Raw genomic sequence first — 1,153,433 nt, 5'->3', positions numbered from 1 at the left:
GCACACCTCTGCGTGTCACTGAACGACTGTGTAAGCGCTAAACAATAGAGGGCTGGAGTGCACAGATGTGGGATGAGCTTTGGATTCTAAGCTGAGAAGCACATCATGCCAAAATAAGTCTCTATTTCATCAAAAACTCAGCTAAGTAAATAAAGTAGCATTGGATTATAACCCAAAGGACAAAATAAACATCCACGATCCCAGACTGAACTAAATAAATGGGGAAAGAAGACAATTCTTCTGAGCAGAAAATTCCGGATACTTTGTGGAGACACTTTGCCTTCGAGGACGGGGAGCCTGACACCCAACCCCACACATGGACAGCAGACAATCAGGTGACATCTTCCACAGTGACAACACAGAAAAGGAAAATGGAGTCAGCTTTCCTCTAGGTGAACATATTTGGAGAATAACTTTGAGTCAAGGGGTGTATGCATTCATAATTTTGAATGGACATTGCCAAGTTACCCACAGAAGCTGAAACAATATATATTCCTATTAGCTTTTTATTAGTGCTATAGTTATTTCTGCTCTGGTTCCTCGGCACAATGACATGTTATCTCTTTAAAAAAAATAATCTGAGAGCTGGAAAATGAAATCTCAGTATAATTTAATTTGCATTTCAATGATTGTGAGTGAGGTTGATTTCATCTGTCTACAGTTCTGAGCCCTTGTCTATACTGTATTGCTATCACTTGGAGGACAAGGCTGGACCAGAAGGATCCCCAAAGGCACCCTTACTGAGGGATTGGTCCCATCTGTGGCTCTCCTGGGAGCTGGAGGAATCTTTTGCAGCAAGGCTTGTGGGAGGAAGTCTGGTCACTGCGGACATGGTCCTGAGGGACATATTGGAATCCAGCCTCTTCTGTTTCTTTCTTGGCTTCCTGACCGCCTTGAAATGAGTGCTTTTCTCTATTGCAAGCTCCCTGCTATGGTGAGCTGCCTCTGCACAAGTCCAAAGGCCAAGAGGCCAAGTTACCGTGCACCAAAACCTCTGAAGCTGTGAACCAAAACAAGCCTTTACTCTTCCGAAGTTGGTCTATCTCAGGTATTTGTCACAAAGTTAGAGCACAGTGCTATTTTCCCTTTTTTTTTTTTTTTTTTTGGTACAGGGGATTACACTCACGACTGTGCTTGCTAAGTAGGCACTTACGCCCAGAGCTAAATCCCCGGCCCATCTCAGGTGTCTGCTATAGCACAAGATCATTTCCCCAGTTTACTACAGCAGGTGACATTTCCCTTATTGGCTTGGCACCCTATTTAGATACGGGGTACAGCATCCTTTTGCACATGAATTACACAAACTTTGCTCATTCGTGATATAAAGGCTACATAATATGGAATTTAGATTTATTTTCAAATGACCCCATTTTGGACCAAATGAAGTAGTACTTTTTCTTAGGTTAGTAGTTGTAATGTATATTGTTTCATCACATGGGATCACTTAGAAGGTGACAATATATTGAGATACAAATATAAGTGTGGGAGGATGTGTCGGTGTTAGAGTACTTGCCTACCATGTTCAAAGTCCTGGGTTCCACCTCCAGAACTGAAAGATTTTTTATACTATATCTATAACACATATACATGTAAATGTGTGATTTTTAGTGAATAAGTGGACTTTACTCAGTTTTGGAAGTTACTGGAATGCCTATAATTTCATCCATCATTCATATAATACATTAACAGTGACAAATTTCAATATTTGCTCTCTATATAGACCTATTTTTATTACTCTAGCAAGATTCAAAGTTTTTAACTAAATAACTGTGGTATCAATGATAATTTTTATACACTTGTGAGTATATTTTTTGCAGAATTGTTTGATTCAGAGTAAACAAAGACTTTGCATTGAGATTGTTGGAGTTTTACTGAGGAGTACACACAGATAATCCCTGATTTAGGTCGGTGCCACAGCAGAGGAGCGTCCAGAGGAAAAACAGCTCATGGCAGGCAAAAGGCAGCAACGCAAGCAAGGCCAGCGGCCCTCTTTCTGTCCTGGGCATTCTAACAGGCTGCACTCACACCCAGGCTGGACCTTCCCATTATCCGGGCCCAGAATGATGCTCCAATGATCAGGGAATCAGTTTAGTAACTGCACTCACTTAAACCCAGCATCACACATTACAATGTGTCCATCCACCTGTGAAAACACCATCTATGACTGCATAGCACTTGGGGGGACATCTAGAGACAAGCCAGAACACAACTTTATGATGGCACTGAGTACCAATTCATCCCAGTCTAGCGATACCTCCCTTGCAGCCCTGGTCAGCAGCAGCGAGCCTCAGCTCTTACTCAGTCCTTATGTCACAAGGGAAACCCATTGACAGTGCAGTGCGCCATATTGCTAAGCTAGGATGCTTGGAAGGTGAGGAGAGTCCATTGCATTGTGAGTTTATGAGGGGTTTATAAAGACACGATCCCATTGTAAACTGAGGAGTACTGTGTATCCTTTCTGGGATTAAACAAGCACCAAGCTGCCAGATGGCATTTCCTGTGCCATCTCCATCATCCCTGTTTTCCAAGGTTGGTCAGTAGGCGATACCTGCCTGAGATGTGGTGGGGTGGACCAGTTCTCCAGAGCTGGACATCAGCAAGGAAAAGTCATGAGCAGCTCTTGGTCACATCAGGCATCTCACCAGCCTCCCCACTCCCTGCCAACGTCCAGGAGCCTCAGAGAAACCCACATGACATTAATCTTGGAGCCTTGGAGGATCAGCACTCTATCCCCTCTGGGAAGAGGCAATAGGGTTCACATTTTGAAAGTGGTTTTTTGTTGTTAAAAAAATGTGTGGTTTATCACAGCCTTAAAAAATGTTCAATGATTGGGATTATCCCCTTTCTCCTTTCCTGTGTGCCTTCAATTAGCTGAATGAAAGCAAACCCATGGCTTTAGAACCCAAAATAGCTGGAGAAAAGTGACGCAGATTTCAGTGAGATGAAAGAGTGGAACCCAGAAGCCTAATTAAAAGCAACTGAGAAACTACTATTCGATCCAGAGTTTACTCACCTGAAAAAATAAACCGAGAGCTCCGGCGAGGCTTTGCTGGAGTGCTGTGGGAGAGGGGCTGAGATGTTTCACGCAGGTCACAGGAAGGCCCGGCGCGGAGGACACAGAGCCCCACTATTCCTGCAGCCTCGGAGTCAGGAGAAGGTCAGCCAGAGAGCCGAGGCCACGCCACACTGGGACTGCGGGCCGGCAGCCAGCCGATGGGGGAACAGGCCCTCGCCCCGCAGTGGCAAGGATGCCAGCTAGCCGTCCCCATTTTTAATATATCTAAATATGCATGGTTAATAAACATCACACCCCGGTTCTCCAGGCTTCTTTTCCATCTCCCCACATCACCTTTCTTAAATTCAGGGTGTTTTTGTACATTCAGCATATGGATTGTTTTTGATGGCAGGTACTATCGAGCAGTTACTGAAAGAATTAGCTTCTTTTACCAAAGGAAAAATTTCTTGGTTTTGAGATAAATCAAAGCCCAAGGTCGGTCAAGAGAGGAGAGAAATAAATGAGCCTCTCTTTCATACGTTGCATAGTTTTAACCTACAAATCAGCTCTCCGAATGGAATGTTGGCAAATAAAAACAGCTTCTGTGATCCTTCTAAATGTAATTGCCATCTTGTCCAAGATTTTATTTGGAGGCAAGAGAAATGATTTTGCCTAATTTTCTTGGCCCCTGACAGCTGGGGGAGTGACCTTCATTCCTTTCCCTGCCAAGTTTGATATTCATTACCTCGGTGGGGGTGGGGGGAGGTGGGGAATGGGGAAAGATGTATATGGTGTCTCCAAACAAATGCAGTGTTCTGTGACTGCAGAAAACTCACATGACAGCGTTGCTTTTGGAACAGCCTGTTCAAGAAGCAGAATCTGGACGCTTCCAACTTGGTGAGGTCAGGTCAGCTCTTCATGATTTCAGGCTTCGTCAATCAGGGGCTATCGCTCCTGGAGATATCAAGGCTGCACAGGAGCTAGTTAGGGTGCAGGATGCAGAGGGGGCCTCGCAAGCAGTAGTCCCGGAAGAGGAGTTGCTCTGAGGCTACAGCGCCCCTCTCTCTCCTGGTTTGGAAGCACCGTGCACCTCACTTTGCTGGGTAGTGCAGGGAGGTGGAACAGGAAGCGCTGAACCTTTGACTGTTTTCTGGAAGGAGTCAATTATCTTAAAGTAACACAAATATGGAAGAAAGAACGTGCACCGTTGTTCCTGGAGTCCCGTTTTATTTTCCAATCTGTTAGATAAAATTCTCAGGAGGTCATTGATTTGGGTAATGTTCTTGCACCGAGCCCAACAGACCGAATCAACACCGGGTCACTAGCGCCAAAATGAACTGACTTCGCGGAAGGGAGGAAGCGAGCGCTGTGCTTCGCTCAGGCGCGGGTAGCGGCTGACTCAAATGGGACTGCGCTTCGCAAACAGGGTTTATTTCCCTGGTCTCACTTCCACTTTCTGTCCATACACGCTGCCTGACCATGAAGAGGGCCAGAAGTACCCAGGCCGGTTCTGTGCGGAGAGCTGCTGGAGTCTAGCTTCTGTTGTTTTTTATTTTGTCTTTTGCGCAAATAAACTTAAATGTAAGCTTGGCTAGGTTTCTTCCTTTTTGATTGTCTTTCTTTTCCTCCTCCTCTTCCCCCTTTTCTCCTTGCTTCCTTTCTCCTAAAGACAGTCTTCCTTTCCGCTTCTGCTGCTCCTGCCTTCCTGCTATGGCTTGGATCCCCACGTCCCTATGTCACCATTAGGAGGCGGTGGGACCTTTAAAAGGCCAGGCCGCTGGGCAAGCCCTCCCGTGGTTGCCTGTGTGCACTGGAACGGTGGAAGGGCGTCCTGAGAATCCGCCCCTTCCTCTTTCTGTTTGGCTTCCTACCCTGCATTCCTGCCAGGGTGCGCTTCATCATAGGCCCAACTGACCAAGGACAGCAATGTCCAAAACTGTGTGCTGAAACAAGCCTTTCCCCTGCATAAGTCGGCTACCCTAGATATTTCATCTTAGGGATGGCCACTTGACTGGTCTGCCCTGTTTCGCTTTGTGACACTTCTCTGCCTGAAGCTTAGAGCCAGCTTTGGGGCCCTCACTCTGTCCAATCTAGAGGCTCCTTGTTTTGTCAATGTTTTTTGCTCTTGTATATTTTGGACACCTCAGGGACAGAGATTCCACCCACTGCATTTCTCAGCTTCACCAGAAGCTCTGTGTGTGCCTGAGTTTTCCCCTCTCATCTCTGATCTGTCAGCTGTTTCCCCACACCCACACTCAGGCCCCGCGTAAGGCGTTTTATGTAAGCCCTTAAGTAATCCAGTAATTATATATTCTTTTTGTAAAACAGATTGAGCGTTTCATTGTGGAGATGCACTTTTACTTGCGTAGTGCACTGTGCTGTAAGCTGCTTTCTCTCTTTTATTTTATACTTTGCCCCTACAACACCATGCCGTGAGGGTCTCTCCGGCTTATCAGGCTTGCATCTCATGATTTCTGACGCCTGCACAGTTGGCTGCTGGGCCCTCTGTCCCTCCTCACTGTGCACACTACTGGCTGTGGGTAGGGATGACCTTCCAAGTAGAGAAAAAGGAGGAGTGACCAGAATCACATGTCACATAAAAGATAGCTATAGAAAGTGGCAGGTAATAAATACAAGGGCAAACCTGTCCTTGGTTAAATGCAGAGACCTGACCAGAAACAAACTGAGACCCCAAAGTCCCTCTGACCTGTGCCCCTGTGAATCCCGAGCTTCCCTTGATAGTGCACTTCCCCATTGTGACCGCGTGGTTCTTGGGTGATGACCAGTAAATGTCTGGGAGCCCAGAGAGGTCGAGACAAGTATTTACCAAATGAGGGTAAGAATCAATGGGTAACTTAAAAATAATGATTGTAAAGTGATTGTAAAAAACATGGCGCCAGGAGCAAAGGAACCCAGCGTTCCATCCTGAGCGTACCACTGAGCAGTGTGGTCAACCTTTCTGAGTCTGTTCTCTCTTCTGGAGCATGGAGTAGCAAGGTTGTTGGGGTGATTGGTATGATTAGGGCATAGTGGCTGGAAAGATATTCTGTACTTTGTAAGTAACGGCAAAAGGAATTATTTTTAGTCCAGGACCTAAGGGTCAATGCGAAGGCCACGGCAGTGTATGTAGGCATTGAGGGTACAGGCATTCAGCAGGTCCCAGCCAGTCACAAAGATAATTCAACTCAGGACACGATGGCTTACAAAACTAGGGCCCTGGGTTGTTTGGCTGCATCTGAGCTGCACCAGGTATTTCACACCAGACTTAGAAATGCGAAAGAGACACGTAATAACACAAGTGTGAGACACACACACACACACAGAATAAATAGAATGTAGAACATGAGATTAATAAACTGTAGCCAAAGTTGACCCACAACCTGGTAAAGAGTTAATAGAACACAGCCGCACCCTTTTGTGGACTGTCCATGGCTACTTTCAAAGGGCACAGTTGAATAGTGAGACAGAGGCTATCTAGGCTCACAGCCTGACATTTCGTCTGTCCCGGACAAGAGTTTTCCGTTCCCTGGCATAGAGGAAGGGAACATACGTGTTTACTGTGACTTTACAGCAAGTCATGGCCCTCAGTGAGTCAAATGAAGCGGAGAGGAAATAAAGAAAGCAAAATTTAGCCTCTGCATTTGTGATCTTTGCAAGGGTATGTGAGGGAGTTGTGCATGCATGAGTGTGTGTGTGTGTAAAATCTTTCAATAACCCAGTACATGGGCTAAGAACAGGTAAATCATTCTCAACAAATGGTCATTCACAAAAGTCTCTCCTGAGGCACCTGAAGTTCCCGAAGTCTGACTTTCTACCGCCTGGTAAAAACAAACAAATAAAAAGGAACCCAGTTTTAAAGAACTCCAGAGGCCTCCGTGTGCTCTAAATCACTGACGGCTGTCCTCAGTCACAGCTAAATGCAGGGCCTATAATTTAGCTGCAAAACTGTGACATGAAACCTGACCTTGAGCACACAGAACTGCCCTTTCAAACTCTGAGGCCTCTCGGGTTCACTTATGGAAACAGCTCACAAACAGAGTCCAGAGCCCTTGGAAACGGGACCGCTTTCCTCAGGCCCCCAGCCCTTGCACCAAGCTGGGTTTAACAGGATCACACCAACATTTCCCGCTCAAATGCCTTCTCTGACCACAGCCCTGTAAGAGAAAGAGACCGGGACATTTTTTGAGACACCCAGGAAAAACACACACTAACAAGGGCAAAGAATTTGAAGATGGAAGATAAGGATTCGGCGTGTTTCCTTCCTTTTGAGATTGGAGCTTGGGTAACTGAATCATTTTTAGCTTTATTTTCCTGAACTTTCGAAGAGGGTAATGCTGATACTAACTATTTATAGTCGTAGGGTCATGTAGAGGATTATATTCAGTATTTCATGCCACACTGAGTGTTCTAATTTTTTTTTTTTTTGTCTTCACAATGAGGGTCTTTGTTCTGAGATTCTGCCACCTCTCGTGCTATTATGCTCCTATTTCACTCCTTCTTGTAGTCTCTATAACCCTCTCTCTAGCAACTGGTGGTGTGTGGTGTGTATCCCCATAAGCATCCCTCCCCACGGCTGTCTCAGGGCCTCTAGAATCGCATAAAACTCTTTTTCCTTCCCAAGAAAGGCAAATTTCTTTACCAACACCACAGAGTTAAATTCTAAGGCAGCCACCTCCAGACTTATTTGCTTAGAATGAATTTCAGGAAGTGGAATTGTTAGCCAAAGAATTTGCCTTTTACATATTGACTTGTAAGAGCTCTTTATATATGAAGGACACTGGTTCTGTATCTGAAATATACACAGCAGATATTTTTCTGAGTTTTGAAGTGACATTTTATGAAATTTATCACGTATAAGACGAGCTACTGATTTAGTTTAAAACCTCTGCCTTTGACTGTATTTTTAGAAAAGGTTTCCAAACACCAAAATCTTATAATATTTACCTAAATTTCTTTTACTACTTGCAAAGTTTTATTTTTTTAGAATTTTATCTCTTTAAATCATATGGAGTTTATTTTGGTACTTGGATTAAAATAAAACACACTCAAATGTTTTCCAGCTAGGTAATTAGTTTTCTCAGTACATTTAACAATCTTTCCTTTTGTGGCTCATACAAAACACCACATTTATCATCTGTTACATAATCATATGTAGTTGTGCCTGTTTCTGAATGCTGTTCTTAAATCTGCTCTTTAATTACTAGAAACTTGTTTTAACCGTTTAGGATAATGTATTCATGTATAATGGTAAATACAAATTCTCATTATTTTCAAGGTTTCTTAATTATTCTCCCCCAGTTACTCCTCCGTCTGAAGTTTGTGACACTTGCTAAAGTTAAAATTTGTTGGGATTGTAACTGGGCTCTCATCAACACTTTGCATTTCATTTGAGGGTAACATGCATGGATGCACTGTATCTCCAACTCAGCAGCATGGTCTCCCTGTCCATGCATTCACCCCGCTTTGGGCCACTTAATAGAGCTTTGAGGTTTTTCCTAGTAAATATGTATGTTCTACACCACCTCGTCATTTGTTTGTTTAGAGACAGGGTCTCACTACGCTTCCCTGGGTGGTCTCAAGCTCCTGGACTTAAGTAAAACTCCTGCCTCAGCCTCCCAAGTAATCTGGAGTACAGGCTCATACCTCCATGCCTAGCGCTTTTCATGTGTAATTCTTAGGCACTTCTTGTGTTCTAAAGCTATTATGAGCATCTTTGCAATCCTACGTACTGCTCCCTGCATATCTGTTTTCTGTTACTTCCCACTGGAACTGCAGGTCTCACACCAATTGCTAATTAGTTCTAAAATAGTGTAGCCACTGCCTAACTAGTTTCTTGCTATCTGTGAAGCAATCCAGATTTCTCTATTGAAGGTGATCAGATGAGGTCACCTTAGCAATATTTATTCCTATCTTACTATTCTCTTGTTTCTCATTAAAAGTAAATAGTTACAGGAGCTCAGGGGCCATCATGAGCTTCCTTTTCTTGACTTCAATAAAATTTTCTTTTATTAAGTACGGGGATGGCTGTTGATTTAAAGCAGGTATTTCTGACCTTCCGAGAGAAGTAACCAGGTCTGGTTTTCTAAAAGCTGTCATTTGGAATAAATGCTAGTTTTAGAGCAGAGGCCCTGTGCCTGTGTATCGAGATCATCAGTAGGGATCGGCTCTGCCTTTCTGCTTTGATCCAGAGACACAAACATGTTCACCACCACTAATCAGCCTCCATTTCTAGAATATTCCCCGCCTAGTCCTGAGCTTATGCGTTGATATTTACTTACAGATTTAACACTGAGATTTATGTACGGATTTTCTTCCCTTTTTGCTATTTTCTATGTACTCTAAAATTATTTATGATTATCCTTTAAAAGTTTAAGAAGAGGCTGGGGATTTAGCTCAGTGGCATAAGCGCCTGCCTGGCAAGCGCGAGGTCATGAGTCCAATCCCCAGCACCAAAAGAAAAAAAAAGGAAAGTTTAAGAAGACTTGCCCCCAAAGCAACTGGTTTGTAAGACTTTCTAGAGCAATTTCTTCAACAGTGTTTTCATTGTCTTCCATGGTATTGATCTGTTCTAACTTTCTATAACTCTCTCTTCTCCTTTAAATTATACTACCTATTTCATTTTTTTAACATGGTCACTCATAATAGAATTTCTAATCAGAATATAATTTTCCAAATGTAAACATTTGCCTCTGCATCTGTCATCACAGATGGCTCAGTAAGTTTGGTCTGCAAATTGCCCTAGATTATAAACAACAAGAAATTATTTCTCACTGTGCTGGAGGCTGAGAAATCAAAGATCAAGGTGCCAGCAGGACCAGGATCTAGCAAGGGCCACTGGTTTGCTGACAGCCTTCTTGCTGTGTGCTCCCAGGGCAGAAAAACCTAGAGACATCTCGGGTCTCATCCTCCGCCCCATCTCTCTCTCTCTCTCTCTCTCTCTCTCTCTCTCTCTCTCTCTCTCTCACACACACACACACACACACACACACACACACACTGGTGGTTCCAATTCTTGAAAGCAGTTATTTCCCATCTGCATGACCATTCAGTAGAGATCCTGTAGAAGCAGTGTTGGGTCTGAGTCAGTAATTTTAACCTTTCCTGGGCTAAAGTTTGTTGAAAGCTAAAGCCAATCTCTTCTCTGGGGAAAAACATTGCACCCAAGCCCTGTGCACACATCCAGCACTGCCTTTAATTTCAATGAATTCACAGTCACTCGGAAGCTTGCTCCTACCCATCTGATGGGCAGTTAATTAGGATGCTTCCAGGCCTGCGAGTCTGAGAAAGTAATTTTGCATCACAGAGATGCAGAAGAGTCTTTCTCCCAATCTCTTGTGACTGTATCGTACCACGGGCTACAAGTAGAAGAGACAGGTGTGACGATGACCATAGGCTGAATGCTGGTGACACCGGGCAGAAACAGAGGCAACAGACCAGTCTCGGGAGTGGGGAGGAGTGCATGCTGGACTACCGTGTTGCCCAGGAACACCCACCAACACAACCTCCGGGGAGGAACACCTGTGAGACCACACTCCTGAGCAACAGGAGCTCTGACACGTGTGAGAGAGAAGTGGAGCTAATTGTCAGGACAATTGTCAGGACAACAGAAGGGCTTAAAACATTTAAATTCAAGAAATGAAAAATAAGCACAAGGATCAGTTCTACTCACGGACGAGGGCTTTGGGGTATGGTTGTCCACAGAGAATACCCAAAACCAGCCCTTCCCACCACCTGACATGGGCTTGGGTCAGGGTTCAAGGGAGAGCACATGTCTAGATGCGTGTGGCCCTAGGTTCTATCCCATGCATCACAATAATAATAATAATCATAGTTATATTATTCTTCCTGGCAAATCAGAGACCCGGGTGCACAGAGTGGTCTAGTGACCCCCATAGCAGAAACTTTGGGGTCTTGGGCTGGGCCTGAGTCCGCCGTGGTTGTGTGTGGCCTGCTGGTATTTACTGCCTTGGGTCTGCTGCCTTGAATAGGTACAGGGTTCATGTTCCTAAAAGAGTGAGCATCCTACAAAACCTCTCATGGACTCCAAAATGCAGAGCAACATTTCCCCCCCTCGTTATTCCGGCAAAGAAGGGAAAGCTGATGTGCCACTCCCTGAAGGCAACTGGGCTGGGAATAGCCCTGAGGTCCCTGCTGTTGGCGTGGAATTAAATCAGTTTCTGAACCTGACATTTAACTGGCCCTTTTGTGGGCTGTTTGATCCCCTCTAATTCTCTAATGTGTGTCTCAGAATATTTTGGACTTTGCTTTATTTTCTTAAGCTAGTAAAAGACCTCCTTATGTTTCCATTCACTTTATTTTAACAGCATTTTTTCTCTTAATGAAATTTTTTTTTTCCCGGAGCTATTTCCATGCAAAGGAAGTGCGGTATAGCATTTGGAGTTCTCCATGTGTCTGTGGTTCATTTTCTGATGGGGAGAATAGTTTAAAATAAGAAAGTGCTGTCGGCCAGTTGACAGGCAAACAGTCACACAGCGAGACATCAGAGTGAGGGACTGTGCTCTGAGGTCCCTAATCCCTCTCTCCCCCCAGAATCCCACCCAGAACATCTGGCTCCCTTCACAGAAGCTGCACAAAAGCTTGCTTTTCTCCAACATAGCATTTCACGGTTGCAATAAGGTAACATGGAATTACTGGTTCAACACCATCACCAGGGCTAGATGGCCAGCTCATGAGAACAGGGTCTACTTAAGGCCATGTCCCAGCCCATTTTGTGCCACTATAACTGAACACTCAGGACTGGGACATTTATAATAAGCAGAGACTGATTTTTCTCATGGTTCTGAAGGCCGAGAAGTCCAAGATTAAGACCCTGGCATCTGCAAAGGAGCCACCGTGTCATCTCATGGCAGAAGACAAAGAGGCAGAGGCTAAGGGGACCAAGCTTGCCCTTTATAACAGAATAGTGCCAACTTGTAAGGGTTGGGCCCTCAGAATCTAATCGGCTGCCAATGACCACCCCCGCCCCCCGCTTGGGACAGCCTTGCTCGGGCTGGCCTCACTTTCTCACAGAGGCCAAAGGAACAGCTTCTCTGGGGACAGGGTTACCCCATTTCCTGGGGGAACCTACAAGAGGAAGCAAGTAGGAGACCCTACGGCTGCAGTACTGTGGAGCATTATGAGAGGACAGTGCACCCTCTGCCTTCTGGATGTCCTTTTGCTGGTCTGGGCGGCTTACTTAGTAGCACTGTGTGTTGGGAGCCACCACATTGCCGAGCCGCCGCATATAGCGATCATGCGGCCTGTGGTAAAGAGTAAAGCCTGAGTTAGATTACCCCTCCCATCGAGCACGTTAGTTTCCTGCTTACCGCGTAAACAACCCGCTCAATAATATGTTAGCCAATCAGCTTGCCTTGCTTACTTTAACATGATTGGACACTGTATCCGTATATATACTGGTGCCACCCCTGGGGGGAAGTAGAAGCCCGAAAGGAGCCGCGGAGAGCGGACCGGTAGAGGCTTCGGAGCGAAGCACGGAAGGAGCCGCGGGGAGCGGACCAGAGGAGGCTTCGGCTGGGAGCGATCCCAGGGCAGGCTGTACGGAGAGAAAATAAAAGAAAAGGTTGTCCACTGCCAGACTTTGTCGTGTGTCCTTCCTGCCGGCCGGGAGCGACATCGACAACTGTGTCTCCCAGGCCAGCTCTGTGGAGGGCATAGTTCTCTTGTCCATGTCCGGCACCCACTCACATACTGACCTGACCTTCTGTGAACACAGATCAGCATTGTCCCCTCCCTGACAGCCGACCAGGAGGGGTCCCCTATCCCAGGATTCTCCAGCAGTGCTTGGAGGAGAGGCATTGCTGTAGGTCAGAGCATAGCATGGGGGAATCCCTGCTCAAGAGGCTCACCTGTGTCCTCCAGCTTTGCTCATGTCTGACCCCTAAGATGCTTTTATGGTTTATATCTAAAGTGTCCCTCAAAATCTCATGCACTTCCAGATAGGGCTTTGGGAAACATGACTGGATTGTGGGTGTGTGATACTAGATTAGCCTACTGAAAGAATTAGAATGGCTTTGGACGTGGCTAAATGGATTTATTGAAGATGGTGCACCCACCCTGGCTGTAAGTGGCACCAACCAAGAGGCTTGTAGCCTGAATGGAATAAAAAGGGAAAGTGAGGCTCATGTCTGCCTGCCTTGCCATGGAATATTTCTCCTCTGCCATGGCCCTCTGCCATGCCACCTGCCTTGGAGCCAGCTTATTTATGAACTGAAAAATCTGCACTCTGTGAACTAAAATAATCTTTTCCTCATTTAATTTGTTGGTGTCAGATATTTTGTCCTAGCAACAAGAAAGCAATTAAAATAGGTGCTACTTTCATATTGTGATGGATGGGTTGGCTTGGCCTGTCCTTAGGATCTGATGGCTTTGGCTGGCTTTGTCTGGCTTTATGGTTGCTTTGTAATAACAACTACAGAGCTTTGTCTACCAGAGAATAGTAGCTTACCAGAAGATGTTTTCCATGAAGTATATAATTTACCTTTTCATATGACATAGTCTGCCCCAAAACTCTTAGCAGCTATGTAGCTTTTCTGCTACTGAAGCATGTCGTGAACTTCATGTGACATGTGTTCCCGTACAGACACTTCCAATGCCATCAAACCTGCTAGCTTGTTTACAGCCATTCAAATATTGCAGTCTTTCTACAGTAGCTCAAAGCTGACACAAAAAAATTCAAGTAGACTGAAATGCATTCCTGCCACCTCCAAAAAATATATGTCCAAAACCTCATCCTTCTCAAAGTCAATGTTAGCTTATTTGGAAATAGAATTTATGTGGAAGTAACTAAGTTCAACATACTCAGATGAGGTCATTCTGGACTTAGCATGAGCTCTCCATTCAGTGACAAGTGTCTTTAGAGAAAAGAGAAGGAGATTTAAATCACAGAGAAATGAAGTGCAGGAAAGAGGCAGAGATTGGAGAAATGTTGCCACAAGTCAAGAAGATATCAGATATGGGAAGAAGAATTTTCCCTGGAGCATTGAGAGGGATCACAGCCTTGCTGACACCTCAGTTTTCAACTCTGGGCCCCAGAATTGTGAGGGAACAGATGGCTGTTCTTTTCACAGTTGTTGGTGGTACTTTATTATAGTGGTCCTAAGAGATACTAAATGGGTAGTCCCCCAAATTATGATGGTTTGGCAAATGATTTTTCAACTTTCCAATGATGCAAAAGATGATTACCTTTTAGTGGAAAATAAATTTAAAATTTTGAATTTGTATCTTATTCCCAAGCTGGGAATATGTGGCCCAATACTTTCCCTTGCTGCTGGGAAGACAGCAGCTCCCATTTACCTGGGAGACAATGAAGGGCAACTACTGACACCTCACAGTGCACTATTGTTAAGATGCAGCATAATCCAGTAGATTCGCTATATCAGATGCATTCACCTTGTGATGGATTTATCAGGACCTAACCGCATTGTACAGTAAGCAGGATCTATACTTGGTATATGGGCCAGGTATGGAACATGTTCTCTCTAAAAACTCTCAGGAATTATGTCTCTGTGGTTGGAGAAATAAGGAATATTGTGCTATTAATTTCTTGAGGAGTCCCAGATCCCCAGGCCCCTGAAATGTTTTGGGTGTAGCAGCCCTAAATCATCATGGAGTTTGTGACCCACTTCATAGAGTGCAAGTGTCTGGCCTTAATTCCCAATATATTCATCATATCATGTGCATGTGCTATAATTAGTGTGATGTCTTGCAGATGTCCAAATGTCCCAGGTCTCCCTAAACTGAGTTATCACAGAAGCAGATGAGCTGTCATAGCTTGGGGCACAACAGCACGTGTATACTGTTGTCTGCTCCAAATGATGTAGATTGGTTCTGAACTTCCTCTGAGGACGGGCAAGGTTATCAATGGCCATATTGTTCACCTGCTTGTGCATAAGCTACCACATCTGGCACAGGAGCCGCAATGGACGCAGTGACTTAGCAGTAGCCCACTACCATCCCTGAAGCCCTCTGTTCTGCAGAGGAAGAGCTGGCGGACTGAATGCACATTTGACTAGGGATTGCCAGTCCTGTGTCTTTTGGGTTGTGATGGGTGGCCTTCATCTCTACCCAGGTTTCCCTTATGCTTATTCTCTTCACAGTTTCCCAAGCTTCCGTGTGGCTTTCCCCTTAGCTCTTTGTCTGTTGGTTAATGAGGCAATGTGAGAATTACGCAATGATCAAACATGTCCATTGTAATGCTGCATTCAGGATGGAAAAGATGACTCTCTGTGGCGCATGGGCTGTGTGGAACCATGCCAACCCATCTGGCCAGGACTTCATTTGTCACTGGTCTCTGTATGGCCCGTTCTATAGATAAGAAGGAAGGAGAGCATGACACCACTCAGGATCCCTGGGTATTGACATCATCTTGGACCTTGCTGATATGTCTCGATGCTGTGTTCTCTCATTTCCCCAGTGTTGATTTATTCAAGTAAATGACCAAGTCTGTCATGTGCGCTTGTCAGGGTGTTACAGACCTTCCTCCCGGTGCCCTGGCCCCTCTCAGTCAGTGGGGTGTAGGTGGGCTCCAGTCTGAAAGTGGGCAAAGGCGTCAGCTGGACAGCTATTCTCATACTCCCGCTTAGCCACTTGGCTGTCTGTTGGGTTATTCATTGAGCAATAAATCTGCTTGTATTGTGGCCCTCATCCTCTCCGTGGACGTGTTGTGCTCTTGTATTATCTCCGTGCTCTGTACAAGACACACTTTCTGGCTGCCTTTACACTTGCCTCTCCTTGCTGAAGCGCTCCCAGCTGGACTCTATTGTTTCAGGAGTCTTTCCCCCAGTGTCACTAGGGAGCCAATTCTGGGACCATCTCAACTCTAGGGTTTCCCCGGGCTCTCACAGGGTTGCCACTAAGCATCTCAGGGATGCCAATGCATCCTCAGTGCTCTCCTGCAGCACGTGGTCACCAGGCAGGTTCCTGGCTTTGTCTAGGAGAGCTACAACAGTGGGCCACTTCCTGAGACTTTGGACCCTTTCACCTATCATGCGCTATGACAATTTGGACCTTTCTACTTCAGTTGCTGTGAACTCTTTCCTCCTCAGTTTCTAACAGCATGCTAGCACCGTGTCCACAGGCCTGGGAAGAGCCAACTCTTGTCCTTTCAGGGTTGTCTCATATCCAGTCTTGGATCCAGCTCCCTCATCATTCGGCCCCATAAGTATTCTCCCAGTATCTGCGCCTACTGTTGGCTGGGTGTTGAGGGGTTGTCTCTGACCACCCGCACAGGCCTGCACACCGGCACCAGGCGATATTGTCATCCAACCCTAGTGAGTGGTTTGGAGTGGCCAGAGAGGCAGAGAGGACGGCTGCAGGGAACTTGAGTGCTATTTCATGAAGAAGAGGGCTCTGAATTGTCCACACAGAAGGAAATGAGTTTCTTCCTGTAGCCCAAAGGATCCAAAGAAATATGGGGATTCAAGATTTTCAAAGGTATCCAGCCAGATGTCGCCAGCTTATGATTCAGAGTCCCTTTCTTTCCCAGGCAGTTCCTGGATGTTGGCTGCGCACGTCTTGATGGGTTGAAGAGTTAGTTTTCTTTGATTCTTCTCAGTTTAGACTGTAACTGGTCACTCCGATCCCTGCCCTTCAGTTGTATGGCTTTGTAGTCTGCCACGGAGGCATCTGGCTGTCACACCCAGCCCTTCACTGCTCTACAATTCCTCCAGTCTTTGCTTTAGTTTTCCAGACTACCTCTAGCTACTATCTTTTTTCCCACTGTTACAATTTTGACCTTCTGCAAATATCTCAAGCACTTGATACACTGAACACTTTAGTGCACGCCTTTCTGCCACCTCCACTGTAGGTGTCACCACTCATCTCCTCCTCCCACTAGTGATGGGGCTCCCTTGCCAGCAGTTGCACCCCTCAAATATCCCCTGAAATCAACAGCTGCATCTTGTGTGCCTGGGAAGCAGCCTTAGCGGGGAAGATTGGTTTGCAAGGGTCCCTGGGGTGAGAGCACTGCCGTGTGGAGGAGGGAAGCAGGCCTGTGAGGGGGGAAGGTCCCAGGCCACCCCCAGGGAGCCTTGAGGCACGGAAGTCCTGCAACAGAAGCATCAAGCCTGAGCTCGGCATGTTGACCTTGTTTATGCTCGGGAGGAGAGCAGAGGTGGCTCTCGGTAGCCACTAGCAGCTCTTGGGAGGGGTGACAGCCGAGCTGTCCGCCAGCAGCACGGCGGCAAAATGGAGAGCTCAGCAGAGCACTCAGTGTGGCAGCGAGGCCCTCTCGTTATGCTGCATTCTACAGGGTGATGCACACCACTTGCACATGGCGATTGGCATGCACTATTCTGCACAAACCCAGAGATTTCATATTATGTATTTATAAAGATTAGAATGTATAATGTACAAAGCAATCCTATAATATGCATTCTATATTACAGATAATATATAATAATTTAAATGTATAACTCCATATTTATATAACAATTATGCAGTATGTGTCATGATGCTGTATATTATGACATATAATGTTTTTGATATTATGATACATTGTATAATATGCTATTCTGTCTTATAGCTTTTTATTACATCATTGCATTGTTGAAAATTGAGAACAGTAATAGAAGCTGTGTGATGTGTGCATTATGCATATATTCTATAGTCTATGTGTATAATATTATGTATGATGTTAATGAATAATTTACAATTATGTAATATACTCATACCTATTCCATAATTATGTAGTTATATTTAATTTTATATCACAATATAATGTTATGTCTCATTGACTTTTGTTAATAATATTTAATTATGAAGGACCAGACCTTTCTAGGTGCTTAGCATCAAGGATGTTCAGTCCTGTGTTGTGTGATGACAGTATATGCTTAGAGAACTGCGTGGACATTCTAGAGTACTTGCACACACTAACACCCATCACTAGGCAACACAGTCTTCTAGGCCACTGTTACAGGTGTGATCTGTTGTTGACCAGTACCTCATGGCATACTTGAGTTGCAGGTAGAAAGTGACCAGCAACTACATTTAACCTTGGCAGAGTTAAAAGGGATACCAGAAATGACTCCCCCACTTTCTATGAACTTGAGGACTGAATTCTGGCAAGAAATCATCTTGTTCTCGTTCCTTATGCAAATCCTGTGGCAGGCTGTAAGCGACAACACACTTTTGCACATTTATCAGACAGCTTTGCTGGCTCCAGCACTGGCAGTACACAGTCGGGTTGTGGCAGTGAAAAGCCCGGCAAGCTGCCCAGCACATGCTGCCCTGAGCCCCAGGGAGAAGCACGCCACCAGCATTATCTGGTGGCACATCGTTCCACTGAGGGTCAACACGGAGGAGCAGACCAGACCACCTACCAGGCACTGATCATGGCTCTAAAAGGCATTGTGTTGGGGGAGAGAGGGGTTGTTTCAATGTTCGCTCTTCCCAGATTTGCCAGATAGATTGTATTCTGCTGAGATAAGCTGTAAAGCTAGGCTTTGTTCCCTCGATGCTCGTTGGCTGAGATGGAAAAGTGGGCAGAACGTGGCCCAGAATGAAAGTTAGACAAAGTGCTGACATTAGTCCTCCTGTCAACCACGTTTCTGCTGCCTAATTTCTAGGCTTTAAGCTCCAGGTCAACAGAAAGCCTTCTATTTTAATCCCACAGAAGTGCCTACGTCTCAAGCTTGTCTGATACAAGTTTTGTGAGTTTGCCAAGTAGCCAAACCCCAGAAAGTTTTACTGTGGGTGGGCAGGTGAGGGTTACACACACACGTCCCTCCACGGTGCCTGACGCGCTTGTCTTGATCCACATAGGAAGCAGTGGCCCCTGCGGGCGATGGAGCTCTCATGGTGACAGCAAACACGATTTTAGAAATGGACATTTTGAAAGGCCTGTGTGACGGTCATACCTGGGTACTCAACTGCTCTGAAGCTCATTCAATTCAGTACTTGACACATTTCAATGTGACAGTTTTGTTTGGTGCTCAGAACACAAGCGAGAACACGTTGCTGTCTATTGGTTTATGATTCACTACCTTTTCCTGCCAAAACAGTGTGTCTGGTACTTGTTTGGGGCATTTTTAGTACCTCCCAGAACCAATGATAAGAATGGAGATGCCCTGTGCATCCTCTGGTTCATTTAAAAAAATGAATTATTATTAAATTATACATATTTATGGGGTATAGTTTGCTGTTTTGATGTATGTATACAATATGTAGCAATCCTATCAGGGAAGTTAGCATCCTGAGCTTTTAAAAATACTTGATTAACACATAATAATTGCATGTATTTATGAGGTCAAGTGTGTGACCTTTCAACACATATATGTAGCATATATTTATCTGATCGGGGCAATTAACATTTCCATCTTCTTTGATGACTTTGCCTTTGGAGCGTTCCAAGTTTCTGTCTTCTAATTATTCACAAAATATAGAATAGAATATTGTGGACTGTATATTCATATTTCTTTCACTCTTCATGGGCCTAATCTGGCCAGAAATTTGCACAACTCATGCAGGCCAGCTGAAAACTTGCCCCCTTTTGTCACCACCCAACCTCTATCTCTTGTTATTAAAATCAAAGCAATGGTGTTTAGCTAAGATACAATGTCTTTCATTTGAGTGGCTATAATTATTCTACCAATCATGATCGGCTTTGTTGTGCTGCTTCAGTTTCTGTTTCAGTGGGAGGAGTTTTTCGTCGGAAACATCCTTCTCTTCTGCCTTTGGGGGAAGCCAAAGCCATTTGGCTTTCTGCCCCAAGTGGGCCTTTCTCTGCTTGTTGCCGCACGGAGGTCCTAATCCAGTGAGCAACACAGAAGGGGTCACAGTTTGGGTCTCAGGCTGGAGAGCAAGAGAGAGGGAGACTCAGGATTCGGTGGAGATAATTGTTGAATGGTGGAGTAATCTTTGTAGTCGTGCCCAGATTCTATACAATGGTGCATTTTGGAGATAGGAAAATAAATAAGGAAGAAATGAATATATCAGAGGAGATAGTATCAGCGCTGCAGGGCTTGATTAAAACAATAGACAAGCAGGAACTCTCTGGTAAGTCCCAGACTAGGAAACCAGGTAGAGATCTGAAGGCTGTTTTTGCTTGTCTTTTGTGTTTAAAGGAATGACATGATGAAAGAATTTGTCAGTGTTTCGTTTCACTTTTCCTGTCTTTAATTCCCTTTTACGGGTTCTTCTTCAGCTTTATGTATCTGGTTCAATTTTGTTTGACGGAAAGCAATTTTGGAATTATAGCCCAGAAACGGCCCTCCGTTTGCATTTTGTTCCTGGATCAAATGGCTGTCACCAAATGCTATGGCTCTGGACCTTTTCTGCCACTCTCCTTCCAATGTCTTCCCACGTGGGGTCTGAAATCCTGAACCTAGGAGCTGTCATCTCCCTCACGGTTTTTCTGTTGCTTGTTTTGTAATTTCCCTGAAATTAAATCACATCCTCTTACCTTTCTTTGAAGTAATATTTGATTAAATGACTGCGTTCCCGGGAAGACCACTTCATCCCTTCCTGTCTTCCTTTTCTTAAGGCCCATGTTTTATCATTATTACTCCTTCTTCCTCCAAATAAACAGATCAAGGGTTTTCCAATCCACAACTATTTGCCCAGCTCCTGGTGTTTTCTCGGTACTATCCAGTGCACATGAGGGGGCAGCCAGGGCAAAGCACAATAGAAAAAATAGAAAGACATCATTATTTTTTTCTTGCAAGGACTTACAGTTTAGTGGGATAGACAAGATGGCACATTAAAGCAAACAACCAAAGGGAAAAATGGAGATCAGAGAATAATAAAAAGTATAGAAATGACAATAAGAATTTGTTATGCAATTATTAATTAATTGCCAGGCATTGTAGGATATGCAATATGCAATAAGATATGCAATATTCTGGTACAGCCTTCCTATAAACTCCTAAGTGAGGAACTATGACTAGGTCTGGTTTGCAGGGAGAACAATGCAGGCTTTGAAGTGTTGTAAGCTCTTACTAATAGTGATGTCCGGTTCTACGCTTGAGTTTGTAGGTAGACCAGAATCTCAGAGTAGGTTCCACTCAAAAGAACCCAGATGAGCTGAACTGGTCTTGGAAATGTACACAGAGTCTAGAGGAACAGAGGCGGGGCGCTTCAGGAGGTAGGCAGCTGATGGACTGAATGCGTTAGGAAGAAGAATGGCAAATTCAGGACAGGTCAGGTCAAGGGTTTAGGAGCAGAAGACCAGCACAAGATGTTGGACTTGATACAGCAGGGTTCCAGGTCACAGAGATGACAGTGATCGTGGGCTTTGGCTTAGCGATGGCCCTGGAGGGCCCCAGAGGCTATAGGCAACATCTTGGGTAAACTACAGGATGGAAATAAAAAAATCTCCAGCTTATTCCAATATTTGGTTTTGCTCTCCTTTTTGCCTTCTCTTTTAACTGTATTCACTTTTGTGAACAATGACTTTGGAATCATGATTCAGAAAGATCAGAGAAAAGAAACTTCTAGAGATATCACCCACCAGGCCAGGGACAAATGCACTATGAAGAAAGGGAAAAAGTCAAAGAAGTCTCCATAGGCCAGCTCCGGTGTCTGGAAGTGTGGTTTTGCTGACAGAATCAGGAAGAGGAGCCAGTCTGGGGGAGGATGAGCTCAGCTTTGGATAACTAAAATGTGACATCAGCAAAGCTAAAGGAAGCCATCCAGGTGGCACCCAGGGTGGAATGAGCAGTCAAGGCTGAGGATGGATGCACTTACGTTACTTTCTTTCTCTTTATTCCCCAAAGTTCTATATTATCAATCTGACACTCTCTATTTCTCTCATCTTCCTGTTAAATATTCCTACCAGATTTTTCCAGAACATTTTAGATACTTTCAAAATTCCAACACTCTTCTAGTTCTGCCTCCACGGCCCTGTCTCCATCACAAGCTTGGAGAAACGGCCCCTCCTGGGAAAGGGCTGCTGACTCCCGGCCAGAATGTCTCTCCTCAGCAGCCACAGACTCCTTTGGTGCTCTGGGAATGCGGCTCATTACAGATTGTCTGTTCAAACCCTGCTATCTGCACAGAGGGGACTCTGACTCCAGTCAAGGCTGTGATGATGCACTGTCCCGGCAGGGTCGGCTGCCAAAACCCAAGAAGAAATATATAGTGACAATTTCCCCTCACAGATAATATCATGTGTGTGGCTGGCTGCTGACTGGAAATGTGGATCCTGTCAGGCCCACTGAACTCACTCCAAAAACACGGCAGCAATGTGTGAGTGCGTAGGCTGGCGCTGGCCGGAGGCTGGGACCCAGGCCCTGTGGCGATGGGAGCTGTGAACGCCCGGCCTGAAATGTGGACCCTGTCAGAAACACTTCATCCATTCAGCCCACAACCCTGTGAGGCCTGCAAGGCTCTATGAAAGTCCTTCAGTGCTGAGACACTATCAATACACTTCCTGTGTCCCATGGCTCACCACTGTCCCCTCCAGCCCTGTCAAAACTGAGACTCTATCACTGAACATGGGTCAGAGGAACATAACGTTGAGCAAAAATAATGGGAGGCTGTGATTTTGAGCAAGACTTCTCCACTGGACCTCAACAGATCAGATCAAATCAAAATGGAGCCTCACACACTAAGTACCAGTAATTGACCTGAAACTGTAAGGAAGCAGATAAATCTCCAAACATTTTCCCTGAATGTAGGATATTTCAGTCCACCTGAGTCAGCAAAATAAGAACACCACTCTGCTCTAATGATTATTGAAAAAGGTAGCTTAACATAACCTGATGTTAACCATCCATTTTTTCATTATTCTGTTCCTTGTTCTTACCTCATAAAACCCAGTATTCTATCATTGCAGCAGGGTGGGTTCCTTAGCTACTTTTCTCTCATTGTTGAGACAAAATACTTGATGCCCAAAATTAAAGAAGGAAAAGTTTATTTAGCTTATATTTTGTGGTGGTTTCCATCCATACTCAGCTGGCTCAAAGATAGAGTGGTATGCCTAAGGGGTAATCATTCATGGTATCAGTAGACAACAAAAGCAGTAAGAACAAAAATCAGGAGGGAAAGAGCAAGCCTCCTTCTCTTATAGTGTATGCAGGGTACCATCCCAGGGTGGGTGTAGTTCTCATACCCATAATCCCAGTATTGGACCCTGAGTCAATCACAAACTCGAAGCCTGTCTCCACGACTGCAAAGCTTTGAGGTGACATCCAGACACAAACTGTAACACTGGGGTTGGGGTGAAATTTCTCTATTTTTCAGAATAGAGGCTGCTCCAATTCATGAACCTCAAATAAAAGCCAGTTAGGTCTTTAACTTTGTTGAGACTTTGTCTCTTGAAACAGGTAGGTTTTATGAGGTGACCTAGGTTGTAAGTGAGAATAGAATGGCCTCTGTGGGTATATCCCCATAGCCAGGACAAGGTACAGGCCATACAACTTCTTGATGCAACTGGGCTCTTCTAGCCACAGGTGGACAGCCGAAGCTGGAAGCAGCCCCAGAGCTCTTCTTGTCCACCCCCTCCTCATAAGGTCAAACTCGGAAGCTTAGAAAGACTTTGCTTCTTGTCCTAATAGAAGTGGAAGAAGGAGCTGTGGCCAAAGTCTGTGAAATCCTTTTTCTACCTGCAAACTGTCTGTTCAAATTCTTTTTAAAGAATCAGGAAGTGAGGTTAATCATTTGCTGGAGGTTATAATTGCTCAGTGAACTAGAACTGGGGATTTCTCAAAGGTGCAAGGCCAGTCCAGCCCCCTCCCCACAGTGCATGCTGCTTGTTTTGACACACGGGAAGCAGGATTTCAGGACGCGTCCCAATCGTAGTGAGTATCTGCCACCTTTAAAGCTCATTTGTGGATCCAGGCTGCAAGAAAGGGGCCATTCACAGGGACATGTCTGATTACTTCTCTCCTTATCTATAAAATCAGAGCGTTAGACTATGCGACCTTTAAAGTTCTCCCAGAATTACAAATTACATTATTTCATGTAATCAAAGTAGGCCTTTAATTGTCCTTATTCATGGCAGATTTTACAAGTGATAATGCCCAGAGCTGGCAACGGTTGTGGAGGCCTTTGAACTGTGCTGGACTCTACATGTGGTAAACTTTTCTAGAAGTCAGCCTGGCTAATATGTAGAAATCAACTGAAAAAAATAATATACTCTCTAAGATGACAATATGTAACTTATCAACTAGTGATTTCTTACTGTTTCTTCTTCTGTCATTCTGTATTATTTCTACCCTTTTTCTCCATTTTTTGTTTCTCTTTAAATAATAATAAAAAAAGAAAAAAATAATATACATAGACATGTATATGTATATATATGACTACCCTTAGGAAACAAGAAGTAATCTGATGTGCAAACAAGACATATCTATATTATAACATTATTTAGAGAAGCAGAGAATTAGGAAACATTTAGTGTCCAAAATAAAACAGTGGTTAAATCCAGCCACACTGGTAAACACATTAAAAACTATGGTTTTTACGGAATGTTTATAAGAAAAATATTCATTTTATGTTACATATTAAATGTGGTATATAAAAATAAATTTAAATAGCCCATATTTTTAGAAAAAAGATCTTTAATTTATATATGTACTTTAAAAAGTTTTTTAAAATGTTACCAATGATCCTATCAGGAATCAGAATGGATATCTCTCTTAAATTCTGCACAATTTTTAAATTTTCCCTAATAGGTATGCATACCTTTTATATTCAAAGAACAAATAATAAGACAAAAACGACTCGGTATGACTTTGGTTTCAGGAAGATAAGAATGGACTCCTCCTTGGCTCACCTTCTAAGTACACCTATACAAAACATATACATAACTACACATAAAACAGAGACTCTGAAAGATGGGGAGAAGCGGGTAGACCAGTTGGAGACATCAAGACTCACCAGAACAAAATGCTGAGTTCCCTGAGGTCTCATTTTATCTTGTACACCTCAGTCTTACAGCCAGAGAAGGAAACAATGCAGAAGTATCAACATGGGGAAGCAACTTCCAACAAAACCCTCTCTTTCAGTCAGGAAAAGGGCAAGTTAACAAAACAGAACCTAAACAATAACAAGTCCGCTACAGCCAAACACCACAGAACAAACCGTGTCCCCACCCGTGGTAACAGTCTGAAGCAGAAGTCCAGACTCCCACTGCTGAGAAGCCAAGTGGGGAGCCAGTTCTTCTGTCCATACTGCAGGATGAAGCTTTCCCTCACTGCACCCCACTTCCCACACTGTCAGCGGTTGTCACCCGGAGAGCTTGGACTTCTGCACCACCAACCATAATGAGGCGGTGGCCCTCTCCTTCCCCTGGTGACAGATGCATCCACTAGAGTGAGGGTACAGAGATGTTAGCATGCTGTGACAAGGATTTTACAGCAACCAGGACCAGACGCTTCAACAGCAGTAGCAAAACAACCTAAAACAATTGATAAACACTTCTCAGAAAAGAAATAAAAAGGAGAGGAAGAGGCATAAAGAAGAACCAAACAAACTTAGAACTGAAAATTCAAAAAGCAGAAATTAAAGCACAATGGATGGGTTTCACAGCAGAATGAGGTTGCAGATATACTAATAGAAATTTCTCAATCCAAACAACATAAAGAAAATAGACTAAGAAAAGTTATCAAAGAGCTGGGCTAGAGGGGCAGAAAATATTTGAAGAAATTATTACTTAAAAAAAAAAAACCAACCCTAGACTTGACAAAAGACATAAATCTACAGATTCAAAAGGCTTAACAAATTTCAACTGAGTTACCCCAAAGAAATCCATATTATATACGTCAGGTCAAGCTGCCAAAAGTTAAGGAGGAAGCAGGGTTGGAAAAGCAGCGAGAGGGAGGTGGCACATTCTCTGCAGGAGAAAATCAACTCAAATGTGGGCAGGTTCCCTTTAGTCCCTGTGTCCCAGTCGCGGACTGAAGAAGGCAATGAGCCGGGCCTTCTGGCCTCCATCAGAAAACATGGAGGTCAGAGGAAGTGGCACAAGATTTTTAAATGTTGCAATTAAATAAGAAAAAAAGAATCATCGCCAAAGAGTGTCATCCCAAAATCTTGTATTTGGTGAAAGTGCCCTCTGAGTATGAATGATAAATTAAGATATTTTCAGATGAAGGAAAAAGATAATTTGCTATCAGCAGATACATCCTAAGAGAATGGCTAAAGGCAGGTTTCTAATAAGCAAAGAGGTGATTAAAAAAGGAATCTTGAGACATCAGGAGAAAAGAAAGAACAGAAAGTAACATACGAGTAAACACAATACCTTTCCTTCTTTGGAGTTTTCTAAAGTATGTTTGATAAATAATTTGGTTGGGTACTTAGAAAAATATTTAAAGGAATTACAAATGGAAGAGAACACAGGCCATGACAAAAGGAAGTTACAATTTCTGTACTTCACTAAAATGGCAAAGCACGGTAACTGGAGACTGTAACTATACATAATCTAACGCGTAGAGTAATCACCAATACAAAGCTGTACAGAGAGATACACTGGAAAACATTTCAGACTTGTAAAACTAGGATTCTAGATGTTGTTCAAGTAATCTCATTAGAAAACAAGAGAAAGAAAAAGAAATGAAAAACAGAGCAAACAAATAGAAAACAAAAAATAAAACAGGCTTAAACCCTAACAGACAAAGATTACACCAACTACAAACACTTTAAATGTGCCAACTAAAAGATATATATTGGCAGGTTGAATCTTTAAAATGATCATGTTCTGTCTCAAAGAAACATTTCACATACAATAATAGAGGCAAGCAGAAAGTCAAATTAATAAAAATATACACCATGAAAAGAGGAATCAAAATAAATCAGTAGTAGCTATACTAATATCAGATCAATCAGAATCAGATTTAAAAATTGCCAGGAAGGAAGGGTTGAAGAGAGAGTAAGGGGTTAGGGAAAAAAGTAATATCATGTACAAGTACAAATTCTCCATGATGAATGCAATCATTTTATATATATATATATATATATATATATATATATATATATAATTGCCAATAAATCTAATTTTAAAAAGTTAATACCTGAGTACATAGGAATCCTAGTCTACAAATCTAAAAGTCAAATTGCAAAACAGGTAGAAGCAAAACGTCAATAGAATGGGAAAGATAAAAAGAAAAATCCACAATTGTAGTTGGAAATTTCAACAGTGCTAGACAAAAGACCAACAAGAATATAGAAGCCTTGTTAACATCACCAACTGCCAAGATCCAACTGATAGCAATAAAATACTAAGGAACAATAGCAGAATACACAGCTTCTCAAGCATCCACAGAAATACACAACATAAACTATGACCTGGGTCATAAAATAGACTTCAAAAATTAAAGAATAATTTAAATAATATAGAATACATTTTTGACTACAGGTAAATAAAATTATAAATCAAAACCATAAAGATGACACAAAAATCATCAAGCATTTGGGAACTAAACAGCACATTTTAAAATAATCCATGTTTTAACTGAGAAATGACAAAACAAAATTAAAAATATATTGAACTGAATGAAAAAGAAAATAAAACATAACAAAATTGACAGAATACATCTAAAACGGGAAAATTTCTATCATTAAGTTCTTAAATTAGACAAGGAGAAAAGTGTCAAATCAATAGTTTGTTTCCATAAGAATTTAGAAAAGATAAAAAGAAAAAAGCTACACACACACACAAACACACACACACACAGACACACACACACATATACAAAAGAGAGCTAAGATAGTTATACTACTGATTTCTTTTAGTTCATTAATAAGGCAGCTTATGCTCATATTGTTTGGTCAATTATGCATGCCTGTATCTTTTAATCTGAGCAATTACTTTGAAGATAACAATACACAATATATTAACAATTATTAGTTATTATCATTTTGAAATTCTGTATCATTGTTTTTATTTTTCCCTTTAAAATAAAAAATAAATAAACACAAAACAAGCAATAAAAATAAAGCAAGAACATCAATAAAATGGGAAAGAAAAAAACAATGAAACAAAGAACTATCATTTGAAAAACTCAATAATATTGACAAATCTGTTTAATAACTGCACAATTTATGAATACCAGAAACCTAGATAAAAAAATAAATAGGTGATCATAAGATAAGTAATTGGAAAGTTTAGAAATAAATGAATCAACTTACTGAAAAGCACAAGCTACCAGAACTCGCCCAAAATAAAACAGATTATTATTAAGGAAATTGAATTCAAAATCCATAGTGGGAAGAAGGAAAGGGTTCTTTGAGATCATGATGTAAGGGTTTCAGTACATGGCTGTGTGTGACAGGACATCACGGCAGAGACAGGCAGCAGAGAAATTCCGCTCACCTAATGGTAGCCAGGAAGCAGGGAGCGTGGAGGGGCTGGGGTCCCTTCAGGGGCGGAGCCCCATGACCTAACTTCCTCCCACTGAGCCATGCACTCTAAGGATTCCACTGCCTCCCAGTAGAACCACGGGCTCCTGGGGACATCTGATAGGATGCCACCAGTTATTCCCGCAATTCTAGCCTTTCTTCGTCCTTTCCATAAATGCACCATACTTTCTTCTGCAATGGGAGTTTTGCAGACTCAGGCAGGACCTTTTGGGTACTTTTTCTAGGTACTGTCCCACTTTCAGCACTGTGGGTCCTTTCAGCACCGAAAACCCCATCAAGCCCTGCCTTTGAGGAAGGAGGCTTTTCTTCATGCAGTCCCCTGAGCGTGGCTCCTTATGGTCAGCAGAGAAGGCGACCCTCGCACCCTGGCCTTCCCCCATTCTTCTCACCCACCTCTCTTCGAAGCCTGGATGATGCTCTGCTTCACAGTGCGGCGCGCACTGTGGTTCAATCTCCAGCCCATTATTTTCACTTGAATAATGTCTCTCTTTCCCACTACTCAGCACCGGAACAGAGACTGTGTCTAGTTGGCTCCCCATTTCATCATGAATGCCCATCACAGAGAGCAGCACCCATCAGCGCTGAAACCTTTGCTGAACAAATCAATGCATCAGGAGCGCTTCCTTTCTGAAGAGATTTCCCCTGCCTGATCACACCCAGCTCTGAAGCACTAAGAGCATGAAGGGAGGGAAGAGGAGAAAACAGAAGACGGCTCTGCTGACTCTAAAAGCAAAGAATGAGAGCTTTAAAAAAAGAAAAAGGCAAGCCAAAGAATTGGGAAGGTGGCGGGCATTAAATGTCTGCCTTCTTTACTGCATGTGCCCTAGACGCGAGACAGGGGAGTTTAAGGTGTCAGCACATGGCACTGTCCCTCGAGCCTCACATGGCTGCTTTCTGTTCTGGAGAGGCTCTGCTCCTGGCAGAGCATTCTCCTGCAGTGTGCAATCCACCAGAATGTAGACGGAGAAGAGAAGCACCCAGCCTGAGAACGCAGGCTGACACTGAGGGACACAAAGCTAGCTCGGCCGGAGCCTAGAGCGAGGCCACCACTGGTTTTGAAAGCCTGGAACAGCCGGCTCCACATCCACTGTGAGCCCAGGCAAAGTCTCTGGAAAATGTAACCCCTGTACATTTCCAGGTTACTGACAACAATCCTTAATTAGTGCCGCAAGGGAGCGGCCCACAAGCTGTTTGTTGGAGGTTTGTTTCTTTATTCATTTCCACGTCCCCCCGTTAGGCAACACTTGTGGGTGGGAAGTGTTTTTTGCTTTAAGGAATTAATTTAAAATAAAAAGGATCATTTTGCATCCTGCAAGGAAAAGCAGGTCTCCTTATGCCCCAACAATCCCTTCCTACAATTCCCAGTGCTATCTGCCTGCTGGAATCACAAGAGACTCTGCAATTGGCAACCCGTGGGTACGCATTTTTAACTCACTGGGGAGTGGACAAGGAAAACATTTTTGTAAGGCTGTTTAAAAATTATTTGCAAGGAAAACAATTTTGGGGAAAAATGTGGCCATTTTCTTGATGGTGAAGATCCAACGTCCAACTCCAGTGAGCCAGTTTTCTCCCGGAAGATTTATGAACCAAATGCTGCCAGGCAGACAGAAATCTAAATAGTAACATGCTTCACTCTAACAGAACTTTAATTTAGTAAGAATAATACCCCAAATACCCAGACAGTTTTATAGCGCTCCAGTCTTAGTATCCCGCCTTCTCTTTGAAGACCTGGGGATGATAAATAAGGTCCTGTATAGCACCAGCAGAGGCTGCTCCTCGGGGCTGGCAGGATGGGTCTGGCTGAGCCTTCTGTGTCCCAAAATGAATTGAGAATTTCATTGCTCACAAGCACACTTTGCCACCTCTCTGGGCCTCCACCATGGTCTCTCCTAAACATTCCCCACTTCTTGTTTGGTGAAGTTGAAGTTCGCAAATAAATCCCCGAGGATGCTTCCTGATAGGCCACAGCTCGTTTCCAGTCTTACAGCACAGTTGTAGGAAGGCTCTGTTTTCAGGGTCTTTTGGGATAGAGCATCTGGACCCAGCACGGGCTCTTTATGAAATCACACTGGGTGGGGGGGTCTAGGTGGACATCAGAATTTGGGCACACAGCTTCCTCTGGCTTTTCCTCTAAGCTTTCTGTTTCTAGAACTAGATTTTGACACATAGTGCTCACGAATTGTTAAGTGTAAATATTATTAATCTTTGTTCAAAAGGATTTTAATCTAATAAGTTTTGTTAGGTCTCAACATAAATGAAGATATGGATAAATGCGTACATGTCTAAGTGTATAGGATTGATAGCCATATGACTTAATTTTTGTTGGATAGTTGAACAGAACTGTTTGCAGTCTCCCTGGTTGAATTCCCATTTATATGTTCCACTTTTGAATCTTGAACAACTATTTGGGGGGGGGAACAATATGTATACATTAACTAGTGATTTATTACTATTTATTTCTTTTCTTTGAAAGTATGTACTATTTATGCCTGTTTTCTATTTTGTTTTGTCTTTCTTTAAATAATAATAATTTTTTTTTAAAAAAAAGGATCCCTGTGACCAAAGGTTATCACTGTGCTCATCACTGGGCCTGGACATCTGTGTCTGAGCTTTTACTCTGCCTTGATGGATTCTTGGGTCGCAGCATCTTCAGGACTGGCGTGTTCATAGCATGCATAGTGTTCCCTCTCCACACAGGTGTCAGCAGCAACTCACCAATCGTAATGCCATTTCCACTTGAGACCAAAGGCACCACTGAATCCTTCTCAACACAGAGCCAGGGAGAAGCCAGCGACCCATTAAATGTGGTTAGCACAAAATCTCCCCACCAATTCCAGTCTATCTAGTTAGATCTTGTAAACAAGAGGAAACAAATCACTCCCTAAAACAACCGATATTTTGGGAAAATAATTGTGCACTCCGTTATTTGAAAATAAGCAGATAGCAACTGCTTATACATCTCTACCCTATGAGTTGTAGCTGTACTTAACTTGGGCTGTTACTGTTACTTACTAGGTCATATGGAAGTGTGCCTGCCTTTCTGCCAGGTGAAAGTCTTGAATTCAGGTGTATCAGGCTCCAAGCCCAACTCAGACACCTGACAGGGCTGCTCCTCATGCCCCTCAAATGCTCAATGGCTGGATTCAAAAGCATTTGCATACTCAACGTACCTATAATCCAAAGTTCTTAAGTGAGAAGCCGAGAGCTTTAGGGAGACCAGAAAGCTCATGCCATGGGTCAGAACCAGGACGGAAAAACTGCAAGAGCACAGGGCCAGGCTTCCAAGATGGTGGTTGCAATTTGAACCAAAAGACAGCGGCTCAAAGTGCACTTGCTAAGCCAAAGTTTATCCAAGCCCAGGGAATGCTTTGGTCAGCAAAACTGGACAGGAAAACCTCCTGAGAACAAGCTGTCTCATAAGATTTCCGTTACCTGCTGCTTCTAGTCGGACTGAAAATACCTCCAGGGCAGGGCAGCCTTTCCAATGGTGGTTTTGGCATTTTTTCCCCCAGATGGAGCCCAGAAGTGCAGCAGTACACAGAAATCAAATGTCCTGGGAGGGGAGTTGATTAAATGTTTTCAAACCTCAAAAGGGGGGGAAAAATGAAAAAAAATCAGTTCAGGTAGAGTTCAAGTTTGGGGGTCAAGCTTCAGAGACCCCTGGGACTCTTTTGTAGTGAAGCCATTAACTTACTCCTTGAAATTGTACCCCGGAGAGCTTATCAAGGGCAGCAGTGTTAGTTCATGGCACTGCCTTCTTTGTTTTGTGTGGTCCGCCTGTCACACAGTGAACCCGGAATCGGGCTGCACTCCGCCTGCTAAAGGGAAACACAGCCAAGTCGCAGGAGAATTTCGCATCCATCCTGCGCAGATGCCGTCTTTATTTTCCCAGCTTCCTCCAACCTCCCTCTTGAAATCAGAACTTCAAATGGCTGACCTCTGCCCGGGTCTGCTTTTCCCGCAGAGATAGCATCACCTCAAGCTGCTTTTGCACATTGGGAGCCTTTAAAAGCCTCGATGTCACCACCACCACCCTCCCAAGATGCGGATGGAGGATGGAGCAGGCAGAAAAACAGTCCAGTGTATGTTGAAAACTGAGCAATACCGAGATTATTCCCCTCGAGCAGAGCCTTTTCCAGATGTTATCCATCCCTGTGCTTGACTCTGAGGCAGAGTACTGTTTTTCTGAATAGGAAATCAGGCTTCTTTTTCACTTGGGTGCAAGTATAATTCATGAAATGCTGCAAGAGACCGCTTGGCTTCCCTCATCCGGGGGCTCCGCCTGCTTCTCGCGACCTCTCCTCTCTCCTTGGGCCTGGCTCTCTCTCTTAGAAAAGGAGTTGTGGGCTTTGATTACTCTGTACAAAGGTAGTCGAACGTCATCCTTCAGCTGAAAGAGAGCAGAATCGCCATTTCAGTGCACAGTTCACCAACATTTTTTCAGTTGAGGATCACAGAGTCAGTAGCATTTTCAGCTTTACAGTTGCTCACAAAACCCCTAACAACTGCTGTCCAGAAAGCAGCTGGACAGGAAGGCAACACATTGTGTGGGAGGCTTACAATAAAACCTTACTCGAAAAGTGAGTGGTGGGCAAGGTGTAGCCCATCAGCCACAGACCACGCAACCCCACTGCAGATTCAGTGCCTGTGTGTGTGCACACACGAGCGTGCAGGGGGTGCGGGACTGAGCCCGGCGCCTGGTACATGCTAAGCAGCTGCCCTACCACTGAGCACCCCCAGCTCCTAAATCCAACTCATTCTTTTCCTTTGGCTCATAGTTCGTGAGAAGCACAGGTAACTGGAGGGACAGAGTACAGTGCCCAAGGGTGACTCTGCAGTGTCTAGACATGCAAATGTTATCTTTTTAGATCAAAAACCTGGAGATTTGGGGCTGGGGATTTAGCTCAGCGGCATAAGCGCCTGCTTTGCAAGTGTGCGGTCATGAGTTCGATCCCTGGTACCGATAAAAAAGAAAAAGACAAAAAAAAAAAAAAAAAAAAACCCGGAGATTTAATCTTCTCAAGGGAACCTTCTTAATGGGCGGGAATTTCAGCTTGGCCCAGGTTGCTGAGAGACATCGTGCTGTCTTCACCCGAGCTGGTGGCAAGAAACCTCCAGGGCAGTTTTAATGTGAACGCCTCCTACCTGGGATGCCCGCTGGCTCCTCCACATTTAGATACAAAGCTTCCTTCCCCTTTTCAGGGGGCATGCAGGGCACCGCTGCGTATGCAGAAACTACCCAGCCTGAGGAGCACCCGAGGGACAGAGGGGCAGGTGGAGGCCAGGCCTCGCTCCCCACCCTCCACATCAGAAGCCTGCAAAGCTGTCTGATCCAACAGTCGCTTTCATGAAGCGGACATGTGCCTGCCCGGCCCAGCAGGCGAGAGTGATTTATGCCAGCCTGCAAGGACCAAGGGCTGCCTGGGAAGAGCCGCCTTGGTGTGTGTGGGAGGACCGGGATTCTTCTGGGTTGAAATCTGTTGAGAAATTCAATTTGAGCGGGCACCCTTTTCACCTCTGAGGCAAGCCTGAGGCCACCTGAATCAAAACCAGATGGAGTCCCAGGCCTAAAGACAACAAACAGCGGCTGGGGATCCTGCAGCCTGGGACCACCGGAGCAAGGGCCAGCCGGAGCTGCAGCTGGCTGGGTCCTAGACTCGGTGGTGACGCGTAGTGATGCTCCTTGGCCCTGGCTCCCCAGCCTGTGTGGCTCACTGCCCCAACGCCCAGGAACATGGCATGCTAGGGGACCGGTTACTTGAGACTGTTCAAGTGTAGGCCAGCTGCCCACCGAGCCCCACTTCCTCTGCCATGCGCCCCTCGCAGAGGCAGGTTTGTTTTGGCAGAGCCAGCAGGTGCCCTCCCAGCGCGGAGATCTGAGCTGTAACCTCGAGTCTTGGGTGGCCGCCTTCACACGCGCATTTCCCCGTCAGCTGAGCCATCCGCCACCCACGCACTGGACTCAGGGCCTCGGATTCCTGCAGGAGGGAGCGCCAGCTTCCCACCCCTGCCCCCCGCCGGCCGGGCCCCCTGGAAGAGCTGGGATAGCTTGGAAACCTCGGTGCTGCCTTTTCATAAACAGCGAGGGAAGTGAGCACTTCAACATGTGGCCTGTGAAACACTAGCTTCCAGCTGATCACTGAAATGGGGCCTGGTAAACAAACGAGGGCTCGGATGGTGAGAAGTTTCTTCTAAGCTCGCCTTTGAAGACAGAGGAGGAATTGAGTGGTTATTTTTTCAGACTGAGTTTATTTGCGGGCCTCCATCACGCGCATGCATCACCAAGATTGACCTCTCTCTGGAGCCTGCCACTAAATTCTTTTGCATCCTATGGAGCCCAGGAGAGCCCCAAGCTGTCCCTGAAGGCATCCTCAGCTGTCTCCACTGCCAGGAAGAGGAAGCAGGAAGCCCAGGAAGATGTGACGAGCTCCTTTGCCTTTCTGTCCTGACGGCACAAGACGTCCATTCAGATTCCAAAATAAAACCCTGCAGATGGACTTGCTTCTGTTTCCTTCGTGTTGCCCCCCTCTGACCCGAGTCCCAGTTCTGGAAGTTGTCCCGAAACTCCTGCTGTGTGCAGAGCAGAGAGTCAGGGCTGGGAAGCCGTGGGCAGGATGGGGCGTACCTGCTGAAGCCCGCGCCCCAGGCATCCTGCCCTCCTGGCCACCTGCTCTCTGCTCCTCCTGGAAGCAGGGCGCAGGTTGGAGTGGGTCCCTCTGTTCTCCCTCTCCGACCCTTCACCAAAATGCAAAGGATATATAAAGGAGACCGAGCACATTGCTGCCTTGAGCAGGAAGTGAGGTGCTGGTGGACATCAGAACAAGCAGGGTAGATCTCCAGGTGAGCAGCCCTCACCCCAAAAGAGGCTGCCCACTGGCACGTGCCCAGTGAGAGTGGTTTCATCAGCGGTGGAGTTGGTCTGAACCAGGATTTTTGCTTTGGAATCTTAGTGAATCTTTCCCATTGCACAGTGTTTAAAATCCACTCAGTGAAGTTAGAGATTGGTTACATGTGTGGGCCTAAAGCAAGGCCAGCCCAGGAAACACAGAGAGACCAAAATAAGCTATGTAAACAAGTTGTTCCAGCACCAAGAAGGCAAGGGGCCCAGACCTGCCAGTTAAACAAGTTGCTAGGCAGTGAGGTTGAAATTGACATTCTTTTCCAGGAGTGTATAAATAAAGGTGCTGCAGTGGCTGAGCAGTTCCCTCCCTCCCACCAGGAGAGGGCTCCACCTGACCCCAGCTTTGTCTCTTCTTTATTTTCTCATCCTCTCATGGTCCTTCACCCCAAGAACATCTAGAGCCATATGGGACTTGGCAGTCTGGCAATTCCAGGCCACGTAGAATGACCATTCAGTGGGGAAAAAAGGAGGGGTGCACATTCTCATGAGTTGCAGGTTCTTACTAGCCACTTTCTGGATCTCTCCATGGTGCATCATGTTTCTTTAGTGCTTGCTTACACCAGGCACTTCCCCAGTAATTTCCAGATACTGATTCACACAGCAGCTTTTATTGTACCCACTCACACTGGAACAACTGATGCTTGAGGAAAGTGACTCACCTGGCTGGGGGAGTCCATCAGATAAGCCGGTGGGGGATCCCCAACTCTTCTCATAGTCACATGGCTCGGGAGTTTGTCCATAGCAGCAGCAGCATCATGGGCAACTGTATGTGACTGATCTTTATGACGCAGTGCATTTAAGGAGATGGGGTAGAGGGGGCCCCAAGGGGCTGATCTGGGAGAAATCTATGTACCATTCCTACCGATGAAATAAACACTCCCAGAATAAGATCATGAGTGTCGAGGAACAGACACAAACCCAGACACACCCACATGTGTTTATGTACACATGTACACACACAATGCATGCACATACATTTATGTGCACACATTACATGCATGCATGTATATACACATGGCACACATGCACAAAGACACCCTGAAATTCAGGGGTCAGTAAGGAAGGAGAGGAAACTGAAACAAAGATCTACAATTTATTTTTTCTTTGTTTCTACTGAAACAAAGATCTACAATTTATTTTTTCTAGAGCACACCTGCACTTCTGACTAGGAACAGGGGAAGGCCTGGGGAGCACTGAGCATGGAGCATCGTCCTGACATGCCAGATTCTTGGGAAAATGGTGATTTGAATCATGAGTACAATGGAGAATGTGGTGGCACTTGTGGGAGCACTGGGCTGGCTCAAAGTGGAAGCACGTGTGTTTCTGTGGCTTTTGGTGGCTGTTTGACACTGCCTCCCAGCTCTGTGAGCTCCCCAAGGCCTCTGTCAGTTTGCTGGGGAGACACAGCTGAGAGGGAGACAGTGCTTGCAATGTCACCAGGAGGCCTGAGGGTGCACGTGGAGAGCAGAGGAGCCAGGCGCCACGTCCCAGGCAAACTAAGATGGTGTCCCTTTTGGGGGTGGAGCCCAGTCCCAAAGGTTCCCCAGGGCAAGATTCCCCAGCTAAATTGAATTCGTGCTTAAAATCTCCCCATCACAGGTCCACATAGGTCTCAGGGTACATAAAGTACTAACATGGGAGGTAAGGAGAGAACTAGAAGGTTTGGGTTACCTAACCCTAACCAGTCCTGTGGACCCAGCTGCTCGGGCACAAATGCTGAAGAATGGGGGCTCTGCCCAGATCCCCTGAGGCTCTTGTTACAGGGCCACACACTGGGCAAGTTCCATCCCACTGTGCTGTTCAGTTAGGCTCTGTAGACAGATGGGGATTCAGCAGGGAGGAAGGGAGGGAAGGAAGCAGGAACACTTAGCATTAGGGAGAGGAAGAGGCTTGATCTGTGACAAACCTCAGCACTCTACTGGGAAAGCTGACCGACTGAGAGAGACAGAGACAGAGAGAGAGACAGAGAGAAAGGCAGAGAGACAGAGAGAGAGAGGAAGAAAGGCGAAAGAATTCCCTTTAAGATGTACGTATCTCCAAAGTTAGTGACAAGGTAAGCCCTGGTGTCAGTAGCTGTCTCTTCCTCTAAAGAACTTTCAAAGCAGCCCCATCTGGAAGCCTTTAAGAAGCTATGGAGAACAGATTTCAGTTGCTTTACCTGCAAAAATGAGGAAAAGATAACCAAGGAAGGTGATGATGTGTTAATTCGTTTACCTGAAATAATGATTCCAGCATGTATGTGTATACTGAAGTATAGCTTAAATGCACAAAGCAAAAAAAAGAAGAAGACAAACAGCCAAGAAGTCCATGCTTTCCTGCGGGCAGGCTTACTAGGACGTGCTGCTGGGGAGAGTCTGTGCGGCCTCCAGGCTGGGGCAGTCAGAGGTGAGGTCGGCCGCACCTGACAGCACGCAGCCAAATTTGTCTTCAGGGACTCGAGACTTTCCTAGCCTGGGCTGCTCATAGAGGTGACACCTGTCAGAAAGGCTCTGTGTTCATGTTTCTAAGACCTGAGCCTTGAGGGATTAAAGATGCCACCCTTGTTCCGTGAGGGCTGAGTCTGGGGGGATCCCGTGGTCTGCAGACAGACAGACGTCACACGTGCTGACAGCACCCATCTGGAGGTATTTTCCGTGCACTTTATACTGGCACAGTGCTTCTACTGCATTAGCTTGGTCAGCGGTCACAGTGTAAAGATTTCAGAGGGAGGAAGTACAGGAGTAATTTAACACACAGCTCATGTAGATGGTGACTGAGCGGTGACAACGCACTAAGGATGGAGGACCAAAAGGATCCCGGCCTTTGGTGTTGATTACATGTATTATTTTCTGAAATGGGTGCTGGAAACGTGGGTCCTCGAGTTCGTGCCTTTAGTTGTCACCCCGAGAGCCACGCACAGCAGCCCAGAGTGGGCCTTTTTAGTTAGTGCTTTTTTTTTGTATCTACTTATTTCCAATTTTTATCAATATATGGCACCTTTATATTTTTTGAATGAGTCTTTCAAGAGTTGTTGAGAAGAGAAATTCTCATTTTGTATCCGACCAGAACTTGCACATGTAGAATATAAACAAAACATAGTAAAGATTCTGCAATTTTAAGTTTCAAATCTAAATTTACTATTGTCCTTTTCAGTGAGAGCTTTTCTAACCCTAGTGTGGCTATGTCACCTCAATCCTTTTGGTAAATAGTGTGTGTGTAAATTAACTTCGTACTGATATATCTGCTTTTATAATATCTCTATGAAAGGCAGGAAAGAAATAGCTTCATGTTCTGCAAAATGCAGATGCAACTGAAACCGAGTTTGATTAATTAGTTGCTCAATTTTCCCAGGATCTTAGGGAAACTGCAGAGCAGAGGTGCAGAGAACCAGAGAAAAGCCGATAAATAAAGGCGATGAACTGAGACAACGTACTTAACCTTAAACCTCCTTATTCTCAGCAACAAAACTGAAGCAGTGAGCATAAGTTCCTCATGACTATCAAACAGACAATGGTTAGAAAAGGTTTTGCAAACTTTGGATTGCTATCTGTGTGTATAATTACGCATTGCTGTATATTCATTTGCACATGCATTATTGTATATTATTATATATTTACACGATGCATTCTTACTAAAATTGAGAATGAAGCTATTTAATCTCATAAATTTTGGTAAAAATGAGCTTGTGGTCTAGGCCCCTTGACACAATGTGTTTATTTTTAGACACGATCTTATAATGAGATTTTCCTGAAGTGAAAATTATCTATAAAAACAAACCTCAAATAGCACCAACAAAAGGTTATTGTAAGGAAAAAGCACATTTTATGAAATGTGTTAGGCTTCACATTAATACTAATCCTTCTGAGGCGTGGGATGAGATCAGGTTGCTGAAAAATGTTACATTCTCTTTCAAGGAATAACATACCTTCTCTCCCCTTCCCCCTGAGCTTAGGAAATAAATACTGGAGAAGTGCTCTCTTCTTTAGAAGCCAGGAAATTTATGGAAGCCTAAAACAGAAGATCAGTGATTCCACGGGGTGGAGCCCAGGGCTCCCGGTCCCCTCCAGACCCGAGTCACCAAGTGGATCACAGCCTTCGAACATGGGGTAAAAGCAAGACCCAACCACGGCGCTTCTCAGGCTTCGCTTGAAGTCACAAGCGTGGTGGGATCTTTCTGGATGGTTTTCCTGTTTTTTATAAAAGTCCCCCCAAAGACACAATCAGAATATGGAGGAGATTTATACATAAGGGTTGTCATCAGTGTATTTAAAAGAGCTATAATAGAACATTTAAATATATTTTTGTTATTGAGACATTATATCCAAAAAATGCTTATTAATACTGGAAACTGCTTCATGTTACAAGGTGAGATGTAGAGGTTAGGTAGAGAATCAGGAATGTAATGATTCCGATTTTATAAATGTTCTTATACACAGGAAAAAATTAAAATCAAGCTTATCCAAATAATGATCTTCCGGGGTGAGTATGAGGAAATTTTATTTCCTCTTATTCTTTGCTATATTTTATGTATGTCCAATACTAATGAGCACATATTACAATTAGGGAAAAAAGATCCATTATTTTATCCAGAACATCTTTTACAAGGGTATGAGTTTTGTTCGAACTCAGCAATAAGTCTGTTAAGAACTTAATTTTTCAAAGTGTGGTTTACCTTTGTATAGTTCTACCTTATTTATGTTTTTATTTGGTTTTTGCTGTGGTGCAGGGGATTGGACTCAGGGCCACACACACACACACACACACACACACACACACACACGCACTCGGCAGGGTCTCTACCACTGAGCTACACCCAAGCCCAGGCCTCCTTTTGAGAAATGATCATGCTCCCGGTTGTAACCTCTGCTGATCTGCGCCTTGTGCCTGGCCCTAACCCAGCAGCCAGTCCAACAGAACTCAGCTGCACAAGGGAGGCAAACACAGCAACTCCAAGAAGACAAATTCACTATTCCTTGGTCCAGCAAATACTCCTTGATCTGATACTCCGTTGGGCATAGCTTAGATATTCCATATCAGGGTTGTGGTGTGAGGTACGCTCTTTGGAAGCCAAGCATCGCTCAACCTTCATCCAGTGTAGCCATTCTCATTTTGACAGATGGACAGAACTCTGTGAAAGAGGAACATGAATTTGTAAATCAAATGTGTCTAATGTGCATGTTCTGTGTATCAAGTATCATGCTAGGAATGCTGGGTATGGAAAAGAAGTGCTGACACGTGACCCTCGCCTCTAAGCAAGGTGGCGGTGTTTTCTTGTCACTAGACTGCCCATTTTCTCCATCCTAAATAACTGTGGAGACAGAAGCTAATATTATGTTATCCCTCCTCTAAGTGCCTCTTCCTGGGTCATTATGAAGTTCTGTTATAGCCAGTATCCACTTTATAATTCTTTTGGCAAACTCTACATGTATCTTAACAAGTAAAAGCAGGGGCATTTTAAACCTCTGTCGACAGGAGAACATCCTAGTTGTCATAAATAAGGCTTCACTCCTCTGGCACATTATTATTCTAGAAACATTAGCATTAGTCAAGATCATCAGGAATTAAAATACTGTATTTATCCCAAGTGATCTGTAACAATAGTCCCAAATTTTCCCTGATAATCCCATTTCCTGACACTTGTCAAGGTCCAGGATATAGTATTAAAAATTGACAAAAAGGGATAAAATGTAGCAAATAATATGAAAAAATAAATGGATGACAGATAACACAAACACTTTCCTCAGCTTATTAGGAGTTTAAAATATCAATCATATCAGTGTTCAGTAACTAGCAAAGCTAGCGAAATCTGTAGGATAAAAACTTATAACAAATAGTGCACTTATCAGGAAAATCTTTATTTTAAAATCCCCATGAATAGTGAGACGTGGTACAAGCCTGTAATCCCAGCACTCTTGGAGGCTGAGGCTGGAGGACCACAGGTCTGAGCCCAGCAGGGACAATTCAGCAACTTAGTGAGACTCTGTCTCAAAATAAAAAATAAAACAGGGGTGAGAAGGTAGCTCAGGGCAAAGGTCCTGGGTTCAATCTTCTGTAGTGCCTAAATAAATAAATAAATAGAAAGAAAGAAGAAATCCTGACTGTACTAAACATTTTTCAGGTATGTACAATGCATCTAGCAATGCACCTATGTTGTATTTACAGTGTGTTACAACACACGTATAAAGTATTATGATTTGTAGCAAGGTGTAAAATGCACATAAGATGCTTCTATTGCAAAGTCTGTATGTAACAGAGCTTCTCAAACTTTTCCTTGTACACAAATCCCTGGGATCATACTAGATCAGGAGCTGAGGCCTAAAGGTCTATCACATGTGTGGGGCTAAAGCAGGGCCAGCCCTGAAAACAGGATCCCAGGTGACCCTAAGGCACACACTGTGAGCAGCAAGGATCTTTAGATTTATCTCATAAGGTGGGATATGAGCATTGGGGGGAAATTCTGAGATGTTAGAAATAAAATTTCTTGTAGAGGAAGATAATGTCTCAGGGCATTTGTGGAGGCACACGCCGGGACACTGTCTCTGGAAGGACAGGCAGGCTCGAGCTGCTTTAACGGCCCACGTGAGTCTGGCCTATCACAGGGCCCTGGCTGGGAGAGGCAGAGTGTGAGAGACAGCTTGGCAGCCCACGGCCGGTGGGTAGGGTGTGGAAGCAACAGGCCTTCAGACACATGGGCCAAGTGAGATACACAGTGTGAAAATGACTAGCAAAGTACAATCAAAATGTCAGGTGGGGTTATCATCCTCATTAGTGTGCAGAAGTGACAAGGTTGGGAGCCCCATCTTCATGAGTGTGGAAGGTAATAGCAGCACGGGTCCTGTTCTGCACAGCCCTGAGCGGCACTCGGGATCTTCCCCGCAGGTCTCCCGGGGTGAGGCTTAGACCACAGTGGAGGGACGGTACAGAGTTTGTGCCCCTCCACCTCTCCTCCACCTTCGTATCAACTCACTTTTCTTCTTTCTACAGCTTCTACCTTTGTGCCCCACCCTCCCCATGATGCTGTGACCCATGCAGCTCTTGAGGTTCTTGGGGTGAAGGATGGTGAGAGGATGAGAAAATAAAGAGACCAAAGCTGGGGTCAGGTGCAGCCCACTCCTGATGGGAGGGAGGGAACTGCTCAGCCACTGCAGCACCTTTATTTATACACTCAGGAGGGAGATGTCAATTTCAAACCGCTGCCTAGCAACTTGTCTGCCTGGCTGGCATGGGTCCCTCCCCTTCTTGGAGCTGGAACAGCTTGTTTCCCTGGCTTGTTTTGGGCTATGTTTTCAAAGTTGGACTTGCTTTAGCCCCACACATGTGATCAGTCTCCAGCTCCCTACACATGATGTCCAGCCTTCCCCCACACAGGGGCACTTGCCCCAAGGAGCTGCGTCACATGATTGCTCTTTCTCCTGCAGCTTTCATCCTGCCTCACCCCCTTCCCATCGTAGGGCACAAGGTGTAAGCAAATTTGCTCAGCTCATCTTCAGCCTTAAAAATAAAATAGATTGGCTTCTCCTGTTTTCTGTTCTGTTCACCTGTCTGGTTATCGACCATCTTGCTCATATATGGATGTGTATATATTTTCACAAATGGATATAAATACTTTTCATGCATTTGCATTTTTTCTGAGGTCGAAATTTCTCAGTGCTTGTTTCTGATGTGGTCATAGTGGCCTTCTATTTTGTTTGCATTGTGGGTTGATCTTGGATCCTTAACACCTATAGGACTTTTTACATACTGGTATGTTTGTGCTTGCTGACCTAAGACTAGAATAGTGTTTTCTCAAGGGTGAGGACCATTTTTTTTTTCTTCTCTGAGCTTCTTATAGAAACTATCCCAAGGATGGGATTACCTGGCTCATGACAGCTACCTTGAGCTTTATCTGACTGAGAACTAGAAAGAGGAAACTGGACCTCAAGTTACAAACTGTTGTTGTCATTTGGCTTTTATTGTTGTTATTTGTTTCATTGCTTTTTGATTTGTCTCTGTTTTTTTCCTTTAAAATTAAAAAAGTACCAGCTATTCCCAGTGGACCCAGCTAGACTCAAAATGAATGGAGAATTTGAGGTCAATCGCGTGACAGTAGTTGATTATAAGAGGCATGTGGTGTGCAGCTCTTCATTTAATATTTGTTCAACGACTCTGTATCGACCACCTACTATGAGAAAGGATCTTGGCTATAGTGAACTGTATAACTTCTTACCCCAGAAGTGCACACAGCCTTGTGTATGTGTGTAATGTAAATCAGTTCATCTGTCCCACAAGGGTGTGTCCAAGTGTACATGTACACATGTGTAGGTATGTAACAGCAGGTATGCCCACAGGGTGGACACAGAAACAGACTGATTCACAGTCATACCAAGCAACTGTAGAGGTGAGTCTGTGCATGCAGGGACTGTATTCTGGAGGTTAGAGAAAATTCTGTCCCAGTGCCACTGAAACTGAGACTTGAAGGATGAACCGGAAGGTAACCAGGCAGGAAATGGCAGAAGTGAAAGGTTTAAGTTGGAGGAAAACGTGTATCTGGAGGCCCCAGGGAAGACTGTCTCAGCATAAATGAAGCTGTGAGTGTGGGGGTAGGAGGACATGTGACCACATGGAGGAGATGAGCAGTGGCCAGCTCACACCTCCTGGGCCCAAGGATGAGCAAGAAGATCCACACCATGGCCCCATCACTGCCCTCAGCCTCAGTAAGAACCCTGGGGGAGGGTCCTCTTTGATTGCTTCCCTGGCAGAACCTAAAATCTCCAACTTTGTCTCCACCCACACTTCCTCCTGCTTGGTGTAATCCTTGTGCAAAACACAAAAGGCCTGGAGAGGGGGCTGACCTCTCTCCTCTGAACCCATAAGCTCTTCGCAAACAATAACCCTCTCCACTTCCGGCTTCCAGACACCAGGTGCTGTGAGGACCTGAGCAAATGCTCTAGTGACTGCCGCGCTCCACTCTCTGTGGCATCCCAAGAGCCCCAGGCCAATTTCTTGAAGCTGATGGTTTACATCACAGGTGAATGGATACAAAATGTCAGATGGGGCTTCCGAGTGGATTTCCAAATATACAAGTTCTTATAAACCAGAACACAGAGATAGAGACCCACGATGTGCATGATAAAAGACGCCCAGGACATCAAAGAGACCTGGGAAGAGGTGGTCAGAATCCCACCCTTGGCGAGGTTTAACACAAACAGCCAAGTGATAGAGGGTATTATTGAGAGAACATGAAAATCCAGCCAACAGTTTCAGTGATGCAAACTTAAATATAGCTGAAACCAAAATTTTACAATGGAGTGATTGAAGAGGGATTGGATGTCTTTCCTTGTCTAAGAATGTGGCTCAGTGGACCGTCTCTTAGCATTATCCCTAAGACTGATATATTTGATTAAAACCATAAAAGCCATCATAGAGATCCAGAAAAGAGTGTGCATACTTTAAACCCAAACATTCTGCCACCTGGACAACCAGAATTCTTATTTTTCTTCTACCTCTAATTTAATTACAGCAGCCATGGATAAGCTGGAATTTTTATGTGTGAACTTTGTGGAGAAAATTCAAAGAAATTTAAGACTTTCAGAGATTATTTGAGAGTTTACACGTAGGGATCATTTACCAGGGATACAAGCCAGACCCACATTTAACCCAGAAATGACTGTGTATACCTCCGTGCTGCAGACCTGGGGCCAAAGGCGGAATGGGGCACAGCACGCCCCATGTGAATCGTCCTGGCACCCGTGATGTGTTGACTGGGGAGGGAGGAGGTCGGCTGGAACCAGACTACAGTGGAGTCCTGGCTGCGGGGCTCTCCGGCTGTTATTCAGCTCCTTCCCATCTTGTCTGCTTCACTTACATCCACTTTCCTGACTCAGCCAGAATCGCAAACCCTCCTGTAACTGCACTGGGCTAGATAAAGAGAGAGCGGTGAGGTCTGGAGTGGCCAGTGCCAAGATCCGTCACACTAGTTGAGCATTGTATACTCTGGACAAGCAGCCCAAAGGAATAAGAGAGTAATAAAGTAATAATTTTGGTTATGAGGTATTTAGCAAATCCAAATTGTCGTGAAATGCTAAACAATAAAAAGATTTCTCAAGATGTATCTACTCTAACAAGAAGAAATCTCATGATCTTAAATCAGTTTCATGCAGTTCCAGCGAATGTGGATCCTCTTCTATTGGGGGCATTGTGAAAAACAATAGGGACTGAGAAGATGAATTACACACAGTCACCTTAGTGACGATTCTGGCATCCTCCACCTCCAGTATACACAGAACGGCAGTGTATCCAAGCGCACAGCAAACTTCACTGGGTTACCAGATCTGTGCCGCGTGCCGTGCTGGACCCTTAAAGCTCAAGTGCCGAGACTCAACCCCACACCCACCTATTAACCACGGCAATTAAACACGGCAATTAAATCTCAACACTGTGGGCAGATCTGGGGTGCCCTCACTGGCCTCTCTGCGTGTCTGGAGGACTCTGGATTTCTGCGCCCAGACTGCTGGAGTTCCCTCAGGCTTCCAGGTGCAGTGAAGGAGAGAGGTGGGTTTAAGGCTTCCACATCAGCCTCCCCATTCCCGGCTTCATTTGGAGACCTGCTGAGCTCCCGATAGGTGGGCTGGCCCACACTACCAGCCTAGCCCAGCCTGTTTAGCTGCCGCGCCTGGCCACAGGTCTGCAGAGGAGGAGCTGGGCAGATCTGGGGTGCCCTCACTGGCCTCTCTGCGTGTCTGGAGGACTGTGGATATCTCTGCAACCAGGGAGGGTCCACAGGTTCCTGAAGCACTGCGGCCTGTGGTGAGTACCCTAACCCGGCTGCGATTGAAGAACTGTGGAGCTTCCAAGGGGCAGGTGGGTGCACAGTGTCCCTGAGGCCCAGCTTGTCTGGAACTGCGGAGTTCTGAGCAGGCAGAGGAGGGCCACTGGTTCTGTAGGCCTAATGGCTTGGAGTAGCGCGGCACCAGAGTCCCAGTAGCTCCAAACATAGAAGGGGATTTTCAACAGATCCTGAGGAAGCTTTCAAGTAACACTTGAAACACAGAAATATAGGAAAATGACAAAACGAAAGACCAAATTACAACCTCAAACCTCCAGCCCATCTCAAGAAACCCTAGGAGCGATGTATATAGAAGAAAATATATCCCATCCACCTCATATATCGGACACAATAGCCACTGAAATTGACAAGCAACTCCAGGAAGCTTTAAAGAAATTCAAACTCGAAATAATCTCCCAGATAAAAGAAGAAATGATAAAAGAAATGAAAGAGATTCTAAATATATCTAAAGAAAACACAGATAAAAAATTGGAGGAACTAAACAAAAAGATAGAATCCCTAGACGAGCAATATAAGAAACAAACAGAATACATAATACAGATGCACAGAGATATACAGGAAATAAAAAACTCCACTGAAAGTTGTAAAAACCGCCTTAATGAAAGTGAAGATAGAATTTCAGACCTTGAAGACAGGATTGCAGCTAGTGAACAGGAAAGGAAAGATCTTTTGAAAATAACAAGGAACCAGGAAACAACAATTCAACAACTGCAAGACGATGCAAAGAAGAATAACATAAGAATGATAGGGATTAATGAAAGAGAGGGAGACAACATGAAGGATGTCAGGAGGATATTTAGAGAAGTAATAGCTGAAAATTTCCCAAGCATGAGATCAGAAACTGACATCAGGATCAGTGAAGCATATAGAACTCCAAAGAGTCATAACCAAAATAAAACTACACCCAGACATATAATAGTCACCATCCCAGAAATCCAACACAAGAATAGATTATTAAAAGCTGTCAGAGAGAAAAGACAAATCACTTATAAAGGAAAACCTATCAGAATCACAGCAGACTTCTCAGCACTAACGATAAAGTCAAGAAGAGCATGGAGTGAAGTATTCCAGATCCTAAAGCAAAATGATTTCCAACCAAGACTGATATATCCTGCAAAACTATCATTCAAAATAGATGGTGCAATACGATACTTCCATGACAAAGAACAGCTGAAGAACTTCATGAACACCAAACCAACCCTGCAAAAAATATTGAAAGACAGTTTAGATACACAAAGGAAAAAACCACTAAGCAAAGCAAATAATTAAACAGAACCGAAAGATAAAGATGCAACAGCAGAGAGATAACATTCCTACAATTAACCAGCATTTAACAGTAATAACCATTAATGTAAATGGTCTCAATGCACCAATCAAAAGAAACAGACTAGCAGAATGGATCAAGAAACAAAATCCAACCATATGCTGTTTACAGGAAACCCATCTAACCCAGAAAGATACTCACAGACTGAAAGTCAAAGGATGGAAAACAATCCTTCATGCAGCAGGAATCCAAAAAAAGGCAGGAGTAGCCATTCTGTTTGCAGACAACGTGAACTTTAAACCAACAATGACCATAAAGGACAAAGAAGGTCACTACATACTCGTAAGGGGAAAACTCCAAGAGGAAGAGATAACTATCTTAAATATATACGCACCAAACTCCAGAGCACCCAGTTATATAAAACAATTATTAACAGAAATGAAAACTCAAATTATCAGTAACACAATTGTAACAGGAGACCTTAATACACCACTGACACCAAGGGACAGATCAACCAGACAGAAAATGAGCAAAGAAATAACAGAACTGAATCACACCTGTGAACAAATGGGTTTGATAGACATATACAGAATGTTCCACCCAACAACATCAGAATACACATTCTTCTCAGCAGTACATGGATCATTTTCTAAAATAGACCATATATTAGCTCACAGAACATATTTAAGCAAATGCAAAAGAGTTGAAATCATCCCTTGCATATTATCGGATCATAGCGCTCTGAAATTAGAAATTAATGACAAAGGATACTGCAAAAATTCCGCAAACACATGGAAACTAAATAACACACTCTTGAGTAATCAGTGGGTCACAGAAGAAATTAAAGAAGAAATTAAACAATACCTAAAAGAAAATGAAAATGCAGATACAACTTACCGGAATCTGTGGGATGCAATGAAAGCCGTTCTAAGAGGAAAATTTATTGCACTGAGTTCCCACATCAGGAAAACAGAACGAATACAAGTAAATAACTTGATGCTACACCTCAAACAGCTAGAAAAACAAGAGCAAGTCAAGCCCAAAGCCAAAAGAAGAGAGGAAATTATAAGAATCAGAGCAGAAATCAATGCAATAGAGACTAAGAAAACAATCCAAAGAATCAACGAATCAAAGAGTTGGTTCTTTGAAAGAATAAATAAAATCGATAAGCCCCTAGCCAACCTTATTAAAAAAAGGAAAGAAAAAGCTCAAATTCATGCAATAAGAAATGAAAAAGGAGAAATCACTACAGACCCAATAGAAATACAGAGGATCATCAACACCTATTTCAAAAACCTCTACTCTCAAAAGTTTGATAACACAGAAGAAATAGACAGATTCTTAGAAGCATATGAAGTACCAAAGCTAGATCAAGAGGATATAAAACTGTTGAATAACCCAATCTCGGCTAATGAAATTGAGAATATAATTGGGTCCTTGCCCACCAAGAAGAGCCCAGGCCCAGATGGATTCACTGCAGAATTCTACAAGAAATATAAAGAAGACCTAATGCCGACACTCCTCAAACTATTCAATGAAATTGAAAGGGAAGCAATCCTTTCTAAGTCATTCCTGGAAGCAAATATTACTCTAGTACCAAAACCTGAGAAAGACCCAACTATAAAAGAGAACTATAGACCGATCTCCCTAATGAACACAGATGCAAAAATCCTCAATAAAATATTGGCAAATAGGATCCAGCAAATCATCAAGAAGATTATACACCATGACCAGGTGGGATTCATCCCAGGAATGCAAGGATGGTTCAACATACGCAAATCAATAAATGTAATCCACCATATCAATAAAGCCAAAAATAAGAATCACATGATCATCTCTATAGATGCAGAAAAAGCCTTCGATAAGGTCTAACACTTATTCATGATAAGAACTTTACAGAAAATTGGAATAAATGGTCTTTACCTCAATATAATAAAGGCGATTTATGACAAACCAACAGCCAGCATCATACTAAATGGCCAAAAATTGAAAGCCTTTACTTTAAAATCGGGTACAAGACAAGGATGTCCTTTATCACCACTCCTATTTAATATAGTACTGGAAGTACTAGCCAGAGCAATTAGGCAAGAAAGAGAAATAAAAGGGGTAAAGATAGGAAAAGAAGAAGTTAAATTATCCTTGTTTGCAGATGACATGATACTCTACATAGAAGACCCCCTAAACTCCATTGAAATACTCTTAGATACAATAAATAAATTCAGTAATGTGGATGGATACAAAATCAATACTCAGAAATCAATAGCATTCCTATACACAAACAACAAAATTACAGAGAGGGAAATAAGAGAAACTGGACTATTCACATTAGCAAGCAAAAAAATGAAATATTTAGGAATTACTCTTACGAAAGAAGTGAAAGACTTATACAGTGAAAATTATAATACACTGAAAAAGGAAATTGAAGATGATCTCAGAAAATGGAAAGACATCCCTTGCTCATGGATAGGAAGAACAAACATTGTGAAAATGGCCATTCTCCCAAAACTGTTATACAGATTCAATGTAATCCTAATAGAAATACCATCAACATACCTTATAGATCTAGAGAAATCACTCCTAAATTTCATCTGGAACCAGAAGAGACCTAGAATCGCAAAGGCAATTCTAAGCAGCAAAGACAAAGCAGGAGGCATCACAATCCCTGACTTGAAGTTATACTACAAAGCAACAGTAGTAAAATCAACATGGTATTGGAATCAAAACAGAGCTGAAGATCAGTGGAATAGATTAGAAGATACAACCACAACTACGAACACACTCAACCACCTTATTTTTGATAAAGGAGCCAAGCAGGTTCACTGGAAGAACGACAGTCTCTTTAATAAATGGTGCTGGAAAAACTGGCTCTCCATTTGCCGAAAACTAAAGCTAGACCCATGTCTATCACCATGTACTAAATTAAAATGTAAATGGGTCAAAGATCTGAATATTAAAACAGAAACACTAAATCTATTGGAAGACAAAATAGGTAGAAACCTTGGAGACATAGGAGTAGGTAAAGAATTCATGAACAGGACTCAAACCGCACGGGAAATACTTCCCAGAATCAATAACTGGGACCACTTCTTATTAAAAAGTTTCTGCATGTCAAAAGAAATCTCCAGCATAGTGAAAAGAAAACCCACAAACTGGGAAAAGATTTTAGTGAACTCTCTCTCAGACAAGGGCCTCTTGTCTAAAACATACAAAGAATTAAAGAAACTCAGACCTCCGAAATTCAAAGATCCAATCCAAAAATGGGCATCTGAGATGAATATGCAATTCTCAGATGAAGAAATGCAAATGGCAAATAAATACATGAAAAAATGCTCATCATCATTGGTCATTAGAGAAATGCAAATTAAAACCACACTGAGATACCATCTCACTCCTGAAAGAATGGCCAGGATCAAGAAAACCGACAACAAATGCTGGAGAGGCTGTGGGGAAAAAGGAACTCTCCTGCACTGCTGGTGGGAGTGTAGACTGGTACAGCCTTTGTGGAGATCTGTCTGGAGATTTCTCAAAAAGTTGGGACTGGAAATCCCATTTATTCCAGCTATTCCACTTCTAGGCATATTCCCAGAAGAACTGAAAGCATCATACCACAGTGATATATGTGCACCTATGTTTATAGCAGCACAATTTGTAATCGCCAGATCTTGGAAACAACCCAAGTGCCCATCAACTGAGGAATGGATAAAAAAGTTGTGGTATTTCTATACAATGGAGTATTATTCAGCTATAAAGAAGGATCACATTGAGATATTTATCAATAAATGGGCACAGCTTGAGACCATACTCATAAGTGAAATAAATCAATCTCGCATGTGTGAATACCGAATAGTTTCCCTAATGTAAGTAATGATTCAAATATATAAAAATATGTGGTAATCATGATTCCCCATTAGGTGGCCTTGAAGCCTTATAAAGTTTTCACTCATTAATTAGAAAGGCTTTATTCTGGGCTTCTTGATATGAAAATATTTGAAGCTAGGGTATATGAAGTTTTACCCAAATATTTCAAGGAAAAAGACAATATGGTAACTACTATTAAGTCAGGTTATAAGGTGGTGAAGTACTAGGTTATTGAAACAGTCATGCTGTGACCTCTATTGTTATATTGTTATGTCCTGTTTTATCTCAATCTCCCCCTTATTGTTTCAAAAAAAAATTATTTAGTCATTTCTTATGTTTGTCTTAATTAAAGAAAAAATTCAAAAAAATTAGGATATATAAATAGTAACTCTTTTCGATTTCCTATTAACTTGTTTTGAAGTCCTGTAGTACTCCCACGATCTTGTTTTGACTGATTAGACTCTGTTCCATTCTATATGATAGTATCAAGTTTGAAGACATAGGCAACTACTTTGAAGACAATAAGATTCACTAAGATACCCATTCTGGTTTGACTATTGTCTTCTTTGGAAGTCCTGTAATGTTTACAATGCCTAAGTTTTATTGGTCTTGTTCTCTACTGTTTTGTCCAACTTTATAATATCTAATAAGATAGACAATTCTTTTTAAGGAAACAAGGGACAACGTTGATAACCATTGTTGATAAACTTGTACTCTGTTCTACACCATGTGCTACGTCTATCCTTGGTATTGACTGACAGCTTTGTTTTGCCATATTTGACTGTATTCTTCCCCCCCCCAAAGAAAGTAATAAGCACTAAGGAGTAATAAAATCCAAGATGTGTAAATTTTGTTGTAAAAAAGAGAGGGAAAAAAAAAAAAAGAAAAGGAGCTCTAACGGATATAACAGCAAGTGTGTTTGGGGGTGTTAAATAGCTGACTTTATCAATGTTTTTGGAACATTGAACACAGCTGTTTGCAGTCTCCCTGTTTGAATGTCCACCTTGTGTTCTTTGATACTGTGATTTGAGGAACTATTTTCAAGAAAATAGTGTGTAATCTACTAGCAGGTAATTTCTTACTGTTATGGTTTTTTGTTTTGTTTTGTTTTGTAGCTCTGTATTGCGTGTACCCTTACGCCGCTTTGGTTTGTTTTGTGTTTTTCTCTTTTTCCTCTTAAATAAAAAAAAAAAAAAAGAAAAAAAGAAAAAATAAATAAATCTCAACACTGAGGTTGTAGTTTAGGGAAAAACCCTCATACGTTAATACTTTTTGTCTTAAAAGAACAGTAACGTGTGCTGTAGTTCTGCCACCACTGCTATACAGTTTATTAGAACCAAAAAACCCCTGAAAGCTCATCTTTAGGGCTTCATCGGTTTCATGACTGCTGTCTTTTTTCCTGCTCCTCTAGAAAACACCGAAATCCTCGGGACCAGGAAGAATTTACCATCAGTGAAAAAACAAGACTCTGGGAGACAGCAAAACTCAGTGTAGCTCTTGGAAACCTGATCAAAAGGAGCACACAGAGTAGGAAACGCAGAGTTTCTAGCAAAGAAAAAAAGACATGAAAGAAGAAAACCTGTCAGCCAAGGAATGTCGTCCCAAAAGTCAAAACACTGTTTAAAGATGTCTCTCTCAAATAAGTCAGAGAATAAATTCGAGCTCAAAATAGCTCACCCTAGAGCAGGACACGCCAAGCACTTGAAGCTCCTAGGTCATTTATTTCTCACAGAAGCCCAGGAAGGGACACCACTGTCCACATTTAATGAATAAGGACACTGGGGAAGGCTCAGGCAGTGTGACATGGGCAGGTTCCTCCTGCTCCTGCAAAGAAGACATTGAGTAAATAATTGGGCTAGCTTTGTTCCAAGTGGCTAGCCGAGACCCAAACCAAGGTCTGTGGTTCTAACAGGCAGAAGGTAAAAAGTTTCCTAGCAATCAGCCAACAAGTTCAGGAGTTTTAACTGATTCAACTGTCACAGTCCACGTCGCTGTGTCCAGCCATCATGTGACACAGACCAGGCCACAGGGAAGAGGCCCAGCGTGGATGCTCAAAGAACTATGTGTTCATTTATATTTTCTGGAAAAATATTGCTAAGAGAGAAAAAGAAGTCCCTCCTAGGACTCTACCCTTAAAAAAGTGAAACTCAGGGAAAGCATAACTTAAAACTGGCAAGTAGCTAAAATAGGACCAATGACAAACATCACACAGCCGCTAAACTGTATTATTGCAAAAAGTACTAAAGATGCTAAAAAATGCTTTCATGATTGGGGGAAATTGCAAGATGAAAAGTGTGTGTGTAAAATTGCCCTAATCTTGATACTTTAGGGCACACATGCATATGCCTTTAAAAAGGGATTGATAAAATTCCACAAAACAGTTGTAGGGACTCCTGAATTCTGTGCCATGCAATTTGTTCTTAAAAGTTTTGTTTTCTAGAAGTCTATAATGAGCATTCATTATTTTTATAATTAAAATATTCATGGTAGAATTTTTGAGGGAAAATGATGAATTTATGTTAGACACATAATGGAAATAATTCTTTGACTTCTTATCCTATAAAAGCAAGAGCTAAAATAAGGAAAACAATCCAACAGGTAAAATTTCCAAGGTAACAGATGAAGGCCGATTTAAGTGAATAAAGTTGATGATGGTGGAAAAATGACAATCATTCAGACGTCCCATGATGGGATAACTTTGTATTAATCACGACGTATGGGTGTACGGATATTTCTAAGTCCACAAACTGAGACCACAGGATGACACAGCTAGGACATGAGTTTCCAAATCTAAAATATTTACTCTCTGGACCTTTATAGAAGATGTTGTCTAACTCATACTACAAAATATTATGCACACATTAAATTAATATAAAGGCTCTGGTATAACAATATCAAAAACCCTACAGGCAGCCCCGACCTGGTTCAACTTCCGTAGGATGAACACGATACACATTCAGCAGAATGCGCCTTGGAGTTTGGAGGGCACATCTTTTTCGGGACCAGTGATTTCCAGCCTGATCTCTCTTGCAGCTGAGTGGTGGCCGCTGCAGCTCCTGGCCGGCCCTGAGATTCCAGGGGTAAACCACTGACCATGACAGTGTGCTGTGCTGCTCTGCTGGGAAGCTGGGAGGTCACGTGTACTGAGTGCATTTTCACCTGATGATATTTTCAATTTGCAATGGGTTTCCTGGGCTGCAACCTCATAAGTTAAGAGCACGTGGTCATCAAATCCTATTATATCATAAAATGAGATAAAGCACAAAGATGAAAAGAGCCTCTAAGTTTTATTAGTTGTTTTCACTCATTCATTGGTTACCAAGTATTTTTGAAACATTTACTGTATTTCAGCCCCTATTTCAGCACATAGGAAATATCAGTGCATGCACTGGATCAGACCTAGAGGTGTAGCTGGGTCAGAATACAAGGGGTGTTGAGGAACACCTCGAGCCCTGGGCACAGGGTTTCAGGAGAGGACAGACATGGCGGGCCACCTCTTGATGGAGCTGCTGTCTGCCACAGTGGTGCTACACAACAGAGCCAATGCCAGTAGCTAGGACACTCCCTTGGGAACCCAGAAAAGAAGGGCATCATGGTGACTCACATAGTTTGGAGTGGCCAGATTCTGGATATGTGTTGAGGCAGAGACAAAATGAATTCTTACCAGAGTTGAAAAATAACACATAAATTTTTGACCTGCAACTGAATAGATGGAATTGCAAATTATCCAGATGAGGAAAATTCACTGTGCTGTTCCACCTTATGCATGAAGTTGCATTTGTCAGAAATCAGTTGTGGCTATGAGAATTTGGGGTTGGGGGAGGATCTTGGCTGAGAGATGCTTTGGGGAATCTTCAGCATATAGGTTTGTCATCAGATCAATTACAGGTGAATGCATATACACTCTGCAATGCATACATGTAGAGGGGGAGAGCACCCAGGAGCAAACTCCATGCCACTAAAATATTGAGTATTGAAGGGCGAGGAGGAAGCTGCAATGAAGATGGAGGCCAGGTGGTGCAGGCGGGATATGTGTCAAAGAGGAGGAAGTTGTCAGTGGGTCAGAGGAGGAGTCCGTTAGCAGGAACTGAAGCTCACCCTGGACTTAGCCATGTGGACATCATCAGTGACCTGGAAGGGAGCAGATTTGGTGAAGAGACAGTGGCAGAAGTCAAATTGGAGGAGTCTAGCAAAAAATCAGAGGATAAGATTTGGAAACAGCAAGTATAGGCGGCATTTCTGAGTTTTGTTGCACAAGCATACAGAAAAATAGAAGCATAACTAACACAAAAGTTGCAATACAGTTGAAGGTTTTCCTTTTTGTTACAAGAAATAAATCGCACATATGCACGCTGCATATACACAATGATCCAGTAAAGTAGAAAGATGTGATGACGTGAGAAAAAGATGAGATGGTAGGACGTTGGAGGGGTGCCCTTGAGTGAGCAAGAGGGGGTGCAATCCAGGGCCAGGTGGGGCCTGATTTTAAACAGTGATGCAGATCAGGACCGGTGACCCCTAAACTCAGCACCTCAGCATGAGAGAGGACAGCAGAAACAGGAAGGGCGCTCTCGCCTCCCCTTGTTTCTCGTCTCTGGAGCAGGCCGTGTAACCCACAGAGGCCAGTGTCTGCCCTTCTGATTCCTTTTCCCCGAAATCCCCTGTGGCAGTGACCCATTTCATATCAGGAAACACCAAGAATGTAACAAGCAAGTTCCTTGCACTTATCGTTACGGCACACCCTTGTCACACTTCTGCACAACTGTCCATGAAACTTCTAATAGTTCTTGCAATGCGTAAAACTTAGACCAAATGGGTGTCTTCCACTTTTCGCTTATTAACCTGCCTTTTGCTGCAAAGATCTTAGCCATGAGCCTTGTGATGGGAAGAGAAATGAGCACTCTCGCTCTGCTGCAGATAGCGCCAGGTGACTTGTTTAAGAGTAGGTTTGGGTTCACCTACTTGCAGAGATGATCTTGTGTCTCTGCTATGGTACCCACAGCATCTCGTGTGGAGAGGCTCAAGTCCCTCATATAAAATCTATAGTAGTCCCGTGTAGTGGTTGATTGATTGTGTCAACTTGAGACATTCAGAAGTTTAACTAAATGGGTTTAGTAACTTTACCCCCTAGGGTGTAGGAGAAGACCCACCCTAGCGTGGCTCATCACCTGGAGGTACAAAAGGGAAGGAGGAAGGACAGATGCATTCCATTCTTGGGAGAAGCTCCAGTCTTCACCTTTGGTTTGGATATTACCTCCTGGCTTCCAGTGTAGACTCTTCAGCTTTCCAGAGTAGACTCTTCAGCCTTTCATCATAGAGCCTTCGGCCTTCTGTCGCAGACCCATCAGCCTGCTGGTGTGGACTTGCACAAGACCCTAGGGTGAACTCCAGACCTTGGATTGAATCCTTTGGCCTCCGGTGTGTAGATACCTTCTGCACGTTTCCTCATCAGACTCTGTGGCTGACCATCGTAAGCCAATCTTGTTGTTTCTGTATGTCTCGTGTTATATCTGTTCTCTCTAGTAAAACCATGACTAACACAGATTTTGGTGCCCGGAGTGGTCCTAAAGAAACAGAAGTATATTAATGTAATGTATACAGAAGTATACAAGGCTCATGGCTAAGACCTTTGCAGCAAAAGACAGGTTAATTCGCGAAGAGTGGAAGACACCCATTTAATCTAAGTTTTACATGATTTAAGAACTATTAGAAGTTTCATGGCCAGTTATGCAGGAGAGGTTCCTGGAGTTGGCTCTGCAATTTGGTGAGACCTGAAGACGCCAAGGTCCCCGCTTCTACTTCTGTGGAATATACTGATAATCCTTGGCATGAACTGTTTAAACTAATACATCTTATAGATCTATTTGATTATCCTAATTCACCAATTGTGAGATGTCAGAAATTTAATTTTGAATATCTTTGGCAGAGAAGACAATATAATAACAATGATGAATGGTTGGTCTTAGCCTCTTTGGACAAACTAAGGAAGGAAAAATCCCATCTCCAGAAAGAGATAAGAAATTTAAAAGTTTCTCAGTGGGTCATGAATGAAAATCTCCTCTCTTTTAGCTGCAAGGCTGAGATTGCAGAAACCAAAACACGGTCCCTCATAATTCGATTGGCTAAACTACAACATAAATTTAATGCTCAGCCTTGAAGGGTATCTGAAGCAAAGGTGAGCGCAGTGGTTGGAAAAGAGTGGGATCCCGTGAACTGGGATGGAGATGTATGGGAGGACTCTGAGGAAAGTGAAGATACTGAATTTCTGGTTGCTAGTGAAGTTATTTTGCTGAGGGAGAGATTTCCCCACCTGAAGTGGCAGAGGCATCACCACCTCCACCCCCTGCTGTGTTGGAGTCTCCTAGGATACTTTGGAAGCTATCCTGTGTGGACTAAACAGGATTATGCTAATGCTCCTCAGGACCCACCTTCAACATCCATTTTTTGCCTCTAGCTCCCTAACCAGGCTCAAATAAAAAGCTCCTAAAGGTGAGATACATAGTGTGACCCATGAAGAGGTTCGCTATACTCCCAAAGAGTTTCTTGAGTTTTCCAGCTCTTATAAGCAAAGACCTAATGAGCAAGCATGGGACTGGATTTTATGAGTGTGGGATAATGGTGGGAAGAACATACACCTGGATCAGGCTGAGTTTGTGGAGTGAAGAAAGGTGATAATAGTTTATTTGGATGGTTGGCGGAGATATGGCTCAAAAGATGGCCCACTGTGAACAAGTTAGAGCTGCCTGATATTCTTCTTCTTTTTTATTTCAAGAGAGAAGAAAAAAAAGAAAAAAAAAGGACATTAAAAAAACAATGCAGTAAAACGGTACAAATAATACATTATTTCTAGAAAAACATATATACAGTATGAAATCACCAGTTAATAGGTTACATATTATCTTCCCAGAAACAGTTGTCCATATCACTAAATTAAAGCATATAAAGTGAGCATTCATGCAGGGAAATTGGAGACAGTTCTATTCAATGATCCAACAAAAGCTCAGTTATATGGTTTTCCATCCTACACACTCAAACATATCTGCAGTTATATCCCTTAGTCCACCTACTTTCCTCTCTTTTTTACAGTAACAATTAGACTTTTAGGGTTTTATTACTCTCACGGTTCTTAATACTTTTTTTAAGAGAATAAAACCAAATGTGACTAAGCAAAACAGAGTCAGAACAGAAGGGTGGGCATAGCACGTGATGCAAAAATTGAATACCAGCTGATCAAAAGTGGTTACCATTGTGCCTCTTGCTATTTTTAAATTGAGTTGCTTATATCATCAGGTATAATAGAATTGATTAAAACAGTGCAGAACAAAACCAACAAAATCTACACTGAGGACCTTACAGGACTTCAAAAAAAGAATGATAGTCAATCCATATTGGGCATCATATATCTTAATGCCTTCAAAGTGGTTGTCTATACCCTAAAACTTGATACTATCAAACAGAATAGAATATATAATAATCAGACAGAACAAGATGGGGAGAGCAATACTGGGGTTCAAGTCAGGTTAATAGGACAACAAAAAAGTTACTATAATATGTCCCGTTATTTTTTAATTTAGTTTTCCCTTAATTAAAAAAATGAGAAAAGATAGATTAATTTAAAAATAGGAGGAAGATTGAGATAAGAGAAGACATTGCAATAGAACAATGCAGGGCAGAACCGAGCAATTCAAGCATCATTGTGTTTCACCACCGATAATCTAACATAATAGAAGTTGCCATAGTGCCTCTTTCCTTAAATTAGTTGAGTGTAACTTCGCATGCTATAATATCAAGCATATCTAGACAGTGTGAAGCCTCTCAAGAGAATGCAAGAATTACAGGGTATTTAGAACCTGCTAATAGAAAACAAACAATGGTTTCTATATTATCTCTTTGCCTATAAAGAATTTGTTTATACTATAGCATATAGTGAAATATAGTAAGATACAACATGTTAAAACCAGTGGAAACAGATGTACTACAGCTTGATGGGACTTCAAAACAAGACAATATTAAATCAGCACTAGCTTCCATGCTGTGTTGCTTTCTTCAAAATAGCTATTCGTGCTATCATAGATACTAAAATCGAACAACCCAGGTTAAAACCATTGTGATTAATGAGTGAAAACATTATATGGCTTCAAACCAATATGATCGGGAATCATGATTACCACATACTTCTATGTATTCTTATCATTTCTTACACTAGGGAAACTATTTGGTATTTATACATGTGAGTTTGATTTATTTCACTTATGAATATGGTCTCAAGCTGCGTCCATTTATTTATAAATGTCTCAATGTGGTCATTCTTTATAGCTGAGTAGTACTCCATTGTATAAAAATACCACAACTTTTTTATCTTCAGTTGATGGACACTTAGGTTGGTTTCCAAGATCTGGCTATTACAAACTGTGCTGCTATCTATAAACATGGGTGCACATATATCACTGTGGTATGATGCTTTCAGTTCTTCTGGGAACATGCCTAGAATTAGTATAGCTGGGTCATATGGAGCGTCCAGTCCTAGTTTTCTGAGAAATCTCCAGACTGACCTCCACAATGGTTGCACCAGTCTACACTCCCACCAACAGTGCAGGAGAGTTCCTTTTTCCCCACAGCCTCTCCAGCATTTGTTGTTGTTGGTTTTCTTGATCTTGGCCATTCTTTCAGGAGTGAGATGAAATCTCAGTGTGGTTTTGATTTGCATTTCTCTAATGACTAGTGATGATGAACATTTTTTCATATATTTATTTGCCATTTGTATTTCTTCATCTGAGAATTGTTTATTCATCTCAGATGCCCATTTTTGGATTGGGTCTTTGAATTTTGGGGGTCTGATTTTTTAAATTCTTTAAATGTTTTAGACAGAAGTCCTTTGTCTGAGGGGCAGTTCACTAAGACTTTTTCCCAGTTTGTGGGTTTTCTTCTCACTATGCTGGAGACTTCTTTTGATGTGCAGAAACTTTTTAATAAGAGGTGATCCCAGTTATTGATTCTGGGAAGTATTTCCCGTGTGGTTTGAGTCCTGTTCATGAATTCTCTACCTACTCCTATGTCTTCAAGGTTTTTACCCAATCTGTCTTCCAATAGATTTAGTGTTTCTGTTTTAATATTTAGATCTTTGTTCCATTTAGATTTTATTTTAGTACATGGTGATAGGCATGGGTCTAGTTTTAGTTTTTGACATATGGAGAGCCAGTTTTTCCAGAACCATTTATTAAAGAGACTGTTGTTCTCCCAGTGAACATGTTTGGCCCCTTTATCGAAGATAAGGTGGTTGAGTGTGTTGGCAGTTGTGGTTGTATCTTCTAATCTATTCCACTGACCTTCAGCTCTGTTTTGGTTCCAGTACCATGTTGATTTTACTACTGTTGTTTTGTAGTATAATTTCAAGTCAGGTATTATGATACCTCCTGCCTTGCCTTTGCTGCTTAGAACTGTCCTTGCTATTCTAGGTCTCTTCTCACTCCAGATGAATTTTAGGAGTGATTTCTCAAGTTCTATGAGGTATGTTGATGGTATTTTTATCGAGATTGCATTGAATCTGTATAAAAGTTTTGAGAGAATGGTCATTTTCACGATATTTATTCTTCCTATCCATGAGCAAGGGATGTTTTTCCATTTTCTGAAATCATTTTCAATTTCATTTTTCAGTGTAATATAATTTTCCCTGTACAGGTCTTTCACTTCTTTCGTGAGAGTAATTCCTAGATATTTCATTTTTTGGGTTGCTAGTGTAAAGGGTGTGGTTTCTCTTATTTCTCTTTCTGTGACTTTGTTGTTAGTGTATAGGAATGCTATTGATTTTGGGGTATTGATTTTATAGCCAACTACATTACTAAATTTATTTATTATATCTAGCAGTCTTTCAATGGAGTTTTGGGGATCTTCTATATAGAGTATCATGTCATCTGCAAATAATGATAGCTTAACTTCTTCTTTTCCTATCTTTACGCCTTTTATTCCTCTCTCTTGTCTAATTGCTCTGGCTAGTATTTCCTGATGAGGGGAGTCAGAGGCTCAGGGAAATGGGAATGGTGGAGTGGATCTGTCAGGTTAAACCTAATCTTCCACACTGGGATGATCCAGAAAACCTTCCCTTCACCAGCACCCTGAGAAACAGACCTGTGAGGGGAGCACCAGCACCCCTGAAGGGCCCTGTTATTGCTCTTCTTTGCATGCCAGACCTTACAGTAGGGACCACAGTTACTCACTTAGGACATTTAAGGGCAATGGGCTTGATTGGGTCCCGGACTGGCAGAGGTCAATTGCCAGCACTTAATCACCAAAAGCAGGGTCCACGTACTTACTGTAATGGACAGCAGCAGCGGAACAATGACCAGAATAATCTAACATGTGCAGACCTCTGGCGCTGGCTAATCAGCGATGGTGTTCCTAGAAGTAAAATAGACAGGAAGCCTACAAAATTTTTACTAGATTTATATAATTGAAAAATTTTATGGGCAAATGAACAGAACCTTACATCAAATCATGGTAACAGGGAATCACGGCCCCTCAACCAGTTCCCAGATTTGAGCCACTTTACAGACCCAGAACCCCTTGAATAACGGGAAGGCCAGGTCCCTATGGAGAAGGATTCTGAGGTGCCAAAAATTTACACTGTTAATCTTTCTCCCATTCTTCCCCAGAGGGACCTAAGGCCTTTGCCCAAGTAACTGTCCACTGGGGGAAGGGGAATGATCAGACATTTCGGGGACTACTGGACACTGGTACTGATTCCAGGGGATCCAAAACGTCACTGTGGCCCTCTAGTAAGAATAGGGGCCGATGGAGGCCAGGTAGTCAATGGAGTTTTAGCAAAGGTCCGACTCACAGTGGGTCCAATAGGTCCTCGGATTCACCCTGTAGTTATTTCCCCTGTTCCGAAATGTATAATTGGGATTAATGTACTTAGTACCTGGCAGAATCCTCATATTGGTTGCCTAACCTGTAATGTGAGGGCTATCATGGTTGGGAAGGCCAAATGGAAGCCACTAGAATTGCCTTTGCCTGGTAAAATAGTAAACCGGAAGTAGTATCACATCCCTGGAGGGACTGCAGAGATTAGGGCCACCATCAAGGACTTGAAGGGTGCAGGGGTGGAGGTCCCCACCACAGCTCCATTTAATTCCCCGCTTTGGCCTGTGCAGAAAACAGATGGGTCTTGGAGAATGACCGTGGATTACCACAAACTGAATCAGGTGGTGACTCCAATTGCAGCTGTAGTACCAGGTGTGGTTTCCTTGCTTGAGCTGATTAACACATCTCCTGGCCCTTGGTATGCAGCTATCGATTTGGCAAATGCCTTTTTCTCCATACCTATCCATAAGGACCATCCAAAACAATTTGCTTTTAGTTGGCAAGGCCAGCAATATACCTTCATTGTCTTACCTCAGGGGTATATTAACTCGCCAGCCCTATGTCACAGTTTGGTTCAAAGGGATCTGGATCGCTTTTCTCTGCCACAAGATATCACGCTCGTCCTTTACATTGATGATGTTATGCTGATTTGGCCTAGTGAGGAGGTAGCAACCACACTGGATTTGTTAATAAGGCATTTGAGAGCCAGAGAATGGGAAACAAATCCAACAAAAACTCAAGGTTCTTCTACCTCAGTGAAGTTTCTAGAAGTCCACATGTAGAGCTATCCCTTCTAAGGTAAAAGATACATTGTTGCATCTGGCTTCCCCTACAACTAAAAAGGAGGCACAAAGCTTAGTGGGCCTATTTGGATTTTGGAGGCAACACATTCCTCATTTAGGTGTCTTACTCCGTCCCATTTAACAAGTGACTCGGAAAGCTGCTCATTGTAAGTGGGGCTCGGGACAGGAAAAGGCTCTGCAACAGGTCAAGGCTGCTGCACAGGCTGCTCTTCCCCTGGGGCTGTATGATCCCACAGATCCAATGGTGCTCGAGGTGTCAGTAACAACAAAGATGCTGTTTGGAGTCTCTGGCAGGCCCCCATCGGTGAATTACAGTGGAGGCCTTTAGGATTTTGGAGTAAGGCTCTGCCATCATCTGCAGACAACTACTCTCCCTTTGAGAAACAGCTGTTGGCCTGCTACTGGGCCCTAGTGGAAACTGAACGCTTGACTATGGGACACCAGGTCACCATGCGACCTGAGTTGCCTAACATGGCCTGGGTATTATCTGACCCACCAAGTCATAAAGTTGGATGCACACAGCAACAGTTTGTCATTAAATAGAAGTGGTATATTTGTGATCGAGCCAGGGCAGGCTCAGAAGGTACAAGTAAATTACATGAGGATGTTGCCCAGATACGTATGGCTCCCGTACCCGCTATGTTGCCTTCAGTTTCCCAGCATGCACCTATAGCCTTGTGGGGTGTACCATATGGTCAGTTATCAGAGGAGGAGAAGACTAGGGCCTGGTTTACGGATGGCTCTGCACGTTATGCTGGCACCACCCGCAAGTGGACAGCTGCAGCATTACAGCCCTTTCTGGGACATCCTTAAAAGACAGTGGTGAAGGGAAATCATCACAGTGGGCAGAACTTCGAGCAGTGCACTTGGTAGTACATTTTGCCTGGAAGAAGAAATGGCCGGATGTGAGACTATATACTGATTCATGGGCTGTAGCCAATGGTCTAGCCGGATGGTCAGGAACTTGGAAGGAACATAATTGGAAAATTGGTGACAAAGATATCTGGGGAAGAGGTATGTGGATAGACCTCTCTATATGGGCAAAGGATGTGAAAATATTCTTGGGAGAAGCTCCAGTTTTCGCCTTTGGTTTGGACCTCATCTCCTGGCTTCTAGTGTAGACTCTTTAGCCTTTCATCACAGAGCCTTCGGCCTTCTGTCGCAGACCCATCAGCCTGCTGGTGTGGACTTGCACAAGACACTAGGGTGAACTCCAGACCTTGGATCGAATCCTTCGGCCTCCAGTGTGTAGATACCCTCTGCACGCTTCCTCATCGGACTCTGTGGCTGACCGTCGTCTTGTTGTTTCTTTTACATCTGTATATCTTGTGCTATATCTGTTCTCTCTAGGAAAACCCTAATACATAGTGTCTATGCAACCCTCTCATGTGTTTTAGATCATGTCTACATTGCTCATAATACCTAACACGTCATAAATATTATGCAACTAATTAAGATACCATCTTGCATATTTCCAGTACAGATGGAATTTTGAAAAACATTTGGCCTCCTGTTGGTTGAATTTTAAAGTGTAGAACCTATGAACAGGGGGCCAACTCTACACCTTCTTGTTTAATCATTGTAACAAGCTCATGAAAGAGAATCTCTTGTCCTATACAAATGAGAAAACATTCTCTGAAAAATATGAGTGAGTCACTTAATGGAATGATATTCCCGCCTGGGTCTGACCTAAGCCCTTATTTAAGTTGATTGTTGGACCTCTGGGATAAGATACACCTAACATATAATTTACCACTTCTGAGTGACCATTCAGTGGCATTAATAGCCACTCCCACTGGGGGGCCTCACTTGCATCCACCTCCAGGACTTTTTCATCTTTCCAAGTGGAAATCCTGTCCCCATTAAACAACAGCTCAGCAGTTTAATATTTTTAAACACACAATCACATTATGCTTATAAAAACAGACTAGGTGCTCAGCATGGTGGTACATGCCTGCAATCTCAGCACTGGGGAAGCTGAAGCAGGAGGATCGTCACAAGTTCAAGGCCAGCATGGGTTCAGGTCAGCCTGAACTGCATAGTGAGAGCCTGCCTCAAAAAACTGAAACAACAATAAAATAAAACTGTCCTTACTCAATTAAATGGTTGTTAAAGAGAGGAGATTGAGGCAATGTGGTTAAAATATAAAGTATTCATTAAATTTTAAAACCATACTGCAGTCTTTCAGTGTTTGGGATGCGATAGGGAAGTGGTTGCTATGAAAAGCAGTCAGGCGTGAGAGGTCACTAGTTCCTCACTGGGTGTCCTGCAGATTTAGAAGGCAAGACTCAGGAGTCCAGATGGCCAGCTGCATTCTGTGGACAGCGTGGGCCAAGCCACACCTGCTCACACACCACCATCACCAGTGCGGGTGGGGCCTAGGCGTCACATCCCCCGGCCAGCCTCTGCACCACTGCTCCAAGAGCCTGAGGGGTCCCTGGCTTTGCCTCTGCCCTGCACTCACATGGGTCCTGCTTGAGAAGGTCAAGCTACCTCTGCAAAGACCTGTTTGACTGTCTTCAGGGAACCTGGAAGGGCCTGGGAATGCTTGTATAGGAAGTAAGGGATCCTCCCAGAGAGACATGAGAAATGGGACAGTCAGGAGCACAGAGAACAGTGCTATTTTGATGATTTCTAATTGCCTTCTCCATGAGAATACTCTAATCACTGTCCTCAGCCTTCTAATGTTATCATCACAAGGCCTCAGACTGCACTGAGCTAATTTGGCAACAAAAAATCTCTAGGACAAAAAAGCACAAATAGAATAACATCTTTTAGTTCCGATATGGGGAACACATTTGGTGGACCTGAGTTTTGAAGTGAAATATAAGAAAACAATAGCCTGAAGTGTTTTCCTCCGTTTCCGACCATAAGGTGAGTGTAATTGCTGCCTGTTGACCTTACGCTGGAGCTGTTATGGACTAAACATAATGAAACTTGGGATTTGCACAGGAAGAAACAAGGATAAAATCCCAATTCATATCAAGTGTCTTGATACCACTTTCTGTCTTGGAAATGCTTAGTTTTTCAAAACATCTGCTCACTTTTCAGTGTGACTAGAACATAAGACGGTCAATGTTGTTTATCTCCATAAGTGTTTCTAATGCCAAGTGAAACAGACAATAGTAATTTATTAAGCGGTAACTGTGAGACATTGCTCCAAAAGTTGTACGTGCATTAGTTCACTTAATACTCAAAACACCTGTATTGAGTACATATTATTTCCATTATGCTGGTTATTAAGCTATCATAAACATCAACTATGAAAATAATTTTAAAAATCTTTGAAGGTGTTAAACTAAAAAGAACAATCTCAGGAAATCACATATCGTGTTGTTCCACTTATATGAGATACTAAATATCCTGAATAGGCAAATCTGTAGAGACAGGAAACAGTCACGGTGCCAGGGAAGAGTGGATTGGGGAGTGATTACTAGTAGGTATGGTTTGGGTAGGTAGGTAGGTTGGGTTTGTTTATGTGCTGATTAAATTGTAAGTAGTGATGGTGAATTTATTAAAAGTCATTGAATTGAATACTTTAAGTCAGTGCATTTTATCACAAAATTAAATATCAACAGAGATGTTTAAAAACATCTTAATTGCGGCTTCATGATCGGTTGCAGATGCAGAGATGGTAGCAGCTTGCTACAGTTTGGGTCTTCAGTGTGCCACAAAGAGCTGTGTGTTAAGGGATTGGTCCTCAGCTTGGCACTTACAGGAGGTGGTTAAACTTTTGAGAGGCATTGCTCAGTGGAAAGTTCTAGGTCATCAGCAGCATGCCTTCAAGGGAGATTGTGTGTCGTTGCTCTCTGCCTCTGTCCTTTGGTCCCAGTCATGAGGTTAATGGGCTTCCTCTGCCATGTGCATCCATCATGTTATCCTGTGCCACTACATCCTTGGAATAACGGTTACATGCCATGGACTGACACCTCCAAAATCATGAGCCAAAACAAACCTTTCTTTTTAAAGTTAATCTGCCTCAGTTCTTTATTATAGTAATGGAAACCAGGATAACACAAAACTATATAAATATCTTTATTGGTATACAAGTGTTACTATTATTTTCTACAAATTTTTTATGCAAAGTCACTTTGTAAGCTATTCCTTAAATACCAGCACATTTAATGGGACCATCCATGAATTTAAAGAGTAAGGATTAACAGAGCTAGAGATGGATAGTGTGTCTGCCCCTAGCCCTATGCTCCTGGCCCCTAAATATGACTTCTTCATTTTAAAGAGAGAGAAAGAGTAAAATCAGCTTTATTCACTCCGTGGATTGTTTTTTGTCTTATCAAATAGAAATACAGAGTTGGTTTTGGTCTAGTAAAGTGTCATGAGGAATGTGCTCCAGAGGGTTCATATAAGACCTTGTTACCCTGGCTCTCTCTCTCTCTGTCTCTCTCTCTGCCTCTCTTCCTCTATCTGTCTCTCTCTCTGTCTGTTTTTCTCTCTCTCTCTCTTTCCTTCTCTCCCTCTCTCCCTCTCTCTGCCTCTCTAGAAGCCACCCTCTAAACCACCACACATGACTGCTTGACCATAAACTAAGAATCTGAATTAATCGGTGTCTCCACATGTAAGCTGTTAGATAGAATAGCACCCTTTCCTTTAAAAGATGAGGACTAGTTCATCTTTTTAACATCTTGTCTTTGCAGATATTGTAACCTGCACAGGTTCAGGTCCTCCAAGAAGCAATAAAGTCTAGGGCAAGCTGATGATGTGAATTTGATTAAAATTGTCCATTGGAAAGTTCCCGTTTCTGGAAGGAATGATCCAGCCTGAGTACCTCCACCTTGCTTGGTAACTGCTTAGGAGCAGCCTGGGAAAAACATGCTTTTGGCAAGACCATGGTGAGTTCAAAGAACTGCACCTTTATGAGAGAACCATGCTTCTCACAGAAGATTTTCTTAATGGAAATATTTCAGGAATCCATCGCCACAGCTGCCACACGAATCTGCTTCCCTGTATAGATCCAAGGAGCAGCTTCCTAAGGTTTTTGTGGGCTGTTCCTGAGAGAAGATTGTTTGCATGAAAAGTTAATTTTATACACCAATTTGACTGGACTACAAATTGCTTAAACATTATATTTGGTTTTATCTGTGAGATTACCAAATGAGATTATTATTTGAATAGGTGGACTCAGGAGATTGCCCTCTCCAACATGACAGTAGCCAACCAACACAGAGAGCTTGATTAGAAAAACAAAGTAATGAGGAATTCACTCTCTTTTTTTCCTGCCTCGTTGCTTGAGATAGAACATCTCATCTCAGTCTCAGTCCCCTGTTTGCAGGTAGCAAATGTCAGAACTCTTCAGCCTTCATAATTGTGTGGGTTATCTCTCTGTCTTTATCTATCTGTCTGTCTCTCTGTCTATCTATGCAACCTATTGGTTTTGGTTTTCTGGTGACACTGACAAACGCATGACGGGCAACACACACCCTGCCATTGCCACCACAGATACTCATCAGCTCTTCTTCTCCAAGCACGCTGAATTCCCTTTACTGTCACCTTCACATTGATTCGGTGGCTTTGAAGGACTGACAGAATGACTCAGACCTTTGTTATTTGATTCTATTCAGGTCAGGGTTATTCCCATTTCCACTCCCAGTCCAATTTGAGCACCTGAGTGAATCCTCTCCACTCTGCACCTATTCCCGCATATCCTGTGCATCAGCATCCTCTCCTCTCCCTGCTGAGGAAACATCATGAAACAAGGGTCAACAGATCAAACTTTTGTAATGTTCGGAAGGATGGCACTGATCCCTTCAGGGTTTCTTCTGAGCCAGTGGTTCAGTTTGTCTGTAGATGGTTGGACGCTTCTGAAGGACATGATAGCTGTGACTGTAAATCATGCTGTCAACCTTCTGGCTAGAAGATTAGTAAGGAACACTTCTGGGTGCATCCAGGTGGGTCATGTTGGCATCACCATGGGTGGCATGTCCTGTGACCGGCCTCTTCTCTGACACTGTTCTCTACTTCACAGCTACAATAACCCATGCAGCCTTGTTCTGCCCTGTCTCCAACCATGAGATTCCTGTCTTGGAGCCAGATGATTATAGACTGAACCCTCTGAAACCATGAGCTAACTAAATTTCTTCTCCTTTAAATTGTGGGTGTGAGCTATTTTCCCCAGCACTGCAAAAGCTGACTGTGATGTTACCAGTGGCTCCCATTTGTACATCCTCTTCTGTGAAGTACAACCCCTAGATAAATGTTCTATTTATGGATCAGGACACCTGGACAGCAGTACTGACGGAAGCATTGAAAGCAGGAAAGACAACCCGCACCTATTAGAGGCATCTACCTGTGTTAAGAGAAACTTGTAATCCAATGTAGATCTTGGGACCAAGAGAAATAACATCATACTGTTGTAAACGGGTTGGCCATTCATGTCCATCCCAAGCACCTGGCCTTGCTGAGGGAAAATTTAAGCAGTTCACCTCTGTGTGGTCAGTCCATTCATGTACTTGAAGGAACTGCTGATAAAGCCGGGTCAGCCTGAACTGAGTCATTTGTCTACTTCTGCATGTGTAATTTACGGTGGTGGACACAAACATGGGATACAAAATTTTCATTCTTGGGCCAACCCCAGCTGCAAATCTTGACCCCTGACTCCCTTGCGTGTGACTCTGTCTTTCTTCTCCCAACCCACTGGCAAACTGGCTAAGCCAGTTGTCCCTGTCCTGGAAACTATATACATCCCCTTCGCTGCGCTTCTCTTATATAAAGTGAGTGGCCAAGGGCACGTCTGCCTTCTGAAGGCTTTCCTGAAAGAAACTGCTACACGGCCACATCCAGTTTCAGCTTGCTCCAGCATATCGAATCAAACTATCTAAACTCCTGCTCCAGCTGGTCACAGAAGATCCCCAACACCCGTATATATGAGCTGCAGAAATCTTAAAAAGACAGTTGATGGCATACAGGACGGGCTATCTGCTCATTTCAGTTTGCTGTGCTCTCTGGTCTTGTTTAGGCTTGGGTCTCAGTATACCATCTCCACTCAGTGACTGAGAACTGCTGGGAACATCCAATCTTGCCACTTAGTGGATCTCATGAACTTATTTGTAGTGGACAGTGCTCTGTGGTCAAGTTTTCCAACTCTACCAGGTCCTAGAAGGCTGCAAGAAGCTGCCTCTCACCAGGTGTACAATGCCACACCACAAACATGATTGATATGGCTCTACTCCAAGACCCTAGAGACACAGCTAGACATCCCTTCTGGGGTTGAATGCAAATTTACAAAGATTCTGGCCCTTTTGGCAACTCTGGCACACCATTGGTCTGCAAGATGGTCCCAGAGGCAGGACTGAGAGTTCCACGGTCTGGTCTTGCTTTGTGCCTCACCTAAGGCTGGTATCTTTCCATCCCATCTGATAGGTGAGCCAGAGCACAACTTCAGCGTACAATGATGCCTGTGGAGGTCAGAGGCCCTCTGTACACTGCGCTTCCTTCTGCAAAGTCAGGATTCAGGAGGCAGCAGATTCTCTCTCTGAAGAGGATGTATAGATACTCTGTTGACCCATGAACCCTTAAAAGCTCTCCCTGAATTTTTACATGGTTTATCCACTACCCTTTGAAGACTATGTATATTACTAAGTTCTCCAGAATGTTATTTGTCTCAGTGCTTCAACATAATGTCACTGATTTAATGAATTGATATGACCTTTTGCAGGCTACCCAGTGGCCATGTCTCCTTGGCCTTGTATAGAGCGCAGGGAAGCAAAAACAGTTCTGGAGAAAAGTCCTAAGTGGGTACAGTTGTCTATTTTACCTGAAGTCAGATGGTCCCTGACTCTTTGCTTCTGATAGCAATAGAAAGCATCCACTAACTCAGTGCTACGTACCTGAGGCTTTGAGAATCTCCTCTGCCAACAGTACCACATCTAGCCTGCAGTGTTTGCAAAGGGAACTACTCCTTGAGTCAGCTTGGGAGTCTACACAGATATAGAAAGGATAGAACATGTATGCAAGTTTACGTAGAAAAATTTGGGACCGGAAATAGAGGCACTGTTTTTTCCACTACAATGTGGACATTTGCAAGATTAGCAACTGTTTGAGAGAAAAGCATGCACAGATACGTGTGGAAGATAATGTCTTAACACATTCCTACTTTCTGTCCTCAGCTGGGATCTGCTTGAGTTCCTTTCCAGGAGATTTCTCCGTGAGGACTTGCTTCTCTGTCACCAGCCAGTTTATTTGCCTTTTGAACAGAAACACTTGGCTTGTGTATATCCAGTCACAAATTTCACTTGATATAAACCATATGAAAATACCACAAAGCCAAAGGGCAATATTGTTACTTAGAGCATGCTTTGTTAAAAACCACAATTTTAACATTCAAAAAAAATCTCTTCTTAAGTCTTACTCACTCAATTCAAGGCTGCTCTATCCAAACCCAATGGATAGATAGCTCCAATCCAACAGGATTAGGATACTGATGTGACATTTGATATCAATCATAACTTTGAAATAAAGAAAAAGGACAAACTTAGAATAGATGGGGTCAAGTTCATGGCACCCTGAGGCGGTTCAGAGTCAGGACCTTCCCATCTGCAGGAAGGGCCCTCCACCCTTACGTATCTCCTGGCTGCTTTGCTAATGGGGAGTCCCGAGAGGCTGCAGAGACACCTCCTATTCTTCTCGACTTTCTTTTTTCTATCACATTTCACAAGCTACCTTCTGAATGCCCACTTGGTTCCTCTGCCAAGAGAAAATTATTAGGTGCCAGCACATTCAGTAAATGGCTATTCAGTTGCACTCAAAAATGTTCATTTACTGCAACAGGCACACTATTCTGCGAATGTAATTGGAACCCAGATTGTTATGATCTCAGGAAATAGAATGTAACAAAGCCATGCAGAAATACTAACTTTGCCCTGAAGCAGGGCTGCCCTCTCCTTGGAGAAAGAAAAGAATCCATCACTCCACCTTTCTATTTTCTCATAAACCTGCAGACGGTCGGGAATTCAGAAACTTCAGAGGATGCCTAATCAAGACCCTTTCCTTAACTCATGGGGAGCCTGAAGACCATAATTTAAAAAATAGAACTTTTACTGCCTGGAGAATTTTTTCTAGAGAACTCTCAGATTTGAAGTAGCCAGGAAGACTTTGGTGTGCAGCATGGAAGCTGGATGGGCTCAAAGCCAGATGCTGTGACAATGTTAAAACATTTAAGGACTGAAGAAAAAGTAAAAGGTCGGGGGTAAAAACTAGAGCCCAAAATAACAGCTTGTTAAAATCGAAGAGTTCAGACAAGGTGACAAGGGTCCTTCAGCTCTGCCATTCTATCCCATGATATCCGTGGCTCTTTTGAAAAGTATTAGTACAATGGAGCTTAATATAAATATAATACATTCATACTGGGTACCATTCAAATAGCCAGTGCTGAAGTTCGGTCTGATGTTAATGATTTAGACTGGAAACTGTTCAACAAGTAGGCTTAAAGTAATTAGAAATGCTATCCTTTTCAAGTGAGCTATTCTCAGGATAATCTGGGTCCTTACTTTTAAGCCCCAGAATAGCTGTATTCTAGAGAGTTTTTTGAGTTTGGTTTTCTTTCTAGGGTAAAGTTTTATGGTCTCATATGACTTTATAAGAAGGACATCATTATATGCACTCATACATACATATGAGCCATGTTTGAAATTTCTAATGTCAGCTCAGAACAAAGACTATTTTGTGATATAATAAGACATATTTACTAGTATTAAAATGGCAGACTTATTGTAAGTTTTATAACACTAAAAATGCAATGGACTATTTTAGATTCAAAATAATTTATAGCATTTAACAGTTTTCAGCTGGTTGAAAAAAGAGTGCAGGATATGAGCAGATAATTCACAGAAAAGGAAAAATATATATTAAACCTAAGAAATGCAAATTAAAACCACTGGGATATCATTTTTCACAAGTCACATTGATGGCAAGCTGAGGCTGTGAATGCTTTGGAGTGGAGAGGCTGCAGGGGAGAGACACATTGTTGGTCGGAGTGTAAATCGTTCTAAGGTCAACAAAGGTCCACTTGGCAATAACCATTGTCCTTTATGCCAGAAAATTTCTTCTGTAATCTTAACTTTAGAACACACTTGTACATGTACAAAATGGCACATATATAAAATAAACCATTGTAGCATTTTTTGTAGTGAAAGATTGGAAACACCCTGAATTTCCATTAGCAGGACTGTTTATTTGTTTTTTATCTTTTTTTTTTTTTAAGACAATGTCTTGCTATGCAATTTGAGCTGGCCTTGAACTCACTTTGTAGCCCAGGCTGGTCTCAAACTTGCAATGATTCTCCTGCCTCAGCCTCCTGAGTGCTGAGATTATGGGCGTGTGCCACCACTCCTGGCTAGAACTATTTAAATGCAGTATGGCAAATGCAGTTTTATGAAAGGCTTCTGCATTAATCAGCTTTTGTCACTGTGACAAAATACCTGAGATAACCAACATATTAAGAGAAAAGATTTGTTTCACCTCATAATTCAGACAGTAAAGACAAGGATCAGGAAATTTCAGTTGAGAACAAGGACTCCACTGCAGTTGGGATCCAGGATATGTGAGTTATGTTCTGGCAGAAAATTTGTCTACATTTTGTTCATGTCCTGAGACTTTGCAGAATATTTAAGCTGTAGCATGGGTACTGCTTGCTGCTTTTAGTGAGATTTACACTAAGAAACAGAAACACAAAGCCCATTTAAAAAGTTTTCAGTTACTCCACAAAAACAGCACTTGTAAATTTGGTGCCTTTGAAGCAAGATTGCTGAAAAGGTTAAAAGGAAGTCAAGCATTTCCCATTATAAAAATAGGTGCTTTGCCAAAGCCACAGAAATCAGCAAGATCCTTTTCTTCACAGGCTCAAGGTTGCAAAGCTGTAAAGCTTTCATCTGAGATGAGAGTCCCAGGGCACTCTGTTCTAGAAGGTCACTTATAACACTGATTCTCCAAGATTCAGTTCACAGTACTCAGTAATCCTAGTCATTCAGAAGCCCCTGCAGCCATGATTCAAGGAGGTCTAGCAACTGCCTGAGCTGATCATAGAATGTGGTGATTTTATAGTCATGCAAAATGTAAGAACTGTGGGGTCAGGAAGGCTTCCATCCAGATTTCAGAAGAAGGCCTGGGAGGCCAGGTGATGGGCCATGTGTGCAGTTGGGAATGTGAAGCCAAAGGTGCTGTGGAGAAGCCAGGAATGTAAACCTTTGGGGGGAAAGTCACAGAAAATGAATAAAACCAGCTCAAAAGAGAAGCTATGAGAGCTACAACAGGCAATGCTACACGGGTGAGGATGCTCAAGCTGTTTGGAGGTCACACTTTGTCCTGGGTTCTGGACATGAATTATATGATTCAATGTTTACCTTCCTTGATTTTGGTCTTGGTTTGGTCACATTTCTTTCTGTTCCATTATTTCTCCCTCTTAAAATGGAAGATTTTAGCCTGTGCCCTTGTACGTTGGAAGTGTTTAACTTTCTTTTTTATTTTTACAGGGGTTTCACAGCTAAGAGTTTGCCTTGTGTTTCAGGGGAGAATGTGGACTTGTATTGGGGTCTGTGCCTACATCGCCAATCCCCCAAATGGGTGCACAGCCAAGGTCCAAAGGAATGAGACAAGTGGCATGATCTTTAGGGCTGCAGAAAGAGTGAAATCCTGGGTAGAGCTCATAACTCTGCTAGCCAATTGACCAACTGATGCTAGGCAGCCTGTATTTAATCAGAACAAGCAAGGAATTAAGTGGACAATGGGGGACACCTGAACAAGATTTTGGGAGTGATTCAAGGACCCCTCAGAGCAACAGATGATGCTAATAAAAGAAAACTACCCAGAAAGTCACCAGTTGGCCTCAACTGTGGCTTATGTTGCCCTTGAGGTGTCTCCTCATTCTCAGTTCAATTATGCCCAGGCCATGCCACAGCCCTGCATGTGTATCTCCAACAGACTTAAATTTTCAGCAGTGATGGATCAGTTAAGATTTTGACAATGCTTAGATATTGCCTTAAATACATTTTACATAAAGAGATATGGGGTCCAGTGGCAGAATCTTACAGTTTGGGTATAAATATCCCCGAAGAACTTCAAGGGTACAGAGGTAGGGCTGTTAGAAAGTGATTGCAACTGGCTTGCTGTTAGGAGGCAGGAGCGGGCTAGAAGTGGGTCACTGGGAATATAGCCGCAAAGGGCATCTCTGCCTCTCCTACTCCTGCCTTTTCTCTCTGATTCCTGGCCACCATTGTATGAGCAGCTTTTACTCTGTTATGCTCTTCTGTGTCATTCTGCTTTGGAATAAGTGACCATGAACCAAATATGTGAGCCAAAATGAAGCCTTCCACCCTTAAACTGTAGATGTCAAGGACTGTGTCTCAGCAATGAGAAAGTAACTAAGACACTTATTTTTAAAATATTCTTTTAGAAATATGTAAAATACTATTAATTTCTCATTTAGGACAAGAGTTAGCAGTGATAGCCAAGATACCATAATAGTCTCTAAGGTTATCTTCCTACATAAATGTTAAACATGTGCTAGTTTGTTATTACAGTATTACCATAGTAGCACCCTAACAGGCTGCTTCTGCTTGTCTTCTTTTAGTTTCTTCTCAACTAGCAACCAGAATCTTTCTGCTGAATAAATAGGGAAATAATTTTTCCTGAGTAAGATTTTGTCAGTCTTCTGCTCAGAACCTTTAGCTTCTCGTCTTACTGTAGGAGTCCTTACAATGGACCTATGAAAGTGATCCTTTTGACACCTCTGAGGCCAGACATCACTCGTGGCTCCAAACATGCCCTTCTTTCCTGCTGTGTGATCCTGAAGCAAGTCCCTGTTGACACTTTCCTAGGATTATGCCCAATTCAGCAGAAGGTACTGCAGGTGGCATGAATAAAACACTGTAACAACTTTGCAAATTCATAGCAGAGATTGTTTCAGAATCCAGTGAATTATACTATCTCTTCCAATTGATATGAACTATTGCAAATATTATTTAGGCAAATACATTGAACAAGTGTTTAATTCATTTATTGATGTTCCCATATCCTCACTGGAGATGAATCTTGATAGCTATCTAAAGAGAGCTATGCATTTTTGCTGCAATTTGGAAGTGAGGCGCTTATACTTTATGTCCATCCATAACTTTTGTTCCACCAGGAAAAAGAAATTATGGTGCCTTTTATTTCTATGAATTATCTCTACTAGCAAATGCAATTTAATGACCTGTTCTCAAATGTCACTGAGAATTGATTTCAAGCTTACAGTTTCATAATTTCAAGAAGTCAACCATTATGCAGTCATGTGTCTCTTAATGACAAAGATGCTTTCTGAAGAATGGATCCTGGCCAATTTCACGGTTTGTAAACATCACTAACGCAATTACAATTTCACTAGATAATATAATCCTATAGAACTACCATTGTATATTGGGTCCTTTGTTGGTTAAATGTTACCATGTGGCACTTAACCATAATTAAACAGAAGGTAGGTAGGCAGTGGGTTACAGTCTCTTCCTATTGACATGAACCATTGCTAATATTAGTTTGGCAAAGATATTGAACAAGTGTTGGATTCTTCTGATATCCTCATTGAAGTTGAGTCTTGATAGTTATTGAAAGAAAGCTATGATGCCTAAATAAATAGGAACTTTCTCAGTGCCTTTCTGGTCTTACTACTATAAAGGTCCTAGGATTAACATTTTGCAGTAACCCTAAATTATATCACCCAGTGATTTCAATAATTTGGATGTTCTCCCATCATAATTTAGTATCTTGTTACAATTTACAAAACAAATTTTTTTCAAGTATCCAATCTCCCATACTAAAATATAAAATACCTATAATCTTCCATTTCTTCAGGATTTTTAAAAAGTAGGTGATTTTCCTGATAGGTGTCTTTGTAACCATGTTATCATTAACTCCAATGTACTAATTTTAGTGGAAATCTGTAGTGCCCCCGCCTGGTCTGAAACACCCTAGCATTATCCTGTGCTCTTGCTTTAATATTAATATACCTTAGAGTAGAACATCGCATGTGGTAGAGTCTGCACGTATTCTAGAGACCAGTAAGGCAGAGCTGGGGCTAAAATCAGCCAGTGGCCCTTCCTGACCACTGCATGCTCTGTGTATTTCAGTGTCCCACAGGCCCTGTGTTGGTACCCACCTGTAACGTAAGAAACCCAACCACCATGGCCCAAGCGCAAGCCAAAGAGATGCTCATCTAAGTTATGTAACCATTCTAAGACATCTTTCTTTCTTTCCAAAACATTTTCCCTATTTGTGCTTTCAAAGGGCAGCCTCGTGTCTCTGCACTGGTGAGGGCTAAGACATGGCTCTGAGCTCGTCTGGCCCAGAGAGACAGGATCACCTGTCAGACATGGATTTCACTGCCTTTGCTAAACAAGTGTATGGGAATGGGTGACACCAGGTGAGAGTAAAAACTTGAACAGTAAGTGACAGACACTCAAGGGTGAGGAGTGGAAGGTGTGCAGCTGCAGGGTTTAGAGACCCAGTGGCTAGGCCTGGCTCTTTCCTTCTTCTGAGCACTCACACTCCACCACCTGTGAATTCCGTGTCCTCGGGTTAGCAGCTGGGAGAGCAGGAAGCAGGAGTGTCTCTCAAAAAGGACGTTTCTGCAGGGGTAACATACTAAGATGCAGAAGGAAGGTAAACACAGCAGGAGCAAGATGGATCATTCATTAACAGGGCATCTAGATAACTGTTTGTTAAAATAATGAAGTTAGACTACAACCTCTCTCATTACATGCTATAGTTTGCACCTGAACTTTCCCTGAGAGAGCCCTGTGTTGAGGGCTTCGCCCCAGCTAGTGGTTCTACTGGGAAGTGGTGGAAACTTTAGTGGTTTGGGCTCATGAGAGGAAGTGGGTCACTGGGGCTGTGAAACCAAGGGTATGTCTGCACCCAGCCACTTTCTCATCATGCCTGTCTTTCCTTCCCATCAGGAGGTGAACAGTTTTGCCCATGAGCCAAAATAATGCTTTCTTCCTTTAAATTGATTTTCTGGGTATTTTGTCACAGTGATTTAAAACTGACACATGCACAAACAGTTGGTCATTGTATGACTATGCCTGAACCATAAGGTTCAGAATCCTCTAGAGTTTGCAGAAGTTTGCAGACCAGAGAATGCTTTGTTCTAAGTGGTGCATAATGAGCAATTTTGGTGGGATCTCAGGGCATCAGCATACTGACAGGAACATGGACAGTGATGTCTATGTTTATGAGAGTTTATAGGGAAATGTTTGGAATTGGGAAAGTGGCCATTTACGTTAAATTCTGGCAGAGAACATGCCTATATTTTACCTATGCCCTGAGACTTTGTGGGAGGCTGAGTAAATGTGATGGACTAATTAATCTGGTGGAGGAAATTTTAAGGCAGCACAGAGATCAGGCTGTGGCATAGATATTATTGGCTCCTTTTAGCAAGGTTTATAATGAGAACTGGGAATAAGAAGCAGAATGGAAAGATTTTAAAAAGTTGAAAGTTGGCCAGAAAAAAATGTGTGTAAAGCTGAAGCCCAAGAAGTTATGGCTGTAAAGACATCACCACCATGAAAAAGAAGTTAAGCACTTCGCACTGGGATAATAGGACAGCTGTCTTGAGGCCATCTCAGGAATTGGCCACACACCACCCAATGTAGGCTCAAGGTACAAAAGTATAAGCTCTTCTGAGAAACTTTGCTTTTGAGAAGACAATGCCAGGGCTTATGCGGGCCACTTAGAAAGTTGTTTCCCAGCATTCAGTCGTGCACTCTGAGGTCACTGAAGCCATGGTCCCAGTGGGTCCAGCTGCTGCTCACACTGGAGGCAGACCTTGGTGTCATTTGCATGATTCTGGGTTTGCAGGAATACAGAATGTAAGAGTTCTGAGGTCACAGAGGCTTCACAATAGATTTCAAAGGAGAAACTGTCATGCCAGGTAATTGTGTGGCAGGGTCGGGGTCCCTTCACACAATCCCTGAAAGGATGAAGTGTGAAGATTTGAAAGTGAATCCAAAGCTGAAATGTATATCTCAAGATGCTAGGAACAAAAAAATTATTTATTAAGAAAAGCCACAGGCAAAATGTTATAGTGTGATTTTGGGATCTCCCTCAAAGGCTCACATGTTGACAGCTTGGTCTTCAGCTTCTGAAAGATGGTGAAAATCTGAAGAAGTTGGGGCTCCTGGAGGAAGCGATTCATGGCAGCTGCCGTTCAAGGTCACGTTCGATTCCTGATCCTTACCTTTCTCTTCCTTTCTTTTCCATTCCTTTCCTTTTCTTTTGCTCTCTTCCCTTTCACTTCCTCTCTCTCCTTTCTTCTCCTTTCTTTTCCTCTCTCCTCTTCACCTACTCCATGAACTGAGCAACTTTGCTCCACCATATCCCCCTTCCCACCTGCCCAGAATCAATGTCGCCCACAGATCATGGACTGGAGCTTCTGCAACCTTAAGCCAAAATCAATCTTTCTTCCAATTTCATTTTTCTCAGTTTTCTCAGTTTCTTTATCACAGTGATGGAAACCTAAAACATTACACCAACATAATCGTCAAATCAGTTAAAAATTTAATCATGAAAAACACAAAACCAAAGTGTCAAAAAGAAAAGACATGATAATTAAATGATAATAATCTCAGAGGAAGGAAGTCTTTTTAAAACTATCACATAAACCCAAAAACATAAGATTAATGAATCTTACTGTATACAAATTCTTAATTATGCCCAGGACAAAACCTTCCATAAACAAAATCAAAATGCTAAACAACGATCTAGGGAAAACATTAGACAGCCATAAAATAATCATTTCTGTGATTTCCCTAATAAAAATATTCCCACAAAGCAATCATAAAAAGTTCAAACTAACAAAGGAAAAATGGACAAAGAGTATGAATGAAGAATTCTTTGAAAAAGAGTATATGTAAATAGCTCTCAAACATGGAAAACATGTTCATTCTCCTTCAAAATAAGAGAAACAAAAATTAAAACTACACAGAAATTCAATGTTTTACTTATGCAAGAGGCAAAGGGTTTTTTTTAAATGTAGACAGCACACTGCCTTGAGCGTGTGGAAAACATTCTTTCACATTAATTACTGTTGATATTATCCATTCACATAGACAGATGTGGGGGGAAATTCAATAATATCTATTAAAAATGTAAATGCATTTACATCATAATACCACACCAGATATTTATGCTGCACACGGAATCACACACATGTAGAACTTGTATGCACCAAGACACTGTTATCTGCAGCAGCAAAGTGATGCTACCAGTTCAGGGAAGCCGTGTTACATTATGATTCATGGTCATACTATTTTCTTAAAAGCTTTTCTCTGTGTACTGCTATTAACAATCTTAGAGACAAATTCTGAAGTTAAAAACATGAAAGGAAAAGGTGCTGAATATGCCGTGTACCTACAATCTCATGTAGTTTCCCCGCTGTCCTGTGACTTCACTACCCAAGGCACTTCCCTTCCACAATAGCAGGACCTGCTCAGTCCCAGCAGGTACCCACTTCCGGCCTGGCCTGTGTCTCCTCCCACAGGCCTGAAGCCCAGGAGGAACACAGGGAGGTGCCACCGCCTGCACCTGCTGCTGGGCACCTGGAGATGGACACCCGAGGATCCAGAGCATTGGCAGCATGTGTCAGTGAAGCCTGGGTGAAGACCCAGCCCAGTGCATGATGGGGCCCTTCCCCTGAGCCACAGTCTAGCCCAGGCTTGGTACTCCTAAGATTTCAGCCTGCAGAGCAAGAGTGCCTACCTTGCATAGTGCAGGAACTTTCTCACGGAGAGCAGCCTTGGGCTCTGGAAAAGTGGTTCTCAGCAAGAAAACAGGACTAGCTGTAGTGCTGCAGAGCCAGGATAAAGACGAGCTCCCGTCTCTCCTCGGGTTTCACCCACCTTTTGGGTCCAACTGGTGTTGCCCACCATTCAAACTAACTGGGTGACAGCCTAGCAGGACACAGCACAGACCACACTGGGAGAAGAAAAAAATGTGGGCAGGCGATTCTAGAGAATACCTGGCACAACCACTGGCATAGTAACCCCCAGCTCCCACAGAAGATAATCGCCATCCTTCAGAGTTGGCCCTTTTTCCATGCTCGCAGTGACTGATGGAGGTTTTTCTCTTGCCAGGTATGATGTCAAGTCACTGAGAAGCAGATGTATGTCACAGAGAACTGATTCATTACTAGGTCAGCAGGACTACCCCAGACAAGTCCAAAAGTAAATACAAATTCACAAAGAAAAACAAAATACCAGGAAGAAATTTTCCATGGGCTTATTGTTTGCACACCACTGAAAATCAGCATTGGTATGAGGTGTTCACAAAAGCCAAGATTCACCACTGCAATAAATCTGATCACCCATAAAATAGGATTGTTTTATTCCCTGCAGGCATCACAGGCATAAGGATGAAATAAACTGCAAAGAACTGGACAAATATGTTTGTATTATTTGCCTATAGGTTTCTAAGAAATTCTTTAATGTGTACTTTTCTCATGTACAAGCATCTGCCATGGCCCAAGACTAGCTGCAAAAACATGACATGGCCCAGCCTTCAAAGAATTCAAACACTAGTAAGTTTAGGGGCCAGCAAACCCATGATCCATGGGCCTAATTGTGTTTATGGTTTTAAATGTTTTTTTAATCCAAAGAAAAACAATATTTTGTGACATGCTAAAATTATCCAAAATTGCAAATTTTCACGTCCATAAATAAAGTTTTATTGGAACACAGCCATGCCCATTTGTTTACATATTGACTTGTGGTTTGGAGCTATAACCACAGAGTTGAGCAGTGAAGACAGAGACTGTGTGCCCCACAAAGTCTAAAATAGTTATTATCTGGCTTTCTACAGAAAAAAAAATATTGCTGACCACTGGTCTAATACAAAAAAGAGCTATTAAAAAAGAAAGCTTTCGGCTAGTGCAAATCAAGCCAGGGTAAAAACAGTAAGAAAGGAGATCAGATCTGCCTGAGGGAGGGAAGGGAGCAGAGCAGGGACTGGGCAGCAGGTTTGTCAGTTTGGGGCAGATTGTAACAGGATGTGGCCGCAGCTCCTACAATCCCAGCTTCTCAAAAGGCAGGAAGATTGCTTGAGCCTAGGAGTTCCAGGGCAGCCTGGGCAACATGATGAAACCCTAGCTCCAACAAAACAAAACAGAGTAAATTGCTACTGTCTGCATGATATGAAGGCGTGGACACATTAGCAGCACTTTTTCTAGAATGTTTTTATCCACTGCAGAGCCCAGCAAATGTTTTCGCTTTGCCCTGGGTGTCTAACACACGGCACTTGCTAGACTGCTGGATTGATGGAGGGCTCAGAAACTGCAGCCCTTCCAGCCTAAACACTGACTGTCCCCAACCACGCTAACTAGCAGGAGATAGGAACGGGAGGGGTGTGAAGGATAACCAGAAGAGTTGGGCTGGAAAGCTTGGCCTCTTCCTGGAGGGATAACTTCAAGACCCTAAAAGGCCATCTTGTACTCTCTTAAAGACTGAGACCAGAAGCTAAGCCTCTTAAGTCACTCAGGAACAATGGACTCCAGGAATGAGCACCCCCAGAGAACAAGGTGCCAAGGGGGCATCTCAACAAATACCACTTCAGGATGTGCACCTCCTATGATGGGCCGGGTACCAGAAACTCGTTTCCTCTCCCCTCCTCGCCGCGACATGAAATGCTGCTCCCTGCAGGAACCAGGAGACCACGCCACTGACTTGTCTCAAATGGACCGACCGTTCTGGTAGACACGTTACTTCATGAGAGGCCTGGCTGGTTTAAGGCCTCTTTTTTTTCTACTTTTTTCCACACAGTAGCTCTCTGCTCGGGCTCTCCACACTCCAGGGTGGCAGGTGCAGAGATGTGGGGAGGACCCCCAAAGTCAGCCAGAGGAAAGTGAAGGCTCAGTGGATCGGATGCAGTAACTTGCAGGGGAGTCATCTAGCAGCTCCCCCATCAGCTTTCCCAAGTTCAATCAAAGGAGGCCCTAGGAGATGGGAAGCCGCCATGGCTCACCCAGGCTCTGAAGGGCCAACGCTCCCAGCCCACCTTTTCGCCTGCATCAGTGGATGGGGCCCTGGCCCCCAGCTGGCCAGCACTGAGGGAGCCAAGACACAGCTCTTCCCTCTTCCCCACCTCCTACCCAGGCATTCTGGTCCATCTTTCCAACACCCTGACAGCCAAGAGCCAATGCAATCTTTGCATAGAGCTTAGCTGTTTCCAACTTCTGGAAGCCGTGTTTCCTTCTCATCTTGTGGTGAAAGTGTATGGTGCTCTGCACCACGCTGTGGCATTTTTCTTGGAATTATAAAGGAGTGTTGTTCACATCTGGTTCTTGCCTGTAAAGAGACAGTGAATTCTTAGCAATGACACGTATCCCACGGCATTTTGCAGATTTTAAAATTTATTAGTAGATGTGTGTAGTCTTTGTGGACAGTTGGTTCATGTGCATCATTTTGCAGACAGCTTCACAATAATGCTATAGAGAGGATGATTTTATTCCTGTTTGACAGGCACAGCCACTGGTAGAGCAGCATAGAACTTTCAGATGTTTGAGCTGCTAAGCAGTGGAGCCCAGAGAAGCCAGATCTTCAGAAAGGAGGTCTTGTGTTCCACATCCAATATTTCCCTATCACACCAGGGACAGAAACGCTGGCTGAACCGAGAGCCCGCCCAAAGAGTTAATATTAGGCGTGATCTCCTTTATCCATGGTTTGGCGTTTTGCAGTTTGAATTACCTGAGGTCAACCACAGTCCAAAAATATTAAATGGGAAATTCCAGAAATAAGTATTTCTTAAGTTTTAAATAACTTTTATTACAGTATATTATAGTAACTCATTTATTTTTGTAATTAGTTGCTATTGTTAGCACCTTACTGTGCCTAATTTATAAATTAAAATGTATCATAGGTATGAGTATATAGAAAAACTTAGTAACCCTTGATAGGGTTCTGCCCGAGCCACAGTTTAAGGAACACTGGGAGTCTGGAGGATAGCTCCCTTGGATAAAGAGAAACAACTAGATTTGGGGAAACCTGTTCCCAACGAGAAAGACTCCCCTTTAAGGGGTAAAGACTGGATAGGAAACTAGTAAGAAATACACAGCTACGCATCCTGAAAGCCTTCGGTACACATCGCCCCCACCTGCTGGCTTTTCGGTTTCTCGCTCACTCTAGTTGAAGCTCTGCAGCAGCAGCTGGGGAGGCCACAGCTTTCAGTGCCCTCCACGGGGTCCTCTAATGTGAGCACTAGAGAATCATAATGGTCTGAGCTGGCAACTGAGATAAATTTAAACGTCCCGCTGGATACCGAACTACCCAAAGCAAACTTGTTAGTTATGAACAGTTTTCTTTGGAAATATCTGCAGTGAATGATTCATCAAAGATATTTTGTTTTTTTAAGAAATTCCTCTGAGAGCTCTAGATTCTGAAGCAACTACTCTTAAAGCATCCTTGTGTTTTCAATGCCAAATGCCTTCTGGGAGTCAAAGATGAACCTTGAATTCCAGATCATTTCAAAGCCCCAGATGAGCAGCGGTGCGTACCACGTCCTGATTGCATGCTGTGTGAAGCCAGCACCACCCATTTCAAACAGGTGGATAAGTTTCATGCCTAGTACAACCGCTGAGGCCAGATCACTGCCTCTCCTCTCCCTAGAGGAGATATTAAAGGTTCAGGCCCTAGTGTTAGGATCCTGCCCCAAAGCATCCGACTACAAAGTGGCTAAATTCAGATTCCAACCACTCCACTGGACACCAAGGCCTGAAAAAGAAAGCCCAGCTCCCTGTTGCACCAACTCCCAGGGTGTGGCCATCCCCAAACAACACTCCCAGTATTGTGGTGGGGAGGCACCCAGCGGGTCGAGGTCTGTTTGTCTTTTCCAAAATCACACAAAGAAATCTCCTCCCAGGCAGGAGCTGACACATTTGCCAAAGGAACAAAAACGACAGAGAAGTTTGAAATGTTTTCAGGGTGTCCAGCAGAGGGGAAAGTCCATGTCTTGAAGACATCAAAGACATAGCAGGGAATGACTGTGGAATTTCAAGCCTCAGTGAGTCAAGGGGAAAGTATTTTAAAAGGTAAGAAGATCCAAAAGTCACAGCTATTTCTGCAGAAACATCCTATTCTATCATAGTACCAGAAATTTAAGCTTAGACTGTCTACAACTTATTCCATTTCAGTGTATTCAAAGACAAGATGAGCGAGCCTTCGGTTCCGTAACTTGACAGCAGAGTCTCCAGATGCACGAAGGACACAAAGACAGTGAATGTGGGGGGACGATAAATTCTGAGTAAATGTTGAAGGTGAGCAAGCCAGGGCTGTGATGGGCACTACACTTGCATTTTAGAATTTCTCATAAATCATGCCAAAATTGCAGGGGGACTTCCGAGAGCTGGAGGTCCCCCAGTGACCATCTGACCGACGCAAACACAATATGCAACATAAAAAAAAAATGAGGATGGCAAGACCTGAAGGAGACTTGGAGGACAAAGCGACCTTTCCCAAAACAAGAGTCAAGCGGGTGGTCGGGAGGAAATGCCCATGTGCTGCTGCCCACATGGAATTCCATGGAATCAGGACAGCTGTGTCAGAGACAGCCGGGCAGGGGAGGGAAGCCCGAGCCCGCCAGGATTCTAAGTCCTTGGGTACCCAGTTCCATCCCTCTGTCCATCCATCCCCCACCCATGATGGGAAGACCAACCCCACCTCTTACTGTGGATTTTTCATGTGCATTTACTTCAATCGTGAAGCATTTTAGAGATGAGGTTAAAGAAATGAGTGTGTGTCAAGATAGGTCTGAATTAGGACACTGCAGGTTACAGCCCGAGTTTTATTTTCAATTTCCCGTGACAACTTTAATCCTATTGGTGCGCCCTACCTTACTCTTCAGAGAATTTTTATTCGGGAAACACAGCAAAATCGTTCATCCCTGAAACATGAGATAGTTTTGTGACTCTAAGGGTATTATGGAAATTAGAAATGATAAAGAAACACTGGGCCAAATTTAAGTTTTATGTGACTCTCCAAGAAGTGCATAGGATGGGAACCTGACCCTTGGAGAGTTACAAATGTAGCTAAGACGGAGGAGACTTGATGTGCAAAAGCCAAAGCTCATTAAATCACATTGGTAGTGCAATTATCTCCCAGCAAAGATCCGCGGAGCTGAAGGTCAAGCTGGGGGTTGAGGGGTTGGTTAGGGAAACAGGGTCCCCCTTGTTAAAATAAAGCAATTAGTTTAATATATACTGTAGGGAAAGGAGAGAAGGGAAGGGAAATTCCCCTTGTCAAATGTCGAACATTTAGAATACCGCTTGGAGCAAAAGTAATAAGGCTCTCTTCATGAAAAAAATTGGCCATATACCATGTCTAAATGCAAACATGTGTGTTCTTTATGTCCTTAATTCATTTCAACTTCTGTTAACTGGGAATATTTTTATGTGCATTCTCAGCCGTTCCCTTCTTCGCTCGAACAAAAATGTGTCAGAGGGCAGGAATGGTGCCTGTGGTCCCAAGTACATTTAGATACCATAAAATATTTAACGGCTCTTTCTAGTACAGTTAAGCCCCTCCAAATGGCTAAACAAACTTGAATTTATAATTCACAGGCTGAAGCATTCAAAGGGCCATAATATTTTGGTGCCGTTAATTTATATCTCTTAGAGAGACATTAAATTTAAAATGAGCCATTTAGAAGTTCCAAGTCCCTTCTGTGGACAAAGAAACGAACGCATCTTTATTTCTAGGAGTTTGCACTCTTTGCCACTGAGGGGAGCAGCATTTCTTTGAGAGTCTCAAGGTCTTTGGAGAGAAATTTTAAATCACCCTGGAAAACAAGTGATGCTAATTCAACTTGGATCCAAGTGTCTTGGGTTCTTACAGAAACAACAACAACAAAAATGTGTCTGCAATGATACATGCAAAAACATGGAGAATTTTCTGAAGTGTGCTGAGTAAAATAAGCCTTACCCAAACTTAAATCTACTGTATGACTTCATTTACCTTAAATTTTACAACAGACAAAATAATCCACATTGGAAGAAAATCAGAAGAGTGGATTTCCTGGGTGTTGAGAGAACAGACTGACTGTGGAAGAGCCCAAGGAGGTGACCCAGGGTGAGGAAAATGTTTTGTTTTCGTACAAGTTTGAGTTACACATTTATCATCAGTTAGCAAAAAATCACTTAGGATATACATTTCATTTCATGTTGATTTTACTCCAAAAGGAAAAAAATCCATGAGCAAAAATAGAGCTCCAGTTAATGATTTAACTAAGGAGAAGTGTACTGTTTCTGTAATATCCTCTGAAACATATCCAAAAATAAAGTAGTTTCGTGGACAGAGAGAAATATGCTAAGACAAGTGTAGCGTGGTAAATTGTGAACGGTAGAATCTGTGTAATGAATGCACCATTATTCTCACAAAATTCACCTTTTTCTTGATAACATGGACTTCCTCATAGTAAGAAGTTGGGGTGGGTGTACTGTTGGCAATCAGGCCCAGTAAACAGGACGTGGCTGGTGCCTCTGCCAAGCTTCGATGGAAGGACATCCCACACATGAGCAATCCTCTGTCTTCATCTAAACAGATGGAAGTCTAAGTTCTCATAAAGCCAAACAGGCCCTTGCCTCCAGCAGAGAGGCTGGTGGCTACGTTCACCCAAGGGCAGACCCGAGGGTGCTATCTGGGCCTGTGAGGTGGCAGGGGATGCCTTGGGCCGAGGGGCCAGAGAGCTTTTCGGGGAGGACGGATTTGGGTGGCTGTGCTCTTGTGCTTTGTCACCTTTTGCCACTTTTCTTCTGCCTCCCTTCCTCCTGCCGGGAACACAGATGGGGCACCTGGCATTGCAGTAACCATCTGCAACTTTGAGGATGCCACTGTCACACTCCAAGAACGGCAGAGCAGAAAGGCGGATGGAGCCAGACATTAGCCCTGTTCAGAGACACTAAGATTTCTTGTAACCCAACAGGAGAAAGTGCTTATTATGAAAACATCTCAGACTTACTGTTATAGCCAATCAAAAATATGCCAAACTGATAGTCAGGGTATTTAGATGGGCTCTGAAAACCTTTTTATGGTAATGCAAATTAACTTGAGTAATTCATTTTACTGAACATTTTAATTAGAAGGGAAGGAAAGATGGAATGTCACACAACTAAACAGAGGGGCTCATGAATGCCAGGCAACGTATGAGGGTAAAGGTGAATCTGTGTGAATCCCCTTGTTCCTCCTTTTCCTTCCTTGGAATCTGTGTAGTGACACATTGAAAACACACAAAGCAGGCTTGATGTGAAAAGATGCTGCCCAAAGCTGTGCCAGCTGGGAGGGTTATATGAGAAAAGGGAAAAGCACTGTGAACAGCTGATCACAGGGCCACGTTCACTGTGTGTATGGGAACATATGAAGACCATGGGGGATTCTCACCCCAACTCCTAAGTGGGTCCAGCCATCATCTTGCAGTAGATGGACCAAGGTGGTAACCAAAGCCACATGGGCCTCCACATAACTGGGGTCTCAAGGTAACCCCTTGGAATGCTGAGCCTAGGGATATTTAGTGACAGTGACAGCAAACCCTTTCTGCATCCAAGACTGGGATCAGTAGGACATAGCAAACTTGGACAGACGAGTTATTCTGTAGGGATTTGGGGGAGTTATTCTGAGACTTTCCAGCCCTTCACTTATAGACCATGTTTAAATACAACAATTCAAGCAAAATGAATTCTCACAATACAAAAATAGACAACTTAGTGGTTTCTTGTGTTTCCACTGGTTTCCTGCCTGTGGCACATGTGAAACTTTAATCTGCTAAACTTCTTAAAAGGGTGATTTCATTTAGCACTGGCATGCAGGACACTTGAGATGAAGGTCTTTCAACATCTTATGATTAAGCAGTGCATCCTTTTGATATTGTTTAAGGGCTGTCATCAAGCAGGGTGGCAAACCCCCTGGTAAAGCCGACAGCAAACAAAGAAACACCGGCAGGGAAACGTCAGGCGGTGGGCAGCGCTGGAGCCCACGTGGTGAATTTCACTGGACACTTGCTGATTACAGAGCCTAAAAAATACTGTAAACATCTTTCAAAGCCACACTTTGCCCCACTGCCATGACTGACACGAAGCGAGTAGCTCGTGAGTTTGTAAATCTGGAAGTCACACTTGCTCACCAGCAGGGAGGGGACTCACGTTCATGGCCAAACTTGTATTCTGCTTAGAACAGGGGCTTTTTGTTTGTTTGGGGGGGGGGTATTTTAAGTTGCTAGTGAAAAATTTCTCTAGAAAACACTAACATCTTCACTCTGTAGCTCTACACTCATAGTCTGAGTTCCATAGTTTCCTTGTTCCAAGGAAAGTCACTATTTGTAGCGAACACAAGCAAACACTGCGCACCACACAGCGAAAGACCACAAGCACCGTGGTGGTACCAGGAGATTATAACACAGCCACAAAACTCTTACCGCCTGGTGATGTCATAGCTGTCACAGCATAGTGTGATGCATTACTCATGTGTTTGCAGTGGTGCTAAAGTAAACACATCCAGGAGAGCACGGACAGTTATGCCTTAGTATGCAGTACTTCGTAATTCTAAAAACAGCTACATTGGTGTCATGTGCTTACTAGACTACATGCATTAGTGTTATTTTAAGATGCTCTGCTTATTACTGAAAAAAGTTTGCTGTAAGACAGTCTGCCATGTGATGTCAGTAGCAGGCTCATGCATCTCATGTTTACTCCAACTCCAGAATTTATCATTTTCTCTTGTGATTCATTTCATCTCGTATCGTTTTGTTCATCACAACCTTGGGAACCATCAGTTGAAGGATAAGTGGTGTGTGCCCACGTGGGCATATGCCTAGCAGAGCCCTAGGAGTACAGTGAGCTATACCACTGAACTCAGTGCAAGTATGAAGATGAAAAACAAAATGTCTTAATGATAAATTTTGGGGATCATGTCCCAGAAAATGGGTGTATACCCTCATGTAATCATTTGAGCTATCACTGAAGCCCTGCCTCTTGCAGTATCATGACCCCAGAGCTGGAAACCCGGGATAGCTACATGACCAGGACATCAGACTCAAGTGCCAAGCTCAGCATGCTTGGAATACCTGGACATGCCCAGATACATTCTGACAAATGTGCCATCATATGAGCTCACCATGGTACCTCCCAGAGTGCTCCACAAACCTAGATAGTACAGCCTACTCCACACGTGGTTGGACAGGTTGTTTTTCATTGATCAAAGTGCTATTTGCTCATGACTGTATATACACATAGGCTATGCTACATATCGGGAAGAGTCATTGGCTTTTTTTGTTTGGTGGCCCTGGAGGGTGACCCAGGGTCTTGCATATACCAGGAGGGTGCTCTACCTCTGAGCAGCACCTTCTTACCCCCACCACTTGAATTTTTTATCCTTCATCTTCTCCCATATTTGAAACAGCATGGATACATAAGAAAGAAAAAAAAAGGAGCAGGATACACTGGAGTATCATATTCAGAAACTTGCTCTGTGTGTTTGCAGTGCCAGCATGAGGCGGTGGGCATTTGATACTGAGGTCCCCTCCTACTGCGTCTTGGCCATGGGTCAACTGCCCTCAGTTGACTCTCCAGCATTTCGCCTCATTATGTGCTGTTGAGCAGCCAGCTGATCTCTGCTCTCCTAATCTTTCTGTCATTAATGATTGGCCTTCATTCTGGCAGCTTTTTGGCTTGAAACTGAACACTTCTGACAAGTTCTACAAAGATGCGAATTTAGCCAAGGGGTTCTTTCGTCAATTAAAACATTTCATCCCACAATTGCCACCAGGGGCTTTCCAGGGCTCATGCGGTTCTCATTGCCATCTGAATTTCAAGAGTGAAGAGGCAGATGTTAGGCCTTCTGAAGGCATCCTTCAATCGCAGGAAAGGCAGTCTCACCGGTTCACACTTAAACACTTGCACAGAAAGGGGCGTGTGCATGTGAGGGGCAGTCCCCCATGTGTGTGACTCGGAATCATCTGAGCAGCCAAAGCAAATAAATCAGACCTAAGACACCACTTTGAGGTCTCAATCGGCCAAATTGGCTGTCTAACCAAGCTGCTAATTCAGAGTGATGCTAATTCACGGGAAAATTGTTGAAACTTCTACTTCAGCTGTTGAAAGTCAGCCTCAAGTTTCTTACTATTATGTTACACAGGGAATGCACAGACATGTTTCTGAAGCATAATACACTCATTATTATATGGTCATGAGTATGTGACTTCAAGTCAGTGGGAGCTTCCAATGTTCCCGCATGACTTTTTGCAGTCCAATTCACAATTAACTGTTTTCAGTGAAACCTCCGATTTTGTTCTAATGGACATTCAAAAAGTAGTTTTATTCAGGTCATATTTCCCTTTTGGAGATGATTTAGGAATTTCAACAAACTGTAATCTGAAAACTCTCAGGACGTTCTTCATGCTCTTCTGGGAAGAAGACACATAGATGAACCCAAGGCAGAAACTGAGTTATGGTCTAGAAATCCGAAAGGCCAGGATGTCAGGTCAGTCCTCGGAGCCAGAGCGGCTGATGTACGGCATCACCCAAATCCCCACAGACGAGCGATCACTTCTTGTTTCCACTGCCTTTGTAAATTCCGTGTAACTTAAGAATTTTAATGCAGCTACAGAGTACGAAGTGCAGTAAATACTCACAAATCAAGGGGTTTTACCACGACTTAGACTTCCTCCTAATGACTGTCTCTGGGTAGAGACCCCCTTTCATCTCCAGCAGGTTGGGAAAGCCACAGGCTAACTGATTCACTGGCTTATCTTCCTAAGTTCCTTCGCAGAATCTCAGGAGTGTAACATGAATGACTTTGGTGAAAACCAACAGCAACTGCAAACAGAAAGTGCAAATGGCCTGGGCTGAATCACCTTGGATTCTAAGATACTTCAGAGCTGCATCTGTTTCCCAGCTCTCCTCACATGTGGTCTTCCCCAAATTTCTGAGAATTGTTTTTCTCAGAGTGCACCAAAGAAAAGTTTAATTGTGTAGAGGTAGCCAAAAAACAAAACAAAACAAAACCAGGAAAACAAGAAAAGACAAAATGCAGAATATTTTCCTGTGCTTGAAAAAATGAAGAGGAGAAAATTGAGGCATCTGGACTTTTAAGTTTCTGCTGCTATGACAAAATATTGAGAAAATGGACTTGCAGGATAAAAACTCATTTTGGCTCATAGTTTTAGTCTGTGGTCCCCTGGCCCCATGGTTTCTGGGCCTGAGAAATCAAACATCATGGCAGAGTACTTTGGTAACACAAAGTTGTTCGTCTCACGGCCTCCAGAAAGCAGAAAGATAGACAAAGAGAACTAAAGAGGAAAGAGGCCAGGGGTGAAATACACATTTCCGGTACGGTAGGACCTACCTCCTCAAGTCCCTCTCCCGAAGTTTCCACCACCTCCCCGTAGTCCATTAGGCTCTAAACAGAGCCATGACTCGGTCTTGCTGGTGAGGTTAGAGTCCTTAGCACCCACTTACCTTGCAAAGCCACACCTCTGAATATTGGTGCTCAGGGGACCCAACCTGGGAGCTTTGGGAGACACTTCAAATTCCAATCGTAACAGGACAGCATTTTCAAAGTTAACTTCTACAGAATCAAGTTTCACCAATGCTGTTGCAGGTCCATTCATCACACTGACTTCTTTGCATCATCTTTTAGGTTTGCACTTCCAGGATATTGTTAGCACAACTATTTCCCTATTTCTTATCTAAATTCGGAAAAACCACAATAGCTAAGCGACAGGGACTCAGGCATGCCTAGGAACTGAAGGTCAGGATTTTCATAGGCAAGGGGGTCTCCAAAACACCACTAGCAATTTCCTGCTTGGTTACGATTTCACTTTGGTCTAGTCTTTTGATTTAACACTACTGAGAGCAAATCCAGAAACCATCTCGGCCTGTGTGGCCTGTTCCCACAGTCCAGGGGAAAAGGGAGACTGTCATTCCACAATGACATGAATGTGAGTTAAATTACAATTGCAGAAAAGAATCTCAGTAGAGGTACAGGAAGCACCAGCATCTTTCACCCTGCAGTTGACCCAGTGGGAAAGTCAGGAGGGGTCTGCAGGTTCAGAAGCGGTGGTGAGAGTTAATCAGGCAAAGCAAGGAGGAAATAGCTGTCCAGGCAGAGACAAGTACACAAAAAGACCCTTATCAAGGGAGGAGGAGGAGCATGGTGTAGGGGTCTCCCAGAGATGGCAGCGCCACCCCTGCCAGAGTCTTGAGCCCTAAGGACAGAGAAAGCCACTGATCGTATGTGTGTGTGTGTGTGTGTGTGTGTGTGTGTGTGTGTGTAAGAGAGAAAGTGTGTTTTGAGGGATAACTGACAAACAGAAATTGTGTGACTATGAGGTATGCAATGTGATGCTTTGACACACATGGGCTTCCTGAAGGGACGGGCTGTGATGGGCTACTGATGGGCTCTAAGCTCCATTCATTCAGGCTGCAGCATGGGGGCTAAGCCAGATTGAACACAAGAGGTTGGGCGGGAAGAGTAAAGTCTCATCTGTGAACTCAGGGAAGAATCAAGCCCTGAACCAAATATGTGGAGGGGGGATGCATTGGATTTGGGATGAGGGGATCAAAGAAGGGTGAGAGTAGAGGAGATGGAAGAGAAGCCAGTGGAGAGATGAGGGAAGAGGTGGAGGAGAGAGGAGGGGTTGGGAATGGAGAGGGATTAGAAGGGAAGGGGGCTGGGAGAGGTGAAGAGCGTTACTCACTCTGGGTAGCTGGTGGTGGTCATGTCCTTCAAGATAATGACCCTAGCCAGGCTCCAGCTTCACCAAGAGCCAAGTATGGCCTGGACAGGTGGAAATCCAGTTGCTCTGCCATACCTCCAAGGATGCAGGAAGTGGGCTGTGGGCCACACAGGCCTGGGTCTCAATGGGGTCCAGGTCAGAGGTAGAAGTAATGAATTCCATAACCTGTTGGAGGTTAAGGTTACACATGACCCGGATTATTAGTGTCTCTATTTGCAATCCCAATGCTGGGAGCAAAATTTAAAGTAACAAAAACATCTGGACATCTCTAAACGTATCAATCACTCTTTAACAGCCTTCTCCCCCGCTGGGCGTGGCGCTGTGTTACGACCCCCGCAGGCCCTTCGAGTCTTCTGGGAAATCTATCTGACTCTGGATCTCACACGTAAAACTCGTTTTCTCCCATCCTGGTTGGGATCCGGGAATTAGGGCTCTTTGGTTCAGCCAAAGCTAGGCTGTGTTGATTTCTTGCACAGAACGTCGCTGTATTCCCACAAGGCGTTGAGCTACACTGAGTCCAGAGATTTTTCTTACCTCTCAGAGCAGGCAGCACAGGTTGTTCAAGAGAAAATGACCAAGAGAAAAACACAGTGTTTATTGGACAGTGTAAAACCTAACAGTTTCTTTTTCCAATAAAAAGACAGTTTTCTAGGCTCTCAATTATATCTTCCAACTTTTTAAAAACCATTCTTCATCATTTGGAGAAATTGTGTGTTATATATACAACCCTGGAAAAATTATTCAAAAGGCCCACTGTTCCCACAGACTTGACTCTGGAAACAATTAGGCATTTTGAAATCTGTTTCTTGGGTGATAATTTTAAGTGTTTTTTTAAAAAGCCTTTTTAAAATATTTTCAGGAAAACAAAATTGTTATTTAACTACTGATGGTTACCTTTTGATCAATCTATGTATTTAAAATACTCTACACTGATTTACTCACAGACAGTGAGTTGTAATAGAAAGAATTAATCTTGCCCTAGAGTTAGATCTTTGTTCCCTTAGAGACAGGGTGTCACTATGTTGCCCGCCCTGGCCCCAAATTCCTAGACTTGTGTCATCATCCTGACTCAGCCTCCTGAGTAGCTGGGACTGCAGGCATGTGCCACGGCTTCCATTTTAATTATCTCTTTGAACCTTAATGTCTGTATCTATAAAATGGGGTGATTCATACATGGCTTCATAGGATAGGTTTTTAAAATTCCAAGTTAATATGAACCTTATGAGATTCACACACAGACTCTATCACTTTATTACTTTGGACATGCCAGCCGTTATTATTGCTACAACTTTCAGAAAAAAAAAAAAACCCTCTGGCTGCAGCTTTCTTCATGTGTATTTCTTGAAATCTTCTAAAAGAAAAAGTTTTATGATTTGCATCCTTCCTCTAACTGTTCGTAGTCAGAGGGCATGAGCTTTCCTCACGGCACAGAGGGATGGGAAGATCGCAGTCCAGGAGGTCAGGATGACCAGTGCTCAGGCATCGTGCAAGCTGTGTGTCCTTGAGCAAGGCGTCTGACCAGCCTCTGCACTTCCTGGTGTCACCTAACATTGGAGACCTCACAGTGCAACGAAGTGCCTTGTGTACACCAGGCTGTTTAATGCTTCGTGGAAAGCGGTCTCCCCATTAACGCTCCCTGAATCCTTTTTCCTTTCTCCCTTCCCACTTCTCTGGACTCTTCTCCTTGGATGAGTGCCTTCCCAAGATGTTTCACAATGCCTGGGGCCAGCAGTCCCAGCAGGGACAGCTGATGTGTGAGCGTTCGGACTGCCAACCACAATTTCCACACACAGTGCCGCTCTGGGAGTTCACTCACCCTACCAGGCTCCCAAGACCAATCCAGATCGTAAAAACATGAAACACTAGACTTATGTTGCAGAAAATCATTTCTAAATGTCTTTAACTCCCCAGAAATACCACACACTGGCCTCATGCCATCCTGCACTACAATGCCAGGAGTCCATGGCAGCTGGGCAGCCCTCCGATGGCACCCAGCACCAGGCCTATAGCTGGGCACGGTGACCCAGCCACAGCCCCTGGCTCCTCACTCCTTGCATGCAACCTGCTCTGGGCTCAGCGTCTTGCTGCCTTCCTCTTCTCTGGGAGGCTCCAGATCTTTTCCAGGAAATGCCCTGTTCCATGCTATTGCTGGTTCAACTCCTGCTCTTCGTGCCTCTGACTGGATGGGTATGGCCCAATGGGAAGGGTGGTTATTTTTGGAAGGGCACTTGTGTTTGTGTTGGAGAAAACTCATCAGGCTAAGAATGATAAATACTTATCCCTTGGCTCAAAGATTGCTTCTTCCAGGTAATATGGCAAGAACCAAAGTATTAGATGGTTAATTTTAAAGGGTCTATATGTGAACCATACACGGGCACCGTGCTGCATATTCTCCTACCTCGAAGAGACTGCTAAGGGGGTCAGTTGCTATGGTCTGAATGTGTTCCCCAAATCTGAGGTTAGAAATAATTCCCAAATCAGATGCAAATGGTATTTGCAGGTGGAACATTTGAGAGGGAACTGGATCCTGAAGGTTCTGCCCAATGAATGGATTTGTCCAGACATGGGTTAGTGGGCTAATGGGTTAATGGTCAGAGGAAGTGGTTGCTTATAAAAGCAGACTCCTCCTGGCATACTCGCTCTGTCTCTGTCCATGTGATTTCCCCCATCTCGCACATCCCACAATCATGATCCACTAAACACCTATTCTTTTTAAGTCACCCGGTCTCAGACATGCAGTTACAGCACCAGAAAACAGACTGAAACAGTCAATTCAGAGGGAACAAAAAGGATTCATTGCACTGCCCTCCTTCTCATAGTGCCACAGGGAGTGCAGATCCAAGGAGACGGCACATCCTCCAGCAGGGGAAGCGGACTCATCTGATCTCTATGTCATTCTCTCTGGGTCCCCAGATTCCCTGCTTTGGTACCTTGGCTTCCCATCTAGACTTGACCCACAGAGATGCCCCTCCAAGTATGTCATCTGCTCAGTTTTCAGGGATGGTGAGGCCACTGGGTGGGGACAGAGTTTCAGGTGGGGAAGATGAAACAGTCCTGGGGACAATAGTGGCAATGCTTGCACGGCAGCAGACATATGTTTAATGGCTCCAAACCTAAAGTTGGTTCACTTAAAAATGGTTAAAGTGGTAACTTGGGTGGGCAGCCCCTACAAGGATTGAACTCAGGACTTTGCCATGAGCTACATTCCTAGCCTTTTCATTTATTTATTAATTGTTTACTTTGAAGCAAGTTCTTGCTAAAATACCCAGGCTGGATGTCTACTTAGAATTCCCCTGCCTCAGCCTCCCTGAGTGTTGGGATTACAGGTGTGAAGCGCTGCACCCCATTTAAAGGAGTAAATTCCACGGGAGACATATTAGCATATCTGATTGTGTGTTTATGTTTATCTATTGACATAGAACACAAAATACTTTAGTCTCCAGAAAATAATTAAGATTTTAAACCTCTGCTGAAATATTTCTGGCACATTTCAGGGCATGATGTTCTGACTGGATGGCAAGTGTTCCTTTCCTCCATTCATCAAAATCGATCCATATCAATTAATTTCTATCTTCTTCCTTGCATGTAGGAGGGTGTGCATAATGGATATATCTGTGGGGGGGCACCTTGAGATAAGTATGAAGGAATCATTCACAGATATAGGAGAAATAGGAAGACAAGTGTACACACAAGGTGTGGAGCTCACATTTTTGGAGAAGTATCACTCACTCAGCTCCACAGGCAACACTTCTCTTTGGAGATGGTGGATGTGGGGTTCTCAGGTGCTTCAGAGTGTGTATGTCACTCAGACTTCTCAGGAGGCTGCTTCAACTTACTATTTGCTTCTCAGAAATCCTCTAGAGAGTGTTGGAAGATGGAGGGTCAATAAGCAGCAAAGTAAAGAGCCTCTCTGAGAGAAACAGCTCAGATGCTAGAATAAAACATCCTGGAGAAGACCAGATGGAAGGAGATGGATCCTCTCGACCCAGGAAGAAACTAAAGGGAAAAAAAAAGAAAATAAAAATGTGGATGGAAGGCTGTAGCCAGACACGCTATCAACCAGAGCCGGTCCCACTGTGTATGAAACACCACTGGAATTGAATACATGTGGTCATGGTGACGTTGGGGGTTGGCAAGCCTGAGAGCCTCGGCCGAAGACACAGTGGAGGAAGAGAGTGGCAAAGTGGAGAATGGCACTGGCTCAGAGATCTGCACCAGCTAATGGTGAGTGCGGGAACTCAGTCCTCCTGAGAGAGAGGGAGATTGGCTGGGCAACATTTTGGAGTTGGACAGGATAAGCCTGGAACCAGAACTGCAGTGGCTTCAGTCAGCCACTCTAGCACAGAGCAGATTGGTGAGAATTGCTTGGATTGAGTCTCATCCCTGTGCGTGATCCAGTAGCCAAGAACAAGAGCTCCCTGAAGCTATCCCTAGCCAGCCCCCTCCACATGGCACACACTAACGTGATGAAGACTCCTAGTGGTTAACCAGCTCACAAGGGAGGGGCCAGCCTGCCCCCCTGCTTGTACTTCAGTGTCATCAGCAGACTGGGGAGGGCAGCAATTCCTAGCCAGCACACTTTAGAGTAATCATAGCCAATACAGGAAGTACTGGGGCCCCCCACTGTCCACTTATCTGAAAGAAACCAGAAACATAACAAGAGGAAGAAACAAAAGGAAGTCTTCAGTCTCCAACCCAAACAGTACTGGCCCAGGAGAGGTAAACACGGAAGAGATCCGGGGTTGCACACCTATGGTTTTGGAAAAAGCAGCATCTGACATAAAGAATTATCTTCGTGACATTATAAAAGAACTCACAACAGAAATACTAATATGAGTTAAGGAAAATATAAGGAAAATAATAAAAGAAATGCTAAGTGCCTCTAAAGGAGACATAGATGAAAGAACAGAGGAGCATAAAAAAGGAGAGAAACCTTTGAAGAAGAATATAAAAAATCAAGAATACATGAAACAGATTCAAAGAGATTACCAGGAAATTAAAAACTCCATTGAAAGCTGGCAAAACTGCTTGAAAGAAACCAAAGATAGACTATCAAAACTTGAAGACAGGTTTGCAATGAGTGATTGTGAGAGGAAAAATCTCTTAAAATAACAAGGAAACAGGAAGTAACAATACAAAGGCTAGAAGATGACAAGAGGATCTATAACTTAAGAATAAAAAATGTGCATGAAGAAGCAGGAGTAAACACAAATGAAATACAAAGGCTATTTACAGAAATAATTAAAGAAAACTTCTCAAGCATAGGAAAAGGAAATGATATTCAGATATATGAGGCATACAGAGCTCCAGCCAGCTATAACCAAAGTAGATCTATACCCAGACATATAATAATCAACATCCCAGATAGTCAACATAAGAACACAATATTAAATCTGTCAGAGAAGACAAACGTATCATCTATTGTCGGGCGCAGGCGCTCAACACACCCCACCTGGGACGATAAGACCACGTCAGCTTCCGCAATGCACTACGTCCCTCTCCAAATTAGCCACCCCGTGCTCACTCCGTATTCACCCCGTGCCGACTCTGTGGCAACCCCTGATTGGCCACAGCTGGATATATTAGCCAGAGCCTGCGTCCCATTCCCGCCCTGCTTCCTCGTGGCAGCCTGTGATTGGTCACAGCCGAATATATAAACCAGAGCCCGCGTAAATAAAGTGGCAGTTCCTGTTACCCACAAGAGCGTCCTCTGTCTCATTGGGGGGCTGCGCCGGTCAATCTATAAAGGAAAGCCCATCAGAATCACAACAGACTTCTTGACACAAACCATTAAATCAAGAAGAGCTTGGAGCAAAATATTCCAAGTCCTGAAAGAAAATAACCTCTAACCCAGATTGATGTACCCTGCAAAAACCATCTCTCAAAATTAATGGAGAAACAAGATGTTTCCATGACAAAGAAGAACTGGGGGAGGTCATAACTACCAATCCAATCCTACAAAAAACACTGAAGGACATTCTAGAGAAAGAGAAAAAAAGACCATGGCTTCACGAACAGTGACAGAGGGGACTCACTGAAAGGGGCAGACAGTGGAATGAAGGGGAAAAGTAGACAACCAACAGTAGAAAAAGAGCATATCAGAGATGAGGTAGAGAAAGTTGGCCATAATCATTAACATGGATGGCCTCAATACACTAATAAAAAGAAACACAGGTAGAGTGGATCAGAAGATAAGGTCCATCAAGATGCTCTATCTCAGAAATATATTTAACCTGAAAGAGGGTTTATGGACTGAAAGTCAAAGATGAGAAAATAATGCTCTATGTGACAGGGAACCAGAAAAGAGTGGGGGTAGCCCACCCATCACTGGTTGGAAAGATGTGACACTTTTATACTATGGAGAACTATTCAGCCATAAGGAAGGAAAACCTTGAGGCTCTTGTAGGTAAATGGATACAACCTGAGACCAAGCTCAGGGCTAAAAAGGTTCAGAACTACTTAGGTAAATAGTGGGTTGCCTCCTTAATCTAAAAACTAAAGGAGTTACTAGGATACAAAAGGTACAATGTACCCTGGGAAAGTGAAAGGGGAGGGATTGTCTAAATAGGGAAGGCAGAGGACATTGTTAATCTTGTATCATGATTTGAAACCCACATTACTTTCATCACTTTGTTTAGTTTGGCTATATGCTGTTCTAGTTTGCCTGCTTGTACTAGATTTGAAGGCATAGACAGCTATTCCAATGATAGAAGGATATGCTACGGTAACCAATTTAAATTTCCTATTAACTTAATCTGAAACCCTATACTTCATTCACTTCCCTGTTTTGACTGATTTTATTTGAATCTGTTTTGTTAGATATGTGTCTTGTCTTGACTGCTTTTATTCAAATCTGTTATGTTTGATAGTATAAGTCTAAGAGTATAGGCAACTACTCTGAAGACAGTAAGATTCACTAGGATACCCATCCTGGTTTGACTATTACCCTCTTTTGAAGTCCTTTAATGTCTCCAATGCTTTGTTTTTATTGATTTTGTTTCATACTGCTAGGTTCAATTTTATTGTATCTGATGTTATGGGCAATTCTATTGAAGATAACAAGAGACATCATGGTAACCATTGTAGATCACCTTGTATTGTGGTTTTAAATCAAGTACTATGTCCATCCTTTTGTTTTGAATGACCCCATTTTTTTTCTCATTTGGTTTTATTCTTTTCAAAATAAAAAAATCCTCCAGAAAACATTATCTCCTATTAATGTAAGGCCACCAAATTCTTTCCTAATGACAGGTCACAGTGGCTAGCAGAAGAGACATAATCTAGCTGACCCCAGGGATGATTTATGGAGAAACTAGACCTGGCCCTTCCTTCTCTGAGATCCCTCCCAATCACTCCAACAGAAGTCATCCTGAGGTTACTGGGAAAGAAAGTTACACCAGAGAAAGAATGCTTTTCATTTTCCCTCTGCTTCTAACTGCATGTCTCTGGCCAGCTGTCTTGGGTTTGAATGATGCCATTTAAGACTGTCAGTCAGTGTAGATAACAATGTTAGTACATTTCATTTAAAAATATCTTTCATCTGCCAGATGCCAGCAATCACAGAGAAATAATTTCAGTCACTTTTCTTCATGGGGCTTGAGAAATGATTGCTTCTGAACAGAATAGCATCAAATGAGACATGAACACAGGCATCACCTTTACCTATGGAATGGATCACGTGTTGACTCGTGCTTCTGTGTACACCTCCTGTGTGCACTGCATAAACCACAAAAGCAGCGCAGACTGTGCCTGTCAGAGAGGTGAAAAAAAACAAGGCTCTGGCTGCCAGGATTTCAACCATCCTTGTGACCCAGGCTTGCTCAGACATGTGCATTACGGTGTCCCGGGAACTGACTGTCCTGGGATTGCTCAGGAATGTTTTCAGCTTTTCTGGTCAACACTTTACTAAATCTTGAGTAATCAACCAACATTTAGCTACTGTGTACAGTGACGGGGAAGTAGAAGGAAGACAGTTGTTCTCTTAAACCCAAAGACAAACATGTAAGGCCTCTCAATCATCCACGAGTGGGAAAAATTATGATGGTCAACCTCCCCTGGAGAAAACAGTACCAAGTACTGATACTTAGTACTTGCTATGTGCTAAGCACTGGGGTTTTAGGTTTGTTTTGCTCTGGTTTTTGGCACAAGGAATCAAATTCACCACCTCACGTTTGCCAGGCAGGTACTGGGCTGCTGAGCTGTATCCCCGGCCTAAGCACTGTTTGAAGTGCTGGGTTCACATTCCCAGTTCAAGCCAACAACCATGCTATGAGAGCAATGTCGATCATCAGAGAATGGGGAACATGAGGCACCAGGAGTCCATACCGCTTGCCTCACTTGAACTCGCCAGGGCCGGATTCTAAACGTAAATGAGGAGCATATGTAGATGCTCCTCAATTTTCAGTGGGCTTATGGTCTGTTGATCTGGATTGTTGGGTTCACTGGATTGAAACTGCTGGAAAACTGAGTGGTTGCTTAGGGCTTCAATCTCCTTGCTGGCGTGATCCTTGAATGGGTTATTAGGAGGTAAAGGCAGTGGCAGTGAGTTATGGGGATGCAAACTTGGGGACTACATCTCGTCCCTGGCCCGTCTTCTTGGGCTTCCCCTTTTCTCCGCCTCCCACATCCCAGGATCGGGGCAGTCCTCCTCCATCACACCCTCCTACAATGTGCCAGCTGGCCATGGACTGAAACAAGACTATGAGCCAAATAAGCTTCTCCTTAAAGTTGCAGGCGTCAGGTATGTCGTCCCAGCAATGAGAAAAGTGGTCAGTACTGTCCTGCAAAATCCATGCCAGGCTGAAAATACCAGAAGTCAAAAATGCATCAAATCTATCTAAACCACCAGATATTAGAGCACAGCCCAGCCTAATTTAAATATGCTCAAAACACTCCAGTCAGCCTCCAGTTGACCAAAATCACCTAACCCAAAGCCTATTTTATGGTAAGGTGTTGGATATCTCATTCGACTTATTAAATAACATACGAAAATGAAATCAGAATGATTGTTCTTTTGTAAAGTCAAAAAATCGCTAGTTGGGCTCTGCCTGTATCCTTTGTTACTATTTTGCCATATCTCTTTTTGAGACTTTTGTTTCATAAGATAATCAAATAAAAGCACCTTCTTTTCACTTCTCTGTCATAGCTTCATTTTTTGTGAAGCAAAGAAGTGAGATAAGATATACACACATATGGGTTTCCTGCTCCTACAAGCTGAGGAAAGCAGGAGGTGTGTGTGTGCGTGTGTGTGTGTGTGTGTGCACGCACGCGCGCATGCATGTATGTGCCACGATCGATAGATCTTGGTAGGGAGGTAAGAACACCCACATCATTTTCCAGATGCTTCTACTTTATAAGGCATCTCAGATCCAGGCTTTCCCCCGCAGAGGTGGAGACAGGCAGTGGTAGGGGAGTTCATGGTGTTCAATGGGTGATCTCACCCACCGACCTATGTTGGCACTCTCTTTTCTCTGCTTGGCTTACACCAGTTCCTGACTTAAGTCTCAGCCCAAATGTCCCTTCCCCTAGATAAAATTTCAGACTCCTTGGGCCAGGTCACCCCACCAGTCATAGGTGACAAAGAGCAGACTGTTTATAACAAGATAGTAGGGGAAATGCCTGAGAAGATTACAGACCATAAGGAGCAGGTCTACTGTGGGAAATCCCATGAGCCTTTGCATGTCTGACGCCTGGTGCAGTTTGCAGCTCTAGAAATTTTAGGCATGGGCTGAATACATGGGTGAACATGGTCTGGGAAGGTCACATCCAAGAGCCACTGCATCCTATTTGGCATCCATAGTGACACTAAACTTTGGTGCATCAAGATCTTAGTTGCTTTAGTCTCTGTCAACTTTCAGCCTGAAGAGTGGTGATAGAAACCGTGTTACACAAGAGTCAGATGGGGTCATCAGGTCCTTGAGGATTCAAACACAATTGGCAAAGCCTCTTCCCCACATCCTGTGGGAAGGCTGGGGCCCTACCCAAGATTACTGCAGACTCTAGGGGGTAGCATTCCCATGGTCACCTCTTGTTCCAATTTCCTGTCCTGCTGAACTCTCCATCTCAGTCACAGCTTGCTTCCTGTCACTGTTTTCTTTTTCTGTCCTGTGTCACCCTGAACCTGGGCAAAGCCTTGTCCTTGGATTCATTAAACTCCCCTCACACAAACTGGTGGGTATACAAAAGAATTTGGCTCAAGATGAAGGAATCGGGGTGAGGTGCATTCCACACCACACAGCAGATGCTTTAAGATAATAAGTTAGGCATCTTCATCCATGAACCTGAGAATGCTTATTGGCTATTGCCCCAATCATCTCGGGCATTTCTGGTCCCCACATGGTGGAAACATCCTTAACATTTCTTCCTGGCTCTCTTTTGTGCCTTGTTGATGTTTTCACCCAACCATAGCATCCTATTCTTTCTTCGCATCAGCCAGGTTACCCAGCTCTCGATTACCCTCTGGACTGTGTACCAGTTTTCATAAGCAAGCATGTTTATCCAGGTATACTCCCAACAAGAATGCAATGCAAGCTTCTTAATGTAACAGTTTCCCCCTAGTCTTTCTCACCAGGGATTGCTGGCCTTGATATACAGGGGGGAGGGAGGGAGAGTGAGTAGGGGAGTGGCAAACACAGCCTGATACTGCATCTGGGATGAGGCTGGGGACCTCCAGGTAACTCAAATGGTAGGTGGACAGGCCCAACTGAGTCAAAGCTATCTTTCACAGAATTTTAAAATATTATCAGATGCTTCATGCATATGGTCATGGGAAATTTCTGAGCCCCAAAATACTCCTGATGCTATCAAAGAAAGCATACAGGTGAGCAGAGAGCACAGGATGGCAATCTCTCCTCTCATACTCATCCGTCTTCTATCCAAACCCACCAGCAACTAGAAAGCTCACGTAACAACAAACTGGATGCTGTTGATTATCTAAGTTGTATTCCGCATGCTCCCTCTCCTTCCTTACAAAATCCTCATTTCATTTAGGCACCTATGTGCCCCCCAGAGTGGAGCCTATGGGCGTGTTGCCCCAATATGATGGTCTGATCATTTGTGTCCCCATAACATTCACATGCTGAAAGCAACCCCAGTGTAATGGTGTTAAGGAGTGGGGCCCTTAGGAGGTGATTAGGTCATGAGCATAGAGTCTCATGAATGGGATTAGTGTCTGTGGTGGGTTGATAACTGATGGTCATCTTAGAACAGCAGCTGAACTGAATCGGCATGGTGCTGAGCATGGAAGGCCCACCTGGGGATGGCAGCCAAGATAAAAAAGAGAACTGGAGAGTAAGAAGGGGTGGTGTTGGTTCTCCTGGTTGTTACTGGTTCTCCTGAAGGAGCTTGTTGAGCTTCTTTTCTGATATGAACTTGGTTGTTCTTATTGTCAGAGGAGCTCAAGAACTTGTTATCACTAAGAATGGCTGTGATTCACTGGCTCCAGGGAGGAAGATGTGTGCTGTTCCATCTCAGAAGCCTGTTAGGCTGGCTTCCTGAAATGAACTCAGTTGTTCTCATCATTGGAAGAGCTTGGAACCTCGTTGTCAGTGAGGATGGCTGTGGCACTTTTCAGGGGTGCCCTGGTCCTTACTTTGAGCATCACTTCCTGGTTCCAGTGCAGAATCCTCAACCTCCTGGAACAGTTCTTTCATCCTGCTGGCACGGACTTTCTAGCTTCTACTGCTGACCTTTGGGCCTTTCCAGTGCAGATCTGTGAAACAGACTTGCATGGGTCATTGTCATGGGCTCTAAGTCTTCACCTGGACTCATGCAGGGCATTGCCATGAGATCTTGGCCCTCAGTTGGATTCTTTGGGTCTTAGTATGTGGACAGATTTCCTGCACTTTCTTTCATATTTGACTCTGGATGACCATTAAGATAATACTATAAATTATGTGTCCAATATTATCTTGTTCCCTTGCAATCCCTGACTACAACAGTGTCTTTTATATATAAGTCCTAGGATTTCTCATCCCTTTATATATAAGGACACAAGGAGAAGATGACCTTATTTGAAGGAAGCAAGGTTCTGCTAGACACAGTATCTGCTAGCATCTCAATCTTGGGTTTCCAACTTGCAGCTTCTTTTGTTGTTAAGCCACCTAGTCTACAGTATTTTATTTTAGTAGCCTTAAGAGACCGAGACACCCAAGAAGACACTGATTCATTTTAACTTGCAGAAATTGCTGCATTTCCACTGAGAGGGATGACAGGAACCCTCAGAAGGGGGATCTTTAAAGTCTCCATCTCCTCCAGGATACATGTGCCAGCAGGCACTAGACTGTGCCATCCTGCAGCTGTGGGTGGCAGGATGGACAGGAGGGGAAACCAGGTCTCTGGATGCTGTTAGAGTTAGTCTGTTATGGTTCATATCTAGATGACCCCCAAAGCGTCATGCAGTCATGGGTGGGGGTTTTCAGAGGTGGCTGGATCAAGGGTGTGTGATTACTAAATTAGTCCACTGATTGATGTTTAGCATAATTCTGGGTGAGGATAATGAGAAGGCCCACCCCAGCTGTTAGTGCTACCTGTCCTAAGGGCATGTAGCCTGGGCACACTAGAAGGGACAGAGAGAACGCAGCTGTCATTGCTTGCTGCTTCCTATCTTCTGCCTGCTAAGGACTGTTTCTCCGTTATGATGCCATGTGGGCTTGGACTGAAACCTCTTCAAACTGTGAGCAAAATAAACCTTTTCCCCTCTAACTTTGAATTTTGCATATTTTGAGCAGTGGGAAAAGTAACTAAGACATAGGGTTATGATTATCATTAGGGTCATTGTTACCACAGAGCAGCTGTCAGTTTAAATGAAGATTTATGTTATCTGTGATAGAAGACAATTTAACTAATATACCCAGAACACAAGTATTATTCCTACAAAACATGTGTTAGATTATATTAGTTCCTCACCAAGAACAGAAGGGAAGTTTTTGTATTGTCTCAATAATTACAAGAGAGATGTTTTGTAATTCAGAGGACTGTTCCAGAAAAGTCTTCACATTCAACAAGATTCTTGAATATCATGAAAATATTGTATAATTATTATAATATTATATTTGCCTGGATTTTAATTCCATTCTGCATATGCAGGAGGGGCCTTACCCAAGATTTCATTTTCCATGGCTTCAGTTACCCCTCAACAGCAGCTGGAAAATAGTATTGAATGGAAAACTCTAGAAATAAAAATTCATAAGTTTTAAATAATTTTTACTACAGTACAATGTTATAGTTTTTCTGTTTTATGGTGAGGCATTGATGTTGATTGCTTCCTGGCCCTCCTTTATAAATTAAACTTTCTCACAGATGTGTATGCTGGGAGAAGCCTGTGCTGAGGGGTTGGCACTATCCTCCTCCGCAGGCATCACTGCAGGTCTTGCAATAGAGCCCTTGCAGTTCAGAGGAGACTGCTTAACCAGAAGTATCCCACACAGGCTCAACTCCCAAGGTCCTGTAAATCTGGGACTACTTTTGTTTATTGTTGGAGCAGTAACAATGCACGCACATTGTTTTGGAAAGCCACCGGAAGACAGCAAAGCTGCTCATCGTGTTTGAGCCCCACGTGTAGCTCTACTGTATTTATCCTTTTGACATGGTGTATTCCTTGTAACTCTCTCTATAAATACTTCCATCTGTGTTCATAGTGTCTCCTGATACAGCCATCTGAGTATTAATTGATCACTGTATTGATTTTTAAAATATATTTATGATGGGTTATGTTATCTACTACATTCTTGCATGAATGTTACAGAATATTTTCAAAAGAAGATGATGGTGAGACATACCCAAAGGGAACATACTCCAAACTAATCAAACTGTAGAGTTAAGATATATATTTCCACCATACTTCCATAAAATTGGGGAAAGGGAGAGTCTGGGATCTAATAGAATCAAAAACCACTAGGTTGGATAATCCACACGTCCTTGCCAAAGCTTAAAATTTCATCAAAACACATTTGTATGGTAGGAGGAATCCAGGGGCCAAAACTGATAACAGCAGGTGAGTAATTTTCAGATGTTTATGTCTTTAGACAGCACAAGTTAGGCCCTTTCGGTATGGACGCTTAGCCAAGCATGCTGTGTGAGAAGATCTAAATGGCCCAGCACCAGAGGCTGATCCTTGTCTTGTGGATCTATCTGGTCCCACCAGATCATCATTTTGCTTTGCCAAAGGCAATTTTTAGGGCATCTGAATATTAAAATAGCTTTCAGATCTTCCCACTTCATCCCTAAACTGTTGCCATTTACTTCACAAACAGATGCTCTTCTGCTTAGTTGGTTTGTACTTACAGACTGGTATGTGGAGCCAGAGACAGTGCTGCCGTGGACAATGGTGCTCTCCCCATGGCTGCACCGAGGGTGGCTTTGTGTTGGTAGCTTGAAATCAGTCGTGGAGGGAGAAGTATTTGCACTCCAGGAATGGGCAAAATGGACAAACCTAGGATTTTTACTCTTGAAGAGCTGGTTGGTAAACATTTACCAGCATAACACTCTTGGATCAGGAGCAGACACCCTCTTAGTCATGGCCCGAGGCACCCCAGGTGGCAGACTGTTACTCTGACAACTTCACATAAATCGCTGCTTTGTCCTGAAGATTAAAATCTGCTTCCCTATTTATTATCAGAAGGCTTGGGTTGCATATTGGAAAATGACCTTGGCATTTTCCAGAAGAAGGTCAAAGATCTGTAGAGGGTTGTTGGAAAGGTGGGTGCTTAAAGAGAAGGGTAGCAGCGATGTGATGTGAGAATGTTGCAGCGTGTGTGTGTGTGTGTGTGTGTGTGTGTGTGTGTGTGTGTGTGAAAGCTGGCTGAAAATCAAAGCTTACAAACTGGCTCCAGCTAACAGGTCTGACGCGAACAGTGTAATTGCTGCAAGTTCATTAGCGCTGTCTCACTGGATGGGACTTGGCAGTGGGCTTGTTTTCCACTGGCATGAGGGAGCTAAGAAATAAAGCGCCAACAAATGTTTCAGCCAACCCGATGATAATCAGCACGCTCCACCTGAGCCTGGTGCCTACCTGGCCGTTGCAATTAACACCTGGAAGTCTCCGGATGAGGGGAAAGCAGAAGAAAAGACTCAGGGAAATATAGAGAGGGGCTGTGCCCAGAGCTCATAGAGACTCTGAAGGCAACTCTCGACCACAGAAACAGGACAGAGCCATGTGCTCAGGGGCACAAGTCAGACTGACGAGTGCGGACCACAGACCCTGCTAAGTGAGGAAGACATCCTGAGGACTCTCCAGGGATATGGGATTCGCTGTGCCCTGGTCCCAGGGAAGTTTGCCTGTGGCCACTGTCGGGGACCCTCGTCTCTTCCTCCCTCTGCTCTTTTCAGGCACATATTTACTCAGTACGAAGATTTCTGCCAAGCACACCATGTCCTGTCTCTCTCTGTACTCCACATAAAAGGCCCCACGCCCAGAAGGGAATCTAATGCCAGCTGTTTCTTTCCTGCCCATCTCAGTACCAGTCGTATGCAATCAAAAGTGATGCCCGTCAAAGGCACCACGGGGCAGGAGGCCCCTCTGCTGCAGTGCCTGCCCCTCATCTGTGGGGAGCACGGGCCGCTGGGCATCGGCTGACTGGCTTTTACTTCCTCCGCCTCCTGCAGGGTTGACAAGCTGGCCGAGTGGTCTGCTTACTTTGTTGATACAATGGATTGGCTCCAGACAAAATCAAGTACTCTTCTGAGTCTGATTTCTGAAATTAGGAGCCTGTGGTCTTTTTTCTAAGTAGTTAGGGTTGGCAGCAAGAAGGAAACAGGATATTGAAGAAAGCATCTCCCTCAAAAGAGAGCGAGGGCCTGAAAAGAAAAAAGCAGCAAACAAAACAATAAAGTCGACAGTTAGGGCTTTGACCGTTGTAGGTTCAGAAACAATTTGTAGGGACAGAACCCTCCAGCCTTGCTTCAGGCCGTGGGCTTGTGGAGGGCAGCGATGGACACGGGTCGGCTGATGGAGGCTGAGTCGGTGCTGAAGTTTGCAGTCAGACTGACTGAGCGCGAGGGATGTTAGCAGGCGGGCGGGTGTGAGGAGCGTAAGGAGTCTCGCCTAAAGACAGCACTGTGACGTTCCCCACGCGCCTCCACTTCCCTGCCCTGCTGCATGGTGTCTTTCGGGACCTTGTGTCATCCATATAGCACTCAAGATTTGTTTGAAGTTGAGTAAGGATATTCTTTAAAACACTTAGAAATGGTGGATAGAGCATAACACCCAAACTGGTTATTTGTTAGACAAAAATAAACTCTCAAATAATTCCAAATTCAAGATCAAGTGTGTATTCTGTCTACATATATCTGTATATTTATTTATGAATATCTATCAGAGTTTTTAAAATGTAAAATCATCATGGATCTCACAAAATAAGATTTTATTTACATCATCAATGAGCAAACAACTTGTTCAAGATAAAATTTAGCAAAGGAAGGAGAGAGGAGAGAACTTCAGGAGGAGAAGAGAGAAAGAGAAAAAAGAGAGACAAAGAAAGCGTTTAGGACATTACAACATCTGTGAGGTTAAACATACCCCAAGTGGCACTTCCCCTCTTCCTCTGTCAACCCTACCCCCTCAAAAATAAATAAAACAAAAACTCATCACCTACAGAAACATGAACTACCAGTTCCAACTGTCCCAATGAACTTCAATAAATGCAAAATCTGTCAATATGCACAGAATAATAATTTCCTGTCCACTGGACACAATTCTGCATTTCTTTTACCACAAAGTATTGTAGTACATGGAACGTCTTCGATGTATATGGTTCTAAAGACAATGAAATTCAGTCATTCTTTGATAAAATGTGATGCAAAGCATAGACAATAATCTTTTTGCCTGTTTCAAGCTGTTAAAAATTTTTGTCTGTGTGTGTGATTTTTAATTAGAATTCTACACTGCTAGACAAAAACTGCTTATTACTGAAACAAGAAAGAACTTGGCAATAATCATTTTACAATTTTGGTTTTGTGTGTGTAAATATAGAAACTTTATTTGCATAGTCAAGTGGTGGTAAGTGAAGAATTTATTGAAGCAACATCACAGAATTCTTTGAACTTCTGAGTTATATGCAAAAATCACATAATGCTACATCTAAAAATTATTTTTAACAACCCATCACCTGCCCATGAAGTTAGTTGCTTTTTACTAAAAGCAATGAACTGAAAATTACATCTTTTGATCCATTTACTTTCTCAACAACAGTATTTTGGATTGTTCCCTCGCCCCAAGAACATGTGTACTTCCCAGAACCCCTCATGCTGGTCAGGAAGGGGCCTGACCATCTTCTGTAGAAAGGGATCCGGGCAGGGAAGTAGGGGACAGGACAGAGAGTTGGTGCTCCTCGCTCACGTGGCTCTGCTCCTCCTGCTCTCTCTCTCCATGCCTGACACACAGTGGAGTCTTAAAAAACTAACACACAACAAAGAGAATGGATGAATGAGCATCAAGAACAGATTTACTAAAGACAGTTTCAGAGCCCCTCACTGTGTGGGTTTTCTCCACGGGCCTGGGTGGACAGCACAGAAAAGATGCACCTGTCTTGTCCCTGGAGGGACCCCCAGTGCCGTGCCTGATGCTCACACATGGAAGGATCTGCAAAAATGTAATTCTTAACAGCAATGAGTTAAAGTCTTTTGGTGGGGGCGGCGGCTGCAGGTAACACGGGATTCAGTTAGAGAAGAGTTGAGAATGTAATTAGTTTGAATTTAGTGGAATGTGTCTATGTGTTTATTACGCTCTGTCCGGCAGCCCTGGCGTGAGCAGTGCAGGGGAGAGCAGCCCTGGCAGTGCAGACCCAGGACCCAGAGGCTGGCCTGAGGACTCCTCCCATCCACAGGTGTGTTAAACTGCAGCACCGGGTGGTCAGCATCTTGTCACAACAGAAGCTGCTGAGAACTTCTGTTTCCATGGGAGTAGAAAGCTTGATAAAACGTGAGAACATTTTTACTTGGGATTTAGAAGGAGGAAATGTGCACCTCACATCCAAAGATGTGACTGGGTGATGAAGGACATCTTACTCTTAAGCTTAAATTGGTGTGATTTGAGCGAGCCACCTTAAAGGAGATGTGTGATAGAATAAGAAGGGGTTCTTCTGATCTAAAGCACTGAATTTAACCGAGGAATGTTAAAATTACAGGAAGCCCTCCTGGACCTCCTCCCAGTCCAGAGGAGTTCACATTTGGAATCTGGGGCAAAGCTATTAGAATTCCAGTAAGTGATTCCAGTCTACCAGTTCCAGTGTGATCCACAACGAGAATAAAGACACTGAGGCATATTTGGGATGTGGGGGAGCCAGGGGGTCCTAAATTCAGTCAGAGTAATGGCTAATCAGAACAAAAGCCTCAACCCAGGGCCAAACCCAGGCCTCACTGGTTCATGAAGAAAGGAAAGGCTCGGGGGTGAGTGACTGTGAGATTGGTGGGAAGTACGTGGGTGCTGTGAGCTGGGCTGGCCTGAAATTACCTCATGCTGAGAGAGAGAGAGAGACAGAGACAGACACAGACATAGAGACAGAGAGAGGCAGAAATAATAATCTGCGTATCACAGAGTGTGGCAGCATCCAGGGTTTTGGGATCAGTGCTTCAGGTTTGAGGGTGTAATCGTCAAGCACTGAGAAGTCACAGATTCCTTTTCAAGCCCCAGTCTCAGCCGGCAGCGTGGCGTCTCTTGGCTTAGCCCAAATGTACCACCTGGGAGCTACAGGCGGGGCATCATTGACCTGTCATATTGCTTTAAAAACTACACATCAGCACCGTGGCCAGGCCCATTTGCAGTGTGAAAGTCCAGCGGGAGGATGAAGAAGTACCCTAGCCAGCTCTGTACATATCAATACATGGAAGCAGGACCAAATGGTCCAGGAGGACCGTCCAGATGGTCCTCTGCAAAAACCATTCAAACAGTAATTCATCAAAAGAAATAGAGAAATTCTGAGTTGAAATCATGAACAAGCCATTGCATTATTCAAAGCGCTAATCAATGAAATTGTAAGAATCTTATCAATTTGGGAGTAAAATATAAATATCTTGCTGACTTGACACAAATTAGTTGCATCAGTGAATGCAGCATCAAACCATAAAATAAGAATTATAGGAAGTCATTGTTTTGGACCAAGTTTCTTCACTGGGTCCCAACACACCCCATACTAAAACAACCAAAACAGAATTTCACACTAAAGTCCCCTCTCACCAAGATTAAATTGTTTCATCTGACTTTTTGAGAAATCAGGACTAGAGAGATGCCAGCCAGACTCCCAAAGAGAACTGTTTCATTCAGCGTGACGGTCAGGCTCTCCCTGCTCTCGTGCTCATGTGAAAGAAGAAATAGCCTGATGGTAACCAATCCGTATTTCCTTTGTTCTGTCTCCCGATTCTAGCCCCACAAGGAAAGTCATTTGGAGTCGACCAACCTGCTTTTTGTTTTTGTCTCTGTTTTATTCAGCCCTTTTCTATATACAGAAGCAAACTCCCTAGCTCAACCACAGAACATGTCTTCTCTTTTCTGGAATGAAACATCGCTTGGGCTTACAGGGATGTCTTTGAAGCCCCTTCTGCTGATGCCCTCAGCATAGCGACCCCAGAGTGCAGGGTTCCAGGATTTCTGCTGTTCAGAACTGCTCTATGGTGCTGGTTGCTGAATGCTAGATGTATGTGCAGAGAAGTTGTTACGGTTTAAACACGAAATGTCCCCCCAAAGACTCATATATTAATGGTGCTTACCTCACCAGTGGTATACTGATGAGTTTATAGCTGAATGGGCTATTACTATTATAGGCAACTGAGTTAGATAAAATATTATAGGAAGTCAGACAGGGCTGGGCCCTCAAAGGAGCCAGAGCAGAAGACCAGATCCTTGCAACTGTAGGGGAGACAGACCCCTCCTCTCTAGGCCAGACCTCAAGACAAAAGATAAAACAAATGCACCCACAGACTTCCTAAGGATAAACATCAGGGACTGATATTCTAACTAGGCCTGTATGGCCCTGAGAAAGCCACAAGTCACTAACTCAAACTCCTATAGGAATGCTATGCATGCATGCCCGCTTGCTACATGACTGGCTTCCCCATTTGTCCCTGATTTAATCAATTTGACCTGAACAATTAACCTTATTGGTTGACCATAGTTCTGCCCCACCTCATGCCTGCCTCGTGAGTTCCCATATTTTCCCCACTTTGGATCCACCTCACAATGTAGTTTTGCCCTATAAAAGTCCCTGGAAAAGACAGAATCTTTGGCAACTTTCTTGGGACCCCTTCTGTCTCTCTCTCAGACAAAACTTTCTTTCTCTCAATAAATACATTCTGCTCTTAATGTCTGTTGTTCCTAAAATTCATAGATTTTAGAGAACACAAACTCATACCAGATATCTAGTAGGTTGGGAGTTTCTTTCCCCCTATATCATTACTGCTAGGAGCTGTGACAGTGGAGGAGATAGGTCACTGTGGGTGTGCTGTTGAAGGAAAATCCTCATATCTGTCTGTCTGTCTGTCTCTCACCCTTTCCCGCCCTCTCTGCTTCCCGGCTGCCATGAGGTGAGTAGCTTCCCTCCGCCATGTATGTCGATGATGCTGTTTCTGCCTTGGAACCAGGAAACCACTCAACGAAATCTCAAAGACAATGGCCAAAACAAACATTTGATTCTCCTTTAAATTGTGGGTGTCAGGTATTGTTCACAATGACAAAACGCTGACTAATACATACGAGAAACAGGATTGAAAAGGATGGAGCTCAAAACCATCTTTGGAAAAAATTTTCCAAATCTTACAACTTATCTATGCAAGAAAGGTGGTAGAAGTTACCTAAAATTTAATAACAACACTAACACTTATGTGATGTTTTCAATAGTGAGTTGCAAAACTGAAAAAAATTTTCCAATAATAGAAACAAATTTTGATCAGCTGTGCAAAAGGAAAGACTAAATGATCTCCATGCTCTCACTACAGAAATAATAGTGCAAACTTGTGACCATAGAAAAAGGCAATTGAAGTATATGACACCAAAAACTGTAAGGGAAAAAGAAATATAGAGTGGTTGTACAGTTAAATAAAAAGATATTATTTTTTTTGGACTTTTGCCATTTGTAGTATTTGTAGGTTTAAAATGTACAATTTGTTATCATTCTTTTATCCTGCCAAATGATAAGAATTACACTCTCTTTTTCAGGTCTTTATTCTGAAAGACAGGTTCCCAAATTGTGTCAGGGGCTTCTCTGCCTGGGACTGTACTTCTGTGTATGTTTTAAAGGCATTTTTCCTTAGTTATTTGAGAGTCTCTTATCATACCATTTAAACTCCTTAGATTTCATCTTAGTCATCTATAAAATGAAGGAATTAGCTTAAAACTGTTGAAGTCTGCCACAGCTCCACAGATACTGGCTCTGTGATGCCATGAATCGGAAAGGCAGGATTTCATGAGGCTTAGTCACAGCGTGACCTTGTAAAATGACACATCTTCATGTGATGGGTGAGAAAAGAAGTGGCCCAGAAGGACAAGGGACACACACACAACCACAGAACTCTGGAAAAGCGACTGACATGGAAACAGCCAGCGCAGAAACAAGAGCAAGGGGCCAGTTTGTCCACCTTGCTGGTCAGTTCCCTGGTCATAGCACCAAGACCCCTCAGGACCATGGCCAATGCTCTCACCCCAAAACTTCAGGGTGCAAAGTGGTTAGCAATTAAAAAGAGAAAGAGAGAATTTCTGGGGACACATTTTTAAAGTGCCAGGGCATTTTCTGTTCTAACTCTTGCAACTTTGGAGTTAGTACTTTTGCCCAGAAGTAGCCTTCTAGTTGTTAAAATTAAGTTAAAGGACTACAAGTGACCAGTGAAAGTTTTTCTTTAAAATCATAGTGTGATACAAGATTTAGCCCAGATACTAACCATGGAGAGAATGTGCAGAAGGAGCCGTAAAGAAGCATGCAAGTGTTATATGTTTGCCATTAACTGCCACTCTTAATACATTAGACACTAGAGCCATAGATTTATATAAACTCTTTAGTTCTTTACAAATTTTGATCTGGATTACACAGGAGGCATGGTTCACTAATCAGTGGGCCCCATTTTGAATAGATTTTCAGAGGTGAGATAAGTAAAATCTAGAATTGTAAGTGCAGCTAAACCCCTATTATTTTCTCATATAACAAAGTCAAACATAAAATTTTAGTATCAAGGGCTTGATGAGCTCAGCAGGAGAGCACTTGACCAGTTTGAGGCCCTGGGTTCCAGCCCAGCACTGCAAATTAAAAACTAAGTAATAAATAAATACATTAAAATAAAATAAGCTGAGGTAAAATTGGAACGTCACGCCCTTACCTACCTGCTCCCAAGGAACTGGCCGTCCCCTTCCTCCACTTTTGCCACTTCAGGAGAAATGAAGATGCTCTGCCCTTTTAAAATCTCTGAACACAATGACGCCTGTCACCAACACCCTGGGTGTTCAGCCCTGAGGACCCTGAGCAGTCCCAGGTATCTGCAATTGCCTACGGAGGACTTCAATGACCCAAAGGCTGCCACCACTCCGTGACAAACCCCCGCGGCCCAGCTCCCCCTCTCCCCAGCTTGCTCCCTCCATCCCACCAAAGGCAGCACTCTGGAGAGGACACCTCATGCAAAGCTCAGGATTGGCCTCCCAGCTGCTGCACAGCCACATGGGGCCATTCTTCTGAGGTCTTGGGTCCTGCTGCTGCCAATGGGATCCTTCAAGATCTGAGCAGACAACATGAGTAATCACTGTGAGGCAACATGAGAACCTGTAGCCAATGGTCCATGGCCTCAGGGGATTGTGTCCATGCTCGATGGCCACAGGCTACAAACTTTCCAGAGCACATGCAGCATCACTCCACACAGCAAAGTCACTTGCCCTTGCATGCATACAGAGAAGGACTGCAGTGCCCTGCCAGCTGTCTGTCATCAGCCATAGCATGGGTCTCCACCCACATCCTTCAGCAAGGACCACCTATAGTTGTACTAAGTGCGAGCAGGTGTTCTTTCAAAAGATAGGTGTCCCGTGAGCTTAGTACCCAAGTCACAGCAGAGAAAAGACCCATGAGACCCTTGCTCAGAAGGCTATTGTGTTCTGTGTGACACAAAGAACTTGTAGAGCAGTTGGTCATTCCTAGAATGTGCCCTGAGCAACAGCCAGGGCAGTCTTGTGATGCAGGGGAGTGGCTCTAAGAGTGGTCCCTGGACCAGTGTCAGAATTACCTATATAGTTTGTGGAAATGCAGATTCGCAGGCCCTGTACCAGCACTACCAAATTGGGAGCTCTAGGGATGGGACCAGTAGTCTCTATTCTAACAGAGCCCTCCCAGAGACTCAGCTCCCTGCTGAAGTCTGAGAACTTTACGAGCATTTCCTGCAAAGGGCCAGAGAGTGGCATTGTCATCCTTGTGGACAGACAGCAGTCACTTTCACAGCTACTCCTCTTGGCTGTGGTGTTCGGTGCAGGCATAGCCATGGATAATGTCTTAGTTACTTTATTTTCTCGTTGTTGAAACAAAACACCTGATGTCCAAAGTTAGGGGAGGGAGGTGTATTTCTTATAGGTTGGAGTTTTCATACTATACTCAGTCCATACTCAGTTGGCTCCAAGGCAAAATGACATGGCTGAGGGGCAGTAGTTCATGGTGGCCACAAACGGCAAGCGCAAACAGCAAAAAGAGACATGACTTCTTCTTGCTGTTACACTGTATGCTGGCTCTCCACCCCTGGGCAGGTGCAGCACTCACAACACCAATCTAAGTGCTAGACAATGAACCAATCACAAACGCTAGATTCAGTCACATCCATGACTGCATGAGACTTGGTGGGGGCCATCTGACATAAACCATAACAGGTAGTATGCAAAAAACAGTGCAGTGTGTTCTGATAGCCTGAACTTGTGGACACTGACACTTGAATTTCTTATTTTCTGTGTCATGAACTTTCATTTGATCAGCCTTTATTTTATCAACTACTTAAAAGTGTTAAAAATCATTCTTAAATTCCAAACCATTCAAAACAAGCAGGCAGGCACAATGGCCCACAGGTTTGACCATACTCACTGTAGAGTCTTGACTGGACTGGAATTGTGAGTCTCCCCTAACTCCATGGGCAAACCTGGACACGTGTGGTGGAGGAGTTCTCAAATGTGAGATCTGGCAACACTAGAACCTGTCCTACAGGAATGCTGTTAATGTTAATGCCTAACACTTAGGGTAGACACTTTCTATTGTTTTTATGTCGGGGCCACTTACGTGTTTATTGTCAGATGTTTATTTCCTGAGACAGCTTATTTCTCATGCGCCCTGCTGCCCTCTAAGAAGAGTGGGATATGAGTCAGTTTCCCATCACTGTACCAAATCCCCTGAGACAGCCAGCTCCCTGGAGCATGATTTGGGCTCACAGCTATGGAAGTTCTGGTGCAGGGTTGAGTTCCTTGCTTGGAGCATAAGCAGAGGCAGCTCATCATGGTGAGAACACATGGCAGAGAAAACTACTCACCTCACTGCCTGGAAGTGAAAAGCGGGGAGGAAGGAGGCTGGGTCCCACTGATCCCTTCACAAGCACATCCTGTGTGCCCTAGAGCTCCCTCAAGGCCTCTCTCACAGCTTGACCCTCTCCTCATAGTGCCAAGCCCGACCAAGCCTTTAACACATCGGTACATTTGAGATCCAAATTTTAGCAAGCGGAAAGGGCTTTTGCTAAAAGAATCGGATGGTTAGAAATGAGCTCTATTTCTCAGACTTCATTCCCTCTGGATCTTCAGTGTTTAGGCCAACACACAATCACTCCATTTTTACAGTTTACAGAGCCAGGAGGGTCTAGCCAGGGACATGACAAAAGCACCGTCTTAAGTCATAGTATGTGGGGTCTCTGTGCATGTGAGAGAGGACACGGCATGTAGAAAGTGATCAGAGCAGGAGAAATTTGGGAAGCCAAACCTCCATCCCTAAAGGGCACAGCTGAGCAAGAAGACCAGTGGCAAGAACTGAGAGGTGACAAGGGCACTTCAGGTGGACATCCAGAGGCCTCAGACCTGGATCCAGAGCTGCATCCCAGAAGTGGCAGCTCTGGGTACCATGACCCTCCCACGTGTGCTATGTTTGCGGATGCCCTTCTACGGTGGTGTCGTTCCAGAGCTCCATTTTCTAGAACATTCCTCATTCTCTCACACCAGAATGTAAATCTTTTCCCTGCCCCAAAGCTTGAGGCAAACAACTGCAGCTAACTATGCAGTTTGGGGGACAACAGAACACCACGCCCAGGGCCACCAGCTAGGGAAATGCTGGGTTCACACACCAAGCACACTTTCGGCCATCCATGAAACACACTACCAGGGATGGGAAGTATTTGCCCTTGGAAATGGAGAGTTTTTGATGCAAGAGGCAGAGAGGAACAGTGTGTTCGTTCTGACTCAACACTTTCCAATTTCCCTAAATAAAAAGTCAGAATCTGATGCAAGCGGCAAATTCAGTTACGCACATTTTATCCAGCTATTATCTCAGCACTCAGCCCAGTCTGGAGTCTCATAAGAACTTCACAAGGCAGTTAATATTCTTCCCATTCCTCGATGAGTTGACGGAGGCTCCATGAGGTCAAATAACTTCCCCCAGGCCTCATAACCAGGCAGAGAATCTGGGCCATGGGACAGGGTCCAGAACTATTCAATGAAGGAAAAAATTAGAAAAAGGTGCCCCATACAGGGAAACTCCACAAAGAGAGGCCTCGAAGCACTGCCAGAAGATGACCACAGTTACTTTATTTTAATTGTCATTTCTCTGTGGGGTTTTAAAAAGCTAAATTTCCTTTATTATTCGAGCTTTCCAAAGCAACACTTTCCTTATCATTCAGTAAGCCCTTGTGTAGTTCTTTGGTGACATTTCCTTCCATGGAGACCTATTTGGGTTGAACTCTCTAATCACAGATCCTTCCAGGATGATTCTCACAGACAAAGACTCTGATCTAAGACGTTATTTTTCCTTCTCTCTTCTGCTTTGACTCAGCCCTCGCAATGATCCTTCAGGGACTGTTCTGACTCCTTGCTGCCTGGGCCAAGGCAAGCTAAGCCCACGCCACAGCCGCCAGCAGCACCACCCAGGCCCAGGCACAGCAGGTGGCACCCCGGGGAGGCCTTCTTGGTTTGGTTATTTTGGAGTTGTCCAAAGGCTCTCTCTTTACCTTGGAGGGTTTTTGGACACGCGGTGAAATATGAAAACCTTCAGTTAAGTCCATGAAGGGATCAAACTGGGAGCGCTTGGCAAACATTTCTTGAAGCTTCACACAAAAGACAGCCAGGAGCTGCAGGAACAAGACGGCCACTGCTGGATACCGGTTCTCGCTCTGCACTCCCGCTGCCCTCCCCAGAAGCCAACGAGGAGAGAGTCCAGTCTGACATTTGACTCGATCTCATCCTCCAAATTCTTCATCGTCCTCCTGAATTCTGTTCTGTCTTTCAAACTCTACATACTGATATTCAGTTTTATCCCTAACTGCAGGAACATTCTACGTGGAAGCTGTAGGTCCCCTCACCCATTCTCTTTGGCATCAGGTGGTGTTTGTCCACTTTCATGGGCCTTGAGATCTGAAATCATTACCTGGGCTCCTGGTCCTGGGTTCTCTGGGTGAGTGCCTTGGGGATATGTCAAGCAGACCAGTGAGGAACATGTCACCTTCCACATGGACACTTCCCCTCCTATGGGTCGCAAGCAAATACTCCTCATAGAAGGGCTGACAGGGAGGAGGAAGCGATCCCGGGTCACCTCCTCCTCCTGACCCCCAGGTATTCGCTGCTGACTCAGCTTTACCACATGTCCTTTGCTGCAAAGTTTCTCCAAACTGTGAGTAAAAACCACCCCTTCAGCATTTTCCTAGCGGCTCAGAGGACAAAAAGGATGAAGGTCATTCACCCTCTGGCACTGCCCAGAGGCCTCCGAAGGGTGTCCTGCTGGCCAGAGGATGACAGATGGCGCCCCTTCCCTTGTATGCAGGGGAGATCGCCTTGGCCTGATTCTGTCCAGTTAACAAAACAGAGGGCACAGCCAAGACAAACAGCCGAGGTATGAGAGTTAACAGCCAGCGATCACCGCAGTGTGAAGCGGACCCATGGAACCAGACATCAAGGATGCTGCTTGGAATAGCTTGGATGTCGAGCATTCTTTCCCAGTGGAAGGGTACTGGGGGGGGAGCACACAGCAGTGTGGGAGACTGGGGCTGGGGGCCGAGGAGGGGAAGTGGAAGTGGTCCTGGGCATGGCCCTGGGGGGTCAGGAGGTAGTGCCCACTTCTCACCCATCCTATGCCAGTGCTCCCTGACACCCCCTCAAGAAAACAACATGGCCATGAACAGGTCATATCAAAAGAGCCCTTGTAGTTTATAATCACTTTCATCTGGCCTAGGCAAACACGACCGAGAAATGTGTGTCTGGGGACCGCGGGGGCTGGCGAGGCAGGTTTATATTAGTCAGTCCTGAGGACAGCGCAGCCACTGACAGGCGCGGCCGAGGATGGTTTATGGTCTTTAATGCCTGCGCTGACATGGAGGATCGGGCTAAGATTTATTTCAGGCTCAGGCCATCGCTGAACACTGAAAAGCAGTCATTACAAGCCAGATGACAACTGGAATGCAGTAATCACTTGAAGGAATATTTATTTGGTTTTTAAAGTTTTTGGATGAATCTGGTTTTCAGAGCTAGGAAGTCAGACTCTGCCATTATTTCATCCAAGCCGGTTCACATTTGCCAGCCAATTATGTAATCCTATATGGAAAACATAACCAGAAAGCAGGATAAGCCCCAAGACCGGAGGGCTCATTACTCTGGGCCTTCCCACCGTAACTTCATTTGTGGTTACTACACACCCTAAATATTATTAATGGGCCAAGAGAACCCAATACTTGTAAAGTCTGGTCAGTATCACTAAATCCACAGCCCTCTGTGACAGTGAAGTTGATCGAGTGGCAATATATATTAGATGACTTCTCTTCTGACTTATTCTACTGAATTTCAGGTGATAAAGCACAAAAATCGAGCCAGACATTTTTATGAAGCCCGTTGTCAGCCGAAAGATTTCAATTCAGTTTCTGTAAACACATTTTCCTCTTACCCTAAAACCATCCCAAATGTTAACTGTTCAGCTCGACATGCTGTGGAATCCGCTGCGATTGCGTGTGACACATTTAATGTTTCTTGCTTCTTCTAGATAAGTAAAGGGGTCAGACACAAGAGATAGATATGCCACTATTTCTATAAAATATGGCATAATGCTTCCTGTACAATCTTCAACTCACCCCACTTAACTATCTTGTTTTTCTTTCCTTGCCAGAACTTTAAGTGAGCACATTTCTACAATAATTTCCTCCCCCCAGGAAAACCCATCACTCTCTGAGTGCACCAGAAACGCGCAGGCTGGTGTGATTTACGACCCCTCCCCCACGGAGCACTGTCCCACCCCACCCCCGGCTCTGGGCCTGGCTTGTCGGCCTGGTGCACACGGGACTCGGGATGACGTCAAAGAGCCATGTCCCTTCAGGCGTGTCCGTGGTGAGAAAATTCGCCGGGGTATTTGCTTGTGTGCGCACATTTCTGAGTGCATCTCAGACCCCAGCGGATAATTCATGTTTTAAGTAAACATGGACCACGATCTAGAAGTCCCTCCCACCTCCTCTCTATTAATAAATCTAAAATAAAATGCAGTGATTAAGCAGAAGGTTCTCCAACGCCTGTGGAGAGGCTGGAGCTCTGGGGGGCTCACGTTAGGGTGGGAGAAATGACTGCGGGGTCTTCGGGACCTGGAACCCCATCTCTGCCCCTTGAGTAGCTGTTGCTGGTCCCTGTTACTATCAGCCTTCTCCTCGCCCATCCTCCCCCTTGTTCATGCTCCCCTGGTTGACTTTCAGTTGTTTTAGACTTCATTACATTTGTGTTTAACAAACTTCAAAAAAAGAGGTTTTAGGAAAAAAATAGTACAGTGAGTTTTATTGTGTTTCTTTCAGGACAGTAGTCCTGGTATGAGGAATTCGCTCAGTTCTTTAGCTAAGTGTCTTTTTTGTGACCGTGTCAGTATCAGAACATTACTAAAATGGCATTGAACACTAATTAATTAGGCAAACACAAGCAGGCGCTGTCCTCCAGGCAAAGCCCTGGGTGTCCTCAGCTCTGGTGTAGAGGGCACGGCCAGTGAGGGCGGGCCGGGGGCTCCTATGGCCCCGACTCAGCACACGGAGTCTGCACCAGATGCTGTTGCTTAGGCTTCTTACAGATCCGCTCTGCAGCCTTCTCCACACTGCCTGGGACTACGGGAGGCTGGCCTGTGTTGGCCTCACCTCAAGATCCCAGTCCACTGACCTCCACTAGGATTTGGCCATAGAGAGTGAGGTCAGAGGATTTGTCCCCCACTTGTCTTCCTGAGAAGTTGCTTCCGATGGGCTTCTGTGGTGTGGAAATGGGGAGTTCATGGGCTGGAAGCTTGGTCTTCTGGTCGGTGGAACCTTTGAGAAGTGGGCTTCATGGGAGGTCCTTTGTCGCTGAGGGAGCTGCCCACAGAGGGACTGAAGTGTCTTCCTGATCCCTAAATCATTCCCTGGCTTCCTGTTTGGTGATGTGATCGCTCCCTTTCTGCCATGACGCTACCTGCCATTCAGACTTACCAGGGGCCAAATCAGCAAGATTCCAAAGCTGTGAGCTAAGTAAACTTCTTTTCTTTATAAACTTAGCCTGCCTTGGGTGTTGTGCTACTATACTAATGAAAATGCACTGATGCATGATGATTTACCCTGAACTAGGGAGGCCAGACCTCTCGGTGACCTTCACGGGACTCTCCCTCACCCTATCAGGCAGAGGAGCACAATAACCCTGCAAGTTCCTGTGGTGCCGCTTATCTTTTCTCTACACCCTGATGTCAACTTTGTTACTAGGCCCCTAGTGTTAATCCCCCTCTGACTGTTATTCTTTGTGCACACCGGGTGTTTGTTATGGAACCTCTGGCCTGACGTGGGGTCAGCAGGGCAGCTCTAGTCCAGCACGAACTGGAGCCATACACTGTACACTGCATTGTGCTGTGGCCCCGGAGAGTACAGCTGCAGTAAAGGAGAGATCTGTGCTACCTTCTGCTGCAGCTCATCGGGATTCTACACCTCCGAGAATCCCTCCAGAGGGCCCTCGGTGAAGTCCTTGGCTGGCTGCACTGTGCTGCCAAACTTCGCTGGCCAGGCTGGAGACTGAGCTCAGGAAGACTGGAGCCCAGGAGCACCCAGGACATGAATTTTCAAGCTGGGAGCACACCTATGTCAATAGCTTGCAAATCGAGAAACAGACGTTACTGGGCCCTCCACGCTCCCCATGGGAACAGTCACCCCACTGTCTACCGTGGACTTCAGCCTTATTTTAACACCATAGTTCTGATTTCCCACCTGTTTTCGAGCTTCATGTAAATAGCATTGCATTTTTTAGGCCTACGTTCACTTGCTGTATACCGTGTTTGCAGCATACATTGTTGCATGTCGTTTTTCTGTCTCATGATCACATTATATAACATTATATTGATTCGTCCTTCCTAGAATATCTGTGTCATTCCCATGTTGAGGATTATGAAAGATGGTGTTGCTGTGAGTGTACTGTACATGCCTTCTGTTGAACATGGCATATGCACTTCTTAGATTATTGAAACTCAGGGAGCGCCCATGTTCAGATCTAGGAGATACCACCAGACAGTTTCCTGGAGGGACTGTATTAATCTTCACTCTGGGCAGACATCTTTGTAGTCATTTGTAAGCACACATGTATGCCGAATCTTCCCCATTGGGACTCTGGGCCAACCAAAGGTCACAGTGTAAGACCCTGATGAAAAGACGTTTCGAGACTCCAGACAGACTGATGAAAAGCCCTTGGACAGAACTGGTTTCAACACACAGATCATCATGGCCTTAGAGCTATGATCCGCACCACCTTCTCTCCAATTCTTTCTCCTCTAACCTTTGTTCCCCATTGTTCAGCACAGTCCAGGGCAGACAGAAAAAGTGAACTGGAGTTTAGGAAGGGAAAGCAAGGGCAGGCCTGCTGCAAAGCTGAGGCCAGCTCCTCAGCACACATTCGAGGACAGCCTGAGAAGCCAAGCAGATGTCCTCTGGACCAGAAGACTGTCCTGCTCATCGGAGGGTCCTGCTGGAGGGCAGGGAGGGAGTTTTCACTACTTCTTATCTGAAGAATCATATTTCTTTGCTTTTTCTGCCAGCAAGGAAAATAAAGACACATCGATTCTTACTGGAATGGCTGGTGAGGAAAATCCTAAGATGTCGGTAAGGAACACAAAATGATAAATGGAAATTTCCCAGGGCTGCAATATAAGATTACCTCAAACTGGGTGGCTTCAGGCAATAACTTATGCTGTCTGAGTTCTAAAGGCCAGAAGCCTAAAATTCAGAGGGTAGCTGGGGTGGTTCCACCCGCAGGCCCTGAAGAGTGATCTGTCCCCTGCCTCTCACCCACCTTTGGACGCTTGCCTGGCAGTCCTTGGCTTCACACCTCCACCCCTCGCACCACCCAGCCCCTGCCTTCGTCTCCATGTGGCGCTCTCCCGAGAGTGTCTGTGCCTAAATTGCATTTCTTCTTACAAGAGCACCAACCATAATGGATTTGAGGCCTACACACCTCCAGCTGACCTCAGCTTAGTCACAGCCTCTGTCCAAACAAAGTCACATTCACAGGTTTCAGCTGCATGTGAAATCTGGGGAGACATTTTTAAGTCAGTGTATCCCCTACATGAACTTCTTCACATAATTTGGAGATTAAATATGAATTTAATCAGAAGTATAATTCTTTCTGTTGTGAAATTAGATGTATGTCATAAGCTTTGAGCTGGAACATTAACATTAATGTAAAATAGAGTAGAGGGTCTTGATCTTCCTCTTGTATCTATAGCCCTTTTTTCATGTCTTAAGAGGCAGAAGAAATGGAGCAGAAAGCTTGGAAAACCACCTTTGGTAACATTTGCTGAGGTCTTTAGCACAATGAACTAGAGAGAGAAGTATACAAAAGTCAAAAATACACGTACTCATAATCAGGAAGAAATAAAACACCCATGCATATTAGGAGCAGGTCTGCATTTGCCAATGGCCTTGGTCTGGGCAGCCCAGAGCCCACATCCAGGATTGCAGAGCCTCTGGGAAAATAGAGACGCACATCAGTAAGAACCATGCAAGGTCTTTGGCCTGTGAGGCAGATTTATGTTTTTATTCATTGTCTCTTTTTTATTCAAATGCTTACACAGCAGTACACACAGGACAATGGCGAGACAGCTGAAAGCTCTCTCCTGGAGACTCACGGAGGGCTTCAGTTCACGGGAGGATTAACACGGCCATGCCTCAGCCTCTGGTCTGTGTCACTGCTATCCAGTATAACAGGATCTGCAAAGCCTGGTGACACTGGTGAATCTCTTATGGTTCGTGATCACGCAAATGGGACTTTGGCTTAGGATGATTGTTGTTGAGTACAACAGAGAATGTTGGACGGTCTTGGTCTAGCTTGTACACTTTTATTCCACTAAACAGCAACTTGCATCACTCGTTCAAAGGTGGTACCTTATCCATGTGTGCTCAGAAATGGCCTAATTCACACCAAATTTTTGAACAATCTACTCAAATGTTTGATTCATGCCTAAGAAGCTTAAAATATCAGAAGGCAATTAACTCTGATGTATAGCAGCTCTCACAAATTGTAAAAATCTATAATCCTAGCTCAATTCAGAGCAGGGCACATTCTCATTAAATGCTACTTATAAAAGTAGGAGACAAAGCCAGCTCGACCTAAGTATAAGCAGCACATGGTTGCTCCCTAGAATCCCTGAACAGGAGCCTCTAAGGCCAGAGTCATTCCTACAGGAACTGTGCGTGGAACACAGAATAGAATTCCTTTCTGTTTCATAAACAGCTTACCAAGGGAAGCGCTGCCCCAACCATCCTGAGCCACGGGAGTGGCTGCCTCTCACAGCTCGGTTCTTGGCCCTGGGTTTGCTCAGCTGGCGATGGCACATGCAGAGCACAGGCTGGAGTTCAGGACAGGATCACAGAAACATCGGGGAAGCAAACATGAGAAAGCGGCCAGGAGATCAGTGGTGCTGAAACACGGCCCATCTGCCATTAATTTGGTGGTGGACCATTGCTCCCCGCGGGCAGCGCTCAGCGTCAGTGCCTAAGCAGGGAAGAGGACACCGCAGTGGACGAGGCCCAGGAAGGCACCCTGAGCAGGTCCTCGGGCCTTCTAGGCACTGTTGGGAGCCCTGGAAGACCTGACAGCCACTGAAACCACTGATGTGGGGTCAGAGGCCTTTTGTCTCCAAGCTCCTGTCTCACCCCTAGCTCAGGGTTGTTTTCCCGGGAGACAGAGCAGACTCTCACCTTTGGGGACACTGTGTGTCCAGACCACACCCCTCTGTCCACTCTGTGTATAAGTGAACACACTGTTTTATACTTTTTTTTTGGTGAAACTCATAAAACTGAATTTGTAAAAGTGATATAGGATGTAGGAGAAAGAAACTCCCGACCTATTAGATGTCCGGTACGCACTCGCATTCTTTAAAATCAAAGAATGAATTCTAGGAACAGTGGAGGTTAAAAGCAGAATATATTTATTGAGAGAAAGAAATCTTTTTTCTGAGAGAGAGACAGAGGGGTTTTGAGCAAGTTGCCAAAGACTCTGTCTTTTCCAGGGACTTTTATAGAGCAAAACTAAATTGTGAGGCGGATCCAGTGTGGGGACAATATGGGAACTCTCGAGGCGGGCATGAGGTGGGACAGAACTATGGCCAACCAATAAGGTTAATTGTTCAGGTCAAATTGATTAAATCAGGGACAAATGGGGCAGCCAGTCATGTGGCAAGCGGGCATGTAGATATAGCATTCCTGTAGGGGTCTGAGTTAGTGACTCCTGGCTTCCTCAGGGCGATAGAGACCTAGTTAGAGTATCAGTCCCTGATGTTTATCCTTAGGAAGTCTGTGGGTGCATTTGTTTTGTCTTTTGTCTTGAGGTCTGGCCTGCAGAGGAGGGGTCTGTCTCCCCTAGAGTTGCAAGGTGTCTGGTCTTCTGCTCTGGCTCCTTTGAGACTAGTTCTGACTGCTTAATATTTCTATCTAACCCAGTTGCCTGTAACAGTTCCACTCTATTTTAAACAGTCATTCTCATCTGAGTACTCAGAGATAAAAATCCACATGCATTTGTACATTTATGTGGTTAATCTGCAGCTCATAGCTGACACAGTTGCATACGCTCGGCTTGTGTGCACCGTGAGAAAAGGGACAGACCCACTGTAGGTACAGGTCTGGTAAGCTTTCGAGTGGCCAAAACACATTTAGAATTAGGACAGAATCATTGGTTTTGCGATGGCTCTAAAACCACAGACAAGAGATAAACTCCACAAGGTACGCTTTATGCCTGCAAAGGTAGCTCAGTAGGCAGTGCACTTACCTAGCATGGGCCAGGCCCTGGGTACAGTCCCCACCACTGGTGGAAAATAAATCTGGTTCATGAAGGATTCTACTGCTTCAAGTGAAGGACAAACAACTACCAAATAATACTTGTTATCAACTTGAAATAATGGAACTGAGTGTTGTAGGCTCTGAAGTAAGTTCAAGTACAATTTTAATAGTCTAGTTTTGTACACAAGACACCTCATAAGAAGTTAGGATCAGTGGAGGGAGTCCAAGTTTTTAACAAACAAAAATAAAGATTAAGAGAAGACTCAGTAATAACTGTCATTTAATTTAAAATATTGCCAGCTTAAAGCAAAATATTATGTTTTGGGATGATTTTAAACAAATTCAGCATAGGGACACATGGGAAGCTTTGGTAGGCTTCCTGATCTTTACAGAATTCTTTGCCCCTGCAAGCCAGGGTTGAACATTTTCTAAGTCACTTTTGGTAGTTCTTGGCACCTTCATCCCTGACAAATTCTACCCTTGGCTGTCCTTTTCACTAAGATGATATCAACCTCTTGATGATTCAGTCAATCAGAATGAAATTCAGTGGCCCTCTGAATAGGCAGAAAAACAAAGCCAAACAAAACGTTTCCGGGAGTCTACAATATTGGGCTTTTATTCTAGGGCGAACGGAAAAACGACTACCAAAACATTTCCCCTCTTCGCTGTTTTCCACTGAGGCCTCTAGGTCTACAGAAGAAAGAAGAGTCAGCAGCCCCAGCAGTCCTCAGGAACCCGGCCCAGAAAACCGCCCTCACCCAAGGTGGATCGGCCCTCTGCCCTTCTCCTCCATGGACTTGGACACCAGGGCTGGAGACTCCAGGCCAAGTGCTAGAGGAGTGTGCTGCCTGTGTCCTTTGCTTTAAGACAAGAAAAATGCAATGCATGTCCCCAGGACTAGGCCATTTGTGTGTCGTGGAAATAGATGGACGCTTAGTTTACTGGAGAGAGGCAGCCAGCTATTCATGCTCGATCCTGGACTCAGTTCCTCGCATCACCGTAACCCTTGTGCCTGTGCACACACACACACACACACACACACACACACACACAGACACAGAAACACGGGTCCCTGCACACGCACTGCCCCGCTTCCTACCTGGAAGACAGCTCCCCTGTTCCAAGGCCTTTATCGCTGAGAAGTACCGGGTATGAGGGAGCCACACCACACCTGGGAGGTGGAAGCGAGTGCTTGTCAAATGCAGAGGACCAACCTCGGGTCACAGGTAACCGAGAGAACGTGGGCTGCTGCTGCCAGAATCCCACCTCTGCCCCGCCTTTCCTAGCATGTGCACAGAACGAGTGGGTGTGTTTGTATGTGCACGTGTGTGTATGCCTGCGTGTGCAAGGGTTATGAGACATTTGCTCATGAAGACTGGGCCAAGACCACAAGTCTCGTTTCCCCCAGTAAATCGAGCCAGAATTTGCGTTCGGGTCCCCAGAGGGAACCTTGTGCCAAGCCATCCACAGCCTCTGTACTGAGTGCCACGTCCACTGCAGGCTGGGTTCCGGGAAGGGAGAGAAGGCCGCCCTCAGCCTTCCCGAAACCCAGGCCAGCAAGGCCCCCAGACTCCAAGGTGGCTCCCTGGGGTCCCTTGTTTATTCCTTGATTTGCATCCCTCAGTTCTTATTTTACCCCAAACCAGAGAAAGGGACGGAACACACAAAGGCGATGGTACATTCCTGCCATATTTCTCAGCCGTTCACGGCTTGGAAGTGCCCGCAATCCTGTGGGAAAGCGCCTTCCTTCTCCGGAGGTCTCTAGCTCGGTGTCCTAACAGCACTGGGCTGCAGCTTTCGCCTGAATTCTAGATAAGGTCCTCATGCCTGCTTGCCTGGCTGCTCAAGTTTCAAATTCTTCTCAGGTTCACATCAGTCATTCCCAGAGACAGCAAATCACTCCATCTAACAAAATGTGCTGGTTCTTGGGGTCTCTTCAGACTGCATGGCAAGCTTGTGTGGCTTTGAGGGAAAACAAATCCCCAAACTAAGCTCCCTTTCTCTTTCTTCCTGCCTTCTTTCCCTGTTTCTCTCGCTGCCCCTCTAAGTCTGCTCCTCCCCCCTTTCCCTCTCTCCCTCTTCCATTTTTCTCCTCTCTGTCTCGCTCCCTCCTTCCTTCTCTCCTAACTCATCTGCCTCTTTGTCTGTCCAGGTCTCTGTCTGCTGTCCGAGTCTCTTTCTATCCCCCGCCTCCCGGCTGCTACACAGAGCTCAGCATGAGCAGCTAACTAAGCGCTCTCTAAAGGAAACGTATGAGGAAACCACAGAAATGAAGACAATTAGGGTAAATAAGATCCAGTGATCAAATATAGCTAATTTGTATCCATAATATTTGGGAGTTCCACAGTCTGCTTCAATTTGAAAGATAGCTTCCAGGCCATACCGTTTCCCCCCATGGCGACTGCCTTTTGCTTTTAATTACTGACCCATAAGAATGCTTGCCGTAATTTGGGGTTAGTTTGTAATTCTTGAAGGAGAAGAGAAGAGTCTAGTCCATAAATCCTCCTGTGTCCCATCACTTCCAATAACAGGCTTCTGTGACCAAACTCAGCATCAGCTGTGTTTTTCAGAGGGGTGGGCGACGCCAGGAAAGAGGCCCTGCTTAAACCACGCTCCCGGGAGCTCGGCCTCATGTGGCGGGGCATGAATGGAAACTCCTTGGCACAGAGCCTCGATGGAATGCAATATATAAGAAGGGCCCTGAAATAGACTGTGCACCGAGGAAAATGTGAGCTCTAAATAGCAAGATTTCAGCCTCCGCTCTTGGCAATTTGGAGCACTGCTGTGGCTGTGGCAGTTAAAGGTTTGATGAACTGCGCCCACGATTTGGTGATGTATTCTGAGGCTCCTTTTTGCTGTCTCTAATCAGTGCTGCGATGCTGCAGTGAGAGGTGTCTTTGGGCTCCCCGAGTATGCAGGGAACTCAGGGGATCCCTATAAATTAGTGTTATTTTCCATCCTGAGCACGCAGGAATGATCACAAGGAGGGGACGCAGGCTGAGCTGTGACAGTGGGCCCTTTCACACCCTGGCCTCACATCAACAGCATGGCAAGTGACAGGACACCGCGTCATCAGCCAGGACTGTAATGTCCACTGCTCTGAGACTTCTGCTTCTGAGGTCTCTCTGCCTGGACAGCCTGCCCCCACCCCCACCCCACCCCTGTCTCTCCCCAGACAGCTAGTTCTTACAGATAGCAACCACACAGAGCCACACAGAGCCCTTTTTCCCAACCACCCTCATAGGTTCTGTATTCTGAGGTCACCATCCGTCCACCCTAGCATCAGGGGCCAGACAGTGACAATAGGACTCCAAGCCCTGAAGTCACTCAAACCTGCCTTGTCTGCTCCTTCCTAGAGAAGGCATTGTACCACAGTTTCCCGCAACAGGAGGGGCCTCCTGCTCAGCCCTGAGGCTTCCTCATGTGCACATCAAGGAGCATCCCACCAAGGTGTACCCCATCGAGGTGTACCCCATCAAGGTGTATCCCATCAAGGTATAACTTCATCAAGGTGTACCCCATGAAGGTATATCCCCATCAAGGTGAACCTCCATCAAGGTGTACCCCCATCAAGGTGTACCCCTCTTTGGAAATCGTTTTCTGATCTGTCGACTGCACCACTCTTGAATAGGAATAACAACTACACTTGAAAAGAAGCATTTCCATCTAGGGTCATCAACGATCCAGGAATTTATATCTTAGATTTATTTTCCAGCAAAATAGCCAGAAAAAAAGAGAAATAACTACATCCCAAATTTTAAACAATGAGGTATTTCCTACCCATCATATTGGCAATAGAGTGTGTGTGTGTGTGTGTGTGTGTGTGTGTGTGGTAACAGTACATTATTAAAAAGTGTGTGCTCTCATAGATTGCTGTGGCAACAAGAGCAATTTTTTTCAAGGTTATTTTGCAAAAGTAGTTAAATCCTTTAAAATATACATACCTTCTTTGATCCAGAAATTCTTCTTCAAGAAATATTTCCTGAGAAAAAAAACTAAGATTCAGTAAAATGATTTTCCTAGATGTGTTTTCTCTGATTGAAAAAAAGTAGGAGCAAAGATAACAACCAAATATTGAGCAAAAGATAACTCATCAAAGAGGGGACGGCACACACAGAGGAGGGAGCTCTGCTTCGGATAAAGTGTTCTAACATAGGAAAATGTTAACAGTGTGATTTTAAGCTTGAAAAAGATATTTCAGGACAGCCTGTATAAACCAATGCACTGAAAGAAAAATCCATGTCTAGCTACAGAGCATCCCGATTAAAGAGGTGAAGAATTTGTCACTGTGTGTTCTGACAAGTGGAAAAACAGATATCAACCAATATCAGCTCTGAGTATCTTAGAATCACAGCTCCCCACCCCCAGCCCCAACACACATTCAGTGTCAGCACCCAGATGGCTCTGGAAGATAACTGGGCACGGGGGACAGATGTTTAAAAGGGCTGGAAAGGGACACAGAGGTACACACAGTGGTCGTTACTGGATGGTGAAATCGTAGATGTTTTTCAATTCTCTGCATTTTTCCTATTTGTTTATTTAATGCTTCTATCATGAACATGTTTCATATTCTAAAAAACAAGCCATGTCTAAGACAGCCATTCCTAAGTTATAGAAAGAAGAGGCAACTCAGAGGAGGGGTAGATCTGCTTCCCCCCGCAGAGGATAGCAGGATTCTGTTAGGTCAGTGAGGTGCAATTCAGATCATGATGACAGATGATCTGTTCTTCTACCTGACTATATCATGGTCTCTATTTGTGCAAGAGGGATGTGTTCCAAAAACCACTGCAGGTGTCTAAAACCACAGAGGGTACCAAGTTAGCTCCATCTCTGCCTACAGAGATAGAGACGGACTTATAGATATAAGCTTTTGTGTTTATGTTTAAAGGAAGTACTTAGGGCTTCTCTTTTGCCCATCTGAGCTGCCATCGTCACCCCTCTCATGCTTTGGGGTCATTACTAAGTAAAAAAGGGGTTACCTGAACACAAGCACAAGTCAAGATGGCTACAGGTGACACAGGTGAGTAGTGTTTCCAGCATCGAGATGGTGCACAGAGAGACAATTCACATCCCAAACTGGGTGGAATGTGACAGAGTGGGATTTCATCATGCTACTCAGAATAAAATGCAATTTAAAGCATATGAATTATTTCTGGAATTTTCCATTTGATGTTTTCAGCTTGCTCTTGGCCACAGGTAGTTGAAACCAAGGAATGCAGAGCACAGATAAGGCAATGTGTTTTCTAGACCTAAGAACAAGGCACAGAGGTGGGCCACTGTACCTTCTCTTTGGAAGTAAGACTGTCCCAGGGCACAGCCACTCTGCAGCTGAGAACTGGACTCACCTTCCACAAAGGCAGGGACCCACAGCTGGAAGCCGCAAGGAAAACCAAGCTGAAACAGGCAAACAAGGGTGCTAAGCACTGAACCTGCAGACAGGTCTCAACACCTCGACATTCTGGAGGGTCTCGTCTGTGCCAGACGGAGACTGCATGCTGAAGGCGGAGACGTGAACGGGACGTGGAGCCCGGTGGTCCATGCAGGACGATTTAGCCTCTTCCTGCTGAATGAGCTGAAACTGCAGAGGCCTTGGGGGCGTGAGTGCCAGGGAGAGGGGGCAAAACAAACACGCAGCTGAAGTCTGCTGACTGGCTGTGAGATCTGAGCAGCCTGAGCCTTAGTTTCCATAGCCATGAGTGAGGATAATAATAAGCACTTCCTAGAGATGCTGCAAGGTGGCTAGGTAGGTCCTGCCTTTCCTCATCACGGGGACAAAATACCTAATGCCTGCAATTTAAAGAGGGGAGGTTTATTTTGGCCCTCGGTTTGGAAGTTTCAGTTTTTGCATGGTCAGAGGCCTGGTTGGAGGATCTGGGTGGAGGAAAGCCGCTCACCTCATGGTGATTGGAAGGCAGAGAGTTAAGGGAGGAGCCAGTGAGGGAGGTAAACCCTCCAGGTCACTCCCCGGTGGCCCCCTCTTCTAACTGGACCCTAACACCAAGCCAACTCTAGCACACTCTGCAGTCCAACCACCTTGCACAAGCCCTGCCCCTGAGTATATGTGGCTTGTGGGGGGCACCTAGATATAAACCAAAGCAGTTGCCATCTCCCCATTTCTGAGAGCAGCCCCCAAACCCAGGGAGCCAACCCCAGCAGACCCAGCCTTGTCATGGTGTAACTCTGAATTATTATGTGAACCAACGACTGTTCCCCAAGCAGCTGGCGGATATTGAACACTGGTGTCTGTGCAGAGCGCTGAAGAAGCTTCATCTGCTCATCCCCACAGGCTTTTCTAACAACCACGCCTGTAAAGTTTTCATAAAGTAGAAACACTTGAGGAGCTGGAAGAAAATATTGTGACATAACTCTCATAGACCTCAGCCAATCAGATGGGTCTTCACCGCTTTAAAAGAAAGCCAGATATTTAGATAATAGAACAATTTGTAACAATCCTTCATTCCCCAAATATCAGATTGTGCTTAATATTTTTAATGACATTTTTCTTTTGCACATTTACGGAATTTCTAATTGTCCTACAAGCCCAATTCATCTCACAGCTCTATGTGCCATCCATTTAGTTACCAGGAGTGAGAGTGCATGTCTATTTGGTGACTTGTCTGGGTTCAGGGTCTACTTAAAATTTGCGAGTTGGTATGTGAGGCTTTTTCTCTGTGTGGGCAGTTTGGATGCGAGGTTGATGACCTGAGTCCACGTCTGTGCCAGCCAGCTTGCCGTTACTGTCGCAAATGCCTGAGATAAGCAAGTATAAGCAGCTCACATTTTGGGACACTTAAGTCATGGTCAGTTGGCAAAATGAAGCAGAGCACATTTATGGAAGCCAAGGGGAAGAAGGCGGGGAGCCAACTGGCAGACAGAAGATAAGCTGAGAGCCCCGAGTCCTGTGCGGGGGAGACACTTTGTTCCCACGACATGAGTGAGTGTCCTAAGTGCACACAGGGACAGGGTGGGAACCCAGTCTGAGGGCTCATTTTGTGCGCTTGCTGGCCACACATCCCTTTGCCCGCTCCTTGCCCTTCATCAATCCTTGCTGTTCCTGTCACAGCCATGCTGTGGCCTCTCAGAGCCTCCTGTGTCTCTTTTCCTCGGCTTCCTCACAAGCAGAGAGTGTAGCAGGCTGCACACATGGATGAGCCCCTCCTGCAGAATGGCGTGATTCCACTAGGGGATGAGAAACTGAGCCACAAAGGTGGGAACTTCTTCCTTGGCATGGTCCCCTCTGAGCCTCCGCCTGCCCTGCACTGGGCAAGGAGGCACTGCAGAGCTGCACCCCAGACGCTGAGGAACAGGCTCTCCCAGAAAACTTTATTTAGCCCAAGATCAGCAAAAGAATAGAGGGCACAGGTCCCCTAACTTCCTGACATCCCACAGAGATGAGCCAGATCAAATCACAGTGGGACCTGCAAGAGAGATCTGGGTTCTGAAGGAAGCTGCCAGCCTAGCAGAGGGACAGGACCTCCCTGTCCACAGGGTCATCATGGCAGAGCGGTCCTGTGCATGATGACTAAGACAGGCCGCAGTGCCATGCAGTCTGGGTTGGGGTGTCTGTGAGGTAACTGACTTTGGCTCATGGTTTCAGAAGTCTTGGTCCAGAGGCAGGTGGCCCATCACCTGAAGACTGTGGCGAAGCAGTGTCTCATACTGGGCATGCTTGGCAGAGGAAGCTGCTCATCTCGAGGCACTCTGGCAGCAAAAAGAGACAAAAAGCATCCAGGGTCCCAGTAACCCCTGGAAGGCCAGCTTCCAGTGCCCTTACTTCCCTCTGTGAGGCCCCGCCTCCCAGCACCGACATGGGCTGGGACCAAGTCTTTAACACAGGGCCTTTGTGGGTCTGGGTCGCTCCAGGTGCACACCCTGCAGGCTGTTGATGGTTTATAGCACTAAACTCTCCTCCCACTACTTCAGCCATGAGAACCTGCAGACATCAGCATCAGGCCCCCGGGGGCAGGGGGGGGGGACTGGAGTCTCCCCAGAAGCAGAAGGAATCTGCAGTCCCCAGAAAAGAGGAGTTTGGAGCAGCTCCTCCTCCTGGAAGCCTAGGGGACTCCTAATTCCAAAAAGTCACCTAGCAGGCTACAGTCAGTCCTGGGAGAACTTCCAGGAAACCTGCTCTTTGCACCATTTTGTCTTAATATTTCATGACAGAGACTTTGTGGGCTGGTGTATGCCATCCTTTCCAGCACTCTGGGAGACTGAGACGAGAAAATCACAAGTTTGAACCTCGCCTGGACAATTAGCAACTCAGTGAGACTCCATCTCAAAATAGGAGATAAAAATGGGATAAAAATGAGCTCGGTAAAAAGGTCCTTCACTCAGTTCCTGGTAATGGAAAAACAAATTTCAGAGCAGAATTCAGAAATATTATTCTGATAGGGCAGATGACAGGACTGCTGAGTTACAGTCCGTGGATGTGTCTTAGTGTCTCCACAGCTGTACTTACCTAGCTTGGTCTTCTGTTCCATTCAAATCCAACAAACAGATTCTGCTTTTTTATTATTCAGATCTTAAATTTTGTTGCATGGTTACCATAGAACTCCTCACAGTGAAATTATTTTTTTCTTTCCAAAGATGTAAGATGTTGGAATTCCCAATATTTCCTTGAAATTTGGGGAAAGACTACCTGGTTTGGAGCTAACACAGGATAGAGAACTCCCGAACATCAGTTTCTAAATTCTGGCAAGCGATGTCTACCAAAAGTACTTTTTGCCTAAGAGGAGGGAGCTGGAGGCCCAGAACAAGGAGGCCTGGCATCCTCTGTCCCCTGCCTGCTCCCTGGCTCCAGGGTCCCTCTGTCACTTGAACTGTGATGCAAGTATTTCCAAATGACCCCAAGATGTTTTTCCTCTCCTCTACACTGTTTGTCTTGAAACAGACTAGGTGTTAAAGATAAGCCAGGTTTGGAACTGTGGCTGGACCCAAGTGTGACTAATCGCCAGCCACGCGTGCAAGGAGCACATCTCCCTTTGCCAGAGCTCCCCCTCTCCCCTGTCTCCGCTCAGTCATGTCCTGCTCCCTGACACCACCGCCCCCAGGAAAATGTCTCTGGTGGACAGCAGACTCGGCCAGCACCAGGATGCCTCCCACAGGGCCACAGTATGTGACAGCACGGCGGGGCTGGGCCGTGTGGGTGCCCAAGTCAACAGCTGCTTCCTCCAGATGCCTCCCGCATCCTCCAGCAGCTGCTTCTCGGCTCAGCTCGCTCACCCTGGGGCTCTCTGTAAGTCTTAGATTATAGGCAGCCCCTGCCCCTTTCTGTAAGAAATGCCACTGACAAGCAGAACCTGGGCCATCCCTCCACATTTCCGTGTCCACAGTGGGCCTCGTCGATGGACTGGGCATCTGCAATGTAACATGAACGCAGAATCCTTCTCAGGGCGCCAGGCAGCCCTACCAACCAACTGCTATTGGCTTTTTAAATAAAAATGATCCACCATCCAGGGACTAAGCCCCATTCAGATCTCACAGTCCATCACTGCAATTGCAACCTAGCATTAAGAAGGGGGCCATAAACCAACTCTTCTGATGGCCTCCCAATTTTATGTAGTCAGCATTAAATGAAGACAATCTAATTCTTTTAAACCATCATCTAACGTCACTTGAAGTAAAATATCTCTAAGTTTAGTGACAAAACTGGCTATCTTTGAGTGGGGCAACAGCATTTTGTCATTTGTATACTTGGAACCTGTTCCCAGGTGAGAGATGTCAAGTCAGGCACTATAGGACTTACAGTTAAATCTCTATTCTTGCAGAGGACCACAAGCCCCTCACTTAACCAACCACCTTTGGTCATGTCCCCCAGGGCCCTTGTCTCCTTCTGTTGTCAATTTTACAAAATTCAGAGAAATGGCGAAATTTTTCTTTACTGAAATGAGTGAAGTAGATCTCGTGGCCCCCGCACATGTGAGCATCCCAGGTGTAGGAAACCACCAGCTCCGCTGGCAGGGCTGTTAGCCTCAGAAGCTGGGGAAGATACACTTGCTGCTTGTACCTCTGGCCAATCATAGACTTTGCTGGTTCACACAAGTCTCAGTCCAGACACCTAAAATCTCTGAGGAAAGAGACACTGCCTCACTATCTCTGACTCCCAAGAGCCTGGGCCAGTAACTGCCAAATCATTGAAAGTGACTCTTCCCACTGCTCAAAGCTCCAAGAAGCAGCCTTGAAAATGTGTGGCTTTCAGAAGACAGCATGCCTCGCTCTTAAAAAACATACCCATCCCTGCCAGGCAGCTAAAAGATCCCAAGAATCCTTCCTTTCTCAGGACACTGTTCCTGGAAGAGTGAGCTGGAATATTGCTTGCAGGCCTGACTGCAGTTTCTATTAGGCTGATCCAATCCACAGCCTCGCCAGTGGGCGCCCGGTGTCCAGAGGCGAGGGGGGCGGGGGTCTCTTTGAAGAATCAGTATCAGATGCTGGGACCATCCCAATCCTTGACCCTTGGGCAAAACACATCAACTTGAAATGGCAAAACCCCCAAGAAAGTTCATTAGAACATCTGGCACCTTATCAGGGATTTATCAAGCTTTCCCGAGTTGATCCAAGCTCTGTTTTAATGAAAATCGCCTGCCGATGAGCAATTTATGCCAAGAATTTTTCCTTTTTTTTCTGTCCCTCCTTCTCCTTCTGCTTTCCTTCTTTCTTCTTTCTTCAATCTCTGGCTTTTACCCCTGCAAAAGTTACTTCTGAAATAGTAACGAAGCCTCTTATTTCCAGGCCTGCTGTATACACTGTTATTATCAAACATTTGTGCGTAGATTAATCGCTCTGTGTCAACATAAATAAGTGTCATGGAATCCGTCATCGCAGCTTGAGATGGGGCCTTACACGAGGCTGAATTACCCTGGACTTGCGCAACAGGGTCCTTGGCCAACACCACATAACCTTTCAGTCTTAATTTGTATAAGTAAGAAAGATCTTATATGTTTTACTGATTTTTAAACTGGTAATTGTATACCAGTCACATATTTTAATTAACTAATTGCTATTCCTCTGTACTTGTGCCGTGAGATGACTTAACTCTAGAAGTTGCAATTACAAAATGAAAATAAATAACTATATTCCAACGGAGTACTGCCCATCCATATAAATCAACAACCTTTGTTCATAGCCTTGGGGAAAATATGACTCTTTGAACAATCAAAATGTCATTACCACAATATTACCATATGCTCCTTTATTTCTCTGTTCTGCCCAGGCCCAGTGGTGCGCTTTGTTTTGTGATTTCTCCACTTACATAAATAAACTTACAATGGCAGTCAATGAAATGAAGAAGAGGTGTAGTTGAGGTCCAAGTGAGGGGCCACGGAGCTCAGGACCACAAATCCTCAAGGGTCTGAAGATGGAAACTCAAGAGCCCCAGTGGTCTGGAAAACATAAAAGATTGCAGAGTCTGAAGGAGAAGTTAACAGCCAGCGGCCTGAAAAGGCAGAGGGTGAGATTAGAGGGGAGCATAAACAGGCAGGGCGCAGGGCATTTTAGGGCCGCTAAACAGCTCTGCGTGCCACTGTGATGGTGGTCACGTGCCATTTCACTTTGGCCAAACCCGTGGAATGTGCAGTGCCAAGAGCGAACCCTGCTGTGCAGCATGGCCTCGGGGTGACGGTGTGCGGACACAGATTCATCACCAGGACACGCATCCTCTGGGGGCACCCAGGGCCGCCGTGAGAGGTGGGGGCAGTACGTGGCAATGCTCTGTGTTTTGTGCTCCATTTTGTTGGACCCTAAAACCACCAAAAACAAAGTCTGTTTTTAAAAGTCTAACATGACTGCTCCTGACATAAAATAAACCAAAAACAGAAAAAAGAATAGGGACAGGTTCGTATAGGAGACGCATTACCTGTACAGTAGGAAAATTCCATCCAGCAACATAAAACTATAGCCCACTCACAACTTCATGAATTTATTCATTGAATAAGTGTAAGAAATGCCAGCTGCTTAAGTGACTATAGGAACCTCCACGGAACCGGAAAGACAAGGCGCAGAGATTAACAGGTAACTAAGTGTTAGAGAGAGCTTGGAGGTGATGAAGAATTAGCCACTTCAGGAAGACAGCTAATCTGCTTCCAGCAGGATCAGTCAGGACGCCGCACGGCAGGTGAAGCAAAGGGTCAGAATCCACAGGCAGGGAGAGGCGCGTCCACAGGTCCTGCCTCAGGCATGGGGACCGAGCAGTGCCCAGTCCTCCTCTGGCTGACTGGGGTCCTTCCAGTCCTGTCCTGCGATCCAGGCCTCCCCCGTATCCTTACTGTCACAATTCATCCCAGTCGCCAAGCCACGTTCATATCTAGTGTGTGTCATGCTGTCTGATCCACTTTATTTCCTTCTTTATTTTAAACTCACTTTTGTGTTTCACAAACATCATATAAATACATTCACTTGATACAAGTTTCAAGCGCTATTGAGTGAATATCGCACTGAACGCTCTCTCAACTCTGTTCTCTAAGAAACACAACCCGCCAACAATTCCTGGAGAGGAATTCACCCCACCTCGCAGACACACTGCCCGCTGGCCCCTTACCCAAGGACCAGACTTGGCTGATTTATAGACTGAAAGAAACATGTGGACCACATACAGTGAAAACATCTCCTTTCCACATGATTCAAACAAACCCACCACAGAACAATTAAGAGATCAGTGAGGCCACTAAAGGTGCAACCATGACGGGCAAAGGGGATGTCCACAGAGCATTACAGCGAACACACTGACTAGTGATAATGGACTTCTGTCTCTGTATTTATGAGTCTTGGATTTTAGAGATACAATCTGAAGCCATTATGAATGAGTTATATGCAGCCTAGGATTTGCTTCAAGATGGTACCATCCAGGGCAGGGGACAGTGTTTTTTTAGGGGGCAGGTGAGACTGAGAGAGGGCTGACCGTGTGTGGATAACTGCAGAGCTAGCTAATGGGTACCTGGAGGTGTGCATGTGCTTAGAATTTTCCATACTAAAACTTAAAGGACAAAAGAAGTGGGAAGCTCTGGTTGCGTTTCACTGCAGGTCCTGGGAGACATTCATTCCTGCTGTCCCCAGGCCACTGGGGGATGGGAACAGCTGATGGGATGTCTGGTGGCAGGCGTGGGCACAAACCTAGCTGAGCGGCCCTAAGTTAAGGAAACTTGACTGCTCTCCTGAGACCTTAGCTTGGAGGTTTCTGTCACTTTGTGGCAGGCTTAGGTCCCCACACCCTGGCTTGATCTCAAACACCCCACATGTCCCTTCCTCATCTGGGCAGCGGCGGGGCTCCAGGACTGCGTGGGAGTCTCTGCCCTGGAATGCGGCGTCCTGACACAAGTGTCACAGGAGCAGAGGTGGCCGAGCAGGGCTCCGGACTCTGCCCAGGAGTGAGGAGATGACTGAAATATTTCCTTTGCAAAGGAGCCTGCGTAGATGGGAAATGATTAATTTGCCATGAGGAATTTTAGACTCTGCAGGGTGGTGCCCTCAGGAAAGAAGGCCTCTCTGAGGAGCCAGCTTGAGAGAGAAGATCCTTGGGTGCCCAGGCACAGGAATGTCCTTCCCCTCCCACGCTCGTGGGACCGTGGCCTCCCCAGAGAACAGAGGCAGCAGGGGATGGGCAGAGAGATGAAACCCATTAACCTGCTTTGGAAACGTTGTGCATTATCAAAGGACATTTGCAAGAAATGAAAAAACGATCTTCGAGATGGGAGGAAATCTTTATAAATCACACATCTGACAAAGGCCGACTATTTAAGACATCTAAAGAACAGCTATAACTCAACAACAAAATTTGGCAAAGGAAGCAAAGAGATATTTCTCCAAGGAAGACAGTCACATGGTCAGTACTCACATGGAATGATACCCACATCACTAGAGAAACGCAAATCAAAACTTCAAGGAACGCTCATTTTATTTCCACCAAGATGCTGTAATTTTTTTAATGTGGAAAATAAGTGTTAATGATGTGGAGAAACTACAGTGCTCATATGTTTCTGACAGAAATGCAAAATGGTAGCACCAACATGGAAAATACTAGGACAGCTCCTCGAAGAACTAGACCTAGAATCCCCACACTATGTAGCAGACCCTCTCTGCTGTAGTCAGGATTTGCAAGGGAATAGATTTAATACAGGACACATAATTTGTAGGATTATTTTATAGTTTTCACCCAAAAGATCAAATGCAGAGGAGTGCAAGACACCTGTCCATGCGCTAGAGACCAAAGAATCCATCTGAGGGCCTAGATCTCCTGGCAATGTCCTGCACAAGTCCAGCCAAACACCTAGCACTGACAGCAATGTCTCATGCAAGTCTGTACCAAGGCTCTGCACTGGGAAGGCCTAAAAGCCAGTGATGGGAGCTAGAAAGTCTGCACCAGCAGGATGAAGGATCTGAGCCAGCAGGCTGAGGATCTGCACTGGAATCAGGAAGCGACACTCAAGCTAAGGACCTCTGTCATCCTCAGTGACAGCAAGGGCCTGAATTCTCCTTTTATGCTGTTGGCAGCCACCCTCAGGTGGGCCTTCCACACCCAGCACCGTGCTCAGTCCAGCTGGGTGGTCCAAGGTGACCATTAGTTAATCCACCACACACTCCTAGGAATAGCTCCAAAGGAACTGAACGCAAGGGCTTGAGCAGGTGCAAAACACTGGTGTCACAGAAGCACTGCTCACAAATGCCACGGAGTACAAATAAACTAAATGTCTGTCAACAGAGGAACAAAACGCGGGGCATACATCAGTGGACTGGGACTCAGCCTGTGCGGGGGCTGGATTTTTGAGAAATTCTCCTGCATGGATAGACCTCGAAAACATGCTAAGTGGAATAAATCAAACGCCCAAGAAACCAAACATTACATGGTTCTTACATGGGATATCTAGAAAAGGCAAATTCATGAAGACAGAAAGTTGATTAAAGCAGGGGCTTAGGACAGGAAAAGTGAAAAGTTATTATTTAATAACCATGCCACAGAGTTCTATCTGGGATGGCGAAAAATATTAAGATGGGGACAGTGATAACTGCAGCTTGCTGGGTATAATACCACACAACTGTACACTTCGAGAGCATTATATTGGCAAATCTGTCACCTATATCTTACCACAATCTAAAAAAGTACTTTAATATACCAAAACCTATAGAATTTACAAGTGAAACCGGTGGATTTGTATGGAATATGAATTATTTCTCAGTAAAGTTAAAGAAACTTTTATTTTTGAGACAGGGCTTCACTGCATATTTCAGGCTGGCCTTGAATTCACTTTGGAACCCAGGCTGGACTTGAATTTGGCAATCCTCCTGCCTCAGGCACCTGTGTGCTGGGATTAAAAAAACTTTTAAAAGGAACCCAAACACCCCGTCCTGGGCTGATGTCCACTGAGGTGTGGGTGATGGAAAGGATAAAACTGCCCGCCTCGCTGCCCTGTGGTTTCCCACTGTTGACCTGGCCCTCTCCTGCAGGCACTCACAGAACAGGTGTGGCCTGTGTCTTCGTGTTTTTTGGTGTTTGGGGGACAGGGGTTGGCTCAGTGTCTACACAGCGCGTCTGCCAAGAACACCAACAAGCACATGCAAAACCCAGTATGCCACAGCACTTCTGCTTGGTAACTCTCAACGACTGAGCCATGCCCTCATCCTTAAACATGAGGAGCAAGTGGCGAGCGGAATAGATGCCTCCAGCAAGAGGAGGCTGAGTCCTCCTCACATAACGCTGGCGGGCAGGGAGAAGCGGGTGGTCACCAGCAAGGCTGTCCTCTGTCCCGGACCAATTGGGGCACCACCAGCCTCATCTCCCTCCACCCCACAGGCCCTGCCCAAGTCCAGCTCCACAGGGCTGTGCAGGAGCCATTCAGCCTGCAGACCCCAGCTGCCTCCTCCCCCTCTGTTCAGGTCTTAGCCCGTTCTCACCGCATCTCCAAACCCTTTCATGACCCCCACCCAGCACACCCCAACTCGGAGTCACTTGACTTTCCTCCTTGTGTCTCCACTCAACACAGGCCGGCTTCTTCCACTTCTGTCTGAACTCTGGAGCCCTGCAGACAGGGGCCGCGGGTTCCCTCCGTCCCCACTGCCTGCATTGAGAAGCTCTGACGTGTTTGCTGAATGAAATGAAGTGAATGGATGAACTAGCAAGCAAGTGGCAGGGCCACCACTTCGGGAGACCTGGGGACAACAGGAACAGGGGAGGAAATCAGGACAACTGCGTTTCCTGGGAGCTGACCGAAGCGGCCCTCTGTGTTCCTATCAGTCCCGTGCATCGCTGGGGCACTCAGATCCTGTTAGGGTTCTACATGGGTGAGTCCCTCTCAAGACCCCCAAAGTCACCCTCTGGAGGCCACTGCAGGCCAGTCTCCGTCGCGTCTGTCCCTCACCTACTTTGATGCTTAGAGTCTGTCCCCCAAATCTCGGGGAAAAGGTCCTCTCCACCACTCTTTGGGGAGAGGGGGAGTGCCAGGGGAGAGAAGTAACTCGTGTTCGCCTCCTCTGGTGTCACTCCAGCCTCATCACATGCCTCAAATCCTCAAAAACCACCATGTTTCCCAGTCTTCCATCTTCTGATTATTGGCTGGTGTGTGGAGAGCAGCATCAGCATGGTGTCCCCTTTGCCCCTGGAATGCCTGGGGTGCTTTCTGTTAAGCCTTCGGGCACCTCCGAGAGGTGTGCCCAGGATCACAGATGCCCAACAACAGCGGACTGTCGAAGCTAATCGAATTCCTACTGTGGCTCAACATTCAGATCTGGAATCTCCCCCTAAGATTTCCAAAAACCCCCAGGGCCCTGGGCTCACTCCGCTCTGTGCCCCTTCATGCTAATATGGAAACTACAACCAACTGAATCTTTACTGCTTTCTTTTTAGTAAATGAGTACGTGCCGGAGGATTTTTTTTACTGCACAATAAAACCAACATAAAGTGAACTTGCTCCAGTCTTTCTAACACGCTCGTGCCTCCCCCTCCCCACTTGTCCTAGTCTTTATTTGGCGCCCTGCCCGGACCTTAATTGGGTCATCAGCCAGGGATGGCAGGCGGCTCCAGCTCGGCACCTCCACTGGGCCTGGGTGTCCTGCTGTCTGCCCGTTCATTCGGGGATCTGTGTGGTGTGGATAGCCTCTGGGATCAGTTTGCCCCCTGAAGGGGGCTTGGCCTCTGTGGATATTGCTTTAATAGACTGGTTGTTTCTGACTCTGTGTTTTTTATTACATTCCTGTGCAATTCTAGCAGCTGTTTTTGTCAAGAGTCTTAATAAAGTTTGAACTGCTAAACGAACTTTATGGAAATTGGTCACAGAAGACATCTACAGAGCACTGTTTTAGAAAGCCAGAGGCAAAACTGCCCCTCGGCTACCTTCCCGAGTAACAGTAGTGACAAAATAGACCCAGGGTGGGAGGAGGGTGGCGTGATAATTCATTTCTAACTGGATTCCCAGGCTAGATTTGTAAGACCCAACCGTCCACAAATGATTGGTTTCTTTAAGTCTGTGGCCATAATTTATTAGAAACACTTGGCTGTGTGGCCCAAATAGGAAGAAACTTTAAAGACCTTTAAAATGAGAATCAACTCAAGTTTCTTGTTTTGTTTTGCTTTTTTTTTTTGTTATATCATGGTTTTATAAATCTAAGACTCAGAAGATGAAATCTAAGAAACTTAATAGTTTTCTTTAGTCTATGAAAGAAAAATAGCCTGAGTTATTATAGTTTACTTCTCTTAGAATAATTTTAGTATAATATTGTCCCCATTGTGTTAAGCACATTAATTTGGCCTGAAGGTTCGCTTGATTCTACAATGTCCACCTGAGCCAGGAAAGAATTCTCACCTGATTCTAGACCTGCCTTAAGTATGCTCCGCACCACCCCCCTCACATTCTTCCACAGTGTTCTGGAAGAACAGTTCACCAACAGACCAAAACTAACCCTTCCTCTCTTTGGAGTGTGACTTCATATGTCTCCAAGAATCAAACACACTCAGAAAGCAATAAAACCAAACGCTTCAGTCGCCTTGGCCAGAGTTGAGCTCCCACCCCCCGGGCTCCTCCACAGTAGTGGGTCCCTTAGGAAGCATCTCCCCGAAAATTCACATCACCACCCACAAGAGGTTTAACAACAGAGACGTTTTTAGCAGTACTGCACCAAATTGAAACAAAATATTTACGTAGAGATGACTCAGTGACTTTAGATAAGTCACCTCGGACCTGTGAAGGGCAAAGGCATAGGTATAATCAGGTTGGCTGTAAGGCCCCTAGCTCCTGGAACCCTGGAGGTTTCTCTCCCAGATGCAAGAACATTTCTGGGATGAGACCAGAGATCCGTGCAAGTGGTGGTCCCGCTGGGGAGAAGTCACAGCTTGAAGACCATTTTCTCTACAGACAGACACTTCCATCTTCTAGGCAAGCTGGCCGGGATAGTGTGGGTAGATTCTCAGGTGCTGCTGGACTGAGCTCAAAGCAAACTGAAATTCACGAAGCCTGTGGTTCCAGGGTCAGCGCACAAACCCGGCTTCCTCTCCCCACTGTTGGGAACTCATCTGATTCCAATTTGCTTTGGTCTGTCAGAATCTATTTCAATATAAAGCAGAGGGAAAATATAATCAAGGTAAAGGGTCTTCCATCCTTTGCAACGATGTCAGAGTGAAACCCACTAGAGGCGATTCTTGGTTCCTGTGGAGAGGTAATGGACACTCCTTCACGCTGTTTTTAGTATTTAAGAAAAATGGCATAATTCCCACCAGTTACGTGCCGGCACTTGAAGGCCTGTGCTGCCAACAGCGAGGGAATCTGCCTCTAATTAGAATGAGGAAGTCTGCCTCTAAGTAGAGTGACCTCCTTCCTGTCCTGCACAGGGAAGCTTGCACTCCTCCGAACGGACAGTGGAGGGCGCTGCTGTACTTGGTGTGTCACATAAAGGCTCTGCAGGAACACTTCCTTTTGCGGAGAAAAGGGACTCTAATGTGAACATGATGTAGGATAATGAGAACAATAACTACATCGACGTATTTTCCCCAGAAGTTGCTTTTTATTTGCCGAGTGTGAGTGTAGGGCTCTGAGCTGAAGACAGCGAGATGAATGAGTGCACAGCTCATTCCAGGACAAACCTGGACAGTACCGTCAATGCTCTCGAGATGAACACAGGGCTCGCGGACTTTGTAACGTGATGCCTTTGACTACTGTACATTAGGGGTTTCATTACATGTCATTGTTCAGCAGTGTAAAGATAGTATAACAGCAATAAAATATAGAAAACAGCGACTTCACATCTGGCCACAATCAGCAGGGTGTCGTGAACTAGACTGACTGCATTTCAGAGCACGAGCCTGGCACAAATGGTGGAAAGACACACTTCTGAGGCGAGCTGTGACGGATGAATATTATTTTCAACTGCCTCACTAAGATCCCTGCTAGCCACTTCTGCATTCCCTCCCTGCAGCCCGAACCCTAAAGACCCAGTTCAATCCTAGCCTTTTTCATTCCCAAGGTAAACTTTCGCTGCTAGGGGAAAGTACTTTTTTTGTAATTTCTCACTAATCTGACACCACTCCCTACCACACAGGTAACTCAATAAATGGATTTAAGAAGCATAAGCAGGCGTGTGGTGTGCTCAAAGACCCTAGAACTACAAGTAAGGAGACCTGGCTTTAGTTCAAGCACTTTTAGGAACCCCAAGGAGAGGTGCCAGATGGAACTGCAGAACCAGCAGTTAAATTTGAAATTCAGATAAATAGCAAATGTCTGGTGATATTTGGGCCATACTTATGTGTAAAACATATTTGTTGTTTATCTGAAATTCAATTTTAGCTGTGCTCCCTCTAATTTGATTTGCTAAATCTGGCAACCCGACCTCCGACACCCCAGGGACACCCAAATTGGGAAGGACTATAATGCCGTCTCTATAGAACTTCCAGTTTAAAATTCCACTTGTCGATGCTGCCTGCAGATAGAAAGAAAAGCCTATGAATTTGCATACATTTATGTGCCTGCTGTAAAGGTTTTAAAAAATATGAGGCATGGGTTTTCTTCCTCTTTCTTCCTTAGAGAGCATGCTGCTGCCAGGAGCCAGATGGAGATGATTTGGCTGACTTATTATTCTGTTTGATGGAAAACGCAGCTTAGGGAGTCTTGTTTGTATTAAGTCAGGCTGGTGACTACAACAGAATTCAGCCCAAGTCACACGAGGGAAAGTCAATTAGCCGCCCATCGACCAGCTCCAGAGAGACACCTGGGGCAGAGCGAGGGGCCCGCCCAGCACCACCCCGACACACGGCACCTGTTGCTCGGGGCTCCGCTTCCATCTTGGCCAGTTGAACGGAGAATCCAGCTCCAGCTGCTTCCTGGGGTTCTTCTTGGGAATGACCGGCAGGTGCTGCAGAATGAGGAGCAAACAGGTGTCCTGCGGGCAAAAGGACCCCGAGTCAGGCTGCCCTAGCTGCCAAGGGAGTGGGGCATGAGGTGATGCCTAAGACTTGCAAGCAAAGGCAACCAAAGTCACGGCACTCTCTGGGCTCTGCGTCATGCTGCTGCCTTAGAATCGCAGCCTGCCTGGACGTGGTGACCAGAGCTCCCCTGTAAACATGGTGAGAAGGTAAATGAGGACAGCTGTAGGATAACAGTTCAGAGGTTCCTCAAAAGCCTGAGACTACAGGTGCATAGGGCCCAGCAATCTCACTGTCGCTCCTGGGTGTATACCCACGGGGCTCCAGGTCAGCATGGGCAGGGCCCTTTCCACCCGTGCTCAGTGCATCGCTGTTCACCACAGCCAAGAGACCAACTGAGCTGAGCGTCCACCAACACAGGCGAGTAATGAAGAAAATGTCCCTGTGCACAATCACTGCTACCCATCCTGAGAGAAAGGAGGAGAGGCCATCAGTTCTGATGACCTGGATGCGCCTGGGGGACGGTGTGCTAAGGGGAGGGATCCAGAGCCCACCACGGTCTCAGCAGCATATGGGGTCACACTCACTAAGAGGACAGCAGAGTGACTGGGAGCAGGGTGGGCAAGGAGAGGCGAATTGGGGTTCCTAGGCAAGGGGTGCAGCAGTGCAATCAGGCAAAGTAATTGATTTCTGAGATCCATCACACAGCAGATTGACTACAGCTCATAATAATGTATTGCAAGCTTCAAAACTGCTAAGAGTAAGTGTCAAGTGCTCTCGTCTCCCCCAAAATAGGTTGAGGGGGGACAAAACTAATCTGCTTAATTTCATGTTTTATATATATATATATATATATGACCATAACCCATAAATATATAAAATTTGTTTTAAAAACATTTGAATGGATTAAAAAGGAAAACAGTTAAACTAAAAAATTTCTAAGTGCAAAAAAATTTTTAGGTAAACAAGATTTGCAGAGTTTCCTTTTTTTTAGTACTGTGAGCTACTTGTTTTAAAGTACCTTTTGAGGGACTACGTTCTAAGGTACTACACTTCAGCCCTTCTAAGACAGCAGGAAGGAAGGCAGGAGGAGGAAGGGAGGGAGGAGGAGGATGAGAAGACAAATACCAGAGTAGCCCAGGGTGAGCGCTCAGGCAAGCAGCGTGAAGGGAGCTGTTGGACCCGCCTGACAAATAAGGTATAAATCAAAGTGATTAAACCTCAGAGTGTAATGAGGACTGTGGGTGCCCTGAGTCCCACAGGTCAATTAACTGTTAGTGAAGCAAAATTAAATATATTTGAGCTCACTGCAGTGAGAAAAAAACAGCACCTGGACAGAACTGGGCAGTGTCTCAGAAGGGCAAAGTCAGAAGTGAGCCATCTCTAGGGCTTTGAGCTCCGGACTCAGGTTGTTGGAGGCTTCTCCAGGCAAAAAACTTGGAAACTGATCACTTAGGATTGGTGAACTCAACTGAAGCACTGTCTTAAAGTAAACTGTCTTGGGAAGTGAGCTGTGGTTCCAATAAGCAAGCTGTTTGCCAGTGAACCTTCACGCTGCTTTCTCCAATAAGCTGACTGTAGGAATTTCCTAAAGCAAACAGCGAAGTTAGTTCTCAATTTGTAGCCTCATCCTCTGTGGGCAAATTTCCCTGGGACAAACAACTGACTCATGTTGACATAGGTGGACTGGGTCTCTGTTCACATGGTGACCTTTGTGTGAGCAGAGCTGGATGCGGAATTGCTACTTACTGAGCACCTACTGCAAGCACTGTCCAGAGTTTCGCACCTGGAAGCAGCCTCGGTCTGGCCACTGATGGGCTAGGAAACGATTCTAAATGATGTTAAGTCATTGGCTAGGTCCATTTGGTCATTATGACCTGAAAGAGAGAAAAGAAAGAAAAAGAAAGAAAGAAAGAAAGAAAGAAAGAAAGAAAGAAAGAAAGAAAGAAAGAAAGAGAAAGAAAGACCACAGAAGCATTTATCTGACATAAACAGAACTGAGGCACATTTAAAGGTTTTCACTGAAGTCCGCAGCTCTCTGGAATGACTCCAGGACAGTGTGGAAAGATGCAAAGTTAGTTCCCCTAAACTTCTGTCTACAATGCTTCCTTCTTTGTCAGTGCTTCTGACGAAGAATGTATTGATCCGCTTTTCTGCTGCCGGGACAAACTGCTTGACACCCACCACTGGAAGGAGAAGAAGTCTATTTTCACGGTCACAGAGGATTCAGGCCATAGTCAGCTTTCCCATGTCTAGGCACCATGGCAGAAGGCCACAGTGAAGGCCAGCTGACAACTCAGGGCAACCAGGAGGCAGAGAAGAATGGGGAAAGCCAGAGAAGGGTCAGGGCCGAGGACAAGAGTACACCCTTCTGGGTTCCATCTCCAGTGACCCCTCCTCTAACCACACCCACATCCTAACAGCACATCAACTCTGAACCCAGAAGTGGATTAATCCACTGGTGAACCTAGCACCTTATGATCCAGGAGTATTCCAAAAGCCCAGTCTGTGAACACAAGAGCCTTTTGGAGGACGTTTTAGATCAAGCCCTAACAAAGATGAGCACCGTTCCCACGAAAGAGACAGTCACGATCAGACTTACTTGCCTAATTCAATTCAGTGTCTGCTCCACCTACCTGTAAGCTGGATGCTACAGACACCCCCAAACCCAGCCCCTCAACTCAGACTTTGTGCTGAGAAAGCGGCCTTTTGGACTTCACCTGAGGTCTGAGAAACGGTGTTACTTTCCTAAGGAGTTAAATGTTCTGAGCACTGTAGCAACTTTTCTCTCCCAGTATAATCCACCAAAAACATGGCCTAAGTCATAATAACAACCAAGCCCTCCGTTTTCAAAGTAGGACATGAAACTATATCTCAGTGACTTCCTTTGACCCAAAAGAAAAATGCAAAGCTGGCCCTGCTTGGCTTATCTTCATGTTAATCGTGGAGGAAGAGGGTGTTTAAAACACTCAGCAGATTAATACCATTTTCCCAACCTTTGCCTCTCAGTGTTGGGTGCCTCCTGCACTGTGGTATTTGTTTAAATCAACTCCAATGACCTTACTCTCTGTATTTATTATGCTTTGTAATAATATTGTAGCCATCTCTATTTTTTAAATTCCACGCTACTATAAAATATACACTGGATCTATCACTATTTCACCAATCTGCTCATGACTTTGAACTCATAAATGGGTTAGCTTCAAACCTTCTCTTTCTGAGAAAAATAAGATAAACTCTTTTTCATTTACTTTGGAAAGTGCTATCTTCTTTGTTTTAAATATACGGCTTAGATCTATGTTTTCTTTTGAATAGAATTTTCTGTTTTTCTTATGCCGAGCCTGGACAATCCTCTGTGGAAAAACAGAACTGTTTTTGGACAAATGCTGGTATCACAGATTTAAGGAGAACATAATTTTTTATGCACAAAAGAGAAATTTTCTTTAGCTCTTCACTCAACAAAAACAGCAGTTTTAGATTCTACTCAGATATTTTAATGTATTTCAGCATATTTGTAGACTAAAGATAATTTTCAACTGATTGCAAGTGAAATATCTTTCTTGTGTTGAACCAAATAGTTACCAAAAAAATGGCCTAGAATTTGTCCTTTTTTTTTAGAAATGCTATATTGACGTTTTTCACTGTGGTGAGAGTGTATTTTATTTACAGAGACAACATAGCAACGTAAACAGGTGTGAATAAACTACCAGCAATGTGCAAGCCAGCTGAAGAAGGAAGATATATTTCATCCATTAAAACTGGCAATTAATAAGTTAATTAACATTTCTGTCTGGCCAGCCTAATGTACTCTTGAGCATGAAATGGAGTCAGAGTTTTGGTAACTGTGATTAGTGTTACAAATTGCAAGTTACCAAAACTCTACCCACTTAGAACTGCATTTCTCAGCCTTTGCTCAGAATCATCTTTCCAGAGAACATTTCAACACTTTAGATAAATCTCCCGCGACTCCCCTAGCCCTCAGACACAGTGCGGGGGTTCCATGCATGTGTCTGCAACATCCATACAAACAGGGAACATTTTTGGGGATCACCCCCTAAACCAACTGTTACTTCTTTTGAGTCGCTATTACCCCTGTTGATTTTGAGGGCTCTGAAATGTTGAGAAAATTAGCAGCCCCCAAACTCTGGCTTGGAAAAAAGTTCACTCTACTTTTCTTGAAGCAGAGCCAAAAGAATGGACCTAATTAGAACAAAATAATTAAATCCAAAATCCTTTTCTGGATTTGGGTAGGAAAAGAGGAACTCCAACTGTCAACTATTTTCCCCCGAAAACACTAATTATCATCTAACGGCAGCAAGCATGTCACTGACTGAGGGGAGACACTTTCCTTGGGCACTGAGCCCTGTGAAGAACCACAGACACCACCCCACCTTCCATTTTTATTCCTACTCACACACCAGCCCATGTGCCCAGCCAGCTGCCTAGGGGTTAGGATGCGCCCAGGATGGGTTTATTCCACCAAGGAGACCAAAATTTTAGGAACAGTAAAAAAATAAATAATGCTACACAGTCCAAAACGCCTAGAATCTAAAGAAAGAAAATATACTGCAGTTGTCCTTGTCTTAAGACTGAGTTACACTCGGATAAGCCGATCGCGGGTTGATAATGCACCAAACAGCCCTGCTCTGCCAGCTGCGTGGCTTCCACTACAGGGCATCGGCCACCCCACTTGCAGTTGCAGGGTGACTGGGGCCTCGGGCTGCTGCCACGGCAGAAGACCAGACCCCGTATCGCTAACCCGGGAAAGGTCCCAGTTTAACATTCAACGTACGGCTGCTACTGGAGGCTATGACTTTCACACCTTTGTAAAGTCAACAAGTCCTAAGCCCAGGCCTTGTGTTTGGGGACTCTGTGCACTTCCCTGCACGGAAGAGAGGCACAGTAATAACGTCAGGGCTCCCGACTGCACATCGCAGCCCAAGGACACTGTTGGGTGTGCAGACCATTGCCACACTTTGCAGACAGCACATCAGTAACCTGACTTCGGCCATCCAAAAGCGGGCGAGCAAACCTGCCTTAAATCCAATTTGCTAGAGCCCCAGTTACAAGGAAAATGCCCATAAAGTAATGGCAAGATGCTGTGTCTAGCAGCGGTCTGCTTCTCCTTTGAGGTTCATTACAAAGCTCAAGTATTTTATATTAAAATATGGAGTCTCAAACGGGGACAGGCATGACTGCAGTTTTTGAAACCAGCTGCCTCCTCTGTTTTTCTCTCCATCTAGCCGAAGCCTCAGGCCCAGCCTGTGAAAGTTCACAGTAACATCCAGTGTCGCGGGAGGACCGCAGCTCTGGCAGGCCTTGGCTCACTGCAAAGCAACCGCACTAGCACGCCGTTTATCTCGGGACCCTGGCAAAGCTGAAAGGGGCCTTAACTCCACAAGGGCAACGTTTTTCTTCAGGAAAATTGTCAACACAGGTAAAACAGCTGTGTGCAAATGAAGAGGAATTAGCTATTGAGTCAAATTCCTATAGTGTAGGGATGATTTTCATTGACATAAACATAGTACTCTGCTCCAAAGTAATAAAAAGCAGTATTTCCCAAATGAGGTCCAGAGACCCAGATGGTAGCGCATGAGTGATCGATGGTGCATCTGAGGACAGGGCCCTGAAGCACAGCGTCTCTAACTGCGTGGCTGTCCCTCCTCCCTGAACAAGGGCACTGGGGCTCCAGCAGTTAAGTGGTGGGAGGAAGGTCAACACAGATGGAGATATGTGGACAAATTCCAGGGGCATGACCACCAAAAAGTTTGGCTTTGCCAGACTTAGAAAAGACTCCCCATCTTCTGTGTGATTTAATAGCTGCAAGGAGTATGAATATTGTGAGGGACACTTTCAAAGGCATAAGTGTATTATAAGAGTCTGGGAAAAGCAATAAGAGACGCCCCTTTCAGCTTCCAGAGGGGAATACGCCTTTTCAAAAATTTTATTAATCCAGAGTTTAAACCTGCTACTATCGATTAAAAATTACTAATACTGAGGCTTGCTTCATGCCATGACCTGTGAGGAGGTATAGAAAAAGGACAGCAAAAAGAATGAGGGCTAGAGGTGGAGCGGATTAAATCTGCAGAGCCACAGGCTCAGCCTGCACGGGGCGAATTTCGCTTTGCCCACCACCACCCTCGGTGTATCTGCGGAACCGCAAGTTAACTGTGTTTAGCAAGGCATGTTCATCTCTCACTGGGTCCGTCACAATGCGTTTTGCTATACTGGGTTCTCTCTAAGTCCCACGAGGAGGGATATTTTGCTGTTCATTAAAATAACCTGTTCGTGGTAAATGTGAGTTGTGTTATAAAAGCTAGTTTTTACCAGTTTGGGGGGGAGCTCACTACTAATGAATTTTCAAATAGGCTCTCAAAAACAGCCATTTCTAACAAATAAATTATATAAATTTACAATTAAATAAATTAATCTAGAAATAAAGGTAATAAGCCCAACCACTGAGTTTATTAGTTATTATACAGTTTAATACCATCTTTCCCTTTCAAGCATGTTCACAAACGCCTTTTGGAACATTTTACTAGTTGTCTAATAGGTCTGTCATTGTAATTCCTAAATCTGTGTCTTCTCATTAATATCTGCTGGTGGCCTTTTGTCATCTGAGTTGAGATCTCATCCATCCTCACCCTACATAGTTCTGTGTTGTGTCCTAGACATCGTGACTGTTATGAGACTCTGGGACTTGTTTAAATCCTACGGACAATGCTGATGGTTTTGTTTCAGGAGACAACCACAGTCTAAGCATGTTGGGCCTCGGCTCCAGCCCACCATCTTTGGCCTGTGTTTTAAGATTAGTTCAGCTTTCAAGGCCTTTGCAGTGCTCCATCCACCCCATACCTCCAGGTCAGAGGCAGTGGTCCGCTATTTCAGCTCCCAAAGTCCCTTGTGCGCAGACGAGGATCAGATTTATTTCTGTGTGGCTCAGGAGTGAGCCCAGAATTTATTTATAAGTGGCTTGATGGGTTGCTTTCCCCAGCTCTTCTCTGTGTGTTCTCTGGTCCCCAGCGCTGCCCATCCTGCGGTCTCCCCAGCTCTCCCTGCACCTTCTGCCCGCTAGGGGAGCTGCCAACACATCCTGCTTCCTTTTAGGAGCACAAGAAGTTATGATTCCTTATAAAGTATCAGTTCTGGATTCCTTCAGCTCATGCAGGATTTTCCCAAATTTGTTAGTATGTTTCTTAAAGTGTGTTACCCTTAACACGGGGCAATCATTTCCCGGGATCTGGAGGATGTAACACTGTTGAGAGCTTGCTGGTTTCTCAGTAATGGTGTTTCATTGCTGGCTCACACTAAAGTGTTGGAAATATCAGGTCTTTTGCTTATGGATAGCATCAGGTCTTGGTCATGCTATCCACAAGTATTTTCCCCCAAATGCGGGGATTTGGAGCTGCTAATACCAAATGCATGTACCAGGTGCCCATGATCAATATAATTATGTAGCAAACATACTAATAAAAAAAACTACAAGAGACAGAGGTAAAAGCAAAAGGCCTCAAATTAATAATATTCTTTTTACTCTAGCTTGTCAATCTTGCCTGTTGAAGAAAGTCGGAATGCTGATGCTATGATCTGTTTTATTAGTTGTTCACCTGACCCTTATGTGGAGGGAACAGAAGCCAGTGTTACTATGATGCCGTACTACAAAGAGGCCAGCAGAATGACACTCTCAGAGGCTGAGAGCCGCACTGCACTCTGATTTCATGTGGCTACCCTGTCCCTGAGCATTTCCAATCTCCAGTGTAGACAGAGTTCCATTTCTTTTCCTCCGCGTTCTTCCATCCCATGCCAAGCATGGGCTGTGTGTAGACACCTGCACCGTGTGTTGAGTAGATTTCTCTTACACCAGAGCCAATCCGCACCTGACAGCTGCTGGCAAGTCTGGCTTTGAGACTGAGATACGGCACGGTTCTCCCTCGTAAGTTAGAGGAGGATCCAACAAGTGCAAACAGAAAAGAAGAAGAGAGGTGATGGGAAGAGGACTGTGAAAGAAAATCAAGGGAGGCGCAAGCAGACCCCGCAGGGAAGCAGGTGGGACTCCTGCTGCGCTCAGCCTGGTTCTCCTTGGCTGGGGCTCTGGGTAGGACTCTGCTATGCTTTATCAACTTGTGTCAACTTGAAGGGTTTAGAGGTTTACCTGAAAGATTCAGCACCAGCCAGGATTCTTACTTTGTAAACATCCTTATCCTGTGCAAGAGGACAGCACGGAGATTTTGTGAGTGCCACATTTGCCCTGTGTTGTATTCGGGGGTTGTACACAGAGAACAATTCTAATCAGGACATGGAGTTTATAATATTTTATAATGGTCACGGAAGTTAACACAGGAAAATGCAGGAAATCTATCCACAACACCAAAGACATAGATTATTTAGTCAAGAGCCTAAACCCCACGGCAATGTCCCACATGAGTCCGGATAAAAATCCAGAGCTCAGGACAATGCCTCCACGAGGTCCAGAGCCCACAAGAAGGACTCATGCCAGTCTCTTTTACAGATCCGTGCCGGGTAGACCCAAGGGTCAGCAGTGGATGCCAGAAAGTCTATGCCAGCAGGATGAAGGAGCTGTGCTAGTGGGATGAGGGTTCTACGCTGAAGCCAAGAAGTCACACTCACAACAAAGACCAGGGCTGTCCTGAAAGGCACCACAGCTGTCCTCAACGACACGGAGGCCCCAAGCTCCTCCGAAGACAAGCACAGTCGGGTACATGCCAGGAAGCCAGCGTGATGAGCTCATCCTGGAGACCAAGCAGCATATGTCTTCCCCTCCGGAGCCAGGAAGCAATGCTCGATGTGAGGACCAAGGCTTCTCCAAGAGAACCAACAGATCAGACAGCAACTCAACCCTCTACACCACCCTTCTTCTCCACCTATTTATCCTGGCAACTTTCCTCAGGTGGAGCATCTTCGGTCAATGCCATGCTGACGTAATCCAGCTGGCGTTGTTGATCACCAGTTCTCAACCCATAACACCCTGTAAGGCATGGGGGTGACCTGTGTACAATGTAAGCGAGGCAAAGAGGCTCTCTCTTTTGCTCTTGTTGCTGTGCTGTCTTCTGCTGTCTGGAAGTGTTATCCCTGTGCCACGCCACTCTGCTCTGGAACCATCTGATTATAGACTGAAACTTCCACAAACTATGAACTAAATAAACCTCTCCTTCCTTCATTTTGAGCATCAGGTATTTTGTCTGAGCAACAAGAGAAAATTAACCAAGATAGACCTGACAGAGGCAAAGATAACCACACACACACACACACACACACAGCATGGTCAACGTTGTCATGTAGTGTTGAGATCTCCTTAGAAAGACCTCCAGATTCTGCACTGTCAGAGATTGTGAACTGGGTACAATGTGGACACTTACAGATCAACAACCCAGGGTCTGGTAGAAGGGATAAGAAAATCCAGGAGACAATTCAAGAAAACACAATTAAAACATAATAATATAATAAAAGTCATGTGCCCAAAAGACAGCTTCAATAGTAATTCATTTTGGACCGAGGTGGTTCTTCCCAGAGTTGGTACGGTGAACCTGTGGCACACGTGCACCACGAAAGCTCTGAGAGTTGCCATCATTGCCCATCATTGGCTTAGCCCCTTCCTGGATCCTCCACCAGATTACTTTGAAGGAAACCTCGGACCCACATCCATTTCCTCTGCACCGATCAGTAGAGGGGGGGGGGCATTGCTCAGCAGCACTCCTGGAGACCCCAGGGAAAGCAAAACTTGTAAAAAAAATAAAAATGAAGCCACTGAAGGAAAATTGGTAAGTCAGATGAGGAAAGGAAAAACGAATTAATTCCTAGGAATTACTCTTGGAGTTTGGTGACATTTTGCTATTTAAATATGACAGAAATTTCCATTTCTACTCCTTTTGACTAAAGAAATGGAAGGACAGAAGTCAGACAGTTCACAGGGGAAAACAGCACCAATAGTGGGGGGACATCTACCCACTGCACAGGGTTTAACATGAAAGTAACATATGTGAGCCACGCCGGTCCGCAGTGACAACACTTTTTAAAATATATGGACCATGACCGTATTTTTAGAGTTGTATTTATTTTGCTTCATTCCATGAGACATAAACTGGGATATTCAGTTATAAAATAGCATTTTATTGCTTCTGGGTAATTCCTCAAGAGAGGAAAATAAAGTTTCTTTCCCTCCAAAAAAGTGATAAATGTTTAATAAAACATCTAGACTTTTTCCCCCTAAAGGCTCGGCATGACTGTGGAGTATTTTTATAAGAATGTGATAGCTTCCACCTGAATTTAGCGATGAATCAGAATTCAGGTATGAGTACTGAAAAAGGAGAAATTCTTGTGGCTTCCAAGACAGGATTTACCCTTCTGTAGAAGGAACTGCCCATCAAAGGCGCATGCCGTCATTCGGAAGGCTCATAGACTGCCCCCACCAAAAAGAAACACCCACTTGGAAACTACGGCTAAGAGTTTGGAGCGTCAGATTTAGCTCAAATTGCTAGCTACTTATAAGAAAAGTACGAATATTTTCCCTTTCACATGGACCCCAGCACATTCACACGGGGTGCCCGTAATGTGCTCTTCAGCATGAGGGAGCTTTCAGCTCGACTGTTTCCCCAGAAGTATGTAAGGAACCAGAAGCAAATATTTAAAAAGTTACTTAGAAAGCACAAGCATTTTTAAGCCGAAGATGAAAAATCCTTACAAGGTCTATTTAGGATTTCACCCCAAATCCAGCCTTTCCCAGTGAGCCCGGCCAGGGGCCCTGGATGAGAGGGTGGTGTGCCCCGCCCCGCTCCTCCGCCCTCCTGTGGCCTTGACCCTTCGGGAGTGTGGCTGGGAGACTGCAGCTGTGAATACCTGTGCACAGACGTGGGCCCTGTGTTCGAAGTGTGATCCTTTTGCCTTTCTTCTCCCCTTTTATTTGCTGTCCTGGTGATGTTTGCTGCCTCGATTTTATACTTCTGGTTTTCATTAAATAAAAGTCAGGAGTCGAAGACCGTAAATCTCTTTGTGTGCTGTGTGGCTCCGAGGCAGCGGGTCCCCTCCCAGCCTCAGCCTCAGGAGCGCACTGCCAAAGCCACCGCTGCAGCCAGCCCGGGGGTGCAGAGCCGGGCAGAGGGGCGCGCGGTGTTTGCCTAGGGCCTGCTCACCAGAGTGTACTTTCTCTTTCTCTGGTTTGTTTTCTCAGCTGGTGGTACACGCTCTGCTCCAGGCCCGCTCGGGCTGGTGGAAAACGGCTTCCTCCAAGATCTAACGGTCCGTTTTCAAGAAGTGGTTTGGAGCTTAAAAGAAGGGAGCTCAGTTAGAGCTCTGTGCCCAGCTTGCCTCTGTTTTTCTTAGTACATGGAAATAGGAGCTGGGTAAACAGTTCAGATTTCACATCCCACCTGCAGCAAAATCAGCCAGAGCAGACAAGGAAGGCTCTTTAGACCTTTCCCACCGCTCCATTTTCTGTGTCTTCCAAGCCTACTCCTGGTCTCTGCTGCACACACACACACACACACACACACACACACACACACACACACCCTGTTCCTATCCCAAGGCGGAAGGTCTTTAACCGAAATGTATGATCCTTACAACACCCAGGGACTCTGACTTTCCTGCTGGAGCCCCAGCCCAGCATGGCGAGTGGGCCGCCCTGACCCCCAGCACTGTAAGGCAGGCCTTCTTCGTGTTTTCTCTCCCTTCCTGAACACCAGGAAAGGAAAGGTGGCCTCCAAGAGCCTAGCTAACTGCTTTTCACAGGGAGCCTGAGAGTAGAGACTCGGAGGTGTTTCCTCTTAGGGTGATTGAGAGGAACCCCCCTTCCTCCCACGAGTGCCCTGGCCTCCTCCCTTTCCTCGCAGCGGGAATGTGGACCCGGATCTCAGGTGGGCAAAGCGGTCCCAGAGCTTGGGTCTGTCACATGGCAGCCGCCCAGATGGGTCCCTCTCCTGGAGCAGAGGCCAATGGGCACGAGAGAAAAACGAGTGATGAGAGAGGACAGAACTAGCTTTGCAAGGCTCGTAATCCAGGAAGAGACAGGGAAATGGGTTCCAAACGCCTTCCGGCCTCCAGCTGTAGCTTCTACATACAGAGACAAGGGCTTGCTTAAGGGTTTGCTAGGCTTCATGTGTGAGGAGGCAAAAGCTGTCCCCACTGACCAGCAGCCCAGCAGCCCCGAGCCTAGGGAAGCAGCCAGCGAGGCTGAGACAGGGAGGCCGGATTCCTGCTTCAGGAGGCCTCGCCTTAGAGGTGGGGGAGGTAGGTGGAAGGCTCTGTGCTTTACATTCTCAAGGTTCCTAAAATGACTGAAGGGGAGAGGAGGGGAGGAGAGGGGAGGGGAGGGGGGAGGAGAGGGAAGGGAAGGGAAGGGAAAGGAAGCGAAGGGAAGGGAGGGGAGGGGAGGGAAAGGGGAGGGGAGGGGAGAGAAGGGGAGGGGAGGGGAGAGGAGGGGAGGGAAGGGGAGGGGAGGGGAAGGGGGAAAATAGAGAGACTGCGGGGAGCGCCATGGTGGAGAGGGTAGGCCCCACATGCAGCCATAACCCCAGCTTCTAATTCCCAGTTGTCAGGATTCATCCCACAGAAAAGTGAAAGCTGAAAAGAACGTGTAATCTTCTGGAGAGAGACCCCACAGCATCTCCAGATGTTTCGGGTTATCCTACGGGGAGGGGAGAGACTTGGGTTGGGGGCATAAATATGTTCATTCCCCGCAAGGAGGAAGGTCACCAAGTGGGGATCGGCTCCTCTGTCTTTGGAAGTATCGCGTTTCGGCAGAAGGAGCCAGGAATAAGATATCATTTGTTAACTTTGCTAATCCATTAGGTAGATGTGGGACAGCCTGGCTATTACTGGAGCCCTCCTCTGTGTATCCCGACAAGGAAACGCTGTCCCGCTGCGTGTAGGTGTGGTGTGTGCTAAGACGGCATAAAACTTTCAGCAGCTTCAGACCAAGCTGATTTTTATTTTAGGGAACAGCACACATCGAGTCAGGGGAGAGAGAGGCCCGGCCCTCCTGCCCCGCTGAGGAAGTAACGCACGGGGCGTGAATGGTCGGCTTGGATGGAGGGTGGGGGTTTTTAACAAACCTATCCGAGATACTGAGTTTGTATTGTTTGTGTGTGGGGTTCTCGCTAATGAAATCACTCAGGATCCTGTAAACTTTTTAAACTAAAGGAACCTAGATGTTGTGCACCAATTTCTTTCTTTCTCTTTCTTATCTTTTTTTTATTTGTGTGTTTGTGTGTTTTTTGAGACAGGACCTCACTCTGAAGTTCAGGCTGGCCTTGAGCTCACTTTGTAGGCAGGTTGGTCTTGAACTCACAGTGACCCTCCTGCCTCAGCCTCCCAAGTTCTAGGAATACAGGCGTGTGACACAGCGCCTAGCTCATGTGCCCCAATTTCTGATACTGAGTTTTTAAAAAATCCAAGGCCTCACCAGGCATGGTGGCACACTCCTGCAACCCCAGAGCCTGGAGGGCTGAGGTGGAAGAGTCACCACGAATTTGAGGCCAGCCTGGGCTCCAAAAGGAGACCCTGTCTAACAACAACAACAACAACATCCAAGGCCTGGCCAGGGGATTGGAGAAACAGCAGTGCACTAGTGAACGCAGAGGCAGGGCACGCCCTCAAGATGGGGCTGGTGTCCCCACGCCGGGCACCCCAGGATGCCAGGGTGGAGCCCTTGTCACATCTCATCTGGGCTTTGGGTTCGGGGCCGCGGCTTTCTTTCCTCCAGAGGCACCTAACAGGTGTAGCCCGAGCACCGAGGAGGCTGAGGGCCAGGCGGGGGCCGAGGGCTGTGTGGATCCCAGGTGAAGAGGAGCCTGCTTGAGGTTCCTGGAAACCCAAGCCTTCTGTCCCACCGTTCTGCATGACTTGCTGTGATTCACCACTCGGGCAGCCAGAACCGGCCACGCTGTCTTTCCTCATTCCCACAACACGGGACAGGGCATGACAGGCACAGGGGGTGAACCGAGAGCAGAGTCAATGGATCCCTTTCTTTTCAGTTCCTGTTCCCCTGACAGTGACCCACCGACTAGGAAGTGAGAGGCTGACAGGGGAGCTGATGGATGGAGTGAACTGGAGGCTAAACCGCAACCCAGAAGCCAGGGCTGGGGCTGGGGACCTCGAGGTGTCATCAGCTCAAGGCACTGCCACACCTGGGTGCCACCAGCTTCACCTCCCAGAGGCTCCTGATGGGCAGTGTGCCCCGCCAGGCCGGCGATGTTAATCCTTTCTTCTGCAACCAGCTCCTTGTTCTCCCTGTGGGACCCGCGTCTCCATATTTGGGCCCCTGACAGTTGGCAGGGTGCCTGGCTCCCGAGGGGTTCGGGACACAGGCTGAGGCCGGCGAAGCATTCCACCCACTTAGCCTTAGAGATGGGCTCAGGGGTGAGTTCATGGGCAGAATCAGCTCAAAGAGGCACTGGGCGGGGGGTAAGTCTGATGAGAGAAACTGTCTCTGCGGGCTTGGCAACCACAAAGGTAGTGTGAGTTCAGGGCTCCAGTGGCCCCAGATCATGAAGCCAAACTAAATGGCAGCACCAAAACTGTCTATGCTTTGGATATGTCCCCCAAAATTGCACACGTTGGTAACCTAATTCCAGAGTTAATCCTGCATTCGCACAGTGATGGTACTTGGAGATGGGGCCTTCGGGAGGTCACTGGAATTAGGTGAGGTCATGAGGGTGTGGCCACCTAGGACATCAGTGGCCTTCTGAAAAGAAGAGAGACCTGGGCTACCATGCTTGCTGCCTCACCCCGTGACACCCTCTGCCATGTTGTAATGCTGCAAGGAGACTCCCACTAGGCAGCGGAGTCCTGCGTGGGCTTCCTGGCCTCCAGAACTGTGAGTCAAGTAAACCTTTATTCAAGAATAATTTATAAATGACCCACCTTGGGTACTGTGTTACTGCAACAGAAAACAGACAAGGAAAAACCTCTGGATTCAGTTGTCACCAAGGGCAAATCCAGTGCTACCCACTGTATTCCATTTTTCTTATGTCTGTACTTACACTTCTGCCATATCATCAAGAAAGTACGAAGTTCATAGTGCCCACGTCCGTACAAATCCATAGGAAGGGACAGGAGAACTCTGAAATAATTGCAAGTTGTATCAAAAGAGTAAAGAACATTCAGTCTAATTCTCCCCATCATTATCACAGGTCATTTCTCCCAAGGCTCCATGCGCCTCTCTCTCATGTTTTCACTTACTGGGGAAGACACAGAGCAGAGGGTGCCTCTGGACCAATCACTGCTTTGAATCACACATGAACCACACAATGACTACAGTCACAGAGCTGGAGAAAGAGCCCACCCAACAGCCAAGGAGAAGAGACGGCACTCAAAGGCAGTCAGCCAGATGAGGGAAAGGAAATCAGAGAAGGAGCTGGGAAGGAAGGAGGGGAAGATGAAGAGAACAAGCTGGGGAGAGTTACCTTGTGAGTTGTTTGCAGAACACCCAGGGTTGGGATTACACATGCACTTTTCAAGGTAAGTAAGGGGATACAGGTTGGAGACATTAAATTTGGAGTCAGTGATATTTGGGCATTGAAGGGACGGGGGAGCATTCAGTAAAACCATGTAAACCAATGGGGGCTACCAAGATGAGGCTTAGGGAAAAATGAATACACCACTTTTTTTCTGGACAGGACATTTACAGGGTGAATAAAGTGAATATACCATTTCCTTTCCAGACAGGACATTTACAGGGCTGGGCTAAGGGAAGGAAATCAAGAAGGAAAATGGCACCAAGAGAAGAGAAACCAGGAGAAAATATCACCAAAACTAAACAAGAGAGAGTTTCCAAAAACGAAGCCATTGGCAAAGCTGAACGCCACAGAGAGGTCAAAAAGCAGAAAAGCTGTAAAATACCCAGGATGTGGTGGCATTCTGGAGAGCTTTTTTCTCAATGGGACTGTGGCATCAGCTCCACAGGACGCCCTGAGCTCTCCTCCTCCAGGAGGAGAAGACACACGTGCATCTCAGCCCCTGCTCTCCGTGCACTCGGGACCATTTCTCAGCACGGTCCAGTAAATGATTCCTTCCCACATTTTTCTTTGGTTTTATTGTATTACCTCCTCCTCCAGGCCAGGGACTCTGTATTGTTCAGCTTTTTCTTTTAAGCTACTGAATTTAGGTCTGACTTACAGCTAGAGAATTGTAATGTTATAATTATACAGTTCAACTGATTTTCACATAACTCCCGCCTAGATCCCCCTATACATTGCTAGACCTAGTGTCTAGCCCTTCCAAGACTCGGTGTGGATATCAAATGTTTAGGTATCTGCAGGACATTCGAGTGACCGTAGGCAGGTAGCACGGGCCTAGGCAATTGTTAATACAGTGGCACCTCACTTCTCTAACTTGGTTCTTCCCGCAGTTCTGCTTACAAATTGAGCAGGATGAGAACAAAATCAGGTTCAATGGTTAGGCTCAACATTGACTCAGTTCTCATCCAGTTTGGTTTATGTTAGATCACACATAAACCAAGTTCATGAATCAAGTACCGCTGTGTAAGGAGAAAGTATAACCCAGATACACCAAACTTGGGAGTCCATGATGGTTGTGTACTAACGAAACGATTAATTTATTGCCACAGATTGGCTTTGCCTAGTTTTGAACTTAACATAAGTGGAATCATAGGGCCTGTTTCCTTGTAAATGTCAGCTTTCATTCATGGTGGCCAACAGATTATTGCACGGAGCACAATCTCTTCCTTTATGTTCCTGTCTACTGCATTTTATATGTCCTTCCTTCTGGCGCTGGACTTTGGGGAGTTGGTTTCCAGGTTATGGATGTAAAGATGGAGGCTCTAGGGAGCAGTCTGGTGGGCATCTTTCAGGGGATACAGAACTCATTTGGCGGTCTCAGCTCTGGAATGTGAGTGGATCTGTCTGTGATCCTTCATTCTCAGCATTCCTCTCCCATCCTGTGTGAAGGGCAGGCAGACTCCATGAGTAATAAGCACAAACTGCCCTTGCTACCATAAGCAATATGTCTATAAATCTCTTATAGAAAGGTACATTAATGTTATACTACAAAATTTTGATTTTTGTGAGCACATGTTTGTAGTACATAATCACTATGCTCCTCTTGGGGAGTTGCTATGTGTACTTAATACATCTTATGGCATCATCAGTAAATACTTTTGGATCAATTCCTGAGTAAAGAAGGCATCAAAATTTAAAGAGCACCTTATAAGTTTGGTTAACTTAACACAAAGCCCCTTCTTTAAATTAGTTATAATGCAAGTTCGATTAGTTGAAATATACATAACTATAAATAATTTTATTAAAGGAGGCAAATAGTCTTTGTAATGAATAACACAAAATATGAAGACTTTGGTTTCGTGTAGGACTTGGGAAGAGGAATCTGTGGCTTTGCTGAGGCAAGGGATGAGACACCCCAGGTTGGAAGAAAGGCTGTGTTCAGGTAACTATTTTTGTACACACATACAAAAGTCTGGGCAGGGACCTCAACAAATGTCCCAAGAATAACATGGCAAGAAAGTCGGCCCACCAATCAGGAGACCACAGTTTTGTTTTTCCTGTGAGTACCTGCTTTGGTTTTCACTGGTTAGAAGTGAATAGCATTGGAAAGCCAAGAAAGCATGACAAATCAGCTTTCATCACGTGGAGAGCTATGCCTGGACCGTGCCAGGGTTTGAAGTCGCTGCCACTTCCTCCTCGGCCTCCGCTCCCTCCATGGGTAAAGTCTGACCACAAGCTTGGCCTGAGTTGGTGAGAAAGGAGCTGAAACCTTACCTGAAAGAAAGGATAAAAGGCTCTGGGAGACAACTGACTTCTGGTTTGGACCGGAGCCCTTTCTTCATTCCATCGCCCTGCTTCGCCCATCCCTGCCCAGCCCAGTGCCCTCAGGCAGGGCTGAAGTCCAAACTCCAAGCCAGAGGATTTAGTGCTGCTTTTCTAGGTCTCCTCCTGCCCTTCAGGGGAGGAGAGCATCCCCTGCCCCTCTAGCTCAAAACATCAGGAAAAGCGGCTGGAGAAGTAAGGTAGGCAGAGGCACTGGGGAGGTGAACCCAACGCTGTTCACCCTCTGCAGCTCACAAACACAGTCAAGAAACAGAAGCCAGGTTTGAAAAGAGATGAACACAAAGGGAGACAGGACCTGGGACTGGCCTCCCCAGGAAAGGCAGGTGAACGACTGTCCTCTTAGTATCCCACGCCCCTCAAGGACTCAGTTGTCAGCCTCAAAACAAGGAGACGCTCATCAGCTCCATGACCTCACTTTAATGTCACGGCATCGCAACAGAAAATGACTTGGAAAAGTAACCTGGTGTTGCTGCCACCTGTGGCATAAGGGTCTGCAGAGCCAGCAAGGGCGAGGCAGACAACGGCAGCGAGAGGGCTCCTCGCCAGTGTCCCTCAGGTCACTGAATCCGGACCACTCAACAACCCCAGTGGTTTTGCATGAAGGCACCTGGCCACTAAGTACACAGCTCCAGGGACACCACTCACACTGGGTCCCCCTGGGGAACAGAACAGAAATGAACATTGTCACTGTGATTGTATTTCCTTGTGGGACAGTGACCAGCTTTTGTAGTCAGGGAGTGCAAGGAAAACAATTATTACAGGACACATCATTTATGCTAGCCACCCAGAGTAAATACGAGAGGTGCAGGAAATCTGTCCACACACTAAAGAACCAGAGAATCCAGGAGAGAGCCTGTATTGCACGGCATGGCCTGGATCCCATGAGTTCAGCTGACGATCTAGAGCTCATGACAATGCCCCCCCCCCCCCACGAGTCCAACTGGAGGCCTAGAGGCCACAACAATGAACTCACACAATGAACTCATGATCTGTGTTGGGTAGGCCCAAAGGTTAGCAGTAGAAGCCAGAAAGTCTGTGCTAGTGGGGTGAAGGACCTGTGCCAGGTTGAGGGTTCTGCACTGGATCCAAGAAACAATGCTCCCCAGAAAAGTACTACAGCCATCCTCAGCAACAATGAGGTGCCAACTTTCTCTAAAGATGAGAACAGCCAAGTTCATATCAGGAGGCCAGCATGACGAGCTTCTCCTGCAGATTAAACAGCACACATCTTCCCCTACAGCGTCAGGAAGCAATGCTCGAAGTAAGGACCAGAGCTCCCCAAAGTGAACTGCAGCCACTCTCAGCAGCAAGTTCCCGAGCTCCTCCAATGATCACAGCTGAGCTCATGTAGGGGCGCCAGCATGACAAGCTCCTCCAGAGAACCAATGGCTCCAATAGAGCCAGTAGCTCCAAACAGCAACCCTGCTCTTCCCCTCTAGGTCTCCTTCTCATGCTGGCAACTTTCCTCAGGTGGGCCGTTACACTCAGCACCACTGATTCAGTTCAGCTGATGTTTAAGTTGACACCAGTTTTTAATCCACCACACCAACCATCCTGAAACACCCAGGACACTGTCGGATTTTAACTTGTTTAAGGATAAAAGCGCAATATAAGCAAAGAACACGGAGGCTGGGAAGGGCAGGCAGCTGCAGAAGCTGTGGAAGCAGCCCCAGCTCCAGAGAACACTCAGCCCCCCCAAAGAATCAGAGCTAACACCTTCCTGCTGCCGTCCTCCCTCTTCTGGGACAGGATTTCACAGTCACTGCACTATGCTTTAGTTCTTGACTAGAAATTCTTAGAAAATATAGATCCAACAAATTTTTAAATTCCCCAAGAAAAAAGCACACGACAAAGCCTGCCTTCATGGAATACAAACGTGTGGGGCCAAGTGTTTGTCTCCTTAGCTTTTCTTGTATAGTTCAGGCGTATAGGTGCTAAACAATGTCAAACAGGTACATTTGTGATGCCAACTCTCTGGAACCCACCAAGCCAACTTTTCCTAAGGCTGTGTCTGTGTATGGCTCAAAATGTAGCCTCACTACAATTAAGAATGAAGACGGGAAGTCTGTACTTTCCACAAACTCTCCCAGTCATGTACATCCAGGAGGAGGGTAAGCTCTGTTTCTCAGACTTCAATGTAGTGGTCCTCAATTAGTTTTAGTTCTTGAACTTTTTCTTCAAATGTTAGTCTACAATCTCCTAATAGGTAAACCCAAAGCAGCTGAATTAAACAAGCAGAGAGGGAGACAGAAGAGGTCTTTAGAAACGCTTGTCGCCCTGTAATGGCCTTTGAAAGGATGTGGCCGGCCTCCCCACAGCCTAGCTCATGAAGTGTGAAGCTGAAGGCCCATCCATTTCAGGACACCTTCACTAACATTAACCTTTTATTAGTTACACTTTTCACTGCATCAGACCCACTAACATGGCCAGTGCCTCTGCCTGGAAAACCCTGAAATATAGATTCCCATCTGTAAGCATAACCTTCCTCCTCCGCTGTGCCATGTACACTGCCACCCAACCTGAGCATGACTCCCAGCCCTCTTTCTTCCTCTGCTGAGGTCGCTGCCTTCTATATTCTGCATCTGTGTTAGCTTTGCATCTCTGTGACAAATACTTGAGAAAACCTCGTAAAGGAGGAAAGGTTGTTTTGGCTCATGGTTTCAGAAGCTTCAGTCCATGGTCAGTTGCTTCATTGCTTTAGACCTATCGTGAGGCTGAGCATCATGGGAGGTTATGGCACAGGAAAGCAGTTCACATCGTGGCAGCCAGGAAGAGAGTGAGCCAGAGAAGTGGCTAGGGACAAGATATAGTCCCTCGGGTCACTTTCCCATGATCCATCCACTCCAGTCAACTAGGCATTAGCTCCTAGGACTCTATCACCTCCCATGAATGCCATCAGATTATGAATCCATCAGTGGATTAACCCACCAATGACATTAGAGTCCTCACAATCCAATAACTGCTTGTGATCCCCCACCTCTAAACTCATGAGCGTTTTAGGGGCCATTTTAGTATAAACCATAGCATGCTATATTTTCAACGGCCTCCCACACCTCCTGCCACATAGAACTTCTGCTGCCCTGACCTGTGCTAGTTTTAGCCCTAGATCATCCTGCTTATCTGTCTTCTCTAGTCCTCTTCTTCTATTTCCCAGTATAGCTAAATAAACCACCATGCTCCCCTTCATTGCAAATTCATATTTGAGACATAATTGGAAACACAGTCCTGCACAATAATCCACTCCATCGCTGTGGTTCATTTCTACTTGCCTTCCCTTCCTCCGTGAATTTTACCATTTTCTAGGCAACAACTCTCTTAGAGCACAAATACAGATTCTGTCTGCACGAGCTTTCCAACTCCCCTCCACTCTTCTCCTAAACTTTTTCACATGCTTATGGTTACTTTTCTAGAAAAGATGTCTTCTTCACCCTTGTAAGAGAATTCCCTTCCCCACTCCTCCTTCCACCTCCTCCCTTCACATCTGGGACATCACATCTGCCATAACTGCTTCCTCCCTCTTTCCACTGTTTTCCTCGTCAGCCAGAAAAGAATACATATAAGGAACACAGAATGAATACCCCACCAACTCTGAGGCCCCTCAAGCCTCCTGCCATCTCCTCTGCTCTCTCATCTCCAAATTTCATAAAAATGTTCTCAAAGGCTGTCGCCATAGGGTTACACCTCAACCCATGCAGACTAATGTTTAACCCCCAATCCTTCCAGGAAATGCTCTCTCACCAGTGACAACCCTTCTCACGGTGAGAATCTGTGACTTGTTCCTCACCAACAGACCCTGTCAAGGGGATGGAATATCACTCTCAAGACAACACTGCATCACATCACACTAGGCATTAGCTCCCAAGTCTCAATCGACTCTCTCTAGGATCCTACTCACTTCATTCACTTTGAATAAAGAAAAAAGAGTTTTGACAAGAACCTAAGGAAACTTGAAAATGGATTCTTCTTCAGCGGGGTCTCCAGTTGAGAACCCAGGCCCATCCAAACCTTGATCACAGCCATGTGAGACCCGAGCAGAGGGCTTGCCTGAGCTATGCACAGCCACCTGGCCCACAGAAACAATGGGACAAGTGTGTTGTTTGAAACTCCTACATTTGTGGTACTTCCTATGCAGTCATAGAAAATGTGTATCAGGCCATGTGACCCCTGGGCCCAAATTCTCCAATGGCCTCCATCACAGTAAGGGTAAAACTCAACCTTGTCACCATGGCCTGTAAGTTCAACATCACCTGGCTCCTGCACCTCTCCACACAGTTTTCCCTGTTTCATTCTGCCACAGAGACACTCCCCTGCTCTTTCTGCTGTGCGTCAGGTGCCCACATCTACTGCCACCCCACAGCTGCTGCACATGGGTTCCTCCGCCTAGAGCTCTCGCCCTCCAGATCCTCGCAGCAGACTCCCTCCTTGACTTCCCTGGCAATTTCCCCTTGGCACCTTGGGGGCAGCTCTCCATCCACACTCCTGCTCCAGACCTTATCAATACCTGAAACAACTGCATTTGTTAAGTTCACTGTTGATTGCCTGGCTAGATAGAGCACAAGCTCCTTGGGAACAGAAAGATCATGGGTTTCATCTAAGGATGGTGCCTCGGACATTGTTCAGTGTTTGTAATATCTGTTGGGTGAGTGGATAAATTATTCTACTCACCGACCTGAAGCATTCCACATTGTTGGTGGAGCCCTAGAATTTTACTCTATCTATTGATCTTCTCCAGGTTCTCCTCCTGCTTCTCTGAACAACTGTCAACCTCAGTAAGCTTTGCCAACCACTTCTCTCCAACACAGCCATGGAAGTTCTATGAAACTACAACTCTTGGACTGTGGAGGGACAAATGACCCTACGTGGGACCTAGAAATCTTTCCCTGGGATCTGAAATATCAGCCGATGGATTTAAACAGCTCCCATCCCAGGTAACTCATTTTTGTGTAGTTTTCAGTAAAAAATGCTTTGTTATTTCTGTGCCTACTTGGCATCACCTGTGTGTGATTCACAAGAAAGGATGAAGCCCGGCACTGGCATTCTCACATCTGGACTCACATCTGTGAGTTTCGTAACATAAAGTTGTACAAATGTCTATTGCTACAGATGTGCGGCCCTCTGGGAGGACAGGACATGACAGGCTCAGGGGGGACTGGGGACCAAGGGAATCCCACTAGGTGGCAGGCGTGAGGCTGAAAATGCTGTGAGACGTGTCAGATGTGATAACATTGCACCATAGCAAGTTTTTCAGTGTGCACTATTTTGCACTGATAATAAAATGAGCAATAGCCAAGGCATTAAGTATGTTTTATATGGATGAAAATTTTTTAGTTCTGTGTAAAATTGCATACTGGAGTAAATACATTTGCAGCTGCCAACTCTAACCCCAGATTTCTGATGTTTGTTATTAAAATGTTTACTTTAGTTCTGTCCTGCTTTGTTCTGTTTCTCCCTCTAATATAGAAAGGATAGAAATACATGTTAAGACTCATGCTTGCGTAAAACCTATAAACAGTTTATGAGAACTGATCTTATGACACATGATGAAATGAATAAAAACTTCGAAGGAAAGAAAGGGGCACTGCAGTACCCAGTGCTGATTCCAGAGTGTTATGATGTGAAATCCAGCAATATTACTAATCTTTGTTCAGAAGAATTTTAATCTAATAAGTTTTGTTAGGTCTCAACACAAATGAAGATACGGATAAATGCGTACATGTCTAAGTGTACAGGATTGATAGCCATATTACTTAGTTTTTGTTGGATAGTTGAACAGAATGGTTTGCAGTCTCCCTGGTTGAATTCTCATTTATATGTTCCACTTTTGTATCTTGAACAATTATTTGTGGGGGGAAAATATACATCAACTAGTGATTTATTACTGATTATTTCTTTTCTTTGGAAGTATGTACCATTTATGCCCGTTTTCTATTCTGTTTTATCTTTCTCTAAATAAAACAGTCCAGTGATTCAGAATATTGTTTTAATAGGAATTGTAAATATGAATTTATTGTAAAATAGGAAATGCTAATCACGAGGAAGGAGAGAATTATGGTGTTCTGGCTTAGCCTCTTGAAAGGCAGCAGCCCTCACTGTCATCCACCATCTGGATTAATATAAGCAAAAGTCCTTTCCTGCAGGGAGAGAAATAGACTGCCGGAAAGGAGAGGGGCGGCGTCGGGTTCCAGGTGCAAGACTTTTGCTGCGCTCTTGCTCTTCATGTCTGTGCGATGCGGGGCCTGGATCAAGGTCCTCTTGTTCTTCATGTCTGTGTGATGCCGGGCCTGGATCAAGGTCCTCTTGTTCTTCACGTCTGTGCAATTCCGGGCCTGGATCAAGGTCCTCTTGTTCTTCATGTCTGTGTGATGCCGGGCCTGAATCAAGGTCCTCTTGTTCTTCACGTCTGTGCAATGCCGGGCCTGGATCAAGGTCCTCTTGTTCTTCACGTCTGTGGGATGCGGGGCCTGGATCAAGGTCCTCTTGTTCTTCACGTCTGTGCGATGCCGGGGCCTGGATCAAGGTCCTCTTGTTCTTCATGTCTGTGCGATGCCGGGGCCTGGATCAAGGTCCTCTTGTTCTTCATGTCTGTGCCATGCCGGGGCCTGGATCAAGGTGCTCTTGTTCTTCACGTCTGTGCGATGCCGGCCCTGGATCAAGGTCCTCTTGTTCTTCATGTCTGTGTCATGCCAGGGCCTGGATCAAGGTCCTCTTGTTCTTCACGTCTGTGCGATGCCGGGGCCTTGATCAAGGTCCTCTTGTTCCTCACATCTGTGCGATGCGGGGCCTGGATCAAGGTCCTCTTGTTCTTCACGTCTGTGCGATGCGGGGCCTGGATCAAGGTCCTCTTGTTCTTCACGTTTGTGCGATGCCGGGGCCTGGATCAAGGTCCTCTTGTTCTTCACGTCTGTGCGATGCCGGGGCCTGGATCAAGGTCCTCTTGTTCCTCACATCTGTGCGATGCGGGGCCTGGATCAAGTTCCTCTTGTTCTTCACGTCTGTGCGATGCGGGGCCTGGATCAAGGTCCTCTTGTTCTTCACGTCTGTGCGATGCGGGGCCTGGATCAAGGTCCTCTTGTTCTTCACGTCTGTGCGATGCCGGGGCCTGGTTCAAGGTCCTCTTGTTCTTCATGTCTGTGCGATGCCGGGGCCTGGATCAAGGTCCTCTTGTTCTTCACGTCTGTGCGATGCCGGGGCCTGGATCAAGGTCCTCTTGTTCTTCACGTCTGTGCGATGCCGGGGCGTGGATCAAGGTCCTGTTGTTCTCCACATCTGTGCGATGCCGGCCCTGGATCAAGGTCCTCTTGTTCTTCATGTCTGTGCGATGCCGGGGCCTGGATCAAGGTCCTCTTGTTCTTCATGTCTGTGCGATGCGGGGCCTGGATCAAGGTCCTCTTGTTCTTCATGTCTGTGCGATGCGGGGCCTGGATCAAGGTCCTCTTGTTCTTCACGTCTGTGCGATGCGGGGCCTGGATCAAGGTCCTCTTGTTCTTCACGTCTGTGCGATGCGGGGCCTGGATCAAGGTCCTCTTGTTCTTCACGTCTGTGCGATGCCGGGGCCTGGATCAAGGTCCTCTTGTTCTTCATGTCTGTGCGATGCCGGGGCCTGGATCAAGGTCCTCTTGTTCTTCACGTCTGTGCGATGCCGGGGTCTGGATCAAGGTCCTCTTGTTCTTCACGTCTGTGCGATGCCGGGGCGTGGATCAAGGTCCTGTTGTTCTCCACATCTGTGCGATGCCGGCCCTGGATCAAGGTCCTCTTGTTCTTCATGTCTGTGCGATGCCGGGGCCTGGATCAAGGTCCTCTTGTTCTTCATGTCTGTGCGATGCGGGGCCTGGATCAAGGTCCTCTTGTTCTTCACGTCTGTGCAATGCCGGGCCTGGATCAAGGTCCTCTTGTTCTTCATGTCTGTGTGATGCCGGGCCTGGATCAAGGTCCTCTTGTTCTTCACGTCTGTGCAATGCCGGGCCTGGATCAAGGTCCTCTTGTTCTTCACGTCTGTGCGATGCGGGGCCTGGATCGAGGTCCTCTTGTTCTTCATGTCTGTGCGATGCGGGGCCTGGATCAAGGTCCTCTTGTTCTTCATGTCTGTGCGATGCGGGGCCTGGATCAAGGTCCTCTTGTTCTTCACGTCTGTGCGATGCCGGGGCCTGGATCAAGGTGCTCTTTTTCTTCACGTCTGTGCGATGCGGGGCCTGGATCAAGGTCCTCTTGTTCTTCACGTCTGTGTGATGCCGGGCCTGGATCAAGGTCCTCTTGTTCTTCATGTCTGTGCGATGCTGGGGCCTGGATCAAGGTCCTCTTGTTCTTCATGTCTGTGCGATGCCGGCCCTGGATCAAGATCCTCTTGTTCTTCATGTCTGTGTGATGCCGGGGCCTGGATCAAGGTCCTCTTGTTCTTCACGTCTGTGCGATGCCGGGGCCTGGATCAAGGTCCTCTTGTTCTTCACTTCTGTGCGATGCCGGGGCCTGGATCAAGGTCCTCTTGTTCTTCACGTCTGTGCGATGCCGGGGCCTGGATCAAGGTCCTCTTGTTCTTCACGTCTGTGCGATGCCGGGGCCTGGATCAAGGTCCTCTTGTTCTTCACGTCTGTGCGATGCCGGGGCCTGGATCAAGGTCCTCTTGTTCTTCACGTCTGTGCGATGCCGAGGCCTGGATCAAGGTCCTCTTGTTCTTCACGTCTGTGCGATGCCGGGGCCTGGATCAAGGTCCTCTTGTTCTTCACGTCTGTGCGATGCCGGGGCCTGGATCAAGGTCCTCTTGTTCTTCACGTCTGTGCGATGCGGGGGCGTGGATCAAGGTCCTGTTGTTCTTCACATCTGTGTGATGCCGGCCCTGGATCAAGGTCCTCTTGTTCTTCATGTCTGTGCGATGCCGGGGCCTGGATCAAGGTCCTCTTGTTCTTCATGTCTGTGCGATGCGGGGCCTGGATCAAGGTCCTCTTGTTCTTCACGTCTGTGCAATGCCGGGCCTGGATCAAGGTCCTCTTGTTCTTCATGTCTGTGTGATGCCGGGCCTGGATCAAGGTCCTCTTGTTCTTCACGTCTGTGCAATGCCGGGCCTGGATCAAGGTCCTCTTGTTCTTCACGTCTGTGCGATGCGGGGCCTGGATCGAGGTCCTCTTGTTCTTCATGTCTGTGCGATGCGGGGCCTGGATCAAGGTCCTCTTGTTCTTCATGTCTGTGCGATGCGGGGCCTGGATCAAGGTCCTCTTGTTCTTCACGTCTGTGCGATGCCGGGGCCTGGATCAAGGTGCTCTTTTTCTTCACGTCTGTGCGATGCGGGGCCTGGATCAAGGTCCTCTTGTTCTTCACGTCTGTGTGATGCCGGGCCTGGATCAAGGTCCTCTTGTTCTTCATGTCTGTGCGATGCCGGCCCTGGATCAAGGTCCTCTTGTTCTTCATGTCTCTGCGATGCCGGGGCCTGGATCAAGGTCCTCTTGTTCTTCACGTCTGTGCGATGCCGGGGCCTGGATCAAGGTGCTCTTTTTCTTCACGTCTGTGCGATGCGGGGCCTGGATCAAGGTCCTCTTGTTCTTCACGTCTGTGTGATGCCGGGCCTGGATCAAGGTCCTCTTGTTCTTCATGTCTGTGCGATGCCGGCCCTGGATCAAGGTCCTCTTGTTCTTCATGTCTCTGCGATGCCGGGGCCTGGATCAAGGTCCTCTTGTTCTTCACGTCTGTGCGATGCCAGCCCTGGATCAAGGTCCTCTTGTTCTTCATGTCTGTGTGATGCCGGGCCTGGATCAAGGTCCTCTTGTTCTTCACGTCTGTGCAATGCCGGGCCTGGATCAAGGTCCTCTTGTTCTTCATGTCTGTGCGATGCGGGGCCTGGATCAAGTTCCTCTTGTTCTTCATGTTTGTGCGATGCCGGGGCCTGGATCGAGGTCCTCTTGTTCGTCATGTCTGTGTGATGCCGCGGCCTGGATCAAGGTCCTCTTGTTCTTCATGTCTGTGCGATGCCGGGGCCTGGATCAAGGTCCTCTTGTTCGTCATGTCTGTGTGATGCCGGGCCTGAATCAAGGTCCTCTTGTTCTTCATGTCTGTGCCATGCCGGGGCCTGAATCAAGTTCCACTTGTTCTTCATGTCTGTGCGATGCGGGGCCCGGATCAAGGTCCTCTTTTTCTTCACGTCTGTGTGATTCCGGGGCCTGGATCAAGGTCCTCTTGTTCTTCATGTCTGTGCGATGCGGGGCCTGGATCAAGGTCCTCTTGTTCTTCATGTCTGTGCGATGCCGGGGCCTGGATCAAGGTCCTCTTGTTCTTCATGTCTGTGCGATTGCGGCCCTGGATCAAGGTCCTCTTGTTCTTCATGTCTGTGCCATGCCGGGGCATGGATCAAGGTCCTCTTTTTCTTCATGTCTGTGCCATGCCGGGGCCTGGATCAAGGTGCTCTTGTTCTTCACGTCTGTGCGATGCGAGGCCTGGATCAAGGTCCTCTTGTTCTTCACGTCTGTGCGATGCGGGGCCTGGATCAAGGTCCTCTTGTTCTTCACGTCTGTGTGATGCCGGGGCCTGGATCAAGGTCCTCTTGTTCTTCATGTCTGTGCCATGCCGGGGCCTGGATCAAGGTCCACTTGTTCTTCATGTCTGTGCGATGCCGGGGCCTGGATCAAGGTCCTCTTGTTCTTCATGTCTGTGCCATGCCGGGGCCTGGTTCAAGGTCCTCTTGTTCTTCATGTCTGTGCCATGCCGGGGCCTGGATCAAGGTCCTTTTGTTCTTCATGTCTGTGCGATGCGGGGCCTGGATCAAGGTCCTCTTGTTCTTCATGTCTGTGCCATGCCGGGGCCTGGATCAAGGTCCTCTTGTTCTTCACGTCTGTGCGATGCGGGGCCTGGATCAAGGTCCTCTTGTTCTTCACGTCTGTGTGATGCCGGGGCCTGGATCAAGGTCCTCTTGTTCTTCAAGTCTGTGCGATGCGGGGCCTGGATCAAGGTCCTCTTGTTCTTCACGTCTGTGTGATGCGGTGCCTGGATCAAGGTCCTCTTGTTCTTCACGTCTGTGCGATGCCGGGGCCTGGATCAAGGTCCTCTTGTTCTTCACGTCTGTGTGATGCCGGGGCCTGGATCAAACTCCTCTTGCTCTTCAAGTCTGTGCGATGCCGGGGCCTGGATCAAGGTCCTCTTGTTCTTCATGTCTGTGCGATGCGGGGCCTGGATCAAGGTCCTCTTGTTCTTCATGTTTGTGCGATGCCGGCCCTGGATCAAGGTCCTCTTGTTCTTCATGTCTGTGCGATGCCGGGGCCTGGATCGAGGTCCTCTTGTTCTTCATGTCTGTGCGATGCCGGGGCCTGGATCAAGGTCCTCTTGTTCTTCATGTCTGTGCGATGCGGGGCCTGGATCAAGGTCCTCTTGTTCTTCATGTCTGTGCGATGCCGGGGCCTGGATCAAGGTCCTCTTGTTCTTCATGTCTGTGCCATGCCGGGGCCTGGATCAAGGTCCTCTTGTTCTTCATGTCTGTGCCATGCCGGGGCCTGGATCAAGGTCCTCTTGTGCTTCATGTCTGTGCGATGCGGGGCCTGGATCAAGGTCCTCTTTTTCTTCATCTCTGTGCCATGCCGGGGCCTGGATCAAGGTCCTCTTGTTCTTCATGTCTGTGCCATGCCGGGGCCTGGATCAAGGTCCTCTTGTTCTTCATGTATGTGCCATGCTGGGGCCTGGATCAAGGTCCTCTTGTTCTTCACGTCTGTGACATGCCGGGGCCTGGATCAAGGTCCTCTTGTTCTTCATGTCTGTGCCATGCCGGGGCCTGGATCAAGGTGCTCTTGTTCTTCACGTCTGTGCGATGCGGGGCCTGGATCAAGGTCCTCTTGTTCTTCACGTCTGTGCCATGCCGGGGCCTGGATCAAGGTCCTCTTGTTCTTCATGTCTGTGCCATGCCGGGGCCTGGATCAAGGTCCTCTTGTTCTTCATGTCTGTGCCATGCCGGGGCCTGGATCAAGGTCCTCTTGTTCTTCATGTCTGTGCGATGCGGGGCCTGGATCAAGGTCCTCTTGTTCTTCATGTCTGTGCCATGCCGGGGCCTGGATCAAGGTCCTCTTGTTCTTCATGTCTGTGCCATGCCGGGGCCTGGATCAAGGTGCTCTTGTTCTTCACGTCTGTGCGATGCGGGGCCTGGATCAAGGTCCTCTTGTTCTTCACGTCTGTGACATGCCGGGGCCTCGATCAAGGTCCTCTTGTTCTTCATGTCTGTGCGATGCCGGGGCCTGGATCAAGGTCCTCTTGTTCTTCATGTCTGTGTGATGCCGGGCCTGGATCAAGGTCCTCTTGTTCTTCATATCTGTGCCATGCCGGGGCCTGGATCAAGGTCCTCTTGTTCTTCATGTCTGTGCGATGCGGGGCCCGGATCAAGGTCCTCTTTTTCTTCACGTCTGTGTGATTCCGGGGCCTGGATCAAGGTGCTCTTGTTCTTCACGTCTGTGCGATGCGAGGCCTGGATCAAGGTCCTCTTGTTCTTCACGTCTGTGCGATGCGGGGCCTGGATCAAGGTCCTCTTGTTCTTCACGTCTGTGTGATGCCGGGCCTGGATCAAGGTCCTCTTGTTCTTCATGTCTGTGCGATGCCGGCCCTGGATCAAGGTCCTCTTGTTCTTCATGTCTCTGCGATGCCGGGGCCTGGATCAAGGTCCTCTTGTTCTTCACGTCTGTGCGATGCCGGGGCCTGGATCAAGGTGCTCTTTTTCTTCACGTCTGTGCGATGCGGGGCCTGGATCAAGGTCCTCTTGTTCTTCACGTCTGTGTGATGCCGGGCCTGGATCAAGGTCCTCTTGTTCTTCATGTCTGTGCGATGCCGGCCCTGGATCAAGGTCCTCTTGTTCTTCATGTCTCTGCGATGCCGGGGCCTGGATCAAGGTCCTCTTGTTCTTCACGTCTGTGCGATGCCAGCCCTGGATCAAGGTCCTCTTGTTCTTCATGTCTGTGCCATGCCGGGGCCTGGTTCAAGGTCCTCTTGTTCTTCATGTCTGTGCCATGCCGGGGCCTGGATCAAGGTCCTCTTGTTCTTCATGTCTGTGCCATGCCGGGGCCTGGATCAAGGTCCTCTTGTTCTTCATGTCTGTGCCATGCCGGGGCCTGGATCAAGGTGCTCTTGTTCTTCACGTCTGTGCGATGCGGGGCCTGGATCAAGGTCCTCTTGTTCTTCACGTCTGTGACATGCCGGGGCCTCGATCAAGGTCCTCTTGTTCTTCATGTCTGTGCGATGCCGGGGCCTGGATCAAGGTCCTCTTGTTCTTCATGTCTGTGTGATGCCGGGCCTGGATCAAGGTCCTCTTGTTCTTCATATCTGTGCCATGCCGGGGCCTGGATCAAGGTCCTCTTGTTCTTCATGTCTGTGCGATGCGGGGCCCGGATCAAGGTCCTCTTTTTCTTCACGTCTGTGTGATTCCGGGGCCTGGATCAAGATCCTCTTGTTCTTCATGTCTGTGCGATGCGGGGCCTGGATCAAGGTCCTCTTGTTCTTCATGTCTGTGCGATGCTGGGGCCTGGATCAAGGTCCTCTTGTTCTTCATGTCTGTGCAATGCCGGGGCCTGGATCAACGTCCTCTTGTTCTTCATGTCTGTGTGATGAGGGGCCTGGATCAAGGTCCTCTTGTTCTTCATGTCTGTGCGATGCGGGGCCTGGATCAAGGTCCTCTTGTTCTTCATGTCTGTGCGATGCCGGGGCCTGCATCAAGGTCCTCTTGGTCTTCACGTCTGTGCGATGCGGGGCCTGGATCAAGGTCCTCTTGTTCTTCATGTCTGTGTGATGCGGGCCCTGGATCAAGGTCCTCTTGTTCTTCATGTCTGTGTGATGCCAGGGCCTGGATCAAGGTCCTCTTGTTCTTCACGTCTGTGCGATGCCGGGCCTGGATCAAGGTCCTCTTGTTCTTCACGTCTGTGCGATGCGGGGCCTGGATCAAGGTCCTCTTGTTCTTCACGTCTGTGTGATGCCGGGGCCTGGATCAAGGTCCTCTTGTTCTTCATGTCTGTGCCATGCCGGGGCCTGGATCAAGGTCCTCTTGTTCTTCATGTCTGTGCCATGCCGGTGCCTGGATCAAGGTCCTCTTGTTCTTCATGTCTGTGCCATGCCGGGGCCTGGATCAAGGTCCTCTTGTTCTTCATGTCTGTGCGATGCGGGGCCTGGATCAAGGTCCTCTTGTTCTTCATGTCTGTGCGATGCCGGGGCCTGGATCAAGGTCCTCTTGTTCTTCATGTCTGTGCCATGCCGGGGCCTGGATCAAGGTCCTCTTGTTCTTCATGTCTGTGCGATGCCGGGGCCTGGATCAAGGTCCTCTTTTTCTTCATGTCTGTGCGATATGGGGCCTGGATCAAGGTCCTCTTGTTCTTCATGTCTGTGCGATGCCGGGGCCTGGATCTAGGTCCTCTTGTTCTTCATGTCTGTGCGATGCCGGGGCCTGGATCAAGGTGCTCTTGTTCTTCACGTCTGTGCGATGCGGGGCCTGGATCAAGGTCCTCTTGTTCTTCACGTCTGTGCGATTCGGGGCCTGGATCAAGGTCCTCTTGTTCTTCACGTCTGTGCCATGCCGGGGCCTGGATCAAGGTCCTCTTGTTCTTCACGTCTGTGCGATGCGGGGCCTGGATCAAGGTCCTCTTGTTCTTCACGTCTGTGTGATGCCGGGGCCTGGATCAAGGTCCTCTTGTTCTTCATGTCTGTGCCATGCCGGGGCCTGGATCAAGGTCCTCTTGTTCTTCATGCCTGTGCCATGCCAGGGCCTGGATCAAGGTCCTCTTGTTCTTCTTGTCTGTGCCATGCCGGGGCCTGGATCAAGGTCCTCTTGTTCTTCATGTCTGTGCGATGCGGGGCCTGTATCAAGGTCCTCTTGTTCTTCATGTCTGTGCCATGCCGGGGCCTGGATCAAGGTCCTCTTGTTCTTCATGTCTGTGCCATGCCGGGGCGTGGATCAAGGTCCTCTTGTTCTTCATGTCTGTGCCATGCCGGGGCCTGGATCAAGGTCATCTTGTTCTTCATGTCTGTGCCATGCCGGGGCCTGGATCAAGGTCCTCTTGTTCTTCATGTCTGTGCCATGCCGGGGCCTGGATCAAGGTGCTCTTGTTCTTCACGTCTGTGCGATGCGGGGCCTGGATCAAGGTCCTCTTGTTCTTCACGTCTGTGCCACGCCGGGGCCTGGATCAAGGTCCTCTTGTTCTTCACGTCTGTGCGATGCGGGGCCTGGATCAAGGTCCTCTTGTTCTTCATGTCTGTGCGATGCGGGGCCTGGATCAAGGTCCTCTTGTTCTTCATGTCTGTGCCATGCCGGGGCCTGGATCAAGGTCCTCTTGTTCTTCATGTCTGTGCGATGCGGGGCCTGGATCAAGGTCCTCTTGTTCTTCATGTCTGTGCGATGCCGGCCCTGGATCAAGGTCCTCTTGTTCTTCATGTCTGTGCGATGCCGGGGCCTGGATCGAGGTCCTCTTGTTCTTCATGTCTGTGCGATGCCGGGGCCTGGATCAAGGTGCTCTTGTTCTTCACGTCTGTGCGATGCGGGGCCTGGATCAAGGTCCTCTTGTTCTTCATGTCTGTGCGATTCGGGGCCTGGATCAAGGTCCTCTTGTTCTTCACGTCTGTGCCATGCCGGGGCCTGGATCAAGGTCCTCTTGTTCTTCACGTCTGTGCGATGCGGGGCCTGGATCAAGGTCCTCTTGTTCTTCACGTCTGTGTGATGCCGGGGCCTGGATCAAGGTCCTCTTGTTCTTCATGTCTGTGCCATGCCGGGGCCTGGATCAAGGTCCTCTTGTTCTTCATGTCTGTGCCATGCCGGGGCCTGGATCAAGGTCCTCTTGTTCTTCATGTCTGTGCCATGCCGGGGCCTGGATCAAGGTCCTCTTGTTCTTCATGTCTGTGCCCTGCCGGGGCCTGGATCAAGGTCCTCTTGTTCTTCATGTCTGTGCGATGCGGGGCCTGGATCAAGGTCCTCTTGTTCTTCATGTCTGTGCCATGCCGGGGCCTGGATCAAGGTCCTCTTGTTCTTCATGTCTGTGCCATGACGGGGCCTGGATTAAGGTCCTCTTGTTCTTCATGTCTGTGCCATGCTGGGGCCTGGATCAAGGTCCTCTTGTTCTTCACGTCTGTGCCATGCCGGGGCCTGGATCAAGGTGCTCTTGTTCTTCACGTCTGTGCGATGCGGGGCCTGGATCAAGGTCCTCTTGTTTTCACGTCTGTGCCATGCCGGGGCCTCGATCAAGGTCCTCTTGTTCTTCATGTCTGTGCGATGCCGGGGCCTGGATCAAGGTCCTCTTGTTCTTCATGTCTGTGTGATGCCGGGCCTGGATCAAGGTCCTCTTGTTCTTCATGTCTGTGCCATGCCGGTGCCTGGATCAAGGTCCTCTTGTTCTTCATGTCTGTGCAATGCGGGGCCCGGATCAAGGTCCTGTTTTTCTTCACGTCTGTGTGATTCCGGGGCCTGGATCAAGGTCCTCTTGTTCTTCATGTCTGTGCGATGCGGGGCCTGGATCAAGGTCCTCTTGTTCTTCATGTCTGTGCCATGCCGGGGCCTGGATCAAGGTCCTCTTGTTCTTCATGTCTGTGCCATGCCGGTGCCTGGATCAAGGTCCTCTTGTTCTTCATGTCTGTGCCATGCCGGGGCCTGGATCAAGGTCCTCTTGTTCTTCATGTCTGTGCCCTGCCGGGGCCTGGATCAAGGTCCTCTTGTTCTTCATGTCTGTGCGATGCGGGGCCTGGATCAAGGTCCTCTTGTTCTTCATGTCTGTGCCATGCCGGGGCCTGGATCAAGGTCCTCTTGTTCTTCATGTCTGTGCCATGCCGGGGCCTGGATCAAGGTCCTCTTGTTCTTCATGTCTGTGCCATGCTGGGGCCTGGATCAAGGTCCTCTTGTTCTTCACGTCTGTGCCATGCCGGGGCCTGGATCAAGGTGCTCTTGTTCTTCACGTCTGTGCGATGCGGGGCCTGGATCAAGGTCCTCTTGTTTTCACATCTGTGCCATGCCGGGGCCTCGATCAAGGTCCTCTTGTTCTTCATGTCTGTGCGATGCCGGGGCCTGGATCAAGGTCCTCTTGTTCTTCATGTCTGTGTGATGCCGGGCCTGGATCAAGGTCCTCTTGTTCTTCATGTCTGTGCCATGCCGGTGCCTGGATCAAGGTCCTCTTGTTCTTCATGTCTGTGCAATGCGGGGCCCGGATCAAGGTCCTGTTTTTCTTCACGTCTGTGTGATTCCGGGGCCTGGATCAAGGTCCTCTTGTTCTTCATGTCTGTGCGATGCGGGGCCTGGATCAAGGTCCTCTTGTTCTTCATGTCTGTGCGATGCCGGGGCTTGGATCAAGGTCCTCTTGTTCTTCATGTCTGTGCGATGCGGGCCCTGGATCAAGGTCCTCTTGTTCTTCATGTCTGTGCGATGCTGGGCCTGGATCAAGGTCCTCTTGTTCTTCATGTCTGTGCGATGCGGGGCCTGGATCAAGGTCCTCTTGTTCTTCATGTCTGTGCGATGCCGGGGCCTGGATCAAGGTCCTCTTGTTCTTCACGTCTGTGCGATGCCGGGGCCTGTATCAAGGTCTTCTTGTTCTTCATGTCTGTGCGATGCGGGGCCTGGATCAAGGTCCTCTTGTTCTTCACGTCTGTGCGATGCGGGGCCTGGATCAAGGTCCTCTTGTTCTTCATGTCTATGTGATGCGGGCCCTGGATCAAGGTCCTCTTGTTCTTCATGTCTGTGTGATGCCGGGGCCTGGATCAAGGTCCTCTTGTTCTTCACGTCTGTGCGATGCCGGGCCTGGATCAAGGTCCTCTTGTTCTTCACATCTGTGCGATGCCGGGCCTGGATCAAGGTGCTCTTGTTCTTCACGTCTGTGCGATGCGGGGCCTGGATCAAGGTCCTCTTGTTCTTCATGTCTGTGCGATGCGGGGCCTGGATCAAGGTCCTCTTGTTCTTCATGTCTGTGTGATGCCGGGGCCTGGATCAAGGTCCTCTTGTTCTTCATGTCTGTGTGATGCGGGGCCTGGATCAAGGTCCTCTTGTTCTTCATGTCTGTGCGATGCCGGGCCCTGGATCAAGGTGCTCTTGTTCTTTACGTCTGTGCGATGCGGGGCCTGGATCAAGGTCCTCTTGTTCTTCATGTCTGTGCGATGCGGGCCCTGGATCAAGGTCCTCTTGTTCTTCACGTCTGTGCGATGCGGGGCCTGGATCAAGGTCCTCTTGTTCTTCATGTCTGTGCGATGCCGGGGCCTGGATCAAGGTGCTCTTGTTCTTCACGTCTGTGCGATGCCGGGGCCTGGATCAAGGTCCTCTTGTTCTTCACGTCTGTGCGATGCCCGGCCTGGATCAAGCTCCTCTTGTTCTTCATGTCTGTGCGATGCCGGCCCTGGATCAAGGTCCTCTTTTTCTTCACGTCTGTGTGATGCCGGGGCCTGGATCAAGGTCCTCTTGTTCTTCATGTCTGTGCGATGCGGGGCCCGGATCAAGGTCCTCTTTTTCTTCACGTCTGTGTGATGCCGGGGCCTGGATCAAGGTCCTCTTGTTCTTCATGTCTGTGCGATGCGGGGCCTGGATCAAGGTCCTCTTGTTCTTCATGTCTGTGCGATGCGGGGCCCGGATCAAGGTCCTCTTTTTCTTCACGTCTGTGTGATGCCGGGGCCTGGATCAAGGTCCTCTTGTTGTTCATGTCTGTGCGATGCGGGGCCTGGATCAAGGTCCTCTTGTTCTTCACGTCTGTGCGATGCGGGGCCTGGATCAAGGTCCTCTTGTTCTTCACGTCTGTGTGATGCGGGGCCTGGATCAAGGTCCTCTTGTTCTTCACGTCTGTGCGATGCGGGGCCTGGATCAAGGTCCTCTTGTTCTTCATGTCTGTGCGATGCCGGGGCCTGGATCAAGGTCCTCTTGTTCTTCATGTCTGTGTGATGCCGGGGCCTGGATCAAGGTCCTCTTGTTCTTCATGTCTGTGCGAACCCGGGGCCTGGATCAAGGTCCTCTTGTTCTTCATGTCTGTGTGATGCCGGGGCCTGGATCAAGGTCCTCTTGTTCTTCACGTCTGTGTCATGCGGGGCCTGGATCAAGGTCCTCTTGTTCTTCACGTCTGTGTGATGCGGGGCCCGGATCAAGGTCCTCTTGTTCTTCACGTCTGTGCGATGCCAGGGCCTGGATCGAGGTCCTCTTGTTCTTCATGTCTGTGCGATGCGGGGCCCGGATCAAGGTCCTCTTGTTCTTCATGTCTGTGCGATGCGGGGCCTGGATCAAGGTCCTCTTGTTCTTCATGTCTGTGCGATGCGGGCCTGGATCAAGGTCCTCTTGTACTTCATGTCTGTGCGATGCTGGGCCTGGATCAAGGTCCTCTTGTTCTTCATGTCTGTGCGATGCTGGGGCCTGGATCAAGGTCCTCTCTTTTCAATCAATGCGGCCGTACTGTGTTTCTCTTGCTCCTCCTTTTACTACGACCCTGTTGGATTGAGAGTTCCCGTATCAAGATAATGAGTCCCTTTACTCCCTAACTACAGTGTCTGGTTTACTTGAGGAATTGCATGATTATCCCACTTATAACCGAAGAATCCCAGCCAGTGTAAGAGCCATTCTGCCTTCTATATTATCAGAAGTTCTCCTTGAACTCTTTAAGAAGAATATATGGATGATCACACTGGTCCTTACAAAGGTTGAGTGGAATGGTCTCCTTACCACAAGCAGGTGTACGTGTGTGTGTGTGTGTGTGTGTGTGTGTGCATGTGTATGTGTGATATTCTTCATACACTTCAACCAAAGCAACACCTTGCAGTACACTATAGCCAAAGCAGCTATAGAATCAAAAACTCTTCTATGAAGCCACATCTTAAAAGAGATTTTCAAGAAACACAATTCCAGTTACTAAGACTTCTGTTTCAAACTATGTAACCTTTTTCATTAAAATATCATTTATGTCAACATGTAATAGGCTTATTTTTGCAGGAATTGCCAAATATTCTTTTTTACAAATTAAATATTTTTAAATTAGCTCGGTTTTAATCTACAATATAGCAAATATCTGTTGGCATCCTCCATATAAAGACAGGTTGTCGGGTCCTCAGTAGTGCTTAAGAGTGAAAAAGAACCTGCCTTGCAAGCAGGCGGTCGTGAGTTCGATCCCCAGTACCGATAAAAATGAAAAAGACAAAAAAAAAAAAAAAAAAAGAGTGAAAAAGAGAACTGAGACCAAACAGTTTAAGAATCAGTCATCTCTACCATTGTGTTATAAGAGGAAAAGGCATTTACTCTTCCTTTGGGGACCTCTCTGCCTTTGAAAGTTTAGAAATTTAATTAATGGAGCAAAGTCAGACATCCTCATTCTGGTGCTGAGGTCTGAAATCTGTTTAACTGTGTGTGTGGCTATAACCTAGGGCTGGAAGGGCCTCCACCCCTCAGAGGGAGGGAGGAAGCTGGTGCTCCTGGCTCCTCAGCTCATGACCATGAGCCTCTTTCTCAGTGGCATCCTCAAACGGCCTTCTCCTGTCTGTGAGGTCTCCGTCCACTCCACCCTAGTAAGGACCCGTGTGATTGGATACCATGTTTTACTTTATGGGCTGATGGGATCCATTTTAGCTTCTGAATCTTCTTTGGTGAAGTCCATATTCTATCAGTAAGAAACGCTCCATTTGTTCACACTGCACTTCTTGGTTGCTTTTATCTTCATGCCATCCCACCCCTGAGTAGAGAAGGAGCCCAAGGCTTTGTGCACGCCAAGCAAGCATTCTAACACTGAGCTAAACCTGAAGTCCGTTTTGAGACAGGGTCTTGGTAATTTATCAGGCTGGCTTCAAACTTGCAATTCTCTTACCTCAGCTGCCACAGTGCCTGGTATTCCAGGCATGAGCCGCCATGCCCAGTTCTAGTCTTTTCTTCATCTTCAATAAAGAGATACTAGTAAGGGCCCCCGTGTGGAACCTGCCTACCTAGGTTTACATCTCACCTCCTTCATTTCTACCTTACGTGCCTTCAGGAAAGTCCGCTGTTCCTGTGTTCTTTAGTTTTCTCACCCATAAAGCAGGAATGATCAACACTAGTATCTGCCACTTAGAACTGTCATGAGGAATAAGTGAGTCCATCCTTGTAAACCACCTATAATAAGCATCATAAAATACTAGTTATTATTATTACTTACTATTGAACAAGGTTACCAAGAAAACACTAAGTATGTTGTAATGATTTGGTCACTGAGATTAGGATTGAAACCCTCAGTAGGGTTGATATGGATGAATGGTTTTAGCTGTTAAGTCACAAGACACTGGAACCTGCATATCCACTGTGGGTTGAATAAAGCTGGTCTCTGGTATGGTTCAGATCTGAAGTTGTGCCCAGAAACTCATGTGTTTGGGAGGAGATTAGATCATGGAGTGCTACACTCATTCGTGAAGTCACTCATTGATGAGCTCAAGCTGAATGTGCTGTTGGGGGTGGACCTGGTTGAAGGTGAGTCATGGGCTGTCGCCTCAAAGGATGAATTCTCTCCCCCAGCTCCTCCCTTCTTTCTGTCTGCTTTCTAGAGCCTGTAACCTGAGCATATTTAATCCACCGAGGCCCTTCCACCGTGCCTTTCCTGCCTTGGAGTCAGCCAACCATGGATTGACTCCTCTAAAACCATGAGCCTAATGAACTTCTCCTCCTACAAGTTATGGATGCAAGTACTTTGTCAAAGGGGCCACTACAGTCCCCTCTAAAATGTGTGTTGCAGTCTGATGGCCACTGTGGCAGTGTTGACAGGAGATTCATCACCTAATCTAAGAGCTGGTTAGGTCCTAAAGAAGGATCAGTGCTTCCATGTAAGAGTGAGTTAATTCTTCAGGACTGAATCAGATCAGTTACTTCCAGACTAAGTTGTTATAAAAGAAGGCTGTTCCTTGGTTTTTGTCTCTTCCACCTGTGTCTTCTTGCATTGTTCTGTCACATTATGATGCAGCACAGGAACCCCCCTGGATGTGGCCGAGCAACCTTGAACTTCCAACTATGAGTTACATAAACTTCTTTATAAATTATGTGGACTTTTTGTTATACAGCACAAAGCAGACTAAGACAATGCCCAGCAAAGCATCATTTTGCATTTCGGCAGGAGAAGTCCTAACTGTTTTTCAGAGGTTTCCCTGGGGTGCAGACATGCCAGCCCACACACTCCCCAGGGGCATCTGAACAGCCTCCAAAGGCAGCCAAGTCACTCTGAGTTTTTTCTTCTTCTTTAGGCACGGCCCATTTCTGAGGATGAATAGTATATATTTACAGAGGAAAAATGACAGCATGTTTTCTGTGAATAGCTTCATGATTTTTATTCCACTTCCTGTTTCCACCATTTGGAGTATTTATAAAGTTTTCCATTTGATCCTTTTTTGGACAGTCTGCATGTTTGGAAAAAATGGAGGGACAACAGCCGAATCAAATGGAGCACAGAGAGCTGAAGCTATAAACAGCCGATCAACATCGCCCTCCTGCTGAAGGGGTAGGCGAGCCTATCTGGGCTGGGACTCAAGGGCACAGAACTCTGAGTGCATTCAGGGTGGAGCATGGCCAGGCTGCAGGACCAGCCTTCAGACTTGCACAGAACAGATTTCTGCCCTGGCCTGGGGCTCATTTTCAGTTATTACTCTGTGTGTGTGTGTGTGTGTGTGTGTGTACAAGCAGTAAAAGCTGTTGCTCAGAAAACAGGATGGAAAAAAAAAGTGCTATCACAAACTGTATTGAATAGTTCTGTGGTTTCAAACCCAAAGGAATCTGGAAAGGAGAGGCTCTTTTAAAAGCCGTCTCCAGAGAGTTTCCATAGAGAACCTATTAGCAGAGATCAAGCCCTGAAAATGTAAGTAGTGAGATGGCAGAAAGCCACTGAATGAAGGGAGACTGGTGATCGCTGGACAACAAAGATGAGGGTGCTTATCGCAGGGACTTTGCTGGTGGCTGGTTTCTGGAGGCATAGTGTGTGCCTGGAACAAATGATTCAGTGCATTTCCCAGAATGGTTTTTCAAGCTGGCCTCTTTGCTGGGTACGAGATCCAACCCATCCATTTATAACATGTTAATTTCAGGACACAGTGAAAGCCACGATCCAAAGCTAGCCTAGAATCAAAATAGAACACACTAATACAGGACGAGCTGAGCCTTCCTGCTAGAAGACCCAGCCGCCATAAAGCATTTCCTACAGCCGAACTCCCCAAAGAAAAAGCCTGATTTTACTGACATCTCTGTGTGTTACATTATGGGATGCAGTTTGGCTCTTTGTTGTTGTTGTTGTAACTTGCATTTAATCTGTTGGACTTTTAAGTAGTGAAAAATACCTCCAGAGTTGACCCCCACCAGGTTAGAAGAACAAGTGCCAGCAGGACCCAAGTCAAGTCATGTGACACTGAGACACTTCTTCCTTAAAATGTATTTGTTTTCCTTAAAAAAAAAGTCCTGTGTGGTCATGGTCTCACTGCAGTGCCTGGAGGAGCCCTGTCATTCCCAGGCAGCTCAGGAAAGGGATGTGTCCCATGGGGTTGGAGCCATCATGAATTGCCCAAAACCCATGTATGGAGGCATAGTGAGTCCTGTGATTTGCAGATAATTTGTCCCCAATGGTCTGCATGCTGGAAGTTTGGTTCCCAGGTAGAGGTGTTGAGAGGTGGCAGATTTTTAAGAGGCGGTACCTCATGGGAGGTGGCCAGGTCATGGGGACACTGGAATAATGCTTCCAGGAGATGGATTGAGTGAGCCTGGATTAGTGCCCTTAAGAACAGGTGGTTACAAATCAGTCTCAACTTCTGTGTGTCTCTCCTGTTTCCACTCACACGCACTCCCCTCCCGCGTGCACTAGCTGCCCCACCACATTGTGACTTGGCCGGAGTGTTACTGGACTTCATAGCCATTAGAATCATAAGCCAGATAAATCTATTTTCCTTATAAAGCATCCAGTCTTGGACACTTTGTGATAGTGACATGAAACAGACCAAGACATAGGCATTCTTAAAGCCAGTCAACAAATACTGCCAAAACCAACCTTGTGATACATGATTGGCCAGGCTGACATTAGCAAAGACTCCCAAGGTCACTGACAAACAAGTGTTCACACGGATTCAGGAACTTTGCAGGAAACTGGGTGGAAAGCACATGAACACTACCCTTAAAATTCTGTTTCAATGAGTAGTATAAAAACCACTGCAACTGGACCATTCATCATAGCAAAGGGAAGGGAATTGGGGGTTAACATACTTTTAAAGCATTTCATTCAAGGGAGAAAGATGAGGGAAAACACATAATATATCTTAGGAACAGTAATGTCCTGTTATTGTTAAAAACTGCTGGGACCTCATTAGAGCCTATGAAAACATCAACTGTAAGTACCAAAAAGCAATAAATCTTCAATAGCCAAAAAGGAAAGTGGGCAAAGGGAAGGAAAGGTAAGAAGGAAGAAAAAGGAGCAGAGGAGAAAAAGGATAACAAAACCCAGGCAAGAACTGCCATCCACCTGTGGGTGTTCTCACCAGGCTGTGACCCAGCGTTTCCGTGCCTGCCTGCCAAGCGGCTTCCAAAATCACGGCGTGGATTCTCTGGCTCATTCCACGTGTTTGAGGTAGGAGGCTGTATTAAGTATTTCACAATAATTACTGCCAACAGATAACATGCTTCGGATCCTTTTTTCCTCTTCAGAATTCATACTGTAGCCTCTCGCGATCCTACCTCCTCCTTGTGATGTGGAGATATTTTATAACCTTCATGCTGTGACAAATGTTGATGCAGTTGTGAAAAATGCAGCAGATACTAAACAGTAACAGTTCAGTGGCTCATTTTGGACTAATGCAATGTTATCCCTATAAGCCATGAGTACTGGCACACAGCCAAGGAACATCTTCCCGGCCAAGTACCTTTCCAAGATTAGAGGGATGCGTGGTTCATTTGTTTTCCTCTACAGTTGAGAAATGTCACAGATAATGAGTAATTGTGTCATCTTTGCAAACAAGAAAGTACTGCACCTTCTACAGTGAGCTTCATGTAAGGGATCGAACCACAGAATCTGCACAGTAATCACATGGATAGAAAGCTGTCACAGGTGAAACAGATCTTTGCAAAAACAGAAAGCACACTATATTCCATATCAGGAAACACTGATCTTTTTCTATATGAGCAATTACTCTTCCTCGACAACCTGATCTGTATAACACTGTAAATCTTCAACATCTGAGCAGTCTTCATGCATGGAACAAAAACAGAAAGTCCAATCATTGTTTTTACTTTTTATTGTTATTGAACATTTTCAAACACTCAACACTTTTCTAAATGTTTGCGTAGTTTTACAGACTTAATTAAATTAAAAGCTGTTATAATAATATAATATAATATGATAATAAGCTGCAAGGACTAGGGGTTTGGTCATTTCCCTACTATGTGCAAGACCCTCCTTGGGGTCCATCCTCAGCACTGATAAATACATAAATAGCTACGAATTTCACCAACTTGGCTTCTCTACATATTTAAGCATTGTTTGATATAAAAATTAATCAGATTTCAAAGTATTTAATGGCCTTAAATCTTATTAATGCTTTCAAAAAACATAAAAAAGTGACAGATGATCAAAATGAACACAAAATGGATCAGTACACTCACAGCTGGACGGCTTCGCTGGAGGCTTAGCTCCAAAGGGTTGGAAGTGCTTTCCTGTTACTATTGCTGTTTGTATTCTGTTTTCTAGAACAGGAATTCCACTCATCTAGCCAAGAAAGCAAAGGTTATCTTCTTAGACTAGACATGACTCCAGATGTGAATTTTGAGATTGAAGACACTTGCCAAGTCTCTTCCCTAGGCTCCTGGATACATTCAAACTTGATCCACTATTCTATAAACTCTCCTGATCACTGGCCATAGCAAATGTGCTGTTCTGACATTTTGTGACCTTAATTAATCATATGATTGGCTTGGTCTGGTATACTTAAGTCTAAAGCTATTTGATCAGGATCACAAAACATCATAACATTTCATTTTCATCAGCTATCAAGATCTGTAATACTGAATAAAGATCCCAGCAAAGGCCCGATAACTGCTCCTCATTCACCTTTGTATAAAGGAAGCTGAGACGACCAAACTCCAACAGAGTTCCTCACGCCCTTTAAGGACCCAGATCTGCTGGGCTCCCCTCTCTTCTGCTTTGCAAGTTAGGCTTGGTTAAGTGCAACCTGGAAATAATTGTACACAGTATTTCTCAATGACACGGAGGAATCCAGAAAGAGGAACTGGGTTTGATGTCCTTTCACTGAAACTTGATTTTGCATTATCTGGATAAAAACCCAAGTACCACTTGATTGATATTATTATAAAGATTTATCATCACTTGTCTCATTATTTCAGGCCAGCAGTTCTCTACGTATGGTCCTGAGATTAGGAGCACCACCTGGAAACTTGGAAGAAATTAAAATTCTCTGGCCCTGTCCCAGAGCACCTGAATAAGACGCTCCGGGACAGGGCACAGCACTTTGGGTTCTCACAGATCCAGCTGCTGGCTAAGTGACTGGAACCCATGTCAAGTCTGAAGACCACTGTGGTCAGGCATTTTAATCCTTTTAGAACCTTCTTGGTTATAAAGAGTTTCCCTAAATTTTAAGAGTACTGATTCCTGAAGACAAAATCAGCAGAAATGAAGAATGATTGGAAAATCCTGTCATGCTCACAAAGCACCCATTCTAAGAGCGGTGTTACAGAGGTTAGAGGTGAAGACTAAGTGTGTCTCTTCAGTCAAGTCACAGGACCAGAGTGTAGTGGAGAAAAAACAACACTCCAAACCTGAGGCAGGAGATCATCACAAGATCGAGACCAGCCTGGGCTACAAAGTGAGCTCAAGCCCAGCCTGAGTGCAGAGCAAGACCCTATTTCAAAAAAACAAAAAACAAAAAATTACAACTTCTCAGTAGAGAAATGAGTTACAGGATGGGGATAATGTCGGAAGACAGCAAAGGTGGACAAAGCGATTCTATGCCCCTCCCTGCCCTCCACTGGGAAGTTAAGCTGCTGGGAAAAAATCATGCAGTACACAGATGAGCTCTTGACTTGCAGCCCTGGCTGGGTCAAGAGGGAATTCTGCCATCCTCCCCATGTCTTTGGTCTGGTGGCTCCTCTGACTCTCAGAGAAGTTCTTTCATGTGGTTTTGATCTATCAAAACCTCAACCATCACTCGATCACATGGCCTTTTACTCTCAAAACGTGACCCTACCTTTACTTCAACGAGTAAAGAAGTCTTTGGATTGGAAATCCCTCCAATTTCTACTGCAAACTCATTGCACCTGTGAGCACATGCACCCCTTCTGCCTCCCAGTTAAATGGCACAGGTGACCCCTGCCAGGTGAACACCTTCACCTGGAGCCACCCTGGGAGCTTGCCTCTCACTGCTGTGCATCTCACTTTTTCCTATCTTCTTCCTTACAGGCTCATTTCCAACCTCACACTGTATAAATATACTCAGACCCTCTTCCTGTAAGTAAAAACCACCATCTACCCTGTACTTCTCCCAACTACTTCTATTCCTCCAATCTCCAACTATTCGGTATTTTAATATGAATCCTAGGTAATCTGTATGTTAAAAAAGCAGATTTGTAAGTTTCTACCAGGTAGGAATTCTCTCCTTCCCCCAGTTTATCTGCTCTGTGAAGCTTGATCTTGCTCTTCCCAAAAAGGAGGACTGGGTGAACCACAGCATAGCTGCTCTTCGGTTGTAAGAATGTGCATGAACCATTGTCATTAGCCGATTGGTCCTCTGGCATAATCCAGCTTCTCAATGTGAAGCTGCTCCCCTCTCTCAGATTTGTCCCAGAGGATTTGGGGTGAGCAGGGGTCTCTCTTCTCTGTTTCTCACCTTTGTGTTTCTGTTTCTTTCCCTCCTCACAAACATATGGAGGCTCCTTCCAGGGATGAGGTCAAAAGCAGCAAAAGAGAAAGGAGCCCTCTTATTTGGTAAGCAGTGCCTCATTTTAAGACCCCCCACTGGATGCCTGACACAACAAAAGTTTAATTTGTAAGGCTTAATTCATAAGAGATTAAAAATAATAAAAGAGTTACAACAATAACTACAATAAAAATGATGTGAATGCTCTCACACACACGCACACGCATGCACACAGGCACATACATGCACACAGAAGTGTTACTACTGTTTTTGGATCACAGTTAACCACAGGCAACAAACCAAAACCTGATAACTAGGTGCGATGACTATAATACTCTATAGTCTTTGGGACATGCATAACTGTTTTTCCTTGGTGTCCTCTTTTGGCTTATTCAGAGACATCTGCATAACCGTACATCTCTCACAAACAGCTCCCAGGTTCCTCCAATGAGCCACTTTCCACTTCTGGTCAGCTGCGCTTCTGACATTCAATTGACAGAGTCTGTATGTCGGGACTCTGGCCCTCCAGGCAATGCCTCATGTAAAGTCAACTCCAGCACAACTTTAGCATCTGTCACCTCAGCAATGTGGCTTAGAGACCCTAAGTGACCCAACCGCCACCTCAGAAAAGGAAAATAAATGAAGTCTGAGCTAAAATAAAACAAGAGAAAATAATATTTTAATGAATTGACATACTGGCAATAAAATAGGAGAATATCTCACTTTGAAACTTGGAACCATTCGTAGGTTTCCAGTTTCAAAGTAAGACACTGAGCCTGGGAACCAGGGAAAGTAAGCAAGATCCAGGCCCGCCTTCATCCAAAACTGTGTCCTGAACTCTGATGACCTTCAGTTTCCATCGAGAGCTACATCGTGGCATGAGAAACAGGAAATGAAGCCTGGAGCCCACCCAAGGTGGAGACTACCACATAAAATAAAGAGAGGCCCGAAACCTCCCGGCGTTAGCATGAGGCGACGGGAGCAAACCCCGGAAACGGGAAAGTGAGACCCATGCCTGTCTCGAGAAGTCTTACAGACAATCTCCACTCACACGAGTTTTCAACCAAGACAGACCACACTGATATTTTGAAAAAACAGATAATTTTAACTCAAAATTGTCCCAAGCTGGTTATGCCTCCAGGCAACTCACAGAAGAAATCTCACAGGCACTCAAAAGAAACCTAAACTCATTGCAAGTCTCAGAAAATCCCAACAGATACAGTTTCAAGAAACATAAACACAGAAAAAAACAAGGTGCTGTTAAATTGAATTAATTTTGACCTAAAGCCACCTCCATACATATTTTTTAAGTTTGTCTAAAGGTTCCTCCAGCACAGTGAACTGTAACCTAACTCGATGTGTAAACACACTGTAACCTAATATCTAAGCATACTCTTGTAGGCTTAGTTTTAGCCAATAAGAGCGGCTGAACCCCAGCCAATCAGAGGCTGAAAGCTGCCAAAATAGGAGGCTACAAGCAGCCAATCAGACTGTGTCTGTATGTCACTTCCTTTTCTCTGCCTACAAATACAGATCGCACAGGTAGTGAGCTGCATTTCCGGCCATTTTAGTCTGCACTGCTGCACTGTTTTGTTGCTCAAATAAATGCTCTAAATTTGATTGGAAGTTTTAGTGTAAACAGTACAGAAGAATCAGAACACACACACACACACACACACACACACACACACACACACTCTGCAGGCTAGGTTCTCTGGAAGCAGACATAGACCAGAACTTGGATCAATGACTTTGAAAGGAAAGAAGAGAAGGTAAAATTAAGAAAAAAGGTCTCTGAACTGCAAGGACACCCAGATGGAAGCCCAACACAGAGAGCCCTGGCAGAAATATTGTTCATCTGAGAAATGGCCAAGCCTTATTAGCCCCACCAAGGCCCCAAGTACAGGCTGTGTTGAAGTAGGACAGGCCCATAGGTGAGCAGCTCTCTGCAGGTGGACACAACCTCCCATCTCGTTTCCCCACAGCCAGCCATGAACAGCTGGGCGTTAAGACTGTCCTCAGACAGGAATGCGGAAGGCGCACCTCTGTGTCAGACAAGAGAAGGAAAGGGAGAGAGAAAAAAAGAGGTGGGTAAGTAAGTAGATGATCAATCAGGCAAAGATTGTAGATATAGAAATGATCAGGCTATAAAATAAGGATTTTAAATTTGGGGGGGGGTATCAGGGATCGAACTCAGGACCTTGTGCTTGCCAAGCAGGCACTTAGGCCACTGAGCTAAATCCCCAGCAGTATTTTAATATTTTAAGAAATATTTTTAGTGTTTTAGAAGTGAGCAAGCACACTCATAAAGAGAACTGATTTGTAAGGTAGAAATGAAATTATAATTATAATGTTTGAGTCTTAAAATCCGTAAACATGTTAAACAGAAGACTAAACAATGCAAAATTGCTTTAAAAGTAGATAGGAACAAATCATTGAGAACACAACCCACAGAAACAAAAAGTTGAAAGAGGGAAAGGAGATAATACATGTTTAAGAGTTCCACAGAAATAAGAAAGAGTGAAGCAATGTGTCAGCTTTCTGTAACTGTGACAAAATTCCTGAGAATAACTATTTAAAGGAAAAAATGTTTATTTTGGCTCATGGTTTCACAGGTTTCAGCCCATTCTCAGTTGGTTCCATTGCTTTTAGACCTTTTGCAAGCAGAGTTTCATGGTGGAAGGGCATGGGGAGCAAAGCTGCTCATCTCATGGAGATCAGGAAGCTGAGAGAAAAAGCCAAAGGAAAAGGATGAGGGACAAGACACAGTCCTCAGGGTCAGCCCAGGCCTTGCTGTCCTCAACTACAATCTACCTCCACTGATTTCCAGTATTTCCCATGAATCACATCAAATTATGAGTCCACCAATGGATTAGCTCATTGATGAAGTGTGGGCCCTCATGATCCAATCATTTCCCAGATCTATCAGATATCAGCCACGTGACCAGTGCCCAGCCTATGAGGACATTTCAGATCCAAATTATGACCAGAAAGTATGTTCAAAACAATGAGAAATTTACAGACTTAATTTTCAGATAAGGAAGTCATATTGATTAATAGTGGGATAAATAAAAATAAATCCTCAAGTAGACACATAATAATACATGCAAAAAACATCAATGACAAAGAGATTTAAGTGCAAGCCAGAGAGAAAAGTAAAAAAACCTTCAAAGAGAACAAGTTACATTGAACATTAACTTCTTATCAACAATAATCAAAGCTCAGAACAATGGGGAGTTTTTCTTTGGCAGTGTATGCCCAGAGTAAATTGTGTCACACTTATTTAAATTAACTTTTCAAGAATGAAGAGAAAATCATTTTTTCCATACAAACAAAACCCTGGAGTTTACCCCAGCATACTCTTCTAAGCAGAAACACCAAAGAAAGAGAAAAGCATCAGCAATTAAAAAGAAAACGTAATAATATATTTGAAAATCCTAAAATTAAAAATTTTATTTTTATCAAAAGAAATGCTTTAAAAAGGAAGAAAGCCAGGTAAAGACTGGAAGAAGACACTTGTAACGTATAACAACGTTTGATATCCATGCTAGATAAAGAGGTCTGCTGGTATAAGAACTCAGCAACCCAGTAGAAAGTCGGCAAGCAACTGCAATCAGGACTTTACACAATAGAAAATTCAGATGAGCAGTGTATTTTCAGATATCCAAATGTGTTAGCAATCCAGAAAATAAAAAGTAAAATCACAGCCCTAGAGTACTAGGTTGTCAAAATTTTGAAGTTTGATAACACTAAATGTTGGCGGGAAACAGCTGGGACTGTCACACCCTGCAGCTGGAAATGAAGCTAAACACAAGATGCTACAGAAGATAAAAATCAAGAGGTCTTTTCAGGCCAGGAGGCTTGAGCGGCCCTTCTAAAATACAGAAGAATGAGCAGGAGTTGTTCAGGCCAAGTAAGTCCAAGCAAGAGTCCAAGAGTTTGTGAAAAAGCCAGAATGGCACAGGGCTGGGAGGGCTCGAGGCACTGAAAGAGGGACAGAAAACGCAAGGAGTACGCGGAGGAACAGCACGGAATTGGGCTAAAGGGGCGGAGGAGGGGGCTGTGATCGTTCCCGTCACTCTGCGGACTTTTACTATTATCCTAGGTCCCATCGAAGCTACTAAAGGGCTCGATAAATAAGGGAGTGACATATCATAGTTGCTTTTTTCAAAGACTGCTGGGCAATACTAGGAAAATGGGTTGAGTATGTGCATGTGTGTGCAAAAGTGATACAGGAAACCACTAGGAACCTTGTGTGGTAATCCAGGTGATTAGTAACACCAACGCCGTATAGGGGACAGATGGTGAATAGTTTGGAACTAAGTCAGCAGACGTAGGTGATGGTTTGTTTGTGGTAATGAACAGGAAAGACAATGTGCAGAGTTGCTGCTGGTGTCTGAAGTCTGGCTTGCAGACCAGTGGCACTGTGGTTTCCTTCACTCAGATTGGAAGATGCAGAGTCCGAGGTTGTGTGGGGGACAAAGAGAGCATTAAATCAGTTTTGCACATGTGGGTTGTGAGATGCTTATTTTACATCTAAGTGTAAAGGACGCATTTGGTTTCAAGTTTGGATCCAGTGGTGTCCTGCCCCTGGCTCACACCAGGTCACGAGAATCAGCTCTGCACCTCCTGCCGCCGCTGTGATGGCCGCGGTACCCTGTTGGATGGCTTCGTATCAGCCGGGGTGAGAATATCACCATGGAGATTGCACTGTGGTGAGCCACTGTGTTCTGTGCTCTCTTCTGGAAAACTTTGCTAACCACTGACAGCACAGCACTCTTGGAGCATCAAGAAGCCTAGAATAGCCATATGCTGTTTAGGAGTCACAGGCGGCAGCTGGAGGGTCTCAGCAGTGCGTGATTAGACAGCAACTCATTTTTCACACTGAGCTGAAAGTCTTAGCAGGGAATTTGTTCATACCATCCCCATAAAACTGCCTCTTACTGACATGTGAATGGCTGCCAGGTTCTTCAGACAGGTTGGGGATAATTTTATAAGGAAGGAGTAAAAGAGAAATGTTTGTCAAAGAAACTCAATTCTCCTCCTGTTTTTGGCCATGGCAGTATGGCAAAGAACCTGAGCAGTGTTCCAGGCTTATGTGTCTGTTCCACTCCCTGCCTCTGGGACCGCTCGTACCACTTCCTCGGGAGGTGGCGGCCTGATGCCAGCAGGGCACACACTCCAGCACCAGGTGGCAGGCCTCGCACACACCTAGCCCACCTGACCTCACAACCAGCACAAGCAAGCAGACCAGAGCCAAGGGTCCCGCATGGCCCACTACCGAGCAGCGCAGGGACGTGGGGCTTAGGAAAGCGCAGTGCCCGAGGTGTCTGACAACTGAAGCAAAACGCGCGGCTGGTGCCGGGGACAAAGGGCTCCCAGGGGCCGCGAGGCAGCTTTTGCACGGTTCTGAGCAGTGGCACTGCCCTGCAGAGACCCTGGGGCCCATCCAGAGCAACAGCTGTAAGGATGGGCTGGGCGCCATCCTGGGCTTTAGGACTTCACACTTTCCCAAGCATTTTCACTTGAAGTTTCTCATTTGTAAGGCAGCCGTAGGAACCAAAAGCACAAGTGTCACTATCTCCCCGTTTTACAAATGAAGTAACTAAAAGTCAGAAAATACAGTTTTGACTGTGCCATTCCAGCCCCTTTAAACTAACACGGACCACCCAGCCACAAGTGCGAAGGTAAAATTCCAGCAAATATTTTCCATTTATCTTCTCTCCAGCATTTACTGTTGGCATCTCTGGTTTCCTAACCTCCCTACCTTTCCTGGCCTCTGCCAGTTTAAATTCCAGGAAATAGTCTATATGTTTGCACCTACACTGTATAAACAATGGTGTCTACCCTTAGCAGTATATATTTTACATGCTGAAATATCAGAACAGACAGGCGGCTGTTCCATAAGGTCCTAAGTAGAATTCCAAGCAATATTCATGTTGTGTTCATATGTATCCATAAAATGTTTTAAAAGTTAACTTTTTCTGATTATAAAAATCACGCATGTGTTGATATTATAAAATTTGGAACGTTGAGAACGTTATAATTAATTACATTCAAACACAAATGTTTGGTGTGATAGGAATACCTGTAGAATACATCCACATATAACAAACAATTATGTGTACATATACAGTACATACATGTATATAATTTCAATCAATCTCATACCACAGAATCCCCTCAATTCCTATCTTCAGTAGAGTCCTAGAGAGAAGCTGTGGAATTATAAAATATTCAGATGCTATCCAGCCTCTAAGATTCTTCAATGATCCTGGCCTCTGTAGCTACCCTCTTGTGAAGTCCCCTGCTGAATCGGGCAGCGATGACATGGATAACTAATAGGATGTTCCCAAAATGTCAGTATGTAATTCCTAAAGCTAATTAAAAACACATGACATTTTCCTTGATGTCTCTTGGATTACTAATTCTAAGGAAAACCAGCCACCATGCTGGGAGGACACTCAAGCAGCAAACACTTCCGACAGGGCCACATGCAGGGATGCTGTGGCCTCCTGCCAGCACACAAGGGCGCCGTCATGGATGCAGATCCCCTGGCCTGACCAAACCTTCAGCTGACCTAAGTCCCAGCTGATCTCTTCAATGTGACTTCATGAAATGCCAAGGCAGAACCTCGATGCCAAATCACTCCTGATTTCTGATTTATGGGAGCTGTGAATTAATGAATGTTTATTGTTTATTTAAACCACCAAGTTTTGGGGTAATGTATTATACAATAGATAACTAATACACAAGCTTTAAACCAGACAATTAAGTCTAAGTTCAGGCTCTACCACTTACTGAGTCACTGGCTTTGGGAAACACAGTTCACCTCTTCTTTATAGATTCCTTCAAACAAATATGATGTTACCTACCCCAACACATGGCTTTAAAGAGTAAATGCAAGCACATCATAGTAAAGTCTCAGCATAGGCTCAGCATCCCTAATTCGTTCTGGTTTGCCGAGAAATTTCTCAGTTTTAGGGCTGCAAGTTCAACACCAAGGGTCACCTCACCAGAGGCAGCGAGGCTGCTCACTCTCCTGACAACTGGATGAAGATGAAAGGTGTCAGGCAGCTAAGACAGCAAGACGATCTGAAAGCACCCAGTGGACTGGGCCTACGTCTGTCTACCGGAGCATCAAAAGAGACAGAGGTGACAAGAACACAGACTCCGAGGTTCCAAGGTGGTCATTTCAGTTTTTAGAGGCCCTTCAGTACCCCAGGTGAGCCCAGTCTGCTAAGGAGCTGGGCTGCCTCTGCCATGTTAGCCTCATGGAGACTCCAGGACCTCCCATGAAGGGCAGAACACAGCCTGACCCACATCAGACGCAGTGTCTGGCCAGGTCTCCCCCATACACTGTGGAGGAAGTGTGGGGACCCTGGGAGGGATATGGAGCTCCACCAGTGTTAGCGATAGCTACAGAGGACCCTGGCAGCTGGAGTCCCTGGCCAGCCCAGGGGCCCTCAGGAAACCCCCATCAATGCCAGGCTCTTCAGAGTCTACTGCTCTGTGGGCTCACCTCCCCCAGCTTGGCCTGGAGTTCCTGTCTCCATCTCCTTGTATTCTCCACATCTCTATCCATCTACCCCTTATCCTTCAGGTCCACACCGTGGTTCTGTTGCTTCTTAGAGAGTTCTGCCCACTCTCAGGGAGCTTTCACAGCACCCCAGTGCTCATCCCGCAGCACCAATTCTACCAGAGCACTCTGATTGTCTGTCCCACCACCTGCAGGTAGTTTTTGTTTTCCTGCTCTCCACAGTGCCTGTCACTTAATATGTGCTTAATAAATAACTGTTGGTTTAATAAATCAATGCAGAAATTAGTGCCTTTCCTTCCACTTTGCTTGATTTTGCTGAGGAAAATGTTCTTTTAACTTCCCTGAGAGGCAGGGTTTGCTCAACTAACAAGTCAATCGAGGGGGCAAGGACTCTGTAGCTCCTCCTTGTTCAGGATGTCTGGGCAGACGATAATTGACAGATTGCACTGGGAGCAGCTGCCCTAGGCTGAGTCCACGGGTGGTTGCAACTCTGTTTGTTTCTTGGTACTAGGGATTGAACCCAGGACTTCTGCACTGAGCTATACCCCCAGCCCTGTTTTATTTTTTATTTGAAGACAGGGTCTGGAAAACGCTGGCTGGGCTCAAACTTCCAATCCTCCTGCCTCAGCTTCCCAGAGTGCTGAGATCACAGTAACAACTCTTGAAAAAACACCCACCTCTCTATCTGCACTACTGTTTAAGAAGCCAAAGATTAAAGCAACAAATCTCAAATGAGCATTATTTACTTTGAAAACAACATGACACAGATCTGGATTGAACTGTTTGACAAACTCCAGTGCTTGGGGATTCTGCTGATCAGGGAGCTTCGGTGTTTAGCTACCGCATTACCCGCCTGCAGCCTCGCTCCTGGGTAGCTGTGTTGTCCGGGCGGCTCGCCAGAGAGCGATTAGCAGGCAGATGCAGAGGCAGCTGGCCTCCTGGACACGGGGAGGCCCGAGTGCGTCCCCGCGCTGCACCAGGGCTCCTGCCTCATGCATCACGTGTCTGGTTGGGAGACAGAAGGATGTCTTCCAAAAAGCTCGGTTGCCTCGACATCTGGTTTCCTGCTCTTTCCAGCAGCCCAAATAAACTGACTTGCTACTTTTAAAATCAGATCAAAGTACATAGAGGGGAAGGATATTTTAACAAACATGCTTCTTTCCATCTGGTAAACAAGAATAAAGGGGGGGAAATGACAACGCCTCATAAGCAGGAGCAGGACTGACCAGGTCGCTGCAGTTCACTCACGGTGGGTAAAAACACACTGACACCGGGCTCTGAGACAGACAGCGCGTCTGCTAGGATGCTAAAGCAGGCGGGGAAGCCACTGGACGCTCATCGGCTTGTTTTACGGAATTTGCTGTTATGCGGCTACAGTTGAGAGGCCAAGCATGAAGCTGTATGTGGTTCTCCAAGACGGAGTTATTACCAACGCTCATAAAGTGTCTGACGGAGCAACCACAGCCGTGCAGATGCTAGGGGGAAGGAATTAAAGTGACTTCGGGGTCCCATGTGTTCATGTACATTCTTCAATGAGATCTCTGTGACAAAGCCAGTAAAAGGTATTATTATCCCAGCGCTATGCTTCAGACTAAGCAACTTCATTCACTGTGCACAACCTTCAGAGCCGTGATCTCCACCTTTCTTACAGAACGTACCCCGTCTTCTGGTTCAGCTGCTGCATTGTCCTCTCAGGCCACTTTGCACACACAGCTGAACGACTGTGTTTCTCAGTTCGACAGTGATTTTACTGGGCGGGTATCCAGCAGGCTGTGGGTCAGGACCTTCTCAGCAGGTATAAACCTCCCGGTAACCACCGTGTTGCCATTTGCCATCCTACCTGCTGCTCTCTGGGATTTAATACATTTTCCACAAGCTGGAGCATCAAGGCAACTGCATAAAACTAACACTCACTTATTTTTTTTTCGAATTTGAAAATCCAAATTCCCCATCTGCTCAAAGAGCCTTGTCTGGAATTAACGAGACAGTGATCTCTTTACATTATAGAGTGAGTGCAGAGTTAAGGAAGTGAATTGAATTTACAGTGGTAACCTTTTCTTGCCAGGAAACTCATCCAACCGAGGTTGGAAAACCAATCCTCAAATCTTGGGTATTAATTGGATGCTTGGCCAAAGCAATCACTCTATCAGCCAATTAAGGTCCTTGGAGAAAGAGCACACTGTCATCCAGCGCCAGCGCCAAACCCACGACTTTGCCCCTTTGTCTCCAGTGACTTGAATTTCCTCTCTGCAGTCTGCTGGCAAAATTAGAGAGTTTTTAAAGCTCTCCCGGACCCAGCTCCCAGGCACACTTTTAGAAAGGAGTAGAAGGAGGAGAAGGAGGAGGAAGAAGAGGAGGAGGAGAAGGAGGAGGGGGAAGAGGAGGAAAAGAAACCTCTGGTAGATTATTGACACGTGTTAACCGTGAATTTTCAGCAAGGGTCCTTGAGGAGTTTGTATTCTTCAAGGATAAATAATAATAATAATGAAGGTTGGGGACAGAAGGGAACAGGAGGTCAGCTGATGGGCTGAAGTAGCTTGGAAGGCAAACACGTGCCAGATACTCACTGCCTTTCCTTCCAAAGCGAGAAGGACCTCCAGGAACCGTTACACTCTTTCTGTTGTTGCTGTTTGCAGCAACGCAGTGGCTAGCATATTCCAGGGACATTCATGTTTCCAGTGAGTGTGGACCATCACCCTTTGGAAGGGCACAAAATGAAAGCTTTAGTGTCCTCTAGTTGTAGGTTGGACTCAAATCCTTGGTTTCCTATTTATAAAGCACTTAGTAAGGAAGCCAAGTTCTCAAAGCTTCCATGGCATCAAATTTAGGTTGCCAAAAGGTTTAGATAAAGACAGCGTCACACACGAAACACACAGCATGTATTTAATAAATGTCAGCAGCTATTGTTACTGTTCTCTGATGTCCATTTCTCTAAATCCTTCTTAATTCAGTCAGATGGAATGGGGCATTTTTGTGAGCTCTAACTACTTTCTGGCTTAGTCCAGTGCCAATCTTGTATCTTCTATTAGTGTGCATGGAGACCCAGGTGCACGCTCTGGAGCATCTCTGGTGAATTCCAGTGTGGATGATCAGCTCCAGGGAAAAGCAGCTTTCAGAAAGGGCTCTTCTGATCAACAACCAGAGAAATGGAGAACTGAAGCAACTGTCATGTAATTTTGGCTCCAGAGAGCAATTTCACTTGAAATCACTGAAGGAATAGTGAAAAGCTTTTATGGATTCAATTATTTGAAATATTGCTTCAAGCTCCCAGAGCATCTGTAAATAGAAAAGTGACTTCCCAACAGGACACGATCCATCTGGCAGGACACAGTTATAATATTAACCAGCAGATAGGAGGCTGAACTGGTATAAATCTAGGAGACTGTCCCCTAGACGATGGTTATGCACACACAAGATTCACTGTAGCAAAAAGCCAACTAGCTGAAGGACGGTATCACCAAGGACTAAGTCCATGTGGTCCGGCTGCCTGGAACAAAGCCAAACACAGTGTTTAAAACAGAGATTTCACGTTCACTTTTCTGACATTATCCCTGACAGTTCAGGATTTGAGACAATTCGCCTTGTCCAAGAATAACTGAGTGGCTACCATGATGATAGTTCCTGGAGTAGTAGCTTTAGATCTCCTCACTTCCAAGCCAAACCTGTGGAATCTCACGGGGAAGAAAATCATCCCTGTTCATTCACCTTGACAAGTCCCTTGACCTCCTACTTCCTTCCTTAAATGATCTTAATTTCTGATCTTGCTCTCCTCCCTAAATCTGCCCTGACCACCAACCGGCAGAGAAGAAACCAATGTCCATCCAAACATATGTCTATGAGCTTCCCCAGGAAAAGTGAAGTGAGTGGGCAGAAGGGATCTGGGGTGAGACCCCACTGTGACCAAACACATCAGAGCTGGTGAGTGCCAAGGCTGAGTAACATTGCAATTAGTTTACCATGCCATGTTCCAAAATTGGAGGACTATTAATTTTTTTTAAAAAGTGATGCCGTTGGGTATTTTGTGACCAAACAATGCTGTGACTCTGGACCCAAATCCAGCACCATGTGAACTGCATCACGGAGCAGGTTACTCCGAGGCACTCTGACAGCTCGTGCTCCCTCCTCTTCCCCAGTCCTGAGCTCAGGCCCAGGCCAGCGCTCTCAGCAGGAGCTCCTCCTACCTCCATATCTCCCGTTTCCAACACAGCGCAAATAGCTTTCCTAGATCTGCTCGCACGTTTAACCCCACGAGCAGCTGGAACAGCGATGCCTGTGCACAGGTCACAACACGCACTCGGATCTTCAGGGAGCCTGGCAGTAACCTGCTCCATGATGCAGTTCACACGTTGCTGGATTTGGGTCCAGAGTCACAGCATTGTTTGGTCACAAAATACCCAACTGCACCACTCTGCCGATGCTCCCCAAATTCAGCACGCTTCTGAGTTACCTGGGGAACACTGTCAAGGTGCAGGTGCTGATTTGAGTGGTCTGGGGCAAGGCCTGAAACCTGAGTTCCCAGGGAAGCGGCTACTGCAGGTGTGAAAGCACACTTCGAAGAGTGTGGTGCGAGGTCAGTCAAGCTGCAGTAGTTAGGGGAGGCTGGATCAAGGGCCTCCTGGAGGGTGCTCAAGTCCCTTACGTCAAATGTCCACCCTTAGGTCTTTGCACATAAATTTTGCACACTCCCCCAAGTACTTTAAATCATCTCTAGATTGCTTATAATACCTAATACAGTGTAAATGTTACATAAATAGTTGTTAGACTCCATTGTTTAGGGAATGACAAGAAAAATATGCACGTATTCAGTACACGCAGCATCACTGCCCTGTATTTCCATGCACAGGTGACTGGATCTGAGGAACCAGAAGCCATAGCTTCTGGGTTCCCACAAGCGACAAAGGGACAGGTGCAGGGGAGGGCATGGGGAGCCAGATCTCCTCTATGACTTGAGCTCAGCCTTCAGTGCACCATGGCTGCAAAGACATTTGCTAAGTTAAAAGCTCTCTTTCATCTGAGCTCGTAACCAGGAGCTAAATTCAGGCTCCATGTGTTCACTTCCCACCTTGCAAGATCACCTGGACTATAATTAATTATCCCAATTTTTATTGTTTAAAAAAATCAACTTCCAGAAGTAAAAGTTGGTCACCCTCCTCCCCCCAGGATGAGACCTAAGGAAGTGGTGGCAGTCACAACTGGGTAAGTCTGAAAGATGGCAGCTATCCTGCCATACTTTGGAAGAGGGAGCGCTGACTTCCTTTAAGCACAACCCCAAGGTCACCCAAGGTCACCCAAGGTCACCTAAGGCAAGCTGGAATGAGCCTTTTTAACTCACAGCTCTCGCTTGGGAGTAGTGCCTGCATTTCAGCAGCATTTCCTTCCCCTTGGAGGTTTTTGAGGAAGATGAGTTGGTGGAAGACGTGTCTGTGGAGATGAGTTTTAGTTTCACTGAGAACATTACAGGGTCATGGACGTGGAGGGCTGCTGTGCAGACATCGCCGAGGCTCCGGCTGGCACACAGGATGGGCACTAACCCAACGTTCCAGGGCCTGGCCAGCAGCAAGCACAGCCCCTGCTGGCTTCCTTTCCAGAACCTGGCACACTCCCTCCCTATGGTCATCCTCTCTCTTCACAGCACTGGAGCACAGAGTCAGGACGTGCTGGACACAGCCGCTGCATCCTCATCCTTGGCATGAGGTCGTCCTCCTGGAGAAGACACAGTGCAGTACCGTGACTGCTACTGAAACGTGTGGTGAATGTTGGGCAGGAAACATGTTTCCATCCTGGTTTTTCTTGGTCTGTGGCTGGAAATTTTAGGAGTGATTCTTCCCCGAAATCATTCAGCAAATACTTACTACCTGCCACGTAGGAGGCTTGATGCTGGGCTCTGGAGCCACAGAGATGAGTGCAGCTCTGTGACACCCTGGGGAGGTTCAGGAGAGCCCCCCAAAGCTGGAGACCACCTGCCAGGCTCCAGCCCCCTACAGGTAGAAGGGACCCCAACCACAACACCTCCTAACCCACCTGCAAGTGCATTATAGTGGGAGGAACAAGCTGCATTACACCCTTAAAATGTGGAAGTCTGGGACTCTAGCAGTGCGGAGAGAAGGCTGCCTGTGTCCAGGCAACTCGTTCCAGGAGTGGCTGCTCTTAGTGGCGAGGCTGACAGTACTAGGCAGGCCTTGTTCTTAGTTCGTGGCACTTTCCCTTTGTATTGCATGACCCCAGCTCTCTCTTGCTGAAGAGTGAGCCGCAGGAGAGGACCCCAGCAAAGACTCATCACAGAAGGGTGGAGAATTCTCCAGGTCTAAGTATCAGGAAGTGCCAATACGCTGGACATGCAATGGGCTTTTCCCCACCCCAAATTACAAACCACTGAATCACAGTCACCCATATGATTTAAAAAGAAAGTGAATTAATTATCATAGCACAATTATTAATTATCATCTTCCTCTTCACTTTTGGGGTCATTACAAACAATGCTACCATGAACGCCTGTGCACAGGATTTTTGGAGGTACATTTTCATTCATCTTGGGTTTATACTGAAGCACAGAATTGCTGGGGGACATGGTACCTTTATGATTAAGTGTACACATTCAGACTCTGTTCATGATGTCAGTTATCCACCACGCTCCTCCCTCATGCTGCTGGCAGATAAGGCTCAGAGGGCAGCAACTTTCTTCTTTGTTGATCACTGCCATGTCACCAATGCTTAGAAAATGGGTGTTCAGTAAATAGTTCTGGAATGCAATTGAATAAATGTGCAGGGCCTGAGAGTGAAACACCCTTTTCCCCCAGGAAGCCAGTCAGTTAAGGTGGTGGATTGTAAACTGGCATAAAAGGGGCTTCGACAACGATGCTGAGGTTGGAGAGGTAAAAATGGGAAGTGCCCAGGATGAGGGCCCCAGGCTGAAATCAAAGGGAAGCCTATAATCAGGGAAGACTACATCCAGGGGCACAATGTAAGCTGCAAACTATGGGATTCTGGCTCAAATCAACCCAAGCAAAAAAACCAACTGTCTTGGTTCATGTGACTTGAAGTCCAATGGAAGTGGTCACTTTGCCCCACTAAGAAACCCAGAGAATGAGAAGATTCTTCCTCCCTCTCCACCTCTCTCCCTGCCCCTCCCTAGTCTTCCTGCCTCACTCCTCTGCATTGCCTTTGTCCTGGGGTGCAGTGGTAAAATGGCCGATGAATTTCTAGGATCTTATCATGCTTCTGCCATAAACCAGAAACACCACAGTACCTGCTCTATCGCCTGCAGCCTGGGGCAGCTGTCAGAAGACTGTGACAAACTCCAATCAGTGTGGGACCTTGTTGTCTCTGGGCCCAGGGACACTATCAAGTGATGAATCCGATTATTCCAGGGCTCCTGGAATGGAGTATGGTGGCAGGGGAGGTGTGCATGTGTGTACATGTATGTGGGAGAGTGATATGACCACATGGGTGTGAGTGTAAAATGTGGTCAGGGAGGTTGTGTTGAACACATGGCATAGGTGTATGTGTGTGCATGGGTGCCTGGGTGTGCTCATGTGTTTGTGTGTACGTGTCCATGGGTGTTCTGCATGTGAGGATGTACATGAATATGGGGTGTGCATGTGTAACTGTGAGTATATCTGTGAGTGGGGCATAAGATATGTGTGCAGGCTGAGCATATGAGTGTGTGCATGTGTCATTGTAGGTGTGTGGGGGATGGATACAATGCATGTGTGTGCGTGCACGCATGTGTGATTGTGTGGGGGGGGGTGTGGCACAGCAGCAAGTGAGGAGCAGGAAATGCTTTCCAGAAGGAGAAGTGGAGTCCATTTATAAGAAAAGGGGATGGGAGCTGGGCAGGGAACGCTCTGGTCAGGGGGTCACTGTTCTGGGGCACAGGGAGAATGGAGTGGGAGGGAGTGGGGGATCAGAGAGGCTGCCGGTGACATGGTGCAGTCAAAGAAACGTCCTGCAAGGACAGCGGAGGGGAGAGGCTGTGGAGCGGTGTGGAGCACTTCATGACAGGTGCGATGCAATACGTGGCCTCAATATGTGGCCTGCAAAACTCCCAGCGCGCTGGCTCTGGGGAACTCCAGGAGCCTCCATGGCTGACTGAAATGAAGGCCAATGAGGAGAAGAGGGTTTTGGTGGATGATTTGCTTTCCCAGTGTGGTTACTCTCTTAGCACATATCCCGATTGACGTTTTAAGTCGAAAAGGTGTGTCTGAAAACCATGACCACCCAAGGGCGTTGCTAGGACGAATCTAATTTATATGCTCCCTCTCCCTTGAGGCAAGAGAGTTAACACAGACAAGAGCAAAGACAACTCCTGAGATGGCGAGGGCACACAGTGAGGCTTATTTTTAATATATGTACATATTTTAATATGAGAGCATGTATGTAGTAAAATATTGAAGTATAGATATAAAATATTCCCCTCCCAGTTGAAAATGGTTAGAATTCATTTTTTAGTTAGTAAAAACTTTTATATAATAAAAATGGGATAATGAAATGTATCTAATTAAAGAAATAAGACCTGATTAACAAGAACAGGGTATACAGTAAGAGCACCAGCACCGAGGGTGTCAAGACAGATGATGGACTGCATAGGGCAGTGGATAGACAGATGACAGACAGACAGATGGATAGATAACTCAGTTTCTTGGAGCAGCCATAGCAGATTATATGGTGGGTTGCTTCGAACAACAGAAACTTGTGCTCTCAGAGGCTCGCAGTTGGAATTCAAGGAGTCTGCAGGACACACAACCTCCAGAGGCCATTAGAGGAAGTCTGTTCCCTCCACTTCCAGGGCAGAGTGGCTCCAGGAGTTGCTGGGCTTGTGACTGTGTCAGCCCAGTCTCCGCCTCCGTGGTCCTCCTCTTCAGTCTGCTTCTCTTCTACGTGTCTCCTACAAAGGCGCTTGTCATTGGATGCTGGACCAACCGCCCACCCCAGGATGATCTCATCCCCAGTCCCTTGATTACATCTGCAAAGACTCTTTCTCCAAATAAAGTCACACTCGGAATGCAGACATTTTTTGGAGAGGGAGTCACCACTCAGCCTGTGGCAGTGAACGGACAACAGACAGGCCTTCTATTTGTTCATCATGTTTTGTCAAATATGCCCAGTGTCCGACTGCATTTTTCTTCCCCTTAGTTGCGGTACCACTGCAACCTAAGCACCTGCAACTCACCACCATTCACTCTACCGTATCATTTCAGGTCACAAGCTCACAAAATATTAGACTTGTGAAAAGATGATTGTCAAACCAGATGCTAGAGCCTCGAGTGAGACACCCTATAATTCAAACCACGGGCCCCTCAGGCCGTGTCTTAAGGCCTGTCCTTCAATAAAAATATTGTGTGCAGTCTCCCCCAACCTTCTGCAGGTTTGGATGTGCAAGGACCTGTGAGCAGGCCGCATTCTGGAACACGTTTGGGTGAACACACAACAAGGGCTTGCTTAAAATCTGCTTTTCTGCTAAGAAACAGTCACTATACCCACAGCCCCAAGAGCCTGCGGTTCCAGGGACATGGCCTATCCTATAAGGTATGTCTGTGGAAAGAGGTTTTTTAAGGAGTATCTAATTTCTTTAATCTTCCATTCCTCATTGCTGAAAGAATTCCAAAATAAAAAATGTTTGGACTGGTGAGAAAAGAAGACCAAAGGTTTTCTCTGCTTAATTTCTACAATGCAAAGAGCCAAAAGAAATTTTTAAAAAATTCTTTTTGTGTCCCATATTGGTCAGGGCAGGCATTTGTTTCGATGAAACCGGATTAAATAGTGGCCCATTTGGCAGAAGGCAGGCTGCCCAGAAGAGAAGGAAGAATGCAAAACGCACTGGAAGACGAAAGTTGGTTTTTTTTTTTTTAATGCTGTAGCAGGGAAGCATTTAACTGTACAGTAGTTAAGTATAGTAAACGTTTTTCATTTTAATCCATCAAACATCTCTCTTCATTTGTAGCTTTTCGTTTTTCTTCCTTTCAGTGAAAAGTCTGACTCAGCTGATAAAATAGCTAACAGTGTTTTTATTGCTACAAGCCAGCCATATTTCCATCAATGTGCCAAAATACAACATAAAGAAATTACCGTTTTATTTTTAAGAAGAACGAAGCTAGCATTGCACAGCACCTGCATAGCCCCGTGAGACGGGTCCCCGTGGGTCAGCTACAACAGTGAGCCTTCCATGCCATCCAAGTTCAGGAGACTTTCAGACATCTGGCTTGCGTCTGTTAGGTTGGAAAGTTTCTGGGTTTTTTTTTTTCCACTTTATGCAAATACTTTTTGGCTTTCCAAATGCATTTTTGGTTTTTTATACATTCATGGCCTCAAGTAGTCCCATATTTATTCACATACTGACTGACAACCAAATTACATGAAGAGTTAAGGAAATGCTCCCAGTGAAAACCACCTTCACTTCTGTGAGGTTTTTCCTGAACATTTCACACAAAAAGAAATTTTTTATTCAAGAATCTATAGAAGTATCTCAACACTTATCTCAGTTTGTTTGCTTTGTGCTTCCGCTGAAAGCTTCTTTATTTAAATAAAAGGTCTTGCAATACAGCATTCCTTTGAATAAAAGTTTCATTAATAGGCCAGAATTATATAGGAAATAAAGCTAGCTAGGACTAATATTATTCACTTATACTTACAGTTTAATACCATATTATTAAATTTTCAGTTCCTGTTATTAAAATGACATTTATATCCCAGTCAACTGCCTGGATTTAAAACACACACACACGCACACTCCCTAAAATCGTGATGCCCAAATGCAGAATAAACTACTGTGCTCAGAATGAATTGTTTCTATTACTCAAAAAAATTACAAAACATAATGCAAATACTAAAGTTTGCAGGGAACAGCTGGAAAATATTGCCCTCTTGATACAAGTTACCTTAATTGTGAAATAATTCCCAAGCCAAGATATCAGCATTTAAATTTTGCTTGTCTGCCCCCTGGGCAATATTTTATGATTCAATGTCTAACTAATAAAGGTTACCTCAGTTGTTTATTTATAGTTATTACTGTCAGTTGCCAAGCCAATAAAATATTTAAACTCTATTATTTATCACAAGAAAGCTTTGTGGTTTTATAGATATAGATGGCGATTTTTCTGTGTATTTTACAAGTTCTGTAACCAATGCTGAGTCTCTAAACATCTAAAACAGCCCCTGCCCTGAGGGCACCATTTCCCAGCTGTTACATTAAACATTAGTCACTACTTATTTTGTAAGTTTTTTTTTAATTTATTAAGTTTTACAACTGTCTATTCAATTAGCGTCCTACCTAGTCATCCAACTGAATGCCTACAAGATGCCCGATGCTATACTAGGTCTAGGGCATAAATAAGATCTTTCTCAAAGAAGACTCACATTCCTAATCTTCTAAATAGTGCAGCCAGAGGATACTGAAACTTGAGGAAAGGCTAGTGAGGATGTTTAAATTGAATTAAGTTTGACCTATAGCTGCTTCCATATATGGTAAACTGCAACCCACCATGATACGTAAAGACTGTAATCTGCTCTTGGGACAAGTGGCTGAGTCTCCGCCAATCGCAAGCAACAAATTGTTCAAACTGTGTTCTAGTAAAGCAAACACCAGCTGTCATGGTTGGACTGTTTGTAGATCTCACCTCCATTTTCTGCAGGTCACTTTCTTTTCTGTGACTTTAATTACATCCTGCCCATTGGGTGGAAAATAACTTCCTGAACCATTTTTGGTCCAGATTACTGCCTAACTCTAGAACTAATAATAAAGTCAATGAAGAGTTGCCAAGCTAGATTTGTTGCAATTTTGTCATTTAAAAGAATACACTTGCCAATTCTTACTCTAACGATCATTTTAAACAGAACTTCTTTACCCGGAAGTTCACAAATGCTAATTGCAAAAACTCGAGGTGTAATAAGACCTGACAATCATCAGAGACGGTTTCACAATCTAAGGAATGGAATTCATTCTGTCTACAATGGCCACGTGCATCCAACATGGAAACCTTACAGTCTGAGCTTGTCTAATAAGGACACGCAATTATGTGATTATGTGACAATATTATCAGAACTTCCCAGTGCTACTTAGGTGCTGATGATATATTTACATGAAAATATTGTTGATTGTTGTTATTTTGGGTACACTTGAGTTGGTGAGTACTGAGCCATTCTTCCTAGGGGAAATGCACTACCCTCCCTCCACACAGGGGGTGTGGTTCCAGTAACCCAAGCACTCTCCCACCTCCCTGTCCTCCCTTCCCACACACCTTTGTGGATGCTAAACTCCAAAGATGCTCAAGCCCCTCTTTTTATGTAATCTACACAAATCCTCCCAAGAACTTAGATCACCTCTAGATGACCTAGAGTACCTAACACCGGGAGTCCCCAGTGCCAGGCCACAGACCCTGTTGGGAGCAAGGTGGTGCAACAGAGGTAGCCATGGATAGGCAGTGAGGCTTCGTCTATTTACAGCTCTCCTCACCACTTGCAGCCCTGCCTGGGCTGATGTTAAGTGAAATAAACCAGACACAGGAAGTCAAGTACCGCATGGCCTTGCTCATATATGGGATACAACAAAGTTGATCTTGGGGAAGTTGAGGGTAGACATGTATTACCAAAGCCTAGGGAGATGATGAAAGATTGATTAAGGGGTACTAAATCGCAGAGAAGAGAAATAGGCTCTGGTGTTCCGCTGCATAGTACAGTAACCTTAGATAATGATAACACGCTGTATGTTTCAAAAAGCCAGAAAAAGGGATTTTGAATTTTTTAAATTTTGAATGTTTTTATCACAAATAAGTAATAAATATTTAAGCAGATAGTTTACCTTGACTTGAACATTTTACAAGAGATACACATATTGAACTACCACAGCATCTCATAAATATGGTATGTGCAATTTCAATTTTCCTGTCACAGGTAGGAAAAAGATAATATGATTCCAAGCAGACTTCAGTCTTCCGCACGCACTTCTTAATGATTTCTCCAGCACTGTGCTAACTTCTAGCTCAGCGTTCCCATCTCAGGTGCCAGGGGTTTTCAGATTTCACAGCAGAGAAAATCACAATAGATTACGGAGGTTCCTCATGTAGTCACTGAGTTCTGTTCATGTAATTAGGTCATCCAATGACTTCCTTATTCTGAATAAGGAATTCCGAATAGTATGTATATTACAATATTCAGGAAAAAAAATTGACTAAGGAACTCCAACTCGATGGCTTTGCTTTTATTTGCACAACTCTTCCCTGTAATTCTGTGATGCACAACAACATGTGCTTTCCAACAACCTTTAAAATAAGATACAGCAGCCACTGACAAGTCATCATCTCAGCTGGGTTCAGGCGACATTGGTCCCTTACATGCCAGACAAGGCAGGGATGAAAAGGAGTCAAAAAGCCCAAGTACCCTGTGATACAGAAAGTGCTCATCAATAATCACGATTGCAAATCAGATGCAATCCAGATAGGATCTTCAGCAAATCAGTCAAGCATCTACTCCCGTATCTCCTCACATGCCCTCTCCCGGCATCTTAGTGGTGTCTGCGGATTACTTAAGGCCCCACTGGTCACACAGTCGATGTTGCTGGAAAGCTGTGTTTGAATGCGCAGATTGGCTCACTTCTTTTGGTTGTTTTTTTTTTTTTTTTTTTTTTTTTTTTTTTTTTTCTTTTTCTTTTTCTTTTTTATCAGTACCAGGGATCGAACTCATGACTGCCTGCTTGCAAGTCAGGTGCTTATGCCACTGAGCTAAATCCCCAGCCCCTGGTTAGCTCACTTCTGAAGGAGCCCCTGCAGGTCATTGCATGGGACCAGTGAAACTAAAATGCTACTAATAAGATGTCACAGAATCAGGAGTCTGCTTGACTCTAAAAACCGCCATAAATGACAAATAGCCTTGGCAGCGAAGCTGACATCGGTGGAGCCACTTCTCTGTCTGCCTCTGCAATAACTACCCTGGAGGATAGAACGGTGAATAAAGTGTGTAGTAAAGGAGTTTACTATTTGGGAGTGTAATACAAAAATTAAACACATAAAACAATCATGGAGCCAAGAATAACAGTGATAATTAATTGTTCAATTGTTTCCTATGGTTTGGAAGTGTATGTATTAACCTCAAGAAAATATATGCACCCATATGATATAAAACACTTCTACATATCAAAGTTTCAAAGGTAACGTCACTTTCTAAAGAGTCTGATTAAGTCTGAGAATTTATTTCCCTCAGATGAATCAGTTTTATTACCAACCGAGGAAGCAAATAGTCCTTAGAAGAGCCCAGTAGGAAGAGTGCACCAATAAAAATTTCTGGACCCGGAGCACAGCTGGTTTGCCTGTATCATCTGTGATCAACAGGTCTCATAAGATCATGCTGCAAAACACTCCCTTTTGCATCAAAACAGTAAATATATATATATAAATATATATATATGATATGATATTGAGGCAAAAAATGCAAACTCAATATTCAAAAAAACTGCCAGGTTGTTTATTTTTCCCCACTACCACACATTATAGAAATAATACATATTTTGAAGATGTTTCTCTTTTCATGAATGTTGTGTTTATCAGCATAACATGCTTAGTGAATGTGCTTGAATCGCAACAGATACAGATGTTTCTTGTTTAGCAACTGAGTTCTGCTCCTGCGATTGCGTTGTTCAATGGATTGGTCCCTAAATTAGGAATCGCATATAGTATGCATGTTACAACATGCAGTGCAAAGATGTGATCAAAGGGAAATCCATCTTGATGACTTCTAATTTTTATTTACATAACTCTTACATGCAGCACTGTAATGTATAACAGAACATAAAACTGTAGCACTGTACTGTGCAGCACAATCAGCAAAAACTGTGGTGCTGTATGAAAAGGTATACTTCACTCAAAAAAGACATCGAGGTTCTATAAACAAGATGTGCAGAGCTGTACAAAAGACAGAGAGGCTATAAGTCTGCATGGTAGGTGGTGACTCCAAGCAGTCATTAAACAAGAAGATCATTAAACGAGGGATGTCTGTATTCCCCTAGTGTTCTCTGCTTACTATGATGCCAGGTTATCAACTAAGCGATGGCAATATCTTCAGTGTCTGTCTCATCTGTTGAGTCATGGGTGTCGTAAAGCAAGTCTGTTTTGCTCACTGTGCTCTCTAGTACCTGCTTTGAGTGGCCCATAGCAAACAAGACACATCCAGCAAAGAGGTCCAGGCTGGAGGAATGAGCGAGTCTCTTTCTTAATCGGCATGCTGGAGCCAGCTAGGCAGGCTCCCTCAGACAAAAACTAACAAGAGGTGTGAGGGGAGGCCCAGAAAGGTGCCCAGGAAGTTGTGGGAGCTCCCTGTCTGTGCAGGTGCCCACCTTGGCCACTGCCCTCCCTGTGCTCAGGCCGATGTGCATGTGGCCCGGCCACGCTCAGATGAACTGGAATCGTGGCATCTTGTTCCCTGCTCCAAACATGACATCGCTATGAATGGCTTTCCAGTAGCTTCAGTCAGTGGAAAGACTGAGCGATGCAACCCTACCTGTGGCCGGAGACCCTTCAGAACAGCAAGTCAAGGTGATAAAGCTCAGGTTTGCCTACATGGTGAACCTCCCTGAGGACACATAAGTGAGTGTGTGTGTGCACATAGGGATGGCTGGGCCACGTTAAGGAGCTGAGTTGGTTAGGGACATAGGTAGAACAGTAAAGGGGGCCTAACACGCAAACACAGGCACACACATGTCTAAAACATAGTGACTGCAACTCCCCAAAGGGAAGATGCATGTGTCTGATTCAAGAAACGGTTACTACCGAAGGCGATGGAAATGAGTGGAGAAGAAAAACAAGTATGGCTGGGAAAAGACCCTAAACTTCGCTAAATTTTCAGTGTCAACAATAATGTAATTATGCATAAAGATTATATGTATGTCTAATTTGAGTAGGGGAGGTTTCTCCAAACTGAAGCAAAAGTTCATTGAAATTTTTTCTTTCTTTTTTTTTTTTTTTTTTTTTTTTTTTTTTTTTTTTTGCATAAGGAATTCACTCTTTGGACATTCTGTGGTTTCCAAAACTGAGATAAAAATGTCACTAAGGAAAGTAACCCAATTGGATGAAGAAAGTAGTCACCACTTAGTTATTACCAGTCTATTTGGAAGGAACATTTAATCTTCAGAAGATTATTCTAAATTTCACAGCCAAGTCTCCGCTGAAGGCCTCGGCTCTCTGCCTGCCCCTTTCTGTTATTCTTTCTTTGAGACGTGAAACTATCAGTTCTCTAAAGAAGTTCATTGCGAGGAAATTAACCAAGCAGAAAGAACCCAATGGTTACCATCTTTGATCAGTGTACATAGAACACTTCTGTCTGTTAAAACAGGAAGTGTAGTATGTCTTTATGTATGTGAATTAAAAGGGAAGGACTAGGGCGAATATCATAATGTAAATAAAAGACATTCTTGGGTTGTATCATTTAGGAATGCCTTGTTCCAGGCAATGCCAACTGCCAGGAAAATGAAGATGGATTGAATGGTCCAGGAAGTGAGCCAGCATTGGCTGATGAAGGACAAAGCCAGCCAGTCGAATTTGATCCTGGCTTCCTTCTCCTTCACTGCTCTCCACTGCTCTGTGGCCCTGGCGTCTTAAGAGACAGACGTATTTTAACATGTGGCCAGACTCCTATTCAGGTCCTGGCTTCCTAATTTTTGTTCCCCAGTCCCTCCTCCCCAAAATTATCCCCATTGGTTCTGTCTTTCCCTGCCAGTCAGAGACAGATGGCTGGGGCTACATGGAAAGCCTCCCTGCTCGCATTCCATTTAAGCCTCCAATCCACACTGCAGGGCAGCGGTGTCTCACTGTTGGGAAAGCTGGTACTGGTCATCAAGGCAGTGTCGTCCAGGGAGTGGCTAGCACACAGTCCAAGTCTGAATTACTGTTGGCAAACTTTGTAAGGCTGTGCTGTTCCAGGAATGAGGGAGATGATGACCATGAAACTTGGAAAAATTGGTTTGGGGCAAATGATATGATACACGATATGCTTTCCCACTATGCAGAATGGCATGCGCAGAGGAGGAAAGGTAATCCAAATGGTCTTTGGGCAGGAACGCTGTACTTAGCCCCCGAGTGGCTGGTAAGGTATGTGCTCAGGGTCTAAGTCCACATGCGTGTGGCAGATGTTTTAATTTCTGGGTTCATTTCAGGAATGTGAGATTGAAAACAAAACTGCTTAGAAATTATTCTTGACATTTTATGGTAGGAAGACTTACTATACTGTGACTTTCTTAGAAGAATATTTTTAAAAATAGATGAATGTAAAACTTAGAGTAAAAACTTTTTATTTCTTAATCCAAAAAGGAGGATCTTCTCCTTTCTTCATTAATTTTTTTAATCATTACTAATTTCTAAGCAGTTTTGTTTTCAATCTCACATTCCTGAAATGAACCCAGAAATTAAAACATCCTTCCGTGGGTTGGGTTTTTTGGAGGGCAGTAACTGATGGTGAATATTTCCTGGTTAGATTTTTAAAGTACATTAGTCTATCCAGAGTTCACAAAATACTTTTCAAATATGTTCAGCTACAGGATGATAGTAACTTGGCTTCATGCAAGACTTGAACTGATGTGAGATATAATTTGTATATCCTTGATGAATAAATTCTCTTTGAATCTATCAGTGCTGGGGCTCAAACTCAAGGCCTGGCACATGCTAGGTAAGCGCTCCACTACCAAGCTACTGCCTTAATTCACAATTTTCATTTCTTAATCTTTGCTTTTTTGTTTTTCCAAATAAGTGCTTGTCTTTTATATGTATTTATGTCCAACCAGTTCTCCTTCACCGCATCTCCTGCCTGTAAAATGTTCAGCATGGATTTGTTCACTACTGATTATCAAAGAACCCAACTTGGAAAATGTTGGAAAATATCTGCCTTGGAAGCCAAAGGCAGTTTGGTCTTTACATCATCTGAAAACGTCATCCTTTCTTGAAATATGTAAGTCATATGGGCAATATTATAATAAAACCAGGGTGGGGAGGGCAGCTGAGGGACAGAGTGCTGGCTTACAGTGTATGCAGTCCTGGATTGATGTCCTATGCTTCTGCGATACACTGCAGGTTCCATCCTGAGTTTTTCTCACTGCAAATAATGCTGTACTGGGTCTCTTAAAGACACTGTACCCTGTCTGACTTCAGAGTGTGACTGGAAAATTTTAACAAATTTGGGTAAAAATGTTTTCCTCTATCATCATCACCACCACCACCACCAATATACAGTAGGCAGATAACTGCTACAGTGATACTGTTAGCCTTGATCATTTCTACCATTTTATAAACTTTCTTATGTCTTGGTAATAATAATGCTTTATGGGTTGACAAAGACATGGCTTACTAACTTGTTGAATCCCTAAGACCACACACGTTTACAAGAGGCCTTCCTCATAAGGTCGTTGGATAACCCACAGAGATGGTTGCAATACTGGATCATCAAAACCAGCTCTGGAAAGGATGGATTTTGGGCCAGTGTGGAGAAACACTGCCCATGTGGACCTCCCCTGAGACACAGGAAGGGCTCTGAGCATTCTGCAGTGGCATATCTGTTCAACAGCTTCAAAAACAGACTTGCCGCCTTTTGTGTTTTGATCAGACCCTCTCCAGCTGGGCGGAGGTCGCGTGTCATCACGGCTCCCGTCTGCACTTCCCTGATAGCAGTGGTAGGGTGCATTTTCCCACATGGCTCTCCACCACTTGCATGTTCTTTTTGAGAAGCAATTCTTCAGGTCTTCTGTCCATTTTAAAAATCAGATTACTGTATTTGTTAACAAATTCTGACATGAATTAGGGAAATAGGCACCTTTCTTTCTATGCTGTTGATAGAAGTGTGGGAGTATAGATTTAAAAAACCATTACAGAAAATAGAATGGAGCTACCTCAGAAATTAAAAACAAAATGACTACCTGATCCAGCAGCCTCACAGAGGTTTATCCAGAGGAAATCACGTTGGTGTGGCTCAGGACACCTGCACTCCGTTCACGGCAGCACTGCTTCCTGTGGAATCAGCCTCCACAGGCACCAGCTGATGATGGAGAAAGCTTTGTGGAGATGCAGGATATCCACACAATAGAGTACGATTCAGCCACTCAAAAGAGTAATATCAGTCATTTGCAATGACAGGGATGAGCCAAAAGACACTGTGCTAAAGTGAAACAATCCAGGGGCAGAACGACAGGTGTAGATCTTGTGGAAGCTACAAAGGCCAATCATATTAAATACAGAGTGGAGTAACGGTTTCCAGTGGAGGGAGAATGTGAGGAGCAGGAGGTCAGGGAGAGATCGGCTAACAGGTACAGAGTTAGGGCTGATAGGAGAGATAGGGTGTGGCGGTCTACTGCACAGGAGGGTGAGTGTATTCAACAACACTGTATTTCAAAGTAGCTGGAAGAGAGGATTTTGAAAGTCCTCACCCAGTGGAAGGAGGAACATTTCAGGGATGACATATTAAATACCTTGATTTGCTTGTGACACAGTGTATACTTGTATGAAAACATCACACGGTGCACCATAAGTACATGCCATTGTTCTGCGCTCACTATAGAGAAAACAGAGCCAGGTGTCTGTAGCTACTCAGGTGACGAAAGCAGAGGACAGATTGAGCCCGGGAGTTCAAGGCCAGCCTGGGCAAGCTGAGACCACATCTCCCAAAAGGAAAAAAGGGTTCAAACTTTGAGGCCCAAATAGCCTTCCATGGGCAAACCATGCCTTGACTGTAGGACTTCCCTGCTTTATCTCCCTTCCTCCCTGCCTTTGGCCCTTGCCTTTCCCTCCTTCTCTTCTTCTTCTTCCTCCCTTCCCATTTTCAGAGCAGCTCAGGACTAGTTGAGGAAGCTTCTTTACTGAACAACGCTAACCCAACAAAAGTGGATTGTCAGGTGCAGAAAGGAGCTTTCTTGGCACAGTGAAGCCTGTCTAGGGTGGCAGAGGTCCCCAAGCCAGTATCTGTCTCCCCCAAAGTGACGCGGGGTTGTCTGAGCTCGGAGTCTGTGTGATGGCTTCCCGGGCCTGGCACATGAAGTCCTTAGAGCAAAGGCCCTGCGGACAGGCACCATTGCTGTTGTGCTACTGACACCTCCCGAGGCCAACCACGGGGCTGTGGCTGGGTGAACCTGCTCTGAAACACTAATGGGGTACACATTCAAAACACTCTTTCATGACGGTAAATATTTTTTGAGTCGACAAACAAGCAGGCTGCCCCGGGGCATGCTATTTTTAACAGTTTTTAAAATGACCTCTTTCTGTTACGTGGATAGGTGGGCAGCTGTTTGTAATTACAGCCATCTATGTGGTCCGCAGGTATGCCAGGGCTGGGGCATCCGGCTTTCCCTGAAATGTTTTCAAGCAACTTGCCGCCACGTTGCACTCTGCTGCCAAACCACACCAAATGGAAATGTACTCAAAGGGATGGGCAGAGCAAAGCGCTCCCTGAAAAACAGCGAAGTGACTCACGCTTGTAAAATACCATCCATCACCATGGAAATTCACACACACACACACACACACACACACAGAGGAGCCTGTCCGAGAGGCAGGGAGGTGTTTCCACAAACTGCTCATTGGCCCATTGTGAATGTTGGTTTTTTCACAATGACTTTTCATTTCTTTATTGGTGAGGCCAAAATTAGTGCTGACCAGAAAGGCTCTCTTTGCTCCAAAGGGCAGAGAATCTCTTCACTTGATTGTTACAAGCCCTGAATCAGAAACCATGTCCAGCGGAACAGCAGCCATCAGAGTGCATAGATTTGCTTTGTGGCTTTATTTCACTTTGTTTTACAATAGTGAGGTATTGAAAGCAATCCAATAGTTAGCTAAAGACTGAGGCAATGCATCCTCTTTTCAGCTTTGGGAAAACTGTTGGGCCTTCGAATGCGGACAAGGTGGTTTTGAAAACTATTAAAGAATTGCCCACTCATGCTCCAGTCCATTTAACCTCGAGCTTCCTCAGCTTCTCATCCCTTTGCTGGCTGTATCTTTGTTAAACAGCCTAATCTATCACCACCCACTAGGCCGGGCATGTGCCTGGGTATGACGCCTGTGTGCACGTGTATATGTGTGTGCTGGGAGGGTGTGGTGTGATGTTGTGTTGGCTATGTGTACAGGATGTATGTGTGGCGGGTGTGCATAGAGTGTGTACTGGGTAGGCATGGGTGGGGTGATTGTGTGGTGTGTGATATTTGTGTTGGGCGTGTGTACAGTGTGACAGTGTTGGTATATGTACATTAGGCGTGTGTATGTGTGGTGCACTGGATGTGTCTGGTGTGTATGTATGTGCTGGGTGCATGTGTGTTGAGTGTAAATGTGTGCATATATGTAGTGTGTTGAGATTGTGTGCAATATGGTGTGTGGAGGAGAGATTCGTGTGTCTGCAAGTGCTGTGCGTACAGGACAAACAGGCAGGCATGGTGGGTCACACACAGGCCAAAACTGTACTTACTCTGCACCCCAGGGGCAGCTTGACGCCTGCCCCATGGCGCACAATTGGAGAGCAACAAAGCCTACAGCTCAACTAAAGCTGCCAACTGGTTCTCAGAATTTTTTATTATTCCAACCATGCAGGTGACTGGCAGACGCTAAAAGCACACATCTTCATGTTCTACCGCTTTCTGCTCCGTCCTCATTCCTTACCTCAGAACAAAGGACACAAAAGGAGGGAAATGACAGGACCTGGTGGGAAGACCAACGGAGCCGAGGGCGCCCCAGACAGAAACTGGGAGCCGGCCCTGGAGGCGCCTGTCGGCTGGCACGGCCTGCACAGTCCTCCGGCCACCCGGAAACCAGAACAATCGCCCGAGTGTATCTGCGGATAAGTGAATTAATGGCTCCAGAACCGTCGTCACCTCCTCACTAACACGTTCTCACCTGTGACATGTGGGCTGGCTTGGGTTTGCAGGTTCAAAGCCGGCTTTGTATACCCGTTCCCTTGTGAAAGGTGTTGAATGTTCCCCGCATGCACACTTTTACATAATTGTTGCATGTTCGTGCGCTTAATGAGAATAACACAGCGCTCACGTGGGGAAGCCCAGGTGTTCCGGAACAGTGGTCTCTCAGATAAGGGCCACCGGGGGAGGGGCATAGCCCGGAGATGTCGCATTCGCTGCTGCACCCAAACTGCAGCCTTCCCTGTCCCTGTTCACCCCTGCAACGAGCCAGGCGTGTTACCATTACCGCCAACAGTCAGTTGGCAACAGCGGCAGCAGCCAGCAGCTCAAGGGCTTCTGCAGTCCTGTTAGTCTCTCCCACAATGCGCTGCGCTAAACCGACTTCCCACCCCATTTCCATCTGTCCAGGGATTTCCAGCGTGTTCAGCAGATTCATTCACTAATCGCTACAGCTAAGAGGGACTTCAGTGATCACCTGATACAGGCAGCTTGGGCCCAGATGGATGAAATGAGTTGCCTGGGGGAAAAGAACTGGTTGGAAACTAAACTCATGCTGTCTGCCTCATATCCAGGCTCCAGTAACTCAAGGCTATGAACACAGATGGGGTGCAGAACAAGCTGGCTGGGGACTATCTTGTCACTGGGGAGGAGGTTAACACAGATTTCGTGTAAAGAAGTGATTTAGGCAGACCAGTTTGCAAACATACATCCCCCCCCCCCTTACCTTCTTACACTATTCCAGGAAGGAGCAAAACACACACGACCACTACGCAAGGTCTACCTAGACAGAGCTTGGTCATAACACGTTGCCTCTAGAATGAGCTCTCTGAAGAATTAGGCATCCTTTCCACTCCCATGAGGGTCTCTAATTAGCCCAGATGAGAAAGGCGAGTGAGGGACAATCAGAACACTTGGAACTTAATAATAGGTATTTCAAATGCCTATGCAATATGGGCGTACAAGTTTGTCTCAGCCATAGAAAGGAACGTGAGAGCAAAGTTTTCCTCTTCGGAGGAGAGGAGAAAGGGACCTGCGTATCACAAGCTCTGAGCATAAGAGACTTTGGCAAATCTAGACTGCTCTGTCTGCTTTACTGCTTTTGAGATGATGTGGGAACAAGACAGGTGGGAACCTGTGCCTTCTTCCTGCACTCGCTAACGGAACTGTAGAACTGGATGTCAGTGTAACTCAAGAAATGAACTCAGGGATGATAACCAGACATTGTAATGTGGACCCCAAGCCAACAGCAAGGACCTGAAAGGCAGAGTTTTCAAATTCCTCAGATGTATGTGGCCAGCATATCCACAGACATTTTCAGTGTCTGCTTTCTTCATAAGTTTCTTATGGCAGAACCTAGGCACATGCTCTGTATCCTGTTTGGAAGTCTCTCTCTATCCTCTTGGTTTATCAAACACTTACAAAATGGAAGGTCTCAGCTCAGATACAGTTTTTTCCAAGAGGCCTTTCTTTTTTTTTTTTTTTTTTTTTTTTTTTGGTACTGGGGATCGAACTTACAACCTCGTGCTTGCCAGGCAAATGCTTAGGCCACTGAGCTAAATCCCCAGGGAAGAAGCCTTTCTTGATCTGGTTTTACTCAGCTCAGGGAATTCAGCATTTCAAGCTGTATTCAAAATTCAGGTCACTCATCCCGTACTCAAAATGTAGAGCAGAAGTTTTTCAGATCTGGGAATGTTGTGGATTTTGAAATGCTGGCATAGATTTTTCCATTAAGCAACCCCTAATCAAGAAAATTGAAAATCCAAAATGTTTGGAGCTTCACGCTGCCTCTCAAATGGTTTTGAATTTTACAGCATTTTATATTTTTTTCAGTTAGCAGTGCTGAACCTGTACCTCTTACCAAACTATAGAAAGAAGACACTTTCTTTATCCAGAACCTTCTTTTCTAGACATGTTACCCCACTGAAGTCATTTCCAGCAGAAAAACGAGGGTGTAGGACGTGAGGCCAGTGGGCAGCCATTTGGATCAATGAACTTCAGATGTCTGTAAGCAGATCACGCACAGGTACCTTACCTCAAAGTCAAGTCTTGAAAGAAAATGGAACTCCAAACTCTAGCTCCGTAACATGTAAGTCAGGAAATATGTCTAATTCAATTTGGGGTCCTTAGAAAGTTTTCAATAAAATTTTGTTGCATAATTCCCATTTTTCTCATAGACCAAGAAAATAGCTTTCTATACCATTGCCATGTAAATGTGAGGAACTAAGCTTGCCTTCACAGATAATCGTCCTTTCTGGTTTTAGTTCATTTTGTGCAGCTACAACAAAACGCTCACGACTGGGTAATTTATGAAGAACAGAAGTTTATTCCTCACAGTTCTGAGGCTGAGAAGCCCAGGACCGGGTGAGGAAGCTGGTGAGCGCCTCCGGGCTGGGTCCCGCTTCAGCATCTGGACACGTCAGCACACAGGAATTTTTTTAAACTTCTTTTTCTTTTTCTTTATTTGTCATTTGAAATTATCACATTTTTAAATTTTCTTTTTAATGTTTTTGTGTGCTACTTTTATCTAGCTTGATTTACTCTTTCATCCTTCACTGAATTTTTATTTTTTATTTTTCTCCTCTTCCTTCTCATCTTTCTTTTCATGAACTTCACTTCCATCTTCCCCTTTCCACCCTTCATGGTTACTATTACTTCATTATTATTACTTCAACCTGTGTTAACTTTTAGCTATTTAATGTACTCTGTAGCATTATTTTTAATTGGTTTCAGCGGTCTGTCAATAACTGATTTGTCCCAGTGTTGCCATTAGAGCAGTTCATTTTCTCCTCTCAGCGGTGCTAAGAATCAAGGCCCCAAGCTGGCTGGTACTAGGAAGATCTTCCATCTCAACAGGTACAAAATCTCAGTACAAAAACCCAAGAAGTACAGAAAAGAAGGCCTCATGCCTTCTCCAAGGTTCCTGACTCACCAGGAACTGAATGTAAAGATGTGGAAGTGGACAGAATGCCAAAGAACTCAAAAGATTGATTTTTAAAATGATTAATGACTTCAAGGAGGATAAGTAAACAACTGAATGAATTAAGGAAAATAATGCAGAATATAAAGGAATGCAAAGAGAGAAACTGAAGAAAAACCAAACACAAATCTTAGAAAGCAAAAGCATAACAAATCAAATCAAAAACTCAGTGGAAACTCTCACCCATAACTGGATCAAGGAGAAGATACGATTTCAGGGTTTGATGATAAGGTAGATAAATTACCACACTCAGACATTCATAAAGAAAAACCAAGAAATTATAACAAAACAGCCAGGAACACTAGAACAAAGTTAAAAGGCAAAACTTACAAATTTTTGGTATAAAATACAGGATTGAGCTTCAAAATAATGGCATAAAAAAATCTCTTCAATGTAACCCTAACAGAAAACTTGCCAAACTTTAGGAATCTAAGATTTAGAATGATACAGACATCCAGGTACAGGAGGCATTTAGAACCCTAAGTGGGCGGGATAAGAAAAGAACGTCTCCACATCACATTGTAATGGAAATAAATGTCGAGTATACAGCAAGGAAAGAGTGTGAAAGCTGGGAGACAGGCCGTCGCGTAGAGAGGTAACGGTCACCTACAGAGATAACATCAGAACGGCTGCAGGCTTCTCCGGAGATAGTCGCAAGGCCAAGAGAACATGGAGCAAGAAAATAACTGCGAACCCACATTACTGTCCCTAACAAAGCTACCATTCAAACCAAGGAGAAGTAAAGACCTCCAAAGTGAGCGTAAACCAAAGGAATCCAGACACTCAGTCACCAACTCAGAGGATACTTAAAGAAATGCTATATAAAGAAAGGGAAAAGTATATGTTATTGAGAATGAGGAAAGAATCAAACAATAGAACAACAAAGTGACAGAAATCATTAGATAAATTTCGGTAACAACTGTGAGTGTAAGTTACCTTATTCAATTAAAAGACACAGACTGACAGATTGTATTAAAAACCAACTCTTTACTGCCTGTAACAAGCACAAATCACAGCAAAGGCATACACAGACTGAAAGGGAAGGATGGGAAATAATATTCCATTGCAATAAAACCCAAAAGCAAAAAGGGTTAGTTTCATTCACATCCAACAAAGCAGACTTCAAGACTAAATTAATCAGAACAGACAAAGAAGGTCAGTATGTGTTGGTAAAGGAAATAACCAAAAAGATACAACTGTAAATATGCACACACTGAATACTGATGTGCCCAATTTCAAAAAACAAACACTACTCAATATAAAGGGCCACACAGATCCCAATGCAATAATAGTGGGAGACGTCAATGCGCCACTCTCACTGATAGGTCCTCAATATACATCAAGGTAAACCACATCACAGATCAATGGATTTAATAGACCCTACATAACAGTCTATCAAATAATCCCAGAATACGCTTTCTTTTCAGTAGTTCATGGACTGCTCTACAAAATAGATCCCACCTTAGGTCATAAAGCAAGCCTTAACAAATACAAAAACCAAAAAATTTCTTGCATCCTATCAGATCCTATAGAAATCAATAGTCAAACAAATACAGAAACTACCTACTCAAGGAGATTGAACAATTCACCCTTTTTTTCTGAGACAGGGTTGCACTATGTAGTACAGGTTGATCCTTGAGCTCACAGCAGTCCTCCTGCCTCAGTCTCTCAAGTGCTGGGATTATAGACATGTACCACCACACATGGCTTGAACAGTTCACATTTGAATGATCACTAGATTCACTGAAGAAATTAGAGAAGGAGGGAATTTAAAAATTTCTAAATCAAATTAAGTCAGAAACACAACATACCAGAATCTTCAAAACACAGCAAAAGTAATTCTAAGAGGAAAGGTTATGTCCATAAGCATCTATATCATAAGATCAAAGATATCTCAAGTAAATAACATAATGATGCATCTTAAGTTCTTAAAACAAGAACAAATCAAAAACAAATCCACCAGAAGAAAACAAGTAACAATAATCTGGAATGAATTTTTTTTTGTCTTTTTCCTTTTTTATCGGTACCAGGGATCGAACTCATGACTGCCTGCTTGCAAGGCAGGTGCTTATGCCACTGAACTAAATCACCAGCCCCATAATCTGGGATGAAATTAATGAAACAGAGACTAAAAGAACAATACACAGGACCAGTGAAACCAAGAGTTATTTCTGCCTCTAATCGTAGCACTTGGGAGGCTGAGGCAGGAGAATCACAGTGAGTTCAAGGCCAGCCTGGGGTACATACTGAGACCCTGTCTCAAAAAACAACAACAACAAAAAAGTTGTTTCTATGAAGAGATAAACAACAATGAAAAACCTTGAACTGTTAGAAAAAGATCCAAATGAATACAATGAGAGGTGAAAAGGGGGTGTTACAACATACATCACTAAAATCCAGAGGATCACTAGGGATTATTTTTGAAAACATGTATTATAATAAATTGGAGAATCTAAAAGGAATGGACAATTTTATAGATAGATCATAGCAAAACTTAAACAAGAGGATATTTTTAGAAATATTTAGACAGATCAATAACAAGCAATTGAAACAATAATAAAAGGTCTCTCAACAAAGAGAAGCCCAGGACCAGAGACAGGTTCACTGCAAAAATTTACCAGATCTTTAATGAAGAATTAACACAAATTCTCCTCAAATTATTCTATGAAATATAAAACAAAGGGACTCTTCCAAATTCATTCTATGAGGCCAATATCACCCTAATACCAAAACTGGGCAAGCACAAAACAATGACAAAATAAACTACAGACAAACACCTTTCACGAACACAGATATGAAAATCCCTAATAAAATACTTATAACATGAATCCAGCAACACATTAAAAATATCATACACCATGACCAAGTTGGTTTCATTTCAGGGAGACAAGGACAATTCAACAGCTACAAATCAATAAACATAATATATCTCATAAATAGAATCAAATATAAAAAAACACAGGAACATCTCAACTGCCACAAAAAAACCCTTCAATAAAACTCAACATCTCTTCATGATAAGAACCTTAAAGAAACTAGGTGGTGAAGAATCATACCTCAATACAGTAAAAGCTTTATATGACAAACCCACACCCAAAATCATTAGAAATGGAGAAAAACGGAAAAGACCTCCTCTAAAAGCAGAAATGAGACAAGGATGCCCACTCTTGCCACTTTTGTTTAATAAAGTAATTAAAATTTTAGGTAGAGCAATTAGGCAAAAGAAATATAAATACGAAAGCAAGAAATCAAGGTATCTTTATTTGGAGATGATAGGATTCCATACAATAAAGATCCTAAACACTTCCCAAAAAACTTTTAGGGCTAATGAACACATTCAGAAAGGCAGCAAGATACCAGGCCAGCACTAAAAACTCAAAAGCTTTTCTATATACCAATAATGAACCATCTGAGAAGGAAATCAAGAAAACTCCATAAACAATAGGCCCAAAACATAAAATAACTAAGAATTAACCTAACCAAGTGGGTGAAAGACCTTCCCACTGAAAATTATTGAACAGTGAGGAAATAAAGTGAGGATTTGCTAGAAGATTCAAAGACCTCTCATGTTCATTGATCAAAATAATATTATTTAAAAGGTGACATTACCAAAACTGATCTACAGATTCAATGAAATCCCCATCAAAATTCCAGTACCTACATCCTTTACCAGTATATAGTTCATGGAATTACAAAAAACAACCCTGAAATTCATATGGAGACTGAAAAGACCCAGGATAGCCAAACCAATCCAAAGCAAAAAGAATAAGACTAGAGATATCACAATATCTAATTTCAAATTATACTACAAAGCTGTAATAATAAAAACAGCATGACACTTGCACCGATACAGACAGATAAACGAATGGAATAAAATAGAGAAAACCCATGCAACTACAGCTATCAGAATCTTAACAAAAGAGTCAAAAATATAAAGAAAAGACAACTTCTTTAATAAATGGTGCTGGGAAAAATGGATATTCAATGTGGAAGATTGAAACTAGATCCCTATCTCTCGTCAGAAACAAAGTCAGTTCAAGACAGATCAATAGTAGGTAGAAGGAGTGAGACTTTGACACTGCTGGGGTAAACACTTGACGCCACTAGCGCAGGCAAAGCCTTCCTGATAGGGCTTCAAAAGCACAGGAAACCGTAGGAAGAATCAACAATGGGACCACACCGAGTTAAAGTTTCTGTACTGCAAAGGAAACACCAGAGTAAAGGGGCAGGCTGCAGAACAGAAGAAAGTCTTCGCCAGCTGCTCTTCTGACAGAGGACTGCTATCTAAAAAAGAAAACTGAACACCAAAACCTAAAACAGCCCAATCAATAAATGAACACATAAAATAATTAAACAGACTTCTCAAAATAAGTCCAAGTCACCAGTAAATGTATGAAAAAGTTTTCTTAAGATCTTTAGCACGTAGGGAAATGCAACTCAAAACTACATTGAGGTTCTTCGGAGAACATGGTGGACAAATAGCAGCAGCTACGGAGGCTCTCTGATAGACCCAGCTTAGAATTCAGGAATTGTGCGGAATAAGGAATCATAAGCAAGTGGAGATATGCCCTGCTGACCCAAGAACGAACTGGGCTGAGAGAAACCAACTGGGAATGCAATCCTGGTGCTATAACAGGAACAGAAAAGCCTCAGTGTGGAAGCTGGAGCCCACGACATTGGAAACCGCGATTTGGGTTTCCCGCCGACGCTGCTGTGTCTACATTGGCTTGGCAGGGAGAGAGATGCGCGAAAGCTCTCAGAACGGGAATCGGTGAATGGAGTTGAGAGCGGGATGGGTGGGAAGCCATGCATTGACCTGCAGTGAGTGAGAGAAACTGGGACTCTTCCACAGTCTAGGAGACTCCAACAGAGGACATTCTGGGACCGGGCAGACTTGCGGGAATAGGGCGCTGCAGTGACTTCAGTCACGTATCCCCCTCTCAAGTGGGATTGGTGAGCAATGCCTAGCTCACGTGATGCTGCTGGCTGAGACCCAGTAGGCTAGCAGAACCCAGATCCCAGCGCATGAGGGTGACCTGGAGGGGCGGGCCCTGCATAGGCTGCCTGGTCTGCAACTTCCTGGTGTGCTGCGGTGGGTGAGAACACCTAGCTGGCGCAATTCAATCAGACCGTGGCTGACAGGGAAGGAAGCTGGGCCTCCTATATATGCTTGCATATATAAGGAATAAACAATATGGGAAGAGGCAGCAACAAGAAAGGCTCCTCGGTCCCCAATCCTGAGAAAGAGGCTATAGCGGACACAGCACCAATAGATATAATAAAGCACTATCTCCAGAGCCTCATAGACAAGTTCAGGAATGAAGTTATTAATGACCTGAAGCTAGACATAAGCAGAATAGTTAGAGAAATGCTAAGCACCACCCAAGAAAAAACAGATGGTAGAATGGAAGAACAGAAAAAGAGAGGAGAATTGTTTGATGGAGAAAATAGAGAAAGCATAGAATACGTGAAGCAGGTTCAAAGAGATTACCAGGAAACTAAAAACTATCGAAAACTAGCATAACAGCTTGAAAAAAACTAAGGACAGATTATCTGAACTGGAGGGCAGATTTGTAATATGGGAGAATGAAATGAAAAACTTCTTAAAAATAACAAATGAAAAAACAGCAATAATACAAAGACTAGAAGATGATAAGAGGGTCTATAACTTAAGAATTAAGAACATAAAAGAAGAAGTAGGGACACAAACAAATGAACTACAAAAGCTACTCACAGAAATAATCCAGGAGAATTTTCCTAATTTAGCAAAAGGTAAAGATACTCAGTTGTATGAAGCATACAGGACCCCAGCCACCTACAACCCAAACAGAGCAACACCCAGGCATATAATAATTAAAATTCCAGAAATCCAATACAAGAACAGAATATTAAAAGCCATCAGAGACAAGAAACAGATCACTTACAAGGGAACACCCATCAGAATTACAGCAGACTTCTCCGCACAAACCATCAAATCACAAAGATTGTGGGGGGAAATAATTCAAGCTTTGAAAGATAATAATCTCCAGCCAAGATTGATATATCCTGCACAACTATCCCTGAAAAATGATGGAAAAACAAGGTGCTTCCAGGATAAAGAGGAACTAGGGGAATATGCAACCACCAATTCAACTCTACAGAGAATACTGCAGGATATTCTAAAAAAGAAAAATACGAAGAATCCAGAAATAGTGGCAGAGAGGCCACAATGAATGGAGCAGAAAGCAAAATGAAGAAGACAACCTGACAACTAATGACAGAAAACGAGCTCAACAGAAATGAGGCAGAGAAGATTGGATGTTAGGAACAGCTATTTTGGAGAAAATGACGTCTTAATAGGTAATACTGATTTAGTATCATCTTGTTTTGAAGTCTCATCAAGCTTTTGTTCTTCTGTCTCCATTGGTCTAAACAGTTTGTATCTTATTGGATTTTATTATATATGATAGTTATAAGCAAAAACTTTTATAGACAAGGAGATTATACAGAAACCATTGATCATTTTCTGTTAGTTGATTCTAAATACCCTGTAATACTGTCATTCTCTTAAATGGTTTTACATTGTTTTGATATATTTGATGCTACAGTATATGAAGTTATACTCAAAGATTTCAAGGAAAGAGACAATATGGTAACTACTTTTATGTAGGGATTATCTTGTGGTGAAACACTATTTTGCTTAAATGGTTATGTTTTGATCTGCGCTGTTTTGCTGTTATGCTCTCTTTTATCTGAATCTCCATTTTATTATTTACTTTTTTATTTTTATCCTTTTAATTAAGGGAAAAATAAATTAAAAAATAGCAGGATGTATTATAGTAACCCACTCTGACTTTCCATTATGTTGATTTAAAGCCCTGTATTGCTCTCACCATCTTGTTTTGACTGATGTTCCTCTATTCTGTTTTGCTTGATAGTACCAGGTTCGAAACTTTAGGCAACAGCTGTGAAGATAGTGGGATTCATTATGACACCCATTCTGGTTGACTATTATCTACTTTTGAAGACCTATAATGTATCCAATGTTTTGGTTTTGTTGGTTTTGTTCAATTTTATTATAACTGATGATATAGGCAATTCTATTAGAAATAGCAGGAGGCATTATGGTAACCATTGTTGATCACCTTGTATTGCGCTTTTACATTATCTATTACGTCCACCCTTTTGATTTGACTGATTCTGTTCTGTTAGGTCACATTTGGTTCTACTCTCTTCCAAAAAAGTAGTAAGAACTGTGGGAGCAACAAAACCCAAAATGTATAATTGTCAATATACAAAAGAGAGGAAAAGAAAGTGTCCTAAATGATATAACTGCATGTATATTTAAGTGTGTAAGATATATAATGATATTACTGAGTTTTTTGGATCATTGAACAGAACTGCTTGCAGTCTCACTGTTGGAATGTCCACTTTATAAGCTTTAATTTTGTAACTTGAACAATTATGTCTAAGATGACAATATGTAATCCATTAACTAGTGATTTCCTACTGTTTGTTTTTTAAATCTGTATAACTTGTACCCTTTCTCTGCTTTTTTTTTCTTTTTCTCCTTAAATAAAATTAAAAAAAAAACTACATTGAGAGTCCATCTCCTCCCAGTGAGAACGGCTGTCGTCCACAGCACCCTCACACGTGTGTGCACACACACAAACACAGCAAATGCTGGCGAGCACACAGGAAGAAAGAACTCTTGCACACTGCTACTGGGAATGTACACTAGCACAGCACTGTGGAAATTAGTACGAAGGTTCCTCAAAGGACTAAAATAGAACCACCATCTGATCAAGACATGGTACTCCTCAGTACACACCCAGAGGAATTCCAGTCCGACTACTGCTACTGTGGGGATACCTGGTTACTCGTGTTTACTGTGGCACCATTGACAATGGCTCAAGACATGGAGTCAGCCTAGTTACAACCAGATGAAAGCAAAAAGAAAATGTGATCGATATATTATGTTTATTATATTATATATAATAATATAACAATGTATAAAGTATAACATATAACATAATATATTATAATATATAACAATATAATATAAAACAATATATTATATATATTACTAAGACATAAAGAAGAATGAAATATGTCACTTGCAGGAAAAACGAATGGAACTGGAAATCATGTTAAGCAAAACAAGCCAGACATGCGAACTTCAGAAATATAAGTATCATGTTTCCTTAATACAATGGAATCTAAAAAAAGACGACATGAAAACAGAAGAGACTATTTTTTTTTCTTTCTTTTTTTCCAGTACCGGGGATCAAACTCACGACCGCCTGCTTGTAGGGCAGGTGCCTATGCTGTTGAGCTAAAACCCCAGCTGCAGAAGAGACTATTTTTAAACAAGAGAAAGGGGATGAGGGGAAGGGAGAGGAGAGTACGTGGAAGCAGGAGCATGATCTGCATATGTTACACACGTGTATGAAACAAAATTTTGCAAAACAGGCACTAATAAAACATTTTTTAAGTTCAAAGAAAATAAACAAGTGGGACAGATAAAAGAAAAACAAAGTTGTTCTGGGTGTGTTGCAGAGTTGTGAGTCCTTGGCCTAATGAAATGCACACTTATCCTACCAACCTCCTCTCCAGGACTCAAGAACCGAAGACACTGCAAAGAGGCCAGAGTTCCGGTAAAGAACTCCTGCAAACCCAGCATCAGCGTGGCCACAAAGCAGCTTCACACATGAAGACACCCTGTTCGCTTTGGCCTATTTCTTTCTGTTGTGTTTCCTTCGGCTCTGATGTTTTCAAGCAGTGTTCCAGTCCGCACAGAGTCTTCAGGGTGTTTCGGAGAGAAGCGTACTAGGAGGCTTATGAAGCCAGCACGTGTGTGTGTTGTATGCACATGCATGTGTAAATGCGCCTCAGCGAGCAGCTGCTGCGGGTTGAGAATTGGCCTCCTTACACCCCCGGCTCTCCCTAAGTGTCCAGGGTTTCAGCACGCAGTTTGATGTTTGCTACTGTGAATGTTTCCCCATCTAGGAGAGTTTCTGGGGTTCTCACTTGCTTGCCTGCTTGCCTGAAGGGCTGGAGTGGGAACCCAGCAAGCTAAAGCAAGTCCTACCACTAAGCTCACCCTAACCCAAGAAAGCTCCTCTCCCTGCCAAACTCAGTTTTTAACCATAAGCAGAGCACTGAATTCTTCACCATCTTTCTCCTTTGCCTATCAGGCTGAGTACATGTATTCACCTTATTTGGTAGTGATCTCACGAATTACGCTGATTGATGATCAGAAGCTACACCACTGGGAATTCCTGAAATGAGCTCCTATACCACTGGATTAATTAGAAAGCATGTTTTATGACCTGGTATAAATATCAAATAGGATTGGAAGAAGAGACCTCCAGTTTTAGATGACGGCTCTGAAAATATGTATCTGTAAGTAGGATACAGATTTCAAGGAAATATTTATCTGTACAGAAGAGTGGCATTAAGGAATGAGCGTTATTTCCTGTGCTTTCTTAGAAATGACCAGGGCCACAGCCCCCCACCTTTTTAAGAAGTTAGTTCATCTGCAGAGCAAGGAGAAGATGAAAACAGCGGGGTGAGGGGCATGCATACCTGTCACACACAGCGGGTCATCAGGGAGGCTGCCTCCCGGGAGCGATCAGAGCTTGGATTTAAACCGTTCCCTTCTGCTGAGTGATACCCAAAGAGAGGGCCTGCGGGGGGCTGCCAGCTGCCGGTACCATGGCAGCCGGGGACAGGAGCACACGGCCAAATGCTGAACACTGTGTGTAAATCCTGCACCACTGTTCTATCAACTTCAGGAGGGCTTGCATTTTGTTTTTCTTATCATCGTGTCCTTAGCATCCAGAATAAAAGCCTGGGTCTTAATAGCTATTGGTAAAATAACTCTTTTGATTAATTAATATTAAGACAAGCAGGCGTCTCTTCACATGGGCTAATGCACTATTATAGGAAGTTGATTTCGTATCTTCTGGGGTTTTCCACTGGGTTTTCTAGATGAATTTAAATAGCATAGAGGCAACATTTCTTACAAACATTAGGGAACTTTACAAATGCAGGTAGTGAGTCCTTCTGACACAGCCCGGAGCCAGCCACACCCTGGCAGGGGCACGTGAATGCCAACACCACGCTGCACTTAAGAGAGAGCCAAGGAGGAAAGTGAGCAGCGATCCGGGGTCCCTCCCTGGGGACAAAGCCGATGGGGCTCCCCACACAGCTGCCAGCCCAGCCAGGAGGTCCGCTGAGGGGACACACCGAGGTGGTCAGGATGCTTCTGTGGGTAAGAGGTGGGGAGCATTCTGGGCAGCTCTGTGGAAGGTTGTAAAACAATGCAACGGGCAAAGCACGCGGTGTTTGATCAGCGGAGCCTCCCTCCCCGCCCCGGGCCGGGACAGCTAAATCACCCAGAACTGCTTTGCTCTGGGCCAGCGCTGGCTTCCACACAGCTTTCACACCATGAGATGCTCGCATGACTTGGGAAGAGAACCAAGTCTCCAACACAGCAGTGTGTGTGTGCAGGAATGTGTGTGCATCCATGTGTACACTCCATGGGTGTGAATTTGTGTACCTGCAGGGACACATAAGTGTGGATGTCGGCACATAGTACTGTCTTTATTATCCTGTTAGAATACGAGTCAAGGACACTTTCTCTGCAGAATACCATCCTTTACAACTGCAAACCAAAATCAAGGATCACTAATTTCTTTTTAATTCAAAAGATGATTATTTCTCAAATGAGTCTCTTTTGGAATATCCAAAGAGAGGTTGTCATCAGGAGCTTCACTTATCGACATGAGTCTTATCCACAGAGAGAGAGATGAATCTTATCCACATAATATACTCGTGGCCAAACTTTGGTTTGTTTCTAAATTGTTGACTTAATTTGGTGCTTCAGTTGTTATACTTGAACATGATAACACATTTCGAAAGTGTATGTGGAAAACCAGTGGGTCTCCTCCCTCCTCACCCCGGTGCTGATTCAGATGCATTTCGCCCCCCAAGATGCTGGTGCTGGGAGCGGTTCCCCATGAGTGATAATGAGGTGGTGGGACTACGAAGACGCCAAGGGAGCTTGTTGGGTACTGGGGTCCTTGGGAACAGATGAGGCCGCCTGGAGGTAGGGGTTGGGTCTGTGTAACTAGAGTAGCTTCTGGGGTTTTCACAAAGCAAGGTCTTCTGACACAATCATCTCTTGCACACGCAGCTACCTCACTTTCAGCTTCCCTGCCGAGCTGGAGCCAGTGAGGACCCTCATCAGAGAACCACCACCAGACTCTTTGGACGTCCCCGCCATCTGCACTGTAAACCTCGTAAATCATATGTAACTCATCATTGGGTATTTCGTTAAAGTAACTTAAAATGGAATAAGACACCCCGTTACCACATTCCTTCTAGGAAGGCCCTTAAGTACTTCCTGCTACCAGCCTTCCACCACCCTTTACTTTATATACCTGGGAGCTGTACTGATCAGCTTTTCCACACTGGGACAAAATACTTGACCCCCATAATTTAAGGAAGAAGGGCATCTTTTGACTCATGGTTTAACAAGGTTCAGTCCATGGACTTCCAGCTACAAGGTAGAAATAACACAACAGAAGAACATAAAAGAGGCTAACACTCAACCTAAGGCAGCCAGGAAGCCTCAAGAGGGGAAGAGCCAGAGTGAGAGGGCTGTCCCCCAGTGACCCAAGTCAGTGTACCTCCTAACAGCCTCTCAGCTGGAGCTCACCGATGGATGAATCCACTGACCGTAAGCAGCCCCGTGACCCGTCACCTGGAAGCCCCACATGTGGATGTGTGAGACTTCTGGAAGGCATTTCAGATCTAAACCACAGCAGGGAACATGCTCCTGTGCATTTCTGCACGCAGCACTTTTCCGTAGTCAGAGGACTCTCCACAGAGACACAGAATATTAGCTACAACGTGTCCAACCATTGGCTAGCACAATTAGTAACTTTATAGACATGTTTGCACATGTACCAGTGCAGCCACATTGTAACATCCTTGAGGTCAACTTCTGGGTTGAACATGTTTAGCATTTTCATAGATAAGGGCAAGTTGATCCCTCTAGAGATTGTAACTGCTTTACATTCTTCCAGCTGTGCAGGAGACCGCCAGGGTTTTCACTTCTTCTCCAACCAAGTGTGTTGATTTCTAAAATCTTTGTCAGCCTGGCAGGTGGAAATCGGTACTTCTGGGGAAAGTAACATGTGGAGCTGATAATCCATCAAACGACATTGAGTGAGAGTTGAAAATGTCGAAGTTGGGTGGTGGGTGCAGGCAGGGGACATTCATGTTTAATCTTATCTCAATAAACTTCTGAAGCCAAACGCAGGGTACAAGAACAGTTTAGTTGCTTAGATCTTCTAGGTCCTATCTATTCTCATCCTGTCCCCATTTTTCTACAATGCTGTTGAAACTTTTCTGTTTTTTTCTCTTTTTTTGGTGACCATCAGGTTAAATATTAGGGAAATTAACCCATGCTTGTGAAACAATGTCTAAATATTTTTCCAACTTTCTCTTATAAATTTTTAACTTTTAGAATGGTATTCTCAGCAATGTTTGTTGTATGACTTCTGAGTTTTGTACCATAATTAGAAGATCTTTTCTACTCCAAGATTTCTTCTTAATTCTTCTGTGCTCTCATAGTACTTTTGTGGTTTCTTTCATGCTTCCGTGCTTCTGTTTTCGTTTTTTACGCTTAGCGCTTTTGCGTATCTGTAATCTAAATATTTGGGACGGAGATCTAGTTTTATCCAGATGTTTTCTTGTGGTCCCAGCATCGTTTACCTGGCTGCATGTATCTTCGCTGAGTCCACACCCCTTTTATCATATACTGGGTCTCTAGAGGTATCAGGTCCTGTTCACAGGCCAGCGCCTCTCGTGGTTTATCTGGAATGGCTGACAGCCGCATTCCTCCTCCTGACTGCCTTGGTGGCTACCACCAGACCAGTCCTACACAGTGGGCATGCCTGTTTGTACTGTTAGTGACATTACTTTTCAATTCTCCCATTAAGGAGGATGCTGGGTTGAGCTTAAAATAAGTATCTTTTATTTTGAGGATAGGTGCGCATGTTGGTAATTTCTTAAACAAGCGAAAATCCCAGTGACTTAAATAAGGATTTTTCTGGTTGTTGCTACTCCTTTAACCCCTCAAATCCCAGTCCAATGTGGGTCCCGTGGGGCACGGGTCTCGGGCTCTACTGGACTCACACCCCCAGGGTCACCACCCCTCAGTTCCCTGCATCTGGTCACAGGAAAGGGGAGCATGCAGGAGGAGTTACGTGGCCTAGACACGGCCATAGCTCTTCTTTCCACCTTTCACTGAAAACAACTCTGTTTGCACGAGAACCGAACAGTGTGGCCTGTCTCTGTGCCCAGGAAGGAAAGGAGGAGTCTGGTGAAGGCACTGCTTTTCCTTTATTCCAGTTCTTTTCTACACACCTGTGCATGTAGCACCTGTATGTGCCCCTTCTGCGTATAGATGTGTAGTTTACTGTATCTGTCAGGACTGGCCACTACCCTGCAGTAATGTGGGAACATTTTGGCGTGTCTCTCCCCGAGGAACCACACAACCAGTGCATGTGGGCTGCGTGTCCTGACCACACAGGGACCAGAAGTTTTGGGGGAACCATCTGAGGCATGTGTTCATCGCGACTGTGACAGATGCCAAGGCTTGGATGTGTGTTGAAACGTGGTCCTCCGTGTGGCCATGTGGAGAGGTGGCAGAACCCGCAAGCACTGGGGCTAGGCAGAAGGTCATTAGATCACGAGGACCCCAGGACGGGTGGATGATGGCGTCTTACAGTGGGTTAGCTCCAGATGGAAGATGCTGTAAAGCAAGCTTGGCTTCCTTGGCTCCCTCTCGTGCTTCCTGTCCTGAGGTGTCACCTCCCACTTTGCACACAGCCAGTTCCCTTTCTACCTCTCTCTCATGACACTTGGGCACCATGCTGTTAGATCCTGAAGTCGCCAGAATCTTGGCCAAATACGCTCTTATGTCGTGTGTTACCCAGACTCATGTATTTTGTTATAGCAACGCTGGACAAACACAGCAGGTGAGTGCAGGGCTGACAGACAGTCCGTGACCTCCAGAGGACAAGGACATCAGTCTGCCCATGTGTTTACATGCAGCAGTCAGCCAGGGGCTCCAAGGAAGTATCTACCCCAGTTAACATTTATAAAACTATAAATCCGTGTTCTAAAGCATTTCTCAGGTCTAATCTGTGTTGTTCTTACCCATATTATAGCTGAAAAATGCTAACATGCACTTATCCTACAAGTAGGACAAGGAGTTAATAGGTTATTAAAAATTATTTTGAGTGCACATGTGTGCATGCCTGCGTGTGTGCATGTGTGTTACTGAGGCTGACCAGGGCCTTCTCACTGAGCTATGTCCCCAACTCTTTTTAACTTTTTTAAAATTTGAGACAGTGTTTTGCTTAGTTGCTAAATTGCCCAGGCTGAGCTTGAACTCATGATCCTTCTGCCTCTGCCTCCCCACTAACCTTTTATACCTGGCTACCAGGGTTCTACCTCAGTACCACCAGCCGCGAAGCAGCAGAGCCTGTCTAGAAAGAGCACGCGTGTATCAGTTTGTTGTAAGACTGATAAATGAGTCCTTAAATACAACAAAACATTTTCCCAAGTTTCCATTCCAGGAACTAAAATGTACTGAGAATCAGGTTTTTATTTCAGTTAGAACCTGCCAAATACCATGGAGAGGCCAAAATAAAACTCTGCAGAGGTCAAGTTTAGTGGAAATCAAATACAAAAAAGAAAAAATGTCTAAGAGGCTATATTTTCAACAACTTTCTTTGTCAAATTTTAGGAACAAATTCCCTTTTTTATGGACTGTCAGATACAAAGTATTGTGAGAAATGTGTATATTCTAGAGAAATCGATCAAGAACTATGAATTAAGCACACCTTAGCAAGTGAGTAGTTTATTTTTCTAATCCAATCATTATTTGGGTTTCTCACCAGATCTCTAGCAGTTGTTGGATAGATCACAATACACCAACCTGAGACCTGGGTGCTCTGTGGGAGGAATTCTCTCTGGGGTTTGTCCCAAAGGATGCGCGGTGTCATTCCCATCCTACTCCAGCCTGCACGCCGTGTCTCCAGCGGGAGCACTTGCAGAGAGGCACTGGCCCTCACCTGGGGCCGGTGGAGCTCTTCCTCAGCCCCACGGTAAGGCAGGAATTCCCTTCCTGCCTGCTCCGCGTGGCTGCCTTCTCCCTTTGGCTGACCTCTGAGAGGCTTCCCCGTGCCTGCCCTCAGTACTGTCCCCTTCCTCAGCTAGCACTGCCTGGAAACTATGGTACCCCAGGTCCTGAGCCCAGTTGCAGGATGAGAAGCAGAATCGGACCCCGACCCTCAAGAAAGTCACATCGCTCTGAGGCAGAAAACTGGATCAGAGCAGGCCAAACCTCTACCTAGAGATTGGCAGGGACTGCAGATTCCAAGCTTGCACTTTCTTGTCCTCCTGGATCACCTAGGGGTCCTTCCTCCAGGGAGCCAGAGCCCCGTGGTCTCCCGGAGGCTGGTTCTGCGGGTACCAGGTACCATGTGTCACCTTGCCAGAGGTGCTCATCATGCTGCAGCCAGATGGATCGCTCACAAGAGAGACTCCCGCAGACGTCCACACCCTCCATCCTCAACCCTGCACGGCCCCCTCACGGGCTTCCCGGGGCAGCTCCAAAAGCTCAGTCTTTCCAGACGCTTCCTGTCCTCTGTCCCTAGCTTCACACCCTCCAGGGACAGTGTCAGAGCCTTTATGAAGCCACAGTGACCTGTCCTCTTTCCAGCCCTGAGGACTCCTGAGCAGCAGCCCTGCCTCCCTGTCTAAGGCCAGGAATACAAAGACTCTGTCTTTCCTTTTTTCCATTACACTATTGCTGTGACAAACCCAGGTCTTTGAACCACCTGGCAAGCAGGAGGTCTCCGTCCCAGATGTTCCATCTTGTGGTCTTGAATCAGGGCCACCACTTACTGTTGTGAAAGCTTCTCATTGCACAATTCCAGGAGAAGGAGCGCTGGGTCAGAGGGGAGATGCACACTGAATTTCACAAAGAAACGGATGGTTTTCCAGGATGACTGTACCAATTCGCAGTCCCACAAGTACCACCCCGTCTCCCCACATCCCTGTCAGGGCTTTAGTCATCCGTCCTTCTAATTGTTGCTATTTGGGTGGAAATGGAATGGTTTCCGTTGCCGTAAAGTCTAGAGCCAGAGGGAGCGTGGTGACACGGGGCGCTTGTCTCTGAGAGTCTCTCTTGCTCATGAACTTCTATGTCTGCATGTTTGGATCTTCCCGAAGTTATTGAACTCCTCACCCCAAGGCAGTGGTCTTAGGAGATGGGTGTTAAGGTAGTGATAGAGCAGACAGGCGGTCCTTCTTGGCCCCCTGAGGATACAGCCCGGGACCCACCTGTAAGAGACCCTTAACCTCGCCCTAACCCAATCCAGCCTCAGAAGTGTGAGGCATAGGTGTTGATTGTCTGTAAGCCACTCCGCCTATGAAAATGTGGTGTAGCAGCCAGAATCAAGACAGGGGCCTCGGCCTCGGTGAGTAATCTGGAAATATGATTCATCTGTGTGACTGGTGGGGTAACTCCTCGGCCCACACATCGCTTCTTTCAGAGAATGCTCAATGCAGCCTCCCCTTGGCCTCACAGCCACATCTTCCGCCCAGCACTTTCCCTGGCGCACTGGCTCCCGCGGGCTAACCAGAGTCCTGGCCAAGACAGGGACCGTGGAGGGACAGGAGAGGAGAACGTGTCAGTATGGGCCTGGCACTGAAGCCATCGTGCATCTCATCTGGACCTTCTGCCCGCACTTGCTCCTTAATGAAGAATTGTGGGATGCCTGGCATTATTCTACGTGCAGAGGACAGAACAGTGCAGGCGACAGGAGACCTCTCGGAACTCGCCTTTTCCCACAAAAGAAAGACAAACACAACACTGGAACAGTGTTGCTCTTGGAGGTGCTCTAAGCAGAGTCCAGGGTCCCCTACCCCTCTCCCGAGAGTCAAGGGCAAGGCGCCTCAGCCAATGCACACATCTTCATGGACCACATGTGACCCAGCAAGAGCCAGGACCCCAGAGCATGGTGGCATCCAGTCATCACCCTGGATCTCACTGTCCTGCTCCCCCCACCAGCATGCAGAAGGTGAGCAGAACAGGGTCTCCCCTGAGCAGGGCGGGGAGAGGTGTCCCCCCTTTCCTGCACCGGCATGAGCCTTCTGTCCCCTGCTTGTAGACAGCTCTCCCTCCCTGTGTTCACACGTGGTCTTCCCTTACATGTGTCTGTGCCTTGAGCTCTCTTCCTAGCAGGACACTAGCCACACTGCTCTCCAGCCCACTGTCATGACCTCGTTTCAGTCGATAACCTCTGTAAACTCCTCCTCCAACTACGACCACATATGAATTTGGCAAAGGAACACAGCTCAGCCCATACCAGGGAGAAACCACTAAAGTGCACTGTGAGATCCACAGACTCTCCTGGGCCAGGCAGAGGAATGCAGCGGGTGGTAAACAATCAGCCCAGCCAACAGCACACTGGAAGAGCAGCTCCCTGGTTTTACTGACTTGTATTTCTTTACGCCTTCCTCTGTGGGCTGGCTGAGAAGGGGAGAGCTCAGAGCAGCCTTGGAGAAGTCACAGCCAGGGGCCAGGTTAGCCTAAAGCGCCATGCCAGGCACTGGCCAACGCTGTCTTGTGGTGAGGGCCATCAGAGGGGGATCTGAAGCCAGGGGAGACAAGGGTCTGATGATCCCCTGTGACCCAATGACACAGCCAGTATCCTTCCAGATTCATAAAAGAGAACCAAGTGAAACATGTTAGTAAGTGTTTTCTCACATTGCATAGAGGGAATGAATCAGTTTCACACACCCCAAAAGACACAGTAACCCTAAAATGTGGAATTGTGAGAAATTTTTTTTAAATGAGATGACAGAAAGTTGGTGTTATTAAAAGCGGTAGCTGACGGGCCCTCTCTCAAAGTGCAAAGGAGCTGTGCTGAAATATGACACGTCACGAGCTGTCTCAGCGTGGCAGGTCCAGGAAAGGATGACCGGAGAGTCCCGAGGCTGGATGCACGTGGGGTCTAATGCTCCGGAAAGGCACAAGTCTAAACGTGCCTTGGTGGCAAGGGCAGCCGGAAGTGTAAAGCGAAAGCACACATAGATTCAAGTAAAATTAAGCTGTCTTAACCTCCATCGACCTTTCCCCATCACTGGTATTTTTCAAGCAAACGCTAACTATGTAAATAACTAGCCAGCACCCTGAAGACTTGCCATGATAATCACACACTGGATCTTGAGGCTTCCTTTTCACCCGAGTAGTACAGTTTGATGCTATGACTTGGAAAACAGCTGGAGTGCCGGCGATTATCTCTTGCAGCTCAACAACAGGAAACAATTCAAGGCTGGCAAAGACTTGAGCAGACATTTTCCCAAAGATACATGAATAGCCAAGACGTGCATGGAGACATGTTCAACCTCGTCACTCATTAGAGAAATTCAGATCACGGTGAGAAGCACCAGGACAGCTGTTGTCAGAAACAGAGCTGGCCAGGAAGCAGCTCAGTGGTCGGGTGCTGGCTTTTTGGGTGCATAAAGCTCTGCATAGGATCGCTGGCACCAGCCTTCAACAAGGAGGATGAAACGGAGCACAGCAAGTGTTAAGGAGGATGTGGAGAAGCTGGTGGAGGTGGAGGAGGAGGAAGAAGAGGAGAACAAGCAGAAGGAGGGAGGATGGGGAGGAGGCAGAGGGGGAGGAGAGAAAACACACGAACAAGGCTGGTTCCATCGTGGACTGTTGCTCCCCTTATCCCCAGGCTCTAGGGTTAGAGCTACCGCTCTGCCTGCCAGGAGCTGAAGGTGTCAGGACGGGAAATGGAAAAGACACGGATTCTGCGTATTGTTATAATTATCCCAGTTTATTGTAGTTATTGATCTCTTAAACTGAGCTGCGGACCCTAGACGCTCTCCTCCAATGTCTCAGCACACGAAATAATACATTTCCAGATTGCAACTTCAAGTGCACGCTACAGCAGGGCCCCCTTTGACTACAGCTTTGTTTCCTGTGGTTTCGGTTACCTGCCCCCCACTGGGTTCTGAAGGTTTCAGGTGGAAGAAAATTCCAGAAATAAGCAAGCACTAGTGTTAAATTGCTGTCCGTGCTGAGTAGTGAGTGAATCCCTCAGCATCCCAGCCTGTCCCATCTGGAACTGAGTCACCCCTGTGTCCAGCTCATCCACGCTGTCTGTGCTACCCACCCCAGTCCCTTAGCAGGGTTTTGCTCGTCAGATACTGCTGCCCACGTGTATGCACTAAACTCACCCTGATTTTACCTCATGCTGGCCCCAAAGTGCAGTATCGTCCCTGGCAGTTCAGACATGCTGCAGGGAAACCACAATGCTTTTCCTTCAAGTGTTGTCTCACCAGCATGAGCCGAAGAGTAAACACAGGACAATAAAATAGAGAGGCCACACGCAAGTACACTTACGACTGCGTATTGTTATAATTATCCCAGTTTATTGTAGTTATTGATCCCTTAATGTGCTTGATTTATAACTGGACTTTTATCCTGGGTGTAGGTACAGGAAAAATCATATGTAAGGTTGAGTAGGGTCCGCAGTGTTAAGCAACCACGGGGGATCTTGGAAGGGCTCTGAGCTGGTGACGGGAGAATTTGTGTAACTGTGTCCCTTTGAATCCGGCACTTGTGACTGCCAGCCACCAGGTGAAGGCGTGGGATGAATTGCGGCCCAAAGCCCACAGGCCACACAACAAGCACATGGACAAGAACGTGTGTCCACGGCTAACCCACCACTTCCCCATCACTGCTTTGAAGCATTCAACATGAATAGTTAGTATTAAGGGCGCCTTTGTGGAGGAAGAGAGACTTCCTGAACATATTTAGGTGTTTTAGGCAAAAACGTAACTGGCCGCAAGCCAGCAAATCCACCTTAACTGAGTAGGCAAACCTGTGGGCCAGCTTTCTCCACTCTGCCTGCGCAGTTCTGATCAACAAGTGCCCCACTTCTTGGTGGGGCAAGGAGCCCTTCGAGGCAGCCACAGGGGGACAGCAAGGAAACCTCAGTCCTGCTGCTCAGGAGTGGGATAAAGGGGGCAGAGGACGAGCTGGAGAAACCACGCCGGCACTTTTTCCTGTAATTCCTCCTCTTGCCTCTTTCTGCATATAACTTAACACGGTTTTCCGGTGATGGGCTCTCGATAAGCACAGCACACACGGAATGATTGATGAGAGTATCCCCTAAAGAATGAATGAAAACACAGTGACTGGCAGGGGCTCATCGGCAGGTGGAGAAAGTCTGAACTGCTGAGGGGTGGGGACAGCCCAGGGCACACTGCGTGTTTAGCACACACGAGGGTGTGGGGCCCAGTCTCCCCACACACACACACACGTCCACCCCATCCACGTGCACATAAATGTGTGCCTGGGTGTATCATTTTTGATAACGCTTGTTTATAAATCACACATTGATTTACTCTGTGCAATTTACACATTCACATACACTATAGACTATTTAAATGTAGAGACCTAAGGTGGCTTTAAACCACGGTGGGGCAGCAGGTGTGGTGGCGTACCCCGAAGTGCCTGTTACCCCGGAGGCTGAGGCAGGAGAATGCTTGGAGATCTAGGCCAGGTACACAACACAGCAAAACTCTACCTGAAAATAAAATACTAAAAACAAAGTACATCAATAAATATGTGACCAAAGGGAAAAGGTTCAGTTAGTGTTGTGTAAGACCATCCCTCTAATTCCAAGCACCGTTATTTACTTAAACCAAAGTCCTAGGCCTGCGTCCGTTGGAAACAGGCTTTGATACTGTACACTAGTCCCTCGGCCTGGCAGGACCCTCTTCTCCCAACAAAAGAGAACTGGACCACATGGCTGCTGTTTCCCAGCTCAAAACCTCAACACCATCGTCCTGGTGAGGGGTACTTTCCACTAATGGGTAAAGGAATACAAATGCCAAGAGATCCAGCTAGATTTTAACCGCTAAGTAAAGACCCTGGGCTACTCTCCAAATGTCCGAAGGCACGCAGTCCAAGAGACAGCGTTGCTGAAAATAAACTGTGTTCCCTATGGATAAGAACCAAGCTACGCTGTCAGCCAAATATTCAGAAAGCACACTGTTCGTTAGCAGTACCCAGCTTTCCACGACAAAAGTTACTGTGAAGTCTGAAGTACACGTCCCGGTTTTTAGGGTTACATTACTCTTGGGTTTTTAATGCTCCGTCTTGTGGGAGGAGGAGATTGCTTCACTTTCTTGAGAGTCTGATCTCTTGTCTAAGAATAAAGCTTCCCTGTCTTTGGGTGTGTACACTGTACCTCAAGGTACACGGGCTGGGGAAGCTCCACCTGGCGTTCCCATTTGTGCAGATTTAGACACCTCAGCTGGTACATGTGTGTATGCATGTTTCCCTCCACCACTACTTTTTGGTTTTTGCTGCTGCTCTGCAGAGCTGGGGACGGACCTGGAGCCTTGCACGGTCAGGTGTTGCACCCTGGCCCACTGCTGCCTTTCAAGGGCTGGCCTATCGCAACAGCATGATAGTTGCTGCTATGTATCTCCCACCCCAGTGTCTCCCGTTAGCTCAAGCACACTGTAGAAAAAAAAAGAAGAAGAAGAAGTAAATTTAAAGGCAGCCCCAGATTACAGAGATGGTAGCAAAATCGTTTGGTAAAATTAACTTCTTCCAATAAAGGTGTGTTCAAACCTTACATTAGGGGAAGTAAAGGCAGCAAGAAAACAGATATAAACAAGAGGAAAAATGAAAAGAATCAGTGAAACACTTTAAAATAGTGCTGTACGTCAGTGAAGAATAGTGCGGTACGTCAGGGTATAAACGGCTAAGTGAGGCAGCTCCGAGCCTCATTTAATCGGTGGTCTTGAGTTTCCCTCCCGCCAAATCATTTAAACAGTGCTGCCGGCATCGGAAATGATTGTTCGGTGCAGGCATCACCCTCGTTCCTCGAGCTGTCTTGCACCATGGGTTCTAAAGACAGACAGGGCCCAGGCGCAGGGCGGGGCACAGATCTGCAGACCCAGCAGATGGAGAGGCCAAAGCAGGAGAATCGCTGGAGCCCAGGTGTTCAGAACCAGTCTGGGCAACATAGTGGATCCGTTTCTTAAAGAAAAAGAAAAACACAAAACAGTTGAACTAGGAGTATTTGCAAAAACAGTCATTAGCAGCACCAAGATTCATAATGCTTGTAACCTTAACCGACAGCACCTTGGATGTGGTTTGTAGCTGTGCGGTTTCTCTATCCAGTAACGTCCCAAACACAGTCACACCTACAGGCACAACTCTGTGAACGCTGTTGGCAAAGAAAAGGAGACAGATTACATTTTTAAAAGGATATAGTGCTCCACCGTCCTGCCAAGCGTTTTACCTTTGTCACACACAGGCGGTTCTAGGAGAGAGACGTTGACACAACTCGCCTTACTCCCCTAGGCCGGCAGGTGGCGGTAGGGACCACGTACCAGAAGGCAGAAACCGAGCAGTGACTTCTCGTTGTTGCAAAACAGTAATTCCCAAGAAATACAAATGAGTTCATCTTATCTGTGTTTTGCAACTTTCAAAGAGATTGTTCCGTCCTATCAGAGACTACTGTGAGCTGCCTTTGTAAGGCCCGATGACCCATCTATTGCTCTTGGCGCCGGGCAGGGCATTGAATGATGGCCTGTTTGGTTTCCAAGTGTGCGCCACCCCAGGGGTGTACACACGTATCTGTTTCGCAGCCAGCAGAGCACCGCTGTTTACCTCCCCCGGACAGAAGCTCAGAACTGCCTGGGAATCTCCCTCCGATCAGGACGCCGGGCTGAGAAGCACCAGCCTGTGGCCAGAGGCAGAAACATCGCAAGAGGCCAGGCTGCTCTGGGACCTCTAGACAGTGCCGGCCCAGCATCCTTATCTGGGGATTTTTTAAATGTATTTATTTACTTGTTTGTTTTGCCTACTGAAGGGAACAACCCCTGACATCAGGACCTGGCATCACGCTGAGAGAAACAGAAAATTGGTCATTTCGTCAAAAGCACATTCATAAAACTATGCACTACGAAAGAACTGAATAAAATGTGTCCCCTCTGTTTCATTCTGCCGAAGGCTCACTTCCAGAGTCCTTCCAGTGGACGCTGCTGAGTTTTTTTATCCCTTTCTGTTGAGCAGTGTTGGCCAATTTTTCTTAATGGGTCAGACAATAAATAGTTTAAGGTTTGGGAACCAAGCAGTAAAGCATGAGGACTTACGTATGCACTTAAAAATGTAAAAATCCTTCCTGACTCAAGAAAAGCATCCTGCCAGGGTCAGCTCACATTTGACCTGCACACAAAAGCTTGCCAACTAATTTCTCGACGATACACTCAGACCATCACCAAAGTCGGCTGAACTTCAACAGTTTTTCAGCTGTACAAATGCCAAGCTACACGGTTCAGTGTCTCATTTTCAAGTCTTTGTTCAATACATGACATGGGAAGCTGGGCATGGTGGTGCATGCCAGCAATCCCAGTACATGCTTGGGAGGCTGAGGCAGGAGGATTGCTATGAATTTGAGGTCGGCCTGGGCTACCTAGCAAGATCCTGTCTCAAAAAACAAAAACAAACATTGAGATATTCCATACTTTAGTGTAATACGGACTTTGTGTTTTGCCAAACTGGAGGCACATGTGTGTGCTGTGGCCTGTGGAGGCAGACAGGGCTGAGCTCTTACATTGGGTGGGCTGGGTATGCTCAGTGCTGTTTTGGACTTAAAATATCAAAACCTGACCCGTCCTACAGTAAGCTGAAGAGCATCTCTGTGTATATTTTTCCAGAAAAGTCCATAAAGACTGTTAGAAACATTGCTGTTCTTGTTAATTTCTGTCCTGTTTATTAAAAAAAAAAAATCCTCTAAGATGTAGACTCCGACAGGGAAAGGGATCAGTGGAGGAGATGAGTAATAGAAAATGACTGAGATTTGTTGAATATACACACCAGCTTCCCAGAACAGACCTCACTGTTCTGCACTGCTCACATGCATCAATATGTACATATATGTGTGTGTGTATATATACATATATTTTAAAAGAATAAAACCAAATAAAATAAAACAGAATAAAGTTAATTAAAGCCAATTAGTGAAAGTAATACAGAACTTCAAAACAAGGTAATAGGAAATCAACAATGGCTACCATAATACATATGGTCATACCACCACATATAATAAAATGAAACCAAACAGAACAAAATAAAACCAATCAAAACAATGAAAACAACACAGGACTTTAAAAACAAGATAATAATTAACAATGGCTAACATCCTCAGAAAGAAATCCCCCACAGTTGCTATACAGCATGTTGTTACCCTCTGAATAGATGATCAGACTACCAGCTTTAGACCTGCAAAGTCAATCAAACATTAACCTGTGTTTTTTCTTCAGTAGCTACCATCTCAGCCTGTGTTTCTCCAAATCAGCCGGTTGCTGGGGGTGGAGGTGCAGCTCAGCACTTCTTGTCCCCCAGCCCATGCTCCAGCTGGCTCACAGGAAGGGGTTGGCTCTGCCCACAACTGCCTCATCAATATATTTCTTTAAAGTTTCTTGTCTAAGTCGAGCGTGGTAGCCTATGCCTATAATCTTAGCTCTCAGGAAGCTGAGGCAGGAAGTTTGCCATGAGTTCAAGGCCAGCCTGGACTACATAGTGAGACTTTTCTTGGAAAAGAGAGAGAGAGACAGAGAGACAGAGAAAGAGACAGAGACGGAGAGACAGAGACAGAGACAGAGAGACAGAGAGAGACAGAGAGACAGAGAGAGACAGTCAGAGAGACAGAGAAAGAGACAGAGACAGAGAGAGACAGAGAGACAGAGACAGAGAGACAGAGAGAGAGACAGACAGACAGAGAGATTTTCCTGTCTAAAACTACTAGACTTTGACACTAATCTTCTACATACTTGTTTTTTCTGGTGCTAGGACTTGAACCAGAGCCTCACGCATGCTAAAGAAGGCTGCTACCGGGATCCACCCTCTTTTATTCACCGGCAGCCCCAACCTTTCACTTTTTTACAGTGCATTAAGAAAAACAAAATCAGCCAGACACACAAGTACTGCACCACCTCACTGCTATGTGAAATATAAAAAGACTGATCAGCAGGGGGAACAAGGCTGGGAGGCTGGAGGGAAGGAGAGGCTGACCACAGGTGCCCAGTCCTAGTTAGGACAGACGGCTTCCGGGGAGTGACCGCATGGTAAAGTGACTGCACATCACAGTAATGTATCGTGGGCTGCTTTAACATCTAGGAGAGAGGGTTTTGAATGTTTTCATCACAAAAAAACGATAACTCTGTGAGGAAATAGAGAAACTTACCCTGATTTGAACATTACCTGTATGTATGTGTGTCAGACGTCACATGGTGCCTCATAAATACATATGATTTTTATGTATTGGGTAAAATTTTCAAGTAAAGTAAATAAAGCAAATTTTAACAGCTAAAAACCTGAACTCCAAAACAGAGACTACACACCCATACTGTGCACCATGAGAGATCAGTCAGGAGCACTCACAAATAGCCATGCTGTGGGCCACCACCTGTAGACCTCAGCAATCCCTGCTGGCAAAAGGCTTAGGATGTCTCTTTAGATCAATGTCAGGACCAACACTGCATTTCCATTTAAAATTTATAGCTCTTTGGATTTAAAATTTATAACTCATTAGCATGGGAGGCTTTAAGACGTGATCGGCTGTTTTTGTTGGATCATAGAACAGAGTGGTTTGCACTGTCATTGTTTGATTGTCCACTTTTTATGCTTTGATTTTATAACTTGAACAACTATTGCTAAGACGACAATATGTAATTTATCAACTAGTGATTTCTCAGTGTTAATTTTTTTTTTTTAATTCTGTATTATTTCTACCCTTTTTTCTGTTTTGCTTTTTTTCTCTAAATAAACAAAAAAAGTGACTGGCTGCCTGCAGACCTGAGCCTGGAGCGGCAGGGACTGTGGGCAGCTGGGGTGGCCCTGACCCACCCAGGGATCGGGACCCTGGGGGACTAACTCAGAAGGCTGCTGGAGGCGAGGCCCCTGGTTCTTCTTCCCGTTCACCTACAGCGAGGGTGTTTCACAGAGTAGATCAGCTCGCAGGGAAGGAATGACATAAAATAATAAATCAAGTCCATTGCTGTTTGTCTTCCACTTTGTAGTATGGTCAAAAGTATTATCAGAGGTTGGTTTTAAAAACCAAAGGTGGGGCTGGATGAGGCTCAGTGGCAGAGAGCTTGGCTGGCAAGTGGGAGCCCTGAGCTCCATCCCTGCAGCAAGAAAGCAAACGCGGAGGGGGGCAGGGAGGAGCAGGATGGGAGAGATACCTGAATTCCTAGTCCTGCGCACTGCACCCCGCCTCAGCTGGGGCTCACCTGTACAGCACCTTCCCTTCCCTCACCTCCTGCAGAGGAGTCAGGGCAGCCCAGCGAGCTGGGGTGGCTGCCAGGCCCACAGAGGACTGGGTGGGGTGGCTGTCATGCAGAGCCAGCACTGTACCAGAGGACACTGCAGTTCCAGAGCTGGTAGTGAGCAGTTCTTCACTTGGACTCCCAGCGAGGGCGAAGGATAAGGCCGCGAGATGTCTCCTGGCATTGTCTCGTGATGCGGTAGAGACGGGGATGATGGGTACAGGACGGCCGCTCCGGGACAGTGTGACAGCCCAGGGCTGGGCAGCTTTCCCCTTCATCCTGAGCCCACCCCTTCTGTCGGGACCACTGCCCTGCATCTGGGGTCTCTGGCGATGGCCCCATCCAGCAGCAGCACAGCTGGAGGTCTGTGGCCAGGAGCCAGCCACCAGGATGCCACTGGTAGAATCGTGGGGGAACCGAGGTGGGGGTGCGGCTGAGCCGCTGAGCTTTTGAAACTTACTTTGGGTTTCATTCCCAGCGCCACAAAAATAAAACAAATGAAATAAAAGGGAAGCATGGATATTGAGCGGACATTTCTAGGCTGGCTTCTCCCAAATGCCATCTGAGACCAAAGCCTCAAACACGCCAGTCAGACCTCTCCCACCCTCTACCCATAAACGTTTCAAACTGCAGTCCCAGCACCCAATGTTGTTGCGAATACTTAGGGTTTCCACTTTACGGGGTACGCTGTGACCCATAAAGTAAAATTTTATCACGAAGCGGTGTTTACTCAGGGTTCCAGGCCACTACAGTAGGCTGCCCTGGGGCCCCTAGCGGGATCCCAGGTAACTGAGACCGTGTTCGTGCTACCAGGCCACCTTCTAACCCACAGCCCCATTCCACCCAGTCTGTCAGTACACAGCCCAGTTATTCCAGAAAGAAACAGGACAGCAGTGGTTTTAACTTTTTATTCCTTATTATTTCCTGGGCCAATCTGAGCAAATCCAAGCATTTCCTAGGTTGCTGCTGGCCTGGATGAGCAGTCCCCTCTTGAATGCAAAAGACCTTTAAGGAGCAAACCTGGTCTCCTGAGAAGCCCAGCTGCAGAAAACAGAGACAGAGCAGACAGAGAGGGAAACAGAGAGAGGAGAGTGGAGGGGCTGAAACTTGTCCCTAATTCTCTCCCTCGGTCCTCCGATCCTTAACATTTGAGATGGATAGACAGATGGATAGAGAGAGACAGACAGATATAAGTCTCTCTACTCCAGTGAGTGTCCTTGTCCACAGCAGGATGTCTGGGGAGTGGCATCCGTGTTCTTCATTTACTTTGGATCCAGCCTCATTTTGAGTTTAGCTCTAACCTTTCACGGCCCCGCCCCTGCCAGCTATTACAGGTGAGCTAAAGGGACTATTTGCCTTTCTGGTTTCCGCCTTTGAATCAGCCTCCCATTTCAGGTCCAGCTTTACTGAGAAAGTGAACTGAAAGGCAGCACCTCCTGTTCCAGTGTCCCCTGCAGGCTTTTCTAATCCACACCAAGAATCTCTTGCAGTTGCATCTTTTTTGTTTCTTTTCATGACTGAACTGTGACCCACAGATCTTCACTGGAAACCTTTGGGGTGCAGATTTAGGAGGGTGTAACCTAGACCTCTGGTGTTTCTTTGACCCTCAGGTTTTCCATGCAAAGATAAATCCTCCAGGACTTGAGAGGATCTGTTCAACAGCTCTGATCATCTTGGCACCAGATGTGCCAAGCTAGAGGTGTTCACACTGACACACACGGGAACCCCGGGTCATGTGTCCACGAAGGAATCCTAAGTCTTTCCGTGCATATTTACTGGTCTTTTTCAGGTTTAGGGAAATTTTAATAGCTCTTACTTCAACTCTGTTTTTGCTTTTCCAATGCTGGGGACTCTGCATGCTATGCAAGCACTCTGAGATACCCCCCTGAGATACCCACTACTAGCCCAGGCCTGAGGTTTAAATTATAGTCGCCTGCATCTCTGGCTAGGGGCAGGGATGGATCCTTCTAGGTCACCTGCATTTTGAGGTTTTGGGAAAGAGGAGTTAGATTATTTGGAAAAGGTAAGGGGTATGGGCCAGGGTGGGGGTGGAGAAAGAAGGGGAGTGGGGAGAAGGATCAGAAGAATAAGGGGGCACAAGAGCTGGGTCCAGGGAGGTAAGGAGAGGGCACCAACACGGCAGCGGTGGGTCTCCCAGGGGAGAGGCGACTCTGTGTATGTTTGCCAAATTGCTCATTCGCTTTGGTCAAAGAATCTTTTAGGGAAACAAGTCTTGATTTAGGATTTTATTTAGAGACATTCAAGTACCAATATTTTCTAGGTTATTGGGCTGAGGAGAAATGGTTCCTTTCTGTTGGAGCTGTTGAAGCTGAATACACGTGCAGGTCTGTGGTGTGGCCCAAGCGTGGCTGAACTGAGAACGAGAAGACATCTCAGGGGGCAAGACAGGCCACAGCTGAGGCCACCTGGAGACTTTCTGGATGGTTTTCCTTAATCAGAATCATCTGTTGCTCTATGGGGTCCTTGAACCCCTCCCAAAATCCTGCTCAGGGTTCCTCCATTTTCCACTCAGCTCCTTGCTTGTTCTGATTAAATATGGGCTGCCTAGCTCAATCAGCCAGCTGGCTAGCAGGGTTACAAGCTCTGCTGAGGATTTCAGTCCTCCTGTGGCCCTAAAGACATGCCACATGTCTCATTCCTTTGAGCCTTCGCCATGCACCTGTTTGGAGGATTGGGATCTGGGTGCAGACCCCAATACCTTTCTTCTCAAATACACGATTCTTTTCAAGCCAGCAGTTTCTCAGTGTTGCTGCTAAACACCCCAACTTCCCCGGTGCAAAGTTACACCATCTAAAAAGATACCTCAGGGCTTCGTGTGGCTCAGGGGCATAATACCCGCCTAACACGTGTGAGGCTCTGGGCGGAGCCTCCAGCACAAATACCAGTCAGTAAGAAAAGCTACACAAAGGAATCAGGGTCACAGTGCGAGTAGGTGTTGAAACAGGAGGCTTGGAAGGGACAGGTCAGACTTAGATCACTCCCTCCCTGAAGCTGCCAATGGTCGGGAGGCGAGGAGAGCTTGGGCAGTTTGTGTCCAGCCCCAGTCACATGACTGGTCACCTCCAGAGGCATGTGTAGCAATCTGCAGGGCAGAAAACCACACAGAAGGCTGTGTGCCAGTGAGACCTGCATCTCCAGATGTGAAAGTTGAGATACAGAGAATCCAAAAGTTTCCCTGGTGACACATTACAGAGTTTGTCCCTGTGACTGTTCATCTGGAGAGAACCACAGTGCCAGGGAGCCAGCTCAAAGGACAGGCTCCCAGGTCCCAGGCCTGCCTTCCGCCCTCCACGTGTCCTTAGGATGAGTGACTCTTTAAGACATCACAACACCAAACAGTCCCTAAGAGACAACCAAAGGAAAGCAGAAAAAGAAAGCCGTCTGATGGCACCAAGGGTGCCAAGCAAATCGGAGCCAGTACCTGGTGATTAACAAGCCACCCTGAGCATCAGCGGCCAAGTTGTGGAACCAGAGAGCTGAGCTTTTAGCTAGTGGTGACTCAGCAGCTCCACACCAAGCCCAAGGTGTGGGCCTCTGGGGGGGCCATGCCTGGCTAAAGTTGGGGTCTAGGGGAGCAGGAAGTAAAGAACAGAACTTGTGGGACTTCACTGCACCTGTGGAACTAAACGGAACAAGCAAAAACTGTTTTTTCAGAGCTTCGCATGGCAAGAGGATTTAGACACTTGGCAGAGACTCAGTCAAACAAGAAGGCGGGGCATGTTTATGAAGGAGGAAAAGGAAGGCCTCAGGTGTGCGCTGACCAGAGGCTGCTGGCATGCCTGGCCGAGCAGAGGCAGGGAAGCCTACGTGGCTGGTTAGGGCTGTATACTTGGCTTTCTCTGATTGGTCCTCAGCTGGGGATGAAAATTACGGAAACTGTCAATCACTAATCAAGACCTCAACGTGTGGGGCCAGCTGATTATTACTGGGCATCTGTCTTCATTACTGTTCTGAGGTTTATCTTGGCTCATGGTTTGTAGAGGTTTTGGCCACAGCCTGCCTGATTCCCAGGCAGGGTGGAGGAGGGACAGCTCATGGCAGGGCAGCAGGAAGCAGAGACCCAGGGGGGAGAAAGACCCTTCGGCACCACGCCCCCGATGACCCGCTTCCCCCTCCGACTAGGCTTCATCTGCCAACATCAGGTTTAGCTGGAAACTCATGAGTGGATGAACCCAGTGATGAGTATCACAGCCCGGGATCCAATCACCTCCAAACCATCCCCCAGGAGCATCCCAATGCATGAACTATGACAGCCCGCTAGGCTGGTCACCACAGTTGTGGGTAGGAGGTCTCCTTCAGGTTGCATATGTTTGCTTGTGGTCCTGGGGATGGAACCCAGGAGCTTACACGTGGTAAGCAATCAGCCCTTCTTACATGGACAGTGATCCCTCAGCATCCACAGGTGACTGAGTCTAGCCCTCAACCCCAGACACACACAGACACCAACACCCATAGGGGCTCAATTCCTTTATATAAATAGCATCGCGTTCACATACAACCCACTCACACCCTCCCTGTGCACAGGACTCTGGGTGACTCAAGATTCCTCCCCCAATGTAAACACCATGTGAAGCGTTTCTTACTCTGCACTGATGAGGGAATAATGACAAGGGAAATGTCTGTGCGTGTTCACTACAGTGTGATTTCTTTTTCTTGCCAACTATGTTTTCAGCCGTGGCTGCTGAATCCACGGATGCATTGTGGAGCATCTGGAGGCCCCACGGCAGCCTGCCCCCCACTGTGTGCAGTCTCCCTGCACACAGCCTGCTCCCCGGCTGCTCTGTTCCCATGTGGATAAAGGGGGCCGTGTGCACGGCGATGTGTGGCAACACTGCTGTGGTAGCATCCAGCACTGGGGCACAGGAGAAATGAGTGTGCACACTCCGAAGATGGAATGCTGAGTGAGTGACCCCCTAGCTGTGCGCCCCAAACCCGTTACTTATTCCACGCTGGTAGCATTTGTCATATGGCCTCTGTTTCTGCGAGCAGCTACTTACTACACTCTTGAGGTCTCAGGGCAAAAATCAATTTTAGTCACCTCTGTCTCCTCTCACTAAGTATTTGTCACTGGAGAGTGGATGACAGTAGGGTATGATTTCTCTCCAGCTGAGACCTGGAAAGCTGTGTGAAGCAGTCTAGGTTTAAATTTCACACACCAAAAACTACTTAATGCAGTTTTAAAGGAATGATGTTATTCCACCACAAATAAAATGATGTTATTCCACTACAAATAAAAATGCTGGACTATGTTTACAAAAGCACTTGTCTGTTTAATTCAACTTGCCTTAGGACATTACCAAAAGGAAGGAGCCCGCAGAGCTCTTCTGTAAGAGGTCAGACAAAAAAATATTTTAGGCTTTGAGAGCCACATTATACATGCCACCTATTGGTTTTGTTTTGTTTTTTTTAAAAAATACACACAAAACTTTTCAGTCAGGTATGGTGGTGCACACCTGTAATCCCAGCATTCAGGAGGATCATTGCAAGTTTGAGACCAGCCTGGATTACAAAGTGAGTTCAAGGCCAGGCTGAACTGCAGAGTTGAGACCCTGTCTCAAAAAGCAAAAAAAAAAAAAAAAAAAAAACCACAAAAAACTGCTATTCTTTTTGGTGCTGAGGATTGAACACAATACCTGGCACTTTTAACAAGCTTTGAAAGTTGTAAAACCCTCCTTAGTTCAAGGGCTGTTTGAAAACTCACCAGGTGTATGTGGGGCTCACAGATCCCTAAGATCCAAAGTTCGCTGACATTTTTCTATTCAAAAAAGAACTTCCAGTAGAAATACCTAAGCATGTTTATCTACAGATCAATGAAAGGTTTAAAACAAAGTAGAGGGGCTGGGGATTTAGCTCAGCGGCATAAGCGCCTTCCTTGCAAGTGTGCGATCGTGAGTTCGGTCCCTGGTACCGATAAAAAAAATGAAAAAGAAAAAAAAAGTAGGTATCTTTTGGGGTGGGGGGAAATATAAGAAAAGAGATCCAAAGGACTATTGGAAACTTCAGAGGCAGAATCAGCCATTAAAACTCCAGATTCTGAGGGTCTGAGTTCCCGAGAGCTGTCAGTGTTCCCTGTCTAGGATGTCACTTGGAGAACTCTGCTGGAGAGAATGGAAGCCTTTGAGAGGGTTTTTGGGTGCCATCTTCCCTTTCTCCTCCTCACTGGGCACTGAGCCACTAGGCTTTCAATCCCTGTGTATCCGGCACCCCACAGGCATCACAGCTCAGCACTTAGTAGGAGTTCGCAATAAATATTTTTTGAATGATTGACTAAACGATATGTTAGCTTTCCAACACTCTAAGAACGCCTGAGCAAATCAACTTTAAGGAGCAAAGTTTACCTGCCTCATGGTGCTGAGGTTTTCAGTCCAAGATTGGCTGGCCCTGTTGCTTTGGGGCTGTGACAGGCAGTGTCATGGCAGGGAACCTGCTGTGGATGACTTCCCACTCTCATGGCTGGAAAGTAGAAACAGAAGAGGAATGAAATGCAGTGCCATTCTCCCCTTCAAGGGCATGCTTCCAATGACCTAAAAGCCTCCCCTAGGCCACACCTCCAGTGACTTAAAGACCACCCAGCAGACCGTGCTTCTAATGACCTAAGGACTACTCACCAAACCCATGGCTACTCCATGGCTACTCCAGCTCCCAATGGTGCCCTGGCTAGGGATCCAAGCCTTTAACACATGCACCTTTTGAGTACATTTAACAAACCAAGGCAAATAGTATGACTCCTGTATGTTCCCTCCCAACAAAGTTTCTGGTAGTGAAGTGTTGTAGACAGGGTTTTCAAGGAAAATAATTTAATATAAGACAGATAATTGATAGTATCATTCTATAATAGTCACCCAAAGAGTTAAACACAAAAAGTGCAAGAAATCTGTCCACACACCATAGACCCAAAGAATCTAGCTGAGGGCCTGGATCCCATGGCAATGTCCGGCATGAGTCCAGCTGACAACCTACAGCCCATGGCAGTGTCTCACGTGAGTTTGCTTCTATACTAGGAAGGCCTAAAGATTAGTGGTGGGAGCTAGAAAGTCTGTACCAATGGAATAAAGGACCTATGCCAGAAGGCTGAGGGTTCTGCACTAGAGCCAGGAAGCAATGCTCAAAGTAAAGATCAGGGCTCCCCCAAAAAGTACCACAGCTATCCTCAGGGACAGCAAGGTCCAGAGCTCCTCTGTTGGTGAGAACAGCCAAGTTCATATCAGGAAGCCAGCATGGCAAGCTTCTCCAGGAAATTGAATAGCACATATCTTCCCCTCCAGAGCTAGGAAGGGACGCGCAAAGTGAGGACCAGAGCTCCCCCAAGGTGAATCACAGCCATTCTCAATGACAACAAGGTCCTGAGCTCCTCTGACGATGAGAACAGCAAGTTCATATCAGGAAAGAAGCTGGACAAGCTCCTCTAGGAGAACCCGTGGCAACAAGAGAACCAACAGCACCACTTCTCCCTCTCCGAGTCTCCTTTTTATGTTGGCAACAATCCTCAGGGGGGACATCCACACTCAGCACCACCCTGATTCAGTTCAGCTGACAGAAGCTGACCGCATTGTCAATCCATCACATATAATATACACATTCGCCTCAGGTATGATAACGTGTGGGGTGATCCAGACCCAGAGTGGCTAATTTGGAAGAGAACCCATCTTACCAGGGTCTGAGCATCCATTCCACATATTACCATCCACATCACCCTCACCCAAGAGGTTGTATCAGAGCCCACAGGTTCTGTGAGCCAGGAGAGGTAAAGGACACACCCTTGGGGCTCACCTGAAAGCCCAGGCACGAGAAGTCTGTGCCGTACTGTCTTCCTGATATTGGTCCCGAGATCAAAAGTGTGGGAGGGGAAGAGGTTAAAGTGGTTGGAAAGAAGGAGCAAGTAGTTTTTTTTTTATTTTTATCAGTGCCAGGGATCCAACTCACGACCGCCTGCTTATGCCACTGAGGCAGGTGCTTATGCCACTGAGCTAAGTCCCCAGCCCGGGCAAGTAGTTTTTTGAAAAGCATATTGAACATAAATAGAAACCATTTCGGTTACTTTTGAGAGAAATGCTGAGGAAGCTGACAGCATAACTTTCTATTGGCTCAACAAGAAAGTTCTAGTAGTAAGCAAATGGCTCTGATCAGGCTGAGAAAATAGGACTAGGAAAGAGACATTCAGAACCGCAGAGGACACTGCTTACCAGCCATACGTACATCCCAGCACTGGAGTCCATAGACGTCCTCCTGGCTTCCCGATGCCTGCAGCCAATCTGAAGGGAAAGAACGTGGCTTGCGCAGGGAGCACACTGAAGACTACAGAACTACACTGTGAGCATAGATGTAATTCCGTCTCTCAAATAGTGGAAGCATTTGCCCTCTTACGGTTGACACCAGACCGGTGAGTGCTTACACATGACGACACGTTTCATCCATGCTAGGCTCCTTAGAAGTGCACAGTACTGCAGCCAGGTTCCCTCTCTGCACTGGAACAATGATCCGAACTGGTATCACCATAAAGGACAGACAGCCTGGATGCAAATGACAGCTGGATATAGCTTGGTGCACTGTTACCCTGGGATATAATAATGTGCTGGTGTAACTACCATAACTTTTTAATAACAACCATCAGTTTTCCTTTCTGTAATGTTAGAAAAATGCCATAGCTACCACGTAAATATGGCCTTCTGAATATACTTTTTATCTGTAATTGATACATAGTTATTGAGATATGTAGTATGACATTTTAATACATGCATAAGATATATATTCATCAGACAAAGCACGAGCCTTTCAGTTGATTATCTTCTTCTGGTATCATAATGATCTTATTACACTTATTCATTCTTCAGACTGAAGGAAGTTCTTTTGCTACTTTTTTCTCTCTCTCCCTTTTGGAATGTCAATTATATAACTTCTTAATGTTGCACCAGAGACTCGTGAGACTTTCGTTATTTTTTAATTTTTTCTTTGTTATTCAGATTGGAAAAATATTTAAATCTGTTCTCAAGATGGAATTGCTCTCCAGTTCTATTTTATAGTTTTTATGCCTCTACTGAGATTGCCTATCTCTTCATTTATTATGCCCACATTTTCTTTTATAAAATTGAGCATGATTAATGTATTTTTTTAAATTTTTACTGAATAACATTTGATCAGCTTGGGGATTGGTCTGCACTGACTGTGTTTCTCTTAAAAACAGAGCACATTTGACTGCTTTTCTCATTTGCCTGGTAATTTTGTTTAGCATCTTAAACATTGAGTCTTAGGTTCCAATTGCTGTAACAAATGACTATAGACTAGGGGGCTTACATTTATGTCTCAGAGTCCTGGAAGCTAGAAAGGTATTAGAAAATCTGGTATCTGGTGGAAGCCTGCTGCCTGGTGTACAGATGGTCATCTTGTTGTCTCCTCATATGGTGGAGAGTAGAGAGAAGCCGCAAGTTCTTGTGTCTCTATAAGGCACTAATCCCATTTGCGAGTGCTCCACCCTCCGGACCTAATTATTTCCCATAACTCCCTCTCCTAATATTATCACACTCCTAATATTACTCGTTCAGTACTTTCAGCCTTTGCTGCATGGCTTGCAGTCTGCCTCCCACACATTCATAATGCGCATAGATGCTTCAAAACTCTGCCAGAGACGTTGGTAGAGGTTGAGAAGGGTTTAGAATCATTAGAGACCAAATCCTGACCACTTCCAGCTTTTGCCAATGGCATGAGTGCAACATCACCTGATGACCTCTTCCTCTCAGGAGATTCATATTATCCAGGACACACTAAATGCTCACAAGTGGTCCGAAAGGAGAGTGAGGCATTGAACCCCGCGCACTGCAAGGCTCTTTTGTCAAATTTCTGAAAATTATTTGGTAAGAAAAGGTGGGAAGTTCGAATCACACAATCCATCCCCGGCCCCCTGAGCCCATAAACTACCTCTCCCTCCCTGACGTTGTCAAGAAACAGCTAGGGATCCTCTTAGCAACCAGATCAAAACAAGCCCAGTTCCACTGAGGACTTTTTGGATATTGGAGTCATTGTGTTTTTCATTGACAAGTTTTACCCAAATTCATTTACACTGCCACTCACAAATCGTTTGACCTGAAATAGAGCTGCTTATAATAAAAGACTCTACAATCTGTCTAATTACAATATGACAGGCACTGTCATTACTGCTCCGTCACAGCCCTGAGATCCCTTCAAGGTAGGAGCTTTGGCCATCTCCTCTCATACCCCTGGAGCCTATGGACCACCTGATAAGGCCATTAGCTGCTCATGGGCTTTTGGTGAAAGAAGCTGACCTCACATGACATGAAAGCATGTAACTGGTCACAGACTGGTTTCTCTTGGATTTAAAGGGTCTCACAGGCCCTGAGCCCACAGTCCTGTGCCTTGCTGCCCAGCCGTACCTTGGGTGATTGCATCTACATCTTATACACTCGGTATTCCCACTAGGTCTTCTTGATAAACTGGAAGTTACACCTATAGGATAGACTCAAGCCAGAGCCCGATGGCACATCTCACCTTAGGGAGAGGAGATCACCCCACTCTAAGTCTCTTGCTAAGTGTCACATGCCTGAGAAGTTCACCCAGATCCCTTAGCTATTTTGGAAGTACCTTGGGATCAAATGAGGGACAGGAAAGCAATTTCATGTAGTTTTTTTAAAAAAAGCCACTACCATAAAATATTGTGGAACCCACTGGAGACTGATTGCTCTTCACCCCTTAACTAGAGCCTCCTGATAAAGGGTGGAATCCACCTCACGACCGGCTGAACTCCAGGCAGGCAGCCATCCTAGTGCTGAACACACTGGATGGAAGCCGGCTCAGGTGCACACTGCACACCCCTGTGGGCCTCTGCTGACAGTCTGCTCTCCGGGATATCCCAGTGGTTCCTTTTCTGAGGTTGCCTCACTTGGGGTAAAGAGCTCTGACACATCATGCAAAGATGCCAAAGATACAAATCAGGGTCACACACATCTTTAGACACAATGATGTCACGTGCAAGCCCTCATCAAGACCTCGCCCACTTTGAGCTCCAGGCTTTACTGAAAGTGAGTGGTACCCTCATTTTGATCCTCCACACACACGACAGCAGGCTCCAGAACCAGGCATTCATCAAAACGCCCGCCTGCACTGCTGTCCCCCACTCACAGGCTTCCTGGAGCCCCAGATGCTAATGCACGTGAGGTCAAAGTCAGGAATCCAATCCTGCACATGTGAGTCCTTGAGCATTAGAAGTGAGCTTTAGTGAGAAACCTGGCTGCTTTTTTGATCTGCAGAAGCTTTGGGGGCCACCACTGCCTCCTTCCCTCCAGCCCACAGCTGGGCAAACTAATAAGACAGCCCAGGTGGTGTCAGGAGGTGTCAGGTGGTGCCGGTGGGGAGTTTAAAGCATACAATCCATACCCAGTCCTGAACTCACAAAACCCCACAGCCAGAGGTCCTGCTCCACTCTGCCAAGCCGGGTTTGGTCCTGCTTCAGAGCTAGCCCTGCTCTCCTCCAAAAAGCTTCCTCAGGGACAAACTTCCCACCTTCCTGGTGCACATGTGGTGTGATCAGACCACATCCTAGTGAAATTCTGAGCGGGGCCTGGTCAGCTCTGGAGAATGATTATTTCAGGATGACAATTTGTCCACTTAAAATCGGTCAGCGCTCTGGTTTCCGTCGAAGGTGTATAAACACACTGGATGTCTTCTTGCATCTTGCTTCTTTCATCTAACACTATTTGAATGGCATTCACTCAGGGTGTTATGTACAATCATGGTAAATCCATACTTAGTGCTGCGTGGAATTCCACTGTATGACTATGCCAAAAAAATTTATTAATACAGCTATACCAGCTTCTTTCATGCATGATAGACCTTTTTTCCTTCTTTTTATTCCTAACCACCCCCAATGTCAAGATACAGAACATTTTCCCCAAGATATTCCCTTGTGTCTCTTTGCAGCCCACTGTGGTGTTTGTGAGAGCTGTCTAAGTTCCTGAGGGAAAGAACAAAGAGAGGATGAAGAAAAGAAAGAGACAGAAAGTCGGGTCAAGTGGAGTTCTTTCTCCAGATGGGAGGAAGAGACTGAGCAACCACCGCAATGCGTCTATTTGCACACTTGTGCCATGCCCCCTTCTCACCCCTGTGTTCTCAGGGCTGGGCTACCTGTTTCCTCCAGCAGCCCAGCCCTCAGGGCGTTTCTCAGGTGCTTTGTGCCCTTGGAGTGTGCCTCGGGCACCCTGTGTTTTGACTCCACATGTGTGGATCACTAGCTCAGCGCCTCCCAACAGCCCACCTCGTGTACTCTCGACCAAGGAGCCGCTAATACGTCTTGCCTGCTCTAGAATTTCAGATGAGTGGAGTCACATAATCTGTACCCTTTGAAGTCTACCTACTCTCATTCAGCATAATAGTTTTCCGAACCATTGGTGTTGTTTAGTGTATTCATGATCCTTTTCACTTCTGAGGAGTAATTCACAATATAAATATGTAAAAGTTTGTCTATTTACCAGTTTGTAGATATTTGAATTGTTTCTAGACATTGGTCCTTTGGACTTGATGAACTAGAATGCTATTCATCAGCCTCCTTATTCATTTAAATGAACTGCTACTTTGAAACATTTTATAAACATATACTGTCTCTTTCTCCCTCTCTTCCTCCCTCTCTTTTTATGTCTCTGTCTCTGTCTCTCTCTCTCTCTCTCTCTCTCTCTCTCTGTCTGTCTCTCTCTCTCTCTCTCTCTCTCTCAAGGATTGAACCCATGACCTCATACATGCTCAACAAATTCTCTAGAACTCACTATGCCCCAAGACTCATTTTTTTTCTCTTCTTGGGGATAGAACTGCTGGTGAGGTAGTGGGGCAAATGCCGTCCAGATAATTATGCCAAGATAGATCACATTTAAAGAAAAGTCCCAATACGTTGGCCTGGCTGGCTTCAAACTCCCAGGTTCCCATGCTCCTGTTGTCTCAGCCTCACGAGGAGCTGGACTACATGTACACACCACCACATCCAGCTCCAAGGTGACTTTTAAGGAAATACAAGGGTAAAGGCTGCTGGCCAAGGAAGAGACACGAATTTGTGCTGCAGCCCCGGGAGGGGAGCTGCTGCTCCTGTTTTTCAAGGTTAGGTTTTCCTGCTCGGCACACTGCCTCTGTTCTGCTGCAGGGTAGCTTCATATACAAGCGCTGAGTGAGAATGCACCGCTGAGTGACGTGAGGCTCACTTCCAGTCCTCCCGCCGTGTAGAACCCTTTCTGTAGAACCCTTTCCCCTGGCCAGGCGAATCACAGGGTTTGCTTTCTGTCACCTCTGGGGTCCTCAGGTAAAAGATCAAGTTTACTGAGTCACCAAACTCCCGAGGCAGCCAGGAAGCTCTGAGTCTGCCTCCCCCAGGGCTCCCACCTTCCCTTTGATTATGGACAGCCAATGCCTTACACCTTGGATGTTTTTTAAAATATCTCTTGCATATTATCCAAAAGTTTAAGTGTCTTCAGACAGAAGTTTGGTTCTGATAACTTAATCCGTATCAACAACTCGTTCTTTTGTTTTACTTCCTTTGTTAGATGAGCAGATAAATCTGCTTTGCATTCTGCCCAAGCTTCTGAATTGCTTGAGTTTTTGTAGTGGGTATGCATTCCACTTCTAATCTGCAAAAGCAACATGGGTCCTTCCAATTTGAAAAGTCTAGTCGTGGGTATCTTTACATTGGTCTAAAAATAGGCTGCACCCTTTTTTTCCTACAGGTTCATCATGGAAAACTATGTGAAATATTTTTCCTATCTCCTAAAAAAAAAAGAAGCAACATCTCTTAACCTGCAATGAGAGGCAGAGGGACAGTAGGATCAGGAAACCAAAGGCAACACACGTGTGACCATTCAATATGGGTTGAACGTGACCCCCAGTGACTTAGATTGCAGTCCTGAGCCTCCGTACCTCTGAATGTGGCCTGATTCAGAAAGAGTCCATGCAGACATACATAAGACAGAGTTACTAGAGCAGAGCAGGTCCTTATCCTGGTGTCACAATGCCCTTAGAAGGAGAGAAAATAGTTGAAGACCCAGAGGAAGAGGATCATGTGAAAATGAAAATCAGAGTAATGCAGCTCCCATTTGGTGGGAAATGGATAATCCCTTCAACACACAATGATGACAAAATCAGATCACGTGCAAAAGAATAAAATTAGCCTCATACCTTACCCTGTACACAAAAATTAGCTCAAAAAAAGGCTTAAATGTAAAGCCTCTAAAAATTCATCAGAGAAAATACAGTGGAAATGCTTTATGGCATCAGTCTTGGCAATGAGTCCCTGGATTTGATACCAAAAGTTAAAATAGACAAATAGGATTGCATCACACTAAAAACATTCTGTATCACATAAGACACAGCAAACTGAATAAAAACATAGCCTAAGATGGGAAGAAAAGATTTATGCTCATATGCTTGGTAAGAAATTAATATTCAAAACATAATGACTTCCCACTACTCATAGCAAGAAAAAAAAAATAGGCAAAGAACTGAAAAAGACATTTGTCCAAAGAAGACACAAATCCAACATCACAGAAAAAGTAGAAGCAATCATCAGGAATGTGAGGACAGACCTGTACATCAAAACCACGATGTGGGGTCACCTCATACCTGTTAGGATGGTCGCTAAAAAATTGAGAATTACAAGTGGTGGGAAGGACACGGAGAAATTGGAACCGGTGCATTGTTGGTGGGAATGCAAAACAGTGCTGTTGCTCTGGAAAGCAGTATGGAAGTTCTTCAAACAATTAAAACCAAATCCCCATATGACTCAACAATCCCACTTCTGAATGTTTACCCCAAAACCCTGAAAATAAGACCTTGAAGAGATACTTTCATTCTTAAGTTCAGTACGGCATGATTCACAATGGCCAAGGCATGGAAGCACCCCAGATTCCTCCTGCTGGGGGGAAGGATGAATAAAATGTCGTATGCTATGTGCATACAACATGGTATCACTCAGTCCTAAAACAGGAAGGAAACCGTGTCTTGACTACTTCATCAATGAAGCTTGAGCAGAGTAAGTAATGAAATAAGCCAGCAACAGGATAAATCCTTTATAACCTCCTCTATAAGTGGGGTCAGACTTTGAGGTCTGTGGGTGGCTGACAAGGAATGGAAGGAGCAAAACTGAATGGGAAATTGCTGTTCAGTGAGCACAAGTTTCCATTACGCAGATAAAACATTTCTGCATCTGTCCTATGTAACAATGTGCATATGGTTAACGATACAATAGTGTACACATAAAATGTGCTAGGAGGGTAGATCTCATATTATAAGTTAAATCATAAAAAATATTAACAGTGAATAGTAAACATCCCAAAGCTCGATAAACATTGACAAAGCCATGAAGAAATAGGCATTGCCACAATTGCTGGTAGGAATGGAAAGGGCTCTGGATGGATACTTGGCAAGATGGCATACGATTCTCCTCTACACAGTTTGTGAGCCACCAAACTTATTCCTAGGGATCTATTCTATCAGTACACTGGGAAAGGCGTGAAAAGACACATGCATAAAGCAGCTACTGCAGGAATATTTGTGACGCTGAACACAAAATCTAAACTGGTATTCCAAAGACATAAAAAACACCTCAATTGTTATGGACTATTTGTGTTGCCCCAAAATTCATATATTGATCCCCCAATCTACCCCAATTGTGGTGGTGGTTAGAGATGGAGCCTTTCAGAGTTGATTACGTTTAGACGAGGTTGTGAGACGGATCCCAGAGAGGATTTATTGCCTTATAAAGAGAGAAACAGACAACAGAGTTCCCTCCCTCTCTCCACCATGTGATGGTAACTGGTGGAATCATCCACCAGCCAGGAGTAGCCTTTCCCCAGAGCTGGATCTTCCAGCACCTGGATCTTGGACTTCCATTTTCTGCTTGTGTAAGCTACCTTGTCTGGAGTATTTTGTCACAGCCTCCTCAGCTGACCAAGTCATCTGTACGCTATATTAGTGTCGTGGTTAATTTTAGCATCAACTGGCCTGAACAGGGAGTGTGTAGAGCACTGGGAAAGCACTATTTGCAGGCATGTCTGTGATGGTATTTCCAGAGAAGATTGGTGTAAGATACCTGAACAGCACAGGAAAGACGGCCCTCAGTATGGTGGGTGCCATCCCATCAGCCGGGATGGACAGGAAAGCCAAACAGAGGACACGCTCCCTCTGGCTCTTCCTTCCAGAGCAGGGCGTGTTCCTCCTGATGCTGCCCTTGACATCACACTCCAGGCCGGTGGCCTTTGCATGCTGGGGCTCGGGCCAGAGTCCCTCCCACAGCTCTTGGGCCTTCAGCCTCAGACTGGGGCTACATCCTCAGCCTTCCTCATTCTGAGGCTTCCGGCTTCTTGGATTAAATCACATTAGTGACTTTCCTGGCTCTCTAGTTTACCGACAGCCCATTCTGGAGCTTTTCAGCTTCCGTGATCATGTGGGCTGTTCCCCTAGCAGATATATGCTTTTCAATTTGGGGGATAAACCATAAAGTTTGCAGCATTATTTTAAAAGTACAAAAAATAGTTCAGAGGATGTAAGAATAGAAATCAAAAAAATTGATATATATATATATATATATATATATCAAATATATGTAACAAATTTCTACAGACTTAGTGGCATGAACAACATAAATTTGCAATCTTACAGCTCTAGATGCTAGAAGTCCAGTGAGACTAGGTGACATTAAGGCTTCAGTGGAAATTGACTTCCTGCCTTTCTCAGCTTCTCCAGACTGCTCACTTTCCTGGATCACGACCTTTTTCCCCTTCTTCAAAATCAGAAATAGCTGGTCGAGTGAGTCTCTGCATCTCTCAGGGTCTTTCTCTTCTGCTTCTCAGTTCCACCCATGAGGAACCTTGCATGACCTTGGATAGTCCAGGATATTTTCATTATTTTATGGCCAGCTGACTAGCAGCATTAATTTTATATACAACCTTAATTCTCCTTTGCCATGTTACCCCATGCAATGGTGTGTTTCAGGAACTAGGACATGAGCATGTTTGTGTAGCTACTATTTTGCTTATTAAAAACCGACTGTCTTAAGTACTCTCTCATCGCTGAGACACAGTGACTAGCAGCCACACTGTACAGGCAGAGAGGGAGACTTTTGGCTCACAGTTTGTAGAGGTCTCAGTCCAGAGCCAGCCAGCTCCAAGGCAAGGTGGCATGGCAGGGGTGTTTGCTTGTGGCAGGGCAGCGGAAGGCAGAGAGAAAGAGAGAGATCAAGGGAGGAGGGAGGAGAGAGGCCCTCCTGTGCCACACCCCAGTGACCCACCTCCCAGCATCACATTTAGCTCATCAGTGAACAAATCCAGTGATGCCTGACCCACCCCATGACCCAGTGGCCTCCCAAAGCCCCACCTGTGAGCACACAAGGCTTTGGAGGGACTTCTGCGTACAAATCACAGCACCGGTGTACTTGCTTTGAAACTATATAAATCTCCTAACTCATGACAGAAGAGATAGTTGCTTAAAGCCCTGCACATTGAAAATAAAATACAACAAATGAAATAAAGCACTCGTATCCAGCTGAGGGCATAAACACAGAGGCTAACTATTCCGAGTACAGAGCATGGTAATGTCGTCACTTCTCAAAAGAGGTAGTCACTAAAATGAAAAAGAACTAAAGAACAATTCTAGCTGAGTTCAGTCACATTATTTGTGGTAAATGGTACATTTATTCTATACGGGCTGAAGAAAATGAGTGAATATTCGTTGTTCTAAACCCATTTTCCAGTTTCCTTTGGAATGATGATTCTCATGTGGGAAAAGGAAATATGAATGTAGGCTCAAAAAGTGAAACTCTAGAGACCTGAATTGGAATTGAAAAATCAGGATCAACTCAGAAAGGCCAGAAAAAATGACAAACTCAGTAATAAAAAGTCCCTAGAATCCTGCCTGTGGTTTCCATGTCCTTTCCTACCCGAAGAAACCAAAGCCTCTTGGGAAAATAGCTGATTTCAGATCTTAGGAAAAAAAAAAAAAAAAAAAAAAAAATATATATATATATATATATATATATATATATATATATATATATTAAAAAATGAGTCTAAAAATAGAAACTTACAATATCACTTGTGTTGTCAGAAGTCCTCAAGAACTAATGTGAAGGAATTAAAGATGGAATAACTTGATCATCAATGAGAATAACTAGCTACAGTGACACACACCAGTAATCCCAGCACTCAGGAGGCTGAGGCAGGAGGATCACTGTGAGTTTGAGACCAGCCTGAACTGCACAGCAAGACCTTGTCTCAAAAAAAAAAAGATGAAGGCCCAGAGATTTAGCTCAGTAACATAAGCGGCTACCTGACAAGTGTGAGGCCGTGAGTTCAATCCCCGGTGCCAAAAAAATAAAAATAAAAGAGTAATTACTACAGGACCAGGGATAAAATAGCGCAGTGCTCAGTGCTCACCTAGCACCCAAGAAGCCCTGAGTCTGAGCTAGGGAAAAAAATGAAAATAAAATAAAATAATGGTATGAAAGAAAAGAGAAAAAAAGCAATGAATGAAGCAGAACACACACACAGCTACTCAAGTCATCATAAAGAAGGAGAAAGTTAACCATTTTACATCACCTACAGAAGTGATGCTTGTGAGCGCTGAGCGTGTGCCACTCTGCAATCCTCCCGAGGGAGAAAGAATGAGACGCCTGGCAAAGTATCACGACAAGAAAAGGAATCTGAGCAAAGCTTTCGATTCGGTTGTCACTTATAATACACTGAGGGGACAGGAGATTGTTAAACTACACCATGGAGGTACAGTCCACAGAAAGCAGGCTTGGAAAACCCTATGACTCACAATCTGTGTGTTTTATCCAAAAGATTCCAAGGAAAAGGAAAAAGACAAGAGAAAACTCATTGCTCGAAGGAAAGTTGACATTTATGTTACCCCATCGAAATCTGTTGACTTTGTTTGGAGCCTAATTCAATCAAACACAAGGATCCTTATCTTGGAGACACTAAAATATTTATTAACAGCAAGTGTGTTTAGGGGTGTTAAATAGCTGACTATATTAATGTTTTTGGATCATTGAACACAGCTGTTTGCAGTCTCTCTGTTTGAATGTCCACTTTGTATTCTTTGATACTGTGATTTGAGCAACTATTTCCAAGATGATAATATGTAATCTATTAACAGGTGATTTCTTACTGTTATGTTTTTTTTTTTGTAGTTCTGTATTATGTATACCCTTACACTGCTTTGTTTTGTTTTGTGTTTTTCTCTTTTTCCTCTTAAATAAAATTTAAAAAAATATTTATTAATGATGTGCTCAAATCCCTTGCATTTTCCTCAGAAAACACAGAGAAGTGGGACTGGGTGGATACATGTGAACGGGCTGAGGCCCAGGTGGTAATCACTGGAGCTGGATGACAGGCGCACAGAGTTCCTTACAGGGTTCTGTCTCAGTCGGTTTGTGCTGCTATAGCAAAACACCAGAGGCCTAACAGGACCATTTCCTTCTCTTTATACGGAGGCTGGGAAGTCCAAGCACTGGCAGGTGTGGTTCCTAGCGAGGGCTCTCTTCCGAACTTCCTTGATTTTGTAGATGGTGCAGTTAGTTCTCCTTGACTCCTTGCAATCTCTCTCTCTCTCTCTCTCTCTCTCTTCCTCTCTCTCTCTCTCTCTCTCTCTCTCTCTCTCTCTCTCCCCCTTTCTCATCTCTTCTTGTAAAGGCACTATCCCACCATGAAACCTGCACCTCATGCCCCAGTTACCTCTGAAAGGCCCACCTCCAAATCTCATTACACTGCAGGTTAGGGATTAGCCATGAATTGGGGGGAAAGGGCACATTCAGTCCATAGCAATCTACATTTTCATATAATAGATTAGCTAGCATTTTCCTCAAAAGAGAAAATTAACATATGTGGTTTTGATGATGATGTTGCCTTCCTCTCCATAAGAACCACCTTGCCTAAGAAAGCCATAAGTTTAACTTCTCCCGCACACATTTCTGGACTGGGATGGCAGCTCTAGATCAACAAAGAAGCAGAGTTCTTACTCTTCTGTTGTTCTCAAGCTTGGTTTCCGCATGGTTGCTCACCCTGGCTACCAGAACTCTACCTGTGACAGCCACATTCTAGCCAGCAAGGAATAAGAAGCGCTGCAGATTGGCCTGTAGGACAGGAGTCAAGGAATGCTCTTTAGCTCTAAAGCAAAAGTTCTGAGAACTTTGAACAGCGATGGCAGTCCACAGAGCACCGCTGCTGCTGCCACCATCTGGAGTAGGAAGCTGCGTGGCAGACGCCTGCTTGGGCCTTGCCAGCAACTTTCTCTCGGTCCAGAGAGTGACGCCACTGTGCCAGGAGGAGGGAGCTGCACTGCAGAGGAGATTTGAGCCCTGCCAGGCCACTCAGGTGACCTTCTTTTAGCCCAGGGAGCTCTGCCACTCAAGGAGGTGGGTGCCTGCAAAACATCCAATCGCCAGGAGAGTTTGAGAGCCTTGCTCTGGGTGGTTGGGGACCTGCCCAGCTTGCAGCCACACTAGATTGGGCTTGGCAAGATTCGGGCCTTCCTGAGCAGCACCTGGTAACCTTCTTTTATTCCAGGGGCCTCATTGCCCAAAGAGGGAGGTATGCTACCAGAGGAGTCCCAGGAGCCCAGGACATAGGAGACAATTTCCAACATGCCCAGGTGAAGCTTTGGAACAACATTTGAAGCACAGAAATATAGAAAATGACAAAACGAAAGACCAAAATGCAATTTCAAACATCCAGCCCACCCCAAAAAAGCCTAGGAGCCATGTACATAGAAGAAAATATATGCCATACAGTTGAAATACCTAAAATAATAATAACTGAAATAAAGAAGCAACTCCGGGAAGCTTTAAAGGAATTCAAACTAGAAATAATCTCCCAGTTAAAGAAGAAATGATAAAAATAATGAAAGAGATGCTGACCACATCTAAAGAAGACACAGTTAAAAAATTAGAGTAACAAAACAAGAAGATAGAGTCCCTGGATGAACAATATAAGAAACAGAACACAAAAAGCAGATTCAAAGAGATATACAGGAAATCAAAAATTTCATTGAAGGTTGTCAAAACTGCCTCAATGAAAGTGAAGATAGAATTTCAGATCTCGAAGACAAGATTGTGGCTACTGAACAGGAAAGAAAGATCTCTGAAAATAACAAGGAATCAGGAAATAACAATCCAATAGCTGCAAGATGACTCAAAGAAAAACAATATAAGATTGATAGGAATAAATGAAAAAGAAAGGGACAACACAAATGATATCAAGAGGATATTTACGGAAGTAATAGCTGAAAATTTCCCAAACATGAGAATGGAAACTGCTATTAGGATTAGTGAAGCCTATAGAACTCCAAATAGCCATAACCAAAACAAAACTACACTCAGACATATAATAATCACCATCCCAGAAATCCAACATAAAAATAGAATATTAAAAGCTGTTAAAGAAAAGAGACAGAGCTGGGGATTTAGCTCAGTGGCATAAGCGCCTGCCTTGCAAGCTGGCAGTCGTGAGTTCGATCCCTGGTACCGATAAAAAGGAAACAGACAAAAAAATAAATAAATAAAGTTTCTTTAAAAAAAAAAAAAAAGAAAAGAGACAGATCACCTATAAAGGAAACCCTATCAGAATCACAGCAGACTTATAAACACAAACAATGAAATTAAGAAGAGCATGGAGTGAAGTATTTCAGATCCTAAGAGAAAATGATTTCTAACCTAGACTGATATACCCTGAAAAACTGTCCTTCAAAATGGATGGAGAAATAAGATACTTCCATGACAAAGAACAGCTGAAAAACTTCATGATTACCAAGCCAAGCCTGCAAAGAATACTGAAAGACAGTTTAGATAAGCAAGGCAGACAACCAGAATGGAAAGATAAAGATGCAACAGTAAAAAGATAATGTCAACAATAAACCAATATATAACAGTTACAACCATTAATGTAAATGGTCTCAATTCACCAATTAAAAGAAACAGACTGGCAGAATGGATCAAGAAACAACATCCAAGCATATGCTGTCTACAAGAAACCCACCTAACCCAAAAGGAAACTCACAGACTGAAAGTCCTTTTCTTTTTCTTTCTTTCTTTTTTTGTCTTTTTCCTTTTTATCAGTACCAGGAATCGAACTCATGACTGCCTGTTTGCAGGCAGGGGCTTATGCCACTGGGCTAAATCCCCAGCCCCACAGACTGAAAGTCAAAGGATGGAACAATACTACATGCAACAGGAACCCAAAAAAAAAAAGTAGGGGTAGCTACTCCATTTGCAGATAATGTGAACTTCAAACCAAGAATGATCCTAAGAGATAAAGAAAGTCATTGCATACTGGTTAGGGGAAAACTTCAAGAGGAAGAGTAAATAAACTTAAGTATATGTGCACCAAAGTCCAGAGCACCCAGTTATACAAATCAAGTATTAATAGAAACGAAAAATCAAATTAACAATAACACAATTATAACAGGAGACCTTAACACACCATTGACGCCAAGGGACAGATCAACCAGACAGAAAATCAGCAAAGAAATAACAGAACTCAATCACACTTGTGAACAAATGGATTTGATAGACATATACAGAGTGTTCTATCCAACAACATCAGAATATACATTCTTTCCAGTGGTACAAGGGACATTCTCTAAAATAGACCACATACTAACCCACAGAACATATTTAAATAAATGCAAAAGAGTTGAAATTATCCCATGCATGTTTTCAGATCATAGTGCCATGAAACTAGAAACTCATGATAGAAGAAACTGCAAAAACCCCACAGACACATGGAAATTGAATAATACACTCTTGAGCAATCAGTGAGTCACAGGGGAAATTAAAGAAGAAATTAAACAATACCTACAAGCAAATGAAAATACAAATACAACTTACCAGAATCTGTGGGATGCAATGAAAGCCGTCCTCAGAGGAAAATTTATTGCACTGAGTTTCCACATCAGGAATACGAACAAATACAAATAAACAACCTGATGCTACACCTCAAACATCTAGAAAAAGAAGAGCAAGTCAAGTCCAAAGCCAAAATACAAGAGGAAATTATACAAATCAGAGCAGAGATTAATGCAATAGAGACTAAGAAAACAACCCAAAGACTTAATGAATCAAAGAGTTGGCTCTTTGAAAGAATAAATAAAATTGATAAGCCCTAGCTTATCAATTAAAAAGGAAAGAAAAGCTCAAATTCATGCAATAAGGAACAAAAAAGGTGAACTCATTACAGACTCTGTGGAAATACAGAAGATCATCAATACTTATTTCAAAAATCTACTCTCATAGGTTTGATAACACAGAAGAAATGGACAGATTCCTAGAAACATATGAAGTACCAAAGCTGTGTCGAGAAGATGTAAAACTGCTAATAACCCAATTTCTATCAATGAAAATGTAATTAAGTCTTTACCTACAAAGAAGAGCCCAGACCCAGACAGATTCACTGTGGAATTCTACAAGAAATACAAAGAAGACTTAATGCGACATTCCTTGAACTCTTCAATGAAATCGAAAGGGAAGCAATCCTTCCTAAGTCATTCCTGGAAACAAATATAACCTGAGAAAGACCCAACTAAAAAAGAGAACTACAGACCAAACTCCCTAATGAACACAGATGCAAAATTTCTCAATAAAATATTGGCAATCAAGATGCAGCAAATCATCAAGAAGATTATACACCATGATCAACTGGGATTCATCCCAGGCATGCAGGGATGTTTCAACATACATAAATCAATCAATGTAATCCACCATATCAATAAAGCCAAAAGTAAGAATCACACGATCATTTCTATAGATGCAGAAAAAGCTTTCGATAAGGTCCAACATTCATTCATGATAAGAACCTTACAAAAAAATTGGAATAGATGGTCTTTACCTCAATATGATAAAGGCCATCTATGACAAACCAACAGCCAGCATCATACTAAATGGCCAAAAACTGAAGGCCTTTACCTTCAAATCAGGCACAAGACCAGGGTGTCCCCTATCACTGCTCCTATTCAATATAGTACTGGAAATATTTCCCAGAGCAATTAGACAAGAGAGAGAAATAAAAGGAGTAAAGATAGGAAAAGAGGAAGTTAAATTATCATTATTTGAAGATCACATGATACTCTACATAGATGACCCCCAAATCTCCATTGAAAGATTCCTAGATATAATAAATAAATTCAGCAATGTAGTGGATACAAAATCAATGCTCAAAACTCAATAGCATTTCTATACACTAACAACAAAATTATGGAGAAAGAAATAAGAGAAGCCACACCCTTCACACTAGCATCCAAAAAAATGAAATACTTAGGAATTATTCTCATAAAAAAGTAAAAGACCTATTCAGGGAAAACTATAATACCCTGAAAAAGAAATTAAAGATAATCTCAGAAAATGGAAAGACATCCCTTGTTCATGGATAGAGAGAATAAATATTACGAAAATGGCCATTCTCCCAAAATTTTTATACAGATTCAATGCAATCCCAGTAAAAATACCATCATCGTATCTCATAGACCTAGAGAAATCACTCCTAAAATTCATCCGGAACCAGAAGAGACCTAGAATTCAAAGCAGCAAAGGCAAGGTAAGAGACATCACAATCCTTGACTTGAAATTATACTACAAAGCTACTGTAATAAAATCAACATGGTACTGGAATAAAAACAGATCTGAAGATCAATGGAATAGATTAGAAGATACAACCACAACTACCAACACACTCAATAAACTTATCTTTAATAAAGGGGCCAAACATGTTCAATGGAGGAACAACAGTCTCTTTAATAAGTGGTGCTGGAAAAACTGGTTCTCCATATGCTGAAAACCAAAACTAGACCCATGCCTATCACCATATACTAAATTAAAATCTAAATGGATCAAAGATCTGAATATTAAAACAGAAACACTAAATCTGTTGGAAGACGAACAGAAGGTAAATATCTTGAAGACATAGGGGTAGGTAGAGAATTCATGAACAAGAAGCAAACCACACAAGAAATACTTCCCAGAATCAATAACTGATATCACCTCTTATTAAAATGTTTCTGCATGTCAAAAGAAATGTCCATCATAGTGAAAAGAAAACCCACATACTGGGAAAAATCTTAGTGAACTGTCCCTCAGACAAAGGACTTCTGTCTAAAACATATAAATAATTTTTAAAAATAAGATCCCCAAAACTCGAGGACCTAATCCAAAAATGGGCATCTGAGATGAATCCACACTTCTCAGATAAAGAAATACAAATGGCAAATAAATACATGAAAAAATGTTCATATCATTAGTCATTAGATAAATGCAAATTAAAACAACACTGAGATTCCGTCTCACTCCAGAAAGAATGGCCAGGATCAAGAAAACTACCAAACAAATGCTGGAGAGGCTGTGGGGAACTGCACTGTTGGTGGGAATGTAGACTGGGGTGCAACCACTGTGGAGGTCAGTCTGGAGATTCCTCAAAAAGCTGGGATTGGAGGTCCCATTCGACCCAGCTATTCCACTTGTGAGCATATTCCCAGAAGTACTAAAAACATCATACCACTGTGATATATGTGCACCCATGTTTATAGCAGCACAATTTGTAATAGCCAGATCTTGGAAACAACTCAAGTGTCCATCAACTGAGGAATGGGTAAAAAGTTGTGGTATTTTTATACAATGGAGTACTACTCAGCTATAAAGAATGATCACACTGAGATATTTACTAATAAATGGGTACAACTTGAGACCATATTCATAAGCTAAATAAATCAAACTCACATGTATAAATACCGTATAGTCTCCCTACCATATAGTGTAAGAAATAGTAAGAGTACATAAGAGTACATGGTAATCATGATTCCCATTACATTGTTTTGAAGCCTTATAGTGATCGCATTCATTAGTTGTAATGGGTTTGTCCTGGTTTGTTTGATTGTATTAACTGTGATGGTATGAACAGCTAATTTGAGGGAAACAAGTCATTATAATAGCCAGTACTGATATGATATCATCTTACTCTGAAGTCCTACCATGCTCTAGCTCTTCTGTTCCCATTGGCTCTATCATGCTGTACCTTATAGGATTGTATTAGTGTGAAAGTATAAACAAATTTTCTATGGAAAATGAGATAATATGGTAGCCATTGTTTGTTTTCTGTTATTCGTTTCTGTATGCCCTGTAATACTCTCATTCTCTTGAATGTTTTATACTATTTTGTTATGTTTGATACTATAGTATATGAAGTTATACTCAACTATTTCAAAGAAAGAGACATTGTGGTAGTTTCTGTTAATTACGGGTGAAATACTATGTTGCTTACATTGTCCTATTCTGATCTGCTTTGTTATGTACTGTTTTGTCTTAATCTCTATAAAATTAAAAAAAATAAACAGTGATGGCGAACCTGTTAGAGATGAGTGCCCGAACTGCACCCCAAAACACACTGACACTTCACACAGTGACAACACTGCAACCAAACAGGAACAGTGCAGGTTCAGTTTAGAAAATACAACTCAGAACGTTTTTTATGTTGAAAGAAAGACAAACAGCGTGCGATCCAGAGGTTCATCACTGGCCTAGTGCTTGATGCACTGGCTTCCTCTCACCAAGTGGGAGGTTTCTCACATTTCCACCTGATGGCTAATATTTTCTGGTAGCAATAAAATCGAATTTCACACTTTCATTTTTCCAATAGCCTTTGCCAGTATGCAAGCAGAAACACACCCTGGTATTCAAATAAAGTGGCTTCTGCTGTGGAAAATGGCAAGCTTTACCCCATAAAACTTCAAAACTGATCTAAAGCTGGTATAAGAACTCTGAAAGAACCCCTGCGTCATGAAAACTGGAGGGAAAAGATTAAAATTAAATTTTCAGGACCAGAGATGTGGGATATTTTGCCTACATGTCACTAAGGATGCTTTAGCAGTGCTATCTTGGGACCAAAATAAAACCAGGCTGCTGTGTATATATTCTTGAGGGCTTTTTCCTGGATTCTCATCATCTTCAATTTTCTTGTTCCTGGAAAAGACGTATTCAACCCTTTTGTAATAAGACCTTTCCAAAGGTCTCTGGTTCAATGGCACTCAATAAATCTTTTAAAATAGTAAAATTGAAGGCAACATTTTTTAAATGCCCCAGAACAATATCCTGTCTCATACACATTAGGATTAGTACTTAAGAAAGAGAATTTTTTGTAAAACATACAGAGAGCTCAGGACAGTCCAGAGCTTTCCAAGCATTTACTCCCTCGTGAACAAAGCCAGAAGTTTCTAAACAGGCTGATGATTAGGCTATTACCGATAATCTAGTCCTGGATCCAGGAGAGATTGTCTACCATCACCAACCTGCTGATGACTGTACTGTAAGTAATCATAAAGGAAGAAATAAAAGACATTCCACTCCATTCTGGTGATGTAGACCTCATTATTCTGGGCAAAGATGAGATATCCAGCTGCTGAAACTTTCTATCTGATTTCAGAAGGGTAATAAAACACTTGTTATAAGGAATGGAGTGTTACACTCCTGCATGCAAAGATCTCTCTCTCTCTCTCTCTCTCTCTCTCTCTCTCTCCCTCTGTCTCTCTCCCTCTCTCTCTCTGTCTCTCTCTCTCTCTGTCTCTGTCTCTCTCTCTCTGTCTCTCTCTGTCTCTCTCTCTCTCTCTGTCTCTGTCTCTCTCTCTCTCTGTCTCTCTCTCTCTCTCTCTTCTTTGAGACTGGATCTCACTATGTACCCAGACTGGTATCAAAGTCATGGCCTCAAGTGATCTTCCTGCGTCAGCCTCCTGAGTAGCTAAGACTACAGATGTGTACGATCACACATGGCTTTGTTTTGCTTTATAGAAAGCATTAAATAAGGTTATTTTGTTCCCTAAAACCTTGAATTTATAGTGTGCTTTGTAGTTTGATATGTGAGTAAGCCATAGTTACTACTGTAGAGACCCATCTCAACCTTCAGATTGGGCTAGAGATTATTTTAATTGAAAACATTTGATTGTACACAGAGGCAGAAAAAATCTTATCTAAATTTTTCTTTTCTGACTGCAGCCAGGTTTCCAAAAAATGCCACTGCCAATAACCCTGCCATAAAGGAGGTTCCTATTTGGTTGCCATGGAGTCAGACATTTATTTATCCAGCCTTGAATGAACACCTACTCTATGCCAGGTCTTAAGGTAGGCAACTGTAAATTCGGGAAGTATAAAGGGCTTCTATCCTTCAGGTTCTGGCTCCAGATGAGGAAGGGGTCTTAAGGAGCCAGTTAGTCAGGTAGAGCCTGAGGAGAAAGGGCGGGGTCCAGCATAGACCACCGTGACAGTCACCTCCATGAGGAAACAAGGACCTCAGCGTGCAGCACAGACCCCATCACTGGATGCTCTCAGAGTCCCACAGAGCACGGTGGCACTGTCAGGTTACACCTGTGCATGCTCCTTGCATTCCTGGCCACCCGGATGTCCGTCTCCTAAACAAGGCCTGGGTGCCAGGGAAGTACATAAGGAAAATGTGGTATTTATGCTCCATGGAGCGCTCCTCTGACCTAAAGAAAACACACAGGAGTCCTTTGTAGGAAAGCAATAAGAGTATTAAATAAATCAGCCACACAAGCTTAAACATTGCGAGGTTTCTCTTATGTGAAAAACCCAAGATAAAAATAAAGAGCAAAATAAAAGGTAGATAATAGAAAGCAAAGGGAATGGGATGGAGGGAGGGAAGGGACGACAGAAGAACAGGGCTGTGTCCTGTGCTGTGTGGCTCCCACCAGCCGGGAGTCCTTCCGCGCAGCAGACATGGACCAGTAGCAAGGTGAATCTTAAAAAGGAGAAACGCTCTTTAAAGGTCCTTCCCTGGACTGAGACAGGAGATTGACCGTGTGTTTTCCCAGATTGCAATCCTAACTAGACACAAATTAAAGTAATTTCTTTGTTCTCAAATAGATTAATTTTATTTTTGGTTAACACGCAAAAATAAAGAAATGGGGAGTATCCATGCTTAGGAAGTAGCAAGTATTTCTTCTTCGTCTTCATCTTTGACTTCATCTTCCTCTTCATCTCCTTCTTCTTCTTTTTCTTTCTTTCTTTCTTTTCTTTTTTTTTTTCTTTTCTTTTTTTGGTCTTTTTGAGACAGGGTCTCGCTCTGCAGTTCAGGCTGGCCTGGAGCTCACTTTGTAGCCCTGGTTGGTCTCAAACTCGCAACGATCCTCCTGCCTTAGCCTCCCCAGTGCTGGAATGACAGGTGTGCACCACTATGCCCGGCTTAATAGCAAGTATTTCAATATAACTATAATTTAATGATGAAAAAGTAGAGGAAAGAAAGAAGCAATCCTAAATCATGTGAACTAAACAAAGTCCAGACACTCAGCAGCCCTGCCAGCACCCGCTGCCTTCCTATACGGACGGAGCCCACAGGGAGGGGGTAGAAGGGAGGTTTGCACTCAGCGTCACAGGCTTTGTGCCTGCGTAGACCTTAGCCACTAGTCCAGTCTCTCTGTGATCTGATGAGCTGGCCAGGAGGACAACTAGTACCTCCAGTCACTTCCTACAGGGAGGAGGGTTCCTAAAGGCAGGGAGAAGGGGGCAGGAAACTCCCTGACCCACGGACAGAGCCATTTTCCAGCCTCCAGTGCCATTAGCACGGCCGTGCAATTGCCCTGCCCGTGGAAACCTCTCAAGCCTGATCCCCACTCTTCTGCCATCCCCTACTGCTGAGTGGTGGGGACAAAGGGAGGGACGAGGAGAAGGGTAGAACAAGATGGAAAAGGCCCGGGCCCGCTTACATGGAGGAGAGTCCTCCCCGGATGAAGAAGGAGCTCCTCCCTGCCTGGCACCTTCCCCTTGGATCCCCTTCTCACTCCTTTCCTTCCCCTTCCTTCCTCTCCCTCTACCCTTCGACCTCCCACTGACCCACTCTGCAGTGTGGACAAGTGATGTAACCCTTTATTGTGTCAAGCAAACACTCCCCAGGGCAGAGGGAGGAGCGGGCTGTGCAGTCATCCAAGCACAGCTGGCTTTGCATCCTGGTTGGTGGCTCCCACGCCCAAGGGCACCCTCTGTGCGGAGGACCGTGACTGTGGGGCTGCCCTGATTCAGCCTCCAACAAGTGCCTTCGGTGTAACTTTTCCTCAATCCTGAACCTTTCCCCTGCCCGCCACCCTTTCCACACAGGTGCTTAGCACAACTCTGGCCTCAGAAATTCGCAGAGCTGTGAGGGAGAAATACTCATCCAAACGCTTGATGAAGAAGGCAGAGAAGACCATGGTGACAGGGCAGGGGCCACTGCAACTGGTTCTTGTGCCCGGACACAGGTTGGACTCAGCTGAGACTCTGACAAGACTTAGTGAGCATTAATGAGGAGGAGCAAGGCAGCCCGAGTGTGGGAAATGACCAAGAGCAAGAGGAGGCGGCAAGGGGTGGCGGTCGCTGGCTGAGCACTTGGCAGGACTATGGATAAGGGATCGAGGGGTCCTATCAGGTGCTAAGCAGGAACTTTTAGAGTGACTTGCCTGTGCTTGTGGGAAAAGAGACTGGCATTTTTTAGCACAAAAAGCACTATCTTTAACTGGGGACACTCGGGAATAAGAATGCTCTACCTGTAGGGACAATTCTCCCCAGCGTGACAATGCATACATTTCTCCTCGGGCGTTTTCCCAGTGCTTTTTTTCATCGAACAACTAATAAACCTTCTTCTCTGCTTTATCTCTTGGCTGCTTACTGGCTCTGCATTCACCAAGGAGCAAACCTATTGAGTTAGGTTATAATCGAATACTAAGGAAAAAACATTTTGTTAAACTGATTTAGTAGTATTCTTGCCAAACTCTACCCTAACAAGCCTGGCAAATGCTGTGTTCAACTTCTGGTACAAAAAAAAAAAAAGACAAAAAGGCAAAAAGACAAGCTCAAGGCTGGACCTTGTCAAGAATGAGACTCAAAAGAGAAGATCTTTGTCTGTTTCTCCTCTTGTACAAGAAAAGGAGAAACTTTTCTCTCCCTGAGCACATGGACATCTAGGTCTTGTTGGTTACCTTTGGTTTATTAAGGCTCATGCTATGACTAGAATGCGTCTCCTCCTAACTTCAGGTGTTGCCTTGAGGTAGCACTCAGAGCTGCTGAGGGCACCAGGGCCCCTTCCTTATAAACAGGATGAAGGTTCCAGGACAGGCTTGACGCTGTGTCACTGACTTGCCTTTACCACTCCTACCACTGCAGACGCAGCATCCTCCCTCTCTGGAGGATGCAGAGAGGCACCATCTTGGAAGAAGATAGTGGCCTTCACCAGCTGACTGCACTCCCTTGTACCTTGAGACACGGAGGTCCATGAGAAGTCCTGTGCCAGTCTCAGTTCTTCACCACCCACCCAGGAGTGCGGGGGGGAGGGGGCTCCTGACCACCTGCAAAGTTATACCAATGCGTTTGGCCTTATTTGAGGTGAATTGAGCAGACACAAGTGAAGAGGACAGTGCCAAAAAGAGAATTCCCAAGGCAGTTTCAGAGGACAGCTGAGTCCAAGGATGACGTCATTGTGTGTGAAGTCACCATGAATAACATTAAGCTTCCCAAATCAGAAAGTAGAAAGAACAGATGGATGTTTTGGACAGTCCAGCAACACAAAGCAAGGAACAATGAAATGCATGACCTAAAAAGAAACAGATGACACATACCCACTTATTCTGTGAAAAATAAGGCGATTGTAGGTGTTTTGCGTTTGTGGTACCTACAGTGCTCTTATGTGTTAAAATAAAAACTTTAGACAAATCTAAGAGTTTAATAAAGCATAGTGCATGAATCAGGCAACACTCAAAATAGACAGGGATTCAGAGAGCTCCTCTGTGTAGCAAGGGCAGTATGCTTGTGGAGCGGAACACAGAAAAAAAGTACATAAATAACTTGATTGGTTAAGTGAGGCCTTTGCCTGGTTCACTGGGGGCCTGTAATTGGCTAATGCTTGGCTGTTCATGTTTGGCTGGAACCCACAGCCATGATGAGCTAGTGCATGCCTGCTGGAACGCTGGTATCAGAAAGGCAAGAGAGAACAAGCCAGCATGGTGGCTGTTACCTGTCCTGTCAGCTATTCTAAAGGCTGAGGCAGGAGAATTACTTAGCTCAGCCCTTCAAGGCCAATCTGAGTAACATCAAAGGATCTTCATCTCGAAAGAGATCAGAGCAAAGGAGGAAAGGGGAAGGGGGAGAGAGCCAGAAAGAGAGAGAGACAGAGGACAGGTAGGAAGGAGAGAGAACGAGTATTGGAGAGGGTACAGAAAAAACAGAAACCTTGTACATCTTTGGTGGACATGTTAATTTTCTCCATGATGGCATGGAGGTTACTTTAAGTACTGAAAGTAAGAACTAGAGACTAATCCAGTAATTCTGCATCTGGGTACACATCCAACATAACAAAACCGGAACCTAAAGAGATATCTGCACTCCTGGGTTCATTGAATGTTAGTCACAATTATCAAGATATAGGGAAAACCTCTGTCCTTCAGTGGGCAAATGGACAAAGAAAATGTGGTCAAAGTGTAAAAGGGAGAGTTATTCAGCCTTTAGAAAAGCGAGTCCTGTCTGCTGTGACCAGTGATGAGCCTGGAGATTAGTCAGCGAAACAAGCCAAGCACATAGAGAAAAGGAGTGCACGATTTCACGTTTACACTAAAAACACTGACCAGGGGCTGGAGGTGTGGCTCAGGGGCAGAGCACACCTGTGTACACCTGAGGTCCTGGGTGTGACCCCAAGCAACCTGAGCAAGTTGAGTTTGAAAGTTGAGTAAGAAAGTTGAGTTTGCAGTGAGGGAGGGTTGAGTGCTGAGACGGTGGCCGGAGAGTATGGAGCAGCATATACCTTCGATGAGTAGTGACCTCAGTAACTTGCAGCATGGTGGCTTCAGTTAACAGGACTGTGCCGGAGCTCAGCAAGGTGGGCAATCTCAGCTGCACGCTCCTGAAACAGAAAGGAGCAGGAGGGACGACAGTGTGAGCAGAAGGGTGCGTGGCTTTGCTTAACTGTAGCAATCATTTCACTGTACACGCCACACTAAACTGGCGTGGTGGTGCATCCGCGTAATCCGCACACTCAGAGGCTGAGACAGGAGGACTGGCCCAGACAACACAGAAAGACTCTGTCTCAAATTAGAAAATAAGCAGAAAGCTCGGGGTACAGCTCAGTGCAAAATCCCTGAGTTCAATGAGCCAGTACTGAAAAAAATCGTGCTATACAGCTTAAATATATAAAATGTAAACATCAGCATCTTAATGGCCTTCGTTCAACTCAAAATCAGATTCAGACCTCGTTTTTATTGCTTGTGCTACTTGACCAGCTGGGCTTTTCTCCTCTATAGAATGGACATGATACTACTTTCCATAAAAAATTATTGTGAACGTGATAAATGAACTACGTGAAACAGCTGTTGTGGTCCATGAATGTCCCCTGTGATGAGAAGGATCCGTGTCCCCCGCATTCTGATCCAGAAGCTCCCTGGCCCTTGTATTCAGTTAGGGCAGCATTTGTGAGGCCATTCGATCATTAGCTCCAATTTTTACTTTATTTTATTTTAAAGAGAATTTAAAAAACAATAAAAACAAATCAGAATTCAAAACAGGATGACAGGAGATTAACAATGTTTTTTTTTTTATTTTAGAGAGGGAAAAAACAAAACAAAAAATACCAGAAAAACAAAAAAGACAAACAACAGTGACAAAAAAGCAAAACAATAACAATAATAGGTTTTCAGAACAAGGTGGTGGGACTTCACCCAGGTGGTTATTTTGCATAGTTGCCTTTGACAGAGTCACTCAGATTACCGGTAAGACATGCTCAGCTCCAGGTTACCACCAGCCTCTCTCTCTCTGTCTCACCCTTTTGTCCTCCACCTCTTATTATGAAAACTTTCAAACAAATAGCAGAGGCGGAAGGATTTTATAGCAAACCTTCTTATACTCCCTGCCTGGGTTCCACAGTAACCATGGCAAGTACATTTCCTTGTCACCCACCTCTTCATCCATCCATGAGTCCGTCTTTCCTTTTCTGTCTGTCTGTCTGTCTGTGTGTCTGTCTCTGTCTCTGTCTCTGTCTCTGCCTCTCTCTCTCTCTCTCTCTCTCTCTCTCTCTCTCTCTCTCTCTCGTATTGGGGATTGACTGTAGGCCCTCGCATGGAGCTATACCTCCAGTCCTCTGTATTTCTCATTTTGAGGCAGCCTTGCTGAATTGTCCAGGTTGGCCGCAAACTCCTGATCTTCCTACCTCAGCCTCCATCCAATTGTTGATACATTTCCAAGTAGATTACAGGGATCAACCACCTCCTTCTAAATACTTCATAATTCATATCCTTAACTACAATTCCATATTTGCTTAGCTTTCCTTCCGTGATAAACTCATACAGTGCACAAATCTTATTACACAACTCGTATTTTTACGATGAGTATCTCCTTTGGATTCAAATGTCTACCAACCTACGAGAGGCGGATAGGTGCGGCTCTGTGGTAGGGCACGTGCGGAGCACAGCAAGGGCATGAGTTAATTCTTAGTTTCCTCTCTACACTTCCTCCCTATAGCAGTCCTTACTCATTTTGGATTCTTCCTGCCATAAAGTTCTCCAACTACCAAATACTCTCTCACTGTTTTCTGTTTTAGTCGGCTTTCTGTTAGTGTGACAGAAGACCCTAGAGAAGCAATTTAAGGAGGAAAGATTTATTTTGGCTTGTAGTTTCAGTCCACTGCATTAAGCCTGCAGCAAGGCAGGAGCAATATGGTGGAAGAGTGTGGCAGAACAAAACTGCTCTCTTCCTGGCAGCTGGGAAGCACAGAGACTGGAGACAAAGGAGATCAACCTTCCGGTGCTGGCCCTGATCCCTCCCTCAGCTAGACCCCGCTAGCTACTGGGGTTCCCAGCACCTCCCAGTACTGCCCCCGAATCTCTAACGGGTGAGTCCTCTGATGAGGTTATAGCTCTGGGGATCCAGCCACTTTCCTGAAAGCCCCACCTCAGAATGCTGCTGCGCTGAGGGCTGCATCTTCTACACATGAGCTGTTTGAGGACATTCAGATCCGAGCCATAACAGCTCCCTGTCTCCACTAGTACTGTGCTTTACCTATCATAACTCACCTTTCATCCAGATGCTAAAATAATCCCCGAAAGCACCACTTTGTCATGCTGCCAACCACTCCACCCCGTTTTAACTCCCCACGGCCTGTTAAAAAAGGGAATGAATGAGTCTTTAACGCTCGGGCACTGCCCTGGCATGAACTTGGATTAGTCATAGTCACCATGTCTGTCTCATAAGAATGTGGTGAGGTAGCTGTGCGCCGGTTCCTCAGGGACCCTGTATAAGATATGTAAGATACAGAGATCAGCAGGAAAGGAGAACCAAGAGGTAAAAAGGAGAGGCCTTTGGAGATTGTTGTTTAGACTTCTAATGTATACTTTTATGCCAGCTAATGAGGAGATAGAAATCTCAATTATTCTGAGTGAGTTCTCACTGTTGAATCAAAGACTACTTTCCTAGTTGCAATCGTGCAGTGCGGAGCAGTTGATCTCGATTTGGCTGCTTATTGAAAGTATCTGGGGAGCTTTAACAGCCTACTGGTGCCCAGACCCCGGCCCCAGCAGCTCTGGTTCCCTCTGTCTGGGGCTCAACACAGGCACTGGTGTGTTTTTAAAGCTCCCCAGGTAACTCTAATGTGTTGTCATCACTGTGAGATGAATGATGCTTTGCACAGACCCAGCCTTGCAGCCTGCGATAGACGCACAAGCAAATTTACTGCCCTCTTCCTCCCTCCAGAGACCCAGTGGGAAAGGAAAGAAAGGATTCCTAGCCAAAGAGGAGAAATAGTTTTCACTGCTCCTGGCAGACTGTGGCATATGTGCATCAGAGAAAAGGGTGGGTTTTTCCACCAGCAATGGGGTCTCAAAAATCGAGCCCTGGATCTTAGAGCTGCAGGAAGTGTAGACCAGCAGTTGCTGGTGGGGCAAGCAGCAGTGAAAGTCCAACAATTCATATTGCTTCAGACCATCCCAGGGAGAGGCCATCGAGCTGGGAGGCTCAGTACACGGGAAGTGATTGGGGAGGCAAAAGTAAGAGGGTCTCCGCAAACTTCAACCTTGGGACAGTGGCTTGCAGCGCTGCTCACCAAAGACTCATAGTGAGATTACGATATGAATCCTTGAATGGAAATGTTTAAAGCAATGCAGCGCCCAGTGCAATACTGAAACACATTTCAGGAAAGGACTCTTTGTTATTTTGGAATGCTTGATACAAAAAAACCTGAACTGGATTGAAAATCCACTGTAATTTACATTTGTATTTACAAACAAGTCTAGCAGTGAGTGAATTTAAAGAAAGAACTGTTAGATTTATTTACTTATACTTTTCAGGGGTTTTTTGAGACAGGTCTCTGTAAGTAGCCCAGGTCTTTACTCTGTTCAGTAAAGATGCAATTTGCCCCAATATTGTTTGATCTTCATTTGGTTGCATCTCAGACACAGAGCCCACTCTAGCTGAGTGTACTAGAGTTTTTCAGATACTGGAGTAACTGGAGAGGATGGTGAGAAGCATCTATGTTGTGCTTCGTTAAAATAATAATAACAATAATATCTGCATGATATGATTAAAGTGAAATCCTGAGCATTCAGGAAAATAGTAAATATCAAATTTGTTTATAATTTCCAAGTAGAATCTGATCAAAACTATAGTGAGAATATTGAACTTGCTTTCTTTGGCAAAGTTCATTTTCCCCTTGAGGGCTTGTGTTCCCTTCAGTTACACCCCGGGGCCCCATAGGTTGGGGCTCCCCTGCCCCACTCTCACTGCACCTGCCCTAGCTCTTCCCACACCTGTCACTCCATTCCAAGGAAGGTGCGATTTTTGTTTGCATGAGCTCTTACAAAATATGCAGTGCTGCTTCGTAGAATGCACATGTCATCGGTGTAAATAGCACTGCCTAGTCCTTTGCTGTCAGTAAGCACAGTCTTAAGTGCAGTCTGTGCGGTTTCTGTGTCTGTCCTATGCTCCTCCCTGCTGTGCAGCCCAGGGAACGGTGAGCCCCTTTCCCCACCTTCTGTTCTGCTGAGGGATGCTTGGGTTTCTTTCATTGCTTTGTCACCATGTCTGAAAATATAGGGGAGAGGCAAGCTGGGCTTCTCATAGGCTCTCATCGACAATCAACGCAGAAGACTTTTGTGCCAAACGTGTAGGCTTTTCCCCTACACACCAAGCAAAACAGTGTTACCCCACTCCTGAAGGCTCCTCCTGAGTCAGCATCCATCAGAACCACAGGGGAGCTCAGTCTCCCAGGACGGTCACTCACTTTAGACACAAATCTCAACTGCGGACCTCTGAACTTCTGACTCCCCAAGTTACAAATTGGGGTCCTGTGGCTCTGCCTTGGGTTTGATTAACTTAGTAGCGTGGCATAGGGAACTCAGGGAAACACTTACTATATTTACTGGTTTATTATAGAAGTTGAGCGTTCCTGATCTGAATATCCAAAATCTGAAAGGCTCCCAAACCCATAACTGTCTTGGCTGCCAACACAGCCTTTGTAAATGCAGATTTTCAAGGCCTGGCTTTCCTTCTGAAGCTACCCAGAGGCTGCCAGGCAGCAACAATTTCATTAGCATAGGAATGGCACTCACTAGGAGAGAACTGTAGGAGTTACATGCCGAGAAAGGGGATAAAGACCAAATACACACTTTGCCATGTTCCACCACTGAACACTATTCTTTCTTCAACTGAAAACTTCTTTCTAACTGGAATTCAGATCATTCACTCCCTTTAAATCATACTTACTGAAATCTAACAGTTTCAACCAGGCGTATTGGTGCAAGCCCGCAATCCCAGCACTTGCGAGGCTGGGCCAGGAGGATTGCTGGTGCTGCAAGTTCAAGGCCAACCTGGACTATCTAGAGAGACCCTGTCTCAAAAAACAACAACAACAACAAAAAAAATAGATAAATAAATAAATGCAATAGCACTTTCTTTAAATTCATTGCCAGACTTGTTTTTAAATACAAATGTTAGCTCACAATGGATTTCCAATCCAGTTCAAATTTTTTTAAATCAAGCATTCCAAAGTAACGAAGAATCCTTTCCTCAAATATGTTTTTTTATTATACTGGGTGCTGTATTGTCTTAAACATTTCCATTCAAGGATTCCTATCATAATCCCACTAAACTTCTTACAGTGAGCGACATCGTAAGTCATTTTCCCAAGGGTGAAATTTCCTGCGATTCCTGATATTTTGCTAGTGCATGATACTACATATTTTTACACAGCCTTAAATTTTTTTCTGCCAAATGAGTTATATTTTTCCTCTCAAGCTCAAGTCCCCCTTGTAAGCTTCTTTTACAGTCAGTAGTTGATGCTCCTCTCTCCTTCCTCACTGTGACAAACCTGACCCCTAGCAGGGAGGAAGTCAGCCATTGATAAAAGCAAAGGGTCAGTGATTTTCTGTCCACCTTTGCACTATGGCTTCTGCCCTCCCTTCTGTCTTGTGGATTATGGGTTCTGACTCTTCTGCCCTGGGAAATGAGGAGAGAAGAAAGGAAAGAAAAAAAAAAAAAAAGACAGAGAGCTTTTATTCATATTTTTATAAAAGATAATTGGATTGCTTTCAATCTGGCAAATATTCAAAGCTGGATTTTTCTCACCTGCAATTAGTTGCCTTGTAGTGGATGACAAACTCCCTGTTACAGTTTGCATCTAAATGATCCACACACCCCCACCCCACCTCCGCACTGCAAAGCCTTGTGCACTCATAGGGCTTTTTTTTTTTTTTTTGAGGTGACTCAATCTGGAGCATACAATGCTGGATTAAAGGTGCTAGGATTAGGCTGGATCAACCCACTGATTAAGTTGGCACCACCCTAACCACAGTAGACTGCATACAATATAAGGGACAGAAAGAGATTTCTCTCCTTTTTGCTGTTAATGCTGTTGCTGTCTTCCGCCACCATGAACTCTTCTCTTGTGCCATGCCACCCTGCCTTGGAGCCAACTAAATATGGACTGAAACCCCTACAAACTGTGAGCTAAATTAAACTTCCCCTTTTAACTTTGAGTGTCAAGTATTTTGTCTCAGAAACAATAAAAGAAACTAAAATTACTACCCTAGCTCAAAATTCATATCTTTCTTTCTTCCTTGAACATCTGGACATTCACTTCCAGGTTCTTTTTTGCAGAGTGACTTTTGAACTTCTGTGCAGCCTTTGGTTGCACCCGACTCAGGCTCCATGGCTCATTCTTGTGCAGCCCCATACCCTTTCCATGGATCTACCCTTGCATACTTGGCTTGACGAAATCTGGGGTGCAGACCTCTTCAAAGTTGCATAAATATCTCCTTGAGTCTCATGCCCAAAGGAGCAGATGATCAGGTAAGTCCTTTCTCTCCAAAAATCCCCCTCAAAATCTCCTGCAGCCTCCACTGTTGATCCCTTTATGCCTCTGTTGTAGGTGGAGGGTTGGGACATCATGGAGCCAGCTTCCTGGCCTCCTTTCTGCATGTCTCCCTGAGTCATCCACCTCCCCTATGTCTCAGAGGTTGAGCAGGAAATTCTCTAGGAACTTTCTGTTGCCTGTGTTTGGAGTGGCCTTTTGAGGGAAATAATGGAAAGCAAGAACACACATACCATGGAAACTCGTCTATGATCCTGCTCTGGTGTGGTCTCCTCCCAAGATCTGTCTCAGTACCTGAACCCCCTCAGTACCCACTCCCTGAACCCCATCATTAACAACTAGGGAAATCTCAGTTTCTTTTAGCAGCCATGCATAGATCTGTAAGCTCTAAATTCATCTTTTTTGAGGTCAACTCTGATTTTTGCCAGTTTTTAGGAAGAAAGGAAGGGTTATGGGGAGGATATCCATGGAGCACCAGGTTAGGGTCCTCCAGAGCTAAGCACAGGAGAAGCCAGGCCACCAACACACAAGCAACACTAGAGCTAAAAACATGCAAGATTCAAGCATTCTGACATCCAGAATGTCAGGTAGGGCAACCAGGGGAGCAGCTCAGTGTAGAGTGCTTGCCTAGCATGCAAGAGGCTCTGGGTTCAATCTCCATTGCTGCAAAACATAAATAAATAAAATAAAGGCTAAGCATGTGCCTCAGGGGTAGAGTACTGGCCTGCTATGCAAAAAGCCCTGGTCCGGATCCCCAGCACCACAAAATAAATAATAGCCAAGAGGGAACATCTATGCTCCCAGAGCAAGCTCTGAAGTCGCCGTAGGAAGCTGAACAAAGATTATATAACCAAGGATTTGAAAACGAAAAATAATAGTTGTTTGTGCAGTTAATGGCAATTTCTAAAAAGTTCTTAACTTATATTCTTTATCTGGATATTAAAAGTAATTTAGCAAGTTATCTTGGTAAATTTTCATATATTTTGATCCAATTCTTACATGTATCTGTCTCAAGAGGTGGTCAATGATATTTCTCTAAAGAATACCTTACTTGGTATTATTATTCTCAATTTTCTTTTACAAAATTGCCTGGAATTTTCTCCAGAGTGACATTTTGTAGCTAATACCTCTGAGAGCTTTTTTTTTTTTTTTTTTACTTTCAGTTGAGTTTTATTTCAAACTGAGAAAGTGCTCTGTTCATTGGACCTGTGGTATTTGGTAAGCTCTCATCAACTTTTGGAAATGCTATTTTCAATTCTAATTATCTTGTTGTTGTTGTTGGTTTGTTTTTTTTTTTTAGCTTTCCTAGTTACTTTTTCATTGCTGAGGCAAAATACCAGAAGCCCAAAGTTAAAAGAAGAAAGGGTTATTTCAGCTCACAGTTTGCAATTCCTGGTCGGCTGGTTCCAAAACAGGGTAGTATGGCAGAGGGGCACTGCAGAAGAGAAACAGCCCATGGCAGAGCAGGCAGGGGGCACCAAAGCAGCAAACAACGGCAGCAAACCTGCCTTCGCTCCCACCTTTACATTCCATCAGGCTCTAAGCCTCCTGTTTCCACCCACACCCAGGGTGGGGCTTCCATATTCACACCCAGCACTATGTTAATTCCAGTCAGTGGGCTAATTTAATACCACCCACCTTTAATATCAGTATCACACACCCTAGATCCAGCCAGCTCCAAAACTCCACCTATGACATCTGGATAAAGACATAAGGAGCTCAAATACGTTCATGAGCACTGCATTTCTGCCCCTGTCCTTCAGCTGCACAGTGTTGACCCTGCTATGAGCCTCAAGACCACAAGGATGGATCTCACCATGTCATCTTCTCATCTGCTTTTTGTTTGTTTGTTTGCAGTGTGAGGTTGGAACCTTGAACTTCCTGCATGCTCAGGAATCCCTGTAGCCGGAGCTGTACTTCCGCCCCTCACTGTTACAGGTCATTCAGGTTCATAAGTGTTGTTCAGGCTCACTGCCCACTCCCCGAGAACACAAGAGCCTCAGTGAACAGGAAAAGGCTTCATTCAAAGTTAGCTTCAGGGAAACGAGCTGGGAGCTTACTGCCTCGAATCATTGTTTTACCATGTTCATGAGTACCAGGGTTTTTACCCTAAGAGGGAGTGGAGACTGCCAGGCGTGGTGGCGCAGGCCTGTAATCAAAGCACTCTGGATTACTGAAGCAAAAGAATTGAAAGTTGGAGCCCAGCCTGGGCAGCTTAGCAATTTGGTGAAGCCTTGTTTCAAAACAAAATTTTTTAAAAACTCAAAATGGACTGGGGAGATGGGGAGATGGGGATATAGCTCACTACAAAGACCCTAAGTTAAATCCCCAGTATAAAATTTTTTTAAATAAATAAAAAAGAGTATGTATTGGGAGAATATAATGAAACAACAGACAACAAAATTTCCACAATGTTTCACACCACACATATACACATGTGCACACACGTACACACACGTGTACACACACACACACACACACACACACACACACACACCAGCTTCTTTCCTTCCTTGGGGAAAGAAACTCACATGCCTTCTCCTGGGCCAGCTCTTTCTCACAGTTCTGGAGGCTGGAGGTCTGCGTTCAGGGTGCCCCCAGATTGGGCAGTAACTATATTTAGGAAACCGCCACCCTTACGGCTTAATTGTCTTTCAAAGGCCCATCTCTCAATACCGTCACCTTGGGGGTTAAGAGTTAAAGGTACCAAGCAGAGGAAGGGATAAAGGAAGTGTGGTGTTTGTACACAGCGGAGCACACCTCTGCCATAGGGAGGACAACCCGAGTCATCTATGAGAAAATGGGTGTAGTTTGAGACCATAGCACTAAGGGAAGTAAATCAGACACACGAGCTTAAATATCACATGGTGCTTCTCTTACATGAGAAGCCCAAATTATAAATAGAGAGCTAAATAGAAGATAGGTGATAGGAGGAACAGGAAAAGAGGAAGTTTCCTAGAGGAGTCCTTAGTTTATTAACCAAAGTAGTGTGATCTTATTTCTGCATTCTAGGATGTTTGTAGTAGTTGACACTTTTTAAAAAGTGCACTGTACAAGCTTCACAAACCAGAGTTCTTTCTCTAATGTGTTGATATAGATTCTTTTTGTCAAGTAAATAAACCTTTGGATGTGAAAGGGGAGGTCAAGAGATAGAAAGACAGAGGTGGGAGAAGAGAGGAAGAGGATGAAAGAGAAATGAAGAAGAGTTACAATCATGTGCCACTCCACACAGGGAATGAAATCATCAGGTACTACAGATGTGTACTTATTTTCTTTAAAAAAAAAAAAAAAGAGTTCAACATGCGACTTTTAGGAAGGATACAGGCTATAGCATCATTTATACAGAAATTGTCGATAAAATCTTTTTAAAATCCAGTGGGTACTGTACACTTGTGTTGCATCTCAACACAAAGAAGCGCTCCAGGGCCACGACGCGGGGCTTTGGCACTTGGATGCAGTCCCCATCCCAGCAGGGGCAGCCTTCCTTACCCAGAGCCTCCTTAGCATGCGGGATCTCAGACTCTGCCCAACACCTTTTGAACCAGAATCTGCATTTTAGCAAAACCCCCGTGTGACGTGGCCACACACGAAAGCCTGAGAAAGTCTGATCTGGAAGACACGCTGGACCTGGACTCAAACTCAGGTCCTGTGTCCTCCAGTCTTTCCCAGTGTTCCCGGAACTGGTCTGGTCTCACAGGAATTTAGCTCTGGCATGAGGTCACTACTTCCCCTGTAGCTCAGGGCAAAAAGTCCCTTGAGTGGTAGAATTTCCCGGGTCAGGTTTTTTCCTCATAAATATCTTTACTAATAAAATCTGCCCTGATAGATCAAAATTTCTTTTTACAAAAAGGAAGCTTTTCAGAGTTACTCCTAGGTCCAAATTTCTCAGGTTTACTAGCTTTGGATCATTAGTATGCCCAGTGTCTGGGGTGTCATGTTGCTTCCTACAGTCATGTTTCAGGGTGCTGTGTGTGTCCTGAGCCCCAAAGCAGCATAAGAGCTAATCATTACAGTACCCAGCATGCAGTTGGTGCTCATAGCAGTTTACCAAGTGACTAAAGACTGAGTAAATAAAATGATAATTAAAAATTTAAAGTTAACTCTCTTGTCTTCCTCAAACCTCAGCAAAAATGAAACTAACTATCAATTTTCCTCACGCCCTTGACTGGACTTGAAGACAGCATTAAGGAAGTCATCTCTTAAAACAATTTTTAAAAACTTTCTGCAGGAGATCTTAATTCTGTTTTTGTTTGTTTGTTTTATAGTAATTCTGGTAGCTGCTCTCTAAATTTTACCCACGGAGGAGGACTGAATATCATGAGCTGAAAAAGGCTTCCAGGAATATAAAGTGAGGAAGAAAGGACATTCCTAACCTTGCATGTCATCATCTAAATGGATTGATTTTTAAGCTGCCCTCATAAAATAAAACTAATAGAACAGCATTCTGTTTCTCATCAAGATTCGACTCAGCGGGGGCTTACTGGATATCTTTGCACTGCGTGCTGGGTGTGTTCAAAGAAGCGTGGTTCTTCCGAGGAGCTGGAAACCAGCGATTCTCTGCTTTCTCAGGAGTGTAAATTAAGATCTCTGTTTTGATTTAGCATAACCCAGGAAGGCTTTTGCAGGAAGTACTGATTTCTAGTGTTTACTTGCCTTAAAGCTTTGAATCAAGACTCAGGCAAAGGCAATTAGGGAGGTGTGAAATTTTTTAACTGACCAAGAGTTTCCATTCCCTTTGAATTTTCTTTCAATTTCGCTATTTCATGGTTTTCTATTTCCCCCCTTTTTTCTAAATGCTATCAAAAGTTTATACTGGAGTCTAAAGAAGTTCATATAAATGTGCTGTTGTACACGCAATTCCCAGCATAATGGGTAGAATGAATGCGATTGTGAGCAAATGCTCATAACTTTTTCTTTCTACTTCTTCTCACTGCTCTTTACACTCTATGAATTCTCTCTTTGTGTGAAACATTCTTCAGGAATGTAAAAAAGGTAGCAGCTTTTCACAGATTGTAATAACCATCCTTAGACTGCATATTTAGTCAGAAACACAAAATTGAAAATTTTAAAAAGTTTAAAGCATCCATTTTCATATTTTAGATGCAACTTATTTTTTGATTCAGCAAATTTGTTATTTGAAATCTGTTGCATAAATGCATGATCTTTAGCCTCCAAATGAGGCTTACATCCATAAGATTCAGGATTGACCTGGAAGGCTAATAAACATTAAGAGAAAGTTTTAGTAAAATTCTTAGCTTACAATGTCAGAATAGTGATGTTTAGGCCAATTATTGCATTGGTGGGCAGAAGTTCATGCTAATTAAAACCAAAATAGAGGGCCAGAGATGTAGCTCGGGGGCTGAGCACTAGTCTTACAAGTGTGAGGTCTTGAGTTCAAATAAAGAAAAAAAAGTAAAGCTTGAAGTAGAAATTTGATTTAATCAGGGGACATACCATACTTTGCAGTAGATTTCGATCTAGAGGGAATAAAAATAAAATAAAATAAAATAAAATAAAATTAAATTAAATTAAAATAAAGGGAATAAAAATGATCCTTTTCTCCAGTAGCCTAAGCCCTTAGCTCCTGGAGGTCAAAGTTGTGTCTTAGTCTCTCCTATTTCTAGTATATGTCAGGACTAGGAGTTGAGGGAGAGGAGAAGCATTATCCTCCCATTTAATTACGAGGCTATGGAGGAGAGGGAAGCTTCCTGAGATTCTATAACAAACAAGCGTCACAACATCAGATTTTCTGCATCATGTATACAACATGGCAAGAAACAGCCATTGGGTCTCTGTCTCCAGGTCCGAGCTCAACACTCCTGGAAATCTTGTGTCTGAGTGATAAGGGTGGCCGGCGCATCATAACATGTAGTCTCAGTTCCCTGTGCCTGACACAGGAGCGCCTAAGATCCTTGGAATCTCAAACAGAGGCACGATGACAGGGTTGGGATTTACCGGTTTATACACCAATCTTCAGGGGGGAAGAGGGACTAAAGACTGAGTTCATTATCCATGGCCGATGGGTTAATCAGTCAAGCCACATAGGGAGACGTGCTTAAAAATGGGTATATAGGCTGGGTGTGTAGCTCAGTGCGAGAGCGCTATGCTGGGGATGGGGGGGGGGAGAGAGAAGATGAATCTTCCCTTCCACCTCCGTCTACCTCTGTCTTCCTACCACCATATCTGCCTTACTTTGTCATCCTGAGATTCCTTTTTCCTCTGGTACTGAGCCTGGCTAAAGTTACCTGCAACAGCATGCGTGGCATTGAAAGAGAGACTTTTGTCCTGTGCTAGACAGTTTCTCTAGAGCTGTGCCTTGCCCTTCCTAGAGGGAAAGGCTTTGGCTTGCAACAGGTTGAGACCACCACCAGGTGACTGTCCCCAGCATATTCCCATGCCGTCTTCCCAGATGTGGTTTTGCTCATCACTAGCTTTGTACCTATAGAGTGCTGAGTAAACGCTTTGACTAAGGGTTGGTTTCCATCTGTCCTGGCTGCGCTCACAGGACAGGTGACTTTCCGAACTGTCACAGGATGGTCTTGCCAAGGCGGTACCCATGTTCATACAGGTGTACATAACAGCCAGGTCGTAGGAGCAGACTAGGGCTGTCGCGTGCATCTCTCATGCACAGACCTCGCACAGAAAGTGGAGGTGCTGACCATGTGGACTCGGTCCATCTATATAAGGATTTGTGAAATCCAAGCCCTGCATTGCCTCCATGTCTCTCAAGGCACGCTGGTCCTTTTTCTTTTTTTAGGAACTGGGAATCAAACTCACAACCTCACGCTTACGAGGCACGGCTGTGCTGCTGAGCTACAATCCTGGTCCAACACTCTGGTTCTTGATCACTAGCTGAGAATCTGTCTCCTGGCTCTGCCTGCCTGTAGTCAACATATCACAAGAAAAGTAAAATAGCAGGTAATTTTTTTACCCTATGGGCTTCTTTACACAACTACTGTGTTCTATTCACCATCATGGCAATAAAAAGTTCTAAAAACAAATAAGCAAAAAACAAATAGCAACAAAAATATCTGGCCTTACGGAGTATATTTGTTCACTGTGGACATTCAAGGCCTAATGGGATTTGTCTTATCTGCTTGTATCACAAAATGGAGTCCAAGATTAAGGTGCTAGAAAAGTGGTTGTTGGGGGTTGGATTGTTTCTTCTTGGTGTATGGCCTTGTTGAGTGCATTCACATGGTGGGGAGTTGGCGGGGGTGAGGGGTTGGTGTCTCTCTCTCCTTTCTAATAGACACTCTCAAGACCTCATTTAACCTTAGTGAACCTGAGGGTCTCATGAAAGGCCCTGTCTCCTAATATAGTCACTGCATTGGGGGCTAGGGCTTCAGTGTATGGATTTTGGGGAAACACAATTCAGTCCATAATAGGCTTATTAAGGACCAATCCGAACACATGAATTCCTTTGTTATGATTCCTATATTGTATTTATATACAGTTACAGAAACTCACTGCACACGTAAATGTGTACATGCTTTCTAGACATCTTTGTAGGTATACCACGAGTATGAGTTTCTTCTAAAGCCTTTCAATGTGGTTCCATTCGCTAATTTGTCTTTATTAGTATGCAGATTGCATTTTCCAAAGAGGTCTGTGATAAATATTCCTACCTCACAAGCCTCTCAGAAACTGAATTCCCTATCGGAAGGTGGGGCCTATGTCCCTTCCTCGAGGCTGCTGAGGCCTGTGTGAGTGCCCCAGCCACAAAGGACAGCTAAGGTGCACTATGTGACATACAAACTTAGGTCACAATAGACAGAACTAGTTCCACCTGGCTCTCCCAGGCCCTGTGTTTCAGGGGCCAGTCCTGGGCTGTGAGCACAGCAGGCTCTGAGCTGTGGCCGATCACCAGCTTGACAGCCACATGAGTGTGTCACTTTGGAGGGGGAGCTGCTGCCCCTGCCCACTAATAGAACTCGGGATTGGGATGAGCCTTCCGTGCGGAGCCAAGCTCTGGACGAGAGGGCCAGTATCAGCTGTGGAGGTGCGGGATGCTGACCACTGCGTCAGGTACAAGGAACAGGGTGCTCAGGTGAGGCAGTGGGGGGACTGCCTGTGTGGGGAAGGGGCGCATGGAAACTTTCTGCTCAGCTTTGCTGTGAACCAAACTCTGCTCTAAAACACAAAGTTTATTTTAAATACTGTATAAAAGAAAATGAACAAGGGGTTAAGGGTATAGTTAGCTTAGTCAAGAGCACCTGCTTAACATGCATGAGGTGCCAGGTTTCATTCCCAGCACCAAATAAATAAATCCCCCACGGCACTAGAGAGCCAAGACGGATGGAACTAGCTTGCTAGAAGGGAGGGAACATTTGGGAAGGTACAATACAGAGGAGAGGTGTTTGTAAAATCTAAGATAAAGAAAAATATCCAAACATGGGATGTGACTCTTTTGTCACTTGGTTTTACTTATTTCAGTTTTTGCAACTATCATTAGGGAAGATCAGAAAAAGTATGCTTATATGGCTCACAATAACAGTACAAATTATGAAAGCTTGGCAAAACATGTAATAAGAAAAATGTAAGAGCTCCTTTTCAAAACTTTAAAGACTTAGATAAATGGATGGGAAACAGTTGTATACATTTACTGTTATTCTCCCTTAAAAAAAATTCCAGTGGAGGAATGAATTTCATAAGATAGTTCTCTCTGTCTCTGTCTGTCTCTGCCCTCTCTCTATATGCATATGTACTGTTGGCATTGAATTCATGGTTTCACACATATGATGTATGTACCACTGAGCTACCTGCCCATCCCAGATTCTGATTTTTTTTTTTTTTTGTCTTTTTCGTTTTTATCAGTACCAAGGATCAAACTCACGACTGCCTACTTCCAAGGCAGGCGCTTATGCCGCTGAGCTAAATCCCCAGCCCTGATATTTTTTATAAAGGGAAAATATATAGGAAAAGAAAGGTTAAAAATGAAGTTCTTGAGGGAAAAATATAATTAATATCAACTATTTGATTAAGCTATATTGAAAGAGCTCGATGTTGAAAAAGGAATAATTAAGCTAATGAAAGAAATGACAGTTTAGTAAAAGATTCAGATACATATAAACTGTGATTCATAACGCAGTAAAGAAGTCGGGTGAGGTGGTGCACACCTATAATGCAGACACTCCGGAGGCTGAGGCAGGAGGATCATTGCAAGTTCAAGACCAGCCTAGGCTACAAGGGAAGTTTAAGAACAGCCTTAATTGTGTAGTGAGACCCTGTCTCAAAAAGACAATAAGAAAATAGTAAATAAAAAGAGCTGAGTGGAGCTGCAGGCCGAAATGCTGAGGAACCGAGGTCGGCAATAAAGAATGGGCTCCATTAAAACTACACTGCAAAACATGGGAAGAAACAACAGGGAAAGACAAAGACGCTGGGTAAGCAGAGCCTGAAGAATTCATCACAGGAAAAGTACCGCACCGACTTGTAGAGGATGGAAAGGTACAGTATTTTCTGAAAACACAGGAATCTGAAGAAAATTTAGATTGTCCAGAGTTAATTGAAACATTTAATTCTCAAAAAGCTGATAAAGAAAAAGAGGGTAAAAAAAAGAAATTCTTTATCTGACAGTGACTCTGATGGTTCGAAGAAGAAAAGAGGGGCCGCTGAAAACCCAGAGGCTTTGCTGGAGGTCTCAATCCCAAACGCGATTGGCGCCACAGACATCAGTGGACAATTGAGGTTTCTATACAACAGGAAGATTCAGAGGAGGCTGGCTTGGTGCTGGCAAAAAAAAAAAAAAAAAAGGCAAATATGAAATGTCCTCAAATTGTAATTGCCTTTTATCAAGAGACTAACGTGGTATGCTTGTCCAGAAGATGAAGTTCAATAATTTATATCATATATATATATATATATATAGAGAGAGAGAGAGAGAGAGAGATAAAAAACTTCATATTGCAAAAGGAATAATTAAGCTAATAAAGAAATGATGGCATATATATAAATGAACCATATATGAATGATGTGAGTCTTGGTTTTTGATTTGCTAGAATAAACGAAAGCATTCTAATGAAAACCAAGATTTTTTTTTTGTACCTATCAGGACCTCACACTTACCAGGCAGGTGCTTGTGCCACTGAGCTAAATCCCCTGCCGTAATATGTTGGTTTTCAAGTGGTATTTGGGGTTTGGGTTTTGTGTGTTTTGCATCAATAGCACTGGTTACTTTGAACAAATAAAAGCTTTTATAGTTGTTTCCTTTCTCAGAAAAGAGCATTTGGTATCCTGAAGGGTTTGCTCTGCTTTTTCAAATGTTGAAGGTATTGTCCACATTTAAACTCAGTCAGTACTCTTTTTAGCTTACATACTTAAAGACCATTCTGAGTTTTTTGTTTGTGTGTACATAAATAATTTATGTAAATGGTTTTTGTCTTGTTTTTAAACATTCATTAAAACAAAAGCTATGGATGACAGGCTCATGCTTGAGATGCCATCATTCTGAGCAACCTAAGAAATAAAGCACTTTCAATTAAATTCAAAGCTTTTCTGATGCCACAACCTTTCAAGTTAAATAGGTGATTCTGTGGTTAATTGGACAGTTTAAGGTGAGTATTTTCAAAGCAGCCATATAGGAATCCATATCTGCGTCTTTAGCCACAAAAATGCAGCAGCTTGCTTGCAAAATTCCTAAAAAGAAACATTCTGTCACTACCAACAACTTCCCCACTCAGCTGAGGTAACTAGTCAAAACCTGATTTATTGAATTAGCTAAGGAAGCCCTGTTAAGGGCTCATGACCTGGTGGTCCTTTACAACTTCAAATCTGTGCTCAGAAGTCAGAATTCATGGATGTCTAAGACTTGACTGGTGGTGAGAAGTGTTCACAATTTAGGATCTGCTGGAATAAATGGATGAGCAAACTTGTGATCTAAGTGATTGACTTGCATGTTTTTCCTAACCCCAACTTGTCCTTCCATGTGAGCTCAGTCTTCTCAGTATTCAGGTTACATCTTCAGCAGAAGCTAGGAAAAATAATTTTGTAGTGGTCGGGATGTTACTCCATTATATATTGTTCACATTTATTCTAAATTATGGTGAACAGTGGCCAAGAAATAGTTTCATATTCCTTTTAGAAAGATACAACAAGGACAAACTAATCAACAGATGTTTTTGAGATCTTTATCCACTTAAGAAAAATTTTATTATATTTTATATAAAGATACAAATACAAGAGACTACAAGAAGCCAGTGACAAAACCTTATTGTGGGAAATGTCTTTTTGAGTAAATTATAAGAAACAAAGACAAATGAAAACCAACTCAATGGCAGGAAATCTTTGTAACCTAGAAAATGACACTGTTAGTATCTAATATATAGAAAAACTGCAACCAATCTGTAAGAAGATGGAATGCCCAACAGAAAACTGGGAAAAATATAAGACAAGGCAATTCAGAGAAAAGGAGATGAAAATGGAGAGATAACCATTTAAAGAGAAGCTCAACTTCAGTGATCATTAAAAACACAAGTTAAACAGTGCACTGCCCCTAAGCATCTGATTTTGAAGAATCACAGACCGGATATTCAGTGCCGGGAAGGGTCTGGGCATCAGGACGTTTTATGCCCTGTGAATGGAAATGCAAGCCAGGATTATTACTGTCAAAGGCAGTTGGCAGACTCTGGCCGGACACACCCTTGGGGCAGGTATCTGGTATATGACAGACATCTGCGATTATTTATGGACTTCAGGCAAGATTACTTCCACAAAGTAAAAGAGCACTGGACTTTGTAGAAGGGAGAGTTTTATTTTGGGGTTTGGCTTTTTATTTATTAAGTAATCTTTAAGTAATCTATGTAGAAAATGGAGCTACTTGCTATCTTGTAACTCTAGGAGAAATACAGAAACAATGTATGCAGTATTTCTTCCAGTGGCCACCATGTTGGAAGTGCTCAATATAGAAATCTTTATCTTTTTTACTCACATAATTTCCCTGGAAATCCAAGAAAACTTCATCTCCTCAGAAAACTTTACCCTAGCCTTTTTTCATTCTCCTTTCTCCCCTTTTGCACACCTCGACCTAAATCCCAGCTTCCCAGACCTGCCCTTGGGCATTTCTCTTTTGGGCTGCTAGCAAAACACCTTTGTCTTCCGACTGAAGGTAACATTCATTGCTGCTAGGTTAGTTCTTTAATTGACTTGCTTATTGTAGATTGAACTTGAGCTTTAAATAGATATACTCAAGTCCTAATCCATGATACCTGTAACTGTGGCCTTTTTCAGAGACACGGTCTTCGCAGATGTAAACAAGTTAGGACGAGGTCATAATGGAACAGGGAGTTCACCTGAGCTAACACTAGTGTCCTCTGAGAAAGAGGGTACTTGAACACAGACACACGGGGAGAATGTCATCTGAAGACAGAGGCAAGGAGCGAGGTGGGAAGCCTACAAGCCAAGCAACGCCAAGGACTTCTGGCAGTTAGCAAGAGCTAGGAAGACAGTAGGAGACACTGCTTAGAGCCTTCAGAGAGAGCGTGGCTCTGCCTGCAGCCTCCAGAACTGAGAGTGTGAGTTTATGTGTTTACTCACCAAGATTGTGGCACTGTGCTTTGTCTAAGAGAATAATACACTGCCCCACAAAGGTGATATACATCGACATAATACAAGGTTTTGGATGATTATGGATAATTCCCTTAAAATGTAATCTTGGTTTTTCCACATCGTCAGGCTTAGGAAAGGCAGAGTGTTTGCTTAGTCTGTTTCATGTTGATGAAACACCATAGCCTAGGTAATTTATAAATTATAGCAGTTTATTTCTCATCAGTCCAAGTCAAGTCCAAGATAGAGATACTAATAGATTTGACCTCTGGTTCTGCTTTAGCCTATTTGTGTTGTCATAGAAAAATACCCGAGGCTCAGTACTCTATAAAGGAGAGATGTGCCTTTAGCTCACATTTCTGTAGGTATGGGAGTGTGGTGCTCACATAGCTCTGCTCCAGTAATGGCCTAGGGCAGGCAGCTGGTATCATATAATGGTAGTGTGCACAGGAGAAATCATATGACAAAATTGGAAACAAGGAGTGGCCAGGTTCACCCACTCCTTTTCTTTCTTTCTTTATTTCTTTCTTTCTTTCTTTCTTTCTTTCTTTTTTCTTTCTTTCTGTCTGTCTGTCTTTCCTTCCTTCCTTCCTTCCTTCCCTTCCATTCTTTTTTTCTTTCTTCTTTCATTTATTTTGTTTTGTTTTTGAGGTAGGATCCCACTAGGCAGCTCAGGCTAGCCTAGGCTGGCCTTGATTCTGCAGTGTTCCTCCTGCCCCAGCCTTCTGAGTGCTGGAGTTACAGGCATGTGCCACCACGCCTGGCTCAGTGTTTTATAATGCCCAGCACTGTGAGAAGTTTGTTAATTCATTCCAAGAATGATGACTCCATGATGGTCCTCACTGGAATTATTTTCCAGAGCCCCAACTTCTTGAAGTTTTCCCACCTCAATGTGGCCCCTCTGGAGACTAAGCTGTGACATTATCCTCTGGGAGACCAGCCACATCCAGGCCACTTCAGATTTCAAGATGGCACCCTGTCACTGTTTCTTTCAGAGAGGAAAACAGTGTTCTCACATTGCAGAAAAGCAGACCACAGAACTCACTCGCACAGTCACTCTTTACACTCTACTGGCCACCTCCCAATAGGTTTCACCTCCCAGTCCTCCTGCATTGGAGATTATCTTTCTGAGAAGCAAAAATCAAAGTGGAACAATGTTTATTTAAGGGAGAGATAGGTTTAAAAATTATAAGGAAACAAAACAGGTTCGTTCAGATCATTTAGTCTCAGGGAGCACAATTTAAGGAGTGGATTTCAAACTGGTAAGATCCAAAGGTTCTACATTTCTCTGCCAAGGGGCCAGATGATAGCATTATCTTAGTGGCCCTTGAAGTTCTCCCATTGTAGTTGCCAATGAACTTCCCCACTGCTTGGTGGCTTGGAGAGATGTGTCCACAGCAATGTATTGAATTACAAGGAAGAAAATGTCCAATTGGAATGGTTTTGAAAGGGAATGGGATGCAGCTCATCCCATTTGATAGAGTATTTGCCTAACATGTGGGAGGCCCTAGATTTGATCAAAAACAAAAACAAACTCATATAAGCCCAGGATCTCAAGTGTGCAAAACAAGTGCCCTACCTACCACTGCAGTACATTTCCAGTGCTCTCCTCTCTTCTCTCCTCTCCTCTCCTCACCCCTCCCACCCCCCTTACAAAGCCAGCCTGATTCAGCCCTTAGGTCTCTATCCTGATGACCTTTCCAGGTCCTAATCATGTCCCAGAGGCTTCATTCTAGGTATATAGATTAAATTTCTACCCTTTTAACACCTCACAATGAAGATTAAATTTTAGCACAGGAACTCTTGGGGAACAGTCTCAATCCACGTCCGACTTCTATGCCTTCAATAGCCCTGGGTTCAATCTCCTAAAAAAAAAAAAAGTCAATATTCTCTTCACTATGTCTCCTAGGAGGTCTAGTAAAGTCTGTAAGGCAGAGAATCCAAAGTGTTTGCCTTCATCATCCTAGCTGCAGAGTAGGGCCCTCATCAAGACCTTTTCTGGACACCAGAGTCCTAGAAAGAAGATTAGAAGCCATTACTTGTTGCTGTAGATCCAGGCTGGAGAAGTGAGATTTATGACCGCATCTTGAACATGTTAAACATGTTACTATAAAGTGGTAAGTTTTTGCTGGCCATAGAGTGCTTAGAATTAAAGAGAGAGAGAGAGAGAGAGAGAGAGAGAGAGAGAGAGAGAGAGAGAACCATATCTTAACCTTGAGGCAATTTTGACATATTATAAGAATCAGTCTAGTAGCCAGGTACTGGACAGCTTCCACAAGCAGTCAAGAGAATTTTATTACCTCATCTAATTGGAAGAACAATGTATTACTTTACCTCTAGTGTTTTATGTTTATTGAGGAAGGCTTTAGGAAATACCATGAAGGGAAGAGTGGGCACGAACATGCTCTTGAATTCTGAGAGAATGCTAAAAACAGGGGCCAAAAGAGACTTAAAGTTTCATATGCTTCTCCCCATCTGGGTCTGAGGCCACTGATGGAGAAACAGTGCAGTGCTTCCTGAGAGGAGATTCTAGTTAGTGAGCACAGCAAGGCTCCAAGGCCCTGCTCTCGGGACTTTGTGCTTCGAGAAACTGAGAGTACCACAATGACAAACTTTCCGACGCAACTTCTACCTTTTTCAAAAAATTGAAAATTTAAAAAATGAAGGCATTAGAGACAAAGTGACTTTCAGCACACATCACATAGCATGCGAGGGGTAGACAGGCAGAGTCTAGAACTGAGAATACACATTTGCTAAAGACAGAGCTCTGGGTGATGAACAATCACATGAGTGAGAATGTAAGAGAAATCAGCATCTTCCACTGTTTTGAACATTTTCCCCCCTTATGAAACACAGTAGAGGAAGGTGATACACGCCTGTAGCCTCAGCCACGGAGGAGGCTAAGGATCACTTGTGCTCGGAGCTTGAGACCAGGCTACACATACAGTGAGGTCCTGTCTCAAAAAACAAAAACAACAACAAAAACAACAACAAAAAAACCAAACCAACAAAGGTCATCCAAAAATCTTGCAAGGACTGTATGATTACATTAGTAGAATACACATAGCAAAGTTGAAGTGGTAGATTTAGGAAGTCCCCAGAAATTTTAGAACTATCTTGTTGTCTTTTCATTGGCTAAAAGCTATTGTTAAAAGTCCTGGAGCTTGGGTTATCCACTGCAAGAAAGATGACTGATGCAATGTAATTTTATTCCAGTGAAGAAGCAAGGAGGGATCTGTGTTGTCTCATGTTCAACAGAGGTGAGTTTTATAAAATTTTATTTCAAATCCACTGCTTCTTCCTTGCCTATTTCCTGAACTCAAAAGCTGGTACAGATCCTAAAGTGGAGGAAAGGTGAAAAGGGAAAAAAGAAGTCTGAATGCTTTCTGTGGTACCAGCTCTCCTCTCTCAGTCACACTCACACACCATGTGTATCGGGCAGCTTTTCCAATACACATTTGCTGGGACAAAATGCCTAACGTACACAGTTTAAAGGAGGAAATGCTTTACTTGGCTCGTGGTTTCAGAGGTTTCCCTTGATGATTGGCTGGCTCCAAGGTAAATACATCATGGTGGATAGATCTGCTGGGGCAAAGCTGCTCTTTTCATGGGAGCTGGAAAGCAGAGCACAGGGGAAGAGCACCAGCAAGATAGTATCTCAGAAGGTCTGACTCCAGCGATCCATGTCCTCCAGTTGGGCTCTACCCACTAACTGCACATTCAGCAATGAACACTTCCTTGATCATGGGTATGGCGTCCAGTGATCTGACCACCTCTCTAGGAGTCTCCGGAAGTCTCTTTATCCAGTCAACTTGACAACTGGAATTAATTGAGCTACCTCACTGGTCTTTCGGTCTTTGTTAAGAGCACTAAATTCAGAGTGTGAGTATTCTCTCTACTACCATGTCAGTCAGGATTTAGAGCTAGATATAGAAACTATGATAGGCATTTCAAGTAGAAAGGGATTTAATGCAGGAAGTTCTATGTTTGCAAATATCTTTACAAGAGTGTGGTAATTTTTACAACACTAAACATGGGGCTAGGAATGTAGTTCAGTAATGTAGAATATCTGTCTGGCATGTGCAAGGTCCTAGGTTTGAGCCCCAGTTTGAGCAAAAAGACAAATACAAAAACAAAGCAATAACAAACAAACAAAAAAAACCCCAAAACCTTAAACACACAATTTCCTTAGGACTCAGCATCAATTACACTCTTGGGGAAAATGAAAAGTTTTGTTCACACAAAAACTTGTACATGAATATGTAGCAGCTCTAAAGTGGAAACAGCTTAGATATAATTCAGTGGGCGAGTGGTCACACAAAGAATGGTATGTCTATACTGTGGAACACTGCTCAACAGTAAAAATGAGGGATCTGTCAATACATGCAAGTTGGGTGAATCTCCAGGAAAGAAGGGCAGTGAAAATCCATTCCCAAAAGAATACAAGCTGTATGTCATCTATAGCGCCCTCCCAATGACAACATTTTAGAAATGGAGACCTGTCTGGTATTAGAACTGTCTGGTATCCAGACTGTGATGGTGGGTATATGACCACACACCACAATAACTGCATATAGCTAAATACAGTCATAGCTCAGTATCTTCCCACCACCACTCAATACCAAAATCCTCAGATGCTTGAGTCTCTTACCTAAAAGCGGTAGCATTTGCATAAAGCCTACATTCATCTTCTCTTAAATTCTCAATTGTCATTAGATGACTTGTCATACCTAACACAAATATTGTGCAAATATTTGTTATATTGTTTAGAGAAAAGGAAAAGGAAAAAATAGTACATGCCCGTGTTGTAGATATAACCATTCCAAGACAAATATACAGTGCATGATTTGAGGTGGGTTGAATTCATGGATTCAGGACACGTGGGTATGTACTGATACTCTGTGCCAGACAACTCTTTGTTGATGTAGACTGTGCTGTGCATTGTACGATGCTGAGTAACATACCTGGCTCCCACATACTAGGAAAAAACCCAGCACAGCACCAACTGTGACAAGCTGAAGTGTTTCCAGGAATTGTCAAATGTCTCCTCAGAAGCACAGTACCCTGAGGTTGAGCATATCCCGTCAGAATGTCCTGTTACTGTGCAGCTTGCACTTTCTTTCTGCTTAGCATCATTTTCTCAGGCTGTCCAGATCTAGTGCTGACTATAAATCAGTAACTCCTACCACCAACCTCCTTCCTCATTTCCCACACCAAAAGCCTCTTCTTCCCGTCATCTCTCTTGTTATGGGCTGAATTTTTCCCTTCCCCAATTTGTATGTTGAAATCTTAAAGCTTAGTAGCTCAAAGTATGAATACATTTGGAAATAGGATCTTTAAAGAGATGTTATATGAAGTTATTAGGGTGGGCCTTAATCAAGCATGACTGGTGCCCTGTAGAAGAGGAAACTGGTACACGAATACCTGCAGGGGGACAACTCCATGTGAGCGTGGGGATGGCTGCCTACAAGCAAAGGAAAGAGGCCTGGGCACACAGCAACCTTATCTTGGACTTCTGGCCTCTACAACTGTGAGGAAATCCATTTCTGTTGTTTAAACTACCAGCCTGAGGCCTTAAGGACACATCTCAGAGAAACAGCCTTCATTTTTCATCTCTGACCTTCAGGATCTTTAAAACATTTACTTTAGTATTTTGTGTTTTATTTTCAGGCCCTAAAAATACTAGTTTTATTTTGCTTATTTAAGTAGTGCTGGGAGTTAAATCCAGGCCCTTGCACACCCTTCCACTGAGTACACTGACAGCCTGGGTAATACTGGTTTCATTTCAATGATTACTTCTGACATCACACTTTACAGGTGAATTTCTTCCCAGCTGTGATAGGCTCTGAAATCTAAGGGACAAAAAAGTCGTATTTCCCTGAGTTATCAATTTTTCTGTGATTTTTTTGGGGGAAAATATTAATTTGTCCATGCATTACCTTAAAGCATATTTACATGAAAATGTCTTTTTAAGATAATTTACTATATTTCAAAGACATTTCTTGCTTCAAGTGGGCTCAAATGAAAATGTTTCCTCTGCTTTAGGGTCTCATTCCCCATGTAAAATATAGACACATGAGATGTGAGACCAGACCTGTCTATGAAGCTGAGAAAATTTCTGACAGGGTTTGTGGTACAGTGGAGATTTTATTTAATTCTGAGCTTCCCTAATTTGAGATTTCAAGTCTGTAGCTCCTGCTGTTCTGTTGGGCCTGTGCTACAGGTTTGTAATCTGAGGCGATTGCTTGAGGCTAAGTACAGAGGAGAGCGCTATGTGAGCCTAAGCAGAGTCCAGATAGGAAGTTTGCCTTTCCTGCACCTGCTGCCTCCAGGGTTCCAGTCACTGCCTCTCCCTGCCCAGCCCAATAGGCAGCTGCCAAATGGAAGCTAATTAGAGGGACTTCAGACTGCCATCCAGGCTTGCTGACCCGGGGGTCTTTGCACCACTCTCTGTGCTGTACACGGGTGGGGGTCTAAGCCTTTCTCGTCCTGCACTGCGGGTCCTGCGAACCACAGTCCCGACGCACAGTCCCTGCAAAGTCCGGTTAGGACGAGCGGAGTTACTCCCCACTCTTGGGCCCCGTGTGGAGGTCCCGGGACGCTAGCGTCCTCCACGGAACGTGGCACGGACTCCTCGGGCAGGCGGTGCAGCAGCTTGCTGGCATCCCGGGCCATGACCCCCGCCCTGCGACGCCAGGACCCGCCCAGCATCCACAGTGACACTAGGACCCCAGGATATTCGGCGGGGCGGAGGAAGGACGTAGGGCCCAAGCCCAGGTCATCCATGGCCCGCCTCGCCACACTCCCCAGGCGAGCGTCACAGCCCTCCTTTAGGCTCCTTCCTCTTCCCCGAGCCGCGGCGGCTACCGCGGCAGCGGCAGGCCCCGCCCACTCGCGGTGCGCCGCCGAAGGGGCGTGGCGCGGCGTCTCGGGGGCGGGGCCTGCCGCGGGCGTCCAGCGGCGTCGCGCTGACGCGAAGGACGCGGCGCCCGCCTGCTGCCTCCCCGCGACCGGCCCACCCCCGGCCCTCCCCGCCCGGCTTCCGCGCCGTGTCAGACTGTGGCGGCGGGCGGCGCGGCGCGCTCTTCCTCGGCTGCACCCCGGCGAGCGGTCGCGCGTGGCACACCCCCACGTCCCTGCCGGCGCCGCTACTAAGCCCGCGCTCCGCCCTGCCCGCCTCGGCCGTTCTCCCACCCGCAGCAACATGGCACAAGCGCCGGCGTGCTGCCCTGGCCCCCGGGGCTCCGGGGATGGCGACGTGGGCAAGTCCAGGAAGGTGGCGCTTATCACCGGCATCACCGGGCAGGTGAGTCTGCGGCGGTGCCGGGCCTGCGCCCCGCACGGGTGCGCACCCTCTGGCGCTCCCGGACCCCGCGGAGCAGCGCCCGCGTCCCGGAAGGGGACCGCGCGCGCGGACCGTGTGGCCTGAGCGCGGGCTGCGGGTCCTCCGAGGCACGCGACCGCGCTCCTCCTGGCTGCCCTTGCTCACCTGTCACCTGGTGCCCAACAAGATGCGGCTTGTAATTTCGGTCCCTGCAGCGCCTGGTGCGCGGAGAAGGTGGAGAACCCGTTACCTGTGAATGTGCCCCGGGGGCTCGTCTTGCTTTTCCTCGCCGATTCCCAGGCTTGTGAGACCGAGGAGGGGATGCTTTCATGTTTTGGCTCCTCTGCACTAGATTCCAGGCAAAAAAGAGAGAATAAAATAAATGCTTTGGAGTCACAAGCTAGGAAATAGTTTTTGGAGGGAAGACTCACAAAAAGTGATTTTAGTTACACGACCCTCTGAGATACACGACTGTCTGAGATTCATGTTCACATAGCTTGAAGGTATCTGACAGACTGGTCCAGAAGTGAGAGCAGCTTTCCATTCCCAAAGACACCTCCTGGAGTGAGTTGCAGGGGAGCTGTCCGAGTGTTGGAGGCTGAGTGAGGCTAGTTCACGATGGTTGTCTCCTAGAGATGTTGAAACAGGTAGGGCCTCACCACTCTGTCAGCCTGTCTTGTCATTGCTTTACATTCAGTGGTGATAAAAAAAAAAAAAACCCATGCCCATATACTGCTGTTGAAAAATGTGTATTCCTAGATCTCTCCTGACGGTGCCCCAAAAAATGCTGAAATAAAGGTGAAGTTAAAATGATACTAGCTAATACACACTGTACTTTTTGTAGTCCAGTCACTTTATATTAACTTGTTAGTTCTCCCAACAACTTGCTCCCCACTCCCCATCCCCACCTTGTAGGTATGGAAGTGAGGCTGAGAGTTTGATCTGTCTGAGGCAGACGGGAAGTGTCCAATTGGGACTGCAACTGCCTACAGAGCTGCAGCGTTAGAAAAGCAGAAGGCAAAACTGGCCAGTCTCAGAATATTAGACAGTTTCAACTATTGGATGCATACTAATTTCTAGTCATTTGTGCATCTTGTTTTAAGATAATTATAATAATCAGATGTTTGTACCCTGGCAAGAGAAGTGGGTAGGAGATGTATCTGAGGTTGAGGAGGAAAACCTGTAATGCCAGGCACTAAAACACGTGGGGACTGCATAATGCTTTGTCGCTTTCTCTTTCGTGATACTGGAACCCCAGGATTAACAGGCATATTCTTCCTTTGCTTCAGGTTCACGGAGTGGATCTGAAGCGCAAATGTTTACCAGGTATACACAATCTTTCTCTCATACTGGAGATTGAACACAGGACTTTCATAATGAGGTATACCCCAGGCTCCCACTTGCTTTTTAAAATTTATTTATTTTGAGACAGGATCTCACTCAGTTGCCCAGGCTACAATGGAGCTTGGAATCTTCCTGCCATGCTGGAATTAAAGGCATGCACCACTACATCTGACAAGTTTATAAAATCTCATGAAAGTAAAGTTTTTTTTTTTTTTAAAAGATAGTCACAAGAAATCAGTTTTAAAATGTTAATGTATTAAATGTTAAAATGTTAAATGACCGTCAGTACAAATCAGTGCAGATTATACATGGAACCTTACTTAGGCCCTTGAGAGTCATCGCTTGGTTGGTTCATCATGAGGGGCCAGGAAAGCTTGCAAGTGGCTGCCTGCTCTAATGTGTCCTGCAGGCTGCCATGAAGTTGGAGATGTGGGCCTCCTGAAGCAGCACTCAGCATACCAGTCCCTGATCGGGCAATTCTGACTGGTCACTTCGTTTCCCACTTTATACCCCTGCTTTGTTCTCAGCCTCTTCTGTTCTCTGCCGCGGTGTCCCACGCTTTTCTTTAGTTCTGTGCTTGGCGTCATTTGTTTTTTAGTGCCACGCTGGCTTCCTAGCATGGCCTGAGCACTGTGCTGAATTCTGTTGCAGCCATCGAAGTACTTGCTGATGGAATCTGCTGCTCTTCTGTGCTTTTCATTTTCTAGGCAAGTGATGCCTCACCTGGGTAGCAAGAGTCTTTGGAGGACTGATATTAGCGCAAGGGGACTCTGTATTACTGTGCATCTTAATATTAGCCGGGAACTTACTGATCTGTGCACTCTGCTAGTTGTTTTATAGCCCTACGTAAGAGGGAGGTATAACTTGTATGCCCCCATATACCTGGTTATAAGCTTTGGCATTTTCACATAGGTCACACACGTAGTGAGTGTCAAGGATCTAGTGAGCTGATCTAAATCCTAGAGTCAAATTCCAGGGCAGTTACTCTAAGTTGTTTGTTACAATGCCTTGGGGGGAGACAGACAGACAGACAAAAAGACAGATACTGTAGACACAGAATCTGTAGGAAGAAGTCTCAGATTCAAGAGGTCCCTGCTGTGGTGCTTGGTGCTGCCATCCCAAATTACTACTTGAGAACAGTGAAGACCGCTAGGGTGTTTCATCTGCTGCACACTTCAGTATGTATGCTCAAGCTTCTTATTCTGGTTTCCCCTCCTATTGGCACAGTAGTTGTGAATTCTTTTCTCAAGTGTGTACCTTCTCCAGTCACCTTTAGAGACACCTGGACTCTGGCTTTGTGTGGCCAGGCCCCCTTCCAGTCGTACCCAAAGTTCACTTCTGTTGTCCAGTGGTATTGACTGTTCTTTCATAAAGCCATGGAAATGCTGTTCTTTTGGTACTATTGCCTTATACCTCTTTGCAGTCATTATTTGTGTTTGACTAACAAGACTTACTCCTTGTTCCTTGTAATTTGACTAAAAGCTTCAGTGTCTTTTGACCAGTCGTGTCAGATACACCAACTCCAGGAACTTCCTTTATGTTACACATATTTGCAATCTGTGTTGGTGGTAAAGGTAATTTACCTATCACTTTTTTCTGGCTTTTACTTTTTGCCCTGGATGGTGTACCTACTAACTAGGGGATACACTGAGCTACATTCCCAGCCTCTGTTTCCAAAAATAGAGCTTTAATTGGCTTTATAATACACACATTCTTGGGTCCATCATAAAACAAAAATGTGGGGCTGGGGTATAGCTCAGTGGGAGGGCATATGCTTAGCATGTGCAAGACATGGAGTTCACTTCCCAGAGTGTGTATACACACACACACACACACACACACACACACACACACACACGTGCACACGCACACACAAGAATGAAGAAAACTAGGAGTCTGTGCCTAAAGAAGTGCTTTAGATGTGGTCAAGCATGTAAGTAAAAGCTACATCAAGGTTTCAGTGTTGTGCACCGTGGAACTTGGAAGGTAGAGTCTGTTTTTAAACAGTGGGCAGCTAGTCATGGTCAAGAGGAGGTCATCTATCTGCAGATTAAAGACAAAATATGAGTAAGGCCTTCACAGATGGGTGAGCAGGCCCTTTGATTTATTAAGATTTGGTTATTTAAGCCATTTTTTAAAATTTTATTTCACTTTTTTTTTTTTTTTAGGAGGTTGGGTTTCACTGTTTTGTTCAGACTAGCCTTGAACTCCTAGATTTGAACCATCCTCCTGCCTCAGCCTCTCAAGTAGCTGGTACTGTAAGTGCCTGGTACCGCCTGATGGTCTTATGTTTTTATTTTCAGTAATTTCTGAAGTTTATTTTAAGTATAGTTTAGTTGCTGTAAAACACCTCTACCCTTCAATCAGATTACATATAAAAATGACTCACACAGACTTCACCTTCTTTGTTTAAAAATTAACCCTGATGTAATGGCCCATGCCTATAGTAGTTGCACTCATGAGGCTGAGCTAGGAGGATTGCTAGTTTGAGGCCAGCCTGGGCTACTTAGTGAGTTGAAGGCAACCTGTATAACATAGCAAGATCTTTTCTCAAACAAAGAAACAGCAAAATAAAAAATTAATTCAAAATATCAGAAAATGATAATTGAGAATTGGCAGGAAGTATTTTTTCTATAGAGTCATTAAGCTCTTTTTATAATGCTTCAGTAGAATTATAATAGATGCTAGGAATATTTTGTCTTGTGGCTTACTTTCTAATACTTGTTCAGGTTCCTACAAGTTTCTATATCCCAATATAGGTATCAGAATAATAGTTTATATACATGGAGATTTATGGAAATGTGATGAGGTCTGTTAAACACCATATGCTTGACAATGGCCACATGGAATCCTAGAGCCAAGTCTGTGTCTAGTTCAGTAGAGAGGCTCAAGGTGGGTTTTGCCTGAGGAGAATAAGAGTGGTGAATGCATGCTGATTCTTCACAGGACTGTGACTCTTTGCGGGTAGGAGAAAATCACTACCCACTACTCTTTAAGGGTAGGGAAAAAAATCACTTAATCACTTACCTATCGATAAGAACTGATACGGGGTAGGTTCTCGAAATGCTTGATAGCTCTGTTAATTTTAAATTACATAAAATGTGCCTGGAAGTTATAGAATTCCGTATCTATTGGAATAAACTGTTGGGGCCAGGGATTTAGCTCAGCAGCCTAAGCACCTGCCTGGCAAGTGCTAGGTTGTGAGTTTTTTTGTTTGTTTGTTTGTTTTTTTTTTTGTCTTTTTCATTTTTATCAGTACCAGGGATCGAACTCACGACGCCTGCTTACAAGGCAGGTACTTATGCCACTGAGCTAAATCCCCAGCCCCCAGGTTGTGAGTTTGATCCCTGTTACCAAAAACACAAACAAACAAAAAACGAGGAATAAACTGTTAATATGTGTTCCTTGATGGGTGGGTGGAGCCAAGCCATTTGTAGGATCCTGAGAAGAATTGGCTAGTATGTCCCTAATGGACAAGTTAAAGTTTAAAGAAGAAAATAATTTGTTATTACTTCAGATTGAAAGCATTTGGAATGTGTACATTTAAGGGAAAAATAGCATACCAGTTTTGCAAGATAGACTTGGTACTGTTTTTATACTTATGCTAACCACCAAATTTAAAATAATATTTGCTTGGCATGCATGTTAGAGGACTTCAGAGCTGGAATTAAATTACTGTCATTATATGGAACAGGAAAGAGAATGGGAAGTCCCTAGGTTGCATAGTGAACTAGTGCTAGAGGTAGGCTTAGGTCTCACACACTTGTGTCAATAGGTCATTGGTCTTTCAGTTGGTTTAGGAGTCTGCTGTTGTTCACCACTAAGAAGAAAGAGAGATTGTTATAAGCCAAAGAAATTGGAAAGTAAGTCTATTCTGCATTAGTAAAATGTATATTATTGTATTCAAAAGTTGAATGACAAATGATTGTCTCAATAAGTAGTTGAATCTTTCAATATTGAAGGAAAAACTATGTTACATTTAACATCTTGTTTTAACAGTGTTTGCAGTTTGAAAAATGGAGAGATTAGCAGCACTTAATTAAAAATCTAATATTTGCTCTACTAATGAAAATTAACAATATTCCAGGAACTGTAAAGAAAGAGAGTTAGTATAGACAGCAGCTTTCTAGAGCACTGAAAATGTGCAGCATATACTCAAGGTCATCTGTTACCCAGTCCTTACATGGTAGTTTTTGCCTCTAATCCGTGGAAGACCCAGTGCCACCTCTCTCTGGGTTTGGCTGCAGGACTCCAAGCCTGACAGTAAGGGTGAGTTTCATGAGCTCTTGACTGTGATAGATAGAGCTCTTTCTTGTCCTTGTAACCCTTAGTGGCTTTCTTTAAGTTTTAGAGCCCTCAGCTTGTCTACTTATTTTGTTCTTTTATTCCCGTGCTCGGCATTGAACTGTGGGCCTTGTTCATGCTAGGCAACTGAGTACGGCCGAGGACACCCCAGCCCTTACTTGTTCTTAGAGTCAAACTTTCTTGAACTTTTGTCAGATAAAAAATGGTCACTAAATATATTGCCACTAAATAGATTTTTGTTCTGGGTTGTAATTCTGTGGAAAGAATTAAGCATAGGGGAGTAGGCACAATGCTCCACCTTCACCAGGATTCTGAGTATGTGGTAGGTAGTTACTTGGAGTTTGGGTATGTGAGAAAAAGTTACTGACCTTGATAGAATGACTCTTGTGTGCCAGGCATGTTGCATGAGTTAGTACCCATCACCCAGCGATACCCACTCACTGCTTGTTTACATCAGCTGAGGAAGCCACGACCTGGTGAGCTTCACACTGCCCCTGGACCTGGGTATACTAGGCTTTTCTAGAGCCTTTTCCTGGTATCGGATCAGACTGGCTCTGCCGGCCAGGTTGAGGACTAACTGTAGACTTGCTGCTCTCAAGAAACAAGTTTTTATTTATTAATTTATTTTTTGGTACTGAGAATCAAACTGACCACCTTGCACGTGCAGGCAGGAACTGTGCCGCTGAGCCATATTCCCAGCCCAAGTAACAAGCTGTTTTAAAACACAGCTGTGTTTGAGAAGTGCTTTCTTCACCACGCTCATTGGGAGGTGTTTCCATGACTGGCTTGTAGGTCTTAGCAGTCTGGAACAATGGCGGATCAGGGAAGTGAAGTCCCAGCATTCTCCTCAGTTCTCCATGGAGGATTCTTACAGGAAAAGAGATAAAAATGGTGAACGCACAGTGCTTTCCCTGTCCGGGAGCCTCTGCTGCTGGGTCGGTCCAGAGCCAGTAGCCAATCATGTGCACCTTAGAGGGTAAGTGCCTGGAACTGTTCCTTAGGGGTGCTTCATCTTGGTGGCAGTTGTATTGAGAGAGTGGCCATGATCCCTGCGAGCATGTGCACAGTCCAGATTCCAGTGTGCTAGAGAGAAGCAGATACTTGATCGTGTGCCCACTGTAAGTTGTTCTTAGAGCCCTGCTCCCACCTGCCTGCTGATGTGAGAACACGCCCATGCTTGATTCTTGCTGTGCCCTTAGGGTAGTTCCTTCCTCTCTCTAGTGTTACTTTCCCCCGCTTTGTGGAGTGATTTGTGGGGTTTGTGCTTATTTTTAAGATCCAGATGGTACTGATAGGATCTTAAGGGCCTCAGGATTCCCCAATTGTAGGTTCTTATATCCTGTCTTGAGTGGGACAGCCTGAAAAATCTTTGTCTTGCAAAAAATTCCTAGCAGATACTTTTGATCTAACTTTTTGCTTGTGGTTTGGTTTACTTTATTGGAAGAGAAACTTCCTTCCCTTTTCTCCCTTTTATTAAGCATTGCATTTGGGCTGTTAATAATTCTTTGTTTCTTCTTCTAACTTTCCAAGCATCTTTCCATACTTTTTGTTTCCCCCAGGCCTGGGGATTAGTACCAGGGAGATCTGAACTACAACTCTAGCCCTTATTATTTTTTTAGACAAGGTTTTCTTTAATTGCCTAGGCCTTGTGATGCTCCTGTTACCAGAGTAGCTGGAATTGCAGGTGTGTGTCATCAAACTGAGCTTAATTTATCTTTCTTGTAGAAGCTATTACATTTTGAGGCAAATTATCCTGTACTTAGTAATAGACGTATCAGTAATCACAATTCATTCAGCAAATGTGTGAATGTCAGGCACAGGATACAACAGTGAACAACACAGATTAGAATTAACCACCTGTGTGGCATTGATTGTGCCACTGGTGGTGATGATGTTGTTGATGGCAGATATGACTGTACTTGTTAACATGCCCTGAGCTTTACTTTCTACAAGCGTTTTTCAAAGTGCAGGTCTTTGAAGCAGCAGAGCACTCCTATGAGCTAGTTCTTTGACATCTGCAGGGAACACACAGTTATGGTTATTGCCCATTGATCATTCAAGTTTGTAGAGTCAAATTTGAAGTATAAATATCAGTAGTTTTATTTTCTATTGGGTTTGGAGTTGGTTTCAAAGATAAATTCTAAGGAGAAGGTACCTAAATTGGCTGTCAAATTTTGAAAAGAAAACATTTCCAAATGTTTTTAGCAGTTGTAGAAAGGGATAGTAATAAAATTAGGCTGTATTAATTGATAAATTGCACCCTCTCCCATTTTGTTTTGTTTTGGGCACTTACTGCAGGGATATTTATGTCGTTATCTTTAGTCAATTTGGAGAGCACAGATGATGACTATTAATCTTGAAAACTCCCTGAAGATTGAAACTCTATTCTGAAGGGGAATTGAGAATGGTGTTGGGTTTGTAGACCAATCTGGACTTGAATTACTGCTTATCTACTTCCAGGCTTTATTGCTTTGGGCAAATTACGTACATTTTCTGCCACCTTTGAAAAGTGATTCCTACACATGGCAGATAAGTTTGCCACATAGTAGGAACTTTTGGCTCGTTGTTAGAATGGACCTTCCTTCATAGTGTTAAAATAATGAAAGACTTCTCAAATTTTAGGAAAGCAACTTAATGTGGTGGGCATTACAGTAATATGAATCCTTGCTTTGCATGGGAAATCCATTAGATAGGGCGGGAAGTTTCCATAGATTTTAGTGGAATCAACCCTGAGACTCTCAAGTACTGGAAACCAACAGATTTGCTGTCCAGGAAACAAGCAAAGCAGATCTGGTCTTTATCTGCGTCTCTAAGAGGATTGTGGGCAATGACTTTCACTCTAAATCTTCCTTGCTGAGATTTGTGGTTTTAGGATTTGGAAATGAGACAGAGACAGAGACAGAGAGAGAGAGAGAGAGAGAGAGAGAGAGAGAGAGAGATCTTGAGTACCATACTGCTTTGATCAAAAACTGACATGGGGTCTTTATAATTCATTGAAACTTCTCTGCACTGAGGAGCAGCAGCTGGGTCCTAACTCCAGTTTTTGTATGGTGTTATGTTTATCTAGGTCTGTTTGTCAACTCTTAACATGAAGAGTTACCAGGAGATCTCCAAAATCTGTACCTAAAAAGTGCTGTGACTTCAGGATTGCATGCTGAATTATAATTATGTGTAAGATAAAATTAGAGAAATATCTTTATATTTAAGCAGTCTAATCATTTAATATCAATTTCAAAGATAAAATCAGTAGAATTTTTAAATGAAACCAGTGAGCTGTGTACTGAATTTAAACTAATGTGTAAACTAAAAAAATTCACAGAAGAGTTTGCCAGAATTTGTTAGTAGGGTTAAAAATCAGAGCCATTCACCTTTGTAGGCCGTACTAAGTAAACAAAATGACTTTTTTTTTTTTTTTTTTTAGTGAGGGAAGATTTTTAAAAAAGAATTCCATTTTTTGGGTGTAAATATTAACATACATAAACTTTTGCCATGTTGAACCTAAAATTTGTATAAATAAACTAAAAACCTGAACTTTTGTTCATTCAGCAAATGTTGGTTGAGATTTACCATGTGCTGAAGTAGGCGTTAATGGTGTCGGTGAACAGTACAGACATGGTTTTTGTGTTCAGAGAGCTGATATCCTAATGGGGATAAGCAATTAGATGAATAATTATATTTGTAATAATAAATGAACTACTGCATTACAGTGCTTTAAAATATTGTTAATTGAGCATCTCTTACTGTGGAAGTTTTTAGATATAAATGTAATGTTGTGATATAAATTTAGATATAAATGCAAGTTGATTGTGAAGTTTTGGATGTGTGGGTGTTTTTAAGAGATGGGGTTGTAGTATGTTTAGCTCAGACTGGCCTTGAACTCCTGGGCTGAAAGTCTTTCTGCCTACTTGTAGGGCTCACAGGATCTTCTGCTATGTTTTGTGTCCTTAACACCATTTATTCCAAATGGAGGCCTTCCCAATTATTTGATAGCATACGCTTACATATGTGCAGGTGAATTGTAGAACAAGGAAAGCATTTGAAGAACTACCGTAAGATGGCAGAATTAGAGGGCAAGTTCATTGGTAGGTGTGCTTTTTGCCGGGCTGGGGATCAAACCCAGAGCCCACTTTCTCCTCTCCTCCCTCCCTCCCCCAGGACAGCTAGACAGAGAAGTTTGGACTTGGTGGCATAAGCACTATGAAGTCAGAGGCTTGGGGGGCACAGTCATAGCCTTGGCTCAGGTTGAAACCTGGGCTCAAGTCAGCCTTGCTTTGACAATAAGTGCATTCAAGAAAATTAGACACCTGCCAAGAGCATCACAGGTAATCAGCTCCTATCCCACAGGATAGGAGCTAAACTACTTAGCTTCCATGGGACTTCATTTCCTCTGCTTTAAAATGGGATTAATTATATCCACATCACAAATGATGTTCAGATTAGAAATGATGATTATGATCTTGGTGGTGGTGCATGTCTATAATCTCAGCTACTTAGAAGGCTGACACAGGATGATCACCAGTTCAAGGCCAGCCTGAGCAATTTAGCAAGATCTTGTTTTGAAGTAAATAAGAAAGACTGAGGATATGTAGCTCAGTGGCCTGAGGCCCTGGGATCAATTCCTACTCTCCCAAAAAACAAAACAAACAAAACAAACCTTGAGTATGATGATGCCTAGCACATTGCTTATCAGCTAACTGTATGAAATGATAGATTTCTTTCTTCTTCTTCTTCTTCTTTTTTTTTTTTTTTTTTGTATTGGAAATTGAACTCAGAACCTTGTGTTTGCCCTGGGAAATGATTGGTTTCAGTATTTGTTGTGTATATGGGGGAGGGAATGAGAGAAAGATGGAGAAATACTTTGAAAATGTACTTTAAGGTGTGGATATGCAGTGTGAATTTGAGTAGAGAAAGATTGGAAGCAGGAAGGAGGACTTGAGGCAGGGATCCCAGTAAGAGTGTTGTAAAGGAAAGGGCGTGAAAGAGATTGCAGCCCTTTGTGGTCAGTTTGGTACAGGGAACATGAGAAAGGTGAGTTTTGGAGATCTCAAGTTTATTCCAGTTTGGGAGTTGGCGGGATGGTATTTCCATGGCCAGGAATGCAATCTTTTCAGTTTTCTGAGAAGGTTAGTGAATTATTTTGTGAAATAAGACCATGCCATTCAAGTTAAAGAATATCTGCAAGCTATTTCAGACACGTGCTTGAAATGTAGATGAGAGATCACAGCCCTCCTGTTTTCCATCAACCTCGATAATGTCAGTGTTTAGAGATGACTGCTGTGGAGTGGGAAAGCTCTAAGAGTGATCCTACTGCTGTGCTGTTCCCTTATTCCCCTGCCCATCCCCAGGGCTTTGTGCGACTCCCACTTACTGAGTGTCAACACTAACATTGTCCTCCTAGCTTTGTGATTGAAGTTAACCAGGTTACTCCCAGTTAACCACATTACTCCTAGTTGTTCCTAGTATACTTGTTTTCCCTTCCTCCCTCCCTTTTTCCCTCCCTCCCCTTTCTCCCTTCTTTTCTCATTTGTTTATTGTTTTTGTTTGCCCAATGGCTTCCTCTGCCGGAGGTCCCTCTGTCTGTCTCTTGTCTCTGTCTCTGTGTCTGTCTGTCTCTTTCTTTCTTTCTTTCTTTCTTTCTTTCTTTCTTTGTCAGACACGGTCTTGCTATGTAACCCTGGCTGGCCTTGAACTTGTAATGATACTTCTGCTTTAGCTCCCAAGTGCTGGGAGTACAGGTGTGCCCCACGGTGCCCGATGCCCCCTTTTCTTCCTTCTCTGAGGAATTCTTGGAATTCCATTCCCAGACTAAAAGGAAGCAAGGTGCTCAGTTCCACTAAGCAGTCCTGTGTGAGCTTGATGTTTGTGGAATGAGCAAGTGAAGTGACCTTGGAAGATAATCCTGTGGGATAGGAGCTGATTACCTGTGATGCTCTTGGCAGTGGTGCACCACTGTGCCAAACCTGGACTTTGGCAAGCCAGCAAGCAGTTTTCCTACCACGTCTGTGACTTCCCGTAAGTAATAACCCAGCTGTTTAAGTAAACCCACTCACTGAAATAAATGACTGCTTTCCAGGACGTTGTTTTGGTGTCCAGTCATGTGAGGCTGAGTTACACGAAGTGCAGTTCAGATGATTTTATACACAGTGACTCCTTTGCTCGAGGGTGTTTACCTCATCTTTACATGCTCTTCACACTGTGCCTTTTAAAACATTTACTATATGTGAGTTTTAAGAGGATCCTTTCTCCAAGCTTCATATTAATTTTCTTTTTAAAAATTAAGGATGACTAATAAAAGATATTTATAGAGAATATTTATTTATACCTACTAATTACACTTGGTAAATGCTCCAGCAATGCTTGATATATTGTATATTTATTTTACAAACTGCCATTTAAACCTAACTTGTAAATCCTTATATATTTTATATATCTTAGTGAATCCTGATAGATACAACTGATGAATATAGCATCACCATAAACCAGTCATTTTCTAAAAGCCACACCTCTGAATATATGAGGCTTTTGGGGGACATTCAGATCTAAATGATAATATTGATCATTATTGATAAACATACTTATTGTAGCTTATAGTGGAGTCTCTCAAATGTACTTCTGGTTGTAGGCGGGCTACAAGTCAAATGCAAATATGGATTATGGTCCTGTTTGAGTGGCCTAGTCAAGGAGCAAGAAAGACCCTGGGTGGTAACTGTCAGGAAGCATGGGAGGCCTGAGGTTTCCGTGCACTTGTAGACCAACAAGCTAACCTGCTATGGATGATGGCAGAGGTCAGAATGCCTGGGGGCCCAGACATTCTGAGCTTATTGCTCACAACACAGTTGGTTTCAGGAACTTCATGTTTGCTGCCGTTCTTTCTTTGTAGTATTCTCTCGTTGTCTTCTCTCCCCTTCCCAAGGCCCATGGGGGTGGCACAGTCATAGACTTAGGTAGATTTTGCCTGTGCTGTGTGTATGTACCACAGTTGAGAAACCTTGCGGTTAGGAAACTGCAACACTTTTTTTGATAGGATCTTACGTTGCCCAGGTGGTCTCTAACTCATGAGCTCAAGTGATTCTTCTGCATCAGTCTCCCAAATGACTGGATCTGCTTGCCCAGGTTGGGAATCTCTTTATCTTTTATAAGTAGACTGCTGATACACCTGCCTAGCCTGTGCCTTGAGGGAGACATTATCTTTATTATCCTGGGTAGGAAACAAATCTCTCAGCTCCAGAAAGAAGTACTGTCTGTATCTTAAAGGCCTTCCATTCTGTGGCAAGGTAGTAAGAAATCAAAGCTCTTGGGGCTGGGGATTTAGCTCAGTGGCATAAGCGCCTGCCTTGCAAGTGCATGGTCATGAGTTCGATCCCCGGTACCGATTAAAAAAAAAAAAGGAAGAAATCAAAGCTCTTAACACATCTGTTCATAGACATGCAGAAACGGGATCGTCTAGGGAACTGCCTTCGGGCTGCTTGCTGTGTTACTGAAACTCACCAGGCTTGCAATGGAAGAGCAGTTTCCCCTTGCTTATCCAAGTGTGTCTATGGTAGGCTTGGGCTTCCCTTGGATTCCATTTTCTTTATGCTTAAAGAATAAACAGATGTCTGCACTCAGTGCATGAGTGTTGCTTCTTGCAGTGCTTAGGATGGAATTCAAGGCCTTTTGGGCATGTGAACAAGCAGTCTACTATGGGACTACATTTTACCCCAGCTCAGGCACTTTCTATGTGGATTTAACCCCGAAGGAAGCGTTTTATCTTTTGCTGTGTGTTTGAGAATGGGTAGTATAGTAAGCTTGCCTGCCTTTGTTTGTTATTTCGGTGGTAGTTCTGAGGATTGAACCCAGGGCCTGCACTAGCTACAACTCCAGCCCTTTAAAAAAATTTAAAAAAATATTGTTTATTTTGGGACAAGTTCTCACTAAGTTGCAAGTTGCCCAGGCTGGGTTAGAACTTTTGATCCTCCTGCCTTACCCTCCCAGAGTACTAAAATTACTGGTGGGTACCACCACAACTGGCAAGTAAGCTTGGTTCTGATAAAACATTTAGTAGGTTTAACGTTAGGTATGGCCCAGTGGTTCGGAAGCCCACCACCCCATAAGAACTCATGTTTATCTGTTCTTTGAGTGTAACCCCAAATGTGTGATTCAAATTCATTTGGTTTAGAATTTTGCCTTCCTCATATAACCCCAAGGTGAGCACATGCCATCACTTGTTTTTAATTTATTCACTGAGCCAGGGTAAACATCTTTCATTTTCTCTTGCTTTGGTTTAGAATCATACAGTGTCACTTCTCTTATCTTCATTTGAGATCACTATCATTGTTGAGAACTTTGGTGGGTATTTGCTGTGGGCTAATAGGATCTGCCCTCAAACTAAGAAAACTTAGGTCTTTTCAGATTTCTTTTTGTGGTGTTGGCAACTGCTCTACTATCGAGCTGCATCCCCAGCCATTAGATTTTCTTAAAGGTTCCCTAAGGTCTTGTTTTAATTTTCGTGAGTTTTGATGTTATCATTGCAGAAAAACCTAGATATTTACATGTTTTGTTAGAATCTGCTTTTTGTCTTAAGGTATGTTGTTTTAAGGTAAGTCGTGCCTCATGTCAGAGGTAGAAAGAAGGAAGATCATGAGAGGAGAAGAACCAGTGGCTTTCAGTTTGTCTTGTGTCCTGAAGGGCAAGAACTGCATCACAGTGCTTAACATATCTCAACATCTCAACAGATATTTGTTTAATGATATCTACAGTTAACTATCTTTGCTATTAAAGTTGTATAGGAAGTATACTTCATAGACAAGGACTAGTAATGTAGGTGTGCAATATGTATTTTGGAGCAGGATCAATAAATTATAGCTCATGGTCCAAATCTAACCCCCACCTGTTTTTGTTAATAAAGTTGAATGGCTGCAGCAAGAGCATGGGATATACAGAGCCTTCAATACCTTTTACCTGGTTCATTCCTGAAATGTTTTGCCAAAATACTGTGGAGGTAAACTGCTTTCTAGAGTGGACAGTTGAACTATTATGGGTGTAGATGATATCTTTAGTGTGGAGACAGAAGGAATGAGGATGATTTGGAGAAAGTATTTATATTTCAGGATTGGAAGAGAAGGAAGTTTTGGGGGAGAAAGAAGGGGAACAGAGTGCGCACTTATGGTAAGAATCTGAGGGAGACCAGAGGTGTTTCTGTTTTGGTTTTGGTATGAAAATATACATAAGGTAAAATTTACCATTACTGACATAGTGTATAACTATTACTGTTCAGCTGCAGCATTTTTTTTATCATCCCAATGCAATTCTATACATTAAGTAATCATTCCCAATCCCCCCATTTCTTTGCTCCCAGGAACCACGAGTCTGCATTATTTCTCTGGATTTCCTTATTCTGGATATTTCATATAAACGAATCATGTGATGTACAGCCTTTCATGTGAGGCCTTTTTCCTCTTAGTGCAGTTGTCTTAGTTCATTTTCCATTGCTATGACAGAGCAGCTGATGGTGGGTGATTTGTAAAGAAAAGAGGTTTGCATTGGCTCTGCTATGGAGCCTGGGAAATGCAAGATTAGGCAGCTGCTTTTGGTGCAGCCAGGTGAGGACTCATCAGCTTATGGTGCAAACTGGAAGAGAAATGGGCACATGTGGGTGAAAGCAATCACCTGGCAGTAAGAACCAGGCACAAACTGAAACGCTGAACTGCCTTCATACCTTGCTCTGTGTAACTCATCTGATGCCCTGAGAGGAAGGACTCACTCCTGCATGCTGGCAGGGTCCATTTGTGAGGGCCATAGCCCCCGAAGGCATGAGCTTTGGTGGGGACAAACCCTGCTCAGGTCATAGCAGTGAGGTTTTCAGGTTCATCCGTGTTGGGATACATTTGCCCGTTTATGGCTTGGTAATCACCATGTGGGTATGCCAAAGCTTGATTATGCAGTCACACATAAGGTCACATTGAAGATAAGAACCTTAAGTTGTTTCCACCTTTTGGTTTCTGTAAATAGTGCTGTAGTGAATATTTTGTGAGTATCTTTAAACACCTTTTCTGTTCTGTTGGTGCATACTGTGGAGTAAAATAGCTAGACAGAGTTTCAAATAAGAGGTCCTACAAATCCTGCAAGGAAGGCCAGGAAGATCTGGACTAAAAAAGAGCCTTTTTGATTTTGGCAATCAAGAAGTTATTTAGTGGCTGTTGTCAGTACGAAGAAGCGAGTAACAATCAGATTGAAGCCACTGCAAGCAGGGGTTGGTCATGTCTTTAGGCTTGACTGAGAGGGCTAGACAGTGTGGCTCGTCTGTGGGGAACATCTGGGTCTGGGAAAGGCTTTTGGATTTCCTAGCAGGCAGAGAAGCCTGTGGGCAAAAAAGCCTGTGGGCCTGTGTGATTTTGGAAGAGGCAGAAGGGGAGACTGTGGGCACTGAGAGGCCTGAGGGGTGAGGAAGTGTAGCCCTGGAGGTGCTGAGGCGCCCCTGTAGGAGGGCTGTCCTTGTGGGAGCAGCTTCATAGTGCGATTTTGGGCGTTGCTCCCCACTGGGAAGCCTCTCAGTCAGCTCCCTTGGGTTGCATAGTAACATTTGTAGATCCTTCCTGATTCAGTTAGCTACGGATGGGTGTCTGTGACTCCTTGAGACATCTAACTAAACAGGATAGAAGGTGACAGTGTATGATGCTGGGTGGAGGTTGACAAGGAGATGGCAAACCAGTTTTGAAGTCTTCTAAGCAACATGGAAGTGGCAAGGTACATTGCACCATGGGATTATGATTTGATTAGTGTGGGGAAAGGACCTGTCGTGAGTGGTAAGTACTGAGAGTCATGGCAGTCTGATGTTTCAGAAATGGTATTGGGAATTAAGCATAAGGTGTTTCTTGCTGTGCATCATTTTGGGTCAGAGAAAGAGTGAGTAGAAATATAAATGTGAGCCCTCACAGATTCTTCACATAATGGTGAGAACTTGAAATTGATATTTGACGGCCAAGATTTAACATTGAAAATGAAGTGGAGCAAATGATACCTGCCCTCATAATCATTTAACTAAAAAAAGCCATTTTTACACAAAGATGTAAGAAGGTTATGCCCTCAGAGTAAAGAACAGTCACCAAAATATACTTCTGGAAATGTGAATGACTTTGATATTCCTCCCCCTTTTTTCCTTATTTTGCCAAAGAATAGGTTAAAAATGTGTCATGGATTGGCTTGAGTCTGTAGGCTACATTTGAGAATATAGAATATATTAAAAATGTTACTTGGTCGGTCTGGAGAACTCAAATATTAATTTCTTGGGGATAGGGATCTTGTCTTCTATCTGTGGTGACATTTTTTGGACTTTAAAGCAGGGAGTGGAACTTTGGATAGTACTCTGCTTTACAATACCTTGTCCTGCGCTGTACCTCTTTGATCCTAAGCATCATAAAAGGTGGTGGTTGTTTGAAATTTCATTGTTTACTTCCTTAGCCTTGTGAGGTAGATTGCTTAGGCAATGTTCGCGCACCTCACAGAATTCCAGCAAAGCTGGTAGAGTTGAAGTGGCATTAGAACCTTCAAGCTCTGTTCTGCAGCTGTCTGTAGTTTCTGAATACACTTAGAAGGCATATTCAAATCATTGTTGTGTTTCAGTTTTAAATGCAAGTGAAACCAAGTTTTTGTGGCAGTGGTATATCTTGTAGTTTCAACTAGGCGTTCTTCTTTGTCTTTTTTCCTCTCTTTTCTTTATGATGTTGATTTTGGCATCCAGTTGGTTTCAGACCTGGGTTTATGGGAGGCAAATGGGCAGGCAATGTTAAATGTATAGTTTGAGTGAGTTTCTCAAGATGGATGGGAAGATTTGAGGGGATTGTTTTAGGTGTAGTTAGAGTATGTAGTAGTTTTTGGAAAAGTTTGCTTTTCTTTCTTTAAATACAAATTTTTGAAATGTAGACCTGAGTTAAATAAGTATCTCAGGGCTTTTAAATACTGTAGTATTTTATTTCACCTTATCCATTTTGCTGTTTAGTAAGTTTTGAATTATTTTAAGTTATATAATTTCTTGTCATTCAGTTGTCTTTTTACTGATGTTATGCATATAGGTTTTAACTTATTTAACCATAATCAAAAGTTTATAGTATTAGTAGGCTGTTATTATGGGAATTTAAGTTTTAATTGCTAAAAACAAGGGAGTGTTTTCAAAGGAATTCTTTTATCTAGACAAGGCAAATGACTGGGAGTACAAATGGAAATCTTATGCTTATTGCAGAGTAGTTAGAGGTGGGCTAGGGTTGGGTCCAGGAAACCTGAAGTTGCTATTTAGATGTTTGAAGATTGCAGAACACATAAACTTTATAGGCTGTAGTTTTTTGTTTTTAAATATATATTTTAGGAAGTAGATGTAAATGTATGTGGAGAATAAAGACATCTAAATTTCCCTTTAGCTTTTCTAGGTTAAAAATTTCAGGATGTATATTGGAGCCTAGAATTTAGTAGGACACTAACTAATATGGATAACGTTTAGTGTTTAGATTTGGAAAAGATTTCAGGAATTAATCTGCTGGTAGGACTCAGACAGGATTCACCTGTTAGTTCTATGGAGCAGTCTTCAGAAGAGGGTCAGGGAGGTTGTCATAGAAAAGAAAGCTGGGGGATTCATAGAGTAAGTTGGGCCAAGGCTGCCACTGGGGAAAGGAGCTTTGAGATTTACAGGGTAGAGGCACATGTAGAACAGCAGGGTTATAGTTGAGTCTAGTTCAGGTAGGGACAACCAAACGTGCTTTGCAAGTTATCTTTATGACTGGACAGCTGTTTTCTATGTAATTACAGTAAGATTGTGTTAATAGGGAAATTTTTTTTTGTTACGGATGATGTGGGTAAGGGACTCATTTGTGTTATCTGAATTCTTACTTGGGAATTGAGAGACGTCTGTTTCTAGAAGAAACAAAGGCAGAGGAGAGCTAGGTGACCATGAGTTTGGTTCCTGACCTCATACTTAGCTGATTCCATGGACAAACTTATGAATATTTGTGCACCATGCCATCTGTACTAGGTAATAAAATCTTATTTGTAACAGGAATAAAAAAGTGTCTTGCATAATGGTATTAAGAACATGGGTGAACCAGCCTTCTATCACTTTGGTTTTACCAGTGCTCCAGGTATGGTATGGCCATGCCCTACCTCCTAGCACCCGATGGGCTGGTGACCCTCTGGGGGGGGCACCCATCGGGAGGTGGAGCCCTTCACCCTTAGGAATCCATCTGAGGGCCTCTTTTGGGACCTCTCCTCTTTTTCTTTTAAGCCTCACTTGTGGTCACAGCCCAGAGCCTGGCTGCTTCCTTCTGTCCCTCTACATTCCATCATACCTTTGTCTACAGTGGCTTCATCCATTCTGCTCCTCAAGATGTCAGTGAACACTATATGATGAAGCTGTCAACAGGTATTGGGGTTTGTTGTAATTCCACTGAAACGGAAGCTTCCCAGCACCGTCCAGTGGGAATTGAGAAAACTTCCATGTCACAAAAACATTGTTAAGCCTTGATTGTAATACTGCATATTATGGGTTTCCTGGAACCAAATTTGTGTAAACATAAATGCTCTTCCTGTGCAGAAATGGGCTTGATGTTGAAATAACTGATTTACAAGTGAGTCTTGGAAAGATTTGTTAAGTATACTTTAGTACTGCCAGTTCAAAAGCCTACCATCTGTAGGTTGAAGCATGCCTGTTGTGCCTGTGGGGCAGAGATACTGGTTTGATTTACTCTGCAGTAACACAGTGCCTTTCTCTTAAAAGCAGTTTCACCTGCTTAAAAGTGGGCTTTGCTCAAGGTGAGTCATTAGGTGGAGGTGGGAAAGGGCTGGTGTGGGCAGTGAGTTATGAGGGAGCGAGAGAGAGAGACACAAGAGACAGAGACAGAGACATAGAGACAGACAGACAGAAAGAAATAGGCAGGCAGGCAGACAGAGACATGGAGACAGGAGGCACCAGAAACGCTGAGAAGTATAGAAAGATAGCCTTAACTTTTTAGTCTTTACTTTCCTCTGTGTGTGAATCCTTTAAATCAGTAATGACATTTTGCAAATATTTAATCCCCAGTGACTTTTCTGTTGGTTGACACATGCTTGCTGCTTATATTCAGGTAAAGTCAAGCGTGCTCAGGCAGGTATCTGACATCCTTGTCTCTCTGGAATTTTTCACTTCATACTTTTTACAATGTGGACCATGCACAAACCTTAAGTGAGCTACATCCCATCCCTTAGCTATGACAATTTTAGTCTAGAAGATTTTTTGTATGGAGATTATATAATCTAGGGTAGAAAAAATCTCAGTGATCACCCATAAATCATTTAATTTTGAGCAATGTATAGTTTTTGTTCATCTCCGGAGACGTGTCCCAAAATGTAACCTCGGTATTTGGAGGCATAGATTTGTTATGTAGGAGATTAGATGTTCCCTTTCAACAGTTATGGCCTAGATATTTAAACTGTATCTTTAAATATTCTCTTCTAATGACTGCAATGATCGGGTGACAGAAGGATGGGTAGTGAAGGAGGTACAGAAATATAGACATGGGATGGGGTGCAGTGTTGTGTGATACAAAGAGCACATCCTTCAAGTCTGATTTTGGGACCCAGGAATAAACTTTATTCTGTGAACCTCAGTTTCTTAAATTATAGGATGAGGGTAATGAAACTTGTAAATACAGGTATATTTTGGGTTATTATTCAGAATAATAGTGTACCTATATTAGTTACTTTTCTCTTGTTGCTGGGACAAAATACCTGATGGCCAAAACAAAGGGAGGAAAAGTTTATTTAGCTTACAGTTTGTAGGAGATTCAATCCATAATTAGCTGGCTCCAAGGCAGGGTGGCTTGGCAGAGGGGCAATAGTTCATAGTGGTATAAGACAGCAAAAGGGGCAGCAAGTCTCTTTCCCTCCCTTATACTATATGGAGGCTACCCACCTTAGGGTGGATGTAGCACTCACACCCCAATCCCAACAGCAGACAATGAACCAATCACAGGCTCTGAATTCAGCTGCCTTTGAAAAGCCCATCCCCATGACTGCTTGAGGTTTGGGGGTGACATCCAGACACAAACCATAACAATATGTATTTAAATATTTTGAGGAATTATCTGGAAAGGATAAAAATTGATGTTAATATCTGGTACTCTCTGAAGTGGATTTTAAAACAGTGCTTATTTTCCATTCCTACTGTCAAAGTGTGGTGTTACAGTGTGTTTGCAAGAGTGAACCATTAATTTCTAATAAAGACAGGCTCTTAATCCAAGAAGGTCAAATATTTTGCAATACATTAACGATGTGATTGAGCTGGTTTGCCCTCATCTTTCACTTCCTGTAGGCAAACATGATTCAGTCTGTTTTCCTTATTAAAACTGAGAGAGGAAATTTATGTGGATGTAAAGCATAGAAAGATGGGATTTGGTTTGTCATTTACAACTTTATTTTTCGTTAACCTGCATGTTTCTAGGAGATGAGTGCTGTGTGCTTTGGTATTCAAATGAATTCATTATAATCCTTAACTTGCTTTTCCTTTTGTTTCCTGAGATTTTTGTTCCAATTTTGCAGATGTTATAAAAAGGTATAAGGGATGGGTGTGTACCTCAATGGAAGAGTGCTTGGTCTAGTATGCAGGAGGGTCTGGATTATATCCCCAGCCTGCTTTGCCCCCCCCCCCCAAAAAAAAAGAGGGGTAAGTGAAAAAATGGCATGTCAGGCTTGGGGTGCCATTGGAGGGAGCTAGTAAGCAAAGGTGGTGTGGAGTCTCTGGGGCCAGGCAAAGATAAGTACTGACCTTGCAAACCATTTTGAGCTCCTCGGAGTCTGGGAGCATTTGTTTTGTCCTCAATCCTTTAGACAGGTCCAGAACAATGGCTTTAAGCAGGTCACTTGGTATCTGATTTCGGCTGTAGGGAAACTGGCCGTTGCATCTAATGATCTCTGTCCTAATCATAACCACAGTTGAGCTGACTGCCTTCTGCTTACAGCACAGGGGTGCCCCTGCAGTGCGGCGCAGTGGCAGTCCCAGCCCACATTCCTGCTCCTGAGCCAGTGCTGGCTGCAGACTGGAGCCTCATAAGGGAGGCCTTGCACAGTGTGCTAGAGCAGTAGGAAGTGCTGCCTGGGTCTTAGGGGCACAGTAAGGGGAGGCAGTGCTCAAGGAGGGCCTTGTCGAATGAAGCCCAGTTCCCAAGTATAGGAATCCCCTGCTGAGAAGCTGGACAGCGTCCTGTGTGCCCAAGGAAGGCAGGTGAGAAACAGCATCAGTGTAAGGCATTCGGTGCACTTGGAGGGCCGGCGAAGGGCAGTGTGTGGAGGCTTCCCGCAGAAGAGCGTGGAGAGTCTTGGTGAGCCTGTCTTACAGCTATGCTTTCCCCATAGGAATTAATTTGTAGCTTTGAGAATTAGTAGACTAGCAGATCTAAGTGAGTCAGACAACTCTAAAATTTTTTTTTTAATAGGAAAAAAAGAAAAAAAACCCAAACAAAACAGTATAAGGGTACAAGTAATACAGAATTACAAAAAAAGGTAAGAAATCACTAGTTAATAGATTATATATTGTCATCTTAGAAATAGTTGTTCAAGTTACAGGGTTAAAGCCTACAAAGTGGACATTCAAACAGTGAGACTGCAACAGTTGTGTTCAATGATCCAACAAAAACTTAGTAATGAGGTCATCTATCTTCACACACCTAAACACACTTGCAGCTGTATCATTTAGAGCACTTTTTTTCCTGTCTTTTTTACAACAAAATTTACACATTTTGGGTTTTATTACTCCCATAGTTCTAATTACTTTTTTTTTAGAAGAGAATAAAACCAAATATGACAAAACAAAGCAGTCAGTCAAAACAAAGGATAGACACAGAACATGGTGTAAAAACAGATTATAAGGTGATCAACAATGGTTACCATAATGCCTCTTGCTTCCTTAAAAAGAATTGCCTATATCATTAGGTATAATAAAATTGAACAAAACAGTACAGAACAAGACCAATAAAACCTAAACATTGTAAACATTACAGGACTTCAAAAGAAGATAATAGTCAAACCAGAATGGGCATCATAGTGAATCTTATTGCCTTCAAACTAGCTGCCTAAACCCTCAAACTTGATACTATCAAACAGAACGGAACAGAGTCTAATCAGTCAAAACAAGATAGTAAGAGTAATACAGGGCTTCAAATCAAGTTAATAGGAAATCAAAAAAAGTTACTATAATATATTCTGCTAATTTTTAAATTTTTTCCCCTTAATTAAAAAATAATAAAAAAATAATTTTTTTAATGAATAAGGGGGAGATTGAGATAAAAGAGGACATCACAACGTAACAATACAGGTCAAAGCATGACAATTTCAGCAACCTAGTGCTTCACCACCAAATAACCCGACTTAGTAGTTAACATAGTGTCTCTTTCCTTGAAATATTTGAATATAACTTCATATACTGTAGCATCAAACATATCAAGACGTGTGAAACCATTCAAGTGGATGAAAGTATTATAGGGTATTTAGATACAGCTAACGGAAAACAAACAATGGTTTCTATATCATCTCTTTGCCTATAAAAATTTTTGTTTATACTATCACATATAATAAAATTCAGTAAGATACAACATGATAAAACCAATGGAGACAGAAGAGCAACAGTTTGGTGGAGCTTCAAAACAAGATGATATTAAATCAGCACTAGCTATTATGATGTCTTGTTTTCTTCAAAATAGCTGTTCATTTCATCACAGGCAATAATATCAAGCCGCCCAGAATAAAGCCATTTCAGTTAATGAGTGAAAACTTTATAAGGTTTCAAGGCCACATAGTGGGGAATCATGATTACCACATACTTTTATATATTTAAATCATTTCTTATACTAGGGAAACTATTTGGAATTCACACATGTGAGTGTGATTTATTTCACTTATGAGTATGGGCTCAAGCTGCGCCCATTTATTTATAAATATCTCAATGTGATCCCTCTTTATAGCTGAGTAATACTCCATTGTATAAAAATACCACATCTTTTTTATCCATTCCTCAGTTGATGGACACTTAGGCTGTTTCCAAGGTCTGCTTATTACAAATTGTGCTGCTATAAACATAGGTGCACATATATCACAGTGGTATGATGCTTTTAGTTCTTCTGGGAATATGCCTTGAAGTGGAATAGCTGGAACAAATGGAACTTCCAATCCCAGCGTTTTGAGAAATCTCCAGAGTGACCTCCACAAAGGTTGTACCATTCTACACTCCCACCAACAGTGCAGGAGAGTTCCTTTTTCCCCAAGCCTCTCCAGCATTTGTTGTTGTTAGTTTTCTTGATCCTGGCCATTCTTTCAGGAGTGAGATGGAATCTCAGTGTGGTTTTAATTTGCATTTCTCTAATGACTAATGATGATGAACATTTTTTCATGTATTTATTTGCCATTTGTATTTCTTCAACTGAGAAGTGTGTATTCATCTCAGATGCCCATTTTTGGATTGGATCTTTGAATTTTGGGGGTCTGAGTTTTTTTATATGTTTTTTATAAAATCATGAGTTATTGATTATTCATAAAATGAATAATGAGTTGAGTTATTCTTTATATGTTTGAGACAGAAGTCCCTTGTCTGAGGGAGAGTTCGCTAAGATTTTTTCCCAGTTTGTGGGTTTTCTTTTCACTATGATGAAGATTTTTTTTGACATGCAGAAATATTTTAATAAGAGGTGGTCCCAGTTACTGATTCTGGGAAGGATTTCCCATGTGGTTTGAGTCCTGTTCATGAATTCTCTACCAACCCCTATGTCTTCAAGGTTTCTACCCAGTTTGTCTTCCAATAGATTTAGTGTTTCTGTTTTAATATTCAGATCTTTGATCCATTTAGATTTTAATTTAGTACATGGTGATAGGCATGGTTCTAGTTTTAGTTTTCGGCAAATGGAGAGCCAGTTTTTCCAACACCATTTATTAAAGAGACTTTCGTTCTTCCAGTGAACCTATTTGGCCCCTTTATCAAAGCTAAGGTGGTTGAGTGTGTTTGTAGTTGTTGTTGTATCTTGTAATCTATTCCATTGATCTTTGGCTCTGTTTTGATTCTAGAACCATGTTGATTTTACTACGGTTGCTTTGTACCATAACTTCAAGTCAGGGATTGTGATGCCTCCTGCCTTGCCTTTGTTGCTTAGAACTATCTTTGCTATTCTAGATCTCTTCTCACTCCAGATGAATTTTAGGAGTGATTTTTCTAGATTTATGAGGCATGTTGATGGTATTTTTATGGGATTGCATTGAATCTGTACAAGAGTTTTGGGAGAATGGCCATTTTCACAATGTTTATTCTTCCTATCCATGAGCAAGGGATGTCTTTCCATTTTCTGAGATCATCTTCATTTTCTTTTTTCACTGTATTATAATTTTCCCTGTATAGCTCTTTCACTTCTTTCGTAAGAGTACTTCCTAAATATTTCATTTTTTTGGTTGCTAGTGTGAAGAGTGTGGCTTCTCTTATTTCTCTCTGTGATTTTGTTGTTAGTGTATAGGAATGCTATTGATTTTGTATCCAGCTACATTACTGAATTTATTTATTGTATCTAAGAGTCTTTCAGTGGAGTTTAGGGGTCTATGTAGAGTATCATGTCATTTGCAAACAATGATAATTTAACTTCTTCTTTTCCTATCTTTACCTCTTTTATTTCTCTCTCTTGTCTAATTGCTCTGGCTAGTATTTCCAGTGCTATATTAAATAGGAGTGGTGATAAAGGACATCCTTGTCTTGTGGCTGATTTTAAAGTAAAGGCCATCAATTTTTGGCCATTTAGTATGATACTGGCTGTTGGTTTGTCATAGATGGCCTTTATTATATTGAGGTAAAGACCATCTATTCCAATTTTCTGTAAAGTTCTTATCATGAATGAATGTTGGACCTTATCGAAGGCTTTTTCTGCATCTATAGAAATGACCATGTGATTCTTACATTTGGCTTTATTGATATGGTAGATTACATTCATTGATTTACGTATGTTGAACCATCCCTGCATGCCTGGGATGAATCCCACTTGGTCATGGTGTATAATCATCTTGATGATTTGCTGCATCCTATTTGCCAATATTTTATTGAGGATTTTTGCATCTGTGTTCATTAGGGAGATTGATCTATAGTTCTCTTTTTTTGGTTGTGTCTTTCTCTGGTTTTGGTACTAGAGTAATATTTGCTTCCAAAATGACTTAGGAAGGATTGCTTCCCTTTTAGTTTCATTTAAGAGGTTGAGGAGTGTCGGCTTTATGTCTTCTTTGTATTTCTTGTAGAATTCTGCAGTGAATCCGTGTGGGCCTGGGCTCTTCTTTGTAGGTAAGGACTTAATTACATTTTCAATTTCATTAATAGAGATGGCAGTTTTACATCCTCTTGACCTACCTTTGGTACTTCGTATGTTTCTAGGAATCTGTCTATTTCTTCTGTGTTATCAAACCTTTGAGAGTAGAGGTTTTCGAAATAGGTGTTGATGATCTGTATTTCTATAGAGTCTGTAGTGATTTCACCTTTTTCATTTCTCATTGCATGAATTTGAGCTTTTTCTTCCCTTTTTAAAATAAGGTTGGCTAGGGGCTTATCAATTTTATTTATTCTTTCAAAGAACCAACTCTGATTCATTGATTCTTTGGATTGTTTTCTTAGTCTCTATTGCATTGGTTTCTGCTCTGATTTTTATAATTTTCTCTCTTCTTTTGGCTTTGGGCTTGACTTGCTCTTCTTTTTCTAGCTGTTTGAGGTGTAGCATCAGGTTATTTATTTGTATTCATTCTGTTTTCCTGATGTGAGAACTCAATGCAGTAAATTTTCCTCTGAGGACAGCTTTCATTGCATCCCACAGAATTCTGGTAAGTTGTATCTGTATTTTCACTTTCTTGTAGATATTGTTTAATTTCTTATTTAATTTCCCCTGTGACCCACTGATTACTCAAGAGTGTGTTATTCAGTTTCCATGTGTTTTTGGGTTTTTTGCAGTATTTTTTATCATTAATTTCTAATTTCAAAGCGTTACAATCCAATAACATGCAAAGGATAATTTCAACTCTTGCATTTATTTAAATATGTTCTGTGAGTTAATATATGGTCTATTTTAGAGAATGACCCATGTACTGCTGAGAAGAATGTGTATTCTGATGTTGTTGGATAGAACACTCTGTATATGTCTGTCAAGTCCATTTGTTCACAGATGTAATTTAGTTCTTTTATTTCTTTGCTGATTTTCTGTCTGGTTGATCTGTCTCTTGGTGTCAATGGTGTGTTAAGGTCTCCTGTTACAATTGTGTTACTGATAATTTGATTTTTTATTTCTGTTAATACTTGTTTTATATAACTGGGTGCTCTGGAATTTGGTGCATATATATTTAAGATAGTTATCTCTTCCTCTTGGAGTTTTTCCCCAACGAGTATGTAGTGACCTTCTTTGTCTCTTCTGATCATTATTGGTTTAAAGTTCACATTGTCTGCAAACAGAATGGCTACCCCTGCTTTTTTTTTTGATGAAGTATTGTTTTCCATCCTTTGACTTTCAGTCTGTGAGTATCCTTCTGGATTAGATGGGTTTCCTATAAACAGCATATCATTGAATTTTGTTTCTTTGATCCATTCTGCCAGTTCTTTTGATTGGTGCATTGAGACCATTTACATAAATGGTTATAACTATTATATGTTGCTTTATTGTTGACATGTTATCTTTCTGCTGTTACATTTTTATCTTTCTGCTCTGTTTAATTATCAGCTTTGCTTAGTGGTTTTTTACTTTTTGTATCTAAACTGTCTTTCAATATTTTTTGCAGGATTGGCTTGGTGAACATGAAGTTTTTCAGCTGTTCTTTGTCATGGAAGTATCTTATTTCACCATCAATTTTGAATGATAGTTTTTCAGGTATATCAGTCTAGGTTGGAAATCATTTTCCTTTAGGATCTGGAATACTTCACTCCATGCTCTTCTTGACTTTATTGTTTGTGCTGAGAAGTCTGCTGTGATTCTGATAGGTTTTCCTTTATAAGTGATGTCTTTTCTCTCTGACAGCTTTTAATAATCTATACTTTTGTTGGATTTCTGAAATGGTGATTATTATATGTCTGGGTGTAGTTTTATTTTGGTTATGACTATTTGGAGTTCTGTATGCTTCACGGAACTTGATATTGGATTCTGATCTCATGCTTGGGAAATTTTCAGCTATTGCTTCTCTAAATATCCTCTTGACGTCCTTTATGTCATCCCCTTCTTTTTTATTAATCCTTATCAATCTTATGTTGTTTTTCTTTGCATCATCTTGCAGTTTTTGAATTGTTATTTCCTGATTCTTTGTTATTTTGAAAAGATCTTTCCTGTTCACTAGCTGTAATCCTGTCTTCAAGGTCTGAAATTCTATCTTCACTTTCATTGAGCCGGTTTTTACAGCTTTCAGTGGAATTTTTGATTTCCTGTATATCTGTGTGCATCTGCTTTATGTATTTTGTTTGTTTCTTATATTGCTCATTTAGGGATTCTATCTTTTTGTTTAGTTCCTCCAATTTTTTAACTGTGTTTTCTTTAAATATGTTCAGCATGTCTTTCATTTCTTTTATCATTTCTTCTTTTACCTGGGAGATTATTTCTAGTTTGAATTCCTTTAAAGCTTCTGGAGTTGCTTGTTTATTTCAGTTGCTATTATGTCCGATATTTGAGGTGTATGGCATATATTTTCTTCTATATACATCGCTCCTAGGGTTTCTTGAGGTGGGCTTGAGGTTTGAGGTTGTAATTTGATCTTTTGTTTTGTCATTTTCCTATATTTCTGTGTTTCAAGTGTTACTCGAAAGCTTCCTCAGGCTCTGTTGGAAATCCACTTCTATGCCTGCAGCTCCTGGGACTCTGGCACCCAGTTCCCCCAGGCCGCCAGGCCTCTGGAACTCGTGGCACTCGCCTGCTTGCTTAGAACTCTGCAGTCCCATACAAGCTGGGCTCCAGGGAAAGTGGGCACCCGCCTGTTTGCTTAGAACTCCACAGTTCCCCAAGCACAGCCTGAACAGGGAGGCGGATGCAGGCGCCCCAGACCCGCCTAGCTGTTCTACTGCACCCAGATGGTGTGAGGGTCCCAAACAGGCTGGACTCTGGGGACAGTGGGCGCCCGCCTGCTTGCTTAGAACTCTACAGTTCTCTGAGCCTAAAATTTATTTTTGAAAATTTGAATTTTTTCCACAAAACACCATGAATCCAAAGTGTGCTCACCATGTGTGTGTGTGTGTGTGTGTGTTTGTGCACACACACACAGACCCACGGTATCTGAGGCTCACAGTCTGAAGCTTGTGGTCTTCTGGCTAAGGTGGTGTCTGTCTGTCTTATATTTAATGTTAATAACCCATAAATTTTAGCAGATATTTGTAAGTGTTCAGATTTCCCAATTGCCTAATTGTTTTTCAACATTTCTTTGAATCAAGATCCACATGAAGTTCATATATTATAGTTTGATCACTCTTAAGTCTTTAGTTCCTTCTTTCTTCTACTATCTCTGTTCTTCTCTTCTTTCTCTCTCCCCATCTCTCTCCTTTCCCGTCTGTGTCTGTGCTTCCTTCCACCATCTGTGTGTGTGTGTGCGCGTGCATGCGCGTGTGTATTTTGTTTGTCTATCTCTCTTGAGTCCCTTTCTTTTATTGTGGGCACTGGGGTATTTGCAGTCTCATGTTGCTTTCACAGTCTGGATTTAACGGATTGCATTCTCTTTATGTTCTATAAATTGGTGTTTAAAGATTTGATCAGGTTTAATCTTGATTTGGGGAGAGAGATGAGGGCAAGAACACATCGTAATTGTTCTTGTGTATGGCCCTTAAAAGGCACATAGTGTCTTGGTTTCTTTATGTAATATCAGCATTTATTGATGATCATTGTCTGTATTTCTGTATTGCTTCAAGGATTAGCTAAAATACATTTAAAACGATAGGGGTTGTACTTGCTCATCCTAAGGGAAGGGAGACGCACAATAAGTGATAATTCTTTATCTTTACTAGCTTCTGATGACTTGGTTCCAGGCCATCCTGGTGACTGTGCAATTAAGTATTTCTGATGGGCTCAGTCTGTGGGACCCTGACACTGGTTGACAGAGGAGCCTTTCTGTTTGGTGTCTGTATCCTTTTGATGTTGTGTTGCCAGTCTTTGCATCATTGCTTTCTGGTGTGACAAGAGGATCCATGCATTTTTCGTGCTCTGAATTTGGAATCAGCTCTTTCCTGAAGTTCCTCAAGTGGCTTATTTTAATTTTGAAAAATCTTTATTAAACAATTAACCTTGTACTTTATCATATTTCTGCTAAAGTGCAAATTTTGGTTTCTAAAATTTTGTCACTATGAACATGATGAAACAGTACACCCCACTATATTTTTAATGTTTTTAAAAATAGTTTCACTGTGTTTTCCAGGCTGGCCTTGAGCTCACAGTGAGCCTCCTATCTCAGTGCCACCACGCCTGGCAGCTTTTTCCCCTCATAAGCGTATTTCAGCCCCCTCACTCATGTTCCCAGTGCTATACTGCACCGGGCTCTCATTAGGGGCTGTTGTGTTCTGGATCACACCTGATCAGACCCTGGGGCAGTGCCGGGTGTTAGTGTCTAAGTGGGTTGCCCGGATCAGATGCCCCTGGCAGCAACTTGGCCCAGCAATCTATTCTGGCCAATTCTAGCTTTGTTTTTTTTCTCTCTATGGGCCCTGCCCATCCCCTACTGTACAGGACAACTATTTTATGTACCTAAATGACAAAATCAATGTGTATTTTATGTGTTCTCCTTTCTCAAAGTGAGATCACATCAAGTATCCTATTTAATTCCTACAACTGCTCTGTCAAGACCATTGGATCTGTATTAATATTTTCATTTCATGAATGAAGAAAATTGAAACCCAGAAGGCTTAATGGACATAAAGGCCCACCATTAGCAAATGACAGATTAATGAGCGGCTGGAATGATAATTTAATGCTGCCGAATTTTTTCAGTGGGTTTTGTTGACTACTGTAAATCAAGGGAGTCCCCCATGCAACACATTTCGAGGTCCTCTTGGGTCAGGACAGTCTCAGAGGGCTTTCCTGAGCAACACGTACCCCCATATGGTGAGCTTTGGCTATGGATTACGGTTTTATGATTTCTAATGCTGTGAACGGCGTTGGCAGGGACTGCGCATGCTCCCTTTATTGAGTTCTACAGTGTTGAGAAACAATGTATGCTGCAGGGTAGTTTTAATTTCTCTGAGGTTTTCAGGTCACCTGGAGAGGGAGTAACTGTAGGGAAGAGAAATTAAAGAAAATGTCATCACCATACAGAAGAAATGCTAAGCAAAGCAGATGCTTTTCTTTTAAAATTTTAAGTAGTGATTTTTTAAAATGCAGAATTAAATACTGAAAAACTGTTGTTTTTACTTTTTATGATAGTGTTGAAATACTCTTAAGGACTGAACTCACAGTCCATGTCAGGCAGCACAAGTACAAGGTGATTTTAAGGTTATTTTCTATCAGTAAGCTCAGTGTTTCTAATTGAGTTTTTCAGAAAATTAATATAGACTGGAGTTGTAGCTCAGTGATAGGGCATCTGCTTAACCTGTATAAGGCCCTGGGTTTTAGCTTCAGAAACATTACACCTACCTCAAAATTTAATGTAACTTTTGCAGTGACAAAAATAAACAGAATAAGCATGCCTTTCCTGATATGCAGTGATCAAAAATGTTTTCTCCAGGAATTATGTATTGTTTTCTTTATTTTCATGGTCTTTTGAGTATGTGTGTCCTGGGAATTGAGCCCAGGGCTTTAAGCATTCTAAGTACACACTACCACTGAGCCATATCCCAGTGCTCGGTGGTTGTATTCTTTGTAGTATAATTTCATAGTGTTTATTTCCTTGCCAAACGTGAATTTGGGTTATATAACTTCAGAGAATAGGCAGTGCTCAAGTGTAAAATTTCAGTTTATAAAGAGTATCCTATAATTTTTACTTTAATCCAAAATTTATTTTGTGTTACTGAGGTTTTGTCCTTTTGATTTTCATTGCTTTTTCTTGTTTGACTTTTGAAATAGCATCTTCAAATGCTATATACTATGAATTTTGTCTTAAGTTTGGAGGATGCTAAATTACCAGCATATTCTCATACTTGTCTATGTGTCCTGGAGGAAGCCTTTCTTGAACTCCAGCTTTCTTGAATACAAAATAGCTAACACCAGAGCCACTTAAGGAATTACTTGAGGGACTGCTACTTATAATTGAATCCATATGGTTTAAAAAGTCCATGCCTGAGCTAGTAGGACTTCTCTTTATCATATCACAAAATACCACTCCTTGTTGGGTTTTTAATCAATTGAATTACGGAGAATGTAACACAGGTTCTTCATGAAAAGTAAGTAGATACTATAACATTAAACCTACCCACATAGCCCTGCTGTATTTACTTAATAGAATGAACTATAATTCAAAAGGGATGGGTTAAATTATTACCAATTTTTGAAAATTTAGTTCAATTTTAGGTGATTACCCTCGGAAAGTTATGTTTTTGTTATGCCATGTATTATGTTTTACAAGAATACTTAATTGCAGTTCCTGCTCAGGCTTATCTAAAAGATTAGAAGTTGTAAACGTGGTAGTCTTGTTTTCAAGACTACCAAGGGCTTCAGAAATAAATATTTTCTGGAAATCTAGAATTTTGTAGTAATATTCTGGATACATTTTCTTTGATGTCTGCTTTCTGACTCTTCAACATACATTATTTTAGACATTCTAAGCTAAAAACATTGTGCCCCCCCCTCTTTTCCCATGCTTTGGGAACTTTAAAAATTTCCTACTGCTTTTGTGAGGGAGGGTTTTCATTAGGAGGATGGTGTTGTTTATTGAGCACCTTTTGACATAGGCCGTGTTTCACAGATGATGTAGGACAGATACCACTGTTGAACTTGGTTTTGTCTAAAGTTTAAAATGAAAATTAGAGAGCTGTAGGGAGAAAGTAATAGAGAGTGTTATCATAATACATTAAAAATAATAAATGTTATTTAAAAAATAGAGACTTTGCCAAATAGTCTTGCCATGGAGTGAAATTACTTCCTTAACGTGTGTTTGCTGAGAGCCCAAGTTTTCCAGTAGGAGCAGACATGGTAGCGGAGGCCCCAGTGCTTAAGTCCTTGGAAGGGGTCACTACCTGTGCAGCCTGGAGATGTGTCCCTCACATTTTTCTGGCGTGTGTGAATGAACACCATTAGAAAATAAACAGAGTCACTTTAGGTAGGAATCACACGCTGTGAAAGGGGAACTACAGGAATCATGGCAGAGCCCGCGGTGACTGAAGCATTTCCTGGGGCAGCACCCAGAGATGAGTGGTCAGGAGAGGGTTGCTCCTGCCTATGTCTTTTGGTTGCTTTCGTCTTCTTGCTCTCTTTGATGAGCAGGTCTTTCCCCAAAGCCCTCTGCCGATGACCTTTTGTACTTCATTGGTGCATGTGTTACTATGGTATATGTTGAGGCTGTCTATTCAGGCATCATTTTATGCATATCAATCACAAGTTCAAGGCCTTGTGTTCTGTTTTCCTTTATTTGGCTCATGATGGTAGCATTGGCTAGGTGCTGAACATAATGAGCCTTTCGTCTTATCTGAAATAGCTTGAACCAGGTAAACATCATGGTAAATCATGTAAATCATATGTAAGTACTCCCAAGACAGATTTCTCCCACAGTTTTTAAGTTGTTTTATTGTGTTCTTCTTAATGACCATTTATTCTAATTTTGGGTTTTATAAATGGACACATTTGCTATTGCTAAGTATAAATAATAAAGGCAGAGGTTTTCGGGAGTGTAATCCCCTAGTTGTGTGTACATGTGTGTGATAAGATGCATTGCATGCCGGATGTGAAGTGTGGCTTTCGCCCTTGGCGTGGCACCAGCCCACTCTCAGGTGCACCTGTGTGGTGCTTGCCTTGTGGTGGTGTGAGCTGTCTGTGGTACAGACTGCTCCCCCTGGAGGGTGAGGGTGTGCCAGCTCCAGTTCAGAGACTGTCCCAGAGCTGGAGGACTTGGGGAGGGACTACAGTGTCTTGTTCTGTGGCCCAGATTTTTGTTCCTTAATCAGCAATATCTACCCTTTCGCCCCATATATAGTAATTCCTGGTCCTCTGTGGTGCTACCAGTCCTGGTATCATGCCATGTAAGGTCATTTAAAATAAAAACAAACCAGAATGCTCTCTGTTTTTTCCTAGTTCTAAGTATTACCATTATTTAAAATACAGGCTGTTTGTAAACACCAGAACTTTAGGAAGAATCTGTATGTAGGAGATCTAAAGAAGTCTGGGGATTGAGTGGTTGACCTGCCTGACATGACCTGGAATTCTTTTTCCATGTGTGGTGCCAGGTGAGCACAGTCAGAGTCCTGCCTTGGGACAGCTGGGGAGCTGGAGGCCACAGTGTCTGTGCTGAAGCAGTGGGTAGTTGTAAGCTGAGCTCGACAGTTCAGTTAGTGAGATTCCTGTTGTGTCCCTTGAACTGGCTCAGGTTAGTGTCGGTGCCAGAAGCCAGTTGCTGTGAGCTGTGCTACTGAAAATATTGGACTGCCTTACTCCAGGATACTCCTGTTTTTCCTCAAATAAGAATGGAAGGATGGTGATACTGTACTTACTTCTCAGAGAGCTGTTTCAAAGTTATTTTTAACTTTTTTTTTGTACTGGAAATTGAATCTAGGCTCTTCTCATGGAGCTACATATCCAGATCAACCCACTCACCTTGCTTTTTTAAATTTTATCCTTCTTTCGAGGTGGGGTCTCAGTATATTGCTAAGTGGTCCAGCTTGGGCTTGACTTCTCCTGCCTCAGCATCCTAGAGTTGTGAGTAAGAGGGTGCACTATCATGCTTAGCTTCACAGTTTTCTTGACATAACCCACAGTAAAGGCTTTAGAATTCAGTGAGTTATTTATCAATAGACAGGTTTTACTTGAAGAAAGTAGTAAAAAAATGGTCATTCTAAAATTGTGGCTTCTTAAATTACCATATTTTGGGCACACTATTTTCTAAAGTACTTTTATTTCCCTTTGGGTATTTCAGCTACACTGAGCTCTTCCAAGGCCTGACTGCCATAAATCTGTGAGGGCGTGTTTTGATTAATCATGTAGGCAGTTTCCTATGAGCATCTGAGATGTCTGGGCCACCGTCACTACCAGTTCTTTGTGGCTCTGTAAAGCTGTGGGAATTGTGTGGACACCCTGGCTGTTGGCACCATGTGGTTCCCGTGACCACAAGGTGTGCTGCCCAGAGACTGGGGCCCTAGCTTGTGTATGCAGCTGTGTGAATGATTGGTATTCATTCTTAGGTGAGTTGTGTAGCCTTTCTTTGCAGCTCACCGAAGAATAATGTTTGTCATCTTTAGGCCCTGGGCTCTCACATGGAGAGAAAATGACCACATTGTCTAGCTGTGATGCAGCGGGAGATAGCGCAGGCTAGCCGAAAATGGTGGGTGGCGCCACGTCAGTGAAACCGTGTGTTTTCCTGTGCAGAGCAATTGATTTATGTGATTCCCCTTGGGTCTTGAGACAGGCTTCCCAGAGGAACTTTCAGCCAGTCGGGATTGTGATCTCTAGAGGGGACTGAGGGGTCAAATGGAGACCTATTTCCATTTTCTTATATTGATGATAGGTTAATTGCTCTTACGGACGGGATGCATTCCTTCAGTAAATACTTACTAAGCCTCTGCCAGGTGCTCAGGACAGAGTGGTTCTGGGAACAGTGCACACAGGCTACTGGACTGTTCAACTCTGATGCAAGTTCTTTACGTCTGACTACAGGTTAAACCTGTCATTATAAGGTTTGTTCTTGTGGACATGAAGGGTCAGCTCTTAGCATTCTTCCGGTTTTCCTTATACAGAATCCCTGTAGTATTTGAGGATAGCTTGCACCTAGTTAAAAGATGGCATTTTCCAGCTTCCCTAGCAGTTTGCATAACACACATGATGGAGTGCTGGGATACGACAAAAGGAGGAAGCACTCACGGGACTTCGGGGAGAGTTGAGAGACTTTCCCAGTCCCTTCTTCCTCATCTCTCCTGCCACATGTTACACAGATGCGATGAAGGCGCTTGGGGATCATGCTGTGGACTTGAGGCCAGAAGGCAGAAAGACAGGAGGACTGTAGATCCCTGACTATTGCTGAGCCAGTGCTAGCAGTCCTGCCTTGGCCGCAGCAGTGTTTTATCATGTTGAGAGCTGGGTTCCAACACACCTGTAGCGGCATCTAGTCCTGAAGGGGTTGTTACTGGCACGGGCATCTCTAGTCCTGCAGCAGGATGAGTGCTATTACCAAACAACCTTCCCACATTTGGTTTAATGTGCTTGTCTCTTCTTTACGGCAGGGGTCTGTTGGGATCCTTTCAGGTACAGGTAAGGAAACCGTCAGGCTGAGGGGTATCAGTGTTCTGTTCCTGAACAAACACACGTGGAAGTCCTTTAAAGCAGTGCTTCCCAAAGTGTGCTACCTGGGTCAGCAGCACTCACCTCAGACAGACCTAGTGAACCGAGTGTGGAGGGAAGTTTGTGTACTGGTGAGGATGTGGACAGGTGAGGTTTGACACCCCGTTCTCTGGGGCTGAGCATGTAAGTCAGTGTAGAGCATTTGCCTAGCATGCGAGAGACCCTGGGTTCTATCTCCGGCTCCACAAAAGCAAAACAGAGCAGAAAATTCAACAAAACATGGCTAAATGATCCTTTGTACCTTGCTCCTCAAGAAAAAGGAGTTTGGCCAGGTCACCAGGGATGGGTTAGGTTTAAAGTTGAAAATGAGCACTCGAACTCTGTTCTAGTTGTGTTCCCTTGTTTACTGCCGCAGGGACCAGTGAGCCCTTCAGAGGGCTATACCTTCAGGCTCAAGTTAGTGTACCTCCCTGGAGTGGGGTGGGGGGTCAGCTGCTCAGGCCTGGACCTTGTCAGGCAGCCCACTCTGAGGAGGGGATGCGGAGCCCTCAGTATCAAAGGGAAAAACACTTTGCTTGAGTGGCAAAACGGAGTTCATATTTGGATATCTGTGTTTTCTAGGTTCTCTGAACTACTGCCAAACTATTTTATCAAAAAAAAAAAAAAAGGACAAATTGCTTGAAAAAGACTTAAATTGACTCGTGCTGAAACAAAACACATGTGAAGTAGTAACTCAATTAAAGGCATCGGTATCATTATAGAAAACCTCTCACACGGAAGTCTGCAAAACAAAGAAGCAAACAAACCAACGCCCAGAGTCTTAACTGAGCAGTGGAAGGAGTCAGCCATGAAGTGGTCCCAGCAGGGATAGATTCAGGAATGGGGAGCAGGGGGTAGAGGCGCCAGCTGAGCACCTGCCTGGGGAGGTCTCTTGCCACTGCAGGGTTATTCTGGGTAGAAGTGGAAACAAATCAAAGTGTCAGCTAGGAGAGAACTATGATCTGAGCAGGACTTAACAAACCCATAGTGACTGTTGAGGGCAAAGTAGGGGGCATTTAAGGTGCTGTGAGAACAGTTGGGAAAGTTGAGCTAGAGGACATGTGAGAAATAGTGAGATCTGGGGTGTATTTCAGAGGCAGAACGTTTGGGGTTCACTTGCAGGTTTGGACTGTTCAGGGAGAGAGTTTCAGGTGCAAGCAATGGTGACTTAGACCAAGAAGGAGCAGCGTTACCATTTATGACCACAGCCCGGGGCCGCAACACTGAGGCCTTGCTTCAGCATCTGTGTGGCTTTAGCCAGTTGTTCCTGATGTCAACTTCCTCCTTTGTAAATGGTGATACTAACATCTGTCTTGGGGGTTGCTTCAAGAATTCCAGATATTCCTCCTTTAATGACCTGTTTAACAGCTGTTTGGACTCATGGTCCTCTGCTGCGACTTATGACCCATCTTTTTTTTCTCTGTGCAGTTCCGTACATCTTATTTACAGAACCTCAGTTTTTTTTTGTACAGTAAACCTTGTTTATACAATACCGTAGTTTTTGCTGAGTGTACTGGGATTTTATGTTGTTATACATTATTGTACTGCTTGTAAGAGTTATGCAAATAAAAGCCAAGTCGTCAAGTTGAGCTTTAACTTGACTGTTTCTTTGTTCTGAATATTTAATGTACATAATATATGCAATTCCTCATTATATGACCAATTCATTTAACTACCTAGTCACAGGAAGGAACTTGATCATTAAACAAAGTATGTCTGTAAATGTAAAAAGTTATGCTGAAGTGTTGAGAACAATATCCAGAGGATAGTAAATGCTTAATAAATATGAATCATTACTTTTTTGCATTGTTAATTTAAGCAAAAAACTTGAAGGAACTGGAGGTATAGCTTAGGAGTAGAACACATGCTTAATGTTCTTGAGACACGGATTTAATCCTAGCACTGAAAGAGGAAGAAAAAAAAAAAAGAAAAGAAGAAACTCAGACATTTTATTTGTATATTCTTTTCAAACATTTTAACATTAGAAAAATTTTTCATTAAATCATATGTATTAATGGATGATTTTTGTTACAGAAACAAATGGTCAACATAGTTTTAGGCCCTATGATAACTTTTATAAATAAAAAGTTACAACTTTTATAAGTAAAAGCAGTCTGTCCAGTTTTTACAGCCAGTCTCCCAACGCAAACAGGGCATTTGTTGACTTTTGGTGGTAAAATAAGAAGGCAGATTACATGATAATCCTTGTTTTTCTCTCCCTCATGATCCATAACCAGCAGTGGTAAAAGTAACCTGTCTACTGGGGCGACATTGTCCAGTAAGACTTCTATGATGATGAGAATGTTGTGTGCCTAAAATAGCAGTCGCAGGCCACGTGTAATTATCGTGCACTTGAAATCTGACTAGTGTAACTGGATAACTGAATTTTTAATGTAATTTAATTTAAATGAATTTAAGTTGCCAGTGTGGTGAGTGCCTACCATAGTGAACAGCACAGTGCAGAAAGTAGCTTCTGTATAGCCACAGCAATCCCGGGTTGTCAGAGCAAAGCAGGAGGCATCACAATACCTGACTGTTATACGCAAAATGACAGTGATAATCATAGAATGGTGTCGGCGCAGAAGCAAACATATGGATCAGTGGAACAGACTAGAGGGTATGGAAGCATCCTAGACACACACACCTATTTTACCCTTGACCAGAAGGCCCAAACATACACTGGGGGAAAGATAGCCTCTCTAGCAAATGGTGCTGGGAAGACTGGCTATTCATATGCAGAAACTGAACCTGTGCCTCTCACTATGTGCTAAACTAAACCCACAATGGATTAAAGACCAATATATTAAAACAGAAACAACCTATGGAAGATAAAAATAGATAAAACTCAGGCAAGGACTTTCTGAACACAAGTCCAGTCACACAAGAAATAACAGTAATAATTGACAAATAGGATTACGTCAGGTTAAAAAGCTTCTGCACAGCAAAAGAAACAACCAACAGAAGAAAGAGACGATCTACAGAACGGAAGGATAAACCTTTGCCAGCTATTCCTCAGCCACAGGACTAATACCTAGAATGTATGAAGAACTCAAAATGTTAGACTCCTCAAAATAAAAGACTTCCTCAAAAAATGGGCGAATGAAATGAGTGTATACTTTTAGAGGAAAGTACAAAGAAGTACAAATGCCCACTAAACGTGTAAAAATGTTCAACTTCTCTGGCCATTAGAGGAATGCAAGTTAAAATAACATTAAGTTCACCACCACTGACCAGAGTGGTGGGGTAGGGGGAGAATAGCACTACGGTTTCATCTTATGCCAGAAAGAATAGCTGTCGTCAAGACATCAAATAATAAAAGTGCTCATGTGACTGCAGTGAAAAAGAAACTCATCTTTATTATTGGTGGGAATGTAAAGTAGTGCAACAATTATGGAAATCAGTATGATGATTTCTCAAAAAATTAAAAGTAGAAATTCCACTTGATCCAGTTATTCCCCTTCCAGATAGTTTCCCAAAAGAGCTAAAGATATCATGTTACACAGATCCATGCATAGTAGTGTTTATGGCAGCAGTTCATAGTAGCTGAATCTTGGAAGCAGCCTATGTATCTTGTCAGTAGACGGATAAAGAAAATAAGAGTATCTATACATAATGGAATACAATCTGTGACATTTGTGGATATGCCTTGAATACATAATGTTAAGTGAAATAAATCAGACACGCAGTCCTAAATGCTGCATGGTTTCAGTTGAGTAATCCTAAGTATAATAAGGAGCAAAATAAAAGATTGATAAATGAAACAGAGATAAATCTTTTGCAAATGGAGGGGGCCAAGACTCTGAGAGTGAGGGGAGAAGGAGAGAGAAATGGATATAAAATGATTTAAGATATGTCATATGCATGTACCAACTACTCTCAATGAATGTAATCTTTATATGTCTCAGATGTGAACTAAAAACAGCAGTGAAAATGGAGAAGGGGGATCTAGAGATGGAGGGAGGTGGGTGGGGAGGGGACAGGAATAAAAAGAATCAAGGTAAGTTAAGTACGTGCACCTACTCGCTAAGATGAATGTAAACATGTACTCTAGTCATCTACTAGTAAAAAGATAAAGGCACTGTAAGCCGGCCTTCCATAAGAAGGAAAAGCACAGATGGTGTTTTCTGTCATTGGACCTAAATACCTAAAATAGTTCTGAACACAGAAGTAGTATTTAATAGGAATTTGTTGAGAGAATGAAAATATGTCCTTTTAAGATAAGAAATAAATGCAAAGAAAAGCTAGTTTCAGTAATTTCTATTTTATTGAAGCTTTACAGTAATAAAGGAATGAGAGAGCACGGACCAAGAGTTGGGAGAGGAAGGGGCCTGGGGACAGCGTGGGGGAGGTGAAGAGTACTTCTTGACAGGGAAGTTGCCTCCATCTACTTCCGGTGCTGTGGCACATGCCTGTACCCTAGCATTCCAGGAGGCTGAGGCAGCAAGTTCACAAATTGGAGCCCAATCTGGGCTGCTTAGTGAGATCTGTCTCAAAAATTACCAAGGGCTGGGAAGGTAGTTCAATGTGAAGGACAAAGGCCCTGGGTTTAATCCCCAATGCTAACAGGGAAAGAAGAAGCCAACATAAAGATGGCCATTGGACACAGCTCTCTGCTGACCGGATCTGGTGAGAGATCTGTTGTGGCTCTGAGAGAAAATGCTGTGAAAGACAAACCTGTCCAGACAAGCATGCCAAGGTGGTTGTTCTGTAGCTGCCTCAGCCAAATTTTCGTAAGAGTCCAAGTCACTCAAATTAAGGAAGTTTTGAAGGCTGGAGTGTTTAGGCCACGTCAGCTCAGCTTTAGGGCCAAATGTATCCTTCCCCCCCTGCCGCCCCTTAGGGTCAAAAGCTGTTTGTTGATCCACAGTAATTTTATTGTAGTGATAATCTGCAGTTTTATGAAAGCATTTGCCTTCCTATGAAGTTCAGTGATCATTTAAAGACCTCAAGTCTCTGATTTGCCATCTGGCTTTCCATCAAAACACCCCACCATCAAGAAAACATGGCAGAGCCACGGGGTCAACCTAAGCCATGTAAAATTCTGTGGTGTGCAAGTTGGAAGCTGTTTGGAAAACAATTCATTTAAAAGCTACCCGTGTTCTCCAAATCATTGCAGAAAATATTGTTTTAAAAGTCATTTAAAAAAATCTTGACACATACAACAGAAATTGTGGCCTAAATGCCACAACAGTATTCACACTGGGCTTTCATAGTAGGCCTGCTGTACTGTGTCTAAAGAAACTTGGCATTTTGTCCAAGAATAAGTCAATAACAGGAACTCAATCATAAATGCCCTGGTTTCCTGCTAATAATACAGGGCTCTCTGCTGCTGCCCTGCACTAGGCACAATTTTAAATAACAGCTGGCAGCAAAGCCTGACAAGGAAGGCGGCATTATTTTTAAATTGGGGAATTGTTTTTCATAAATTTCTTTTTTTACATATTCTTTTCCAATTTTGCCATCATTTTTCATTTCAGAATTGAATAAACATCTTCAAAGTGACAGGAAAAGCTACATTGAATCAATAAATGTTAACTTCCTCTACCCCCCTAGTGGCCTGAAATAACTTTAGTACCTAAGCATCAGCCTCTTATTAATTGGACAAGCCTTCAAAAATGAGGCCAGGTAATTTATGTTGGCAATTTGATTAACAGGCTTCCTAGGAACACACATTCCTATAAAGTTAAGTATGAGCCATTCAAGACATACCAAGAAAGTTCTTAGAAATCTTTCAGATGAAAAGAGAGCAGGATACTCGTGACAGAAGGGGTGCACAGCCCCCATCCAGGCGCCTTTGTGACTTGACTCGAGGTGCTTTTTGCAGACTCTGTCCAAGCATGAGAGGCCAACATTGCTTCTCCCAGCCTTACTCTGGTCTGGGCCTTGTTTGTCTTCTTTTCTGCTGCTGTCCAGATCCGAGGGCCCTGCTGGTCAGTACTGGAGCAGGAGGGGTCTTCGTGCAGAGGAAGGCAGCACAGTGTATGCTCCATGCTGCGTCGGTGGGAATTCTCTTAGTTCTCCTTCTGGGCCTCCAAAGTCTGAAGCTGCCTGTTCCCAGCTTACCTGGTTTCCTTCAGTTCACTCCATTCTCCCTCCCAGATGGAGGCAAACGGGACTGAGAAGTAGTTGAAAAAACATTTGAGTCAAAATCTGACTTCAAGGACACTGATGTCAGAGGAATTGTACCTAAAGGTGGGGAGACAGACAGCAAGAGAGAAATTGAGAACTCGGCAGTGATAATCATGATTGTGCTAAATCCGCACCCAGGTCACCTGGAGCCATGCATGATGATTTTTTCTAAGGTTGTACGTGTTAGCAAGAATACCGGCTGGCTGAGACAGCCCTGGTAACCACCCTGCATCTCCTGGGGCCCCCTCTTCCTTGGGGTGCACTTGTGAGTGTCAGTCAGATCATTTCATCTCCTTCCCAAGGCTGTTCCAGAGCTTTCCGTCTCCTCCGCCTTCCTGTGGTCTGCTGACAGCCTTGGCCGATTGCTTCTGCTGCATGGTTGCCACACTTTGACCTGCTTCCCCCTGCTATTCGTCAGATACACGAGGCACCCCAGGGTCTCTGGCCTCCTCGCCCCTTTTGTGTCTCTGAGACAGCTTCTCACAGTACCCTCCGCCCCTTCCCTCACCGGCCTCCTTTTTGTCTATAGCATTTTTCCTTGCCTGGCCACATGTCTGTCTCCTTCCCGTCATGTGTGAGTTGGGACTTTGACCTTGGTTTAATGAAAGTGAGCAGATGCGGGAGCTGCTTGTGTCTGGGCAGCGTTTCCCAAGGACAGTGTCCATGTGTGTGTGACCTATGATATAATGTTTCTGGAATAGCATCTTCTGTATGGCTTTGGGTTTTTACCCTTTATCTTTTGAAAATCTTAAGGCTTTTACCCTCTGCTTACCTGTTTGACAAATATTCCTTATACCTGCCCTGTATCTGGTACTCTTTCTAGGTGCTGCTGGGAAGTGGTTAACAACGGGGTAAGAATTCCTCTATTAAGGAGTGTGTAATTGAATGAAAAAAGACTAGAATGAAGATTATTTCAACAAGTTTTGTTTTGGTGCAGGGAACTGAACTTAGGACCTTGCACTTGTTAGGGAGGTGCTCTACCACTGAGCCATATTCCCCAGGCTCCCCTCCACCCAGCTTTTTGGTTCCAGAGATCAAACTCATGACCTCACACTTGCCATGCAGGCGCTTATGCCACTGACTTAAATCTCTAGCCCCAATTTGAACAAATTATATATACCACGGCAATAATTTTGGGCACAGAGATTGAACTGCCTTGGGGCCAGTGTGTTGACTGGGTTATTGGCAAGAAGGCTTTTTTGTTGGTTTGTTGGAAATAGGGTCTCATTATATAGACCAGGCTAGACTCTCTGTGTAGACAGACTAACCTCAAGCTCTTCATCCTCCTGCCCGCTTCCGGAGTCAGACACACACTACACCACCCAGTGCAAGAAGGCTTTTCCAGGGCATTCCTGGGGAGTGAACCCAGATCCTTTGAATTAAGCTACACCCTGGGTCCTGTTAATTTTTATTGTGAGACAGAGTCTTGTTAAATTGCTCATGGAAGGCCTGAATTTTTACCTTGTGGGGCATGAGCTACCATGCTGATGGCAAGAAGTCTTTTTAAGGAGGTTTCTTAGGTGTTGAGAAGGAGTGTGGATCCAGTCACCCGAAGATGTTGTGGGCAGTAGGAAGGGTAGGTAGTAGGCTGTGTTCTAGGAACCAGAAGGTGGCCCAGGTGGCTGCAGAGTCCACAGAGGACAAAACAGAGACTGGAGCCATCTAGGGTGAAAGGCAAACAGGAGGCAGATTTCGCAGGCCTCTGTACCAAGCTTACATCCTACTCCAGTTGAAATAGGAAGCCAGTGGAATGGCATCTGATTTACATCTTATAAAGATCTCTGGCTGCCTCCGAGTTGTGTTAGAGAATCAACCTGTTAAGGTCTGACAGACAGATTTTACTATAATACTTTTTATTGCCATTCATAAAACTAGAATCTTTTATTAAATGGTTTTAGGGAAAATCTCAATTATTGAATAAACAATTGCATGTGTTGTGGATTTGAAACTTAAAAACACAAAGTAAATTAGTCTTAACATTATCATTATGGCCAATAAGAAATCAGCGGTATTGAATTGGGAAATCTTTTGTATGAAGTAGGAAATTACATTTTCAGGTATTACAGGGTAGGGACATGAGTAGATGTTTAGAAATTAGAGGCTTTGTGAATGAGGTCACTGTGTTCTCTGTCTAGGGTGATGGCAGTGCTTGGTATAAAGACCCTTACAGCAGAGCAAAGCAGTGACGAAGCCTGCATTCCTGACTTCACGACTTGTCCCTTCTCTGTCCTTGCCATCCTCACCCAGAGAAATACCTCATAGAGGAGGATAATTCTTCTGGCTTCAAAGCCGTGGTCTCTACTCTTTCTGTCCCTGCACTGTACGGTTCAAAATGCCTAGTTTTCCTGAACTTGGTGAGAAATCACATGTGGTATAAAAACTGTAATAGTTTTACTATTTTCCTGTCTTATGCACTAGTCTGATATATTGTAAAGCAGTAAAATGAAAATTTTCTTACTCATGCTTATCTTCCCCTCTACTTTTTAAAATGGCCCAGTTTTCTTATGTTTTATATGTCTAAGGTCTCTGGGACATGATTAAAAATTCATATAATTTTAGACTTGCTAGTCATTGAGGAGTCCTAGCATGCTTTCACATTTTAGATGAGAAAAACAGTGACAGGTGTTTCAATGAAGGAGATACAAAGTACATCAGTTCATGGCAAGACCCTCAAGGCCTCTGAGTATTTTGTATTTATTTCATTTCTTAACAAACATTTGTTTCCTACTGTAAAGCAAGGAGTGATGATATGTGTTATACCTATTCACAGAACAGCCCTTTCCTCAGGAGTGGCATTTGCAAACGTGTGCCTGAATCTGCATGTTTAGATGCTCACCCAGATTTCTTCCACGGGCAGGAAATCACCTCTTGCCATGGCACAAGTTCTGCTCTTTCTGTTAGTCCTCTGGTTGGTCCACCCCCTCTTGGTTTCTGTGGTGGCTGCTCCTTTTGCTGAGTCCCTCAGCCCTGCTTCCCACTGGCCCACAGTGGGGCTGCAGGCAGCATCCTTGTCTCCATGTTGCAGGCGGCCGAGAGGATCAGCGAGCTCATAGTCAGTGCAGTGCCTTCTTTGCTGTCACCATGCAGCTTAGGTCCGGACCTAGGCCCCCTCCTGATGGGTGTGGTCTCCCTCTGATACCCATGTGGACACCCTTGGGGCTTCTCAGTCACAGCTTGTTGAAGAGATGAGACTGGCTGTGAGATCTGCGCCAACAATGGCCTCTGAGTTGACTGGTTCTGTGTTGCAGACCTTGCGGCAGCTCTGCCTGTGTGTCACAGCGATGGTTGTGTCTTGGGCACCTGGAGTAAAGAAGTGTGAGAATTAAATCCACATTACCTTGTTAGAGTGTTTCAAGGAAATGGGCTACTTTGGTTTGCATGAGAGAAAATGTCAAGCCCGTGTCCCACGTTTTGGTTTGTTCACAGCAAAGCCAGAGCTCCTCTAGCTGCACTGCTCCCCTGTGAAGGCAAACAGTGCAGAGCCAGGCAGGCCCTTTATGGGAAATGTCATCATTTTTATAGACCTGGCCCTGGACGTGGTCAGGTTTAGCAACTTTCTTGGACCACACAGGGAGCCAAGCTGCAGGAACAGCTGGCAACAAAGCCTCCACCTTCCAGCCAAATGGTCTTTCCCTGAAACTGTCTACCTTCCCCAGGAAACTGGTCTTTTAATAGCAGCCTACCCTCCACGGAGAACCTGGGCGGGAGGAGGACAGAGGCTTCTTTTGAAGCTGCTTTCCACTGGTGTTTTCGCATCTGAGCAGTGAGGCCTGAACCCCTGGATGTGTCAGCAAGGCAGAGGCTGGGGAGGGGAGCCCTGGGCGTCTGTCCGCCCGTGGTGCCTCCCTCCCACAGCCATTGTGGTGGAGGTGTGAGTTTGCGCCAGAGTTTCTTTAATGTGGAGTTTATTGCTGCTGCTTCATGGAAGAGATTTTGTATAAAAATTTAGAGGGGAGAAGTTGCCTCTCCTAGGTAGAATATAGACTACTTTCACCTCCTCAGCCTTTTACTAGGTAGAAGGATTAGCCTATCTCTGTTATTTTTAAAACAAATACCCATTTAAGATCAAGTTTTATATAATGACCACTGAGGACCACCATCTTCCTTGGAATTGTTATGGCTTTTGTGTAACATACCTAAGGATTAGCCCATTAAGCTTGAATATAAATGTGAAAGGCGTACTTTGGACCTACTCTGATTTTATAGAGAACTGAGTTCCCTGTGGGAATTCTTTCAGGGGCCTGTTTTTGTTTTTTGGTAGAGGTCTTGCTGTGTTGCTCAGCCGGCAATCTCATGCCTCAGCCTCCCAGTAGTGGGACTACAGGTTTGTGCTCCCATGCCTGGCTTGGAGGGCATGATTTGATGTTAGGAAGTCACAAAGAGGAGAGTTCTGCAACTCTCCTAGTTTAATTTTTTCTGTGTTTTAAACCGATGACTCTTGAGTACCTTGCTGACAAGTAAGACAGTATCCTTTAGAAGGTAAATTTGCTCTGTCCTGAATTGCCCAGAACTAGGTAAGAGGTAAATAAACCACAGGCAAGCCCGCAGTGTGATCTACAATTTCTTTGTATTTGTTTTGGATTTGATGTTCAGTGTAGGTGTCAAACACTGCTGAGAAAATGTAAACCTTTGTTGACCAGCTATGGTGGATTTTCAAGCAAACCTCCGTGCTGCGCCACAGCTAGCTTGTTTAAGTACTTCTGAGTGGAGTCGTGCTTTGTGACCCACACGGTTACTGCAGCTTGCTGAATGCTAATTCTTTGGTCTTGGCCCTGAAGCAGAGCGTGTGGAATCCAGGATCAGGCTGTGCACAGCCGGTGCGCCCCGTGCATCTGAGCAGTGAGGGACACCAACCACCAGGTGGCTTAAGCAGGAAGCGCAGCGCTCCGTCCTCCGCAGCTGTGCTTCAGTCTGTAGAGAGACCCAGTGATAAGGCTTTTGTAAAAATGTGTTTCTCTTCACCATCTTAGAATGCTAAAGCAGAAGATTAATTTTTAAATTGTCACTGTCTTAATGTTTACAAGTTTTTGTATACAAACACTGTGTTTTGCTTAGAGTAATATAAAACTTTGGATATTATTTTTGATAATTTATTTCTCAGTTATTGTCTCTGAGTGCTTAATTATCTGTTCATTTATTTATTTTAACACATTTTCTACAGTTTGAAAATTAGATTAATGACTTTTTATTTTACTTTTGAAATGTAAACTGTCATCCTGGCTAATATTAGCTTATTTTGATACATACATTCTATAGAAAATAAACCAAAGATGAGGAAACCAAAATAATAGGAAATCAACATGTAATTTTTATAGACTTATTCCTCCCACAAACAAAATAAATTTTTTTTTTCATTCCATGAAAAGTTGCCTATTTATATTAGGAGAAAAATACTAAAATGGCAACCTGTGTTTTAGAATATATGTGTAGTAAAGGCCAAGTAAACCAACTCTGTTTCTTTGAGCAGACTAAGAAAAAGTAGCTTAATTCTGACTTTCATGCTTGATATTTTTTGATCACAAAGCCCAAGTAATTAGATTTTTTTTAACATAGCTGAAGGCTAAAGTAAAAATAAAATATATCTTCAAGAATTTCTTTTCCAGTTTCCTGTTTATCTGGGTCTTTTGACTTCATAATTTTCAAAGTCATTAGGTACTATCACTTCCGTTACAGCAGAAAAAGTGAAGATAAAATTTAAATCTGTTATTTTTTTCTTTGTATTAATTCTAGTTAAAAATTTTGTTGGGGAAAAATTAAATACATTTTTGAGAACATGTTTTTAAGTTGCTGTGATTTTATGTACTCTTGTTAACCCCATGTAAGTATAATTATCTGAGAAAGTCAAGGTCTTTATTAGAGTTATTAAAAATAATGTTTTGTTTTTCTTTTCAGTGAAGTAAAGGCTGATAATTCCAAAGGCTGCTTAAGGAAAAACTGTAGCTAGCGGAGTGGCACTTGTTGGACATTGCTCCTAAACTTGGCAAAGGTGCCATCTCTGTGTCTAAGAGCTGTGATGTATGTCCAGTTGGCCCTGCTAATTCCCCTTCTACATGGCTAGCCAGGTGGTAACTAAGAGTCCTGAACAATGAATCTATTTGTCTTCATTTTTGTTGAGGAAATTGATGTGACTTTATAGAACTGTGGCTGTATGTGAACTGTGTAGAGGAAGCTGTTTGGTTTTTTTCCCCTTTCACATGATTTGAAAAATAAAAGAGCTAAAATACATGTGACAGATAGCATTTTTCAATCCCAGTTACCTTTTACTTGTATTTGGTATAAAATTGGAAACTTTTATTTTTTTCATAATGATAAAGGGATTAGAGATGTGAAGCATGTTGATTGATAAAATAAGGAAGTAAAATTGACAGCAAATGCTTAAAGGTACTTGTTAGTATTATAATATTTTTAGCTATAATATTTGTATGTGAGTTTAAAGTGTGTGTGTGTGTGTGTGTGTGTGTGTGTGTCTGTGTGTCTGTATGTGTTTAAGATGTATTCAAGTTGGGTTGTAGCTCAGTTCTAGGGTACTTGCTGGTTTGATCTTCAGCACCAAGAAAAAATAAAGTAAAAAAAAAAAAAATACATGAAGAATTGACTTTGACCCTGAAGAATCATTGACTTTGACCCTGAAGAATCATGAAACGTTTTTCCCTGTTTTTTTTACTCTTAGTTCTTTACAGGTTTTCCCCAACATTTGGTGACTATTTTTATAGCATTTTCCTGCTTTAGTTTGCTGTTTAATTAGTTTTAGTTGGTATGTTGCTTGAGGCCACTAGAAACTGAAAAATTAAGTTTCACATTAAGGACTGAAGCGCAGAACATAAAGGTACATTGATCGGTGGACACTTCCCTCCCGTGCACATCGTCCACACTGCTGACCAGGCCGAGGTAAAATCGGGCTTTCTCGGCCCCGCATGGGAGCAGCCTCACTTGGTCTGCATCTTGCTGTTGTAAGATATGGTGCCCTTTCCTTAAGCTTCTACAGTTCTTGGTGTCTGTATGCATTTTGTATGTATTTGCACCCTTGTGGTCTTAAATGAAATCTGCTGAGAGCGTTTCTTGTTGTTCAGTAATATACATCTTACCAGAAATCAGGTGATGTTTTCATTAGCACAAAGAAAGATGTGAAGAGAAAGTCCTTTGTCAAGTGCCCTTGCTTCGAGGTGTACAGAAGTATGGACTGGAGTGCTTGGTGACACTGTGGCATGTGGTGCCCAGCAAGCACCAGTGTCATCTGAAATGGTTAGATTTGATTACATTTGGAATAAAATACTCTTTTAATTCGTGTTTTACAACACTTCACGCCAGTGTAAAAACCAAGGTACACTCACTGGCAGTTATAAACCAGTGTTTTACCCATATGCATTTTTAGCAGACTTTGAAAAGGGTGGAGCATGCCAGATGATCTCTGGTTGTGTAGACCCTGCAGGGTGCCATGGCGCTCTAGTGTCTAAGCTCCACCCCTCCGTACCTGCGGGGCTGATGAGACTGCAGAAAAGCCCTCAGGCGTTCCCTAAGGCCCTGCCGGCTTGGGGAGTAGGGTTCCTGACCCCCTGGGAGCCAGCTCAGGTATCTGCTGTGCCTGATCAGTCAAGACAGGACCTTCTCTGCGCCAGGCTGCTGCACAGGGAGGGACACGAGTGGGGCCGGGAGGGCGGGGGCCTGTATCCTTCCTGGCAGAGCATACTTCTGTGCCACAGACTAGGAAGGTGAGATCACCGGGCACAGGAGAAGATGACCTGTTCTCTGCCTGCCTTTCCTTTCTTTCCTGAAGAATGCAGTCCCGACTCAGCACAGTGCTCTCTGGAAGCCCCAGCTCTGCCCCAGTGAGGAGGGTGACCCAAGCAGGCACCCAGTCTCTGCTCTTGCCTTGTAGTTGAGTTTGTGGAGCCACCCACAGAAGAGCTGTGCGGACTCAGTGTGGGACTCTAAGAGGCAGTTTCATTTAGAGTGAGCATGCAGAAGTTTGCCTTTTGCTATTTTTAAGGAAAGAAAACAGGCAATCAGTAGATGGGGTTAAGGTTATTTTAACTACTAAACTATTTTTGGTCTTTTATTAACAAAAGCATCAAAAATTGAAATTCTCATGTTTGCATCATCAAGTTTCTATTCTGCCCCTCTCCTTTTTCTCCATGTCTGGTTATTTTCTTCAGAAGTAAAATAGACTTTTGTGCCATTAGTGAAAGTTGCAGAGTGAGTGTTTTCCGTTGGCTCTGTCGCCTTCCTGAGCTTTATGCCCTCACCTCAGTGAGGGGCATAGGGTAGGAGTCCTGGGAGGGCTGGGAGCCAGTGCTCCGTGGTAACCCGTGCAGCCATCTGGGAAAGGCTCCCTTCCCATTTGTGCAAGTTGCTCTTGATCTCCCCAAGCCCATCTTGGTGCCAAAGAGCTGCTCGCTGCACACTGTCATCAGCCTACGAGTGTGGGGTCCTGAGTTACCTTGTTCGCAAAAAGTTTCAGCAGAATTGGATCTTTGTGTTACAGTAGTTGGTACTTGCAGACCTAGGCTGTCGGTTTTACAGTGGAATATCAAACCCATTCCCCATAAGCAGGGAGTACAGACTGAGAAGTAATTATTTTCAGATGTGGAAGTATGTTTCCAATCCTCCAGAGAGGTGTAGTTTCACATTCTGCAAATGCCATCAAAGTGAATGTGCTCTGGAAGTATATTCAGAACTCTGAAAACAGATTATGAACTGCAAAGTGAGCAGAGTGCCAAAGCACAGTGGCCCCACTCTTGGCTTCTAAGGAATATAGACCCACGCCCCATCCCAGGCCTACTTAGGCAGGATCCTTAGGGTGGGGCCGCAGAGCCTTTCTTTGAGTAAGTTCCCAAGTTGATGATGATGCTCATATGGCTTTGGAAATCACCAATATGTACCAGATAATTAATACTCCCAAAATAATCTTACCTTGCTGCATTTCTAGTTGTTCTACCCTGCGTTTGTCTCTCTACCTGGCTGTTTCCTCTGAGTCACAAAGAAAAAGGGTCAAATCAGTAAAATGCAGTAGCTACACTCCTTATCACCTGTTCCTCTTACCCACTCTTAGTTTGGTTATCCGCTTGGCTTATCTTTTTGTTACCAATCCAAACACTGGTTTCCTCCCAAAAGTCTTCTGCCCTTTTGTTTCAAAACAGTCAGTCACAGTTTTCTCATCTGTCTCGTCCCTTTCCTGTCGGGTTTCCTGAACCCCATTTGGGGTTTCCAGTCTTGCTAGATGTTACTACATTCAGAGTTCCCATCAGTTCATGTAACTATGAGATTTGTTCTTCTAGAGCAGTGCCAGCAAATACCCTTTAGAACTTTCAGTGATGCAAAGGGCCAGCTGCAGCACATGTGCCACAGGTTCACCACTGCTGTCATAAAGCAACACCCTTCTGTTGTGAGTGAAGTCCTTCAGCTCTGCAGGCCACCCTATCACACCATCATCTCGGTAGTGTTACAGACTTTGCTTATCATGGGCAGGTGACCCTGCTCTTACTCATATTGTTGTTTCTGGCTGTGTTGTCCTCCTGCCTAAGATGTGGCCTGTTGCTCCGTCATCCTTTGGCATCACCCAGTGCAATTTCACAACCTTGATAGGGACCCCCTGGGCCCTCTTTGACCAGATGTGCCTTCACCTACCTCATAGTCTGCTGCTGTGAGTTCCAATTAATTAGTTACTGTCATAACCTTGTTAGTGGACGTTGAGAACCGGACTTATCCTCTTCATACTGTTGCACAGCCTAACACTTTGTGGAGATCCTCCTACCCCCTTCTTTCCCCTTCTCTCCTTCATCTCTTCCTTCCAGACCTTGTACTGGGATAGATCTCAGAGCCTTCACAGTGAACTACATCCCCAGCCCTTTTTGATTTTAGAGACAATGTTTCCTTAAGTTGTGCAGGCTGTGCTCAAATTTGTGACCTTCTTGCCTGGGTTCTAGTGTGCCTGGATTACAGGAACGCACCACCATACTGAGTACTGCCAGTTTTTAGCACGGAAATTTCCTGGAAAGTGAGAATTAAAACCTGTTACTCTTTCTTTTCTGCCTCAATGAATCAATCCCTATCAAAATACCTTTTTAAAGTCTGTTAAAAGGTGGAATTTGTTATGTGACCAGCATCGTGTGGTTTCCAATAACTCAGACTAGTTGCCTGCAGAGACTAAGGCAGTTATTGATTTTGTTTTCATGGGCAACTTTAACTTAACTTTGGTTTTGGAAAGTAAAGTGTTAAATAGAAGGGCTGAAATTATTGGACTATTGATGGGTTGAGCTAAGTTTGATTTAGGGTTTGAGGAGAGGATTAGACACATTTAGGTAGAATGGTCAGATCCCTACTCCACTTGTTTCCAATACTGGACCCTTTGCCACCTAATTTTAAAGCCTCCCTTGTTGGTGGAAAAGGATGCTTTACAACCTCCCAGAATGTGGCAAGCTGTTAGTGTGAGGAAAGCCAGCCTGTTGGGTCAGGGAGTTGACTGTTTGTTTATTGATGGACCTGGGTTAGATGCTAATCATTTCTGTCCCAATCTGAAATTTGGGCAGGGGAGCCTGCTTTTATGTTCTTGCTTTCCTGGACAAATTTCTTATGGGTGTTGTTTGAAAAGAAGAATAGCGATTGTAAAATGAGAATTTTGGTTTGAATCTACAGTTTTCTGCTCCTCAGTAATTGACTAAAGAGTAATTTTAGTAATTGAAAACCCTTTCATAACAAACCCTTTGAATAAAATTGAGCTTGAAAACCTTTGCTCATTGTCATCTAATGTGGATGCCATTGTATATTGTGCATTATAGTAAAAGAAAGGCAGAAGTCTTTGCCCAGGGTTTAAGTTTCTGCTATGTTATATTTGACCTGCCGTCGTAGGCAAAGCTTTCTTAGCTTTGTTTAACCTTCAGCATTCCCACCTGATAGAACAGGAGCTCCCACTGGGTTATGATGCACTGCCTAGCCAGTGCTGCATCGCTCGTCATGCAAGTGTTTGTTTGTGTTGAACATGGGCAGATACTTTGTGCTTTTCCATTTTACTTCTTGTATGACATCGTGGTACCTCTCCATGGAGGAGCTTAGGTCTGCTTAGATGAGCGTCAAGCTTGTGACTGTGATTAACAGGTAAATCGAACACTCAGACTGTGAAGAGTGGTTAGGTGATAAACAAAAGAATGAAACTTATTCCCAAGCATGTGACTTCCTCTGAGACCAACCTGGTGAAGGTAAGCAGAGAGTGAGGACAAGGACAGGCTCCACCCTGGTCCGAGGCAGTGGTGTTTTGCCAGCTGACTAGCTGGAGGCTGCATCTTGCTGCCCACTGCAGAAAGGACCTGGTCCTGCAGTGAACCTGCTTTCCAATTCTTTGATGAACTTGGCTTGTGACTGAAGACTGGCTCTGGCTCATACAGTCTTTAAAGTGAAGAAGGTATAGAGTAAAATATGAAGTATGATTGTCCGGAGAGTGGAACATTTAAGATATTTTAATGATTTGGGAAAGTTCATAAGGCATTTATTGTGTTTAAACATAGGGTATCACTAATATATAATGCTAGACTTCAGTCTCAGTTGAAAGTATCAAATTTATCGCTTATATATTATTGTAGTTATTATGACAGTATTGGGATTGAACTCAAGGCCTTTGCATGAAGCTACTTTTCTTGCCCTTTTTATTTTATTTTTTCATTTGAGACAAGGCTTGCAAAGAGACTGAGTTGTTCAAACTGGGCTCAGACTTGCAGTCTTCCTGCCTTAGCCTTCCAGGGTACTGGAATTACATGGATTACACATGTGCATATAAATCATCTTTCTTGTGCGAGGTGGAAAATATTGAAATAAAGACTCTTGGACTTTTGTAGGTGTGTATTTGGTTTCAAATACCAACAACTAGAGAGTGTTAGCATGTATTTACCCAATAATTTCAGTCCTTCATGTTGATTAATCAGAGCTTGACAAATGAAACTATGTGGGCGGTTGTGTGGTTTCTAGACTTTGTTTGACAGAATGAATTTTTTTCTTTAAATTAATAAACCTCAACAAGAGTCTTCAGTGTGTATTAGGGTAAATGCTTGAAGGCAGCTGGAAGGGACATGGAAGTTAGAGGTGAAGTTCTTCTAGCACATTTAATTTATTGCAGGAAGGCTAGCTAACACATTGTTTCTGTGGAAGTAACTGTAAGGACTTGTTGCAGATTTTCCTTCATCCAAGTTGTTTCAGATATTCATGAGTTTTAATGGAAGTCTCTGAACAGTGCCTGTGGCCTTATCTTAGGAATTGGCTAAACTGAATAGTTAGACTTTTGCCAGGTTCCATTAATTGGCACTTTTGGTATTTCTAAGGGATAAACCTTGTCCTTAGTTGCAAGAACATAAACATCTTTAGTAATGTTTAAATTATGTGTGCAGTGGGGAGGAGCAAAGATGGTGGATAGATAACAACTGGCTACAGAGGCTCCCTGAGAATTCAACATAGTATAGAGTGGGGAGCCCAAAACAGAGGGAGATAAATTCTCTCGTCCCAAGAAGAAATTAGGTGAGAAGAACCAACCAAACATACAGTCCCGGTGCTGTTATTGGAACAGGTAAAGGTTCAGTGTTCCCGCTGCAGCAGGTGACTTTCTGACCATCCGAGGTCCCACTGTGACTTGTTGAGCTGTCCAAGGTCCCACCGCTTTGACTCACTGGAGGTGCAGTTACATTGCGTTTGGGGGTCGCCAAGCCGAATGGAGAGCTGAGTTGACAGAGTGCCTACATTGACCTGTGGCGAGTGCCAGGAGTGGAGTCATTCCATAGAAAGTGGGGGTTCTGGCAGATGACATTCTGGTACCAGGCAGGACTGGCAAGTACAAGCACAGCAGTGACTTCAGTCAGTTGTTCCCTTCCCGAACAGGATTCATGGAGTGAGCTAGGCATGGGTCACGTGACCTGGCTGAGACCTAATAGGTTATCTGAAATCAAGTCCCTACCATGGTGGCGCACACTAACCTCACTAACCTAGTGAAGTCTCAGAAGTTTGACTGACCTGGAGGGGAGGCAGTGCAAAGTAATACAGTGCAGGCCATAGCAGCTGGACTGACCTGCAGGGAAGGCGTCGTAAAGTAATACAGTACAGGCTACAGCAGCTTGACTGACCTGCAGGGAAGGCGGCGTAAAGTAATACAGTGCAGGCCACAGCAGCTGGACTGATCCAGAGGGGAGGGGCGAGCATACGCTGTCCCTGTGTGCAACTCACTAGCACATGGCAGTGGGAAGGGTTGTCTAGCCAGCACGCTTCAGAAGAATTGTAACCAACAAAGAAAGGAAATGGGGCCTCCTGGAAGAGCAACAACAAAAAGTCCCCAGGCCCCAACCCTGAGAACATTGACCCAGTACAGGTAAATACAAAGGAGAATGAAAACAGCAAACATGCAGTATCAGACACAGCACCAGTGGACATACAGAGATATATTCGGGACCTCATAGACAAATTCAAAAGTGAAATATTTAGCCAAGTAAAGCAAGATATAAGATTAATAAAAGAGATACTAAGCACCCCTCAAGCAGACACAGATGGAAGAAGGGAGGAACTCAAAGGAGAAAACCATTTGATGAAGAATATAAAAAATATAGAATACATGAAACAGATTCAAAGAGATTACCAGGAAATTAAAAACTCTATGGAAAGATGGCAAATCAGCTTGAAAGACACTAAGGATGGATTATCCAAACTGGAGGACAATTTTGCAAAGTGGGATTATGAAAGGGAGAACTTTTAAAAAATAACAAGGAAACAAGCAGTAACAATACAAAGGCTAGAAGATGACAAGAGGATCTACAACTTGAGAATGAAGAATGTGAATGAAGAAGCAGGGGTACAAACAAAGGAGCTACAAAGGTTATTCTCAGAAATAATTAAGGAAAACTTCCCAAACATAGGAAAAGGAAATGATATTCTGATATATGAGGCATACAGAACTCCAGCCAACTACAACCAAAACAGAGCTACACCCAGGCATATAATAAGATCCCAGGAATTTAATATAAGAACAGAATATTAAAAGCTGAGACAAGAAGGGACTTCCGGGAGAACATGGCGGACAGATAACAGCAACTACCGGAGGCTCTCTGAAAGACTCGGCTCAGAAGCCAGGAATGGTGCGGACTAAGGAGACATAAGTCGGTGGAGATATGCTCTGCTGACTCAGGAACGAACTGGGCTGAGAGAAGCCAACTTGGAATGCAGTCCTGGTGCTAAAACAGGAACAGAAAAGACTTGGTGTGGAGGCTGGAACCGCGCCATTGTAAGCCGCGATTTGGGTTTCCCGCCGCGCGGCGGCTGGCTGCCTCTACAGTGGCTCAGCAAGGAGAGAGACGCGCGGAAGCTCTGAGAACGGCAATCTGCGAATGGCAGGGAGGTGTGCACTGACTTGTGGTGAGGTGAGTGAGAGAAACTGACACTCTACCACAGTTTGACTCCAGCAGAGGACTTTCTGGGCCCGGGCAGTCCTGCGGGAGCAGGGCGCGATGGGACTCCAGCCACACATCCCCCTCTAGGGCGGGATTGGTGAAAAGTGCCTGGCCTGCGTGACGCTGCCGGCGGACCTGGTAGGCTGTCCCAACCCAGATCCCAGAGCCTGACGGTGGCCGGGAGGGGAGACGCGTAGGCTGCCTGGTCCGTAACTCCCTGGTGCGCAGCGGTGAGCGGGAACACCTAACTGGCGCAATTCGATCAGGCTGTGGCTGACTGGGAGAGAAGCTGGGCCTCTTATATAAGCTTGCATATATAAGGAACAGAGAAGAAGAGGCAGCATGGGAAGAGGCAGCAACAAGAAAGGCTCCTCGGCCCCCAATTCTGAGAAACAGGCAATAGCAGACACCGCACCAATACACATAAGGCGCCATATAGAGAGCCTCATAGACCAATTCAGGAATGAAGTTATCAACGACCTGAAGCTAGAAGTATGCAGAATAGTTAGAGAAATGCTAAGTACCACCCAAGAAAAAACAGGTGGCGGAATGGAAGAACAGAAAAAAAGGGGAGAATTGTTTGATGGAGAAAACAGAGAAAGCATAGAATACGTGAAGCAGGTTCAAAGGGACTACCAAGATACTAAGAAGTCTATCGAAGACTGGCATAACAGCTTGAAAGAAACTAAGGACAGACTATCTGAACTGGAGGGCAGACTTGTAATATGGGAGAATGAAATGAAAAACTTCTTAAAAATAACAAAGAAACAAACAGCAATAATACAAAGACAAGAAGATGATAAGAGGATCCATAACTTAAGGATTAAGAACATAAAAGAAGAAGTAGGGACACAAACAAGTGAACTACAAAAGCTACTCACAGAAATAATCCAGGAGAATTTTCCTAATTTAGCAAAAGGTAAAGATACTCGGATGTATGAGGCATACAGGACCCCAGCTACCTACAACCCAAACAGAGCAACACCCAGGCATATAATAATAAAAATTCCAGAAATTCAATACAAGAACAGAATATTAAAAGCTGTAAGAGACAAGAAACAGACCACCTACAAGGGAACACCCATCAGAATTACAGCAGATTTCTCTGCACAAACCATCAAATCACGAAGAGCGTGGGGGGAAATAATTCAAGCATTGAAAGATAATAATCTCCAGCCAAGATTGAGATATCCTGCACAACTGTCCCTGGAAATTGATGGAAAAACAAGGTGCTTCCAGGATAAAGAGGAACTGGGGGAATTTGCAACCACCAATTCAACTCTACAGAGAGTATTGCAGGATATTCTAAAAAAAGAAAAATACAAAGAATCCAGAAATAATGGCAGAGAGGCCACAACGAATGGAGCAGAGAACAAAATGAAGAAGACAAACTGACAGCTACGGACAGAAAAAGAGCTTAACAGAAATGAGGCAGAGAAGATTGGATGATAGGAACAGCTATTTTGGAGAAAATGACATCTTAATAGGTAATACAGATTTAGTATCATCTTGTTTTGAAGTCTCATCTAGCTTTTGTCCTTCTGTCTCCAATGGTCTAAATAGGCTGTATCTTATTGGATTTTATTATGTACGATAGTATAAGCAAAAACCTTTTAAAGACAAGGAGATTATACAGAAACCATTGTTCATTTTGTTAGTCGATTCTAAATACTCTGTAATGCTGTCATTCTCTTGAATGGTTTTACATTGTTTTGATATACTTAATGCTACAGTATACGAAGTTGTACTCAAGGATTTCAAAGAAAGAAACAATATGGTAACTACTTTTAGGTTAGGATTATCTGGTGGTGAAACACTATTCTGCTTAAATGGTTATGTTTTGATCTGCGCTGTTTCGTTGTTATGCCCTCTTTTATCTCAATCTCCACTCCATTATTTACTTTTTTATCTTTATCCTTTTAATTAAAGGGAAAAAAAATAGCAGGATATATTATAGTAACCCACTTTGACTTTTCATTACCTTGATTTAAAGCCCTGTATTACTCTCACCATCTGGTTTTTAACTGATGTTCCCCTATTCTGTTTTGCTGGATAGTATCAGGTTCGAAAGTTTAGGCATCAGCTGTGAAGATAATGAGATTCATTATGACGCCCATTCTTGTTGACTTTTGTCTACTTTTGAAGACCTACAATGTCTCCAATGTTTTGGTTTTGTCGGTTTTGTTCTTTACTGTTTTGTTCAATTGTATTATAACTAATGATATAGGCAATTCTATTAGAGATAGCGGGAGGCATTATGGTAACCATTGTTGATCACCTTGTATTATGTTTTTACATTATCTATTATGTCCACCCTTTTGACTTGACCGATTCTGTTCTGTTATGTCACATTTGGTTTTACTCTCTTCCAAAAAAGTAATAAGAACCGTGGGAGCAATGAAACCCAAAATGTGTAATAGTCATTGTACAAAAGAGAGGAAAAGAAAGTGCTCCAAACTATATAACTGCATGTATATGTAAGTGTATAAGATAGAAAATGATATCACAGAGTTTTATTGGATCAATGAACAGAACTGTTTGCAGTATCATTGATGGAATGTCCACTTTACAAGCTCTAATTTTGTGACTTGAACAATTATTTCTAAGATGACAATATGTAATCCATTAACTAGTGATTTCCTACTGTTCATTTTTTTTTTCTGTAAATCTGTATAACTGGTACCCTTTCCCTGCTTTTTTTTTTCTTTTCTCCTTAAATAAAATTTAAAAAAAAATTAAAAAAAAAAAAAAAAAAAAAGCTGAGACAAGAAATAGATAACCTATAAAGGAAGGCCCATCAGAATAACGGCAGACTTCTCGACACAAACTATCAAGTCAAGAAAAGCCTGGAGTGAAATATTCCAAGCCCTGAAAGAAAATAACTTCCATCCCAGATTGATATACCCTGCTAAACTGTCTCTAGAAATTAGTGGAGAAACAAGATGCTTCCAAGACAAAGAGGAACTTGGGAAATACGCAACCACCAATCCAACTCTTCAGAGAATACTGCAGGGCATTCGAGAGAGAGAGAAACGTACTAGGATTCCAGGAACAGTGGCAGAGAGGCCTCAATGAATGGAGCAGAAAACAGAATGAAGAAGACAAGCAGACAACTGATGGCAAAAAAGGAGCATAACAGAAATGAGGCAGAGAAGATTTTATTCAAAACTGATATGATTGATAGTATTGAGTCTGAGAGTATAGGCAAGTACACTGAAGATGACAAGATTCTATGATATACATTCTGGTTTGATAACTGCTGGTTTTTGAAGTTCTATACTATATACAAAGTTGTGTTTTTATTAATACTGTTATATACTGATATATTCAATTATACTGTCTGATGATACAGCCAATTCTATTGGAGATAACAAGAGACAACACGAACCATGGTAGAACTCTTTGTACAAAGGTCTTATATGTTTATTTCATTTCATGTGTTTAAGGAATATGTTTTATTTTGCCTTGCTTTGTTTTGTTTCTCCCTTAATATAGAAAGGATAGAAATACATGTTAAGACTCATGCATGTGTAGAATCTATAAACAGTTTATGAGAACTGATCTTATGACGCATGATGAAACTAACAGATACTTTGAAGGAAAAAAGACACTAAAATACCCAGTGCTGATCCTGGAGTATCATAATGTGAAACCCAGCAATAGTATTATTCTTTGTTCAGAGTGATATTAGCCTGCTTGGGTTTATTCAGTCTCAATATAATTGAAGATATGGATAACTGCATGTATGTTTCAATATGCACTCTTTCTAAGTTTTTGTTGGATAGTTGAACAGAACTGGTTGCAATCTCACTGTTTGAATCCCCACTTTATATGCTCCACTTTAGTACGTTGAATAACTATTTGTAAGAAGGCAATCTATAATCATCAACTAGTGATTTCTTACTGTTTACTTTTTCTTTGAAATTATATATTACTTTTACCCATTTTCTGTTTTTAGTCTTTCTTTAAATTAAATTTAAAAAAAAAAAGACACTATGGTACCCAGTGCTGATCACTGAGTGTCATGATGTGAAATCCAGCAATATTTATTATTCTTTGTTCAGAATGACTTTAAACTGCTTTAGTTTGTTTAATCAACACAAATGAAGATATGGATAACTGCATGTATGTTTAAGTGTATAGGATTGACAACCATGTTACTAAGTTTCTGTTGGACAATTGACCAGAACTGTTTGCAATCTCACTGTTTGAATTCCCACTTTACATGTTCCATTTTTGTATCTTGAGCAACTATTTGTAAAACGACAATATGTAAACATCAACTAGTGATTTCTTACTATTTTCTTTGAACGTATATATTATTTCTACCTATTTTCTGTTTTGTTTAGTCTTTCTTTAAATAAAATTAAAAAAATAAATTACATGTGCAGTCATTTAATGATTTTGTACATTGAAATGTTACAGTAGTCCTTATAAATTTTGGAAATGAGTAGCTTTTGTTTTCTTCTATCTGCTTCATGTTTTGTCCATATGCACACTTGGTTTTTACATGGTGAAATTCATTGCTTTCTAATGCTTGTCAGCTTCCTTAGAACCACCTACCCACTGGCTTTGATTATTGCAGCTTGGTCACATGATGTCTACCCAAAGTTGGACCCTTCAGTTAGACTTTAACACTGTATTTAAAAGAATGAAATTGTAGCACCTGGATCTTAATTTATTCATTTTAAAAAATCAGTCAATAATCAACATGTCTGGTTCTCAGCTTTCTCATCTGTAAAACAGCAAGTAGTAATATCATGAAGAGTTTTTGGGAGAGGGTGAGTTTGTTGAACGAGAGTGGAAAGAATGTGAGTGTCCTATACCCTTAGAGGCAGCCCTAGGTCTACTGTTACGTAAGTGGGGGACCAGTGTGTTTTAAATGGAACCTCATTTTTCAGCTGTGGAGGCCAAAAAAAAAAAAAATTTGGGTTGTGTTGTGTGTAACATCTCTGGGCCATACAGTGACAAAGCTGAGGCACTGACTGTGTCTTAATAGAAAGCCTGATGTTTTCATTGCTGATTTGGGGTGTGGGTGAGGGTATGGGTGGGAGCTATGGCAGCAGGATGGATGGAGCACACTATTCGGTGTAGAAAGTGAGTATAGTGGTGGTTACGGTGTCATCCGTTGCTCCAGACACTGGCCAGAGATGTTCAGTTCTTCTATGTTGTTGGATTCCCGAGATTAGTATCTAGGTGCTAACATCAATTTAAAATGGATTTTTGATTAAAGTTTTTGGTCAAAGGACACATTGGGCACTGAGTGTAACATTTAGGAACTGGAGAGGTGACATGGTGAGTCAGATTCATGCTTGTGTGTTTTGTTCATCCTTGTAGCTTCTGTGCCCAAAGCAGGGTCAGGTCCAGATCAGCAGGCCCACAGCGACTGGTGTATACCGAGTGCTGTGATGGCAGTGTGCTCAGTGGCCGATGACTCGGTGTCACAGCCTGGTCTCGAGTGGTTTCCAGTGGCTTGCAATGGCACACACTCACAGTGAGATGCTCTTACTTTAATATGATAGAGAAAGTTTTGATTGTTGGTGCTGCTCATGAAAAACTTCTTTTATTTTGTATTGTTTAAAGAATTGTATCTTTTTTTAAAAAAATCATTTTTCCTGTATCATTACAGTAGTTCTGCGGTAGATTGCAGATGCACAAAAAGGGGTCTCCATCACAGGTGGTTTGAGAGGCACTGTGCTGTTGAGTGACAAGCTGGTAATGGGAAGTATATTAGGTAGGACCCGGAGGAGGAGTGGATCAGATGTCTGCTATGTAGAAGATTTACAAAGGAGGCTTATAGTGGCGGGCTGGAGAGTTGGGGGAGAAGAGTGCAGAAGGGCCAGTTTCAGGGTGGCGAGGCTTAGAACTCACTGCAGAGTTGGGTGCAAGTGCTGTTAACAGCTGAAGGGTCTGCATTGGGAACCTGAGGGAGCTGGAGACAAGTGTCCAAAGATGATAGTGAAGATCGGGGCACCTCCAAAGAAGCGAAAGGACAGGCTGCTGTTTTCCCTTTTTAGTCCATCCAGGCTACAGACCCGTTGGTTGGTGTCACCCACATCCAGGGTGGGCCTTTAGTCTTAAGTTTGTGACCTACATGTCAGTCAGCCACAGATATACCCAGAACTGTGCTTCACTAATGGAGGAGGGGTTTCTTAACACATGCAAGTTGGCAGCACAGTGAACTGTCACAGAAGGGTAACTAGGACAAGGAATCCTCTAAAGAAGATGTTTGCATTGAAATAAAGACACTGGAGAAGACCTTTGTATGGCAGAGCAAACCAAAAGGCAAAGGGCCAAAGGTACCAAAATCCTGGTTATTATGTTCTAAAGGTAGAAAGAACCTGGGACCTTATTGTGTAAGAGAATATGACAGGCAGTGGGTAAGTAGGCAGGCCCTTTCATCTGCCTGTTTGATAGAAAAGACTTTTCTTGTTCAATTCATCTGCACTTGTTTTGTGGCCTTTCTTGTGCCTCTTTTCCCCATCTGTCTGTGGACTTATGATGTCCCTGCCCTAAGGAAAGGACTTCCATTTTGCCTGTCCTGCCTGTGTAGGTTGCTTTTTATACTGTGTTTGCCTTGATGGTCACACATGTCCAAGGTATCTCCTCTGTGCCACAAGTCATTGCATACCCTTAGCTCCACTTCTGTCCATTGGCCTGTCCCCTACCCAACCCGAAGACTGTCTCTTCCTGGCCCTCGGGTGAGCCATTCTGTGGTTTCTGTGAACTTCCTCTCCAGTTTTGTCTCCTTGCACCGCAGGTTTCCTCCTAGATCAGTTGTTCTTCTGGACAGACCCCCATGTTTGGAACTTCATGCATTAATCTTTGTCCTGCTTCATAAAGAAACATGCCCACCTCACAGATGAGTTACAGACAGTGCTATCGCTTTGCTGAAGTGCCATGAATAGCATAACTGAAGCAACAGAGCCCGACGTTCTGTCTTTGAATCTTCATGATTGGGTTGTTTGAAATTCTAACAGCTGTGAGATAAAATTTTAAGATAGATTTGGGTAACTTGGCCAGTGAAGTTGTTAATATGTAATCCATCAATTAATAAATTGAATGGGAATGCATGCATTCTGTTTGATCCTATTTGTCAGCAGAGGTAGTTGTCTCCAAGGGGCTTATGTGGGCAAGCTGGTGATCCTAAAGGCATTCCAGAGTGTGTTTGCCCATAGTTAGGCCTGTTGCTGGCAGCCCCTGGAGGACATGTCAGGCCTCGGTGCTCTGGGGCAGTTTTGTGCGATGCAGGTGTGCACATACGGCAGCTTGGCACAAGTGTTGCTACTCTGCATCCTCTTCTGCAGAATGAGGGTAGATATAGTACTTAAAGCCTTGTAGGGTTTATGTAGATTCATGAGCTAACATTTGCACAGAGCTTAGAATCTTCCACAGCAAGTGTTAGCTGTGGAAATAATCCTTACTATTCACTGTGAAATAGAAATAATTACTCAGTGTTTTACTTATGGCAGTTTGAGCAAGACCCTGTGTGTGTATATGTGTGTGTGTGTGTGTGTGTGTGTATAAACAAAAAAGCACAAAACCAAAAGCAGGCTCATTTCTCAGGAACTCTGTCCCTTCAGGCTTGGATAATCACAGGGTGAGTGGTAGGAAAACTGAATTCCAGTGAGGCGATTCACGCATTGAGATGGTACGACCGCCCTCTGCTTCTCAGAGCGCAAGTGTAGTAATGCTGCTTGCTTTCCTGTCCAGGTAATTCTCAGGAGGGTCTGCTGAGTGGTGGGTCGTGGGTCTCCTTCGCATAACATTTTCTGTGTTGAAGGTTCTTTCTCATGGTGACAAGTCTTCTTGGGGAAGAATCTTCGTTTTGAAATTCATAATGCTTTGGTTCAGTTCTGCCAAGCCTAGGAACCGTGTTTTGTTATTCTCAAACTGTTTAAGTTTGCTGAGGTGGTGTTTAGTCACCTTAAACCCACTGTCCTTATGCATTTTACACGTGCTGTCCTCTTTCTGAGTTCATATTCCTTAAGTTAACTGATGTTAACAATTAAAGCATCTCCTTTTTCAAGAAGCAAAATGTGATTATTTCATGGCTTCCCAAATCTGTGCAGTCACTGCACCCTGTGAGAGAATGATCGTACTGTGCCATGTTGGACTATCTAGCCCTGCCACACCCCCAGGGATGAGCCAGGTCGCTGCAGTGGGCTGGTCCAGTGAAGAGTTGTCTTTGTTCTGCCTGAGAGCACCGTGCTGCCTACTGAGTGCCTCATGCTCACTCCTCGAGTTCCGATGCTGCTACCCACTCTAGGATGGGCCTTTTGGTGTTTTTGTTACTTTACATAGGCTGTTGAGTCTTTAGAAACTCAACACTCTTAAATTTTATTTGCATGTGTTATATTTTTTGACTGTCTGAATAATACAGTAGCTAATGGTGAAAATAAAATTTTAAGATTTTAGGATGTTCATACTCTCAAAGCAGGACAATCATTGTAGTCCTGCAAATATGAAATATTTTGCAGGCAATTTGAAAAAAAATTAAAAGGGCAAAACTGAGTATGGGTTCAAAACTTTTCTATGAGATCTGAAGATGACTTAATAGGAAGGAATGATGTTCAAGTAAATTCTTTGTTTCTTGAAAGTCGCATTTACTCAATTCACCTGCAGGCCTTTTCCAATGGATAGTGTATTTGTCCATTAATTTTGGGACTTGTAAATGTTGGTCCTCTGGCATCTGTGTACAGAGCCTAGCACAAAGACAGTGCTAATGAAGGAGCACCTTTATTGAATGAGAGAGAGGCAGACAGACACACAGACGGACTATAGTCATTTGACTGGTCAGCGTTGGCTGGGGCGATAGCTCACCTACTGTAGGACCTGATCTCCATCTCCTGGTTTCATTTAATATTGTAACATATTGGGGTCTGGGGTGAGAATCTTGACTTGGACCTTTGCTCCTTAGACGACCCTTGGGCTGTTGTGGAGCTTATTGTGATCCGAGGGAAATTGGCAGTCCCAACGTGCTCTTCCTGATTCTTAGGGTGTGAGGAAGTGTTACCAGTTCCTGGTGCTCAGATACTTGCAGAGTGGTAGTTATTGCTCAAAGTAATCAAATAAAATGTTAGCGTATAATTTTGTATGGAAACTTGTAAAATCTCTGCATTACAGGGCTTATTTTGCTTATGAAAATGGTGCTATAGTCAACAAACCTGGATCTTTTGTTTACTCTTGATTATGAGTCTTATTAACCATAACCCTGTAAGCAGTTGTGGCTTTAATTTTCCCTATGTACCTGATGTAGAGTTTTCTGATGGTGCATCCTGTCTATACTGTATAACTTCAATTAATGCTTTGTCAGTTAGAGTAATTGTACTAGGAAAAGAAAGGTCCATAACTAAACTGTTTGGTGTGTCCCTAGGGCCTACGTTTTGAACCCTTCTTAACTTCTGACTTTCTATCCTTTTGCCCTCTTCCCCTTGGTGCCCTGTAAAAACATGGAAGCATCTGGTGTTAGTTAATGTTATCAGTTCATCAGTTGGGTGCAGGTGGCCTGAAACCATTTTATTCTGAAGCATGTTATCTTTTGTTTAATAATATTTTTATTTTTTTTTTGAAGTAAATTATCACATGCTATGGAATTGTGCTTTAAGTCCTTTAATTTCTAACTATGAGTAAAAAATTTCTACCCTTTTTGGATAAATTGTTGGTATCAGCAAGTAGGCAGGAAGATTTGTGTTTGTTTATAATGAAAGGCTTTAAGGCCATATTTTTTTCTTTTAAGTGCATCTGATTATATTTCCTGAGTATTGATAAGTAGCAATCTTGTCCTTTTAAAAATAATCTATAATTGCAGATTTCCACTGACCCATGAATTACTTAGGCTAGCATTTTTAAGTTTTTAATATTTTTATTTAAAATTAGTTTCTAATTATATTGCTTTGCGAATTGAGAATATGACTTTTTTATGTTTGAAACTATCAGGGATTTTATTTGTGACATAATACTAATTTTTATAAATGCTCTGTCGATGTTTAAAAGAAAGATTTTTTAAAAAATGTGAGTATAAAGCTGATACAAATCCTGGACTTTATCAGTGATATAATTGTAATTTTCTGTGCTTTGTAAGTTTTTCCTGTGGACTAGGTTAGGTAGAGAGCTGTGTAAATCTAGAAGATTTGGGGAGTTTTCATCCACTTCTAATAAGTTTTGATTCCTGTTTTAATTCTTTTTACACTTTTCAATACAAGGATGTTTGACACAAAACTTTGATTGTTCCATCGTGATTCTTGCTCCACTTAATCCTTTTGCCTTGAATTATACTTCATCTTGTATTAATATTATTTCTCCTTCTTTGTGTTTTTATATGCTTGGTATATATCTGATCTGGCTATTGTGAAAGATGCTATCTTTTTTTCCCCTTCATTCTGAGACATGTCTTTAAGAAAAGGGAGTTACATTCATTAATAATGGCTGTCATAACCCTTAAGTTTGGATATATTTCTGCTTTTTAATTTTATTGTTCCTAATGTATTTTCGTCGTGTGGGGGCTGCAGGGGCTGTTTTGTGTTACATGAACTGTCATTTCTTTGATGTCTTCCATCCACAGTGTTTTGAAGGTATCTATTTTTAATTCTGCAATCTGGAAAAGCATCTCAAATTTGTCAGCTCTGTGGATTGTTTCCCTGCTCTTTTCTGTGTCAGTTTTGTCCCATGCAGCTCTCGGTGTGCATTTAAATTCTCACCGTGGGCTTAGTTTTCCTCCTTGCCTTCCTCTCTTTTTATGTGATCCTGTTCTCTTTTTACCTCCGACTCTTCTTCTGTTGTGACTGTTTGTACCTTTTTCACAGATGTCTTTGGACATTCAAATGAGAGTCCTGAAAGTTCTCTGTGCTATCTGCTGGTTCTGGTGGCAGTGTCAGAGTGTGTGTTTCTGAGTGTTTCGGCTGCGTGTCTTCTTTTCCATCTTAGCCGTCTCCCTGCATGCTTTTTTGTTAGTTTTATTTTCTCTTCACTAAATCCAAACTGAGCGCTCTTCAGAGGCTGGCTTTAATGCTGCAGTCTGATGGGAGACCCCCTAAAGAGATAGTAGACATTGACTGGTTTTGACAGAGAGCTGGGTTATCCTTTTAAGCTCCTTTGAGTGGGCAGTGGTAGATCAATCCCTTTTCTGGCTTGCCCTAGAGCTGACATGGTGGTCTCCTAGCCTAAGTAGGAGCGGAGGGAGCCTGCTGCTTGGGTGTGCTTTTAGTGCAGGCATTTCCTCTTCGGGAAGGCCCTTGCTGCGGTAGTGGGTAGTGTGACCTGCAGGCAGGTGCTCCTTCCCTTCTGCCTTACAAGGGCCAGCTGAGGGGGCTAAACTCTAGGTCACCAGGCCCCTCTGTAAGCCATTTGGATCAGAATCTGAGGGGCGGAGAAACTGGTTTTTTTTCCGCCTTGGGTTTTGAGCCTAGTGCTATTCTACCTGAGTCTTTTTTATGTAGCCTGCTTTGTGTTTCATTTCAGCACAGAATTTTGCTGAATTGCCCACTCTGTACTCATATTTGGGATCCTCTTGCCTCAGCCTCCGGAGTCATTGGGATTATAAGTGTATATTATCACACCCATTTTAGACTGTGTTTTTGGAAAGTACCTCATATAACATTTAAAATGAAATATAAAAATAAGATAATATTAACTCCACATATCTATCATCTATTTAGCTTCAAGAATTATCAGTGCCTAACCCTGTGTCATATACAGAATACATAGTCCTTTTTCCCTCTCTTTACCTTGCTAATCCCAGATGTCATGTTTACTTCACTTGTAAATGTTACAGAATATGTCTTTAAAAGATAAAGTCTGTGTACAAAAGTTATCATGAGTTATATAAAAATACAGTAATTCCTAAATATTATAGATATCCAATCAGTGTTTGCATTTCTGTTATTATGTATATTTCTATCATAGTTTATTTGAGTTAGATGCTAAATAAGGCCAGCAGATTGAGATTGTTTTCTTTGCCATTTCTATGTATTGATTATTTTTTTCATGAATTTTTTGTTGTTGAAAACATTGGATTTGTCTTAGATGATTTCTTATACCCATATTTTATTGATTGCAGTCTTAGGGTATTCTCTAGTTGGTTGTTATATCTCCTGTAAAGTGATACTTAAATCTATAGTTTTGATTAGAGTTAGGTTCACTTTTTCCCTGAAGAAAACTTCAAATTTGTTTTATTCTTCCATCAGGAGATGTATAACAACTGGTCATCTCTCTTTTTCTGTGCCGCTGTTTGTGTAGACCTGTTAACTTATTAAAGTTTGCAGATAGTGATGTTCTAAGGCTATCATTTCTTCTTCACTGATTGTAAAAATAAAAGCAATTTTCCTCTTATCAGCTGTTTGCTTTCTCTAAGTCACATTTCATAGAAAATATGGAATAATTGCTTGATTCTTTTATTTATTACTCTCAAATGAAAAAGCTGGTTTCCTAGTGTTTTTGTTTGCTAGCATTGCTATACCAGACTCTACAAACTGGGTGGCTTAAACAGCAAAAATTTTCATAGAGGTCGGAATCCTGGAAGTTTCTTCTGAGACCTCTGTCCTTGGTTTCTTCGGAGGTTTCTTCTGGGGCCTCCATCCTTGGATGATTGATGGCTTCCTTTCCCTTTGCCTCTCAGATTGTCTCTGAGTCTGTTTGTTTGTATCCTAATCTCATATGGACACAAGTCGTATTGGACTATTGTTCATCCTATTTTAGCTTGATTATCTCTTTAAAGGTTTTAGCTCCACATACAGTCATATTCAGAGTAGGGGATTAAGATTCAAATATATCAATTGTTTGGAGGTGGGGGATAAGAGGATTCAGCCCGTAACATCCAGCATCTCATAGTGTGGAATTTTAAAAAAAGTACTCTAATATGCTTCAGTTCATTACTATTTCTTGATTGATGTTCAAGTTTGGTTACTTGGGAGTCTGTTTATATTGCTCAAGGAGCCCTTCAGCTAGAACTTCAGTGTACTTCGATAGCTTTCTTACTTCTGGGTATGACAAGATGTTCCAGGCTTATCTTGCTGCACCAGAACTGATCAGATGTTTCTTTCATCAGTCCTGATTCATTTCATGATACATGGTACTAGATGACTCCTTTGTATACTAATCATGAAACTTCACGGCCAGCTGTTGGTTTTAATCACTGTAATGAGGGACAGTAGTTCAGTGGTTAAGAGTGTTAGCTCTGAGCTGGGCATGGTGGGGCATACCCTGTAATGTCAGTACTCTGGGAGACTGACGCAGGAAGATTACATGTTCAAGCCCAGCCTGGGCAGTTTAGCAGCTTGGTGAAATCCTGTCTGAAAATAAAAAATGAATAGGATGAAGATGTAGCTCAGGGTGTAGGCCCTGGATTCAACCTTTAAAGAGTGTCAACTCTAGCTACTCATTACAGGAGCAGAACCTTCAGTTTAGGGAACTCAAATCTTTTTATAAGCCTGGACAGTAAGCAAACATTCCAGAGGGAGTTAATTTCTAGTTATTTTCTAAAGCTGTTCATGGTACAAATACCCTTGAAAAAGTAGTTTAGGACAAGAGGGCAATCAATGCTTCTGCCTCCAATATGTACAGAAACATGAGAGTTCCATGAAGAATTCTTTCCCTCATTTCCTAATGTTTAGTATGCATAGATATATTTAATGAGTCTCCATCATATCGTCCATATAGGTGACCATTGCTTTACAGTTACTCCCTAGCCCAAGTATAAAGTTTCTTCTTGCCTCCTTAACTAAATCTTTATTTAATTATAATCCCCATCTTTTGTTGCATAATTCCTGGGTATATATTTTATGATTTCTGGCACATTCATCATAGTTTTGTTAATTTTGATTGTATAGTTACATAGGTTTTAAAATCCTAGTCTGCATTATGTTTTTAGATTTTCTAGGGTGTGTCTGAATATTCCTTCTCCCTTCCTCTTCTCTCCTCCTTTCCTCTCTCTTTCTTACCCTTCTCTCCTTCCTCTTCTCTCTTCAATGAACTTTTAGTGGAATTTAGGCATATTATTTTGCCTTGCCAAAGGAGCTCCATGTTTTCTACAGTCTGAATGTTAGTGTCCATCTTAGTTACTTTTCTTGTGGCTGAGACAAAATACTCAGTGCACAAAATTAAAGGAGGAAAGGTTTATTTTAGCTCCTAGTTTGTAGACATTTCAGTCCACAGTTGGCTTGTCCCAGGGCAGGGCGTCACGTGGCATGGCAGAGGGGCTTCATAGAGGGTATGTCATGATGTGGCAAGCAGAAAGCAGCTGCGGGAAGCAGCAGCAGCAGCAGCAGCAGCAGCAGCAGCAGCAGCAGCAGCAGCAGCAAGCCTGCCTTCTCCCTATGCCTTTATGTTCCATCCAGGGTGCAACCTGTGTGGTTGATGCCACTCACATGCAGGGTGGGGCTTCCATTATTCACATCTTTGATCTCAGTGTCATACCATCAGTCCACATTCACACACCCCTACCTGTTATTTAACTGTTTTTATAGTAATGGTAACTTTTGTTTCATTAGAAGTGTCTTCTAGTTCTTAACTTGTGGGTTTTCCACTATGTTTGGGGTTTACACTAGATACCAAAAAAAATGAGTGAATAGGGGCTGGGGATTTAGCTCAGCGGCATAAGCACCTGCCTTGCAAGCAGGCAGTCGTGAGTTTGATCCCTGGTACCGAAAAAAACAAAAAAGACAAAGAAAAATGAGTGAATGTTAGTTTCTTCCTGCTAGAAAGTTAATTGTGAAGCAAAATGAAATCTACAAATCTCTTTGAATCCCAGAATTATTAAAATATTATTTCTGTCTACATACTTAAAACATCAGCATTTTTCAGTATTGATGTAATACAGCCCTCTTTACATATCATATGTTGTTAAATTATAGGTCTAGATAGAATTAAAAGTGTTTGTTTATATTCTTGTTCTTTTGTTGAAAATCATAGAAATTGAGAGTGAACTTTTACCTCAAAATATCGATGTAAATATTTTTTATTTCTGCATATTTCTACTTCTAAATATTCCGAAGTAGATTCTCTTTTAATAATTTTGACTTTGTCTAGAGTTCTTGTATTCAGTTTTTATTTAGAAGCCAAGTCCTGGTGTAGCATCGACTTTAACCCCATTTTGGGAATTTCTAAGCAGTCGATGTGCTTCGGCTAGTATTTGAAAAATGTAACTTATTTAACTGATTCATTCAACTTAAGAACGTAGAGCAAAGCAAAAAAAAAAAAACATAGCATAAATATAATTTTGTGGTTTGTAAGATAAAAGCATATTAAGGCTTTTCTAAACCATCCTTTATCAATATATAAATATAAATATGTTAGTTATTAATGTTTACAGTAATTCCACCTGACATATAGTATCCCATTGTGACATTTTCTCGTGCTGAGCTTGCTTGTTTTACTGAAGTGACCTTTCTCTTTGCTTCCGGTTCCTTCCCAGTAGGTCTCAGGCCTTAACAGAGACAAGCGTGGCCATCTGGTGTAAAGGCAGTGTTGGTCTTAGGTGGTGCTAAGGCAAGTAGCAAGTGTCAAGCTCGTTCCTCCCTGCAGTTTATGGAAACTTGGGAAACTAACAAAAGAAATGGAAAACACTGGATTATGGCCATTGCTCACACATCTTCGATTTGAGGATGAGAAGCAAATAGCAGGTGAACTCAGAAAAAAAGAAAATGGTGGAGGAGTTGCCATAGAGAAGTTACTGTCGCTCAGTGCGGAGGCGTGAAATGGCACCTGTGAATGCTGAAAATGGCACGGTGTCTTTCATCTGCCTCAGTCCTGGCCAGCATTTACGTTCTAAATGCTCTAAACAAGGTTTAGGAGCCACCCTGGCACCTGGCTTCTTTGTTGCTTTGGGATTCCTTGTGGGTTACCTGCACTTGAATCAATTGTTGGAGATAAAACGAAAAAGGACAAAAATTTGGTTCCCAAGGACTTAATGGGTTAAGAGAGTAGCTTATACAGCTTAGTAGAATGGATGTTGCAGAGTAGTGTGTGTAGCTTGGGGTGGGAGGAGGGAGATGAGAGAGCTCTAGGAATTCTCCGGGAGGAATGCTTGTAGGGCCTGTCTGTAACCACACACAAGAACAAACGACATGCTAGGGGTTGGGAGGGCCATGGCAAGAGATTAGGGGTACAAGGAAAGGCCTTGTGTGTCTTTCTGTAGATTACAGTTTGCTTTTGAAACGGGGCCTGTACACTTGGAAGAGTTTCAGTGTGATGAGATTTGAGTTCTAAAAGATCCTTCTGATAGATGGGGTTTTGGTGGACAGTGAAGAGAAGAAGGGAATGAGCCCATGAGTGGAAAGGCACAGGGAACTCCTGTGATGGTTAGCACAGGGAGCATGCAGAGCTCGTTGAGGCAGGGCAGATGGCTCAAGGAAGTGCTGTGTGACATGTGAGAAGGCAGCAGAGTAGAGAGAACTGACTGACTGACGGGAGGGCATAAAAGGCATCTGAGGTGACTCTTCCATTATGTCTTTGAGCAACTAGGTGTTAATTCCATTAGCTGCCTGCTCACGAAACAAAGTTCTCCAGAAAGTCTAACAAAGTAAAGGTCTGAAAAAGTGTCCAACAATTAGGCATCTAGGATGCCATTGGTAAATTCACTGAAACCAGACAGCTTAATGACTCAGTCACAGTTTGAAACAGTGGCCTGACTGGTGTGGAGGATAGCCCGGCAGTTCTGATAATGCAGTTGAAATCAGATCATCTTGATTTGTGACGGTAACAGTGGGCTCTGGGATGTCCCTTGGCCTATCACAGCTTCTGAGATTAGGGACAGAAAATGTAAATGAGACTGAAGAAGAAAGAGTGGGATGGTAGGGCTGGGGTTTTGCTTAGCTGAGGGTTAGACACATCAGGAGGCAGGGTCTTTAGAGGAGCAGGGAGAAGAGTTCCTGTTGGCTGTGTTTTTACAGATGGAGAAACTGAGGTCTGCTGATAAACTCACTACTGTGGGAAGAGCCCAGCTGCCATTTAAAAGAGATCTGGATTTGCTTGACTTCTTGTCCTGGAAGGGTATTTTAGGGTCTTGGCCTCGCCTTCCAGATAAAGCTACTGACTCCAGGTATTTGTGGCTGGTGACTGTTAATAGCAGTATTATGAGAGTCAGATCTAAATTGAATTTCAAAAGGGGGAACTTGGATAACTGTCTTGAACTCAAACCATTTTTCATCTGAAAATAATCTCATGAGCTATTAAGAAAGCAAAACTAAAAAAGATACGGTAATTGTAATTGTAATCTCTTTCTCTCTCTTTGCTGGTGATGTTTTGTTAGTACCAGGTCCACGCCCAGAGAAACAGGGGAGAAGTGCAGCTGCTCATTATGCTTTTTGTATTTTTGTTGTTGTCACTGAGAACAGCTGACACTTCTTTCCTTAAGAGATTGTGTTACTTTATGGAGTTCCACTCTAATATGTACAGAAATGGACTTGTTCTCGTTTATTCTGCCCAGGATTTAACATACTTCTTCAGTGTGAGATGTTTTCTGCTCTGGATAGTATTTTTCTGTTTCTTCTACTTCTCACCCTTGCTCTTACTGAACACTTTTGGAGTTGCTCAATCCATCATCTAGTTTCCTCAATCCGTCTTTCAGATTTTTTCTCTTTATGAGTCATTTTTGATGCTTTTGTTCCCTCTGATATTAACTTTGTTGAGTGTACTATCAAAGCATCCTTGGGTTTTTAATTTTATTGCCTCTGTCTTGTATTTTCACATGTTGAGTCCCTGTTTCTTTTCCATAACTGCATGTTTTGATTTCATATATTTTGTTATTGCATTGTGGATTTCATTCCATCTTTTATCTCATACGGATTTAAAGTGGAGAAGAGCCGACATTCTTTTGTGCTCTCACACTTGGGAATATGCTCTGTTTCCCCTACAAGTGTAGATGATGCAGCAGACATGAGTGGCCAGAGAATGGCAGGTTGCCTCCCTAATAAGGTGGGCTGGAGCAGGTCTGCTGAAGGTCTGAGTCCCCAAAGTGTTGCCTCTGTAACCAGGAAAGGGTGCACTTGCCCGATTGTCTTGAGCCATGAAGTGAGTCTTTTCTTTCCTTTGACTCAAACTGGAACTTCTCTGGACTTTCAAACCTGCTTACTTTTGGCCTGGCACCTGCTCATCAGCTCTTTTGGGTCTCCAACTTCTGACTGAAGATCTTGGGATTTCCATTCATAATTGCTGCATTCCACCTTTCTCTCTCTATTTCTCTCTTTCTCTCCCTGTTTTTTTCTCTCTCTCTCCCCCCCTTCCCTCCCTCCCTTTCATTTGTATAGGCAAAGATCTATCCACACATCCACACATACTCTGTTGGTTCTGTTTTTATGGATTGTCTTGATTAATACAGATTTTGTAGAAGAGTGCTTCTAGAGGAACAGAATTTTAAAGATGCATTTTCTGAATTAAGTCTGGGGTTTTGGAATTCACTCTCCAATATGATTAGATTAAAAGATGTTAATGACTTTATTTTCAGTAGTAAAAAGAACACAATAGCCCATGATCTCATGTAGCAATAGGGATACACCAACTATCATCATTGCATGTTCTTAGCCAGCCACTTATAAGAATCAAGACTCCGGGTAATTGTGTATATGATACTTTTGGCCATTTCGGGCAAACCAACAATTAGAAAGAGATTACCTGGCTGCTTCTAATGTCATTGAGCAAAGTGAGGAAAGACAAGGATGAGCTCAGGGATTTAAATTCCTAGTTGAAGCACCACATAAATGATCTAAAGGCTTTGTGTCTTTCTGAAATAGATCCTTATTTCTTGTAGCCATGGACTGAGATTGTTGAAAATTTAATCAGAGTCTTATCCTGTGACTGGCTGAATTACAACATAAGATGAATTTGCAGTTGTATGTAGTGCAGAAAGAAAGGCTGTTTTCCTTCCCTAGTTTGGGAAGGAAAGGGGCCAGGAAGGTGAATTGGAAATATGCGTGAAGACTTAACTGAAACTAGGGACAGCCTTCCCACCCCTTGCTGGAGTGGCCTCCCGTCCATTGTCTGGGAGTGCTTAGGGTGGCCTTCTTGAGGAAACTGTTTTTGAGCCCCCGCAGGACCTACTCTTATCACCCCTGTTTACTTTTAGACCTGTAGCTTTAGCAGGCCTCCGAAGTTGAGGTATACACTCTCTAAAAGAACTACCTGAGTCTCCCAGGTTGCCGAGAAAATCTGAGGAACATGTGTAGGAAGGAGTATTACTAGTGTGGGACAATGAGAGGAGGGACATAAAGTTAGATCAAATCAAATTTATTGACATGGACTCACTGAGCAGAGATTCTTTAATGTTGCAGCCCAGGGGGTTAGAAAGGGCTCAGGCAGTTTGTTGGTTTGGTCAAAATGAGCCAAAAGGTGATCCAAAGTGAATGAGTTGGAAATGATGGATTTACTTTGGTTTAATGCAGAGGAAAGGGTTTAAAGCCTTAGGGAGATTGAAATGTTAGAATGGATTTATCATTTAAGACCTACTTATGCACCATGTAAGGGTCTAGAAGATATCCTTTTCACCAGAACTCTAGGGAACATTTTACACAGGAGCCCCAGCATCTTCAAAGAGTTCTGTGACTGCTTTTTTTCTATGGGAAAATGTTGCAGTGGGAACTGCAGTCACTGAATTGGGAAGACTAAATACAGTGAAGCAGATAGATCCTGGATGGTGTGGCCAAGTGGTGGCAGTAGATCTCCAAATGCAAGGTGGGCGGAATTACCATAATGAACAGCAGATCAAGGAGTAGTCAGAATATAGTAGTCTGATTTGTGCAAACTTATGGGATTGGCTAGTTAATTATAAGACTTCTAGAAATGGAATGTTGTAGTCAGGGGTTGTGAGGAGAACAATTAAAACCAAGACATGAAGTTTATGATATTATTTTGTGATGGTCAGCCAGAGTTAACACAAGAAGCTGAAGGAAATCTGTCCACAACACTAAAGACATAGAATATTCAATCAAGGGCCTGGATCCCACAACAGAGTTCCACACGAGTCCAGATGAAGACCCAGAGTTCTTTACAATGCCTCCCACAAGTCCAACTGGAGGTCTGGAGCCCACAAGAAGGACTCACACCAGTCTCTTTTATGGATCCGTGCTGGGAAGGCCCAGGGTTATTGGTGGAAGCCAGAAAGTCTATGCGGAGTGAAGGAGCTGTGCTGGTGGGTTGAGGGTTGTATGCTGGAGCTGAGAAGTCACACTCACAACAAAGACCAGGGCTGTCCCGAAAAGTACCACAGTCATCCTTAGCAACACAGAGACCCTGAGCTCCTCTGATGATAAGCACAGTTGAGTACATGCCAGGAAGCCAGCGTGACGAGTTCATCCTGGAAACCAAGCGGCATGCATCTTCCCCTTTGGAGCCAGGAAGTAATGCTCGATGTAAGGACCAGAGCTTCTCCAGGAGAACCAGTGGCTCAAATAGCAACACGTAGGAGAACCCACAGTACCCTCCATGCCTCCCTTCTCCTTCTCCACATCTCTATGTTGGCAACTTTCCTCAGGTGAAACACCTGTGCTCAGCATCATGGTGATTTAATTCCACTGGCATTAAGTTGACCACCGGTTTCCAACCCATAACTTGAAAGTAATAACTCCCGCCGCCTTGTATTGTGGTGCTGGGATTGAACAAGGGGCCCCGTCATGCTAGGCAAGTGCTTTGCCATTGAGCTATGCTTCCAGCCCAACAACAAAATTCGTACTTGATCTCTGTGCAGAAAAGTTCTATGTCAAATGCACAAAAGTCTAGTCTGAATCATTAAATGAGAGCAGTGGCCTCTCAGTCCAGGCCATGCTGGATCTGAGCAAGTTTATACAACCTTTGCAAAAGGAGGAGGCCAGATCTCCTTCAGGAAGGACCACAGTATATTACTAAAAAAATTTTTTTCTCTTTTTTCTAGCCTTTTATTCCAGGTAACTGTAAATTTGAGTAAAAGAACTAGTGAAACCTTTTAGGGACTACTAGATGCTGTCTCTAAATTGTAACTGATTGCAGGAGATCCAAAAGATTGCTGTGGGCTATCTGTCAGAGTAGGACCCTGCAGGGTTCAAGTGACCAATGAAGTTTTAGCTCTTGTGTGACTCTCAGTGAGCTCGGTATCCTCTGAGCCTATCCTGTGGTTATTTCCTCACTTTTAGAAGGTATAATTGGAACAGCCACACTTAGCAGCTGCCAAATCCCACATTAATTCCCGGATTTAAAGCAGTGAAAGCTATTGTGGTGCACAAGGCCACCTCAGCTTTGTTTATCTAGGGACATTATAAACTGAATGCAATACCATGTTTATGAAGAGATTAGTGCTGCTACAGGGGCAGGGATGGTTTTTCTCAGCACATCTAATTAAACTCTGCTGTTTGGCATGCGAGGAGACAGGTGGATCTTGAAGAATGGCGGTGACTATTGTGATTTAAATAAATGGTGATTCCAATTGCAGCTGCCATACAGATGTGGTTTCATGGCTTAAAGCAAATGAACTTATTTACTCCCTGGTATTGGTAAGCAGTTATTGGTGTGGCAGATTCCTTCTCTCTCTCAGTAAGTAAAATGGCTGCTAGAAGATAGCTGCTTTCAGCTAGCAAAGGCCAGCAGTATACTTTCACTGTCCTACCCTAGGAATAAATCAGTTCTCCAGGATACAGCATATCATAGTTTAGTTTGCAGGGATGTTGATTGCCTTTTTCATCCTCTAAGATATCACATTGGTCTGTTACTTTGATGATATAACACTTATTGGACCTCGTTAGCAAGAAGTTGGAACTACAATAGACTTATTAGTAAGACATTTGCATGTCAGACAGTGGAAAATAAATCTGATTAAAAATAGAGACCTTCTATGGCAGTGAAATTTATAGAGTCCACTGGCTTGGGGTATGTTGAGATACACCTTTTAAGGTGGAGGATAAGTTTGTGTATCTGGCCCCTCCTACAACCAAGAAAGTGACACAATGCGTAGTTGACCTGTTTGCATTTTGGGGTAACACCTCCCTCACTGGGCTGTGTTACAGTAGCTCATGTACTGAGTGACTTGAAAAGCTGCTAGTTTTGAGTGAGGCCCAGAACAGGAGAAAGGTCAGGTGTAGGCCTCAGTGCAGTTGGCTGTGCCACCTGGGCCATTCAATCCTGAAGATCCAGTGGTATACAGGGGGACAGCGGCCAGTGGGGGAGGTGTTTGGAGCCTTTGGCAGGCCCTGGTAGGGAATCTACCTAAGGTTAGGGAGGGAGGTTAGGGAACCTACCTAAGCATAGGTGCTTAGGTTTTGGAGGAAAGTCTGACCTTCTTCTGCTGATCACTACTCTTCCTTTTGAGGAAAATTTCTTGGTCTGCTGCTGGACCTTAGTGCTACCAGGTCAGCATATAAGTTGTGCTGCCTGTTATGAGTATGGGCATCACAGAAGAAGGTTATAGCATATGGTCAGGCCTGAGTGGGTCCTGTAGGCACAAATAAGTTCTATGAAGAAGTAACTCATGTGCACCTGCTCCTGTGAGGAACTCAGATGCACCTGTAGTGAGGCTCCTGTTACACTACCTTCTCTCTCCCAGCCTGTACCTGTTCCTTGCAGTCAGTTCACAGAGGAAGAAAAGACTCAGGGCTGGTTCTCAGTTTTTTATGCATGATCTGTAGGTGCAACCCCAATATGAACAGCTGTAGCATGACAGGCCCTTTCTGGGGCATACCTCAAGGGTATCATTAAGGGAAATCCTCTCCCTAGGCAGAACTTTGGGCATTGCTTCCTGGGTGTGTACATCACTTGGAAGGAGAAATGACCAGGTGTATGATTATATTTTGGTGATATGGTGATATGGCTGGGAACTTGGAACCAGTTGAAAAATTCATGACTTGGGTACAGTGTCAGCTCACACAATGCAATCAGGTTAAAAAAAGAAACCAACAACAACAACAAATAAAATGGAGTCACTATCACCTTGATGTTGGATCTTGGTGGAAACCTTCACACAGGGAGAACTGGGTAGTCTTCATGGAGAACTCTGAACCCTGGCCTCAGGACCATGACCATAGATTTAATTTTTATCACCTATGATGATATTTCTTAAAAAGCCAGAATCTGACCAGGCAGGATTGAATAACTAATGAAACCGAAAACATCTTGTGTTGATCTGTTGTTTGTTGGTCTAGGATTTAGGGGCACACTTTAAAACAAATCTTGCACCTATATCTCAGAATTGACAGAGTACACAAAACACATTAAAATCTGCCACTCAGTGTTACTAGGGCTCAGTGCACCGCTTCTCATACTGAGATCCTTGCCTTTCCATTGAACGTTACCCTGCAGCAACATTCACTGTGCTTTGTCGTCACTCCTCATATCTGTGCTGTTTTGCTCATTCAGAGAGGTGACACCAAATATTGCAAGGGTTTATTAGAATGTTTAAGAAATGATATACTATAGAATGGCTTGAGAAATGGGCAACAGTTTCATCGTCTGTCCAGCAGTGCTCCTTGTCATACATTCCTTCTGGCATAGCAATGTCTTTCAAATAAAAAGTTACAGTATGTCCTTACCACTTTATTCATTCACTGGGTCCAGGACTATGCAACTTGTAGCTCTCCCCCAAAGTTAAAATGTCCATAAAAGGTACATTTTCTGAATTTCTTCAAGACATTGAGGCAGTCATAAGTGTGCAACTGAAGACACTTAGGAAAGAAAAAGAAGAAAACAATGAGAGAAGTGGGCGCAAAACAAGGCGGAGGATTTGAAAGAGGAATTGATGCCAGTGTGTCTTTTACCATAATGTAATTAAAAAACTCACTGTAGTTTTTGACCGCACCTGGTATTTGTGTTCCAAGTGAATGTCCACTCAAAAGGTGACCTCAGCAGGGGAGGGTTCTAAGAAGTCTACAGGATGACCCATTCCATAACTTCCACTTGACCTGTTACCCTGGCCACCCTTTTGTCCAGTGGGCTCATCAGTAAAGCCACTCTGGTGCCAGGAGTAGAGGGTCTGTGTGAGCTCAGCAGCATAGGCTTCACTCACCAAAGCTGACCTGACTGTGGCCATTATTGAGTGTCTGCAGAAGGGCTGCCCCTCAACATCTGAGTGTTATCTAATCTACCACAGACAATTTGGCTATTATTGTTGAGTCCACTCTGCCAGCAGGAGAGACCAGTACTGATTTCCTCAAATGACACCATTCCCTAGGATGCTCAGCCAGTAGTCTAGAAGAATCGGTATTTTATTTTGTGCGCTGGGAAGTCGTAGCCTCTTATCTTGAGGCTCAAACCCAGCTGACAGTCCTGGAGCTGTGGGTTCTGTCATCCCGCTGGGTACAACTATTTAGAGAGAGACACTGAGGCAGGGAAAAGGACTGTTGACTGGCTTCAAGGATTACACATTAGTACCCCAGCTAACCCAGTTTACATTGCTTAGAGCCAATTGAAGGGAAAAGCAAATAGCTTAGCCAACTCTGTACATATCAGTACATGGAGATAGGACCAGGTTTAGCCAAAGTTCGTCAACAATGGTACTGATGAAGCATTCAGTATTGTCTGCATCTAGAAAGAATACTGAATGATTATGAATAAAATGAATTCTGAAAAGTTTAAAAATTCACTTTTGCAAAAGAACTTAAATCCCAAATGGCAAAAGCTGCAGCTGAGGAAAGAGCGCTCTTCACTGACCAAGTGGCCATTAGCTCCTCCAGCCAGAGTAATAGAACCTCTTGACTTACTGGAAAGAAAATGAACTGCTCGGTCAGCCTTATCATCATACATATATTAAACTCACTTCCCACCTCCTCCCAAAAAATGTGACAAGAGGAAGCGAGGTTGAAAGCACTGCTAAAGTCTATTTTGCAGTTAATTTCTTGATTGGTCTCAGTAGTTTTACTGAGGTACCTTTTAGTGTTTTTATTTGTGAATTGCAGTTGAAAGCTGTATTTTGACCGCTGCCGTATCAGGCTTCTGCTATTCTGACTAGTATGTCTTCTGCTTGGTCCCCTGAGTCATAAGATAAATGTGTCACTGCTGGTCTCTCCCAGGCAATGCCTTGGAAGTTACTAATGTTGTGGGTCTCAAGTCTCGTCATGTGGCAAGAAACCAGGAAGATGTGTGGGGTGTAATTTGTTGGAAGTTTCTGAAAACCTGGCATATTTGATTCTGGCATTTGAACCAGGAAAAATTTTACTAGCACCAGGTATGGCCATTTTAGGTATGAAGTTTATCTAACCCTGACTGCATGCTACTGGGGAGATGAAAACCAGTGTCTCCTCTTTTATATAGGTGAATCATCATTATCTGTTTTCTCTTTGTGGACAAGAGAAAGCCCCGCAGAGGTGTAAGAAAAAATCGTGGGCCAAAAATTTGAGAAAATGTCTGTTATTTGATTTTAGCAACATAAAGCAGTGTAACACTGGTGTTCTGTGGCAGGAGAATGTGAGAACCACTGAACTTGGCCAGTCTCTCTTCCCCTGTGCAGCAGAATGGCCACTCCTGCTGTGCCTTATCCAGGACTCCAAGGGCACACAGCTGGGCGTAGACACCTGACTGGAACCTAGATGCTTGCGCTGATCATCAGGCGTACTGTCTGCTTCTTGGAAAAGGCTTGCTGTTTTTGGAGAGAGTGAGGGAGTGAAAATAGGTACTGGAATGTATATCCTGGTGTGTGTGGCTCTGGGGCCAATTTAGTCTCAAGAGGTTTCGCCTATGAAAGCAGTGACCTTATCAGGCATAGACAATTTCCTGTGTCGTTATGATGTTCCTTGGCAGAATATTATTTTTCTTGGTTAATATATTGTGATACACGTTAGAGTTAAAACATGTACAGAGAGCCAGCTCTGTTTTTCATGAGTGAATTAGCCGTATTGTAGTTTATCTGTGGCAAATCTTGCTTTCCAGTTTATTGACAGTGCCTCCTGTCATTAGTGACTTGCTTGGATGAGGTCTTGGCTTTCTCTCCTCCTCTTCTAACTTTTTAAGCAGCCTGAGTTACAGCCAGGAAGTCCTTTGAAACCAAGACCCTTAGCCCTTACTTGTGTTTCAAGGATGGGTTAGGAAATAGTAACTTTGCCTAAAAAAGGGTGCTTTGGTTTCTCTGTTGGGTCTTTTATCTTTTCACCAACCTCATGCGTGTTCCTGTTCTGTCCTAGAGAAGTTGGACTGAAGGTCATGATGGGGCCCAGGGGCTCCCCAGCCGCCTCAGGGTCAGTGCTTCACAGTCCAGCTTTGTTAAGACATGGAAAATGAATTTCCAGATCCTCAGTTGGTCCAAATAGAAACATAAAACCTCAAAGAAACACTTGCAGGCAGCCCTGCATCCTCTGCCTAGTTCACACTCTTCTTTCAGTGCTTAGAGTGTGCAAGGCAGTATATGCAGTAAGTACTCTGGGAACACTTGCAGGGTGTCACTTGTGACTGTTTAAACAGCTTGCTCCATCAGTGAGCAAGACTAGCCTACCTGTCAAACTACAGATTATATTTTAAATTATTTTAGCTTTATACTTTTGATTATATTGAATAAAGTGGTTATTTAGTTGCAAGAATAACAGGAAGTTACTCAGAGAATAACTTCTAAAAGTATACTCAGAGAATGATGTTTATTGGAATATTTATAATTTTGTTATTTTAGCAAACTAACTTTGGCCAGTGATAATATCAGAATCCACAGATTTATACCAGTAGCAACAACTGAAGAAGTTTTTTCTGTGATTTGAAAAATTATCTGAAAGGAATTTTTAAAAAGAATAGTTACAGAGTTAGTGTCAGACCTGGGTTGAGCCCTAGTTTTTCTAGTGTCAAGGTTTCTACAGATAAAGTGGAATTGCATAGTGTTCACTCATCAAGTGTTTGTGAAGATTAAATGAAAGAAGTCACATATATGCTTAGCATAACACCTGGACTCTCCACTGGTGTCAGCTGCTGTTATTCTTCTGGAAAACAGTCATTATTCAAAATTTACTCCTCTTAAGAATTCAGATGTCAGACTTTTGCTTCTATTGTGTGTAGCGAAAATTGATTGGAAAATGCAGCTCTCCGTTGTTTTTCAGTGTGGGAGAAATTCATGTTTATCTTTCTTTAAAGTATGTCAGTGTTTAAGGTTAAATAGATCATAATGTGTTCTGTTAACTCTAACGTGGTTGAATTGTATTTTTACTTGACACATTTTTGTTGACCAACTTGTTCTTGGTGCTGTATAGTGTGATTATAAAACTGCATGTTTTTACATATTACAAAGAATTTTTTACAGTAACTTTTTTGGTCTAAATTTAATAAGTGACAAAATTCTAAAAATGTAGAGGAAACATGCAGCACACTTTTTTTTTAGTGGACTGTGTTCAGTATCAAGGGCACATAATTGCAGAAATCCCCCCTCTCCCTGCCCAGTTTTTGATGTTTTTATTTCCCGTAAGAGGTAACCCTGATGATTCTGATGTAAGCAAAGTATTTGTCAAAATCACACCATTTATGCCAGTTAACAGAAAGCGAGTGACCAGCTCGGAGAGTGCTGGCTTGAGGGAAGGTTAGGGGAGCATGCAGAACAGATTTGCTCAGCCCTCACTCAGCCTTCACTCCTTTCTTCCCCTAGTGCAGAAGCTACTAAAGACCAGCAGTAAGTTCAAGCAATGTACACCAGGGAGTGAGAGGTCTGGACTCAGGATTCTTAGTGAGGCTGGAAGTCTCTGTGCTGAGGCCTATTGAAACATCAGACCCATTTAATGGATAGGAGATGTCATCTTATTTTGAGGTCTAGATGTATTTGTTTTGAAGTTTATTAGAAAGGTTGCCTCACAGTTCTTTTACATTTGTCAGAAAAAAACCTGTTCATCGCAGGATATATTTATGGTTTACTTTCATGTCCTATTCTCACCATGCATCAGAAAGTACTTTCTATAAATTAGGAGATCCCTCCCTGGGGAGTTACTTGAATGTTAACTGAGAAACTTTTGGTTTCTGTTTCCATTATGTATACAAATGAGTTTTTTTTTTTTTAAACATTACTAGTAGCATGAAAGGAAAAAAAGAAGTTGGACCTAAAAAGGTGAAGAAAAGGCCGCTGTGGTGCTTTCATGAAGAAGGAGGTATTGATGTGGTTTGGGGGCTGAGGTTTGTTTTTGTTTCAGTTACCATTTTAGAGACAATAATGAATCAGAGCTGTATGAGGCAGGCAGGTCTTAATGCCCATTTCCACCCAGAGATGTCTCTCTTAGATACATGGGGAGAGGCTAACATAGACTGCCTGTATTCCTTCTACTTCTCAGCTTAGCCTTGAGGAATAAAGAATCCTGTTGAACAGTGCCAGCGTTAGTTTAGGATGAAACTCATAATTGTATTGGGTAATAAAAGGAATTTAAAAATTCCTGTTTTTTCATCTGGCTGTCTTTCACAAATCAGACTCATGGTGAAATACTTTTGCAAGTGTTCCCATTCATCTCGGACTGACGCAAGATGCCTAGTGCCTTGTGGTTTCCTAATTACTACTGAAGCCCTAATTTCTTTGGCACGTCTCTGTTCTGTCTGTAGATTTCCTTTTGGCAGCAAAAATGTTTACTCACGTGACAAGATGAGCGCTGGCATCTCTAGTCTGCTGCAGGCAACATGTGGGTGCCGAGATTAGCCTTAGGATGGGTGCTCTTATATGCTGGTGAGTTCTTGGTCATTGGACTGAGATGCAGATTTCTTACCACTTGCATCTTTCTAGGCCTCACTTCGAATGCACAGGTGCTTGAATTTCACTCCAGAAATGATATTGTAATGCTCACATTCAGAGAGAAGAGAACAACTTGAGTGCACTTAAACTTCTGTTTCAGGGGAATTTGCTGCTTGTGGTATGGCTCCCAGAGAGCCCGTGAGATCTGGCCCAGTCTTCTGAATGAGAACTTGCATTTTTAAAAGGTGCCAGGCCACTTGAATGCACAGCAAAGTTGGAGAAATTCTGCTCCAGAACATGTTGAGTCAGTAAAGAATCTGATCGTGCTACATTGCCATTAGAAATGGAGTTTTGAGCGTGTCTATCAGTCATTGCAGCGCCTTGCACACAGACTAAATTCCTTGGGAATGTGGGAGAATAAAAGTTCATTGCATGCATAGCTAGAGGGAAAAAATCTGAGTTAGTTGGTATGTGTTTTTCTTTAATAGAAATTTGGTGATTGTTTTATGCTCTCTTTTTCTACAACTTTAGCAGAGAAAACCCGTGGCTTTGGCTTCCTTGTTTAAAATCCAGAGTGCTTTTTTGCTTTCTCTGCATTTTAACAGGGCATTGAGGAAATAAAGCATGGGCATTTGATGTGAATAAAGAAAATAGAAGTGTATCAGAGTAGAATTTAAAAGTTTTTATGCACAGAGGCAAAAGTAGTAGTTATTCCCATACAAATTTAAAGTATGTTGATTTTGATCATAGTTTGTTTTTACTTGACTATAGAATAAAGTGACAGTAAATTTTGATTTATATCATGAAGTTTAAACTTTTGGAGTTTAAACAAAACTAAAATGTGAAAGCTTTGTTTTAATAGTTATTAAAGAAACACTCTAAAAACAATGGATTTTTAGTTATGAAAGGCAGTATTTGATTGTATTTCACATCCTTACTTGTTTCTTCACATTTCTTAACATTAATTTGTTGAGCATACCCTTTGGCTAATAATGTGCAAGGTAAGTCTTCATTACATTGAACACCATTTTGTTTTGAAGGCCATAGTTTTCAAGTTCACAGCAATAGTGACATGTAGATACTTATACTATTCAAGAAGTATTTTAACTGATTGATAATTTCTCTGCCTATAGTATTTCTCCTTCACATGTTCAACTTCAAATTAAGATACATATAATGTTACATATAAAGAAGAATAAGCTTTTAAAGTACTGTACAGTACATTTAAGTTTCTAAGCCCTAAATCAGAAAGCAGTATCAACTAAAAATGTTTGAAACAAGAAAATCACACCAACTATTTAGATTTTTCTTAAAAATTTTATGAATATGCTGCTCTTTTGAATCATTAAAAAATATAAAAGTAGACCTAATACTCATGTCTAATAAACGCCAAAAATAATGAAAAATTATATTTCTTTTGTTATTTCTTTATACCTTACTTTCTTTTATAAGTAGGTTAGCTTAGTTTCATTTGTAAGTACTTTAGTTTCATTAGTTTCATTTTATGAGTAGGTTAGTGTAAAATCTTTTCAAACTGGCCATTGTATTTAGTTTCATTTATGGGAAACCCCCATTTGTGACATCCTCACAACTTCATTAAAAAGTGCCTGTTAGCAGAGATGCTGGTTCTTATGGGTGACAGGAAGAGCGACCCACTTGCTGATTGTTGCTGTCTTCCCCGACCATCATCACAGCTCCTTTGTTTACGTGTTGGCTATCCCTAGTGTCACTCAAGCAGATGTCAGTTCAACTATTATATTGGATAAATGTGATAAAAGCGCCATTTTTATCTTTCCTGGTATACTATAAAAATTAATGAAAAAGTATGCAGTTTTTGGTCATCCTGTGTATAAATAATTGAACTGGTATGTGGTTAACAAGAACCTGGCGTTGTGGCTGACCTTGGGCTTCGTCATTCTTAAGGAATGCTTCAAGTGCCATATTAGTGGGGTACTCCTTTCTCACAGTGCCTGCATCTGAAGACCTTAAGACAATTAGGTTCTTATTATCTATGGCTCGGCACATACAGTGCTAATCTGCTTTGTCAGTTAGATGCAGTTAGGTTGAAATGTTGACCTGTCATATATTGGCACAAAGGAAGTAGAATCTGCTTCCTTGTGAATAGAAGAGCCACTTATGAGAGAGGCCCAAGATAAATTTGAATGTTTGGTCACATGTGTCACCTACAAAAGACATCCAAATGGTAATTACCTTTCACATCAGGCTGTGGGTTTACTTCAGTTTTAGAAACTGTCCAACTTTTGGGTTCATTTATTATAATAAATTGTCAAATTAGGAGAAGAATTCTTGTCTTTTTGCAGTTCAGCTCCTCCCGTGTTTTGTCAGGAAATAGTAAAGATAGTAAAGATCAACTTGATTGTGGAGAATTACTATTTGTAGGAAAGACATTTTTATGATTTAATATTTGCATTGTATCATACACAAAACCTCACAATTGAAGTTAGTCACTTTACATTTTTGAAGTTGTCAACATTTATTAAATATTTATACTGGTATTTATGGAGGAAATGAGAAAATGCATCCTTTAAAAAAGAACCTTACTTCTGGTTTGGAAAAATTATTTTTAAGAATAAAGTAAGATTATGAGTTAAAAAAGAAAGAACCATTATGAAACATTTGATTAATCAGCCTCTTTAAGTGTTAGGTTTAGTCATATATGAAATAGGTTAAAAAACTGCAAGTAAACTGTTGATTACTAGTAATTTTATGTGGTTCAACTTTATAATGCACTGAGTTTGGTCTAAATTACGCTTTTCTCTTTTTCCCTTTTCAATCAGAGGCTTTTTACTAAATTAGCTTTTAGCCAGGTAAAATTCAACAGAGCTTGAGGCTGGCCATGAGTTCAGGTCCTTATTGATAAAATAGCTAGAAAAGAAGCCAGCTTTTAGCGTGATCATTTGTATAATTGCGTGCCTGGGTACATTTATTGCTGTAATTACTAGTTTAATGATCTAACCCTAAGAAGTCTTCATGAGAATGCTCTTGGGTGGCACTAGACAATGAATGTCTGGAAGTGAGTGGCCCAGGTTTAGGTGGAAAATCTTTTACTGCATTTGGGTTGGAACAGAGTTGGTGCATACTTGTGGTCACTGCCTTTCTTTCCTACTTTGTGTGCCAAAATCTGAATTATAGATCCTAACCACTTCCCAATATCTTAATTTAATTTTGAATATAAATGTTTCTTAAAGATTACTTTTGTGTATTAGTTAATATAAATTATTAATAGCAATCTGAATAAAATAAAAAATTTGTTTAATGCTATTTTGATACTGAATAGACCTTCTAAAATAGAAGTAAAAGATTTCCCTAGTAGGATTTTTTTTATGTATTCACAAACCATTTTCCTTTTAAGTCAGAAAAATGTGGGTTGGGCAAACAGCTCAAGAAGGAAGACTAAATATACTTCATGAGTTTTTCCATTTTTGTGTCTAAAATCTACCATGAAATATCAAAATCACTTTATTTAAATTTTCAGTAATGGTGATTGTATTTTGAGGTTGTATGTGTCAATGAGAAAAATAGAGAATGTTCACACATAAAACCACAAAAGTAACCTTATGTCTTTATATAAATGTATTATATAAACTAGGCAAAAATCAGATTTTAAAAATCTCTTTTATCTGTAGTGCTCTATTCTTCATAGTATGGTTTTCACTGATTCTTTTGAGAAACATTTTTACGCTCACACCAATTTATAGTCTTTAAAATCTACATTAATATTACACTCCATATGTAATTCTACCTCTTGCTGAAATAGACATTTTTATTCATGCATATATTTATAACTGGTCATAGGTTCTTTAGTGTATCGTGACTGTGAAATTCTTCAGTGAAAATGCTGGACCAGGAGGCTTCTGTCCTCTAAAATAACGCATACTGGTAGTACCATGTGTGAAGAGCATCTTAATGTCACAATGGGTGTCTGGCTTTTTAGTGCTTGTCCATCAATAGGTGAAAAGCTTGGTGTATCATATTAAGTAAGGTTAATATCTTTGCTTATGTGTTTGTTTATAAATTCATTTCAATAGCAAGTTTTCTGTTAATTGCCTCTTTGTCGTCTGTTGTTTTCTTACTGGGCTTTTAGTGTTTTTTTTTTTTTTTCTTCTTTTTCAATACAGTCTTCATATACTGGAAATTAGTTTTTATTTTTGTGATTTGGAGATAATTTTTTCTTAAGTTTCATTTGCCTTTTAATTATTTAGTTTTTTTTTTTTTTTGGTCGTTTTCATTTTTATCGGTACCAGGGATCGAACTCACGACCGCCTGCCTGCAAGGCAGGTGCTTATGCCGCTGAGCTAAACCTCCAGCGCCTTATTTACTATTTTTGACCCTTTAGAAATTTTTAGTTTTCTGGTAGCTAGTCAAATTATCAACCTTTTTCATTATGATCTCAGGATTTTGTGTCCTTCTTAAAATAGTCTTTGCTCTAAAATTATAAATACATTTATGCATGCTTTTTCTAATATTTTTGTGATGTCATTTTAAACCCTTAGTTTTTGTATCTGAAATTAGTTTGAGCATAGAGTAAGGTTGAACTCTAGATTTATTTTTTCCTAAAATGTTAATTGCAAGCATAATTATTTTTCCCCCATTGGTTGAAAAATGCCTTTATCTGATACTACATTCCAAATGTATTTAGGATTCTGTTTAGATTGGATTGCATCAGTGTTGTCTTTCAGCTATAATTATTTTTTCATAATATATAGTATTTCATTACTGCCATAATTTCTTACTATTCATCTTTGTTCAGAATTTAAGGTTATTCTTTTCCTTTCTATATAATTCTACTACAGAATTTTGTCACCCTCACCCCCCCCCACCTGTCATTAAATCAGATTTAGGGTTAACCAGGGCATAGTAGATGTCTTCATGATGTTGAATCCTCTAATCCAACACCATGTGTTATCTTTTGCTATTTTAAAATAGTTCCTCTATATGTCTGAAAAGAGTTTGAGGCTTCTTTGTATGGTTCCTATTACTATCTTGTTAATTTATTTTAGGAATTCAGATTTTAATGTTATACACAGGATATTTTCCTCTGGTATACTTTTATCATGTTACAATACTTAAACTCTAAAACAATTTTGAATATCAATTTTGAAATCAGTTAACAAAGTCTGGGGTCTCTCCAGGTAAGCACTTATATCATTTACAAGATTATTACTTCTGTGTTCCCTTTTAGTCTAGCTGCATTTGCTAGTAGTGGTAGCCAACTTGGACTCTTTTGAATACTTTCCAAATTGGCCAGTATATCCTTTGAATCAAAAAGGTATTATGAAATTTAGTTTTTTTAAATAAAAGAACTTTAAATACTATCATCAAGAAATAAAGTCCGACAAAACAAAATTTTAAAAAATGGACTTCGTGTTTTCATATTTAGGTTTGAGAAATGTCTGTTTTTGTGACATTGCCCTGTCAGCTTGTGTCTGGTCTCAATCCTGGTTGGCTTTCTATCAAAATTTGTGAATTCTAATTTGAAGATTAGCACAAATTAGGAAATGCCTGTTTGGATGGATATTTATTAAAACCATTGGGAAGGCCACATAAGTTAGTTAGGGGTACGTTTAAAATAGTTTCTTATTTATTTTAATTTATCCTTGAAAAAACATATAATTCGTTTCTAACTTTTGTTTTCATTGTTGATATTTAAGATAAGGTTAGGACATGTTGAATTTATTTAATAAAAAATGTAAAAAGGTTATACAAATGTGTGAAAACTCATGAGAAATTGATTGAAATGTGGAGAACTCAGTTTTAGATTGATATTAAAGCGCATAACATTTACAGAGGTCAAGAGCAGTTTTCTGTGTGTTTTCTTAATAGCAATGCTTAGTAGGTTGTAATACTGATGATACTGACTATTATAAAGAAGCAAGTACATTCTTATTAGAGCATCTATATATTATCTTATTAACTAGCCTCAAGAATTCATCTTTCTGGTGTTATTTCGAAGACCTTACAGTTTCCTTCCATTGATTATATAGCTTGCAAGTGGTTATCTTAACATGTTTATTGAAAACTTTACTTAGACTTCACTCTTGACTTGTACTTACACATTACTTTAGATCCTTAGTGTTTTCAAATAAAATTAAATAATTTAGAGCCCACTTTACCTCGACAAATACATAAAAATATATCATCCCAGTCCACATGATGATATGCTAATAACTCAGGCATTTCTAAAGGAAATTTATCATTGTAAATAGAGTTCAGTCAAAATTTCAAATTTGCAAATTTGTTAGAAGCTATGAACTTTAACTGAGATCTGTATAATTTTTTCCTAGAATAGAGAAGGATAGCTTACCACATAAAGGTAGAGATATTGATAACACTTAAAAATATTAGTCAGCCAAAGTGTTTTTATATTTAGTGAGTGATTGGACCTGGTTTAGTTAGTATATACAGAGTTTGCAGAAGCATAACCTTTAGGGTATTCCTTTAGTTCAGTTATTTTGGATTCTTAATGCAGAACAATTGCTTCTGATAGGGAAAATAATTTCAGTTTTAAGCCCAACTTCTATAGATAAAAATTGAAACCAAAAGGATGGTGTGATGAATGGTAAAGCCAACCTGATGTGGGAATTGATCCCTAGAGCTCTGTGGAGATGGTTTTGTAGTAGAGAAGTGGGCTTTAGAAACAGACACATTGTCCTTAATGAAATTGTTATTCATTAACAATTGTTATTATTCTGTCTTGACCAGAAAGTGTTCATTTTGTTGTCAGTCTAGTTTCTAATGTTATTATCTCTCTGTGAGTGTTTCTAAATGAAAGTCATCCGACAAGCACTTTATGTCTCTTTCTAAGATATACTGTTACAATGAGTGGTTTTTGAGAGAAGCAGCAAAATACAAACTGAATACTGTGACACAGCATTTGTTATTAATAAAAATCAAATTCAGATGTGAATCTATAGAGCAAATCAAGATAGAGGTTTTCCAAAGATTCGGTGCCATTTCCAGAATACAAGGTAATTTTTGAGAAGTTTTTAAAAAGAAAAAAAGAAAAGGAAAAAGAAAACGCGCCAGCCTCTAAACCTTGAGGCTTCGTTAGTGTGCACAGCCCTGGCTGGATCTGCTGTGTGCCCAGTCTCCCCACAGCCTGTAGCAGTTAAATATAGTAACAGTTGGGTTTTGTGGACCAGCACTAGGAAAGGCAGGGAAAGCTGGAGGCATGTTGGAGAAATGCACTTCAAAGTAATTTACTTTGACGCTTTTTAAAGGCTTCTTTGTAAATGCACTTTTAAATAGTAGTTCTGTTTCCTTGAATCCACGCAGGAGCACAAAATAGACTGGATTCAGGAGAACTGGCGTGGGAATGTTTTCAGTTCCCTTACTGCTTGTGTTGGGACAGCTGCTCCACTGCACTGCCCGGTTTCCTTTAATGAACCTAAATTCAGGTGACTGAAAATGCCATTTGGTGGTGGAATCTTACCTAATCCCTATATGCATGTTTACAGTGTGTGCCTGTTCATTGGTCTGTTGTGGTTAGGCTGTCCAGCTCTCAAGTTTCCAAACACAAGAATACACAAGGGACCAATGTTTGAAAAAGACAACACTTTGTGCTCTTACCTGGTGTATGCTTTTCTTAGGGCAATAGGGGTAGAACTCAGAGCCTCCTACAAGCCAGGAAAGTGGTTGCCACTGGGCTGTATCCTCAGGCCTGCTGCCTCCGTTTTAATGAAACAGCTGAGTTGATCTCTTTGTAAAACAAGTGGCTTTTCAATGATTTTTTTTCTAATTAAATAGAAAATAATTATCTACCTTCTGTCTTATTACCGATGCTGGATGAAGCCTCTGACCACCTCTGACCAAGTAAAAGGACATTGTGTGCGGTGTATGTTTCTTTTTGTATGTGTTTTATGTTGTTTAGGTTTTAGATTGCTCACTGATAAATACTGTAACTAGATTTCATTGATCTCTGAGGCCCTCTCCACATTTAAGGTTTATTTTTTTTTTGAACCAGGGATTCCACTCATAGCCTCGCATTTGCCAGACAGGCACTTGTGCTGCTGAGTTAACCCCCAGCCCTCGATGTGTAGTTCTGTAATTCCTAATGATGAGACCGTAGTACAGCGTAGCCCAGTGTAGCTGCAGAGCTCAGGGTTGTGTGGAGGAGCCTGGGTTCCAGTATAAGAAGAAACGAGCAGTCTTCCTCTCCTTTTCTACTGTATTTCTGCACACTCACGGTGGTGCTCCCACACACTTACTCAGGACTTGGTGTTGGCTCCTAAACCCAGCTGATAGCCCACCAGGGTGTGGTAATAGGTCCTAGAGCTGCCTGCTGAGAAGATTGCTGACTTCTGAACTGAACACAAACCCAGGGACTGGAGGATGCTTTCAAGTTGATATTTATACTTTGCTGCTCTACTTAGGACTTCGAAGTACATGTTGAATCACTGAATAGATCCATTAACTAGAGGTTTTCACACTACAAATCTGAATTTACCACACTCGGCTTAGTCACACCAGCATTTAATTTATTTTGGATCAGCCCCTCTAGTGAGGAACTTAAGGTTTTACTACTCTAAAAATGCTTTTGAAAATTTATTTACCCTCTTGCTCACTCAACATCTGACAAAAATGTGAAAGTGCTTCCAGGAATAGTAAAAATGTGTTTCCAAATATTGGACTGAAACTGGGAGTTGAAGTCTATGATATGGATGCCCACTTTGAGAATGTCTAATATATAACAACCTTTGTAGATGATTTTACACAGGATTCTTTTAAGTAAGGAATACTCTGAACATATTTCAAATGTGAGTCAATAGGTAAATATTTTGTTAAGACAACTTGTCAGCAACACATCTATTTTGTAATACATAAAATATAACCATTAGTTTCTAAGTTGCTGAATTATCTGGTATGTCCTGGAGAATTGCTCTAAAGTACTTACTAGATTTGGATACATTTTATATTTTGGGAGAATCTTGGAGAAAAGTTCTGTTTTGTAGCATGGTCTGCTTTGTAAGCATTTCATTAAGAAAGGATTGTTGCCCTTCTCACTTGATGGATGGTGATAGCATAGATGTGGGAGGGGGCATAAATCGATAAGTATAGAGGATCCAGAGTAATGATCTGGGCATGCTGTGGAGGTTTCCAGTGTCTTAGTGCCAGATGAGAGATAATTAAGGCAAAGATTTTGAAATTATAGCAATCTGATGTCCAGGTCTTTCTTCCCCATTTGGAGTATCACCAAAATATCCTTTTGGACCAGCTCACTGGAAACTTTAGGATTAGAGTCTTATGCTGTCTTCTGGGCTGGCAACCAGTGTCACGTACCACTGAAATTAGGGATTCTCAGTGTGTGGGGTGATGGGAAGCTGGTATTGGTTTTCTATTCTTGGCAGAGGCCTCTGTGTCAGAGGTTTCAGTGATCACTGTCTTGATTATCTTCATGATTTGTTTCAAGCCATCACTCTTAACATTTTGGCCAACCAGGACCTGTTCTTAGGTTTCACAAAACTGAGTTTCCTGAATATTCTTTTTGCTCTTCATTCTAAAATACAGCCTTTGACTCTCAAATATTGTAAGAAAAAAATATATATATTGGAATTAAGAAGCAACTGGGTAAGGGTAAGTCAGATGAGACTCCTATTTTATTTTCTCTTTGCCTTTGGTCCTTGAATGGCAGTTAATTAATGTATACCAGATCTTTCTTTGTGTCTTCATACATGAAATATTGACCGTCCATGAAGATGAGAGTTCATATTCTGTTACTGCAACAAAATACCTGAAACTTGGCACATTATGCAGTAAACCCTTAAGACACACCATAACCTGTATCAAGAATATTGCCCCTTTTCTTTGCTCATTGAGTTCTTCTTTTTAGATCTTTAAAAAATGAGCTCAAAATTCATTTTGGAGAGTCCTTTCTTGGGAGATTCTACTTGACAGTTAACTCTATCTCTGTGTTCCACTTAAAGGGAAGAAATGAACTATACTACTTATGTATAAACAGCAGTAGTAGAAGACATTCTGAGAAATACTCTTGGAGGAACTTGTTTAGTTGAAGAACCAACAAATATCAGATATCTATGTTGCATTGAATGTTGAGGAAGGTTTTCTTTTCTTTTTAAAATCATGTTTGTGTGTATAAGATTGTAGGATGGGGAAGAAGTGAATTCTAATAGATTTAAGCTGAAGGAGCCGTGAAGCTTGACAGTATCACAGAATTGCAGAGCATTAGAGCTATAGGTGCCACTGGAGATTATGTAATTTAATTAAGTTCTTGTCTTACATAACCAGAGATTGCCTGTTGAATTTGTTCAGTTGAGCGCTTTGTTGTTGCCTGCAACTCAAAATGCCTAATACTAAATGTCATTCTCCTTCTTGTGCCTTGACTGTTGATACTGCCCACCTTCGTGTGTTCCCTGTCACTGCCCTCTGTAGGAACTGAACACTTCTGTGCTTCTAGAGGCTATGCTCTACATCTCGTGTATGGACAACCTCAGGCTGTTACCTTCTAATGTGGTTCTTACCAACTCACAGTCCCACCAGCAGTGTATAAGAATATGTACACTTACTGATATATATTCACTAACAATTGATTTTGGCAGTTGTTTAAACTTTGGCTAAGCTAATGTGTACAAATGTGGTTGTAATCTGCATTTCCCTGACTGTTCATGAAGATGAGCATCTTAGTTTATTTTTTGTTGTTGTAGCAAAATACCTGTAGCTTAACACATTACTCAGTTAAACCTGAGAGAGACTGAGCTCCAGTTCAGACGTGTTCATATTACTTGTCATTGTACACATAACCGAATGTCGAGGATTATTGCTTGGGCCTTCACCTCTGTCCTTGTCTGCTGTATTCTTCTGGCACCCAGCTCCTGTAATCTCAAGGCACTGCAGCTAAACGGACTGGTTATTGTGACAGTTCTTAGGTCATTCCTTGTGCCTGGGAAGCCCTCTTCCTCCGTATCCTCATAAGGAGCCCTTCTTTTTTCTTGATACTCCAAAAGCTGTCTTGTTTTGGAGTCTAGGTGTATTCACTGTGCCCCAGTGAATGATGTAGCTATCTTCTGTGCGTGCTCTGGTGTTGTGTTGCTTTGCTGGGAGCATAATAGGCACAGGGGTTGAGGTCTGAAGTCAGGAAGTCTCGTGTATTGTTTGTGTTTTAAATTTATGTTATGATATACTGATGTTTTTAAAAGTTTGCTGGCTAGGGAGACACTGTCCCTCCTGGGGGAGGCACTTAGAGATGAAGGGTGCAGCGGCAGCTGTCCTAGTCCAGAACCATCTTCCTCGGTGTGGCCCATGCACCCAGGAGGCCAGGTTTCTTTTCCCTAGTATCCCAGTGCCAGGTGCCAGGCAACTGGAGACTGCCTTATAGCCCAAAGCCAACCAGAGTATCCTCACTTGCTCTATCTCGCCCTTCCAGGAAACCCCAGTTAAGGTTCTGGTGTAAGTTTTCCCCACACAGCTGTCCCAGTCTCTGTTTCCCCTGTGCCTTACCCAGCAGGTCTGTGAGGATCATAAGCCTTGTTTTCCTGAGCCACTTCTGTGCCTTCCTTTGTGTCCACAACTGATTGCTACCTACAGGAATACAGGATGTCTGGTTTCACGTATTGTCTTTACCTCTTTGTATCTGTGTAGTGTGACCTACCCTCCTGTCTTGGTTATTTTTCTCCCATTGCTGATACAAAATACCTGGTACCCAAAAGGTTTATTAAGTACATAGTTTGTGGAGGTTTCAGTCCATAATTAACTGGCTCCAAGGCAGTGACTCATGGCAGAGGAACAACTGTTCATGGCAGTGGAAGACAGAAAAAGCAACAAGATTAAGAAAGGAGGAGCTAGAGAACAAGCCTGTGTTGTATGCAGGCTACCCACTCCAGGGCAGATGCAGTACTCATGCCTGTAATCCCAGCATTGGACCCTGAATCAATTACACATGCCAGAAGCCTGCCCCCATGACTGCATGAGGCTTTGGGGGAACCTTTGGGGGAACCTCCAGACACAAACCACAGCACCTCCTCAAGACTCCATGTTCTTACTTTATAAATTATAGTGGTAGGACCCTATGTGTGGGGTTGTTCAGAAGGTGAATGCTTATACAGTACTTCTGCCTGTGCTGCCCATGGTAAATACTGTCTGCTTCTTTAGTTGTGCTGTTAGTGCTCTCAGTACATCCATGGACCCGACCCTTCTATCTACTTCATGGCACTTAATATACTTGTGGGAACATTGCAGATGCCTGATGTGAATAAATGAGTGAAGGAAAAAATAAAGGTGCAGGAAAGAATTAGATGCTCACATTACAATGTTTTTATTTGGTGAGGCTTTGGTAATGGAGATACAGTTAATGGGGTGCAGTGATTCCTTACTAAAACTTTAAGGTTTATTTAGATGGGGCTGCAGTTTCTAAACTACGGATTGACCTAGAGATGCAAGGGATGTGACCCAGGGGAGTGGAAGGTGAAGAACCAAGCCTCTCCCAGATCCCTCCATGCTACCTCCTCCTGGCAGCAAGTAGTAGTCCCTTGCAGTTTATTGGATTTCTACTGAAGTATCATTTGAAAGTAATTTAGTTGGGAGGCAAAACCAAACAGAAAGGAGAAGACCTTTGTGGCACAGGTGAAGGGCTTCTGTGTCATTTTAGTAAGGTGTGGTGCAACTACATGCTGGGTGCTGGGTGCTGTGTGTATGGCAGCTGGGTGCTGGGGTGGGGAGGCTGGGGCATGGCGCTGGTGAAGCAGGTGGTGTGACACAGCTGGGGTCTGGGCATGGGCAGAGCCCTCGAGGCCCTGTGGAGAAGGGTGTTGGAGGCAGGAGCCCTTTGGGATTCTGTGTTTTAAGACAAAGAGGCCAACCAACTGACAGCATGGCTCTGATACTAACATGCAGGTGTCATCAGGCACTGTGTCTGCTGAGACCTGGGTGCTGCAAAATGAGTGGGGCAATCTGTATTGCATGCCGATGTCCAGGACATAGCACATCGGGTCGTGATGAGCACAGTAGTCACTGTCCTGTCTTAGTGGCTTCTGTGGCTCATTGGTGCAGGCAGAGCTTGTAAGCACTGCCACAGATCAAAGTGTCACCTAGGGGCCCTGTGACTATGAAGGAAAGAAGCAGTGCACATGCATAGTTCAGCAGTAGGCATCTGGCTCCAGCTGGAGCGGCGGGCGGGAAGGAGGTTCTGAGGGAGTGATATTGGGTCTACGCCTAGAGACAGGAGTTACCGAGGACAGCGTGCTAAGGATGGGGCAGCCTACAGTGAGGAGGAGGAGGGACACCTGTGTGAAGCTCAAGAGGTGCAGTTCGTGCACCCCAGACAAAGGCCATGGAGTCACGTGGGCTGATTACCTGGGGCGCGGAATGGCCTCTGGCAGTGATGAGAAGTGCAAGAAGTGGAAACTCTCCTCCAAACCGCCTTCCTGCCTGCCCTGTGGCAGGGTCCCATCCCTAAGGCTGCCTTCATAAAGTGCTACAGGCAGGACTGCTGGACACATAACTTTTGATGCACAGATCCGGAGGCTGGAACTTCTGAGGTGTGGGCAGAGTTGGTGTCTTCAGAAGCTGAGTAGAGACTCTGTTCTGAGCCCCTCTCCTGGCTTCTGTGCTTTGCTGACAGTCTTGAGGTTCCACAACTCGGACAAAAGCTACCCAGTCTCTGCCCTTGTCTTCATGCGGTGCTGTTCCTGTGTGTCTGGCTCCAGGCTCCCCCGTTTCGTAGGGGTACAGGTCGTGTTGCCATAGTGGCCTGCCCTCCTCTAATGTGACATCTTAAATAACTTTGCCTGCAGTGACACTGTTTCCAAGTAAGATCATGTTCTGAGGTACTGATGCGTGTGTCGGGTGGGAGAGGGCTTCAACATATGAACTCGGGGAGACAGAATTCAGCTTTTAACAGGTACTAGATTTGGCCTGGCATCATTTTTCTTTTTCTTTAAATACCCCTTCTAGTACAAATATGAGTTTACTCTCTCTTTCAAGGCTTAGTGTTAAAAATACAAAATTGAAACTGGTTTGTAATAAGTGTGCAGTAAAACCTGGCTGAGAAGGTTTTTGTTCAGGGGCCATACTTTATCTCTACCTTAAAAGAAAAGAAAAGTGCCTGCTGTTGAGCAGTTGCTAGACAACTGTTGCCAAATGGATATTGCTAGCCAAAACCAGAAGGACCCACATTTGTGTCCTAGGAGGGAGATTGGAGGAGAGGGAGGGAAAGTGGAGGGGTGGGGATGAGCAGGAGAAGGGGTGGGGGAGAATACGAATGAGAGCACACACAACCCAAACCACACCCAGACTTCCCAGAGTGTCATTTGCAGGGGGCACTGAGTCAGAGGCCCTGCAGACCATGGTAACATCAAATGTGGCTCCCATTCTCTGTGGTCAGAGCCCAGCATTTAGAAAGTGGTTTCCAGCCTACCTGGCCTACTTCCTTTCCATCAGTGGCTTCCCAAACTGGGGGACCTATTGTCAGTTCAAATAGTATTTACAGGCTTATTTTCTCCTGGGTAGACCTGCCTGCTCAGAATCTATATTTAACTGCAGGTCAGTGTGAATGGTTTTATGAAGGCTGAAATTCAGCTGGCAGGTACCCACCCTGTGCAAGCAGGTAAACCCACAGCCACTCTGGTGGTTAGTGCTTGGGATAGTCAGTATTTTGAGGTTCACCCTGGTTTAATGCAATTATTGTTTTTTTTTAACTCAGTTGTTCCAGCTCTGAATGTGGACAAAAAGGCTTGTGGCCAGCTCAGGGTTGGAGTTGGAGGAAATATGTGGGACTTTAGGGCCACCTCCCTGCCTGATGTAGATTTTCTTCTCCTACAACAGTAGAAACTTGTCTTTGCAGTTCCATGAGATTATCCAGATCACCAAGGAACCTCTTACTGCCTAGGTGGGATAGCTTTGTGTGGCCCTCCTGCTCCTGTTGGTTGTTGGATCTTGCACTTCTGTTGAACCTTTCGTAGTTCATTCTTTCTATTGTACTCTTGCCTTTCACCTACTTCAATGCCTAGCTTCCCCTTGGTGATTCACAAGTGTGTAACTATGCACGAGGGTTTGAAGAATCTGTGGTCACTCTGTTAGCTCCCCATGCTTGCTGTCACTGGGTGGATTTCTCCTCTCAATCCTGGAGGCTCAGCAACAAAGCATACTTTGGCAAATCACTCTCCCTTCAGGGCTGTAGTTGGGACATTCATTTCTTCTTTTCTCCTATCCGGTTGGCTCCTGACAGCCCTTGATTTGTGACCTTATTGCTCCAGTCTCTGCTTCCATGATCACATGCCCTCTGCTGTCTGTGAAATCTTCCATCACCTCTGTGTTAAGCAGTGCCTAGGATTTGGAACCCACCCTGATAATCCAGGATAGTCTCCAAAGTGCAAAATCCTTGATTTAATCACGTCCTGCAAGGAATATTCAGTTTCCAGGGACCAGCATAGTTATCTTGTTCATGACCAGGCAGCTCTTTGCTCATGCTTCCCATGCCAGCTCCTGTCCCCTGACCCCTGTCCTCTCTGTCTGCGACCATCTAGGCCATGTCTTTTTTCCTCTTTTACTGTGCCTTCTCATGGGGCCTATTTTTCTCCTTTTCATTACAGAGTTGCTTGGTTCATGCTTCTTAACATACTCTCCACTTCAGGGCTGGAGATTTAGCTCAGTGACATAAGCATCTGCCTTGCAAGCCCAGGGTCATGAGTTTGGTCCCTGGTACCGATTAAAAAAAAATTACAAAAATCAATATACTCTCCACTTCTTATGCCATCTTTTAGGAAACTGTGCCATTGAAGTTTTGACAGTCTGGGACAGTTAGTTGGGAACAGTCCTTTCATCACACTGGGCTTACATCCTGGTTTCCCAGTTAATAATGGGGTGAATTTGGTGAGTTACATAATTGATTGTGCCTCAGTTTTATTGTCTATGACAGAGGTAGTTAGAGTAAATATGTTGAAAGTATTTAAACTTGTGAGAATTGTATAAATTAACCCATGTGAACTGCTAGGAACAGAACTTATCACTGCTCCATCCAAAAATGGTAGCTGTTTGCCACCGCAGTTACCAATTAAGTGCTGCTACTGTAACTGAGGGGCTGAAATTCTACAACAAAAAACACAAAGTATATTTCTATTAAAAATGTGACTTAGTTGTTTTGGCAGGACCACATAACATTTAACACGTATTTAACATACACGCCATACTTACTTTGTTGGTGTTGGCTAATTTTTGTTGGTGTTAACTGATTTAATCTTGTTAGTGTTAACTGATTTGAGAAATTTTCCTGTATCCTAACATTATAGTGTGCTTCTTTGGATATTTTATGCATACAGCATAATTTATAAGTGAACATGAATATTATCATTATTAATTAATTTGATATGTTTATTATTTCAATAAATATTAAATTATTTTTAGTTTAAGTAATTGGGAGCAAATTGCCAAATTTAATGCATGGGGATATTATGGTGCTCCTTCAGAATTGAGTGCAGATGCAAAATCTAGCTTTATAAGCAGAACAAGGCAAACAGAAGGAACTGAGCAGTTCCTGATGAGTGGTTTGTGCAGTTTTCTATGCCAGAGGAAAACAAAAAAGCTGTGTGTAAAAATAACTTAAAGAAAATAAAGTAGGCAATATTAAGATATTGTCAACAAATCCAGAGTGGATATGAAGTTTCCTCTCAATGGTCAAAAAAGAAAATATACAGTTAGTTGCTTGAACTCAGAATTTAATGTCCCAACAAATTTTTAAAAATTTATAGAAAATATTAATAAAGTTTATGATTTTGTGCCAGCACTTGGGAAGCTGAGGCAGGATCATTGTGAATTTGAGACCAGCCTGGGCTACAAAGTGAACTCAAGGCCAGCCTGAACTGCATAGTGAGACCCTGTCTCAAAAAGACCGAAAGAAAAAAAAAAAATTGTGACTTTGGCCACCTACAAAATTGACTTCAATTGAGATACGAAAGAAGGAACCATTTTTGGGTGGAGAGACGGCAAAAGAAGTGTTAATTACTAAAATTTTGGTAAAACCTTATGAGAAAAGACAAAAAACAAAACAAAAATCCTCCAAAATTTAAACCCTTATGTCACTCCACATTGCTTACAGAATGAAAGACTTTTAAAACAATACTAAAGATCAAGTGATTTGATGTTTGAAAAAATTTGAGTATTTTTCTTTAGCTTTAGATACATTTTGTAATACTTGACTTACTACCTAGTTTAGTACCCTTTATTTCAGAGGACTTAAATTTTATAAAGAAAATGTAAATTTGTTTTACTAATATCAAATTCACAGCATAAGTATTTTAAATGTTTTACATATGTCAAAGAATTTCAGGTACTAGGAAAAAATTAATTTCTTTGGTAACAGTAGTCTAGCTATGTTAAATTAAATTATATAAATTTCTCTTATTGCTGTATTTCATTTCACTATATTCTGAAGCAAACTATAAAAAGTTTTATAGATACAGTAGTTAAAATGTGCTATCTGTTACAAAGTGGGCAGGTTGTAGACCTGTTGAAAGAAATAGATAATAAAATAGATAATAAAGGCTACAATCTTGTGCTCTTTGACAGCATTCATTGGTAGAATCATGGACAAGTTTTACAGCTTGTAATATGTATTCCAGTATAAGATCTTTCATTTCTTGAGACAAAAGGAATGTTTGCCAGATATTCAGTGCTTATAAAGAAAACATCGCAGTGTGGTTTGTTTTCTTACTCAGATCACACTGTTTTGAAAGAGCTAAATTTGAAACTTTAAAGGAAAGGAAAAGCTAATTTGTGACCTGGTAGGCAAATGTGAGAATTTATGCTGAAATGGAAGGATTTCATAAAAGTATTCAATAATATGATCCTGCACGTATTTCTAACATGAGTCAATATGCAGAGGATTTTAATTAAAATATAATTTCATAAGTTAGCAACAAAAACTGGGAAGAATTTAAAGAATAGTTTGTTAATACTGATAAATTTGGAGTTTTCTAATTTATGCAAATGCAATATTGAATTTAATGTTATTAACTGAAGAGTGACTAAATTTACTTCCACAGATACAATTTGAAAGTGATACACTTTGCTTTGAAGGCAAATCAGTTAGTGGAAAAAAGTGAACCAGTTTTATCAATGCTTGGGATGATTAAAGGAAAATTATTTTTTGGTATTCAGTTATTGGAAAACTTGAATAGTTTTTGGTACAATTTGGGTGTGGTCATGTACTTCTCAGTTGTCAGTTTTGTGAAAATCTAAGCACAGTTCAAGTATTTATAAGAAAAATTTAGATTTGAGTTGAGATGTGCGGTAAATATAAAGTGTAGGATTTTGAAGACTTTAACATAAAAAGAATCTTAATTTTTCCATTAACATGTTGATAGAACATTCCAGATATAGTCAGATATATATATAATTAAAAGGGCTAAAGATGTAATATGATTAAAATTATTTTTTACTATTTTAGCTTACATATCTGACTACTAGAAAATTTTAAATGCACCCATGGCTCAATTATATTCCTCTTAGCTAGCACTGACCTAAAGCATTACACATACATAGTGACTTGATGTTATTTTCGAATATGCTGGTGATGACATTGATGTATTGTTATCTTGCTCTGTCACCAGCTAATTATGGGTGTGTATGCTCATGAGATAAAAATCATGACATAGAAAAATGAAACGAAATTTATTGTAGAAAAGAAACAAAGCTGACTGCCCAATAGATAGTTCCAGGAAAGCAGCAATGAAATTAGCCACTCCACAGTCAGTAGTGACTTCTGACAAACCCTATGTTCCACTTCTATAGGGTTCCAAAGGAACTTCACATTGTTTTTATTCCAGGGGTCCCAGACAGGGTAGAGTCCAGTTGCCGCTGCTGCGCAGGTGTGAGTTTGTACACCATTCACGTGTATTTAAGAATGTGCTATCTGGGAGAAGGTTTATTGGGAGAATTGTGATGACCAAGGTGTGATGAAGCTGAAGCGAAGGTCTGTTCTCAGTGGGCCCTCACACTGGGCTCCCCCCTGGCAGGCCCTCTGCACACCTTGGCGAGCACAGAGCTTTTCTCCCTTTGTCAGCAGCAGAGTTACCTTCCCCTCCTGCACCAGAAGTTTCAGCATCCTGGTTGCCCTTTCAGAGTCCTGCTCGCTTCCCCCCTCCCACTTGATTGTAAGCTCCTTGAGGGTAGGAAATGTGCTGTATCCTTGCTTTTACTGATCATATCACAGTTCATAGTAGTAGATCATAACAAATGTTTACCAAATGATTGGTTGCGCTAGGGTCTGCTTTTTAATAATTAAGTATATATAACCACATTTTTGAAACCTCAGGATAAAAGTATAAAACTTTTTGAATGAGCACTGCCCTCAAACAATACACACACACACTCATACAGCTTTTGTTTAGTGGACTTGGTGGAGGGATTAATTTAAGCAATGGTTTTTATTTGTGGGTTATTATCAGGGTGATAACTCAAGATACTTAAATTTTTGAAAGTTTTGTTAAGCTCTATGTGAGTTTTTATGTAACTTTCTTATTTTAAATATTATTCTAACATCTTATTTTGATTGAAATATTTTGATTCTTGAGACAGAAGTCTTATGGAAATAAATTAGGATGAGACACACTGGTTTATAGTCTGCCAAGTTCTCTAACTAGCTATGTGACCTTGAATAAGGAACTTCAAATTTCTAATCTGGAAAAATGAGTATAATATTAGCTACTTCACAAGAATGTTATAAAATGTAAACAGAAAAATATCTTAGAGTACTGAACAACTGTAAGGAATTATTTCTGAGTAGATATTTTGATAAACAATAAATACTTTGAAGAATATACAGGATATAAATTAAGAATGAATTAACCACACTTATAGAGAGCTGATCGCCCAAATGTGTGACCCAAATCTACAGAACGTGGTCACATATCCCAAGTACATTTTCCATCTCAGGGAAGATAGAGAGAGTGTAGTTGGGAAGGTGAAGGGCTGCTGTTTAGACCTGGAGGTGCAGGTGGTCAGGTTCAAATTCATCGTGGTCTTGAGTTTCACCTCCAACATGGCATTCACTGGGGTGCCTTCTCATCTGCTGAAGTTCTGGTCTGGTGGGAAATTTAGAGCTTGGTGCTCCCAAGACTAAACTCTGAGGTGGGATCTCGTTCCTCTGGGGAAGGAAGGTTTGTTCTCCTGGAACCCATCCCTTCTTCTGGAGCTTTGGTCTTTTTCAGTGAAGTCTTGAAAAAATTTTCTGTCAGTCGTACTGAGTAGAGATTTAAACAAGTCTGAATAAATGGATATGAGTTATGCTTCCCCTGCTATTGGTAAAAGAAAACACATTAAAAATAAAAAACAAAATATGGCTGGAGATTTACTTCAGTGGTGTAAGCACCTGCCCGATAAGCATAAGGTCATGAGTTTGATGCCTGGGACCAAAACACAAAACAAAACAAAACAAAAAACAGATCAACCAAAATATTAGCCCTGCAGAGATTTGCACTGTGTTGTTGGTACCTCACAAGCAGTTTGTTTTATCCTCTTGTTTTGGCATTAGATCTGGCTGTCTGGAAGCAGTGCAGGGACCCAGAAGACAGAGTAAAATGTGATGGGGGCAGGTACTTACACACACCAGACCCAGTTTTAGTTCCCTTCCCTTGGGTGGTGGTCCTGGTGTGTGTGATACAGCGTGACCTGACAGAAGATGCTCCCTGGTGTGTTTACCTGGGTAGTCCCCCAGAACCCACCTCTGGGTGAGACCAGCGTCCTTGACCTTCACCTGGAGTTCTGCTGTCCTGTTCCCCAGATTCACAGCTCCTGTAGCTCTACTGTCCTCAGGCCCCGAGTGTTAGTTAGCATCATTGCTTTCATTATCTGCAGCTCTGGGTGGATACTGTCACATTTCTGTATTTACACTATGTTGCTTGAGTTTTACCTGTCTTTAATTCATTCAGAGTCCCAGTTTTGTTTGTATATATATATATATATATATATATATATATATATATATATAAACAACTTACTTACTTTCCCACCAACTCAAATTAGAGTTTTTACTTTCTTCAGTGATTAACAATGTTTCTTGCATGATAGGGACTCCTCAGCTGCTTGGCGGGGCATGGTGGCACACACCTATATCCCAGCACTTGAGAGGCTGAGGCCAGAGCATCCTTGCAAAAGACCAAAAAAAAAAAAAAAAAAAAAAAAAAAAACAAAAAACAAACAAACCAGAAAACAAAAACACCCCCCACCCCCAAAACCAGTCTTCCCTGGATTGTGCTAATTAATTAAGTCAGTTGAAGACACAAATGTCTTCATTTACAGTAAAAAATAGTCAGGATATTTGTTAGTAGTTGAACTTTTACATAATCAACAATGATATTTTAGTAAAAATCTATTAAATAAATGTGAGTAATGTGAGGAAAGATTTTTTGTTATTTTTCTGATCTTTTTTAAAGCCATAAAGAAAAGGATGTTTGTTTTGTCTCTTTGCCTTAGGCAGAACACAAATTATAAAAAGAAATGTATAAGGAAACTTTAATAAATCAGACAAATACTAAAATTTCATCATTCTTCTTTTCAGTACAAAAGTTTTCTTTTTTTCCAAATTTAAAGTTTTTCATTAAGTGTGTCCTTGAACATTGGACAAAGTACAGCTCTGTTTTGGAGTACCTGCAAAAAGTCATTTCCTTTATAAATCACTCGGTGATTAGAACTACGTAATCACATACTTTGCAGAGAAACAGCCTTTAATTGTATGAACTGTCACTTTGAAAGATAGTGTACAAGGGGAAAGGAAATGGAAAGGAACTCAATTCTCAAAATCTGTACAATTTTATTTTTTATACAATGGTGTCTATTTACTGTAAAAGATATTAAATATGAAGTTTACTAGTAATTATTATTAACTTCCCTACAAATCTATACAAGATTATCAGTGTATTTAGAGCCCTGATTTATACAAACATTCACCTAACACATTGTTCTAAAGTTGAAAGACCTTATTCACACGACCACTAAACTGGCCAGTTAGGCAGATCTTTGATAGGATTTTGACAGGGATATACTTCTTGTATTTCCTCTATTTTTTTCTCATCCTTGATTTCATGCCGAAGTGTGGTGATATATTTCTCTAGGGCACCGTGCCATCCAGTATAGAAGAGGTCAGTGTGGTAGTATTTCATAGCTTTGCTTTCATCCACAGAGCCCTGCCACCCTTCACCTCTGACTCATGCGTCTACTGGTGTTCCCTGATAGCAGGACGTTCTGATTAGCCATGCAGGCTACCTACTTATTATTCTCATCCTGTCCACGTGTGCATGTGCTGATGCATGTAAAATCTGGAGGCCCCAGCCAGTGTAGAAGCATAATCCTATCTAGGCCAGGAAGTGCCTGGCTGCCCAGATACTTCTCGGAGCAATAGGGCAGACACTGAATCTCTTCCTTCCTTCCTGTCCTTCTCTGTTCCATAACACCTATGGCCCATGTGGGTGTTTGATACACTAATCCAGCTCTCTTTCCATTGTTAGGAGAGTCCATAGAAAACAAATTCTATGATAAAATATCTGGAGGCCCATCCTTGTGGAGTGATGAGCCTATTAATGAGGCAAATTGCCATAAAAATAATGTATTACAAATGTACCTCACTTAAATCCTTGATCTTAGTCTTCTGGACCTAGGACAGTTTACTCCTTTGCAAAAGGGAGGCAATAAAGTGTCCATTTTATAAGATTTTGGTGAAAGTGGATGGATGTGGAACATGTATGAGATGGATGTGCTCATCGACTGGCCTGTTAGCATTTGGCGTGATTGGAAGCCACAGTGGATTTCTGGTCCCCCCCCTCCCCCCGCCCCGCCCCGCCCTGCCCCGAGGGATTACAAACACCAGCAGTAGCAGAATGAGAGAAGGGGACAGAAAAAAACGGGGTTCAAACTAAAGGAGTTTATGTTGTTTAAAAGAATCCAGGGAATGCAGTATTTCTTGGGCATAGCTTTTCATTCTTGTGGAGATGAGCAAGTGGACTGACCCATGTATATCTACACGCTGTGTGCTGCCTAGTGCCCATGTGTATCTGGCCTCTGAGACTTCAGACATTTCTACAGCTGTATGTGTTCAGTTAGCTGTGTGTAGACTGCCTTTTTCTTGCTCATTTAAATAAAAATTTTGCTTCTATAGTATGGCAATAACTGCTTCATTTTTGCTGGTTTTGTAGTCTTTACTGCCATTTTCATTTTACCACTTGCCAAAATTAAAGTTATTTTAGTATATTGGAATTATTGTTATTACAAATGTTGGGTTGTGCAAATATATCTGGAGTTCATATTTTGGTATTTGCTTTCTTCCTGGATTATTAAATTAAGCATTTACAATAATCATTTGCAGTTGGCAGGACCATGTATTTCAAACTATGGTATTTACAGGAGCTGGATCCCTGGAAATCTAACCCATTTTACATATCAGTTTTTAAGTGGATTTCATGAGAGATGAAAATTAGGTAATTTTATACACTTTCTACTTACTACTTATAAACCAGTTGGCAAAATGCTGCCTACTAAAAGAATGGGCAAAGCATTTAAAGGTAATAATTCCCAGCAAAAGTACTATACAAGATCACAAACACAACAAACCCTGAAGTCTTATACTACTCAGTAATTGAAAGGAAGAGATCCCAGGATACCATTGACCGTGCGCTTGCAAGGCAGGCATTTATGCTGCCGACCCCAGCTCCCACGATACCATTTTTAACCTATCAGATTGAGAAAATATTTTAAAATGAATCTTTTCTTACTTTTTTAATGCGCAAGTCTTCCCTTGTTTGTTTTAGCTGGCCTGGCATGACACTGATATTCTGACATGTTGAAATTGACGCGTTTTGAGGGAGTGCTGGATCCTGGCAGAGCAGGATGCAGGAGGACAGGGATGTCTGGCCCCCTTACGAAGCCTGCATGGCAATCTCACACTCTGGGAGGCGTGGTGTTGACGGCAGAGCTGTCCTCTCTCCCCTTTGCATGCGTGTGGCACCTGTATAGCTCTTGGGCCAGGACCTTTCCCTGGCCTGGAGGGGAAGGGTGGATAAACAGAGAATCTTCCTGCAGGGCGGGGTCAGGCCTTTATTGTGCAGAATGGTGATCCTCACCCTAGCACAGTTGCTGGATTGCTGAGTTCCTCTCTACCTAGAGTGTTTTGGTGACAGCAGCCTTGATGGGGAAATAATATTCAGCTTTCAAGACAATATGAGATGGAAGTATGTTTTACACACTACTGATGGTGTCCGCATTTTTTCTACCATTCAGTTAATCACCACTGCACTTATCACTATTGAATATTTGCCATGTTCTTGTTCTTTACTCTCTGAATGCAGTCAGTTTCTTATTTGAGTCTCAGCAGTTACTGTTTCAGTCTCTTCGTTTTGGGGCTTTGTTAAGTAATTTTTAGTGTAAAATTCCAAGGTCTGGGAGTTCAGAGATCTGTTTCTCACGTGTGTGTGGGAGCACGCGCGCTTGCGCACAGGCGTAACGTGCATGTGCAAGTTCTGCTACTTCTTCAGTGTGTGACTGTACACTAAACACTTAACTATTTTGAATCTCAATTTCCTGATCTGTAAAACGAGAGAGTCAGATTAACGAATCCCTATGGTCTTTTGAATTCTGTGAGTCTGACAGACATTTTATCCGGTGATTTGTTACAAACATGACCTAGGTGTAAATACATTTTGAATATACTCTGCCCCTGGATGGTTCACATGTGAATAGTTAAATCATTTAAAGCAGTGCTGGTGAACATTCTGGAGCTTTCTGTGTTGCAAACAGCCACCTGCAGGCATGTGTGCCATAGGTTTGCCTTCACTGCTTTAAAGGTTTTATTTTGAATCAAAACAGCGTTAGTCTTTAGTCATTAAAGGGTATAATTTACTTAGTGGGAACACAAAGTGGCTACTACAATAGAATGAAACATCGTGGAAGGCCTATACAAAGGACACTTCCTTATTTGTAGAAGGGTTATTCTTTTTTCTGATGCTTGAGGTAATGTAAATAGATTTATTTCATTTGTGGCATGGATTCTCTAGCCCAGTACTACTTACTTACCATCTCATTCTGTTCAAAGAAGCTACAGACTGGTACCTGAACATCGATTATGCAGGATGTAGCTTCCTAATTTAGCACACAACTTAAAGGGGCCAGTCTCTCGTGTGGCATAAAAGAGCAGTCACTTTTCATTTGTCATTGTGGACTGCAAATGCACCCAGGTTGTGGAGATAAAGAACATCAAGCTTCTCTTGCTTAAGAACTTGGCTGTAGGACTGTGCCCTGGTACATGTGTTTGGGCTTGGTGGCTATGAGGGCCCAGCAAATGCTTTTTCCCGCCATATCTGGGCATTAGGAGAAGGGGAAGCTTTTCTGTGTTTTCTTCAACTTTTTATAGATGTAGTCTTTTGTGGTTTCAATATAGTAGTCAAAATCTGACTGTTAAATTCTAGAGTTTTGTTTTTTTATCTAACTTGCAGTGGGGTATTTCTGAGTACTTCATGAAAAGTGACCCCTCTCCCCAAAGCATAAGATAAGCATCAGGCACAAGAAAGCCAGGCTCTTTTGGACTCTGGGCAGGGCCACATCCTTCCAGCATGTGTCTACACCAAGGCAAGTCCACCTCACACATCACTGTACCTCCTGGGAGTATAGGCACTCAGACCAGGACCTGGGAAATTTCAGGCTCACTATCCTTGCTCCCTCCTCTCAGCTCTGGAGTGTTCTCAAATTACATGACTTCTCTGGGCTTGGGTCAGTTGATTAAAACTGGAAGCACTGTTTAATCCATAAAACACCCTGTAATGGAAAATGACTGAATCCACTTGGTTTGAAAATGAATCCTTTATGGTCTTTTATTATTTTTTTTGGGGGGGGGGTGACATGTTTTGGTAGCTGTTAGGTAGAAGAGGATGAGGAAGGAGATTATTTCCTACTTCAAAATCATGAAAGATTTGGATTCTAGTTCTGGTCTCTTCTGTAACTATGTGGTATGATTTTCCGCAAGTTGGCTAACCGCCTATGCTTCAGTTACCTGAGACGTCAAGTTGCTGCTTCCCTTCCTCACTGAGTTCTTTAGAGAATAAGACAGAATATTTCTGTTTTGAAAGTATTAAAGCCGTGGTGATTGCCTCAAACAGTGTAGCTTTAATATGAAATAGATACCCTTATTAGCTATGTGCAAAGTTAAGTTTAAAGGGGTCACAGTTGGTGTACTGCCTCCACTATTAAGTTTTCTGTAGCAAACTTTGGGCCTAGGCTGCAATTTATATCACGTTGATTGCATTCATACTGAGCAAGTTGGAGATTTAAGTCTGTCTGTTCCTTGGTTTCCGAGGAGTCCAGCATAGTGCTTGGTGTTCTCTGCAGGCTTTGGCTGGTATGACGTTTCAGTCGTCAGTCTGATTGGGGCACTCTCTATCAGCCTGCACTTCAAGGGGAGGCGGAAACAACCATCCTGCTGGTTTGGCAGACATCTGCCTTCTCAGATACCATGTCTCCTCGAGGGTCCCCCAGGGGAGGCCAGCTGGACTCCCTGGGCCAGAGACCAGGAGCCCTTGCTCGGCTCGTTTCCCACTCATTGTGCAGGCTGGGCCCTATCGCTGGACAGGCCTGGCAAGGAAGCGAGGAGGAAGCCGGTGCCACCGCTGGTTCAGAATGTTCCAGTGTGGTTGGAAAGTTTGAGAAGTGGCCTGGGTGAGAAGAACAAGACCTCATTGACAGAGTTCAGTGCTGGTCAGGTCTGGTTCACATCAGCTTTCTAAATAATCACAGATCTCCCCACCCCAGGGATCTCCAGCACAGTCACCTCTGCTGTCTCTCTCTCTCTCTTTTTTTTTGGTAACTATGGAGGAACACAAAGCATTTCCCGTTTTTATTTCAAGAGAATTCTAAAACATGGAAAGTGTCATGGTATTGCTTCAAAACAACACAAAAGCGCTAACTTCATATTTACCAGGGCTTCCCAACTTATTTTTGAGTTAGAATTCTTACTGCAAATATTTTTCTACTGAACTGTTTGCTCATTGATATAGAGGACTACTGATTATTTGAACATTTGAGATGGTCCTGAAGACTAACTTGGCTTGATCTGAGTTAGCATAGTGAGTATAGAAGATTCATGCACGGTGAGAGGTTGGCGTGAAAAGGCCAAAAGCTTTTTCTTCTCCATATGAGTCTGTGAACCAGAATATTTATGTCAAGGAGTCAGAAGAAAATCTGCTGGAGATTTTAATGGACCACAAAATGTGTCCCTTGCTTGCCCTGCTTTGTCATTTGGCCTGATTTTATGCAGGACCTCTGCATTAGTATTGCAAGTGATTGCTTGGCAGTCTTGTCACTTTCAGGACCTATAGGGGTCTCTATTTGCAGCTTTAGGTCAAGTTATAGTAAAGCTTACTTCCTCTCTGTTTTCCCTGGAATATCTGGTTGGAATTGAAACTCAAAGGGCTCTTTTCGGTTTTTTTGAAAGTAAATTAAGCCAAACACCCCCAACTACTTTTGAGAACGTACGTTTTTACAGTCATTAGTTTTATGTTCACGTGGGTGGCATAGATGAGACTCTACCAGAATCAAAAGCAGAAGAGCATGTACAGGATTTGCTGTAGTCAAGGGTTTATAAGAAGAGTAAGACAATACAGAACACATAATTTACAGTATTATTTTATAATAGTAACCTAAGAATTAAATACAAGAAGTGGAGGAAATCTGTCCACGCACTAAGACCCAAAGAATCCAGCTGAGAGCCTTGATCCCTTAGCAATGTCCTGCATAAGTCCAGCTGATGAAGGCCCAGGGCCATGACAATGACCTGTGCAAGTCTGTCCCTTGGATCTGCACTGGGAAGACCCAAAGGCTATTGGTGGAAGGTAGAAAGTCTATGCCAGCGGGGTGAAGGATCTATGCCAGTAGGCCTAGGGATGTTCAAAATAAGGATCAGGGCTCCTTTGAAAAGTATCCCGCCACCCTCAGTGACAGTGAGATCCTAAGCTTCTCTGATGATGGGAATAGCTGGGTATATACTGACAAGCTTCTCCTGGAGATTAAATAGCACATACCTTCCCTTCTGAGTCAGAAAGTGATGCTCAAAGTCAGGACCAGAGCTCCCCTAAAGTGAATGGCAGCCATTCTCAGCGACAAGGTCTCAAGTTTCTCTTAAGGTAACAGCCGAGTTCATATCAGGGAGCAAGCATGACAAACTCGTCTAGGAGAACCAATGGCTCCAAACAATAACAACACTTAGAAGAACCTACAATGCTGCTCTTCCTCTCTAGGTCTCCTTTTATGCTGGCGTCAGTCCTCAGGTGTGCCATCCACGCTCAGCACCACGTTGATTCAGTTCAGCTGGTGTTTTAAGTTGACCACCAGTTACCAATTCATACAGGATTCATTGTAAAATAGATGTCCGACTCATGTTCTGAGGAGGCTGGTGTATTTCTAGAAGGGTAATTCCTCAACTTATGACTTCTTAGTAACTTAATTAGCTATCTTAAAAATGGTGCACAGAATACTGTTTAACTAGAGAGTTTTGCTCAGATGTTTTATAAGCAGTTATTGCAAAGTAGTTGGGAATCTCAGTGTTTTGTCAGATGCTTTCATCTTCAGTTAGGAGTTAAGTACATGATTTAAGATTGATGCAAATGAAGTACTTGCTATTTAATAAAAATTATATCCTTATTTTTATTATAATTCACGTGATATCGATGTCCATGTAATGATACAGATGTGGTTGTGTTCCCATTCCTGAGTGTACACACATACATCTTAAAATATTTTAGCCCCTTCTCTGACTTTTTGGAGTCTTCAAGGTTAGCAGCACTTGGAAGGACCCCAGATAGGCTCAGTTTCAGTAATTCTAACTTCCTGTCCTCTCTGCCTGTTCTTCGCCTTGTTCTTCCCTGTCCCTAGCCACCCAGGTCTCATTACCTCCCAGAGATTCCTGTTTTACTCCCCGCTTGTTATATTCCAGTTGGATATTCCTGCACACCCAGGTGTTCTGCTCTATGTGCTTACCTCACACAACTCATAAGTGCATCCCAAGTACCCTCTTTTGCCTCCTGTTACTTTCCTGGGTTGCTGTATCTTCCTGTTTCTTCTGTAAAGCCCTCATGAATTGACAGTTGGAAAAATGCTCTGGGATGACACATGTTTGTCATCCTAGGTACTTTTATTTTGGTTGCCAGCGTCCTTAATTCTTTGTTCAAGTAACCTTTTACATGCTTTTCTCCAAAGTCTTAGTCTGGTCTGCATCAGCCACCATGAGTTTGACGCTTCCCGATTTTCCTTTTCTTCCAGGATGGTTCTTACTTGGCTGAGTTCCTGCTGGAGAAAGGCTATGAGGTGAGTAACTCAGTGGGATACTGGGCGGTGTGATTACCAGGACTGGTGGCCTCATGCTTCCTCTGCTGCGGTCCTCCTGTGTGTGTTTTCCATGGAAACTGATAACAAATCGGAATCTGGGGAAGGTTGTGCTGCTGGGCCTATGGTCTTGCCAGCTCATTGTGCTGTTTATCTGCTGGGGAGCCCTGGTGGCTCAGTCTCTCCACATGCCTCCCACTTTCTCTGTTAGATAAAGCAGCAGCCTGTGCAAGCCAAACTGCAACATTATGAGGGTTAATTTATGATGTAATGTGTTACATAAATAAGTTCCATTCTCAGCGAAGTCACTTAATTCGGAAACTGCATAGAGCAATAAAAACCAAGCTGATCTTTGGCAAGCTTGAATGAAAAATTTACACCTGGAGGTTTTTGCCTTCTAATGGGCAGCCATATATTTTATGGTAACTGAAACTTTTAGATTTGTTGCTGCTGTTGTCTTCATCCTCTTTTTTCTTTTTTCCTTCAACATTTTGTTCTTTCCTTAACAAGAAACAGTGGTTTTCATATTAAATTTGATGTAGTATAGTATGTACACTGTGCTCTTTTTTGGAACACTCCTCAGGTATGTGCATGTGTAACAATTTATGCCTTACAGAGAATAAAAACCTATACAATGGTCCATAGGCTCTAAGCTGTTTTGCCTGGTTATTTTTATTAGTAGCTTTGCCTTGTCTCTTTATTCTAGTTGTAGTGACAGTACATGAAAAACATGCAAATGGAAAAGCAACAGCAAGGGTTTTGGCATCTACACACTGGTGAGATCTGAAGAAATGAAAATTAATTTTCTTACCATAATTCAAAATTTTATCTGATAGTTTTGACTTTTAAACCTTCAAAATTTGTAGTACATGTATGTAGCACCTTTTGTACTCTTATCTAAAAGTTCTGCATCTTGCAATATCAAAGTAAGACAAATGTTATTTGGAAAGTACGTGTGTCCATGCATTGGTTGCTATAATTATTGAGGATATAAATGTACATTCTACAGAGAAGAGAGTTGAAGAGTAGATCATATGTAGTCGGTCCAAGTGAATGTTTTAGGAAAATATTCAGGCACACTAACCTTAATAAATAATAAAACGGATGGCAGAGGGGCATCTTCAGACTGCATTTCAGGTGTGGGACTGCAGAGATAGCCAGTTGCCAGTGGGGTGGTCGAGGCCTGAGTGAAGCAGAAGCCAGCTCAGCAGTGGTGGTTGAAGTTTTGGAGGGGGGCAGTGTGACAGCAGCAGCGCTCCAGCTGCATGGGTGTTGAGATTGTCTTTGACATGAACACGGGGGCTGAGACTGGAAAGAGGATGGTGGCAGCGGTGGCCCTGAGGATGGGCTTGACGCAGTGCTGTGATGACAAGTGGAGAGGATCGTTGTTGCCCAAGGTTCTCATGAGGGCTGGTGACTGATTTAACCACAAGGGTAACAAGGTGGCATAAGGTGGTATCAATCTGTGGGGCCGGCCTCATTGAGCTTTTTTGAGTCAGGTCTATCACAAGCCTCAGAAATGACTGGGAACAACATATTTTCAGGTAGCAAAGTGCAAGTTGGGATCAGATAAACACAGTGAAGAAGAGGTTTGCTGCTGGTGTTGAACTGTTTGTAGGAAGGAAGCAAGCGTGCTTTGGCTAGCTAGCAGTGGAGCAGCCAGCCAGCATTAGAATGGGAGGGAAGTGTGTGCTGTCTGGAGAAGCAGCGGCCCGCTGGAAGGCCCCGAGGCTGATGGGGCAGCAATGCTGGGTAGAATAAGCAAGAGCAAACTCTCTGCAGAATTTTCACAGCACAGTCAACCACTCCTTTGCTCCTTCTGTAGTTGAGAAGCAAACAGAATTTTAGATTCCGAAGGTTTGGAGCCTATTTAAATGTGGCCACTGAAATCTACTTATCTGTTCACATTTGAAATGAACTCTGTATCACAAACAAATAAAGTTACCTCTTGGTATCTTCAGTGGACCAGTTCCAACACATCCCCCAATAACACATTTCCATATGACCTACATGTGTCTCCAGTTATATACAATAAATAAGACTGTGTATATGCCATATAAATAGATATTTTGATTATGGAATAATAGTAAGAAAAAGTCTGTATATTCAGCACAGATGCAGTTAAAAATTTTTTTTTTTCAGTCTGAGATTGGTTGAACCCATGGATACAGTCTTGATATGGAAGGCTAAGTGTAGGTGGTTTATCCTTGGTCCAGTTCTCAGTGAGAAGAGACTCAAAATTGTTATTGTTATTGTTGCTTGTCTTGGATTTTACTCAGGATTAGACTTTAAGGAAAACATAAAGACAATATATACAACATTATTCATCCTTTATTATACCTGCAGATACCCTCTCACAATGAAGAGAATGAGTTATCAGGCTATATGGAAAATTACCCTGTAAATACTTCATGCACGTAATTCTGTGCTTTGCTGAAGTATGAAGGGCCATTCTTCTTTATACCTGGTTGACCAGCACAGAAAAAGGAGCTGAACCAGTAGTCCAACCCACCATGGAAAGGGAGGCCTGGGACTGCGGCACTAGATGGCCTGTGTCTTAGTCCTCCTCTGCAGCTGCCAGCTCTGTGGCTTTGAACAATTACTCACCTCCTCTACAACTTAGTGTCCTTGTTTGTAGATGGCGTGATGAGCACACCTGTCTTCTGAGGGGGTCATGAAGGTTAGGTGAGATGGTGCATGGAAAACACCCAAGCCAGGGGAGCCTGTGGAGCGTAAGGGGCTTAGTGCTGCAGGAGTGACAGAGAGACAGTGTCTGATAACAGCAAGCCAGTGGGCATGGACAGTGTAGAAGGCACCCTGGTCAAACCCACGAATTAGCATTACTAAGATGCCATTGTGTGCTCCTTCCCACTGTTAGGGAAAAAGGAAAATTGACCAAAGGGAACCTTTTTGTGGCATATTCTAGTTTCCTGTGCCTTCTTAGTACTGCCAGTAACAGAGAAGTGGCAGGCATATCACCAGCAAGGTACCTTTTTGTCCATTTATAGGGAAAAGCCAGAGAAACAAAGACTAAGTTGAATGCTTTAAGACTAGACATTTATCTAGATACATACAAGAAATTGGTTAAATAACTGAACAATGAAACAGCATGTTGGAATTTAAAATAAAGTATATGTCCATTGTGAATGTCCTTTCTAGGAAAGTACCCACAGCCACTTCCTTTGAGGTAGAGTAGAAAAGCAGAAAAACAGGGATGCAAGGATTGTTATCACTGAGAAGCTGTTTGACTGCTGCGTTCCTAGACTTACTTTCTTGATCTGTGAAAATCACTGAAATATTCTTTTTCTGGGACGTTGGTTATTTCAGAATCCTGTGTACCTTGATTTGAAAAAAGGCCTTGGTTTTTTTTAAAATTCTGTTTTGAAACTGTACTGAGTACCAGCAGGATTGACCAAATTTACCCTTTAAGACTACCGCTTACTGGCTGGGTGAGCTCAGGCAGCACTCTCAGCTACAGAGTAGGGTAAAAGTGTACTTGCTGGGAACACGGTGATGTACTAGCTGTAAGAACGTATGTTAGCTGTTGGTATTGATAGCCCCTGCAGCAGTGATGCTAAAACGGCTTGCTTTGGCATGCGTGCCATAGGTTCATCCCACTGACCCAGATAATCTATACTTTTCAAAAGATGGGTGGCATTAACCATCCTTGGGAGGCATTGTTGCTTCCAAAAACAATCTAGACTTTAAAGAATTTTTTTCTTGACTCCAATACGTAAACATTTCACTGTAATAATGCCTAATCTGAGTCTAGATTTTGAAGTCAAAACAACTTTGTTCAGACATGAAAAGAACCTGAAATTTTCCCCTTGATCACTTAGTTAACTGGCACCTGAAATTTGTTTGTCATAGCACCCACATCCATTTAAGATCTCAATTTTTCAGAATTATGTTTTGTTTGAAGTACTATAATTTAATAATGATTCTGATTAAGTTTATATAAAGTCATTTAGCTCATGTATCTTTTCAGTCTGGTTTCTAAACCGTCTCTTTTTCTCCTCAAATCCTTTTAAAAACAAAAAAAACTACCTGCATCCTTTCTGTAAAGAAAAAGCTGCTAATCTCAAATTCTTAACTAGATTACAGAGTTTGCACACATTTTGGCTTGTCTTGAAGTTTGCATTTTACCTGTCTCAGAAGCAGACAGACTCAGCTTTCATTAGTTCTTAGAATAATACTTGCTGTCACAGATTAAGCATTTGGCAGCTCTTTACTTCCCTGTATACGTATTCCAGAAGCTGGGAGGTTGGGGAAATTAAAGCACTTTTTTTTTCATTAGGAAAATTCTCTAAAAGTAGTGAATTTAAGTGTGATATTGAGATCCTGTGTTACTGATTGACTGTAACTTTTTGTAGTTATCTGCTAATTACACGGAATCCATTAAGATCATTAATATTTTTGTGATATCTTGAATGTTTTTATGACATACGTATTTTTTTTTTTTTTTTGGTTTGGGGCTGTTTAGAATGTGACTTCCAAAGAAGTCAGTGATTAATGGAAGATAATTTAAATAATAATGTTATTATTTTCATTTTTAGAACATAGAAATTCTTCTCTATAAAATAAAACAAAGCACTTGTATTTGAGAAATCTGTATTACAGAAATAGTTTTCATGGAAAACACCAGGTTTTTCTATGTATATAAATAGATATATGAAATTGCTTTTTATTAAAGAAAATTGATTAATTTTATAGAGCAGTTCAACCTTAAAACTGAAAAGTTGAAAAGTTAGATTGAAGCACAATAAATTTTAAGTTTAGCATTACCATTATTTTCTGCATTTCTAAATAAAGAAATGCCCATATATAGTCAAATCTCAATTTAATGTTTCCTAGATTTTAATATTTGCCTACTAAAATGCCAATGAAATTTACAGTGTTCCCTTCCTAAAATATTTTTATATTTACCAACTTGGGATTTGTTCTTTTGGAAAGTAGTGTTGATGAATGCTTTTCTCTTAGCTAAAGCAGCTAACCAACAGAGTTGCTAACTGTGGTTGTGCTGTAGCTTTTGCAGAAGTCAGTTCTCATGTATGCCGTATAAAATGATGATGACATTTCTTTCTGTTTAAAAGCAAGCCTTATGTGCTTATAATTTCCTTCTTGCATTTGGAATATTTGACTCATGCCAAGGATTAATTTTGGTCTGAATTAGACAGAAAATGATTGAGGTAAAATATAGAAGTATATTCAGCTGCAAATGAACCTACCCAACATTAGAAGGAACACTTCTAAAATAAGTACAAGATTAAAACTGCCACCAGTGGAACTGGAATGTGGGCAGCTGGTGTAAGCTGGTGTTGGCATTGGCAGCACAAAGGGAGCAATTTTGACACAACAATTTTGACACAAGAAGGAAGTGGGACCAGGTCTGGAATAATTTCTCTTATATATCAGACACAAATAGTCTTTTCTTCGGTATCAGACAGGTATGCATTTCTTTTCCAGCAATATTTTCCTTTCACACTAATTGTGACTAAGTCAAGATAAAAAGAAGTTTTTGAAATCCTATTTTTATTTGCTTTTGCTTTTTATGTCTTAAAACCAGTAATAAGTCAATCATGCCCGTCATCTGTGCAGTTCAGCTTCTGACTTTCCTGCACAGCTGCGTAGTAGCAACTGCTCTCTGATTGTATCTGTGGCTCTAGTGATACACATAATAATAGATGCAGTACGGGAGCCATGAGGACGCTGGCGATGTGGCGGCCCCTGCTCCGTGGGCAGCAGGCTGCGGAGCTGTATCACAGATGCAGCCTCACGTGTTCTGTCTTCAGTTTTACATCAAAGAGATATTTTTGTCAGCAGTAGGGCTGGAAGTGTGTGTTTGGGGAAGGAGACATTTGAATATCTACAGTGTAGTGTGAAGTCACATAATTATCTAGTTACTTTTGTTGAGATTGGCAGTGAAAACACAGGGAAAAGATGGAGGTGAGGTGCTAGAAGCTGGCTGGCAGTGACTGCAGAGAGAATAAGCAGTGGAGCTACTTCTAATGTTTAAAGGTAGTGTTTATAAGTAATGTTTTTGTTGTTTCATAAAGTCATACATTAGCAAAAGAACTTCTGAGATGTTTATTACCCCTCATTGTGCATTTATGATTAACTGTTGTCTTTCCACACTTAAAACTCAGGTGCATGGAATTGTTCGGAGATCCAGTTCATTTAATACAGGTCGAATTGAACATCTGTATAAGAATCCCCAGGCGCATATTGAAGGAAGTAAGTGATTTTGTTTTTCTAAAATCTCTTTCTGTAATTGTCTATGTTCGGATAGGGTGTTTTCAAATGTCATATTTCCTTACAGCCCATCAAGTCACATTTATTTACCTGTGAATTACTGCCTTGACTAGGCCTGTGTTTTATGAAAATCTTTGTTGTTTCTCACTGCGTGGGCCACAGTATCATCTCAGTATCTTAGGTAGCTTGGAGGAAACAAGGAAAGACAGGCCTTTGATCATCCTTGCCCAGGTGTCCTTGTCCCCCAAGTAAGAGCAGTTCCATATTGAAAGAAAACTTTCCTTTTTTACTTTTGGTCTGATTTACTCAAGTTAAATGGGCTTTCCACATTTAGTTAACTTTTTAAATTATTTGTGAAGACAAGTCCAAAACCCAATGGCAATCAAAACAGTATTTAAATTGTTTTGTAGCTCATTGACAGAATTTGCAGTCATTTGTTGTTTTTGCTAATCAGTTTGCCTGCGTATATCCATGTGATTACCACAGCATCCTTACAGTGTTTTTTCTCTGATTCTGCAGCAGTCGCTGGGCCTGTCAGGGAGACCATTTTGCATTTTGTTAGGGAATGGGGGCAGAGAGAGGCTGTGAATACCAGTTGTTTACCAGGAAGAGGGCATACTTGGACTAGGATGTGGGATTTGTGACTCCAAGGTCAGCCTGCATTACTTAGCCATGTTTTCTGGCCAGAGGGACAGTTAAGTCAGCTTGTAGACCAGAGGTGATTTTGCGTTTACCTGCAGGACCCTGACTATTTGAAGGTTCAGTAGTGTAAGTAGTGATATCAGGAAGGTGATCTAATTTTCCATAGGAAAGGCTGTCCACCCTAATGTCTATGTTTATAAGTGCATCTTTCCTTAAGATTATTACAGATTCAATATCCCTTATCCAAAATACTTGGGACCAGAAGTTGTTTGGACTTTGGATTTTTCAGATTTTGGAATATTTGTATATACATAATGAGATGGCTTGGGAATAGGACTCAAGACTGAATAGAAATTGCTCTTATTTCATATATATTTTATATATAACCCAGTGATGATTTTTACAATCTTTTAAATAATTTTGTGGATTTGAAACAGTTTCATTGTATGAAAATTTCCAGTTATAATATCATGTCATCAGTTACTTCCTATAAGTTTCAGGTTTTGGAGCATTTCAAATATTGAATTTTCAGAGCATTTCAAATATTGAATGTTCACTTGGTATTATTGTTGTACAAATTGCAGAACACTACTGCTATTGAATGTAGTTATAAATCAGCATTTTATAAAAGTAATGAAATGATCAAATTAGCAAATCATCTACCTGTACATCTTAAATTCTTACACTCGTGGTAGTCAGTGTGAGGAGTAGCTTGGACGTAGGCGGTGATGGGTTAGCTCTCTTTTAACCAGTAATGTTGCTATGTAAGGATATCATAGGCAGTTTAAAGATTGATTTCTATGATATACCTATAAATCACTGGAGAAAAGTACCTAAACACAAGTATCAAATATAGAGCCATCTTTACTATCACTTAGTGTGTGTTCCTGATTTCTTTTGAGGATAAGTACATTAGTCTTAAGCTTTGATTTGTCCGACTCCTTTGTAACACATCTTAAAGTTACTTTGAGCTCTGAGGAATGTTAATTGTAAAACATCTGTTATATTATGATTTTTAAGCAAGTTTGCGTTTACCACTATATACCCTTTATACACAGAGGGAACATTGTTAAATATCTTTCTACTCTGCAGGTTCTTTTGACAGTTACACTCTTTTCTAACCTTCCAATATAACATTCTCATTTTGACTTTTATTTTCAGGCTTTTATAATATGCATTTCAATTTTGATATTGTAAAAGATGGATTCTGTTGTTTTCTTCTATCTAATGGCTTGTTTCTGAATCTTACAGACATGAAGCTGCACTACGGTGATCTCACTGACAGTACCTGCCTTGTGAAGATCATCAATGAAGTGAAACCCACGGAGATCTACAACCTCGGAGCCCAGAGCCACGTCAAAGTAAGCTATTCTCCTCACCACGGTCTCCCTGGCTGTGTTCCCGCTGTACTCTGCATTTTACTTGTGTTTGCTGCTTTTCAGTTCCGTAACACAACCACTGGTCCCATCGTTAATATTAGTTTGGATAGTTACCCTAATGAATATCCAAATGTTGATTTTTTTTTAAAGATATGATCTCAGTTGTTGAATAGTGTAATAAAATGTTACTGTTAACATCAAAATAGCAGTTTTTGTCCATTTTGGGTTGTTCACTGTGGTCATGAGTCACAGTCAGATGTGCTTTTTGCCATTTAGAATCACTCTGTGAATGAAGTGTTTTGTTAAAATGTTGGAAGATGTAACTTACTAGGCTATTTTAATACTAATATTTAGTAGTGACTCTATGACAGGCTAGGAGAGTAATGTGTTTTGAGTCATAATAATATATTAAAATTAGCTGAACTCACTTGTTGTGAGTGGTAGCAACCCCTGGACAACGCCATCAGCGTCCTGCTTCTCCCTCCACGTGAGGCCCCACACGTGCCCGGGTTCCCTGCTGCTCTGCTCACCTCTTCTGATTGGTCTCTCTGGAATGAATTGCAGTAAACCTGAGGTGCTTCTCATGACCTGCTTGACTCAGATTTTTTGTGCCAGTGTCCTGCTGCTCCCGTGGGAGAGTGGAAGCAGAAGCCAGGGGTGATGTGAGTTCTGCTTAGATACTCACGGTGCTTCGTGGAGCTTAGAAATATAACTAAAATTTTTTTAAAAAGTTTGAAACTCTGCATGTTTTGCTGTTTAGTGAACAAAGATAGAGAAGTATTTACAGTGATTTCATATACCTTTGGATCCCTTATTCCACAGAACAGATCCAAGCTGAGTGTTTTCTGTGTCTCTGTTAAAGAAGAAATTGTAAACAGAAGTAAACGAAATATTCGATTGTAATTGTAATTGATAATGTTTTAAAAATTTAGCATTGATCTCTTAATACATTTCCTATTAATGTAGTGACTGCATAGTAGTCGTAAAGATACTTCTTACCTGCTTCTGCTCTAGTAAAGAAATACACCCATCTTTGTTTTGGTGCTGGGTGTTAGTAATCATACGCTAAACTACTGAGGTGTGCCCTCAGCCCTTTTCCTTTTTTCAGTCTGCGAGGATGTGTTACTACTAGGCTTAAAGTTTGGTCTGTAAAAAGGTTTCAGGGTCTCTAGGTTCTAGTAATTACTGTTTCCTACCTAATTCTTAATGTGTTTTCCCATTTTTGAAAAGGTATGTTATGCATACTGTGCTTGAGAGATTATTAATCCTCTTTACTACAGAGACAACAGTAACTCTTTGTCATTCCAGGAATGAAGACTTTATTTTTCCCCAACTGAGGCAGTTAGTTTATCTTTCACATTATTATTTATCTGGCTGCTCCTTGACCCTTCATAACTAGATGAGAGAGTGCTTTCAGACCATACAGTGTTTTGGAACTAGTGCTCAGTTACTCAATTTCCCTAAAATTAACAAGTTTCTTCTGTAATCAAAATAATTCATCACCTCTAAAAGCCATAAACCAGAATAGCAGGAAGATGCAGGAAGTTTTATAAAAGTTTATTTATAGAAAGCTTTCCCAGCTGGGTGTGGTGGTTCTCTACTGTAATCCCAGAAATCTGGAAAGCTGAAGGAGGAGGATCAAAAGTTTGAGCTCAGCCCAGGCAGTTTAGCAATTTAGCAAGACTCTGTCTCCTAAAAGAGGAGGGCTGGGAATAAAGTGAGTGTGAGGGTCCTGGGTTCAGTCTTCAGTGCGGGAGGGTAGGGGGAGAGAACAAGCCAGCCAGCCTTGCCTCTGTCATTTTAGTGTCAAATCAGTTGGTCCCTTTCTTTCTCCAAAATGCTTTTGTAGTTCAAAAAAATACGTTGTATTTTTCTTGGTTTCAGTGAATGTAATAGTGTTTGGTTATCTTTCTGGAGTGGTTATACTGTAAGCAACAGAAAAATGTAAGGAATTGAGGTGATTTCTTCTAAGTTGCTATATTTCTGACTTGTCTTTTTTTTTTTTTTTTTTTTTTTTTTCTGTTAGTACTTTGGCTGCTTTACCTGTAGGCCATTTAGTTGGCAGGAGTAGTCCTCAAGAATTTTGGTTGGTAAGGCTATTTAATCCTTGGGCAAGTACTTGTGAAGTGCCTAATAGCTGCAGATATCGTGCATGGTGTAGTGAAGGATAAGATGTGCAAAACCCTTGCATGCTAGGGAGGGTTCTGGTTGAAGACAGTCACTTGAGGTATGTGCCAGAGGCTAACATGGGGTGTGTAGCAGAGGCGAAAGAGAACTTCCGTCAGAGGGTGCTAGAACCGGTAGGCTCTGGCTCAGCTCTTTAAAGTATATGGTGAGCACTTACAAATAAGTGGGGAGTGCAGAGTTGAAATGGAAGTAATAAAGCCAAGAGTTAGAATGGAGAAAATGCAGGGTGTGCAGCACGATGAGCCCTGGGGTGATGGGTTGAGCAGAAACAAGATTGACAAGAAATGTAAGGTTGGGCAAGAGAGGACCCTGGGCTACCTCGCTGTGTCCTGGTGCCAGTGTTATATTCAGACGAGAGTATCAAAGGTCAGAGTTTTCTAGAGTTACAGTGGTGCTGGTGAAGCTGTAGGAAGCTGTCACATGATGGTGATGGTATTAGAAACTGAGGCAAGACTTCTGCCCTCGCAATGTGCTCATCAGAGGAAAGAAAGCCTTAGTGCTCAGGGGACCAGGCATTGCTCCGGAAACCATTGCATGGTGTTCTACTTGAACATTTAGATGATGTGGATCATGAGATAGTTTAAAATATGTTGGGAGTTTTGCATGAGAGTTGAGGTGCAAAGGTGACGCCTCCTTGAGGTATTGCCTGGAGAGAGTCAGGAGCCTGAAGACCGAACCTTGGGAACATGCCTGTATTTGGACGATGAGGAGAGGAAGACTAAGCTTCGTAGAAGGAAGGAGGAGATGAGAAGCACGAGAATGAGAGGATTCTAGGGGAGAAAAGATCAGGAAGAGGTCATGGGGTTTGGCAGTGAGGCTAGAGTTGACTTGCGATTTTTATTTTTTATTTTTTTGGTACTAGGAATTGAAGCCAGGACCTTTTGCTTGCCAGGCAAGCTCTTATGATGCCGAGCTATGTACCCAGCCCCAACTGGTGATTTTTAAACAGGGCATTTTAGTAGTGGGGTGGAAAGGAGTTAGCCAGAGCACAAGGATTTAGAAGTGAGTAGAGAGAGGAACAGAAGTTGAGTGGATTGTTTTCTAGATGTTTCCTGGTGGCCTGATAGACTCCGACAGATTAAGCTTTCATCAGTACTCCCTGCAGGTTTCCAGGCCCTGCTGAGGCATTGATCCTTTGGGTCCAGAGTGAGACCTGTATTAGTTAGGTCTGAGAACTTCCATTTCTAGGACGTGTCCAGATGAGGCTGACCCTGGTCATGGGCCCCACTTGAGAACAGAGTTGCTCTTGTGTCTCATGTTTTTCCATTTGTCCATGTAGAGTATATGCCTTCAATGTATTCCTTTTAGACTTTCTTCCTCCAATGTATCATCTGTTGAGTTTATTGTAAAGTAGTTCTGTTACTCATCAATTAATGACTCTATGAGCTTTTATAGCCCAAAATTGTATCTGCAGTCAGGAATGGTGAGAATGGAAAGTGTCTGAAGAGAAACTGATATACCTTTATACCAAAGTTCCTCCCATTCAGAAATTTCTTTTTTTCAGGCAATTTATAGTCTGCGAGACTAAATACTTCTCATTTACTCATAATATTTTAGAGAAATAGTGTGAATACAAGCCAAGGTTGGCATGCTTTTTGAAATTCCACGTTTTGTACTTCTTTTTATTTTGTGATTTAAAGACAGCTTGACTCATAGGCATGTGGAAGGGATGGAATAAAGCCTCTGGGGTGCTGACTGCTCACAGCTTGGGGGTGCTGTTCTGACCCTTGACTAGTCCAGGCTCTGAATTTGGGCTTCCAGTTGTCTTTCTGTTTTCCTGATAGCTTTTTAGAGAATCAGACTGGAAAGGACATATTTTATTCCTTATAATTAATATCTCTCTGTTAGTAACTGTCATATTTATTGTATTCACAGACAACATTTTTAATAATGAAAGTATTCTTTCTGATGATGAAATGCTTGCAACATGATTAATTAAAAGAAATGTCTTATTGTTTGGTGTTCTTTTGAAGGACGTTTCTAATATTAGCTCATTTTGTACTTAATTTCAAATCCGTGACTTCTAGACTGGGCATTGTTTGTGTTGGCTTCTCTTTGTGTGGAGTAAAGTCTTCTATCACTCTCACTTCCAGTTAATTTGATGTGGGCTATGGTATGCTAAAAGTAAGGAAAATAAAATAATAGGAAGTTGGTCTGGTTTCCTGTAGGAAACCAGTGAAGATGAAATTGGGTCTTGGAATAAACCCACAGTAGTCTGGGAAATACTGACTGAAGACATTTTTCTGAATCATAGACAGAAAAATTATGACTCACGAAGTAGGTCACTGAGAGGCTGACTTGATCCTCTGTGGGAGAAAGTGAGAGATGACTGGAGTGTGCTCGTTATTATTAAGAGCAATTAAACCTTGCATGATGGCATCTTCCATGTAGGAACAAATTACCCTGGGAAGTTCTGGCCATTTTGGGGGAGAAAATCCTTTAGGAACCTGCTTTTTTTTTTTTTTTAAGCTACTGGTTTTTTCCCCTAAAAATAGTAAATAACACAGTGTCCCTTATCTGTTTAACCTTCATTTCTGTACTGTTTTTGGATTTGCTCACAGCCATGGTTATGGATAAAATCTTTCCACTGTCAGCCTTGTCCAGTATAATCCACATTTTTCTTATGATGTGGTGGAGCTCCTTTGATTTTTTTTTTTTCCTCAGAAACAAAAAGTATGCATTAGCGGACTATGAACTAGTAGAATTGTGAAGAACTTTAGAAATTATTTTCATTTTTACAAGTCAGTCACCTGCTCAAAGTCAGCTGAACTAATCTAGGATTTGTAGAAGGCCTTTATAGCTTACATTTTACTTAAAAACCAATCAGGAAAATGATTATCCCTGTTGGTGACAATTCTGATAGAAAATAGACCTTACCTCAAGTGCTGTCTTCCCAACATATGTAAATTTCTTCTTGAGCTTGTTTCCCTTCAATCCTCTAGTGGAGAAGGAAGTCGAAGTCAGTGTCTCTTCTTAAGTTAAGAAAGATCCTTGAATCCTTCTTAGTGTCAGTGGCCACCGTCTTATCTTTCTTTAGCATTGTCGCACTCAGCTGACTGACTCCGTACCTCTCACTCCTTTCCTGCACCTGTATTGTAGTGCTTTTCCTTTCAGGTCTTTGTGAGTTCCATGTTACTTTTGTTCCATGACAGCCAGGAGGCCTGAGCGCTGGGCACATGAGTGGCGCTGGCTGGGTGGCCAGGAACTGATTCCCAGTTTGTGGACCCACCTAGCAGGGTGAGCTGCGGGAGCCTGGGGAGGAGCCCAAGGGCCCTGCACAGGTAACCTCAGACTTGGGACGATGCTCATGCTGCAGAGCCAATTGTGGGCCCAGGCCTGGCATAGTACCGGCACCAAGTTCACGTCAGGGAGGGTGAGTTGGAAGAGCCCAGCCAGAAATGAAGCTGGGAATACAAACAGGCATGGGAATTAGGCTGGTGGGTCCTGGGAAAGGGCCTGAGTAATTTAATTGCCCCAGTTAAAGAACTGTCATCTACAGTGGCTTTTTTTCCTGAAGGTTCTGAGTTGATGTTTATAGCTTGATAGCTAACCCCATATTCATCCACAGGAAGCTGAAAACTCTTGGGGGCTTGTGTTGGGGGGTGGGGACCAGGGACTAAATGCAGTGGGAGAATTGCATTGTGGTGGGGAAGGGCAGGTGTCTTGGGCTGAACATCTGGTTAGTGCCTGACTGACCCAATTACAGAACAAAATAAAACTGCAACAGTGTAGCTCTTTACTGTGTAATTATAGCAGGGGTAAGGGGCGGCCTATTAAAAACCTAGCACAAACAGCAGAGAGGGACTGTACTCTCCAGTTCTTACTCACTCATTTGTTTGTTTTGGACTCTGGGGATCCTGGCAGGGAGGTAAGAGCCAACAGGAAAGTGAGGAATAGGTCGGGAACATAGCTGTTGCTGTTACAAGGAACATTCTTAAACACGGGTCAGAGCCTGGCCTCTGATGGCTCGCATGGTTGCACGGTACAGTTCACTTTGTCACTTCATGTGACCATGGCCATCTCCCTCTGAACAGTGGGGCTGCCTTTTAGCAGGCACTGTGCCTGCAGATGTGAGTCAGGGTAGGCATCAGTGACTGTCAGGGTACGGAAGGCAGAAGTGCTCTCATGAATACAGGCGCAGCTCTCAGGTCAGGGTTACCCATTGAGAATTTCGGGGTATGCTCTAAAACCTCACATCTGGGATTTTCTCTCCATCTCCACTCCTGGACCGAGCTTTGGGGTTTTCCTGGCTTTCAAATCCTAGTCGTATCACCAGAACTTTGGTAAGGCACTCAGCCTTTCTGAGCCAAAGTTTTCTCATGGATTGAGCAAGCTCAGGTTTGAGTCCCTGCAACATGCTCTGGGCAGTGGTCCTGTGGGCTTGGACTTGGTCATGACACTAGATGTCCACCTGCCTCATTCTGCAGTCAGTGCCCAACAGTTTTACTCTGATATCAGCTGCTCAGTGAGGTTCTCCTGAGAATTTGTAGTAATTGTCTCCTTTCTGAGGGAGTAGGCCAGCAATGAATACAGTAAGCCAGCAAAGAACACAGGATTCAAGTGGGAAGAAATGTGGATTGGCTGTCCATCCCCGCAGTCCCAGTGTCCACAGTTTTGGCTAGCATGAGGCACATTACCCGGAGAATGGGTGGGCTGGGCTGGGCATCGCAGCTGCTGCTTTGCTTTAGCTGACATGCGAGATGCCAGGCCTGAACGCTTTCCTCGGGCAGATGCCTGTGGTTCCTGCCACTGAGCTGTGTACTTGTGTGCCATGTATCCACTGGGGAGCTGTTGCTTTGGGTCCTTTTTATTACCTGACCCTTAGAATTTGAGGTGGCAGAATTCTTAGCCGTGAGCTGGCACAGGCCCTTATTTTATAAGTGCCTGCACAGGGTTGCCTGTTGACAGGCAGCCAAACTCTTGTCAAGACTAGAACCCAGGACTGATTACCACTCAGTATGTTTGTCATGCTCCTAAGCTGGGAAGTCTGAAGAGGGGGCTGCGGGGGGTTTGCATTAAATGGTGAGAGGTGAGAGAAATTTACCTCTCTTGACATTTCCATCGTTTACTATACTGAAATGAAGTTCAGTGCAGTCGATTTGAGTTAAAAACATTTTTTTCCCTTGCTAGAGGGAACTGGTTGTAATTAATACCAGATGAGGTGTGTTTGCATAGCTAGGAAGATCCCCAAATACAACAATGCAGGGTACAACATAAGCCTATCAGTGATACTAAAATGAAATTAATATTTATGTACAGGGAAAATAGAAATCTATAGTGCTAATTTGTCAGGAATGATTACCATCTGTTTTATTAGGATAGTTGAATTCAAACTGAAAAGTTTTATATGAGTACTTACATTGTACTGGTAAGTAGTAAGTAAGTTTCTTTTTTTTTTTTTTTTTTTTTGTCTTTTTCCTTTTTATCGGTACCAGGGATTGAACTCACAACTGCCTGCTTGCAAGGCAGGCACTTATGCTGCTGAGCTAAATCCCCAGCCCCATAAGTTTCACTATAAGCTTTGGATGGTAATATTTGCTTCTCATGGACTTGGAAGAATTATTAGCTTGGTAACTAGAATGAGCAGGCTGTTCTTGTTTGGGTAATTATCTTTAAAAGAAATTCCCACATTAGTTACATAAATACTATCTTAATTTACTTTTTAAGATTAGAAAATAAGTATTTCTGGTTTGATGTGGCACTTACATTTTTCTCCACTTATTAGTGTATGTAAATTGTAAGTCTATGCAGGGTCTCTGAAGGTAATTTATTTTGCTTAGTAGATACATGAATTGATACACCCTTTTTATCATTTGAGGTTTAAAATTGTTATCATATATAATTCTTGGATGTGCTCAGAATAACACAAAACCTCTCATTTGTTAGCAAATTGTGAATGTTGAAATAGTAAAATGCCTTAAGGGCAGAGGGCTTTGCAGTGAGAGCAGCTTTGGGGACCTCCGGGTTTAAGAGAGGTGTGCATTTAGAGCTGATATCTAGGTGTGTGCGCTGTGTGTTTGGGAATCTTTGCTCCCTTGTGGGGAAAGTTGGTAGGTACTGAGCAGATACAGGATGCTTCCAGCAGACAGATGGTATGGACAGGACCAGCTTTTAAGCTGAAATGAGTTGCATTTTCGTGTCTTTTGCTCTTCTGATGGGTCATACTGTCACCTCACCTATCAGGCACAGCGCCATGATATTTAATTCAGTAAGCAATCACTTTAGTTTGTGAAGGGCAGAATTACAATACAAAGTCTTTTTCATTTTATAGTTTAATGTTTATATTTACTACACCAAAACTTTCCTAATATGAATATGGCTAGTCTGTGCCTGTGGTTTTGAGGAGAAGTTTGGCATTTTTTTATCTTATATTTGTGAGGACAGCTGGGTCCTTGTGTGTCACCTGGCTCAAATTCTTCTCGGAAGCCTGTAATAGATTTGAGCAATTCAATTCAAATCTAAAACCACTTAAAAAGTTCTTTATAGACCATTAAGAATTTATATGGGAGAGAACACTCTATGAAATTTCTCCTCTCCCTGTTCAAACAGATTGTTCTGTTTTATTAAATCTAGGTGGTATTGTAATTTTGATAACAGCTAATAATGTTTGGAATTTTGCTTATAATTAGTGGACCACACAAAGGTATATGTATTGGTTTTATAACCTTAATCTGTGTACAATACTGGCATGTTTACAAAATAAAAGCCAAAGTAGTATTACTTTAGTATAACAATTATTTTATACATATTAAGTGTAAATTCATGCAAAGAGCTAAATGCATGTTTATCCTAATCTTAATGTATGCAATCTTAATTTCTAGCTGTATTTATAAGTTGTGAACAATACATATGCTTTGATTGAAACTCTTTGTTTAGAACTTTTGATTATCAATGGAAGCAAGTTTTAGGATTCTTAAATTAGATGAGAATATGTAATTTTCACACATTAAGTTATAAAGAAATAATACCTTATTTACTGTCGTAGTTAGCTTTATGTTCCCTCTCCCCAAGTTATGTGTAAATTTAAGAAATCAAGTTATCTTCTCTTTTAATAAACCTAGTAATGCTTGGTTTCTAATATCCCTAGTTTATACAGTGGAGTGTATAGAATTTGTTTTGCTAAAATTGGGGCCTTAAAGTTGGGAAAGCAAGGAAATAGTAAAGTTAAAACAGGAGGGTTGAAACCTTTTCTAATTGAAAGAAACTTATGTATCAGAATCAATTAATTTCTACTATAAATCATTAATTAGATACCTCACCACTACCAGCAAAAAAAGGAGAGATGTTTTAATATAGTAGATTTTTATTATTAAAAACTGCCTAACATTAAAGATTAGTAAGTGCTATTTTCCCTTTTTTATAATATTAATCATATAATATATGGTAACATAGTTTTGGGATGTTAATTTTAGAAATCTGCAAAGATTTGAATTTGCTTTATTTACAAAGAACTGCATGAAGTCTTGTTTGGCATGCTAAAATTGTGTTAAATTCATCATTAGAATAGCAGACTGTTTTCCTTTCCTCGCTGTGTGTAGTTGTGGTGTTGATCAGGATGGGTGGAGTACTTACAGAGAAGATCATGGGGCTGACAGCAGTGGAGCGCTTGCTGTGAAGAGCTGCTGGGCAGGAGGGCCCAGTCTGAGCTCCTCACTTTGTCTGGTGTTAAGAAGATCAGCTTTGTTTCTGAATCTCTTTTGTGTTTCCCTCCCTAAGTAATCTTTCAGGAATCAGCAGTATTGACCAAATAACCCTTTAAAGGACAACTAACATACTCATTGGTCCTGCTGAAGCAATCCCTCTTCACCTTTCCCCATGGCCTCATTGTTACATGGTGTAGAAGGCAAGTCTGGTTGAGTTCCCACATGACTTTCCTTGGAGTGGCTGTTTGTGAGGCCAGTTGTAGAGCCAGGCTCAGGGTATATCCTGAGATTTCTTCATCTTTTCCAGGAGAGAAGGTTTGAGTGTTTAATAGAGGTGACTGAATCATTACATCATGATATATGTGTTACTGGTTGATTAAATAATGTGAGCGAATAATACTTTTATCTGTTTATATCAAATATTATGAAACACTTTGCCTTAGCAATTATTTCATCCTTCATTGGTGAGATATTTACATTGCAGCTTTAGAAAGGCTTATTTTATTGGAATTATTCACTTAGGTAACTTAAAATCTCAGCTTTCCTTTTTCCTTTTTCCTGTTTACTCATAGTGCCATGAAAGTTGCCACATTAAAATTCGTTAGTAACAATAATGAAAAAAGCTATTGGCTATATTAAATAATACTATGCTAATTAAGGTGCCTTCTGTAACCTTTTTAGTTCTGTGAGGTTGCTTCACAGAGAAAGCACTAGAAATTCCTGACAAGCCTTTCTGTATTTGGATGGGGAAGCAGAGTGTTCCTGTAGCTCCTGCTTTGTCCTCTAGATGAGAGAAAGGGTTCTTTCTGAAACCAAGGAAAATGTCTGGCGTGGGGAAAAGTGTGGTGCCCCTTCACGCGCATAGATGGCAGCAAAGCGTCGCAGACGAGGAAGCCAGCCGGCTTTGTAGTTAGACTGGAAGGTGAGTGACGGTAGGCAGACTTCCATCAGTGTAGCCGCCAGTGTCCCACAGTTAAACCCAAAATAAGAAACAAAGCTACTATTGATAACACAGGGTATAGCAGAGCAGCGAAGGCTGTGAGAAGCTGTAAAGCACTGAATTTCTGGACAAATCCCAGGTGGGAAATCTTAATCTTTTAAGGTATGTCACCCACTCACTCCTATAAGATGATTGGAATCAGCTAAGATAATGTGCATGTCAAAATAAAGAGACAGCGAAGGGCCGAGGGCGCGGTAGGGCAAGAGGAAGTAAAGAGAAACCATGCACGAGTTGCAGCGGCACGTAATGGCCTGCTGCCTGCGGGTACTGTAGAGTTTGGCCTGCCTGTCTCCTTTTTAGTTAAGCAAGTTACAAAGAGGAAATGTCAGTCCACGAATCAGGCAAACATTCCATGGGAACATTTGCTGAAATGTCAGCATTTTAGAAAATGGAACTGCAGACTGTTACGGCCCAGTCCCCAGGCTGGATTTGCTTTAAACGCACAAGCGTAAGAGTATTTCTTCAGAACGCGTTTGCAATTAACGAATCATTTTATGTCTTAATTAGCATTCCTGTGTAATGACATAGTTACTTGAAAAGATGACAGTCATCGTTATAATTAATATTTAATATGTCTGCTTCTGAGGACCTTTCATTGGCTTCTCGCAGATTTCCAGGTAATTTTCAAGTTTTAGAATTGCATTTGATAAACTCGCAGGCAGGAGGGTCTGATGAAGCAGATGCCTCTTAGAAATTGAGATCTGGAAGTAAGTCATGGAAAAGCAATTTGTACCATGTCCTGAGCAGTCGAGTCACCTCGGCCTCTTCTTACTGCATACAAACATAGTAAGGGCTTCTTAGAACCACTAAAGCAAGGGCAGCGTTGTTCAGGGAAGCATTTTCCTTTCCCTTTAGGTTTTTCTTGATCTCCTCTCAGGCGATTTGGTGCCACAGACTAATCTCTGTGTCACAGAATTGATTCTAAAGGTGTGTATAACGACTTGCTTAAATGCAGTATCTGGCCAGTCTCTCTTGTGACAGCAACTTATTTCTCACATAATTATTTTCTTAGTAAATTTGATATCTTAACAACCCCTTCCCTAGTTTCTGAGTTCAAAAAATAACACTTAATATAATTTATTTCTCATACTTAATAAAGGCTTACTTGAGAGTATATTGCCGTTCAGACTCTAGCTGCTTCAACCAAATGAGGTTAGAAGGGAATGTGGTTTGCAAGGGCGAAGGTGGTTTCCAGCATCGTTCGCTGTGTACTTTAATGAGCCTCAGTGGTGCTTTAATGAAGCATAAAACATATTCTTGCTGCTGTTTGTTACTTATTAATGATTAAATGGTTACGGTCTGTCATACATCAGTAGGAGGGAATACATATGTGTGTACTTTCCTGTTTTAAATGATTTGTGTGCTTAATTTCTATGCATGCACTGGTGTATCTTACTTACTTAATGTTCTTAGTAGTGTAGGTATATGAACAAAAGAACAAAGACAAACCTGCAATTATTTTGTAATTTTGTGGGCCTTGAATTTGTCTAAATTTTATAAAATAGACTTTCACCATCATATATTTCTTAAAAACAAAGAATGTTTGAATTTGTCACAGTTATTTATAAATTTTGATATAAACCATTAATAAAATATCAAATGTATTCATCTATAGGTTTTATATTAACATGTGCCATTTGAAAACTACTTTTAGCCAGACCCTGTTTTGCAGGTAGCTACATATTTTTTTCTTTTACATTTTTAGACCCTCCTTGGCAGACATTAGATTTGGACTGTGTGTTTTTTTCTTAGTAGGACAGTATCATCCAGGTTATTTATTTGACCTTTTCATTACCACAGTTTTCATAAAAAGGACAGGATTGCAACACCACTTCCTCCAACTGCAGGGTTTCAAAAGAATCAGTCTCAAGTAGCCAAGTCCAAGTGACTTGTATTGGTTACTAACAGAAGAACATTGTTTTAAAACTTAGAAAGAGCCAGTGTATTGATTTTTCTTAATATTAGCACTGGCACGTTAATTTTTCTGAAAATCATTTTATGAATATTTTTACATGAATAATTAAGTGGTGAGTTAATAAAAGAATGTTTCAGTTTGCTTTAGTGTTATAAAAAAGACTTAAAGAATATACTTTATAAATAGCTTTTGTGTACTTTTTACACTAGGAAAATAAATTTTGTTTGAGTTATAGAGGGCTTCAATTTTTTTGGCATTTTATAAGCAATTTTTATTTATGATGGCTTTGTTTTATGATCTCTTACTAAATATTAGATGTGTGAAAATTTTTCTTTATACTAATAGTCTAAGTAATATTTGTTTTTTTCAACTTTCTTAATTATGTTATCTTTATTGGTCTTAATTAAGTAGCATTTCATTTCATCAATAAAATAGAGTACATTTTTGTTTAGAATTATACTACTGAAACATCGATGTTTATAATTCTTGGGTTTCTTTCTTATTTTATACCCAAACTGTACTCTATTTGATGTAAAATATTAAAAGTGTATTAATACTTTTAAAAATTATTTGAGTTGATGAGAGAGATTGTAATCACCAGGTATATTTTTATATGGCCATTATTTTTAATAAAGTATAATGATCAATGGAAAATTAATTTAATTAATTTAATTGAATGGACAAAGTTCAGTTTCCAAATGTAACTGTCTTTTTTTTACAAACAGGAAATATGTTTTTTTAGGATTGAACATCTAAGATCATAATTGTAGTGGCTATATTTGTATTTTTTCACTAACAATTTCTTGAAGATTTGACATGTTCTCTCATTTTATGGAGGATTCTTGTATATCTTTAGTGCACACACTCTCTCTCACTACCTTTTTTTTTTTTAGTTTCTTATTAAGGATTCTAGTTGTCAAGCTGAAGCATTTTACATGGTGATGAATCTTGGTGCTACAACTTTATTAGCATAGGAGACTAACCATGAAATAGTTATGAAATTCTCCAAAGTGTGAAATATTAGCTTGTCGTTCTTTTTCCTTCAAGTTTGCTCATTCTACAATCGTCACTGAGTTTTTATTTTCTTTGCATGTTTTTTATCATGCTAAAGCTGAAAAAATTTTGGGAAAAATATATTTTAACTGGTAATATAATATATACATCCTGGTTAAACACTTTTATCTGGTCAGATTTTTCATAACAAGCCAGTAAAATTTCATCCTTCATAATGTAGCATAAATTACAAGCTAATTAATACTTTCAATAAAAATTCTGGTACAACTTTGATGCTTACCTCACTTTTTAAAAAGAAATCTTTTTTGTGGCATATGCTTAAGAAATATTTAACAGAAACATTGTGACTGTTTAATCTTCTTAAAAAGTAAAATAACAATTGGTTTTGACTCAAGATTGTTCCAGAAAATAGTAATACAACTGAAAATGTTTAATGAAATCAGTTCTCTGAATAAGAATTACATTTCTGTGTGTAAAACACAGCTACAAGGTGCTGAGACTCGGTGCTTTGCCTCCTTCTCAGGGTGTTTCATTTTACCCCCCGTAGTGATCTCACTTCCAGATGTTCACACGGGACGTTTTGTGCAGTGTTGCTCGCACATGTTTGTTTGAGTGTTTTTGATATTGCGCTGTGACCTAATGTTCTATGTAGCGTCTCAGTTTCTCCTTGATACTGGTTTTGTTGCAGTCATGTACTTTTTATTCACAGTCTTTCATTCGCATTAGTCCAACTTAAACTAAGACATATGTTTCTGCCACACATCAAATCCTGTACTGGATAATCTGTAGTTTATTTAAATTGTATCGTGGCTTTAGACCTTTACAAATAGAGCTTCATAAAATAAAATAAAATAAAAATAAAATTAAATACATTGTGTGCACAGATATCTTGCTGAAACATCAGTACAGTATAATGATGAAAACGTTGTTACAACACTTAGAACATTAGGAGAACACAGATACGGCTTCCTTTTGAAACTATACAAATTATTTATCTTTTAGGAATTTGTAATGAACCTAAAATATAATTACAAGCTTGACATGTGAAGTAAGTGTTTCACTATATTGGCAATTTATATACATTTATTTAACCCAGTTTTAATTATATAATTCTGTGATTCAAGCCTCATGGGTTTACATCTGTGATTGATACACTGAAATGTAAAGCCTCTTCAATACTTACCCAGAGTTTTTTTGCATGACATTGTGTGTGTGATAAGAATAAAGGAACTAAATGTGTCATGATCTTTATGATCTTGTGAAGTGAAACTTCTGGACAAACATGTAGCCCCTCTGAGCCTCAGTTTCTTCATCTGTAAAATGGCTTTGTGCCCTGGAGAAGAGTTATATGCTCTCCAAAACTTATACTGATCTTAAAATTCTGTGATTTGTTTTTGAAGTAGTATTATCCATGACAATATAAATTGTATGTCCTGGGTAATGTCCACATAAGAAAACCTAAGAATAATAGATTCAGACAATTGCTCCAGAGCTACAGTTTGGAGGATTGATTGATCAAGTTTAGTATATAATGGTTTTCTCAAGATATACTTAAAAATCCTTTTGAGAAGTATGCTTAAACCTTTTTAAAAATTAAAAAATTTGATGCAGAGTTGTGGAAACTTTGGTATGGAAAAAGCATTACGCTCCATTTTGTCAAAAAGTACAAATTAAAGTTGAGTGCTCTGTAAGTTGTTGGTGACATTCTTAGCAAGAGAAAAGTAGTGTGTGAATATTGCCTATAAAATAGAAACCTGGGTAAGTGGGTTTTCTCAATAATACATGTTTTTTCTTACGAGTAAATAAATAATGTATACATTTCGCACAAATTGATTCTGAAGCATAAAAACAAATTTAGGTGCTAGTGTTAATTTGTTTCTTTAGTTTTAATAGTTATGTCTTCATTCCTTACAAATTACAGACAATTACAGTAGAGTCTGTTGAGTCCCAGATTTGTTCATCAGGGAAAAAAGGGAAGAACAAATAAACCTCTTTTCATGTCCTGCTTACATTGGACATGCAGGCTGTGATTATGGAAACTATGCTGCTAAATATTGTAACTTGTTCAAGTACAACTTCCCAGAACTTTCTTTTTGATACATTGTTGTTACTTTTTTAGGGGAAGGAGCTGTTTGTTTAGAGATTAGTTATATTTAAAGTTTGTATTGTATTTATGGAATAATAAGCCAGTATTGGTGGCTCTACTGATTGAATGCTAAATGAGAGTTTATAATATGAAACATAGTTTATAACATGAATAAGGATGATTTTAGAGAACAAAAAGTGAAAGTTTTAGAAACATGTTTTTAAAAGATAGTATCATAATTGCTGTAGCACAGTAGAAATGCATCATCTGGTCAAAAATAAAAGTTAAAAAGTTTTTAAGTGTCTGTTTTTTTTTAAATAGGGATTTGAGCCCAAAGTCTCACACATGCTAGGCAGATACTCTGCCCATGAGCTGCGCTTTCAATCCTTTAATTTTTTATTCAAATAAATAATTGCTATTTATTCTTAGAGCTTATAAAAGTAAAAAAAAACCCACTCTATTAAATTTTTTTAACTATTATTATTCTCAAGCCTTATATTACCAAGTGAAAGATTCCAATATAACTAGCATAGATTTGATTATTTTCAATCATCTAGATTCTGTTTCCAATTTAGTGGTGTTTTATGTACTTAAGGTAGCAAACTTGTTCCTAAGTTTTTTTTTTTAAGGTTATCAGTCTTCTCTTAACCCCAATTAAGACATTCCTAGTATATTTACTCTGAGTTTTTATGCTTCCTTATCTATCTTGTACAAATTTTTAAAGTTTTGTGCAGTATTTTCTATATCTCAAATACTTGCGTAAAAATTATGTTTTCCACCTTTCTTCTGTGAAATTTCATACAAATTCTTAGATTGGTCTTTATGCTTTGACATCTACAATAAAAACTGAGAACAGTTTGAGGTCATTTTGTTTGTGACTAAATATTCATTATTGGAAGAATAAATAACTTGCCTTCTTAGTGTGTTAGATTTTTTTTTTCTTATAATACAAGGAAGTATTTAATCAGCTTTTTGTGTGTCTTCTTAGGCCTTTGGAAACTTACTGAACTTATTTATAAAACTTATGGTGCTGAGTTGAGAAAGTACCTAATTGTTAATTATGGATGATAATTAATTAGACTAACATCTTGTTTAATGGACATACTTTTTGCTGTCCCTGTCCTGGCTGTGTAGCCTGGTGACTGCCTTCCTACAGTTGGAAGACCCTGCTGTGATCCTTCTGTCTGGGTGTCAGACAGCTGAGTCTCAAGTTGGTCCACACCTTGGGTCACCCCAGGTCAGCAGGGAGGCCGTGTGGGCAGATCCAGGGCGTGAGTGAAGTCTTGTTCTCTTCCTCGTAACTCAGAGCTCTGTCTTCTGTGCTTATTGCTTCTCACTGGCTTTGTCAAGGTGTGACATGGATGGATGGCTTGGAATTCTTTCAAAGCCTTTCCTGTGTAATAATGATGGCAAAGATTTCAAGCATTTGTCAGGGGCCACTAATACATGTTGTGACAGCAGTTCAAGGAGAAAAAAGGTGGATTTATTACTAATAAAACATTAAAACCCTTATATTTAAAGCAAGGATAATTTACATCCAGTTTCACCCCTCACCGCTTTACCTGTCTAGGTTTGATTTAAGCACCCCCTCCTTCCCAGAGGCATTCATCCTGCCCCAGCGATCCCCGATCCCCTGGGCCACCTCCTTCAGTGGATAGTGGTAAGCGGAGTTGTTAGAGGGCTTTGACTAGAACCATCTGTTTCTCTCTCCAGAACAATAGGCCATCGCTACCTCATGGGGGCTGGTCGGTGTGATTATCCCCAATAGTAATGCAGAGTAACACAGTTTTCAGATTCTAGAAATCCAGTGGTGTGTAACAGCTTGTTGTGGACTTCTGTGTATTCTTGAGATTTTTTTGTTCATTTATTATCTGTAATATGCAGTCTTGTATGGTTTATTTTTTCCTTTTTCTTTCAAATGGCATCACTTTGTTTTTGCACAGCATGCTATTATTAAGGTGATATTTGTCAAATTCACATTGTTTGTTAATGTACCTTATAGACATTATATATCTCTAGTAACTTTTTAGAAACACAACTTATTTCTTGGCTCTTAAATATATGGGCATATCTTAATATAAAATTCCAAATTATTAACTTAAATGATCTTTAAATGTATGTGCACATGCAAACAGGTAACTAAAATGTAGAATATATTGGACTTTGACGCCATGCCTTCGTTGGGACTTGCTGGGGATTGTAGTGGCAGCTGCACTAAGGACTTCTCCCCGTCACTCTGAGTAGGGACCTCCTGTTCGGCACAGGCCAACTAGGTTTTCACTGCTTCTGTGCTGGTGAGAATTGCTTCTTTCCCTTGCTTTTGGTTAGTCCGGAGTTACCAAACAATACGTAAATTTCATGTTGAAATAGTGTTTAAAATTAACTGCATTGCTTCTAATAATTTCAAATTCTGTTTTGCCTTCTTACTGCTTTTACCCAACTTGTCATTTTCCTCAAAACGGTAAACCATTGCTGAGGCTGTTTCCGCCACATCAGTTAACATCCAGTTTCTTGTTTGTGAAACAGACAGTAAATGATTCCCTCACTGGGTTGTACTTAAATAGTGCTCAAATTTGTGATATATTATGTTGTCTTAATAATAGTAGTAATAAAAGAAAAATGCAATAAAAGAAAAATGAATTCAATTTTTGTATTTACTTGGGAATCATAAAATACACTAATTTCTTTGTACATTTTACTCTATTTTAAGCAAATTGGATATGTAAGGACCTTAATTTAAAAAGACAAATTAGGATGCTCATTACAATTATAAAATGAAATTTTCCTCACTTGGGAATTATTTTTAATAAATTTCAACATTTGCTAAATGTTAAAATTTACTCTGTAAACTAGAGGATCTTTGTATAATGTCATGTCTCTACCTCTAATTAATAATGGGTAAACTCACTGCATAGGTTTTTAGATATTCTAGAATTCCTGTGAAATGTCTTTTCTTACTCTTTGTGGATGTAGTTCTTTAACCTTTTCAAATTGCTGATTTGTAGGAATTCCTATTAATCTTTTATCAGTTACATATGTTTTGAATACATTCTTCTAGTTTGCCACTTCTATGCTGGCTTTGTCTGTGGTGTCCTTCAGAGAACATAAATCTTACATTTTATGAGGCTGTCTCCTCTCCTTATGGGAGTGTATGTGACATGTTTGAGAAATTTTCTGGGATAACATGCTTTCCGCAATTGTTGGGAATCTTTCAGCATCTTAGTGAGTTGTCATCCAGCATGTTGAATGTATTATTGGAAGGATTCATACACTAGAGTTAGTCCAGATTTCCTCCACGTTTCCTTCCAAGAGAAAATGCTGTATAGGATTTGTAAGAAGAAACACAACTTGTTCCTTGGCTCCTAAATATATGGGCATTTCTTAATATAAAATTCCAAATTATTAAGTGGCCTTTATGTGCACATGCAAACATGTAACTAAAATATAGAATAAGTTGGATTTTGATGACATGTCTTCATGTCGTTTCACTGATTCTGTTGATTTTCAGATGCATCATTATGTCCCGTACTGTTGGGAAAGGTATTTTATTCCTGTGCACAGCTCAAAGACAAAGTATTAGCAGAATGGTTACTTTGGGAGAAAATATGGACTTGCAGATATCCTTCCAGCAATTAACATTTGCTTGTTAATGGCCAGGTGGTTGTGCCTCAGAGTATATTTTCATTTTTTTCTATGAATGATAATGCTGAATGATGGTGTTATTAAGTGTAATAGGTGTAATGCTTGTAATGTGCACTGTTTAAAGAAAGTACCAAAGCCTGAACAGGCCAGGCAGTGGCAGCTACAGCACAGCTGCCTGACTGACCATGACTGAAAGGTGTAACCTGATTTCAGGTCTGGGATTGAGAAAAGATCCCCTGTAGAATGCATAGCATTCTGTGCTGTCTGGTAAAGCTGAGTGCACGTTTGATGCTTTGGGGGAAGTGCCATTTTTGAAATGAATTGAACAAATAGCTATTTGGTTCATAAAGAGGAAACTGCACATAGAATCTTGTTTTATTTTTGGTGTTGGTACAGTTGTGTCTCCTGTACTGTCCCTCAGCTGACTTAGCAAGTGATGAACTCTCGCAGCTGGAAGGAACTCCTCAGGCCAGGTATCCTCAACCTTTGGCGAGAAGAGGAATGGTTTCTGTGAGTCTCCCACTACCTGAAAGGCTCATTTGTGCTCCTCTTCTGTCAGAGCACTCCCTCCCCTCCGGTGGTGCTGCTGGGTGTCTCTGCTAGCAGCTCCTTTGGGTTTGAACTGCTTTCTCCTGGAAAGGTCTTTTTCCAATCTTTGCCACTCCTATTCCCGAGACTATCCCACATTCATCCACGTTCTGTCTTCAGGCACTTGGTGGGTGCCTGTCCTGTGTAGATACAGTGCCAGGCGTAGCATGTGGCACTCCAGCACTACTCTGTCGCCTGTTTTAGGCCTTTCCCAACCATATTTGTGGTACTGGCCACTGCCCTGCTGTTGGGTGAGAATACAGGCGCCTACATTTCTGTGAGTTTTTGGCCTGTTAGCTGTATGTTCTTTTGTCCTACTTATCTACTACTTGTGTTTTGGTGTTTCAGATTCTGTGAAGTTGCTGTGTTCTCCATGTAGGTTAATTTTTCTTATCTGTGGAGAATGAATAAAAGCCTGAGTCTGTATATTGCGTCCAGTGGTGTGGTGGCCATTTCTAGCACTGTCAGCTCCTGACTTCTGAAGCACACTTTCTTCCGACGTGTCTGCCTCGCTGGCTTGTGTGTCGCATGGGATGGGCAGGAGAGACGCTGAGACATCTGGTGGAACCGTCCTCCTAGACGGGTGTTGACGCTGGTCTTGTGATCCCTCTGGGAGCGGTCATGTAGCTGGTTTAGAATCTCCCTGTTTCCTCATGAGGGCCTGCATTTCATTATCCCGTCTACAAGAATATCAAGAAGGACTTTGTTAAGATCTCAAGACTGTGGGGAAATTGTCATTGAATTGTTTCTTGAAAATCTGCTTTTCATCCTTTCTTCCCATTGCATCAGAATTTTCTAAATATTTTAATGCCATTTTGTTTCCACATTATTGAAATAATAATAACATTAGAGCAAATTTGGAAAACTGAGAAAAAGTTACTAAAATCTGAATAGTATTACCTCTGTTTTCCTGGTTTTTGTTTTTTGTTTTTTTTTGTTTTGCTGTTTGTCAATAAGGTTTTTTTCTTTGTTTTGTTTTGTGTTGGTACCAGGGATCAATCTCATGACCTCGCACTTGGCAGGCAGACACTTAATGTGCTGAACTAAATTCTCAGCTGTCAGGTTATTTTTGAGATAAATGAAGTCATAATATACATTCAGTTATGTCTTTTTAGAATTTTTTTTTTTTAAATTACTTGTTTTGGTGATTTTCACATTTCAGTGGCTACATGATCTTACATGAGTGTTTCATCTTGAAGTATCTTGCAGGGTAACATTTTTTTACATTTATATAGCAATGTACATTACATTTATATAGAATACTATAATTAAAATGTATTTTTCTTACTCATTTGGATCTTCTCATTTATAATAGGAACAATTTCAGTTAGTACTTCCATTAATTTTAAGGGATTAGATCGAATCTGAGCTATCCATATAAAATGCCCTGTATATTTATTTTTGATACAAATCCACGCTTTTGTTTTCTCATCATTTTATGTTATTTTACAAAATAAAAAGGATACATATGTGTTGTGGCCGTTTCTAAGTGTTTATTTGCATTTCTAATTGTTTTCTCTGTCTTTTAAATATGACTTGAGTGGTCTTGTAGATCTATTTTTCCTTTTAAAATAAAGATTTCTAAAAGCCCTACAAGAGTAGAAGAGGCTGCATTTGTTTGGGCTTAATTCATAATCCATTCGGTTACATCTGGAAAATCTGATCACCTTGGAAATATTTGACTTGGTGGTAAGACTATAGGTTTCCTGCTTTGCCTTATTTTTATAGTTTTGGCATTTTCCGTGAACAAGTTCAAATTGTAGCCCAGAAATCAAGATTATAGTTTTTGATTTTTAAATTTGTAATCTGGCAACTGTGGACCTAATTACTTATACCTCTTATATTTTGTGATAGCTCTTATCTTTCCTTACCTACCAAACACTCTAGTTTATTTAGAGTATAATTGATGTTTCTATTCCATTTTCAAGTTCTCCCCACCTATGCTAAACATGCCTGCCATTTGGAGTTTCTGGATGAGCTTTTTGTTCTTACTGGGGAGAAATGTACTGGATTCTGAGTATTTTCTGCTTTGATCTGAGGGTGTGTTTCTTTAGGGACATCAGTAATAAATATTATATGTGTTCACTGCCAGGAAGCCCCGAACATGTGTCTACATTTGTTAGGTAGAGAGCCTTAGTGTGTTAAAAAATTACGTATCTGGACTCTGATATGAGGATTATTGGCCCATCAAAAGATACCTGTCTACAACATGACAAGCACGAAAGCTATACCAGACGTTACACAGGTGCCAGGAATATGAAGATGATGATGACAGTCTCTATCTTCTTTTTTCACACTTTAATGTAGATATTTGTAATAGAAAACAAAATAAAAGCAAAAAAATACTGCATGATCTGGGATCTGGGATCTTATTTCTAAGCTGTGAGGGGATCATGGAAAAGAGTGGCAGGGAAAATTGTAGAAAGGGCTTCGTTTGAATTGGAATGACTGAAGTTGTATTTGCCAGGTGGTCAGAAAAGCGATTGATTCAGAGGGAGCAGCATGGCTGAGGCATGACTCTGGAAGTTTAGTTGTGTTAACAAGTACACCCTGAGAGGTACTTCCAACTAGTAGCCCTGCTTGTCACGGCAATACATTCTAAGTGCAAGCAATCCTAATTTAAAAACTGTCTCCCTATAGCTAAGTTTACATGCATGATCTCTAAGTTTTTTGCCTGGTAACTCATGTGACTCTAACTCAGTTGTTTTTATAACATTTCTACTTCACAACTATTTGGAAAGGGTTATGGTTTTCCATGTAGACACTTGTCTGTCCACTGTGTCTTGACCTTTGCTCGAGTCATGCGGTCCTGTTTCCTGTACTTGTTCTTCCCATGTTCTGGATCCAAAGCCCTATAAGTCTCCTGATTCTTACCTGCTCAGCACATCCCATTTGTCTTTAACCTACTTTCAGCGTAGTGCTCAGTATTACACACATTATAGTAGGTTACTAGTGCAGTCCTAATTGGTATGGAAAGAAATGATTGGTTTTGTTTTTTTCCTAGTGACTAAATTATGATAGACCAAGATTGTGAAAGGCTGTTTTAGTGACCATAGCAAACTGTCTCCCACTGTCCATTTCCATTAAGTGTACTTAAATTATACTTGTAATCTATTATTGCTTGACATTCATTGAAATCCTGATAGTCCAAAGAAAATTGGGTAGAATTTGAGTATCTAATAATGGAAAATGCAAGTACTAAATTCATTTCTCCTAAAGCACTTTAATGTGTTTTGATCAGTTGAACTTGTTAAATGTATGAGCCTGTGTTTTATACAGCTAATGGTATTTTGGATCTCCTTTTGATATGTGTTGGTTTTACATCTATCCAAACATCTGGTTGAGGATATTTTAGACCACATTGGGTTTTCTATCAGCATACTTTAAAAGTAAGCAACTGCAGCTAAACATTATGAAGTCTCCTGTTCTATAAACCAAGAAGCAATTTAGTTGGCAACTCTGAAGTGGAATGTAGAAGGAAAATGAAATGAGATAAGTTCCCCCTAGAGGCAGTCCACATTGTACACCCTAAGGGATGAATGCTGATATTGTACATAAAATGTGCTTTCATAAAAGTTTGGAATTTCCAAATATTTATCATGGCAGTGTTTTATACTTAAGTCACATAATGAATATAGTGTCATTTTCCCTTTTAGTTCTCTTAGGCTATAGTTTGAACTACTAAGTGATGAGACCTTGAAACTTCAGCTAAATCCTTCTTTGATATTCTAAGTCTGTATTCTACTTTGGTTATAGGGGGGTTGTTCAGATTATTCCATGCCATTATAAACATAGTAACAGTTGAAATATTTTTAAATATTTGTTTTAATTTGAACTGGTATCACTATTAAATAAATCAAAATGCCATTTTAAAAACTAGGTTTTTATACTACTGTAAATAAGACTGAGAAAGGTTTTTCTGTTTTGTTGTTCCAATTTGTGATTGGAGTCCTAGCGAGCAGTGTAAAATAGGTTATTTTATAAGCTTATGAGTGTTTGAAATCTGTTTATTCAGATTGAATGTTACTTTGAATATTTATTCATTGATATTTAGCATTTACATCATTAAAGAGTATTTTCTATGTTTTTGTTCACTGCTAGCATAATAAAAACAGTGGTAAATAACTGTTTATAACTGTCACATGAATGTATTAATATTTCTGTTTTGCAAATACTTATTTTTTTTTAAGTGTAGGAATTTCCTATATTTGTTTCCTACTTACTGCCAGCAGATTTGGGACCAGATACTTCCTTAGTTGACTACAATACTTTTTGTGCATGGAGATTTCAATTCATTATTTTGTTCTTGTATATTGTAGACTAGATTATTTAATCAAGTTATCTCTGAAAAATAGCTCAAAATGCAGGCTATGCAATCCTTTAAAATTGCTTAAAAATAACTGAAGAATGAATAATGAGCCATTATTAGTCAGTATTTATGGGAAAGTTGGAGAGGTCGTCACGTTTTCAGGCTGTTTTGATCCTGCGCACATCTGCCAATCTGACAAGCCAGAACTTCATTTTTGATGGTCCTGTTTGATGAAAGGGACAGAAATCAACGAATGACCTCTTAGGTTTAAGGTGAAGTATATTTGAGTCTCCATAGGAAAACTGCCTTGGTACTGAGCTAGAGTGGAGAAAAATTCCTGAGGTAGCGCGCCCACGTGGAAGCCCTCAAGCATTTGGAATCCAAATGCATATTGCTGGGGTAGTCCAGAAACCTTTAAGCACAGGATTTAGTTTTAGGAGTTCAGGAGCTTGTAGAACACTAGATTCCTGACAGGAGCTAATAAAATTAGTCTCTGGAGAGAATTACCACAAATAAGACCTCAGAGTAATTTTTCAAAGGCAATGAGCAGCACAGAGTAAAAAATGACCAGGCATTTAAGGAAAACATAGTCTGACAAGAGTGTTTTTTCACATCTTGTTTGTCTTCTGCTTTTATGTGCTGCTTATTTTTCCTTTGCCTTCTCTTTATTTCCGCTCTATGTCCTTCTTTAGTTTTGTAGCTGTTTGGTAGATTTTTAAATCATCATCTTCTGATTTGTGACGTAAAAGCAAGTTTTTCATTCCCAGTGCTGTTGCTGTGGTCAAGTCCTTATCTCACAAATGGGCTGCTGTTACAGCCTTCGAGGTGACTTTATTTTCCCAGATTCAATAGTAAATCAGGTTCAGGCTAATTAAGTTGTTTCTCCTGATTCTTTAGTAATTTCTCTGTGAAAATTCATAAGCATGAAACTTGGTTTCCTTTTGATTTGGCCTCAGAGGGTTAAAACATGGTAAGCTAGGAAAAAGGTTGAGAATATTTATTCATGTGATTCACTTCCATACTAGGTCACTGTATTATTAACCTTTAAGTTGTTAGAAGAATGAGAATTCTTTTGTTTGGTTTTAGTATCATCACTGGCATTTTATATGGTATTTTTACATAAGGGTACCTAATACTCGTTGAGTGAATTAATGATTACGAGAAATCAGATACTGGTTTTTCTTCAGCTGTGTTCCGTGGTACACATTGCCTCTGTCAGTGAGGAAGAAGGACTTGCGTGCCAGTCTGTGGGTGCCCTGGGTGTTGGCCTTTAGGCTTCAGTGTGCCACCAGTGCCTTAGATTTGTGCCTCTTGTTGGAGCTATTTCCACTCACATAGTCATCGGATAAAGGGAAAGAGTGTGGCCCACCTAAGCCTTGCTTAGGGACCGACGTGAAACCCATGTTTTCTTCTCTTACTCAGTGTTGTTTCCCAGCTCTGGCTCAAATTTGTGATCAGAAATGACGAGTTATTCCTGTATGATATTTCTGGAACCAGTAATTATGCCTCTACTTTAGATAAATATATCAAAATAGTATATAATAATGCCAATAAAAATAGTCAACCTTGAGTGTAGATACTTCAATCTAAAACTTTACTAAAAATTAAAACTTCTTTCATGCTGATAATATTTAAGAACAGATAAGCATAATGTGTTAGGTTTCAGGATAATTAAAAATCCAAGACTGACTTTACAGTTCTATGGGAGGAGAAGGGGTACTCAGGGAATCCCAGTGTGGTTGCAGTTGTTTTACAGATAGTTCAGTTAGCATAATTTATGAAGTACTTACTGTTTTTAGGTAGTGAGGGTAAATGTAGCTATCTGTCCTTAAATTTGAAAGGTGAAAAATCATAAAAGAAATGCAAATTCAGCTCTTCTGTTGGAGATTTCTTAATGACAATATTTCCACTGAGATTTTCTCCGTTTTCTCAATGTTGTGCCAACTTCCTATCCTACAGATTATTATCACCACTGCTTGTGTGTTACATTTGCAAGACCACATTCTTTATAACTCACAGAAATAAGTGTAATTAGCATGACAGGAGGAAGGTAAAAGTGTTCACACTTTCCATATGAAGAGAACATTTTTAATTAATTCAGACAGATTTGTGAGGACTAGTTGTGGCTTTATGAAGTGTGCTTTTAGTCAGAGATGGAATCCTGACACCTTTTCTTATCATTCTAACCTGTCCTATCTGAACTCCTGAGAATCCCCAAATTGGTTCATTCCTGGTAACTGTGCCAGTCATGTGTGAAGGACAATACCAAACATGGTCCTATAGTAGGAACAGAATGGCCTCTATGAGGCCAAAGCACTAAAACTCTCATAAATTACATCTGTGTTAATAATTTTTAGTATTTTTGCTCAACTTTCAACAAGTTTTTTATGTTAATGTTTTATTTGGAGCAGTATTGTGATTTTCCAAGTGATTTCTCTTATGGAAACTCTTGAGTCTATGAAGGACACAGACAGATATTTCAGAGCCTATTTTTATTGCTGTAGACAGCAGCAAACACATGGCAACAATAATGTACTAAAAGGAAAACCATTATAGGCGGCTCAAACATTCTTTGTCAAAATCCTTCTCCCATAATCTGGGCCATAAAGGGCCTAGAAACGCACACTGCCACTTCTTCATTGTGTTATTCTCTGCCAGCACATAGCCCAGAAGGGAAATAAAACACATTTAACTGATGTGCATAGGCAGAATAAAGTCTATCAACAACTTTTTGTAAAATGTCTATTATATGAATTGAAAGCACATAAACGCTGGGAAGCAGCCCTTTCGCCCTGGAAGCAGCTAAAGTCCCCGAGGTAGCCAGGGAGCTGCAGTTTTGGGGAGGACCTGTAGCAAGCTGCTTCCTGTTGGTGAGCTCTTCTCTCCTGACCTGAATGGGGCTGCTGCCTTGCCAGTGCGGCTTGTGCATCTTAATCGAGTATCTGTGTTGTATTAAAGTGATGCCGGCCCAGGACATATGGACCATGTATTTCTGCTGTGTGACACCAGTTGTTGCTTTGAATTGTGTCTTAGAAAAAAAAGTGTTGCTGTTAGTAGAGGGATGGGAAGAGGAGAGGATATTCAGGTGGGTGTCAGAGATTTTGTCAGCTAATACGGGGTGATCTGCTGGGAACTGCACACACATTTAATACTTGCCTTTAGTCTCTAGTATGTTCCACATTTTGTTGGTGAAGAGGCAAACTCACAGAGGCTTTGTGTATTAAGGACACAGAATTAGTAAATTAGGGAGGAGCCTGGATTTAAATACAACTTTCACTCTAAAAATGTCTAAATTTTATGATAATGTTTGATGAGATTGACTTGTGGAAAAGTAGGAAAAGGTAGGAAAATGAGCATTTGATTGCTAAAAATTTTGGAAGATGTATAGCAGTTAATTGAGGAATAATGTTGTTAGTTTAAGATAGAGCATTAGAGTCACCTGACTTAGTGAGAAGCCAAGTTTGATTGATACGCCAAGCTGCAAGCTGAAGTAACTACACTCTTTTCTTGGCTGCTATAGGACTGGTTTACATAGTTGGGAGCTCCTGAGTGCTGCTTCAGATCTGAAGCAACAAATGGAGAGTTGGAGAGGAATTGTTCCCACTGAGGTTCTCATAGGCATGGTGGTGCCTGTAGAATGTCCTTGAAGATGTGGCTGTGTACTTCATCTGGGAGCAGTAGAGCTCCTTGATGTTGCTCAGAAACTGCTAGCGGGGAGGTGGTATTACAGGGCCTTCACTTGTGATCATGCTAGGTTATTGGAATCACCTTCTGAGTAGAATGTTTCTGTGGAAGGGTCACAGCTGACCATGGCTTCCAACACTTGGCTGTGTGCTTCACCTGGAAGACCCTGTACCAGCAGATGGTTCTGGAAGCCTGCGGGCACCTGGTCCCAGAGTATTCTGTTCCCAGAACAGGAGTGACCTAACATCTGAGAATGAGCATCCTACAGGTCGTATTCAAATGAAAAATCTCAGATCTTTGCTGCATTTGTCATTACAGACATTTCACTGGAGATTACTTCTTATCCTTAAATGGAATCTCCGTGGATAAGAATTGTAGTTTATACAAGTTGATTTCCCATTAAATTTCTTATTTTTGGCCTACAAAAAGAAAGAAAGCTACAGGTGGTTTGGGGAATGGTGGGTGAGAGAATAATGAAAGTAGTGTGACCCATATTACAGATACCTGATGAGAGAGACACAAAGGTAAGAGAAAAGACAGCCTGTGAGGGTGGGGTGGGCTTGTTGTAAAGGTCTCTAAGCTGTATTTTCATAGATCTAAGGGTCCCATGACATTGGATAAACATCATTATAGAAGGGACACACTCTTCTAAATGGGACTGTGTTCAGAGTATTTTCCCAGGCTTCATTTAATTTGCTTAATAAAAACTGATATAACCTTGAAAAGTAGGTTTGTTAAATTTTGTAGTGACTGCTTATGGTGGTGATTCTATGTGACCAATCGCAAGGCTCGTTACTTCTTTCTAGTAATGTTAGGAAGTTTCTGATGCACGGGTTGGTCTTCTCTGGTATGCTCAAACTGTATGTAACCAGCCCTCTTACTTTTGGAAAGTTGAATTCAAGAATTTTATCTGGATTATTTTATTATGGCTACTTGCTGCAAAATGAAGGATAATTGGCTAACCTAGGATCTGGGAGCTATTTTATAGATTGGAAAATTGGATCTCCATCAGACACTTGAGTAAATAAGCAGCTTCTCAAATGTGAGACCAACCAGTTGATACAAAAGAGTGTATTTTGGGGTTGCCTTGTGATCATTAGCTTAATGTGGTCTATATGATTTAGAAAATCTTCCGTCCCTCAAAACTCAGGAACTGAGAAAGATACATGCTACTATATTCTAGGTATTTAATATGAAATCTGTGAGGGCGGAAGAAAAGGTTAAGCAACATACCAAGTGCAACTTTGTGCTGATATCCTAGAGGGTAGCCAGGAAGGTAAGTTACCTACATTTATCAAGAACAGGAAGTCTGGCACTTTTTTTTTTTTTAAACACATGTAGAGAACATCTGATGAAATATTGTTACTTTGGTTTTCTCTCTTCAGGATTGTCCTTGAGACATATAATCATGACCAGCTGATTTATGAATTATTATATTTTGAATATTGTTTATTTTACTTTGCTGTGTCTTTCTATTCAAGTCATAGTAATTTCTGTTAATGTGGGAGGTTGGAATGCCTACCCCCCAATTAAGTGGAATGTTTTGGTAAAAATAGACCTCCACTTGAATATATCTGTCAGAAATCAATAGAAAATGATAAATATACTGTAATTTTAAAATTACTTGATGACGGACTTGCCCAATAAACTGTAGTTACTTTAAGAATGCTCAAATAACATGAAGACATGGGTGAAATGGGAGACTTGATTGTATAGTCAAAGCAAAATTAACTTTCTGGGGGCCTGGGCATGACCTTCAACTCCTAACTGTCTAGAAAGTGTTTGGCCTAGTCTTTCAAAGTAGTTAAAATTAACCAAGTCATTAGAAGAATTATGTGGTTAATATTCTTAATGGGCATTTCAGTTGCAATGAATCTGATTTGATTCTTCCTTCCTTAAATAGCTGTTTTGGGTCTAATTTTTCTGCCCATATCATTTAATTCAATAATCTGTTAGAATAATTCAAGATATTTCCATGATTTTTGTTTTTTTAGGGCTGCCAGAGGTTGAAGAATTACAGATTCCATGATAATGCTAGCTTAGATGGAGGATTTCCCATTGTTTTGGATGATCTGGGCTCACTTTAGCCTCGAGCTATCTGGTTGGAATTATATGGATGTGTGATGGATTAACTAATGGTCAATGTGGACCATCCAGCTGGATTTAGTCAGCATAGTACTGTGTGTGGAAAGTCTACCTGAGAGTTGTTACCAATAATATAAATAAAGAACCAAAGGGGAAGATGGTGGGCTGTTCATTCTTCTGAAGAAGCTTGTCACACTGCCTTCCTGATACAAACTCGACTGGTTCTCATCATCAGAGGAGCTCAGGTCTTTGCTGTTGCTGAGGATGGCTGTGGTTCTTTCTTGGGCAAATTCTGGTCCTTCCTCTGAGTGTCACTTCCTGGCTCCTTTGCAGATCCTTCATCCTGCTGGTTCAGACTTTCTAGCTTCCACCACTGACCCAGGCTTTCCCAGTTCAGATCCTTGGTACAGACTTGCATGAGACTTTGCCATGGGCTCTAGGCCTCCAGCTTGACTTGTAGAGGACAATGCCATGGGCTCTAGGCCTCCAGCTCAACTTGTAGAGGACAATGCCATGGCCTCTAGGTCTTCAGTTGAACTCATGCAGGACATTACTGAGTGATACAGGCCCTCAGCTGAGTTCTTTGGGTCTCTAGTGCATGGACAGATCTGCACTCTTCTGCATTTGACCTTTGGGTGAATATTATAAAACAATCTTATAAATTGTGTGTCCTGTATTAAATCTTTTCTCTTACAAACCCTGACCACAGTATGGTAGTATGATCTAAGAAGATGGTGGCCATTTATCACGTGTCTGACACTGTCTCAAAGTCTTATGGATTAAATTGATTGGAATCCAAAGTACCTGGAGTGAGTTCTGGGAGAACATGGCAGACATATAACAGCAGCCATGGAGGCTCTCTGAGATTACCAGTTTAGAATCCAGGAGTGGTGCCCTGTGAGGAGTCCTACGCGAGGGGAGATGTACCCTGCTGACCCAGGAACGAAATAAGCTGAGAGAAACCAACTGGAAATGCAATCCTGATGCTATAACAGGAACAGATAAAATCTCAGCATGGAAGCTGGAGCCCGCGCCACTGTAAGCCGCAATTTGAATTTCCTGCTGCTGCTACTGCGTCCCAATCCACATGGCAGGGAGAGAGACGCGCGAAAGCTCTGAGAGCTGGAATCGGCAAACCAAACAACGTTGAGAGCGGGACTGGCAGGGAGCCCTGCATCGACCTGCGGTGAGTGAGAGAAATGGGGACCCTTTCATATTCTAGGAGGCTCCAGCAGAGGACATTCTGGGAACCAGCAGACTAGCCGGAACAGGGCCCTGCAGTGACTTTAGTCGCATATTCCTGTCTCAAGCGGGAGTGGTGGGGAGTGCTTGGCCTGGTGATGCCGCAGACTAAGATCCAGTAGGCTAGCCCAAATCAGGTCCCTGCACCTGGCAGTGCACCCTAGCAGTGAAGCATTCAGTAGGTTGACCTGGAAGGGCGGGCCCAGCAGAGGCTCCCCAGATCTGTGTCTCCCTAGTACACTGCAGTGGGCGGGAACACCTAGCCGGCAGATTCAAACAAACTGTAACAGACAAAGAGAAAAAAAAAAAAAAAAAAACCGGGCCTCCTACATACACTTGTATGGAAGGAGCAAAAAGTATGGGAAAAGGGAGCAATAAGAAAGGGTCCTCAGTCCCCAATCCTAAGAACACTGATCCAGGAAAGGTAAATGTAAAAGAGAATGAAGACAGAAAACATGCAATATCTGACATGGCACCTATAGACATAAAGCGGTATCTCCGGAGCCTCAAGGAGTTCAAAAATGATTTAATGAAATAAAGTAAGAAATAAGTAGAATAGTTAGAGAAATGCTAAGCACCGCCCAAGAAACAACAGATGGTGGAATGGAAGAACAGAAAAAAAGGGGAGAATTGTTTGATGGAGAAAATAGAGAAAACATAGAATACATGAAGCAGGTTCAAAGAGATTACCAGGAAACTAAAAACTCTATTGAAAGCTGGCATAACAGCTTGAAAGAAACTAAGGATAGATTATCAGAACTGGAGGACAGATTTGTAAGGTGGGAGCATGAAATGAAAAACTTCTTTAAAATAACAAGAAAACAAACAGCAATAATACAAAGGCTAGAAGATGATAAGAGGTTCTATAACTTAAGAATTAAGAACATAAAAGAAGAAGTAGGAACACAAACAAATGAACTACAAAAGCTATTCACAGAAATAATCCAGGAGAATTTCCCTAATTTAGCAAAAGGTAAAGATACTCAGATGTGTGATGCATACAGGACCCCAGCCACCTACAACCCAAACGGAGCTACACCCAGGCATATAATAATCAAAATTCCAGAAATCCAATATAAGAACAGAATATTAAAATCCATCAGAGACAAGAAACAGATCACTTACATGGGAACACCCATCAGAATTACAGCAGACTTCTCGGCACAAACCATCAAATTACGAAGAGCGTAGGGGGAAATAATTCAAGCTTTGAAAGATAAAACCTCCAGCCAAGATTGATATATCCTGCACAACTGTCCCTAGAAATTGATGGAAAAACAAGGTGCTTCCAGGATAAAGAGGAACTAGGGGAATTTGCAACCACCAATTCAACTCTATAGAGATTACTGCAGGATATTCTAAAAATGAAAAATACCAAGATTCCAGAAACAGTGGCAGAGAGGCCACAATGAATGGAGCAGAAAGCAAAATGAAGAGGACAAACTGACAAATAATGACAGAAAAAGAGCTCAACAGAAATAAAGCAGAGAAGGTTGGATGGCAGGAACAACCATTTTGGAGAAAACAAGACATCATAATAGGTAGTGCTGATTTAATATCCTCTTGTTTTGAAGTCCCATCAAGCTTTTGTTCGTCTGTCTCCATTGGTGTTAACCTGTTGTATCTTATTGGATTTTATTATATGTGATAATATAAACAAAAACTTTTATAGCCAAGGAGATTATACAGAAACCATTGTTCATTTTCTGTTAGTTGATTCTAAATACCCTGTAATACTGTCATTCTCTCGATTGGTTTTACATTGTCTTGATATGTTTGATACTACAGTATACAAAGTTATAGCCAAAGATTTTAAGGGAAGAGATACTATGGTAACTACTATTATGTCGAGATTATGGTAAAACACTATTTTGCTTAAATGGCTATGTTTTGACCTGGCTGTTTTGTTGTTATGCCCTCTTTTTTTAATCTCAATCTCCTTTTTCATTTTTATCCTTTTAATTAAGAGAAAAATAAAAATTAGGAAAACAAACAAACAAACAAACAAAAAAACAAAGTACCTGGAGTACCTGCTTCTAATCCCACTAGTTGTTTTTACTTTTGGATTTCAGATTTGTCTGAGTGATTTAGAGGAATTGCTTAAATTATATTAAATACTCTGAAAATTTTGGGACTACCTTTCTTTGTTTTATAAATAAGTTGAGGCTTTAAAAAATAAGAATTAATTTCTTGGAAGGGTATTAAAAAGAAATAAGATATGTGATGTGTGTGTACCAACTTTCTACAATGAATGTAATCATTATGTTCTACAAACATGTACTAATTAAAAAAGAGAGAATTACTTCTTAGAGGGTTGGGAATATAGTTAGTTGTAGAGCACTGAACTAGCATTAAGGCCAGGTTCAAATCCCAGGTATCATCACAAAACAAAACAAAACAAAACAAAAACCTTTTTATAAAAGTTGATTAGGTTTGGGTCATTGCTAGTAACACATTATATAATTGGGAGGTCTTTTATCCATATTGCATAGTTCAGTTTTATTATTTGTCCAATAAAGATGTTGTGTGAGATCAATGTTCCAGTTAGGATTGTATTATCTAAAGCTTTTTAACATGTGTGCATTGAAAACAAGAGTTTTGGTAAAACAGTGTGTAGCCTTACAATGTTTAATATATTTTTATAAAATGTCTTTTGCTTGCTGATTTCAGTAGCTATAGTGCCTCTGAATTTGATAAACAGTGGCTTAGATGTCATAAGATGACCCTTTTGATTTTAGGATTTAAAATGCAGGATTAAGATTTAGTTTTACTATTTTTGCCCTAAAAGTGCAAGTAGTTTTTAGCGATGGAGTGCTGCAGTCCTCTTTGTGTTGTGCACAGGTGGTGACAGAGCCTGTGCCCTGAGGTTCAGGGCAAAGGATGGGCAGATGGACGGCTGTAGTGCCAGCCCAAACAGCCACCCCAGGCAGCAGTGGCACTCAACTTCATGTTGCTTTCCACAGACTGTGCCCCATGGTAGTGGCTCCTTGTTCAGTATGAAGTCACCAGAACTTGGATGGCAAGACTAGGAAAGCATGTGGACAGAGAAGAGTCGAGGCAGATATCATGTACAATTGTGCTGTCTCACTTCTCCTCATGTTGAAAAAACATTGGATGCATATGAAGGAAGTGGCTAAGGGATGCATGGTTGATGCTAATTCCTTTGAGAGGTTCTTGGGTAGTACATAGATTTCTTTCTCTCTCTCTCTCTCTGTGTGTGTGTGTGTGGTGTGAAGTCAGGAACGCATTGTACTGTGTGTCTTTTGACCATGTTACTTTTCGTCATCTTCAGTGTTATTATTACATCTGTAAATTTTTATAGGTGAGCAGTAGAAATGGTTTTCCATTGTATAAAATGCTGAGGTTGTTTCCTTTTGTGGCCAGATCTCCTAAGTTTGTGTCGGTGGTGATGTGTGCTGGGTTTGGAGTCAGTATCACCACAGTCTACGCAACTGAAGTGCTCGTGGGAGTGAGGCCCTTCTGCTGTGGGTGGGCTATCTTTGTGGATATGCAGATACCATTTTGCTTGGGACAGGAGAGGGAAAGTTTCTCCCACAAGCTCGTCAATTCTGGAATGCCAAGGCCAGCACTAGAACAAGCAGAAGTGATGGGAGTGTTTCATAGTGAAGATCCTCTGGAAAAGAGAAAGGGTGGGGGTGGGGCTCGTTCCATTGCACACTGTGAGGAGCCTGGGAGAGCACTGGCTAAGCCCTGGCAGCACGGACGGCACCCTGCCTTTCAGGAGTGTGGTTGGCCTTGACGCTGAAAGGCCTGTGAGACACCAGGCAGGAGGTGGCCTATGCGGGTCTCCTGTGGTCTTTCCTATGTCTTCTGGGCATCTCAGGGAGAGAGGGTGGGGCCTTCTGCCCAGCCGCATGGAGTAAGCACAGAGCCGGCACCGGACAGAGCGTCACTGGTGTGCATGGTGTGCTGCAGCCAGCCTTTATTTTTTGTTCCACAGAAGTCTTAATTTTACTGTTATCTTTTCCTTCCTATGAAAGTTTAAAAAATAGTATGTGGGTATCTCACTGAGACTGATACCCTAAATGGCTACCACTTTGTAAATAAAGCCTTCTTATAGATACTAAAGTAGTTTTGTGAAACTACTGTATAACCCTGTTCTGTAGGAGGATATTATCTCAGTGCTACATAACATTAAGGCTTCTTTTAGTTATTTGGTTGAACTATATGACATTGCCATTTTGTAGTCCCCAAGTAGTGAAATATCAACAGTTTTAGAATGTCCAACCTAGTAAGTTACCAGATCAAATACCCGGTAAGTGGGGGAGTGGCGTTCCAATAAGGCTGTGTGACCCCAACACCTCATTTTTCTACTGTTTTCTAGAGCTTTATCTTTGGAATTTCCTCCCATTTAAGAAACTGCGTGAATAGTATATAGCAAATAAAAGATCGTATCCCATCATGAGAGCACATTCTAGATTGGCAAGAAAAAACAAGAAAGTGAAGCTCAGTATTTGGTGGTTCATGTAAAATGAATATGCACATGTGGGGGAGTTATGAAGGATTTTTGATAGAAGGGTGCTTTCACTGTTTTCGTAGGATTATTTCTCCATTTACTTACTGAAGGTGGTATTTGAAAATTGTATTTACTGAACATGCGTGGGTTTGTGCCGTTTGGCAAACAGCAGTTAAAAAGCAGCCATCTGAGCAGCAAGTCCCGTGCTGCTCACTGAATAGGTTTTGTTCCCACGCACCTCTCGGGATTTCTTCTGTCTGCAGGTTGAAGCACTGGTCTTGCAGGATGCCCTGATGATGAAGAGTAACTAGATGTTTAGAGAAGGTGCCTTCCTGGCCCAACACCATTCCGAGTTGCTTGGTGACACTGAACAAGTCAGCAGGAATCGTGGCAGGTGGGGGCTGTATTAATTTTCCCAGAGCACTGACTGTCTAATCTAAACATTCCAGTGTTGAAAACAAAACCGTTAGTCGGTATTTCTGGGGAAGGGTCATCAAGCCACAGATGGATAAAAAGAATGTCTGCAAAAGGAAAGCAGTTATTGATGCAGACTATCTGAACCTGAGATAGAAAAACTTAGCGCAGTCATCTAATTTAAACAGAAATTCACAGATGTGTTTGTGATTTTACCAGCTACAATGATTTCAAGTATTGAAATGACAGCTGGAAAGGGAGATAGGGTTCAGATGAGACAGTGAATAACAAAGTGAAAATGTTATTATTCTAGCAGCATACAGATACTTCATTGTGTTTGCCTCTGCTACATCCAGATGAAATGATCTTGAAAGAGTGATGCCTGTTGTTCTTGGCATTTATTGATTTTGTTCCATGCAGTGTGAAGGATCTACTGCTTCTCCTAAAATGATGAAATTAAAAGAAGATTGATTTTGGATGATTTCCAGTATCTTCCCTTAAACCTCAGTTTGCAAAAATTGGTCACTCCAAAAACAAAACCATAATCTACTCCCTGCTGCTATGAAACCAGAACTAATAGGTCACTCTCCTAATGTCTTAAGGACTGGAACTTTCTGCAAATTTTGGAGCAATATTAGTCCTATTTTGGATTTGTTCTATTTTTGAAGAATGGTTGAGTGACCTGAGACAATCTGAAACTTTGTAGATGCCTTGCATGTCTTGAAATGAGTTCTAACGGATGGCTTGAAACCTTGAAGAGCTGTGGGGTTGAGCAGTTAGAATCGAAGAGACTTCTCCCTGATTCCTTAGATTTTGAACATTGTAAGGAACTTAAATTGTAGAAACAAAATAATTTACCTTTAAAATAAATAATTCCTAATTTAAAATAATGAATCTATATTATTTTAAATGAATGGCTGAGCCATGAGTTTCCTTGTTGTATGAAGGAAAACTACAGTGTTTGAAACATAGAATAAGTCCTGTGGCTGAGTGCACACAGCAGACACACACACACACACACACACACACACACACACACACACACACACACACCCCTGGCATGAACCTTCTCACTCATGAGTTGATTTCTTCACCGTAGAGATTCCTGTACAGTTGACAGTAGGATTTGCCATTAATTATTGCTGTTTTCCTTTGTAGTCTTAAAGTAACATCTGCATATTAGTGAGAATAGGTCCTGGGTATGTCAGGTGCATTGCCCAGTATCACATAAACACAGTCAGCTTCCCAATGGACTGCCTTCCAGTCAGGCTTTACCATCTCTGACTACCTCTCAGAAGTTTTAAATACGGCATGTATGTGGCTGAATGGAAATTTGGACTTTGAAGTGTTAGAATTTTAATTCTTTTTAAATGTTAACTGAGTAAAAACCAGAATTATAACCCTCAACTCCTCCATTGCCCAGATCAAATGTCTATAAATGTCTGTGTTTTAATTCTTTTTAAATGCCATATGCCCTTGTTTTACATGGTGGTTTCAGGCTGTGGTTTGATTGTTGAGGAATAGTCAATGCTTAGTCCTCCGTAGAGACGGAGCTAGTATTCTGTATGTCCTTGTTGCTCTTTCACTCACTCAGCACGTATGTGCACTTGTGTGAAGTGTGCGGTAGCCGTGGGGATGTGTCTGGAACAGGGCATGTCTTTCCAGCGAGCGCAAGAGTGAGGAAACGCCGGCCCTCAGGGTCCTTGTGAGATTTCAGGGAGACCCTGAACCATGTGCCATGACGACTTCCCCTTTCCCGGAAAGAGCAGTGGTCGGCCAAGCGCTGCGGAGGGCTGCGCCCTTCCCGAAAGTCAGCTGGGACGAAGCTGGCCTCAGTTTTCTGAAAGCTGCTGATGCAGGGTCACCTCTTTCTGTCTCCCCAGGCCAGCTTTATGGACCAGCCGGAGCCCCCACTTCAGTGTCAGGACATGTGAGGGCGTCAGCCCGAGTGCACTGAAGTGGACCAGAGTGGGATGAAGCTGGGGTGTGGACAGGAAAAAGGCAGGAAGAAATTGGGAATCAGGGCTATGGAAGGGCCGTGTGGGCCCTGGGTACACAGAAAAGCAGTCTTCCTCTTCGTCTGCCGGTTCCAGCGAGGAAAGAGTGGTGTAGTATGCAAGAAAGACAAGCTTGGGTCAGGTGCGCGTGGAGCGTTAGCAGGTCTTTTCCCTTCATCTCTCTCCTCTTCCTCCCTCTGCACCCCTCCATGAAGATGACTTTTAAGCTTTTTCTTAGTCTTAGTTCTTATTCTCACTTCCAATACACATTTCCTAATCTCAACACACTGAAAAATATTGTTCTATTTACCTGTATATCATTATGATTACAAACTGGTAAGTTTAATTTTTAAATTCTACAACACCAAAGCAATTTCCAAAGACAGAATTGCCTTTCATATCTTATGTTATGTGAAAACATAATTTGTGACAGCGTCTACCCTTCAGGTGATGGAAAATATGGTTTCTGTTCTCTATAGTTAGAAAACTATTTTATTAGATGCCATTTGTTCATGTTTTAAATTTGTGAGAAATCTTTTCCATGTGGTCTATAATTATTCATTCTTGGTATCTCTTTATAAATCTATTTATATAGCTCAATATAACCCAATTTTGTTTGTCACCTAACTATACTATACTATGACTATACTAACATCTGTTAATTCACGAGTATTTTTACCAGTAACATTAGAGTATTAACAAGATTTATTTATTGTTGTTCTTTTTAACTGCTTGAGGTACTTCAAACCTTCAAATAGCTTTCTTGGCTTGTACTCTTAGCACATTTGACATGCAACAAAAGTGACTTTTGTCTTATTGTGGAAATAGGACAAATTGTTTGACAGAATTACAGATGGGACATTATTTAGAGCTGCTAAGACATTGGGTTCAGAGTGCTTTGTTCTAGCTAGATTGTGTTTTGACTTGCATGTCCTAGACAGCCATTGTGGCATCTACTTCCTTTACTGAGCTTGGAGCATGCCTGCAAGGACGGGCCTCATACAGTTTTTTACATGTCGACACTTTCTTAAGCATTTTATATATTTATACTATCATATTTTGATTTTGGTATTAATAATATAGTTAGCATTTATTGTGTTTTGGTTTTGTTTGATTTTATGACATTCCCAGTTGTAAGAAGCATAACCACTGAGTTTACAGTGGTGAATTTTGTACTTTTTGATTTGTTGCCCTTTTAAGAATGGAATGATTAGGGGCTGGGGATTTAGCTCAGTGGCATAAGCGCCTGCCTTGCAAGCAGGCAGTCATGAGTTTGATCCCTGGTACCGATAAAAACAAAAAAGACAAAAAAAAAAAAAAAAAAAAAAAAAAGAATGGAATGATTATTTTGACTTGCATTTATTTGTAAATTAAAAAGATACAACAAACCTACACTACCCCAGATAAATGAATTTAAGAAATCAAAGCTCTTTTACTTATAGGGTATTGTTAATATGTGTAACCAAAGGAAGCAATGAAAAATTTAGGCTCATCTTAATTTTGAGATATTTTAAAATATTTCACAGGTAGTGGTTTATCCTCCTTTCTTCCTCCTAACAAGAAGATATCTATTCCATATCTTTTAAATTCCATGCAGTGTATCATATATTGGGGAGACAACTGTGATGCAGATAGAATCTCTGACCTTCTGGTCTTGGGTGTCACAGGTGGTATCCATGGCTTGTTATGCCAATTGCTGTGTTTGTAAGATCTGATTAAAAAATAAATTCTACAGCAAACTGGCAGTAGTCATATATGCAATAGTGTAGAGTACTTACCAAGAATTCATGAAGTCCTGGGTTCAAACCCTGGTGGTACCAGCTTGCACACAGTGTTCATACACACACACACACACACACACACACACACACACACACACACACACACTTTGCAGTTGAGAGCCAAGTGCTTTGTTAATGACATGTCCAACTCCTACTTGTAAGAAGGAGCTATTCATACACCCAATTACAGGTAACTGAATTAAGACTCAGAAAGGTCGATTAGTTTCCCCCAATTCACAGGCCTGCTGGGGATGTTAAAATTCCAGGCTATTATATATTGCCTGTTGAGTTTTGTATTATGACTCATGGTCTGAACCTAGGTCTTCAAATAGTGTTGTTGACTTGTTTTTAAGATGAGGTCAAAGCATTATCATTTAAAACTTAGTGATTTGGATCCTTAAAAGAACATTGTTATTTCTGACACTTGATTTTGCCAGCTTTAAAGAAATGGAGGAAAAATGATTGGTCTTAAATTTTAAGCAGCCCCATATTTTGAATGCAGACAATACATACAGTTACTGAAGCAAGAGGATTTGTTTGCTTGCTTGCTTGCTTTTGCTTTTTGCATTTTGAGACAAGGTCTAGCTGTATAGTCTAGGCTGGCCTTGAACTTGCTATGTAACCCCGGCTGCCCCTGAACTTCTTACCATCCTGTGTCCTCAGCCTTCCCAGTGCTGGCATTTATGCTACCTTTCCTTCTGGTGCAAGAGGATTTTTTTAAATTATTGTTTTAGTGTAAAGTGATAATGTATTTACTATACTTCTTGGGGACTTTTGACAGTCCAGGTGACTCTTAAGTTTGTAGAATCCTTTGTAGTATTTTTTCATACCAAACAGCAAATATTCTAGGTCAGCAATTTAGAATACCACCTAGTGTATGTATACTTTTTTCTTGAATTAGGTCTACTCATACAATTCTACTAAGTTTCCTAATGTATAGTTACATTTGGCATCTTGTATTTCTGGCTTTTACATCTGTGGATTCAACTGAGGATAGAAAATATTTGAAAGAAGTAAGGTGCATGTGTATTAAGCAAGCACAGGCTTTTTGTCACTATCTCTAAATAACACATATAACAATTATTGACATAGCATTTACCCCATCTCCAGGGCATGAGGCAGATGTTCCTCTTGAACCCCTGAAGCTGCCCCTCCTGTGACCACAGATGATAAATTGCTCCAGGGCTGGCAGTGCTTTCTCTGGTTTCTTATGCTGATCTATGCATAATTGTGGTGAAGCAAATACTGAGTGAATGATTAACATATCGCTCTCAATTTCTTCATCTGCCAAATTCTTAGCACTAGTGGCTTAGGGTTTCAGGTTTTAATGTCAAAATTCATAGCTACACAAACTTCTGAAAGCTTTTAATATATTGTATAGATAAAGCATGACTAATGAGATACACTTTAAATCAACACATATTTTTTCCTATGTCCTGATGTTCCTTTTATTATATTTGGGGCTGACTGAGCATTTGTATTGATCATCCCAGCAGGGGCAGGTAGTTTCAAACCAAGTGGCATATGAACCACTTAGGATCATTGATATTGATCAGTATATAAAGTCACTCTCATTCTCCAGAGCAGCATACACATTTGAGGATAGAGTTTTGTAAGAAACAATTGTGCTACAGGAAAAAATAAAAGTCTTTTCCCCAAAGTACCACAGAGACTGCTTATTCCATGACCTCTCCTCTCTGGGACTTGAGCTCAGGTTTGTTGGTGTGATGAGTGAGGAAGGTAGGAAGTTGGATAGGGGCCTGCAGGACCTGGCTGCACCCTTAACTCCTGCCTTTCTCCCTCGACCCCTCATGTTTGTCTTCATGTGCCCTGGGGACAGGGTGGCCAGCTCTTGCCTCAGGCCTTCTGCATCTGAAGGCCTTCAAAGACTTCCTTGGGTTTGTCTTTTTCAGAGGCCTCCTCAGTAGGAGTTGTTTTGTCAAGTCCCTTTTTCCATAGCACTTCCCACAGCCTAACTCACTCTGCACATTTGTTGTCCCTCCGCCACACTAACATATGAGATCCAGTAAGGCTGAAACTTCATCTCCAGCACCTCCTGAAATGGTGGATGTACCCGAGCAGGACTCAGCATGGCAGGGCCATCTGTAGTGCTCAAGCAATGCTAAGTGAATGGAGGAGGCATCTTTATGTCTTCACAGAACACAGAAACGAGCTGCATTTTGTTTTACATGGAGAATAGATAGCTTCTTCAGTAAATGATGCTAGCAAAATTGGGTAAGCTTTGCCAGAGAATGAAACTAAATTCCTCCCACCTGTATAAGAATCAATTCAAAATTGATGACAGACGTAAATATTAAAATCTGAAACTATGAAATTACTACCAAACAGAAACAACGCAAAACAAACATAGGGGAAATACTTTAAGACCTTGGATAGGAAATGACTTTTTAGATAGAATACCAAAGCATGGACAACAAAAGTATAAATGGACAAATGGGATTGTATCAAACCAAGAATCTTCTAGACAATAAAGGAAATATTAAATCAACACAATTAAGAAACAGTCTTCAAAATGGAGTAAATCAAGAGGTTAATATCCAGAGTATATAAGAAAGTCAAAAAGCTGAACATCAAAAAAAAATCAATTAAAAGTACATTAAAGAAGAAAACAGTTTTAAAAGAACACATACAAATGACTATCAACTATATGAAAATATGCTCAGTTTCACATGCTTTCAATTAGATAGCATCTCACCCAAGTGAGAATGGCTCGAGTCAAAAAGACAAAAAGTAATATGCTGGTGAGGATGAAGAGAAAGGAAACACTCATGTACTGTTGGTAGTAATGTAAATTTATACCTCTATAGGAAATAGCATGGAAAGTCCTCAAAAAACTAAAAATAGAATTGCCATATGACTTAGGCATTCACCTACTGGTTATATGTCCAAAGGAAATAAAACCATCATACCAGAAAAGTGCTTGTACCCCCCTATGTATTGCAGCATTATCCATTGTAGCTAAAATACAGGACCAGTCCAGATGTACTTTAGTAGATCAATCAGTAAGGAGAATGTGGCATATTTATACAGTGGGATACTATTTAGCCATCAAAAAGAAAGAAATCCCATCATTTGCAGCAGATGGCTGGAGCTGGAGGTCATTTGTTAAATGAAATAGACCAGACAGCAGAAGACAGACAAAACAGTGGTACTCATGTCTTCGTGGGAAGTAATAGTAATACATGAATCTTGCAGATGAATGGAATGGAGTAGTTGCTAAAGAGTGGGAGAGCAAGGGGAAGGGGTAGGATGAAGTTCAGTAAGGCCACCAGCACACAGTGAAGGAAGGACTTCTGTGTCTAACACAGTGGAGCCCCTGGTGGTTAAAATAACCTGTGATATTTTTCAGAATGACTCGAAGAGTATGCGAAGTCTTGGCACGTAGCAATGTTTGAAGAGATAGAAATACTGATTACCCACATTTGATTAACACTCATTGTATTGAATTGCCATAGTGCATTCCTTAAAGGTGCACAAAAATGTTTTGACAAAAAAGAATACATTTCAAGAACTCATACAAAAGGAGTTGATAATACTATGAAATGGAAACACTTTATAATTATTCTAAGGATCATATTGTCAACCTGCTTCAATGAAATGTAAAGAAAATTGTTCTGGTAAATGAACATTTTCAAATATGTATAGCTGACAGTTAAGTTCATACAGACATTCTGGACGTGATGACACATTCAGTGGGCATCATTGCCAGCAGCTGAATGCTTAAAGCATCTTTAAAGTATGTGAATGCCTGCCTGTCTTCTAGTGACCAAGACGGGCTGAGCGTTGGAGGACCTGAGTCTACTTCTCAGGGCCACTTTTGATTTATAGCAGTTCTAAAGGAGAGTCTTCCTTTGATCTCCACTTGCTCTTCCAAGCTTACACTCTGATGGCTTCCATGTCCTTTCCCGGTGGCCCCTAGTGTGGGGCACGGAGTCTTAAACCTCTTCATTGATATTAAAGATACTCAATTCTTCAATATTAAAGATACTTCATTGATATTAAAGATACTTCCTTTCCAACTTTAGAAACCCTTATTTGAAGTTCTTCTTGTGTCATAATCTTTCTGCCTTTAACTTTCACTTCAGGAATATGAAAAAAATGTAAGTCTGTCTTCTACTTGCCATTTTACCTGTTATATCGTGGTAGGTCCGATATGGTAAAGAGTTACTATTCACCATTACTCCAAGTTAAGTCTCCTTGGGCTTTTACCGTCCCCTCAGGGGGGATTTTGAGCACATCAGTACCACCCTGATCCCTGCCCTTCAAACTGACTTCAGTCAGGTGAGGCCTTGCCCTTGGCATGGCTCCCTGATTCAGCCCATAAACCAGGCGCCGCCGCCAGCTGCAGCATGGCGCATTGTGGAGACAGCTTCTGTTTGTACATAGCTATGATGCCATTAGGCTCCTACAGTAGTTGGTGTCATACTGTTGACATACTGAGCGCCAGCTAATTAAAGTCTGTTTTGTTTCATTTTGCTGCTTGTGTTCCTATGCATATGCACCAGCATCATCCAGTACTCATGACACTTCTTGTGTTTGTGTGTTGGGTTCGGTGTTTCATTATCTTCACATCGTCGCAGCCCATTAGCAATGGAGACGTGCTCTAAGAGCTGTGTTGTGAGGCATTTTCCGGTGTGAACACTGTAGAATGTGCTCACATGGGCTGCGGCGGCCCCCTTGCCAGTGGGGCTCACATCATGCACATGCTGTGGTCCATTGCTGATGGAAACCTCGGCATGTAGGACACCACCATCCCCTTCCTCACTAAGTGTGCCACACCTGACTGTGCCACTTCTGACTTAACTTCCCTCTCCCTCTAGCTTTCTGCTACTGAGATGGTTGATCTGAGGTGTTGATACGGCCATCGAGGAAACTGAGGCTAATGAGAGGGCTCTCAACTAGACCCCCATGAGCCTCCAGACTTGTGCTGCCTGTTGTGGCAGCTATCAATATGTGACCGTTTGCACTTAGGTTTTACTTAGTGAACTTTAGAGGAAATTTAAAATCTGCTTCCCCAGCTGTGTTAGCTACATTTTAAGTCCTCAGTAGTCATATGTGGTTATTGCACGGCAGCAGTGGCACAGTGCTTCTGTTATGCAGCAGGCTCTCCTAGACAGCATGGCTGTGGCCAGATGCCAGTCCCTTAGCCCTCTGAGACATAAAAAAAAATACAGTTAAGTATTTTTTTTTTTTTGTATCTCTCCATACTGACTCCTTTAGCTTGACTACAACAGATAGCTGAAATGTCACATTTTATTTGAGGGAATCAGTTTTAATGGAACAGATGTAATTTAATTTGTGTTTCACAGCATAACTTTTGGGAGTGGGTGTTAGTATAATTCTCAGTTTCTTGGGAAAACTAGGTAATACAGAAAGACAAGTAATTCAACATTCCTGAGATTAAGGTTGGTGAGGTTTTATAGTTAGGGATGTATCAGAAAGCAAGTTGGGAGTGTGATTAGGTTTCGCTTAAAACATCTTTAAGTATGAAGCATGATTTATATATTTATCCATTCATTTAGTATTTACTTCTTAAAAGTTTCATGAGTACATATTTGCAGTTCATGTAGATGCTTTTTGGTTGAGTTTGTCTTCTGTGCTGGTCCTAGTTGAGGTGTAGACACCTAGAAGATGCTGTCCCAGGATCTCTCACCTCCCCTGCTGTGGTTCACCATGGCTGAGGAGATAATGCACGCACATCGTTATAATCAGCCACATGCTGTGGTGAAGGTAGGACAGGGACAGTGTCCCTCAAAGCAAGAACCCTGGCCTGGGAGGGTATTACACAATACTGAATTTCAGTATTTGTCTCTGAGGCCGAAATTTGGCAAAAATGCTGATGTTGTTTCGTTAAAAAGCGTTTTGTTTCACTCCCCTCATTTTGCTAGGAACTGCTGTATTTCAGTCATCTCACCAGGTATTAAAATTTGATTGTAGTGCTGCATTTATGCAGAAATAAATTCTCTCCCTCAGTATTCCTAAGTGGACAGGTAATTTTTTTAACGGAATGAAGATAACATCATAATACCATTGGAGTACTCTTAGTTATATATTATCAACTTCTTATCCCTTAGTTCAGTGCATGAGAGGTGAATGTAATGGTCTCTCCATTACATTGGTATACTTTGGTAGAAAAGTATAAATAACCAAAATGAAGTTTATGGTCTTCTGTGCTGCGCAGCAGACAGTGCTGTACATTGTTCCAAAGCTGGAGACTGGGATGAGGGCAAATGTGGTCACCCTATGGATACTCTGTTTTTCCTTTGTATACACACATATGGTAACATTCAGTTTCTAAATTAGACACAAGAAGAGATTAGCAACAGTAATTAAACACAATAATATACTTTAGTAAAAGCTATGTGAATTTTTCTCAAAATAGCATGTTATATTGTACTCACTCTTCTCCTGATGAGATGATACAGTGCCATACCATGAGACAAAGGGAGGTGAAAAATACATTCTGATGCAGCGAGAGGCCACTCTGCGGTAGATCTGGTAACTGAGGTGCCCAACGGGTGGCTAAGAAGTGGGCAGCGCATAGAACATGGATGCTGTGAATGGAGGGCAAGTTCACGTTCCCTAGAGGGGTGGAGAGGGTCGGACAAGATTGCATTGTACCACTCAGAGCAGTGTGGAACTTAAAACATATGAGCTGTTTGTTCTACAGTTTTTCATTTCGTGTTCCAGACTTCAGTTAATTCCTAAAACTGTGACTAAGGGGAAACTCTCAAATATATACTCACCTAATTGACTCTTAGTATACGTGTTGCCAGCTCTAAAGTCAGGAGGTGTCAGGCAGGTACTAGAGTCTTCTGTTTCACGTGACCAGGCGGGTTTTTGTCTGTGTGGTAAGTAAAATAAGCTAGGTGATTATTTTGGAACAGCTAGAAAGAAAACTAAGATTGAGACACATTTATCTTTAAAATTTGGCCTAATTACCACTATTGTACTGACTGACCTAAGATTTAGTTTATAGATGTATGTATAATCCTTAGAGGGGTTCTTTTAAAATAGTGACGTGCAAGATAAAATAAGAGGGTGATCCTAGTTAATGGTTCCTGTGCACTGGTAAGTCAGCCCTCAGTGGGAACCTTGCTACCGGGGAGGCCGAGGAAGGAGTGGCCAGGAGACCCAAGTAGTCTGACACCCGCAGGCAGGCCGGGCTGTGAAACGCAGACGCCTGCGGCATCCTGTCCAGACACGACAGCATGTCGGGAGACTGTGAGTGTCCTCCCGGGAACAGTGGACGGGTGACAGGAAATCATCCTCGCCATTGGCTTTCAGGCACTTCACTGATATCCTAGGTGGGGCTGTCTTGGTATTTATCCTGCTCAGAATTTGCTGACTTTTATTTCATTAATTTTAATCAATTGGGAAACTTGTTTCTTCTGTATTCTTTAGTCCTTTTCTCTGAGAGCCAAATGATAGGGATGTGTTAATGTGTTTTATAGGTCCGTAAGCACTCTTCATTCTGCTCAGTAATTTTTTATTCCATTTCTTAGATTCTATAGTTGCTGTCACTTTTATTTTATTGGATCTTTCATTTGTCACCAACAATTTACTGCTCTTCCTATTTGCTGCTTAACACAGCCCCTTGTATTTCAATATGTTTCTGGATCTTAGAAATTTTACTTGCTTTTATAACATCTAATTTTTGTGGTAATTTAAAAAAATTCATTATAAGCACGTTTTCCTGTGTATCCCTGATCAAGTACAGCAGCTGCTTGAAAATGCCTGCGTGGGTAGTGACTTTGTCCTTCCCTTTTCTGTTCTTGCATGACACAGCCCTGCTGTCAGTCCCACCCTGCTGTCTCCTTGAGACCAGCACTGCACCTTAGTTAAGTTACAGAGTTCTGATGGAGAGAGGGATGGTGCTGAAGGTTGGTGTGGAAACTGCCAAACAGTCTGCGGTGAGCAGGACCACCCTGGAGGGTCCGGGGAGGGTGATGAAGGCAGCAGCGACCAGCTTCTGTACCAAGTGTTGGCGCACAGCGTTTTCAGAGCTCATTCAGTGCTGTGCCCACCACAAGGACAGCCCTACTCCTCCTGAGGACAATGAGAACAAAGAAAAGCGGAACATACAATATCCTTGTTTGGAACCAAGGATTCCTGCAAACTGACCAAGGGATACTTTTTGAACTTGCTCTATGAACTACTTAGACATCAAAGGTTTCCTTGATGTAATAAGCAAGGCTTTGCCAGTATGCTCAAGAGGAAAACTCCTGAGGATATTTGTAAGACCTTCAGTATAAAAAAGGGCTTTGCAAAGTGGAGGAAGCCCAGGCACTGGGACAGCCTGTGGTGTGCAGAGAAGTGAAGTGCTGTGCCCAGCCCTGTAACAATGCGAGCCTGTTCTGTTTACAGCTACTAATATTAGGCAAACAGCAGACAGGTGTGGCAGAATCAGTTGTTTTCCAGTAGCAGTGTGGTCTTTGGATTGCATTGTTTGAGTATAGACTCCAAACTTTTTTTAATATTAAGATCAAAAGTTTGTTTCTTTGCTCTCAGTAGAACTGAACTTTGGGCACTCCCAATTTTTGTCAAATTGGGCATTCCTTCTTTTGTAAAGAGATTTCTGCATATTTTATTGTTTAGTTAACTTTACTGTCCTTTTAAAAGTTAACAATGTACATAAAGCAATATAGAAAAAGTTTTCTGAAGTTAAAAAAAACTTGTTTGCTGATTTCAGCATTGGATCGTATCAAGATCAGTCTTTGAGTGTCTTGTCTTTTGAGAATGGATTTCTTTTGTCAATTCCTCTTGATAGTGTTGAGGGTTTTGTTTTTTATCATTGCAAAAAATTAATTGGGTAACTCAGCTGTGAAGTGGGACTTCTGGGTGGTAACTGGCTGAGTTCATAAAAGGAACCTTATACTCATCTTGTCTTCCTATCTGGGAAATCTATAATCATCAACTTCATCTGCAGTAGCTGTTGTCACTCTAAACATGCCAATTGGTTCTGCAGGGCGGTAAGACAGTAGGTTTTCTGCCAGAAATTTTGATAATAGATAGTATAATGCAAATTCATAGAAATATGAAATTCACCACAGTTACTTCTCTATCATTAGTTCAAGTAACGGCTGCCCTCCCAGAACTCCCCTGCTCATGGAGTACTCTCAAATGCCACTAGGAAGTGGTTTTTGCTTTTGTTTGCTTTTAGGTACTGCTCAGGTTTTATAGTGTTGTACTTGAGCAATTAAAGGGGGGGCATTTTCTTTCTTTGGAAGTGAGTCTTTTACGTTTCTTACTTTTTAATGATTGCTGATACTTTGTTGTTGATATCTGTGTACAGGTTAGGTTGACAAAGAATGAAATTTCTGCTTCCCGACACGTTAGTATGGAGCTTTGTAGCTCTTCATTTTTCCTGAGAAATGAATGAACGCATTTTAATCTTTTCATGAGTATAGTTTTTTCTGAATTTTGAATGAGCACATTAGATGTGTTTCTTATAGAAATTGGTGCTGGTGCTGATGTGGGGAAAAACGGAACCCTTCTCACTGTTGGTGGGAGTGTAGGCTGGTGCAGCCACTGTGGAAATCAGTGTGACGAGTCCTCAAAAAACTCGGACTAGAGGTTCTATTTGACCCAGCTATTCCGCTTCTTGATATGTTCCTAAAAGAATGAAAAGCATCATACAACAACAGTACATGAGCACCATGTTTATAGCAGCACAGTTTGTAATAAGTAAATCTTGGAGACAACCCAGATGTCCATTAACTGAGGAATGGGTAAAAAAGGTATAGATTTTTTAAATTCAGTGGAGTACTGCTCAGTTATAAAGGAGCATAAACATGAGACATTTATAGCTAAATGGAGGAACCTTGAGACCATACTCTTTAAGTGAAATAAAGAGGACAAGGATGTAAACATCATACTGTCACTCTGGTGTGGGAAACTGAAAGTGTAAATGAGGACCAAATGTATACTAGATACTGTGAAATAGAAGAAATTGTTCCAAAGGGAAGGGGAACTAAGGAGAGACGAGGGGAAAGGGAAAAGAAAAAAATGAGAAAAGGATAAAATGAAGATTAGGATATTATCTTTTACCTATTGAAACATTCGACCTGATATATACCGCCATTCATAAATCAAATACATAAATGTTGATTATTCAGGTAATTCTATGGAAGGGGGAATATTCAGTATTGTATAAATTATAACTGGGAGAAAAGTAAAATTTGGTTATTTTGCCCATTTACTTGGTTTTATAATGTTAACAGAATTAGCAATGCAGTCATTAATATAAATACCTTGTTTTAAATTAGTCTGTGATTATTTATAGTTATAAAATGAAGATTTTTGCTTGATTATATTCAACATACAATTTTTTTCTCATTGTTTAATTCATTTTTTTCCAAATTGTATACTGTAAAATTTTAGTGTATTGAGCGGGAGGCTTATTAGATTACAAATGTATGCTGTGCTTCTCTGTAATTTCTTCATTCAACTGTTGAAAACAAATATTTGGTAGATCAACTACAAAAATTAATACATGCAAAATAATCATGATTTTGAGCTTTTAAGTATGTTTATGCTAGTTAATTTGATAAAAAATCCCAGCAGCTTTTTTGTGAAATGTTTTCTGGCTAATAATATGTACCTGCAACCCCAGCACTCAGGAGGCTGAGCCAGAGTGACTGCAGGTTGGAGCCCAGGCTAGGCAGGTTAGCCTGACCACGCGTTAAGACTGGGGAATGAGAGTGGGTGTGGCCCGGGGCAAGGCGTTGGATGCAGTCTCTAGAACCAAAAAATACATACGTGCATACATCCATACACAAATAAATTGCTCGTGCTGGTCTCTATCAAGTGTGTACGTGTGTCCTTTCTAGGATTTAATTACATTCATCTGTATCTGCTACTTTTTTACTACTACATGTTTGTAGTATATGAAGTTTGCATTCATCCTGAGGAGTGGGTATAGGTACAAAGTAATTCGCTTTCCCTCCCACACTGCTTCCTTGCTGGCCTTTACATTTCCTTCTTATTGCCATTATTATTCTTAGCTCATGTGTATGACATACTATGTTTACATTTGTCAAGGTTACTAGATTTTTGTACATGGCATATCTTTAATTCTACTTACTTCCATTCGTATCTCCCTTAATTCCTTGTACAACTACTTTGTCATGAAACTGTATTTTCCAATAGAATCTGGATGAATATTTTTAAGGGTTATGGAATGGAGATGTATTGTTGTGGTAATGTTTAAGTTTCTAAATACTTTGGACTGTCATATAATATGTACATAGGTCCATATCTTGGGAAACAGTCAAACATTTTTTTCTTATTAAGATTCAGTTTTGGAAGTTAACTGTTCTTCAGCAGTTTCTTGGCATTTAAGACCAGGGCAAAAAGCTGAGGCAGGAGGCTCAGAAATGCAAGGCCAGCCAGAGTAATTTTGTGAGACCTTTTCTCAATATAAAATTTTAAGGGAGTGCTTGCCTAACATGCACAAGGCTCTGGGTGGATGAAAAAGCAAGCAGTATAAAAGCATGCATTCACTGCCGGGAGCAGAAGATTCAACTAAAGTCCCCTAAACAGTGAGAAATGTAGCTAGGCCTAGTGGTACATGCCTGTAGTCACAGCACTTGGGAGGCTGAGGCAGGAGGATCACCATGAAGAGTTTGAAGCCAGCCTGAACTACATAGTGAGACACTGTCTCAAGAAATAAAAAATTGAAAAGACTGAGAAATGTATAAATTTGTGAGGCAGGCAGCCTGGATGGAGAACCCGGTCAGCAGTGTGATGTGGTGGGAAGCTCCTGCATCATTCTGACCTGGCAGTCACTTTGTGCTAGTGGGGCTCTGAGGCTGGTCCCCTCACAGTCACAGCATGCGTGCTGCAGCTGCAGGTCTCCAGGTTCCGTATCCCATCAGAGCAGAAAACCACTTCCTGGAGATTCCATGTGTCTCATTAGCTTGGAAGACTGAACTGCAAGTGCAGTCAGAATTTGCCTGTTGATCTAGAACATGTTTCCCAACCACCTGGAAGTGTAAATGCCAGAACAGTTTTTGATTTTCATGACCATGGAGGAAAGGGCTAAAGGGGCAGACTTGTTCCTGTCCAGATCGTGGATCCCAAAGATTTTTCAGTTCTCATCCTGTAACTCCTAGCTCGATGAGAACTTCTTTTGGAATGCCATCTTAAAAATCAGAAAAATCAAGACTTTATTGATACAGGTAAAGAAGGATTTAGTTCACAGAGAGCAATAACAGCTCTAAAGTCTTCTGCATTGACCAACCTAACAACAGACATTTCAAAGTAATCCACAGAAACAGTAGGGGAAGAGGACAGATCACACAGTTGGAGGTTTTAGCTTTTCCTGACAATTGCTAGAAACTAAAGAAAAGCACATGTGGAAGAACCAGACGTGATTAAGTCACTTGAGCTCAGTGCGATGTCTGTGGCTCAGCATGTCCTGCGATCAGGTTATGTGGGCTTGGTCCTACACATTCTCCAGAGAAAATAAAAATAGGGAACAGCTGCACCTTATTTATGAAACTATGGTAGTACAAGTTGATAGTACACCTTTGATAGTTCGCATTGACCAGAGAATTAAGAGAAAAAGATATTATAGATCAATTTCACTGATGAACTTTTATAGAAAAGAATTTCCGTAAACCAGAGCCAGCATTGCATAATTAGGTTAATAGAACATTAACCAATTGAGTTGATTCCAGGAATGCAAAATGCTTTACAAATCATTTAGTGTATTTCACCATATTACTCGGAGAAAAATGATTATGGTTGTCTAGCTGGAAGCAGAAAATTATTGAATAAAGGAACTTTGAAAATGTACTTATACTGTGTAATGTAATAGTTTTCTACTGTTGCTCTAACAAATTACCACAGACTTAGTGGTTTAAATAACAGAAGCTCACTGTCTCACAGTTCTGGAGATCAGTTCAGAATGAGTCTCTGTGAGCTGAAATGAAGGTGTCAGGAGGCTGTGTTCCTTCTGGGGCTGTGGGGTGCTATTTCCTTGCGTTTCCTAGCCTCCAGGGGCTGCCTGCGGACTTTGGCTCACAGCCCTGCCTGTCTCCAACCTGGGCTCTGTTGTTACAGCAATTTTTCTGACTCGGGCTATCTTGTTTCTCTTTGCCATGAAAGGACTTAGTGATTACCTTGTAGCAACCAGTTCCTCAGTCACATACATGAAATCCTGTTGTGATATATTCACAGGCCCGAGGGATTAAGACATGGACATGTTAGTGGAACTATTAATCTGCTTCTCCCAGCGTAACTAAAAAAGTATGCAAACATTGTACTTAACGAAATTCTTCTGATGTTGGGAATGAGACAGGGTGCCCCCAATAACATATCCATTTGACACGGTCATGGAGGACTTACCCAGAGCATTTAGGAGAAAAATAAACATGTATAATCTCAAAAGGGGAAGAGATTGCTTTTATTATTTGAGGTAAATATGTGGTGAACAAGGAAATTACAAAAGTCTCTAGATAAATTATTAGGGCAAATAAGTAATTTTAGGAATTCTCTTAGGTCGTAATAAAATACCAGAGGGCCAAAGGCTTAGACAATAGATATTCTTCATAGTTGTGGAGGCTGAAAGTCTCGGGATCAAGGGAGATTCCACTCCTGGTGGACTCTGTGTTTCCTGGCTTGCTGCTGTCTGCCTTCTCGCTGTGTCCTCAGGGTGAGGAGAGGGGTGGAGTGGACAGCCAAGCTCTGAGGAGTTGCCTTCTCAGGGCACTAATCCCATTGTGCAGCTCTTGCTCATGCCCCACTCTACCCTGTTGACCCTTGCACAGGGCGCATCTCTGGTTATCATCATACTGGCGAGGAGGGGTCTTTCAGTCCTTAAGGTGTGTTGCTGGGAACAAAACCAATACAGTGAATAAAACCAGTCAGTTTCTGTAAAACAGCAACAAACAGAGAACTGAAAAGAGATAGACTTCATAGTACCATTAAAACATCAAAAACAGTAGTGAAACATATGCCCAGTCACCCCAGGAAAAGTTTGAGAGAAAACTACAGAATGACTAAGCAAAAGAAGGTAATGCCGTGGAGCTATGTATTAAAATGTAGATTCTTCCCTAACTGATTTACACAGGGGGGCGTAAATTGATAAGTGGACTCCACAGTTTAAGTGCAAGTGCAGAGAGATTGGAATTGCCAGCATGCTCTTGGAGGAGCACAAGTGGTGAGATGCTCTGCTCAGGTTTGCTGATTACATGAGTTAAAACAGGGGGCTCAGACCTGAGAGTGCCAAATAGGCGAGCAGAAGAGAAGATGAAGGCCTTTGGGTAGAGTCTTCCCTCGTTAGTGCTGTAAGGGGGCATAGATCTTATACATAATAGTTCTGCACGGCTTATAGATGTGAAGGTGAAATGCCAGAAAATTGATGTTCTAGAACATGATAGTGTGAGACTTGTTCATAAGCTCAAGGTAGGGACAGATTTCTTATATGGGACATCAAAAACAATCTGACTTGTTGATATTTGCTGTTTGAATTCTTTATTGGTCATCAGTAATTATTAGCAAGTAAGGATGTGTAAAGCTGAAGAATAACTGCTGACTTCTTTGATGCTGTTTTTAAGAATGTTTGTTCCACATACTTTGAGTGCCATTGTGTGAACACAAGGGTATGAATGTTGGGAAATATTCTCCAGCTTCATTTAAGTGTCTGGGATGAAAGTTTAATTACCACACTTTGTTTACTAGTTTTTCTAACACTAAATATAGTTTGTCCCATGCAGTTTTCTTTATAGTGAGACAAAGAAGCTTTAGAATTTTAGTATATATACTCTTACAGTATTCTTACAATTATGCAAATTTGCATAAATTTCAGTTTTTAAAAACTGCCCACAATTAATGATTTTAGAAGATGCCACAGTAGATTTTCTATATTGTGCCAAAGGTTACCTGAGTACAGTAGTCATAGCCTCTTTTCTGCTCCTCTCTGTGTCATTGGTTGGTAAATTTATGCTGTACAATTCAGTTTACAGGGATGCTGCTAAAGCTGTGTGTGCACAACTTGAAATAGAACCTGAATTGTGGAAGATAATGTGGAAAGAAAGGTGCTGATTTATGTTCTAATAGATTATACAAAATATCTATTACAATAAGACCATAGTCTAGGGTGTGAATTGGGTATTGGTTTTACTGTACATTCAGGCTGCTTCTGCTTTTTTAAGTACCTGGAATTTTCCCAAACAAAACTAAAAAGTAAAATTTGTATTCAATATAGTCAGAATTTGAAGTTATTCTTTTGTGTGTAAGCATGCTTATATGCTATACACATTCATGGATATATATAAGTAGAAAAATATTTTTACTTTGATGTATAACTAATTCCTCAAACCACCATTTAATGTAAGGATTACGATGGAATTGGGGGATACTGTTAGTCTTACAGTCACTGTCCAAAATTTTACTCACTGTTCCCCTACAGGTATGAAAATGTATCAAAAAATGAGCATAGTAGTACTACTTTATCCAAATAATACACAAAATATGAAACTTGTGACTGCTTAGCCTCTGAACGGGAATGTTACTGGTGGTAATTAAGACCAAAACTTTTAAATGCATTATCTTTAGGGTTGATTAATGACTGTTTCCATGGCGGTCTTGGTATTCCATATGAAGATGAAAATGAAAATTGTAGTAAGCAAAAACAGTTTCAGAAATCTGTCATTTTATGCCTTAGAATCACAAATTTTACAGAACAATTGGTTTGTGTTTTCTTGAGTTTATAATTTTAGAAGGAAAGCTTTTTTAAAAGAATTGTTTTAAGTGAACTATGTCAGTCTCATCCATAGCCAGCAGTGATGTAGCAATTACTTAAAAATGAGATTGTTGAAATCACACTCACAGTAAAGGACAATCTGAATATTTTTCACTAGGGCTGGCTCTTTATTTCAGAGCTTAGTTAAGAATTTTGTTTTGACTTTTGCGATTGTTTCTACAAAGGTCGATTAACCCCCTGTTCTTCGCAAGCACATACTTTGCTTCTGAAAAACTATCACCAATTATAGCAAGCACAATTCCTTTTAAATTTTTGAATGAAAAAGGGTAATCAAAACATCAGGAATTGATTGTTTTTACCTTAACAACAGCACTACAATTATTAATCATGTTGAGATTTTATCATGAAACAAGAAGGAATAATAAATGACATCTGAGTATTGAATTGTAGCTCAGGAGAAACACATCCTCCCCAACAGAGGAAGCATTTAATACATTGAAAAATATTTATGTATTGTGTAAACAATTGAATTAATGAGTTTGAAGTAGTTATTGACAGTGACAATGAAGAAAAAAATAAATGAATACTTAGTAATATTAGAAATGAGAAAATATTTTGAGAAGATTTTAAAAATCTAATAATTTTTCCTGCATGTGGTAGGCATTATAGAAAAGTCAGTGCCATGTATTAACAGGGAAATACAAATTAAAATTTATTTAGGGAAATCTAAATACACTGATGGTCACAGAAGTAACATTTGTTTTCTAGTTCTGGGACTAGAGCTTTCATATGAGGCTATGTCCTTGGCCCTTTTTAACATTTTCTAGGGTTTTTTTTTTTTCTTTTTTGAGACAGGGTCTCCCTATGCAGTTTAGGCTGGTCTTGAGCTCACTTTGTAGCTCAGGCTGGTTTCCAACTCTGAATGATCCTCCCACCTCAGCCTCGTGAGTGCTGGGATTACAGGCATAAGCCACCTCGCCCAGCTAAACATTTTCTGTTTTGAGATAGTGCCTAATTCCCTTTGTCTGAGTTGGGCTTAAGCTCACTCTCCTCCCTCAGCCTCCCAGGTGCTGGACTGTAGGCTTGTGCCACCACACCTCACTCTCAAAACAGTTTTAAAACTTTCATGGACAGATTCTCATACCATATAGCTTTGGGAAGCATCAAGGAAGGTAACGTTCTTGCTGATGGAATTTTGTAGCTAGCAGAGGCTGGGGCGGGGGGCGGTGGGGAGAACATGAGGAAAAACCTCCTCGTGCTTAAGTTTTAAAATGCTAGCTGGAATCCTCAACTGCCCAAACTGTCAGTTGTGTACACTTTCTACTACTACTCACTGAAACTTCTCCAATGGTTTCCAAATTTGTCTATTTTTACAAAGCTATATGCAGATGTTTAAAATAAACTGATGTTATATTTTTTAAAAAACCACAAAAACAGGTCTCAGGCAGTGTGTTCAATAGCCTCGAGCCCTGAGGCACTTCTGACCCCTACCCTTCTCTGCTCCCCACCTTCAGGGCCTTCCTTGGTAGGAGTGTGGGGATCAGGAGTGCCCCCACAATCTGCCTGGCCTGCATGGTGTCCATGGGTAATATTTTAACAGTTGAAACAGTTCAGTGGTTTGTTTTCTTTAAGTTCAGCCAAAATGGCCTTGGTGTCAAAATGGCTCTGTCACAGGAAAAATAATTTAATTAAATGGTCTGAGATAAATGTCATGGATGCTGTTATTATTACTGTGGTCCACTAGTTACCACACCTCTTCCCAGGCAACTGAAACAGCCACATATTTTTGCTGTTCATTTCTTTTCATTCATTTTTAAAAGTTTGTTTACATATTGAGCACTCTATTGAATACTTCTCTATGGTTTTTTACCTTTTACTGTAGGCCTTGCATTATTAGAATTTATTTATAGATACAGGCACATTTGCAAATGTGTACTTTCTTAGACATGAATATGTGCATTTGTACCTGGTACAAAAAATATTTTGAGCATCTGTCCTTAAGACCACAAAGCAAGAACTCTGCAAATAAAGTTGTCTCTTTAAAGAAGAAAAAGTCATGTTGTTTCTCACTTATCTTTAGTTCATGGCCAGCGCTCCTCTAACAAAAGATACATTAACAAGAGAAAAGCATGCCATTTTATTTGACACATTTTTAATGATACAGGAGCCTTTAGGAATGAAGCCCTAATAATATATTATTAATGTCTTTGCTATAAAGAACAATCCTCGGATAGCAAATATGCTCAGGAGATCATATGACTGTTTCCTAACACATGCTCTGAATATACCCAATCTCTCATTCACACATGTACTGACTTTTGTCTTTAAAAGGCATGCTTATAAAAGTGCATTTCCTTGAGTAGGGTCTCAGCCAAGTAGATGAGGCGCACACAGCCTGATAGCGATTTGCTGAGGAGTGCCCTGCGGGTCCAGCCTGGCTCTGGAGCTCTTCTCTCTGCTTGGGCCACATAGAGGCTGCTCGGAGGAGGCCGTGTGCTGGCTCCATGGGTGGTGAGTAGCTGACTTTCTCTGCTCTGTGCTGCTCTGACAGAAAACCACAGGCCAGATAAATTAGGCCGTAGATGTTGCTGGAGGCAGGAAGCAGAGGATCCGGGGTGCCGGTGGCAGGGCCCTGCTCATCCCGCAGTGGGAGAGCCGGTGGGAGAGCCCAGCACTGGCTCTGGAGAGGAAGCTTCTTCCAGGTGACTAACCGGGTGGGTGTGAGGCTCCATCCTGTAGACCCTAATCTGTGCCTGAGGCTGAGGCCTGCTGACCTGCCTACCTCTTAAAAACCCACCTTCCCAATGGTACCACAATGGTGATTTAAAATTTCAACAGAATAGCAGGAGCACTTGGGTTCAGAGAAAATATGTTAACAGAATTCAGTCCCTACAGTCTACAGATCTAAACGGGGGCACATTCTTAAAGGAAAAATGTGTGTAGATTAGTGTGGAGTCACATTCTCTTAACTCTCTGACTTTACCTGGCAACCATGTGTCCAGGGGCACCTAGTGGTTCAAACTCCAAATTCGATGTAGGGTTTTTTTTTTTTTTTTTTTAACTTCCAGTTTCATTTTGTTAATAAAAATTCTGGAGATATTTCTGTCCCTGTGTTACTCAGCAGTCACTGACAAGATGAACATTTTTCAGAAGTGTTTTAATGCCGTTCCTGGTAGGAATTTGAGAATGCTTTTGAGGAAAGTTATATGAAGGAATGATTCCTAACTCCCCCCCCCCCCAGCATATTTTCCTGTATAAACAGGACATTGCTTTGGCCTGTCAAGGCACGGGGCTTTCTGTTAGCCAAAAGCACAGTGAAGCGTGTGGGTGCAGTGGAAGCCTGGGCCAGGCATGAGCTCCAGGGAGGATGCCGTGAAAGCTCGGTCCGGTCCCCCAAACAAGCCTGCATTCATTGCCCAGAGCGGGTCCTGCTGGCAGCCTTTCCAGCTTTTGCCAGTGTAGCTTGCTTATCAAAGCACTTTATCAGTGGGGAAGGGATGTGGGTTAACCACTTCACTTAGCTTGAGCTTCCCGGCTCACAATCTGTCAGCAAACAGCTGCTTTTCAACATGTACGCCCTGTACTGTGCAGCTGATGCCTGGCTGGGGACAAAGCCAGCTTTGTGTCAGGAAGCAGTGGGAGGGGGTTGGTCCAGAGTGAAGAGTGGCTGAGCCTAACTTCAGGCTTTAATTTATAGGGATCCTTTGGCGAGCTAGGTTCCCTCTCACCCCCTTTTATTTCAAGGTTAGTGTTAAGAGTATGGCTTACCAAAGCAGGTAGACTACAGATACTGTGGCGAGGAGGGACTCAAGCCTTTATCCTTGTACTGCTTGTGGTCCCTTCTTCCTGCCATCCTCACCCACTTGCCCTCAGTCCCCACTCGCTTGTCTTTATTTACAGTTATCGTTGTGTCTTCGTTTCAGGCAACTTCAGAAATAATGTGCAAGTTGGCTGCAGCTCTAAAAGCTCGGGGGTAACAGAGCCCAGCTTTAGTGTTTGTAAACACTAGAGAGCAGCACAACCAAATCCCAAACCCGCAGTTTCTCCTACTCACAAAATCCAGGCCTCCATTAGGCCAGTTTCTCACCTGTGGAATTCTTCAAAAACAAACAAAAATGTCGTTTACCGAGGTCGTGGCCCTGGGCGCTGTTACAGGGTGGGACTGCACCTCTTAGGCCCAGACTTATCTGAAAACACTTTCTCCTGTTGCCTTTTGCTGTGAAGCAGGACCATGCTCCCTTGACTGCCAGGGACCGTGATTCTGTTAGGCTTTCCACCTCGTGCCTACCTGCCAAGCAGTCCTCTGCAGGCGTGGTACAGAGCCCAGGGAGGGCGGAGCTGAAACGGCAGAAGCAGTCTGCAGCGCACTAAGTCTTTGGAGCCCAGTGGATTCCCCAGCTCTCTCAGTGGGGACATCTGTGCTAGGGCTGGCTGCTGCCAACCATGGTGCTTCTCCCAGGCACGCTCCAGTTTAGCTGGTTCTGACCGCAATCTCTGTGTTCAGAAAGTAATTCCAGGTGGAACAGAAGTAGAAACTAAGGCAACCTGTTTTTAAAACCTTACTGAGGAAAGTATGTTTTGTGGTTCCAGATGCCATGCCAGAGTGTGGCTGTACTAATTTCGGGTATACGGCTTGCTTTGCAAGTTTCACAGTACATCTTAACATATGAAAAGTGCTGAAGCCTACTTATTTCTACCTTGTTTATGGTTTATTTTACTCATGAAAACTGATATCATAAGGCATCTGCTTACACAGTATATCCTATAAAAGTGGGACTTCGGTTCACAAACTAGATTCTTTTCACAAGTCTGTTTGCAGACTGAGTTGGACAAAAACTGAATCAAAAATTTCCCCATAAGATCACTGAATTTAATTCAGTTCTCCTTCAACTCAGTTTATGACCAGAATCATGGAAAAGATTCGTGAACTGAGCGAGATACAGTTGTATTTACTTCCTGGCATTTATAGGAAAAGAATTATCATTAATCAGCATGTATGGTCCTGTTGTTTAACACTGTTTTGGCATTTTGCCTGGAGTACTACTTATTTGGAGTAGACAAATACTGTAATGGTGACCTCATGTGGACAGCTGATGCCCAGAAAAGTCCATTTACTAATGGGTCCTTTAGATAGACCTTCCTGTGTGTGACATAGCTTAGATTTTTAGGTACTAATAAGCAGTAAGGCTTTGAAAAGCAATGGTTTTGTTTCCTGTTAGCAAATTTACTAAAGAATAACTACACTAGCTTATTTCTAGGATGTGCATGTATGAACCACAGCCTCAAAATCTATTATGCGATGTATTTAGATCTTTATCCAGCCAAGGCCTAATTTATCAACACCTTGTTATCTTAAATACTTTACACAGAAGGCTCATAAATCCTCCTTAAAAGGACTTTATTTCACCAGTTAATTAAGTCTCTCTGACTTCCTTCATTGACTTTAAAAGGGAGTTCAGGGTTGAGTTGATTTTCATTAGGCACACAATTTCTTACATTGGAGTCAGAGAAAGCAGAACACTGCCATCTAATTCTGGGTGGCATGGTATCCCGAAGACTCAGTCACAGGCCAGCTTAGTCCATGCCAAGTGATCACAAACAGGGAGAGGAGCTTTTAAAGTGCTCTTCCACTTGCCATTCTGTGGTGTCTTTCATTTTCTAAAGAACTTGATTGTGGGTCATACCATTGATGTTAGTTGGCAGAAATTGAGCTTCAAATGATGTGGTAGATATGGTGAGCACAGAAGTGAATAAGAAATGCAAGTAGAGTCAAAAGATAGGAAAAATCAGCTGAACTGTCTTATAAGAGTTCAACACACTTTTTTATTGGGGATACAGTTTTGGACAGGTATCCCCTATATTCATATACATATGTAGACATACATACCCATATTTTTATAAATTGTATATGTTTAATACTGATGTATTTTGTATGTTATTAATCATTCAATTAAAAATTTAAATTGATAGAATAAAAATACACTGCGGTACCTATTACTGTTATCCTATTACTGCTAACCTATTACTGCTGTGAAGTTCTGTACAATTTTCACTACACCGTCTAAATTGGCTTTGTTCCATCTTGTTCTGTTGTATTTTACTACCTTCAAAATAATAAAAAAAATTTTAAAAAGAAAAAAAAGAAGGAAAAAATACTTAAAATATTAATATTTTTTTCGTATCCTTGTGGTCTACTGTATAACCTCTCAAACAGTACAAATTCTGCTCCTTTAGTGATTCTAAATACTTATTTATAAATAGACTTATTAGACTTGGCATTTATCAAAAATAGGTTTTAGACCTCCACTTTAAGGCTACTGAAAAGATTCTGTAGCGTTTACATTTTAACAAATACTCCCAGAGTGTGTGGCCTTGGTTCGGAGCTGCCGGTTGGAATGTTGGGGGTGGAAGGTTCTGTGACAGCTACCTACCTCACTGGGAAAATGATACAACAAAGTTGGTGCAGTGAATGTCTGACAGTGTGGCCCTTAGCAAATGAATTTTAAGAAGCCTTCTTATATCCTGAAAGCATTCTTTATGGTATAAATTTATTCCTATGAGTCACACATTGCAACTTTTTCCTTAGAAAGTACAAAGGCTTAAGAACAGAGAAGACTGGTCTAGTGATAAAGGATTTGTCCCATGCTTCGCCATTTTCCAAGTATGTCTTTTCTAGAAAGTCTGGGAAGAAGTCCTGGGGCCCTAGGACAAAAATAATTGGTATCCCCAAATCAAGTAATATGATACTTTCCAAGGGAAACGTTTCTCCAGTTTGTTAATTTAAAGGTAGTATAATCTGATACTCTGGGACCCTCTTGCCGAGTTCTGCACTCTTAATAGCATGAATTGGTTTGCAGTGTCTTTCAGCAATTAGCATTCATTGATTAATGAGTCACTGAGTCGTTGATTTGCTGGTTTTACAGTTATCATTCCATTGGTCATATGGTTTGGCTAGGGCCACAAACAAATGAAGGAAATATCAACTTAAAATAATCCAAGAATGGAAACTATGTGAATTGTAGGCCTCAGACTTGTCTTTTCCTGCATGATAATTCATTCATCTGTCTGCATGTTTTACCATACTCTCACCATTGACCAAATAGCCTGTAACTTAGTTTAAATAGATGTTATAGGGCATTTATTGATTTCAGCATTTTTATAACTTTTAATTTAGAATTCATAAAAATGAAATTAGAAAGTCCCAAATTTGTGTTAAAAAGCAAAGCAATAAAAGGAGCTGTATTATGTCTTTGTCAACATAGCTTATGTTCCAGATGCTACCCTTCTTTTATATTATGGCATTTCAGCTAGCTATGGATTAGCAGTTTTATAAAAATGAGTGGAGATACTGCCACTAATTATGTAGTTGGTTAAATCAGACTTCTTGTGAGCAAGTTATCTTTTTCTATTTTGCCTTTATATATGTATTTATTATTATAAGCTTCCTAAGGGCAAGGATTTTGTTTTGTTCTCTTGATATATACCGACCCCTACAATAGTACCTAATAATAGATACTCAATAAAAATTTAATAAATGGATGGATTCTAGACCTCAGTTTGAAAAGGATTTAAGGAGGTGTAATCATTGTGAGAATATAATATGCTGAGAGGAAATAAATTTAGTACTGGTAGGGAAGAAGTTAGGCAGTGGGAAAGTATAAGTAGCAAAGTGAGATGGCACCAAAAATGAAATTCACATGCAGATGGTGTTCATGAGGTTCTTAGACTTCCTGAGAAGGTTGCATATTTGGCCCCGAGACTTCCTGCTATACAGAGTCCTGTATCAGGAGGATTTACTGTCTCTGAAGGCCCTCTTGACCTAGGCCGCTTTGCTTTCAAATGTTTGACATTCATTACAGAGAGACTGAGGAATTGCTGTGTGTCTCTGGTTGGTGCCTGTCACTGTCACAGATAAACAGGTCCCTGTGTATGTCTTCCAGATGATGAACTAGTGGCAGCCAAGTCAGAGATGAAGGACAACTGTGTGCATTCTTTGCTGGGGCTTCATTCTACCTCCACTCATCAGGAGACCTTGACATATGCACTGGTTCTTTGTGGATCTTTGTGTGCATATTTTTAATAATGAGTAACGAACATAGTTTTAGTAATGAGCCTTCTCATCCCTTCCCTGCCTGTCCCTCTCCCCTGCCCTCCCTCTTTTCTCTTCTTCTGCTTCCTTGTGTCTTTCTGTCTTCATTTTTTTGTGCTAGGGACTGAAGTGAGTTTTTTGCCCCTCATGCATGCTAAGCCTGTGCTCTCTGAACTGTACCCCCAACCCCATAGTTCTATATTTTCAATGTAATTCAGCAAAGAAATTAGCTAGTGATAAAACGTAGCTATAGTTTATTCATAAAACATTCCTTAAAATGGTAATCCTATTTCTAAACTTAAATTTCTGGACAAAAAGGGGAAAGTACCAATGGCCTGGTACTTTCTAGTCTTAGAAGCAGCTCTCTGCATTTGAAATGCAAAGAGAGCAGCTAAAATCCTTGCTCTCTCCCCCTTTGCTCCTTTAGGCCTGATCACTGTGTCAGTCCATGTGAGACCCTAGGAGTGCTGTCCTCCTGCTTTGTGTGCCCCTGCTTTGTTCTTTCCTTGGGTGTTGTCATTGCTTTCTGCTCACTGTCTTCAAGGGACTTCTATACCATGTTCTCACTGAGGCCACCTCCAGATGCCCTACCTGACTTTGTAGCAGCTCCTTCTCCAGCACCGCTGTGTCCCTTTTGTGTGACTACTCGACTGTTCATCTCACTGTGTATCTCATAGTCCCTCCCCTGTTACCAAGTTAATGTACTCCTTTATCTTCAGTGCCTTGAATTTTTGGAATACAGATGCGGTTGAGGAATTTGTTGAATGAATGATTTTTTGGTGTTTGAGGAACTGGACAGCCCTGAGCTTGGTGGTTTCTGTGAGGCCAGTCCAAAGAAAGGGCAGAGCTGTCTTACTCTTTGCCTCTTCAGAAGAGCTTGTTGGAAATGCAAGATCTTGGGCTGCACCCTAGAACTCAGACATCAGGAGGTACACTTTAAAGGGAATTCCTGTGTGCTGTGGAGAAGCCTTGTTAAGTTTACCGCAGTCCGCACCTGGTCTGCTTCACATGTTTACATTACATGTTTGCCCCTGCAGGCATTTGAATTTGTGACCCTGATATGGAGAGTAATATGATCATTTTTATGTGTGAGACAGTTGACACAGTAATAATTTTGTTTATAATAAAGCAACTGGAGAAAATCTTTGTTATTGTATTGGTGTTGAGTCATAAGGGTAATACTTACATTTTAGGCTTTCACATTTTAGTGAAACATGGGCTATATATCATGATGTCTCTGAGTATATTCACGTTTTAGTGAGCCACTCTATAACAGTTTTATTATGTTTGTCTAAAGCACACTGCCTTGTTTAGAGGCAATACGTATTTTGGCAAGTGTACTATTTAAAAAAAAAATCTGTTACCTTCACTGTCAGAAAGTAATAGTTCCAAAGGAACTGTTATGTTGAGTCTTATAAGTTGTTCTCTGTAAACAAGTCATTGATCCCTGGAGAGAAGTTAGAGTCCTGAGACTTACTATGGTCAAGTCTATTGCACAAACTGCTTACTGCAAGTCCTTGGGAATTTTAGATAAGGAAGCATTTTATATATGTAGCAAGGCCCATGTGAAATAAAAATAGGAGCCAGATTTGAAGTTAACCTTTGTTAACCAGATTTGAAGTTCCTCCCTGTTAACCTTTCCCTACAGATTCTCAGATGCCAAAGAAGAGCAGAGAATCATTCAGGTTCTCTATAAAGTTAAAGTTTGCCTCAGTGCTGTTTTATTTTGCTTTCCAACTTCTTAAATTTGACACAAGCATACCCATGCACCGTCTTCAGTATACTTTAAAAACTGTCAGTATGTATTTATTCTTCTTCATTTCCTGTCTCACAATGAGTATGCCGTGGGAGCAACGTGGGTGGTGTGAACCTCAGTGCGGGCACCCATCTCCTCTTCCCCCAGGCCTGTCCACCCGTCTGCACTCTCCCCCCAGCACACTGCCCCCGTGAGATGACAGGTCGGGCAGAACGTACACCATCTGTTTTCTAGTAGAGGTTTGACTAGAGCCCCATTGGAATCCTTGTAGGATTTCATATAGGAAGTAGTACTCCATGCAGCCTCCAAACCCCAATATGTATTTCACAATGTCGTGACGTTTAAACCAACATTTAAAGTATCTTCTTTGAGATATTTTGTCAAAAAGTCCAGGAGAATGTGTTAAGAGTGTACTTTTCTGTTTTGAAGCAACCCCAGAACCCTGTGCAGGCACTCGTTCTGTGAAGGTCACCACTGACACTGTGCGGAGAGGCGGGGCGGGAGTGTAGGTGCCACTGGTGCAGGGAGCTCTTGGAATTCCCAACCCGGCGCCCTCAGAGGGAGCTTCTGACCTGTGGGGAGTGGACGCTGCTCATCTCCCGTTGAGGTGCTAAGACGGTAGGTGGCAAGAAGGTGATGCGGCAGACGGGCAGGCGAGCTGGCAGACTGGACAGTCATCTGCTGAGTGAGTAAGTACAGATTAGGGTTTATTGAAATCCATCTGATTAAGATGTGCTCTTGTGCATGTGTGAGACAAAGAGACACACAGAGCTGGAAGAAGCTAAGGGGGGTCACCGAATTAAATTAGTATCTTTTAGGGTTGTGCCTTCAAGGAGACCCAATTCAACAAATAATTTACAGTTTATAAACATAGGCAATAAAATATTTTTAAAATTAGGGTAAAGGTTTTAAGAAATCTCTGCCTTCTCATTCCCTCTGGTTAAAAAAAAAATCACCCAGCAAAGCCATTTATCTTGTATAATTATCTCATAAACCCCTAAAATATGCCTCTCTCCCAAAACATTATTGGCGTTGATCCTGGCATACAGTCATCACACCAGTAATTATAGCTCTTAACTGGAATATAGTCATATTTACTAGCCTCTGTTATGAACACATAAATCATTTAATAAAATGGCAAGTGGACACATCGCTTGTCATTTGTTTATGTTAGGCATTCTCTGCAGGTATTCTCCATGAAAGTTAAAGCAGTCTGGACTCTTTCTGTAGACTGTGCTTATCATTAATAGAAAGCGGCATGTGTGCATCCTGCAGACCCATTTCCTTATTTAAAGTGGGCATCCTTCCTCTTCTGAGATGTGCTTCCTCCCTCATTGCAGGCCTGGAGACCAGGCCTTTGTAAACCCTTAAAGGCACATCCCTTCCAAATGACCTTTTGTCCTGAGTGGCTAAGATGCATTGTTCAATCCACTCAGAATTGCATGGGGTGTCCTAGGAAATTTTGTTTTGGTTAATTAAATTTGGAAATGTGTCACTTTTTCCTATTATAAAGCATAAATGAAAGTTCAGTCAAACTGATTTGGGAGTTCTGGTAGATGAGATAATTGTAAAGGGTAAATGATTTAGGATTTAAAAATATGTTTACCTTTTCTGCACTCAGAGAACTTAAAACATGTTCAACTTAAATGATCTTGACTGTGCTTCTTTTTCTCTATCGAGGGTGTTTTAGATCCATGTCACATGCTAAGTAGTTTTATTCTTACTAACTACTAAACGGAAGGATTCTATTTGGATGGATGTTGTCTTCTTATGCTTAAAGATTTTCACTGAGAGACATTAAAAATAGAGATCTAGACCAAAATTTATTGAGATGTATAGTATTGTCCAACAAGTTAATCTTTTCAAAGTAGCACCTTAATAGTAGCTGCCTTTGAGGTTGTTCTTTTGCCAAGAAAATTCGTTTGTCTTTGAATGCTGGCAGTTTTAAAATCTTTTGTTTAAAGATTAATAGACACTAAACTTTTTAGCCTAAAAGTGAAGAAGAGGAAGATCGTAGAGTGATAATCTATATAGTATCATGATAGAAAGCCAACGTGATTAAAATGTTGGTCTTCTACTGTTCATGTGCGGATTCGCATATAATTCCCAGAAGTTGGCGCTGTTCCTTACAAAGCCCTCCACATGCCCTGTGTCCCCCATGAGCGCCCATGTTCCGTTCCTTGGGCAGCAGACCTCACGCTCCAAAGTGCGCTCGCGGACGCCTGCCGTGCATGTAGCCATGTTAGTCTGTGTCTTCTTGTTTGATTCTGTTCTCTGCTTCCAGCTCTTACTTCCAGCTTCACTTCCGCTTATGTTTTATGCATGCATGGAGTGCATGCATGTACTCCATAATTTCCAGGAGTTTTTTTGGCATGGTTTTTTCAATCTTACTGTAAATGTTACTTTTTATGTGATATGTATAATTTGTTCAAAAATGTTTTTACCTCATTTGCTATTTCTGGATAATGTCTCAAAATCAGTACAAAACTCTTCATGTAGGAGGTATTCAGTAAACTAATAAAGATGTGACGTTTGTGCTGCAAAGTGACTAATTTACTGTTGATTAATACACACTGACCTCACATGTACTTGGTAGCCAGGTAGCTGACTGACTTATCCACACACACTGTGTCAGTAAAGCTCATTTGGCTCTTTTTTCGCTGACTTTATCCAGAACAGTCACTGGGAAAATGTCCTAGGAAATACGAGAGTGGCTTAGGCAGGGTTAATGCTCTGATTAAATATTTTGCTGATGATGTGTACGAATTATACAAAGCACAAAACTGAGATTCACAGCAAACTTGCATCTCCAGCCAGTCATCTAGAAAATAAAAATGACACCTCAGATACTGCTGGTTTTCCATACTGTGTGCCCATTTGCTTAAAAAAAATGGTCTGTGCATTAAACATTCTTTTTATAGTTTGTGTATACAGTACAGGGTTCTTTTTGCATACGTTTATTTTTTAAAAACACCTTGTTACCCTATTTTTCACTTCATTAAGCCCATGATGAATACGGAAGCCATTTGTGTAGGCTGTGGAAGCAGGACAAATGGACCCTAGAAAATGGCAGCGAAGGTGTGTGCTTGGGAACCAAGGCCGAGGGGAGCCTTTTGCATTGAAGTGAGAGAAGTTGGTGCTTTGCACCAGAAGATAAAGAGAGCCACATGGCGGGGAGCATGGGTGGGGGCCCTGGCCAGGACCAGGTGTTGCCCCTTTGACCTTCCTTTGTCTTCCGAGCACTGTTTTTAGTGGACGCTATTGAACTAAAATGAGTGTTCTGAGGGCCAGCTCTGTCACGTTACCAAACATAGCAAAGCTTGAGCATTTGAACAAAATAGTCCAAGTGACTTTAAAATTGGTTTAAGAAGTTATTCTGATGTATACAAAATTCTGAGGACCATTTAGCACTTAAACTTTGTTCTCTTTCTCTTTTTCACAGGATGTAATGTCTTAGAGTAAGGAAGTCTTGATAATTTAATGTGTATCTACTGGTAACATATAATTTACAGGCTCCTAATTCATTTAAGCAAACATGATTTCCTATGTAGGTTTTTTAGGATTATGAAAGAGCTTATCCATTTAAATTTTTAAAGTTATGTATTTTCCAAATACTGATTTCAGCCTGAAGTATATATTCAGATATACTTCACTACATGGTGTATATCTTTATTCATTTACTTACACAACTGAAGATTAAGGTGCAGGCGGTAGAAAGTACTTTTTTTTTTTTTTTTTTTGTTATTCATGCAGTATGTTAGTTTCACTCACTTGGCTAAAACTGGCATCTTAAATGAATGCTTTATTAGAAAAAATTTTTGAAAATAATAAAAAAGAAATCCTCATTTGTGCATGTGTGCCCATTAAGATTTTGAAATATTTATTTCCATGAAACTCTAACCTTTGACATGGCCACTTTACCCTGTCCATTGAACAAATATTCATTAAATGTCTGTTACACACATGCAAACACCAGCAGATAGTTCAGGTATGTTAAATCTGACAGTATCTTTTTATATTGGACCTTAATTTAGGGGATTATAACGTGAATACAAGTGGAAACAAACTAGATTTCTTTCCAAAATAAAAATAAATGTTAATATCTTCTTTCTTTAGGTAGATATTTTTTCCTTTAGTTCTACTCATTGAAAATTAACCTTATTTCTAAATGATTGCAATGTACAAAATATTCCCACAGTATTAAAATTCCTCACCTGTAATAGTGGATTTAGTTGTTCACCCTTGTTTTATGGCTATTATACCTTTTTGTTGGATTGCTTTACCAATAAATAGTATATTTTTTCAAATTTTTGTCAGTATTGGAATTTAAAGCCAAAAAGGATTGGCATTGTTAAATCAGCTTTTTTTTTTTTTTTTTTGTAATTAGTTGCCTAGGATTTCTTTTTCTATTTCTAGTATTTTCACCCATCCAGTGTGTGTGTGTGTGTGTGTGTGTGTGTGTGTGTGCGCGCGCGTGTGTGTGTGTGTGCGTGCGCGCGTGTGTGTTTATGCAGTCATTAGGTAATTACTTTTTTAAATTCAGTTTTATTTTCTTTCACTTTTATAGGGAGTTAATATATATAGCTGTATTGTCATTTTCGATATGTAGGTGCTTATTTCTGTTTTGTTAGTGTTCTCTGCTATTTCTTTGATTTTCAGATTTCTGTTTTCAGTTAGTTTGAATTTTCTTTATTTTTTTTTTCAGCGACAGGTTCAGAATTTAGCTACAGGTTCAGAATTTACCTTTTTTGTTTTTGCTTTTTTTTGCTGCTATGCTTAGTTTTAACAAATGTACATTATGAAATCTACACCTAAAGAACACTGAGCTCTGATTTCCTGGCACCAAGGTTTCAATTACTGTTTTCCAGTCATTTAATTTCATTCTGTGTGTCTTCCAAGTTAATCAGTTGGTTTTGTTTTTCAAAAGATACTGATAGTTATTTAACTTTATACATATGAGTACCATATATTGATTGTTAATTCTCCTATTCTGCCCCCCAGTTCCATTTCCTCCTGATTAAAGCAAGCTTTTGAGTGATGATTCTTTGAAGGTATATGAATTATGCACTCCCTACCTTTATCTGAAAATATCTGCATTTTACCTGACTCTTTGGAAATGGAGTTTGGCTAGTTGCAAAATTCTAAGTTAGTAGTATTTTTCTCTTAACATCAAAATATGTATCATTTGCTGTTTATTTTTGTGATGTAATTTTTATTCCTAATAGACTTTCAGTTCTTAAGACCTTTATGTTCCTTGCTTTTTATCATCAGATACTTCATAGTGTATCTGAATGAATCATGGGTAGGGTGCAGTATCTTTATTCTGAGCATTTGTGGTTTTCTTTGGTTCTGGAAAATTGTCTGCGACTAACTTTTAACAACTGCCTCATGTTCCTTTTTCTGTACTATGCAACTTATATTTGGGGCAGTTTGTAGCCTCTTACACTCCCTTCCATGTCGTTAAGATTCTGTGTCATCTATTTTTAACTGGGTCTTGTGCTTTGTGTTGGCTGATGTCTCCATTCTGCTTCCCAGTTCATCATTTGATTCTCTGCTGAGCTGTCTGTCTGCTACTCAATCTGACCATTAATACTATTTGTTATGCTAGAACCCCATGAGCTTTCTGGTAAGTGCTTCTTTCAGATCCGCCTTTTCTTACTTGAGGATGCTGTCTTCTTTTGTCTCTGAACATTTCAAGTAGGCCTATCTAGAGAGCTCCTCCTAGTCCCCTGCTGCTGGTTCTGGGCATCCATGTCCTTTGGGTGCTTCATGCCCTCTGCTGAGATGCACAGGGCCCCTCAAAGAGGGGCTTCAACTTCTGCATCTACCAGAGGGCTCCTTAGCTTTTGGCAGTTTCAATATTTTATGTTTTAATTCTAAAATTGTGACATGGTTTATCCAACAAATAGTTATTATGAGGAATAGACAGAAGTCCTGTCCCTTGTAGCTCATGACTGTCTCATTAATAACATATCTGACAGGTTTAAGTACATGTAGTTAGGATAAATCGCATTCTCCAGTCTAAATGAATTTAAGCTGATAGCATAAGTACATTAGCATAGTACAAATGTCAGTGTAATTTGCATGTGTGAATTTGAGTATACTTTGCAGAGTACTGTAAAATGGCATTCAACTGCTTTAAAAAGTACCCAGAATACTTCCAGGAACATAGCAGTCTCACTCCCGCTCACTGAGATTTTAGGATCTGCATCAATATTGTTTGACATTGTTGGCCAAGGAGACCCAGGAACTGTATTTAAGAACATAAATTCTAGATATCAATTATAAATAATTTTTAAATCCTCCAATTATGTTTATATTAAACACATAGTTCCTAAAGGTTAAGTGCCTGAATTGTTCTGTTACATGAGTCTTCAGACAAATCTTGTTAGAGTTTTGAGTTTGTCTTTGTGGCTTTTTAAACTTCAATATTATCTAGGAAGGAAGCTTTTTAATGTACTGGTTTCCAAGTATATATGGAAGTCTTACCTCTTTTTGGAATACTCTTTTTAGCCAAATGCACAGTCAATAGGATGAAATTCAAATATACATATTTTAGTCTAAAAGTTTTCTGTTTACCAGCTTGTGTAGTGAACCTAATAATAAATAATTGTGTAACTAAGTTTGATTTTGTAGTGTGTTAAATGATTTTATTTTGTAATGTGCATTAGTGCTAGCAGAGTTAATGAACAGTCTCATTTGTGGTATCTCCTGCTACTTCTAAAACTTAAAAATTGCTGAAACCTAGTATTTTAAGTTTTATGTATCACAATGCCATTTTTAAAAATCTTACGAGTTTCATAAATGCGAATGGTCATCAGAACAATGCCATAGAGCGGTCAGTTGGCTTTTAGAAATAAACTAGTTAGGGATTAAGAATTGCTTGGTACCAGTTAGGGATTAAGACTTGCTGTTCCAAGGCCAGCATCCCTTATCCACTCATTTCCGTTTAGGACTTGGAAGGTAGCTCTCTATGCATTGGCCGATCAGTTTTTCTTTTTACCTCCTCCCCTTGATATTTTCTATAAAGTTAGCTCCACTCTGCCTCCTGTAGACCTTGCTCTCTTTTCTCATGACGATGCATCTGCCCAGGTTGGTATAGCTTGCTCATGTTGCCTATGCCATCCCCTTTCCCTTATGCCTTGCTAGGCCTGGGGAGCCCATTAGGCTATAAAACTCTGACATCTGGGAAAAGCATCCTTTAGCTTCAGGCTGAACCTTTCTCATTCTTTGGCTTAATAGGATCATACAAAGGCAGTTTGATGTTGGGTTGATGTGTTAGCAATTAAATGATATTATGACGGAGATAGTGACCAAATATTAATAAGACTCTCTTTTTGAAAGCTCTCAATCTTCTTGCCACCCTACCAGCTGGGTCATGCTTGCATTCTTAGTGTTGCATCACTGTGAGTGACTGGAGCTGAATGGGGACATGTGGCATGGTGGGCAGTGTGGTGTGAAGATGGCAATAGGGGGGATGTTTCCATGGACGGGGAGGGGGGGGACCTTACTTGGAGTGTGGCTAGTGGAGACTAGTAACTGCTGTGTTCTACTTAGCCAAGGAGCCAGTGTCTTAGATCTGAGGTTAAAGTTTTAAAAATTGAGGTTAAGCAAAGACCTGGAGACTAAGAGGGCCATAGATTCTTTACTGTTTATCTCATCTTTTGTCTCTTTTTCATCTCGTACCATTAAATCTATATTTACTGCTGATAGTGTTTGAATATTCATGTTTTTTGGGGGGGTTAAGCCTTTTAAAATATTCACTTCATGGTTGATAACTAGGAAAAAAGGGACCTATATATTGTTGACTTACTGTTTCATTAGTCTCTCAAGAACACCACAACTAGTGTCATGGCTGTTGGTGACTACTGTTTGTATTTCAGAATGATCGATTCTTCTCTGCTGCATTCCTAAATTTTATTCACAGTAAATAAAGAGGATCAGCATTTGGCTCCTTGGAGTGGCTGGTTATAAATAGACCGGAAAATAGCAACAAGCTGGGCTGCTGCTTCACTAATGGCCCTTTTTCAAATACTTAAAAGCAAATGATTCATCAAATAGAATCACTACAAGCAGAAACCTGCCAATTTGTAGAATTTGACTCCTCCTAATCAGAGTAAGGCAACAGGATGTTGGGTTCCTGCTCTGCACCTGATTAAAGCCAAATGCAGGAGGAGCAGCTGGGAAGGAGGAAGCTCAGGACACTCAGCTGGGGGTAGAGCAGCCACAGAAATCTAGAGGAAAATGATTTTTTAAAGAAATCTTCCACATTTGTTTTATTTTCCAGATATACTGGTAGATAAGCACATATTCAGTCTCAGGTTTTAAGTTTTTTAAAGCAACACTCTGTGTACTGTTTAAGGAAAACAATAAATCTATTGATGTATGAATTAAGCCAAATGTCTTCCTTTGAGAGTAGATGTGTTATTTTCAGATAATTTTCTACCCTAATTTTGTCATATTCTATTTTAACTTTTAAAGTGATCACTCTCTTCCTTATGTTTAATATTAATGATTTTTCCCATTGAGCTATTTTTATTAAAAACTTTTTTTAATCAATAAAGGGCTCTTTGATTTTGATTTTTTTATTTTTTAAATATATATGCACTTGGATTCATTGTAATCTTTTCCCATGCTGGATCAAAGTATTGAAAAATCTATTGCTATTGTTTTAATCTTTTTACAAAGTTAACCTAGAACTTTGGTTCTCCATGGATAAATTTTTAAAAATTGGAGGCATTTACTTTCTTCTAATTTAGATTGTAGATCTGAGAAATTATTAAAGTATTTGTTTATTTTAATTTGCTCCTAAAATATGCTATTTAGTATTCTGTATATTATGTTTGATAACTAAAACACACATACATGTGTAGCATTCATATATTCCTGAATTACAACCTTTATACAAATGCATTTATTGTTGACATTTAACATCTACAAATTCTCAGGGTTTTTTTTTTTTTTTTGCGTACTTCTTTAATTCCTAAGGTTAACCTCAAAAATATTTTCTTGGGACAGATATTATAAATTTATACAGTATCATTCACATAAACAAACTGTTAAGGCTCCTCATAGTTTTTTTTTTTTTTTTTTACTTTTCCCAATTTAAGATTTTTGATTAAACATGTAATTTCAAATATCTAGAGCCAGGTAGAAATGTTCCAAGAAAAGAAATCTACATTACCAATATCAGTATGAGTACATGAAAAATCTTAAAGGCCCATAAACTCAATGCAGCAACTTGTAAGAAGGATTATGTACCATGACCAAGTGGGATTTACTTAGTAGAAGAAAGGACAGAAAACATACAGTCATCTCTGTTGACACCGAGAAAATTTGACGTTTCAAAAAATCCAACACACTATGACTAGAACTTCCCAACTACAAAGGGCATCTTCGAAGAGCCCACAGCCGACCTCAGACTGGGCGCATTCCCTCGATGGTGAGAAGTAGGAGTGGGCCTTGACACCTCTGCACATCTGTCATCCAAGGGGATTTTTGTCCAGCCAGGCAGGGAGGCGAGGTGGGAACGGCAGGCAGCCGCCTTAGGAGGAGGATCACCTCCGTGTGGAGATACCATGGTTTGGTCTTCTGTATAGATGACCCCGAGCAGTACACTAAAAGGTAGTACAGCTGATGAGTAGGTTCAGCAGAGATTCAGGATGTAAGATTAATATATCGTAGACTATCATTTATATTTCTGTGCATTGTCAATGACCAGTAAGCCCACGAAAAGGTCATTAACATTGGGAAAATGTCAATCAGAACCACAGTGAGATTTGCTACTTCACACCTGCAGGATGGCGCAGTCAGAACATGGAGCGGAGGAGGAAGGTGTGTGCAGAGTAGAACTCTTCACTGCTGCTGTGGACACGGTGTGGCCAGTGTGGAAGCCACCTGGCAGTTCCTTAAAAGTAGACTAGGGCTAGACTTTATCCACATATATTTTAACCCTGCAATATACTTTTATTACTTTTACTTTACTTTTTAAAGAAGTACTACATTTTTACATCCTATTGCTTTTGATCTTCATTTTTTGCACAGATGCAAATATTTTGCACATGTGTATATCTTCTGATGCAGTTTTTGTTCAGTCTGAACATTTACATGTCAGGCTATATCAGCCTGCCCATAATGAACTCTCATTTCTTGTGTGGCTGAATCAGTGTTCATTTTTAAAGCTTATTTTCAGTGGACATACATTAAAACATATTCTGTTTATATCATTTCTGAGAAGTAGTCTTCAGTCATTTTTGTCTTTGTTTCCTACAGGTCTTTCTCCCTTTATTTGTAATTTTCTCGTGTTGCTAATTTATTGTAATCTGATTGTAGTGTGCTGTGCAGGTTTTGTCCATGTTTATCCTACACAAGTTTATTAGTTTTCTTGGATCTGAAGGATTATAATTATGAAATTTTAAGTCATAATATCTTGAAGTATTTTCAGTAGCGTTTAGATTACTTGACTTTTTCCATTGACCATTGAGGTTCTGATGAAAATAAATAGAGCTCTCTTCTGGAGGGTATAGTCATATTTTTCCTTTCCTTCTCTCTCCTCCTCCATCCCTCTGTCTGCCGTTATATATGGTAGAGAGATGTCTTCCCAGGTCACGCATTGAACCCCTAAAACCTCTCTCTCCCAACTCTCTTTCCTTCCTGGGTCCTTCCTTGGCTGAGACTTGAGCCTCTTAATGGAGGAGCAGGGACTTCAGGCAGAGCTTCTTGTGACTGCCTTTCAGAGCCCATTACAGGGCCTGTGTCCTGCATGAATTCTTTGTTCAGTGGTATAAAAATCAGAATTCCTTTTTGAATGTCAAGCTATAAAGTCCTCTGAACCATTTATAATTGTGTTTTTCCTTTCCTTGAAATGTAGAAGGTAAGAAAGAAACTTCTTTTATTGTGTTATTTCTAGAGATAGACTTCCCAGTCTCAGGCCCAGAGACCCCTCCTCCTGCCTGGGTGTCTGTGGGTGTCCCTTCCCTGGACGCGGGCCAGTAAGTGCTTTGATGTGAACGGTTCTGTGTATGACTTCCTTCCACTGTAGCCTGAGTACGGTATACTTTCACTGTTGTGTCATCTCTTGCAGTGAGCAAACGTCCCTAACGTGTTCCTCAACTTCACGTGGGACATGGTAAAAGAGCCCTTCGAGTGTTGCAGTCTGCTTCTCTGTAACCCTTGGGAGGCTGGCGTTACCTTCTTGTCTTCAGTGATGATATTCTATGTCTGTGTATTTCTGTGAGTCATGAAAAGCTACTGGTTTCTTCAGCAGGACAATTTTCAATTCATCATAGACAACAGAATAAAATAATTTTTATAGTTGGAATAAAAAGAAAAAGATGAGTTTTGGAAATTCAGACAGTTAAGGGGGAGAAATGCCATCCATTATCCAATTTATGTATTTATGTAGCCCTGGCTTTTACGTGATTAATGAGCTTTCTTAGTTAGCAACACAGTGAGTTACTGGGATACAGTTTGAAATGGATGGTGCAGACAGGATTGAAAGATTCCTGCACTCAGGTCTGACAGATTTGGGAAACAGATTTCCCCTGCCTTTAAAAAGCAGATCTCTGTGCATTGTGAAAAGTTCCCAGGGCTTCAACTTGGGAGTCTTGGATTCTAGTATGGCTTTGCCAGCTGTTAGTCATAGGTCCTAAGCTCTCTGAAGTGTAATTTTCTAAGCCATTGGCTCCCAAATTACCATATGTCTAGAGATAGTGATCCCACACCTCCCACCTGGCATCTGGTTTTAGAGATTCAATGTGTGTCTTGGGAAGACTTCTCTCTACCATGTATAACGGTGCGCGGAGGGGAGTGAAATCAGCAACTTTACTAGTGAGAGTTGGTCTGTCACTTTTTCTTTGTGATTTTATTTAATGTCAGTGAGGAAATAGCAGTGCATTTAGAGTCCAAGATGTATGGCTATACATATGAAATTTAAGTGAAGACAAAAGGTCCAAGATGTATTGCTAAATGTTACTGGTTGGTCAAGAAGCAGAGCTTCATATAAACTGGATTATTTCCTCTGTTAGGTTAGAATGATAATGTCCAACACATGGATTGTTTTAAGGAGTAGATGAAGTGCTGGCTGTAAAATGATAGTAATAGCAACTAAGACATCTTGCTTCCTATTTTATTTTTACAAAGTGAACAACAAATCCAGAAACTTGCTTTTCATATAATACAGAGGGAAATAAGAAGGAACGCAGAAGCCAAAATGGGAAAATAAATGATTGTAACAGGGAAGATGACTTTAAACTTCAAAAACAAGAAGAAAAACAGCCCCCCCCCCTTTTAGAAAGCTAAGTAGATTTGAGAACACAGTGAGGAAACAGTGTAATCTTTAGTGTGGAAGAAAAAAAATGAAGTGTCAAGAGAAAATTAATGTCCTTAAATGCTGAATTTTTAATGGATTTTTTAGTTACACGTGACAGGGGAAAGACTGTTGTCTGGAGATGCACGTGCTGAGAGTTGGGTAGGAATGTCCATTTTTAATTAGATGAAAGCTCAGGGTGTGTCATCTTAGCATTATTTACTTTTGGTTGTTCACTCCTGAGTGCAATCTGTATTTCTTTTCATTGCCTGCCTCCCCCATGCTTCCCCAAAAGAAAAGAAGGCAGGGGAGCTCATAAGGGTGTGTGCCTGGGGGAATCTGAGATCCTTTCTTGCATCTAAACTTGCTCAAATTAGTCTCTGTGTGTTAATTGGTTATTTTCTATTGTATTTTTTCAGGATTCAAAAAATATTCCATGTGAAATTTTCTTTTATCCCATGTTGTTTCTGTCTGCCCCTAAAGAAGGTTTTAGAATGAGAAATTATATAGATTATAGTTCCCTCTTACATAGAATGCACACTGTATATTATTAAAAGCACAACTTTTTGTCCACAGATTAGAAAAGATGGCAGAAATTACTGGTGGGCAGACGTAGTAAAATGATGTTGAAAAGTTTTCTTCTCCAGTTAATAGAAAGTGCATCTATAATATAATATATTCATTTTTAGGTTTATCTGTCAATACATAAAAGTTATGTTTTAGCAATTGCTAAAAAATGTGTTTCTGAGCAGAGATTTAGAAGTCAGCTCTGTCACTGCAAGAACCAATGGATTTGATGGTTTCTGCATTTCTATCAGTGCAACTATGAATGGAGGCAGCTGGCTCAGATGACAGTTGATTTGGAAATGAGCTCTTTAAGGTTGTTAATGTGTTAAGTGGTAACTGAATATGAAGAAATCAGTACACTGGATTGAATTGTATGGGAAAATTTGCGTTTGGGCACCTTCGGAGTTAAGAGGCTCTGGGGTGAAAAGAGCCTTGTTACAAGTGATCGGGGAAGCTTGAAGGACAATCAGAGATAGTGGCTCAGAGAAAGTCACTGAAGGAGCATACAGTATTCCAGAAGCCCTGGGTTGTGTGTAGTCACAAGGCGCAGCAAGTGGTACTGAGGATCCAGCAGAGTTTAGAAGCTGTACATGTGAAGTGTGTGCCAACTGGTGTATTTCCAGTTGCACTGAGGCTGAACACAATTGATTTAGGAATGGAGAAGACAAATGGCTAGCTTTAAGTGGGATTAACGGGAGAGCAAGAAGTGAGGAGTGGTCCTGATAGAGTGAATAAAATGATAGACTGGGATTGAGGCTTTACTCTTTTACCTAGATTTCTGTTGGAAAATATGCCAACAAAACTAAAACTGTTAAAACAGATTTCACATGTCAAAATGTTAGTTGATTTAAGTTGTAACTCCAGTCTCTGTCCATTCCAGAACACATAAATTTGTCTCTATTTTTTTCCATTATAGAGTTGAAATCATAAAGGGGCAATTGTTTTCTGAGTGGTAAATGGCCATTATAGGCTGGCTCTGACTACAAATTTCTTACCTCTAGTTTGGACCATACAGTTGAATTCCCTGAATCCTAGTGATACTTAACATCTTGCATGAGGTCCTGTATTTTGAGGTAATTTAAAACCTTATTAATCCAGACCTCATTGAGTCAGGATTTGAGCTATTCCAGACACAAGCCTTATTAAAACTCACCATAACAGTCACTGAAGAAAGTTCCACTAAGCAAACTAATAGTGCAAACAAGATTTTAGCAAGAATGTTCAAACTACTTAAAACAGGACTTTGTTTATAAGTACCCTTAAGCACTTCTTAAGTACTTGAGCAGCTCTTACTTACTTATAAACTATTTATACTCTCATTGCAAATCACCCATATCTATTTATTAAATCTATGGATTCATAACATGTAACATTTTTATTAGTTAATTTTAGTCACTGAATTTTATAGATGGATTTTGGCAGCTAAGGTCAAATGTTAGTTCAAATAATTTCCCAAAGATTTGTATTAAATCCAAACATCAGAAACACACTTAAAATTTGTTTACCATTAAGCTCTGTCTTGACTCCTATTACTTTATCCCTTATTCCTTGTTTCTATCAATTCTCCTCACAGCTTTAGCAATATCAGTGATGTCCTCACAATTTCTTTCCCATTACCTGAACAGTCATCTCAAAGGTCTAGAACTTTGGTATCAATCCCAAGATGCAGGATGGTTCAGGAGACTCCTGTCAGTAGGAATACTTGACCTGCTCCAGAGGGCAGGTCTGTGTCCCCTTGCCCTGCATCCAGTAGCTCCTGGACTGTAACACCTGCTGTTGTGTAGGAAGACTTAGGATGAAAAAGACTTTTAGATCTTTAATCAGTTTTTATATAATAATTTATAAAATTTTTAAAAAGTAGCTAAATTCTATTTTCAGATTTTGAGTTATTGTTCCTAAAATTCATTTGCAAACAGAAGAAACCTAGAGTAGCAAAGGCAATTCTGAGCAACAAAGGCAAGGCAGGAGGCATCACAATTCTCTACTTAAAATTATACTACAAAGCTACTGTGATAAAATCAACATGGTATTGGCAACAAAACAAAACAACCCCCCACCAAAGCAGACCTGAAGATAAGTGGAACAGAATATAAAAGATGCAGATGCAACTATAAACACACTCAGCCACTTTAACTTTGACAAAGGAACCAAACATGTGCTCTGGAAGAAAGATAGACTCTTTAATAAAAGGTGCTGGAAAAACTGGCTTTCCATATACCAAAGACTAAAACTAGACCCATGTCTATCACCATGCACTAACCTAAAGTCAAAATGGATCAAAGGTCTAAATACTAAAACAGAAACACTAAATCTACTGGAAGGAAAAATAGGTAGAAGTCCTGAAAACATTGGTGTAGGCATAGAGTTTGTGAACAGAAACCAGACTGTATCGGAAGTACCTCAAAGAATCAACAACTAGGATCTCATCTTATTAAAAAGTTTTTGTACATCAAAAGAAGTCACCAACAGAATGAAAAGACAGAGTGGGGAAAAAACTTTAGTCCACTGTCCCTCAAACAAAGGGCTTCTGTCTAGAACGTATAAAGAATTGAAAAAAAAATCAGAGCACCAAATTCAACGACCCAAATCCCAAAATGGGCATCTGAAATGAGTACACACGTTTCAGATGAAGAAACACAAATGACAAGTAAATATATGAAAAAATTTTCAACATCACTGGTCATTCAAGAAATGCGATTTAAAACAACACTGAGATTATATGTTATCCTGGAAAGAAGACTATCATCAAGAAGTAAGCCAATAACAAATACTAGTGGAGCTACAAGGAAAAAAGAAATTCTTCTCCACTGTTTTTGGGAGAGTACACTGGTAAAACCACTGTGGAAATCAGTGTGACGATTCCTTTAAAAACTAGGATTGGAGGACTCATTCAATCTAGCTGTTCTCCTTCTGGGTATTTTCCCAGAAGATTTGAAAACACCATGCCACAGTGATATCTGTGCACCCATATTTATAGCAGCACAATTTTAATAGCTGAATCTTGGAAACAACCCAAATGCCCATCAACTGAGGAATGGATAAAAAGATGTTTTTTTTTTTTATCAGTACCAGGGATCGAACTCATGACTGCCTGCTTGCAAGGCAGGTGCTTATGCCACTGAGCTAAATCCCCAGCCCCTGAGATGTGGTATTTTTACACAATGGAGTGCTACTCAGCTATAAAAAAGGATAAAGTTGAGTCTTTCATAGGTAAATGGATGCAACTAGAGACCATGTTCATAAGTGAAATAAATCAGATAGATACACATGTGTAAAAATTGTATTGTCTCCCTACCATAAGAAACTCAGAATAATTATCCAGAATGTACAGTTGGTATTGTGAAAGGGGAAGAAACTGCTCAACAGGAAAGAACAATTGGGATGGGGGAAAGAAGAAAACAAGGAAGGCAAAGATAGCTAAGATAGGTATGCTACTAATTTCTTTTAGTTCATTGAAATGAACAGTTTGTGCTCTTATTGTTTGATCAATTATGTGTGCGTATATCTTGTAATCTGAACAACTACTCTGAGGATAACAATACACAATATATAGCCATTGTTAGTTTCCTATTATCTTGTTTTGAAATTCTGTATCGTTGTTTTTATTTTTTCTCTTTAAAGTAAACTTTAAAAAGCCAAAGTTTGAGTTGTTTTAAAGTAGTAACAGGTAGCTGTTTAAGAGTGGCCGAGCGTGTGGGGGGTTGTGCACACACAAGGTTGAGCTTACATACTCATACATATCCTTGCACATGCCAAGCACATGCTCTACCACTGAACGACAGCCCCAGCCCCAGTAGTGGCCTCTTGATGGTTTTCATGGTTGTGATTTCTGCTGAGCCCTGTCCTCAGAAAATGTGCTTGCTGTTTTGAATCTACTGCTGTCTTTAGGGAGTAGGTGTTTCGTGACTAATAAATATTTTCTAAATTGTTAATCTAATGGAAGGGGTATCTTTTGGCCTTTTGGCAACGAGCATACTTTAAAATGTTTAATAAATAATTCCGAGTGTAGAGATGCACACCCAGATTAATTATTTCAGTGACCTCTGAATGCTTGGCACTCTTTCAAAGAGAAAGACTCCTTCCCCATGAGCTGATCTGTCTCGATGGGACATTAAGTATGCACCATGTAGCGCAGAGTGTTATGTGCACATCCCATTGGTCGCTGAGGTGCTTGGGATAGAACCAAGGCTTCACAGTGCTGGGCATATGCTCTATGTTGAGCTCATCCTAGCCCGTCCTCAGGTCTTAATTTAACATGGGTAGATGTCTACACGTCAAAATAGAAATACTTACATTGGCTCTTCACCAGAAATTTAGGGCAAAAATAGCTAGCCTTCTTAAGTAAATATAGTATTGGAAAGGAGATTTTGATGGAATAGCAGCTTAAAATAATGGGTTTGAGCACTGGCCTATGACAGTACTTCCCCTGGCTCTTTTGAAGGTGTCAGTTCATTCCTGATTTCATTCTTCCCCATTGTATGGCATCTCAAAATTCAAGAACTTGCCAAGTTGACTGCTGAGATTGTAAGACGGATGTTTGGTGATAAAGGAAAGTGATTGGTCCTATGCAGTTCCTCATTCCTAGTGAATCTAACTCAACTAACAGCCTTTGAAATTTGCTTCTTGGAAATTTCTGCTTTACTTTTTGTCACAATTTTTTTTTTTCTTAAGCACAGTGTAAGTGACAGGTGCTTTTCTAAATTTGTGATTTAGTGAACCGATTACGTGCACTGGTCATTGAGTTTGGAAGTACTTTGATTCATTGGAATTTTAAGGAAATTATTTTCTTTATGGCTTCCAATTTGGAAGTTGAAATAATACGAACTCCCTTCATACCTCAGAGGGATATAAAAGATACAAATAAGATAATTTCTATACCTTTAGAGTTCTGATGCCACATAAATATCATCATCATCACCATCCATTACATTATCATCATGACTTTTTCTATACCTAATGTAATTATGACTAAGGCCATAAATCATTTCGTAGTTGGAATCTGAGTTCACTCTGACATTCCTGTACAAGTGAGTTAGTTTAGGAAACATGTATTTTATTATCATGTGCTCTGTTGTACAATCTTTTCTTGTGCTAGTCAGCATTCTACATGTTCATACAGGGCCTCTTCATTTTAAATGTATTATTTGTTTCTTGCCTTTTTGTAGTTAGAAAATAGGTTCCTAAAGAATCCCAGCTTTTCAAAGGAATCCGTACACCAAGTGCTTTTCCATCCCTGGGAAGAATGGTAGATCTTTCTGGCACTATTTCATAGTGCCACTTTGTGAAAACAGAAATACTACATTGAGTTTGGGCTCCATTTGAGATGAGCTGAAGATGCCAGCCACTCAGTGGGCAGATGTTGGATTTAATTTTATTTTCTAAGTGTGGTTACTTGTGTTCTTTTTCAATATTTTGTTTGTTAATGTTGGTCCTTTGCAATTTTAAAATAACTTCTCAGTTCGAGAAGTAAAATGTAAGAGCTGAAACTATAAAACTCATGTAGGAAAACATAGGAAACATTTTCATACTCAGAGGTTTGTCAGTGGATTTTTAGTTATGACAGCAAAAGTACAAGTAAAAAGAGTAAATAGTGAGGAATTGGACTTCATCAAAATTTAAAAATTCTGTGTTTCAAAAGATACCATGAAGAAGCTGAGCATGCTGGTATACAACTATAATCTCAGCATTCTTGGAGACCGAGACAGGAAGATAGCAGGTGTGAGCCCATCTGGATAGTTTAGCTACTTAGTGAGAACCTGTCTTAAAATGAAAAAGATAAAAATAAAAATAAAAAATGAAGGAAAGGGCTAGGAATGCAGCTCCCTGCAGAGGTCCTGCATTCAGTCTCCACCAACACACACACACACACACACACACACACACACACACACACACGGATACCTCATGGAAAAAGTGAAGAGCAACTCACATAATGGGGACTATTTGCAAAGCGTATATCAAACAAAAGATGCATATCTAGAATATATAAAAACTTACAACTCAATAATAATGAGATAAATAGTCCACGTAAAAAGTGGGCAAAGGATCAGAGAGGATTTTTTTTAAAAAAAGACACACAAATAATCAGTAAGAAAAGATAGTGGATACTGTAATTTGGGTCTGAAATGACCCCCAAAGCCCATGTGCTAGAGGCTTGGTTCCCTGACAGGGGCCCTTTAAAAAGGAACTGGGATCTACAGGAAGTTTGGCGATGTGCCATGGAGGGTTCTTGGTCCTTCTTTTCATTTGTTTCCTGGCCAAGAGGGAATTGGGCTCTGCCAAGTGTTCCCTGCCACTGCCACCCCATTCCCTCAACTGGAGGCCCGGAGCAACATGGCCAGAGGACCAGAACCTCCAAAACTGTGAGCCAGAAGGCAGCTTTTCTCTTCATCAGCTGAGTATAGCAACTGTTTTTGCTGAAGTGACAGAACTGTAGCACACTTGCCCTCTTCAGTCAGGGGAGCAGTGTAAATAAAGCCACAGTGGAGGCCGGGCTGTAGCTCAGTGGTGTGGGCGCCTGCCAGGCAAACACAAGGTCCTGAGTTTGATTCCTGGCACCAGTGAAGAAAGGAAGAAGGACAGGAGCGAAGGAAAGAAGGAGAAAAGGAAGGAGGGAAGGAATGGCGGGAAGCCAGCCGCAGTGGGACAGCATTTCAGGCTGGTAAAATGGGTAGGAGACACGAGTGAGATAACGCCAAGGTGTTGGCAGAGAAGCCGAGGAGCAGAGCCTGGTGCCTGCTGTCAGCACCGGCAATGGCGCAGCCACTTGGGGAGTGGTGTGCAGCTCTTCACGGGGCTTCACAGTGCTGCTTACAGTCCAACAGCTCCCCTGCCGGGACCAGCCCAAGAGCCAGGAAAGCAGTCTCCCCCAACAGCACACTCTCCTATACCCAGGGCTATTATTTGGCCATAAAAAGAAATGAAGTCCTGCTACTTGTTACAATATGGGCGAAACTGAAGAACAACATTAAAAGCAAGAGAGCATTCATGGAAGGTCTCAGTGTGACCGAAATATGTCACAGAAACACAGTAGGTTAGCTGTCCTAGGTGGGGAGAGGGCTGGCTAGGTGGAGTCTGGAGCACGACTGTTGTGGACACAGGGTTCCTTTCCGCCTGGTTAAGATATTCTGAAATTGAAGGTGGGGACAGTCACAAACAGCTGTTGCTCACTAGGAACCAGATCTCAGAGAGGTAAGTGAAATATCACAGGAATTTAGTAACAGATTAAGTGCTTCCAGATAAAATTTTCTGCTCATAACATATATACCTTCTGAAAGTACTAAACCTTAATGCGTATGTTAAGGTTTTGTGTGCAAAAAAGTGCGACTGTTTCCCGTTTCTTCCAGTGTTTTGTTCTGTAAACCCCGCGCCTCTGCGGTGGCCAAGAGGTACGGTGAGGGTGAGGTCCCTGGAGCGCTGACCGTCTGGCCCTGCCTTGTGCCGGTCTGAAGGACTCTTCAGGCAGCAGAGCACGTGGTCCGGCGCGGCTCTTGGCCTTTGCCAGGCCAGTGCTTCGCTCTGCTCTGCCTGAGTTAGACGCGCTCTGCTTTGTGCCGCCGCCTGCTCTCCGTCCCTCTCCAGACCCTGTGCAGCGCTGGAAGCGTGTGTCCTGGTCCCTGCAGAGACAGCCAGGTGCGGCTGTCCTGCCAGGAGAATGCAGTCTCTAGCTGGTGTCCAGGGCCCGCCAGCTCTCCCACCCTTGCCGCTCACGGCAGCCTTGGTTGTCTGGCACTCTGCTGCCCCAGCCCACAGCCCACTGAGGTGCTGTCCTGGAGTTACGGGGTGCAGTGCGGTGTGGGGTGGGGCCTCAGCACGCCAGGCTGACCGGAGCCGCCTCCGCCCGCTTCTCCCTCCCTGCCTGTGACTATTCTTTCCGATTTGATGGTGTCATATAGACGTCACCTAGGTGAAATTGTCTTGGCCAGTTCTGCTTGAATTTCTATTTATTTTCACTTCACACACTTGGAAGCTACCTTTCTTTATGTCCATGATGTTCAATCTTTGTATCATCTGCATTTTTTAACACATCACACCTCACATTCCATTTTTGTTATCTTTCCCTTTTCTTGAATTATACTTTGATGTCAACAATACTACTTCTGCTTTATTTTTATTAACATTTATTTATTCCTTTTAGTATTTCTATTTCGCATTATTTCAAGCATGTGACTTGAAAACAGCCTGTAGTTTATTTTCTTTAGCACTCCTTTTTTGTGTCTGAATAAAACGACTTGAAGCCCTTATATTCATGTGATGTATTTTCCCTAATTCCTGTTCTGTATTTCTTCTTTTATAAGATTCCTATTCTCCATCTGTCTTGTTTCTTGTGTTAATTTTTGGTAATGTTTCTTATTGATCTAAGTCTGTAGCTGCATTCTTCTCTGAATTCTGCATTCTGTTTTCTTGGGTGTTTCTCATAGCAGTACCATCTTTCAGTTCCAGGACCTTAATGGTATCTTTATTCCACTGAATCTTTGCCAAGGATGGAAGGGAATCTTGTGCTTGCTTTTGTCTGCTTTCTACCTCTTACTTGAATCTTATAGTTTGTAGAAATAATTTGTCTGTTAGTTACTAATTCAGTATGCCTTTCTTATTAGTATTTTTCTGAACAATTGCCATTAGTCTCACAGCTAGTTTATTAAATACAGTTTAGATTAATTGTAACTTTTATTATCTTCATTGTTTATTACTCGTTGAGCAACTTGCTTATTTGTAGTTTTTTTCTGCAATTTTTCCAAGTAATATTTTGCGTTTGGTAACATAATATTTAAATCATGTTTTAAAAATTGATTTTTCCTTTGTCTCCTGGTTTTATTTTATCTCAACTCTGGGTCACGATCCATCCCCTCAGATTTGTGTGATTATCGCTCTCTCTTTAGCCTTTAGACTTGTCTTTCTCCTTCACCACATACATTGTTTTCCTTCGTCCTGTCTCTCTCTCACAGTCTGTGTTTTTTAGCAGAGCACTCATGTGATATTCTGTCTTTTACTTGGTTTTTGTTCTGTTTTTTGGGCTTTTGTTTTGTTTTTCAGTACTTACTGGGAGTGAGCCCAAGAAGTAGGAAATGCCAGGCAAGTGTTCTGCCTCTAAGACATATCTGTAGTCCCTTTTTAAATTCTAATTCTAGTTTAATTTAAATTTTTTTTGAGACAGTGCCTCACTAGCTTGTCCAGGCTGCCCTTTAACCCACATTTCCCTGACTCAGCTTCCAGAGTAGCTGGGATGGCAGGTGAGCGCCGCTGGGCCCCGCGTCTGCTTAGCTTTGCTTTGTCAGCTCTGCCTAGCCGTTTGGGTGCACGTGGCCTGCCCTCAGTGTTCTCGTCTAGCGCTCAACGGGTCCCTTACCTACGGGAAAGCTCCCACTCGGTTGTTTTTGTCCTGCTCTTTCATCTGCTGCTTTTCACAGCAATGAATTTCCTGAATATAGTGTCTGTTCCTTACTTGTTTGCGTATTTTTTCTCCATGTTCTGAGGAATACTTTTAGTGGATCTTCTACATGAAAATTTTATTTTCTGCCATGTTCACTTGCTTCCCTAGGGTCTTCCTTAAGCTACTGTTTTAGCCCTGGGAGCTTCTTGGGGTTGGACCTTGTTTTCTGACATGGCCTCGGCCTGCTCCTGAGGAATGGGTGTTCAGGTCTCCTGAGGGTACTGTGTGCGGAGCCTACTTCCCTTCTCTTCGTTCGTGGATACTGGCCCTCCACCAGGCCTTAGTACTCTCATTGTCTGCTCCTCCTCCTTTTTTTTTTTTTTTTTAATTTTATTTAAGGAGAAAAAAGAAAAAAAAAACAGAAAAAGGGTAAAAGTTATACAGAATTTCAGAAAAAATAAACAGTAGGAAATCACTAATTAATTACATATTGTCATCTTAGAAATAGTTGTTCAAGTTACAAAGTTAAAGCATATAGAGGGGACTTTCAAACAGTAAGACTGCAAACAGTTCTGTTCAATGATCCAACAAAACTCATTAATGTGGTTATCTATCTTATACACTTAAATATATATGTAGTTATAACCTAAGAGCACTTTCTTTTCCTTTCTTTTGTACAATGACAATTACACATTTTGGGTTTTATTACTCCCACAGTTCTTATTACTTTTTTTTTTTTTTGAAGAAAGTAAAACCAAATGTGACATAACAGGACAGAGTCAGTCAAATCAAAAGGATGGACGTATTACATAATGTAAAAACAAAATACATGGTGATCAACAATGGTTACCACAATGTCTCTTGCTATCTTAAAAAGAATTGCCTATATCATCAGTTATAATAAAATTGAACAAAAGGGTACAGAACAAGACCAATAAAACCAAAACATTGGAGACATTACAGGACTTCAAAAGAAGATAATAGTCAATCAGAATGGGCGTCATAATGAATCTTCTTGTCTTCATAGTTGTTGCCTATACTTTTGAACTTGGTACTATCAAGCATAACAGAATAGAGGAAACAGTCAAAACAAGATGGTGAGAGCAATACTGGGTTTCAAATCAAGTTAATAGGAAATCAATGTGAGTTACTATAATATATCCTGCTATTTTTTATTTATTTTTCCCTTAATTAAAAGGGTAAAAATGAAAAAGTAGATAATAAAAGGAGATTGAGATAAAAAAGAGGGTATAACCACAAAACAGCGCAGGTCAAAACATAGCCATTTAAGCAAAATAGTGTTTTACCACAAGATAATCTCGACACAAAAGTAGTTACCATAGTGTCTCTTCCCTTAAAATCTTTGGGTATAACTTTGTATACTGTAGCATCAAACATATCAAGATAATGTAAAACCATTGAAGAGAATGACAGTATTACAGGGTATTTAGAATCAACTAACAGAAAATGAACAATGGTTTCTGTATAATCTCCTGTCTATAAAAGTTTTTGTTTATATTATCACATATAATAAAATCCAATAAGATACAACAGGTTAACACCAATGGAGACAGACGAACAAAAGCTTGATGGGACTTCAAAACAAGAGGATATTAAATCAGCACTACCTATTATGATGTCTTGTTTTCTCCAAAATGGCTGTTCCTACCATCCAGCCTTCTCTGCCTCATTTCTGTTGAGCTCTTTTTCTGTCATTAGTTGTCAGGTTGTCTTCTTCATTTTGCTTTCTGCTCCATTCATTGTGGCCTCTCTGCCACTGTTTCTGGAATCTTGGTATTTTCCTTTTTTAGAATATCCTGAAGCATTCTCTGTAGAGTTGAATTGGTGGTTGCAAATTCCCCTAGTTTCTCTTTATCCTGGAAGCACCTTGTTTTTCCATCAATTTCTAGGGACAGTTGTGCAGGTTATATCAATCTTGGCTGGAGGTTATTATCTTTCAAAGCTTGAATTATTTCCCCCCACACTCTTCCTGATTTGATGGTTTGTGCTGAGAAGTCTGCTGTAATTCTGATGGGTGTTCCCTTGTAAGTGATCTGTTTCTTGTCTCTGATGGCTTTTAATATTCTGTTCTTATATTGGATTTCTGGAATTCTGATTATTATATGCCTGGGTGTAGCTCCGTTTGGGTTGTAGGTGGCTGGGGTCCTGTATGCCTCATATGAGTATCTTTACCTTCTGCTAAATTAGGGAAATTCTCCTGGATTATTTCTGTGAATAGCTTTTGTAGTTCATTTGTTTGTGTCCCTACTTCTTCTTTTATGTTCTTAATTTTTAAGTTATAGATCCTCTTATCATCTTCTAGCCTTTGTATTATTGCTGTTTGTTTTCTTGTTATTTTAAAGAAGTTTTTCATTTCATGCTCCCACCTTACAAATCTGTCCTCCAGTTCTGATAATCTTTCAAGCTGTTATGCCAGCTTTCAATAGCGTTTTTAGTTTCCTGGTAATCTCTTTGAACCTGCTTCACATATTCTATGTTTTCTCTGTTTTCTCCATCAAACAATTCTCCCTTTTTTTCTGTTCTTCCATTCCACCATCTGTTTTTTCTTGGGCGGTGCTTAGCATTTCTCTAACTATTCTACTTATTTCTTGCTTTATTTCATTAAATATTTCATTTTGGAAGTCATCTATGAGGCTCTGGAGATACCGCTTTATGTCAATTGGTGCCATGTCTGATATTGCATGTTTTCTGTCTTCATTCTCTTTTGCATTTACCTTTCCTGGTTCAGTGTTCTCAGGATTGGGGACTGAGGACCCTTTCTTGTTGCTCCCTCTTCCCATACTTTTTGTTCCTTCCATACAAGTGTATGTAGGAGGTCCAGTTTTTTTTTTCTCTTTGTCTGTTACAGTTTGTTTGAATCCGCTGGGTAGGTGTTCCCGCCCACTGCAGTGTACTAGGGAGACACAGACCTGGGCAGCCTCTGCTGGGCCTGTCCCTCCAGGTCAATCCAGTGAAGGCTTCACTGCTAGGGTGCACCGCCAGGCACAGGGACCTGATTTGGGCTAGCCTACTGGATCTTAGTCTGCGTCGTCACCAGGCCAAGCGCTCCCCACCACTCCCACTTGAGAGGGAAATATGTGTCTAAAGTCACGGCAGGGCTCTGTTCCGGCTAGTCTACCTGGTCCCAGAATGTCCTCTGTTGGAACCTCCTAGTCTATGAAAGGGTCCCCATTTCTCTCACTCATCGCAGGTCGATGCAGGGCTCCCTGCCAGTCCCACTCTCAGCGCTGTTTTGCCTGCTCTTCCTTAGAAAGGGAGGTGCAGACTCGGTGGTGTTGGCAGCCAGCAAGTGCCCCCAACACAGGGAGTCTTATTGCTCTCCCCAGGTGGCTCTGCCCACCAAATGGTCAGCAGTGATGAGTTCCTCCGGGGTCCATGGCCAAATGGTGGCCTTCCTCTGTGGATGCTCCCCCTGGAAATAGGGCCGCGGTCACATCCCCACTGGGAGCACAGGAGGATGCCGACTGAGACCTTTTCTGTTTCTCCCTTCTGGTGGCGTATGTCCAAAGCAGACATTCCAGAGCTGTGAAGTTTCCCATTTCTTAAGAAAACTGCCAACAACAGGGACCTCATTCCTTCTGCAGGCATTAAAAGCATCATTAGAGCCAGCTTTACATTCCCCCAACCTTTTCTGCATTGATGCTGTTCCAGCCCTTGTGCCAGAGCAGACTGATTAGTGTGTGTGTGTGGGGTGGTGGGGATCAGAGCCTTGAACGGACTCACTAGTGACCCCTGTGCCCATTCCCTTGTTACCAGGCTGAGCTGGCGAGGGTATCGCAAGACTTCCTGGAAAAACTGGTGCTGTTCCAAGAGAAGACTGGCAACTTTCTCTTAAGAAATCTGCTTAGGTAGTCTGTTGAAAGATCTTGATTGTTCCCCAGTCTCTTCCTCCCCTCTCCCCGTTATGATGAATGAAACTCTCAGTTTTTGTCTGAGTGCCCCCCTTCCACCATAGCTATATTTTGATCTCCCCACAGGCTCGATGTAAGCCTGTGTCTACGTTCTAAGAGATGACTTTGAGTAGAAATGATGTGTGCTGACTGCTTAGAAGAATCCATAGAGGAGGAGGGTGCTGGGGATTTAGCTCAGTGGCAGTGCATGTGCTTAGCAAGACTGAGGCCCCAAATTTGATCCTCAGGACAACCCCAAGATGAAGAATACATGCGTAAATAGAAAAGTAAATACATGAATAGAAAATTCTGGCAACATTCATTTATTCCTTTGTTTGTTTGTTACAATGTCTTGCTGTTTAGCCCAGCCTAAACTTGTATTCCTTCTGCCTCAGCCTCCTGAATCTAGGGATTATTGAACTAAGAGTTGAGGCCATATGGACAGTGGAATAGTAGGTGGAAACATGTGGTCCTTAATAATTGTGCAAATTCTGTACTTGCTCTTTCTGCGTACCACTAGACTTACACAAGTGAAAAAGAAACAAGCTTTCATTTCACCTGTGCTTCTGTTCACTCCCCTGTGGGCCCAGTTCTAACAGGGTGGGCAGTCTAGCCCAGTGGAGAAGAGAGAGCAAGAGGAAGGGCAGTTGGGAGTGGCCGCCACCTTGCCGGTCTGTCCTGTGTCCGTGTGGTTTCTGCTGGCCGCAGGGCAGGCCCAGGTGGCTGGTTTTATGGGCTTGCTGGGGTTTATGGGGTGACTTCTCGTAAGACTGCCGCAGTCTGTGTTATGTTGACACCAGCTCAGCACTGCTTATTCTTGCGTGAACAGTCTGATCACACATGCTTTACAGTGTTCGTATACTCTGTAGTTTTCCGCTGAATGTGCCATGCTCTGTTCTCTAGGGCAGCTGTCAGTATTTTTGTTAATTTTGCCTTTGCTGTGTTCCATGTGGTTTTTTACAGTTGGAGAGGTGAATGAGCATGATCATGGTCTCCCTGTGCCTGTGGAACTCTTCTGTGTCTCTGTGTGCTGTTGCCTCTGCGAGTTGCTTCTTCTGCCCTGTTGAGCAGAAATCACCATCTGCCTTGGCTTAATTTAAAGGCTGCTTCCTCCTTGAAGCCCCTGGCCCCCAGGCCCTCGTTTCCGTACTTATCAGTTGTCTATAGTTCTTACTGGGCATTGAACAGATCATAATAACATTGTTTCTTTTCATGTATGTATTCCAGACATATTGGGACTTTCCTGATGATGAAATATGCACTTTCCTTATCTCCCCCTGCCCCAACTCTGCACAGCGCCTGACCTAGGTATATGTCCATAAATGTTTGTTGAAGAGTTATGGCTTGCCTTCATGGCACTTGCTGAAAATTACAAGCTTACAAATTATGGAATACAGTGTATCATTTCCCTCACGGGAAAGCTGAAACACTGAGAATTATTTTCAGAAGAGATGTTAATATCACCTAAGAGTATAGTCTTCTACTTTCACAAACTAATTTTGTATCATGATTTATTCATATTTGTTTGGTTTGGAGAGTTTGAAAGGAATGCATGTGTCTGTGTGTGGGTTAGTGGGGGACATGATAATCCATGTGTTTTTAGTGTAAAGAACAAGAAAATAGACGAGGCACATTTATATGTCTTGGGAACCAAAGACTCTGAGAACAAATTGAAGTAACAAGAAAATTATTTAGATTTTTAAGTACAGTAGGAATTTACAAAACCAGCCCTCAGTTCCTGCTTTGTAAGCTGCCCAGGCGTCACTGCAGCACAGCAGTGGTGGCAGTGGAAGATGTCAGAGGTTACTACTGTTAGTACCATCAATCTCTGAAGAAGAATGTCTTGAGCCAGAAATTTAGGGTTCTTCTGCCAGGTGTAGGAGTTAGGCAGTGGGGAGTGTGGCGTGGATGATCGCAGGGGCAAAGCTTTGAGGAATTTGATTTTTCTCATGCTCTTAGCACTGGGAGTTACATGCCAGTGACGGACCAAGCTAACTGTTCAAGAAAGAATCCACTCAAATTCCAGATGCAACTAAGTCAGGTTTCTTTTAGGTTTACCACCAACCTCTTGATCCTTTTGGCCCTATACTGTTTAGAGAAGAAGCTATTAAAGATAAAGATCTGGAGGCTAAATAAAAAAGAACATCCTAACTTTAGTTCTAACCTAAAACTCTACAAACATTTGTGAAGTAAAGGTTTCTGATACATTGGAGAAAGAAGAACAAAGAAATAACAAAATATGATTCTGAAGAGATAAATGAAAACTGTCTACTTTGGATTCTTGCTTGACGGAAATCCTTTACTTTATGCAGTAAGGTTGTGGGTGTATTTTAGCAGTTGCTGGCCTACAAGGGTGCTGGGTAGCTCTGAGGTGCTGGGCCCAACAGAGGAAGAACACAGACCCTGGCCTGTGGGGACACAGAGGAGGCCTTCTATTAGAACTGCCAGGCAGGGGCTTCCCAAGTACAGCTTGGGATTTAGCAATGGGCAGAAGAGGGGTGAGTTGGTCAGGAATTCACTATGTAAGCAGAGGGACAGTGCAGACAGTCCTGTGTGCCCCAGGGACAAGAATAGCTGTGAAGTGTTGGAGGAGGCAGGTGGGTACGGACAGGATGCCTAGAGAAGTGTGGGCATCCTGTCCTGGGGATGCATAGCACGGGTTGCCATGGTGACAGAAGGGGGCTGTGTCCTGCCCGAAAGGGTTGTGAGCATCCCGCAGGAGAGGTTGGACTTTACAGGACACACACAGGAGGGTCTGCTCACATCTGTGGTGCTGGACCATTTTTCTTTCAGTAGTTCTTTCTTTTTAGTCATGAAATATGTCATGTAAAGACCTAGTAAAAAGTGGGCAGTGTGGGGGTCTTGATGGGTGACGCAGAGATAGGAAGCAGGAGATAGGAAGAAGCCCATTGCTCTCCAGGGTTAATGTACCTTGCAGAGGGTTCCCAGTCTCTTCTTTGTTCCTAGTGCTGTTCTGGCTGTGAGGGGCCCAAGGGTGACTTTAAATGCATTTGCATTCGTGTGTTCTTTCATTGACTTAAACTACTGTGACCCCCTGCATTTGTACTTGGGGATGACTGATGGAGGATGACTGAGGTCAGAGTCATGTGACCACAGAGGCTGCTTTCTCTGCTGTGGAAAGAACCTCCAAGAAGGTGACATTTTCCCTGCCAAATGGGACCATGAATGCATAGCAACTGAGTCTTGCTTCTCTGTTGTACTTATAAATCTCAAGTTCTGTATTTTTGAAGCATAGACTCTCTGATTGTCCTGTGTACCCCTCTGTAGAGGAGTTACCTGTTTCCTTTCCTCACTCAGTATTTGCTATGCTTTCACTTCCAGTCCTGCTCCCAGCCTCCTGTGCCCATGAGGATGGGTCCCGGCAGCAGCAGGGAATGCCTGCATCCATAGGCAGGAGCAGCCACTCCTTCTGCCTGTGCGTTGTCTAGGCCAGCACAGAACAGGGAGCACACTCAGTATGGGAAAAAGCACTCTTGTCCTCTGTGGTCCCAAGAGTTGCTTTGGTACAATAAGAGTTAGTGTATTATATGATTTATAGATGATAAGGGGGGGGCGTTTTAGCAAGGTAGTAATTAAAAGATGCCTACATCGTGATGTCTGAATATCCAGAAAATCAACTCACTTCCTCATCAAGGACCTTCCTGCTGAAATAAGTGTCTCTAATTGCTGGAGAGCTAAGTAGCTGGCTGGGTGGTGAATGTGCTGTCTGCACAGATTCTGAGAGAGACAAGGAGGGAAGCGGGAGATGGGAGCAGCCTAATCTGTCACACCTGGAAATTCACCTTTGCCCTTCAGAGGGGCCACTGTCCTCCCTCTGCAGCTTGTGTGGCAGGCCCAGGAGAGGAGTTGTCCCCTGAGAGCTCAGTGTCCCCACGTGTAGGGGACATCTCCTGGGCCTTATTCTTCCGAATGTAGGTACTCGTTTTAATTTTTCTGAGTGAAAATACCAGTGGTGCCTTTCTTCTGTGAAACCTTCTCCAGGTTCCCTTCTCACCCGGGAGCAAACCCCCAATATCTTTGTCATTTGTTTGTCTCTCTTTGTTCTAGTCCATGCCAGCCTGGCTGTTCTGATACAGGATTTTGCACATGTACCTGCCTCCTGCATGCCAGTGTCTGTCTCTCGCTGTGGCCCTCTTCCTCACACCAGGAGAATGCCAATTCCTGAGCTCTGGGATTCCACTCACTTAACCCTGTCTTTTCTTGTCCTTTTAGTTATATCGCAGAAGCCCCCGGATGGTAACTGGTGAGATGTTTCTGCATCCCCTTGCCCAGTTCTATCATATAACACAACTTCCTTAGCTTTTCCCTACCTCTATTCTTAGGGACATCATTGTAGGAAGTTTTGCTTATGCCCCTCTCTGCTCTGAGTCCTTGACTCATGAAAGTCCTCTGCAGTTTGTGCCACGTTTTCTGTCCCTTTGCCATAGCTCCCGGTGTCACTCTTCATAAGTGCAGCTGGCCTACATCTGCTTAAGTGTTCTGTGTTTGTGTGTGTGTATAACTTCCTTACCTGTATTTTTTCCATGCCATTTGTAATATCCTTTCTTCTAACATAGAAAACAAACATTTAAAATATATGCAACTCCGTTCTTCATTTGAAATGCTGATCGGCTTAATAACCTTTAAGGTTGTCCTTGGGGTCACTGAGCCCAGATTGCATATTTGGGCAGAAGAAGGGACTTCAGTGTCATTAGATAGATTTGTCATTAGATAGCATGGCTTCATTGTGGAAGGCATGCGTGCTCCTAAAATCACATGCAAAAAGTTCTTTCAGAGCAGGGCTTGCTTGGGGGCTATGCAGAGAGAGCCCAGCACTCTGAGCCCCAGAGATGGAGGAGTGAGAGCTCTGGTGGTCCCAGTGGAGGAGCAGGAAAAGCCAGGACTGGCAGCTGGAACAAGGATGTGTATGTAATTCCTTCTCTCCTTTCAATTGTATTCGTGTATTTATTTAGCTTCGTGAAACATGTCTATGTGAAAGCTAAGCCACTACTTACAGTATTGCATCCATGAGAAAATATACTGTCCATTATGAAAAACTGTCCTAAAACTATATTTGTACAAGCAGCCTGATTCTCAATTCAGCCTTCCTGTTTTTAGAAAAAGCATCAGTTTGGTACTAAATTAAATAGAAAAGTTGGACCACCAACTCTATGTGTCCAGCTTGCAGTTACAGGAAATGTTATGCATTATAGAAAACATTAACGTAAAGGATGCTTATGGGTTTCGTGTGTGTGTGTGTGTGTGTGTGTGTGTGTGTGTGTGTGTGTGTGTTGAGTGCTTTGGTTGTTTACTTTACATTATTCTTTTTCCCCTAGTGTTAATTCCAGCTACACTGCTTATTAACTGTGACCATAGGCAAGCTCTTAATTGCTCTGAGCTTCAGTTTTTCCAGATGTAAAATAGATATAATAGTAGTCCCTGACTCACAGACTTGTCATGGTACTTAAATGGCAGAGTGCTTATAAAGCTCTTGGCCTGGTGCCTGACCCATGGCGAGTGGCAAGCACTTACAGTGGCTGTGACTTCTACTGCAACTACCACTACACCTCTGTGTGGACTACATTTCTAGTATTGTGTTTGATGCCCTTTGTGGCAAAGCCTCATATTATTTAAAGGCATAACCCAACATTCTCACTTTATTTCTTGTTGTCTTTTTTCCATAGTGCTTGCCACTGTTGCATTTGCTGTAGCTTTTTCTTTCTTTATGTTGCCTGCTTTCTTCTCTTTTCACTCAAATAGAAGCTCTGCAGGGCAGGGGTTTCTGCTTGGCGTTGTCACTGCTGTATCCTAGTGCCCAGACAGTACCAGGGCCAGGGGGTTGCTCTGTACTTGTGCACTGAGGGAGCAGGAAGATGACCTGAAGACCTGGAGACAGTTCCATAAGTACTGTCACTTGACGTATCTGGAGCTAGAAGTGAAAGTAATATAAAACGAGTGAAAATTCCATGTCAGTCACGAGATATTACAACTTGCAATGGGTTCTAAATTCCGGGTATATTTTAAATATATATATATGAACAAAAAAAGAGTGAGAAAGGTTTTAAAATTCCTTTCCCACATTTCAACCTAGTCTGCTGGTTTTCCTGGTCACCAGGGGAAAGAATGAACGGGCTGTCTTTACGGCTTCGTGCTGCTGTTCTCCCGTGACTTCTCGGGTCCCCTTGCTGCTGATCAGCATCTGAGCAGGCAGCTTCTGGCATGGCTTGTGTCGCCCGTGCTGCCAGCACAGGCGGCATAGCCTGGCACTGCAGACGATGGGCTTACCACACGCTTCAGCAGTGCAGCTTCTGCAGTGTCCTCGGCTGGCTTGCAGTGCTTTTGTAGTTTGACATGAAGAGCAGTGTGCTTCCTGCAGCCTCTGGAAAGCTGCTGTGTGTTGCTTCTCTGCTGAGTCTCCTCCGTTCTCACCTTACCCACCCCTCGTAGTCCTGCCTCTCAAATCTGGTGCTGCCGAAAGCTAAAAAAGTTTTATTAAGTGGGTTAGAGAGTATCCAGAAAACTTAATTTCTTTAACCAAGTGCCCCTGACAGCTCCCAGATCATTAAATTAATAGCAAGGAATAGAGAGATAAAATTAATGGCAAGATTTAAGCTTAGTGACAGAGATTCATGGTCATGATGATTCTGGTGGTCTCAGAAGTTCATTCCTACATCCTGTGTTTTGTTTCTATGTTGCAGCTTTTGTTCTTGTAAACTCAGCCTTCATATAGAAGCTTGCAGATAAACTGTGGATTCAACTTTGTGATTTTGTAGCTGCATCCTTAGGAGTTTAGGACATCTTTCTTAGCAGTTTAATCTCCCTCCCTCCCTACCTTCTTTCTTGTCTCTGTCTCTGTGTGTCTCTTTCTGTCTCTGTCTCTGTCTGTCTGTCTGTCTCTCACTCTCTGTCTCTCTTTCTCTCTGCTTTTCTATTGGGAGCTGAACCCAGTACCTTGTGCATGTTAGGCAAGTACTCTATCACTGAATTATGCCCCTAGCCTTTTAAAAATTTTGGGACAGAACTGCCCATGCTGGCTTTAAAGTTGCAGCCCCGTTGCCCGACTCTCCCAAGTAGCTACAATTACAAGTGTGTCCACCTGCTAGACTTAATTTTTTTTTGTCTTTTTCATTTTTATCGGTACCGAGGATCGAACTCACGACCGCCTGCTTGCAAGGCAGGTGCTTATGCCGCTGAGCTAAACCTCCAGCCCCTAGACTTAATTTTTAATCTGTTCTTTGCTCTCATTAAGGTAGTGAAAGTCTAGATGCCACAGAGAAAGCAAAATGCGTGGCTGAAACTTCGTACAAATCGAAGCTCTAGATCATTGTGGACGCCAGGTTAGAAGCCTCAGCAGCTTTGTCTCTGTTACTACACAGTGTGCTAGGGTCCGTGTTGGTGAGGTGTGCTGTTTGCACATTACACCTGTCCGAGCTTCACCAGTAATTTCCCAGGGAGTTAGTCTGTGAAGGCCTCTGAGTATTCTCAGGTAGGGAGAGCAGGTAAGCATCTCTCTTGTCACTGTAGCAAACTCTCAGTAAAGGTCATTTTTTCTAGTCAAAAATTATCACCTACAGATTACCTATGAATCAAGACTTCCTCTTATTGTAATAAATCCTTAAGGACAATGGTGCGCCTTTAAGTAAAGGAAATGTTGGAACCTTTCTCTTGTTCCCTCTTCCGACGTGTGTGTGTGTGTGTGTGTGTGTGTGTGTGTGTGTGTGTGTCAGCATCCCTAATATACCAAGAGTTGGAGGAGGACGGGAGTATTCCCAAGATGTGCCCATTCTTTTGGCATCTGTCCTTTCTGCTCAGCTTCTAGGTGGATTTTATATAGATTTGTGCCTTCTTCAATCTTCATTTTGGGGGTTTTGTTGACTGTATGGCCTCCAGGTATCTACTTGAGTCTTTTTGGAATCTGTTCCGCTTTCATTTTGGCCTGCTTTGAAAAATGGACTTCTTGTTTTTTAGCTCATGTTTCTTTCTTTGCCCCTTGATCCTTTGAGATGCGGTTTAATGCTAGTGTTAAGGAGATATATTTTAAAAACGTATTCATGATGTTACCTTATTGTCATTTCCTCTGGATAAATTCTTCCTTAGTTTTAGATTTTATTGTTTCTTATCCTTAACATTATTAATAATTAAAATTTTGGTTTATGAACTGTGGGTATAACTGAAGGCTTGCCTAGCATACTCAAGGGCCTGAGTTCAATTCCTAGTATGAAAGAGACAAAAGGTTATTTGCAAATCATATAAGGCAGATTTACTCTGCCCCTGCCCTTGAGCTACATTGTTAATGGTCTTGTCTTTCCTCTGACTTGTCTCAAAAGGAAAAAAAACAAAACAAAACAAAACAAAATCCTGAGAAATCTAATTAAGTCTGTCATTGCAAGGCCACCAGGCATCTCAGAGCAGATCCTCATCTGCAGTTCTGAGGTCACTTGTCTCTGTCCCTGGACACTTAGCTTGATGATAAGAAGCCAGGTACAGTAGTGCATACTGCAGTCAGCTGCTTAGAAGCAGAGGCAGGAGGATTGTTTGATCCTCGAAGCTCAGCTCCAGTCTGAGCTATAGGAAAATTCCAGTCTCAAATTTATATCAGTAAACTTTTGAAAACACATGATTTTAAGCTGTTAGAAGCGGCGTTTTTCATCTCCACATCATGGACTGAGGAGATCCCTTCAGCCCTGGGAAGCAGGAAACCTGGCTCAAGGGCCCCTACCCCCTGCCAGGCTCCTGTGGAGCCCTATTATCCTCTGCCTAGCTATGCCAGCTCCAGCCTGGAGCCCCAGCAGGCCTGCAGCTTCAGCGCTGCTCTCTTTCTGTGCTTCAGGAGGGTCTGGCCTACCCCATCCTCTTTCTGGTATTCTCTCTGCACAGCCTGTGCTTGTTATGCTGGGAGTGGGAGCCGACGTGGCCTCACTTTGTGGCCGCTTGTGTGCCATATTGATTTCATTCATTTAATATAAGGTGCTTGAACTTCATCCGAAAGCTCTGAGCAGCCACCACTGTGCACAAGGGTGGGACCAGGTAAGATGTGTACTGTTGAAAGGTAATACTGGTGGCATGGAGGCTGAATTATAGACAGTCCAATGAAACACCAGGAGTCCTGGCACTGCTAGGGCAAAGGGTCTTGGGGGACCCACAGTGCAGAAGGGTTGCTGTGTGTGGGCAGTGAACTCAGGGATGCCTGGAGTTTCTCTGTCCCTTGGGGCCCTGTGATGATGCCTCTTACTGTGTCATTCAGTGGCTCTTTTGAGTAGTGAATATTGGTTTTCCTTGCCTATCCTGATCGTCAAATTAATGTTGGCTAGAATTTGCATGGGTTTCTCAGTTACATGCAAAAAGTGGGACTGGAAAAGACATTAATAATTACCAGATAGAAACAGACTCAATAAGGCTGATTTCTTTGCCTGTTAGTTATTGGGCAAATAAGGAATAGACTTCAGAATTTCAAATAATTGATATAAGTAACTTCCTGCGTCACTGTCGTGTTTCACAGTCATCAGTCACGCATTCACAGAGGTGTTTTCCCTTACCTGACAGAAGTATTGTCATGGTGTACTAGGTTGGTTTTGTTTGTTTTTGCCTCTGAACTCACAGGTTCTAACCCATGGTGTTTTGTTGTTTTGTTTAATTTTATAGAACTTCACCTTGGACAGTGACCGTCCCCGTTTCCTATGCAGTGCACTTTTCCTCCTTTCCTCTGTCTCCTGCGGTGGGAGGTGTGGCCACCGTCCCTTCAGCCGCGGTCTTCACAGCTGTAGCAGCAACTCCTGGGTCCCTCTGCACGGATGTCAGTCCGATTTAACAGGCAGTCTGTTTTAAGTACCTGCTTATTCTTTCCAGGGCTTTCAATAAAATGTTTCCTACAAAGCATTTTGATCTTTCATGAGGGGGTTACTTGTTTTATAAACAGCTTCAGTACATTCCTTCCACAGCTTAGATATTTCTTCCCAGTATTCCTGCTGAACATGATGGTATTTCTGGAAGGGGAGGTCAGGAGAAGCAGAGGCAGGGAAGAGAGGAAACAGTCTATTCTGCCACCCCGACTGATGCTGCCTTGGCCTGTTGGGTGTGCCTTGCTCATAAACACTGACACAAAGTCCTGTCTATCCAGTTAGCCCCGTTCCTGTCTTCACACACTCTTGTCTGTGGGTAATTGACACTTCACCCTAATGACGCCATGTGGTAGCTTCTCATACTTGCTTTACCAGGCCCATGGGTTCTTTTTGTCCAGTTTTTTTGTCTGTTCTGTTGACTGAAGAATGAGTTACTACTTAGAGGCCCAATGCCAGACACATGGTGTCAGACCTGGCTGTGAGCCTGGTCACCACTGCATCAGAAAGCAGTGAGGGACCCAGTTGATGTTTCAGGACACCTGTGGCAACTGTACTGTTTGGTTAAGTGACTGCCTTTGTGTTGGTGAAACGGCTACAGAAAGTCACAGTACTACTGTGAACTAAAGGGCATTTTAAGGGGAAGGCAATTACAAAATTTCACACAGCATTTAGTGTGAATGAAGACACGTATTTTCCCCATCCAAATCTATGTGTCCCCCCCTAACTTCCATCCATAGACATCACGGGTCCTTGTTTAATGCGATATCATTGATTTCTTTACTAGGCTGACTCATTATTTTTGCCAATCTATAAAAATTTCCCAGGAGTGTTGCTCTAGAAAAGCTATGGCATTTTCTAGAGGTGCCATTTTCTCATGCAGAAATCCTGACGGGGTTTTCTAAAGCACCAGCTGGAAAATGTGCACAATGGACAGAGAGGACTCAGGTGGCTGTGGTGGCTCCTCTGTGGTCACTGGAGTCTCAGACATTTTTAAATTAAAGTTCCCTACAAAATCAGGAGCTGTGTTTTCATATTTACTTTAAACTAATTTTAATGTGTTAAATTCATGACTATTTGAACCTTAATTAATATTTGCCTAGAGAAAGTACTTTCGAAAGATGTTAAGGAATGAACCCAGAGGTTCTGGGGGGGATATAAAAGTGGCAAAAAAATGTGAGAATCATCTGTGCGGCAGAGGAAAACCAACACCAGCATTGAGAAACAAAGACCCTCAAACTTCAAAGAAAGTTTGGCCAACTGATCTTCCTTTTGCTCCTAGTAAATAAGAGTCCACAGAGTTGGTAAGGGGACAGTGAGGTCAGCCTTCCAGAGTGGGAGTTAACCCCGTATAAAAAGCAAAATCTGAAAATGGAGCTCCTTGTGTCTGATGTCCTCTGATGAGTGAAAGTTTTAGTTTGCTGTTATTGTTAAAAGTACGAACTCATGCAAACAAACAGCACTGTCAGTGGAGCAGATGCTTTCCCACCCTTCTGTTCACCACGCCTGAGAGCTGAGGGCGCCCCGCGGTGTGGGAGCAGAGGAAGAAGTGTGTGTGGCTGTGCCTCTCAGAATCCCTGAGCGTGTGTCTTTGGGGTTGTCACCTTGTCCTGTGTACTGGAAGTTCTGCTTCTCCCTGAAAGCCCTTACTCCACTTTGAGAATTTCAGAATACTTCATGGAGAGAACATCTTAATTTACCTTTGTACATACAAAGGTAAACAAAGATGTCACATTTGTTTAGTCTGGCTGATTCATCACTCTGTAAAGTAATGGCCTTATGATTGTTTGATATCCCAAACCATTATTATAAATGTTTTTAAACAAAAATATTGTAATAGGATAAGGAAAAATAAAATCGGGTTTCTGGCTGAGGTACAGCAGTTTGTGAGCTGTAGTGTGGGTCTGGGGTTGGGCTGGGGTTAGCAAGGCAAAGGCTGGGAATGCAGTGCATGCTGAGAAGTCTGGGCTGAGGTGAGCAGCCCTTTGCTGGCATGGAGCCCTGGCTGGTGCAGACAGATGGTTTCAGAAGAGCCTCTGTCGTGTGTCCGTGAACACAGTGCTTCTCCTTCTCAGCCTGTAGCTGATGTCTCTTCTCCCCGTTTGGTCATGCGATTTCCCCCAACTGCTTCCAGGTTAGGATACCTCATTACCGCCCCCCCCCCCCCAGGCCTCATCTTCCTGTGGTCAGCGCCTGCCTGGGCCATTCTTCCATCTGCTCCTGTCATCTGTTCCTCCCTTCAGGTTGCCTTCTCCCCACACCTTCAGTCCTTCAGCTCCCTCCCACAGCCTCCAAGCCTCTTTCTTCCCTGTGCCTACAGGGCTGCGTGGCAGTGAGCGGGCAGCAGGGAGGCAGGCTCCCACCCTCTGACTGTTGCTGTCCACAATGGCAAGGTAGTGGCCTGTCTTGATGCCCTCCTGTCTGCTGTGCTAGACCCACACCTGCCTGGCTTTGTGTAGCTTTGGAAAAACAGATTGACATCTGGTCCCAGCTGGTAAGTAAATGTCAGCTCTGCTGGGCTCCTGCTCCCCGGCAAAGCCTGCTTTGGCTTGGAAGGCAGGGCTCCATTGTTGCTTTTGGTGATTAATAACTTTCACTCACAGAGGAAACAGTGTGACTCCTTGTGTGGTCTCTGTCAGTTACAGCTCATGTTATGGAAAGCCTCCTTCCAGGTCCCTGAGATTAAATGTTAGAGAAAGTGTTGGTCTAGTTATCTTTTGCTACTTTTACTTCTTTTGCAGACAAATCTCTTTTCCTGAGCTGACCTTTGTAGCCATTCATTAAGATTTGTAAAATGGGACCTGTGCCCTACCTAATCTTTGTTCCTTTATTAATCATATAATGAAGTCATCAGGGTCAAGTGCCCAGTCATCAGACTTAATGCTTCTTGTGCATTCACATAGGTGCTCTTCTGTGTGGTAAGAACAATAACAAAAAAAGGAACAAGGGAAGCTCCTGCCTTCATGGGCCTGGCGGGCTGGGCCAGCCAGGAGGAGGCCAAGCAGCGTCCCTGTGGTGGGAGCCTGGGAGACACAGCAGGGTGAGGAGGATGAGGCAGTTGGTTCTCTGTGGCCAGGCCGGAGGGGGCCCTGGGAAAGGTGAGGGAGGAGTGGGTGACATGTTCTGAGCCACTGAGAGATCTGAACACCCAACTCTGAGCAGGGCAGGAGTGGGGCTGAGAGGAAATCAGGCTGCGGAGCAAACTCTGGGGCCTTGGGGGAGGAATCAGCATATGCTACCAGTAATTTTCCTTATCTTTAAGGTCCTTCTTCTATTCTTGTTTTCTCAGTGGCCGGCTGCGCCCAGCCTCACTCCCCCGTTGTGGTCTAAATGATTCTCCTTTCCTCCCGATTCTAACTCGTTTAACTGACAAACCTTGGTCATAATTGCTGTGCTGAAGTTGAGCATATAGCAGTCTTACTCTCTGGCCCTTCAAATATGTTACCTATTATTTTACCACTATTCAGTTATCAAGCTATCATTCTGATATCCTCTTTCCTTCTCTGTTAGTTTCTGTCTCTTTAACATTTAAATAGATTGTCAGTTTGCCCACTGTCTTCATTCAGCAAACACTGTGCCAAGTAGCCTTGCAGCATGGGCGACATCACAGAGCAGGGCTACAGCCCTGCCCTCAGGGAGCTCACACTTTACTAGGGAGAGAGATAACAGGTGAAATAAGAGATGACGGTGAAGAGGAAATGATGACTGGCGCAAGGGTGGGTAAAGCAGGGTGAAAAGCGTAGTGTTGATTCAGAGGCAGCAGTGGAGAGGGGAGAAAGAGAGGCTAGGCAGCCAGAATAAAGACTCAGAGCAGGAGCCAGCCCGGTGACCCCAGAGGCAGGGCCACAGCAGGCAGGGAGTAGAAGCAGGCCCGGTGTGCAGCCTGCTACTTCTGCTCCTGGGAAAGGTGCGGGTCTGCCGAAAGGGGTGGGGGGGGGAGTGGAGATAGGTACTCAGTCCCTGCGGTCTGAGAGGGGAAGAGGAGAAAGGGTGACTCTGGTTTGTCTTGGGTAGGCATTCCTGACAGGGTGGGGTACAGGGAAGTGGAGCTTTCCTGGAAGCTTCTATCCCAGCAAAACCAAGGTGACAGCATAGAGGGGCAGGCAGCCTGGGCCTGGTCTTTGGAGCTCTCTGCATGCTGGCAAGCGCAGGATGGCCTTGGTGGCACTTGGAGAGCGGAGAGTGCTGCCCTGAGCCCAGGGCTGGGCAAGGTGCCTGGGATGTGAGGGGTGGCACCAGAGCCTGCAGGGGATGGCAGCAGAGCCTGGAGCCTTGCTCTCAGTGCTGTGAAGTTACTTCTAGAAAGAAAATTAGGGTAGTGTTTTATAAGTTGGGCTTTTGCTTTAATCAGTCTGATTTCATTTGTCATCCTTGTTGGGTGCACTGTTTCTACTGTCAGTGAAGTCCCCATGCCTCTGAAAATGCAGCTCTTTTTCTGTTATTACAACTATGTGCCATCATCATTGCATAGTACAGATGTCCCCAAGGTAGGGGTTTGTTGTTGTTAGTTTTGTTTTTATTTTTGTATTTACTTTGCAGTAGTGCAAACATTCCACACATTGAGTAGAAAGCACAGTTCACATTTTAAGTTCCATGTCCTCCAGACAGCTCCTCCCTCTCCAGAGGAAGAACAGCACCCACAGTGCTGTGTGTGAAGTCTGGGGTGTGGCAGGGTAGGCAAGTCAGGTTTTAGTGGGGCCTAATGCCATCATAAGTCCAGGAGTAGCTGTGTTGAGAAGGTATAGAAATAAGTAATTATAACCATATTTTAAAACATTTGGGGGCTCATTTGGGCTCGCAGAGATAACTATGGTTCATTCAGGGATCAGAAAGCTCTTTCTGTAGAGGGTCACACAGGAAATATTTTCAGCTTTGTGAGAGATGCACCCTAAGTAGGAAGTATTCGACTCTGCGGCAGTAGCTTGAGAACAACTGTATAAACATGTGCAGGGTTGGATGCAGCCTTGTTCCCCAACATGGAGCCATGGCTTTTCCTAACTATTACACAGCCAGTGCCTAGTCCATTCACTGGGGGAAACAATAACCCTTTCAATCATCGGTGCAGGCACAACTGGATACCTCACAAGCAAATAATGAAGGTGGGCCCAACGGTGCACAAAAATTAACTCAGACTGGATCACAGAAGTAAATGCAAGAGACAAGAACTGTAAAACTCACAGAAGAAAACATAGGAGCAAATCTTCATGATCTTGGTTTAAGTGGAGTTCCAAATACGACATTGAAACCAGAAGCACTGAAATAAAAATTGAAAAATTGTACTTGTTTGTCTACATTGGCCACCCTTAAGAAAATGGAAAACAATCCTCATGATGGGAAGAAAAGTTGGAATCATGTATCAGATAGGGGGGCAGTATCCAAAATATAAAGAGAGAATTTTGAAACTCAGTAATGAAAAGACAAATAGTTCAATTTAAGGAAAAGGATTAAAATCCACAGATGGCCAGTGAGCACATGAAAAGATGCTCAGTATCATTACTCATCAGGAAATACACAGGGAAACCACGAGACAAAAGGCAGACCACAGTTAGTGCTGGGTCGGATGTGGGGAAACGAGAACCCTGCGAGTTTGCCGGGGAGAATGTGCCATGGTGTGGCCACCGAGGCAGGCAGTCTGGCAGGCCTCAGACAGTGCTGCCATCGGCTCAGAGGCTCTGCTCCTCAGCGTGAGTCCGAGAGAAATGAAAAGAGTGAGTAAGAGGAGCCAGTCACAAAAGCAACATGCTCCGTGTTCTGTTTCTGTGAAATGTCCTCAGTAGGTAAAGTGAACATCTGTGGCTGTCTGGCTTGGAGTGCAAGTTGGGGCTGAAGAGTGAGTGCTGGTGAGGAGAGTTTCTTTTGGGCTGAGGAGAGTATTTTGGAGTTAGATGGTAATGATGATTATATAATGCTGTGAATATATTAAAACCACAGGATCATAAGCTTTAAAGTGGTGAATTTTATGGTATGTGAATAAATCTAAATAAGCTATTATTTAAAAAGAAAAAGTGACCCCATGTTTGCCTGTGTGGCTTTGAAAGGTTGTACGTAAAACATACTCTCTTTTTACCTCAATAAAAATTGAGGGCTGTTACCTGAGCCTTACCCAAGCTGTGATGACAAGGGCTGCTTGGTGGCTCCGTGGTGAGCAGCCGTCCAGGTCCTGGTACTGTGGATAAGCTGCAGCCTCTTCTCAGCTGAAATTTGGGACCAGAAAGTGACTAAGGCCAGCAGCCTCACCCTATGAGAGGCTTTCCCTTCTGAAGCCTGAGATAATCATGCACCATGGATACATCAGCGTCACAAGGTTTCAGGCTTGTTATTTTAGAGGACTTCACATTACTTTAATTTGTTGAGTGTGAGTAGAGATGATTTAAGGAAAATGTACATCGGCCCCATCTGCTTTCTAAACACTATCTTATAGCTCAGCAGTGTATTGAATTGTTGCTCAATGCCCCCTTAGAAGTTAGTCAGTTCATTCATACCGTAGCAACTTGCCATATGCACTGTCTTATAAAAAGATGTATAGACCTGTAGTATGCTGCAGTCATTCTGTCTTAATTTAAAAATGGAGAGCGAAACAGTCCTTTCATGTGGCAGCCGTATTCTAAAGCATGTATTCTCAATCTTCTCTGTGTACAAAAATCAATCGGGACTTGCAAGAATGTGAGTCTCCTAGGCCTGCACCTCCAATTATTCAGGCGGTGCGTGGCCTGTGATAGTCAGTACCCCAGGGGTTCAGCTTGGAAAGAGTAGATAACCTAAGGGTGTTCTTTACAATAGGTAATGAGTGGGTATTATAGTATTTTCCAGCCATTTGATGTCAGAAATAGATGATGGCCCACTCTTACTCTGCTGTTAGGAAATAGGACTGTTTTTGCATGAATGCATTGTGGCACAGTGCATGAATCTTAGTATTTCCCAGCCCTGCCAGCGTCTGAAACTGTTGCCTGTGAATGCAGCCCTGTCTCTACCCTCTACTTGCAGATTTCCTTTGACTTGGCCGAGTACACTGCAGATGTTGATGGCGTAGGAACTCTGCGGCTTCTGGATGCAGTGAAGACCTGTGGCCTTACCAACTCTGTGAAGTTCTACCAGGCTTCCACAAGTGAACTTTATGGGAAGGTGCAAGAGATTCCCCAGAAGGAGACCACCCCTTTCTATCCGCGGTCACCCTATGGTGAGAAGCCATGTGGGGCATGCTGTGTGTGTTGGGGCGGGGGTGCTTTTGTTCTGTTTGGTACCCGTCTGCTGGCTGAAGTCATTTGGGTGTGAGAGCAGCACGAGGGTGGACTAGTGGGACTGGACTTGCTGAGAAGCATACCTTTACACCTTGCTAACTCCAGGTGTATGCTGGCATTGCCCTGGGTTGAGATTACCACTCACTCCACCAGCTGTGTGTGCGTTCAACCCTTCCATCCAGATCACTTGACGAGGAAAATCAGACCCAACGTGATTCTTGCTGAACTGTTCGGAGACTGTGCTGAAGTGATAAGGGTTCATGGTTTTTATTTCCCCATGAAAGTTTCCCTGAGCTCAAACCCTTAAAAAAAGAAAGAAAAAGTTGGTACATCTAGTATGTTTGTAAAGAAAATATTCATGAAAGACTTCAGTGGTAAAATTTCAAAGCAACTCAGATGTTAAAATTCCCAATTTTTTCCCCTAATTCTTTAGAACTAAAAAAAAAAAAAAAGACTACAAGAGCTAAGAAAAGTGAACTTGCATGCAGCACAAATTACACAGTAAAAGAACAAACTATGGATATAATAAAAGTAGAAAATTATTAAGTATTTCCTATAAGCATCAGTAAGGCACAGGAATTTTTATTTTGTTTGAACTTCTAATTCACATTTCTTGTTATTTTGCTACATTACATGTTATAAATTTTGAAATTATTCCAACAGGGGCAGCGAAACTCTATGCCTATTGGATTGTGGTGAATTTCCGGGAGGCATATAACCTTTTTGCAGTGAACGGCATTCTTTTCAATCATGAGAGTCCCAGAAGAGGTTAGTAAATACACTAATTGAAAAGAGAACTTTAGTTTTGAACAACAAAAAGTTGTAGGTATCTTCTGCATATGTTCTATCATCTGAAAACTTTTACCTTTGTTGTGCACTATCACAAATGTCAGATGTTCTAAATGAAGAAATGTAAATCTGGCCTTAATTGCTTACCAAGTTTATGGGGTTTTGAAAAATTTATTATGAAAAACTGTGCATATTTGTTTGTGTTTATTAGTAGATCTTACTAAGCGTGCTTTCCACGTAAGTATTAGGAAGTTTCCATATAAACACAAAGAAGAAGTAAAATAATGGTTGTTTCTAGAAGTTGCTTCTATTCATGTGAACTCAGATAATTGCATATTCAGTATTTTTGTTTACATTCCATTAAACAGACCCTCATGGTTATTATGCTTCTCAAGTGTATTTCAAAGTAAGTTTGAAATCATCCTTTATCATGAGAGGCATTATCAATTTTTATAGGCCTTATTTGTTTGTGTTGGCTTGTTGCTCTCTCATAATTGTTACTAAGACTATTGACAACATGCTAGCATTTTCATAAGAAACTGTGTGCCCCTGCCATTACTTGTGACTTCATGATGCATAGGAAATCTTAGCTAAGCATATGTACTTTCAACAAAGTAAAAATTATCTATATAATCTGATTCCAAAAATTTTTATTAAATTTCACTATCATTTAGTCTTTTAGTATGAACATAAATGAGAAGGCCAGTATTATAAGTTGTTTCATGCCCAACAACTGGTATAATTATAATTTTGCAGTGAAATTTTACTTGACTGTATAGCCACCTAATTAAACCAACAAGCCAGAAGAAAGATTAAAGTGACAGGTTTATAAAGGTATCTTTAGCGTCAGTGCATTTTTATTTCATAATTGCTCAAGGTAAAAATTCCCATGATGGACTATTAAAGCAGAAGACGCAAGCCTGTCATTTCTGTTTCCCAAGTCACCAGAAACATTTCTTTAATTAATTTTGTGGTTTGGGTATGCTCCTGAGGAGAGGAAGGAAGTTAAATATTGTGACTAGGAAAGGGTATAGTATTCGTAGGTTGTAGAGTTAAATGTTGAATTTTAAATATAGTACCCCTCAATCCTCTGTACTTCACAATGAGAACAATCTTTCTTTTTTTAATTAATTGCATTTATATTTACATAAAACAGAGAATCAGGTTATGTCGTGTACATGTTCAAACTCCATATGATGAATGTGATCAGTCTTTGTTTTTTACAAAAACTTTAAACAGGAATTCTGCTTTGTTATAAAAGAAAATTAAAGGAGGCAAATAAAACAAGGAAACATTCCTTGCTCCATACCCCTTCCAGCCCTATCTGCAGACTCAGGGATGCTTTCCTTCAGAAAGGCGGCCTGCAGGAGTCATCCTGCTGTGCAGCTTCTGCGAGGTGTCACCTGCTTGACTTGCAGTGTGCATCCTTTTCATTGCTTTTATTACCAGAGGTCTCTCATTGGTCTAGAAACTAGTGGTGTTCAATTTTTTACTCCATTTACATAAGCAGTGTAAAAATGCAGAAGTATATATGAAAATGAGGTTAGTGCTTGAACAAACTACAGTATCTAGGGCCTAATACCATGTTTTTAGAAACTTCAAAATTAATTTTCATAATCTGACAATTACATTGTTCTTAAAGATCAATTGTTTTCTGAGATGTCTTTGCCGTAATGAATCTCTTGCTGGTAGGACTGTGTTTCATTCTTAAAACTGCAGCTGCTAAAGAAGTGCCTCTCTGCTTCAATAAACATTTTTAAATGAATGAATGAATGAGTATCTTATGTTTCAGTTAAACATTCCTAACCTGAAAGCTAGATCATTGGAATTAGAGAACAGTAGAAATTTATAGGATAGTTTTAAATATATATTGTTTTACTGATTTCTCACCAATAGCAATTATAGCCAACAAACTATTGGAAAGTAGTGACTCAATCTGATAAGCTTTGATGAACAGATAGAGTTATTGTTTAGTAAGCTTGTGTGTCCATAGCTCACTGTGGCACAGGGAGTTTGTTTCCATAAACTGGTTGGCTGTGTATCTGTAAATGTTCATGCCCTATCATGAGAGGCATAAATACTCCTTTATTATGGATGGAGCAGCAATAAGCCTCCACCTGCCTAGCATGCTGTCACAAAGGCCTGAGTAATTGAGCCCATGCTGTACAGATTTAGGGGTTCAGGAACTTTTTCTCAAATGCAAAATGATTGACAAAGTACACTTGGTTATATGAATAGCGTTTCATGGGAATTTTTGACTTTGAAAAGTGTGGAAGAAGTATCTGAATATGAGTATATTGTAGACCAGAAGTTGGCCAACCATGGCCAGATATAGCATATCAGTCTATTTATTGATTGATTGGTTGATTGAGTGAGTGTAAATAAAGTTTCATTGGAGTACAGCTAGGCTCCTTGTTTACATATTGTCTCTTGCCTTTCCCACTGTAGACTCCTTGTTGCCTGAAAAGCCTGGAATATTTACTGTTTGGTCTTTGAGAAAACATGCTGTGGCCTCAGCTGTAGACAGTTCAGTTGGGTTTACAGTGGGTTTCTCAGGAGGTAACAAGGTAGTCTGTCAGAAGGATGTCCAGGAAAAGTTGAAGTCAGAGAGTCAGTAATGACCAAGCCTTGTGCCAAATTCTGGAAGTACTTTGGTCACTTGGGGTTTTGTTGTCTTGAAGGGCTGTACTGCAGCGCCCAAGTGCTCTACAAGGAAGTGAACAGTCTGCGTGGTTGGACCTGAACATGCCACCAGCATAGCTCATCACAGCAACCCCACCTCCTGAGTTGATCTTTCCTAATTATGTGTTCACTGTCTTTTGTGTCTTGTCCATTCCAATCCTTTATGATTTTCTTTTTTAAAAAAAGATTATTTAGATTTTTTGTCAAATATACTGCATTGTCTTCAGATCTTTATACCACATGTAGAGGTAACTGCACTCACCTGTGGTTGCAGGCAGTCTGCAGTCAGAAATGATTGACTTAGGGAAGAGCCATGATTCAGCGCCAGGGCCTGCAAAGTGTGCTGTTCAGAGCATCTGGCTTTAGGTTTGCTTTCTGTAAAATGGGGCATAGTCGTAAGATTTGCAAACATAATTTTAGAACAGTATGTCCAGAAGGCACGAAAATATGTACATTAGCATGTTTTGTGAATAACTGTATCATTTTGCGTTATATATTGATATTCACCAAGTTTAACAAGCTCTTTTTTAAACATTCAGATTTTTAAAATAAAAGTATATATATTCATTATTAATGAGATGAGTAAATGCTTTATTTCATGCATAAATTGCACAAAACTACTCATGTATCTGAAAAAGCTATTTTCTGTCATATTGTTTCTCTAAATATGCAGTGCTATTATCTTCTATCCAGCTGTGTCTGGAGATACATATATATGTATCATTTCTATATTTATACATAAATATTGTGTTCTATTTGTGACATATTTTTACCGGAAAAGTTGATTTATATTTACATATTCTCTATTTAGGAGGCTTGGCTTATTATCTAGAACTATTTAATTTCTGCAAGGAAATTGACATACAATTTTTTACCCTTGTTATTAAATTTCTTGAAAAGCTAAATAGCTAGTAAGATCATTATGTCATAAAGATGTTAATTATATAAGTTAAACCATGGAAAAATCTGAAAAGATTTTTAATTATTTTAAAATAACTTGTAAGTAAGGATATTTGAATTTTTGAACATACTGTTTACCAGTAGTAAAATTTGCTCATATAAATATAACACTATTCTACAAATCAAGGCCTTATAAACAAGGCTATTTAGTAAATCTAACAATATTATTTCAGTTGCGCTTATCACTTTAGGAAGTAAAATAACAAAACTGTCCATTAATTGTCACCTGGACAATGTAATCAGTTTGCTAACTGTGTCTTAATTCTTAACCTCTTGACAGAGTGCTTTGGCCCATCATTAATACAAACTTGGTGACCTTTAAAGATTATATGTAACATTAATAAAAGTGTATTCCAAACACATTTTGTATGATGATCAAGGGAAAATGACAATAAAAATAAGAGATATACCTTACCTTCTAGTTTCAGAAGATTTAAAAAAATTAAGTTAAAGTTGATTTCCTGACTTCAGTGACTAAAATCACCATGACCAAAGAGTGATATAGCTGCCCGTGAGCATTCCTGGATTTTTTGCCTGGATTTCGAGTGTGATTTTTCAGTTTTCAGTGTGAGTGTGGAATTGGTGGGTTGGCGACTGCAGCTAAAGAGTGACTGAGGCATCTACAGGACTCTCCAGGCCCTCATCTTAGAGAAGAGGGCCTGGCCAGGTAGATGGCAGGTGAGTTTGCTGCCGCGCCATGTGGGTGGAGCGGGCCCCACTCTGAAGACACTGGCTTTATAGAGGAAGTCAGTTTGGATTTCCAGTCACTCAATGAGTACATTTTTCTTATGTTGACTCATCTTAGGCTTTTGATCCTTAGGGAAGTCTGGCAGTATGCTGATTGCTGCTTCCAGGTTGACTGAGGAGACAACATTGGCTAAGTGGGCCTTCCTCTCAGGCCTTTGATTTACCCGCGTGAGTCACATGCAGAGGTTGGTTTCATTTGGATGTCTCTTGCCTGAGTAAGAAGTCACACTCCGTGTTGATGGTGTGCTTCTTCCACTCTCCTTCTACTGTCTCTTCTAAGTGTCTGCAAAGGGGCCACTTTGGGCTGAAGATACAGTGTGGAGGGAGAGAGAATTTGTGTGGCATTTGCTGGGGTCAAGTGCAGTACTGTACAAAAGAGGAAGGATCTTTGCCCAGCTCTGGGTAAAGGAGTTTTTCCTCTCTGTGGACTTCCTTCTGTTTCTCCCTCCTGCATGCCTGACCCCTCGCCCAGGTCATCTCCACATGCCAGCGTAGCTGTGCTGTGGGGTCGTGGGCCTTAGGGAAGGACCCCAGGAGTATGCAGTCCTCCTGGAGCTCCTCCACTCTGCCTCCCCGGGAACTCTGACATCACCCCTTTGCCTGTGCACACCACTCAGAGGCTGCTGCCTGAGTTCCTTTTATTCTGCATTTCATTGTTTACCTTTTCCAAGGAGAGGAATCAGACTCATTTAGTTGTCATTGTCAAGTGTTACAGTGGTAAAAAATACTACATCAGTGAGCTGGTTTGGGTGCCTGTGGCATCAGAGTTTAATATTCTGAAAGTTCTTTTAGAGGACTTTTGATTACCATGCATATTTATTATGGTTGTGGGAAATGTATATATATATATTTCTATTTTTTCCCTAACTTTTTATTACTAAAATTGTATAACAGCCCATTAAATTCTGTTCTTCCTTTCAAAAAAGTTCTGTACAATAACCAGTTTTCCCAAAATACCATCAGAATTTATGAGAAAGAAATTTAAAGGTCAGTTCACCTTTTCCATCAGTGAAGAAGCTAAAGCAGTATAAGATTGAGGTGCCCAATGTCATAAACTGAACAAATGACAAGTGATGCTAAAATAATTCTGAGGAAGAGTCATATAAACACATTTCTATGCACAAAAGTCACCTACAGCTGAATGTTAGAGGTGGAAACAAAGGAGATCAGTCCTTACTGGACAGGGTGGGTGTTTGGTCTTTGCCACACAGTAAGTGGAGAAATTGGAGATTTAACTTCTCAATTGCTCTTATCTTTTGTAAAAGGTATTGATTAGCTTACTTCTCTCAGGTGTATAACAGAAATGATCATAATGAAACATTAATTTTAAATTAAAAAGTGTGATATGACACAAAAAAGCTGCCTCTGTGTCTTGGTTACTTTTCTCTTACGGTTGAGACAAACTACATGACACCCAAAATGAATCAAGGAGAGGTTTATTTAGCTTACAGTTTTTTGGAGGTTTCAGTCCATACTCAGGTTCAAGGCTGAGGGCCTTCATGGTGGCCACAGGCAACAAGAGCAAAAGGGCAAAAAAAGAAAGAACACCCTTTCTTGTAATGTATGCCGGCTCCATCCCTGGGCAGATGTAGCACTCATACTGCCAATCCCAGTGCGAGACAACAAACCAATCACAAATGCTAGATTCAGCTGCCTCCATGACTGCATGAGGCCTGAGGGGCCACCTAGACACAAATCAGAACACTGAGTTAGCAGCAAGAAGTTAGCAGTGAGAATAGAACTAATACAATAGATTAAAAACCATAGGCAATAAGAATGTATGAAGCACTTTAAATGTACCATAATTAACAGTTTGAGGCTACCATAAATGGAAGGTGTACTGCCAGTGTTTAGATATTGAGCCTTTAATGATGATATGGCACATTCTTCTAAATATGGGCTTCCTCAGAAATCATGTATGCCAGTCTAAACACACTATTCACCTCACTGAGGTAATCTGATATTGTAAGGTTCATAAACTTGTGGTTTTGAGTTGTAGTATCGAGCATTTCTTTAGGTGCCAAGTGTGTTGCTTTTCGAAATGTCTTTGTTTATCTTCTGCGTTTTCAAAACTATAGTAGTTTTTAAATAGTACCCCCCTTTTTTGAAGTTTATTCTTCAGATGAGATTCATAGTGTGTGATCCGATTTCTCAAATGGAGTGGAGAATCAAATGGCGGGATCAGAATGACCTTTTTCCCTAGACAGACAGGTGGCAATGTGGTTGTTCTGAGGGTGGGTGACCCATGCCATCTGATAGATAGGGACCAGGCACATCTCAGATATCCCATAGCACACAGGACAGGACAGTCTTTGCTTAGGGAGAATGAGCCAGGCCACAATGTGAAGAGTGGTGAGTGGAAAAAGCTCCAAAAACAGATTTCAAAATGTTGCTAAAACAGAATCTAGGCCAGAGTTATGTATAAGAATAAAATTTGATTTGTCTTTACCTGTCACTCTTGCTTTAAAGTAAATTCTTTTAGAGCAGTAGTGTCTTGGTTGCTTTTCTCTAACTACTGTGATAAAATGCTTGTCATCCAAAATTAAGGGAAGAAGGTTTATGTAGCTCACAGTTTGTGGAAGTTTCAGTCTTTAATCAGCTGACGCCAAAGCAGGGTGGCATGGCCCTGGGGCAACTAGTCAGGGTGACAGAAGACAGCAAAAGCAGCAAGAGCAAAAGGGGAAAAGCAAGTCTGTTCCTCCCTCTCCCCCACACCATGTCTGTGCTTTCCTTTGGCACAGGATGAGGATGTTTATAAGGTGAGGAACCTGGCTCCCTGCTAAGTCGCTTAAACTCTCAAACTTCTCAAGTTGACACAATGTATCAACCATTATAGGCAGCAAACATTATACACTGATTTCATTACCTCTATGTGAAGCTATTTCAGCCTTAGGTCTTTTGGTCTACCACAGGACAGCCATGATTCATGAAGACCCAGACAGTAGACTTGTAATGTCGGAAATACCACTCACTCAAGGATCAGTTCTCAAGTTAGCTACCTGCTGGTCTACAGAGGAAGTCAAGGTGGGACTGTAATCCTCTTCCACCTCTCAAATAAATGAACATGTTTACCTTTGTTATAATTTATAACAAGAATAAATTACTCCTTTGGGAATAAACTGTGGAGACCATGGTCTACCTTTAGTATAAAACAGTTGTTATAACTATAGGATTATGGTAATACCAGTGTGAAGGATTTACATTAAATGAGAATTTTCCATTAAAAGTTAAAATTTAGAGTCAGTTTAGTGTTTTAGGGCATAATATAATGAAGGACAGAAATTAGTTATTATTTTTATTTAATCACATGGACAAAAAGTGCTTCCTTCTCTCCATATAAATATATGTATAAATAAGATAATCTTCAAAAGAATTAATTTATATTTAGTTTGACTAAGTATTTACTATTCTTTGGCAGTCTGACTTGCAAATTCAAATAACCTTGCTTTAAAAATAGTAAGAAACCAGCAAACCAGTGTCAAACTGCTTGGGATTTTATTTGTATTTCTATCAAAGATGCCTTTTAATTTTTTTTAAAGTGCATCTGAGTCTTAACATAATGAAAAAAAATGTTAGCTGTCTATTGTGAAACCAGAGGATGAAGTAATCTCCTGCTAGAGTTCAGTGGAGTATTATAGGCTTTACACAATACCGTTTTGTCTGTTCATAAATGGTCAGATTGTTGGCCACACTGCCCTTGCACCCACCTGGTTCTGGGTCACCTTTCTGGTTGGGGCACAGAGTGACATCATGTGGTTACTGTTGCATTTGTAGAGTGTGGTACTCCACAGACAGTGTGTACACTTGGCTGTCACAATGCTGTCCAGCCTATGTTACTCTGTGGGAACATGAGGTGGAATTGCTTAACCACGAGGGACTTTGGAAACAGCCTTGGTCTAATAGAGGTGATTATTACCACCAAACGGAACAAAGTCCCTTGCACCAATGGAGGTGAGAGTTGGGGATTTTCAAACTGAGAATTTTGAGGGGTTGCAGAATCTGTGTGACCTACATGTTTGAAACTCAGCTGAAGACTGTCTTGTCTCCCAGTGTGCAGCGCAGCTCTCTGCCAGTCTCACCAGATGGTGTGCACAAGCACTCAGCCACTTCCCAGCCAGGCACCCTGGGCTGAGTGTTGCTCAGACCTCAGTTTCCTCATCCATGCATGGAGCAGGTGATCATGCCCATTGGGCAGGGGGATTACGAGGACCACCTGCCTGATCACTCACGTGCAGATTGACAGGGAGAAGCTGGAGAAGAGGAATCTGGTGCCTAGTAGGCACGTGAACCTTAGCTTGTTTCCCTTCCCCTCCTCTTTGTCTCCTACTCTCTCTCTGTGTTTCCAGCTGAGCCCTAGATTATTAGTTCCTTCACTTTTGCCCTCCCGCGGCAAAGGACCCTGGTGGAGCCAACTCTGCTAGCTGGGTTTGGTTGGCGCTAGCTCAGGGTAGCAGAGTGAGGAGTGTGAATGCAGCGAGGCCTGCCAGTGGGACATGGACTGAACCAGAAACCCAGAATATGCTGGCTCACTGAGGCAGTCAGAAGTTGCAGTAAGTAGTGTCAGAAGTTTGCTGGGACAGTAGAAAAAGCTATTTCCTATCAAGATTCTGGCAGGTTAACTGTTCAACATTTGAATTACGAAAGTTAAAGAGAAGAAAAAAAGATGTGAATGAAGGATTAGGGGTAGATGCCAAAGGCCTGACAAAATTAATGAACCCTCTAGTATTAATAATAATTCTGTGAAACCTTTGTGAAATACGTATGATTTTGTTTTAAAAATTTCCAATCAGAAAAGAAAATACCACTTTATTTTTTGGATATAGTAGTAAAAAAACACACATAAGTACTTTGTTTAGTGATGCTAGGCAAGTGCTCTACAGCTAAACTGCGCCTCCAACCCCATAATTATGACAAAAAATTTAAATTTTAAGATAAATTACTCTCCTCTCCCTACGTAACATTTGGGTTTTTCTTCCGAAAGTAATTTGAGTATGAGCTTCCTTTGTCACTACTTGTGAAAGTTTGTGCTCCCATTTTTCTGCGGGGTGCTAGAGATGAAGCTAGTTCTTTGTGCATGCTAAGCACATACTATCCCATTGAGCTATCCTGGCCCCTCCCCGCTTTAATTGGTTCAGCTAAAGACACAAAACTATTGAACTATTTAAATTCAATTCAGGTTCTACAAGTTACAGAGGAGTGGCTTTAGGCAAGGTTCTCAATCTCTGAGCCTCATCCTTCTCATCTGTAAAATGAGATAATGATGGTCTTCAGGTTGTTACAGGCATTAAAGGAAATAGTATAAGTAAAGTTATTATCACATTATCACCACTACTGCTAGTGTCGCACCTAGAGAAATGGATTCAATTTGTGCCCTCTCCCAATTTAAGCTATAGCAGTTAAATAAGAAGAGTGAAGGGGGAAAGGAAGGAAGGCCAGATGGCTTGCTTTCCCCACATGGACTAATGTGTTACACTGTCACAACTTGGTGAGTGGTAACTAAAGGAGATAAGACTGATAAAGTAATTCATGGGATACTGAGCATGAAGTGTTGGAAGCATAATGGTCTGTGCTCGTGTCCTTTAGAGGGGTTTAATTACCAAACACTGCCTGTGGATCTTCCTCTTCAGAACAGACCATAATGATGGATGGCATAAAAAATTCCCAGCGTGAGAAAGATGTTTTGTTAAAGACAGTTTGCCTTGACTTTCTTTCTTCTTTGCTATTTCTGCTAGTACTTTAAAGATTTCTCAGAGGGCCCTAGAGCAGGATGCACCCAGGATAATGAGCCAGGGAAGGGCTGTGCAGGTACAGTGTCCTTGTGGAGCAGCCCTTCCTGGTAGAGATCGAAGGAGTGCGGCAGGTTCTTGTTGGTGGAGCTGGAGGAGCCCTCGTACCCGCGGTGTTAAAGAAGGCCAGGAAAGACACTTTGGAAACTGCATGCCTCTGGCCCTGAATCGCTTGGGAGCCTCTATACTAAATAAACAAGTGCGTCTTAAGGAGGAGGAGGAAGCATTTCTGAGGGAAACACCGGTAAATTTTATTGGTGGGATAACAGGTAAATTAGTAAATGCTTAAGACAGACATCCCCACCCTGGCAGAGAGTAGTGCACGTCTCCTGGGAAGCACTGGGTGCTGAGCAAGGTTTCTTTGTCTATAGGCCAGGAATCTCTCCCTCAGGAGACAAACCAAAGACTGGGACTGGAAATGTAAAAGAAGCTAATCTACTCTCTTCGCCCAGCATTAGCACGACCTCATCCACCCCACACATCGAGTGAGAAGGGAGTGCTGTGGATGTGGCCTAGAGCAGAGAGCTTGCTGAGGAGGCCAGTGCCCAGGGCATGGAGCACTGCAGAGGTGAATGCACGGCAGGAGAGCTCAGTGTGTGCCATTGGGTGAGCTAGGACAGAAGGTGATGCAGCCAGCTGTCTGGGCTGGTTCTGCAGGGATGATGGCAAGGTGTGAGTGCTTCTTGGGAGACCTGCCTGGAGCTCAGTGGCGTTCCTGCCTCATAGCAGCCATGGACACATCCCTGAGGTGGTTCTGACTCCTCTTGGAAGACTTTCCTGTTTAGTGTCTGTAGCAGCTGCCCCTGATATGTACTCCTCCTTTCATCCTCGAATGTGCCCTGTGCCACTGCCTCAAAGCCCTGCACAACTTCTGATGTTTCCAGCACACCCCTCTGCCTTGGCAGAGCTCTTCAGTGCTTCCAAGACTGGGATTTTAAGCACAAATTCTTCTTGACAAATCTGGAGTGATAGTTTCAGCTCATAGGATTAGTGGTGATCTAGTGGTGCTGGTGGTGACCGGCATTCCTGAAGCTCTCACCACGTGCTGGGCATTCTGCTTGCCCTCCTTATTTAGTCCTCATGACAAAACTGCAAGGTAAGATGGGTCCTATCCAGTCTCCAAGTGAAGAGACGGCATTTGGGAGTTAAACACTTGCCGTAGTAAATGAAATGTGCAGGGTTTGAAGGCTGGCTTGGCTCTAGACCTTGTTGGTCATCCTTATTGTTACACTACTTCTAGTGTGGCCTGTCCCATTTAGCCTACTTCATTTCTCAGAATGAGCTCTGTTACAGTCCCATTTAGGTTTGTTGAACCCTAAAAATTGCTACCATGTTTTTAATTAGTTAACATTAATTAGAAAAGAAAAAAAAAAGTTAAGAAATACTAAAGCAAATCTTAGACCTGAATTTCTGACATAGTTGACAGAGAAACTGAGACTAAGCTGTCCTGGAACTGTCTGTTAACGTCCAGAAGCTGTGCTTTGTGGTCTTTAGTTATGGAAGCTGCCCTGTGAGTATCACCTCAGTAGTACTGCTGGAGAGACACCCACTTTCATGATTCTGTGTTACTTGTATGTGTATGTGCCTTACATCTACTTTTTCACGATTTTGTGAATATCTGTTCTTAGCTATTTTAATGAATACTGAGTTTTGCAACTCACAGACTTGCTTTCATGTAAATCAGATAAGGGCCTCAAGGGCCAAGTGTGCAGCCTCCAACATTCAAGGCAGAGCTCCAAGGGCAGGGAAAAAACTGAAACAGCCCATTTCCTTGCATAATATGGCCTCATGTCAGTGCATTTTAGCAGTATCTCCCAAGGATCATTTTGCTCATCCTCTGATTTCCAGAAAGTAAACTTTTGCTTCACTCTCCTGTATGGCTCTGGCGAGCCTCCTGGGTGACCCGCCTGCTGTGGGCTTGCCTGGTCGTGGATCTCTGTGTGCAGCTCCACCCAGTAGGGGAACTTCAGGGAGAGAGTAAGTGGGAGCGTGCGCTGTCAGCTGGAAGTAGGAACACTGTCATTCTGTGGAGTGACTGTCAGCCTGGAAGTAAAGCCTGCGGAGGGAGACTCAGTCACGAGCAGGAGAGCAGGAGAGCCGGAGAGCCGCCTGTCCTTTGCCAGTGCGCGTGCCCCCATCTCCAGCTACGGCAGTGTTTACCAGCTGGCGCACACTACTTAGCAGGCAGTCTTTATGTCTTAATTATTTTTGCCTTTGGAGCCTGACCCATCTCCAAAGCTGTTTGAAGTCCAAATCAAGTATTAGCAATACTTGTTGCACAGGAAGCCGTGTTGCTTGCTCTCCTTGGGTGAATAAATAGCACTTGCAATCATTTGTTTTCCAGGCATTACATATATTTACTCTTTTGTGACAGGAGGGAATAACAGCAACTGTATCAGAAAGCCAAGTAAGCTGATTGCGGAAGAAGACACAGCTCCCTCGGTTTATAGACATTTGTCTCACCCAGGTTTTCTATCAGATGAAGAATGTGAATCAAGCTCTTTTGAAGATTTTCTTACTTTGCAGTCTACATACTAGGATGACTATAAACAGAACTATTTCTTTAAAGTTACTTTGAACATGCAATTTATGTGCAGGAGCCCTGCTTTACTTCTTTTTTTTTTTTTTTTGTCTTTTTCCTTTTTATCGGTACCGGGGATTGAACTCATGACTGCCTGCTTGCAAGGCAGGCGCTTATGCCGCTGAGCTAAATCCCCAGCCCCCCTGCTTTACTTCTTGGATATTACTACTTTTCTGAGTCAGGATGGAAGCTAAAGAGAATTTTAACGCAAATGGGTTAAGTGTAAGCACTGTCAAATAGAAGTAGGAACACTGATGTTCTGTGAGACAGCTCTATCAAATCTGAAATAAAATCCAAACATAATATAGAATGCTGTGGGAAGAGTTGTTTGTTTAATGCTAATAAATCATTTATTTATTACCAAATCAAATAAAAAAGTTTATTTCAAAAGATGATACCATATAGGAATGTACCAGTGTTCATCCATAAGCTAACCTTTCTCTCCACCAGTGGATCGTCCTCCATCTTCCTCTCACTGTGCCTTGTAACCACAAGGAGCGGGGAGCCCCTCGAATGTGACTGAAGGGTCACAGCCATGCACAGGCCAGGATTTTCCCACTTGTAGGCATCTGTGGTCTCCCCGATGCGTGCTGGTGAGCATGTCCTTGAAACAGACAGGATCGGTTTCATAGCTTAATCATCCCAAGAATCTCAGGTTATAGCAAAAGAAATAAAGCTTCTTCTGAGCTAACTTTGTAAGTGAAAAGGTCCAAATGACAGGACCAGGACACAGTTGCTTGTCTTTAAAACTTGGCAGTTGAGAGAACTAAAGTAAGAGTCACCATGGAGAGTGCCAAGAACAAGGAGACTGCAGGGGACAACTGAAGGGTGTGGAGAAGAGTGGGCCCAGTCCAGCTTAGGAGGACCGGAACCCTTCAGTGGAGCTATGGCCTGCGGTGTGGACAGTCAAGGAGCAGTTGTGAACACACACACTTCCTACCAAGAAAAGGAGGAGCAGAGCAGAGCTTCCGGCTCTGCACAGGGCAGGATGTGGCTGGAGAGAGCTGGGACGGGGGTGCTGGGGAATGGCTGTGACAAGTCCTAGGGAGTCTCCAGGCCTGTGGGCAGTTTATCACCACTCAAGGAGCGGGGTTAGCTGGGCATGGTGGCACACTCTGGAAGGCAGAGGCAGGCGGACTGCAAGCTCAAGGCCTTGTCCGGGGAAATCAATAGGACCCTGACTCAAAAAGTAAGAAAGGGTTGAGCTGTGGCTGAGCGCAATGTCTCAGGGTTCAGTTTCCAGTGCTGCAGGGGGATGGGAGAGAGATGAGTAGTTGTGGTTGGATCTGTGTTCAGAAACCATGATTTTTTCAGGCAGATTTTGTGGGGGAAGAGATGTAGGTCAAGAAGGGCATCTGGTAGCAATGGCTGAAGTCCAGGGAAGAAAATGATAAAGGCCGAGACCAGATGGAATCATTCACCGAGTTGGGACTTGTGCATCTATCAGGACTCTGGGTCAGCAAAAAGCTTATTGGGATGGAGCAAAGTAATTGAATATAGACAGAGACAGAGGGTTGTATGGCTGTTTTCCAAGGATGGGAAGGGCAGCAGGGACAGCTGGAACCGCAAACTCCGGTGTCTTCAGGTTCTCTTCATGTTTTCAAACCAGATTGCTCCGTGAAGCCTGCGGTAGACTCCCTGCCAGCCTCTGTTGTCTTCCATCAGGGCCCGCTTCCTCAGTCACTGTAGCAGGAGTGTGTGGTCCTTTGGGCTTGCTCGGGTGAGGCTCTTGCAGTCACACGGGCCGTCAGGCTGTTCTGTTAGGACCATCTGTAGAAAACTCAACCCAGGGAATTCACACTGAGCTTCGTCTGCAGCACCCCTGACTCCTTTTGAGAAGGGTTTTGTAGACTTGCTTAAGCTAGGCTCAAACTCTGGTCCTCCTGCCTCAGCCTCACAGGGTGCTGGAATTACAAGCCTCAGCGCTGTGCCCAGCTTTCGTTCTGTCTTGAACACTTTGGACATTTGTCCATGTATCTTGCAAACTCTCATGAGGGACTGGTGACCTTCACACTGGTTGTTTTCATGCTACTATGTACTGTGGTCCCTTCTCTGTCCCTCTGTCCTCAGTCCTGCCTGTGGGTGGTCACTCCTCCTGCACACAGGCCTTGTGGATTGCAGGCACCTCCACGCTCTTGCTCCCTGCAGCCTCTTCGCCCTTAGCTTTGTCTCTTGCTGCCTCCTCCTCATCTGTCTTCCTCTCACTAGTGCAGTCACTGGATTTGGTTTAAGGATCGTTTGTTTTCTCATGCACTCCTCTCGCCTGGTGGTCTCTAGTGGTGTCCATACTTGCGCAACTGGCTATTCCTGGTTCCCAAATGTGTGCTCTTAGCCTCTGCCCTTCTCCAAGGCCAGGCCCAGAGAGTCGCTGGCTTTAGTAACAGTGTGGAATATATGAAATGTAGTAGTGATTTCATTATTTCATGTTCCTTAGTTCTCTGATTCTTTGGTCAATGTAGCAAAAGAACAGGAATGCAGAAAAGAGCGGTGTCTATCTATGAATAAGGTTCGCTTTTTATGTCCGCTCATTTTGATCCTGTGGGATTTTGTGTGTCAAGGCTCTTTTGTTTGATCAAGGACAGCTTTGTCTCCTTGGGGGAAACTGGTGATGTCTTCAGCCATCCTAGTTATAACTGAGGGGGTTGCTGCTGGCCTCTGTGGGTAAAAGCTGGGGATGCATAATGCAGCCCCCCCAACAGAAAGGAATCACTGGCCCCAAATGTTCAGCACTGCCAGAGCTGAAAACTTCTAAGTCTGTGTTATTAGTGGAAACGCCTTGAACATTTGATGCAAATGGCAGAAGGGTTCAAGAGTCTGTCCGTAGGCATATATTTATAAATGCTTGCCCAAGGTGGGGGCTCCCCCCGACAAATGCACATTGTGAGCTGTCCTCTTTCAAGCCTGGGATCCCTTTAAACATGCCCGCTGGATTCCGAGTACCTGCAGTTAAATAGTGTTGCTCTTGGCAGGACTTGGTGAGCAAATGAGGTATGATCTCTCTGATCTCAGTAGTCTGCTCAGCCAGCCATGACCTTCTCAGTGTCTCTTCTTTCTACACCCTGTCTGCCCTGAGCCGTGGCCCAGGCACTTCTCAGTGGGGTGGCCAGAGATTACCACAGGGGAAAGAGACAGGGCCCTGTGGCGGAGGTTCACTTGGGGTTCAGGGTGGATTGGAATGGTTTCTGTTTTGCAATGAATATCATCCAAACTGTCTTTGTACTTTATCTAACTCCAAAAAAATCTTTAAGTCAAAAGCTGTTGGATGAAGTCCTGGGCAATGGAATAGAATTTTTATTAGAAAAATTGTGCTTATTTCAAGTACTTTCTGGATACTGACAGACACATTCTGTATTTATATGGTCATAGTTGTGTGCCTACCCCATCAATATCTGTGTGGTTACAAACAATAAGAATTGCCACACATTCTGCTGTATTGTTACACTGTTGCTATGTTGGGCTAGACAGAGTGATTATAGGGCTGGAGAAATACACATTTGAAAACAGAATTGATTTCCTTTAGATCAGTAGGCAGCACAATTACTGCTTATTTCTTCCCCTACTTGCACTGTATTAGACTGAGATACTCAGTATTGTATTTTGTCTCAAAAAGAAAAAAAAAGAAGTAAAGAAAATCTTGGTAAAAGTAGTGCATATCATAAAGGCGATCCCGTTGCGTCTCATTTAATGCTTGGCATGTAGGGTACATGTTTTATAAAGGTTGCCAGTTCTTTCCCTTCATCTTTTGTTTTACAATGTCTGTGGCTGCAGGGATATGATGTTGTGTGCCTGCTGACACTGTGGCTCAAGTTTAAATTAACAAGGACTGTGTATACAGTGCTCGCAAACACACATATGCACACACACACGCATGCATAGCAATGTCAGGATTAGACAGAATAAAGCCCGGAAGTCGGAACTGGACTGTGCCTCTGTGTCTGAGCCACCTCCTGGTGGGCCAGTGCTGGCAATGCCTCACAGCCGCCGTGGTCATCTGTCTTCACAGGAAGTGAGGCCAGCATGAAGCGTAGAACCACAAAAATCAAGATCTTCTGGCCCAAATCTTTGTAAGGAAAAAAGTATAGTTTGCCTGAGATGTAAAAAAATCATTACAAATCATTGTGTGTGAGTCAGAGAAATAGTATGAACACAAAAGACACACATTTAGCTTTAAACATAGTTTTATATACATATACTCATTATGCAGACGTATTTCACATACAGTAGGCACAAAGCAAGTGTTTTGAATTTCCAAAATGAAAATAATAAACTGGATCACAGCGATTCACATCAGCCCCCGATGCAGAGGCAGGGTGGTGTTTGATTTCACGAGGCCTGTCGTCTTGCTCATGACTCCCAGTGTGGTAGCCGGTCATGTTCACTTAGCACAAGGCTGTTGTCAGGCCAGCAGGGAATGCTCTCCCCTCTGGTCAGTTCAGGGCAGAAGGTGGGAGTGCAGCACCTTGTTATCCTGACGATGTGGCAGGCAGAGAGGCTGATGGTTTGCAACCCCAGCCTCCAGGAGAAATGAACACTTGGCGGGGGAAGTCATTGTTCTCATCAATGTCCTCTGCTCTCCGGCAGAGTGGGAAGGTGGTGATGAACTCTCAAGTCAGGAGGAAACAAACCACCATCAAAGTGAGCAGAAAGAACAAGCAAGAAGGGTTCCCCCAAGAACTTCAGGTGTTTAAATTATGGAATTCACAGTATAAAATTGCTAAAGCACACTGAAGAAAATAAAATGATAAACCACACAAAACAAACAAACAACAATAAAGTACAATAGTACAATGCCCAGGTAGAATTTAAAAACCACCAAAGAAAACTTTATGCAAAAAAAAAAAGATTAACTTAAATTTTAGATTACATTCTAATCTGGGGGAAAACTAAATGGATCTAAGGAAATTGCCCAGATTATTTCAGAAAGCGGAAAAGAAGTGAAAAATATTTTTTAAAAAAATTTAAGGAATTAGTAGGATAAATGGGAATGTCTAACAGTGTTTCCCTAGGCTTGGATTTGCTGAGGGGAAAGTCATGTGAAGAGAACTGAAAGAGAAAAAAGAGAAGAAAAGAAAACTTGCTGTTTTGAAAGATTTATCACAAGTCCAAGACAGCAGAAGTACAACCCAGTGGATGATATGCTGTGCCTGGGCCCTGGTCCTGCCGCCAACAAGGTGGGCGCTCCTGCAGGTCTCAGGGCAGAGTGTGATCCGCCCTATAGACAGGACAGCTGGGGGCTGCAGACACCTCCATGCCATGGTAGCACTGATAAAAGTAACAGAATCACAGGTGCGGATCACTAGTGCAGCGCGTCAGCTTCCTTCCTGCACGATGCCTGCAGACCTTGCCATGTCCCCAAGTGGGTGCCGGGCCACAGGAGGCTTCTGTGCTCACTCCCCACCATCCACACGGGCTGCACCCTGGAATCTTACTTCGCCTGCAGATTAATGAAAAAATGTCAATGTTTGGTCATCCTATATTTAAAGAGTTGGAATGGTAAGTGATTAATCTGTGGGTGGTTTACAGATGAGACTACACCCTCAGAGCTGTTCAGTGATTTGGGAGAGATAACAGAGGTGGTCTTTGTTCAGCTCACTGGACTAACTTGGCTTAGTCCCCTTTCTTACTTGGGTTTCCTGGATAAGGAGCCTTAGAGATCTAGTCTGTACGTAAGTAAGTGCATGCGCCCATTGTCCATGTGTGGTGAGACTCCTGGCTGCCAAGACCATGTCCTCAGAGGAGGGGCCGGCAGCAGGGACTAGAAAACAGGGACACAGGCTGGGGATAGGTGTGGACACTTGTCCTGCCCAGGGGCAGACACAATGCTCCCAGGCCCCTCTGCCTCCACCTGCGTATTTGGGATGGTGGGGAAGAGTGACCTTTAAGCCCTCACACTCTGTGGTGTCATGCAGTTCCCTCCTGAACAGCAGTCCTATGGGATGAGGAGTAAAAATGAGGAGAGCAAATATTTGAAAAATCATTTTAAGCTTCTCCTAATAACGAGTGAAACACATGGTTGCAAGGCAAAATGTTTAAGAATACAATTCTATTTTCAATCCTGTTTTCAATTCTAATTGTGATAGAATACAGTTTTGTTTGCAAGGTGAGAACAAATAAAGTATTTAGAAACAAATTAAACAAGAAAAGTATATAAAAATATTTCCCTGGACACTGCTAAACATTACTGAAAGAAATTTTGAAAGACCTGAGTAAATAGGCATCCTGTGTTCATGTCTCTGAAAGCACAAAATCATTAGATTGGAAATTGTCCCCGTATCATCTGCAGCTGGGCTTTCACAGATACCAAAAAGCTGACCCTCAAATTCATATTGAAAGGCAAAGGCAAGAATAGCCAAAATAGCTTTAAAAATAATAAATTTGGAAAGCTCAAACTTTCTGATTTAAATCTTATCACAAATCTATAGTAATGAAGACTCTTCTGCTGACACAGTGATCAGCATATTAGATTGATAGACCAGAATTCAAAGTCTGAAATAAACTCTCCTATTTATGACTGATTTTTCCTATTTATGACTGATTTTCACCAGAGATGCCAAGACTGTTTAGTGGGGAAAGAATAGCCATTTCATCAGATAGTACCAGGCTAGCTGGATAGCTACATGGAAATGAATTCAATTGGACCCTTTCATCATACCCTATTTAAAAGTTAGTTAAAAATGGATCAGTGGTCTAGATAGAAACACAAGAGTGATAAAGTTGGTCAGCATGATGGGTGTGCTAGCTCCTCTTCCACTCTCCATGCTACCTGGCAGCAGTTGTTGCTCCTTTGTCCCCAGATGGCAGTGCCCAGTGCAGAACTTGTGCAGGGCAGGCACTCGGGCAGTCTTGCTTGTTAGAAGAAATGAGTTCTACAAGGTCAGAGACTTCTCTTAGACTCCCGCACATTGTTTACTAGTAAACAGCCACGTTGAACCCGTTTTGTATTGGGAACATGGTCTAATAATTTAGCATCCCTAGTGTACCTTCTGTGTTTTGCACTGATAGTATTATCCTGATATTGGAGTAAAGACAAATATCAGAAGACCTAAATTTAATTATAAAATTATTAAATGTAATTATCCCAAGTCAATAGAAAATATAAAGTAAAATTTTGTTGACTAGTCATAGGTTTAGAATTGTGTCTAATAAATGTGTCTTCATTTTAAAAGACTTTCCTGAAGGATCCCTGTGTGCTTCATAAACTGCTTTGGAAAGTTGGAATTTCAGTTTTTCATGAAACCTATGAATTGCTAATGGAAATTAAATATTTGGATTGCCGTGGCAGTCTTATTATATTTTTAAAGACATGGCATTGGTATAAGTATGCATACCTAAAGTTGGCATAGAAAGTCTAGTATATGCTTGAACTTGTGTAGGACACATTTGTGACAAAATTTAGAAACCCTATTTAGAAATACTCCCCTTATTCCTGTCCTGGTTTCTCAAGAAACCAAAATCTTTCATCATATTCGCCTCCTGCTTCACCTGCAAAAGAACAAAGGTAAAGTTACTGATGTGGTAAACCAGGATATTAATTTTTCTGAATTGTATGAATCCATTATGAATGAGCTCACACATATATCACTACTTTGAGAATTCAGCATTAAATAATGTTCTTTGAAAAGGTTGCCTACATACAGGGATTCAGATTAAAAGCTTCTTTGTGATCTTCTGTGTTGAGAAAAGCCAGATATGTGTCTGTAGTCCTAGGAGGTTGAGGCAAGGGTATCCCTTGGGTCCAGTAGTTTGAGACCCATCTCTAAAATAAAAATAAAATAGACTTTCCTTAAAAACCAGAGGACATTAAAGTGATTGAAATACTTTCTTCAATTTATAGTATCATTCATCCAGTCATTTCAAAATATTTGTATAAAATATATGATCCCATTTCTGTAGATATAACATTTACATGATATTGGAAAATGGCATTGCAATAAATACAGTACAGAGAAACTTTTGACTTGAGACCATGTCATGTTTTACATGAAGTTGGCTGTACAGGTTTCTAAATAAGAGTGACTGCCACTTAAGGCATACATTTCTATTTCGTTTCCTTTAGCTAGTTATACCCTGTGAACTAAGTTGCTTTTCTCCGTGCTTCCCATGGCCCCCCAACTAGCCTTTTTAATAGGAATATATGATGTTTGTGTTCTTAAAAAAAATCAGGGTGGTCTTAGATGTACGCCTTCCATTCTGGCATTTCCCTTTATTCAGCCCTCTAGACTTTTCTGTTTAAAAACTGGCATTCCAATAGCTTTTCTTTGGCCTACTGCCTGGGTTGCATACTGAAGCAGCAAATTAGGAATGTTAAGATGTCCCCCAAAGAAAAAATGTTTGTTATGAAAGTAGAGCTGATGTGACACTTAGAATTAGAGCTTCTTAACTTGTCTAAATGACAGTTAATGATCTTTTCTCTTCTTCTTTTCTTTTATTATTTTAAGGGGAGGGGAAGGAGAATGAAAGAAATGCCCAGAGGCTAATACTGGATTTGGTTCACCAAACTGTTAAATGTCAGAATGTGCTCCACTGATAATACATCTTTTGTCTCTTTTTTAGGAGCTAATTTTGTTACTCGAAAAATTAGCCGGTCGGTAGCTAAGATTTACCTGGGACAACTGGATTGCTTCAGTTTGGGAAATCTGGATGCCAAACGAGACTGGGGCCATGCTAAGGACTACGTGGAGGTAGGCACTGTCCTGTCGGCCTCTGTCGCAATGCCATGCCTGTGGGTGAAAGGCATGACCTGGAGGTGGCGAGGCACATGCTTCTCACACACGCCTGTTTATAAACTCCTGCTGGATTCAGTATAAGGCTGGGTGGCTCGGGAGCACATATATATTGCTTACACTGACTGTTGTTTGAATGAGGAAATCGTTCACAAATTGTCTTTTATTTAGTTAAAGCACGGGTGCTGGTCAGCGTTTGGATGGTGGGTGGGTCAGCAGATGGAAAATGTTAGAGCGTCGCTCTTCTTCACTTGCTGGCACTTTTCCCCTTGCTCCACCTGCTCTTTCCCTGCCACCCATGCAGGCACAATCAGTGGTGACCATCGAGGAATAATGGACTCTCAATTTGTGTAAAGTAAGACCTTAAATTCGCCTTATTCCACAAAATTCTTAGGAAACTCAATTTTTCATGTTCAGTCTGCAGCCCACACCCCTCATCCCTGGGTCCCCGGAGTTCATCCTCTCAGTGGAGATGTTACTGACACAGTCACGCAGAAGTTGGGCCAGGGGGAAAGGGATTCAGACTTTTGCCCTGAGGATTTCTACACAGTTACTTTTGAATTTGGGTTTCCAAGTTATGTTGTATGGTGTGATTTTTCTTTTTTAAAATCACATGATTGTATTTCCCTTTGCCCCAGTTCATGAGGTTTTGTATTTCCTTGTCAGTTCTGTGACCAGACATGAATGAGTGAGGAAATTCTCTGGAGGTGTGTGTCCTCCTTCTGGGGCTCACAGATTTCCTGTGCTCAGGAGCCTCTTCTGTCTTGAAGGGTTCTTATCTGGGAAACCAGATCTGACTTCCTTGTGCATTAATGCTATTCAAAAAGAAACGCGAACTTTTACAAAAGAAAGCAAACACAGAGTTCACTTGCTAACACAGAGGTCAGCTTCACCCTGGCTTTATTTTTGTTTATAACAACTAAAAATGTGTGTAGCTTAAACACCTAATATTGTATATTGTGGAAGAAAAACTAGTTCTGATTTAAAACATTCAGCAACACAATATTTTGATCACTTGAACTGCAAACCTATAATTACAAAGAACCCCTTTATAGCAGTAGTCTTTAGATATATTTCAAGAATGTTAAAAAGTATATAGGTCCATACTCATAGACATTACAAGAAAATAGGAGAAAGGAGACGTGTTGAATATAAACTTTCTTGTTTAATTTAAATGGCCTTTGGTACTTAAAAATAGAAGATAGTTTTTACAAAAATATAAAGCTTGCTTTCTCAGTGTACCACTGTGGTGTGCAGCCTACGAGCAGTCAGGGTGTGCTTACAGCTACATGGACAGCTTTATCCAGGCTCTTCTCTAGATTCTGTATCTCACTTTCCTCTATCTAGAGTCTTTCCCTAGTTGGGAACCAAACAGATTAAATTTCATTCAGTTTTATTTTATTTTATTTTGTTCGACCTGAGCATAAGAGAAGTGTAGAACTCAGACGTCTGAGATTTAATAGTGAGAGAACTGCTGCCCCATGTGTGGGCGGATGGTGCCTGTTGCTGTTATGTTTTATTTTCTTCTGTATGTTTTCTAGATTTTTAAAATGAATGTGTACGAGTTTTTGCAGTCAGGAGGCAAGATAACATATTTTAAATAGACCAAAAACATACAATAAATGGGAATGAGACTAGTAAATAATGAGGTGGGCAGTAAACTTCCTGTGGACCAGAAAGAAGTACACGGTACTGCCATCTCATTCACCCAGGCCAAGCTTGCCACTGCTCAGGATACAGCCCAGGCTGAGGCACAAAGGGTCCACATCTGTGTTCCTATAAAATGAAAATATTTTACAAACAGTTTGCCTTAAATACTTTAAAAAATGTATCCTGAATGAAGTCATTTTTTATGACTGCTTGGCCAAATGGTGTCGGTACAGAACACCCAGAGATGAGGGAATATCCCCAAGATCAAGGTGGTTGGGCCTTTTAATAAAGTTGTGAAATTGTCACATTCCATGGATGCACACACACACACACACACACACACACACACACAGAGTTAAGGCATTCTCCTTGACAACCAAGACTTGCCTTGTTCCAGGAGACAAGTGGGTTTTGTATATTAAGGATTCTCCTGGGATTCTAACAGTAACATATGTTGATGATGTAAGAAGCGTTTTATAGTTCTCATTTATGTGTTCTGAAAACAGACTAAATTTCTGAAAAGGAACCATTATTAAGTAAGAATGCATAGTTTGCTACTCTCCATGTAAAGAAATACTAAGTTCTTTGCAATTCTAAATATATTAAAATGAGGCTACTTCAGAGGTGTCCAGCTAAAATTAAGTTTGTAGTCAAAATGAAAGTTAGGAATCATAAAACTGAAAAAGGCCAGGCATTGCTTGTTTTAAAACACATGGGCATCCTGAAGGGTAAGCAGCCTGAGGATGGAGAGCTGTTCCCAAGTGCAACAAACAAGCCATAAGAACAACTCACTCACACACATCTTCATCATACAGTCCTGCTCATTTAACACAGAAATGTTCAGACACCTCAGATGAAGTAACGTGTGTACCCTCTACTTATAAATGGATTTCCCTGATGGAGAACAGAACGTTTGTCCTTTATGCTGTGAGATAGGGTGCGAGGGTCCCAGCCATCCCAGTGAATTGCTCAGCTGCACAGGTCTATATATCTCAGTTTACCCATCTTTGAATAGGATATAAAACAAGCCTGTAAAAAATTAGCACTGATGTGTTGGCCATACATGATGAGAGCCTACCTCTCTGTCTTGTAAACATTTTTATAACTTACACAGTCATTTCCTGTTGCTAATTTCAATTCATTAACATCCATTTATAGTCCTGCTTACTAGATCAAAAAGCTTTAAAAATTATTTAAATAGATAAAATGTATTTCAACTTGAAATAAAGAAAGAATATAAAACCTGTATTAAATTATACTATCCCTTCAGAAGAAGCAAGTTATAGGGAGTTACATCTTTTCTAATGGTTTTATTATAAACATTTTTAAATGTATAAAATAACTGAATAAATTTTACCTTGCACTCCCACAAAGTTCAGATTCTATAATTAACATCTGCAAACAGTACTGCATTTTGCAGGAAAAAATAATAATGACTACAGTGTAAAATGGCTATATAAGCTTAATTTACCCAAATAAAAGTTCAGAAGAATTTGCATTTCTCATGTAGGTAGACTGCAGTTCAGACATCTAAAATGTTTTCATCGTCTGAACGGTTTCATTGAGCTTTGCACAGCCCGTCTGTCCATGCTCAGGAGGATGGGAGAGGAGGCCCCTGAGGCCAACACGTCAGCCATCATGGAGGGAGTGGGGGCCACAGACAGCCAAGGAAGGAATCTGACTTCTCGGGAGGCGCTGTTGCTCCTCAGTACACAGTCTCTCAAGACCCTGCGTGGTCACGGTCCTCCTTGCTGCAAGTGACAGTCTTAGGAGCTCTTTCCATAGCTGAATATACCAGAGACATGCATGAAGGTAAGCAGTTACACTGCACAGTTCTACTGACTGTTCAAAACGTAGGGTGTGGGAATGTGCTCAGATTGATACCGTTCTCCAAACCTATTTGACCTGGGAACCTTTTGAACAGAAGATAAGTATGAATACCTAGCAGTACTGTATAGAGTTAGGAGATTGTAGCCTGTGCTTGAGTAGAGTTTATGGTAACAGTTTGGTTAACAAGCTCTCCCTGTGGTCCCAGTTTACACGGTATCTGGAAGATAGCTATAGCCAGAACACACTTGGAGACAAGTAAACTCACAGGGGTTGGGCTAGAAGTGACTGGAAGCCCCTACCACTCACACAGGGAGACACAGGGGTAAGAGACCTGAGTCCGAGCCTGTCCAGCATTGGCCAAAGACCCTTGTAAATTGGCCAGATGTTTTCTCGCCGGTAGCCAACCCCACTGATGCTCCTGGAGAGTTCTGCTGCCCAGAAGCAGTCCAGGAGCAGTCAAGGCATTGGGGGCAGGCTTTAAAGTCCATTGGAATTAGCCTCGTATTTGTCACCATAGGGGGTGAGCGAGTGGGGAAACACAGACAGAAATAACAGTTTAGAAATAAGGCATTGCCGAGTGTTAGGCACTTACTATGTGCCGGAGACTTTACTGTTTACTTTGTATACATCATCTTGTATAATAGATACTAGAGTCCTGAAGACAGGTGCAATGTTCCCATTTATGGATGAAGAATTAGGGGTAGAGTGTTCATCTTTGCCCAAAGCTCCTGACAAGAAAGGTGAATGGAGCCAGGACTGCAGCCCAAGCCAGGTTCCTCACTCGTTCATGTTGGCACATTAGTCATGGGATCTCGGTAATCTGCCTTGAATGAATCAGAAAATTAAGCTTCTCTCCCTTTTCTCTTCCTACAATTTATGGCTCAGGAGAAAGAGAAGTAGCTGAAAGATAAGAATCTGGTAGAAAGGCTATCAGATATTGCCGGACTTGAGATTCCAGCTGTGTGAGGCAAAGGTGCGAAGGGCATGATTGGAGCCACTGTGCAGTCAGGTGCCCTCCTCCGCGCCGTGTCCTCCATGTGCGTGGACCTGCACTGCAGTTCTCAGTTGCGGCAGGGGTGTGGGAAAGCGGAACCCGCTGCAGGAGTGCAGAGCCAGGAAGACCTGACCGCCACCTCCCCTTCTCTAATTCCCTGGCTCTTAGTCTATTGCTAGCATTTTTACACCCTATGTTGCACACATCTGAAGGGAACAAGTGGCATTTAAATTTGCTCAGATCTCAGTTATGGGACATTGACATGTGTGCAGCACCACTGTCAACTGGTATGTGTACGCGCACGCTTGCAGGACAACACTTTACAGGAGGAGTGTCTTTCGTGTCACAGTTTTCTAAGAGCTCCCTGACCAAAAGGAGGGCACGGTTCCATGTGGCTCACAGCAGGGCCTCAATTGAGACACCTGGGTCACCAGAGACCTGTTCCAACAGCTTCAGTTCTGCCTCCGGGTGTGCTGGAATGAAGGGGGATATCTGCCTGGGCTGCTAGGGAACTGCCCAGAAAAGTGATTCTAATGGAGTCTTTGCCAGTTGGCTGCTAGTTAGAGAGTAAGGTCAGGGATAAGATTTCTTCCTCTCAAGCAATCTAATCCCATGTTCTCAGCTAGGAACCTAGCGTATCCTTGTTTGGGAGGAAAATATGGCAGTGGCTTGATCATAGAATGTGTTGTAATATGATTTAATTTTTCATATTGACCAGTAGAGTACTGACCTCTCTTTTCCATTGGAGGGAAAATCTTCTATCCTTATAGGGGGTTAGTGCAGCCTTTGAAAATACTCTGGGGAAAAAAGAATAAAATAGGTAACTAAGTAAGCTCTCCTTTATCTGTATTTAGAAAAATATGATGGTTGCTGGGTATTTCTAACAAAGCAAACCTTTATTAAAAAGCAACTCAAGGATATAAATTAGTCAATAAAAAAAGAGAGGACCACCTTATTTGCTATGAGAAGGTGGCATACAACAGTTTCATACAGTTTTACAGCCTCAACTGTATAGACTGAACAACTATTCCTACTCTAAAAGAATACGCTATTCATAAAGAACTGATGAAAAACAATTTCCCTGATCCTTGCTTTGGAAAACTCTATTTAACAAATTCAGCTTGCCATTTCTTATAGTTTCTTCTTTCTTCTGCCATCTAAGGCTGTGGTTATCCAGCCAACACCTAAACCGTGTGTGGAGCTGAGGACCGAAACCAGGGCCTTGTGTGTGCCAGACAAGCACTTGCCACTGCACTGAGCTGCATCCTCCAGCTCTAGACAGAAAGCTTCTAGGTTTTCAATGAATGATGCAAAATAAGCCAAGAAAAAGGCTGAAAGTTACAGTTGTGTTTCCATCGACCAGGTCTTAGTTGGCTGGGGGTGACTGCCCAGGAACATCCGTGCCCCCACATCCCAAACTCGGCGGCCTCCTTCAAATTGTCGTCTAATCAGAGATCACCTATCGTACCTGTGTTTCTCAGATGAGTTGCTCATGGTTGTCATCCATAGATAATTTAAAGTAGGAGGAGGGTGAGTGCACTTTTAGATTCTATTTTCAGTTTGATTTTAAGCATGAAAATGTGGATCTGACAGAACATTAGAAAAGGATTCTTGATGTTGGTGTAGTGAAAGGACGCTCATGTCCCTGGAGTGCAGCGCTGTGCTGTGGGCATAAAGCCTGGGCTGTGCGTCTGGAACTGCAGATGCCACTTAAATTCTAATGGGCACCAGTTAACTACTGTGAGGTGTGAGTCCTACTCCACCCTTTAGTCACTGTCTTTGAGGGGATGCGTCAGCACACCAGTGATCTCCAAGTGACCTTGCTACCTAAGAGTCACAGTTGTAGCCCTGAAAATGAAACTTCCAGGAAAACAGCGTGAAAAAGCTCCTTTCACACTTAGATGATGATGATGCTGTCACACCCATGCAGCTGGGGTTCCTCCAGCTCACCCTGGGCGCCTGGCATGCCCGCTTCCTCTTCCTGGCTGAGCCAGGCTCGGCTCTCTGCGGGGCCCACCCCGCTCCTCCCTCATTTCATGCCCCCTCCACCCAGCAAGGAAAACTCTGACTAACAAATCCACTAATGTGATTGCCTCATAAACCATAACATCAGCTAAATTTAGACATAATTTTTCAGGTACAGATCTTTAGAACTCATTGTTGCATTTTCTATAATAGTGTTCTTCACAATCAAGGCAGTCTTTCTGTCCATGCATGAAGGCCCTTAAATTTATCTGTCTCTGTGCCTCAAACACATACTCATGCCCACACATCAAGCTGAAACTCTCCATTTTAAAATCATTCTAAGGTACCACTTGCCTTCATCCTACCCATTGGCACCTTCACTGCAGGTGACTCTCCGTGCTTTGTCCTCACAGAGCCTTGGCAGGTTACTGGATGCTCACACAGGCTCGGGAGCATTGTTGCTTTCAGAGCCGCAAAGCAGACACCTTTTCCAAGGCAAACAGTTGCTAAGCAGATGAACACTTTATTTTCTGCTCCTGTTTACTCCACGTTAGAAACCCTCTTCTGCGTATTGTCTATGAGGGAATCATAGCAATGATTCACAGAGCTTTTCCTCAACCTTTCATCTTAGGGAAAAAAGTTTTTTGACACTGCTGGGTCATTTGCATTTTTTCTATCTTTAACTTTAGTAAAGCTGGGATGATTGATGGCTTTGTGAAGCCAAGCTGATCCCAAAGCCACTGTGATTGATGTGGTGATCTACCGGACGTCTGACCGCCCAGGGCAGCAGTGGTGAGACCAGGTGCTGTGGAGTAGATACAGTAGGAAGCGAAGTGAATACTGCACAGAAGTAAGGTGTCTGGCACCTTCACCTGCAGTGAAATGGCTTTACATCCTCCAATAACACTGATCCTTGCCCTGCTACTCTACATTACCATAATTAAAGAATGTTCCAAAGCTATTGTGCTTTGGGGTCAAATTACCAGTGAATTCCCAATTTAAGAGTTGCTTCAAAAACTGTGAGCTTATCATTTACACAAGCAAAATATGCCTGTATGGATGGATTTGGGGTGCAGTTAAATGAAGTTTCTTTGAAGGAAAAGGAATCAAGCTTCTGCTAAGCCTAGTTAGTTCACATGATTTTACAGAAATGTTTTCACAATTATCTGAAGGCAGCATTGAGAAGTCCTTTGAGAAACTGTCTTTGCATTGTTGGTGTAAGTCTCGTATGGAAATTATTATTAAAGTTCTGAAACAAAGAGATGAAATTACCTCTTAAGATAGATTTTCTAAGCACTGCTCAGGGTTGTATGGAGTACATGGGAGCGCTATGCTTTTTTTTTTTTTTTTTTTTTTTTTTTTTCCCTTTTCACATATCATAGAGAGAATGGTTGGCTGAGGTTGTTGCTGTTCATTACACCTGCAAGTCTAAGCAGAGTAAGACCGCTGAGGATACACTTGGCCCCCTCCAAGCAGTCTCTCTAGGAAAGCCCTTAAAAGACAGGTCTTGGACCTTGTCCTCTTTCTCTTTAATAATGCCCCCAACAGGCCTGGTATATAACAGAAACCCAGTAAATATTTAACGTTTCTCTGTAAAAACCCAGGTTTCTTATTAAATATTTAATTAAATATGAATGTTTTATTTTTTGTACTATTTAGGGTATTTTCTTAGTGTGAGACATTTCCTTTGAATATAATCTGTTCAGTTGGAGTTGTGATAGGTTGACTTGGCCCCATCGCAGTGTGTTGAGGTGGATTTCCCTACAGTTGCATGCAGACTGCAGAGGAGTCTTATGCGTTCTTATACAGTGGCTATTTCTTAACTATCTCTAGATTTTACTGGAATTTAGATTCTATGACTTAGACTATTTTGTATTTTTAAAGAAAGATATTGAACAGACAAAAACCTGAAAAAAATGATACACTGACCCTAATTTACCAACTAGAATTTAAAAATCACAACAGTGGCATTTGTTAAGAAGGCCAAGAACCCCTGGAGGGCACCCTGTGATGTGGCACTACCTCATTTAGGAACTTCTTTGTCTAGGCATCAGATTTCAAGGTTCAATTGATTAGTGGATTCTTCTGGCTGGGCCCAGTTTTCCATCATAGATGCTGTTACTGAAAACCTTCAGACTTTCCCATTCCTTTCCCTCTCCCCTCCATAGCCTGACTCCAATCCATGCACATATAAGTATATTTTAAGTACATATAAAATGTATTCAGATTTTGTTTTCAGTTTTTTCCCTTTTGGGGTCAGGGGTGCTGCGGAGGGAACTCAGGACTTTTCCTTTGCTGTGCAAACTTTCTAGCACTGAGCCGTACCATGACCCGCTTAAAGACTCTCATTTCTACTTACTTAACAGAAGCTGTAGAAAATCTGTGCAAACTACAGGAGAGGAAGAGTCGTTCTGCCTTAGCGAGCCAGTCTCTCTTGGCTGTTGACTTCATTTCCTTCTAACTGCTTGTCACCCATGTGCTCAGAGGCCAGGTCCTAGCTCCCAGGTGGTCTGTCCTACACTCTCTGACTCAGAGCAGAAGGATGATATGTGGGCACCTGTGCTGCAGGGGACAGGACAGATTGCATTCCAGGCAGGTGACTGTGGCCTCCCACCTCTTGGACAATTTTATCACCAGGTCCCCTATGCATCCTGGTAGCATCCCAATAGCACAGTCATGCCTGCCTCCTTCTTACCAGGCTTTTTCATGTAGTGTTTTTTTAGGTCAAAAATTACTTGCTATTTTTACTGGACCTTGAATTTTAAATTTGAAAGTTAAACACAAAGTACTTTCCCCAGACCTTGTCCTAAACCCAGAAGGTTGCCCTGTGTTTGTATCATGTCTTAGCATTGCATCTTTGGATTTGATTCTCCCAGCAAATATCTGACCATGGTTGGGATGGCAGGAACTGTTACTTGAAGCTCTCAGGAGAAAAATGTGGCTTTAAAAGGACAAGGCCTTAGGGTAAGTCCTGCTGGTCTGGGACAGAGCAGAGGCCAGCCCTGTTCCGCCAATCCCTCTGTAATCCTGTCCTCTGACACAGGGGCTGTGTTCCTGTGTGATTTCTAATTTACTTAGCTGCCCTTGGAAGTTGAAAGCTATTTCCCACTGTCTTCAGATGGTGACTGTCTAATGAACGCAAGGCACCTTGTCTCTAAAAATTGCAAATAAGCTAGTGTGTGTGTATTCTCGGCCTCCTAAGCTCTGTGCTGCTGTTTAACAGCGCTGGTGGGGGAGACACGGAAAGCATCTGAAGAGCCAGAGGTCCGTGGCCAGGCCCCGGAACCTGGAAGGCAGGAGGCCTCCCACTGTGTCCTGTTCCCTCCCCAGTGCTCACTTAATCATTGTTCAGTCAAATAACACAAAGAGGGCATCGCTTCTGAGCAAGAAAGACAAGTTTAACAGAGTTGCTTCCCTTGATCCTTATCGTCAGAAAAACTGAAGTAAGAAGTCTGGTGAAGTGGCAGAGGTGGTTGAAATCTCATCGCCTTTTGTCTGTGGTGGCTGAAAGCTTCCTTGTGGTTAGCTGTCCGGCAGGGCCTTCGGGAAACCAGAGCATCATTGACTGTCTGGGCCGAATGAGTCATCTATTAAAATTATCCCTAATGAATTACAGGTTTGCTTGTTTAATTGTGCGTGGTCTAGGGCTCCAGGATGTTAGAAGTCCAGTGGGGCTCAAGGAAATTATATTGGCTTAGTTAGCATTTCGGTGGGCTCTCTCCTAACCCGCAGTGCCCTGCCATTTCCTGTCCCTTTCAGCTGCCCTCTTCCTCCCTCCCTTCCTCCCCGCTTGCTTTTCCCTTTCTGTCTTCCTCTCTGCTCTCCCTCCCTCTGGCTCCCCAAGGAAGGGGGAGTCTCCAGTTTCCAGGACATTGCCTGTGGGTGTCTGTGTTGAGGGTGACCTGAGGATCCCCCTCTGGTTTTGCATAGTAAAGACCTCCTTAAGCCCTGGCGAGCCATTGTGCCTCCCTTTGTTCTTTATTTATGTTATTTTTGCAATGCTGGGGATTAAACTTGGAACCTTTGCACTGAGCTACATTCCCAATTTTTTTTTATTTTAAGATAGGGGCTCACTAAAGTCACTAAGGTGCCCCAGCTGGCCTTGAACTTACATCCTCTGCCTCAGCCTCCCAGAGTGCTGGGCCTGCCAGCTTTGTGCTATGTTAACACCACTGGCTGTGGAGACAGCTCTGTACTGTGAATAGGTGGCTGCTAGTCTTCCTTTCTTTCCCTTACAGCAGTGTTTCCTCTAGAGAATAGCATAGCAACTGTATTGTGGGAGTAAAGCACTAAACTACATAAAGCCATGGCTGCATAAGTGTTCTTGTTGAAAATACTTCCTAGCTGTTCCCACCAGGTGCTCAGCCCAGGTGAACTCTCCCAGGAAGCTGTCTGAGGGGCACTGAGGCAGCTGTGTCTGAGTGAAAGGGAATTCACTGCGCTCAGGGCTGCCCTGTGTTTGTGAACAGGTGTAATTGTCATTTGTCTTAAAGGAAAAGCATTTAAGTACCATGAATTCAAGCGTGCATGCAGCCTTTATTTGTAGTTCTGAAGCTTTATCAGTTACTGAAAAGGTATCCCTGCCTGACCTCCAGAGTGCAGCCTCACATTACAGCACTCTGGGGATGTAGGTGCTGCCATCCTGTCTCCCAGAGGCAGGCTGAGAGTGGTGGGGCTCAGGTGGGCCTCCTGACTCCCTTACAGCCTTCCTGGACTCCAGCCCGGAGCTGGCACTCACTTTGAGCTATGCAGCGGCTGCCACCCGCGTCTCCACTGTAGAGCACAATACTGCCAGGGCATGGCATGCTGCGTGTCCACCACACCCCGAGCCCTCTGCTGCAGCCGCCCCAGCTTCTGCCTCCCCGCTCTGCATTCTGGCCCTGAGCCTGGCTCTCAGGTCTCTGGGGGCTGCACTCTAACCCCTGCTGTTTCTCCACGTTCTGGGCCAATTCCCATGGGCTTTCCTGGGGGACAGACCTCTGTTCACCCTCCTCATACAGCCGTGAGGCTGAAGAGTTGTCCATTGTCCACTTGGCCTTCATCTTTGACTTCTGGCTGCAACCACCAGCACCCTGCACAGGACTGGACACAGGTACTCTGTGTGTTTCTATTGGTGACCACCAGATAAACACCATGGTGCCTTCCTGTGTCCTGTCCGCTGGCCCCTTCTGTACCCGGGAGGCCATTCCCTGCTGCTGGACATTGTTAACTTGAACTAAGCAGGCGTTTAGAGCCCAGTGCTCCCTGTAGCCTCTCCAGGAGTGATGCTGTCTGTGAGGAAGGGCCAGGTCTCTTGAGTTATATGCATGGTCAGTGAGGTGCCCAGGAAGTCCATGGGCAAGCAGTTCTCAGCCATCATATCCATCACAGATGCCATGACCTCAAGGACAGCAGCTCCAGCCAACTTGTGCACCTTCTGCCCACGCTCAGCAAGACAACAGTCCTGTGTCAGGCAGTGAAGGCCACAGATCCCCAGCCACCTGCAGGAACATTTCAGTAATTGGGTGCATCTTCACAGCCACTGCCTGAACGGAGGTCCAGCAGCCTCTGGTGCCGTAGCTCAGATGTAGAGTCCAGGAGGACAGGACAAGGGCCCACCAGAAGACACGTGGGACTCACAAGGCTTGTGGCTGAGTCTGAGTCCAGCCCCGCAGTCCCGGGCCCTGGTGTGGGCCGAGAGAGCTGGGCACAGGGGCTTCCCCCAGGAGCCGGCCTGGATTGCTCTGTCAGGTGTCCTGCATTTGGACTTCATCCGACTGTGAATAATCACATTTAGCCAGATGTGCAAAAAGCCAGAGCGTCAACTGTGGTTCACCTAAAAACAGTTTTTATGATAATTCACAGATGCTCGGTGCTACTGACTTCCAAAATTTTGCAACAGTGCCCAAAGAGGGTTATTAGCAGTTTCCTCCATCAAGAAACACATCCAGAACTATGGGAAAGGATTTTCCTTCTGTTTTTACCCTCACATCCATTTACTGAAGTAGCTGAGAACATAATACAACACTAAGCATGTCTTATTTACATAAATCTCTGTGTTAGCTTTCCGTTTTAACATATCTGCATTTTTGCGTTTGACCTATTAGTACTTTTTTGGCTTTATAAAGGAAAAAAAAGTGCTTCCCTCAGCAGAACCATCTGGCTTCGTTTCCTGTTCCTCGGCAACTCTTCTGTGTATTCTAGCAAGGCCACCCCTGTGGTTTTCTGAGTGGTGTTGTTACACTGGTGGTCTTAGAATTCAACCAGAGTGATGGAGAACTTATACTACAGTTTCCTTTGAAGTCTAAAGTTTCCAAGGTGAAAAAAATGCATATTATTGTCATTTTTGACATAGTGTCATTGTTTTTTTTCCTGTAGCTGGAATATAGTTTTTGAAAAAGGATTTGCACCATTCTATTCTTTGAAAAAGAAAATTTCTGAAATGTCTTTTAGATAGCTGGCTACCAAATTTGCATGTAACCAAACTCTGGTAATGGGGAATATAATCAGAACATGATTATCACATTTATGTTTCTTTAAAGATCCATAAACAATAATAAAAGGTCAAATTAAGAACAACAATAACGTGCGCATTATATAACTGAAGAACTGTACTTATTCACATTCTGTATGACGGAGGTAAGATAAATCTCATTTTGAAACAAGGTACTTTGTAAGGCTGCTTTGAGCCTTTAGTGCACATGGAAAAGATCAGCTGGCCTTTCCACATGTACAAGGTTGTAAGTTTGTAGTTTTGTAACATTCCTTAGATTTTGAAAATTTTCTGGCTCAGTGTGCACTTACTTTCCCTTTTACGAAATACTGTGTTTTAATGGATCAGCCTTGTTTTTAGAAACATACAAAAAGACTTTTGTATGTTTTCTGTGTCTCTCCATATCTCCTGTGTAGCTCACACATGTAACCTGTAGAGAAGCGAGGATCTCATGGTATTTTTCTCCTGGTATCAGATTCAGCAGCAAGTAGGCATTACATTTCACATGTGGCTGAGACTGTGTTTTATAACTCTGTATTTAAAGGTTCCAGGCTTCACTGCATTTGATAATACACGTAAACTCTACCTACTGTCTATTGCTTAGGAAAGTCTGTGCAGAGCCCAGGCCTTAGCCACAATCCTCAATTATATACCCCCTCTTTTTTTTTTTTTTTTTTGAATGATAAAACTGACTCTAAATGATAAACACTAACATGTTTAGTGGCTGTGAAATCTCTTGTTTTTCTGGGAACTAAATGTCAAAAAGTTTTGAAAATGTACCTGCAGACTTACTATTTTTAATGATGGCTTTAGAGTCTTTGTAAGAAATTCTGCTTCAGAGGATGCAGTTATTTGAGGTGTTATTTTCCCTATAGGCTAACTTGTCTGCGATCCCACGAAGACCCTGTTTAGTCTGAGTGCTGCATGAACTTGGATAAAATGGAGGGGAATACTCAGTTTTGACTTTAAGGGGAAGGAAAAAAGTTAAAAATTGAGGCTAATAAAAGTTAATGAGGAACATTTAAATCCTTTAATAGTTCAATTTATGTTGCAAGTCAGAATAGTTAATGCCATTATTATATGCATGTGGCAACCTCCTCTCTCTGGCTATAATTCTTTTCCCTTGAAAAGGGACCAGTGAACCATGGATGGTATGTCATATTCTCATGATTTCTGCTCTTTTTTTTTTTTTGACAAATCCCACATTTTTTTAAATTGTAAAAAAGAATAGACATAAAAAAATTAAAATATCAAGGCTTGATTTTCCTGCCATTTTTTCTCCTATCAGACAGATTGCTAAATAAAACAGAGTTATCAGCTGAGTGGCCATTTCTGTCTCTTTGTGTTTAAAAGTTTATTTTGGGATGAGAAACATTCCCCAAATCCAGAGGGTGTACTCAGTGTGCCAGTTTTCATCTGAGAAGAAACGCTTTCCAGTGGTAGGTGTTCTGGGAGATGGCCTGGCTCAGAAGCCAGCCCTAATGACCCAAAGATAGAACAGTGCTGGAAGTCCCCGCCTGGCCTCTGCGGCTGCTTTTGGGAATCCATGTGTGGAGAAAGCTTATTCTTCTCTGATTGCTCGGCCTGCATGGCCCTGCCCATTCCCTCCTGGAGTGCAGGCGCCCACTGCGCCTTTGTGTTAGGAGTGTTTCAGAGCTGGTCTTCCTCAACTGTGCGTACAGGCTGTGGGAACCCAGCTCTTGTCAGAACCCTCAGGAGAGGAGTAGTCCTTTGGGGGCGTAGCCAGGAGTGCTGGAGACCAGCCATGATGCACCTATGACACGAGCACCACAGTAGGCACTTGTGTCACTGAAAGCTCTGGAGGTTTGCATTACTGCTATAGACCAGTGCAAGGGAATAGCAAGGAGAGTGAACATTTTTTGTAATAAATTTGATTAATGAACTCTCTTCAGTTTTCAGAGGTCCTTCCTCTCTCCCTCCTTTCCCTCCCTCTCTCCCTTCCTTCCTTCCTTCCTTCCTTCCTTCCTTCCTTCCTTCCTTCCTTCCTTCCTTCCTTCTTTCCTTCCTTTTCATAGTGTTAGAGATCCATCCCAGGACCTTCCACATGCCAGCAGTCATTTTATCATTGAGCTACCTCCCTAGTTCTCAGATTTTTCTTAAAAGCATATGTCCAGTTTTTCTATAGCAGTTTTTAAGAAACCTAGAGAAAAACTCACCACTTATCCTTTAAATGCATACCAGTATATGTGAGTACTTGTACAATTTGTCACTGAATGGAACATTAGGCTTGCATGATTGTGCCTGCTTTTTTCTTGACTGAAGACTGGCGGGGACTGTGTTTGTGTTCCCTAATCCTGGGTGCCTAGTGCTGCTGGGCCTGGCATCCCTTTTGCTGGGTATGGGTCTCCAGCCTTGTACCAGTTCTCCGTATTGCCTCAAGTAATGTGGAATTTTATCTTGAAAATCTTAATCTTTTTTTTCATCTTCAGAGTCAGGGAGCTAGAGTTATATAGTTTGAGAATATAATTCTATATTAATAAAAACGGTCATGTAAGAATTATCTATTGTCTAGTATAAAATGTGTGTTTTTAAAAAAATATCTGCAACAGAGACAGTGTTGTGTGGCCCAGAGTATGAGCTTGTGTTTTAACACTGTGAAATCTCTGAATGAAACAGTTTGTAACTGGTACCATCTTTTTGTAGTTTCTGTCAATTATTCTGGACTGGTTTAAGCTAACATCAACTTCTTTTTACATTATAGGGTAAAAGATGCTATCAAAAGGACTGATAGGAATATAATTCTAGCAACACATGTGAGCCATGTAATTTATGTACAATGGCAACCAGAATCAGAAAGAGTTAGGTTCATGAACTGAGGTAACATTGTAATTTAAATTTTTTCTAGCTGTAAGTGTAGCTCAGTGGTAGAATGTATTCTGAGCATACTCAAGGTCATAGGGTCAGACTCCAGAATAAGAAAGAGAGAGAGTGAGAGACAGGAAAGAGGAAAGGGAAGGGAACCTAGCAGCCACTTGAAAAAAGGTAAATTAATTTAACAATGTACACTACAGGTGACATTAATTTAACAATGTACTTTAATTAGCTGAGTGAACCCCAAATATGTAAATATGGCCAGGGGTGGCTGTGCACACCTGTAGTCCTGGCACTTGGGAGGCTGAGACAGGAGACTCAGTCACTGCTAGTTCAAGGCCAGCCTGGGCTACAAAGTGAGTGCAAGGTCAGCCTGAACTGCACAGCAAAACTCCATCTCAAAAAGACAAAAAAAAAAAAAAAAAAAATCCCAAGTAAGTAAAAGGTGATTAAATGCTATTGAGACACTTCACATTTTTTTCTAACTAAGTCATCATATTTCAGTGAGCATTTAGCACTTGACAGCATCTCCACCTGCATCCGATGCCGTCAGCTCCCACTGCAAGCCAGCGCCTGCCACTGTGTGCATAGAAGCAGGGTTCTGCCTGCTCCCTGAGCAGGGCTTTGCTTCTCCATCCATGGAGCTGCCTGTTCTGACCCTAACTCTCTAACATGGAGTTATGATCTGGGATCCCGAAGACAGACAACCATGAAGAAAACCCTGCCTTAGAGGTGCTAATTTTTTTGATAAGCCTTTTGTCCTTTTCCCTATAGTGTCCAGGAGACTGGTTGTCTGTGGATCCTCTCATTGTCTCCATAGATTAGTGGATGAGGCCCAGCCATGGGGGCCCGCACAGCAGTGGAGGTGGTGGAAAACGCTCCCTGCCTTCTCCCTGAGGGACAGTTTCCAAAGGTGTCTCCCAGAGATGGGCACTTCAGCTTTCTGGAGTCCACGCTGCCCTTGGGGATGTGAATCACTGTGACTGACTACTCTGTAAGTTGAATAAGGAGCAATTTATGCCACAGCAAGAACTTCTTGCAAGCCAGAGAACCGCAGGATTCCTTTAAGTAAGTGACCTCAGAAAACACCTAGTTGTTGACATAGGATTAACCATGAAAAGAGTCCAGGCCTTTGGTCTTTGTTGAGTTTTTAACTGCATTCTTTGAGATGAGTAATTTAGAAGTAAGTAAATAAAAAAAAAATAGAAGTAAGTGGGAGCTCAGTGGTAAGTGGCATTGCAGAAAATCTCACATAAGGGTCTCAGCTTTGGAGACAGAGTCAATTTCCTTAGGCAACTTTAGAGCTGCACTTTCCCTGAGGCTAGCTGCCTCCAAGGCTGCCAGACTTCACTGATCACAAAACCCCAAAATCTTTGTTCCAAAGGACTTACAGCAAGGCCTAGGATTTTCGTTTTGTTCTCAATGATAGTAGTACAAATAAATCAAATGTTATAGCTTTACTACTGTGATGAATATTCTAAGATTTCCAGTGGGCTTCATGTAATCCTTTCCATTTATGTAGTATTTTTTTTTTTCCTGAGAATTTCAATGCATGTTTCTCACTGAGTTATCCTCACTATAGAGCTGTGGCTCATCCAATCTCCTGGGGCTAAAACAGGGCCAGCGGAGCCAGGGACCTGGAGTGTTAACCTAAGATTTCTGTCTCCTGACTACACTAATCTTTATTGTAAAATATGAAAAGCTGGAATATGGTAGATCATTCAAGTGCATACCCAGCTGTCTGGGAGTGGTAGCCACCGGTAGGTCTGCTCTTGTGGATGTCTTCTGGGATCTGCCCACGAGCAGCAGAATTCAGACTCGGTGCTTAGAGTCTGCCTGAGCACTGTGATGTGATGAAAAGAGGAAAACAGGAAGTAGTGGGGCAGAGCAACCAGCATACTTCCATAGCTGCTTGTGCCCTCAGTGGCTAAAATGACGAAATGAAAGTGACATCATCTTTATTAAAGTCGGTATTAGAACTCCAATTGCGTACATCTCAAAGAAATTAGTTTACACCAATAAATGCTTTTTTCAAAGAGAAATTTAGAGTAAAACTGGTCAACACTTGTGAACTACTTGGCAAAGAGGAACCTTAGATTGACCTTTCAAGTGAAAACTGTATGAAAAAGAACCTATAAGCATTTTGTAAGGGCCAGGGTTATTGCTTAGTGGGAAATTGGTTGCCCAGTGTATGAGGCTCCTGGGTTGGTGCACAAAGGAAGCATAGCTTGTTTCCTAATTGTTATTGGCGCAACACAGCGACACAAGGCTTAATATCTGTGGCCTCCCATGACCTGAAGCTTTTTGGTTCTTCTGTAAAATGTGTGCCAGCCATGCAGAGGCTCAGAGAAGACACCGAGGTAGTTGTGCGACAGACAGGCTTTGCAGTATCCAGCAAGTCCCCTAGACTTGCTTTACCGAATTGCTGGCTTATTTATCCGCAGAAAGAGCTCTACTGTTATAAGTTCAAGTTTCACTCTGAAGGGTTCCTGATCGACTCTGCTGAAATGAATTAACAGTAGATGAACAGGAGAAAGGCACAGCACTTTACTAATGCACACATGTGCACAGGAGCCACACAAAATAGGAAACTCTACCAAGGCAGATGGCAGAGGTTTAAGGACCTTTTCATGGGGTGAGGGGTAACAGGTCTTCTTAATGCGGCCTCAGTGATGCTCAGGGAAGGTGAATGGGTTTGAAGATCAGACAGTTGCCTAGCACAAAAGTCCTCTGGCTTCTGGGTGTGGTGTTTGATTTTCCAGCTCTTCTCTGAAGGGAGACTGGTCTTCCTTGCTGGATGCAGTTTCAGGATGTAGCTTGGAACAGCTGCATTCCTCTTGGGGGGCTCTGGTCTTTGCGTAGATAAATTTGGAGACTGCCCCTTCCCATCCCTGTGTTTGCTGCTGCCCAGGGCCCTTGGTTTGGAGTCCTAGGTGGTGAATTTGAGGGTACCTTTTCTGGCCCTAACAGCGCTGTGTCTGAGAAGGAGGTTGTATACACGTGTTAGATGAGCCCCACCAGCGGGGCGGTTCTGGGAGCATTCATGTCACTGCTCTTTTTCACTGCTGTACCGGCCCAAAGTAGGCATCAGTTTGGGTTTCTTGAAACTTCTTTTAATACATTTTTAGGGAGTTACCTTTGTTATACATCAAAGCATTTAAATTCTGTTTGAATTCAGTTTTGGAAACTGATACACAGTTTGGTGTTGGTTTCTCATCTTCCTCTATGTGTGTGTCCTCTACGTGTGCTACACATGTACACATGCACAAGCACAGCCATCTTTCTCAAAAGCCACAACCAAATGGGAACAAAAAGCCACCTGCAAAGCAGCAGTAACATTCCAGCATGAACTTGCAGGTACAACCATGGGTTCCTAGTCCTTCATCACTAGCTGTCCTGCCCAGGGGGATTCTGGCCACCCAGCCCTCCTAAGTCATGAGGCCATCCCATCGGCCCCTGTGGTGGGTGTTGCGCCTGCCTCCTGCTGTCCAAAGTGCTATTTGCAAGTCAGTGGCTGGGGAGAAGAACCTTGCATCCTGGGATTTAGATAGCAGGGACTCACAGGGACAGAGCCCTGGCCTGCTGAGAAGACAGCTCGGTGGGGACATTCTGGTTCTTGCCGTCTTCTCCAGCTGGAGAGATTGTAATGTGCAGACTGGGACTCCTCAGCTTCCCAGGTCTTGTGAGTGCCCATCGCTTGTCATCTGTTGTTCCATAGTCTCCAGCATCTCCAGGATCTCTTTGAGAAACTCCAGTACCATAGGCATGTGGAGAGTTTAACTTCAAAATTAGTAAATTAATGTATTTGGGTAACTTTGACTTGGGGTTTAAAAAAAGACAATAAACATTTGAATGTGCTACCTTCAATGCCAAAACAATAGCATTTTATTGTGTGGTTGTTGACCCTGATTCTGGTTATTTGAGACTCAGTTTTGGTATGGGCTGCATAGTCCCTAAGAACCCAGGGTTCTCACCCCATGCTTGGAGCTTGTGGCCAAGTCCTGGTACAGCTGCCCTCAGCATTTGCTCTGGACGCTGTGGAAAGGGGAACGGACCACCCACGTGGTGGTTTGTACACGTACACAGGCATTTTGCATTGAAGCACGTTTGAAATGTGATAGCTCTCCTCTGGGCTCCTAAGCAGGCTGTTGAACCTTTAAATCTGGTCACAGTGCTGCAGTTACATTAATACTTGTCACAAGCCTCACTTAGTCGTTTTTGGTTAAGATTACCGAGTCCTTGGAAACAGTGATTCCATGTGGAGCTCAAAGGAAAGACATCGAATGCTTTGCTCATCCACAGGAGCATGGCAGAGACTCTCAGCCACCTGACTTTCCTCCCCAGAGTCACCTGTGTGCAGGCCATGCTCACGCCCCAGCGCCCACAGCTGTGTCGTGGTACTGCAGTCAGATACACAGGTGCCTCTGAGGTCCCCGCCCCAGTACCATGGGAGCTGAGTGCTGGACGTGGCAAGAGCTTCCCAGGCTCTCCCAGTTCCCAGCCAGCAACACTTTAGAGAGAGCTCCTGATCTCAGGCTGCCCCTGCCAGAGCACACATAGCTCAGTAGCTGAGAGGGTTTGATGGATCCATGAGGTGCTGTCAAAAATACAGTGAATCTACAAAAATGTACTGCAGTAAAAGACACGTTGCCATGAGTTCTCCTCAGAACACTAGCCCTGGCTTGAGCTCATCAATCCCATCATTCTTGCCACTTTCTGAAGCACTTCTGGAAGTCCTCTTTTCTGAGTGTTTTTGGTCACGTGTTTGTGGTTACCTCAGTGTCCTGAATTGATTCAGAACGTGTCCTTTTTGTGGTCATTGTGACTTTGTGCGGGAACCAGAAGTCACACAGTGCCACATCCTGTGATTGAGGTGGGTGAGGGCACCCTTCATGTTTTCGCAAGCCGCTTTTCCCTTCGGATGGCACTGGGCAGCAGCATTCTCTACCGCTCACAGAAGAGATCTTCTAGAATTGCTTCAGAAGGCGAGAACTCGTGGAGGAATATATTCAGAGAGAGGGGAAATATTTGAAGTGATGCACGACTCTGTGCATTCTACTGCAATAAGTCTTTTTATGTCAACACTGACCAAATATTTTGATCACCCCTGTATGTGTCCTCCCCCACACCTCCTTGAGCCATTCTATCCTTGTTTTGTGTCACTGTCCCCTTTCCCTTCCTCCTCTTCTTTTACAGCTCTTTTTTTTGCTACCATCAGCTTGCTTTTAGGGAACCTAACTTGGCTCCTGACTGTTGTCCCTCTTCCTCCTCTCTTTGTGAGCCCCGTGCTCCTCGTTTGGACATTGGGAACACTTGCTCTGTGTGCACTGCCCTCCAAGGAGGAGGAGGACTTTGTCAAGGATGGTGCTGCAAGGGAGGGCTCCACTGTGAGCCAGGTGTCATGCCGGACCCAAGGCAGGCTGCAGAGAGGCTGCATCCTCCTGTGCTGAGCACTGGCTCCAGGCTAGCATGGTGACTGTGGCGCATCCTGCTCGGGTCAGAAATTCATTAGTGAGCTCCACTGACTCAGATAATTTTGCCTCTTTTTGCCTGTTACTCTGTCACCCTGAGGAAAGGAAGTCTGCCTGTAAAAAGAACCAAGTCAGCTGGTGTTGCTTAGCAGGGAGCAGTTTGGGGATACCCCACTTCTGAGAGGGCTGTGAGGAAAGGCCAGCATGGCCCCCCAGAGCACAGATGGATCCGCAGCAAACACCAAGGCTGCCAGGAATTCACCCACTCCCAGCGCTAAGGCTGAGCTTCCTATCCTATAGCCGTCAAGCCAGCTGTCTGAGGGACCATTTTCTCTTGTCCATGGTTGCGTTTATTTTGTTTTGTATAATTTCATGTTATTTAAATCTTAGGTTTTTAAAAACAGCTTTCTCTTGTGACCTGCCTGCCCTGCGGCCCTCGGAAGTCTGGAGGTCCTGTCCTGACATCACGTGCTAGATATTCAACAGGGCTTTTCTGTTCCAAGCCTGCCCTCCTCCCCAAAGCTGAAATAAATCAAAGTTGGTTGAGACTCAGTCGCAATAAATCAAGACCTGTCCAGAACTGGAGCCTGCCCAGTCAAAATGTCATAGCTTGGCTTTCACTGAGGATTAATTAAAGGCCTGATATAGAGCCCAGATGTGCTGCAGGAGAGTAGCAGGCTGCCTGGTGGTTGCGTCTCCCGGGTTTCTGCCCACCCAAGAGTAGGGAGGAGGAGGACAGAAAGGCATCCAGGGTTGGGAGGCCAAGGAGAGAGGGAGGCGCCCTTCAGCGCATCGGGGTGGACTTTATCTAGTGCAGAGAAACAGGACAGCTTCCCACCAAGGCTGGAGAAAAAAAAGTGCCCTGCTCTGTGCCCTCATTGTTACAGTGAAGGAGAAGAGTACATCGGAAATCGCATGCTAAGCCTTCCTAGTGTAAGAGGCAGTGCAGTCGATGCCTGCTTTGCCCTGAACTGGTAAATGTCTTAGATCAGGGAGCCTCTGTAGGTAAACACTGTGTTGTGAGTCACAGAAATCTGACTTAGACAGGGATAGCTTTTTGACTGGGATATACTCCCCCTTTCTCCTTTAGTTTCATGTGATTTGATGAAAAATGCTATGCAAAAAAGAGTACTTGGTTAACTTCTCCATTAAACAACTATGTATCAATATATAGATATACAGATATGAAAATGATTATGCTATATGTACAGCACTACATTTAAACTAGAAATTCAGGTATAACATAGCGTAAAATTACATATAGTGGCAATGGTGTTTTATGAATTACACTTAAGATTTATCACTGTAGAAATATGATGCAGAAATTTATACAAGAAAAGAAAAACACTACTTCATCAATAATTTCTTCTGGTGGTGATTCTTAGGTTTTCCTTATTGAATGTTGCTTTTAGAAGCTTTACATTTAAAAGTGAATCTACTCATTGGTACCCAATCTGTAGATAACGAATACTAATGAGTAGAATATTTATGTTCTAGGAAACTTCAAGCTCTTCATGTCTGGGAGAGTTTGGGTCTTTTATGCAGCATGTCTTTGTATTAGCACTAAGCTTTTACCAGTGGAAAAACCAGCTTTTTCCACAGCTATATTGATGTTTAAATTGTGGGCATGAGATTTTTCTGTTATTTGACCTAACTGTAAGGATTTTTAAAAAATTGATTGTGGACTTTCACTAGCTACATTATCAGTCATTGTATATAATTTCTTAGTATTTTTATCTGACAGGTGCTTACCTTGGGGATGAAGTTGCCGATAAGTAGACTTTGCCTTCCTGTGCAGTTTCTTAGAAACAGCCTTTCCTGCGGTTTTCCAGGTGATCCAGTTTCTACCAAGACTGTGAGGACTGCCAGGCTCAGGAGTGCTATTAAGGACCTAGTAGCAGTATGATATTTCTCTGAAAGACCCTCCTGAAGGACCCTTTGACTATTTTAGTCACCAATCTAGAAAAAGTAATTGATTGCTCACTTATACTTCAGTTGTCTAGGTGATTGGTATTTTTCCGAAGGAATGTTGGTACATACTTAGTCCTAAGTAACTTTTATATTGTTTTTTTATGGTGTTTATGTTTTTTAAAAGTTTTGATTTATTTATTTGCATACTGAGGACGGAACCTAGGGATATTAGACTGAGTTGTAACCCCAGGTTTTCTTCTTTTTCAGTTTAATTTCACTTTTATTTTGAGACAGAGAGGGTCTCACTAAGTTTCCCTGATGGGACTCTAACTTGTGATCTTCTGCCTCCGCTTCCCAAGTGCATGGTGTATGCCACCATGCCCAACTCTTACTGTTGCCTTTTGGACCGCATTTTAGTTTGAATAGCATAAGGTGGATTCTCTCTCTATATTGAAGACTGAGTTTTAAGAGTGAGAAAATTTAGAGAAATCAGCCCTTCTCAGTCTCTATTTTAAGACCTCTTGCATACCCAACTGTTTTGTTAAGAGACTTTAATTATGTAGTTCTAGGACTTAGCTCCTATTAGCATCTGGAAAGTGGCATAAACTGGTATTTTCCAGTCTATTACATTATGCATTTACGTTTGGGTTTCGGAGTGTTTTCAGCCATGCTCTGTTACTGTCAGGCTGCAGTTTCCCCTGTGCCCATTGAGACCCAGCCCCCGTGTCACTTGTGTGTGACATGGGCTCCCTACACCGGCTTATCACTTGTTTCTGTGTCTGCCAATCTGGGGAGATTATTGACTCCCCAAGAGCACAGCAGGTACATTTCACTTACTCTCCTAAGTATCTGACTCATAACCGGCTCCTGATTTAAGCTCAGCGTGTGACTCCCGACTGGATGGGCATGGCTGGCACTCTTCAGACCAGTAAGGGACAATGTGGCATGTCACAGCCACAAGTGTGTCAAAGGTCACCAGAGATTTCTCTGATACCCTTCAAAACTGGGCACCAATGAAGAACAGCAGAGGCATTTGTAGAGCAATGTATCAGTTCTTTGTGTAAGGGAGCTTCTTAGCCTGCAGAAGCAGGGCATGACCCGCGGCCCAGCTGAAGGTGGCCTTTCACTGGACTGATCCTCATTACACTTTTACTTCTGTGTTTCTGCTGCCAGTGAAGGAGTGTGGTCAGGATAAGTGTGAGCACATGCGCTGCTATCATTCTCTCTTCCTGTGCCAGCAAGACCGTGTCATTACCCAGCCTGAGCAGGCACATGTGAAAATTTAGAAGGGACCGACCTAGAGAGACCAGCGCTAAGCTTCCCAGCCGAGGAGGGACCGGCACCCTGGTCATCAGAGGCCACCTGCATCCTGAAGCCTGAGGCCTGGGGTGACTCAGCCATGGTCATCTCCAGGGCTGAAGGGTGGACCCCGGGTCCAGGGAGCCTGTACCCTGGCAGCTGCTCTTGAAGGACTTGGGCAGCTCTGCTGCTGGCATCCTGTCCTGCATGTTGATGGCTCCTAAAGACACATATTTCTTGGTGGCAAATGTGTAAGGAAATTGGTTTCGGGAAAAATAAAAAGGTCACAGCCTGATTTTGCTTTCTCCCTAGCACATGATGAGTGAGTGTAACATGTTGGCCTGAGTGAGTCATCTGTGATGCTCAGAGCGAGACCATCCAGAGTGCTTGCTGGGAGTTCAGGCAGCTGGTGTTTTCAAATCAGAACATTTTAGGCTGGGGGCGGGGGCACTTGGAAATTGTCTTATCTGATCACATGTAGAAACCAAGACACCTGGTGCAACATAGCCCAAACTGAAACGGACCCATTAACCTCCTGTGCCTCTGGCTTTCCCTTTGCACTGTGACAACCCGCCTCTTATTGTCATGTTACATGAGAAATCAGTAGAAGCTGACCACCAAATAGTTTCTGAAAATACATCACAGCATGGGGTCATGATAGTATAACTTTTTATTGTATATTTCAATATGTCATCTTAGAAACTTGATGATTTATGAAATTTGACATAATACAATGTTTACCTGCATGGATTCTCTGACATGTTTTGATAATAATAGATGCCTTGTTTTATAGTTGAGGAGTTGGTTTTAAAAGATGAATTTGATTACACTGTGTATTTTATAATAAAATAGCCAGTGCTTTAGTTCCCATGCATTTTTGGCAATGTTTGTTACAGACCCTGAATAATAAAAGTATTATATCGGCAGTAGATGTGGTGGTGCAAGCTTGTAACTCAAGCTCCTGAAGCTGAGACAGGAGGGTTACAACTTCAAGATCAGTTTAGTAAGACCTTGTGTCAACATGAAGGCAAAATAAGAAGGTCTAGAGCTATAGCTCCGTGCTCCTGAGTTCAGTCTGCAGTACTGACAGATCAGTGCATTCTGTGGTTAAATCTGGTCTGTAGCATGTGCACTCTGCCTCTCTGGTTGGCAGCAGGCCTCAGCACAGCTGCTCCGGCGCAGAGAGCCCCTGGTCCTTAGAGCCATCCTTGCAGTCCACGTGGAGGATGGAGCCACTCCAGCTCAAGCTACAGCTTCAAGCACAGGCAGCTAGGAGGGCCTTTCCTGTGCCTGGGGACAGGCTGCGTGTCCCGGGGCTCCATATGACCTTGGAGAAGGGACTGTGTTCTCTCTGCCATGTGTGCACACCACTGGGTCCCAGCCCGTGCCATCTTAATGAAGGTAAGGTTGGGGTTACAGAGTGTCTGAGCACAGTTCTACCAAAGCCTTCCAAATCAGAAGGCTTGGTTTACTTGGTTTTGAAATTTAAGATTTTTATAGCAAACTTAAGAGTTCTTCTATCATTTCTTGCAATGGCCTGAGGGTTTCCTCTTGGTTCCATGCAGCCTAGCACCAGCTGTGGGCACAGGTCATTCTTCTTGATGGAGGCCACCCCTTAGCAGTCTTCTAGTCACACTGGTCTGGATGGGTGACAATGAGCTGCGGAATCATTTCTTGCTTTTCTCCCTCTCCACTTCACCAGGATGCCCGGGGAATATCATGTTTGCGTTTCCTCAATGATAAGAGTCGGTCAGTTATGCCTTTGTGTCAGTACTGAATCAAAACATTCAGAACAGAAAGCACTGGGAACATTTAAACCTTCGAAGCCCTACGAGAAACAGAGCAAGAATGAAAGCACACATCGCTCTGTGCCTGGCGTGTTCACAGTAGAAGCCTTCCCAACCCCTGCACAGGTGGAATGGGAGGGGGACAAAGGAGAAGAGGCAGAGAGAGAGAAGAGAAGCTTTCCTTCTGATTTGATTCTTGAATTGTCACATCACTGCAGGTGGTCAAAGGACAGGCACAGAGTTACCAGAGTATGCAGCGAGGCTTCCTAGAGACCCTGAAGAGAGGTGCTGGAGACAGAGTCAGTTTTGGAGGGTCAAAGAAGGCCATCACCACGAGTTAAAGTTCTCCTTTTTCCTTTGTCTAATCATGGACCTTTGAGGATGCTATAATCTGTTTTCTGTTGCTGTAACAAAGCCACAGACTGAGGTGGAGGCCAAGAAATCAAGGGCCTGCTGAGTGTCTGCTGCGAACTCCCACAAGGCAGGAAAGCAGAAGGACAAGGAAACACAGCTGAAAGTGGCTTTTATAGCAGGGCCTCTCTCAAGAGCTGGTCCACCTCATCCCCAGGTGAACTCAGTCCATTCATGAGGGCGCAGACCTCGCTATTCAGACCCCTCCCACTCACCCCAGCTCCCAACACTGCTGCCCTGGGAACTTGATGGGCACCAGGAGCAAACCATAGTAGGGAGGAGAAACTGCTCACACCTCAAAGTATGAGTTCCTTCAATTTAAAGCATCTTGCAGTGGTGCTTTTAAAAGCCCCAGATAAATAAAGTGAGACTGTTTCTTTTGTTAGTAATTCTGAGATGGACTAGGTGAGGGGACCATCCTGAGGGGGCTCCTCAGGTGGTGGGAAGGGAGGGCTCACTGCCTGGCACCCTGGGCACAGGAGCAGCAACAGGAGGCACAGGGCATCCAGGCTGTGGGGGTGGCTGCTGGGTAAGCTGGCCAGTGCAGGTCTTGGATGTCCTCCTCAGGGCCCACAGAGCTTTGCGGTAGAGAGCTTGGAGCCAGTCTGTTGACACTGCATTAAACTTCACAGTCTCTCCTTCTAGAACCTGTGAAGCCTCGTCACAGGCATCGCCGAGTACCCACAGGTGCAGGGTTCCAGACCCTGTGCCCAAATCCATAGGCAGTCAAGTCCCTTTTGTGAAGCGGGGGTGGGGCATTTGCATGGAACCTGAGATGCCTTCCCTTCAATTTCAGCTCATCTGAGATTATTTAGAATACCTAATACCATGTAAATGCTTGGCGAATTGTTGTTAGATTGTATTGTACCGTGTTGTTAAGGACACAATGACAAGTGACAAAGTCAGCATTTTTAATACATTCAATGTGGACACAGGATTTGATATTTTTTAAAAGTTTCTTATTTTTTGGTGCTGGGGATTGAACTCAGGACATTGTGCGGCTAAATATTCACTCTTCTGGGTTAACTGGGTCTGCAGATGCTTGACTACAAATATGGAGCCCACGGAGACGAAAGGTCCAGCTGGACTTAAAAATGTGCCCTGGAGGAAGGAAGGAAGCCAGTTAATTTATAAAAATGCATTTTTTGGTTGTTTTTTTGTTTTTGGTTTTTGAGACAGGATCTCCCTAGAAGTACAGGCTGGCCTTGAACCTGTGGCAGTCGTCCTGCTTCAGCCTCCCAAATACTGTACTTATAGGTATGTGCACCATGACTGGCTCTAAAACCCCAGTTTTTGAAATTATTGGGAATGGAAGTTCATTGTACAAGAGGGTGCTTTGAAATCAAGAGCTTTTCTAAGAAAGTGAAAATATGAATCAAGACGTTGTTGATTTATGTGCATTTTTAAAGTATATAGGCCTGCCTCTCTCTTTCCCTCATATGACGTATCAGACCTTCCCAGATCTTGAAGTGCCCTGGTGCAGTGCAAAACATGTGGTCACTTAGATAAAGAAAGCAACATGCAGGAAGGACTGCTAACCAAGCTTGTGTTACAAAGCAATGGCTGACCTAAGATGATCCTCTTGGGCATTTAGGGGCTGCATGGCCCAAAAGGCTCAGGGAGTCAGTGGTCCAGCCAGTTGGGCCCAGAGCCTGCCTGCACCTTCATGCCTGGTACGTTGGGGTGCCAGTGATACAGAGCAAGGCCACCTGTAGTTTGCATTGCCACCAGGAAGCCCCAGCTGTGCCCTGCAGAGCCGCTGTCTCTGTGACCCATGCTGGGCACTCACAAGCTACTTTTTGCTTAGATTTTTGAAATATTTGCCCCCTGTGTCATGTAGCCAAAGTGCAGCTCACTTGGTAAGACTGAGGAGGGCTTCATTCTAGCAGCATTAGGACGTTTCTCATTGAGTTTCTGTTTCTTTATTTCTCATCTATAAATGAACATTAAAATTGCAGACTTGGGACCCCAAAGTAGTTTTTAGTTAGTATTGATAATAAATTTTGTGTTATATGTGTACATATAGATCATGTAGCAATCAATCTAGGGTTGATTCTATGCAATTATTTTTGATGAGTGATTTTGATAAATTATAAGAGCTAAAAATTATAAATCCACAAGTATACACTTACTCCCTTTATTAAAAAATAATTTACTCAGTAACACAGCTACATTGTACATGATTTAAACAGTTTTCCATTCATATTTGAGAGGCCAAAAGTTCATTTTTTCTAAGACTTCCATTTTAATGCTAGTATTTGGGTTTATTTATTTATTTATTTTTAACATCTAGAACATATTTTTATTTATTGTATTCTGAATACATTATAATTACCCTTAGAGTCTGGATATGCTGTGTTTTTAGGTACATTCAGCATTTTAATCATACCCATAAAATCTGAAAGGTTTTAGTGTGGGTAAGCATGCCTGAAGTCAAATACTATTTCAGACAGAATATAGTACAAGAAATGCATATAGTTTTGTGAAAGTTTTAAAAATGCAGTGGTCAAGTTGAAAAGAAGAGGATTTCTTTACTAAACCCTTTCTTTCTCTCTCTCTCTCTCTCTCTCTCTCTTTCATTGAGGATTGAACCCAGGGTATTCCCCAGGCAAGTGCCACCATACCTGACTGAAATTGTTTTCTTTCAAACATGATTTCAAAGTTAACATGAATTACATGTTAACTCTTGCATGTATTGTTCAGGTTAAGTCCTTAGAAGATCCTTTTAGTGTATATTAAATATAGCACAAATATTTTGTCTAGCACAACAACAAAAAATTGTACTAAATTTCAAAAGTATGAATTTTTTAGTTTCTTTTTTACTTTTGCTTGTAGAAGTTTATCAAACTTTAGTAACTGTGTGATAGTCAAGTTATAAAAGAAGTAAAAAAGTGTATTGTACTTTTCCTCTGCTAGATTATCTTCATGAACATTTTAAATGTGATAATGTTTAAAAGCATACTGTTATGGTTTTGTCTGGATATCCCCTAGGAGCCTGTGTGTCTGGAGCTGACTGAAGTATGGGATGATACAGCGGCTTGCTGTGGAGAGGCGGGGTCTAGTGAGAAGGGTGAGGTGCTTGGGGCGTGGCCTGGAAAGTTTCTCTCCCTTCTCTGCTCCTCCCTTCTGTCTGCTTTGCCCTGGCAGTGTCCGAGCAGCTCCCCTGTCATGTTGTCCTGCCACCCAGCTGCCTGTGGATTGAAACTTGAGCCAAAATAAACCTCTCCTCCTTTAAGTTGTGTGTATTGGATATTTTGTTTCATCCACAAGAAAGTAAGACAAATACTGTTAAACTGACTTAAATATTTTATTCAATGTGTAATGATTCTTGTGCATTCAATACTGTTTGGTGCCTTTGATATGATATTGTTTTAATGCATTCTGCTTACAGACCTTGGGGTATTTATACTATTAGGCCTAGTCAAGTGATGAAGAAAATAATACCTGGAGTTTCTCTCAAACTCTACTGTTTCATAAAGGCTCACTCTAGGAGATTTATTTTCACCTTGTGGTTATTGTATGTCCCGAGTGCTCGGATGAGCTGAAGAGGACTTGGAGCATGGAGCATGGAGCATGGGGCATGGGTTCTTCCTCCCAGGGCTGCTGGGTCATTGGCTACCTTCTCCCCCAGAACACAGGATGCTCTTTGTGCAAGCTTGGGGAAACCCCTCATCTTCTGCCTGTCACCTCCTCAAACTGCTCTTCTCACAGTCCCAGCCCACTGAGTACCTGGGAAAGTTCCCAGAGCAAAAGATGCTAATGCAGAGCCTGCTCTTACACCTGGTGGAAGGCAGTCTTGCTCAGTGGTTTCTGAAAAGTACAATACATCACACAGGCTCACTGGACATTCCCTAGCCTCCGCCTGCAGAGTAGAATTACTCTGAACACCACACTGCATACACAGGCATCTCATAAGAATGCCTGGGACCATGGTGACCTTTGATGGGTTTGGAGTGAGCCGTGTTCCACTGGGAGTGAGTATTAGTTAGTTCTGTGGGAGATTGAGCCTGTCTATACAGGACGGAGCCTAATGAGGAGAAGAGCACATTGTTAAAATTAACCTTGTGTTCTTTTTAAGCTCTTCAGTGAAGAACAAGTCAAGTGAAATTCTCCCTGAGCCTGTCTGCTGCGTGCCTGTCAGTAGGGCCCCAGTATCAGTAAACACGGTGGCACACTGAAGAGACCAGTCAGAGGGCCCTCTAGACTCCATGGGCCTGGCTTTTGCATAATACATATCTTTTTAAAATACATACCTTTTCAGGGCTGGGGTGGTGTACTTAAGTAGAGTGCTTGCCTAGCATGTATGAGACGCTAGGTTCCATCCTTGGAACCACAAAAACATTATTTTAATGCTTATATTATTTTTTCTAATACTTTTGGCAAAATAGTCTGTTATATTTGGTATATTTCTCTTTCTTACTGGATACCTGACTGTGGAAATAAAATAATAGATGTGAGATCTTATTTTGCATGTAATAAGAAAATTTAGTTGAAATGTAAATACATACTAACACATTGAAACGATTGAAAAAGCATGCAGTGTTTTTTAACTTTTTTTTTTTTTTTTTTTGGTACTGGGGATTGAACTCATGACCTCATGCTTGCCAGGCAAGCACTTGTGCCACTGAGCTAAACCCCAGACCCCAGTATGCAGTATTTAAGATATGTAACACCATCCACTCCTGTTCTGTTAATGTTTTAATATTATTAAATGTTTTGATACTAAAATTAGACAGCTACTTAAAAATTTTCCTAACAAGATTAGTTTAATATGATGATATATCAGTACTATAATATGTGATAATATAAAATACCTAATATAAAACACAAAGCCCTGCCATATAAAAATATACATCTAATTTAAAAGCCCTTTTTCTTGTAACTACACTCTCACTGTTTCTGGAATTCCCGAGGGCTTTTCAGAAAGGAGGGGTAAGATCAGATTAAAAGTGTGAATAAAATATTATTGTAGTCAATTAAAGTATTAGACTCATAAATTGATCAATAATTTTTCAAGAACATGATAGTGAAATGATTTCATTTCATTGAAGAGAAGTGGGAAGCTAAGAGGAAAAGTCATGTTTATTTTTGTCAGGCATTCTCTGATTGGCTGATTAAATATTTTCTTCGGTTTGAGTGAACTCTTGCTTTACAGCTGCATAGTGACTTTCCCTCCGGTGCCTTCTGTCCTGGACCGCAGGGTGAGACATTCCCTCAGTGCTCCTGACTCTCTTATCTAACTTGGGGGGCTTCTTTTGGCCTCCCCTAAGGGCTTCTCTTGGGCCAGGAATGAGCCCAAAGGTCTCCGTTTTGTAAAAAGGTTCATGGCAGGTCAAGTATTTTTCAGTTTATTTTTTAAAGGCTTGCTTGAGCTAATTTAATTTCTTATGTTCATTAATTCCTCTCCTTCCACCTCCACCCCCCTCTGGATAAACGGCCCTTCACACGAATCCAATTTAGCTTCAATACACCTTATTCACACTGCCTTTTATTGCAAGCCACATTCCAGCCAGCTGTAAGGTTGCCCGGCTGCCTCAGGTTTCCTGATTTAGCTCTGGAAATGATTTCAGCATGGCAAAAACTTTCCTCTGGCCAATTTGGAAAACAGGATTCGATTTGTGAAGAAAGCCCGAAATGGCAGCTGAGAATGGCAAAGGATGGAGTGGGCTGGGACCAGGAGGCCATCAGAGAGAAGGTGAAAGACTTGGTGACCCTGCCTGGTCCTCCTTTCTTGTCTGTCCTCTTCCTCTGCCTTCTCTTCACATGGGGTTGGTTGGGGATGGGCTGAAACCACAAATCTGTGTTTGGCCCCCACATTTCTTCTCTGTTTGGGGACCTCTCCTCCTGCCCCAGTTTCCTCTGAGGACTAGCAGAAACCTGAGGCTGGTGTGGGATTCTCACCGGCAGCTGGAAGGGAAGGAGCAGCTGCAGCTAGCTGGGAGCTCTGCTGCAGCAAGGTTGCCTGCTCTTCTCTGGAGCAGCTCCGGGACGCTTTCCTCTGGGAGCAGGGAGCAGGGGTCATCCACATGGGCCAGAGTGTCAGCTGTTCTTATCTACTTTGGCCTGGTGAAGAACAGTAACACCTGCCTTGGAGCCTAAAGCTGCCCTGCTGAATTTGAGTCTGTCAATTAGATCTGAATGTTATTTGTAAGTGATTCATAAGGGGTGCTGCAAGGTTAATTAAAAGTGGATTTATTGTGGGCTTTTGCAAAAGATATATTATGGGAATACACACTGGCAGACTAGATTCCCAAGGCTGACTGATTTTGAGTCAAGGGAGGAAATACTTCTAGATAAAAGCTGTATATGTGTCATTATTTTTTGCTCTTTGGGTGTAGACTTCACTGTTTCACAAGACAAAAGAATGTTCTTATACTTAAGTATAAGCATGCTTTAATAATCCAGGCTGCTTATCTCTAGCCATCTTTGCTTGCATGAATGTTGCTTCTCTTGTTGGATTAGCATTATCAAATTGAGCAAGTTTATTGTTCATAACTTTTCCTTCAGAGAACACTCAATTTTGAGTAATTCCAAAAGCCCAATAGCCATGGAAGTTCACCATCGATTGTGGCCGTGTATGATCAGTCATGTTATTTAGAGTTGGCTACTGAAAATCGATGCTTCAGTGGGTTCTCAGAGCTCTTCATCTTCCCAGGCAGTCCTAGCATGTAGAAGAGGTGCTGACGTCAGGTGGTGCTCAGATGCTGACGTGATCATGCAGGCTCCAAGCCCCACGTGTCCTCTGTCATTTCCAGTGGTTCTTGAGCCTCTAGCACATTTGGAAATGACCTGGAAGGCTGTTAAAACACTCACTCTGGTCCTTACTCCCATGGTACCATATTCAGTAAGATCTGGGTGGACCTAATAATTTGTATTTTGTTAACAAGTTCCCTGGGATGCCAAGATTTCTTTTACTGCCACATTTTCTGAACTGCTGTCTCCTACTCCTTCATCTTCATCCTCATCCAACAATTAGGAAATGGTAGCCACATTTTAAAAATTAGCCTTGCTGGCTAAATTAGAGGGTAGTCTATGTCCAGTAAGTTGACAGTTTAAATCTTTAAAGTAACCTAGATGCGTGCTATTTGTCTAGGTCTGCTCCTTACACTTCCGTAAATTAACGTACTCCATCCCAGAAATCCAGGAAAGGCTGAAGATTTGAATAGGCTCTTATTCTAACAGCATTTATAGCACCCGTTTTTACCTATTGCAGCACATTCAGCTCCTCTGCTTAACTATTGAAGGTATGATAGCTTGGATTTGTGTTAGCTCTGTATGGCAGGTTAGATAGAGATCTGGCTTCCACTCTCCCTTTTCCTCTTCTTGCAGTAGTGGAATCTGAACCAAGAATCTTTTAACTGGACTATAACCCCAGCCCCTATAAAAGATGTTTTTGAGACAGGGTCTTATAAATCACTGATTTTCTCAGGCTGGACTCAAACTTGCTGTCCTCCTGCTTCAGTCTCTAAGAGTCCTGGGACTCGAGCACCACACCCTGTACTTCTCAACTGTAGACAGCAGCAGTTTTGAGGATCTGGATTTAATACAGTGGCATTGAGAATGGACAGGACAGAATACATGAAGAAAGACAACTTGTTGAATTGGAAATCACATGGTTTAATAAATTCTTTTTTATGTAAGGCAAAGAAGGGATCTGAAGAAGAAGAAAACAATGAAATAATCAAAGATGACTTATCAGAGCAGGTGACAGTACCATTAAAAACAGGTCAGGAAGTGGCTTAAAAAAGAAAGTAAGGAGAATATAGTTTGATCTGTACAATATAAGACCACGCATTTGTAGTTGACTGCAGCAAGGAAATACAAGACAAATCAGTGGAAAAGGAAATTCACGCTATACACGAAAATTAGCCCAGGGTGAACTCACAATGGATCATATCCTAAATTTAAGTGCTGAAGTTATAGCATTCTTGAAGAAAACACAGGAGGAAGCTTTCCTGACACATATGCAAAGCCTTCTTAGATATGCATCTACACCCAAAGGAGAAAAAATAGACACCCTGAATGTCATTAAAGTTAAAAATTGCTGTACCTAATAGGATTCCATCAAGAAGGTACAAAAGCAACCTGTGGATGGGATAGAATATTTACAAATCCTGTACATAATAGAAGACTTGTTTCCAACATATATAACCATTACAACTCAATAATAAGAAAGCAGATAGTCCAATGAAAAGTAGGCAAAAGACTTGAGTGGACACTCTCAAAAGGAAGATATTCAGAATGACCAATAAGCAAAATAAAAGATTTTTAGTATCCTTAGTCATTAAGAAAATGCAAAGCAAAACCACAGTGAAATAACCATCTCACATCTGCTAGAATGGGTACAATCTTACATTTGGAATATAAAATGGTCCCGTGACTTTGTAAAACAGTTTGGAAGTGCCTCAAAATAGTCAATGCAGATAGTATATTTAAGAGAAATGAAAATACATGTCCACACAAAAGCTTGCACAAGCATGTTTACAGCAACCTTGTTCATGATAACCAAAAAGTGAGCCATTTGTTGGAATGCTGTCCACCAGCCAATAAAGGATGAGCAGAATGCAGTACAGCATATAGAATGGTATACTATCCAGCAATAAAACATGAAGTACTGACACCTGCTCCAACAGGGATGGGCCTTGGAAAGAGCCTGAGTGAAAGACAGTTGATCCTTAAAGGCAATATATTACACAACTCCATTGTTATAAAAGATCCATAATTGGGAAATCCATGGAGACAGAGAGTAGGTTGACCGTTGCCAGAGGGAGGAGACTGAGAATGGAGGATGACTAGAGATGGGTACCAGGCTTCCTTTGTGGTGACGTGATGTTCTAAACTTACATTGGGGTCATGGTTGTACTGCACTGTGACTGTTCAAAGTCCTACACTGCAAAGGGGAGAATTTTACCATATATGAAGTAATATGTATGAAGATAGGAATCTTAAGAAATCCTAAGAAGCCAAAAGGGCACGCAAGGATAAAGCTGGGTGGACGTTTAGACCCTGGGAGGCTTCTGAAACTGCATGAAGGAGCAAGTGAAACGTGGGGAACCGGCCAGTGTCTGAGGAGAGACCAGGCACGCGGAGTCTGTGTCATTTGAATGCAGGATCTGGGAACATCACTCTTTCTTTTTAAGTACCAAGGGAGAAATTAGTTGAGACTGGTCTGTCAGGAGCAGGCAAGGTAGCCTGAAGCAGCAGACGTGCAGGAGCAGCAGAGTGACAGAGGAGGCCTACACAAGGGCCATGAGGGCAGAGTGAGCCAGGCGGGGCCTCGTGGGTGTGGAAGGTAGTGATTTTGCAGTTCCTGGCAGCAAGGTGGAAGCCAGCTGTGAAGTTCTGCTGACTGTGTGGAGATTAAGTGAAGGTGTGAGGAAAGGAAGTACTATAGTTTTCTAAGGAGTTTGGGGAGAGAAGAAAGAAGAAATTGCTAAATGCTAAAGGAAGATTTGGTAATAATGCTCGTGACCTTGAATAGAAAAGACAAATCTTAAGATTTAGAGAAGCAGGAAAGAAGCCAGTAAAAAGAGATGATTGCTAACGAAGGCAGAGCAGAAGAAAATAAAACTCTGGGTCGGAGGTGATGAACATTTATTACCCACCTGACCTCCAGAACCCCTTCTTCCAGTTTTAGACATGGGCTGAAATGTGAATGGACACTTGGGTGGTTTTTTTAACCTGGTGAAAAACATTCTCACAGATATTGATTAACTTATAATTTTGTAAAGTTAACCCTTCCCTGCAAGACACCTCCTGCTATGAGGAGGTCTGGCACTGCCTCTCGATTTCATAAACCTCTCCAGGTATGTGCCTGCCCCTTCAGAATACCTATTTGCAGGGTATCTGTGAGGACTGTTGAAAAGGTCTTACTGAATAATGTAGCTGCTAAATAATTGGTAAAGAGTAAGAGCCCAGAGAAGACTACTCTTCTAGGATCCCACCCAGAGCAAGTTGCTTCCCTGTTTAAGCTCTGTTGTCTTACCTGTGAAGTGGGTGTTAAAAAAGTACTACTAACCTCATGTGATTGTTAGATGGGTAAATGACAATCATAGATGCATTGCCTGTCACATGGTAAAGTTTCTTCATAATTTAAAGTAACAACAGCTGCTATTTTTATTTCTACTCACAATAAAAATGCTAATAATAAACAGGGAATGTTTGTCAGTTGTTAATGACAGAATTAGCTCTACTGATATGACTGCTCATTCACATTAAAACCTGATGATACTGGGATGAAGTTTGCATCATTTGTGAAGAATCCCATCTCCTCTCCTACTGCAGTAGCCAGCGCATGCTTCGGCAGCACCTGCACTAAAGTCACCACGGTAGCTGTACATCGCTGTTAACTTACCTCTGACACAGAAAGTTCAGTCTTCCTATCTCAGTTACTAAGATAAATACAACAAGAAATACATAAATATTGTTTTGTCCTTATTTTTAAAGTAGGATTAAAATGAAGTGTGTGGTTATTATTCGTTGCAAAGCTTTTGGACCCAGTGCACTAACAAGTCATTCTAGCAGTGTATTTTATTACTTAGGGTGCTATCTGTGAAATAACGATTAGATTTATAAGCCTCTGTAAGTGAAATGTCAAATGTAAAGCATTCTTGAGTTCATGAAAGCAGGGTCTCTATGTTTACCTTTCCATCTGTGATACACAATGAAGTTAGTTGATTTATCACAGGATAAAATCTGTGCCATTTCTGGTCTTTAACATTTTCCCATTGATATTTTAGTGCTTGTTATAGTAAAATTCCAACAGAATTACACAACTGAGAAAGAATAATTTGATAGGTCCTAAAAGTGTACACCCTAATGGATTTCTGATGGAGATTGAATTTGATGGCAGTACACTAAGTTCTTGAAGTTGGAAATTAATGTTATATTTTTAGGGGACATTCTTGGCATTGCTTTTACCTTTTGGGAGGAGGGGAGGCGCAATATCGTAACTTCTCTTCTTTTCTCAGACAGATGACCAAGTAAGACATTTTTTATAAATTGCAGAAACACTCAGTTTGAATAGCATGCTGTGATTCCCAGATCAGCACTTGGTTTCTGCCTGCCCTGGGCATTTCTGCAGATGGCACTAATCAGAGCAGTATGAGAACCACTTGTGGTTCCGCTGTGTCAGTGTGGCCCAGGAGTTCAGAGGTCCTCTTCATTTCGTGCCATAGAACCAGAGGAGAGCTCAGTACCCCAGGCAGGCCAGCAGTGCAGGATGAGGTGCATGGGAAAGCAGTGCCACATGCGTTGTGTGAGGTTGATAACAGCACAGGAGGCCAGAAAGGACAGAAGTGTCGCAGGGCGGTGAGCTGCATCTGCCTAGGAAGCTGGGGGAATCTGGAGGCTGAGAGTGACCCTGACATCACTGCTCACTCCCTTTGTAATCTGCACATACTGCAGCATCACTGTGGAAACCCTCTCCTGCCACCTCTGCAGTCTCCAGCCAGTGTCAAGTGAGATATATATTCTGCCATTTTTCCTACTCTTCCTTGCTATGAGCAAGTGACGTAAAGTTCAGATTAAGTACTCCACTTCTTTACTTGGATTTGTGGACACATTAATTTGATATATGGCAAAGATAAACAGCAGAACCAGAGAATGAGTGGGAGAATCCACTTATTCTAAGATAGCTTTTCTTTTTCAACTTCAAAATGAGAAATAATTATATTTATCTCTGTAGCATGAAGATAACTAGGCTGTAAATTAATTTCCATGCAGGCTTTTCTAATAAATTACGAAGTTTTACTCTTCTCCAGAATCAGAAGTCCAATGTGATGTCGCCAGGTCAAGTGCTCTGAGCCCACTGACCTCTTTCTTTATAACAAAGGCTTCACTCCTTCAAATCCATAAACTATTTGAAATGTCCTTTTACCTTCTCAGAGGAGAGGGCCAGTTTGCTTAGATAGTTCACTGCTGTTTTATCAGCACCCTACATCCATTTTTCACCCAATTCAATGTAGTTCCCTCCTGCAGTTAAACCCGTATTTCACAATGCACAGTGGAGTGGGGAGCCTGTAGATAAATGATAGAACTCTGTGACTTACGCAGATAAATCTTGGGCTGCTGCCAGCAGGCAAATAACTTACTTCTATTCGAGCGGTTTAGAAGTGATCAACACTGAGGTCGGGCGGCTCAGGGCGCTGTTCCTAATGCACTTTTCAATGAGTAAATCATTGCTCAACTGCTGCACTCATAATTTAACTCCTTTTCAAATATACTGCCCACGGGTTATGCCCCTAAAAAGCAAGTGAGGTACCTCGGGGCCAGCAGGGGACTGGGAACATTTACAAATGAGCATGACACTAATGTGAACCAATGGATTATTTGCATTCCTCTGCTTCAGTTATCACTTAATGGCCACAGGCTCTGGTGGCAGGCCTGTAGACTGCCTTATGTTAGCCTCAAAAATAAATGCTAATATCTGTGATGTTTCCACATTCCCCACCATATTTGGTAAATCATACTAGCTTAGCCCCTCAAGGGCTGCCAAGAGTCTTGTTGGCAAAAATGCCAGTTAGGTGAAGACATAACTGACCACCAGTCCTATTTGTAGACTTTCCATGGGTGACACTGCGTCATTTCCTTCTCCAGAAGTCTGGGATTTGTGCTTTTCATTAAATGTGATCCCTGGAGTCAGTTATATATAAATTGCCCTCCTATATCATCTTTTCCTCTGTTGGCTCTGTTTTAGCCTTTGGTAATTCTCTTGAAGGAAGCTCTCATCTGTATAAATGAATGGTTGTAGTGAATTGCTTTTCAAGTAGATACTTGATTGAGCAATTAGGGCTAGTTGGTGGAAGGAGATACTTGGGATAGAAGGAAAATGATTGTTTATTCAAGTTCCTACATATAATAATACAAGTGGTATCATACATGACCATGGCTCTTTTTCTTTAAATTGAAGCTCTCATCTAATTACAATTCCATTAAATCAAAAATTTTTACTGGTTGAAAATTTTATGCTAATCATAGGTGACCATATTTAATCCATTAATGCTAAATGAACTGGCTTTACAAGTAGGTAATAAATTTTGTAATAATTGGGGAATGTTATTTTGATTAAACAAACATATAATAATGTGTTTCAGTCTTGTAAATTTTATTTGGTCAATCATGAAACACAGAACATATGGAGTCAACACTCCTTTTTGGACTATTTTATATTTAAATTAACTAACATTAAATTTTAAATGTTAGTATTTTAATGATGAAGCTTTTTATCACTTGGCTCAGTATAAAAGTAATTTGTATGCATTTAAGCAGGAGGAAAAGTCTTAGCATGTCAGCGGAGTCAGCGTTGGTCCCTGCTGCATCCCTTGGTGTGTGGGAGTCTGTGTGAGACTGAGAGGCTCACCAGAGGTTTCCAGGAAGAGACGGTTTGCAATGGCAGCTCATAGATCAGAGTTTTTCAGTTGTTAGACTGTGATTTTGTAATATGTGGGGAAAATGCTTTTTACTGTTTAGTCTTTAAGAGATTTAATTTGCTTTTTCTTTTACCATTGATGTTGAAAATCCATTGATTGGTGTATATAACAATTTTAGGCCAGTAGATAGTCATGATTTTTATAAAATCATTTTTAAGAAATTTAAATATGTATATTTAACCTCACAAGTTGCATTGTGTACAAAGAGCAACCCTCTTGTCTAGGGAATGGTGGGTAGCTGTTATTCTACCAGCTCCTTGGAGCAGCAGGGCTTACCTGGGTACCCGGTTCCATCAGACCTTCACAGTAGTTGCTCACCGTAAGGTTTTATTAGCTGTGTCCTGCAGTGAAAAAATTGGAGCTAAACTCAAAATATAATATATAAAGACAGCCATTCCGACCTGGGTCACTCATGATTCATGTACTATGTCATGCTGCCTCCACCTTAGAAATTTATTCTGGGACATCAGATGATTTCAGGAGACTGTAGCAGAAAGACTGTACAGATCCCTTTGGTAGCCACATCGGTGTGCTGTAGACCTCCTGATCACCGAGTCTGTCTGCAGTCTGTCTGCTGGCCACTGCTGATAGTCTTCAGTCTCATTTTCTTCTTGTTTCTTTTTCTTTCTTTCCTTTCTTTGTTTGTTTGTTTTTTGATTCAGAGTGGCCTTGAACTCCCTAGGTAGCCTGACTGGCCTCGACACCCACGACAGTCTTCCCACCTCAGCCTCCTGAGTGCTGGGTTTATAGGTGTGTGCCACCACACCCAGCTATTAAGGCTCTTAACATTGAATTTTGAGTTCTTTTCTCCTTGAAAGTTCATACATACAGTCTTTCATTTCATGCCTTCTCTCTCTTCTGAATCATACGTAATGATCGTTCTAGTGAAAAATATGGACTCTCTTCGTTAACTCGCCATTCCATCCTGAGGGTAGCTCTGATTGTGCCTTGTTTTGTGTCAGGCTAGCTATTTGTTCACACTGGGCTGTATACTTATTGCTGATGCGTGCACACTTGGGGAACTTGGGATGATTTAAATTTTAATCAGTATTTGTATTTCCAGTTTTATACTTGTGTCCCCATTTTCAAAAACCAGGGAGAGTAATCCGCATGAATTTCCTTTGCCTGTAGTGCTGAGGAACCAGAGCTTACCGAATATTCTTAGCCCCCTGCTGTCTGCTAAATATGCTTAATTTAGACAGCCTAAACGGTGTGCTCTACTTTGAAAATGCCACACCACGTTTTCAAGTTGGTGCCTTCCCTGGGTGACTCGAAGTTAAATGCCCTAAGTGCATCTGCTTATACATGCATTCAGAAGCCGATCCTTTGGATTATCTTCTGGGGACAAAGGCTCATTGGCATGAGCCTCGTCGGGAAGCAGAACCTGTTCACGTTGGCGTGCAGGCCCTGGGCTCGCCCCGCCGCCTGCTTCCAGAAATCTGTCTGCCTCGTCCTACTGCTGATTCTTACCAGACACTACGCTGACTGCGATCAGTGTGCCAGGGCTCCAGTGGTGTCCCGGCTTCGTCCTGCTGTGCGTCTTGTGGAAAAGCAGATGCTCTTCATCATCTGAGTAATATGAATCCTCTTATTTCCAGAAACTCAGCAGGATTTCTGGGATGGGAGTTGGAGCAGTCCCACTGTGAAACTGGAATGACAGATGAGAAGTTCGCTGAAAACCGTAACGGGTGTTGTTGGTAGATTAACCTGTCTCATTCACCTGGCTCTTATTTTAATCACGGTTTTGCAGTTTTAAGTAGAACCTATTCTTGGGACAGGGACATAGCTCAGTGCCAAAGCCCCTGCCTGACAAGTGCAAGATCCAGAGTTCAAATCAGTAAGTAACTAAGTGAGTAGAACCCATTCTTACTTTTTCAGATCCGCTTCTGTGACAGTGTGAGTTTGGCCTTGCAAGGGCGCACAGCAGAGGTTTAGGGTGATACACCTATAACTCCAGATCACTCTCTTAGACCTGTCTTCAGCCTTCTTTCTTCTTAGAAAGTCGTTTAATTTCTTCCCCCTCTTTCTCTTTTTCTCTCTCTCACTCCTACTTTTTGGTCTCATGTATTTATTTTTTTCTTTTTCTTTTTTTTAGTAGCAGGGATCAAACTCCAGACCTGGTGCTTGCCAGGCAGATGCTATTCTTCTGAGCTATACCCCATGTCCTCATGTTTTTATTTCTAAGGCGAGGATTAGGATGCCATTTGGGTTAAAATACAGTGTGGCATGTTATAGCTCCTTCTTCTTTGTGATCATCTTTTTTTTTTTGTCTGCTTATTGGTTTCTCCTTCTTCCGGGTCTACATCCCAAGTTGATTGTGTGTGGCACTGGATTTGTTTCTGCAGCAAGCAGAAGCTGATTTCTGTGTTTGATCATTTTTATTTCTGTATACCTCCCTTCTTCCTGTCTGGTTTTAAATTAATATTTATTTACTGAGAACAGAAAAATATCTATTTCAAAACAAGGCACACAGACTTAAAAATATCACCTACTATCTCTTTTATGAGAAACTCAAAATATCAAAAATTTAAAGAGCACAGTAAAGGATAGATACCATGGGTAGGAATCATGAAGATAGATCTTTTGGAAATGGGAAAGAGAGCTAGAGATGGGTGGGAGGAGAGTGAAAGGGAAAGTGAAAAGAATTAAAATGTAATGTGTACATGCACCAAGTTCCCATGTTGAATGTACTTAGTAGTAAAAATGTTTTAAAGAAAGAAAAATACTCATTTTGAAATTTATCCTTCCTTTGAATTGTAATGTGTTGTGTACATATACCTAGTTTCTAGGAGGAATGTCATCTCTGTATAGCACAAACAAGTCCTACCCCCAGAGAAATAGTAGAAGGGGTGGGAAAGATGGAGGGAGGGGCAAGGAGGGAAGGGGAAGGAGAGAGAAACAGTATTAAGGGGTGTCAGATGCATGTACCAGGTCTTCAAACTGAATTGTTACATGCTAGAACCATGTAATAGTAAAAATAGTGTGTCTTTTTATGACTCTGAAGTATGCTTTAGGGATAATTTTTACCTTTTGCACAGTATAGTATTTTCAGGGTACCTGAAATTATTTTCTTGTTTATTGCTTTGTCCTCCTCTGTTTCTCTTTCCGTGTTTCATTAACAATTCATATCCATCCTAGTTAATTTCTACTAAATATCGTCTCTCTCTAGTAAAGGATATATACTTTCTCATTTAGTTTGTTCTTCAGCTGAATACAGACAGAGATTGTATTTTATGTAGGCAGTGTTTGGGCTTTCAATCTGGACACGAGGCATTGTTTCCAAAGACTTTTAAAATTTGTTAGTAGAATTTAGTTGGACTTGGGGGAATATTAAGATGAGCTTTATTGACTTCTGCCTTTGCAATGAAGGATGCCGCGTAAGTGAACACTTTCTGGTTATCTTCACAGAAATAAGCTACTGTGGCAACCATTTGGAAGGAAACCAAAATGGCTAGGATGCAAAGCAATATACTTTATTTGGACAAGCAAGACTGAGCAATATTGAATAAAACAAGATTAGTAAGTCCCCACTGAGCCCAGTGTGTTTCTGTTAACTTTGTATAACAATAAAACATGTTAGTCACCTTTCCTTTCCCTCCTTTATGTTCTCGGGTTTTGCTTCCCAAATGTCAGTGAATCACTTGTCATTCACTTGTTTCCCATGTCAGTTTAGGTATATGCTGGCTAGCAAAATTAGTTTGTTCTCTCTTCCCTCATGGTCACCTAGCTCTTTCTCTGCCTCATGTATAGAGCAAGCTTCCGTGTTCTTGGAGTAAAATGAGTCTCTGGACCCTTGAATGTTGTGTCAGTGTTCAGAAGTGCCCGTGGGAACTTTCCAGGACCTGAGCTATGTCTGTGGTCTTCTCCGCAGTGTCTGATCAGATCTCACCAGAGAAGACAGTCTCTGGAAGTACAGCTATGTGGTCAGTCTGTCTGTTAGGGTTTCACCAGATGGTGCTGAGGACCAGGCGGCTTTGACAAGGACAGCCCTGAGAGCACACCCACAGGGGAAGGGTTTCTTAGGCTCTCTCGGCATTCCAACCCTCAGGAACACAGTGAGAAAGAAGAATCAGTTCCTGCCTTCTGGAAATATTCAGCATAATCCCCACATTGGCTCAAATTATCAGTGAAGTCACTTGATATTCACTGACCCAGTAGTGAGTTTCCTTATCAGATGAGTGTCCAGGTCTCTTTGCAAGGGTTTCTGGAAATTCTAAGAAATTCCATTGCCCTTTTTGTAGCCTGGTTAGTGTTTTTGCCTTTCTTATAGTCAAAAATTCTTTCTCTTTTATAGCTAAATGGTGTTTTTTCCCAATCACTTGCACTTAACCCATGTTTAAGTAGAAAATAACCAGTTAATTATTTTCTATGTGCACAATGAAACTTTAGAAATAATCCTTGAATTTGTTTTCCCTTTTCTTGATTAGTAACTTTCCCTTTTGTAGCTCACTTAGAGAATATTTCTTAAATACCAGCCCTCTACCAGGACCTCGTTGTTTGGCACAGGGGATGGATGACAGAGCAGGTACTGCAGAGGCCCTGATCCCATGAGCCCACTCTGTGACAAACAAATGTGCTTGCTGTCAAAAGCACTGGTGGTCCTGGGGAGAGTGTGGGCCAGTCATGGTTAGAAAGCCTTAGAACTGTGCCAGCCTTACTTTCTACTGGCTGGTCTCTTGAGTATGTATCCACCCAGAAAGACTTCACCCTTTTTAGTCTTTCAAATTTCATTCTTAAGAGCTCATTTCATGTATCTAAGTATTAACCTGGCTTGACCAGATTCTGCAGAAATGATGTGTTAAGAACCTTAACATGTACATTTGCATCTCATACAAGTCGAGTCCCACATGACTAGTAGAAATGCTGGGAATCTAGCCCTATAGGAAGAAATGTGCCACATACCATGCCTCTGCACTGCAGTACACATCTTGAGAGCTAAGAATTCCCCCACAGTTGCTGGTTCCACTTCTGAGGGTTACTTTACCACATAATCCCTGAGAATACCCATGGTCATAAAATGGAAGGTTGTCCTCAGGGCACAAATTACTATAGATTGTTTTGCCTAGCCTGAGGACTTTTCAAAGAGATGGTATTTCTGCACACAGTTCTATGTTTTAGTTACTGGGAGCAAGAAAGCTGCTCCCAGGTCGTCTGGCCAGGAGAGCTGCACGAAGCAAGAAGATATGTCTCACCTAAACATTTACTCCAAAGAGCCACAGCATTTGATTAAAGATCTTATTGGTTTGTATTTTACTTCCCAAATGAAGCATTCCTCAGAAAGTATGAAGTGATTCTAGACCCCATGTCCTTGGATATACACAATAAAGACCCTTAGGTCGGGTGTGGGCACTGAATAGTGCACCTGCCAGCATTTCTTGTCTTTAACCCTCTCCTGTTACACATGTCCTGTATCTGATGTATCTTCACTGCTTTTTTCCTGTCCAAAATTCAGTCTTACGTAGGGCACCTCAGGTCTGAGAAAACAAGTGGGAGATTAGCAGAAGGAGGGCGCCTCCGGTCCTTCCCCCTTGTCTCCTTCTGTTGTTTCCATCAGTCATTCTGCTAAACATCTGGGAATCCACTGCAAACCGAGACCACATTTCTGTTCGACCAAAGAAAATTTCTTTGAACTCATTGCCTCCTCAAAGCAGAGGTGACTGTCATGCTAGCGGGCCAATCTCCCCGAAGGACACAGTAGAAAAGAAAGACTTGCCCGTGCCCGTCACATGTGGGAACCCTGAGCTGGAGCCTACTCTCCCTGTGTCCTGAGAAGCACCGTGCTTCTGAAAGGCAGCAGGAGCCTCGCGGCTGTGGCTGCTCCACAGCACATCTTGCCCCGTGGTCACTGATTCCTGGTTTGCCACTGTGGGAACAGGCAAGGATGATCAGAAAGCCTCTCTATACTGGAGAAGTAATTTATCTTCTTTTTCATTAGAAACCAAAACCTGCAGAAAATCATTAGATTGGATTTGGCATATTCCAAATAAAACTTTGTCAAACAAACAGAAGCACCTGTAGTAGTACCCAGCATTCATATTGCGGCATATCTAGAAAGCGTTCCTATCCACAGCCTCCTGTCATTGGCACACACGATGCCTTCGTTGGTGTTATGACCCCCGTGGTAAGTGAGGGAGTCAAAGGTCCCAGGAGCTCAGACACTCTCTTCTAGCCAGGCATGAACATGGTCATCTAACTCAGCCTCCTAGGCTTCTTACTGGCTGAGTACACGTCCACGGCCTTCCAACAGCGTGGGCATGGGCTTATTGATTTAACGAATTGCCACATTTGTTTCAGTTTATTTCTTTGCATTGACAGCATGACTAGCTAGTCTTAACTATTTTACAGTTTATGTGCTGCTTTTGTTGTTTTTGCAGTGCTGGGGATTGAACTCAAAGCTTTGCGCATACTCCTGCAGTTTCCAAATATACTGCTTTTTAAAGTAATTATGATTACTGACATCAGAATTTAATAAATGTGAGGTCAAAACATCATAACTAAAAATTTGCCTGATTTCCAAGGATCGCCTCTTAGGACTATTGAAACATAAAATAGAATGGATTGATGTCACTTTATGCTGAAGTGTCCTCCCTTCACTATCCCAGCACAGTGGGTTGTTACTGATGTCGTGTAATTCAAGGCTGCCCTACCCATACGTAGGGCTTTGTTAGTACTTGACTCACTAGGCAATTCCCTTTTTGCTAAGAGCACTGAGAGGACATTTCATAGTTTAAAGCACAATGTAAAAGAAACATCCACCCCTCTACTCTTCTTCCTGTATCACTTGTTGGCTTTTATACTTCATTTTAAAACTTTTTTATATCATCAAAATAACAAACTTCGAATTCTATCAGGTCAGAATGGAAAACTAAAGTCAGGAACAGAGTGGTTACCAACCATGGAGGCCAGGTAGGAAGGCTCAGCTCAGCACTGGTGGCCTTAGAGGGCCAGCCCTATGTTGGACAGTGGCCACCCTTTCTCTTCCTGGGCCATCTGCCTCCTACACACAGTGGTGGCCATTGGGGAAACGAAAGTATGACCCACTGATTGTTTCATGCAAATAAAGCAAGTATGGTGGACAAGCTTTAATGAGTTGCAGCATCGCTGGAACTTTCAAAGAGGGTGACACTTGTCTTTTCACAGGCAATCATGGCTCCGTCCAAACAAGGCAGGTGTTGTGTTTTCTTACTGTCACCAACTTCTCCTATTGATGAAGCTTGTCTTTCACCAAGCAGGCCTTCCCATGGCACTTGAAACCACTGATAAAGAGGTAGGACCTTTACTGCTTAAAAGCAAGGGCTTGCTTTGGTGTTTAGGTCTCCAGTTTTTTATGAAGAGAACATCTTCAGTTTTCTTTCTCAGTTCTTCTGATTCAGCTCTAATTTCTTCACTTCTTAAACAGTCTAGGTATTGAGAAAACCACTAGGTGCTTCAGCTGTTATTTCACTTCCCAGTGTCTAAGCTTATTATATGCCCTATTTCCAGGGAAAATGTGAGCCCCATCTAGTTGGCCCCTTGGGAAGTTGTCACTCATTGCATTGCTTTTCTGAACAGCTTAGGTGTGTTCTTCTCCCTACTGTGGAGCAGCAGGAGTGGCCATGGAAAGAAGGGTGTGGATGTGGATCCAGCCCAAGTGGAAAAGAGGGTCGAGGGAGTCTGGTTGCAGGATGCCCCGTGATGCACACGGTTGGTGCTGCAATGTGTGACCATGGTCTGTGGGCTTCCATAGGTCACCAGTAAAGCATCTTCATCACATTCGTTCATTCATTCTCTGACACCCCTGTGAGGTAGATTTGCTGCCTCTGAAAACACCAGCACAGAGCTGAATTAGGCTTGCCAGCCCGCACTGTCTCCATGCCCACAAACACAGGGGTTTCCGTAGTCTGCAGAAACCTCTGTGGTGCAGGCCACTTGATGCCTCCTGGGGCTGCAGTTCCGTGGCTGCTTACAGCAGCAGGGCGCAAACCAAAAACAGGTAAACAGCTGCTGGGGGCCAGGGCGGGTGAGTGTAACAGAATAGGCTGCCAAATTCTTGGCTGCCATATGTGCTGTGTAACGCTTGTCATCTCAAGTGAGTCATTAAAAGGTTTCCCCTTAATGGGGCTTTGAAGTGCTGGGACAGCTTGAGCGCATCTATAAATTGCCACAAACAGCCCTCTGACTGAGTTAGCTAATTGCTTGCTCTTTGACTTATTAGGATCAACTGAGTTAAATAATTTGTCACATGTGTGGCTCGTAATAAATAATGTGACTAGCCAGTTTGTGAGCTGTTTCAGTGATATATTGTACCCCTTTTGGGTGTTGTCATATGTAGCTAGCAAATGTGGATTGTTTTATCCACAAGACTATCATATCCCTGCAAAAAGAGTTAAGTTCTGACAGAGCAGCAGTTGGGGAAATGTTAAAAGGAGTCTGGTTACAAACAAATGTGTTCATTTCTTCAGCCTTTCCATAAAGCATCAGTCATCATTTTTCTTGGATATTAGGCACATATATCACACATCATGCAAGTCATAAGCAAAAGAATGTAAATAGTGAGTATTGAATTATTAGAGTTAATATGGACTGAATTATTATACTTAAAATATTGTCTGTTCCCTCTTGGGAGAAGCTGCTGCTCTCGCGGGTATGCTGAGTCTGTGTTCTGCTGCCGCAGCCTGCTGAAGACACAGCTGTGCCCTACGGAAGGGGCTGGCACCTGGGCGAGGCACTGGCAGGGACTGCAAAGGTGCCCTCCATCCTGGGGGATGGGCATGCCTTGCTGGTTAGCAGTTAGGATAAAGGGCTTCATTTATCCAGCAAATAATCTGGTCCCAAGAGAAGAGGTTGGCATCTGTGCTGGCTGGCTTGATACGATGTATTTACCCCCCGTCAGAAAATTAAAAAATAAAATGCAATAGAGAGAAAGAGAAGAAGGAAGAGGGGAAAGAAAGGAAAGGCAAGGGAAGGGAAGGGAAGGGAAGTGAGCATTTCTTGTTAGTCTCATTATTAGCAGCAGCACTTTGGAACAGCAATTTTGTTATTTATCGTGGGACAAGTGTGTCTAAAGCAGAATAACTATGCTTTTCTTTATAAAATTTGATACCTAGATCCTTTTATAATTTCATGAAGAAAGCATTTCCATAACAAAGAAGTGCTTGAGAAGTGCAGTTTACCACAGGTTTCTTTCAGTTTTTCATTTCAGGAATGTCCTTTTAGACGCACGCTCCCCAAAGTACTCAGTTGAAATAACAGTAGCCTCAACTCATACTTTTTAATTGCATTTTTAAAAATCAAAATATTGCATGCTCTGCAGATGTCACTTTAAAATTATTAGTCCTCTGCTGTTTTCTCTAATGAGCTATTCTTGTTCTCTCTTTGAATCAATTTATTTCGCATTTTAATATATCTCTACGCTTGCACATTATCACTGAGACAACAGGCAATAAAAATGCCAGAAAGTCTCAAGCAGTGAGGCCTCGAAGTCACAAACAGGTCCCAGCTGGACGGTCCCCACACCGGCCCTCCCGGCTGTGCTGCTCAGGTCCTGTTTGAGTGCAGGGCACTTCATAACTCTCTTTGCAATGTGCCTAGCTATTAGACACCAGCCGGGCCAGGCTGGGAGTGGGGATAGGGACACTGTGCTCCTTTCCTCTCCAAAGGCAGGCACTTGCTCTCATGACAGGCAAGCCACCCAAGCCTGTGGTTTCACCTGCAGACTAGGAAAGCCTGCAGACACAGATATGCACCCTCGTGCAGGGTAGGTGGTTGTGTTCATTCTCTGGGCCCTACTCCTGTTCATTTTTGACTGTATAAATGAATGTACCACTTCCGCCTTCTCCGAGAAGAGGTATAAAGAAAAGTAAAACCACTCTTATTCGGAATTAATTTCACTAGTGCTATTAGTGAATTGCATTGTTTTAAATACTACTCCTAAATGGCTTCTTTAATAGGTGTGTCTTGGGCATAACAAATAATTGTTCTATCAAAAGGAGTATGTGTAAGGAAGGATGTAATACTTAATGATACACATCTCAGGGCAACTAGCACCCAACTGTTCCTTTCCTTGAACGACAAAATGTGTTAGGGCCTCCTGCATCTCAGGAGTTGTGCTGGTGATTCGCCTTGGATTGCTTGGCATCGGTGTGCGTACGTACATGGGGGAAAAGAGGCTGAGTGGGGCCCCTGCTAGTTTACAGTGCACTCTGAGGACTAAGTGCATAGCTGATGTTACAAGGGGACCGGCAAAGTCCCCTGGCCCTGCTCAGGGAGGAGCAAGTAGAAGGCGCGTCCTGGTTTTCCTCCTGCTGTCCGTGGATGTAGCCTTGGTGGCAAGGTTCACGTCCCCAGTCACATGCTAGTCACAGAAGTGCCATCCAGTGCTGAGGCACAGGAGGCATGGAGAGACCCTGGAAGAATTTCACTGCTTATTCCACAGGGGGAGGAAGCTGCAGTGAAGCAGCCCCTGAACTAAAGTAGAGGTGGACACTTCCCAGCACGGGCGCCACAGCAGCGTCCTGGCAGAACCCACGCCCTGTGCTGCCAGTCACAGCCTGTTCTCCCTGTCCCAGAAAGCAGGAGCCAGGTGTGACCTGGGTCAGAGAGCTACAGCCCACGCCCCTCCTGCGGAGGAAGGACCCCCACAGTGCTCACACCTACACCAGGCTGGCTCTGGCTCCCTGTGCCTGGGTAGCAGCACGGTCAGGGGTCAAGGAGGGAGTGGTGCAGAAAGACTCTCCTGTCCTCTTCAGGAGCTGGAGTTTGGGGAGGATTCACGCAGTGTATGGCGCTTTCCTGCTTTGTGGTCCTTACTAGTGGATTCTGTGCTGTTTGTTTCTCTGCAGATCCTGGACCTTTTTTCTTTTTGAAAATTGAACGTTCAGTGCTGTTTTCTGCACAGCCACTTCTACCCCCTGGTTTCCTCCCCTTTGAGTAACAGGCTGTTAGTTCCCTCAAGCCTCCTCACTCACTACCTGATCAACTAGAAGGCAGAATGGAGGTCCTCAATCCCAGACGCTTACAGGGGGTGCGGTCCCATGTCCCCTTCACCTTGTGCCAAGAGCCAGTCTGAAGTCTCTGCTTCTGGAAGAAATCCTTCGTGCCAGCTGATCCCTTCCTAAGCCCAGCTCTGCCCCACATGGGCTCCCCTAGAGAACCGACCTGAGACCACTCTTCCTCTACATCACATCTCCCCTCAGAAGACTTGCCCTGGACTGCAGGTTGTGCCTTCTCTTGCATAGGGCCGTTACTTTAAATTAGTAGCAGCAGACAGTCCGGCATCCAGAGCTCACGTCTAGAAGCCTTCCCTGCGTGTCAGTGAGCATCTGAGAGTGAGAATGCAGGTAGGTCTTGAAGAGCTCAGCTTTTCCAGTGAAGTGCACAACCAGCAGGGCTGGCTTCTGCTTCGAGCTTGCTGCATCTTCTGCCCAGGGCTGAGAGAAGCCAGCTCGCCCAGCTCAGCTAGGACCCAGCCCTGTGTGTGCGCTTCTCCCCTCACTGCCAGTGTGCAGAGCCCTGTTTGACTGTTGCTTTTACACTGTAGTGTTTCAGTTGTAGGCGATTACACTTTTATATGTTCTGAATCATTTCTAGAAGGAAAATAGGAATAAACTGTAATTAAATAGAAGTAAACGTTTTAAATGTGGACTATCCACAGAGAATATACTCCTGATTTTAATATGCAAATTTTCTTTGTAAGACTCTGAGTTACCAGACTACGTGACTGTTGAGCCCCTGAATTCAGAATCATACACAATAGATTCTGCACATTCTGGAGCTACTAAGCATTTATCTGTAATCTTTATGGCACAATATATTAGAAAGAGCCCTAAACGTGAATTCAGAGATTTGGGGACCACTCTTTATTGACTGCTGAGAAAAATTCTCATCTGTAAAACTGTGTGTGTGTGTGTGTGTGTGTGTGTGTGTGTGTGTGGTGTGTGTGTGGTGTGTGTGTGTAGCGATAGGGATCGAATCCAGGACTTTGTATATGCAAGGCAAGAACTCTACCACTAAACCACATCTGTAGCCCTCATCTGTAAAGTTCTTAAGCTTAAAGAATCTTAAAATTAGCGAAATGAAGGGTCAGAGATTTAGCTCAGCTTTGTAAGCACCTGCCTGGCAAGCACGAGGTCCTGAGTTCGATCCCTAGTACAAAAAAAAATTAGCAAATGAGGTAAGGTATGCAGAAGTGCCACTACCAAATGGTGGTTGTCACCTGGTGAGCTCTTCAGATTAGGGACTAAGCTTAGTGGGTCAGTGTCACCTGAGGGCAGAGTAAGTATTGAGAGAGAGGGTGACACTGAGGGCCTTCCTTGCCTGTGACAGTTTATTGGGCGGAAACTACTCTTCTGCAGACTTGAGCCCCTAGGTAACAGCACGGTATATGTCTTGTACCCCGAGAAATTCTGCCTTCCTTTCTCTTACTCTGAAATTTTAACTTTTATCCTGATTGCTTTTGCAAGCCTTTGATTTATTGACTTCTTATTGTAGTCATGTTTATGAAGAATTCAGAATTACTCAGGCAGTACAGAGAAAATTCCTCTTCTTTCTTTATGCTCTGAGATAAGTGTCCACTCATTCCCAGATCTCCATAACGGACCAGCTTGGGCAGTGCTTAAGGAGCTTCTTGTGTTCCAGCTTTTGGCATCAGTGGGTTGAGGGGGTCAGGGTGTCAGGTACCCTGGGTTCTAAATTTGTCAAAATGATTTCTGTCTATATTACATGTCTGTCAAATTTGTCAGATAAGCTTATTAGCACTTTTTTAGTTGATGTTTATAGTACCCTGTCATGATATAAATAAAATATATGTTTAGATTAATATTTCTGGGGACAAAACTCCTTTTTATTTCCATATGATGTCTGAAAATTATTTTGTCAGACTTGTTTAACTACTTTTTAAGGTAATTCTTTGACCCAATTAGCATGCTCATAAGAAAATGTCAACATTTGAACATTTTAAATTTTATACGTTGTTGCAATTTATAGCAATTTTAAGTTCAAAGTGATTTTTACATTTCTTAAGGTATGAAGTAATATCAGAAGAGAACACAAAGAATCTCTGTGAATTATTATCAGTTAATTGGGAAATATAACCACATATATCCATGCAAACTATCCAGGGCAATTTTTATTTTGCATAAACAGAAAGATAACACTGGTTACTTTAGTATGTACTGTTGTGATTAAAAAGGAAACAAACCTGGCTTGGTGGCACACATCCGTAATCCCAGTACTCTGGGAGGCTGAGGCAGGAGAATTGCAAATAGGAGCACCACCTGGGTGACTTAGTGACTTAGGGGAACCTGTTTCAGAATTAAAAATGGGCAGAGGATGTGGCTGAATGTGAAGGTCTGGGTTCAGTCTGCAGTGCTGGCAAAAAAAAAAAAAAAAAAAAAAAAAAAAGTAGCAATCCATTTACCACAAACTAAAAAGTATATTTGTTTGCTTTCAGTGCAAATGGTATGTGTTGGGTGATTCTTAGAGAGGAGAAGAGCAAGTCACAGGGATTCTAGGTGCCCATGGCATTGTGATACATGTACCCCACAGATCAGGCACCCCCCCTCTCATGATATCGCCCAGGTTCTTAACGAGGCAGTTTGCCAGATCACCTTTTCAGACTCTAAAAGAAAACCTACATACCACTAATTTTTTCAGAACTTAAGTGTCACCTCTTTTTTGGTGTCAGCAGGTTTAAGTGTGGCGTTCAGAGCAGGCCGCTGCACTGGCTGCTGATCTAGAGTCAGTGGAGACTCACCCCTTTCACATGCGGAAAACCAAGTGGCGAGCCGCAGAGCCTGCTCGTGCTGCGGGCTACCTGCTTTCTGTATGGCACTCAGTAGCTTTGACCACTTAACATTTTTAAGCCTTTTTTCCCCTCTGTAATGTAAATTCTGCGAAGCTTGGGCCTTTTAAAAGCATATATCCTTCACCAAGTAAGTTTGATACAATACAATCTTTGTTCTCTGCAGCATTGCAGATTCATATATGTATATACATACGCACTGTCTAATATTTATCTGGTCTGGAATAAGCATTAATCTTTAATTACTGTATAAACATTTTAAACAGGTGTGGAATAACTGCACTCTCAGAAATGCAGTGTTTATCTCCTCACTGCCTGATGGGATCGGCCCACAGCCTGACGGCTTTCACCTCCCCACGCTGGAGGTGGAAACCGAGAGGCAGTGAGGAGAGGGCAGAGAAATGCCCCAAATCCCACATGAATCAGACATTTCCAGTTATAAATTATGCACCACCATAACATCCTATACCACAGTTTGCCAGCTAGGAATTGCGTTTGGGGTAGTGTATAGCAGAAAAATGGGCTTTTCTGTCTTGCCGGGGGTGAAGGGGGCTGAGGCTATGTATATACCCTTGCATTTTTCTTCCTGTGGATTCCACACTCTCTGCCGCCTTTTCTTGGGGCTGTGCATGGAGCCTGTGGTGTGAGGAGATATAAAGCAGCATTTTTCTAACCACCTTTGAAAACAATAAGGGCTCTGTTACCGAGAACCCAGGCCTCTGTAGACCGCGTGCTGGTGGAAAGGCTGCTGGAGCCCAGGTTCAAAGCCACTGACCTCCAAGTGCTTCAACTCAGCATTATTTTTGCTAGAACCTCACTTTTCCCCTCCTCTCCCCTCCCCTCACCTCTCTTCTCTCTTTTTCTTTAAACCTTCTGAGGTTCCTTTGTTTGGTCGAAAACTGAGCAGTGACTTTTTATAATTAGATTAAAGTTAATCAAATGAAGCCTTGGATATTTTTTAATGTTATTTAATCTCCTCCTCCTCCTTTTGCCCTGTGGCTTTTATCACTCTGGCTTAATTTGTTGTAAAATTTCACCCAGTTTTTCAAATAAAAAAATAGAGGGGAGCAGATATTTTTAGGAACTTTATTTTTCCTTGGAATAAACACAGAAAATCAACTCTGCACCAGACATTATGCTCAGTAGTTGTCATCTTCCTCGTACTTACTCTGCTGTTACAAATTCACCAGGTTGGCCAAGTTGAAGAGCAGATTCAAAATAAAAGTTTCTCTAATCAAGGACAGAATGGCAAACAAAGAGTTCTCAAGAAAGCTGTAAGTGGGAAACACTTGCTCTGCAGAAGCAGTTTGTTTCTGTGGTACATGATGGCTCACTAGGATGGATACTGTGGTCAGGTTAACATGACAGTGCTGGAAGGAGAGACAGAGACAGAGAATGAGAACGATGGAGTGTCTCTCAGCAGTAAGAGCACACATACATATTCTTTCTTGTTCAGTAACAGTTTTAGCTTCTCTGTTATGTTTCCCAAATGAAATAGGAAAACACAGGAAAGGAAAATTGAATTAAAAGCTATGCTTTGCAGTCAGCACTGCTGCGAACTCCAGCTCCTCCTGAGGGTGCTGGCCTCAGTCCGCCTGGTCTGCTCTTGTGCTCTGAAGGGCACAGTGGCCTGCAGCACTAGCAGCCTGCAGCCAGGCCTCTGACAAGCTGCCTCTCTGGGATGCAGGAGCTCAGGTTTCCAATTTGTTAGGCTATAGGCAGTCTGGTGGTGCGCTGACGGGTCTGGTTCTGATTTTTAAGTGGTGTTAAAAAGGTCAGGGTTCACATTTTTCCCATTTTATCCTGAGTTCATCACCAGCAAATCTGCCTTTGCTGCACTTAGTCAACACTAGCTGAATGAAGGCCAGAACTGGGAGCTGTTTTCTCCCAGGGTGTGCTGGCACTCACTGGCTAGGCAGGAAAGTGCACACCCCTGCCCGGTGCCCTTTGTCCATAGATTCAGTGACCTGAGAATTCACAGGCCTACCTAATGTGCTTATTATAGAAAAATAAATACTAATTTTAATCTTTGGGATTGAGATTTGACTACTGTTTTATTATTTCATTTTTTCCTTTGTCGCCTTTGTTTATTTTAAATTTACTGCTCTATTTTGAGAAGTGCTATTAAGAACTACATTATATCAAAATATATAGTGTCAAAGTACCCTATCTTGTTTCTAATTCATAACTTAATAATAGTTTCCCAAATCCCTGCTTTGAAAAAAGATTAATCCAAGTAGCTTTTCTATGTAGTTTAATGAAAAACCCTGCAGAAATCATTGTTGACACTTACATATTTTATCTCCTTGATAATATTTTTTAAACTTATGACAAAGTAAAAAGTCAATTTACTTTTGTGAAAAGTGACTTAAAGTTTATAAAAATGAAATGTTACAACCTACATCTCTTAGATAATTTCATCTATTGAAAGTGGCCACTTGTTTTTCTTGCAAGGTTATTGGCTAATTTGTTGAAAATTGACTAATGGCTTTTAAAATGACACACTACAAAATATGGTATCAATTTCTTTTTAAATTTTGAGATAAACTTGGTAGCTTTGAGGTTTAGTGATCTGTGATTTGCTAAAATGCACAGGTATGGAGGAATGTTTGTGCTACATATATAAAACATTTGCTTTGTGCTGATATCTGGTGCACTTTGTGGCAGTGGTCGAGATACAGTGATTTGGAGATTAGCAAACTGCCACCCCATGTAGACACATCTGTTAGTGTGTTCTTCATCTTTAATTCTTTAATCTTGAATTTAAAGATGAATTTAATTTAGATTAAGCTCTTTAAGGTACAGAAACTTAAAATGCTACAGATGAAATACAATATCCTTATGCCGCTGAAAAGGAAAGCTAGCCAGGTACTTCTTGTAAATGCAGAGGTGCAGAATAAAATTCCTTGGAGATTTTTTGGATCCCTATTTATGTGGGAAAATACACAAACACACCACAACATTCTTCTGTGTTGGCGAGCCCTGAGGAGGAAAGGGATGCGTGCCACATGATCCCTGGTTTTACATGCATCTGTGGGTGATGCTTCCACCCACTCTCCTCACACACGAGTGGCCTCCTGCAGGAAACCAGAACCCTCTAAGATGAAACTCTCAGGCATTTTTTTTTTTCACTTGCTCGACTGTTTCTCAACATGGTAGAAGAAACCAAAGATATACATGTTTTCAAAACCTCTTAAGAGGGAATTGATATCAATTTTTGGAGCTCCACAATGCCTGCCTACGTCACACAGGGAACGGGGGCTACAAATGAGGAGATAACACTCTGAAAGTTTTGAATATAGGTTTTAAAAGCAGATTTCCTGAAGAGTTTTTCCCTGTTATGCAGAATAAAAATGTAAGCATTATTGTTAAAAAAATAATATAATTAGTTTGGCTTCAGTATGTAACTTCTCAAATGTTGGAGGTGTTTCCTCAGTATTTTGTAGACATTTATGTGGATATTACATTTGTAAGAGCCTGCTGTTTAGAAGGACTCTTAAGTGGTTGTGACTGTGGTGTCCATAAGATTCATAACTGCTCACCAGGAAGCCTCATGATACAGCCATCATTTCATTCTCAAGGTCACTCAAGTGAACAATAAACCCACAGTTCTTACTCAGGAAAGTAGTACATGCTTAAGACATTCGGGGCTGTCCACCCAGGGGAGGACTGTGAGCACCTGGGAAAGGCACTGGCAGAGAAACCGGGATGCGTGCTAGCACGGAGCCCTGCCAAGGTGGACTTCAGTGTCTCTCCACTCTTTTCTAGACCCGAGGCAGGTTCCGCCCATGGTTTCGAAGAGCACAGGGCACTACGTTAGTCCTCAGTGCAGCTATGTGCACTCTGGGGTGTCAGAGCCCGAAGCCCTGCCAGCAGGATCCTTTGTCTTTTTCTATTGCTTCTTGTTCAAGATGTGTTTATGTAAAAGGAGAACCATTATTTTATTTTAAAAGATTAAGCAAAATAATTTTTATTTCTATTTCAATGCTGATGGATTACCCACAGTCTCTAAAATAAATAAATGAGATTTAAGTCATCAAACAAAACATTATTTGTGTTGGTCTGTTTTATAAATGATGAGGAGTCCTAGTGTAGAAGTATCTGTTCTTTCATTGCCATTATCTCTCTTCAAGTTATTTTCTAAAACTCCTAGCTAAATACTCAAGGTTTAAAGTATGACTGAAATGTAAAATATTAGGAAAGTGGTTGAAGTGAATGCTCTCTCTTAATCTCTTTTATTATTTTAAGGTTTGTATAATTTCATTGTGTTCTCTGAGTTCATTCAATAATACCTACTTTCCAGTTTGGAGTTAGGTAAAAATAATTCTCAGTGTGACTGATGGAATGGAGTTTGTCTCTGCAATCTCGACTGCTTTTACCGAAGTCAGGTCAGGAAGGACAGAGTGTTACGGGACCCTCGGCTCACCGGAGGTTGGGCCCTGACGCATCTATTCACCTTCTCTCCAATGCAAAGCGAAGGGCAGCAGCAGGTCAGGACCTGCTGGGCTAATGGCCAGTTAGCCCATTCCCTGGGCCTGTGGGGTGCCACCTGCGTTCTGCCCCTACTTTTTTAGGGGAGAAAGTAGTGATGACCTTTTTAGCCACTGACATTTCTGCTTCATGCTCTGAAATTAGAGGATTTTGATCACCCTGGTTTGTGCTCACAGCCCAACTCCATGAGCTGGCATTCCCACAGGACAGGCTCTCCTGGTTGCCCCCAAAATGCAGTACTCAGGCTGTTTGCCCCACTGGCCACGTGACTGATGAAACTGCCCATATCTTCACACCACATGTGTGGTCAGAGTGGACCCTGGATTTCTCAGTCTCCTTGCCCACTGGCTGCAGCTTTTTGTTCTATTTGGTTTAAATATATTCCAGTAGCACCACTTACATACATTTTATCTTATGAACACAGTCACAGTAGTATGAAAATTCATTTATGTCAACGTGAGGACGTGCGTGTCCAGGAAGGAGCGCTCAAGCAGCGCAGCTGTGAGCCCAAGTTTCAGACATGTGTCTGACTTCTCCCTCCTTCTTCACCCAGGGTGCTCTCACCCTGTGCATTTCACCCTCCAGCTGATTCGGAAAACTTTACCCAGTCGTCAGCAGACATCGTAACTGGTTTAACAGAACAGTAATTGAAAGACAGAGGAAAAAAAGATCTTGTTTCTGTAAATCATGTTCTTGAATCAAAAAACGTGATGTTCACTGCTGCGATGGTGGGCTGAGGGCCAGAACGTGTGAACGTGAGAGTGCTGCGCCTGGGCAGTGCTCACTGCCCTGCCCATGCCCTGTCATCACCACGCAAGCAGAACGCTAAGTCTTACCGCCTTCCCACAGCATTTGGTTGCAATCTATCTCAGTAAGTTGGAGAACTTCTTATTTAACCTTCGAAAAGCACCTGCGGGTTTACCTTTACCATGATCCTAGATCCAGATCTCAAAGATCAGGCCGCCTTCTTATTCACAGCTGACAACCCAAGATGATTCTTCCCGTCCCTATTTTTTTATTTTAAATTTTTGGCATCATACACACTTTTAGTGAAAACCATCAACTAGTTTGCTTTTAAAAGCCAGGCTTATTGACGTGGAACTCACACACAGAGAAACTGATTGTTTTTAGTGTGTATGTCTATAGTCCTATAGCCACCAGCACCATCAAGATACAGAGCAGCCTCTCGCCTCTGCCGCGCCTGCCTCTTCAGAGTCAGTGTACTCCAGGAAATTTTCCCCCAACAGAATATCATGCAAGTGGAGCTGTTCAGTTAGGAAACTCTCACACTCTGGTTTCCTTCACCTTGCTTGTGCATTTGAGATTCGTCCATAGTGTTGAATTTAGTAATTATTTCCTTTTTTAAAAAATTGTTCAATCGTAGTCTGGTGTATGGGTCTCCTTTAATTAAACTGCAAAACAAAATAACTCCTTTGTACCATTTTTATTCTATATTAAATTTAAATGATTTTCCAACAGTTTAAAATACAAAATCTGAGATGAGTTTTGGATATTGCCATTCCTTTTTTAAGCCTTTTAAAAAAGACCATTGTTTTATATCATTTCATTTCTGCTGTATTTGTTTTTACTGTTTTTTTTCTCAGACTGCCTTCCACACTACAGACTGGAGGCTAGAAAGCCATGGGAATCAGGACCGTCTTCAGGTCAATGTACAGGTTAATCTGTGTTATAAGCTCCTAGTCCAGTCATACTACAGTAAGATTTCCTCAGTGCTTGACATTCTCACATAAGCATTTTCTTAAAAAGGACCAAATAGGTGCTCAGGATGAAACTCAGTTGTAAACTGTGCTAAGCACATCCAGGGCCTGGATTCAGTCCTCCACATGCCAAAAGGAATGTGTTTGAAGGTGTTTATTAAGCAAATTAGGGTGCTTGTTTTTGGATGCTGTCAGGTTCCAGTGCACAGCTCCAGTGTGAGGGCTATAAGGCTGTGGGAGGTCAGCTCCCAGCTCAGAGCCCTGGGGTGGGAGGGTAGCCTGGCCCTCAGCCTTGATCCATCAAATGTGGTGACGTCTCACACTGCCCAGCTCTGCCTTTAAGGCGTTTGCTTCTGATAGGCCACAAAGACGGCGTTAAGATCATTTCTCCTTGACTTACAAAATTAAAAAGAACAAAGGACAAACGTTAAAGGTTAGCATCTCAAAAAGTAATAAAATTTATTTCATTGCACTTTTGGTAACATTATAGCTAAAATGTTGCTGTTTTATACTAAATTGAATTAATTGACCTAGCTTTTTCATCTGATACATTATCACTAGTTTAATTTGATCTTCTGTTTCAGAAGGTTTTTGGGATTTTTGTCTCTATCTGGAAACACATTTCAGTAGATGCTTTGTAGAGGCCACTGTGGAAGTGGGGACTTGTAAAACCATTGGAAGACATTTGAAGAGAGCACAGGGATCCAGTTGGAATCCCACTTTCCACGGCCCGTCTCCTAGGTAAGTGCCAGCTCTGGAAGTATTGTGGACATCTTCCTAGCCAATTAGTCACTGCAGAGCCCCGAGGCCAGCCCCCAGAGCCACTGCCATGCATGTGTGCACACTGAAAACTCAAAGTGCAAACTAGTGAGGCCGAGCCTGAGAATCTGACCACAGTCTTTCTGATTTCATCCTAGACCTATGCACACAAAACTCCGAAATATGGATGGCATTTGTGCCTTGTTAATCCCCACAAGTTGATCTAAAATTATCCTTTAAAAAGTCAAATAGGTTTTAACCTCCCATGTATAGCAAGAAAAACAAAAATTGTCATCTTTGTTGAGTTCTCATAAATCTGCTGATAATTCTTAATGTTAGTGACCCCAGGAAGTTCAGCCAAAATGCCAGTGTCTTGGACTTGCCCATGAGAGTGATCAAGGGAATCACCAACCCTTTAAAAAATTAACATTTGAAAATCTCTCTCTTTGTGTCTCTGTTTCTGTCTCTCTTTCTCCTGATTCTATCTATAATTAGTAACATACAGTATGTGTTTCAGCAAAAATGACAACCAAAGAAGGTAATTGAAAATGAGTAAAATCTAAACCAATAGTAGTGTGAAGTAGTAGAAAAAATGAAATGCAAATGTAGTGACAAGCAAAGCATTGTTATTGAAAGGTTTGAGGGAGAAAGGCTTCTTTCACTTTGCTGGCCAAGTTAGGAAGTTTGGTCCCTGGTACAAAGCCATACAGCTGCACACAATATAAAGTAAGGTTAACAGCATATTTGGTGCGTTTATAACTTCCCTAGGGCATTTTAACATTAAAAATAGTGATTGTTAACCTGGTCCATCTGAACTTAAATATGAGCTTACTTTGCAAGAAATGAGGGGTAACATCTGAGTACTTTTCTTTAGGTTTTATTATTCTTCTTTAAGATTTTACATTATGGCTTCTTTATGTCAGCTTTTATATGTTTCATTCAGATACTTGGAGTTGTAGGTTAATTGGATATAAGACTCCCAACTCTCAGCTCTATAACTTTACTCTTATGGTATGACACAGATCTTCATGAGTATGGTACACATTTTCTCTTTTGTAGGGTGATACTGATCTTTGTAAGTACATATTCTCTATTTTTACGCTGTATCGTGTAAACACAATACAAGTTTATGATGGATGTAGTGGTGCTTTACCTAAGAATTGGTCCAGTGACTTTTCCCAGGTGATGATTATATATGACAGATTCCTTTGGTTGTAATCACAGAAATGCAGCACATTTCTGATAACAATGACAACATCTAGATTGTCAAAATAGCTGCTGCCATATTTATTTCTTTTATTATTACAAGGGAGTCTGCACATGGACTGTGGCTCAGGCCTGCTACATGATGTGTTACAGTCACATCCTCAGTCACGCAGAAAGGCAGAGGCTCCATATTCATGGAGTTCAGTGACGCTTGCATTCTGCTTGATGGTTCTACAAACTGGAAACAAATGTGTTTAACTTCAAGAGACATCCTGATAAGCAGCTTAGGGGTGCGTTCAATGTTAGGTCCTAACATAACCCTAAAATCAACCTACCAATAGCCAGAGCAAAGCCACAGTTTCCAGGGTGTGAAGAACTGAGGGTGCTGGGACAGACAACCACTTCAGCCCAGGTCCAGGGAAGCAGGCCACAGTCTGCTCTCTGAACAGCCCTGGGTCTTATTTATTGCTCCTGGGAATTGGAAACTGCTGGCTACATACTCCTGTGCTGCCCGCTTTGGTGGCTGGGACTGAACGCAGTGTGCAGACTATCAAGTGATTTCTTGAAATGTGAATACAGCAAGACCAGTTGCGTGCGCTGCAATGATGTTAAGGGGAATATTTTCCTCTGTGCTGTGCCTAAGCCCTAATTCTGTTGTACTTCATGATTTGGTCATGGAGTGAGTGTTTTCAGAGGAATCTCAGACAAGGACAAACTAGAATGGAAATGCTGGTGCTGCAGGTGTGTGTGTGTAGTATGCATATTCCCTCCAGAAAGACAGTGAGTTCTTAAGAGAGCCAGAAATGTGTTAGCATGTGTGCAGCTCTGCATTCTGGAACTCAGTTCACCCATTTAGTTTCGTAGATTATGAATGCCATAAAACTCGAGAATTCAGGGGCTGGGGATTTAGCATAAGCCCCTGCCTTGCAAGCAGGCAGTCGTGAGTTTGATCCCCGGTACCGATAAAAAGGAAAACAACAACAACAAAAAAACAAACTCAAGATTTCATAAGGTGTTTCCCAGCAATGGCTTTTAACATTTTTTTGTCCTCTTTCTTCTTGCACGGAATAGTGTTCTCCCCCCCCCCCCCAACATGGGCGTAAGGAATAGCCTGCTGACATCCATGTGGCTCTAAGGGAAGCAGAGCTCCAGGGATAAAATACCTAGCAAGGAACAGCAGAGCACTGCAGCCTGCTCAGGAACTCCTCTGATCTGAGCTCATCTGCCCTGCTGGCTGGGAGCAAGCGGGAGCCTCCCATGTGATGACCTCTGATGGCAAGGAGAGGCTGTGCTCTGTTGCATTTCATCCAAATAAGCCACAGCTGTCATGCTCTGGGCGGCCTGCCAGGACGGCCTGTCTTGAGTGAGGCCGGGCATCCCCATCATGAAGTGACTGGAGTCTGCTCCAGCTGCAGACTGTTAGAATGCAAAGTGGGCACAGAGGTTGGCACCCAGCCATTTGAAGAGCTGATGCACCTCAGTGGCAGATTTTGGCCTTCATGTGGTAGTGGATGCTGTTGTGAAGGCCAGGAGGGCTCTCTGATTTATGGGAGAGGGTAGGTGCTGAGTTGTAAGTGGGACTAGATACAGGCAGCCTCCCACAGGTAGGTTAGAGTACGCGTTTCTTGACCCGGCAGTAGGCCCTGGTGAGTTATAAAGAAGGCTTTCATTGTCAGCAGCTTTACTGGACAAAACCAGGAAGTGAAAATAGTTAAGATATGTCAAACACACATACACCATCATTGTCTCCATTACCACCAGCAACTAACGTGTTTGGTCCTCACGGCCGTAAGTCCAAGATATGTTTTGTGCACTCACAAAGAGGTTTGTATTTTCCCAAATATTCAGATGTTCATTGTTCAGCCAGTCAGAATTCTGCAGCGTTGACACTAGTGTGGAGAGATTCTGGAGTTCAGAGACTAGGTCTACAAATGCACAGTGTGTATGTATGTATGTTTGCGAATTTAGTCTCCAAAATCTCACCATAATATGCATGTGTGGAGCCATCTGCCCACACATTTATGTGTATGTGTGTTGCATAGTAATAGGTAGAAAAGGATAGACATTGCTGGTCCTAAAATTAGTAAGAAAATTATATTTAAATTCCATTTTCAGTTTCCATTTCTGATAAAGTGAATTTGTGTTTTTTCCAAAAAAAATATTGTTTAGATATCCATCTGCTACTTGGTCTCTTGACAGTCAGATTGCATTTTATTTAACAAAGTACTAAACCACGGTCTAGATAACAAACTTGGGGATCATATACTGCTGTAACACTCTGGGGGTGCACTGCCAGCCTTCCCTGAATTTGCGAAGTCTGGATCCTTCTCTGTGCTATTCTGCTTACTGTTAACCAGTAGTAAATCCTTGCCTGGCCTTCAGTGTCTTGCTCTGTACTCGCTGCTTACCACACAGGCCTTCTTTCTTGGAAAAGACAGAAACAAGAAGAAAGCGGAGTTGGAATTTGATTCACCAAGACTTGGTTCCTTGATTAATGGTCTGAGCCATGAGTGGCACCTGGAGATGTTCACCAGTGGTGAAGCCAGAGCTGATGCTGTGCTGTAAAGTCTTGGTCTGTGCTCTGCCTGTGTTCTCCTGTGGCAGGTCACCAGGGCACCTGGAGTCACCCGATAGCTTCCCTGACACTAAGTGGGGAAGCAGAGTGGCTGATGTAACAGATAGATAAAGTTTGGGTGTAGCGAAGCGTTTGTCATAGATAAGCAGAGTGAAAGAAGAAAGATATTTGAGTGCCAAGGCAGTGCCTATTCTAAAGTGAAGCACTTTAGGATTTTCAGATGGCTGCATAAGCTAGCCTGTCAACTTCTTGAAACTTTGTAAGGAAAAGGCAAAAAATAATCATCCATTCTTAAGCACAGAGCACTACTGCTCATCTTCCTTTTCATTCTTTTTCTGTTTATCTCCATGCCTTAAAAGCAGCTACCCCTTAGGAGGAAAGCCTGATAAAAGAGAAACATTCCAGGGTAATCAGCCTAGAGTATGAAGTGTGTCCTACCCCATCATAACTAGAAAGAGGAAACAAATGCATGACCACCTGGGGCCCAGGAAAGGAGCTGTGTGGCATGTAGCCTTGTGCCCTGGGTGCGGACCAAGAAGCTCTGTAGCAGGCCAGTAGCATCCAAGAGTTGTGTTCTGCAGCACCCTGGCCCTCGCCCCGAGCAGCACTGCAGCACCCCAGTGGTCTCCAGATGTTGTCAAACCCTCTCCAGGGCCAGGGTCTTTCCTAGTTGAGAACCACTGCTCAGAAAGGATCGAGATAGCCCTGGAAGGAAACATTAACAGAAGATACTTGAAGTTTGTGTTTAGACGGCTGTGTTTCAATGTTTCCAACCACAAAAATCTGATTGTTTTAGTCTTAAACCTCAGTTTTGTGTAGGGTCCTTGTGCCCTTGATTTCTGTAATATAAACCTGTGGAGTAGCTTGGGTCCAGCATCCCTCCCACATACACATACACGTTCGTCTTTCTCTAGGTTCTTCTGTCACATGTCTGTGTATGAAACATTGGTGCTCATTAAAAATAAGGCTTTTAAGACAAACACATTTTCCAGTTTTATATACGGAAATCATTTCTGCCCCAAAATTTTGCCTGGGTGTGAATTTTTACAACATAGATATTAATACTTGAAAAGAGATTTTTATAATGGAAATGCTGACAGAACCTTAGCAGCTCTGCTTCCAATGGCATCATTATATTATCCCACTCTTGACCGTGTCCACGCTTGGAGAACAGTGGTGGCATTGTCTGCCTCTGAATGGTGCCAGAGGACTGAGGTAGGGAAGGACTTGGCACTGGTGTCGGTGTTGGGGAAATAACTTAAAAAAAAATACACCTTGCATGTATGACTCATTCATTCAACTCAGGAGATTTTCTAAAATGAATTAGTAGGTTTGATCCCCACATAGGGGTAAATCACACTGATAATAATGCCTTTGGTTACCTCCTCCAACTTTGTCAACTGGATCCTGAGCTGCTCAAACAATTGCCCACTTTTGAGTGTTCTCTTCAGTAAAGTAACCAGTTCACTGTGGTTTAATTTAAAATAATGTTTTCTGTCTTGCCCGTACAATGTTACCCAAATGCCCTCTGCCTTCCTCTCTCTGCCCCTTTTCTCTCCCCACCCTTCATATAATCTTGAGAAAAATCTTTGATTTTAAAAAGACGTGGTGTTTTGTGCATGGTCTTGGCAATATTGTATGTCTCAATATTGTAAGCTCTTTCCAGTTTCCTGTGCAAGCTTGGTGAAGAGGAAAGAAAAAGCTGGAAGGAGCTTTACTGAGGCCCATGGGCGTTTCCCTTCCTCTCAACAGGGCAGAAAGGCCTCGTTCCCCAACTGACACGCAGACACCAGGCTGATCCCACAGTCCTTCCACTACTTGCAGGACTGAAAAATAGGGAAAGGTGCTTTACTAAGAAGACTCAAGAGAAAAATTGAGAGGCCAAATAAAGAACTTGATTACTAAAGCAAATGATGGAAGGGCCGGAGGGGCAGCTTAGCAGCAGAGTGCTTGTCTATCAATCAGTGCACGACTGGGCTTCATCCCCAGCTCTGCAATAATAATAATTATTACTATGAAGAAATACATCTTTTTACTGAAGGGTAGCTTGTGGGAAATAAAACATTGTGAAAGTAGTTCTTTTAAACTGTTCAGTATTGAGCAGAAGGCAGAAAACGTGTCACTGTGTCTGGAATGAGAAGGGCACTGAAGTTTTTCTACATATATTTTGACCCTGGTTGTTGAGTTTATTTTATTAGGTTTTGTAAAGCTGAATTCAGTTGTGAAAATGCAGTGAAAGCTTGTGGCTGGAGAAAGCCCTGGCCGACTTACCTACCGTGCGGACTCAGTTCCCAGCACACCTGTGTGTCCTGTCCTTCAGGAGGCTCTGGGCAAGCCTGGAGGCCTGCGGCTTGCAGGGAAGCGCAGACCTCACCACAGCCCTCATCCCCCTGAGCCAGCCGAGACTGCTCTGTAGCACCTGAGCATGGCTTTGGGGTGGGCATTAGGTCCCCTGAGGAGTGCTCCGAGACCCCAGGCCGGGACTCCCCTTTGAAAGTGAATTTCCCTAAATAAAAGGTGCTGTTGCCATTAAGAGTATTGATTGTGTTGTGGACAGGTCTCAGTCCCATTTTTGGAAGGGATTTTTATTGTGGTGCTGGTCAGTAAACCCAGGGCCTCAAAGCATGCTAGGCAAGCACTCTACTACTGATCTACATCTCCTGCCCAGCTTTCTTTCATAGAGTTATTATTTTTTAAAAATTGGGTGTTCAGTGGGCAGGTCCAGAGGAAGGAACGCTCCGGCAGGTTAGTGTTGTTCTCCTCCTCATAAGCTGACCCGTGGGTACAGCCCTACAGACCCAGTCCTTCGCCAAGTGCCAGCCTCTATGGGCCTGCTGTACAGTGTAGATGCCTGCACGCAACCAGCTCCACAGGCAGGGAGCAGAGTCCTTCCCCGGAGCTCCTGACTTTATAAGCACATTGTTTCCAGTAAACCCCTTAAATATGAGTACATTATTGTTTGCCAAGTGCATTTAAATATTTAAATGTTGAAATGTTATCAGCAAACACCTAAAACTTATTTCCTGTTGCAATAAAATGCTGTGTCTTCTCAGTCTTACAGCTCTCCACATTAATAATAATTAAAATGTGAGAGAAGACAACCTTAATTACAGTTAATCTCTCGGCCTTTCCCACTAACTGTTTGGAATAAACATAAATATTTCTAAACATCTTAACCAGAATGGCTCATGTTCCATTCTTCTTTTCTAAAACATTTATCTACTGTGTACAAAAGAGTGTTTGATTGATGAGCAGCCCCACCCACAGCCCCTCTAGTAAATCTCTCCAAGTCCTTAACCTCGCACAGCCTGCTTGATAGAGCATTTGCTGTTGTTTATAGTCTGTTATCCCTGGGATTGGCTTTCCGTGTAATAAAGCACTAAAATTCTCGTAGAGAAGGATCAACTTGGGTGTTCTGCGGTTTGCATGGTGGTTGTTATGCCTAATTCCCACAGCAGAGAGGGGAGTGGGAAGGAGAGGGAGCACCATAAAGAACAGAAGTCAGGGGGCTGCCAGCTGAGTAAGCGCACTCTGTGAACAGGTTTGGGTAATAGCAATATTTCTAAAAGGGTGAGGGCAGTGACACTTCAGCGAGGTGGGTCTGAGGGAGCACTCGCAGGTCTGGATCCAATAATGTATCATTGACTGCGTCTGGAATAGATCGCCGGATAAATTGAGTGAACTCTTACCCTGCTGGGAGCTTTTCTGCTGTGTGCTCTGTACTTATTAGCCTCCTAGCCCTCGTTTGACCCTGTTCCCTTTTTAAATTAATGCATCTCCAATTCCCTAATCTAACCTTTTTTTTAAATCTCATGTTCTTTGTTTCCACCCAATTTGAGGAAATAGCTGAGGAGGTTTTAACTGTTTACCCAGAGGCAAAATTAACAGGTGCATTCAGGGTTATTGTAAAGCTCATCAAATACTCTGAAGCCCTGGCTCATTTCCAGTTTTGATAAACAAGCCAGCATTGTAAATTAATTGAAAACTGACAAAGATAAAAAGCAGTATTTAGTGGCCAAGATAAAAGTTTTACTGTGTGTAGGCAGAAGAGCCTCACAACACATGTATTTTGACACTTACGTGCTCGGTAATGAGTTTGTAATGAACACAACCAGGGTAACAGACACTGAGACTGAAGCAAAAAGAGTACACTTCTGACACAGTCTGGGAATGTATTTACACCCGATAGCAGCTTGGCACAAGGAAGAAACTATTCCAAAATGTGGCCATCTGTTTGCTGCCAGTTCTTGCCTTTATTTGGAGGTAGTTAGCAGAAAGCCCAGAAGCTCGCTCAAGAATGATGGGGAAGAAGATGCCCAGGAGAGAGAGGCTGTCTCTGACCTTCCGCCTGGCCACACGCAAGGATCATTCGCAGGGGCACAAATGGTATTTTGCGTGCAGTGAATGTCTTCGGGTACAAAAGCTCTTTCAAACTTCACTTCCTTCTTGTGAAAAACAAACTTCACATTTTGCAAAGAACACCCACTTTTTCTGAGCAATTCTAGCTCTGCAAAAGAGTTTTGAGAAGTTCTTTGTTAGGGAGAAGGGATTGCAAAACTGTGTAATGGTAATCCTGATGGTGTTGCTGTTTTACATAACACAGCGTGGAGCGTCCGTCTGAAGTGCTGACAGGAGATGGCAGGGTGAGTCTTACAGTGAATATCTGCAGAGTAGGATCGAGCTTTACAAATGCCAAATGCAGGGAAAAGCTACAGAATCATTGATTCTGTGATTTGTTTTTGCAGTGACAGAATGTTTTCCTCCATATAATGTAAGAGCATTTGCTGTGTATTCACAAGCCAGTTGCAAATAAAGAACCTTCATGAGTTCATGCCAATAAACTTTTGTCTTTCATTTTGTGTAAACAGTCTTTTTTAGGTCTGGAAAATAAAAGAAATGTTGTTTGCTTCTCCCCCTCTCATGCTCTTCAAGAAAGATCAGCATAGACACAACTGTCTCAGTCCCTCTTGCCCTATGCTGTTTGTACATTAGCACATGTGGGATGTAGATGCATGATGGTGATGGTTTGATCCACATTCTTACAATGATCATATCATGTAGTATCCTCAAGGTTTTATATTATCAGGGTTTTCCTTGAAATGTAGCAATTTCTCTCATTTCTTTACTGAGTATTTATGAATCACTGTAGGCTGTCAGTGTTTCTTACACATAACAGATGTATATTGAGTGTTTGCTTAGCAGTTCAGTCAGCACGGGACCAAATCACTGAAAGAAGAACCATGTTTAAGACCTACCTGTATGGATCTAGGCCAGTTGTTCTCCAGCAATAGTAGTTTTCCCTCCTAGAAGGCATTTGAACATTTAACTAGGGGCTGTGGTTGGGTTGCGGTGGCTGGGAAGAGACAGGTGCAAAGACACAAGCCAGGGTGTGGTAAGCATCCAGGCTGTAGGACAGTCTCGCCAGCAAGGTACAGCTCAAGATGTCAGTAATGCTGCTTCTGAGAACTCTTCTCTGGTATTAAAAGTAGTATGCTGTTTGCCATCCTCTCCCACACCCTCTCACTATGCTTTATACACACCTGGCACCAGGCTTTCATCTACTGCATCTACTTATTTGCACATTTTTGTCTCTGCCCCACACCTCTCCCTAGCTTAGCTCTGTGCAGCCCTGCCCTGTGGACATTCCCATCCCATATCTGAAAGGCCCTTCTTAGCACATAGTGCTGAAAGTGGGATTTACCATCTTCCCTCCAGTGTTTGTATATAGTGGTTTTCTGGGCACATAGTTGGCACTCAGAAATAAAGGGAAGAGAGGTTAAGTCAACTGGCATAAATGACCCAAGGCAGAGAGCTTTCAGGCTCTAGAGGAGTACCAGGAGTTCAGAGAAAGGATAAAGTGGTTTCCAGCAAAGCCAGGAGGAGTTGGGGTGCAGCTGGCCATTAGGGACTCAGGGAGGTTTCATAGGGGAGATACTGTTGGGGCCAGTGTGAAAGATAGGCAGCACTGAGACACTGGGCATCCAGGTGGAGGAGCCTGGTGAGCAGAGATGTGGCAGCCAGCAGGTGAGCAGGGACTGGGCAGTGAAGCTCTCTACTCTGCCACCAGCATCCCTTGCTAAAGGCAAGCAGCAGATGACAAGACAGCCCAGGCCTGGTCATGGGGAATTTAAGCACGGGGATGAGAAGTCCACAAGTCACTCTATTGTCACGGGTGGGTGTGGCTTACAGTGGACTTTGAAAGCATCAACAGCAGTGCCCCGACAACCACTGGCCTCCACCGTGCAATTTCCAGTTCTCAATTGAGTGTCCCTGCCTCAGAGATGCTTCCCCAATACAAGGATGGTTTCTCATTCTCCTCTGCATGAATGTTCCTGCACTCTCTCCCCTCTCCACGCACTCCTTTCCCAGGCCTGTGCCCCCCTCACTGAGAGACCTTGTCTCTCTTGGTTAACCCAATACCCAGAGCAATACAAACTAGAATTTCAACCTTGGCTTAGAGATATTGCCTCGATGGGCACTGCAGAATTTACCAAGTACCACTGTTGGGCTGGAGGAAAAGATGCATTCAGAAAGGCTCCAGGGTTTAAACCTTCCTTGTAGGGGCATCTGTCTCACTAGGAGTACTTCCATTCCTGTCTAAGAAACTTAGGATTGGTGCATAGTCAGAGATCTGAGTGCTGATTGGAGAATGTGAGGCGGTGACATAGAGATCTGAGTGCTGATTGGAGAATGTGAGGCGGCACGGGAGACGCAGAAAAAGACTTGATGTGGACTTAGATTGAAAGTCAGCTGATGTAATTTAAGAACCACAGCCTGGAGAGGCTTCTGCTATTGTAAGCCTCTAAACATTGCCAAGAACAGAGATTTTGTTGCTGCCCCCTTGACTCTAGCCACACTGTAGAGTTCTCCAAGAACATTTACCCTATCTCCAACAAAATAGATACGGTGATACTCCTTAAATACATCTCTAGCATCAAGAATGAGCTCATTTGCCTTTTTCTTCTTTTTTTGTCTAATACTGAGGATTGAACGCAGGGCCTTTCCACTAAGCTGCATCTCCAGCTCTTGTATTTTTTGTGTTTATTTTGGGATAAAGTTTCACTGAGTTGCATATGCTGGGTTCAAATTGTGATCCTCCTGCCTCAGCCTCCCAGAGAACTGGTATTACAGGTGTGTAACACAATGCCTAGCCTTATCTGCTTTGTTTCTGTATTTTAGGTATCTCTGCTTTAATGCTCATCATCTTGCTTTGCCAGTTTCTGCTTCTTGGTTTAGTCAGAGCTATGCTGAATCTGATGTACCCTGAAAGATGGGAGCCGTGAAATGCTCTGCGTAGCTGCCCTCCAGGGGCCACGCTGCGCCATGCCACGCTGTACCGTGCTGTGCCTTGCTCCTGCTTCTGGCTACATCCCATTCACACTCCTCATCCACAGTGCCTCTTGCACCATGCGCAGCCTTCCCAGTGCTGGTTTCCCAGACTGCAAGTTGCAATTTGAATGATCCAGTATAGAGACATATGTTTGCAATCTTAAATTTCTTAAAAAGATTTTTTAAAAATCATGGTGTCTGGCACTCTCACCTGGCTGCCCACCTCTTATTGCCAGGGAGACCACAGGACAAGTGGCTTCCTGGGGACTCACACTGCAGGCCTAGGCTTCAGGCTGATTTTACGATGTCACCGTGCCTGGATATTGCTAGGAGGACTTAATGCTGTTCAGAAAGGGATCCCCGGGGCAGAGTTTAAAACTGTAAGGAGGGGCCGTGGTGAGGGCTGAGGTTGGAGTAAAAAAGTAAGTGATAAGAGCTGGAGGTCTCACGTACTCCAGATGCCCCAGCACTCACCTGGCCAGACATGCATATAGTGTTAATAAGCAGGGAGGCGGTTAGTTAGCAAACATGGCTGTAGCTGTAAGTGTGCATTTTCAGTGAGATCTGTGTTTGCATCAGTATGTGTGTGCTGTGTGTGTGTGTGTGTGTGTGTGTGCGTGCGCGTGCGTGGCTATAACCGTGTCCATCGTCCATTAGCAGTGCAGAGCATCTCTTCTTATTTTGCTTCCATTAAGACCTGAAGTACAGTTTTGGCTATGGGACAGTGAACTGTGACAGTGAGTCCTGTTAGCTCTCTGCTGTTAATTCACTCTGTGATCGCACATGAGTTGCATCTGTTATGTGCGATAGAGAACACTGCAGTCAGATGATGCTGCTGACAAATTGCCTCCATCTCAGTTGTAAAATGTCTGTGACATGAAAACAATTTGTCTTGCCATCATTTCAGATGTTTCTAGTTTTCTTCTGTAACCAGAGTCTCATTTTATAATCACTTTGAACATGAGAAAAATATTAACAGTCCATGATTTAAGGGCTTTGAGCTTTAGCAACATTTACTGGCTGTTACAGCAAAACCCCCAAGATTTCTTCTGCGACCAAATTCCCATTTCATTTGAAGAGACCCGCTTCATCTAGTTATTACCCATCCACAAAAGAACACTGCTTTTAGGTTACGAAGGCAGTTCTTCTTGCAGATTTCTCCCACTTAGAGGAAGTTGTCTGAGAAAAGTTAATGTATTTATAGAAGAATGTATTTGGACTTGGGCCAAAAGTTATTTTGAAATGTGCTTTCATGTATTAATGTCACTAAAAGTTGCTATACACAGCTTGCACTGTTATTTTCTTTTCTCTAACTACGATTCAAAATATTGTAAATAACAAAAAGAACACTAAAATCAGGTTTATTTTCAGATTCATCAAGAAAAAGGACAAAAGCTATTGTTTTTTCTGATGCAAAGTTCTGGAATATTTTCTCTAATAAGGAAGACTGTTACTGGTTTAGGAAAACTCAAGCTAAATGTAAAAAAATAATAATAATAAAAAGCTTTAAGTTTGAAAATTCAAGCTAAATGGAAAATGTATGTATGCCAAGAATTTTAAACTTAATTCTGACATAGGTAAAAATTATTTAAGGTATATTTGCTGTAATGCTCATTTTTCCTTTTTTAAAATTTTATTTTGTTTTGCTGGATATGGTAGTGCTTGCTTATTATAATCCTAGCACCGTGAGAGGGATGAGGTAGGTGGATCACAAATTCAAGCCCAAACTGGGCAACTTAGTAAGTCCCTATATTAAAATAAAATATAAAAAGGCTGGGGATGGAGCTTCATGCAGAGGCCCTGGGTTCAATCCCTAGGATCACTAGCAGTAGATAGATTTGATAGACAGTATTTTATTTTTTATTGATAATAGTACTTACACACGCACGCACGCTCACACACACACACACACACACACACACACACACACACGGTACATTTTGATGTCTCAGACCCACTGAGCATTCTCTCGTAATTCCCCAGTCCTCTGGGACCAAATGTGAGCATCAAATTGTGGGCAAGTTGCATCTGGTCCACTTATTGTTTCTCATGGGTTCTCCTTGGTGTTCTGATTTGAGAAAAAGTCCTTCTACTTGTGGGAAGTTTTATTTTAGCTTCTTTTTATTTCAGTAATATGCTATATTGGCAAAAACACCAAGTTTAATGACAAATGTATGTTCAGTCCCCACCTCAGCCATTTAATCTGTTGTTAATTTTGAAGGTAATGAGCTATAGCAAGCTGGATTATTGTGAGAACTAAATCCCATAGCATCTATAAAACTCCTAATCCAGTGCTCACCATCTGTCATATTTCCTGTGAAAAACAATCCTGTTTCCAGGATTAGCTGTATAGTTGCACTAAAGACAAACCCATGAACAGGATGAGAACAGCGTTGCTGTAGGTGAACCTGCGCTTGTGACTAGTGAACGAACAGCCCAGCTTCCTGCCGGGCACAGAGGCAGCATCCCCACCTCTTCTCCCCTCCCTTCTTCTTGGGGTGGGACATGACAGTAACAGGAAGCTGCCCTGTGCAGAACTGTGTGTTCTAAGCGGAACACCCCTTGCAGTGGGGTGCCCCGGGCTCTGTGGTCCTGCTGTTTCCCCACCTTACTGTGCACTGATGTAGGTTCTCTTTTAGATCCAGCGGGCTGACAGATGTCTCCTTTTGACCCATATGGGTGTAGTCTGCCTGCTGGTGGTTGTCACCTGCAGCACTCTGAGGGACTCTTTGGGTGTCAGCATTTGGTGAGGCTCATCTGCGCTTTGCCACACCATGCAGGGAGCTGGGTATTTCTTTGTTAAACACACACACTGACACCGCGAGTTTCTTGTGAGTCTCTGTACGTCACAGGAACCTTTGAAAGATAGCAGCTCATCCCTCACCAAGAAATAATGAGGACATGTTTATTGACTGCAGAAAGTTGAGTCACATTGGCCATACCCATAGGATATGTGTATGGTGGCTCCCAGAGGGAGGCTGGCTTTCCTCTTGGCCATCCAGCGTTGTCCAGCACCCAGGCTGTCGTTGTCTCTGCTGTCTTGGCTCGAGACTGGCCAGTGGCCAAGAGCAGTTGGGGCTACATTCTTCTCCATCTACAGGAAGGAAGCTATATCCCAGGGCCTTGCCAGAGGCCCCCAGCAGGTCCCTCCCCAGTCGCCTGGCTAGGCGTGGGCTATGCACGCCTATAGGCGATTTCCTGGTTGGGGGAGTAGGAGTGCTCTGTGGGCCCCGGGCTCTACCTTGGGCAGTGCCCATAAAGTACAGGCGTGAGGATGGATGTCCTGATGGTGCCAGTGTTCTTTTAGGAAGGAAGAAAGCTCCCGGGAACAGCCTTGGCCATCTGGACAAAGCCAGCTCAGGTCTCTTGGAGGAGGGCTTTCATGGTGAGTCTTGAAGAGTCTGTGCGCGTTACACCCAAGTTTGAAGGCCATTTGAGCCAGAAGAGTATCCAGAGCAGATAGGAGGAAGTCCTTGAAGACAGTAGTCGGGGATGCAGAGAAGTGGTAGTTAGAGCAGTACCTCCGGTGGCCTGTAGGGACTGCTTACCAGCAGGACATCAGGGGATGAGGCAAATGGGGCAGTCCTCATCCTGGAGCCCGTTAGCACCCTTTGTCATGATCTGCCACCATTCCCCTCTGCACCGTGCCTACACACACCCCTCTGTCTACATGACCAGGGAGGACGTTCGTGTGGCAGTGATGCTGCAGCAGAAACAGGGACAAATATGTAAAGTACTGTTAATCCTCTGCTCTGTCCTAATCTGCACATCTTCCTCTTTCTTAGCTTTGGGACAGAGTTTAGGTGAGAAGTGGCTCTGCTGTGACACTGATCTTTACTAAGAACTTCAGAAACCTCAGCATTTGAGTATCAGCTATTTAGGAATTTGTTGAGCTTCATAGAAGTTCACTTTGCGTTTAGGCTTTGGGAGGAAACATACTGTTTTCCAGTGTCATGTTTCCTGCAAATGACTGAACTGTGCTTAGTCAGCATCTTCCCCACAAAATATTCACCTTTGAACTAAGACCAAACAGAGAACAAGGAAGGCCTTGAAATATTCCAGGCTGTTCTGAAAGCAAAGGGTTAGAGGAGAAGGAGACCTTTTCTTTCTTTCTTCTTTTCTCTTTTCTTTTTTAGCACTTCTAGCACTTTAATACTCCCTAAAGATTTAACACCTCCCAACTTATCAGCCTTATTCTTTAACTACGTAGGATCTTTTCCCACCTTAAAACATTACTTATTAAAGTTTTTGAGGAAAAAAAAAGTCCAGGGAATGTAAAATGTCTGACTTGAGTTCTGTGTGCTGTTGCCCCTTGTGTTACCCTTGGGAAAACAGGAAAGAGATCAGCTTATAAACCGCAGCCCACCCTGCACAGGGGCACTGGGTAATGAGGCAGGCGGCCTCACCAAGAAGGAAGAGGCACTCAGCTGCCACCAAGGTGTCTCACCCAGCCCACACCCTTCCTGGGATTGCACTGAGGACCACACAGTGCATGGAGCTTCTCATTTTAACCCCAGCTGACTTGCACACTGGCTTTGGCATCCTTCAGGAAGCAGGCTTGTGGGCCAGCTGGCCCCCAGAGCCCGGAGCCTCCACTGGCATTCTGTGTGCAAGTGCAGCTGACCCAGACTTGCATTTCTTAAGGTAGCCAAAAGCCGGCATCTGGCCCTAATTAGACTCAGCTTATGGGCTCCCCACTAGCAGCAAATGCATCTCCTGTTCTCCTCTTCTCTTCTGACAGAGTGGGGCTGGGAGGGAGAGCAGGGGCACAGGCTTCTGTTTTTCTGGCTCTGATTGCTTTTCACTTGCAGTCACATTCTTCTTGGTGCTTGCGCAGGCCTCGCTGTCATTTCTGGTAGGTGTGATTGCCTCTGGAAGCTTCCTTAAAAGACTGTTAGGTTTATTTCCAGTTCTCGAGCACCTGCTGTGTGCGGCACACTGGAGTCTGGGAGCAGCCAGGCGGTGGAGCCAATGGCAGGTGGCTCTGGCCCAGAAGCAAGGATGCGCTGGACCTTCCTTCCCAAGAGGTCTTGCAGAGTGTACAGCAAGCACCCAGCATCCGCTTACCTATTGACTTTGGATATTGCCTAACGAGGGTCTTTTCTTCCTCAATCTTCTAAATTGAAATACAGTTCTAAAATTATAGCATCTGAAGAGCACTAGTTTTCTGCATTGGATGCCATGAGAATTTTTTCTTATGCTAGGGTAGAAGAGATAGAGCCCCTTCCTGGCAGTGCTCTATTAAGGCAGCTGCTACCTAGGAAAACTCAGAGAGGTTTAAGCAGATACATTTTCTAAGCCATACTCAAGTCATACTTCCAAAAATCCAAGGGAAATTGCTCATAAATGCTCCTTTCTGGATTGTGAGTTGGAGCTTTTTTTTTTTTTAAGGCTCCCATAGAGGCATGATGGGCTGCCCAGTGCCCAAAAAGCAGCTGCAGCCATGTGGCCTGCCTCCTGCTTGTCACCGTTGTCACTGTGACTCTTGACTGGGAGCCTATCCTGCTCCTGCACCATTGGCACAGAGCAGTAGGTGCTTTGACTCTGTCTGGTGGAGCTCACTGTAGAACAACCAGGTCTCATTTCCACTTGCAAGGTGAAAACTAGAACATCAGTTCCAATAGTGCATTTGACTTGGAATTTACTAGAGTGGTCAAAATGATAGATCTGAGATATACTTGAAGGGATAATTGTACACAAGGAGTTTAAAAGCTGGTAAATATTTAAGGGTCAGGGGTTAAACGTCAAAGGCACAGTGCTTGGGATCAGCTCCATAAAATATCAAGAATGACTCCTAATTAAATCCAGGGAATATTTCACCAAAGGGAAATAAATTTGACAGCTAACAACCAATGCTGGATTACCACCTTACAGAGGTTAGGGATAATGCTAGCAGTTGTAGGTGGTTTACAGTTTTTAACTCAGTCCTAATCGGGAGGATGATTGCTTACAGTTATAGATTACTGCACTACAGAATGTCTTATGAGCCAATAATAAGTATTACCAAAACACATACCTAGGTCCCCTGGCTCACTATTTATTTAAAAATAAATGCCTAGGGGCTGTCACTGAGCAAATCTCTAAAACAAATGTAGTCAAAAAGACATGCTCACTTTTTTCTATAACAGAAAATAATTGAATAAATAATTGCCAACCTGTGCTCTTACCAGCAGTGAAATTAGGTGAATTAGATTTCCAAATGAGTACAGTGAACTGAGAGCAGAAGAATGTCCACTAAAGGCAGAGCTGTCCCATCCCCAGTCACACACTTGTGCTTAGGTAACACGGCATTTTACCTAAGTTCAGCACACTCGGCCGGGCGTGTGATTTGGACGCTACTTTGGCTGCCCCACCTCAGGGCAAAGGCTGTTTACCTTCAGATGAGATATCCCTATGAACACTAAGCAAACAGAGTACTTGTAATATCTTAATAGCTGTGTTTACATGCAGATCTTGAGATTATTTCTGCATTAGATGATTTATAGGCTATATTAAGTAAATCACACTTGGAATGCTGTTGCAGAGGGTGAGTCATGAAATGCTGCTGTCTCTGTTTCCCTTTTCCAAAGAGAACTCCAAGGGGATGAAATGGAAAAGGGATCCCTCATTCCTTACCCCAATCTCAGTGCTAATCAGAAATCATCCTGTGTAAGTTAGCCTGTAGGCTGTTTTTACTGTTTTATTTCCACTGCTATGTAGGTGCCATGTAGAAAAAATTGTCAAACCTAGAATTCCATAAAGATAAATTTATGTGGAAAAAATAGCCAACGCCATTACAGAAAACCTCATCACCCCTAATACCCAGGCTTCTGCAGGCTGAATTAATTACTGCATAATCCTTACTTGAGGTATTGGTTAAATCAATTAAGTTGTTAAGAGTAATTTCAATAATGCTCGTGTGTGAGAGAACTACATGGCAAACAGGATTCGCCTTAATTAGACTTTTAAATTCAGAACCCTATCTAAGTCTGGAGCCAAGTACTATATTTTGAATCTCTCCGTATTCCCTCAGTTGTAAAGGGAAATTTTTTAATACGTCTGGCTCTAAGTAATTAGTTTGCAAATTTGTAACGTGAGCTGTTGGAGGAGGCTGGTCAGAGGAGGAGGGCAGAGCCTCCTCCCTTTTGGTTTTATTAGCTTTTCCTGTGTCTGGAGACTTCCTGCTAGGACTGAACGTTCCCTTAAGTTCAACTCGTGGGAGGTTTGCACCAATAGCATAAAATGCCTGCAGACAGGTACCTGCCACTGACCCTCAAGCACCTTTTGCCCTTAAGGGAAAAAAAAGTAGTGCTTTTCTTTGTCAAGCCTTCACAGAGCAAGGTGGCGGCACAGCCAGGGGCTGCTGAGCTGCTCTCCAAAACCCCCCTGTTTGCTCCCTGTGAGGCCCTTGTCTCCTTCCTCTCTGAACATGAGATCCTGCGCCGCAGATCCTGTCCAGACCTGTGGGAAAGTGCACAAAGCCCAGCCGTGTGTCCCGGCCTTTCCCACTCACTGGGGAAGGAACTCCCGCAGGAAGGCTTCATTAGGCTGAAAGAACATTGGCCTTCCCTTTAACTCTTTGACGTCTCTGCAGTCGGCCCAGGGAGAATGTTCATGGTCCACAGGCTCAGCCTCTGCAGTGCGCCTAGAACGGCTGCCACAGTGTTTCCCAGACGCCTCCTTCCCCAGGCAAGGGTTAATCATACCTTGGCCCGCCCCTACAAAATTCAGGGTTTGGTACAGAGGACTGGCACTCTGGCGAGCACTTTGAGTAATGCCATTACACATCCTGTATGCAAATACCAGATTAGGAATCTAAAAAGTCACATTGTATTGGAATCTGAGCTTGATAAAATGTAATTTGTTCAGGGTTTCCATTCTCCAAAGACTGCACGTGTCTGGTTTCACAGTAACTTATTATATGTTGCAAAGAAATGGCTACCAAGCATGCCATGAGCAAAGAGCTCTCTCCAGCACCTTGTGGCCTTTGGTAATTGCAAGAAAATCACCACAGCAAAGGCATATAGTTATAGTAAACACAGAAACAATCCTAGGCTTTTCCTGGTTTATCTTACCATCTGCACATGGTGAGCCAAAATAGGCTATATGTCTTTTCCCTGAGGTGCAATATTTCTGCACTTTTTAATACAACTTAAATTTTATTTTTAAAGTCCTACAATGACACGTTTGAACATTCTGAAAGTTAAACTTGTTGTGAACATAACTGCAAAAGTTAGCGGAAATTGAGCAAATGAAAATATAAAGGCTTCCACTTCCTGTGTATGAATTTTTAGCCTTTTCCCAAACTTTCTCTATTGTAAAGTTAAAACAAAGTCTTATCGCAAGTAACATGGAATAGCAGCTGGATATCATTAAATCCCTCTGTCTAAGCTATTCTTCTTCATTACCTTTTTCCTGACAGCTCTTGCTCTGCACAGAAAATGTAACTTTGTGATAGAGATTTATGTAATTCAGGTGTCCTCCGTTAGAAGGAGAAGTTGGCTCAGAAGAACAAGGCCTTTCCAAGAGTGCATCCATTGTGATAGGAAGAAAGGGGCAGACACTACCAGCTTCATAAAGAAGCACAGGTTATTGACCTCTTTTTCCTGATCTCCCTTTTACTGGCTGTCTTCGTGGTCCTAACTTATGAATGTGAATTGAATTCAGTAGTTAATTTCATGCTACTAAAGAGATAGGTAATTTTAATCATAAGGTGCACATCTGTACTTTCCAGATACTTGCAGATTCGACAAAACTGTGGCACCTGGCACCTCGCCGTGAGCACTGTAGCCTCTGCTGGCTCCCTGTATCACAGTCAAGTTCACCCTTAGACTTTTCTTCCAGTGACACAACAAAAGTACTGTGAATGAGTGTTGAATCTGCAGGGCTAGCAAGACACTGCAGAATAAGATATATATATATATATATATATATATATATATATATATATATATATACCAGAAAATAGAGCAAATGAAAAACTCTGTTACCCTTTTGAACACTAAATTGGCAGCCTCCTCTTTGTTGATGTTACTTTTTACTGTATTACCAAATCGATACCTTTAAGAATTACTGCCATAAAAAAATCTTTTAAAATGTTATTTGTGGTTCTTCACAATCAGCTATTTAAATTATATCCCCATCTTGCACTCATTATCTAATTTAGAGATACAAAAAAGTCTAAGAACTTATAAAATAGTCTAATCACCTAGCCTAAAAAGACATCAATTTAGTAATTTAAATGTATATATTACAAGGTTTATTATTGGTTTATAGTTACATATTTCCTTTTATTTCAATTTTCACTAATTTTCTGTAAAGGCAAAATAAAAATTCCACAAATTGGACACAACCCCACCACCACGATGCTGCTGTCCTCCCAGTTAGGAATTTACTTCCCTTACTAAGAGGCAGAGTGTAGATGCCAATCCCTACAGATGTGCCCTATCTCAGCATGATGGTCTCCATCCGTCCTCAAGAGAAATACCCCTGACAGTCCCCTTACACAATGCAGGGTCACATCCTCCGGCCCACCTGGTCCCTTCCCTCTCCCACTCAGTGAAGGCCCACAGTGGAGAACTTCTTTTCTTACCTGGTGTGGCAGTGTGCACTTGTAACCCCAGCTGCAAGGAAGCCGAGGTTCACAAGTTCAGTCCAGCCTGGGCAACTTAGCAGGACTCAGTCTCCAGATACAAACTAGTAAAAACTAATGGCTCAGGGCGGTCCCTGGGTACGATCCCCATACGGCTGAAAGGGCTTGCTTTCTTTTCTCTGTTATGTTTTGAGGCCAGTACCTCCTGGGAAATGAGCATGTCTTTGCTTTTGCTCCTTCTGGCAGCCCTGGAGGGAGGAGGAGGGAACAGCCTTGAGAGACTCGAAAGAGCTTGCAGGACGTAGGGCAAGTGAGCGGCATATTTTGTCTTTAAACTCCTATTTCTGGCCCAAACTCTTGTAATCTTAAACAATTTTAAAAATTTGTTTTGGGATAGGATCTCATTGTGCTGTGGCTCTGTGTAACGCAGCCTGGGCTCGAACCCATGATCCTCCTGCCTCAGCACCCGCTAACACTGGAATTTCAGGTGTGCTGCACCATGCCTGGCAAGCATGCTTTTTACTAGTGTACGTAGCTCATCTAAGTTCCAGCAGCTATTATGTGGACACTTGGTCATACCCTGCTTTCGGCACTCTGAACGGTGCTTGCGTTGTCTCGTTAATGACGTTACAAACCGCTGGACACCAGCAATGTTTATCTCCCTTCCTCCACCTCTAGTGGCCAGAGTTGACACTCGATAAAGACTTATTAAAAATATAAAAGTTTAAAACAGGATACATTAGTGTTTAAAATAGGTAGACGACAAACTGGTGACGTATCAAATTCAAGGACCGAAACCACTAAATGCACGTGGTCAGGTGTGTTGAGGTAGAGCCACCAAACAGAGTGGCAAGATTTAAAAGTCTGAAGCATTTTTTTATTTAGCTCTCCCTCCCTGCCTCTCTTTTCTTTCTCTTCCTTCCTTTCTTTCCCTCTGTTTTCTTTCCTTTCTTTCAGAAGTAGCAAAATGGAAAGCCTATGCTCATTAATAGAAAACCAAATTAAAAAATTAAATTTTGACAGATCTGTAGTTGTTCACATCCACTGTAGAAGAACATTCTCCATAAAATGGAAACTCCTCCAAAAGATGTTAAATTGAAGAGGCCAGGCCAAAACAATGCGTATAGAGTACAAAGAAAGACAGCGAGGGAGCAGGAATGTGAACGCTGCCTGATGCAGGGCAAGGGGCAAGCCAGATGGGGCTTTCCAGGTGCCACACGAAGACAGGTCACGATATGCCTTGTTAAATTTTGAGGTTTTACCCCTATGAATCCATTGTCTGAATTTTTAAAAAATGAGTTATTTGGGAATTATTGCATATGATACAGTTTAGTAAGAAATTACCCTTGAATCTTTAGGCACAGAGTAATGCTGCACTCAGGTTGGAAGTGTGTTAAAATCCCAGTGCTGGTACTTACACTGAATCTTCCAAAGCACTGTAAATAAGAGCTTTTGTTGTGTTTTGTTACTTAATGAAAGAGGGAGTTGCTGACTCTCCACATAGATGTCACGCACTAAGACAAGACGGGTCCCAACTGGAGCCAGCAGACAGAAGATGCATCATGGTGACACTGACACCGTAACCCTCACTGCCCCCGGGACCTCAGAGCAATTGCTCAGGGAAACGCAGTATTGTAGGTCTGGCTCTGCTCTGCCAGATGGAAATTAGTATCTTAAAATAGCCTGACTTTTTTCCCCAACCACTAAGAACATTTTAGATGGAATCTCTCTTAGATTTAAATGTTTTTTAACTTTCAGTGGTCCCTTAATGAAGTCTTGTAGAGTATCTTTCAGTTTCTTGCTAATTGATGAAATTGATGTCAGCTGGTTTAACTTTCAGTACAGGCCAAGCCTTTTAACCTGCAAATTTGTAACTTTCTGAGTTTCCATCTTAACATACTAACCCTCAGTATTTCTTCTGAAAATTTTTGTGGAGTTTGGCCAGACCTAAGCTCTGCCTTGATAAGTGGGTGTGTTTTTGATGTAGGTGTCTTCATTCTTAAAGAGCGAAAATGCAGAGATTATTCCCAGTGGGATGTATGCACTGATTTTAAGGAGGGCATGGTTCCCACTTAGTGACCAGAAACAGAAAAGCTAACCAACAGCCTCATAATTTACTTTGTTTACTTAATGAACAACTTGGGTTTGGTGTGAATTTCTGCCTCCATAAATTATCTTACTCTTGAATAATAAAGACTTTTCAACCCACTGTTCTTTCATCTGAAAATTATCCTCTAAACAACCTTGGTTATGGTTTTAAACTTCGCTGGGAGAACTAGGTCATCCAAAAAATGTGTGGGGTGTGAAGTTTTGTTTTCTTCACACAGTTTGTCGTGAGTCTAAACATCTCTCTCTCCCGTAATTTACCATTTAATTACATTGTGTTGTGTTCCTTCAGGAAGGGGAGGAGAAGGGAAGGGAAGAAAAGGCAAAACATAAAAAGGTTTCTAACATATATACAGCACACAGGATTTAGATTTCACCTTATAAAGTTTTATTACCGCGTCCTCCTCCCTCTTTGTGCCATGAAATAGTGAATCACTCTCGGGTCTCCGAGGACAGATGCTGTTCTCAGGTTTTACCCCGACACCTCGGAGATGAGCTTTCCATATGAAGGAAGGAGGACATTTGATGCGCCCCCTGTTATTCTGGGGCCTTTCCTTTTCTGGGAGGCACTGACACATGTAGTTTTGGCAGTGAGGCCTAGCGGGAGGTGACATTTGGCTGATTCCCCTGCTGATTAATGTGCCAGAGGGTCCGTGCCACCCTTTGCCCTCCTCCAGTGTGTCAGTTATAAAAAAAGGCCGCTTTCACGCGCTCTGCTGCCGGGGGAGCTGGGCACAGGGCCAGCGGCACCGGCGATTTTCCGTCTTTTGTGTGAGTGATCAGAGGCCAGCCCTGAGAAGCTGACAGTGCTCGCTCACAGTGCTACTAATGAGCTCCAGTAGCCGAAGACTTCCTTCCTCATGTGGCCTGGACATTTGTTGGGGAAATGTGTGATTTGGAAGGTGGCCACAGAGACAGCCCAAAAGAGTTCACTGTACACCTCATACCTTCAGGTCTGTGGCAGCAGAGCTCCACGCAGCAGAGAGCAAATGCAGTCCCCATCACATGAAGGGCTTTCTGGAGAGAAAGGCCTCCCTTAGCCAGTTTTCATTCTTATGCAGCGTATACCCTCAAGCCAGCATTCCTAGGGTGAACTCTCTTGAAGCCCAGAAAATGACTCTCACCCTCACCTTTCCTCTTCTGCCTTTTGCCCTAAGCATCCAGTTCTTGCTGCAAATTTCACAAAGGTAGTAGGTGCCTTGTGTGAGTGGCCACCCGTACATCTGCACATCTTCCAAGCCAAAAAGTATCACTGGAACCGTAGGTCAACAAAATGAACTGCTAAGGCGTTTTCATAGTCTGCACTCTAATCCTTATTTACTGCTAGCCAAACCATGTAAATAATAAAGTTTTCCTTTGTTAAATTTCTGAGGCCATTTGAAAAATCACCTTGTGCTATTTGTTCTGGGACAGATCCTCTGTGACTGTCAGGAACTCTTCCTTAAAATCACTTATTACCAGTGCAAAAAGAAGGAACTGGACAGACAGAGGTCACAGATGCTGCCCTGTGATTTGTGCTATAGCTGCACAGAGACCCTGTTCAGGCGATTGGTGCAACCTGAGCCAGGCTGCCCCAGTGATGTGTTGGAATTTTCTGTCTGCTCGCTTATCCTGGCACATACCTCCATAAGCTGTTTCAGCTCCAAAAACGAAGAATCCCTGCAAAATCCTTAAGGAGCCTTCAGGATTTCATTGAAGACTTAAAAAGAGTAGGATATCTTTGTTCAGGTGAATCCTCAGAAAGCTGAAACAAAAATCTTCCGCGTTCCCGAGTGATATGGCATTCTACTATGTTTGTTTTTATTAAGTCATGTTTCCCTAAGAGCTGCCCCTGGGATTCATAATTCTCACTGATGTATGTTATTCCTTAGTGCCTTTGCTAAAAACTTGTCATACCTAAAACACCTAGGTAAATTCTGTTTAGAGCTTTGTGGTTCATACTTTCCTTTCACCCACCCTGGTAAAAGAGTTGTCATTACCCTCATTCCTCATTTTAGTGAAAAGACTGAGAAGTGACACATAGATAGAGAGGCAGATCTGAAGTGCAAAGCCTTCCTGCTTTATGCCTCACCCATCCCCTGGATAGAAGGGAAACAGCTATGAGCTGTTCTTGGGCTCCAGAAGAGGTCTTGCACCTAGCAATCAGGAGGCCACTGTGGCCTACAGAATGACTTAGAGGGAAGAAAGCTATTAACTTCCTCTGATCCTATAATAGCAGCAATGCCTTTGTAGCCAATCAGGGAACAATTTACAAATGGCCCTTAACTGAATAACTTTGCTGGTTCATTCTGATTCAGAAACATTAAACCTGTGTCTCTATTGACAAAGTAAAACCAACAGAATTGGTTTTGAAGAACAATAGAAAAAATAATGCTTTGGCAAATATTTTCTAAATATTGGGTGAAAATGGGGTAGTTTTGGGGGAGTATTCTGGTAAATTTTCACATATCAGTGTAAAAAACAGGTATGTTTTCAAATAGATGCTAGCATGTGTCTCTATTTCTTATCTATGAAATACCTTGAGGTATACAGGAGGTTCAATTTTATATCAGTATCAGGCAACATTCACACCTTGATGATCATCAACTACAGTTTTTGAAAAGCCATCAAGTATAGTTTATCATTCACTTAAGTTCTAGGCAAAAATAACTATAGCAGAGTGAATTGTTGACTTTATTAGAGTGCAGAAATACTTCTTAGGTTTTTCTTCTGTTCCCCTTCTTTTCTCTATTCCTAAGGCTAATTGATTCCCTGTGGTTGGCCAGGCACTATGATTGGTTGTGTGGAACACAGAGCTAAATAAATGATTTTCTCAGGTTAAGTTGCTGCGGGTCTGGAATGGTGGTCCTCAATCAGGTTAGGTGTCTGAAGACCTTTTTGATTACCACTGTGGAGGTATGCTCTTGACCTCTGGAAAGTAGAGATTCTAGGAATCCTAAAATACATAGGACAGATTCTGTAACAAAGAAATGTTTGAGAGAAAATATTGACAGTGCCAAGGTTAAGAATTCCTGATCTAGAACATCTGTATTGCACAGAGTTCTGTCTGAGAATGAGAAGTATCTACACCTTTGCAGTGGTAGCTACTGGCTATATGTGGAGCACTTGAAGCACTTGAAGTATGGCTACTATAACTGAAGAGTCAAACATTGAATTTCTTATCATTTTGACTAATTTAACTTTAAGTAAAAAAGCCACTAGTGTCTACCTTATTATCCAGTCTAAAAGTAGAGATGGATGAGTTAACCAGTGACCACAGCTACATGGCAGGTAACTCTGAAAAGCAAGTATATGGGAGGACTTACAGGAATACAGACAAAAAAATCTGAATTAGTCTCAGGTAAGAAGTAGTTTTCCAGAAATACAGCACCTGGCTGGTTCTTGAACTGAATGTTTATATGGTACCTGCCTATAAAGTGACTTAGAGTGAGATGATATGACTCCCCAACTACCTATTTAGAAAATTCACTTTAAAAAAAGAAAATTGAGTGGGATGACATGAATAAATAACCTTTCATGGGAAAGTGTCTACTTGTAGCATTTAATTTTTAAAATTTATACAAACATTTAAAATTGTGTATGTGTGTGTGTGTGTATATATGCATTCATTTATAAATCTCTATCTTACGTTTTCTGAATCTCACATCCAGCTCTGTTGTTTCATCTTGGTGTGCCTGTTTGTCTTCTCTTGAGTCCCTGAGTCATCTGCAGGTTTTCTGAGAACATTCTTACTTCCATGTAAACTGTTTGAGTTATGCCAGTTTTGAAATCTGTATGTGATGCTATCCTTGGAAAATTTCCGAGGGACCCACTTGCATGGTACTGAGTTTCCAGAGCCTCGTTCCTGCCAGGTAAGTCCCTTTTCCCAGGAAGCCACATGCCCTAGCCTTGATGACTGCATTGTCTTCGTTCAGTTCCTTCAGCTTCTTCCCTGCAAGTTCCCTCAGTTCACCTCCACATAGGGTTTCAGAATTAACGATGTGGCAAGTCTTTCCAGGCTGCTGAATCTTCCTTAAAGAATACATTGGTGTTCCCACTGAACCCACTAAAGGAACAACCCATGTGGAAGATCTTCTTTAAGGAAGAAAGTCAAGGTAGGAGTCAGGTCAAGAAGGAGAATAAACATATTCATTTGTTTCTATTAACTTCTAAGCCTTCACTTTTGAAAAGATAATAAATGGATAAAAGATTTTTATATCCTATTATCAAAGGAGAAAAATAGGGCAGGAGTTTTACCTCATTTCTGGAACACAGACCAGGACAAAGAAGTTTAATGGACTAAGCAAAATAGAAGCTGTGGTTTAAAACTCCCATGCATCTATGAATAGCAGGAGTTGGATGGAGCTGATATTCTGCACTGCTGAGGAGATTTCTAGGTGATACAGATGCTGCTGAGGCCACATCTTGAGAACCAGTGATAGTAGATGCGAGAATGGAGCCTGTCTGCCCAGAGTTTGCAGAACTTTACCCCAGGAATTGATGATTCACACCACAGAGAGCAAATGCTACCACACTCAGCAGACTTAACTAAGAGTCTGCACATGAATGCGGAGACAGGCCTTCCCTACCCTGCAAAGCTAAAAGCCTGTTCTCCGTAGTGCCGAAGCAGTGCCAGCAGAGCTAAACCAACCATTCATTTTCTATCTTTGGTGGATCTTTGATACAACTGCTGACTTCCTTCCCCATAAAGTAGAGCCCATCTCTGTCGGCACTATGTTATGCAGATCTCTTTGGTTTCCACTGCTGTGTTTCTCCTTAACATACGCAGATTTGGAGGGGTCTGTGTTGCCATCCTGGCATCTTAGGGAAAGAAGTGTGATCGGTCGCAGTAGATGGTTTTACTTAGCTATCCTAGGGTAGAACTGTATTTTGGCTAAACTGTGTTTAGAGTCAGCCTGTGAGAAAGCATGAACCGTGCAGTCATGAGGGTAGATCAGAAAACGATGCCATTTGCTTGTCAGTGAGAAGTTGGAAAGTAGATGTAGGCCAGAGAATTGTATGTTGTTCTTTGTTGTGTGCTCTGAAACCACTGTTCATCACTGTTGGGCAAAGTATCTCTCTCCTATCAGGAACTTTATTACTTAGTGGTGGGGGGACCTCAGTTATTTGTGCCCTTAAATTGGTTTCATTAAAATATTTTTAAGAATTTTATCTCAAATCCCCAAGTCATTTATAGCTGTTCTAATTATACTTCTAGATTTAGTCAGTCATAGTGACCTTGTTTTTTTCTTGCTTTGTTTTGTTTGTGAGACAGAGTCTCACTATACCATCCAGATTGGCTTTGAACTCACTAAGTAGCCTAGGCTGGTTTCAAAATGTAGTGATACTCCTACCTCAGCCTCCAAGTCCTGGGAGTACAGGCATGTGCTGCCATGCCCCTAGCATCTTGGGTATTTGAAGATGTTAAGTCCCAGGTAAAGTTCTAAGGGCAGCTTCATGAGGACTGTACCCCACTGTAGGCATACCCAGGTCTGGTAACATCTAGTTCATCCTAGACACAAGACAACGTATCCAACTCAGGGATAACCCTGAGTATTCCCATGCTGAGTTTTTGATCACTTAAAAACTTTATTTAGTACTATGATTTGTAATTGAACTTTTAAGAATCTTCTAAAAAACTAACTGCATCCTGCTGGATTCACGTGACTCCTTAGTGGAAATTAGTGGTTCTAAAATACACTCCAGTATCATATAGTTTTGCCAGTGGCTGGAACCAGGAAAGAGGTCAATGAATGCTTTGTCTTCTTTTTAAGAGAGATCCTCAGAAATTATTAATACTGATGTATAGAAACTCCTGAGCTAATACTTTTACATCCATCTAATTAAAAACGGAATGTTTAATAATTTAGAACATTAGGATATTTCCTATTTATGAAGCACTGTCTGTAGGATCATCCTCTGTGTTATATAGAGAGAGCAAGGAGAATGAGCACAGATATCATAGACCCTGGAACAGCAGGTTCTGGTAGCACAATGGTAATTCGAATACAGCATATTTTTGTTATCAATCACCTAAATTCCCAGTTGAAAGTTGCAGTTTACCAAGCGTTTTACTTATATAAGATCCTTTGATCCTCACTCTGTTTCTGTAAGGTAGGCAGGGCTAATGGTGTTAATCCCATTTTATTAACAAAGAAACTCAGGTTAAGTGGCCAACCACGAATGGCTGGTCAATGGCAGAACTGATTCCACGTCCTTACCTTTAACATCATTGCTTAATATCGTATTCTATACTTGGTTTCTTTATAATTATCATGGAGATTTTATTTAATACATTAAAATTGTAATTTATTTTGAATTTTTACCAGTTTGCCTTCAAAACAGCGCCATCTCCACCCAATTCTGTTATTAATGTCAAATATAATGCTCCCAGTAACATATAATAATAACTTTTTAAATGTTTTTTCAAATCATAAAAAATAAACAGGATTGCAAAGCTTAACTAGAGAAATACTAACTTGTATAATCGCTCATGAATCTCTTATTACTGGAAATCTTTGTCTGACAAATCTTTAGGTCTTCAAGTGCCTGTCTAACTTACTTCTATTTCAATGTGAAGGATATTCTTAGCATTTGTTTTAGAGGTAATGGACTTCCTTAGTTTCTTTTTATCCAGAAATGGTTTACTTCCTTACTCTTGAAATTTTACTGGATATAGAATTCTTGGTCACCATAGGTTTTTTTCAGCACTTCTAGTACATCATCCAGTGAAACTGTTGCCTGTGATATGCTGCTTCTGCCTTGCTGCTCTCAGAATTTTCCATGAGGAGTTTCTGGGTAGTTCTATTTGAGTTTCACCTACTTGTTTGATGAGCATCTTGGATCTGTAGAGTCACATCTTTCATCAAATGCAGGAGGTTTTCAACTATTACTTCTTTCAGTATTTTTTCTGGCTTTCTTCTCACTCTCTGGTATTCCCAAAGCACATGTGATGGTCTGCGTGATAGTATCCTACGGGTTCCTTCGTCTCTGCCAACTTTTCTTCATCCATTTTTTTTGTTTTTATAGATTTCCTCTACTTTCAAGCTCAGTAGTTCCAGTTGTTCTGTCATCAAATGGTAGGTTATTTTACTTGCTCAGATCTACTTTTGAACCCTTCTTTTTATTTTTCATTTCAGTTATTACACTTTTCAGATGCAGAATTTCTTTTTGGTACCTGTAATAAATTTCTAGCCCTTTATTGATATTTAAATTTTGTTCTCATGCCATTATGCTATTATTGTTAATAATAATTGAGTTGCTTCAGGCCTTTGATTATCTTTAAGGTATTTATTTTGAGTCTGCCAATATATTTTCTTTCAACTGATTTCTGTATGTTTAAGTGAGTCATATTGTACTGTTTTCTGTTTGCCTGATTGATTTATGTCTTGTAATCTTTTTGTTGTTATTAATACCTGAGCATTTAAATTCTATGATGTGGTAACTCTGGAAATCAGATTGTCCCCTCCCGTAGGATTGCTAATGTTTTAGTTATTGTAGTGTTGGGGATTATTCTGAGTGAAATCTTGGCCTTGCCAGTTCTTCTGATCAGGTGTCTCCCACAGTGGTCTTTTAAACTTTATCATGTGTGGTTATCAGAATAAACAGAGGCAGTGCCTCAGAGTTCTTGAAAACAGACTCAGCCAATAGAGGTTGAAACAATGGTGACAAATCATTTTTATTTACAAAAACTAACTTACAAGATTGTTAAACCAGGGATCTGCTTAGGACTCTCTTTCAAAGTATATCATATAGTAACTTGAAGTTAATAGACATTCAATAGGCATTTGTTAAATTATATTAAATATTCATTCTACAAATTCACTTTACATACCCTAGATTTCTAAAATGAAATGATTTAGGTAGCAGTTTTTATAAGAATGCAGAATTTAAAACCCAAGTATTTTGTATAATTAAAAGCACAGTTATTTTAATTTGCATCACTAACTTGGAGTTTATAAGTGTACCTTTACAATATCTGTAGAAAATACTTTTATCATTAATATCATATTAACAGTTTTAAAAGGTGCATCCCTACAAACTGTTAAGCATTTAAAATAATTTTAGAAGACTTCATTTGCATTAGAACAGTTTGCTAATATAAATGTTACAACATATTTAGAAATGTAGATTTCATAAACTCACCATTCAGAAACATTCCTTAATCCTCGTAACATAGCTACTCAAATTAGTTTCTCAAATTACACTGGCTGTCCTTATTCCACATAACCTCATTATGCCAATTTTCAATCTGTTTGTCTGCTGTTTGGCAAATATGAGGATTTGAAATGCATTTGGTTTGATATATATTCATGAATTTAAGAAAATAAACGTGTTATAAAATTTGGAAGTTTCTGTATGTCCTATGAACAGGTTCTCACAAGAGTTGGGGCAGTTTAAAGAACACTACAGGACTCAAACTTTATCAGAAATATTCTCAGCTGATGCTTTGCTTTGGTCCATGTGAAGACCCAAGCACTGTGTCCCAGGTGCAAGTCCAGAGTAGTGACTGACTCCAGAAGCAGACTTCCTTATTTGCAAGTAAAGGGTTTAGGAGAGGAAGCTCTGAATGAAAAAGGGCTCTAAACCCTGTGTTGTTTCTCTCCTGCTCTTCCCTGCCCCTCCTGTAACTTCTGGCCCAAGAAAGTGACAAGAACAGCCAAGAATTTAGTAAGGACTGTGGATGAGGACAATGCTGGATGTGCGGGTGATTTAAATGTAGTAACACATGACTTGACGTCTGAAATCACATCTGGAAGTGAGAAAACTGCAAGTGTGCAGGCCAGAGTCCCAAGCAGAAGACTGAAATTGCTACGGGGGTTGCAGATGTTAAAATGATGCCTCAGATATAATGTATTGAATACTCGAAGTGGACCAGACACTTAGCATGCATTATTCCATTCAATCTTCACATCCTGACTGTTAAATTTTATCTGCATTTTTAAAGGTGGCCCTTAGTGTGGAGAGTTTCAGTAGTTTCCAGATGGCTAATGGCTACTTGGGTAGTCCATGTTGGAGCTGGGGCTCAGAGCCTGGCAGAATACCCACGCCCTTGGCCAAACAGTGCCTTCTGAGAGCATCTGGAGGGAGATAAACAGGAGGTCCCAGGCACTGGGAGAGGTGGGATTTTTACAAAACTCAGGGATCAGCAGGAGTCAGAGCACAAAGGCTTTTGTAGAAGGGGTGGACATTTTCATGGAATGTGAATAGTGAAGTGGGGCGGAGAGGCTGGGCAGAGGTGTTAGAGTTTGTTTTATTTTTGTATCATGGACAACTTTCAGTGAAACTTTTAGATCATCCGCCAAAATGCATGTATTTATTGGTATATTTTAGTATAATTTCTGGACACTAATGAACTCCCTAAAGCCCATGTCTGGACCCTCTCTACCTGATTTAAAGAGCCTGAGATAGAAACAGATATTTCAATACATTTAGTGGGTGTGCTTACTGAGGAGCTTTTGGAATGCTGACATTTAGGTTACAGGAAGAAGGGGAGAAGAAAGAATCCTTGGTTAATACAGTGTGTTGAAAGCCGTGAGATTACCTGAAGGGAAGCCCCATGGTCACCTATGTTTAAAATGATACCATTGAAACAGGGCATGATGGTGCAGGCCTGTTATCCCAGCATTTGAGAGGCTGAGGTAGGAGGATCTGCATGAGTTCAAGGCCAACATGGGCTAGACAGTGAGTTCAAAGCCACCCTGCACTACAAAGTGACCCTGTCTCAAAAAACAGCAAACAAACAAACAAAAGGATGTTACCATTGGGAAGCTGAGGTCTGAGAGGCATTAGCCTGAGGAATAGTCATTGCTTCTCATTGGTACCATTCCCATCCTTAGAAAGGCCTGTGAAAGGCTGGCTTTTAACTGAAGATGTGGTGGTGAGGCGTAGAAGGTAATGAATTGAATTAATTTTATGCCAAAAGATACAGTGGGTACTTTTGTCTATTAATTTCTAACTTAAGAGGGGGAAAAAATTAAAGAGTTAGTCATTACCTACTCTGTACAAGATTGTGGAGAGCATTAAATACAAATTAGATAATTTTATATACATTTTACAAGTAAATAACGTTTACATAAAAGTTTTGCCAAATACTTCACACACTTCTATCCATACAAAATATTTTTAATGAGTTTTAAATTTTAAAAGTACAGAAAAGAAGTCACTGAAATTGAAAGGCTATTTGGCAAGAAGGAAATCCTACGGTATAAATGACCAAAAACGAAAGTGTTTTCACCATGGTGTAGTAGTATTAAGAACTTGTTTCTTTTTTGTTCAGGTTTCCTTTATCAAGGAAATATGTATATGGTAGTAAAGCACACAGGTTTTTTACATTGTAGATGACTTTATTGTAGATCACTTTTAACATTAACAGTATTTAAAACTTCTCTTTACTGAAATAAAAATAGATTTATTTTTAATTCCTTCCTTCTAATTTAATGTAAGGAAAGCAAGTTGAGTGCTGTGTGTGTGCTCAGTGAGGCCCTACAGTCCATCCCCAGCTAGAAAAAAGGAAGCTTTTAAGAATGTAAGTGAAACTCCAACGTGCTTCTTTGTTGAGTTCATTTGAACACTCATCACAAAAACTCGAACATAACTGAGAATCTTCTCTCTTTCCCTTCTGTCAGTCGGAACATTAACTGTCAAATAATTTTCTGATTACTTTTGCTCTTCTAGAAATGTACTGGTATTTTCCCTGAAGTATCTGTGATCCCATGTTTTACTTCCATGTCTTGTTTCTACTCTTGAGTGGTTAAATTAGTATAAGAAACTCAATTCCTGTGAAGATAATCAGAGCACTGTCAGGACTACCTGACTGGTGACCTGCCCCTCCCCCCATGCTTCTCATAACTACGATTTTCTTAATGACCAGCTTAGCCGAGAACTCACACCGCACAGTGCATCCAGGGCTTTGCGTTTCCAGCTGCATTCTCAGGAAGTGAGTGCGCGGTGTTGGTTTTCGAACGGAGAAGACCTGGGCTTGTTTTCTGCCCGCGTCCTCCAACTCGCTGACGTGTGGCTCCATTTCATTATGCAAAGCTCAGTGAACAAGAAGGCAGTTGTCACAGCCGTCTGTTTCCTGGTAGTTTACACACCAGAAACTGAAATCTGAGAACGGCACTTGAAGGAAAACAAAGAGCTTTACAGTATTTTTTTTCTTCTTTTCAGGAAAACACACAGAAGCTAATTTTAGCTTCTTGATCAAATTGACCCAGCCTTTAACCCTGGCAAACGTTACTACAACACATTTCCAATAGACAATAGTTTGCATACCAGCATCGCACTGGAAACAGATGTGCGCGCAGAATTGGCCTCTCTTTCCTCTCCGAACACAGCCTGCCTCTGTAGGGAGAGCTGAAATGTGGTTCTTCTTAATTGGGGAACACACGGCTCTTCTTTCAAATTTCAGACTATAGTTTCCATAACTTCTTTAAAAATTTATTATGTCACACTTATATTTTGACCAGAGTTTCAAAATATCATTCACTAGAGAAACATCTCTTGGCTTCGGCCTGATTTTTATCCTGGGGGAGAAAAGAAAGAAAGAAATTGTTAGCAGCTGCACCGTTCATGAGTGATGGTTCCACAGTTTATGTATTAAAACTTCTGGAATACGAACAATCACCTCTTTTACTTTCTCACCAAGCCTCCTATAGTTCATGCCCACGGTGTTTTTATTACCAAAGAAATGTCAGGCTCCCCCTTCTCATCCCTGCCCACTCCACCCTGGCCTGGCGGGGCTCACTCCCCAGCGTGGCGGCAGCCACTGCCCCTCAGCCTCCAGTCACCAGTGGCAGTGCCACACAGCACAGGAAGCTTCTGCAGGGCGCAGCGAGGAGCCTGACGGTTGCCCAGCTTGGTGTGTGGTAGAGGCTATTCGTGGCACCTCTGAGGACACATAACTTTGGCAATGCGGGGGGTCTTCCTGGGGGACAGAGACAAAGGTCTGCTTCTGCGCCCTGAGCAAAGGAATGTTCCCTGGCCCATCTGCTGGACTACTTGCTTCTCTCCTCATGGCCTTCACTGTGTGGGACAGCTGGAGTTGTGACCCTGTGTGTCTGCGTGCCATCTGTGCATGTAAGGCGGAGTGAGGTACTTTCTATAAATGCTTCCTGCTTGCGTCACAAAGGGAGGGAAAGGCAGGTAGGTCTGCACTGGAACCCCGTCAGTGTGAAGGACCATGAAGGCAGGTCTTTGGGTTCCTAAGGTGGGTGGGTGGAGAAACCTTAGTCAATAATTCATACTTTGAAGAAGGAGAAAGCACGATGTTTTTAAAAGTGACAGGCTTACTATTTCAGCTCATTGTGCAAACTATAGTGCTCAGCAGAGTTTAGAAATTAAATGAACACATTTTTCAGTGCATAAATAAGTTGTCCCCCTTTGTAAAATATTCAGTATTGTTTATCCTCTAAGTGAATTGTTTACATTACAATTTAAAGAGAATTTTAGGATTCTAGTCAGAAGTGTAATACATTAGTTTAGAATTGCACTAAATAAATAGATCTTGGACTGTTTCAGAATTGCACATTAAATAAAAAAAGATATTCCAGATTTTATAGGATACATAGCAATCATTGGTCAGATACAATAATATTTTTTCTTTTATTTGCAAGTTAATGTTTAATAGCTACATTTGACCTTTGTGCAGGGAATTTAAACTATTCTTATGAAATTCTTGCTTGACTCCCAGAAGACAAAAATTATCATTAGATTTTGATTGTGAAACCCAGTGCTTCTTGTGTGTGTATGTTTTTATTAACAAGAAGTATTTTACATTTTCATAATCAATTTTGTGTATCTTCTTTCAGTAATACATGAGTAATAAGTACACTAAGTAGTCTCTTCCATTTACAATTTATATTAAATATATTTTCAAGGTTCCTTTTGATTTCTTTTGCTTTGGAGTAATATAAAATAAAAAATAGTTTATAAACTTTGGCAACTGATTAGGAAATGTGCACTATTTAATGGGTGATTTATCAAAGAGCTTTTTCATATTTGTATTGTTTTTGTGATATATGTACTTACTATTATGCAGATTGCTAAAATAAATATTTAAAATTATATTAATGTCTCTGTATGTGAAGATTTGTAACTTGTATCATAGCCTTTTGCTGTCTTTAGTGTCTCCATTATCACAGTGAAGCAATGAGGTTGAGATTGCCTGACAGTGACCACCTGTCATACCCTGTCTCTGTGAGAAACATAACCCAGAGTACAAATTCTTTAATGGATATAAAGAAATATCTTTCAAAGAGTAGACCTCTTTCATGTGACTTTCCAGAGATACGTTACAGCCAGGTATTTTTCACGTAAAATAATGACATCCATTGAATCAAGATCCATCTTGAACTTATGAAAATACAGCAAATCCCAAATTGCAGAGTACATACTCGGATGTTACCCACAAAGACTCTGTTTCTCTTGGTAGCCCGGTAAGGTGAGCGATATTATTCATACTTTGAGGAAAAATGGGGAGAAGTGACTTACTCAAGCCCACATAAGTGAAAAATGGTGGGTCTACAACCTATCTTGTGTACGAGGTGTGGTCAGAATATGCAGTGAATATTTAGGTTTTGAGATGTTTACTAGAGCAAAAGACACATTGCTGTCAGTCTCCTCTAGCTACTACCACTTGTTGCAAATGCACTGATCCCATCATTCTTGCCACTTTCTGAAGCACTTCTGGAAGTCCTCTTTCCTGAATGTCTTTCCATGGAGTGAGCAAAACGGCAGTGAGTGCTGCTGTCTGGTGCCATCCAGCAAGGCAGACTTGTAAAAATATCCCAGTGTGTCTTCATCCACTCTATTCCTGGAATCTGCACCCTTCACCTTCTGGCCCTTCTGAAAGTCACAGTGGCCAGGACAGGTAACCATTTTGAATTGATCCAGGAGATAGATGCAGCCATAACAGAACAACTAAAGACACAAGAAAGGACTTATAGAACTGCTTCAGAAAGTGCCAAAAACAATGTCATAAGGTGGTTTAGCATGAGGGAGAGTGCTCTGCAGGTGATAACAGTAGTGTGTTCTGTGTCATAATACATTTTTTTAAACGTGAGCATCCACCATGTTTTTGATCAACTGTGTGTGTTACAGATATGATATGTGTGGTTATGTAGGTGCATATGTCCATACACGTATGCATGCGTAGGTTTTTATACTACTTTACCCGTTAGTCAGCATTTCGTTTCCCGCTTGCTCAAAGGAGAGAACTTTTGTGTAGAGAAATCCTAACTTTCATTTGTTAGAACAGTTGCCATCGATACTGGTTTTTTTTTTTTTTAATCCTTGTCATAATGAATACATTTTAATTTACTCAGCAGTGTAAGAGATCCAGGGCCATCTATTTTGTGGTAATATTAATGCTCATTGTTGTATCTGTAATTCATGTAGAATAAGACGGTCCGTTTACGTGGTCGGGCTTCGTATTTTCTCTAGCTTCCCTTTGCCTGGTGATTAGGAGGCATACTTTAAGACTAGCTCTGTGTTTCACAAAACAGAATAGTAGACTCACTCCTCCCACCCTTTTAACTTTTTACAGCTATAAAATTTTTGTTTCTTTTGTGGGTCTCCTTTAAATGAAAAAACAAAAGAGAAAAAAAGTAGTAGATCCTTGTATTATAAACTTCTTTATGATATAGCAGCTACCAAGCAGGGTTGCTTTTCCGGCATGCACGAAGCATGCTTCTTGCTCCCTTTGATATGTCAAGCTTCAGGGCCAGTAGCCCTGGGGTCAGAGGATCCCCACCAAGCCAGGGTGCCACTGTCCCAGAGTCATCAGGAGCAGTTTGCCCTCACAAGGACAGAAGCAATTAAATTGTTTGTTCTGGTACAGAGTAAATGGCCTACTGAGAATTTGTTTGTACTTTTATATGTTTTTATGGTTAATGTTTTCGGTGACCCATGTTACAAAGTAAACCATAACTACTTCTCTAAGCATGTGACAGTTGTAAAGCAAAATTGTATATTCCTAGATATTTATATCACTTCACTCAAACTCTCAGAGCAAAACTTAAAAAAAAAAAAAGACTTCTTCCCAAACATTTCAGTTAGAAACTCAATTTCAGATCCTGGCAGTCTTATGTATAGGCTTTCTTACATGATTGTTGAATAACATGTTATTATACATGGGGGAAGAATAGCTCTTTTGTTGGCTGCATTACATTTTGTGGTGAAATTGGAGAAAACAAATCATTAAGGAAGTCTATTTTGGTTCAAGACATTACACACTTATGACGAGTCTGTTTTTTAACCTTGCCAAGTTAAAAGAAAATGCAGACCCATTTGTATTGGAACAGGAAGGCGTGTTCTAGATTGCAATCTATCAGTAGCATCGTGTGTGTGTGTGTGTGTGTGTGTGTGTGTGTGTGTGTGTGTGTGTAAGCAGGAGAGCAGCTCATTAAATACATGTATAAATACCACCTTTTATATAGTCATGTTATTTTCTTGGATGTGGCCACTGCTAGTTTACTACTAGTGACTAATTTTCTAGATGCTGGTTTAGAAGAAAGAAAAAAATTGTGTTCTCGATGAAGTGTTAAACTCTGATAACCTCATCCAGCCCTGGTTTCCTCTGGCAGTTTCCCTAATCTTCCAAAAGTCTATTATCAACTCTCCACTGAAATGCTCATCAAAGCTGTTGCTTACAGTCAGCAGACAAAAAGACAAACTTCTGGAACCAAAAAAACTTGAGGTCTGTGTGTGTTTATTACACTTTTGAACAGAGAGAAAGGGGTGAAAAAAAAATAATGCCAAACTTCAGTTGGTCGGGTGAATTCAACAGTGACTGAAGTAAGTGAATTTATGTGATGTTTGATTAATTAAAATGAGGACATATTCCCTTATATGAAAGATAGAAACATAGGAAACACAGCAAAACGGTTGATAGTATGTTCTAAATTATCAACAGCAGTCTACCATGTTAGTTCTCTTGGTAATATCTGTATTTTAGAAGAGATTACTAACAATACACACGAATGTATCTTCACGTGGTACTTTGTGTGGTCACAGCTGTCAGAAAATGCCTGAGCTTTGGAATGAGACAGAACTGGGATCCGTAGTCCTAGCTCAGTCCTTATTTGCTGTTATTTAAGATAGTGGATAGAAGAGCTCTCAGAACCTCAGTGTGCTTATCTGTAAGTCATAAAAATATCACTTTCGGGAAACTGCCCGGGATGGAGACAATCGCAGCTCCTCACCCGTCCAGCTCCTCTACAGGCGCTGCCCAGGGTGTTGCCAAGGGCACAGCACGCTGCCTGCCACACGCTCAGTGAGGGAGTGACGACACAGCTCTTTCTCTGCTCACTGCCCTCCTCACCCAGCCCGCTGGCCAGATGCAGACCAAGAGCGCAGACTGCCCACCACCCTCCCCAGCTCGCGCACAGGGGCAGTCTTACTCCTTGTTTCTTCTCTTTGCTTTTGTGTGGGGTGTTCTGTTCTGTTCTGTTCTGTTCTGTCTCATGTGTGCTGGCGCCTGAGCCCAGGATCCTGATGCATGTTCCATAAGTATTCTGTCACCGAGCTACACCCCTAGTTAGTCACTTAGTTGTTTCTTGTTGCAAGCAAGCATGGAGTAACAGAAATATAAAACGTATTTTAGTGTAAAGAAATGGAGAAAGACTTTTTTCCCTCAAGATTCTTTTCCTTAGGTAATGTTTTGTCAGCCTGAGTTTTCTTGTGAAAGAAGTTTGGAAGAGTAAAGGACTTGACATTATTGTAAAGCGTACAACAAGCAAAGAGCAGTCAAACCCAGCTAAACGTGGCCCAGCAAGCTGTCCACAGACTTTGCTGTAGCTTTGTACTCCTGGGGCTCCCTCTTCCTTAAAGGAAAGGAACTAGGAGGGAGAGGAAGTCTCATCCTTTGACTTGTGCAATGGGAGTGGTTTTGTTTTTTTAAAATCTCACTTGACCGACCTTACTGATTCTGCTCAGTAAAAGATGTTTAAAAACCTGTGACCCATCACAAGAAAGAACAGCAAGCAAACCATTTAGATTTTTCTTCTACTTTCCCAAGAAATGGATTATTCCATGGTGTCAAGGAGTTGAAGGTTTCCTTTCAAATACTAAGTTTGGGACTTTAAGCGACCTTCATTAATTTGACTGCAAAATGAAGGGTACTGATATCTCCCACTATAATTGGTTTTATTTCTAGAAGTAAATTTCTAGAAGTTATCTAATATTTACTCTATGAAAATATCACGTACTCTATGTTTGCGGTAATAATTTTTCTTTATAGGGCTGATTGGCTGGAGGTTTTTTTTACTGTAGATGAAATGGCATTTTACGACATATAATCCATACATAGAGAAAACGATATCGTAAATGATCTAAAGCATTTTAGTATACAGAGGAGCTCCAGCTTTCTGTGTGAAAAATATATACAGTGTTTGTGGAGGGTTTAGACCACAGCAGAATTCTTCATGCTACAGATGGTTATTTTATTACTTGACCATGTATTTTGTCTTAGAATTTGTGGTGTTTTATTATACACCTTTATTGTGCCAAATATGGCCTGTTTTCTTTTCACATTTAACTTAAAATAAATCTTTGTTTTCTAAGTATAAATCTGCTAAATTCAGAGCTGTTCATACTCTCATTTTTCATTAAAAACCAAGATATCAGGAAATTATAAAATCATGAAATAAATGCCAGTAGTTTGATTGGTTCTGCATGAAGTTTAGAGACTGAATTTAAAATGAAATTGTTTAATACAAATGTATTTGACATCTAGAGATTTATTACCATTAAGTGTGAATATAAATTATCATTAGGTAAATGTATGAATCACATTCATGTGATACTTCCTTGGGAAAACATAAAGAGTCTTTGTTCATCTTCTACCTCATGTTCTTTAAAAGTACAAACATTCAGTTGCTCTTTCATGTTGTCTTATATTATTTAAGCCTTCATTATATCCCACACATGTTTAAATTGCTCTTTTGCCACAAACAGAAAATACAGCTTGGGTGGTCGCTGAGTGTTCCAGGAGCAGCTGCCCTCCTTCTCTCTGGGTACCCTTGTCTAGGGAGCTGAGGCTGAAAACATTGTGAGAGCCTCCAGAAAGTCCCAGTAGTCTTTCTGGTCCTGAGATTATGCCTCTTTCAGGAAGGAGCAAAGCCTTCCAGCCTGTGGTGCAGGGTGCAGGTTCCCGCTGGAACAGTCCCTGCCCTTGCTGCAGGTGGCCTTGAGCTCAAAGTGAGGACCACCCCAGCCTCTGCTGGTAGCCACTGTGGATTTAGTAAGGCTTTGCAGCTACCACTGACATTGTGATTTAGCTTGAAGTTATGCTGTCAGTTTCAGTTTTCTTAGGAACGTGTTAGAATCCACCGAAGTGAAAATGGAAGCAAAAAGGATGAGTGGTCTCCAGGTTTCCCTGGACCACCGAGCTTCATGCTGTCAATCACAGCTTCCATCACGCAGAGTTTCAAGGCTGACTCATAAGAAAGAAGTAGCTTTTGTAATTTGGTTTTATATTTCCTCATGTGAGACCGAATATTGCTTGAAATGTATTCTGCGATCCCCTCCTTCTGGTAATACAACAATTGGATGAACAATTCTGCATTTAGTTGACTTGTACTAAGAGGAATCTCAAAAGGGTTTTGTTGTAAATTGCATACACAGAGCACAAATTAGTGGAGGCTTGGTTAGCACAGGAAAATAGTGGATTGCTGCTCTCACTGGAAGAACTCTAGTCTCTTGGGGATGTTGTAATCCTTTGAAAGATGCTCTCTAAACCTCTGGAGCACATTCTGCTTTCTCAGCCATACATTATTAGCTATCTAGAACTAAGTACTCCCCAGGCACTGCTCGGCGGATTTTATGATTCTCTCCACTGCCTAGGATAGCATGTATTTTTTGGATGAAAAAGGAAGCCTAAAATGTTCCTTCTTAAATCAGATGAAAATAGGAATGGCTCAGGAATGGTTGTTTCCAGAATAACTTCACTCTGACTACTGAGCTCTGGGTTTCTTTTCTGAACCTGAAGCTTTTAAAAGAAAAGACCTTCTCTTCTTTCTGAAGATTCTTGAAAACATTGATTCTTAATATCTCATTTTAGAAACATGTAGTTGGAGAGAATTATAAAAAATATAAAACCAAGAAAGTGCTAGCAAAAAAAAAAAAAAAAAAAAGAGTTCTATTCCCAGTGCGTAGAGAAAATTAAAAAGTAGAGTCTGTTCCTTTCCAGTGAGTGTGAGGGTTGAGGATTAAATTAACAGATCCCGAACTCCATGAAAATCACAGGGTCCTAGCCCAGCCCTGTGCATGCTGAGCAGTGCTGGGGGTTGAGCTAAGGTCTGCTTGTCCTCTGTCCTCATGCCTCTGACCTGCTCTTTTCCCTCTTTCTATCCCAGTATTCCCCCTTTTCTTGTTTCTCCTTTTGCCTCTTTCTTCTTTCTTTGTTTCTCCCTCATCTCTTACTGGATTTCCTAGAAGATTCTGCTGCTGCTGATTTTGGAAACCTCTGGTTTCCCCACATTTTACTAAGTCCACCTTTACCTGCAGAAAATCTGGAGCCATCAGAAAATATCTGGCTCCAAATCAACTCAGATCCCTCTCATACTCTCCTCACATCAGGCACCAGGAGTCCGAAGCATGCCCTTCCCCAGTGTGCCCTTCCTCCCTCTCCTTGGCTCACTATCTCATCTTCCTTCCACAAGGACCTCAACTCAAGTTCACCTCTGCGCGCTCTGCTCCCGCTCACGCTTTATACCGTTTCAAAGAAGTCCTACCTTTGCCATGCTTCTGTAGCATTGTGGGGACCTGTACCTAGCATTTATCAACCATGATTATAATCATCTCTCCCTGCTGGACTGTGATTTCCACCACAGTAGGACTGTATCTGGAATATATCAGGTCCCCAGTAAACATTAGCTGAATGACTCAGCAGTTATGGAAGCAGATCAGTTTAAAAGTCAGTTCCTCGTTTCCAGTGGGATCATGTTAGATATCCAAAGAGGGTTCCATAGACTAATCCTTACATCAGTGGGCCACCAAACTTACACAGAGAATAGCAAAAAGGGAATAGTAATCAAGGATGTCATTCCTTACACACCAAGTGAGCGCCACTGTGTACAGTGACGGGAGGCTGCGTGGCATTCGCGTCTTCCTTTGGTGCCTGTGGGTGTTCTGAATGCCTGTTGTAACAGAAAACAAGACATCTCTTAGAGTGATCCTCTAACAGCACTGTGGAAGTCTTCCCCTGAAAATGTTTAGACAGTCAAATTACTTCTAGTTTTTATACAAGTCATTTTTATGTACTAAAGATAAGTTAAAATGGACCCATTTTCAAAGCACTGCCATTCCTTTTATTTTTAAGGTTTTTTTTAATCACGTACTTACTCTGTGCAGTTATTATAGAGAATTTTGAGTAATATAAATAAATCTTAGCCGATAATCATTTACATGACCTGTGTGTCATATCTACTGGTGGCAATTCAAACATGATAGCATCATAGCAAATATTTAAAAAGACCTGAAAGCTGTTCAGTTACATGATTTCTATGAAGAAGAACATATTTATTTTTGATGAAAATGAAAGAGTTTAAATATTCCATCATTTGAACATCAGAGAGAAATGAGTTTTCCTGGCATAGCACTGTCTTTGCAATCAGAGTAATCAAGACATTGAAAGATTTTTAAATTTATCCTCTCCACACATGACAAACTCATCAACAGGATTCTCATTCATATCATCAGAATCTTCCCCAAGTCATTCCATAGAATATGTGGGGGGGCGGTGAAAGAAGCTGGTAAAGAAAGAGGTGAGTAGATACAAAAAGCCACACATATCTGCTTGTGCCAGAGGTATCACAGTGAGACAGATACCTGCAGTCATCACAGAAAATATCCTAATTGCCACAGAGATACCTTTTCAGTTTCAAGATTGTTTAAAAGCTACATGTGCCATAATGAAATTATCCACTATGCTGCAATGATAATCTAAATGCCTGTCTCACTGCCATTGGCTTGCTATGTACGAGGGAAGGCACACTGCCTCCACACACCTTCTCACTCCCCTGCTCAGGCTCTTCATGTCTCTCTTGCCCAGCCCTCCAGGAGCTCTGCTTTTTTGTCCCTCTACCCACCTGTCCCCCCAAAATACATATCTTTCACCTACACAGTGCTGTGTGCCAGGGGACAGCTCCAGGACAGCAGGCAGGATACACCCTGACAGGCTGGTACAGCCAGCCCCTCTCTAGGGAGGCAGGGCAGTTGCTTGTGCATTTCAGCACAGTGCCTGACCAGGGTCTGGTATACTGTGACCAGGAGCCTTTGGTTGCAGAAATGGAAGCACTGCTGGCTACATTCAGAAATTAACATTATTTATTTATATGGAAAGTCACTTCCCAGGGGTTACCCGAGACGCTTGCCTTTTGGCGTTTGCATGCAGACGGTAGATGTGTTCAGAGTGCTCTGTGCCCGCCCTCTGATGCTATGGAGCACGTGTTGAGTCCTCATAATGTGTTGTCCTCAAGGAATACAGTGCTCCCTGAGCGATTTCTTCATCACTTTTCTGCCATTGCCTGGGAGGAGAAGAGATCTTTTCCAGGATCATAATCTGGGTCTATCCCTAGGATTCCAGAATTCTTTCACTTGTCCTCTTCTTCATCACTAGTTCTTTAATTTACATTTGGTTGGCTGGTTCCTGTTACTTGGCCTACAAATCTGTCCTATGTCATCTCCTTTGAGTAATTTATAACCTCTATAAAATGCCACATAGAAGCATTTTTTTACATTTTTGAGTAATGGTGAGAAAGAATTGCCCTGGGAATCAAAAATCCAGTGAGTCATAGATTATTTTGTTATTTATGACCAGAGAGCAGTCATTGACAATATTTGGCAATTTTACAGCTATGAACCTAGGCTATTGTGCTTTAGAATGTAATTTATTAAGCAAATAAAAGTTGTACTGGTAATGGGTCCCGTTAAATCTGGACGAGCACGTGAGCTCAAGGCCAGTACAGCTGTGGAAGTTTCATAGTAGCTGCACACATCTTGGGATGTCTGGACACTAATATTTTACACTTACTTCATGGTTTTATTTATTCAGTTGCCTTTATATTCTTGATTGGATTCTAACCAACCATTTTATTTTAAGAAGTCATCAACTTTGAGTAGTAAAGGAGGAGCTGAGAGAAAATAAAATGAATTCTTGAAAAAAAGGCATAAATCCTTCTTTCGTTAGATATGACATTTAGTAAATCCAGGCTATAAAGGAACACCAGATGTGTTCATGGAAAATACTAATGTCAAGGCATCTTTGGGAAAGAAAAAGACAAAGACCTATCACTCCATTAAGTACACTTGATGGAGAGATAATGTAAATACAGGTGTGTGTGTGTGTGTGTGTGTGTGTATGTAAACATATATAAAAACATGTACAGGAGAGCAAACAAGCATGAGTAGAAAGCTCTGGATTTTGTTTTGAAATTATTCATCTATCTCAATAGTAATTTGTTATGTCATCTCCTTTCATTTAATAATTGGTAGAATTCCAACCATCCTTGCCTTTTAATAGATTGGAGGAAAGGAAAAACCTTGAAATTCTTAGCAAAGTTAATGTTTTTCTAAATAGTAACACTGGGCGGCATTTTTTAAAAAGCTAGAATTGTGCCTTCTTTGGGATAATTATTGAATAACTACATGGTGTGATAGAAATACAGTGGATGTTTAAATTTTTTAAGAATTTACTACAGTAAAAGATGCATTGCCGTTAATTGCCCTCCATACCCTCCCCACCCACTTCAGACACACGTTTCCATCGTTCTGGCCGCTTTCGGCAGCAGCTGTGTTTTCGGCAGCACTTTTCTTTGGTGTCTTCAGCTGCACTGTCATGCTGACTCCATGTTCTGAATCAGTGTGAGCCATGTTCTCACATGGTCGTGTGGACTGAGAAGAGCCAGAAGTCACCTGGCACCCTTTCTGGTGCATAAGGTGGAGAGGGACAACTGTAACGCTGTTATTTGACAGAAGTTGTCTGCTAAACATTGGATCAACTATGCATAACATAAAGTATATCGTGAATGTTTAAATTGTAAAAATTGTGTGACAGTAAAGGACACATTGTCATTAGCACTCTATACTTGGAACATTTGTCCATTTCTCAGTCACCTCTTGCATATCTGACAACATCTCGGGTAGAATTTACATATACTTTACAGCATAAAAACTCAAGGGAAGCCTCTGAGCCACAGCTCTCCATACTAACCAGTAAGCACCTTCCGAGACCATCCCTTCGTTGGTAAGTAAGTTCCGCATGTCCCACTTCTAGATCTGTAGGCAGTTAATGCAGTGTCAGCGTCCGTGTTGTCCCAGGTCTCTGTTCAGAGGAATGATGTCTCGGCATGTCTGATAGAAGTGATGGATTCAAAGTATGATTATAAGGAAACAAGAGACATCGTTGATAACCATTGTTGATAACCTTGTACTCTGTTTTACATCATGTACTATGTCTATCCTTGGTTTTGACTGACAGCTCTGTTTTGCCCTATTTGACTTTATTCTCTCCCCCCCCAAAAAGTAATAAGAACTAAGGAGTAATAAAACCCAAAATGTGTAAATTTTGTTGTAAAAAAGAGAGGGAAAAAAAGAGCTCTAAAGGATACAACAGCAAGTGTGTTTAGGGGTGTTAAATAGCTGACCATATTCATGTTTTTGGTTGGATCACTGAACACAACTGTTTGCAGTCTCACTGTTTGAATGTCCACTTTGTATGCTTTGATACTGTGATATGAGCAACTATCTCTAAGACGATAATATGTAATCTATTAACTGGTGATTTCTTACTGGGGTTTTTTTTTTTTTTTTTTGTAGTTCTGTATTACTTGTACCCTTACACAGCTTTGTTTTGTTTTGTGTTTTTCTCTTTTTCCTTTTAAATAAAATTAAAAACAAAAAACGAAGTATGATTAGCAGGAGAGGAAAGTAATTAGGTGACCTTCAGGGCTGCCCTGCACTTGCCCAGCCCCCAGCCAGGTTCTACCCTTGTTTTCCTCTGTCTTACTTTCTTGTTTACTATTTTACCTCCCTGAGTAAATGGGGAGGGCACTTTGCATGAATTTTTTAAGTGAAACATAAGAATTGTACCTATTTACGGAGTACCATTACTCCGATACACTGCCCAGGATTTTATCAGCTGTGTGTGCAGTTCCTGTCCTGAGGCTGAGCAGCAGGAACTGCCTGAGTGAAGAACAAGCTACTGCCCTGTCGGCTGGTTTGCCCTGCTTCTCAGGACAACTGATGGTCTTCTGATGGAGGATGGCAGAGTTCTGAGCTCTTCCTTGGTGATCTCTTCAATGAGCAATGTTACCTTCTTCCATTTATGGTAACTGGTCTATGACATCTTTGAGGGTCTTTCCTTCTTCCCATGGTCATGATAATCTGTGTCATTAAGAAGGTATTTAGTCTTAGTCTACATCTGTGATACACCTCTAATTTTGTGTATTGTGAGGTAGGTGGGCATTCATTCCTTGCCACACGCACATTTAGTTGCCCTGGAACCTGACAGAAAGCACTGTCCTTTCCCCCACTGAACCATGTGATTGGTACTTTCACCTGGCTAAAAATTAGGATATTTGGTGCATTTTTAAATTTTTTTCTTTAATCTGTGAATTCTATCGCATTCTAAGGAGTTCATGGCATTATCATTGCCAAAATAGGGGTGAAAATAGACATGGCTTCTGTCTTCATGGTCCACTCTTGAGTAAGATTGGAGTGGGGAGCCAGGGATTTAGCTCAGTGGCATAAGTACCTGCCTGGCAAGCTCGTGGTTGTGAGTTCGATCTCTGGTACAAAAAAAAAAAAAAAAAAGATTGGAACAGGGAAGTGATTGTGGAGGGAAATTAAAAAAAAAAAAATCGGCAACTGTAAGCACAAGAACTCAGTCATAAATTTCTGCCTCCACTTTCTTTTTGCAGAGTTTAAAAACAAATATTGTGACCAAAATAAAACAATTAGAATGCTGAAAATGCTTTTACAAAGCACTCCAGCTTCCCCTGCAGCACCTCTTGTTTAGATTTGTTGATCTAAATGAAGACAAATGGGCAGATTATATTGTCAGGACAGAATATATCACTAACCTCCAAGCTGGAGGGGCTGAACAACGAGACTTCTCCGTCTTAAGCCTGGCACTGTGAACAGAGACTCAACAGTGGCTGTCAATTTTAAGGAAGAACTGTCAGCTGTTAAGTGCTTTCTCATTTTGAAAGATCACTAACCAGCACTTACATCAAACCCTATGCTGCAGTAATGGGTATCAGCGTGTGAAAATACCAGCACAACTTCTTGCTTGTTGTAAAATATGGGAATTCTAAATTATAACATACAGGAAGCAGTCTGTTCTGTGTCAGTGATGAGTAGTAAAATGGGCAGATATGGAAGTGATGTTTTAAAAGCTCTCATTTGTTCAGTTAGAAAAAGGACCTACCAGACTCATCTCAATTAAGAACTCATGTCTGTGTGTGTGTGTCCATGTCCTTATACACAAGGTTACCTATGCCCAAATTTAGTCTCTTTCTGACCTGAATTACATGGTCAGTATGAAGTCTAATCTAAGTCCAAAACTGTATTCTTGGTTTCTAAGAAATTTTAGTAGTGTTCAGAATGTTAAATAACATTTGGTAAGCAAATTATACTAACTCTTTTGAGCTCCTAAGGTTGATTTGTGGGTGGCTGGATCCTTCTAGAGCAAAGCTGATTACCTGGGTTCATGTTCACACATATGCCATAATTACACATTTCCACATTTCACATAAATCTAACTGCACGATCAAGTAGCCCAAAGACCTAATCACCCTGTACTCTCATTTCTCAAACTATTTTTGCCTCAGAACCCTGTTTACACTCTTAGGTTACTGAGGATGTCAGAGCACTTTTGTTGATGTGAGTTATTATATATATGAGCCTTATCAGCAAGCAAACTGACATTTAGGAGATACTTATCAATTCTTTTAAGAATAACCTGATAACAAAAACAAAACATTTGTATTAAAATAATAATATTTTCCAAAGTGAAAAAAGTTGGAAGAGTAGCGTTGTTTCACAATTTTGGAAATCTCACGCGTGTCTGGATTAATTGAAGACAGCTGGGTTCTCTTACCTGCTTCCGTCATCAGCCTTCAGCCCTGATGGGAGAATGAGAACCCTAGGGGGACCAGGGCTCCATGCTCTTTGCACATGCTTTTGCCCTTGTGGACCAGATGAAAGGTTACCAGAGACCTCCAGGGGTCCCCACACTGCTGCCCCATGCTGTGGGATACTAACGTAAGCCACGTTAGAGCATCGCAGCAGCATGCCATGCAGCCCTGTGTGTGGCAACCTGCAGGGCCTGAGGCCTATGCTTCAGACTTGGAGGACAGTCATCTTACCAAGCTACGATCTCATCTAACACAACGGGAAAAATAAGCATGGGATGTTTATCAGAACCTGTTTTATATCAGTGCTTAAATAACAACACTCAGTGTTCTCCAGGACTGAGCTAATAGATTACCTTGTGGAACTCTTAACAACATCAAGATGGGCTCTAAGTTCCCTGCGATTGAAGAGAGACCCCGTCAGCTCCAAAAATGCGATTAAAAGGAGCAAAGCTAACACACTGTTGTGGACCTGAAGGTGTGGTCTTGATTTCTCTTTGAGATACAGAGCCACCCAGCTTCTTTAGGAGGTTGCCTAATGGATATCTGGAGCACGATATTTTTCCTCAAACGCAAGCATTAATTCTTCTGAAGCCTTAGAAATCTAGTCATTGAGATGATAGGGTTCCACGCCTTAGAGTTTGGCAGAGAAGGGTTTAGCCCAGAAAATATTAAGGGTAATATATTTCAGTTGCCATTGAAAATGAGCCTGTGAGCTTACAGACTTTTAGGAAAATCATAAAGTATAAACACATTAAATATCCACTGATATTAAAACTCATGTTCTTTAAGAGATTTCTGCTGGCTGAGTTCTTTAATTCCATTAAGGTCAGTGTGCACAAAATTACATAATTCGAAATGAAAAGGGGACAGGGATGTGGTTCAGTAGGAGATCTCTTACCTGCATGTACAAGGCCAAGGGTTCGCTCTCCAGCACCACACACACACACACACACACACACACACACACACACACACACGAGTGAAAGAAATGAAATGTGCAGGGACTGCAGAGTGGTCTCTGTGTTCTGTGGTAGCCAGAGAGCCCAGCAGCCTGGGGTCATCTGCTGAGAGGACAGCGTGCTTGCAGTCCTGACTGGGCAACACCACCAGAAAGCCTGCATTTTCACCAGGGTCCCTGATGCAGCAGAGAGAGGAGCAGATAGTGGCTGTGGGGTGGCAGAGGCCATGCTCCCGGGGTGGGGGAACTACATGTGTGTGGCTGATGTGGCCCCCTGTGACAGGGCCTGGATATGAGCTGGAAGGCACATGTGTGGCTTCTAGAATGTAGCACTCCAGTGGCTTCTGTCAGAGCCACGTTGGAGCGACAAGTAGCCAGCACATGCTGGGAAGCTTCTTATTGTCCCCAAAATGAATGTATGACTCAAAGTGACCTAAAGGATTTATGGCATGAAGACAATAAGGAAAAAGATGGCAGTGACAAGAGTTCGCTCACAAATGCCAAACTCTTTTCCTGTGGTGAAAATTCAAGTTTTCCCTTGCCTTTGACTGAAACTCCCAGAATTTTACAATTCTTTCAAAATATGTACTAACAGTCAGAGACGCTGAGTTACACCTGTGAGCGGAAAGCAGCAGAATCATTTACTGACCTTACTCACCCCTTCGACTGCAGCGGCCTCTTTACTGTATGTGTCCTGCACCTCAAGTGTGTGCAGGATCCGCTTTTTCCTTCTGAACCACCCTCCACTCTCTCCCACCTCATTTCCCCTCCATGTAACCGAATACTTTCAGCAACTAGAGGCCCAAACAATCTTGTTAACTTAAAAGTTTTCCTGCAGATTTATTGACCCAGTAGAGTTAAACAGGGTAAGTGTTGATCAACACCTCTCAGGCATTTCTTTAATTATTGGCCTGGCATCTCTGGGGCCTAATAAAAATTTGCAATGTGAGTGAGTAATAAAGTCACTATTATATTTATTTACTTATTTGGGGGTGGGGAGGAGGAGCCATTTTGGGTTTTCTAAAGGGAACCTCTACTTTTTTGCCATAAATTGTAGCTGTAGCCTTGATAATATGGTGGTTGAACAATGAGGTCTCCAGGGCTGCTTGCTGAAAGAGATTAAACTGTAATTAAACTACACCATGAGTAAAGAGGGACAAAAAAAAAAAAAAAAAAAAAACCTGTGGTTTTCATGAAGGAGAAAAGAAATACATTGACTGGTGTTTACAGCCCAGAGACTTTTTTTTTTTTTTTTTTTTTTTTTTGCCTTCTCAACTACAAAACAGTCTTATTTTTAGCCAACCAAGGTTTTGCAAGAATGCTGTATCAATCCCACAGTCCTGTGTTTTGAAATAATTGCACCAAGCTGGTCCCAAATCAGCAGTAACTAACTGAAAGGCAGGAGGGAAACATTTCTCAAACATACAGTGCCGATGAAATTTGCCATAACACTATGAATTATGTCGGCTGCCTGCATGAAGTTCCATATAATGGGGGGAAAGAAGTTAACTAGATCTTAATTGAACGTACAGCTACATAATATCCTTTTGTTTAGGCTCAAAAATGGATTTTTTTAAAGGTCCTTATCAGTGCAGCTATTAAATATTGTGGCTCTCCAGCTATCAGTCTCCGATCAGCACAGTTAGTGCATTTTACCTTCCAAGGAAGTGCACTTCAAGCCAGCTGGAGCTCAAGAAATGTAGGAGCTGGAGAAAGTCGTAATTGAAACAGGCGACTGCTTTGGTACAGACAGGAAATAAAAGGAAGACTGGCCCTCCAACGGATTAAATTAGATGTTTCAAATTCAGACAGTATCAGGAAAAAGAAGACTTATGTGAGTGGGGTGGGGGGAAAGGTAACAGTAAGTTCATTCAGCGGAGTGCCCCTCCCCGCACGACACATGTTTGCGCTGGAATCTCGCTGTGCTGCCCTGGAGGGCAGCCTCCTGCCGCCTGGCCCCTGCCAAGCAGCAGGGCAGGTATCTGCGTTCCTGTCGCGCTGTCCCCCTCCACCTGCCCTCCCTTTCGGGGGCCTTTGGTATTCTGTTTCCATAAATTAGGCGTGAAATTATGTTGGGCTGAGGATACATGATTTCAGCTGTTTTATAGTTGGAAAGGAAAATCTTTTAGACCTAAAGCAAAAACATTTTTTTAAATATACTTCCTGCCTATTAGTTTGAGATATGCCTATTATAGAAAATGCTTGCTTTGTAGAAACCTTCTTCTTTCTTTTTGATCTTACAGAAGTCTGTCTTGTCCCTCATTTCCAGTAACATTTATTGAGTGCTGACTGTATGCAAGGCCCTGGGCCAACTGGTGTCTTGATTAACTATCGGTTTGTGTGCAGTTCAGATTCTCAGTGAAAACTTGTACTTTATTCCAAGGTTTTGCAAGGCAGATTTCATTTCACATTGAAATAATCTACTGAAACTGTGTCGGCTTTTTCTTTTTTTCACCTACCTTACATGGTACTGAGTCTCGGTTTTTCTATTTAAATACAACCTTTATTTAACACAATTTGTTTAGTAACTATTTCCAAAATGTATTACTTACAACACCTGAAATATTACTTTTTAAGATAATGCTTATCTCCATATTACAAGATCCACTTGTTTATATATTGGGAAGGAGGTAGCATTAGGTAAGATATTTTCTTTGAGAGGAATCTAAACACACTGAGGAAGTTGGCAACTTAACCCCTGCTGAATGCTGAAAAGGTTAAACAGTACTCTAGCGGGTGGACAGAACGCCAGCTTTAAAGAAGAAAGGCTTTCTTCCTGCTCTCCGTGATTCTGTGCACACCACAGTCCTGGAGTGTGGGCTTCGCCCAGGTGTGTGCCTTTCTCCGCTCATGAAGCCCTGGAAAGTTCCTGCACACACATCAGGGCATCGCCCTCCCTCCATCGGGAGCGGGAGCGAGGTGGGGCGAGTAAGGCATCCTGTGAGTGGCTTTTGCATGGAAAATATTGTGGGTTGCTTCTCCTCCAGCTGACAGCTTTTACACAGCTATAAACCTTTACTGCTGCATTAAAGTTCTTCTCAAATGGGACGAAGCTTCAATATTCATGGGCCCACAAACTCTTACTAATTACTTATCTACTGAATAGCTACCAGGCTTGGCAGCATGAACACCATGAACAAAAATGGACATACTGAGCATTCTCCAGCAAGGCGGCCCCCGTTCCCGTAATGAGCAGTGCCGGCTTCTTTAAAACTAAAGGAGCAAGCTGGAAATGTGTGCTCTTATTCCCAGCCCAAGACTACCTTGCCTCTCTCCCTCGCTTCCTCCATGAAGAAGGCCTACTCCTCCCTTCCCAAAAACTATTTCCAGCAAGTCTCAAAGAATGAGAACGTTTATAGAGAAGTATGTTTCTGAGCTCGGAGCAGGCGTTTCTCTCCCCTGGTTCTTATAGCACTTGGAAAGAATTGTGTCCTCAGAGGGTCACTTCAGGGTCAAAGATGGAGTGGTAGCTGCTTGTTACCATGCTTTGTGGCCTCCACAGCCCTAAGCCAGGGCACACCCTTCAGGAGTTCCCCAGCACTTCCTCCAGAAGCTTGCATCCACACCAGGGGAAGCTTGCATCCACACCAGGATGGCCGTGGCTGAATTCTTCAGGCCCACGCCCAGCTCTGTGCATTTAGAGGCAAAATTACATTCATTCATTCATTGACAATGTGGCTCTGTCTGCCTTCCCTGGATCCCCAGCGGTGGATGGCATTTGTACACTGCCCACACTGTCCTGGTCTGTTGTGTGTGTCATCTGCCTCTGGCCTCACAGTAGCCCTCCCAGCAGAGGATGCTGTACTAACTGCTTTTCACAAATGAGTAAACCAAGATTTGGATGGGTCAGGAGACTGACCAGTATCAGTATGACCTGTATACAGAGCTGTTAGAATTCACATTGAGTTCCCGGCCTCTTTATTTCCATTTATCACATTACTTAACCTACATTTAAACTGGACTTTGTTACTTGAAGGGCCTGGGTTTTATGGCAGGCAGCATTGTTTTGAAGCACTGGTTTCAGAAGCCATCCATCATATGGAGTGTGGGGTGTCTGCTGGCTCCAAGTAGGGGCTACATGGTGATCACTGTCCGCATCCCTCAGCCTCCTGCTCTCCCTGAGAGCAAAGGTGGGAATTACCGAGACCCTCTCAGTGAGTTTTACTTTCTGTGTGAAGGGTAAAGAGGCCACTAAGGTATGAATAATTAAACTGTAGAGAGTTTGTTAACCTGAATAAATCTCCAACCCATGCATGCGTGAGAGGAGGCATTTGCAGTGATGGGGGCGTTCTTGTCTCTTCAAAGAGGGAGCCCCTAAATCAGCATCTTCATGCATAACCTGCATGGAGTTTGTTTGTAGGGTGCAGCCCTGAAACTAAAACAGAGCTGTGTGCTGACAGCATGCACTTATGCCCAGGAGGCATCCTCGCTAGCACCACATCCAGCCTGGCTCTCTTGCCGGTCCTGCCTGCCTGCCTTTCTCCTTCACCCAGGAAAAGTCACGTGGCCTGTGTTATTCCAGGATGGGACCAAGCAAGGGAGGAGAGACAAGTCCTCTACTCTGCTTCTGTGGCCCAGGGTGCTGATAATGAGGACGTCCAGACTTCCAGGGAGGGAGCATATTGATCTTAGGTTGCCTATTTAAAAATATTCCCAGCATAGCTGGCCCAGTTTGAGAGTGAGCCCTGGACCTTAGCAGGTGGCACATTGCAGCTGGGCAGGTGCTGTATGGCCCTCACTCTTCTCATGGGGCCCTAGTGCTCAGTTTGGGACTCTTGCATGGATGCAGCCTGCTCCTGTGCACTGGGGACACTCACTTTTGTCACTGTGAGAGATGTGTTTCACAGAAAACCCATCTTTTTCTCTCTGCGGGTTTAGGGGTCATGGCAGTGGGAGACACAGGCCAGCTGCCCACCTTTCTGCTGTCCCCCATGCAGGTCCCACTCTGCCTCCTGCAGTGGTGGCAGTAGTGGTGATGGCACTTGGCGGTGTCATCCTACAAATAAGGCCTTCACAAAGGATGTCCTCAGGAAGAACTTGGGCCTCACAGGAAGTAGGGTTGGGCAGAGCTAAGTCTGTCAGGGTATTCACGAGCCACAGTAAAGAGAAGTGAGACAGTTCTTTTTATCATGGGGGACTTCATCAGCTAGGACTGTACTTTTATTGTGCTAGCTGTAAATTGTATCCTTTCTCACAACAGACGGATCATTTGTACTGATGGTTTGTGGAGTATGTATTAACACCTTTCTTCCTCCTTTCTTTTGTAATGCTATATGTTTGCGATGTGTATATTACCATTCTGAAGAATTAGGGATATGTGATATCTTCATCATTTTACGTTTCCTTTCCAGGTCCTGCCCTGTCCCCCTGTTACGCCTTCCCCATCTCCAGAAAGTCTGTCTTCCTGTTTCCTACCACATTTCCTTTGTCTCTGTCACTTTCTCACACAAGGAAAACCATGTGGTGTTTAACTTTCTGTGCCTGACTGACTTCACCTAGCATTGTGGTCTCAGGAGCTATTCATTTATCTGCAAATGAGGTGGACCCATTCTTTATGGCTGGGTAATATTCTACTGTGTATATATACCACATTTTCCTTATCCATTGGTCTGTTCACGATATCTAGGTGGTTTTCAGAGCTTAGCTGTGATGAATTGCACTGCTATAAACATGAGTAGACATGTATTGCTATAGTGTGATGACTTTAACTCTTTTCAAAATATACCCCAGAGAGGTAGAGCTGGGTCAAATGGAATTTCTATTTTTAGTTTTCTAAGGAATCGCCATACTGGTTTCCATAGTGGTTGTGCTAGTTTACATTACCAACAACAATGCATTGTGTATATTATAGAACCTTCTGCATTGAAGGTTCTGTTCTCCCCACATCCTTGCCAGCATTTGTTTTTTGTGTTCTTCCTGAAAGCTACTCTGACTAGAATAAGATAGAATGATTTCCATTTTTCTAATAGCTAAAAATGCAGAACATTGTGTGCGTGTGTGTGTGTACTTAGGAGCTGTTTGCACTTCTCTAGAGAAGTATCAACTCAGTTCATTTGCAGTTTTTTAATTGGGTCATTTGTTTAGTGAGGTTAATGTTTTGAGATCTTTATATATCCTGAATATTCTCCAGCAGAAGAAAGCTAGCAAACTTTTTCCATTCTATGGGTTGCCTCTTCACAGTGTTATTCCTTTGCATACAGAAGCTTTTTAAGCTGACTTAATGCCAGTTGTTTGCTTTTGGTGTTATTTCTTGTGCTGTTGGAATTCTCTTCAGAAGCCCTTGCCTGTGCCTGTGATAGAAGTGTTGTCAGTTTCAGGATTTCTTGATTTATACCTTGGTATTTGACCACTTCGGTTTTATTTTAGTGGTGGTGGCAGATATGGGTTTGCCGCATACAGATAACTGGTTTCCCCAGCACCATTGGTTAAGAGGCTGTCTTTTCTCCAGTGTATGTTTTTAGCTTCTTTGTCAGTGATCAGATAGCTGAAGACGATGAGGTTGTTTCTGTGTCTCCTGTTCTATTCTACTGTCCTACATGTCTGCCTTCATGCTAGTACCATGCTGGTTTTGTTGCTGTAGCTTCATAGCACAACTGGAAATCTGGTGCTGTGATGGCTAGCACCTCCTTCTCTCTGTGCTAAAGATTGCTTCAACTGATCTGGGTCTCTTCTGGTTCCATATAAACATAACCTTCCTACTTTACTTAACTACTTGAACAAACATTTCTCAATAGAAGCAAAGTAGCTTTTTTTGACCTGTTACTAATGAAAGGGTAGAATGATCAGCTACTATATAAAAGTAAAAATCACTAATGTCAAAGAGAGCAGGATCTAAGGAAATACGGAGTAAAAAGAAGCTTGTGCTGTGCTTCCTTGAGGGTGTGTGTGTGTGTGTGTGTGTGTGTGTATGTGAAAATGAAAAAAGCATTTTGATGCATCACTCAGCAAATTAGTGTTTTATGTTTGTTATTTTTGATTGAAGGTGGTAAATTAATTATTATTTGCTAAAGGAGCAAATACATGTTGGAGGTCAGTATTTTGAAATTGAAATAAAATTTGAGAGTTGTGATTTGAGAAATTATGTTTTCCCCAAATTTTTTTCCAAAATACCAAATCTGTAACACCAGACATATCCCAAATTTGTTCCCTACTCCCCCCACACACAGTGTAGAAACAGAAGAGGAAGAAGAAGATGAAAAAAGAAGGAGAAGGAGGAGGAGGAGACAGGGAAGGAATCTTATTTTAATTCAAAGCGTAGTTCCTACTGATTTACCTACTTGTCAATATATGATTATTATGTCTGTATTTTCCATTCAGCGTTTCTTTGCTCTCCACTAAGAAAGCATAGTTTATGAGGTATATAGAGAGCCTTTAATAGCTGATTTAAATATATACATATGCATATGGCCAAAGAGGTTGGAATATGCAGAAAGGAAAATCATACATACACTTAAGCTATTAGACTGCATGTACATTTGTGTAATTTTGGTGCTTTGTGTTCTGGCCTACCCTCAGAAAACCGAGTACCACAAAACCTTTGGTAGCAGATAGAAACTGTGTGTGTGGTAACATTTCTTTTATACCATTGAGGATACTTTAATAGCAGAATGCATTCAGTCTAGAAGGGAACATTTCTGTCTCTTTTTCAGAGGTTTCAGATGAACTTTACACTTTTGGAATATGAATGACATAGTCTCAACTTGTGCTCATGGAAAAGTTTTTCACTATATATACAGCTTTTATTCAGTGTGTTCAATGATTTGGCTACTATTGCTAATATTAAACATTGATAGGAAATTTAGAAAATGATACCTAGGGGCTAAGGATTTAACTCAGCGGCATAAGCACCTGCCTTGCAAGCAGGCAGTCGTGAGTTCGATCCCTGGTACTGATTTTAAAAAAAAGGAAAAAGACAAAAAAAAAAAAAAATGATACCTAATCATTTCTTCAACCCAAGTCAACAGTGTTCATCCTATTCTTTTATGAAATTGAACTGAGGCTAGATTCTCCCAAGGCTGCTGCATTTCTGGTAGCTTCTTGGTATTAGATTTGATGTATAATTTTGTCCTCATAGAACTGCCGTAAGTAGGCTGTTAATGGTTTCGGCCACCAAATACCCAACAATCTAATATTTTAGATTGAGAAATCATTTGAGTACAGTAGCAGAATAAAACAATTAGGTGTAATTATTTAATTATGGAAATCTCCATGGGTGTATCTTTAAGGATAAAAGAATTTGATATGTGTTGTTATAGCTCTGGAAAAGTGGCTAGTAAACTTATTTCAAAAGATTCAGGTACATTTCTCATGCTAACCCGAATACCGTATTTGGCCATTGTTTTCCTTGCTCCTTGAATATGTCTTCAGGGTAACTGGCCGCTATCCCACCCTTTGTTTACAAGTACTTACCTCCATCTCTTGTCTGTGGAAAACTAGCCACCCCAGGTCAGTGCATACGCTTTTTCCATCATTTCACTCCCTCTTTAAGGACTCCTCCTCTTGCTTGGCTCAGGCACATTATGCTTTCTCTTCTTTTTGGACACCAAATTGTCAAACTTTCTTTTATTTTAAATCTTGGGTATTTGAGAGAAGACTCTGAGACCTGATACCTACTGGCAGAGAATTTGTGTAAGTTCAGGAGTACTAAGCAAAATAAAAAACCCAGAACTCCAGATGACCATGAAATTACACAGCATGAAAAGAAAAGATAGTAACTATCTTCCAGGGGACTTTTACCTTCCTTTGACATTTTCCAGTGAGAAGACCAGCTGCCCATATGTACCCTTCCTGTTCAGGAGGTACCCCGCCATCTCCTGGGATCTGAGAAACATCTAGGTATCCTGGCACTCCTCAAGCCCATAGACAGCCATCTTAGTTACTTTCCTCTTGTTGCTGAGACAGAGGCCCAGCATTCAAAGTTAATGGAGACAAAGTTTACCTGGCTCACACTTTGCAGAGGTTTCGGTCCATAGTCAGCTGGCCCTGAGGCTGGGTGGCATAGCAGATAAGCACTGCAGAAAGAAACAGTTCATAGCGGGCAGAAGGTAGCAAAGCAAGCAAGAAACGACCAAGCTCTTTCTATCCCTTATGTCTTATCTGGGCTGCTTAGGCATGTGGCATTCACACCCCTCATCCTAGTGGTCTGGAGCCTGGCACAGCACCATGAATTGATCCCAGTGTCACACTCTAGATCCAGCCATGTATGAAAAGCCCTGCCTATGACTGTGTGAGCTTTGAGGAGATATTTAGACCCAAGCCCTAACGATATCTTAAGGTTGTAAGTCAGATTTTCATTTCATGAACTTGTATAAAGAGGCTATTTATAGTTTCCTACTCTGATTGCGATCTGCTTTTTACAAACATTGGAATTTATCAGTTTGTTAAAATTTCTTGTAACTGTTTTGAAGACAGCTGAAAGCCTTAGGCTCATCGTATTGATACCTACATCCACAGGACAGCCAGATAGGTTCCTAAGCCATCTGAGAGTAGATGAATACATCACAAATGCATCATTTTGTTAAGGTTGTGAAACTATTTTGGAACACAGTACCTTTGGGAACATACAATGACCAAGAAAAATGTCCCACGGCTCCCCCAAAGGTGACCTCACCCATCACTAGAATGACAAACCAATAAAGCAAAACTTGCTAAATTTCAGAAATGAGTTTAATCTGAAGTTCTAAAGTTTTTATCCTTCACATACGTTCCTGAAAAGCATACTGGCAGAGAATTTACTCCACTAATGAAAGTGGAGAGCCAAATAAACTAAGAAAATTAAAGGTACAGTGTTCAGAAACATGGTTTGGAAAACAGATAGAGGTGAAGGAAATTCTCAAAATGACATTAAAGGAATTCCCAATAAGGCAGCAAATCTGAGTCAATCAGTACTGAAGGTGGAGGGCAAAGACTTTTGTATAAAAGAAGGAACAAAATAATAAACTGTTTGATGTAAGACTGAACAATACTTAGAAATTAATGATGGCTACTGCAAATATATATTTAATTAAAAAGTGAGATATAATTGTAGAGGGAAAGTACAGTTTTTTTAAAAAAAGGGCAGGTCAGGCCTTGTGTAGTATGTGCGTGGCCCTGAGTCCAATCTTCAGTACTGGGGAGAGAGACGGTAGAAACCCCGAAGTCTGATGGGAAGTCTGTAGTTAGTGCCTCGGCATGTTCATCAGAAAACTGAAGCCTAGAGACGCTGTGTGGCAGATGTAACGTGTTATAAATATTGTGAGGAGACTCTGGACAGTCTTAAAGGTAGGAAGCCCAGGAACAAGAATTTCTTTTTTTAATTATAATTCAGCACTAGTTGACTTTTTATATTATTTACATATAATGTTTTGAATAGGATAAACTTAATATAAAACAAATATAGTTTCACAATGTTATACACATTAATAAAGGTAAAAAGTATATTTATCCTTCATCTCTACTAATATGCATGTTGTATTTCAGGAACAGGAGGTTAAAAAGTTAATTTCATTCATGAAAGGAAAGAAACATGTTAGTTTCTTATTGCTTCTATAACAAATTAGTATAAATTTAGTGGTGTAAAATAACACTGCTGTGGATTGAATCATGTCTCCCTAAAATTCATTTACTGACCTCTTAGATCCCAATTTATAAAACAAAGAAAATAATAGTATCTCCTGCCCTGGGCTGTGTGTTAAGACCATGCCTGAAACACTGCCTGCCACATTGGAGGGACTTAATAAATGTGAGCTCTTATTTTTTTTTGTCGTTATCAGTATCATCATCATCATCATCCTACTTACTGGTTCATCCTTTTGACAAGCAGGACTATGATAATCACCCGAAGCCCTGACTTTATTGGTAAGGAGGTATGGAAGTGAGGCTGTTTCTTTTCCATCTGGATTCATCACCAAATAAGTAGGACTGATGCAGTTGTTGATCAAAAAAGAAAAGTTGTCAGGTCAATCTTAAAAGTGAAAGAATCATTTCATCAGAAATAAACTTAAATGGCAATAAATGCAAACCTCATATACTTAAGAACAGAAAAATATTATGAGTATACAGAGGGAAACACTAAAGTATATCAGAGCAGATCACAAATAATTTAATACACGTAAGTAATTTTTTTTTTTACACAGTCCAAAGATGTACTATTCCAAGCCAGCCTTGAACTCAATATGTAGCCCAGGCTGGCCTCTAACTCACAGCAATGCACCTGCCTCAGCCTCCCAGGAGCTGGGCGTACAGGGATAGTATCACCATAGCTACCACTGTGATGTTTAAACAGGAGTAAGATTATATGCTACTCTTTAAATGCTATATCCCTAGCAGTAAGATGTAATTGGGAAGTCACTTTTTAGTCCGTTTCTATCTACCTTGTATCATGAATGATTTGACCTTCATCCTGGTTCCTGGGACACAGGCTAAACTTTGGGGTTTCCTGAGCAATGGGAGTCTCTATTATTCCCAGTGGGCCCCTACAAGTCAGCCCAACCTCCTGACCTCTGGAGAGCACAGGCGTCTGAAGACTGAGTTTAGCCTCATGGCCAGTGGTTTATCAGTCAGCGCTGGGCATGAAGCCGTGGAAACCTGAACGGGACACACAGTGGACCTTCCTGTCACTGCACCTATTGGGCCAGGGAGGAAGAGGATGCACCTTGAATGTTGCCTTGGGAACTCCTCCAGCCACGCCCTAGGCTCCCAGATGTGGCCGGTTTCAGGTTCTTTATAATAAAGCTCTCCTAGTGGCACAGCCCTTTCCTGAGTCCCATGAGTCATTCTAGAGATTGTCAAATCTAAGGAAGTTGTGGGGACCCCTCCAGTTTGTGTCAGCTGTTTAGAAGTTTAAGGAGCCTGGGGACTCGGGCTGCGAGTGGCACAGAAGTGAGGACTGTCTTGGGAGGCATTGCACTCGCTACACCCCACTGGCACCTGCACCTTGCAGGACTGCACTGACAGCTGGAGGGAAGGAAGGAAGGACATCAGGAGCCTGAGGAGGAGATCAGACACAGGCTTCTCCATCGGCACTGTTCCCACAACTCTGTAGCCGTAGAGGAATGGGGATGATTTCAATGAGCAAGCGTGAAGACTGGCGCTAAACTGGTTCCAGAAGAGGATTCCAAAGGTAGCGCCAGTGTCTCCCCCGAAGTGCAGGCCGCAGGCTCCATGGCTCCCTCTACATTACCCTTGAATACCAGAGATCACCTTTCCTTCTTCTGCCACTCTGAGCAGAGCTTCTTAGACCTCTCCACTGAGTAACCCCACTACACTCATGCCCTGCCTGTGAATGAACTAACTGCACCCCTAGAGCCAAGGACAAAAGCTCCACTGGGCTGTGCTGTTCTGCGTCCCAGCCTTGCTTTTGCAGGGTGCAGTGCAGCACACACGCGCTCCAGGCCTTCCTGGCCTTCACTCACAGTCACCCATCCCCTTGTGGCCGCACTGCACCTCCCCAGTCTGAACTCTGGATGGCCTGACGGCTGTGGCCTTGGTCGGCTCCTGGTCCCTGCCTCTGTCTCCCCTGCAGTGACTCATGGTTTCCTCTCTGTGCCTGCCTTGCCTTGCCTGCCAAGCCTTTCCTCACTGCCTTTTCTAGCCTCCGTGCATTAATATTCCCACTTGACATCTAGGCGACTGAGACAGAGGGCAAGGGACTTGCCAAGGCTGCACGGGGAGCCCAAGGTACCACCGCGGTCTCTCGCAGAGCCTGCGTCACTGGGAAGTCCATACTGGGACCGGCAGAGCACAGCACACTCAGAGAACCCTTGTGTCAGCCTCGAGGCCTTGGCTCAGGAGCTGGCGAAGCAAAGTCGCAGCTTCAGAAAAGCACCCCAAACAAAGCCTGCTTTTCTCTAGTTTCAGGCTGGGTGGCTTAATGAGGTTTACCTCGGCTTTATTTCTACTCTGCGGGCTCTGAGTTCTTGCTTTGTTATCCAGGGAAGAGTCTTTACACCTCCTGTCCATTAAATATATTTCATGTGCACAGGGCTTGCGCGCCTCTCATTTTCACGTGTTCAAACTGCAAAACTTTACACTGCAAACTTTCACTTTGTGGCCAAAAAAAAAAAAAAGGGAGCGGGGCACAACTTAAATGCAAAGGACATTCAAGATCTGCTGTGCCTGTATATGGCAGCCGGCTCTGGGTGCTGATAGGGAAGGGGCCTCCATCGGCGGGGACACGGACTTATCACATGGTTAGCGGCTGGGATTTATGTGGAGGCTCATTAAATAAAACAGCAGTGGCAGCTACCTCCTGCTGAAGTATGCTCGGAGGTACAGTACCTGAATTTCCCCCATTCGGGCTGGTCTTTTCTACTTTGTTTTATGTCTCTCATTTCTCTGACTGTGCCTGACATTCTCTGACCTTACAGTGCTTTTATTATTATTTTTATTGCTACTATAACAATGATAACTTAAGGGTCTGATTTATATGATGGCAGCTTAGCCAAGGGGAAGATTAAGGCAAACCCAAAACATGCAGTAAATGTTCAAGTCTCTTCGCCTTTTGTTTTTATTAAGTGGGAAAGTTTCCCTTTGTTTTGACACAAATGAGTGTGGAGAGTGCTGAGTGACTGCAGAATTGTGTCTGCTGAGCGCTGTGGCCTGGTGTGAGAGCCTGGGGTTAAGGGGACTTCCGGCCTGTGCGGAACTCAGGCATCACCCACCAGGTATGTACCTTGACTTCATCGATCTTGCCTTAATGATTCATAGTCATTCTTACATTCCTAGTTTTTGCGACCCTAAATCTTCAATATAAGCATTTTGAGCATACTTTCTCTGTGCGGTCATTCAAGAAAGTTTCATGAGCACCAGCCTGCATTCAGTTGCCACAGTCATGGTTAAATTCCTCTCTAAAGAAATGAAACCTCCTGATGTAACTTGTTGCAGTTGTATGTAACTTACGACTCATCTGATAAAAGTATTTTTCCTTGCTACTTGTTGGATTTTTTCTTAACCTACCATTTATCTATAGATGTTCTTTTTGTTAATGTTCCATGTTAAAGATTTATTAAGAGTATAAATAAAAACACGTTTTAATCTTGTTTTGCAATTCTAAACCATCTGGATTTGTTATGTCCAGACGAAGAGCTTCATGAATTACATCCCTAAGCCTACTTGGCTAATATAACTCTCTGCTAGAAAATAATGGGTCAACTTCTTAGGACGTCAAGATACTATTGGAGCTTTATCCAGCACATTTTTATGTTGATCCCTGCCTTATTAGACTAAAAAAAATCATCCTTTGTGCTTTTTAAGAAAAAAAGCCATGTTATAATACCGATTATTTTTAATATCAAAACTACTCTGGTAAGTCTGTACTCTTTCCGCATGTTTTCTGAGCAGTAAAACAGATTTGCACAATTTTAATTTGTGTTGATATGCCACAGGGGTTCTTTGTTGACATCTGGAAGGTGACTTGGCAATCAGTCAGAAAATGAAACCTGCCTGGTTTACAGTGATGCAGGGAAAGTTTAGCTGCAGCGTGTCCTCCTTATCTGGCATCATATCCAAAAAGCACAGGACTTCAACTCCATGGAAGCTTTGAGAAACAGCGTTATTCCTTTCTACAGTCTCTAGAAAAGGTGACAGCAGGTATCAGTCACATGACACAGAGCTCTGAGTCCGACAGTTCAGCCATCATCCATCAGGCCCCCAAAGGCCTCCAGCTTTCTGTCTGTGGCTCTCTGCCCAAGCTCCACCCTGAGCCCAGGCAGCTCTGCCAGCCCCGTCCACCCAGTGCAGCCTTCAGTTCTCCAGTCAGCTCTGGGAGCCACAGGTCACACCAGACACCTGTGAGCAGAGCAGGAAGGAGGGCAGGGAGCACATACAGTCACTGTTGTGGTCTCTGTTGTATATTATCATGCTTCAGACTTTTAATAGAGAAGATGATTATAAATCGCTCACCTGTAACACACAACATGCATCTGTTATTATGGCAGATTTAACCTCTTAGCAGTTGTTGTCCAGGCACTCACGACGGTTGAGACATTTTCTTCTTCTTTTGTCTATTCAGACTTGCCCGTTTAGCCTAACAGCCAGTGAATGATGGCAGATCCAGGGCTGGCACAGGCTGGGGAACAGCTAGACTTCACAGTCACCCAAACTGACCCCAGTGTACCATCACAGAATACCAAAGAGCCTGTGGCCTTCCCATTTTGTATTTGAACCTCATCAATGAGACGAAATAAGCTGCTTGTCCTATAGCTTAATCCATCTTCAGCTTTCTCTCTACAGTGTATTTTTAATGGTAATAAAATTGCCAACTTTTAAAGGACACAATTGTTTTTCCCAGCACCATTATCTTTACCTGTGTAAAATATTGCAGCTTTTCTGGAGAACAAGAAATATTAACTTTACACAATATGCATTTTATCATTTTAATTCACAAACTTTATTCAGATTTCAAAAAATTTTTATTTCAAAAAATAAAAGAAACATCTTCTTCCTTTGGTATTCTTTTGGATGATGAGTCTCGCCTTCTGGTATCACCGAGTCAGGCACTAGGGATGCAACAGCCACCTAACACCGCACAATCCTCGGTGTGTACAGTTTGTGAGTATATCCAAGGAAGCGGACAGTTAGAATGTCAGAGCTTTCTAGAATGCAGAGCATGCCAGCCTGCTTGCAGCCAGGAAGGGCTTCCCAATAGAAGGGACAGAGGGTGCACTGAGTTAACAGGCTGAGTCCTGCTTGAAGTTTGATTTCAAAAGTCTCATTCAGGATCCTGTGTCCCAGCTATTTCCCCCAAGTAATCCAGTTTCTTAACCTCTCTGATCTGTCTCAACTGCAGGAATAATGCCTGCTTTACAGAGTCATCTGAGAAGCAAACATGGTAGCATGTGGGTGTGGCTTCTCATACTGGGAGCCCTGGAGGCACGAGTAAAATCATTTCATTTGATCTAATTTCCATTTCACCCTCACACAGTCCTTCTTGATGACTCCTAACACTCATCCTCACTGAGACTGAGTGAAGCTCAGAGGCAGAACTCCAGCTATGAGGCAAAGCGCTTCTGTCCTCCTGTGGATGGTGCAGTCTCTGTAAATGTGGCCCCGTTCACCCAAAAGTCAGGTTTTATTATAAGTCCTAACAGTCAACACCTACAACTTGAATGATTAGAAGATCAGGATTTTGGAGCCTTTTGTGGGTTCTAGTGAGGTAGTAAGTTTCCTACTTGTCCTTACTCAGGGTGAACAAGCTGAATGTCCAGAGTGAGAATGTCGGGTTAGTGTGTGTATGTGTGCATGTCTGGAAACAGTGACTCTCCCCACCAGCCTAGGGTTAGTTGTGTTGGTTTGAGTGTTCTGCTTTTCCCCCCTGCTTTGTAAACACATGTAATTGGTCTTTTGATAGAAATTTCTTTGGGGCTAAGTTAAAGAGAGGAATTAAATGAAAGAACTGGAGCAGATTCCGTGAGTCTGGACTAAACAAAGCCAAACCCCTGCCCCTCTTGCTGCAGTTTCCACAGAATTCCATTGAATTAATTTTACTCATAATAAAACCTGTTGTGTTTCAAGCCTGCCTCAAGATTCAGACACTCTTGATCCAGGCACAGCAGCCTGTTGCTGTGCAGTGTGTTGTACTTGGCTGCAAGGTCCAAGGACGGGGACTTATGTTTGAAGTTAGCTTGTTCCACTCCGGCTCATCAGTATTTTGGGACAACTGGAATTCTCTGAAAATCCACTGTTGGGGAAGAGATTGATGTGAAAGTATTGTGCCACTCCTAAATTGTAAAAAGACCTACCATGTTAAGAGTATGGAATCTGGTAACTCATCTTTCAGCACTGAATTGAAAGGAAAGGAAATAGTGACCAGCAGGGCTCATTCCAGAAGATCCTCTCACAAGTGTCCCTCTCCACCCCAACACAGGCACAGGAGGGCCCCTGCTGGGGTGGGGGACAGGAACAGCCAAGGAAGCAGTTCCTAGAGCTTGTCCTATCTATGGGTACCCAAACCCAGCTGAGGCCAAGGGAGCAGGTGGGAGCCCGGCAGAGAAGAGAGCAGGAGTCCCCCAAGGCCAAGGTCACAGTGCCCAAAACCTGCTGGGGGAAAAAGAGTGGCAAGAGGCCAGAAGGGGGGTGTGGGACTGTGACCAGGCTGGGACAGTGGCAGCAGCAGCGGAGAGCCCAGGCAGGGTGGGAGGGGCCTCTGCAGGAGGAGCTGCTACTCTGGAGCAGACAGACAGTCCCTTAGCAGAGAGCTGTCCTGCAGTCTCTCTGGCTCTGCAGCTCCAAAGTCAAGATTTCCTGCTTCAAGTGGGCCTTGTGAACTTGAGGATTTTACAATGCAGATTGGTTTTCGTCCTTCTTTAGCAATTAGAGAAAAGCGTTCTTCCAAAGACCTTCAAACTCAAATTGTGTCTGTTGTGTCTCAGGGTGGACACCATGGAAAACTCAGGTTCCACTGTAGAGGGAGCCTCCCTGGGGACTTTGAGAACAAGAGGGCCAATCCTGCTCTGAGCCCGTGGGCACCTCTTTTGAGGCTCGTAAGCAACCCGCAACTTGGGCAGAGGACAGAAGCTGGACCCTGTCTGGTTGTGAGCACAGAAAGGTGGAGCACCTAGGCAGCTGTCACTGGGCCTAGCAGGCAGTGTCCCCTCTCTTCTCACTGGGCAGGAAGGGACCCCTACCAGCATCACCTTTCTCATAGACTGGAGAGCCTTCCTCTGGGAGAGAGGGGAAGGGGCTCCTCATACTCTGGGATCGCCTTTGCCACTGTGGATGCGGTTTGGGGTGATAGCAGCTGTGGCCATGTATCAGAAATTCAGATGTGCTCCTACCAAGGACTGTAGTTTAACAAAAATCCCTGTGGCACTATGTGTCTGTCCCCATTGCATTGATGAGGAACCTAGAGCACAAAGAAATAAGCAATTTTCCCCAAGTCACACATTGCCAAAGGACTAGAAGTCATTAGTACTGAAGTGCAGCTTTTACTCACACAGACCGAATACAGCTCCCTGAACCTCCCTCTGTATACAGACCCATAGGAGACTTCCAAGAAGGGGAGAAGAGAGCACAGGACATGTGCTCACCTTTGTACTTTGGGTACCATCACCATCCTCCTGAAGGTGTACTTCTTTATGGCTCCTGGCTTGGTGCGTGGTGGGAGGTGCTGTGTGTTTGGTGGGAGGTGGACACCACAAAGTACACCCAGAACCGGAGTCAGGCTAATCCTGTGGTGGCCTGGAGCTAGCCAAGACAGGGCTCTGGGAAGTGCTTTTCTGTCCATAAGCCCTGGCACTAGCCTGGTTGTGTGTGTTGAGCGCTAAATACACCTGAGATTCCAGTTCCAGGGCAGGCACCCCCCAAGGTTCTGGGCAGCTAAAACACAGACCCTTAGCATAATGAACTCTGCGACCCTCAACAAATTAAAGAAGAAATTGAATTTAACCAGTGGTGTTTCTACTTTATCTCTGTCAATTAGAGGGACAGATTAACACATTATTGAGGTCTCTTTGCCCAGCTGTGGAGGCACCGTTCTCCAGGAGCTGGGAATGAAAGGGCACTTCCTGGACATTTCCTGTCCCTGTCCAAGGACGACATCCCTCCTTACCCAGCCATGTGCTCCACAGAGGTCAAGTGTGTCGGCTTCCTGGAAAACTGTGGACTTGGTTGGAACCCTCCCTGCCACAGAGCCACCATTCTGCATGCTTCTAAGATCTCACCCAGGCTCACGAAGCAGGGAGAGATGCCCTTACCCTTGGTCAGTGTGGAGAGGTAAGCAGGGAGAGACCCAGACATCTGACTCAACTGCTGTGTGACCCAGAGCCGGATAAATCCATCTTGGAGTCCCAGGGACACTTGCAGCTCACAGGCTTGCCCCAGCCTTTGTCAGGGGCTGGGTCACCCAGACCAGCAGAGGGGGAGCTGGGCCAGGCCCCACTCTGAAGTGTTCCAGCAAGTGGGGCCTTCGGCCTGAGAAGGAAGAGTCCATGCATATGTGATCACAGGGGAGCTGCTGCAGAAAGGCTGTCCCCGCAGCTGGAGGAACAGGGAGAGAGAAGTGGCCACCACCCACCACTCTCTCATTTGGAAACAGCTTGCAGCTCTTTGCCCTTGAGACTCAGGAGCCCCCCCCCCCAGTGCCCCACCTGGCAGACCCTGGAGTAGCCTGGGAGGCCACCCCAGCATGCAAGGTGACAGGCCAGGACTTTGAAGAGCCAGGCTTCATACTAGGAAACCTGAACCCGGAGGGCAGTGGGGGTGCTGGGGTTGGAAAAACATTTGCAGGCGCTTTTCTGCCTTAAGAGAAAAAAACACAAGAAAATCCAAGAGCTGAGTTCTGACTGCAGCACTGGTGCAGCCCTGACCCATGCTGGCCAGGCCGCTGCTGTCAGTGCTTTGAGGTTGGAGCTGCCGACGTCAGCAGCCTTTTTCCTGGCTGGCAGGAAGGGAAAGTTCCCTCCAGTGACAGACAAAAATAATGGATTTGGGGCAAGTCTAGGCCTTCAGAGGTTATAGTGAAAATTAATGGAGGGCCACATTCACTAATGTTACTCTAATCCTGCAGTTTGAGGCACTGGGCTAAATTTCTGTTTTTATGGCATATTTTACAAACTAACCTATTTCAGATCTTGGACTCCTCAGGCTGGAGTAAGTTCCAGGTCAGGAAACCTGCCCCTCCTCTTGAATTCCACAGTTGCTGGCTGTGGCTCCTGGTGTGATGCAGGACCTGCAGTCGGCAGCCATCTCCACGGAACCTTTCCCATCAGCTCATTTATCTTTCAGGTGTTATAATAATTGACTTCAATCAGGATTCCATTATCCTAAACAGGCAATTATCCACATTGTCACTTTTGCATTTGCTCCTTTGACCTAGAGGTCACAGAGGCCTTAGTGTAACAGAATCCAGCAAAATTATTCCCTTACCTGTCATATAAATAGTCATCCCAGCAAAATGAGACCCAAGGGGGCTTTTCTCGAGGTGTTGAGAAGGCCAGTCTAACTCGATCCTTTATTCAGCTCTTTAAGGAATGCAGCACTGTTTTGGCACTCTATCAAAATAAAACAAAGTTCCATTTTTCAGCTTCTTTTTTTTTTTTTAATGCATGCACCCCTGAGCTTACAAATGCTTCTTTGTGGCCGTCTTTATTGAAATTTCCATTCAGCTCTTCCATCTGTTAGCTGTGTTTACCTCTATTTCGGGGGGAAAGAATTCAGCATTTCACCTTTATTTGGGGTGTAAGGTCATAAAACTGTCTGGATTATTTCACCTATATTTATACCAAACTTAATATTGCTTCTTTAACAGGTTTAAAGCTTTTAATTCCCTGGTTCATTATTCATGGTGAACAGCCTGAAGAGAACGGTTTGTGTTTCGTAATGAGGAAGGCATTTCATACCCTCTTGCTATCCCTCCTCCATCCCCTAAAGAAGAAGGTGTCCCTAGGCTGTGCCACTCCTCTGAGGACTTCTAGTTAGGCCTTAGCTCTGTCCCCTGCTGTCTCCGTTGCATGCGCTTGGTTACATGGCAGGGGCAGAGGCCTGCGCAGCTCTATTCCCCATGTTCATTTGCTTTATGTTGAGAAAAAAAATTCTAAAATAAAATAACAAGAAGATAACAATGATTACTACATTGCATATTGTTATCTTTAAATTAGTTATCTGCAAGTTAGAGTACAAGATACCGTATTTAGTTGTCCAAACAATATGAGCACATATATATGTATGTATGTATGTATATATATATATATATATATATATATATATATAATTTTTTTGCTTTTCACTTTTTTCTTTTCTGTATTCCCCCATCCCAGTTTCTCTTTCCTTTTGAAGCTTCTTCCCATTTTACAATATGTCTTGTACATTTTGGATCCTACTTACTCTTTCAGTTTCTCACATTAGGGAGACAATATGTTTACACATGTGCCTCTGGTTTATTTTGCTTATGAGTGTGGTCTTGAGTTGCACCCATTTACCTATAAAAGTTTCCAATTTACCCTTTTTTATGGCTCCATTATATGAAAATACCTTGCCTCTTTTATCCATTCCTCATTTGATGGGCATTTGGGTTGTTTCCAAGATCTGGCTATTACAAATTGTGTTACTATAAACATGGGCGCACATATATCACTGTGGTGTGTTTTTAATTCTTCTGGGAAGATACCAGAAGGGAAATAGCTGGGTCGAATGGGACCTCCAATCCTGTTTTTTGAGGACTCTGCACACTGATTTCCACAGTGGTTACACCAGTCTACACTCCCACCAACACTGGAGAAGGGTTCCTTTTTCCCAACAGCCCTTCCAGCATTTGTTATTGGTTGATTTCTTGATGTTAGCCATTGTTTCTGGGGTGGCATCTCAATGTTGTTTTAATTTGCATCTCTCAAATGACCAGTAATGAACATTTTTCATATATTTATTTGCTGTTTATACTTCTTTATCTGGGAAGTATATATTCAACTCAGATGCCCATTTTTTGATTGGGCCTTTGAATTTAGGCGAATCTGAATTTTTTTTTTGTTCTTTATACATTTTCGATAGCAATTCTTTGTCTGAAGAACAGCTGGCAAACACTTTTCCCCACACTGTAGATTGTCTCCTCACTCGGTTGTTGGTCTCTCTTGCTGTGCAAAAACTTTTTAATAAAATGAAATACTCCCTCTTTTCTTTTTCCTAGAAATATTAATGACATAATCCTGGAAAACTCTTACAAGAGTGATAGTGTAACAGCAAAGGTGTTTCACAGATACAGTCAGTGAATATTTTTACTTAATTTCTCAAAACAAAGTTACTTCAACCTTCAGAAATAAATTTGGAACTATACCAGCAAGAAATGTAGAGATAATATTTTTTTTAAACTGTAAGCAAGTCTTTTTTTTTTGTAGAATTGCAATTTTAAAAGTTCTACAACCTTCCCTGGAGGGGCGTGGACTTTCAGGAAGTGGTGTGTGTGTTGGCGGGGTGCACGTGGCTGTGCAGGTATCAGCCCTGATGAGGAGTTGTGTGATTGTAGCATAATGCAGGATGTGAGCAACGTGATGTTCAGTGGTGGTGTGAGGATGAGGCGCCCTGCACGTGGTAGGTGTCCATCCACAATGAGCTTTATTATCAGTATGCCACATTTTGCTGCATAAAAGGTGCCTACAATTCATGTCGAGAGCCATTTGCTTTCACGCTCATGCCTCACACCTCATCCATCAGTTGTGACCCCTCGCCAGATTGCTCCCCACAGATGTCCCTGTTGCTTCCACAGTTGGCAAGGGAGAGCCACACCTCCCCTCTCCCAGGACCTAAGGCATTGCTGGGAACAAGCATCAGTGTATCTTGGCATTGCCTGAGTTAGCAATCTCTGTCAGTGCAGGCACCCGAGTGCAGGCTGCACAGCGAGTGAGCCTGTGCTCAGGGCAGGTTGGACTTTCAGGTGACTACTGTGCAAAGTCTGCTCTTTGAGTGCCAGTGATGCAAGATTCCAAAGACTGCATGGCAGTCTTGACACCAATGGGAATGCCTTAGATTTAATGACAGTTCTGTGTACTTGAGCATAATTTAAGGAATGGGCTTAAATTATACTCTAGCAAAAACTGTCCCATTATTTTCCAAATTCAGATGAAAATGAGAAATGGAATTTCTTCTTTGTGAATGGTTAAGGAAGTCCATCTCCTCTCAGCCCAAGTGCAGTCAGGTCTAGACTTTAAACAGTCCTGGGTTTTAGTGGGCCAGGAGGGGCAGTGCTGAGCTGTGCCCAGCCAGTCTCAGCCCCTGGCTCCCCTGTATTTCAAGGTGGTGGCAGCGTGAAGGACCCACAGGCACAGCCAGGGGCTGATGGACAGCACACTGCTGCGCAGGAGAGTACGACCCCAGAAGCCCACAAACCTGCCTGCTCCCCTTTGTATTTCTTCCAAATAAACTGGGCTTTTCCACTGTGCAGACAAATGAATATGCATTCTTTTTAGAAAATGTGGAGATGTTGAAGAAAAGATAACCATCCCTTAGCAACAACTATTTATTGCTCAAATTTTTGAAAACTGTAAGATAATTTCTTAGTATTTTATCAATTTATTTTGTGGTACTGGAGATCGAACCCATGACCTCTTGCATGCTAGACAAGGACCATGCTGAACTCCCAGCCCTTCCTTGTCTTGTCTTGTGCTGTTTTGATTGTTTGGTTCAGAGTCTTGATGTGTTGCCCAGGCTGATCTTGAAGTCCTAGGAACAAGTAGTCCTCTTGCCTCAGCTTTTCAAGTAGCTGAGACTGCATGCGTGGGCCACCTGTATTTTAAATGACACTGTGAACTATAAGCAGTACAGGTTTCTAGAGAAAAACAATAATAGGCTAGTAACTTCCATCTCATGTCACAGATGGTGTCTCACAAAACACTGCCTCCTTCTGTCCCTGGACCCCTGGAGCATGGCTTCAGGCCAGTCATGAATCACTCCATACACAAGGCTTCAAAGGAAGGTGTTTGAGCCTTGGCTAAGTGTAAAGTCAAGGAAGCTGCAAAATATGGAGGGTCCAAGGACATCCTGTCTAGGATAGATGCCATTCTAATAGACCTCATAGATTCAGGCATTTGGGATTAGACTCTAGCAAGTGACAGTATGCATCACCCGGCTGTAGTTGTAAACATACAATCTGTCAACTGAAGGAAAGGAAAAGCCCCCCTTTTTCTAATGCACGGAAAGATGCCCTTCCAGAAAGAGCCATGTTATGTAATTGATGGAGGCTGGGGAGTGGTTATCTTAACACTGGCACAGTCTTGGCCCTTCAACTGTCTCCAAAGACAGGGAGGTAAGAACACAGAGATGACTCACGGAGCCTCTTGGGGTTACCCATGGGACTCCCCATCCCCAGCTTGGTACCCCCTGCTGGCAGAGCTTTCTGTCTGTCTTCTGGAAGCCTGAGTGTATCCACAGGATCTCACCCCGCATCCCTGATTATCTTATTACTTTCCTTGGTAAGTTTATTGGGTGGTATGGGCCCTAATTAAGTAATTGTCATTTGGAGGAAGCTGAAGATAAGAGCCATTGAGTGGCCTCCACTTGGAACCCCGATGTCTCCCTACCCCAGGAAGGCATAATTTGTCTGGTTCCACAGACATTCCTCATTCGTCAGGCCCAGCTTTGCCTCTGACAGGCGGTGCAAGCTCCAGCTCTGAAACCCTGATCCCTGTGCTCTGTGTAAGTCTGTGGGTCCTGTGAAGCAGTGGTAGTGAACTGTGACACACCTGCCACAGCAGCCTGTTCATTATCACTGGAAGTTCTAAAAGGTTTCTTATCACTGCTCGAAAGTAATATGCATTTTTGGGTTAGTCAAGTGGCAGGTAAACATAAGTGTTGTAATGAAATACGAAATTTTGCTTTTTAAAAAATTTAAGTTATTTTTGGCAGTGCAGAGGATAGAACCCATGGCCTTGTACATGCTATGCAAGTGATCCTCATTGAGCTCGCTCCTGGAGTGCTGAGATGTTTCGTCTATGCAACCTCAAGGGAAGCTCAGCAAGCTGCCTTTTTCACGATTGGCCAACTTGTTTCTACCCCAAGATGAGTCTCTAAACCAGAACGTGCTGCACATGTGTTTTCAGTGTGGCCACTGCCTCAGCATCTCTCTTAGCTGTGTGATGAGACTGAAGGGCGGAGCATGTGCACTCGTGCGTGCGTATGTCTGTGTCTGCACATTTCCACACAGGCATCACATGGGGCTGCTGATGGGCCCTAATCCACTTTAACAGTGTAGTGAGAGAATGCATCATGTTTTGTTTCACAGACTATGAAAGCCCTGCAGCTGTGAAGGAGGAGCCCTCATAACTCATCTGAGAGCCCGCTTCTCTCACTGGGGGATGAACTCCATATCTCCTATCAGCTCATTGCTCTCCATGTCCTCTGCGATGCAGAAAGATTGCATGATAGATGCCATAAAACAAGGATGTTCTTTCCGCAAGCGGGGGTGGTGGAGCCCTTGACAAATGAGCGATGAGGCACCAGTGAGCTCGGGAGACAGTGCATCTCTCCACACCAGATAACGCACTGCCTTTATTCTGCAGCTGTGTTCGCGGTCACCAGGACTGCTCAGGGAGAATCGCACACTTCAGATTCGTTTCCCACAAGGCCTCCTACCCATACGTGCAGTGCCCTTCAGGAGTTTTAAGGAAGCAGCAGGGCCAGCGTAGTAGCCTTCTTTCAAGTTGCCTCCAGATGATTTTTTATGTCATTCTAATATTGATTTCAAATAGTTTTGCCATTTCTGGACTTTAAATTGAAGTTATTACTAGAAAATTCAGTTTAGTTCCTAGTTTTTCAAAGTATGATACAGAGTGACTTGACATCTTGACCTAATAAGAAATAATTGTCATTCAAAATACTCATGGAATGTAAATGTTCTGGATGTTGCTTAAAAGTCACAGGCTTTCATGTTAAGCTCCTCTCTGCTTCCTGAGGAGACTGAAGAGCTCTTGCCTTTTTGGAAGAATGTTGCTACCTCCACAGTGGTTTCTTTCCCTGCTTTTTCCCAGTACAATAAAAGGTTTAGAATTCACACCTAGATGTTACTCATGGAGAACTGGGTATGGTGGCACACATCTGTAATGCCAGCCCTCGGGCGGTTGAGGCAGGAGTTCAAGGCCAGTCTGGGCTACATTGTGAGCTCAAGGTCAACCTGAACTGCATAGTGAGACCCTGTCTCAAAAAAGAAAAATAAGAGAGAGAGAGACAGACATTACTAATGGAGAACAGAGCCAGTCCGTCTCCCAGCAAGTTCCCAGCCCAGCCGGTAGCTGAGCATGGGAGAGTGCACTGCTCAGCTCTCCTGCCCACTCTCTGATGCTCGGCTCTCCCTGAGGCATGCGCAACTGTCCCGGGGAAGCCCTCTTGCCACAGTGACCCCAGCGTCCAGAGCCCTTTAGGAAAGCAATGCAGTACTTCAACACCTGCCCTTGACACACTGAGTGCTGGAGCTCCGAGAAATGAAATGAGCTTTCACTAACAATTCTGTTACAGGAGTAGGATTGTATTTGCAATATCTGTCATAGCCATGGGTACTAGCTTCAGCCAAATGGCCTAGATGCTTCTCTCAAATCGTATGCTTCCCTTGAAGTTGCTTGTCAGCTTTCTTTACAGCCTGGAGTGCCCTTGCAGCATGCAACATACACTCTGTTTTCCCCTGCATTTGCCCACCACCTACCAGCGAGGCAGTGTGACCCCTCTGTCCAGCCGTGGTGCTTACTGGCTGCTGCCCTGGCCTGGTTGCAGGGCAGGAAGAGCAGCAGCTGTCCACAGAGGAAGAGGAGTATGACTTCCACTCTTCGTCTCAGCCAGTGACAACTCAAAGCTTTCGTGTGTGATCTCTTTGCTTTCTTTTCTGCTCTGAAGCACACATCCTAACTTACACATGAGGAGCAGCCAACAGGAAGCCGAAAACATTTCTCCACAAAACCTACCTTCCAGGAAGAAGTCTGACCCCCTGCCACCTGCAGAAGGTGGAGAGGAGATAAAGGATGCCCAGCTTGTCCATTTGGGGCTTTTGCCCTGGGAGGTTTTGAAGCCCCACTGTGCCTTCAGGCCTTCCTGGGGTCCCCAGCTTGTGTTCATAGTATTTGTAGACCAGCCCCCAGTGACACCAAACCCATGTTTTGTTCCATCCAGACTCTGGCACGTGATAGGAGTGAGACAACACCCCAGACTGGCATCTCTGTCTTTCTTCTGGGTCTTTGCACAGGCCCTGTTTTCATTTAACAGCTGATATTTCATAAAGTGCGTAATCATTTCTCAGGATGAATTCTGACACCACTGAAGTCCCCATTTGAGATTGGCCTTTCTGTGCCACACAGGTTTATGCCATTGTCCCCTTCATCTCTCACAGGGATGCAGAGGACAGGGGAAAGCATGCAGATGACAGTGTTTCTGGGTACACCACAAGCACTTTCTCATCATAAAAAATATGGTTTCCTGCTTCTTCTTGGCATATTCCTTCCTTGTCCACCCTCAAGGGTAAAAAGGGGGGAAAGCCCGTGTCTTCCATCCATTGTCTCCCCTTGCTTCATTTTTCTTGTAGTGGTAACTGAAAATAGTATGAGAGTCGAGGTGGCCAAAGGGCAGGACACATTAATGTGTTGTCTTCATAAATACCTTTCAAGTCCCGGTAAGCCCAGCCCTCAGTCCAGCTTTCTGTGGCTCTGGGAGGCCAGCACAAGCTTCCTGCTGCTCTTCCTCCTTTCCTACCCTCCTGCGGTTTCCCGGAAGTGCCTTCCGGCCACAATCCTGAGTTCCTCCTGGCTCTCTCTCTCTCCTTGCCTTGAATCTGCACAGTATCCCCGCAGTGGGGACCTCACATTCTGCTCCGCCAGTGGCCGCTGCTGACGCAGTGTTCTCTCCTCACAGCACACATCAAATTGTATAAAATTGTCGGTGAGGCCATTTCTTCTACTACTGTGTGACACTGGCAGTCAGTGAACGAATGCCTTGTACCCCTTGTTCTGGCACAGGTAAGAGGGAAACAAGGAGACTGCCTATTGAATGCAGAGTTTATCAGAGGATCAGGTGACATATTGTCAGGGTGTTTTGCAAAACATACAGTGCTGCAACTGCAGGGTGTAAGCATCCAGTTTACTGAGTGAATGGTGTCAGTTCCGCGAATTATGGGAGCTAGCTCCTGCTTTACCGCCCCACTGCTGTGTGCTGGGCACTTCACCGTCAGTTTCTCCTTCTAACTAAAAAGCCCTGCAAAAGAGGCCTGGTCTTCTTTTACAGTTGAAGTGACTTGTGCAGCACTGCAGTCACTGAGTGGCAGAGCTGGGTTCCAGGGCAGAGTCTGCCTGAGGCCCAGGCTGTGCTCTTACCTCCCCCACTCCCAGCTCACAGGCAAGAGAAGAGGAAGCCCGCACAGCCATCCTCTGTGGGGCCCAGTTACCGCCTAGCAGCTGACCCGCTCCAAAGCGACCGCTCTCTCGGTTCTGGGTACCTCAGCTCCGTAACAGCAACAGGAGGGCAGGAGTTGGGTTTTTGCTTTTGCTTTTTTTTTTCTTTTGGTAGCATGTAAGAGATAACTAGGTCTTAAAAGTGACTGTTAAGTCTTATATTTAACTTACTTGAACTTAGTTTTATTTATATATCCTATAAAGCAAATAAAGAATAATGAAGTAATTTATTATTTTGCATAGTTCAAACATGTCCAGAATTGCCTGAAAATGGGGGGAAAAAAACACTTTATATAAAACTAAAGATAAAGCTCCCGGTAGCACTATCAAATGCTTACTCGGTTATTAGCTTAGAAGTTTAATTTTTTATTGGATGATGTTTCTTAAATGTTTTCAAACAGTTGACTGATTCCTTTGGCACTTAGTCCCTGATTAAGTGATCCTGTCCTCATTAAGAAGACCCATATGGATGCTTCTAATTAATTCTCTGATGTCTCGCTTTCATTTTCCCGGCATAAATTTTTGCTTTATAACTCAGTGGTTGGCTCTGAAAACAGGAAGGCAAGTTTGACTTCATAAAACCAACAACTAACATTTGCACAGTGGTTTCAAATTGACAAAGCCAGCCTTGTTCTGTCACATTGTCTCTCCTGGGGTGAGGGTGCGGGTGGGGTCACTGGCTGGGAAGCTGCCATTGCTGAGCAGCTCTGGGGCAGAGCAGGGACTGTGTCTCCACTTCTGCACTGCACTTGCTGCATGGCAGGGTCCCTGCTGCCCAGACCATCCTTGATATTTCTTCTGTATCCTACACAGCTCTTCAAACAGTGCCTTAAACTCAGCCTTCGGTAAACCTGTGCGGTGTGCAAACACGATTTTGTGAAGGATCAGTGGAAAGTATGACCTTGTGTCTGTAAATCAGATCAGGTCAATGAGCTCCTGAATTCTCAGGCACAATATGACCATGTACTTTTCTTATTCTTCACCACTCTCGGAGGAGTCTATGACATAAGGAGAGGTATTCAGCATTGCTTTAAAACTTAAACAGCCACAAAATGTTTGAAGATTTTATGTAGCATTCTTAATGAGAGATTAAAAGCATCGCAGAGTTAACTGTAGCTCCTGTTACCTAGAGGATATCGACATTTAATGGATGTCTGAGCTAGCTGATTTGGGTTTGTTAGCGCTTAGAACTGATGAGATGGTAGCTTGGGCTTTGCTCTTCTCACTGCAAAGTCCGGGTGCAGTTCCGTGGCCAGGGGTTCTGCTGGGACCTTCCAACCTCTTGAAAATGCCAAGTTAAAAAAAAAAAACACAGACAAAAGCAAAAACAAAGGTAAGGTAGCATGCCAATCTGTTCCTTCCCTGTTTTTGTACCTACATGCGAATACAGCGTGTACATCCTGTGAGAAGTAACTCATCATAAGCTAAAATAGCATTGTCTTTATTCCCTCGATTCGGGAGTTTCTTAATTCATTGTTTGACATTTAGGCATTGTATTTTCTCACTAGTTTGACTGGTAGGTCGTCTACTATACTTGATCCTTCTGAGAGAGGGGTCTGTTTCCTCTTAGTCTCTGGAAAGGCAGGGCCAATGCATACCATAGCATGTGCTCAGGGTGTGAGTATTTAGGGCTTGTTACACAGCATTACCAAATCAGAGGGCATTTTAAGGACCTGGTCACATCATTGAGTAACTGAATTTAAAGTAAAATACACTAGCACATTTTTTTTTATTGAAAACTCTGCTATCCATAGGAAATAATATGTGTGATCAGACTTACTAAACCTTTGTCCTTCATCCTGGCCATGTTATTCAATATCTTTATCTCTAACAACAGTGGAGGATTATTAATAGGAATCCAATGGAAAAATGTCAGAAAGTGCCCCAAAATATGAAATACAAGTATAATTTTTAGGCTGTAAAATATCAGTAAGTAAATAATAGTTATTAAGTTCCAATTTTTATAAATTATGAGTATGCAAAAGAAACAAAAGATCTTTTAAATAAAAGTAAAGCATAATATATAACATGGGATGATAGCTATCAGGAAGTGTTCATTCAAGAAAGGAGACGTAGTGCTTCCATGGCTGCCGCAAAAGAGCCCTAAGAAACGCATCCAAATTGGAACGCTTATTGTACCGTTTTATCCATCATATTTTGTAGAAATCAGTTATAGTGATTTTTTTCCTGAGGTTATTCTCTCAATTAAATTTTTTGAAGCAAATGATGGAATTATGTTTTTGAGCATACCCCATTAATTATACTATTATCTAAATATTTACAGTGTTCTTTGAAGTATTTGTAGATACAATAGGAAGCATTATATGCCTTACTAAACCGACATTAGATATTCCCAGGTTTACACACATACATATGGTTAATGACTCATGTTACCTATTAAAGTTTCGATTCCTGATTTAAAATATGTTTCTCGGGCAAAGTCCCAGAATGTGTATTTCTATCCTCCGAATCTCCTACTACATATAGTAACACATAAACATGCTAAATACTTACTTTAACACTACCAAGCCTACTTTTTTCCTTTATTATGAAACCAAAATTTGGTCAGCTGAGGTCAAGTTGTACGCATAACATAGATGGCATTACAATCAGTGAACTGTCATAGAAGAGAGTCAAAATATAAACAGCGAACATTTCTACAGCAGCTTAGAGCAGGGATTAACTTGGATCACCTAGTCTTCTGCTTTTAATGAAATTCTCTCCCTTGTATTTTCATGTTTGGGAGAGAGTCCAAAGTTATCTCATGGTAATTTAGTTAGGCAGTGCCCTCAGGGGATGTCACAGGCTTCCCTGACCTCTCCAGAGAGAGTCACAGTGGAGGGATGAGGAGAATTAAACATTCCTGAGAAATTGGAAGGCAGCAGCCCCCAGAGAATTTGCAGGGAAACTCGCTCCAGACCCAGCTGCCAGAGACTGGAGTCACCTTTTCAGCACTTGCTTGACGTCTCTCTCAGTCCCATCTGGCTTGACTCAGAGGTCAGCCTGGGGACTAGCGAGAGGTGGCAGCCGGGAGAGGAATTCAAGGGAGGTCGGCAGTAGCACGTTCTGCTTTTGTCGTTGGTTGTGAAGTCCTGTACATCCAAAGGGATGCACAAAACACCAGGTTGAAACAATGCTTCAGCAGGTAGTTGATTGTGCTTGACCGTCTTTTGATCTTTAAACTCCAAATTTATTTTAAATGAGCGGTATCTTGGTATCTCACATAATGAGCTCCCTGATTTTTGATGACTGAAAGTTAAGGGCTATTGTTGTTTTTTATGGCAGAGGGCTTCTGTGACTAATTATTTTATAATTATATTAGCCCTCTTACAAAGAACGTTTTCTCTTGCGCATTTAATGAAATGTGTTTCCCGTTTTAAAGTCAGATTCCCTTTTGCGGTTTATTTTTTTCTTATATGAAGAATTCTAGAAAAGTAGGAAAACAAGAGTATTATTAAATGTGAACTCTATATCGTGAGCTCATGGAAGATACGTACCCTCTTATTTTCTCCTAAACGATGAGATCCAGGGTGCCCTGCAGGCATGCTCTGACGAGAAGGTCTGGGAGTCCCTGACTGATCTTCAGATGGATGCCCCAGAGAACATCCTCTGTGGCTGCTGCGACAGGCAGGGTTGCTGCTGTGCCACAGCCACCCCTGCAGTCACTGTATTAACGCTGTTAAAATCTCAGTCTCTGTTTTCCGTGTGGCTGTCAGATTCCAGTGGATCAGCTGTGTGACGTCCTCATAACCAGATGGCTGGTACCCCTGGGGCCTGGCTCCAGGCCTCATGTGGGAACAGGCAGCTGGGTGTGGCGCCCACAGTGGCTTCACACTCATCCCGTATGGTCGAGGGAGCCCTCTTTCGGGTGGCTTAGAAAGGCAGAGCCGCTTGGGCTCAGTAGAAATTCTTCCTCTCTCCATGGAAAGGCAGAGGTGGAAAGGGACGCTCAGCTCTTGATGGCTTCATGGGGTTCTCAAGGTGCTTTCTTCTGCATGGGGATCTCCAGCGAGATCTCGGCTGCAAGGCAGAAGGGGTGGCTTCAGACAGTGGCCTGTCCCAAACTCCTGGTTCCATTTATTTCTAAAATCCAGATGAACCCATCAGCTCTCAAAGATCTGTGATCTTTTTTTCACTGTGTCAGTTTCCAGGGATTCAGTACATTTCAGCATCAGCATAAGTTTCCTAACTTCCCCTGGCTTCTCTGTCAAAAACAGAAACAAAGCAATCTAACACTCAGGAGGCTGAGGCAGGGGGATCACTGTGCATTCCAGGCTAGCCTGGGCTACAAAGTGAGTTCAAGGTCAGTCTGAACTGCATAGTGAGACCCTATCTCAGAAAGACCCTCCCATAATAATCCCAGGAACAGGTGTCTCAGTGCAGTGAGAGAGGACCCCGTATAAAGATGGAGCTGCTCTGTACTCAGGTGCCCACCTCCTTTCCCAGAGAGTTTTCATGAAGCCGCGCGAGATGCCTCATGCAGTGGGTGGCTCAGGGGACCAGGCATATGGCAAAGCACAGAGCCCTCAAGTCAGGCTGGAAGGTGGGACGGGGACCAGCCAGCTCAGTGTGCCAAGTGTCAGAAGTCCTTCCAAGGCTCAGCTCCGCTGCTGTCACCCAGCCCCTGCCCCGAGCCCTAATCCCATGGGGAGTGGCCGCGGGCACCGGACAGTCTGGCACGGGATGTATTTTCCTGGAACTGCTTATCAAAACTCAGCCTCTGCCATTTCACTTCGAAGGGTAGATTGAGTGGAAAACTGGCCCAGGGACCAGGAAATTCACCTCGGTTCCTGCTCGGCCACTGGGTGACCCTGCCACAGGTCATCCTCCAAGTGGCTCTCAGTTTCTCCACGTGTAAAACTGGACAATGAGATGAGTGTTATTTCTAAGGCACCCTGGGGAGTCCCGTGATTGATTGTCAGTGTAACTATGGCAGAGGAACACTTTTGGGGACTCAGCCCTGCTCTGACGTGGGCTGCTCTGATCTGGTAACTCCTTATCTCTTCCAAGGGTTTTCAAACCATAGCCCTGGCCTCCTGTTCATGGCTGGCTGGCTGGCCGTGTCCCCCTAACCTTGTTAACACCATCCTGGCCAAAGTAAACACTGACACTGGGAAATGCTCAGTCCAACATAATTAGGAAAATGACTTGAATAAAAGATGGCATTAGAATTACTATTGTGCTTAAGTTAGAATTCGGTTCCAAAGAGCACACTCTCTAGTGAAGTGATCTGCTTAAAAGATTTTTTTTGTTTTGGTTTGGCTTAGTTTCTGTCTTTTAAAAGATGCAATTTGTTTAAGCACACTCATGCCTCAGTTCAGTCCTACTCGAGGGCTTTTCTCCTTCACTGAGGACTCACGGTGGAAGCTGGGACTGTCAGCAGCTATTTACTGTTAGCTACATGACGTGGTCTCACAGCAGCCAGTGCAGCTGATGTCAGAAACACAGCCATGCCCAGACCTCTGCAGACAGCATGGGTCTGCTCTTCTCAGGGTGGAGACCCGCACGCGGGACCCACATGGATGAACTGCTGGGTTCCTGTGTGCTTCCCAAACCTGAACATGCCGCATCTCTTTTGAGCAGGGATGCAAAAATTCTTAAGGATAGAAATGTTGAAACCCCAGATTCTGTTCTGAAACACATTTTTAAGAAGGACTTAGTGCTCTGAAACTCGCAGTTTTTATGTTTGGTGTGATAACAGTCAGTGGAATTATCACATCGTATCTCAACAATCGTTCTGGTGCACTGATCCCTCAGGCATTAACCCAGGAATTTTCTCCAATAATATTATCATTTGTAAAAGCAGTAACATTTAGTAGATCACCAAGCGCCTTTCATATGTTATCTGATGGGATATCTAAAACCCTACAACCTGAGGAAAAAACCAGGGGCGAAATAAGGAAGTTGTCTAAAGTGACGAGTGTGTTCAGCAGCAGGGCCCGAAGCCTGAGACCAAGGAGCGGCTCTTGGCCAGCACACCAGGAAGACAGACTGCCTTGCTGCTGCTTCCCTGGACGGACACTGCACTGGGAAGGCCCACAGGTGCCCAGGGCACGGCCTCACACCTCCACAACCTCCAGGCTGTCGCCTCCTCCGGGCCAGTTTGTTTTGAGTGCGGGTCTTCTGTTTTTGTGTTCCTACTTCCAACACACCCAGCTTTAAGTAGTTCTGTCCCTTTTGTATAGACGTATGCACACAATCCAGAAAGGGCCCTTGAGCTACCAGCACCATTTCTGCTGTGGGAACAAGATAATTTCATGCAAACAGACGCATACAACTTTTTATTTTGTCCTCCATGCCTTCACTCTTAACCTCCAGCCCCAATAGCACCCCAAGAAATAGAGTTGGACAAGAATCAAGCAGGTCTGGGAGCCTCTCCTTTTCAGTAGTGCTTTTTTGAGGTGGGAGGGTAGTATTGTGGATTGAACACAGGAGTTTTGTGATGAGCTACAGCCCCAGCCTTTCCCTTTTCTTTCATTCATTCATTCATTAACGCATTCAATCTTCCTGTCTTTCCGAGACAGTCTTATGTAATTGTCCATGAAAGACTTCAGCTTGCAATCCTCCTGCCTCAGCCTTCCAAAGCCCAGTGATAATCTTGTCCCAGACCCTCCCACCTGGCCAGCAGGGCGCCTCGGCTCCAGCAGGTGGCACTGTTTTCTCCTCGTGAACCGCTCCTCGCGTCCCTGGTAGAGGGAGGTGACCACTCTTAGGAGGAGGGCCTGTGAAGGTTCCTTCCTTTTTTCATGTTCTTGGTGAACTGAAACCAATCCCAGCAGGAGTTGTGCAAATGGCACGCCTCTGCTTTGCAGATCATTCTTGTTTCTCCTGGACTCTGGTGCACACAGCTCAGTCCATGAGAAGGAAAGCAGGACTGGAGCCACCCTGCTGCTGCTGCCATTGCAAGCACGTGTTCATGCATACCCAAGCATGTGTTCCCCTGTGCACATGTGGGTTGCAGGCCTTGGCCACCATCAGCTCACCCTCTGGGGTCCTGGGTTGGGCCCTGTGCCTCACTGAGGGCTCCCAAAAGCCTGAGGTCATTGCCTCCTTAGCCTTCTCGTGAAGCCTCTCCCAGAGCGCCTGTGCTGTCACTTGTGGTTACAATGCGTTCCCACAGACTCAGCAGCAGGCTGAGCACAACTTCCTGTGTCTGTCGCGTCCCTGATCACCGCTGGCCCGTGCTTACCAATGTCCCAGAGCGGGGCCCAAGCCTCCAGCACACTCTGAGTGATGTGAGGAGAGCGCAGTGGAAACAGGAACGTGGGCATGAGCAGGCAGTGGGTCCCACGCGTGGCTCCGACTTGTATGCGACAGCAGGCCAGGTAGCCCGCTGTGCTGGCTGTACGCACACTAGGACTTCTGAATCCCCACTTTCCCTAGTACAGACCCTCACGGTACTGAGAGCAAATGTTCAACAATGTGTTTCTGTTCGGTCATAAACAAAATAATCCTCTAGAAAAGACGAAGCTGTTGGGCAACGCATTTAAAGTCGCGTTTCATGATGTTTTCTGCTTGGGACTGAATTTTCTTGCGTGCCTCCAGTTCTTTGAGAACTGTAGCAGAGGCAAGGGGGAGGGTGCTGGGTGTTGGACACTTAGTCCCGAGGAACCTGTGCCGTGCCTGCCTTCCTGGTTCAGATCAAGAAGTGAGCACTGCCTTTTCGTAAACATCCCTCAAAGCGCTCTTTCTCTGAGGCTGGAGGCTGAAAGAATGCAGTAGAAATCCTGTCCGGGCCAAGAGTTGCGTCATGAGCCCTGTGTGATCAATAAGTACATTGTGGTGGTGATTTCATAGCTGATTAACTTGCATGTCTACAAGCCAACACTTGACTTGCAAGGCTGGTCTGGCCGCCCGATGTCAGCGCGGCCTTTGCTCACCTGCCTGGCAGCGGCTGGGCCGCCTTCCCGCAGCCCGGAGCAGCCCTGGGTTTCGCCCTGAGTAACACCTCGGCCGAGCCTGTTCTCTGCGAAAGTGCGGCGGTCTCCCGCAAACTCCAAAAGACGAGATATTTAGTGCTGGGAGGGCAAAGCTGAACCCAGGGCTGCACTGGCCAGGTGGCTGTGGACTGTGGAACCCTGAGGACACAGAAAACGTGGTGTGGCCACTGGGACCAGTGCAAGAGGCCCGACAGTGAGGACTTACTAACAGGATGCCCCCAGAGGACAGGACTCAGGAAGCAGCCTGTGTGTTTGTCAGCTCACCTTTGAGACTTTTCAATAATTATTTTATATCGTGTCATCTTTTAATTCATGTCAGGATCTTCCACCTTCCTCCTGGAGTTTTCATATTCTGCTTTGAAAACTTTCTGTTTCGTTTTTAAGGAAGTGAATTCTTGGAGTCCAGTTTTGTTGTCTCAGACACTTTTAATCTCATCCGTCAAAAGGTAAATAAATCATTGTGTATTTGGGAAAAAAAACTGGCAGGGAAGCAGAATATGTTAAAGACTCTTGCTTTTCATTGGGAGTAAGATTTCCCAACTGGAGAATCTCTGTTTCATTTTGCCTCTGGCTAACATCTGAAGATCAGTAATAAAGCTCTATGCAAATACTTTCACGTATTAAAAGAAACAATATTTTGACACTCATTGACACAAGCAAAAAATACAACACTAAATTAGTGTTCATAAGAACAATGAAGAGGTTGTTCACGCACACACACGGGTGATCGTGAACGATGCTGTGCTGGATCGCAGGGAGGGGTGCTCTGCGCAGCCAGGCCCGTGGAGTTTGCCCAATGGGGTTGTTCGAGGCATCTGTAGGAAGAGACCCTTTTCTGTTTAACAACCTCAAGCATTTGCTGATCCTTGTCAAACTGCTGAAATTTGTAATCACTGAAAAAAAATAGTCATTCTCTAGAATCTGATTAAGTTTCTCTGAAAATTTTTAAAAAATATTTTGAAACTTTCAAATACTGAAGAAGTTAAATACTTTGAAAATACTAATTTATCATAGGCTTATTTTTATATTCATTTATCTTAATTTCATTTAGAGTTGTATCGACTTAAAAGTTTTTAAAAAGTCTCCTGTGAACATATCTATGTGTTTTAAGCAATTGAATTTATAGGAACACTCTTGATTTTTACTTTAAATCTTGGAAAACAAAGGGGGCTTTTTGTATAGTTTTAGAAGTGTGGACAGGAGAGGGGTTTTCTCTAAATTACTGGTTCCGTATGTAGTGTGATTTCCTTTCCTCCATGTCATCACTCTCAGGTGTCTCTGTCACAACCACTGTTTTCCCGAGTGTCACTGGCTTCCCTTTTTGGCCCTATCAATCAAGAACTATACAGAGGCCACCTCGGGAAGTCACTCTGACACAGACCTTTCAGGGTCCCAGGCAAGATCAACTGCCTAAAAGCAATCTGACCTCCCTATAGTGGGATATTTTTACATTTCAGAAACAAAAATGCAAGGAACCAGGGCTGAGTCTGTTTTTTCCAAAGTACCGAGGAGAAAAGTGGATTGACCCTGATCTGGGGAGGGCGGCCATGGGGAACATGCTGGGAGTGAACTTTAGGCAGTGCGGGTGGTGAATGGATCTCTGGGCCCCTGGTTCCTGGACTGCACAGGCCTCGACAACTCCCTCACAGGAGCCAGGGGCAGGGTCTCCAGCTGCACCAGGCCTCCCCACTCCTCGTGTGACTGCTGCCCTGCCACTGAGCATGTCTGGCTTGCAGTCTGGGCACCGGGCCTGCTTCCCTGGGGGCCCCACCTGGGCCTCTTGGAGCTGCCTGCTGGGCACTGAGCAGAGCCAGTGTAGCCCCCGGATCTTATGTGGGTTCAGCGTCTTCACTTGAGCTCTGGGCTTGCTGGCCAGGAGCAGAAACCAACTCTGAGACATTTGGGGGAAGGGATCTGTCGTGAGGAGTCACAGTGACTTCACCAGGACAGGAATCAGATTCACTTATCCTCTCCTGCTCCCTCAGGACCCTTTTTCCAGTCTCCCGTCAGCATCTGCCAGAGGGCTCCAGCCACGCAGATGCTGGCAGTGGTCACACAACAGTAGTGCTTGACACTGTTCTCTGGCTCAGCCTCTGTCTTCTCCCACCAACATCTTTGAGACTAGTGACCCAGCAGATGCCAGGTTTCTGTGCCTGACGAGGGGCTGGTGGGCAGGAGGCCCGGCACAGATCACCTGGTTTGAGTCCTCTGCCTTGACCACCTGGGGTGGAGACAGTTTTCCTCACTAGGAGGAAGCTCCAAGAACGAACCAACCTGCTGGCACAGGAGACCGCTGAGCTGTGTCCACAGCTCCTTCTGAGGCAAGTGCTGGGGTTTTAGGCCCTTTCTGCTGTACAAGTGTTGGAAGGCTCCAGGCCAGGTGCAGTGCCCGCATGTGTTGGCAGAGCTCTACAGGTGCTCACCAAGGATGTCCTGCTGCTGGTCAGGGCCCCCGGTCAGCTCGCAACAGTCCAAAGCAACATTTCTAGTTCTGTGGGAAATGCATGCTAGCACTGATGCATGAGAAGGAAACGGGGAGGGAAGCTGAGGCTCTGATCCAGGGCAGCACAGGCGCCACTTACTCACTCTGGTTTCAGTTGCTTCATCTTCAGGGCGCATGCAATGGAATGAGCATGGCTCTGAGGCCCCTTCCAGCTATAAAATTCTGTGGCTCTGACTAACAGACTCAGGATTCAATCGCCCCGCCCTCTCGGCCTTCCTGCCCCGTGCCATGTATGGGTGCAGGAGTTTGGTCATGGAGATGAGCTAGATTCTCCAGGCACCAGTGACTTTCTTGAGTGACATAATCCCTGTTGCTGTCATCATCCCAGTGATGAGTACAGTGTATCACAGATGACCACTCGTTCCTATAAACACCAGTTCTTAGGTCCAGGCCTCTTCTAGGCATGTTACTCACATTGGCTAACATAACCTTTAAAACTACCCCATGAGGTAGGGACTTGGTTTAACAAGCACAGGAAGTGAGCAGAGAGCCCTTACCCAGTGACACCCCCAGCCTGTTGCTCAGCAGCTTGGGATAGGGGCATAGCCAGTGTTTTCTCCTGCAGGTGATTCCTGGGCAGTCTGCCCCCTACCCAGCACTGCCCCTCTCACACCATTGGTGCCTCTTAGCTGTTCCCCCAGGTCTGCCTGCTGCAGTGGGAGAGGGGACAAGGGGCGCTGTCTCGCTTGTGCCCATAACTCCGAGAAGGCTGTACTGCATAACAAGCTAGGTCTCTCCTGGCTGTCACTACTAAAGAAACTGCTGCACAGACAGGAAGTGGACAGTCACAAAGAGGAAAGAGGGGGACTGTTCCTCTAGAAGTGCCCCTCTGTGAGTCCCCAGCAGCTGGTGGGCAGGCTAAACAGACAGCTGGGTGGTGGGCTGCACACTGTCTGGTGTGGGAGCCCCAAGGTGTCTCCAGACTGAGATTCTTGCTGGATGGCAGAGGCACCATCCATGGGACAGACATGGGACGCTCTCAGCAGCACTTTTTATCAAATAGGAAACTCTGAAATCAGCTCCATCATTTCTTTTTACTCTTTAGTGTGGATCACAAAAAGTGTTTGTCTGTGTGGCCCACACTGTATTTCGGTTGGACAGCACTGTTTTACGTGATCTTGTGAAGTCATATCTGTGTTGTGTGTGTGGGTAACACGATAGTATATAATTTTACTTAGTGGTGACAATGACTGTCAACACTAGAAAGGTCATGGAAAGGCCAGAGCTGGCTTCCCAGGAACAGGTTTAGGTAGCACAGCTGAGAATCAAAAGCAGGGAGAGGGACAGTGTCCAATCAGGGGTGGATGAATAGAAGGAAACTTCCTCCAGCATACCTGGGGCATTTAGATTGTTTCTCCTGGACCAGGAGCTGATTCTAGAAGGGCTTACCTGGGGATGCAGGTGGGCGTAGGTAATTGGAAACACCTGGCTGACGTAGGTGGCTGGGCGTGCTCAAGAAGCAGCCCTTCTGGGAAGTTGTGTGACAGTAGTGATGTCTGTGCCAAGGCAGAACATTTACAGCAGACTGAGAGTGGGCTTCCATACCATGCAAGTTCCAGACTGTGCACATTCTCTTGTCCTTGTGAGAACGCAGCACTGAACTGTGTTACAGGTTGATGGTCATGCATAAATCTACAATTCTAGATATTTATATTAAAAACACCAGTAGTAATTTTGCTGCCACAGTGAAACATGTGGCCTACGTTATATCTTTATAGTAGATTCTTCTAGAGATGGCTGCAGTGTTGTCACCCACTCTCCTGGGAGTGAGGAAAAGATTTTCTCTTTGATTTGGAGCTGGCCCTATAACCAATGAATCTCATAGAAGGTGAGCCTGCGACCTTCAGCTTCTGCTCCTGGCAGCAGCCACCATGTAAAGAAGCCTGGGCTGAGGCACAGGAGTCACGAGAGCCCAGTGTGGGGAAGAGGCAGTGGCCACGCAGAGGAGAACTGTGTTGTGTACAGCTCCAGGCACTTGGAGAGCCAGACCCCGCTGGCGACATCACCAGGGCTAAGCTGAGCCAAGTCCCTGCGCCTGTGAATCACAAGCAGCAAAAAGGCCGCAGCTGAAGCCACTAAGTGCAGATGGCTGCCCTCACAGCACCGTAGAGGAGGAGCGCAGCCTTGGCTTGTGGCCGCCTTCTCCTTCACACGTGATGGACATGGTCATATAGCTGTGCATATTGTAAGCTCATTCTTGTACACTCATTCACAATACTTGATTAGTGTTGTGCTAAACGCTAATCCAGTGGGTTATACAGGCTTAATCCTTTGTTGGATATACAGTGCTTTGAAAACAAATGGATAAAGAAATATTTGTAAATGACTGAACTAACGATACTGTCATTCAAACATGCCCTTTTTGAGACCTTCTTAAGAAAAAGAAAAATATACAGCAAAAAATAAAACAACTTAAGCTTCATTGTAATGCATAAATTGTTCATAATTTGAATTGTGAGATATTAATAGTTAAAGGCAATTGCCACAAAGTTTGGAGATAAACAAGATGGGGTGCCAAGACCTCCACATAGGCCTTGTGTTTGCCCCCATGCCCTTGCTACCTGGAGATAAGCAGGAGGAGCTGCGGGAGCTCAAGCTGGGCTGTCACTGAGACACAGCCTGCTGCTGTGGGAGGGGAGGCAGTGATCGCCAGCCTTGCTCCGAAGGGTAAAACAGTGCTGTTCTGTGAGCTACATCACCAGCTTCATGCGGAGAGGCCTGACAACCGAGGCCTAGGCTAAGAGCATGGCGAGTCTGGAAGGAGGCTTGGGGACCAGTCCGCATCCAAGCTGCGAGCTGCCCTCAGTGCTCCTCCAAATCCTGCGGATTCTCCCACCACGTGCACCCACTGGAGCATGAGAACCCCTGGGAAGGCACTGCCCACAGTCTACACCTCGGGAGAGAAGGGCCATGGGCAAGACAGGGGCACAGTGCCTGCCAGGAACTGACTCAGTACAAACAAAGCATGTGGCTGGGTTCCTCATCTTTGTAGGCTCAAAAGAAATTCTAGGCTCCTGTTTTTATGACTGTTTAGAGGAAAGCTGGGCAGGTTGATCTGTTGGTTCTGTAAGTAATGTTTTGTTGGCGTCTTCCCCTTTGTTTCCACCTTGCCATGGCTGCTTTGTGCTACAGCGGCAGAGCTGAATGGTGTGAAGGGCATGTGTCCCACAAGCCAACACTCAGAGCTCAAGCCCAACTCAGCAGCTCAGAGAGACCCTGCTCAAAATTTGAAAAGGATTAGGGATGTAGCCCAGCGTAGAAGGCTTGGGTCCAGTCCCCAGTACCAAAAGTTGTTTGTAAAAATAGCACAAGCTATATAACTTTCTACGTTGTGCTCCATTAATCAGTGGTTTTATTAATTTATTATGTTACTTTTTTCTGTTTGGTAATTTTGTATCTTTAAAATGCTAAGAATATCTTTAATCAAAGAAATCTACATGCCACCATGTTTTAATTTATGAAAAAAACTAGATGGGCTGAGAGTGCCCTCAGCCTAAACTGAGAGTTTATGGTACTTGATTTTGTCAGTATAGTTTTGTTTTGATTGGGTGGAATATTTGACTCTTATTTCCCAAAAAATGTCAGAGTAGAGGGTATTGTCCTGGGCTAACTTGGGGCCCACTCATCAGGAATAAGGCCTGGTCTACAACAGGCCACCCCACTGCAGAAAAGGCCAGCATCATGACAGCAGCTGCTGAACAACACCTGAACATAGAGCTGTGAAGGGGTCCACTCTTGCATTCGCCTGGAACTCTGATTTCCTTTTGTTCAAATTCACTAGTCAGTTAGTGTGTGTGTATCTGTATCTGTGTGTGTCTCTGTGTATGTGTGTGGAGGGGGGATGCTGGAGATAAAACTTGGGGTCTTAATGAGTGCCAGGCAAGTGCTCTACCAAGGAGCTACATTCACAGCCCCATGATTTTTATTGCCCTAGATTTCATAGACTTTCATAGACATTTCTTTTCCCATTTTAAGATGATTTTTATGATAGTAGTATGTGGAGCACAGACACACAGGTCTGAAAGCACCAGTCAAATACACATAGTTAAACATAACCTTGATTAACAAATCTTGTTATTCATGGATGCCAACTCAGTTAATAAGTGTTTGCAGCTTGGATACTGAACTGGAGGTTAATGGCGAGGTGGAAGCAATTGCAGAATCCAGATTTTTAAGACAAACACACATCACACCCCAAAAGGCATGCGTGGAATCAGGTGTAGTCAGTCGGCTGTGGTGATGGCCTTGGCTGTTCCCCTTCACCGGGCCAGCATGAACAGCCTCCAGAGCCGGCCCTCTCTCGGGCCTCTGAAGCACTTCCGCGTTCATCCTCAGACAGCCAAGTAGCAGACTTGAAATTTCTCAAAATTAAGGTTGTATTTGACGTCTCTAAATTAGATTTGTAAAGCGCATAGGTTAATTATACAGTTATAGGGAAGCATACATATAAATTGAACAAACATCTCCACCCATCCCAGCTTGGCTGTCAGTCTTGGGTTGTGTGGAGTCGGGTTTCCCTTCCTGCTCCTTCGGTGCAAAATGAACACAAGACACAGTCTGAAAACTGCATTGTTCATTTGCCACGAAGGGATATTTTTGAGTTGAAGACTCTGAAGCTCCAGTGCATTCCTTAGCTGATTTGCTTTCCTCCCTGTGGGATGGATAAAAAGCAGGAGCATTTTTTCATGTGAACTGGTAATCAGGTCAGGACTAAAAGTAAATAAGTGTCTGAGGAAGTGGCTAAGTCAGTCACATCCTTAAAGGGCATCAAAAGAATGTGGGAAGAGTCTGTCTTTTTCCTCCTCGATTTCTTGAGAGACAAAGAGAAGGCTGGCGGCTGAAGTGTGCAGCCTCACAACGCCTTCTTGCTGGGCAGCCAGAGCCGGTGGCGATTTGCTCAGACAGTGGCCCGGCGTGTCATGGGTCGTGTGGTCCCGCATGTGAACAGGAAGGGGAGCATGGTGAACTTTTGCCTCAGTTGTGCCATCCATCAGGGGATAAATGGAGCAGATCAACGTGTGCAGCTGTGCACAGAGGCCGGTGGCCGGGTCCTCCACACAGACGCCTTTGTCTCAACGTGATCTGGCGTCGATGGGATGCACCCAGCCTGGGCTTTGTGGCGAATTACTAACCCATTATCACACCAGAACACAGGACCATTTATCTGCTAATCCAGAGTGTCACCTGTTCTTCATTTACCAGTCAATAACCATTAATTATGCTCAGTGGAAAGTTAAACAAAGCCCTTTCTCCCTGTTAAAACCAGTAAACTATTCAGTAATAACAAATAAATCTGGAATTGTATATCCTTTCCCTTCCCATTCCCAGACGGGAGTCTGGTACAATATGAACTTTAGAGGAAATGCCTAGAAATTGATAGGTCAAAGGCCATAGATAGTCTGATGGAAAAGAAAAGGGTGGATTCTTGGCCCCAGCTTCCGTGCAAGCTAAAGGCTCCCGCCGATCCCTGTGGGGACAGAATGGGCCAGGGAGCTGGGCCATGTGTGGACTATGCCACGCTCACCGGCAGTCGAGTTTCCTCCTTTCATTTTTCTGAGCCCTTGTTTTCCTTCATGTGATTAAACCAGGGTTTTCCTGTGACCATTCTAGCACAAGTGTCCCTAAAGAAATAAAATTCGCCAAGTGGTCCTAAAAGACCTATCTGAAACATTTTTTAAAAAATGAAAATGTGAATGAAACACATTTAAGTGTATTTACCCTGTTACATATAATTCCTCAGAAAAATGTTCAAACAGAAATTCTATGCAGAAGCATAATTTAAGTTTTCCTAACAACTCTGGAAATATTTTGACGAATGGCAGAACTAGTGTGTATATAAAATGTGCGCATACGCGTACCAGGCTTGCTCAGAGAGGCGCAGAGGTGGCTTAATCGGGAAGGGTGGCCAAAGGGCAGCTAGAGCCCAGCAAAGCCACTACGACAGGTGCTGCCACTCACAGGGAAACAGCGAGACAAAGCTAACACGTTCCCATGGCCAGAGAGGTCCGTGTGCAGGCAGCTCAGGAGAGAGTGCATTGCAGGCCTCAGGGAGCTCCTGGGCAGGCGCAGGTCTACAAAGAACTCCCCAGGCCTCTGAGGGGGCCGGCGCCCATGCCCTGGAGCACTTCTCTGTGCCCTCTCCTGGCCCCAGCACTTCAGTGTGAGGGGCTAGCAAGTGTGTGCTCCCGCCGGGGTGTGAACTGGACCTCTGAAGAGAGTGCTTCCATTTGATGCCCTTTAAAAACTGACCAAGCAGGGCTGGGGATTTAGCTCAGTGGCATAAGCACCTGCCTTGTAAGCAGGCAGTCATGAGTTCAGGACTGGGGATTTAGCTCAGTGGCATAAGCACCTGCCTTGTAAGCAGGCGGTCATGAGTTCGATCCCCGATACTGATAAAAAGAGGAAAAAATAAATAAATAAAAAGAGAAAAAAACTGACCAAGCTCAACCCGTAGTAACAGTAGTAGAGCAATAGAACATGTTGTAACTAAAGGCTAGGGTTTTAGCTCAGCAGCATAAACACCTGTCTGAAAAGTGTTGTAACTGTGTGCACCAACTGGGGTCTCTTAATGCAGAATGAACGATATTATTTCATTAATGTGAACAAAACGGGTTCTCATCAAGGCAGTCTCCTCTGCCAGGTACTTTTTGGTATGTCGCTGATTTGAAATGATTGCCATTGTCCCCACCAGTGGGCCCCATCTCCAAGGCATGGGAAGCTGCCTTAACTGTCATCTTCCCCTGAACAAAAATACAACTTCAAATGGGAAAGAATCCAAACTATGACCTTCCTTAAAACAAAAAGATGATAAAAAAATAAAAAAACACAGATGATTTCAAATAATCCATAGTATACCAACAATATGAAAATATCCACAAGAAATGACTTCAAGTAAAAGGAAAACACGTTTTTTAGAAGGTTGCCACAAATTCACAAATAGAAAAAAAAGGAAAGGAAGAGAGAGCGAGATTAATGATTTTGTGGCATTTTCTAAGGAAAGGCAGGTAGGCTGGCATTTTGACTTCAGCTAGCTGTCTTTAAGCTTCTCTAAAGCTAGCCAGGGAACCATCTCTGGAAATAGTGTTCACCAAGTGTTAGAGCAAAGGTTCAATGCGTATAATATGGGGTCAGTGTCAGAACAAAGTACTTACTCTTTTTAGCTAGTTTATTTTGAGAAATGGGTGACAGTGATGAGGAAAACCATTTTTTCTTTGGATCTTTTTCTGTTTTCCTCTCTTCCCCTCCTCTCCCTTCCTATCCTCTCCTCTCCTCTCTTCCCTTCCCTTCTTTTTTTCTCTTTTCTAGTGCTGGCGATTGAACTCACAGCCTTGCACTTGCTAAGCACATGCACTATGCGGCCCGCTGAGCTGTACTCCCTGCCCTGGGCTTGGGCCTTTCTCAAAGGGACAGGTTCCTGTCACATGCCAGCCACATCCTGAACTGTGTAGAATGCTTTATAACTAACGTAGTTCTAAGCTGTGGACACTCTGGGTCTGGACACCATGGATCAAAGCCTTCTAACTCATAGAAACACATGGTGATGCTTGCCGCAGATTGCTGAGGCACTGTGCCCACCTGGATACTTCATTCCGTGAGAAGCTGCCATGTGATGAGACGGCCCTTGTCACCACTGTAGGGAGAAGCTGAGTCCCTGACTCTGAGTGCTGCTGTGGGAAGCCCGTAACCCTGGTGTTCATGTATTCATTGCCTCTCAGAAACCTAGTTAAAATAGTAAGGTTTGGACCAGGGGTATAGGTCGGCAGCACAGCACCTACCTGCCTGCCAAGCGTAAGATCGTGAGTTTAATTCTTGGTACCAAAAAAAATAAAAATAAATAAATAAAATAAAATAGTAATAGTCTGTATTTTGTGGTTGTTTCTCCATTGATGATTTCTTTCCAGTTGATACATTTTCAACTTCATGGGTAAGAAATGAGTTTATACTTTTGAAGAACTGAATGACTGAGTTTATTATCTCTAGTAAAATGATTTTTCCCTGCCTGCCATTGGTGATGGGTAGGAAAATTAGACAGCCCTTAGAGCTGTTCTTTCCTAAAGATACTGTTAAAAACCCTATTAGCCAGAGACTGTGAAAGGCTTTTCATAATTACACTATGGAAAGGTTGTTTGTCACATGCTGTTGACCATCCTGTTCCTCCAAGGCATACTACCTAAGAATCACCGGGATATAAAAGATAAAATGTTCCTGCTGGGTCCACACTCTGCAGCCAGGCCTAGGCATATGTAGCAAAGCAATCCCGGGATGCGTCTGAGGCATGCTGAAGAGCGCGAACGCCTGCAGGGCTGGGATATCGCACTGAATTCATGTCCAGCTTTCTGGGGGTACCCATCCGCATCTGATGGCGATAGCCCTGTATTCCCAAAGCGGCTGCCGAGTGCGACCTCACGTGGCTCTGCCTCTCTCTCTAGGCTATGTGGCTGATGCTGCAAAATGACGAGCCCGAGGACTTCGTCATCGCTACCGGGGAGGTCCACAGCGTCCGCGAGTTTGTGGAGAAATCGTTTATGCACATCGGCAAGACCATTGTGTGAGTATGCAGGCAGCACTTGCTGCTCACTGACCTACAGACTTCTCCCAGGCGGCTCCATTCTCACCTTCCCTTCGCACTCCCGGAAAGCCACATGTACAGTTCCGCGGGAGCGTCCTGCCTGCTTGCCTTACGTGTCAAATGTTTGCCAGCATCCAAACCTAGCCTTTTCAAATTGCATTTCTGTCTTATTTTAATTTTATTTTTGTTTATTTAGTCTCATGTTTTTATACTATATATGCTATCTTTTACTATTTGTTCCTTTCTATTTTACTTTTCTAGTTGTACACTTACTGGTCCAGTGTGATAACATTACCCAGGCTTTTGTACCAACTTCATTTTATGTGTCTAAAAGTTGAGACTCTCACAGACTCATAGAACAGGTTCAAGTACATTAAGGTCTTCTCGAGTAAGTTGTGACCCGATGCCCCTTCATCCTGAACCTGTGTGTGCATTTCCTGCAAACAATGACATTCTCCTACATAAATGCAATACAACCCTCAAACTCAGGAAACCCACAGTGATAAATTACTCCCACCTCCTCCTCAGAGCCCATCTGGGCTTTGGCAGTTGGGCCAAATACCAGACGATCCAGGTAATAATCACGCACAGCATTTATTGTTGCAATACTCAGATTTCCAAGTTATATTCAATATTTGGATCAGAATATTTGACCAATTTGTGGACAGTCCTTGTAGATGAAACATTCTTCTCTGTTGATGGTTTTTTATGGAGGTAAAATGTACATAATGTAAAATTTTCCAATTGTAAAGCCTAGGTTATGGCGTTAATTAACTCCGTTCACCCTGTGCACCCCTCACCACCATCCATTCTCAGAACTTCTTCATCATCCCATGTAATACCTCCTCCTCCCCCTTCCCGCCAGTAACCTCTGTTTTCTCTGCATGTAAATTTATCTGTTTTGGAACCGCATAGAAGTAGAATCTGACGGTGTTTGTCCCTTCTGTGTGTGCCTTATTTTGCTTAACAAGGTGTTCTCAAAATTAACACACGCCGTAGCAGTCATGGCTCTTCACACAACAGAATGACATTCCCGCGTGAGCCTGTGCCACAGCTGGTCTCTTTGTCTGGGGGTGGGTGCCTGGCCTGTTTCCCGCCGTGGCTGTTGGGAGTAACGCTGCTGTGAATCTGCATTCAGAAATACCTGTGTAGTCCTCACTTCCAGTTTTGGGGGTCTGTACTTAGGAGTGGAATTTCTAGGTCACATAGTAATTCTGTTTAACTTTCTGAGGAACCGCCAAACTATTTTCCAGAATTTGTTTTCATAACATAAGAAAGAACTTTGACTTCTAGCTATGATAGAATACAAAAAAGTTGATTTAGCCCTTTATCTTAAAAAAAAAAAAAAAGGAAACTATACAAAACACATGGAACATTTGTTTTAGGCTTTGAATGACTGGTGGTGGAAGTCACTCCAATATATATCATAATCAAAACACTGAAAGTATTTTGCTAATGAAAAAAAGCACTCCTAGCAAAGAAAGATAATTATTTACAGAAGAACTAATAAAAACTTTTTGTCAGAAAATGTGCAAGGCAGAAGGTGTTATGCAAGGAGAATGGTAACTTCTAATAGAAATCTTCAAGTTAAAATTCTGTATGTAAGAATATATATATTTTTAAAGATATGTGAATTAAAGAATTTTCTCATGCAAACAAAAAGCTGAGATGGTACATTGCAAACAACAAACAAAAATATGTGAGCTACAGATAATACAATGCTTAAAGAGCAGTTTAAGGCTTTGAATACCAATATTAAAAAAGAAGGTTCCTTAACCAGCAATCTAATTTCCCATATTATAAAAGGAAGGACACATTAAGTACAGAGAAAACAGAAATAAAGAATTAATCAAATGAAAATGACTATCAGTGAACTAAAGAATAGAGAAAAGACAAATTATCAATTTTAAAGGTAAAACAGGAAACATCAGTATTAGAACCTTCAAACATTAGTAAAATAATAAGCAGAATTAGTATAATAGGGAATACTATGAAGAATGTTTTGCTTGTCAGTTTGTCAGATTAAAGGACATGGACATATTTTATGAAAGCCAGGAATTTCCAAAACTGTCTACAGAAAGAATTGAAACATTATTCACTCTATATCTGTTGAAACTGAATTTTACTGGTGAATTCTAGCAAATATTTAAGGAGTAAAATAATGTTCTTTCTGTACATCTTTAGAAGAATGAACATTTCTCAACTTTTTTTATGTGTTCAGCATTACCCTGCTACTAAAAATAAGAATGTTACAAGGAATCTATAGACTATTATTCTGCAGAAACATGGAAACAAAAAGTCACTTATAAAATGTAAGCAAGTTGAATCTTTAAGTACACAAAAAGTTAATACACCATGACCAAGTGGTATTTATCTTAGGCATGCAAGGTTGGTTTAACATCTGCAAATGATTTTAATTTACTATATTAAGAAATCAAGGGAGACTTGAATGGTGGCATACACCTGTGATCCCATGTACCCAGGAGACTGAGACAAGGAGGATCACAAGTTGGAGGCCAGCCTGGAATCCATAATTGCCCCACCCAAAAAAGCAACGATATAAATCATACAAGTATATCAATAAATGCAGAAAAACATTTGATAAAATTTAGCAACTATTCTAAAGAGTTTTTAAAACTTTCAACAAAGTAGCAAAATACATTTTCTGAAGCTGATCAATGGCACCTAAGAAAAATACACAATTATTATAATTAATGATGCTAGATTGGATGCTTTTCTTCAAAAATCAAGGTCGAAATAAAGATTATCATTCTTTGTCAATATTTTCCTGGAGATTCTGTGCAAAACTAATGGAAAAAAAGAAATTAAAAGAGGCATATTTACCTTTATTCACAGATAGGCATAATAGTGAACATAGTAAGCCTAAATAACTTTCAAAAAGAGCAAGGAGATCTAGCAGAGGTATTTAACAGAGTCACAAACCACAAAGTCTACACAAAATAATCAACTTATTTCTGTGCATTATCAGTGAGCAATTGGAAATTGAAATAAAAATTACTATTTACAGTAGAATCAGAAAAACCTGAAATTGTCAAAGATAAATGTACTTGGAAACTTTGTGTACTAAAATCTAGAATACATTGAAGAAACTTTAAACAAAGGGACAAGTAGACCGTGTTCTGCAATTGGAGCACAGACTGTTGGTGTGCTTTTACTTTTCTTTAAATCTATCCATTTAGGGGAAGCTCACTAAAATCACAGGCTTTTTTTTTTTTTTGACAGCCAGTTATGAAATCTATATTGGAAATGCAAATGACCCAGAGTTGTTTTTAAAAAGCTAAGAATTGGAGAACACTCACTGCTGCATTTTGTGACTTCCGTAAAGCATAACTGCGTGGAGCTGCTAAGAGTCGGGTTTGTAGATCAGTGCAACAGAATTAAACACTCCAGAGACAGACCCACATGTGTGTGACCCACTGAATTTCTACTCAAATGCCAGCACAACTCTTTGGGAGAGGCGAGTCATTTTAACAAATGATGCTGTGATATTGGATAATCGTGTGGGAGAAAGTGAAACTCAGCAGATATCTCATCTACAGACAAAAGTGAATTAGCTCTAAATATGAGAGCTAAAACTAAAAAGCTGCTAGATCAAAAGAGGAGAGAGCTCCACACATCAGGGTGACAGACTCCTTAGGTTGTTTTGCTGCTGAGTTAATGAGTTCTTATGTTGTACACATAGAGTCTCCTGGCCCACAGCTTACTTTTTTTTCTAACAGTGCCTTTCACATGACAAATACTTTACATAACATTTATGGCTGGTTATGTTGTGGGTATTTGTTTTCATACATGTACACGTCAGTTTGGGGAAAACACCAGGGTTTCTTAGGACACAGAAAGAACCATTTTTAAAAGTGGGGGCATGAGATATAGTTCAGTATAGCTTGCCTAAGGTGCATAGGGTCTAAGTTCAATACCCAGCACCACAGAATAAAAGAGTATTAATTAAATGAATAGCACAATTTGTAGTCTCTGCTCTTTGAAAAGGACTACTAATAAAATGAAAACTCAAGCCACAATTTTGGAAAAAATAAGTGTAATTCATATATCTGATAAAACATGTATCTATAATATAAAAGAACTTCAATAATTTACAATAAGAAATTCAATTGAGAATGAGTAAAATTCTGAACAAGTAACTTCCTGGAAGAACATACTCAGCCACAAAGCACTTCTGAAAAGCGTGTGCAACCTTGCCATTCTTGCATCTTGGAGATAATGCTTGGACTTCAATCCTCATGAGTCATCATGTCCACTTATGCTATAGTCCAAGGGGCTTACGTGCTTATTTCTTTTTTTAACCTCACTGTCTTCCCCAAACTGGTGTGCTGTTCTAACATAAGATGCTGTATCTAGCTTCTTTAGAGAATACCACATGCTACAAACCTATCTTGAGGACCGCCAATCACAATAGCAGGCTTTAAAATCTTCAGTACAGGAAGTGTTTCACTTGGTTTAATCCGGCCCTTTCCAGCCTTAACCTGTACATTTTGGTGCTGGGAACTGAAGCCAGGGCTGGGACGTCGTGAGCACACACTTTACCAAGGAGCTACACCTAACTTCTATGAGTGTATTTGCTATGAGTGACCCGGCTGGTGGCTTGAAAATGGCAGGTGGGCATTGTGATCGCCTCTGCACCATTCAGTCTGGCCACTGTGGCCTTGGCCTGTGGACCCTGGTGGACAGCTCCACTGGGAGAGGACAGGGTTCTCCAGGTCGCTGCTAAGGAAGGAAGGGATATGCAGTGTGCATCTCACTGTCACATGTAGTGATCATTGGGGTGAACCCCAACTTGTACCAGGGCCCACAGACTCACAGGTTAAGTCCATGCTGGGTGCTGTCACACTGAGGAAGCACAGTGACGCTGACTGCCCTCCCTAGGCCATCAGCAAGGCAATAGCAGAGCCAGGATCCAAACTGAGCACTTGGCTGGTGTGTGAGGCCGTGGGCTTCATCCTGAGTCCAGAAGAGGCACCATTTGTCATTGTGCTGCACTGTTCATCCTCCTGGCTCATGCCCTTTCTAAAACCTTTGCGATGTGACGGTAGTGGTGAAAGCAGAGCCAGGCCTGCATGCCCCTGTGGAAGGGAAGCCGCAGCCACCAGCTGAGAGAATAAAAGAGGGTAATATTTGGCTTTCAAGCTTTCAAGATCCCAGATTCTGGTGGAAGAAAGCTAGATTTGGAGGATTTTTCACTACATACAATTTTGGTCTTAAACTCTGTCACTAGAAGCAGATCCACCCTGCGCTGTAGCACCTTCCCAAATTGCCAGGCCACAGGCCCTGCTTCCCCTGTCTGCAGCTGTGCCCCCTCCCCTGCTGTGTCTGTGAGGGAGGTGAGACCTCCCTCAGTGCTCCCAACAGCTGCCCAGGACAGGTGCTCAGTAGGTGCTTCACTGCACACAATAGTCTTCAGAGCCAGCTTGTCCAGAAAGACCTGGCAGGGTGGCCCATTGTCACCCTGATGTCCCTGGTCTCATGGTCCACATGACTGACTGCACAATGTAACAGCTAGGGGGAGGCCACCAGTCTTCCTCCTAGACAACCTCACTGGTGCACAGGGATGGAGCAGAGCAGGAGGGCTGAGTCAGGGGAGACTCTGGATGGACAGGATTTGGTGGACAGCTCGATCCAGAGACTTCACTAGTGGCAGCACTAAGGTTGAAAGATTCTGTATGTGGGAGGACCTGCAAAAAATAGTAGATTTTCACCCTCTCAATTTTCACCTGCTGTGCTTCGTGTGCTTAAAGGGAGGTTAGCAGGCGAGACATGTAACTTGCACCAAAAAAGAAAGAAAAATCAAAGGAAGATTACAGATCTTTTCCCGAGTTTCTAGACTTTCTGTGCAAACTGGTAGTACATGACTCTTCTTTACTAGGCACACCAATCAATGTCTGGAGCATCCTGCCTTGCGCTGTTTCAAAGTCTGTTGCCTTTCTAATTCTGCCACTGTCTTTGTAAGTACTTGATGGCTGTAATAATGTCCACTGTTACAGAATTCCATCAAGTCATCACTGTCTATTGGGAGACTTCTGTGTTGAATACATGAGGAAATAGCACACTGGACTGAGTTTGGATGCGTTAGTGGAAGACACTCAGAGGAGCAGATTAGTCCCCTGTGCCACCCTCATGAAAGTTAAAGCCATTAAATTTTCACACAGTCATTTGTGTTGGGAAGGAGGCTTGTGACAGCAGGTGCTGTCCGGGGTGTATGTGCATTTATTTGTTTGTTTGACTGGGGTGGTTGCACGATGGGGGGCTCTTTCTAATGCTGTGTTTGATTTTCAGTTTTCTGTCAAGTTACTACTAAATCGTATGAAAAAGAAACACTGCACTCCCACAATTAAGATGATGGTAGGATAAACCAAACAGGCAAATACTTGTCTTGACTAATTTTCTGTCATTAATCTTGTTAAATTTTGAAAAGAGAGTTGTAGAAACAGCCCGCACCCACATGAGTTCTGCCGTGTGCCTCAGGAGGAAAGGCTGCTCGGGCAGTGGAAATAGTTATCATAGCTTGTGGTGCTGTGCTTGCGTTGTTGGTGAGAATGGGGGTAAAACTATTACCCATAAAAGAAGCCCAGTTCTGCAAAGAAGCCAAAGCACCTTTCTGCACCCATGCACCCCTTATTTGCGGTGTTTCCCAGCAGGTGGGCCCATGGACCTGGGTCCTGGGAGGATGAGGAAGGAGGAAGGCCCGAGGTCACGGAGGGTGGCGGGCTTCAGGGCAGGAACCCAGTGTTCCTGAGCCTGGCCCATCCGCCCAGTGTGCTGCTCTGCCGCTGCGCTGATCTGAGGCTGCTGCTGAGCAGAGTCCAGGTGACGCACTTCCAAGCATCCTACGGAAGGGCAGTCAGCAGAAGAACCATGTGGCTCTGTGTGTTTGCCCATCTTACCTCTAACCGTGCTATCTCAGGCCCTCAGATGGCTTTGACTCCCACTTAGAAGCATATTAAATTGTCCCATCATGGCCAGACTAACCAAGTGACAGAAATGTGACTCACTTCAGTCACCAGCACACAGAGTCTGCCATTACACCTAGAAAAACCAATCATGGCAGGCAAATGTGTGTGTGATTACCCGTGCTGAGCGGAGGTGCCATGAGCTTCCAGAATGTTCTCTAAACAGACTGAGGCCTTTGAAGCCACACTGTGATTAGTCACCCAGCGGTGAGGTTGGGCTGTGACCACAGGGGAGCTCTCAGTGGTGGCTTGCCTGAGCCCTGGCTTCCATTCTCAATATCATAAAACAAGGCAGGGGGCTTTTCTCCTCACCTCCTCTCTTAGTCTTGCTTTCTTCCTCTTGTCTGCCCTCCTGGGTTCTCTATCTCCCTGTTTCCCCCTTGGAGTTCTTATCATTAATTATCATAAGCTCTTGAGAAATTTACATTTTTTACCCATAACAACTTAAATACTTGAGCCTCAGCAGATCCGTGCCTCTCTTGGCTGGTGCTGATGCAGTGCTGTGCCTTGGTACCTGAGGCGACCCTCTCTTGTTCCGACTGCAGCTGATTGGTTCACTGAGTCCCAGGTCAGTTTAGTGCTGCGCCGAGGAGTCTCAGTCTGAAAATAACTGCTACCTGGAGTTTTGTAACCAACCGGCCTGCACAGTGCCCAGGAATATCAGTGCTTGGTTAAAGATACTCTGCTCGCCTCATTTTTTCTCAAAGACAGAGTCATCAAAAAGAGTCAAAAGACATTTCCTTGCCCTTGAGAACTGTTGAGCAAACTGGGTGACAGTTAATAAAACGACAGTCCTTACACATATACCTGCACAGGTGTTGATGTTGTGCAAATGGGTGGCTCAGTGCCAGAGTGGAAGCAGGGTTAGGATTGGAGGTGAGTTTGGAGAAGGTGAATGGGTCCAGCTTTGCTCATATGGAAGAAGTGGATGGTGGTTAAGAAGAGGGAAAACAACACAGGCATGGCATGAGAAAGCCATGGGGGCAGGCCAGCTGGTCGTATGTGGGTGCTGGGCAGGCTGGGAAGCTGCCTAGACCAGCTGTACCACACCGGACCACACTGAGAACTGTCTGCTCCTAGGTTCCTTCTGTGTCCCGGCCACTTCCCACATACCCCAGGGTCTTAGCTTAGATATCCTTGTGGGGTGTGCTCCATCCCCACCACCACATCTGTGCTAGGAGCTGCCCTTCGGTCTGCCAGCACCATCTGGCTTCTGCCGTCATTGCTCATGCCATGGTGTGTGTGGCCCCACCTCCAAGTTCCTGAAGGATGGAGATGCAGCCCGGTAGTGGAGGAGCGGCTGCATGGCATGTTATGAGGCAGGGGCAGAAGGAGGTGGAGAGAGGTAGTTACACAGTGGGGCCTGTGGAGCCCGAGCCCTCCAGTGGCCCTGCAGTGAGGCCACACTTTCTGTTGTGCAGCAGGAGAAACTGCACCCATCTCCTTCAGGCGGGGTAGTATACACCAGCTGAGTTTACACAAGCAAATAAAAAATGAAGTGGAGAGCAATGCATGCAGAGATAGCATAGGCTTCTTTAAATTGTCTGTGCATCTCAAAATTCTTGCACTGCCGTTTTGACAGCTGAGGAGAGCCAATGCTAGACCTTAGTTATTAAATATTTCTTTCTTTACTTTTGATTCCCCCACCATGGGCACCACCCCCTAGGGCTTTTTCCTTTGAGCTCCTCATGCCAGTCAGACTCCCTGGAGGTGAAGCATGTGAAAAGACAACTCCAGAGTAGGGCTTATCTGTAGAACAGCTCAGCGATACTGATGAAAAGAAGACAGAAATATTGGCCAGCTGACAGACATTATCAAAAATACTGTATGGGAGAGCGTCCTCATAAAAATGACCGTGCCCTTTAAAGAGGATGGTACACACCCACCTGCCACTTCTACAACAGAAGCACAGCCTGAGTCTGTGCCCAGGCAGCCTGGGGCTGAGTCTTGCAGTCTTGGCCCTCACACTGATTCCCACAGGACCTCCTGCAAGTCCCTCAGCCCTTTGAGCATCTTTTTCCTCATGTATGAACTGCAGGTTCCACTACCTGCCTGGTCCTGGCAGGCTTCGGTGGTTAGCAGCAGGCAGGGCCTGCATAGGGACGCGCAGGATGAATGTGAGCGCTGACATGGAGAGAGGCACCTTCACCCTGAAAAGCTGGAGAATGGACTTCAGTTTTCAGTTTTGTTGTAGTTCATTTGCTGTACCTTCTTGCTACCAGACCTTGCTTCCTTGAAGACAGTTATCATCACCAGTATATAAAATTAGAGACTTGGGGGCAGGGGTGGAGACAGCCCTGTGAGGGTGCCCTGTTCAGCCTGGGCTGTGTCCCCCTGGGGAACACAGAAAGGTGGGATGCGGGAGGGAGGTGGGAATGGGTGTGCTCAAAGTGTTCTCAGCATGTGGAAAGCGCCACACTGAAACCAAAATATTCTGAAAGCAAAACCTTATCCCCTGCCCTCCTATCCCCCAGCAGGTCCTCCTGATGCCAGAGGAAATAGATAGTGCCCTGGCCTGAGCTTGGGTTTCAGTCCTCCGCCTCCCAAGGCAACCGACTGAGCTGCCACTGCCTGCCCCCTCTCTTCCAGGCGCCCCTAACTCTCCTTTCCTCCACTTTGCACAAAGGTGTCTTCCAGTAACCTCTCCTCACAGCTCTCTTCCCCTTTAGCTCTCTGTTTTCCTGCTCACATTCAGCATCACAAAGGCCTGTCCTGCTGCTATGTCTCCTCTGGCTGGCGCTGGAGCCACAGGAGTACACACATATTCGCTTTGGCGACCACCCCCACCTTGAGCATCTTGCCTGGGAGCCCAGCCCTAGGAGCTCCCAGCTTCCAGGAGATTGTGCCCATCCTGCCGCAGATGTACTCGGCGCTGGAGGAGACTTAGGGGGGTCCTGGGGGGCAGGGACCTATGAGATTTTCCGGCATGCACAGTGGGTTACCCCGCATAACTGATTCTCTCATGTTCCACGGAGATTGTCATAGCCCCAGCAGTAAACCCCACCCAGCGCTACCTGCCAACCCATGTTACCTGGGGCCCTCTTGGCCCTTTCCATCTGGGAATGTGTGGTGTTCTGCTCTGATACACTGTCCCCACTTATTTAAAAATAATGACTTGCTCCACTCTATTTTTCTTTGGTTACTCTTTCTGGAAGTCCTGTTGCCCTCTCCTGCATGATTATTTTGATAGTGTCTTCCATATATCCACATAACACACTGTGACTGCAGGTTCAGGCGTTGTCTGTCGGCCTCTTATCCAAAGTGAGAGGAGCTTTGTTCCCTTTCTCCCTCCTGCCCCACCCCGCCCCTCCTATTTTCTTATTGCTTGTTACGTTTTCATTTTTGATCGGTTCCATACTTGATGCTACATTTCCACGACTGGCGAGTGGCATCTTCGTTTCCATAAAGTGTGGTTGCTTTGGCGTTACTGTGTGAGGTCCTTTGTTTACCACCAGTAGCTCTATTGAATGCACTCTCTTTTCTCTGGCTACTTTCTAGGCATCTCCCCGCCTTGCTCCAAGTTGCCTGGCTGTCTGAATCCCGCCCAGCCCTTCCTAAGCAGCCTAGCGGTCTTGTGGTCCCACCTTCCTTCTATTTTTTATGACTTTCTGGGAGAGTCCCTCAACTTCTTATTGAGTTTTAAATTTCTGGTTGTCTTTCAATTTCTACAATCTCTTAACCTCTTAAATTGCCCTTTTATAAGCCAGTTTGGGGGGTTCTTCCCTGTGTCCATCTTTGTGTCTGAGGTATGGGGTGGGGGTGTTTGTTTTGATTTGGTTTTAGTTTTCTTCTTGCTCTTTCTGTTGCCCTGAGACCTGTCTAGCCTGGCCTTTCCTGCTTGTTGTTCTCCTGACTGGGTGGGAAGGGGGGGGGGGTTAACCCTCGGTTTTCTGCTTAGGTTTAAACATGGGTCCCGGTGTGAGCCTGGTGGGAGCATGGCTGGCACTGACTGTGTGGCTTTGGGCCAGCCTGGGGCCCTTTAGTGGGAGACTCTGGTGCACAGGAGTCTCCTGGTGGGAAGGAATGGGCTCACCCCACTTTCTGGGAACTCATATACTAGCATAGCTCCCCAGTTTCAGCATCCTGACTCCCCTGGGCTAGTGACCTTTGGCTCAGCACCCTTTTGCCTCAGGCTGATTGAGATGCTTGCTTTGTGATAAGGACTAAGGAGACCTGGCCCAGCGGGGACTCCTGCAAGCAAATGCAGCTGGGCGCATGCTCAGCCTCTAAGCTGGACTTCCGCTAGGCCTAACGCTCCTCCCAGCTTCCAGCTTCCAGTTCCTTCCTGACCTTTCAGCCTCTTGAATGCCCTCCAGTTTTGAAAGGGACATGAGAAGAAGCAAAAATGAGTGCAGACCACCATCTCTCTGCAGGGATTGTTCCAGGTCACTGGCAGAACTCTCACTGCAGCTGCCTTTCCTTCTGTGTCCACACCCGAATAAACGGCCTTTCTTGAACATGAATCCAGATGCTATGGGGAGCCCGCAGTCTCTCCAGGGACTGCATTGTGCCCTCTCATGCCAGTGGGCTGCTCCTCAGCTGGATTCAGCTGGTGGATTTTGCTCTTGGAGTTCCTTAGAGGTCCCTACTTAGGTACATTGTAGTAGAACCTCATAGGGCCTTATTGTGCATGATTCTGTTATTTGTTATTATCTTCTGTGGCTACTTAGTGCTTCCAAGGAGCCAACAGTTTATTTTTTAAAAATGAGTTGTGCTGCATCCCTGCTGAGTGAGCTGCTGATCTGCATTAGTGGATAGTAATGCCTGTTATTCAGCAGGTCCTCTACTCTCTGTCAAGCTACCGTGACCTCACTGACATTTCAGATCCGCTTTGAGTCATAGCGTTACTTACTAGGACACGTTAGCTGTTACCTTTTACTTGTTAATACAAGTGTTTCACATATTGTTGTAACTGAATGTTTTTTGGCCCTTGGCCGAAACTTGCAGACCTAGTGGAAATTAGAAAGTGATTTTACCAACTCAATCCTGCTTTGAGCCATTTCCTGGTTCCATTTGATTACTCAGTGCAGCTGTATTAATTGTAGATGACAATGGCACGACCTTAGATACTGTTTTAACTCGAGACAAACATTTACAAGCTTGAAGCCCAACAGATAGCATTCAGATAGCACAAAAGGTTTGGTGGGAGCACAGACATGTAAGTGTCAAAATAACTTTCAGGTTGTATGTAACAGGCCTCTAAGAGGGAAATGCCTTTCCTTTAGCCTTTTCCTGTTTCAACTAGTGTTACAAATCCCAAATGCTGTCTGTGACAGGAGAAACAATCAGAGAGAATCAGTAATAGACACAGAAAATCAAGTGGGCCAGCCCTACAGCCTGTTGATATCAGTAGGAATTAAGTGCTTTTCTGTAGCTGAGGGTAAGTAAACACCGTTCACCCAGCTAAAGTAAGGGAAACAATTCTGATCTGCAGGCCAGAGCCATTGAGGGTGGGAACGTGGACAGTTTTAAGTTTTAAAGGGTAGTTTTGGCAGAAAGAAAAAATGCAATGAGAAAACAGGAGGAGGAAGAGAAGGAGAAAGCCAAAGAAGGAGGAAAAAGGAAGAATATATAACAAAGAATGACCTATGACCCATAACACTGAAATCATTTACTCTCTAGTTGTCCTTTACAAATACATTTGCAGACTCGTAGTCTCGGGACGTCACCGGCTTGGGCTCATTCCTTTCCTGACCCACGTGCTCATCGCATCAGGGAAACCTCTCCAAGTGTTTTCTGTGGCTTTCCGTGTGTGTTTATCTGATTTCCCAAAACAAAAGAATTAAAAGTAAGTTTGAGTCACTGCTTATTGAGCTTGTGAATCTGAGGTTTACCAAATGAAAGACGTACTGGAATATATGCCCCATGGTGGAGTGTGTGCACACACATGCCCAAGTCGGCGACTACACGTGGAAAATGGCAGCCCCGTGCAGAGTTTCTGTTAATCCTGTGGCTTGGGGAGAGATACTGCAATTAACATATCCACAGACTCTGTGTGTCTTTGTGAAGTACAAAGTGTGGATAAAAGTCAAAACCTTCCAGTGAAATATCGATACTTTACTGAAAGCCGACCCAGATAAAAGGTTCCACCTAAACAATCAGCTTCAGAGTTAGCCATGTGTTGTAGGTTATGTTGTTGTAAGACATTTTCAATCTCCATACTGCAGAATGTCCACATACCACTTCCAGGTGAATTTTCCAAAAATTGAGCTCTGATCCCGTCCTCATCCCTGGCTTTGAAATTCTGAGCTTTACGTGACTTGTCAAAGTGATCTGATTCTCAGTGTTACGAAAGAAGAAGTTAAACCAAAGAAGTGAATTGCCAACCCCCCTTCAGGTAACGAACTAATGTAGAAGTCCAGTTTCTGTTGCTGCAGACATTATGCCGTGTTCCTCTCGGTGTTGGGGGCGGTTTCACAGCCCCCAGAGTCCACAGGCCAGTTCAGCAAACTGATAAACTGATTATTCTTCTGGCAGCACAGTGCTTCCTTCCCCTAATGCTGTCAAGAGGAGACTCGACCGAATATTCAGATGAACAAACAGAAATAAATGTTTGCAACCCGTTTTAAAATATGACCTCTCCGAAGTGCCCCTTTGGGGGCACATGTGACTCACAGTCAAGTGATGCACTGGGCGTCATTCCGTCCTCCCCTTTGATCCCCACCAGCTCTGAGCCAGGGCTCACACAGAATTTTCCTGTGTTCATAGGATTTCTTTCCAGCTGACAAAGCAGATCCATTCTAAGGATAAACACCAAACTCAAACAAAACTCAGGGTTTCTCGTTTGTTTTCTTGCTAAAAAAAAAAAAAAAAAAAAAAAAATCATAACCATGAATAACTCAAAAGATAATGTATATTCTGTTGTTGGGATATTAGGCTGCAGAAATCCAGAGGCAAACATTTAAGTCACTGGCTTAATTTATTAAAAAAAAAAAATGAGAACAGAATGGAGATGAGCAGAATTTTCTGAGAAGCTCTCTCAGAGCTCTGGATCCAGCCCTGGCGGTGCCCCTTGAAGGAGCCTGCGGATGTGACCATCCATGTTGAGGGAAGAAGATTGGAGGCTGAGGCCTGGCGACACCCCATGGTGACAGGTGTTGATGCCCCTCCCTCAGCGGGAAACTGAGCAGCTCCTTGAGCATTTTTTGGAGGTTTCATCACCTGAGATTCTCAAATGAGGCCCAGGGCTGCCTGGGGAGAGTAGGGGCACCTACAGGTAGGGGAGGGTGAAGAGAGTGGTCCGCTAGCGTACAGGACAGCTCCCCAAGAGGGACAGATGGAATTGAACTAAATATTAAATATCCTATAAGGACGAAAGAAGGGAGAGTAAAAGATATTAATTAATTCATAATGGTTGACCTTATAATGGTCCAAAAACACAAATCTTGCAAATCACTGAAAGTTATCTAAGTCTTTTTTTAGCTGTCTTCACTTCTGAAGTCTTGCTTCTGAATTTGTCATGATTCTTCTCAAGGCGGGTGGGGGTGCTGGGGACCCTGTGCTTCCAGTGCAGCTCTAGACAAGCTTCCACAGCTTCTGCAGATCCCATGAGGAGGCTGAGTGCAGGCCTACACTGCTGCAGTTAATGAGCTTTGGCTCCCATAGGAGCCCGCTGGCCAACCTGAGGACCACAGCAGGCCCAGTTCACCTAAGCAATTAGACCCTGATTAGGTGATTATCTTCTTTACAGATGGGAAGGAAAGCATGAAAATGAAGTGGGCAGATGTAAAGAGACCGGCAAAATTCACGTGAAGGTGGATCTCAAATACTACCGACCGACTGAAGTGGTAAGAACCCTGACTGGCCCTGGTGCGGGCCACCCTCTCCCAGGATGCCTGCCGCCAACCGTCAGTGCTGTCTGCGTGCCTCTTCGGCACCCTTCAGAGGGCATTTCCCTAGCCTGAACCCCATGAGTTAAATCTGCGGTACTGTGGTCTCCCCAAAGTTCATTGCTCTATAAGGAAAGCTGAGAAACACACCCAAGGAAACAGTTGATTACAGAAACGGAAGCTCAGTATTGGCCAGTCTCATAGCATTAGTATGTTCTAGGCTGACCTCTGAGACTCACAGGACCTCTGATTTGTGAAGCCCACCTAGACCTGCAGGGTTCCTGGGGTCTGGAAAGCCACAGACCTCTCCAGCTTTTCCTGTGCACGCTCATGGATGCATACCTGTGTGAATATATACACCTGTCTAACTCATAAATGATCTCCTTCAGGGCTGGGGATGGTAGCACACATCTGTAATCCCAGCGCTCAGAAGGCTGAGGCAGGAGGATCACTGTGAGTTTACGAGCAGCCTAGGCTACAAAAAGTGAGACCTTGTATAAAAAAAAGAAAAGCAAACCTGATCTGTCTGAGCTCAGGGACCACCCTACCAATGAAGGTCTCTCTGGGCAATCTATTGGCACCACTGAAATAGCTTCCATTTCCAAATGGCCAAATGGCATGCCACACGACTCCATTACAGTACCTGGCATAATCACTCATTTACAGATCTTCTTCCTTTAGAAACTTAGAAAAATAAGACTGTTACAAGGCAGATGCTTAATAAATACTGATTGGTAGGTTGTTAGATAAAATTTGAAATACAGACATTCTTGTAGTAAGAAATGTCCTGTAGATTGTTTGTGTCAATAGTATACATCATTGCATTCATTGTGTCTTTGCCCCTGTGTATAAAAATGTGTCATATGGTGTTGTTGGTCCATTCTTGCTATGGTGACAAAACTCAAGATATTCAGTTTAGTATGAGTGTACAAAGGTAATGGCAGTGTCTTTAGAAAGGAACATCAGAGTGTGGTGGTTGCCTCCTAAAGTGCACATTAACTGTGAAAATAGTTCGAACCAGATTCCTGTGTGTTATCCAGCCTTTCAGAGGTTAGAAAGTCCAGTGAGGAGAGGCCCATGGGTATATTGTGAGTATATTGTCATTAGCCTCCCGATGAAAAAGCTGTGCCACCGACTCTGCGCACAGAAAAAATTCAAAAGCAAAGGAAGTCACGGAGCAGGGAGAGGGCGGTGCAGGCGGCGCTGTCTGGGCGCAGGGTGCGGCTGGCTTTGACACAGCCAGCAATTGTTCCTATGGCTGAGGGCAGTGGGTGTGCCCAGGAGAGGATGTGCCTGTCCCTGGGGGAGGCAGATACCAGCCCACTGCTGCTGACACAGCAAGGGCAGTGCAGAGCACCCCAGGCATAGCACCCTGCAGACTCCCCCAGGTTCCACGGTGGTTCTGGAACACAGCACGACCGCATAGATGGGCACACACAGCTCTCCTCGCAAAGCAGTGATCACGATCACGCTAGGGTAGGAATGTTGCAAAGTCAACCAAACACCAAGTTCTGACAACAGCGTAAGTGTGGCTTTCTCTCCTCAACACCAAAATAATTTGAAAAGCTAGGAAATCATTAAGAATGGCTTGTCTGTCATTCTTACTTAGGCAAGGTGTGGAATTGATAAGGACACAGAACAAAGGAATTTGTTGAACAGGAAAAGGACCCTCAGACTGACAAGACCGCTCTTGAATCCCAGCCGACCCCCTTTCCTCCATCCCTTCCCATGTCTTTTGTTCATTCAGATGCTATCGTCATACCTGTTCTGCCACTCTGTTGACACCAGCATTGTTTGGACATAGAGTGGTGTCTGGTTTCATAGGCCGGCTTCCTTTTTCCACCACCTAGTGCTCCCCAAGACCCCTTCCTACCTGTCTCTGGCTCTGGAGCTGCATCTTGTCCCCCTTGTCTGGGCCTCAGCGCTGTGTTGTTTTTGGCCGCTCCACTTGTCTCAGTATCCCACTGGCTCTCCTTCGCCAGGTGGTGAGGCTGACTCTTCACCTCACCCCTCAGGCTGCAAGGCCTCCTTCAGCTTGGATGGGTTGCAAGCCTGCAGAGCTGCCTGCGAGGTAAACGCGCTCTTCCAGTGGAAAGGCAACCAGAATGATGGCTGTGCTCTAAATGGGCTTTTGCCCTGAAGCCTCTCTGAATTCTTCCTGTGGCTCCTGAAATGTCTGGCACATCTCTGAGGTTCCAGCCCACACAGCAGGGCAGAGCTGGGGCACCCCACCCCTCCCCCAGGGCCTTGCGCACTGACATCTCTGTCCCTGTTGCACCTGCTGAAGCCTCTCTCCCCTCCCCAGGATTCTGGGAGTCTGCTCTCCCAACCAGCTTTGGCCCTCTGTCCCCCAGCATCTTCTGCAGTTGGGGCCCTTGTGGCCCAGAGCATGAAGTAGGGCTGAGAGTGGCTCAGTGATAGAGTACTTGTGTTTGCTCAAGATTCTGGTTCTATCCCCACCTCCCCCCCCCAAAAGGTGTAGACTAGATCTTATAGTCAGATGGTTCCAGAAGACTGATTTTTAAAAAAATGAAAAAAAAGAATATTTGGAAAAAATATTTGGCATGTTGGGTCTCAGAACACTGATACTCTAAAGCAACAGGAAGTAGAGTCTTGTATTGTTTTTTCATAAGCTTCAGCCTGGTCTTAACCAACACCCTTCCGTCTTCAAAGGCAGGTACTAATCCAAAGGAGGCCCCCCATGACTCCGAGCAGAGCTTTGTTTGCTGTGTACTGATAATTATTTTCCTTGTTGATGTAACCACCACAAAACCTTAAATCCACCTTCTGTACAGCATGAAAAGTTTTCATTCTGGTCTCCAGTGTGCAACAGCTGGATGCAGTCACATTTTTTGATGCTCTACCTATGAGCCTCTGGGCTTTCTTTAGCTGTTGAGGAGTTTTTGCTAATACAAAAAGCCTGATCTTGGACATGACACTTCAGACTTCCCATTGCCCCGAACTGCAAGATTCGCTGATGCCAGTATTAATACTTGAGTTCTAAGCTGCTCCACACTCCTGCCCTGGGCCGAGAGTGCAGCTGAGTGGTGGAGAGATTGCCTAGTGTGTATGAAGCCTGAGATTGCATTCCCAGCGCTGGGGAAGAAAACAAACCCATGGGTGCCCCGCGTGCAGCTTTCTGTGTATTTGGATGTTGCCACGCTGTTTTATTGCACTGTGTGTTCACTTCTGGAGAGGAAATAGTATTGTGTTTAAATGTGAACCCTAGGGCCAGACTGCCTGAATTCAAAACCTGTTAGTGACTGTGTGACCTTAGGCAAATTGCTTAACTTCTTGGTGCCTTTATTTTCCTCATTTTAAAAAATAGGATGAATAATAGAGCTTTTGTCAAAGAATTGTTGGAAGATGAGTGGAGTCAGTTACCCAGTGTCTGGCCCACAGTGACTACCCAGTGCTGGACCTGCTGTTCCTTAGGTTCCTCATTCATTAAATATCTGCCAAGCAGTAGATCCCGGGACCGAAGTGAAGAGCAAGGAAGACTCGGTCCTCGCCCTCCTGGGAATCCTAGCTGTGGAGGTGATGCTGCTCCTGGAATTGGAAGCCTTTGGAAAAGCAGAATGGTGAATGATATGGACAGAGCAGGGAGAGTAGATAATAAAGGGGGATCAGGCTTCTCACAGCATCAGTGCGCACCTAACTTGGCTGTGCTTATTCTGTTTCCACGGTCATCTTCTGGAGCCTCAGGCTGTAGGGTCAGTGCCTGTTCAGTGGTTCAGAAATACCACGTAAGGATGAAGAAATGGGTTTATGAACGTGTGCCTATTATTTAATTTAAATAACCACAAAATGTCTTCTTTTTCTTTGAGAAATTTTAACTTGGAAAATTCACGAAGAAGGAGTTCGTACAGTATTCACCCTCATATATCCAAATGTTTAACCACGTCACGTGAGCGCTATAAAAGCAAGAAAATGACTTTTCTTTTTAAGTGAAACAAACACTCCTTTTTTTCTTTTTTTTTATTCTGTAGAAGATTTTAGGAAATGGGGTAAGACACACCTTCACAAACCAACGTCAAGAACTTTTCATGAAAAATAACTTAGCCAGCCTGGGGATTTAGCTCAGCGGCATAAGCACCTGCCTTATAAGCAGGCGGTCGTGAGTTCGATCCCTGGTACCGATAAAAAGGAAAAAGACAAAAAAAAAAAAAAAGAAAAAGAACTTAGCCTAAATTCTTAGCTGATACTAAATAATACTAAATATCTGTATCATTTTTCTTTAACATTAATTTTTCTTCCTGTCATATTTCTGATGTCCTGAATGTGATTTATTTTTATTTACTTATTTTATATTTATTCCTACTTATTATAGCTATTATATAAAATCGTGGATTAAAATATAGAATTATGAAGGCAATGATTTCAAAAAAATACAACAAGCTAATTAACACACCTTCCTCTAGTTAAAAACTCACAGCCTATTTTTAATCAGATTACCATACGCTTGTCTCCTCCTGCTCCCCACAAACCTTTCCTAATATTTTCTGTAAGCGATGTTAAGTTAAATGGCCTATAATTGCTCGCTCCATCGCCTAGCCCTGCTTAAAATAACGATATGTAACACTGTGCTTAGGAATCCGATCTGTCATCAGAGGACTTGTGTAAATACTACCTAGGGCTTCTCTCCGCTGCGTCTGTGTTTTGGGGTGAAAAGCCCTGAATGTGTTCACTATACTAGTCTTTTGTCCTGAAACTGTCCCCCTCTTCTGCCATAGCTGTCCTCACTACCTTCTGCACTTGCCTGCCAAAGCAGGAAATGCAGGGCATCTGCCTCTGTCCCTGCATCTGCTACAAACCCATCTTCCTGGGCCCTGATCCTTCTGACCTCCAAGGCTCTGTCCTCCCCTCCATGCCTCTCTTTGTTCTGGCTAGCACTGGTGGGAGCTGGGGTCAGGGGCCACAGAGAGCAGATTAGGGTCTGGGCCTCTCTTCCGGTACTCCTGGGCCTGTGAAAGAGAAGCTAAATGAGCTGTCCCGAAAAGGCCCTCCACTGCCCTCAGACCACAGCAGTGCAGAGCCCGTCTGCAAGGCGGGATCATAGTGCTTCCTCTCGGGTAATTATTCTCTGGAGTTCTTGCGACTGGTGTTTTATAAATAGTTTATATCTCTAAATCACTGTTTAGATATTTTAAGCCTCCCTCTTAGGCTCCTCGTACTAATCTTTATATCCTTCCTTAATCACATTGGCCTTTTCTGCCCTTTTCCTTCCTTGGACTTAAGTGAGAGAGCTTTAAGTTTCAGTCTCTTCAGTTGATTCTCAAATATTCCCCTGTTTTCCTCCTCGGTAGGATCCCATCCAAAGCCCCAGGGGCAGATAGCATTCCTCTGGAAGTCTGTGAGCCTTCCTCAGTGGGCTGTCCCCCCAAGAGCATTTCTTATCTAATGAAATAATAATTGTGTACTGGTTACAATGCCCTCAGCTTCCTCTCATTTTTTCCTTGGAAGTTCTTTTCTTTTGGTCAGGTTAGAACAGAATTATATCATTAAGGACTCAAGAATCTGTATACACAGCTGTTCACCTTCCCTTGAATTTTTTTTCATTTATAAGGTTACCTGGTATCCTTAATGTCGATACATTACTTGCACAAGTAGATGATTCCTATAGAATCTGTATTTTTCCAAAAAGTTATCTAGGTAGTGACTCTTTAGATCTATCATCAGTGTTGACCAACCTCTTGACTTCTACAAAATAATTTCCATTACCTTACAAATAATTTTCATCATTTTAGAAATTCACTTAGCACTTGCAGTAGGTTGAGGTCAGCATCTGCCTCGCTACCTCTGACCTAGGCACCCCAGTATCCATTCAGCTCTGATGCTGCCGGCTCTCTTTTCATCCTAGCCAATATTCTGAAATTCTAAAAACGGTTATTGTCTAGGTTTTTAAATTTTTGTTTTACAAGTCAGTAATACTGTTCTTATTCTATCAGGCCACACTGACTTTCTAAAATCAATGTAATTCAAACATCTCCACGCGTGGAGACTCAGGAGAAACCGACTGTGCGATCCCCCTTCACTCTAACGTGTCTTACACTCCCAGTGGAATGACTGGTTCTTTACCAAACCTGATTTTCCCCAACACATTACTTCCTTGGAAGCAGTTGCTCTCTAGATCCTGAATACTCTGGCCCATTAAGGGGTAGCTCACACATAGCTCCTCCGGGCGCCTCTCTACTGTTACCCTGGGTGCCTCCTCCTGCCTTGCTCACCCCTGCAACCCTAGCTCATGCTAGGATGGCTCTGCATTCTCTGCTGCATCTGTTAGCAAAGCTGTCGCCCGTCTGACTCCTTGATCATCCACCTCCAAGTGTCCTGTCTCCTCTCAGTGGTCTCCCCTGGCTTGGTCACTGATCTGGCCTGCAAACAGTGGTGACCAACATACTTGGCTACCCATGAAGTCTTGGAAACTATCCTTCAAGGATAGGTGCTGTGCTCCATAGCAAAATCCAGTTTGGCATTTTGTAATGCTGGGTTAAATTGCTAGTTTCTTAGGTAGGTCCAATGTGTCCTGCTTCCTAAAGACCTGGAATAAGAATACATACACTTAAAAAATAAGTAGGTGCCCCAAAGTTTTCAAGGTTTTAGTATTCATACAGACCATCCAGCCATGCCTTGCTGTGTTCATTGAAATATCATTTTGGTTTACCTTCACCTTCTTGGAAGTATATCACTATGTACAAATAAAATATCTTATTGATAGAGGTCCTTAGACTTTTACTGAATCCCTGCCATTGAGGCCGATGCCACCTTTAGTACTGTGACATACAAAGATGGCCCAGCAAGTCCTTGTCGGTTGAATGATAGGCAGCTGGGATACTGCAGGGAGCGCGGAGCACAGTCCCACCGACACAGAAGCACAGGGCACTGCAGAGAAGGGGAGCTGCCCAGAGGCCTCTGGGGAGAGGCAGGACTGGGCTGAGCAACAGAGGATGGCAGATGCAGAACCCAGGTCAGAGAAAGGGTGGGGACTGGTTTACAAGAGGAGGTGTCACGGAGCTCTCAGGAGCACCAGTGGAGCAACACCGAGCAGGAGGCAGGGCTGTGGGCCTGGTGCAGACAGAGGAAGAGGTCAGGACCCAGGCCAAACATGTGAGAGGTGAGGCTGAGCGGTGAGACTGGCTCCCCAAAAGCACCTTGCAGGGGTGGGGGAGGGGAAGAGGATCAAGCACAGCCAGTGCAACAAAGCCAGGTGAATCTGAATTCCAAGGGCTAGGAATACATTCTGAAAAAGTGAGCTAAGAATTCACAGAATCCACAAACTGAGCACTTGTGTCCTGGAGCCATAAGGGCTGTTTCTACCCTCTCCCACCCCAGGTAATCATTCTCTGCCTCAGGCTCCTGCGGGACTGAAGGGCTAATACCAGAGGTTTCCACTCCCTGGCAAGTGATTACTGCATCTCGGTCCAGGCCATGGAGTCCCAGTGGCAAGCAGAGACCCTATGGCCAGCTGATGCATTCTAGAAGTCAAGTTGCAAAGCATTTCATCTTTCTCAAAACATGACAGAGCTTATGTTACTGTAAGCTGCTTTATTACCATCCTCTTTGTTAATTATCATCATTTACTACTGCGAAATCATTAGCTATCAAGAGATAACTTTTGAAAGGAAACTCTGGACTCTCTAAGCCCCAAGATTGTCTTTTATTTATTTTGCTCTGTGCTTAGATAACTTCAGGCAGAAAAATTATTTGCTCCTTAGTACTGGCAGCTCTCAACTTCTTTCTTGACCCCATGGTAGAAATGACTGAGGTGAAGCGTAAGTGACCCTGTCTTTCGTTCTGCCAAAGCCAGGAGTTCCTAGGTGCCAGGAGAGGTACTGCAATCCAGCCAATCTGTGGCTCCTCCTGGAACTGTAGTACTGCCAGCAGGTGGGAATGCAGCCACCAAGGAGAAAGTCTTGAGCCCCGACCTGCTCTAGTTTCTGTCTGCTGGCCACCCCCTTCACTCATCCCTCAGTAGTCTTTCTACCAAAAGCTACGTGTGTTCTCATTGCACTGACAAAGCACATGGCACTCCTGCAGGCTACAGTCTGTGGATCCCATTGCTGCCGAACAAATCATCGCAAACTTTACAGTAGCTTAAAGTTACCAGGATTGGTCATCTTGCAGGTGTGGAAGGCTGAGTCTGAGTTACAGGGGAGAAGCCACTGGGTCCATGGCCGTGCAAGCTTGTGCCCTCTCATTGCACCTGCACATTGTATTGTGATGCGTCACTTCCACCAGGGAGTTTGGGGGAAAGAGTGACCTTCAATGCCCTGTGTAGCACCTGGCACTTAGTGTGTGTGTGCACATCACCAGAGAACCATCTCCCAATGCCCAACCAGCTCTGCTGCAACCAAAATTACTCAAAGCCACATGCTAAGCTGTATTTCTATGGATGAAATGTGAAAATAATAGCCTCTTTTGATTTGTATTTGAGGTTCAATGGCAAGATATGTGTTAAAATCCATTCCCAGCATACACGAGTGCAACCAACTCTTAAAATTTGTATTCCATTCTAGACCTTCATCTCCATCAGCTCCCTTTTGCTGGCTCTTTCGTTTTCTTCCCCTTGGTTCTCTCCTTGTGTTTTGCTCGTACTCTCAACTTCATCTTTCCTGAAGCTCTTGGTTTCATAGGCTTAGCTTTTCCCATTGCTGTCCTGTAACCTGCTCTTTAATGTGCCCTGCCCCTCTCGAGCACAAGCTGATCATTGCAGGGCTATTGGTTCCTGGGTGCCCTTCACAGAGGAGCTAGTGCTGGTGGTGTCTGAGTCTTAGGCATGCCTGGTGGGGGGATCTGCCTGCTGCAGAGAGACTTCTACAGCTCTGGTCCCTGACGGAGAAGTGCCCACCCTGGCTGCCATCTGTCCTGGACCCACCCTGGGCCTGTGTTCCTGTAGCAGTCATCCAGCCTTCAAGATGCACACATACCTGTCCAGCCTCACACTTTGCCATGTTCTCTTGCTCTCCTGTCTCTAAAACTCTCTGAGTGAGAACATGCGAGGTAAGCACCAGGCACTGGGTGGCTGCTACTGGTACTGCGTTTATGGTGGGGCAGAGCCTGCTAGAAAGCTGACAGCACATGGGCACTTCCCTTCCTCACATGCAGTCTTCTGTGTTAAAATAAGTGAGAAACTTAAATATGCTGCTATGTAAGATGAATCTGAGTCACGTAGGGTAGTACTGTATCCTCTAAAGTCAGCGGGGGCGCCTGCCTATGTTCTCCATGATGTTGTCCTCCGTGTGCCTCCATTTTGGTGAGAAATTCAGTCAGATGCATTGCAGTTGGCTACCGCAGATGCCCAAAATACGGTTTTCTTTAAGATTGTCTTTCCCACATGTAGAAATGAAAGGCCCAGTTGAGCATGGCTCTTGCTAAAAACTGTTTACAGTAAGGACATGAAGCAGTGGGGGCTCCAGGTCAGTGCGAACAAAGACAAAGATGAGGATGCAAACAGTTGCTCACGCCTCGTGCTGCCGAAGCAGGCCATGCAGCCCATCCTGAAGGCAGCATCGGCTGCTGCCAGGGCCAAGCAGGGAGGTCTGCTGGTCCAAACCTGCTCTTCGAGATGAGATGAACTAGTGGCTCCACCCACCGTCCACCAGGTGGGAGAGCTTCCTGCCGTGCTGGTGAATTGTCTCTTCTCACCCACAAGCAGGAAGGAGGCGGCCACAGGGCAGGGCTGCTCAACAAGCAGCCCAGCAAGGACCCTGCATGGGTGTGTGGTGGGTGCCGGGAGCAGCCAGGGCTTGCAGCCTCTTGTTACATGGGTACTGAGCAACCCTTGAGGGATCTCAGCAAGGAGGTGCAAGGATTACACCCCCTGGAATTCACCAGGGAAGAAGGATAGCAAGTCCCACAGGCTGAGAAGAATTCGGGAAATGGCTTTAGTGTGACTTCATTGAGGGAGTTTGTGGAAAGGCTAGCACTTATTTTCTGCATGTGGCCTGCCTGGCAGAACACAAAGCAATGGTCATTGTTGGTCCCTTGAGAGTGTCCACTGAGGGTCCATGCCTTGTGCTGTTTCCAGCTCATCAGTCCCACGTCATCAGCGAGGTTCTTAGAGCCTTTGTTTACAGAGTGATCGCTTTGGCCTTGGCCTGCAGCTTACTGCAGCAGAGACACTTCTGCTCCATGTCCGATGCATCCAAGGACGCTTGTCAGAGTTCTGATCATCTCACTCTGTGGCCCTCCCCTACTACATAATGTGCATAGAACTCTGCTGCCGCCTCTGCTGAAACCCACATTTCGCAACATGTTGACTCCTACAAACAATCTCCTTTCCTTTTCTGCTTTTTTCATGGAGCTGTGTTCTTTAGGAATTTGGACATGTTTTTTACTCTTATATTCACCTTCATAATTTTTTAAGACAGTCGAACTTTATTTTGGAGTCCCTCATACTTTGTGGGCAGCATCAGAGACTTCAGAGTACGGCATGGACACATTCTAAGTCACTGACTGCTCCGTGCTTCTGTCCACGTGAGTGACATTTGCACCACAGCCTTAGCTGGAGGGGATACGTCAGGATTGTGGGTTTGCCTTTACTGTTATTTATGTAAACCATTGACAGTAATATTAGTTTATTCATCTGAAGGAAACAAGAGAAGACACTTTGGTCACAATAATTAAAGGTTAAGACAGAAAGCAGCATTTCAAAGTTCCACACTGGTTATCTGCATCTTCCACTTCACACACCATCTCGGCTTGCCCATCTTCTAAATGAAGGTGATTACACTAACCTTTTCGAAAGTACTGGGAGGTTAAATTAGTGTTTGTGAAATGTATTGAGATCTTGTGATTAAAGCTGGTGTATAATATTGCAAACCAATGTGTTGCTTATCAAGGAGTCCGGATTACTCTGACTGAGCGACCGGGCATCTCTTGTGTCTGCTGGAAAGTCCCCACCTCTGCTGTGCAGTTCCCACTCCTGATCCTAGAGCTGTGCCCAAGTGTTGAAGAGGGTTATAGTGTAGGTCACAGTCCTGGAATGGTAAACAGGGGAAATGTGTCAGGCATTAGCTCATGCTCAGGTGAGGGTTGTGGCCAGGTTTTGGGGACATATCTTGCAGGTGACTGCATCAAAGCCTCTGGCAGATGCCACTTCCCTAGGATGTCACATACAGCAGCCCCAGATGCCCATGTTGGTGTCTACTATGCCAGAAAACCGGTCCTTTCACTCAGCCACCGCAACACGCACTGCCTGCTGAGATGGCACACCATAAGCCTCCCAAGTCAGGTGGGCACGGAAGGGTACACAGTTCCACCAATGAGACAGACAAGCCAGGTAGAGCCAAGACCAGGCCTGAACTTCTATGCTGAAGATCAGAGGGGACCAGGTGCACCATGGCTTCAGGACAGACAGTGGCAAAGCAGGTTCCTGGTCGATTTTCTGCCCTCACTGCCTTTTGACTGCAAAGCCCAGTCTGTGGTGGATGTGTGCCCAGGTTTCCTAAGTGGTCTTAGAACATGACTGACACCAGAACCCCCATTTTCCCCTGGCAGAGCTGCCACCCTAAGCAGAAGTGTTGCCATGCTTTGCTGAGGGTCAGTACCATAGCCTGTGCTTCCTACACCTGGCGCCTCTGCCTCTACCAGAAGGCTGTTGTCAAAACCGTGCTCCAGCTCATCCTCCACCTAGCTGAGTGGCAGCCTTGAATGCAGGCCCCTTCACTGGCCATCTGAGGTGAGGGATGGCTGTGCCCGTGGTGCGCAGCCAGGAAGCAATGCTGACAGCTGAGTTATCCCTGACCTTTTAGGTTTCGTTAACCTCACTGAAAGTGAGATAAAAGCCGATCTGTCCAGGGGGAAAACACTCAGAATGCAACCCTGGGTGTATAATTGTAGGGAGTCCTCATTCCTTTCCAGTCATCCATGCTGAGCAAACCAAACTGCAGTGCCACAATGGGCCCTGGGTGTGCTCACCAGGGAGTTCCCAGGCTTGCCCTCCGCACACCCGTCTTCAGTGCCCCTGCTCTCACTCGAGTCCCTCCTGATGACGTGTCTCACACACACACACACACACACACACACACACACACACACACCCCTCACCATGACTGCAGTGGAGCTCCCACACAGATTCACATGCTCCCTTTCTCAACGGAGCAGTGAGGGCACATGGGACTGTCACTAGATCACTTGCCAACCAAAGCGAACAGAGACAGAGTTTGTGGCTAAGCAGCCAGAAGGGGCCTCCAGGTCTGGAGGAGCCACCCCTTTAGCTGCTTGGAGGTGAAATCACTCAAGTCCTCACTGAGACCTCCCACGGGCAGCAGCTCCTGCAGTGGACCTGAGGCCAGGACAGGCTCAGCCCTGCCAGGTACCGGGCAGGCGTCCCTGAGACCCAGAACTGCAGTGACTCTCCGTGCCAGGCACCCAATCGCTGAGTGAGACTGCGTTCTTCAGCTCACAGCGGGTAGGTCGGCTGTGTTCTCAGGGAGCACCCACACCGCATGAGCCTCCTGGCTGCTGGGGTAGGACCAGAAGCATCGCTTTCCACTCTCAGAGAGCCAGGCAGCCTGAGGTGCACATCCCCGTGGAGCAGCAGTGATGAGTGGGGATCTTGGGGCATGTCTAGCTGCAGCGCAGGCCATGACTTCAGGGGTGCGATGCTGTGTGGAACAGTTTTGAAAGGACTAAAATAATTTACTTGAGGTGTACTTCTTCAGGCTGCGGCCTATGTTAGCCGTTTTTTTATACATTTGTACTCTTTTCTGGCCGTTCCCAGAAATGAGTCTGCCCTAAAGGCAGAGCTTCTGCACAAGTCACAGGCTCCGTGCTCTCTGCTCTCAGGCCTCTGCCACAGATGGCTGGGACAGAGTCACAGCCAGAAAACCAGTAGCACTGAGCGAAGACATCACTTTGCTCCCCAGATTTCAGGATTCTGTGCTGAAGCCCAGCTCTCAGGCCCAGCCCTACACCCTGACTAAGGCCTTGATGCTCTATGAAGGCCTCTTTTCTCCTCGTTCCTCTGATGCGAGCCGCTAGGCCTGGGCCAAATCTCCTGCTCACTCTGCTTTGCCTGTGTGATGAGCCCTGACCCTGGGGACGGACAGTAGACATGGTGCCATGCTGGCGGACTGGGCCGCTGGCAGACTTTCCTGCTGTTCCTGTCCTCAGCTGGTGTGGCACAGAGTTGCGCTGTCACTTCCTCCACCTGCTTGGGGAGCAGAATCTCGCCATCTTCATCTCAGTGAGGAAACTGAGCTGCTAAGAGCCAAGTGGTTCATCCAAGGCTACAATGGGTGGCATGGCCGGTTCCAGGCCGCTCCTCCCCTTTCCTCCAGGATCATGTGCCCTGGGTCACAGGCAGCTCTGCCTTCTGCTACACAGCCCTCAGGGTTGCCTCATCTTGGTGTCCTCTAGCTAGGCCCCTGGGCAGTGGCTCCGGAGGGCAGGCGGTGGGCACATGGATCCTCTGCACATCTGCCAGCCTTTCTCAGTGCAGCCCCGGGCACTGAGACCCAGCACTCGGGCCACAGCTGCATCAGGGGTGGTGACCCTGCCACGCCCTGCTGCAGAGCTGAGGCCCTAGAATGTGCTCAGCCCATCTGGCAGCATACAGATAGCCAGACCTTCTCCCTGGCAGCTAGGGCCCAAGTATGGAGCCTCCGAAGGGTCTCCTGGGAGTGGCAAAGGTCAGAGCCCAGTGGTGGCTCTTTGTCCAGTGACTGGCACTTCTGCCCTCACTGAGCAGAGCCATGTCTGGTTTACAGTTGGATCAGAATCCATCTGGGAGCTGCAGCCCCCAATGGCACTTTGTATTCAAGCAGCAGCGCTCCAGGGAAGGAGTGTGGCCAAGGCCCAGCCCACTGGCAACCACTGGCCTTGCTCAAAGGTGCCTTTGGGCCACTTAGACTAGCCTGGAGTTCATGTCATGAAAAGAGTTTAGCACTCCATAGAAAAGTGCTTGCCCACTACACTCAGGTCCTGTGTTGGATCCTCAGCCCTGCCATTGAGATTGTAACAGGAGCAGTATGAGAAAACCCAAACCTGCTTCATCACCTTTCCCATGTCTGATGTCGCTGGTGCATTCTGTCCCTGTCGGCAGAGCTGAACTGTGCTGTTGTCTTCCTCTTTCACTCCTTGGTGACCTAGTATCTGCCTGCGGGCACACTGTGCTGTCCTCACCCCATCACTGTACTGACAGCACCCAGGGAGCCCACCTTGCAGGGCCCCTCACTCCTCTTTGGCCTTCAGCTACTCTGCACATGCACCACTGCTCGCGGGGAATGCAGCCTGCCGAGGAACAACGCTTCAAGTGTCAGAGAAGTTACAGCCTCCAAGTTGTTTTTCTTCCTTCCGCTAAGACACCTGAAGATGCTGTATGAGGTTTTGCATGCTCTTCTGGCGTGGTGAACAGAAAGCTCCTTCTCTGCGCCCTCTGCCCCTCGAAGGGTGTGGCCCAGTGAAAGTCCTGCTTGGTGCCTCTGGATGGTTCCCCTCTCCACCACCATGGCCCAGTGAGTGCTGAATTTGTTGATTCTTCTATCACTTACTTATACCTTACTTTATTCCAGAAAATATTTACAAACACCAAATTATCCATGTGAATAGTAAGGATACAGATTGGAAAATCTTTCATACAGTAACAGATTTGGTATTGGAAAAGATTTGTTCCCAGAAAGCATGTTTTCAATGATATTAGGGCTTAGTGCTACCAACAAGAAACTATTTTCCCAACAATGTATCTAACTGATAAAACTATTTTAGTTGTACCTCCTTACCAAATTTAAAATGGGTTTCTATGCAATTACATGTTTCAGGTTCCAAATTTGGATGGTAATATCCTGTGTCTGTCGAGAAGAGAGGTTAAAGAAGGACAAGAGGCTGGTGGTACTTCTGTCCACAGCCCCTGTGTGGCCAGCCTGTGCCAGGGCTCTCCTGGGGGAAAAGTCACAGGCCACCTCCTGCTAGCACTTCTGCAAGCACTGGCTCAGGGCTCCAAGTAAGGGCTTAGAGGACGCTGATCTGCTCCTCCTGCCAGCTTCGTGTAGCTCATAGAGTGAGCAAGATTTGTAGTGCAAGGTAGAGGATGGGCAAATAAATGTTTTTTTTTTTAAATTAGAATCTTTTCAGCCCATGTTTTGACTTTGAAACCTTGTGATCCGATTTCACTTTCTTAAAGTAACATAAAAAGTCTGGTTAACAGAGACATGGTTCTGGTGGGCACGATGGAGATGTAATTTTAATTCCTTCTCTTCCCAACCAATAATAATATTGAAATTTTGAGTAAACAACATTTGAGAGGTACTGAAACTTGAGATCCACTTAACTGCTAAACTACTACTCCGTTATCCACAAACCACTGGTTATAAACGTTTCCATGCCCAGTTCAGTTGCCGGCAGGAGAATTTGGAAAGTTACAGGCTAGGAACTAGTGAGAGATGCCAAATGCTCCTTTGCCTTCTCTAAAGATTTGGCATGGGGTTTGCCTTTAAATAATTTCCTATCTGCTAGACAGCACAGTGCTCGACCCTGCAGGATAACTGAGCACGATGCTTCTAATTCGCGTGGAGCGGCAAGGCCTTCTATTCAGGTTTCGGATGACTCCACAGAATGTCCAAGTGAAATGCTGGGGTTGGGAGAAGTGTGACCGGGAAAGCGGTGTGATCTGAGGCATGTGAGAGAAGCTACACACAGCGGGGAAGCAGTGAGAGGAGCATGACCAGGGATGAGCTTCAGACATCCCTGCCGTGGGACGCAGCGCTGATGGGGTCTGGTGACCAGCCTGTGTGGGGCTCCCCACCACTGTTCTGGGTTTTCCCAGTGTCCTCTGATGAACACATATGACTTTAAAAGATAAAGAAAATCCCACTAGACCTCAGCCTTGTGCTTGCCACTTAGAGAAAAGTGTGAGGAGAAGAGGAGGTTTTGGCAGACCCTGACCTAGAACAAGACAGCAGCAAAGCCTGGCTGCTTCCCTCCCCTGCCCTCCTGTGCCCACACCTCCACCCCACCCTCAGGCCTGAGACCTCACAGGTGACTGCTGCCTCTGCTTCCAGTCACCTCAGCCCTCCTCAGGGTCATCAGCCTGTGCTGCCACAGGACGCCCCACACATCCAAGCCTTCTCCCCCGCCAAGCCTGGGAGCATCTGTTCTGGAAGGCCTCCGCACCATGCTACGCTACGCCGGCCGCCTCCATCAGGCTGGCCCCAGCCCTGCATGGCGGGGTGCCCTGCTGCCTCCCAGACCTCCCTATCACGTCATTGCTGCCCGCCTCCATTGCAGGCCCTCCTCCCCCTAGTCTCAGGGTCAGTGGGGCTTCCTTCCTCACGGCCATGTCCTTGGCAGTCACCTGCTGGGCTCCTGAGTGCCTGTCCCAGGCATTCTGACTGCTCCACCAGCCTTCATAGTCCTCCACGTCTGGTCCCTGGCCATGCACACTCCCTGCACCAGCGAGGGCTACCATCCCCCTCTCCCAGACTTTCTGGGCTCCTCCTGGGCCCACATCCTCCCCAGCACTTGTTCTTCTTGTATCTGCAGCCAGCATCAGCATCCCTGTATTCCACCCTCCAGAAAATCTGCTGTTGACCAGTTGTTTCTTCAGTGGAGACCACATCTCTTACTGAAAAATGAAAAGCTGACTCTGTGGATCTAAGGCCACCTCTATTGCTGTTGAACCCTCTACCATGTCCTGACCCTATAGCAAACAGAAAAAGGCCATGGAGCAGCAGGGCCTGAGCCACAGGGAGTCAGCAGGCATGGATGCTCAGAAACCACAGACAGCATTAAAGGGCTCTGAAGCTCATTTCTACTATGAAGGTAAAAACAGAAGGAAATAACTTTAGCTCTAAATGGGATCTAAGCAACTTTCCATGGAAGGGACACAGCTGGACGGCAGTGCACATGGAAGGGGCATTGGCACTTGCCATCATCCATAGGCTCTGTGAGCACCAAGCCTGCGTGCTGCATCCTCGGATGTGCTTAGGCTTGGCTTCTTTCCTAGCAGACCTAGGTGGTGCTAGAGACAGGCAAAGGTCCTCAGGCACACCTGATGACAGTGGGGGGAGAGGGTAGAATAGCTCACACAGATCCTGGTGACACAGCAGGGACAGCGGTCAGCATGCCACCCTGTAAGGAAGGGGTCCTATTTCTGCACTGATACTGAGCAGTTAGAGAGGAGAAGGAGTGAGTCCATGTCCTGTGCATGCTGAGCACACGCTTGAGCACTGAGCTACTCTCCCAGCTCACAGGCAGCTTAGAATGGACTTCCGGCTAGTCCAAAAGAAGCAGTCTACCTAGCAAGTTTTTAAACTTTATTTTGAATTGGAGTCTGTCTGCCTGGGCTGGACTTGTCTCAGGAATGACAAGACATGTTTGGATATGTCCTGTTATCACTTTCTGGTGGAACTGGAGATAAGAAAGGTGAACTCAGGTAGGAACTGCCTGCCTGAAGAGTATTTGCAAACTATCAGTTAAGACATCTATCTCCCATGGGGGAAAGAGAGAGACAGAAAGAGGGAGGCAGGGAAGGAAAGTGAGGAAAGAATGCAAACCCCTGTGCTGGCTCTGTTTTCCCCACAGTGTCTGGCCCCATGGTCATTTCTCAGAGGAGTCACTGCCACTGTAGGAACCCAGTTGCACACACAAACTCACTGTGCCTCAGACACATTTCAGCCTCCTCAGCCCAAGTGCACAGCTGTAGCTGTATCTCTGGGTGTGCATTGCTTAGCACTTCATCTTTCTATATATACACAGACTGTGCTCCAGCTGTGTTAGGAAATCCTCTGTAGAAATTGTGACCTAGAACACAAAATCATAAGTTAGCACAGTTGTCTGTCAGCACTGACTGCGGCCGAGTTGTCAGAGACCAAGTTATCTGTCATAGAGAAGCAGCTCCCCAGATTGAGGTTCGGGTCACCAGCTGGGCAACAGGCAGACTGGTGCTATGCAGTTCAGAGTTCTGCAGCCCTGAGTGGTTGGCCCTTAAAAGCTCACCCTATGATCCTGGAAAAACCTCTTGAAGTACCTAAAGCCTTTCTGACATTCACTCTGGGCTCCAGCCCAAGCCCGTGCAGTTAACACCATTGTAACTAGCAGGGGCCGGAGAGAGTCAGAAGCAGCACCAGTGCAGCATATCTCAGTGGGGCCTACATCTTCTCTAAGGAACAAGGTTAGACCACATCCACCTGGCCGAGAGCTCTTTGTACTCCTGACTGCTGTCCCACCCATTGGTGAAATAAAAAACACAACCAGGTTTGGTGCTGGTAGCAAAGGATGTGGCACAGCGAGCTCTTGTGTGGGCAGAGGGTACTTTCAGTCAACAAGATTTGAGGGGAAGGAGCAGAAGACTGTTCCAGTCTTGGCACTAGCTAAGCCTTTCCATAGCCTGGCTGTGACTGCAAATCCACGCATCGTCCTGGGGTCCCTGTCACTCTCGACATCTTCACTTCTCCAATGGGGCAGGGCAAGCTGTACAGCCCCAGCCTGAGATTGCGTTAGGCCCCACTCAGACAGCAGCTGGCTATGGCATGTGGTGGGTGTTGGGGCACCTTTCCTTGGCCTCCAACTGGCAGAGCACAGGTCTCACAGCATCCGGTGGGGAAGACCAGAGAACCCCTCACACCCAGCTGGAAAGCCAGGGCACCCAACAGTCCCAAGGTGTCCTGAGCCCAGATAGGCTGTGTGTGTGCTGAACTCACTCTCAGCTGCTCTGAGAAAGCTGACCCCCTTTCCATTAGTATATGCAATGCTTCAGGTAAAAGTATTTATCTCATCTGTCATCAGTAAACAAAAAGAATTCTAAGGAATTTGCTCTAAGTTTACAGAACTGAAAGACATTTATAGAGGCATGGAAAAAAGAGGTTTATAAATACATTTATATAGGGGCTGAGGGTGGCTCAGTGGTAGAGTGCTTACCTAGCATTCATAAGGCCCTGGATTTAATCCCAACACCACCAAAAAGTATTGTAATTAGTATTTACATAATTTTAAAATAGTAAGACTTTGCCTTAGGGAGCTAAGATTTGATAGCGTAATATAAAAAAATAAGTGTAATACTTTTAATTCCCTGATCATAGACCAAAGTATTCATTTTTCAAAAATGTAATACACATGCTTTAAAACCATGCAAACTGGGCATGGTGGCACACGCCCACGATCCCAGCACTTGGGAGGCTGAGACAGGAGGATGGTTGCAAGTTCAAGACTAGCCTGGGCTACAAAGTGAGCTGAAGGCCAGCCTGAACTGCATAATGGGACCCTGTCTCAAGAAAAATAAATAAATAAGTAAATAAAATAAAACCGTGAAGACTGTCTTCAGGTTCCAACTTTAGGTGAATGTGGGGCTCTGTGAAAGCTGGTGACCTTCCACTCTAGAACTGCATCTGCAGTCCATGGGAGCCAGCGAGCTGCCAGAAGAGATTCTGTTGCTTTCATCTCATTTTTCAGGGCAGCACAACAGTAATTCTCTTTTTTTTCTCATGTGTTAAGATCGACATGCAATAAGGAAAAAAGGTATAAATTTGATCATATAAAAATTTACATAAGCAAAATTAAATGAAAAATACAAACTAGGGAAATGAGAAAGCACTTATAAAACATCTGTATCCCTAATAGGTGTGGAATTCTTAGAGAAGATTGTGAAAATACCTGGGCAAGTGGCACAGGTCACCAAAGAAGGAAACCAAAGCCACTTAAACACGCAGACAAAATTCCAAAACTGCTCAACATAATCTGGGGAGAAGCTATGGAAAAGCAGTCACTCTCATATTTTGCAGCTGGAGTTGTACAATAGTGCGGTCCCTGAGGGATGGAATCTGGGCAGTGTCTAAGAAGGTCACATGCCTACCAGCCCAGCAGTGACACTCCAGGGCTCCCTTTGGTTATTTGTCCCTTTGCAGTGCTCAGGGTTTGCAGTCCTTGTAGGGAGCTGGTCACGGACACGGGCATCTTAGTTCTGTTCTCATCCTCTTCCTCCTCTCTTTTTTTTTTTTTTCTGTCTTTTTCCTTTTTATCAGTACTGGGGATCATACTCACGACTGCCTGCTTGCAAGGCAGGCGCTCATGCCGCTGAGCTAAATCCCCAGCCCTTCTTCCTCCTCTCTTGGTTCCTTTCCCATGTGAGAAAGATTTGCTTCCCTTCTTTCTATTATATACTTTTTTTGGCCCTTTATAATTTGGGTTTCTTATATAAGAGAAACCATGGACGAGTTAAGCTTGTGTGTCTGAATTATTTCATTTAACATTATAGTCTCATTTTCTGTGGGAAGAGAGCAATGCATGCGCACAGGGACATGGTCGCAAATGAGAGACCTGTGTTTTGAAATAATAGATACAGCTGATGTGGAGAACCAGGGTCCACTATTCTCTGTGAACAAAGCCGACACAGGGATGGTGTTCCCCTTCTGATAGAGGCACAGGGTGGCGAGTCCGCAGAGAAAAGACTGTGGACCCAAGGGGCCTCCTTGCGATGCTGTTCATGGCCGGAAGCTGCTGAGGGGCAGCCTGGCGAGCCCCAATCTGTGCTCCGGTGCTGGCCAACCCAAGCTGGGGTTTCACACTTTGCTGCTCTGGTTGTTGAATAGAATAAGTTACGCCTGACCCTTCTCCTTGACCCAATTGCTTCCCATCAGATTTCCACAAAGGGAGCTGGGATGGGTCCCATTGAGACTGCCTGATGGACCACTGCTCAGCAGGGTGGCACCATCCGGGCAACGTCTGCACTGTGGCACACTGGATGGTACCTTCTGGCTTGCTGTCTGAGAGCATTCTGTGGTGCCCTCATCACACAACAGAGCACAGGGCACCAGAACTAAGTGCCACTCTGTGAGGTCACCCCTCCCTCCACCTAGCCCTGACACCGGTACACAGAAGCCAGTGTGGAACTTTTCCTGCCCAGCTCGGAGCTGAAGGACCACAGACTGGCCTTCACCTCCAAGGCAGAAGCAAATGACTTGGAGTTCATGAGACCTGCTGCAGCCATCCCTCCACACCCACCTCTCAAGATCCCCAGGAGTTAGGAGCACGACCTGATGTCCTCTCTGCTTCCAGTGCCCTCTATCACTCGTATGTGATGCTGGAAGACTGCAGATACCTTTCCAGCAAGCACAATCACCAAATTCAGAACAAAAATAAAACCTTCCAAAAAATCATTGATAACAAGGTGAGAGGCCAACATTTTAATATTTGTTTAAACAATATTTACTTTAAAGTAGTTTTAAACAATTTAAATGGTCTTACATAGATAAACAAGGAACACGGAAACTTTTTTTGAAGAAACTCATTTCCTGCACATCTATATAGTCTGATATTGCTGCTATGTTATTAACTGCAAGGTGTTTCAAATTAAACAGTATTTCCCCTGAGGGCTTTTAAATAGATGGATAAAATGGGTAAATGAGGTAGATCATGTTCTTGTGGCAGTTCTACACTTGGGGAACCTCCCTATGGGAAAGAATGCAAAGATATCCGACCTTTTAGGTTGTTTATGGAGGCCTGCATGACCTGCTGTATGCCCAGCCTGGCCTACACAGAGTGGGCAGAGCGGAGAGGGTGATCCCGGTGGATCAGACCAAGGGTCTAGAGAGACGGAGGTGGACCCCGGTCTTCAGATGGGCCTGGGCCCTGCAAGAATCCCTTAGCCACAGTTTGCCTTCCAAGGCTTCAGTTATCCACGGCCACTGGGCTCTGTCCCCTGAAGGTCCCTACTCTGCAGTGCCAGCTGCTTTCCTCTTCCCCTACTTCCGCTGTTTCCCTTTTTCTTTTCTTCTCTTCTGGGGCTCTTGCTCCTGGCCTGACCAGCAGTCTTCCTCTTCTCCTTCGGTTTCTTCCTTGGCATAGGGGAGGAGCAGTGCAGCATCTCCACCAGCTGCTCTCAGGTACCCCGGGCTGGATGGGCGCTCAGAACCGTGCCTGGCCGGTCTAGTGGACACACGGCACCTGCACAGCGCATCTGTATTTCTGAGATTGGTGAAAGCCCCAGGCTACCGTTCAGTGGGTGTGAAAATGTAGGCGGGTAACTTTTTCAGTACGCCCTGAGTCCGAGTGGCCCTGCCTGTTCAGAATGCTTGGCCAGGTGACAAGACGGCATTCACAGTCCTCAGGAGGAGCTTACTTATCAGCTTCTGAGTAAATATGCACCCCTTCCAAGGAAAAGAAAGGAGACTGGATCCAGAGTGCCAGTGTACAGTTCTCCCAGACAGAGCCTGGGCCTGGGCACCAGTTCCTCTCCTCTGTGCCAGGCCCAGCACCAGTACTGTCCCTTCTACCCAGCCTGGCGCCTTCACTGAGCAGCGGGCTGACTGCACAGTGCCTGCCCACCCCTTCCCACATGGAGGAGGCCAGCAATCTCCTGGTTCTTCCTGATAGCCGTCAGAGAGAAAGAGGCTACTGAAAAGTGCTAAAGTCCTTATGGAGACAGAGGAAAGACCCTGCGGAACTGGCAGGGAGGGAGGTGTCCTTCCTGATGGGCGGGGCTGTGTGTTCACATCGGGCTCCAGCAACGTAGGGAGACAAGCCTGTAGTGCTTCAAAGGGTCCATTTCAGGCGTCACAGGTGTCACTGTCCATTCCAGCCTCCTCCCCAGTGATATCACCTATGTGTGCCCAGTGTAAATACTGTAGAGTGCAACTGAGGTTGTGTATACACACAAAACTATAGTACACGCTAGCCAAGACTGTCCATCTTTGCCAGGCTTTCATCTCCCTGAGGGCTCTATTACTGTGGCCAATGCCCACCAGGTCAGCTCAGAGAGCAAACCAGGCTCTAGTGTGAGGGCTGGAAGGAGCCTGTCTCCCCACTTCTTCCGTAGCACATGCAGTTCAGATGTGGTCACTGAGGGTGCAGGACGCAGGATGCCTTTCTTGGTGCACAGCTCTCTGGAGATGCTTTGTACATGATAGTCTCCAAGCTATTCACATTAGACTCCCAGGAAGCAAAGGGGCTAGAAGTGTATCAGTTTACCCACTTGGTCAGAGCAATCTAAAATGCCTGCATGGATAAAAGGGAGAGGAAAGCTTTGCCCACAATCTGCTGTGTCTTCCATTCCATTGGCATCTGCACTGACTTCTGCCGTTCCCTGCAAGTTTCTCTAAACTCGAGCGCAAGATCACCCAGATTCCTGGGCCACATCCCAGGGCTCTTGACTCATGGGGTGTGGTACACACACCCCCGTTCGTTGTTCTAATAACTTCTCAAAGGACGCTGTTGCTGTGGGGTGGGCTTGGGGACCACACCTTGAGAACCACTGGTTCAAAACTTGCCATCGCAAGTGATCTAGGACTTTTGCTTGTTTGCTACTAAGGAATGCGCATCTTATAAGAAACTGGCTTTGTCTTATTACTGACTCAGTGTCTTTAATTGACAGGCTTACCAGCCATCCTGGTTGGCCCAGGATGAGGGGATTCCCAAGCCTATAAGTCTTGCAATGCTGAAACCAAAAGTTCTAGGCACACCACAAAGTGCCAGCCACTTTAAGTACTGGCCCAGCACTGTAAAGTGCTTTTCCAGGGTCTGGCTCAGACCAGGCACTGACCCAGTGGGTCCATTTCAGAGCCTCCACTTACCCGGGGATGTGAGCAGGCTTGCTGCCCATGGGTTCCTCAGTACACTTAGAGTCTGTGGCATGTAGGCTCACACTGCCATACGGCAGCCCAAGTCCTGTCTCATGTGTGCTGTGGGACGGATACATCATCACTTCTCTTACACACTTGGTTGTCTCATTCCTGTGTGGCCCTGGCAGCTAATTATTATCATTTTCAGCTTTCAGAAATAAGTATTTAATTATTTACCCTAGGGTCACTGATCTTATAAGTGGCATAGCAACAGGGCAAACCCTTGTTACTATAGGGTCCTAAAGAATATTAGATCAGATATTATCTTCAGTATTTTTTCTTTCAAGTCTCACACTCTTTACCGCAGTACAAAGGAAAGAAAGCTATTTTGGAGGAAAACGGTGGACTGAGCATGGTCACGCATGGCCTCCATGCCTGTGCATGTGTACACCTGGCCGTGGATACACACACAGGGACTGCGTTCAGGGCCACACACATGCTAAGCACATGACCTACCCATGAGCTGTGCCCTAACCCTCCCTCCGCCTCTCTGAGCTGCCCTGCCACCTCCCGTGAGATGGACACAGCACTGCCCGCCCGTCTGCTGCCGTAGTCCACAGCCCACGTTTGGAGGAACAACACGCAAAGAGCAGAACATTCTAGGGGAGAAGTGGTCCTTCAGCTGGTTTTCTGGGATTAGCGACTGGTGTGACCATCCCGGAGCAGTTGGTCCAGCCAGCCATGCTGGGGGGGGCGCCCTCTCAGAAGCACAGGTGTGTGTGAAGGCAGGCCGCTCTGTGGCTGCCTCAGTGTCAGAGGGTCTCATTACATTTCATTACAGTTGCTTTCTTCTTGCTGAAAACACAAGGCGCCCTGGAACATTGGACCAAGGTCGTGGAAAGAATCCACATCCTCTCCGTGTGTCTGTGTCTGTCCTCCAGTTCTCCTGTTCTGCCATTTCCTCTGTGTTCAGAGTTGGCCGCCTGCAGCTGGCCTCTGTGTCACAGGAGCTCACACACTTGGGGTAAACAGGCCCGCTCCTTCCCCTCCAGCATTTGTTTTTCCCACCAAAGCTTCAGCTTAACCAAAAGAAGGGAAGAGAGAAAGAATGTGTGCTTGTTTTCCAGCCAGGTTCAGCCTGCTCTTGGGGCTCGGAGCTTCCTCCCGCACTGTGTCCACAGGGCTAAGTCACCAGGTCCCAGGCTCTCAGCGGGGGACCTGGCCGAGAGGTGCAGTGTCATCCTCAGGGTGATGGGGCGAGAGCGTCCCCCAGACTCTGCTTGCTGTGGCCACTTGTGCCTGCGTCAGGAAGGGCCTGGCCTGTTAGACATGGACTGCAGCTCCCGAGCAGCCTTGTATGATGCCAGTGCCTGGCATCCAGAGGGCTGCTGCATGTGTGTCAAGTCCCCCATTACTCAGAAACCCAGCGTGGCCAGGCAGCGTCCCAGTAGGACAGACACCTGACACATGTCACCAGGCGGCACCTGAGCCATCTCTGCGAAGTCACTGGGGCTCTCTGAGACTCTCAGAGGGAGCTGTTTCCTCCTCCCTTTTCAAGGCTGCATGTTGGTTCAGAGTTTTGACAGAAGGCTCAGAAATGTATTCATTTCTTTTTCTTGTGATTTTACGGGTGCATTTTAGGTATATATAGTGGTCACATTCAGCATAGAGAATTTGTAGCCCTACATGGGATAACTTGATTCTTCCCCATTCTCCTCCCCTCCCTTCAACCTCTTCTCCCCTGCCCATTTACAGAAGCTTTGTTTCCATTGTTTTTCTTCTTTTCTCATTTTTTCAAGCTCTTCCCTTCTTTCCTTTCCCCCTCTGTCTTCCCCTCCATTGTTCTGCCCTGCATTTGAACACTTTCTTCCTGTTTCCAAAAATCTACTATACATTTTGGTCCTTATTTACACTTTGAGTTTCTCACACCAGAGAAACAATGCAGTATTTACATGTGTGTCTTACATTTCACTTAACAGCATGCTCTCAAGTTGCATCCATTCACCTAGGAACTCTCAAGCTTATCCTACTTTATGGCAGAGTAGTACTCTGTTGTATGTTAAAAACAAAAAACAACAACAACAAAAAAACACATCTTCTATCCATTCACCATGATGGGTTATTGTGCTGTTCCCACAATTTGCTATTATAAACTGTGCCACTACAAATATGGGTGTGTATATGTCACTCTGGTACGATGCTTTTAATTCTCCTGGGAAGATACAAGAAGGGGAATGGCTAAATCAAACGGAACCCGTGGTCCTAGTTTTTGAGGAGTTTCTAGACTGGTTTCCACAGTGGTTACATCAGTCTGTACTTCCTCTAATAATGGTAAAGAATTCCTTTTCCTCACAGCTCACCCAGCATTTATTGTTGGTTGATTTCTTGATGATAGCCATTCTTTTTAGAGTGAGGCAGAGTCTCAGTGTTATTTCAATTTGCTTCTCTCAAATGACCAGTGATGCTGAACATTTTTTTCATGTATTTATTTGCCTGTTCTATTTCTTCATCTGAGAAGTGTGTATTTCATTTTTGGATTCCATTTTTGGATTCGATCTTTTAATTTGGGGGAATGGTCTGATGTTTTTGAGTTCTTTATATATTCTAGATAGTAGACCTTTTCTGAGAAACTGCTGGAAAAAGATTTTTTTCCACACAATGTATTGTCTCTGAACTCTGTTGGTGGTTTCTCTTGCTGTACAAAAGCTTTTTTAGTAAGGTGAAATCCCAGTTGTTGATTCCTTGTGATAGTTCCTGTGTGACTGGATTTTGTCCATAGTCTTTGCCTAGACCAGTATCTTTAAAAGTTCTGTTTTAATGTTCAATGTTTCTGTTTTAATATTTAGATCTTTGATCCATGTTGATTTTAGTTTAGTGCGTGGTGGGAAATACGGGTCTAGTTTTGATCTCGGCGTGTGGAGAGTGCGTTCATTTCTGTGATTACCCTCTGTGGAGATTTGCAGCCCTTATCAGAAGTGTGGGTCTTCACTGTGACTGATCAGAGATTCTGTTGAGAAAGGTTCCAAAGAGAGAAGTCCTTTGAACCAGTGCTCAATAAGTAACATTGATGTGGTGGCCACTCACCCCTTATATGATGCCTCCAGGAGAGCCCTTCCTGCTCACAGCCAGTGTCTTCTACTAGAAAGTGCAGAGGTACCTGATGCAAGGAGGCAGGTGTGGCTTAACATTATGTCTCCGGCTCAGGTCTACTCTGGTCGTGATTCGGGGGAGTGTCCTTTGATTGTCCCATGGCTGGATGACATTAGTCCTGAGGCTGAGCATTCAGAGAAGAAGTCACCTTCTAAAAGCCAGTGAACACTTGCAGGCACTCACGGGGGTAATGTTAAAGACTGACACTTGAGTGATTTATGGGCTCCCTTGGCAGCTGTCTATAGGACTGGGCATGGACAGCGTGCGAAGAGAAGGAAAAAGGAAGTGGTTGGTGAACCCTTCCTGATCCCTGCTGCGTCTCCTCGCCACGGCCCTTGCCTGCTGTGGACTAGGCTGCGATGTGGGCTGATGATGGCAGGAGACTTACAAAGGAGCCTTGGCTGGACAAGAAAGCAGCCTTGGCTGTGATGATGTCACAACACACATACTCTCTACCTTTGGCTTTAGGGGGTTATTGCTAGTATTTTAAATGCCTATTGTTTATCTCTCTCCATAACATACTATGGAGAGCTGATGTTTTCCCCATCAACTCATCTCTCCTGGATAGATACCAGGATTTGCCAAAGGTACCATCTCAGAAGTCCACATGCACCTCAGAAGCCTCTGCAGCACCCTGTACAGAGCTTCTGTGCTGTTCCATCTTGCTGCCTCTAGTAAGACTGCACGAATCCTTTGCCATCACCTGAACTCTGCATGGAGGATAACAGCCCTGGTAGGCCCTCCCTCTCGGGCTGATGCTGAAGCCTGAGACCTTCTAATACCTGTAGGAGATTTGTGGCCTGGAAGCTGCAGATGAGCTTTGAAGAGCAGGAGAGTCGTAGAGATGCCAAGCAGATCACTGCCTGGCTTCCACAGTTCTGTTCCCTCTGTGCCCCAGGATGGCACTCACTCACCTCACAGACTTTCCCAGGCTGAGAGACTGTACACCTGGCTCAGAGGAGATGCCCAGCACTGTCGAGATTGTTCTCTGCTGAGCCTCAGTCACCATCCACTGTTCTGTCTCTCAAACACAAAGTATCCATCACAACGCTGTACATCCAGCTCTGGAAAAAATCCAGAATCCAGCCTATCCCAGTCCAGGCTGCCATCCCCTCTGCCATGGATCCCCCTGTGCAAGCCCTTAAAAGCCCTTTGCTTTTAAAACAAAGGGGAGACCACACTAACCCCTCACATGCTCATCCTTACCGTGGCCAGCCCAACTCAGCACTACCCTCTTGCCCCACCCACCTCTCCGACTATGCTGACCCTTCCCCATGGCCTGGGGCACCACCACCTGCTCCTCCCTGGGAGCCAGCGGGCAGGGCTGCTCCTCCCCTGCAGCCTGTGTCAGAGCAACCTCCCTGGGACGGCACCCATGTCACACCCTCCACCCACTGCTCTGCAGCACCCTTCCCCCAGGCTGTCAGCGTGTGGTCAGGACCCTGGCTCTGGTGAGTCAGCCCTGACCCCTGAACACTGCCGAGGGAGAGGCCTGGAATGCCACTGGAAGAGTTTGGGGCTGAAATGCAGAGCACCTAGGGCCCGAATACAAGTCTTGACCTCCCTACCTCACACCTGTCTGACCTTGGGCAAGACCAAGACCCAGAGGCTGGGCTCCTCTGTCCCTGGAGATGGAGCCAGGTGCCACCACCAGCCTGTGACACGTGGGCACATTGCATACCTGCTGGCCAGCTGCTGGCCCCCTCTGACTTTTGGGGCTCAGAGGACACAGGAGTCAAGCGGGGGCCTGTTTAATTATCTGTTAGGGAGATGGCAATGATATGGTTAGGGTGCCCTTCCGGGCTTTGCAGAGGAGCCAACTCTGCTTGCCCTGGAAATTGTCAGTGGGGTGTTGCTTAAAACAGGGATGGTGTTCCAGTGCTCCATGGGGTCCCAACTGGTTTTTCTCTTCTTTCACTTTAAATAGTTTTGGGGGTGGAGGAAATGAAGTTTCTCAATATTTCAACAGATGGCGCTGCTGATAGGTATTATCTGACTATAAAAATAAATTTAAACTCTACAAATTTCAGGGATGTCATTTTAAAAAAAATATTGCGTCCTCCATTATAATACATTCATCTGTTTATGGCTTTTTCTTACCAACGCCTCTAAGCAAATGGACTTAACCTTAGGAAGAACAGTCCAGCCCTGAGCCACCAGGCGCTCAGTGTCAAAAGCAGCCTGCACTGAACCTTATGCAATGCTGTCCAAGCAGATCCAATGTTTTGCTTGCAAGAAACGAGGGGCTTATTTGCATATAAGGACAGCCCAGTTGGGCTTCTGACAAGCATAACCAACTGGGAGAGCTATGTATCTAGAACCTTTACACACATACAGATGTTTTCTCAAGCAGTTGCTCGTAGAGAGAGAAATATTATGATTCATCAGTGGGCATGGAGAAGGTGTCTCAGAGCTTGGGGAGAAAATGTTCTGCAGAGAGCCAGAGCCAAAGCCTCAGAGAACCTGTGAATAACTGCCTGCTTCTCCCACCCATCACATCCCAACTGGTCTTCAGTGAGACCTTCCAGCGCGCAGTTGTAATTATGCAGCCATGCACTTGCTCCTGGGTGTGGCTCCCTGATTGCATACTTAAGCACAGATTACAAATATTTGGCAGGATTCCTCCCTCTGTGGGAACCAGACAAGTCATAACACCAACTGATCGCTCCACACTGCTGTGCAGGAAGGAGGCTGCGTCAGCTCGGGTTTCAGAGTGCAGGCCTGAGAAACTCGCTTCAGCCAGCCCTGCCAGTGAGTGCAGCCTGGTGCCCATGGCCAGGAAGGGGCTTACAGACCACCCACCCCACCCCCAGACCCACAGCCCACAAGGGCCTGGCTGATCCCCAAGGGGAGTGCCCTTGTGTCCCAGGGAGTGATTCCATGTCCTCCGCTCCATGGCAGGATCACGGGGCTGGGAAGCAGAAGTGGAGGCTTGGAGGAGCTTCTCTGCCAGGGGAGAGCCTCCATGTGAGGTGCCGAGAGCATGCACTGGGCACCCTTGTCAGTCAGCCAGGCCGAACGGGAGTGAGCTGGCTGTGCTCTTCCCCTCCGCCCTGTTTCTGCAGCATCTGCCAGTCCCACCACCCCTTTCCGCTTTCACTCTGCTCTGGTGACTGCTGTGGGTTGATTCCCTGGCGTGCAGAGGACCTGGTGGAGAGGGCGCATCCTGCCACTGGCATGGACACTGTGTCTGCGGGGGCACATGGTGTCTCACAGAGGGAGATAAGGAGAGCGCTGTCAAGTGGCATTTTAATTGCAGTAAGATTAAACGGGGTTTTTAAAACTTTATTACTGAAGTCACTTAGAAAACAAAGAGCTGCACTGTTTGTGTAGCTGAAAACAATACTTGGCACTTCTTTATCACTTTTTATCCAAGTGTCTCAAGGGGTTTCACAAACGTTAATTAGGTCTCACTACCTTTTTCCTTTTTTTAAAGGTACATAAGAGATTTTTTAAAAGCAGTTTAGTTTCAGAATTTCTTCAAGGAGAAAAGTAACACTGGAGCAGGGTGGCCGAAGGACAGGCCTCGTTCACAGGGACAGGCGTGGGTGCATGATTCCTGTGGAGTTCAGCAGGGAGAGGACACGATGTTACCATGTGTGGTTCCTCCTCCAGCTTTAGGGTGGTACGGTGTGTTTTTAAACAAAAAGCATCACTTTCAGCATGCAGGGCGATGCATTTTAGAAACACCTGTCCGTATCCTCTATGCTGTGGCTTGTCATGACTGCCCAGATAACCTGATCCTGAATAGAGCATGCGGTATCACCCCCATCACAAAGTAGACATGGCCTGTACCCCCAAAAAGCTCTCTCCTACTTTGTTGCTAGTCACATGGCCCCAGCACAGCCCCCTTCCATCGCTGTAGCTTTGTCCCTCAGAATGTCACAGAGCCAGAACCCTTTCCCTTTTCCACATGGCCACAGTCCGCAGCAGGTCCTGTGCTGTTCCCCTCAGTATGTGTGCTTCAAACTGCTTGTCTGGTTTCTACCTGTGGCCCTTTGGGCTGTTTCTTTGGGGACAGAGAACAGTGCTGCTGTTAGCGTTCACACGCAGTGTTTTCAAGGACCTGTTTTCATTCCTCTCATGTAAGCACGTGTGACCGGGATTGCTGCTGCATGCGGGAAGTGTGTGTTTAGCTTTATAGACACTGCCAAATTGTTTCCCAAAGCTGCTGTGCCTTGTGCATTCCCACTGACAATGCATGATGCTTTCTGCTCTGCCACAGGCTGGTACTCATGTGCCATTCCAGCTGACACTCACAGCAGCACTGTGAGGTGAGGCAGTGTTGTCACTGTTCCCAGCGCACACATGAGGGGACAGAGCCTGACGACTCAAGGACTTACAGAAAGTACCCAGCTAACAGAGAGCAACACAGGTCTGCTGTTGTCAACACTTGCTTTTCAGTTACCGAATTTGCTGTGCTTCAGATTAGAAGAGCTTTCACTGGTAAATCAGGACTTCAGGTCAGGTACAATATTAGTTGCATGGCAAAAGCCAAGAGCCACGACTTCTGCTCCTGAGTTCTGAATGCAAAGTTGAACATGTGAAAAGGAACTTTTTAATTAACTGGAAAAAAAGCTCAGGAAAAAATACACATGAAGCAAATGTCTCATGTCTTTTCTCTCCCCAAATGAGAGCTCCATGGCACTTCTGCATGATGACCAGCCCCATCCTCAAAAGCCATAACAGGAAGCATCATACCCTATTTCCAGCCCCAACTCAAGATTCCTGGGTACTGCTATAAGCCTTCCCACCAGGTCTGAAATCAAAGCAAGCTCTACTTATGGCAGATCCCTGAGACCTTTACAGGTAGACCCCATAGGTGACCTGTGCACTTCAAGAGACGGCCCACAGACAGGAAGTGGAGCAGGTGGCCAGTGTCCTCAGCTGCACCTGCCATGGGTAGTTTCCTCCTCCTCCTCGAGGCCCACCTGGAGCTCTCAGGCCAAGGCTCTCAGCCGACAGTGGTGCTCCCTTAAGTAAGCACTTACAGGTCTCACTTACAAATCTACATTTCTGTTTCTGAGAAAGCTGAAGCCCGTCAGTGGTGTATGCTTTCTGACTGAGTTGTCTCCTGCTGTGACCCTGGCAGTCACAAGTGGTGAGCCCCAAAGGTCACACACCGGATTCCCTTAGTGCTGTCTGCGAGCCTGCCCAGAAGTGCCGCTGGAGGAACGCATGGGGATGGAGTTGCTGGGGCTGTCTCCTTGCAGCAGGTATGGCACATTAGAAAGATGAGAAGGGCTTGGGAATACGACTCCTCTGTCTCTTTTCTAATGGTCTTAGGCCAATTCTAGACTAAAATAAGTTCCATCAAATTACAATTGCATCTGCTTCTAAAGGGACAGTGAAGGTGTTTAACAAACATCAAAGTTTCTGAAAAAAGAACATTTCATAAATATACAGAATATAAAGGGCAGGAGGGTTGTAAGTGAAGGGAATACAGCTTAAGTTTTGGAGGAGTTTTTATTGGAAGGTTGAGTTTGAGAATTTGAGAATTTTTACCTTTTTTTTTCTTAATCTGAAACGGGCTTACTCTAATCCAGGCTGAATACACTCTGTAGGCCAGCCTGGCCTTGGACTCTTAGCAGTCCTCCTGTCCCAGGCTCCTGAGTGCTGAGATTACAGATGTGCATCACCACTTCTGGCATCCTATAATATTTTTAAAAAGAGTACTGTCCACACAAACATACTAAATTTTTTTTAAAAATTCCAAGAATCCTCTTCTTGTACCTTGGAGCACTTTTTGTGGTGTTTCAGGTTTGAAGGGCTGATGGAATTGATGTCCCTCTGTCGCCTGGGCTGCCCTGGGATCTGGAGTGGCCAGCCCTCTGCTCACAGCCTGCGAAGGTCTTGGCCACTGCACCTGTGCCCGAGGGTGCCACCCGGCCCTTCTTAAATGGAGCTGGACACCAGTTCCCATCATTTTCCCTTCTTGCAGCCATGGTTTCCAGACCCTGGAGGGCTGTTTCCTTCTTGTGCCCTGTGGGACCTCCACACTGGGACCTAGTGGGCTAAAGATGCAGTGTTTTTCCCAGCCGTGTGGCAGGGTTTGCAGCAGTTGTCACACATAAATGAAGGGGAAGCGTTACTGCAGCCCAACAAGTCCCTGCGCGTCCTGGGGGCAGGAGGCACATTACTTCCTGGTCACACACACCCTCATCCAGCGTCTCTGTGTGTGCGTGCTCATGTGTGTACACAGAGGCACAGGTGTGAGTGTGCACGAGCATGCAGGAGTTGCTTCTTTCTTTCCAGCTTCTCTAAGGAGGCAGCAGTGAACATCACTTCAGGGGGAAGAGACCCAGAGCTCACTTATCTGTGGCCCACATGTGTGACTTTCCTTTAGGAAACATCATCCAGGGCAATTGGTCACGGAGTGCAACCTCCCAGGTTGCTCGGATCGGTTTCAGAGACCAAGCTGGGTGCAAGGGCATCTGCAGACACATTCTACAGTTGGCCTCTTCTCCCAGGGCAGAGTCATCGTCAGAGACACCTCTCTGTGGCCCTGACCACTCAGGGGATATCACATTGGTGACACTTCCTATGAAGAGCCCCATCCCTATGGCTCTCAGAGTGCCAATCCTTGAAGTCGGCCATGACACAGGTCAGGACTGAGCCCGACCTGAACCTCCCACAGTGCAGCTCTGAGGAAGGCAGAAGGCATAAGGGAACAGATTCTGAAAGTCGGGGTTGGGACTCAAAAATGGTGAGATGAGGGGCCGGGGATTTAGCTCAGCGGCATAAGCGCCTGCCTTGCAAGCAGGCAGTCGTGAGTTCGATCCCCGTACCGATAAAAAGGAAAAAGACAAAAAAAAAAGAAAAGAAAAGAAAATGGTGAGATGCTGGTCCAGTCGCACCCCACCCCCAGCTCCCTGCCACTTGCCTTCCTCCTCACCCTGTCACTCCGAAGACACTGGGAGGAGGCGGGTGATGGAGGGCAGGCAGGTTTGTATCACCACCAAGAAGTGCCCTGGGAGTGAACTTCACTTTCTGGGCCTAGTGACAGTGGTGACAGGCCTGGTGACAGGGGTCTGGTGCACATCTGAATGTTGAACACAATGTGTTCTCCTAGGCAGTTGAATCTCTTCTTTGTGACCAACTAAAAACATCATCTACAAAGTGAGCATAATTTCAGCCTCCAACAATATGTGAAATTACAGACTGGTGGAAATTAATGATCAATTTGGCAGAGCTCTGTGCACCCTGGCTATGGCTTCTCCATGCTGTGACATCCAAGAACAATATATTCCATTGTCAATCTCTTACTTTGTTTTCTTTCCTTTTTTTCCCCTCTAGTCTTCAGGAGACCAATTAGTTGTTCAAAGGTAGTATATAGAGGAGATTCAAGAGCATTTACTTTGGCACAGTCTCGGCCCCTTTGTGGTCTGGCTAACAATAAAGCTAAAATTTGTTTTGTAATGACGGTTCCAGTTGGACTGGAATCCCTTTGAAGTTCCTGCAGTTTGCTATTGTGGGAGCTCAAGATATTATTTGACTGCAATAAAACACTCTCTGTATATTATCAAAATATGGCACATACTGAACTGTAGCGACTTGCTGTGGCCCAGCTCCCCCAGGAGGTGCCCGGCATGGGGCAGGGGGCATGTAACATGGAGAGATACACTTCTCTGTGTATCCTCCGAGGGCTCGCTCATCCTTCTGCAGGCATTTGCAGATCTGACCTCCTCTCTGAGCTGGTGTCAGCAAGCACGGGGAGGAGAGGGCAGTGTGCACGGTGCCATTAGCCAGGGCACACTTGCAACCTACTGATTAAGGTAGAGCGCCATGCCAGCTGTTGGAAGGGTTCAGCTTCTCCACGCTTGCATCAGCTGACCTAAATTATTCAATGATGTCATCACCTCCAATAAATACAGTCATTGTCCTGGTCTCTATTTGTATTTTAAAACTCCCACCCTCCGCCATGGCTGGGACCAAAGCATATGGCCCAGTGGGCGCCAGGATCAGGCTCCGCACAGGTCACCGCTCTCCCTCCAGAGCTGCAGCCATCACTTGCACATCCAGGCACAAGTGTTTGGTGAGCAGTGTGTGCTCTGGACAGGTTCATGGTGTAGGCTGTGGGTGAGAAAAAAGGAAACGTGTGTGCAGATGCCCGTGTGCCCACCTGAGAGGAGCAGGCCGTATAATTGGAGAAGCGCTCTGGTCTAAGGTTTTTCTGATGAAAGGCGCTCAGTGTTTCCCTTCACTATCAAAATCCTAGTGCAGGGACCAGAATGCACTGTGATGCTGCTTGTTCAAAACAAGTAATGACACCCTTGTCGTGTTTGGCAACACAGCTGCCCATGCTTTCTTCCTCTGCTTACGTGAATGAAAATAAAGTCTAACTGATCAAAAGAGATGCCCGAAAGTAGATTTGGACATGGGAAATCGCTCCTCTTTATATATGTGTCTTAGAGAAGGGTAATTGCTCAATGTATTTTCACTTTTTGCCTCTGCTTACAAGTGAAGTGAAAGTGTCCTCAGCAGCCCATGTCCCCCGACTGCCTTCTGCCGCAGTGTCCCTTCATGGGCTCTGTCCAGATTGTACTCAGCTGAGTTCTGCTGAGCTCACCTCTGAGCTCAGCTCCACATGCCTCGTACGATGAGGAAAAGTTGAACAGACAGAGCCAGCAGCTCTCCTTGGCCATGGAGAGTTGGGTCTCGGGGTAAGGCCACTCTCAGAAGTGGAGGGACCCATGAAGGTGAAGGCCAGGCTTCCAGGAGCAGACACTGACCCTGTCGGGAGAAATAGCAGGCCCCGGGGCAGGCTACATGGACGCCTGAGGATGAAGCTGTGCTGCTGGGACCCCACAGTAGGAGGCATCAGTTCTTACTAGGCTCTTGGAGTGACCACCCAGAAAAAATCGTCTTGTGTTCCTGGCAGGGGAATGGGAAAGAGGCTGTTTTGAAATAACCCCGAGGACCACTCCTAACAAAGGCCTCCCTTGAGAGAAAGACTTGCCAGAGTCCTGGTGTGCATGCAGGCAAGAAAACCTGGGCGCACCACCCAGCCACAGCCCAGGGACACAGACTCAGCCCAGCTTGGAGGAGTGAGCCCCCGCCAGGGCACCAAGAGCCCCATGCTGACCGAGAGGGCGTCCTGAGGAATCCAGTGGTGGGGGCAGAAAAGGACAGCTGCCCCCCAACAGTAAATGCAGCTGGAGGGCCTCCTGGAGGGATGCGCTTGAGGCCTCTTTGCTGCACCTGAAGCCATGATGGGGGGCCTGAGGTGTGGGAGAGGAGCAAGCCTCAGAACTCAGAACTGGAGCCTGCTGCGATGCAGAGCCAGGGAGCTCAGGCAAAGGCTAAGCACATCGTGGAAACAGAAATGAGAGGAGTGGGAAGCTGCAAACTCTAGGAAAGGACTAAAAGGAAAGGAGGGAACCTACGGCAGTGCATGCCTGTGATCCCAGCACTCGGCAGCTGAGACGGTAGCATTGCCATAGTCTGAGACTATCCTGAGCTACACAGTGATACCCTGTCTCCAAAAGAGGTGTGAGGAGGTAAAGAATGCCTTGATGTACTTACAGAAGTTGTGGGGCTTAATGAAGGGAGAACTCAAGGTGATCTGGGGTTTGGTGGAGACTTTACGGACCAAAAGCTGACTCTGAAAGGAAAAGTTGTTAAGTGGAACATCAATAAAATTAAACACTTCAGCTCTTTAAAACTCTGGTAAGAACAAAAAGTCAAGTTACAGACCGAGCAAAAGTGATTGCAAAATAGATATCTGATAAACGACTGGTATCCAAAATATACAAAGAACTCTTAAAATTCAACAACAAAAAAAGAAACAACCCTATTTTTAAAATGGACCGAAACTGTTGAGACAGAAGATGCACAGATGATAAGTACATGCAAATACACTTGGCATGGAATTGGGAATGATAAACTGAATCAGCAACGAGATGCCACTAGACCTAGGGGGGAAGAAATCCAGAACCCTACCAGGATGTGGAGCAATGGGAACGCTTGTTCACTTTGGTTAGGAATGCAAAGTAGTGTAGTCTTTTTCTTGGTGTTTTGTTTCTCTGAGACAAGCTTTTGCTATGTAGTTCAGGTGGGTCCCTGACTCAGTGCATAGCCCAGGCTGGCCTTGAACTCATGGCAGTCCTCGTGCCTCAGCCTCCCAAGTGCTAGAATTACAGGCATACACCACCGCCTGGCCCAGTCTCTTTCTTAAAAAGCTAGACATCGTTTTACTGCATAGTCCAGCAGTTCTACTGCCACGTATTTACCCAAGGAAGTTAAACCTTGTGTCCACAGAAAAAGCTGCACCTGGATATTTACAGTAGTTTTACTCGTACTTGTCAGATACTAAAAGCATGCAGCATACACTTCTGTGAGTGAGTGGATAAAGCATGGTTTATCCATTGGTCTATCCACTGGAATGTTATTCAGCAATAAAAGATGAGCTATCAAGCTGCAAAATAACAGAGGAACAGGAAACAGGGATATAGCTCAGCAGCACAGCACCTGCCTGGCAAGCATCAGGTCGTGAATTTGACTCCCAGTATACACACACACACACACACACACACACACACACACGCACGCACAGAAATTGACTTAAAAATGCAGGAGCCTTAAATGCATATTGATAAAGAAGTCAATCAGAGAAGACTGTGTATTTCATGACACCGTTATATAACAACATGGAAAAAGCATATCTTGAAAAAGTTAGTGTTTGCCCAGGGATTGGAAGAGAGAGAATGGATCGGCTTTTCCAGCTGTGAAACTGAGGCACCGAAGGGTGGGGCTGCATCATACCGTCGTGCACCGGAACTCCCAGAACTGCACGGAGAAGGCAGGGCAGTATGGGGCTCAGGGAGAATGTCACCATCTCTGGGCGCGGCAGTACCATTGAGCGCCAGCCTAATGCAGGACAACTGTGGTGGGGCCGCGTGCGCTCCGGCTTCTGTGTGGCCAGTGGTGGAACCCGGGGCTGAGCGGGTGCTAGACAGGCGCCTCACCTCTGTGCTGCATTCTGCCCAGTCTTTGTCTATGTTTCCAGCAAGCTAAAATGATTCGGGAAATCAGGTATTCTTTACAAATGCATAAATAAGTCCTTTGGAAACCTGTCTGAGGAAAATGCAGGAGTGTCTTAGCTGGAAACGTAGTGGGAGAAGGGAGCTGGTGACTGCTGGTCCCTCAGCTGTGGCATTTCTGGCGTCCTGCTGCCTGGAATGAACAGCAGTCAGAAACTCCCATTTGCTTCCCTTGAAGTTCAGGTCACAGGTGGCCATGCTGTCATTAGCTGGTTTGGAAATGTGGAGTTAGGAGCTGCACGTGCCTGCTGAGCAGCTCAGCACCCGCCGGGTGTTGGGGAGCACGGAGTCACAGGAGTCGTCCTTCCTGGTACATCTGGAGGGAGCCTAGGGATGATATTCCGTGCAGCAGCCCAGCCCATGACCTTGCAGCTTTAGCTCAGCTAGCTAGGATGGCGACGTGGGCGGTGCTGCGAGGATCCAGACAGTGGCTCACAGCAGAAAGCAGTGCCCAGGAAACTGGCCTGGCCACCATCCCCATCCTGCTCCAGGTCTGGGTCCCCCCAGTCAGCTGCATCGCCTGTCAGGAGGCTGATGCTGAAGTTGGTCTTCTCCTTACACGATGCAGATGGTTGGTCATGCCTCAGTCTTCGTTCAGCCCATCTTAGAATTATTCCTAGCATCACAGGTTTCACTGTTTTGTTTCTGGGCTTTGGGTTTTGGTTTTGGGGTTTTTTGCTAGTTTTAGACTGGATCTCATTATGTAGTCCAAGCCGGCCTCCATTCACTATATAGTCCAAACTGGCTTCAAATTCACAGCAGTCCTCTGCCTCAGTCTCCTGAGTGCTGGGATTACAGGTGTGCCCTCCACAGCTGCCCAGCTTCAGACCCCACTTACTAAGAAACTAGCCCTTGCAGATGCCTCTTTTCACATCAACCTTGATGATATCAATTATGGCAGGAAACGGTGGACATGGAACTGGAAATTTCAGAAAGCTTGGTTTCTGAAAACCACAGCTGTGCTGCAGGACTGGCAGGTGTGTGCCTGGTCTCTCTCTGGGCAGGCAGCCCATGTGACTCGGCACAGCGCTACCTGACCACTTGCTCTTGCCCTGTCCCACATATAGTCCACTGCCTCTCCCTCTTCCCTCCTCACCATTCTGTTCCCAGCCACCAGTGCTCTTCCTACTGTTGTGTGCAGCCCCCACCCACACTTCCCCTGGAAGCTTGACTTGGACCCCTGGCCCCTGCATCGCTGCAGAAATGCAGCACCGGAGGCTGCAGCTCCTGCACCTCTAAGAGAGCCCCAGGACCCCCAGGAGGCCAGAGTGGAGTTTGCTGGGGCTGCTGGGCAGCATCTCACGTGGGGCAAACTGCTTTTGTGGAAATGGTGCAAGGAAGCATGTGATGATGTGGGCCCTGCGATTTTGCTCATTTTTAATTTACTGTGTGCACATATATGAGTGCACACAATGCTTGCCTCTCAGATCACCAGAGTGATGTTACTAATTTGGGGCTTTGACTTTGTGGCTTACAGTTCTGTGCATTGATGCCCTTTATCAGAGCAGCCTGCATGGCAGAGAAAGGGAGTCAGGGGGCAGTTTGGGGGCCAGTGAGGAGGCCATGCCACTCAAGCTCGGGCCTCAAGCAGCACTACACCTAGCCACCCAGCCAGGGAGCTTGATCCCCACCATGGGCTCACTCTAAGTAGGGTGCTGAGTAAGAAGCACCCCTCCCACCCAAGCACCGACAGGCTTGTGTCTGTGCCTGCACATGGGGAGCAGTGGCCTGCCAGCGGCTTGGCCTCTCTGCTGGTGGGCTGCAGGCTAAGAAAGGCAAGCTCACTCTGCATGGCTGACTGATGCCAAAAAGCAACTCTTCCTGGTGGGGCTCAGCTGCTCCTGTGGTACGCAGAGCAGCTGTGCCTGTGTCGAAAGCCGTGGGACTCCCATGCTGTGGGCAGGTGCACATCGTGGAAATAGGCTGTGTTGTCCTGCATTCTGGCAAGTGCTGCAGCTGTAGGTGACAGGACTGTGAGCACAAGTCCACAAGTCCTCAGGTCGGGAGCTGGGAAAGACTCAGAAGGGGCGTGGCACAGCCCACTGTGAGCAAGAGTCTTCATGTTCTCCCAACCGAGATGCATTTTTGCAAGATGTACGAGGTACTTACCCCAGGCCATGGTTTGACCTGCAGATGACTTCAGCTTTTGGAACCAGTGGAATGCAGAAAGAAAACTAAAAATATAGCTGGAGACAAAAGACACAAGGAGATGATTATCTCTCCAGTACTACCGAGCCATTACCTTAGGATAGTCTGTGGGGAGGAGGAGTCTAGCAACTTTTCCTCATCTCAGCACCTTGTAAGTTCCAAAACCACTAGAAAACTGTGGAGCCTTTCACAGTCAGACTTTTTTCCATCTGTCTTATCCCAGCAGAGAGAAAACAAGTTCATTTAAATATCTGAAGCACCCATTAGGAAAAGTGAAGCCTGCGTTCAAAAGCGAAGGTCTCATTCCAGCAAGCCTGTTGGGTGCAGAGGGCCTGTGTGGCTGTCAGAGGTTTCTCAATCTTTCTGTGCTTGCAGCGTAGGTCAAGCAAGCAGGAATACTTGATTTTGAAATAGCCCTTTCACATCGAGGCAAGAAAAGTCTTCCTCGCGGAAGCTATGTGCAGTACTGACAAGCAGCGCGTCCCTTCTGCCTCTGGGCCTCCTGAGAGCTCGACGCCTGCCAGTCCCAGCAGCTAGCCAGGAGAGACTCAGCTGGCCTGCCCCCTGCACTCGTGGGTCCCAAGTGTAGGGCTGTCCTCAGCTCCTGCCTGATCCTTCCTCCCACTGGAGCGCCTGCACACTCCTGTGTGGCCCCCCACTGCCCCACTGGCCTTGGGCTCCAGGAGGTTTCTCAGGCCTGCTTAGAACAGAAAATGGCACCTCCCAGTGTCAGACCCCTGTGACCCACAGGACGCCACCTCGTTTTTACCCTCACCCCCACCCCTGCTACTCCAAAACAGGTTCTGGGCTTTCTTTTTAGTTCCATCCCAGCAGAAGGTGTTATTCCAGAGTGTATTTTCCTCGCTAAACTAACATGGATAGATGGATTGAGGCAGGAGTTGAATCCCAGGGACAGGAACAGCCTCAGAGGCCGTGATCTGGGGCGGGGGAGACGGTCAGTGCTGTGTGATGGGAAGAGCCTGGGCGCCTCATCCTCTGAGGGACTGCCAGCTTCACCACAGACTGCAAGGCCCCACCGTGGGCTCTGTCCTCCCTTGCAGACAGCATTGGAGTAATTCTAGTCAGGCTGGCAGCGTGGTGCAGGTCTCTGGCCCCGTGTCCAGGGTTAATGCTGCACAGGGAGGAGCAGCATCCGGCTGGGCTGGAAGGCTGTGCTGTGTGCACTGTTGGTGGCTCTCCATCGCCAGGGTGCTGCCTAAATTCCCTCTGGAAACTCTGGCTTTAGCTTCCTGAACGGATACCTTGGCACTTGTTTGATTTGGCAAAAATCATGTCGTCGTGTTGGTTTGTCTAATTACACATCTTTGCACATGTTCTGAGGCTACTTCTAAATTCATGGCATTTTTTTTTTCCTTACTGGAAAATGTTATATTTCAGTGTTTGGATTCCTTTTTTCCCCCAATGTCTCTTAAAATATTTACATGTTCTCCCTCTTTCTGTTTTGTTTGTTTTTGTTTTGTTTTTAGATAGGGTCTCATTATTTTGCCTAGGCTGGCCTTGAACTCTTGGGCTCAAGTGATTCTCTTGCCTCAACATTCCAGGTAGTTGGGATTGGAGGTCTCACACCTTTTTTGCTTTGTAATTCACAATTTATAATTAAAAAGCTATTTTTACGTAGAAGACAGTTTTCAAAGTAACTGTGTGTGTGTGTGCGCACGTGTATTAGATATTCAACCCAGGGCCTCACCCTGAGCCACGTTCCCAGCCCTTAGTTTATGTATGTTTATTCTGACACAGTCTCGCGAAATTGTTAAGCTGCTCAGCTTCTCCTGGAACATGGCAGTCCACCTGCCTTAGTGCCCAGAGTGCTTCCATTCCAGGCACACACCACCATCCAAGTGATTTCTGGAAGTTTATGAATCTTACCCTCACACACCTGTTTACTCGCCAAAGCCCTGCTGTAGCATTTTAACAGAAGAGAGAAGTGCCCTGCTTATTGGAAGTTAAGCCATGAGGTAACTGAGTAATTTTTCATGTCAAACAAACAACCCTAAACACTTCCACATTTGGTTTGCTTTTTTTTTTGAAATAGCATTATATCAAAGTGTATGTATTTCTAAAATATATATTTTTACATTTTACAAACATCTAGGTTTTGTTATTTGGCATGGTAACAAAGCCATAGCAAGGCCCTGGAACTGCCTTCCTTGGTCCCAACGTCCCAGCCCAGTCTGGCCTGGGCATTGTAGGATGGGGCTCGTGTGACATGGGGAGAATCAGTGCAGCTCCCTGAAGGGCTTGGTCCAGGGCGCTTCTAGTCCCCATCAGAAGGAAGCCTGACCAGAATATAAATGTGTTCAGTCCCTCTGAAAACCTCCAGGCTATTGAGAAGTGGGATACTGTTTTTTCAGTTATTGGAGTGGCCACCTTAGAGTAAACATTTGAGACGGAAGAAAAAAAACTAATAAAAATCTGTCACTTTAAAAAATACAAAAGTGTTTCCAACCACCCCTACCCATTCCTAGCTGCCATTATACCAGCTAGCCTTCAGAAGGGACTGTCACCATCAATTTTTCATTTTTAAAGGATTTTAATTCTTTCAGCATGTTCATATGGTTTTATAAAGCCCCAGATGCCCAGCAAATCCCCTTGGTGTTGTAAGACAAGATTGCTGTTAAAAAATGTTTAGGCTTAGTCAGCTTCTTCTCACCGCTGACTTCACGAGGGGCTCTGGGAAATGGTGTTTATACTAAGCTCAAATTGATAGGGCAAGTTTAATGCAATCGGGTCAAAGGTACAACTGCTTAGCTGGTCTCATCAACCACTCAGGTTTCAGCATGGGTTTATAGAAAGAGGGCTGGAATGATAACATCTGGTGCTTGAGTGTGACTGCATTTTGCCTACCATGATTGAATGGGATTTAATGGCGAGCAGGGGAAACCTGGGGCAATTTCATTCTTGAATTATGGGTCCAGATAGATAAGGCAGAACAGCAGACTTTGATCCCTCTGAGTCTGGCCGTCTCCCAGTTCTCCAGTCGGACTTGCCTTCCCATCCCTGCTCCCCCAACCTTGGAGGATACCCAGCCGGGTCAGTGACAGGGCCAGAGTAGGCACGGCTGTCACCACCCTTGGGCCAGTCTCACAGGCCAAGCAGCCACTGGACTCTGATGCTAGGCACACTCCAAGGGTCCTGGGACTCAGCAGGAAACGCAGTTAGCTTTCCCTGGGTCTACTGCCTTGTAAAGAGCTGTGGGCCAGATAAGCAAGCTGACCACATTTACTGTGGACCAAAGGCCAGTGTCCAGCTGAGTTCATGCTGCCAGAGGAAAGGGATGCAGCCCTTATCTCTCCACCCTGCCATCAGTCCAGTTCCCTTCCTTAGTGCCATGGCTTCCAGGACACTGGGACCTCGAGGGCCAAAGCCGTAACCTTGTTTCAGGTTAATTACACACATTCAAGGATCTGCCTCCAACGAGATGGCCTCAGAGCCCACCTGGGACTCAGAGCCCAAGAGACTTCTGAATCCTGTGGAAGCAGTGAATTCCCTTACCTGCTGCACCACCTTCACGTGAAAAGCTGACTGTGTAAGAAAAAGTCCATGTTGCTTAGATGTCTGGAGTTTTCCTCACTTGCCTATGAATCACTGAGTGGCTGCATAACATCCTTGGTTTACAAGAACGGCCCCATGATAGGTGAACGATTGCTTAGGAGGCCTCACTGCTCTAGTTCAGTGTGGCTGGGCTGGCAGGAAGCTGCGCCATTGCCACGGGACAGGATCCTGGTCTGGTGCCTCGGCAGGATGAGGGGAGAGCATCACTGGCTACCCTACCCATGACAGGAAACAGTAAGGTACAGAAAACGAGGAGAGGCAGGTGTCCCAGGGGAGCTGCAAGGATCCTGGGGTGAGAGTTGGACCCACACCCTAGGACCTCACAATGGTCTGACACTGGGGGACTCACAGGGCCTTGGGTCTTCTGTCCATTGCAGAGGGCATGCCTGGTCTACTGCTGCTTGCCTCCTTAGCCTGTGTGCAGGAAAGTCATTATCACTCCTGCACTGATGGGCCAGTTGCCTGACCTCTGCTAAGGTGTCAAAGATCAAATTTAACACCTGTAAATCAGTGAAGTTAGAAATTCAATCCCCAAGGAGAAAAATTCTATTGCAGGGCACTACCTGATACACTAAATTCAAAAACATTAAGACTCTGATTAGAAAGCAATTCTTATTTGAGTTCAGCAGGATGCTTTCAAAGAGCCAGCCTCCTTGCCACATTAAAGACAGGATCACCCAACACGAATTCCACTCTGGGGGGCCATAGCCAGCATGCAAACAAGGGACCTGTGAGCCGCCTTCTCCTCCCTGTGGGGCAGCTACAGCAGGAACATGTGGCCAGGGGGAGGAAGTAAAGTCCCACTCTGGTCCTAGTGAAAGAGGAGAACTGAGACACTGGGCCAGCAGCAAAACTCACCTGAAGCACATGCCCACCGGGTACCCATCCTGGCACTGGAGAAAATGGCACAAGCACTGTACGCAACCAAGCTTCGTCTTTATTCTCTGTTGCACTAGCAAGCCAGGGTCTGTCTCCCCCGCCCACTTCTGTTATTTCGGTTTTGCACACAATTTCTGGCCTGGCCCATTACCTCTGTCCCTCATGGAATTGAAGTCTTTTAAAGTCATGGTGATTACACATTTTGTCCCTTTAAATGCATAAGCCACCTTTGAATACAGCGGTAATAGATAAACTGCCAGCTGCCCATTCCATGAATCATGCCCCGTCCAAGGTGTTAGAGACGTGCAAAGCCAACTGTATATGCAGAAGGATATATATATTTACACAGCACATATGTCCTGGGTAAGTGATCCCAAAGAGCATGACCAAAGTAAAATATGTTAATTCTATATTTCGGATGATTGTAACTTTAGTTTCAAAATGTTTTTACTGTCCTGTACCCTGGGTATCAGTGAGATTATAAAAATCTCTGCCCGTTTGTCCAAATCTCTTTACTGCTATACAATCACTAGGCTTTTCCAAATTAAATATTATGCTTAAATATTAAATATTAGCATTTCCCCCTAATTGGGAGGCCAGAACCACAGTGGACCAGGGAAGAGTTTACACAAGACTCAAAAACTTCAGTACAGCATAGTGGGCAGTAAACCACTCTGCATCTCTGCATCGATCTGCCTTGTGCTCAGGGTGCATCGCTTTCAGGCACAGGGAACAGGGAATCCAAGGAGATTTTCTACTGAAAGGAAAGATCCCTTCCCTCCCGGCCTCCCGTGTATGTGAGCGGAGCCCCAGTGAGCAGGCTGTGCAGCCTCACGTGTAGGCCGGAGGCAGCGGGTGGATGAATGGGGCCTGGGCTAATATATGATTTAAGCAGCTAACAGCAGATGTGTATCTTAAAGAGAAATGATAAAGAGCCCAAGAGTTGGTTTTTGCAGTAGAAATGGGTAACGTTTCAGAATTCATCTGACAGAAAAGAATCACTGGAGGAAAGCTGACTGTTTTTCCTTATTGTAAGCAGCTTTTAGCCTAATTTGTGCTAAGAAACCCCAATGGTTGGTGCATGGAGTTTACCTGTTGGGTAGAGGTCAGCATTTGTCTGAAAAACCCCTGCTAGGCTTCACTGTGTGCTGCAGCCAGAGAGGGCACAGTCACCCCCACCTCCAGGGGTCCAGGAGTGTGTGGGTGGGCACAGTCCATGAACACACAGGTCCCTGCCAGGGGGCCTGTGACAGAGTTCTCAAGACTGGGTCATTTATAAGGAACAGAAGTCTATTTCTTACACTTCTGGAGACTGAGATGCCCAAGGTTAAGGGGCTGCCCCTGGCAGGGGTCTCGTGCTGGGGACTCTACAGTCCCCAGTGGCCCAGGGCAGCACATGGCAGGACAGCAAGTGAGCCCCCAAAGAGCTGCTTTTCCCTGGATTAGCCATTAGTCTGTGAGGGGCTGAGCCCACTCGTGGGTCTTTGTGTCTCCCTATCACCTTGCAAAGGTCCCCTCCAAATGCTGCTAATGTGCAACCTGGGGGATTCTGTGCCCCACAGGAGTTCTGAGATGCAAATGTCCAGACTCTAGCATGGGCTGCAATGGAGTCACCAGCTTGGGTGCTGGGACAGGGTCCATCCTATGCCCTGAGGTCTCGGGCCTCCCACGCAAATCAGCTTGTGTCTTGAAACCACAGGCCATGTGCTGGGGGCAGTGAGGCTGGGGGCAGATGAGCCACTGACCCCCAGAGGAGGCCTCCCTGTGTGCCAGGTCAGGTGCTTCTAATTTTCATTCCTGGCCCCACTCGGAGTTTCTGTGTGTGGCCTCAAACAAGCCACTTAACCTGTCTGCTTCCTTCTATGTCAAATGGAGATAATGATACTTAATGACATCACAGGGGCGTCCTGCATATTAATTAATGAATGTTTGTGAAGGGCTTTGAAGATGTGGAGCTGCCTAAGTGCTGGAGTATTCTGATGATAGTCCTGGCTTCTTATTAGCACCTTCCCAGTTCCTGGGCTATCACTCACCGATCACAACTGGATGGAGTAGCACCTGCTACACAGTCTGCACTGGGATCTACAGCTCTCTCCACAAGAATTTAACCCAAATGGGTTTATAATTTGAAAAAGATGTTGGTTAGGCCTGTGCCCCAACCCTGGGCCAGTTGCAGAGACCCCCAGCAACTTTCCAGAAGCCAGGAGGATTGTGCCGAGGTCTTGGCTGCAAACAGTGCTCACTGTAATTGCTTTCATCTTTTATGTGGCGCTGCTCTAAGAGAGACTGAAAACTGCTTGCTGGGACTTTTGGTCTCCCCGGGCCATATCTCAAGGTCAAGATGGGGGAAAATGGAGGCCATATGGTGTGGCCCGCACTGATTTATTTACAAATCCGTGGAACTGTGCTGGGAAGAATGAGAGTTCCTAATGTGCCTGTCTTCTAAGCTGCTCTCTGAAGGATTCCAGGTGCTGTCAGGAGTCCCCTCAACCCCTGCGTGTGGCCACGTGGATTTTGAAAGACTTCAGAGTAGGAAGTGGATTCTAAGGGAGCCAGCAGCAGCATCTATCATGTTATAGTGCCTAGCAGGTGGCTTGAACTCAGGTACAAGTCAGCTGACAAGCTAAACAGAATCTATTCCCAAGTGCGGTGGCATGTGGGCTCTTACTTGTTTGACCTAGGAAGTGACCAAACTGAAACTCACCTCAGCATTTTGCAGCTTAGTCACACTTTGCTTGAGGATTCTAACCTCAGTTGTGATTCCTGTGCATTCTTCTCATCAGCATGTGTCTGTTTTGCTACTGGACACCACCTAGGGCTCCCTCCCACCCTTGGAATCCCCAGTCTCCCTGGACAAGTGCATCATATGCCTACAGAAATTTCAAAGTTTCAAAGAGCTAACATGACTTGCTCATTTTGGGTTGTTTCTATTGCTTTTGGATTTAGGTGCTTTAAACCTAAAGACACAGTGAGTCTCCTTAACAAACTAGCTCTCACGATGTCTCATTCTTCTCATAGCTGAAGTCCTATGATCTTCCTTAAAAGTGTCTCAGGACCCCATGAGATTTCACGGCGCAGCGATGGTGGCTTCGCCTTGTCCATTGCATGATTGCCACCCAGATGTGACAGGGAAAGGCTTGTTTTCCCAGCAGGCTTCAGTGAGGAAGTAAGTGGGCACGGAAACCAGCATGCAGGTGGTTTCCTCCAGCGCTACTTAAGTACCTGCTTGGAGGACACATGCAGGCTCTTTGCAGTGGGCAGTGATATGACACACATTTAGGGCTTAGGCCCAGCCCGACTCTGTCACACAGAATGACCACATCTAGGCAATCGAGACTTATCTTGGGGTGCACCACAAAAACCCTGAGCTTAATTGGCACTCCTTTTCTAAGCAGCATGTTAACTTGTCAGAGAAATAAATTGGGTTTGAACTGGATATTTTGCTGGGGGTTTAGCTCAGCGGTCTAAGTGCCTGCTTGGCAAACGCAAGGTCACGAATTCAATCTCCAGTACCAAAAAAATAAATAAATAAATAAATAAATAAATAAATAAATAAATAAATAAATAAACTGGATATCTTTAGTGGATGTTGCATAATAATTGTGATTATCTCTTTGCTAAAATCTGAAATCTTAACATGAGTCATTATTATTATTATTATTATTATTATTATTATTATTTTGGCACTGGAGATCAAACTCATGAGCTTGCGCTTGCCAGGCAGGCGCTTGTGCCACTGAGCTAAATTCCTGGCATGAGTCAGTATTCTTAAAGGTCCTTAAAAGTTTGTTGTAAACTGTCTGAACAGTGTCTGCTTCCTTACACAGATTTATTATGACCAAGACCTTGTATGGAGTTGGAAAGGCTCAGTGAGAGAGGAGTCTACTCACATCCTGTTGCCACCTCACTAACACCTGCCCTTTGGCATGCACCTCTGTCACCTGCCTGCCAATCTTTTTCTCTCCATCCTTTCTGTCATTCCCCTTACCTGTCTTGGGGAGGCACCCTGCATGTCTCTCTCGGGTACAGCCCTGATGGTTCCCAGAGTGGGGTACTCAGATGCAGGAAGGATCATCAGGATGGGATCCTCAGGAGATGTCAGGGCCTGAGGACATGTTTTAGTTAAATGGCTGTCCCTTATTGGGGTGAAAATGTTCAGAAATAAATTTATGATTTATTTACACAACTTTGCAAAGTAACTAAAGACCACTAAATTATACATTTGGGATGGGGAGTTATCTCTAAAAGGCACCCCAGCTTAGGGTCTCAGGCATTTTCACTCTCCTCTCATGCATCTCTTGGGGGTGGGCAGTCTGCTGGGCTCCTCACTGCCTATGGGGTACCCCCTTTTTTCTATTAAAGTAAAACCTGCCCCCATTTAACCTCTGCATTTTCCTAACCTAAGCAGCAGCATTCTCTCACCTAGGAAGAGATCCTGCAGGTATCTGGGGACAATCCCAGATGTCCCTACCCTGCAGATCTCTCCTGAGCAAACTCAAATTGCACCTCCCTGTTCTTGCCTATTCTCAACCACTAGTTTGCCAGGGGTGACAGTGCCACACCAGCAGGGGACATGGCTCCCCAAGATTGGGGCCTCTCATTCCTTATCTCTGAGGATCTCTCATTGCTCACATAGTTTTGGTTTGGTCCTGAGTTTCCCTGCTCACTTTTGTGATGCTGGAAACAAATCCAGGTCCTACATGAGCTTTACCACTGAGCTGCAAGGCACCTCCCAAATCCTGAGACAAACATGCTCAGGGTATGTGTTAATCTTTTCAAACTGTGCTCTAAGTATCTGTCAGAGTTTACTCTGAAAGTAGTGTGTGTGTGTGTGTGTGTGTGTGTGGTGCTGGGGATGGTACCCTGGACTTTGTGCACATTGGGCAAGGACTCCACCTCTGAGCTAGGCCTCAGCCATCTGGAGGGATTATGTTTCCAAAGGAAATAATTAACCATTGAGAGGCACTGCTTTTCTCATTCACGATCAGTAGATGTCACTTGCCGGAGTGTATACTTGGAAGATGGGACACCTGCCTCCCACCCATCCCGTGAGGTCTCACTGCTTGGCTGAGGTAGGGACACTTGGCAGGGTGTCCTCATGCTGCTCTGTAGTCTTGGTGGATGAGTCGAGAGCAACACAAGACTCACCAGGTAGTGCGCTCAGTTTGGAAGCAATGAGCAAGTGGAAGGGGCACGGTCAAGGGAGCCAGTGCGGGTAGTGATGTGCTCATCCCCCTTACCCGCAGGGAGAGTGGTGGGCACCTCCGTCCGGAGGACCATGATCTGTGTCGTCGGCTCAGCACGGACCATGCACACTGGAGCAAAGACAAAGACCCCCTATACAGTGTCCCCTCGCTTGGGATTCCAGGGCACGTTTCCTGGGTAATCATTCCAGAATCCGTTTGCACGCCCCGCAGCCTTGGCTGCCCTGGGAAGACTGCCGTCCCAGCTTCCCCTGACTCAGAAAGGAGGGCAGGCTTGGCGAGTTTGTGTTTGTTTGTCTTGAGTCCATTGTTGGATCTTTTTAGGAGACGAGAATAAAAATAAAGTTAAGGAGACAATTTTGCTGCACTCGGTAGGGAGAGAGAGAGTAACACGCAAGCGTGGAGCATGCACCCCAGCATTGTTGGCGTGGAAACATTTCCCGCGCTGGTGTGCTCGCACTCCTGGAGGAGCTCCTGGAGGAATACTAAAGACAGGAAATCTGGTCTCGCTTCACAAACCCGGGCAGTGAGAGAGCCGTGTGAATACCGGTTAATAACTGCCTAGGTCTGTTTTTAACAATAGAGAGTATCAGTGTCCTGCTTGAAAGCATTCCTAAGCTAGTCGATGTTGTAAAATAATACAGAAAACTGACATTTTTATTGTGACACGAGTTGCTATCGAGCGGCTATCTGCCGACTCATCTGGTTTTTATGGTCTGCACGGTGGCCGTCACATCTCGACTTGGCCTGCTGTCTCGGGCTCAGCCTCTCTCATTTCAGCACCTGCCTGAGAGCGTGAGTGCCACAGCCAGCACCGCAGCTAATGGGCTCTGTCTGCATCTGTCCCCTGCCCGCCTGTGTCGTCTCCTCTCCTGTCATAACTCACTCAGCTCCAGGGGCGCCCTTGAAGCAGACTCTGTAGTGCCTGGGGTTCCCAGCATGATGGGCTTCATGCTCATCAGGAGTCTGGGCCATCAAAGATCTGTGAGGGAGGCCAGAGGGTTTCTGGTCAGACATCATGAATCAGTCAAGAAGCGGACACTCCCAGGGAACCCGGGCAGTCATCTTGTCGGGAAGCCGACCCTCTCAGGTGTCCCCTCGTGAGGGCCCCTGTTGCAGCTGTATGTGTGGGGGGTACCCAGGAGGTGCCATACCCACATCTATTGCCCTCTCCTTACACACATATCCACACACGCACGTGCACACACACACACAGTCACGCACATACCGGTGTGCATGCACAGCCTGCGGCATTGGGCTCTGGGAGGCCGGGCCTCAGTCTCTTCTGGGCCCTTCTGGAACAGAGTGTACTTTCCTGCCTTTCTATCCTCAGCCCAGTAGCATTTCATTTATGGGGTGAAAGGGATGCAGTGCATAGCCAGGAGCCAAGACCAGACCGGAAGGTGCAAAGCTTAGTGTTTCCCAGCCATCACATCAGTCCTGCCCCACAAATGGACCCAATCACCATTCCTAAGATCTTTCAGTTGTGATTCCCAGTGGTAAATCTGGCTAGGGAACAGAGTGAAAGCAGAAAGTAGGGTACTAAACACTTTTTCCAAAATGAATAAATTGCTTCCTGTTGACTAAAAGAAAAAGGATAACTCTGGATTGATTTAGCAACTTGAGCTGTGCTGAGTGAAGGCAGCACCTGTCCTGAGCTGCGCAGCCGTGGGCCTTGCCATGGGCCTGTGCCTCCCCACAGGTGTGCAGGGAGCCGGGCTGAGTCCCCAGAGATAGCAGTGACCTCTGTGATGCCGACTTCAGGCTCCTAAGCTGTGTGCTTCATGATAGAAAAAGTTGGATTCACCATATCTGAACAACCTCCCATGGTGTCTTGGGAAATTAGTTCTATTAGCTAAGACAATTAACTTGCAGCTAGGCATGGGCCCAGTTTCCAAATAAAATTTAAAAAGGACTGGAGATAGCCCTGGTAGAGCACTTACTAGCATGGACAAGAGTCTGGCTCCCAGCTCCCATGCTGCAAAACAAGAACGGGAGGAAAGTAATTAGTTTGCATGAGTAAGTGAACAGAAGAAGAAATTCAAACGCATAGGTTTTGGAGGTACCGTACCAGAGCCGGGCTACAGAAACAGACTTCCTGGGCTCAGGCAGCCTCTCACTTGCGTCTCAGTCACCTTGGTCAGGTGGCTGCGTGCCCTGCACTTCTGTTGCTGCAGGAGGCGATCCTGAGTGTGAGGGCTGACTGTGGCCAGATTCAGAGCTCTCCGGACTGTTAGAGGAAGAGGAGGAGGAGAGGGATGTATATTATATTGTTCTTTCATATTTTGAGACGTGGTCTCACTAAGTTGTTTGGGTTACAGGCATGTGCCCCTGCCCCTGGCCATGTTAAGCATCTTTAATTATGCAGATCAATGCCATTAGGTACATTCACATCGTCCTGCAGCGTCACCACCATCCAGCTCCAAAACTCTGCATCTTGAAAGACTTAAACTGCCTCTCATCCAACTCCCCATTCTCCTGGGTCTAGCCCCTGAAGACCTCTGTTCTGCTTTCTGTCTGTGTGAATCCAAGTACTCTAGAGGCCTCAAAGAGTCAACCAGTACTTATCCTTGGTGTCCACGTTATCTGTGGAGCGTAATGTCCATGAGTGGTGTGCGGCAGAATTCCCTTTCATTGTTAAAGCCGAGTTATAGTTCATGGTACAACTGGACCCCTCTCTGTGACCCATCGGCCATCAGTGGACACTAGAGTCGCTGCCACATGTTGACTATTACATGAGTGTGTGGACATCTGTTTGACATTTTGCTTTCAGTTTTTTTGAAATATGTACCAGAAGTAGAACAACTGGCCGTGATAATTCTACGTCTTTGAATAGCTGATACACCATTGTTCATGGCAGCTTCAGAATTTTATTTTCCTGCGAGCAGTGCACAAGGCTTTCAGGTTCTCCGTACCCTTGCCATGCTTGATATTTTCGATAGTGACTACTATCAGAGAAGCCATCCTGTTGGCTGTGAGACTTTGTAGCTTGGTTTGCACTTCCTAATGCAGTGAGGTTGAGCATCTTCTCATGTACTTACTGGCTGTCTGTATACTTTGGAGAAATGTCTAGTCAGAACTTGTACTCATTTTTAATTGGGTTGTTATGTTGTTTTGCATTGTAGATGTTCTTAATATGCTGTGACTATTAGTCTATCACAGATTTATGATTCTCGAGTATTTTCTTCCATTCAGTAGATTCCCTTTTCATTATGTTGTCTATATACTTTAGTGAACAGAAGTTTTAATTTTAGTGTACTCAAGTATACCTATTTTTACTTTTGGTGCCTGTGTTTTTGGGGTTATATGCAAGAAGTCATTGCTAATCCAATGCCATACATATTTTCTATGTTCACTTCTGTAAGTTTTATAATCTTGGGTCTCGCATGTAGGTCTTTTGTTCATCTTGAGTTCCTACAGGGTTTGAGGTAAGCGTCCAGCTTTGCTCTTTTCTATGTGGAGATCCAGTTTACCATCGATGTTTATAGGGGTTACTTTTGCCCTACTGAACATTCTTGCACCCTCATAGAAAATCTGCTGATTCATTTGCAGAGTTTTACTTCCAGGACCTCTGCTCTGTGCGTTGGTCCAACTTTATGGCAGCACCACATGGTTTTCATCACTTTATCTTTGCCATGAGCTTTGAAATGGTGAAGTCTGAGACCTTCAGCGGTATTCTTTTCCAAAACAGTTTTGACAATTCAGTTCCCCTGTAGATTCTGTAAACGTCAGGATAGATTTTTATTTCTCAGGACTTTTGCTGGGGTGCACTGAACCTGTAGATTACTTTCAGACATAGCTTTTACAAACCCCAACAGTATGAGTCCACAATTACAGGACATCTCACTCTTTTTTTTTTTTTTTAAAGAAAAGGAAACAAAAAAAAAATACATGGAGATAAAAAAAAAGGGTAGAAATAATACAAAATTACAGACAAACAAACCGGTAAGAAATTGCCGGTTGATAAGTTACACATTGTCATCTTAGACATAGATGTTCAGGTTATAGAGTTAAAGTATTTAGAATGACATTCAAAAAGTGACCCTACAAACCATTCTGCTCTATGATCGAACAAAAGCTCAGTAATATGATTATCAGTCCTACACATTTGTTTTACATCTCAAAGAGGGTAAGATTAAACATATCAAAACAGAACAGAACATTTAAAAAAAAAACAATTTAAAGAAATACAGATTTCAAAGTAAGTCCACTGGAGATGTTCATTATCTAACTGTCTCTAGTTTCTTACAAATAGTTGTCCCTATCTTCACCCACTTTATATACTTATTGCATATTATAGAACTAATCAAATCATTACAGGATGATGAAGTCTTTTTAGGTCCTCAAGTTCCAAATTAGGGAAAACAATAGTAACTACCATTGCATCTCTCATTCTCTTTGTGATAGCCATCCCCATCTCTACATTTGCTGGAGTTGAACTCAAGAAACCAAGGACATCTCACTCTTGTATTTGTGTGTCTTGTACTTCATTTCCAAGCCCTAATCTAAGTACGGGTCTTGGGAAATTAAAAATTTAATCTTTTTCTGACAGCAATTTACAATAAGATGAATTGCAAGAATGAGCACAGATGAGAAGGGATGCCAGTGCCAGGGGCCATCCCAAGGGGCTGTGAGGGAACCATGTCTGCCTTCCCTGATGCCGCCCAACCTGGGGCCTGCGTTGGGTCTCAAGAAGGAGCCGAGCCAGGGGTCCGGTGACTGGTGTCCTAGATGACTGAGAGTGAATGGAAAGACACAGTGCAGAGCAGGCAAGCCTGAATGACGGAGAGGGGGGCCTCTTGGGAAAGAGACCAGGCAACTCTAGGCATGTGCAGCAGCTGCAGGAGGGACAGCAATGCAGTTCCCACTGCTCGGGCTGCCCAGAGACCCAGTCCGGTAAGGACAGTCTTCTGAGAAGCGTTCTGATGACCCCAGGTCTCCCGAGGCCACCAAGATAGACACAGACCTTGCTGAGCTCCTCAGTGTCAGGGATGAGCAAGGTGGAGAGGAGCCCATCAGCAGCGAGCGCAGTGCTTGGGGCGCCAGCAGCTTGTGGTGGTGAAGTCATAGGTTTTCCTGTAACTCCATGGGCACTGTTTCCTACCATGGGCAAGTCTTGGAGCTTCTGCACATCTCCCTCAGCTCCTTTGTCTGGAGATCCGCGTCCACCAAATGGTGCAGAAATACGCACAGAGGTCTCCTACTAGAGAACACACTGCATAGTGGCCCTGGTGTGGCACCTGCCAAAGGCTCACACCTGTATCCACATCCTCCCAGGCAGAGACGGGGAGAGTAAATATGCTCAGACCTGCTGGATGTGACTAGCAAGAGTATCCCAGGCCACAGATGTGCGCAGCTGCTTGTTATGGCAGGCATGAGAGCCCTTGTGACATGACGTGGGCCCTGGAATGGGGGTCACAGAGCATGCAGAGGGAGCTCTAGGAGAGCACCTGCCTCCCTCCGCCCTCTTCCTCACCTCCCGGAAGGTGGGCGATGCTACCCCAGGACCACACTACACGTGACCTACAGAAGTGGCACTGGGCTCAGTGAGCCACCAGACTTTCCGAGCTTCTCCGAGGTGTTCCTGGTCCACATGACAGGTGTGGGTGACAGAGGGTGAGAAGGACCCCCAAGGGTATGTGTCGGTACTGCCTGGGAGCCATAGTTCGATGTGATTGTGTCTTTTCACTCTGCTGTCCTGCTGTCCTGGTGCCCTAAGACCTAGCGAAGGTCTCTCCTGTGAAGAGGCAGTGTCTCCTCTGAGGACCATGGCAGGGTCACTGGAATTTGTCTCATTCACTCATCCATTCATTTGTTTCCATCTGAGACTGTCATTGGTTAAAGCTACTCAATGGAGTAAGAGGGGTTTTTTTCTCCCTGTGCTTGCAAATTAAAGAAATATGAATTGATGTGGCCAGGCATGCTAGTACACACCTGCAATTCCAGCACTCTGGGAGCCTAAAGCAGGAAGACCACAAGCTGGACAGCACAGTGACTTAGCATGACCCTGTCTCAAAAGAAAAAATCAGATTAAAAGGGGTGGGGACGTAGCTTAGTGCACAGGTCTCAGGTTCAATCCCAAGACCATAGTGCAGGTAGTAATGATAATAGTAATAGTAATGATAATGATAGTGGGTGGGAGCAGGCTGGCGGCGTCGTGAGTGCTGCCCAGTGAATGATGGACTATAGGGTGTCTTAATCATTGTCCTTAAATGGAGCCACTGCAACAGGCCACCTAGGGACCCTATAGAAGGACATAAACGTAGCTTTTATGGCTTTCAGGAAAGAAATGAACTCATGATTACTGCTCACTTCTCTCCATGGTGCCCAGTCAGATCAGAAGTGGACCAGTGAGTGCTTCCAGTCTATTCCAGGGCTCCAGATGCTGGGACAGTTGGGACTCAGTGCCACCGTGGTGTCACTGGCACCATTCACAGCGGTCCAGAAGGATGGATGAGGAAGACAGAGCCCATCACAGAGCTGGGCTTCTCAGTGAGGAGAGGTCTTACAGCTAATCCAGCTCTGCCACTTTCTGGCGGAATGAAGGGAGGCCCAGAGAGGCTGTCACGTGTGTGAGGTGGCCACTGGGCAGGCACTCAGAAAGCTGAATGCAGAGGGCGAGGAGAGTCACAAGGTGGGGGACGCCCTGGAATGTGCCATCTGGTGCCTTCGTGGGAGTCTCTGATGGGTGGATTTGCAAAAGTGTGTCACTGGGTGCAGACACCCACAAAAAGGAACAAGACACATTAGCACTGTCTCTTCCAGAGCGCAGGGAGTACCTGGTCAAAGGGCTGTCTCTGAAATGGCGAAAATGTCTTATGGGAGGAAGATGCAATACACTTTTCTTCAGAAATAAAGATGAGACGGAAAGAAGCGGGGGCAGTGGGGGCTTCATGTTTGAGATGAGTTGGGATATGGCAAAAGGGTAAACGCCCTTTGGCCTGCACGTAAGGAAGATGTAGTAATTAGGACAGGAACACTTGGACCTCTTGCAGCTGAGCTTGTGTAATATGCTTTCATGTCACAAGGTACACAGAGGAGATCTCAGCTCCCGTCAGCATCCGGACAACATGTGATTGACAAAGTAAAGTGTATTAAATGTGTCTTCAAAGAGCTGGACGCCCAGTGGTGTCGATGTCCGCTCCCGGCCGGCAGGAAGGACACACGACAAAGTCTGGCAGTGGACAACCTTTTCTTTTTATTTTCCTTCTCCGTACAGCCTGCCCTGGGATCGCTCCCAGCCGAAGCCTCCTCTGGTCCGCTCCCCGCGGCTCCTTCCGGGCTTCGCTCCGAAGCCTCTACCGGTCCGCTCTCCGCGGCTCCTTTTGGGCTTCTACCTCCGGGCTTCTACCTGGCTTCTACTTCCGCCCAGGGGTGGCACCGGTATATATACGGGTACAGTGTCCAATCATGTTAAAGTAAGCAAGGCAAGCTGATTGGCTAACATCATCAGTTGCCAGGCAGACTATATTGTTGAGCGGGTTGCTTACGCGGTAAGCAGGAAACTAACGTGCTCGATGGGAGGGGTAATCTACCTCAGGCTTTACTCTTTACTACAGGCCTCACGTCCGCCAAGTGAGGCGACCGGGCTCGGGGCTGCGGCTCCCAACATCTCCCCCTTTTTTATTTTTTATGAATGTGCGCATCGTAGCCCTTTCTGGACTGGGTGCAGAGGCTTATGCCCTATGTGTAGGCCCACCGTAGGTCCTTGGCTTAGACCCTGGTCGGCCGTCCCATGGTCTGCCAAGGCCCTGAGGCCCTCGTCCTTTTTCTAGGGCCAGGCACAAACTGGACGGAACCTGGATGCACACAAGCTTGCACTCATTTCCTCTCCGTAAAGAAATCCCCTCGGAGAGAAATTTAGACCTGGGCAGCATCTAACAGTCCAGCGGCTTACGTGCAGGATGGGGTAGGGCCTGGCTTAGGTCGAGTCGTGCTGGGGAGGCACGCTCTTACCCGTCATTGACTCACCTACCCTGCTGTGTATTGTCACCTTATGGAGGAGAATGAGGGATGCCCGCCATATCTAGACTCGGTCGTGGGCCAATTGAGCAAGCCATGCATATGCCTGAGGATCTTCTTGTCCATTTCGGGCTACCGCTATTTCTATTCATCTTATTGGTTGGTCTGTGATGGATCTCCAGTAGGGCAGGTCTGATCTTCAGTCGAGGGCTTTGTTGCCCGTGTCAGTCTCTCCGGTATCCACAGTGGTTCTCGTCCCGGTTCCTGTGGGAAAACACAAACCGCGCCTCGGTTCCAGCTGACCACTGGATCCGGGCCCATCCATTGTCCTGTCAGGACATCTTTCCACTTCACCCACCCTTTATGGTTGGGGGAAGGGTTGCAGTGCTCCACGGCTGGGGAGCAATTATCATTATTTAAATTTAAAAAATTGTGTGTGAATAGTGCCATGGATAATCGTGCCTTTGGGGCCAGGCCTTGGCCTACTCCCCCTTTTTGTTTTTGTAAAATTTCTTTGAGGCTTCTATGAGCCCTCTCAATGATTTCTTGACCTTGGGGATTGTATGGGATACCATGTTTTAATTGAACCTCCATCATTTTGCAGAACTCATTGAAGGCTTTGCCTATATAGGCTGGTCCATTATCAGTTTTTAATATTTTTGGTTTGCCCCATGCGGCCCAAGCCGCCAGGCAATGATTGATCACATTAGACACTTTTTTACCTGTTTCTGCTGTTGCAAATATGACGTGAGAACAGGTGTCTGTGGAAACATGAACATATTTAAGAGTCTCAAACTCCTGTATATGTGTGATGTCCATCTGCCAAACATCACCAGGGATCAAACCTCGAGGGTTTACTCCCATCGGTATGGCAGGTTTGTATGTGGCACAGGAGTTACATAGTCGCACGATATCTCGTGCATCTGCTCTAGAAACATGGAAATGGTTTGCTAGTGTCCTGGCATTGACATGCTGTAGACTAGTCTGTAGCAAACAGACATCAAAGGGTCGCCCTGGTTCAATTCTGTGTAAGGTAGCCCCACCTAAGGCTTTTTTCACTCTCTGTAAGGCAGCTCTTGCCTCAGGAGTGAGCCTCCTGTGGGAGGCTATATCTGGGTCTCCCTTCAGAAGGTCGAACAGAGGTTTGAGATCTGAATTTGGTATATGTAAATATGGCCTAATCCAATTAATGTCTCCCAATAGCTTTTGCATGTCATTTAGGGTCCTAACGCCATCCGTCCTAATGGTGACCTTCTGTATAAGTCTGGAGGCGACACTGAGGTCCACACCTGCTGACCCAGGGGTGGCCCTTGTTGAAGGCTGCCATCCTGAGCTGTCCTGTCTCTGGGGCGGGGGCCCGCCTGTGAAGGGGGCCCCCTCTGGCCGTTTTTTGGCCCTCTAGCATCTCGTCCACAAATACGGTTGCCCTGAGCATCAAAGACCGACCTACACTCCTCAGCTTTGTGTGATCCCCTCTTGCATCGCCCACAAACATATGGTTCTTCATTCCTAGGGCGAGGCCTAGCATCTGCATTGTTTGGGCAATGACGTTTAATGTGTCCTGGCTCCCCGCAGGCAAAACACCCTTTAGCCTTACATTCCCCTTCTAACCCGCGAGGTCCCCTCTGCTGTACAGCCGCGGCCAGGAGAGCAGCCACTCCCGAGTTGGAGAGCGGCCCCCCTATCTCTCTGCATATCCTAATCCAGGCGTTGAGGTCCTTGTTCTTATGAGGAGCTATCGCTGCCTTGCACTCCTTTGTACATTGCTCAAAAATCAGCTGTCTTACCAGCGGTTGAGCCACTCCCGGATCAGGAAATATCTTATCGGCAGCATCTTGCATTCGGGCCACAAAGTCAACAAATGGCTCTGTGGTACCCTGAATTATTTTTGAAAGACACAAGGAGGCTGTTCCGGCACCACTTACCTGCTTCCAGGCGCGGAGCCCTATGGCATTGATTTGTTCATAGACAGCGCCGGGGAACTGGGTCTGGTCATCAGCGTGCCGACCTTCTCCCATAAGCATTTCCTTGTTCCACCCCCGGTTTCCCCGATTGGCGTTTCTCTCAGCCTGCTCTGCAGAGAACTCTGCGTACCAGGCTCGCCAATCCAGGTAACTGCCCGAGGGCAGACACGCCTTTGCCAGCTGAATCCAGTCCGCGGGGGTGAGGGGCCCAGAAGACAGATTCTCCAGCATGGCAATGGTGTAAGGCGCAGTCGGCCCAAAGGTTGTAACTGCATTTTTAAGTTCTCTAATCTGCTTTATCTCAAAAGGCTCCCATACATTGCGTCCCTGGCCCATAGCTACTTGTACAGGAAATATCCCGTAGGGGCCACTATCTATCCCAGGTGGATGTACCTCATGAGACAAGCGTCCCCCCTGCCAAAGCTGCCTGTAAAAATACCGACCCGCCGGCGGCGGAGCATAAGACGGCGGCCGTGATTGGGCGGAAAATGGGGGCCCGTGCATCACTTCCTGTTCTGGCGAAAGGGGAGAGAGCTCCCAGGCGGCCGCCTCGTGGCGAGGGATCGCCTCCCTCTCGCGCCGGGGAGCGCTCAGGAGCTCTCTACTCCTCCGCAGACCAGGTTGAGCAGAGCGCAATTCGCGGGGCAACGCTGGAAAAGAACCCTGCGACTCCTTATTGAGCGATTTAGGCTCCTGACAGCTGGTCTCTTTGGCCTCCTTGCCATTCAACTTTCCCTCGTCCTCGGAGTCAGACGACTCCGAGGCTAGAGCCCCGTCCTTCTCCTTAGCATCTTTGTTCCCCTTGACGGGCCCCTCTCGGGAGCTCCCCGACTGGGCCTGCTCAAATACCCTGCGTACTTTTGTAAGCTCTTGAGAGCTTTCTCCACAACCACCCTCGCTCTTAATGTTGCTACCTAACATGTTTCCCATCTTTTAATATGTTACTCACCGCGTGAGGCCCAAGGAATCCGCCACTTACGCGTGAGCCTGAGGGGAGTCTAAAAGCCCTGTAGGTGCGCGCCACCCAGAGCCCAGGCTTATCCCCAACTCACCTGTCTCGCAGCTCTGTACTGGAGCGTTGTCCACTTCCACGTCTCGGGGGTGATCAGTCCCCGTACGGGCCACCAAATGTCGATGTCCGCTCCCGGCCGGCAGGAAGGACACACGACAAAGTCTGGCAGTGGACAACCTTTTCTTTTTATTTTCCTTCTCCGTACAGCCTGCCCTGGGATCGCTCCCAGCCGAAGCCTCCTCTGGTCCGCTCCCCGCGGCTCCTTCCGGGCTTCGCTCCGAAGCCTCTACCGGTCCGCTCTCCGCGGCTCCTTCTGGGCTTCTACTTCCGGGCTTCTACCTGGCTTCTTCTTCCGCCCAGGGGTGGCACCGGTATATATACGGGTACAGTGTCCAATCATGTTAAAGTAAGCAAGGCAAGCTGATTGGCTAACATCATCAGTTGCCAGGCAGACTATATTGTTGAGCGGGTTGCTTACGCGGTAAGCAGGAAACTAACGTGCTCGATGGGAGGGGTAATCTACCTCAGGCTTTACTCTTTACTACAGGCCTCACGTCCGCCAAGTGAGGCGACCGGGCTCGGGGCTGCGGCTCCCAACACAGTGGTACACATAAAAATGATGTGTTAGTTTAGGATGGAGAAATGACCATCTTTCTGCCCTCTGGAACCTGGACCATGGGCAAAGTCACTGAGCTTGAGACTTGAGTTTCCCATCTGTTAAGAAGAATTAATGGCATGCACTTGAAGTGCAAGTCATAGCTTAAGGCCCACCAAGGGCAGTAGGCTCGTTTCTTCCTGGTACCCAGTTCCCTTCCGTGAGTACATGGCATAGTCTTCCAAGCCTGGGCCCCAGTGGCTGGCAGGTTCTCGGGACACACCGCCCAGGAGCCCAGCCTGGAGGACACAGCCCTACACTTTGCCCCAGCCTCGCACGCCAATAGTATTTTGCTGAAACATCACTTTTTTAAAAATACAAAATATTTTACATTGTAGACTTTTAACTGCCTTAAAATGTTTACCTGTTTTTTCCTAATTCTGTGTAGTATTGCCTTTATGACCATTATACCTGGAAATCTAGGGCAGTAAGTTCTAATATGAGCTCTGAGGAAACCACATTTTAGATCTCGGCAATGGTCAACAGAAAACCCAAACAGGCAGCCAGCTGATGATCCCCGCAGTATTTTCACACTCAGGCCAATAAAAGGCAGCTATTTGACAGAAGCAGTTTCACTGACAGTTGTTAATAGTTACAGACATTTCTTTTTTTTTTTTTTTAATATTTTTTTTTTAATTTTATTTAAGGAGAAAAGAAAAGAAAGAAAAAAAAACAGTGAAGGGGTACAAGTTATACAGATTTACAGGAGAAAAATATGCACAGTAGGAAATCACTAGTTAATGGATTACATATTGCCATCTTAGAAATAATTGTTCAAGTCACAAAATTAAAGCTTGTAGAGTGGACATTCCAACAATGATACTGCAAACAGTTCTGTTCAATGATCCAATAAAACTCATTTTCTGTTAGTCGATTCTAAATACTCTATAATGCTGCCATTCTCTTAAATGGTTTTACATTGTTTTGATATACTTAATGCTACAGTATATGAAGTTGTACTCAAGGACTTCAGGGAGGGAGTCAATATGGTAACTATTTTTGGGTCAGGATTATCTGGTGGTGAAACACTATTCTGCTTAAATGGTTATGTTTTGATCTGCCCTGTTTCGCTGTTATGCCCTCTTTTTTCTCAATCTCCAGACATTTCTTACCCTGGGAGTGGTAATTAGCTAAATGGCCCAGGGGTTAAAGTGCTATGAACCAGCAGATCTGACTGTTCTCTCTGCTTTCCATTTTTATTGATATGGGAGGAACCACACTTTTCCTTGTGTATGAGAAACTTTTTTCCCCCAACCCTAGGGATCAAATTCAGGGCCTTCCCACTGAGCTACACCCATAACTCTTTCTGTCATTTTTAAATTTTGAGATAAGGTCTAAGTTGCGAAGTTGCCCAGGTTAGGTTTGAAGTTGCAGTCCTCCTGTGCTCTTCGCTTACAGCTTTCTCCAAGTTTTGCCCAAATCACGGAATCCTAGGCCTGTCTCATATAACCTGGAGGAAGCTGTGAGCGAGGAGCACAGGCCTGCTACCTAGAGACAGGCTCCCTGTGAGGAATGCACATGTCCTCTCCTTTCTGATAAATATCGACTTGATTGTGCGCCTGCCCTATGCTCAGGACCTTGCAGACCATGGCAGCTGCGTCCCCACTCACTGCCTGTAGGCCCTGTGCATGATTGATGCTTCCAGAATGCCGGCCAGAATGAGCACTGGCTCTCACCATGCACACTGGTAGGGCCTGGTGACACACTCGTGTGTAATTCAGGGCTATGGTCATCATGAATCCCGCCTCCTGCACGGTGGACCAAAGTCAGGCAATGCTTGCTCCTGGCTGGCCGTATCTGGGGAGCATGGTCTCCAAGCACAGAACCAACCGGAAGAAAGAGAAGTCACCATGCAGGGCACACCTCCCAATCAAGGAACCCACAGGGAAAGACCAAGGACATCACCAAGGGGGTGAAATACAGGCCTTGGTTCTGAGGAGCCTTGTCCTTTGCTTCCACTGTTGAGGAGCGGGGAGGAGTAAGCTGCTTTGTGGGAGTGTGTCCACCCCCCTTTCCTGAAGGTGAGCTGCGAAGTGCAAGGAAGAGTCCCCAGGACACACTCCAGATACCACACAGTGGGCCAGCCAGTCACACGGAAGCCTTGCCTTGAGTTGAACCCTCCAGAAGGAACGGAAAGGAGAGAGTGCAGAAGTGATGCTGGAACACTGTGCCAGGAGGGTGCGGGGCCTTTGCCACCTCTCCCCTGCTGCCCTGCTCTTGCCAGGCTCAGGGCGGAGCCACCTTGATAAGGATCAGAGTGGGTTTCAGGGTCTGCTGTGCTGGGTCAGCAGGCAGGCCCTGCCTGCGTCGGGGGACTCTCTTCTCCCAGACCATCCATCCTGAGATAGAGGGACGGGGCCCAGGGGTGAGGAAGACCTGGGTCAGGCACTCCCGACGGAGGTGGGGGTTCCAGGACATGCGCTCCCCAGCACTCCCTGAGGGAGCCCCCAAGACCACTGCGGGCTGAGGGTCTGATGAGTGCCCACAGGAGCAATCCACAGGTATTTCTTGTCAAAGCTATAAATCATTCTTACACTCTGGAGTTCCCACCACCTGCAGCGATGTCCCACACCCAGCCTCATGGTCACCGAAACTCAGGATTTCTGACCAGCCAGCCTCAGGGCCGGCCCAAGCCTGGCTTCCACCACAGCGCTAGTCCACAGATCTCCCAGCCGCTGGTCACGCTCCGCCTAGACACCACCTCAGCAGCATTCCTGGCCCCATTACTCAATTTTGTTTTGTTTTCTTTGTGTTGCTGTTTATTAGTATGCAGTCACGGTGCATGATGATAGCTTGGGGAGTTGACCCTGGTATGTAACACGTCTTCACTGTTTTTTCTCTTTCCCCTTCCATCTCTCACTGTTCCTTCCAACACTTGTTCCCCTTTTCATTTGCAAAACCTATTTCCATGATTTTCTTCAATTCTCTTTTTTAAAATCCCTTTTCATTTCCTTCCTTTGCCACTCCCTCCATCCTTTGGTCCCCTTCCCATTTCAAAAAAGATCTCCGTGCTTCCTGTAGTCTGTCTCTTATCTTGCCCTTTAGTTATATTTTGAGCTCTTCTATAAAAGAAAGTTGACCCCTGTGTCTGGTTTGCTTCACTTATCATTATGGTCCCAAGGTTCATCCTCAAGTCTGACTTTCCTCATGGCAGAATAGTTGTCCATTTTACATAAAACCACATTTTCTCTGTCCATTCATTTATGATGGACTTGTAGGCTATTTCCAAGATTTAGGTCATGCATTATACTGTTCTACACATGGGCATGCATGGATAACTGTAGTATGATACCTTTAGTTCTTTCAGGAAGATACCCAGAAGGGGAATCGTTGCATCAAATAGAATTTCTATTTTTAGTTTTTTGAGGCATCTCCATATTGATCTCCATAGTGGTGCACTAGTTTACATTCTGACCAGCAATGTAGAAAGATTCCTTTTTCCGCTTTTGTTACTATTTGATTTCTTAACAACAGCCATGCGTTCTGGAGTAAGATGGTATCTCAGCATTGTTTTAGTTTTCGTTTCTCTAATGGCTGGAGAGGCTGACCATTTTTTCAAGTGTGCCCTGGCAATCTGACTTCTGAGAAGTGTCTTTTCCTTTCAGTTGCCCATGTTTCTGTGAGTCTTATTCTGAGGGATGTCTAATTTTTTTTTTGTTCTTTATATATTCTAGATAATAGTTCTCTCTCAGAGGAGTAGCTGGCAAAATTTTACCCCAATCTATAGGTTACCTCTTCTTCTGCCAGTTGTTTACTTTGGTGTGCAGAAGCTTTTTAATTTGACATCATCATTTGTTAACTCTCTGTACGGTATTATTCTTGTGCCATTAGGGTTGTGTTCAAAAGTTCCTTTCCTACATTTGTGTCTTCAACAGTTTTGCTATTTTATCTTCCAGCAGTTTAAGAGTTTCTGTTTTAACATTTAGATTTTATTTGTTTTGATTTTTGTTTAGTACGTGGTGAGGTATATGGGTCCAGGCCTCATCTTTTGCATTTGGCTAGCCAGTTTTCCCGGTACCTTTTACTAAGGAGGCTCTATTTCCTTCAGTGTGTATTTTTGACTCCTCTGTTAAAGATCAAATAGTTGAGTGTATCTGAGGTTGTCTACTTTCCCTGTTTTTTTCCATTGATCCACAGTTCTTATTTCATGCCAATACCATGCTGTTTTTATCACTGTGGCCTTGTAATATAACTTTAAATCTGAGATTATGATGCTATTACCCAGAATTGCTTTTGTTATTTTGGCCTTTTACTAGTCCCATATGAATTTTTGGATCGTTTTCTTTGAGTCTGTTGGGAATGCTATTGGTATTCTGACTGGGATTGTAATAAATCTATATATGTTTGGGATGATAGCCATTTTGACTGTATTGGTTCTGCTGACCCAGGAACATGGGATGCCCTTCTATTTTCTGATGTCCTCCTCAATCTCCTTTTTCAGAGTGATGTAATTTTCATTCCCGAGGTCCCTCAGTTCCTCGGTTAGGCCAATTCCTAAATATTTAATTTTTCTTCATGCTGCTGTGTGGTATTGTTTTCCTAATATCTTTCTCAGTGAGTTCATTATTAGTATACAGGAATGCTATTGGCTTTTGTGTGCTGATTCTGTATCCTACTACATTGCCGAAGTTGGTTATTAATTCTAAGAATTTATTGTGGAGTTCTTTGGGTCTTCTATGTGGAGTACCATGTCACCTACAAATAATGATGATTTGAGTTCTTCATTTCCTTTATGTCCATTTATTTCTTTCTCTTGTCTACTTGCTGTGGCTAGGTTTCAAGTACTATATTGAAGAAAAGTGGTGGGCATCTTTGCCTTTTCCTGATTTTGGAGGAAATACTTTCAGGTTTTCACCATTTCATACAATGTTAGCATCATAAATAATTTGTGTGAAGCTCAGGTACGATCCTTCTACCTATTTTCTTTAGGGATTTTTAACATGAAAACATGGTACATTTTGTCAAAGGCTTTTTCTGCGTCTATTGAGATCATCATGTGACTTTTGTCCTGGCTTTAAGGGATCTTGCATTTATTGATTTGTATATGTTGAAACATCTTTGCATCACTGGTTGAAACCTACTTGATCATGATATATAATGATTTATTGCATTATTTGCCAATATCTTCCTGAGGATTTTTGCATCGAAGTTCATTAGATAGATTGGCCTGCAGTTTTCTTTTTTGGTTGGATCTTTGTCTGGTTTTGGACTCAGGGTATTGCCAGCTATCAGGAATGACTTTCAGTTTCATTAAAGAATTTGAGGAGTGTTGGGTGTTAGGTAGTCCCTGAAGAGCTGGACCTGGCAAGGCATGCCTGAATCCCAGCACTTTGGAGACTGAGGCAGGAGGAGCACTGTGAGTTTGAGGCCAGCATAGGCTACAAGGTAAATTCAAGGACAACCTGAACTACATAGCAAAACCCTATTTCAAAAAAAAAGAGGAGAAAAAAATAGATCTGCCCTGAAGTTCTTGTAGCATCTGGCAATGTATCCATCAGGTCCTAGGCTTTTTCTAGTCGGTAGGTATTTTATTACTGTTTCAGTCTTAGTGCCTGTTATCAGAATTTTTAAGTCTTCTTGGTTTAATTCTGGCAATTCATATATATCTAGAAATCTGTTTCTTCTGCACTCTCCAATTTATGGGTTTACAGCTTTGTTAAGTAGTTGGTGATAATATTCTGGAGTTCAGCAGTGTGCGTCATGATTTCACCTTTTTGATTTCTAATGGCATTGATTTGTGTGTCTTTTATATGATTATATAAGAGTTTATCTAGTTTATTCTTTCAATGAATCAGCTCTTCAATTTATTGATTCTTTGTGTGTGTGTTTATGTCTGTGTATGTATTTTGTCTGTTTCTTTGATTTCTTCTCTGATCTTCATAATCTTGTACTAGCTCTGGATTTGGACTTTTCTTATTTCTTTTGGACTTTAAGGTATATCTTTAGGTTTTTTATTTGGGGTCACTCTATTTTTGTGATGTGGGAGTTCACAATTTCCCACTCAGGTCTGCTTTCTTTGTGTCCCATAAATTCTAGTATGTTTTGCCAGCATTATCATTTAATTCTAAAAACTATCATTTTTTCCTTAATTTCTTCTGTGACTTATTGATTAATTGTATTCACATGGTTTCTTTTGCTGTTGATTTCTAGTTTCATTGTACTATACTTTGATAATATGCATGGTAAAATTTCAGTTCTTTTGCGTTTACTTTATTATGCTTTACTGGATAATATGTATAATGTGTTTTAGTTACTTTTCTCATTGCTGAGACAAAATACCTGACACCCAAAGTTAAAGGACAAAAGTTTTATTTAGTTTACAGTTCATAGAGGTTTCAGTTCATAATCAACTACCTGCCAAGCAGAGTGTCATTGTAGATTGGAATCACAGAGGAGAAATAGCTCCTGGTGGGCAGAAGGCAGCAAAGCAGAAAATAAGCCACTTCCTGTCCCTTATATTATATCCAAGGCACCAGGATGAGGGCACTACCAGACAAATCAGTGGACTGAGTTAGTGATCACCACCTTTAATCCTAGTACCCTTTATCTTAGTATTGCACCATAAATCAAATACACACTCTAAATTCAGCCACCTCTGAAAAAGCCCCACTTAAGACTGCATGCCATAGAGGCTTGGGGGGGGGGGAACATGTACCTGAACCATTCTGCCCTTGACCCCCCAAAGACTCATGCACATTCTTTTATGCAAGAGGCATTTATTCCATCTCCAAGAGTTGCCAATGTCCTAACAATGTCAGCATTGTTGAAAAGCCCAAGTCCAGAGTCTCCCCTGAGAATTAAGACAAACTTAGCTATGAGCCTCTGTAGAAATGAAAAGGAAGTTAAACACCTCCAATGTTCTCCAACACAAGATTAACAGTATTATTCCAAAAGTTACAAATAAGGATACCAGGGAAAGGGAATGCATATACAAAATCCAGCAGGGCAAATATTATGTCTTATAGTTCCATGTCCAGCCTCCAAGGCAATCTGTGGCTCGATATGAATTGCAATGGGCTTGTGTGGCTCCACTCCTACAGCACTTGCAGTGGTGGTAGCTCCTATGGCTTCTTTCTTGGGTTAACTTTGCTCCCTCACAGTTTTCCTCAGATAGTCTTCATTCCTGGCTTTTCCAAATTTCTGAGGTCTCTAATGCACCTTCAGCTTCCCTCTCAGGGACACACTGACTGGCCTCCCGGGCCTTTTTCTGAAATCTGGGTGGAAGCCTTTCTGGTCCCATAACTCTTGCATTCTGCATTCACCTAAATCTGGCACCATATTGATGTTGCCAAGGCCTGCTGCCAGCTGGAGCAGTAGCCATGCTTCCTTCTTTTTTGGCTGTGGATATCAGATTCATGGATCTCAGAGCACTGTGAACTCAGTCCTAAGGAATACTTCTCTATGCTGCTGATATTCTGGAACATGGTGTTCTGGGGATGTCTTCTGAAAGCAAAGTCTTTCACTGTTACAGTTTTGAGGTTGCAAAGTCTGCCATCATGCTGGTCCTTGAGATTGTCCTTTCCTGAAATACTTGGCATTTTCTCACTAGTCTTTTCAGCAACTAATTTCTCCTCTGTTCCATTTTTACAGGCTTCAACTTTACTGGGATTTCTTTTCTGAACAAACCCAAAGTGTTTAAAATAATTCTGCTTGGATCTTTGCTCTTGATTCTTTATACATCTGACTAAAAGCCCCCAGTAGTAACCATGCCATTGCTTCAACATTATACTGCCTTGAAATTTCTTCTGCAAAACTAGTTAGGCTGCCATCCTTAACCTCATTTTCAGGTAAAGTTTCTGGACATGAGCAAAATAGAGATAAACTTTTTATCAAGCCATAAAACACATCATCTGGATTCCAACGGCCAATGCAATCCTTCTTCCCAACAGAAACCTCCTAAGCCTGGTCTTTATCAGCATCGTTTCTGAGCTTTGACCGGGATCTCCCATACGGTACAGCCTCAGGCGTTCCAGCTCTACTTTTTCAGTCAGCATCTCCAAACCTTTCATAACTCTTTCCCTTGCCACAAGCCAGTCTCAAAACTCCTGAACCACGTAGTCAAGTACAGTCACAGCAACAACTCAACTTCTGGTACCAACATCTGTGTCAGTCAAAGTTTACTAAATGTAATACAAGATATACAAATTTACACGATACATAGAATTTACAACATTGGCTCACAGTGGCTACCAACAGAGTCAGATATGGAAGAGTGCAGAGGGTCTGACTGCATATTGGAGATCTGAAGGATCCAGTCAGGGTCTGGAGCTCACTGCACTGTCCCAGATGAGTCTGTATCAGGAGGCTAATGAGTCTGCACTGGAAGGTTGAGAGGTCTGTGCTGGGAGATGAAGAGGCTATGCTGGAAGCCAGGAGATGATGGCCAAAGTGAAGGCAAAGCCTGGAGCTCCTCTGAAGAAACAAAAGCAGATCCTTCCTTCTTCATTTCCCTTTTATGCCACCAAGCAACAAGCCACCGAAAGTGGATTTTCCACACCCTAGGATATGAAATTGCTGAGCCAATTTAGTTGAGCTTCTCTTACTCAAGTTGACATAAGCAGTCAATCATCACAGTATGTTTTAGAGAAAGTTCTATGTGCTATTGACTTGAATGTGTATTCTGTTGTTTGGAGGAATGCTTTGTATATATCTATTAAGTTCATCTGTGGAAAGGTTTGTTTCAACTCTGGTATTTCTTTGTTGATTTTTTTGTTTATTTGATCTAATTGTGATAGTGGGGAACTGAGGTCCCTCAGTAAAACTGAACTTTTATTTTTCCAGTAAAATGATTGTCTTATGAACTTTTTTTTTTTTTTTTTTTTTTTTTTGGTCTTTTTCCTTTTTATCGGTACCAGGGATTGAACTCACAACTGCCTGCTCTCAAGGCAGGCACTTACGCCGCTGAGCTAAATCTCCAGCCCCGTCTTATGAACTTTGATACACCATTGTTTCGTGTATGTATAATTGTTATCTCTTCCTGTGTAATAGTTTTATTAACCAATATTTAGTGACCTTTCCATCTTCCAATCTGTTTTGTCTTAAAATCCAGTTTGTTTGAAAATATGATAACTATTCCTGCTTGTTTTCATGTTCCTGTTGCATGCAGTATTATTTTCCATCCATCTAAGAACTTCTTTTTGGATTAGATGTGTGTCTTGTATACAAATATTGTTAGATCTTGTTTCTCGATTCGTTCTGCTAACCTGTGTCTCTTTATTGGCAAAATGAGACCATTACATTGATGGTTTTAGCTGATAGGTGCTGACTTGCTCTTGCTATTGTATTTTTTTTAACTGTTGCTGATTGCTTCTTTCCTTTCTACTTAATTGCTCGCCCTCCCTGGTGTATGCATTCTATTGGGCCTTTGGCAAGGTGAGTTTCATTGTCTCTTTCTAGGATATCCTTGAGAATTTTTCAAGTACTGGTTTAGCAATCATGAATTTCTTCAAGTGTTCTTTATCATAGATTTCTCTGAAATTTTGAAAGATAATGTAGTAAATGTCAGTCTGCATTGGAAGTTATTTTCTTTTAGGGTTTTAAGCACTTTGCTTCTGCTCTTCTTGACTTTAAGGTTAATGTTGAGAAATATGCTACTGTAATTCTGGTAGATTTTTATTTATAAATAACGGATTTTAAGATTCTGTTCTTATGTTATATTTCTGATACCTTTGACTAGGATCTGTCTCTGGGTGTTTCTTTTCTGGTCATGGCTGTTGGGGTTCTGTATGCCTTATTTATCTGTATGATAAATTCTTTTTCCATATTTGAAAAGTCTTTGCTCTTACTTCTGTAAACAGGTTTTTCAATGCCCTTTGTGAAATCTTCTGATTTTGGATTAATTTCCGTTTCTAGTCTTCTTTGCATCATCTAACAGTTGTTGGGTTCATTTTTCATGTTCTCTTGTTTGTTTGTTTGTTTGTTTGTTGGCTTTTTTTCGTTTTTATCAGTATCAGGGATCGAACTCATGACTGCCTGCTTTCAAGGCAGGTGCTTATGCCGCTGAGTTAAATCCCCAGCCCCCTTCATGTTCTCTTGTCTTCAAGGTGTCTCTCATTGACTCGTCAGCAACTACAACTTGTCTTCTAGATTGGACACTGTCTTCACATTGTTTACTTCTGCTGTCCATACTTTCAGTAGCATTTTTAATCTCCTGGATGTCTATTTGGAACTATTATGAACTCAGTTCTTTTCTATGCTGGGCATTCATAGTTTTTATCTTTCTTATGTCCTCTAATTTTCTACTAGTATCTTCTCTAGACTCACTGATAACTTGTTTTATTAGAACCGCTATCTCTTTAATTATGTTTGCTTTGAATTTGCCAAATGCCTTATTGGTCTGTTTCATTACTTCTGCTCTTCTCACTGCTGGCATTTGGGCTGCATGGTTTTGACTTCTTCCCCCTCAATGACCCCAGATCAGCTTTGGGGCAATTGGGAGCTTTTTGTGGCATTTTATTGCTGTGTTTCCTCATATTTATATTTTTTGTTTGTTTCTATGGTGAGGCTTGTGAATTGATTATAGTGCTTGTATGAAAACCTTTTCAGTTAATGTCTGCTTTTCAGAGCTGTCTTCTCAGCATAGCCAGCTGTTGCCCTTGCCTTTGTCCCCAGATCCAAGCATCTACATGTATTTGGAAGGAAGTTGGCACTTACAGAAATGAACAGCAATGTTGTCTATGACTCTCAGGCAATTAAGATGCAGCCATACAGAGGAAACCAGTCGATAGCAACAACCATGTCACCTTGACTAATGTAGTAAAATCAGCAACAGCAATAACATCACATACCTACTGGATATTGACAGATCTTAAGAACCAATAATGTAATGTACTACCCTTAGCTGGAAAAAAGAGATTTATAGTTATAGTATATGCTTTAAGACAAATCAGATATTGCTCTACAGTAAATATCTATTCAACAGAACAACTTTACCTTCATTAACAATGTAGTCAACCATAGTATGAGATAATTAACCATCTTCAGATTTATAACACTAAACAGTTACCAGTAAGGATAGAGGTGGTAGGGAGTGGGAACGTGAAAAAAGTAAGATTTGAAAAATTCTAAGCAATTAAGCAGTGGAGTAGGGAAGAAGGTGATAAAATTGAAATTAGGATCAGATTAAGGGATAAGACAAAATTAGTATTGGATAAAAGTAAAAATATTAACAAGGAAAGAATAAATAATAAAAAAATAGAGAGTAAATTAGAGAAAAATAAAGGAACAAATTGAAAGAGAGGAAAGAAGAAAATAGAGGGAAAAGAGAACCTAATCAAACAAAAAATAATAATAAAAATGAGGGGGATGGGAAGATAAAACTCCAGCACCACCAAAAAATAATCATAATAATAGTACCTAACCGAGAGGGGAAATGGGCCAAAAGAAGAACAGGTTCCTGGGTATTTCCAAATGAACAAGTTTTTTAGAAGCTGCAGTCTTGGGAATCCAGCATGTCACGTTCCTCTCTACCCCTTTTCATAGCCCATAGCTTTGCGTGGTGCCCCATGTCTAAACTCTGGCCCATGGCAACTGTATAGACACATCTGCACTCATGTGGTCGGGGGACGCAGTCAGACCCCGGCTTTCTCTGGATGCAGCAAACAGAGCAGGAGCTCAGCAACCTGCTGGGCTCAGTGCCTCACCTCCGGATCCAGCCACTCCCAACAGCCAGGACCCCTGAGTCTCTCCTTCCCCGACAGAGTGTAAGCCCTGTGCCTTTTCTTGGCTTTCTTGACTTTCTCAGGGGCCCAGGGGACTCGCTGTCCAGCCCTCACCCTCTCCTATGTCTGTCACTGGTCTCTGTGGTCACACTTTGGTCCTGGGGCAAAGCTGCAGTAGATGCGTCCTGGCTCAGTCCCACACGGTCGGCCCTTCCTGAAGGACGCAGGATGAAATGCTGTGGCAGGCTGCGTGACAGCAGTGACTCTGGATTTCTTCTCCAGCTCTGTCCCCCTGTGAAGACGTCATCCCGAGGGTAAAATCCTACCCTGGGTTTTTTGTTTGTTTATTTGTTTGGTTTTTCAGTATACACCATTATGCGCTTTTTGGTGGCATTAGCACTGCTGGCTCACCTGTTACTTTCCCCTCAAGCAGCTGGCTCTTCCTTCGGGGTTACTTCTTCTCAGAGGTGTTGACCTCTTCCTTGACCCGGTTGATTGTCTGATAGTCATTTGTGTGGCCCTGTGCCATTCAGGACTCTGTGCCACAGTGAAGCTTCTCCAGCATTCTCGGGGAATTTCAGGTACCCTGATCCGAATCTTCCATTCCAGGCTTCAGCCCTGTCCAGGAACAGGCCTGTCAGTTGGTTGGCACTTGTGCAGCTCCACAGAGGGAAACAAAACACAGAGCCAGCTCAAGAGTCAGCGGGGGCCATGCGAGGGTACAGAGCCCACGGCTGCGGATTGGTCAGGGACCAGTGTGTGGGCCCCCATTATGTGAAGGAGCTGTGGGCCTGCATCTTCCCATTCTGTTTTCATGAGAACTGTCTGGTTTTCTTATGCTTGCTCATGTGCTACCATAGTGGAGCATCGGCCACCTTGGTCATGTTGGCTGCCGATCCAGCAGACTCAGTGCAGTGCTTCGGGGACACAATAGTGCCCTTAGGCTTGTGCGAGCCCCAGACAGCCCGCCTGCAGGTTTCAGGAAACGTGGTCACTGTTAAACAGTGGCCTGGAGGGCAAGATGCTGTCCAACAGGGCCTTCTGCACAGAGTGGCAACAGAAGACGGGGAGGAGGGGGAGCCATGAAGAGCCTGGAGGAGGAAGGCAGGCACAGGGAGGAGACAAGCGAGATGGAGCCTGGCTGCAGGTCACGGTGTGAGTCTGGAGCATTCTCTGAAAGCTCGTGTTTGAGGTTGGTCTGGCCGTCAGTAGTGGATCTCAGGGTCGGGATCCCGGGTGAGGCCTGGGAAGCTCTTGCCCTCTTTCTCTGCCTCAGAGCAGCTGTCCTCTGCCAGCCCTTCCCCATGCTGCTTCTACCTTGGAGCCAGCTGACATTGGACTGAATCTTCTGAAACCATGAGTCAAAACAGGAGCCTCTCCTATAAATTGTAGGTTGGGTATTTTGTCCCAGTGCCAGAAAAATGGTACTACACTGGATAGCCGGTGTATCACCTTCACACCATGCTGCAGATGGCGGCACAAATGAGGGACTGCAGGAGACCATGTGTCCAGAGTTCGGCCGCAGTCTCTCTGAGCTTGAACCCATGGGTACAATTGAATGAATGGGTTAGAAGGACGTTGCAGGCACTCAGCAGACTTTTGCAAGAGGAGAGGGGCTTCGGTTACTGGGAACGAAGGATTACCTGGCACCAACACTGCAGCAGTGGAGTAGAGGAGCTAACTGGAACCCCTGGGCCTGCAGAGCCATCAGCCGTGTGCGTTGACAGTGGCTGCTGCTGAGTGAGCACCTGCTGACATCAGCCACCCGTGAGCTCGCTCCTGCTTAGCATTTGTAGATACAAAGTAATGGGTTTGTAAACCATGGCAGGAAGGCCCAATGAGCTCAGTTTACCCAGAAAATACAAGGCAGCATTGGGCTTCCACATAGATCCCATGCCAAAGTTCATGCCAAGCAGGTGCTAACTCCTCAACACCTCCTCAACACCAGCCAGAGGGGAGGGTTCCGCTCTTCCCCAGGCCACGCTCCAGACCCCAGTACATTCACAGAAGGCTCTAGGGACCGCCTGGACCCTTGATGTCTATATCTGGATAGTTTCGCCCTGGCTCTCTGCCTTCCTGCATCCTGCTGGTTCCTCACAGCTCATCTCAGGAAATGTGTACTCTGGGGAGTGCTTCTGAGCCCGTCCTGTGCGCCCCTTCCCTGAGGCACCATTACAGCTCCTGCAGGGCTTGTGTTCCTCCCACCACATCCCTCTACGAGTCTCTCCATCCTCTGCTCATGCTGAATCTGCCCCAGCTCTCTGTCACCTTCTGTTTCATCTACCCTGTGCATGGCACTTGTTCGCTGACACCATCTGCTTCTTAGTCTGTCATTGACCTTGAGCCACAGTAGCCAATGGGTATTAAGTACATGAAGGAAATAACATTGCTAGATTCAATGAAAAAACAGATATGACCATCCTTTTCTGATACCTCTTATCACATGGATCACTACTAAAGTACCATGGTGACGTTACAAGGTTTATCTTGCTTGCTGAACTCTGACGGGCTACCCTCCAGTACTAAATAGACTCAGACAAAATCTGTAGCTAGGAAATATTCTCAGACTGCATGTGCAGGTGCACAGATGCTCACAGTGGTCTGCGTCTCTCTGCAGACTGAAAAGCTGCACACCCTAAAGAGCAACTGTAGCTCTCTTAGTCACAGTCACGACGGTTGCATAAATAAGAGCCAGACCCTTTAGTTCTGAGAGCTGAAACCTTTTCAGAGAAAAGGGTGCTCTGAAAGAGTCAGGTTCCTCCTTTGGAAGTCTCCCAAGCTCCGGAGACCCCATGCCAAGCAGTTCTTAGTACTCCTTATGGTCTTTCAAAGCAGCAGCTTCTTAAGACTTCCCCCAAGCTCGGTCAGCCAGAGGAAGTCTCGGAAGCACATGGCCACGGAGCATCAGGGCTGCGTGAGCAGAAGCTATGCGTGCAGGTGGCCCCGTGGCCAGGTAGAGGCTCCTCACTGATCCTGAAGGCTCTTGAGGAATCCATAGTTCTTTCTGAGAAAATGATATTCATCAGATCAATCAAATCAAAGACGCTTTCTCCCTTGCTAAGCTTCTCTCTGTAAAACTGTTCATCTGTGGTAAGAGACAAACAAGTTTCTCTTGCTCTGAAAACCCAAGGCTGCATCACGCTTACCCCAGGGCCCTGCAGTGACCTGAGGGAGCCCTGTGCTCACCTCATCCTGGTCTCTGGACGCCCCACCGATATCTGGCAGGATCTCACTAGGTGAGCGGTCTAACCAGCAGCCTTCCTGTTTCTGGCCCTCTATGGAATGAAAGCTGCGCCGTTTCTTCTCTCAGTCTTTAACAAGCTCTCTTTCTGGTACACACTTCAGCCCCAGCTGGAGCTGCCACTCGGGGCTGAATGTCTATGCACACTTTCTCAACAAGAGTACAGTGCTTGAGGGAGGCCTGGGCTGGGGATGCAGCAGCAGCACAGGTGCCTGCTGGCAAGCACAAGGGCATGAGTTTGATCCCCACCAAAACTCAGACTACTGGGTCAGCCTGGGCTCCATCGAAGAGGGGCACTTGGTGAATTTATGGGAGCGTCATCTCCTTACCTGCATGTGGCACAGCTGGGTTGGCAGGGTAAGCAATACGGGATGCAGCACATCTGCCACGCAGTCCAACAGGGGCTCAATCAGTAGATGCTGCTATTGCTGGCTTTAAGGGTCCCCAGTTCCTGCCCCTACCCCAGTCATGATCCTGCCCTGAATCAAGGCACCCTAGAGAGGGACCTCACTCACAAGCCCCTTCAGCAAAGACTTCCTGTGCCTGTACTGGTCGCCCCGGATCAGGCCATGGGACAATGCTCTGAGTGGTGGTGGTGGGGTTCCTGTCCCCGCTTTGCCCTCAGTTGGGGTGATGCTCACCCAGAGCGATGGGCTGCACAGGCACCTGCTGCGTAGATGGTATATGCCCTTGGAGCCCCAGCTGTGGTGGGGCTGGTTCCCAAAAGGTCCCTGTGGACCTTGTTCAGTTCCCTGACACCAATGCCAGGGTCTCCCAGTGCTGGCTGTCTGGAGCCACCAGAAAGCACACGTCCCACTGTGAGTTCAGGGTGGGTGCAGGGTGGGGCCTGTTCCTGGGCTATGTGCTGAGCACACAGCTTCCCTGGCTCCCTGTCTGACTCACGCTCAGTGCCCTCAGCTGCCATGCCACTGTGGAAGACAGGCCAGGACATACAGCCAGGTCACTAAGCCAGGTAGCAGCACAGGGTCATTCCAGTTGCCCAGGTGCAAACTAGGAAATCAGGCCTGAGTGGACCAGCTGCAGAGGTGTGCAGTGGCACCAGAGCTGTGGGGTGGGGCTGCCGTGTGATGGGGGCAGCTCCTCTTTTGGGGTGGCCCTGTGGCCCACAGGGGACCCATCCCTCTTTGGGGGCCTGCCAGCACCAGCCTTCTAGGAACTTTCCAGGAGACCAGAGAGGCTTTGGGGCTGGACCTGCTCACTGTACCCTTCAGCCCTGTGTGGGGACAGTGTGTGGCAGGCACACTGGCTGGGACTCCAGTGCAGTAAGTGAAACTGTGAGCCTGCGACCAACCCCAGTCCCTGGACCCTGCAAAGAGGGGAAGCAGGGAGCCAAATTCAGTGGCTCATGCCTGTGATCCTGGCTCCACAGCAGGCTGAGGCAGGAGAATCGCAGGTCCTTGCAGAGTCCAGGCAACATAGCCAGACCCTGCCTCCAAATAAAATCTTTAAAAGGGCTGAGGATGTACCTTGGTGGTAGAGTGTTTGCATGGCAGGCACAAGGCCCTATGTTCAATCATCGAGAGAGAGAGAGAGAGAGAGAGAGAGAGAGAGAGAGAGAGAGAGAGACCCACTTTCTCTATCCACAGACTTTATAGAACTGATGTGGCCAGAATTCTAGAACTGTCCTAGGCTCTGGACTGTTTTTATCCATCCTCTTTCCTGTGCTTATTGGTATCAAAGAAGAGTTTTGGTTTGCTTTTATCAACTTCCTGAGCAAGGGCAGCAGTGGGGAAACACAGACATTTCCAGGACAGACTCCGGGGCTTGAGGAACTCACCCCTCCTTTTCCCCTGACCCTGGCTGCCTCTGCTCCGCATCTCCAGCCCCTCTGCCTCAGCAATGGTGCACAGCAACACAGCACCCTGGAAACACTGCCCCAGAAAAACGCTTTGTGAGAAAGGGGAGAGCTGAAGACAGGCCTAGGGCTGGGGCAGAGCCCTTGCTTAGCGTGCACAATTGCACAAGGCTCTAGGTTCTATGCCAGTGTGAAGAGTAATCAACCAGTCAGTCAATCAAAGAAAGACCTAGCTCAGGGTCGGGAGGAGGAGACCATTGGTGCCCCAGAGATGCTATGGCCTGGCCTGGCCTCCCCAGAAGAGCAGCAGGCGACAGAGGGAGACCTGCTCTTAGAGTGCTGACACCGGTAGCTCTCGTCTCTGTGTGCCATGCCCCAGCATGCTGTTTCAGGCCAGCTGGAAAAATGCGGCTAGATGACTTTATCTATGGACGAGAAAGCCACGCTCTCTCCTGGCCCGCCCTAGGGTAGACACTCTCCTTGCCAGCAAGAGGCACCTGCCAGGCTTTCCTGCGCAGTGTCACATTCAGAGTCCCCACCAACACGTTCATCAGAGTCGCCCTATTATTTTCCACTGCATCTTCCTGAAAGGATGTTATGATTTTCTGGATGTTTGGTGGCTGGCGATAAATCAGGCTTTTATGATGTCATGTGAAAGGCTACCTCTCGGACTTCCTCCTGCTGTCCTAGAGGATAAAAGTGGGACGTGCTGGGCAGGGCACAGTGGGTGTGACTGCCTTAACCTCTGGGGCTCCTGTCCCAAGGCTCGGACCATGGGCAGAGGTGAGCCATCCCTGGCCTCCCAGGGCATAGCTAGGACAGAGACCCAGCTCCCTGCTCCAGTCCAGAGACCTCCTCAGGAGGCTTTGACACCAAATTGAGGTTCAGAGGAGCAAGTGTGTCCCATGCAGTGACAGAAGTCACTGGCTATTTGACAAAAGTCATTTTCTAAGGAATCTGTGTTGTACAAACTTGGAAATGAGAGGTTTCCTTGATGTGGGCATAATACACAGTACCCGTGAGGCTGCAGGAGAAGGTTTTGCTCACACACTGCTGCCAGCACTCAAAGTTCATGCACTGCCTTAAAGAGGGGACAGTCCCCACAGGTGCAGCAGCCCAGGAGTTCTTCCACGTGAGCTCTCTGGCCTCACCCTGTCCCACCCACCTGCCAGTCCGTGTGCTCTGCCTCCAGCACAGGTCCTGAATGCTCCCATAGCCACATCTTCCACTCCTGTCACTCATCCAGGCCCTGCTGGCCTCACCACCTCACCTCGCCTAACAGTGCCCGCTGCCTGCTGTGAAAACCCCCGTGACAGCGCTGACCTCCCAGGCAGAACCTCGGGTAACAGACTCTGTGCTTCCATGAATGATGGTAAAGGACCAAGTTTTTACAAAGCAGGTTCTTTCACTGCAGAAAAGTAGACAGAAAGAGACAGAGGGACAAAGGAAGAGAGAGAGAGATCCGCGACACCCATCCCCATACATAGAGTATAGTAAACAAATCTTCAACTCGAGTGAGCTCAGGCTGGCCCCCTCCTGAGCGCTGATGGGGATGGCAGCCTGGCCGGCCAGGGCATCTAGGCTCCAACCAGCTGCAGGCAGAGGTGCAAGAAGCCCTTCCCAGCCAGGTCCTGGTCCCTGGTCTTGCAGAGCCACTGGATACCATCCTGACCCCCCACTGCAGTAGCCGGACCGAGTCCCTGGGACGTGGCCCACAGAGTGTGTGGCCCAAACAGAGCAGAGAGTGGTGAGTCTGGTGGGGGAAGGGCCACCCAGTGGAATTGGAGCTTCCAGACAAAAGCAGCTCACCTGAGAGGCAAGCATAGAGCTGGAAATGGGTCCTGTCCTCTGAGAACTCCTAGGCCTCAGCCTCCATCCAGCTAAGTCTGTCAGCATTTAGCTGTGGCCCACAGATGCCCTAAGGGACAAGCAGGTGTGGCTGAGGGAATAACGCTTGTGACCCAGGGCTCCTGTGGAGGAGGGCCTGAGCCCATGATAGGGACCGCAGGACTGTGATCTGCCCAAGACCCTCTCACGCAGCTCCTCAGCAGTAGGCTGCTTCTCACCAGTCAGACCTCCAATCAGATGTCTCCCAGATCCTTCCTCAGACAGGGCAGCCCAGCAGCACCCCACTGCTGTCTTCTATCCTCACTCCCCACAACACTCACCCATGCCTCTGTGACCTTTGTCATCGCTGCCCAGTGGAATGTGATCACCATAACAGCCAAAGCTCGCCTTGCCTGCAGGTGCCACCCAGTGCCCAAAGCACTCAATGTCTGGTGACAGTCAAGAGTTAGGCAATGTGTACAGTAACTGGAGAAAAGCAGAAGACATGATCTGGCTTCGACTGGTTAAAAGAAGAATTCGAGAAGAACTCAAGGCTGGGCTGATGCTCAGGGGCAGATCACTGGCCTCACGTGATGGGGCCCTGGGTTCTGTTACCAGCACCAAAAATCAGGGAAGGAGAAGAGGCGGGAAATGGCAGGAAGCACCTTTTGTGTATGATCTTGAGTGTTCACAGCCACGCTGCCGGGAGAGCACTGTTCCCCATTATGCAGATCTAACCCCAAAGCTCAGTGATGTTAGGCACCCACTAGGTAGCTGAGCCATGTTATGAGTTCCTGTCTGTCTCGCGAGGCTGTGTGCTGGCAATGTCTGAACTATTTCCATGGAATTAACAATATACACACAGTGAACATGCGACTGTGCGGCCAAACAGGTCATTCAAATCACGCTCCTCTCCGTCACCCCAAGGGCCTCTACACCTTCCTGGTCAGTGCTATCCCCATAGCTGTTGACCTGGTTCGCCTGCTCTGAAGCCACGTGCATATCGGGCGTCACAGTGCATGTTCCTCTGTGAGCCCACATGTTGGGGTGTGCTGGGTTCCCCCACGTGGCCACAGTGTTGTGCAGAGATCCCCTTCCCAGAACACTGCCTGCACGGCTTCTGCACAGGCTTTTGTCCTTTGAGTATTGTGGCCACCAGACTGAGAACTAGAACCCTACCACTAGGTGGCTTTATGACATTAATCAAGTTATTTGCCTTCAATATCTTCACAGATAAATTCAGGGGTAGGACTCTGTTCCTCTCTCTTCTGGTGAAGAGCAGGTAGCCGCATACCATGCACCCCCAGCAGAAGGTTAAAGCCCTCTATCAGCTACAGTCACAGGAAGCAACTGAATAGGTGCAGGAAACCTGAGGGCTCCTCTTTATGTGAGTCTGTATTCTGTGTGTGCCTCTTAAGAAACACAACTGTTAGGATAGTTCTCTTAATGTTTCCTCAAAAACTCAGGAAAGGCAGCCAAAGAGCAGTGATTTAGATGTGGTCATTTGTTCAGTGCGTCCTAAATTTCTAAAAAAAGCTGCTGAGGGCGTGAACATTGGAGCACAGAGCTGAACATTCAAAATGATCCCGTCCTGTCATTTGCATTTGGCTTCAGGAAGGAGTCGGATCTGTATGTGTGTGTGGGGGGGGGGGGTTTGAAGGAAGGCTTTGGAGTTGGAGGACCTTAATATACTACATAAATTAAGGAAAGCCTCAAAGGGAGGGGGGGGATAGCGCACCTCTCTTTTGGGGAGCATATGTTCTGTGGGTGCTCTTTGGCACTGATGTTTAAGCAGTGGGAGGATGTGGTAAGGGGCAGGGCAGGTTTCCTAATGAAGGAGAAGGAAATGGGAGTGAGGAAGATCCCTGCGCTTGTGCAATCCAGGTGCCCGTGGCTGAAGCCGCCTTCCTGATCCCGGATGAGAAGGCAGAGGCTACAGATCAGCCAGGTGACAGCGTCTGGCTGTTAACTCTGAGGTGCTTTGTACAGAGTCTTCATCTCTAGGACAGAGGCACCTGGAATAGAGGGAGATCTGAATTGCATCTGGAATGTGGTTGTCCTCAGGTTTAATTAGCTGATGTCTCTAAAGTGCTTTGAGGGCAGAAAGTACTACATGGCAAAAGAAAAGCTACCATAGTCTTGTGTCCAGAGTGCCACTTGCTAATTATGTCACAAAAGTCCCTAATCAGCCCACTTAAAGGTACTTTATCTCCTTTCCTCGGGGCTCGCGTCACCTCCTTCCAGCAAGGGTAAATCGTTACATCCAGGATCCAGTTATTAACACTAACCAGTCATTTCCGAGCTGAAGGACGGTGCTGACTCTGAAGCCTGAGTGCTGAGGTCACCAACAATCTTATCTTAATGGGCCTGCAGTACAGCTGCGCGTCAGCGACCCACACGGCTCCTATCCCGCCTGCCCTGGCTGGCCCAGCGAGTGGGGGTCAGGGGAAGAATCAGAACAAGGCGCATCCAGTCACTGTAAGGCTCCCACGTAAGGCTCCCATGGCCTTCCCTGGCTTGACACGACTCTTAAGAGTCAATGCTCAGAGAAGAGGTTAATTCTTCCACTGTAATTGCAGACTTCAAGCAAGAACAGAAAGCCGTGGTGTCTCATCTGTATGTGTGAGACAAGCTGGGCCCCCAAAATTTCATTGCTCACTGTACTTAAAGCAACCCATTAAACCCCGACCTGCAAGTCAGGGGCTCCCAGAAGCACTGGCATGGCTCCTGAGAAAAGCTGGCGAGTTCAGGTGGCATCTGATCCCACGGTGCTGGGGGACGGTGCCTCTCCTCTTCCCTAGCCAAGGACAAGAGCCAGCAGTGGGCAGGCGGCAAGTGGCCAGCCCGCTCCCCAGGGGGATGCTGCCACCCCAGTGGCCCACACAGCAAGGCACCTATGGCTGTAAGAGAAACAAGGAGCATTTTTTGGCTGTGTCTCAAGTGTGTTGACCTGAAAGGACTTTCCCAGAAGATTCTGTAAAACTCTATTTAAAAGAAAACCATTAAATTTAAAGCCCATATTCCCCCTAGAGTCACCTCTCAGTGTCCATTCCCAGGGGATTTGTCCAGGATCCCCACCGTCACCACCAAAACCTGCAGATGCGTAAGATGCTGGCATAAAATGCATGTGTTTGCATGCACGGTGACTTCTGTGCTCCTGTAAGTCATGCAGCCATGTCTGAGTGGCTTCTGACACCTGCTGCAGTGTGGGCGCCCTCTGCATAGCTGTGATACCACACTGGATAAAGGATAACCCCAAGGAAAGATCTGCACAGGCACAGCCTTTCCCAAGAATTCTGATCTGCAGGTGGCTGACTCTGTGGACATCAAACCCCTGGGCACGGCAGCCACCGTGATTGCATTGTTGGTATGGCCCGTGAGCTCTTTTTGCCTAACTACATTTCCACCGTTGGTTTAAATAAAAGTTAGAAAGGTGCATCGCTGCATAGGCTGCATTGCCAATGGATAACTAAGCTCTTCTTCATCAAACAAATGACTTTCATCTCTTGGCCACACCTCTGTGGCATTCACAGGCAACACTGGGAGCACCGGTGTGTGCTGCCTACGGCAGCTCCTGGCCACATGCCACTTTCCTCAGACCCAGGCACACACATTGCTGGGCGTGCTGCCTTCCCTGGGTTAGGAGCCCTTCACAGCTGCTGGCCCCAAATGACGAATTTGACCAATTAAGCAGCCCCCTCCCAAAAAATGGGATCAAGGAGGAGACTTGAATCCTGAAGACCCCTGCACTGGTGCCATTCAGGAGGACAGACAGGCGTGTCTGACCCGTGACTCATGGGGCTCACAGTTGAGGCCACCAGTAGGGCAGGGACAGGGGGACAGTGAGAGGGCCCTGGGGTGGGTGTCTGGAGTCCAGGACCCTTGTGCAAGGCCTGAGCACTATGCCTCACCTCCACTCACTGGGGCCATGCAGACTGACTCGATTTCCCTGAGGCTGGCAGAGGCCAGGCCGCCTGCTGATGGAGGGTCCCGTCCCCAAGCTGCCTCCTGAGCAGACACACGACCTGCTGATTTCTTCTTGTGTCTTATCACCCCTTGTCATTAAAAGAGCGGCCTGGCTTCAGCTTCAATTTGCGCTAATACACAGCAGTGAAGGGGAAGGCAGAGGGAGGTCTCGTTCCCGTCCCACATGCCGCCCTTCATTTCCTCCTGCTCCCAGCTTCATTCGCGCCCACCACAGATTCAACCAGGCACACACGGGAGCTGGGAGAGCCCAGCTGCCGGGCAGAGACCCTGCCATGTCTTCCTGGGGAGCTCGCAGGCTGAGTGTCTTGCTTGTCCAGCCTTGCTCTGTGCAAGTGTCTTCCTGGGGTTGCACTGCAGTCCTGTCTTTCCCAGAAAAAACATCGCCCCAGAGTGGGCCTTCCCTAGTCTCCGTTAGCATAAAGTTAGATCGAGACCTAATTCACGGGCATTCTTCTGTTCCCTTGCTTTTCTAAGAGAAACAGGAGGAAAAACTGAATATATTTTGTGCCACTCTTGGCTCCATGACTAACATTCCTGAAGATATTTAACCAGGTTTCCATCGGTCTTGACATCCACTGTCTCTGCGCCTTTTCCTTAGAGCAATTCGGCATGCATTTTTGTCACTGTGTATGTCACAAATGGGGCGGGGTCCTCTGAGCCATCTCACACTCAGAAACCGAGTCTCTGCCTCCACAGGCATTCTCTGCAGTCCCATCCGGCAAACCTGCTGCGGAAATGTGGCATCCAGCACACTTCACACTAAATATTAAAATTTTCCCAAAGCAAACTCAGTGAACAGTGGAGAAAAGGAGTGAAATTATGAACTTAGAAAAGTTCCCCAGCGGGATACCAGTTCCTTACTATACAACGTCCTCTACAGACTTTAGGGAAAGGGGCGGCGGTGCCAAACGGATTTGAGATGGTAAAGAACAATCAGGATAAGGCTTAGGGCAGGAGAACGGTCACCAGTGCACTGTGAAGGTGCCACATGATGTTGAGGGCCATGAGAAGGGACCCCGAGGGTGGAAGGACAGGGCCCTGGAGTCAGGGGACAATAATGGCTTGGTGCAGGCTCCTTGCCTGGATTTTCCGTGAGCTGCTGTGGCCTCAGGAACTGCTTAATGACTTTTCCAGGATTTGGTCTGGCACTTTATCAGTTCACTGTAGCAAGGGTAGGAGCCAGGAAAGCCTGAAAAATCGCTGCAGCTACGCGCATCCTTCTGCCGGGCGCTGCTGTGGGCGCCGAGGTGGGTGCCGAGCTCTTGGGGCCTGAGCCTGGACCCTGCAGCCAGACGGGCAGTCTGTCAGGCAAATAACATGCAGTGCAGAGTTCGAGAAGGGAGGAAACAAATGGGAAAGGCTTACGCTGTTTTGCTGCTGTAAAATGCTCAGTTAAACTTAATTGAATTTGACAATAATAAATTACATATTGAAACTGTATAGTGCACCTCAGGAACAGCAATGAAAACAGCGAAGACACCAGAAGCCAGAGTTCAGGAAATGTCATATTCACATAGAAATGCTTTAAATTTTTCTCAGAGGTTTTTGTGTCTTTTTTCCAGAAAGACTCCAGACCACCCAGTGCACAGAGTCCTTTCTGGAAACTATACATAAAATCATCACTTTAATTCAGCTCTGCCCCGTTGTCCTGTTATGGCTCTAAGACTACAAATAAAGAAGGAGCCAAACTGCCCCACAGAGAAGAGAGAAGTAGATAAACCCCTCCTTTCCCTTGTCCTCAGGAACTGCCCGAGATCCAGGGTGTGTGTGGGGGGAGGGGGGGGAGTAGACATTCAAAAGCTCTTAAAACAATATGAACATGGCGTGTTGTAGCCTCATGCACCCTGCTCACAGCACCTTGCTCCCCCCATTCTTGCCCCCCTTGACTTTCTGGTAAGAGTCCAGCTTGCATGACCTGACTTCCCTGCAGGCCAGAGGACGCTGTGCATAGCGGAGGCTCCAGGCCTGTGCTCTCACACACAGCCGCCCGCCACACACTAGGTGTGCCTGTGCAGCCTTTCGGGAGATAGACTTCCCTTCCAGAATGGCTAGGTCCAAACAAGGGGACAGCCTCAGTCCCTTCTTACCAGGGGCTGGGGCATGGCTGGGTGGTGGAGCACTTGCTAGTACGTGGGAGGCTCTGGGTTCCTACCTCAGCACTGCAAAACAAAAACAAACTCAGATTCGACTGGGCACCAGCATGAGGACAGGCCCAGATGTTGACTCGCAGCTGGCACTAGAGCCGCCTGCTGTCCTGATGGGTCCCCACACTCTGCCCTCCCAAAGTCTCTTGGTCTAATCCCATTTCAGGGAGACACGGCCTTGGCAGAAGGTTAAAGGAAGCTGCTCAACTGCAGGGTAAGAACTGGACTTAAGACTAAATTGGGAAGTTTAACTGGGCCTTCTCTGGTTTCAATGAAATACTTTTACAGCGCATGGGAGCGACGATGTCTGTTTCTAAGCTTTAGAAAACCATTTCTCTTTTTCCTTAATTGTAGTTCCCTGGTTGTTTTTATATTATGAGCTACTTGTAGAAAAATACAACAAACATAATTACAATACAGAGCTCCTTTTCCCAAGCTTCCTGAGATGATTCAAAGCCAAACTGGGTTTTGGGGTTTTGCTAACTCTGAGTTCACAGCCATGAACTGCACCCTCCGTGGCACTGGCCGAGTGACAGCCAGCGTTTGGGGACTGAACGAAGGTCCTGCTGCTCCACACAGGGAGCTGTTGCAGCACTGAGGCTGAGAGCAGGGCTGGCCGCTTCGGGATGCCACGCGGCTCAGCTTCCTCTGGGGAAAAGAATGAGTGTCTTTGTGAGACTCTTCTGGTAAAAGAGGAGCATTGTGAAAGTCTATGCGAGTTTACTTAAGGAAAGGAAAGAGAAATAAATTACTTGGTTTTCCCACTTAGCTGGCGCTCCGAGGGCACTGTGCTAATTGCTAATTTTTGAGTCCTACCTTTCCCGAGAAATTCCTGTATGGGCTTTCACACTGGCAGAAAGGGCTTGTTTTGTACTCTGAGTGACACTCTGGGGAGGAAACAGGTACTTGGGGTATTGTGAAATCTGAAGCCTTTGAGAGTGCGGTTCATTCAAGCCTAAGAGCAAGGGCGGATGGCTGGGGAGACTCCCTGAGTGGGCTGGAGCACGGGCGGGGGCGCAAAGGGAAATTCAGGCGCCCTGGTGCCAGGCTGGGCTGTGGAGGTGGCACCCAGGGGCGATGCCACCGGGGTTTGTCCAGCTCGACCTTCACAGAGTGAGTCTAGGACAAAACCCTACCTGCGGCGTCCAGGAGCCGTTTCCTTTAGCCCGGTGGGGGTGGTGGTCCTGGAGATCAGTTACTAGCATAGGTTGTCTGAAAGAGGCGCTCACACCCCACCAGGGGCCTCTGACCCGGCCTCCGCCCTCGTTGTTGCGCGGGACCCACAGCTTTGCACCGCCTGCCCAGGGAAGTCGCACTAATGGTAGCACCCTGCGCCCCTGTTAGCAGGGACTGCAGAGCACGGGTCTTCCCTTCCCTCCCGCCCCTACCCCTGCCCTCTCCCCAGCTCCTCTCCAAACCCTCATCTTGCGCTCCTCCGCTCAGCCGACAGAGACCTGCAGTACAGTAAAGAAACTGCCAGCAGGGCTGGCAGGGAGATCGGCTTTGCCTTCCCCGCTGCCTGCCTCGTGGAGGCCTTTAGAGGGTTGGGTTTTCCAGGCGCGCAGCGACTTCCCGCAAGGGGCCGCTTGGGAGAAGGTTCGGACTGCTCTGTGCCACAGCGCTCGCGCCAGTCCCTGCAGGGTGGGGGCCCCAGAGCTAATGGATGGAGAGCAGCATTTCCCCTCGCAACCGAGGAGAGGACGAGCAGACAGAACGACCATGCAGTGCCTGGACAGAGGATGAGCGGTGCTGCTGTGGCGCCGGTTTCGGTTTAGGGGCGCGTGCTACTCTGCGTGTGCGCGTATTTGTACGTGTGTGCGTGCGTGTGTGCACGCGCGCCTGCGTCTGCCTTCACAGTGGCCAGGAAAGCCGGGGCGCAGAGCCCGCGTCCCCGTCCACGTCCTGTCACGTCGCGTGGCCAGGTGGAAGCAGTGCCACCGTGGGACCCAGGGCGGGACGCGCCCATTCGCTCCTCTGCCAAGCTGCTCTGTAATTCGAAACAGGTCTCCCCGTAGCGTCCCTAACACTCTGCTGGAGAAAAAAAGCGGGGAAGCAGTGTAGACAGCGGGCCTCGGTGTGCAATGCAGCTGGGACTGGTAGGGCGGGCGGTACCCTAAGCACTGGAGCCCTGCTCGGGTCACCTCGGCCCGAGCAAGGACCTGGGAGCAGGAAGCCGGCGCGGAGACGCAGGGGCCGCCCGACCCACCTCCTCCTCTCCGCTCCCCAGGACTTTCTGCAGGGAGACTGCACCAAAGCGAGGCAGAAGCTGAACTGGAAGCCGCGGGTGGCCTTTGATGTGAGTGTCTCTTCCCCGCAGGGACCTTGGGCAGGGGGGGCGGGGCGCCCCCGGGCGGGGAGCTGTTACCTAGGTGGTGGCTGGAGCTCCGCCCACCGCCACCCGGTCTACTCTGCAGGAGCTGGTGCGGGAGATGGTGCAGGCCGATGTGGAGCTCATGAGGACCAACCCCAACGCCTGAACGCCCGCGCTTGGGAGCCTCGCCGCTGCTGCTGTCCCCGCGCTGGCCGGAGCGGAACTCCGAGGTTTGTGGCAGCCGGGACTGCAGTGCAGGGCGCCCCTCAGACGCGCTTTTGTCAGATGCCTCTGCTGAGCGGTTTTGTGAAATCAAGACATTTTAATCACATTCACTTTACTTGAAATTATGTCACTTGGAGAAATTTTGGGGCCTTCAAATTGTTTTTCTTTCTTATTAAAAACGATCTTTCTACGAACTAGCATTAAGAGTCACTGTTGCTGTTTTCTCCAAGTTATAAAAGCAGCCACTGTGGTCCCCAACAGAAACGCCCAAGTCGGGGCCTTGGGATGGGATTCGCCCTTGTGAGAAAGCCGGGATTTTCTCCCTGTACGGGGACACTCCTCGCCGGGCCCCGGAGATGCTGGGAAGTTCCTGCACTTCCGGCTGCAGGGCAGTGCCCCCTCTGCTCCCCGCTGGCCCTCCTTAGATGTCCTGCTCCCCACCCCCAGAAGCCCTGGTGAGCCGGGTGGGCGGAGGCTGCAGGTGCGTCCCTGTGGGCAGGACCACCGCGCTCTTCCTGGAGTCCGTCCACGGTGTGATTTCCAGTCTCCCATCAAACCTCCTTGCCGCCGCATTCGGCATTCGTCGGAGCCGTGCACAGAGGTGACTGACACCCTCACTGCTCCAGCCCGCAGCGACTGGAGAGTTTCGATCAAGAGCTTGGGGCCTCCACTCCCGGCCCAGTGCGACCTTCGGGCGGCCGAGGGTGACCAGGTGCCCTCAACATGACAGTAGGTACTCCCACAAGCAGGGATGCACCACAGACTTGTGCACAGGTGTGCATCCCGCACCCACACCATACACCATGCGCTGTCCCAGAACCAGTTAGGTCAGCACTCTTCTCCCCGTCACTCCCCTTCCAAGGAAAATAAAATAAACTTGATGGCAAATGGCACTGAGGCCTGTGCACATGCGTGTGAGGGCGGAGAGCGCTCTGCGGCTCTGCAGCAGGTTTCTGGTGGGCGGAACACCAGAGCACCGGGATCTGGCACAGTGCAGGAGAGAGGCGCTTTGTGTGCTGTGGTGGCCCTGTGCGAGCTGCCCACTGGCTGGGGCAGTCTCAAGAGCAGTGCTAGGAGCTGGGCCACTCTGTGCTCAGAAGCCACCACAGGACGCAGTCCCCACTCCCAAGCGGCGCCTGCTGCTAATTGGATGCAGAGGGTCACTGAGACCTGGGCTTTCAGGACCTAGTGGGCTGGTGGGCACACAGACACAGACATACACACAGACACACACAGATTAACAGACACACAGATACACAGATATACACACACACACAGACACACAGACCTGGGTCATACACCAGCACCATCCTCACACAGGTCACATTCCCTCCTTAACAAACACAGGTGCACTCACACCCTGCCACCTCACACCCATCGCCTCACCTCGGGAGAGCCTCACAAACACCACCAGAACCCTGGCTGTCACACAACTGGGGTGGGTTCTGAGCCTTGACCCCAGGGACAGCCCTCCTCCGGCCACCTGCAGCCCCACCCCAGGACCCTGCAGGGTTGGAGGAGCAGAGGTTCCCACTTTCTGAAGGAAGAGGTGTTTGAATTGCCACCTTCCCTGCCCTTGTCCCTCACTCACAGTGTGTCGGGGAAGGAGGCTTTTGTGCAGCTTCCTGTCCCGCACTTGATATTCAGAAGGAGCAAAGCACGGATTTTCTCGCATCTCCGTGCTGTGCTTCAGGAGAATCTGTGTGGCCATCCTTGGTGGCAGCTCTTACTAAAGGTTCTCTCCCGTCTTAAATCTCAATTTAAATGTCAGCAGGCGGGCTTGCTCTGCAGTTTGCTCTCTTTCCTGCTTTGAAAACCCCAGCTGTTCCTTTTCAGGGCCATAAAACATCTCCCACCTCGGTTGTTTGTTTGGTTTGGTTTTTTGTTTTGTTTTGTTTTGTTTTGGGTTTTTTGGTGAAGACTTAGAAAATTAAACCTATGGACACTCACATGGTACCGGTGGAAGGGCAGGGTGTGCTCCATCCAGGGCTCCCTCTCTGGTCCAGGCGGGCTCTGTGGCCTCTGTGGCCTCCGTGGGGCTTAGCAGTAAACCTGTCACACCTCTGTGCTCCCTTCCGGCCGGCAGAAGACCTTTGGGAAGCGCTAAGGTTCTGGGACAGATAAAGTCCCGAGAGGTAGCTCCTGGCAGCCCATGCAGGCCGATCTGGTGCCAGGTGAGAGCAGGCCCAGGCTGGGGCCCGTTGTGGTCCCCATTCCCCAGTATCAACTACCAAACCGCAGGGGAAATGTAGCCCTTCCCATCTGTGAAAGCTCTCGAGGAGAAACACTTTAAGGTTTTATTTTAAAACAAGGTCCCCATTTATCTTGAATAAATAAATAATCATCAGAACTTTGTAGGGCTCATTAGCATATTTGTAAACACACACACACACACGCCCAGGCTTTGAATTGTAAGATTTTAAAATTGTAACCAAAGGTGCCCCAGTTCACCTACAGTGTGTTTTCCAGGGGACAGCATGGCTGGGGGGAGGTACCCAGCTTTTAGTCTGTGTGTGTGTGTGTGTGTGTGTGTGTGTGTGTACACGCACGCACACGCATGTGCACACACTTGCCTCTCACAAACACATCAGCATCTTAGCATGCCACTCGCATCTCTCCAAAAACAAGGGTTTCATCATTGAGCAGCAGGGGCCACTGAGACCCCAGCTGCCCACTCCTCAGTGTCCTTTGAGAAGACATGGTGTGGCCCCTCTAGCAGTAGCAGCAGGAGGCACCCCCAGCTCCCTCCCCCGCCTCCTGCTGTCCCACTCTGGTCCCTGCACTGGGCTCTGGTCCCTGCACTGGCGGGCCTGTGCTCTGCTGTGCCCTGGGCCAGGGTTCCTGCAGGGCCTGGGTCTGGTCTCAGCGGCCCCAGAGCCAAGGTGTTCCCTGGGTACACCCCTTAGCTACTCTGCTACAGTGGCCAGATGCTCCTGCCCACTGGTTCTGTGACCTCTATGAGGCCCTGGGCTCTGGATTTTCGAGCTAAGGTATGGAAGGAAGAGAGGTGTGCATATTGAGGGTGTCCCTGGGCTCTGAGGGGTGCCTCTTGCTTGCGCATGCACTGCAAGGAGCAGATGGCCTGCTGGGTTAGGGTTAGGGTTAGGGTTAGGGTTAGGGTTAGGGTTAGGGTTAGGGTTGGTGCCCAGGAAGAAAACCCACATTTATCAGAGAGCCTTTGTGTCTGCCCCGCCTCTTGGTGCGCACACAGCAGCCCGGGCCCATTGCCTCCAGACCCAAGGTAGGGAGCAGGCTGCATGCTGAGGAGGCCATGGAACTAGGGCTCCCCAGGCCCCGCAGGCCTGGGCTGCCGCAGCGGCCAGAATGTATATTTGGATGGGGTCAGGACCTCCACTGGCGTCTGGCTTTTTATGGCTAGGAAGCTGCCTGGGCAAGGCTCTGGCGATGCTTTCCTGTCATGCCATTTTCCCGCCTGAGCAGTGACTGAGCCACGAGTCTGTCCCAGGGGCTTGGAATAGTGGAGAACTCACGCTGCCCCTTTGTCACCAGACACTCACATCAGGTTGTTGCCAGCACCTTCCAGGCAGCCCCTGGGCCCACAGCAGTCGTGGGGACACCCGGCCTTGGAGACTCAGGACACCCCCGCCCCACGCTCACAGGGCCTTCTCGCTGGACCAGCATGGTCTGCTTGGCTAAGCAGAGGGACACTCCTGGGTCTTTAGATTCAAGGGCGCTGCCACCGCTCGGCCACTGTGGTGCTGGGTGCCCTGCATCCCTCACTGAAGAAGGCGGTTTTTGTTCCTCCTCTTAACGTCAACCTGGAGTCATTTGCCCTACACTGCGGGCCAGCATGTGCTCCCCAGCCCGCAGCCCTCTCATGCTATCCCATCACTGGGGCCGCACCGCCAGCCCCGACCTGCTTTCCTCCTGAAGGAAACAGAGGCCTCTAAGAGCTAATGGCGCTAAATGTGTTGGTTTTCCTGCTTTTTCCCTGGAGTGGGTAATGGGAGGGGAACACACACGTGCACACCTCTCCAAGGAAGTCCTCCGCAAAGCCCTCACTACCCGAGGCCCAGCTCCAGACCCACCCCACCTCCCCACCCTGCAGAGACCAACCAAGGAGGAGGCCTCCCTGGCCAGCCATGGCCTCCACCTCTGAGCTTCCCTCAGGCTCAGATCCTGCTGCCCACACAAGCAGCCTTGGTGACTCGGGCACGGGAGCAGCCCACCCAGCCCTTCCTGGCCAGGACCCCCAGGGGGCGGTGGGTGGGAGGTATAGGGGCAGGAAGGTGCTCCAGGCAGGAGGGGGCCCTTACTGGGCTCTGGGTCTGGGGCAGTGCTACCAGGGAGGCCGAGGGCCTGGACAGCCGCTCCAGCCCCAGCTCAGTGCCCTTTCTCAAAAGCAAGGAAATTCCAGAGCCTACTGGATCTCCTGTAATACGCTCAATGTGCTCCAAATTTAAAACCAGTGAGGGAAAAAATCATGTAAACAACAAAAAATGTAATACAAAACAGAGTTTCTCTGGAAGCAAGGTAAGATGTGAGGGAGGGCAGCAGAGGCCTTGCGTCCAGCCCGAACTCTCTGCGTCTCATTTTGGTTTCCAACAAGACGGACATGGTACATTTTCCCCAATTTTCCACTCTTAATCAGGTTGAGCATGTTGGTGGAGAAGCAGCCTTCCTTCCCGGAGTAGGTTTTGGAGCTGGAGTTCATTTAATGGAGTAGTGTTCCTTCCCCAGCCCGGACCTGCCAGCGCTGCCCGCTTGTGACCCTCGCTTGTGACCACGAGTCTGTCCCAGGCCCAGGTGCAACTTTGGGTGACACAGAGCAGTGGCCATCTCGGCCTGTCAGGCAGGCTGGGCAGAGCGGGCCGTGGTGGCACAGGAGCTGGGAGCGGGCCTCTGGGGAACTCTAGAGCCCGAGACCTTCTCATAGAAGGTGGACGGAAGGGAGGAAGAACACAGCCAAGGGGAGGAAGGCACAGAGACGTGGCTTCCTTCACGGCTGGGTCAGACACACGACCCAAAGGAGGATGCTGCAATTCAGGGTTGGCCTGCCCAGCAAGGTCCCCACTGTGGCAAGGAAGGCCTCTGTGCAGGTGGGCCTGAGAGCACCCATACAGTGGCCCTCTGCACAAACCTGTGTCTGCCAGGGAGGCTTTCCTCGGCTGGCACCCCGGCCATGGCACCTCCTCACGGCTGCATGAACTGCACCCCCTGCCCTTGAGCCCCCTGAGCTTCCGAGCTCCCAACTTCTCTGCCTGCAGCTCTCCGCTGCTGCTTTCCCCCGCTATACCCAGGCTTTCTGTCTGCCTATCCACACCAAGTCGCAGTCTGTCCTGCCCAGCTGGCTTTTATGGCTTGGACACCATCAATCTCACCCTTAACTCGACATTTGTTTATGGGAGGGTGGGACAGTGGAACGTTCCGTGAACCAGCCATGACACGAATGGAGAGCAGGCAGCAGACAAGGCCCTAAAGTGCCAGGCAGGACCTGGGGCCAGGGGACTCAAAGGCGAATGTGACCCCCCTCCAGATGGAAGATGTGGGGCCCAGCTTGCCAGACACTGGCTCGGGAGCTGGCCATGCATTGGGCACCATTGACGGACCCAGAAGACACCAGGAATGCCAGGGTGGGAGCCAGAGGCCTAGACAGCACCACCTGGCCCTGTGGGCTGTGTGGCCAGGCCACGGAACCAGCAGAGTTCAGGGCCCCTTGGGATTTCCACCAGAAGAACCAAAGGAATGTCCTCACCTTAAGACAGGGCTGCCTCTGCCAGCCTGTGACAGGGTGTGGAGGGAGGCAAAAGGGCCAAGCCCTTTCCCAGCCAGTTTACTGAGGGGAGCGGAGGGCCTGGAGGGCTCTCGGTCCCTGACCCTTGTCTCTGACCCAACAGGAAGCGGCCAGAAGCTCACACCGGCCACCAGGACAATCGCCCCTTAGTCCTCCGCAAACATCGATTATTAGTGACACTAGCTGTGTGCAGTGATAAATGGTAAAGGGCATGCTTGTTTGCCTGCACCCCAGTGAAGAAGGCCTGCTAACCACGTAACCCTGGAAAACAGCACGCGTTCCAGCCACGCCTGCAACCTGCCAAACGCAAGATTTCACATGGCACGCATCACACGCGCGCCATACAAACTGCTCCACACGGGCTACGCGCTGATTATTAAGCCCGTTCACCAGCCTGCCAGCCACTGTGGATCTCTCCAGCTCCCCTCTGGTCCGCTCACCCTCCTAGCAGCTAACAGAGCTAGGAGTTGGTCTTAAGACTAGTTTACAGAAAAGAAGCCTCCTTTGCTAACAGGAAAAAGCACACACCAAATTGCAAGCCACTAAAGTGTAATTCCAGGTTAACTAAGGTTGGCAGGGCTTGCTTTTTCGTAAATTGGATTTGAGAATCCAAGAGCAAATATATAGCTCGCAAATATCACACATACGGGTCAGAATAGTAAGTCTCTCCTTCCCCTCAAACACAGCTTCCGCTCTGCACAGAAGTAACCAGAGATGTGTGACACACTCGCCCTCCTAGGCCCATGCCTCTTCCAGGCCTAATTTTTCAAACTTTGAAATGGAAGAGGGCAAAGCGCTGTGAAGGGGACCCTGGCGCCTGGAAAGGACCCCCGCCGAGAGCAGAGGCCCGCGAGGCCAGCGCACCGCACTCACGCCCTCACACGGGCTCCTGGGCTGCGGGTCTGGGAGGGGTCCCAGCCCGAACCAGCGGTCCCAGTGCTGCTCCAAGGGCGCTCCCCGGGCTCCCCGGCCGGCCCTGGCCTGCGCCCTGGCGCCCTCGGGTCGCCAAGCCAGCCGAAGCTGCGGGAGTGCGGACGGCACCCCAGTTCACCGCGCGCCAAGGCCGGGCGCCCCGCGGCCCGTGAGCCTCAGCAGATCCACGCTGCGGGGCGGGGGAGCCGGCCCGGGCAGGCCCGCCTGGCTGCCGGAGGTCGTGCGAGCGCCGGGACCGAGCCCCGCGGGGCCACCGTGCGTGGCGAAGTGCGCTGACCTCTCCGCCCCGCCGCCCGGCCCACGTGTGCTTCAAAACAAAGGCGGGCGCCGCGAAGACGGAGACGGAGACGGAGCGGCTGCCGGGGCTGGGCGCAGTGGGTCCCCCGCCCCGGTGTCCCGACCGCGCGCGCCTCGCCCCAGCTGGCGATGGCCTCGCCCGACTCCGAGGTCGCCGCGGAGGCAATTTTCTCCCCGACGATGCCTCTCTCGGGAAGGGCGCGCGGGGCAGCGGGGGCGCAGGGACAGGAGCCCCGCCGTCCCCGCCAAGCGTCCTGCAGGGGTGGCCGGGGCGCAGGGAGGCCGCGCGGCCGGGAGCCAGTGCTGGGCCGCGGGGCTCCGTTCGCTCGCACCCTGAACCCCAAAACTACTCACAAGGCCACCGAGAACCGCTCGGTACGCAGCTACCGGGCCTCGGAGTCGGTCACCGCGCTCCAGGCCACCAGGCTGGCTGTCACCTGCTGCGGCTCTTTGGCCGGGCCTACAAGTCCCTGCTCTGGCCACCAGGCCTTCCTCCAAAAAGCCCGGGGAGCCGTCCCGCACCAGTTCCCCTTGGGCGTTGGCGGCTTGGTCCTGGCCCTGCGCCGCCCACTGTGGAGGGGCGACCAGGGAATGCAGGCAGCCGGGCCGGGGGTGCGGCGCCCCAAAACTGCAGCGGGGCAGAGAGGCTCCGGGAGGACACCGCCCACCGCGTCCTCCTCCGCTATTAGGTTACCGGCCTGGGGGAGGGGACGAGCAATCAGAGGCCACGGAAAGCTGTTTTTGACTGAAATTAGAGTGTATTTATTTGCAGCAATCCTTTAACAATGATCAAATTTTGACAACAAGCAACAGCAATTACTGCTTAAGTGTTGCCTCCAGATAGGAGCGCAGATAGGAAACTGCATTATCTGAAAACAAACTGAAAGGCCCCAAATGTCTGTAATCAAATCGCCATCTCCTCAAAGTCTGATTGACAGGGCAGATCACCCTCAGATAATGAATTTATTACATTTCCTGGGTTATTTACAAAACGGGGGAGGGCCAACAGATCGCCCCGTAGGTTTAACTGTAAATTAACGAGAAAAACTGGGTCGTAAAGAAACCACCCCAGACAAAAATATTCTGCCCTTCTCTTCTTCCTCGTTATTGCTTTAAATCTTTTTCCAAAAATAATTATTCTACAAACATAGCTTCTAAAACAGTTTCCCAAAGATTAAATATCCCTTTCTAACCCATGGTATATTTATATCTTTTTAATTAAAAAAACCAATCCTTCTGTGTAATACATGAAGGATTGTAAGTGTGGGTGAGTTCTATACACACGTTAAAAACCGGTTCATTTCTCCTCCTAACAAGGACTGGAATCAACAGGTTAAAATCTCTTCAGCATCTTGCTCGCGTGGACGTAGCACTGAAGCTTTCCGTGGGACACACAAGCCAAGCCGACCGCTTATTTTATCTGGGACAAATTCGCGGCTCCGCACACAGGTTTCGCTGTGGGAAGACCGCGGACCGACCGGCCGGCTGGACGTTTTCAAGCCTCGTTCTATGGTTACTAAGAAAAAATACGTGTAGACGCCCACTCAGATCTCTTTAGGAAATCTTTTTACTAGCCACAAAGCAAATTAACTAGAGAATACATTTTGCAGAAGATGTAGAAGGAAAAAAATACCTAAGCAAAAAGGCTTTTAGCGCAATTGTGACATGGATTGGTGGTCGGAGGGTTTCTCCAGTTTTCAGAGATCTGGGTGGAGCGCTGGTCACTCCTAGAGTTTCATCTCTGAAATCTTTCCCTTCTACTCAGGCTGCATGGAAGTACCCAGACATATAGGTCTCATTCAACTTGAATGGCAATTTATTCATGAACAAACAATGAATACGTTCAACACAAAGAAAAGATGATAGAATAAGATTAATACAGTTTCCCTTTTTATAATGAGGAAAAGAAGCACAACTTAAAAGTTTCAGGCAATTTAACGTCAGGTTTTGGAAACACTTTCTGGCGTTTGGTCCACGACATCCAACTACAAATTAAAAATAAATTACTATGTTGCAATTTACATTTTAAAACAAGTCCATAGGAATAAAAAGAAAGCGATTTTCCTAGACAGGGACTTCCCCCTCCCTTCGACATAGGAGAAAACATATCTTACAGGCGAGGGAGAGGAAAGCGAGAGGAAAGCGTAGGGAGCAGAGGCGGGGGCAGGAAAGCAGTCTCTGAAAAGCAAGAAGACTTACGTGCTAGCTGGAGTAACACTGTCCTTTAACACCCCGTGCCTGCGCGCCCTCGGACAGCACAGTTCAGGGTTTTGTTTATTTAGGAAGGCACAGTGGAAGCGGCTCTGAATCAATCTTTTAAGAAAATACAGTTTTCTCTCGTAGCTGGCGCTGGTGCCTTGAATTTGGGAGGGATTTCTGCTGGCTGGCGCGGTGAGCGTTTCTCGAGGTTTTAACATAGAATGTTTTTAGTTTCGTTTTTGCACGAAGGGCTGGTTCTCTCGGCTGCTCCTGCCCTGGGGTTCCCTTCAGTTCTGCTCGGCTCGCAGGGCGCGGGGACCGGGCCGGGGTCAGAACTTGCTGCAGTCGTAGACGAAGGCCCCGGACGGGCGGTACAGAGACTGGCCGGCCGGGAAGGCCATCTGACAGCTGCTGTTCCCGTTCACCGGAGAGTTGTTCAGGCCGATGCGCGGAGACTCGAACATCTCGCGCACAGAGTGGAAGTTCTGCTGCTGGGCCGGGTAGCCCGCGGCCGCCGCCGCCGCCGCCGCGCTGGCCAAGTGGCCCAGATCTCCGCCTGCCTGGTTCAGGTACCACGAGGCCAGCCGGCCCTGGTGGGCCGCGGCGTGGTGGCCGGCGTCCTGGCCGCCCGCGCCGTGGCTCAGCGACGAGGAGCTGCCGCTGCTGCTGGTGGCCGGGGGCAGCGCGTAGTCGGGCAGCGAGTCGTCCACGGCTGAGGCGCCCGCCGCCCCGGGCGCGCCCTGCAGGTGGGCGCCGCGCTCGCCGGCCGCGTAGAGGCTCATGGCCTGCAGGTTGCAGTGGTAGGTCCCCGCGCCCCCCGCGCCGCCCGCGCCCCCCGCGCCGCCCGCCGCCCCGCCGGCGCCGCCCGCGCCCGGACTCTGGCTGCAGGGGGAGCTGTAGAGCGCGCTCTGGCCTGGCGAGTAGGCGCCCAGCGCCAGCGGGGGCGCGAGGCCCGCGCGGGACGACGCCGCCGCTGTGGCCGCCGCCGACGCCAGGAGGCCCGCGCCCAGCTCGGCGGCCGCGCCCTGCGGCGACCCCCGCAGGGACGTCATGATGTTGTCCACGCTAAAGCCGGGCCCGGGGTGCGGCGCGGGGGGCGCGGGGGCCGCGGGGTCTGCGCCGTCCAGGCTGAGCGAGCGCGCGGCCGGCAGGCTGCCCGGGGGGCTGGCCCCGCTCGACAGGCTGCTGCTGCTGCTGTCGGGGCTCTCGATCTTGGGCACGGCCGCGGCGGCAGCGGCGGCGGGGGACAAGGGCTGGGGCGGCGAGGGGCACGTACCGTTCTCCGTCTTGATGTCCTGGATGCGCACAGGTGGCGGCTGCGGGCCCGAAGCGGCACCGTCCGCCGGCTCGGGGGGCGCGGGCGCGGGGGGGCGGCCCGGCTGCGGCGGCTCCTTGAGGTGCAGCCGGTCCTTCTCCTCCTTGTCTTTCACTGCGTCCTTCTTCTTGAAGCGCCGCCGCCGCCGCAGGAAACTGCCGTTCTCGAACATGTTGTAGGAGTCCGGGTCCAGCGTCCAGTAGCTGCCCTTGCCCGGCTTCTTGTCGTCGCGCGGCACCTTAACGAAGCACTCGTTGAGCGAGAGGTTGTGGCGGATGGAGTTCTGCCAGCCCTGCTTGTTGTCCCGGTAGAAGGGGAAGCGGTCCATGATGAATTGGTAGATGCCGTTCAGCGTGATCTTCTTGTCCGGCGCGTTCTGGATGGCCATGGTGATGAGCGCGATGTAGCTGTAGGGCGGCTTCACCATGTCCTTGGGCTGCGGCTGCGGCGCGTAGGGCCCGTAGGCGCGCGCCATGCCGCCCGGGTACTGCTCGGCGTGCGCCGGGTGCGAGTACACGCTCATGGGCGCGGGCATGGCCGGGTAGCCGCCCCCGGCCGCCGCCGCCGCCGCGCGGTAGTAGCTCTGCTCGCCGCCAAGGTAGGGCACCACTCCCAGGGAGTTGGGGCTGGACACGGAGTAGCGTGCCTGCATGGCCCCGGCTGCCGCCGCGCGCTCCGCGCCCTGCCCGGCCGGGCCGAGCCTGCGCCTGCGGAGCCCAAGAAGTCCGGACGGAGTTCGGGCCTCGCCGCCGCTGCTGCCGCCGCCTTCCTGCGACTCGGGCCGCGCGGCCTCTCTCTGCGCTCACTCGGGCTCCCGCGCGTAGCCGGCCGCCTCGGGCCCCCGCCGGCCTCGAGCCGGGGGCGCTGGCGGGCAGAGGCCGGGCGGGGACGCGGCCGCGCCCGGAGCTCACGGAGCAGCGCCCGGCGCCGGCGGAGGGAAACCGGCCGAGCCGAGGGGCCCTGGCCGCCGGGCCGCGCCTCCCGCCGGCGGAGGGCCGAGCCGGGCTGGGGCCGCGCCGCCGCCTTCCCGGGCCCCGCGCACCGTCCTGCAGCCGCGCGCGCCCCGGCCGCCGAAGGCAGCGTTGGGAAAACTCCTGAACTTTTGAGCATCCGTCACCCCGGCGAGCACTTTTTTACGCAGTAACATTTTTTTTTTCCGGGCCGCTGAGCCCCGCCCTGCCCCGGCGGCCGCAGCCAATGGGAGGCGAGAGCCGCCTCTGAATGAGCCGGAGGCCGCGCCGGCCCGCGCCCAGCGCCCGAGCCCCGCGCCAGCCACACGCGCGCCGCCCGGGTCCCCGCGCCCCCGCTCCGCCCGCCCGCGCCGACGCCCCGGCCCCCGCAGCCTCCCCGCGCCCGGAGCCCCGCGCGGACCTCCCGCCTCCCGCGCCCCGCTGTCGGCCGGGGACGTCTCCCTCCGGCCCGCCCCGCGCTGCCGGGCGCCCCTGCCTTCGCGCCCTGGCAGCTCCCCGGCCTCCGCTCCGCCGACCCCGCGGCCCTGTCCCGCGGCCGCGCTCGCGGCCCCTCTCCGCCGACACGGCAGCCTCAGGTCCCTCCCGGAGGTGCTCCCCGCCCCGAATTCGGTGACAAAGGGCGCGACTCCGAAGGCGCGGGCACAGCCGTGGTGGCGTAGCCGGCTGGGGGAAGGTGCCGCGGTCGCACCTCGCCCCTTGGGACGCTTCTTTCCCCTCCGAGGCAGGGGGCGACCGCGCCCCACACCCGGAAGCCGGCGTCGCCTCGCCCGGGGTCCCCGCGTTTCTCGCACTGCAGGGCCTCGGGGGCCTGCGGGGTCTGCACCGCGGCCAAGCTGCTGCTCAGCGACATTAGCAGGTGCGAGGACGAACAAATAAACACGTCGGAGAGCTCAGGGCAGCCCCAGTCAATCTCCACCGCCCGGAGATAACGGGCATGGGGGCGGGGTGCCCAGGGTGGCACCTGCAGGCGCCCGGGGACTGGGACGGGGACAGGCACGGAACGACCCCCACTCCCCGCCACAGCCGGGATCTGCGGCCTCCGGGGGTAACAGAGCGAGTAGGAAGGGAAGCGGAGGGAGGAGAGGATGCGGAGTCAGAGAGGAGGCCTCCGACGCCGTGGTCCAGTCCAGCTCCTTTGCAGCTGTTCTGGAAAAGACCCTCCCGGAGCTGCACCCGAGTCCTTTTCTAGAAATCGGGCAAACTGCGAGTTTGGGGACTGTGGGTGTGCGTAGTGTCTTCCGTCCTCCTCCCCGGATGTCTGACAATCAGTAACTAGGGCTAGCCCGCTTGGGTCCCCGCTTTCTCCTTTCTTTTTGCACAAATATTCAAAAGACAGCTTGGCTGTTGGACGTCAGGATGCTAGCTTCCGCCCGGCCTGCTCGGGGTCCGGGAAGTTAGGACGCGCGCATTGTGTCCAAATGCAGCTGACGTCCAGGGAGAGGGAAGTAGGGCGTTGGAAAAGTCCGCTTTGGGGGAAGGGCTGCCGGAAGTTCCAAGTCCCAGGCCCTTGCCTCGGGCCTGCTGTGCTCTTGGGTCCTTCCAGACCCCTTTCCCAGGTCGCTCCCGCGGCCGAGTCCCCCCTGGGAAAAACACCCGGGCGGTGTCAGTGCTTGAGGCGCGGAGTGGAGGCAGAGTGTGGATCGAAGCCCCTAGACTGGGAAACTGAACTCTCCTGAAAGCCCTGGCGCTGCACCCCAGTCCTCCCATGGGCTCCCTTGGCGAGGCTTTAAGGGAGCTTTTGCTTTGGCCTGGAGGACAGTGACAGAGTGATTTCCCCAGACGCCTTGGCGTTTGGTGAGTTCCCACTCACCAAATCGGCGTCTGCCGATGCAGCGTCCAAAGATGAACGCAGCTTTAACATCGTGCCTGTTTTCCTCGGGTGCGGGAAACGCGGGCGCAGGAGTCCCGCCCCTCCTCCCCAACGGTGTGCTGGCTGCCACCTCCCAGTCCCGCGTCTCCGGCCTCTTGGCCTCTCCAGCTGCCCAGCCAGCCCGGGGTAAGCCTGGCTTCGAATGTCCACGCACCTCAACTCAGGCTTAGTTCATAAAAATCGCCGTTGTGAAATTACTAGATGGCCCACGGGGGAAAAAATGGAGGGGTGCAGTTTTCTACAGATCGACTTTCCACTGGGTTAGCGCTGGATATTCGCCAGGAAAAGATATTTGCGTTCATGTTTTTAAGTTTATTCTGAAGCAAACTTCCAGGAAACGGTTCGGCTGTATCTCGAGCCCTTGGCTATTTTATTATTGCTGTTAGAAAACTCAGATGCAAAACGTGAAGTCGTTCGGAGGAACAGAAAGGTTACACTTTTTATTTTCAGTATGAAGTTTTTTATTCCTCCTGTCTGTGGCCGAGCAGATAGTGCAGGCATCTGTGTCTTCTGTAACCCTTGACTCCCTGGCAGCAATGCCCGAAGACCCCAGCCTGACACGTCCAGCTAAAGCCCAAGGCCCTCCAGCCACCTTGGGAGGGGCGTTGGATGGAGCTGTGGCTGGCCCACTAATCCCCTCTTCCCCCACTTGACCGCTGCAGGAGTCCCATTTCCCACCAAAGGCTCCTCTCTCAGGAGGGGGCCTGACCATAGGGTGGGTTTAAAATGAAGCCTCCCCAGGCCCCTCGGCTCCAGGGCACCCGGAAGAGAGCCTGGATGCCCTGGCAGGAAATGTGGAGATTGGGGACTGGGGGGACCAAAGGAACTGGGAGGGAGAGGGAGGGCGTTCTGCCCAGCAACCAAAGGGAAATATTTCTCTCTCTCTCTCTTCCTCCCTCTCTCCCTCCCTCCTTCTTTCTTTTTTTCTCTTTCTTTCTCTCTCTCTCTCTCTCTCTCTCTCTCTCTCTTTCTTTCTTTCTTTCTTTCTTTTTTTTCTTTCTGAGCCACGGTCTTCACAAGTCCAGGCCAGCCTTAAGTCAATAGTAACCCTGACTGGCCTCAAACTGGCAATCCTCCTGCTTCAGCCTCCCGCACCCCAGAATTACAGGCATGGGCCACCGCACCCCACCAGTTTGTCCATATAGAGGCACAGGAGCTGGGCTAGGGACCTCAGAGCTCGGGACAGCACTCCCAAGGCATAGCTTATCTTCCCAGGGACCCCCAGGAGCTTCCCTGTCTCCCCACTCAGACCCAGGCAGCACCGGTGGCTTCAGCCCTGGAGGCCGATCTGTGGCACTGGTGGCCAGTGCACGGCTCAGGACCAGGGCTTCTGGGTCTGCATAGGCAGCAGGGCAGTCAGGCACCATCGTCAAAGTGCGAGGGGGACACTTCCCACTAGGCTCTGTGGGCCACACCTGCAGCAAAGCCCCCTGGGCATCTTTGAACTATTGAGATAATCACCCTCTGTCTCCATTTGGCCTCGACGGGATAGTCCCGGCAGGGGAGGACACCTTGGTGTCCCTGCCCATCATTCGTTATCCAGCCTCAGGCCACAGGTAGCATTTGTCACTGTGTGACTTTCAATGGTGGGGGCCAGCGGCAGGGATCCAGCGTCTGGGCCACAATGTGGGATCAGTGTCTCCTTCGCTGGGGTTCACAGCCCCCAACTCGACCTCCTTGTTGGGAAAAGTGTTGCTGGAATAGAAACGAAAAGAGCATTCGTTACCGATTGTTGCGTAGACAAGGGCCATTTGGCCCGGTCTGCGCCACCTCGTTGTCCTCCCAGAGGCGACCCTCTGTGCTGAGCTTGTGCGATGGGATAATTTGCTGCCCATCCTCCAAGTGCCCAGGTTCCCTAATCCCGGACGCAGGAGACAAAATGGCCCCATCAGTGGCCTCCTCCTCACCCACCGCGTGCAGCCCCTGGGGGTTAGGGCCGCGCAGCGCACAGGAAGGCGCGATGCGGCGTGTGCGCAGGAGCCACACTCTGACGGCCACCAATGCGCAGGGCCCAGGCGTCCCTTTCCTAAAAACCTGGAGTCAGAAGCAAGTTCGCCAGGGGGTGAGTGATCGGAAAAACTAGTGAGAGCGCCCAAGCTTCTTCCCACGCAGGTTCGTGGTCACCTCGCATCGCCGGTGCGAGGCACGTGCCGTGGGAGGGGGTGCCCAGGCCGTGGCCATGCGGACAGAGGACCCCGCGCTCTGCGCCCCGCGGCTGGGTTCTGGGCGCTGGTCGGTCGTGGGACAGAGCTACGGACGGCAACTGCGCCCCGCCGCACCTTGCAGGCAGGGCTGTCCCCGACACCAGCCCGGACCAGGCGCCCGGGCGGCCGAGAGCCTCTTCCTGTCCGGCCTCGGCGCGCTCGGTCCGGCCTGCCCGGCGGCGCGGGCTCGGCCGCTGCTCCCCGTGGCCGGTCCCCCGCACCGGCCTCCCGGGTCAGCCCCGCACCCCGCGCCTGCGGGCCCGGCCGGGGCGCACGGTGTGGCCGGGACGACGCCGGAGGCTCCCCTGGTGGCCGGCCGAGCTTGGTCTGCGGCGGAGGCGGCCCCCCGCGCCCTTTCCGACCTTTGCCGCCTTTCCGCCCCTTTCCGCAGAAAAGAAGGGAAGAGGCTGGAAGCCCCAGGCCTCGGGGCTGCCGGGTTGGCGCTCGCCGCCCAGACTCCCGCGCCACCTGGAGCCTCGGGGCCGGGGACAGACGGGCGCTGCGTGAACTGCGAGCGCCCCCTGCCGCCCGCCCCGCTGTCCCCTTCGCCTAGGCCTCGGGCTCCAGGCCTGCGAGCCTGGGGCGGGGGTCCTGGGAAGGCTGAGCCGCTGGAGGGGTCCCCAGGGCCTGACCATTTCCCCGAGGAAATGCGCTCACCTCCCCGAGGTCCCAGCGGGGAGCGCTCGGACTCCCAGGCACCAGCCGGAAAGTTCTTGTCCCTGGGGCCGGAGGAGATTTGGGACTGGGATTCAGCCACACATTCCTTCCAGGCGGCCCCTTTGAATGGACACAAGGTACAGAAAACGCAAGGCCCTTCATCAAGGGAACTGCGTTAGGGGAGATGCCAAGAAATGCATTCGCTGGCAGCCAGGTCTGCCAATAAAAGTTGCAAATGAAGACTGCTGGTTTCCAGGAAAATATACTTCTGTGCCTTAACCACGCCTTAGTCCTAATTACCAAAAGCTGAGCTGAGTCCCAAAGAAGCAGGCTGGGAGCAGCGCTGGAAGGGCTAGAGGCTGGTGCGCCCCCACACCCCCACGTGCCTTTGCGTGCCCCTGAGTCGAAGTGCAGAACACACCTCCTCTCCCATGGAGGTCACCTGTGGAGAGCAGTGCTGCTGTTTACATTCGGCAGCCTCAGACTCAGCCTGGCGAGGGAGGCGTGCGCCAGATCAGGGCTGTTTAGTTTGGAAGCACAGCTGTAAGAAAAGACTGTTGCCCATAGACAAGCATCCGCCAGCGCATCGGCATAGATGTATGGGAAGCAGGCGGGCGCTTGTTGTGCAGTGGTACACAGCTGTCCTGGCCTAGCGTTTTCCTACAGCACCAGTTATTGGCTAGAGCCACACTACAAAATACGGCTGCAGAGATCTGACATATTTTGCAGTGCTGAGGATTGAGTTCAGGCTCTGGAATTTTGCTAAGTGCACAGGGTGCCCCTGGGCTGCAGGGGCCCCAGAAACTGATTTTTTTCCAAAGCCCCCCTTGCTGGAGTGCACAACCGCTGGAGCCCCGCTGGAATCAGCATCTTCCCGCCCACCAGATGGGGGGGTGGCTTTTGTTTTTCTTTGTTTGGGGCAGACCGTGAATATTCCTGAAAGCTGAATCTGTGTGCTGGGCACAGACTCTAATGAGCACAGTGAAGAAGGCAGACAAAACCGCGGGATGTGAACAGCCACCCCATCAAGCCTCCTGAGGCCCCGACCATGTGCTGTGCCCAGACGGAAGCTGCAGAAGCAAAGACCTTAGCCAGGGCGCACAGCCCCCACCTCTTTACGCTGTTGCGCCTCCCTGAGCTCAGATGTTTACAAGGCACATTTATCTGTGGCCTCCCTAAGAGGAGCTGAGAGTAGCAGATCCCATTGGCGGTGCCTTCTCCACTTTAGGTGCTAGCGTCCAACAAGAGGAGTGCATTTCAGACCAAGGACATTGTCACTAACCTCCTCGCTCCACAGATGCTGGCAGGGGCCGCGTGCCGGGCATTATTCTAGTAGCTGGCATAGAGGAGGACTGCCAGTGCCGGCATCTGTGTGAGAGGACGCAGGAAGCAAGTTTATGGACAGTGAGCTGGACGCTGTTGTATGCGGAGAATACGCTGACTCGCTCATTCCCTGCTCACACCGGATTCCAGAGATGCTCCTGCCAGGGAAGGACTGGGGAACATGTAAGTAAACAAGTAAGGGACAGACCTTTGCTCCCTGCCAGCTCTCAGAGGCTCCAATCTGGACCTCACACGCTTGGGAACCTCAGGACCCCAGGAAGAGGAGGAGCCCCCTCGTTTGTCCTCACAGAGTTTTGGCAAAGGAGGCTAGGGAAGGTGGGCTTCAGACTCTGCCCAGCCTCTTCGATGTCCTGCTGGGACATCAGAATGTAATCAAAGCCAGGCCTTTGGAGTCACAGGGAGGGAAACTGAGGCTCACAAAAGTGAGTTGGCCCAAGATAAAAATGGCTGCTAGAATGATGGGCTGGATCCAGTCTGCCCTTCTCTAGCATCGGGTGCTGGAACCTGGGCCAAGGCTCCTCCAAGGCCCGGGTGTCTAACTCTCATGGAGACCTCAGGTCAGGCCTGGGACAGGAGTCCCCCACTTGTATGGGGGTGCTTGGCCACTAAAGGACAGCTCAGGGGAACAGGGAAGCCCTAAGGTGGGAGTCCCCTGTCCTGGGGCCCAGGCACAGACTCCTTTGGGGCGCCCCAGCCCCCACAAGCCTTGGTGACAGTCGAGGACTGTTCTGCTTCTCCTCAAGAGTGGCCGGGCCGGGTGTCTGGCCTGCCTCCGTGTCCCCCTGCAGAGAGGAAGGACCTGGCTCCCACGGGCCACACACACAATCCTGCTCAGGGCTGTGTTTAGTCTGTGTTGCTGACGTCCTTCCTGAGCAGATGCGAGGAGGAGGTGATTCCCGTGGCCAGGTTTGCTGGGCCTGTCCCGACCACCGGTCACCTTCTCACCTCCGGTGCAAGACTGCGCCGCATCTGGACCTCCTTCCCCTCACGCAGAGGCCTGTGTGATCCGCTGTCCCCACCAGGAAGTGGGCCAGACCAGCTGACCCTAAGTGGCACCTTCCCAAGGTGCCGGGAGGGCCCCAGCGGGCCAGGGTGTGCCTGGAGCTCTCATTTGTTTTTCTTTCCCATCTCATCCCAAGCAGACAGCACCCAGACGCGCTGTGACATCTTAGGAGAAGGACCTATGCTGCCCAAGGCAGGGAAACTGAGTCACTCACTGAGAGAGCGTGAGATGCTGGAAGTCACTGAGCCCCCGGGAGCTGGCCCAGCCAGTGGGACCGACTGCTTTGCTTTCCTGTGTGGCAACTCCAGTCAGCACTGGTGCCACCTGAAAAACACACCATAGTAGTATTCATTGTTTGCCTTTATGAGCGTACACTATCAAAGATTATTTGTTAGGCCTATTTGTTTTGGTAAGGAACCGGTCCAAAGGCAGGCGGACCGGCGGCTGGGAAAATGCTTTGGCAGGCGAGGGTGCGGGGGCCCAGGCCCCGCCCTGCCCGCATCAGGACGCACGGCACAGTTGGTTTATCATCACACACCGGCTGAGTCTGCTGGAAGCAGGTTGGTTTTCTAGTAAATATCACTGCCGTCCATGCCAACTGCTTTTTTCTGCAATGGGCTCCAGCTCACACGCACCCCACATCTCCTGGCCACAGCAGCTTCCGGCTGTCTTTGGATAACTTCATCCTAAGGACTGGGCTGGGGGTGCCCAGCATGGCCAAGGCCCTGGGTTTGAGTCCCAGTTCCCACATATCCATTAATAAATTAGTTGATTTAAATAGAGAGGTTAATGCACTATAATAACATTTCCTTTAACTTAAACAAGGCTTGTAAATGGTATCTCGTATTTCTCCCGAGTTTGGCAAACTTGGAATTTCCCCATGTGGCACATTCAATGGCATGAAAATCCCCACGGTATGGTACTGTTTCCCCCCTTGCCCATGTGTGCCTCGGCTGTCTTGATGATATCTGTAGAGCTCTGCTGAGCCCTGGGAAATTCGATGATCAGCTGGCATCGCACGTCTGGCGGGCATCTCCTGGGAGGAGCACGGGGCTGCATTCCCCGCCTGCACCAGGGCTTCTCCCCAGGGGTGTGGGCCCAGGAGCCTCTGGGACCTGCAGGCCGAGGGCTGGGCTTGAGGGCTCCTGGCAATCTCCCTTTCAAAACAGATTTTTCTGACGGGGCCAGATCTGCTTCTGTGATATTAGCATAACATTCGGTTTTATCCACCAACAAACAAATACTATTAAAGTGTCTACACTGGGTGTTTGTGTAGTCTGCTCTTCCTCTCCGGAAGTGTTTATGGGACTTCGAGGTCACCCCCGCCCCCCAGTGTGTCCTAATGGACTCATCTTGCCCCGACCCAACACCATCCAGGTCTTTTTTTGGTAGTTTTGAAACAGGCTGTTCAGGCTGTTCCTTGAATTCATTTTGTAGCCCAGGCTGGCCTCAAACTCACAGCAGTCCTGCCTCAGCCTCCAAGTGCCTTTATACCCATGACAGGGATGAGCAGGAGAGGAGGAAGGCGGGGTCCAAAAGGGGCACCTAGGACTCTGAACACTGGACATGAGTCCCAAATGTCCCTGGTAATACATGCAACTCTCGTATGCTTTTGCATCCGTTAAAAATAAAGTTTTACAAAGAGGTTGGAAGTCTTGAAGGAGACCTGTGGCGGGGCTCCCGCTGATGCACGCCTCACAAAGCACAGCATGTTTGGAAGGACTTAATAATTGTGGGAGGTGGAAAGTCTGTCAGGATTCTTCGGGGAGCCCCTGGCTCTCTGGTGCCCCCTCCCTAGGGGACCTCGGAGTGGGCTCTGCTTGCTGAATTGTTTTATCTGGAGGGCGAAATGAGGTTATTGTTCAAACATACCTCCTGGGTTGCCCTCTCTTCCCCCTCCCCTCCCCCTCCCCTCCCCTTCTCTCCCCTCCCTTCCCCTCCTCCCTTCCTTCCCCCCTCCCCTCCCTTCTCTTCCCCTCCCCTCCCCTCCCCTCCCCTCCCTCTCCTCTCCTCTCCCCTCCCTCTCCCTTCTCTTCCTCTTCCTCCCTCTCCCTCTCCTTCTGGGCTGCTGAGGCCTGAGCCCAGGATGCTGTGCTCTCTCACTGAATATATCCCAGCCCTCCTCTTTTCTTTTCTTTCTCTTTCTTTCAAAGCCACCCCCCCCCCCATGCTTCAGTGTGAGTTGTTTTCTTCGCTAGGAACCCCTGTCCCCGACAGGGAGACCTAGGGCGTAGCTGGCCTCCTCACCCTCTCCCAGCTGGCTGCCTGGCTCAGGGCTTCTCTGCAGGATCTGTGCCCTGCTGAGGGCCACGCAGGCTCTGCACTGTCCCAGCTTAGTCCACACTGTCTGAAGCAGCAGCCACAGTCTTTCTACGGGCAGGCGACACACCGGCAGGGGCGGGCGGCAGGCGTCTAGGACTGAACATCTGGCTGCTTACCGTGGTCCCTGCAGGGGTAGAGGCTCAGTCGGCAGAGGCACTCTGGGAAGAGGCAGTGTGGCACTACTCTCAGGGGACCTGGGGCTCTGGTCACAGGGCCAGCACAGCCTCCTGTCTTCTCTCTCTTGCCAAGAGCGTGGGTGTCCCTGCAAATTCTTTCCACCTGTCCAGCATCAGCCCACATCTTTTTGAAGCAGATCCCAAGTGATAGCCACAGTGCAGTGCAGGCAGCATGCCTGTGGGAAGACGCACAATAGGGCGCTCCAAGCAAACCCCACAGAGCATGAAACCTGTCCCCATGGAGCTCAGAGGTCGAGGCATTCATGGCGGAGGGGCTCCCAGGGACTCCGCTGGCTCCAGGCATAGCACTGGGCTGTGCCAGGCAAGCACAGGGTCCAGCCTGAGGTGTCGGTGCCTCAGTTTACCTTTACACCAGACAGATTAATATCTGTCTCTCATAAAGGGAGGGGGGAAAATATCAAAATAGAGACAGAGAGAGAGGAACAGAGAGGGGGAAGAGGGAAAGGAAGGAGAAGAGAAGAAGAGAAAGAGGAAGGAGGAGGAGGAGAAGAGGAGGGCTCTCTGGAGCCGAAGGTTACCGGCCATGTTACACCCTGAGCTCGTGCTGATGGAGGGAGCTGCCGGCTGGATTTGCTGAACCCCTGAACCCCTGGACCGGAGCAGGGCGGGAATGTGCAGGGGAAGGGCCAGGCTCAGGGCAGAAGCGCCTGCCTCGGCCTCCACATCTGTGTACAGCAGTCTCTATGGAAAGCATTTTGCTACACCTTGGGGGTAATAGCGTGACCAATAGGGAGCCATGCAAGCTGGTGGAAGTCGCCCGATGTACACGGGTACACATAATAGCTTTCTAAGTGTCAGACTCTCTGTGGGAGTAAATGTTAGACCCAGCTAGATCCCGGGGCCTCCCCACCCGGACCCCAAGCAGACCCAGGGAAGCCTATGAAAACCTCAGCTGCCAGGACTCAGGAGGGAGAATGTCAGCGAGGCTCTGCCAGTGTGGCCGGGTGAGCCCCTGAGGCAGGAAGACTTACAAAGTGCAGGTGGAAGCCGGCCTTGGGGTGAGAGAGAGAGGAACAGAGAGAGGAGGAAGAGGGAAGGGAAGGAGGAGAGGGCCTTTCCCAACGGACACATTTGCTTTGCCGCATGATGCTACCGGTTTCTAAGTTACAAAGCAGGAAAAGGGAATTTGAAAAAAGCACCGTCTCTGAAGCCCTTCAGGACTGGCTTGGGAAGAGAACGAGGAGGAGCTGGGGAAGGAGAGGTGTGAACGGCCCCCAGTAATTTGGAGAGAGGAAGAGATAAACGGGGGCCTGGTGGGGGGCTAGAAAGGCGAGAAGAGAAGCCTCAGTTACTCCCCAAGCCGGCATTGGGTTTCACTAAAGCCCCTTATCGGCCTCGGGTCGATGTTATCGCACCTGAAAATGGTAAATCGTTTATGTAACGTTTGCTGGTTCACACGCTGCGGGTGCTGCGCCTTGGCAGGATGCGAGGCGGGCCGCAGGCGGGGGCTCGGGAGGCTCGTTTCCCAGCGGCGGAGCCTTAGCTCCGGCTCCCGGGTGGGAGGTGGAGGCGGCAGCGGTGGGTGCTGCTTCGGCGGCTCTTCCAGTTTTTCTGTGCCTGTGTGTGCGTGTGTGCGTGTGTGTGTGTGTGTGTGTGTGTGTGTGTGTGTGCGCGCGCGCGCGCGCCAATGGCTCCGGCTTCCCCAGTGGGAGAGGAGTTTTCACCAGCGCCTGGCTCTCCTCTGCTGGGCCTGAGCTGGATAGAGCGGGGCCGAGCTTACCTTGCCTGGCACCCTAGCGCCCCTTCAGCATCTGCGGAGCAGCCTTAAGACCAATTCACCGGCGGCTCGTTTTAGCCGGAGCTGACAATCGGTGCTCCGCTGGAGCTTGCGCTTAGGGGCAGATGCTGCACCTCCGACTCACCTGCTGCAAGTTTGCACGTTAGGGTATTTCCCCCCCTGCGTTTTGTCCTGCTGTGATTCTCAGTGAACTAGATTTAGAGCTCAGTTCCAAAGACTAGAACCAGTGGGCTTATTCCTCCCCTTCCTAAGAATTCATTCACAGAAGCCACTGCCGACCTCCCCACCCCGCCGTGCCTTCCTCTCCTCTCCCGGCCTTTTTCCCTTTTGCCTTTTTAGCTACTGGCTTCAGGGCCTGGGATGGAGCTCTGTCGCCATCTAACGCCAACAAGTGGGAAGTGCACCCTCCCCTCGGGCCGCAATTCCCAGCAAGAGATTGGCCCGGTAAGACCCTTCCCGGTTGGGGCGCTCTGCCCAAGGGGGGCTTTGTTGCTGGGCCCTTGGACCGATTTTAGCTCATGGGGAGAAAGACAGCGGATGTCAGAGAACCCCGCTGGGGGTGAAAAAGGAAAAGTCCTAAAGGGCTTTTCACAGTCTCCTGGTTTATATTTTGGTCTCATTTACCTTTTAATTCCAAATGCACCCAGGAGAGACAGCCCAGGCCCGAAAGGGCTCAGCACGTGCGGTGCCCAGGCGTCCCCTCTCCTGAGTGAGCGTCAGAGCCACGGTGCCCACCTTGAGCACGCGGTGTCTGTGTTGGCAGCCAGGTAAGTTGGGGAACACAGGTGGCCTCAGGCAGGGACTGGCCGCTGGGTTTTGGGAGCTGACTGTGTCATGCTGTCCCCGGTGGTCCTTATCCAGGGCCTGCACCCCACCAACGGGTTGGGAGGGGGTGAGAGGGGAGGGACCACTGTCCCCCCCCCCCACAGCAGAGGGTTCCTCAACCAAAGTGAACTGATAAGGGAGAGTCACAGCTGTCTTCCCCACACCCCAGGAGCCCAAGCTGGCCTTTCTTTGTCAGAGGCAGGAGGCTTAACACTTCCTGACCTTTGTGCTGGCCTGGCCAGGTGCTCCAGTGCTGGCATGCCCCCCCCCCCTTTGCCACACAGGTATGACACTGTAGGGACAGAGAGACCCAGCCCAGGAGGGGGACGGGAAATTCTTGGAAACCAACTTGGAGAAGGGTGGAGCAGCCTGCCCCCCCCCCTAGTTTGGTCACAGGCTGGAGTGGAACCAGGGTCTTGTGTGTTCCAGGCCCACATGGCCCCGTGGAGCCCTAGCATGTGCAGAAGGTCCTGCTTCCACGGGAGGGAGGGTTCCCGGGTGTCGTCCCGCATTTCCCTCCTCACAGGAGCCTCCCTGCAGCAGCCACAGTTGGTCAGGATGCTAGCAGGGGGCCACAGTGTGCCTGCCCAGGAAAGGGCTTGTGAGTTAGAAGCCACCATTCCTCTGAAGAGCCCTGCTGGCCCTGGGGCCCGTGGGGAGCCCCACGCCCATCCTGAGGTGCTGCCCCTGTGGCTGGTGGAAGTGGGGAGCTGCCTGGTGAGTTCGCTGGGAGGAGGTGGAGGGCGAGGCCCCGGGCAGGGACAGCCCTGGTTATGGGAGGTGGCAGACAGGACAGCTGCCAAGGGCCTCTGCCGCCGGGGTGTGAGGCTCCTGTGGCTGCCCGGCCTAGGTACCGCCTGAGTGGAGCTACATAAAAAGCCTTTATGAGCCGGGAGAGGTGTAATCCGTCCTGGGAGAACACACACCTCATTGTCTCCGGTGTGGCGCTTGCGGTTCCCGGGCTCAGCCTGTCCATTGTGGGTGCTCCCCGCCTGTCTGGTCTCCGAGGCAGTTCCGTGGCTTTCCTGAGGCAGCTTCAGGAAGGCAGAGAGTGGGGCCCCTGGCCCTCCCCGGTTTAGGGAAGAGATTCTGCAGACTGACTTTGACACATTTCCCTGGCTCTGCTTCTCTCTCAGTGGTGCCCGGGAGGGAACCCAGGGCCTTGCCCACACCGGCACCGAGCTGGTTTCAGAGTAGAGCGTGGTTCCCAACGCAGCCAGCCTGTGTGTTCTGCCGGCCACACACAGTGGGGCTCAGAGTGCACGCCTTCTCACATGCTGTGGACAGAGCTGGAATCCGTGGGGAGAGACCAGGGCTTGCCAGGCTGACCCTGGACAGAGGAGCCCCGGAAAGCCAGCGACTCTGTCCCCTGGACTGTAGGGGCTGGGAGCAAGTTCAGCAGCCACAAGAGGCCATGGATGGGCCGGTGCTCACCGTGGGCGGGTCTCCCTGGCGGTCCTTCCCGAACCTGCCTAAGCCTTCTTACCCTTTCAGAAGAGCACAGTGAAGATCACTTTTCACTAGGCCTGACATGCACGCGCGCGCGCACACACACACACACACACACACACACTCCAGACCGATTGTGAGAATCACACAAGCATTGCAGCCCCCAGCTGCCCCTAGATTCCAAGGACAGGAGCAGGGGACACAGCCAAGTCAGGAAAGGACCTCAGCCCAGTGTCTGCTGCTGTCAGCACTGCGTCCTCCTGTGTATCGTGTCATGTACCTTTGTCTCCCAGAGGAAAGTCGCCACCTGCTTTGGGCCCCGGAGGGACAGCATGGACCCTGTATAGGGACACTTAGCTTCCGGAGCTCACGTGGGACTCTTCCTGGGTGGCAGGATTCTGGTCTCCTCCCAACTTGTCCCTTCCCGGTCAGCTGTAGTGGATGGAGGTGATAGCCCTGGGCTCCCTCTGGGATTAGCCTCGTACCCAGGTGTCATGGGCCATGGTGGCACCGAGGTCACTTTGGCTGGGCTTCTAGGAATCTCTCGCACACAGCAGGCTCCTCTCACACAGATGAAGCCAGAAGGTTGATTTTGTGTGTTTCCCTCACGCTCTTGGTGTGTTTGCATGAGCCAAGGAAAACCCCACAGGGTTTGGTTTGCTTATTGTGATTTGGGGCAGGTGCAGAGGCAGATGCTGGTCCCAGCCTACCTGACACGTACTTTGCTGCTGAGCTGCATGTGACATTGGTTTTTAGTTACTTTTTAAAGTTTTTTGGTCCTTTTGAGACAAGGCCATACCACGTAGTACAGGCTGGCCTTGAAAACTCACTACAGTGTGTAGCTTAGATTGGCCTCAAACTTGCAGCAATCCTCCTGCCTCAGCCTCCTGAGTAGCTGGGCTTGCATGTGAGTCATACCCGGCTGTGATTCGTGTCTGAATGAGGTTCATCCGTTTTACCGGTGTGGTGCTGGGGCTCACACCCTAAGCCTCCACCACGCTGGGCGTGGCTGCATATCCGAGCTGCCCCCCAACACCCTGTGGGGTTTCCCCGCCGTGGCAGCCTCCTGTGCCTGCCCTCAATGCCTGTGTGGCACTCTATGGCAGAAGCACGAGCAGAAGCACACAGAGGTGGAAAGGCCCTGTGGAGACCGGAAGGAGAAGGCGGGGTGGCCTTGCCCAGCTGCCTTCATTCTCGTCTGGCTACTGATTTTCTTTTTCCAGGTATCACGTGTCCACAAATGGCTGTGAGAAGAGAGAAGGGTTACAAATGAACGCCAGTGAGAGCGAATTTCCAACTGTGGAACTCATGAAAAAACTTTTAAGAAGACCGGCAATGTGTTGATGAAGCCAATATTCATTTTTAAGATCCGCTGATCCTGGATAAGGTTAACTTCTAAAAATTTAATTTTAGGTTTTATTCAGTATGAAAATGTTTAAAATCAGGTGCCCGCAGTGCACCCCAGTAACTCCAGCACTTTGGGAGGCTGAGGCAGGACGATCAAAGTCTTGAAATAAGAAATAAACAAGCAGCTGGGGGTGCTGTTTAATTGCAGGCCCTGAGTTTAATCCCCGCTACTGCAGGAGAGAAGAAATAACTGCTTCGGACAGAGTCCTAACAAGAGCGCGTTTTGGAGATAGCTTCTGCCCTCTTTCTCCCCCGGAGGTTGCGCGGGAGGCAAGCGTTTCACTTGGGGCTGCCGTTCTGTCCTGGGGGCTGTCCTGCGAAGGTTCCCGTGAAGTGGTTCCTTTTTCTGTTTTTGCAACAGGGAAGGGTTGCTAAACCTGAGTGAGGCTGGGACACTGTCCTGCGGCTCGGCCAGGAAGGCGTGGGGCCTTGTGATGGACGCGCTCGAGGACTCCAGTGAGAGTGCTCTGACCCCTCCGCTGCAGGCCTCCTCAGGGCCTCCCGGGACTCCTGGCCATCTGGAAGCCCCAAGGTGCAGAGTGTGCCCCGTGGAATTGGTGTGGCCCCTGAAAGAAGACCCTATGTGCCTGGACTGGCCAGTACTCACGCTCCCCAGCCCTGTAATGGACACTGAGCAAATCAACAGAGAGAGGAAAGGTTTGTCTTGGCTCACGGTTTGTGCTGCTCAGCGGGTCCTGTGGCTTTTCCGCCTGTGGCAAGAAGGCCGCAGGGCTGTGTGTCATGAAACAAGGCTCTCACTTTGCAGCCGGGACTCGAGAGCAGAGGACGAGGTCGGGGTCGTGTGGTCCCCTCCAAGGCCTCCCTCACCCCCCTCCAAACCACAGCACAGTCCACTGAGGCCACAGCCCCGCTTCCTCCCACTGTGTCCCCCTTTTGTCTCACAGTGCTCCCCCTTTTCTCCCTCTGTTCATATCGGGGGCCCCTTCCTGTCTGTCTGGGGCCCGAGATGGCCCCACGCTCCTTCCTGGTGGATTCCAAGGCACGGTCTCCCCACTGCAGTGAGCAGTGCCACTAGGTGGGGACCGTAGACACGCAGCGGTACCTCCCCTTTGATCGTGGCTCTCTGTGTGCCCTGCTAGCCATCTGCACCCTGTTAGCACACACAGGTATTGTGGGAGGTGCCCTGGCCTGTGGGAGGTGCCTCCCTGTGGTTTGAACCCACTGGGCCCCGTCTGGTAACTGTTCTGTTGAAATCTCGTGGCCTGCCCGTCTCCTGTCACTGTTCTCAGGCGGGCAGTGTCACATGCAAAACGATGGACAATGATGTGTCCGAAAAGCAACCTCAAAGTAGCTTTGGGGGAGGGCGTCAATCATTCATGCGGGTTCTTGCTGTACTCTGATTTTGATCAACTTGGTGTCAGATACCCCTATACATGAAAAAAGTATTGCTGAACTGTTCTCAGGATCCACTGCCTGCCAGGCAGCGCGCTAGGCATGGGAGACAGGAGAGCCCGACCCGGTTCTGGCACAGAGGAGCACAGGGCTCGCACTGGGTCACAATCACCATTCCCAGCGCCCCTCCACGCCTGTGCTTTGCAGGTTCACTCTGAACCGTTACCTGGCTGTTGCTGGCACATAGGTTTTTTTTGTTTTTGTCTTTCTTGAGACAGGGTTTTGGTATATAGCCCAGGCTGGTCTTGAACTCACAACCATCCTCCTGCCTCAGCCTACCGAGTGTTGGGATTACAGGTGTGCACTACCATGCCTGGCTCTGGAGATTTTTTAAAAATAAAATTGACTGGAGCTACTGGGTATTAGGTGAAAATTGGAAGCCCCCAGCCAGCGTCTGCCTCAGGTAGGGGCCTCTGGTAGGAACACAGGGAAAGTGGCTTTTATTGCCCACTGTCATATGAGATCTGTTTCTCACCCGTCGTGGTCTTCTCAGGACTTGGCCCCAACAGATCCTCCATTTGTGTTTACTAAACATAAGTGGTGACTTAGGGAACAGCAGCAGGCTGCTTGACTGCACAGAGCAGCAGGCCAAGGCCCCTCTTGTGCTCAGGGCCCTTAAGAGCACCTCTTTTCCTTCAGCCTGTTGGGGGAAGGGAAGAGCAGGACTCGTCTGTGGCTCAGATTTGTGGGGTGCCATACCTTATCCGGAATGGCCTCGCCTCTGGCTTCACACTGTGTCCTGGCAGCTGTTCCCACTGGCCGCGTCACGAGGGACAGACGTCGCATGTGTTCCTGTGTTGGGTGAGGAGGGGGATCACGGGGTCCTGCCCAGGCAAGGCTCCCCGGGTAGGAGACAGCGCCAGGTTTGCACACCGCTTTCCTCTGAAGTCTGCAGTGTGGGCGATTTCCCCAAGATCACCCAGCACAGACTCCCAAATGCCTTCCTGGACGTCACTCTGCAGCTGCTGGGCCACGCATGCCCAGCCTCGCCGGCCCAGGGCTGTGACCCTGCAGAGGCGAAGCGGGCTTCCCACTGTTAACAGGAGCAAACAGGCTGTTCCCCGATCCACCTCGTCTCGTTACCCAACTCCTTTGTTCGCTTGCTCTCAGCCCTCTGCCAGATGCTTTGGGGCTGAAACCTTTCTGGCCTGGTGCAGGGCCATGTCTGCTCAAAGGTAAATTTTTCTGGAGATTTCCTGCCAGAGCTCTGAGGCCTTTGGGTCAATGAAAAAGAAGTTCCTCATTTAAAGAGGTTGACTCTGTTGGATCACAACCCAAAGCTGAGTCCGGTTACTGAGAGATCTTCCTGCCTCCACCTCCATCTCCGTCTCCACCTCTGTCTGTCTCTGTCACATACACACACACCAACACTTGCACCCACCCTTACAGTCAGTATATACTCTTGCAGTCAGAGAGACACACACAAGATACACACGCAGATAATGCACATGCACATTCACATCCACGCAACAATACACAGCCACATAGAAACATTCTGTACACCAGGACATCCGCACAAACACCAGCACTTAAGCACACGCTGCAGGCCAACATATTCACACAATCAGCATCCACTCACACGGTTTACACACGTGCACAGCCTACACACACTCACACCCCACACTTACACACGCAGATACACGCTGACACACCCCAACACACACTCACCCCACACCTCACACATATATGCTGTGGTAACTTGGCCTACACAAGGGCCCCAGACTTGTCGGGAGACACACGCAGGACCCTTAGGCTCAGGCCAGGCCAGGGGGACACTGGGCCAGGCCACTTTCCCTGTGGGGACAGAGACGCTGCCCGTGTGGTTCTCCACGCAAGGAATGACGTCGGGTGGAAAAGCCAGCCCCGGGACCGTGGAATTGCTTGGTACAAACAAAGGAACCGTGTGGCTGGGGCTGGGGCCGAAAGGGCCAGGCTCTGGGCGACCCTGTCACCAGCCCAGGAGCCGCTGTCCCAGCTTCCTTGGCAGCGGTGGCTTCCCAGCGCTCACCAACAGCAGTGTTGGCCTTGGTGACCGGCTCGCCCCAGCCGGCAGGGGGACCCCGCAGAACTGCAGCTCGCTGCTCGCCCTCTCCGCCCTCTCCGCTTCTTTCCCTTTCCAATGCTGGATGCTGCCTTCAGAAGGCTTCAGAGATCGCTGGTCCTGCAGGACCAGGCCTGGAGCGCCCTGGGGGGGGGGGCGGGTGCGGGTGCTGAGGGGCGTGGCCAGGTGGGGCGTGGACCCCTGCGCACTGGGCTTTGGCTGTTGGCAGCGTGGGAGGCTGGGGGCCCAGAGGGACCTGAGAAGAGTCTGCCTCCCATCCACAGCCTCTCTTATACACAAGTAAAAGGTTGAAAATCAGAATTTTGACCGGATAACATCTAAAATCAGCTTTACACCCAGTGTCATCTACATTTAGGAAATCTTTATTTAAAAATCAGGGTAAAGGTCTTGACTTTCTTTTAAATTACATTTTCCTGTTTGAGTAGGCAAAACAGAAATGTGGCTTAAATAGAAAAAAGACCTTGAAGGAGGGTGAGAAGATCCATCCAAGCTTCTCTTGGCCCGGCCTTCGGAGGGAGCCACACTGACTGCTTCCTCCAGGAAGGGAACCACCTGCATATTCTGATGGGAAGAAACTCCTAAAAATTGTTATTTTTTTCTTCTCATGACCTCAATCCCCTGAAATTTTTAAAAGAATTTTTTAAAAAATTCTAGTTTTTCTTTTTCATTTTAAATCCCACAATGCAAGACATAGTGGCATATTTTTTTAAAACTTAGTACTGTATCTTGTTGTCTTCTCCTTGGTGTGCGAGACCTTCTCCTTTAGAGCTGCTGGGGCTCCCTGGGCTGGATATGTGACGCTTACCTAACCAGAACCTCAGAGATGGGGACACAGATCGCTGCTGGGCTTTTCTGCTAATAAATAATGATTGAATAGGCCAACTGGAGGATGTCACCTTAGCTGTATGCAAGAGTGCCCATAAAGCACACTGGCAGATGTCAGACTGCTGGGCACAGCTAAGTGCCTTTCTGCCTCCGACAGTGATAAATCACCTGGCTGCTGCTGGTTTATCACTTTGCACTTTTCCAGGGCTGGCAGTGCACATCGCTAGCTCCGTGCTGACTGACTTCTGGACTGTAATTCATGCTCTGAGAACTGCAGTTATCTCCCTCAGTTAACACAGATCCCCTGGGAGTGCCATTTTGCATCTTCTCCTACTTGTATTTCTCTTCCTGAACTTTCTTTCTCCATTGCTCACTTTACTGTTGGGCTAGGAGATTTCTTCTCCTGGATTTATAGGAATTCTTTTATGTATTAGGAAGGCTAGCCCTTGTCTAGGATACGAGTTGCAGATAGCTTTTTCAGTTTGTGTTTGGTCTGTTGACTTTGTTAATGATGTATTTTTCAGCTTTCCACTGTGGATACATAAAGCGAACGAACAGGGCAATGACAGGTGATACGGATCTGCTCCCTAAATTTAACCACTGACGGTGGTTTCCTCATCTGCCTTATCTCCGTGTGCGGGTGTGTGTGTGCAAATGGGTGAGGTAGGGGTCGAACTTCTGTGAACCCAGGTAAGCATGCATCGTCCTAAAGAAGGAACATTGTCTTACGCAAGCATCATGATACTGCTGTACCCACGGTAATTGCAGCAATTCCCCAGTGCCTAATGTTCATATCATCTGTGCTGTTTTTGTCATATGTGAGTTTTTAATTTGGTTTAATTAATCAGTTTCACAATCTTCCTTTAATGGTCACTGAATTTTTGAGCCTTATTTAAAAAGATCTCCCTATTTAAGGCCCTAGAGGTCTCTACTCTTGAATTTTTCCAGGATTCTTATGCTCCTATTTTCTTGTATTTAAATCGGTGACACCTTTGGAATTTACTCTAGCGTGACCTTGGATGGGTGGATGCAGTGCATCTTTTCCTGGCTGGCTTCTTGGCTATAGCGGCCTCCACTGTCTAGAGGGGCAATTAAAACATAGGCAAGTATAAAAATTATCATGGTAAAAGGCGCGTTGCCGTTAATCCTTCCCTAAAAAGCTTCTTTGAACACACCGACCCCGTCATTCTCACCTCTCTGACGCAGTCCTGGAGTCCTCTTTCGTGTCTGTCCATGTGATAGAGTGCAGTGAATGCTGCCTCGGGTGTCATCCAACAGGAAATCGGACCCACAACACCCTGCTCCTCAGCCACCTCCTCCTCACCCACCTCCTCAGCCACCGTGTTCTGCAGATCTGGTGTCCGAGGACTTCTGCCTCTTCCCCAAAGACAAAACGAACATGAAAAGGAAACATTTTTAAATCAGCTGAGGCGTCAAGGCAGCCACAACGGTGCCACTGGAGACACAAAAGAGCACCCCTAAACTGTGTTTGCGGAGTACTGATGGAAACGTGTCTTTTGCTGTGGTACATCTTTAAAACTATGAGCATTCACTGTGTTTTTTGGTCAAACCACTAGAAGTTCGTCTGGAAGCCAATCGGGTGCTCTGGGGCCGGAGTTCTCGCCAGCGGGTGGGACCAGGTGAGGGGAGAGCTTGGGGCGGGATCCAGGGCCACCCGAGCCACGCAGCGGGAAGGAAGCCCGTCTTAGACGCGAGTTCTTAGCTGATGTGATGGCTGCCTACTGGGTGCACGGGTCAGCATCTCCCCATCTGCTGTCAAGGGTGCGATTATCATGAGTGAAGGAAGAATTAAATATAATGCCAGGATTTATGACACAGCTAGAACTGTGCACTGTCACCTGCTCACCTCCTGTACTCACGCGACCGTGTCCGAGCTGTCTGCTCTTTCCCACAAATCTAGTTTTCTTCATTTTATTGACTCTTTAGAGTACTGGAAACTCTTGAAACCTGTCCCCCCTTGTTTTCTCCCTTTTCGGTATTCTGCGTTCTTTTCTTTTCTTTCTTTTTTTCTCTTTCCTTTGAACTTCAGAGGCACTTGCCTCATCACCGAAAATCTCCATTTAAAAAATGGAGAGGGCGATCTGAGATTTTCTAAGTGAACTTGAATCCTGTTCACATCCTCGTGTCTATTCACCAGTCTTTTCTCTCTGTGGAGACTCTCACATCAATGTTTACAAACTTGCATAATCTGATTTTACTACTTGTTTGCATTAAATATGGTTCTTCAGAAGCGAGGAGCAAGAGGATGCACACTCAGTGAGTAGCAGTGGGTACCTTGCGGGGTTGACAGGGTTGAACAGGATTTGTGTTCTTCTTCCATGTGGCACACTTTAGCATTTAAAATACTTGAAAATGTACTCATTTTAACAATGGAGGAGATATCACCCTTTTATCATGTGCTGCATTAATAAGAGAATTGAGGCAGGGAAAGTCACGTGACCGCCTGGATCTGCTTAGTGCTCTAGGTGAAACCGAATCCCGTGGGCTTGTGTCCAGGTTCCGTGGTTTTGCCCCCCGCCCACTCGCTTTTCCTCTGTGCTGCAGTGTGGGTGGACCGAGGGGTGTCTGTGCAGGCTGTCTGTCCATGGGTGCCCTAGCATTTCTGACAACTGAGCCTCCCCTGGGGACCGCCAGGGAGATAATGTCCTCTCTAAATGCTCGGGGACTTTGTCTCCTCACCTTCATGTCTCGAGACACCACATGTCCCCTCCACGCCTGAACCCCTCCTGCAGGAGACCCTACGTAGCTGGTCTCAGCAGCCTGCAAGACAAAGGCTCAGGGACCAGGGGGACAGCAGGACCCCTGGACACCGTGGACACACAGGCTTTGTGGCAGGTGTGCCACGGAGGGCCCCGGAAACTGCAGGTGGGAACACAGCTGGTGGATTGGCCGGGAGCCCGGGGTGGTCTGCAGCTGCCCGTGTCCATCCGGGAGAATGGGGACCTTCACGCAGGAGGCCTGTGAATATTTTCAGGTCGTTTTTGCCCCGGTCGACTTCTGGCCCACGCCCTCTGTGGTGATGGGTGCCACTGACCTCAGGCGTCACAGCCTGCATCTCGGCTTTGTGGTTCCCCCTGGAAGGTTTCCAGCGTCTCGATGTTTGCCTGAACTTTGGGGTGCTCCAAACTGTCTGCGGTCTTTGCACAGGGCTGAGCCGAGGTTACAAACTGCGGAATAAAGACAGCCTTGTTCCCGGTCAAAACCTCAGTGTTCTGCCTCTTTGTGCTCGGCGCATCAAGCATTTTGTAAAACTCCTGTTAGCGACCCTGTGACATCATCTACTTAGAAGACTCTGGTGTTCACTGAGATGCCCGGAACTTTCTGGAACTGTTGGTTTCCCCATCACCGTCCCATTGTTCCTCAGTGTCTGCCCCAGAGGGGAGCAATCACTGTCCGGCTGCTCTCCTTTCCCGGGGCTCCACCTGGTGACCTGTTGTGCTCCCCCAGGCTGAGCCTTGCCGGATTCTGGTCCCTTTTTCAGCCTGCAGGAGGAGGCTCTTCAGGGCCTGTCAGTACTGCTCAACTCAATTTGCAAAATGCCTCTAGCAGCTGGCGGGGCTGGATCGGAACTCGGAGACTGTCTGCCTCCCCACCCCGGGTCTCCTCCGTCCTCTGCTCCTTTTTTCCAAGGCATGACTTGATTTTTTCCTTATCTTTCATAAGTTTCAGGGTGAAGCCTTGAAATCAGAGCTGGGGGCTGTTGGAGGTTAATTTTAGGGACTGGGCAGCTGAGCTCAAAGTGACCAGAGTTGACCACAGTCGTGTTCAGTTGCTGGTCAATGAGACCAGAAGCCTTGAACACAGAGTGCTTCCCGCCGTTTGTCTGAGCAGCCACAGCATGATCCTTGAATGTGGAAGCAAGTTGAGCACGCACGGAGCATCTCCACCTTGGCTCATCCTCAGTTCCTGAAGCGGACTCTGACTCTTCCTGAGGACGGCCGCTGTGCTTAAATTCATCATGCCGGCCTCGCCTTTGTGGAAAGGCTTGCGGTCAAAGTCTGACTCACCCATCAATGGATTTATGGTCTGTTTGAAACCCACGTAAGAAATGGAAAGAACCAGGGCCACCGTGTGACAACAGTGGGATTTATGTGGTATGAGATGGTTACCATAGAGGGCTCATTACAAGTTTTTGGATACGAGGTTTTTGCAGCCTCTGAATTTTGGACCTGTGGCATTATTGTTTTTGGAGAGATTGCGGAATACCCCGCTCAATTATCAGTCGTGCTTGGATGAGTAATGAATTCCAGCAAAGAAATGTGGAAAACAGGATGGTGGACCTTCCTCCTGGGCAGCTGGACACCGCCCTCGAGCCCCCACCCCTCCCCGTGCCTCACGGCTCTCCCTTGCGGTGCCTCTCTTTGTGAGTTGTTAAAACCAGGATTTTCTAATAAAGCATAAATGTCAATATAAATCCCACTGGTGGCCTTGGAAGTCAGGTTGCTCTGTACCCAAGCTCTGGCTCCTCTTCCAAGAGGCGGACCTTGCTGTCAAAGGCTGGGCTCCGCCTTCCCTGCTGAGAGGGCTTGGTGCTTGTTCCTGCCTCTGTCCTGGGACTTGCTGTTCCTTCTTTGCAGGGACAGCCCGACACGGCTGGATCCAGTTTCTCCCTGTTCTTCCTTGTGCCGCTTCTTATGCTTTCTTTTTTTTTTTTTTTTTTTTTTTTTTTTTTTTTTTTAATTTTTTCTTTAATTAAGACAAACGTAAGAAATGACTAAATAATTTTTTTTGAAACAATAAGGGGGAGATTGAGATAAAACAGGACATAACAATATAACAATAGAGGTCACAGCATGACTGTTTCAACAACCTAGTACTTCACCACCTTATAACCTGACTTAATAGTAGTTACCATAGTGTCTTTTTCCTTGAAATATTTGGATAAAACTTCATATACTCTAGCTTCAAATATTTTCATATCAAGAAGCCCAGAATAAAGCCTTTCTAATTAATGAGTGAAAACTTTATAAGGCTTCAAGGCCACCTAATGGGGAATCATGATTACCACATATTTTTATATATTTGAATCATTATTTACATTAGGGAAACTATTCGGTATTCACACATGCGAGATTGATTTATTTCACTAATGAGTATGGTCTCAAGCTGCGCCCATTTATTGATAAATATCTCAATGTGATCCTTCTTTATAGCTGAATAATACTCCATTGTATAGAAATACCACAACTTTTTTATCCATTCCTCAGTTGATGGGCACTTGGGTTGTTTCCAAGATCTGGTGATTACAAATTGTGCTGCTATAAACATAGGTGCACATATATCACTGTGGTATGATGCTTTCAGTTCTTCTGGGAATATGCCTAGAAGTGGAATAGCTGGAATAAATGGGATGTCCAGTCCTAACTTTTTGAGAAATCTCCAGACAGATCTCCACAAAGGCTGTACCAGTCTACACTCCCACCAGCAGTGCAGGAGAGTTCCTTTTTCCCCACAGCCTCTCCAGCATTTGTTGTCGGTTTTCTTGATCCTGGCCATTCTTTCAGGAGTGAGATGGTATCTCAGTGTGGTTTTAATTTGCATTTCTCTAATGACCAATGATGATGAGCATTTTTTCATGTATTTATTTGCCATTTGCATTTCTTCATCTGAGAATTGCATATTCATCTCAGATGCCCATTTTTGGATTGGATCTTTGAATTTCGGAGGTCTGAGTTTCTTTAATTCTTTGTATGTTTTAGACAAGAGGCCCTTGTCTGAGAGAGAGTTCACTAAAATCTTTTCCCAGTTTGTGGGTTTTCTTTTCACTATGCTGGAGATTTCTTTTGACATGCAGAAACTTTTTAATAAGAAGTGGTCCCAGTTATTGATTCTGGGAAGTATTTCCCATGCGGTTTGAGTCCTGTTCATGAATTCTTTACCTACTCCTATGTCTCCAAGGTTTCTACCTATTTTGTCTTCCAATAGATTTAGTGTTTCTGTTTTAATATTCAGATCTTTGACCCATTTAGATTTTAATTTAGTACATGGTGATAGACATGGGTCTAGCTTTAGTTTTCGGCAAATGGAGAGCCAGTTTTTCCAGCACCATTTATTAAAGAGACTGTCGTTCTTCCAGTGAACCTGCTTGGCTCCTTTATCAAAAATAAGGTGGTTGAGTGTGTTCGTAGTTGTGGTTGTATCTTCTAATCTATTCCACTGATCTTCAGCTCTGTTTTGATTCCAATACCATGTTGATTTTACTACTGTTGCTTTGTAGTATAACTTCAAGTCAGGGATTGTGATGCCTCCTGCTTTGTCTTTGCTGCTTAGAATTGCCTTTGCGATTCTAGGTCTCTTCTGGTTCCAGATGAAATTTAGGAGTGATTTCTCTAGATCTATAAGGTATGTTGATGGTATTTCTATTGGGATTGCATTGAATCTGTATAACAGTTTTGGGAGAATGGCCATTTTCACAATGTTTGTTCTTCCTATCCATGAGCAAGGGATGTCTCCATTTTCTGAGATCATCTTCAATTTCCTTTTTCAGTGTATTATAATTTTCACTGTATAAGTCTTTCACTTCTTTCTTAAGAGTAATTCCTAAATATTTCATTTTTTTGCTTGCTAATGTGAATAGTCCAGTTTCTCTTATTTCCCTCTCTGTAATTTTGTTGTTCGTGTATAGGAATGCTATTGATTTCTGAGTATTGATTTTGTATCCAGCCACATTACTGAATTTATTTATTGTATCTAAGAGTATTTCAATGGAGTTTAGGGAGTCTTCTATGTAGAGTATCATGTCATCTGCAAACAGTGATAATTTAACTTCTTCTTTTCCTATCTTTACCCCTTTTATTTCTCTTTCTTGCCTAATTGCTCTGGCTAGTACTTCCAGTACTATATTAAATAGGAGTGGTGATAAAGGACATCCTTGTCTTGTACCCGATTTTAAAGTAAAGGCTTTCAATTTTTGGCCATTTAGTATGATGCTGGCTGTTGGTTTGTCATAAATGGCCTTTATTATATTGAGGTAAAGACCATTTATTCCAATTTTCTGTAAAGTTCTTATCATGAATAAGTGTTGGACCTTATCGAAGGCTTTTTCTGCATCTATAGAGATGATCATGTGATTCTTATTTTTGGCTTTATTGATATGGTGGATTACATTTATTGATTTGCGTATGTTGAACCATCCTTGCATTCCTGGGATGAATCCCACCTGGTCATGGTGTATAATCTTCTTGATGATTTGCTGGATCCTATTTGCCAATATTTTATTGAGGATTTTTGCATCTGTGTTCATTAGGGAGATCGGTCTATAGTTCTCTTTTATAGTTGGGTCTTTCTCAGGTTTTGGTACTAGAGTAATATTTGCTTCCAGGAATGACTTAGGAAGGATTGCTTCCCTTTCAATTTCATTGAATAGTTTGAGGAGTGTCGGCATTAGGTCTTCTTTATATTTCTTGTAGAATTCTGCAGTGAATCCATCTGGGCCTGGGCTCTTCTTGGTGGGCAAGGACCCAATTACATTCTCAATTTCATTAGCAGAGATTGGGTTATTCAACAGTTTTATATCCTCTTGATGTAGCTTTGGTACTTCATATGCTTCTAAGAATCTGTCTATTTCTTCTGTGTTATCAAACTTTTGAGAGTAGAGGTTTTCAAAATAGGTGTTGATGATCCTCTGTATTTCTATTGGGTCTGTAGTGATTTCTCCTTTTTCATTTCTTATTGCATGAATTTGAGCTTTTTCTTTCCTTTTTTTAATAAGGTTGGCTAGGGGCTTATCAATTTTATTTATTCTTTCAAAGAACCAACTCTTTGATTCGTTGATTCTTTGGATTGTTTTCTTAGTCTCTATTGCATTGATTTCTGCTCTGATTTTTATAATTTCCTCTCTTCTTTTGGCTTTGGGCTTGACTTGCTCTTCTTTTTCTAGCTGTTTGAGGTGTAGCATCAAGTTATTTATTTGTATTCGTTCTGTTTTCCTGATGTGGGAACTCAGTGCAATAAATTTTCCTCTCAGAACGGCTTTCATTGCATCCCACAGATTCCGGTAAGTTGTATCTGCATTTTCATTTTCTTTTAGGTATTGTTTAATTTCTTCTTTAATTTCTTCTGTGACCCACTGATTACTCAAGAGTGTGTTATTTAGTTTCCATGTGCTTGCGGAATTTTTGCAGTATCCTTTGTCATTAATTTCTAATTTCAGAGCGCTATGATCCGATAATATGCAAGGGATGATTTCAACTCTTTTGCATTTGCTTAAATATGTTCTGTGAGCTAATATATGGTCTATTTTAGAAAATGATCCATGTACTGCTGAGAAGAATGTGTATTCTGATGTTGTTGGGTGGAACATTCTGTATATGTCTATCAAACCCATTTGTTCACAGGTGTGATTCAGTTCTGTTATTTCTTTGCTCATTTTCTGTCTGGTTGATCTGTCCCTTGGTGTCAGTGGTGTATTAAGGTCTCCTGTTACAATTGTGTTACTGATAATTTGAGTTTTCATTTCTGTTAATAATTGTTTTATATAACTGGGTGCTCTGGAGTTTGGTGCGTATATATTTAAGATAGTTATCTCTTCCTCTTGGAGTTTTCCCCTTACGAGTATGTAGTGACCTTCTTTGTCCTTTATGGTCATTGTTGGTTTAAAGTTCACGTTGTCTGCAAACAGAATGGCTACTCCTGCCTTTTTTTGGATTCCTGCTGCATGAAGAATTGTTTTCCATCCTTTGACTTTCAGTCTGTGAGTATCTTTCTGGGTTAGATGGGTTTCCTGTAAACAGCATATGGTTGGATTTTGTTTCTTGATCCATTCTGCTAGTCTGTTTCTTTTGATTGGTGCATTGAGACCATTTACATTAATGGTTATTACTGTTAAATGCTGGTTAATTGTAGGAATGTTATCTCTCTGCTGTTGCATCTTTATCTTTAGGTTCTGTTTAATTATTTGCTTTGCTTAGTGGTTTTTTCCTTTGTGTATCTAAACTGTCTTTCAATATTTTTTGCAGGGTTGGTTTGGTGTTCATGAAGTTCTTCAGCTGTTCTTTGTCATGGAAGTATCGTATTGCACCATCTATTTTGAATGATAGTTTTGCAGGATATATCAGTCTTGGTTGGAAATCATTTTGCTTTAGGATCTGGAATGCTTCACTCCATGCTCTTCTTGACTTTATCGTTTGTGCTGAGAAGTCTGCTGTGATTCTGATAGGTTTTCCTTTATAAGTGATTTGTCTTTTCTCTCTGACAGCTTTTAATAATCTATTCTTGTGTTGGATTTCTGGGATGGTGACTATTATATGTCTGGGTGTAGTTTTATTTTGGTTATGACTGTTTGGAGTTCTATATGCTTCACTGATCCTGATGTCAGTTTCTGATCTCATGCTTGGGAAATTTTCAGCTATTACTTCTCTAAATATCCTCCTGACATCCTTCATGTTGTCTCCCTCTCTTTCATTAATCCCTATCATTCTTATGTTATTCTTCTTTGCATCGTCTTGCAGTTGTTGAATTGTTGTTTCCTGGTTCCTTGTTATTTTCAAAAGATCTTTCCTTTCCTGTTCACTAGCTGCAATCCTGTCTTCAAGGTCTGAAATTCTATCTTCACTTTCATTAAGGCGGTTTTTACAACTTTCAGTGGAGTTTTTTATTTCCTGTATATCTCTGTGCATCTGCATTATGTATTCTGTTTGTTTCTTATATTGCTCGTCTAGGGATTCTATCTTTTTGTTTAGTTCCTCCAATTTTTTATCTGTGTTTTCTTTAGATATATTTAGAATCTCTTTCATTTCTTTTATCATTTCTTCTTTTATCTGGGAGATTATTTCGAGTTTGAATTTCTTTAAAGCTTCCTGGAGTTGCTTGTCAATTTCAGTGGCTATTGTGTCCGATATATGAGGTGGATGGGATATATTTTCTTCTATATACATTGCTCCTAGGGTTTCTTGAGATGGGCTGGAGGTTTGAGGTTGTAATTTGGTCTTTCGTTTTGTCATTTTCCTATATTTCTGTGTTTCAAGTGTTATTTGAAAGCTTCCTCAGGATCTGTTGAAAATCCCCTTCTATGTTTGGAGCTACTGGGACTCTGGCGCCGCGCTACTCCAAGCCATTAGGCCTACAGATCCAGTGGCCCTCCTCTGCCTGCTCAGAACTCCACAGTTCCAGACAAGCTGGGCCTCAGGGACACTGTGCGCCCACCTGCCCCTTGGAAGCTCCACAGTTCTTCAATCGTAGCCGGGTTAGGGTACTCACCACAGGCCGCAGTGCTTCAGGAACCTGTGGACCCTCCCTGGTTGCAGAGATATCCACAGTCCTCCAGACACGCAGAGAGGCCAGTGAGGGCACCCCAGATCTGCCCAGCTCCTCCTCTGCAGACCTATGCCCAGGCGCGGCAGCTAAACAGGCTGGGCTAGGCTGGTAGTGTGGGCCAGCCCACCTATCGGGCGCTCAGCAGGTCTCCAAATGAAGCCGGGAATGGGGAGGCTGATGTGGAAGCCTCAAACCCACCTCTCTCCTTCACTGCACCTGGAAGCCTGAGGGAACTCCAGCAGTCTGGGCGCAGAAATCCAGAGTCCTCCAGACACGCAGAGAGGCCAGTGAGGGCACCCCAGATCTGCCCAGCTCCTCCTCTGCAGACCTGTGGCCAGGCGAGGCAGCTAAACAGGCTGGGCTAGGCTGGTAGTGTGGGCCAGCCCACCTATTGGGAGCTCAGCAGGTCTCCAAATGAAGCTGGGAATGGGGAGGCTGATGTGGAAGCCTTAAACCCACCTCTCTCCTTCACTGCACCTGGAAGCCTGAGGGAACTCCAGCAGTCTGGGCGCAGAAATCCAGAGTCCTCCAGACACGCAGAGAGGCCAGTGAGGGCACCCCAGATCTACTTCTTATGCTTTCAAGATCCCAAAGCGATGTTGGATTTTGAAGCTGCTGTTGAGGTGTCCAAATGATCTGACGCTAAACTGAGCTTTGCAGCCCTGCCTTTGACTCTCTCTCGTGCCCATTTTCAGATACCTTCTAAATTTATCTGTCACTCTTGATCTGTTCTGGATCCCTGCAAACCCCACACAGCCAGGGGGTGCTAGCTCATCTCCACATTACAAGCCCTTTCCAAGTTGGCTCATGATGCGGGGAACCCCTGGAGCCTGAAAGGACCTGTGGACACTGCATCCAAACCCTGCCCCATTCAGGGCACTGGCCACAGGCTGGGTGAGGTCAGAGTAGCCAGCATCCCGAGGAGGAGCGGTTACCCTTTGCCCTTCTGGGAGGGGTTTCCAGCAGAAGGTAGAAGAGGAGAGCGGGGTTAGAAAAGCCAAAGTGACATAAGAGTCCAGGACCCAGTATGGGTTAGAGGGGTCACCCTGGGGCTCTGCCAGGGGCCATGGTCTTTTCCATTTCTCTGTACTTATTTCCCCAAGGTCTCTACAGGACATTTAAAAGTTTTGCGTTGCCACTGCTTTCCTCCAGGTGTGCAGGAGGATGGAGAGGGTTTGCTCCATCTGTCCTGCAGTGCAAAGCTGCTGGGGGCCTGGCTGGAGGCTGCAGGAGTCCCTGGGGGGTGGAAATGAATCTGTAAATGCATTTGGAGTGGTTCGACTGGTTCATCTCTTCTAAAAGGAAACAAAAGAGAGAAGGAGAAGAAAGGGCCAGACAGGCCAGAGGGGTCACCCGGCTTTCTGGCAGCCACTGGTTCTTCCTATAACCCCCTCTTTGTGTCAGTAAGCCTGCACTTGCAGGCTGTTCTTGGGGAGCCTGGTCTTCTTCAGTTGCTGGGAAGCTGCTTGTTTTTATTTTTCTTTTTGCAGTGCTGGGGATGAAGTCAGGACACACTGTCACTGAGCTACATCCACAAACCAAGCTGCAAGGGTTAAGTTACCCGTGACACTAGGTTACGCATCAAGTCTGACCTGGCTGTCTCCTTGTCCAGACTCTCTTCCTTCATTGGTTGTCAGGTTATTTCACGAATGGACCTTAGTGTAATTCACGCCCAGAGCCTCACCCTCGCCCTAGAAATGCCCGCTACAATTTGAGAGTCAAGGCTCCATAGAAGTCCAAGTGCAAACGTGGGATAGGAATCACTAGCAAATCGCAAATTCAAGTGCCGCTACACGGTCACACATTGCTAAACGGCGGAATACGTTGCGGGGACCGTGCTGTGAGGTGATGGTGTTGCTGCCCAGCCTCTGATGCACTGAGGTGTGCACGACGTCCTGGAGTCCCCCCCTGCAAGCTGTGCAGCCTGCTGTTCCACTGAATACCGTGTGCAGCTGTGTGCATACACACAGTGGGCACCGTGGCGCTTTGGACCCATTGTAATGGTACAGGGCCACCATCGTGTATGCAGCTCCTGGTTCAGTGCAAATCTCTCGGTAAATGACACATCTAGGTTCTGCTGTCTGGTCACAGCCTTGGGAGGTGAGTTCTGTCTCCCTGATGGTGGGGACGCAATCCTATGTGACAACTTCCTCACCTGGTTGATTCTCCTGTGGTCAGAGGAACAGAGCTGCGGCCCAGGACTAAAGGCTGTTTTGCCATGGCCTCCAAGCCGAGACCCCTCAGCACTGTGGGTCATACTAAAAATTAAGAACAAAGTTGTAATCTCCTCTGCTACTTGGGACAGGAGTTCAGAGAAAACATGACTGTGGATGGCGCTGGCAGCCCCCTCCTGTCCCTGTGGCTCCAGGTCTGTCACAAAGCCCGTGGACATGCAGATTTATGACATCGAAGCTGCAATCTAGGTTGGGGGCAGCCAGGCCTTCCTTCCCACAGAACGAGGGTGGCCTTTCATTCCCCACAGGGACAGAGCAGAGGCCGGGCAGTGGCCTGGGCGAGAAGGGTTGGCCATTTGGGAAAGAGAGTTTTGTGGAATGAGCGCTTTGTGGCAGGAGCTCAGCCCGTGGCCTCTGCCAGCTGTGAGTGGGGGCTATTGACTTGGCAGGCAGATGTGGGGCTCCGCACGGTTGCTGGGACCTCAGCTGCCTTCCGGAGGGGTGGCATCTGCAAGTAGAAAAGATGTGCCCTGCAGGCGCCCAGCTCAGGGCGCCTTCTCCTCTCTCCCTTTTGCTTTGCAAAAGCTGCAGCTCGGAACTATCAGGCGCTGGTGCTTTCTGAAAACCAGACTTGCACTTTAAAACCTTTCCCAGGGGAGTGCAGGGGACCCAGTCTGCGTGAGCCACAGCTGTGAAATGATGTGGCCCAGTGGGTTGACAAATAGCCTGGGAACCCGGAGGCTGTCCCAGGGAGACAGTCCCAGCTCTACCCCGTCAGCAGAGCCTTCCGGGACAGTGAAGGGCCTGGCTTCCCACACCCACCCTCACCCAGAGAATGGGCATGGAGGGCTGTCCTGGGGGACAGTGGGGGAGCTCCACTCCGCATCTGTGGGTGAACTCTCCCCAGCCCGGTCCTCCACATCACTCTGCCCAGAGGCCAGCATGGGGATCCGGGTGTGAATGGAGGGAGCTCAGGTCTGTGAGGCTGCGGGTGGGAGTCATGGTTAAGAAGTATGGAAAAGCAAGACCCCATGAGTGTGGATGTGGGGCTACCCCACAATGCATCTTCCTAGAGACCCCCAGAGCACGTGCCTCCTCCCCAACAAGAAACCTTCGGGCCAGAAGGGCCGGTGCCAGGCTCAGGGATACAGGCCAGCCCAGATGGGACTTGGCTTGAAGCTTCTGGGTTTGTACCTGTGGGATCTGCCTATGTGAAGCCTTCAAAAAAACATTCTGAACTCCCCAGTCGGATCCTGATTTGACAGAGGAACACATCAATCATACCAGGAATTATACTGGGTGTGGAGGCCACGGCCGTCAGGGCTGCTGGGCAGGACTCAGGGCCCTCAGGGCTACAAGTAAGGGCGACTGAGCGTGTGCCCCTCGGGGATGGCTGTGCAGGTCAGGAGCCTGGGAGGAGAGAGAGACACCTGAGCACAGTTAGCCACAGGGCCCAGGGCTCGGATGTGTAGGAGTCGGGGCTGCGGGTGCCCTCCCTGGTCCTCAGACTCCCTTCCCCTGTTCTGGTTACCTGAGGTCCAAAATCACTAAATGGAAAACACCAGAAACAAAAAGTCCACAAGCTTTAAACTGCAGAGTGCTCATGATGAGCTCTTGCCTTATCCTGCTCTGTCCCTCCTGGGATGTGAACTGTCCCCTGCTGGTCACTTAGTCTTGGTAATCAGCTGGACTGTCCCAGTACTGCAGTGCTTGGGTTTAAGTACTCCTGAATGCACGCCCCCACATCACAAGCGCGGTGAGGCTGACTGGCAGGGCCCTTGGCTACGAGAAGTTGCCAAGTGTTTCCTTGAAGCAAGCAGGTGAGAGCACAACGTGGCCCTTTAGGACAGAGGGAACAGTGTATTCTAATAACTGTTCCCTGCAGTGTATTCTAATAACTGTTCTAATTATTAGTTAACATTACTAATCGCTTACTGTGCCTCATTTACATAGCATTGTCCTAGCTGTGTATGCACACAGGAAAGACAGCGTCTGAGGGTTCAGTGACATCTGGGGTTTCAGGAGTTCCCGGGGACTCTCTGCCGAGCAGAAGGGGGCTGCTGCGCCCGGCCCAGCACTGCCTTGCAGCAGCTCACTCTGGACGCAGTGCAGAGCACACCACTGCGGGGATCACACAGAGCGTGGTGCAGCTCCCGTGGCCCCCGCAGGTCTCCACACTCTGTGCTGGTGTTTGGCAGACTGCACGGCGAGGTTGCCTGCGAGTGTGGGGAAACGCTCATCTGCATGCACTCTGCCGTATGTGTTCCCAGCAGGCAGACACAGCCCTAGAAGGCGCACTCCCTCTCATCCGGAGCCACAGTTCCCAGGGAGGAGCGGGGGTGGGGCATGGAGCGGGCGTGGTGCCCCCTGCAGCAGAACCGCGAGTTTTCCTGTGCAGTCGCAAGGGGCTTTCCATGAGCAGGCCTGGCCGTGCCCTGCCCATGAGGGAGCTGACTTTTCACACGAAGGGACAGCTGGCACCCTCTGCAGATGTATTTCGTTGGGTCCACGCAGTGTTTCCAAACTCTGCATCATTACTGTAAAAAGCAGGGATTTAGAAGTTGAAGCCTGGGTATTTCTAGCTTCTGCTCAAAGTTGCAGGGTCAGGCGAGAGGCCTGCACTTGCTTGCTGCATGTCAGCCAGCTCCAGGAAGCTCTTCTCTCCGGAGAGGTCTAAACACACCTGCGGCTTAGGATCAATCAGGAAGGGGTTGGTGAGCAACTCTGGGGCAGAGACGCTGTGCCTGCTCTGCTCACCTTTGCGCGCGCGCGCGCGTGTGTGTGTGGGGGGGTGGGGGGTGGGGTGGCGCACTGGGCCGGTGCACAGATGTGAATCTGATTCCCTCTCAGTTCATCATTCACCCCTTCATCTCCTCCGCAGCTCCGTGCCCAGCCTGCGCTTTAGAACACTGCGCTTTGACCCTTTGCTCACTAGGCAGACTCTGGACTCTCATTCAGCTTCAACCCTGCACCTCTGGCTGCAGAGAAGGCTCGCAGGATGGTGCTGCTGTCAATCAACCAGCGGCTCCTGGCTCCTGCATTTGTCTCCCTGGCTCTGTGGGTGGCACCCCAGTGGTTCTGGTGAGTCTTAATTTAAGGCCGAGCCTCAGATCCTGGAGCTGCAGCAGCCAGGTGAGCGCCACCTCTCGAGCGCCGGCTCCTCCCGTCCTTGTCTTTCTGTTGACAGTGCTGGAACTGGTGTCCGTTCAGGGCTCCCAGGGCTGGACCTGAGGTCACTGAAGCAATTTCGGTAACTCTTGGGACACAGCAGGCTGGGGATTCCCCATACCGTGGCTGGCGGTCCAGGATATTTCCTGAATTGTGCAATGTTTGAGCAATTGCTCGCAGCTGATCAAGCCGTGTGAGGAAGAAACAGAACTGTGAGGGCTTGAATGTGTCTCACATGGGTGCCGTGTCAGAGACCTCATCCCCTAATCCATGTGTCCGTGATCTGGGGGAGGGGCTCTGGGGTGCTTGGGACTGGGTGAAGTCATGGGGCAGGGTTAGAAGAGACCTTGCCCTCTCTCCACTTCATGCCTGTGCCATGCTAGGGCACAGTGCGAGGCCCTCACTAGATGCCAAGCAGCTGCCTGTGCCATGCAGTTGGATTTCCCAGCCCTCAGAACCAGGAGCTGAATAAGCTTCTTTCCTTTACAAATCACCTAACCGGTGGAACTCTGTTATAGCAATAGAAAATAGATCAAGACAAGAACTATCACTGCGCACATCCCAGGAAAGCCGGGGCCTTCTCACCGTTACTTATTGCTGTTTAATCAAGCATCTGGAACAGCAGCACCAAGGATCCATTACTATGCTGGGAATTTGGGTGACGCACACGGGGACAGCTCGTGTCTGCTGCTCGGTGTCCAGTGCCTCCACTGTGCCGCTGGAGAGGGTTGGGAAGGGATGGGTGCCTTGGTGGCTGTGCTCAGCTGGGTCTCTCTGTGCCACCTGGGGTTCCTGACAGCATGGCACCCGCCTGGCAGGATGGTGAGAGATGGCAGAGCCTGGCTTCGTCCAATGAGGAGGAATCTGCAGGGCACTTTAGCGTCTGTCTTTAAAGTTGCTTATTTAAAAAAAAAATTGTTTCTATCTCACATTAGTATGAAATGAAGGTGATTTTTCTCCATCCTTAAGTTACAATTTCTTGAATAGTCTTCCCAGAGAATGAGGCTACCAAGGTGGGCACAGATGATTCCTTGGCCTCTGGGGTGGTGGCGTGGAGAACCCCACATCTGCTCCTGACCCAGCAAGCATAGCTGAGGAGGGAGGTCTTCTGCGGGGCAGGACATGGACTCTGATGCCTCGTGCTCTGCCCCTGAGCTTCATTCCCAGCCAGATGAGAATTATCTTTTTAACACCCAGCCATTTAAAATCTGGGGACACTGTCCTAGGCGCACAGTGTACATTAATAAAAAGCACTGAAGAGCTGCTTCAGTGTCTGTGACACTCCAGCCTCAGCCTGCTTCCCGCCAGCTCCGCATGGGGGCAGCTGTGACCCTGGGTTTGGCCCAGAATCCAGGGCTTCCTCTCCCAGCGTGCTCAGCAGGGCAGGCAGATGTCAGCGTCCCTCATTCCTCCAGCTATGCTGGCGGGGGCCCTTCCTCTCTCCATTAGCTCTCATTCGCAGGGTGGGAGCCCTACTTCAAAACTGGGCCATTTTCCCTCAGCCCCACAGTAGGTAAGAGGAGGAAACAACCCATGTCAGGGACAAATGAAAGGGTAAGCAAAACAAAGAAAATATGGTGGAAAGGTGCAATGGAGTACTACTCAGCCTTAAACAAGAAGGAAATTCTGACATACGTGCCAATGTGGGTAAACCTTGAGGACATATGATGCCAAATGGGATAAACCGGACACAAAGGGACAAATACTGTGTGGGCTCACCTGCCCGATGCAACCCAAATAGTCAAGTTCATAGAAACAAAGTAGAATGGGGTTCGTCAGAAAGTGGTGTGAGGGCGGGGGGAAGTAGTGATTGGTGGCTTTATGGGTATGGAGTTACAGTTCTGCAAGATGAAAAAGATTGGAGACCAAAATGCATATACTTGAGACTACTGACCCCAACAGCTAACAATGGCTAAGACAATCAATTATGTGTGTGTGTGTGTGTGTGTGTGTGTGTGTGTGTGTAATTTACCGTGGTTAGGAAAACAGGAAGAAATGTTACACTGCCACATGACACCATAAGGCTGTGCCTTGAAAATTCTGTTGCAAGGGAAAGAAATCAGTCACAAAGTAACAGCAGTTATATGATCTCAGTTATGGGAAACGTCCAGAATTGGCAGATCCGTAGAGACATAAAGTAGGTTCATAGTGCCTAGACCTGGGAAGGCAGGGTGAGGTAAGTGAACAAATGGATATGGAAATTCTTGCTTTTTTATTCTAAAATTGATTTTGGTGATTTTTTTCAGAACCCTGTTAAAAATATTTGAACCATGTACTTTACATATGTGGGTTTTGTGCATGAATTATATCTCAATGATGTTGTTACAGAAAAAGCAGCATAAAAAATTTTAAAATGAGCATGCACAAAAGGGCATTTATTAGTCAGCTTCCCATCATGGTAACAAAATACCCGAAAAAACCAGCTTATACAGAGAGTAGGTTTACCTTGGCTTACGGTTGTAGAGGTTCAGTCCGTGGTTGGTCCCCCCCATTGCTCTGGGCTTGTGACAAACAGTGTGTATTGGTGAGAGGGCTTGTGGGTAGCAAAGCTGTATCTCGTATACAAAGCTGTGTCTCACACTCCAGGGAGCCGTCTCATTGGCCTCAGAATGATGTAATCCCAATTGCCAAAGAATTGCTTCTGAAGATGGTCGAGGTTCCATGGTTTGGGACAGGGGATTCCTGACATTACCATTATGGGATGGCTGGAAAATGGCCAAGTCCTGGGCTTTCCTAATTTGGTTCCCAAAGCAGTATCAGCAGCTGAAGTCATTTTCTAAGCGCGGTTCAGTGAGCTCAGGTTCCTTCTGACCTGTGAGGGTGGTGTCCTGGCAGCTGCTTAGGGCAGAGTGCCTCTGTGTGTACCTGACCCAGCCCCTTGGTCACCCAGTGGGAGTGAGGGCCCCTTCGGTGGGGGGATTAGATCTCTCCGCACTCCTGCTCTGTAAATCAAAGCCGTGTGCTTGATCCGGGTTCGTCACGGTAAAGAATGCTGCTCTGGTTCAGGACTGCGCTGGGCACATGGCTGGTGTCAGCCCGGGGGAGCAGCTGCTGCTGCCTGCCGTCACGTCTTTATCTCTCTCCTAATTCGTCTGCACGAGAATTTCCGAGGCTCAAATCAGTGTCCGTGGCTGTGCATTCACACTTACGGACGCATCGCATAGCGTTAGATCTGTAGTAGTTGCACCTGGTGATGCTGTAGTTTTATGCTCATCCCTGTTTCATTTTCAAAGGAGTGAAAGTTTCGTATTTTCATTTTTTCCTTCAGCAAGCAATGATGGACCACCTGATATTCTGGGGAGTCTGTCGGGAGTTTGGAGACGAGACACCTGCCACCCGCTACATTCCTTCCCCAGAGAAGCACTAACAGGTGTTCACTCTGAAGCGTTTGTTCATGGGGACATGAGTGCCTGTGGCTGCCCATCAGAGCTCTGCCTGTGGCAGCAAAAGGGACAGCTGACTCCTCGGGAGCAAGCAGCTAAATAAATGGTAATTTATTTATATAATGTAATGCTATACGCCAAGTAAAGTAGGGGGAAACAGTAGAACTGGGAGAAAGGCAAAGTTAACGGAAGTATTAGCAATTAAAATAAATGGAGAAAATTTTTATATGGCAATGAAAAAGCAAGAAATCAAAGGATACACGCAGCGTGCATGCCATTTACACAAGCATTAGTGATCCAGTGCACACATTCGTGTGTTTCCGTCAGGGATTCACGTAAGTGGGATGAACATATACGGTCGTGCTTTAAAATGGACATTTCCTTTGAGGAATTGCAAGGCTGAGGTCAGCAATGTGTTTAAGAGAGAAGGATGAAACTAGACAAAATATAAATACTTGCTTAATTTTATCAATTAAAGGAAAAGGCAAATATTACCTTCAGGGAGCTCACATTTTAGTAAGGAAGAGAAATAGGCGAATTCGTAATGGTTTGATAAATGCTGGGAACACACAAGGGGGAGGAGGGCTCGGAGGGCCTCCAGGAAGGGGAAGTGATGGGCAGGGAGCCTCGAGAAATCCTGCGGAATTAAGACATTCCAGAGCGAGAGAGACCTCCCGGCAGCTCCACGGAGTATTAAGCTAACAGCAGCCACTTCTGGAAAATTATGGTGTCTTCAATGCCTTTTATATGTTATTTGCATTAATTTTTACAACGGCATTATAAGTTAAGTACTCATGTTCCTGTTTTATAAATGAAATGAGCGAACTTAAGTAGCTTGCTCAAGGTCACCAGGCTCACAGGCAGAGCCTCCCGCTGAGCTCTGCTGGGCTCTGAATTTTATGTTCCTTCTACCGGACCATGAAAGACCTCATATATCCTCCCACCAAGAATTCCCCAGGAAAGAAGTCCTCATCTGTGGTGGTTATAAATGGCACAGCACTGAGGTACTTTTCAAGGAGAAGGGCACATCCTAAAGTGAGCAATCTCCACAAGGGAACGGCGGCGAATCTCGCCAAGTGTCCAGACCTGTCAGGTTACACCAAGTACGGGGAATGTTTTAAGTACACCGCTAGTGGGCCTGGGATTTAGCTCAGCGGCACAAGCACCTGCCTGGAGAGCGAGAGGGTGTGAGTTTGATCCCCGGTACCAAATAAATAAATACACCGCTCCTGTGTAAGACGCATGCTCAGCTTGCAGAGTGCACTACAGGGAAAATAACCTCACTTCCCAGCAACAGATGAGAAGGACAGAGAAAGGAATCCTACAGATTAACAGGGGCTTAGACACTGATCAGCCAGTTACAAGTGCGAGTAAGATCTGATTTGAACAGATCATTAAAACAAATGAAATGACTGGGCATTTGTTGATATTAGGGATTTGCTGCTATTTTTTTAAGGTCATAATTTTAGGACAGTTGTTGTTGAATGTCTTTACATTTTAGAAATACCCACTGAAATATTTTACATGAAACCATATATCTTGTATTCAAAATAACTGGAGAGGAAGATGGGTAACGGGTAAGGGTATATAGAAGAATATGTCAACTGATAAGTGTTGGCTTACATGAAGGCAACAGGACGGGTCATTACAATTTTCTACATTTTGTATGCATTTTAAATATTTAAAAATATAATTCTGAGCTAGGTGCAGTGGTGCAATCCTGTAATCCCAGCACGTGGGAGGCTGAGGCAGGAGGATCATTGCAAGTTTGAGACCAGCCTGGGCTACAAAGTGACCCCAAAACCAGCCTGAACTGCATAGTAAGACCCTGTCTCAAAAAGAGAAAATAAATAAGTAAATAAATAAAATTCTACAGAAAAAGGGGAGACAATAGAGATTATTCTCACCAGTGCTTGGGGCCCCTTTATGGAATGTTGGTTACATAAAAATGTGAGCTTACTGATTCTTTCATTTTTTAAAATTTATTTATTTCTTTGCAGTTTCCATTTTTCTTTGAGGTGGTGACTCTTTGTATGAACAAGGGAAGTTTAATTTTCTTGGCAGTACTGTTTTGGGCTAATGAATATTTTTGTTATAGGGTGTTGAGAGCTTGTATCTTTGAAGCACAAAAATACTTAGCTCTGTTTCTCATTTTCACGGGAAGCTTAAATATTTCATAATACATTGACTTAACTTGAAATAATCAAGTGAACACTGAGATTTTAATGTATGAGCTAGGTTGATGTATACAGTGGTCTTAATTTCTAAGTTCACTATATATGTGTGTGTAAATTTATCTTCAGAAATAAATCACTGCAGAAAGTTCTCCAGTATGAGCTAAACTTTAAAAACTATGACTTTAGCACGTTGATGTTATTGGGCTTAATACCAGCATCTCTATTTCACCCAGCACTGGTCGCATATTGGCCCAGTGAAGCACAATGCACCCAATTTATTAACTAAGTGCAGTAATTAAAGGGTGGACCATGGTGAGCCACCAAGGTGCAGGCACCAGACAGGTCTGCTTTGGACCCTTGAGGACAGCTCCTGCCATCTGCAGCCTCTCCCTGCTCAGCTGGACGATGGGCCAGTAAGAGTCTCAAACTCCCGGGAACTTTGTGAGAGACCCCACGTGATACCACCTGCCTGCCACAGGGAATAGTCTCTTCTGGTGCTAATTCTTGCAATCCTGGCTTTCTGTGAACATTAGAAAGGTGATACAGTCACCACAGTATAATCAAGAATATGAACTATGTGGCGCCTAAATTTAAAGCAAGGGATTGCTCTGCTGGACCATGCAAGGTCTGAGGGTCAGCGCAGTGAGGTGCAGAGCCAGGTCCTGTGTCCTGTCCAGCAGGGCAATCAGCCACACCGTCCTCAGGCCTGCGCATGTGGACGCTTGTTTAAAATGCTCTCTGCACGCTTTGGGCAGGAAATGAAGTTTGCCTCCAAAAATGATAAAAAGAAGGAATTTCAAACAAGTAAGTGCTCACACATTTTAAGTAACAGTCAAGACACTCTCAGCCATATGGGCTTGTGTTTGTTACCAAATTCTGTTTTCAGCATGGTGGACAGCAGTTTGTCTTCGAGTTAAAATCTCTGTAGAGTGTGTGGGCTGTGCACGGTGTTGGGCTTCTGTGTGTCAGAGGGTTTTTTTCTGGTGCTGGGATTTGAACCTGGGATCTCACACCTGCTAAGGGTGTGCTCTGCCACCCAGCCCCTTTGTGTTTTAATTTTGAGGCACAGTCCCCCTGAACTGCTCCGCCTGTCCCTGAATGGTGATCCTCCCGCCTCCCTTCCCGAGTAGCTAGGACGACACACTTGCAGCACACGTGGTAAGACTCAGCCAGGGGAATTTTTTTGCGAATTCTCAGCTAAGATGCTCTGCAACCCTTCTACACTTCAGTGTCCACACCTGACCAAGAGGCCGATGACAGTAGTGCCCCGTGTGTCCAAAATGCAGCTTCTGTAATTTATGGCCATAGTATGTTTATGTTCTGTTAATATTTGTTTGATTCCAGGCAAGAAAGCATTTCATACAGATATGAATACAAAGTTAAAACAAAAACTCTTCCTGCAGTTTGGAGGAGTATTCCTCAAAGGCCTGGCCCTCAGCTTGTGGCACTGTTTGGGAGAGTGGAATCCTCAGAAGGCAGAACCCGATGGAGAGAAGTTGGGACACGGGCCATGCCGCCCTGGACGGGGCCCAGAGGCTCTGTGTGATTCTCGTGGCTCACTTCCCAGCCATCAGGAGCAGGTCAGTTTCCTCTGCCACTTGTTTGCACAAGGGCTGCTTGGCTACAGGCATGAACCCAGCATGGCCAAGTGACCAGGGATGGAACGCTCTGAAACCATGCGCCAAATAAACCTTTCCTCCTTATAAGTCGATCGTCTCAAGTATTTTGTTGCAGAGTCAGAAAGCTAACACACTTATGTAATAGAATCCTACAATTAAAGACTGATTCGAGGAGGAGCAGGTTTGTATCCTTAGCACGAAAGCCAACTTTCCAATTAAAGAATCTAATGCTGATTTAGAGAAATGTCCACAAGTTGCTAGAGAAAGTTAGTTTCATTATTCAAATATTGTGGTTTGGAAAATGGTACATGGACACGTGAAACTGACCAACCAGGCTGCCTGGACTTGTTTCTGAATTTTGTAAACCATATCAGAGTATAGATGATGCAGTTACCAGTTGTCTTTTGATTTTTCTAAGTTGCTGGATTATGCTGTCAAACTCAGTCGGTGTCATTTACTGAAGTCGCGGGACCACTTCTGAGGAGTGAGGTGGGCACGTTACGAAAAGGCAAGAACTTGGCACAGGCAGTGGCAGCCGAGCGGAAATGTGTCGTACGCATTTTCTAGTGATTTGCCCATATTTAAACCATCACCTAGGATATTTATTGGAATGAACACTTCTCATGTAGTTTTCTTTCGAAAAGTTTTTCTTGCAAAACTGTCAGTGAGTTTGTTTTTGTTTCTTATCGGCCACCACTCCTGGCCAGGTGGCATGTCCACAGCTGTGACAGGGCGCACGGACCATGGGAGTGCAGGACACAGTGTCACGTCTGTCCCCGGGGTGCACAGGCTGTGGGCAGGGTGGGTTCTGGGCAGCTTTGGGTGGTGGTCACCTGTGTGTCGGAAGAAGCACAGTATCCTGGAGGCCGATTCTGGGCTCCTGGTCGCCTAAAAGTGGAGGCGATTTGTTGAGCGATTTGGATGTTTATTTCCTAGTGAATCTCTTCACTAATGTGATGAACTTCCCTGGAGCTTTGCTGCCAAGTGTTCTGGGAAGGAGGGAAGGAGTCGGGAGGGGGGAGAGGGATGGCTGGGGAGACCAGAGGAATGAGTGTCCACATCCTTCACCATCTCAGCCTCAAACTTGACTTTTTCAATCCTCGCCTGCCTTGCTAAGGTCAAAATACTTTTTATTTTATGTGAAAAATGCTGCCCAAGGGAAGCTCTCTGACTCCAGTTCTGAAACTGATTGATGTCCTTGCAGCCCCTAAAGAGCCATTAGTAAGTGTCTGGGTTACAATTCCAGAGGAAATGGGATGCGTTTGTGAACTCATCTAAAATGGCTTCATGGAGGGTAAATTTCAAGTTGAATTTCTGAAGAGGGGGGGCTGTGGTTTGGCTGGGAGGGCGAGTGATATATTCTAGATCCCTGTGTAGCAACTTGGTTTGGGGCTGGGGGAGGCTCAGGGGCCGGAATAGCAGGGAGGCTTGTATGGCCGATTGCCCAGGGTTGCACGCGGAGAACAGAATTCAATCCAGTTAGCGTAAGCACAAAGGGATTCATGACAGGATATTAAACGGTTTACGCTCTCTCTGAGCAAGACAGAAGAACCAGATTCCAGACTGATCTTTTAAGGATGCTGCTCAAAGACTCCCTGAAGAACTAAAGAAACTGTCACCTCTTCTTTAACCCAAAGACACAGCCAATATGAAATGGCGGCCACCAACCAGGACATGGTGGCCGCTGCTGCTAGCCACAAAGCCACACCATCTGCCAGGAAGAGAAAACCACCCTGACAGGGCCCTGGAGAGATTAGCATAGAAAGCTACTGTGATAGTTCCACAGCAACGCCAGGCTTGGGGCCATCCACACCAGCAAAGCAGACTCTCGGGGTGGTGACTTTGATCCCCACACTAAGCCATAAATACTGTGACCCAGTGACCTCTCCTGGAACTTTCCTGAGGGAAGTACGGATTTGAATGTACTCCCAAAGCCCCTGTGTTAAAGGCCAAGTCTCCAGGTGGGGAGATGGTGGAGCCTGGGAGGTGAGGTCTAGGGGGCCCTCTGGTCATTGTGGGCGTGCCCTGGAGGGGAGAGTGGGCCCGCCCTGCCCTCTCTCTTGCACACCTTGCTGTGCAGTGAGCAGCTTCCCCTGCCAGGCACCTCCACCATGATGTGCTGTTTGTCACAGGCCCCAAAGCCACAGGACCTCTCGATCCTGGACTGAACTTTCCAAAACTGAGTCAAACTGGACTTTTTCTCTTTATAAGTTTACACCTCAGGCATAGTGTTCGCCAGGGAGTAGTTGCAGAGCAGACCCCACTTCTGCTAGCTGGGGAAGAAATGCTGCAGGATGTTAAGTGGCTCATGCAGCCGCTGGGAAGGGACCAGAGAACACTGGCTGATCTCCCCTAAGTGACACCCAGGGGCCGGCAGCAAGGGGCTGGTGACTTTTCTCAGCCAATGAGCTGCAGCCCAGTGCTGCGGGCAGCGACTCCATGGCTGCTTCTCCAGACCACGCTGCCACTGCCACAAGCTGGGTGGCGCTTTTATGCCATGGCACAGAAAAGGCATCGTGAGATAGAGGATGACAGGTGGGGTTCCAGGGTTTCCTGTCCCTGCTAGGGGGAGGGAGGTCCCTTGGAGGTGGCGGGGCCATAGTTCACTATGGTTCTGCAAAGGCTGTGAGGTTATCAGAATCTAGGGACTGGGGTGAGAAGGATGGGTCTCAGAAGAGGGTGGATGTTGCCCAAGCCAGCTGCAGCATGTGGGCGAGCATAACTGGAGGGGTAGGAGGGGGCCTGGCCCGGAGCTCACCCGATAGCTGCATCTGCCTGTCTTCCCCTAGAGACCCTCAGCTCCACCTCATCCCCACTCCTCTCTCTCTCCTGCCTGGGTGTCATGAGGGCAGTCTTCCTCTGCCACACCCTTCCAAGGGGGCTCCTGCCATTGGGCCAGTGACCATGGACTGACACCCCTGAAACTGTGAGCCTAGTGAACCTTTTCTCCTCTCAGTTGTGCGTGGCAGGTATTTGTGTCCCAGCAAAGGGAAGGAGGCTGACACAATGTCTGAGTTAACTTAAGTCACTGGGGTGTCCTTTGGAAAAAGTCTAAAATCTACAGAGATGATCAGTGTGTCGCCATCACTGGCAACATCATCTGAGCTTCACATCAAAGTAAGGGTCATGCCAGTGCCATGTGGCCTTAGCATTCCGGCCTCAGCAGCATTTTAATGCTAACTGGGTACTCAACACAGCACCACACACTCAGTGTTCATTATGTTACGTAACTTCACGACAGATTTGGGGTAGATTTCATGACTCCTACTGACAAGTGAGCAAACCAAGTCTCAGGCTGGCAAAGGGCTCACTGGACTCGGCCTCAGCAGAAGTTTTGTTTCCAGCCTTTTGCTCTTACTAATGACGTGGGGCACTAGACAGAAATGCAGAAGAGTTGGGTTTTGGACCTCATTCTGCCATGGGGCATCTTGGCGTGATGGGCAGTGCCAGCCCCTCTCCTGTCCTGCACACACAGGGATGCGGACTTTCCTGGCGGTGCTGGTGGAGACGTCACACGGCCACACGGCCCCAGGGGTCACATGAGGAAATGCCTGGGGTCACTGAGGCAGGAGCATTTTGATCACACGTGCACTTTCTTTGTCCTGCTACAGGGACTGGGAAGGAGATGCGCTGGCAATGAAATGGCCGTCGGATGGGGAGCCATTGTCATCCTGATCCTAAGTGCTGATGTGGAGTAGGAACCCCGGGCCCTGGCTGCACACCGTGTGAGGGTCCCGCCAGCCTGTGCAGGCTCTGGTAGCAGCCTTGTGTGTTTCTGCAGCACAGTCTGGTTTCTATTGACCAACGTGTCTGGTCAACACTCTTTCATCTGCTAAGGCTCGGTGGTATCTGGTGATGGCAGTAACACCTGGGGACAGTTAGAGGGGTGGAGGGGGAAGTGGCTCTTCTGGGTCAGTGGCGCCTGAAGACTGCTGGCTTAGTAACTCAGCATGCTCTTCCCATCATAGAACCCGTACTGTGTGTGTAAGGCCTTAAGGTCTTTATTTCGCTACGGGCGCGAAGGCCGTGGAGATGAAAGGGCTCCTCGTGGTGTGGGGCTCTGATTTTCTAAGCCTCTGGTTGAGCTCAGTTCGGAGCCCCGTGAGAAAGGCTGAGGGTTCGTGGGGACTCCTGTCCTCGTCACTCCCTGCCTTTGCAGCACGCAGCATGGTGATGAGCGGGTGTGGCCCCGGCCGCGTGCTGCCCATGGGTGGCTGCACAATGACTCCCGAGGCTGGGGGACAGAGCTAGTGCTCCCCTTATTGAACCTGAGCTGGGACTGTTTTTGCCAGCTTCGGGAGATGGGTTTTTGGCTAAGGAGATGCTAAGGTGGCTCCTGCAGAGAGCCCCTGAGAGCTGCTGCAGACGCCCATGGGCTTTCCTCGTGTGGAGGTGGCTGTGACCTCAGACCCACGATTCCGCCCTCTTGAGTCTCTTCTGGGCTGTGGTGAGCAGGGCTCCCCCTGCTGGCCGGGGAGGTAGGAGACCAACTACTCTTGCTTTGGGTCATGGGGTTTGGGGCTTGTTGCTTGGTGGAGAGTTGCTTAGTTCCATCTGATGAATTCTACTGGGAATGAAGCAAAGTATGATAGATCTCCGGACTAAGGGTCAGGAGTCTTGGCTCTTAGGTGTCACTGAGGGAGAAGTGCATTTGGTCTCTCTGGACTCTCATCGTTAACCGAAGGTCCTTGAACGACATTTTCTCAGTCATTTGACAGGTTTAATATGGGTTAGGGTCCATCCATCCACTCAGCTATCTGCTCATGCATTTATTCAGTCATCAATCTATCATCTGAATCTGTCGCCTGTCTCCACCCTTATTTCACTTTATATTTGCTTTAATTTAATGAATTGATTTATTTTTGGCCCTGCAAATTAAACTCATGACCTCCCAGCTGGCAGGCAGGCGCTGCACCGTGGAGCTGTATCCCCAGCTCATCCTTGTTTTAGAGACCAAAGTAAATAAGTAAGCCGTATTTGCACAAAATTTAACTTTTAAGTTTCACTCACTACAGGATGTAAAATTTAAAAGAATAAGCAAACTGGCAAATTTTTCCTTAGGTGACATTGCTGAGGTGGAGACCTGAGCATTTCCGTTCTGGGCACCTACTTTGTTTCTCTGGTTTTCAGTCTTGTTTTGGGCACACAGAAAATTAAATAATGTGGTCTTTTTTAATTTTAGCTTTTTAAAGTCCTCTTTCTCCTCTCCCTTCAACCCAGCCCTGCTTGTTTGTCCCTTTACTGTTTGCAAAAGACCTGCCTCCCTGTTACCGACCAGCTGTCTTTTATTTTTCCCTTTAATTTATTTGTACCTGGGGTTCCTCATATAAGAGCAATCATGCAATATATAGCTTGTGTGTCTGATTTATTTCACTTAGCATTACGGTCTCAAGATGCATCCATTTTCCTGTAATAACCAAGGAGTGCTTGAATTGGAGTCAAACAGCTGGAAAAAGTATTTAAGCCAATCTATGCTCATCAAAATAGCTGAGCTCCTCTTCTTACATCAACTTGCTGAATCAAAAAGAAGCTTTGTCTTAGTAGAAACCCAGTTCTTGACGGATGAAGAGAAAGTAGCAGAAACCTGCAGGAAATGTCCCGAGCAGGTGACTTGGTGACCTTGAGGTGACATGTGCTGCTCAAGAGGGAGCCAGGAGCAAGAAAGCGGGAATGAAATTTTGGGAGAAATTTATGTCGTGGAAGCAAAGCTCAGCGGAGCTCAGGGACAACTCAGCTCCGACCTGCAGAACGGACAAAGGGCGCAGGCTGTGATTCTGGGCGAGAAGGAATCCCTGGACAGAAGGGGGGTTTGGGGTTTGCTATCAGGCAATAGATTACGGTTTGCTCAGAGCAGCAGCTGGGGGATGGAAGTATATTGGAAAGTCTGTACTAGAAACATCAACCAATTCGCTCAAGTCATTTCTTTTTCTTTCTTTGGTTAATATTTGACTCCACTGCCTTTCAAAGAAAACCCCCAGTGATAGCAACTTAAACATGCAAGTGTTTATTTTGCTGGGGTTCATGTCAGGTAGGTGTTCCTGGGCTTGTGTAACAACCTCCAAATGTCAGCAGAGGTCCAGACCCCTTCTGCTTTCTGATCCCACATCCTCAATGGATCGCTTCCCTATTCAGGGTAATCTCACTGTCCAAAGTGACAAGTTGACCTCCTGGCACCCCCTCTGCATTCTTTTTTGTTTGTCTGCGACAATGTCTTGCTGTGTGTAGTTCAGGCTGGCCTCGATCTCACTGTGTGGCCCAGGCTGGCCTCAAACTCACAGCAATCCTCCTGCTTCAGCCTCCCAAGTAGTGGGATTACAGATGTGCACCACCATTACCCAACTAAGTTAGTATTTTTAAAGATCCCAGAAGTCGCCCCAATGCCATCTCATTGGCCTGCCTGTAGACAGTTCTTGGCAATACTTGGCTGTAAAAGGGGGTGGAGGAATGTACTTTTCAACAGGGCATGTTGCCACCCCCAAATAAAATGAGAGTTAAGTCCTAAATAAGAAGGAAAGAAAGCCTATTGGCCTTTGCCATCCATTGTCTCTGAGATAGTTTTGAGCTTAGTTATATCAGCAGAGTCTGAATTACCAGCAGACAGAGGCTATGCTGGTTGTCAGTTCTAAAAATGCTCACAGTGAGGGAGGGACGGAGCTCCCCGAGCAGCTGTGTGCCATGGGCCAGCGATTCTGGAAGGAGTTCTCATACACCTGCTGTCCCAGGCTGTCAGTAGCTATCAAGGGACCAGCGGCACAGGTCACCTGATCTCCCCCCTCCCACTCTTGTGTGTAGATGTGATTTGTGGCTTTTCAGAAGCAGTGTCTTCCCCCCAGCCTTTCCTGGGATGACTGCTCCACAGAACCCGGATTCTGAGATGCACTATATGCTGGAGGGCCCTGGGAGGAGGCTTCCATGTCCACTGCTCCGGGACAGGACAGAAAGGACAGAGCGTATGCTTCCCCGGGCTGGCCCAGCCTTCCTTCCATGCCCTTAGGGTACTGCTGGTGGGCTGCAGTATATTTGATGCTCAGCTAATTGGAAGTGTGATTTTGTTGTTGTTTTTTAAAAGAGATTAAGACAAAAGAGGACATAACAAAGCAGATCAGAACAGAACAATGTAAGCAACTCAGTATTTCACCACAAAACAACCCATAATTAACAGTAACTACCACAATGTCTCTTTCTTTGAAATAGTTGAGCATACCTTCCCATACAATAGTATCAAACATAACAAAATAGTATAAAACCATTCAAGAGAATGAAAGTATTACAGGGCATTCAGAACCAAATAACAGAGAATGGACAATGGCTACTATCTTATGTCATTTTCCATAGAAAATTTGTTTATACTATCACACATAATAAAATACAATATGATAGAACCAATGGATACAGAAAAACAAAAGCATGGTAGGACTTCAGAGTAAGATGATATTGAATCAGCACTGGCTATTATAATGTCTTGTTTTCTTAAAAATAGCTGTTCATATTATCATAGATTATAAAATCAAACAAACTGGAATAAAACCATTTTAGCTAATGAATGCAAACATAAGACTTCAAAGCAATGTAATGGGAATCACGATTACCATAAACTCTTATGTACTCTTACTATTTCTTACACTAGGGAGACTACATGGTATTTACACATGTGAGTTTGATTTATTTCACTTATGAATATGGTCTCAAGCTGCACCCATTTATTTATGAATATCTCAATGTGATCCTTCTTTATAGCTGAGTAGTACTCCATTGTATAAAAATACCACAACTTTTTTATCCAATCCTCAGGTGATGGACACTTAGGTTGTTTCCAAGATCTGCTATTACAAATTGTGCGGCTATAAACATGGATGCACATATATCACTGTGGTATGATGTTTTCAGTTCTTCTGGGAATATGCCTAAAAGTGGAATAGTTGGAACAAATGGAACTTACAATCCCAGCTTTTTGAGGAATCTCCAGACTGATCTCCACAGTGGTTGCACCAGGCTACACTCCCACCAATAGTGCAGAGAGTTCCTTTTTTCCCCACAGCCTCCCCAGAATTTATTGTTGGTAGTTTTCTTGATCCTGGCCATTCTTTCTGGAGTGAGATGGGATCTCAGTGTTGTTTTAATTTGCATTTCTCTAATGACTAATGCTGAAGAACATTTTTTCATGTATTTATTTGCCATTTGTATTTCCTCATCTGAGAACTGTGCATTCATCTCAGATGCTCATTTTTGGATTGGATCTTTAAATTTGGGGGGGGGTCTGATGTTTTTAATTCTTTATATATTTTAGACAGAAGTCTTTTGTCTAAGGAACAGTTCACTAAGATTTTGTACCCACTTTGTGGATTTTCTTTTCATTATGCTGGAGATTTCTTTTGACATGCAGAAACTTTTTAATAAAATGTGATCTCAGTTATCAATTCTGGGAATTATTTCCCATGAGGTTTGAGTCCTCTTCATGAATTCTCTACCTATCCCTATGTCTTCAAGAGTTTTACCTAATTTGCCTTCCAACAGATTTAGTGTTTCTGTTTTAATATTCAGATCTTTGATCCATTTAGATTTTAGTTTAGTACATGGTGATAGGCATGGGTCTAGTTTTAGTTTTTGGCATATGGAGAGCCAGTTTTTCCAGCACCATTTATTAAAGAGACTGTCTTTCTTCCAGTGAACATGTTTGGCCCCTTTTTCAAAGATAAGGTGGTTGAGTGTGTTGATAATTGTAGTTGTATCTTCTAATCTATTTCATTGATCTTCAGATATGTTTTTATCCCAGTACCATGTTGATTTCATTACAGTAGCTTTGTAGTATAATTTCAATTCAGAGATTGTGATACCTCCTGCCTTGCCTTTGCTGCTTTGAATTGCCTTTGATATTCTAGGTCTCTTCTGGTTCCAGATGAATTTTAGGAGTGATTTCTCTATATCTATGAGGTATATTGATGGTGTTTTCATTGGGATTGCATTGAATCTGTATAACAGTTTTGGGAGAATGGCCATTTTCACAATATTTATTCTTCCTATTCATGAACAAGTGATGTTCTTCCATTTTCTGAGATCCTCTTCAATTTCTTTTTCATGGTATTATAATATTCCTTGTATAGATATTTTATTTCTTTCATGAGATTAATTCCTAAGTATTTCAATTTTTTGAATGCTAGTATGAAGGTTGTAGCTTCTCTTATTTCTCTCTCAGTGATTTTGTTGTTAGTGTATACAAATGCTATTGATTTTTGAGTATTGATTTTGTATCCAAGCTACATTGCTGAATTTATTTATTATATCAAGGAGTCTTTCAATGGAGTTTTTGGGGTCTTCTATGTAGAGTATCATGTCATCTGCAAATAATGATAATTGAACTTCCTCTTTTCCTATCTTTACCCCTTTTATTTCTCTCTCTTGTCTGGCTAGTATTTCCAGTACTATGTTGAATAGGAGCAGTGATAAGGGACATCCTCGTCTTGTGCCTGATTTTAAGGTAAAGGCCTTCAGTTTTTGGCCATTTAATATGATGCTGGATGTTGGTTTGTTATAGATGGCCTTGATCATATTGAGGTAAAGACCATCTATTCCAATTGTCTGTAAGATTCTTATCATGAATGAATGTTGGACCTTATCAAAAGCTTTTCCTGCATGTATAGAAATGATCATGTGATTCTTACTTTTGGTTTTATTGATATGGTGGATTACATTTATTGATTTGTGTATGTTGAACCATCCCTGCATTCCTGGGATAAATCCCACTTGGTCATGGTGTATAATCTTCTTGATTTGCTGTATCCTATTTGTCAGTATTTTATTGAGGATTTTTGCATCTGTGTTCATTAGGGAGATTGGCCTGTAGTTCTCTTTTTTAGTTGGGTCTTCTCAGGTTTTGGTACTAGAGTAATATTTGCTTCCAGGAATGATTTAGGAAGGATTGCTTCCCTTTCGATTTCATTGAAGAGTCTGAGGAGTGTCAGCATTAAGTCTTCTTTGTATTTCTTGTAGAATTCCACAGTGAATCTGTCTGGGCCTGGGCTCTTCTTTGTAGGTAAGGACTTAATTACATTTTCAATTTCATTAATAGAAATTGGGTTATTCAGCAGTTTTACATTTTCTTGACCTAGCTTTGTTACTTCGTATGTTTCTAGCAATCTGTCTATTTCTTGTGTTATCGAACCTATGAGAGTAGAGGTTTTTGAAATAGGTGTCAATGATCTTCTGTATTTCCATAGAGTCTGTAGTGATTTCACCTTTACATTCCTTACTGCATGAATTTGAGCTTTTTATTCCCTTCTTAAAAATAAGGTTGGCTAGGGCTTATCAATTTTATTTATTCTTTCAAAGAACCAACTCTTTGATTCATTGATTTTTTTGGATTTTTTTTAGTCAGAGCATTGATTTATGCTCTGATCTTTGTAATTTCCTCCCTTCTTTTGGCTTGACTTGCTCTTCTTTTCCTAGATGTTTGGTTATTTATTTGTATTCATTCTGTTTTCCTGATGTGGAAACTCTGCAATAAATTTTCCTCTGAGGACTGCTTTTATTGCATCCCACAGATTCCGTTAAGTTGTATTTGTGTTTTCATTTGTTTGTAGGTATTGTTTAATTTCTTCTTTAATTTCCCCTGTGACCCACTGATTGCTCAAGAGTGTGTTATTCAACTTCCATGTGTTTGTGGGGTTTTTGCAGTTTCTTCTATCATTAATTTCTAGTTTCATGGTGCTATGATATGATAACATGCATGAGATAATTTTAATTCTTTTGCATTTATTTAAATATGTTCTGTGGGTTAATATATGGTCTATTTTAGAGAATGTCCCATGTACTGCTGAAAAGAATGTATGTTCTGACCGTGCTGGATGGAACACTCTGTATATGTCCATCAAGTCCATTTGTTCACAGGTGTGATTCAGTTCTGTTATTTCTTTGCTGATTTTCTGTCTGGTTGATCTGTCCCTTGGTGTCAATGATATGTTAAGATCTCCTGTTATAATTGTGTTATTGCTAATTTGATTTTTTATTTCTATTAATACTTGCTTTGTATAAATAGGTACTCTATAATTTGGTACATATATAGTTAAGATTGTTATCTCTTTTTCTTAAAGTTTTCCCCTAACCAGTATGTAATGACCTTCTTTATCTCTTCTGATCATTATTGGTTTGTAGTTCACATTGTCTGCAAACAGAATAGCTACCTCTGCTTTTTTGGGGTTCCTGTTGCATGAAGTATTGTTTTCCATCCTTTGACTTTCAGTCTGTGAGTTTCCTTTTGGGTTAGATGGGTTTCTTGTAGGCAGCATATGGTTGAATAATGTTTCTTGATCCATTCTGCCAGTCTGTTTCTTTTAATTGGTGAATTGAGACCATTTACATTAATGGTTATAACTGTTATATATTGGTTTATTGTTGACATGTTATTTTTCTGCTGTTGCATCTTTATCTTTCCCTTCTGCTTAATTGTCTGCCTTGCTAAATAGTTTTTTCCTATGTGTGTCTAAACTGTCTTTCAGTATTCTTTGCAGGGTTGTCTTGGTGATCATGAAGTTCTTCAGCTGTTCTTTGTCATGGAAGTATCATATTTCACCATCAATTTTGAATGATAGTTTTTCAGGATACGTCAGTCTAGGTTGGAAATCATTTTGCTTTAGGATCTGGAATACTTCACTCCATGTTCTTCTTGACTTTATTGTTTGTGTTGAGAAGTCTGCTGTGATTTTGATAGGTTTTCCTTTATAGATGATGTCTTTTCTCTCTAGCAGCTTTTAATATTCTGTTCTTATGTTGGATTTCTGGGATGCTGATTATTATATGTCTGGGTGTAGTTTTATTTTGCTTATTGGTATTTGGGGTTCTATATGCTTCACTAGTCATAATGTCAGTTTCCATTCTCATGTTTGGGAAATTTTCATCTATTACTTCTGTAAATAGCTTCTTGACATCATTTGTTTTGTTACCTTCTTTTTCATTTGTCCCTATCAATGTTATGTTGTTTTTCTTTGCATCATCTTGAAGCTGTCGAATTGTTATTTCCTGATTCCTTGTTATTTTTAAAAGATCTTTCCTTTCCTGTTCACTAGCTGCAATCTTGTCTTCGAAGTCTGAAATTCTATCTTCACTTTCATTGAGGTGGTGTTGACAACTTTCAATAAAATTTTTGATTTCCTGTATATCTCTTTGAATCTGCTTCATGTATTCTGTTTGTTTCTTATATTGTTCACCCAGGATTCTATCTTTGTGTTTAGCTCCTCTAATTTTTTAACTGTGTCTTCTTTAGATGTGCTCAGCATCTCTTTCATTATTTTTATCACTTCTTCTTTTACTTGGGAGATTATTTCTAGTTTGAATTCCTTTAAGGCTTCCCGAAACTGCTTCTTTATTTCAGTTGCTATTATTTCAGGTATTTCAAGTGTATGGCATATATTTTCTTCCATGTACATGGCTCCTAGGCTTACTTGAGATAGGTTGGAAGTTTGAGATTGCATTTTGGTCTTTTTCTTGTCTTTTTCCTAAACATCTGTGTTTCAAGTGTTGTTCCAAGGCTTTCCCTGCACCTGTTGGAAATCATCTCCTATGCCCTTGGCTCCTGGGACTGAATGGAGTTTGCTGAGCATGGTCCAGTCAGGCCCACATGACCTCCTGTGTCACCTCCAGTGTTGCAGAAAGCTGGGCTGGTACCTAACCACTGTGGATGATGGTCCAAAGCTCTCCCCGACAAGGACCAATGTGCTGGAACTCATTTCACATGCTCTCAAATCCCATGGTTGAAGAAGGTCACTGGGTGTAACCTAGTCAGATCGCAAAACCTCCCAAGTCTAGTCTAATGTAGCTGGAAGCTAGGTGGGTCCTTGACCACTGGGAGTGATGATCTTAAACTGTCCTGGGGCTTGGGAAGGTGAGCAGGAATTCACTCCCACCGGGAGCCCAGTTCCCTCCTGTTGTTGTTTTTCTTGTGGCGCTTTTGGGACAGGCTTTTGCTATGTGGTTCAGGCTGGTCTTGAACTTATAGTCATGTTTCTGCCTCAGTCTTCAGAGTGTTGGGGATTACAGGAATGCACCCAGTGTTTGTGATCATTTAAAAGAGTGGCCAGAAATAAGAATTTTCCCCTGTGATAATGACAGTTTGTGTCCATGTGACACTGGAGGGTCTTTTGCCACTATCCCCTCTTCTCCCCTCACTGAGGCTCATTTGTTCACAATCCTGATTGTCCATAGGGGTGGGTTTCCCAGAGGCTCCTTCCAGGTTGGACACTAGCTGACAGCACTTGAAGAAGTCAAATTACTGCAACCCAGCCCTCACTTTCCTCTTCCTTAGTGCAGTTTCTCACATGGGTTTCCCTGCGTGGGACCCATGGGATAGGGAGCCCTGTGCCCCATTTCACTGCCAGCTTAGGCTTTGCTGGTCTGGGGAGGTAAGAGTGGGGACTCTTGTGGGTTCAATAGGCGTCACTGGGAGAAAGGCAAATGGGGAATTGGTACTTAATTAGGATATAGAGTTTCAGTTTGAGAGATTGAGAACGTCCTGTCCCCAGACCCTGGGAGGTAGTGGGGCCTTAAGAAGCAAGGCCTAGAGGAATGAAAGGAGGCCACCAAGTGTGTGGCTGTGAGGGGAACCCTGGAACCTTGGTTCCTCTTGTCCTGCTTATTGCTTCCTGAGTGCTGTGAGGCGAGTCAGCTTCTTTAGTCATGAGCTCTGGCCACAGTGTTCTGGGCCCCCGTTATCATGGACTGAAATCTCAGAAACCGTGAGCCCAAATAAACCTGTCTGCTTTAAAAGTTCACCAGGTATGTTGTCATAGCAACACACAGCTGAATCTCATCCCTTGTCCAGCTGTGCAACACTGAGTATGTCACCGTGGAACAGAGTATCTCCTCTCAGCATCACTCCTGGCTCCCACTTCGCAAGGAGATCACACACTCACAGATTTTAGCAGCCAGTTGGGTCGATCAGTTAGCGAGGTGGCTGGATATTTCTTGGAGGTAGACATATGCTCTGTGTGTTTCTGATTACAGATGTTTACACACTGTGTCAGCCAAATTAAGCACACCTGTGGGAAACTGTAGACAACTGGGGTGTTTGCTATCCTACAGGCTTGGCTTGGAGAAGCTAGGCAAAGCCTTTGGTTTATGTAGGAAAAAGAGCTCCTCATGACCCTTGTCTTGACCATTTCTTTCTGTGCTACTGCGGCAAACACTGTAGTATTCCTACCTCCTCCTGTACATGGCCCATGGCGTGGGGCTGATCTGAGAAGGGAGTCCTCCCCAAGTGTGCACATGCATGTGTGACAGGTGGTGACACTGTCGTGTCCTTTATTGAGCTGTCTAGGTACTGATGTGTGTCTTATTGAGCTGTCCAGGTGGTCTGCAAACCCTTGCTCACAAATGATTTCGACATTGAAACCATGACGTGAATGCAAGGCTGCTTTCACCATCAACCCACTGAAGCTCTTTTCCTGGTCATCTTTCTGGTTCTGGGACATCAGCCAGGGGCTGTAGACATAGGGGAGTGCAGGGACCCTCCGGGTCTCACACAGGAGGAAATATTCTAAGATCAGAGATGGCCATTGTTGGGGCTCCACCTGCTGCTATGGAAGGGGAACCGAGAGTCTTCTGGCTCTTTCATTTTGAGACCCAGGTTCTTGCAAAGATTTGTACTCAGGGACCCTAAATTAGTGAGGATGGAGATAAGTGTGTCTCCCAAAGCTTCTGCTTCTGTTTCCCCACAAAGATTGTTATGCTGTGATGTGTTCACTTTTTCCTGCCTCTTCCCTGCCCCCAGTAGCTCAAGCTGGCCACGCACTTGAAGGAGCATCTGAGAAAAGCTTGGTGGCCTTGAGGGACCTGGATTGCAGAGGGGGCTCTGAGGCTGCTACTGAACACAGCGATTGCCACGACATGCTCCTCATGACACCAGCTCCGGGGCCTGCACTCTTCCTGAGGTGGGGAGCAGATGCAAAAGACAGGAAGCCTGGGAAAGGGCGCTTTAAGCCTGTGCCCCTCTGGGAGACAGTTGGGACGGGGACTGTGGACGGCAGAGGCACAGGTGCAGCCCACGGAGGCGCTGAGGGGTGGGCTCCAGGGGAGGGGATTTAGTAGGAAACCAGCCTCAATGGCAATAAACCTCGATGTTTCTTCACTGGTACCAGACACCTCCTCTCCTACCCCCACCAGCCGAGCGCAGGTCCAGGAGGTCAGATCTGCACACAGATGCTCCGTCACCTCTGTGCCTGCCTCTCGAGGCTGCCTGTTGGTTATTCAGCGATGCTGTAAATAGCACAATCACTAAACTTTTGCCGTGATTGTTTTTGTTGTTGCTTAGCACTCGCCCCACTGGGCTGGCAGTGTTGCTCAGTGGTAGAGCTCTCACCGGCACACACAAGATCCTGGGTTTAATCTGCAGCACAGAGAAGCAATTATTGGTCTCTTAGTGAGTAGATATAGAGGATCTATTCTCCAAAGCCACGACCAGGAAGCATAATTTAAAAAGTTGGCAGTGATCAACCAGCTATTTTGTCCCTAATCCACTGTCCCTTTGCATCTGTTATACTTCAGAATAGATTTTGTCCAGATGAACAGTCTTGAAACTACAGATCAATCAAGTAAATGTAATTATCTGTGCTGCACTGTGCTTGGCAGACAATGGGAAAATCGATTACTTCTCTAAAGTGGGTCCTGAAATATTTCATGTTGAAAGCTCGTGAGTTTCTTCAGGACCTTGATCTCCCAGGGGCCAGTTTAAATTCAGCCTGTTATCACCACATAACTAATAATGATGTTTCCACACACCCTCCTGGTCTGTTCGCAGGGCTTCCTCCCACAATTTACCCTGGTTCCTTTCCGCGGTGCTGACCACCCAGGTGCCTGGAATCCTGCCGCCCAGCAGCCCAAAGGAATGAACTTAGCACAATTTTGAGGTCTCTGTTGTTTTTATAAATGGCGTGGTTGGTACAGAGAGGAGAGCCACATTCTTGCATTTCTTCCTTTTTAAAGGTGAGCCTGCATCGCTTCCAGGCCCTAAAACCCGATCTCTAAGAGGGTTGTTTACTTAGCAGTGTCTGTTGCACCTCGGTTCATCTACTTCTGAGTAGTGGGTAAGTGGCTTGGCATGGACCCCTTTCCCTGATCTTGGAGTCTGGGGTTCTCTTTAGGCCAGAAAAGTTGTTTGAGATTTTGAATATTACTCTGATCGTTCTGTTTAGACACAATTTGAGGTGCCTTTGGGGACAGAGCCCCCCAAATTTAATAAAACCAGATGCAGGAAATGAGCTACGAGTCTTTCCTGTGGCCTGCACATGCTGGGTTTGCTGTGGGTGGAGAGAGAATAGGTTCCTCCGAAAGTGAGGCAGCTGAAACCTTGGGGTGCTATTTTCTTAATTACTAATGTTCACGCCAACATTCTTGCACCTGCGTGTGTTAACGGTTTCCAAAGAAGCACGAGGGTGTGTGTGCGATTTCTGCACCCGCAGCAGATTCTACAGAGGGGGCCCCGAGAGCAGAAGGTGCTGGGCCCACAGCAGCGTCCCTGGAGCTGCAAGGCTGGGGACATACTTTGAGGAATGAGGCCTTGGAGTTTTTGCATAAGCTTCTGAAGTGGTCTTGCTTTGTAATTGTAGAGAGTCTTACTCCAGCTCATGGCGTGCAGGAAGAGGAACAAAAATAGAAAACATAGGGGATGGAGGAGAATACCTAGGCCTACTACAGAAAAGAAACTTTTAAAAATATGCAGTAGAAAACAATGCATTTTTCTTCTTCTCGTTTTCACAGGCAGGACTGAGTCTTTCTGCTCTGAAAACTTAACAGGAAAAATGATACAACGGTATAAGCTGCTGTCTATCAAATGCCTACTCTTGTCTACTTCACAAAATAGCTTTTACAAATTAAGATACACTTACTGTAGAGTATTTGCCAACAAAACAAAACAAAAACAAAACAAACCCCAAACCAAAAACAACAGCAAAGACATTCTTCATGTACCATGCAGGTATAGTCACTGTTAATTTTTTGGTCTTTTCCTTCCCACCCGTTTTTGTCAGTGATGATGGGTCACAAGATGATTGTTATAGCTGATACACTGTGTCAACTTGAGCAGTTTAGAAGTTTAACTGAGAGACTCAGCAGGGAGCCAGGGTTCCTATTCTGCAAATATTCTAATGCTATGCAAAGGAAGGCAGGCAGGTTTTGTGAGAACTACGCCACTTCTGGGTGTGTGTGTGGCCTGTGTACAATATTAGCCTGGAAAAGAGGTTTGTTTGCTCTTTTTCACTCTGGCTGCTGCCTTGAAGTGTGTGCTAGTGCCAGGCCACCCTGCCTTGGAGCCAGCTGATTACGGACTGAAACCTCCACAAACTGTGAGCTGAATAAACCTTTCCATCCTTCAGTTTGGGTGTCAGGTGTTTTGTCCCAGCAATGAGAGAAAAGTAAAAGTAACCAAGCCAATGATAGTCCCATAAAGGTCACATCCCTGTAGCTGTCCTAGCTTGGGTAAGGACACACTAAAGTATTTGTGTAACGGGCTGTCTTACTTACTTTTTACTTGTCACTGAGGCAAAAATGTCACCTGATGCCCAAAGTTAAAGAAGGAAAGGTTTATTTCTTACAGTTCTTGGGGGTTTCAGTCCATGCTCAGTTGGCTCCAAGACAGCATGGCATGGCGGGGCAGTGTTGTAGTCAGGGGTTGTGAGGAGAACAATTAGAATCAGGACATGGAGTGTATAATGTTGTTTTATTATAGTCACCCAGAGTTAACACAAGAAATTGCAGGAAATCTATCCATAACATCACAGACATAGAATATTCAACCAAGGGCCTGGATTGAATATCCTATGGAATGTTCAACATGAATGTTCTGTATGAGTCCAGATGAAGAACATTCCCACAGCAATGTTCTGTATGAGTCCAGATGAAGACCCAGAACTCATGACAGTGCCTCCCACGACTCCATCTGGAGGTCTAGAGCCCACAAGAAGGACTTACGCCAGTCTCTTTTATGGATCTGTGTTGGGAAGGCCCAAAGGTCAGCAGTGGAAGCTAGAAAGTCTATGCCAGCAAGGTAAAGGAGCTGTGCTGACAGGTTGAGGGTTCTACGCTAGAGACAAGAAGTCACACTCAAACAAAGACCAGGGCTGTCCTGAAAAGCACCACAGCCATCCTCAGTGACACAGAGGCCCCGAGCTCCTCTGACGACAAGCACAGTCGGGTACATGCCAGGAAGCAGCGTGACGAGTTCTCCTGGAAATTAAATAGCACACATCTTCCCCTCTGGAGCCAGAAAGCAATGCTCGATGTGAGGACAAGAGCTTCTCCAGGAGAACCAACGGCTCAAACAGCAGCATGTAGGAGAACCCTCAATGCCACAATGCCTCACTACCTCACCACCTCAATACCTTAATGCCTCCTTTCTCCTTCTCCATGTCTCTACTTATGCTGGCTACTTTCCTCAGGTGGAACATCTATGCCCAGCACCCCGCTGATTTAATTTAGCTGACAGTAAGTTGACCACCAGTTTCCAGTCCATAACAAGCAGCCATTCATGTGCTGGCTCTACCCTAGCCAGGGGTAGCACTCACACCACCAATCCAAGTGCTATACAGTGAGCCAATCACAAACATTAGATTTGGCCGAGTCCATAACTGCATGAGGCTTGGGGGACACTGACATAAACCATGATACGGGCACATGGACTAATACACATTTTAAGAATGAAACCCTATTTCTAAGTGATGCATGACTATGTTTGTACAGGTGGGTTTTGAAGGAGTTAAGGATGTGCCATCTCAAAATATGCTGCACTGCTGTAATGATTTTTTCAAGGCAAAAGCACTTGAGGAACTGTGACTTCATAAAGGGCCATTTGACCTGACTTTTCCTCCACACAGTTAGCCATAAGACTCTTTCAGGATTATGCCCTTCACACCAAGACCAGAAATAGCCTTGATCATCGGACATTGCTAATTGGGGCTGCAATGAACCTGAATAAACAAACTCTGAGCCTTCCCTTCCAAAGATAGTTTGTTACATTCCTAGAATTTCCTGCCCTCCTCCTGTTATGGTTAATACATTGTGTCAACATGAGAAGTTTAGAAGTTTAACTGAGAGACTCAGAAGGAAGGATCCTAACTTTGTAAATATTCTCATCCAGTGCAAGAGGAGGACAAGGAGATTTTGTGAGTGCTGCACCCACCTTGGAGATGCAGGGTGGTGTTGGCCTGAGCACAACCTAAGGAGGAAGAGGCTTGTTCCCCCTTTTTGCTCTGGCTGCTGCCTTGAAGCGTTGCCCCAGTGCCATGCCCCTCTGCCTTGCAGCCAGCTGATTATGGACTGAAACCACCAAAAACAGTAAGCTAAATAAATCTTTTCTTCCTTAATTTTGGGTGTTGGGTGTTTCGTCCCAGAAGTGAAAGAAAAGCAACCAAGACATCCAGTTATCCATTTGTTCCTCTACAGTTTACTATTTCATGTCTAAAAGCATCACACATCGGTAATTTCTTTAGATTCCACTCCTTGTGAAGATCCCATGTTAAAGTGTTAAAACACTTAGGCCTTTCTCTGGTTAATCACCTCTCCTATTACTGGACTCAGGTCCAGCCAGAGCTCCCACACAAGGATGAGAGGGGAAGAGAAGCCCCATTTCTCTTACAGAGTTGAGATTTATTGTATTATTGCTATTCCTATTTTTAGCTTTGCTTTCATTCTCTCTCCCCTAAATACCATAGTCATTATGTTATATTAATGCAAGTTCATTTTTCATAAAAGAAAACCACGGTGCCAGGAAGCAAAACTTTAATTTCCAAGTACAATTCATTACTCAAGCATTCTCAAGATGTTCCACTGGACCGTTTCCTGTTTTCCTAAGAGAACAGCAACGGTGGAGCCAAGAGTACTGGCCATGGACTAAGGTCAAGGGGAACTTCTAGCCTGACGCAGGCCGCTCTGGAGGCTGCGACCTCAAGAGGCTGCAACCAGTATGACCGGAGGAAAACTCCTCTGCAACTCCCAGGCGAGGAAAGGCTGCAGGGAGCTCAACAGTTCCTGATGGCTGCTTCTGAGCGATGCCAATGCAGCAGAGTGGCCTCTCTCCTGCTGCTGAGCACTTGGGCTCAGAGATAAAGGGCAGGGGTGGCGCCCAGCATGCATTGGTGTTATTATTAACCTCAAGACATCTTCTGGTACAGCATCCATGGATCAGCTACTCTATGTAGCAATGGGCTGCAGCTCTAGATGTTTCCAGGGGGAAGGATGGGGAGAGGATGAGAAAATAAAGGAGAGACAAAGCTGGGGTCAGGTGCGGCCCGCTCCTGATGGGAGGGAGGGAACTGCTCAGCCACTGCAGCAGGTTTATTTATATACTTGGAAGAAAACTATGAATTTCAGCCCTGCTGCCTAGCAACTTGTCTGCCTGGCTAGCCTGGGCCCCTGGCCTTCTTGGAGCTGGAATAGCTGGTTTCCCTGGCTTGTTTTGAGCTCTCTGTGTTTTCAGGGCTGGCTTTGCATTAGCCCCACATGTGTGATCCATGTCCAGCTTCAGTGGCTCCCTACAACTCTGAAAGCATCTAATCTGATATAAGAATAATGAGTAAAAGTCCTCATCAAAATAGTAACAAACACAGCTCATTAGGAGGACGAAGGGCCGTGACTCAGCGGCTAATTCTCCGGAAGGTGAGACTGACCTTCTAGTAGGAACTACACGGGTAACATGCAGCTATTCCTAGAACATAACAGAAAAATAATTCGGCTATTCAAAAAGGTATTTGCTGGCTGCGTCTTTCAGGAAGGAACTGGAGAATATTAAGTGAAATAAGGTGAATGGCAGGTGTTCTCTTGCGTGAAAGCTAAAACAGCTGACTTGATTACGAAATGGTGAGGTCCGGGGGAGGCAGCTGGTGGCTGGGTGATGCGTAGAGGTGTCATAAGCTCAGAAACCTAAAATGTGCTGAACTTATTACTTACTGTGCCTTTATAACTTGCTCTCTTCTGTAAAGCTTGTGTAATTGCCAGTTACATTGCAATTTTGTGACATATCCACCATGTGACCCCCTCCCTGCCTCCCCTACTGTAACTGCTTGTTCTGCCTCCCTGGTTCCTATAAAACTAAGCCAAATTACCTTTTTTGGAGATAAACTGATCCTAAGAGCCCAGCCCCTCCCCTTGCGGCTTGCTACTTTATAACTCCCTGGCACTTCCCTGGCTGCTTTCTGGGGCAGTGTCGCTGCTGAGCTCAGTTAATAAAGCACTTCCTTTTAATTTTTTGGAATCCGTCGTTTTTTGACCATCACAGAGAGAGTCGGTTCCGCTGTTCCCATAGGCTGCTGTGTGTTATGAGGAGAATTAGAAGCAAGGAGCTCCAAGTCTTCACAAAGTAATGATCAGGAGATGGAAATGTTAACTCTCTTACTTCAACCAGTCCACATAGTGTACGTAGATTAAAATATACACCACTGTCAACTGTACAACTATTACTGGTAATCAAAAAACTTTTAAGAATAGTGAAGGAGATGGAAATACTGCTTTGATTATTATGCATTTATGTGTATTGAATTATCATACTGAATCCCATAAGTGTATACAATTAAAAGAATGAAAATTAATAAAATTAAAATGAAATGCATTTTAAATTTTTGTTTGTAGAACAGAGAACAAGTATAAAAACAAAAGAGTACACTTTTTCCAATTGGTCTAGGGTTCTTTGCTCAACTCAGATGAATATCAAGAATTGGCACAGTGCAAAAGTCCACTAGCAGTCCTGTTGTCCTGGACAGTACCAGACGATGCTGCAGGCCAGCAGCTGACACACGGCTGCAGGTCACCAAGGCTGGCAGGTGTCCCTGGACTGCACCAGACAGCACAGCTCAGCTCTGTGGGAGCCGGTCTCTGCTGGTCTTCACTGATGCTGGGCTCTGCTCTCTGGGACTAATATGCCTTAGTGTTTACTGCTGCTTCTTCTATTTTTTTAATGATGCCAAAAACTTATTTTAAAATAAGGGGCAGAAGGGTAAGGGAAGAACTAGCTCTGCAGAGCACACTTAGGCTAAACAGAGAGAAAAGGCAAAAATAAAAATGCATCTTGGGTCTACAAGACCCAGTGGACTACCGTGAAGAGTCACAATAGCAAACTCCTCATGGCGGCTGGTCTTTATCTCCACTGCCTTTCCTTCAGAGACAACTGCTCTATTTACACTACTCAGGCTCCTGAGTAGATTTACAGGAACTTCTGAGCTTATGCTACTCAAGAAATACATTACCAGCAGGTTTCCAGGACTATGGAAACAAGGTTTTATTTTAAGAATGCCACAGGAAGGTCAGCGCACCGGAGGGAGCCTTATTAGACTAATTCCAGGAGTGTGAAAGTGCCGCTTATATAGCAGCTGCAGGCCTCTGATTGTTTCAAATGCAGGTCTGTGATTGGTTTAAATTCAGGCCAGCTGATTGGTCCAAGTGCAAGTCTGTGATATAAGCTCCAGGACAGTAGCAGTTGCCATAGCAACATTCAGTGAGGGGGCAGGGTCACACGTACTCTTGATTGAGAGCTGCAGCATCTCTGGAAAAATGGCTGGGCTGAAACAGAAACCTTCAGGGCAGCTATCTTTCATCACAGCCAACTGGGGCTTGCAGAAGTTGGGCATATTAATAGTGAGCCCAGATCCCTCCCTCCCTGATCTTAGCTCAACAGCCTCTGAAGGGGCAGGATTTGGGGAGGGCACTCCCCAAATGACAGAGTCCCATGCTGGGGGAGAGCAGCTGCTAGATAAGACAGGGAGCACATGAGGTCATTTGACCCAACTCGCATAGAAGGGGGTCAGGGGGGAACAAAAGGTGTGGTGTGACAGCCGCTGGCCAATGCTCCTAGCCCCAACACAGGAGAGTCAGGTGCTACTGGTCTGTGTTATGAACCCATGTGGCCACTCAGAGCTCCATCCGGGACCACGTTTCTTACAGCTGGGGCCTGTCCACGTCCTACTCCTTCTTTTATGTTGAACCAAGTTACCAACATCACATCACTGCAGCCATTAGGATTTTTGTACATATCATTAAAGACAAGAATTTATAAATCAACACTAATGTCATTATCACACTGAAATAGTTCATTTGTGCTCCTGGCTCATCATCAGCTGAAAGCACTGTACCGTTATGTTGAAAGGGCATGGACTGCATCTTATGTCCTGTGTGTCCTAGCTCGGTGACACACAGTGACCAGGGTGGGCTGTTCCGTGCTCTGCCTGGGGACTTGCTGGGAGCTGTGACCCTATGCTGCTGCTGAGCCTCATGATGCAAGAGTCTATGGCATGTAGGGAAAAAAAGGCAAATTCAGAAACCAAAGGATGGTTTCTATGTCTTTGTACCATAATAAAATGGAAAACTTGTAATTCAGAAATGTCATTAGGTAGTCAGCCAGGGTTCAAATTTCTACCTGTCTTGTGAATAATTTTCTGATATTTCATTTATTCAAATCAGGATCCAAACAAGCCCACACATTGCAAATGACTGCTGTGTTTTCAGTGTCCTTTAATTTAAAGGCGGCTCCCTCTACTTTTCTCTCTTTCTCTTCCCTTATAGTTTGTTGGCAAACCTCATGTGTGTGTTTCCTGGTTTCCCACAGCTGGATCTTGCTGCATGCTTCCGTGTGGTCTGGTCACTGTTCCTTCATCCTCTGTATTTCTGTAAGTTGGTGCAAGTTCAGTTTCTTTTACCCATAATGCTCAGGACCGGAAGTGTTGGCTCTTCACTGTCCCCAGAGTCCAATATGCTGAAATCTTGGCTACCAGCTTGGGGTGAGGAGGTCCAGTAGGGTGAGGCAGGTCTGTGGGGATACCCTTGGAGGGGACAGTGAGCAATGGCTCTTCCTCTCCGCTATGTGAGATGAGCAACCTCTTAGCCATGTGTTCCTGCCATGATGTACTGTGTTACCACACGTCCAAGTCGTGTGGCCAAGTGACCATGGACTGGAGCCTCTGAAACCGTGAGCCAAAATAAACCTCTCCTCCTGGATGTTGTTTATCTCACGTGTTTTGTCATAGTAACTGAAAACTAACAACTTCCCTGGAGAACAGTCAATACAACACACAGAAAGTAATGTATGAAACATTTTAAAAAGGCAAACTCAGCATCATTCACAGCTATTGTGGGGATTTTTCTTTCCAGAATATATTCTTGGGTTTTCCAGGGAATTACACACAGTAAAAATACTTTTGTATGGTATCTGAACTAAAAATGTGTATACTACTATTATTAGCTTACATATAGACAAGTGAAAAGATATCAGTCTAAGACATAACAAAATAAAAATTCTATGTACCACAAAAAGGACACATAGGAGTAAAATTAATCAGAAATGTGCAAAAATCTATACAAAACCTCATCAAAAAGATACTGCAAATAGGACTTAGCCCAAACCCATCGATCACAATGAGAAATCAAAACCAACCAACCAAATAAAACTTTGTTATGTGAGACAAATGCTAAGCTGCTGTGGGAAGAAAAATGGGTAAACATAGGAGAAAAGGTCTAGAAAAAAAAAGAAGTGCTTAACAGGAGGAGGAGCAGACTATCCGTGCCAAGTAGTAATGCACACAGAGCGACCGAGATGCCTAGGGAGAGCTCTGCCTACCTTCTGTACCATCCGTTTCCCCAGGAAGGCTTCACGCAGGCACTCAGCACAGCACCTCAAACGAGGAAAATGTGGTACCTGGAAAACACAAAGTCAGGGTCCAAATCACACATTCCATAGAAGCAGATTTTAGATTAATTGTAGATTTAAACATGAAAAACAAAGCCATAAAATTATTTTTAGCATTAACATTAAATATGAGAGAATTATAAGTACAATACTGGAGTAAGGAAGGGTTTTCTAAGTATGATGAAAATGTAGAAAACCTAAAAGGAAACTAATTGTGCAAAAGGAAGAAAACCCTGCTTAGCAGAAAGCAAAACAAAACAAAGTCTCTCTCGGATAAGTAGGCATCAAAAGCAAATGGTGAGTGTGAGGGAAGTGCTCGAACTCTGCACCATGCAGAGGTTTAATTCCCTTGTCGTGTGGTTCTCAGAAATCAGCAAGAAGAGAACCCAGTGTGTGTCAGGAGGGGCTGCTGCCTGGCAGACGGCAGAGGAGCGGACACAGTGAGTGGGTGACTCTTACTCTCCTGGGAGAACCCCGCTCTTTAGGAGCTCCAGAATGACTTGTCCCAAAGACCGTGTCTGTTTAATGGGAGAGCATAACTTTTCAGGTCAGTGGAAAGGTTTTCCTAGAAGAGCTGTTTGTGATCACCATAAGGAGCTCAGCGGGCCCCATCAAGATCCTCATAAGGAGGGACCTGGCACCGGGAACCGTGACAGAGGACCCAGCTATAATTTCTCACCAAGGCTCTCTTCCTCACCACACCACTGTCCCTTGACAGCAGCAGCCCCTGATGGTCGCATGGAAAATCTATGGGGAGAATGAGTGTGCTGAGCCAGGAGGCGAGGTGCACACCTATAGTAACGTAGGCCTGCGTCATCAAACACAAATCCATTCATTGTCACTGGAAAGAGGCGCAACGAATTGTTGGGCGCAGGCGCTCAACATACCATACCCCAGCCGGGACTAAGGACCATGCCAGCTTCCGCAATGCGCTACGTCCCTCTTTAAATTAGCCAACCCGTGCGCACTTCGTGCTTACTCCTACTCTGTGGCAACTCCTGATTGGCCACAGCTGGATATGGTAGCCGGAGCCTGCGTCCCATTCCCGCCCTGCTTCCTCGTGGCAGCCTGTGATTGGTCACGGACAAATATATAAACCAGAGCCCACGTGATAAAGCAGCAGTTAACTGTCGTCCACAAAAACGTCTCCTGTCTCCTGTTTCATTGGGGCTGCGCCGGTCAACGAATTGCGGTTGAGTCACTGGAACAAGGAAAACAAAATGTCCCTGGAAGCAAGAAAGCCAGGGAAGAGGGTGGCTGGGCACTCTGGAAGACTTGCTGAGCCAGTGTGTCACCCCCTTGTGTCTTTAGGGGCGACCATAGAGGTAACGCTGTTCAGTAGCCTGGGAGGGCAGAACTGGACGGGGCCATTTAGAGTGAATCAGTCTGACACTGCTAGGTTAAAAGATAAGCAAACATGTGTCTCCAAGGATGATGGGCTTTTCCCAGCAAAGGACAACCACAGGGAGGCGATGCCCAAGACTCGCCTGCACAGGGAGGAAGCCTTTGCAAACCTGAAAAGGAGGCGGAGGATATGGACAGTCTTGTCCTTGGAGCTGAGGGTGCAGCACCTGGCCTGGTGTGTGTGGGTCCCACACCCAGAACCCAGGATGGAGGGAGAGGAATTGTCTGTGGACAGAAACAGCTGCAGAGAGCGAGGGAGGAACTGGATGAAACACCCCTTTCCCTGGAGCCCACTTCTTTGCCTCCAGCTCTAGTCTTCGCTGTCTCTAACCCTCTCATGGCTGGGCAGATTGCACAGAAATTTCTAGGCTGTTTCCAGGCTCTCTGTGTCCTCGGGCCTCAGAGCCACGCTCTGCTTTCAAGCCAGCTCCTGAGACGAAGGTCCAGCCATGGGCTGCCTAAAGCTGCTTGAAGTCGAGGAGAAACAACACCGAACCGAGCCTTCACTACACATCAAAGAAATTAGAACTAAAATAACCTTTCAAAGTTATTGATTTTTATCTGCTACATCAGCAAAAACTCATTCAATTCCTGGCAAGTTTGCAGTTTAACAATTCTGCTGTCTCTTGGTGGTGTTGTAAGTTGTTAAAAAGCTTTTGGAAAGCAAGTTGGAATACATGGATTCCTAAAAAATAATTAGACCAGTTGATCTGATTGTCTCTCTCCCACAAGTTCATCTCAAGAACGTAATTCAGGAAACAAGGCAATGCGTGGGCTCAGGCTACTCCACAGTGTTTGGCTAAAAGGCAAGTGGCAAAATAAAACAAACCTCCACACATTTTCTGGATAGAACGGCGAGCGAGCCCTAGAAAGTACAGCTGTGCAGACTGGATTGGGAACACACATGGCTTCAAATAATGTTAAGCCTTAATGACCATTGCACTAGTATAATACAAAATAATAGGTGAAGTGCTGAGTGACCTGATAAAACTGGGGAGAAAGCTACATCCATAGAGTCAGGATTAAAAAGTCTAAATAAACGAGAACCATGGAGCTCACAAAGTGGTCGTGTGGGTTATCGTTTCCCTTTTTCAAAATTTCTTTAACGATGTGGAATTGTTTTACAAATCAGCCTTCCGTATCCATGCATTCTGAATCCACGGATGATAGCAAGTGTGGATTGAAATGAAGCAGAAAGACACCACTGCATCTGTGCCTAAGATGTAGATTTGCTCCTGATCCTTATTCCCTGCACAGAACAGTTGTGACACCATTTCCACAGCGCTGCCATGTTCCGAGGTCCTGCAGGTCATCTACAGGTGAGCTGTGTACAGGGGGAGTGTGAGCAGGTTCTGGGCCGATAGGAGGCCACCTCACACGGAGGACTGGACTTCTGCAGGTGTCGGTGCCCTGGAGGCTCCTGAAGCCAGACCTGTGCAGACCTCAGGGAACAGCTGTGTGTCTGGGAAATCTATGGTGGCCAATGGGACAAGCGAAGGGACCAGCCAATCGCCCCAGGAAGCCCGCAGCTAAGATCACAGAGAAGAGGACAAACTTGGGCATCTCCAGCGCGGGCTTCTCACAGACACAGGTCTTCTGAGGCCAGGAGAGTGTGCTCTGCGGTCCGCATCTTAATGTAGCCACCAGAGAATCATTGGGCGGAAGGAACCAAGCGAGGAAGCAGCATCTTCAAAACCGGACAGAACTTTCTGGAGGGGAAAACCAAAAGTCCTGGCAACTGTGTGTGAGCGATGGTTCGAGCCATAGCTTTGCAACCCACGTCAGCGGACCTCGAGGTCATAAATCTGAGGCTGTTGACAAACGGTTTCCCACCTTGGGACCTGGGTCTGCAGTTCAAGGGGGTCACTGGGCCTGCTCCAGCCTCAGGGCTTGGCCAGGGAGGCTTCTAGAAGGAGCCTTCCGAGAAGGGAAAGGCTCGGGTTTCACGGGAAGGAGGAGGTGTGGGGCGCAGGGAAGAATGGAGCCTTTCAACCAGGGGGACGCGGTCTGGCTCCCCGCCAGCTCGGCTTCCCCTACACGGAGAGGTCCAACAACAGCTGAAAATCCGCGCGCATCGAAACCATAGTTTAAAGGAGGCTTTTCCACGCTTGCACGTGGCGCGCTGTCCCCGGAGCTCCGCGTGTGAGCGCGCAGGCGTGAAGTGAGCACGCGCGCTGGCGTGGAAACGGGAACGGGCCCCCCACCCCGCTCCACCTCGGCTCTGTCCTCTGCTCCCAGAGCTGTGCCTGGAGCTGGGTGAGGCTCGCAGCTCCCGGGAACGCACAGTGCCGCCCGCTTTTGTTCTGCTGGGTGAATAGAGACGGCCTTGTTGGATTAGGGACCGGTCAACGGTGGCCCACCTTGCCACGGCCCTTCTGCTGGATGAGACAAATTCTCTGCTCCGTGGCTCCCCATTTCTTTCCTTCCTTTCTCTTTCCGTCCTTCCCTTCTTTCCTTCCCCCTTCTCCAGTGACCACACCCCAGGGTCTTGCATGCCAGCGCTGAGCGCAGTCCCCATCCCCTGGCTTCTCTTGCTGAGGGTCCCTTTCAGGATGGAGTCGGCGACGTGGAAGGGTCGAGTCGTGGGTTTTGCAGCCGGTGATGACAAGCTTGCTCTCTCCTCTACACCACTCTTTGGTCCTCCGAGCCTGTCTGGGTGCTGGTCCCACAGGACTCAGCCCCACCAGCTGAGGCTGGGCCAGCAGGGCCACCAGGGGCCTGAGTTCCCGGCTGGAGAACTTTCAGGAGAGCCAGCCCACTCTGGTCAGGGGGCAGGTGCCATAAATCCTCGCTGCCATGTCAGCCCCTCGAGAACTGTGACCACCTCATAAAACCCTGCCTAATTAGCATCCCTGTGCAGCACCAGGGCAGTCGGGACTCTGCGGGCAGAGGGGGGTGGGGGTTGCTTGTTCTGGGGCTGTGTGACAGGAGGAGGAGTGGCTGGGGCTCGGGTGCCACCTCTCTCTGAAGGCACTGGCACCGCAGGTGGGACAGGCTGGGTGGTGACCCACTCGGGTCTGGGACAGGCACTCTGGGACAGGCAGGAGATGTTCTCCCAGGGCACGACAAGGAGCAGGGGCCCTGTGCCCGTCCTGCTGCTCGGAGGCTCAGGGCACCCCACACCTGCATCCCATACTGCATCGCTGGCTGGCCTCACTCCCCAGACCCCTTTCCTCTCTGTTCTGGAAGGGACTGGAGCTGTGGTCAGTGGCACCTTCCACGCCAGGCTGTTTCCTGGAAAGGTAGCATCGAAGGCCCTGGGGGTCATGCTGTCCCATCCTCTCACTTGGCCAGCAAGGGACCTGGCAATCAGAGAGGCACAGGGCTTCCTGGAGCAACACAGGGGCTGGGTGTGGGGCCAGGGGCCTTGTCCCCAAGTCTGGCCTTGTTCTTTCTGCTGCTGCTCACAGGGCTCCTGGGGAGGTGTGGTGCTGAGTCCTGGGGTCAGGGGTATCCCCAAGTACAGGACCAGGGAAGGGTGTGCTGTCCTCTCACCACCTCGCTGCTGGCTCCCCTGTGGCCACAGCCCAGTGGCAGCCAGGGGTCCCAGAAAGGGGCCTCTGCAGTCAACCATGTCCTCTTACGGAAAGGGACCCAGAAAGATGCATTGAAGCAGACCCGTTGTCCTTTCTGCTGCACGAGGGCACAGTGAACAGATGACCGTGCTTCACCAGGACGAGGCCCTGCTCCAGCGTGACTGCCCGCGCCCTCACCTTGGCCTTGCAGCTTCCGGACTGGTGAGAGCTACGCTCGTCTTGTGTGACACAAGCCGCCAGTGTCAGATACTCCTGTCACACTGGCCGTGAGTGGGCTGGTAACTGAGCAGCTCATGTGCGTGGAAGCCATCGTCTTAGTCGCTTTCTCATTAATGGGACAAAACACCCAGCACCCACGGCCTCTGGGTCTCAGTCCACAGTCGGCTGGCTCCAAGGCAGACATAGAATGGTGGAAGGGCTTGGTGGGGGAGGCTGCTCAACCCACAGAAGCCAGGGAGCAGGAGAGTGCAAGATTCCTAGATGAGAGCTCGCCCTCCCAGGACCCACCCTCGGTGACCCAAAGCACCTGCCAGCTGCTCTCCCGGGAGCAGACTCCTGTGTGGACAAATGCACTGCTGAGTACAGTGCCCTGAATCCAATCACCTTCCATGCATAGCTGAGACTTTTGGGGGGCATTTAGGACCTAAACCATACTGCTATAGTAGGGTCTGTTTGCAGTGGTTCGTTTCTCCAAGCTAATGTCCCTGAGCCATAGCGCAGACACCTTGGATTCTAATCTGTTTGGAAGGCCCCATCTGTTTCTCCCCAGCTGTCAGTGTAGACGGTCTGTGGGGCGCTGGCTGACTGACTGTGAAGGGTAGCTTGGCACTGCCATCCCCAGGGTGGCTGGAACTGGGCAGAGGTCACCGCATAGCTCCAGGCTGCCGGAGCCCTCTGCCCCTCACCCATCTTCATTTGAGAGGAGACCTCGGGGGTTCACAAAGGACGAGCTTGGCCTGGACTACAGGGAGCCCTGTCCCAGGTCCTGGAGATGTCACAGGGTCGGCCACGGTCGGGAGTGGCCCCAGAGGGCTGGAGACCAGGATTGGTCTCTTCCTCCCAGAACATTGTCTGGAGAGGCAGGAGAGGCTTGTGACCCTGGGAAGATGGCCTATCCCCAAAAGAGTGCCAGAGGGCCCTGGCGGGGAGAGTCCATGCAGATGTGCACCTCCTGCAGGGAGGGCCGGGGTGCGGGGGCTGGGTCTCAGGCACAGGGTGGTGCTCCTGTCTGAGGTCCCCGTGCCCTGTTCCCGTGTCCTGCATGTGGACTTCAGACCTGGCACAGGCAGGGAGCAGGGCGGGGCTCAGCCTCTGAGAGAGCTCTCAAGAGAAATTAAGTCATGGAATACTTGTGTCATAAAGTGCCCTAACCCTTGCTCTTTCCTTCCTTTCCGCCTTTCTGCCTGCTTCTCCTCCTCTCCTCCTTCCCTTTTCCTCCCTTCTCTATCCCTCCCTGTCTCCTTCCTTCTGCTTTCCCCTCCCTCCTTCCTTCCCTTCCGTTTTTCTTTCTTGTGGCGGTATTGAGGATTGAACCCAGGACTCGCATAGTGATCCCTTTGCCATGTTTTATTTTGAGACAGGATCTTGCTGAGTCGCCCAGTTGCCTGGGCTGAACCTGAACCTCCGTCCTCCTGCCTCAGCCTCCCGAGTGCTGGGATGACAGGGCGTGTGCCCAGCACACCGTCACGTCTTGAAGTGTGCAGCTCAGCAGCACAGAGCTCAGCCTCACTGTGTGGCCCTCGCCACTGTCCCACTCCAGGACCTTCCTGTCTTCCCCAGCTGAAACTGCAGCAGTGAACAAGCGCTCCCCAGGCTCGCCTGTCCCCACACCCTGGTGCGCGGCCGTCTCCATGAGCCTGACCTGGGACCTCATGCAGGTGGAATCCCGCAGGACTCGTCCTTCGGTGCCCGGCTTCTTTCTCTCAGCGCAGTGTCTTTGAGGTTTGCCCCTGAGCTGTGTGACAGAATTTCCTCCAGGGATAAGGCTGAGTGTGTGCCCCGGGAGAAGTCAGCCAGGCAGGGGGGTTCCTGGCGCCTCTGCTTCTCCGCTTCCTGCTCTGTGCTGGGCTTTGCGGTGGGCCTTTCCTCTGGACTGGGTGATGCTGAACCCCCTAGGCCGGCTCCACAGGCCCCTGGGGCAGGGGGAGCAGGCATTTGGAGCCCAGAGGAGCCTACAGGCTGGGGGTCAGGGCTTCAGGCAGGAGGATGCCAGGCTTGAGCTGGGAGAAAGGGCGACAGGAATCGGGAGGACACAGCCGGCGGTAAGCAGTGCACCGTCCGGGTGACAGTGAGCACCCGTTTCTCAGCCCTTTGGAGTAACTTTCAAAAGAGCGGTGAGCACCTTTGTCACTCTGGGTCCTCGTCGGTCTCTTGTCACAGCAGTTGATTCTGCTGCCTAATGTTACCACTGTGTGATGTCAGGTCATACAGCCAGGAGCCAGCTATTACTCCATCTAATTTTGGTTTTGGGTTTTTGAGACAGAGTTTCATTATGCAGTTCAGGTTGGCCTTGAACCCATAGCAGTCCTCCTGCCTCAGCTTCCCAAGTGCTGGGTTTATAGGCATGTACCATCACTCATCTGATTTTTAAAATCTGGACATATCCATTGCCCAGGACCGATGAGAATGGAACATATGTGGAGCTTGTGAGTATCAAGCCTGTTCTAAGCTAGCCGGTAGCATATAATAGGGAGCAAATCCTGCCGTTCAGTGGAGACAATCAAAGAGCACATGATTTGTTTGTTACAGTTTGGAATTGGAGCAAGGTAGTGTCTTAGAGGCTCGGTCCTCAGCCTTGGGTGCTATACAGGGTGATGGTGAAAACTTTAAGGAGAGGGGCTTAGAGGAAGGAAGGGAGGTCACTGGGAAGAAGTGACCTTGAGGGGATATGGGGCCCTAGCCTCTTGCTTCTGCTTCCTGACTACCATGAGGGGAGCAGACCTCCTCTGCTACGTGTATCTGCCATGATGTACTATGCTGCCACAGCCCAGAGCAGCAGGGCCAAGCAACCAGAGACTGAACCTCTCAAACCGTAAGCGGAAGGAAACCTTTCCTCCTGTAAGTTCATAAATTCAGGTATGTTGTCACATGGCAGAAAGCTGACAGACACACGGTGTCAGAAACACTATTGGAAAGCCAGTGCTCTTCCAAATGACCTAGAAGGCGATGTGTTGGTGCCCACATGACATGTGGGTTAAGCAAGCTCAGCCATCTCCTGCATGAGCCCTTCTCACCGTGCCCAAATTCCTGGGAAATGTGACTCCTCAAATAGGTCTTTAGGATGTCTCTTTGGGATGCTGATGAGAAAGACCTTCAGTTCTGTTCCCATGACAAACAGAGGGGCTGAGAATCATCACAAACTTAAAAGGAACTCCTTAGCTGGTCCAGGCTAGATCTTCAAAGCATAAACCTGAGGCGATGCTGGGGGGTGGCAGAGACCACAGTTGGCTCTGTGTCAGGACTCAGGTGTGCCTCTGGCTGTGGGTCCTTCACTGCCTGCTTTGGAATGGAGCCCCGATGAGGGTCCAGGCCAGTGGTGAGTGTCATGGCCCTCGCTCGAAGGGTCAAGCGTCCGGCTCTCTAGGACTGCCTCCCAGCTCTGCATCGCTGCGTCCCTCTGCCTTCCAGAGTGCGGAGGAGAAACCACCACTGACCTGGATGGTGAGACACACTGCCCTGGGCACTGGAGAATGGGCACCGGCCTTGTGGGCACCTGCAAGTTCCTGCCAGGGCCTCAAAGCTCTCGCCTCGGCCCCTGGCTTCCTGTTCCAGCCTTTGCCTTGGGCATCCAACCTGTGCTTGCTTCTCCTCAGCTCACGGTGTTTTAGATTAAGAGAAAGTGCACAGAGCCTGCACGGTTCATACATGTCCCCAGGGAAGTGCTTCAGGGAAAGAGAACCCTCGGGGGGCTGGCATAGAAGATGAAGAATAAAATGCAGAAGGGCTGGGAAAGGGGATGCCTGCCTCCAGCCCCAGTGCTCTGGGAGGCTGAGGCAGGAGGATCATAAGCACAGCATAGGCAACTTAGAGACTCAGGGAGAACATGCCTCAGAATGCAAAAATAAAAAGGACAAATTCCAAGTTTGTAATGGACTTCCTGTCCTGCGCATGGGCTGAAACTCGCCTTCCTTTCCATCTCTGGCAGAGTATTGTACCTTAAATCCATGATTGAATGTGTTCCCCACAGCTAGGCAGGGTGACCGGGGTGAGCCAGCCCTCATCAGTGGTCTGCACCCTTCATCCCGCTTGCTCTGCTGATGCAGGTGGTGTCACAGTGGCTCTCAGAGACAGGTGGCTGTCTGGTCCTCTTGTAAGAACCAGGCTTCACTATCACACCCCTGCCTGGCCCACCCTGTCTCCCCCGTCCCTGCTGGTGCCCCACTGTCCTGGGTCTTCCTGACAAATGCCACTCCATCTCTCTGAATTGTGCCTCCCCTGCCAGCAGTGATTAGCGAGCCTTTGCAGGCTGTGGTCCCCCCCTTCCCTCCTGTGTGTCACCTGCTGCTATTCACCTGTGCTACCGCTGGATGCGCGCGGTGATTCGTGAAGCAGGGACCCCAGCCGTGCCCTGAGTCGTTTGCCGGCAGCACGAACCTCTCTGTAACACAGGCTCTATTGTGCACATGTTTGCAGTTAGGGCTCTGTAAATCCAGTGGCCTCGAGTTGGCCCCAGGGCCTTGCTGCCCGCCTCATAAAACCCTTACTTCGTTAAGCACAGTGTGGTACAGTTTGCAGTGGGGCTCCCGGCCACAGGCAGGCCCAAGCGTGTGGATTTTCTCCTGCTGCTTCTGACTCATGTGCAGGGGCCCTCACAGGCGGCTGAGGACGGACCCTCCTTGGGGGTCTCAGGAGACTTGTGTGACCGCTAGAGAACTCACCTGTGCGGGCAGAACCCAGGATCAGAAGCTCGTTTCCACCAATTGTGTAACAATGGGGTAGTAATCAGGGGAGGCGCCAGAGGCGTGATCATTGATGGAGCATGGATTAAAAATAAGCAATAAAGAAAAGCTATCTTGAGGTGGGAAAATGCCCGTTCAGTAGTCATTTACAAATACTTCTCAATATAGATGGGCTGTCTGTTATCCCAAATGCTGGGGCGGGAATGTTTGGAATATTGGTAAGTACCTGAAGCCTTGGTGATGAGACTCCAGCTCAAACACAAAATTCATTGCTATTTTATGTATTTCATAGATTAGCGCATGAATCAAAGTTTTATGATGTGGAGGTTTCCGCCTGTGTTGTCATTTTGGTGTTCGAGAGTTTTGGCGCTCGGTGCATTTCAGGTTTTGGGTTTTTGTATTGGAGATGTCGACCTGTGTGGTCTCTGCTTCAGCTCAGGGAAACGAAGCAGGGAAGTTTAAACCTCAATCATGTGAATACAGTTAAGTGCTTCCAACTTTTCTAGAGATTGTAATCAGTGATAGTAAAGGCTGAACATCAAAGGCATCAGACCACAACTGCAGCCTCAGCTACAGGAAGGAGCTACGAATATGGCTGGAATTTGTGGAAGGGAGCTCGTGAGAGCCATTTCCAGAAGCTGCTCTCGGGTTTTGCAGGCATCCCTCTTGCCATGGGGCGGGGTGGGAGCTGTCCGGTCTGGGGCTGGGGTAGACGATGGCACCAGAGAGTTGGCTGAATGTGTGTGTGAAGACGTTCAAGGCTCTCTGGAAGAATCCTGGCGTTGCCACCACACTGTCTCCAACCACAGACAGCTGGTGGGGGTGGCCGTGCCCTGTGCTCGGTCAGTGGGGGCACTACAGTGGAACAGGCACAGTTCCAGGCTCTGAGCATCCAGCATTGGACAAAAGAACCAAACACCCTGCCCTCCTGGCCCTCACACCCTCGGAGTGTGGAAGGTCCAGATGGTCCCTCTGAGCGGAAGTGGATCAGCTGTTAGCGGGTATGATCCGGCCTGCGGACCAATCTATGGGTCTCAACCTGGAGAGGGGATCGGGGATGGGGGCAGGACAAGAGAAAAGAGAGATGGAGACAGGATGAGATTCCAATCGAGTCTCGTTTATTTTTAAAATGGCTACAACTTATATAGGGTGGGGGGCGGGCCATAGGCAGGAAGAAGGCTTAATCTGATAGGTCATCATCACATTCGGTTATATGATGTAAGCAGGAGAGGATTATGGGTAATGTAGGCAGGCTGAAATAGGAAGTTTGCTTGTCATGTGCATTGCAGGCAAGGGGAGGATCATGGGAAATGTAGGCTGACACACAAAATGCCCTCAGGCAGGAGGGGCAGGGCAGCAGCAGCTATTCAAAACCGCTCCCTACACGGGTACTTGCGGTCTGGGCCTCAGCTGTCCACTGCTGGACCCGCTATCCCCAGGAAGGAGCTCTGTGTGTATGCCCTCCTCTGCAGGCTCCCGCAACTTCTGAGTCAGGTCGGAGAGACGTTAGGTGAGAGAAGGCCTTGCACAGGTGCCTGCCTGAGGCGTGGCGGGGCGGTCTGGCACCTCATCCCCTGGGATCCCACCCGGAAACTACATTCAGAGGGGAGGAACGTGGTGTGGTTTGCACAGAGACCCGGAGGCAGCAATCCTGGGAAGGAAGAGCAAAGGCCTGGCGGACCATCTCCGCAGTTCACCGCACAGTTCGTGAGGAGCTGGTGGAGGCATTCGCGGGCAGAGCGCTGAGGAAGCCTCAGGAGGGAAAGTAGTAGCCACCTGATTCCACCACTGCGCGTCTTGTATGTGTATCAGCCCATCACACGGCGCCCGGAAGTAACACAAACAACCAGCCAACTCTGAAGGTGGATGAAGATGACGTCGTGTGAAAAACAGAAAGAAAAAGGATAAAGAAAAGCAAACGGAGCCTCAGAGGGATGCGGACGCCAGCTCACCATCATACGTGTCAGCAAAGGCCTGGAGAACCATTCAAGTCCCTCCGTTTAGCTGCTCTAGGTGTTAGGATCTGTAATAGGTCTTTCAATTTTTTAAATTAAGGCAAAAGTGGACAAAAAAGTAACATTTCAATAATCTAGCACACATGCATGTGTGCATTAGAAGTGGGGATTTTGTGAAATAGTTTTTTTACTGTGTAAAACTGTGCTTTGCTCTAAAATTTCTTCTTTGTACGTTTGATTTGTGTGGATGATCACAGCCACTGAAAGAATCTTACTCCCTTCCACTGGGTGGCCCGCTGGGTGAAAAACCGGGCTTGCAGACACTTCTGCCCTCTGTTCTTCCGTGGGGGAGAGAGGCTGCTTACCCTGGGCTCTCCTGTGGGCCTCTTCCATGCAGCCTGCTCTGTGCGATCCACTCGGTGTTCATCAGTTCCCACTAAGGAGTGAAGTCAGGAAGCTGCTGAGCATTGAGCACTCACTGTATGAGACACATTCTAAGAAGAGAAATATCTGCAAATTGGGAGGAGGGCTTGAGGGTATGTACTGCAGTAAGGATCTGAACGAGAGGAGAACAAGCCATGGAAATATATGGCATAGGGGCTCTGGTGTCCAAGAGAGCCGCAGGTGCAGAGGTCCTGAGGTGGGCCCAGGCTGGAAAGTTCTCAGACCAGCAAGAAGGACAGAATGGTTGCATTGGACAGAGTGAGAGGACCAGCAGGAAGGAGCAGGTCAGAGAGAGGCCCGCTGCTGACCGTAGGACGCTGGCTTCCGCTGTGTGGATCCGCTGGAGAGTTCCGAGCAGCTCGGTGAGTTCCTGTGTAACAGGATGGCTGGGACTGTGGGCTGAGGTGAGACGAGACTGTCTGGGAAGCTTTTGTAGCCAGCAGTCCATGTGAGAGAAGCAGGGTGGTGAGTGGCTCTGCAGGTAGAACTGATGGGGTGAGCTAACCAGGGTGCAGCTGGGGTGTGCGCATGGGAGACAGCAGTCCAGGGGGTCGAGGAGACACTTTCACTCTATGTGGTCCTTGGGGAGTCGAGGCTGAGAGAGGCATCAGGTTAAAGTAGAAGACCCCCCAAAGGCCGAGATCTGGGATCCATGAAGAAGCTGAAACCAGTGCCGTGAGCTTGGCAGAAGAGGACCTGGAACAGATGTGTCCGGGGCACAGTCCTGTCCCGATGCCCTGCTCTGCCCCAGACCTCACTGCCCTGAGCACACCGGAGCTGACAAGGTGCGATCTTGGGCTGCCTGAGAGACTGCTGAGGTCCCGGATGGCTGGGCTTCTTGTTTAACCTGAGCAAGGGCAAACTGGGTGCGGCACCTGGCCTGCTTCTGAACAGAAGGGAAATCTCCTTCTGTGTTTTGCTCGGTATGTGCTCATGTCTAGGCCACAGGTATGGCCCAGAGTGGGCAAAGAGCTGCAGGCAGGTGTCAGACAGCCCCATCTCAGCCCATGCTGATGTCACGCCCTGGTGTCCCACTTCTGTCCATCCCTTTCCAGCTCCTCCTGCCCCAAATCTGATCCCCAGGAACCAGGTAACCCACTGTGCTGGGTTCCGGACAGTCTGGTTTCACTGCTACTTTGGACACAGGCTGCCCGCTCAGGCCCCGAAGGAGCTGACTTTCCCTGGCCCGCAGAGCCCTGAGAGCCCTTTCAGGGATTCAGACATGAGCTGCTGACCCTGCAGCTTCTGCATAATGAGCTTGCGCAGAATTCCACCTTTCAGTCCTAACGCTTTCTTCACTGATGCATCCTTAAATGATTTGCCTGTCTGGGGGGAGAAGGCGGGCCACTCTGCAGTTCAAGGTATTCTTGCCAGGGAGGAACCTTTTGTAAGTCTCACTGGAAAATAAATTGCATGATTTTGGTGGAGCTGGAGGACAGGATCAGGCCACCGTGTATGTCCTGTGAAATGTGCAGTTTGTACCCTTTCTGCTACGTCGAAAGCTGAACATCTGGCGGCAGAGAAACCCACATATTCCAGCCCTCGGGCATTGAGATCTCCCTGAGGCTGGGCCCTGCCCATCCATCAGCGCCACATCCTTCAGCCAGCGCTGCCTGGGGACTCAAGTGGAAGGGCGGCCCCTGCGCATTCTTAATCCCCACCCTTTACACCTCACTTGTGTTTTGATTGAAGCTGCTCTGTAATGGTGGCTTCTTGGAGTGAACTGTGCTTTCAGTGGATGGATCAGGGCTGGTCCAATGACATCATTCTTGTTTGATCCAGATTGTGCTGGATGGTGTGCTTTCCTGTGGTATCCACTTGTCTGTATCTCAATAGCCCTGAAGTGCATTATGCATGGGCAGAATGCATGTACATGGAAAGAGCTTAGAGGACGGGGCCTCCCTGCGACCCAGGGTCCCTGCTGCTGCTCCTGGGATTCCCGTCTACAGGCTGCAACCAGACCCCTCCTGCTACCACGCAAGTCCTGCACCAGGGAAAGATTTAAGGAACTAGCTAGAAATGTTCAGACCAAATATCCAGGCCTTTCTTTTTTTCAAACTGACTTTGGCAAACTCCTTTTATAACACTTAATGCATTTACAAACAATAGAAATGAGCTGCAGAGAGTGTTTCCTGGTGATGGAGTCGGGTTTCATTGTTCACCTCTTGCCACAGCAAGAGCCCAGCCGGCCAGCGTTTCACACACAGCACACACCGGGGCTTCTTTCAATAACATGTTTGGCCTAATGAATCAGCGGCACACGGAGAGGGGTGTTCCCGGCCTGTGGATCCAGGCATGGAGGTATCCTTTATGCACTGAGATGGTTTACACACTATAGTGGGCTGTTTACAGCTAGTACAAAGACAGTGGCAAAGTGCAAAGAAAGGATTGATGTAGATATTTTAAAAGTAAGATGAAACATATTTTGTCGGAGTGATAGGCAGCAAACTTAAAACAATAAAATAAAAGGAGATAGAATCATGTTTTTAGGGGCCAGTGAAGCCATTTTATTTGTTATTACTACAATATCAGTGTGTGGAGTTCAGCTTCCTCCAGAATAGTGAGTCCAGGTGAGGTGTTTGCTCCACCAGGATGCAGAAAAACTTAAAGAAGCAGCCAAAGCCAAAGTATTTGGAGGACTTTCAATGACTTCATAGATGTGACGCTATCCTCGTCCTATTGGTCAGCTTCCCCATCACTGAGGTAAAACACCTGATGCTTAAAGACGGAGAGATGGATTCAGGCTCATGGTTTCGGAGGTTTCAGGCCAAGGCAGAAACATCACGGAGAAAGCATCTGGGAAGCACGGGAAGAGTGTCAGAGTAGGGGCTGGAGACCAAACGCGATCCCCAGGTCCTGCCTCCCCACGGCCCCAGAACGACACTTTACAAATCCTCTGCCTCGGTGCCTCCCAAGCAAATCAAGTTGGTGATCAAGATTAACTTTTGCCCTCATCCAGGCTAAGCATAGAGACCCCAATGAAGAAACTCTACCAGGAATCAGCTATGAGAAATTCAGATCCGGAGCCACTCTGAGAGTTTAGTGGATCTCCATTAATTGCCCTTCTTTCATTATATTTTGTTGAGTGTTTTTAACCATTTCTTTGAACTTAATCAGAAACTTTTATTTTTAAAATAATTTCAGACTTTGTAGAGTTTTTTAAAAAATAAGTAGAGAAAATCCCATTGTACCCTTCATTCAACTTTTTCGTAGTGTTAACAATCGGACACACTCATAACCTGACATGCCCATTGTGTTTTTTATTTTTATTTTTTTGGTACCAGGATTCCAGTTCAGGACATTGTGCTTGCCACACAGACGCTGTGCTGCCAAGCCGTACCCCTGGCGCCCACACCCACACTACTGATGTAGGAGAGGTAACATAACTCTCAGCCTGCTGGATGCCAGATACTCTGAGTTCTTGTTCTCTGATATCAAAGAATGAGTTCTAAAGAACAGCAGAAGTTAAGAAAGTTAAGAAGTTAGGAAATGTTTGTTGAAAAAGATGACTCCTGAGAGACAGAAGGGGACCCTGAAAATAGGTTGCTGATGCGCCCACTTTTCAAAGGAAGTTTTATAGAGCAAAACCATGAGGTGGGTACGAGGTGGGTACAAGTTGGGTCAAACCTACGATGAACCAATAAGATTACAAGCATAGCCGCTTAGGTACTGTCGATGTGATGGGGAAGCAGGTCCTGGAGCAAGGGTACACAGGAAGAACAAAGACCTTCAGGAAGGAAGGATCGGGGTCTTGGTCACCCACGAGGGTGGTGATGTCTAGCTAGACTTTGTTGCACAAGTGATACCAACCATCTTATCCCCCAGGAAGGTGTGTAGGCACGGTCATTCCATCTGGTATCTGGAGGCCTGGCGTCTAACACAGGGGCCTGCAGCCACAGCTGAGCTGTGTCCTCATCCTCTGCACAGACCTCTGGAGGGCCCAGCCTGTCTGACTGCCCTGAGTGTTTCTGCCTAACTTAGCTGACTATATTACTGCAATGCTCAAAACCAGGAAATGAGCATCAGCCCAAGCTAGTAACTGAAGAACAGGACCAATGTGATAGTCTATTGATGTCTTTACCCCCACTCCGAAGCCTCACATTCTGGGTAGTCCTCAGTGTCTCCCCCATTACAGGAACCACTAATAATGACAGTGGCCTTTCCACTGTCCTTCCAGGATCACACTGCTTGAATGTCACCCCAGAGATGTAGGCTTCCATCCCACAGTGCTGGGTCTTCTCCACAGCGCAGGTGACTTCTCTGGCGTGAAGTTCTCTGATGGCTTCCCCATGTTCCTGAGGCTTCTCAGCACCCAGGAAAGAGTGGGTTCTCCAGGGTGGGTGTGGCTTGTGTGTCAGACCTTGATTCTGGTGTGGCCGTGTGAGGTCGTGGATATAACGGATCTTTGAGAGGACAGCGCTGGTCACCAGCAGTGAGCTGTGTCTCACAGAAGCGACCCTGCAAGAATGGGTGATGCTCAGACAAGTGATCCCCCCGCCCACCTGTCACTTCCTATGTCACTTTGTAACTGCCCTTTCCCTTTTCTGTGCCACCTGCAACCCACTCTCTGCCATACACCATGTTGGTCCTCCCCAGAGTAAAGATGCCAGCTGAACAAGCCTTTTTATGTCATACACGTTGCATAGCAACATCCAAAGGAGCAGACAGTGGGAGCTCTCTGTCTGTGAAATCATTCAAAATCAGACCAGCATTAATACCAGTCCCGACCTCTTCTTATACAGATTGACAAACACGCCCGGAAAGAAACCGCTGCACTTCTCTGGGAGTCCCACATAATATGCATCTGATTTCTGTTGTTTCCTCTTTTTAACAATTCTACACCTTCTGTAGTTTATCTTTCTGCATTGACCCTTGGCCTGTTTTTAATCTTTGAAACAAAAACAATGCCGACCCATCCCTTTTCCAACCTAGGTAGGGTCGCTTTTCCTGAGGTGGTCTCCCTTCTCATGAAGACACTGTATCTGATGCTAAACTTGGTGCAGAGACCCAGTTATCAGAGGGCGCCATGACCCAGAACTCCCGGACTCACGCCACCTGCATGCCTCAGCCTCCCAAGTGGCTGGGACTACAGGTGCACGGCACCACACCTGGCACAGAAATAATTTTGGAAGGTAACTTTTTTTTATCATTTTATGAAACACTTTAATTCTTGTCCTTAAAACTTAAAGACCGTACAAGATTCAGAAATGAGATTGTGCCAGAGAGTTGTCTGCTCATTCCTTTGGTTTGGTGGCTCAAAAAGATGATGTCGTCAGCTATGATTGCTGTTGCTTGGCACCATCTACTTTTCCTTCCCCAAAAACTTGAGACCCCTTTTTTTCACACTGGTCTCTAAGACTGGGCTGAAACACTGGGATTTGGTGCCATCTTGTCCTTGGACCAACATCACCCGGGTGGCAGGCTTCATTGTTGCTGGTCACCCCGATTTGTTGCTGGAGGAAGTGTGGTGACTGGAGTTTTTCCTTCCACCTGTCTTGTGACAGGTCCTGAACCCCTCACCAAGCAACTAGGCATGATTCAGTGATCTTCCAAGGACCACACTGCTGGCTACGTCAGACTTATGTCTTACCAACTGGCCAAGCACCTGGAACGCAGGTCTTCCAGAAAGCACGGCTGTTTCCTTTTTACAGTCTAGCTTTGGGCTCTTTTTGATGCACCAGGATGCATCACCCCAGCCAGGGACACTTCTACATTGGGGGTTAGGGGGTTGAGGGACTGGGAATCGAACTCAGGACCTTGTGCTTGTTAGGTGCTTTGTCACTGAGCTAAGCCCTGGCCTCCACTTCAGCTCTTTCAATGATGGTTTCTGGCACTGTCATTGCTGTTGTGATGATGATTCTGGTCATGATGAAAGTTTTATGTGCAACTGATAGTTTAAATGTCTGTTTCCCTGCTCGTCCTAAGAGACACTGTGGCGGATGAGAAAGCAGAAGTGTCAGCGCCTCTGTTAAAGGCAGACACCTTTGCATCATTTCAGTTTGATTCTCATAGACTCCACCACCCACACTCTCCCTTTTGCAATTTATTAAAAATTTGATTTTCTTTTCTTTTTAAATAACCTGTAAGTACCTGTGGGGAACAGTGCGCCATTTCAGCGTATTATACTGCGGGGAATGGTCCAAGCCAAGATAATCAGCATGCCCATCTCCTTATTTCACACACCACAACATCCCCCGGGCCCACCCACACTGTCAGCATCACCGTGGGTGACAGGACCCCTCTCCTGTGTGGCTGGAGAATGTTCCCTGTGTGCGTGGAAGCCCCATGATGCTGTCCATCTGTCCCCTGGCAGGTGCTAGGCTGGCTCTGCCTCTCGGCTTCCGTGAGCTGAGCTCCTGGCCCAGGTACTTTGTTTCCTTGGCTGTAGGGATGGAACAACATGTTCATTTTCCTCTGCCTTAGTCTTCTGCTGACTGCTATTCTATTTCTGTCATAGGTGTTGGAGTTCTAGTCTCTGACAGCTTTTAATATTCTGTTTTTATATTGAATTTTTGGGTTCTTGATTATTATATACCTGGATGTAGCTCTGTTTTGGTTGTAGGTGGCTGGAGTTCTGTAAGCCTCATACATCTGAATATCATTTCCTTTTCCTATGTTTGGGAAGTTTTCCTTAATTATTTCTGTGAATAACCTTTGTAGTTCCTTTGTTTGTACCCCTATTTCTGCATTCACATTCTTTGTTCTTAAACTATAGATCCTCTTGTCGTCTTCTAGTCTTTGTATTGTTACTGCTTGTTTCCTTGTTATTTTTAAGAAATTTTTCCTTTCATGATCCCACATTGCAAACCTGTCCTCCAATTTTGGATAATCTATCCTTAGTTTCTTTCAAGCAGTTTTGCCAGCTTTCAATGGAGTTTTTAATTTCCTGGTAATCTCTTTGAACCTGCTTTGTGTATTCTATGTTTTCTTTATATTCTTCATCAAACGATTCTCTCCTTTTTTTGTGTTCCTCCATTCTTCCATCTGTGTCTTCTTGAGAGGTGCTCTTTTATTAATCTATTTGTATCTTGCTTTACCTGGTTAAATATTTCACTTTTGAACTCGTCTATGAGGTCCTGAAGGTATCTCTTTATGCCCACTGATGCCGTGTCTGATATTGCATGTTTGCTGTCCTCAGTCTCCTTTGTATTTACCTTTCTTGGATCAATGTTCTCAGGGTTGGGGGCTTTTCTTGTTGTTTCCTCTTCTCATATTTTTTGTTTCTTCTGTACAGGCGTATAGAGGAGGCCTCAGTCTCTTTCTTTGTTGGTTATGGTTCTTCTGAAGTGTGCTGGCGAGGTGATCCTGCCCCATCCAGTGTGCTATTGTGGTGTAAACAGGGGCTGCAATGCTGGCCCCTCTCCTCTGGGTCAGTCGACCTGCTGAGGCCTTCACTGTGTTAGTGAGTGCTGTGCGTATAAGGAATGGGTTTGGGACAATTTATTGGGTTTCAGCCAGGGGCATGACCCAGGCCAAGCACACCCCACCAATCCTGTCTGGGAAGAGACCTACTGGCTGAAACCACTACTGTTCTTTGTTCTTGCCAGTCCTGCCCAGTTCCAAGATGTGGAACCCTTTTCCGTGGAAGGGTTTTATTTCCAGCACTCACTGCAGGTTGATGCAGGTCCCCCGTCAAGTCTCTCAGGCCAGTGCCCTGAGTGGCAGACTCGATCCCCCTCACCATCTCTCTCTGCACAGCCAGTCTCCTGCTAGCTCATGATGGTTCTCCTCCCCCTGCCCATCCCCACTGGTATCATCCAGGTGAGGGGCAGCGGGATCCCCTCTGCAGCTGCCTCACACTCCCAGGCTCACTCCCCACCGGTGCATCCCCTCTGCAGCCAGAGTGGGACTGCATTAAATCACGCGGCCCAGCCAGCACCGTGGCTTACATCCTGCGGTGGTTTCTCTGATGACTGAACATAAGGTGGCATTTTCTACATTGTTTGGCTAGGATGAATGGGAAGGAATGCTTCCTGCTTCTATACCCTAAGCACACACAGGTGAGTGGGCGCCTGTGCGCTCACACACACATGGACACACAGAGCCAAGAGGAACAGGGTGCCAATAAGAGAGGTGCTGTAGCTCAGATATGGTCTGCCCCTGCAGGATCAAACACTGCAGGCTTGGTCCTGACTGTGGAGATCAAGAGAAGTGGAACCTTGCAGAGATTTGATCTAGTAAAAGGAATTGGATTGTCAGGGGCTCTGACCTTGGAAGGGGTGAGCGCTGCTGTGTAAGAGTTTGTGCTTGAGGAGTGGGTAGTGACGAGCAGGCTGCCCCTGTGCTTGGTCCCCTCTGCAGCTGCTTCCCTTTCTGCTTCTCTACTGTACTGTGGAGCAGCCGGCATGGGGTTGGGGACTGTCACTAGACACAAGAGGATGGAGCCCCTCAGTTTTGGACTTGCAGCCTCCAAAACCATGAACAAAATGAGCCTCTCTTCTTTATAAAGCACTCAACTTCTGCTATTTTATTACATCTACAGAACACGAACTAATATATAAAGTAAAGAGCAAAGCTCATCTCTCACCAGTGACTGTCCCCTCACGCACTCTGACCTTTCTACTGCAGGTCAGGGCATCCTCAGGTCCCTGAATGTCCTACATTCTTATGTGGCAGGACATGGTGTTTGTTTCCTACACCTGCAGCAACACCCGTCCTCTTCCGAATACCCTCCTCGTCCTTTCTACCCAACCTCTGGGCACCTCCTAAATATCACCCCTGCAGATTGGGGATGTTGCAGGGTGCTCCTTCCCGCTCCAGGCCTGAACTCAGGTTATCCCCACCCAACCTCATCCACTTGCTCAGCTTGATCCATCCCTGACATAATGGAGCCTGAATTTTTGACCCTGTAGGGCAGGGACCATATTCGTCCTTCTCACTACAATATTCAGAGTTCTTGGCAAAAGACAGCCAATCAATAATTGATAAATTACCAGGCGATTAATCAAACTTTTTCTGCATAATCGTCAATAACTTCAGCCAATGAAGATAAATGTGTTGCTTCTTGACCTAGAAATAATTACTCAGCAGTATAAAACTGGGCTTGAATTTGTCCGCTAGGATTCCAGAGGACCTATATCTTACATGGTTCAAGAGGACATTTATAGAACCATAAATTCATGTGCACTTAATGCTATTTAAATAGTCTCACAGAAACTTTAGTACATCATAAATGTCCAAGTTAAACAGCTGTAGGTTCCTAAGATTAAAAAAAAAAAAACAGTGAATGAATTTTTAGGATCAAACCGAAAACTAAATTATAGAATTATACAATATGCCACTTCTGACCATACTATTTTGACTGTGTGTGATTTTATCCAGCTGGATATAATGTAAGATAATATTAAAAGGAGAATACTTTTCCACAATGGTTTCTTAAAGATAGCCATGTCACAATGACATAAGTATCCAGATATCAGGTAAAAGATGTCTAATGTTGTTAACTTTCTATCGTGTTTCATCTTGCCATGCCTTACCCTGTATTTCAATTGTCATCTCATAGGATGATGCTTCTTAGAAATCCCCCGCAGTGTCCCGCCTCTGCCTCCTTCTCTGGCATGCATGCCAGGGCAGGTGTGGGCCTGGCTGGAGCGATGTGGTTCATGCCCAAACAGCTGGGGTGAGCCGAAAGCCCTTACCTGTGCTGAGTTGGGGTCTTCCTTCTGCTCCACAGCGTTTGCAGCTTGCTCCTCCCTCTGCCTAATTTTCCCGTTCAACAGGACGAGTCCGTTTCCACAAGCCATCTCACGAGACCTGGAGGGCAGCAGCTTGTGTCTGGGAATGCCCTTCATCTGCCCTTGATTCTACCCTGCTCCGCCTGGAAAGGGGTGAGTCCATGTCCTTCACCAAGCTGTGCTGTTTCCTGGGGGCAAATGAGGGCCTTGGAGGCTGCGTATCGGCCAGGACCCAATCAGGGGTCAGAAACCACTTAGGAGTTTGAACAGAGATGCTTGGGATAAACAACTGCTATCACAGGGGGGTCAGAACCCTGACTGGACTGGCTAGTTAGAAGTGAAGAGCACTCTCAACAATAAACAAATGTGATATATGTGGTCACCTCCTATGGACTGAGATGAGGACCTCAGAGGGCCTGAGCCTCCCCCAACTCCTATCCAAGGCCCAGACCAGGGAGCCAAGACCATGGTCAGAGCTGACAGATGAGAGGCCACTCTCATGCTGCACCAGTAGAACGTCCTGGAAATCTGCCCTCTGGTGGCCAGGGGAGTTGTCTCAAGGGCATCTCCTGACTGGGGCCTTGGGTCCTGCTGGGAGGACAGCCCTGAGTTTGCCCTGCCTGTGTCTTAGCTTCCTGCCATGTTGCCATGGCAGGAATGCCATGTTGGTGTCTAGTCACACGGGCAGGAAGGAAGCCCATGGGGTGGGCGGGCTGCCACGGGATTGTGCAGTTGGCTGCTAGGGGCAGCGGGCTGTGGCAGTCAAGGGGCTCAAGGGCTTCTGAGGGCAGATGTCAGGGCGTGTCCTGAACCACATTCCTCCCTCTGGTCACCCTGGCTGTGTCACCCCAACTTGATGGCAGTGTCGAGGAGACTTTGCTGTGCCTAAGTCCCGGGTAACAACCCAGCAAGACAGCGAGAGTACCACGCATGGGGCTGAGCTGCAGGCTCCTTGGGACACAGCTGTCTCTTGCAAATTGAGGGACACTTGGCCTCTTGAGCCCCCCAAGGATATGAAATCCACGGATTGGCAGGTCCCTTGTATGAAATGGCAAAGCACTTGACATGATCTGTGCACACTGTCCCGTAAGCTTCCAGTCACCTCTCGATGACCTATGATACCTAATCAATGCAAGTGCTATGTCAACGTGGTGTCCTGTGTCATTTAGGGGGCAATTAAAGCACAAATTCTGTGCATGCTCGGTGGCGTGGCATAATTATTTTTCTTGAATACTTCTGATCTTAGCTGTGAGGGTAGCCTTTGTCTTAAATAAGGCTTTTTGCTTCTGAGAAAGAATCTACAGAGAGAAAAAAGGAATGCCCTAGCTCTGTCTGCACCTTAGAAACTGCCAGTGGAGCAGGCCAGCCCTTGTGGGCCATGCTGGGGGCTGGGCCCTCACAGAGGTAAAGGTTATCAAGGTGGCCATCAGCTGCCACTCCACCCCCAGCCCCAAGGGTCTGCAGCGCTGCTGCATGACATCTGAGCTCCTCACCAGGGACCGTCTGTTTTGGTGCGCCACCTCAGGGGCCTCAACCCAATCCCACTGCTGTCCTCATGCAAACAGGAGCCCGGGACACAGGCGTGCGCTGATGAGGACACCTCAAGGACACAGGAGAGGACACTGTGGGTGGAGAGGGCTTGGGAAAACCAGCCCTGCCATGCTTTCGTTTTGGACTCCGCCCCCACAATGGTGGGAAATAGATCTCTGCTGCTGAATCCACCAGTTTTAGGGCAACGAGGCTGCTTCGGAGGCCCTGGAGTTAGTTCAGGTATTTATTGCTGCACCTCGAACTCCAGTCAGCCGGCTGTCTGCAGGCTCCCAGCTGTGGATTCTACCAACTGTGATTGAGATGTTTGAAAAGAAATTGTCCTGAGTGCGCACAGACATTTTCTGGCCGTTATTCCCTAAATGCCGCAGCTGTTTATTTAGAATTTCCATTGTGTTTGATATTGTAAGTAACCCAGCGGTGATTTAAAATATCAGTGAGGAAATGCATGTGTTCTGTGCAAATCCTGTATTGATACGCAGGACTTGGGCACTGGTGGATTGGGGCCCACGGATGGTGTGGGTCAGGAACCACCCCATGAGCACTGTATTTCAGGACCTTGAAACAATGATTTTTGTAAGTAAGGAATGCAGGACTGAGGGTGAGTCCCACCTGGCCATTGTACTGCTCCCTATTTGTGGGGAAATGACTGTGCCTTGGTGGCATCCAGCTGGGGAAGGGGCAGGTGACGAGAGTCCAGGACCCACAGGAGGATGGAGGGTGAAGCTGGGTGGACAGCTACGGTGTGCATAAGTGGGCTGACTGCACCCTTGGGGAGCTGGGCTTCATCTACAGTGTCTCAGGGACGTAGGAATAAGTGTCCCAGCAGGTACAGGGGACACCCTGGCTAGGCAGAGAATCAGGGGCCCATCCAGCTCTACAGGGCAAAGGGCCACACTCTGCCTCTCTGTGGAGGAAGGGTGGGTCTGTGGCCTCTAGGGACGTCCCGGAAGTGTCCTGCTGGGAGGGTCCCAGCCCTCAGTCATTTCTTTAACAAGCTATGTGGATGAGCATCAGTTCTCTGGCTTCTGTTCCCACTGTGAAATGGGACTGGATCCCAGTCCTGGGGAGCATTCCAAACCCAGGGGCAGCCAGGGCAGGGTGGCTGAGTGAGGAGACTGTCTCCAACAAGGCCCAGGCCTGGCCCTGGAAATGCACAGACACTTTGTGCTTGTGGATGGGTGAACATCAAGGCCTTATCTTGGGCCCTGTGCCTGGTTCTCCCTGGGGACCGATGTGGAATGGAGGAGGGGAATGGAGGTCCCAAGGGGAAGAGAGGGCATCAAACTGAAGCCCTCTGAAAATGTGGATTCTGAGGCACAGCGCAGGGGCCAGTGTGAGTCATAGAAAAGTGGTCAGCATGGGTGATGACCAGTGTGAATCATGCTGGGGATGAGGTTGAGATGGGAGAGTTCCTGGGACACCTGAACAGGGGCCTGAATGGGGTGATTCTTCATTGTGCTTGGTTTTCATGAATTTCTCTCCACTTAGAAAAATAACTCAGAGTGCACTTGGGTGTGTGCTATGGTTTGGGGGTGGCCTGAGTATCCCCAGGGTGAAAGTGTTGAAGTTTGATCCCCAGGGCAGCAGTATTGGGAAGTGTCAGGGGACTTTGAGGGGTGATCCTAGTGGGAGGTTCCGGATCACAGGGGGTATGTGTGGCAGATGGCGCTCAGGACCCTTTGTGTCCTTGCAAGAGATCATTGTAGAAGTGAGGCTCTGCTTCCCAGCTTTGAATGTGACCACTTACCCCAACGTGTGCTCCTCTCTAAGCCACTGGCCCTGAGGGTCCCACTGTAATTGACCCCAAGCAGGGGCCATGTCCTTGAAACTAGCACTGTGAATTAAATGAACCTGTTCTCTCTACAAAGGAGCTGTCTCCAAAAGCTTAGTAACACAGTCCTTCCAAATGGCATGGGCAGGAGCTTTTCCCAGCCTGCAGAAGGCAATCCTGTACTTCCATAGTGGGAGAGGTGACCAGGCTGTGGGGCCCCAGAATTACCGTGTCCTGCTTGGCTGTTAGGAGCAGGAGCTAAGGGCGGACCCAGTGAGCAGGTGGACCCATTGATTGGGCAAACTAGTGAGGGGAAAGTGGATCAGGGCCAAGGTGGGAAACAGGAGCTCAGCTCAGAGCCATGAAGTCCTAACTGGAAGCACTTTCTTTACTCTGATCCCATCAGGGCCCTGAGTGGACGGGACAGGAGATAACTGGAAGCAGGTCCCCAAGAGAATCCTAACCCTGGGGGCGCCACCAGTATTGCCCCGGGGCTGTTTCCTCGTTGGTACTTTTGTGATGGGGGTGACAATGCCAGGGCACTTCAGCTGTGCCTGGGGAGCCTGAGGAAAGAGTCTGGGCTGCCTCGGGCAGAGTTGGGAAGCAGCAAACGTTGACAGAGGCCCCAGAGGATGGAGGACACAAGCAACCCGGAACCCTGTACCATATGCCTGGCTGCCCTGCGGACAAGTGCTCCTGCCCAAGCTTTCCCTGCACAGACCCGAGAAGCTCAGCTCTTCACGCAGACTGCTGAATCTGGATTCCAGAGTCAGTGGGGAAGCTCCTCTTCATGAGTTGCTGGTTTCCTCACGTTCCTGTAACAGCTCTCTCCAAGTTGTAACACATCTCATTTTATGTAAAACTCACAGCCAGTGACAGGAATAAGCTAGATCGGAGGAGGACTTAGCTATGACTGAGTCCCTCAAGAAGACTCAAGCAGTGAGAAACTGGGGGGCTTTACAACCACTGGGCCACGCCACCAAACCTTCAAGAGTCAGCCACACCTCAGGAGTAGCATATGGCAGGGCTTCCAGTCGGCGTGGGAGTTGATCTCTTTTTGGCTTCCAGGGTCAATAGTTGAAGGTAACAGCATTAGGGGTGTGTATTGGATGAAGTGCAAACTGTAAAAATTGCTCAAATAAGGCCTGAATTAATATAGATCAGTGGTAAAGCTCTTGCCTAGTATGTACAAAGCACTGGGTTCAATGCTCAGCACTGCAAAAGAGACAGACAGACAGACAGACAGACAGTTTGTTCAAATGAAAAAATGATGTGAACTGACCAGAATGAAATGGGCTTTGAGAGAAGAAGCAAGAATCCTACATGCTGGGACCCAAGAGGGCTTGTGCCTGGAGTGGCCCGCTGACCTCTGGGGCCCGTTCTTCCTCCAAGTGCACACAATTCTGTAGTTTTAAGCCCCAGCTTTTCACTCAGAGAGTCCGTGGGTCCCAGGACTTCGCGTGGGAACTCCAGGGCCTGCCACAGTTTCTTCCGAAAGCCTCTGGGTATGTGTTTATGCATCCCCTGAGAGGGGAGCAAATTAGTCCTAATTGTGGTTTCTTTACCTTTAAATAATAAATGTCAGACTTGCCCGAGACCAAGACCGGGCTTTTCACTGGGCTCTTGTTTTCTTAGGGGAGCTTTGCAAGGTGATAAAGTAAACCTCCCAGAGGTGTTGCTGGGAACACAGCAGTGTCCACGCCACAGAGCTGGACAAGTCTTCCCACCCAAGGCGCAGCTGGGCCCTTGGTGCAACCTGAGTCACACGCCCGTCCTCACTGGCCAGCGACTCTGGACCACAGATCGTGACTTGCAAAGCTTTCGCTACTTCGGTGCACGTGAACAGATCCATTCTCGTTACACTCCAGGTCCCACCCGCCACACAGCCAAGCCAGCGTTGTACGACACAGCGATCCACTTTCACTGTTCTCTCTAATCACATTTGCTCCCATTCCCATGTGCCCTCCCCTTTGTCTCTAAGTAGGCTCTTCAGAGCCTCCTAAATTAATTTTCATGAGGCACTAAGGGGGGACTTCCTTGGTTGGTAATTTTGATATAGGCTAACATCTGAAGTTAGTCCTAAAATGTAGGTCTATTTTAGCTCCTCTTTATGGATTTTTAAGAAACCAATGCTTTGTCATTATTTGGTTTGTCAAAAGCTACCAAACTGTCAACATTGCTCAGAGAAATGAGACCCAAGAAACAGACTTGCTTATGTATGTGTCTACTTATGGGCACATTCATTCATGCGTGCATGCTAGATTTATGTGCTGTTACTATGTGCCAGACACTGCTGTTTCACAGATATAAAAATTAATAGCAGTGGTTAATCTCTCTCCTAAGTGGGCTCCCAGTCCTGGAAATGAGAACCAATTAGAGATTCAAGGTTTTTCCTAGGGCTCCCCACACTTAATTTGGGAAACCTGACCCTCGTTTTCAGAACAGGGAGGATAGGCTTTGGCAAGGTAATATCTTGTTGCTTTGCCTGGCTTTTCCCAAAATGAAATCATCTACAATCACATGCGTGCATTACGGAAAGTTCGGTGTTGGAAGCCTCACCCCATGCACCAGCACTGGGAAGTGCATCTCGCTTCCCACCTTCCACCGGGCTGTGACACAGCACGAAGGCACTCAGTCTTGAAATTGCAGTCTCCAGAGCTGGGGGAAATCTCTGTTCTTCATCAGTGATCTGGTCTCAGATATCCTGTCCTAGCAACACATAATGGACTGTAACCAGGTCCAATTCTGAGGCCATATCAGTTTGGACTCTGAGCACTCTGCACACTCTAAGGGGACCGCATGGAGCAGGGTGTGGGTCCCTCTTCCTGTGTCACGGTCCTTCCATCTGGGGTGTCCTGTGTGCACACAGATGCCATGCGGCATCTCCCTGTGTGCCTGGGAAGGTGGCGAATGGGCTCTGGAGGTGACAGGATGGTGAGGGTGACCGGCAGGGACTGCCACACACTAACTGGCTGGGTGGGCCATTCAGAGACAGCCAAACTGAAAGGGTACAGCAGCAGAACCCACAGCCTCAGAAAGCACGACGCTAATAGTCCCTGTCATTGCTCTACGTGTCCTGCACATGCTGTGAGGGAGGAATGAGGAGCCCTGCGTAAGTGTGAGGAGACAGAACTCTAGTGAATGTGACCTCTGTACCCCTGGGTTATACACCTTTGGATTCAATCAGTAATGACAAATATTAGAAAAATAATTCCTCTGCACGGAATCTGTGCAGATCTTTTTCCTCGCCCTTATTCCCTGAACAACACAGTATAACAACTGTTTCCGTAGGGTTTGCATTGTGTTAGGTGTGAGTCATCCAGCGATGACCAATAAGGCTTGATCAAAATGTGTTTTAAATTTTAAAAAATGTGTTACCGTAAGAGACATTTTACTGTGAATCCACCTGAAAATCTTTCCCCTGACTTTGAACACACTTGCCCATCCTTCTTGCCAGTTCTGGAGCAGCTCTGGAAATCCTCTTTCACATCTTTCTTCATGAGGCGTGATCAGAATGTGGTGATCGCTGCTGCCCAGTGCGTCCAGCAGAAAGGCAGGCTCGCAAACACACAACGCTGTGTCTGTGTCTGCCTTATTACCAGAGGCGGCACCATGCGATTTGTGGCTCTTTCCCGGTCCGTGGGAAGTAAATGTTCTGAATTGATTGGGACACTGAGGCCGCACAGCAGCCCAGCAAAAGACATCCACGAAAGAGAAGTTCCCAAACTGCTTCGGAGAGAGGCCAGAGCGGCAGCACACATAGTGAGACTGGAGTGGTGGAAAGGTTAGTGTGACCCCTGAACAAGATGACATAGGAATTCGTGAAGCATCCTGGAGAGTGGCAGGAGTTCGGAGTGTGTGTGGGGATATTAACAGCCGTGTGTCATTTATGGTAATAAGGGTGTTTAAATATCCACCGCTGTTTTAGATCGCAGCTTGTACACAGGAGGATGTGTGTACGCTCTCTGCAAATACACGCTATTTTATCAGAACTGGAGCATCTGTGAATTTATGGATCTGGATCCAACTCCCTTAGATACCAAGGAACAAACCGCACCTCCGTTTCCTCAGCTACCACACCTAGCATGTGGCCGGATGCCTGAGGTCTGCCTGACGGTGCTGGTGGAGGCTGATCCCAAGAAAGGGAGGAGCAAGCAGGGAAATGGTTCCTGCTAGAAGGGCCCAGGAGGTGGGGGCTTCTGAGATCCCGGCCAGGTCTTCCCTGCCCTGTCCTGCACTCTGCATCTACAGGCTGGGGCTGGCTGGACCCAATCTCGCTAGGGCAGGTCCGGTAGTCTCCACTGGGACAGACCACGCAGCTCTGCACAAACACAGTGTCCTTACTCCAGCTTGGCCCCTGGCCCAAGCCGCCTTTCTGTTCCCTCCCCCAGGTTTTCCCTTAATTCATACAAAAGCATTTGTAGGGAGCTTCAGCCCTGCAGCTCAGAGGACGACTTCCTTCTGTTTTCCTGGGAATTCTGCCTCAGTCTCTCTCTCCTGAGTGCCTCCTGGGGAGCGGCAACACCTAAGGAGTTAGGATCAAAACCTCTTATCTGCCAGGCGGGGGCAGTGGCTGGGCTCCGCGTTCCCAGCTGTGCCCCTTGGCTGGCTTGGGTTGGTCATTTTCTTGCTGGCTTGCAACAGCATACAGGTCTGGGGATACCTGCGTGGAGAGCCCTCTGTAAAATGTTCGTGCTCCAGCCTCAGTGATGTACAAGTCTCCTTTCATTTCTACATCAAAGTGTACATAAAAGAAATGTCCATTCCTTGGGGAGACCACAAAAATAGAAGCCAGGCCCCTTCCCATCTCCCACAGATAGTTGGCTTTGCCAGCTCCTCACTAGGAAATGGATCATTTCAGATTCTTGAGTCTGCGCTTCTTGGCCCTTTATCAAGCTAATAAGTTTAAGTGAGAATCCAACCATTATTGCCAAGCAAGAGCAACTGGTCTAGGAGCCAGACAAAGCCATCTAGAGTTTCACAGATGAGAGCCAACGTTATTCAAAGTAGAACACCCCCATCCTTAATTCCATTTATTTATTCAGCCAGGGACTTGGGGAATATACAATTTAGGCTGAAAAACAAGACTATGAAGGGTATTATATATCAATCTGGTTACCAAAAAAGAGGCCAGCGTCCAGCTTCTTCTTGACACCATGTGGCTTTCTCAAGAGGCCCCTATGTAAATCCAGAGGCTTTGTGCTGACAAAGCCTTTTGATAAGATCAGCTTCAGAACCGACTAGGAAAACTTCACTGGGAAAACAAGAGAGGGTTTGATTTGAATATGTCAGAAGTTTCGAAGAGTCTTCGTCATGGTGCAGAAGTCTGTCAGGCATCAAGGCCATTTGGACAGGTCACGTTTTCTTCAGTCCCCAGAGGGAGAACGGCACAGATTTAGGAGCCAAACGTTGCGCAGGACTTCACCAGTGGTGGTCAAGCGGGTCGGGGTTCATAAAGGGGCAGACTTGCAGGTTACTGGATGAAGACACCCCTTTCTATGCATTACAGGCCTAATAGAATCTCCCCAAATTCCCGTCTTGAAGTGCCAAGTCCTGGGGCCTCAGAGCAGGACTGCATTTGGAGATAGCCTTTCAGGGGACAATAAAGATAGAATGAGGCCCCTTAGGATGAGCTCTGGTCCAGCTTAACTGCTGTCCTCTAAGACATAATCAGGATACACATGAGGCCACAGGGAGAAGGTGGCCGCCTGCAAGCCGAGGAGAGGCTTGGGGACCCCAGCCCTGCCCATACCTCGAGCTCCAGATTCTGGCGCCCAGCACTGTGATAAAACCCGTATCTGTGGTGTTGTGCGGCAGTCTTTGCAGGCTAGCACACAGTGCAATGGAGGGTCTTCCTGTTGGGCTGGTCCAGTGATGACCTGAGGGTATTTTGGGTTGACCTAGAAACCCAAACAGATCAACTTCCCGCAGAGCTATTGGCGGCATGGGGTGGTCTCCAAGGGACATCAAGTGGTTTTAAGAGGAGGGTAGTAGATGTGAGAGAAGCAACCGTAACATCTGTATAGTTAGGGTCCAAGGTAAGGAGATTAGGAATCATCAACTTTATCTGCACAGACCGAGTTATTTCATTAGCCTTCAGCTTACCATATTTTTAATTTCCTTTGTCATTTCTTCTTTGATCCATAGGTTACTTAGAAGTGGTGTTCGTTCATTTATAGATTTGGGAGGACTTTATTACATGTCCATTAAAATACATACTAAATTTAAAATTATAAATAGTGGTGGATTTTCTTTTCTTTTTGTTTTTGATATGGGACTTGAACTCAGGACCTCACACTTGCCAGATGATCATTTAAAGTGCCGAGCTGTATCCTTGGCCCTTAGTGGTGGATTTTCTAGCTATCTTATTTTTTCTAGCTTCATTGTATTGTTTTAATCCTTTAAAATGTATTACAGCTTACTGTGTGATGTAAGATCTAGTTTAGAGAGTGTTTCACATGCAATTAAAAAATAATGTATGACTTGTGGTTGTTGGACGGGGTAGCTCGGGCGTGTCAGTCAGGTCCAGCTGGCTGATGGCACTGTTAGAACTTTCTTTGCCCCTGTTCATATTTTTGTTTAACCTTTTCTACAGGTTACTGAGAGAGAGGAGTTAAAATGCCTGGCATAATCTTCATTTACTTCCGTTATTTTTGCTCTAAATGTGTCAAGCATCTATTATTAGATGTTATTTTATTAGGGATTTCTTTGTTTTCTTGGTGAATAAACCATTTGTCTTATAAAATCTTTGCTGGTAATATTTCTTGTCTTGATGTCTACATGGCTTAGTGTTAGTATAACCACTTTTGTTTTCTCGTTTTTAGCCTTTGCAGAGTGTTATTTAATTCATTTAAGCTGCTATAAAAATGCTGTACACTGAGTAATTTCTGAAGAACAGGCATTTTTTCTGACAGTTCTGGAGCCAGAGGTCAAACCTTGGGCCACCAGCATGGGTGTCTGGGGAGGGCTGCTCACTGGCCCGAGGCGGTGCCTGGCTGCCTGGTCCTCCCATGGTGGACGGCAAGGACTCTCCTCCCTCCCAGGAGCCCTTTAATAGTGGCACAGGTCCCACCCAAAGGGTGGCCTCCGGGACACAAGCCCCTTCCCACGGCCCTGCCTCTTAAGGCCGCTGTACTGAGAATCAAGTTTCAACACACGTGCTGCAGGGGAGTCACAGTGCAAACCACAGCGCACGGACTATTTTTCCAAACCTTTTACTTTCAGTCTGCTGTGTCTTGTATTAAAAACCCTTCTCTTATATTCAGACACTTTAATCATACCACTTCCCTCTCTGGGCCTTTGAATGTGTCTGGTGTCCGTGTGCCTTTTTTTTCCTGGCTGTCTTAGGATTTTTCTCTGTATCATTAGTTTCGAATACCTGGGTGCGAGGTTCTTACATGTGGTTTTCTTTGTATTTATCCTGCTTGAGACTTTCCCATCTTCTGAATTTGGGGACTGATGTTAACCATACGGGAGAAATCGGGTCATTTTTTATACTTTCTGTCTTATTTTCTCTACATAAAAGTTAGATTGCTTGGTACCATCCTAGGTATCATTCTTCCTCTAGTCAATATTTAAAAAATATTTTCTCCTGCTTTTCAGTTTAGATCGTTTCTACTAGAATCATCTATCTTTAAAGTCACTGATCGTACTTTTTTTTTTGGTGCCAGGGATCAAACTCATGACCGGCAGGCGCTTATGCCACCAAGCTAAATCCCCGGCTCCCTGATCATTTCTTTTGTGTTATGAAAGTTTAAGTTCAGATGTTATTTTTCCATTCCAGGAGATTTAATCATTATTATTTTGAAATTTCTATTTCTCTCCTAAGTTCTCTGACTCTCCATCTGTGTATCCTTTTCCTCTAAATTCTCTACCATATTTATTAACCACTAATTTGGGCAATCAGCAAACCTGCTTTTGACGGCTTTTCTCCTGATGAAGGGTGGCATGGTCCTGCTTATTTTCATATTTAGTAATTTTGATTACATTCTTGACATCGTAAATGATGCAATATAGAAATTCGAGATTGGTTTATTCCTGTGAAAACACTGAGCTTTTTTATTGGCAGGAAATTAATCTCCTGTGTGATGCTCTCCGTAAGGAGATTTCTCCTCGCCTTGATTTCTGGCTCCTGCTTCTGTCACTGCTAGGAACTCTGCTGCTTTTGCCCAACAAGATCCCTACTTTCGCTCCTTCTCGTCTCTGGGAAGGCTCCCTCCTGAGATCTGGATACTGAAGCTGGAATCACTAAACAGACTTGATTAGAACTTGAGCTGGCAGACATAAAATTTTGGAAATGGAGGAGAAGTTAGATTCTGCTACATGTGGACTGAATCGTATTCCTTCATAATTCATTCACCGAAGCTGGGACCCTCAGGACTGGACTTGGAGATAAGACCTCTGAGGTGATCAAGGTTAAATGAGGGCAGGGATGCCCCTCAGTGGCAGAGAGCTTGCTTAGGATGCATGAGGCCCTGGGTTCAATTCCCAGTAATGGAAAAAAAAAAGATGAAATGAGATAATAAGGTAGTTCCAGTAATACCAATGTCCTTATAAGAAGAAGCAGCTTTTGATGGCTTTTCTCCTGATGAAGAATCCTGAATACAATCCTGAATACAACTGTAATTTCAGAACTCTGGAAGGCTGAGGTAAGAGGATTGCAAGTTTGAGCTCAGCTTGTACAATTTAACAACTTAGTAAGATTCTGTCTCAAAGTAACATAAAAATGGCTAGGGATGTAGCTCAGAAGTGCCAAACACAAAACAAACAAGACAAAAAGAAACAATTACACAACCAATTTTTCTTCTAAGGCAGTTCTAATGAGTGTGCATTATTTACAAGATATAGGATATAATACCTGAAACTTGGCATCTTCTAGAGAAAGGAGGTTTTGTTGACTTATGAACCTTATGGCTGGAAAGTCCAAACAGCACGGCTTTGGCGTCTTGTGAGGGCTCTGCTGGATGTGTTGTAATGTGGGGGAGAGGGGAAAGACGGCGTGCAGAGGGACCAAAGTGCCTCAGAACTGGCCCTTCGGTCACAGGAGCCCTAACCGTCCACCCCACCCCCAGAAACAGTGTTCACCCCATGTCCTCAGCGGTTCCGCTGGGCCCAGTTTCTGAGTTTTCACCATCTCAGTAGTGCTCCCTGCAGACCAAGTTTCCAGGGCCTGAATGTTGGGGGAGAAGCTCTATCCACACCGTAGCAGGGAGGCAACCACTTGAGCAGGTGACAATTCGGTTTGCATTACCAAATGGAGGGCCCAGTTGGCAGATCCGCACAAGATCTCAAGCCTGAGGAGAACTTCCCAAGACACCTGAGGAGCCAGCTCGGCAGGGAAGAAAGAGCACAACCAGGTTGTGAGCCCCTCAGCCTGGGGTGGAATGCAGCAGGAATTCAACAGCTGTCTAGTGCAGGAATGAGCCTAGGAGACGACTTGCTACCTAGTGAGAGGCTTCCTTTTCCTAATTAAACTTGGTGTATGTGTGTGTTGTGTGTATGTGTGCATGTTCTTGTGTGTGTTTGTATATGTGTCTGTGTGTATGTGTGTACATGCATGTATGTGTGTACATGCATGTATGTGTGTGTGTATGTGTGTACATGTGTGTCTGTGTGCATTTGTGTGTGTGCTACATTTTGATGAGCCTTTTCTGGAGCAGCAATGCCCTCTCTAAGCCCAGTTAATGGAGGAGTGGAAGATGCAGGAGATTAGTTTTATCATGTGTGTGTTCCCTGGAATCTTTTCCTTCTTTCTAATTCCCACCATAAAACTCTCAACATTAGCTAAGTTTGTCTTAAGAGTGGAGAAGTCTAGGCGGGTGTACTCCACAGGTTCCGCTCAGATTTTGTTCATAGACCTCAGTGTACTCATACTGAGGATTGCTAGAATATTTCTTCTGAGAATTAATAAAAACCTCCACTCAGGGATGACGCTTATTTGACTTACTTTAAGCTGCTCCCTGAATTTGTAAGATGGGCCTGCTCTCCAGGTGTTTCTCTTTGGACCTGAGGGCCTAAAATGTAATTTTAAAAACAAATTGGGGGCATGTTCTTACCAATAACTACAGAGCAGAGATTTGGGCTGCATCCATGGACCTTGCAACTATGCTGGAGGAAAAGCTGAAGGAGAAGATTAAAGAGATCAAATTATGGAAGCAACTGATTTGGAAAAGCCTCACATGCAAGATGGAAGGACCTCGTGGTCGTGCTGAGGATTAAGGAACATAAGTGAATTTGGCCACTTACTCGCTTTGAAAACCACACGGAATACTTTTTCCATTTTCCTACGGCTTGGAACCTCTCTGTTCGGGATAACTTCAAACAGATGTGCTTGATTTCAAACGTTCTCCCGAAAGACGGCGCCCGCTGCTCTGCCGAGTGAGAGACACAGACCCCTGGACCGTGGGGTCCTCCTGCGATGGCACCCATTTGTCCACTGCAGACTGCGGATCATCAAAGCCAAACCACGTCGGCCACAAATGGCTTTGCAAACGTAAGTGGGGCTTTGTAAAAACTGAGATGTGCAATTAAACATGGGTTTCTAAGATGACAAAGGCTTTAGAAGAAGAGGTAGGGGTTAGGGAAAGGGAGAAGAAGGCTGGAATGTAAAATCCCTGGGCGTTGTTAAACTGGATATTTTACCTTCTAAGGCTTACTGGGGGACTTGTACGTCAGGGTGCAGCATGCGGTGTGTCTTGTTCTGAGGACTGGTTATGACCAACACACACACACACACACACATACACATGCACACACACACACACACACACACACACACACTTGCACACAACCTACCACTACCACCACGTCTGCTCCAACCCCCTTCCTCAATTCTGAAGGAAGATACCCCAGGCTAAAAGTTGAAACAAAATGTTCGCATGCAGAAGTTAGCCAGTCCTGGAATTACATTTACCAAGTCTGCGTAAGAGGATTAAGATCCTAAATTTAACATCCATCTGTTATAAAATCCCTCCAAATCAGCCCTTCGCCTAGTAATGGATTATACATCAAAGCCAGGCCATGTTTGGCATTCTGTCCCACCGTGCAGCCAAACCCGTATTTGAGGAATTTAATTTATTTCAAATCTACATCTCATTGATGTCCCTTGCATTTTTACCTAACTGTGTTCTGCGTATTTACTTTGGCTGACGTGCCGTTGCATAGGCAGACGAAAGGAAATAGCTCTGTGTTTTCTGAGTTGCTAACGCTAAGGGGTGCACTTAATCTTTTGAGTATTTTAAGGAGAAATCTGACTTCAAGTCATGCGCCAGCAAACACATGGATTCTTTGTGCTGAAATTTTCAGGGATCCTGACTCTCGTCTGTGAAGAACACACTTATTGAATAGATAGCACATACAGGAGAAGCCAACCTCTCCCCAACATTTGAAACTGGGCATTCGGAGTTATTTTCAGAGTTCCTTATGCCCTTTAAAAAATTGTGCTTTCTTTTTCCCCTTAGTGTCTGTGAAAACAGTAGTAATAATAATTCAAGTGTAAAATTTATCAATTACTTTTTTTTCAGTGTTGAAAACAGAGCTTCCTGCCACCACTGAGCTACACATCCCAGCTCAAACCATTTTCTCAGCAGTACTGGAGACTGAACCCAGAGTCTTAAAACTGAGCTGCATCACCAGCCCGTCTTTTGTTTTTCTTCTTGTCATGGGGTCTTGCTATGTTGCCCAGGATGGGCTTGATCCTCCTGCCTCAGCCTCCCAGAGTGCTGGGATTATAGGTATGAGCCACCATGCTGGGCTCTACTCACTTTCCTGATATAGATATTCTACCTGGCAATTTAAGATTTGTGAGCTCATCTAGTTGTCTAAAAAAATTACGGGGATGTCAGTGCCCTGTCCTCAGAAGGTACCGATAAGTATGACTTGTAAGTACCATAATGCTCTGGGCCAGAGAAGTTATAGCACACGCTCTCCGCCCGCAGACAGTGTTAGGGGTAAAACTGAAATCTGGTCGCATGTGACACTGAAGCCCGCCCTTCCTGTACACCTGGAGCATTCCCTTGTGACCACGTGCCTACATTATGGGTTAACAGAGGACTGGTTAGATCCATTCTTATTCCATTTTCAGATCTTCTTGGGACCAGTGGGGATGAGAGGACATTCCACAGCTGTGGAACAAAGCCGGGGTAGACCCGAGGGACTGCACCTGGGGTCTTGAGCTGGTCTGCTGGAGCCAGCTCTGGGGAAAACAGAATTGGCAGCTCTGTTGGGAGTGACTTCACCCATCATAACCTGCACACATGAATGTGTACACGCACGTGCACACACACTTCATGTACCCGCACGCAGCCACACACCCACCCTCCCTTCTCCAGAGATTCTTTCTCTTCTCCTCAGCTTTCCAAGGCCTGGCCACAATTCCTGCTGAGGCCAGAATTGGGAGGAAGAAATTCCTACTGCAGAAAGGAAGCCTTTGGATCAGCCCAAAGTGGGCACTGGTGACCAGAAGCTTTGCCGGGGGGTTGACAAGCTCTGGTCACCAATGCCCAGATGCCTGTCATCTGGGATATGAACCCTGATTCTGAGGAACTTGCTGTACTTTATATATTCCTCATCATCTAGAAAATAGCACATCTAGATTGTTTTTAGAAAAATAATTTTATTCTGAAAAAAGTATAGATAAAAAAATTATATTAATATTCCTAGGTACTCTTTCTCCATCTTTTTCCATTTTTCCGATAGAAACATCTTACCAAAGTAGAACATAACTATAAAGCCAAGAAACTGGCTTGAGTGTAACACTGCTGTGAGACCACAGACTTGCGCCTGGGTCACTCGTGCATGGTTTTGTGAGGAATTCAGCGCACTTCTCTCCCATGTGCACCTTTGGGTAACCACTGTCACCATGGAATTCCATGCTGTTCAGTTCATGCAGAAGAGCTCTCGTTTGGGTGATGTCTTTGTGTTCCCATCCACTGCACATGCACACGGTCCCTTCTCTCTGCATCCTGGTCCCCAGTAACCATTAATTTTTCTCCGTGACTATAATTCTGTCAAATCAAGAGTGCTAGATGAGTGGACTCAAACACTACAGTTTTCCAAGGGTGGCTTTTTTCACTCCGTGCAAAGCCCATGAGATCCCGTCAAGTGACCCAGCTAAGTGACTGCATGCATGGGCTGCATTCCTGTCCTTCAGGCTGAGCAGAGCGCCACTGTCTGGCCAGCCAGTTTGCCACTTGCCCTTGGAAGGATGCTTGGCTTTTCCCATGGTTTGGCTGCTGGGAACACTCATGTGCAGGTTTTTATGTTGCTCATGTTTTCATTTCCAGGGGGCAAATGCTGAAGATGGCAATGGTGCCCATACGGTCAGCGTTTCATTTAGGGTAGGAGACTTTTCCAGAGGGGCTGTGCCATTTTGCCTCCCGCCAGCTGCAGACAAGAGAGGCGGGATCTTCTGCCTCCTCGCTGGTGTCCTGAGCACTGATCAGTTATCCCACCCCCTCCCCCGTGGTTTCCACACGCCTTCCGCTAAGGGCTGTGGTGCCGAGCAGTTTTTACATGTGCATGTGGACCAGACGTGTGCCCATCAGCCAGTCTGATACGCCCTTAGGGGGAGTGTAGGTTCAATCCGTGTGCTTCTGTAATGTGGTCACTCTGTCATTTGAACACTGTCTTGCTTCCAGATGTTTTTATAACCAGTGGAAGATAAAAGAAGCCCAAAAGGCCACTGGTTTCTTGGTTACGAGACGTGTGCTTGGCCTGTGCTCATACAGGAGCTCTTTCCTTAGCTTGTTTTGTATTCGGGTAAATGAAGCTCACCACATAAAACCCAAGAAAGGCAAATATATATATTACTCTCTGTTACTGAACAGAAATAGATCAATGGTAGGAAAAGGTGATTAGAAGCTCTATAAAGTAGAAAGCTGATTTTCCCCCTACTTTGTTATCATTTGAGAAAATTCAAAAATGAGTATTGACAACTTTCTTGTTTTAAAAAGCATAATTCAAGTTTTCTAATAAAAGTCTTAAAAAGTGGAAGAAGTCATTATTTTCGAATTGAATTGTTTATTTACTACTGTTTGAAGAAGTTTGAGTAACTTCTAATGCCCATGAAAATACTGCTTTCTGCCACCCACCCTCAGTAGGGCTTTATCACCTCAAAGGTGAGCCACACAAACCAGATAGTCCAGCTCCAGGAAGGCAAGGACCGAGGCCAGCCAGGCAAACAAGTTGCTAGGCAGCGGGGTTGAAATTGACATCTTCCTCCTGAGTGCAGAAATAAAGGTGCTTCTGGGGTTGAGTAGTTCAGGAGAGAGGGCTCGGCTTTATCTCTTCTCTTTATTTTTCCCTCCTCTCACTGTCCTTCTCACTGGGAACTTCCAGAGCTGTGCTGGTACACGGCACTGTTTTATGACCAATTAATGAAAAATAAATATGCCAAGTAAAATACAACATGGAGTCAGGATTTAGCTCAGTAGAGTAGGCGCCTGCCTGGTAAGGGTAAGGTCATGGGTTCGATCCCCAGTCCAAAAAACAAAACAAAACAAACATGCAAACAAACAAAAAAATACCATCGAGTGCCATATGCTGATTTCAGAGAGGCTAAAATGTGAGGACCATGTACACTTTAAAATAAAAAATACAGGCTTTTTTTTTTTTAAAGACAGATTTAGTGAAGTTTAAGGGTTGTGTGCAAGGTCATGCTTGGTGATAGAGTCAGGATTTGCATACTTACCAGGTACTGGCTGTTTCAGCTTCTAGAAGGAATTAGAACGTTTCTTTTGTTCCTTAGTCTCTCTTATATTGAAAAAAACTGAAAAAATTTTGCTGACCTGAGGACTAAACTCAGGGCCTTTTCACTAAGCTACATCCCCAGCCATTTTAATTGTTTTGTTTTGCTTTGTTTTGAGACTGTCTTGCTAAGTTGCTAAGATGTGCTCACACTTGCAGTCCTGCTCAGCTTCCCCCGTGCTGGGATGACAGGCACGCACTGGCACTCCTGGCTTGACCTTTAGTCTTGTATGGTTTCGTGAATGTTTTTTTCTCCAAGGGTAAGTGGAAGCTTCTTGATTTCAAAAAGTTAATCACAAAATGATCCAACACTCTATACACATACACCAGTGTGTACAGCTGCATAATCACACTAAGACAAAAGATGGGAAAAAAAATAAGCAAAATGTACTCCCTGTATACAGTAGAATATTACTCCGCTTTTAGGAGGAAGGCGATTCTGATGTACACAATGTGTATGAAACTTGACATTACACTGAAATACACCAGGCACACAGGGCCAGTCCTGCAGGGCTCTGCTCTTTTGAGCTGCCCAGAGTGGGCAAACCACAGAGGCAGGAGAATGGAAGTTTCCAGGGTGAGGGAAATGAGCTGGTGTTCAGGAGTTCACGGTCTTTGTGTGGAATGAAGTCTCCAGGCACTGTGAATATGCCACATTCCTAAATGTTCTGGAACTTAGCACCTACACTGGTTGAGGTGGTAATCTGTAAATTTATGTTATGTATTTTTTATGACATGATTTTTTAACTAGTTTTTATGACAATGATTTTTTTAACTAGTTTTTTGAGTGAGCCCACAGCCTTATATCTCTGGCTCCCCAGAGTTGGGCCCTGGGACACTGTTAGCTGGCATTGGTGGGCTGGTTCCTCAGCATCCAGTGCTCTCATCATAGTGTAACTGGCACACCAGACACACACAGGTGTGCAATGGTACGGCAGAGGCTCCAGTGACTCTAATGAGAGAAGTTATTTTTCCAGATGGACCCGTTCAGGAGGGAATCCAGGAATAAGTGTCTCAGACTAGGTCTGAGGGGACGTGTGGGATATTTTGGTGTTAGAGTGGAAAACATCTGACTTTCAGGAGGACACGGTGCTGTTGTGTGCATCTGGAGCATCCCCAGAAGGTCTGGGAGTTTAAGGCTCAGCCCTCAACTTGGTTATACTGGGCACAGCAGAACATTTAAGAGGCGAGACCTCATGGAAGGAAGCTAGGTCACTGGGGGCTTGGCCTTGAAAGGGATGCTGGTACCAGGCCCTCCTACATCTCTCTCTTTTTGCTTCCTGGACACCATGAGGTGAGCAGCTTTTCTTGCCATGTGCTCCCTCTATGATGTGCTAAGCTGCCACAGGCCCCAAAACACTGTGCAAACTGCCATCAACTGAAAATTCTGTGAGCCGAAGCAAGCCTTTCCTTCTGACAGGCAACCTCCTCAGATATTTTGTCACAGTAATGGGAAGCTGATGAACACACAGGATGGGTGAGGGACAGAGAGGCTCTGTGGCGGGAAGCATGTGGGGCACTGTGACTTGGGAGAGATGGCACGGGATGAGAAGGGTCGGTGATGGAGGGGACAGGAGACAGACATGAGGTTTGTTTGCTTATTTATGACTGTGGTAAAACACACGTCGACTTTACCGTCTTACCATCTTAAGTGTTCAGTGTCTTGGGGATGTTAAATACAGGGCTTTGGTGTAGGACCATCACTCTCTTCTATGTTCAGGAGTTTTCATCCTCTCCAGCTGAAAGTCTACATCTGTTCAACAGCAGCGCCCCATTTCTGTGTCCTCTCTCCTGGTAAATTGAGTTTGGCTTTGCACTAGCGAGTGTGGAGATGCCTTCATTCTGGTGCTGGGGGCCAGAGGCGGGGGTCTCACGATGTTGAGGTTGGGAGAGGCCAGCTTACAGGGAGGGCTGCACGGTGAGCAGGGCCACCTGCAACCCCAGAGGGAGGTGTGCAGTGCCCTGGGTCTGGATTCACACGGGCCTTGGGCATCTGTGGGTGCCAAATGCATCCCTCTGATACCCTCACAGGGACGTAGCTCCCCCTGGTTTTCTGCTCAGCTAAGATTTACTGTCAGATTCTGGAAGAAGAGCTGGGCCCCAAGCTAACAGGGCCCCATGGAGTCAGCAGGAAGTGGAGGCATCACCTGAAGTGGGAAGGTGAGGGGGACACGGGGCACGTGTGGCGCCGGGAAAGACTCTTCACCCAGCTGCGTGTGAGGAGGTGTCAGAGCCACATGCCCAAGATGCTGTGCTGAGAAGATGAGGGGCCAGATGGGAGAGGAACCAATCCCGAGGTGGAGGGCGAGCCTGGAGGCCCCGCAGGGTTCTCCAGGAGAAACAGCTGTGTTCAGAGAACTCTCGACATGCAGCGACCTCAGGGCGCCCACAGTGACAGCATCTCTGCATGGGGGAACCTCAGGGGCAGTGGAGCTGGACTCAACCCTGCCTTCCCATAGTAGCATGACCTTGGAAGTCATTAAACCCTCTCAATCCCAATGTCCTCCTTTGTAAAATGGGACAAGCGCCAGCATCTGCCTCCCAGTGCTGTGCTATAGGCCAGAAATGAGGGTGTATTAAGAAAGTGGTAAGCAGGGGCCCCAGGGAGCTGGTCCTCACGGAGCAGATTTACACTGGCCAGTGCGGTGCCGCGCTGTTGCAGTACATCGGGTCAGCGCTTCCCAGGGCTGCCCCTTACTCGTTGTCAGGGCGGAATCCTAAAGGGCCCTGAGTGATCTGAGCTCCAGTGCCTGGGTACCGGAGTGCTACTGTGGCTGGCGGGGCCGAGGTGCTCCTCTGACGGGTTTGCTCATCAGGTGATTTCCATATCAAGGAGGAAACTGTCCTGCTTACTGTCTTTTCATTCCACTCTCTCTCTGTCTACTCTGCATACCTTCTTTTTCTATTTTTCAGACATTTCCAAGTTCATTTTCCCCGGAGGGCCATCGTACATGAGGATAATGTCACCTCCTCTCCCCCACCTTCCTTCCAGGAGAATCAAACAAGGCAGCCGCGCTCTGCAGACCTCCTACAACTTCTGGTTACTCCTGAAGCTATGGGCTGACTTGATGCTCATTTGAGTTATTTGGACTCAGAGGAGAAAAATCAGTGTTGAAGATGAGAGAGGGTCAGCTGATGTCACCTGCAATTTTGCTCAATAAATAGGAACCAGTGAAGATTCAGGAGGCGCAGATTTGCTGGTTTAATGGAATTAGGGAAAAGATGATATTTCACCAGACACCTTTAAGGAAGCCTGGGAAGAGACTAATGTGGAGCTGAATAACAAGGCAGTGATGTTCCAGAATCAAATCAGGTAGAGAAAACTGCACCTGGACCTGGTGACTTTCTGGTGACGAATTCCAGAGGAACCCATCACAAATGAGCACGGAGCTCCGAGCCGAAGGTGAGCCCTGCCTCCGGGAGCAGGGAGGACTCTGGTTGCCCTGTTTTTTCATGGGTGGTCTTTGGGTGGTCACTCACAAACCAGAGCAGTTTCGTCCTCCACAGTGGCTTTTATTTCCTCCTCCACCCAAAGCCCTGGTGGAACCTCTAACTTCCCTCACAGGTTTGGTTTGAGAAAACACAAACCTCCCCAGGTCCCACAATTGCTTTTCACAATGACTGTTCCAGATGTTTTTTGGAACCCAATAATGTTGCTAGAATTCAGTGATGCCCATCCCTGGGAGAGGAGAAAGGAGGGAACAGAGCTTGGCAAACAGGAAGACAGTGAAAGGCGAGACAGGGACAGGAGGGCTGGCTGGCACGATGCAGTCCAAGGGGACACGCAGGGGACCGAGATAAGAGGGAATAACATTAGCAGCATCAGAGTGTCAACACAGCACGCAGCTCTTGCTCCAAGGGAAACATGAGATAGTTTATTCTGAGCCAAGTACGAGTGACCGCAGCTTGGGGAACATAGGTTTGGGTTACCCCGAATAATATGCCCTTCTGTGGAAGAGGTTACATTGACTCACACAACAAAAGAAAGGCATCAGCCATTGCATTTACTGACTACAGTGCTGGGGCCATCCGGTGGTCAGGCTACAGTTTTCAGAAATCTCTTTAGTAGGTGTCAGATGTTACGTCACAGCATCCTTAGCTTTAGAGGTGGGGTGGGCTGGAAGCCTGAGAAGCTTGGTGATGCATTCTGAGAGTTTCACTAACAGTGCTGAGGCAGTTAGATAACATGTAGACATTGAAAGGAAAGGGTACAAAGGGGACTAAGGCAGCCGAAGACTGGCTTTGGCTCTCGACCTGCAGTGTTCTGTGTCTCTGCCATCATTGTGATCCAGGTGACCAAGGTCAGTCTGCAGGCTCCTTGGTACAGATGTGGCTTCTTCATCTCCTTGAGTAGAAATGCTAATCCTTACAATAAGAAAAATGATCCTGTAGCCAGCTGATTTGTTCCAGTGAATATGTATTTGCACAGGCTATAAAACTTGCAGTGATTAACTTCCTAGAGAAAGTTAATCACTGCAAGTTTTATAGCCTGTGCAAATACAGAAACTTTAGTGAGAAGCTTTAGTGCTGAAGCAGAGCGGACGCCTATTGGCAGAGGAATGGGTGAGTGACTTTTGTGATACATGCACACCATGGAGTTCAAGGCAGCCCCTAGGAAGAAGTAATGACAATCGATCTCAAAGGGATTCCCTTGGGGAGCACATGAGCAGGGGAAAAGTAGTTGCAGAAAAATGCATGCTGTGACCTTGTATTCACAAACCAAGCAATGAAAAGGCTCTGTGTAGGACAGAATATGGACACAGACGGCCACACCTGGGTGAGAGGCTGAGGGACCTGCCAGGCCATCACCTGCGGGGGGCCAGGGGAGCCACTACATGGAAGAGACATGTGGAATGGCAGCAAGGGGAAAAGCTTGTGACAACAGTAAAACGATATTAATGACACAGCACCGTTTATGTGAAATCTATGTATCCACCCACCCATCCATCCACAGAACGGTGTAGCTATTATCTCTTCAAGCTGATACATTAGATCCAGAACTAAGTCCAAAGGCTTATTGGGAATGAACATGTATGCAATAATTGATTTCCACGAAAACAAATATTTCTACACGTGCAGACATTTGGTTCCAGCTGTATAAGCAAGAAGAAAGTGTTAATATGCACTGATTTTAAGAAGGATGCTTTAGTTGTGCTTTCAAGGACATCTGTCCCCTCCGTGGGTCAGAAGGCGCTTGAGGTGTGTGAAACTGTTGTGCTCATTATCTGCCCAATTTTCCCAGAAAAAAGCAATGGCACAAGGTCTTACAGTTTGGGGCAGAGGAGTCTCTAGCGGTTAATTAGGGAGTGTCTTTGCTAAGCCTTGATCATCTTGTTTGATTGACAGCACTTTCTTACTGAGTCCTCCTGTGTCACAGCTCCTGGGTGCTGGTGAGGGTCACAGAACCGAAGTAGTGAGAAATAAGTGGAGCTTCAAGGCAAATAAATAGGCTGTTGGCTCCAACCCCTTCTCCTGGCCCTAAGGATTCAGGAAGACTCGTTCTCTGTTCATTAGCCAGGACCCAGAAAGACACTTCTGCCCACCTCCAGGAGGCCATAGCTGACCCGGATTGCACACTGGGAAAATCAATTTTCGGGGACAGCTGACATTTTTGTGGGGACTGGGATTATGGCAGAATCTGAAACATTCTTAACCTGTATTATTCGCTCTGTGGGATTAACAGATGATCTTTTCATCTTCTCCAACTCTTTCAAATTTCTCTTTCAGCCACACCACTGACTCCTCTTTTTGATGATGAAATGCAGGACAATAATTGCTAAGTCACTGTGTAAAACATTTTCCAAGCACTGAGCATGCAATGGAAAAACTGGAAGCTTATATCTGGTCTCTATCACATGACCTGAGCCAAGAAGTGCGTGCAGTGAGCTGGTGTATTTTAGGCATTCGATGGGAACGCTGGTGTTTTGAATTCCTTGCACTGGACAAACGCCATGTGGTGGGTGGGACAGTTGGGAGACAGCACTCCTACTGTGGCAGCTGGCCAGTTCTCCTAGCGGAGGAGACTGCCAGAAACTACTGTGGCCCAAGAGGGTGCTTCCCAGCTGTCCTTGCATTTGGGGGCCTGTATGACTGGCTTTGGCAAGCGGGTAGTGCTTTTTGGTTAATGTAATTCGGAGACTGTTATGTACTGCGGTGTGTACTCCTCAAATATGGCCCCTGCTATCTCCGAATGCCACTATGTGGAGACAGGGTCTTTAACGAGCTAATAAAAGTTTAGTGAAGCTGTGAGATCATCAAGGTGGGACCTAACCCAATATTATGGGTGTTCTTATAAATAGAGATTAGGGTACACACACACACACACACACACACACACACACACAACCATGTGAGGCCCCAGGGAGAAGATGGTGATACAGGAGCTGAGGAGACAGCCTCCTAGCTGGCAGCATGGGCTGCATATCCAGAGCAAACCGTGTGTGGCCCGTGAGCGCTCTCCCCTTCCTGTCCCCTGAGGTACGGGGTGAGCAGCAGGAGTTAAGCCCACACTTGGAAGCCCTGTGGAAGGTGGTTGGGTTCTCCACTGTCCGCGATCTCTGACTGCTTCTGTGAATTGCAGCCTGGCCCTGGTGGTGCTTGGGAACATCCACTTAGGACTTTAAGGAAATGACAATTGAACCTAATGACAACTGAAACCGTGTGTGGCCCGTGAGCGCTCTCCCCTTCCTGTCCGCTGGGGTGCGTGGGTGAGCAGTGGGAGCTGAGCCCACACTTGGAAGCCCTGTGGAAGGTGCTGGATTCTCCACTGACCGCGGTCTCTGACTGTTTCTGTGAATTGCAGCCTGGCCCTGGTGGCACTTGGGAACATCCACTTAGGATTTTAAGGAAATGACAATTGAACTTGTATCCTGTGGCTCCATGGAGACTTGTAAGCTCTATCTGACAGCTAGACTCGCTTCTCTACAAGAAGACAAGCTCAAGTTACACGGGCACAGATGACCACACTGGAAGCAGAGCAGCAGCAAAGCCAGCCTGAGGCGGTGTCCTCTGTGGCCTCGGAGCCCCTGGCATGGCCAGGGAAGGGGTGTTAAAGTAACCAAGACACCTTGCTGACTGCCAGATGGTCCGGGAGTTGCGAGGTGGGTAGTGAGGAGGGAAACGCTCAAGGCGGTGTGGTGCTGCAGGGAAGGTAGCATGGTCCAGGGCTAAGCCCTCGGGCGAGGGATTCTCATTGGGAAAAACGATGGGTTCCATACTGATAAACAACAGCTGTCGCCGAAAACACAAAAAAGTTCATGTTTATGTTGGCTTCCACTGTCAGGACTTTCACAGAGAGGGTATTTTGTGTAACGTTTTTTTGACTAAGTTATTTAAGAAGTCACCAAAGCACCCAAGTAATTAAGAAGTGGGTGGTCTATCTTGATGGGTAAACAACATAATTTATCTGTGGTCCTTTTAGTTCCTGATGTTGGAATGAGTTCCAAGTTCACAAAACTCATTCAGAGCAAAAACCAAAAACCGTGCTTGGCTGCAACGATCTCTCATCCAAGCTGGGAAGCCCCGAGCAGCCAGCACGCATGTGGCAGGCTGGGACGGGAGCCCGGAGCTGGAGCCATCTGCATTCTGCCTGCCACACCACAAGCCGTTTCTCCTCTGCCCCGCTGCCCTGCCTTGGAGGTGGCCAACTGTGGGCTGAAACCTCTACTAACTGTAAGCCAAACTGGAGTCACCCAAGAAGGCTCTGCTGTGACCAGACCAACCTGAGAGCGTGGTATCACAAATGCACTATTCTTGCCCATTTTCTGCCTTTCTTTACTGCACAACTTGGTTAGGTGAGGCTGTGTTACTTGCTCTGGTGGGTGAAACCCAGGTAGGCACGCTGGGTGCCACTTCTGGGTGAAAGCAGTTGGGAGCCATAGTTTGGCTCATCCTCCCTGCCTGTGTGATGGTGGAGCACAGGCATCCTTGCTGTGCAGGTCTATGTGAAGCAACCTCGAGCTGGAACCACCCCATGGAGACTATCATCTGGAAGGTGTCAGAGACCCACACAGACTCCACAGACTTTGCCTTTGTTGTTAGCCACTGAGATGTGAGGGTTGCTTTGTTTCTTCTTCACCTCTCCGTCCCAACTAAAGCTCAGCATAGACCTGTACATGTGTCTGAATGCTTGAGGCAAGTGGACTGCCCGATATCATTCTCCTGTCCTCCTGTCTTAGTTACTTTTCTCACTGCTGGAATGAAACACCCAACAGCCAAAGTTACGGGAGGAAGGGTTTATTTTGGCTCACAGTATGTAGAGGTTTCAGTCCATAGGCAGCTGGCTCCAAGGGAGGGTGGCATGGCAGAGGGGCATTGCGGAGGAGAATCTGTCCATAGCATGGCCAGCAGGAAGCAGCAAGCTGCCTGACTTTCCCACTCACACCCATGGGGCTTCTCTCTCCAGGAAACCCATCCTGCCACACTCAGGACTATGCTAGTCCCCATCAGTGCACTAATGTAGCACCACACACCCTAATCCCAGCATCACATGCCCTAGATCCAACCAGCTCCAACAGTGCGTGAGGCTTTGTGGGGAGGCATCTGGATGTGAGCCATAGCACCTCCGCCAGATGACTAGAGCCCTTTTAGTGGAAGCGTATGGGTACCAGCCGGGCACGGCCTCTCCCAGCCTCCACATTGCCAGGAAGAGACTTCAGTGGGTTCTCCCAGTGGCAGCCTGTGGTGTCCTAGATAACAATCCCTTCTTTTTCTCTCTCTCTGTCATACTTTTCAGGGAAGCCCTGGTCCTTATTTTGAGGGTGACTTCTTGGCTCCAGTGTTGAACCTTTAACCTATCAGCACAGCTCCTTCACCCCGCTGACATAGACTTTCCAGCTTCCACCGCTAACCTTTAGGTCTTCCCAGCACAGATCCATAAAACAGACTGGTGTGAGTCCTTCTCATGGGCTCTAGACCTCCAGCTGGACTCGTGGGAGGCATTGTTATGGGCTCTAGGTTTTCATCTGGACTCATGCAGGGCACTGCTGTGGGAACCAGGCCCTTGGCTGAATATTCCGGGTCTTTAGTGTTGTGGACAGACTTCCTGCACTTGTGTTTAACTCTGTGTGACCATTGTAAAGTAACATAAATTCTGTGTCCTGATTCTAATTATTCTCTTCACAACCCCTGACTACAACAGTAGGGAACATACACTGGCCAAAAGGGTTTGCATGGCAGTGTCACATGTCAGGCGTCCTGTGCCATTGAAGGGAAGGGCTCAACTTCCTCTCTCCTTCCCTCTCCGCTGGTGGCAGGAACACGGCTGTGGAATGATACTGGGCCATGAACACAGGGGAAGAATGGAGGGCTGGCCGGAGCCTGCCCCTGACTACTTTGGTGCTGGCTGGTCCTGCCAGGTCTTTCTTCTGTATGAGAGAAACACCTCTCTCTAGGTTACCCCGTAGTGATCTTGGGGTTCTTTGCAGGATCCTATGCCTCTGTCACGACTGGACACACACTTGAGTTCTGCTGGGTGAGAAGACTCCAGGCAGTGAGCTGACGCAGGACTAAGATGCTGCAAAGAAGCCGAGACACTTGTACACCACAAGAGGTGGCGAGACTTGACGTCGGATGTGAGAGCCGATTTCTTCCTTTGGTGTGAGGTGACAGAAATCCGGCTCTTGAAAAGGAGGCTCAGGCTGCCTTCAGCCTGGTGGACAGCTTACATTTTCATCCAGGAGAATCGTTTTGTGGATCAGGCTAAACAGCTCTTCTCGGAAGAAAAACGGATGTCTGCCTGGATCGTGTTTATACTGAAATCTCAAAAAGCAGCCTTTCCACAGGTCTTCAGCGAGCTTGCCGAGGAGTGGCTGCACCCACAGCAGCGGCGGCCACATGGTGCAGGACGAGAGGTCACCAGTGCCTCGGGTGGACAGTGAGCTCAAAGAGCTCCCATTCACTGCCAAGAGTTATGGGCTGCATGGAGACGGAGCCTGCTCTGTGACCGGGACTATTTGCTTTCCTAATCCTCAAATTTAATGCTGTACATTTTACAAATAGCTAAAATAGGACAGATGTAAAAACCATCATTGACATCGTGTGGTCTGGAGCCGTCCAGCCCGTGGCTGAGCCAGAGCCCTGCCAAAGCGCGCTCTGTTTTCGTTTCTGATTTAATCCCTGATCCTGTGCGCGCTGACCATGAAAACAGACAAGCAGAAATACCTGAGAAGAAATCAACCTATCAGGCACAAATAAAGAGTCCAATAAAAGAAATGGCCTGTCTCTTATTGGGTTGGAGACCTGGCTATAAAGGGTCATTTTCCCCGAATTATTCTATTTAGTCCAATGTAATTTCAGGTAAACATCTCAACAGAATTTGGGGGAGAACTTGAAAAACAATTATTCTAATGTTGAACTGGAAAATAAATATTTGAAAATAACCAAGGAATAATTTGGAAGAGAATAAGGGAAGACTTGTCTTATACAAATGAAATATATTCTTACATTAATAAAACAGTTACAGTAATAAAAACAGTGTGGTCCTGGCCCAGGAACAGACAGGTAGATTAATGGGCTGGAACAGGGAGCCAGAAATAGACTCACATAACTCTGAGAGTGTGGCACAGAAGAAAGAAAGACAGTGTGTCAACTCAAAAATAAGAAAACAACCTCGTAAGAGCGCTGAACACGGGACTGGGAGAGCCCCTTCAGCAAAGATCTAGGGAAGGCAGATAAACTCAGGAGCGGTGCTCAGCGTCCTCGGTCCCTGGGGAAACACAAACGGAACCAAAACGCAGGACTACTGCATGTTTGTCAGGGTGTTTGAAGTGACACAAACAAACAAAGTGGACACAAGCCAGGACAACAGAAGGCTGACAGACCAAGGGCTCCTGAGGGAGTGGGGACACTGCAGTCTCCTGTGCTGCTGGTGGCAATGCAAAGGGGCACCTCTGCTTTGTGATACAGTGGCCATGTGCTGTGACCCCCGTGTCCTACTTGCCAGGTGATATAAAATGCCCCATGATGCGATCCAGTCACCCCACTCCTGGAGATCTGCCGAGCAGACACGTGAAAGGGCGTTTTCATGAAAACCGGTAGGCGAACAGTCATGGGGACTGTGCTCACAATCCCAGGAAACAGAAAGCTCCTCCAAGCCCTTCTGCTGTGAGCAGCGCAGGGCTGGAGCACCGCCTGCCCTCAGGGCTTGCGTGCCGTGACCTGCGCCATCCACCAGGGTGCAGCTCCCGTGTGAGCTCAGTGAGTTTGGATGCTAGATACTCCCCAGAACCCATGTGTTAAAGGCTTGGTCCCAAAATGGCACCCTGGGGAGGCAGTGGGTGGGGCTCAGTGGGGTGCTCCGAGCCACGCCCTGGAAGGGGATCCTGAGATCCAGCTCCTCCATCTCCCTGTTATATCCTGGCCACCAGGTGAACAGTTTTTTTCTCTACCAAGTGCCCTCCTTCTCCCTCCCAGCATCCCCAGAGGAGACCCAGAGTGACAGACCTACCAGTCCCAGACTGGTACCTCCAAAACCACCAGCCAGAATGGGCCTTTCCTCTTCACTATTCATTATCGTTACAGTAACCCGAAGCCGACCAACACAGAACCTGTTCCCCAAAGCTGCACAGAAGGTCCTTCCACCCCTGTGACATATAGGAAAAGGCAAAACAGAAGGGAAGGAGGTGAGATTACCAGGCTGGTTTGGGTTGGGGATGGAGTAGCAGGTGACCACAAGGCGAGTGCAAGAGACAGCTTGGGGTGATTTGTCCTGCATCTTGCTTGTGATGGTGCCCACCCAGTTCCATATTCCGTCCAAACTCCAGCCCAGGCTGGGGATTTGGCTGAGTGGTAGAGAACTTGCTACTCTGGGCTCCGTCCCCGGCACCACAGGAACAAAACTCTATACACCAGTGATGAATTTTTCTGAATCTAAAATAGGAAAGAAATTTAAAAGGATGTCATGTCATCTTTGAGTTAAAATTAATATGTAGCGTACAGGGCAGGGGAACAGGCAAGAGACATTAACAGCGGAGAGGCTGATCTGTCTTCAGATCCCATGACAGCAGCAAGGCTCTGACTGGTTGACCTCTGGTCTCCTTAGATCACCTTTGGCAGCGGGAGCTTTCTTAATTTGCTCCATGGTAGATCAGGATCCTGGGTTCAGCTCCATGCTGTGGTGCCAGGCATGAGTGGCTCTGCCTTGGTCTGCCCTGGTCTTCGAGGGCTTGGATGGGACCCAATCTGTGAGCAGCCTTGGCCATTTGTATCAAATGTTTTAGGTTCAGAAAATTTTTAAATGTTGTAGAAAGTGTGGATGGGCAACCTCATAGTCTCGGCTGGGGGAAATCTTTCAAATAAGCACAAGGGAAATCCACAAACTCATGTACTTGGTGATGCACACATAGGAAACGGTTGCCTAGCAACATAAAATAAAATAAGCATATGGAAAACTAAATTGGTGCAACCTCTTGGCAGAAAAAATAATTTTCTTATTAAAAAAGCACTTGCAAAAGAAAAAAAGCAAAAGAAACCCGAATGAAAATGTGCCAAGAATACTGAGCAAGCAACTTATAAATTAGCCCCTGGATGCCTCATCAACAGGGCGCCCATGTGTTCAACTGACCCTGAGCCAAGGTGCTGATGAGATCCGATAGCCAGGGGTACAGACCACCGGATTCTCCAGCGCACCGCGTGACCTTGTGCAGGGCTCCAGCATAGCTCACCGTTAGCCCCCTGAGGAAATAAAGACACAGTTGGAAAGGTATGGACTCGTGAGGACAGATGTGTGACAGTTTGGGGGACCTCTGACACGCTGCTCCTTGCAGTGGCCTCCAGGAGTGGGATGTATGATGCAGAAGGTCCTTGGAGTCGTCAAGCCGCAGGTAATCGCTGCGCCTGTGCCCTGGCCTTTCTTCCGCTCCCCTGAGTGGGTCACCTTTAAGTCAGAAGGAGGTGACCAGGAAGCAGAGGCTGCAGATTCTCCTCCCTTCTTTGTGCTCCTCTGCGTTGCTTGGATTCCTTAAACGGAGAGTGCCTGGCCTTGTGATAGAGAATGATGTGCCTGTGTGCAGAAGGAAGGGGAGGAGCCAAGGAGAGTGAGCTTGGTGTGGTCAGCTGGCGAGAGAGACAAGCACCGGTGCGGAACAGGCGCCCATAGGAGCTGAGTGCACCAAAGACCAAGGGTTCCAAGTCCCCACACAAAGCCTGGAGCCCTGGCCACGCTGACCCGCTCTGTGACACTGGACACAGTCCATTTCCCTATGCCTCAGTTTCCTCGCCTGTAAGGTGCACAGGCGGCCTCACCATCCAGAAATGGTTCTGGGAGCCCCCAGGGCTTCAGCAGGCCCTGAAACCATCCTGGGAAAATTACCCTGCTTCCCACCAAGAATCTGAGGCTTGGAAAGAGTGAGGACTGTCCACTGAGCTGTGTGGTTGCTGAGTGCCGGTTCCCACACACAAGGAACTAGAGTGCCTTGTCCAGAGGTCACACTCAGAGCCTGGCCTGCCCGCCAGCAGCGCCCTGTGCGCCGTGGGTTAACAGGGTCCCCGAAACGTGTGGGAACCCTGAAGTGTGAGTGGCGTCTTCTAACCTCGGCTGGAGCTCTATGCAAAGTGAGAGGGGCTTTTCTCCCAGGAGCAGGTGACTGCTCCAGGCTGGTGGGAGCCATGGCTGCAGGCCACGCGCCACCTGGAGCTCCAGTGGCTCCTCTGAATGATGGAGTTAATGAATTCAGTCTTTGGAATGGTCCCAGAAACTCAACCCTCGAGGTCCAGTGTGAGATGAAGGTGCGGCTCCTTGTTTAGAACAGGGAAGAACAACGGAGGACTAAACCAAGCTGGGGGCTCTGTGTGGCCCAGCAGGTGTTGCACCATTGAGCTGTGGCCCTGCTCTGGGGTTTGCTCACCATTATGAAGATTGGTGAGAGCTGAGCATGGTGGCACACATCTATGATCCCAGTATTCTGGGAGGCTGAGGCAGGAGGATGGCAGCTTCAAGCTCAGCCTTGGGCTTTTTCATGATTTAAGGAGATCATGTCTCAAAAGTGAAAAAAAAAAAAAAAAAAGATCTGGGAATATGTAGCTCAGTGGTGTGAGTGTGAAGACCCTGGATTTGACCCCCAGGATTAGAAACAATAACTGTGACTAAGTCTAAACCAAGGAACTGTGGGATTGAGTGGGATTCCTCCCTCTCGAAGAAGTGTGGCTAAGTCTTTCAGTTTCTACCCAAAGGAATTGACACACACACACGGGGTGGAAAGGTGTTGGTCAGTTTTAGACATTAAAGAAATAAAACCAAAACTCCAGGGCCGATCCTGGCATCAGAGTGGCTGCTATGATGGACGGGCAGTAGCCGGCGTGGCTGGGTGAAGGAGGACTACAGCCTCCCCTCTCCAGAGGGTGGACTCAGCTCACGGTGAGGTCGCCTGGGCGCGTCCATCCCGAGGCCCCCACGCCTGGTGCAGCCTTTCCTTCTCCCTGAGTCTCTTCCTCTCCAATCAAGGCAGCCACTCATGTGCCTTCTGTCGCTGTAGAAATACTTCTCATTTTCTAAAATTTATAAAAACAGAATGAGACAGCTCGAGGGGGCTGGGGATGCGCTCAGCCTCCGGGAGCAGAGGTCCTCTGGCTTCTGTCCCCATAGGTCCCCCACGTCCCAGGGCCCAGACCAGGCCCATGCTGAGGGCAGCATCTTCTCCTTCCCACCTCCTGTCTGGAACAGTCCCGGCTGGCAGATTAGGCGTAGGGCTGGACCTCCTGGGTTTTATCACCAACCGGATGCTTAGGTCCACATGCGTGTAGGCGTGTGATGCACACTGGGTCGGGAACCCGGGGCCCCCGCCTTCTGGCAGAGCTCTATACACAGAGCCCCACCTCTGGCCCCCAACGGTGGCTTTCAAAACACATTTCCCTCCCGTGAGCTTGGATTTGGACAGACCTCTCCAAGACAGCCCTCACTTCCAAAATAAATTTCCACACCGTGATTTTAAAACAACCCAGACAAGCACCAGGGGCAGCGCAGAGACACACTGGAGGGAGGTTGCTGGGCAGCCTCCCAGCAAAGTTTAAAACCAGCAGGGAAGAGGAGTCAGAGGACCTCAGCTCCGGGGGTCAGGGGGGTCCTGCAGGCGCCTCACTGGGGCGTGTGCTTCTCCTGTAGCCAGGTTGGAGTGGAACCTTCAACCAAGGGACAGCAGACGCCCAAACCCTCTCCCGAAGTTCAGGTGAGAGAAGCACATGTTAATTTTATAAAGCAAATCGAGGCAATGCGATAACCTGGCTCTGCTCCCCCATGTTCAGCTCGCTGAGACAGCGTGGTCCTGAAAGGGAGCTGCCTTTGGAAATACAGATTTAGGAGGCGGAGTCCACGCTCGGCCCTGCAGAAGCTGGGACCGGTTACTTGCAGCTCGAGCCATATGAGCTTTATCCATGAGGTGGCGCTGTTGTGCTGCAAAAGAAAACTTGCCTCTTTCTAAAATACAGGCAAACAACTTTTTAAAGATTTAGGCCATCTGATAGGAAATCAACAATGGCTATTGTAATCTCTTGTCTTATTCAAAGTACCATCTTGTTTTGAAGTCCTATAATGCTTTCATTCTTTTGTTTTGGTTGGTTTTATTCTGTTGTGTTTTGTTGGATTTTATTATGTGTGAAGGTATAGACATATTTTGAAGAAAAGGAGAGACGTTATAGTAGCCACTGCTGATTTCCTGTTGTCTTAAGTCCTGTGTCACTTGCATTGTTCTGTTCGGATTCCCTCCCTGCCCCAAGGGCTCGGCATTCTGGCCTCTCCCACCCCAACCGTGCAGTTCCAGCTCTGCCTGAACCGGGCAGGGCCCACACTGCACCTTGTGCAGCTGTCCAAGGCGGGACCTGCCTCCGCGCCCTGGAGGCCGGGCAGGGCTGGGTTTGGGGTTGATGAATCCTGATTCCTGCAGTACATACTCAGGCTGGAAAAAGATGTCTAAATCCTCTTGTCTCCAGACCTTGGTGGCTCGCAAAGGAAGCCTGCTCCCCTCTCTTCCCACCTCCCTTCCCCAGCTTTATCTCCTGCCCACACTGTCAGCACTTGACAGCCTGCTGTTTATCTCCTCTGCTGCCCGCCGGCCACCCCACCCCTCCGGGGCACCGCCATGCGCGCTCCAAGAGGGCAGGATTGTGTCTCTGATCGCTGTGTGCCAGGCCCCGCCGTGACACAGCACCTGTCTCCAGCCAGGCACCACAGCGAAACCTGTGATGCAGGCACCATCACCGTATTTCACAGGGGCAAACCGAGGCAGGGCAGTTTGGAAGCTTGCTCAGGGTAATGCAGCTACTAAATGGCAGAACTGGAGCTTAAAACCAGCAGGATGGCTCCTGGAATGCTCGAGAAGGTAGAGAACCCCATGCCCAGGTGTGGCAAGGCCTCTGCAGTGCCGGAGACCTGGGCCAAGCGATCCTCGTGGACAGCCTTGTGGCATCATTTATAAAAGTAGCAATCACTCTCCTTTGACCTAATATTAAAAATTGAAATCCAGGCAGCATTGTTGGGTGAGTATAACATCAATAAACAAAAGTCAAATGAAATCAATTGACGTGTCTCAATAAATCTAACAACTAAAGAATATGAACTGTGTTGGGGTTCTGTTTACGTGTTTGCAGTGCTCAGGATTGAATCCGGGGCCTTCGCACTGAACTGCATCTTTGACCCTTTTCTGTGGTTGTTGTTGAGACAGATTCTTGCTACAGTAGCTACATTGTCAAGGTAGGGTTTGAGCTTTCGATCTTCCTGCCTCAGCTTCCCAGAGTCCTGGAATTACAGGCCTTACCATCACATCTGAGGAAAAGTGCAAAGCACTTACTTTTAAAACTCCAATGTGTAACTGAAAAGAAGTTAAAGGTCTAGATCAGTGGGAAGAGATACTAAGTTGATGCATTAGAAATCTTAAAATGATAATACTCTCCAAATCGATATATGGATTAAATAAAATCCCCATGAAAATTCCAGCTGGCTTTGTTGCAGAAATTAATATGCTGATCCTGCGGTTGATATAAAGATGTGAGAACTAACTCAGCACAGCCAAAGTTTGAGAAAAAGAATGAGAAGTATAAGGATTCATATTTCCCAGTTTCAAAACTTGTTATGAAGCTTCAAAAAGCAAGACCATGTGGTGCTGGTTTAGGTAGCAATAGGTAGCTGCACCGAGCAGAGCTGAGGAGTCCAGAAACCAGCTCCTAACCCTGTGCCAGAGCCAAGCCAACTCTGAAAAAAAAAAAAAAAACAAAAAAACAAAAACAATGGTCTTTTCTTCAAGAGGTGCGAAAGATCCCTACCTCACACCATATTTGTTTGTTTAATTTTGTTTCTCTGTGCCTTTCTTTATTATTTATTTCTAAAGAGAGTAAAATTAAACACAACAAAAACAGAACATAACAATGTAAGAGACACAGATTTCAAAGCATTTCTATCACATTGTCTCTTGTTTTCTTCCAAATAGTTGTCCATATCTTCACACACGTGAAGTCCATATCTTCACACACGTGAATTCATACAACATGAAATAATACTAAACTGATCAGAACAGGTTGATGAAGGCATTTTAGGTCCTCAAGATCAGACAATAGAGAAGTCAACAATGACTGCCATAGTGTCTCTCATTCTCTTCAAAATAGCTGTCCATACCTTCACGTATGTTGAAATTAAACAAAACAAAACAGACTAAAATCACTCTGAGCAAAGAATAATAGTATTGCTGAGTTTCACATCATGACACTATGGAATCAGCACTGGATACCTTAGTGTCTCTTTTTCTTCAAAGTAGCTGTTCATTTCATCTTGCATTACATAATCAATTCTCATAAACTGTTTAGAAGTTCTATGCATGTATGAGTCTCTACATATATAGCTATCCTTTCTGTATTAGAGGTAAAAACAAAATAAACCAGGACAAAACAAAACAAATCCCTAGGAAAACATGAAATGAAAAAGACATATAAACAATAGCAAAGAGCCCAGAACTCTGACAGTATAAGCCTTCAAAACAAGGTGGTATGACATAACCAGGGTTGTTATTTTACAGAACGATCTTCAAGAGTTCCTCAGATCACCATACAATAATATGCACAATTGTTCCAATCCTATGGATGTTAACTATTTTATTTCAAGAACGTAGAGTTTGTAGTGCAATCATCTTAGCTATCCTGAGTGTGTTTATATAATTTTAGACATTTTTTCTTTTCCCTCATTTTCCGTGAGATATTATTTTTTTCCATTTAAGCAGATTCTTGTCCTTTCACTGTGTTTATTGAGTTTTTGTGTCTTGTGTACTCGTGCCATTTCTTACACGAGGAGACTATATGGTATTTGTACATGTGAGTTTGATTTATTTCACTTTTGAGTGTGATCTCAAGTTGCATCCATTTACTTATAAATATCTCAATGTGATCCTTCTTTATAGCTGAGTAGTCCTCCATTGTACAAAAATGCCACAACTTTTTTATCCATTCCTCAGTTGATGGACACTTAGGTTGTTTCCAAGATTTTGCTATTACAAATTGTTGCTATAAACATGGGTACTCATATATCACTGTGTATGATGTTTTTAGTTCTTCTGGGAATATGCCCAGAAGTGGAAAACCTGGGTCAAATGAGACCTCCAATCCCAATTTTTTGAGGAACCTCCAGACTGACCTCCACAGTGGTTGCACTAGTCTACACTCCCAACAGTGCAGGAGAGTTCCTTTTTCCCTGTAGCCTCTCCAGCATTTGTTGTTGGTAGTTTTCTTGATCCCGGCCATTCTTTCTAGTGTGAGATGGAACCTCAGTGTTGTTTTAACTTGCATTTCTCTGATGACCAATGATGCTGAGCATTTTTTCATGTATTTATTTGCCATTTGTATTTCTTCATCTGAGAAGTGTGTTTTCATCTGAGATGCCCATTTTTGGTTTGGGTCTTTGAATTTTGGAGATCTGATTTTTTTTTTAATTCTTTATATATTCTAGACAGAATATTTGTCTGAGGGACAGTTCACTAAGATTTTTTCCCAATTTGTGGGTTTTCTTTTGGCTATGCTGGAGATTTTTTTCGACATGCAGAAACTCTTTAATAGGATGTGATCGCAGTTGTTGAATCTGTGAAGTATTTCCCATGCAGTTTGATTCTTATTCACAAATTCTCTACCTACTTCTATGTCTTCAAGATTTAGAGTTTCTGTTCTAATATTTAGATCTTTTATCCATTTCAACTTTAGTTTAGCACATGGTGATAGGCATGGGTCTCGTTTTAGTTTTTGGATTGGAGAGCCAATTTTTCCAGCACAGTTTATTAAAGAGACTATCTTTCTTTCTTCCAGTGGATGTGTTTAGCCCCTTTATCAAAGATAAGGTGGCTGAATGCTCACACCATATTTTAAAAATGAACTCAAAAGCCCTATGTAGGAGCTGAAACTATAAAACCTTTAGAAGAAAACCAAGCAGTAAGTCCTGTAACAGGAAGGAGGCAAGCTCTTTGTAGGTATGCAAAAGCACAATCAGGGAAGATAACAGATGAATCAGACTTAACAAAACTGGGTAGGGATTTAGCTCAGCAGCTCAAGAGCTTGTCTGCTAAGTGTGAGTTTGATCCTGGTACAAAAATTTTTTTTTAAAATTCTGAAATGATACATTTAGGAACAAAAAAAAAAAGGGAACCCACTGACTAGGTCAAAATGTTTTCTAATCATTTACAGTGGTACCTTGGTTCACGAATTTAATTCGTTCCATGATTCTGGGGAGGATGCCTACATTTGTGTTCATGCAGGAAGATGGCCTTGGTATTGCCTGTCACTCGATATGAAGTTTGCCAATAGAAGTGTTTGTGAAGGAAGGCAGTACTGTATCTGAAAAAGATCTTGTAGCTACAAGACAACTAGATAATTAAAAAGATAAATAACTTAAAATGAAAAAAGATTCTGAATAGACATTTCTCCAAAGAAGCACACGCACAGATGCTTGAGATGGTTAGCCATTCAGGAATCAGAAATGGAAAGCGTGCAGAGGCCTCACTCCCAACCACCATGGTGGCCAGAGCAGGAGACTGAAGACCCCCGTGTTGGTGAGTGTGGGAGAAATCAGCCTTGAGCATCGCTGGTACAGACATAAAACGGTGCATAAAATGATCTTCCTGCCTCAGCTTCCCAGAGCACCGGGGTTACCGGCTTCAGCACCACGTTTGAGAACCTCCTGACAGTGTCTCCAAGGCTGGACTAGAAAAGCCGCCTGAGCGAGGACTGCCGTGGACTGTTCTAGACATGGACCCTAACGTTGCGAACATACACAGAAAGCTACGTGACTATTTAGAGCCGCCCTGTTCGTAACAGATGAAATAGAATAATCTCCCAAATGGTCAGCAACGGATGAACCAGGAAGCAAAACAGTGTATATAACAGAATCATATTTGGCAATAAAAAAAAAGAAATACAGGTACATGTATTGCAATAAAAAAAAAGGTAAAAAACAGGTACATGTATTTGGCAATAAAAAAAAAGAAACACAGATAAACTCCAAACACTACCTTATGTGAACTAGGCCAACAGGAGCCCAGGTGTCGCACAATTTCTCCCCACAGCAAGTGGCCCAGAGGAGACAAATCCAGAGGGATGGAAAGCAGGTCAGCTGTTGCCCAGGAGTTGGAGTGGACCAGGGAGCGACTTCTGAGGCGGGGACAGGGCTTCGTTTTGGGGCGAGGAGGGCACCCTGAGATTAGCTAGCTGTGCTGATGGCTGCTGACTCTAAGAGCCTCTCTAACAAACAGCGCTGGGAAAACTGACCGCCTGTGTGCGTAAAATCACCAAGTACTAAGTCAACTCAAAATGGATCCAAGACCTGGGTGTGAAAACAGACTTTGAAACTTCTGGAAGGTAACGCAGGGAAACACTTGTGTCCACAGACGCAGGCAAGGACTTGCTGAGCAGAACTCCAGGGCACAGGGAAGAGCAGCAAGGCTCACCAGGCGGTGACAGCAAACTGAAAAGCTGTACAGCGAGGCAGGGGTGGGCGGCCTGGAGAGGCGGCACGGACCACACTTCCTCCAGCTGAGCGGACAGAGGGCCAGTACCTGGCTGTGTAAACGCTCAGAGAACCACCTCCCAAGCAAAGGACCCCGTCATGAAATGGACAAGCGAGCTGAACAGACAGACACTTCTGAAAGGATGCTCAAGTGGCCAGTAAGTACAGGAAAAAAGTCCACCCTGCCTAGTCCTCAGGGAAGTGCAAACGGAAGCAAGTCTGAGATTCCACCTTACCCCCGTCAGAATGGCTGTCAGCAAGAACAGGAAAACTAGCAAATGCTGGGGGGATGGGGGAAAGAACTTCCCACAGTGATAGCGGAGATGTGAGCCAGGACAGCCGCTATGGGAACCGTGGAGATCCTGGAAACTGAGTCTCTGTTTGACCCGGGGGTACCCCTCCTGGGTGTATTCCCGCTCCAGTTAAAGACATCACCCTGCCCTGAAATATGCACACTCATTGGTTATCAGCACAATTCATGTGGCCAAGCGGTGGAAACAGCCTTGGTGCCCATCCACAAATAAATAGACACGGAACATGTGGTGTTGCACGCAGCGGAGTATTACTCAGCCACAAAGCAGAATGATGTCATGCTATTCGCAGGAAAATGGATGAAATCTGAGACTGTATGTTAGGGAAGTAGGGCAGGCACAGAAAGGTAAATATCACTGAGACATCAGAAATGTAAGTGAAGAGTAAAATAGAGGAGAGAGGGAGGAGAATAAAAAGGCAGAAGGTGGGGAGGGGCAAGGGGGTCAGGCTGGTCAGACAGGTTACATACGTGTCCAGTTGCCCAAGATGAACCTATTGCAAATGTTTAAGAATTAAATTTTTAAAGAACACACTCCCTTCAATCTGGTTACCTTTACAACTGCGGCTGTTGCTTAGCTCTGCTTGTGTCTGCTCCCTTCTGGTCCGCACATGACACTGCTATATCCTGTGGTCAGCTTGCTGTGTGGCCACAGGCGCACCAGCACCCTTTCTGGGTCTCAGACCATTCCCCCGTGAGGCCCAGCTAAGGACGCCCCTTCCAGGTGACAGGAGGGCGGTGCCACAAAGCCTGGGCCTTTGGGCTGAGTGAGCAGCGGTCACCTGCACGGGTGGGCCAGCACCTTCAGAACCCTGTCACCTGTCCTTGCTGGAGCAGGTGCCTGAGCCTGCCTAGACCCTGTGGCTGTCCCTCAGGTCTCCAGTTCCTTGGTTTTTGGGGTGATGCAGCCAGAAGCTTTGGTTCTTTCAACTCAGAGATGCCACAGGCAGGAGGATGGGAGTGTGGCTTTTCTTAGGAGAGCCCTGTGGACCACTGGGGTCCCTGCGAGGGTCTCAGGAGACTGTGCTGTGCATCATCGTGGGCCCAGATCCTGCCCCCAGCAGCGCCTGGAAATCCCTGGGGCAGCGCTGCTCTGAGCACATCTAGGGCAGCTCCTATTCAGCTCCTTCTCAGCTCGGTTCGAAGGAGGTGAGGCTTCCTAGCTTGAAGCCACCATGAGCACTGAGGCTGTGCCCTGTGACGCTGCTGGCCCGGTCTTCCAGCTGCCACAACTTTCGTTCCTCAGCTCTAAGAACTACAGACGCAATCACTGGACAGATTGTAGAAAGTGTGCAGAGAGCCCCTGCTGGGGTGCTGGGCACCTGGCAGTGTTTGGTAATAACCATGAGAAAGATAAAAAGTATTGATGTGAATGTGACAAACCACACGTGACTTGGGTTTTCTGCCAGGAGCGTGCAGAGCTGCCGGGACCTCCTTGGCAGAGACCCTTCAGTGTCATGTGAGTCACTCCCGAGGGCCACCACTGGGTGGCGCAGTTCAAATCTCTCCGGGTTTGGGATCTGGACCAGGTTGGGTTCCTGTAACTGTTCCTCTTGTTTCTGTTTTTTATTTCTGTCTCCCTCTCTTCCCTTTCCTGCCTTCTTTCCTCCCTCCCTTCTCCCTCCCCTGACTCTCCCCTCTCCCTCGCCTTTCTCTTTCTTTCTTTCAAACCCAGGGCTTCACATGTTCTGAGGCAAACCCTCTACCACGCAGAGATTTCACGAGAGCCTCCTGCTTTGAAAGCCCAGACGGGAGTTCTCGCCCTCCACTAACAAGTGTGAGAGCCAAGAAGACTTTTAGAGTTGGCCCAGCCCAAGCTCTTCGCTCTGAGGGAGGAAAAAGACCCAGGAAAGGGAAGAGGCCGCCCGTGAGCGTGGACTGGAAGGTCAGCGGCAGGACCAAGGTCACTGGGAATCCACTCCATGCAGGGGCTGGACAGAGCTCTGGACCTGAGTTTCTTGCTGAGTCTCTGGGCCTGGGGTGCGCTCTGGGGCCCCATGAAGCAGGTGCTAACGATCTGCAGCCTCAGGCTGGGCTTCCTGGGGTCCCACTGCGGGCGGAGGGCAGGGAGAGGGCACACATCTCCTGGCAGTGCTGCTGAGACCGTGTTGTGATTGGCCATAAAACAGCGCAGGGAGGAAAGAGCTCCAGATGGGTCCTGCCTGTGAAAACCGCACAGCCTGGGTCTCGACTCCCTCCCCAGAAGATGCTGGGAAGTCACAGAAGTATCTTCGCGTCCTCGCCGGGCCTGGAGTCAGGGCTGGGAGCTGTGTGGGTCTGGACCTGGCTAGCACCTCATCGACAATGCCCGCCTCAAAGCGCTCAGCACAGGAGCTGAAAATAAATCTTTACTTGGGGTTGCCCTGTTTTACGTTCAAGGGTTACTTGTCTGCACATCCTCAATAGCAAATCATTCGGGTGGCGATAGATGTAAGCTCAGGAGGAAATCACCTCTGAGGAGCAGGTACTTCATAAATCGTCTGGGGGCTTGACAGGGGTGGGGGTGGGGGCTCGTCCTGGCATCTGGGGGTGGGGACGACCTCCAGGGTCCCCCTCAGGGTTAGCAGTGCGTTAGAAAATTCCAGTCTACATCAGGACTGACCAGGCCGGGCGGAGTCACCACCACTCCTGCCCTGCGCCTTCCCTCTGTGACACCAAGGCGGTCAGTGAGAAGTGACAATTGCAGAGATGCTCGGATTCGGCCTTGGCCTGGTGATGAGCTGGGTGTGCTTGCTTGGCTGGGGCCACTAGGGAAGGGGCAGATAAAGTCCTGCACCCGAGGGAGCTGGCATTATGAGTGAGTCGGCTTACAACCCCGAGGCCCGGCAGATGCCTGCTGTGTTCCCCTTGGGAAAAGACAGGGACATCTTTACAAAAGTGAGGGCCCAACACTCCACATTTAATGGACACTTTCATTCGCTTCTGAAAGGCTGTGTGACTTAGATCCTGTGGTTTGAGCACGGAAAAGGGATTTTTAAAATTATCCTTAATGACTTAATCACCCTTCCAAAAGGCTTCTTCCAGCTGAGTTGGCCCCAGAATCACGGTGACCTCATTGCTTGCCTAATAATCTCGATTTCATCATCACTTGGGGTACAGCACTCTCCTTGTAGCTTCTCTTGTTCAAGATGAGTTTTTAATTGCATGCATGTGACTTTCAGGCAGACGGAGACATATTTTTCTGGGAAAATAAATGTATATTGAGTAGTTTTGAGTGACCAAATTCTTTCTTTAGTTACATTATTATTATAGTCTATTACTTAGTCTACTATTGAGAATATTCTTGCAAGTACGTTTTGATCATTGAAAGTCTAAAATATCCAGCTGCAACATCAATTTCATCTGTTCCTCTTTATTTGGAGGAAAATTCTACGCCAACAATTTCAATATGGTGACCCACGGTTTGCAAGGAACCTGCAGATGTGTTGGTGTAGTTGGCATAAGATTTACAAATGTAGGCCAACATTTGAAAGTTGCGTTTTACATAAAGTCTGGGCTTCTGGGATTTCAAGCTCCCTTCAGGAACGCTGCTGGCTGTGCCTTTCCCAGGTTTATGGGCTCACTACCCCCTCCCTGTTTATGGCATTGCTTAAATTCTTGGAATTGTGGGATCAAAGCTAATTTGCTTCCTTTTTTCAAATTTCAATTATTGTGGCTTTAAAATTTTTATGTAGCAATGAAAAAAAGAAGTAGCTTTAGCAAAGTTTAACTTGTCCTGGGCTCAGGATTAGTCTGTGTCTATCCACCTCAGTCGAATTGTGCTCGCAGAATCAGTGGACATTAGAAAGAAACAGGGAGAGGAAGAGAAATGAAAAGTACGTTGGGTCCAACTGCCCACGCGTCCCGATCCTTCCCGTGTCAGCTGGCTGGGTTATTCCGAGTTTGGCTTGTGGTTTCTGGAGTCACCAGATGTAAGCAGGCCCAGGAGGGGTGCACCAGGAAGCAGCAGTGTCAGAGGCATCCCTTTGTCATCTGGGGGAGAATGAGCCCTCACCATCAGGGGCTGCTCTCCAGTCCCCTGGGGCCCTCGCAGCTCACCCCACAACAGTGTCTGAGATCACTCTGGAAGGACTATGGACTAGCTGCCTTGAGAAGGACCTTAAAACCCACAGTAAGCCCGGGCACCCTGCGAACATCACCTCAACGAGAGCCCCAGACAACCGCTAACCTGTGTTTCCAAAGTCCCGTCTCACACTGAGCTGTGCTGTGTTGTGTGTCTTGCTATCAGTGCAGGAATGTCGAAGGTCCTGGCCAGCCTCCCTTTGCACTCGATGACTCCCCATCTTTCACGTGCTGTGCACACTTGCAGCAGTGTGAGGACTTTTCTTCCAGGAGATGCTCCCAGATTCCAGGGCTCCTACCTCGTTCCGGGTGTGTCTCTGGACTGTGCTACAGAAGTTTATACACACTGCTCTTTCCCTGTACATGAATGCTTATGATAGATTGATAAGTTAGGCACAGTGGTTAACAATAACTGCTGATAAGATAGAACAATTATAAAGGTTTTCTCGAATAAATTCATTAACCCTGCTGCTCCTACCCTTTGTGGCCATTGTTAAGTAAGATAAAGCTTGCTTGACCCAGGCCCCATGCTATTGCGACATTCCACTCCACACCAGTGGCTTCTGAGTGCCTAACGGGTGGGTGAGGTACATGAGGTGGACACACTGCCAGAGGGATAATTTCCACCCCAGGAGGATTTCATTGCACCACTCAGAGCAGCATGTGCTTGTGCACAAAAACATTTGAATAATTTATTTGTGGAATTTTCCACTTAGTATCTTTGGATTCTGGTTCACTGTGGTAACTGACACCATGGCTGCGGGAGTTTCTTGAGTACTGTGCAATTATTTGGTGATGCAACCTGTAATGGCAAGAACCTAGCAGAGCCTGCCCTTCACCATGGGACAGGGGACATTTAAAGTGAAGGATGTCACGCAGCTATGAAAGGCACGCGCCACTTGACCATTGCAGAGAAGGTCTGACTCTGTTACCCTGGGAGACCAGTTTCTCAAGCTCTGGCAATTTGTAGGACTCTGGAAGCACAGCATTGTAGGTTGTGGGGGGCTTCCCAGTGTACTATGGGGTACTCAGCACCATCTGTGGACTTTGTATATCACTACTGACCCCCCTTCCTACGGTGTTACCCCTAGTACTGTTTCAGCATGGCTCCTGGAAGGCAAAAATCTTCTCAGGCTGGGAACCACTGCTGCGAGTGGTCCCAGATCTTCCCACTTGGCCAGGATGGCTCAGCAAAGATCCTAAAAGGGACCTGAGAGTGGGAAAACCCGTGTCCCTTCTCTGGATCCTTGAGGGCAAAAGGCCAAACTTGCAGTGTAGAAACCACTTGCCTCTTGTGTCCTTTGGTGAGCTGTGCTGTGTCCCCGAGTCTCATTTCCTTTTATAGACAGTGCCATACGCCCTTAGTACAGGTGACGAGAATTCCCATGTGAACAGCTGTCCCAGTAGGATAGCCAGGGTCCCCTGCTCCATCCTCTACTGCCCTAGGCTACTCTGCTTTCTGTGCAGCCAGCGGCAGATCAAGCAAGGTGGCAGAGTTCCACCTCTACCTCCACCTCCTCCTCCTCCTCAGCCTCCTCCTCCACCTCCTCCTCCTCCTGCACCTCTTCCTCCACCTCCTCCTCCACCTCTTCCTCCACCTCCTCCTCAGCCTCCTCCTCCACCTCCTCCTCCTCCTCCACCTCTTCCTCCACCTCCTCCTCTACTTCCTCCTCCACCTCTTCTATCTCCACTCCTGTGTTGGAGCTTGGTCCAGCCCAGGAAGATTTGTTATTTTCTGGACCAGTCAAGTGTTGACTGCTTCCAAACTCACCTGATGGGTGAGTAGCTGACTCTTTTGGGGTCCGAGTGGCTGCCGCCAGCCCCCCACTTGCATACTCTCCTAAGATTCTGATTTTTGTACTGCAGTGCTGCATTGACATACAAATAAAGTCTATTTATTTTTCTGATTCTTACAAGAAAACCCAAAGCCACAGGATCGTGTTTGAAGCTGCAGAGCCAGTGGCTTGAGGTTTCCCTGCTGGAGCTCATTGCCGTGTTCCATGGGTTCACAACTCTGCTTGGTCAGGTCCCCAGGCCAAGGCCGAGGCAGGCAGCCAGGGGACGTGAGGCCACAGGGAACCGAGCAGCTGCCAGCCGTGGCATTGCATGGGCTCTGCCTTCACCTGCAGCGGCCTGGGGACAGCTGAACACTGCCACTGCCACTTGCTGCCCTCCCAAGCAGATCAGGAATCCTTCCTCTGTAGCAGATCAGCTGAGATGCTCATTCCTATACCCAGCAGTGTGTGTGTGTGTGTGTGTGTGTGTGTGTGCGCGCGCGCATGCATGTGTGTATTTAAGCAAAGTCTCGGCTCGCTTCAGTAAGACCTCTGAGGTCTTATCGAGAAGTCCATAGGAATAAACAGGAAAGAACCAGCTGGAGACTTGGAGAAAAGTTGCATTTTGCTTTGTGCACATCAAAATTATAATTTAAACGTTAACTTTATTTACATACACTTTGTCCCTGGCTTACAATGGTTCCCCTAACAATGGTTCCACTTCACAATAGTGTAAACCAACACCCATTCAGTGGAAACTGTGCTTGGAGGTCTGGATTTGGACACTTTCCCAGGCTAGCAATACGGCCCCTTCCTCTCTTTGCAATGCCATCATACAAGCAGACAGTTGCGACTTCTGGTCTCCTGCAACTCCGACGCTCGAAGTGCGCTTGCTGCTCATCTGGGATGTGGGGTACAGATACCTGGCTTATTTCTTCTATTTTGACCCGGGAATTGCACGCAGGGCTTTCACACTACATGACACCCCCAGCCCTTGTAATATTTACTTTTTGGGGATCAAATTCACGACCTCGAGTTTGCCAAGTAGGCATTTTCTCTGCTGAGCTAAGCCCCCGACCCCTCTCCATCAGCCTGTCAGAATCATACTGGCTTCTCTGCCTGCTCTCGGTCCCTGTGCCCGGGCTCCCAGGTGGATGCGTTTATAAATCTTGGATCTGACCTGCACCAGGTGGAAGACGGCGTGGGCAGTGAGTCTGCAGCCGTGGCATGCTGTGAGGTCACAGCGGCCTGCTGTCAGAGCGTGGAGGGAAAGGTTCCGTCGTGTGTGGGGCTGCCAGGAGTGATGGGGAGCTGGAGACAGTGGATCTCAATGGGAATGGGGGTGGAGGTGGCTGCCAGGGAGCTGGGGACTGTCTCCCCGGGCTCTCTGTCGAAGGAAACGCAGCAGACATTTAAACAGTTCCAAACCAAACAAGACACCCAAGGGCTGTGCTTCTGTGGCTCCGGCCTCTGCTGCAGGCCAGATTTGAAAATATCGAGCAAGGCAGTGACAAGACAGCCCTGCTTGGAGGGCACTGCCGAGGGGACAGGAAAACAAGGCCGCCTGCCTGGCCGCCTTCGGGTTCAGGGGCTGCTTTTCTAAACGGCAAAGTCAAGACCGTGGGGTGGTCTCCCCGTCACAGTTCACTGAGGCCCGGGTCCCTCACCCCTCCTCCGAGCCAGGGTGGTCACGGGCTTTCCGTTCATCAGATCCTTCTTTCCCACCCAGAACACTGGCTCTCAGCTTTTTAGTGTCTATTTCTCCAAAAGCATCCTTATACTTTAATTCATCCCCAAACCCCAGTAGTTTAATCAGATGTAACATTTTCATCTGGGCTTTGATGAGAACATAAATAAAATCACTGGAACCAAACCATCCGTGTAGCCCCCTCCCCTCGCCCTTCCTGACCTTGGAGCCGCCTCCGGCCTGTTCCCAAAGCCTCCTCCAATGTCAGCCCCAAACTGACAATTCGGGGAGGAAAAAGGGAAGTTTGTAAGCAGCCCTGGTCCTGTTCCCCATATAATGGTTAATAGAATTGTGGTTTCCTTCTTTCTTTTGTAATCTCGTTTTCCAAATTTACAACCCTCGTGACTCAGCCTCTGCTCCGGTTTGAGAAGCAGAGATTCCTGCAGTAGAAGTCAGAGGGCAGCGCCTGGGCCTCCGAGGTCAGCGGGGCACACGGAACACCCACAGTCCCCGCGGGGCCCTGGCACCATGTCTCCAAGGGCCCAGGATGCTTCGGCTCCCCAGAGGCCATGAGACCGCGGCACCAACGCTCCAGCCTGCCCTGCTTCATGACTGACGGAGTCCAGGGCAGGCTCTTGCACTGGACATGGGGGGCCCCAGGCGCCCTGTCCGCATAGCCCCTGCCAGGGTGGATCCTGTCTTTCCCCTCTTGGGCAAGGCAGCTGTGCTCCCAGGTTGGGGAGCTGGCTAAGCGTGACTCCCTCCCGTCGGCCTCTACCCCTGGGCTCCTGGACACAACTGGGCTTGCAGAGGTCTGCACAGTTGCTGTTGGAGGCGGGTGGGGCTGTCAACGCTGCTGTGGATTGCATCTCAGATCCACCCTGACACATCCCCAACACCCACAGAGGGCACAGTGAATGTGGACCAGGGCTCCTTCCCAGGAGCCTGACTCCAGGATGTGGAGCTCGGTAGACTTAGGTCCAGGCTCCGGCAATGCCAGGCTGAGCTGTAGGATCAGAGGCAGCTGCTTATGTGGGAAGAAGGTTAGTGACACCCACCTCCACTCCTTGTGGAAGTGGCTTGAGGTCCTTTACGCGGCCACTCGGCAGCCATCTCGGGGCTCCCTGCTTGCTGTGCTTCACCAGCATCACCGGCACCTCCCCCAGAGACGGAACCCCAGCCGCCCAGTTTCTGCCCCTTGTTGCATCCCGGCTCCATCCTCCTCTGCCTTCCCCAAGGTGCCCTCTTCTCTGAGGAAGAAGCCTGGATCTGACTCCTGTGCTGACTCCTGGAAGTGCATGCTGGCCTCCCCTTCTGCAGGGCCGGGGAGTGGACCTGGCACTTGTGGTGAAGGGGACATAGCTCTACGAGGCCACCCTCAACCCGGCCTGGCATCTCCTGGGGCACCTCAGCACCCAGAGATGCTGGTGTCAGGTGGGGAATGAGAGTGGCACCTGTGAAGCCTACACACAGGGCCAGCTGTGCAGTCAGGAGGATGCAGGGACCCTTAGCCAAACATGCCCATGATTGCATTTCTCACCTGTGAGCTGTCGTCCTCCAAGGATTTCAGAAGAAGCAGCAGCACCATCTTGCCTGTTCCAGGGAGCTGTTATAGAACCAGGCCAGCTCTCGCCCTGGATGAGCTGACTTTTCTGGCCAAGAAGGGCCGTAGCACACCATGGCCATGCAGGTCTTTTTATAGCTCTTGGGTTACTGCACGCTCACTCGGCTGCCAGGTAGCTGTGCCAAAAAGCCTGTCATCCCAAAAGCCAGCATCTGGCAGGTGACTGCCTGTCCCTGGAATCCTCCTGCAGACACCTGATGCAGGGATGGGTACTTGTGTGTCAAGCCAGCAGGGCAGTGCTGTCCTGAGAGCAAGTCTGGTTCCACCCTCCCGCTGGACAGCAGCTGCTAGCAGACCTTCCCAGGTCCTCTGGCCCCGCTCACCCAGTCACACTGTCCCTGGGAGCTCCCTACATGCTCAGGGCAGGTGGGACAGTAGCCCAATGCTCACCAGGAGAGAGTCACGAAGCCGGTCCTTCCTCTCTGTACCCCAAGGCCTGTGGGAGCCGTATAAAGAGCTTGCAGGGCTCAGCGGTCCACCTCTTGCCTAGTGTGTTTGAGGCCCTGAGTTCTAGCCCCAACCCTGGAAGTAAGGTGGTTTCTGATTCTGGATGGCAGCAGTGCGTGGCCAGCTCTGGGCAGTGTCTTGCTGTTCAGCAGTGACCTCAGCAGGGCGCAAGTTACAGCCCCTGGGATGCAACAAGGAGCTGTGCCGGGCTGGGGCATCGAGAGCCTCCAGAGGCACAGCGGTGCCACATTGGCTCCGGCGCCCCTGAGAGGGTCCTCTGTCCACTCACCAATATGCCTGTGCCACCAGGACTAGTGCAGGGGCCACGGATGCCCGGACTCTGCATCACATGGTGGTCACACAGGTCCCCGGGGAGCCGGGGGCTGCATATTTATCAGCTGAACTCCAAAGGAACTGCCAGGCATTTCATTTTGTCTCCCTGAAGGTTTTGGCGTCTGTACGTCAGGGCCTCCCCGGCCCATCTACAGTTGTGGTCTTTTCCCTTGTCAAGATAGGGTTTCATAGAGGCAGGTTGGGTAAAGTATATTTCCGTCCTGATAAAATATATTAAAATATATTTCCATTCTAAGTAAGCAGTGACTGTTTGGAATGAGTCACCGCGATGCACAGTAATTAGGAATCCGCGAGTCCGAGATGACATTTGCTGAGGCCTGAGCCTGCTCCTGCCGCTGACCTGCGTCTCCTGACCACAGATTTCCCCAGAAATGTGACTTCCACTTGCAGCCATGGAAGCCAGGGGTACACTTTGGGGTTCTCCCGAAGGTGCTGTGCAGCTCAGAAAATGCAAGCTTGGGCAAGGAGAATCCAGGCGAGCAGAGAGCAGCGGGGGTCCCTGCACCCCAGAGGCCTGCCTGGTGCCCTGGGACGTACTGGGGATGGGGCTGGCCGGAGTGCTCAGGCTCCTCCTCTGCACTGCTCTCCCCGCCCCTCCCCTCCTCTCCTGTCTCTGCCCATTTTCCTTTTCCTTCCTTCCTTCCTTCCTTCCTTCCTTCCTTCCTTCCTTCCTTCCTTCCTTCTTTCTCTCCTTTCTGTTTTCTTCCCTCTGTCCATCTCCCTTGGTCTTTTCTCCTGCTGTCTCCCTCTCCTTCCTTTCCCGCTCCATCTCTCCCTCTCTCCTCTCTTCCTCTGCTTCTCTCCCCCTCTCCTTCCTCTTGCTCATGCTCTTCCCTTCCTTTCCTCCTGCCTCTCCACCTCCTCCTCCCATCTCCCTGCCCACGGTCTGGGCCTATCTAACTCCTCACACCTGGGCACCATTACTGCTGCTCTGAGGTCACAGCCCCTCCTGGCCTGCTCTTAGACTCTAGGACTTTTAAAACCCTGATAAAGGGATTTCTTTTCTCTTGCTTCCCCCTTTTATTTGGAAAATTCCGACATCACTGCTGTAAGTACTAAGACTACTAATACGAAGTACTTACTAGGAGGGAGACTTGGTGATTCCACCAGACTCTGCAACATTTACTAAACTAAATCAAGCATTCTCAGAGCTTTGAAAAAAATGGGGAGACTGTATTTTCTGGTGTGGGGTTCAAAACTAGGCCCTGTGTTTCCCAGGGCCAGTCACAAGTGACAGGGTCATTTGGGTGAACAAACTACTGTATTTGTGACTGGATCTATCTCTCAAACTGTCTTCCGGACTGTGGTTTTTACAGCCTGGTCCTTGGACCAACGGACCAAAGGGAGCAAAGCCATCAGTGCTTCTAGGGAAGGTTTTGTTTCTGTTTCTGTGTTCTTCCCGCTCCTCTCCTCTCCTCCCATCCTCTCTTCCTTTCCTCTCTTTTTTCTTTATTTCTTCCTTCCTTACTTCCACCCTGTCTCTCTGTCTCTCCTTCCTGCTTTCCTGTCTTCTTTTGCCCCAAGCCCACTGAGCTGGCAGGGGGGCAGGCTCTGCAGTGTGTGGCTGCCCAGCCCTGGGGACACAGATGCCCCTGCAGTTTGGGAGTCCCCACTGAAGTCAGACTCAGACTTCTCCTGGGCAGCATGGGAAACGCACAACGTAAACCAAATCAGACCGGGTCGAAGCCAGAAACAGCTCCAGTGCGGCAGAGCGGCAAGCCCGGGATGGAGCTCCTACACTGGGCTCTGAGTCTGGAATGGCTCCAAGGCCTGTGCATCACAGGCCTGGTCCCAGCCCAGGTGTCCCCTTCTGGGGGTGGCCTGCCCCTCCTCCCCTTGCCCTCTACAGTGTCTGACCTGAGATGAGTGGTGTACCCGGCCACATGACCCCACTGTGTCTTGAGCACGGACAGAAACCTCCCAGGCAAGACGAGATAAACCTTTCCTCTCTATAAACAGATCATCTCACATTTGTTACTGTGAGGGCCATCGAACACCACCCACACCCTAGGGATGGGAGGACCGAGATGACGGGCCAGTCAGGAACACAGCCGCCTCAGGCCCTGGGCCGAGCTCAGGGCTTGCCTGCTGTCCTCCTCCTTCATTGCACAGCCCTAAGGGACAACAAAGGCACAAACAAACACCAATAAATCTTCCGCAAAAAGTCAACTGTCTTTGTATAATTGATTTTTTTCTGCCAGTGCAGAAACTGAGAGCTTTCAAAATACACTTGGTGCAAGAGCTGGGGCATGTTCTGGGGTGCAGACACGACACTTAGGGTAGGCAACGCTCTGAGTGGGACCCCGGCATCCTAAAAGGGAGAAGACATGAGAGCATCTATCCCTGGTTGAGTTGGTTCGTTTGTTTTCACTTCCAAAGCCGCCACAGCACTTTTTCAAAATCTATCGAGATTAGAGGGACATTTACAACTGCAGCCTTACATATTTTTCCAAAATATAAAAAATAAAATGAAGGAAGGAGAAATGCAGTGGAAGAACGAAGAAAAAGGGAAAAGAAATGCATATGTATGCGTGTGTGCGTATCTTTAAGGGAGAAAAACAGATTTGGATTAAAAAAGAAACCAAACAAAGATCTTAGCAGACAGCTAATGCAGCACGGGTTTGCAAGCCGGGATTTCAGCCCTGTGAAATCACGACTGTCCTGGTTGTGTTTCAGGATGAGACAATAGAGATGAGGCCCAAGGGGCAGAGACCCAGCTCTGCGAAGGCAGAAAGAACCGCGCTAGCTAGCTAGCGGCGTCCGCACCCGGGTGGCCCAGGCCCTCGCGGCTCCGACCCGCCGCGCTGCGGCCACCAGGGGGCGCCCGGCCGCGCTCGGCGGCGCTGTCATCCTCTGTGTAAACAAGTTACGTCCGAGTGTTTAGGATATAAATTACGACCATGCCGGCTGCCTCGGGAGGAATGTAAACACAGCACTGTGGTCGGAGCAAACTCGGAGACTGACTTCATAATTTATAGCAGGCCCCCGAGGAGCTCGGTATGAAAGAAAAGACAAAAAAAAAAAAAAGAAAGAAAAAGAAAGCCCCATTTAAATGCAAATATGATAACAGAGAGACAAAAAAAATTTTTTTAAATCACTGCCTAATTTTGGAAAATACAAAAAGAAAGCTTGAGGTTTAGGAAGATGGTTGATTTCTGGGAAGCAAGATGCACCACCCCGGCCGAGCCTGGCCTGCAGCTCTCCGGGAGCACGCACCCCGGGAGCCGGCTCCGCTGCTGGGCTGGGAGGGAGACGACCTGTCGGGGCCACAAACCAAAGCGTGCTTTTCATTCAGCAGAGCAGAAGCAAAAGCAGGAGTCCAGCCCGAGCTGGAGAGAGAAGCACGCCTCGGGCGGCGGTGGAGAAGTGCTGGGTCCCGGAGCCCTGGCACCCACAGGCAGGGCGGCTGCCGGGCGCTTCTGCGTCCTCCCCGCCGCCGGGCAGCGCTCCTGCTGGGAACCGGGCGGAAAGGGTGGCGCGCGCGGCCTCCCGGCGGCCCCGGCCGGCCAGTCCCAGCCGTGGACCCCGGTGTCTGCCTGGGGGCGGCCGCCGCGGCGCTGGCAAGAGCGCAGAGCCCAGGCAGGAGTTCTGGCGCACGGGAAAGGGAGCCCCAAACGTGATCTCCTCGCCTCAGACCCTCGCCTCTTTTTATCTTTATCTTGCCTGGCTTTCTTCTGACCTTCTGATTTTTGTTTCGGCAGAAAAAGTGAGCGCAAAGCAGAGGAAAGAATAATAAAGGGCGTCCCCTCTTGTCTCTGGCTCCTGGGAAGACCCCCAGGCAGAAGCCGAGCTGTGCTCCTCCAGGCCCAGACCCCACCCCACGCGATGACACCACGCAGAGGGGGATGCGGGCAGAGCTACGGTGCTGGGGGAAGGGGCAGACCAGGCCGCCGATCCTGGAAGGAAATCGGTCCCTAAAACAACTATTTGTTATATACATTTTATTGAAAAAAATTTTACATCAAAATATTTTGGCAAACTGTAAAAGTATACATAAGTGCAAATATATCCTCCTTTTAAAATACAAGCAAAGTGTGAGTATACACGAAGATCATAAAAATATCTTTAGAATATGGTGGTAGAAAACAACCTTGTAAAAACGTCGTATTGGCACAATACTTAGAACCGCTTTCTTAAACTAGAGGCATTGGCTCTACATGGTTTCTTCATAGTGTTCTTTGGCATCTGTATCCAAAGGGGGTGTCTGGGGTGAACTACGCTCCTCTCAGCCGGGCAGCGTGATGAGGTTTTCTTGGAAGCCTGTGTTTTGCACACTGCCTCTTTGAAAAGCACACAAGTTTTCATAGATAAAGAAAACCACACATACACACAACTTGTCTGCTTTTCTCGGACCCTGATTACAGAAGGCAATGAAGATCCCAGAGTTACAGGTTTATTCCTTACGCTTGGCAACTTCTCAGCTCTCCTCTGTTTGGGGTCGATCTTCCTGGTCTGGGCATTACCTTGCCAAGGGCTCCGCCTCCTTCAGCTGCAGGCCACGGTCCTGGGGTTCTGCTAAGCAGTGGGGGTGCTACTTACTACTGTCCTGTGCACGTAGGGGAGTGTGTCATCTGTGGAAGTCGTCTCTTGGTGCCTATCCGCCCCTCAGCAGAGGTCAGGAGGGGAGAAGAGAGGAGAGGCGAGGAGAGAGGTGGCCTCGTCTGCTCACATGACGCAGGGCTTAATGTCCTGACACACGCTCTGGTGGTGGTGGTGGTAGTAGGACCCACTGGCCGAGGGGTGGAAGGAAGAAATGCCGTTGAAATTGAGGACAAAATCCTTTCTGTCGCACACTGGAGTGGAGTGATGTTGGTAACGGGGCAGGCCCACTGAAAGAAGAAAGGGGAAGAAAGGAAAATCTCTTCAGAGAGGCAGGCACCACTGACGGCCCAGTGTCCTGTTGCTGAAATGCCCTTCTGCGGTGTCTGGTTTTGACTCGGACTAAAGCAGTGGCGCCTTTGGATTCCTCGCTAAAACCCAGGAGGGAAACCCAGCTCTGCACGTGCCTTGGTTTCGCACTTTCAGCCTGACGCTCTGGCCATGCTTTTGCTTTGATTTGATGCACACAGAAGTCAGCCTGAGGTCCCCCTAAGGAGTGTTCTGTGCTCCTGACTTTCTGCGTCTCTCCTTTCATCTCTGGATGAACCCAGGCTCCCAGGCCCTGAATCCGAATCCGAATTGCTCAGAACCACAGTACTGCCCTCACCTCTTGAGTTTTATTTTCCAGTTAACTGACCCACCAGTGATTGAGGTGGTGTGAATTGTTCCCTGTGCCGAAGGATGGTGACAAAAATTAACCTCAGGAGAAAAAGAAAGGAAAGGACAGGAAAGAAAGCTGCAATCTCTCTTGCCTGCCGTGAGTCCTAAGGTTTTAGACTTCCACAGAGAAGCTAGGGTTTCAGAGAGCAGAGAAAACTTCCTTGGTTGGGGGCCTCTGGTGGCTGCAGGGGTGCCGAGAAAGCCTCAGGCTTGCAGCAGTGGACAAGGTCTGTCCTGGTCCCCAGGGCCACTCCTCTGCCCAGCCCAGCCTGACCCTGACACCCGCTTTTGCTTTTACTTTCTCCAGGGCCAGCGGTGCAGGAGGCCTGGGCTGCTCCGGGCTGGGGAGGCCCTGGCAGGGCTTTGCCCGTCATCCCAGCAGTGTCGATTGGCACCATGCGTTCCAGGCCTGACCTAGTTTTCCACTACAAGAAAACCATGCCTATGGTTACTGGGGCCTGGACCCTGTACCTGTGCCCGTGTGTCTGTGGAGCCACCAGGCTGCTGGTGGTGGCACCTGGGGGCCCTGCCCGAGCAGGGCAGCAGCCCATACGGGTGTCTCTGGCAGGTGCCTGGTCCCCAGGGTGCAATGTGGCCAAGGTTGGGGGAAGGGAACAGGGAGCCTCTGCAATGAGCCTAAAAAGGAGTTGTAGTCCAAGAGTGTGACCTGGGTGCTGTGTGCCTGTCCAGGGTCTCCAAAGTCTGGCAGGTGAGGTGCTCTACTCAGGCTCACTGTGGAGGAAGGGCGGAGGTGGGGGGCAGGAGGCTCTGGGAAGGACAAAGCCCCTGCTTCCCAGGTGACTGAGTTTTTCCTGGCCTGGGAGCAGGGCAGCCTCTCGGAGGGTCGGGGATTTGTTTCCCCCATGTCTCTCTCCCTAGAGCTTTCTGCAGCTGCCAACCTCCCATCTGGGTTCAAGTTGAGCAAGGCCTGCCCCAGGAGACATGGAGCCAAGCCCAGGGTCCAGCCCAGTGTGAAGGAAAGATTGACAGCCCAGAGAGGGGTAACGCTTTAGAAAAGAAAAAGAAAAAGAAGCGGTGAGGGATGTCTGTATGGGTTACTTCTCAAAATTCCCATAAAATGGAACAAGTCTGGGGGTCGCAGTGGGCTAAGTCAGCCCCCAGTCCTCTCCGTGTGGTCCTGCCTGCCGAGACTGTCTTTGTTTAGTTAACCTCTGAGACCTGCATTTAAAAGGCCTATTTGGGAAATTTCTCCATCCAGGGAACCTACATCTTGGACCCATTTCTGGCCCTGGCGCTCCAGTTGGCCTCAGAGTCGCAGCACAGACAACGGCCTGCATCACCCTGAGCCCCACGGTGCCACTGAGGAGGGCACGGAGGAGTGGGGCCCATGTCTAGGCCTTGTGTGTCTGCAGCCTGGAGGTTTTTAATCTGCGCCCCGCGGGTTAATGCGTAAGGGTCTGTCTCCACTCTCCAGATAAAGCTGAAGGCATATTCAAATTGTCTAGGATACCCCCACCCTGCCCTCCTTCCCACTGGTCCATAAAGTTTCCTAATCCGAACCCCCTTTGAACCAGCAAGAACACTGCTGCAAGCCGCCATGGGAGCACGGCTCTCAGGAAGCCTCAGGTCCCGCTCCTCCCTTGACCCCTGTGTATCAGCTGTGGTCCGAGGGGTGTGTGTGTGTGTGTGTGTGTGTGTGTGTGTGTGTGTGTAGGGGGAGCTCCCCTCTAGTGAAGGTCCCTGAAACCCTACTCTTCTTTCCCCGCTCTACCCATAGCCCAGCATACAAGAACACTCCCTCCTGAAATCCCAGAGACAAAATAAATGTTAAAAAAAAAAAAAAAAAAAAAGACAGGAGGAACCAGACAGTGCCTTTTCTTGGCAGAAGCCCCCACAGGCCTGTGTGTCTCTCCCGGCCCCGTCAGAGCTGAACTGGGGCACCCGTGAGCGCCAGATCGGCGGTGACTGCCGCATGCTCCCAGGAGCCCAGGGGCTCTAGGTTCCTGCAGTGCCCTCCGAAGCCCCTCCGACAAACACGCTTGCTCCCAGGGCCTCAGGCCCACCGCAGGCGTCCTTGGAGCCCCGTCCGCCCCAGTTACCTGAGAGGTCCTCGCGCGCGTTCTGGTGCAGGTAGCTCTGCTCCAGGGAGTAGGAGGACACGCTGGAGTGCAGACCGGCAGAGGCCGCGGGGTTGCTGCTGGGTGTGAGCGCGGGCGGCTGCTTGAGGTAAGGAGAGGCGCCGGGCGAGCTCCAGTGCGCCGCGGGGCTCGTGTAGGGCGAGTGGCACTCGATGGCGCTCGCCATGGCCGGGGACGAGGGCACCGGGCTGCTGCTACTGTCCGGCCCGTAGTCCCCGCCGCCGCCGCCGCCGCCCGCCGCCCCGACGCCCCCCGGGCCGGCGGGCACCGGGCAGCTGGCCATGTAGGTGGAGCCCGGGTTAGGCGACATGTGCGGGACGTGGTGGTGATGGTGATGGTGCGGGTGCGCGTGGCCCGGGGCGCCCGCGCCCGCGTCGTAGCCCGCGGGCATCATGTCGAGGCCGCCGTAGCCGCCTTGGCCAGGGCAGCCGAGCGGCGCGGCCGGGGGCGCCTGGAAGTCGAAGCCCTGGGGCAGCAGAGAGGCCCCGAAGCCCAGGCCGCCGACCACGCGGTGGTACATGGGCTTGAGCGCCTGGCACTTCCGCCTGAAGCCGCGCGGCCGGCGGCGGAACGAGCCTTCCTCGAACATGAACTCGCTGGCCGGGTCGATGGTCCAGTAGTGGCCCTTGCCGGGCCGCCCGAGCCCCTTGGGCAGCTTGATGAAGCACTCGTTGAGCGAGAGGTTGTGGCGCACCGAGTTCTTCCAGCCCTGGTAGGCGCCGCGGAAGAAGGGGAAGCGCGCCTGCAGGAACTGGTAGATCTCGCTGAGGGTCAGGCGCTTGCTGGGCGAGCTCTGGATGGCCATGACGATGAGCGCGATGTACGAGTAGGGCGGCTTCTCGGGCCGCCGCAGCCCCGAGCTCGCCTTCTTGGCGCCCGCGCCGCCGCCAGCCGCGCCCTTGCAGGCAGCCGGGGCGGGAGCGGGGGCCGAGGCCGGGGCCGGGGCGCGCGGGGCCGCGGCGGGCGACGCGGAGGACGCGGGCGCGCTCTCCAGGGCGGCGGCGGGCGGTGGGCTCAGCAGGGCGGCCTGCAGCGCGCCGGGGCCCGGGCTGCACGCGCGGCGGAGCGGGGCCGGCGGCGGGCGCGGCGGGGGCGGCGGCGGGCCGCCCTCGGTGGTCATCGGGACCGGGGAGCGGAGCGGGCGACGCCGGAGCGGGGTGGGCCCGGAGGCCGCGTGCGCCCTCGCCCGCCCGGGGCCGCTCCGGGCCGCGCTCAGCTGCTCCGGGGCTGCGGGCGGCGGCGGCGGCGCATCCCTCTCCGAGCCTGGGCGCCGCCTGGCGCGACCCCTCCCGGGCGGCTGCGCCCGGAGCTGGGACCGCGGCCGGGACCCCGGGGACTGCGCGACGTCTCCCCGCAGGAGCGCGGCTCGCTCTGGCTCCGCGACTTCCTCCTCCCGCGCGCCCTCCCGCGCGCCCTCCCCCGCTCCTCCCGCCCCACCCCGCCCGCCGGCCCGGCCCGGCCCTCCTCCCCGCCGCCGCCCGCCCTCTTATCTCCTCCGCTGTCCGCTCTCCAGGGTCCCCCGCGCTCCAGCTCCTCTGGCCGCCTCTTTCCCTCTCCCCACCCGCCCTCCTCCGAGCGCGCGGACCACGAACCAGCTCGCGCTGCGCCACCCCCACCCCCAGGGAAATCCAGCTCGGGAGCCCGGTGGCCGCCGCTTCCCGCGCCCCTGCTCCCCACCCCAGACCCCGGCCGCCCGGCCCGGGCCCGCCCCTCCCCCGCCCACCCCCTTCCCTCTCCCCTCCCCCCGCCCGCCCCTCCCCTTCCTTCCCGCCCGGCCCGGCCCGGCCCGGCCCAAAGGGTCCGCCTGCCCGGTGCCGCCCGGAGCCTCCTTAGCGGCGTCCCCAGTGCCCGAGCTACCCCCCGCTGTCAACCCCCTTTAGGCCCCGCGGCCTCGGCCGCACGCCGGCTGCCAGCCGCCCAAAGGTAAAGTGCCGTCCTCTCTCCTTCCGGAGAGGCCTGCGGCGCGGGCATTGGCGCGGGAGGACCGGCCTGCTCGCTAGCTGGTTTTCGGGTTGGGACGGAGAACCCCGAGCCCAGCGCGAGGGACTCGGGACACCGGGCCGCCCGGGACTCCAGCTGGCCTGCACCGCCACTTGCTTTTGGGTTTTCAACTCATGCTTTGTTCAAAGGAAAAGCGCAAAGAAGGCGGATGGAGGATAAGCGGGGTAGCTGTGTCTGCCGGCATCCGGGAGGAGGTGCGGCTGTCACTAGGGCTGCACCCTGGGTGTCAGCAGGGCCACCGGCGCGCGGGCTCCTGCTCTATTCTGCAGGACGCCTCCCCGCGAGGGCGCTCCGAGCGCGATGCGGCCCTGGGGCCGTCGTTGCCAATGAGCCCGACAGTGAGTTATTGGATTACACGTGCAGGGTCCTCTGACCCGCGGGCCGGGCCACACAGGGGCTGACGGGTGGGTGGCGGCCGGGCGGGGGAGCGCGGCAGCGCAGGGGAGGGGCGGCGGAGCCGGGCGCCCCTCTGCGCCTCCGGAAAGGAGCTCGGCGCGAGGGGTGTGTGCAGGGCAAGGGGACCAGGCTGGAGACCGTCAAATGGGTTTGCCGGTCCGGCGAAGGCTCTGGACGCGCAGCAGGGCTGAGCAGGCTTCCCGGGGCTGGCACCGCGGTCTGCGCCCGGCGGCGGGCACTGCTGCTGCTGGCGAAAGGGCTGGCGGGTCTCGCGGGCGAGGAGGGCGGCGCGAGAGGAGGGGGCTGGGCTGGGGCTGGCCCCAGACAGTGACCTGAAGTTGAGTGGAAGCAGGCTTTTTCCATCAAACCCAGCCTGGATACCACACACGGAGACCGAGTGTCAGTTTACTGCCCTGAGCCGGGCTCCTTTTCCCTAAGCTCCACAGTAATTAGACAAAGAAAACCTAAATTAGCTGAACAGGCGTCGACAGCTTCCTCCAGAGCACCCCTGGTACCTACATGGGAATGTGTCCGAAAATGGCCTGATTGTAGCCAAAAGTCAGCTAAGAAAACACCACCAAGTCGAACTCAGTTTACCACTCATTTCCAAGAGGAAAAAAAGAAACAAGTCACTCTTTTCCGGAAGGGATGTTTTGATTGGGTTGGGGAAGGGGATTTGCAGTTGTTTCCACCTTCTAAGAATTTCTTTCTGACCGATTGGTGAACATTTTAGGGGGACAGATCTGATTTATTTCATGCTGATTCTTTCCTCTTCTTTTGTCATTTTGCATGAAATAACTGAAAAATAAGTGACTAAATACAGAAGTAAATAGGTGCTTGCTAAATCAATGCTTCGAGTGTTGAAAATAATTACCTATGTAAAGCAGAGTGGGAGAGAGGGTCATATCCAAAAGGGACAGACACCAGGGTGTGTGTGTGTGTGTGTGTGTGTGTGTGTGTGTGTGTGTTTTAAATGGGAAGAGCATGCGGCCAGCGAAGGCCGAGGAGGAGAAGGAAGACAACTATCTCACTTGTAGGTGGGGGTGGTGAGAAACAGGTGTGGGGCACCTTTACCTGGTCAGTCTCTTTATCACCCAGTCTTGGACCCTCTGACACTTTCTGCCCCTGGGAACCGTAGTATATAACATCCCAGGGAGTACTGCTTAATACCAGGCCTCAAAAAAGTTTTAGGGCCCAGACTCAAAATTATAAGGCACTAAACTTAAAATCAAGGCAGAGCCAGAAATAACTTAGAAGTAGCCTACAACAGTAGTTCTTGTTGTGGGGTCAGAGATCTCTTTAGGAATAGACGGAAGCTGTGGAGCCTGTCTCTACAAAAAATAACTCCAATTGGCACGGGATTTTAAGGGGAGTTAGTTATAGATTTCCTTTGAAAAAATCCCAGTCTGTCTGTGTTTTTAGCTCCTACCGATTCAACTGGTTAAACTGTGAGAGATTTTTAAGGCTTTCTACTCCGTTCCAGGTAACAATGGTACTCACTTCACGTAGCTTTCTAAATTCACAAGAGATCTCACTTATGAGGTGGTTCCTCAGCCAGGCCCCCCAGAGCCAAGGGACTTCGAAGAGAGCAGGGGCCAGGGGCTTGGAGCCTGGTTTCTCTCCAGGGGTTTAGAAGCTTCTGCAGTTCACAGGCCCTGAACTGCAGAAGGACAAGAGCCTGATGACCTGAAGACACTGAACAGGAAGGGCGCTCCTCCAGACCTTCCTTGGAGACCTTGCTGCTGCTGCCTGCCCCGCTGGCAGGGTCCCCTGCAATGTCTGTCCCCAAGCCAGCCACGACTGGCCAGTGCTGCAGCTGGCTTATGGAGGGGACTCCAGATTCAAGTCTCCTTTCTCTATCTTGCAGCAAAACCTTCCCAAGCTTTGATTTCATCACGGGCAGCTATGAACCCATTGGGTAGGAATGTGTTTAACAAACCAAGTCTTATCCTTTCCCCTAGTGGAGTATCAATTTCTGGTTAGCAGCATTTATTTACTGTTTGTTTGTTTTTGCCATTTTGGTGGCGCTGGGGGCTGACCTGAGGCTCGCTGTATGCTAAGCAGGTGTTCTGCTGTGGTCTACACAGGGTCCAGCAGGAAGAGTTTGAAAGCAAATTCGCGTTTGCCTCTGAAACGCAGCTTTGTTTCGGCCGGTTTTCTGTTCCTGGAGCTCGAGTCTTACAGTCGGGATCTTTCCTCCATTGACTTTCACTTCCTGTAAACAACAAAAATTTTGATTTTATTTTTTTTACCAGAAGAAAAGGTAGAGTTCATCTGAATGAATCGGGATCAGTCCGGGTGCTTCTTGGTGAACCAGAACACAGCCCTTGGCTGCGGGGAGATGGGTCCCCTCCTCCACTCCGGGCTGGTTGACTGTCTAGGTCTGGGTTTCTTCTCCTGCTCCAAACCCGTGGGTCCACCCCTGCCCCCGCACAGGGGAATGTAAACTGCACCAAGCTTGGGTTTCTCTGATTTTGTTCTGTAATCGGTGTTTTATTCTAGGAAATCTTTTCATTATTGCGGCTTAAATCTTATGTTTTCGGCATCCTTCCTCTGCTTCGTGGGTTTTACATGAAATGGCTTAGACTAAACCAGTTAGTGACAGGACAGACACATCTGTCGCGACAGTTTATGGCTGTCATCGAAGACAGCTTGGGGCGGTCGGCGCCCTACACCCCTCCCTTCCTTTCGCCTGGACTGGGTCAGGAAAGCTTGTTCCCAATTCAGTCTGAAAGTGACCACCATTTTGAGCCTTATTTAGGCACCAAATGTCCTGGTGAGAAGACTTTTGAACCCCCAGGAGAACTTTTTTTTTTTTTTTTTTTTTTTTTAGTTCTGGGACCGAACTCACAACCTTGTGGGGCTGGTGCTTATCCCCCTGAGCTAAATTCCCGGCCCAGCCCAGGAGGCCTTTCTAAGTGTGGAAGTGGGAGCTGCCGAGCACTGCCGCACCAGAGGTGTGGATGTAACTGAAGACCCTGCAGAGGCCTCTCTGGAAGCTTCCAGCTGCAGGAGAAAACGTGCTGGCCCTGAGCAGCTAGGCTGGGCTGGTGAGGGACTGGTAAGGGAGGAGGAGTAACTGGAAATTTTACCCCCTGGCATCTTCGAACCCTCCTCTGCCCAGAAATCTCCAGATCGGAACACCAGCTACCCAGTTCAGAATGTTTGTTCGATTCTAATTCTTGTGTTCTCCAACCACTGGTGTCCTGGGCAGAGCTCTTTTTAGAGCTGCCCTCCTGAGATCTGCAGAGCCCGGGTCTCCATGGTTTGGCTGTGGGTGACTCCCTGACCCTCTTGGACCCTGCTGGATGGTCTGATGTGTGTGGAGAAAGAAGGAAAGGTCCAGTCTACCCCTGTGCGGAGCGGCCTCTTCTTATGGCTGTGCTTCTGGGACTGTGAGCAGAGGTCTGGTTGATGCGGAGAGAGAAGCTCCCAGGAGCCCGCCCCACCTGCAGTGCACCCCAGCCTGACTGTGCTTGCTTAGGCTTGGGAGGCAGCATTGGGCCAGGCGAGGCAGGACTTGGCCTGCAGCCTGCCGAGTGTTTTTTTGGTACCAGGGCTGAATTGCATAGAGGAAGGTTCTTGTGGCAGAGAGCGCTCCTGGGACTTAAAGGCAGAAAAAGGAGGCCGCAGCTGGGGTGGAGCAGTCTATGGGGAGTAGGGGACCAGGACAGGGTCCTGAGGACCCCTGGACCATGCCCTCCCACACCTGTCATGCTGCTGGAGCCAAGGACAATAGGCAAGCTGGAGGCCCCTCTTGGCCACCCAGGGCCTGGTGGGGCACTGGGCACAGATGTCAGGGCTGAAGGCTTCGGAAAGCAGAAAGCGTGGAACAACGCACCTGGAGGTCCCAGCCACAGGCAGGGCCAGAGGAGAAGCTGTGTTGCAGGCTCTCAGCGAAGCGCCCTGGAGGTGCTAACCCAGCTACCCAGCTACCCAGCTTTTCTATCTATCTGGTGTCCTCTCCCCATGCCAGCCCTCCCTCAGATAAATAAATATCTCCTGGGGCAGTGGCCTCGGTGGGGCGCCGGCCCCTCGCCCCAGCGAGGGACCAACTTCCTGACGCATCAAACCCACTCCAGTCTCCTGCCGTGCTCAGGATATGGGGCGCGATCACTTCGCTTCAGAAAAGGAAGCACAGCGCTTCCAAAAATATAAATCAGCTCTGACGTCCAAATACTTCTTTTGTCCTCCCGCATCCTCTGTGGGGGTAAATAAAACGTGCTCGGTGCCCAAAGGCCAACTGGGAACCTGGAGCTGCCCAGACGTGGCCTGGACACTGCCCATGGACCTTGATCCCCAGACCCCTGCCTCACGCCCCCACCTTAGGTTGGAGTCTGGGTCTGTGGCCTCTGTCGTGGGACTGGGATGGGTAGACAGCTCCTGCTTCCTGGAGCCAGAGCCCTGAGAGGGAGCGGGGGCTTGGGAGGATGGGGCAGGAGGTGACAATTTGGCTGCTCCCCAGGTGAGCCTGGGTCCCTCACCAGCCCCGACTGCCTTGCAGGTTTGAGTCCACCCTGCCCGCGATGGGGTCCTGACCCGGGGCAGCCTCCGAGTCCAGGAGGTCCTTGTTTGGGGACTAGTAGGGGCTGTCTCTCCCCTAGGGTTTTGTGGGGAGCACGCAGCCTTAAGACCCTGGCTGGAGTGAGGGGTGTCCTGTGCGCCCCCCCCCCCGCCCCCGCCACCTGCAAGGGTTTCCTCTCCAGTTTAACAGGTTTTCGCTTGGGGCTTGAGAAAAAAATCTGCTCTGAGGTAAACCATAGGCAGCAGCGATGGTGGAGAAGGCAGGGAAGCCCACAGGGGATGGAGCCCAGGAAACAAGGAGCGCAAGCAGCCGGCTGCAGGGGTGCCTGCACCTCTGCTCCCCTTCCTGCCTTCCACGTCCCCAACAAATCACCCAGGCCAGCCTGCGGATCTCGGTAGCTGCAGTGTCCATCTGCCCAGGGCGCGCCCCTTCCCCTCCCTGGGGCCGCGTCCTAGGAGCTGTCCAGCACCCCTATCTCCCCTGGGGGTCCCTGTTGGCAAGCAGTCGGGAGCCCCGCCCAGACGCCCAACAGTAGACACTCCTGGCCACCACTGCAGGAAGCGCCCTCGCCTTCAAACGATTCTTGCTGCGGCGGGGAAGGTCGCGTGCAGCTGGGCACGGCCACGCCGTTCACGTGGAGGCCTCCGCGCAATCTCCTGGACGCCGGGACCCGGGCCGCGCCGTCCGCGCCACCTGCCCGCGCCCGCTGCGCCCCTGCGAGCGGTTAGGAGACGCGCGCCTCTCCTCGGGCTTCTGGGCGAGACAGATCCTCGGCCTGCCCGCCTCGCCTTCCAGGCCTGGCCTGGGCGCCTTTTCTCTGGGGACAGAGTGAACCTGGAAAGGCATAGCGGGGCTCTCTGGAGGTGCCCCAGTAGGTCGAGGTCTCCTTTCTAGCCCCGGGCCCCAGGTCCCTGCGTCCGCGCTTCGGTCACCCTCGCTCCCGCCGCTCCAACGCCTGCCGCTGGGTGGCGCCGGGCTCTCGGGAATCGCAGCTGCCACAGCGCTGCTCCTGCTGTCTGTCACCTGCTGGGCTCGCGACGCCAGCCGCGCAGGTCCCCCAGCCCTGGTCCGAGGCCACCAGCGCTGGGCCCCCAGGAGGAACAGCTGCTGTAGATCCCAACGCGCTCCTCGTGTCCGGGCGCTCCCGTCCCCTCCCGATCCCCGCCCTGCGCTGTCTGCAAGCGGCTGCCTGGCGCCCTCTGCGGGGCCATGCGCGTTCTGGGCGCACCCGGCCTAGGCCTCGCCCTGCACGCGCAGAATTCATGACAGCGGCTTCGCTTCCCACAGGCAGGAGCAGAGGCGCAGGGTGTTCATGTTTAAATTGTGCCTGGAGCTGCGGCCTGGTACAAAGCAATCGATGGGAGGAAGGACCGAACACCCCACCTGGAGAAGCCGGTTCTGGTTCTGGGCAGTTCCAAAGGGATCGCTGCTGCGTCTCTGGGAAGGCGCAGTCCTCTCCAGACCTCAGCGTTCTCCTGCGGGAAACTGTCTCTTGTCTCCTAGTGTCTACAGCGACAGGAACACAATATTTGCTTCCTCTCTCTCCCTCTCTCTCTCTCTCTCTCTCTCTCTCTGTCTGTGTGTGGTTCTTTCTGTCTTTTGGTACCAGGACTCGAACTCACGATGTCACCCTTGCCAGGCAGGTACCCCCCCTCCCCCCCTTTTGAGACAGGCTTTCCCCACCTAGTTCAGGCTGGCCTTGAACTCACTAGGTAGCCCAGGCTGGCCTCTTGGCGATCCTCTTGTCTCAGCCTCACTCTTTCTAAGGGACCCCCTTGACCCTCATTGAGCTTGCTTTGAAGGCTTGTTTAAGGGCAGGGTGAACCCGAAGAAGAGGCAAGGGTCAGGGAGGGCTAGGCTCCTCCAGGCTGTGGAACCAGAGACTCTGGGCTTTTCTCTGCCACACAGTGTCTGCAGATGAGCTGGGCTTTGCCTTGTACGAGATATGACATTCTCCATAGCAACCAACTGAAAACAGAAAAACCTCTAAAAATTAGCTTTATCGAGGGGAAATACACATTCAGTGAAATACAGCCATTTTAAGCCAAGGGGTTCTGTTTTCATTTTTATCTTTTTATGTTTTTAGGATGGGCAGTTTCCTGGTCCATCCATCATGTAAGTGGTACAGTTATCAAGGTTTTGCTGCACTTGGTTCTTTGAGACATTGTATTTTCATTTTTTTGTCTTGAAATATTTCAAAGCTAGCCTGTGTGGTACTGAGGATGGAGTCTAGGGCCTTCACACTGAGCTGCACCCCTAGCCCCATCCCACCCCACTCCCAACTCCTTTATAAATTTTTTTTTATCGGTACCAGGGATCGAACTCAGACTGCCTGCTTGCAAGGCAGGCGCTTATGCCACTGAGCTAAATCCCCAGCCCTGCTTTATAAATTTTTGAGATAGGATTTCTCAATAAGTTTGGGCTTGAATGTGGGATCCTCCTGCTTCAACCTCCCAGAGTGCTAGGGTTAATAGGCTTATATCACATGTTTTAAAATCACACCCTATATTCCTCTTCCCAGAACCCTCAGGTCTAGTCAAGCCTCCTCAAGTCTAGCTTTCTGGCACCTTCCCTGAGGACCTCAGAGTTTGGGGAGACACTGCTGGACTCCTTCCTGCCAGTGGGATTCTCCACCCTGTGGCTCCCTCTCAGTGAGGTGAAGCCATGGCTTTTTTAGCTTCTGCATGACAGCTGAATCCCAGCAAGGTGACAGACTTGCCCTCCCTGATGCTTGGCTCCCTGGAGGCTGGGTTTGTGCTGTCACACTTGGGGACCAGATCACACATAAAGCTCACACAGGCACATGTGTATGCGTGTGCATGTTTATTCCTGTGCACCATACAGGATTTTTAAATCGTTGCTCCAGACAGCGGCCAGCTGAGGAAGAGAGGTTCACATTGGGCCAGGTTAGCTGGGTAAAGGGGGCTGGGAAGCGGACCGAGATCCGGAAGACACTGGTTGGCCGCACCCTTCCCGCAACAAGTCAGGACACTGCAAATATTTCTCCAGTACTTATTGATTTGTCTGGTTTTTTTTTCTGCTCCGTACACAATGCAGGTTACCATTTAGCGTCTCCTGTACTCTCAGTATAAGGCGTAGCAGAGGAGCGGACACAGGGTTCACGGGTGGCCCTAGTCTCAGTCTGACAATTGCACCTGTCCCCAACTCCGTTTTTGGGTAAGTCATTTAATGCCTTTCTTTGTTTCTTTCTTTGTTCCCTTCTTTCTTGTAAAACGGGAAAAATAAAACCCGCCCTCCCCACAGCGGTTGTAGAGGTGAAAGAACTGTTGTGTAAGGTGTTAACGTTCTGACGCGCACGCGCTTATCTTCTGTTACTTTGGGCCTGACTCAGGAAAGCCACTATTTTTTTAAGGCACTCTGTAAATTTCACGCATACTAGCAATCGCCCCTTGTCGGTGCAGCCTCTTAGAAGCGCACTGGTTTTGTTCTTTATACGGAAAAGACGGCTCTCTGGCCTGCAGGTTGACGGCGTCCTCGCTCCCCGGTCGCCTGGGGTCTCGGTGGCCGCCTTGCCCAGGGGCTCAGCCTGCGGGAGGAAGGGGACCGCGCAAGTCCTGGAGGCGTCGACCCCTTCGCAGCACCCGGGAGGAGGAGATGCGCACGCCCTGTAGTTCAGAGGGTGACCGCCCCGCCCCGCCCCGCCCACTGGGGGGCACCTGGCGAGGGCGCGCGTGTGCGCGCGTCGTGAGTGGCTTAGCTCCGTGGGGGTAGCAGGGTGGCGCGCGACGGAACTGCGAAAGCCAGCGGGTGGAGAGGCTGAGGTCATGTGTCTCCAGGTCCCAAGCGACGCGCGCTTCGCGGGAAGGTGTGTGACGGTGGCCTGCACTTTCGCGGGCGGAGCCACCGCCAGCCGCCGCCCCCGCCCCGCCCCGCCCCGCTCGGCCCGGGAAGCGCTGGGCTCCGGGAGGGCGCGGCTCTCGGGGCCCGGCCGCGTGGCCGCCCTTCCTGGCGCTCTGGCCCTGCGGAGCAGCCGCTCGTGTGTGTCCTGTGGAGCGGAGCTCCCTGCCGCCCGGTGGCCCTGCCGTGTGCCGGATCCCGGGCATGGGGCCTCCCGCGGGAGGCGAGGACCCTGCAGTCCAGCGCCAGGCCTGGGGACCGCGAGGGGTCAGGCTCACAACTCCGGCTTTGCGGCTGTGAAAAGCTGCGCTTGGCAGCGATTTTCAGCCACGCAACTGTTTCTTTTCCTTTTCCTCCCTTTCCGGTGCAGTGAGCCCGCCGTCCGGGCCCGCGGCCTTGCACAAGCTCCTGGGACCCGGCCGGGCCGTTCCGCAGCTGCGGGCGGGGCGAGCGGGCTCAGGCAGAGGAGGGAGACCGCAGTGCGCACCGGACCCTTGGCCTGCGAGGGAGGCGCCGGGACGGGGCCGCTGGACCCTGGGCCCCCGGGTGGCCCTGCCCTTCCGGGGCTTGCGGGAGATTGCCGCCAGCACCTGTTTGAGCCCTAGCCAAACTCTTCTGCCGTTAAAGATGAGAGCCAGAGACTAGGAGGGACAAAGAACGCGGCAGCCCCGAGCGGACCGGACCGGACCGGGAGGAGGCTGGGGCTCCAAGCTGGTGGCTCCAGTTCCTCGGGAGAGGACTTGGTGGCCAGCGTCGCTGGTGCCTCGGAGGCACCGAGGTCCACATTGCTTGGGAATGCGGGTGGCTTGGGCAGGGCGACCCTAGAGCGAGCCGGTGCTTCTCGAGGGTGGCAGCGGGGCCTGAGGCTGCCCTGGACGCCTGGGTGGGTAGCGGAAGGTGCGCGTGTGAGTGGCATTTTGCCTAAGTGCAGCCTTGCCCAGTAGTTCCTCCCCAGCGGGGGACTGTCGTGGCCTGGTCCTGTCCTGGTGTCGCCTCGCGTGGAGACGGTGGGCCTTCTTGGCCCCTGGGAGGAGCGGGCCCACGGCAGGCAGGCGTGGAAGAGGGGGAGGGGGGAAGGGGGAGGGGATAGAGGGGGAGAGGAGGGAGGGGAAGGAGAGGAGATCCGGACGCCGCTGCGGCTGGGGAGCCGCGGGGAGGGGAAAGGAGGGGAAGTGACCTTTTGAACCTCATCAAATGCAAATGCAGTAAGAAGTTTTCAGGAAAGAAGAAGCGGAAGGACAGGGAAATGGAGAAACGCGGCGTCCACCTGAAGCTTGAATGGCCTTTTTAGAGCTCTGGGCCCCTGCGGTTTGCAGGCTTGTCTGCGGTAGACCGAGTGTTGGTAATGGATTTGAGCCTTTCCCTTAGAGGGCGAAGCTACCGGCTGACTTCCTCCAATATGCATATTTTACATAGACAAACACCTTTGCAGCCTAATAGCTGTGTAAATAAATCATCCGCCTAGAGCTTGCTTAAACTGATCTTTCACAAAATAGCTTTTCTTTTTTTCAGGTCTCTTCCTCCCTTCTTTTGATTATTGGTTTTTGTAGTTTGGGTTTCATCTTCAGTCTGCTGCCTGGTCTTATTAGGTCTCAATTTGCTGTCTGCTCTTTTGTAACGTCTGACAGGGCTTTACTTAGGTAGGTGGATACGGGATAGATTCAGCATTTTATTTTCCCAATTGATGGATTATGCATTTTGGGAAAGAAAGAAAAAAAAAAACCTGACGTCCCTTGTGTTTGACCCTTACTGGTTTTTATCTTTCAAACAAGAATGCAGACGGGGCACTCAGCTGAGCACCCTAGTGGAGACCCAGCTGCGACTGGGTCTTGGCTTCAGAGACCCTGGCCTGCTTGATAAGCCAGGTACTGCTCTCATCTCTGTAGTTAAAACCTGTAGAGTGGGAGAAGCTTGAGTTATTTCCGGATGTTGTTTTTGTCCGGCAAAAGCAAACGGGGGAGGGCCAGTGAAACATTAAATTTTCTGCCTGAGAAAAGAAGCACTGGTGACAGCCTTGGTAGAAGCATCAGCTGAACCTCTGGCCAGTCTCAGAGCTAAGGGAGCTTGGGGAGCTAAGCAGGCGGTGGCAGCCAGGGCTGGGGTGGAGCCAGAGCTCTCAGCACAGCGGGTCTCCTTGGAGACTGAGAATGCATCTGCGGCTCTGCACTGGTGTCAGAGAAGGCGAGTTGGGGGCAAGGAGCTGCCTGTTCTGTTGAGGGGGGACTGTCCACCTGGACAACAGGACTAAGCAACCCTCGCCCACTTCCGGAAGATGCTCTGCCTAGGAGGGAGGAGACCCAGACCCATGTCCACAGGCTGAGTGCATGGCTGAGTAAAACATTTAATAAACTCCTTTGGTTTTGTGGAAAACTTTTTTTTTTCAGTTAGAGGCTCTCAGAAAAGGTTTGAAATGATAAACCTCTCTACTTGTGAATCAGTTACAGAAATGCAGTTGGCTACAAGGATTTAATGAAAAAGGAGAGAACACAGGTGCAGATCGTAGGCAAGCACTGCTAGAGAAGAGTCATTTTTTGGGAATCAGCATGTGTAGGTAATGTGCAAAGGATAAAATATTCTGTTTTCTTTAAACTTCATTTTAATGAATTCATGATACCATTCAGACAGAAATTACCTCAAGGCCCAACGTTTGGTTACCACTTGGACTTCAGTGTCTCTGCAACATGAAGATTGCAGTTGGCGGTGGGACTTTAAAATATCCTTCTGGCCTGTATTACTTGTACTTTTCTTCAACATTTCATTCATTTTTCTGATATAAAGGATAACCTGCAGTTTGCTTTCATTCCGAGTTAAGGGTGGGATTTCAGTTGGTGGAGGCAGAGGAAGTCTTGTTACTCCAGTATCAGGAGAAGCTCATGGGCATCAGTGAGGTCACTCCCAAGGCTTCCAGGCACACTACTTGTTCAGTAAGTTCACACTGCTTTTACATATTGCCATAATAAAAGAATTAAACTTTGAAAATGTAAGTGATTTTGCAAGACTACATTTCACTTTATTTTATGTGATAGCCTGTATTGCATTCAGTTGCAGTTCACTTTGTCTTTTCTACAGAGCAGGAGCAACTTGGGCAAATCTGTTAACCTTCACACTAACCTGTTAGAGCACAGAGGTGAGCAGTGTCCTCACTCTTTGAAACTAGGAAAGCAAGGAAAAACAAACATTGTGAAAATGGCCATTCTCCCAAAACTGTTATACAGATTCAATGCAATCCCAATAAAAATACCATCAACATACCTTATAGATCTAGAGAAATCATTCCTAAAATTCATCTGGAACCAGAAGAGACCTACAATAGCAAAGGCAATTCTAAGCAGCAAAGACAAAGCAGGAGGCATCACAATCCCTGACTTGAAGTTACACTACAAAGCAACAGTAGTAAAATCAACATGGTACTGGAATCAAAACAGAGCTGAAGATCAATGGAATAGATTAGAAGACACAACCACAACTACAAACACACTCAACCACCTTATCTTTGATAAAGGAGCCAAGCAGGTTCACTGGAAGAATGACAGTCTCTTTAATAAATGGTGTTGGAAAAACTGGCTCTCCATTTGCCGAAAACTAAAGCTAGACCCATGTCTATCACCATGTACTAAATTAAAATCTAAATGGGTCAAAGATCTGAATATTAAAACAGAAACACTAAATCTATTGGAAGACAAATTAGGTAGAAATCTTGAAGACATAGGAGTAGGTAGAGAATTCATGAACAGGACTCAAACCGCACGGGAAATACTTCCCAGAATCAATAACTGGGACCACCTCTTATTAAAAAGTTTCTGCAAGTCAAAAAAAATCTCCAGCATAGTGAATAGAAAACCCACAAACTGGGAGAAGATCTTAGTGAACTCCCCCTCAGACAAGGGACTTTTGTCTAAAACATATAAAGAATTAAAAAAATCAGACCCCCAAAATTCAAAGACCCAATCCAAAAATGGGCACCTGAGATGAATACACACTTCTCAGATGAAGAAGTACAAATGGCAAATAAATACATGAAAAAATGTTCATCATCATTAGTTATTAGGGAAATGCAAATTAAAACCACACTGAGATTCCATCTCACTCCTGAAAGAATGGCCAGGATCAAAAAACCATCAACAACAAATGCTGGAGAGGCTGTGGGGAAAAAGGAACTCTCCTGCACTGTTGGTGGGAGTGTAGACTGGTGCAGCCTTTGTGGAGGTCAGTCTGGAGATTTCTCAAAAAGCTGGGACTGGAAGCCCCATTTGACCCAGCTATTCCACTTCTAGGCATATTCCCAGAAGAACTGAAAGCATCATACCACAGTGATATATGCGCACCTATGTTTATAGCAGCACAATTTGTAATCGCCAGATCTTGGAAACAACTCAAGTGTCCATCAACTGAGGAATGGATAAAAAAGTTATGGTATTTCTATATAATGGAGTACTACTCAGCTTTAAAGAAGGATCACATTGAGATATTTATCAATAAATGGGCGCAGCTTGAAACCATACTCATAAGTGAAATAAATCAAACTCGCATATGTGAATACTGAATAGTTTCCCTAGTGTAGGAAATGATTCAAATATATAAAAGTATGTGGTAACCGTGATTCCCCATTATGTGGCCTTGAAGCCTTATAAAGTTTTCACTCATTAATTGGAATGGCTTTATTCTGGGCTGTTTGATATTATGGCCTGTGATGCAATGAATACCTATTTTGAAGAAAACAAGACATCATAATAGCTAGTGCTGATTTAATACCATCTTGTTTTAAAGCCCCACCAAACTATGGCTCTTCTGTCTCCATTGGTTTTATCATGTTGTATCTTGCTGGATTTTATCATATGTGGTAGTATAAACAAAAATTGTTATAGGCAAAGAGGCAATATATAAACCATTGTTCATTTTTCTGTTAGCTGGTTCTAAGTACTCTACAATTCTTGCATCCACTTGAATGGTGTTATACTGTCTTGATATGTTTGATGCTATAGCATATGAAGTTATATTCAAATATTTCAAGGTAAAAGACACTATGGTAACTACTATTAAGTCGGGTTATTTGGTGGTGAAGCACTAGGTTGCTGAAACTGTCATGCTTTGACCTGTATTGTTATGTTGTTAAGCCCTCTTTTATCTCAACCTCTCCCTTATTCATTAAAAAATTATTTAATTTTTTTTCTTTTTTAAACTAAGGGGAAAAAAATCAAAAAAACTAGCAGGATATATTATAGTAACCTTTTCAATTTCCTATTAACTTGATTTGAAGTCCTGTAATACTCCCACTATCTTGTTTTGACTGATTAGACTCTGTTCCGCTCTGTATGATAGTATTAAGTATCAGAGTATAGGCAAATACTTTGAAGGCAATAAGATTCACAATGATGCCCATTCTGGTTTGACTATTATCCTCTTTTGAAGCTCTGTAAGGTTTACAATGTCTAGGTTTTATTGGACTTGTTCTCTACTGTTTTGTTCAACTTTATAATACCTAATGAGATGGACAATTCTTCTTAAGGAAGCAAGAGGCATTATGGTAACCATTGTTGATAACCTGGTACTCTGTTTTTACATCATGTGCTATGACTATCCTCGGTTTTGATTGATAGCTTTGCTTTATCATGTTTGATTTTATTCTCTTACAAAAAAAAGTAATAAGATCTATGGGAGCAATAAAACCCAAAATGTGTAAATTTTGTTGTAATAAAGAGAGGGGGGAAAAAGTGCCCAAAAGGAGACAACAGCAAGTGTGTTTAGGTGTGTTAAATAGATGACCATATTAATATTTTTGATTGGATCATTGAACACAACTATTTGCAGTCTCACTATTTGAATGTTCACTTTGTATGCTTTGATCCTGTGACCTGAATCACCATTTCAAAGATGATCGTGTGTAATCTATTAACTGGTGATACTCTTTTTTTTTCTTTTTGTAGTTCTGTATTACTTGAACCCTTACACTGTTTTGTTTTGTTCTGTTTTTTTCTCTTTTTCCTTTTAAATAATAAAAAAAAAGAGACTAGGAAAGCAGAGTCCTTGGGAGGGTGGAAGTAGACCTTGACATCAGTGCCACTTCACACCATCACTAGTTTATGGGATTTCGGAAGGACAACAGGATGGCAGAAGATGGGCTGTGTAAACACTGTGCTGCATCAAGAGAATTTTCTGGACGTTCTGGTATCCGTAGGATTAGCTCCTGGAGGCCAGAACCTCAAGTCTCTTCTGAAAACTGGACCTCAAAGCGAGACAGAAAGAGACAAATAGGACCATATCAACCTAAAACACCTCCGGGCAGAAGGGAAACAACAAGAGTGAGGAGACATCATTCCGAAGAGAGAAGATGTTTTCAAACAGTGCATTTAATAAGCAATTCGTATCCAGAATATCTAAGAAACTCAAGCAACTCAATAGCGGAATACCAAATACATCTATTTTAAAAATGGGTGCAAGACCTTGGCAGACATTTCGCAAAAGAAGACATGCACAAGATCCACAGGGATTTGAAAACTGCTGAACATCACTAGTCACTGGGAGATGCAAATCAGAACTGGCGGGAAATGCCACCTTATTCCTGTCAGTGTGGCTACATCCACAAAACAGAAGGCAGCTGTTGGCATGGTGTGGAGAAAGGGAATGCTTCACATCGCTGGGAAACGTGAATTGGTACATCGGTCATGGGAAACCATATGGAGGATTCTCAAAGGTTAGGAACATTACTGCCACGTGATCCAGGACTCCTACTGCTAGACATGGCGCACGGAATGAAGTCAGTTTGTGGAAGACCTATCTGCATACCCAGGTCCATTGTAACATTACTCACAGGAGCCAAGAGGTAGAATTAACCTACATGGATGGATACAGCATCAAGTGTTGTACGTATGTGGAGCGGAGTGGTATGCAGCCATGGAGGATGAAATACTCTCACTGGCGATAACACAGATGGATTCGGAGGACATAAAGTGAAATAAGCCAGACACAGAAAGACAAAGGCCACATGCTCTAACTCACATGTGGGGACTAGTAAGGTTAGTGTCAAAGAAATAAATGAACAGTGCCTACCAGAGGTTAGGATGGGAAGGGAGGTTGGGTATAGGCTGGTCAGTGAGTGCAGAGTTCTACTTACTGAGGAAAAGAAAGTTCCAGCGAGCCGCTGCACAGTCAGGTAACTATAGTTAGCGGTGAAACACTGTGTACTTCAAAGTAACTGTGAGAGAAGTGTTGGAGTGATCTCACCATGAAGTGATCAAAGAATGGAGAGACAGATATGCTAAGTGCCGGACTTTATCATTGCACAAATAGATGCATGTACCAAAACATAACCTTATTCTCCATAATTATGTATAATTGTGTCATTAAAGGTGATGCAGTATTTGCATATAACATATGCATATCCTGTGAAATTTACAGCATCTGTAGGTTATAATACCTAGCACAATGTAAATGCTATGCAAATAGCTGTTAAAATAGGTTGTTTTGGAAATAAAGACAAATGTATCTATACACATTTGGTAAAGATACAGTTATTTTTTCTCTACTATTTTTCATCCAGGGTTGGTTGAAGCTTGGGTACAAAAGCTGCAGATACGGAAAGCCTGGATGTTTGTTTCTTTGGTTTGCCTGACCTTTCTTCTGCTCACTGATGACAGTGTTTCCATGTCTCTCCTCCCACCACGTCTTGCTGGTGCAGTCTCCAGCTGTGAAACACCAGGGAGCAATGCTCCCATATTTAAACCACTCTTTACTGCCAGGGTGGCTGCCCAATGACACAGACAATTCTGAGGTCCCATGAGCAACTGGCATTCAAAGATCTGAGGAAGACAGGGACATGTGGAGGTGGTCGCTTTTCAAAATGAAAGAGACAGTGCCAATAGCAAGTGATGAAGTCTGACCTCTGAGCTCTTCTTTTTCTGTGTGGCCTGAACTACCCACCATTCTGTAACAGCTGTACCAATGCCACCACCTTTTACAGAATAGCACATTAAGGTACAATACTTTTCAGGGTCACCTGGCTTTCCGTTTTTTTTCCCACGAGGCACTCACATTAGGGGTGTGCATTTGCAGATGGCAGATTTCCCTGGTCCAGCCCCACTGCCATGTGATTCCTAAACTCTACAGGTGCTAGGGTCAGGCTGTGGGATTAGGAGAGCTGTGTGTGGTGGGCAAGAATTCTTACACTCAGCACTATTCAGACCACACTCAATAAAACTTCCAGACTTGGAACCCTGAGAGCAGTGGGCTCCAAAGGGAATTATGACTCTAATGGAAGTAAAAGGCTGGCACATGTGACAAGAAGCTGGCACATTTGAGGGACATTAGATTTTGAGAAGGCTGAAGCGTGATTTTAGTTGTAGCCTTTATATAAGTAAAAGATTCCATATCCAAAATGAAAAGTATTTCGTTGAGGTTTTAGTGAAATGGATCCCAAGGATGCAGGATGCTTCAGGCTGTGAACTCACCATCTCCTGTCCTGGGGGGTCTTGGGGGGACCCTGTTAGCACCTCAGTGGTACCTGCAAGGACCCAACTTCCTTCAGTCTTTCTACTTTTAGAAAATTACAGAACCCACTTCTGGGTGTAAGATAGTAAGGGTTATGTGCTTCCTTGTTTGCCTCTAGAAGATAAAAATGGGACAAAGAAGGCCTGTCCTCCAACAGGGAGTTGGAGTGAAAAGCTCTTTGCTCTTTGGGCCAGTTAGATCCAAGCCTCTCCCTGGACAGAGAGAGTCTGCGATGGAAGTTAACTGCAGATGATCGAAGCCAGTCATTGGCCACGCGGTGGGGTTGGCTTGGACTTCTCCAGGGTCTCCTGTGTCTCAAGGGCTGTCAGATGCAGTCCAAGTTGGTGGGAAGAAGGACTCATGCATTCAAGTGTGAGGAACAGACTGTGGGCGGGTATGCTTGATGGAAGCCTTTGCAGTAGAGGGGAGGGAAGTAGCCTTGGAGACGATTCTGAATGTTGGAAAAACTTGGCATTAATGGATGTAGAACCTGTCTTTAAAATGATAGATTTTCTTTTCTTTTTTTTTTGGTACCAGGGATTGAACTCACAACCTCACACTTGCCAGGCAGGTGTTAGGCCACTGAGCTAGCCCCAGCCCTAAAATGATAGAATTTTATTGGTCTGAGATCGTATCTCTGATTCTGTCTGAAGGGGGAACACGGTGGAGGGAGAGCAGAAGTATGTTTTAAGATTTCACTGCACTCCCCAGGGCATAGCTTACACAGGGCTCAGGAGCCTCTGCTCAGAGACAGAGTGTGGGTTTGGGAGAGGACAGCACTCTATTTACTTCTCGGCAGTGATTCCCATGTGTCTGATGTAGCCTGTCAGCTGGGCTCCATTTGGAGACCATTAGTAATGAACACAGAATAGAAATATTTTTTGAGTTCCTCAGAAATGTTCACAAAAGTTAATACTGCTCTAGGTCACAGAGGGAAGTCTCGCAAGTTCCTATGAACTGACATCATATGAATCATGTCCTGTCACCTCAATATAATAAATTCAGATATTTATAACAAGGACATATAAAGGATAGCTTAAAAACATGCTTAGAAGCGCCCCCAAAAGCCTGCGGAATGGAGTTTATCCTGAGGGCAGAGTACTGAGAGCTGGTGACACGGGATGCACTTTTGTCAAAGTGCAGATAAAGCGTAACTTGAAGAGAACTTCATAGCTTTGAAACTATGATCAGAAATCAAGGAAGCCTGATAACAAAGAAACGAATGATTCAATTTCAGAAGCTGAAACCAGGGCAGTAGAGCCAATCTGAAGGAACAATGTGCTAGTCTGAGCTCTTACTGTCTTGTTTTTGGGTGGCGATGGAGTTTGACCTTGCATGCTCAGAGTTGTATCCATGAGCTCTGCTCCCAACCCTGGCTCTTACTTGGAAGCAACAAAGCCCTCATGGACTGGACTCTGCATAAAATGTATGTGTCAATAGACAGTTATTAAATGACAGGACTGTTTTCTTGAGAGTCCCAACAAACTGGTTTTGGAGGCCGCAACATCAGGAAACTCAAGGACTCCCCTACCCAGCAGCTGCCTCTGTCCAGCACCAGTAACCCTGCTTTCCAGTGCTAGGTGTCCTTGACTGACTGATGTCCGCAAGATCCCTGGAGCAGGAGTACATTGTGTACATAAGGCGCATGCCTGGCCCTCAGGCTGGTCTCGCTCAAGTCGAATTCTCACAGGGGAGGGGGTGCTGTGGCAGAGTCGGGGACCCCAGATTAGAAGTCTGTCGGGGAGGATTCTGTCCTTCCCCTCTGAGACAGAACTCATTACACAGGGATTCAGTGGACATGGTGGGGGGGATTCAAAAGGAAGGAGATACTGTTAGGATTCAGCGAAACAGACACCTGCCTTCTGCAATACTGAGATGATTTGTTGAACCACCAAGGACTTCCTTGAAAATAGTTATAAAATAGAGCACCTCCGTGGAAATCCAGAAGAAACATTCGTGTTATACATACACACGCACACACGCATATGCACTCACTTAGCAAAGAGCTGGAGGATGTGTTTTGGTTTGTATTTTTGGTGCTGATGGCTGCAGCCCAGGCCTTGTGCACTCTAAGGACGTGCTGAACCACCAAGCCCCTGGGGTTTATAATTTATGAACTAATCATTTTCTGCTGGCCAAGTAAGGGTGCTGGGATGGAGGCTGTGACCCATCAGGTTCTCCTTGGGTGCTTGCCTCATTCCCCCAGCCCAATTTCTGGGTTTTCTGGCAATACCTCCAACAAGACCGCACAGAATCAGGAGCACAGCCCCTGCACAGGGGCAGCTCATCAATGGCCCCCCTGCGGTACCTGTGATAGGGTTAGGTCACATGGAAGGGCACAAGTCTTCAGTGCTTCCTGACCATAGGAATGCCACAGGAAACGTCTTTATCTTGCTTGTATTTCCAGCAGTATAATTGCTGTATCAACAGGTCTGAGTAAGATTCAAGCACATATTACACTGTCACACCTCTTCCTCTGACTGTCATGACAGTGTGTGTCCTAGATGGCTGTGATGAGACAGGGCCTGTGACACAGCACTCTTTGCAGCTTGGATTATTTCATAGCAAAATGGTTTCTCATGGTTGTTTGAATCTGAATTTTAAGCAGTTCTTCAGGGTCAGTGATTTTCCATGCTTAGCTAATCTAATATTTATAATATTTGGTGAGGTGATTACTGCTACTCCCCATTTTACAGATGAGAAACCTGAAGGTCGAGGAAGTCAGAAGAACTTTCAGCCCTTCAGTCAGCAAGGGTATAAGATTTGCACCCAGATTTTTTTGAGTGCAAAGCTTTTGTTTGTAATAACTGTTTCAGCTCTTGGAAGATATACATAGTTGATTGAGTACATATATTAAAATATCTGGAGATTAAAGAAAAAAGAGCTTCTCAAAGATTGTTCCAAGCAACATGAAACTTAAATTTCTTTCGAAAAAGAACAGTTCAGTATGTGAGGAGTCGGGAAACACCAGATAGTATTTCTTCTTTTGGAGACTTCTAGCAAATGTGGCCTACTTTAAGGCTTGGAGAAAGCTTATGGCAAAAATAATCAAACATACACACACAAACCTTTGTTTAACGTACTGGAAAAGCAGCGTTCCAAGGAACATGCCTTGGGAAGTGTTGCCAAGTGGTATACCTTTCCTGTTTTCGTGTTTTATTGCGTTGGCTGGATCGCAGTAAATGATATCAGTGATAGTGGATAGTTTATTGCCGCATGATTTAATGAGAATATTCCTTGTATTTCATCGTTAACTATTATGTTGGGCATAAGTTCAAGACAGATTCAGACATCATCCGTCATCTTAAGTTATAATCCTTTCTTGTTTTCTGACTTACCCAGAAATGGATTTTGAATAGGAAGGAATCAACCTATCAAATAAAGGAGGGAAAATTCAAAAGTAATTTATTAGTTGAGGAAATGAAATAGCTAACCTTATCTATGGAACCTGGGACTTTACATATGCCAGGCGATCTCTCTGCCACTGAGCTGCATCCCCAGCCCTTGGACAGCGTTTCTGATGGACGAGGGGTGCTTCCTCGGGCTCTAGCAGAAATATTGCTTCTGCCATGGTTGGGGAAGGTACAGGCACCTTCCCCTGTGGGGTGATATTTGAGCTGTTTATCACCTTTACCCTTGATCAGAGAAGAGAAATGGCATCATCTTGGCTCATCTTTCCCTCAGCAGGCATTTTTGAGTGTCTACTATGTGCTAGGGCCAGTTTTGGGTGCTGGTTCTCTAGTTGCATGGTGGTGCCCTGTACTGTTGGTCTAGGCCTTTGTGTGGGGCTGTTTGGATTCCCCTGCCAAAGGACTCCTGCCGGGGGGGAGTCTGTCTTGCCTTTTCCCTTTCCCTGCTTGTCTTTCCATCCCTGCTTCCTAGCTTTGATAAACAAGTATCTTTCCCTCGGAAATATGTGCTGAACCCTCACTGTCCTGACCCGGTGCCGGCTCAAGAGTCCTCAAAACTGAACCAGAGCAGGAAGAGTTTTATTATTTTGGATGCAGACATTTGCTGTTGGCTGAAGTCCTCGGAGATGGACTTGGTGGTCCTGAGGAGAACTGCTGCATGAGTGATTGCACTTAAGGTTTGGAAACCATTTTTCACTAACAATTTCCTTGTCTACAAGTTTATGAGGCAGTAAATAGCCCCTGTGTGCATAATGAATTCTGACATCATAGGTCGATGGCACTTGACAGCTGCCAGCCAGCGTTCGCTTTTATTAGCAGCACAGCCCGAGGCGAGTAGCGAGCCATCCCCGCCCAAACATTCTGTTCCAAACCTTATGAGAAACCTCCCCAGCCCCTGCCTGTCTTCTGTGAGCTGCTTTTTCATGGTCCAAGTAATTTCCTCCTCCTTGAGGGTTGTTAGCGTGGGATGCCATCAGATTGCACGAGCCCTGCTTTGCACATGTGTCTTCAATTTGGGCTGTAGCTGTGGGCTGGTTGTTAGGAGGAGAGGCGTAGTCCTAATCTGAGAGGGTGACGGTAATAGTGGCTTCTCAGGTGTCTTTGACAGGTCTGGGAACGCCTACCTTCCTACTTTGGGTTTAGCCCCAAACTGGGACCTGTGAAACTAATTAATTAATCAATCAATTATTTATGGTGCTGAGCACGGGACTTCATGCACGCTAGGCAAGCACTGTACCACTGCGCTACATCCCCAGGAGGAGGAGGAAGGAGGAAAGCCTGGAGAGGGGTCATAAGTCCTGGTTTTGGCCTTTATGTATCTACTTTTGGTAAGCTTGAAAAGGCTTCAAAGGAAACAGGACACACAGAGGCAGAGGTACACAGTTTGGTACATGCCGAACATGATGGGTGGGGAGAGGTGCAAGCATTTGGGTTCAATCCCAAGCAGAAAGGAAGGAAGGAAGAAGGGAGAGAGGGAGGGAAGGACTGAAGGAAACAAGAAAAGACAAAAGAAGGAGGTAGAAATAAGGACAGTGAACTAACAGTGGAGGAGGTTTCATGTAAAACCAGCACTGTGGGGACAGTGTGGCTGGAGCGGAGGATTTTCTGCCTGGCCCTTGGCCTCCCCACCCTGTGGGCCCTTGGCAAGTGGACCAAGACCTTGGCAAGATAGGTTGGTGTTTACAAAAGTGAGTCTTCGTGGTATCTCTCAGCCACTCAAGAACCATCTGGCTTAACTTTTATTATGTGAGGGGGATCAAGGAAGTCGTTTAGTGATTCTAAGTCACGGGGCACGGGGCAGACTGCTGGCCACAAGGTGTCCAGCAGTTACACGTAAACCGCTTGGACTACCAGCCTTGGCCTGTCACCGGCCGGGCGCACACTCCCCTCTCCTCTCAGTCCAGCATGATAGCCTTTGCTGTTTAGGTCTGTATTTCATAATTCCAAAATCGTAAGATGATCTTCTTTTAGGTTCCTTTTAAAGTAGAAAATGACTGCCCTGGGGTTAATCCCCTAGGGCTGGAGTTGGACAGTGTCTCTGTGAGGTGTGGGAAGGAGGGGACCAGCTCAGGACTCGATTCCACAGGAAGCTCAGGCCAGGCACTGGCGTGGCACTGGCGCCCTGGTGCCCTTCCTCAGCAGCCATCCTGTGCAAGGCTGTGCCTGGCCTGGGCTGGACGTGTCTTCCCCACCTGATTTCCTTGGAGCTGAGCACCCAGTGGGGTGGAGAGGGTGGCCAGGGACTCACCAGGGACAGCGAGGGGCCCACTTTGGCTTGGTCTGCTCCCCTTAGACACCAGCGATGATTGTTCCATCCAGAGACTGTTCTGTTCCCCGTTGTCACTTCCAATCCAATCTCTCTTACGTGAAAAGGCTTCCACTAAAAGTTTTCATGTTTCTTACATGACATATACAAGTTCTAGGTGATTCCTCCACCCCTGGTTACTTTCTTTTCGATACCTTGATGACAGTTTGCTAATTGATTGTTGTCCAGAAGATTTTCTTGTCCCAGAAACCAATCAAACCAAAAGGTCCACGTTTTCCTGCTTTTCTAGGTGTCTTAGAGAAACACTCACCACTCTCCAGGCCCTTTCTTGGCAGCAGAGCTGCCTAGTACTTCCGGGGCCAAGCTGCCTTTCGTGATAGAGGCAGCATGGCAGATGGGTGGACCCTGGATAGTATAGCCAGACTGCATTCCCCGCGGGTTTCCTATACTGAAACTCCAGAGGCTCCCTCTGGCTGCAGTTACCTAGGTGATAACCTCCCTGCACTCCTGCGGGACACGCAGCACGAAAGCAAGATTTTCAGGCCCTTTCTGCTGTACACAGGAAGACTCATGTGGCCATCGGCTTCTTCCTGAGCAGAGGGTGGGGTCTGGGACCGTTCTGCAACACATGGCAGCTCCTTCCTCTGGCCGGGATCCTTTCCCCATGTGGTCCACACCCGAGAGCTGTTGCTGTCTTCTTTCTTAGAGAAGTTCTAGCCAGGACGGGCACCCAGGCTCCTCAGTGGCCGCTTTCTCTAGCACAGAGTAGGACACCACCTTGATGGTGCCTTGGAGGTGAAACTGAATTCCATGCTCAGGTCCGTCCTGAGTGCCTCTGGGCACCCAGGTGAGCGCCCCTCCCACTCGCAGTGCCTCGCAGGAAAACCTCAAACACACTTCAACATTGAAGCGGCCTCTGAGGGCGGAACCGAAATCTCTGTGGTTTCATCAGCGTAATTCCTGCAACGGGAAGATTTTTTTCCCTTTCATAAGTTTCTTCCCCTTTCACGTTTTTTTCAGCTGAAATCCTTTTCCAAGTTCCATTGTTGCAGAGTAGGTTATCTGTAGGTCAGCGGGTTCACAGGTTGTTTGGATTTCCTAAAATTGTGCTTTTGCCTACACGTGGCGTGCGAGATTGCGGCCGGGCCCTGGGTGAGCCATGCACCCGGGGTTGTCGCCCCTTCCGGTCCCCTCTGTGTGCAGTGAAGGTGGCGGCTCCCTGGGACCCAAGACTAAAAGCAGCAGACGCCAGTCCTGGACTTCTGGCATTTGTGTACAATCCTGCACTCTTCAGGACTCTCTTTCTCTCTCTCTCTTTCTCTCTCTCTCTCTCTCTCTCTCTCTCTCTCTCTCTCTCTCTCTGTCTTTTCTCTCTCCCTGCCCCCACCCGGCTTTCTTTTTTTTCCTCTTTCAAGCATTTTTCCATGACCTTCATGGGGCCAGCTACATTTTGCAATACTTTTCCTTTTGATGCCTAATTTTCCAGATATGGTATGCAGCTGACTTTTGGTTCAGATGGTCAGGCCATATAATGCCAGATGCAAATGCAGATGTTTACAAGTTCATAGAATAGAAGATACAAGTGTCCTGACACTCCAGTGTGTCTTGTGAAGCCTCCTTTTTCTATTTAGAGAGAAGAGTGGGATAAAAACATCCTAACAACCCAGATATGCTTAATTTCCTGCTTGAACAGTTATGCTGCAAAGGCGCTTGTTTGCATATGAAATTGAATGGTGTGATAACTTGGGGAAACTTTGATCTGAAAAGCATTTTCCTTTACAGTGCTCATGCTGGGCTTGGTAAGAGTGCATTGCACACAGGTTTATCAATAGGGAAGGGTTCATCCATGAACAGCACAGTTTAAAATGGAGGTGTCTCAGTCATGGTGGGAATTACTCCTAAACTTCATTCTGAAAATGGTATTTTAAAAGCTTATCTAGTTTTCTCCTCATTAAGAGTAAAAACACTAAAGTTAAAGAACTTTTTGAGTTACTAGTCAGAAAATAAGCCTTAAAATTGCATCCTTGGGTCTGATGCTTCCCATGGGATGAAATACTTCTTATCATGAATCCATAGATGTGTTTTGCTTCAGACTGGATTTTTTTTTTTTTTTTTTTTGGTGTTTTTCGTTTTTATCGGTACCAGGAATCGAACTCACAACCACCTACTTGCAAGGCAGGCGCTTATGCCACTGAGCTAAATCCCCAGCCCCCCAGACTGGATTTTTAAGTTTCAGTATTTTCATTGTGATGATGCTGATGGAGTCACAAGTTAGCATTTAAGAAAATTTCATGTTATCAATACTTATTTATTCAGTAGTCACTGTAGTCCAGGAACTTTGCTAGGGGCTAGCTCATGGGGGACAAAACTAGGGGAGCAGGAATTGGTGACAGAATAAGGAGGGTGACGCGGTTCTACACTGTACCCCGAACTTTGTACATTGAAGACCTGAGCCCCACTTCCTTGGCATGCAACAAAGCCTGGAGACAGGTTCTTCAAGAGGAAAGGAAGGAAAAGAGTCCTGTCAGGGTCCAGGTCCAGTCTGCCCGGGGTCCTCATGATGCACTTTGAGGGACATCTTGGGAGGACTCAGGGGGAAGACGGGGTCCCAGGAAGAGCCGATGCCGAGGATGTAGGCCTCGGCCTTCCAGCCTCCAGGACGATGAGAAGGTGGACAGGCGGCTGCTATCTGGACCACCTGCCTGCCGTGCCACCTGATCCTGTATGGAGCTCCCCGACGAAGTGGGCGAGAGGAGGAGCATGTGAGGGCAATGAGGAAATGTTAGCCCCTTGACATTGTGCTGTAGGACCAAGTGGCACGGAGTTTTTGTTTGTTTATTTGTTTATTGTTGGTCTTTTTTGAGACAGGGTCTCATTATGCAGTTCAGGCTGGCCTTGAGCTCACTTTGCAGCTCAAGTCAAAACGATCCTCTTGCCTCAGTCTCCTGAGTGCTGGGATTACAGGCATGCACCACCATGCCCAGCTAGTAACACTGAATTTTAAGAAGCACATGCAGAATAAATATTCATGTCTGACCTCCTCGCTTACAGCAAGTGTAAGGGCACACTGTGTCTATGAGACCTGTTATTACTGTTAATAATCATTGCTTGCCGGACTCCTGGAACCTGGGGATGGTGTTATCTGCTGGACCGTGTCCCCCTAGCTCCATGTTTAAGGGTGAGGGGAGAGAGTGGGTGCTTGATACTAACCCCAACCAGAGTCATCCTCGCAGTGGAAAGATCCTGTCCTGAGCCAGAAGCGTTGTTCCTGAGCAGGAGCGAGGCGAGTGCGGCCTCATGAACATTATTCACCGCCTCCATTCTCATTGGGAAGAAGCCAAGCTCTGCTCGGCAGTCACATTTTTTTTCCCTGGTAAGTGGATAAATGTGGTCCGCTTCACTCAGTGCCTTGGGAATGTCTTACGGGTTATTTCTGGAATGGGCAAAGTTCAACACAGTCTGGAGCCAAAATGTCCCCAGTAGCCATCCAGTACAGCCTCGGTGTTTGCGGCATCCTCAGGGTGCTGTGCAGGCTGGCGGGCAGCAGAACACAGCCCGGGAGTCAGCAGCAGCTGCAGCACAGCCCGGGCCATGCGTGTGCACCCCGAGGTCCTCTGAGGGTCGGAGAGGGCGCGGCAGGGCGTGGGTGTTCTGAGACCCTGCTCAGCCTTGCACCTCCTCCTCCTGATGAGAGGCCCTAAAGAATGTGGGAAGCTCACATTTCCTCTGCTCTGCTTTTCTTTCTTCTGGTCCTGGATTCCACCTTTGAGACCAGCTCAGTGCAGCATCCCTGAAGCGTCTAAGGACAGTCACGAAGGGTGTGAGTTTTCGTAATGTAGTTTGTGGGTTTCTGGTCTCTCCAACTTTTATGGAGTCCAAGGGTGCAATTCTCTTCATAGTGACAGAGACAAAAGTAAGAGAGTTCCCACAGTGACGGGCGGGTGAAGACGCTGCTGCCTGAGAGCTGATGGGATGTGACTTGTGTAATCCCGCGCTCTCCACAGTTGTTTGGCGAGCTGGGTCGAGGTGTGGGCATTCGTGCTGTGTGAGATTAACCCAGTTTGCTCAGTCCTTCTCCTGTGTTCTCACTATCTGCCTTTCCTGTGCCGACTGTAATCTGCATCAGTTACTATTCTGAAGTCCCCGCTTTCCTGCAGGTAAACAGAAATATAACAAAATGTAAACATGTTTCTTATGTTTATTTGATATTTTATTTTTTCTGAAAAATCTAATTATTTACATATATATATGTAATATTTCCCCTTCTTCCTTTTCTCCTTTCCCCTATTCCAGCTGTTCTTTCCTTTTGAACACGTTCTTTCCCTTTCATCATCACAATATCTACTGCACATTTTGGATCTTATTTATTCTTTTTTAAAAATTTATACTAGGGAGACAATATGACATTTACTTACGTGAGTCTGATTTATTTCACTAATGAGTATGGTCTCTAGTTGCATGTATTTACCTATAAAAGCATCAAGTTTATCCTTATTTAGAGCTAAGTAGTACTCCATTGTATAAAATATATCTTTTTTAATCTATTTATGGGTTGGTGGGTATTTGGGTTGTTTCCAAGATTTAGCTATTACAAGTTGTGCTGCTATAAACATGGGGTCACATATATCATTGTGGTATGATATTTTTAATTCTTCAGGGAAAATACTCAGAAGGGGAATAGCTGGGTCAAATGAGACCTCGCATCCCAATTTTTGAGAAATCTCCATACAGTGGTTTTACAGTCTACACTCCCACCAACAGTGGAGAAGGGCTCCTTTTTTCCCACAACCCTTCCAGTTTTTATTATTGGCTGATTTCTTGATGAGAGCTGTTCTTCCTGGAGTGAGATGGAATTTCAGTGTTGTTTTAATTTGCATCTCTTGAATGACCAGTGATGCTGAACATTTTTTCATGTATTTAATAGTTTAGCATTTGAAGAAAAGATGGATTGAGTATTTTAGACAATCTTGATGAGTTCCTCTAGAGCTAAAATCCTTTGTTGCATCTTGCAGAATAGACAGGAAAGGGCGGCAGAATCTCCTCAGCAGGCCCCTGCTGCAGGGCTGGGTGGGCGCCCACAACAGCTCAGAGAACAAAGCCTTGCAGCTGCCCCCTGGCTGGCTCTGAAGGTGCTCTGTGGCTTCCTCAGGACAGCCGCCTGCTGTGACTGAGCCCTGCTGCTGTCCCAGGAGACAGCGGTGAGTTAGGAGTCCCTCTGCAGGGTTGTACTTGTTGCTTGCAAACCCAGTTTTGTTTGTATCCAGCTGCTGTCAAATCTAGGGCTCGCTGAAGGGAGCTGCTTCTCTGGCGGAGCTGGATCACACACCGGCTGCTGAAATTCAAGGTGTGATAAAAAATATGGTGAATGTGAAAATTCCATTACAGCAAAAGACACATTGCTATTTATCCCCCAACACATTCTTTCTCACTCCCACACACTCATCCCATCCCTTCCATGGTTCCTGCCACCTCCTGGAGCAGACGTCTCTGGTGCCAGCGCCAGTGCATGAAGCAGAGGTGAACTCTGATGTCTCCGCAAGCCTCCTTCCCTCTGGGTGCACTCAGTAGCAGCATTCACATTTTTAATGTTTTTATTTTTTGGTACTGGGAATCGAACTCAGAACCTTGTGTTTGCCGGGCAGTTGCTTATGTCGCACATTTTAAAATATGTTTTAGAAAACCATGAGGGGCTGGAGGTTTAGCTCAGCGGCATAAGCACCTGCCTTGCAAGCAGGCAGTCAGTGAGTTCGATCCCTGGTACCAATAAAAAGGAAAAAGACAAAAAAAAAAAAAAAAAAAAAAAAAAATTAAAAAAAAAAAAAAAGAAAACCACGAAAAGGGGATGTGCAGAACTGCTTCAGAAAGCAGGGAGAATGAGGGGATGACTGTGTTCTGAGCGGGGAGGAGTGTGCTTAGCGGGGTTAATAGCAGTGTCTGTTCCGGTAATGAACTTTTCTGATCTAAACAATCCCTGTATATTTTTCTCTCACCTCGCATTCAAGATCACGAATAATGTTTCTGAGTCTCATAATTTATCCTGAAAAGATGGACGGCGCAAAGGAAAGTGTGGTCAGGGATATAAGAGGCATAGCGCCTGCTTGGGAAGCACCGGGTCCTGAGTTCTGCTCTTGGAGAATAGAAAAGGGCTAATGTCACAAAGATGCCACCTCAAAGTCAGTGACACCTCTTGTGGCTTGCCACTGAATTCTTTATCACCATACTCTTCCGCTTCTTTTTTTAAAGTTAATTTTTTTTAGGAATATCTTTGTGAAGACCTGAAAATTACTGATTTTAATGAGATACCCACCCGTTGAAATGCTCTGTGTGACAAACAGAAATCCAGGTTGGTTCTTCTGCTATATATCCAATGACAACAGTCACATCAGACGAAAGAAAGCTGAGATAACTCTGAACTGACCACGAGGTGAGCTGCCCCTGCCTCTCGTCCCTGAGAAGATTAGTTTTACTTGAAAGAATGGTCGGAAAGTTGTAGTTTTCTGGCTCAGGTAGTTGGTAGACTTTTTCCTGAAAGTGAGCAAAATAAATTTGTCACTTCAAGGAAAGAATAATGGGGTCGTGTTTCTTGCCCATAGTAAAATTCAGACTGTCTTATAAAAATTAGGATTTTGGAAAACTCGTACCCACCCCTGTGAGGTTTATGGAGTCCTAAAAATTAGGGAACTTTCAGCTAAGATTAATAGTGCTATTAACACATGTTTAAAAAACTGTGTGATGGGGGCTGGAGATTTAGCTCAGTGGCATAAGCGCCTGCCTTGCAAGCAGGCAGTCGTGAGTTCGATCCCTGGTACCAACAAAAAACAAAAAACACAACAACAAAAAACACCAAAACAAACAAACTGTGTTATGAAATGTGTCATACTTAGGACATTCATGTCCTTCGGTGAACCAATCTTTTCAAATGACCAGGGCATGATGTTACAGAATCATGCAACGTAGACCATTTGATTTTTTGAAACAGAGCTAACAGGTTCCGTGATATGGTTTCAGATTCCATGTTTTAATTAATCTTTAAGGAATTCTCACTTCTCAAGTTCTGCCACGGTTTCGAAGCGCAGCTACAATTTCCTGAAGAAGTAGGCAAAAACCCTCTCAGCTGGTCTCTTCGTGTATGTGAAGAGAAGTAACGTGCTGCTATCGACTACGTGTAGCACAGCTATGAGAATCCAGCTGTCTTCTTGTCTTCTTCTCTTTCTCGGTGCTGGAAATCAGGTCCAGGGCTGATGCTGACAGGCAGGTCCTCTGCCACCAGGAGGCCAGCCCGCTGTCTTCCACCAACCCAACAGTGCAGAGATTTGTGCAATTTAAAAGTGTTACCCCTGTTTCACAGGTTTGTTTTGTTTAGAAAACAAATTATTTTTCATAAAATATTCTACTTATGCTAATGTATAACAGATTTATTATGACCCTTTTGCAAATAAATGAATGAAAAATATATTTACAACTTAGTTTCAAATTAAAACGTAGTAAAAATGGATAGGTAAAACCACCTACACAAAATCTCTCTGAGAAACTCAATTTTTAAGAATGTAAAGAGACCTTGAAAAAAACAACAACAAAAATAAAAACAAAAGTGAAAAATGATGCTTGGGAATCTTGACCAGACCATATCAGGTCTAGTCTTGGGAATTTCAAGAAACTGATTTATTTTTGAACAGTCCCTGCCCTATCTGGATCCAAATCTGTCAAATCAACTCAGCCAGCACTTTTGGCATCTACTGAGTTCTGGTCATGGTGACAGATACAATACAAAACCTGAGGTTTGAATTCAGATTTCCAAGCATCTGCACAAGGATGGGTGACTTTTGGATCCTAGGCGAGGCTGTTGGACCATTTTGGAATTTCAGGGGCAGCTTGTGCAGGCGTGGACTCAGGCAGCCAGGCATGTTTGGTAATGGGGAAGAGGAGGCTTCCTTCGTGACTAGCTCCTATCTTAACAGGGTAAAGAGCCAGAAGGGGTGCAAGTCTAATAAAAGAGGTCATATGAAATAGGCTTAGTTGTTCTTTGCTTTTTCAAATCATTGAAACCATACTGTACTACTCTAAATAGATATTAATGACATAGATATCATAAAAAGGCAAATTCAGTAATATATAAGCTAGAGGGTGGATACAGCCAGTGTACACAGAGCTCTCACCAGTTGTTAAGCAAAAGACAAATAATGTAATGTAGAAAAAGAGATAAAGGCAGTGTAGTCATTACATCCATGCAACAAAAAGGGCAACTAAAGAGGGAAATGCAGTTTCTGTAATAATGGTATTATTTCACTGATCATCTTGGTAAAAAATAAAAATAAAATGATTGAGACAGAAGTAGAGGAATGAAGCTTTCGATGTATTTTGTGGTCATGTGAATTTAGGCACTGATTTTGGGATATAGAGTGGCAATATCTTGAATTAGGAGGAAAACATCATGTACCTTTGATATAACAGTCTTACATTTTGGAATCCATCCTTGAGAGAAAGCACTTCCATAGGTAACACTACATATGCCAAGATATTTATTGCTGTGTTTTCATTTTTAGTGAGATGCACATTTCAAAAAAAGTCCCCATTTATTTTTTTTTATTTTAAAGAGAATAAAACCAAGCAAAATAAAGCATAATAAAGCCAATCAAAACAAATCAGTGTAAGTGACACAGGACTTCAGAACAATATCATAATGCCTCTTGTTGTCTTCAAAATAGCAGCAGATAACTTCAGACAGAGTAAAAATCAAACAAAACAGAACAGAATTGAACCAATAAAAACAAAATAATGAATGCGGTAAAGGACTTCAAAACAAGAGAATAGTAAACCCAAAATGGCTACTATAATATACCTTGCTATCTTTGAAACAGCTACCCATGTCACTGGATATAATAAAATCAAACAAAACAAAACAATAAAACCCAACCCAACAAAGCAATGAAAATGATACAGGACTTCAAAACAGGACAATAGGAAATCAGTAGTGGCCACCACCTTCAGAAGGAGAACACCCAGAGATGCCGCACTGTGCGCTGTTGTCCTCTGAATAGATGATCAGACCAGCAGCACTAGACCTGCAAGGTCAGTGAGACACCGAACTCCACAAGCATCACCTCAATAGCTGTCCCTGTAGCCTGTGTTTCTCGGTGTCAGCCAATCCCTGCCAGGGTAGGGTGAGGTGGGGTTGGCTCTTCTTGTTTCCTGGCCTGCGTGCCAGAGGGGCTGGGGTCTGGCTGTCCCCCCAGCAGCCCGGGAGTGGCACTGATTGATAGGGAAGGCTTAGCTTCTTGGTGACTTCTTGTTCTCTTCCCCCACAGTCCCTGAATAGTGCTGACTCATGGGACAAGGCTGGGGTCTGGCTGTCCCCCTGGCGATCACGGCCCATGCATGGTGCTGGTTCGCAGGGGGGGTTTGCTTCTTCAGAATCCAGCCATTTAAAATGTACGTTTCAGTGGATTTTATTATCATCATAGAACCATGTGACAATCATTACTAAATCTGTATCATATTCACCCTAACCCATGACAATGTGTTGTTCCCCCATTATCTGTCTCCTTCAGTCTCTGGAAATCACTAATCTATTTTCTATCTCCATGGATCTTTCCATAGTGAACATTTCATATATGTGGAATCGGACCACATAGGCCGTTTTATGTCTGGTTTCTTTCAGTTAGTACAGTGTATGCAGCTCACCCAGACTTTAGTATTTGCCAGCACTTCCTTTTCATGGCCAAATAGGATCTCATTTTGTGGATTTATCAGTTGATAGGTGTTTGGATTGTTCCTATTTTTGGCTATGATCGGTTATGCTGTTAGTAACATTCATGTGTTGTGTGCACAGGGGTTTCCAGCTGTCTTGGATACACATGTGGGTGTGCAACTGCTCAGCCACCTCCTGACTGTCTGTCGTCATGAGGCATGGTACACACTGCTCTGTAGAGCGCTGCACCACGTTACATTCCCACCAGCAAGGCAGGAGGGGTCCCGCTCCTCCAGGTCTTCACCAGCACTAGGTATGGTCCATCTTTTTTTTTTCTTTGTCATTCTGTTGGTGCAAAGTGTGGTTTTGATGTGCCTTCTCTATCAACAAATGATAGTGAGCATTTTGAAAACATCTTTATGTATTTGGAGATATGTCTGCTAAATACTTTGCTCGTTAAGGCTTTGAGTTATTTTTGTTGTTTGGGGTTTTGGTGTGGGGAAAGGAAGAGCTCAGTCTGAGCTGAGACTCTGGTGGGTGGGTTTGCTCTGAGGAGCAAGCACGAGGCTCAGAAGAAAGCATGAAGAATTCACACAGCTGATGTATAAAATCACGGAACTCTGCCCTTCGTGAGATGCCAGCTGTCACAGGAGTATCTGCGTAGAGAGCACCTGCTCTTTATGACAGAGATTTGTAAATGTGGTACAAGGCGCTTCTGGCTTGGCGACATTGGTATTTTGTAATTCTTATCATTTAGACTGTGCTTTTGGCAGTTGAATGTGATTTTGAATTTAGTTTCTTTTATTTCTCTCTGATCAAAATTGCCCTCCACTTGATTGATTGCTCAGCTGTATCTCTCAGGTGACAGCTTCCTCAGCGTGAGATCTGGGTCAGCACGGTTGGCCTCACCTGAGAACTGGTTTGGATTTCAGGTTTCTGGGCCTGGCTCCAGGCTGACTGATGCAGGAGCTCTGGCATGGGGCCTGGGCGTGTGTTTTCACCGCCCTCCACTGGGTGCTGATGCTGGCTACATTTGAGAACATTTGTCTAAAGGAATAAAAGTAATGGGTTATGAATGACAAAGGATGCATCTGCTGTTTTGCATTTGTGATCTCCCTCCACCTCTCTCTGCATAAACTGGTTTAAAATGTATTATTTTCTCATCTGATATAAAAATTTCAGTGGAAATGGAAAGGTTTTAAACTGGCAAACATGCATGGTTTGCCACAGATTTAACAACCTGAAGGTAAAAAATAGTTTTTAAAAATGACCGTCTGTGTCCTACCCGGGTGCAGGCTTTCCAGTTGGTTCTTCCCGCAACAGCACAGTATCATGGCTGCGTACACTGCTTTCGGTATGAAAAGTAGTGTGGAGGTGACTTGGAGGCCCGGAGGAGGTGGAGACACTACACCACCTCACTAGGGACTTGAGCCCCCGTGGATATCGAGGCCTGCGGAGTTCTGGAGCTGGCACCACAGACACCAGGGATGGTTACATGCAGGACATGAGACGTGACAGTTAACCATTAAACAGCAGGAGGAGTCCACACTGCTACTTATGAACCAATGGACAGGGTGAGGAAACCTACGTTCCTGAAGAATCGGAGGAGAGAACCATGAACAGTAATGAATAAATTAATAAATTTGTTTTAAAAGGGCAGAGTTCCGTATGGCCCTGTGAGAGAAAAAAGCTCAGCCAAAACAGGATAATCATGCAGAATAATCCACTATCAAAAACCCACCTTGACTCTCTGAGGAGGCTCCTACAAAGGCAATGTGGATTGCGTGTCTGGCATGCTTGGTTTCCTGGTTGTGAGAGTTGTTGACCTCATGGGGCTGGCTGGATAGAGGGATGGAGAAGGGGAAGTGATTGGTGAGAAATGAGTGTGCACACAGTTGTGTGTGTGTGTGTGTGTGTGTATGTGAATACACGGTGTGTTGCTTTGGAAGACCAGCTGGGCACACTGTGTTTTTTGTCAGTCCGGAGGGTGACTCCTCTTCCAGGGGAGGTTCCCACTTGGGAGCTTTCTGTGGGGCGAGGGAGGAAGGCAGTAGTGGCCATTCTATTGCTTTTATTACTGTTGTCAGACATGCTGAGTTGACACCATTTCTTGGAATATCTGTGGGATACAACACCAATTTTATCATAAAGGCGCATAGTTAGGGTTGTATATACCCGTTTATTCTTTAGAATATTTCTATTAATCATTGATTTGAATTTTATGAGTTTTAACAATTTTATGAGTTAAACAATGAGTACTTAACAGGAAAAATATAAAAAAGCAAAGTATTGAAATTTTAGTATTTAATTTTTATAAAAAAGCATCAAAATTTTCAATATTGACTGTTTTTTCATGTACAAAGTCTAAAAAGTAGCAACTGAAATAAATTCTTGCATCAATTACAATTAAAATACCAACAGAACTCTACAATAAAACAATCTTTACTTTTCACACATAAGGCAGTCTTCACACTGAAAGGTTCTTGCCCTAGAATAAATTACTCTATGGTTATGGCGGTGGTCTAAAGTGGCAGCAGGCCAAAGCAGGACCACCTACCACTTCCTGCTTCTTCCTCAGCCTTAACTGCAACTCACCTTTCTGTTTGTGCATGAGGAAAACTCCAATCAGCTCCTCGCGCCTCATCAATGCCCACCCTGAGCGCCACCCCTGGTGGGAGGTTATATACAGATCCCATACCCCACATTCCAGCAGAGAAAGCCAGGCTGCTGGCGGTCATGGAGTTCTCTCCATGTCTTTAGAGTAAAGGCTATTTTTACTTTATATTCTCTCTTTTATTGCTCTGAAAACTCATTTACACACGTGACACCAGCATGTCCCATACACACATACCACTTACACTGGAAGCACATATGGATTGCTTTCCTGGCCTTTGTGTAGGACACGCTTGATATCTCACTGGTCTTACTGTTTTACCTGGAGGTTCTTATTATATTATACAATGTGTAGTTAACAGAAACATAAAATATCAATAAAATGAAATATTAAATTCTTAATATATATTACACATTGAGGAATAAACATTTTCACATCAGCTGAGTACTTGCTTATAAAACCTAAAAGACAACATCAGAAATAAAAATCTATGTGAACTATAAATTTGAACAAAAGTCTACCACAGAAATAATCTTTGCTTCAACTATCACACCCAAGGTCGTGTGTACGGGACATCTGCGTGTTCCATGCACCATCTCACTGACAGCACGTGTGCTCAGCTCTCCTTGCCTGTGTAGCAGACCATTCTTGTCACCTCTCATATCTTTCTGCTCTCTCGGGAACTTCCTACTGTCTCATACAGTGTGAACTTGGCAGGAAAATAAGACATCAATGAAATAAAATATCAAACATATAATGAGTGCTTAGAATAGTTTAATGAATTCATAATAGCTGATACTTGCTTACAAAACCTAAAAGATAACATCAGAAATAAAACCTATTTAAACTACAGTGTAAACACAAACCAAAGTCCACCACAGAAACACTCTTTGCTTCAACAGTCACAGCTGAGGCAGTCTTTTCCCATGACAGCTGTGTGTTCCATGTACGAGAATCGCTTATGCTAATAGCACATACGTTTTGTTTTCCTGTCCTCTTCTGTAGGACACAGATGACATCTTTTTGGGCTTTGCGCTGTCTTAATAGGTCTTTGTATTGTTGCATCTGCCTGTTAACCCGTCAGCTCACCACTGACCATGTAGTCTACAATTTTTTGGTAAAGTTCCCTGGGCAGAAACATTTTGCTCCTTATGAGTCCTATTCTCAATCCTCCAAGAGAATTTCTCTGTGATATTTTGCACTTGTTACTTTCTTTGTAAACTGTCAAACTATGCCACACATGTCTAGAATCAAATGAAACACAACCACTGGCCAATGTCTTTGTGATTTGAGTAACTTCATAGTTGCTATATACTCATTAAACTTTGATTCTACTCTTCCCTTGATTTTATTGTACCATCTCAGATTCCAGTTTTGTCCAGAAACTGTTAGAAACAAAAGAGCTGAGTCCCTCCCATCCCTGCCCTCCTCTACTCTCCATTCCCTTTCTCTTGTCTTCCCTTCCCTTCCTTCAAATATAAATGTCACACTACCTTAATGTATTACCTAACACTATTAATATATTTTAAAATATATTTATAATATATTAATAATACACAAAAATGTGGTAAAGTGTTCTTCAATAGTCGTGTTCAGATGGTGTGTAAATTGCTTGACCTTTTGAAACACAACTTTCAAACCATGAGTGGATAGCAGCCAGATGATCAGTGCTTTTTCTTTCTTGTTGAGTGATTTGTCAACAAATCTAAGGCAATTTTTCACAAACCTCAAGCCCACACCTGTAAGTCTTTACATTCCTTCAATTAGCAAGAGAAAGCTCTGCTAAGTACAACAGACCTGTGAATGGTTTCAGTTCAGCCAGTGAAGTGTCATAATAGACACATTTTTAAGTACGTCTATTGGTGCATGCAGAACATTTTACTTGTGTTTCATCATTTGTGGGTTTCACAACATCTTGTGACAGTTTGTCTGTTACAGTTTTCAGCTTTGAGTGGGAGTGCTGGCATTCCATTCAGTAGGCTTCACCTGGCCAAAATCCTCACCATATTTTGCACGTGGTTCTAACATTGGATTGTTCCATTTGCTTGTGTGGCGTTTTGTACCATTTTGACTAGTCAAATATGTGTTAACATTACTGTTTTCTTTATCATCTGAATCAGGGAGATCTCCATTCTCTGTTTGTAGTGGTCAATTCTTGCTCCATTTCACTGCTGTGGGAACTGTGGCTCACACAGCCAATGTCATCACCTGTGCATGAGTCACCTGATTATTTACTTTAGACTTCCTCAACACTTGCAAATCTAGCTTTTCATGTGCCATTGCACTGAATTGGGCTACTTCTACCAAAAATATCAAAAAACTAATTAAAAAACTAATCCTAAATGCACACACCTGGCACTATTATACACACCTGTGTCCATCTGCCAGATGGATAAATGCACAGACAAGGTCTTGCTGTCCCATGCCCAGCTGCTGGGAGCCGTGCCTGTGTTCCATAGGGTAAAGTATATGTTCACTTAACAGAAAATGGTGTGGGTGTATTTTACCCCCTGCAATGCTCAGGTAAGCAAACACAAAATCTGTTAGATGGAACATTATGTGGTAAAAATCCAGGTTTGACACTTTGGCACAGGTGCACATATCTTACCATTCATTGTACCAAATGAATAACACAAAGATTCCTTCTGGTGTCCCCCAGGCACAGCTACTGAGAGGCACAGCTGGCTACTATTATGCTAAAGTACAAATTTACAGTAGCAAAGTATGGGATAGGTTGTTGTAACCCAATGTTATGCCCTTCCTGTGGGAATTGGTGATTAATAGTTACTAACCACATTGGTGAACAGCAGTTAGGAGTACATCTTGCAATCACATGGTTGGGTTATAGAAACCTCACTTCTTAGGGTGACGAGCCCTAAGCATGGCACAGGTGGTTTCTGGTGCTTGTTTCTTAGGTGAAAGGAATGTTGGGGGAAGTCTTAGTTACTTTGCTCACTGCTGGGACACCATACCCAACACTAACAAATTAAGGGAAGAAAGGGTTATTTGGTTTGACTCAGTATGTAGACATTTCAGTCCAGCATTGGCCAGCTGCAAGAGGGCCCTGGCAGAGGAGAGCTGCTCAGGAGGTTGGATGAGAAACAGAGGGAGAGGAAGCAAGAGTGGCCCTGCCCATGGTGACCTCCTCCTTGCAGCAAGTCAGCTATAAACACCCTCCGGCTAATCCACAGATGAGTACCACAATGTTATAGGCAGTTGCATTAGATAGAAATATTACAGGCAGTCAGACAGGGCTGGGCCCTCCAGGGAGCCAGTGCAGAAGACCAGATTATCTTGTAACCTCAGAGGAGACAGACACCTCCCACTGTGGACTAGATTTCAAGACAAAAGACAAAAAAAGGCATCCACATCCTAAGGACAAACACCAGGGACTGATATTCTAAGTAGGTGTTCATCACCTTGAGGGAGCCTAAAGGAGCCACTAACCCAGCCCCTCACCAGCGAATATCCCATTCTGTATCCAGGCCCGCTGCCCATGTGACTCACCTCCCCATTTGATCCTGATTTAATCAATTTTACCCAAGTGATTACACTCCTAATCTTATTGGTTGATCATAGTTCTGTCCCACCTCACACCCACCTTTCAAGTTCCCATTTTTCCCCACCTTGAACCCGCCTCACCTTGTGGTTTTGCTCTATGAAAATCCCTAGAAAAGGCGGCGTCCTAGGAACTCATTCTGACTCTTCTGTCTCTGTCAGACAGAAGCTTTCTTTCTTTCAATAAATATATTCTGCTCTTAACCTCCTTTATTCCTAAAATTCATTCTTTGATTTTAGAGAGTGCGAACTCCTACCGGCCTTCTCACAGGTCAGGAGTTTCTTTCCCCCATATCACCAGTGATCACCTCCTTGCAACAAGTCAGCTATTAACGGACCCTTGGGCTAATCCACAATGAGTACCACAGCTTGGGATCCCATTGCCTTCCTGTGAGTGTGTGAGGCTTTGGAGACCATCTAGATGTGAATCATGACGGAGGGGTTTATATCCCCGGTTTCTCCGGAAGCATCTGCTCATTTGTTCTCTTGAATCATCCAGTTCTCTGTGCCAGGTGCTGCGTAGCTGGTTTGCAGACAACAGTGGGAAGGTGGAGGCCTGCAGCCCACCCATCCCTTTGCTGTCCCATCAGTGGCCTTGACTCTGCCCCTGTCTTGAGAGGCAGTCAGAGGCAGCAGGGGCAATGGTTTAATGCCCAGGTTTTGGATTCATGGCAGAGTTGGGGCAAAACCGTACCTCGCTGCAGCAAGCCCTTGAAAAGTTATTTCACCTTCTGGTGTGCTGGTGTCCTTGTCATAAGCTGGCAGTGACAGCTGTGCCAAGATAGTCGGTGACAATGGTGACATAGACCGTCCATGCAAGAACTGCACAGTGTATGCTTCACAGATGACCTTTGATAGGTTGCTACAGGACATGGCCAGGCAGGGTGGGAATGAACTTACAAAACCCCACCCCTACAGTATAACACAATACCAGGCCCGATGGCCTTGCTAAGCCTTCTGTTCTGTTCACGTGCACATTCACGCCTCGGAGAAAACACATCCTAAATTTTGAGAAAGTTTCACTTACAGAGCCATAAATAAGTGAATTAAGCTGTGGATGTTTACAACTTGACAAATGTGGAAAACCGAGAGCTCTACCCAGTTCCACTCTGCCTGTTCTGTCTGGAGAAAGCCACTGGCAAGCTTGGCTCCCATCTGTCACATGTACTGGGAGATGGAGACGTGCATAGGTCAGGATGCCAGGAGTCCAAGACACACCTAAACCTCTCCCGTGCGGTCCCCAGCTGTCCTGCCCATAGAAACTACATTGCCGGTTCTGGGGTTTTCTTTCCATAATAATTTGTGCAGATACAAATTTATGCCAAGTATCTACTTAGCCTCTTATTTTCAAAATTGTTAAACACGGTAAAATGCACAAACCATAAAAGTTACCATTTTAGCTGTTTCGCAGCTTAGTGGTGCTCAGGGCACTCACTTCACAGCATCGCTGCCCGCAGAGCTCTGCCCGCAGAGCACCGCGCTCACTGCACAGGGATCTCATTCTCCTCCCCGGCCCCTGGCACCCACGATTCTGCCTTCCTTTGTATGAACTTGACTGCTCTGTAGCTCGTGGAAGCGGGATCGTGCAGCTGCCCTTTCGCCCCTGGTTGGTCTCCTTAGCATGACGTCCTCAGAGCACATCCACGTGAGAGCGTGCTCTCGTCTCCCTTTGGCAGGCCGGATGTACTCACACACAGGTGCACATCTGCTCTCCCTGTCCATCCGTCGCTTGGTGGACGCTTCAGGAGGCCACATCTGTGTGCTGCCCTGAACTGGGTTGAGCAAATGTCTCTTAGGCTCTGCTTTCAGTTCTTGTAGTCTACGGTCAAAGGTGGAAATCCGGATCACATGGTGATTGTATTTTCAACTTTTAGAGCACTCATTATTTCTAAGAGAGCATTTCTTGGACAGTTTTGGATATATAGAAAATTGGATATATAGAACAATTAAGTGGAAAGTATACTAAGTAAAATAATGAAGAGTGTTTCCAAGTCTCCTTTACCCCCCCCCCCGCCACCATCCCATCTGCCAGTGACATCTGGCATTAGTGGGCCACACTTGTTGCCCGGATGAGCTGCACTGACATATCGTCACTATTGTCCAAGGTATCTTAATGTGCCCTGGGTGCTGAGCACTGTCTGTGTTGACACATGCAGAGTGACTTTACCCACCATGATCGGGCAGCGTAGATTCACTGTTGGAGAAGTCCCTCCCGCTTGCTTGCCTTTCTCCCTGCTAACTCAGGAGCAGCCGCGCCTTTTCTGTCTCTAGCTTTGCCTTTTTAAGAATGTCGTGGAGTTGGAATGACACACTGTGTAGCCTTTTCAGATTGGCTTCTTTCTTTCTTTCTTTTTTTTTTTTTTTGTCTTTTTCCTTTTTATTGGTACCAGGGATCTAACTAATGACTGCCTGCTTACAAGGCAGGTGCTTATGCCGCTGAGCTAAATCCCCAGCCCTGGCTTCTTTCATTTACAAATATGAAGTTCAGGTTTCATTAATTGTCTTCATGGCTTGATAACTCATTTCTTTTCACTGCTGAATAACATTCGGTGGTATAGAGTTACCAGTGTTTGCTTATCTGTCTATTGAAGGACATCTTGGTCCTTAGCAAATTTTGGCAACTTTGCTTAAAACTGCTGTGAATATTCATATGCAGGTTTTTATGTGGACATACAAGGGATGATAGAAAACTTTAGTAAATGTGTAAATAAAAAGATCATTACAATAAAAGACATGTTATTATCAGTCGCCATCAGAAAGCGTCCCATACTTCCGCCGCGTGGGATTCAGGCATCGTCCTTGCCACTTTGTGGAGCAGCTGTGGAAGTCCTCTTTCATGTGTTTCTAAAGTATGTTTAAAAATGTGGCTATTGCTACAACTGAGTGTCATTTAAAAGAAAGATGGCCTCATAAAAACCTTCCAGGATGTCCTTCTCTGCCTCACCCACCGGACCTCTCACTGCAGCACCTGGCTCTTCCCCAAGTCAAGAGGATGTGACAGTTCAGTGTTTGGAATCGGCTCAGTCTGTCGAGGTCACCAGGACAGCACAGCAAGACACTCATGAAACAGGACCTCAGAGCTGCTTCAGAAGGTGGCAAAAGGGTGGGGTGTGTTCAAAGGAGGAGTTCAATCCCTGCTACCAATACCAAACCAAAGCAAAACAAAACTCAACGACAACAAAAACAGAGACAGTGATTTGAGGGGAATTGATGACACTATGCTCCTACTGTAGTATGTTTTTTTTTAAGCGTTTAAACACTCACTATAATTTCAGTCACATTTCATGAATTTTTAACTTACTCAGGCAAAGAGGCACAACGGCTGGATCACATGGTGAGTGTGTGTTTAACTGTAAAGAAACTGCCATGCTATCTTCCACAGTGGCTGTGCCACTTGGCATTCCTTCCACGGAATGAGGAAGAGCAGAGCGATTGATTTTCAGTTTGTTCAGCTTTTTCCTTGTGAGGACACAAGCCATGCGCTCTGAGTCTCTCACCATGCCAGACTGGGAACTAGAAACTCTCTGATTATGATTGCAGTTTTAATGTTTAACATGATACACAACATTCATTGCTAGCAGACAGTTTTGCTTTTTGCTGTGGTACTTGGAACTTTCTTTTTGACTAGCCTGCCTCCCTGGCACAGGGTCCTCTCTTAGTATCAGAAAAGATGGTGCCATGAAGCACACAGCTCTGGATGCCTGCAGATGGGAAGGCTTGGAGACACACGAACAGAGTGCAAGGAAATAATTCCATCCTGGAGACCAGGGCTCCCTTTGATCTGCTTTCTGTTTTGAAGAAGAAAGACAGCCCAGGAAGTGTCTTTGTTACACAAACACTGAATATCATCTTTGGAAAGCATGGCACTCAGATTTGACTATTCCATAGGTGCGAGAGCCTGGGCCGCTGCAGAGAAGCCAGGTGACCACTGTTTACTCCTGGCACTGCGTATGGGTTTTAAAAAGTGTAAAACTGTGTGTAGGTAAGGCAGAAAATATTTTTACTTATTTGTAATCTAAGTTTGAGTTTTTGATTAGGTAATGCCTGTACACTGTGCCAAATTCTAAACAAAGTGTCGCTTGCCACCGCCGGCCCCACACTATGTCGCTGGAGTTGACGCAGCCCCTGTGTGCGTTCTGGGGCTGCTTCCTGCCTGCCCACCCCACACTGTAAGGTCCTTCTGTCTCCCTGTGAACAACACCAGCAGACACATTGTTCTGCATCCTGCTTGCTCCACTTAAAAATAGGTCTTGAAGCTGTGGAAGGGTGGGAAGTGACAGGACAGACTGCCGAGCAAGTGTGAGGATGCAGCGACTATGCAGAAGGAAGTTCCACAAGACTAGCGTGTCCTCTGAGCGCTGCAGCCAGCTGGGCACAGGGGACCACCTCTTGCTGGCCATGTCTGCAAGGCCGCACAGAAGCCACCCAAACTCTGCTGGCACAGCTCAAGGGCATCGGCCTCATTCACGCTGGCTTTTATTCCTCAAACTCCAATAGATTAGGGCTCATGAGCCGAGTATCATCTGCAGCACAGAAAGGAACGGGCATCCTGACTGAGGCTGAGTGACCAAGGAAGAGCACCCAGTCTACCCCTACCAGAATCCTCACCATTGCAGCGTGAGGCTGGGCAAAGTCAGCTGCCTTGGGCACCAGCTCAGCCACAGACGCTGCTGGGTTGGTCAAGAGGATCCTGGAAAAAGTGTATCCTTGGGCATCCTTGGGTGTGGACCTAACACTGCTAGACACAGCAAGCCCCCAGCTTCTAGAAAAAGAAGGTGCCTGTATATGCAAAGTGGGGTGAAGTGTGTAGGTGGGGAAGGCAGGTGGGGTAAAACTCCTTTCTCTAAGACAGCTTCTTTTGAAGGTGCACATATTTAATACTCACAGATGCTTTCACATATATGTGGCAACTGGGAAATGATAACCCAAATCAGGTCAACTCAGGCATCTGTCCCCCACGTAATCCCATATGTGTGTGCATATGTGTGCATGTGTGTGTGGTAAGAACTTAAAATCAACTGCCAACAAATTTCCCAGGACATAAGATTATTAATTATAGTCTTCATGCTGTACCTTAGATTCCAGATTTTATTCATAAGTGTGTGTGCTTCACCCAACATCTCTCCATTTCCTGGGCCCCGCAGCGGCCCCTTTTAATCATTATCCTGCTGTTTCTGTGAGTTTGACTTTGTTAAGTCTCACAAGGAAGTGGGGTCATGCAGTGCATTGTGTGACTTCCTTCACCTAACACTGTATCTAACAGCCTCTTCCCCACTGCAGTGAATACCAGGATTCCCTTGTTTCCCAAGGCTGAAGAGTCTTCCAGGGCATACTGTAACAGGTTTCCTCTCTGTGTGTCATTTGGTGGACACTGCGGCTGCGTGTGCGCCTGGGTTATTGTGAAAGGTCTGCGGTTATCCTGGGACAGTAGGTATCTCTTGGACACACTAACTTCACTTGGTGGATAGATACCTGGAAATGGGATTTCTCAGTCATACAGTTAGTTCTATTTAAAAATTTTTGAGCAACCTTCCTACTGTGTTCCACTGTGTCTACACCATTTTAATGTACTTTTCTACCTCACTCAATAAAGCTGGAAAACAAAAACAAAACAAAAATGAGTAATTGATGCTGGTCTACCCTCTTGGGCATAAACGTTGCATCTTTTATGATATCAGTGTAACTCTCAGCGCCTAAAACTATGCCTTGATTGAAATGAACACTCAATAGACATTAAATGAATAACTCTACAAATGGAAGATGTGTCTTTAAGAGCAAATAAGAAAGATCCAGTTCTACTTAAAGTGTTTTAGAAATTTAGTCACTCAAGTAGTTTGAAACCTCTACTAAAATCTATATAAGTTCTGGAGATGGATGGTCAAGATGGTGTATGTACTGAATATTACTGAATTATACTCTAAAAATGGATAAAATGGTAAATTTTATTTGATATGTAGTTTATCATTATATTTGTCACGCAGGTGTTGAAAGAGGTGAATTTGTTTACTTATTTATTGGTATTGGGAATCAAACCCAGGACCTCACGCCTGCCAGGCAGGGGCTTGTGCCGCTGAGCTATATCCCTGGCCCAAGCAGTGAATTTAGGAAAAGGATGCACACAGTGCACATGAATACTGAAACCTGTGATTATTTTTAATTAGCGATGATCCCAAGCCTCATGCCTGTGACAGCTGGTTTCGTCTGACTCTGGCTGAGCTGGCAGTCAGCAGGGCCCCTGACACTGCCGCACGTGTGCTGTTGTTGATCCTGTTAGCATACCCATCTTGCTCTTGTGCAATTGTTCTCCTGGAATTTGAGTGTGGGATTGATTTATGGAACCTGTTATGTTCTGTTGTGCTGCCTTCAGCCTGTTGCAGTCACCTAGCAGCGTAATTCTGCTTGTGGGCATGGTCATCTAATGTTTTCCTGCCCTTTTGGCCTTGGTATCCTCTCAGGTGATGGGGCTGCCATCTCCGTTCTCGTACATATTCAGGGACTGTGTATTGTGCAGGGCTCATTGAGGATAGGTAGTGAGAAAAACGGCAGGAAATCCCTGTCCTCCTGGTGGTGATGAGGACACTAAACCAAGACCGATAGGTGACATGTGCAGCATTGTTTGGTAACGCTGGTGCCCAGGAGGAAGGTGGAGCAGGGAGGGGCGTCCTATAGCAGGAGAATCTTTGCCATGTTAGATAGGCTAGCTCCTGAAGGCTCACGGGAAATAGTGACACTTAAGCGGAGACCTGATATTCCTATCCAATGGATTGCAAAAAGTGGGGCAACAAGAATTGTTAGATCTGCCACTAGAGCCCTTCCTCCAGGTTGGTCTGTTAACTGGCACTCTTGGGGTTCAGCTGATGAACCCACTGAGTCTCTCTGTTTATGAGACAGAATGTCCCTGTGCAGCCCAGGCTGGCCTTGAACTCACAGGCATTCTCTTGCTTCAGCCTTCTGAGTGCCAGGATTACAGGTGTGCACCACCATGCCCGGCTTGACAGTGTTCTTAAAGATATCTTCAGCCATGCTAAAACCTGGATGCTGGTGTCTGCAGCAGCCTCCTGATGTTGACCACACTCATGCGTGGAAACAGCTTTAATGTGGAGGCTGCTTTTCCCTGTCAGTGTGGAGTAGCTTCTGCTGGCCCTGGGACCGTGCCTGAGAAGCAGCAGCTTCTATGGGCAGGAGGACAGGTGACCCAGGGCATCCTTTCCGTCCTCACAGGTTCCCTCTAGAAAGCACAGGTGAAGTCTCAGCCTCCTGACACCCGAGGCTCTCCTGTCATGCCCTCCTGACATAGCATCCTTGAGCCTGACCTGCGGGGGCTCCCAGAGCTAGGCCCTGAGCCTGCCCCCTGCCTGCCTGCGGGTGGCTGTTGCAGGTGTGGCTGTGCTATTCCCACTCACCTGCAGGCTGCAGTGTTGCCACGGTGATCTCCTGGGTGGCTTGCAGGGGCAGGGCCAACAGGTAGGGCCCAGGCTGCAGGCAGGGGCTGCTGACTCACTGGGCAGACAAAGGTTTTGTCTGCAGGGAGTAGCAGGGAGCTGGGCACCCAGGAAGCTGGGTGTCTCTGTGAGGTCCCCGGTGCATTTGCAGAAAACGCCCGCCCTGGTGTCTGTGGCTTCGGTTTCCCTGTCTGTGCATGCGGTGGTCCTCTGAGACACTTGGTTCCAAACTTGGTTCTCATCCTCTGCTTCTGCATTTTGGGATCTAGGTTTGAATTTCAGTAAAAGTGGCCAGGTTGGTGATGGTTTGGAACCCTGGATCCACAGCTGTGGGCAGGAGGGAATCGATTTGTGGCTTCTGGGGTGAGGATTTTGCTCAAGGGGAAAAGCAGGGACTGGGTGAGCTGCTGGGAAGCTCAGGGCCTTGGAGGAGGAGCCTTCTCCTTCCTTCTACTGGCCAAGGCAGTGAGGTTCCTGAGGAGGACGCTGGCCTCCTGGCAGCCTAAAGGACAAGGCGAAGAGCCACTGCAGAAGCACAGCAACAAACCCCATGCGATCTGCCTTCTGCTCCTTTCCCTGCCCCTCTGTCCTCCCCTCCGGACCTCCGCTGCTGCTTCCTAACTTCCACACAGGGTGGAATGTTCGCGTCTTCTCAGTCCCCAAAGCAAAACCATGCCAGGTCAGGGTGCCACCTTGGTCCGAACGGCCCTTTGTTCGGCTTCTTACTGACTAATGGTTGTGCTATGAAAAGACTTATGCAACTGTGGCACGGGGGCTGGAAGTGTGTAATCTTCAGAAAGCTGTGACTGGGGCCTTGCATTGCGTAAGACATAATTACAGAATCCAGCCGAGGCTTGCTGCAGGCTCATTACCGGCTCCGAGCTCCTCTTGCAGCGGCTTTGCGTGCCTGTTAATATTTAAACTGCGGAGTGGCAGCAGAATATTTTGTAAGCTTTAGTAGTGGTCATGGTGTTCAGTGCCTGGTGAGGCCCTGGGCCAGGCCAGGCAGGGTTAGAGGGACAGCGTGGGGTTCTGCAGAGCTTTCCTTGAGGACTTTGTCCTTTAAATACGGCCCTCTGGGAGGTCTGAGCTTTCCTCCAATGCTTTGGTTACTTGGAAGTCTCTTTAGATTGTCTATTTTTCTGTTTTACTTTGTTGTTGTTGTGTTGGGGAAGGAGATGGGCGCTTGTGGAAGCTAGGCAAGTGCTGTACCATTGAGCGCCATCCTCAGCCTAAAATCTCAAGTTTTAAAAACCAGTTCTTCTCGAGGAAAATCAAAGCCCTGACCATAACCCACTATTTTATAAAATAGACCTCAAGGATGATTTTAACTTTAACACGCAATTTCATGTCGATTCTGGTAAGCTCCCACAGCCTTGGAGGAAAGGAAAATCTAATCAGCCTGGAGCCTGCACGCACACACGAGCGACAAAGCCTGACTTCTGATGGGCCCCAGCTGGCCATCGCCTGTGTCCCCGCTGTGGCCTCTGGAAAGTCAGCCTCTTGACCTCTGCGCGTCTGTCTCCCGCTGCAGAGGCAGGCGGGTCTGCCTGCGCTCTGGTGGCGCCTATCGCTGTGGGATCTGAGTGCAGAGACAAAAACATCCACGTTTGTGTATCCCAGGAGGAAACGCAGTCTGGCTTCCTGTGGTCGAGCTGGGCCCAGCCTGCACTTTATATGCCAGGGTGCTTCGTGGAGACAAAGGAAAAGCACGGACAATGTCAGCCATGCGCTGCTTTTTTTCCTTCTAAAAGATGGAGCAGATCAGGGTTGGGGAAGTTCAGCAAAACTGCTGCGGTTTTAAATGTGCTGGGGTCTCTTTCTCTTCCCGCAGGAAAGGCACGTTTTCTCCCAGGGATGAGCCAGAATTGCTTCTCCCTTTTCTTTCTCCTTCCCTCCCCCATTCTTTTTCTTTTTCTTTTTGCCTTTTTTTCTTGCCTTTTCAATAAACTATGTCTGTTCAAATTGTAAAATTATATGCATTCATGTTACAACTCCTTCCCGTGGGCTTGGATGGCCTACGCCTGTGAGCCCAGCACGCTGGCAGGCAGAGGCAGGAGCAGCTCAGGCCCAGCCTGGGCAACTAATTCAGAGACTTAGCAAGGCCCTGCCTCAAAGGAAAGATTGAAAGCAGGGGCGGCCGGAAGCGTAGCTCAGCATGAAGGCCCTGGGTTCAAGTTCCAGTGCCAGACCAAACAAAAAGCAAAACACCCAAGCCAAAAACCAAAACTTCACAAAACAAAACACTCTGGAACAACAGTGACCCCCCCAACACAAACACACACACACACACACACACACACACACACACACACACACTTTCTTTCTCTCTCTCTCTCTCTCCTGAACAGAATAAAAGGGAAAAGAGAAAATATATTCCTCCACCCAAGGCCCCACTAACCCTACCAGTAATTATTTTAAGCCTTTCTGAAAATTTCCTTCATGCAAACATTTCTCTCTTTCTAACTCCTTTCTCTGTGGTCTCCGTCTCTCTCTCTCTCTCTCTCTCTCTCTCTCTCTCTCTCTGTGATGTGAATGCTGTCACACTCCCAGTACTGCCTTGCAAATGGCTTGCCCCATGTATCAGACACTTCTCTATGCCACACAAAGATCTACTCTGCATCACACTTACTTAGCCATGCACTGTATGGTTATATTTTAATTATTTTAACCTGTTTCTAAAGTGGATGTGAATTCTTTTCTAGTTTGAGAGGAATTACAAACAATGCTGCACTGTACACCCCAGCACTACACGTGTTCTCTTTGCACAGGTGGGAGAAATTCTTAGCCGTGGAATTGCGGGGTCAAAGGGTGCATGCATTTCACATTTTAATAGATATTGCCAAATTGCCCTGCAGAAAGGTTGTACCAGTTTACAACCCCATTAACATTATATGAACTCCTATTTCCTCAAGCCCTTGCTGACGCCAGGTCCAATCAGACTTTTAAATCTTTCCCCAAAAGCAACAAATGGCGAGTCATTACTGTTTTGCTTTGCATTTTAATTATGAAAAATTGATCCTTATACATGTTTATGGCCTATTTGCCACCAACATTTATTTCTTATTTACTTACTGAAACTGTGATCTTGCCCACGGCCCATTTCTATTGACTTTCTTAGTATTGTGAGGGACTGATGTATAAAATCTTTGATTTGTCATTAGTCTTTACTTGCCAACAGGCCACAAACACCTGCTCTTTGCCTATTTGTTAATGGAACAAACGTTAGCAGCATTTGCAGATTCAAACTTGTCTACTGCCCTCTGGTAGCATTAAGGGTCTGTGCCATGCTGCCGGGAGCTTGGCCTGTGCAGAGAAGCCCTGAAACTCACCTGCGTGCTCTTCTAGAACACTCTTCTGGGTTTGCTAGGAACATGTGCTCCCTATCTTAGGCATCTGTTTGATGTACAGAGTGAGGTAGGGATGCGATGCAAGCCGATCTTGTTTGCCGGGTATCTCAGTCTCTCAGGTCTGGCAGTGCATGGCCAGTGAGGCTCTGTGGCCCTTGGAAATAGGATGAAGGGACTTCGTGAGAAGCCCAGGCAGCTTTCCCCTTTCCCTCCCCTCCCTCCTTCCCTCCCTTCCCCTCCCCTCCCCTTCTCTTCCCATCTTTTCTCTTCTCTTCTCTTTTCTTCTCAGATCAAGAACACTGTCTATTTCCAGGCAGGAAAATACTTGGCTGATCTTTGGCAACCTCAAAGAGTGGAGGGGAAGATGGTAAGAACATTGAGAGAAAAATGAAAAATTAAGGGCTTGAATTGGAGAGGGAGGAACACAGGTTTCAAGTGGGGTTGCTAAGGGCATGCCTGCCCTCAGAACCAATGGGGCTTTTTTCTGTTTTGACAAAGGAACATAGAGGATAGTGAATCCCGAACTGAAGAAAGAATAGAACAGAAGCATTTGGCTTGCCATTTGTTTAGCTCTGCTAGAGAAGGAAATAAGAAAAAACAAACTTTTTTTGGTTAATCTCCTTGCAACAATGTTTCTGCAATATATTTTCTTGACTTAACACATAAAAATTCCTACAGGGCACTCAACATGTCTCATCCATGTGCAGCGTAGGGTTTCTGCTATAGTTCCTAAATATGTGGGGTAGTTTTTCCTTAATGACCAAATAAGTTAATTGCACAATCAGTCACACTGGAGTTTTATATTTCTTGGCATGAGTGATACGATATGCATGTTGGCAAAGACCTACATGACTTTGATTTGCAACATAAATAATATAATCCTGCAGATCAAATTCCAGGTAATTTAATTAAAAGTACTGAAGCGCTCTTTCCCCTGCGTCTACCTCATGGTAAATTGTATAATTTGTGTAATTATAAGTTGATTTGTTGAGGATTGATTTCATCATGAAAGGTGCAATGTTACTGCTGCGAACTCTGCCATTTGCGGACTTCCCACTCCCTGCACTCGGTATAGGTGGGGAACACACAGATAATATTCACACAGAGCGGTTTTATGTCAAACGTGCGTGTAATTGCACATATATATTCTAGTTTAACCTCAGGCCCCCACAAAGCCTTTGAGCCCCAAGTAGCTCCTCTGTAGGTGGGAGAACTGACCCAGCACCTGGAGTGAGATCACAGAGCTGCTGAGTGCACAGTTGGGCCCTAATCCAGGACACTTTGGCCCCAGACTCTGCTGTGACCAGGACAGTTTCTGCCGGAACTTCAGCGAGGAATCAACATGAGTTCTCCTCTCTGCGCTGCTCCCTGCATGTGGTCTGCCATGGCTTGTGGCTATGGCAGCCTGACTGGTGCTCAGTCCTGTCAGTGCACTGAGAGCCCTGGCCGGCAGCCTCGCCTGCCTGCCCCTTAGCTCAGTTTGAAACGAGGCACTAGGGCAGAGCATCAGTGTCTGCCGTGCACTCCACTCCCACCTCAGAGAGCCCAGCCCCATCCGGCTCGCACCCTTTCCAGGGTCTGCAGTCCGAGATCTCCCCAGTGCACTCTAGGAACCTTGTGGATGCTCAGGGCTGTTCTGTCACAAGGGAAGGGTGACCTTCCTTGCACCCTGTGTCATTTCCTGCTCTTCTGGACTGTGGTTCCTCCCTTCGTGGTCAGTGTTGTGGAGGATGCGCCCCAGTCACTGCTCCTGTCCCTGGGCAGGGCCCTGGAAGCTGTGTCCTTGGATACTGGCTTCTGGACTGTGGTTCCTCCCTTCGTGGTCAGTGTTGTGGAGGATGCGCCCCAGTCACTGCTCCTGTCCCTGGGCAGGGCCCCGGAAGCTGTGTCCTTGGATACTGGCTTCTGGACTGTGGTTCCTCCCTTCGTGGTCAGTGTTGTGGAGGATGCGCCCCAGTCGCTGCTCCTGTCCCTGGGCAGGGCCCTGGAAGCTGTGTCCTTGGATACTGGCTTCTGGACTGTGGTTCCTCCCTTCGTGGTCAGTGTTGTGGAGGATGCGCCCCAGTCGCTGCTCCTGTCCCTGGGCAGGGCCCCGGAAGCTGTGTCCTTGGATACTGGCTTCTGGACTGTGGTTCCTCCCTTCGTGGTCAGTGTTGTGGAGGATGCGCCCCAGTCGCTGCTCCTGTCCCTGGGCAGGGCCCCGGAAGCTGTGTCCTTGGATACTGGCTTCTGGACTGTGGTTCCTCCCTTCGTGGTCAGTGTTGTGGAGGATGCGCCCCAGTCGCTGCTCCTGTCCCTGGGCAGGGCCCTGGAAGCTGTGTCCTTGGATACTGGCTTCTGGACTGTGGTTCCTCCCTTCGTGGTCAGTGTTGTGAAGGATGTGCCCCAGTCACTGCTCCTGTCCCTGGGCAGGGCCCTGGAAGCTGTGTCCTTGGATACTGGCTTCTGGACTGTGGTTCCTCCCTTCGTGGTCAGTGTTGTGGAGGATGCGCCCCAGTCGCTGCTCCTGTCCCTGGGCAGGGCCCTGGAAGCTGTGTCCTTGGATACTGGCTTCTGGACTGTGGTTCCTCCCTTCGTGGTCAGTGTTGTGGAGGATGCGCCCCAGTCGCTGCTCCTGTCCCTGGGCAGGGCCCTGGAAGCTGTGTCCTTGGATACTGGCTTCTGGACTGTGGTTCCTCCCTTCGTGGTCAGTGTTGTGGAGGATGCGCCCCAGTCGCTGCTCCTGTCCCTGGGCAGGGCCCCGGAAGCTGTGTCCTTGGATACTGGCTTCTGGACTGTGGTTCCTCCCTTCGTGGTCAGTGTTGTGAAGGATGTGCCCCAGTCACTGCTCCTGTCCCTGGGCAGGGCCCCGGAAGCTGTGTCCTTGGATACTGGCTTCTGGACTGTGGTTCCTCCCTTCGTGGTCAGTGTTGTGAAGGATGTGCCCCAGTCACTGCTCCTGTCCCTGGGCAGGGCCCCGGAAGCTGTGTCCTTGGATACTGGCTTCTGGACTGTGGTTCCTCCCTTCGTGGTCAGTGTTGTGGAGGATGCGCCCCAGTCGCTGCTCCTGTCCCTGGGCAGGGACCCGGAAGCTGTGTCCTTGGATACTGGCTTCTGGACTGTGGTTCCTCCCTTCGTGGTCAGTGTTGTGGAGGATGCGCCCCAGTCGCTGCTCCTGTCCCTGGGCAGGGCCCTGGAAGCTGTGTCCTTGGATACTGGCTTCTGGACTGTGGTTCCTCCCTTCGTGGTCAGTGTTGTGAAGGATGTGCCCCAGTCACTGCTCCTGTCCCTGGGCAGGGCCCCGGAAGCTGTGTCCTTGGATACTGGCTTCTGGACTGTGGTTCCTCCCTTCGTGGTCAGTGTTGTGGAGGATGCGCCCCAGTCGCTGCTCCTGTCCCTGGGCAGGGCCCCGGAAGCTGTGTCCTTGGATACTGGCTTCTGGACTGTGGTTCCTCCCTTCGTGGTCAGTGTTGTGGAGGATGCGCCCCAGTCGCTGCTCCTGTCCCTGGGCAGGGCCCCGGAAGCTGTGTCCTTGGATACTGGCTTCTGGACTGTGGTTCCTCCCTTCGTGGTCAGTGTTGTGGAGGATGCGCCCCAGTCGCTGCTCCTGTCCCTGGGCAGGGCCCTGGAAGCTGTGTCCTTGGATACTGGCTTCTGGACTGTGGTTCCTCCCTTCGTGGTCAGTGTTGTGAAGGATGTGCCCCAGTCACTGCTCCTGTCCCTGGGCAGGGCCCTGGAAGCTGTGTCCTTGGATACTGGCTTCTGGACTGTGGTTCCTCCCTTCGTGGTCAGTGTTGTGGAGGATGCGCCCCAGTCGCTGCTCCTGTCCCTGGGCAGGGCCCCGGAAGCTGTGTCCTTGGATACTGGCTTCTGGACTGTGGTTCCTCCCTTCGTGGTCAGTGTTGTGGAGGATGCGCCCCAGTCGCTGCTCCTGTCCCTGGGCAGGGCCCTGGAAGCTGTGTCCTTGGATACTGGCTTCTGGACTGTGGTTCCTCCCTTCGTGGTCAGTGTTGTGGAGGATGCGCCCCAGTCGCTGCTCCTGTCCCTGGGCAGGGCCCCGGAAGCTGTGTCCTTGGATACTGGCTTCTGGACTGTGGTTCCTCCCTTCGTGGTCAGTGTTGTGGAGGATGCGCCCCAGTCACTGCTCCTGTCCCTGGGCAGGGCCCCGGAAGCTGTGTCCTTGGATACTGGCTTCTGGACTGTGGTTCCTCCCTTCGTGGTCAGTGTTGTGGAGGATGCGCCCCAGTCGCTGCTCCTGTCCCTGGGCAGGGCCCCGGAAGCTGTGTCCTTGGATACTGGCTTCTGGACTGTGGTTCCTCCCTTCGTGGTCAGTGTTGTGGAGGATGCGCCCCAGTCGCTGCTCCTGTCCCTGGGCAGGGCCCCGGAAGCTGTGTCCTTGGATACTGGCTTCTGGACTGTGGTTCCTCCCTTCGTGGTCAGTGTTGTGGAGGATGCGCCCCAGTCGCTGCTCCTGTCCCTGGGCAGGGCCCCGGAAGCTGTGTCCTTGGATACTGGCTTCTGGACTGTGGTTCCTCCCTTCGTGGTCAGTATTGTGAAGGATGCGCCCCAGTCGCTGCTCCTGTCCCTGGGCAGGGCCCCGGAAGCTGTGTCCTTGGATACTGGCTTCTGGACTGTGGTTCCTCCCTTCGTGGTCAGTATTGTGAAGGATGCGCCCCAGTCGCTGCTCCTGTCCCTGGGCAGGGCCCCGGAAGCTGTGTCCTTGGATACTGGCTTCTGGACTGTGGTTCCTCCCTTCTTGGTCAGTGTTGTGGAGGATGCGCCCCAGTCGCTGCTCCTGTCCCTGGGCAGGGCCCCGGAAGCTGTGTCCTTGGATACTGGCTTCTGGACTGTGGTTCCTCCCTTCGTGGTCAGTATTGTGAAGGATGCGCCCCAGTCGCTGCTCCTGTCCCTGGGCAGGGCCCCGGAAGCTGTGTCCTTGGATACTGGCTTCTGGACTGTGGTTCCTCCCTTCTTGGTCAGTGTTGTGGAGGATGCGCCCCAGTCGCTGCTCCTGTCCCTGGGCAGGGCCCCGGAAGCTGTGTCCTTGGATACTGGCTTCTGGACTGTGGTTCCTCCCTTCGTGGTCAGTGTTGTGGAGGATGCGCCCCAGTCGCTGCTCCTGTCCCTGGGCAGGGCCCCGGAAGCTGTGTCCTTGGATACTGGCTTCTGGACTGTGGTTCCTCCCTTCGTGGTCAGTGTTGTGAAGGATGTGCCCCAGTCACTGCTCCTGTCCCTGGGCAGGGCCCCGGAAGCTGTGTCCTTGGATACTGGCTTCCTTGCTTTTGGGATGCCACACTCACTCTCCAGGCTCTGTCCTTCCCGGATGGCTCACTTGCATTTTGTTTTTGTTTTTAGGCGGCACAGCCCTTTCCATGAGGCTGCCCCTGCAGCCTATAACTTGAGTCTGTTTTGTTTTGAAACAGGATATCACCAGGTAGCCCATTCTGGCCTTGAAATCACTGTGGAGCCCAGCGTGGCCTCACCTCATGGTGAGCTTCCTGCCTCAGCTTCCTGGGTGCTGTGCCGCCATGCCTGGCTTTAGTCACGCCTGCTCGCCTCCCTTCTCCCTGAGCCAGGGAGCACTTTCCCAGGAGCTGTGCTATTCTCCCTGGCTCACTCGTGTCTATACAGTTATATCTGCGGTGTGCTTAACGTTGTGCACTGTACTATCCTCCTGAGGGCCACAGCAGGCTGCCATGCGCCCACATCAGCGCCCAGCTCCATCCCCCTGCATGAGTGGGAAGCTGCTGCAGACCTATGATGCCTGCTGGTCTCCTGGACTCCTCACTGGAGGCCCTCCCTGTGGCTCAAACCCAGGCACCTGAGGGCCACCTCCATCTGAAGGCAACAACGCAAGCCTTCCTCAGCGTGTTCCCGCTGGTCAGAAACTGCTGTCTGTCGCTAATGTTGCCCAGATGCCCCATGCCGTTCAGTGACCCCACACCTGCCCCTCCAAGCCTGTTGCCCTGCTCCACCCTGACCCCCTGTCTTATGGGTTTGGAGCATTCTGACTCTGTGGGACCACAGTCACAGGCTCCAGCACTGTCACCAGCTGTGTCCCCTTCCAAGATGGTCACTTGTCTCTCAGGACCAGCGGCAGCCCTCTGCCCAGCCCTTGTCCTGGGCTCCCACGATGGTCCAGCTGCAGACAGCGTCCACGTGCCCAGCTGCCTCTCACCCTCTGCCCACTTCCTCTCCCTCGTGGCAGCTCCTGGATGTGCTCTGGGCTTGTGCCGCCCACTGTGCATACTGTCCCCACTGCCTGGAGGGTGTCCCTTCCCTGCCCTGGTGCTGCAATTCCAGCTCATTCGGGTTTAGTGAATGCCGCTTTCCCTGCCTAAAGAGCCCACACAGGCCCCTCGGTGCCCACTGCCCACACAGCCTCCGGGTATCTCTCTCAGAAGCCCCAGCTCGAGGCCTGTGGGGCCGGGCCTGGGCTGGCCCTTGAGCCTTTGCTCTCCCCCGTGCTGTCTCAACCTTTATTTCCTCCTCCTACAATCCAACTGCAGCACCCTTATTTTACTGAAATTATGTGATAGGCCAAAAAAGCCTCAGATACAAAACACACATGATATTCATTATTGTTAAAACATTCAAGGAGCTCTGAGAGTGCAATACCGAGGAAAGAAATAGTCTGGCTGGAAAACAAGCAGAGGACCTGAAAAGACACGTCTTAGCAGAAGAGTTGAGGATGACCCACGGATATCGGGAAAGACGCTCAGCACGGCGAATCATCAGAGAGACGCATGTCAAGCCACCCTGGGTCATCTCCTCCCACCTGGTAGGATGGTGACGCCCGCAGGCCAGGACACTGGCAGAGGGGCAGGAGAGGGAGCTCTGGCCCACTGCTGGTCGGAAGCCAGCAGGCCCAGCCGCGATGGAAAGGATGGGGAGTCTCCTGAATTAAGGACAGAGCTATGGTGTGACCCAGCAGTCGACTGCTGCGTGGACCTCTAAAGAAAGTGACCTGTGTGTGGCAGAGACGCTATATACTCTTGCGTTCCCTGCAGCATTTGTCACCCACAATAGTCAAGATATGCAGGGCCCCTTCAGTGGGAAGCCGGGAAAGAAAGCGGGCATATATGTGCAATGCAATAGTAGACAACCTTTAAAAAGAATATTTGGATAAGTAAAGTAAGCCAGACACAAAAGACAAACATTGGTACTCACTTAGAGGCAGTGTGGCAGGGTGGTGGCTAGGGATTGGGGGTGAGAGGCTGGGGGGGATGTTGGTAGGTGGGGTGCAAAGTTTCAGCTGGAGAGCAGTTCTGGACACACACTGCACAATGCAGTACCTGGAGTAAATGTTTGTTTTGTTTTATTTTTGTTTTGTTAGTACTGGGGATTGAACTCACAACCTTGCACCTGCCAGGCAGGTACTTGTACCACTGAGCTATATCCCCGGCCCCAGCAGTAGATGTTAACACCTCTTATACTTGACAGATGCTCGGGGAGTAGATCTTAAATGTACTCATCGCACATAAGTGAGAAGCACGCAAGGCAATGGGCATGGTAATTAGCTAGATTTAATCACTTCACAACATTAAACCTGATCATCACATGCTAGGTACATGGTCATGTATACAATAAGAGCAAAAGGCAAACCTTGCACTCAAGCCTGGGCTGTGCAGACCTCCCCTTCCACCATCCCCAGGTTTGGAAGTTTGGCTTCATTTCTGGTGGCATCAGAACCCCCACCTCATTCACAGTGCATCGGTCTCTGTGTGCCTGTCTTCCAGAAAGAATGTGGCAGAACTTGAGTGACAGCCGTGCAGTCTTCAGGACAAACAGGACTGCTTTGCTATGCTCCCAGGGACCTGGCTTATCAGCTGCTCATAATCATAGCCCAGTGCATGCCAGGCACTGTCCTCGGCACCCTGCAGGGAACCTGTCAGTGAGGTCATCACTGTTATTGTCCCCACAGAAGCGTGAGGACACAGGCCCAGAGAGGTTAAGGAACATGCCTGAGGCCACAGCAGATGTTACCCGACCTGGGATTCAGACCTGGGCAAGCTGCCTGCCTGCAGAGTTGTGGGTTTCCAGGTGACAGCAAATGATGCTAAGGCCAGGGACTCACCCGGGCCCCAGGGCAGTGCCCCCGTCCCAGTGGTGCACTGGAACAGATACACAGCGTAGCTCATGATGTCACTCTAGTCGTTAAGTGTGGGACAGGGCGTCCGGTGTTAGACGGTAGGTGGCTTAGAACTGGCCATTGTAAGAATACTGATACCATGGAAACTGGCAAGTCCCATGAATCTGGGACCTTGTCCCAGGCCAGCGTCCTGCTTGAAGACCCCAGTTGTGATGGGAAGGGGCAGAGAGAAGCATTTGCTTGTGGCACCACAACCAAAAGAGGGCTGAGTGGGCAGGTCCACATGCCAAGCAGGGAGTCTGGGACCGTCCTGGCTCCATCTCTGGTCTCCTTCCCTGGCCAGGAAGCGCGGCTGCCTCAGTTCTTACCCAGGGCTGGGGCTGCCCCCGGGCCCTTGCTCCTTATTTTGCAGGCTGGACTGACCAATTACCTGCCCCTACCACATCCCCTACCCAGATAACTGCTTGCCGCCTGCCTGCTGCCTGCCAGGGTGGCCCTCTCTAGGGAAGGTGAGGGACAGTCTGATAGGGCTTCCCTGGAAGAGGAGTGGCACACTCTCACCACCGTCATCCTGGCAGATTCTGTCTCCAGGAGTCCCCTGAGGGACTGGGTGCCCTCCAGGAGAGAGGGGGACCTTTCCTAGGGGTGTAGGAGCAGACTTCTCCAGCAAAACGCTTCAAGGGAGCTGTCTTTGAGGCTGGTCAGTCCCTTGCCAGGTTTGGAGCTGATAGCATCCATTCCAGTGATCTCTTTATCCTCCAGATTGCCTCGGACTTAGTGCTAAAGCCCAGCTTTGGCTCCTGGCTATGTTTGATGATAACAACACATTTTCATCCCGCCCAAAGAGCACACTGAGGAAGTAGGGGAGAGACTGGATAGCAAGGACCTCAGAGCAGGGGGGCAGGGGGGGTGGCTCAGGAGCCAGGTGCAGCCAGGAGCTCTTTTCCTCCTCTCCTAGGTCCCAGCTCTCTGTGGTCCTTGGTCTCCTGTCAGACACCACCCCACTGTGGTGCAGCCATATTCCGAAGACAAACTGCAGACTCTGGCCAGTCCTGCCCCTGCCTTCTAACTTGCATCAAAAGCTGCAGCAGGAAGGAGCAAATGAGGGCCCCAAGGAATTTAGAAGCAACCCCATGCAAGTGTGCCGTGACGTGATTTCACAGCCAGCGACAAAAGTGACCAAGAAGAAAGACAACTGGTGGTGGCCTGTGGGTGGCAGAGCTTGACCTCACATTAGCTGGGAAGTCACCCTGAGCTCAGGAGGCTCAGGGTGTTCAGTTCCTGCCTAATACCCCTCTGCCAGCGAGGTGCTGAATGCAGGAGCTTTGGGTTATTCACCTGTTGAGGACCCTGAGGGTTATGTTTCTGGATGGAAGTGCTGAGTTCAGAGACTGAGCTATCCAGACTAGGTGTGAGGGAGGAGGTTGCCTGCAAAGTTTTCTTTTTAGAACTCAGGTCTATTCAGTGTGCAGGTTTTACAGCTCAGCAGGCCAAGCAAAAGGGTGATGTTGCCAGACAGTAAGGGCTCGGGCTAGTGAAGCAGACAGAGAACTCGGGGCAAGGTCTTATCCAGCAGAGCGTTTTGGCTCCACCATGAATCACTGTGCAAGCAACCAGCCATGGGCCTGGCGCTTGCTCCTACTGAATCAAAGGTGACTAAAAGATACTGCAGTCTTCATTTCCGGTGACTCACACAGAGCCCTACTGGGCCAGGTTGGGTTTCAGGGCCCAACCTAACCACTGAGGCACTTCAGCTTATCACAGGGACCCACCTGGGAGAGGGGACCGGGCCACCAAGACATTGATTTTCTTTCATACGTCATGCTGAGGTTGTGCTTTGCAAACTTCAGCTTCGGAGGTCCTCTGGCCTGGAGCTCCGCTGGCCGGCCGGCAGAGCTGGCTCACTGGAAAGCCTGAGCAAGGCCGACCAGGATTTCTGAGGCAGATGCTGGAGCCTTGCACCAGAGGAGAAAGGACAAGGCCCTGGTCCTTCTTGGATCTCAAGAGAGGCTGGTTTGGCCTTGGAGACTTGCTTCAGCCGAAATCTAGACTGTGTCACATGATTGTGCGCTTGATCACGATGAGGTCTTTTATTACTTTTATAAATGAAGCCCAGGGCTATTAGTCAAAAGGATTCATCCAATAAACAGAAGAACTAGTAATTATTCTCTGTAACTTCTGTGAGGGGTCAAAAGTGTCTGCTTTGCTCAATATCTCCCCAGCGTTCTGGCACTTGTGATTGGGGTGCCGTGAGGGTCAGGAAGCAGAGGGCCCTGCATTGACTTGATCTCTTTCCTACTGGGGCTGCTTTGTGGAAACTGGTGTGGGTGGGGAGCTTGTGTCTGATCATGCGAGGGTGCCTAAAGTTCTGCTAGTTTAGTCTCTTTCTTTCACATGCCTTTTAGCTTAATCTGTTTCCTCCACACGCCTGGATGCTGTTCATAGCAGTATCTCACAGCAGCAGGTACTGCCTTGAAAGGATCTAGGCTTTGGGAAGCTGGGGAGGCCACAGAAGTGCTGCTCCCTCCCACAGGTGGCAGTTGTCAGCCCGCCCAAAGAGCAGAGTGAGGAAGTAGGGGAGAGACTGGACAGCAAGGACCTCAGAGTCTCCAGTCTCCAGTCTCCTCTCCAGTCTCCTCTCAGCTGATACAGCAGGAAGCGGACAGTGCTTGCCGTTCTGTGAAGGGCAGTGGGCACCAGAACTGTGTCCTGGGAAATTTATCTTTCTGCAAAACCACCTCCCTAACTAGTTCCCGTATGTTGAGACTTCACACTTTATTTCCTGTAATTTAGTTGGTTGTTGGGAAACACCCAAGGTTTGGGCAATCCTGTGTCAGTGTTCATCCCCAATAAGAGTGAGCTGGTCGAGTCAGGGTTATATCAAAGTATAATTTATCTACCACATGCAGTGTGCAGTACTAAGTTCTGACAAGCACACACAGCTAGCTATGAGAGCACCATCTCAGCGGGTGGGTCTTTCCATCCCTGTCCTCAGTTTCCCATTTGCCTTTTACAGTCCCCCATCCTCGCCCTGGCAAGCAGTGATGTGATTTCTGTTCCTCTTCCTTTCTCAGAGTCATGGACATGGGTGTTTTCCTCAGCCTGCGTCGCTGTGCACTTAATCCTGATGAGGTGCTGCAGAGAGCGCCATGTCACCCAGTACCGTTTGCCCTGCTGAGCAGTAGGCTGAGGTGTCTGTCCCCCAGAGCAGGGTTGGGGGGGTGGGAGCTGGAGGGGTGGGGAGGTAGGGGATGGAGGGTGGGGGTGAGGTGGTACATTCAGTGAGTCAACTTCTGCTCCACACTTGCCCTGAGGTCTGTGTTCATGTCACCCTCCATCTCCATCTGGGCACTGAGACTGTCCCGAGGAGTGATCCACCAGAGCAGTAGGATGGGTTTTCCAGGGGATGAAGGTGTGAACGCCCTGCTTGGTGGTGGTGCTGATGGATGGGAAAGACTTCCCAGGAGGCCAGGGGAGCTCAGCCTCCCCCCCCCCCCCAGCAGAATCTGACACCTTTTCTGTTGGGCATCAGGAACAAATGAACCCAACTTCTCTTTGGCCCTTGAGTCCCAGAATCATCCTACCACACTAACTAACGGCCTCATAAGTAAATGAAGACTGATTTATCTTCTCAGCCCAGGATCTGAGCTGTTGGCCTGGCAGCCACCATGTGAGCGAGGAAAGCAGCCCTAAACTCTTTGTGTATGATGAAATCTCTTAAAAATAGCCCAAGTCTTAGTCTGTGTCTCCTGCCAGTGAAAGAAGCATCTGGTGTTTTAATCCCAAGAGCTGGGGTTTTGAGATAAATTTAAGGAAAGCTGGGAGGAAGCACTACTAGAAAACAGCTGTGACTCAGGAGAAGGACTCGTGGTCTATGTCTGTGGCCCGCTGATGTCTCCACATATTCTGCTGCTGTCTGTGAGAACTTTAGCCATGTTGATGAATGCTGAAATGAAATACATGCTGGATCCCAAACTGTCCGAGTAGAGGGGAAAAGCCTACCAGCATGTCATCTTTGAGGTTACCGGAGAGTTTTCACAGATGAGAAGGGTGAGGAAAGGGCTCTGAGATGTGATCCAGGCTAACTGTGACCCCACTGAGGCCGTCCAGCTGGGTGAGGCCAGCTGGAACCCAGACCCACCCCTGCAGAGCCTGGATGCGCCCAGCTCTCTCCTGAATGACTGCTTTGTGATGCTGATTCTTAGCAGACAGTTAAGGACAGTGGGCGGAGACAGCCAGGGGTCCCGCGGCATTTTTCTGCCTCTTCCCAAGGGGTTGGAAATTGGCAATCAGACACAACAAATACATGTCAAAGACGCTGTATCCGTATATTATTCAGAGCTTCAAACAGATGTCATAAAAAGGCTCAGTAACTGCAAGTCCTCAGAGTTAAACAGTCCCTGAAGAGAGCAGCAGCGAGGTCCAGGAATGGTGGGGGAACGTGGTGTTAGGCGAATGTTTATGTTTGGCTGTGGTTCACCAAAACGAAGGTCGATACAGTTCTCTCTCCAGGCCGTGTGTAAGTTGGCAAATGACAGGAATGACATTTGCTTCTAATCACTCATCCATCTTAATAATGCCGACCAGATACGGCAGACCGAGGCTCAATCACCAGCACTTCGGGATGGCTGGAGCGTGGCCAGTTTGAAAGAGGTCCTCGGATCTGAGGGAAGTTGCCTTTTTATGTTTTTGATCATGATCTTCCTGGAACATGTTTATTAGGGCCATTTGTTGACAACATTAAGAATTAACAAATTATGTTGTTAAAAGCATAACAAAAGTTTAACAGTCTCATTAGAAAACTATAAAGCTTGTTACTTAAAAAAGAACTATCTGTGGTGTTGGAAAGCAGAAAATACTTATTACAGGGCTCTATGGGGTCCAATTTCTAGAACTGAAGCAGAACTCAATTACTGTAGTCTAAAGAATTAAAAAAAAAGTCACACAGAGGCACAAACTCCTTGTATGTCAGATGCCAGCACGGTCCCCTGACACCTAAGTAGAGGCCAGTCATGTGAGTACACTGAGTTGGTTTTCTTTTAAACTAAAAATGGAACATGAATTACTATAAATTCTACTTTCTCTTTAACGTAGAAAAGAGGTCATTTTCGTCATTTGGGGCTGGGTGGGAAGACAGGAGCAGCTTTGCCAAGAGGGCTCACTTGTCTCTGCTTGTCCTCTCAGAGCTCCAGTAAGAGCTGCTGGTCACACCCATTCCCAGAGGCCTCCTCCCCCAGGACAGAATCGATGCCCTGAGTGCCTGGCTCCTGCGGAATATCCAGGCTGGGACTGAGCCACCTACCTCCGGGTCTCCCAGGCAGGCAGGGTCGCAGCCATCTCGAGAAAGGGGCATTTCTGGATCCTGGTGGGGAACCCATTCTTAGTAATCAAAAAAGCCATTGGGGCTGCTTTGGGAAATCTGCCCAGCCTTGCCATCTGTGTGAATCAAGATGATTATCTAGGGAGTTCAGCTAAGTTCCGCTAAAGTGCATTTGGGTTTGGATTCTCCAGACCCTGCTCAATGAGGAGAAGGACTCTGTGGACCCTGGTTTCTTGTGGATGAAGTTGAGGCCCCTCAGGTGACCTGACTGCCTTCGAGTCTGTGACAGACTCAAGTGACCAGGGTGGTCCTCCTTGGGGACATCCCCCTCCTCCAGGACAGTCCGTCTTTGTCTGCTGTTTTTGTTTTCCCCTTGAGAATGAGTTCTAGAAGGGGCCTTGGTTAGATCCCTTGTCCAGGTCAAGGGACCTGGCTGGAGTCCCCCCACCTCCAGGCCCCTTCATCCCTCCCACCCCTGCTTCCCTTTCTCCCCCCAGCACTGCAGCCCCAGGAGACTCATCAACCCTGAGTTTGCAGCCTCGGAGGGCCTATTTGAAGTCACCCTTCTTTCTCTCCATCCCCTGCTCTGTGGGACCTAGGAAGTTTTTTCCAAGGGTCTGGGACTGGCGGCTGCAGAACTCCTACTCCAAAGGTGGTCGCTGGTGGGAGGAGTGAAGGGGTCTTCTGCAAACTGGCTGAGCCTGCCGCACAGCCCTAACACTGGGCAGGTGTCAAGGGCAGTTCCCGGTTCCTGAGCCAGGTAGACCCTCACCCACAGTTGGCTCAGGTGTCTGTGGAGCCCCTGTGGTGGAGAGGTGCACAGGGGCTGGGGGCCAGTGGTGGGGAAGTGGGGGGCCCTACATCTGGCAAAGGAGTCACAGGTGAGAGACCCAGTCTGGCTATGGAGATCGCATTGCCCAGCTGTGACCCGAGGCCATGTCCCCTTTCAGTGTAACCCTCTAAAGCCGGGTCTGTAGTTCCTATGAATCCAGAGACTCCAGCACTGCCCCCTCAAAGTGCTCTCGAAACACAAGATTCCTTGAGGAATTGTAAGCTGCCTTTTTGGCCATAGCCTGTGGCCCCAACAGTGCAGGGCTAGAGGTGTCCTCAGGTCGTGGGGGAGGAGTTTGGAGCTCAGGTGCCTGACAGCGCCCCAGAAGCCAGAGAAGGGAGCCCATGGCAACAGGGGGCCCGTGGTCCTTTGGGGTGTTTATCAAAAAGGATTGTTTTTGGAAGGGAGGTGAAAACTGTTGTGATTTTCATTTAAAAATATTTTGTGATTTTTAAAACACTTTTTCTTTTCCATTGCTGTTTCTGTGTTCTTTAACATAAGTAAATTAGCAGTGATTTTAGTCAAGCCGGGAGATTTAAGGGTTCTGAGTTCAGAATATAGCAGTGATTTTAAAGCTCCATTTGCAGGACTACCTTCAAGTGTCAGCGTGCATCGATTTAAATCCCTAGCAGCACGCAGCTCCTTGCTGGTGCCCTTGCAGTTGACAATGGGACAGCCCAGGGGTGAGGGTGAGGGTCGGGCTTCCCCTAGTCCTGGACTTCCCCAGAGGGAGGCCAAGTTGAGCACTGGGATCTCCACCCAATGAACCTGTTCCCCCCTTTCTCTGTTGCTGGTCTATTAGAGTTTTATTTTCCGGTCTAATTATCAGCCTCGTGGGTGCAAATGTCTACCTTTTGTCATAATTCAACCCTGTTATTATCACTCTTTATGACTACTAAGTAGCTATAACCGAAATCAGTCAAGACTTGTTAGCTGGACTTAAGCATGGGTTTTTTCCTTCCATTCCTGGTAAAAGGGGCAACCTGAATAAGCCCCACCTCCTTGAACTCGGATTCCATACCCCCTTCCCGGTGGGATCAGATGAGACCCACCAAAGATTCCCTGCTGGGTAGGAAAGCCGTGGCAGCCCTTCCAGAGAGGCGGTTCCAGCCTCTGAATTCTTTACCATTTCCATTCCCCTTTTAGCAATTTACCTAGATATTGTAGGAGTCCCGTTGCCTTTGAACTTACTAACAAACAAGTGGCCAAATGAACTTCTGTAATCCCATAAAGGTGGACACTTCTGGCAAACACTGACAACTCCAGCTATTCTTTTCACTGCCCGGACACCTCCTCTCTTACGCTGGTAAGGTAGTCTCCTGCCAAGACCTTGCTAGCTTCCCGGACCAGATTGGACCCAATTTGCTTGGAAATGTGAGCATCCCTCTAAGTGCCTCAAGGGCTCGGTCTCCCAGCTGAAAGCTTCCCTGGGGAAAGAGTGGAGACACCCGCTGTCCTGGGACTTCTCAGCGGGGCTTGCAGGGTAACTGGTTTTGGCTCTAAGAAGCCTTATTAATAGAAGGTCCGCCCCAAAAAGATGTGCATTGATGTTTGGTCAGGAAGGCTGCAGGCTGCTTCTGCCTTAATTATTCCCAAAAAGATTTTGATCCCAGACTGAAGTTTCTTTGGACTTAAACCTGAATCCATTTTGGGGGCACTGGGGGTAAAAAAAAACCCCAAAATTCTGTCCCCAACTCATCACCATGAAGTATGTAAGTCAACTGTGAGTTTTATTAAAAAATAAGCACTATGCTTGGCTTTCATAAAATTTATACATGAATATGTACACAGACACAAATAAAATAATATTAAAAATAAAAATCACACTTGCTTTCGAGTAGCAGTGGTCCTGATAGTCTACAAACGTGTCCGCTTTTCCTTTAAACAAACTGCTTGACCCGAGGAGACCACACTAATAAAGCTGTAGCCGTTGCCTGCAACATTTTCAAATCAGATTTCAAAAATATATAAATAATTAAAAAACGCCAACATTTTCTCTCCCTCGTTTGGCACAGTGAAGCATTGGTCGGTGCAGATCCTCTGACTCCTCGGACAGTCACCCTTGTGAATGCCACACACGTACACTCGCGGGATCCTGGGGACCCCAAAACAGTAGTCGTATCATTTGCCCTATGGAATGGTTCCCTGATGTTCCCTTTTTCTGGGGGTGGAGGGATAAATCAATGGAAGGTGCAATAAAAATAGGAATTACAGGCAGCCTGGGTAATAAGGGAGAGGAAAAGTTTTTACGAGAGAGGACAGGCTTAGCCAAGATATTAAAGCAATTAAGAACTGCTTTGGTCCTCTGTAAGGTTATAAAAGACAAAGGAAATATTTTGGACTAAGTTAAAACACTTCTGTCAAAATGCTTAGCTTTAAGGCACGTCTGACGGAGATTTTTACACAGTCTTTTCCTCTGGGTAGAAAGTGCACCGCTCGATCCTGGCTCCCCTTTCCCTGGTGGCGCCCACCCCCGCTGCGCTCAGCTGCGCGGCTCAGGCTAGAAGCGTCTCTACCGGGTAGGGCAGATGGGGGCCGGGACCGCAGGCCGAGGCCACCTGCAGGGCCTCGGGCAGCCGCAGGGGGCAGTACAGGTGCGCGCCGCCGCTAGCCCCTGCGCCCCGGAACGCCTTAGCTGGGGCCGCGATAGATAGGGGCGTCAGGAGGAGGTGCGGCGCGGCCGGGGGAGCTGCGGGCTGTGCCTCGGCCCCGCGCGCGCCTAGCAGCGTCGTCTCGCCCGTTCCGTACGCGCACAGAGGCAGCAGGGCCCCGCCGGGCGCCGCAGGGAGCAGCGAGGGGTACGCGGGCAGCGGCGGGCAGGGCGCGGCTCTCCAAGGCAGCTGCACCCCTGAGATCCCGGCACCCGCGTCCCTATCTCGGCGGCTGCGGAAAGGCTTGCTGAGAATGCTGTCGATGGCGAAGGAGCTGGAGAACTTGCCCGCGGGGCTGACGCGGCCCTCCGGGCGGGCGGGAGAGCGCGCGGGGGGCGAGGCGCGGGCGGCGGGCGCGGGCCCCGCCGAGGGGCGCACCAGGGCGTCCTCGGGCCGTAGCTCGGGCGCGGGGGCCGCCGCCCTGTGGCCGAGGCGCTTGCGGCGGCGGCGGAAGACCCCGTCGGCAAAGGTGTACTCGCTGTTGGGGTTGAGCATCCAGTAATTGTCCTTGCCCCAGGGCCGCGAGGGGTCGCGCAGCACCTTGACGAAGCAGTCGTTGAGCGAGAGGTTGTGGCGCACCGAGTTGCGCCAACCCGTGTAGCTGCCGCGGAAGAAGGGGAACTTGCCCATGAGGTACTCGTTGATCTCGGCCAGCGTCAGGCGCCCGCCTGCCGAGTCACGGATGGCCATAGCGATGAGCGCGATGTACGAGTAGGGGGGCTTGGGGCGCCGCGTGTACGGCTTGCCGCGCGCGCCCTCGCCGCCTCCAGCGCCCGGCCCCGCCGCGCCAGCCGCCGCTTCGTCCGCCGCCGCTGGAGCCTCGTCTCGGGCGCCAGGTCCTCTGCCCGTGCTCTGTTCGCTACCGCCTCCGCCGGCCGGGTCCCCGGCGCCTCCGCCCGCCGCCGGGCTGTTGGCTGTGCAGTCCCCGTCCGAGCCCAGGGAGTCGTCGCCAGTCGCTGACAGCGGAGACGGAGCTTCGCTGCCACCGGCGCCCTCCAGGTCACTGCCTGGCTTGTCCCCGGGGGTCGCGCGGGGTGCGAACACCTCCAGCTTCATACCCGCGCGCGGTCCCCGCTCGGCGCCGTCCTTTCCTCCTACGCGCGGTCTTCCGAAGCCGCCGCTGGGGTGTCGATCTCGGGGCCACGCGTCGGGGCCTCTCTGCCCTGCGGACTCGCCTTCGGAGAGTCCCTTCCAGGGCAGAATCCGCTTTCGCTGGATCCTTTTGGGGAGGGCTCGCGAGGGCTGGGTGGGTTAAGAGGGCGGGGAAGGAGGACCCAGGTGCGTGCTGCCTTCGGTGCGAGGGTGACAGGCGCGGGCGAGGGCGTCGCGGCTTGCGGGTCTACCCAGTTCCTTCCTGGGAGGATGCCGCCTGTGCCTATGCCGTCCGTGGGGTCCGGGAGGAGGCCTCCACCGGGATGCGGGGCTCGGGCCGGCGTCCCCGCGCCGCCCTGGGGGAGGAGCCGGCGCCTTCAGCCTCTGGCGCGCGTGGAGCCCAGTCCTCGAGGCCGCCGCGCCCGCAGCCACCTTCCCGCCCCCGGCCTCCGGGGCTGCATGTCCGCGCGGCCGGCCGCAACTGAGTCTCGCCGCCGCCTTCGCCGGCCCAATATAACCCTGCGGCGGCTCCGCGGGGCGGGGCCTGGGCGCCGCCGGCGGGGGGTGGGGAGCGCGGTGGCCCAGGTGGCCGCGGCTCCCCGCGGGCGCGCACAGGCCGAGGCCATGCGGCGGCGCGGCCCGGGAGTCGCCGGGCGCAGGTTGTTTGTTTTGGGTCCCGCCGGCCCCGCCCTCCGTCTGCAGCCAATGGGGGCCGTGCGCGCGGCTGCTGTGCGCGTGTGAGCGTGCGTGTGCATGCGCGCACGTGTGCGGCCCCGTCGCCGCGCCCCACACAGGTGTGAGCGCCCGGCCTCGCCGGAGGGGGACCCTGCGTCCGGAGGTCTCCAGAGGACCGGGCGCGTGCGCGTGCGGGGCTGGCTCCCCGGGCACCCCGGAAGGGGCACGCCGGGGGCGGGGAGCAGGTAACCTGGCTCGGCGGGGGCCGCGGCGGGAGCCGAGCCTCACCCCTCACCTAGTCAGTGCCGAGGTGCCGAGCAGCAGACGTCGCCCAACACACACGGCGCAGGGAGCTTTCTCAGGAGCCACGGGCCGTGCCCCTTCCTGGACTCCCTTTGGAGAACTCTCCTTTCCTTGTTCCTTTTCTAAGGAGTTAAAAGGACCTGAAATGGTCGGCGCCTTTTGGGATGACCTTAACTCTGGCTTCGAAGCTTCAGACTTTCACTTTTCTTTTGTGTCGCTTTACCTGGAGGCTCCTGAGGAAGGGCAGCTTGACAACCTGCTCCGGGGCGGCGTGTCCGAGCGGGTGCAAGGCTCTGCGTGTATCCGTACCTCGTGGCAGCTGACCCCACACCGCAGCGCCCGGGAGCCTGTGCCAGGCCAGGCCCTCGGGCTCCGTGCCGCCTCCTTTTGCCCTTGTGCTGAAGCTTCGGTGCCACTGGTGTGGGACAGTCCAGAAAGGGCACTCCTTTCCCGCTGCAGCACTGTCAGCCTCAGTGCCCGAGCGCCCGGGCCCTGGGAAGGCGCACTTCCAGTCCCTGCCTGCCACGCTGACGTTTCCTCCTTTTTCCTGCCTTTGTTGAAATGTGCCACGGGGCCGCGAGGACTAGGAGCTCATCTTTGATGTTTATTACTTTCCACCATTTGTGTAGAAAACATACACAGTCCTCTCTTATCTTTATCTCAGGGGTTTAAAAGCCATTCAGAATGAGGTGGGCAAGATGATAGAGCCCCATAGAGGGCTCTGTTATTTTGTGCTTGGGGGGACGATCGGGTTTGGAGATAAGGCTGACGTTTATTAGTGGGCGTGGGTGCGTGGGGAAGCAGGGGCTCAGGCCGGCTTTTGGTCCTAAAGGAGCCGCCCTGGAGGGCCTCTGCTTAGGCTCTAATCCCTGGAACTGATGGGCCCTTGAACCAGGCGAGGGGAGTGGGTTGGGACAAGAAACTAGCCCGGTAAAGAAACATTGATTTGGCCGGGGATAAAAGACATTTGTAATGAATGCTACCCTCGTTTGAACTTGGGCTGGGCAGGACAGGAGGGCGCATGCCTGTTTTATGGGCGAGATAAGTCTGGGGAGGGTTGAAGCCTAGCAAGGCCAGTGGGAGGGTCCAGGCCAAGAAGGACTGGTGGCTGTCAGGGAAAGGAACCCACCCAGCCTCCGTGCCTGCCTTCCAGTTTTTCCTGAGCGCCCCTGTAGCTGGTTCAGGTGCTTCCCTGACCTGGGCAGCACAGTGGTCTGCAGGTCACCCCTGTTAAGTGTACTGCTGTTTGAGGGTTTGCAGACTAGGACAGATTTGGGGCAAGGGTATGGGGTGGACATGAGGGTTCACAGCAGGGAAAATCATTTCTATTTTCCTAGTGACTCAGCCTTGGTAGATGGAAATAGGTAGGTGAGAGGCTGCCTGCAGGCACCTAAGGGGACCTCAGAAAGGACACCCGGGTGATAGAATAGTGGTGCTAGCTGCCCAGGAGGTTCAAGACCCTAGTGGGACAGTACAGGCTCCAGGAGGGCGGAGTTTTGTCTTTTTTTCTTCAGGGCCATGTTGCTCCTTACTTACACCCAATATTCTGTACTTGTCTGCAGTTAAAACCAGAAATAAAACTGCTCTTTCATTTTGCAGGTGATGTTGATATCATTATCTCTAGCAGTTGTTTTACAGCCAAGGTATCATTGCCCTTTTGCAGATGTTAAGCGAAAACAGGACTGGGTAGAGGGCTCCGTTCTCTGTATCTCTAACTACAGCACCCTAAAGCTGGGGACCTGCCCAGACTCTGGAAACACACACAGCTGCACACATACTCATACACACTGCACACACACTGTTCAGTGTTTGCAAATTTTCCAGAAATGTGCCAAGCTTTCTGTTCCCTAATTCTCAATCTTTTGAGAATATGTTATTAATGGGTTAATATTAAATGCCAGTAGGTGGAGCCTTGCCAAATACTTGGAGGTAAGACAGACCCATTAATTAGCTCACCCTCACCCTTTAATTTCCTTGGAGACCAGTGACTAAACCATGGCCAAGGATGTAAGTTCATTTTGCGATGACTTTGTGGCCTCCTTACGGTAGTTTTAGGAAGAGGAAGATAATGCATGTGTGTCCAGATGCCAACGCTAGCTTAACTAGCCATGGGAGCTGTCTGCTTTCCATAACTTGTGAAGGGGCTTACTGCCCTACTTCCTAAGCCCTAATCAGGAAAGGAAGAATTTAATTCCTGATCAACCTAAAGGGGCTGGGGAGCCTGCAAGTGGCCTCCCTCTGGACACATGAGTAGCTTGTTCTCTGCATTAGGAGAGTGGGCAGCCCTCTGGCCCTGTGGGAACCACACAACCATCCTGAGCAACCTGGAGAAAGGGCCGAGTTTCTGGTTAACTTCTGCTGGTGGCCAGACTGTTGATCTCTGGATCAGAAGAGAAGGTAATAATGAGACAGCCTTTCCATAGAGACCTGGGCTTTGGAAATTCAACAGTGCTATTAAGCACTGGGAAGCTGGAGGTACTGAGAACCAGCTCCTGTTGAGAGCCCACTGCACAGTGCACACGTTGCACTTGTGAGAGTCTCTCGGGGCAGGGAGAGAGCCCTGGCCAAGGGCTGGGAGTCAGGTGGCAGTGAGGATCCTCTCCAGCCTCCCCTTCCTCTTTTGTGGAAACACGAAGGAAGAAGGGAGAAATTGGTACCCCGTTCAGATCTATGTCTTTTATAGTCTGGCTGGTTCTATTGTGGATTCAGATGCTAAAGACTTGGGAAGAATATGCAGAGATAGAGGTTAGGTGCAGGTTTAGATAGGTAGAACCTCATTGTTTTTACAGATTTTGCTTGCACTTTATTCTAAAGATATTTTGGCAGGATTAGACTCGTTTCTTTGGCCACTTGTCTCTTTTGAACAGTTTCCTTTTGTTCCTCTGGCACATGGGCATGGGACAAGGAGTTCGCTGGGTATTATTGAGCAGCACACAGCCTGCGGGCGTGCTTGAGCTCACCCTTGAGAGCCGGGGACTGCAGCCAGCAACCCTTGGGAGCCAACTGGACTAGACTGTGAGTGGGCTCAGTGAACCCTGCTTCTCAGTAGCGTCAGTGGGGAGGTGCAGGGTGGTAAGGAAGCCTCATGGTGAAGAGAGCATTGAAGGGTAAGAGGAGGAGAGGAGACGAGAGACACAGAACAGGTTGTCCAGGACATGGCAGGGATTAACAGTCACCAAGCAACCTGGTGATTCTGTGACCCGCAGTGGGAATCCTAATCACTGGAGTTTGGAGTGTGAAAGTATTATCAAGGGATGGAAACAAGCCCAGGGCCGATTTGTCACAGTAAGATAAGGAGTTTTGACAGGGATCATGGTGCCTTTCAGAGTGGATCAGATCTGAGCCTCTCTCCCTGTCCAGCTTTGGTCCAGTCATTTATTAACATGAGGCTCTTTAAGCTTTAAAGTCAGAATGAAAAATACTATTCTGCTTCCCTTTCCACATTGAGTCGCCCAGTGCTCTCTGACTTTGAGACCATCTTTCCACAGTGAACTAAAAGCAGACCCTCCCTGATGTCTGTGAAGGGGAGAGTTCATGTCTCCAGGAGGAGGGATGACTCTCCTGATGCCAAACCAACAGGACCAAAGAATGGCTGGCGGAAGACAAGATCCAGCTTGTAACCTTGTAAGAACAAGTACAAGGATGACAATCTAAAGAGACTTGGGCAGGGTTTCCTTCCCACTCCCCTGACCTGGGGGAGGGTCTTGGGTCATTCTTACCTTGACCAGTTATCCCCAGTATCTGGGCGCTGATGGGTGTGGGTGGGGGATCTCCCGCTTCAGAAAAGGCATCACCACCCTTGAATAGGCGTCAGCTGAATGTTGGGTTTGTATCTGTGCTCTAGCAGGTAAGTTACTAGACCTTGCTCTTTCGATTTTAAATCCAGAACTCTTGAGAGTTGTAAGAACTTTAAAAATGCCACTACTAGCTTCTAGGCTCTTATTAGCTGAGCTTTGTCTCCGCCACCATTCTCTCTCATACTTGGGGACGTCATCTTAGAGGGGCAGACTATCCCTGGAAACCTAGACAGACAAACTCCCTCGTGCTAGCCAACCATGCAGAGTTGCAGAGTTTCCAGGTAGAAGATGGAAAAGGAGAGAAAGTTCCAGCATGAATGAGCAATTTCCTGGGCCCTTTGGGTGTAGTCTGTGGCCAGTGCCTTAGCCTGTGTTCCAGAAAGAAAAACTCAGAAGGTTGTTGTGAAATTTTCAACAAGCCTGTCGTTCAAAATTTGCACAGGAATTGGCCATTAGTTTACCCAGAAGGGTAAAATCCATACTAATGAATCATATAGGGAAGCTGCTGATGAATCTGTGAATCAATCTGTTTCTATCATCTATTTACCTATCTGTCTGTCTGTCATTTATCTGTACCATCTATATGCTTTATATTATGGAGCATTTTAAGCACATGTAGAAGTACAGAGAACCTGGTAGTATAGTAATGTACCACCAAACCATCACCTTGATCAACATTTATCGACTTATGGTCAGTATCTTCTCCTCTTTACCTTCCCCTATCCAGTCGCTTTTTATGAGACAGGTCCAAGGCATCATCCTATTCCTACTGTGATTTCTGTCTGCTCTCCTTATCTGTGAGTTCATATCTGTACCAGGCCTGCATGGATACTCCTCTTGTCTTCATCTGAACAGTACAGCGTAAGGACTCTTTTGAGAGATGGTGTAGCGTATGTGGGTGGACGTGCGTGTCATTCTGTAACCCCAGGGCACGCTCATGTGAAGACACACTCCCGCTGATCTATGTCCCCAAGCCCTTTGTTTTTGATCCACCACTGTAACTAAATTGTTAAATAAATCAAGTTGTTTGTCCTGTGGAACGTTCCTATCATTTGGATTTTGTTGGTTGTGTAGTGTTGGTTAACTGATTAATATAACTCACGTCCTTTCTGTGTCCAGGGAGTTGCCCATTAGAAACAGACTCTTTGCTGTACTCAGCTTTCATTCCCCTCCCCCAAACACTGCAGAGGTGATGTGGTGGGCTTCTGACAGAGGTTGTCAGGACTGTTGCTTTGTCATTGATACTAAAATTAACTCTCAGGACTTCAAAGTGGTGCCATTCTCATCCCATCGCCCCTTCTTCCTTTGCAAGCTGGAATACTGACGTATAAAGAAAAGCTTGCACGTTAAGTATGAGTTCCTTGGATGTGGTCTGTCCCCCGAAGCTTCCTGTGCCGGAGCCTCGGGCCTCAGTGTCATCTGGGAGGTGGTGGAACCCTTCGAGGTGTGAGGTCCCTGGCGTGCTGCCCTAGGAAGGGACTCGGGTGGGTCTCGTGGGACCTGCACATAGCTCTTCAGGGCAGCTGTTCTGAAGTCTGAGCCTGAACCCTCTGGCTTCCTGCCTCACCCTGTGCACTTGCTGCTGTTATGGCATCCGCCTTGTGGACCTCACCTGAGCCAGGTGCATGGTGATGTCCTGAACCTGCTGAAGTTTGAGTTACCCGAGCCTCTTTAAAATAAAGTGCCCGGCCTCAGGGACTTCCTTACAGCTCTGGAAAACACCAATGCCTACAGGTTGCACAGAAAGGAGACGCAGTGTTGGATTCTTTTTACTGACTGTCTTTAGGGTTTTCCCCACAGGACACACACAGGCATCTGTAGCAGTGCACCAGCACACATTCCTAAGTGCGTCCTGATGAACTAACCACCTTACAGTGTATCTGGTGTATTTAAATCCGCTCACGGCTTCCTGGGTCTCTAGGATGACAGGATTGATACTCCAGGCTCATTGTACAGTTCTCACCTCAAACCTAGGGTTATCATTTCTCCAAGGAGCTTGATTTCTTAATAGAAATAGTTAATAGAAATAAATAGTCTTGAGACTAAATTCTGGGCTCCAGGGGTGTTCATGCTTCTGGGTTGCTTATTTTTAGGATCTCATAGTGGGCAGTGCTAGGAAAAAATAATGTTAGGGAAAATACATGACACCTCCAGCTATAGATTTACAAGGTAAATATTTTATATCTATGTATCTTTCATGCTAAATATAAAACATCAGTATAGCTACTTGTCTGCTTTACCATTCTTGTTTGTATATTGATCTATCTATTCTTATTTCAGAGTATCAATTCCAACGTCATTACTAATAATATGATCACTGGACACAGTTCACATTTCACTTTTTGGGGCAGGCCCTCCTTTCCTTTCCTTTCTTTCTTTTTTCTTTTCTGGCCTACAAGACGTATATCTCACTGACTGCGCAGTCCAGTCACTAACTTTTAGAGTAATTTGAGATAATTGGTCTCTAGTGACCAAGTCAACAGCCTGGTGTTCAGTTAGCATGTGCTGGAGGCTTTTGCCTTTTCTCTCCTTCATTTGTTTTCAGTTTGTTTCATAATTATGTGACACTGACCTGGTACCAAAGTCAAAGCTGTAAGACGAGATATTTTCAGGGAAATTTAGCTTTTGTTTTTGTTTCCTTTTACCTTGGCCTTCTCTTACTCTGCTGGAAGCCACTTAATACTAAAAGCTTTAAAATTGGCCTTTTCAGTCATTCCTCGGGCCTCCATACAAAGTACGGCAGACTGGGTGGCTTAGGCAATAGAAGTATATTTTTTCCAATTTCTGAAGCTGATGGGTAAGATCAGGGTGGCACTGGTTCCTCGTGAGACTCTCTCTGGGTGCCCGTGGTGTCCACCCATGTCCTCAGATGGTTTCATCCCTGTGTGTCCTAGTCTACTCTTCGAAGGTCACCAGAACCTAAGAAGCTCGTTTCTGCTTACTCATTTCTTTCACGTGGTTTTTGCGACACTGGTCATGTTCTCAGGGGCTGGGTTTAGGACTTCAATGTGTAAATAGAAGGGAAGGCATGATTTAGTCTGTAACACACTTCAGTTTTGAAGTAGCCAGACCAACATCTACGCGTGCATTTCTCTCCAGGTAGATAGTGTTCAAATATACTGAGTCTGTGCTCCTTTATCTTCTTGGCAAAGTATTCTGGGGACCCTTCCTGGCAGTAGTCAGTGACAAGCCTTGGAAGGTGATATTTTGACTGTCAGTTGAGTGCCACATTTTCTGACATTGAAGGAAATAAATAAATATATCGGTAGAAAGGAGATGCGAATCACAAAAATTGACAAATGCGTTTGACCAGAATGACACTGAGGCCCTCACCAGTGTCTTCCGACCCTGACCAGTCCTTTCTACATAAGATGGAAGCTTCTTTTTAACTTGCCAGTTGTCACAGAGCTGAGCCTCAGCCAGGGTGAATTTCTACGCAGACTAAATCGAGCTATCCTTTCTGGCTATTTGCTTGTCTCTGGTGTGAATCACAATGATAAACTGGAGCTTTAATAAGAAGTGGGGTGTTCCTTAACCTGCCCAAGGAGGAACTGACCAGCATTCACCGGAGGAAAGGTGCCAGCCTGAGTTCCATGAAGCCATCCATTACTCAAGGTTGTGCCCTTAAAGTGGTGCTGGCGGTACCCAGGGCACCGCAGGTCTGCTCCTTAGGCCCAGAGTGGCTTTCCTGTCAGCTGCAGGACAGGGAGTTTCTGGTGCTCAAGGGTCTGAAGAAGCTGCCTGTACTCTAAATTTAGATACAGTCGGTCTTCTGTAGTGGTGGGCTCTGTGTTCTTGGATTCATCAACTGTGGGTGCAATGCATTCAAGGAAAAAAAATACATAATGAACATGTATAGATGTTTTTATTGTCATTATTTTCTAAACAATGGTATGACCGTTTACTTAGCATTTATTCAGTATGGACTGTTGTAAATAATCAAGAGATTTAAAGCCTATGGAAAGATGAACATCTAGGTTATACAAATATATACTATACTGTTTTACATAAAGGAATTGAATATCCTTACATATTTAGCATATTTAGTGCATATTTAATGTTTAAATCCAGTCATAGCTTTCTGGATTTCTCATATAGTAAGATACTCTTGGCTTGTTTTACATTTCTTGTTTCAGGACTGGAGTTATCTGTTTATTTAGGGAGACGTGGTTCCCTGCCATCTTGAGACTAAAATCAGGGTTCTGTATATGTTCATTGCTTCTAAGCTGGCTGTTGTTTCTAGAGTTTTACAAGTTGGACCTCCTTAAAAGGAAAACATTTTGAGACTTCCAGGAGAACATGGTGGATAGATAGCAGCAGCTTTGGAGGCTCCCTGAGAAACTGCACTTAAAATCCAGGAATGGTGCCGGGTGAGAAGTCCTAAGCAAGGAGAGCTATACTTTGCCGACCCAGGAATGAACTAAATTAAGAGAAACCAACTGGAAACGCAATCCCGGTGATATAACAGGAACAGATAAGCACGGAAGCTGGACCCCACGCCACTGGAGGCTGCGATTTGAATTTCCTTGCAGCCGCTGCTGCATCCCAATTGGAGTGGTAAGGAGAGAGGCGCGAAAGCTCTGAGAGTGGGAAGCAATGAATGGAGTGGAGAGTGGGACTGGCCGGGAGCCCTGCATCGACCTGCAGTGAGTGAGCAGATCGGGGACCCTTCCATAGAGTAGGAGGCTTCAGCAAAGGACATACTGGGACCGGGCAGGCTGGCCAGGACAGGATGCTGAAGTGACTTCAGTCACATATTCCTCTCTCAAGCGGAATTGGTGGGGAGTGCCTAGCCTGCATGATGCCACTGACTAAGACCCAGTAGGCTAGCCCAAACCAGATCCCAGCGCCTGGAGGTGCACCTTAGCAGTGAAGCCTTCAGTAGGTTGACCTGGAGGGGTGGGCCCAGCATAGGCTGCCCAGGTCTGTGTCTCCCTAGTACACTGCAGTGGGCGGGAACACCTAGCCGGCACAATTCAAACAAACTGTAACTGACAAAGAAAGAAACTGGGCCTCCTATATACGCTTGTATAAAAGGAACAAAAAATATGGGAAGAGGAAGCAACAAGAAAGGGTCCTCGGCCCCAATCCTGAGAAACAGGCAGTATCAGACATGGCACCAATAGATATAAAGTGCTATCTCCAGAGCCTCATAGATGAGTTCAGGAATGAAGTTATTAACGACCTGAAGCAAGATATAAATAGAATAATTAGAGAAATGCTAAGCACCGTCCAAGAAAAAAACAGATGGTGGAATGGAAGAATAGAAAAAAGGGGAGAATTGTTTGATGGAGAAAATAGAGAAAACATAGAATACATGAAGCAGGTTCAAAGAGATTACCAGGAAACTAAAAACTCTATTGAAAACTGGCATAACAGCTTGAAAGAAACTAAGGATAGATTATCTGAACTGGAGGGCAGATTTGTAATATGGGAGCATGAAATGAAAAACTTCTTAAAAATAACAAAAAAAAAAAAAAACCCAAACAGCAACAATATAAAGGCTAGAAGATGATAAGAGGATCTATAACTTAAGAATTAAGAACATAAAAGAAGAAGTAGGGACACAAACAAATGGACTACACAAGCTATTCACAGAAATAATCCAAGAGAATTTCCCTAATTTAGCAAAAGGTAAAGATACTCAGATATACGAGGCATACAGGACCCCAGTCACCTACAACCCAAACAGAGCTACACCCAGGCATATAATAATCAAAATTCCAGAAATCCAATATAAGAACAGAATATTAAAAGCCATCAGAGACAAGAAACAGGTCACTTACAAGGGAACACCCATCAGAATTACAGCAGACTTCTCGGCACAAACCATCAAATTACGAAGAGCATGAGGGGAAATAATTCAAGCTTTGAAAGATAATAATCTCCAGCCAAGATTGAGATATCCTGCACAACTGTCCTAGAAATTGATGGAAAAACAAGGTGCTTCCAGGATAAAGAGGAACTAGGGGAATTTGCAACCACCAATTCAACTTTACAGAGAATATTGCAGGATATTCTAAAAAAGGAAAATACCAACATTCCAGAAATAGTGGCAGACAGGCCACAATGGATGGAGCAGAAAGCAAAATGAAGAAGACAAACTGACAACTACTGACAGAAAAAGAGCTCAACAGAAATGAGGCAGAAAAGATTGCATGGTAGGAACAGCCATTTTGGAGAAAACAAGACATCATAATAGCTAGTGCTGATTTAGTATCATCTTATTTTGAAGTCCCATCAAACATGTATTCTTCTGTCTCCATCAGTCTTAAAAGGTTGTATCTTATTGGATTTTATTATATATGAAAATATAAGTAAAAGCTTTTATAGACAAGTAGATTATATAGAAACCATTGTTTGTTTTCTGTTAATTGGTTCTAAATACCCTGTAATCATGTCATTCTCTTGAATGGTTTTATAGTGTCTTGATATGTTTGGTGCTACAGTATACAAAGTGATACTCAAAGATTTCAAGGAAAGAGACACTATGGTAACTATTTTTATATCAGGATACCTTGTGGTGAAACACTATTTTGCCTAAATGGTTATGTTTTGACCTGTGCTGTTCTGTTGTTATGCCCTCTTTTATCTCAATCCCCCCCTTTTTAAATTATTTACTTTTTTATTTTTAAGGGCAAAATAAATAAAAAATAGCAGGACACATTATAGTAACCTACTTTGATTTCCTATTAACTTGATTTGAAATCCTGTATTGCCCTCACCATCTTGTTTTGACTGATTTTCCCCTATTCTGCTTTGCTTGATAGTACCAAGTTCGAAAGTACAGGCAAAACTGTGAAGACAATAAGATTCATTATGACGCCCATTCCGGTTGACTATTATCTTCTTTTAAAGTCCTGTAATGTCTCCAGTGCTTTGGTTTTATTCTTTATTGTTTTGTTCAATTTTATTATAACTGGCAATTTTTCTTAAAATAGCAAGAGGCAGTATGGTAACCATTGTTGATCACCTTGTATTTTGTTTTTACATTTTCTATTATGTCCATCCTTTTGATTTGACTGACTCTGTTCTGATATGTCGCATTTGGTTTTACTCTCTTCAAAAAAAGTAATAAGAACTGTGGGAGTAATAAAACCCAAAATGTGTAATTGTCATTATACAAAAGAAAAGAAAATAAAGTGCTCTAAAGGTTATAACTGCATATATGTTTAAGTATATAAGATAGATAACCATATTACTGAGTTTCTTTTTGGATCATTGAACAAAACTGTTTGCACTCTCACTGTTTGAAAGTCCACTTTATATGCTTCAATTTTGTAACTTGAACAACTATTTCTAAGATGAGAATATGTAATCTATTAACTAGTGATTTCTTACTGTTTACTTTTTAAATTTTGTATTACTTGTACCCTTTTTCTGTTTTTTTATTTTTCTCCTTAAATAAAAAAAAAGGAAAACGTTTTTAAAAGTAAAATGCACAATACGTATTTCTGATACAACTCCTGGTCCACGGTGTCCTGCGACCAGTCCCCCAGGTGCACTGAGGAGTGGCCGCTTTTCTTCCATGCCAGTTTCTGAGGCTGACTTACATTAGCTGTGAACACAGGATTTGCTAAGCAGACTTGAGTTTCTGTCCAGCTCTCCTAGTATAGGCACGAGATTATTTATTTTTAAGAAACACTTTCTTTAATGTCAGATTTTTTTTTGGTATTATGGGCTAATTTTGTGAGACTTGAAAATTGAGGCACAGAGAATTCAGGCACCTGGGGCACTCGCACAGCCAGGGCTCCTTGCTTTTGGTGGTCTCCTGGCCGTTTCCTACCTAAGTCCAGGGCCCAGAATGCAGTGGAGAAGGCCGCTTTGCTCCTCTTGCGTGGAACCGGTGGGGCTGGTTCCTAGCAGCTTCTTTCTGTGCAGCTCCTGCGGGCCCGGCTGCTTGTGTCTTTCATGACTCTGTTTCTCTGCCGTGTCGCAGCCACTCTGGAAGGACCCAATAGCCTGCTGGTTGGTCTCCACTGTGGTGTCCTCCTGAAGGTGGCTCTGAGCCAGGCAGTCTGTCTGGTTCTCCCTGCTGATGTGCAGGTAACCCTTGTCCTTCTGGAATGTTCCCAAGATCCGCTGTGTATTTAGTAAAACATAATATTAGTTTCTCCAGCTCTCTGCTGTTTATTTTTGGAGTACTGTGGAATTGTTTTCTCCCTCCACCATGCTCCAGGTATCATTTAAAGGGCAATCTTCTGGCAAGCTAAAATATTTGTTTAGTGTGAGATTTGGGGTCTCAGCTTTCTGGAAGTTACTTTTCAAAGCTCCTCATCCATTGGGTCTCAGGTGCGGTGACAACCTCTCCTCACTGATGTGGTCAGACCTTGGCCTTTCGCCCAGAGATCTGGTGCTCAAACCCCCTGGTCCTCTTCTAGGGGGAAGTGGAGCGAACCTCTATGTCCACCATTCCTGAGATGGCGCAGCGGCCGCACAGCCCGGTTTTGGGGAATAGCCCTCCTCCAAAAGTTCTGGCTAATCATCTATGCTGACTTAGGGATGCCCAAGAATTGTGCCCGCCACAGTGTTTCTTGTCCTTGTTTTCTTCCTCTGCAGCAGAGATGGCATGGAGAAGTCTTTTGGAAACTCTCGTGTCCTCCTTGGTGACTGCAAAGCTGTGGTCACTGAATCTCACTGCAAGAAGTGATTTGTCTCTGTCTGGGTTCCACTGACATAGAGCCTGCAAGAGGGGCCGTGCAAAGGTAGCTCAGTAGTTTGGGAAATGACACCAGCAAGCAGCAGCGAGGAGTGGAGAGGCAGAGGGAGGAGGAGGCCTCTGCCTGCGGGGAGCATCCTGGAGGAGGGCTGTCTCCTGAGATGGCCTAAGGAGCTCTGCAGAAATATTAGTGAGTGGCCTGTTTTTCCACAGAAGGGAGCAGCTCTTACTTCTCCATGACTCCACCCATCAAGGTCAAGGGTGGCCTGGACTGCAGATGGCTCCCAGGAAAGGCGTGGCGAGAGATGCTGTTCAAACTCACTGGGCACAGCAGTCACAGCAAATGCTGGGGCAGGAGGTGAGCAAAGACTAGAATGAGGTGTAAATCTGCAGAGAGCAGGGTCGGACCAGAAGGAAGTGGGCCAAGACCAGACTAAGGTGACAGCAGGCAACAAGGAAGTAGCCTAAGGAGTCTCCACTGCCCACAGAGAGGTCGACTTTGGGTTCTTTTTGCTTTTTTTAAAACTAGGATGAAAATGTCAGCACCTGTGTGTTTCATTACAGTATCTTCTTAAGCATTCAGCTGATTTCAGTCCCTACTGATGAGGAGTGAGGCAGAAAGCCAGGGCCCACGGGAGAGGTTTCCTGTGCAGGGCTCCTTCCTGGGAGCTCCTGGCTGTGACTGGGAGGAGGTGCAGGTGCATAATCAAAGTTCTGGGGGCGGTGGGGGGAGCTCTGTGGCTCACACTGGGGCTGATGTCAGTTCTAGCCAATTGTGTGCCCTTTGTGATAGTTCTCTTTTCTGTCACCATTTTTCAAAGGCCATATCATACTGGATGACTGAAATTGTCTGGTGAGGCAGATGCAGGCTGAGTAGTGGTTGGTGGGTCATCTGTCATTGCTTTGTAATGGTCAGGGCCATGCTAAAGGGAGCAGAGTATCCACGGTGGCCTTCTTACCATGTAGAAACGTGGCTTGGCTCTGCCATGGGAAACCAGCCTGCTTTGTTGGGAACAGACTGGCAGGGGTGCGGTGCCCAGAGCACCTCTTCTCTTTTCTGCTGTCCCACAGGAGGGCACGAGTGGGATGAGCTGGCCTGGGCGCAATGACAGCCACTCAAAGAGAGGAATCCCCTTTTGCAGGGTTCCAATGGGCTGCTTACCTTGTCACATGCTTCATGTTGACCAATGTTGGTTCCCATAAACGCACCTGTGAGGACAAAATCATCCACAGTTTACAAACCAGCAGAAGGAAGCTTGAGGAGTTTGCTCACAGCTGCTCAGGCCATGTGTGGTGGAGGGACAGTGGGCGCGGCTGTGCCTGGTGTCCGGTGTGGGCTGCTGTGTTTCTCTGGCACCGCAGTCCTGTCAAGCTGCTTCATTTCCCAGCAGCTGCTTCCTCCCTGGGGCAGGAAGAGTGACGGTGAGGATTAAATTAATGTTGCTGATGCTCTGAAGACGTCATCTCGGGCCCGTTGCTTAACAAATGATGGAGATTTTAGAGGATCAGAGAGGAATATACTGTCCTGTGCAGAGTCCTAGGTGGTTCCTCATGCTCCATTCTATGGCAGGCTCAGTGACTCACTGAGCTGTGACGTGCACACAGCCTCATCAGAGGCTGCATGCAAAGTCAGCGGTGTCCACCACATTTCTGCTTTGAGCCTGAACACGGTCACAGTGGACCAAATATCTGGTCTAGACGTTTCACATCAGCAAGTGGTGCATGCATGCACATATGTGTGTGCGAGTATGTGTGTGTGGACAGGAAAGGCTGGGTGAGTGACAGTAACCACGGTCAGTGGGGACCTCTGCACCTGGATCAGTCCTCCTAAGTGCTTGGCTGTTGTCTTTCATCACTCTTGCTTCTCATATGGCCAGGTTTGAGGATTGTGGACACTGAGAGACTCCAGCTTCTTCAGCTGCCCCGTCCAGACTCTGTGGGATCGGGTGGAACCTGCCTCATGTTTTGCTCCCTGAAGAGGAGTCCCATCCAGGGTATGAGAAGAGGAGGCAACTGTGATCATTCGGTACCTTCGGCCAGGTTCTGAATCACACACTGGATGGAGCCACTGGGGACAGTGACTTTAGCAGAATCTTTGGCAAGATGCCAGAGGCTTATTTTTAGGGTAAGCTGGCAGGAAAAGACAGATTTTGGGAACAGAAACTTTCAGGGTTCTCCTGGGTCAGCTTTCCCCAGGGCAGAGGCTAATTATCTCCCTCTGCAGCACTGTGGTGGAGGGGCAAGAGCAGAGCTAGGTGAAAGCTAGTGGGAAAATTGCATTGTAGAGCTCAAGTGCAGAGCATTTGCCAGGAATTCCGAATGTCTAGGGTAAGGCTTCCTGGTTGGCTGAGCTTTGAAAAGGCTTTGGCGTTTTCCTTCTCTGGAAATGGGTGGAACGCTGACTCTGCCTCACCTCATGCTGTGGTGCTGCAGAATTGCAAAACTCACCCTGCAGGAGGAAACTGTAGACCTGGCTGCTTGGAGGGAAGAGGCAGATGGTGCATTTCTCCACCACACGCAGATTGCAACCCTGGTTGCTTCTGTGTTGGCAGAATCAGGTCGCTAACATGCATTGTGAATATTTACTCCTGACAGTGTTCCACATGGATGTGGACATGGGCACCCCAGCTGCCCAAAGTCCAGCAGAGGGGTGTTCTTGGTCTAGGGCAGTCTGGCCGCAAAGCCCCTACTGTGTACATGAGCTCTCAGGAATGATGCGTCCCCTGAGGGAGGTGAATGAGGTCCCTGTAGATCAGAACAGTCATTGCCTTGGTGTCAGTGCATCCACAGGTGTTAAGTATGAAGCTGAAGGCGAACAGACTTCTTCCAGTGGGTAATGTTCTCCTTATGAGCTTCGTGGCAGGCAAGGTTACCAGAGGTGGATTCCTGCCTGATGTCCTGAGAGTCAGGATGTGGTGGGCAGTGAGAGTACAAAGAGAAGACAGTGTGTGTAGCTATGTGTGTGCACATGCTTGTGTGTTCATGCGCATGTACAGTTACCTCCTTTTTCATTTGAGCGACTTGCTGATAGTTGCACCAGATGTGATGCGCAAGCCATTGGACTGGAGTGTCCCTTGCCGCTTGAAAAGCCTATGATCCATGCATGATGGCTTCAGAGCCCAGGGGCTGCTTATGGATAGCAGGTCAGAGACACTGTCCTTCCCCCTCACACCCTCCCACCATGCAGCGGTGTCAGTTTACTGGGCCAGGTGTTCTGGCAGTTTTACTCCTATCCTTCATCACAGGCATGATCTGTCACCTGTGTGGGCTGCACTTCCTGTTTGGGAGCTGTCCTTGGTGTGTCCTCTTGCAGCATAGCCCTCAGGGACTGGTTGTGCCAACAAACATTTACAAATAAACTGAGCTGTGGCAGTGAGCTCCGGGGGAGGCCACGGGGCCCTTAGGAGCAGAGCCTTCTTGCTGCCTCTGAAGTCGCTACCTGGGGCAGGAGGCTTGGGCTTCCCCGTGCTTTGGCCGGTGTTGACTTTAGTCTAGCTGAACTATCTATCAGTATTTTTAGTGGAGTACAGTGTGTCTTCATTCCCGAACTTGATTCATGCCACGATTCTGGAGAAGATGGCTATGTTTGTGTCCATGTGGGGAAGATGGCTGTGGCCTGTTCATCACCTGATGCACAGTTTCCAAACAAAAACAATGTTCTGTCAAATGCTTCTATTTGCGAATCAAATTGCTTGCAAACAAAAGCATTTGTGAACCAAGGCACCATTACATTTTTGGTCACAGAAACAGTGTAAATATTTTTGTCTTCTTTCTACAGAGAACCTAGGGGTACCCTGCATGGCCCCCAGGTCTTGGATGACTACTGGGAATCAGCTCATATTGGGTTGTGAGGCCCACCTACACCGGCCCCAGAGGTACAGGATCTACTTTGCAGCTTCTGTGCACTTCATGTCAGTCAACGGGGACCCAGAGCCAGTCTACTGTGGAGGGTTTGAGTAGGACCTAGGAGGAGGCTCGTGTGGAAGTGCTTTGTCACATTTACAGGGCAAGGGTGCAGCAGGATGAGTGAATGGGGGGATGGGAGTTGTACTTGGCTGCTGGCTGGCTCTGGGCCTTGGGAACTGCTCAGTCTCTGGGCTTTCAGCTTCTTCTTCTGTTAAGCAGGTGACAGTGTGGATCTCACTCAGTTGCTAGCAGTGTAGATGCGCATCTCACCTGATGTGTGTCTGTAAAGAGTAGGGCTCAGGGCAAAATGCCGAATGCAGGGAGACTGTGATTGTAATCAGCACAGCCTGGAACCAAGGTAGGGCATGGTGGGTGGCTTGCCTGGAAACTGCGGAGTAGGTATCCAAAAAGGAGGGGTGGCTTTTGTCTTTACGGTAAGTGGAGGGTGGCTTCTCTCATCCAGTGTTCCTGAGAAGTTCCAATGCTTCGGGAAACTTAGGTGGAAGGATACTGTGTCCTGTGTCTCTGCTGTCCTGTATAATCACAGCCAAAGCAGAGCTGTGGGGACACTGAGAGCTGTGAAGCATCCCTGGGGGCCCTCTGAGAACTTGAGGGTGGGGCTGCAGTGGGGAGGCTTCAGTATCTGCTTGCAGAGGAGGGTGGAGGTGGACGGAGGCATGGCGCCCTGCTGTTCTACTGTCCGGCCCAGGCAGCATCTCCTGGAGACACAGAAGTTGAAGTTCTCACTTGGCAGCAGGATGGTCATTTCATGGTGGTCCTTTCTGCTTCGTCAGCGAAAGCCCATAGGACTTGGGTGGGTATGCACACCTCTAAGGTCCCTGTAGGGGCTGAGGACTGGCGTCGGAATCCTCAGGTTCATACAGGGTAGGGCCAGTGGACCGATGCTTTCTTCTGTGATGTCCAAGCCACTCTGCAGCACAGTTGTCATCAACCCTATTTGCCAATGAGGAAACACAGTTTGCCTGTGGTCACACTAGAAGTCATCTCCCCTGGGAGAACTCGAGTTGGCGATCATGACCCCAAGTTCCCTCCTTGGTTGTCACTTGCTGAAAAATAGAAAATGTTCCACATCGAAGCATAGCCATTGTTTCTAAGAAGGGTGGATGGGAAAAAGAGATCCTTGAGCCTCATAAACTATGCTCCTGAGCAAAATTCAGCTCTTGTGGACAGAGGCAGAGGTGGGAGAAAGGCCAGAATCTGATGAGCAGAAGACCACCCCAAGAGAGACCCCATTCCTCCAGATATTTGCGGATGGAGAAGTCAATGCCTTGGGACCCAATCTGCTGCTCCGCTGTAATTTCTTCCCCTCTTCCCATTTCCCATGATGTCTTTGTGTCTGTCTTTGGGCTACTAGTGAAATCTAATGGCACTGGCATATTTGTCTGTGTTTCAGGACATGATATTTGGGCTTCAGGGCCTACTATGGTCATTGCTTATATCAGCACACTAGTCATAAACAGAAGCCAGAGCAAGTGAAGTGTAAACACATTCCAAAGAGAAAAAAAGATTGGTTTCAAAAGTGACAAAAGGAATATTCTTAATATACGAAGAGTTAGGGCTGCTCAACAGGAAAAGAAGTGAATGCTGCAGTTGGGAACACATGGGCAGGGGACACAAGCGTGAGACTCGCACGTGAACACACGCGTAGGAGGAACACAATGGCGCACCCGTGTGAGGGGATGAACGGGAGCAGGGTGATCTGCTGTGTACGGTGGGCTTTCGGGCCGGGCTCTCTGGACCCATTTCTGGTTCCCTGTGTACGCGCCCCGCGCCCTTTAGCATGGTAACCTCTCTGAGTCTTTGCCTTTAGTCCACAACATAGAGACACTAAACAAACGTCTTTGTGGGGGTTGATGGAGAGCAGAAGTGGGCTCCCAGATAGTGTCCATCCTGTCTTCATTTCCCTGTACATCTCTCTGTCAGCTCAGTAACAAACAGACAAACATTTTGGAAAAATGTAGTTTAAAATGCAGGCATTGGTTTTTTCTTTTGAGAAATAATTGCCTTTTTAATCAGAAAAAAAAGGAGTGGCTTTCTGTGTGCTCCACCTTTAGCAGCTCAGCGGTTACATGTGGATGTTGCTCATGTAAACTGACGGGAGCTCGTGTTCCCAGAGCCTGTCTCCAAAGTTTTCCTCTTTTCTTTTCTCCTTGTCACTCACAAGCCTTTCTTCATTCTTGAGTGTGTGACGCATGCCGCAAGATGTTAGAACCAGCGTTGCGCAACACCTTTGCATGAAGCAGAGAGAACATCGGTGTTCACTCCGAAAGAGGCGTGGACTCCGGGCTGCCTTGCTTCCTCCGGAATGATGAGGCTGCCTGGACCCCCAGAGTTCTGCAGGGATGGGTGAGCCACAGAGACCTGACTGCCCTAGACATTCAGGTGGGGTCAAATGCAAGATCCAGGGCCCTGACACAAAAACAAAACAATCTGGAAACTTTCTTTGCTTATTGGGTTTAGAATCAGCAGGAGGAGGCTTCACGCTGCATTACTTGGGCAGGCTCATCTGGCTGGGAACCTGGGATTACCACATGTAATGATGTGACAGGTCCATGACACCTTCTGTGTCCCCAGGACCTTCTTTGCAACCCCATCCTCCATCTCTTCCCTTCCCAAGCAGAACTTCCTTGTACAAATTAAAATACCAAAACGCCTTGCTTCTGCCTGGTCCTTGGGTATGTGCAATATAGCAGACCTGGCTGCACTGGGACCTACCATTTAAGGCAGGCAGAACAAGACGGATGATCTTCATTTTGCAAATGAGAAAAAAGGCTTGGCAAGTTGAAGGGACATAGCTGGTGTGTTAAGTCAGCTTTCTGTCACAATAGCAAAACTCCCACAGTAATTAACTGATAAGGAGAAAAGGTTTGTTTTGGCTCACGGTTGCAGAGGTTTCATCCACGAGCAGTTGACCTCAGTGATTTGGGTCTGTGGTGAGGAAATGCTTCATGGTGGGAAGGCATGGAGGGTGCGGGGCCAGGGGCCACCACTGCTTCCAAGGGATGCCCCAGTGGCCTGCCACTGGGCTCATCTGGAAGGTTCCACCACCTGTCAGTGGTGTAAGCTGAGGACCAGGCCTTTAGTATACAGGCCTTTCAGGGATATGACAGATGTAAGCCATAACCGCCTGCAACACGCCAAGCCAAAGTCCTGATTTTGGGTCCTCTGTCTTCTTTGCATTTTGCTTTATTTTCCCTATGTCTTTGCAGCTCTTAGAAGGCCAGGGGCAACACGTCTGAGCTCTGGGATCACCCTAGATTTGTCCTTCGTAGTGGTTTTCTGATAGAGATTTATGATTTTAAATGTTAGTCCTATGTCCATGTCCATGTATGACTCATGAGACTGAAACAAAATTTTGAGAAGTCGTTGCTGTGCAGTGACTCCAAGTCTTTCTAATATAGTCTGTCATTTCACTCTTTTCTCTTAAAAAAGAGAAAAAGAAAAGCTGCCCATGACTCCCCCAGCTGCTGATTTCCTGACACCTGGAGATTGTTCTTCACAGCACCTGGTGTCAGCACACCGCAGGGCACGCTTTGGACTCCTGGGTGTACCCCAAACACAGTCCTCTGTGCCTGCGTGGAGAGAGGGAGCAGTGCGGAGGGCTCAGTTGTGCTGTGAGCCCCCCTGAGGGAAGGAGGAGGCTGGGTGCGGGTGGGACATCCGGCCCGGCTGAGGCTTGCTTCACTTTGGGCCTTCTTGTCTGTTTTTCCTTTCTCTTCTCCCTTCTTTTCTTTCTTTCTTTCCTCCCTCCTTCCTCCCTCCCTCCGCCTTCCCTGCCTGCTTCCTTCTTTCCTGGCCTGCTTTCTTTCTTCCTTCCTTCCTTTCTCTCCTTCTTTTTTCCTTCCCTCCCTCTTTCCCTCTTCCCTTCTCTCCTTCCTTCCTTCGTCAACATGGGGATGAAGAAATACGTTACGATGGCTGAAGCCTAACCTGCCTGCTTTCTCTTTCCTGGCTATGTCAGGCTTCAGTGTTCTTCTGTCTTTGGTGGACGATTAGAGGGAATGCACCTCCCCCTGCGCACTGCCTGATCACGGGGCGCGGCCCTGCAGTCGAGGGTCCGCACTGTGGGCTGTGTTCCCGGGTTACCTTGCCTCAGGGCTCCTTGGCGCTCACAGGGACTTCAGCCACCCTTGGCTTGTGGTCCAGCTGGAGCTGTGTCGCTGGGGAGGCGTCACCTGGCTCTCAGCAGGGCGGGCTGGAGCAGGGTTCCTTGCCCTTCAGCTTACAGATCTCTTTGGAGTCTGATGACTACCTGGAACCCAACTCCTAATAAAGCATGAATGCACATGCAAAGGACAATTGCGTAACATTTTTTGGTTTTGACAGATGCTGAGGTGGATGCCTTGTCTGAAGTCTGAAAGTCATAAAAGCTGAAATTCAAAGACCATTGTACCAGAAATCGAACTTATTAGGAAAAATTCTTCCTTACCAACTCACTTTTATCTGGATTACCTAATGTATCTGCCTATCTGTTTGCTTTTGGCTCACAGAACTGGCCCTCTTTGTTTCCTTTCTCTTTCCTAAATACCTTTCAAGATTTCCTCTTATCTTGTGCTGTTTGTAATGAATGCTGTCTGACACTTCCCGGTAGGAGAGCAGGGCCCACAGCCCCTCTGTGACTTGCCCCGGGTAAGGGACTCTGTCGGGAAGGCTCCCGGGCTGGCTGGTTCCATCCCCACCTAAGGACTAGTCACGAGGGTCCTGGCTTTGTCCTAACCCTCTGCTGTACCTACCTCTTGTTCTAGGTCTGTTCTATTTTCTGTAGTGTTGAAATGCTATTGCCTTCCCACAGACTGACTGTGAGGATGATAGTGGAGTCTTTCATGCACCCTGTCAATGCCTGGCTCATGTAAGAGTTGACTGTAAGCAGTTATTCCTTTTATCATCATTGATTCTGTTGGCTGCTGACTTCATTTTGAAGGTCTACCCGTGAATGGTGTTATTTCATTGACATTCAGCGTCAGGATGCATTCCTTCATCTGGTTCCTAGAGCACGTGGTTAGCCATTGATGTTGGGCTTCCCACCACTTGTTAATACATTTTAAGTCTAGACTCAGATTTGACCAGTGTTTACAGAGTGGCCTCACAGGCCAGCATTAATTACCAAACTCATTTCTGCTCTGAGAAAGCTGAGAAAATGTATAGCCTGGTCAGCAGTGCCAACCAAGTAACTGGTAGAGTTGAAATTTCTCTGTCTTCATTTCAGATTTGGTGACTTTTCTTCCAAAACACTGGATGGTCTGAGTTCTACTTTTAGAAAAGGCACAATTTAATAGGAATTGATCATCTCACAAAGTCTCAATGAGCACTGAGTCTGGGCTGTATCTACAACGTTGTCACACAGGTTCCCAAAGGCCACATTGTCTGCTGCTGAGAATAGAAAAGCTTCTTTGACATGCATGATGTTTAAAGACAATTATTATTGTTACATATGTATATATAAATTAATATTTATACAGATTTGTGTCTGATCCTTTGGCTTAGCGTACAGGAAATATCTGCATTTTAAACGATGATTATGTGCTTTGTTCAACACCATAGGCAACCTGTGTGGCTGCTGTCTGGGGCCGTGAGCAGGGTCACCTGTTGTTTCCTTCTGGTCTTCTCAGACTCTAGGGCATTTCAGAGCACATGGAAGAGTCTCTGTTAGTACCTGGGTGTTTGCAAAATGCTCAACTCCCAGTTTGTATAAAGCAGCAGGTTGTGTCCTTGCCCTAAGAATTGCGGTCCTAAGGTTGTCATTGGTAAATAAAAGGCAGTTGGGATGGAAAGAATCACAAGGCAACGGCACAGCATGCCGTGAGGAAGTTGGGGGCGGGGGCTAGGATATCAGAGAGAGAGAGAGAGAGAGAGAGAGAGAGAGAGAGGAGAGTCCCGAAATCTGGAATTGGGAAATGAATTTGTCTTTTCCTAAACTTTTAAATTTTCATCAAGATCAAGATTATGTGTCTGGAATGTACACACTATGGAAATGGTTAAATACTAGGATGTCACAAAACTGTTACGGGGGATTTATGGCTCCCGGCCCTGTCCTGAGACCACACAGCCCGATGTCTCTCTGGGCAGGATGTGTCCAGCTAGGTCTTCAAGACTGGCAGATCCAGACGCAGCTCGTCTCCTTTCCAACTGTCCTCCAGTTTCATCTCTTACGGAAAGCATCGTCACCCGTCACCTAACAACCCAGCCGCAAGCCAGGAGTTCAGATTCATCTCTCCCTTTCCTACTTCCCACCCAACTCACCCACCCCTTAAAAATGTGCTTAAACACCCACACAGCCTCCACTTAACTCAGACCTCACTGCTGCTCATAGAATTATTCCACAGTCTTGGAGTGCTAACATCCTCCTTAGCCACCTGCCACGTTACCACTGTGACCATCTTGCTGTATCACAAGCCACTAACTTGGCCACCTGCCTGTGTCCGTTCAGCATTATCTCCAGGAGCAAACCCTAGTGGTGCTGGCATCCTGCAGCTCAGGACTGCCCCGCACCCCTCTACCCAGCTCTGGACCAAGGCTTCTTGAGCAGCCCGGCTGTCTTCCCTGGTGCCGCAGTGCACTGGTTTCTCTGCTGGGTGACTTCTGGTCCCTGTCCTGGCTCTTCTCCCCTGGAAGAACCTCTGTGGGGTCAGTGGAGCCCAGGGGTGGGACCTTCCGCAATCTCACAGTGCTTGACACACAAAGTCTCTCCTGCACCAAACCCTAGCCAGGCCCCTCTGTGCCTTCTCCATTTGGCCTCCATCTTGTCCTGTAGAGCCTCAAATGAAGCACTAATATATTTATTTCTGACAACTCAAGCCTACATCTCTAAGAGGACTTTGAACTCTTTCAAAGTGCCACATGAAAACTCCTGACTTTCAGAGGAATCTACTGTTATTCCAACCAGCATGCGAAGATGAGTTCCCTTTCTCCCCACCTCTGTGGAAGGGTAAGCGTGTAACTTCCACCAGCACTGGCCAGCGTCTCCCTGGGTTCCACACACACCAAATCCTTTGCCCACTTTCTGTCACTTTTACCTTTCCCCCACTCTACTGAGCCCCTCCCTATGTTCTCCTTCCTTTGAAGTGTCATTGCCCCCATGGAGGTCAACTTGAGTTCAGGTCACATCGATTCTTTTTCCTATTGTAGTTGTTTATAAATGATTAAAATCTATACTTACCACTTTTACTAGAGTCTGGCTGTGTTTCTCTTTGACATATATTTGGAAAACTCTGTTGCTGTGAGTGCCACTGTAGATTATTACATTGTCCTGTGGATTCATTCATTGATTTATTGAACTAATTCTGAATGAACTTTTCTCTTTGTTTTAGCTGGAAGAGGGACAAATCAGATATCTCCTCCTGTCTCAGTTCTGGCTACAATATCAATGCACAGAATGGCTCATAAATAGCAGAAACGCATTCTTCCCAGCTATGGAAGCTGGAAGCCTGACATCTGGGTACCAGTGTGGCAGGCTGCCATCTTCCTTACAGGGTGGAAAGGGCACTGATCATCTACCATAGGCCCCATCTCCTGAGACCACCACCTGAAGGGTTAGGATTTCAACACATGGATATTAGGGCACTGCAGGTAATCAGCCCAGCACACTGGGAAGCTGCTTCCGGCTTGAGGTCAGGGTCTCTCCTCTTTGCCCACATTATATGCTTATGACACTGTGCTGCCAGACATTTGTCCTCCTTACCAAATACTCATCTCTTTAAGGACAAACTGGAGCACCCTGTGTGTGAAAAGGTATGTTTGGTTGGGAACACACATGTGCACGCACACAGCCTGACCCAACAACAGGCTTCCAAGTGAATAAATACTTGAAAGGTCTTACAGGCTTGATCTATTCAAAATAGTGTTACAAGGTCCCTAGAGAGTAATTTGTTTTGTATTTTTATGGCCTGAAAAAGCGATTCATTTGGGAACATTCTTAAAGGTACAACCTGTTATTCAGTGGCCCAGAGGTGGAAGGGCAGAGGGCTCCCGAGGCTAGGGAGAGGCTGTATTTAGCATGGCTGTGGATGTGGGGTGGGAGGGTTGTTTCCCTGTGGTAATGAAGGTGTTCAGGGCAATAGCTGTCTTCGGTGGCACACAGCCATGTAATGATTAAATGAATAACCTTCGTGCTTCTGGGGACTGTGCTAAACCAGTTCTGTCAAAAGCCAGCTAGTGAGCGCCAGCCTGAGGAAGAGAACAAAGAGGAGGAAGCTTCTCCAAATTAATTTTTGAAGGCGAGTTCCTGCTGGCCGTAAACCAGTGCCTTATTTGCTTAGCAGGTCTCCTTGTTGAAGGGTGGCATTCCACAAAGCCCCTAATCATTGTGAGGCTTAGGCAGTGCCAGCAAAGGAGGGCGGTATGTGGGGAACCTCTGGTTGGTGGCCACACAGTCACCCCAACTTGTGGGCCAGCGGGGCAGCTGGTTCTGAGTCAGGCACTGGGTTCGAGTGACGGTCTACTACTGTTTCTTGGATGATTCCAGAAACATGAGGCAGGGCTCCAAGAAGGAGGGAAGGAGCAGGAAGAGGGGTCCTAGCTATGGTGTAGAGCTTGAGAATTATATCTGGAAGCATTTAAAGGAGAGTTTTCAGACCTGGGTAGGGAACTTCTAAACAGAAGGATTTGTGTTAATGTCCCTGGACATCCTAGGGGTATGCTGGCAAGTGCCACACTAGGACCAACTCAGGCAGTAGACAGTGATGGGCTTGAGCTCCAACTAGGCAGAGCAAGTTCAAGTATAAGCTCTGCCACTTCCATGCCAGGGGCCTGGGACACACTGCCATGTGGTCTGCAGCCTTCAGTGTCTTTATCTGCAACATGGAAGTCACAGTGGTAGCCTGCTCAGGGACTGTGGAGAGGACTGAGATCACATGGTAAGGACTTGGCAGGGAGCCCAACAAGTAGCAAGCGATGGCCTCTGTCACCTGTTAGAGAAGGGAGGGAAGGACTGCTACGGGGGCCATAGTCGTGAGTTTTGGTCAGTTTGAAAGGACACACACACACATATGCACACATGTATGTGCACATTTCTAAATGCTGGAAATCACTATATTAAAAGAATGAAAGCAAGAGGGTATTGGATGGTATACTGTAAAACTTTAAGGTTCAATTTTAAAATTAAGTTGGGAAAAGAAATTTTCAAGCCCTCAGCACCCCCTTCCACCCCTCAGTGGCTTGGTAGTGTCTCACTGATGGGCAGGGGTGGGAGGCCAGTCCCACGTGTGACATTAATTACCTCCCCTTGTGCAAGCTCCTCAGGCCAGGGTACCCCACCCCCCCAGAAGTCACTTGCCAATGGTATTCCAGGTCTCTTCAAGTTCCAAAATCCTGAGTCCCCATCTTACTGCTGGTCCACTCAGTGCTGTGGCACAAGGTAAATTTTGCTGTACTTAGCGGTTCTTAAAATAATTTGCATAAGCAGAGAGAAACACGATTTTTGAATTGCTTCTTGGGGCATTAATAAGTGCTTGCAGATAAACATTGGTGATAGAATCAACTATGTGTGCAAACTACATTTCAGATTCATAAACAGGATTGCAAATGCACTAACCACACCTTCTAAAGATGTGACTGGAGGCTTGGAAGGACAGATAGGGAGAGGGTGTGCAGCGACTTTTTACTGAAGGTTCTGGTGACATTCAGGAGAAAACTGCTATAAAAATGTCAGTAAAATGCTCTTACAAGCAATTTAAAAATAGTCCAAAACATGAGTTTCATATCCATACAGATGCTTTTGATCTATGATGGTTGGAATTATGTCCTGTAAGGTGGAACTATAAATCAAAACTGTGTTTAACACAGCAAGCTTACTACATGCCCTAGCCCAGCAACTCTGTTCCACTCAGTGGTGGTGATATCCAGGCTGACAGGTGCAGGGTGTGCCTGGAAGACACAGGTCACTGGGAGCATGACCTCGAAGTGTTTTTCTCTGTCCTTGATGTTCACTTTCTCTGCTTTCTGTTCCTCTGCCATGAAATGAGCAGCTCTCCTCCACACGGGCTCTTTCATGCTGCTTCTGCCCTGGAGCCAGCTGACCATGCAAGGACTGAAACTTCTAGAACGCAAGCTAAAGTAAACCTCTCCTTCTTATGTGGTGGGTGTTGGATATTTTGTCCCAGTGAGAAGGCAAGTGACTAAGACACCCACTCCAAGCATAACAGTGGATACATTGTCAACTTGAGTAGTTTATAAGTTTAAGTGACTCAGCAGAGAGACAGGGCCTCACTTTGTAAACATTCTGAGCCTGTATAAGAGCAGGGCAGGGAGATGGTGTGAGTGCTACACCCAAGGAGGAAAAGAGGCTTGTTCTTTCCTCCTTTTGCTCTTGCTGTTTTTGAAGTGTTACCCCTGTGCCATGGCACCTTGCTTTGGAACCAGCTGATTGGGGACTAAAACCTGCACAAACTGTGATCTGAATAAACCTTTCCTCCCCTAATTTTGGGTGTCAGGAATTTTGTCTCAGCAATGAAAGGTAACCAAGACAGAATTCGGTACCAGAGAAGTGGGGTTGTTTCTGTGACTATACCTGACCAGGTGGTTCAAGAGCTTTTGGGAATGGCTTGTGGGAAAAGTTCGGGAAAGGTTCAGAGATGTCACCTGAAAGAGTAGCACTGAAACCCTTTAGGATTTTCTGTATGGGAGATTCTGGTCAGAAGAGCAGAAGACTGATATAAATCCTGCTGGAAAAGATCAGGCTTGGGAGTCTTCCTGCTGGGAAGGACTGCATTGGGTGCTGGACTCTAGATGATGTATGCTATGGCTTTGCAAAAAGTTTGTGTGTATTTTGCTCATGTCTAGAGATTTTTCCTGAGACTAAGTGGACTAACTAATCTGGCAGAAATTTCAAGGAAGTTGAATGTTGAGGCTGTGGCATGGTTATTGTTGGGGGCTTTGAGCCAGGTTTATGTTGTGAATCAAGAGCAAAGAATCTAGCAGAATGACTTAAAACATGTGGGATTGGCCAGAAAGGAAGCTCCAATAAAGGTGTAGTCTGCAGAGATAGAACTGAGGAAATTGTAATTGCTGAGAAGGAACAGGAAAATAGAAGAGATGGCCTAAAAGCACCATGCAAGACAGCAAGTCTCCACTCTTTGCAACATCAAAACTGCAAAAGTTAAAGACTTTGTTCTGAGGAGAAATCCGCAGAGCACCATGTTCCAGAATGGTGGCAGCATAGAAAATTTGTTCCTCAGAATTGGATCCAGACACTTGACCTCTCTAGCTAAGACAGAAGAAGGCCTGGCTACTGCTCCAGCTGGCAGCAGACCTTGGCATAATCCATGAGATGCTGGTTTTAGGTGCATGCATAATGCAAGAGTGTTGAGATTAAGAAAGCTTCCATCCCTATTTCAGAAGGCCTGGGAAGCCAGGCAGTGTAACTCTGAGAGGACAATGTGTGATGCTGTGAGGGTGAAGCCAAAGGTGTGGGGGAGACCACAGAAGTTAGAGAAGCCAACAACATGTGTCATCTGAGGGAACCTGCAGGGAAGAAGCAGAGCAGGACCGGGAGCTGCAACCACCAGATGTGCCATAGGGGTGGAACTATCCAAACTCTTTGCAGCTCACAATGTGCCACAGATTGACTCAGACACTGGATGTGGAACTATAGGACTCAGTCAGCCCTGCTGGATTTTGGACCCAATCCTTTGTTCTCTTATTTGTAACTTTTGACATGAAAAATGTTAGTCTTGTGCCATTGGACATTGGAAGTGTTTAACTTTGTTTTCATTTGTACAGAGGGTTGCAGATAAGAGTTTGCCTTACATCTCAGAGGGGACTTGGGGCTTGAACTTTTCAGCAATGCTGAAACTGTAGGACTTTGAAAACTCTTAGACATGGACTAAATGCCTTTTGCATAAAGGGATGTGCAAGAGTCTTTGGGAGGCTGGGGATAGAATGTTATGGTTCTAATGTAACACAATGTTGATAGACTTAATACTGGTTCTTAAGGATTGTTAAATCTGTGTTATAATGTTGAAGTTGTGAAATGATCAGAATAAGCACCCCTTTGTATCAGGAGACTAGTTGTTACAGTTTATATCAAATGCCCCGCAAGTCTCATGCAATCATGGACTAGGCTGAATTAGCATTCGTGACTAGTTCATTGTCTAGCACTCAGATTGATGGTGTGAGTGCTACACCCGCCCAGGGGTGGAGCCAGCGTACAGTGTTTCTCTCTTTTGCCTGGTTTCTGTTTTGCTGCAGGGGTGGCCTGTGTATGATATAAGAGAGGAAAAGAGGCTTGCTTTTCCTCCCTTTTTGTTCTGGCTGCTTTTGCTCTAGCTGCTGCCTTGAAGTGTTGCCCCAGAGCCCTGCCAGCTAATTATGGACTGAAACCCCCAGAAACTGTAAGATAAATAAACCTTTCCTTCCTTCATTTTGGGTGTCAAGTATTTTGTCTCAGCAGTGAAAGAAAAGTAAAAGTGACCAAGTCAGAATTTGGTACCAAGAGTGGGGTCATTGCTGTTATGTTGCCTGGCCATGCGGCTTAAGAGCCTTGGAAACTAATTTGGAACATTTTTGAGAGAATGGCCAAAAGACAGCCCCCGTATGCTGTAAACTATATTGGTGACTCCAGTTGGAGCCTGGATACTAAGAGTCTGATGGAAATGCTGCTGGTTAAGATGAAGCTCGGGAGGCTTCTATTGAGAAGGACTGTAAAGGCTGCTAGAGTCCAAGTAGTATATTGTGCTTAGGCTGAAAGTTGTTCTTGCATTCTGCTTGTATCTAGAGATATTACCTGGATGGCAGAAAAATTTCAGTGCTGTCTACTGTTGGGATGGTAGCATGGATTAATTCTGAGAACTTTTGACCAGATCTATGTTGGAAATTTAGAGAAAGAGACAGTACAATAATTTAAAACATTTGGACAGAAAGAAGGCTCCAAGGGGCTGGGCATTTAGCTCAGCGGCATAAGCGCCTGCCTTGCAAGCAGGCAGTCGTGAGTTCGATCCCTGGTACTGATAAAAAGACAAAGACAAAAATAAAAAATAAAAAAAAAAAAGAAAGAAAGAAGGCTCCAGTGGAACTGTGGGTTGCAAAGATGAAACAAAGGAGTTGTTTAGAGGAACAGGACAGTGGAGAAATGAGCTGAAGTCTTTTACCTGAAGATAAGAGTATATTTGAATTTCAGGAGATCCTTGTTTTTAGTCTTACCGTGTCATTTAAAAGTTAATGGGAAGTAAGGACTGTAATTATTCTTTTAGTTTGATTTTAATGTTGTTTTTATATGTTTGTAAGCAGGTTAATTCATCAAAGTATTGTGTTTTAATGTTAAACCTTGATCACCCTTTGAATATTTTGGCTTTGGTGCAGGGACTAAGTGTAAAAAGAATTGTATGTATGTAATTGTTGCATTAATGTAAATATGAATAGACTAAGATATGTTAGCTATCACAAATCTGCCACTAAGGACTATAGTTTAAGGAAATGTGTATGGTCATCAAGTTGACCAGGGGAAGATTGTTATGGATTAAAAACTGGTGGTCAATTTAAACAAGCTGAATTAAATCAGCGTGGTACTGAGTATAGATGGTCCACCTGTCAGCATAAATAGAGACATGGAGAAGAAGAGCTAAGCATTGTGGGTTCTCCTAAGTATTGCTGTTTCAAAGCCGTTGGTTTTCCTGGAGGAGCATGTCATGGCTAGCTTCCCTGATATGAATTCAGCCATTATCATCAGAGGACCTTGTTGGTGAGCATGGCTGTGGTTCACTTTGGGGGAGCTCAACTCCTTACATTGAGCATTGCTTCCTGGCTCCAGAGGGGACGATATGTACCATTTAATCTCCAGTAGAAGCTTGTCACTCTGGCTTTCTGGTATGTATTTGGCTGTTCCCATTGTTGGAGTAGATGGGGACCTCTGTGTCCCTGAGAATGGCTGTGATACTTTTCAGGGCAGCCCTGGTCCTTATTTTGAAAGTGACTTCTTGGATCCAGTGTAGAACCCTCAACCTACTGGTACAGCTGTTTCATCCTGTTGGCATAGACTTTCTGGCTTCCACCACTGACCTTAGGGCCTTCCTAGAAGATCTATAAAACAGACTGGTAGGAGTCCTTGTCATGGGCTCTACACCTCCAGTTGGACTCATGAGATGCATTGTCATGGGCTCTAAGTTTTCATCTGGACTCATGCAGGGCGCTGCTGTGGAATCCAGGCCCTTGGCTGAATATTCTGGGTCTTTAGTGTTGTGGACAGATTTCCTGCACTTTCTTGTGTTTAACTCTAGGTGAGCATCATAAAATAATATTATAAACTCTGTTCCTGATTGTAATTGTTCTTCTCACAACTCCTGACTCCAACACTGGTTTAAAGAAATGCATCTGGTTACCAAGTTGACAAGGGATATATTGTAATGGTTGATGCATTGGGTCAACTTGAGAAGTTTAGAAGTTTAAATAAGCTACTCAGAAAGAGACTAGAGTCCTTACTTTGTAAACATCCCGAGCTGTGCAAGAGGAAGGCAGGCAGATGGTGTGAGTGCTACACCTGCCCTAGGGGGAGGGGTATCCTGCAAAATATAAGAGAGGAAAAGACATTCACTTTTCCCTCTTTTTTCTGTCTTCTGTCATGCTGAAGTGTTGCCGCTGTGCTTTGTCACCCTGATTTGGAGCCAGGTATTTATGGACTGAGACCACCACAAACTGTGAGCTAAATAAACCTTTCCTTCCTTAATTTTGGACATCAGGTATTTTGGATCAGCAATAGGAGGGAGACTTTGCTCAAGGCACCAAAGTACAGGGGTTAGTGGTTGGATGAGCCCAACCAAGTTTCAGCTTTGTTCCAGAGTAGGTTGGTCTAGGGTTAGGGTTTTTATGAATCCTTCTAGTTAGTGGAACTTGCGAATCCTGTCCGTCTCTGACCTGCTGTGGTCACCCCCTGCCCTCCGCCCCATGAAGGGAAACCCAGGAAATCTTGTTGTGATCATCCATTTATAAGCTTTCCTTAAAGAATAGCAGGTCTGAGGAGGAACCACTGAATAAATCCTGGAAGAGCATCTTGCTCTTCTCTAAGTGTATGTACAGTGCTGTTTCCCATTAGCATCTTTGATAGTCACAGAATGTTCTAGAATGCACTGTCCAATATGGTAGCTACATGGCATTGGTGTCTGTTTGGTATTTGAAATGATGAGCCTTCTTAATTTCATTAGTGGTAACTAGTTCAGATTAAAATTTTTGACTACATATTGGACAATTTAGGCATAGACAAAGCTGTGTTGAGTGCATCCTTCCTTTCTTTGTAATGTAGGTATTCAAACTAGCACATCTTTCCTCAGCAGATACATTCCTTGGGGTTTTCTTTATCGTTTTCACACTTGACTCAGAGTCTTCTGCCCTATCACCAGTTACCTTGAGCCCCGTCAACATCCCTATGGGACCCACCCAAGTCAGGATGGTCTACTGCTTTACCTCCTACCCAACTGCCCCACATAGACTATCATTTCCTATCAAAGCCTTGTGTTGACTCAGGATAGTTCTGCCTTTGAAACCTTAAAGAAAATGCTGGATTGAAGTGCTCCTCTCAGACCTGTCCTGTATTATTTCCACTGCACCGCAGTGTCGGGGGACTTACACAGACTTCCTTTCCCTTAGGCCCCCTAACACTCTCCTTTTCTCATTAATGGCCAGCATCACTGTTCAAACTCTCCCCTGGCTCTTGAAGTGCTGTCTACTTTCCGATGCAGTGGCCGTGTCTTGGGCCATAACTTGCTTGCCTTTTCTGCCCATGGGACAGTTTATGATCACTGTCTTTCTCAAACGAGCTCTTCCTTTGATCAGTCGATCCTGTGCCACTGGTCTCTTAAGGAGGGCACCAGGGGGTGTCATGCTCCCCTGCAGTGGGCACTAAATGTGGGCCATGAGAGTTGGCAACACAGACACTTCCTTACCCTTCCAGAATTCAAGTGTAATGGGGAAATGGGCATTAATGATCACACCAGAATCTGTGGTCTCAAGTGCTCCTGATCTTAATTCTTAATTATCTGTTTACATTGTGGTAAATGCATATAACATAGCATGTATTGTTTAATCAATTTTTTTTGAGACAGGGTTTTATATGTAGTTCAGACTGGCCTTGGACTCACTGTGTAGGCCCAGCTGGCCTCAAACATATGAAGATCTTCCTGCTCAGCCTCTGAGTGCTGGGATCACAGGTGTGCACCACCATGCCTGGCTATTTGATCAGTCTGAAGTGTACTTTCACTGGCATTCGTTGTGTTCACATTACTGTGACCGTCTCCAGATTGTTTCCACCATCCACACTGAAACTCAGTACCCAAGGAACATTAGCTTCACATTTCTTCCTCCCCCAGACCCTGGCACCCATTTCTCATTGGCACCACCCTACAGTATCTGTGCTTTGGTGACTGGTTTGTTTCACGTAGTTTCTTCAAGCCTCCTCCATGCTGTAACACGGGTCAAGACTTCCTTCCTTTTTAGAGCTGAATAATATTCCATTGCATCTGTAAGCCGCATGGTGCTATCCGCTCACCAGCTGATGGACAGGACTTTTGGATTGCGTCTACCTCTTGCCTATGGTGAACACTGCTGTTAGGAGAATGACTGTGAAAATACCTGTTGGATCCCAAGCTCTCCATTCTCATGGGAAGACATCCAGAAGGGCACCTGGTGCATCAGAGGATAATTCAGGGCAATGTTCTTGAGAAACCACCATGCTGTCTCTCACAGCTATGACACCCTTTTGCAGCCACCAGCAGCACACAAAGGTTGAGAACAATTCTTTCAACACATGTGCCTTCCGATGAAGTACGTTCTTAAGAGTGTGCTCACTGAACAATTGTCTGTTTTCTTTTATTAGGATGTGTGTGCATTGTGTGTGCTTTACACTCAGCCCGGGGAGCTGGTCCATGTGTATAGCACAGCTTGTGTCTCTGCTTTAATCCTCTCCCCTCCTTTTCTTCCATTCTCCTCTAGTTCTCCTTTTCCTATGGGTTTTGTTAATCTCAGTTTGCGTGACCAGAGCCTTATGTGCTTACAGGGGAGCTCTTTTAGAGGTGGCTGCATCTGAAAAGAGGTAGTTGTTTGTGGCATGTAAATCCCGCACTCATTAAGGTTGTTAGGACTTTGCACCTGGTGCATCTTCGCCCACCTATTTCCCATCCCCTTCCCCTCCCCCCTCACCTTGGTCCCCTGGGTACCATCCCATCTGCAAGAGATCTGACTCTTATCTCCATCTATGACTGCTTTATTTCCCCCTGGTTTGTGCTTTGCTTTGCCCAGATGAGAGATACCATGCTCTGTTCAAGTTTGGGAATCTGATTTCACACCACATTATATTTTCCAGGTGCATCCAGTTTCCCACAAATGTCTAAATTTGTCTTTATAGCCCAATAATGTTCCATCGTATGTAGATTTCTGAAATTTTAATGGCAGCCCGCATCTCCAGAGGACCCGATTGGGGTGCCCCAGATCTCACCTACTGTTACTCAATGCACCGTCCCCTGATGCAGGGGGCAGGATGGCATACTTCTGGCTGAGCGGATGTGTGCTCTTTCTTCTGGTGCTCCTTGGAGGAGGCTGATCTTGGGGAATGCTGTGGCTTGTGTCCCCCAGCTTCTCATGTGGTCATTGGTGGAGCTTTTTCAGAGATGGCTGCATCTGGTGTGTGTGATGCTGGGAGTCAGGGTGTGTGATTACTAAACCGGTGCACTGATTGGTTTGGTACTGCCTTAATGCCTGTAGCCTAGATAGTGAATAAAAGGGGCAGGAAGATGCTTGTGAGGTCCATGGTTGCTTTGCTACCTTCTGACCATCATGAACTGGTTCTCTGTTGTTGATTTTGCTGACTTCCAGCCCCATGAACTGTTCTCCTCTGCAAAGCCACCCTGCTTTGGAGCCAGTCAGTTGTGGACTGAAACCTCTAGAAACCGTGAGCTAAATAATCCTTTCCTCCTTTAACTTTGGGCGTTGGATATTTTGTCCCAGCACGAGAAGAATAAGACAGGAACATGGGCAATGAGAGGCAGAGATAACTGAGCGGCTGCAGAGTAGAATGCCTTGGATTCCATCGGGTCTAGGCTTTGGATTTACCTTGTTGGAAACAGGGAGGCAGTTGAGGCCCTGGAATTGAATTTGGGGGTTTTCCTGGTGACAGGGAGTCACTTGGAAGTGACTGTGACACCGTGAGCAGTGGGAAGAAAGGTGAAGACGATGCAGAGGGGCCTGGCAGGTGACTGCCTTTGGCCTCTGAGGCCAGGGTGACATTGTGATAGTGGTGGGGAGATGTCCACGCCAGCCTGGGCCACTGGCTCAGCTCTGATGCTTTGAGTCAGGAGAGGACGTTTCAAATGCAAACTGATTTTGTAGAAAACACATCGAGCTGCTTTGATTAGAAACCTCACCCTTCATAGGCAGATGTTTTCCCGTGATTGGTGGAGATCAGAGGCAGCACAGGAGGCCCCAGGGTGCAGCACTCCTGGCTGTGCCCAGATGGAGTGGGGGCTCCTCCCTCCCCTCCTGGAAGGAAGCTTCCTCCTGCAGACCCATCTTGGCCTGGGCTACCCTCTGGGTCTGTCCTGTGTTTTCGTCAAACCCCAAGGGCGTCTGGGGCATCCTGCTCAGCTGTTCTGGTTGCTCAGTCAGAGGGGCCAGAATTAAATACCCACAGGCTTCTGGGGTGGGGCTGAGTTTATTTTCTACCCTTAGGCTGTTTTGAGCATGTACCTGGCTCTCAGAAGCAGGGAAAGACAGGAGAAAAGCTAGAAAGCATCACTCACTGGGAAGTTCGCAGTCTCACTGCAAAGACAAGCACAGAAGGGAAGACTCAGTTACAACCCTGCACAGGAGCCAGCTGTGTGTGAGAACAGAGCTGCAGTGACCAGCGTCCCTTGAGGGTGCTTGAGAGACTATTCAGGGTGGAAATAGCCACGCTGGGGAGGAAGAAGGAAGGCACCCAGCTGGTGGCCTGCAAAGACTTGGTGGGACCTTTGAGGGAACAGCACAGAGCAGGATGGCTGAAGCCCAGGACTCGTGGAGAAGACGGACAAGAGTGGGAAGAGACAGGAGGAGGAGCTGCGGTGAGAGGCTGTGTGTCTCTGCTACAGCTTCTAGCACACATGGCGTGTGGGGCTCTCCATGGTGCCAAGCCCAGCAGTGATGCGGTGTTATTTGTCATTTTGAGGTGACAAATTTCACCCCATCCTCTGAGGACTGTTACAGACCGTATGCCAAAAGCCTCTGCACTGGCTGCACCTGCTCTCTGCTCTTTTCATCTGTGAAATGGACACACTGTGCAAGGTGGCTGGAAAGCGTCACTACACAGTGTGCGTAACTTCCCTGGAACACCGTTAGTGCTATCTAAAATGATCATTGCTCTTGGTAATGGAATTACGACAGCAGTTACCTAATGGGAAGCACAGTTGGCTCCTTGCCCCTCCAATTAGCTGACTTTGGGTGCAATTAGTTTGCAAGAACAAATTTGTACCCAGGCGCAAGTTTTCCGAATGTGCAGGGCAGTGTAGATAGAGGAAGCCGGGTTGGGCTTCTGTAAAGTCTGTCCCAATGCATGGTAGTGCCCAGCCTGAGGGGACGTTAGCTTCCTTCTCGTTATTTGCATATAGTGTGTTTACGATACTCTTTTGTTTGTTTGGCTGTTTGGCAATTTCAGGAGCACCTACTGTTAGGAAACTTACAAACTCCAGAGGCTGTGAGCAGGGAGGCGAGAGCCCCGGCATCTCGCAGAGATGATTGGCATCCGGTTTGCTCCGAGAAGTGGTGATTGAAGGGTAGATTTTTAAATCAGTTATTATTTTAGTCATATATACTTACCGGGTGCAGTTTAATAATGTGGTATGTCACATGAAGTACACAATGCTCATGTTGTGGAAGTGTGTAATGGTAAGGTCAGGGAGCTCAGCAGTTCCATCTCCTTAAACATTTTTTAAAGCTTCGATTAACAAATAAGCATTGTGCATATTTATGAGCCACGGTGCAATAGCTCAGTACATTGTGCATACTACTGACCAAGCCAGGTAACCAGTGTTTCCTTCTCCTTATCTTGTGTTGGGTCTGGAGATTTCACGCTCCTCTAGTGTAGTCCTTCATGGAATTTATACTGGGCTATTGTGGGGTGGAGCTCACGGGGTACCCTCCAGCCGAGAGCCCCGGAATGTGCTCTGTGTGTGTCATCCACCTCTCCAGCCCCTTCTTCGTCCTCCCTCAAGCCTGTCCGGACTGCAGCGTTCCCTGTCTCCACCTGGTCTCCCATTCTGCTTCCAGCTGTGTCTCAGGTCTCAGCTGCGGTGAGCCGCAGCCTGGAACGTGGGCGTGCAGCAGGGTCTAGTGCACGCCGCCAGGCTGCGGGGGATCTGCAGCGGGAAGCGCAGCCTCAGCACAGGCCCGCAGCCAGAGCCCGCACCGCGGCCGGCCGGAGGGCAGATGCTCGGCCTCAGGGCTGCAGCCGGCCTGGGACAGCGTCCCGCTGGACGCTGCTTGCTGCCTCTGTTTACCTCACAAGGGGGGAAGCGGAGCAGTGCAGACAGCAGGCGGGCAGCTCATCGCTGAATCAAAGGGTCCTTTTCAAATTTCAGAGAATATTTCCTCAATTATTTGTGCTTCTCACGATGTGATGTGTACAAACAAGGCGCATTGTTAAAGTCTGATCTGCCGGTTTGTTAATAGTTTAACAGACTATGCCATTAACGTTTTAGTACCGCTCAGGTGTAGACAGTTGTCAAATAGTAACTTAAACCATGCTCCATCCTTCCGCCACTTTCCATGAGGTGAGTATTTCCACACAGTTCTTTCACAACCAGCTTGTAGATCCTTGAAAAATCAGGGCTAGCACTTGGCTCTAGCTCACCCCTCTTATGCTGCTAGAACTCAAAACATTTGGGGGACCAGGAACAGGCAGCACCCCTGTGTGATGTAGGTGTGAGGTGTGAGGTGTGGTGTGAGCTGTGTGGTGTGAGGTGTGTGGTGTGAGCTGTGTGGTGTGAGCTGTGTGGTGTGAGCTGTGTGGTGTGAGCTGTGTGGTGTGAAGCGTGTGCTGTGCACCCTGAGACCCTGCTGTGTTCTACTGAGTCTTCCTCTGTCTGACTTCCAGTTACTTCCATAACCCGCCCTCTGCTTCTTTGCATTGTACTTATTACGATGAGTCGGTTTGCCCAAGTTTGGGAACAGCAGTGAGGAAGAAGACACGGGCCCCCCGCAGAGATGGGGTGCTGGAGATGAGGTGATTGCGGCCCCTTCCCCTTGGGCTTAGTGTGGCCCAGCGAGGCCCATCCTTTCCCCATGGGCATGCGGTTTCCTGAGCTGAGTCCTCTTCAGCTGCCAGCTGTGGCTGGAAGTCGTTATTCCTCTTGGCTCCGCTGTTTCTGTTCAGAGTGAGGAGCAGACAGAAGAGCCAGACACCCTAGCATGGCCCTTCCATGTGCACACCTCTGAGGTGTGTCCCTCTCTGTGATACTTGGCGAAGAGATCCTCATCAATGCTCCTTAAAGTGCTCCTTAGAAGGTTCTGGTTCCCTCTGTTAGTTTTTGGCCTCCTTAGGCTTTTTCTCCTGTTGACCTTTATCGGCCACTTTATCAGGCTGGAGGAAGCCATGGCAGACTCATGGCTACACCTGTATTATTTTTTTCAATTTCCAGGAAAGCAACTGAATTGGTTTCAGAATTTCTGTCCTTCCTCATGCCCTTGGATGTCCACAGAGTGAAAGAAAAGGAGGCAGAGCTATTAAATATTTTGAACTGGGTCCGATAAAATTAACTTCAATTGGTTAATTCCATCCAGATTGCTTACTGAACTGAACCCCATGGTTTCCTTTCTTCCTGCAGGAACAAGAGGCATGGAGAACCTGGCAGAGTCCTGGGGTGTCAAGGGTACCCCGTTTGGTTTCTGTACATTTGCAGGATGTAGTCTAGCTTAGGAGGGGGTCACCAAGTCTGCACTGGGCTCATCCAGGCCCACGCCCCCCATTAGAGCCACTAGAGGGTCTGTCCTCTCTCCTGCACACTTAGCAGCAGGAGGCCAGCGCAAGGCTGGGGCTGACGGGTGGAGGCCTGCGGGAGCCGTGCTTCACATTGATGCATTGCTTTTCCAGGACAGGTATGCAGGGTGAATTATGCTCCGCCAATGTGGCATGAACATGCACTTAACTTCTGAGACTCTCAAATTCATGAGTGCAGAAGAGTAGGACAGGGAGAGCTCACAAATGCAAGTAGCAGGTGCTGTATGGAGGGCTGAGCGCTGGATCGTGGACTTCATGGGGACAGGGCAGTGTCACAGGCAGTAATGGGGTCCACCCAGACCCAGGGGTGAGAGGGGTCCTGATGTCTTGCATTTACCAATGCTGAGCAAAACAGCTGGGAGTGTGTGTGTATAAGTGTGAGTGCACGTGTAAAGGTATGTATTCACAGGTGTGAGCGTCTATCCATGTGTATTATGTATGTTAAATATATGAGCATGTGAGTGTGCTCATGAGCTTGGGTACATGAGTATGGATGAGCACACGAGTGTTGTGTGTGTGAGTCCGTGTAAATGCATGTGTGCATGCGTGTGTGTGTGTACAGGTGCTCCTCTTGTAACTTCCAGTGGAATTCTACTTGGAGAGGTTCACTTCTCTCCTCCTTACACACAGATGTTACGCTCAGTAAAGCCATAATAATCTTGGAATATAAGTGTAAAATGCGTTTAATATGCTTAACTCACAGACACCCTCGCTTCACCTACCCTCCCGTTACTGTTCTCAGAATGCTTACTTCACCTTACACCAGCTCTGCTTGGTGATAAAATGCTGGCTATCCTGTGTTATTTACTGAGTACTGTAGTAAAAGTGAGAAATGGTGCTTGTGTGGATACTCTTTCACACCATCATAAATCAAAGAAAATTGTAAGTGGAACCATCATAAGCCACGGACTATTTGTATAAGGAAAAGCCTGGATGGCTCTGCCTTGGTATAGAAGCAGCGTTAACCTTTGTCCTCACACCTAGTGAGCAAAGAACAGCTCCTAATTTTTTTATTGCATGTGCTGAGACGAGATTACCTGTCTTTCTTGGTAGCCTCTTTCCCCGCAGGGCAGTGCTGGGCTTGGCCTCCTTTTTCTGTGGAAATAAGATGGGCATGGCCAAGGCCAGGCCCACAGAAGGAAGCCAAATGTTTGATCTCGGTGTTCTACCTTGTTCGTGGGTCTTTTATTGCCTTTCTGTTCCTCTCAAAGTTGACCTTCATTTGCCTCTAGGTCCTGGGGATTTTTTTTCCCTATGCAATTAATAAAAAAAATTTACTACCCAGAATAGATTTGGGGAAATCCTGATTGATATTTCATCCTGAATGAATTTGAAAAAAAAATCTCCTTTTATCTTTAAAAATCTCCTTGTAGTCAAAGTTGTTGTGGAATGCTGTATTGCTCAGTCTATTTACCACAGGAGTTTTTATAGAGGCCCTTATTTTAAAAGAAGTGCTCACTGCATATTTACCTAATGGGCTAGACAATGACTAAGGAGCAAATTACATAAAGATTATTGCGTGGACTTAGCTTGTGTTCAAGTCTCATGACTCACGGGGCAACTTGTTTGTGTTGCACTTACTGCCAGAGGTGTTTCAAGAAAACATTTTGCAGAGCCAGGATTGTGAAAGCTTAAGAGTCACGGAGAACCTCTGCCAAAATGTGATGCCTTGGAAGCTGGAGACAGCGCCTAGCGTGCCGGGAAAGAAGCAGCCGGGTGCAGAGAGGTGAAAAGAGCTTTGCACCACGAGCAGCGTGCAGCCTGGTCCTCAGCTCTTTGCAGAGCTCCTTCCAGACGCAACCAAAACCACGACTTCAGGAGCAGTCCTCCCCCGCCCTGGAGCGCCAGCCACCCCAGGCGGGGCACAGAACGGTAGCATGCGTCCCGGTTGTTCCTGGTTAGGAGGCCAGGATGGGAGACCTGTGCTTTGTGTTACCAGGGGCTGCTGTATAAGAGTTTCTGTGACTTCCAGGGGGAATTAAAAAGTAGCTGGTGCTAAAATTTGTAGTGAAAGACTCACCATAAAACATTGTGTGGTCACTTCCAGTGTACAGTTCGGTGGCGTGAGTACTTTGAGGCCGTTATGCCAGTGTCACCACATCCACCTCCACAATGTTTCCAACAATGAACCCCTTAACCAGGGACCCCCTATCTTACCCTCTGCCCAGCCCCTCATCTCCACCACCCCACTTTCTGTTTGTGGATCTCTCTTCTTTGGGTACCGAGTGAAAGGTAGAATGTGCAGCATTTGTACTGTGGTGTTTGGCTTCTGTGACTTAACACAATGTCCTCAAGGTTCATCCAAGTCACAGCACGGAGAGTGTCTTCTTCTTTTGAAGGACTGAAGAGTATCCCATTGATGGACAGACTGCATTTTGTTTATAGGTATTGATGGAAGTTTGGGGCTGTTTTTATTGTGTGCTTCTCCTCAACAGCTTGCCACAGCTCATGGGCTGGGTGCTTAGGTACAGCTAGCAGCAATTCTCCCACCTCCTCTTCTGAGCCTTGGTGTGTTTGGACAGCGCTGCCCTTAGGGTCAGCACCAGTAGATGATCGCAAGTCCACTGCACCACCGCAGGCAGCACTGCAAGTATTTGCTGGTAAAGCCGGACCCAGCACAAGGCCAACTACCTGCGATGGTGGATTGCTCTTTCCCCTCCACAGTGAGCTGCTAGGCTGCTGCCCTGCGCTGCCCTGCTGTGCTCCGAGGGGAGGTGAGGAAGGTAGGAGGTCGTGATTCCTGCGGTCCCTGCCCTGCCCCTACTGCCCCTCTGCAATGGCATAAAGATTTCTGTGCAGATGAAACAGATGATTCAGAATTCTTTGTGATGATAGAAGCATGATCCTCTTTCTTATACTTCCTCCTAGGGAGAAATTTAAATGTTTTTGAATTCAGGCTGCTGAGTGGGAGCTGGTTTCAGTCCAAACCTCAACGCCTGCCATGCTGAGGCTCCGAGGTGCCCAGGCCAGTGTGACCAGGGCTGTGTCCTCACCCAGGTGTGCTGGACTGTAATGGATTTCGAGATGGAGCAGGAGCTCTCAGGTCACCAGGAAGGGCACTGGGCTCTTCTCTTTCTGTTGTGAGCCAAGCAGCTTCCTCCTCTGCACATTTCCGTTGTGATGTGGCCCCCAGCGTAGCCCCAGGCCATGGGGCCACCTCACCGGGGACTGAAACCCTCGAGACTTGAGCCGTAGGAAACCTTGCTTTTAAAAGAGGCGATTATCTCTGGTATTTTCTTTATGGTAACAGAAAGCTAACTGGCACAATATGCACAAGAGAAAATTATCTGCTATAGACATGCATTGCAGATTTGCACTGCGCTGACTTCCTGATTAGTATTAATCTCTCCCCCGTAGACTAGGAGTGAAAGCAGTGTTTGTGTATTCGAAGTGAGTTGGTTGAGAAAAGGCAACATGCTGCACCTTCGTGGGAAACGCAGTCTGAGCGCGGTGGAGATTCACAGCAGCTGGCTGGAGGCCCCGCTGAGCTCCACCTCCTGACATCTTCTTGGCCACAGACTCCATGCCCAGAGGGGCAGGAGACGCACCTGCTGCTCTAGTCCAGCTCTCAGGGGCAGCTGACAGGTGCTCTGGGAAAGGTGGGCTGTGGGACGCAAGTTTGGGAAATAATGGTTTCCCCAAAGCTACAAAACCTTCTGGTTGCCCCTAAAGCAGGACTCCTCGTACTTCTTGTTTATTTCCTCCACTTGCCCATCAACTATTTCCCGAGGTGGGCACCAGGCTTGGTGCTTGAGTTCCTCAGTGAAGGAGCCCACAGTCCAGAGTGCCTGGCTGCCTGTGCGCAGTGAGGAAGCGGGATTCACGTCCAAGTCGGTGTGGGTGCAGGCCCACGCTCCTTCCACCTTCCTTGCCTAGCTTGCCCATTGAAAAATCCATGGCTTTGGTGGAAGACCTGAGTTCTAAGTTTGGGCCGTCTGCTGACCCAGCAGTCTGGACCCAGTCCCTCGGATCTCAGAGCGAGTCTCTCAGCGATGAGGGAGAGTCGGTGTTTGGGCTCACTCTGGTTGTTAGGACAGACGACGTGATGTATGTTTTCCTGCTGTGAAAAGCACACTCCGTATGGTGCTGCTGCATTCCCGGCACCGAGCGTTACTCACCAGGACAGAGCAAGAACTGACTGCGCTGGATCCAGCTGCGTTCAACACACGGCCTTGTGTTTTCTCTCCTTAAAAGCAACTCTGTTCACACATGTCCCAGAGCTGTTAACCTGGACGGTATTTCTTTAAGGATTCCCTACAGCAGAACCCTCCCTAATAGCTGCCTCTGACAATGACCTCAGTCCTAATAACTGGTTGTTAAAGGAATTTTTTCAGGGCAGCAACACCTGGAGGCTCATTTCTCACTGTCTCTGGCTCCTGGCGATGATCCCACCTACACACTGAAGAATGATGGCAAAAATAATATTTATGCAATACACCATGGGAGAAATGTGAAAAGAGCCGCTGTGTGGAGCGCAGAGACTGTGGGCCTGTTTGTAATGGTTTTAATCAGCGTTCCGATCAGCAAGATTTGTGGCTCTGCAAACACAGAGGGCTCCCATGCCCCCGCGGAGAGCAGTACCACCCTCTGAAAGCCAAGCTGACGAGTGGCCCACTCGCTGGCCCGCGGCAGGATGACAGCCTCCCTCCGTAGATGTTTGCCCGGGGCTGGGCTGGAAATGGGATGAGTAGAGCGGAATTCTCTTACTGTGATGGGGCTCTTTGCCACACACCTCCGCAAGGCTGACCTGGGGCAGGGTGGGTGAATGCTCCTTGGTGGCACTGGTGCGTGGGGGGAGGGAGGAGGGACAGGCTTTCAGGGCTGTCAGGAGGCCTGCTTCAGGGAGCGGGTGAGGGATTCTGAAGCTGGGCAGGCCTGAGGACTTCCCCTTGCAGGAGCAGAGGGGACAGTTTAGCAGGAAGTGGCTGCAGCCCTGGAGTGCGTCCTTCCTATCTGTCCACACGGGTCATAGAGGAAGGGGCTGGTGTGCTCCTAGGATACAGGCCGAGGTGAGCCCTGCAGCTGCCAGAGCCCCGAGTCCTCAGTGGTTTCTTGTGCCTTTATGGACAGTTCCCTCCTTTAAATCAGCCCCGTGCGCTTCAGACTGACGTGGTCAGGTCCACACATAGGGCAGGGGGTCTGTTAGTAGTCACTGGACTGTGGGGCAGTGGTAACACACGCGTAGTCTAGGTTCACAGGCACAGCTCGTGTTAAACCAAAGTCATTGTGTTTTGGACGAGGCCACCAGAATGGCAGGAATGGAAATGCCGCCGCCCTGGTGCACACTGCAGTGATTGGCTTGGTCTCTCAAGGTGATACCTTTGTGTGCCAAACGATGGTGAGCAGCCAGGGGTCAGGGGGAGGGGACCCCAGCGGGTCCAGGGGGTGCAGTGACCAAGGCAGCTCTCAGTGAGGATCCGAAGCTGCCTGCAGGGTCTCCTTGTACTGGACCATGACTCTCAGCCCAGTGACAAGTGCAATAGAAGGACAAATGACAGTAGAAGGACATTTGGGATCCAGACCCAGAAGGACATAACCGTACAAGCCAGTGGATAAGATTGAATGGCATTTTACTTTTTATATAGTTTAAATTTTGTGTGTATGTATGTGTGTGTATGTATGGAGGCTCATTTCTCACTGTCTCTGGCTCTAGAAACCAGGGCTCATGCATGCTAAACACGTGCTCTACTACTGAGTGACACTCCAGATTGTCTTTAAATGCAACACACACACACACACACACACACACACACACACACACACACACACAGAGTGATGCTTGCTGGGAATTGCACCGAAGTCCTCACATGTGTAGGCAACAGTCTGCAAATGAGATTTTCCCCCGTCCTTTCTCATTATGTGTTTTAAAAGTATGCGTGATGTTTTGACATAAATCTTAGGAAGTAATTATACAGTCAAGTAAATGAACCTAGTCATCATCTCATGTGCTTTTTTGGAATCAAAAGTATAGAAAAATCTACTTTCTTGGCAAACTTCTAGTATACAATATAATATTATTAGTTATAATCCTCATGTGTTGCATTTTAAAAGCTTAGATATAAAGTTGCTTCATCTGGGTTCAAAGAATTTATTTCACTAGTACCTAGAAGAGCAGCAGGTTCTAGAGGAAGCTCGGCGAGCAGAGGACGACGCAGCCCTGGAGTGTTTATCCTGCTTCAGCGATGTAGAATTTTCCTACGGTGCTGAGCTGCCTCCCCTTCTTGGTGCCAGGCTAAGTGCTTTTAGGGTTCATTGCTCCTTTTTGTGGTTTTCTTTCTGTGGTTTCAACTACCGGAGGTCAACTGATATCTGAAAGTAGTACATAGAAAATTCCAGATTTTGAGAGTCTGTGCCTTCGCGTAACTTTTGTGAGTCTGTTGTAGTCTTTCTCTCCAGGTTATCACTGTGAGCTCTTACTGCACCTGCTTTATGGTGAGCACAGAGAGGGGAAAGATGGTGCCCATGGCTCACTGTCATATGCTTCCTGGCATCCCCTGTGGTCTTGGAAGATATCCAATACCAAGAGGAGCCCCTGGCTGTATTGGCTTTTGATTTTTGGTTCTGCATTTAAGAAGATAAGGACAAAATTATCAAAGCACGGAGACCAGATTGCAAAAGGGCCTGATGCCATCTTGAGAGGACAGAAATGGGAAGGAACTCTGCCACCACTGGCTCTGAGGTCATGGTGTGCAGGGGCGGCGGGGGGAACAGCTCGTGTTAGAAGGCTCTAAACCAAGGCAGGACGGGGTGGAGGCCATCAAACCCTGTGGCTGTCAGAGCTGTCCAGAGGTAAAGTGGGCTGCCTGGGAAGAAAGGCAGTCTCTCTACCTAGCAGCTCAGACGTAGCAAGCCAGGTCCCCCAGGGTGTGCTCCAGACAACAGAAGACGGTTGGGCTGGGCTGATCCTCAGGACCCCAGTGTCCTGTGAGTCCATGACAAGGAGGCAGAACACCAAAGACCAAACCCCAGCTTTGCCAACGCAAGCTGAGTGCCCGTTAGAGGACATCTCAGTTCTCTGGATCTCACTTTTCCGCTTGCTAACCTTTATCATTATGTCAGGATGTTGCAAAGTGCAAATCCTCTCTTTATTTCACAGATAACAAAAAGAGGGCAAAAGACGTTGCTCTCTGAGTGCCATCGGAGGAATATTTTCCCTAAAGCTCGGCCTTTTAAATTTTTTTGTTTTCATATCCATATCATATCAATTGCGTTAGCCCAGGAGCATAGCCAGATGGGGAGAAGCTTTTGCTTGTGGTGCAAAGCCCGTGGTTCAGCTCCTGTCAGCAGAGAACACAGGGAAAATGCTGTCAACACATGCGAGGAAGCCACCTGTGCTGCCCTCAGTTTGGATGTCCAATTCTTCTTTCCTCTGGTGCTTTTCTCCCCAAGAAAGCACTGATTATCGTTCATGTGAAGGGACGACCGTTGCACCCTGTTGTGCTGAGAATTTCCCGTCCATGGCTGTCTCCAGCCTTTCCTGCATGCTAACTGTTCTCATCCCTGACAGGAATGCTGGTGGTCACCAGGCCAGGCCCCTCTGTCCATGGAGTTATTTTCTTCTCATTAGTGGAATGAAGTCCAGTCACAGTGGAAGTTCAGAAAGAGCAAGCAGCCCTGGTCTCCAAGGCACTTAGAATGCAATGGTGGCCAAGGAAGCAGCGAGATCCAGAAGGGACAGAGCTCAGGAGGAGAGCAAGGGGAGGCAGGTTCATGTGTGTGTGTCTGTGTGTGCACACCTGGATGGGGCACTCTGGGTGGTTTCTGTGCATGATCACAGTGCTGTTCAGTGAGTCGTGCCCACTTGGAGAGGCTGGATGGGTTCAACCCTGGGCAATGCTGGTTTCACTGCTGAGCTGTGATGGGTGGGAGGCCCAGCCTTGCCTAGCCCTGCCCAGCCCTGCCCAGCCCAGCCCTGCCCAGCCCAGCCCAGCCCAGCCCAGCCCCGCCCAGCCCTGCCCAGCCCTGCCAAGCCCTGCCACGCTTTCGCTCCATACAGCTTCTTCCTTTGAGCACCAGCTGCATGGGAGTTAGGAACGAAATAAATATGAAAGGAGTTTTATGTCCTCTTCCCCAGGGCACCCAGACGTGCACAGGTGGCAGAGTTGCCTGCTTTGATTAAATGTAGAAACACTAGCAAAGGAGACTGGTAACAGAAATGAAACTTATTTTTTCTTCACAGAGGCCAAGCAGATTTCCTTTGGTTGTCGACCTCCACACCTGGTGTGACCAAGAGGGCTTTAAAAGAGACCCTCCTGGGCGAGGGAAGGGAGTGATCGCAGCCTCATAAATTCACATCTGCCCCTGCAAAGTGCTCCCTCTTGGTACCAAATACCAGGAAACCATGTCTCAAAGACTCTGCTCTCCCAGAGGAACCAAAACGAAATGACAACAGCTTTCAACAGCTCCCTGGATGCTGCCAGGGGAAGCACAAAGAAAGCCACAGCTTCAGCTCAGCGGGAAGCCCCAATGCAAAGGGGTCGCATATGGTGCCTCAACTGTTCCTGCTTTGTGTGTTCCATGCTCCCTGCCTGGAACGGGGAGAGGCCCCTCCTCCCGGGCATCTGTGATTGGCAGCTCTTCCCCGGACCTGGATGCCTGGGCTTCCAGGGAGGATGCAGCACAGTGAGTAAGCAGCATCTACTGCACCAGACCTCTCCTCAGACAGCACGGACTGTAATGCAAGGCAAACACCATCAGCTGATGCTGGGGAAAGCGTAAATGACAATAGATTTTGTGTCCATGAGTGGTCGTGGTCCAGTTGCGCTGCCTGTCCGTGGAGGGAAGAGTCCAGACTATTTCTAAAAGCCATGCTGGTCATACTTCTCCACTTGGGAGGACTGTCATCCTTCACCCTGTCTGGGAAATTGGTTTCCCAGCGCTCTCTGGGCCTAACCTGTGTACTTGGCACTTAAACATGAGGGATCTTAAATTAGCTCTATGTCAGAAAGCATGATTTGTGCACAAATCAGTTTCAAAGTGACCTTATGGACTTGGACATGTTCAGAAGCTCCCTCAATTCGCTTCTAGGTTAATTTTTAGAACAAGGGTGCCTTAGTAGATCCCAAACTTGGTACTCACTGGAGGCTGTTTCTACTGTTATGTTTCTTTTCATTTTCCATGTTGTTCTCCATCCTCCAACAGAGAGAGCGGATGTGTTTTCTCTACACTGTTGGTGACCACTGAAGTGAGTAGTCCAGGACCAACTTTATAATTTAAAAATGTGAAGTGATGTTCCTTTCTTTTTTACTTTCCTTTTCTGTTGTTCCACCTGACAGTTTTGTCTGAAGCCACCAAACTCCATTAGTACTTTTTCTAAAATTTAGATGTATTATATTTTATTCTCCCTTATCATATTTTTTTGTTTTATAAGAAAGGTGATTGGAGATGTAGCTCAGTGGTAGAGCACAAGCTTAGCATGCATGGGACCATGGGTGCAAACTCTAGCCCCCTCCCAATAGAATAAAAACTAAAGAAAGACATATTAAATCTTTACTTTAATCTTACTGCTCGAACATAGCTTTACAACACTTTAAAGAAAAACAAAACACAACTCATAATTATCAAACATGCCATCTATGTACCCACATTGAAATTTCACGAATAGATTACTTAAGAAGCCAGAATTTCCAGTTTATGCACAAGATCTACCACAGATATTTGACTCTACCTCTGTAACTGAATAAACAGCAGATGATAAAGAATAGAAACAGTTCCTTTTTCCTTGTTGAGTGACCAAGCAACACAGAAGAGATCTTTTATGTTTATAAAGAAAATCAAAGCAAAGCAAGGGGCATTTCAGGGACAGAGGAGATGGCACCACCCCGCGGGAGGCCCCTCTTGACTCTGACATGAATTTCAGGTCCAGCTCCAGCAGGCTAGGTCTTTGGAGCTTGGGCTCCCCAAAGCTTTCTCTGCCAGGCTGCCCGCTGTGCAGGCCAGAGAACCTGACTCCGTGTGGAAACCCTTGGGCAAACCGCAAGTTTCTACTGGCCACACCCAGAGAAGACAGAGGGCTCAGCATCCAACACCGGGTGTGCGGCCCAGCAAAGCAATAACCTAATGCACCATGTAATTAAGCAATTACTGTGATCTCAGATGAAGGGTGTTTTGTTATTGTTTTGACCTTCCTCACCCATTGTCGGCTGGCAGCCTGGCCTCGGTTGTCCTAAAGCTGAAATCTACATAAACAACCACTGTTTCCCTCAGCTCACCGTCCTCTGCAAGAGCCAGGCAGGTCAGTTTGGCTTTTCCTGGGCACTGTGTGGTAGTGCTCAACGCTACTGCCATCTGGTCACAAAGTGTGGTGCAGGGAGGGCTTGTCCTGGACACAAGGACAGGACCCTTTGTCTGAAGGTCCCATACTTTCTCCAATGGCTCCTTCTGGTTCAGCCTCTGCTGGCCATTTCCTACTTAGTCTCAAAACAAGGGGCTAGGTCCCGCGAGTGCTAGCCGCCACCTTCGGCTCCCTTCTCCCTCAATCCTGCTCTCTGTACAGAGGCCCAGCAGTGGGGATGCAGGGTGGATCCCCGATTTCCCACCCTAGTTTCACCGCTCAGTTGCTCCAGGGCCTGTACAAACTTCCTAACTTCCCTGAGCAGTGGTTTCCCGGAGAAAGGAGCAGACGGTGGCATCTACCTCGAAGCATTAACACAGGTGAGTATAATTCCACGTGCTGAACAGCTGGCATCGTGTGTGCGTGGGGGTCCCCTCCCATGGATGTGGGGCTCTAACTGCCAGATAGTGGTTATGCTGAGCACAGCAGAACTCATGACAGAGCAATTGAAAACTGGGGTCGGGCTGCTGCCCCACAGATGGAAGGACACATTCGAGTGGCCTGAAGGCATGGAGTGCATTTAAATTCAGGGGGAAATCTTGGCTCCTAACATTTCGGAATTTTGTGCTCTTTCAGGGTATCTGACAGACTGAGCTGTTAGAAACCCAAGAATCTGCTTGGTTCTGCAAGAACTGTCATCCTTTAGCATTCTGGGACATTTGGTCCTTGGGTATCAAAGTCTGTAGATCTTCAAATCCCCTCAATAAAATGGTGTAATATTTGCAGGTAACTTATGCACATTGCCTGCATGTCCGGAATCATGTATGTAAACGAGTTGAAATTAGTTATATTATTTGTCATTTGGATAAGGAATGGTGGCAAGAAAAAACCTCTACATATGCAGGAACACTTTTTCTTTAAATATATCTCTGATTGGTCGAATGCTTGGACCAGTGTAGGGAGCCCTTGAAGCTGGATATTGTTCACACCTGTGGGGCTAAAGCAAGGTCAGCCCTAAAAACACAGAGAGCTCAAAACAAGCCAGGGAAACAAGCTGTTCCAGCTCCAGGAAGGGGAGGGACCCAGGCCAGCCAGGCAGACAAGTTGCTGGGCAGCGGGGTTGAAATTGACATCTTCCCTCCTGAGTGTATAAATAAAGGGCTGCAGTGGGTGAGCAGTTCCCTCCCTTCCATCAGGAGCGGGCTGCACCTGACCCCAGCTTTGGTCTCTTTATTTTCTCATCCTCTCACCATCCTTTTCCCCAAGAACCTGAAGAGCCACGTGGGTCACGATAGACCAGAAGCGTGCAGACACAAGAGGGCTGAGTGGGTCGATTCTCACTGCTCTTGCCTGCTAACAGTTTTGGAATTTGATTCAATACAGTTCCCTGGCACTGTGTCCCATAGATCCAACTGGATTCAGACAGGGCCTGAATGCGGGTTTATTTCTGATGTCACACTGCCTCATGCACAGTGGCTGTTTGCACTGTGAGTGACAAAGATCCGCGTCACACATTACAAGAGCAGCGCAGAATGAAATCAGAAGCATTTATGGCGTCTAGAGAAAGACTAGGTTCCCCAGGTCCTCCAGCTTGTTCAGCTGAGGGAGCCTTTTTAAGGACAAAAGATGAAGTTACGGCTGACTTGAAGGCCACTGCCATTATGCATGGAGGAGGGCTGTAGCTGGTGGACACCTGTCCACCCTGGTAATGCTGGGTTTAGGACTGGAACCCTAGAGTCTGGCTCCCAGGTCTGGATTCTAATCACCACGCTGCTTTCTCTCACTTTTGTGGGTTTCCTGTCACCAGGCAGCTTGGTCTCTGGCCTAACCTATAGCGTTCACCCCTGCTAACGCAGATGCCTCTGACTTGTGACGGATTGACTTTGCACTTCCCAACCTTACCATGGTGCAAAAACAGGAGATTCTGTGGATCCCGTACTTTGAATTCTGATCTTTTCACAGGTAAGTAATAAAAGTCCTGAGCCTCTCTTGATGCTGGGTGCCTGGAGTGACCACGGCTCCTGGGCGGCCCCACGGTCAAAGGGAAGCTGCTTGCTGTCCAGCAACGGTGGATGGTGGGTGGTGCCACTGAGCCACGAGGTGTGGAGGCCAGGTGTGTTAAGTGCATTTTCACTCTCTGACCTTTCCAACTTAGGGTGAGTTGACTCGGGTGTGACCCCACGGAAGCCTCTGTACATGGTCCTCCTGGCTGCCATCTCCACCCTAGCGGGCTGTGATGTCGAAATTCTTGCCTCCTGCCTGGAAGAAGGAGAGGGAGGACCTACTCTTTCCTCCTGCCCCGCCGTGCTCCAGCTCTGAGCTCAGCCTCTTCCAGAACTCAGGGCTCATGCTAAGCCCTCTTCATCTAGCAATGCTTTTATGAGCACCGAGAAACACTTGAGTGCTCTTGGAAAAGTGTAAAGTGCCATGTCGTGGAAGCAAGCCCTCATCATTACGACTAAGCCCTAGGTCCGCTCCCCACTGACGCTGGCTCCCTGCAGGACTCTGAATCAGCTGTCTCACGGGTTGACGTGTCAGGGGTCCCTCATTGTTTTGCACGAGTTTATTTTCTTTCTGTTGCCCCGTCGTATGTTCTCTGCAAAGGAAATCAGACTTTGTGCAGCCATTGTGTCCCTTACTGAACCAGCACTTTAAGAAGCATTTTAAAATCATTGTTTAAAGCTTTTTTAAAAAAAAATTTGTCAACTTAGATTGGTGATAACTTAAATTTTGTAGATTTCCTCAGGCATGATTTTATCTCAGTGAAAAACCTGGTCTGTGTTTGTTTTTAAGTTTCGTTTGACCTTTAATTGAAGAAATGGCTTTCAGTTTAAGTCCTGCAGTCTGCGTGTTTTCGTATATCCCTGCCTGTAAACAGTGAGTTCAAATGCTGCTGAGACTCGGTGTGGGTAGGTGTGGGCGGCGTGTCATGCTGAGCTGGCCTGTGGCCCTGCAGGGCTTTCGGGAAGGTGTGGAGGGACACTAGGGGACTTGCCGGACATCGTTCTGTTTGAGACCTGAAGGTGTGCTGAGGACAGGAGAAAGGAGAACTCAAATTCTGTGTGCAGGTGAAAGCCAGCATTGTAGTTACTGGGAACACGCGGCCCGGGAGAAGTCTTTTCTAGGCCAGAGCGTGAGCCAGTTTCATGGGAAGCCTGTACCCACCATGCAAGGACCAGGGCAGGCGGGCTGCCCCTTGCCTGGCCGCGGCCCTGTCATCTGTCCATTCCCATGGCCACCTAGCAACCCATGTTCTCACAAAATGCACTGAAAGAGAATGTTCTTCTCCATAACACCTGGACTTTAAGAGAGTTAGATATTACTGACAGCTTTTCTCTTTTGAGATAAAATTTCTAAGAAATGAAATGAAACAGTAAGCGTTTGCATTTGGTTTGGGTTTTGATAGAAGCATGTCCGTGTACTAAACAAATCTCACCAAGAAATAGAACATCATGGTACCCTAAGTGTCCCCGAGAGATACCAAACTGCCTCCGCCAGCCTCAGATTCGATTTTCTTTTTGTAGAACTTGTACATTTAAAACAATGTAGTCTGTTCTCTTGTAGAAGCCCTGTTCCGTCTGGAAAAAATTTTAAAGATATATGTAGATTTTTGTGCTAACTGATAGTTCAGTACTTTTTATTGCTAAGTGACCTTCCACTGAATGAGTGTGCTGAAGCTTATCCATTCTTGTACACTTGGATACCCAGGCTGGTTGCATTTGCGGGGTATTACATATAAAGCTACTGTAATCATTTGTGTACAGATCTTTTGGTATAAGTGTATTTTTATTTTTTCTTGGACAAAATACCCAATAGCAGGATTTCTGAGCCATAAGATATGTTTAAGTTTTAAGGATTTACAAGATATTTTCCCAAAGTGGTTGTACCATTTTAACACTTGACATATGAGAGATGGTTGCTTCAAATCCTCACCAGTAGTTATTATTGGCACCTTTCTTAATTCTGTTTGGTTTATAGTAATACCTGATGGCTAGTGATGCTAAACTTTTCTTTTTCTTTTTTTGCTTTATTTTCTTTTCTCTGTGCCCAGGGTTGAACCCAGGTCCTTCACACTGAGTCTTTTTACTTTTATTTTGAGATGAGGGCTCACTATGATACATTGGAACTAGAACTTGTGACCCCTGCCTCAACCTCCCAAATGGTGGGATTCCAGGCCGTGTGCTACCACGCCCTGCTTGGTGTCGGATACCTTTTCATGTGTGTTTCCTGGGGAAATGTTGAAATCGTTCAGCTGCTTCATTTTCTTTTTGTTGTGTTGTAGAGGTATTTCCACACTCTGGAGGCCTGTCCTTTACCAGATACAGGTTTCACAGGTGTTTACCTCCCACTGTGTGTTGTTTGCTCATTTTCTAAATGCTGTCTTTTGATGGAGATGAGTTTTAAATTGTGATAAAGTTTACTTCTCAAAAACATTAACACTTGGCTGTCCAAGTTTTGATTTCCAGGCCTTATCTGAAAGACTCTTTGGTACCTTTGCGCTCTCTGCCTGAAAAACTCTTGTGCTCTCCTTTAAAAGCTTCTGTTTTATCTTCCATCTTTTGGTCTATGAAGCATCACAAATTAACTTTTGCGGTGGGGTAAGAAAAGGTCTGAATATATTGTCCCTCATGCTGATGTCCAGTTACCACAGGATCTCGTACGAACAAGATCGTTCTTTCCCTCCCTGGCTTGTATCGACCCCTTGGAAAACAATAAGAAGCACTTTTTCATCTGTCATTAATCCTTATGACCATGCCATATTCTCTTGATTATTGTCCATCTTGAAGTTAGATGCTGTTCACTCTTTAATTTTTTATTTTAAGATTGGCTTAGCTATAATAGTAGGTCCTTTGAATTCCTGTAGGAGCCTTAGAATAATCTTGTTAACTTCTGTAAAAAGCTTGCTGGAGTGTAATAGCTCAATGTGGGGAAAATGGCATCTTAATATTAACTCTTCCTAACCACGGACATTCTATGAGATTGTTCATTTTATTTAATTTTTCTCAGTAATCTTTTATTGCTTCACTGTAGAGATCTTAAGCTTATTCCTATAATATGATTTTTGGTGTTACTGTGAATTGAATTTAAGGTCTTATGTTTTTGTAATTGCACTAATATTAAATGTACATTTGACATTTTCATGTTAATCCATTTTAAGATTTTAGTGAATCATGACATGTTTTAGTGGCTATTTTATATACTCCACATAATTTTATAAATAGGTATGGACGCATCTGTAAGTAGATGCTTATTTTGTTTATTTCCTTCTGATCCTTGCGTTTCTTATGGTAAGGCTGGGGTTTCCTGTATAATTTTCAGGAGAATAATGAGGACAAACTTTACCAATTCTCCACCATGGAGGAAGCAAATCATTCAGTATTTCTGCTTATAGATCCCTTTTAACTGGTGGAGGATGTTCCCTCTTGTCCTAAATTTGCTAACAGATTGGTGGTTTAGGAAAACTATTCATATTTATTAAATTTCTTTTCTACATACATTTAAGTGGTCACATACTTGGAGTGCTTTTAGTTTCAACTTCTTTGACTTTCTAGTTTTTAAGATATTTCTAAATGTTTTCTGTTTTGGGGTTCTGAGGACGAGTCCGAGTGGAGGGGGAAATGAGATTGCAGAAATTCTCAGGGACTGTTCATATCTGAATTAAACAGAGGCTGTCCGGGAAAATTCTTCAGGGAGAGCTCTGGGCAGTTACTTCCACAGCTGATTTGGTGGCCTGCGGCCGTTTATTTTACAGATTCCAAAGCGTAATGCACATTTCTGCACATCCACTTGTCTCTCTTAAAGGCCCAAACACTGCCCTTCCACTTCCCAAATCTCAACACAAAGAAGATCTTCATCATGTAATTGAGGTTCAGAATCAAACATGACCGACTTGTTATAAAAACAGCGTTAAGTAACTCAAATTGCAGGCTGCCTTTCACAAATTGAATGTGTTGCTGCAAAGCTGCCTGTTCTAGTTTTCTTCTTTTTTATCTCATCTCTAATATTTTAGTGCATAGCACTACTATTTAAAGCACTGAATTTTGCTGTAGCATTACTCAGTTATTGAATTTTGCAGTTAAATCAGAAAATAGTTTTATGAATCACTTTATATAAACAAACACTGCACTTTTGTTGATCAAGAATGTTTCATCTTCTGTGACGGCAAGGAATTTGGGGATTAACTAAATGATGGATGTGGAACTAAATAAGTCATGACAGATCTGATGCACAATTTCTTAAATCTTTTTGAATGTGCTTGTATACTGTGTGCTACATAAGTACCAAGCAGTCATTACCTTTGAACATTTATGGAATCTTCCAGTTGTTTAAAAGAATGACTTAATGTATGCAGAAATAGTTTCTTTGCTTTATTCTTCGATTTACTTTAATAATAAACCAATATTATAAATGCTTCAGGAACATGCAGCGCACTGAGCATACACCAATTCCTTACCGTATATAAGGGATCTCCCTTAGCAGATTTTCCAGCCACAAAATTTGAATTCTTCTTCTATTCCCCAGGACAAATCTGATGGTGCCATTTTTCTTGCATAAGGCCATATACTTTCACTTTATCTTTCTTGGTGAAGATTTGGAAGTGAAAAGGATTCTTTTCTTCTACTAGTACATACTTTGTTGGGCAGTGGGATTTGATGAGATGAATGCATCCCGGGCACTAAAATCTCTTGAGTGAAGGAATAAAGGACATCATGATAGGATGGAACCTCTGCAGGGACTGCTTTGAGGCAGAATGCATTAGGTTTATCAGTTGAAATAGTATATGAAGGATTTTTAAGTAAATGTGCGCATGAGTTGTTGTGTGTGTGGATCAAGTAACAGCTATTGCCGTGTAACAAATTACCCCAAGCAGCCGCTCAAGATGACAAACAATTCCGGCCTCACAGAGTCTCCGTGGGCCAGGCATCTGGAAATGCTTAGCTGGGTGCTTCTAGCTCAGCTTCTGCTCCCAGGCTTCAGTCGAGCTATAACACAGGGCTGTCATCAGGCCCAGTCTCAACCCAAGAAGAGTCTACTGTGTGTGGCTGTCGCTGGCTTCATTCCCCGTGGCTACTGTCCAGGCTCTAAGGCCCCCTTCTACTGAAGTGCCCAAAGGCTGCTGGGGTGGCAGGGTGCAGGTGCTGCTCCAGAGCAGTGGTCCAGGGCAGAGAAGTCAGGGTTAGTGACCTCCGGGGCAGCAGGGAGGGTGGGATGAGGGTATGTCCTGGAGCCAAGGTGGCAGTTGTCACCACAGGGAGTCCTTGCAGTGGAAGGGGGACTTTGGAAAAATTGTCTAACATAGAAACGGATATGTCCCTCTTTTGTTAGCTTTATTTTAAATTTTCTTTTGAGGCAGGTTGATGCCATGTTTCCCAGGCTGATCCTGAACTTGCAGGCTCAAGTGACCCTCCCACCCCTGCCTCGTGAGTAGCTGTGCCTCTGCGCCATGCTTATTTCTTAAAATTTGAAGTTTAGTATTATTAACAATTTGGTTTCAAATTGACAAGTGAAAGTTTTATGTATTTAATAGTGTACCATATAATGTTTTGAAATATGTCTGCACTGTGAAATGGTTACATAGAGCTGATTAACATGGATTACATTGAATACTTATTTTGCTGTGGAGAGAACATTTGAACTGTAGCCTCATCAGTTTTCAAGTTTGTTAACTTTAAATAACAATTATCTATTGGGCATCATGACAAGAACAGTTATTTTAAGTAGGTAATTAGAGGTAGAGAAATAAAGCTTTTAAAAAAGGACCCACCTGCTTCTCTGTAACTCCTACTGAGAAGATAAACATGTGGATATACATGCGGGTTACAGAAGATGCCCAGGAAGGTTTTCATGGCATCATGGTGACTGTGGTCTCTGGTTCTCATGTGAAAAAGTGAGAAAAGTTGAAAGAGAATGAGTGGCTTGTCCATATTTCATGTAAATAGAGGAGGAAACCGGAGTCGCCGTGTGTCACTGTCTGAAGAGCTCCTCAGCCACCTTGACAGGGTGCCCCTGAGGTCCCCACACTCCATCGGGGTCAAGGAGGCTGAAAAACCTGTGAACTTCATGAGGCTAGAAGTAAAGGGATGTAAGGTTAGGTGTGAGGTGGTGTGAGTTTAGGTGTGAAATGGTGTGAGATGGTGTGAGGTTGGGGTGAGGCGGTGTAAGTTTAGGTGTGAAATGGTGTGAGTTTAGGTGTCAGATGGTGTGAGGTTGGGGTGAGGCTGTGTGAGTTTAGGTGTGAGGCCGTCTTGTGTCTCTTTTCCGCTGGGTTTCTGCAGTTCGTGGAGTAGCTTGTGAGTTGAAGTTGGGGAACCAGGTCATGCTGGCGCTTCTTCCTTGTGACCATCCCACATGCCTTAGAGGACGGCCAGGCCTCAGTTGTGTCATGACTGGCCCAGCCCTCAGCCCCCAGCTGCAGCCCCATTTCCCTGCACTCCTATCCCACTGCCCAGCGTAGTACAGCAACCCCTTCTCCAAAATGCCAGTCACTGATCAATCATGGTCCAAGAAGTTAAATAGAAAGTTCTAGACACATATGATTCCGAGGTTTGAACTGCAGTAGAGGTCAGTGATGCTGTGTTACAGAGCCGTGTCACCCGCCTCTCTTCATCTCCTCACTGAGTCACCACATGTCAGCACAGGACGGATGGGTGCAGCAGAGGTGGGGGGAAGAGCGAGGGAGAGGGAGAGCCACATGCTCACAGCTCTACTGTAGTATTTGCTCTGGTTACCTTATTATTAGCTATGTTCATCTCTCACCATGCCTCGTGTACACATTGAGTGTGTACACATAACATGCACCCATGTCTATACCTATACCTGTGTCTATATATCCATATCTGTATGTCTCACAGTCCATACCGGGTATGGTTCTACCTGAAGTTTCTGGCATCTTCTGGGGGCCTTAGAAGGCATTCACTGTGCACCAAAGTGGAATAAAACTCGAAAGTCAGGCAGTCTTTGGAGCAGTGGGGTGCAGGGCATTTGGGTGATTGCGGGGACCTGCAGGGACATTCACAGGGTGATGTCTGTTGCCATGTAAGTCCCATGGAAGAGTTCACTACCCTTCCCCAACTTCCGCGCCAGGTTTATCCTTTCAGCTAATGGAACTGTAGTCTTGTGGATTTTCTTAAATATCCTAAGTGACAGTAAAGGGGTTATTTATTCTGACAAGACTTTTCCTACCTCATAATCGCTAATTTGAGTTTCCCCAATAGTCTATATTACCTATTACACAGCATTAATATTTCAATGTCTGTCATATATGTCCTATAAAGTGACCCTTCTATTCTGTTCATTTCTTTTTTAAAATTTTCCTAAGTAAAGCAAACGCACAGCTTGAATTGGGAACCAGCCCCTGGTGGCTCCGATGTGTGAAGGGACGGAGGAAGGCTGTCATCCTGGGCTGACTTAAAAGACTGATCTTCAGTCTAGCAATCACGGCCCAAACAAAATACAGGTTCAGAAAGGAAGAGAAAGTCATTCCTGAAGCTCAGAAATTTGCAAGAGGGTCCCCTGACTGAAGTTGCTGTCATTCGTTTCCTACACTCTTGTCCTGCAGGGCAGTGCCATGCGGAATGAGGGACACGGCGAGGGGCAGAGTGACCATCTGCAGAGGTGGTGACAAACAGCTGACATTACCTCCGAGTCCCCGAGATGGGACTTCTGGCCAATCCACAGTAACATGCGCTATTGTACCAAATCACATGGCTTTCTCAGGAGGCAATCAGTCCTCCCACAGGACTGCGGTCAGTGCGTGCTTCCCGGAGTGCCTGGTCACCTCCATGCAGGCCTTGGCCTTTCTGATCAGTTGAGAGCATCATAGTGCAGGGGGAGCCTCAGCTGTAAGCCCCTGCCCTAGCTGTGACCATCGCCTGTGCTGGGGCCTTGCCTACACTCCTGACAGATCTATGTGGCCTAACTCGGGGATCGTGCTGGTGGCCCTAGTTTTGCCTGTGCCCAGGTGGCTTGTGAGGTTAGGGGTCTGCTGTGCTTTGCATGTGATTTGTTCCTACAAAATCTGGCGGAAAACTTGTGTGTGCAGTAGGGCTGGGAGGTACAGCTTTCAACAGGCATTAATATCTTTCTTCTGAGACTGGGTTAAATCTCAGGAGAGTGGGCTCCCTCCCCCTGCTTGGCACATGCCCACCTTCCTCGTCTACACCTGTGGCCCCAGGGATGCCCTTCCAGCTCGTTTTGATGCGGCAGGAGGCCCTGGCAGAGGCAGTGCCTGACCCTGAGCTGCCCCTCTCCACGACAGTGAGCTAAATAAACCTGTGGAGCTTGGTACTTTGTCTCAGTGATTCAGAAAGGATTGAGAAGGAGTCTAAATCACTTCTGCTCTGCCCACCTTGTGGTTCTGCTGAGAATTTTTCTACTCGCCTCCTGGTCCTGACCTTCTCCTGGGATCTTTGCAGATTTATCTTAGCTCAGTACCTTTTCTGGCCACCACTGGGTCGAGACCAGCACGAGTGTCACTTTTATTCATCTGCAGATTCCTCGGGAACAGGAGGCGTCTTGGTCCCTACCCTGAAACATGAGCACCTTGCACGGAGGGAGTCAGAACAGTGTGACCACAAAGGTGGCGCCATTCCCACTGCAGTTTGGTCTCCTGCTCGGAAGAGGTGGCATCCAGACCGACATGCTGGGGAGGCAGGAGCGAGCGGGGCTGAGGGTCTGCAGGGACGAGCATTTCCTCTGTTCTGTCTTCTCTTTCCCAGTGTTCAGTCCTCTGCCCCAGCCAAGTAGGCTGACACAGATGAGCACAGGCAGACGTCTGTGAGCAAACACTTCCGGCAAGTGCAGAAAGCACTTTGAAAACAAAGCTGTAGACATAAATATATGGTGATGTAAATATGTGGCTATTTATTTATTGTGTGTATGCCCAGGGTAACAGTATGTTAAAGCAAACAGCCAGCACGCTTGTGGAAACTTTAGTCTCAGTGTATTGTAGAGCCAAACAGCTTTATAAGATTTTAAAAAGGATTAGCAATGCATATGAATAGGAGTTGGGGCTGTAATTACTCTTGCAACAGTCTCGGGATAGGCAATTAGAGGATTAACCATACAATTTGGTCAAATGTTCAGGCCGTTTATATATGGTACTTAAGAGGCCTAGGAATAGCTTCATTTGTCTTCCTGTAACAGTCACCTTTGAAAGAATCACTCAGCTAAACGACTTAGCACCATTAATGTAACCGAAAGCCCCACCACTTGGAGTAACACAGCAATCGTAATGATTTTCCTGTCTCCAACATCACAGAGGATTTCAGCCCTCCTTCGAGTTTCACAATCGTGCATTATTAGTCCTGTGTGGATGGAGTCCCAGATCAAAGACCGTGCATATATACACAGGTTTTATGTACCATCTAGATAAGTCTTATGTAAGAAAAACGGTATGACTAAAGGTTAATTGTACAACTACAAGGACTAGTACCGTGAATACTATTAAGTCAGCAAGTGATGAATAGATAGATGTTCTCGTTTTAAGGACAAGCTTCCTGCTTCTTCATGAGTGAATCATTCGCATTAAGATAATGAGTTTCTTTATATGTGAACTCAGACTTTCCCAATCAGGATTCCAGCTTGTGGCTCTGCCTCTGCCATTTCCTTGACATGAAATGTTTGCTTTGAAAATAATGAGGCTCTTTACAGTGACTATATATCTATCTATATATATATATATATTTTCCCCGAGGACTTTATTTAAAACAGTCATTGCCTGTTAGGAGTTACTTCTGTGTTAGAATCAAGTTCTGGGAGTGGTAGATGTTTCTGTGGTGGTTCTCATGTGTGATCCCTTTCTCATTTGCACGATGTTTGGGGTGCCGTGAGGAAGGGTGGTGGTTATGTGTGGTGTTGTTCACAGTTCCTTTATTCCGTGGGTAACGTCAGCATCATATTTACCCAGAAAGCACGGTGTACGATGGTATGTGGTGGGCTGAGGGGCCGCATAGACCAAACCCCTCCACAGTGGGAGAGGCCTCGCAGACCATGACGCTTAGCATGGAAAGCTGCGGGGAGCTTGTTTCCAAAAGGGTCTTCCCACAGCAGGCATCCCTTAGCTCCCTTTAAATAATCTAGGAGCCAGTAGGTTTTGCTGTCTGATTTATGTTGCTGATGCATTGGGTCTTACTGTTTTTACATTTTAGTTTTGTAATTGTCTAATCACCACATAATTGTACCTATAAGTGGGGTACACGGCGATAGCTCAGTAACGAATGTAATGTGTAAAGATCAAGTCAGAGTAGTGACGGGCCTTTCCATCTCTGTGCATCTGTCTTTTCTCTGTGTTTGCAGCCTCAACTTTTCCAGCTTCTATGTGTAGATGAGAATATGTGATATTTGCTTTTCTGGGCCTTAGGGTTATTTTACCTAGCATAATGTGCTCCAGATCCACCTAGGTTGCTGCAAATAACAGTCTTGTCTTTTTTGTGGCTGAATAGTGTTCCACAGCTTATGCACACCAGAGTTTCTTTATCCATTCACCTATTGTTAAATGCCTTAGTTGGGCCTATCTTGGCTGCTGTGGGTAGGATTGTAAAACCATGAGAAAACTGATATCTCTTCACCTTACTGTTTAATTACTATTGGGTGCACATCTACTGCTGTGATTGTGGAATTGTGTGGTGGATCTATTTGTAGATTTTGAGGGCCCGCCAGTTGTTCTCCGTAGTGGATGCACTAATTTACATTCCCATCAGTCTGTAAGGTTTCATTTTCTCCACATCCTCATCTACATTTCTTCTGTTTGTAACTTTTCTTTGACTGGCTTTATTTAACTGCAAACACAAATATGTAAAAGTCAATCCGGTTTTGCTGGATTGATCACGAAGAGACATAGTGACTGCAGAAACATTACAGTAATTCTTACAGCGCTGGAGTCAGATCTTGTGAGCAAGAAAAACATGAACTATTTTTTTTTTAATTTAAATACCTCATCTATAAGGAGCCGCTATGTGTAGGACCGAGTTTGGCTTGTTTTCTAGCAAGTTTTCTAGCAAGTTAGGGAACTAGAAAGCCTGGTGCTGCAGAGGGTATTTATGGGACAGGTCAATGAGCTGTTTTTTCTGTTGCATGAATTGTTTCCTGGTAGTGAGCTGGAACTCAGAGAGCTCATAGGGACTGTAGTCAGCCAGTTTAGACGCATGGGGTGAACGGAGCACAGAACCCACTGTCAGCAGGGACTAAAATGCAGAATACAGGTCCTATCCTTCAGGGCCTCGCTGTCTCACCAGTGCTCTGGGACCCAAGTGTAGGACAGATTAAATGACAGCGAATGAAAGTGCACACTAAGGGCTCAAGGACAGAAGTTGTAGCAAGAAGAGCCATTGAGTAGAGCCTCAGGTCCATGCAGAAAGAGGGATAGATGGCAGTGGTGTGAGGGCCACTGCGCTCCTAAGAGCATGTTCAGCATTAAAGAGAGGGACTTGGCTGGATGCAAAGATCCACTTGGAGTCATGGAAACACACAAGGGCTACATCAAGCTGCAGAGGAAGGAAAGAGTGTGGCAGCACTTAGAGCATGAGCTACCATGCTTGAGAGAGGAGATGCCAAGCTAGGGGTGCCAGGAGCAGGTGTGAGTGCTGCAGGGTGGGGACTGGACTCACCCAGGGGCTGCAGGGACCAGGTGGAGGACAGAGGCACTGGACATCATGGAGAAAGGATGACTTAACAGGACTTGGCAAGGGTGGAGTTGGAAGTGGCCCTGAGATCTTGGCTTACAGGTTAGCAAAATCCTGGTAAGAAGTAGGAACATAGAGCGGACAGACATTTAAACCAAAAGATGGTGACCGAGCAAACATAAATGATCAGGCTGGAGGGTGTTGTCCAGGTGGAGCAGCAGTAGGGTGCTCCTCACTGCCCTGTAGACACCCAGACCCTCTTTCCTCCCCAGCTCAGTGGGCTCTGGGCATCTGATCTACCTCCCGCTACAACTCAATGGCTTGGCTTTGATGTGCCTAACTTACACGCAGTGCTGAGGTGTACAACAGAACACGAAACTCTACAGCGTGATCAGCAAGGACAGCAGCACCAGACTGTAGTCGACGAAGCACCCATGTTCCTGCATCATGAGCCCCAGTTTAGGTTGTAAATCTGAAAGCTGTTAATGAGGTGGGTCATTAAGTGAGGAATTGCTGTTCCTGTAATGGTTCTCTCACGAACAGTGGTGACCAGGGTCTGGAGCCTGGGGGCAGTGGACAGTATCGATCCACAGGTACACACATTGTTTCAGTATAAACAAGTTCTGGGGATCGAATGTCTAGCATGAGCCATCTGTGTTAATTACTATGCTTGTGATCATCATTACTCAAGGTGCATACCTCAGGCCATCATGTTGTACATTTTGAATACACACAAACTCTGACAGATATGTTAAAATAAAAAATGAAATCACCTCTTTAGCACCATAAGCACTAAAACATCTGAATGAAAAGTTTCCGATTCAGAGAAAACAGCACATTAAGTTTGCAATATCAGCTTTTTCCTGCTGAGTTTCTAGAGCTATTGATGTGCTAATGTCGCCCTTCCTGGGCGACCATGCCAGGACTGGGGATTGGCCTGCCCTGGGCCTCTGAGAGGGGCATGGTGAGGAGCCCTTGCTGGCTGCTCACTCTTTGGGAGACACTCTTCTAGCCTTCTAAGGAAACCAACATGACACCATCTTGGAGGCTTGGAGGCTTGCTTCCTGTGTGCTTTTTCTGTCCACTGAGAGCAGGGACAGTCCTGGACCCATCAGGGAGGACAGGTTGGCTTAGAACCACTGGCAGGGTCCACATGGAGGCTGGGCTGTGAGCTCAGCCCAAAGCTGCTTCTCTAGTGTCCAACTCTGTGAGCCGAGCTGCATCTGCAAGCACCGGCCAGGATGTCCTGCTGTGGACTCGAGGGACCCTGTGTCCAGCTAGTACTCTCTGTGCCTGTGTGACCACTACTCTGCATTACAGATGGGTTCAGGTACTAGGTTACCCCTGGTTGCCCAGGTCCTTGGCCAGGTACTGGGTAGGTCACCTTGCTCTAATAAGAGCCATCAGCTTGGCCTTGCGAACTTGGACTAAGTGGCCGAGGCTGGAGACACAGGGCTATGGACGTTTGAGCCAGTGAGATAGGAAGAGAGAAGGGAAAAAAACAGGGAGGGAGATGGGGGAGGAGAAAAGGGGAGGGGCAGGGTGTGAGAGAGGGAAAGGACTATGGTGAGAGGAAAGGAGCCCCAGAGGCAGAGAGGGAGCAAGAGAGAAGGAGGGAGAGCAGATGTCCCACAAGTTCCAGTTTCTGTAATGTTGACTTCAGGTCAGCTTCTGTCAGAGCTGATTCTCCAGGTACTAGAATGAAAAATACTTTTTTCCTGCTTTGTTTGCTAGGCCTTTGAGCTAGTCAGTGGTTGTCCAGAGATCACACAGCTTTAAAATCCTATTGGAATGATACTGGCAGTCACCGATCAAGTCCAGTATGTATCCCACACTGCTAAGCATTTCCCCTTGGTTTCCTTATCTGGATTTCAGAGGGAATGCTATGAAAATTCCAGTCTTGTGACTGAAGTAGGAAGTAACTAGCTCAAGGGAGAAGAGTCTAGAATTCTCTGGAAGGTACTGGAAAGATTAGGGCAGGGAGAGTAGAGAAGAAGCAGGAAGATGGTATTGCTTAGTGTGTCTGTGGCAGGTGGCGACCATACAGAAGTGCCAGTAAAGTTACTAACCATGCGAGCTCTGGTCTGAACTTTTATTTCAGGAATGAAGGCTAGCACTGTCCTTTGTAAGGTCAGCGTGATGAGGAGCTGGGCTTCCTTGGAGGAGGTGCAGGGACTAGAGTCTGAGGCAGCAGGGAAATACTGAGGTACTAAAGGATGCTGGGAGTGCTTTTTACTGCCGGGACCTTGGGGTGGTTGTTAACTCCTCACTACTTGGGAGACAGTGTTCTAAGGCTAAAGGTGACTTAAGGTTTTAGTGGCAGGGAGCGTTTCTCCTTGTTACATATGGACAATTTTAGTAACCCTCTGGTTGTTATTATCTTTAATTTTCTTCTTTATTGGAACTATGATGATCTAAGGCTGACATTCCAGGCCAAGAGTCCAACCTTGATTGACCCTTGGCCTGGTCAGCTGAGGCCCTGACAAAAACTAACTTTGTTGGTGTCCCTGCCCATGTGACACGAAGTTCTTTCTTGGCCGGGTCCCAGACCCTCCTCCAAATGGAGTGGGATCTTGATGTGGTTTCCATGAACCTGCTGTCTGTGTCTCCCCACCCCACCTGCACCCCTTTGGGTATTGACATTGGCTTCAACCATGTCTGGGCACCATCTGGATGCTGGTCAGCATCCTGTCTTCTAGTTCCTGTGTAGCTTCTGTGCCTCCTTCCTGACCGGATTGCCTTCCCTGTGGTCACTAAGGTTCCAGGTGCCTCCAAGAAGAGCCTGTAGGTGGAACAGACCTCATGGCTTCTGAGATGTATGTGAGGAATCTCCCCATGGGGGAAAATCTGCCTCCTCTTGAGAACCACTAAGCTAAGGTGTGTTTGGGGGTCTAGGGGGAGGCTAGAGAAAGATGCATATAGTGGACATTTCCATATTCTGCATTTTTGCAAGCAGTTCAATTATATTTATTCTCAAAATTATGTGAGAGGGAAAATGCCCCTGGCATTCATGTGCTCAGGAGGATGCAAAGTAAGATATAATCGTGGATCTCTTGAGCCAAGTTAATAATTCAGCACTTTCCCAACCTTCCTGTCCCTGTGCCTAAACACCCCAACCCTGGAATGGGTGAGCAGCTGCATGCCGCCTTTTAGGGTACCCCTTCTGTCTCATTTGGAGGGTGTCACCACACCACATGAAAGCATCTGAGTCAGAAGCTGGCTAACTGTGCCGACTCGTTCCAAACCTCTAAGGCTGCTCTCAACTGACTGTGTGAGTTCTGGGTGTGCAGATTTAAGAGCAGCGGTTCATGTAACGAGAGTGGGCTGGTTTGTGAACTGAGACAGGAGAGAGGCTCAGAGGAGAGAAGTGGTCTTCCCCAGCAGTCCTGAGCTGATGACAGGAGACAGGAGGGACCACCTGACCCTGCGGTGCTATAGTGAAATTCACCTGGCCGTCACTTCCTACTCTGTGGCTTTCTCTCCAGGTTGAGGAACATAGAGGTCCTGGATTCCTGATGTGTTTTCCATTGGGACCTTGGAGCGGGCAGTATCTCAAGATGACAAGGGAATAAAACTGGTGAAGAGCCACCCAGGTAGGGCAGATGGGCAGAGAGGGAGGGGAGATGACCACGGTGCAGTGTATCAATGTACCTGACCCCAGGATGAGTGTAATTACCATGAATCACAGACATACACTAATTCAACCTCCGAAACAGAACGGCACAGGTTTCTGCAGCCGTAACCTGTCCCTGCTCCTGCAGGGGCAGGATGGAGGAGTGCCCAGGCTCTTGGAGGATTTGGGAAGACCCATTGTCCAGGTCAGCTGTCCTTGCCCTGCCCTTTCATTTACCCATGGAGAGTGTTAAGTGCCAGAGACACTAGTGTTGCTTTAGTAAGTTTGTTGTGTCCTGAGAACCACTTTACAGTACTTTGGGAAATTTGTCTCCTCATTCAACAGAAAATAGACATTAAAGAAATCCTAACTGGGTCTTGGTGCAAGGTGACTGAAGGGAATGTATTCTCAAGGATGAGTTGTCCACATGTGAACCTAACACTGAGGTCTGGCTTTGGGGGAATAGAAAATGAAAAGCATTTATTAGTATCAGCAATCATTCTAACTTTGCTAGATATTGTGATTATAATTTGTACTGTTGAAAAGGGAAAAAAAAACCCCAAAAAGCAAAAAGCAAGAAATGGATGTCCAGGCCCACCTTCTCAGTGAATCCCCAACTCGAGTGATCATTGCTTGCTTTGTGTTCACGACTAAATCAGGTGCTGTGCTGTTGTTCTCTCCCATCGGCACCTTTCGGATCTGGCACAACTCTGGGGGCCCTGCTGGTAAGAGCTTCCCGGGACCTCGCTGGGGAGGGCACTGCCTGCTCTGCAGCTCTATTGTCTCTGTGTGTTACAAGACAGCACGGTATTGCTAATACACCCCCACAGCCCTGGACACACCTGGGCTCTCTGAATGCTTTATTTCTGGTTCTGGAATGTTTTCCACCCATGGTGAGGAAGAACAGCAAGAGAGCAACATAATCTTGGGCAAATCACTCTGGTCACAAGGACTTGGTTTCTTTAGGAGTAAAAGGAATTAATTTAGATCTGTTTTGCTTGTAACACCCTATCACTCTGAGTTTATCAGAACAAGTGGGAACATCTGTTAGGAAGAACTGATAAACTGCTCAAACTCGGGACCAAGGGATTGGTACTCCCTGTATTTATGTTTGTGGATGTTTACTTTGCAAAAACTCTAGCTGACTGGCTTTTTGAACACATTGAGAACAACTTTCTCTGCAAAAGAAAAGACCAGAGGCCATGGTCATTTGCAGCTTGCTTCCTGTTTTTATAAATAAAGTTTTATTGGAACGTGTCCCTACTCAGCCATTTAGACATAACTTGTGACTGTATTTGTACAGAGGTCAGAACCGATTAACTGGGACAGAGCCACCTGGCTGCAAAATATTTACCATCTGCCCCTTTCAGTAAGTGTTGTGGACCCCTGCTCTGGAACATCGTTTGTTCATGACGCTTGCCTGGCTTGGGAATTGCCAGAGGCTCTCGGGAGAGATAAACTAGACACTGATGTCTCACAGCCTGCTGAGTTTTGGGTAAAAAAATTGAAGTTTTCTTTTACTAAAACAAAAAAGTGATAGTAATGACAATACAACTAATACTCATAAGAAGAATGGTTCGCTTTTACAAAAGTAAAGCTGAAGCTGTCACGGTTCTTCTGTCTTGCTGCCTTTGCTGCACAAGGCATGGGAGGCAGGTGGGTGTGCAGTGACATCTCCTGGGTGTCTTTTTTCTATTTTGCAGTTTCCCTTGGCGCAATGGCAGTGTCTATCATGGAATAAGACCCCCCCCCCATTGAATTATGACTGTCACATCTCTGCTTAAAACAATGCACACACACCCGTCTTCTATGGACAAAAGGAGGCCGCCCTGTGCTCTGTGGCGTCCCGGCCTTCGGTCTTGTACCCCTCTGATCTACTTCTGCCCCAGTGCTTGCAGTGTCTTGCAGTTTGGGGCTGCCTTGTTTCAGTGCCAGTTGGCGGACCCTGTCTTTCTGGTCTACCACAGAATTCCTACCTTCTTCAAAAGCTCCTACCCAGGCACTCAGGCAGTCAAGGCCCTTCCCAGCAGGGGTGCTCAGGGTCCCTTTTGTGTGGCCACTACAATGTTTGCATAAATTTGTAATGCACATTTATGTGTCATTGTGGGAATAGCCAGATGATGCAGCATTGCAAATGTTTGTCTCTGTCGTGATTCTTGAGGAGGAAACGGCAGGAGCAGAATTTTGTTCTCCAGGAAACACTGGGAATATCTGAAGTCACCTTCACAGTGCGGGATGCGTGGTGTGCTCTCAGGGGAAAACCTCGGGCTGCTGCGTAGCATCTTGCTCTATACAGCGTGGCCCACGACACAGGATGACCCGGCCCGCGGTGATGATGGTGCTGAGATGTGAAACCTATCCACACACACACCTTTCCTGTTACACTGACCCCCTCTTCAACAAGGACTGGATCCTCCTCACCCGGAGAACTGAGAGCCTGACTGATGCACAGTGGGCGCTCTGCCTTGGAGGACCACCACGGTGTGTGCTGTTTATTTAGACTCCTGTCCCAAGTCATCAGCACAGAGGTGGACTCAGAGCAGGTGCCAGTGAACGCTTGTTGATAAATTTTTCAAAGAAATGAATAATGGAAGAAACACCCTTGCTTTTAATTTGGTGACAGGCATCCCTTAGGTGGCCCATGGCTGTCGACCAAATTAACTTCCTGAGGTCAATCATGGTTTCAGGTGAAGAAGTTCCTCTTTTGCTTTCTGTGTTTGCCTAGGAAGCAACAGGTGAGGACAGAGGTGCTATTGTGGGAGGGGACAGCGAGGGTGAGCCCTGGTCCTTGGCAGTCTGCTCAGCACCTGCAGTGGTCTCCTCCAGGTGCTTCACTGTCCAGGAGAGTTGGGGTTCCAGGCTGGGAGTGCTCAGGAGCCCACGAGCCAGCTGTCGCAGCTGTCATCTGGGAGGCCGGAGCGCAAGCTACATACAGGTCACAGATCGCCCTGGTGTTGTTTCAGCGGGCTTTCGCCTCCCATGCGCCCCTTGGCGAGTGGGTCATCAACAGGGCCTTAGGACTCGCAGCCTTCTCAGTGCTGAGTTCTCTGGCCCGGCTTGGAAACAGCTGGTTTCCAGTGGCCACGAGTTAACCTGCAGTTAGGGTGCTAGGAGGGGCCAAGCTGCTGAATATCCACATCCACAAGGGTCTTTGCCGGAATCCACCCTCAGTGTCACCGTGTGAGTTCAAGGGAAATCCCGAGGATGGCATTGACTCTGGGGGTTAAGAGAGGCAAAGCGTGGTTCCCTCACCAACGGGAGCCCCCGAAGCTTCCCTCGCCTGTCTATACACCCTTGGAAATCTGTTTTTTCTGCAGTGGGGAGTGGTTCTGGGGCTTGAACCCATGGCTTCACACATGCTACACACCCACTGAGCTACACCTCCGGCCCATTTAAAAATCCAAGGCAGTGTCTTGCTAAATTGTCCAGGCTAAACTGAGACCCACAGTCTGCAGCCTCCTGCCTCAGCCTCCAGAGTAGCTGGGATTACACGCTGATGCCAACATGCCCAGCTAGTTCTGGATGAGTTCTTGATGAACTTTAGTAACTTCTGGCTTGGAGTGCTAGCAATCTTGCCTGCCCATGGGTGGTAAACTGTGGCAGAATGCATCTTCTAAAGGAGATTGTTTGTACTGGGTGTTGCCAAGCTGGGAACTTCAAGGAAATGGTGTGTGATGGTGTTTGTGTGTGTGTGTGGCTTCTCCTTTCTTAAACACATAGATTACAGGGTGATTACATTACGATTTGGAAGTTAGTGATTCTGGCAGGGACCAGAGTGCTGACAGAGGGAAGCTGATTACACAATGATGATATTGTTAGCAGTGCAACCAGCGGCTCTTGCCAGCCTGCAGCCTGGTGTGTGCTGGTCCTGGTCATGGATTCGCCCTGGTCTACTGAGTGTGACAGTGAGCCACGTCACCCCACACAGAACCTGCAGAGAGATTTGGGTGAAACTAATTTTAAGGACACCTTATAGCTGGTTTGCACATGACCTCTTAGAGACCTGTGCATCATATTCTGTGGCTTTAAGTTTCATTCCAAAAGCTTTGGCTCTAAGTCCTGGATGGACGAGTGAGGTCCATCATAAGCCAGTTACCAGTGGCTAAGCCAGTGGACCATGTGGGACCCGTGGTGGTTTCCCTGGGCAGCCTTGTGCAGGTGTTGGTGAGGCAGGAATAATTCTGGACCAAAGAGCAGCCAGATGGATGTTCTTGGAAAAGCTGTCCTTCCTGGGTGGCATTACTGTCTCATGTGACTCAGGTGGCCTGCTTGTAGAGTAAGGAGGAACCAGAGCAGGACTCTGAGGTTCTCATTAGGGTGAATTTGTGCCCAGGGATGCTTGGCAATAGAGACATTTTGCTCGGCACCAACTGGGAGACAGTGCCATCTGTGCAGTGGTGAGTAGAGCCCTGGGATACAACGAAACGTCCTTCGATGCACCTGGAACCATGTGAACCAGAATGTCTGCGGTGCCCACGTGGAGAATCTGTGGGGTATGGGGACAGGAAGTGGCTTTCCCTTCACTCCAAAGCCACTGGCTCTGTTATCATTTCTCTTTTCTTTCCACCTGAAACTTGGCAGACCCAAGGGACACTGCTTATAGCATAATCATAGAGTAGTAATGTCTTCTTCTTCCAAACCCACGGAACGCTGGGCCTGAGGTTGGAGTTGAATGTGGCCTTGCTCCTCCCGGCAGCGTCCCCACTCTCTGGCCCCGGGCCCTGACCAGCCCTGTTTCCCGCCAGTCAGCACCCTCCGATGATACCAGCTCCGCTGTTCTTTGTATAGTTTGTACTGAATTCCTGGTTCCTCCTGAGTCACTTGTGGCTGACTTTCTTCTTTCCCTCCAGTCCCAGAGTCATTCTTGGTGACTGAATCTTTGCTAGGATGGTTCCCTAACACGCGGGCCTGTCCACATGTGGTCATTTTCCTTCGTGCAGACCTTTCCCCACAATAACTCAGCCCACAGTGTGCATGGCGGCTCCTCAGGCTGACATCCAAGTAACACCATCACTGTCACTCTTGGGCCACTGCCACCTGCTCTGGCAGTTTGGTCCCTCTGCACTCTCTCTGGCCACCCTCCTCTCCTGCCTCCAGAGCGTGGATGCCCACACCCCAGGGGCCCTCTGACCTCCCAGTTTTCCGCTGTGTAGATCCTCAGCATGAGACCTCCAACTCTGCCAGCTGAGCTCACCCCACTCTACCCCTGCTTCTACGGGGACAGCACCTCACCTCCACTGTGCCCAGATCTCTCCAGGGAGCACCTGGTCTTCTGCTTCTGTGAGTCTGCTTCACGCTTTTCTTCTCTTCTGTTCTAACTACAGGGTCTCTCCTCATCCTCACAGTCAGCTGGACACGTGGTTTCATACTTGGTTAAGGAAATAGAACAACTGAATTCCAGCTAGCTTGTGGCTCGTCTGCACCTGAGTATTGCCTTTCCTTCTGGTGTGCCAGGAGCCGCCTCTGCTCCCCTCTTATGAGGCTTCTGCTGATGTGTTCTGGACCCACCTGGTCTCACTGGAAGGAGGTCACCCCTTTGTGTAAGCCCTCTCTGCATCTGGAGTTTCTTCTCTTGTAAATCTTTCTGAAAAGAACCCAAACATCCTGACTCTGTCTCTCTAGGAAAGGTGCTCCCTGACAACTGCCCATGCCACCTACTGCCTTATTTGTCTCTTTTTTTTGTGCAGCAAAAATCCTTCAAATCAGTTCTCTAGACCATTTGTCCTTCAGGTCTTGCCATATGTGTCAGTGAAGGATGTGCCGAATCCCCAAATAGTCAAGAAATGTGCGCTGTCACTCAGTAACAGCATGCATCGGTGACACCCATATCCCCATTTGCCTTCCTTGGCTTCTGGAGCACACAAACTGTGGATGTTGATTTGCTTTTCTGTGCAGAATGGGTAGCTTCCTGTCAGTCTCTCTGGCTGGTTTCCTTCCTGGCCTAGTGCGTAAATTCTCCAGGACACAGCCCTGGCTCTCCTCTCCCCTAACTTCCTTTCCCTGCTGGGTCTTCTCACTTGTAACTCTGAATGCTGTCCACTAAACGCCTTTTGCTGATCTCTGCACTGGTCTTCCTCTCGTGAGCCCTAATCTTGGGCAGCACCTTCTCTGTGACCCCTCTCCTTAGGCATGCAAGGAGGCACATCCTACTGGACGTGTCCATTGAGTACCGTCTGCTCCTGCCTCCTGCACCCCAGCCCTCACTCCCGATCCTGCTTCATCTCAGGAATCAGTGCCAGTTCCCCAGTGCATGCCTTGTCCTGAGTTTTTTAAAATTTTCTTTATCCTCCATGTCCATATAGAACAAGTCTTCTCTTCTTTCTCATCTCTCTCCCTCCCCACATTCTTCTTTCCTTCCTTCCCTTCCCGTTCCTCTGTTGTTGGACCATTTCCTGCATGCAGCCTTGGGAAGTACCCAGATCAACACAGATGCTTGACAGAGTCCAGTCACAGAGCAATCATGAGTCATCGGGGCAAAAGTTGTTTTACACTTTCCCTAAAATGTTAGGACCATTTGAATAGGATGCAGAATGCCACCTTTTATTACTTGGTGTAAAAAGAGAAAGACACTATACATTGGAAGTGTTCATCACTTGATATTTAAGCTTTAAAGAGGAGGAAAATGGGTGAAGAAAACAAACTCTTGTGGTTTTAGGGGATTGCGCCATGACACGGGGACGTGGAGTTCTGACGGATGCCTCTGGTGCTGTCAGTGCTACATCAGGCCATGCTGGGAAACTGCTTCCAGGAATGGCGCTGTATGCCCAGGCTCTCTGATGATCTTCCCACTGCAAAATGGAAACCCACATCCTCTTTGGTGGAAGGTTTGGCACAGACCCACCACCCCCTTAGCCAGGGGCTTTCTGGTGGGGTCTTCCCGGAGCCGCCTGTTCTCTGGATTCTGCAAGGAGGTCTGGAAGACTGAGGCTCTTTCCCTGAGCCCTGCTGGCCCTGTCATCAGGTCCTGCTCTCCACACCCTCTTCCTTCAAGTTCTTTCTGATGACCAATGTGCTGAGGATCCTGGCCAAATGGCGCCCATCAGCCTCTGCCCGCTGACTATGGCACTGAGCTTGCAGGGCGGCCAGGGCAGAAGCACGCAGCTGCCCTCTCTCCTCCAGCCCTACTGCCCGGGAAGCATGGCCTCCTCTCTGTTAATCTGTGAAAAATGAGCAGTACAAGCTCTTCACGCTCGGGGGACCTCATGAGAAGAAGCGAGGGTTTGGGAGATTATTACTTGTTTCCAGGAAATGACTTCAGGCAAACAACTATAAAAATCCCAAGATGTAATATTATTCACAAAATCTATGTAGCCCATACTAAGCAAATGTATTACATTTACATTTAAAGTACAAGCATAGATTGGCAAGTTCATGTCAAATGTCTTTTGCTAGCTTCTCTCAGGAATGGAAAGAACATTGGACTGAAGAAAAAATACTGTGGCTCAAGTATCAGTTCTTTCAAAACCCAGAACTACAGATACAGGGCCCAGATGGAAATTTTTCTATCTGTTGGGGTAATAGTCAAAACAGATGGTCACCACCCTTTGCTCTCAAGCATAGGTTCTGTCTTCTGTAGATTTTTCTTTCCAAAAGAATGAATTTTTGAAAATTTAAACATTCTTTACTTGTAGTCATATATTGTACAGTGGATTAGAAAACAGGCTGCATATTTACCACAAAATAAATTCAACATTTATTTAAATTTAACATTAACTCTTCTTGGAAGTGGATATAAATAAATGGGTGAGACAAAATTTTATTTCAAGTAGAATTAACCAGGATGATGATGATCTCCCAGACTTCCGCAGTCTGTTAAGAACGTGCGAAGTACCTTTTCAATCACCATGCTGGCTTCTGGTTTCCTGACTGTACAGCCAGTTTCACAAAGGATGTTTATGTAGCGAACTCAGGGACCCAGACTTGCCAGACAGCAAAGCAGCCACACTGCGTTCTTATCGTAGATGGTGGCTCTCACTCCGAATTGCATCACTTTTCTTTTATATAGATTATCAGTCACGGGAACCACTTCAGGTCAACATCGCCGTTTTCCTCCTTGGCACAGAAACAAACTTGCTAAGCTACCACTTTGCTCCTACTTTTAAAACATAAGCATTGATTGGCAAGTTCATGCCAAAGCCTTTGCGCAAGTTTCTCCTGGGAGCTATAAAATCTAATCTGAGTAGGAAAATAGGGACAATTCCCGCAGGTGTTGGTGTAATGCACCCTGAGATAGCTTTCTTTGGTGCTGGCCAGTTATCTGCCTAGAGGTTTGTTTTTTGTTTTTTTTTTTTTTTTTTTTTTTCCTAATGGAAAGAGACCCAATGGATTCTGGCTGGTTCCAGGCAGGTTAGTAAACACATGAGTGTTTGATCCTTCTTGGTTAATGAGCCTTAGTGAAGTAAACATTTCCTTGTTGTTCTAGAATTTTAAATGGTTATAGTCACAATTTCGTTTCTCTTTCTATTCATAAAAGAAAGTTGATTCTACGGAGACAACTTTTTCTTTATTTATTCCCCCCTTACCTTTTATTTAAAGGACATTTAAAAATAGATCTTGTCAAAAACAACCATTTTGTCTGACCAGCCTATGCCTACTTATCTTCCAAACTTGCTTCTCAACTTCTCAAATAACCAGCGACCTAGAGTGTCTACATTTTATTTTATTACCCAGTCCTTAATTCTTTTTTTTGGTACCGGGTATCGAACTCACGACCTTGCTCTTGTCAGGCAGTTGCTTGTGCTGCTAAGCTAAATCCCTGGCCCCCAGTCCGTAATTCTATCTGTTGCACATTTCAAAGCTTCTAGTCACTTTTCCAGCCTAGTGACTGAGGGGACCCTTCCTTCTGATGGCCACCCCTTGCTCTTAATCCCTCCTTGGGCCTGCCCCGTGGCATACCTCTCCTCCTCTGTCTCTTTACCACGCCCCTTCCTCTGGACTCTCCCCAGGTGCTCTGCAGAGCGTGCTGGCTCATCACTGTTATTACCTCCTTATCTGAAGTAAACAATTCTTGTCTCAAGTCTTGAGCTGCAGCTTTAAAGTTGGAATATTCACCTCTGGATCTACTCTGTTTTCAGTCTCTTTTCTGTTTCTATAATGAAATACCTGAGGCTGAGTACTTGATAGGGAAAAGAGGTTTATTTAGCTCACAGCTTTGCAGGCTGGAAGTCAAGTTGGGGGGCTGTATTGTTTCAGGCAGGGCAGAAGCGAGGCAGGGAGAGAGCACTAGGCAAGGCGGGAAACCAGATGAGGAGCGAGGGGCGCAGATCGCTCCTTTATCACAGCCCTCTCCTGAGAAGATCCCACCAGGACTAGGTCAGTTCCTCCGTGACCTAACAGCCACCCAGGAAGCTGCACGTCCCATGCTGCCTCACTTAGGACCAAGTAATCAACCCAGGACTCCTTGGGGATCCACTCAAACTGTGCTCTGTGTTTTTGACTGTTTCTTGAGCATCTTTGCTTGAATGGATTATGGCCATCCGAAACACAAGTCTAAAGACACAGTCACACAATAGGGTCTTGTTTCTGCCTCCATTCTTCCCATGAAGCATGCTATTATTTTTCTGATTTAGTCATTTTTAGAGTTTTGAAACAATCTTGTATATTTTATTTCTCTTCTCAGTTTTATTTAGGTACTAATTTTTTTTGTTTGCAGGGATTAAATGAAGCTACATTACAAATTGTCTAGCAAAGACATTTGGACACTGTAAATCATTTTAATAAAATCAGTGATTTTTCTGTTACTACATCATGCAGAAATATCTGGGTAGGTGTTCATCAAAGATGATGGCTATGTTGGGAATACCTGTCTTTACATACAGGTGAGTTCAGTTTCCTGGCACTCAAGGTGAAGTCACCCTGCAGATGGCAGAGGTGACCTCATGGCCAGGTTTGATGGGCACATTTGTGCACTGGTCCCTCCATATCCCAGTTCTGACGACAGACTCAGTGTCGAGTGCTGAGCCCCCAAGGATCCCATTAACTGTAGGAATGTGGCTTCTTTCCTCCTAGGTGCCTATGCAGGTATGGGGTTCTGGGGCCGGATGCCCAGCCCCGTTTACTTGCGGGGTAGGGGGCTGGCAACTGGTGGGGGCCTCTGCTGGCAGCAGTGCCTCCCCATCCCCTGCATGGGTTTGCTCTGCATCCTGGTCCTTGAAGGCTTCCCTGCCCCGCTCCAATGTTCAACTTAGAGCCTAATGGGTGTAGCCGGTGGCCAGTGTCCTTCAGGAACCTCTTGCCCCTTAGTTAGATTCGCTGGAAGGCAGAGGATGGAATAGCAGGTGGGGGTCTCAGACCTCAAGCGCTGCAGGTGGCTGGGGCAGAACAGGTGTATGTAGACATTTCCGGTTCCAGGAACTCTCAGCGGTGGCCACGCAGATGGATTGAGACTGAGTCCTGCAGGGACATTGACTGCAGCTGCTCGTACAATGAGACCAGGGAGGGGACGTCTTTAGTAAGGGTAGGGGTGCCGGCTGTGGCCCAGGGTCTCAGGCAAGCAAATGTTTAGATAACTGGGAGAGTTAATTAGTAACAAGACTCCAAGACTCATGCTGAGGAAGAGCTTGGATCCTCGCTCTTAATGGCACAGTACAACAAATATAAAGTTGCTATAAATACCATTTTTTGGTTAAGAAATTACAGTCTCCACCGAGGCACCATGGATGAGTGAGCTGTTTGTTACATTCGTGTGGGCTGGTTTCTCTTTTTCCTTGGTCTGTTAATCACAGCTGGAAACATCTCATCCAGTGAGCCAAAGTGCCTTTAAATGGTACCGTCATTCATCTGGCAGTAATTAATTGGGTTGGAAATATAAAACCTAGATAGCACCTTTGCATTTCAGAAAAGCTACAACAATATCTTGGAAGATATTCCCACATTAATGACTGACAATAACAAAACCGCCGGCGTTGGTTGATTCCTAACCATGTGCCAGACGCCGCCGTATTATCTCACCTACCCCCAGCTGACCGCGAGGCCACAGACCTTGCTATCTCCCTCCTGGGCTGAGGCTCAGCTCGCTTCAGCCTGGCCCAGGGTCCTTCTGCATCTTGCAGTCTGGTTCCCGAATGCTGGGTTTCTGTTCCGGTGCTAGGAATCCTGCAGAACACACAGCTTGGAGACTCCAAGTTGCTTCGGGCTTCAGTCCTACTTGACAGGAAGATGCAAGTACCGCTCGAGATGCCCGCTGTGCATTGCTTACTTGGTCAGCCAAGGACAAAGGTGCTCTGGGTCCCCTGGAGAAAACCTCGAGCAAAGCCATGTTTATTTGAGATGTCCCTGTGTGAGGGTACCAGGGCATCGCCTGGGCGCAGAGGAGGATTCCTTGCATTCTGTACAGTGTCCTGCACCCTGAATCATGTGGTGGTGATGCAGGTGTCCGTCTGGGCCTGGGCCATGGCCAGGAGCGGGGATCAGCATCTGTGGGGCTCCCCTCATGTCTTTTGGGGTGAGGAGCAGAGAGGAGGCAGGTGCCCACTGGCAGAGTCCCGCAAGGCTTGCGTGCTGGCCCCCTGCCCTTGTTGTGGATTCCAGAGTCTGCAGCCGTGGGGCCTCCTCCTGCCCCAGCTCTGCTCTTGGCCTCTGCGCCCTGCTCGGTTCCCAGCTGCTGACCTAGGTTTGATCTACTAAGCCAATGCAAGGGTACAAGGAGCTGGGCCTGGTGGGGAAGACTATGCTTTTCCTGGGATGGAGCCAAGGGAGCTGTGTCTCCAGCAGTAAATGTCAGCACTGGCCAGAGGCTTGTTCCAGGCTCTTGGTCTCCAGGCCTGGCAGGGGCTATCTATCCTTGCCCCTCAGCCCTGAGGATAGCAGAGCCCTGCTCTGTGCCCACAACTTAGCTCTACCCAGTGCCCAAGAACCCTAGAACCATCCTCTGGCAGGAACCTTTCCTCAAATTGGACACTTAGGTACGTGCGGTCCATCTGCCACCTGCAGGGGCCTGAGTTTGCAGCTGGGGATGGGACAGACCCCCTATAAGTTGTGCAACTGCCTGCTGGATGAGCTCTTAGATAACCCAGGTGAGGTCTGAGGAGCCCCTGGGCAGTACGTCGGGAGCTCCAGACTTTCCGGTGAACCTGGGCTCTGGGCGAGCGAGATGTCTGGCTCAGCCCTTGGCGTGAGAGAAAGCGCTTGGGGAGACCAGGGGGCTTGCTGCAGGCTCTGGCTGGCTGGACGACAGGGGATGCCCAGCTGTGGTGGTCACTCTGGTTCCTGAGTGGAGTTGGGCCCCAGCAATAGGGAGAGGAGACACAGTTAGCACCCCTGAGCCCCGCAGATGGGAGCAGGTCCAGTGTTTTTGGAACTTGATGCTGAGATAAACAATGGGGTCCCTTTAAAAATGGGAATACCAAAGTCCCTCTTCATTGTTTGGTTTTATTATAATCAAAAAGGCTTTTTAATTGTATAAATGATACAGAATCACTGGAGAAAGAATTTTTAAAGCAGCGTAGAAACTTGTAAGAAAGTTAAAATCAGCCACAATTTCACTTCCCCGAGCTAACAGCAGGATATCCAAGACCCTCCTGGCCTCTGGTAAGGGCCGGGAGTGTCCCCCACTGAACTTTTTTGCCCCCACTTCTCACCCTGTCCTACCCTGAATGTCTTTATGCCACCGTCTTCATGCTCGAGTAATTTAGCATGATCTGAGTAGTGGCGCACACACACACATGCATGCACACACACACATGTGCGCGCGCGCACAGACACACACACACACACACACACACACACACACACACACACACACAGATGCAGAATCAGAAGCCCTTTCAGCACGCCCTGCTTCTCTTGCTGTGGCCGCACCGTACCTCCACCCCTTAGGAAGAGATTGAGCAGATCCTTCTGCCCCCCAACATCACACACAGTGTAACTGAAGGGATTTTAAAGAGAGCACCCTATTCACTAATGGTGGAGTCTGCCATTAACATTTTCCCACGCGGGTTGAATATCCCTTATCCAAAATGCTTGGGACCAGAAGCACATGGTAATTTGGACTTTTGAATATGGGCATGTGCGTGATGATTTCTTGGGGGTGTTTTGTTTTATTAATTTGTTTGTCTCTCTTAGTGCCGGCGTTACTTTGCTTTGATTGTGGTGTTATCATGATACTCTGCAGTCCCAGTAGATGGTAAGGCAAGTTCCTTCTTCAACCTGAATCCTGCTTAAAAGTTTTTCTTTGCTACCTGTGGGCATTTACATTTTCATATAAACATTAAAATAACTTTATTCAAATCAGACTTCCCCAAGCCTAATTATATTATATTGATTGTTTTGGAGAATTGACATTGTATAATATATTCTATAACATTAAATATTTTCATTCAGGAACAGGATATATTTTGCTATTTGTCTAGAGCCTGTTTTAAATCCTTTAGATTTTAAGATTTTATAATTTTGTTCACATAGCCTGAATATTTTTTCTAGATTTTTTTCTGTTTTATAGACTTAGTCCCTGTTACAAATTAATCATTTATACTAAATCCATTTTACCTGCTTAATAATAGCACTAATTATTGAGCTTTGCACATTTATATAACCAAATTATTTGATTGTCTCTAATAACTTTTTTCTCAAAGTGTCATGAAATCTACATGCATTGAATCATATGGCTAGCGGAAAAAGGAAAAACATCATTATCCTTCCAGTATTTACATAGACTTGATTTTTATTTTGACAGATTGTGAAAGCTGGTTGAATAAAATTAATACCACTGGGTATCCTGCTGGTTCCTGACTTTAGTGGCAGTGTCTTGAATATTTCCTGTTTCTAACGATGTTAGCTTTTCGATTTTGGTAAGGATTCTTTATTACATATTCAGTGTTCACTTTACCTTTTATTTAACAGAGTTGTTGGGTTGGTAAGGATAGGTGTTTATTTTCACCTCGGTGGTATGCTTGTACAACTCCTTGTGTCTCCCTTACACATGAGATCTATAGAGATGAGGTGAATTCTGTTGGTAAATTCTGCACAGTGAATACCAGGTAATTCTTGGTTTAAGCTTGACTTGATCATTCTCCGTGTTCATGTGAGATTTTACGAATTCAATATGTGAACTTTTATTCAGAATTTTATCAAATGTCTTTTACATAAGTAGTGTTCATCTGTATGACTGCTTGGTTCCTACACTGATTTTATCAGTCTGTATTGTTAATATCACATTTATTCAGAGAAGAAGGCAGAGGAATTTCCAAGTTTTTATTTGCCATAAGAGAATGCCTACTGCACTAAAATTGAAAGAAATCTTAGGCTCGGCTGTGAAACCAGCTGGCACCGGGACCGTCTGCAGTGTCACCCTTAGTCACCCTTGAGTCCCTGCTGTGGCCATGATTTCTCCTCTTCAGGGAGAAATTTGGGGACTTGAAGCTTATTGAACGGTCCCTTTTTTCAACTTCATTGTCATAGAACGTCAAATACCATTTCCTGATTCCCACGTTCCTTCTGTGTCTGTGTATTTCTCCCTTATTTTCACCCTCCGTGTGACACACGAGGGATTATCTATTTTGGTGTTCTTTCAGAATAAACAAAATTAGGATGCACTTGTGTTTTCTCCTATTTTTATTTCTCATTTGTATTAATTTTAGCTTATATCTTTATCGAGTCTCTTCCTTTTGGCTTATTAGACACCTCTCCCAGTGCCTTAAAGTTAAATTTTTGTTAGTTTTATTTTTTATTAGTAGGCCACAGATATGTTCACGCGGGGCCATGGGCACAGGTGCGCACTGCCCGGACCCCTTCTCTTTCCGTTCCTTGCCAGTCCCCATCCGTTAGCTGGATCTGTTCTGGTATAAGGTGCTACTTCAGTGCCTGTCAATATATTTATGTGCTTTAAACCTGGTATTCAGTTCAGACATCTAGAAAGGTATATTTTAGTATCTAAACAGGTGAACTACTTTTGTTGCCCTTTAAATTGTATTTTGTTAATTTTGTGGATTATGACAAGAGAACATTCTACCTTTTTCCCTCTTAGTTTGTCCGGGTCTGAAAGAACTATGACAGTCAATTTGGCTGTAATTGTGTATGGTGAACACATATTCCTTTTCCCTAATTACATTTCATTGGTACATTTTAGGTTTATAGAATGATCACATTCATCATAGAGAATTTGCATCTGTACAAATATATAAGTTGGTTATTTTTTCCCATCCCACTACCCTCCCTTCTACCCCTTAAACTCTCCCCATCACAAAAGCTTTCTTTCCATATTTTACTTTTTTTCTCATTGTTAAAAATTTTTCCTTTCTTCCCTCCCCCTCTTTGTTTCCCTCCCCATTTGAACATTTTCTTCTTATTTCACAATATTGATTATACAGTTTGGTCCTTATTTACACTTTCAGTTCCTCACCCCAGAGAAACAATGTGGTATTTACACGTGTGTCTGATTTATTTTTCTTCCGAGTATGGTCTCAAGGTGCATCCATTTACCTAGCAATGTCTTGAGTTCATCCTTTGTGGCAGAGTAGTACTCTCCAACATAAAAACCCCACATTGTCTCTACCCATTGGGAATATCTATTTATACCTATCATGCATTCTTTCCTTTGCCTAATTTTTTTATTTTAAAGAGCATAAAACTAAGCAAAATAAAACAGAGTAAAGCCAATCAAAACAAATCAGTGTAAGTGACACAGGACTTCAAACAATAGGACATTAACAATGGTTACCATAATGCCTCTTATTGTCTCCAAAATAGCTGCAGATACCTTCAAAAATCAAACAAAACAGAACATAATAGAATAGAACCAATAAAAATGAAACAATGAATACAATGAAGACTTCCAAACAAGGTAAGCATAAATCTAAAATGCCTACTATAATATACTTGTTAATTTTTAAGCAGCTGCCCATGCCACTGGATATAATAAAATAAAAAAAAAAAAAACAGAATAAAACTCAACCCAACAAAACAATGACAGTGACACAGGACTTCAAGACAAGATAATAGTGAATTAACAATGGCCACCGCCTTCAGAAGGAGAGCCCCCAGAGATGATCCACTGCACACCATCATCCTCTGATAGAGGATCAGACCACCAGCATTAGACCTACAAAGTCAGTGAAACACCAAACACTACAAGCATTGAGTTGTATTTTCCATCAATAGCTATCACCGCAGCCTGTGTTTCTCCAGATCAGATCAGCTGGTCACTTACAGTTGCGGTGGGCATGGGGGTTGGCTCTTCTTGTTTCCCAGCCTGCACGGCGGAAGGGGCTGGCAGCTGGCTGTCCCCCAGTGGCCTGTGCATGGTGCTGATTTGCGGGGAGGTCTTGTTTCTTGGTGACTTGTTGTTCTCTTCCCCTAAGTCCGTGAATGGCCTGCCTAATGTTTTTTTAAAAAATCTTTAAATCAGGCCTTTTGGGTGTCAGCCTTGCGATGCTGTCCCTGCATCTGTCTCACTGCATCTGCCTTGCTTGCATCTCTGTGGACCTTGCCGTCCCCGGCTCCTGTATCTGTCCTGTTATGTGGAACCGTGCATGGTGTCACAACCATGCAACACACATCCCTGCACTCACAATGCTTCCGGATCATGGAGGATACCTGTGAAAGCAGAAGGGAACCAGAGGAAGAGCCAATAAAGGACTCCATCTGCTACTAAATAATGAAGACTCGGGTGGAGAGGTGAGCACAGCCCAGGCAGTGCTCAGCAAGGCAGCCGAGTGCGGTGCTCTGAGCAGGCATCAGGCCTTTCTTCACCCTGCTCTCATTTGCAGCCATGCCTTTGTTCTGCCAGGAGATACTTACTAATTTTAAAGAAATGTCTGTGCACACACAACCACATGTACCTACACACATGCACACAGACCCCCCCCCCCCCACACACACACATGGACCAGTGCTCCTCAGCCTTGGGTCACTGCTCACCAGCTGGACACTGAAGACCTCTCCACTTGTAACTGCATTGACTGCATCCAGCCTACTCAGCTTAGTGACATGGAGCCCTGCAGAGCGGCCTGGGTTCCTCCTGCTTGCAGGGCTGGACAGAGGCTGCAGCTGGCCAGCGTCCTGAAGGAGGATGGGGCCATGTGGGCCTTGTCTGGGAAAGAGCATTCAAATTCAACATGTGAAGTATAGTTTCCACCGAGTGTGGTTTGTTTTTGCACCCAAAGTTGAACAATTGTAAGTCGAACCATTGTAAGTAGAGGCCATTTGAATATGTCTTTAAGTAAAAGAAGAGTGAATTCTACTTCACCTTAATGGTCAGTCTCCATAAAGGTTTTGCATGGCCATCCAAGATCACCTTAAGCGGGGTGGGGGGGTTCAGCTGTGAGTCTGAAGTGTGTGGTGTAGTTGGACCAGGGGGAACACCGGGTAAGGTGCACAGGTAGATGCCCCACCTTGAGATGTAGGGCCCGGTTAGAGGTGAAAGGCTGTTTCTGCCATCTCTGGGGTGCACTTCCGGGCTGGCTTCAGGCTGCGTCGTGGCTCCTGCACGTGGCACAGCTGAACCTCCCCAGACTGGTGGGCATCACTGGATGTGGGCACGAAACTACCGCTGACCACTGGATGGACGCGTTTCACAGACACATTCCTGTGGCTCCCTGGCTGTTTTGAGCGATTTAGTCAGTGCTCTCTCAGTTTCTAATTACAGGGTTTTGTTTTTATTTTTGAAAACAATGTGGGATAGAAGTGGGTAATCTCCCAGCGCACATTTGCTGTGCTGTGGGCTTTGTCCTCCTCACAAGCACTCTGCAGTGACGGCTGCACCTCCTAACACTTCACAGAACCTCCTCGGTTCTCCTTGGAATGCGCAGTGTGGGTGAATTACACTTCCCCCTTCCGGTCAATGGCAAGGGTGCGTGTGCTGGAGAGACAAAAAGTTGCTTACCGCTGCAGAGTTGCGGTGTAACATGTGACTATGAATTTCAATATGGTTCTGGTTCAGAATACTTAGCAAATCTCAACAGGATTTAACTTACATGGCCTTTCATGTGGTTAAAGCAAGAGATGACCAAAGTATGACTTCACAGCTACACATTTTGCTTCCATACAAAGAGGTTTATTGTTTCCTTTGCAATGTGTACTGGGGAAGAGCATAATAAGAATATAAGTCCCGGGGAACCTGCATAATAAAGCAGGTCAGTAGGCTACAGAATGAGTAAACTCCCATTTTGTTCAGTTACTCAGATCTCCATTGCTTGTAGGGGTGGAATGACTCCCCTGGCTGTAAAGTTCAACAGAAGTTTGAGGGCTGCTTTTCTGCAAGACTTTTTGGCAGAAAATGACACAGCGGAGATCCTGGAGGAGCAGCTGGACCCCTGCGAGCAGTGCAGGTGCTGGTTCTGCTTTGGGGACCAGTTCAGAAGCTGGCACCAAGCAGCCCTGCCGTGGCCCGAGCTTCTGCACATCCACCATGATCTGGGCTTTGGAGCCCAGTGTTTGCAGCCAAGCACTCAAGTCGGGGGTCTGATAAGGTACGGAGTCATGTTTCGTGGAGGTGGATTTTCGTCTGTGTTCCCTTCACAGCCAATCCTGTGCCACTTTTGTTTGTCAGTTTTTCCATCACTACAGCAAATACCAGAGGTAATCAGCTCCCGGGAAGAAAGGTTGATCTTGGCTCACAGTTTAGGAGATTTCAGCCCTGGGGGGCCTTGTTGCTTTGGGCCTGGGAGGAGGCCACACTGGGGTAGGGAGACGGTGGCTGGGCCAAGCTGCTCACCTTGTGGAGGGGAAGCAAAAGTGAAGAAGAGTCCAGGGGCCCGCGGTTCAGGTTCCCTTGGAGGTCGCCCCTTCTGTGAGCAGAGCGCTCCCATTAGGCCCTGCCTCTCAAAGTTACCCCCAGCTGGGGACCCCGGCTTCAATGCAGGAAGCTGAGCGAGAGGTGGGGACATTTATCATCCAGACTGCAGCAGCGCCACCCTAGCAAACAGGTGTATGGAATCCCTTTGGAGCCGCAGAGCACACGGCTGCACGGCAGTGCTGGGGAAAGTCCAGTCTCCTCAGAAAAAAGATTAAAATCTATAAACTGACTTTGCACATCTCCCTGGGAAGCTTGAATTACATAGTGAAGAGAATACAGTGCAGTTACTGTAAGGAACCAGCTGGGAACGTTTCCCTACCCTAGTGAGAGGGCACTGTGTGTGCTGGACGTCTTCTCTCTTTGGTCCTCTCCAAGTCCCGCTCTGTCAAAGGAGGCACCAAGACAGGGGTAAATCCTTTGCAAGTGGGGTCCGCAGGCAGTGAACCGCAGAGCCCTGGTGCGACTGTACGCGATCCCTTTGGTACCGATCTGAGTGCAATGTGCAGTGCCTGTTTTGGGGTGATGCCCTCAGCAGTGGGAGCTCCAATAACACACTAGGAGGCTCAGATGGCCCTGGACTCCCCCCAGGGCCACAGCCCAATAAACTCATCATGCAGTGAACATGGTCTGAGTAGAGACTGCCTTGATCACCTGACCTGGTGCACACCCCAGCCAGCAGAACGCCTCCACTCTGGTGGCTTCCCCTCGTGACGGTGGGCTAAGTGGGAGCTGCCGTGTGATCTGCTGCTGCCTGGCCTCAAGATGAGGATTGGCCTTCCTGTCCCCAGCTCAGCAAAGGGTCCAAACTTAAAATGCCAGCTCCACTTTCTGCAGACTGTCTACCATCTGGCATCACGGTGAAGCTGAACCATCATAATTCGGAGTCAGTCAGTTCAGGAAAGAAAGCCTATGAGGTAGGATGAACAGGGGGTGGGGTTCATGTTCCGACAGAGGTGTGCAGGGGCGCAAGTGCCTTTCTCAGACCTCAGTTCCTTCTGCTGAGTCTGGGACCCAAGGACCCAGCTGCACATTTCCGTAAAAACACTTTCTGATCTTCCACTCGGAGGTGGGAAGAAGCAGGAAATACAGCCGTCTGCAATTTGCTTTACTTAAACTTTTTAAAGAAGGCATTTTGTAAACTAAAGAACAGTGGTAGTTGAGGAGTGGGTTGGCTCAACACACAGTGTTTTATCACATGGCTGAAGTGTTTCTGCCATTCTGACATCTGGTAAGAGCGACCTGGCAGGTGCCGGGGAATGTCCCATGCAAGGTGTGTGGACGAGGAGGTTAGAGATGCCTGCTTGTTCCTGGCTGAAGCCTGGACTGCGTCATGGGGGTGAAGCTGGGAGCAACACCTCAATGGCCTGCATTTTGCTGTACAGCTGAGGAAATGTGGTCAGAGTCATCCAGAGCATGCAAGCTGGGCTGGCGTGTCCAGGGAGGCTGTGGAGTGGAGGATGGGGCTCAGAGGCCTTGGAGACAGAGCCCCTTCAAGTTGATTCCATGGGTTTCTATAAGTGAGTAATCCCTGCTGAACCTAGAGCCACCCAGGAAGCTTTTAGCAAACTCTGGTACCTCCTCCTCTACTGTGCTTCTGTTAAACAGATCCAGTGGAGAGTGCACCTGCTCCAGGAGAATCTCAGGTCACCCAGGTGGGTACCCAGAGCCAAAGCACTGCAGGCTTTTAGCAAGAGGGACCAGGGAGAAAACAATAAAAGCAGGAGGTGGCACAGCCGGGCGTGGAGTTCAGTGGAAGGGAGTGTACACAGCATGCATGAGGCCCTGGGCTCAGTGGATTCACACCATGCAGGGCAGGGTGCAGAAGGCGAAGAGTGAGCAAACATCTCAGCTTTTGTTTGGGGAAAGAATGAATGGTAAAGTCTGGCTGGAGACCTTGGCAGGTGCTTGGGGCTGTTTCGTAGGAATCTCTTATTTTAATTTGTGTGGACTATGCTGCAGGAAGGGTCATTGCCTGGCTTGGTGGTCATGATGGCGGTGAGGAGGGAAATGGCGGGTGCCCAGAGTGCCCACAGATGTCCAGGTGAGGGAGGGCGGGGACCGAGAGCTGGGGGAGCTGTTGACATCAGCGGTCTTTGCATCTCAGCCTGCTAAGCAGGCTGGTGATTAGGAGAGATCACAGAAGACGCTGCTAATCACCTGGAGATGTAAAGGGAGTGGGAGATCAAAAGAGCCATAGATGAAGGTTAAAGGGCTTCAGAGGGTTGGAACAGGCTTTGACCTTCAGCAGATTGTTATCTGGAGCGTGATTATTAAGAAAGGACCAGCTGCTCTCGACTCCTTCAACATGTAATTTGAAAAGCATTGCCTTCTCTCTATGCTTAAAAACCTGAGATAGGGACATCTGTATTCTGCCCAAGCCCACTGAATACTTTTTCAAGTTGGTTTTCTGATTAGGGAGGGAAGCTCTGCAGGCTGCCAGCTTCTCATATGGGACTTGGGACACGGGCTGGAGTGGAGAAGGCCCTGTCTCCTAATATGTGGTGGACAGCTGTGTCTGTCCCCGTCTGAGCTCCCTGTCTGGGGACATTTCATCAGGGTCAGGGTTGATTTCTGAAAGCAGTGTCGTGGGCCGTGGAGAGCTGCCTGTGGCTGGGACATGGAGGTGACCGGATTGGGAGGAGCTCACATGTGCAAGGCAGAAAGGACAGCACAGCACTGGGGACATGAGGACATGGCCACCCCAACTTCGGCCTGGACACTATCCTACAACCTCAGTAATGTAGCTGTGTGCGCTGGAGGAGGAGCATGAGGGGTTGTTGTGGGCTCTGCTTTGCTCACCTTGGGGGCATCATCTCAGCTCCCACACCGCAGTAGCACAGCACAGTAGCTCAGTGTGCGTGCAGTCTATGAATGTGGGCATGCACCTCTCCACTGCTGCTTGCTAGCTGATGCAACCCTGTATGAGTTTCGTAGCTTCTCTGAGATGCAGGTTAATGTCCTGCTATGGTTTGAGTGTGTTCCCAAAGTTCAAGCATGGTAAACTTCAGTGTGGGGCAGTGGAGAGGAAGAGCCCTCATGAGTGGGTTAGGGTCTTTCTCATGGGAATCCATTGTGAGCGCAGAAGTTTGGCACCCTGTGCCCTCTTCTGCAAGTGCTCACCTGATCTTCCACTTTCTGCCCTGAGTTGAAGCAGTGTGAGACCCTCACCATCAGTCAAGTGGGAGCCAGCAGCTCGCCTTAGGCTTCTGGTCTCCTGAACCATTTTCCAAAAGAAACTGCTTTCCTTTTTAAGATATGTGGTCTCAGTTATCCTGTTATAGCAACAGAAGATGGGCTTAGACACCCACATGAGAAATACCAGTGGCCTGTCCCTCTGTGCCCCCTGGGACTGCAGCCATTGTCATGGGGAGCGCTCTCTCTTTGGGGCTACCTCTTACAGGTGTGCAAACAGCACACTCTAAATCTCTGAGTTGTCAGAGTGGTTCAGTGCCCACCCCCGAGCCTGGTATCTTCCTTTTCTGTCCTGCATCAAATATCACAGTATTTCCAAAACTGCTCATGACCTCAACCTTTCCTACTGTCCCCCAACCCCGCAAGTCCTCAGCTAGTCCTGGGATGCAGGACGCCACAGTGTCCTGTGTACAAGGGGCTCACCAGGCAGCGGATGATGGGATTTATGGGACACATCCACGCTGACAGCCACTCTGAAGGCATAAGAGTTTCCCCAGCTCTCCTCTGCTGGTTTTCCAAGTGCTGCACCCTTTCTCAGGAGGGCTCGAAAAGTCAGCAACAGCTCAGAGCCCCGAAGGGCTCCCTGTCCAGTGCCACATGGTCCCAGAGAGAAGACCTAGAGATAGCACCATCCTTGTGGCATGGTGACAGAGCCTCTTAATATTCAAACTTAGCATTTTTATTTTTTGATTGCTTTCAGATGCCTTTTATGAATTTATGCTGTAATTGAAAAGAAGGGGAAGGGGTATTGAATTTTGGGAAAAATAATAGAATGTGTCCTTTAAGAATTCATAATCATGGGCAAAGATGTGATGGATCTGTTTATCTGAGGAGCCTCACCTATCTTTCTGTATTACCTACGCCCGTTGTGGAAGAAAATTATTTTTCCATGTGAGTTGTTGTGGGTTTTTATTAATGTTTGAATTGCTGGATATGTGGTTAAATGTAACATAGATCGGCATTGTGAACTTTCTGAGTCTTAATATTGTCCTGATCTTCTCCTTATAAACCTTAGTCCTTGATTGAGTGTGCTAAATCCTTTATGAGAATGCTATTTAAAGTCGTATTATAATTTCAGCCTCTACTAATTATTCAGCACTGTAGCAGCAAAGTATCATTTGTAAGAATTTGGTTATTTTTATACTTTCACCATAAATCTGACGTTCTACTCAGTGAAATGATGCAATAAAATTAATGTCACTTTCCAAATATTCATAATTATATCCACAATGGCTTCAGCAGAAGTTGGTTTTGGAGATGAGATGGATATGGGTGAACAGGAAATTAGTCTGAGACTAGGAAGGATTGGACATATGACCTTACTTACAAACTAGTGAGTAGGTAGGTCACTAGTGAGTGAGCAGATTGGTAGGTAGGTGGATAGGTAGATGGACGACTGGAAAGATGGATGGATGAATAGATGCACATACACACCCATGCATGTAAGGTAAGATATCCTTCCTTTAGGAATGCATAGTTCATATCAGCAGAGATCTCCCAATCAAGGAAAGGCAACTTGTGTGAGTTCCTTGTGCCCCAATTCCTCATGGGGTGACATGATCAGAGTATCCAGTGCACCTGTCCGTGTAGGGTTGGAGGCTATGAAACTGGGAGCTTATAGAAGCTGGTGTGTATTACTTTCTTCTCTCCTAAATCGATGCTGGACAAGGGGAGGTGATGGAAAGGACTATGCTTGAGAGTGTGACAATGCCAGGGGAGGAGGAGAGGCCACATGATTTATAAGCAATGAAATGTGGGGTGCCTGACTCGATCCGCAGGTCCCTGAAACCTCCGAGGTTGCTTGCTGCTCATCGAGCCTTGAGCCCAGCCTGAGCTTGGGATCATGACTCCAAGTGTTCATAAGTATGACAATACTCATGTGGCAGGTCCCTTAACAGCAAGTGGGACATTTGTCCTAGTAGTTAGACAGGACATGAGCAAAAGCTCAGGATCAGGAATAGGAGGCTCAATTAGAAAAGGACTGGCCTGGATGAAACATGTTTTAAAACCCCTGGTTTGGGTAGGAGAAAATGTGCATTCAAATAATTAGAAATAAGCCCTCTGGAACCCAGGTTCAATGCTTTAAGAGAATTTGATAGGTCAGGTGTGTAGCCTGCTTGATGAATCCCACCAAGGAAATGATAATGAACATGGAGGTGCTGCATGTGCTCTTAGGAACCCCCAGGGAGGACAGGACTTGGGATGAGGGATGAATGTAGCTCCCGGCCAGCTGGGAAACTGCAGACACATATTTGGGTCCAGACTAAGCCCCCTGAGCGCCTCGCACACATCAGGAACTGCTCCAAGAAGCTTGTGTGATTAATTCAACTTCATTCTCAACACGACGTTGTAAGGTAGGTAGGCAATGGTTCCCAGCTTACAGCAGGGAAACGGAAGCACAGAAACCTGCGCAGCCTGGCAGAGCGTGATGGGGACCCAGCGATCTGAGTCCTTGTTCTTAACCCTTGGCCTTTACCGTTGCACAGCGAGGCACCCTCCTGGGCGGTTTTCAAGCCCCAGCAGGCTGTGCAGGCGGGTGTGGAGCAGCTGAAGGCATGGAGCTGTTTGTGCTTCTCTCCCAGGCGCTTCCTCAGAAGCCTCAAAGCCCTAACCAGCTACAGTTTGGTGCGAACCCGAGACGGGCCGCTTTCACCCTTCTTCCTGGGTGTCAACCTGAGCTCCACTGAGCAGCACTGGGGGTGGGGGAGTGTGGCTTTCCCAGAAGACCTGCTGAGAAGGAGACAGCTGACCAGGAGCGCTACTTACCCCAGGAGCGGGTGGAGGGGGGGACTCCTGTGGTTGGTGTCAGAGGTTACTATGTCACAATCCCCCTCCAACTCCCCCAGGTGTGTACACTGCACTCCAGCATTCACGAGGGTGAACTTACCACCTGGAGGCCCCACGAGAACACCCAGGGCCTTTTCTTTTCTTTCTTGATGCTGGTGGGGGTTGCTGGGAGTCAAGCCAGGGCCTTGCGCATGGCAGCGACACTGTCCCGGAGCCACGTCCACCCCCAATTCTTAACCCCTCCCCTTGCTCCTTGTCTACAGCAGCAGTGGAGCCAAGGTGGGAGGCACCTGTCAGCTTCCGTGGTTCTCCCTGAGCCTTCTCTGGAGGACTTCGGGACTGGACGCTTTTCAGTCTTTTGATTCCTATGGGCAGTAAGTGGAAGAAGCGAGCAGCTGTCTGAGGAGCGCGCATGTATTTAAGTTGCCTCCATGACCCCTGCTGAGCTTGTGGGTCACACTGGCTGCTCCTGTCAGGGACACAGGTTCACCAAAGGCATGGTGACCTTTGCACAGCCTTGTACGCTATGTTCTGCCGTTGGTGCTGTGCACTGCTTGCTTCCTTCCTCTCAGGGTGTGCTCAGGTGGCCTTGCCTCCAACTCTAAGGCTGGGACCAAGAAATGTGACTCCTGGTGGCTGGGACAGTGTCCACCATGTAGGTGCAGTGAGTCTTGGATGGACATGAGTTCCCAGAAACCTCCTTGCTGCTGTTTGAAGTCACTAACATGGGCCAGGCTGCGCCAGACGCTTTACATACAGGTCAAATCGCATAATAGAGATCGACCTCATAGGTAGGACTTGGGCTTAGATTTTTTTAAAATTTTATTTAAAGAGAAAAAGAAAAGAAAAGCAGAGAAAGGGTACAAGTTATACAGATTTACAGAAAAAAATAAACAGTAGGAAATCACTAGTTAATGGATTACATTTTGTCATCTTAGAAATAATTGTTCAAGTTACAAAATTAAAGCTTATAAAGTGGACATTCCAACAGTGAGACTGCAAACAGTTCTGTTCAATGATCCAACAAAACTCAGTAATATCATTAACTATCTTATACACTTAAATATACATGCAGTTATATTGTTTAGAGCACCTTCTTTTCCTCTCTTTTGTACAATGACAATTACACATTTTGGGTTTTGTTGCTCCCATAGTTCTTATTACTTTTTTGGAAGAGAGTAGAACCAAAAGTGACATAACAGAACAGTCAGTCAAATCAAAAGGCTGGACGTAATAAATAATGTAAAAGCATAATACTAGGTGATCAACAATGGCTACTATAATGCCTCCCACTATCTCTAATAGAATTGCCTATATTATTAGTTATAATAAAATTTGAACAAAACAGTAAATAAAAAAAACAACAAAACCAAAACATTGGAGACATTATAGGTCTTCAAAAGTAGATAATAGTCAACCAGAATGGGCGTCATAATGAATCCCACTATCTTCACAGCTGTTGCCTAAACTTTCGAACCTGATACTATCAAGCAAAACAGAATAGAGGAACATCAGTCAAAACAAGATGGTGAGAGCAATACAGGATAATGGAGATAAATCAAGATAATGGAAAGTCAAAGTGGATCACTATAATATATCCTGCTATTTTTAAATTTATTTTTCCCTTAATTAAAAGGATAAAAAAGGTAAATAATAAAATGGAGATTGAGATAAAAGAGGGCATAACAGCAAATCAGCGCAGATCAAAACATAACCATTTAAGCAAAATAGTGTTTCACCACAAGATTATCCTGACATAAAAGTAGTTACCATATTGTCTCTTTCCTTGAAATCTTTGAGTATAACTTCATATGCCGTAGCATCAAATATATTAAAACAATGTAAAACCATTTAAGAGAATGACAGTATTACAGGGTATTTAGAATCAACTAACAGAAAATGAACAATGGTTTCTGTATAATCTCCTTGTCTATAAACGTTTTTCCTTATACTATCATATATAATAAAATCCAATAAGATACCACCTGTTTACCAATGGAGACAGAAGAACAAATGCTTGATGAGACTTCAAAACAAGATGATACTAAATCAGTATTACCTCTTAAGACGTCATTTTCTCCAATATAGCTGTTCCTGTCATCCAATCTTCTCTGCCTCATTTCTGTTGAGCTCTTTTTCTGTCATTAGTTGTCAGTTTGTCTTCTTCATTTTGTTTTCTGCTCCATTCATTGTGGCATCTCTGCTGCTACTTCTGGATTTTTCGTATTTTTCTTTTTTAGAATATCTTGCAATATTCTCTGTAGAGCTGAATTGGTGGTTGCATATTCCCCTAGTTCCTCTTTATCCTGGAAGCACCTTGTTTTTCCATCAATTTCCAGGGATAGTTGTGCAGGATATATCAATCTTGGCTGGAGATTATTATCTTTCAAAGCTTGAATTACTTCCCCCCACGCTCTTCGTGATTTGATAGTTTGTGCCGAGAAGTCTGCTGTAATTCTGATGGGTGTTCCCTTGTAAGTGATCTGTTTCTTGTCTCTGACAGCTTTTAGTATTCTGTTCTTGTACTGGATTTCTGGAATTTTAATTATTATATGCCTGGATGTTGCTCTGTTTGGGTTGTAGGTGGCTGGGTTCCTGTATGCTTCATACAACTGAGTATCTTTACCTTTTGCTAAATTAGGAAAATTCTCCTGGATTATTTCTGTGAGTAGCTTTTGTAGTTCATTTGTTTGTGTCCCTACTTCTTCTTTTATGTTCTTAATTCTTAAGTTATAGACCCTCTTATCATCTTCTAGTCTTTGTATTATTGCTGTTTGTTTCTTTGTTATTTTTAAGAAGTATTTCATTTCATGCTCCCATATTACAACTCTGCCCTCCAGTTCAGATAATCTGTCCTTAGTTTCTTTCAAGCTGTTATGCAGTTTTCGATAGAGTTTTTAGTTTCCTGGTAATCTCTTTGAACCTGCTTCACATATTCTATACTTTCTCTATTTTCTCCATTAAACAATTCTCCCCTCTTTTTCTGTTCTTCCATTCCACCATCTATTTTTTCTTGGGTGGTGCTTAGCATTTCTCTAACTATTCTGCTTATGTCTAGCTTCAGGTCATTAAAAACTTCATTCCTGAACTTGTCTATGAGGCTCTCGAGATAGCACTTAATGTCTATTGGTGCTGTGTCTGCTGTTGTCTCTTTCTCAGGATTGGGGGCCGAGGGCCCTTTCTTGTTGCTGCCTCTTCCCATATTCTTTGTTCCTTATATATGCAAGCGTATATAGGAGGCCCAGCTTCCTTCCCTGTCAGCCACAGTATGATTGAATTGTGCCGGCTAGGTGTTCCCACCCACCGCAGCGCACCAGGAAGTTGCAGACTGGGCAGCCTATGCGGGGCCCGCCACTCCAGGTCAATCTACCTTCAGGAGCTGGGACCTGGGCTGTGCTAGCCTACTGGATCTCAGCCAGCAGCGTCACGTGGGCTAGGCACTGCTCACCAATCCCAGTTGAGAGGGGGATACATGACTGAAGTCACTGCAGCGCCCTGTTCCCGCAAGTCTGCCTGGTCCCAGAATGTCCTCTGTTGGAGTCTCCTGGACCGTGGCAGAGTCCCAGTTTTCCCTCACTCACCGGAGGTGGATGCACGGCTCCCTGCCTGTCCCGCTCTCAACTCCGTTCACTGATTCCAGTTCTCAGAGCTTCCGTGCGTCTCTCTCCCTGCTGAGCCGATGCACACGCAGCAGCGGCGGCGGGGAAACCCAAATCACGGCTTCCAATGGCGCGGGCTCCAGCTTCCACGCTGAGGCTTTATCTGTTCCTGTTATAGCACCAGGATTGCATTCCCAGTTGGTTTCTCTCAGCCCAGTTCGTTCTTGGGTCACTGGGGCATATCTGCTCCTGCTTATGATTCCTTACTCAGCACTATTCCTGAATTCTAAGCTGGGTGTTTCAAAGAGCCTCCATAGCTGCTGCTATCTGTCCACCATGTTCTCCCAGAAGTCTTGGGCTTAGATTTTGAGATTGTCCGCAGCCTCTCTCAATGGGTGGACAGATGTTCTGCTCCTGTTATTCTCTGTGCTTCAAGCCTAGCATCACTGCTGGCTTCTGGAAGCTTCCCCAGTTTTTCCTGTGGCAGAGGGAGACTTCTTAGTGGATATGCTCAGCCAAGCCATCTCCTTCTCCCTGCTTCCCGCGTCCTCCAGTCTCTTTTCCATAGATGATCAGAATTGTATTTCATTTTACTTAGCATATTTTGCTTAAAAGTGGTTAGAGAATCCAGAGGTTTCTCCAGTGAAGTCTGAATTCCTTGTCATGTTAATGGAGACCCTCCAAGATCTGCCTTCTGTCCTGCCTCTGCACAGGCCCTCATTCTTTTTCTACATCCTTGCTCTGAGCCACTAACAGGTCCTCGCCACTCTTAAAAACCAAAGAAAGTCCATGAGCATGATGATGGTAGTGACAATCTTGGAAATTCTCAAAAACCACTGAGTGCAAATTTCAAGACTTATCATAAAAAATAAGTACGTGAAATACTATATTAATGGTTTGATGTCACTAGTACATATATACATACACCAAAACACCGTCTTCTACATGGTAAATATATACACTTTTATTGGTCAATTAAAACTTGATGTAAACACATTAATTTTAAACATGAAGAGATAGAGCATGAAGTAGGGTCTGGCAGCCCCTCAACCCTATCATTTATTTTATAAAACTTCCAAGCCTCATTACCAGTTCCTATCTTTGTTCTTTTCACATCCAAACAGCAGCTCCCACTCGCACTCACAACTCCAGCACCCCCTTGTTGATCCACATCTCCGATCCAGCCTCCTCGTCTTTCCGGACCTCTTCAGACATCACCTGGCTTCTCCTTCCCTCTCCTTCCCCGGTGATACTTTGGAGATTATAACGGGAACTTTGCAAAGATTCAGCCGCTGCTCTGGTTTAAAGGCTCCCGCTACTCACAGATGAAAATCGCAGGTTCCTGACCATCTGTACCACAAACTCTTCTGGAGCCAGCGTGGAAACTCTCAGGTTTCCCCAGAGCCTGCTTGGTTCATGGCGCTGAGCCCAGGGTCACGGGTGGCACAGAGCCAGGCTTAGGTCCAGAAGAGCGAGGCTCCAGCTCCTTTTTTTTTTTTTTTTTTTTATTTAAAAGGAAAAAGAGAAAAAAAAGTCAGAACAAAACAAAACAGTGTAAGGGAACAAGTAATTCAGAACTACAAAAAAAAAACACAGTAAGCTATCACCAATTAATAGATTACACACTATCATCTTAGAAACGGTGTTTCAGGTCACAGGATCAAAGCATACAAAGTGAACATTCAAACAGTGAGACTGCAAACAGTTGTGTTCAGTAATCCAATCAAAAATATTAATATAGTCTTCTATTCAACACACCTAAACACACTTGCTGTTGTATCCTTTAGGGTACTTTTTTTTCCCTCTCTTTATTACAACAAAATTTACACATTTTGGGTTTTATTGCTCCCTTAGATCTTATTACTTTTTTTTTGTAAGGGAATAAAATCAAGCATGATAAAACAAAGCTGTCAGTCAAAACCAAGGATAGACATAGCACATGATGTAAAAACAGAGTACAAGGTTATCAACAATGGTTACCATAATGGCTCTTGTTTCCGTAAGAAGAATTGTCTCTCATTAGGTATTATAAAGTTGAACAAAAGAGGAGAGAACAAGACCAATAAAACCTAAACATTGCAAATGTTACAGAACCTCAAAAGAGGATAATAGTCAAACCAGAATGGGCATCATAGTGAATCTTATTGCCTTCAAAGTAGTTGCCTATACTCTGATACTTGATACTTTCATACAGAGCAGAATAGAGTCTAACCAGTCAAAACAAGGTAACCGGGGTATTACAGGACTTCAGGTTAATAGGAAATCAAAAAAGTTACTATAATATATCCTGCTAGTTTTTTTTTATTTTCCCCTTAATTTAAAAGAGAAATTTAAAAAATTAAATAATTTTTTAATGAATAAGGGAGAGGTTGAGATAAAAGGTGGCTTAACAACATAACAATACAGGTTAAAGCATGACACTTTCAGCAACCTAGTGCTTCACCACCAAATAACCCGACTTAATAGTAGTTACCGTAGTGTCTTTTTCCTTGAAATACTGCCTTGATATGTTTGATGCTATAGCATATGAAGTTACATCCCAGCTCCTCCTTGATGCCTCAAACTCCATGGACGAATTTTTAATGTTTTCATTGAACAAGTGTTGTGAACATTTTCTGTTACTCCTAAACATTTCAAGAATTTGAAAAAAAACAAAAGAATTTGACTGTCAGAGGTTAGGTAGAATTCTGCTGCATGGATGGAGCAAACACTGATTTACAGAAACTTAAGTTGTTTCTGGTGTTTTCTATTATGATGAACCATTTTGATTTGTTAAGAGTTGTTAGGTTAAATGATAACAATATTGTTTGAAATCATTCTGATATGTTTTGACATGTTTTAAAAAACGTCCTTTTTAAATCCTAGAAGATTATACCAAATTGTATTTTCATCAATTAAGAGAATTATTCCCACAGATCTCCGTAGGTCATTATTTAGAAATACTATTGCTTCAATTAGCCTGATTTAATAGCAGGTGAGAAAACCCTATTTTATTTGCTTGCTATATTTATTCTTCTGGTGTGAATAACCTTTCCATATTTTAATCCTAATTATGCTGTGGTATTTAATAATAATACTTTGTTGTATGCCAATATAAATATTTATTATTATGTCATTTATATAACACTAAGTAATAATCCTTGTACTACTGATGAAGCTACATTTAAAAAGCCTTCGCTTGACAGAGTTTCTGCACGTTAGCTCTTTTAATCCTCAAGTTCTTATGAGATATATTCAATTATTATACTCACTAAAATGACTCCAATTTAAGACAATAAGTAACACATTCAAAGTCAGGTCAGCTAGTAATTGGTGGATAATTTGCTAAGAGCTCTTCATTGATATTTTTAACCACTTTCTTGTCATGTTGTTTTAAATTCTCTCCTTGTAGCTTATTGGACATCTTTTAACTTAGTTAATGCCCTTTTGTAAAGCAAATTTCAAATTTTGACATACTTGTGCATATTAGGCTTTCTGTGTCTTATCTTCTTTCATCGACCTGCTTAGGAATTGGGAAAGTCTTTAGCTATATTGCTTTTTAGGCCTTTTATTGGTCATTTTTACTATGCCATTCTGCAATTCATTTGAATTTTATTTTGGTATATGATGTAAATTAGGTCCAAGGTCTTGTGCTAAATAATACATCTCCTAATTTAAAGATTTAACTTTTGTTTTAGGTGTAGCACATGCAAACATCACTATACACATGCATTTGTGTATATATATTAAATATATATATTTGAATTTGCTCTTATGCTATGTTTTGTTCAGTTAACCTGTTATTCACTAACTCTTACTCTAGTGTCATGCCATTCTAACACGTGGTGACACCTGAGGTCACACTTTCATTTTCTTCTTTGATCCAAGTGCTCTCAGCAGTTCCTCCAGATGGTCCTTAATCAAGGTCCATTTCTGTGTGCTTCCACACAGAAACTTCCACACAGTACAAGAACCTTCTTTCCTTGTAAACAAACCGCCTGGTATTTGACTGGCCAAGTGGAATACTCAGATTTTCCTGAGAGAGTTTTAGGACATCTCATTCTCTAAAGACAGAACTGAAGACCTGTCCAGAGGGGGGTCTTTTCTGACCCCTCATGGGGAGGTGGCCCCCAGGCATTCTCTGAGCATTATTGATCAGGGCCACAACTTCAACAACGTGTGGAGATGAGTTGAGTGTTATTTTCTTGGCAACTGCTGCCAGCACTCAGCCTTAGCTTCTCCACCAGGGATGGTTATGGTTAGCGCTCCTGAGAGTTCACTTAGACTCCCATTTGGAAGAGGAGTTGATGATCTCCACCCCAGCACAGGTGGTGCCCAGGCAACCTCAGACATCCCCAGAGATGCTTGGAACCACATTAGCTTAGAGTTGAAAGGACCTCAGAGATGATCTAGTCCAACCCCATTATTTTACAAATGGGGCAGGTGAGAGCTTCCTGGAGCTTTGATCCTCCCTACAGCTCCCTGGTCATTGGTGAGGAAAGCAGTGGGAGCGCTTGGGCATCCTGACTTCTGGTCAGTGTCCCATCCTTGCAACTTGCTTGTTACCTGCCCTAAGATTGTCATTGTGGATGGTGAGGGTTAAACACGCTCCATCAACATGTGGAAGAGATTCCTCTCGTGATTTCTCAGGACTAGCAAGCTCACAACTTTCATCTTATCTTGATTGAATCTTGGCCAGCTCTCTTCCAGCTAAGCCCCTGGCTCACCAGATGGAAAACTTACCTTATCAGGACTGGATGAAAGGAAATATGTGGCTGGTAAGCCGCTGCTGCACGGCTAATAATAAAAAGACATAAGCTGCTTATGAGGGCATCCAATTATATATGGACTGTGGGACACAGAATCAATTTCCCCAAAAATCAAAGAGGTGCAAGACTGCTCCACATTCATTGATAAAAACGTGGAGACTTGGTTCATTTCTTCTTTCAAGCTAATTGTACTCCCAGGTCCTTGCAGCATATCTTAAATTTATTCTGAAACTGGAATGATAGAAGAGTCCATTGGTTTTCTTTTAGCTTCCCAGTTTGAGACGATAATTACAAAACAATGTTTGGGAAAGTAACATACACAATACAGTTTTCAACAGATGTTTATAGCACTTTGGCTATGAGTTGGAACGCTGTTCTAGGGTGTAGCAGGTCAGTTAATGAAAAAAGGTTAAAGATCTCTACCTCTATAAAATGTACATTCCAGTGAGAGGGATCAAAGAGTGAACAGTCAAATCGAACAAGTACATTTTCTAGTACAGCTGTCCTTCAGTATCCACTAGTGATTGGTTCCAGGAAAAACTCAGAAACACAAAAATCCAAGAATGTTCAAGTCTCTTAGTTACAATTGTATAGTATTTGCACGGGATCTATGCACATCCTCCCTGTATTAATCAATTTTACATCTGTGTAAGAAAACACCTAAGATAATTAACAGAAAGAAAAGTTACTTTGGCTACACTTTTGAAGGATTAGGTCCATGGTGGATTGGTCCAGTTCTTTTGGGTCTGGGACAAG

The 1,153,433-nt window shown here is 45.3% G+C and overlaps 4 protein-coding genes and 3 long non-coding RNA genes across 9 annotated transcripts; 3 read left to right on the top strand and 4 right to left on the bottom strand.

Annotated features, from left to right (window-relative positions):
* Window positions 1–139,072: 139,072 nt before the first annotated feature.
* On the bottom strand, window positions 139,073–159,596 carry LOC134478393 (uncharacterized). The gene is made up of 3 exons (XR_010051012.1): window positions 159,167–159,596; window positions 148,207–148,329; window positions 139,073–139,358 (listed from the first exon to the last, which is right to left on the bottom strand). It is a non-coding gene; the product is annotated as an uncharacterized LOC134478393 (long non-coding RNA).
* Window positions 159,597–311,650: 152,054 nt separating this feature from the next.
* Window positions 311,651–826,663, top strand: Gmds (GDP-mannose 4,6-dehydratase). 2 transcript variants are annotated; one of them, XM_063259789.1, is made up of 12 exons: window positions 311,651–311,940; window positions 426,384–426,428; window positions 432,593–432,680; window positions 434,592–434,701; window positions 543,337–543,529; window positions 544,254–544,358; window positions 565,689–565,816; window positions 641,076–641,153; window positions 723,220–723,338; window positions 738,033–738,129; window positions 826,155–826,223; window positions 826,342–826,663. In XM_063259789.1, the coding sequence occupies exons 1-12, from the start codon at window positions 311,839–311,841 to the stop codon at window positions 826,402–826,404; spliced, it is 1,197 nt and encodes a 398-aa protein (XP_063115859.1). In that variant the 5' UTR covers window positions 311,651–311,838; the 3' UTR covers window positions 826,405–826,663. The 2 variants fall into 2 exon arrangements, with proteins under 2 accessions (XP_063115859.1, XP_013000517.2); XM_013145063.2 differs by lacking the exon at window positions 641,076–641,153 and having other exon boundaries at window positions 311,657–311,940.
* A 7,523-nt stretch (window positions 826,664–834,186) lies between these two features.
* On the bottom strand, window positions 834,187–837,976 carry Foxc1 (forkhead box C1). The gene has a single exon (XM_063259788.1). The coding sequence runs from the start codon at window positions 837,612–837,614 to the stop codon at window positions 835,977–835,979; it is 1,638 nt and encodes a 545-aa protein (XP_063115858.1). The 5' UTR covers window positions 837,615–837,976; the 3' UTR covers window positions 834,187–835,976.
* A 10,404-nt stretch (window positions 837,977–848,380) lies between these two features.
* Window positions 848,381–853,609, top strand: LOC134478392 (uncharacterized). Of its 2 annotated transcripts, XR_010051011.1 has the most exons (4): window positions 848,381–849,712; window positions 849,916–850,035; window positions 852,766–852,929; window positions 853,311–853,609. It is a non-coding gene; the product is annotated as an uncharacterized LOC134478392 (long non-coding RNA). The 2 variants fall into 2 exon arrangements; XR_010051010.1 differs by having other exon boundaries at window positions 852,766–853,609.
* A 126,208-nt stretch (window positions 853,610–979,817) lies between these two features.
* On the bottom strand, window positions 979,818–984,685 carry Foxf2 (forkhead box F2). The gene is made up of 2 exons (XM_063259787.1): window positions 983,213–984,685; window positions 979,818–980,722 (listed from the first exon to the last, which is right to left on the bottom strand). The coding sequence occupies exons 1-2, from the start codon at window positions 984,369–984,371 to the stop codon at window positions 980,559–980,561; spliced, it is 1,323 nt and encodes a 440-aa protein (XP_063115857.1). The 5' UTR covers window positions 984,372–984,685; the 3' UTR covers window positions 979,818–980,558.
* A 22,404-nt stretch (window positions 984,686–1,007,089) lies between these two features.
* Window positions 1,007,090–1,042,016, top strand: LOC134478456 (uncharacterized). The gene is made up of 4 exons (XR_010051075.1): window positions 1,007,090–1,011,564; window positions 1,017,497–1,017,620; window positions 1,018,021–1,018,192; window positions 1,040,246–1,042,016. It is a non-coding gene; the product is annotated as an uncharacterized LOC134478456 (long non-coding RNA).
* An 8,761-nt stretch (window positions 1,042,017–1,050,777) lies between these two features.
* Window positions 1,050,778–1,053,304, bottom strand: Foxq1 (forkhead box Q1). The gene has a single exon (XM_063259786.1). The coding sequence runs from the start codon at window positions 1,052,771–1,052,773 to the stop codon at window positions 1,051,562–1,051,564; it is 1,212 nt and encodes a 403-aa protein (XP_063115856.1). The 5' UTR covers window positions 1,052,774–1,053,304; the 3' UTR covers window positions 1,050,778–1,051,561.
* Between the last annotated feature and the right edge of the window lie 100,129 nt (window positions 1,053,305–1,153,433).

The sequence above is a fragment of the Cavia porcellus genome, unplaced genomic scaffold (genome assembly GCF_034190915.1).
Source record: "Cavia porcellus strain 051 isolate PalLab524CR breed Dunkin Hartley unplaced genomic scaffold, mCavPor4.1 scaffold_13, whole genome shotgun sequence".
NCBI lineage: Eukaryota > Metazoa > Chordata > Mammalia > Rodentia > Caviidae > Cavia > Cavia porcellus.
The sequence above is the reverse complement of the archived record's forward strand: the minus strand, read 5'-3'. Positions and strand labels throughout refer to the sequence as shown.

Coding starts and splice junctions, on each gene's coding strand:
- Gmds (XM_063259789.1), top strand. CDS start 311,839: ATGGCACAAGCGCCGGCGTGCTGCCCTGGCCCCCGGGGCTCCGGGGAT. Junction 543,530..544,253: donor CTATCCGCGGTCACCCTATG/GTGAGAAGCCAT, acceptor TTATTCCAACAG/GGGCAGCGAAACTCTATGCC. Junction 723,339..738,032: donor CACATCGGCAAGACCATTGT/GTGAGTATGCAG, acceptor TCTTCTTTACAG/ATGGGAAGGAAAGCATGAAA.
- Foxc1 (XM_063259788.1), bottom strand. CDS start 837,614: ATGCAGGCACGCTACTCCGTGTCCAGCCCCAACTCCCTGGGAGTGGTG.
- Foxf2 (XM_063259787.1), bottom strand. CDS start 984,371: ATGACCACCGAGGGCGGCCCGCCGCCGCCCCCGCCGCGCCCGCCGCCG. Junction 980,723..983,212: donor CGCGCGCGAGGACCTCTCAG/GTAACTGGGGCG, acceptor TTCTTCTTTCAG/TGGGCCTGCCCCGTTACCAA.
- Foxq1 (XM_063259786.1), bottom strand. CDS start 1,052,773: ATGAAGCTGGAGGTGTTCGCACCCCGCGCGACCCCCGGGGACAAGCCA.